This window comes from Podarcis bocagei, assembly GCF_964188305.1.
Source record: "Podarcis bocagei genome assembly, chromosome: 3".
In the NCBI taxonomy this organism is placed as follows: Eukaryota; Metazoa; Chordata; class Lepidosauria; order Squamata; family Lacertidae; genus Podarcis; species Podarcis bocagei.
In genome coordinates this window covers 69153280-70306712 of record NC_138127.1, presented here as the reverse complement: position 1 = coordinate 70306712, position 1153433 = coordinate 69153280, and the positions used below count along the sequence as shown (strand labels likewise).

General features: G+C 42.6%; 25 protein-coding genes and 9 long non-coding RNA genes across 93 annotated transcripts; 18 read left to right on the top strand and 16 right to left on the bottom strand.

Annotated features, from left to right (window-relative positions):
* Positions 1-4859: 4859 nt before the first annotated feature.
* Positions 4860-17117, top strand: LOC308583384 (epoxide hydrolase 1-like). The gene is made up of 9 exons (XM_081187276.1): positions 4860-5018; positions 9372-9582; positions 11848-12028; positions 12165-12395; positions 12496-12625; positions 13831-14036; positions 15113-15221; positions 15473-15598; positions 16701-17117. The coding sequence occupies exons 1-9, from the start codon at positions 4990-4992 to the stop codon at positions 16900-16902; spliced, it is 1425 nt and encodes a 474-aa protein (XP_081043402.1). The 5' UTR covers positions 4860-4989; the 3' UTR covers positions 16903-17117.
* A 2447-nt stretch (positions 17118-19564) lies between these two features.
* Positions 19565-25066, bottom strand: MAD2L1BP (MAD2L1 binding protein). Its single transcript, XM_081187289.1, has 3 exons — positions 23403-25066; positions 23023-23276; positions 19565-20197 (listed from the first exon to the last, which is right to left on the bottom strand). The coding sequence occupies exons 1-3, from the start codon at positions 23485-23487 to the stop codon at positions 19658-19660; spliced, it is 879 nt and encodes a 292-aa protein (XP_081043415.1). The 5' UTR covers positions 23488-25066; the 3' UTR covers positions 19565-19657.
* A 142-nt stretch (positions 25067-25208) lies between these two features.
* Positions 25209-37039, top strand: GTPBP2 (GTP binding protein 2). The gene is made up of 12 exons (XM_081187275.1): positions 25209-25502; positions 29189-29215; positions 29733-29917; positions 30734-30842; positions 31137-31334; positions 31434-31608; positions 31817-32036; positions 32733-32868; positions 33290-33348; positions 33736-33907; positions 34416-34580; positions 34878-37039. The coding sequence occupies exons 1-12, from the start codon at positions 25317-25319 to the stop codon at positions 35073-35075; spliced, it is 1830 nt and encodes a 609-aa protein (XP_081043401.1). The 5' UTR covers positions 25209-25316; the 3' UTR covers positions 35076-37039.
* A 1195-nt stretch (positions 37040-38234) lies between these two features.
* On the bottom strand, positions 38235-50476 carry POLH (DNA polymerase eta). Of its 3 annotated transcripts, none has more exons than XM_081187274.1 (10): positions 50155-50476; positions 49048-49182; positions 47670-47887; positions 46382-46551; positions 44955-45058; positions 44242-44361; positions 42718-42841; positions 41743-41808; positions 40722-40894; positions 38235-40399 (listed from the first exon to the last, which is right to left on the bottom strand). In XM_081187274.1, exons 2-10 carry the CDS (start codon positions 49131-49133, stop codon positions 39556-39558), a joined length of 1905 nt encoding a protein of 634 aa, XP_081043400.1. In that variant the 5' UTR covers positions 49134-49182; positions 50155-50476; the 3' UTR covers positions 38235-39555. The 3 variants fall into 3 exon arrangements, with proteins under 3 accessions (XP_081043400.1, XP_081043398.1, XP_081043399.1); XM_081187272.1 differs by lacking the exon at positions 50155-50476 and adding an exon at positions 49838-50113; XM_081187273.1 differs by lacking the exon at positions 50155-50476 and adding an exon at positions 49772-49903.
* A 565-nt stretch (positions 50477-51041) lies between these two features.
* XPO5 (exportin 5) lies at positions 51042-87853 on the top strand. Of its 2 annotated transcripts, none has more exons than XM_081187263.1 (32): positions 51042-51307; positions 55248-55369; positions 56674-56746; positions 58603-58740; positions 58938-59120; positions 59516-59542; positions 60045-60230; positions 60916-60992; positions 61779-61878; positions 62894-62977; positions 63475-63600; positions 64091-64181; positions 64692-64820; positions 65197-65312; positions 66998-67153; positions 67932-67973; positions 68980-69069; positions 70318-70517; positions 70729-70828; positions 71825-72006; positions 76664-76764; positions 78446-78542; positions 79108-79244; positions 80285-80382; positions 81206-81252; positions 82075-82169; positions 83503-83565; positions 83721-83803; positions 84217-84324; positions 84501-84641; positions 84847-85011; positions 86337-87853. In XM_081187263.1, the coding sequence occupies exons 1-32, from the start codon at positions 51203-51205 to the stop codon at positions 86472-86474; spliced, it is 3600 nt and encodes a 1199-aa protein (XP_081043389.1). In that variant the 5' UTR covers positions 51042-51202; the 3' UTR covers positions 86475-87853. The 2 variants fall into 2 exon arrangements, with proteins under 2 accessions (XP_081043389.1, XP_081043388.1); XM_081187262.1 differs by having other exon boundaries at positions 51043-51307; positions 82072-82169.
* Positions 87854-88225: 372 nt separating this feature from the next.
* Positions 88226-98387, bottom strand: POLR1C (RNA polymerase I and III subunit C). 2 transcript variants are annotated; one of them, XM_081187286.1, is made up of 9 exons: positions 98259-98387; positions 97149-97220; positions 95374-95481; positions 93440-93572; positions 92819-92935; positions 92425-92574; positions 90797-90946; positions 89503-89619; positions 88226-88888 (listed from the first exon to the last, which is right to left on the bottom strand). In XM_081187286.1, exons 3-9 carry the CDS (start codon positions 95455-95457, stop codon positions 88770-88772), a joined length of 870 nt encoding a protein of 289 aa, XP_081043412.1. In that variant the 5' UTR covers positions 95458-95481; positions 97149-97220; positions 98259-98387; the 3' UTR covers positions 88226-88769. The 2 variants fall into 2 exon arrangements, with proteins under 2 accessions (XP_081043412.1, XP_081043411.1); XM_081187285.1 differs by lacking the exon at positions 98259-98387 and adding an exon at positions 97934-98214.
* Positions 98388-98450: 63 nt separating this feature from the next.
* On the top strand, positions 98451-109124 carry YIPF3 (Yip1 domain family member 3). Its single transcript, XM_081187284.1, has 9 exons — positions 98451-98681; positions 100819-101019; positions 102386-102492; positions 103517-103562; positions 103911-104003; positions 104234-104365; positions 105319-105432; positions 106536-106659; positions 108675-109124. Exons 1-9 carry the CDS (start codon positions 98586-98588, stop codon positions 108794-108796), a joined length of 1035 nt encoding a protein of 344 aa, XP_081043410.1. The 5' UTR covers positions 98451-98585; the 3' UTR covers positions 108797-109124.
* A 1948-nt stretch (positions 109125-111072) lies between these two features.
* On the bottom strand, positions 111073-115688 carry LOC308583555. The gene is made up of 3 exons (XR_014006284.1): positions 115574-115688; positions 114829-115162; positions 111073-112175 (listed from the first exon to the last, which is right to left on the bottom strand). It is a non-coding gene; the product is annotated as an uncharacterized lncRNA (long non-coding RNA).
* Positions 115689-116533: 845 nt separating this feature from the next.
* Positions 116534-132732, top strand: LRRC73 (leucine rich repeat containing 73). Of its 3 annotated transcripts, none has more exons than XM_081187591.1 (6): positions 116534-116615; positions 118640-118800; positions 121190-121312; positions 123765-123865; positions 124080-124263; positions 132190-132732. In XM_081187591.1, exons 2-6 carry the CDS (start codon positions 118737-118739, stop codon positions 132258-132260), a joined length of 543 nt encoding a protein of 180 aa, XP_081043717.1. In that variant the 5' UTR covers positions 116534-116615; positions 118640-118736; the 3' UTR covers positions 132261-132732. The 3 variants fall into 3 exon arrangements, with proteins under 3 accessions (XP_081043717.1, XP_081043716.1, XP_081043715.1); XM_081187589.1 differs by having other exon boundaries at positions 116566-117669; XM_081187590.1 differs by lacking the exon at positions 121190-121312 and having other exon boundaries at positions 116552-117669.
* Positions 132733-135684: 2952 nt separating this feature from the next.
* TJAP1 (tight junction associated protein 1) lies at positions 135685-178735 on the bottom strand. Of its 6 annotated transcripts, none has more exons than XM_081187583.1 (12): positions 178562-178735; positions 178015-178161; positions 158129-158219; positions 156160-156211; positions 153435-153592; positions 150396-150424; positions 147523-147684; positions 146180-146246; positions 145693-145722; positions 142838-142945; positions 141487-141570; positions 135685-139279 (listed from the first exon to the last, which is right to left on the bottom strand). In XM_081187583.1, the coding sequence occupies exons 5-12, from the start codon at positions 153558-153560 to the stop codon at positions 137960-137962; spliced, it is 1926 nt and encodes a 641-aa protein (XP_081043709.1). In that variant the 5' UTR covers positions 153561-153592; positions 156160-156211; positions 158129-158219; positions 178015-178161; positions 178562-178735; the 3' UTR covers positions 135685-137959. The 6 variants fall into 6 exon arrangements, with proteins under 6 accessions (XP_081043709.1, XP_081043710.1, XP_081043707.1 ...); XM_081187584.1 differs by having other exon boundaries at positions 178015-178130; XM_081187581.1 differs by lacking the exons at positions 178015-178161; positions 178562-178735 and adding exons at positions 173697-173904; positions 174505-174683.
* A 19941-nt stretch (positions 178736-198676) lies between these two features.
* DLK2 (delta like non-canonical Notch ligand 2) lies at positions 198677-223623 on the top strand. Of its 3 annotated transcripts, none has more exons than XM_081187586.1 (6): positions 198677-199087; positions 204403-204504; positions 212449-212512; positions 218593-218723; positions 219680-219824; positions 220264-223623. In XM_081187586.1, exons 1-6 carry the CDS (start codon positions 199012-199014, stop codon positions 221030-221032), a joined length of 1287 nt encoding a protein of 428 aa, XP_081043712.1. In that variant the 5' UTR covers positions 198677-199011; the 3' UTR covers positions 221033-223623. The 3 variants fall into 3 exon arrangements, with proteins under 3 accessions (XP_081043712.1, XP_081043714.1, XP_081043713.1); XM_081187588.1 differs by having other exon boundaries at positions 199055-199080; XM_081187587.1 differs by lacking the exon at positions 198677-199087 and adding an exon at positions 199113-199504.
* A 5843-nt stretch (positions 223624-229466) lies between these two features.
* On the top strand, positions 229467-259054 carry LOC308583772 (zinc finger protein 318-like). 3 transcript variants are annotated; one of them, XR_014006407.1, is made up of 9 exons: positions 229467-229798; positions 232006-232220; positions 236663-237215; positions 239982-241391; positions 242628-242727; positions 243015-243287; positions 257045-257091; positions 257662-257792; positions 258153-259054. XR_014006407.1 is itself a non-coding variant. In XM_081188068.1 (7 exons), the coding sequence occupies exons 1-6, from the start codon at positions 229595-229597 to the stop codon at positions 243260-243262; spliced, it is 2730 nt and encodes a 909-aa protein (XP_081044194.1). In that variant the 5' UTR covers positions 229467-229594; the 3' UTR covers positions 243263-243287; positions 247138-249624. The 3 variants fall into 3 exon arrangements, 2 of the variants coding, with proteins under 2 accessions (XP_081044194.1, XP_081044193.1); XM_081188068.1 differs by lacking the exons at positions 257045-257091; positions 257662-257792; positions 258153-259054 and adding an exon at positions 247138-249624; XM_081188067.1 differs by lacking the exons at positions 257045-257091; positions 257662-257792; positions 258153-259054 and adding an exon at positions 247167-249624 and having other exon boundaries at positions 229468-229798.
* Positions 257146-288029, bottom strand: ABCC10 (ATP binding cassette subfamily C member 10). Of its 10 annotated transcripts, none has more exons than XM_081188057.1 (22): positions 285543-285635; positions 283023-283230; positions 281160-282486; positions 280264-280491; positions 275714-275870; positions 274859-274998; positions 274595-274674; positions 273904-274075; positions 272857-272955; positions 272093-272282; positions 271149-271226; positions 270175-270366; positions 269649-269781; positions 268821-269004; positions 265159-265502; positions 264839-265008; positions 263481-263641; positions 262456-262709; positions 262148-262293; positions 261089-261186; positions 259693-259805; positions 257146-258293 (listed from the first exon to the last, which is right to left on the bottom strand). In XM_081188057.1, exons 2-22 carry the CDS (start codon positions 283193-283195, stop codon positions 258158-258160), a joined length of 4575 nt encoding a protein of 1524 aa, XP_081044183.1. In that variant the 5' UTR covers positions 283196-283230; positions 285543-285635; the 3' UTR covers positions 257146-258157. The 10 variants fall into 10 exon arrangements, with proteins under 10 accessions (XP_081044183.1, XP_081044175.1, XP_081044181.1 ...); XM_081188049.1 differs by having other exon boundaries at positions 283035-283230; XM_081188055.1 differs by lacking the exon at positions 285543-285635 and adding an exon at positions 287907-288029 and having other exon boundaries at positions 257146-259805.
* On the top strand, positions 276995-280201 carry LOC308583299 (tigger transposable element-derived protein 1-like; the record flags this gene model as incomplete). The annotated part of the gene is made up of 4 exons (XM_081187113.1): positions 276995-277299; positions 277911-277982; positions 278150-279789; positions 280184-280201. Exons 3-4 carry the CDS (start codon positions 278176-278178, stop codon positions 280199-280201), a joined length of 1632 nt encoding a protein of 543 aa, XP_081043239.1. The 5' UTR covers positions 276995-277299; positions 277911-277982; positions 278150-278175.
* On the top strand, positions 287747-311524 carry ZNF318 (zinc finger protein 318). 5 transcript variants are annotated; one of them, XR_014006406.1, is made up of 11 exons: positions 287747-288111; positions 292735-292985; positions 297141-297744; positions 298060-299469; positions 300470-300569; positions 300868-301151; positions 303521-303721; positions 304164-304263; positions 304682-304800; positions 305436-311187; positions 311303-311524. XR_014006406.1 is itself a non-coding variant. In XM_081187992.1 (11 exons), exons 1-11 carry the CDS (start codon positions 287896-287898, stop codon positions 310890-310892), a joined length of 7980 nt encoding a protein of 2659 aa, XP_081044118.1. In that variant the 5' UTR covers positions 287747-287895; the 3' UTR covers positions 310893-311524. The 5 variants fall into 5 exon arrangements, 4 of the variants coding, with proteins under 4 accessions (XP_081044118.1, XP_081044117.1, XP_081044116.1 ...); XM_081187992.1 differs by having other exon boundaries at positions 305436-310121; positions 310884-311524; XM_081187991.1 differs by having other exon boundaries at positions 287747-288103; positions 292748-292985; positions 305436-311524.
* LOC308583828 lies at positions 310832-319986 on the bottom strand. The gene is made up of 2 exons (XR_014006439.1): positions 319321-319986; positions 310832-316438 (listed from the first exon to the last, which is right to left on the bottom strand). It is a non-coding gene; the product is annotated as an uncharacterized lncRNA (long non-coding RNA).
* A 135-nt stretch (positions 319987-320121) lies between these two features.
* On the top strand, positions 320122-332344 carry FAM98A (family with sequence similarity 98 member A). Of its 2 annotated transcripts, none has more exons than XM_081188107.1 (9): positions 320122-320233; positions 320597-320704; positions 322790-322938; positions 323423-323557; positions 324385-324569; positions 326102-326182; positions 327554-327670; positions 328471-328638; positions 330536-332344. In XM_081188107.1, exons 2-9 carry the CDS (start codon positions 320652-320654, stop codon positions 331310-331312), a joined length of 1665 nt encoding a protein of 554 aa, XP_081044233.1. In that variant the 5' UTR covers positions 320122-320233; positions 320597-320651; the 3' UTR covers positions 331313-332344. The 2 variants fall into 2 exon arrangements, with proteins under 2 accessions (XP_081044233.1, XP_081044234.1); XM_081188108.1 differs by having other exon boundaries at positions 320162-320233; positions 320644-320704.
* A 3046-nt stretch (positions 332345-335390) lies between these two features.
* On the bottom strand, positions 335391-365915 carry RASGRP3 (RAS guanyl releasing protein 3). Of its 3 annotated transcripts, XM_081188101.1 has the most exons (17): positions 365777-365915; positions 360484-360685; positions 359288-359396; positions 358742-358798; positions 358074-358205; positions 356836-356983; positions 355220-355393; positions 353740-353856; positions 352947-353222; positions 347624-347701; positions 346318-346434; positions 343733-343848; positions 342602-342749; positions 340710-340746; positions 338487-338612; positions 336858-337222; positions 335391-336303 (listed from the first exon to the last, which is right to left on the bottom strand). In XM_081188101.1, exons 2-17 carry the CDS (start codon positions 360551-360553, stop codon positions 336295-336297), a joined length of 2079 nt encoding a protein of 692 aa, XP_081044227.1. In that variant the 5' UTR covers positions 360554-360685; positions 365777-365915; the 3' UTR covers positions 335391-336294. The 3 variants fall into 3 exon arrangements, with proteins under 3 accessions (XP_081044227.1, XP_081044225.1, XP_081044226.1); XM_081188099.1 differs by lacking the exons at positions 359288-359396; positions 360484-360685; positions 365777-365915 and having other exon boundaries at positions 358742-358853; XM_081188100.1 differs by lacking the exons at positions 359288-359396; positions 360484-360685; positions 365777-365915 and having other exon boundaries at positions 346318-346431; positions 358742-358853.
* Positions 365916-393705: 27790 nt separating this feature from the next.
* LTBP1 (latent transforming growth factor beta binding protein 1) lies at positions 393706-590498 on the bottom strand. Of its 13 annotated transcripts, none has more exons than XM_081188004.1 (33): positions 589133-590498; positions 586104-586174; positions 560792-561077; positions 544609-544784; positions 526552-526719; positions 504096-504320; positions 502167-502444; positions 485144-485246; positions 482366-482437; positions 472681-472803; positions 468006-468173; positions 465572-465805; positions 460487-460509; positions 455931-456021; positions 451642-451740; positions 447752-447877; positions 446121-446246; positions 444344-444463; positions 441659-441778; positions 437650-437772; positions 436237-436359; positions 435659-435781; positions 434113-434238; positions 431188-431313; positions 427412-427555; positions 421687-421869; positions 420457-420543; positions 416735-416863; positions 413197-413337; positions 412132-412302; positions 399346-399471; positions 395968-396117; positions 393706-394723 (listed from the first exon to the last, which is right to left on the bottom strand). In XM_081188004.1, exons 1-33 carry the CDS (start codon positions 589606-589608, stop codon positions 394554-394556), a joined length of 5007 nt encoding a protein of 1668 aa, XP_081044130.1. In that variant the 5' UTR covers positions 589609-590498; the 3' UTR covers positions 393706-394553. The 13 variants fall into 13 exon arrangements, with proteins under 13 accessions (XP_081044130.1, XP_081044135.1, XP_081044138.1 ...); XM_081188009.1 differs by having other exon boundaries at positions 451642-451737; XM_081188012.1 differs by having other exon boundaries at positions 465572-465640; positions 589133-590496.
* LOC308583831 lies at positions 521599-525748 on the top strand. The gene is made up of 2 exons (XR_014006442.1): positions 521599-521677; positions 525334-525748. It is a non-coding gene; the product is annotated as an uncharacterized lncRNA (long non-coding RNA).
* A 1982-nt stretch (positions 590499-592480) lies between the features above and the next one.
* On the bottom strand, positions 592481-615545 carry LOC308583832. The gene is made up of 3 exons (XR_014006443.1): positions 615422-615545; positions 614966-615064; positions 592481-592835 (listed from the first exon to the last, which is right to left on the bottom strand). It is a non-coding gene; the product is annotated as an uncharacterized lncRNA (long non-coding RNA).
* LOC308583820 lies at positions 615431-638349 on the top strand. Its single transcript, XR_014006425.1, has 3 exons — positions 615431-615578; positions 633889-634081; positions 638270-638349. It is a non-coding gene; the product is annotated as an uncharacterized lncRNA (long non-coding RNA).
* Positions 638191-736065, bottom strand: TTC27 (tetratricopeptide repeat domain 27). The gene is made up of 20 exons (XM_081188072.1): positions 735827-736065; positions 733546-733729; positions 731434-731563; positions 730733-730873; positions 726437-726539; positions 723315-723479; positions 716575-716711; positions 714038-714150; positions 713140-713206; positions 699964-700077; positions 687365-687460; positions 673743-673865; positions 666578-666805; positions 660951-661049; positions 658596-658648; positions 655432-655597; positions 650570-650767; positions 644757-644868; positions 643433-643533; positions 638191-641396 (listed from the first exon to the last, which is right to left on the bottom strand). Exons 1-20 carry the CDS (start codon positions 735915-735917, stop codon positions 641274-641276), a joined length of 2544 nt encoding a protein of 847 aa, XP_081044198.1. The 5' UTR covers positions 735918-736065; the 3' UTR covers positions 638191-641273.
* A 139-nt stretch (positions 736066-736204) lies between these two features.
* On the top strand, positions 736205-771582 carry LOC308583825. Of its 3 annotated transcripts, XR_014006436.1 has the most exons (5): positions 736205-736745; positions 757126-757238; positions 764089-764139; positions 769761-769800; positions 771245-771582. It is a non-coding gene; the product is annotated as an uncharacterized lncRNA (long non-coding RNA). The 3 variants fall into 3 exon arrangements; XR_014006434.1 differs by lacking the exon at positions 769761-769800 and having other exon boundaries at positions 736205-736558; XR_014006435.1 differs by lacking the exon at positions 769761-769800.
* BIRC6 (baculoviral IAP repeat containing 6) lies at positions 765091-907719 on the bottom strand. Of its 7 annotated transcripts, none has more exons than XM_081187982.1 (74): positions 906848-907719; positions 898746-898927; positions 895918-896055; positions 894038-894231; positions 892774-892885; positions 890602-890684; positions 889702-889924; positions 889455-889615; positions 888304-888362; positions 885450-886844; positions 880969-881118; positions 880058-880283; positions 879475-879635; positions 877938-878069; positions 876379-876510; positions 875973-876151; positions 873849-873979; positions 873057-873218; positions 872835-872966; positions 872525-872622; positions 871914-872061; positions 869950-870083; positions 868891-869037; positions 868308-868495; positions 866708-867022; positions 866216-866315; positions 865594-865808; positions 865235-865443; positions 864621-864967; positions 863532-863751; positions 862907-863040; positions 861591-861728; positions 859938-860065; positions 859109-859240; positions 854245-854460; positions 851789-851972; positions 851004-851159; positions 849205-849374; positions 848512-848665; positions 847700-847816; positions 846826-846980; positions 845764-845890; positions 845136-845246; positions 843162-843295; positions 842482-842609; positions 841010-841572; positions 840156-840331; positions 838280-838376; positions 837141-837335; positions 835555-835755; positions 832382-832661; positions 827652-827908; positions 827204-827312; positions 826144-826365; positions 824860-825640; positions 822558-822701; positions 821138-821267; positions 819687-819818; positions 818956-819123; positions 818287-818460; positions 817226-817422; positions 816635-816935; positions 813581-813798; positions 809933-810097; positions 809190-809358; positions 784603-784813; positions 782462-782607; positions 780314-780424; positions 777125-777342; positions 775720-775881; positions 775107-775184; positions 771589-771777; positions 767248-767382; positions 765091-765769 (listed from the first exon to the last, which is right to left on the bottom strand). In XM_081187982.1, the coding sequence occupies exons 1-74, from the start codon at positions 907092-907094 to the stop codon at positions 765590-765592; spliced, it is 14613 nt and encodes a 4870-aa protein (XP_081044108.1). In that variant the 5' UTR covers positions 907095-907719; the 3' UTR covers positions 765091-765589. The 7 variants fall into 7 exon arrangements, with proteins under 7 accessions (XP_081044108.1, XP_081044110.1, XP_081044112.1 ...); XM_081187984.1 differs by having other exon boundaries at positions 849205-849338; XM_081187986.1 differs by having other exon boundaries at positions 868407-868495.
* LOC308583826 lies at positions 796326-802331 on the top strand. Its single transcript, XR_014006437.1, has 3 exons — positions 796326-798094; positions 799889-800534; positions 801538-802331. It is a non-coding gene; the product is annotated as an uncharacterized lncRNA (long non-coding RNA).
* Positions 907720-911456: 3737 nt separating the features above from the next.
* On the bottom strand, positions 911457-920082 carry YIPF4 (Yip1 domain family member 4). Of its 2 annotated transcripts, XM_081188150.1 has the most exons (6): positions 919802-920075; positions 918681-918843; positions 916935-917106; positions 914889-914966; positions 914225-914338; positions 911457-913029 (listed from the first exon to the last, which is right to left on the bottom strand). In XM_081188150.1, exons 1-6 carry the CDS (start codon positions 919905-919907, stop codon positions 912892-912894), a joined length of 771 nt encoding a protein of 256 aa, XP_081044276.1. In that variant the 5' UTR covers positions 919908-920075; the 3' UTR covers positions 911457-912891. The 2 variants fall into 2 exon arrangements, with proteins under 2 accessions (XP_081044276.1, XP_081044277.1); XM_081188151.1 differs by lacking the exon at positions 914225-914338 and having other exon boundaries at positions 919802-920082.
* A 545-nt stretch (positions 920083-920627) lies between these two features.
* On the top strand, positions 920628-925458 carry NLRC4 (NLR family CARD domain containing 4). The gene is given in 10 exon segments (XM_081187124.1): positions 920628-922135; positions 922137-922205; positions 922207-922404; positions 922406-922491; positions 922494-922556; positions 922788-922984; positions 922988-923026; positions 923032-923085; positions 923089-923169; positions 923175-925458. Coding segments are annotated over 10 exon segments (1260 nt in total). The 5' UTR covers positions 920628-921926; the 3' UTR covers positions 923439-925458.
* A 6657-nt stretch (positions 925459-932115) lies between these two features.
* Positions 932116-990101, bottom strand: LOC308583821. 2 transcript variants are annotated; one of them, XR_014006426.1, is made up of 4 exons: positions 990015-990101; positions 934356-934517; positions 933243-933359; positions 932116-932405 (listed from the first exon to the last, which is right to left on the bottom strand). It is a non-coding gene; the product is annotated as an uncharacterized lncRNA (long non-coding RNA). The 2 variants fall into 2 exon arrangements; XR_014006427.1 differs by lacking the exon at positions 990015-990101 and adding an exon at positions 964625-964929.
* A 12565-nt stretch (positions 990102-1002666) lies between these two features.
* On the bottom strand, positions 1002667-1090091 carry CDC42EP3 (CDC42 effector protein 3). 3 transcript variants are annotated; one of them, XM_081188153.1, is made up of 5 exons: positions 1089985-1090091; positions 1088717-1088952; positions 1065528-1065703; positions 1007625-1007681; positions 1002667-1004916 (listed from the first exon to the last, which is right to left on the bottom strand). In XM_081188153.1, the coding sequence occupies exon 5, from the start codon at positions 1004629-1004631 to the stop codon at positions 1003864-1003866; it is 768 nt and encodes a 255-aa protein (XP_081044279.1). In that variant the 5' UTR covers positions 1004632-1004916; positions 1007625-1007681; positions 1065528-1065703; positions 1088717-1088952; positions 1089985-1090091; the 3' UTR covers positions 1002667-1003863. The 3 variants fall into 3 exon arrangements, with proteins under 3 accessions (XP_081044279.1, XP_081044278.1, XP_081044280.1); XM_081188152.1 differs by lacking the exons at positions 1065528-1065703; positions 1088717-1088952; positions 1089985-1090091 and adding an exon at positions 1032868-1032978; XM_081188154.1 differs by lacking the exons at positions 1065528-1065703; positions 1088717-1088952; positions 1089985-1090091 and adding an exon at positions 1022654-1022672.
* LOC308583835 lies at positions 1033157-1045877 on the top strand. Its single transcript, XR_014006447.1, has 3 exons — positions 1033157-1033241; positions 1035402-1035548; positions 1043974-1045877. It is a non-coding gene; the product is annotated as an uncharacterized lncRNA (long non-coding RNA).
* On the top strand, positions 1074657-1076921 carry LOC308582799 (putative CENPB DNA-binding domain-containing protein 1). Of its 3 annotated transcripts, XM_081186258.1 has the most exons (3): positions 1074657-1074969; positions 1075582-1075653; positions 1075829-1076921. In XM_081186258.1, exon 3 carries the CDS (start codon positions 1075855-1075857, stop codon positions 1076635-1076637), a length of 783 nt encoding a protein of 260 aa, XP_081042384.1. In that variant the 5' UTR covers positions 1074657-1074969; positions 1075582-1075653; positions 1075829-1075854; the 3' UTR covers positions 1076638-1076921. The 3 variants fall into 3 exon arrangements, with proteins under 3 accessions (XP_081042384.1, XP_081042383.1, XP_081042382.1); XM_081186257.1 differs by having other exon boundaries at positions 1074657-1075653; XM_081186256.1 differs by having other exon boundaries at positions 1075582-1076919.
* A 6235-nt stretch (positions 1090092-1096326) lies between the features above and the next one.
* On the top strand, positions 1096327-1127606 carry RMDN2 (regulator of microtubule dynamics 2). Of its 2 annotated transcripts, XM_081188136.1 has the most exons (12): positions 1096327-1096585; positions 1097243-1097391; positions 1098096-1098562; positions 1104041-1104236; positions 1104781-1104883; positions 1105606-1105666; positions 1114337-1114412; positions 1115068-1115145; positions 1119180-1119278; positions 1120379-1120432; positions 1120532-1120612; positions 1125398-1127606. In XM_081188136.1, the coding sequence occupies exons 3-12, from the start codon at positions 1098108-1098110 to the stop codon at positions 1125449-1125451; spliced, it is 1257 nt and encodes a 418-aa protein (XP_081044262.1). In that variant the 5' UTR covers positions 1096327-1096585; positions 1097243-1097391; positions 1098096-1098107; the 3' UTR covers positions 1125452-1127606. The 2 variants fall into 2 exon arrangements, with proteins under 2 accessions (XP_081044262.1, XP_081044261.1); XM_081188135.1 differs by lacking the exon at positions 1097243-1097391.
* A 12030-nt stretch (positions 1127607-1139636) lies between these two features.
* CYP1B1 (cytochrome P450 family 1 subfamily B member 1) lies at positions 1139637-1146469 on the bottom strand. 2 transcript variants are annotated; one of them, XM_081188098.1, is made up of 3 exons: positions 1145902-1146469; positions 1142252-1143247; positions 1139637-1140391 (listed from the first exon to the last, which is right to left on the bottom strand). In XM_081188098.1, exons 1-3 carry the CDS (start codon positions 1145937-1145939, stop codon positions 1139785-1139787), a joined length of 1641 nt encoding a protein of 546 aa, XP_081044224.1. In that variant the 5' UTR covers positions 1145940-1146469; the 3' UTR covers positions 1139637-1139784. The 2 variants fall into 2 exon arrangements, with proteins under 2 accessions (XP_081044224.1, XP_081044223.1); XM_081188097.1 differs by lacking the exon at positions 1145902-1146469 and having other exon boundaries at positions 1142252-1144834.
* Between the last annotated feature and the right edge of the window lie 6964 nt (positions 1146470-1153433).

Sequence of the window (1153433 nt, the reverse complement as noted above, 5' to 3'; positions counted from 1 at the left end):
TCATTCCACAATTCCAAATTAAAATCCTGATGGAGTCCCACCTAATGGATGTGATGCTACAATGCAGTCCTGGAGAGGGAGTTGCAGCTTGACAGCTGTTTATTTTCCCTGGCAGTTGCTCCAGGACTACATAAGATCTTTGCCTGCAGGCTGATTTCCGGGAACAAGTGGTTACACATTTGTACTTGAGCTGATTGTGTCCTGTTTATAATGGCCTCTTAAAAATTGAATGCAGTGGTTGTTGATTTTAGAGACAGAAGGATGATGTGCTCCTGTATGACAAATGCTTAACAATTTGCTGTGAATACACTAGAGAACATCGACTATGATCACCGATTAACAAGAAGACTCTTGGGGTGCCTCCAGACAGGGTTTTTTAGTGACAAAACTCAAGTAAGCAGACATGCACAAGCCATCACAGGGCTGTGCCAATTCCTGTGCTGATATCTGCTGGTCCTCATCATGGCAATGTGGGGACTAGTAGGAGCAGCAAAGGCAGCAAGACTAACAGAACATAACCTTGCCTCATGATCTGTTGCCTGGTGCTTTTATTCTTCTCATGGTTCTTTCTCCTCCCTCCAACACATTTCAAGTTTAATAAGTACAGTTCTATACCAGCCATAAGGGGAACGACCCTCTGGCCAACCACTTTCTCCTGGACAATGAAGAACCGTCTTGATGACCCAATATCCTCCAGACAGCACAGGTGCCTTGCCAGTTAAACTAGTATGCACCCAAAGCTGTATGACTAAAGTCAGTTAAGACCTTCCCAAGATCAGTGTTGGCATCCCTCTGTCTCGGGAGACAATGGAGGAGGAGTGAGCTTTTGGGGGTGAACTCAAACCATTGGATATGGAAACCAGCTGGGCTGCAGGAGTTGCAGGAAGGAGGTATACAAGGCATCATCCAACTGCCTAAGGGACTTCACTCTGGATTTGTGCAGGGTTTACTCTTTGGCCTTTTCTTCTCCCAGAGATGTCCCACAAGGCAGCAGGTATGGATTATTCCTCAGCATTTACTCAGGAAATTTACAACGATATCTGACATTTCCTTTAATTGCTTAGCTGCCCTTTCTCCTGTAGGGACCGTTGTCACTGAGAGGCCTTATAGCATTGCCCCCTGAGCCCTGGATACACATTTATGAACTGCACCCTGGTTGCAGGGGATTATATGGATTAAGACAGGGGTAGGCAACCTAAGGGCTGGATGCGGCCCAATCGCCTTCTCAATTCGGCCCACGGACGGTCCAGGAATCAGCGTGTTTTTACATGAGTAGAATGTGTGCTTTTATTTAAAATGCATCTCTGGGTTATTTGTGGGACATAGGAATTCATTCATTTCCCCCCCAAAAATATAGTCCAGCCTACCACATGGTCTGAGGGGCGGTGGACCAGCCCACAGCTGAACCCTGGGTTAAGATGTCCTGGGTTGCTGACCCCTGGGTTAAGATGTCCTGCATGCTGCAAACCTCTTGTTAATCTTTATATCCTACTGAGCTTCCAGTGGTCCTGAGCATCAAGAGGGGATACCTGGCAGGCCCCAGGTCCTTTGCTGAAGGTCTGAGGGATTAAACACATGTTGAGTGTTTCCCTTTTTCTGGTCTGACCTATTAGACCAGTAATTAGGCTCAGGGATGTTAAGATGTGCCAGCCCTGCAGGCAAAACCACAACAGGTGAAGGTCATGGCTGTTGTGAAAGAAAGGAAGCCCCTTCCAACTCTACAAATCTATAATTCTATCCAATCTCCCACACATGATTGCAACACTGAAGCAAATGATAACTTCAGTCAAGTGTTGCAGTGTGGAGTGCTTCAGCTCAGAGTTCTAGCCAACCACACAAGACCCTTTCAAAGATATTCCCTCTGTTCACATTCCCATCCAGTCCCAGTTTTCTTCCACCACTCCTTCAACGCAGACACTTGGCTTTCTGTGGCTACTGACCATGTTCAATTCTCATTGAGCTGTTTGGAGGCAGATTGTTGACTTTGTTCCCCTCTCCCCAGATCTTCTTGTGCTTCTGCAAACTTTGGGGTTCCCCTGAGCGTGCTGATACCTCCCTCTTGTTTCTTAGGCTGGGTACACGCTATACCTTTAAAGCACATTTGAAACACATTTCCTGCCTCAAATAATTCACTCTAGTCGGGTTGCTGGAGATTGTAACTCTGTGAGGAGGAAACTATAGTGCCCAGAATTCCTTGATGTGGGAAATGAGCTTTGAAGCCAACCTGTGTGGCTCTGTTCTGATTTCTTAGGTGCTGGCACTCACCACCTGATTTTGCTATTAGAGTGAGTGATGGCCTTACAATACAGCATTGAATGTTGAAATGCGCCAGTGGAATGGCCGTATTACAGTACAAATCACTGTCTTCTGGAGCATCCCAGGAATCTATGGAGTGCTAAAACAAACAAACAAGCTAGTGTCCCACCACCAGTTGGAAGCATTTGATTCAGGACAGGGACTGTGCAGGGGCCAAGGCAGGGTCACTCCTTGCACAAAAGAGTTCCAGGCCAAAACACAAAGAAATAAAAGATTTTTAAAAGCACAGATGTTTTCTGTGCATGTCCACCCTATTCCTGGGAGGCAGCCCACCGCAGCTGTTGTCTGCCTGAGGCTCTGTTCACTTAGTCCAGCCAGCACTGAACCCTCCAAGCCATTTTCTCTGTGTGTGCCCCCCCCCCGACTTTTGTACAAATACAGAGGAGACTGTATTTGTAAATCCACGAGAGCTTTCTTCGTATTTTCCTATTGGATCATCCCAAAACAAACCAGAATGTTCCTGTGGAATCAAAGCAGCATGTAGCAACTGAGACTATCACTTTCCTAGAAGAAAGATGTTAGCGTGTACAGCATTTGAAACCAACTTTCAGGTCATGCAAGTCTAGGGTTGTGTACATACCATACCTTTAAAACACAAATTTCCCCCTGCGCAAAGAATCCCATGCACTGTAATATACTACTCACAGAGTTGCAATCCCACAAATGGATCTACTCATGAGAAATATTCCCAGATTATTAAAGGGTAGCTCCCCAAATAGATCTGCTGGCAGGGAACTGCACAGCTTGACTTTCATTACTAAGGTCCCCAAAACATTCATTTTCTAATATTTTTCTTTGCAGAAGTCCAGTTTCATGCCCATTTCTGCCATCATTGTTTTTTATCACAGTATAGTGGATCCAATAGCCATTGCGTTATGCAGTGCCTGAAGAACGTGACTGCCCGCACTGACATAGAACACAAGAAACTGGATAACATTATAATTTGAACACTTGGAAAATCCAACATCTTTAAACAGAAAAACAAAACCTGAGAAACACTGTCTGGATCCTATGCAAAAAAAAAGGGGGGAGGCTAACAATTCAGTGATTATTATGCAAAAACAACAATAATCTTAAAAGTCCCTTTGAGCAGCTTACTTGGGATAATTCAATTTGAACACTCCATATGGAAGATTTGGTATCTATCCAGATGGTGTAGTCTTCCTTCGTAAACTGTGTTGTCAGAATTAATCCACTCAGATTATATTAGCCCAGCAAACACGGCTATTACTGATAAATTTACTGTTTCCATTTCCTAGGGAAAAGCAGTAGCAGACAGTATGTAGGGCTGTCTCCTGTTGTCCTGTTGGTCACTGCCACTTAGCAGGCAGTAGAAGGGGAAAGTATGGGATGCGGGTGGCGCTGTGGTCTAAATCACTGAACCTCTTGGGCTTGCTGATCAGAAGGTTGGCGGTTCGAATCCCCACGATGGGGGTGAGTTCCTGTTGCTCTGCCAACCTAGCAGTTCAAAAGCATGCCAGTACAGGTAAATGAATAGGTACTACAGCAGCAGGAAGGTAAAGGGCATTTCTGTGCGCACTGGTTTCCATCACAGTGTCCTGTTGCGCCAGAAGCAGCTTAGTCATGCTAGCCACATGACCTGGAAAGTTGTCTGTGGACAAACGCTGACTCCCTTGGCCTGAAGTGAGATGAGCACTGCAACCCCATAATTGCCTGTGACTGGACTTAACTGTCCAGGGGTCCTTTACCTTTACCTTTAGCAGCAGTGTGTCAGGTAAACTGGGAAAGCTTCACTGTTTATCTGAAAAGTAAATGCGTGTTTGGATTTCGTTTTAACGCGATATCTGGTTCCAGGAGGCATCTTAGGAGTTTTCATAATGTCAGTGAAGTGGCTAAAGCCTTTTAAGAATAAAAATTCTCCCTGAAGCGGATTTACAGAAAGTCTTATTGTTTCCACAATAGTTGCCTGAGTAAAGTTGCTGTGGCATCCTCAGAGCTAATGGGGGCACATGCTTACAGGTGCATGTTGCAAAGAAACTCAGCAAAAGCAGTTCTGCATTGTGATCACGAGAGGTCACAATGTGAAAAGCCATTTTTATATGTGGGGTTTACTGCAGTTGCTCTGTATTGCAACAGATTGGCCAGATTTGTATTTCAAAAAATAAGGAACCTCAGAGAGATGTGGCTCCAAGTGGTTGTGGACATGTTGGTGCCAGAGAAGTGAGCATGGTGCTGGTTACCTTTATTAGACCTACTCCCATTTCTGTGTCTTACCCAGGGTTTTTCAGAAGCTCCAGGGTCAACAAAGCTTGCTGCCATTTGAGCATCCCTGCCTTTCATATATAGCACAGGTTCTGTCACGTCAACTAAATCTAGGCAGTCTCAGACATGCATATAGTGTTAGCAGCACACTAGGGATTTGTGGTATAAGTACTGAAGAAAAAGAGAAAGCCAGGGGGCGCCATTTGCTGCTCTTGCTTCAAGGCAGCAAAATGTCTTTGACCAGTCCTGCTAGCCATCATGGAAACATGCCTTTAGGCAGTAGATGGCAGTAGGAAACTATGTAATCTTTTTGTTTACTCAATGTTACTCAATGGAGTACAGGGAACAGGCAGTTGAAGGCGGAAGTACGTACCTAGGAAGGTTTTTCCAACTGCATTGTCCGTGGGTCAAAGCTGAACTCTTGTTGATTCATAGGCCCATCTTGCAGACATGTGGCAGCAGATCCTGCAGAATGTCAGGTGAGTGTAAAGAGGAGGCAGCAGGCGCTGCTCTTGGGGGAGCTTATGGGGGGGGGGGATAAGCTGGACTTGGTATTTAGCCAGAAGCTAAATGGCGAGGGACTGGTCTGAATGCTGGCTGTAGAGTCGTGAAGCCAGGGCAGCCAACCCAGTTCACTGTGCTCTGAAATTAAGAAGCAAAGGGCAGTTCAAACTCCTTATTTTTATTGTGGAGCAATGAAACTAGAATAGCTACCAGCCCAGTTAGGTAATCACAGTCATGTTTCAGGTAGATTGGAATACCTACTTCCTACATAAACATACATAGAAAAGAGGTCCGGACATGGGCGTAGCCAAGATTTATGTTAGGGGGTGGGCATGACACCTACCTGTCATCATTCTCTGTCTGGCTCTGTCAAACAGATTCTGAATGAAATGTCTCAGCAACAGTTGTTTTAAATTACTTTTTTTTTACCCCAAGTGCTCAGAAAAGTCTGTCAAAATCTTTCTACAGTTTCTACTTTTAGTTAAGTATTTTTATTTATTCGCTTGATGTAGGGGGGCAGTTGCCCCTCTGGATACACCCATGGGTGGGAACACCCCCCCAATTTATTCTTTTTATCCACAAGCGGGTATTCATCAGGTTGGTAGCTCTTAATTTCAATGCATAGTTAAGCAGAACGGCTACTTTGTTTTTAAAGCTCCCTTCAAATATGTACCAAAGGACAGACTGAAAGGAGCCTAGGACTGTTTGCAGAGGAAGTGCTGGAAAGACAGACCCCTCCATAAAGCCATCAAGTTCTGATCCTGCTTGAGGCAGATTAGCACCACTAAAGCTGCTTGGTGCTGAATCAACGCCATATCTTACCAGGATAAGGCCTCTGAGTAGCTAAATCCTTGTGAGATTTAAATAAACAAGGATCTGACTACTCTGCTTCTAAGGAGCTCGGAAACTTGGAATACGGGGAAGTTCCTGGTTTGCAGAAATCCAGGTGTCCCTTAGTAGCAAAATTGCTCATTATGTCATATGTACCCAAACTGGTGGTTTCATGGAAAGCCACTTTCTCCTGCCACAAATTCACTAAGTGGCCTTAAGTAAATCATTGCCTCTCAGTGGAAAACCTCATTTGTCAAATGAGGGTAATACAGGACATAAGGATTGCAAGAAGATTGTGCAAAGCATTTTGAATGTTCAGAAAAGCACTGCTTAACTGCTTCTGCTGGTTCCTCTATTGTGCTCGGACAGGAATTGAAATGCTATGTGCATTAATAGGCTTGATTTTTGTTACTGTTGTGCCTGGGGCAAAGGGCAGCCCTTCAGAGAGGCATTGGCAAAAGAGCCAAAGTCCAACCCACAATCACATGCCAGGAGCCCAGTTTACGTAAGAGAATGGAACAAAGTTTAGAAATAAGGATGGGTTAGAAGGCGGTATTGGAGAAGGGCAACTAAAATGATCAATGTGAGCTACCTCTTCAATGAGGAAAGGTTGCAATATCTGGAGCTTTTAATTTGGAATAAATATTATTAAGGGTGGAGGGAAGGGCAGAGGCACATAAAACTCTGCATGGTGTAGAGCAGGCACATCCAACAGGTAGATCGTGACCTACTGCTAGATCACTGGATGTCTGTGGTAGATCACTGGTAGATCACTGGCTCCCCCCAAAGAAGCTCAGTATTTGTGCCCTGAACCCCAAAAAGGGGGTAGATCACTGCCAGTTTTTAACTCTGTGAGTAGATCACAGTCTTTTGGGAGTTGGCCACCCCTGGTGTAGAGAAAGTAGATAGGGAGAGGTTTCTATCCTAATACTAAAATCCAAGGTTAACCAGTGAAGCTGAATACAGGAAGATTTGGCACAGGCAAAATGAAGTACCGTATTTTTCGCTCTATAGGACACACTTACCCCTCCAAAAATTAAGGGGAAATGTGTGTGCGTCCTATCGAGCGAATGCAGGCTCCTTGGCTTCAGCGATAGCAAGGCAAAGCCTCCAAAGCGCAGAGGGAGCGCTCCCTCCGCACTCCGGAGGCTTCGCCTTGCTTTCGCTGAAGCCTGGAGAGCGAGAGGGGTCAGTGCGCACCGACCCCTCTTGCTCTCCAGGCTTCAGGGATAGCCGCCTGAAGCCTCCGGAGCACAGCGGGAGCTCCTGCTGTGCTCCGGAGGCTTCAGGCTCCTTTTGCTGAAGCTGGGAGAACAAGACTCTCCTGGCTTCAGCGAAAGGAACCTGAAGCCTCCGGAGCGCAGCAGGAACTCACGCTGTGCTGCGAAGGCTTCAGGGATAGCCGCGTGAAGCCTCCAGAGCGCAGGTCCAGACTGACAGTTAAAGGTAAAGGGTAAAGGGACCCCTGACCATTAGGTCCAGTCGTGACCGACTCTGGGGTTGCGGCGCTCATCTCACTTTATTGGCCAAGGGAGCTGGTGTACAGCTTCCGGGTCATGTGATCAGCATGACTAAGCCACTTCTGGCAAACCAGAGCAGCGCATGGAAATACCGTTTACCTTCCTGCCGGAGCGGTACCTATTTATCTACTTGCACTTTGACGTGCTTTCGAACTGCTAGGTGGGCAGGAGCAGGGACCGAGCAACAGGAGCTCACCCCGTCGCAGGGATTCGAACCGCCAACCTTCTGATCGGCAAATCCTCGGCTCTGTGGTTTAACCCACAGCGCCACCCACGTCAATTATGCCAAGCTAAAAAAATGGGGACTGAAACTGAGTTTTCCGCTTTGGAATATATTCCCAGAGTATGCCCATTCGGGTTATATGATTCGGCTCCTTTCACATTACCCAGTCTTAAACACAGTAGCTATTTGGACAGGATGGCAGTAGTAATAGCTTCCAACTAGTCTAACTTTTAGAATACCAATAGTGCCTGGAAACTCTCAGTGCAAATTACTATCCTCTGTTTATCTAATCAAAATTACAGGTGGCATGGGTGAGCGGGGGGGGGGGGGGAGCAAGTCACCCGAAACAAGTAATTCACCCACTCACTCTACCGCTGGGATTATTTGAATGAAATGCATATTCAGTTATAATCTGTAGCCTGAAAAGTACAGTTGATAACTGGAAATTATTAAAACAAGGCTGCAATCCTAATCATGTCTACTTGAAAATTCATGCAATCAAAATCGATAGGGTTTACTTCTGAAATATGTTTGGGATTGGAGCGTTAATGTAAAATATACTATTATTTATTTTACAGAAACCTAACACATAGACCAAATCTTGCCCTATAATCCTCTTTGTGTCTCCATGTATCCCAATCTTTATTTCTCGGGCCACTGCTGAGCCCAACAAAGAATGAAATTTCAGTTTATTACCTCATGCAAGCATAAAAGAGTGATTAAAATGTTTAAAGAACACTTGCATATACAACCTTTGATTATATGCTTTTTCAGAACTACTTTTTTTGTCCTATTAATTTCTACTATCTCCCGCTTGGACTACTGCAATGCGCTCTACGTGGGGCTACCTTTGAAGGTGACTCGGAAACTACAACTAATCCAGAATGCGGCAGCTAGACTGGTGACTGGGGGCGGCCGCCGAGACCACATAACACCGGTCTTGAAAGACCTACATTGGCTCCCAGTACGTTTCCGAGCACAATTCAAAGTGTTGGTGTTGACCTTTAAAGCCCTAAACGGCTTCGGCCCAGTATACCTGAAGGAGCGTCTCCACCCCCATCGTTCTGCCCGGACACTGAGGTCCAGCGCCGAGGGCCTTCTGGCGGTTCCCTCATTGCGAGAAGCGAAGCTACAGGGAACCAGGCAGAGGGCCTTTTCGGTGGTGGCGCCCGCCCTGTGGAATGCCCTCCCATCGGATGTCAAGGTGATGGACAACTACCTGACATTCAGAAAACATCTTAAGGCGGCCCTATTCAGGGAAGCTTTTAATGTATGATATTTTAGTGTTTTTTGGTTTCTGTGGAAGCCGCCCAGAGTGGCTGGGGAAACCCAGCCAGATGGGCGGGGTACAAATAATAAATTATTATTATTATTATTATTATTACTAAGCTACGATTTTAAATACAGTGGTACCTCAGGTTACATACGCTTCAGGTTACAGACTCCACTAACCCAGGAATAGTACCTCGGCTTAAGAACTTTGCTTCAGGATGAGAACAGAAATCGCACGGCGGCAGTGCAGCAGCAGCAGGAGGCCCCATTAGCTAAAGTGGTGCTTCAGGTTAAGAACAGTTTCAAGTTAAGAACGGACCTCTGGAATGAATTAAGTCCTTAACCTGAGGTACCACTGTACCAAGAAGCATTTCAGTGAAAACCCACCATTTGCTTCTAAGGAGGCTTGCAAGTAATCCTTCTTTTGCACACATAGATTGCTTATCCGCCTTTGCCTCACAAAATGTTGGGTGCCTTTCTAGGTCTTATGACACACCCCAGAAAAACATGATTGCAGCTTCTTGTGCGCTCGGAGGTGGTGGCCTCCTAGTATATTGGCTTCTGTCTAGGCAGAGGACGAAGACCCTAGAAATGGGAGATGGATGGTGGGGCTCTGGAGAGAGACCACATACTGATGAAGAAGATAAAGGAATTAGACCCTTCAAAGTAACGACATCAGAGGAGGAAATCCAGGTACTAAAGAGAAGATGGAAATGGGTAGGGGGGTGTTATGTGTAAAATTTATGGTACAAATGCGTTTACCCTGGCTTTTGACACTTGAGATGTATATTTTTAGGACCCAGCTTATTTTTGTGATTGTTTTCAACTGCTTTTAATATTGTGTTTTGAATTTCTAACTGCCCTGTGAGAGCTGGAGAGTGTGTAAGTCTGCCAACTCAGTAGGATTACACTAAGGATTGATCACATTCCGGTTCTGTAGCTGCCTACCTTCTTTTCAGCCAATCATGTTAGTCATGCTTTTTAGGTCAGATGAGGATGCTGGTAAAGCCCAAACTGGCCAGGCCAGTTTTCCTATGTCATTGGGATACTATGCTAGCAAACAAGCTTTGTATCACTGTGACTCTCCAGCTACTAATTACTTGAACTACAGGTGATCCTGAGGTGGCCATGCCATGTTATCTGATTTTAGAAGGCTGCAGAGGATTGTGGTTTAGCTGAAACAGGGGGAGGGTGTCAGGTTTCATCACCCAATTCAAGCATTACTGTGTTGGAGGAGGGCTGGGAAGACCTCTATACATTGCCCTACACGTTGTTGAACTCCCCACCGGGGTAGAAACCATCTATCAAATAGGTGGAAAGCTCTTTTAACTTGAGTAGCCTGAAAGCAAAGAGTAAGGTTACCATAACTTCCGTCATAGAGCTTCAGTATGCTGATGACAATGTAGTATGTGCACACTCAGAGGATGACCTCCACTTTTCCTACAAGGGCAGTTTTCTCCCGATTGAAGTGCAGAGTGTTTGAGGACCGGGACATTTTCAGGGAAACCAAAATGCTTGTTTACAACGCTATTGTACTACCAACCTTACTGTGAAACATGGACTACTTATAAATGCCATCTCCAACTCCTCGAAAAATTCCATCTACGGTGTCTCTGAAAATTTTTGCATATCACTTGGGAAGACAGGTAAACTAATGCCCATGTACTGGAAGAAGCAAAGATCACTATTGTTGAAGCAATGATTCTTCAACATCAACTTCATTGGAGTGGTCATTATAATAATAATAATAATAATAATAATAATAATAATAATAATAATAATAATAATAATAATAATAATAATTTATTATTTGTACCCTGCCCATCTGGCTGGGTTTCCCCAGCCACTCTGGGCAGCTTCCAGCAAAGATTAAAAATACATTAAAACAAAGATTAAAAATACATTAAAATGTTGTTCGGATGCCTGAGTATTGTCTTCCAAAGCAACTACTCTATTCCAAACTTAAAAATGGAAAGCATAATGCTGGTGGTCAACAAACGAGGTTTAAAGACTAACTCAAGACAAATCTAAAAATCTAAAAAAAATGTAGTATAAACACTGACAACTGGGAAACACTGGCCTGCGAATGCTCCAGTTGGAGAACAGGCTTTACCAAAGGTATCATGGACTTTGAAGTTGCTCAAACTAAGGATGAAAGGGAGAAACGTGCTAAGAGGAAGGCATGTTTGGCAAACCCTCACCATGAACAACTCCCGCCCAGAAACCAATGTCCCCACTGTGGAAGGATGTATGGATCCAGAATTGGCCTCCACAGTCACCTATGGACACACTGTTAAGACCATGTTCATGGAAGACAATATTACTCTGTTATGAGTAATTGCCAAAGAGGAGAAGAAGAGAGGGAAGACCTCTACTAATAAATTGTCACCTGATAGCTTATATTGGCAATATGTTATCATTGACGTGTTCAAAACAGCTTCAAAAATTGCAACAGCCCCTTTTCTGTAAGGGACTTAAAAATCTTTCAAGATGTTAAGATATGTTTCAAGGGTCACATTTTCTAAATGGCATCCTTGGGAACAAAATTAATTATGCTGTCTAGCAACAGGAAAGCTCTCCTGAGTTTTGACTGTTTCAGAATCTTTTACCCAGTTTTGGCAGGCATTTTAGGACATGGAACACTCTCTATACGTCCCATTCCTCAATCGTACAAAAGAAATAATTCTTCCTAAATGAAATGAAAGCCTCTCTCATCTGTGTTTAATAAAAACTATTTTAGTTTGAGGCCTTCACTCAAAGTCTTTATCCAGCCAGAAACCCATATGAACAACACTGTTTTGCGTAATATTCCTTAGGGCCGTATAGAAAGCGCAATCTTTGTGCACCCGTAATATATAGTGGAAAGCCTTTGATCCTCTAAGAACTATTCATAGAGGTTAGGATGCCTCACTTTTGAAAGTATTCTTTATGGGGACTCTCTCTCTCTCTTCTCTGTAGGATTTGTACCAGCGTCTCGATCAGACCCGCTACACACCACCCCTAGAAGGGGCTGCCTTCAACTACGGTTTCAACTCCAACTATCTGCAGAGAGTGGTCTCCTACTGGAGAACCCAGTTTGACTGGCAAAAACAAGTTAAAATCCTCAACCAGTACCCACATTATAAGACAACCATTGAAGGTGAATTCTTTCCCCATTGAACTACACATAAATATATCCTGTAATGGGATTAATCCTTTCAGACCAACCCCAGTCCCATTTTCCACAGTGAGCTTTCTCTGCTGCACTTAAAACTTGTCTGTTGGATTTCTGGCAGGAATTGAAGTTCATTTCATCCATGTGAAACCACCTCACACCCCGAAAGGTCAGAATGCTAGGCCGTTGCTGATGGTGCATGGTTGGCCTGGCTCCTTCTATGAATTCTATAAGATCATCCCACTGCTTACGGACCCTGCTGGTCATGGACTGAGTGGCGAAAATGTGGTGTTTGAGATCGTCTGTCCATCCATCCCAGGTTATGGTTTTTCAGAGGCCCCTCACAAACAGGGTAAGTGGCAGATAAACCAAGGAGGGACTTCCAGGGCACTGCTTTTAATTAAAAGCTGTGGTAGATGTCTTTTAATGATGCTTTTTCTTCCCACTGATAGGCTTTGATTCATTGGCTGCTGCTCGAATCTTTCACAAGCTAATGCAGAGACTCGGCTTCCAGGAATATTACCTGCAGGGTGGAGACTGGGGTTCCAAGATCACCACAAACATAGCCCAGATGGTGCCACAGTAAGCACCATCTCTCTATTGCATAATCCTAATCATTCTTCATAAATTAGTGGCTGTGGCATATCTATACATTATAAAGGTAAAGTGGGTGGCACTGTAGTATAAACCACTGAGCCCCTTGGCCTTGCCGGTCGGAAGGTGGTTCGAATCCATGCGACAGGGTGAGCACCCATTGCTGTCCCAGCTCCTGCCAACCCAGCAGTTCAAAAGCATGCCAATGCAAGTAGATAAATAGGTACCGCTGTGGCAGAAAGGTAAACTGCATTTCCGTGCGCCCTGGTTTCCGTCCTGTTGCACCAGAAGCGGTTTAGTCCTGCTGGCCACATGACCCGGAAAGCTGTCTGTGGACAAACGCCGGCTCCCTCGCCTTTGACTGTACTTAACCGTCCAGGGGGTCCTTTATTTTTATCTTAAAGGTAAAGGGACCCCTGACCATTAGTTCCAGTTGTGACCGACTCTGGGGTTGCGGCGCTCATCTCGCTTTATTGGCCGAGGGAGCCGGCGTACAGCTTCCGGGTCATGTGGCCAGCATGAACCAGAACAGAGTGGTACTTATTTATCTACTTGCACTTTGACGTGCTTTCAAACTGCTAGGTTGGCAGGAGCAGGAACCGAACAACGGGAGCTCACCCCGTCATGTAATTCGAACCACCGACCTTCTGATCGGCAAGTCCTAGGCTCTGTGGTTTAACCCACAGCACCACCCGCATCCCTTACTTTTGCCTTACATTTATGTTATAAAGCAGGGGGTTATCTAGGCATAATCTTTATTCATGCAACTTGGTTGGACTACTGCATTGCAAGGGTTTTTGTTTGCAAGGAAGGATGTCGGAGAATATAATGAGCATTTGTCGTCAAAGCAGGACTCATGGAAGTAATTGAGAACAGAAACATAGGCTTTAGATTACATCTGCATGAGGAATCAATTTCTGCTCCGAAGAAAGTCCAGATTTTGCTCCTAATTGAACTTATGGCAAGCAACTGAGAAATGCCAGCTTGCACAAGAACCACTATTAAAAGCAGTATTAAATAACAGCAATATATCCCTGCCTGTGTATACAAGGTATGATTATATCTCTTCCCTGGATGTCACTTCTCCCAAGTATTTTCTCATTGTTCTTCCATATTTGCTGGTTCTGACTCTAATGCTAGCCAAAGCACATTTACTAGAAAGTTTAGGAAAACTCTCCATGCCTTCTTTTCAGATCTGTAAAAGGGCTTCATCTGAACATGGTTTTCACCAGTAACATTAGCTTGGTTGGTTTACTACTGGGAGCCTACGTACCATGGCTGGTGGGCCTCACCAGGGAAGACGCACGTCGTTTATTCCCATACTTTGAGAAGCACGTGTATGAAATTTTGCGAGAATCTGGTTACTTACACATCCAGGCCACCAAGCCGGACACAGCAGGTTTGTTGATCATCCTGTGTTTTGTGAAGGCCCCACTGAAAAAAGAGGCATTTTAGTCTCCCCCATACAGAATGAAATTATACTAGCTAAGGCACATAGGAATAACTGCAATACATTATACAGATTTGGATTAATCAGGCTTCATTAATTATACCTTTCTATTGCAAAAGAGTATATGGGATGTAGCACTGGTGGGGGACACATCATGCTCCTTCTGGAGTAGCTTGTCCACCTTTGGTCCTCACTCTGCACTCAGCTCTCACCTGTGGCTCCTAGAAACCTTCATCCCCAGAGGTGAACTCCAGTGTCTTGAGACTGAAGGATGCCAACAATTGCAGAAGCAAATGAGGAAGGGCAAAGTAATACAGTAGGATTACAACTTATGTGCATTTAACCTGCATGATCACAGATGTACATGCTTGGTAGCCGGCCAGCTGATATTGCACAAATTAAACACACACAAGGCAGAGAGCTCAAAAGCTCTTTCCATGCCAGGTTTTACCAGCACAAAAATAGCTTTTAAGCTCTCTGTACTGCTTACTGGGCTCTGGGAAGGTCTCACACTTGCTCTGGCAGGTAAAATTCCAAGGTGTTGTTTCAGCTATATGTGATTTCATATTTATGCCCCTCCCCGGAATGTAACATCTACACGAGACTACTGTACACACACACAGATCTCTGTCCCCCACTTTTACAGAGAGCAAAAATAACTCTGCAAGTAAACAAGATTCACACGATAAGCTCCCCTGGTAATGGGCTTACATGGGGGGGGAGGTGGCGGGGGGAGAGCAAACTTCCAAGGTACCATAGATGAAAGTCAGCAGCAACCCATGTGCTCACACTGGCCACTTTTCTAGCCAAATGCTTTTTTTTCTCCAGCCAGGTTAACTAGATAGTTGGAAGAACTAGGCCCTTGCAGTTAAGACATCCAGAATGATGTGGCATTAAGTTGGTTGCAATACAAAGCCCTAGTTCTCACTTTGATCTCGGAGCAAGTCCCATGCAGGGCCCAGTTCCTAGCCAGAGGTGGAGCAAGTGTCTGATGTAAACGGTAATATGCTGTTTCCCCGATCTAGGTTGTGGATTGAATGATTCTCCTGTGGGACTCGCTGCATACATCCTGGAGAAATTCTCCACCTGGACAGACAAATCATTCCGGAACATGGACAATGGAGGTCTGGAAAGGTCTGTACCACAAGTGTAATGGGGTGAGGATCCTTTTTAGGAAGGGGGAGGGGAGTTCTCATCTCAAACAGCCAATAAAATTGGTGTTGTTTTTTTAACCTATTACTGCTTTTCTCAGTATACTCTTAACACACCCCAAAGGTAGCATGTTATTAGCTCACTTTCTATTCCGTATTAGTAGACCAAATTGCAGTCAAGTACCAAAGGTATGATGGTAAAACTATGATAATGCTTTAAACTTCTCTGTTTAGGAAATACTCTCTTGATGATCTTTTGACCAATATCATGATTTACTGGGTCACTTCCTCCATTGTACCATCAATGCGCTTTTACAAGGAGAATCTTTCCCAGAATCCCCAGAATGCTCCTGACAGCAGGTAAGGAAGAGGTACCAGAAGCTGGTTTAAGAGAAGTCATTGCACTGCGAAGATGCTGTGCATTCTGTCTTAAGGCATTTTTATAGCTGTTATGGTGGTAGTAGCAATAGCTGGCTACATAATAGAAGCACAATATTCCTGTTTCATCACATCCAGAAGTATTTCCTCCAAAACAACAAATTTGCTTTTGAAAGCAAGTTTTGAAATCTTACATGCTTTGATTCAAAGGAAATAAACAAAGCCCCAACTAGCATTATGGAATTCTTTGGCCATGCCTAAAGATCAGGTAATTGTTCTCCAAGTTTTAAGTTGTCTAAATGATTCACTGAGAACAAAGTCCATGATGGCTTCTTTCCCAATTACCAAAACTATCACAGGGTCCATTGTTGCTATAAAGCCGGAGTAAAAGCTTCAAACCCAACTCTCTTGGAACCCATCTGCAAGAAGAGAACCATTTAGCCCTCATGGTTGCCAATATATTATTAGTATTCACTAGTAAAGTTATATTATTTCTCCTATAGGAGCTCACAGCAGCTTACAATTAAAACATTTGAGTGCAACTCTAGATACAACTCCCATAATGCAGCAGACAAGACACTATTGGAATCCAGTTCACATTTATGCCCCCAAAGTCTGAGACTTCAGTGCACTCCTGAAAATTATCCACTTAGGTGACAGACATTCTGAAATGGGGTACCACCAAGGAGAAGGCCCTATCTCTTATCATTACACAGCAAAGTGACCTTGAGCATGGCCTCTCTCAAAGATCTCATAGCAGGATTCAACAGGTACTTAAACCCCATACCATATAGACCACATTGTGGAACGCTTACACATCCAGTTATGTGGTTATTAGAACAAGAGTTATAAAGGCAGGTTGTCCCAGTCCAGGAACGGCTATAACTAGTGAACCAGCCATAGTTTAGTTTGCATGCGTGGTAAAAAATTGGAAAAGACAAAGAATGCAATATGTATTAATGGGTGGGCTATGGAAGAGCATGTTCTCTTAACTTGCCACAGTGAGGCTTACTAAGAAAAAGTGTTTTGCAGTTCCTATGTTATCTAGTAAGCTCTTGAGAAGTTATGGTATCTTCTGCTACAGGGTTGAAGTCTATGTTCCTACTGGTATTGCTGCCTTCCCTGGTGAACTTACTCATATCCCACGTTCCTGGGCAAAGAAGTTGTTTAAGAACATTGTCACCTATTCCTACATGCCACGAGGCGGACATTTTGCTGCCTTTGAGGAACCAGCACTTTTAGCTCAAGACTTCAGGCAGTTTGTGAAGAAGGTGGAACACCTGTAAGTTAATATTAAATGGCACAAGCATTGCAGAGAGCTCTATGAACCAAAAGTCGGAAGCTTTCCGACAACTAAACAGTACTTAAAGCATGTATGTACTCCTTAAGTTTTGGGTAGGCAAGTATTTTTCTATGAGGCTAGCTGTGGAAGCCATACAAAGTAGTGTGAAAAAAGGGAAAAGACACTGTTTACATTAAAGCAACTTCTTTTTAAAGCCAAGGTAGTAGAGTTCTTGTCTTATAATGATTTTATAAGATTTGTTACAAGACAGATTCCTTTTACATTTCATTTCACCTTCACAAAAATCAGATACATTTCCCAGGGGTGAGGAGCCTCTCCTCTTTCAGTCCTGCCTCACCCAGGATTATGCTTTGTGCAATTATGCTTTAGAAAATAGGCTTTAGCTGCTTCAATGGAAGCAAACTGCCATGCAAGGACAACAATTTTTGGTAGAAAGTTACAGCTGGGAAGGAGCTCCCGCCTTGTGAAAAACAGCTTGCACTGGTGCCAGTATAAGCTTAACTGCTGTGCAGGGGAAAAGGTGGCGTGAGATGGGGAGGAGAATGGAATGAGGGTGTGTATTAGTGGCTATGAACCTCACCCACAACAGCCTTGTAGTCCCCCAACAGATTTTCCTCAAGGAATTATGGCAAGTGGGAAGAAACAGTTCCTCAACCTTTTTAACACAGCGTTCTGCATTCTAAGATTATAGTGGATTACGACTGGGTTTGTACGTAGGGGCTGTAGTTAGGATTAGGAACACTGTCAAGGGCTGGGCTCCACTATATAGGCAGCCTTTTAGAAGGCAAGTAAACTTTCCTCATAATCCATGCTATTTTCTCTGAAAAAAGTGTTGTTGTTTTAAAAAAATACATTCAGTAGCTATAATATTTTGTTCTACAGTAAGCGATGCAGCTTCTTTTGTGTTTCTGTTAGCTTTCAACAGGCATTTTTTAAAAGCAGGATGTTTGTTTAGCCTCTCCCAGAACAATTAGAACACAATACAAAAATGTCCCAAAGGTCAGAAAATCCATAATGCTGGAGACTAGAGAAACTCTCCCTTAAAGTTTGCAACTTTTCTGGCCCAGAACAGGCAAGCAGCTTTGTAAATAATAGTTTATATGGAGCTCAAATGCCTTTGGCCCAAGAAGTAACATATGTTCTTAGATCTCCCATAGGTCTCAACTTTAACTTGAAAACTTCCAAGCAGAACAAAATCCTTATTACTCATGCTTCCCATCCCAAAAATATTTCCTTAGGGAACTGAGGAAAACCTATTACATCCAATTATCCTTACATCTGTCTTGAGCTTCTTTTGATGTTACTCCCACCTAAACACATAGGGATCTATCCTCAGGAAAGCCACACTTCTCCAACTAACTAACCTCTTCACTCACTTCAGTGTAAAGCGTTCAGACCCTTCATAGTGGGTATGTTCACATTAAGTAAAATGTTGCCCATTGTTTGGGAACAAGATGGCAGTTCCTTTAATGCTTGCCCAACAGTGGTTGTCCCAACCCCCCAGCCCTACCCTGCAGTTTACCTTCATTGATGAAGAACATCAGTGTCATGGTGCACTGTGGCAAATGAGCAGAGAACCTGCCTTATCACCTGCTTTTACATCATCAATACCAACTTTATTCCTTGTAGATGCTTTGGATAACAACTCACATCATCCTTTACCTCTGGGTGTGCAGGCTTGGGCTGATGGGAGCTGGAGTCCAATAACACCCAGAGGAGACCAGGTTGGGGAAGGCAAAATTATAGCTTCACTTTGACCACAGCAATAGAAGATGAGCAAAACATCTTGTGCAGCTTTATAGAAGCTGGTATTACAGCAAAGATTGTGCTTCAGAGCCTTTTCCAAAAAGAGCACATTTACAATGCTAGCTTCTAGTTTTGACTAACAGAGACAAACACAGGAGGAGGCTTAATCAGAGTACTCATGTACGCAAACTGTTAGGAAAGCAAAATGAGCTTTTCAATATGAGAGATAACATTTGTACCCTACTCTCCAGCTAAAAAGGCTTCCATTATTTTACATTCCACAATTTAGAAAGTGTTCTCACCCCAACTTGTAATTTTTCAGACAAATCATTGTTCACAAGCAGCCTTCCCTAGTGCCCTCCTCATGCCCTGTAACTCTCAGGACCTGAAGCCAGCATGATCAATGGTCAGGGATGGTAGGAGTTGTAGTTCAAAGCACCTCTGTAGCACCAGATAAGTATTTCTAAACCAACTTTAAAAGTTATTAGGCCTCCAGTGTTGAGGGGATTTGTGCTGCTCTTAATTATGGCCACAATAGCTCCTTAGTAACATTTATTACACAGGAAAAAGCAGAAAGTTATATAGCTTTTGCCAGATTCTTGAACAATCACAGAATCCAAAGCAATTCATGAACATTGTAATTATCTACCTGTAAACATAGTCCATAATATAATATAATATTGTGTAGGAAGTTCCCCCGCTGGTATAACTATTTCAAGTATCATGTAATAGGTTTCGTAGGCCTTAAAGCAATCTCTTTTCCCTTTTGAATCAATTCCCCAAAGGCCCTTCCTATAATCTGAGGTGGATCTGCTTCTAAGCTCCATCATTTTGAAAGGAAGTTAACTCTGAAGAATGATAGTGCTCACCACAGATTTCTAAGGGGTCTGGCAAAAAGGTTCAAATGAGGGGAACTTGTGGCTGCAGCTGATCAGATTTATTACAAAGCAATATGGAGACAGGAACTTAAGCATTCTCCCTTAAAAACGTTGTCAAGAGTAACGAAAGCCCTTCACTGTCACTGGAGCTTGAAACCATATGTAATCATCCAAGTTAAAGTTCATCTCCTGATTGGCAGAAAGGGCTGTATTCTTGCTGTGACTGCACGATAAGCTGACCGTCAACTTCCTCCCTCGGGCTGGCACTTTGTAGTTTAGTTTCGGTCTGAACCAGTTAACACCACAGTTGCGGTGCCCTTGAACCATAACAACGACACCCATAGTGGGAACGGCTTGAAGCTCGCTGAATACATCTGCCAGGAAGAGCGAACGGAAAAGCTTGCGAATACAGGCTCCTGTCTGCAGACTCTCATCAGCACTGCTCGTGGAGATACCTTGCAGATTGATCTCATAGAGTTCTTTGGGACTGACAGCAGTGCCCCCAAGCAGAATAAGAACTCGTGGGACCAACGTCAAACTGAACATGTTTTCTAAGTGCTGAAACATTCCTTCAAGTTCACTCAGTACTTGCTGACACCTCTTGTTGTTGCTTTCTTGATCTTTTGGATTGATTTTTTTGACCACATCTTCATCCTGTGAGGGTTAAGGTGGTTGAAATGATGTCAATATTTTAGGTGAAAAGACAACAATATTTAATCTTGACTATAGTTATTTCACACATTATCTCAAAGTCTATGCATATAATTGATAACATATAGAACAAACCAGAAAAAGTGTCATCAAAATAACATACCAAAATCACTACTTAAATAAAATAAGCCAGTTACTAATAAGGTGGTTTGTCTTCAGTGACCACTTTTCTCTTAACTGCTGCACAGCACCCATTAAATTATGGAAATTCATTCCCCCAATAAAAACAAAGACTTAATACTGTATTTCTGTAGTGCTATTTCACCCAAAGTTTCTCTCACACCATAAACTCTGCAACAGAATATGATTAGGTTTGAGAACAGTATGTCTGTCCTTTGGAAGGTGTCAAAACAAGTATAAAAGCAAGTGTTCCCAGTTCCATACTACACCAACAAACATATAACAGGCAAGTTACACAGAAGATGCAGCCTTGGCTAGGAAGATATAATGCAGGAGTTCAAAACGCTGCTTTAGAAAATTGGAAAATGTGAGGTTTTGTCTGCTTAGTATGTTTCATGCAATGCATAATATCCCTATAATGCAAGAGCCATTCCAAGTTCAGTTGTCATATTAAAGGAGCTCTGGTAGGGGGCCAAAAGTACAAATCTGAAGACCGACTGCCAGTCAATCAGATCTCTAAGCTCCAGAAGATGCCAAAAAGGTGTAGCTGGTGAGTACCTTAATGTATGAAGCTAGCCAGGGGTTAGCCTTATTGTAAGTCATTTCTATAATAGCTAAATTTGCTGTTATTAATATTAGCAGATTAGGGACAACTATTAGAATACTACAACTACCTATATGCTAGGAAGTATCATGTGTGCATAGTAAGCTCATGGCCATTAATTATAAGTAGTGAATCTTTATTTTAGGATTTATCTCTTTGCCAGGAGCTAGTCATAATGGTGTATTATACTATGTTCACTACAGACCAGCTCACCACATCATTTGTTATTATTTTATTTATGAATCTCTTCCCATGAGTCATCTATCTAGATGTGATTTACAATGAAGTAACATATATAAAACTGTTGCATATATAAAAAGTTTCAAAGCAACTTTTAAACTGTTTTTATATTTATAGTTTTTTAAACAGCAACACATATATATACATAACATCAATTCAGGTCCTGGGTAGATACCAACTGGGATAAAGATTTTAGAGGACTTGTTGAAAGAAGAACTTCTTAAGCAGGCACTGATACACCAATGGAGAAAGCTGCTGCCTGATATGCAGTGTGAGGGAGTTTCAAAGAGCATCTGCTGCTACACTGAAGACACCATTCCAACATGGTGTGTCACAGACCACCTGGTAGAATGGTACCTGTAGGATGCACACTCCAATAACAGCACCTTGGAGCAAGCTCTGTAGCCATTTGGCAGCCAGTGGAATTCCTTCAGCAGAGGCATAATACAATGGTCATATTCTGCTGTTCTGCCCTAATAAGTAGTCCAACTGTCATGTTTTGCACTTGCTGCAGCCTCTGGATCAGCCTCAAGGGCAGCCCCACTTAGTGCATTGCAGTAAACCAAGCTGGAGTTACCAGTGTATGATTAACTGGTCAGGCTAACCTGATGCAGGAAATGCCACAGCTGTCTTACCAACTGAAGCTGATAAAAGGCTGCCCTAGCCACTGAGGTTACCTGGACCACTAGTAGCAGAAGTAGGTCCAGGAGTACTTCCAGATTGTGAACCTGCATCTTCTGGGGGATTACAACTCTAGCCACAGCAGACAATTGACACCATGGTAAAGACTCCAAAGTGGTAAAGGCACATTATCAAAGTTTATAATAATGAAACAGTAGTAGAAATATAGAATTGGAAGGGACCACGAGAGTCATCTGCTCCAACCCCTGCAATGCAAGAATCTTTTGCCCAACGTGGGGCTGGAATGCACAACCCTATGCTCTACCAACTGAGTTATTCCTTCCTTCCAGTAAGACTGCATTTTCCAGCACATGATTGTTGCAGGTACATATGCCAAGAAGTAGGAACTGTTTGTGGGTCCTTGTGAGGTACACAGCATCAGTAGCACCCATTACTTCAGAACTCCTGATTAATCCAGTCCTAAGAACAATTATTATTAGTAATTAAAGCCATATGATTTAACCTTCAAAAATAAATGAAGAATCCAACCACATGCATCCATCCCCCATATAATCAGTGAGGTAGGCTACTCCACCCTATAGAACCTCAAAGCATAAGTACATTTTCACCCAATGCATCCGAGTTAGCTTGTGATGCTCTTAGTCACCCTGTTAGCATCATAATTGGGAGTTTAATGAGGTCTGATTGCTCCCATTTTTAAAATCCCCTTTAAAATGCACAAGTTGTTATCACCATGCACAGGCTGCCCCCAAATACTTGCCATAACCATACGAAACCACCAAGATAAACTGCAGCTGAATCTAGAGCGAAATCTAGAACACAGGAAATACTTTTAACCAAGTCTAAACCCCCCAGAGGTAAAGCGAAGATCCCAATTTGTATTTGTGGTTGCAAGAATGAGGAAAAGGAAGTTGAATACATCCGCACGTGCGGCTTAATAGCCTACCCCCCCACAAAAAAACCCGACTTTCTCTTGTCTCTGAAAACATGCGGAAAACAGTGCGAGAGAGGGACCTTTTTGCCACACAAGTGAACATCCTGGAGCCAGTGTCGGTTTGATGCTCCTAAAGCGAAAGCGAAAAACTTAGCCAGCGCTTCCCCGGGTGCACAGCGTGTAACGCGAGGATGCGATCCCGTGTATGCGCGAACAGCCTCAACTCACCTGGCCGGGGGATTTCGGAAACTGCCTCCGGGAGAAGCAGGCGAGTTGCTCGTAAGGCAAAGGCAGCTGCTGCCTCTGGTACAAGACGTGCTTCATGAACTCGGAGGTGAAACGGAAGCAGCCCTCGCGGGTCACGAAGCCGGGGAAAACCACAGACACCGAGGAGGCGCCGCCGGGAACCGAAGCCACGGGCGGCGCCGGCGCCACAGTCACGGCAACGGCGGGAGCGTCGCGCAGTTCCAAGCCGGAGTCGGCTGCGCAGAAAGAGAGAGAAGGCGGAGCGGCCTCGTCACTCGGCCGCGGTGATGCCGAAGGCCCAGAGACCCACAAAGGAAGGGAAGGGAAGGGGCCGCCGTCGAAAACCCAAAGCCCAGTCTTACCTTCTCGTTGCGTCGCTTCGGGCGCGGCCATTTTCTGCTCTCCGACGTCGCTCTGGTTTGAATGGCCGCCCTCCCGGAGCATCATGGGAACTTTTTAGGGACGTCAGTGGGCGGGGAAGAAGAACGTTGCGCCAGTAGACGCGCCGCTCTTCAACCCAAAGGAAAGGTCGCCTTTTAACTCAAGGCTGGCCCGAGACGTTTTACTGCCTGAGGGGAATGCCGCCCCCGCCTCAAGCCAAGTTATACATATTATCAAAATATGTTGCACCAGAGACTGAAAATCAACAAACTCCGTTTTCTCTGGGAGTAAAAATAGAACAGTACTTTAATGAAAATCACAAATTGTTGTACTTTCATGACATCTAGTGCCAGCCCTGGTTCTACTCCATTTAATAAAATGAAATACATTTTATGAAACTTGAATTGCTTTTTATTTAGCTTATTACTTCTGTTGATTTTACTAGGATTACAGTGTCCAATGCACAATCCAGGAAGCTGCCTACTTAACTAGCTTTTACATGTGCTAATTCCAGATTAGCAATTTCTAACACACATCTTAAGTACATATGAGTCTGGTTATTAATTCCAAGGAAATTAGCTTTGACACCCCAAACCTTAATTAAATTCTAGCACCTATATCATTATGTTTTCTTCCCCCACTTGCCCCTGACACATAATCATAATTTGGATTATATGGAAATAAACTACTTCATTGGACTGCGGTAATGAACTAAATACATTTTGGAATACATTTTGGAAAGCAGTTGTTATTTCTTTAAGTGCTATTTAAATGATAATTGTGTCTTTGCTATGGATAGCCCTAATTACAATTAACCTGACACAAAGCGTCACATTTAACTAAGTTTTACTTAGAGTAGGACTATTGAAATTAATGGACCTAATTTAGTCATGTTCATTAATTTCAGTTGGTCTTCTCTGAGCAAGAGCACCCACAGTGACCACCTTTATCCTATCTTAAAAGCGGTTTTAGTAAGCAAATATACTTTTAGTAGTTCCTGGATGGAGTAGTTGTCACAGCAAACAGCTGAGCCACACAAAACATGCCCTGAACTTTCATCTCAATCTGATGCAATAACCGTATTAAAGAGAGCAATCCCTTCCAACTGATGCAATGCGTTGCCATCAACAGAGACTTAGCACCGAGGAAGTTCCTGAAAGAAAGATGAAGATGTGGCTATACTATTTGAAAACAAAGCCTCGCACGAATGGGGGAGGAGCTCAGTACATATGTTCCGATTGCATGATGGTATTTGTAGTTCTGCTGCTTTATTAGTGCACTTAGCCCTTCGTTATTTTGCATTTCTACGGTGCGAAGATACATACAAACGTATCGTGTATCTGAGACTGTTACTCTGAGATGAGTTGGTTTTTTTGTGTCGCTATGCAATTGCTAAACTGCACTCCTTTTCTATTAAATTGATTTTCGAGAGTTGCAATAGATGAAAGAAGCAAACAAACTGCACCTCCATAGCTCTCTAAGCAAAGGAAATCCGGGCTAATCTGCTCCTGAGGACCGCGGTCCTAACCTATTAGTGTCATAGAAGAAACAAATCTTATGTCTATTCAGATACGCCGCTGCATAAGTCTGCATACACGTTGCTGGAAACGGTGGTTCTGCACCCCGTCCCGAGATCCGTCACTTAACGCCGCCCGACCCGCCGTAAGCGAGAGCGGCATTCTATCCGAACGCGGCCCGCGCGGCGAAGAGGGCTCTGGGAGTTGTAGTCCAGCGGTTCTACCGCCCTGTTTCCCGTGGTGCCTTGCGGTTCTTTCTCACGTCAGGAGCCGGAGTTTAGAGAGCCGTCATAAGCCAAGTCCGGGGCTGGGAGGCGGCAGCAGCATCCGTGGCCGGGGGAAGGGCTGGAGCGGGGCCGGGTGTCAGGCCGGCCCAGGATGGACTCGGGGGTGTCGGAGCTATTTGGGGGCTGCTGCCGGCCTGTGGGGGGCGGGAACGGCGGTGCCCTGCGAGGCCGCGCGGGCAGCGGCTCCGGTAGCGGCGGAGGGTCTTCCAGGGGGAGGAAGAAGAACGGGAGACACCGGGGGGGCAAGGCCAACAACCCGCCCTACCTGCCCCCGGAGGTGAGTGAGGCAGGGCGCAGGTGGTCGGCTGTCTTTGCAGGATCCTCCTCTCGTGTTGCATCCGATGGGCTTCTCTCGGGGTTTTCCTCCCGCTTCTGCCTTTGTGGTCCCCCTGACTTTGGGGAAGGAGGTGGCAAGCCCCCTGTGGCAAATCGGGATGTGTGGGGAGAGAGGGAGATGCTGAGCCTCCGTCTAGAAACGTACAAGGCTGGGCTGTGTTTTAGGGGAAAGGGGTAGAAGACCAACCTACCAAGACTGCATAGCCCTACCGAATAGGGCCATTCGATATTTTGGACAGCTGGTACTGCCATCGGCTTCACACTCGTTGCTCGGTTGTTGTGCTCCGCAATGTACGCACATTTCACTTCGGTTGCAGTATCCTTGGACTGAAATGTGTGGTTTTATAGTAGAATCTTTCTTTCTTTCTTTCTTTCTTTCTTTCTTTCTTTCCTCTCTGTCTCTCTCTCTCTCTCTCTTTCCTTCTCTCCCCCCCCCCGCACTCCTTTTGCCTAATAGATGACAGCCACACTTTGAAGTTTCTCTTGACTTCTCTCTGACAGTGAATGACTTGAGCTCCGAAACTGTAGACTTCCTGAGTGTCAAAAGGGAAATAGATACCATTTTTGTCAACTTCTAGCAGTGTTTCTTTTCCTCTCTTCCACTTGTGGCGATTCCGAGTCACTAAAGTTGCACTTTTATTGGTTCATACAGCTGTTAACTTGAAACGAAGGCAGCCAGTCCAATTTGGAAGGACTAGGACTCTCTTAGACTGAAGTTTATTAGTTGTTCCAAATGACATCAATGGGCAAATATATTTAGTCCATATCTATTTGGATTGTGGATGGGAAACTCTGTAGTATGTTGTTCCCGGTGCTATTTTTCTAGAAAAAGAGGTGCTGGAACTCACCACAAATGCCTCCCTTGTTCTTTTATAATGGCAATGGCGCCCACCTGAGAGGTGCCGGAACTAAGTTCTGGTGAGTTCTGACTGAAAAAAGCCCTGGTTGTCCCTATGGAAAGTTCTGTCTAGCTCTCATTGAGATCTTCTGTCCAATTTAATTCTCCAATTAAAAAGGTCAGCTAATTTGTTATATGAAAAACCTTGGACCAAAGCCCATCAGAACTACTGCCAGACAGAGTGTTCAGTATTCAGTTAGATGGAACAATGGTCTGACTGAGTATAATATAGGTTTTTTTGAATTTCAATGGCATGCTTCAGTCTGTAGTTAGGGGCTCACATAATTGCATGTTCTTCGATCCTACTGCTGTCTCTTAACAGTTGCCTGTACATAGAAAACATGATGTCAGGGATTTCTTTTTAACCTAGTGTTTTCACCAACATCTAGATTTCTATGTGTAGGTGGTCTTTTTTTTGGGTTGTGATATAGAGAAGCACTGTTAAGTGAGCCCCCACCTGAAACTGTACAACCTAGACATAGGTTTACTACTTCTGTGAGAACTAGTCCCTACTGTGTGTCACCTGGCAGTGACAGATTAGCTTGAACGTGGGCTGGACCTTGATGCAGATAGTCTAGAGCAGGCATCCCCAACCTTTGGCCCTCCAAATGTTTTGGACTACAATTCCCACCATCCCTGACCACTGGTTCTGTTAGCTAGGGATCATGGGAGTTGTAGGCCAAAGCATCTGGAGGGCCGCAGGTTGGGGATGCCTGGTCTAGAGACTCAAGGCTTAATAAAGCTGTATTACAGTCTCAAACTCATTCTGTTATCCTGGCTCATTTTCATTCAAAACTCATATTCATACACACATATGCCCCTTCAGTTCTTTCATACTAGTGAAGGCTGATCTCTAACTGTTCTGTTTCTGTCTCATCAAGCATTGATAGCAGTCAGAATCAATGTGAAGCAAACCATATAAGATGTGCAACAATATTATTAATAATAAAAAAATGGTCCTTTGTTTCAGGAAGGTGAGCCTTCCTTTCCTCCAGAGAGCAGAATTAGTCATTTCATCCCCCCTGAGACTTTAGTGGTACTGTACTTCCTCTCTGCCCTCAGTTGACTTGAGTGGACTATTTTGGGGCATGCCTAAGCTTGTCACTTTTTCTGCATCACTTCTACAGAAGCTTCAGTAGATAAAAGTTAAACAACCTCTTGCTTCCTAAAATACATTGATATGTTGTGTTTCTAAGGCAGTGATTTCCTAGGCACTCCAAACTTAAACTGGTGGGGATGATGCTACATGAATAAAATAAAAGCTAGAAGATTGAGTGGGCATATTAGGAGAAAAACTCAGCATTATACCTGTCTCATTTCCAGTATGTAGGTGGTTTATTCCAAGATGTTGTTTACTATGTGTTTCCCTTGCCACCAACATTTTTAGCTAGAAAATAGCAGCAGGCTGCATGGAAAGAACTCTGAATGTGCTCATAGAGGGAATGTGATATTTACTTCCAGAAAAACAAGATTATTTCAGGAAGAAATGAAATTTGAGTGGATCAGATTTCATGCTGCTGTTAGTCTTGTTTATTACACTTTCCTTCTGCACTCACACCACTATCTCTGAACTAAGATTAGCAGGCTACAATTTAATGTCACATATCTACTTTTTAGAGATAGTCTGGTCTCCCCCACCCCACTTGAGTAATTTTTAGTACTAGTTATTAACACTTAGCTCATATGGGGGTGTCTTCTGGAGAAGTATTTTCTGAGTACTTAGGGAATGTCAGAAGTGGCGATCTTCCTGTGGATCTGCCATGGCATTGGGATGTTTTTTGTACTACAAGCTGGTTACTACCGTAGTTTCTTCTCCCTCAGCTGCCAGTCACATTAGTCATTCCAAGCTCTGTGTGCTTGAAGGAAGAGATCAGCATAAGGCACATTTGTTAGAGAACTATGCTATTTGCCAGAGCAGTATGAGGTAGTGCAGGAGAATATCTTGGGATGGTGAAAGGAGGAGGAAGATATCTTTAAGACACAGACAGTGCTTGCAGGTGTATGGCTTGGTTATTGATTAATGAAGCAAGGTGTTTTTCTCCTCATGTCTATTACAGTTTCCTGGCTTACTATAGAGCTAGATGGTATTCAGTTGAACTTGTTTTACAGATTCAGAATTTTTGATATTGTTGGTCAACATAAGTTGTTCCAGTTAGTTGTAGAAGCTGAATTTGTGAGTTCTTATTCCACTTCAAAAAATGATGTCTATCCACAGATTCAAAAACTGGCAGCCAGCACACAGATTTCAGGAGGTATCTTGGAGACAGAGGCCCAGTGAAGGATTCTAAGTGGTTCATGCAGACAGAGTAGGAGACTGGGTCTGTTTGAAATACTGACCTGAGATTTACTTTTTCTTAAGAGAATGATTTCTGAAGCCTTCTCCATGATCTGAGCTATTACAGCAGCTGGAAATATAACTACGAAAACTCACAGTCAGCTCGTGGCATTCGTAAATCTGCTTATTGTTTTGTTTGCAGAACAGTGATGACCCAGGCAGGCATAGTTCTAAAAGTGCACTATAAGAGCCATGTCATTAGTTTGGTCCTTTTTATAGATATGGAGCCCAGAACTATAGCATTTAGCAACTCTTGATATAATTGATTCTTTCTAAATTAGGCACTGCTATGTGCTAGCTTCCCTGAGCTTACAAATGAGATGTCAAGAGTTGTATGTAAAATGATGAGCAGTGCAGAATTCACTAACCTGTGATGTTTTCTTCTTTTAATTAGGCAGAAGATGGAAACATAGAATACAAGGTGAGTTACTTGTGGGATGGGCTCTTGATACCAAGTTCTTAAGAGCCATATGTCAAATTATGTTACGAGTCATACTAGTACCTAGCAATTAGAGTATATTGCTGCAAACAAAACAATACTTTTTGGAAAACACAAAGCAAATGAAATGTTTGTGGTTGTATTGGATATTTCGTATTTAATTTTACTGAATCTGGGGACCTCTCTTCAAAAACTAATATTAAGTAGTAGACAACCTGTAATAATTAATCAAGATATTTTTGCTCTTGGATATTTTTTCAGATTTGTTACCCAGTGAATTGTTTTTTTCTTTTATTGAGCTGCCTGGGGTTTAACTGCTGCATCTGAACTCAACAGAGTCACTCAGAACAAATGATAAACTGTTCAACCCAATTCATGACTTGTATAAAAATGGTCAAACTCTAGTGAAGAACTCTTTTTTTCTTTTAAAAAAAGCAAATTGCTTGCCCATATCGGATCTCCTTGCTTGTTGACTGTAATCACTCCTTTCTTTGGGCAGCTGAAACTAGTTAATCCTTCCCAGTACCGCTTTGAACACCTAGTAACGCAGATGAAGTGGCGACTACAAGAAGGCCGTGGTGAGGCAGTGTACCAGATTGGTGTAGAGGACAACGGACTGCTGGTAGGACTGTCAGAAGACGAGATGCGTGCCTCTCTCAAAACACTGCGGCGGATGGCTGAGAAGTATGTGCATCTGTCCTACTTCTGGGCCAGAGCAAGCAAATTATGCTTCATTATTTCCACAAATGAGCTGGCATTCTGGTTTTGCTATCCCACAGAATATTTCCAGCCTAGGAAAATGCATTCCGTGCACCAAGTCCTTTGCCCTAAGGGTTTTTTCTCACATTACCATAATCCCTTAAGTGCACCTACTGGCAAGTCACACTTGTAAGAAGAGAGTGTTCCTTAAAAAAAAAAAATCCTATGTAGTTTCCTTGCACAGCAGGTGCCTGATTCTGTCTGAAAAGAAGCCAAATCTGGCTGGTTTCTCACTAATCAGTGCTAATACAGTCAGTATTCCTCTCTATTAGATTTATTTAATGAGAACTACATAGTTTACTATATTTGCACACATTGTTTTAACCCACTTTACTCCTCTATGGTGAGAATTTTATATGTCTGTGTTGTCATGTCTAGTGATTTCAAATGAGCAGCTGCGTGGTCTGGCTAGTAAATGGTTTGTGATATGTGGTGGCGTACATTTACCCAGAATCCTTAGTTATTAAATTTGGGAAACTGGGCTAATATCTATGCTGAAATGTCACATGTGAATGTCCTCACCCCCACAAAATTGGCAAGCAAGCTATTACTTAATGGTCAGAGATCGATGAGGGCTTGCCAAATGGGGAAGCAGACAACATTTTCCCTGAATTTGTAGGCTGTGTCCACATGAGGCCTTTCTGAAAGACACAGCAAGATAGTCCTGTTCCATCATCTAGTGAGGAAGTTGTTGCAGTTGATGTATTAACCCCCAATGGCTTTCTGTTTTATAATGTGCAGAGTAGGAGCTGACATCACAGTGCTACGGGAAAGAGAAGTGGATTATGACAGTGATATTCCCAGGAAAATAACAGAGGTCCTTGTCCGAAAGGTCCCAGATAATCAGCAGGTAACCCACTCAATTCAAATGCCCTCTGATACAAGCAGTTTGTTGTTTAGAAAGTTGCAACTGGAACTTCATGTCCCATGATGGTATTTCAAAGGATGCTCCATTGGCTAGTGCTTTGGAGAGCTGCCGTACATCACAGGCAATTATACAAATTGTCCTAGTGATTTTGAATCCCTTAGTGTTTTACTCTGCAAGGCAGTCAAGGTCTGAATCACACCTTGTACTTCAATAACTCTTCTATAGGTTAGTTCTGTTTCAAAATATGCTTGTACAGCTCTTCATTTTCCCCTTAAGTTCCTAGATCTGCGAGTGGCTGTGCTTGGGAATGTGGATTCAGGCAAGTCAACTCTGTTGGGTGTCTTGACTCAAGGAGAGCTGGATAACGGGCGAGGTAGAGCTCGTCTCAACCTCTTTCGGCACTTGCACGAGATCCAATCTGGGAGGACGTCCAGCATCAGCTTTGAAATTCTTGGCTTTAACAGCAAAGGAGAGGTATGTTTGTGCTGCTGCGTTGCTGTCTTGCTCCTTTCATTCAAAATATGGCTTCTTGCCTTGGCTTTTGAATGCTCAACAGCAGTGTCTTCTGTCTAGGTGGTCAACTACAGTGATTCGCGGACAGCTGAAGAGATCTGCGAGAGCTCCTCTAAGATGATCACTTTCATTGACTTGGCTGGCCATCACAAGTACCTTAAAACCACTATCTTTGGGCTCACAAGTTACTGCCCCGATTTTGCAATGCTGGTGGTGAGCGCTAATACGGGAATTGGTAAGCGGCATGTTGCGTGTTATGATTTAATCATATTTTGAGACCTAGGCATGACACATCTCGTTCAGAGATGATGTGCAGTCAATAAAAATCAACACCTCACTCCTTGTAGCACAGTAATACATATGCCCATTTCAGGCAGAATGTAAACTGCTCTGGGGTCCCGTCTTCTCAACTTGTTTCCTCCCTGCCATCCTATCTCTTGCAGCAGGCACAACACGAGAACATCTCGGCTTGGCTATGGCCCTCAAGGTCCCCTTCTTCATTGTCATTAGCAAAGTAGACTTGTGCTCGAAAGCCACTGTGGAGCGGACAGTGAAGCAGCTAGAGAGGATCCTGAAGCAGCCTGGCTGTAACAAGCTTCCCTTGCTAGTAACATCGGACGACGATGCCGTCACTGCGGCACAGCAATTTGCACAGTCTCCCAAGTAAGAATCACTTGCCCTTCTCAGCATGGGAGGGAAGATCACTTGGTGACATGGGTGGTGCAATTGCAACGAACTCCCTAGAGGAAGAATGGATTTAAGGAGAAAGGTGCGAGTACCTCCAGGTCTGTGGAATATTGCAGTGTGACTAATGGGATCACTCTCATGTTCTACTTTTAAAAACCTGCATGGATGAAGTCCTTACCCCACTGGCTTAACTAGGTGGTACAGGCGTTAGTAGTTCTAGTGGTGCATTATGGGACTAGATAACTTATGCCTCCGATATGATTGCATCCTGAACTGTTGCAGCCTGTAGTACATTTCCATGAGAAGGAGAAACAAGCCAGGTTCTCTCTGTTTTGAATGGACTTTTTATGTTTTTGTTGTATTTTATTTAAATGTGAATTGTTAATGTAAGCCTTCCCAAGGATTCCTGTTACAAGGCAGTATTTAAATAGGTAAAATTATAAAGGCAAGTGGGACTGGGACTGCAGTACAGAGCTAAGATCAGACCTATTTATGGGCACAGCAGCAAGTTTGTGTAATCCTAGGTGTCTCCTCTCAAACTTCTCTGGGAGCCAATCATAGGGACTTGTTCCCTGTGCCTATTTACTTGTAAGTCAAGTTCCCATTGTGTTCAATGGCAATCGTACACAGAATTACAGCTCACCATCATATTTCTTTCATGTACGTTGGCAGCATCACTCCTATCTTCACCTTGTCCAGTGTTTCTGGAGATAACCTGGATCACCTGAAAGTTTTCCTCAACATCCTTCCTCCTCTGACAAACAGCAAAGAACAGGAAGAGCTTATGCAGCAACTCACTGAGTTCCAGGTACACAAGGCTCTCTTGATGTTATTGGGAGTCTCAAACAGTAAGTACCTTCATGTGTCGAGGGCAAGGACATCTTGGAGATGGAAGGATGGTCGCCCAGTGAGATTGTGGCTGGCTCTTTTTATGGTTGGCTTTTATACAAAGAAAGGGATTTGATTTGGGTCCCTGGTATCATTTAGTTGATTCTCTAGGTTATTTCATTTGTAGACAAACATAGGAAATGCCTGCAGAATGAGTATTCACTGAGGGCTGGTACTCTGGGATGCTTGAGACATGAGAAATAGTGTAAGGAAGAAAGTGCTCAGGAATGGGTTCTGAGGTCCTGTGGACAGAACTGTATCGACACTCATGAGAAAGGGGGGTGGGGTGGCAGGCCTAGCCATATAGCAGGTCTCAAGCTCCTGATTTTGTCTTGCTGCAGGTGGATGAAATCTATACAGTACCAGAGGTGGGCACTGTTGTTGGAGGAACTCTGTCAAGGTGGGTGTTGCTATTTGCATGGTGCCTTGGGGTCAGTATTGACAGGGAGGGGATGCAGAAGAGTTTCTGTCCCCCAGGGGAGGACTGGCAGTGTAGTTTAGCATTTCCTTCCTCATTGTAGGCTTGGGAATACTGTGCAGGTGGAAGCCGAACACCTTGTCTCATTAATCAAGGGGATACAATTTCACTTCAAGGACAGAAGTGACTGTGAAAGAGAAATGAGAATACATACAAAGGGATTCATTCCCTGTGGGATATAGAGGGTAGCTGACATGGGAAAGACTGTAAAGAAACTGCCCCAGGGTATGTTTTAAGAAGGTAGAAAGCAAAAGCTTTCCCTTTCTATGAGAGCTAAATACACACTCCTGATTTTTGTGCCCTTGCCAGCGGGATATGTAGAGAGGGAGATAACTTGGTGGTTGGTCCAACCGATGATGGCAAGTTCCTCCAGCTGAAAGTGTGCAGTATGCAGCGAAATCGTTCGGCGTGCCGTGTGCTTCGGGCTGGGCAAGCTGCCACGCTGGCTCTTGGGCACTTTGACCGCTCGCTGCTGCGCAAAGTGAGTCCGTCTCCTATTTCTGGGAGCTGTGGTTTTAAAAAGCTCCCCCCTACCCTCTTGGGAACCATGTGTTGTGAAGGGATGATATTGTGAGGGACTGTGGTTCCTCTGGAACTCCTGCTTGAGAAGACACCCTAAAATGCTGCAGGCAATATACTCAAGTCATTTTGATTCGGGATCAGGGGTTGGGAATAGTTGAATCCATGACTTTGGGTGGTTTGCTTCCACAAAAAAACTACAATGAAGAAAATGGAGTCAAAGCCATTGAGCAGGAGGCAATTAAACACTCCCCACACATCCTCACCCACTGTTAGTCTGTCTTCATCATGTACACACTTCTTATCTTACCCTTCCATTTTTTGGCTTTCTGTGGAGAGGCCAGCTTCCTGCAAATGGAAAACTGGGCACTTCATGAAGGACAGTAGCAGTCCACCTAGTGTGCATGTATTGGGGAAAAGAGGAGTGCCATTGTTAAGAGTATTGGTTCAGCTGTCTTGCTGTCACTTAGGGTATGGTGATGGTCAGCCCAGAGATGAATCCCACCATTTGCTCAGTGTTTGAAGCTGAAATTGTTCTGCTCTTCCATGCCACAACTTTCCGGAAGGGATTTCAAGTAACGGTGCATGTTGGCAATGTACGACAAACAGCAATTGTGGAGAAGATCCACGGGAAGGTAGGTCTTTGAGAAGCGGGGTGCTTTTCTAGTCTATTCAAGGAATCATTCCATTGCTTTCACGTCTTCATCCTGCATCAGTTATTGTAACCATGACACTAGGACTCCCTTCTGCAATGCCTCCACCATTTAAGAAGAGAACCTGCATTGTTAAATCCACTAGGAGTTTCATAAACACACAAAGCATATTGGGACTGAATTGCTCAGTGGCCTTAAGCATCCCCCTCATTTCCTAGAATCCCTAAGCCGAGTAGCTAGGCGACTGACCTTGTAACTCATATTATTTTCCTCTTTCAGGATAAGCTGCGTACAGGAGAAAAGGCTGTGGTATGTTTCAGATTCATTAAACATCCTGAATATTTGAAGATAGGAGCCAAATTGCTGTTCCGTGAAGGAGTTACCAAAGGTATTGGACATGTCACTTATATCCAAGCCATCACCATCGAAGAGAATGGACTGGATCAGGGCTTAAGTTCTGACCTGGTCACTTTCTGACTCACAAAATCAGTGGGGTTTCCTGATGTTAGCAATAGGGGAAGGGAAGAAAGTCTCTCCCCACTGTCCAGAGCTGCTGCTGGCCAGTCAATTTACATGGACAAACCCCTTCTGCTCCTGCGGAAGCTAGAACTGCCGCTTGGATTGAGTGCCCCTCCTGGAGCGAGTTAAGCATGTTGTTTGTTCATCACCTGCTGCTTTCATGTCCCTTCCCCGGAATAGATGAAAGCGGCTGCATCTTTGCCTGGACCGGCAACTCCTGGTTCTGTTGACTTTTGTTGGGAAGTTACTGCCGGGTAGAGGGCAAAGCCATTAGTGTGTTGGACTGCAGCTCGGGGATTCTGCTTCCTGAGGCAGCAATAGTGGACATCCATTGCCCACAGCACTCAGTCTCCATTGTCCTGCTGCCTGATTTTTACAGGCTGCCTGTGACAGATGAAGAAGCTTCAGCTGAAAAGTTTGCATTGCCCACAGTACAGCTCAGGATATTTCTGATTCATTTTAAAATGTTTGTTGGTTTCATTTTAATCTAATGGCTTATTGGGTCTCCCCCTCCCTACTACCGTTGTGTGCTGATTTTTAACAGCTAATTTCATTGTGGGTTTTTTGTTTTTGCTTCTAGAGAAAATGTGGGGTTGGGGGTGTGGGAGAAGAGGGACATTTCCCTGAAATAACCCTGACCTGATGGAAACCACTGTCCCCATCTCATGCAGCAGGTACAATCACAAACATCTTAAGAGAACTTATTCCTGGGCAGAGTTGAGCAGCTACCCTATATATAATGTGGCTTCCTAGAGCATAACTGCCCTCCCCCTTTAGCTTTGACACTTCTCAGTACTTTGCTGGTTTTCTGAGCCGTTGTTGTTCACCATCTTGACTGGCTTTCGTTAGGAGTTCAATAGCACCCCAATCCAACTCGTTCCTTGGGAAACATGCCTTACTTTCTCAAAGCCAAAGCAGTAAGCGCTGCTTGGTTATCCCAGGAAGATTTGAAGTGTTGCTACAATTACTTTTACTACAATTATCAACGCTGCCTACTGCAGCAGTGTGTCTATATTGCTGGTATGCACCACAGAAAACCATACAATACCTAAGATTTCAATCAGTTCACTTAAAGCTATAGTGAATGCCTGGAGTTTGCAATAGAGCGAGACAGTCAAACATTGTGGGCTATTTTTAACATATTGGTAGGAAATTATATTTTAAAAGTCAGCAATACGTTTCTCGTTTTTGCCTATCCCCATCTTAGCCACTGCTGCACTGTGTTCAGCTGCTACAGCCAACATTGCCAGTGAAAACAACGATCCATTTTTATTCACTATAAAACGCACACCCTTGTTAGTTCACCTCAATCCAACAGCTGTTTATTTAATGCAAGTACTCTTTGAGATTTAACTTGTAGCTGCGCAACCATACAGCCAGCTTCCAAGTTGATGCTTTTTAAATATAACCCACAATCATTTATCTTTCTGCTAATCATCCTTTTAATAGCACAATGGACAGTTAACTATAAAGTAGTAGTAAACATGGCCCAAAGCATCATGGTTATTTGCTGATTAAATTGGTTTCTCTCTCAATTGCCCTTTAATCACTTGGATTGGTTCTACAAGAGGCATTTTTGGATCGCTTGTTTTAGAAAAGACGAAGAAAATTGGCTGCCTAATGCACTCCCTCTAGAGGGTTTGCTGTAACCCATTGCCACTACATACTTGTCCTGTGGGAGGAATAGGTGCTTTCCCTGCAATTTACAGTTCTGGCAAAGTTAACCCCATTGCAGACAAACATTCAAAGGTGCTCTTTCTGGTTGTCTTTTCCTTGCCTTCTGTTGTGTGAGTGTTCTCGGTGCCATGCTTTTCATATTCACTGTTTGTGGATTCTTTAAAAATCAGAGAGGTGTTTTCATCTCTCTCTATATATAGATATATAATGTACAAAATAAAGATGTTTTATTGAAAAGAATAAAATTGTGCTGTGCGGCTGAACAGCAACTTGTGCCAGCCTTGAGACGGCAGGCAATATGAGGAGGCTTTTCTGTTAGTTTTCCATGCAGATGAGTGTTTACAAGTTGGTAGCACATGCTTATCTGACATTCCGCAGTGCGTGCAGAGAACTATCGGCCTGACCACAGCAGTTTTGAGTATAAAGGGGAGGATTGTATGCTGCCGCTTGCTTGCAGAGATAGTGAATTTTTGAAGGTTTCTCTACTCCCACACTATGCCAATAGGTCTCTGGATAAAGATAACGCAAGAACTTCTGCCACTTGCACTTGAAATAGCAAAGTGCCACATGTTTTGCCAATTATATGACTAGTTCCTTTATCCTAATAGCACTGACTCCTCCATCTGTAGGATGAAGCTCTTGCTTAGCCTGTTTGTTATGTTAGTAATACTGCCTAAAATCAGGTGCTGTTGCTAGCATTGTTTCCATCCTATTGTGTACAGTAACAACAAAACAGGCTGCAATTTCTATACAGAAGCCCCAAACCTGCCAATATTTCTTTCAACACATAAAATTTCCCCTTATTCTGCTTTACTGGATAGTATTTTTGCCTATGAGGAAAATTCCTTTCCAGCAACTTCCACAGAAAAGGGAAAAAAGCAGACCAAGGTTTTAGCAGGAAGTAAAACAAAACGAGACCAGATAGATATCTTGTGTCTGTAACCTGCGCCTAATAATGCACTCTCTAAAGCCCTATAACTAGTTTGAAATCCTGTCCCTGATACCACTGAGTGCTACAGGCTGTTAGGATTAAACAGATAGGTTTTGCACTAGCAGTAACCACATTTCCATGGTTCCAGAATATAGTTGAAGACTTCATACATCATGGGTTTCATATGGAATATACTTAACTATAGCTCACACCCAAGGAGTTAGAAAGCTGCAATTGGACACTTTTATTTATATCCTACCTGTCCTCTAAGAAGTTCAAAGTGCCATACATGGTTTTCCCTTCCCCCCTCATTTTATCCTCACAAAACCCCTGAGTCAAATTAGGGTGAGAGGCTGACTGGCTCAAGGTCACACAAGTTTCATGACAGTGGTAATTTGATCCCTGTTCTACCATCTCCTAGTCCAATACACTAACTGCACCATGCGGCAATAATTGCATATGTTTGTTACTATCCAGGTAAGAAAGTTAAAAGTGTAAAACACCCTAAATCATACTGGACAACTTTATTTGAATAAGGTCCTGCTTTTTCATATAGATAAAACCTATACTCATCAAGTATTTAATCAAGCCATCAAATTAAAGTACAGATGTTATAGATTTGCCTCAACTCTCCATATGTATACACTGGTTTCTACACTTTATTTCATAAAATTTATACACCACTCGATTGGAAAATTCACAAGCATACTTTAAAATACACAAGTTAAAATATTAAAGACAGATTAAAATCACCTCAGCTTTCTAAGCATCTGGTTAGGCTTGTCTAAACAAGAATGTTTTTAGCAGATGATGAAAAGAGTACCATGAAGACGCTTTCTTAATCTCAGTAGGCGGGGGTTCCAAAGTGCAGGTGCTGCCACACTAAACAATCAGATTCTTAAAAATGCAGAACAGTTATCACATAGCGCCTAGATAGCACCAATTCCACTGATCAAAGTGGTCAAATGGACACATGTGGACTTGCACAGTGCTTATTCCAGTATCCATTCAACTCTTAATGACTGTCTTGCCTATGGAAGGGCAATCCCCACCATAGTAAAAGCCAGTCACAACCTACAACTCTGATCTAAGCAGCTCAATGAGAGAACACATGAGCAGGATGCAGAAGGGCCCAAGTTCATCCCTTGACATTTAGTTGCCTAGAGCAGGGCTAGGAAAGCCCACAAGCAGCACCTCTCTAGATCTTCAAAAGTATGTACAGTGGACGCTCAGGTTGCAAACATGATCCGTGCAGGATGCACATCCGCAACCCGCAGCGGCACATCTGCGCATGCGCGGGTTGCAATTTGGCGCTTCTGCGCATCCGCCATAACTCAGAAGTAACCCGTTCCAGTACTTCTGGGTTTTGGCGGTCCGTAACCCGAAAAAACGCAACCTGAAGCGTCTGTAACCTGAGGTATGACTGTATTGCATTTAATACCTCCCTTCTGCCAAGGCTGTTTACAAGTTTAAAATACTAAAACAAATGAATGATATACAATGTAAAGATGGTCCTGTGGAGGGGACAGTCTGACTAGAGACGGCCCCAATGACTACCATAAATTGGCAGTATCATTAATATGGCACCTTGATGCGACATCTGTCACCATCTGAAGCTACAGAGCAAGAACGTCCTACAGAAGGCATAACAGCCTTGACTACCAAGTGCAGGTTCTCGTAACAACAACTGGGAGTCCTGTAGCTTTCCAAGCACCTGTTTGGAACAATTTATTATCCTGTTTATTTATTTACTTATGGATATTAGATAGATAAAGGCAAATAAAGTTGCACCTTCTTTTTCCAAGATAAGCTGCTCAGATGAGCTTCATCCTAAGGAGGTGGCCGCTTAAAAAAGAAATCCAAAGTCCTATCTGTGCTTTGCCTTGGCCTTTTGGCCCTAGAGGCTGTGGGTGTCTTCTGTTTACTTTTGCCCTTACTTGGAGGGCTGGTGGGAGGCAAAGATGGCCTGAAGGCGTCAGTTCCTGAGAAAGAATTCTGCAGCTCCACAGCAAAGTGGTAGTCCGAGTGTTCTGTGAACTCCCATACCAACACCTGTTGATTACATTTCTCGCACAGCATCGTGTCACCAGTACAGGGCTGAAGAGCCCAACTATCAGCCCCTACCTGGGAAATTCCAGCAGCAGGATGCACTTCCTTTTCCTTGCACAGATCAGGGAGCTCTGAAAAGACCTCAGGCACTTCTGTTTCTAAAGGGGTCTCCAGGAGCCCAGCTTTGGAGCTGGCCAGAGATTGTCCTACCAAGAGCTGTTCTTGCATGCAGTCTGGGTTGCTCCTGGTGATACTTTGTTCCGCAGGAACTTTTGGAATCTGGCTGTTAATGGGGGTGAGTCGTTTATCCTGACAGATACTGGACTCTGGTACTGATGGTAAGTTCATTTCATTGCTGACACCAGGAAGAGAGTTCCTGGCCATAGCCTGGGCCTGTTTCTTTTCCACTGCCCTCTGAAAAAGCATCTGAATAGGATTGGTTGTCTTCTTGAGGGTCTCCTTTTTGGGGCTTTCAATGGACTTGCCGTTTGGGCTGGATGCACTGGTGCAAGTGGCTTGGGTACCTTGGCTGTCAGTCGTCAGGAAGGAAGTAATGTTCGCGGAGGAAGCACGCGCTTCTGAAAACTTGCTCGCAGAAAGCTGAAGAAGTGTAATGGGAGGAGACCTGTAGGCGAGGGCACATTAGCAAACAATTCAAAGGGAGTAAACTCAAAAAATAAGGTTGCACAAATATTTTTAAGCAATTTGCTAAGCCTGGAAGAAGCTGGCCCAAGGATATGTGATGAGCAACCCTCATCTTAGCTCTAATCGGAATAAATGTTCTCATATCATAAATATTTGTCTTAACAGCGTGGCTGTCCAGCCCACTACTAGTTCATTTTCTGTTCTAGCACAGACTCGGCAATATGTACATTGGAAGAAGGGATAAAGCTAACATTTCCTCCTCTGCAGTAACAGTTGTATCCAAGGGGGGGAAGAGTTCTCACCATGCAGCCTGCTGGCCGCCTGCAGTATTGCAGTTCTGGATTAGCACAAAAGCATCTCTGCTGATTTTATGGGCGTCATAATTTGCTAAGGCACAGCAGCGGGATAAGCCGTTGGCATGTTTATAGCCCTGCATATGGATCCCAATAGTCAGCTGTTTAGCTACGCGGTTGTTCTGTTGGAAAAAAGATATATGTAAGAATCCTGACAAGAAATGCTTGAGATATCAATAACTTGGATTCTAGGAGGACATTCTTAAAAAGGGGGTAGTGGGTATCAGGCTGGATCAGGCATAGGCAAACTCGGGCCCTCCAGATGTTTGGGACTACATTTCCCACCATCCCTGACCACTGGTCCTGTTAGCTAGGGATGATGGGAATTGTGGTCCCAAACATCTGGACGGCCAGTCTGCCTATGCCTGGGCTGGATTAATCCAGATGTGTTCCAGCATGGAGCTTAACCCTACTGTCTTTCTCCATGATTCTCCATTGAAGCTAAAAATGTAGGAAGACTATAATGAACTCTAGTCTTTAACAAGAGCTCAGTGCTCATGAGCAGCTCACCTCAACCGTGACGACATCTGTAAGGTAAGCCCAATGCTAAAAAGGGATGTATCTGTCTTATTTTCAGGAAGTGATCTAAAGGCACACGCTATAGTCAGCTTAATAAAATGAGCTGGTCAAGGTCCAGTCGGTGCTTAGCGGAAAGATGGATATACCACCCAGAGGCTTCATATGCTAACTAAATAATGGCATGAGTGGAATGAAATCCACTTCTGCGATGGGACTTAGACCTCCTCTCTGCAACTCCATCCCTACTACAGAGGATGGGGGGGGGGACAACCCAGAACAGGTTGAGGGGACATACCCCTGATTCACTGATTACTTACTTCAGACCTCTAGCAAGCTACATCCAGACAAATGATATGTATGGTTACCAGCAGGCACACTTGCACTTCTCAGGCCAATTCACAGACATCAAGTACTCAATGAGATAATAGGACCTCTATCTTTCCCTACTTACTTGATCTCTGTCCTTGTTCAGTCTCTCCTCCAGCTCCAAGGCCAGCTGCAGAAGCCAATGCTGCACCTACATGCATAATTACTGTGTTTTTTATTATTGTCTTGGGACACTGCTCAGTTTACTACATATAGAAAACCAAAATATGCAAGGAACATCCACAGGACATTTTTATCAGATGGAAGGCTAAGAAGAACAACAAACACTTTCAGATCTCTAAACCAGGGGTCAGCAAACTTTTTCAGCAGGGGGCCAGTTCACTGTCCCTCAGACCTTGTGGGGGGCTGGACTATACTTTGGGGGGGTGAACGAATTCCTATGCCCCACAAATAACCCAGAGATGCATTTTAAATAAAAGGGCACATTCTACTCATGCAAAAACACGCTGATTCCTAGACCGTCCGCGGGCCGGATTTAGAAGGCGATTGGGCCAGATCCGGCCCCCAGGCCTTAGTTTGGCAACCCATGCTCTAAACAAACAAACAAACAATACTGGTGTTTTCAGTACTGTTTTCATTTCTGGTTATGTTTGTGTTTCTATATTGTAAAGCACCCTGTAATCTTGGGATGAAGGCAGTATAGAAATTTAATAAAATAATCATGAAATGATCGGAAATGTTGCCATGGAGCAGTTCAATTGCAGGGAAAGATGTGGTTACAACATGCTCAAAGGACAGGACACTGCACTAGATGCTAAAATGGAACAAGGATCTTTGCTAGCACTGCAGAGAGAGATCATGGTCCAAGGAATAATTCCTCCTCTGCTATATTAACTCATCGGCAGGTCACAGGAGACATTTGGCACTCCCCTCCCACTGATAAAATTCTTCAACAATTTACTGACCATTTCAGAGCAAAGTGATGCTGAAAGGTGATGACCAAATTAGGTTTGAGAAAGGGTGCAGCAATGTGTGCTGCCTTATCTTTTATTCCTGCTCTCAGGACAAACTTGGTTCGGCTCTCTGGACACTCTCTTACCTGCTTCTGAGTAACCAAAGCTGTTTTTCCGCGGAAATTCTTACTACACCCAATGGATTTGGGCAATTGTCTAGGTTTCACAGGCTCATGCTCCATCCCTCTGCACAAGTCATACAACCAGGAGCTGCAAAGCATATATGGAAACCAGAGTTAAATAAATAAGTGGTTCCAAGGTTGGAAATGTTACTTATTTACTTAGAGACATCCAATGTATCTGGCACCTGCACACAAATCAATGGAGATGAGGATCAAGTCCAAGAGTTAGATTCTAAAGAGAATACAGGCAAGGCAAATGGAGAGCTCCCTATCATAAGTGTCTCTGCCATTTAACATCTGAATAGATATTGGTATACAAACTGCATGGAGTGGCTATTAGTGATGCACCCTAATCTGCTATGACATTTTGCTGGGATGCACTGAATCAATAGCAAGGACCAAGCTGGATATTATGGGAAGAACATGGAAATATGATCCTGGTAGATCAGAATCAATTTTATGTCCAAAAGACAGTTGATGACATAATCCATTGCTACCATCTGTATCTTTCTTCTTTCTTTGGTGATTACTTGTAGCCGAGGACGACTGTCTTCCTTAAACACGGTTTTAGCAGTGAGTCCATGAGTGTAGAGGCCAATTCTGGATCCACACATCCTTCCACAGTGGGGACATAGGTTTCCGGGCGGGAATGGATCATGGTGAGGGTTTGCCAAGCATGCCTTCCTCTTAGTGTGTTTCTCCCTTTCGTCCCGAGTTCGAGCGTCTTCAAAACCCATGACACCTTTGGGAAAGGCTGTTCTCCATTTGGAACGCTCGCAGGCCAGTGTTTCCCAGTTGTTGGTATTTATACTACAGCCCTCTGTATAAAACCCCCCAAAAGGGTATATTGTTTTGATTTCATAATAACCTTATTGGGTTAATGGAGTCTGATAAACTCTCTTGTCCCACTTGGATAAATATGTAATTACATGACAATCTCATCTGCTGTAGAAGCGAATATGTTAAACTACAGCTTACTGGTATGGGTGACCATGAATAGAACATTTGGACAGTGAAAACAACATTCTGTATTACATATCTATCACTTGAGGTTGACACTCCATATGCATCTGATGAAACAGACTATCCTTTGAAAGCTTGTGTCATAATAAATCTGTCAATCTTTAAAGCGACCCAATAGTTTTTTGCTGCAGCTAACACAGATACCACTATAGAATTTGCACAGTATATGCATAATATTTGCTTCCCTTTTGTTATTTTCTCATATTAAGTGTTACTTCAGTGCAATGACTGAAGTGAGCTTTTTTAAAATGCACATGCTGCAATCTTCCCTGAATCTTGTAGATGTTTCATCTGGCTTTAAGCAAATGCACTGCCTCTTAATGTGTTTGTGTCAAGTTCTCAGTAGAAATGAGACTTTGGAAACTCAAGACAGACTCTGTCTTGAGCAGAATCCTCAGCAGCATAAGCAAACATGAATGGAACCTGAATCTGTAGCAGAGGCCAGAACTTTAGTGAGCAACTTACCCAGTCTTCTCTCCAAAGTGGGTCTGAAGCTGTGATTCGCTGAACTGGATCAGCTCTCCTACATACTCCACTCCCAGAAGTTCAGTGATAGAGGCCCCAAGCTTCCCTCCAAGGTTGCGGCTATGGGAGAAAAGGAAAGCTGTCATGTGTAAAAAGGCAGAAGTCTTCAGACACAGGTTCTTGTGTACCAGCTAGCAGAAGGCAGATAGATAAGCAGGACAAAGAGAAAAAGCAATGCAAAACTTGGCTTTTTGAGACAAGCATGGAAAACATCCCAACGGAGCAAGAAATTAACAAGTAGCCTCTTCCTTACCTACACTAGTATGTGCAGGAGAAGAAATCAACTGGGAAGATAATAAAACAGCACCAGATATTTATTAGAATCATTTACATTTGCAACCAGGCCTGAAAAATCCCAGTCCACTCCATAATAATAAACTGGCATATAAAAATATTGATAGTTTATCAATTTTTGCACGAAGGAAGGATGGCTGAAAAATAATTATGGCTCCCCAAATTTCGGTACTTGCACAAGGAATTTTTTTCTCTAGCATCCATTCTTATTATTATCTCTTGAGTGCCATTGGTCAGATGCTTACAATATACCCAGAATACCCCTAAACAATAATGTGCAGAAGAAAAATGGTAGTTCCGAGATTCATGAGTGCAATCTCACATGGGGCTTCTAGAAGCAGACCATCAGTTTTACATACATGTTGCTGATGGGCATCTTGCTAAAGAGCTGAGGGACGGAACCCTGTGACACCAGAGTCTGACGATTAGGCTTGTTGAGACCACAGGCCAGCTTTGCTAATACCTAGAATAAAGAAAGTATCCAATTTAGGAAGCTTGGATTTCCAAGTCAGGTTTCCAACACACACCTGGTCTATCAGAGTTTATTTTTGTCATCTTAGAGAAAAGGCTGAATTTAATACACAAATACTGCAAGTAATGAGCTGTCAATTTATGTTTTCAAATGTTACCATGGATTGTTTTCTTTTCCAAATCACACCCAGTGTTTTTAGAAAGGAATTCAAAATTAAATGAGACTAGACATTGCATTTGTGGCCCTAGAGGGATAGAAAATCTCTCATACTGTCAGATTTTGATTCTTATAGTCAAAGAATAATTACGTCCTGCTGAATTTCTTAAACCGAAAGTTTGGTGACAGGGAGAAGAGAATCTCTACTCAAAAAACTTTTACTGCTTCAGAGCTTATTCTCTGGGCTAATCTTGTCTCCTCAAAGGAAACCTCATACAATGATACCCTCTTTTTATTTGGGTATATGACTTTTGTCTACAGCCTGTGGCTGAAAGATCTAACAACAATTTGTTTATTCCTAATATTTTGAATACAGAATATACTAATCAAATAAATAGTACTACCTCTAAGGTCTCCTACATACACTGAATTCTAGCATTTTGCAGAATAACTGTGTGGAAGAGGAAATCTACATTTCTCATTCTCAGGTGCTAGGTATCCTGGTCTCCAACTGTAGCATCAATAGAGTTATCACCTAGGGCAGGAAGGGCTAACTCCATGTTTTTTGTTATTAGAACTTGCATCATCTCTCCCTCTCTCTTCTCTAAAAGTGCCATTAGTTTTAGAGCAAGAAACACATTACGATGTTGTGCCTGCATGCTGTAACAAGCAGCTTCCAAATCAGAATACTTCATTCCAGCTTGATGCCATCTGTATAAGAAGGTTCAGAGGCAATTGCCATTAGTAACTGACTAGGTCCACACAAATGTGATCTAATCAGTTGAAACCTATTGAATAACTCAATTAGCTAGCCACACATCTATGTCTAGGAAGCTTACAAGAGGCTTAACCTGGAGATGTATTCCTGTAAATCCTGCTCTACGTTAAGATGCCAAATTCTTCAGTCCATCACATCATCCAATCTCACATTCTGGAGCTGTTCATAAAAATACATTTTACCAAAACCAGATTGTGGATGGTATTTACTACAATTATTGGGTCTAATCCTATCCTGAGTCCTCCATTACTGTTTTCTGTGCCAGGTCACAATAATAATCTGTTCAGAACAGATTCCACTGAATACATAGAGCAGCCAAGAGGTACACCGCTTTAGTAGTGCTGAGTTCAAAACCACAAACATGCTGGTCTTACACACACCTTGTTGTGAGAAATGCCAGCGGAACACCTAAATCCAGTGACAGATTCCACAGCTGCCCTCATTTCTTCCATAATGACAGCTCCCACTGTCAGCTGCAGCTCTGGACTGCTGGGATCTCCAAAAGGCAATGACTCGAGCCACTGTCGCAAACCACGCTCCCGCAGTTCTTCTAAAAGGGAACACAATGCAACCTATCTCCAATCTTGATAGAATAATTATTGTCATGGCAGAGTGACAGGTCAGGAAAGCTACAAAAAGCACATAGTGCTGTAAAGCACCTAGAAAAGAAGAAATCAAAAGAAATCAGAAAGCCCTTTATAAGGCCATCCTTGGTCAAATAAGCCCACTCTTAGAAAGCAAAAGGAAGGAAGGAAGGAAGGAAGATCCTGCAGGGCAAGCAAATAAACAGAAAGCAGGAGAGGGAAAATGGTTTTGCATTTTTGTAAAGATGTTCGCAGCCGAAGAAGTGCCACCCTTTAGGCAAGTCTCAAAGATTAGATTAATCAAAGTAGAAATGCAACACACAACCTAGCATACAGCTCACCCAACAAGGAAGTCTCATACCATTTGGCCTTCAAAGATGTTCTAACACTAGTAGCAAAGTAGCTGAAAATGTGCAATTAACTTAAGTGCTTAAAATAAATTTCCAAATTTGGAACTGATCTGAAGACAATAGCCACATGGGAAATAGCCACGCAGACTTGAGCAATAAGCTCTCTCAAAGTACATCAGTCTTGGCAATTCCTACTGCTTTTACTCTTAACTATTCCCCAGATCTCTCCACTGCAGTACTGGCCTTTCAGCAGCAAACTAATCACCTTCCTTTGTTCCTGCTGTCTGATTTGCAGGTTAGAAAGCAGACATGTCTTTCTTTTTAGGGAACATTTTGCTGAGGTCAAATTAATCTGGTCTCACAAGCTGAACAAGTAGCACGCTAAATATTAGAAAGCGACAAAATAGAGAAAAGATGCTTGTATTATAAGCTGCAGCTCAAGAAGAAAATGCTATGGTACCATATCCATTACCTCTGAAGGGCACACTTCCAATTTCTTACCATCCCCTCAAACCTTTAGTACCCTCACATAAGCACTGAAGCAAAGACAAAATGAAAAATATACGCTAAACCTGGGAGTCGTGGATTGGCTCCACACCATCACCATGCTCTTCTGTAGACACACAAGTTTGAAAAGGAAAATACCTCTATATAGAACTATAATCTAAGCAGGATTAAGAGCAAGGGAAATTGAAGTAAAAGAGTGGAACACTATGTCTGAAGCCATGCAATACCTTTGTTGCCTGTATTCTCTTCTGCTGTGAGGCTTTCTGGCCATCCTTGGATGTAGGTAGTTGCCAACAGCTCTGCTTCAATAGCCTGCCCTTTCATCTTCTGAAGCCTTTCCTGCACAGCGCTAGTTAAATCCATGTAGGCTTCATCAATGCTGGCACGTTCAATCACAGCAAAGCGTGACATCACTTCCATCACCTCCACGCTGGCTTCTCGGTACCTACGTAGGAAGGAGACCCAACAATGCTCTAATATTCCCATTCCATCTTAACTGATAATTCAAGTTAGGTCCAGTCGTGACCAACTCTGGGGTTGAAGCGCTCATCTTGCTTTATTGGCCGAGCGAGCCGGTGTACAGCTTCTGGGTCATGTGGCCAGCATGACTAAGCCTCTTCTGGTGAACCAGAGCAGCGCACGGAAACGCCATTTACCTTCCCGTCAGAGCTGTACCTATTTATCTACTTGCACTTTGGCGTGCTCTCGAACTGCTAGGTTGGCAGGAGCAGGGACCGAGCAACGGGAGCTTACCCCATCACGGGGATTCGAACCACCGACCTTCTGATAGGCAAGTCCTAGGCTGTGTGGTTTAACCCACAGCGCCACCCGTGTCCCTTAACTGATAATTAGGGTAACTAATTAGCAATACGACATCAACAGTGGTATACCAGAAAGTAGAAGTTGTTGTCCCCCCCACCCTGCATGCTGCTAACAGAGCTACCTTACCTATTACAGATAAGCTCTGGCTGAAAAAGTATTGAGCTCAGTTCACTATACTCCGAAGAAAGCCTGGACTGTTCAATTTGCAAAGAACGGTAAAAATAATTTTTAGAGAGACTGCTGCCTGAAGACCCAGAATAAACAAACTGTATCCACATTGGAAAAAACAGCAAAAGGGGATTCCAAAAACTTTCCCAAAAGCAAACCTTAGCCCCAAAGCAGAAAACTCATCAAAAGCATGGCTGATCTGTAACCATCCTGAACCCTGGGCTGAACAAAGACATTGGATTCTTATCTCACTATACATAACTAAACCATTTCTCACCTTCCCACCCCTTGCCTTTTCCTGTAAGACCTATTACAGTCGTTAAGAGTCGTCAAGAGGCTCTCTCAGCTATCTGCCTATCTCCCATTCCCACCACCCTTCTGAGTAACACCCCTCCCCACCTTCTCACTATATAGAAGGATCTGGCAACTTCTGTTTCAGTGTATCTGAAGAAGTGTGCATGCACACGAAAGCTCATACCAAGAACTAACTTAGTTGGTCTTTAAGGTGCTACTGGAAGGAATTTTTTTATTCATCCTGAACCCTATTTTGTTTCAGAGTACTTCAGAATCACATGGACAACAATAGCTGCAAGTAATAATCAATCCAGGGCTTACTTGGTGAGATCTGCTTTACCATGGGCCTCTGGTACTCGCGCTAACAGGAGATCTGGACATAGTTTCTTTGCATCAGCAGCAAACATGTTTCTGGTAACTCCAAAAGCACGAGCTTCGTAGCTCACTGCAATGATTCTGAGTTGGGTGAGGGAGAAATGATGAGCTATTAAGTTATGGGTTTAAGACAATGAAAGGCACACACAAACCCAGTCACTTTTTTGGTTCAGTTTAGCATTAGATAATGAGTCTTTAACAAATTAACATGTTAAAAAAACCCCACCTACAAATTAGCTTAAAAGAAAGGAGTTTTCCTTCCACATTATAATATTTTAGCTATCTTAAGAAGGAGGTACATTATGCTGCATTTAGCTTTCCCACCCTGAGAGGTGGAAACCGAAGTCCATTTTAGACTGGGAGTGTACAGGAACGCATCCTATCATTTTGGGGGGAACGGGTAGAGGAAAAAAAAGGAACATGGGTCACAGGAAGGAGCATTATGAAGCAGTTGGGGTGGGGAGGCAACTCAGGAAGCCGCCCTATACAATATCGATCCCACATCGATCGATCAGCAACGATTGTGGCAGCGGCAGCAGCAACTCGGCAGGATTTCTGGATTTGTCAGCCCTCCCTGGGGGTGCGGGCGATTAAAGCCTTTTGCTCTGACCACTGAGCCGCACGGCCCCTTTCCCCCAGCTCCTCCGCGTCAAGATCCTCCTCCTCCCACCTCATTCCGCCGACACGAGCAGAGCAGCAAAGCTAGCAGGGCCAAGCAGCAGCAGCAGCTCCGTACCCGCCGCCTTTCCACGTCTTGTACTGCACCACGGCGCACGGCTTCCCGCGCAGGCTGGGCTCCAGGCGCTGCTCCACCTGCATGTAGAAGCAGTCCATGTCCGCCAAAGCCACCACCCGCTCCCGCCCGCGAGACATGGCGGGCCACGCGGGGCCGCCACGGCCAGGAGGCGGAGAACGGAGCCGGGTTCGGCTTGAGGGCCGCAGGTGGGGTGCGCGGAGGCTGAACAAGCCCGGGCAACAGCTCAGCTGCTTCAGCCGCTAAAACTCCCGCCTTCACGCCTAAAGGAATACAACTCCCAGCATGCCTTTAAATACCTCCGCGCCTCGAACGCAGTTGGTTATACCGCAATGCATATTGGGAAATGTAGTCTTCGGGGGGGGGAAAGAAGGCCACGGGATAGCTAGACCGAGAACGGATTTCCCTCCGCCCCGTAGTGGAAGGGCATCGATTACGTCATTCTTTCAGGGACACGGTGACGCGACTCTCCTTCACCAGACTAGCGGGATGATAGATGTAGAAATATTAGATTGGCAATTCCTTGAGCTGCTCAGTGGACTTTCTGGATTCCACCCCCGGTCGTGTGATCACTTTCGGAGAGAGATAAAAGTGACAGCTGCTCGTTCAGGGACATTGGAAGCTGACAGTAACCCCAATTTAAAATAAAATAAAAAAGCACGCATGCATTACTTTACAATTCTATCACTACACGTCAGAATCGGGTAATGCCGCTTATTCTTTTTCCAATTGATGCATAGATTTACTGCGGACATACACAAAAAGCAAACTCACGGGGCTCATTAGACTTCTCTTTTCTTCCTAGGGACGAAAGTAACTCTTTCAGCTAGTTTTCTAGCTGAAAGAGTTACTTTCTAAGGAAAGAGTTACTTTCGTCCCTACGAAGAAAAGAAAACTAGAAAACTAGCTGAAATCTATTATGTTAGCTGAACGGGGTTGGCAAAGTATTCCCCCCTCCAGTAAAAAGTAGAGGCAGAGAGGGGTGTTATTTTTAGTTCAAGTCTTACTTTATGAGAAAGATGCGTGGGCTAAAAGTTAAAAAAAAAAAGATTACAAAAGAGATCCTGAAGCAACCCGAAAGTTCCACGTCAAACAACGAAGCCTCTCTAAACTTTCTATCTCTACATGACGACCGTAGAGCTACTATCGCATTCACTGTCGGCGTTTAAGAAGCGTGTGCGAAAAAAGGTCGCCGGGGTCGCCTGCGCCTGCGCACTGCGCCACTTTGGCCGTCGCACCCGGCGCAGCGTTGCTCCCCTTACTCTCCCCGAGCCCGGTTGCCCGGGGCAACAGCGGCTTTCCTCTCCCCCCGCTCCCCCCCTGCCCCCAACCCAGCCCCGCAGCGCCATGTCGTGGGACCCGGTGAGCACCCTCTGCGAGCAGCTCGTGAAGGCGGTGACGGTGATGATGGACCCGGCCTCCACGCAGCGGTACCGCCTGGAGGCCCTCAAGGTACCGTCGCGCCTCCGCCTCCCGAAGAGCCCCCTGAGGCCGGGCGCGGGGTTGTTTTTGGGGTGGGGGGCTGCCTGAGGGGAGCCGGGATGGGTGGCAGGCAGACACATGGCCGGCGCCAGCGTGCGCCCCTCGCACCGCTGCTCCTTCGGATGCAGGTCGTGCCTCGTTGGCTTTCCGTATGCAAAGCAGAAACTGCGGCGGTTTCTGCCCCCCGAGGCCTCTCCGCTTTCGAAAGGGGTTGCCCCGCCGTGGGGAGCCTCGGCCTCTCTTCTCCAAAGTGTGGTGTCGCTCCACGGCCATGCTGCCCCCTCACCCGCCCTGGGGCCCACGTGGCCGGGTGTCTCCATTGCAGGGGGCTGAGCATCCCATGGCCGGCTTCCTACAGCCTGGGAGTGTGGCAATGTGTGAGTGTGCCCGCTGGGTGCGATCTCGATAGTGCAAGGCAGATTTTGTTGTTTAGTCGTGTCCGACTCTTCGTGACCCCATGGACCAGAGCACGCCAGGCACTCCTGTCTTCCATTGCCTCCTGCAGCTTGGTCAAACTCATGTTTGTAGCTTCAAGAACACTGTCCAACCATCTCGTCCTCTGCCGTCCCCTTCTCCTTATGCCATCAATCTTTCCCAACACCAGGGTCTTTTCCAGAGAGTCTTCTCTTCTCATGAGGTGGCCAAAGTATTGGAGCCTCAGCTTCACGATCTGTCCTTCCAGTGAGCACTCAGGGCTGATTTCCTTAAGAATGGATAGGTTTGATCTTCTTGCAGTCCGTGGGACTCTCAAGAGTCTCCTCCAGCACCATAATTCAAAAGCATCAACTCTTCGGAGATCAGCCTTCTTTATGGTCCAGCTTTCACTTCCATACATCACTACTGGGAAAACCATAGCTTTAACTATACGGACCTTTGTTGGCAAGGTGATGTCTCTGCTTTTTAAGATGCTGTCTAGGTTTGTCATTGCTTTTCTCCCAAGAAGCAGGCAGATATAAAAGGGGAAAGAATGCTTTGGGGGGGGCAGGGATTGTTATATTGGGATTGCCACCTTCCTCCTCCTTTCTCTCACTCCCTCCCCCACCCAAGAGTCCTAACTGCGCTGACAAATTAAAAATCAACAGATGCAGGTCATGTAAAGCCACACCAGTTTTTTGTTTTGTTTCTGTATTGCATTTATATCCCATTGCAAAATGCACAAAAAAGTATGCGTTTCCTACAAAAGACACAAAACATTTGGTTCCTGAGTATGCCAAATCTATCCAGTAGTAGAAGTGCTGGGGAAGGCAGCTCCAAGAAGTTCAAGGTGGTGTACATAGTTTACCTCTTCCCCATTTTGTCCTGATGACAACCCTGTGAGGTAGGTTAGCCTGAGAGGTAGTGACTGGGCCAAGATCACCCAGTTAGCTTCGTGGCAGAGTGGGGACCCACTAGGTCCAACCACTGCACCTCCCTGGTATTTCTACTTGAATAGGTTCTCTCTGTTTTGCGCACAGAAGAGCCCTCCCAGAATTAAAGGAGATGACACAACCATGGATGAAGCAGAATAACATTGGTTGCATTTCCATTTTCATTCAAGGTGATACTGGGATAGCCCCAGAGAAGCAGAATTTCTGCAAAGAGTGTTAAACCAGGAGGGGAAAGATGTTGGTGGCATAATGGTTGTGGAATGATGAGCTAAGACAGGAGTAGGAAAACAGAATAAAAGAGGCATAAACAGCAGTGAGAGAAACTAGAGAGATAAGAGACTTACCGTATATGAGGGAATAGCAGAGAGCCTTTAGTGTAATCTCTAGCAACTTGAGGTTGATGCAGAAAGCAACGAATTAATGTACAGTGGTGCCTCGCAAGACGAAATTAATTCGTTCCGCAAGTCTCTTCGTCTTGCGGTTTTTTCGTCTTGCGATGCACGGTTTCCCATAGGAATGCATTGAAAATCAATTAATGCGTTCCTAGGGAAACCGCCTTCGGACCAGGTCCGGGGACAGTCTGCCCCCGGACCTCTTCTGAAGGCTGGGGGGGGACAAGGGCTTTTCTTCCCACCCCCAGCATTTTAAAAAACCCTGGGACAGCGGAGGACTTCTCCGCTGTCCGGGGCGATCTTAAAATGCTGGCGGGTGTCCCCGCCCCCCCGCCCCACTTCGGAACAGCTTTCGAAGTGGGGCAGCGGGACACGGGGAGATTTTAAAATGCTGGGGTTCGGCAGCGCTTCGCTCCCGACCCCCAGCATTTTAAAACCTCCCCGGGACACGGGGAGATTTTAAAATGCTGGGGGTCGGCAGCGCTTCGCTCCTGACCCCCAGCATTTTAAAATCTCCCCGGGACAGGGGGAGATTTTAAAATGCTGGGGGTCGGCAGCTAACGCTTCGCTCCCGACCCCCAGCATTTTAAAATCTCCCCGGGACAGAGACTTCTCTGCTGTCCCTTGGAGATTTTAAAATGCTGGTGGTCGGCAGCGAACGCTTCGCTCCCGCCCGCCAGCATTTTAAGATCGCCCGGGGCAGGCGGGGGGGGGGAGGCAGGACACGGGGAGATTTTAAAATGCTGGGGGTCGGCAGCGCTTCGCTCCCGACCCCCAGCATTTTAAAACCTCCCCGGGACAGGGGGAGATTTTAAAATGCTGGGGGTCGGCAGCTAACGCTTCGCTCCCGACCCCCAGCATTTTAAAATCTCCCCGGGACAGAGACTTCTCTGCTGTCCCTTGGAGATTTTAAAATGCTGGGGGTCGGCAGCGAACGCTTCGCTCCCGCCCGCCAGCATTTTAAGATCGCCCGGGGCAGGCGGGGGGGAAGGCAGGCGGGGGGGAGCAAAGACTTTTGCCCCCCGCCGGCCTTCAGAAGAGGTCCTCTTCTGAAGGCCGGCTGTGGGCGAAAGTCTTTGCTCCCAACCGCCAGCATTTCCCTATGGGCTTTCGTCTTGCGATGCAAGCTCATAGGGAAATTCGTCTTGCGAAGCGCCTCCAAAACAGAAAACCCTTTCGTCTTGCGGGTTTTCCGTCTTGCGAGGCATTCGTCTTGCGGGGTACCACTGTATATAGACAATTGAGGAGAAGTGCTCTAACTTGGTGAAGGGAGAATGGTTTTGGTTACAATCTTTGCGAATTGACACAATAAATGAAATTACCAGAGAGAAGACAGGCAAAATAAAGCTGAAGTGGGCGTGATACAATTGATGTGTGCACAGTTGTCTATGTAGCACAGAACTTATCAGTTCTTACATGGAACCCCCCCCCCCCACAAGTATGGGGGAAGGAGGAGTCCACTGAGATTTGTGTGTGTGTGTTTCACATATTAAAATAGAAGGTGAAAAAAGGAGTAGGAAGAACAGCAGTTTTACTGGTTATAAACCTTCCTGTAGCACCTTAAAGACCAACTAAGTTAGTTCTTGGTATAAGCTTTCGTGTTTATGCACACTTCTTCAGATACACAGCTTTAAGGTGCTACAGGAAGGAATTTTTTTATTTTGACTATGGCAGACCAACACGGCTACCTATCTGTAACTGGTTATAAACCCTAAAGGTTGCATTCAAAACCATTATATGCTTCAGATTTTTGACAGTTGGTGCACATTTCAGTACCATATGCTTTGTTGCCTTAGCAAGCCCTTTATATTCTCAAAACAAGTGTGAGGGAATTTCCTTTCTAGGAACAGTTTATTTGAAAACCAATGCTGGCCTTCTCACACATCTTTCTCTGCATTATCTTGGAGGGCGGATATTTTTTGAGCCAGTGTGGTATAATGGGTAGGCTAGAGCTGTAGAGACCCAGGTTCAAACCTTCAGTTATGCATCTCTGCCTAACCTACTTCACAGGGTTATGGTAAGGATAAAAGGTTGGGGAAGAGCCATGTGGGATGCCTGAGTTCATTGGAGGAAAGGCAGGATATAAATGTAATAAATAATTAAATATGAACGTTCTTGTTTGCTTAAAAAAAAATTCTTGCTCTTTTTCAGTTCTGTGAAGAGTTTAAAGAAAAGAGCCCAGTATGTGTTCCCTGTGGACTGAAGTTGGCCGAGAAAACACAGACTGCTATTGTCAGACACTTTGGTCTTCAGATTCTGGAGCATGTGGTGAAGTAAGGAAGTGAATGCAAAGCAAGTGGTGTGGCATTGCAACTTTTGAGAGCTTTTTAGCAGAAAATCAGGCGTGCACCTGTCACCATAATTATCTCTGGTTGTTAATACTTCTACAGTATATATATAGCAAGGGAAACCCAGTGACAAGCTGAATAAGGAATTTATAATCAGTATTTTTTGTGTTAGTTCAGCAACGAGATCACTCCATTGTATGGAGATCCCACTTTTCTCTTTGCTGAGCTGTCTAGAGATTCCACTTCCTCCTCTTTGTTTCTAGCAAACTAACACCACCTTATCTCTCTCTCTCTCTCTGTGTGTGTGTGTGTGTAGTATTGACTCCTGCCTAGTTTCTTAGCTGTGCTAGGTAATGTTCATGACTGATTGTTTCCAGAGGGGACTGTGTTGATGACAGAGACTTTAAAAGAAGCCTTTCTGGATCAGATGAAAAGGCCACCTAGTCCAGAGTTCTGTTTCCAACATTGGCCAGCCAGATGATTGTTGAGAAGTCCACAAGCAGAGCTTGTAGCCCTTTCCCACTGTTGCCACCCAGCAACTGGTTTCCAGTACAGTCGTACCTTGGATCCTGAACGCCCTGGAACTCTGACGTTTTGGCTCCTGAACACCGCAAACCCGGAACTGGTTGTTCCGGTTTATGGACGTTCTTTTGGAATCCGAAAGTCTGACGGGGCTTCCATTGCTTCTGATTGGCTGCAGGAGCTTCCTGCAGCCAATCAGAAGCCGCGATTTGGTTTTCAAACGTTTTGGAAGTCAAACAGACTTCTGGAACGGACTTCTGTTCGACTTCCAAGGTACAACTGTACTGCTTTTTAGCCTTGTGGTCCTATTTAGCTGTTGTGGCTGCTAGCCGTTGAAAATCCTTTCCTCCATGAATTTGTCTAATTCCCTTGTAGAGCCATCTAAATTGGGGGACATCACCACATCTTGTTCTATAAGTGCATTGTCTGTGTGAAGAATTACCTTTTTGTGCCTAGTTTGAATCTGCTTCCAATCATTGCGTAGCCTCCGATCCAAGCGTTAAGGGAGAAAGAGAAAATACTTTCTCGATCCACTTCTGTCCGTGTTATGCATAGTTTTACAGACATCTACCATGCTGCTCCTCCCTATCCTTTTTCTCTAAACTTAGAGGCCCACACACTTCAGCTTTCACTGTGTGTTTTATTGGGCAGGTTCCAGTGGAGTAGTGTGAGACAATTTGAGAACCAAACTTCTCTCTTGCCCTAGCCATGTTAGCTATGCTCTCAGTGTATTGTAAAGATGATGTCTCTGTGTTTTATTTGGGCAGGTTCCGGTGGAACAATATGGGTCGGCTTGAGAAAGTCTTTTTGAAGAACAACGTTATGGAGCTCATATCCAATGTGAGTCAATCTGTTCATGAAGTTAAATTTCTGAGTTATTTCTTTTAGTAATAGAATGTACTTCAAGGAAGCGAGTTTGAGGTTCCGCTCCCTCTCCTTTCTTCATTTCAGATCACATGCAGTTTCCATTTTTGCTTGTTAATATCAATATTAATCTAGTGCCCCTTCCTCGCTTGTAAATTTTTTTTTATCTTATACTCCAGAGAGGGTTGCCAAATCATAAATATATAAAAGAAGCTTAGAATAAGCAAACTGTGGGCTTCCCTCTCCCCAGCTGACTCTCACGCCAAAGAAATCTTAATCTCAATTCAAACTTTTGATCTATGTAGCTGGTATATTCAGCAGTATGTTGTTGCAACCTTTTCCCATCACATGCCGGTACTTTAAAGCCAATTAAGGATCCAATTAAATGGAGAACCTCTGCTTCTTAATGGCGGCGTAGGAGGGTTTTTGCCAGGGAAAGTGCTTTTGCAATCAGCGCCTCCCCACCTCCCACATTCCGTGCTGGAGCAAGAGCTGGGTAGTGAAGCCCATTCCCCCCATCCCTGGGGGGAAGTTGCAAGGATGATTTACCTTCTCTCATCCTTCTTTTTCATTCACCGATAATCCCCCGCTGTCATGGGGGCTGTCTCCATTAAGGCACGTGGGACCACCTCAGTTCCATTCTATCCTTTGCAGTTGTGTCGCTGTATTTGACCTGTGAGAAAGAGAGAACCCATAAATCAGCTGTGGAAGGGGGTGCTCATGTTTGTGAGACCTTCAAGTGGGGAATGCAACTTAAGTTGTCCTCCTGGGACAATTCAGTCATATAGCCCTCAGTTCCACTAAGAAAAAGTTTATCTGACATTATAGAGCAGTGATTCCCTAAATTCCCTTTCCCCAATGTACCGCTTGACAGTTGCTGAGAGTTTTGACAGACCACTTGATGATTTTTCTGCCTTCTGTGACAATTGTAATGTGTTGTGCTAGATGCGGCATGATTTTTAATTGCATTTTAATTGCTTCTTTTATTTCTTATATATTGTTTTGTATTGTGTTAGAGTTTGAAATCCATAGCATTCAAATGGTAATGCAGTAAAATACTACGTAAGGAATAGAAGTACATGAAATACAATAAAAAATCAATATGTGTACTTCATGTGATGGATGTGCCATCTCCCATCTTCGACCACAAGTCCACAGAAATGTCACAAGCCACAATAATAAAGCTACAGACTACAGTTTGGGAACCTCTGTTTTGGAGGATAATTAATAACAAAACTCAAAGCTTACTGATCTGTCTCAGTACAGATTGTCCCTTTCTGATAGATCTATTTTTATTGAAGCAACCGTTACCTTGGCTCATGGAGGCTCCCAAGGTATGATAGGCTACGATGGGGTGCAAATTTCATGTGAAGTTTGTTTGGCCTGGAATGTGTCTATAGCAAGCTTTTGCTGCGGGGTAGGTATTGGATGCGGGTGGCGCTGTGGGTTAAAGCCTCAGCGCCTAGGATTTGCCGATCAAAAGGTCGGCGGTTCGAATCCCCGCGGCGGGGTGCACTCCCGTTGCTTGGTCCCAGCGCCTGCCAACCTAGCAGTTTCGGGTGCAAGTAGATAAATAGGGACCACTTACTAGCGGGAAGGTAAACGCGTTCCGTGTGCTGCGCTGGCTCGCCAGATGCAGCTTGTCACACTGGCCACGTGACCCGGAAGTGTCTGCGGACAGCGCTGGCTCCCGGCCTCTAGAGTGAGATGAGCGCACAACCCTAGAGTCTGTCAAGACTGGCCCATACGGGCAGGGGTACCTTTACCTTTACCTTTAGGTATAGGATTATCTAAAATTTCTGTCTTTTAACACTTTAATTTTTCATTTACAGGGTACTCAGAATATTTTAGAAGAAGAAAGTCACATTAAAGATGTTCTCTCTCGCATTGTAGTAGAGATGATCAAGCGTGAATGGCCCCAGCACTGGCCTGATTTGTTAAATGAGCTGGACACTCTCTCCAAACAGGGGGTATGAAATACATCTTACAATCGAATTGCTGCATCTTTTCTGGGCTTAACTTGTAGGATATAATTATATCAAAGTATACAGACGTAATGCATATGAGCACTCCTCCTGCATTTTCCAAATATGTTCTTCAAAGATCACACGGTTATTCCTGTATTCATTCTGTCTATTTGCGTTTTTTGTTTTGCTTGGGACTCTAGGAGACTCAGACAGAGTTAGTGATGTTCATACTTTTACGACTGGCAGAAGATGTGGTGACCTTCCAGACTCTGCCAGCCCAGCGACGCCGTGATATCCAGCAAACTCTCACCCAGAACATGGAGACTATCTTTAGCTTCCTACTCAACACCTTGCAGCAGAATGTAAACAAATACAGACGCATGGTAAGTCTCTTTTCTTTTGGCTTATGATGCAGTCCTAACCCCACTTACTTGGGAGCAGGCCCCATTGAATTCATTAGGACTTCTGAAACAACATGACTAGGATTGCATGGTTAGGATTGGAGATCCTCGTAGACTGATAGCAACCCTGCTGCTGCTTAAATGCTGCAGGGTGGAAGAGGTGATATGTAAACTCTAATCTTGGCTATTGCAATATACTTGATTTTGTGATCTACCCCTCAAAGTGAAACAAATGAACTTGAAATGTGGTAGTAGTTGGGCTGTTCAACTTGTTTCATTGAAGAAGAATATAGACGATAATAATGATGGGGTGGGAATTAGTAGTGAGAAGCCATGTACATGTCAGTAGCTCATTCATTCCTTATTCTCCTTTCCAGAAAATGGATGCAACACAGGAATCAAAAGTAAGTGGAGCCAGAACAAAGAGGCACATTTCCCCCCCTGCTGTTCATTGTGCTGAGCTAGCAGTCTATTGCTGAACTGTGGTTGTCCCATATAAGTTAGCAGTTACCTTTGATGGAGTAATTGTGAAGAATATGGAGAAACTGCTCATTTTATTTGTGGAGAGAGTAATGACAGAGGTAGAAGGAGAACCCATTCATCCTAAACCGATTTTTCCAAACTAACTTTCACAAGCATGCTGGGAAACTTTCGTAGAGCTGCGTCAACTTTATTTCTACTTAGTTCCTCTGTGTCCATAGGAGAAATAAGTTTCTCATAGTACTTAATGGCTTGCATCAGAACCAAAACTTAGTAAAAAACCCCAAAAAGCTGTTTATTTTCACCTTTCCATAGGATCTGCTGTCAGTGATGCCAAAGTATTATTGTTCTTTTGGGACTGTGTGAAGTAGATTGCAGAATCCAGTATTGACTGTTTATAACCTCTCAATTACTTTCTGTTCACAGGCACAAGCAAGTTGTCGAGTAGGGATAGCAGCACTCAATACTCTGGCCGGCTACATTGACTGGGTGGCTATGAGCCACATCACAGCAGATAACTGCAAGCTGCTAGAGATGCTATGTCTGCTCTTGAATGAGCCAGAACTTCAAGTGGGAGCAGCAGAGTGTCTCTTGATTGTGGTCAGCAGAAAAGTGAGTTTCTCTTTTCTGTCCCCTTCAATGTGTTGTTGTTATTTTGGTATGAATATATTTATGGATATAATCCAGGAATGAGTAGGGTAAGGCCACAAAGTTATATCTTGTCTACTGAGGATTTTGTCCTGTCCTGTTCTGCACTGCAACTACCATATTTTTTGCTCTATAAGACGCACCAGACCACAAGACGCACCTAGTTTTTGGAGGAGGAAAACAAGAAAAAAAATATTCTGAATCTCAGAAGCCAGAACAGCAAGAGGGATCGCTTCGCAGTGAAAGCAGCAATCCCTCTTGCTGTTCTGGCTTCTGTGATAGCTGCACAGCCTGCATTCGCTCCATAAGATGCACACACATTTCCCCTTACTTCTTAGGAGGGAAAAAGTGAGTCTTATAGAGCAAAAAAATGGTAATTATCCCTCTTTGATTTGAGGGACATGTTATTCAGGGAGAATGAATTCTGCAGTATGATAGCTGTTGTCTGCCCTTTGAGCACTGGATGAGTTACTGTTCCATTTCCTATCACACGTTAACCTATAGCAGCATTTGTGGTTTCTATTGGTCACATCTGTAAAGAAAGCTGACATGTAGTATAAGTGGTAACTAATGAACTGGCAGCTGCTGGTTGATGCTGAAGAGCTAATTTCGTATGTTGTGACAAAGATCTCCTTTGTTTTCTGCTCAGGGGAAACTGGATGATCGCAAGCCCTTGATGGTTTTGTTTGGGGATGTTGCCATGCACTACATCTTCTCTGCCGCCCAGTGAGTAATATCCGCTTCTGTGAGCGCATGATGACTTCCCAAGGGAAAGAAGCCGCTCTTAGTTTTGGCACAAAATAGATTGTGGAGCTCATAAATCTTAGCCAGTGGCTCAAGAGTTGGACGAAGGTACCAGGAGCACACCATAGAATGCCTCCTATTCCAGCCATGATCCACAAGTCCAGATTGATAGAGAGTGCCCCCAAACCCTCAGGTGGATTTTGGGTGTGCTGAGGAGGCTGCAGTGCAAATGAGAGGAAGGAGAAGTCCCATTTTACACAAGCAGAGCCCATTGCTTAAGCAGGGCATCACTTTTGGATATCGCCCACAGCAGTCACCACTTGAGATGTAGTCACATGTTGCCTTTGATCTCAAGGTGATTTTGTTAGAATGATGTGAGTTGGCATTTTCCACATCAGACTAGGCCACTGGATGCTAGGTGTTTCTTTCGCCATGCACAGGTACTGAAAATTGATGTGATAAAATTACTTTGTGACGATTTCCGCCCATTCCTTTTTGGTGTAGTAATGGCCACACCTTACCTCCTGAAGCAAGTTGTATTGTCAGAAAATCTGGTGCTATAAAACAGTTCAGTTAAGATAAGATAGTTCTTTGCTTCTAGTGTTCTCCTTCGTGTCCTATTGATAGACACAATAGAGTTGATACATGTGGTACTTAATCCAGTAAGTTTTCTTGTTAAAGTTTCATACTACTTAAGTTAAATCCATAAACTAATGTTTACAGTATTTCATAGTGATACATGACTTCTGCTTTATTTGTACTTTTCAGGACAGCAGATGGTGAAGGCCTAGTAGAGAAGCACTATGTTTTCTTAAAGAGACTTTGCCAAGTCTTGTGTTCTTTGGGTAGTCAGCTGTATGCATTGGTGGTGAGTTTTCCATCACAAAGCAGTTTTCCAAGACACTTATTCAGTGGCTGTTACATAATCTCATGCCCCAGGTTGAACTGCTCTATACAGTTCCCATCTCTTTCCAGTGCACTTCATAGCTGAGTGGAAATTTGAACCCTGTTCTCCCAGGTCCTAGTTTGACATGCCAACCACTACACGAGAGCTTTCCAAATTGTGTGTCGTGACACATTAGTGTGTTGGCTGCAGTGTGTAGCTGTGTCACATGAACACTTCCTGTGCTCCTCCCGGGGCTGGAAAGGGGTTAGTTTTATCATGGAATTCTACTCAGGATTGATCCAGAGCAGAACTCCAACATATAGTTAGCAGAGTAAAAACTTAAACACATTGCAGGATTCTCAAAAAATAGACCAGAGGCAATTGTATTTCATCCAGCAGAGCTTTACTGCTACTGAAGGTAAATAAGCATAATGGTCACAAATCAAATACATTGGGGATTGGCACTGTCCATAAGAAGTCCAGTTGCAGCAGATTTGACTTAAATGTATAATAACTTACAATAAGTCTAAACCTTAACACTATATACCGAACACCACACCAGAAGGAAAGAGAGACAAAAAGAGAGATCCAGGCTCCTTCTGGCCTTACTATTATAGTCATCATGACCTTGACAGAAAAGATAACAGAACCAGTTTAAGCCAGCTGTACTCAGCTTCTCTGAAGGAATAAGCAAAACATCACGAACCTTCTGCTTGTTTCTTTCACACAGAAAAGCTTTCAGGACCCTCTTGAATAAATTAGAATAAGAAAGATCTCTACACATCAGATGAACACTTTCTGTACTAAGAAATGCCAACTGACAAGTTTAACCTCCGGTTTAATAGTAAAACTGAATTACTGTGTTGCAAAATGATGTGTGTCACCAACATGAAAAGTTTGGAAAGCTCTGCACTATGCCATACTAGTTTTTCTGCAGCTGCCATGTGGCAGCTTGTCATCTGAATCCACCTTTGAAGTTTGCCTCCCCTCTCAACAGGGCTCTGATTCAGATGTGGAAACACCTGTCAACCTTGGAAAATACCTCGAGTCATTTCTAGCTTTCACAACCCACCCCAGCCAGGTAGGTAAAGGGGAAGGTTTTCGAACCTCTTGTGTATAAAAACAGCCATTTGTGCTCTGTGCCTGTGTATTGAAAATGTTTTAGGTGCCTTTCTCAATGGAAGAAAGGCTTTGTTGTCAGCAGCATGGTGCTTAACCTTAAACACTTCGTTCTCAGTTCTGATTTGGTCTGTTTATGTAACTCAGGATAGTAACTATTGCATACTTGTATCCTTCTCTGAAACTCTGTCAAGTGATGTGGCATGCTCTTTCCTGCCGTCCAGCATTCATGAAGATCCAGCTTGCAGTAGCAAACGGTGGTGTGTGTGTGTGTTGAACAAAGGTTTCAGTTGTTTTGGCATGTGTTTGTTGGAAGTAATTGCTGCTTGGTTTCAGCTGAGCTTGGGAGTATTTACCAGTGCCTAAGCTTGAGAGGATCAGTGTGGATCACTATTGTCATTTGAGCATTACAGTTGGAGATTACTAGCTTGATAGATTGATTCCTTGTTTTTCCCCTAGTTCCTACGCTCTTCCACCCAGATCACATGGGGAGCTCTTTTTCGGCACGAAGTCCTGTCACGTGATCCTCTGTTGTTGGCTATGATTCCAAAATACCTGCGAGCATGTATGACTAATCTTGTGAAGGTATGGTGCCATGAGAGTCTTTAATTCTACAGTGTTCTTAAGACCTTTGGTTTTCCAAGTGTGGAGCGGCAATCTTGAGGAATAGTTGGAAGGTTGCTGGTATGCCAGTGGAGGTCTCTCCCATTATCTCCCTTCATTGGGTATTTTGATTCAGCTAGAAGACAGAAGAATAACAATTTATCCCCCCTTTCGGATAGTGCAGATCATGTCCCAAAGGGACAACCTATTCCCCCCTCCATGCTTTTTTATTCTGAAATGACAGCCCCCTAGAAGTCTTGCTGCTTAAACTTATTCTAGATTAAAAACATAAGTAGATACCATAAGGCCACTTGCATAGTTATATCCTAGTTGAAATTTGTGTGGCTCAACAAGCTGAGTTCTTGAAAATGTTTTGCTGCAACACACATGAGAATTCTGCCAGTGGGAGAGTTCTGTGAAATTACTATTTTCCCACTCAATCTCTTGAATCTGACATCCCTTCTTTTTGCAGGTGGGGTTTCCTTCCAAGACAGACAGCCCCAGTTGTAAATATTCTCACTTCGACTTTGACAGTGATGAAGACTTTAATTGCTTCTTCAACTGTAAGTTACCTTTGTTCTAGTAAAACCCATCACTTTGGAGGATAACTTGGAAGTTTCCCCCTATGCTCTTCAGTTTGAATGGCATTAACAGAATCTCAGAATGGGCCATTTGAGAGCAGAAGGAGATGCTTCAGTGTGAAAGGTCCCCACATGCCTTCAATCTAAACAGTTTCATGAAAGTATATCAACAATTATTAGCCATGGTAGATAAGTGGGCCCTCTGGGTTCAGAAGCAACATGCCTCTGGATCCTAGTTGCTGGAGCACAATCTATTGCCTTCATGCCCTGATTGTATGCTTCCTTCAAGTGTCTGCATCCCAAATCTTCCTTCATCTGACTTAATGTTCAATTGTTGACGTGAGCAAGCAGAAGCAGCTGCCACCTGGACACTCCTTGTGGTGATTACTTCTGCCTTTTACATGACTATATCATTTGAGCTGTAGCAGTAGGCGCCCCTCTAATTTAAAAGCATTTTGAAACCAAGCCTTTCATGTGTAATTTCCTTGGCAGCTTTCCGTGCACAACAGGGAGAGGTGATAAGGATGGCATGTCGCTTGGACCCTCGAACTGGCTTCCAGATGGCTGGAGAATGGCTGAAATATCAGCTGTCCACTCCGGTTGATATTGGACCCGTGAACTGTAAGTTTCCTTAGTGGGAGGGGAAGTAGGCTTGGTCTCCAGCAGTGGTGGACATTTTGCTTTACCTTTTCCTCACCCAAACAATTCCTCATTATTTTTTCCAGCCTAGGCCTTCCAGCTGGAGGGCAAGGGGTTAGTACCTGATATTGGTTGAAATGCAAACCCTACTCTTACATTTTTAAGCTCATTTTTTAGTAAAAACAGCTTGTAAACAGGCTACCAAACAACTGGATTGGGGAGGGGGGTTTCATAGGGCAAGACTTTTTGAGAACTTTTTACACTGGTGTAGGAAAGAAAATTCTTGTCCAAAGATAGGGGCCTACAATGCTACAAATCTGGAAGTGTTCTAATGCTTTCCTTTTTCTTCCTCTTATAGCTAAAACTGGTGAAGGCCTCTGCTCCATCTTTTCAGTTTCTTTTGTGCAATGGGATGCTATGACCTTTTTCTTGGAGAGTGTCGTTAGCCCGATGTTCCGGTTCATGGAAAAGGACGTATGTAGTCTTGATGTTTCATTTTTTCCTGCCTCGGCTGGCTTGCTGTGACAACAGTGTCTCTTGAAGAGCATGGAGTGGGGATGCTAACTTGACCACATTATACTACATTTACAGTAGCACATATTATTTGAAAAATACTAGCTTAAAGAAGTCTTTCAAGCTCTGCTATTTTTATGAAGAGCAAAAGAGCCAATGTGATGTAGTGGTTAGAACAGTGGTTCTCAAACTTTTTCCTCTGGGCCACACTTTCAGAATAAAAAATTGCTGGCACCACATCAACTCTTTTATTAATAAGAAATACTGGTATATTGGAAAAGAAAAAGAAGCAACTCCTAGCAGCTCTTGATTTATAACATAGAGCACAACTACTTTATAACATAATCATGAGACATCCAGAAAACATACAATAATGCAGGTACATAAGACCTTTAAATGTTTCTTTGATTGCCCTTGAATCTTTCCGCCACACTTGCCATCATCTCCTGCCACACCAGTGTGACTTGCCACACCCTTGGGTTAGAATGTCAGACTGTCTCAGATTGACCTACTTCACAGGATTGTTGCAAGGATAAAATACAGTGGTACCTTGGTTCTCGAATGGCTTAGTTGTCGAACAAATTGGCTCCCAAACATTGCAAATCCGGAAGTAAGTGTTCCGGTTTGTGAACGTTTTTCGGAAGCCGAATGTCCAGCGCTGCTTCCGCTTGAGTGCAGGAAGCCCCTGCAGCCAATTGGAAACCACACCTTGGTTTTCAAACGTTTTGGAAGTCAAATGGACTCCAGGAACAGATTAAGTTCAAGAACCAAGGTACCACTGTATGTGGAAAGTGGGGAGAACCATGTATGCCACCTTGAGGTCTTTGGAGGAAAGGTAGAATGTAAATGTAATAAATGTATAATTTTGTGGTTACATTTTTCCTGACATTTATTTTGCCATACTTAAAGGCTTCCAGCAGTAGAACTTGAACAATAAAACTAAGACTTAATTCACACAATGCTTTTGCAGCATGGTTGCCGCTACGGAACTTCTCCCCCGTGCCTATGTTTTGGTTCCTCTGCCTCTGAAATTGGATGGAAGTTCTGCCTCAGATGAATATTTCCATTCCCACATCCCCTTTTGTTGGAGCTGCTTTTGTGGGATCAAATGTTGCAGAATATTCATGCATTATCAATATAGTGTGTGAATTGAACTTGGTGATGGGCAGTTCTGCAGCCAGTTTAAAAACGAGCAGGAACACGTGTCACTAATTTCAAATGCAATCATCACAATGTTGATGTTTTGTGATTGTGACTTCTGTCTGACTGGGTAAAGTAATTCTTCTCAAAATGTGTCTTTGCTATTCTGGAAAGTGCTCAGATGGGGGTAGATCCTGTATTAGAACATGCACAGATCACAAATAGTGAATCCATGAGACTCGCTCTCTACTGTGATGCTAAAAGTTGAACAAGAGACTATAAACGATTCAGTATGCCAGTAGCTCTGATGATATTGCTAAATGCTTTTGACTTTGTGCAAGTATGTCGCCAAAAGCTCTACAGAAAAGGAAATGATAAAGTTCTCTGTTTATAATGAGCCTAGACAACCACTGGTTCGAACTTCTATCACATCATTGGCTAGTCATTTTTAACCCCCACTCATGGCTTGAAATACCTTTGTGTTAATTTGTTATGCTTTCTCCTAGGAGATCCCAGTATCCGATGGCATAGAACTGCTACAACTTGTCCTCAGCTATGAAACAAAGGATCCTCTCATCCTGTCCTGTGTCCTTTCTAATGTTTCGGCACTCTTTCCATTTGTCACTTACAGGCCAGAATACCTGCCAGATGTTCTTTCAAAGGCAAGCCCTGTTTTTTATCCTGTTAATATGATGAGGCTTTTAAAAGTGATACCGTGTAGATCCTTACCTGTAAACATTTCATAGGATAGATCTAGGGAGGCTAAACATTTTTCTCTGATCATTCTAGAGAACGGATGCCCTAGGAGGGACAATTTTTGTTGTTGGGGTGACCCATATCCAGCATGCCAAGTTTTTCTGGTGGACTAAAGAACCCCCCCCCCCCAATAATGTGACTGAATTTTAAAGTTTGTGCGTGTGTGTATCAGATATACGTATGTATGTATGTATATATGTATATGTACATATGTGTGTGTTTACATCTATTTATATGTGTATATGTATATGTACATTGCAGAGACATACTTAGAAAATATATGGTTGTTTCTTTTAAATACTAGAAGTTCAAGGGGAGATTGTGTTGCTTCTAGTAGCTGGTGAGGTTTGGTACTTGATTCTGTACTACTGCTAGTCTACCTTCATGCTTACAGGTGACCCCTCAGTTCTCAAAATGGAGAACACTGAAGAACTGTGATACACTTAATTCCCTGGGTAAAATATGTTTAAGATCTGAACACAGTGCTGGTCTTGTCACTATTAAGGGATACCTCCTCCTACCTGATGGAATCCTCGTCTTGTGTTGAAATAGAAAATAAGAAACTTTTCTCTGATAAAGACATTTTCATGGACTTGGAACAGCTATTCATAGACTAGTGACTGGTATGCAGCACATTCAAAAGCATGAACCATTGATGAGTGGCTTTTGTTCTTGTTCCCATAGCTCTTTGCCTCTGTTACCTTTGAAGTTGTGGAAGAAAGTAAGGTAAGATAATTTTGGCCATACTGTACAATGTATAGGTGCATGGATTAAACTTCCACATAGCAAAGTAGCATGCTTATATGCAATAATGGCACTATAGACTAAAATTCTATATATAAATTCTTGGATACCAGTTCTTTCACGGGACCCTTGGGGGAAGTACATTTCAGTACTGACCACACACGTCTTTCACTAGTTCTCTATGGATGCAGTTGACATGGATGTGATTGATAAGCAACTGCATCCATGCCACGTAAGCAATGCTTATATGAAGCATTTAAACAGTGTTATGGGGGGGGGGGGACCATAACAAAAGGTTGTGCATTCCACAATTCTGAGCAAGTGTTACAGAATCTTACATTAGGTACAGAATTCGGTTTCCTTAGAATATCAGCTTTCACTTTAAAAAAAAAAAAGCAAGTCTAAGTCTTCAGCCCATATGACTGTAAAGGTAGGTTTGAAAATGAATGGGTCAGCAAAGCCAAATAAAATATCAGCAGCAGAATGGTGACTGAGCAACATTTCCAGTTACCCAGGGGTGCGGAAGGGTGAGATTTCTGTGCTGTGCAACTCTCTATCCCTCCTTGTAACTAGCCAAAGCAGAAAATATTGTGCAGATGTTCCTGCATACCTCTCCCACACCTTGGGATTGATGGTCACCAGAGGCTTGCTGTTAAGGGTTCAATCAGCATTAGAAAGTCAGGTGGTCTTGCGATGGGGAGCCTGTGCCTTTAGCCTGACCAGGGTGGCTTGTTGTGTTGAGTTTTGACTGTCCTTTTGACAGGTGCTGAAAACGCTCCTCTTTTAAGAGGGCTTTTGACCTGGGGTGGTAATTTTTTGTTTAATACCTACAAAAAAGCTACTGATCATGCTGTATTGCATGGGGTTGGGCTAGATGACCCCTGCGGTCCCTTCCAACTCTGTGGTTCTAAGTATGACCAACAGCTGATTCTGTTAAAATATACAGAGCCAAATGCAATCCTCAAGCTTTATTGACTGATTCTCCTAGGCCCCAAGGACCCGTGCAGTGAAGAATGTGAGAAGGCATGCCTGTTCCTCAATAATCAAGATGTGCCGGGATTACCCTCAGCTTGTCCTGGTACTTTATTGAATTTTCTATATGTCATGGAGCTACTTGGTGTGTGTTGTGGGCCGGAGCAGGGTGTGTGTGTGGGTGTGTGTATGCTTTCGTTATTCCCCTTGTGGTTTAAAGCTCCTGTGTTTGTTCTATGTGTGGTTGTTAGTGTTTGGTAGTCAATCTTGATTGTTTCAACCACGAGGGCCTTCTCAGCAGTGGCGTCCTCCCTGTGGAATGCCCTCCCATCCAAGCTCAAGGAGATAAAGAACTACAGACCTTTAGAAGACATCTGAAGGCATCCCTGTATTGGGAAGTTTTTTATATTTGACGTTTTACTGTGTTTTTATAAATGCTGGAAGGTGCCTAGAGTGGCTGGGGGAACCCAGCAAGATTGGCAGAGTATACATTAATATTATTATTAGTCACAGAAGAGAGAAGTCCTTGTGGTAGAGGCTGGAAAACATAGGGGTGGAGTATATATAAGATTCAGCATGTGGTTACAAGAGCTAAGAACCTAAAGCAGCAACTGAATACAGCTTCACACATAGTGAGGTGAAAAATACTGGGTGGTTTCCATAGCAAATGTGTAAACATCACATTCACAATTGTACACGTATTTTTAGGCATATGCATCTGGGAAACCTAATTGTTTTTTTCCATATGTTAACTGTTTGGTGCTGGAAATGCTGTGGTTTCTGCAGATGCCATAACCAACAGGGCACAGCTCAAAGGAGCCAATTCCTAGGGGCCAAGATCCCTTCCCCCCATAAAATATTAGAGGGAGCCGTTCCCCCCAAACTGATGGGCATTGCCATTCAAATAGTATGTGCCCCCTTCCCAGTATTTTATTCAAGTTAGCATCCCTGGCAGAGCTAATCCATTTTTTGTTCTGGAATAAGGTTCCATGTGATTAGGAAGTATCCTGGCAATACAATGAGTTACTATTACATTATTGAATTATATTAATTGTTTTGATCAATTCATTGCCCTTATTTGCTTTATTTATAGCCATTGCATTTGATATTATAGTGATTGCAATGTTGGTTGTATTTTTAATGCTACTGTGATTATTGCGAGCAACTTTGAGCTGAACATTTGTTGCTGGGAAAGCGGGATAGAAATGTTAAATCAAATAATGCATGGCGTTGCCTCAAACAAAAGCAGTCTCCCACCAAATATTCTGTGTAGGAATTCCACATGTATTCAAGAAGTCGAGTTTTGTGTGATTCTGTCAGTTGACTGACCTTTGCTTGAATCTGTTTCTTCTAGCCAAACTTTGACATGCTGTATAACCATGTAAAGCAGCTGCTCTCCAATGAGCTACTCCTGACCCAGATGGAGAAGTGTGCTCTCATGGAAGCCCTAGTCCTCGTCAGCAACCAGTTTAAGGACTACCCACGGCAGAAGGTTTTCTTGGAAGAACTCATGTCTCCTGTCACAAACTTGTGGCTGTCTGAAGAAATGAGGAGGTGCAAGGACTTCCTCCATTCTTTCTCTAATGTAGTACAGTGGGAGCAGGCGGGAATTACAGTGCTAGGCTGTAAGATTTAATAATATCCTGTACAAGAATCACACCAGCAATCCAGATCATGAGATTCAGCATGCTAACCATTGGCAACATAATCTTACACAGCTCTCAAGCTGAATCTGACTTCTTCCTCTCTTTCTCTTTCTGTTAAGAGTCCTGACGAATCCTGAAGAGTTTGTCCGCTATGTTGGTGCTGATAATAAACTTACAGACCCAGTCATGGAAGATCCCTGTGGCCTAAACCGTTCTAGAGTAAGTAGTTATTAAGCATGAACCTTAGAGAAGGGGGATTTAGCTGTTTTCTGGAATATTTCTCCTTGCTCAGTAGATGCGTAGTCTTTGCTATTTCATAAAGGACTTTTTGGGCATATATCATCTCTGGAAAAAAAGAAAATCTGAAACATCTGGGATCTGGAACATTTTCGAGAATGAGAGCTAGAGTGGGTTTTTCTCTGCCTCTTTTATCTATATTGTTTTGGCTGGACCTCCTACAAAGGAATTTATAAGTGACATGGCCTAACCAACAGCTAGTTTTGTTTCTTGTTTTAATCCTGAACTACTAAAAGCAGTCAAATAGCAGATGGTTTCTGCTGTACAGCTACATAAAAGTCATAGAATCCTAGAACTGTAGAGTTGGAAGGGATCCCAAGGGTGATCTAGTCCAGCTCCCTGCAATGCAGGAATCTCAACAAGAACATCCATGACAGATGGCCATCCAGCCTCTGCTTAAAAACCTCCAGTGAAAGAGAGTCCACAACGTCCCGAGGGAGTCTGCTCCACTGTTTTAACAGCTGTTACTGTCAGAAAGTTCTTCCTGTTTAGTCGCAATCTCTTTCCTTGAGACCTTCGGGTATAGGGCGGTATAGAAATAAAGCAAGCAAATAAATAAATTGAAGCCATTGTCAGAGGTTTTTATACACACAGCCCCACGTGCATCTTTCCATTGTCCATTCAGACAAGCAAAAGGCATTCAGTGACACATATCCAACTAAGCAAAACCACTTAAGGAGGATGCTGAACAGGGTCAGTGAGAGCTGTGGTCTGGGGAGGCTCCTGAGGGCCAAGTAGGCAGCCCCGAAGGGCCAGATTTCCTTCCCCTCTCCCATGCCCAAGGTTTTCATAGAGGCAGAAAGCAGTCTTACCTAGTTGCTATATTGAGAAGTTCCAAGGAAAGTGACTCCTTCGGCCTCTTGTTGTTCTTTCTCTTTAACCCTTTGAATCTTTCCTTCTTTGTTTGTTTCCCTATAGATAAGCTTTTGTGTGTATACCATTCTGGGCGTTATAAAACGGGCTCGTTGGCCTGCTTCCTTGGAAGAGGCGAAGGCTGGAGGATTTGTGGTTGGGTACATGTCTAATGGCAGTCCAATCTACCGTAATCCCTGCTCTGTGCAGGTCCTGAAACTGTTTGACAACTTGCTTGCGCTCATAAGGTGGGTCAGCTCAGCTTGATAACAGTCTCGTAGTGAAAATGCTACGTACTCTGAGCAGTGTGTTTCCTCATTGGAGCCAATTCAGCTCTTGCATATTGAAATTTTGTAAGGAAGTAGATAAGGGGAAAGAAACCCAGTTCTACCCTGCACATATCATAGAATTGTAGAGTTGGAAGGGACCCCTGAGGGTTATCTGGTCCAATCCCTTGCAGTGAAGGAATCATGTTCACAGCTGTCCCTGGGTGGGCTTGAACCACCAGCCTTCTGGTTAACAGCCCGACACACTTACTTGTGGGAATTCTTATTGGAGGAGGTGTCCCCAAATTTCATTGAACATAAAATTAAAACACAGCTTGCTGCCTCCACTCCTTGTTGTTGTGCATGGTCTCTTTACTCTTCCTGAAGATAGAAATTGGAGAGGAGAGTGCAAATCAACCATACTCAGTGAAGTTGTTTGTGGTGGTCTGGGGAACATTGTGATGACCTGTTCCCTGATCGCTAAAATGGCAGCACTTGTGAAACCGTAACAAGGAGCGATCCTGACAGTCATGGTATATGTGGGTTATCAACAGCATTTGAGAGATTTATTAATAATAATAATAATTATATTATTTATACCCTGTCCATCTGGCTGGGTTGCTCCAGCCACTCTGGGGCAATTGCCACGAGAAATTTCTCCCCCATTTTTGTCTTCTTGAAGATTATATATTTTTCATGGAGGAGAAGGCTATTGGTAGCTACTTGCTATGATGACTATGTGCTGCCCTCAGTATTGGAGGTAACATGCCTCTGAATACCAATTGTTAGGGGAATAACGTTGCACTCATGCCCTGCTTGCACTCAGTTTCCCATTGGCTTCTGGCTGGCCATTTTGAGAACAGGATGTTAGCCTAGTTGGATTGTTGGTATGATCCAGCAGGGCTCCTCTTGTGTTTTTATGTTCTTTGAAGCTGTTATGGCTAACAGTATATAAGTGGTTTCAAAAATCCATAGACAATAGACATCTAACAAAAATGGGTGGCAGTGTGTATTCTGATTCTCAAACTGGTTATTACTTCCAATCCCCCCCCCCAAAAAAAAAGATGGAGATCTGTGACAAGGACATTATTTGCCTGGCTTCTTGTATGCCTTCACCGAGAAATAGGGTAAATGGGCACTTTTGGACAGGAAACTAGGCTAGGTGAGCCTTTGAACTCATCTATAATGGCAGCACCATATGCTCTTGTGACTAGCAGTGGAGGTGATGTCATCTACTAGAATCAAAAGAGAGTTAAACAAGGGATGGGAAGTGAAATCATTAGGGTTTGTTTTATTTTATTGTAAAGCCCACATGGAAGCTCTTTAGCTGACCAGTTAAAAATGTATCTAATAGAGATACTGAGCCTTGACCATGGTAATCTGTATTTTTATCTTTATCCACCCTGGGAATAATTATATCGAAGGGGGGCATATGAATTGTCTAAATAAATATTTTCCTTTGACTTGGATGAATTGCCAAGCATTTCATGGCAATGGCACCAGTTAATGCACAATTTTCTGCCTAATGGAGCTTACGGTAGCCAATCCATAACTACATAGTTTTTGGGATGCTATTGTGATAAAAGGCCAAGAGCTTCCACCCTTTTATGTTAACAGCTCTCAGGTGAACTTATCTTACACAATTATTCAAATTTTTAAAAAAAGGAAATGGGAGGGGAGTCAAATATGAGCCCTTGCCTATGCTGTCTTAGACCACATCGCAGCACTACTGTGAATTATGGTAGCTTGCAGGATGATGAGAATGTCAAGTAAATGGTTGCACTTGTTCTTTGGGGGGTTTGCATGGTGCCTTGTGCTCAATGTGTGGCAGGTAAAGCTGTGGATACAGCTCACAGTCTGCACAAAGGTAACTTAAGTGTGTTAAACATTCTCTGCTATGCCCTTGAGAAGATGAACAATTCATTATATACCCTTAGCATGTAAGTAGCTTAAATATATGGAAATCTTCTGTTTAGGGAATCCATGCTTAACAGTTATATTAGCTTCATATCTGCATCATATTGGATATATATAGTTTTGCTCTGTTACCTATTAAATGCAGAATACCTCCTTTTACTCCCTTTGGTACTTCATTTTCCCTAACCACTTCAGCTTTTATTGTTTTGTTGCTGTTTTTATTTTGTTAGAAATTATTGAACCAGACTAATGGTTCCTTTTGTAGAGATCTCATGAGACCCTTTGTGCTCACCTGCTGTCTCCTGGTCCCATGAGATCTTTATGCACAATAGTGAATGAAACAGGTTAGCCTGTATGCAGCTATGGGACTGTTCTGTGATTTGGCATGTAAGGACTTCATTAATCAGCCTGCAGAGGCCATCCTAATACTGCTAAAATGCAGACTCCTAGAGGGAAAGAGCAGTCTGGCAGAATGGGAAAGGGATGGGGAGAGTATGTTGGAAAACATTGTAAATAGGCAGCAGGTTGCGGGGTGGGATGGGGACAGCAGTAGGCAATGGGGGCAAGCTTCTGCTGAGGGGAAAGGTTTTTCACTGTTTTTCTTGGATTTTAAGAAACGTAATGCTCATGTGGCCTTGGTAAACATTCTCCACATCCAGATTGGCTTTCAAGGGTCCTAGTAATTATTATATTGGATCATTCTGGAAACATTAAAACACACCAGTTAAAATCCTGCATTGATTAATGTGTCACATGTTAAATGGTCTTGCTTCAAACCTAATGTGTGGTAGTACATACATTGGTAAAATCATAAGATAGTAAGATGAACATTGAGATCTACAGGGCACTAAATGAATAACATAATGAATAAAACTTTGAATAACTTGGAATAATTTTTCTATCTGTTCACTGCTATTTCCAGATCTTAAATTCTATTCCACGTTAGTTTTTGATAGTAGGTATTTAAAAAATTCTATTTTGGCATATGCAACAGCATTGGCCTAGTTTCAAGATATGCTTCAAAAGACTGACCTCTGTGAGCTAGCGTCAGTCATGTAATGAGAGTATTCCTCAATAGCACCAAGCTGCAGAGGTGAAACTGACTACCAGTATTCTTGGCACACCTGGCCTCACCAGCAGGGATCTTCATGATCCTCTGATTTACTGCTGAGAGCTTCATCCTTGCACTTTAAGGAAGGCATATGGTATTTTACAGAGGCCAGGCTGTGGCATTCATACTCGGTTTATGCATGCTCCACAACCATGCATCCTGTGCTTCCTATTCTGATGTTGATCAAATACTTTAGTTTGGGTCTGACCCAAAAGCCATCTTAGCTACCAGCAATAAGATTTCAAACCAGGCTTAGCAAACAACATATTTGTAAGTGTTAACATTCAGTGCTGTGAAAAGGGTTCTGGTTGCCATATTGGGATGTATAAGACCTCTAAGGCAGCATTTCCCCATTCTCTTCACAGTTAGTATAGTCAGGGTAGCACAAATGATTAAACAATAAAGTCCTCTATATAGTGTTTGCAGGCTTTTGCCAAAACACGTCGTCACTTAGTCTTCATAATACGATGCTTCTCCTCTCTTGCAGCCTCTGTTAGCACCCCTTGAAATGAATGGGCAGTTCACACCTCAGAACTATTGTTCCAGGCTGTCTGCAAGCTCAGGCAAACATCGCTGCATTGGTTGCACTTTGATCACATTCTTGGAAGGTTTTGTCTTCACAAGCATAGAGACTTCCTTTAGAGACTTCTAAAAATGAAAGATGAGACTCTGGAGGGCAATTGAGAGGCCTGCCCCTGCCACCCAACGTCCTAGTCCTTTGTTACCCCTGTACCCTCACACTTTGGGGGGAAACGCTGCTCTAGAGGGAGATACTGAGTTACCGTTGATCACCTCTAGCAGCAGGTACAGTGGCATTGCAATGTTGGCGGAGGCTGTTGGGCCGTTTGGCTGCAGAATTTGTGCTGTGTGCAGTTGCCGAAGCCCTGAGTGGAGGTCTGTGGTCTCAAAGGAGAGAGGTAGGTGAGACAGAGACCCTTCTCCCCACCCCACCCCCACTCAGATGACACATCTAGCAGGTGAGGGACCCTGCGATAGCCTTGATGGCAAGAGAGAAGCCATCTGGGGCTGGACAGAGGCTCCTCCCTGGCAGCGTGGTGTGGACAATGCAGAGCTGTTCTCCTTTTCAGGGGGTCATCTCTCTGCCACACAGCTGCTTACAGCATACAAGCACATCACTTAAGAGCTTTATATTCCTCCAGCGTCAGCTGCCATTGCAGGGACTGTGATCCCTCCTCGGAGAGGCACTCTGTGTCTTTCAGAGGTGGGATGGCCTCTCCTTTGCTGCTCAGCGGGTGCAGAGCAGTTTGCTAGAAGCAGAATTTGCCTGTGGGTTCCAAGGCCTCTCTCCGATTGTGGCCTTTGATGGTGTCATTGCAGCCAGTATTTCAAAGGGCTGAGGTGAGGTGAACAGAGGGTAACTGTTGTGTGGGGCAGCTGGTACCCTCTGTGTGATAAAGCGGAGACTTCTCCATGTCCCCAAGAGAGTATAGTGATTTTATTGGTAAGGAAGGGGGATCCCATGCACAAGTGCATGGTCTCGCCTTCCTCATCACCAGACACAGGAGCTGTTCGTAAGATGATGGTGGCTTCCTGCTGCCAAGCAGCTGTTAGGTACAACTTGTGACTGTGCAACATCCTCCTCTCTTCCAGGACTCATAACAATCTGTATATGCCAGAGATGGTGGCCAGGTTTGGGGAAACCTTTGCAAAGGCCTTAGACCTGCTGGAAGTGGAGAAGAATGCCATCCTAGGTAAGTATCTGCTCCTCTTCATTGCACTTCTACACCTTGTGTGTTAATCTTTACAGCCGCTGTGTTCTCTTCAAGATGCAGAAATTGTTACCTTAGCTACAGTCAGGGGCATTCTGCTTAAAACAACCATATGCTGCATTTCTCTAGCTCAACAAGAGTTTGAAGTAGGCCTAGGCAAATGTAGTTACCCAAGGGTTGAGCTCCTGCCTACTTGTCTGCTTGCCTGCCATGTGTGTGAGAGAGCAACGTTTTTTTGTGCAAGATTTTTGCTGCCTTGATTTTTGCTGGGAACAGGAATAGGCACCATGTCATATAATGACTCTGCAAGTAATGCTAAACTGTGATTTAGTGGTGCATGCATGAGCAGGAAGGAGCTGCCTTGATCCTTGGGCTGCCCACACACAAGAGAAAGACCTCAGCAGAATTTTGTTTTACTTCCCATGAAACATGGTTTGTTGTTCTGTACAAGCCAGAGTCCGGAGTTTAAAACAAATTCATTTCCTTTGTGTCACTCAAGATATGTCCTAAGCCTTTGATTTGCCTAGTTTTTCTAGCAAGATCAAAGAAGTTCCTGGCCCAGGAGAAGGGCTTTTTAATTTCTAGCTGACTTATTTGCCATCTCCTGGCTCAGTTGAGGAGGTTGAATTGGCAGGTACTTTGGCCTAATAGCACACAGGTTCACCATTTTCTGGTGGCCCATCACCAAGAGGCTTTCCAGATCTTAACTCTCGACCCCAAGGGTCAGGAACCTCAGGCCCAGGGGCCTAATGTGGCCTTTCGGGCGTTTCTGACCTCCTCACAGCCCACACGCCTCACAAGACTTTTTCCACCACCCTCCTGCAGTGCTTTTGTGTGACTGGAATGTGTCCCTGAACTGTGGTACTGCCTCTTGCTTGGTCTGGATGGAAAGGAGGGTGGGTATATGTGTCGAAACCTCTGACCTGCAGGGCTAAAATGTGGCCTACTGTACAAAAGGAAGAGTCACATCCGTTGCTGCTCCCACTTACGCCTTTAGCACTGCCCCCACCATTGATATGCATGTGCCAGAAGGTTGCCCATGAGTGAATGCAGCCTTGGGGCTGAAGAAGGTTCCCTACTTCTGCTCTAAATCCACCACATTTTCAGAGGAGGGTTGACTTTTAGTGATGATCTGTACAATTGTGACATGGAGCTGGATTCTAATTCTGCCTCAGGGCCACTTCTTACATAAAGCTTACAATGTGGCTAGCTCTATGTACCTATGTAGCCTGTGCTCATGTCATGCCAGGTAGAGACGACTGCTTTAGATTTGTTTTGCAAAGGATCTTCTAAACCATTTCAGGCACTGATGCATCTTAAGTTATACAATCTCCAACACAGGTAGAAATGTATATGATTAGAATGTCCAAGTTGCTTTTGAGAAATTGTTAAAACATGCCAGCTTTCTTCTAGTTCAGCCTGAGGTAATGTGACATTTTTTTTCTGGCCTTCCTATCAGTTTTTAAAGCTGTAGCAGCAGCAGCATTGCTCTAGATAGACCCTGCAACCCTGATTATATATCCACATCTGTGTTTGCTCCTTTGGTTGGCTCCCCAAACAGTCTCATTCCATGGTTTCCTGTAATAATGTTTTTTTCTTTCATTAGCATTTCATTTGCTTGTGGAGATGAACCTATTCACTGATAATATTTCACTCTTTTTAGGCCTTCCTCAGCCCCTGCTGGAAATTTATGACTCTCCTGTTTACAAAACAGTGTTGGAAAGGATGCAGGGCTTTTTTTGTACCCTGTATGACAACTGGTAAGAACTTCAATGATTTAGGAAAAAAACTTGTGGAATGCACAAAAACAGCAGCAGATCAAAAGGCATACAGTGCAGTTTGGTGCCCTTTAACTACTATAATTTATTGTCTCATGAACTTTTATTGCCTCATTCAATAAAACCATCACCGTCCTGGGAGCTGTTGGTGCAACCTCACTCCCACCACCTTCCCTGGGCCTACTTAAGAAAGATCTGTGTGCCCTGAGGGAAGCCAGAAACAGGCCATCGACTCCTGAGGTTGGCCTGAGAATATTTTGTATCAATTGTTTGTTCTAATATTATAAATGTGTAAAGCACCTTGGGTGCCTTGGCCCTTGGGACAAAAGGGTTGGTATCAGTTTATGTCCTGCCTGTAAGCTTTGTAGGAATTTCCGGCTGATCACTGTCGGAGACAGAATGCTGGACTAGTTGGACTTTGGTCTGACCCCAAAAGGCAATCCTCCTTTCACAAATGAATAAGCAAACACAAATCTGTATCTTCAGAGCAGAATGTCTTCCAACCTTCATGTTTGTTGTCTAAATTGAATTGTCTTTTGAATTGCAGTTTCCATGTCCTGGGGAATGCTGGCTCTTCAATGCAGCAAGATTTCTACACAGTAGAGGGCCTAGCTACTGAGCTGCTCAACTCTGCTTTTCTCAACCTAAACAACATCCCTGACTATAGACTCCGCCCCATGCTTCGTATCCTTTATCTGATGTTTGTTGCTAGGCTCTCCTTCCAAAATCAGTTTTGACTTCCTCTCTTTGTCCATGACATGAGAGGTCTTCTTTTCAAAATAGTACTAACAATTTCCTGCTCCCTTTGCCTTCCTTCTGCACCTGACCACACCTGGTGCAGATAGTTCTCAGAAAAAATATCTGGAAAAGAGCAGAATACAGTGGTGCCCCGCAAGACGAATGCCTCGCAAGACGGAAAACTCGCTAAACGAAAGAGTTTTCCGTTTTGGAGGTGCTTCGCAAAACGAATTTCCTATGGGCTTGCTTCGCAAGACAACAATGTCTTGCAAGTTCCTGCTGGTTTTTTCCCTTTGCCCCCCTTTTTCTAAGCCGCTAAGCCTCTTATCAGCTGATCCGATCAGCAGATAAGCCGCTAATAGCGCTAATCCGCTAATCCTTCAATGGGCTTGCTTCGCAAGACAAAAAAACCGCTAGACGAAGAGAATCACAGAACGGATTCTTTTCGTCTTGCGAGGCACCACTGTATCTGGAGGAGGCATGTCTGCTAGGGTTTCAAAACAATATGGGAAGAAATGGCTCAGAATGGTTCTGGCTCTGTGTCTAAGTTGGAGATTTCCAATAGAGTTCCCAGTAAATGATTTTCCTGTCCAAACAACCACAGCAATCATCCTAGTTCTTCATCTTCACTTTCAGCCAAAATGGTAGGAAGCCCAGTTTGCAGAACTTGTGACCCTCTTTTCAGAATTCAGCCCTCCAACCATGTATTGTGGCCTGCCATGTGTTTAACTCCCTTTTTTTCAAGGAATAAAAAGCCTGTATAAATCAGCCTTTCTTCTCAATTCAGATTTATGGAGCATTTTAAGTAGGAGCGGTTTGTGCAGTTGCCTGTACCGATCAGGCTTTGGGATTTCTGGTGGTGGAGTTGGTCACCTAGTCTGTTTATCATTAAAGGAGAGCTTCAGCCGCAGGGCTGGGTGGTTCAGTAGTTTGTCGTGTGGAAATGCTAATGCTTATGCTAGACTTCTTTAACTCACTCCGCACAGGTGTGTTTGTGAAGCCCTTGGTCCTTTCCTGTCCATCTGAACACTATGAATCTCTTATCTGTCCTATACTTGGACCACTCTTCACCTACTTGTATGTGGTAAGAAACAGCATGTGTATGACTTGCATCATTTGCTGCTGTTACTGGCCAGGGCTTCCAGACTTCGTTGTCGTTCAGGGTTCTGAAATGTATTTGTTACATTTACATCCTGCCCCTTCTCCAGAGAGCCCCGAGTTTCACTTCAGCAATATTGTATGAAGCAGGTTAAACTGGGATAGAATTTATTAAATTTGGTCACAGACCAGTTCCAGCTCACATACAATATCAGGGAAGTCATAAAACATGATAGGGATACATTTGAATTTGCAATTGGGTATAACAGGGGCAATACAGATATAGCAGCAGTTAAAAATATGTAAGTTAAATCTTAATCACTAAAATATAACCTAAAATTGTTAAACTGGGATATGGTGGCTTGCCCAAATACTTAGGTAATACTATCGTGGGGACACATTTTAACCAGGTTTCCTGGATGCAAGACAACTCTCTAGAGACTAATGGTCACTGGCTCAGGCTTCAGATTTTAGCCCAACAATGAGGTCTAGGAGGCTTCATACTCTGTAGCAAGGTGAAGCTTAGTGAAATCTCAAAAGCTGAAGGGGCTGAGAGGTGCAGCTGAGCAAAATGTCTTGTAGGGAAAGGGAAGGCTTTCATGCCCTGCATAGTTCTCTGCTCATTTCCATAAATAGCAGAATCAGAACTGATAAGGTGTTACTTTGCATAATTTAAATGGATTACCAAATTCAGTTTTTATTGTCACATAATTTGGGTTCCCTTGACATGGAACACACACAGCCCTGAGTGTATCTCATTGATTGCCTTCATATTATGCTACTGTTCTTTCTTTGTTCCTTTCTGTCAGAGGCTGTCCCAAAAATGGCAGGTGATCAACCAGCGAAGTGTGCTTTGGTAAGTGTAATGGCTTAAAAGAAACGAGGGGGACTGCTACTCAAAAATGCCACTTGATGTCTGCACTACTGCAGTCTCTCTTGAAGGGGGCAACCAAAGCCGTAACATTTTCTAAAACACCTAACACCGACTAAAAGATGTGGGGAAATTAAAAGGTTTTCACCATGTGCCCAGAGGTCAAAGAATTCAGAATATCTTTTCTAAGGAGAGTGCTCCAAGGTCTGGGTGCCGCAGCCAAAAAGATCCTTTCCCATGCTTCCTCTGATTGTGGAAGTGCCTAGAGAAGGGCTCTACCGACAGTGTCTAGTATCAGGCAGCTTCATAGGAGTGCAAACAGTCTTTTAGATTACCTGGGTCCCAAGCAGTTATGGTTAAGACCAGCAGCTTGAATTATGTTCATAAATAGGCCAGAAACAGTGAGAGATGTTCCTTGCGGCTGTATTTTGCACCATTTTAAATAGCCAAGTACTCATCAAAGGTAGCCCCACATATAATACATGAAAATAGCATAATCTGAGTGTTCTGAGGGCAACAATAACAAATACCAGATTGCTTCTGTCCAGGGTAAACGGACATCTACCTGAGCTGTGTTTTCTGTCACAGATAACCATTTGGGCATTAAAAGTAAAGGCTAGATCTAATTGCACCCCAAGTTATGAACCTGATCCTTTAGGAGAGTGCAACCCTGCCTAGGACAGACTGAACCTCACTGCCCAGGACAGATGAGCTACCCATCAACATCATCTTGGTGATGCTATCATGCTCAGCTTCAGTTGTAGTCTATCTTGCGTTTTTAAAATTGATCGTCTTTTCCTTCAGCAGTGACGAAGATGCAGCAGAGGACAACCCAGAATCCCAAGAGATGTTAGAGGAGCAGCTAGTTAGGGTGCTTACCCGAGAAGTTGTGGATCTAATTGGTGAGAGAAACTAGTAGGTTGCATGAAAAGCCTGGGCCATCTGTAGTATGTCTCTCTGAGCAAAATAAATTCCAGTAGTATGTTCTGGGATTTGTGGGACCACAGTGGCTTGTTGTGACAATTCTTAATCTTGTTCTTCATGCTCCAAAAGTGCTTCCATTGTCAAAGCTGTCATTTTTCAGTCTTACGCTGCACACCCAATTTAGGCCTAAATAGGGCCTAGAATACTGGTTTTCAGTCTGTGTTCCTTGGAAGTTTATTAATTCCTTAATTGGAGAAAATGGTAGTGAGAGACAAGCTGCCCAAAATGTATGGCAACGGAGTTGGGCATGTTGTACATCACACTATATTTTCACACAGGGTGGCAGCAAGGCCAAAACAATTCTGCCAGCACCTTGTGGGATCTGATAGCATGACCTAAAATGTGGCCCAGAATCCTTTGCAATTTGTGGTGATTTTGCAGTAGAGGGACAGGACTTCCTTGGCAGATAAATGGCTGTAGAAATTGTTCCCTGAGAATAAGGAGTTTGGAAGCTACTGGCCTAAATAACTGCCATCCTTTTTGGAATTGGGTCTTATAGCTTCCTTTGACATTTGGTTTAGGTGTTCAAGACACATAACCAAGCAATAGCCTTTCTCTAGTGACCTCCAGAGTGCTTCATATGTAGGTTTCCAACCATACCAAACCTCTCACCCTGATGGGAGGCTTGGAGGAAATACTGTTCCATTTGAAATACATTTTGCTCTGCAAAGGTGGGTTTCACTCCTTTCCTCCTAATATGCCTTATTATCAATATATAGTCATATCTTCCTATAGACATAAAAATGCAAGGCTGTCATCATGCATAGCTCCCATTGGAAATCCCATCCTAGATTTGTGTGAAGTCAGGGTGGGGTAAGGTGTTGAAGATGTGAGAGGAGAAAGATGCCAGAGGTTCCCACAGGAGTGGCCTATGTGAAAGGGAAATTACACGAAGGATGGGGGAGGACACACGAACACGGGGGCGAAGGTGAAAATGAGCACAAAGTGAGACTGGAGAATAGAAGAGAGGTGGTTTTAGAAATGGGGTGGGGAAGGTGAAAAGTGAACTTAGTTGTTGCTTCAGGTGAGAAGGGGAAGCCCTAGGAGGTTAATGTAGAGGAATGCAAGGGGGATTGGCTAACAGAGTAAGGAGGGCACAGCCTCCAGTGCATTGATATACATTATATACATATAAAGGCATTGCAAAGGAAGAATTAAGTTGGGTAGTCCTGAGGGGGGGGGGTGTAATGTTTTGTAAAGTTTTTTTTCTGTGAATATCTCACATTTCCCCCTCCCCTGGTGTATTTGCAGCTGTTTGCTGTGTCGCAAAGAAGGGTGCTGAGCAGAACAGTGCTGTTGCTGCAGATGGAGATGGTGCGTAAACGGATTGTCCTTTCTGTTCCACATTTGAGGTCTATTCTGGATCAGATTAATCATTAAGCTAAGAAATCAATGGGCTCTCAGTTTCCCACCTCAGCCAGCTGAGGTTCCATGAAGAATGCATTCACATCACCTTTTTCCCCCCGTAGATGAGGAGATGATGTCTACAGAGGTGACTCCACCATCTAATTCTGAGCTCACTGAATTGGGCAAGTGTTTGATGAAGCAAGAGGTAAGGAAGCTGAGCTTCCATTCCTTCCCCGTGTTGTGTGCACATTTTGAAAGAGACTTTCCTTTAGTAGACCCTTCTAAGCCTAAAACAGAGCTCTGAACTTTTATTGGAGAAACCCTTGGCCTTAGAAATTCAGTAACAGTTGTGAGCTTCAGTCATCCAAATGCGCCCTCCACATATCAAGGTTCCTGGGCAAATCTGAGTCCGAGATGGCTGATTGTCCTGGACGAACTGGAAGGGCATCAGGGAGCTTTCATGGCTGATATGATCATAAATCCTTTTTCAGCCTTTTTTACTTTGGCCTTCTTCAATATCACAGCACATTGTACAATACTTAGACTCAAGAGCCTTTGTTCTCAGGAACCAAGAACAAATCTCACAGGCTGCCACGTGTCTGTCTTTTCTCTCTCCAGAATGTCTGCAGTGCGCTGCTGGTTACAGCCTTCACATCCCTTTCATGGAAGGATACATTGTCCTGCCAAAGAACTACCACAAATCTGTGCTGGCCGCTGCTTAAAGAGGTGCTTCCATTACAGGGGCTAGTAGGGTGGAGTGTGGTGAAGATGAATATGGCCACGAGTTAGTGATTCCTTTTGGGCACAGTGTGCATAGTATGAGTGAATCGTAGAAATCACCTTTTCTAGGAAGATGGGTAGAATCTGGGTTATCTTGCTACATGTTCATCTGTCTTCTGTAGGCACTTACAAAGAACATGATGATTCCTGAAGCAGTGACCTGGTTTTTCAGAAGTGTACTGACAGGTTTACAAATACATGGGCAACACGACGGGTGTATGGCAGCTCTCGTTCACTTGGCCTTCCAGATCTATGAAGCTTTGGTAAGGAAATGCAGGGGAAAGAATTTCTCTTTCTCTCTCTCTCTGTCTGCTGCCATCTTTGAGGATTAGTGGTGATGCAAGCCCACTGAACCACCCCCTATGACCTGATTTGGATCTGGGAGGGAGGCTCTTAATTTCCCAGGGCTTATGTGTTGTTTTTGTTCTGGTAACGATCCTTGTTCACTATCTTCTTTGCTACTTGAAGCGTCCACGGTATGCTGAGCTGAAAGCAGTGATGGAACAGATTCCAGAAATTCAGAAAGACTCCCTGGAACAGTTTGATTCCAAGCTACTCAACGTAACGCTACAGAAAGTAACAGACAAGCGCCGGAAGGACCATTTTAAACGCCTGATCGCAGGCTGCATAGGGGTAGGTTGTGGCATCAAGCAGCACAGAAACAGCTCTCTTTCCTACCTCCAGGGAAAAAATGGAACCATGTTGTTGTTTTCATTTATTAATTGCTTCCCATGAGGCATCTCGAAGCAATTTACAACTCTACCTAGGCTACTGTTAGATCAGTGACAGCTTTTTTTAGCCTATTAGTCCTGACTCTAGGTCCCACCAGCCTCGGGTTAGTCACAACAGTAGCAAAACTCAAGTGCCTTTCTCTTGAGGTCTAGTTCTCTTTTAAAAAAAAGGACCTAGGCATGTATTGGTTGCATGGATACAGCTTCAGTGTGAGATCCACTGTGGTGTAATTGTTAAAGAGTATTGGACTAGGACTTGGGAGACCCATGTGTAAAATCCCCACTCAGCCATGAAACTCACGGGGTGACCTTGGGCCTGTTGCTCTCTCCCAACCTAATGTACATTTGGGAGGATAAAATGAGGAGGCGGAGAACCATGTTTGCCACTTAAAGCTCCTTGGAGGAAAGATAGGATATATAATAATAAAAATATTAAATAAATAATCACAGTTTGAAAGCACAATATGCTGATCTTTAGAGCAAAGGTTAAAAGTACCTCTCTCATAGCTTGTAATCGGTGGCAGGCCAACTGTTAAGAATGCATTAGCAGGGAGAAAGGTAAAGGGACCCCTGACCATTAGGTCCAGTTGTGACAGACTCTGGGGTTGCGGCGCTCATCTCGCTTTATTGGCCGAGGGAGCCGGTGTACAGCTTCCGGGTCATGTGGGCAGCATGACTAAGCCGCTTCTGCGAACCAGAACAGCGCACGGAAATGCCGTTTACCTTCCTGCCGGAGCGGTACCTATTTATCTACTTGCACTTTGACATGCTTTCGAACTGCTAGGATGGCAGGAGCAGGGACTGAGCAACGGGAGCTCACCCTGTCGCGGGGATTTAAACTGCCGACCTTCTGATCGGCAAGTCCTAGGCTCTCTGGTTTAACCCACAGCACCACCCGCATCCAGCAGAGAGAAAAGTCATTAGCAAAGATAGCATTTTGTTGCTGGCATGCAGCAAGTCAACTCTTTGTTTCAACAGAACTGATAGAAGGATGTTGGCAAGGCTTAAAGTACCTTGCAGACACTTGAATTGGCTTTGACCCTATCATGGCTCTACCACCAGTTGCCCAGGAAGGTTGAGTTGTTACAATCTCACAATTAAAGGGTTGTGGCAAAATGAAAGTGTTGTATTGGCATGGGAAATATTTTACTTTTTCAGCAGAGGAAATTCTACTGGAGTTATTCTGCATGTGCAATCCCTAACGGAGACTTCTCTTGTTCCTTACAGAAGCCCCTTGGAGAGCAATTTAGGAAGGAAGTTCATATCAGAAACCTTCCTTCTCTTTTCAAGAAGGTGAAGGCACCCCTAGATACAAATCAATTGGATAATGAAGATGGAACCCTCATTGCGCTCTTTCAGCAATAGAAGCTCAGGACACTTTCACTACCCCCTTTTCTATTCTGTGTTCTTTCACGGTAGCCATTTGCCTACTTTGTCTACTCTTCCCCCTGTGTTTGGATTCAGCTCTCTCACTGGCCCCCCAGCTCTTTCTGCTTCGGAGGCTGGAGGACTGAGTTCGTCACATCCCATCTACTACACAAAACCTGTTGGATTTCCCTATTTCCATTTGCAGCTTTATTGCACAACCTCATTTTCCTTGGATGGAGCCTAGCCATTCAGCCCTATCAATCAGTGGACCAGTTCTGTCGGAACTAACTTTCACATGGGCACACAATGCTTTTCCAGCGAAGGCAGCATGCTGCCAGATCTCTACTATGTCTTCAATCAGGATCCCTGCACTGTGGCTGCCTCAATATGGCACTACCAGAGGACTCGTCTGCTTCCCTTTGGAAAGGCCCAGCTCTTCCAAGTTAACCCAAGTCTGCACACTGAGCATTGCTGAACCCGCCAAGTCTCGGCAGACTTCAAGTTTCTCTAGAGAAGCAGCACTCTGCCATATATCCCATCAAACCGGAGACAGTTCAGGAACTAGTGAAGTCTCTCTTACTGTCAGTTTGGCTCAGCCGTACCTCAGGAAGCCTGAAGTGAACTATCGGTCCTCGTTTGGCCTAAGAACATTATAAAAATCGTATCCTAGCTTGAACTCTGGTCTTTGCTGTCAGAAGCCCGAGTACTGTAGACGACAATAGCCCAGGGATACTTTGTGCTGGTCTGAAATACTTAACAACTAGGATGAAATGCTGCATTTGGGGGTGCAGCAGCAGAGTTCTGGATTATCCTCTGCAGTGCCTGATGTTTCAAAATGCCTCCAAATCGGGCCTTAAAGTAGGTTAGGGTTTGCTTGTATAGCATAGGATTCCTAGCCCGCTTTAAAGTTTAAATCTTCAGCACTAATTTGGTCTTTGCTTAATAACTGCCGCAGTAGTTTAGCTGGAGATGCAAAAGAACGTTCATTGGAGAGAAGTACCGGTATGTTTTTAAGTGGCTTTGCAGTGCATAGATCTGGTCACATTAACAGGAAAGTGTGAAGGAAGCAGGCCTTAAGCTGGTGTTCAGATCCTCACTAGTACCCCCAAATCTACTCCAACTTCCATTTACCCTCTTAAAGTCTTGATCTCAGTGTAACTTTTATTAAAACAAAACTGCCACGACAAATAGCGTTGAAGTCTAGCCTAACTGTATTTATTGTGTCATGAGTATATTTTTAATTTTCTGTGGCCATAATAGAAAAAATAATAATAATGTTAAGGGGTTTTGGTAGGGATGTTGTATCTAAAGATGTCTCCAATCAATTGTGATACACCTCTGAATGTCAATAAAGCTCTTTCAGTTTTATACATAAATTCTTGGTCCTGGGTTTATTCTCACTAATTTGCAGTTCTCACTGAAGCAACTCTTCTCATGTTTGAATTTTACAGCAGCTTTTTTACTATGGCAAAACTTTTATAGGTCAAAAGCTGCACGATTACATTTGCAGCTGGAAAGCTCACCAAATCTATTTAGTCTAAATAAAGTTCATTGCTAAAATTATCTTGGCTATTCATTCTGAATATGGGGTAATCCCTTCCCTTAAGCAGATAGTTTATCACGCTCCTCAACAGCTGAAATTGCCAAACTACATATAAGCTATTAGATCAATAATTAGCCCAGCTGCACCTCCGTTCATGTATTAAAATAAAGCAGAAGATAAAAAAATCAGCTTACTCCATAGGCAGTTGAGGCCTCAAAAAATATTTAATAAATAATAGAGAAGCTCAAGGACACCGTATTTTTTAGAATTCTGCTATTTGAGTGGCAGAAGAATCATCATAGGCATTAGACCTTACTGTGTAGCACCTTTGAGATTATCCATCAATATACATCAGTGGAAATTTAATGGCAATTCTCAGAAAAGGTGGTCCTGTTACAGGTCTGATGTAGTCTTTAAAAAAAAGCAACTTAGAAGATATTGCAATTTCTGGAGCCTACCCATCTTCTGCTTGCAGGATATTTTTTATCCACTTATCATATATCTGGCAAATTTGGTCTTTGCATTAAGCTGCCTAGTGGCATCACATATCCTTGCCTTTTCAGCCACATATCAAATTGAGTGCCACAAAAGTAAAAGGTACATAGCCACTTCAGTCTTTCACATCTGTGGTAGAGGGTCCGTTTCTCCTTGTCTATTGACCCAGACTTGATTGACACCCTCCTTCATGACACAGCTGCAGCGATCCCAGCCAAGTGAATCCTTATGCTGAACTTTTCAGAAAGAAAAACTTATTTCTTTTGGATGAATTTAAGCTCCTCCAGGAACTGCTGACACTTTCCTATCAATACCTTGATCGCTTCACTCATCAGCACATCTGGAGGCAAGACACCTGTTGACTCAACAGAAACTGAAGAAATGGGATAGAATTAGATCCAAGGTAGCCAGTTTAATAACTGAAAATACAAAAAAAAAAAAAAACAACCCCACCCCAAAACATGCTCCAGGCAAGGCAATTCAATTGGCAACATAATGCCTCAAATGCACTGTGTGGTCTTATGCTCTTGTTAATAACCCTAAGAATTCAGAACAGTCTTAACATCCAATGGGAAAAGAGGACATATCTGCTCTTTGAAAATCTTTGTTTTTGTAACCATCAACCATGTAACCATCAACAACACTTTACTGTTTTTAGATTTTTAAGCACGGTTGAAGGGTAAGCTTAAACATTTGAAGACTGAAATCTGGTGCTAAATCTGCAATCCTGACTCTTTAGAAATAACTCATATTTATGACTTACTCTCAGGTAAGTAGAATTAGGTTGAAGCCTTACTCAGCTAAAATGATTGCCAACTTTGTTTCACATCAGTACATACATAAACAGATTTTATATAGAACTATAGGTAAAAGCATAGAAAACTACTTGAGGCCCCCCTTAGACGCATGACTACCACCCACAGTTACTACATATAGTAAAATGTCAGAGAAAGGGGCAGCAGCAGAAGCATTTGAAGGCTTACTCACAGATGTAGTGATCTCGCACCCGAGCCAAGCGCACAAGGTTTTTCAGGTCATTGTGACGAAAAATTTCTCTACTGAATGTGTCCAATCGAGCGTTAGCCACTCTTGCCACTTTTTGCCCTAGTGAAACAGACCAACACTTAATATGCTAAACAGGTACAGTGGTGCCTCGCAAGACGAAATTAATCCGTTCCGCGAGTCTCTTCGTCTAGCGGTTTTTTCGACTTGCGAAGCAACCCTATTAGCGGCTTAGCGGATTAGCAGTTTAGCGGCTATTAAAGGCTTAGCGGCTTTTAAAGGCTTAACGGATTAGCGGCTAAAAGGCTATTAGCAGCTATTAAAGGCTTAGCGGATTAGCGGCTAAAAGGCTATTAGCAGCTATTACAGGCTTAGCGGATTAGCGGCTAAAAGGCTATTAGCAGCTTAGCGGCTTAGAAAAAAGGGGGGAGCGGAAAAAAATCGGAACACTCGCAAGACGTTTTCGTCTTGCAAAGCAAGCCCATAGGGAAAATCGTCTTGCGAAGCAGCTCAAAAACGGAAAACCCTTTCGTCTAGCGGGTTTTCCGTCTTGCGAGGCATTCGTCTTGCGGGGCACCACTGTATGCTAATGTGTTTACTGAACCTTCCCTCTCTACTGCTGAATTATGACCCTTTCCGCAAGGGGCATATATTATAATGGAAATAATTTCAAAGAACTTCCTCAAGGCCAGAGCAGTGGGGCCAAAGGTGGCATTTTCCAGGCTAGCCAGAGGACAATTACAGTTGAATCTTATCATGCATAACAACAGACCTCAAGGGAATTTTACTCCCCAAATATGTGTGCATAAATCATACTACTATTTTAAGGAAATCACCAAGATCTCAAAGAGAGTTTTCACAAGCTAAAATTATCCTGACATGTTGATGGTCAGATAGGATAGGATCCCTGAAACATTGTGCAGACAACAAGCAGAAGGAAAGACTCATAGCCCCAAGTTTTCAATTTCTACAAACCACACTCGACAAAATACCTGGGGGGCAAGGTGCTGTAGGCCAGAAATGAGACCTCAGAAGAATACACATTTACCCAGACTTGGTATAGAGATGGTGTATCAGCATTTCTGGTTTTCTCATCTCAATAAACATAGCCTCTGATTTTTGCAGTCTAGGGTAGAGATTGGCCCTCCAGAAACTGTTGGATGCCGAGTCTCTCTCGTCAGTCCCAGTCAGCATGGCAAAGTCAGAGATGACGGGAGCTACAGTCTTAACAGCTTCTGGAGGGTCACAGAGTCCTCAAAGGGGAGGAGGTACAAAATACCTTTGATTTCCTGGACCTCAATAACCCCAGCAGAAAAGCAGTTCTTCAGCCTCTCAGCTGCTTCTCCTTCGATAGGCTGTAGTAGAGTGATTTCTGGCAATAGCCGGTAACTGGCTGTAGCCACTGGAGAAAACTTTGCATGGTCTTTACCTGAGTAAAGAGAGTGTTCATTAAATAAAAAATCGGAGAGGGACAGCCAGTAAGCAACATGGAACTGTTGTTTTTCTTTAATCAGCCACCTAAACTTATATACACAGCCAGTTCCTTGGTGGTTAATAATTCAAATTACCTGCACTACCTGAAACAGATTAGAAATCAGGTCATTTGGAATTCGAAACAGAGAAAGAATCTATTTCTGTTGCCGCATGATGGACCACACACATATGGACTTTCATTAGCTGCAGAGACATCCTTTGATATCCATTTGCTTGTGCAACAGGGCTTTCAGTTTCTCCTCTCCCACTGCAGTAGCCCAGGCAGGTGCCCCCTAAAATCTGCTCCAGAGAGTCACCCAATCCCTGGATTGGTAGAAGGTAGACGGGTGGACTCTTTTTGAAAGACCTCCACCCTTCAGCATCAGGCACAGAATGTTCACAGCACCTAGTTACATAAACCCATCAGTATCTTTTACACTAGGAAAGCCCTTGCTAACTAATTTGAGTTTCCAGTACAGTGGTACCTTGGTTCTTGAAACTGATCCATTCCAGGATTCCATTCAACTCCCAAACTGTTTGAAAACCAAGGTGTGGCTTCTGATTGGCTGCATGACCTTCCTGTACTCAAGCGGAAGCCGCATCGGACGTTCGGCATCCAAAAAACGTTCAAAAACCAGAACACTTACTTCCGGGTTTTTGGTGTTCGGGAGCAGATTTGTTTGTCAACTAAGCCGTTCAAGAACCAAGGGTCCACTGTACCTATGCTAATCCAGATTGATTCAAATGATTTGGAAAGGTAGAATTTATACCTGACATGTCAAACTGGTAGCAAGGCTGGTTAACATGTCACATTCCTAGACACAAAAAGCACCACCGCTTTCCCTCCAAAGCTATGTACAAGTATCTAAGATTGGTCAACCTGAGTTCTAGGATGCTTTTCCTCGGCTGTACCACACAATTTAGTCTTTTACCTTCTGAAAATGGAAGTCTATAGTGCCAGTCCTGCCAATGTAGATTCTATTCCCATGGATGGTGTGCCATCTTCAACCATCCTCAAAATACTGATATTTGGTTATTCAGGCAGCAACCTTTTTAGGTGCATCCAACTGACGTGTGATGGCAGACACGAGCCAGGAAAGTAACCCCTGCACAAAAAGGTCACCGCCCATACTTTACACAGCCCAAAGGTCACAGGCAGATCTTTAGCAATGCAAAGAGGTGAGAACTGCAAGGTCTCACCATGGACCAGAGACAAGTTTCTTCCTTAAAGCAAAGGCAAACTACTGAACAATCCAGAATGCCCATTCCAACAAACCAAAGACATCCTATCCTCTTGTAAAAAGGATCCTAGCAAAACACATCTTGTAAATCACCAAGGAGCAAATACTAGCCAAACCCAGAAATCTCAGTGGTCCCATGCCCCACATTTCCAAAAAGTTTGCCAACTCCATCCCAGTACTCCAGCTGCCTCACCAATGCCTTTGACGCAGTGCATAAGTACATCAATCTCTTGGCCGGGCCGCAGCTGGGCAATGAGGATGTCGTCATGTACAGGACGGAACTTGGCATTCATGTTGTCGGCCTGAGAGCCCAGGGGCACCCATTCCATGTGCTTGCTGTAAACTGAAAAAAGAAAAGGCCAAAAAAGACTTGTGTCTGTAACAAGGCAGACAACTGAATCAACTCTTAACTCCTCTCTCCACAAAAGGAAACAAGCAATAGGCTGGAAGCTGGGGAAGGCATAAAGCAATTAATAATGCAAAGCAAGCTCTGGTGTTGTCATCTCAGAGCTTCAGGAGTGAGAGAGCAAAGGGACTGGGGACTGTCTCTCTCATGACACTAATAGCAAAAGAAGGAGCAGCTTTACCTTTATGGTTGATATACAATTCGTTAGGGTCAGACGATTCCTTGGCTGCCTGAGGATTCCTGTGGCACTTTATTTTCAACTGGAATTGCAGAGTGTTAATTTCATCACATTCGTCTTCTGCAAAAGGAACGGAAGAATAAACTGAAGCTACCCTGAGCAACTGCCGCTTCCACTGGATGCCCAGGTTCTTCTGGTGCAGGGGATGGCTAATCTTTTTGGAGGCCAAGCATTGCATTGACCCACAGTCAACCACTGGAGGCCAGGAGTCAAAGTGGGTGTGGCCAAAGTGTAAGAGTGGGTGTGGCTGACTTCTAAAGGATGCCTTTTTTAAAAGACACACTTTGTTGGGGCACAAATACCTGTTGGTATTACGCAATCACAGCAGCGGAGTCATGGGTTAGTAAAATAAAATAATGATGCATTTTTTTACTGGACAAATTGCAGAGAAGGCTACAAAATTCCTTTTGGCATTGTAATATCACAGTGGAAAGGGATCAGTAAAAAATAAATAAATTGGGGGGGGGGGTTCTTAGTGGGCTGTATGCAGCCTATAAACTAGCCACCATTGTTTTAATTTCTAGTCTGTCCTAGCCCATGGGATCTTCCACAAATTCTTCTCACCTTCACTCTTGTATTCAAAGAGACGAGGATCTGCACAGATAGGAATCAGTCCCAAGCGATGAGCTAGAATTTCATCCTGCACAATGGAGGTGTTATTGTACACAAAGACCTTCTCTACGGCCATGGTTGGCACCTAAGCAAGAGCAAAAAAAGGTCATTTCAAATCAATATCCAGACACATTTCCTCTCAAAGCAGCAGTCCTCAATAAAGAGCTTCAGAGATCATTTCAGCCCTACCTGCATTGAAAGAGGCCGTGGTGCAGCTGCTCCTAAAGACGCTAGCTCTGGACCCTTTGGATTGGAACAGGTATCAGCCAGAACATCCCTTTTGGGGGAAGCTGATGGAGAGGACCATGGTAGGGCAGCTGCAGGCATTCTAGGAGGACAACTTGGGACCAGTTTGCCTATGGGATCACCTTACCCCACATGTGCCCACTTGACCCCTTCAAATGGCGGAATTGGAACTACTACAGATGCCACGTAATACCCATTTGAAATAACTTGGTTATTTAGTGTGTGTAAGTTCCCTGCACTTTGGAACTCCCTGCGCCTGCTAAAATTATTCTTGTTTAGACAAGCCCAGCCAGATGCTTAGGAAGCTATGGTGATTTTAATCTGTTTCCATGGTTCAACCTTTGTGTGTTTTAAAGTATGGCTGTGATCTTTTCTCAGTTTTGTTGTTTTATCTTTTTGTAAACTGTTTTGCAGGTGCTTTTTTACAATGAAGTGGTGTATAAATAAAATGAAAGTTTGTTTAAAACTTCACTATTGGATTTTAAATTTCTTTAACCTGCCCTGGAACCATATGGTAAAATGTGGGTAAGAAATCAAGTAAAATTAATAAATGAGGACCAGTTTAGTGCATTGATGAGGACGCTGGGCCAGGAAGTTTGTCTACACCTCACCATTAGCAAATTCATCAAGGATGGTTTAAAATATTACCAAGGCATTTTATTTTGAGAATGAGCTTGTGTGATTCAGCAAGTGGCCTATCTACTCCATTAGTCTGTTTGCAACAAAGACTAGCCAGGTGCCACCAAGAATCTCATAAGCAGAGATGCCACCATTCATTGTTAGTATGCAATGCAGGGGACTAAGATTTATTCTGCTTCTAAATACAGAAAAATTAGCAGGAGTCTTGTGGCACCTTAAATACTATCAAGTGTATTATGGAATTAAGCTATCATGGAACAGCTCAATGGGTTTGAGCATTGATAGCTCAGTTAGTTAGAGGGTGGTGCTGATAATGCCAAGGTCGCAGGTTCAATCCCCATATGGGACGCCCGCATATTCCTGCAATGCAGGGGGTTAGACTAGATGATCCTCAGGATCCCTTGCAACTCTACAATTCTATCATTCTATGACTCAAACTCATCATAAGAATTTGAAGGTTTTGTGTAGTCACATTGGCCAAGAGCTGTTCCTCGATCCATGCTCTATGAAAGTGCCTAACACCAATGGCCACTGACACACCCAATAAAACACTAAAAATCTGATTTATACAAATTATCCCCAAATGACTAGATAATCTATACACAGCACCAAGCTTGCTATTCCAGACAACAGTTTTTCTAGATTCTAATGGCATCTGAAATTCATGAATGTCTGCTTGCTTTCCATAACAGAGAAGTATATTTTAAACATTGCAACGTTCAGAAGTGTTTCTATATATTTCAAATGGTTCTCAAGGCCTCCCATCTCATTTTGCCCACATTGGAGTCTTTAACTAACCTGCTCAACAGATTTCCCCCCAACATATTTTTGTATATTTTTCAGGGAAATCTGAAATATATTTATTGTATATTCTAAAACAACTCCATTCTGGCCTTTTTGTACTTGCAGAAAGGAGTAGCGGCCAAACCTGGGCAATAATGTTCAACTAAAGGATTATCTTGCAAGTGTCTTATTAGTTGCTTGGGAAGAGAAATGGATACCTCAGCAAGCAAGATGCGTCGGAAGGCATTAGCAATGGCAGCATCAATCCCCACCATGTCAAATTCCAAAGTGCTTTCATCCATGTGCGTCACATCTACTCTGAAATTCTGTTGGGGACAAGAAGGACAAGTGTTCAAAATGGACATTGTTTGTAGGTTTAATATGATAAAAATGCCATGAAATAAAATGTGGCAAGTAACCCACGCAACCCAAGGACCCATGGCTGATGCTCATTGGGAACCGTAGGGTGGAAGGCAAGGAGACCAACAGTAGGTGACACCAGAGCCAATGTCAGATAGAACCAACTAATTTTAGCTTTGCTACTATCCACCTCCCTGCTGAGTCGTACAAGGACAACACAGAGACCAAGCAGGAGGAGGTTCATGGCCAGTGCTACCCCCTGGACTAGATGTAAGAAACAAGGCAGGCACGTGAGGACTTGTTCAGGGTTAGGTGAGCTGGGTGGGGCAATGTCATCTTTCTTCTAAGAGAGCATCCTCCACTGACAACAGTGCAATACGACACAACAGCGTAAAAACTTAATGACAGAATGGGCAAAGGGCAATTGAACCAGAGTGAAATGTTTGCGTGAATAAACATGTTTTAACTGCCCTTGGAGACATTATAATGAAGGGGCCTCCTGTATCTCTGACTGAGAGTCATTTGCCTACCACCACCAGCAGCATCATTCTCAACAAACCTCAAGCTAAGATGCACTTTTTCATTTGTGTACCTTTGAAAAGCCTCCTGCAGCACACTTTAAACCCACAGCCCAGATGCATAGTGTCCAACTAGGCTGACAGCATTTCTGAATTCTTGTCTGAACAGTACGACAGCCTGAACAAAGCTACAAATCATTCCTAACCACTGGCCATGCTGGCTGGAGTGATGAGATTTTTGATCTCAAGCATCTAGATGCAATCAGGTTGGAGAAGGTTGATCTAGAAAGACAGGATATTCCACAACCCTACAGGTTGCTATTTTTGCATGCCCCCACAATCACTGAGTGATGCAAGATTCCAGGGGTTTAGGTGGTTACCCAGAGTTCATGTTTCCTTTTGGAAATGAGGCACAGTGGAGATTGTGGTGTCTTTACAATATATGGTTTATTTACATATACACACACACACACACACATAACCTGAGCCTACAATGGAGGGTCTTGTTTTTCCCATAGCCGCAGACTTAGATTCAATTAAAAATCAAACATTGATCTCAAATGTTGCTATGAGTCTCCCTCCAGCTTACTGCTGTAGTTCTATGTCACCTCACTGCCAACTCTCAATTCTTTTGTCTTTTTCCAGTTACCAGTCAGTTGAAGGAGGAGGGCATCCATTTGCTGCCTCACACAGACCCACTTTCCTTTGTTTCCCTTAACTGCTCATCACACTGGCTATCACCTCAACACAGGAAGCTAGTCTAGTTTATATTTTAACACTTGCTGGATCCAGGGGTTAAAAGGAAGCTGCATACAGCCTTCTTCCTCCCACCACAAATTCATAACACTATGAAGGACATCAGTAGGCACAAGAAAAAACATTAAGAGGAGGTGGGAAACCTGGGGTTCTCCATATGCGCATGGACTACAACTTCCATCATCCTTAACTATTGGCCATGCTGGCTGGGGCTGATGGAGTTGGAGTCAAACAACATCTGGACGGCCACAGGAAGGCCACTGGAGGGGGGATCCCTGGCCTAAAGGAAGCCAGCATTTTAGAATGTCCAATAGGAAGATGGACTCCAACCCATTTACTTAAGCACCAAAAGTACTCACCTTTTCAAACTTCTCCTTGTCCCAGGCATCATCATATCCAGAGTAATTCCCAGGAAAGTCTGTTGTGTGGACCTGGAAGAAGAAAAGACCGCAGCTCAGTGGTATAGCATGTAGTTTGCACCCACAAGGTTTCAGGCTTAATCCCCTGCTAGAGCTAGGAAAGGCTATCGTCTGAAACCCCGGAGAGTCACTGCCAGCCAAAGTATATGATACCAAGCTAGACAGACCCAGGGTCTGACTCAACGTAAGGCAGATACAGATGTTCAAAGGGCAGAACGAGTGGCAGATATTCACTTTACGTAGGTATCTGCAGCACAAAGGGAGAGGGCAGAATTCACACGTGTGTTAATGGTCATCTAACGATTGCCCAATAAGTCGACTTGCATGTGGAAAATAGGCAAAACTTCCCAAGCATCTCAGACACATTACTTCAACTCTAACACATCACTTTGTTTTTAATGAAGCCACTTCATATATGCCAACCAATAGATGTTTTCTGTATTAGTAGAGTATTTTAGTTGGATTTTTGCATTGGGTTTTTATTTTGTAATGGACATCAGTCATTAAAAAGGCAGTATAAATAATAAAATAAATATATATGAATCGTTGAGCAGGAACTACGCCTGTCCACACCAAAGACTGGCGCCACGCGCACGCAACACGCAGCCCTCGACGCGTGTATCCCTTCCAGTCCCCATAAAGCCCCACACTCAGCCCTTTAGCTGCCTCCACTTCGGGACCAGAGGCTGTCGCTCCTCCGGCACCTTTCCCGCTCTTTGACTTACGTTGCGGACGCCAAACTCGCCCAGGACCACCCGGCTCCGCATCTCTTCCACGCTCCTGGACGCCGCCATCTTCCCCTCCACCGGCTGCGGAAGAAACACGCAGCTGCGGCGCGCGGCGTCGAGTTTTGTTTTCAGGAGGAAGGCGGGGGGAGAGCAACGCTTTCTGCGTCACGTGATACAGGACAGCCTATGGCTGAGGCACATTCATAGACCGAAAAGAAAACACGTTGCTCGCGTTCAACCTGCCATGTTGTGCGTGGCGTCAAAAAACGCTCTTTGTATCGGTTTGTCCTAGAGCTGAACGTATATTGGCCTCGGGTGCTACCTGTTAGGCTTTCCTTTTCCTCTCTGTCCGTCTCTCACGGCCCGCAGCTTCATAGGTCCCTCCTTGGGCAGCCTAGTCCGGAGCAACCAAGATGGCGCAAAGGATATGTCGCCTGTCACGAAATGTCGCGAGAGCTCCTAAGTCTCCACGTCCTCAGCTTGGCTGGGACGGTCCATAACCTTATTGGGGAGGGTTGCCTTGGCTTCGTTACATCCGGGTCCCTCTCCCTGTATCTCCAGTCGGGGCCCTGGTTTCCTGTATCCTCCGCTAGTGGGGTGAGGCAGGAGGGCGGGCGCTTGCTCGCTCCCCGCAACTGGTGGCAGGAAGATGTCCGGACCCGGGGTGCCTACGGCCGCAGGCGCCGGAGGGGCGAGGAGTCCTGGGGCGGCGCCGGAGTGGGGAGCCTTCGAGGACAACATGCAGGTATGGGAAGGAGGGAGGGAGGAGAGAAAAGGGGTGCAGGATAGAGCCCCATCCGCGATCGTGTGTGTACTCTGCGGGTTACGTTTGCTGCCCCGTTTCGCAGTAACTTAATCCGGAGTAACTGCCACCCTTCACATAATCGTGGAAATTTACCCCGGTTCGGGGTAAAGCCATCAACCAACCCGCCAAGATGCTATGGGATTTACAATATTAGATGAGGAATGGGGTAAACTATGGTCAGATCCAACCCCACAGATCAGCTTCAGTCCGAGTAAAAGAAAACACATAGGTGGCATTTATGTCTGCAACGTTTGGCTAGAATTACAAAAGAGGGAGATCTGTCTGTCTATCTCATGTATTAAGACCAACCACAACAACCCACCAACCTGCTTCGAATGCTCGTCTTCTACTTGAAAGTTAGGGGAAGTAGTGAGAAGTAGTAATTATTTTCATAACTGGTGGCTGTCAGTCAGGGCCGTACACCAAAGTCCTAACCATGTTTCCTCAGAAGTATGTTTTGTTGAATTCAGTGGGGCTTACTCTCAGGTAAGTAGGATTAAAATTTCAGCCATAAGTGGTGCTTGCTTGCCTCCAGCCCTGCTGAGTTGATTTGAGACTGCCACATCTGGTACTGGGAGGACTCCAAAATGTTTTTGGTTTTTAGCAATCTATACATATACATAAAAAGGTAAAGGTACCCCTGCCCATACGGGCCAGTCTTGACAGACTCTAGGGTTGTGCGCTCATCTCACTCTAGAGGCCGGGAGCCGGCGCTGTCCGCAGACACTTCCGGGTCACGTGGCCAGCGTGACAAAGCTGCTCTGGCGAGCCAGCGCAGCACACACGGAAACGCCATTTACCTTCCCGCTAGTAAGCGGTCCCTATTTATCTACTTGCACCCAGGGGTGCTTTCGAACTGCTAGGTTGGCAGGCGCTGGGACCAAGCAACGGGAGCGCACCCCGCCGCGGGGATTCAAACCGCCGACCATGCGATCGGCAAGTCCTAGGCGTGAGGTTTTACCCACGGTGCCACCCGCGTCCCTTACATGTGTGTATATATATATATATATATATATATCTCCAACCAAAATGTACTTCAGGGAGGAAGAGGTTCAAGAGACAGCTATATATCCCAGTTTAAGGAGCTAACTGTCAGTTCTAGTTTCCAGGCATGGATGCCAGGTCTATCAATGTATTACTTACGGCTTCAGTCATAGAATCATAAACTTGTAGAGTTGGAAGGAGTGCTGAGGGTCTTCTGGTCAAACCCCCTGCGATGCAGGAATCTCCACTAATGCATCCAATGCAAATGGCCATTCAACCTCTGCTTGAAAACCTCCCGAGGGTTCCACTGTCAAAGAGCTCTTAGTGTCAGAAAGTTTCCCCTGAAGTTTAAGTTGGAACCATATATAATGTAGGGGAGAGGTGGGGAAGCAGCATCTTGTAAAATGTAAAATTTTGACTAGCAGGTATCAGGAAATTGTGTCACTATTTAGGTAAAATCTCATTCATTTTGTGCTTTGTTAAGTTGTCCTATGAATATTTATGCTTACAACATATTCAAAACTTCAGTAAAATGTGCCACAAGGATATTAAGGTGAGAGCAAGGCGAGGCTCCTTGAGAACGTTCCAGAGGTGTGGGATTGTATCTGAGAAGGCCCACTTCCTGATCATCAGGGCCTTGTTTTAAGTAGTGAGAGCACCCATAATTACTGTAGTGTACAGACTGGTTTAGGTAAGAGCAGTGTTAGAAACTGGGATAGAAACGCTAGGAGCCAAATGGCTTCTGGGACCTGGGTTGTGGGCATCAAAACAGAATGTCTAGTCACCATTTGCTGGGGGGGGGGGTCGACACCACTTTCTATGTATTATTTTGATAAGCATGAATTCATACGCAATTCAGGTAAGTGACACATTCTTAATATCACATTTTTTAGCAGAAATTGTTAATACATGTTTAATTTGGTGTTTACAGTAAAAATACTCTTTATTGTTAAACTCCTTAACATATTGTCTATCCTTAAAATTTATTTTGAGGCTTCAAAGCACATGTGTTCAGTAATCCTTGTGTGTCAGCCAGGCACAAAAAATGGCACCCAGCTACCTTTAATGCTTTGCATATCTTTGCATTATTCAGGGCGGGGGCTCTGCTGTAATTGATATGGAAAATATGGATGATACATCTGGCTCCAGTTTTGAAGACATGGGTGAGATACACCAACGCATGAAGGAAGAAGAAGAAGTGGACGCAGAGGCGGCAGCTGCAGATGAGGAAGATGGCGAGTTCTTGGGAATGAAGGGCTTTAAGGGTCAGTTGGGTCGGCAAGTAGCTGATCAGGTAAGCCGCATTCTACTTGGTTTGTTCTTGCTTCTCTTCTGTGAAAAAGTTCTCAGCCCAGAAGAACCCTGCTGGTTCCTGCAAGCTCATTGACTGTAATCCTCTAAGAACAATGATTGGCGCTTCTTCCAAAGCATAGTCTTGGGTTCTATGTTCACATTTGTTTTTCTCAGATGGACAACATATATTCTGTGACCTGCACAGGGGCCACAGGCCTTGCTATATGCATGCAAGACAGTGCAGCCAGAACTAGATTTATAAAAACCTATTACTCAAAATTAAATTTAGTGCCTGTTCTTTTAACCCACACAGTAGAAAACAGACCATTTATTTCTCTTCTGGTTGGAGAAACATAAGCTAGACTTGTAAACTTCTTTGACACTTTTTTTTTACAATCAAGCAGTATATAAATAAATTTTATGAAAATAAATAACTGCATATCCCCCTGTCATGCTCCAGGGGATTCCCTCCGGGGCTAGAGTCTCAATCCTAAGAGGAAGAAGTCTCTTCTTGAAACACTCACGGGTTGAAGCAGGGTTGAAGGTGCAGCACAAGCCAAGTAAGCCAAATTCAAGCACTAGAAACCAGTCTAGTTCCAAAATGTGATCCAGAGGAAAGGTCAGGCAACAACCAAAGCAGAATGTCACAGGAGTTCAGGCACGGGAAAGGAGCTGAAGACCCGCATTGTTTCCAATGGGGCTCAAGAGGGAGACCTTATATCTTGGCTTCCTTGACCACACCCTAACCACAACTGCTGGTAGTAAAGGAGTTCTGTGGGCCTTCTTACTCACAAGTAGATGCTTCACAAGCCATTACATGGCTCTGGGTCCAAAGTCCCTCTTCAACCTGCCCCTTTTGGTGCCAGCATTCTCAAGAACTGATGGGTGGCTTCACCTCCTCCTTTGATAGCTCCAAGGGTTCTTCAGCAGGGCCCCTTGAAAGGATCCTCAGCACTGGTTCCTTGAGTCCCTGCCTGCTCCTCAAGGTCCTCAACCTGTGGACTCTCTGGTTAACTCTCCAACGGCTTCGTGCCTGGCACTGGGTCTGGCCAGGCATGACGCCCCCTCTTATTTCACAATCTTGCATTCCTTGTGAGAAACTGAGGAAGAATCAGCAACATGCCTGAGCCTTCTCCACATTCATTTGCAGAGGTAGTAGTCCCTACCCACAGCTCCAAGCTAGTGTCTTAACTTTCATAGCAGCATAAATTTCTGTTGCACAACTACAAAGATCACTGGTGCGTGGTGCATTCTAAAATATGGCATGAATGTTGATCCCTGTGCAAAAGCTGTAGAATTCAATGCAATAATCTAGTCATCAGCACTAAGAAATGAGAGCTCAGTTTCTTACAATCTCTCTTTTCTAGATGTGGCAAGCAGGAAAGAGACAAGCCTCCAAGGCTTTCAATCTCTATGCCAACATTGATATCCTCAGGCCCTACTTTGATGTTGAGCCAAACCAGGTTCGGAACAGGTAAGCAAATGGCAGGTTCTTCCTTCCACTTTTCCAGATTTGCTTTCTCTACCAATGGCTTTCCTAAGACTGCTGTTTATTATGTTAATAACAGAAGCACAATTCATTTAAGAAAGCAGTTACCTGGCACTCCACATCTTTGTTATTAATAAGGTGGCTGTTCAGATTATAGAGACAAGTACCGTACCACACATCTGTTTTGCTTACCAGCCTTTTATAATGCAGCTTTGGGGGAGATGTTCAAGAATTCTTCTAGCTGTGCTGTAATTTCTCAAACCATTTATTATGAACTTTTTCATTTTCAATCTTTTGAATTAGACAGGATCGGGGTTGTACATATCTCCCACCTACCAACCACCCCAGGCTTTGTATCCATTTTAGTGGTGTGCTGTGTGGATTATTTAATGAGACTGGGGGTGTACCCCAGCTCTTGCCTCTCTCCTTGCCAACCCTCCCCATGAACCTTGCCTACCACCTCTGCTACCTTTAGACCTCATCATACCCTCCCTCCCTCTCCTTAGACCTCCTCCTGCTCATACTGCCAGCCTCACCAGCAACACTATTTCATCCTTAGCAGCAGAGAGTGAGGAGGGAGGTGGTGGCAGAGCAGGATGATTGCTGGGAAGCTGCCCTGTCCTGCCTGATGGTTCCTCCATGGCTCACCTGAACAACCCACCAACCTACCTCTGTCTCACTCCTCCACTTCCCTTCTCACACTCCAGTGCTTACACGATGTCCCAGCAGCTTTCAGAAGTCTGTCCTCACACTCAGACACCAAGTGAACTGCAAAATGACAACATTAAGTTTTTATTGTATGCTAAGATATGAAGCCTTCCATCATTAACATTTTGATCTACAGCATCAGATCTGTCATAAGTTAATTTTTATTTATTTTTTAAATTTATAGCCTGATTTTTAGTCTAGCAGAGTTGCATGTGAGTTTTAAATGAGATGTTTGTTCTAAGAGACCTTGCTGCTTGTTCATAGCTATTAACTCTCATGTGCACACCTTGTTCTCGTTTAGGTTGTTGGAGTCTATGATACCTGTTAAGATGATTAATTTTCCCCAGGTGAGTTTGTGTGGTAGATAATAGGTTTACATTTTTTGTGTCAGAAGAGCAGGGAGCTTTTAAACTCAAAGTGGGAGTTTAGTTGGGGCTCTGCTTGCTTCACTTTCCCCCTCTCTAAAGCTGGTGAGGTACTCTACCTGTGTCCCGGTGCGGATGCGCATTGGTGCGTCCTCGGATGTTGATCCGTAGGTCAGAAGCTCTTTGGGGCAGGTTGACTGCAATTCCTATTCCAGACATAGTGGGGCCATACTTTTGTTGTTCCCTTTCTGCATTTGTATTCCTCTTCACAAATTCATCCATCATTAAAATCCCACCTAACTGATCACTTACACCTTTCCTCTTTTATAGAAAATTGCTGGTGAACTTTATGGTCCCCTCATGTTGGTCTTCACATTGGTGGCCATCTTGCTCCATGGAATGAAGACATCGGATACTATCATTGTAAGCAAAGAAACTGGCTTTCCTGAGCCTTATTTAGCTTTTGAACTTTCTGCACAGGAGTGTTGAAAGTATCTTAAACGTTCTATGGTGAGAGAGAGTTCTGTATATGAGGTGCAAGTAATTACTACTACAGACTTCACTCCAGTTGAGTTTCATGGCAATTACTGCTTGATAGTCCCATTTCCAGATTGCAAAGAGTGCTCCTCTAGCTTCTCTTGCTTTATCAACAGAGGGAAGGCACATTGATGGGTACAGCAATTGGCACCTGTTTTGGTTATTGGATAGGCGTCTCCTCCTTCATCTACTTCCTGGCATACTTGTGCAATGCTCAGATCACCATGGTCCAAATGTTGTCGCTATTGGTAAGTAAGAATAAGCTCTCCAACCAACTAACAGTCTCTGAGAGTGTCTAAAGCAGGGGTGGGGAACTAGATCCAGCCAGTGGACTCGATTTTACTCTCCTTTAACTCTATGGGCTAGATTAGGCAGGAGATGGGCAGGTACCTGGCATCAATGTGAAATCAGGTGACACAGCGCTTTGAAGACCCAATAGTCAGTTGACCATTGAGACATCAAATCCTCAAGCAGGGGCTTGCAAAGAGCTTTGCACTGTGCATTGAACTCCTGGCAAACATCTGAGCACCAGTGCTTCAGAAGCCAGATGCACCACAGTTGCTGGTGTTTCAAAAGGCCCTATTGGCTCAGCCGCCTTTTTACATGCACACATTTGACATCATGCATGATACCAGATGATTGGCAGATGGGCGTGGCTTGACAAAACGGTCTGGTGGGTCAAATCGGAAAGGCTGGGAAAGCTAATGGCGCATGCAGGCTGGAAGTTCCCCAGCCGCAGTCTAAAGAGGACTGTGAATTTCCCTCTTAGTAGATAGTTTTGTATCTTCACCAAGTGTAGAGCAACAGCTCTTTCTCTTTGGGGTTGATTTGAGTGCACTGGTGAGGTCGTCAAGTCACTGATCTTCTTTGGTTAAAGAGATGTTTTAAATAATGCTTTAAATAAACTGGAAAGGGACAATGACTGTGAAATTAGGCCATTCTCATTAGCTTCCAAACACTCTCCAGGCCTGTGTAGTGATTAACCCCATAATATATTCAGACATGCCTTGGGCATAATCTGACATTTGTCTAATAGCTCTAGTAGCCAGGCATAATTCTGACATTCAGCTGCAGTACATTGACTTGTACAGCTCCTGGCACTTTAGGCTGTGTGAGAAAATGCAGTCAGAATATACTGCTGCATTGGGGGTTTTCACATGCCCTCATGCTTGTCTCTAATGGGTTCCCTTCCTACACACAGGGCTACGGACTTTTTGGGCACTGCATCACCCTCTTCGTCACCTACAACATCCACTTCCACTCCCTTTTTTATATCTTCTGGCTGGTGATTGGCGGCCTCTCTACATTAAGAATGGTGAGTAACAGCATGTCATGCTTCATGCGTATCAGTTTTTAGGAGTTGTTCAGAGATATGTAAGAATTAGTAGCTGCATTTTCTCCCCCCACCCCCACTTCCTTCTATATCTCTTTTTCTATTAGCATCCCGTAGATTGTGTATACCTGCCCTAGGTTATGAAATGTTTAATGTATTATGAAGTCATCAGCCATTGAATGCCTCCTTCAAAATTAGCACCTCTATCATTCCAAGTATGCTGAATGAATAGCATTAAAACCATATTATACAGTGGTTATTTCTGGTTGCATGGCACCTTGTATGCCTCCTTCTGGCAACTCCTGAGGTCAAGCTGGTTCCAAACATACTGCTATGCTTTCCTTTGGACCACATCAGTGAGGCTGAGAGGGAAGGTCTTGTTGTCAGGGCAGCCCAAGACCTCAATGTACGCTGCCCATACTTGCACCCCGGGGAGGTCACTTCGGTGATGCTAACACAGTGGTTTGCCTTCACCCCTGGAGGCGCACTCCATTGTCTGTCGGGGCAGATGGATGCTGACAACAATGGTGGCTACTTTAGCCATCCATCAAATACACATAAAGAATACTAACAAAAGGAATCACAGGTCTGGTGGTGGAAGTGCTTTTCTGACATGGTTGAATCTCTCTTTCTCCCTCTCTTCCCCCCCCCCCCCGGATCTGCTGTGGCTATAGGTAACGGGAGACTTGAAAGATGTTGTGTTTTGAAACTAAGGATCTCGTTTCCATTTCAGCACATACGAACTGACTCTTGTTTAAACTCATTCACCATTTTGTCATATCACTAACTGGCAACAGCAGCTTCCTCAGTTTGGCATTGACACGTTGCCCATGAGATCTGGTTTAAATACCCAAACTCTGATGGCACTTGGAGGCACGGCTATAGGAAATATTTAAAGAGGAAATTGAGAGGTTTAAAAGTGTATTCATCCACGTGAAACCAAACCACACATCCCTGTACCTCTTAGGCCTGTGAATTCTGTGGGAAATGTTGCCGTCGGAAATAATAGCTCTGATGCCTTATGCATTTGTACATTGGGTTTTATAGCCAGAGTTTGAGAAACCTATGAGATCTGTCTTTCCTAGGTTGCTGTGTTGGTGTCACGCACAGTGGGGCATACCCAGCGACTCATCTTGTGTGGAGCGCTTGCTGCCCTGCACATGCTCTTCCTCCTTTATCTGCACTTCGCTTATCACAAGGTTGTAGAAGGTAAGAGAGATCAATGCTGGGTAGTAGGTTTTTGGAAGCACACACTTCCAGCTGTTTGTTGTTTTCGTCCCTGTGAGAACGTCACCCAAAGGATTCTGTTTCATGCCGTGTCTTCCACTCCCTGTGAGCAGATGACTACTTGGATTTCATAAATTATATGGTCTGAGCCCCATTCCTTCTTTGAGACCTTTCACACATAATGGTTTTCCTGCAGAGCTGAAACTTCTGTACATGGTAAATGTGCACACTTTTGTCACAAGTGATGAATGCACAGATGTACCGTAGTTTTCGCTCCAAAACACGCACTTTTTTGCTCCTAGAAAGTAAGGGAAAATGCCTGTGCGTGTTACGGAGCGAATGCACGGATCGGAGCCATGGCTGCCGTCAGTCAAGCAAAGCGGGAGCCGCTTACACGCTCTACGAGGCTCTCGCTTTGCTTGCTTTAAAGCGACCTGGAGCCGGGGAGGAGGGAGGGAAGGAGAGCCATGGCAGCAAAGCGGGCAGCAGCCGCTTACACGGGAGGAGGGACAGACGCTAGCAAAGGTCCGCGCGCTCTCTAAACAGAACAATGAGGCTGCAGAGGGACGGCAGGAAAGATAAAATTTAAGCAACCAGCAGCAAAATAAAACCAACCTCGAGCTCTGAGCCACGCAGTGAAAACCAGGAAGTAAAAAAAAAGGCTGGGGATGAGGGAGAGGGGAAAACTTCGCAAATCCTCCCATCTCAGCTGATCCGCTGGGATGGAGCAGCTTGTTTTCAGGCAGGATAGATTCGAGCATTGTCTGGGTCCTAGTGCCCCTACCTCTTTTTTGTTCTCCATTCTATTGCTGCTGGTGGCTGCTTATCACTCAGGCTGCAAGGAGGAGCACTTTTACACAGCTAATGGCGAATCCCCTGCAATCCAAGTCCTCCTCACTTGCTCAAATCTATTCTGCCTCAAAACAAGGAGCGGAAGGAAAAGGCTGCAAACTGTTAAATGGAAAAAAACCCAGGCACAGGGCAAATACCTTAAGTATACCTTTAAAGCAACAGTACTCTTTCCCTCCCTCCTCCCTGCTCAGCTCGCCGAAAAGCTCCTTCTCCACGTGTGCTCCTTGTCCCTTGAGTGCTTTTCCTTCCCTCCCCACTTAAAACGTGGTTACAAAGCATGGATCCTCAGGATTTTTGCATTGGGCTACCCCAAACTCACCGTCAGATCACATGTCTGTGGCCACAGCATGAACCATAAAAATCATACATCCACTGTTTCGTTTAGAATATTTTTTTCTTGTTTTCCTCCTCTAAAAACTATGTGCGTGTTATGGTCAGATGCGTGTTATAGAGCGAAAAATACGGTATATGACATTTAAACTCAATAAGTAGCCACCTCTTTCTCACACACATACATACACACTCACTCACTCACATGTTATATAAATAAAAGCAATGAATTCTGAGTCCCAAAAATGTCTGAGAGGGAGTAGATTCTGTTTGTGTTACTCAGTACTGAACTTGATCAGGTAGGTAGAGGCCTGTTTTTTGAGCAGCTTTGAGAGTGCACTGAAACGGACGATGTTTTGTACAGTCTGCTATGTTAACACTTGCATTCAACGTCTTGTGATCTGCAACAGTTGTACTGCTTATCATATCAAGTCCTGAACTTTATTCAGCCTGAACCGACAGCAGTCTTGCATTGCCCCATCTCTGCCTTGGTGGGCAGAGTGAATCTGCGGCATGTTGCCTATGTAGCAAAATACTTTCCTAATGTCATCTGCTATGAAGAGCACAATGCTCAGCTACACCATGATTCTGGAAGCTGGCTATATACACAGTTCCATCTCAAGACCCACCGCTTCACTGAACTGCAGATTTGACGTGTATTGAGAAAAATAACATCCAGGAAGACACACACGTATAGGAGGAGGCTGAAGAGATTAATGCTGTGAAACAGCAAAGGGCCAAAGTAATATGAAACAAAAACTGATGTAAGTACAGCCTACGTTTAATATTGACTAGCCCTGTTCCTTTTCTCACAGGCATCCTGGACACGTTGGAAGGACCCAACATCCCTCCTTTTCAGAGAGTTCCCAGAGACATTCCAGCTGTTTCCTCTGTGGTACTGAACATGACAACCAAAGCAGTTGGACTTAACTTATAGCCTTACAGACTGTGCGCCCCCTGCCTCTACATAGGTCATGTACTCTGTTGCTGTTACCTGGGAAAAGGGACAAAGTAACGGGAGCAGGACCTGGCTTTATCTGCAGTTCTCCCCTTGGAAACGGAGAGCAGCAGAAGAGAGAGAAGATGTATTTGTCCGGTTTTGGCCAGATTGTACTGGGCAGAGCTCTTTTTCTGGCCCACTAAGCTCGGATTGCATAGCTCATTCACTTTCCTCCATACACCCTTTGTTCTTGCTCTTGTCTCTTTAGCCTGTGTACTTGTAATCCTCTTCTTTGCTGAGGGAAGAATTAAATTTAATGGATGTCTGTTCTGAGCAATCTCTTCCATTGGACCCTCGTCATAAATTAAGAAGTGCAGAGCAGAGCAGATAGTTCTGTCCTGTTTGTTCTCCTGCTATGTTCTAAAATCCATCCAAAACGGGGGTTATAATTTCATTTGCCCAAATTGCTTCCCTCAAGTGAGCAGCATTTGATTTTGGTTGATGCAAACAATGGCAGGCTATGAGCCCGTCCAGACCTCCGATTAATATGAGTGGTCAACCCTTTGTGCCTCTTTTAATTCCCCCTCGTCCATGTGGTGTTCTCTCCCAACTGCTGCTGTCCTCCACACTTTCTCCTTCCTAAATCTGGAGATTTAGTCTAAGAATACAGATAAATTTGCATAAGAGCCTGAAAGGAATTAAGGGCAGAATTTAGCTACTTTTCAATAATGAGAAAGTCATCATTTTAAAAGAAATACCAGTGGCACTGGCTTTTCTGAGTTTTTAATACAGAAATAATCTCTCTCTGGATTCCTTATATAAATTGCAGAACAAAAGGACATAACCCACGTATTCCATTTACTGAGTTGTATTATTGTAAATAATGGACATGACTAATTTAGGCCCATTAATTTCAATAGGTCTTTGAATATAACATGTTTAGACACAAGCCTCTGATTGCACTGGAACAAAGATGTTCATTAAGCAGAATCTTATTAAATTGGCCAGTTAGTGAAGCAGAGAGCAGATCATTAAAACAAGTCAACTTAAATGCTGTCCTATCTTTGTAATTAGTTAATGTTGACAAGTGTGAAGCCTTCACAGTTACATAATTAGGAATATTGCTTTGGAATAGTGGAGAGCAAGACTTAACAGCTGAAATTCTCAGATAAAAATCCAGATCTATTAATCTCTGGATAACAGAAAACTGAGCCTTTTTTAGACCGTAATTACCATAACTAGTTAGGTTACATTTGCTGATACATGTGGCATGGTACATTCTATTCACAATTTCCACTAGAACACAAAGCACTTTCATTTATTTTTCTGCCCTGATCTAATTCTCTCTATTTTTAAGCAGCCAATACGTAATCAGGGATATAGAAAAGAGGGATTGAGATTCATTTAACAAGAAAAAGATTAAAGGTTTCTGTTTTTTGAAAAAATGGTATAAATAAAATGCAACTCTTAACACTAATGGATGTATCATGAATATTGAACCTTACAAATCCTTCTAAATTTCCAGTGCCTTTTCAGATTACTGGGTTTCAATGTGATAAGGCCAATGTTTCCTACAAAGTACCTTAGCCAATAAGGGAATAAAACTTGCAATGGTGGTAAACCATTCTCACTTATAGAAATTGGTGAAAACGGTAAGATAATAGTTGGTGCTGTCAGAAAAACTGGAACAATTTTACCAGATTTGCCATCATATATTTGAAACCATGTCTGCATGGGAGGGTTACCACATTCTTTATTTTAAATAATCCAGCCATGTGGGAAACTATATGGGGGGGGGGATGGAAAATGCTGCTGTATCTTCCACATGGCCTATACTGCACACCAAAAGCCCAGCGGCCGACACATTGGACAGGTAGAAAGCTATACAGGTTGGGCTCAAGTATCCGAATGAGTGCATGTACTCAAAATATTTAATTTAATTCTGTCTCGCTCACATACATACACTGACAGTTCTTAGCCCTGCATTCTCATCTGTGCACCGGCTTGGATCTGAAGAATCATGGCTTGAGTCCTGATTGCCTAGTAGAGCCTTCCTGCTCAACATCCCAATACATCTCTTATTCCCCAAGCCATTCCTGGGGGTGCAGGGGCCCTCCCAGGTGGTATGCAAAATAATAATAATAATAACACCACCTTTATTGTCCATGTACAACCTGTGTACAATGAAATTAAGCGAGCCTCCCTCCCCCCCTCAAACACTCAAATCTCATTGCACTGTGTGCTTGTCACACAACACACCAACCCCGAAAGTCAGTTGCACTATATTATTTTCCGTTCAGCAGCCTAACAGCCCACGGATAGAAACTGTTTGTTAGCCTGTTGGTACGACTGATTAGACTTCTATATCTCCTGCCCGAGGGTGCTGGCCGGGGTGTGAATCGTCCTTGAGAATTTTTCTCGCTCTCCTAAGGCAACGATCCCTTGCGATGTCATCTAGCAGGCTCAGAGGACAGCCCATGATATCATGTGCTGTGTTCACCACCCTCCGTAAAGACTTTCTCTCCGTGACTGTCAAGCCAACGTACCGCACTCTGATACAATATAAGGTCAATTTCTATTGTGGACCGGTAGAAGGAGGTCATCAATTGTTGTTTAACATTGTTCTTTTGCAAGACCCTGAGAAAATGGAGTCTCTGTTGGGCCTTCCTAACCACCTCAGTTATATTGTTTTTCCAAGTGAGGGAGGTCTTCACTAAGGTAGACTCCCAGGAATTTAAAGGAAGAGACTCTCTCCACACAAACCCCCCCGATATATAATGGGGCTAGTTCCCCTCTCTTCCTCCAAAAGTCCAACACCATCTCCTTTGTCTTGCTAATATTAGGTACAAGTTATTCTCTAAGCACCATGTAGATACTTTTTGAACCTCCCCCCTGTACGCTGATTCATCTCCACCTGTAATTAGACCCATTATGGTAGTATCATCTGCAAACTTAATTACAGTGGATTGATCAGATGAAATACAATCATATGTATACAACGAGTACAGGTAGGGACTCAGCACACATCCCTGTGGGGTGCCAGTGCTGAGCTTCAGGGAGGTAGATATGGCATGTTGGACTGTACTACAAAGGAGGGGAGGAGGGGTAGGCAGAAACCAGCAGGCAAATCCCAAAAGGTTTAGATCCAAGCTGTTTTATCTCCCATCAGCAGCAAGAATCTCTCCATGGATATGATGGAAGCTTCCCACCCAATCAGAGCTTCACGTTGGGTGAAATATTACTGTATTGCAGGGGGTTGGACGAGATGATCCTCATGGCCGCTTCCAACTCTTCAATTATATGATTTTATGAGCCCTCCCATAGATCCCAACAGACAAGAAATGGGCCTGGTAATGAAGATATCACAAACGGTCACCTTCAAAGCAAGGGTGGGGAATGAAGGGGAAGATGTCAGCAATTAGTTAGCAAGCAATAATGATGACCTCTTAACAGAAGTTGGACACATCGCTGGAGACCTCTTTCCTACACTATTATGTCTAATAGCAGACTTTCTAATGAGACATAATTTAATTGAAAATTGCAACTGATTTTGCTGCAGAGTTGTAACATCCATGTCTCAAATACTGTGCTGGTCCAAAGGGCTGAAATGATGCTTCATTCTCACTGCTTTACCCTGGTAACCATACTGCAATCTGTTTTCAGATGGAGGCTGATTAGTTATCATTAAAAAAATCTGAAGTGGGGATTTAATTGCTTAAGATTAATCAAGGTGTTTTTTCCCCAAAGCTGAAATCTCTATGCTACCTTTTCCTAATTTTATTATGTTGGCTTCAAATATTTTAGGCTAGGCAAGTGTTCCAACAGCAGCTGAAGAGCAACAAAAAGAAGGAAAGGTTTGAAATGCAAGCCTTTGTGGTGTAGTGGTTAAGAGCGGTAGTCACGTAATCTGGGTAACCGGGTTCGCGTCCCCGCTCCTCCACATGCAGCTGCTGGGTGACCTTGGGCCAGTCACACTTCTTTGAAGTCTCTCAGCCCCACTCACCTCACAGAGTGTTTGTTGTGGGGGAGGAAGGGAAAGGAGATTGTTAGCCGCTTTGAGACTCCTGAAGGGGAGTGAAAGGCGGGATATCAAATCCAAACTCCTCTTCTTCCTGTCATGAAGAGCTTGGCCTAATTAATATATTAGTGAGGAACCATAAATCTCATGAAGCTGCTTTATTTCTAGACTGGAACTCTTTGCATGCCTTTATCCCTGGATCTTTAAAACTGTATATAACCAGACCATTAACATGGCCTAGTCCAGTACCTTCCTGGCAGAAGCACTTTGGATAAATTGGAGTGTGCTCAATCACCAGATAAATGGCAGGCACCTGATATTCTTTACCTTTCATGCCATAGGATGTTATTACATCAATTATGCAGACCATATTGTCAAAGCTTCGGGGTTGTCATCTGAGTCTTCTATGGCTTGTCCTACTGTTTATTTTGGTTACAGTGTGCAGCCTTTGGAAAATAAAATGAAATGCAAGTCCTAAGCCAGGTCATCTATTGCAAGCTGTAAAGCAGCTATTATATTCCCCAATATTGTGTTTCTTATTTCTGTGTCTTCTAATTCTTCTCATTTATCCTGCAACGAATGCTCAAGTGCTTATTTTATTCTCTGCCTTAATTACAAGACAAAATGGATTTTGCTTGGAGTTTGGACTCTGCATTAGCAGATTAGTTATATGTAGAAAGCTCTCTACTTACATGGCTTATGATCCTAATAGTCCCAACCCCATTCAGTCCCACTAACATTTTCATCATTTATTGTTCTAGCCATTATCTCTGGGCTTTGCTCCCCGCCTGCCCCCCCCCCTTGGTACAAAGCTCCTAGGGCCCTTTATGTTACAACCCATTGCCCAAGAAGAAGGGGAGAGTAGCAGGAGTTTATGCTCCTTTCCTCTGCGTTCCTAGCATTTAATTAATTGCAGAGAGCTGCAGCCAAAAAAGCCCTGCGCCGTATGCTTGCTGAAGTAAGCAAAGCTTCTTTGTAAAAATTGTGCCTGCCAGGCTATTTTTTAATACCAGCTGCCACCCTCCAGCTGAGGAAAAGCAAAATCATGGCTAGATTAGTTTAGACCACAAACTCCTCAGGGCAGAGAATTGCATCACTGAGCTTACTGCAGATGAATGCCTCCTACCCTTTGCTGTCCTTTGAACTTTCTGCCAGAGCAGAAGAACTTCAGTTTCCTGGCTCTTTTTTCCAGCCTATCCCTTAACACCACTATTGCTAAAAAAAGAACTTGTCATCAGAGTTATTCACACCTACTGCTTTCCTCCACACTTGCAGCTCCTCTTGATTGTGGGCACTTCAACACTTCTGGTCACCGTGTCTTCATATGGTACTATGAATGTACATCCACAATGCCATAAGAACACAAAGAGCAGTCATCACTGGGAGCAAGCAGTAGTAGCACAGAAAGGAAACAGGATTATAACAGTAAGAATGGGCTACTCAACAAGACTTGGCATGGCTGATGAGATCTATTGCTCACAGAGCCTTCATGCACCCATTCATTTAGCTGAGGCCCATACTATTAATTCACTAAAGGAAATTCCTTCCCCGCCCCTCTCCAGCTGTCAACATCCACTGTCAGTTTAGCACACTGGAAGAGCACATGATTTTCATGCAGCCATCCCAGGTTTAATCAGATGGAGCTATTCAGAAGGTGGCTGAGTAGAATGTACTCATTGCCCTAATAATCCCTTCAGGAATATCTAATTCAGCTGTAAACAGATCCCGAACTGAATCAGATGTGTTCATATCTGTGTTCCTGTAAAAAGCTGCTTCTGTTCACTTTCCTTCAGTCTACATGGCAAGCAGCACTTAAGTGAAGTATAAATTGTTTGCTAATTAGTTGTGTGTGCATATGGAATGTTACAGAAAATGCTCAGGTCGCTGCCCTGAGGCGCTGGCTGTTAAAAATCTGACACAAGGCAGGAAAAGGAAGTAGAGGTAGGAGTAAACAGGCAGAGAATGTGCAACTCAGTCACATATGTTTAGGCTTGATTATGGGCCTAGTTACCTGTAGGCCCATCTTCCCCAACTTGGTGCCCTCCAAATGTTTTGGGAATGCTGGCTGGAGCTGACTGGGACTGACCAGCACCAGGTTGGGGGAGGCTGCTGCTGAAGTAAGCGAAGAGAGCTGGGATCAAACATGGTGTTCTGGGAGACTGTTCTAAGCAGCAATGGAGGAAAGGCAAAGTGGTTCCTCCCCAATTCCCTCATTCCATAATGGCAGTAAGAAGTCCTTCTGGCCTGCTCTGGGTGGATATACTCATATACAAACATAACACTACTGCTCCTTCAGTTGCAGACCTTGCTTTATCTTACATCTCCATTTCTGCTTACACCTAAAGCTGAGGTAAAATGAAACACAGATTAAGAGATGTGTAATCCTTTAATACAGTACAAACCTCTACTGTACACAGTACTGCCCTTTGGCTGCTGCTCCTGCTCCTGTAGAGTTCATGAATACAGGAGCAGAGCAGAGCTACTCAGAGAACCAAAGGCTATTTTTACTATCATTTTGGGTGTTCCACTCATCCACTCGCATGAATCCTACAATAAACGTATTTGAATGACATTCTTAAAGTTGAATGTATGTATGTGTGTATTTCCTGCTTTCTTCCCTGTTAGGGACTCAAAGCGTTTTACAGATAAAATAAGAACAGCTAAAAACTTTTTGAGAAGAACAATAATTAAAAACAATTAAACATATAATCAAAACTATATACAGTATAAACAGAGCAGATCTATTAAAAACTTACAGATGAAAAAAACATTCCCATGAGTGCTTCCATTAAAAGAAAGAAGATGTGGGAATTGTCTTTATGACTGCAGGAGTGGTCTTGCTGGGAATAAGGACCTGGACGTGAAGGGTGCGGAGGATGTCCAAGCCTGACTTCTCAGCCATTTTGGAAACGTGGTGCTGGAAACAGGGAAGGATCTACCAGCCACCGCTGCCGCTGCTGTTTAAACTACTAGACAGATAAAACAGGCATACTGTATATCATGCCTCCTTTTACTCTTGGAGAGGCCCCCCATGCGAACCTATTCTAAGCGGCAGATTCCCTGCTCTGGAACTTGCACCGTCAAAACAGGGCGCCTCTGAGCAACTGCAGAGTTCATTTCTCTCATCGCTGCCGAGGAAGCGGGAAAAAGCTGGTCCCAATCCCACCCCCGACGACCCCACTCCCTTGAAGGTCAGTCTGGGGCTCTGGGTCACAGGGTGCGGCTCGGCCCACGATCCGCCGCACAGTCGCATCCAAGAGATGGCGCAAAGCATCTCGCCGAGATGGAAGACGGAGGTCTCCAGGACCCCGCCCGGCCCCGGCTTCCTCCACCAACCGAGCGCCTGGATCTAAATGAAATCCCGTCAGCCCCGGCCTCACGCACAGCCCCTGTCGGCGGGGAGGGCCTGGAGGTGGAGCCCGGGGCAGGACAGCGCGCCTGGGGAGGCGGCGGCGGCGGCGGGGCGGCAGCAGCCGCGTGGCCCGGCTTGGCAAGAGCGCAGGCTGCGGTGCCGGGCTGTGGCCATAGGAACCGGCGCAGCGCCAAACAAAGCTGGGTCCTCCTCCCTCCCTCCTCCCGCCCCGCCACACGCGCACCCTGGGGGCATAAGGAGGGAGGAGACAGCGCAGCTCCGGTCTCTGCAGCGGCGCTGGCGACTCCGTCCCGCCGCCGGCACTATGAGCTGGGCGCCGCCGCGGGAGCCGCCGGTGCGCTAAGAGGAGGAGGGCGGGCCGAAGGAGGGACTCGCGCCCGGGAGTCGTCGGATCTGCCCCGGGCCCGGGAGTGAAGGCGGAGCAGGTGCGGCGGCAGGAGCGGCAGTACAAGCCTCAGCGACCCAGGCTGCATTGCTGTGGATGGCAAGGAGGGCGCCGGGGAAGGGGGAAGATCGTTCATAGACGACTGAAGCTGGAGGGCACGGCAGCCCGCCTCCACCCCTTCCCCGGCGGACACGGCGGCTTGTTCTCCGATTGCGCAGAAGCCTGAATACACACACACGCTCTGTTTTTTCTATTCGTGTGAAATTCCAGAAAGGATCTGGCACCGATTTGGATTTGCATTTCTTGCTCCTGTTATTTCACATTGCCTGGCATCTGCCTGCACCACCTTATCCCGGTCTGCTCACCTTACCCTCTTCACAACCCTGCTCGGGACTGGAAAGCGCTCTGCTTTTGACATATCTTAGAGAGTACCCGTTATTGTTCTCCAGATGCTTTAATTTGGAGTTGCACGGAATTTACCTTGATGCATCCGGGTCGCATAGAAGTTTCTACGCGGATCCGGCTTGCGCAACGCTTAAAGCTGCTTTAAGGAGCACCTATTTGAACTGCGTACAAGAAGTACTGTATTCTGGCCTGAGCCGAATAGCACATTGAATTCGGGTATTGTAACATTGCACCGTGGCCTCCAGCTTCGTTTGCACAGGATTGCACAACCGTCGGTCCACTGATTTCCTTAACGCGCTCCTTACCTCTTCTGATCCGGATTGCAAAGCAATCCCTGCACTGCTCTGGATTGCACGTTGCTTGCACAAATCCGGATTATCTTGCTGCTGAGAGTGTTTTATTCACAAAGATATAAATATGTTGCCGGGATCTATCCAGATCTCTGGGGAGACTTTATCAAGTGCCGAGATTCGGGATATCTGTGAGAGCCTGAGAGAGAACTCCATCAAACTGCTTTCGCTCCGGGGCTGTCAGCTTTCCGACAGAGATTTTGGCCGCATCTGCAGGGGGGTCGCAGAATCTCACTCCTTAGCTCAACTTAATCTTAACTTGGGGATTGTCTCCAATATCAATCGGGTCAAGCAACTGGCTGAAGCCCTGAAGACCAACCGCTCTGTCCAGTCTTTGTTGTGAGTAGCCCTCTACTTAGTAGGACTTGAGGAAAGGTGCCCAGTTCTGCTGGCAGAAGTCTTGCAGTCCGATTCATATGCATGTTTACTCAAAAGTAGCCCCATTATGTTAAATAGATCTTACTCACAGGTAAGTGTGCATAGGATTGCAGCTGTTGCTGGTGGGCTTCCAAAATTGTTTAGTGTATCTGTGTAGTCCAAACCCCACTTACTGGGAGCAAATCCCATTGACTTCGAGTAGACATGGATATATAATTGAGCTGTTAGTCCTTAACACCTTATAACTAACCTTTTGCTCTAGGTGCAAAGTTACCCACACCAAAAGGGCTTTGAGGGCAAGGTTGTGATTCTAATCCAAAATGGTGATAGCATTCTAGATTATTTCAAACCCAACACAGATTAATCTTCTTAAACAGAAACAGTGAAACTTGGATTTGGGCAACATTTTATTACCCTAAGCCAAATTCCAGTATATCTCAGGGCAGCAAACCCAGGACAAAGCTATGTATGTTGTGTCAGAAGCAGTGGCGTAGCGTGGGGGGTGCAGGGGGGGCCGGCGGCACCGGGCGCAACATCTGGGGGTTAGGGTTAGGGGGCGCAAATCCACGGGTTAGGGGGCGCAAATCCACGGGTTAGGGGGCGCAAATTACTTGCCTTGCCCCGGGTGCTGACAACTCACGCTACGCCACTGGTCAGAAGGAAGAGTAGGACACTGAAATGCAGGTGGGGGTGGGGTGGGGAGGAAACCATAGTGATAAAGGAATCTGCTACCATGGCAGAAAAGGGAGCGGGGAGTAAGGAAGCAGATTCAAAGACTCCGTTAATGACTCTTCGTCTTTTAGAGTTGTTGGTATAAATCGCCCCTGTTAACTTATTTACTGCATTTCTTTGTCATAGTTTGAGCTGGGTGAAGTCAACTGCAACTCTTGAGGAACGATAGTTTAATTCCTAACCATTTATTATTGCACAGCCTCCATGGAAGTCCCCTGACAGACGCTGGTCTGGCTCTTCTGAACCCAGCACTCTCCATCCATCCCTCACTACTGGCCTTGGACTTAGGGGACTGCATGCTGGGTGATGAAGGTATTAACTTGATCTGTGGACTGCTCCCTCCTGATGGGGCCAAGTCAGGTAAGCAAAACTGGATGTGTGGGGTTCTTGTATATCTCTGGAGCTCATAATGGACTTCAGATCTTTGTTCATACAGTTCTACAGTTGGAACGGTTGTGGAGGTAATGTCCACTCCCTGTTCAGTACAGGATCTGCAATACAGGATGCAACCATAGCATCCCTGACAGATGGCTGTCCAGCCTCCGCTTAAATACTTCCCAAAGCAGCCTGTTCTTTGTTTAACAGCTCTAACCATTGGGGAAGTTTCTGTTCCTAACTTCTAGCCAAAATTTGCTCTCCTGCAATTTCCGCATGCTGGTTCCGGAACAACAGAGAACAAGTCTGCTCTGCCTTCATGACATCCCTTTAAACTATTGTTTTTCTTCTTCGGAGAGTAAAGAGACCCCCTGATAAATTATAGCACTGAGTTTTCAGCAAAGTGAAATTATAGTGAAATTTCCTCTGTCGGCTGAGGATCTGTGGCTTGCTAAGAATAAGTGGATTCTCGTTCTGGGAGAGAAGGTATTCAGAATAGAAGTAATTATACTTTGCCCTATTATAGAACTAAACAGTGTCATTTCCCACTAAGTCAGTGTGAGGATCTGTAGGCTTTGCGGTTGTTTTGCATTTTATTTTTGCAACCAAAACTTGATGCTGTCACATTAAAAGCCGTTTTCCTTTTTTTGAAATGCCCTATTGCTGTGAATTTTATCTGTTGGTGCTACTCAGAAATATCACCAAAGGTTATTTTTTGCCGAAGGAATTATCTTGAGCTAAATCAAAAGTCTTTTGAGAAAAGAGTATTGGAGACTGGCGGACTGGAAAATAATACTTTGACCGAGTTTTCAGCCGTCCTCTTCCACTCTACTGCATTAAGCATGCCACTAGGCTTGCAAGAGCAAAATCTGGAGAAAGAAAAATAAGGGCACTACAGATCTGTTGTGTGTGTTCTGATAAATTTGGAACCTCGGTGTTTAACATGATCCATTAGAAAGAAACATTGCCCCTCTGCCTTTTTGCATGAGATCATCCTTTCACCTTAAAGAGCTCTTCTTTCTTCCTTCTTCTTGTCCTTCTTGTGATAGCACTTTGTCTTCTTTTGGGGCCTGCTGTTTCTGAGATTGGGGTGGTGTGCAGCTAGTTGTGAAAGGGAAAGGGAACAGATACTGTGGGCCAGGGATCAAGAACTTGTCCTCCATATGTTATTGGATTAAAGTTCCCCTCATCTGTGACCATTGGCCATGCTGGCTAGGATTGATGGGGGTTGAAAAAGTCCACAACATCTGGAGGGATTTATTTTTGTTAACCTGCCCTGGAATCTGCTGGTGAAGGGCAGGTAATATATTTTATAATAAAAATAATAAGGTTTCCCATCTCTAGTGTAGACAAATGAGGGCATCTTTCAGACAGTATCATACCAGAAAATTAACTCTGTAAGTATGATGCAAATTATTCTGCTTGTATCCTGTTAGCATGTGAAAATTAGCACATCATGTTCTCCCAATGCTTATTTGGGAACAGTTTCCACAACATTTATGTCTACAGTTATCAGACTCAGCTGAAGTGTGTGTTCACATGGGCAAATGTAGCATGTCATCAAATGCTGCCAAAGTTGCAGGACATTCAGGAACATTTAATTGTTATTTATTATATTTGTGTCCCACCCTTTCTCCCAAAGGAGCTGAGAGTGGCAAACATCAAAATGTCAAATTCTAATCAAGCATTCACAAGATGACTTGGTACAGATTAGTTTTCCTTTCCCTTATTTTATTTTTATCAGCCTTGGGGATGTGGGTGCTGTTGGAGTTTCCTTTGCGAGCCACCAAAATGACTTGAGCCACTTCTGCTCCAAGAAGCCTTTAAAAGGGTGGAGGACAACAATTTAACTACACATTTAATGTCTCTGAATACAACTTGTGTTAACATACAACTGTCCCACAGTTTGTTCTTAAGAAATCTGTCCTTTTAACCATCCTGATAGTTTGCCCAAAAGAGTGGTTAAAATGTGTTCAGGGGTTATTAATAATAGTAGTACAGTGGTACCTCTGGTTGCGAATGGATCCATTCTGGAGGCCTGTTCACAACCTGAAAAGAGCGCAACCTGAAGCGCCGTATCTATGCAGGTGCGCGGTGCGATTTGGCACTTGTGCGCATGCATGAGCAGCGAAATCCAGAAGTAACCCTTTCCAGTACTTCCGGGTCGTTGCGGGACACAACCTGAAGCGTCCATAACATGAAGTATGACTGTAGTAGTAGTATTTTAAAGCAAATGTAAAATGCGGAGTGGAGATTTTAATCCACACCCATGATTCTGCAGGGAGAAGGAAAGGGCAGTATATATGCAGTTGATATAATCCTGAATACAAGAGTGAGATCTTGTGACTGTGTAAACTCACTTGGCTTCCCTTAGGTTTGAAGGAGTTGACTCTCAGTGCTAACCCTGGCATCACAGCCAAAGGATGGGGGCGCCTGGCTATTGCAGTGGCTCATAGTTCCCAGGTGCGAGTGTTGAACTTGGACTACAACCCACTGGGTGAGAGGAGCATGGATATCGTGCGTGGCTTATGTCTCTCTCTCTCTCTCTCTCTCTCTCTCTCTCTCTCTTAAACACATGGGGATGTTGCTTGGTTAATGATAGTTAAAGAGCCCACATCTAGGACAAGTCCAATCACAATCCAACTCGGCCCTTCCTCTTCATTATTTTATGTATTTTTTTAATTTCTCAAGGCGGCAAACAGAGCAGATAACAAAACACTGTGAAACAAGTATCCATTCCAATATTGCACATGCTCTCTGAAAATATAACACAAAGCTAATTTAACGTTTCCAAAACCACCATCGTACTAAGCTACCAGAAAATAAATTAATCAGTCAAAAGCTATGCGAGCAACTGCAGTATTATGACGGGGCCCAGCACATCTTACTTGGCAAAGCATTCCACATAATTGGGTGCCAAAGCAGAGAAGGTCCTGACCCTGCTTTAAAGCAGGCTCACCTCTTGAGGTTGAGGCAGCTCCTAGGTCCAAAGCTGTTTAAGGGTTTTTAAAACCAACCCTAGCACCTTGAATCGAGCTTGAAACTAATCCACAGTGATTAGTTTCTGATAACAGAAAACCAATATGATGGAATCAAATCACCAGGCACCTGTCAAGGATTTAGGGCTGGGTCAGAAGTGCACACACTGGGTGCTGAGCTGAGGAGGGGTGCCCTCTCAAAGGCATTGGGCTTTGGGAAGGAGGCGTGACGGCTCTGAGAGAGTCCTAGAGTCTTATCCCCCCCCCTTTCCTAAATCCTAGTTAGCACTTTCCCAGCTTTGGGAAGGAGGTAGGAGGGTTCTAGACCTTGCCAGAGCCCCCGCACCTCTTGCCTTTGGGAAGGCAGCATGAGGGTGACGGAGGTGCCTTACACAAGCTGCCATAATAGTAGTACCCAAGTTCACCATTCCACCTGTCAGCACTCTGGCTACAGTATTTTGCCCTGTTTGCAGGTTCTGGACAGTTTTGAAGGCCTGTCTCACATAGAGCGCCTTACAATGGTCCAGTTTGGAAGTTGCTGAATGACTGGCAGAGGGCCATTGTGTCTTCATGGTTAGGTAACATAGGAAGTTGCTTTTTACTGAGTCAGACCACGGTCCATCTCGATCTGCACCAAGAATGAGAAATCTGCCACCCTCCAGAAGTTGGACTTCCACTCCCATCAGCTCACCCAACATGGCTGATGGTAAGGGATTATGGGAGTTGTAGTCCAGAGGCACCTGAAGGGTCAGAGAGGTGCTCCATCCACCTGGTCTGTACTTAGGTAGCAGCTCTCCAGGATTTCAGACAGGAATGTTTCCCAGCCTGTGTGATCTGTCCTTGAGCTACAACCCCTTTCTTTTCCTGATAGAGTTTGCCTATGTGTGTAAACTAGTGTCCCCTTTGTCTGGAGTAGTTACCACCTTTGCGCCTTTTTTAAAAAAAAGGCCTAGGCAATAGGCTATTAAAGAACCTGGCTATTCAAAATACGAAATGAAACTGACAATTGCCAGCCTGGGCCAGGGAGAATATAAGATGGTGGCCTACCATGTTCTGCAAGGGATGAGACTTGCTTCCAAGCTGAGGAGGCCTGAAGAGCAGCCCACCATACAGGCCTTAGGTTATGTGCACTTCCTCTTCCTGTGTACAGTGTGGCAGTACCCGTCCTCCGAATGTTATCTTTGCAGCCCCATGTAGGCTGCTGCCACTGGGCTTGGGAGTCAGACCATGCTTCTTCCCCCGCCCTTGCCTCCTCATCTTCTTCCAAATACAGCAAAGAGGAGAGGAGCCCCAGCAGTGGTTGCCATGGAAACCGCCTCTCTCCCTCTCTCTGCAGCTGCGCTGCCTGAGCAGAATTGGCAGCTGGTGAGAGAAGAGACTAGACCAGGCAGCTCTCGCCTCTCCCCATCCCTCCTGCCTCAGGGAAGCAAATGTGAGACGCTCCTCAGCACACCCCACCTAATCCTGCCCTTTCAAAACTGGGCGAGGCCTTTCTTCTTTCTGCCTTTCCGCTGTCAGGGTTTACCCTGCAAAATGAGAGGTGCTCGGGCCTTAAAGCCTGGCAGAAGGCTTCTTCTCTGACCCAGAAGCAATACCTTCTAATTAAGACTAAGCTCGCCTAGAGGTCATGTGCTGCTGACCCAGGTGCAGAGGTATCGTTTTTTCCCCCTTAGCCAATTTAAGAAGAAAAGCAGCAGCAGCAGCAAAGCAGATGCATAAAGTGATCACTCTTCCCCAGTGTCTTGTGCCTTTAACAGGCAGACATTAAACAGGTGCAGCACCTTTGAGTGAGATTAGAAAACTGCACCTGTTGAATGCATCTGTGGTTATTCATTTTGGGGGGGGCAGGGGGAAGTGCTGGTAGAGTTGAGCTTGTTGTACTGCCCAGCAAATTCTGCCACTCCTGGAATGGCTGCATGCAACATGGCCTCTGTGAGGTCTTCTAACATCTCCTGACTTTCTACCATCTAGGTGACCAAATAGCAGGAATGCTGGCAGTTTCTGTGGCATCCAGCCGCACCCTCGAGGTTTTGGACTTGGAAGGAACGGGACTCACCAACCAATCAGCCTTGGTAAGGAGAACATGGTCCTTTGCCGTCTTCCATTCGCCTTCTAAGCCATGGAAGTGGGCAGACTAGCGTCGTCTGCTTTTATCTACCCCAAATGCACTGTCTCAGGGGCATTTTGCCAGGAAGACTGGAGCCCCTTTGCATTCTCCTTCCTTGGTTCTCTTGCCTCTAAGCCGAGTTGCTTACCAACCAGCCTCTCGACTCTTGTTCTGTTCAGATCCTGCTGGATATGGTGGAAAACTACCCGACAGCTTTGCGGACGCTGATCCTGGCAGAGAACAACATCAGCCCTGAACTTCAGCAGCAGATCTCTGACCTTCTTTCTGAGGGTGAGGAAGACGACGAGACGGAGACTCGTGAAGTCATGGCAAGAGAGAAGAACAACTGGATCTGCCAGAGCAGTAAGTCTGCTGGGGCCTCCACTAGGGAGGAGGAGGAAGATGGGGGGGGCGTAGCTGGAAGGGGGAGGCTGACCATGGGAAACCATGACATTCAGGCCCTCAAAAAATTGAAGGTCACAGAATTTCAGTACTGGTATTTAAGAGCATCATAGAATCATAGGGTTGGAAGGGACCATGAGAATCATCTAGTCCAACCCCCCTCAGTGCAGGAATCTTTTGCCCATTGTGAGTCTCGAATCCACAACCCTGAGATTAAGAGTCTCATGCTCTACCAGCTGAGCTAAAATGCACACATAGAAGCATATACTTTTGTCCCAGTACTGATATTAGAATAGAACTTAGTTAGGGATGAAAACACTTTCCTACACTATGAAATCTAGTCCTTGGCACAAATGCACTGGCAGCACTAAACTGAAATGCAATCCAGCCTCTGATGATTTTCTGAAATTAACCCTACAAATTGGCTTATGAAGGGGTGGTAATCTCCTGTTTGAACAAAAACCAAAGTCTGGTATCCCATTTGGGTTCTTTTGTGTAATTATAGGGTAAAACCTTAAATGGAAACCCGAAGATTTTGCAAAGCACATCTCATGTGCCTATCAAGCAGAGAGCTACCGTTGTTCCCAGGAGTTAAAGGAAAATACTAGAGCAAAAGGAAAAGGAAAAGACTAGAGCAAGATAACTGTGGATGCCTAAGCACAGAGTTTAATCCAGCTTCACATTAGCAGGTCTCCTTTTTAACTGTGTATTTTGGAAAAGGAAACTTTGTTGTGTGCAGACTTCAAACGAAGAGGCAGTACATCCTAATGGGTGTTCGGATACTGCACTTGGAGCCCAATAATTACAACAGAGGAGCTGCCTGCTTGTGTAGCCCTTACCTTCCCCAACCTGGTGCTTATTTGAACTTTCATCATCCTTGACCATTGACCAAACTGGCAGATGCTGGAAACAGGGAGGGCACTAGGTTAAGGAAGACTAGTGGAACTACACAGCCTGTCTGCAGAAACAGCACATAGGAATCCATGGAGTTGGGGAGGAAGGGAGGGGATGGGACTCTATGTGGTCATGGTCTGCAGCTACAATTGCAATCCCACTTATCTGGGAGTAAGCCCCACTGAATTCAGTAAGAGACACTTCTGCGTAGACATGGTTAGTATTGTGCTATACACTTTAGGCATAAAATGAATCTATTTAATTGCCAAGTGCTTCACTTCAGGAGTACTCAAGCTGGTACTTTCTTGAATTGTACTTAACGTTTCATGTTCTCCTTTATAATAGTCTTCCTAGCCCTGTGCTTAGGATCCAGCTACAAATCACGGTTGTCCCCCTCCATATCCTGTTCATCGGCTAAAACCACCTGTCAGGGGTTTAGGTGCAGAGGCACGGGCAAGGGAGGAAGCAGAGAGCGAAGGGGAGGAGACAGAGGAAAGGATGAGTGATGACGACGACCCGAGATCTCCCAGTCTTTCCAGTGAATCAGAGGATTCACAGAAAGGAGCGCCAGTGGCCAGGGCAGGGGGGGGGTCTAGGGAGGCACCCCAGGAAGATAGAGCCAGAGGAGACTCAGGGGGGAGCAGCTGGAAATCGGGACCAGCGTCACCGCCAGGAAGCAGGGAAGAGGAAAGGAGCCAGGGGGGAAGCGCTGGCAGCTCACCACAGGAGGGAGGGCAGGAGTCAGGAGTGGCCACACCTCCATCGGGGAGCGAAGAAACGGTTAAGAGGAAAGTGGAAGGTTGGGCGCGCGCGCCAAGTTCAAATGCAGAGGAGGGCGGCGCAGTGAGCAGCCCCGAAAGGGAACCGGGTCCTAAAGCCCGGCGCAAGGAGGCAGAAGGGTCCGGGTCAGCGTCAGAAGAATCCCGGAAGGAAGAAGCCCCGGGGGGTAGAGGGACCCAGAGGAGGACAGTCAGGAGGAAAAGGTGGAGCAAGGCTAGGATATTAAGTTGGTGCGCACGGGGCGGAGACTCAGACGGAGCCTCGCCGATCTAGCTAGTAGACGTAGAGTTGCAGACAGCAGCGTGAGAATGGAAACTGTAATTCAATAAAGACTTTTACTTAATGACCGCTGGCTAGCGTGATCCTCTGTGAGCTAGGATTTTGAAGCAGCTCTGACAGTAGGCTCCGTCCATACATTGTGGGCATCTGCAGCCTCGAGGAGGGGAGAGAAACAGGCGCCCACTAGCGAGCTCACGAACGGCAGGAGACATGACGGCTGAGCAGCAGATAGAGGACCTCAGAAAAGCAGTGGCACAACTGAACGCCGAGGTTCTCGCATCCAGGAAGAGAGAGGACGAGGCAGCTGCCGCCTGCAGGGATCTCCAGGTCAGGTTAGACGTACTGGCAAAGCAACCACCCCGGCAGGAGGGAATTGGGTTGGCGAGACGGACAGGCGGGCTGCTCTCTCACTTCGATGGGAACCTGCAACAGTATCCCAACTTTAGAGCCGACGTACTGTGCGCACTGCAACTGTTGCATAAAGACTTTAGAGATGAACAGGAGAGAGTGGGGTTCATCATGTCCCATCTGCATGGGGAGGCGAAAGCATGGTTGCGCAATTTATGGAGAGATAACGATCCGGCGCTCCAGAATGCGGATGCCTTTATTAAAGCGATGGATGGGTGTTTCTTATCAAGTATTGACATTGATCTTGCACGGAAGGAGGTGCATGGGCTGAGACAAGGGAGGGCCAGCGTCAGACAGTATCATGCCCGCTTTTTCGCCTTGGTCAGCGCCCTGGAATGGGACAGGGATTCGGCTCCTGTAAGAGACCTCTTTTGGGAGGGACTGCACAACTCGATTAAAGATGAGATAGCGAGGGGGGAGAGACCCCGAACCACCCAGGAGGTCGTTCAGAGGGCACTGGCTGTGGGGGTGAGGCTGGAAGGACGTCTGTGGAGCAAGGACGAAGGACGTGGAGGACGCGAACCAGCCGGGGGCCCCCCCTTCTTTCCCAGAGAAGCAGCGCGAGCGCAATCCACGCCTCCGCCAGGAGGAGGAGCCGAACCTATGGAGGTTGGAGGTGCAAGGGCTCAGTCAGCAACCAGAGCCCTAGCACCGGCAGCAGTGAAGGCGAAGCCTCCTAGAGGGACCAGGAAGTGTTACGTCTGTGAGCAGCCAGGGCATATGGCGAAAGAGTGTCCCCAGAGGCCCCACAAGCTTACTGCAGCCTCAGCAATGGTGACTGCAGCAACGCAGCAGGGAGGACCACAGCAGGGAAACGACGAGGTCTGGCTGGAGGAAGAGGCACTGGGGCCCAGCCAGACGTGTTAGTGACGCAGTCCCCAGAAATTTTACAGCCAGTGAACCCCCTCCCGCCCAAACCAGTAGTGAGGCTCACAGCATCTCTCCAGCTGCCCAATGGAATCACCATGGACGTGCCAATCACCATCGACTCCGGCAGCAACGCGGACTTTATAGGGCAGGAATTTGTCGACAGGCACGCTGTGCAGTTGCTGCCGGCCACACTGCCCCTGCAGGTTGTCACGGTGGATGGCAGGGAGCTGCTAGGGGGGCAAGTGGTGAAGCAGACGCCACCAATGGTGATGCGACTTGGGAATCACAGGGAAGTCATCAGCTTCAACGTCACTCAACTGTCTGACACGCCCATTGTATTGGGTATGAGTTGGCTGGACAAGCACAGCCCAACGATGGCTTGGTTCCAGAGGCAGCTGGTCTTCGGCTCTTCCTTTTGTGCTGAACACTGCATCGTACCCAGGCAGGAAGGGGAGGAAGAGGAGTCACAGCTGCTGCTAGGCACGCTGCAAGCGATTCCCCACAAGTACGCAGAATTTCTGGAAGTTTTCTGCGAGAAGGAGGCGGACAGGCTACCCCCTCACAGACCATATGACTGCAAAATTGACCTGCTGCCGGGGGCGGCGCTGCCTAAAGGGAAGCTGTATTCCATGTCTGAGGACGAACTGCAGGAACTCAAAGACTTCATCGATCATAATTTGGAGCGCGGTTTCATCCGGGAGTCTAAGGCAGTGGGGGGCAGTCCTGTATTCTTTGTTAAGAAGCGAGACACGCCCCAAAAAAGACTCGTAGTGGATTACAGGATTTTGAACAGTGTGACCAAGCCGTCGGACTTCCCCATGCCCCGCATCGACGACCTCCTGGCGAAGGTACGGAAGGGAAAGGTGTTCACCAAGTTGGACCTGCGGGGGGCGTACAACCTCATTCGCATGCGGGAAGGTGATGAGTGGAAGACAGCCATGTTCACGCCACTGGGTACCTACGAATACAGAGTTATGCCTTTTGGACTGCAAAATGGCGCTCACGTTTTTCAAGCATTTATGCATCACGTGTTGGCGGGACTTCTCTACAAGACGTGCGTCTGTTTCTTGGATGACATCCTGATCTTTTCGGAGTCGCAGCAAGAACATGACAAGCACGTCAAGGAAGTGCTGGGCAGGCTAAAGCAACACAGGCTCTACGCCAAGCTGGAGAAGTGCCAATTTGACGTGCCGGAGGTGGATTTTCTGGGCTACAAGCTGTCTGCCAAGGGGCTCGCCATGGACAGCGCCAAGGTTCGAGCGGTGTTGGATTGGAAGAGCCCACGCAACCGGAAGGAGGTCCAACGGTTTGTCGGCTTTGCGAACTTCTATCGCAAGTTTATCAAGGGCTTCGCGATGCAGACGGCGGCCATCACTGACACCCTTAGCTCCAAGAAGAAGAAGTTCATCTGGACAGAGCAGGCGGAGCAGTCCTTTCAGGCCCTCAAGCGTCTCTTCGCGTCGGAAGAGCAGCTGCTTCATGTCAACCCCAGCATGCCGATGAGGGTGGAGACAGACGCTTCGGACAGAGCAGTGGGGGCGGTCCTGCTGCAGAAGGACCCGCAGGGCGTGTGGCGGCCGGGAGCGTTTTACTCCAGGAAGCTCAGCAAGTCCGAGCAGAACTACACCATATGGGACAGGGAGTTGCTGGCCATTCATGCAGCGTTCAAGGCGTGGAGGCACTTTCTGATCGGCGCCAAGCACACGGTGCAGGTTTGCACGGACCACAAGAATCTGGAACACTGGCGCACGGCACAGTTCCTGAACCAGAGGCAGATACGTTGGGCTGAGTTCTTTGCGGACTTCGACTTCCGAATAGAGTATGTCCCGGGGGACACCAACATCATGGCAGACGCTCTCTCCCGCAAGCCACAGTATCTGGAGGACGCAACACCAGCGGCCGCCATGCACATCTTTGCACCGACAGTGTGGGCGTGCGCAGCGGCGACCGTGGACCTAGAGGCGGTGCGGCGAGCGTTGCAGGGGGACTCCTTCGCACAAACGAAGATGGCAGAGGTGCGAGGGGGCAAGGCAGCGGCCGACGGTTTCCAGCTACGAGATGGCTTGCTCATCCGTAAAGGGGCCATCTACGTGCCGGGTGACGAACTTCGAGCCAAGGTGCTACAGCAGCTGCACGACGCACCCACGGCCGGGCACTTTGGCAAGGAGAAGACGGTGGAGTTAGTAGCCAGGGATTTCTGGTGGCCTGGATTGAGAGGGGAGGTCGCAGACTACGTAGCGAGGTGTGACACCTGCCAGAGGGCAAAGCCGGTGCACAAACCGCCGGCTGGACTGTTGGAGCCGCTGCAAACTCCGGTCGAACCTTGGGAAAGGGTGGCTCTGGACTTTGTCACGGATCTGCCCAGCTCAAGGGGCAAGACGGCAGTGTTGGTGGTGGTGGACCTGTTCTCCAAGATGGCGCATTTCATTCCGTGTGCTAAGGTGGCCACGGCGGAACAAACCGCCAAACTGTTCATAGACCACGTGTTCAAGGTTCACGGTCTGCCACGGTCTATTCTGTCCGACCGCGGGCGGCAGTTCATCTCGAACTTCTGGCAGAAACTGATGGGCTTCCTAAACGTCAAGATCAATCTGGCGTCGGCGAGACACCCGCAGACCAACGGGCAAGCGGAGCGAGCCAATGCCATCATGCAGCAGTACCTGAGATGTTATGCAAACCAACAGCCTGCGACGTGGGTGGATTACCTGCCGCTTGCAGAGTTTGCCTACAACAACACGAAGCACGTATCCACGGGCGTCACGCCGTTCTTCGCCAACAACGGGCGGCACCCTAGAACCTTTCCGGGACTGGAATGCAGGGGAGACGGGGAGCCGCAGTCAGCAGATGCGTTCGCGTCGGAGCTGCAGGAAGTCCACGATCAGCTGCGGCGCCACCTGGAGCTGGCTAAACACGCATACAAGGTACAAGCGGACAAACACAGAAGGGTTGGCGAAGAGCTCCACGTGGGAGACTGGGTCTGGTTAGCAGCCCACGCAGTGCCGGCCAGGTCGTTGGCCAAGAAGAAACTAGGGCATAAACAACTGGGGCCCTACCAAGTCGAAGAGCAGGTCAACCCGGTGGCTTTCAGGCTGGCGCTTCCGGAGGGTTCCAGAATGCATCCGGTGTTCCACAGATCGGTGCTCACTCCCTACAAGGCACCGCACAGGTTCCAGGAACCCGGAACGGCGCCGAGTCCGCTCAGAGAAGGAACGGGGCACGCGGGAGTGGCACAGGAGGAGCGCATCAACGAAGTCACGGAGATTTTGGACTCCAGATGGGGGGAAGAGGGAGTAGAATACTTTCTCGCCAGGGAGGGCACCCCGGCCAGTGCGAACAGCTGGGTGCCGGACTACGCTTTAGACGAACCTCTGCTCAAAGACGAGTTTCATGCCCTCTTCCCACATAGACCTATGCCAGCAGACTTTTTCGACGACTGGCTTTTCACGCCCACGCTTTCGGACAGCACGTTCAGGGGGTTCGACTCGGACGAGGAACCAACACGAGTCGTCCGTTCCCCGGAGGGGTCACCCTCGGGATCTGTCTCAGAACCCTCGTATTGGTGGGACGATAGGCCGGAGGAGCAGTTCCGCAGGAAGTGGCTGGACTGTTCCGGCCGAGCAACGCCGCCTGGAGGAAGTGCGGGAGAGACGGACATGGACATTTTCGGGGACGACCCTGGTTTCGAGCACGGCGGCACAGAGATGGAAGAGGAGGTGACTGTCGTCAACGAGAGCAGAGAGGAAGACCTGGAAGAGTTCCGCTGGAGGCCTGCCACGGGAAGCGACCGATATCCGACGTTCGTCCCTTTGCAACAGCAGCCCCCAGTTCCAGCACCGGAAGGAGGGGAGGGGGGACTGGGGGGCTTCGAGGGGGGGATGGATGTCAGGGGTTTAGGTGCAGAGGCACGGGCAAGGGAGGAAGCAGAGAGCGAAGGGGAGGAGACAGAGGAAAGGATGAGTGATGACGACGACCCGAGATCTCCCAGTCTTTCCAGTGAATCAGAGGATTCACAGAAAGGAGCGCCAGTGGCCAGGGCAGGGGGGGGGGTCTAGGGAGGCACCCCAGGAAGATAGAGCCAGAGGAGACTCAGGGGGGAGCAGCTGGAAATCGGGACCAGCGTCACCGCCAGGAAGCAGGGAAGAGGAAAGGAGCCAGGGGGGAAGCGCTGGCAGCTCACCACAGGAGGGAGGGCAGGAGTCAGGAGTGGCCACACCTCCATCGGGGAGCGAAGAAACGGTTAAGAGGAAAGTGGAAGGTTGGGCGCGCGCGCCAAGTTCAAATGCAGAGGAGGGCGGCGCAGTGAGCAGCCCCGAAAGGGAACCGGGTCCTAAAGCCCGGCGCAAGGAGGCAGAAGGGTCCGGGTCAGCGTCAGAAGAATCCCGGAAGGAAGAAGCCCCGGGGGGTAGAGGGACCCAGAGGAGGACAGTCAGGAGGAAAAGGTGGAGCAAGGCTAGGATATTAAGTTGGTGCGCACGGGGCGGAGACTCAGACGGAGCCTCGCCGATCTAGCTAGTAGACGTAGAGTTGCAGACAGCAGCGTGAGAATGGAAACTGTAATTCAATAAAGACTTTTACTTAATGACCGCTGGCTAGCGTGATCCTCTGTGAGCTAGGATTTTGAAGCAGCTCTGACACCACCTTTTCTCCATTTCACAGATTCTAGTTCCCAGATGGTCTTGGTAACTTCGGGCCTTGGAGAAAGTCTTCTAGCAGAAACAGAGATGTGAAAAGGAAACTCCCATTGCCTCTGATGAGAACATCACTTCCATGTATGTGGAAAGACTGTGTTTATTTTAAAAAAAAGTGCGTTCACACATATATCCCGTGTGAATGTGTACTGTGCTTGTGTGTTTGCAAGTGAGTGTATGCACTAGGCAAACAGATGGGTGTGAAAGCCTAATGTCTATGTGTAATTGCTGCGCCTGCCCTGAGTGCAGATCCACACACTGTGTCTTACTGAAGTCACTTTTAGCTCCACACTGGGATGTGACCCAAGTTAATCTCAATGTCTGTGTCACACAACTTGTCAGTTGCTTGTGATTGTCCAGTTGCTGTATTCTTAGGTCGCACCATCCATTCTTGACTAATCTTTGCGGGAGGCTGTATTTATTCAGATGTGTATATTTATGTATAACAGATACTTTTTATTGCTTGTACCTATGTCTTAAGTAGAATTTTATATAAAGTTCACAGAAATGGCCCAGTTGTGGCCATGAGGCTCTTTCCTTTCTAACTACACATCAGCAAGGCAGCTTCACTAAGGGAAATAATGCAACCTTATGTTGTTGTTTAGTCGTGTCCGACTCTTCGTGACCCCACAGACCAGAGCACGCCAGGCACTCCTGTCTTCGGTGCATTACTATAAGGTTGCATTGTGACAAAGACAATGCAACCTTATAGTAATGCATTTTTTGTTGCGCTGCCTCTAACGGGCTGAGAAAGCAACTTAGCACTTGATAATTAAGTCTACAACCCCCACAAAGAGAAAGCTGATTTCTGTTAGCAGAAGGCTCCTGTGAATCAGGCCTTACATAGCCTAAATCAGGGGTAGGTAACCTAAAGTCCGTGGGATTGCAGCCCAATCTCCTCCTCAATCTGGCCCGCTGACAGTCCGGGAATCAGCGTGTTTTTACATGAGTAGAATGTGTCCTTTTATTTAAAATGCACCTTTGGATTATTTGTGGGGCCTGCCTGGTGTTTTTACATGAGTAGAATGTGTGCTTTTTTAAAAAATGCATCTCTCAGTTATTTGTGGGGCATAGGAATTCGTTCATCCCCCCAATATATATATATATATATAGTCCCCCCCCCAAGGTCTGAGGGACAGTGGGCCAGCCCACGGCTGAAAAAGGTTGCTGACCCTAATAAATTAATTTCCCCAAATAAATAAATAATTATTTTCCCCAAATAAGTTGTAGTGAATGCCCTTGACTGTACTAAGACACTCAAGGCAGTCACAGGTGCTACCAGAAATACCCAGGAGAATAAAATCCTATAGGGACAGAGTGCACATTTTGGGTGCTCTTGAAGTACCCCTAATTTCAGAAGGTTGCATTACCTTGAAGATAATAATTTGGGCCACATGCCAGCAGTGGAGGTGGCCACATCCCTATCAATCTATGCACACAAGCACCTCTCATTCAACCCTCTCAGAGGACTAAATTGGTCTGGTTGTGATGTTCATACCGCTCTGCAGTCCAGTGACAAGCAAGATCTAAGGCAGTGAGCATTGACTCTGCTCTGTTGTTCAGAATCTGCTCCATTTTTACATTTGAAGATATGTGTACTTCTAAGCACACAAACCCAACTTCAAGCAAACCCCAAGGTGCTATATGCGGACAACTACTGACGTTGCTTCTTTTGTGTAAACAGCCACTTCACTGCAGGGAAACTGTTGTAGAATAATATGCACAAGGGCTGCAAAATGGGGCAACAAGAAATACCTCCTGTTCTCCTGTTGGGAACTGTGGCCCTCCAGCAATTGTTGACCACTACAGCTCCCACCATCTCCAACCCCTGGCCATACTGGCTGGGGCTAATGGTAGCTGCAGTCTAATAACATCTGGAGGGCCACAAGTTCTCCATCCATGACGTAAGGCCTCAGCCATGTAAGGCAGTTTGTGGAAATGTGTTTTGTTACAATGGTACCCCTTCCTCCTCCAAAGAGTTCACAGTGCCTCTGTTGTTTCCATGCAGGATTCTAGGGACAGCAGGACTCTGTTTTGCTTTGGACTATTTTCCTAGCCCCACACAAACAAAACCAATAAATTATTTCCTCTGTGTCAATCACAAAAGCCAAGAGAACCACCAGGAGGCAGCAATGCCATGCAGCTTCTAATTAGGATATTGTGGCTGCCACAGACCGCATGATTTATGGGACAGCTACATAAACAGGGGGAGAGGGAATATTATGTCGTGAAAGTGGACAATCTACTTCCATTTTACAGAGGCAGGTGCCTCGTCATATAGCAAGAGGTTGCTTTCTATCCTACAGAGGTCCAAATATAAACCCTACATTAGTAGCACAGTTGCTAAAAGATCCAGAAGCAAATTGGCAGTGTAAACACAGTCATGACAATGGCTTATATTCAACATAGCTGTTTTTCCTTGGGAAGGCAAGCTCACCCTCTTCTGCCCTTGTGGATCCCCCTAAACCTGCACAAAAAGACTTGAGGGTGGGGCAGAGTATTGCAAGCATGGGAAGATACTCACAGCTAGCAGGAGTCCATGTGCTGGCTTCCGCTAGCACAACCAGTTTTACGTGACCCACTGAGAAGACCAGTCAAGTCTGGGTGTACCTTTACAAGGAGGGCCGTAGATCATGGACGCAGCACACACTGTGCCTGCAGAAGGGTTCAAGATTCAATTCCATGCATCTCAAATTAAAGCAAGGATCGGGAACCTGGGGCCTTCTCTGCATGTTGCTGAAATTCCAATTCTCATTAGCCCCAGGAAACATGGCCAATAGTAAGGGCTGATGGGAATTTTTATCCTACAGTGTCCGGACCACAGGCTCACCAACCCTGAGTTAAAAGAATGAAAGGGAAGACCCTTTTGCTTGCAGCCATGCAGAGCCGCAGGTCAAAAAACTGAATACCCTAAAAATCTTCCAGTTTCTGTGGCTTCCTGTGCCCCCCTTTCAGCTCCTACCAGCACAACAGTCAGCTTCAGACGTACTTTTAAAATAGTTTATTTCTGGCTTTAAAATATACATCATCAGTTTGAAAATCTCAGAAAAAACACATTAGTCGCAGATTAACAGTCTTGAGTTGGGACACTGTAAAATACGGGGCAGCCAAAGAAGGCAACTCAAGCTCCCCGAGAGAGAATTCATAATACTGCCAGAGAGGAGAAGGATGCAAAGGGCTGAGATGCAGGACTGCACAAAAGGAGCTCTGGGAGGAAGGCTGCAGCAGCAGGACTAACACAGACCTGACCCTCAATTCTCCTGCAGGTTTTCGCTGCCACCCAGACCCATGTGAAATAAATGGCATGGTTCGGTTGCACTCGAGAATGATCTCCTTTCTTTCCCCTCCTCCCAACCTTTAGTACAATAGAATTAAAGGAAATGGAGATTGGTCTCATAGAATCATAGAGTTGGAAGAGACCACAAGAGCCATCGAGTCCAACCCCCTGCCAAGCAGGAACATCGTAGTAACTGCTTGGAATTGTCCGTTTGGTGGCTGCAATTGTGACAGTTTCAGATTGCCTTATGTGCAGTTGTGCAGCCCAGCCACAGAAAAGAGGCCTCGGCTCCAGACTAAAAAATTGTCTCGGTGGGATGTGCTAAAATCAGTTCCATTTTCGCCAAGCTCATGAGAAGGGCCCAGATTCTATGGGATAGGCTTCACCCAGCACCATGTCTGTCCAATACTGACCACAAACGAGAGGTCACCAGGAAGCCCCAGAGCCTTCCCAGCTCCAGCAGCCTTTGCAGCGAGAAAGAGAGCACTGCAGTGCTGGAGCAGGAACATGTGGCAGCTTGGATTCTACCTTTTGAAGAGCAAAGGAAATTCCAAGGAATCAAGGGTTGAAGGAGGAGAGTGGCTGAGCAAAGCAAGCAGCTGCCAGCTGTAGAAGTCAGATCATTACGGGTTAAGTGCCGCATAGGCAAAATGTAGGGTGTCCATATTTAGCACCAATTTATTAGCATAGCTAAACTGAAAATACTGAGTCACACCCCAATGCTGGGATGTAACCGCCAGCAGCTTATCAGCAAGAGAAGTGGCCAATGAAGAAGGCCACATCAAAAAGTTAGCTATGGCCAGACTGCTCCACAATTAACACACAGCAGACCCTGGTTAGGTCTAATGGGAGGCAGCAGGGGACAGCACAAAAGGCAAGCAGATCAACACAAGATAGGCCATGGCAGCCATCCAATGGATACTGGAAGGTTTTGGGGAAAGTTCTTGGTCCTGCAGGGCTATGAGTGGGTTTTCTGAGCAGCTTGCTGCTGCTTTGCTGGTGTTTGCAAGGGAGAAGACTCCCTGTGCTGAGAAGAAAGGCTTTAGGGTACTCTCCAGCAGAAGATCACACAGACTCCATCCGGACATAAGCAGCTGGCAGTGCAACCAAGCTCAGCAGCCTAGTCTTCTCACTGTTTTCTTGAAGATTGCACTGGCTGCACCAAGGGCAGGCTAGGAAACAGCGTCTATGGAACGTGATCATTCAGTGAAAAATTCCTAACACTGGCAACCTTTTCCTCCCCAGGTGCGTGCACAGATATACGCAAAACACAGAAACATACTGCAAAGGGAGGGGGAAAAAATACAACACTGAATACATACAAAAAAACAAAGCAAGTAGAGGAGGGGGAATATCAGACCTTGCCTAAGGCCTTGGGAAGGCACTAGTATCGATTTGGATCACAGCCCCAATAGGATGCTCATCCTCACTCCACCATCTCTCCAAGGGGCAAACAGGATGGTCCTACAGAAGCAAGATGGCCGCATTGCTTAGGCTTTAGCAACTCCCCAGCGGGTGGTGGCCATAGGGCAACAGCGACAATGAGATGAGCCTCTTCTTGCAGAGCAGATGCTCTCTGACCAATCCCCCCACCCCACCCCTGCACATTCTTTGCTCGTTCACAAAAGGAAGAGGTAAGCACATTTCAAAAGACAAAGACCTATAAGAAAGCAAGTAAAAGAACACATAGCTTCACGTCATTCAAATGAGACAGAGACCACCCAAGAAAGAGCCAACATGACAGTCACACACAGCTGAACCCATTATGGCAAATGGACCAGCCTCCATTTTGCTGGCTAGCTGGAGCAGGGAAGCTCCAAAGCCCATTCTGGCAGGCTCCCGAGTGGCGCTCCTCCCAACGAGTAACCATGCTGGGTTCAGAAAGCAAGGGAACTCTGGAGGTGGCCTTTGAGCATCGTTCCACCTATTCATGCCAGCGCACATCCACGTAGCAGAATGCAGGAAAAGAAAGCAGCGAAGCTCACACATCTGGGGACGGCCACCTAACAGAAGCCGTCGCACCTCACCCGCAGCCTTCACCTGGGGGAAGATTCACACAAGGAAAATAGGGACAGCGTGTTCCCACTTCTTGGCACGTAGGAATAGAGGCTTGAGATGCCGAAGGGGCGTAACTCAGAACCAACAATGGGATGGGATGTTAGCAGGAAGGAATTGGAGTGTGAAGGCAGAACTGAGCTGTGGAAGGAAGGGCATGAGTGCAAACTGAGCTGTGGACACAAAGCACCTGTGCTGGTGGGAACCCGAGTGTTTTGCCCTGGTGCTGTAGCAGGAGAGCTGCCTCCATTCTTAGTGTGCATTAAAAAAGACAATAAATATATAAAAATGGCCTGGAATTCCTGGGAAGGAGTCCCATGACGGTCCTCCTTTCAACCTAAGGAGTAGAGTAACAGCCCTTGGGAGCTGGGTGCAACGCTGCACCTGGCCAGCTTCCTTCCTACCCTCAGTTGAGCAAGTTGCCTTGCTCCTGGGCCTGCGTCAGGCTGTCTTTCCGATGGAGGTGGTGAACCCCCATCCTCTTGGGGCTGCGGTGGGGGCGGCCCGGAGGAGGCTTGCTCTTGCACTCCCTGCTCTGCTCGGAGCTGCCCTCTTGGCTGTTTTCCTGGCTTCCCTGCAGCAGCGTTTCCTGCTCTTCGGCCGGGCTCCCGGACGAGTCGAGGTCTACGTAGTCTTTGTGCTTCTCTGGGGAAGAGCTGGTGGGCTCTGCCGCCCCCTCTCCGCCACCCCCTTGCAGGAGCTTGTGGGCTTCGTCCTGGGAGAAGTCCGTGCCGTAGTCGGAGGAGAGGTGGCCCCGGCGAGCGCGGGACTCGGTGCTGTCGGTGTCGGTGCTGGAGTCCCTGCTCACTGTCCAGCTGCAGCTCTGCACCGACTCCTCACCATCCGAGTAGGTGGAGGCGGCCCGGCCGAGCTCCTGCATGGAGCGGCTGAAACGTTTCTGGAGCTCCTGGGCCGTGTCGCGGCTGAAGGAGGTGCGGTTCACCAGCACCCGCTCCGTGGTCGGGGGAGCCTTCTCCACAAACATCCGCTGCCAGTTGGCCAGCAGGTCCTCCTCGGAGCTGGCCGAGCTGGCAAAGGTGCTGGGCACCTGCGGGGGGCTGCTGAAGGGGCTGCTCTGCGAGGAGCCGTGAGCTCGGCTCACCTTCGGGGACGGCTGGTAAGAGCAGCTGGAAGCCGAGCGCTGGCCCTCCGAGGTGGGGCTGCTGGGCAGGGTGCGCTGCCTGTCGCCGTTCTCATCCTCCCCCTGGACCAGGCTCAAGGAGATGGCTTGGCGCGTGGCATAGGTGCAGTTGGGCAGGGGGCTGTTCTTCGGGATCCGCACCTTGTCTTCCGAGAACTCGATCACCTTGCGCCCCGGGTACATGGGGTGGGGCGGGGGCGGAGTGGGGTAGGGGCTGAGCTTCTCAAATGTGGGCACCTCGCCAGGGAGGCCCTCCAAGCCGCTTGGAGGTTTGCAGCCCCCGTTCTGCTGCCGCGCTCCCTCCGCCCCCTCGCTCCCGGGCTGGCCTGGGCTTGGGCAAGCGTCGGGCGGAGCGCCGCTCATGTCAACGTGCACAAAGACGTCCTCGGCGATGGAGCAACTGCCGCTGCTGGATTTGGCCGAGTTGAGCACCAGGGACTCTGGCTTCTCCAGGACTCTGGCGATCACGGAGGTGGGCACCACGTCCGATGGAGCCAAGGTGTGAGGGGCCTCCTGGCCGGGGCCGGAGGTCTCCTGAGTGCTATGCAGGTGCTTGTTGACCATGTCTTGCAGCTCGTAGGGAAGCTACGGAGACAGGAAAAAGGGTGTTATCTTGGAACTAAGAGAACCACTGAGCTAATAGGGTAGGACAGATGGATGATGCAGTTATGTGGAAGGTGCTGTTTGCCCAGCTCTAACTTCTTGTCCTGACACACAATGTCATTAAAAGCATCTTTCAAACCACCAGCCACCTATAAATTCAAAAGATCCATTTGTGTCCCAGTAACTGAGGAAAAAATGTGGTTCTGCCCTCCTGCCTTGGCTCTGGGCCTGACAAACAAGGCCCCTTCAGAAGAAACAGGGAGAAGCATATGCTCAAACTTGAACATTAAACAAGAGAGCCTTGCTGGTGCATGTTAGGCCAGCATAATGCTATTGATTAGTGGAAAAAATTAGCTGGTGGCTGCGCTGAATCGAGTGACCAGCCCCCACTACTAGAATCTGAGGCTCCCAGGAAGCTTGTAGTAATTATAGGGCACTGCCTTGGCAGCCTGCCCTAGACTAAGAATCAATTGCCATCCTGGCACTTGCCGGCTCCGGAGGCAGAAGCAGCCTGACACTCCCACTGCTCCTGAAACCACCTCAAGCCCATTGCATCAAGGAACATGGAGGTGGTCCACCTGCATCAGAACCATGTTGTTAATGTAGAGAAGCAGCATCCCACTCTTCCCAGGGTTGAGCGGCTGCAGGACTGTGCCCTGGGCTTAGGCGTATACTCCACAGGACCTTAGATATACCTCTGCCCCATGGATTGACAGCAAGGAACTAGATTAGAAGGAGGGGTTTAGCTACACAGCCTTCTACATTTCCATGCTAAGTTCAGGCAAAGACCTCAGCCTTGCTTCATGAATGCATGGATTGTCAGGTGAGGGACACACCAAGTACTCATTTGTATGGCACGAAATGCATAAGAAATTCAGTGGGAGATTTTGCCCTAAATTGCCTAACTGGCTTTGGCAATGAATGAACAAATGAATTCCAGTCCTCAAGAGGCTTGAGCAACCCCATAGTCCTCAGCAAGCACCTCTTTTTCTGTGTCCCATCACAACCAGTAATATGGACCAAGCAGGTGCAATCCTTTATAGGACCATCAGAGCGCTTTGCTTGAAAGGCAAGAACATTCGTTTTTCTCTTTTTTGCTGAAGTCCAAGCCTCAGTGTTTTCCACAGTCAATACAGCAAGGAGACGACTGTATGAATTTTGTTTCTTGCTTTACCGTTTCTGGCATTTAACATGTTGCCTACCTATATTGAGGCTTTGCAACGAGAAGAGGCACAGACTTGGTAGGACATAAATCCAGTTAAGGTAGAGGAGGTTGTATTCAATAGCACTAAAATGAATGCGCTGTCAGCACAAGGTTACTCCTTGTGCAATGTAAACCTCCTCCCGCCTTCTTTGCCTGACTGCTACTGGTGTCCAGGAGCCTCTTTTGAGCATATAATGCATGCAAAGCACACATGGGTATAAAATAAGCTGCAATCTATACAAGTATATGCCCATTGTAAGATGTGCTGAACTCTGGGATAGCTGTGAGATGATAAACTGACATGCCAAGTGGCCCTGAAGATGGGACTGGGCACCACATCACAACAGCCTTAAGAGACCTTCTATCTTCCTGAAGGCTAGAAACCACCCAAGGGTTGCCAGCCATCCCAGCCCACCTAGTCTCTTTTATTTTCTCTCCTGACACTACACAAAACTTCCTCCATCATGATGAGTCAAGAGCCCCTGGAGTTAACAGGCTTCTTCATTCATTCACTAACTCCTTTGCCGCAACGGGGAAGAAAGAGACGATTCAGCAGGAGACCTGCAATTCTCTAGGCTCCATTCAGGGCGCTAACAGGCTATCAAGCTCAAGGCTGGTGTAGCAATGACAACAACCTCCCTCCTTCCCACCTACAGAAACGCAACTGAGAAGATGACAAGGCATTCATTGTCTTTTGTTGTCCCCCATGGGAGTCCTTGCAGAATGAGGAAAAGCAGTTCCTCCTACACCTTCTTTTTTTTTTTTATAAAATTTTTATTAGTTTTACAAATTTTTTTAGAAAACAAACAAACACTTAAAAAGACAAACATACACGTATAATTTCATAACATATTTTCATAAACCTCTTTTCTGGGACTTCCCCATACCCCCCCTTTCTCCTCCTACACCTTCTATGTATTGGATGAGAGAGAAGCCTGGGACAACGTTCCCCCAACCAACCACCCAGCTCAAGATTTCTACTCACATCAGCAAACTTGTGATTCCGAAAGTGAGACTTGTTGCACTTCAGGAGCTGCACTGCCAGGTTACAGTCCTGCCGATATCGCTCCTGTCAAGACAACATGCAGGGATTGGCAAATCGCATCCAGAGATGCCCCAAGACATTTTGGGGCCTGAGGCAAAAAATGAAAAAGACCCCCCCAAAAGTTGCTTCATGGTGATACCTGAGAGCTTTAATGGTACCTCAGAATCCGCCACTTTAAAGAAAGTCAGCTGACTCAGGCTAGCAGTAGGAATGGTTCTGATTACATCACATAAAATAATAATAATAATAATAATAATAATAATAATAATAATAATAATAATAATAATAATAATAATAATAAACAATAATAGCAATAATAATAGTAATAGCAATAGCAATAATAATAATAATAATAGCAATAATAATCCTCCCTGCCAGCCCTGTAAAATGAGCTAGCTTCTAACTCACATTCATCTGGACAGAAGAAAATGCTGTAAGATTTGAAGCAGAGCACCCTCCCAAATCTATCCTGTATGTCTGTTAAGTTTTACAGACTTACTGAATTTCAACAACCCCCCCCCCCAACTTTTATGCTATATTTCACCTCCACCCACAACCAGAGTATTTAAGTTTAAACAAGATTTAAGATCATCTGCGTCAACGAAATATAGTATTATTCCAATCCAAATGTTCTGGATTAAAATGGCTCATGAACTGGTCAGTAAGAGTAGGAACACACAGATCTTGCTTTCTTAAGTCAAGCACCCTGAGCATTTAATTCTAATGAAGAATTTAATCTAATTTAATTCTCTTTGCTGTTCATCCCTTGAATGTCTTAAAATAAAACACAGGATTTTCAGTATTGAGATGCCCAAAAAATGTGGGATAATCTCACTACCATTGCACCAAAATGCATGACGGAGAAGGAGATGCCCATTTATTGTTAAAGATAACATTCCTAGACAGTAGGTGTGCTAAGGAAACAGTTCTTCCCATCCAGCAAAAGATAACCTACATCAGAGCTTTCCAAACTGTGTGTTGCGACATGTTAGTGGTGGCTGCAGTGTGCAGGTGTGTCACACAAACACTCCCCACGCTCCTCCTGGGCCTGGAAAGGGGTTAGTTTAACCCCTGATTTGCTAATAAAACTGAATTACCGTGTCACAAAATGATGCATGTCTAAGAAGTGCGTCACCAACATGAAAAGTTTGGAAAGCTCTGACCTACATAGTCGGCAAAAGTTCCAACACCAACTGTGATTATACAGGTCCTTTGTTCAGGGAAAATGAAACCTCTTAGTTCATTTCTTTCCTTGCAGTGAATTCATAATCTGGGGGAAAGGAGTACTTACATTAAGCTCTTCCAGTTTATTGATGGTTGTTTTGGCATCCAATAGTTTATTAGTGAGCTCCACAATCTCCCAGTCAAGAGTCTTGCGATCCATTTCGGCTTTTTTAATCTGGAGTACAGGGATATATAGGGGGTGAGTCCAATTTGTCAGCGGCAGCTGGACTTCCTCCCTGCCCAATTCCCTTCAAAGAAAGAAACCCAACCCCACTCAACGCCGATCAATTCATAGCTCCCTTTTTGCCCTTAAGCAAGGGAGGAAGATGGGGCTCAAACAGCACATGGAATCAGTCATTCTGCATCTGTTTGCTTGGAGGACTTAAGACACATTTACTAGTTATGAAAGCAATCTGCACTTGGAGCCTTCACTGGTGCAGCTGCTCTTCATAGCTATTTGGCAAGCACATCATGCAGAGGGTGAACACTGTCCCTTAAGTAGTCAGGGTTTGGACATGCCAACAGGGAATATTGTGACATTGGGCTTTGAAGATGCTCCCTAGTTGTGTGAAGCCTGTTGAGAGATATCCTTAGCATACCTGTAGCACATCCGTCACTTGGGTACTCAGTTAAAAAAACAACAACAACCGCTAGTGTAGGACCTCTTTATCCAAGGGATGGATGGCAACCGAAACAACTGGAAGCGTACACAGCCCAGCTCCCATTGAGTAATGTGGTCTCCTAAGCAAACCTTCTCTCCCCCAGCACAGAAATTACTAACACTTTATCCTACAAAGGATAATGGCAATACATAGTGACACTTCTGACACTATAGGTAGGGATCCAGCAATCTGCTTGCACCTCATTGATAGTAAAATATGACTGTAAAACAAACTATGCACCTCCTGCAAATTCCAATAAAATCTCAGTTTTCATTTTACCAAAGAATATGCTTCTAGCCCACACAGCTGGAGAATGGGGGGGGCACCTTGGAGGCATGTGGCCAGAGTTACACACTTTTAAAAAAACAAAGAATCATGGCAGGTTTCCTAGCATATACAAGAGCAGCACACATTCACTCAGTGCTTGATTCATAAGCTTCAATTCCTGCTCCCCTAATTTCACCAGGCTTTTATTTCCCCCCCACTCCTTGCAATTCCTAGCCTCTCCACCAAAAAAAGAGTGGGAGAGATTCTGCAGAATTGCCAAATTTGGAAACTTGATCAAGACATGAGAATTTTAAGCAAAGTATACAGATACAGAGCTCTGTACATGCAAGCTGTTTTTTTTTTCTAAAAAAAGAATAAAACTTCAGAAGCAAGAAAGTTAGAATACTGGAAATTGTGTATGTTATGGAAGAGAAGCAAGTAGGGGGTGGAATTCTTATTTTGCAAAAAATATTCTGTTACTTCCAGTCACAGGGAAGGGAAGGGCTCTGTGAAGGGGAAATCCAGTTCTGGAAATTCAAAAGGCATTTTCTTGCTCATTCTGAAACCTATCTTCTTCACAGACATGCAGTCAAATACCATGCATGTTTGCTCAGAAGTAAGTTATCACTGTCTCCAAAGGGGCTTACATCAAATGAAGTGTGCATAAAACGGCAGCCTTAAGTATTAACAAGAAAGCTGAGATTCTCCAGGTGCTTATTTTGCATTCAGTGTGGTGCAATCAGAGAGTTGCAGAATACACTGCAAAAAAGGTAGGCTCCAGACAAAGTTAGTTGAACTTGCGTCTCCCCTGAAATCAATGGAATTTAAGTCATGACTAACCTGTCCCATTGATTTCAATGGACATGAAGTCCAATTAACTTGTCTGGATCCAAGTCCCGTCCCCCCTCCAGTTACAGAAACTGGATTTAAAATGAATGAAACTAGAGACCCCTTGCTCCAAGAATCAAGGTCCCAGCCCTCTGCCTTCCCCCAGATCCTTCATGTTAGACCATGGTGCTGATAACACCAAGGTTGCAGGTTCAATCCCTGTACGGGGCAGCTGCATATTCCTGCATTGCAGGGGGTTGGACTAGATGGTCCTCAGGGTCCCTTCCAACTCCACAGTGCTATGATTCTGCTATGCTATGCTATGCTATGCTATGCTATGTGATGGGGGTCACACAGAAGAGTCCTAAGGCCATCCCACCAAACACCTGCCTCAGCAGCAAATTTCACTAGGCTCAGATAACAGCCGAACTTCCTCCACACTTGCCTTTCTACAAGAAAAATAGAGGGCGCGGATGACCTCAGCAGGATGCAGGTAGCCTATAAAAATGATCTAGGATGCAGATTGAATTTGTACTGACATGAATGGCCCTGAGTGTGCACACCTCTGTGGGACTTGATAACTTGGTCCCTAAGAGCTATAATTAAAGAGACATATTCAGGATGCCAGGGAAGAGTTTTTCTGCTTCTCTGAAATTCAACAGAGATGAATAGGGGAATGCCACAGGGCAGAGATGGCTGAACTACCACATCCAATTTCAGTGGCTTAAATGTTAATAGGGCACGTCTTTTTTAAAATTGTATGAAGTTCTGCAGGAATTTGTTCACAATCCACAGAGATCCCAAGTGCCTTATAATACAAGCTGGTGGCCAACATACTAATCACTGGAGCTGCATCCAGATGACTAGAGAGGAGCACTACTCTAGAGAGGGTCTCATGAGTTCCAGGTTTCTCTAAGCAGAGGACATTTCTTTCCCAAGCTAGACAATAACTGAAAGTAAGAAGGAGCAGCCCATGCTAGAACATGCGGGTCAGAACTGGTCGGATTCCCAAGGATAATCTTTCCCCTGCAAAACCCAAACTGCTGGGACCCCATCTAGGACAGAAGTAGGGCTGAATAATGTGCGACCAACAATGAAACTGGACAGGCTGAGGCATGTGCAGAGGAGATAGAAAAACAACAACACACAAACGAAAAGACGCAACTGCAAAAATCCAGCTTTGACTGAGCGAGGCCTGAGAGGTGAGTGCACCCAGCATTTGCCAGCAGCAGCAGCATTGGAAAGAAAAGGAGAGAGACAGAGAGAGAAAAAGGAAAGAAAAGAAACAGCCATGAGTGTTATGAATGCACACAATACACAAATGTTGGCTCCACTCCCACAACCCCATGATGAGTTTTCCCCACCCGGATCCTACAAAAAGCAGCACATCAAATTTCCAGCACTCTGGGTTTTTAAAAAGCTGATGTGAGACAAATACTACAAGTAGCTACATTGCAGAAGAACCCAAACTCTGGTGCAGGCAACATAGACGATCTAGAATGCAAAGCTCCCTCTGGGCAACTTCATGCTGAGATTCTGCCTCAAATCCTGACTTACATCCTGGTGTTACTACACTGCAATCAGAGTCAAGCCATTAGACAAGAGTGTGGCCCACCCGCTCTTCCCTCTTATAGACTCAGCAGGTCAATTACCAGGGTGTGCAGCTTCTCCTCCAAATCCTGATTGGTTCTCTGTGAGGCTGTGTAACTGTTCTGCAACCTATAGACAGACACAAGATCATTCAGGTTACTAAAGTGACACCAGACACCCTGCAATTCAGAAGTTAGGTAAGGTGGAGATATTTCAAGAAGCCGTGTGCCATGGCTCCAAGCCATAGTTTCACACCTTCCAGTCCATAGATGAGCAGTTGACCTTTCCTTGTAGCAAGCCCAAGAAGTTTAAGTTGAGGGAGGAATGATATGTTCATGGATAGAAGAGATGGAAGAAAAAACAAGCCTGACCAACTTGCAGAGGACCAAAACTGGTCTTGGTCTCAGCCTTGCAGAAAGGATGCTAAAGGAATCAGAAGATTCAAAGAAGACTCCTAAACCTAGTTTTATCTAATGGGAGGGAAAGCTTTGCCAACAAGTGTCAATCCCATCGCCCTTTCTCCATTTCCCATCTTCTTTTCTATCTATGAAGACCTTTACAATAATTACTGCATCCCTCTTCATAATGAACTTGTCACCATTATCCTTATTTCTAAGCTGAGGACAGTCAACTTGTCTATGCTCTCTGCACTCAAGAAATCAGGAGCTGAACATGGTATGAACCTAAGTCTCAGGTCCAGTTCCATCTGGTAAACCTCCAAGGTTGCTGGGGACAGGGGAAGAATCCTCCAAACTTCCATCTATAGGTCATCACCTCAATGCTTCAACAAATGCTAGTAGTTTTGCTCACTGGAACAAAATGCTGCAGCTAAAAATGATACCATGGGGGAGGATTAATGAACGCATCTTCTGACAATTGTGCCTGCCTTCCCTCTACCCTACGATGATTAAATGCAGAACCCTTCCCTTGAGGCAGGGTGAAGGAAAATCCCTTTGAGATACTCAGCTGCTTTTAGTTTTTAGCAAAGATGAGGCAAGGCCTAATCTTCTTCATCATACCTGTTTCACCTCTCAGATTGTGCCATGTGGTAGTCATAAACATATTAACATATCAGTCCCAGGGAACACTAAGCCAGCAAGTCATAGCATGAAAAATGCTGACGGACGAATTTTGGCTTTTAAAATAATGTTTCCACCCCACTCATGGCCCCCATCCCATGGACCCACTTAACACTAAACCATTTCCCGTGCACGGAATGATTCATACGACTGTCAGCGGGGAGGGAGGGGACAAAATATATTGTGCAATGACACATTTATTGCTTCCCCCAAAAATCTGCAAATAGCAAGGACGTACATCTCAGATTGTTAGGAAGCAATGTGTCCTTCTATCCAGCTGGTTCCCTTCTCTTACAGCACCCCAGAGCTTCTTAAAGCTGACATACCTACGGAACTTGTCCTTGAATTTTTCCAGCTCCTCACGATTCTGGCCCAGCTCCATCTCCAGATAGTCTTGCCCAGACTCCAACTCCCTTTCCATTGCCTCCATTTTGTTGGTGACATAAGCCAGACGCCGACGCAGCTCCTCATTCTCATGCTGCAACAACCTAATGCAAACAAAGCAACAACATCCTGAATAAAAACTACAAGTGCTGCAGTCTTCCATACAGTCATACCTAGGAAGTCGAATACCTTGGTTCCCAAACAAATTGGCTGCCAAATGATCAAAACCCGGAAGTGAGTGTTCCGGTTTTCAAACATTCTTTTGGAACCCGAGTGTCTGACGGGGTTTCCGCGGCTTCTGATTGGCTGCAGGAGCTTCCTGCAGCCAATCAGAAACTGCGCTTTGGTTTCTGAATGTTTTGGAAGTTGAACGGACTTCCGGAACGAATTCCATTCCATGGTACGACTGTACAACACTTACAGCCTCACTTCTGAAAGAGAGCTGCAGCAAGACGCACTCCGGCAGTTCTGCCAACCCCTCCCCTTCTCTGTTCAGGTGCAAAGCGGCACACAGGACATGAAAAGACATCTAGAGAAAATGACTGTGTTGTGAAAAAATCTCGGGATGAGTTTACAGATCTTCCCTGCCCCCAGCAACCATTCACCCAGTGGCGTAGCGTGGGGGGTGCAGGGGGGGCCGGCCGCAACATCTGAGGGTTAGGGCTAGGGTGTGCTAATCCATGGGTTAGGGGGTGCAAATCCACGGGTTAGGGGGCGCAAATTACTTGCCTTGCCCCGGGTGCTGACAACCCACGCTACGCCACTGCATTCACCACAAGAGAGGAAATAAAGCCCAGGTTTCCAACATAATAATAATTTAAAATCCCCATTTGCAAACCTCCATTTCATAGTGCTGAGGCATGCTCAGCACTAGACCCAGTGCAACTTCAAATGCATGAATGAGCAAAAAAAACAGTTTATTCACTCTTAAATTTTCATGTTCAACAAGGAATTACAGTACATTTTATTACAGAGGTTTTCAGGTATCCCCCAAGCCAGACATAGGCAACCTTCGGCCCTCCAGATGTTTTGGCCTACAACTCCCACGATCCCTAGCTAACAGGACCAGTGGTCAGGGATGATTGGAATTGTAGTCCAAAACATCTGGAGGGACGAAGGTTGCCTATGCCTGCCCTAAGCTCTACTGGATTCCTGCCAGTGCCTTCGAGTTCCAGGAGGAGGACTCTGAAGGCATATCTGCACACCAGGAAGAAGAGGATCAGCAGAGATTGGGAAAGATGGGTAATAAGGTGCATTCTGGTGGTTAGGAATAGCAAAGCTGTTCTAGTAAAGCCTTTTCTGGATCTTGCGCCACTAAATTCTGTTTATGAGTAGCGAGTCGCTTTGAGCAGAGGCCTGAGCACATACGGGAATCTGCTGTAGATAAGAAAAGGTCACGTCAGTTGATCATATTGCCACCAGAGCAGAGACAGAGAGCCTTATTCTCAGTAGCCCGCCACTCATCCATGCCAGCAGCGTCTCAGTTTACAGTATCTGTACTAAACACAGTAGCCAGATGGGGCTGTGCAGTTTAGGTGTCCTCCACTGGAAGATGAGACTCACTCAATAATTTACGTGCTGCCATGAAACATCTAGCAAGGATGCAGGGAGGCGGGTTAGTTGACATTGGCCCATCTCCACCCTCACAGAGGAAAAGTGACCCAGTTTCCAAGCAAGTGAGTGGAATCAGTCCATGGAGGAAGATACAGCCTATGTTTGCGTAACGGCTCACTGGCACAGAAGTCTTCTGCTGTCCCAGCCATACACCTGCTTGCATGCACAAAGTCTCCCAACAGTTCTGCTACTACTGTATTGGGTTTCTTCTTCACTGATTTAAGAGCAATCCAAAAAATTGCTGCCTCCTGCAGATATTTGTACACATCCAACTTTCATAGTGAGAGAGACTGCACAAAGGACATATCCCAAGCACAGCAGATCACATTCAAATAATAGCTCTTAAAACGTGTTTTCAAGAAATTAAAATAGATGCCTGCTGCTGGAAGGAATGATTGCCTATCCACTCTTCCTGCTGGAACAGCAAGTTGAAAACCTAATGTAGAGTTTGGACCCTTTGTTTGTGCTTGTACAGCTGGGTCTCCACCTATACTAGCTTTGGCATCTATGCCTGAGGCAGCTATATCCGTTCCGGGACCGTCCTTTCAGCCACTGCACCATCAAGGTTGTGAGATAACGCTTCCTGATGGGCACAGAGCAGAGAACCTCTGGCCTGCAAATTATCATCATCATCAAATTTATTACCAGGGCAGGTTACAAAAATTTGAAATTTAGTATTAAAAACCATTAAAACAAATTTCAGTCACAATAATAGGTGCCAATAATAGGAGTATCTCAGATGCCAAAGGCCAGGGTAAACCTGACCTGCCAGGTGACAACTTCTGGTCCCAAAACCAAACCCACCTTCTCCACGCTTGACATAATGTGTGATGGCAGGTAGGGCAGGTAGAAACATGGCTGCAGAATGCAGGTTTAATTTTTAGCTGATATGCGTTTAATCCCACTTGGGCAGTATCTCCCCCACCCCAGCTTTAACAGGTGGGCAGGACCACCACCTATCAATCACCTGGTGTCACGATGACACCAGATGATTGGCAGGTAGGTGGTCCCACCCACCTACCAAGCTTGGCCCATCAGGGTGGGGGAAGATGAAGATCTGGCCCATCCAACCCAAAAGGCCCCAGCCCTGGTGTAGAGCCTTAAAGGCAAGGAAAGCCATCACATAAGTTCAGAGAATGAGCATAAACGTAGTAGCCTGGAAAATAAAGATTTGCATAACGAAAGCGACGAGGATACTTACCTCATCCTTTCTGCATCCGTCAAAGGCTCCTGTGCAAAAAAGGAAACAGAAGCAAGAATCTCACTGAAAAATATGGGCAAGTTTTCAGCGTGGCAAACTGAAGCATACAAGTGCCAGATGGATATAACCCACAGCACCCTCTAATTCTCATACAAAGAGCTCTGGTCCAACCACACCCAGATGGGATTAATTTTATTTATTTTTTATTTATTGAATTTATATACCACCCTATACCCAGAGATCTCAGGGCGGTTAAGATTCAATCCTGCACTATACCAGCCTAAATTATCTCAGTCACTAGACAGCTTTAAATTGACAGCATTACAGTGTTCACTATGAAAACCGAAGACCTGCTCTGTGGTGAATATGATCCTTCGTTAATGAACAGACCAAGGGAGATACTCCCAGCCACTTTTTTGGTTCTCTTTTACTGCCCATGAGCATCCACACTGCATTTAGGATACCCACTGGCCAGCAAACACTGTATACTGTACTCTATACTGCTCAGGCCACCATACATGTAGGTAAAGCACCACACAAATGAGACCGCTACCAACAATCTTAAAACAATCCCCATCGTATAGGAAGACACTTCAAGTTACATGCCATTGTTTTGTTTTTAATTATTTCTTACATTTCCTGGCCCCCTCCCAACCAGCTATTCCTCCAAGGAGCTCAGGGGAGCATGCAGGGCCTCTCCCCACCCCCCAATTTCTCCTCAGAAAAAGGCCTTTGAGGTAGGTTAGGCCTAGAGAGTGTTAGCAGTCGAAGGTCATTCTGTGAGCTTAGTGCCTCTGTAGGAATTTGAACTCTGGTCTTCCCAGACCTAATCAAACACTACACCATACCGACTTAATATACCTAAACAATACTGACAAATACTGCTGAGTTCAGATTTTGGGGAGGACCCTTGAGCAAAACACCCTCAGCAAACTGCAACTGCCTGATTCCATTCTTTTTATTTTTGTTGCTACCACCTGCTTATCTACCAGTTTGTCCGTGTCTCTGCTACTTTTTGCTTGCTCACTGCATCTCTAGCTCCAGGGGGCTTTCAATGATGGGCCCCTTGCTAGGGCAAAGGGCCTTGGCAGGTGCCCAATCATGCCAGCCTAAGACAGTGGTCCTGAACATACTGACTGTAGCAAGATTTGCCCTATCAGATTACACAGTATGGGGCAACTGGCAATCTCCCAGCATGCAATGCCTGATATAAGAGGGCAGGAGAGATATCTGGGCAAAGACAAAACGCCTTTTCATTAGGGTACACTCAGCTTAAGAACCTCTTTCCGTGATGGATGGGAGTGAGTGGCAGTTTTTCTCAAGAACTGTGCCTCATACAAAGGTGCCTGAGGAATTTACCGGGCAGTTTAGCAAAACAGGTAAGCTGCCACAAACACATATACTGGCACTCGACAGGTAAGCATCTCCAAAGAAGCAAACCCAGGGCAACCTGGATGCCAAAAGGAAGGAAGGAAAATCAATGGGCTACTCAGAAAGCATGACGTATTTAGTATTCAAGCATGTGGGCTCAGTTTCCGATTTTAAGGATCAACACAAGCAGGGAATGAGCTGATAAGAAACATGTTGGGTGGATAATATTTGGGCATAAAACCCCTTTGGTCAAACCTCACAGAGACTTAAGGAGATCTGCTCTAAGCTACGACAGACAAAACTTGGCAGACAAACATCTGTCCCTCACTCACCTACCTTGTTTAGCGCTAAGCTGAAGGAAGGGGAGGCTCTGGGTGAGGCACTGCCCTCCTCCTGGCTCCAACGTGAGGGAGGGGAGAAGGACCCTTTTCCCGAGTAGCTCGGCTCCAGCACTGGCCTCGGGCTAGTTCTGCAGCCCAGGGGCTGTAGCCACACGAGCCGCGGTGGGTATTCACTCTGGTCTTGCCCTTCGTCCCTCCCTCCCTCCTGACCCAGCGTCTTCCACGGAGGCAGATGCTGCTGCTCAGAAGACACCCTTGCCAAGCCCAGCTCTGCCAGGTGCTGCAGCTGATACTGACACAGATCCACCACCCGCTTCTCCATGGAGAGGAACTTCTCCTTGCTGTCCGCCCTCACCAAGACGGGCTTCCTCCTTAGCCTGGAAGCCCTCTCCATCTCCTCTGGCAGCTTCTTACGGCAAGGTGCCACATCGAGACCCTCGCGCCTCCGCTCTGCTTTCCTCCTAGTGAGCCGAGGGCTTTTCTCAGCGGTCCTCCTGGTGCCTTCAGGCTGGCTCTCCTTCTGCCCTTCTGGTGTGGAGCACCTGGGAGAAGTGGGGGAGTCCTGGCTCCCTTCTCCTGCTCTGCCCTCCCCCAAGGAGTGCAAGTGGACAGGGCTCAGCACCCGGTGGGTGATCTCGTCCAGGAACTTGGAGAACTGGAGCTTCTCCTCTGTGATCTTCTCCTTCCGCCTGACAGAGTCGGAGCAGCTCCCGCTGTTGTGCTCAGAGCCGCGCTTGTCCTGCCTGCTCAGGCACAGCTGAGGGTCGCTGTACTTCCGTGAGCGGCGGCCACGGGCCAGGGTCTCCACCGAGCGAGATTTGCGCAGGCTCTCAGGCCGCACTTCCAGCATGTCTGTCTGCTTCAAGATGCCCTTGAGGGGCAGGTGGGTCGATGGGACATGGAACTTCCTAGGTGCTAAGATCTCAGCAGGCTCTTTGAACATGAGGGAGCGCTCCAGGCTTCTACTCTTGAAGGAGCAAGTCGGCCTCCGGCCTTCGTCCCCAGAAACCACTACCGTCTCTACGCTTCGACTCATGAACTTACTGAGCCGCCCGCGGCTCGGGTGCCGACAGTGCCTCACACTCCGCCTTCCCGTTTTCCCGCTGTGAAGCAGCACAGGCGACAGAGTCCGGCTCTTCAGGTTCAGCTCTGCTCGGCACCCTGCTAGCTCCTTGTCGCTGCTCGACTCCAGAGACCAGGAAGAAAAGTTAACGTTGCAAACCTCATACCCATCCACCTGCTGTTTGGGCTGGCCTGCCTTGGGGTAACTAAACCCCTTCGGCTGACGAAGTGGGACCAGGCCCTTAGCTGCCCGGCTTTCAGTTACCTGACTCTGCTCCGCCAAAATCACACCATCTTGGTCGTCACGCAGGATGGGCAGCTCGTGCCGGATCTCGCGGTGCTGCGGAGGAGCCTTGCGGTAAGGCTTCTTGGAAGGTGCAGTGCTCGTCATTGTCCCCTCGCTTGACTTGCACAAAAGGTCACCTGCCGAGAGCAGAAATTGCAGAGGAGAGAGAGAGTCACATATGCCCCATTCAGCCCAGATACGTTCCCACAAGGCAGTCAGATATCCTGTGTCCCACAGCAGCCCAACATCCAGAGAACCGAGGAAAGAGGCAGGCCAGAGCCTTGGAAAGCAGCTGTAGTAAAAAAGGAGGGAAGAAGAAAAAGCACAGCTGCGTCCTCCCAGCCAGCAAGAGCAGAGGATTGGCTCATCCTCTCTCTCTGTGTGTTATGCACATACACACACTAACATACAGTGTGTGTCCAGATTATATATAGCAAACGAGAACAGGCCTCAGAGCGGCATATTGATTGGGCTCTTTAGGAAAGGCCGTTTCCGATATGGAAACTGAAAACCTTGCAGGCGGGAATGACAGGCCAGGCAGGAGCTATTGATCTTGTGCTGTCGCTGCCAAGAGGGACTACATGGGAGAGAACGGCAGGCATTAAGCATGCCGACAGGCTGGAGGAATTATGTGCTTGTATTAGTTAAAGCCAAATTACTCCCAAGTGTGTCAGGGATAAAACGGCAGAGAGAGACACTTTCGCTGCCACTCTCTCTAAGGGCAAAGCTTGGAGGCACTTCTAGGACAGAAGGAACCCTGCTGAAAGCTGCTGAGCTATGCTGATGCATCAGGGCTTAACAACTCAGGCCTACATTCTGTAAAAGCTATGAGCCATGAACAGCACCTACCTGTGTCAGGTTCCAGGACAGCATTCGCCAGAGGCAGCAGGCAATTTATAATGGGGATGGGGGGGGGGATCAGGACTGATGCAAATGTTCCTGAAAGCACAGACAAGAGGCCTCTGCCTTCTGCTGTGTAGGTAAAAAATTAGCCAAAGGCAGTGATCATGCTGCTGCCGGCCAAGACTATAAACTTGTCAACAAATGCAAGTGTCCAAAACCCTTCCAGAAATCAGGCAGCCAGGCTTGACAGAAGCTCAGCCATGAAATCCTTCTATGATATACAAGGGAGCTGGAATCAAACAGCTTTCCTCGGGCCTTTCAGTCCTCACAACCCCTGCAAAGTTCACAAACCATGTGGCCCACAAACAGCATTTCCCGAGGTAGCTAAAAGGATACAGGGAATGTTGCTCTGTGAAATCTCATCAACTAGAACGCCCTCAACAGATGATACTCCTCTACAGACAAGGACTGCACGCAGAACTTGCCTGTGCTGGATTCGGCACAGCTCTTGGCTTGCTTCCGTTTCTAAGTACTACGCTAGAATGATGTAACAGCATCAAGTACTTCTACTACTGACATATATCAAGGGCAAACAACAGGCTTGGCACTGCAGGAAAGTGACGAGAAGCACATGCTCACAGCAAAGGTCAGTCAGGGCAGAAAAGGTCAGACCTGCTAAAGGACCAGGAAGCACAGACACGGCCAGAGTATGACATTTCAGGGAATGCTTTGCTGAAGGCACCTTCATTTCAAGCAAGCGGTTTCTTGTCCATTTCCTCCTCTACAAGGAATGCATTTCCTTCAGCCAATGTGCAATAAAAAAACCCCAACATCATAGGTTTTGCAGCCCTCAAGAGTCAGCCTATTGTAATGCCTGCTTAGAGCAGAGCAAGAGGTAAACGAAGACAAAGAAACAAGCACAGGTTCTCTGTGGCATTTTGCTCTGTAGAGCCACTGGGTTCTTATCAAGTCAATAACAATTTGGGTAAAGAAGGCACAGGACCTTTGTGCTTAAACTGCCTGGAACTGTCCCATTACTCCCATGGTTCCCTCCAGCATTCCATTACACACAAGTCAAAACATATCTGTACAGCTGGAGGTAAATGCAGGGCAGCTACAATACCAATGACAATGTTTTGCAGGCACCACGTCTTCCAGACAGCAGCAGTCAAAGCTTCTGTGAGGCCTCTAGTAACCTGATGACTCATGGGTGAAAGTGCGTGCCTTTTGCTACCTCCTCCCCAGTATTGAACCCGCTGAATTAAAACATGCTACTCTGCTAATCAAAGGAGGTTGTAAAAACTATCCATTAATTAAATCATAACAGCAAGCACAAAAATGAGCAAAGATAAGTCGTTGCAAATTAAACATGTCCTAGTATATTCTTGAAAACCAGTTTAAACAGAAATGACTTACGGTTTTCTAAAAACAACAACAAGAAGGCTGGCTATTTAAGAGACCTACTGGAAGTAATATTCTATTTATCTGGGGTCAGTCTTGAGAAGGGCTTCCTCAGCGCTCTACATTTCTCATTGTAGGGAGAACCCTAGCTCAGTAGTAGCTATGGTTTTGAATGCAGAAGGCCCCAGGCTGAATCATCTCCAGGTAAAAGGACCAGAGAGCAGATGACACGAGTGAGACTCCCTGGGGGGCCTCAACAAATAGGCTAAACTGGACTAGATGGGTAAGTAGTGACCAGATATATGATGACTTCTTATGTACATCTCGTTCATAAAGGGGATTGGGTAAGGCCTCTTTGGCCGACTCTCACTAAAGGAAGGTCAAATGTGGAGCAGTGCAATGCCTAAGTATGAGGCAATCCCCACAGCTAAGCCTATAAGAGATGTGCTGAAGAACTTACCAGCCTGGATTCAGATTTGAAGCCTCATGAAGAAGGCACTCAACCCAACAACCTAAAAAGTGAGGAAAACAAAGACGGTTTACTATGGAGCTCAGCTCCTCCTCTCTTTTCCAGCTCAAGGAATAAACACTTATGTCAGTCCCCACCCGAAATATGCCCAATCTGTAGGATCACAGGTCAGATGGGGGTGGGGGGAATAGCTGCAAATACCTAAATAAAGCTCAAAACTGTCAACAAAACATTCTGGTAGAGCATATTTTCCCATGTACACCAAAGGGTAATACTGAGTACAGTCGTACCTTAGTTTTCAAACAGCTTAGTTCTCGAACGCTTTGGCTCCCGAATGCCGCAAACCCAGAAGTGAGTGTTCTGGTTTGTGAACTATCTTTGGAGCTTCCTGCAGCCAATCGGAAACCGCGCCTTGGTTTCCGAACGTTTTGGAAGTCGAATGGACTTCCAGAACGGATTCCGTTCGAGAACCGAGGTACAACTGTATTTTGATTTTACAACTATTTGCTGCTGCACTGATCCATCAGAAAACAAGAGTTCAGGCACTGATTCATAAAAGGCTCAGGAGTCAAAATGAAGGTGGGCAGCAGATTCCCATGAAACAGACTACACTGTCCTCTATTTCTGAAAGGAATTGTAAGATGTATTGTGGGGGGGAATGCTTTTGAAATCTGTACCAACTATTTGCTGGCCCTCTTAAGAGAATGTCCCTCACCTTCTTTACCACAGATCATCTCTCCCATGCCTAGCTCTCAGAGCAAAATGAGCCTAAAATGTACAGGTATGGCATATATACAACCGGATGCCCACAAGGTCAGGGAACTATGAACAGAGGGATAGAACAACAGGTCGGAGAATAGGATTCTGGCCTGCTATTTCCACTCAAGCTCTCACACAATCTGGTGGGGTTGCATTGCTGAAGTCTTACCTGGCCCTCCCAGCTACTTTCCTCTATCAATGACACCCAACCTTGGAGTTGGGGTTACATTATGTGTACAAAAACTCCACACCCTAAGTCAGAGCCATAAACAAAGTTAGTGTAACAGGAAGCCAGGAGGGCCTGTGCTGGGCAAGAGAGCTGCTGAAACAAGTCTTTGAGATGCCCTAGGATTGGCCCTGCCCCAACAAGCTTGTTGGCCCCTTTCCTTACTACAGTGTTTTCTTCGGGCCTCAACTAGCACAGAACAAACAATCTCACAATAGCATAGCTATTCTGTTCCAGGGCCACAGAGCAATAACTAGATCTACACTTCTCCAAGTCCAACAATACAGGAACGCAGCACGGTGCCTGTGAATAGACTTGTGGGGGTGGGGAGAGGCTTTCCAAGAAGGCTCAGCATACTCTCCAATTCCATGCACACACAGAAACAGGACAATTATTTTCATCAGGTGCAAAATTCAGCAGACTGAGAATTTCACTTTTTTATTTACATGTTACGTTCATGTTACGTTCTTTCAGGTTACGTCCCGCGGCGACCCAGAAGTACCGGAAAGGGTTACTTCCAGGTTTTGCTGCTTCGCACATGCACACAAGTGCCAAATCACGCCGCGCACCTGCGCAGATACGGCACTTCAGGATGTGCTCTTTTCATGTGGCAAATGGGCCTCTGGAACGGATCCCATTCGCAACCAGGGGTACCAGCTTCTCCTGTGTCCTGCTGGGTTCTAGAGTACAACATACACGTCCCCTGCTCAGCTCCCTTCCTCCCGTCCATTGCACATGACAAAATACCCAGGGTACCACTGCACCAGTGGCGTAGCGTAAGGGGTGCAGGGGGGGCCGGCCGCACCGGGCGCAACATCTGGGGGTTAGGGTTAGGGGGCGCAAATCCACGGGTTAGGGGGCACAAATTACTTGCCTTGCCCCGGGTGCTGACAACCCACGCTACGCCACTGCAGTGCACAACCCCTTGCAGACATTCCCCACATAGGCCTCTCATAAAATAAGGGACTTACAGACCCAAAGTGATGTCCTGTCCAAACATGTTCGTCCTCCCGGCTCTGAGTCTGCGGTATCCGCACCACATCCAACAGCATCTGGGCAACGGCTTCTGAAACCGGAGAAAGGGAACTTTGTGAGAGTTACCAATCGGCTTGACACGCAGGAGCACACAAAGAAAACCACAGTACAGGCAAGAACACGGTCAGCACTGGACACAGAGTATTCTAACTAGGTTTTCAATGAGTATCACAGAACCTGAGCATCAGGCCACAATTCCACAGCATACTGGAAAGGCTTTTAAAACTACCCCCCTTTTTTAAAAAAGAAAAAATGACAGGAATATTCAACTCTTTGATGTACTTATTGAACAGGCATTTATTCTGGAGTAGAAGAGTGCCATGAATTATGCAGATACTTTCATTATTCCACCTCAGTCACAACAGCCCAACCTAATTTGCTGTGAAACAGAGGAGAGATCTTCTGTGCGGGGTGTCCCTCACTTGGCCACAGAGAGGCTTGGATGCTGTTAAGAGCTCAGTGAGCAGCAGGTCAATACAATCTGCAATTCGGTATTCCATCCGGTTTTGAGAAGTAATCTTATCTAAGGACAACTAGAGTAACTGGAGAATAGCAGCTCCCTGAGAGAAACAGGTTTTTAAAAGTTTAAAGCCACAGTCAAGTGACAGCAATGGATAGTTTACAGTTAGCTTTATAATGGTAAAAAGAAAAAGTAGCTTGGTTTTAAAAAGCTTGGTCTCTATAACTTATAAGGAAGCCACATTCATGGGAATCTAATAAGCCTCAACACTTTTAAGTTACGTTATTTTCTGGATTAGTCATATCATAAGATGCTTCTAAGTCATGCTATCAGGGATCATGTGAAATAGCCAATCTCCCACAGCTTTCCCTCTTCTAGTTCACTAGCACAGTCACAGCTTACCCATGTTAAGGCTTAAAAAGCAACATCAATTCCACAAAATTAGTTCTCATATTTATGCCAAAACACCAATGAAATTTAGCTACAAATTGGATTTAGTTCAGAGTCGAACTCACAGGCCTTGTTTGCGCATCGTTTGATAAAATTGTTTTGAGAAAATTAATGCAGCCTTCGGAAGATCTGGCTAAGAAAACTTGGCATTAAAAAGAATGGAGGAAGAAACTATAAAAAACAAACCACATTCCCCAAACTGCCCATTTTTCCTCTTCTGTTCAAAACACACATACATGCACTTCCATTCTTAAACAAACTCATCAATTATTCCATGAACTGTGGATTATTGTCTTCCATTTGTTCACCACCTTCTATCCTAAGCCTTTTATAAAATTTATCAACAACACACAATCACTGTTCCCAATACCACTCAGCTGCCACCAAAACACAAGCAGATTCATTATGTTGCTGCACAGCTGCGGAGAAAAAAACAGGTTACAACAGGAAGCTGAAGATTTAGATAACCAGGTTTCCAAATAAGCAGGGAGCAGTTTTTGCTGTTGTTTTTCTGAGAGCTTTAATTATGGCCAGTTCAGAGAGTAGAAGCTCAATTTCCTCACCTTTCCAATACTAATTTCATAATACAAGTGTTACGGCTGAGCATGCCTAACAATTTTCACACCACTGGAAAATGAGATGAATCAACTTAACTGATTCCTGGGTCCTTAAAGGACTGAGGTCTAAGATTCAACCCCTAAGCATTATTTTGGTACACGGTTGTCATTCCTGCCTTCAGCAGTCAGTATTCTGTACTGCAGCAAAGTTAATTCTACAAATCTAAAGAAACCGAACCTTCATTATCTTGTACATTATTTTGTTTCCTAGAACCAGTGAAGAGGGACTCTATCAAAAATTTTGACAAGCTAAGTAAATGTTGGGACAGTCAACAAATGGCATGAAATTGTATGCTACGTTCCCCTGGCTTTTCTATTTATTCAATGAAACAGACTTTGAGGCTGTTGTTGGGAGTGGAATACACACTTTTAATTCTTCTCAGGGTAGACAAATGGCAGGGAAAATGTTGCTTTCCTACGGGGGGGCAGAGGGCTGGGGAGGAAGTTGCATGGTCCTGATGATGGTTTCCACAGTTACTTTTCCGTGGAGAAAAGATAAAAAGTCAGAGGAATGAAACACACAACTGAATTTAATATGTAGTCCAGCACTACATCAATAGTTTGTGCCTTGTTAAATGACTGCAGTGAAGCAAATCTGTCCAGGAGAGGGAGCTTTAGCTCTAGCCAGAGAACAGTAGTGTTGTCACGGGGATTCTCACAAACTTATATATATTTTTATTAGATGAATCCTTCGTCTCTCTTTTATTTATAAGCCTGCTTAAAATAGTGTGCTGCCCCATCAGCTCCTTCCACTGTCAATCACCACAAACAAGTAGAGTGGGGAGGAGGCTAGAGAACACACAAGTACCACATTCTACTTAGGAGTGGCTGCTAGCCGCAATGGATACGTTCTGCCTCCACTGAACAAGATCATATGACTCTGAACGCCGTTTTCTGGGATTCACAAATGGCCACATGCCAGTCCTGCTTGCAGGCTTCCCACAGGCGACTGGCTGGCCATTGTGAGAACAGGATGCCGGACTAGATGGGCCTTGATCCAGAAAGACTTATTATGTTCTTACATGGGACAAGCCAGAACGAGTCGAGGTTGCACTGCAGAAGACAAACCTGGCTTTTCAACCCTAAAAGCCTTGTCTACAACCCTTACAATTCCAGACCACTCCACTCCTAGGAGCATCCCGCACATAGCTCTGGACGAAGAACATGACAGAGCTTCAGAATAAAAATCTGTAAGTGCACCTTGCACTATATTGAGTAATGGCTATGTAGCAAGTCTCCGTATCCTCACATAACCCTACCATTAAAGCTCACAAATTGCAATGTGAACATTAAAGGTAAAGGGACCCCTGACTGTTAGGTCCAGTCACAGACGACTCTGGGGTTGCGGCGCTCATTTCACTTTACTGGCCGAGGGAGGCAGCATACAGCTTCTGGGTCATGTGGCCAGCATGACTAAGCCGCTTCTGGCAAACCAGAGCAGCGCACGGAAACACCATTTACCTTCCCGCCGGATTGATACCTATTTATCTACTTGCACTTTGATGTGCTTTTGACTGGTAGGTTGGCGGGAACAGGGACCGAGCAACAGGAGCTCACCCCGTCATGGGGATTTGAACCGCCAACCTTATGATCAGCAAGCCCTAGGCTCTGTGGTTTAGACCACAGACCCACCCGCTCTAAATGAAAGTATTACTTGCGGTCTCTGTTGAGATCCACCACCTGCCAATGGGAACAGGTGAGCTCTTCTGACCATATGCTATTAACAATCCGTTATGTGCACTTTTAAAATATGTATACCCTTTGGGTATATGGGATGTGTCCAGGGAGGTCAACGAGATTGGGAGAATAAAGGAAGAAAATAATTGGTAGTGCTTTTGCAGAACAAGGAAACCTCTGACCACAAGGACTTTTCTAAACAGCAGTTTTTCACACACCAGGCAAAGTATTGTAGCTCGCAGCTGGGAATATGGGAAGCACCCACTGAAAAGCAGTTTCCATGAAACTCTTTCCCCCACAGTTCAAAGAACACCCCAAAATATGGGCTTTCAATCACAGGCAAGATCTTCAATTATAAAGGCATTAAATCATCTGTACTTGGAGAGAGCACACTCAACCAGGAAGAAAGCATCCTAGTCAACCTTTCCTTCCAGAACAGCCCCACAACCACACTGATGTGAGTTACCTCTGTTGTGGAGACTGGCAGGAACAGGCAGATGCCAAGCACGCCACACATTTGGACCAAAGGTATCCATGGCTGTTCTCCTGAGAGCAGAAGTAGGATGAGTCCCAATTTCCCCTTCAGTTCAGAAGGTACAGTCTGATAGCTCAAGCAACTAATCCAGTCATCAGGGATCCAAACAGTAACATGCAGGAGTGGACCCACCTCAACTGACCTTAACTGGAGTTGAATTGAGCACAAGCTAGTCCATTTGAAGGGAACAGGCAACAGTTATTGTAGGCTTTTAGGTGCTGCTGCTGGTTAAGGTAAAGGTAAAGGACCCCGACAGTTAAGTCCAGTCACGAATGACTCTGGGGTTGTAACGTTCATTTCGCTTTACTGACCAAGGGAGCCAATGTTTGTCCGCAGACAGTTTTTCCAGGTCATGTGGCCAGCATGACTGAGCCGCTTCCGGCGAAACCAGAGCAGCGCACGGAAATGCCGTTTACCTTCCCGCCGGAGCAGTACTTATTTATCTACTTGCTTTCGAGCTGCTAGGTTGGCAGGAGCTGAGACCGAGCAACGGGAGCTCACCCCATCGCAGGCTCAGTGGTTTAGACCACAGCGCCACCCGACCCTAAAGCAACCGTCTCTCCCTGCTGAGTTCCTCAGTTACCATGGATGTGGATTTCCCCCCCACTGTTTAACATAAACTCAGCTCTTCTGCTTTCATAAGTACAGCGAAGAAGTCTAAACCTTAAAACACCGTCTGCAAACACAATCCAGGCCCCTCCTACCTGCGTGCCTGCAGGCCACCAGGTGTGGCCAAGAACGGCACAAGCTACGCACTAAACACACCTTTGATGTGGAGCTGAAAGCATGTAGCCGCAGGGCATGAACAGCACGCCGCCTGCCGCCAGGCTGACTCTATGCGCAGGAATGCAGGCTGAAACCACAGGCCAAGAAAGACAAACACACTGCATTCCACGCAAAGCAGAGAACAAAAACAAGCAGCCAAGCCCACGTGGCCTCCGCAGTCCCTCCAACTATGCCAGCTACAGACCTCCACCACTGCCTTAGCCGTGAACCCAGACAGAGGAGTACTGGAGCCACTACCAAGTGCACTGAAGCAAACAAAATAGGGTGAGAAGGGGAATTCATAAGGATAACTTTCGTGTGTGTGTGTGTGTGTGTGTGTGCGCGCGCGCGCACGCACGCACGCATGCACATTTGTTTCTGTACACTGGGCTAGCTGGGAAGCAGCTGGATCCTTCTAGCCAAGAATGGTTTTAAGAAATATGTAAGAAGCTTCTCCCTTCCTCCCTGCCAACCCAGCTTTTGCTCAAAACAGCCAGTATTCAACCATCTAAAAATCTCGGTTTAACAGAAGGAAGCTGAAAGAAACTGCTAAACTACCCTTTAATGTTTGGTTTAACACAACTCCCTTTTTCAAAGCCGGTTACCATCCTCTCCCCCCCCCCCCGCAGGGTATTTCTCTCTCTCTTCTCCACCTCAACACCCTTTCACACAAATACACTACCAAAAGTCAGCAAAGGCAGATATGATTTCTGCTCTACTGAACTCTTCCTCTCAGAGCCACCTGCCACAACAGGAAGCCTCAGAAATCAAGGCAAAGGTCTCAGATGCCTGGTAAACATGGAGGGGACCCTGCTCTTATAGCCGCCCACACAGGGTGGAGCTACATACATGCTATGCACCCACAAAGTCTTCAGAGGCAGAAGTGTTCTCTAATTCTGCTTCTCCTTCACAAAGGCAACAGTGAATTCTGAGACTCCAACCTATTCAACTTCTCCAGACTGAGAAGCTCTGATTCTGTTTCAGCTATAGGACCACCTTGGCTATGTTATGGCTTAGTGTCAAGTGCCCACGTGCAAAGCAGAATACAGTACTACAACTTTTATCTCCCTACAGTGCTGTTGTGAAGACAAGCAAAGCCAATTCCACTCCACTTATGCGCTGACATGAGTGACGTCGTACAGTAACAGTGGACAATATGAACAGGTAACCTTATGTCTCCATCAAACTCAAACGGTTGCCAGTTTTTGTCAAGTACAAGCAGCTGTCCGTGGTGTGCACTATGTAGGACTAATATGAATGGATTGTGCTAATAATATACAGTTAAAGGACATTACTGAAATAGGAGACGGTTTACCTCAAAAAGAGCTGTTGCCAGCTTCCCAGACAAGCCTAGATCAAGCTGAAGGCCACTGCCTTCCCTCTTAATTGTCTCACACAAATGTTCTGCTTTCAAGTTTGCTTTTGGAAACTAAAAGTGTGAATCACATTCTCTCTCCAAATGCACTGAACTTAAATCCAGGACTGCCTTGAGATTGTCCAAGACAATTTCTGCCCCACTCCCCTTACAGGTAGAAGCTTGTTAGAACCCCAGACCAAGTGTTATTGCAAGGCAAAGACAAACAGCTCACGCCTTGTTTGTTCCATTTTATAGCACAATCGGTTTGGTTTTGCTTTTTTAGCAAACGCTCTTCAACAATCCAGGGGTGGTTTGGCTTCATGTAAACGATCAAGGAACACAGGGAGCACCTGGAAAGTTGTGGAAGGTTTGCTACCATGGTTTTAATTAAAACTGGGGGGGGGGGACGGCCTACAAAAATGAAAATGGGCAGGGAAAGTGCCAAAAACATAGAGAGGCAATACGAAGTAAAGACCGATGAGGCAGCAGGGTGTGCCACATTCGCACTGCAAGCGAGAGAAATGCAACAAAAATCCCATTCTCTTCAAAGATACTGAAATGAGTTTCCTCGTTTCCAAGCACATGCCCATGAAGAAAAGCCCCTTTAGGCTCCACCAAAAGAAAGAGGGGGGGAGCCCTTTTACCAGCCACCCCCCTCCAACTGCTCCCAGCTTCCAGAAGTCTCAGCAGTACTGTCTCTCCCAGCATTCGGATAAGCAGGAAAACAGCAGGCAGGCAAAGGAGGTGTCTCTGCGCTTACCCAGCTCCCGCCCACGTTTATCCTTTGTATGTTTTACAGCATCTCAGGGCAAAGCCCTCATCCTGCCACTGGTGGGCGGGCAGAGCAGGGGAAAGGGGCCCTTTATAATTGTAGTGTTGCAATCTGCCAGCCTGGCCAGGCAGCCTGTTCCTGCCTGCATATATTAAATACCTTATAACTGATTACACCCCCATGGGGCATGATTAGCAGTCTTCAGAGAACAAAGTCTACTTTCATAGGAATAGGAAGAGACACGTACTGTGAAGTTACTATATACAGCTGGGCAAAGAGAATACGACAAGGAGAATTAAAGTCTTATTTGCATGTCCATCAGCTCTCCCTTGTCCAATCCCTCCCCTCAACACCCCCCCAAATTATTCACAGTATCTCCAAAACATTTCCATGTGAAAAGTAGCCAGCAACAAACCAAGAACTATCATGACCTACAATGAATTATCCCCAGTTTAAAAGTCAGTGAGTGTAGATGCACACAGGTGCGGTGGACAACATGCAATCCCTTGAAATAAGCATATCCAAGGTTCATCAGTCAACATGAGGTTAACTCCTTTCAGGCAGAAAGCTAACACTCTATTTTGGATTTTTTAATGGGGTGGGGGTGAGGGTGGAAAGAAAATCACTTCCAGCAGCAACAACAAACACCCAGCAGGAGGAGAGAGAGGGTTAGAAATATATCTCTCACACACACAGTGGAGGGATAATACTCCATGCTTTATATGTAGGTTGAACTCTACACAAACAAAGAATCTTGATTTACCGTATTTTTCGCCCTATAAGACGCGCTTTTTCCCCTCCAAAAATGAAGGGGAAATGTGGGTGCGTCTTATGGGGCAAATGCAGGCTTTCGCTGAAGCCTGGAGAGCGAGGGGGGTCGGTACGCACCGACCCCTCTCGCTCTCCAGGCTTCAGGAAGCTATCCGCTAGCTGTGGGAGACCCAGCTCTCCCAGGGCTAGCGGAGAGCTTGCCTGCACCCAGAAGCTTGGGGCGCGCTGAGCTCCGCACGCCCCAAGCTTCGGGATTAGTGCAGCGCTCCGCTAGCCATGGGAGAGCCGCGCGGCTCTCCCAGGGCTAGCGGACTGCTTGCGCGCACCCAGAAGCTTGGGGCGCGCTGAGCTCAGCACGCCCCAAGCTTCGGGATTAGCGCAGCTGTCCGCTAGCACTGGGAGAGGCGCCCGGCTCTCCCACGGCTAGCGGAGACCTTGCCGGCACCCAGAAGCTTGGGGCGTGCTGAGCTCCGCACGCCCCAAGCTTCGGGATTAGCGCAGCGCACCTGGGGGGGGAAATAAAAAAATTTTTCCTTTATTTCCCCCCCAAAAAACTAGGTGCGTCTTATGGGCCGGTGCGTCTTATGGGGCGAAAAATACGGTACAATCTGATGGTGTTTCCTGCTTGGCAGGGGGTTGGACTCGATGGCCCTTGTGGTCTCTTCCAACTCTATGATTCTATGATTCTATGATACTTATTTGGGGAAAGGCACTGCAAGACACAGCTCGTGAGACCCTGTTATATTTCAGTACATATTGCTTTACTAAAGTTACTAGCCCTCATGGTTGCTTAGGAACACTAATGGGCTGGGGAGGTGGGACTTTGAATTTATGCCTATCAATCATTTTGTTATATTTGCATACCACTCTCCAGTTGTTTCTTAAGAACAAAACAGTGTCTAGCAGCAAATTGCAGCAAGGCTTCACTCTGAGCAAAAGTAGAAATATGCATTGCCCAGGTGAGGTCATTGTGTGGAAGCTGTTGAGATGGTATCTACTCACAGTTAGTTTATGAGTACTTCCTCATCCAGCCAGATGGAAAGCTCAAGGGGGGCCTCCCAGATATACCAATTATCACTGGTGGGAACTATATGGGAAGGTGATCTGGACATAGGCACTGAAGAGAACTGTGGGGACTCGATTTGGACTAAACCTCCTCTCTACCTCTGCCAGAATTCAGGTGGTGTTGCTCAAAGTACTCTTACGGTGACTGTAGACCCTACTTCAATACCTCCCACAGTGCTGGAGAGGATGCCATCAGTGGGCTCCTTTGAACTTGTGTGGTGGGACTGTGCCTAGGTGAAAAGGTTGTGGATACAGGTATTCACTAAGTTTTCAGATACATACAGTTAGCCAACCCATTGTTGATGACCCTGTCATAGCAATGTCATCAGTTTGAGAAATTTAGGTTTTTGCAAAAAGCATATATTTGTTGTCACAGAACACAATCAAGCCCTGTAAACCTAGAGCTGTGCTCCTGGGCCTTCCATGGCCTTTTGTTCATACTATTTTGGCTCTCGGAACATGGGCAAAAAGAGACTCTAGCCTGGTTCAGACAACACACTAAGTCAAACCCTGGCTTAGCTGCAGCAGAGTGCTATGCTAAAAGGACCAGGGAGCAGCAAAGTGGATATAAGCTCTTGTGCAGGAAGCAGTATGTTTGTGCAGTTCTAGTAAGCAATAGTTTGGTTTCCAGTGAGATGGGAACAAGGCCTATGTCTAAGTACTTCCACCTCAATATTTTTATGGCTGTGTTTGCATGCAATGCTAACTACAGTTTATAAACCACATTTTATGAACCTGGCCCAGTAGCTTAACCATGGTTTACTAATCATGAACAAACCATCTCACAAACCATGGTTTCTTACCAGTTTATAAACTTTGGCTTAACCATGGCTTAGCATAACATGGGAACCAGGCCATAATTGGGCTTTTTCTTTCCTCCCTATCAATGTCCTTTTGGTTCAGAAAATAAATATAATACGAACATCAATATGTTCAATACTCAGTGGAGCTAACTGAAGAGACATGGCAACAGATAAAACTACAAGATTTTAAAATGGTCGTTCCCAAGCATAGCTCACTACATACAGGTAAATAAAATACTGTTTTACTTACCAAACAGCATGGGAAGTCCATCTGTGATAGGCTGAATTTTTAATGTGTCCTAAGGTTAATACTTGGGCACAAGTAGCAAAATTGTGGATTTACAACCAGCGTTAAGTGAAAAGAGAATGAATAAAAAATCAGATAGCTCTGCAAAATGGTGCTTTAGAAGACCATGTACAAGCCACAGACTTGTACATCCTCTCCTTGCCTCTTGCATGCAGTGTCTATCTCTGCTTCCCATTTAGCACTAACAATCATGTATTGTGATGTCTGAATTGGCAATCTCTGGTTAGAACTTGCCCTCCAAACTGGAATCTGAAACCATAGTTTGAAGTAGGTTTCTAATTCTGATTTAGAGAGAAAGCACAAAGCACAATTTGCTGATGCAGGCAACAAAGCAAACTATGGTTCATGTTGAAACAGGGAATGGAAAAGGAAGTCACTAATGCACAACTAATTTCTGATCCTCCAAATAATCATTTGAATTGAGGGTGTTTTTAATAAACAAATAATACATTCTGCAAAGTACCCCAAACTCTGCAACATGGTTTCCAAAAAATGGCTAGTTTTTTGTTTGTGCATGTGTGTATTTATGGATCATTTTTGTTCTGTTTCTGTAACCAACAATATAGTGGCCTCTTGCCCACTTACTCAACTGCAGAATGAAAAAAGACAGAATATTAAAGAGGTTCCATGTGATCTCACCCAACATTTTATCCCACAGAAATTATGGAGCTATTCTAATATCAGACCAGCATCCATAGTGCAAGTCAAAGCTGTTCCAAACATGATGCTTTTCCTACTCAGAAATGCCTTCTAAGATGGTTTGAAAACACCAGCTAGTGCAGAACACTGTTGCTAGGCTGTTGCCTGGAACATCTATGCAGGATTATGCTAGTGGTGTGGCCTGCACTGGCTCCCTATAAATTTCTGGCTCCCATTTAAGGTGTCAATGCTGAGAAACAAAGTCCGAAATAAGCCCAGAATCAAAATACCTGTTTCCATTTACAAGCTGACCTGAGATCAGCAGAAGAGGCTTTCTTCCTTGTTTCAGTGGGGATAAAACACTGTATAGTGACAGGGGATGGGGTGCCACTACAGAGAAGACCCTAACTAAGGAATTCCCTGACACAGAGGTGCAGTTAGCCTCTACACTGATGGGTTTCTGGTGCCAAGTAAAACACACTTGTTTACCCAGGCTTTTGTTGGCACTGATTAGACTCTCCAAGGTTTGGGAATTTGAGGAGTATTATGTCTGCTGCTGAATTTTTTATCTGTAATTGCTGCTAATCTTTGTCCTGAAGTCTATCATTTATATTTTAGGGAATTCATTTGAGTAAAGGGCAGTTTAGAAGAGCAATTAAAAAATAAAAAAACTGTACAGGTCATGAGAAAAGAGAACTGGACAGAAGGAAGACCTAAGAGTTACACAGAAATATCTTTCGGATATTAGGCACAAAGTCTCCTTCCAAATAACTGGAAAGGGTGGCCATTCTGTATGAGAACAAAGCAATCCCAACGAAACATCCCTACTGCCAAGCTACTCTCTTCCTCAGCATGTTAACATTTACCTGCACATTTGCCATGCTACAGAAAAAAGCTTGATGGCATACTGGTTCCATTTAATGACTAATCTCCCCATGATGCGGGGCAACCATCGATCAGGCATTCCAGCTCTGTTCATGAGCAAGAAGTATGTCAGCACATAGCTACTCTATCAGCCCAAAACACCATTACTCACTGCCCTCTACTACGCAAATCCCCACCCTCATTCCCTGAACTAATAGCCTTTTGGTGCAGAGAAACACTTCTGCTATTTCACTCCCCCCCATTACCAGCATTGACAACCAGGGCAGTAGGCCCTAATTTAGCTCAGCAGAGGCTCTCTACAAACTGCTAATCCCAGTGTGCAGCTGTTTCTCAAATGCACTGGCACGAGCAAACCGTAAACGATTTATGGCGCGTGGCAGGAAGACGGCTGGCTCCTTGCATGGGCGGAGTTTCGGTATAAGATCGTGTTTGGACTAATGTTTATATTACAGGCTGTCAATCCAATACTAAATACTACATGGCAATACATTCTCCACACCCAGCCGGGGCACTGACTACGCTAAATCCTATCAGAGTTATTTCTAAAGCTACAAGTTGGGAGCTGGGAGGTTTGATCCTTGTAAATATACCCTTTAGAAGTTTTAGAATCTTACAAAGAACTTGGCTTACTTTCTGCAGCATCACTGTACAGTGGTACCTCGCAAGACGAATGCCTCGCAAGACAAAAAACTCACTAGACGAAAGGGTTTTTTGTTTTTTGAGCTGCTTCGCAAGACGATTTTCCCTATGGGCTTGCTTCACAAGACGGAAACATCTTGCAAGTTTGTTTCCTTTTTCTTAACACCGTTAATACAGTTGCGACTTGACTTCGAGGAGCAACTCATAGAACGCGGTGTGGTAGCCTTTTTTGAGTTTTTTAAAGACTTTGGTGATTTTTGAAGCTTTTCCAAAACTTTCCCGACACCGTGTTTCGCAAGACGAAAAAAATTGCAAGACGACAAAACTCGCGGAACGAATTAATTTCGTCTTGCGAGGCACCACTGTACTTTCAAGGGTTCCCAGTTGGCATGAGACCATTGCTTATTCATAGGTAGCCTCACGATGCACACACATAATTAAATGCCCATCCCAATCTTAATAGTCAAATTTTTCAGCTGATCTAGAGAGAACACAGAAGTAACTCTTCTCTTGAAGACTTTCTACAAACTCAGAAAAATGCCTTTTGTTTCTTTGGAACGGTGTTTCAGTCTCTGAGGACACCGTGCTGCTCTCCTTAAAATCACTACTCTTCAATGAAATGAAAATTCCAACGGGCAGTTGCTCAATTAAAATTTATCAGTAAGTTTGATGATGCTATTTCCTAAAGGCCTCAAACACAATGGTTTCTCTACACTTTAAGTATTAAGTGAGCATAGCAAAGCTTAAAAAAAGGCTGTAGTTCCACCAGTTACTGCTGTTGTGGATGATTTTCAGATTAAAATTTCCTAAGGACCCAGACAGACTTTGTCTCAACAACAAAGATGATCAGACAACATTTATTTACTTATTTATGAATTATAGGCTCTGAAGAACTAAGCAATGATGTGCAATGTTGCTTGTGGTGCTTATTCCCAGCCTTCCGGGGGGGGGGGGGATGCTGGGTTTGGAATGGAGAACAATGCAGAAATTTACATTGGGACACAATCCTCCTCTCCTCAGGCGAGAGAAAAGGGAGTTTCCTTTCAGCTTCCCACAAAAGAGCAGAAAGGAGAGGAGTTTACTAAATTCCCTCTTCATATACTTTATATATAGGTAACTGTGAAATGACCCCCATTTGCCACCAAGAATATACTCTTCTCGAAGAATATAGTCTTCTCCTCCAGTGAAAGGGAAGGGGTATTGGATCCTTTCCTGTTAGGATTCTTAGTGAATTAGGCCCCTCCACAGAGGTGAAGGGTCTCTTAGAACAGGGATCCGACCATAACAAGGAAATGGTGGTAACTTCAACACAACTTCAAATCAACCTCCTCCTGCCCCCGAGACACATCTAAGCAGGAGAGTCTAAATTTCTCAGGGCTGGAATTTATATAGCAATAGATATACACTCCAACACAAGACTGAAAATTGTTCAATATCAATACAAGGTGTGTAGAAATTCTACAGCTGCCACCATACACTAGCCAAAAGTAAAAACACTGTATACCTATTTTAAAACAAATGCTAAATGTCTTAACAGTACAAACTGTGTTCTGGTTTTATAGTGGGTATTTTTAAATGATGCGTTTCCGGATCAAGGTACTTCAATATTTCAACAACTAGTTATTTCTAAAGATTGTAGTTACCAACTCTTTACAAACTAATATATAATTACAAATAAATCCAAATTTTGTTGTTGTTGACATCTGTCTGTCTTGAGACGATGGACTACAAATCATTGTAGAATCACAGCAGCTGCTGTGGCTGCAGAGACTGGTAACTGCTGCCTCCCACGTTGGTTTTATTGCATTAGCAGCACCAAAGTGAACTCTCTCTGAGCCACAAGCCTTGGCAGCGTGTATAGAGGTCCTGGGTTGCCCAGATGAAAAGAACCCCCTCACTGACGTGGTCCAAAGGAAAGCAGAGCAATATGTTTAGCACCAGTTTGGCTACAGGAGTTGCCAAAAGGAGGAGAACAATGTGCCATCCAACACTTAGGAACTCCACTCCGAATTTGTATAGGGTTTACTCCTTAGCCTTTTTTCCTCCCAAAGATGTCCTGCGAGGCAGCAGGTAAATATGTAAATGTGTGTGCGAACTCTTTTGACCTTTAAAGACTGCTATTTTGAATAATCACGAACAGACCGTTTTAAAATTATGTGCCCTTTAAGTTGCAACAACTTAAAAATCCATGTCCTGGAAATCACTGCCATCACCACATTTGAAGGCATATTAATGAACAAGTATTACATGCTTTCATTAGAAGGATGAAGGCTGCAAGCCTAACCATGTCTACTTAAAGGTGAAAATAAGGAAATAGAGACAAAAACAATAGTGTGATATGAATGCAATTTTAAACCAGCGCTCAAAAGAAGCCCTCTCAAATTACCAAGTGCCACTGAGTACTTCCTGCCTCTTCCTTGAAAGAATTTGATTTCAAGCTGATAGTATTTATTTATAAAGAAAAAAGAAAATTAAGATTCAGGGGAGGGAACTATATCACAAAATAATCATAATAATTAAAAAAAAAAACATAACTCAGGTTCAGGAACAGCCAAAATTAAGGCACAACTACTGTTTGAACTAGGGATGTAAAACATATATATTGGTTAAATTAAAGGACATGGGGGTGGGGGGAGTAGTAGGCTGTGCTCACTTGAACATTTAAAAGAAACCCAGTGAAAATGTATGTTTGATCTAATCCTTTTGAGAAACAAAAGCACATTAAAGAAAGCTTAGAACTGAAACATTAAAACACGCAAGCCAGAACTCCCAATGGCAATTCCTGCAGCAGGTGTCTGTGAATCCAACTTTATAGCTTGGCTATGATAAAGCAGCCTCAGGCATAAGATGTTGACCTTGCTGGAAGCAAAAGTCTGACTCTGTTGATCCCTGGGCATTGAAACGATCATTAACACTGCATTAAGTTACCATCCCAGTTAGTCAAATCAAAGCTCCAACCTGGTGCTGAAGTGAACCAGTCACAGGTCATGTCCCAAGGAAAATGGCTGCTTTTCTCTTCAACCTCTTCAAACTAGCTAAACCGAGATGTTTATTTTTTGATCCCCAGACAGATTTATATACTATATAGACTAAAGACTTAACTCTGCTCTTGCATGCACATAATTCCTAACGAAGTTTCGCAAGAACTATGCATGGAAGCTTCAAATAACCTAAAATCCTTTTCCAGCTCCAAAATCCCTCTTCTTTTGGCTATACTGCAGTTCTGATTTAACTTGAACTACTAAGTCCTCGACCCTGAAAAAAAATTACTAATATTTATCCACTATTTCCCAGGCCTAAATTAAAAGCACTGTGGGAAAAGGGGGTCTAAGGTAAACTATTTTACAAGAGCTATATACCCCCCAAACTCAAGCCACTGAAAATGAATTGTGGCAACAACATATACAGTATACAATTATAGACTCTCCCCAATACTTAAAATCTGCAACAGTATCATAAGCATAACCACTTTGTTTACTCTTTCTGGCCAATTTTACCAAAGATTTCATTTTCCCTGCATTTCAGGATATGTTGATTACTCTACTCCCATGCAAAAACAACTGTAAGCAAACAATTTGAAAAGGCAGTACAGGAAGCAAGGCAGGCACACACACTACTGACTTTAGAGAACTTGCCAGAAACGGTGTGCAAAGTGAGATGCACAGTTTAGCATATCATTCCATATAATATTCAAGTGGGTATACTGTGTGAGAATTGGGAGGGTGCCCCAACAGGACTTGGGTAAGGGTAAGTGATTCCTCCATACCTGGGGAAACTTGGGATACAAAGGCAAACTATTGTTAAAACTTCCTGAAGACCAAAGGCTGACTGTTTAACACATGCTTCCCTCATACAACAATGGAGACCTGGCAATGGAGGGCCCTCAGTTACCAGGTGGCTTCAATTGAAGAGAATCAGCCAACAGACCAGTTCCACCTTTGACCAGAAGTCAACATGTGGGAGGGAAAGGACACCTGTCCCAAGAAGAAGAAGAAGAAGAAGAGTTTGGATTTGATATCCCACTTTATCACTCCCCTTAAGGAGTCTCAAAGCGGTTAACAATCTCCTTTCCCTTCCTCCCCCACAACAAACACTCTGTGAGGTGAGTGGGGCTGAGAGACTTCAAAGAAGTGTGACTAGCCTAAGGTCACCCAGCAGCTGCATGTGGAGGAGTGGAGAGACGAACCCGGTTCACCAGATTACGAGTCTACCGCTCTTAACCACTACACCACACTGGCTCTCTCACGTGGACTTCACATGCCTACCTCATAATTCAAGGAACTGTAGTGGATGCAGGCCAACCCCTTCCCTGAGAAAGACACCAATGGATTTCCTGCACAGGCAGGAAACGACATGATGTTTTTCCAACAAGTCTTGTACAGGGGGTAAAGCAGGGAAGTGGCTAAAGTGGGGAAGAAAGGAGCCCACTATGAATCCCTCCAAGAGATCCTTTGAACTGAGAGGGGGCTGATCTTCCTCACATTAAATGGAAATCAGAAGACTCGACACTTAATATGCTTTCTCCAGCAGGCTTCAGAGAACCCATATTAAGAACGTCAGACAGTCCTGCTTACCAGAGTTCCTCCTTTATTAGCTTCTGAATCAATCAGCAGCTCTTCCAACCAGGGACAGCACAAGAGACAATCCTGAATTATGAGCAGGTCTTCGGTGCATAATGGGTCAAAGACATCAGTATGAATAGGATGAAGGAGGCATGAGATCAAGCTAGAATAGTCTTATGATCTCCTTCCCACAAGGCAGCACAGTTTCCCGTATCATTCTGACTAAAGTTCACTATGGGCCTGCGACGTGGAGGGACCAAATTCCACATACTTTTATTCTCCGAGCAGTGACTAAGAAAAAGTGTGCTCAGTGTTCCTGAAGATCAGACACAACTATATCCAAGCCTGGCAGGAGTCTTTAGTGCAAAAACAACACTTAGGGCTAGGCAACAGGTATACCCTTAGTTGTGCAACTCACGCCTCTAAAATATCCAGATTTGTGACCCGTTGATTGCCATTGTGTTTACATGCAGTTTACTTTGAGCACTAAATAGGCAATTAGCCAAAATTCATATAAAATGGATATGGCTTACAAAAATTTTATATAAAAGAATGGACTTAAAAATAAAGGTTGCTGTGTATTCACCTTTGTCACTTCCTCATAGCTCTTAAGAACTATTTTAATAAGGCATTTTGAGAAAGTCTTCCTTACAGCGATTATTTAAAGCAGGTATGAGCTCTGTGGCCAGATCCTGGATCAAGCCTACCAGGCCAAATTTGGGAGGGCTCCGCACCTGTCAATCACAATATCAGGTGACTGGGTGCTTTGAAGTCCCAAAGTCAGACATCAAAGAATCATATACAGTCAATCCATCAAGTTCCAACTCTACTGCTGAGCCACTGATGGGTGGTAGAGCCAATGGCTGCTTTCCCTTGCCAGTGCACAATTAGGAGCATACTTTAAGGCTCTCAATTGTGCACAGGCAGCCACATCACTACCTGCCACACACCTGATGGCACATATTATGTTAGTTGGACAAGATTTGGGGGAAATAGTCTTGCAGACCAAATTTGAACCTGTCAGACCACGTTTGGTGCAGGGGCTGGAGGTTCCCCACTCCTGATTTGCAAAGTATCAGCTGAAGTCAATGCTTCCCCCCCCAAAAAAAAAAATGCTTAGGGGTATTCTCATTTTTCTACTCATATTGAAATACTGCCCCTCAATGAAGCCATATTTAGATTCACAAAATGTTTAGGGGTATGTGTACCCCCAGAAGAAAAGCACTGGCCGAAGCTATCTAGGAATTACCCATACGGATTAGACTTCTTTCATAAGAATTTCCTTGCTGAAGCAAACCAACATCAGCCTAATCTAGCAATCTATAGTAACTAGCCAGGTGCTCTGCAAGCTAATAAGTTAGACATGATGGCCACAAATATACCTTTCAGACGTTCTTGCCAGAGAAAATCAAGAGGGCTATTTGCAGGAGAGGGACCAGTTTCTCTCTTCCTTGCCTATTCACATAGCCTTTGACTGCCACATTATCCATCTCAATCCCTTTATACTCTCCCCTAAGTGGGAAAAGTATAACAGATTTTGCTACATTTTATGATTTTTAAGACTGATCATTGATAGAGAACATGCTTTGCAAATTGCAGGCAGGCAGTCTTGAGTTCAATCCCTGGCATTTAAAAGTAACCCTGGAGAGGCAATGCCACTCACTGTAGTCAATAATGAGCTAGGCAGGCCAATTATCGGACTCTGCATAAAGCAGCCTCCCATATTCCTTTCATCCCACATCTTCTACTCCCTGGAAGAGAAGCACATGTTAGGCTTATGCAGGACATTCAGGAAATGCATAGGCAGCCCCTAATGCAACACATAACCCCTTTTTGTTTCATTCAAGAAATCTGTTCCAAGCAAGGTGGTCTTCATAGTATCCCTGGCTTAGGGAAATCATTTCTTTGACCTAGAAATCCAGTGTCCTCCAAGTGCTGAGTGACTTCCTGTATCATTCGGTAAAAGGGACCTGTGACTTCCACACCATGGTCACGTAGGTCTCTGGGTATACTTTTATGAGGCATTGTAAGACAGGCTTGTTTGTCTCCACTAACGGTGTATTTGGGTGATGGATCATAGAGGTTCTGCAATTAGCAGGGTTGCTGGCAGGGGAGGGGGAAAGAGGAAGAACACTACCCTTGGAATGTACTGCTTTCTATATTCCAGTGCTAGAATGTCTCCTCAAGGAAAGGCAATTCAGTGCTTACATTCAACTTCCTATTCTTCTCAAGGCAAGGAAGACTCTAGGTCAAGCCTTCTCTGGTACAACTCCATCCTAGTTTACTTCTATCTCCTGTATAGTGATGAGAAATGGATACTAATACTAATCCCCTCTAACGTACTTTCCCTCACATTATTCTTGAATTTGGTTTGTTTGGGATATTTTCTCATAGCTGAATTGTAAGCGGAAGTGTCACTTTTTTCCTCTTCAAAATGAAGCAGCTGGCAGAGATCTTTCCATTCTAGCATTTAGATCAGTATATACTAACCTATGGTCCTCTAGATTTTGTTGGCCTCCATCTCCCATTAGACACAGCTACAATGACCAGGGATTATGTGAGTCATTGGTGCTCACCAACGGTACCTAGATGCCAGGGGTATAACAGCTTCTTGATACAGATTAGTTGGGTAGTTTCCCATCCTTTTGGTGAAAACAAGCAAATTACATTACTTATACAAATGATCATTTTAACTCCTCTCGCAGATCTTGGTAGACTGTGTCCATTTTGCTTGACAGCCTTGTGGTTCTGTTATACAGCAATCAATTTATTTTTTGGAAAACAAAGAGATTTCAGCTAAATTTGTGTGTACGTGGACAACACTAATCCATTTCAGAAACCAAATCCATTTCTACTGTATCCACAAATTGTGCATATTTAATTTAATCCTGTTTATATGCCAAGAAAAACCACAAACTCTTATTTATGAGCCCTGCTGGTCCAACTGGCAGACAAAGCTGTGTCAGCGCAGATGACACAGTCTAAAGCCACAAATTTCCTCTTTCATTACTTCACTTAAATCTGTATCCACAACAAATGCAATTCTGCAAGACAGATGTGCAGTGCTGAGAGTCACAAACAACTACGGAGAAGCCTCTCACTTGCTCCAGCTTCTCTCAGGTCATGGCCATTCAATACTTTGTCCATTCACTCTTGCCTATCACTGAAATGTCAAATAATATCATCTTTCCCTTTTATTTCACATACTGTATCTTACTACCTTCCTTAGCTAGACTTCTTGTTCACAATCAATCACTTATGCCAGCATCCATGAGACTATACACTGTCACCTGTTTCTTGTAACCCGTCTTGAGACTCATTAGATTTAAAGGCTGGATATAAATCTTCAAAACAAATAACCATAAATAAACATAAATAACCTAGAATAACTCTCAGTCTGGAGCTGTTTTCACTGAAGATTTCCAATTCCTATAAGTACAGCAGAAACAAGTTTTATCATCACAAATAATGGGAATAAAGATACTGTAAAGTTAAATTACACTACATGAATTTCACTCTCACCTGCTCCAGCAGCTCCTTTTAGTACTATGTACTAATCTCCACTGTTTCCATCCTTTGTCCCTCAGGCAGGCGATTTCTCCTCCAGCAGTAAGTTTCAGTCTTACTTATTCCCCCCTCTGTTGTGCACACAGTACGGGCAAGAAATTACTGCCCCAAGAGTAGATCTAAATCAATTCTTAAATCCGCACCTATTAATATCCATTCTCAATTCCCCCAACTCCTGCTCCAATTGTCCCCCAAAAGCCAGCTCCCCCGTGGCTCACTTATATCAAACTTTCAGCCCCAAGAGAGCCCACCGCTCCGCTTCACCCCCAGACCTAGCCGGCTTGCCCACTCCCTGCAACTCAGCCGCGATCCCGACGGAGGATGCAGGTCAGCCCCGCCCGCCGGTACCCGCTGCTGCTGCTGCCTACGGACGACCCCGCATCAGCCCAGGGCCAAGAGGCGGCTGGCGACCCGGCCCCAACCACGGGCGCCCCGTGGTCCCACCGAGGGGCTCCGGATCTCAGCAACAGGCTCCCCGCTTCGGATCCGCGCCTCCACCTACCGGGGCCCAACCCCGCGCTCCGGCTTCCCTGGGGGAACCCCCGTAACTTTGAGGCCGGTTCCGAGCCGGTTGGAAAGCGCCCTTTGCCCGCCGCAAAACTTTGCCCCCCGCCCCTCTCAGCCGGGACCCGCGCGCTCGGCTCAGGCCGCCATTTTGCCGCGGGGCATGCCGGGTAATCCGGCGGAATCCCCACGTACCGGCGCGCTTGCATCATCATCAAACCGAGAGCGAAGGAGCGGGTGGGATGATTTTGAGAGAGGGAGAGAGCGCGCCGGGCGTTGGGAGGGTTACCATGACAGCGGGGAAAGTGGAGGATGGGGAAAGGTAGGCGGCGACCTTAGGAAATAAAACACGAAGAAGAAAAAACAAGTTTTGCTATGGGTGGAATCGGGCGGGGCGAGTCTTGAGGCAAACTGTAGGCTTGTCAACACATTTAAATGATTTTTTTTGTGTTTTAGTTAAGGTGGTGATATATTCAATAATAAATGCTTTTTTATTTATGGCGGCTCTACATGTCACGCATTACTTCTGCAGCGCAATATTTAATAAGCTAGTTAAGTCTAAATGAATCAGGTACTCCTTCGGTGAGAGGGCTTAAGGGCGCAATCCTGCTTACCTCATGTTAAGTCCTATTGAACTCAATGGTGCTTGCTTCGTATTAGGAGGCATAGGATTGCATTGTAAGGCTACAGCATCAGGCTGCAATCCTCTGCACGCTTGGGAATAATACTGAAGTGTGTTTACTTGGAAGTGGTGTGGAACGTATGTCCAAGTAAACAGCTGGATCACTTTGTTGAATTTGCAGCGCGCTTTAATTTATTCATTCATTTATTTAAACAGTTATATGCTGTCCTTAAACAAAACATGACCAAGGCAGTATACATTATAACTGTAATTTAATTATAATTTATAATTATATAATTATAATTTAATATAAATATAATGTAAATATAATTATAATTTAAAACACACTGAACCCAACAATAATATAAAAATTAGATAACTGCTCAATCGAAGGATCAATAACATCTGGTATTAAAATATCAGGGAATGTCAAAAGACCAGAGTAAACCAATGAAGTATCAATACTGGCTAGCTAACCTATTTCTTTCCTGCAAACTGGGGATAACATTTCATGCTATTGATCAAGAAGACTAGTCCACAATATATCCTGCCACAATACACAGGTTAGTCTTTTGAAATGCAATAATAAACTTCTGCCTGCATCGTTTCCCATCAAGTAATTTTTGTCTACAGCCTGAAAAGTTTTCTGAAGAAGGGTCTCTGAACAACCAAAAGGATCTACATAGCCTTGCCCATTGCCCTGGGGGAAGATTACCAAACCAGGACCAGCTCTTTCATAATCACATGTCAGGAGCATCCTTCAGGAGAACCCACATGAATGTAATTCTGACAGAATAAAGTAATTCAGGGGGTTGTTTCAAATGACACTAAAATCACCTGCAATAACAAACTGAGCAATACTGCAATCTGACTTGGAAATTAGGTATGTGTGCCTATTCAGTCCTATGCATACCTATTCAGAAGTAAGTATAATTGAGTTCAATAGGACACTCATAGGTAAGTATGTATAAGATTGCCAACGGAGTCGTGCAAGTACAGCACCCATTCAGCAAATTAGCCTCCTGAGGTCTATGAACCACTTGCAACAAAATCTGAAATTCCAAGCAGAGGCTCCTCATCAGAATACTAATTTTCTAGGGCTTCTGCTATAAACTGCTGGAACCTCCCTGCTTTGTCTCCAAAATCCTGAAGTGACCTCTAAGCATGCATTTTGCTAATACTCATCTTACTGTTCAACTGTTCTTACTGTGAAGGGCGTCTGCATTGGGCAAAGAATTGTACATTTTACCACATGTAAAATTGCAAGATCATTTAAAAAATTGGGAAATGATATACAATGAATTGGAAAAAAAAAATTAAAAAATGTTTGAAACAAGTTCTGTTAAAAAAGCAGAAGCTTTTCTGTTAGGTTTTTTAGGACAAGACTTGCCAGATGAAAAACAGACATTATTTATTTATGCTACAACAGCCGCAAGAATCTTAATAACACAAAATTGGAAGACTGGAGAAGTACCATCAAAAGAACAGTGGCAAGAAAAGCTGATGAACTATGCAGAGTTAGCAAAGTTAACGGATAAACTGTGTGAAAAGGACAATAGTGACTTTGAAAAGGAATGAGAACCTTTTACAACTTATTTGCAGTAACAACAACAAAAATGGACTCGTTGGCAGAATTTAAATAAACATTTTCAACTTTATTTACAGAGAACAAGAAATATAGCAGGTGACAACATAATATTATGTACAAACAGCAGAATGTAACATTTGCTGTAATAAACCAGAAATGGAATTTGGGGAAAGTCAACAGGGAGGGGGGAAACTGGAAAATGAATGTTAAGCAATGATATTGGATATTTGTTATGAGAAAAGAAAATCATATATAGTATATATATATATATATATATATGCAGGTTTTGGTGTCTTCGGGTGTCTTCCCGTGTAAGAGTTGGGGTGTCTAGGCGACGTTTCGACGAGGTCTCACTCGTCATCTTCAGGCTGGTGCTTTCGGCTTCTTGTTACTAGAACAGAGCAGGATCTCAGTGTTTGAGTTCCTATAAATACTGTTGAGGGGGTGTGGTGTATAGCCTCCAACGTTCTGGGCAGAGAGGGAGTTCCCAGATTAGTGTGCCTTTTCTTCTTTTGTTCCTTAATTACTTGAGGGATATCTTGAGTGATTTCTTGAGTGATATTCTGAGTACCACTTAGGAGGGTCATTAGGTGTGGATTAGTTGCTAAAGCTTTCGTGTCTTGACCTCTTGAGCTTGTGAAAAGTTTTTCTGAGAAGATGGCTGTACTGCACTTAGTTGTGCTCTGGCTTGGCTTCGTGTATAGGGGCGAGCTGTGGTTTTGTGCCCTGTGCCAGCCAGATCTGTGTAGGGATTGCAGGGGGGTGCAGCATCCGGAGGTGCCAATATGGTTTGGCTACTGGATGGTGTCTGTACTTTATCTGTGGAGAGGGTCTGGGTTTGGGTCTGGTGTGGTTGATTGGAGATGGCGTTCTGTGTGTCTCTGGTTCTGGTGTCGGTTTTTGTGGGGAGGGCTAATTTCCAGATGTCTGGCAGGCGGGACGTGTCGTCACGCTTGTTCATGTTGTGAGGGTGTTTCTCTATCTCGATGGCTTCCATGATTATTCTCTTGTGGTGATGTTCCATGTTAAAGAGCAATTTGGAATCTGCAAAATTAATTTCGTGTCCTGTTTCTTTCATGTGTTGGTAAAGAGAGGAAGTTTTTTCTTCTTTTTTGACGGCATTCTTGTGTTCTGCGATACGTGCATTTATTCGTCTGTTTGTTTGTCCAATGTACGTGGCTGGGCAGACTTTGCAGGGTATTTCATAGACCCCTTGGTTTTCTAACTGGATTTTATCTTTTGGGTTTCTGAGGATATTGGCTATTTTTTGGTTGGTGCAAAAGGCTGTTTTGATATTGTGTTTATGGAGGATTTTGCTAATTTTATCTGTAGTGCCCTCTTCCTTATATCAAGGGCACTACAGATAAAATTAGCAAAATCCTCCATAAACACAATATCAAAACAGCCTTTTGCACCAACCAAAAAATAGCCAATATCCTCAGAAACCCAAAAGATAAAATCCAGTTAGAAAACCAAGGGGTCTATGAAATACCCTGCAAAGTCTGCCCAGCCACGTACATTGGACAAACAAACAGACGAATAAATGCACGTATCGCAGAACACAAGAATGCCGTCAAAAAAGAAGAAAAAACTTCCTCTCTTTACCAACACATGAAAGAAACAGGACACGAAATTAATTTTGCAGATTCCAAATTGCTCTTTAACATGGAACATCACCACAAGAGAATAATCATGGAAGCCATCGAGATAGAGAAACACCCTCACAACATGAACAAGCGTGACGACACGTCCCGCCTGCCAGACATCTGGAAATTAGCCCTCCCCACAAAAACCGACACCAGAACCAGAGACACACAGAACGCCATCTCCAATCAACCACACCAGACCCAAACCCAGACCCTCTCCACAGATAAAGTACAGACACCATCCAGTAGCCAAACCATATTGGCACCTCCGGATGCTGCACCCCCCTGCAATCCCTACACAGATCTGGCTGGCACAGGGCACAAAACCACAGCTCGCCCCTATACACGAAGCCAAGCCAGAGCACAACTAAGTGCAGTACAGCCATCTTCTCAGAAAAACTTTTCACAAGCTCAAGAGGTCAAGACACGAAAGCTTTAGCAACTAATCCACACCTAATGACCCTCCTAAGTGGTACTCAGAATATCACTCAAGAAATCACTCAAGATATCCCTCAAGTAATTAAGGAACAAAAGAAGAAAAGGCACACTAATCTGGGAACTCCCTCTCTGCCCAGAACGTTGGAGGCTATACACCACACCCCCTCAACAGTATTTATAGGAACTCAAACACTGAGATCCTGCTCTGTTCTAGTAACAAGAAGCCGAAAGCACCAGCCTGAAGATGACGAGTGAGACCTCGTCGAAACGTCGCCTAGACACCCCAACTCTTACACGGGAAGACACCCGAAGACACCAAAACCTGCATTCCTGTACCCGTGAAAATCTACGAAAGCATATATATATATATATATATATATATATATATATATATATATATATATATATAAAGAATTGTCTATTATTAACTTTGAGAGGTGGGAGGTGGAGATAAATTGAAGTACAGTATATGGCAGGCCCTTGCAAGCAATGGTGAAAGGGGTGGCACTGTGGGTTAAACCACAGAGCCTAGGACTTGCCGGTCGGCAGTTCGAATTCCCGCGACGGGGTGAGCTCCCGTTGCTTGGTCCATGCTCCTGCCAACCTAGCAGTTCGAAAGCACGTCAAAGTGCAAGTAGATAAATAGCCACTGCTCCGGCGGGAAGGTAAACGGCGTTTCCATGCACTACTCTGGTTCGCCAGAAGCGGCTTAGTCATGCTGGCCACATGACACGGAAGCTGTACACCGGCTCCCTCGGCCAATAAAGTGAGATGAGCGTCGCAACCCCAGAGTCAGTCACGACTGGACCTAATGGTCAGGGGTCCCTTTATCTTTACCTTTAATAAATCATTAAGAAAGGAAAAACAAAAGGGGGGAAAGTATATTTTATAATGAGGATGCTTGTGAATCTAGCAGCTGGTTTCAGCTCCTCCACAGTGTCCATGTACTTGTATGTACACATTGTTGGCTGGCTGCTACAAACCCCAGACTTCTTTAACAGAGTTGGGAGAGGAGATGGCCCAGTGAATAAATCTTTGAATACTTCACTAAGCTCAGTAATGAATGCAGGGGGGGGGGTGAGGAATTATCTCCAACCCCATAGTGGTTTGCTGCCTGTCCATTTCTCTCACTAAAATGATCAGGCAAACATTTAACTGTACAAATGTACTGAAAGGAGAGAGTTATGTGGATGGGGACTTGTACAGACAGGAGAGTACAAGGTAGTTATTGTAAGAATGGAACTGGACCTCTTCTCCCTTGTTATGTAACTAGTTTCCAATAACCCTCTTCTGACTCTGTACCAGCCTAGTCCTAAGTACATCCAAGCCCATTAATTTCAAAGGCACTCCTGACTTTACATAGGATGGGGCTCTGCGGGCAATATCTGAGGACAAAGCATAACTAGTTACTATGGTAACAGGTACAGCACCACAAACAAAGGATTCTTCTAAACTGGCTGTGGGACTAGGCAGAAAGGAAAAGGTGTGGGTGGAGAATGGAATAAACCATATTAGAAAAAGACAAGAGGGTGGGTGTTTCTGAAATATAAGATAGGATGGTGGGTAGTATACCTTTGGTATCAAGGTCTATTGAAGGTAACTCTGAGCAACTCTGTGGATTGTTCTCAATACTGTACAGTACTCATGATTATTTGAGTCCTATACCACAATGCGGACCGTATTCTGTTTGCTGTTTATTATTACTCATTATATTTGTGTTCCACCTTTCTTCCAAAATCCTCTGGACAAAATACAAAGGGTTATTTTCTCCCATTTCCATTTTCTCCCATGCTTTCTTGTGTAAAGCAGGTCAGGCTGAGATTTCACTGGCTTAAAGTCAAGTGGCTTGATGGTCATCAGGGATTTGAACCCAGCTCTCTACAGTCCAATCCTAGCCCTAGCTGCTGTATCCAACTGACTCTCTGTGAATTAGAGTCTCCAGCATCAGAAGCACTATGTTTCTGAATGCCAGTTGCTAGGGTTCAAGAAACAGGAGAGTAATGTTAAACTCAGGTTTTGCTTGTGGACTTCAAATAGATAGATCTCTGCTTGGCCAATTGTGAGACAAAAGACGAGGAAGAGATCATATTCAGACCCTGCTGGACTCTTCTGCATTCCTATAATCGGTATACACACTTCTTTATTAAATTAATTGTACAAAATGGAGGTATGGTAGGTGTCTATGAAGATAACTGGCTGCTTACTTAATGATGCTTAAAACTCCTTTATTTATAGAAATGGAAGAAAGATGCATGCTATCTGGATAGTATCTAAAATACATTTGCCTTAAAATCATGCCCCCCCCAAGACTCACAGCTCAGCAGCAAATACTGATACAGTTAATCGTACATGGGAAGAAGAGGCACTTGGCAGGGTCCGACTTGCATGACCTTGGGAACATATTGTGCAATGGAAGAGATTACTTCATTTGTATGACTTCTGGGGAGTTAGCAGTACATCAGTTCATACATCAGTCAGGGATATTTCAAGAAAGGCGCTCAGTACTTGGCCCTCCATAAATTCTCCAAATCCTCTCTCGGCACTGGAGTCAGATAACAGGCAGAAAGACAATGACTCCAAGAATCCAGGCTGCCCATCTGCTCTACACTTCCAGATTCTTGCCTCCCTAGCGCCAGCTGATGAAATTTTCATAGCCACAATGAGGTTTCCCATTTCCGATGGGCCCTTCTGTCTTGAAGCCTTCACAGTTGTGCCCTGTTCAGGTTTCTGAGGGTGTCTGCTGTAGGTGACAATTATAAGAGCCATTTGCTCTTTTACAGTGCTCTTAAAAGCAGAGGATTTAAAAGAAAGTAACACATTAAAATCCTGTAAGAGGTTGTTTTACAGGCTTTTTGAGTTCTGCTCCAGGTAGGGGCAATTAATGCTTGAGCGTGTAGTGGCATCTCAGATCCAGAAATTCTCAGCATAAATTTTCGGCCCATTTCAAAATGGCTTCAGGCCTGGTTTAAGGATGGAAGCAACTTTGGTCAGCTGAGTAGATGACCTTTTCCAGGACCTAAAAAGGACCTCACCATGGAATTCAATACCATTGAGCATAATATCTTTCTATACTGCCTAGCAGGGGAGGGTTTGGAAAGTGCTCTTCAGTGGTGGCTCCAGTCCTCTCTTAAAGTTCAGTTCAGGAAGGTGATGTTGTAGGGTTCCATTTTTGACAATTAGGTGCCCTTCATAGGGATCCATTTTATCCTCCATGTCTGAGGCTTTGGAATACATTGTCATCAGTATGTGAATGACACCCAACTCTTCTTTCCCTTTCTGTACCTAATGCCATGAAATTTGTTGGAGTTCTAAACTGGAGGTAAAGCTCAATCCAGACCAGATGCCAGTGATCCATTTTGGATGGTATTCCCCTTAAAAAAACAGGCATACAGTTTTGGTATGCTCTTGAATTCAGCCCTGCATCTGGATGACCAGGTGGTGGTGGCCGGGAGTGCTTTTGCGTAGATTAGCCTGATGTGCCACTTGCACCTGAACCTGAGGAAGTTAGTCCTAACTATGATAATGCACAGGACTAAGATCTATCAGGACTGGATCACAGCAATGCACTTCACATGTGACTATGGTTGAAGAGCCTTTGGAAGCTGCAGGTGGTCCAAAATGCAGCAGGAAGAATGTTAGCAGGCACATGTCCTTGGGAACACATGATGCCTACCCTGCAATATCTGCATTGGCTGCCTCTTTGCTTCTGGGAACAATTCAAAGTGTTGATGATTAAAGCCTTAAATGGCTTGAGTTCAGAATACTGGAGGATTGCCTCCTCCCTTACCAACCTGTCCGCTTCCTAAGATCAGTAGAGGTCCTCTGTGTCCCTGTTAAGAGTAGACTGGTAGTGACAAAAGACAGGGCCTTCTCAGTGACTTTCCCAATATTGCAGAACACTTTGCCCCATGGTAGATCCTTCTTGCATTGTCCATTCCTTGGCTGGTCAAGACATTCTTATTATAGCCAGCTTTTGTCTACCAAATGCTGAACTTTTATTGAACGCTAGGTTTTATCTGTATTCTCTTCCTTCACGTTTGACTCTGTCTTTATATTTTTGTTACACCCTTAATTTATTGAATGTATTGTATGTGCTTTTTATTACTCTTTTAAATGTTTATAAACTGCTCCAAGTGGTGCATGGATGGACACTAGAAGGGCGGGAGGACAGAAATCTCTAAATCTCTAAATAAATACATCCTAACTAATGTGCTCAAAATCAAGCAGAAACTCCTGTTCCTTCAAGGCAATTTGTATTTTGGTAAACTGCCCTGTCTTTGGTGAAGAGTGGTAAAGAATCTTGCACACTTTGGTTCTTTTCTGCAACATTCTACAATATGGATGGTTATTATAAACTGTTGGAACATAGGCGGCTTCTAGGCTACAGAATGGACTAGTACTTTCAAGGTGGTTTGACTGTACAGGGCCATTTTTTGCAGGTTTAGATTACATCAACCGTCTGCAATCTGGTGCCTTCCACATGTTTTGGACTACATCAACCCCAGCCAGTGACCAATGGTCAGGTTTCGTAGGAGTCGCAGCATAAAACATCAGGAGGACACCAGGTAAGGTATAGATCAACTAATTGGATTTTTATGTTCCTTCAAATAATTTCATGATAAATATGCAGGAAAGTGCTGGCAGCAGAATTAAAAAAATCCAGTTCCCAGCCTCTAACTCTAATCACAACAGAAAACCCTATTCCCCTCCTCCCAATTTAAATGCCAAACCCAAGACTCACTGTTGAGGGTCCATCATTTTCCCTTTCCTCGGGTTTCATTAAGCAGACGAGAAAGCTCTTTGCGCAATGGATGCTACGAGAGGAACTTGACTATGCAATATTATATTTACTATTATAAACACCATTAATACCACAGTGCTGTTCCTTGCTGGAACCAGTTGCTCAGTAAATCCTCTGAAGTTCAATTAACAAGCATCAGGTAATTTAACACTTGGCTCCCAATAATCCCTTTATTTCAAGGGGGCTCCGGCTGATGCTGAAGTTACCACCAAAGAGCCTTGGAAATACATTTTAGATTCTATTAAATACCAGCTGAATTTATGGCCCTTGGTGAAAAGCAGAAAGTAATCTCTTCAACATACTTTCCAAGAGTCAGCACTTTATATAGACTGGCATAAGTCCATAGAAGAGACCATTGGAGGGTCATGTGTCCCTCTGCAGAAAGATGAATCTCTCTGTTTAGTAAAGCACAAGTCTGAGAATTGACAGAGTGGATGCCTGGAACTTGGAGCATAATGCATCATCTAGAAAGAGATTTAACAGAACCTCTGTCTTCTTAGCTTCATTATCATTCCATGTCATAATGGGGGACTGTGCAGATTCTTCATGGGGAACTGACCAGGTTCTGCATGTTCCCACCAAGAAACTGGGATATCCATCCCATTCAGCAGTGCAAGACAGAACAAGGCAACCTGTTCAGGAGGCAGAAGCAACAGAGGTACAATTAAAATGCAGGAAACTGACAATTATTATTATTATGTTGTTGTTGTTGTTGCTGCTGCTGTTGTTGATGTTACATTCAAATGTACATGATTGATTGGACCGTGGGATCACATGAGGATTGGACCATGCCTTGAATTTCAGGGAGAGATGCAATGCTTTAATTACGCCACATGAAAAATTCAGTACATGTAGAGCTTGGATAGCTGGGTTGGTTAGAGCATGGTGCTAACAGCAGCAAGGTTACAGGTCTGATCCCCGTATGGGACAGCTGCATCTTCCTGCATTGCAGGGGTTGGACTAGATGATCCTCAGGGTCCCTGTGGCAACACCTGCCATGCAAACTGTCCAGCCTGTTAAGGACTTACGATCTCCATGGCCAAGAATATGGGAACTCAGAAAAATCAGAAAAGTATGAAATGGATTCAGGGGTATATGTGGATTATGGATATGGGTTCTTGTGCGAACACAAAGTATACTCATTTCCCCTCTCCTCAAGAAGCTGACTAAAATGCTTAGTGGATAGGGGTGTCAGACTTTATGGAATGGGTGAAAAGGGATAAGGCTTGCAATATGGGTTATGCAGTTGCATAGATTACCACCTGTGGGCAGTGCTGTAGCTATGTTGGGGGCTAACCTGGTTTTCTACTCCAGGTGAAGCCTCCTGAGGGGCACTATTGAGGCTCCCAACCTGTGTGTGTGTGTCTGTGTGTGTGTGTCTGTGTGTGTGTGTGTGTGTACACAAATGCATGTGGTTGTTGTTGTGGTGGTGGTTATCATAGAATCATAGAGTTGGAAGAGACCACAAGGGCCATCGAGTCCAACCCCCTGCCAAGCAGGAAACACCATCAGAGCACTCATGACATATGGTTGTCAAGCCTCTGCTTAAAGACCTCCAAAGTAGGAGACTCCACCACACTCCTTGGCAGCAAATTCCACTGTCGAACAGCTCTTACTGTCAGGAAGTTCTTCCTAATGTTTAGGTGGAATCTTCTTTCTTGTAGTTTGGATCCATTGCTCTGTGTCCGCTTCTCTGGAGCAGCAGAAAACAACCTTTCTCCCTCCTCTATGTGACATCCTTTTATATATTTGAACATGGCTATCATATCACCCCTTTAACTCCTCTTCTCCAGGCTAAACATGCCCAGCTCCCTTAGCCGTTCCTCATAAGGCATCATTTCCAGGCCTTTGACCATTTTGGTTGCCCTCCTCTGGACACGTTCCAGTTTGTCAGTGTCCTTCTTGAACTGTGGTGCCCAGAACTGGACACAGTACTCCAGGTGAGGTCTGACCAGAGCAGAATACAGTGGCACTATTACTTCCCTTGATCTAGATGCTATACTCCTATTGATGCAGCCCAGAATTGCATTGGCTTTTTTAGCTGCCGCATCACACTGTTGGCTCATGTCAAGTTTGTGGTCAACCAAGACTCCTAGATCCTTTTCACATGTACTGCTCTCAAGCCAGGTGTCCCCCATATTGTATTTGTGCCTCTCCTTTTTTTTGCCCAAGTGCAATACTTTACATTTCTCCCTATTAAAGTTCATCTTGTTTGTTTTGGCCCAGTTCTCTAATCTGTCAAGGTCGTTTTGAAGTGTGATCCTGTCCTATGGGGTGTTAGCTACCCCTCCCAGTTTGGTGTCATCTGCAAATCTGATCAGGATGCCCTTGAGTCCATCATCCAAGTCGTTGATAAAGATGTTGAATAAGACCGGGCCCAAGACAGAACCCTGTGGCACCCCACTAGTCACTCTTCTCCAGGATGAAGAGGAACCGTTGATGAGCACCCTTTGGGTTCGGTCAGTCAGCCAGTTACAAATCCACTGAGTGGTAGCATATTGTTGTTTGCCAAACTGGGTTTTTGACCCAGGTGAAATAAACCCTAGTTTCACCCCTACCTGTGGGCTTTGGGCTGAGCATGAGGCGAGTTGTGTGTGCAGTTTCACGGTGCTCTCTTTCTCTCTGGGTGTGTGTGGCATCGCAAGCAGAGCTTCCACACATGAAGGGGGGAGGGGAATTCTCATCCTGTGTGTTTCAGCAACACTTTTATGTTGATAATTCACCGCAGACTGTGACTGCATTTGACCCCACACTCCTGATCACGCCGAGTCCCTGCCTGGTCTGATGCACAGCTATGCAGCATGGGGTGACAGGACCGTTGGAATGTTGCTGTTTCTGCTGAACATATCCCTGCAGCATCGAGGAGAAGTCTTGTGAAATCCATAACACTGCTTTCCCCTGTGGAGCCTGTTGTTTATAGGGACAGGTCCAGGCAGGTGAAGGAAGAATTACCTTACCCTAGGACATGGCTGGCGCTTAGCTGACTTCATTACTGCCTGCTCACAAGAAAACTCTGTGGCCAAGGAGTCATGTAGTCTGAAATGAACCTCTGGCTGGGGAAGATTATATTCAGACATTATTGTTCTGAGTTCTTTTGCTAAAAGGAAGATGCAATCTGGACCAGAAATCCTGACATTTTGCTGTAACCCATCATGATTCAGGTTGTAGCAAAAGAGTCAGTAGTTCACCGATATTTTTAGTACCTAGCCTGCTAGACATCAATAAATACAAACCAGTCACTGTTGAATGTTTGTTGCTGGGATCAAAAATAAAATACAGGTAAGATTACACTAATTTGAAGATAAGGTCAGTGGTTAGTATGAAATCCAGATTTTTTAAGGGGGTTAACTTTACCCAATTTGCTTAATTTTGATTCTCTCCCCCCCCCCCCCAACTGAGAATCTTGAATTGAGGATCTTGGGAAGGAAGACAATGTCTGCAGCCCACACGAAAGATTGATTGAATATATATCTTTGCTTAACAGATATTCAGGAGCATTCAATGCCATCCTATCAAACACTCTTATCTTTCTATTGATTAAAGCAAGTTCTGATGGAAGGAGATGAAATTGAGAGGGCCAATAAATACTTCTGAGGCGCAAATGTTAAAGTAGCCCACACTGTTTCCTTATGGTCCACTGGCAGGGCTGGGCAGGGTGTTAGGGGGAATTAAAAGACAATAAGTAGAATGTACTGTTTTGGGTCATCTTGTTACAAAATTTGGAGATTCTGACATACATACAACACCCCCCAAAAACAGAAAATATTTTGCCTTCTCATTACATTAGTGTCTCTATAGCACACTGAATCCATTTTAAAGTGACAGGACAAAACACTAAAGGTCACATTATAAAACTCACCTTTTAGACAACCAAGACTGCTCACAAGTCAGAACCTATCTGGTGATGGGTGATGGGCATAGGTGATGGGTCCTTCTCAGGGGTTAGACCCACACCATATATTATACTTTTGCAGAGGCTGCCCCCCACCACAAACTCATGAACACCCACTGGATTTGCAAAATGCCCATCTTCTGTCTGGGTATCACTAAATAGCATCCTTTTTTATTTTCCAGTTTAACAATTTCAATAAGGTAGCACCGTACAGTCCACTTTATTCATTCAGGAAGGATCAAGTTAGGATGAGGATGAATGAATGAATGAATTCATATGCAACTTAATTGCACATTCTTTTATTTCCCCTGTCTCCTAAGGGGTCATCCAGCCATACACACAGACAAGTCCTGGTCTATTACCTGAGAATGCCCTACCAAATGTAAGGAAAAACAACTTATCAGGGTGTATAAGTTGTTTATCCTTGCCTCTTGTAAGGCATTCTCAGATAGTAGTTCAGGACGTGTCTGTGGGTCACAGGAACCTTCTAATGGATCATGAGGCTTATCCTACATGTGTGGGAGAGATGGTATACTACCCTGTCAGGAAACTTCATGGCATGCAACACTACACTGACGAAACAATCTTTACTCTCAATTTTGGCAGGGTATAGACTGTAGAACTGGAGTCTCCTGTATGCATGGGTTCCTATGTCAAGGGGACCTCAGATGTGTGTAGGGTGGGAATGAGGTCGATATGTGACATACACATATTCTGTTACATTTTCTGCTGCACAAAAGGCTTCAATCTTATGCCACTTTTATGCTTATTAGATCCCGGAAGGGATCGTGGCAATTTAACCTTGTTCTGCAGTCTTGTTTCTACAACTGAGAAGAATGCAAAGGCTTGGCTATTGGATGCAATCAAGGTATATTATTATCAACGGAGTTGATTTAATGGGCAGATTGCAGGTGCATGATTTCACTTGGTCTGATTGAGTCAATGTGAGTCCACATCAGACGAATTTGTGAGCTGGCTCTCAACACTTAAGCTAACTTGGTTTCATGTTCATCCAGAATAGCTGCCACCAGCTTTATTACTACATATTTATATCCAAGCTGGTAGTCTGAATAACATCAGCCTCTCCATTCCCCTAAGGAATATTTATTCAGTAACCCAGAATCAAGTAGTAGTATGACTCATACTACTGCTGCATGACTCACTATCTGGCCAGAGTTTCAGAATAACACAAAGCAAAAGGATAAATTAAACAATAAGATTGATTTTCAACAAAAACAAAACACTGAGAGCCAGTATTGCTTAGTGGATAGTATCAAACTATGTGGAGATCTGCTTTCAAATTAATTTTCATCTATGGTTCCTAGGGGGCCATGGGTCAGCCATTATCTATCACCTTAGCCTACCTCATGGGATTATTCTGTAGATAAAATGGAAGAAATCACATACACCACTCTGGGCCCTGGGAGAATGTGCAGTATACAAATGTGAGAATTATTATTTTTAAATCAGCCTGCTAACGTCAATAAAAGTCCGACTGCTCTGTCAGGGCAAGATTACTAGTTGCAATGGTTTGTAATAAAGTTGCCACACTGCTAGAGAACAAAATAACTCAGAGGCTCAAAAAATCTGGCAAGGCAGGACCACTGCTGGGTGGGGGGACGGGACACACTTCCTTTTCTAGAATAATAGATCCTAGTTTCTAGCATAGCTGGTGAGCTCCTGAGTCATGCAGATAGATTGACCAAATGAAATAAAACTCTAGTTACATTTCAAATTGGACCTGAGGAAAAATAGAAGCTGTTGCCTGGGAAGGCTTGGTTAACATGAAGCAGAAGGTGATTGGCAAGCTGGAAGCATAACTCTCATAGACCTGATATGAAAATGGCTGCGCTTTGACAAGAGAAACAGCAACACAAATACACAGCACTACATATCCTCACTGAAAGTCAGTTCCAACATAATATCTACCATCCATGGCATGGCACCTGGAATGATTCCCATGTAGTCCAAATGAGTCAACTACACAACTTGCATATAAATGATCCTTTGAATTTCCATGATTTGGTGGCTTTGCCATCCATCTTTTCACATTTCCGACACTGGGAATTGAGGACCAATACATTGCAGGGTGTTAGAGTTAGGATGGAGACTTCTATGCTACTCTGTAGTGTTATCATAGTTTCCCAAATATTGGCTTTAGGCTATTTGATTAATGCTGTCTGAATATTTCAGGAAATTACACCTCTGCCTTGGAACATAAATATGTCTGCTTACAATAAATGTACTTCTATTTTTGAAGTTGCTAAGGGCTAAATCACACATTTATTGTTTATTTTAAAAATATTTAAACTGCCTTCATCCTATGGATTCTAGGGCAGTGTATTATAATATATGTTAAAGCATATTATACTCCTTTCAAGGGACCATTTCTGTGACTGATTCCACTGCTTGGATACCTGTGTAAATGTGTAACTACAAACCAATGGATTCTAGTCTAAGTGTATTAAGAAGCAAATCCCACTTAATTCACTGGGACTTGCACCCTAGCAACTGTGCTAAGGATTTAAGTGTAAAGTGTTTCTGCAGAAAAGTCCCTGTAGAAGCATTTAACACACCTAATAATTCTAATATGAATGGATGACATCAAATGATAGAGTAGATCAATTGAAATCAATTGACGTAAATAACTCAAGTCCATTAAATTAAAAGAATCTACTCTCTGAGTATGACTGTTGGGTATCACCTAATATTTCCAATGATAGTTAGTGACTCAGTGACTGCAGTAGTGCAACTTGACTCTGACTCGGAATGACTGTCAGTGTTCCTTATTTGCCCCTACCATTTCATTTGTAACTAAGGGTTGAGAATATTCAATCAGTATTGAGTCAGCATGCTAATTACAATATTTCTCTTTATTTGTAATAAAAGCATTATGAAATCCAAGCAGCACCCATCTAAGCATCCAATTTATTGTAGCCTGAGGCATAGTTCTTTTGCTAGGCTGGTGTAAAAAGTCTACAGAGCCCTAACACTCCTTTTAGCTTCCAGGAAACACTTCTAGAATGAGGAGCTGCTACCACTATCCCGCAGCACGCAAAAGCTATTTATTTCTCTTGCTTTACAGCTCTCCTGTTCAGTGGGTGGGCCCCTAGAACTAGTATGGTGACTGACAATAAACAGAAGGCTGATCTCTGGCACACTTTCATTGCATTGAATAGAATGTTTTGGGTCTTGGTCTTGATTCAAGGAGCTTTAATATTAAGTTAATATGCAGCCCTGGAACTGAGCAGCACCTCCAGCAATCACAGAGATTTGCAAAGCACAAAGCTGGAAATGGATGGAAAGGTGGTCGAGTGAAGCACTTATTTCTGAGGCAGAAGCCCGTGCCGATAATGGCAGTAAGGTTGCAATCCTGTGCACACACATTCAAATTTACCGTAAGTCCCACTGAACTCAGAAGCACTTAGATTCAGGTTCATATGCACTGGATGGAGAAGCACACTTCGTTCACACAACTGTGCCTATTTCTGCAGTCAGGCCTCAGAATGAACATGAAAATGGAGCTTGCACATATCTGGGAAATTTTTGAAGGCTTGGGGAGGGATGATTAATATTTAAGTGCTGCAATTTCAGGAGTGTAGTTTAAATTTTAACAACTCAAATTTATGTTTAAAATAAGAAAACAACACATTGTCTCTGTGTCTCCTCTGCCAATTCTTTGTTCTTTTTCTTTCCCTGTTTTGTTCTGTTCTCAAAATAGTTGCAGCTGAAGGCCAAGAAGCCAAACTAATCTCTGTTTTATGGATGACAAGGTTCAATGGCTACTAACCATGATGGCTATGTGCTACCTTCCGTGTTGCAGGCAGCAGCATGCCTCTGAATTCCAGTTGCAGGGGAACACAAGGGAGAGAGCGCTATGGGCCTCAAGTCCTGTGTGTGGGTGTTGCACACTGGCATTTGGTCAGCCGCTGTGGGAAGCAGGACCTATTCACAAGCAGGCTTGAGTTGGATGACCAGGGTGAAGGGCTTTTGCTGAGGAGGTACATGGATGCAGTGTAGCTGCTCACACGGTAGTCTGGATTGCACAGGTTGATCAGGATGGAGCTAGCGGGTGGGTGGCCTTGCCTTTGGTCCCTTCTAGTCTTATGAACTTCAGTCTTACGAACTGAAGGACAAAATCATCCACACCAGTTCCATAAAGGATCATAGTACATCACATACACACACCCAATCCAAAGGAAGATTATAAACACCTCAATCCTTTCCCCTCCAGCATGGATTAACCTACATAATCCTGACCACAGTGTGCCACGAGAACGAGAGCTGAAGCGTCTTTGTACTACTGCGCACAGTCTACCTCCCGCTTTCAAAGAGGGATCTAATTGCTGATTTTAGCAGGCAACATTTGCGCTGGGGAGTGGGCGGGCAGGGGGCGAGCGGTGGCAAATGGCAACTTGAGAGGGCGGATACCTCTTTTTTTGCTGCGGCATGTGTAGAACTACTTCTCGACAAAGCCAGCCTCCACCTGGGGGGCAGATAGGTGAAAATGACAAATGAAGCTGATTCACTTTTGCCCATCCTCTCTCCTTCTCCTCCACACACACACACACACACACACACAACCACCACACACACCTACTGCCCGTGGAAGCTATTTGCAAGCAATCCTGGGCATCTGGGGAATGAAGCGCTGAATACCAAAGTGTATGCATGCACACGCACACACATGCATATATATATAAACAGTGTGGCTGCAGAGTCAAATATAGCCCTCGGGGAAGGGGAAACAATGGTCGGGCATTGGGTTACATCGCCGCAGGGCCAGCAGGCTGCTTGTTTGTTGTGGGCCTGGGTGGAATGGGAAGAGCGAGAGGGAGGGTGCAGCATGGGGGTGGCAGCGAGAACATTTGTTTCAATTCATAAAGCCTAACTTGGCATTGGCTTCTGCGTATATGTTTGCTTGAGACTGACCTACAGTGAATGCCAATTTATGAGACACTAATTTGAGTTGGCAGCTCTGTGGGGTTTGTGGTCTCTCTCCAGCTGGTTTCCGCTGTGCCCCCTCCTCCCCACTCACTCCCAGCCTCCCTGTGGGGATTAAGAGTGTGGGCAGGGAGCGTTTCATCAAGTTCCTGAGCAGCAAAGTGTTTCATTTTTCTCTTTGTATTGTGGAATGACACTCAATGGGGGGATGCCATAGTATCATCTTGTTCCCTCCACTTGGCATCTGTGTTGTGCCACTGGTGTCCAGCTGTCTCCAAGGAGCAAGTTGCAGCCAACCAAAGAAAGGGAAGCAGCACCAGCTGACTTTAGCAGGTAATCTTTGTGTCCGTGTGCACATGATGGCGATGACAATTGGAGAGGGGGGCCTGCAAAGGAAGCATCAAATGGAACTGATGCAAAAACACAGCACATGCACCAAGGCACCTTCCTCACCCCCGTTTGTTTCTCACGTTATAGGGTTTTGTTAAATGCAGAATATATCGGTGAACACGTTCTAATGCAAAGACTCCCCCCTGCATTGTGATCGGGCAGCTGATTAGTTCCAGAAGCCTCTGGGGGATTCATGGCAGTAGGCAAAACAAGATATGAAATATCGGAATATCTGTGTAAACTCTTCGATGGGTCTCCTTAGGAAATGCTCTCCTTAAAAAAAAACCCCAACTACTTGGCTTAGTAATATTTCACAGAGAACACAAGAGTAATGTCAATGTAGCATATTTACATTATGAAAGATTCCCCTCCCCATCTTTTTTGTGTGTGTGGTTTTGTTAGTATAGCTTTATCCTAAGCTTTCAGGGCTAGACAATGAGGTGCAAACATTTCCCTACTGCTGTTCTTTTTTCTGTCCTTGAGGCTTAATCTGAGCTAGGGGTCTGTTCTGGAGGTGGTTTTCAATAGCTGGGCTTAGTTCTGCTAAAATAGTGTTCTTCTGCATTTCAGTATCCGATGAATGACTTCTAGCACAAATCAAGCCCTGAAGAGATGCATAATGGAGAAACCACACCTTACCATTCTTTCCCATGCCTGAGAAAAGCCTCTAGCACACTGGAATATCTTAATCAAATTCTCTGAAATGGTAGAAAATTGCCATTGTAGCCAAGGTGAATGCTTTGTTCTGGACAAACTCTGATTCCATAGCTAATAAAGTTTACTGATGCTTTCTGGGTTATTGCGCCATTCGGAACGGCATCTCCCCTGGCTGAAAGATTTAGGATGTCTCTGCTATGTGAGGTAAGATCTTTTGATGAGTAGGAAATTGTTCTACTTTCTCTGCCGGTGCTTAGAGCATGAGATTTACAAGCTGTCAGACCAATGGTTCATGTTAGCGCAGCATGCTGTCTACCAACAGTCTTCTTCTTTGGCGGATTACTCGTAGCCGAGTAAGATTGTCTTCCATAAACATGGTCCGTAAGTGACTGTGAAGGCCAATTCTGGATCCACATGTCCTTCCACAATGGGGACATTGGTTTCTGGGCGGGAGTTGATCACGGTGTGGATCTGCCAAGCGTGCCTTCCTCCAGTGTCTCCGAAAAATTTTACACATCACTTGAGAAGACAGGCGAACTAATACCAGTGTACTGGAAGAAGCAAAGATCTACCAACAGTGGCTGGCAGGCAGACACCTCAGTGCGGTTTACAAGTAGGGCATGATGCTGACATCCACCATCTACTACTAAACGCCAGCTGCACTTTTGGCTGTCTGTGCTACTCATGACCAACAGATCTGTCCTCCTATCCTTCCTCTAATCTTTGTCTAAAAAGCCATATATGCTAGTTGGCATCGCAAACATCCTACGGCAATGAATTCTTCAAGCTGATTATGGGTGGACTTGTGTTCCTTTTTATTTGCCAGCAAACAAATGCCTGTCAGTTTCAACAACAACAAAAAATAGATTTGTTTATAAAGGACAAAAAACGGTTTGGCTCTCTCCATGCTACCCTGTTGTGAAGCTAGGCAACTTTAAACTGCGGATTTAATAGCATTATGGATGACAACATGTACGTACATGTGTATTTATTTATAACATTTATACACTACATTTTCCTTCAAGGTGCTCAAAAGTAGCTTACAAAGTTCTCCCCTCCTCACAACAACCCAGTAAGGTAGGTTAGACTTAGAGGCAGTGCCTGTCCCAGGTCTGAGCAGTGATTCTGAACTGTTATATTCCAACACAACTTCCCAATGGCATTTACTCTGAAACCTAGATCCTGCCATTTTGGGGGGGAGTGGGAGGAAGAGGGACACCCTCTTGCTCATTCTGCAGGGTTCCTGGGCTGTTGCCTCTGACGGCACCTAGGCTGCCCCCCAGGATCTCCCACCCCTCCCAGCCACGCAAGGCACCGACCCAGCCAAAGCAGTCATTGGAGGTGCTGGTGGGGCGGCCTACCGTCGGGCCACCTAGGCCCAAGCCCGCGGCCAATTCACGCTGAGATGAGAAAGAGGGAAAGGAGCTCCTGGCCCGGGTGGGGGGGAGGCGCCAATCCCGCTCGTAGTTCATGGAGAGGCGTCTCTCCTCCTCTCCCCCCCCCGCTCCCTCCCCCGAGTCTGGGCTGAAGGAGTCGCAGGTGAGAGGTGAGCGGGGCTGGGCAGGCGGCGGGGCTGGGCGTCCGCCTGCGGTTCGGGGGGCCCTGGGCTTCCTGGCTCCTCGCTCCTTTCGCGGCAGTCGGGCTGCGGGAGGCGGAATGTCCCAGGGAGGGAGCAGGGATGTGTAGCCACACGCAGCCCCTGGCAGCCGGCCTGAGCGTGCACGGCGGCGGCGGCGGCTGCAGCAGGCGGAGCAGCAGCAGCAGCGCTTGCAGCGCCAGCAGGAGGAGCGGGGAGGCCAGCAGGCAGCTTGGCCGCCGCGCCTCCCGAACCCCCGGTGCCCGGGCAGCGTAGGGCATGGCAGACCCGCTTGGCCGATCCCCACGCTAGTCTGCGGGCGGGGGGCAGGCAGGCAGGCACGCCCCTAAGGGGAGAAAGGAAAGAGCCGCCGACGCGAGCGCCGAGGTGAGGACGAGGGGAAGTTGCGCGCGTGTGGATAGATGTATGATACGTGTGTCTGTGTGTGTGTGTGTGTTTGGAGTGGGGTGGCGGCGCCCAAAATGGGAGCGATGTGTGCTGGGGGAAAGCTAGAGGAATGGGGAGGGGAGGGGATCCCAGGGGATGGGGGGGAGCAGCAGAGGGTTGGGGGTGTTTGGTTGTGTGTGTGTTTTTTTGCCGAAATGGCAGGGAAGGTGGATTTGGGAGGGAGGATCCGACAGCACGCGGGCGAGGAGAGCGCCTGCAACAGCGGCCCGACGGGTGTGGGTGGAGGTGGAGAGGAGAAAATGGAAGAGATGGCAGATGGGAATGCCTCCCTGGTGCTGCCCCCTTCCTCGGTACCCAGATTCCCCCTTCTTTCTTTTTCTTTTTTCTTTTTTGCTCCCGCGGCTGTGATCGGATGGAGGCTGCTTCGGGATCCTCCCTCCGCATGTGCGCCGCTGCGGGCTGGGCTGGGAGGAAAAGCCTCTCCGCGCTGGGAAGGGGCAGCGATCCATGTGGGCGCAGGGAGGGTTTGCCCTACCTCGGGGTGGGGGCGCCCTCGCCGAGAGGATGCCAGGAGGGATGTCTGCCTGCCTGCCTTCCTGCCTGGCGGTGGTTGTGGTAGCAGCTACGGTGGGAGCACGTGGGGCCGCGGGGAGGAGTGATCGGGAGTGGTTCCTTCACCTCTCCGAGGCGGGGAGGCGACCCCACTCCGGGCTAGGAATCCATGGTAGGGCAGCGACATGGTAGGGATCCCAACCTGCCCGGTCCGCCAGCAGGGGCCAAAATGCACAGCACTCGGGACATCAGGCCAGCACGTGGGGCGGGAGGCCTTTTTGGAGACCCCCCCATAAGCGAGGTTCTTTTCCCTCCGCAGCCCCAAGGGGCTGATGCAAAAAAACAAAAAAGGCATGTTTTTGCATCGCCCCTCGAAGTATCCACACGTTCTAGAAAGCAGCAACATCTCTATAGTGTTGATTGTGAGCCAGTGGACGCTGGTCCATCAAGGTGAGCGGGGCGCTGCTCTCACCTGCCTGCCTTCTCACTTAAATTCATTCATTCTGAGGGCTGGCCCTGGTTGTCAGCTTCCTCCGCCTTAATTTTAGTGCTGCCATTGTAGGACACAGATGGGAGGAGGGGGAGGGGGGATCGGGACAAAACTAGAATGAGTGAGTTGTCTCTCTTTGCCTGTCATTGGCTCTCTCTGTTGCCATTGGCTCTGTTGATCTCAGTGGGCGCCAGCCACTACTGCTCCCTAGCATTCTTCAGCCCCTGATTCATTGAGAGCCATTTCACAGGTTACACAGAGACAGGGCAAAACTTGGGCTTTGCCATCAGATGCACAAGCCACAAGGAGCTGCAGGCAGTCATGGCTGCTTAGCACAACTGCCGTTTTTGACAGAGAGGTTCACCTGTTAACCTTCTTAGGTGTGCTTTTAAAACATCTAAGGTGTACTCTTAGATGTGCACCTAAAAATACATTGTATGGTACTCGAGATGCTCTATGAGCCCCTCACAGCTTTGCTGCTTGACAAAGATTTTCCGTCTGCAGTTGAGCAATGCATTTCCCCCTTTTCTTGTTAAGGGAGAGATGGCTGGCCCCACGTGAAATTAGGGGTACAGGTTTGGGGGCTAACAGTGGGAAGCTCTGGAGGAGGGAGGCAACATCTACATTTGGGGATAATTTATAGCTTCCTCCCCAGTACATTGCCTCCAATAATCCATTTGACCGAGCCTCTGTTGGTTGTTACTGTAGCAATTCTTCAGCATTTTCTGTTGGCTGCCTAAAGCAGAAAAGCAAACATCCTATCTCCAAATATGCCCAATCCGATAAAATCCACAGACCCTTTTGACCTTGCAGCACAGTTTGCCTGCCTATTGACCTGAAGACCAGTAATCGGAGGATTCTGTCTGTGAACTCTTGATTTAGTAACTCTGTTACTCAGTCCACTGATTATCCCCTTCCTATGACTTCCATGCAGTTACATAGTCTAGGATGTCATCTTCCCTAAACCTTATAGACCCATCTGGCGACCTCCACTCCAGTTAACCCAAGGAAGCCTCATCCACTTGCAAACCGATATAGACATTCTGAATCCCATTTGTTGTCCCAGGAACGGTTAACTCATTGCTCCCTGCTATGATCAAATAGCCCTCCACTACTTGAGAGGGAGGGAGTGAATCAATTTGTAATGTTGAGAATCCATGGCAGTTGCTTATGCGACACCAGTCATTTTGTGAAGGATACTTCAGCATGCTTCAAGGTATTGAAATTGTTGCTTGAGGAGTAAATACACAAATCTAGGGGGAGGGGACAATTAGAAAAAAATGCTTTAGGGTAGCCTTGAACTCCAGGAGGTCATATCTCTGCTTTGGAGATTTTATTGGGAATGGAAAAGAGAAATGACCTTTTCAATGACATGCGGTATTCAGCTGGGGTCCTAACAGCTCAGGAGGAATTGGCTGCCAACTGTTCATCCTTAATCCATAAATTATTTTATAAGATTCACAGGAATCACTTTGCCCTCCTCTGATATGCAGCAGCTGTTCGGCAGCACAAAGTACCACCCCCATAACACAATACTTCAGGGTAGGAAATGAAAGAGAATCTTCTGGCCAATTGTAACAACAATTGGCATATGGGGGAAGTAGTAGAGTACAGTTACCCAAAGCAGAATATGACCAGAATTCTGTACAGGCTAATAAAAATAACACAGGCTTTTAATAATCAAACATGACTAGAATCTTTATCTGAAAGCTCACCCGAAATATCCTTCTAACATATTCTGTGTCATTGGCAGATGTGGCACAGATGTCATTCTCCCACAATAGAGCTATTAGGTGTCACCTCAGGGTATAAGATCTACGCTACAATCTTACATCAGTTTTATGCCAGTTTGACAAGCTCAGGTTGTCCCAAGAAATCTTAGGAATTGTAGCTTAATGAGAGTAGTGCATATTCTGTTGGAGACTCCTGGCCATTTACTCTCAAAACAGCAGGCCTCAGGGTGCTCAAAGGAGAGGTAATAACTGTTAAACCAATATTTCTCTAGTGTACATAGATATGCTGGAGATAAACCCTCAGTGGGTGTGCCCTGGCATTTGAAGAAGAGTAAATATGTGACAGCTGGATAGACTTTGTCTTCTATCCCAAGGACCTCATTCATTTACTACTGTGTTTCAAATATGTTGTATTTCATTGAGGTCTCTCTTTGAAGTAGGAAGGTCTTTTCTGTTTCTCCCTTTTGTGCCTGGCTGGGAGAAGAAGAAAAACATTATTTTCGCTGTCTGTATTTCTTACCAGATCATTTCTACATTTCTTTTGGTTGGATTTATAGCCTCAAATGTACCGCTAGCCACATATATCTGAACATTGTGAACAAATTCTATGCCCATAAGGTAGATAGGCATGAAACGATCCCGTTAAGAATCTGTTTGCTCTGGCCTCCTGATTACTAACTGATTTCTAGCATATGTCTCAGTCAGTTGTTCACACTTCCTTCAATATTGTAATGGCCACAAGCTTTTACACGATAGTAAGTTTGATATTCTTCCATTAACAGACGCCAGAGCTTTTATTTAAAATGCAAAGCATAAGATTCACACATGCTGGCCAAATGGTGCCTGCCTATAACAGTCCTCCTGAGTGCAGCAATACCTTCAAGAGGGTGGGACTGGGCAGTAGCTTTCTCTCAGCAAAATCCACCTCCCAAGGATTACTGTGAGGGTACAGTAGAATTGCCCCTGTATGCTGCTTGGAGTTCTTTGGTGGAAGGTGGGAGCCGAAGCTAAGTGATACAGCAAATGCCCTGCATGCAGGAAAAATTGAAGTCCAAAGTTCAACCCCTGACATCTCCAGTTAAAAGGATTGCATATTTATCTTCACCAGCAAGTCCCAGGATGGGTATCAGATGATGAAAAATACCCTATCAGTCCAAATAAATGCTGAGTTATATAGTTATATAGACCAATAATCTTACACAGCATAATGCAGCTCCAAATGTTCATAGGGTTGGATGCAAATGTGATAATCCAGTACATAAACCTTATCATCTTAAGAAATGGCAGCAATACTGCTTCAGAGAGATTGATAACAGATGGAAACATCCAAGAGTTGTTCTAGAGGGACATGGGAAGAGCTGTAACTAAAAATCAATTTTTAGCAGTGTTTTAAACATCAGATTGGTGAGCTTCCGATCCTCACCTCTAGACCTCAACCCACACAAAAGTACTCCCGATTGTATTAACCACCTGCCGAAGACAGAGAAGTTAATTCTCTTTTCTCCCTTCCCCCCTGATTCTTAACAGAATAAGAAGGAGCATCATTACTTAGGCTGTAATCCTATTTTCTTTTCGCTTGGAAGCAGGTCCCATTGAATTCAATGGGACTTACTTCTGGGCTGACATGCAATTTTGTTTTATTTTTGTTCAGCAATTTTCATCCTATTAGCATATGTCATGTTATCAGTGCACAACTCAGCACAGCTAGAGGTTTGCATTGAGAAGAAACGCAACGCCGATATCGTTCCAAAATTATAGCCTGTGCTTTGGAATATCCTTGGGATGCTTTGATGGGAGATCTCAACGTTGTACGGGTTCAGGGGTGTTCTCTCTTTTTGTGGGGGAGGCGATAGGAGTGTGAAGGTAAAAAAAGGGGGGTCCTACAAACACAGGTGTTTTGTTTTTTCACTGCATGGGGGCAGACTCAGAAAGTCCACTGCTCTCGTGCTTTCAGCCTCCAAGCCAAGGGAACCATTGACGCAGCTGGCATTTGTTTTAAAGAAATAATTTTTGGAATAAGCAATAATAGTGTTTTGGAGCTGCATGATAGCACTGCGGAGGGGCCAACATCCTGGTCTGACTTTGCCTTCATCCCCTTGTAGGTGACTATCTCGGTGGGGCCACGCTGACCATGCTCAGGAGCTTCTGTCTTCAGCTCATGTCCTTGCTTTGGATCCTGGTGGCCCATCACCATTTTACACAAGGTGAGGATGAGTTCAGTGTTCCTTTGGTTCCACCTGGGCATGAAGTCTCCTACAGCAGAAAGGTAAAGGGTTCATTCTGCAGCGGTGTGCAGAAACCACCATTTAACTCCCTGTGAATGATTCCTCTTGTTCAAAGAGGTCTCCCTTTCTTCAGGTGCCAGGGAAAAACACATGAGCATAAACAGTACTCGAGTGTGTGGGTTTCATCACTTAGTTGCCCTGTAGAGGCTATAGAGGAGGGAACCAAACTAAGGTCCACAAGGTAGGGTGGTTATGAGAACATTCCTATCTACAGGAAAATTGCTTCCTGCAGGGAGTAACATGCGGCTACTTATTTCAGGAAGGGCTGTAGCTCAGTGGCAGAGCACATCCTTTGTATGCAAAAGGTCCCAGGTCTAATCTTTCATGTCTCCACTCATGGCTGGGAAAGACTCTTGTCTGAAACCCTGGAACAAAGAGAAACTGCCTTCTACTGAGTCAGACTATTGGTCCATGTAGCTTAGCTTTGTCCGCACTGTTTGGCAGTGGCTCTTTAGGGTGGCAAATCAGGACTTTCCCCCTGGAGATGATGGGAATTAAACCCGTGGCCTTCCTGCATGCAGAGCAAATGCTCTGTCATTGATGTGTTGACCCTGCTGAACTCTATGGACCAATGGTCTGACTCAGTAGAAGACAGCTTAGTTATTACATATAAGGAGAGGAATGGTCTAGCCTTCTTCCCTGGTTGTGAGCAAATTAAAATATTGCTGGTTGACCCATCTTGTGTAGCAGACTGAGCTTTGCATGAGATTAACAGAGCTAGAGGTAAGTTTGTGCCTGTGTGTGCCCTCTCTGCTTCTGTGTGAGTTTGGGTAGACAAATGGTACTGTACTAGTTGGGTCTGATGATAGTGCAGCATAGGAAACTCCCGTCCCCAACACATAGGTTTTAGCCAGAGTGGTATCTGGATTGCCAGCAAGATGGACCTTCTTTGATTAAGCGTAGACTAGATAGATTACAGGGACGCGGGTGGCGCTGCGGGTAAAACCTCAGCGCCTAGGACTTGCTGATCACATGGTCGGCGGTTCGAATCCTCACGGCGGGGTGCGCTCCCGTCGTTCAGTCCCAGCGCCTGCCAACCTAGCAGTTCGAAAGCACCTCCGGGTGCAAGTAGATAAACAGGGACCGCTTACCAGCGGGAAGGTAAACGGCGTTCCGTGTGCTGTGCTGGCTCGCCAGATGCAGCTTGTCACGCTGGCCACGTGACCCGGAAGTGTTTGCGGACAGCGCTGGCTCCCGGCCTATAAAGTGAGATGAGCACACAACCCTAGAGTCTGGCAAGACTGGCCCGTATGGGCAGGAGTACCTTTACCTTTACCTTAGATAGATTACAGTGATGCAGTGGTACCTCAGGTTACAGATGCTTCATGTTCTGTATTTTCGGGTTGTGCACTGCGCTGACCCTGGAAGTACCAGAACGGGTTACTTCCGAGTTTCGGTGCTCATGCATGCGCAGAAGTGCTAAATTGCTCTTTGCGCATGAGCAGAAGCGCCAAATTGCAATCCGCGCATGCGCAGACGCAACGTTGCGGGTTGCAAATGCTGCGGGTTGTGAACATGCCTCCTGCACGGATCACGTTCACAACCCGAGGTTCCACTGTACTGGCAATGGGGCATACTTTTTTTTTTGTATGATCATAGACTCATAGAATTGTAAAGGACCCCAAGTACAGGAATCTCACTTAAAGCATCCATGAAAGATGGTCATCCAGTCTCTGCTTAAAACCCTCTAAGGAAGGAGATACTGAATGAAATTGCTAATAATTGTATAAAGTATCCAAAAAGACAATAGGAAAATGCTGTTCCTAGCTCCATGAATTCCCCTATTCGTGTCCAGATGGTCTGTTGGATAAATCCAAAGCAGTCTTAGCAAGCAACAGATCTGAGTGGAGGAAGGGGCTTGGGGAAGGGGCTGCTTGACCCTTCCCGCTACAACCATCATTCTGTTCAAAGCTGCCCCCTCTGTTTTCCACCCAGAGGGGGAGGTGACCTGTGACTACCTCCATGTAGTTAGAAAAGCAGCAGGAGCGTCACTTGCAGTGGGGAAACGGTCAGATAGGAAAGAGTCCAGCAGCTCTTCCTCTGTTCTTTGCTCAGATTAGGGATTTACTGTGGCTGCTTTGCATTGAAAAGACAGAAGGAAAAGTGCAAGGGAGAGTGACATGCAACTAGTACAACATTGAACTGGCCCAAGTGCCAAAGCTTAATACGTTTGTCCCCTGGCATTTGCCCCTGCTGTCCTGGACCCAAGGTGCGATTACTTCCCCCCCCTTGGTGTTTTTAGGCATGCAGTGACACCTGCTGGACATTCCGTGAAAGGCCTTCAAACATCCCTGGTACAAGCCATGCCCAGGGGCCAAACTAGACAATACAATATTCAGTGTATGATCACAATTGTGTATCTGCTTCACAAGTTGTAAAACAGAAGCTGTTGCAAAGGCCTGATCTGAATTATGACCATAGCATGGAGGAAATGTGTGTGTGCTTAAAAAACAAAACAAAACTCCCCCCTCCCCTGTTTTCCTAACAAAAACCACACATGTATACAAGCTGCTATTTGCCCTTCATGGGAAGATGCTATTTGCACTGATAGTTGCTTTCCTTCCAGGGCAAATAGAAGGTCTGGGAGCCAATTTTAGTTACGAGAATTATACTGGGGGAAAGACTTATTTCCCCTATCCTTCATGCCACAGTCCAGATAGGCATGGACCAATCTGGTCCTCCACAACTGCTGTTTTTATTTTTATTTTTTAAGGAGACCGTACATAACACATTTCATCAGGTATGTAACATATTGTTAAGTTTAGCCCTGGGAATATGGGTGTATCTACACCAGAGACTTGTACTGGGTTAAACTCATTCCTTTTCCATTGGGAGTTCTGGGAACGGTAGTTCTCTGAGAGGGGCCTATGTATAGGGTTGCCATATTTCAAACAGTGAAAATCTGGACAGAAAAGTTGTTGAGCTTTTTTCCCGTAAAAAAACACACAAAATGCCGTTTTTCAGCTAATTTTATTAAAATGTAGTATAAAACCAATGTAAGTGGATAAGGCTCGCGAGTGCACACGATCGAACAAGATCGTTGGGTCCTGGTCGTTTCCGGCACGGCACATGACAGAAGGAACAAAAAGGAGGGTGAAAGTTAGCAGGCAGAAGCAACAGAGCCTTCAGGTGCCAGAAGGGAGGGAGGGAGAGAGAGAGAGGGATGGCAGGACCAGGGAACAAACAGCTCAGTTACAGCCTTGGAGACATTTAAATAAATAAAGAGAAATCAATCCCTTGGAAAGGGTCTGATGCTCATCTCAAGTGCTGGGCCAGAGAAATGGAAATATTGGGGGCCTACAAGTCAAATTTCCAGAGTGCTCCTCAGCTATAGTTGCTTTGAGTATATCTATTCCTCCCTCTGTGCATTCAAGGTAGCAAGGAGTTCCAGTACAGCAGTGTTAGTCCCCCTTCCTCAGATTATGTTTTCCCCCTTAGGCTGGAAAAACAGGAGGTGTCCTGCACCTTGCTGTGGCTTTCTTTAAATTGATGCTTTAGTCAGTCTTGTGCCATGCACTGCAAGCTTAGACCTGACATCTCCCACCAGCAACAGCTACCGCATCGGCAGCAATCTTCCTTGTAGCAATTACAGACTTTTCGTGGGTCATTCTCTCTTGTGATGTTGCCATTCTTAGCAAGAAATGTAAGCTTGGGGAAAGGAGGGCACCACTAAGGGAGCCTGGTTGCTAAGGGATAAGGCTGCAAACTTAAGCATATTTACCAGAGAGAAGGTTGCATTGAATTCAGGGAGGTCCTATTCCTGCATTGCAGGGGGGTTCCAACTCTATGATTCTGTGATTCTATGCAGGGGTGAGGAACCGGCGGCCTACCATGTTGGAACCCACCTCCCATTGGCCCCAGTCAGTGCAGGCAGTGGTCAGGGATGATGGGAGCTGTAGACCAAAACATCTGCAGGGCACCAGTTGGGTACTCCTGCTTTAGATGATGATTTGTATTGCTTTGCTCACTTCAAAAGGTGGCCCTTAACCTGTGCTTCACACTTTGATCTGATGGTACCAGTTAGTGCCAGCCTTCATTCTGCAACTGTACTGTACTGTGGTGGTTATAGAAATGGCAATGGGGGGAAATGGACTTTATCTTTAAAGGGCAAAGAAGGAGTAGATAGGTATTGTTTCACAAAAATGTAAGGGGTGGGGAATGAATTAAACGTTTCTAAAACAGCATTGTCATGGTGGAGATGTGCAAGATTGTCTTGCTGACAGCAGCACAATGGGTACTATCCAAAGGGAATTCCCCATAAGTTCCTCTTGATCCGTGCTGTTTTGTTTGCTAGAAGTTAATAAAAGTATTTGTTATGCTTAGCTTCATTCATACTGTCGGTGCTTAATCAGAGCAGCATCTTAAACTGGATTAAAACTTGGAGTGCTTCCATACTAGCGTTCTTTCAACAAAATGAACAGAAATTAATTAGTTAATTAATTTTAATTTAACGATATTTATTTACTGCTTAATGTATTTTTAAATAGCCATCCAAGCTGGTTGCATTAAATAATAGAAAATATACGTAAGAAAATACAATAACACCAACAGACTTTAAAAAGAAGTAGGCATAATATGAAGATAAAAATGCAGGCAAAACACAATTAACTCATTCAGTTACTCCTGAGAGTTCAGTTGCCACTCTTCTCAAACAGTTGTATTTTGCGGCAGCTGTGGGGAGAAAGGCAAATTGCATGCTAGGTATCAGTAACGGAATTAAGACGAAAACTGCTGATATCACAATGCTGGTATGCTGTGTAGTTGGAATACTGTGTACAGCTTTGGTTGTTGTACAATATCAAACATCAAAAATGATATTGTAGAGTTGGGAACGGTTCAGAAAAGGGCAAGCAAAATTGTCAAGGGGATGGAGCAACTCCTTGTAAGGAAAGCTTGAACTCACAGATGTCCATGGAGGCGCAGGTCAATTCTGTGTCCAGGGCAACTGTGTACCAGCTCCATCTGGTACGCAGGCTGAGACCCTACCTGCCCACAGACTGTCTCACCAGAGTGGTGCATGCTCTAGTTATCTCCCGCTTGGACTTCTGTAATGTGATCTACATGGGGCTACCTTTGAAGGTGACTCGGAAACTACAGCTAATCCAGAATGTGGCAGCTAGACTGGTGACTGGGAGTGGCCTCCAGGACCATACAACACCGGTCCTAAACGATCTTCATTGGCTCCCAGTGTGTTTCCAAGCACAATTCAACGTGTTGGTGCTGACCTTTAAAGCCCTAAATGGCCTCGGCCCAGGATACCTGAAGGAGCATCTCCACCCCCATCGTTCAGCCCAGACATTGAGGTCCAGCTCTGAGAGCCTTCTGGCGGTTCCCTCACTGCGAGAAGTGAGGTTACAGGAAACCAGGCAGAGGGCCTTCTCAGTAGTGGCACCCGCCCTGTGGAACACCCTCCCATCAGATGTCAAGATGACTTTTAGAAGACATCTGAAGGCAGCCCTGTTTAGGGAAGTTTTTAATGTTCGAAGTTTTATTCTGTTTTTAGTGTTCTGCTGGGAGCTGCCCAGAGTGGTTGGGGAAACCCAGCCAGATGTGTGGGGTATAAATAATAAAATTATTATTATTATTATTATTATTATTATTATTATTATTATTATTATTATTACTACTACTACTACTACTACTACTACTACTATGTTGTTGTTGTAGCAGTTGGGCCTTTTCAGTTTAGAGAAAAGGTGAATGAGAGGAGACATGGTAGAAGTTTATAAAAATTAAGCATGGCATAGAGAAAGTGGCTAGAGAAACATTTTTCTCCCTCCCTCATAAGACCAGAACTCCTGAACATCCATTGAAGCTGGTTGTTGGAAGATTCAAGACAGGTAAAAGGAAGTTAAACTATGGAACTTGTTCCCACAAGAGGCAATGATGGCCACCATCTTGGGTGGCTTTAAAAGAGAATCAGACAGATTTGGGGAGGATAAGGCTATTGGTGACTACTTGCCGTAGTAAGTAGATTGGAGGCAGTGACCTTTCTGAATACCCCTTGCTGGAAACTGCAGGAGAGAGCACTCTTGAGGTCAGGTTCTGCTTGTGGGGTCCCCATAGGCCTTGGCTTGGCCACTGTGAAAATAGGAGACTGGGTTAGATGGGCCACTGGCCTTCTCTGCATTCAGGGTAGGCGTCTTTCTGTGTGTAGGGTGGAGACACGTCAATTTCACCACTGCTTTGTTAAGTTTTAAAATTTAAGATATTGCAGTGCTGGGGGACACAGATCCTCTCCTTAAGTGTGTTTGTGAGGGAAGGACCTTCTCCAGGAAGTGGCAATAGCAGTACAGTCATACCTCGGGCTGAAGTTGCTTCAGGTTGAGCGTTTTCGGGTTGCGCTCTGCGGCGACCCGGAAGTAACGGAACACGTTACTTCCGGGTTGCGCCGCTTGCGCATGCGCAGACGCTCAAAATGATGTCATGCACAGAAGCGGCGAATTGCAACCCGTGCAGACGCAGTTTGCGTTCGCTTCAGGATGCGAATGGGGCTCCGGAACGGATCCCATTCACATCCAGAGGTACCACTGTACTGGTGGTGGCCAATCCAGTCCAGCATCCTGTTCCTGCAGCGGCCAGCCAGATGCCTGCGGGAAGCCTGCAAACTGGTATTCAGGAGCATGAAGAGAGAGCCAGTGTGGTGTAGTGGTTAGAGTGCTGTGCTAGGACCTGGGAGACCAGAGTGCGAATCCCCACTCAGCTGTGAAGTTCAATGGGTGACCTTGGGCCTGTTGCCATATCTCAGCCTAACCTGCCTCACTGGGTTGTAGAACTGTAAAGTTGGAATGTACCCGCCACCCAAGGCTCATCTAAGTCCAACCCCCTGCAATGCAGGAATCTTAGCTGAAGGTTGGGAGGATAAAATAGGGAGGAGGAGAACTGTGTACACCATCTTAGAGGAAAAGGTGGTAAATAAATGCAATAAGTAAATAAATAAAGTAATCGTGCAAATAACATGTTTATTTTTTAGCAGTGGTATTTGCAAGGTGGATGCAATTAAGTACAGCTGCCACAGGACAACTACTGTAGCATGAGCCCCTCCTCCCCAAAAAGAGATGTCATTCGAAACTAAGAAGCTAGCTTCCCCTGAGTCAGGCCACTGGTCCATCTCCCCAGTATTGATTTCTTTTCTGGACCAGGAATGACTCTACAGGATTCTGGGCACATATCTCCTCCTACATGGTCCTTTTAGCTTGTGATACATCGAAAGCAGGTGCTCTTACCACATGAGCTATGGTCCACTATCCATCCTGAGGGGGGGGGGGAACAGTGTGTTGCTCATTTGGAAAGTTGATTGTTGCTTCTGCTTCATTTCTTTTTTGCGCTTAATTATTATCGTTTGCATCCTCTTGCCTGATGGTTCACTGACCTATATCTGTGTTGCGATGTTCTCTGGAAGGGCAGTTCTGTTCTGTATTATTGCAACGTTGAGCTTGATCTCAGTCTGTGGATTGCATATTTAAAAATTTCCCTAAAATATATATTTAAGGGGGAGGGGAACAACAAGCAGCATATGTTCCCAGCTACAAAATATGGAGCCTCCCACAGCTAAGAAAAATCAGCACTTCGACACTCTGAAGATTAAGGGAAGACAGCATGAATGGCATGCAATAAATGGGTAGAAACGTTTCCATTTATTGCACTAGAAACTGGTCTTGTGATATTACAGATGACAGGGAGAGGTCATACACAACTGGGATAAGTATATGCTGGAAAGGAAAAGGGATTCTACACACTTCTGTCCCAACCTGGCAAATTGGTGATGGGTTCACCAGCCTTTTCCTGCTGACATAAGTTAGCCATAGCTTGGAGTTCTGACTTCCTGGTGCAATAAATCCTGCTCTCTGCTTTGCCTTGCAGGTGATGACTGCAGTGACCACTGTAACTTGGCTCATGGAAGCTGTGACGAGGACGGCAAATGCAGGTAAAGCCATACTTGGGTGCTGTTAAAAGAGAGGGCTGCTCAAACACGGCGTCACTCCAAACCCTGCACATTTTGTGCCAACCACCCCAAGAAGTGGTGTCCTATAAGCTTCTACTCTCAGAGTTGGCCCAATACATTTTGCTGCCTGGTGCGACAAAGGGCAAGATGGTGTCCCCTCCTGTTCAGTGTATAGAAGCTGACTGAACTAGCCATTAGTTTTTATTGCAACACCGGTGTTGCGACAGCCATGCCTGAGGACAGCAGGCTGGCCTAGAGGGTGCAAAGTTGGCTGTGTGGCACACACAGATGTTTTCTGCAACCAGGGCCAGCCCACCCATGAAGCAAGGGGAGGTGACTGCCTCAGGCAGCAGGATCCATAGGAACAGCAGATGCAGCCTCTAAGGAATGTGTTGCCCGCTTATGCGGCCACTGCTGCAACAGCTGTGGCATGTTTCTTGGAGGTCGAATCTGCTGCCTCCTCAGCAGCACCCCCACACCACCCCTACAGTGGCCTCTTGTGAATATGAGGTACTGCTGGTCTCCCCTTACCTTTGGGGAGGAAATGGTGGGGGCTGGCCTCTGGGGTCATCTGGGTTCTGCACCCGCCTGGTGTTTCAAAGCAGGCTGCCCCCTCCCCCCACCATGGCCTCTGATTCCCACTTGAACCATCAGGTAAGGTTTATTTTATTTTAAAATAAATTTTATTTTTCAGGTTTACAGAGATACAAATCCAATTTTCCCCCAATAAGCATTTATAGTTTGACTTCCTCCCCCATCCCTTTTGCAGTTTCTTATATTTTATAAAAATTCATACCTTCATTTCCCTCATTATTCCAATTAATCTAAGGTTGATTTTATTCCCTCCCTTGTTCCCAGTGTAGATCTTCACTCCCCCCTTGTTCCCGATGTAAATTTTTACTCCCCTCTTGTTCCTGATATAGATCTTCACTCACCCCTGGATGGGTGGGCGCCATTTTGTTGCTTGCCTCAGGTGTCAAAATGTCTTGGGCCAGGCCTGCTCCAACCCCATGCTGCCATTCCTCCCCACCTTCCTGCCTCTGCTGCCTGAGGCAGCTGCTTCATTACTTATAGGTCTGGCCCTGCCGGTTTTTCATCCAAAAGTCCACTTCATAGGTAACATTTTTTTCTACATTAAAAAAATCTCCATGCATGCCAAAACATATGTACATTTTCCTGTGTTAAGTGGGATATTTAAGTTTATCTCACCACCAGTCCATAGATAAGATGGCCACTGTGTGCAGCTGTTGTCTGCTTCATGAACAAAAGAGATTGTTTCTTCATATATATCACACTTTCCTAATAGGGATGTTATTTCCATTTATGAAAAATGTCACATTTGAAGCAACTTGAATGGATGCAATGAACACACTTTATGTTAGCCTTATGAACAAATCAACCAATGTTGCTTGCTCTCATTTAAAGAAAGCCCCTCCCCTCCAAAAAACTAGAATGGTTGCCCAAATATACCCATGCTGTTCATTTGTGAAAGAAAATTTTGTTGTTGTTGCTAGCCTTTCTAGTTTAGTTAATCATAGCTAATTCTTACTCACCATAGACAACCAAGCAAGTTGCTATTTACACATCTGAATCATGGGCTCGGTTTGCATAATCTTGTTTCATTTGCATGCTTTCAGTCTGGGAAAAGTGAGTTTATTTCCCCACCTTCGTCTTTTTCACAGCATTTTACAGTGAATGGAAGAGAGTGCTTTGTGTGAGGGATTTGAACCCACTGTGTATCACTGAAGTGTGTGGGTCATGTCTGAGAGCCAAGGAGGAAGCACAGATCCAAGTTGAAAGAGATTGCAGCAGATAATTTTGCAGATAATTGCATATGGATTTTCTCTATAAACTTGAGGGCTAGAAATTTACTTTGAAATTTAATTAATAGTGATATTTTTCAGGGATCCAAATTCTAGCCCACCCAGAATAATGGAATATTTACAGTCCTTTGTTTTGGTAGCCATTTTTAGGGTAGATGTTGACTTGTTTTGCAAAAAATCTCCCTTGAATGGTGAGCATCCTTCTTAATCCGATGGGTTGTTCTTTTGGTCTCTGGAGAACAGATTATTTAATCCATCTATTTGCATCTGGGCAGAGAGATCAGTCAACCTGCTATAGGATACTGCAGCCTCAAACAGCTGCTGAAGAGCAGTGTCAAAGGGCATTGCCCGTTCAGCACCTGCTTACACTACTGAGGCTTTGTATTGTTTTTTATGGCATTTTACAGTGCAATAAAACACCCCACATACGACACTCCCCAGAATGGGTGGATAATAGCATTTCAAAAGTTTTATAATTTTATATGACTGTTCTGTGTTACCAGCCAACATTGCACAAGCTTTCGGATAACACATGCTGATCGCTAGAAGTTGCAGCTAGGAAATACCTGAGCTGCTAGGCTGTTTTTGTCTTTTATTAAATTTACTTTGAATTGCCTAAATAAAGGCCTTGTCTGGAAACCAGGGTTTTCAGCTGAAGACGGGAGAGGCTTTTGCATAGATTCTATTTTAGATCCTCCTAAATCCTAGGATTTCAAATGGGCTCATTTCCTACAAAACAGCTTAACAGTATAAAAGAAACATGGGTAAGATAACTTGCTGCAACACCGCAATAAGTTTCAGACATTATTTTGAGAGTTTTACAGTTGTAATACAGTACTGTTGCCATCCCTGGGTTGCATGCTTGGAGTAGGCCTCCTTTTCCAACCCAGCGCTGGATTTGGCAGTAGGAAACACATCCACACTGCATCCGTCTTGTCCTGGCACACTGTCACTAATACAACAATTTTCAAAGCAAAAAAAAAGGGGGGGGGGCATTTACAGAGCAACCCTATATGCACATTATGCTGGGGCTGGCAATTTGCCACTGCTGTGTTGGTGCAACAGCCTCTTCATGAAATGCTCAGCCCATGAAGGAAGGGGAAACCACAGCAAATGCATGGTGTTGGTGAGGGAGGGAGAGAAAATAGGGAATGGTGCCATCTGAGGACTCTGCCAGGGCTCATGCCTCAGTCTCTCTCTCTCCCCCCCCCCCCAGCCATTGACATTTGGGAGTTGTAAAAGAACTCTGTGTTTGCGGTGGCTGTTTGTTCTTCTCCTTGCATATGAGCTATGTTCCTACAAAGCAGCTGCAATGGATGCAGAAACACACCTGACATTCTGACAACTATCGACTCCCATCAAGCACAGGTGCTCTTTAGGGCTAGGCAACCTCCCAGATCTTTCCAGATGCTGTTGGATACCAACTCCCATCAGCCCCAGCCAGTAGCCAGTTGTCAGAGAGGATGTAAGTTGCAGTCCAACAACATCTGGAAGGCTATAGGTTCCTCATTTCTGCATTATAAGACGTGTCCCTCTTTCTCTCGCTTACCTGTTCAGAATGCTCTCTCCCTCAATTGTTGGAGAGGAGGTTGGGTGTTTGAACATGGTCCCCTGAGGCAAGGTACCTGTTAGGGGTCTAGAAGGAGAAGTGTGAGCAGTGTGAGCAAGTTCCCTCACATGCTCAGGAGATGACGTTTGTGCAAAGTGCCCCCTTTGTGGTCTACCGGCCAATTTTATCCAGTGTTCGCTGGCTGTTGGGATTGGTGCCATAGGTGGCCCCAGCAAAGTCATTTCTTACATTCTTTGACAAGAGCACATACTCAGGATCACAGACCAGTTGTATCGTGGCTGTTAATAGATACTAGGCACGGACTTGTGCTATGCAATTTAACACACATTGGCTGATGAAGGGGTTTCTATGTTATATACATGTTTTTTAAGGTAGACCAAAAAGAGATTGAAGTCAGCCCACCCCTGCCCCACCCTGAAGACACCAGAGACCCAGGACTGATAGAAAAAGCCTGTGATTGTGTAGTTCAAGATGTACCTCATCTAAGAAGGGCATCTTTCTTCACTGCAACTGAAGGATGGGGGCAGGCGTCGATCTTTCCATTGGTCAACAGAGTTGTCCTGTGTAGATCAAGTTGGGTTTTTTGTGTGGGGGCCTCACCCTGGACTTTATGTTTTCTGATTTTTATCCCTTCGGCACACCCAAGGTGGGGTTTTTTAATACAAAGCAGATGCCATTTTTTAATGCTGCATTTCCCCCACTTGGTTTGTGGTTTGTGAAGGGTATACGTCTCGTTTCAGTGATTCCTTTTTTGCAGCTGTGCAAATGGGCAGCCTGAGTTTGTGCCTCTGCACCACTCCCTCCCTCAGAGTGGCAGGAATGTGCAGCCGTGCATTTCTCTGCCATTAAAAGAGAAGAGCTCTGTAGGGGAGGCGCAGAGGAGCAAAATCCCCACCCACAGGTATGGCGCGAAAAAGAAACTACGCCCACCAAACCTGGGCTCAGTCTTTTTGGCACTGACTCACTGATTGCAGAGTAAACACAGGACTTGCATCTAATTAGTTGCAAGGAACAGAGAGGCATGAGCGTAGTATGAATCCCGTGTATCACTGCTTGATCTTTGGTAAGCTTCAGCACTGGGCAAACCCAGCCAGATGGGTGGGGTATACATAATAAATTATTATAGTCTAGTTATAAGTGTGGTGAACAAGGCTTGCCCGTGAGTCATGTCTTGGTACATCCTTCCATTTTGGTTTTATCTTCCAATATTTTCTCAATATACTTTAAAATATGGGGAGAAAGGTGCTTGATATGTGTGCATTTGCTTAATTTCACAAAGAAAAAGTAGCCTGCGATATGCCATTGCCAGCAGCCCAATCTTAGGCAGGTTTACTCAAAAACAGGGCGATGCACTCCTGAGTAAGGGTGTATAGCAGGGGTGGACAATGTGATGCCTTCGAAAGTTGCTGGACTCCAACTCCCATCAGTTCAAGCCAGCATGGCCAGTGGACAGGGATGATGGGAGTTGTAGTCCAGCAACATCTTAAGGGCACCACGTTCCCTACTCTCCTGGACTGCAGCCTTAAGGTTTGGCACCGGCCCATTCCTATTCTCTCTGAAAACAATTCAGGTGTTACTGGGATGGAAAAGAAACAGTGGTGAAAGCAGAGTTTCCTGCCGACCTTGCACATCAGGTGTAATAATAATAATAATAATAATAATAATAATAATAATAATAATAATAATTTATTATTTATACCCCGCCCATCTGGCTGGGCTTCCCCAGCCACTCTGGGCGGCTTCCAAAAGAATATTAAAATACTATAATACATCAAACATTAAAAGCTTCCCGAAACAGGGCTGCCTTCAGATGTCTTCTAAAAGCCTGGTAGTTGTTCTCTTTGACATCTGGTGGGAGGGTGTTCCACAGGGCGGGTGCCACTACTGAAAAGGCCCTCTGCCTGGTTCCCTGTAACTTGGCTTCTCGCAGTGAGGGAACTGCCAGAAGGCCCTCGGTGCTGGACCTCACGCTGGTGTACAGCTCAGATTGTCCCTCCTGACCTATGGCAAACCCCCAAGGCAAATACCAAAGCTGGAGATTCCTCTGCTGTGTCCACCCACACATTTCTTAAAATAGAGATAATTTTCTCACTGTCCCCAGGCAATCATTAGACAGGCGGCATTCTTGGCTGGTTGACGCTCTTCACCAAAACTTGTGGTACTCATAAGCCCCACCCCTCCTCTTGCCTCCTGCCCAAAGTGCCTCCATTTTGCCTCACCCTTGGCTCTATCCTGCTGCTGCTGCTTCCTTCATGAATTCCCCTCACATTCTTGTGCAAGGTACTTCTTCCTATCATGCCATTGAGACCGAAAAGGATCCTGGATCCTGCCTCCACCCATCACCAGGAACAGAGACCATTGGTGGATCTACACACGGGGCGGGGGGACTGCTATAAATAAGTCAGAAATTAAATCATTATAACAACCACTCAGACAAAAAAATACACTGTGTAAAAATCACATAGAATTTTTTTTGCTCTCTGGCACCATCTGGTGTTGCATGTTATAACGCATTCAAAACGTTTTTTGACTAATGCAGCTGAGTCCCATGACTATGAAACGCCAGTCTAATGCCTTGCGATGTTTACTGCACATGGCTTTGTTAGTGCCTTTGCGTGGTGCCTGCGGTGACGTTCTCCTGCTCTGACTTTCTGGTTTTCCTTCTGCAGGTGTGACAAAGGCTGGGAAGGGGAATACTGTGAACAGTGTGTGAGGATGCCAGGCTGCAAGCATGGGACGTGCCACCAACCCTGGCAATGCATCTGCCAAAGTGGCTGGGCTGGCAAGCTGTGCAAGAAAGGTGCGTCACTCCACTTGGAACAGGGTGGGGACTTATTGAGGAGAGTCGGGGCGACAGGGAAAGGAAGCTTATTGGGAAGCTGCCTTATACCAAGCCAGAACACATGGGCTGGTACCTGTTCTCCAGAGTTTCAGACAATAGCTTCTGCTGCTGCCGCTGCCTTGAAAGGCTGAAACTCGGGTCCTCTGCATACACAACACATTCACTACCGACAAATGATGCCATTTCCAAACAACAGCAATTCAGCTTTAACAGAAGAACCACACAGCCTTATTAGCAGCAGTAATTCGGCCGTCTTCCCATTTTCTGCTTTGAGGCCTCCCTGGAGAAAACAACTACTTTTGCTATTGACTCCAATACTTCCCAGCTACATGAAGTTGTCCTAAGGCCTTGGGGAACCACTGCTAGTCAGAATACTTTGGAAGTCGAGCGGAATCCGTTCTGGAAGTCTTTTCGACTTCCAAAACGTTCGGAAACCGAAGCGCGGCTTTTGCTTTGCTGCAGGAACCTCCTGCAGCCAATCGGAAGCCCCATTGGATGTTTGGGTTCCAAAGAATGTTCACAAACCAGAACACTCACTTCTGGGTTTGCAGTGTTCAGGAGCCAAAGCGTCTAAGTACCAAGGCATTCGGGATCCAAGGTACAACTGTATGCAGTGCTGGGCTGGGAGCAAGTAAGGCGGCTTCTTCTGCTCCAATACAGGAGCCCACTTCCACCTTCAGAATCAGTGGCCTCGTGCCTCTGAAGAGCAGGGGACATCTGGTTGGACACTGGGAAGGAGGATGCTGTGCTAGCTGGCCACCTTTTCTTTGTACAGCCTCCAGTATCACAGTAAATTTAAAAAAGAGAGAACTTTTATGTGTGGGTGTGGGTGTCTGACATGAAAAACCAGCCCTGAGTACTTTTGACCTGCATTTTCTCCTCCTCGTCCTCCTCTTTCCCCCCATCTCTTTCAGACGTGCATGTCTGTGAGCACCAGACCCCGTGCCAGAATGGAGCCCAGTGCGTCTACGACCGAGATGGGGAATATTCTTGCCTGTGCCTTGAAGGATTCCATGGAAAGAACTGTGAGCTGAAGACGGGGCCATGTGATAAGGCAGGGTGAGAGATCCTAGCAGAAATAGATGGGAGGAAAGGCAGGCGCAAGGAGCAAAACCTTTTAAAGGCTCCAGTCCTTTGCCTAGGAGTAAGTCCCATTAAGCTCAGTAGGGCTTACCTCTGAGTGAACGCGTATAGGATCAGCCGTAAAAGGCTTTAAAACGCACCATTTCACGAACAAGGATTTCAAGGCAACGTTCAGTTTTATGACAACTTTTTGTTGTTATTTTTTCCTGTGTGGCTTATTTTTGCATGCACCTTTTACGTGCACTTAGAAGCCACTCAGAGCGGCTGGGGCAACCCAGTCAGATGGGTGGGGTAAAAATAATAAAATAATAACTGTTATTAGAAATGCTAACGGTTAAGGGGTATTTAAACAGATGAATAAAATGTAGGACGGCCCATATGGGTGTTGTGATCGGTCCCCATTCTCTCCTTTCAGGTCCCCTTGTAAGAATGGCGGAGAGTGCCTGGACCAGAACGGCTTTGCTAACAACTACACCTGCAAGTGCCTGGCAGGATTCATTGGCACCCACTGCGAGATTGACGTCGACGATTGCCTGATGCGTCCCTGTGCCAACGGTGCCACCTGCCTCGATGGAATCAACCGCTTCTCCTGCCAATGCCCCACTGGCTTTGAAGGGCGTTTCTGCAGCATCAACGTTGACGACTGCGCCAGCCAGCCGTGCAGAAACGGGGCAAAGTGCTACGACCGCGTCAACGATTTCGATTGCCTGTGTCCCGAGGGCTTTGTCGGCAAGACCTGTGAGCTCCTTGCTCCCGAGCCGACGTGGGTCACCGCGTTTCACCCTGATCCCAAGGGGCACGGCAACGACGTCGTGAGAAGCACGGCCAGCAGCAACCCTTGGACAACACAGTCTGAGTCCGTCCGGGTTGTGGTGACTGGGAAGCGGGTCACTACCTACAGTGAGAAATCAAACGGGGGAGGGCTGTTGATCTCCGTGAAAGAGGTGGTGACTCAGCAGGACTCGGGGCTGAGTCAGTCGCAGCTGATTTTAGTGCTGGTGTTTGGGCTGCTCACGGCCCTCCTAGTCTTGGTAACTGTGTTGGTGCTGCTGAAGAACTGGCAGAGGGGGCGCCGGAGGTGCCAAAGCCCCTCGCAGTCTGCAAGGAAACTCCAGGACCAAGAGTGCCAAGTGGGCATGTTGAGTACGGTCTTGATAGAACCCAGGAAAACGACTGAGCTGTAAGGACCCCCCTGAGTCGGAGCCTGGCTGACCTCTGTACACCCACCAGATGAGTCGAGGAATTCTCCGAGCAGCGTCCAGGGGGATGCTCTGGCTGTCCGCCTCCAAAGCACCGCGGGCTCTGATCGAACTCAAGGCCGTGCATCGCCAGGGAAGAGGATGTCCACGAGGCAGCAGAGCCTTTGCTTGAAAGCGGAGTCCTTGAATGCATGCAGCTTAAAGCCACGGGCTTGGTGGCAGCAACGTCTTAAGGGCAGCCAAGGAAGTGCTGGGTCACGATAAAGCCAGGGCTGGAAACAGCAAGCAAGATAGGTGGATGTCATCCCACAAGCGCTCCAAGGGAGTTGCTAGAATGAGGCTAAGCATGCCAGGACAGGTTGTAGTATTTGGCTAAGCCCTTAAGCATCTGGTAACTCTTGGTCAGAGTCATTGGAGGTATCCTATGGCCTGTCTGTTTACTCAAGGGGCCCCAGGAACAGCTCTGTGTATGCCCCACCACCCTCTAGCACAGGTGATATGGGACCCCCATTCTGCCTAGAGGCCTTTCAGTCTGTTTTCCTAAGGACCTTGTGGTGCCATGAGCCACTTTGCTGCCTACATTGACCATTCTAGATCATTGTCTTGCCCATTGTGCCCTGTACTATGTCCGGTCTTGATCTGGCTGCAAATGTATGGAACCTCTAAAACAAAACCCTTCTCTTCCCCTCCTCCCTGAAAGGTTTATTCAGACCCTGATTTCACACATCGTACTCCCTCATTTTCTCAGCTCTGGTGTCAGGAAGGGTCAAAAGCAAGCACCAAGCCAACTTCCCCTTCTCAGTCTCAGATTGTTGGCCTGAGACTCTTCACTTGCCGGAAAAGAAATGGCTGTGTATGAAGCTGGAAATATGAGGCCTAGCAATCCTGATTCCAAGGCCTGATGTCTGTGAGAGATCAAACTTGGGAGTGAACCAGAAGCAACCATGATAGCACTTTTCAGTAGCACATGTTGAACCATACTGATGCCTTAAGGCAAAAAAGTATACTTCCAAGGATGTATCCCAAAACATTGGTCCATCAAGCCTGGTAGTGTCTGCACTGACTGGCAACAGCTCTTCAGGGTTTCAAATTGGGGGTCTTTCTCAGCCCTTCCTGAAGTTGGTGAGGATGGAGCCTGAGATCTTTTGCATGCAAAGGTTCTGTTATTCTCCTTCCCTAAGTGGAGGTAAAGGCGGTGGGTGATCTCATAAAACAATTCATATTTGGCTACATAGTGACAGCAATGAAGGCAGTACAGTGGTACCTCGGGTTAAGTACTTAATTCGTTCCGGAGGTCCGTTCTTAACCTGAAACTGTTCTTAACCTGAAGCACCACTTTAGCTAATGGGCCTCCTGCTGCTGCTGCGCCGCCGGAGCCCGATTTCTGTTATTATCTTGAAGCAAAGTTCTTAACCTGAAGCACTATTTCTGGTTAGCGGCATGTGTAACCTGAAGCGTATGTAACCCGAGGTACCACTGTACACACATTTGGAAAAGGGTTGGAAAACTCATTCAAAGACCCATTTGCTGGAGGACAAGATAGTCTGTATAGACACTGTCTCTACTTGGGTGCATGTGCTTGGTGCCCGTAAAAATGCAGGTGGTGTCTATACACACTGTTGCTCTCATCTCGATGCACCCTTATGTTTGTGTAGGTAGAGATGCTCATCTGGAGAGGGGTGCTTGGGGTGCTCTGTTGGCCTGCCTCCAACTCCCGCCTCTGACTTCCGCCTTCTGAACTTCTGCAGAGAACCTGTGTACATACAGATCCAGCATTTATAGGATCACAACACACAATCTGTGCCCTACAGAAATGGAAGGTACAAACTGCACATTCAGAGTCTATTTGCATCAAACTGTATGCACACAGTCCCTTGCGCAGAATACCAACAAACAGAGGTCACAGGTGGGATCAGTAAGCAGAATAACATTTCGACCCAGGGTTGGGCTTCAGACTGGGGGTAATGCCGCTTCATAGTCACGACAGATACCAGTCTGGTTGCCAAGGCAACAGGGACCTGTTCCTCCTGCTGCCTTAAACGTTTCTGCTCCCTTTTGAGGGAACACTCCCTAGTTCGTTTGTTTTTAAAATCCCCCCAAAATGGCAGGTGCTCTTTGAGAGGCATAAAAATGATTATAGAACTTTTATTCCCACCCCTGTTTTCAGCTCAGCCTTCAAATCTCCTGTTTTAATAAGTAACACAACTGAGTCAGACGGAGGTATGGTAAACAGTTCCCTTACCTTCAGTGGCAAAGTGCACCCCATTCAATAGGGCCAGTTCCACTTCAGGTATGTCAGAGACAGTGGTCTCTCTGTCAGGGTCGTCCCTGAGGCTGTGGCTTAGGTACACCATCAGGTTTTCCTCATTGACTTCCATTGTTCTTTCCCCTCTGACCCCAAAATAAGAATACATGAGCACCCTAGTTTCATGGTCAAGGAGCTATAGGTTACATGTCTGGAAATGCAACTTGAGTAAAGCAAAAAAAGGGGGGATTTCACCATAAATATTATTTTTGTAATACACAGTTGATGAATGGTTGTAACTTTATAAAATAAATTCAGGAAATTGAGTATATGAACCCGTACCTTCCTGCTTCCCTCCATAGACTTCCCCTCTCTTGGATGATGTCATTCCATGCCTTGTCCCATCACGTACCACTGGGCCCATCTCCAAACCACAATGGTTACCCTCTAACCACAGGTCCTGACCTGCCAGAATTGCTATCGTCTTTGGCTCACTGTCAGCCCTAAGAGAAAGAGGGTGACCTCCCTTGCAAAAGAATTCCAAAATCCCTACAGAGGGGTAACAAGTGCTTGAAAATCTATTATGTCCTGAATTCAAGAATGTACTGCCATTTTGAACTGCTCTAAAAGGTCTGGAGGGAGGAGGCGATCCAACCAAGAAGATAAGAGTACTAAAAACCATATGCATCTGGGAGAGGAGTAATTTCCACTACACTTTTCCATGTACAACGTGCTTTAGAATTATTATTTTTAACCAACTATCTCCATCATGTGCTGTAGGTTAAGCAGGGAAATAGAGTGACCTACCCAAAACTATCCAGTATGAAGCATGACTTAAATGCAGAATGCGAAACTGTGTACTCCTCCTCCCCTAACTGCTCAAATGCAACACAGCTTTCATGTCTCAGTGTAGATGGCAAAGAGAGCAGCGAGGAAAGATCCCAGTTACAAATGGTACGGAATGAACAGCTGCCTGGTGCTGCCTGGGCTTGGTTCATTCAGAGGGGAGAGCAGCTATTCAGGCCCTGTGGACCAAGCCGCCTACTCATGAGCAGCAAATTCAGAAAGGTGGGGTCCCTTCATGATAGTCACAGCCACGCCCCTTCTCAGATTATATAACCTAAGATTACACAATTTTATAATTATAGAATTGTAATAATTAGGGACGTATTGCAACAATCTATACACCTAGATCTTCGGGGGGGGGGGTTTCTCTGCACATATATGGGCAAATGATTTAGAGTCATGTTTACCATGAAGTTCCATTGTACATAACCAAACTTGCATGCCATTCTCTTAAAAATGAAACACCTTGTGTTTTCAGCATTCCTAAATGCTTAAAAGCCCCCCTTTCATTTTGAGTGGGTGGCGCTAAAATGCTGGAGACAGCGATCCCACTGCACACACTGGGAAAAGTACCGTAAAAGCTTGGGAATGACCAAAAGCACTCCCAGACAGCCAGCTTATTGAGCATTCCTTCTGATTTGTTTGTAAGGAGGTCAGAAGACACAGCATCAAAGCAGATGTTGTCTCATATTTTCTAGTCTATTCCCCTGTCACTTTCCATATCGCAAAAAGTCCAGCAAAAAGTCCAGCCTTTGGGGAAAATAGTTGTGCAAGACCTCCACGTCAACTCTAGCTGTGCAACCTGAATTTGCCAGTATGTGGTTGAATCCCACCTGGAAATACCAACAGCCCGGAAGTGCTGCAAGTGAGAATTGCATCAAGTAACACGGTGAAGTTGAAACTGCTTCAAGAGAAAGCTGGTTTCTGTAACCTGTCCATACCCTGCAAAATTACCTCAACCTTTTTGCATGCTTTATTTTCCTTCTGTTAGATGTGGGACAGGCAAAGAAGCTGTATCAGGCAGTGTCATCCATCCTAGGAATCCTGCCCTCCCTTCCCCAGGTTTTTTGAGACTTCACCAGTTATTGCCTCTGTGCTTTCAAGCTCATCCTTGCAGGTTTTACTAAAAAGCTGCTTAACACTATCCTCGCCCCTAGCTGAGGTCCTGAGCAAAGGTGCTGCAATCTGCACCCAGTACTAATGTCCTTACTTTTGCTCTGAAAGCATGTAAGAAGCGGCTTTCCTATGGAGGCTGAGAACAAGTCTTTCTGAAATTGGGATTTGAGGGGAAATGTACAAAGTTAAGGAGCAGACAAAGGGAGATTGTTCCAAGCATAGGAAGTGGCATATAAGAAAGTGAGACTGGAGAAGGGAAGAAAAACAGCTGGCGGTAGATGGGGCAGAGCAGAGGGGAGGGTGCAATGAAGCAAACAAGCAAAGCATCCTTTGAATATGTCAGTTTGCTGTAGGGCTTCATTGTTTGCTAGCTTCAGAGAATAAGTAACACACAAAGCGAGAAGAGCTGTTGCATGCCAGTCTTGCTGGTGGGCTTCCTGTATGTATCTGTGAGAACAAGGTGCTGGACTTGATAGACTTTTGGCTTGATGCATCAAAGGTCTTCCTACGTTCCTAGCCACTTTTACCTGTAGAATGCATATTTTGTGCAAATTAACTGATGAGATGCACAGCCTGCAGACAAAATGGATATCCAATGTTTCCAGAAATCCATTTGGAAGGTGGGGGGGGGGGGGGAGGAGTCCTGGGTTCATGGAATAGTAGGCAGTGGTGATAGAAGAGTGATGATTCTTAAGGGGGAAAGGCAAAATTTTAATGTTTTTAAAAGCATCATAATCTTGTTACAGGAAAATATTTATTTCTTTATGCAAACACCACCATTCTCCATACACATACTATTCTCAACCCAGAAAGGAAAACCCCTCTTCACAGGTCCCACCTTTTTCAACATGAGGCGTGGCATGAATCTACTTCTGCCAAGCTCCTTCCAGATTCCAGCTGCACAGCAACTTCCCTGATTATTCTGCAACACCCACTGTTGAACATGTCAGGTTACGTACACACAATCTCTTACTTGCTCTTTAAAAACATTGTGGAATTCCAAACATTACTTCAAACATTCCATTAAAGGGTACTTCCTGATGGTGATTTTGCAAGCAGATCTAGTGCACCTCCATTGGTTTCAGTTTGTACACAATTCCATCCCCTACTGATTCCTGCCTCTCTGCCTATTTACACTGCAGATTGCAGTGATGATAGGATCCAGAGTGGACATCACAAGTGTGCATGCATACACACACACAGACACACAACAATGTAAAACAAGTACAAGGAATGTGTGACCCTCCAATGTTGTTGGACTACAGTTCCCATTATTCCTGACCATTAACCAAGCTGGCTAGTGCTAATGGGAGCTGGAGTCCAGCAACATCTGAAAGGCCAAGTATTTCCTGTCTATGATGTTTCCTATCGCAAGTGTGAATTCTCCCAGTGTTTCCCATATGTAAAATGAACTTGTTGTTTCCCACAATATATCCATGCTTTATCCCTTAAGAATATGTTGCATAAATTTGTGTTTATACATGAAACTTTGTACATGCAAGCTGCATTGGTGCTCAACTAGTTGAGTGGTGCACTTTTAGTTCTTTCTTTCTGCATGTGAAACAGCAGAAACTGAATCTGAAACCATTTGCATGCAACACATGTGCTCTACCACTGAACTAGGGCCATTTCAAACTTCTCTACTACACTGTTTATAATACTGGTGTCTTTCATACTTGGGTTTCATACTTTCATGCTTGGGTTCCATTTCCTTCCAACGAGTTACAAAGAATCAACAGAGGGAGAATCTGCCAAAAAAGCACTTGAACATATTGCCAAGGTGTGCCTGAATGCAGCAGAAGAGTTGTCAGCCAACTTCCTGCATTACTACTTCCAAACATCATTTCACTGGAGTAGCTATCCTTTTGTCAGAGGCATAAATCTTGTACTTGCGTGTCACTGCAAGCCCTGCTTCTGATGTGTTTTGTTCTGACTTGGTGTAGGTCTAAATGTCTTCATAGTTATGCTAATTCATATCAATATTTGCTTCTATAAAGTTAGTTATTCCAGGAACATGTACTCTTTAAGGGTGCATTCCTGTGTACAGCCAGTCAGCTTGAATCCCATTTATCAAACTGCACAGCACTGCAGCTTAAGTTAATAGATCAGGGGTACCACCCTGCATAAGCGGGTACTGTAATTCATGTCCTCAATTGCACTTTGCATTCCTTCTGGACAGATGGTCCAGAGAATAGGTTCAACCGTTCAACGTATTTCAAGTTTAATATGGCAATGGCAGACTCAAACCAAAAGAGTACCATAATGTTTTAAATTCCTTTGTTTATCTAGCCGTATCAGAACGGCTCAAGGTGGGTAACTCCTGAGCCAACAATTGCAACAATTAAACTGCACTTATCTCATCCTACTTCTCTATACAGTAGGAGCTTCTGCACTACTTGCAGACAAAATTCAGTTAAATAGGGTTTACAACTGTACAGGAACATAGGAAGCTGCTGAACCATCTATCCCAGCATTTGCCTTTGGAACCCAGTAATGTCTACTCCAGACTTCCCCAGCTAATGACTTCAAGAGGTTTCGGACTACAATTGCATCAGCCCCAGCCAGTGCATGCTGACTATGTTTGATGGGATTAAGGTTCAAAACCTCTGGAGGGCACCAGGTTGGGAAAGGCTAATCTACTTTGAGCCGTAGTGGTTGCTAGCATGTGCTTACCACCAAGCTATGGACCCTCCTCCATATTAGTTTCTGCCCCTTAGCAACTTTCTAACGTGTACTATATTTCTTATTCAGTACCTCCCTCCCTTGTTCACTCTTGCTCTCAGAGAAGCTCACAAAGTATGCCCACCCCAAAGATCTTTTCACAGTATGCACCGGACCGATGACACCTTGATCAAAGTTTTGGACAATGAATTGAATAATCTCAGTGTGTGTAATTATGTAAGGAGCACCTAGTCAAATGCACAGCAAACAAAACAGATTCTGGAAAATGCATAATCCAGAAAATGCATATTCCGTTTTGAAAGTGAGCATGATTCACATCATCCTGACAGTTTAGAACAAGAACAGGTGTACAAAAATTGCAACTGCAAAATTTCTGCCAGATACAAAATCAAAGACTCCGATTCAGCTTGGAAATCATGCCTGAAATAAACACAAACACATTTAAGGTATTAGGTTTCCAACATTGTTTGGTGAATACTATTTTATGAATCTGATTATATAAATATTATTATTAATTTATATACGACTTCATTTCCAAGATGGCCTCTTACTGGTTTATAAGTATAAAACCAATGATACATAATTAAAATATATAATAAAACAAGTTAATTAAGGCAATAAGATAAACATTCACAAATAAAATATGTAATAAAAATAAGACCATTACAACAGCACAATGAAAAGGTTTAAAACAGCAGTTGGTTAATAATATGAATTTTAATCAGTCAAATCTTAAATCAGTATATGAATAAGAACAAGGGGAACAAAAAGCTATCACACTTGGTTTTAATCAATGTACAATGACAATGAGTCAGAGCTGGTGGGACAGCATCTTTCCAGGATGTCAAGCAGAAATCTAGCAGCGAATGTGAAATATCTCTGTCCAAGACCTTGAGAGCTGCTGTCAGAGTGGACAACGCTGAACTAAATGGACAAATATTCTGAGCTGCAATAGGGCACCTTCCTATAATCGGATTAGAAGAGTCATCCCCCCCCCCTTATTATCATTTTAAAATGATACTTTCTGTTTGCATATTTACAACAATTTAGTTTTCATTACGATTTTTATGATTTTACATCTGAGGACTGATTAATTGGGGGACAGCCTTTTTTGGTCAGCCAACTAAACATTGCAAGCCCCCTGCTTTCTTGGGCCTTTCCTCAGAAATCCGCCTATATACAGATCAGAGATCAAATGACACGAGAGCCAGAGGAAGCCCGTGTTCTGAATCAGCTGAAATTCTCGCAGACCACTGCTGAATACAGAACACATCAAAAGGAGAACGGGAAACTCAGGGTATATTGCTCTACACGTTTTCTCTCTCTATGAATTCTGTGTTACCAGGCCGGACGGAGCCCACTGATACATATTTTTCCCCACCAGCGGCCTCTAGCGTCTGGGAGAATGCCTTACAGACCCGGGCAGGCGCAAAGGCCACGTGACTTGAGTTCCGCCTCCGCCATTTTGTAAGGACGTCGGAAGGAAGCGTCTTCCCGGTCCGCCCGCCCAGCCCCGCGCGAGCTGCGTTTGCGTCCGGTGCTACGTGCGCGCGCGAGGAGCGGGGGCAGTTGATGCGTGCGCAGAGCGGGGGGTGGGGGCTGGGAAGGGAGCTGGCGAGAGCGGCCTTGGCGGCGGCGGAGGCGCTACTCTTGTCGTGATGCACCGCTCCAGCAGCAGCCGTTCGAGCAAGCCGTCTTCCAGCCGGTCCAAAACCAGCGCATCCAGCTCCAGTTCGGCTCGAGGCCGCAGCTCGCACCGCTCGCGCTCGCGCTCCCGGTCTCCACGGAGCCGCCGCCGGCACCGCTCGCCCTCCAGCGGACGCTCTTCGCGCCGGTCGCCGCCTTCGCGCCGCAGTAGTCGGGTACGCTCTGCCCGTGGCGGCGGAGGCCGAGGGGGTTGCGGGTTGGGGAATTGGTCCGGCCTCAGCGAATTTAAGACGCCTCCGAGAGCCAGTGTGGTGCAGTGGTTAAGAGCGGTAGACTCTAATCTGGTGAACCGGGTTCGCGTCTCCGCTCCTCCACATGCAGCTGCTGGGTGACCTTGGGCCAGTCACACTTCTGTGAAGCCTCGCAGCCCCACTCACCTCACAGAGTGTTTGTTGTGGGGGAGGAAGGGAAAGGAGAATGTTAGCCGCTTTGAGACTAATTCGGGTAGTGATAAAGCGGGATATCAAACCCAAACTCCTCTTCTTCCGCCTCCCCAGTGTCCAGGGGTAACGGCCGCCCGCTCACCTCAGTACAGTGGTATCTCGGGTTACATACGCTTCAAGTTACATACGCTTCAGGTTACAGACTCCGCTAACCCAGAAATAGTGCTTCAGGTTAAGAACTTTGCTTCAGGATGAGAACAAAAATTGTGCTACGGCGGCAGCGGGAGGCCCCATTAGCTAAAGTGATGCTTCAGGTTAAGAACGGACCTCCGAAACGAATTAAGTACTTAACCCGAGGTACCACTGTACCTTCCCCAAGGAGCATCCCCAATCTCTCGCACCTAACTGCCACTTACCGGAATAGCCAGCCGTTTTCCTGCCCCCAACTTAGTTATATATAACATCATGGCCGACATTTCTGGGCGTGCGCCCAGCAGCCTTGAGCATCCCTAAGCAATCTTACCCGTGATCCCAGCCTTTGCTCTGTGGTGATGCGAAGGAGGTTGAAAGGCTTAATGACAGCTGGAGGGGAAGCTTTGCCTCAAAGTAGAGAAACATGAAATGTGCAACAGCCCTGTGTATCCTACATCTTAAGAGGAAATCACCTTGGATTTAGTAAGACTTCTGAGTAGACCCGTCTCAGGTTGAGCTGCACGCTCCTTTCTTTCCTTCATTTCTACATGAAGGAAAGTGGCCGGTGATTTTTGCCCGCATAGAAAATACCCTTAACAGGTTACGGCAATACCTGTAGACTTGGCTTGTGGTGGGGAGGAGCTTAGGTTTATTTTTACCAAAGGTTCGTGGATCGTTGAATGAATTTGAAAAGTAGGATGGCTGCTAAGGCATATTGGGCACATAAACCTGGTTGGATTACTTGAAAATTATTTCAACCAAAATCAACACAGCTAATGGATAGTCATGCTTAGGATCAAACTGAATTTCAGAGAAGATTAGCCTTTGGAAGTGATTGTCCTTCACTTTTCATATTTGTCAATAACCAAATACTTAAAGATCTTAAAGGCTGGGGGAGAGATGAAGAAGAAAAGAGGCTGCATTTGCATGATCAGATCTTGGCCTAATGAGCTGAGATGTGCATAAATTTACTGAACTCGCATGCAATCTCTTTGGTCCCCTGTCCCCTTTGTTCAAGTGGGAAACATGCCAGGAAACCATAGTTATTCTGTTAACAAATAATTGGAAAGCTGGTCAATGGCTTCCAAGGAGGCTAGAAAATGAAGCCATTGAAATAAATTTTGCTTCCAGTTCCTGTCTTGTTTGGAAGTAACAAGTAACAGTGTTTGGATGTAACAGTACACTGCTGTTAGTTTTGATGCCTGGCTTTAGGAACGGAGCTGAGCAAGCTGCATGGGGATTTGTGACTCTGCACATATCTTGGCTTAATAAACTGAGATTTGATTATCTAGATCGCAGGAGGAAGCAGAGTGAGGAGATAAATGCTTCCAAGAGATAAGTTCACCTATCTAAAAATGTATATTAGAACTTGGAAGTGCCCTGTTCGACTGATGGACTATCCCCCTGTTCCATTACTAATTAATTTTTAAGAAACAACCCATTCCTAGAATTGACCGCTTTTCGGTGAGAAATGGGGGTGGACAGTGGTTTTTTGGTGGTCTATGTCACTAGCAATAAATTGGGAGGCTTCCTATTCTTCTAAATGGTACAATTGTCAATTTAGCTGCATTTTCTCATTACATTGTTGGTGTACATATTATCAGATGTCTTCACTGCACATTATAAACATTAGGTGCATGTAGTGTTTTTCAAATCCACATCAATTGTAGTAAAATTTGCATACTGCATTAATATTGGCTTATTTCTTAAATAGCATTATGAACCCCCTGCCTCATAGTAACTTACTTGGCTATGAGAATTCTGATGTTTTGTTATTTTAATTGTAGAGACGCTCTCCAGGCAAGCGCTCTCACTCTCCGGGCAAGCACTCTCACTCTCCGGGCAAGCGCTCTCACTCTCCGGGCAAGCGCTCTCACTCTCCGGGCAAGCGCTCTCACTCTCCGGGCAAGTGCTCTCACTCTCCGGGCAAGCGTTCTCACTCTCCGGGCAAGCGTTCTCACTCTCCAGACAAACGCTCTCCAAGTTTGAGTGATGGGAACAGGTAAGGCTTCTCTGAATGCCAGTCTCTCATAATTAACCTTGGTTATCTTTCTTGGTACTTGTCCCATGGGTAATATAAAACCCCACAACCTGATTGTAAGACGTTGTGGGAAATGTATCGGACATGTTGGGAATCTCACATATAGGACAGACATATTTAACTCTCTTATTGACATATTTTTAATACCTCCCTTGGTATGGATTTTAAATGTTAGGAATTAAAGAGAGGTATTGAAAACATGTCTCCGTTTAATTTCATACAGCCTTTTTATAAATAAGAGCAGGATGGAGATGGATAAAAAGTACATAGTTCAGTTTTGAAAACCTTTTGTTTGATTGAAATCATTAGTTTTTACATCTACTTCTTTGAATTTTTCTGACAGTTTTGTCTTCAGTGGATTCTGAGGAAGCCGTGAGAGTAGATGTGGAACTGAAACAGCTTCTTTTCTAAAAATGAACTCCAGTTGAAAAACAAAATGATGAAACACCCTTTTAGTAAATTTCTTGTCACCTCATGACAATTTAGCTGCTATTTTAAACTCACATGTTCCTGCAGGTACAGAAACAGTGTGAAGATCTATATTATAATTTGCTTTCGCTGCCCAAACATCCTGTTTTCCTAATCCATTTTTAGGGGTGAAATTTCTTCTGCAGATCCCCAACAGCAGGTTTCTATTTAGAATAGGGTTATATACACAGACATGTACATGAAAAAGGGTATATTTAGGAAAGATAATTGCATGAATGACAGAAGTTGTAAAACACTTTCACACTGAACAATGAAACTTCCCCGTTGGCTTTTACTTCTAGAGCCACTTCTAGAAGTAGAAGCAACAGGGAAATTTCATTGTTCAGTGTGAAAGTGTTAAAGCTATATCAACACTAGAATAAGGAAGACCCAAATTGGACCCACAAGAAAATGTTGCCACATAGAGTGCTGCTGATCAGGGTTCTCTCAGTTATTCCATTCCATTCCATTCCTCTTTGCACCCCCACCAGTGGCCTGTGCTTTTGCCCCCAACACTTGCCCAATATTCCATGTTGACAGAGCTTACTCAGTTTTCCTTGGGCTGGTTATTTCCTTATGTCTCTCCTTAGAGTTTTTGAAAATATTTTTTGTGCATCTGCAAATCTTGGGTTTTCCCTGAGCCAAAATATAGCCCACTCTTAATGTTTGGGCGGTTATTTTGGCTACAGAAGGATTCATTATTAGTTTGCTGTTAGTATGTAGAATATGGAAGTATAACAGCAGAGATCATTCAGTGTGTAATTTAAGGGTTAATTATGTTGTAGGTAAGCCATCTAGACAAGAGGGGGTAAGTTGCGACCAGGGAGGGTGGCATGATCTTTACTGGGATAGTAGCTGCTTTGGTAAGCTGTCTAGCTGTGAGTGAATTTTCTTGTGGGTGTTTCATTGAATCTAAGATGCTGTCAACAAGGCCTGTCAAAAGGCAAAACTTCTTTCTTTCTGCTGGGCAGGGCTGTCTTACCCATAGGCGCTAGGGTTGCGAGGCACCCAGGTGCCAGGCCCTCAGGGGCGCCAGGCTGAGAGTCCGGGGCTCGAGAGTTGAGTCCGGGAAGAGCCCGCCCATCAGTCGGAGCGCTGCAATGAGCTCTTCTGGGAGCCAGAGAGCAAGCGAGCAGGCGGGTGGGCAAGCAGACAGACACGCGCCCAGCAAGGAGGAGGAGGACAAGAGGCTGCAGCAACAGCAGCGAGCAGAAAAGGCGGCAAGCGGCATTCTCTCAGAGTGCAGTGGGGCCATGCGCAAGCTGCCTCCTCAGCACGCCTTTCCCGCCTCGGCTTTAGTGCCGTCCCTTCACTCCTCCAACGCTGGAAGCAGCAGCAGCAGGCAAGCAGCCCCTCCTCATGCTGCCCTGGGTGGTAGAAGGGACAGGTGGGCCAAAGGGTTGCCGTCGCTCACCTTTCCTGTGCGTTTCTCCACTTTGGTCCGACTTTGGGACTCGAAGTGCGCTGGCGGCAGCTCCCTGAGAGAGAGAAAGAGAGTGAGCAGCTTCGCCTCTTTTTGCCAACCAGGTGCCTGACAACTCTGGGGAACCTTTCCTTTAAAAAGGTCAGCAACTTTGGGGTTCCCCCCCAAAAAAGGTTAACTACTCTGGGCAACTTTGGGGGGGGCGCCGGGTGGATCTTTGCACCCCTGCGCCGCATATGCTTAAGACAGCCCTGTGCTGGAGTTTGGTTTGTTCAATAAACTTTGGCCAGTATTTTATTGCTGGGCACATTGCTCAGTGTCTCTGCTAACAGGGTACTGTTAAAGTGATTTTAACTCTGTCGTGGTGATAAGAACAATGCAAATTACCATATTATTCGCACTATAGGACGCACCGGACTATAGGACGCACCTTGTTTTAGAGGGGGGAGAACAAGGAAAAAAAATTCTCCCCCTCTCTGCCCAGTGCCCCTTCAGCGAAGCGGCAGGAGGTGCTGCGCAGAGAGGGGGAGAATTTTCCCCCTCTTGTTTTCCCTCTCTAAAACAAGGTGCTGTTTAAGGTGCATTCAGTCGCCTTCAGGCGGCTACCTTGGAAGCCTGGAGAGCGAAAGGGGTCGGTGCCCACCGACCCCTCTCGCTCTCCAGGCTTCAGGTTCCTTTCGACCTGCTCTTTGGGGCTAGCGGGGGGAAGCCCACCACCAGCCCCAAAGAGCAGGTCGGGGAGCAGCGGAAAGGCGTGCAGCAAAGAGGCTGCTGCCATAGCCGCGCGTCACCTCTCCAGCTGGGAGAGGGTCGCGGGGGGCTTCTTTAGCCCCGTGTGCGCTGTCCCGGCTGGAGAGGTGGCGCGCAGCTAAAGAGGCTCCTGCCATAGCCGCCCGTCACCTCTCCAGCCGGGAGAGGGTCGCGGGGCTATGGCTTCTTCGCTCCATAAGACGCACACACATTTCCCCTTCATTTTTGAAGGGGAAAAAGTTCGTCCTATAGAGCGAAAAATACGGTATAACTTTTTTTCAACTGATAGCTTGATCCTATGAACCGCCCCCCGCCCCCCTTTTTTAAGGGCTTATAATAGCTTGAGCTGGTAAAGGTCTGTGTCTTGATGGACAATTTTTTTCAGTTGAATCCAGTTTCCCATTATAGATCTTATTCTCCTGCAGTATTAGAAAATTAGATATATATGCTAGGTTCCCAAATGGTTCCTTAAACCAAGGTTGCTGTCGTCAAAATGGAATGCCTAGTTTCCATTTTGGGGCAAGACAGCTCCAGTCTTAGTTTTCAAATGATGGACTGTCCATGATTGATTCTGAGTTAAACTTCTGACTACCTTGAGCTAGGTTAAGAGCTTTGAGAACTGGAAGAAGAAAAGTCACTTGATCCAGGGATAGTCCACATACATATATATTGACCTAAATTTACCTCTTTTTCTTAATGGTGACTGTTCCTGCTCAGGCTGCACAGAAAAAGCAATTTGGTTCCAGAAATTCATTCCGATTGTGCAGATAAAATGTAACTGATAAAATTTTACAGGGTATTAGTGTGTGAAATAGTCCAGATCCAATGATCCCCAGATGGTGATGTCGGGTGCCATCCTGGTGCCCAGGCATCTTCACTTGGTTGCAAGTGGTCAAAAGCCAGGGACAAAATGCGCCTGGTGCCTGGCTAATTTTGAACACTGCTTTGAACTGATAAAGAAGTTGTCTTCCATATTTTGATATTTTGCTTCATACTGTTTTTGACATGTTAGGTGCATGAAGATTTCTTCACAATTATTGTTGGGAAAGCGTTCAGCAGGCTGAGTGTGATGAACACATGTATTTAGGTTCAATGCTTTCAGCAATCCTCATTTAAAAACATGCATGGAAGTTATTTTCAGTAGTAATTCTGAGAGGTTTTTTTGTTTTGTTTTTTTGCTAAAGTAACATGCAGAAAACAGTATGTGAAGGAAATTATTTGAGGAGTGGAGGGTGAGAAACTTTGCTGAATTTGGAACTACAATATTGTTGCTGATGAAAGGGGGAATTCTACTACTGTAAAACATACCAAAATGTTCTGTTGCTTTCTTTCCCCAGCAAGACATTTGTGTTCTTTTTTTTTATGAGACCATCTAAAAAAGCTAAACACAACCCTAAATGTGTGTTGTTCAAATCCACCATAAAATAATTGAAGTATGCAGGCCTTTTGTGTAAGATAAATAGACAAACTGGAACCTGAGTGCTCTCAAGTTTGGGCTTCTGTTCCTTCTGTTCCTGTTGCATGTCTCCTATGCTCATAAATAACAAGACTTCTGAAATGAATTATTTCGCTCACTGCAGCATAGTTTGGACTGTCAAGGGGTGAAGTTATTGCTGAGTATATAAAATATTCAGAACCAGCCATCTTGGGTTCAAGGCAAGAAGTATTGAGTTGTCATACAAAGGGCACTTTATGCCAGCTGGAGTTCAGGGGGGGGGGGTTATTCCAAGTTGCTGATTTTGTTCTGTACCTCTCTTATTAGGGATGACTTGGCTGATGGTCCAATATTTAGCAGTGGCCTTCCACGCCCTCAAAGCATTGAGCGGTATTCCTTGAGCAAGGAAACTCCTTCTTCACCTTTCAATACAGGACAAGATGAGGATTATCGCTTTAGAGATGATTTCCTCCATCAATCAGACTATAGCACCAGCTATAACCATCTACAATATCTCCCGAGGGAAACGGAAAGGTATAGAATGCTACTTGGGAAGCCATCAGAGGATACAGGGCAAGACCTAGAACTTCCTAAACATGACAGAGATGACAGACTGCTTAAGATAGACATAGAGCCTGAGGATTTCTTGTCTGGGACGTGGAACTTCTGCAAACAAGATCCTAGTAAGAGCCCAAGCCTGCCATTTCACGATGTGGATTTACGTGTACTTGAATATGCTGGGAGAAAAAGCAAAGAGGAGGAGCTGAGCAGAAATTGCAGTCAAGACCCTGAACATAAATATATTTATAGACCTAATGAAATAACAGCAATGCCCAAAAAATCTATTCTGAAGAAAAACAGGGATGATCCTTCGGTGCAGGTTTGGCATGTATTTCTCTCTCTGGTTAAACTGTCCTTTACACTTTTTACTGCTCTTTTATTGAATCTTAAATTTTATTATTTAACTTAATCTCTGTTAATTCTGGAACAAATACCCTCAGAATAATATCCAGGCTTCCCTCACAGTTGTGGAGTTTGTTTGGTATAACTTGTAGAATAATCAGCATGTTGGATCCCATTTTTCTTGGAATGAGGACATTTTACTAGTTTTGGTATTTAGAGCATCCCACTTCATGAGCAATTCTACCTTTCAAAAGTTTTCATTCAGCTTATTCATATAGCTTTAAAATTCACACACAATCAAAATCCTTACTTATTTAAAAAAACCTAAGCTTTCCAGAAACAGATTTCCAGGTAGTATACATAGGAATTTAAATACAGGCGATTCCCTGTTAGTGTGGGGGTTGCTTTCCAGGTCATTGTGCATGTCAGCAATTGTGCGTAAGCCCATTTTGCTCCCTTCCAAAGCTGAAAGCAGCGCATGTCTTGGTGGTCACATGTCAGGTAGACAGGTGCAAGGTGATCGCCACCTGTACTACAATCTAAAACAACCGAGAATACAATAAAGTTGAGAATGGCAGAACTATTCAGCTAGATAATATAACAATTTGCAGTGGCTGGGTGACAAAAACATTTTTACCTGGTTTGAGCACCAGATTCACTATCCTTGGCAGTACATTCTGTAGCTGTGATGCTGTCACACAGAAGAGCCTCCCACTTGTATATGTGTAATGTTTTTCTCCTATAGATAGAACCTGCGGCAAGGTGCCAGAAATGTTTTAACACCTTGACATCTGAAGGCAGCCCTGTATAGGAAAGCTTTTTAAGGTTTAATTTTTTACTATGTTTCTATATATATGCTGGAAGATGCCCAGAGTGGCTGAGATACAAATAATAAATTATTATTGTTATTGTTATTATTATTAATCTGGACATGAAGGGTTTTTTTTACCTCTACAGTAGAAAAATCTGAATAGTCAAGACCACCAAATTAAGGTGGGTTTTGGAATGGTACATCTGGGATTTGTTTTGAACCATTTAATGGTACTTGCAATGGGTTGAATGTAAACAAAATAAGGGTACTATTCACATCTGTGTGTAGGCTGAAATTGAAGAGTTGGCAATTTATGCAGTACATTTACCATGTTGTGCATTTTTTTAACCCGCTTGAACCTAATACAAGAATCTTAATACTAGAATTACCTAGTTGGATTGGACTGCAGACATTCTCTCAGATTGGTATGGAATGCTCTGAACAGGTGACATTTCATACTATCATGACTGGATTGTTTTTCTGTTGTGTAGCTGTGGAGAGAGAGCACCTTGGCAGGTGGTTCCAGTACTAAATATTGTAAATAAATAATGCTTTTCAAAACCGTGCCAACTATGATGTGGCAAGTACCTTTTTGGCATCCTGCTCTCTCTGTCTCAGGGTTTCAGCAAATGAAAAAATCAATTCGTTTCTGATAATAGTAACAATATGCCTTTGGGAATTATCTTTTTGTAGCCGCCATAACCAGAGTTGCACATAATGCTTGCTTGTGAATGTTTTGGTGCAAAAACACTTTGGGTTTGGTGGAAAATGTTGATTTCAAATCTCCAAAGGTATTGTTTTACATATGTTTGTCCCTGTCCACTGCCACTGTGTTGCTCCTCAGTTACTCATTTGACATGGTTTTTCTTCTCTATTATTGCTGTGTAATCTCAGCAAATCAGGCATCGCAGAATGATTCTCAGGGTACTGCATAGCCCCTCAGCTTTGGCTAAATGACAGTGTTATTCAGGGCAAACAAAGCCCTCTCATTGCCCTCACTGTGAACGAGGGTTGGCTTGAGTAGGGGCAAGAATTGCACAGCTGTTATAAGGTATCAAGCTGACAAATCTTACCTCGCTGGACTGGCAGTTTTATAGCTCATTAGAGCAGTGTTGCAAGCCAGGGTTGGCCTTTAGTGGGGGATAAACGGTCACTTTCTCTTCCAGTGCCCTATTAAAGATGATCAGGCAGGAGTGTTGATTGTGGGCAGTGAAAGTGACATGACAAAAGTGCATAAAATTATGCACAGCATGGAGAAAGTAGCTAGAGAAAAGTTTTCTCTTTCTCATAATACTAGAACTTGTGGACATCCAAGGAAGCTGAATGTTGGAAGATTCAAGACAGACAAAAGGAAGTACTTCTTCACACTGCACATAGTTTAACTGTGGAATTTCTGCCCACAAGAGGCAGTAATAGCCGCTAACTTGGGTGGCTTTAAAAGAGGACTGGCAAATTCACAGAGGTTATGGCTATCAGTGGCTGCTAACCCTGATGGATATGCTCTGCCTTCACTGTTGTGTTGGAGGTGGTATGCTTCAGAATACCAGTTGCTGGAAACTGCAGGTGGGCAGAGGGCTGTTGCTCTCAGCTCTTGCTTGTGGGCTTCCCTTGGGCTTCTAGTCGGCCACTAAGAACAGGATTCTGGGCTAGGTGGGCCACTGGCTGGATCCAGCAGACTGTTCTCACGTTCTTAAAGTATGGACCATTCCTAATCAAAATGGCCATCTTATGCAGATGTAACAGTGTGGTATTTTGGAACTATTTTGTCTCTTTCAATTTCATTTTTTATCTTTGTCTTACAGTTTTCAGTTAGTGTTATGAACTACTGAACATAAACCCTTTATATTAAAGTTATGTCTGTCTTAATAGATTGGGAAAGTGATTAGCATCCTTGCAAAATGTAGTAACAAATGGCAATTTCTTTCTTTTTAGCCTGAAGTCTTTTCTAGCAGTCCTGCCTCTCTCAAAGAGCCCCCTCTTCTTTCAGATGATCCTCCTTTTCCCCAGAGAACCAACAGCATTGCTCCTTTTTCAGCTGAGGAGGTGAAATTCCTCAAACAGTTCAATAAAAATGCAGATGTAGAACCTGCAAATATAACATCTGAAGGCAATGTGCATAATTGGAAGCTGCATTCTGGCCAAAAACAAAACATTTCCCATTATAAACAGAATTTTGGGAGCTTTTTGAATCGGAGAGAGTGTCATGAGTCCACATCAGAGCCAGAAGACCAGCACAGTTACTTCTTGCTTCCCCATGAAAGAACCAGCCAGGATGGGAATGGCTTTTCACACATTCTGAGTATGAAAACAGATTCTACCAGCACTCAAGAAAAGAGAAGGAACAGCCTCCTTGATGATGTTGAGGCTGAAGAGAAGTTTCTTTATGGTGATAATGGGGATGACTCAATTTTTATTCAAAGGATAACATTGAGTGGTGATAAAGAACATGGAAGGAAGAAAATAAACTCTCCTCCTGCTAGTCTGTCTGTAAAATCAGACACTTTAGAAGAATCCAGACCAGAGCATGAGAAAATTTATGACTTGCTCAAAACTATTGGTCTTGACATTGGGGTGGCTGAAATTGGTAAGCTTGCTGCCCGCACTCAGGAACGCCTCCATGGGAAGAAAGTATCTCGTTCTCCTGATCGTCGTTCAGTGGCTTCTTATAAAGCTAGGAAAGAATCTAGGGAGTCTAAGGAAAGGCACTGCAGTAAAAGTGACACTCATTCTTCAGAGTCAAGGTGGAACCACTCTCCCTCTCCTGATTATTTCCCACCATCTAAAGAGATGTCTCCTGATTCACATTCTAAGCACACTGAAAGCAAAATTGTAAGGCAAGATTATCATTTCCCACAAGAGCAAGCTGTTCCCATGGCATCTCCAATTCCATCTGCCCCACCTTGTCTTCCTCATATGTTTCCTGCTCCCATATATCCCCAGTATAGTGTTCCATGCTATTTACCATTCGGTGCAACTCACCTGCCACAAAACTATCCACCTCCCACAATGCCCCCTCCTGGCTATAATCCATATGGACAGTATTTCACTTATGCAGCTTCTGGCTGGGCCACGTATCCTCCTCCCCAGCAGGCTGGTCCTGAATTTCCAAATGCACCTGAGTATGGTACTCCAACAGTGCCACCAAATCATTCAGTTTCCAACGTCAAAGTTATTCAGACAATTTCCACAACACGAAGGGCTTGTGGTATCCAAAGAAAGACATCTATGATTGTTCAAACCCCTTTCTCTGCTCCTCATTCCAAATTGCTCCCTCAGCCTACCCACAAAGACGCTAAGGAAAGAATACCTGATGATAGAAATCGAGCTGTTCAGAAACGAAAGGTGAGAATGTTTATCTTACAAGCAGATGTATCTTCCTCCTCCCCCCCCACCACATTTCCTTTCCCACATAGCAGCAATGTAGTTGCTGCTATTGAGAAGTGGATAGTATCCTTATAGACTTACTTCTGAATGCCTTATACTGTAGTTTAAAAATATATACAGTGGTACCTCGGGTTACAGACACTTCAGGTTACAGACTTCAGGTTACAGACTCCGCTAACCCAGAAATAGTACCTCGGGTTAAGAACTTTGCTTCAGGATGAGAACAGAAATTGTGCGGCAGCGGGAGGCCCCATTAGCTAAAGTGGTACCTCAGGTTAAGAATAGTTTCAGGTTAAGAACGGACCTCCAGAACGAATTAAGTTCTTAACCCAAGGTACCACTATACTTTTTCTACTGCACATATTTTCCTAACACATAATGAAATATGAAACCAAGTGCAGAATTGATTCCTTATTTAAGATTACATTCTTGGATTTAAGGTCTGCCGTTTTACAGAAGTTCAAAGCACATACAATTTTATTTTAACTTTTTTCTGCACTTTTTATTTGACATTGGATTACGTATAGTTTTTTTGAACAGGATGTACCTCTAATGTCTTGAGCTATCTAATGGCTGTTTTTATGGTACTGTGGCAAGACACACCTTGTTAATTGTTGTTGTTGTTGTTGTTTATTACCTGCCCTTCACCCTAAGGTCTTAAACAGTCTCTCTTTAAGGATACAATCTACATGCAGGTCCTGCTATTGGATCACTTGGTAACTGAAATCTCAGCCAAACACGAAGAATTATACCCAAACCTCACTACACAAGCAGCAAATTCAGATACCCAAACAGATGGAGTTTGCCTACTTCATATTTTGCTGGTCAGCAGCAGCCATTTTGGGCAGAAACCAGGGAGGGAGGGGGAGAGATCAAACAAATTACGAAATAGATGTGTTCCCATAGGAAATAATAAGCTCATTATGTGAACATACGCCTAACAAATTATTTCCTGGGAACGCATTTTGTTCAGAAAGCAGGACCTGCATGCTTTTAAGCTTTAGTAAGTTTTAGTATGTTTCATGTTTAGTGGCATTTAGTATGTTAGGAGCTTGGGTGCAATGAATCACAGGCTGAGTTAGCAAGCATAAGGTGAAAATATTTACTTTCAATGATTGTTGTAGTTTTAGTTGGGATGTAATCCATGAAAGGGGGATTTTTAATACCTTCCCTTCCCTTCACAAACATTTCTAGGTAATGGAGGAAAGAGGGAAATTGAAGGCTGAACAAGAAGCACGACAGAAGAAACTGCATTATCTGACAGTTGAGTTAAACAGACTTACAAAACAGGAAGGTACTGCACTCATTTTATTCTTCCTTTTCCCCTACTATCCTCTAAAGTGGTGATGCTGGACATTGCATAATTTGTTTTTATCTCAGGGTATTATCCTAAACAGGGAATTAATTAGGGTAAAACCCAAATCATTGCAAGTAACTGTCAGTTCTTCATACAGTAATGCAAACCCTGCTTCTGTCTTTTGGGTATACCAAAATGGTACCTTATAATTGATTACCCAAAATAATTTTGCATGTATTAATGCTTTTCTTATGCTTTCCACTCTACCACTTTGACTGGCTTAGGGGAGATGATGCGCAAGATGCGTAAGGCAAAAGATCCCTTGCTGGTGGAAGTGAACCAACTACGAGAGAAGATAGCAAACGAAGTTGCTCAGCTGCAGATGCATTTTGATGCGGCAGAGAAAAAGCAATCTGAGCTTGATAAGGTAGCTCTGATCTTGGGGATTAACATTTTTGAGAAACCCCGGAAGTGGTCTTCTGAAAATAAAGACTCATCAGAAAAAGACAAGTCAGAAAATGGAAAAAAATGAGGAGATAACTTGCAACTCAATCCAGGTAAAATAACAGGTGCACTCACCAAGGGAGTTCAAATAATAATTACTTAATTAGTCTGGATATAAATTAGCCTTTTGCCCATGCATGTATCCCCTTCGCTTCTCCCTTTGTACAAGCCAATAAACAAACCAGGAAGTCTTCAATTAACTTCCTATTTTATGAGTCCTATGTTGTGAATTACTGTTTTATGTCTAAAGGAAAGTAAAATAGTTGTTAAGAAGTTTTGTCTCTTGGGTCTTTGGTTTAAATTAAATGCTGATACAATATAACAACTCTACCAAATTCACGGAAATAGAAGGTAAGATATCTCTAAATTTTCTAAGCCGCTCAAGGTTAATCCTAAATCATTATCTACAGTTCCCCCCATCATTCACAGCTCTGTTGTCAGACTGCAATGATGGGAGAAACTTTTTTCACTCCCAGCACTGGGCTGTCAAAACTCAGAAGCCTTTCAGAGGTAGGAGACTTTCACATGTAAAAGGTAGCAGCAAAGAGTTCTCTCCCCCGCACCATCCCTTTTTATAAATAGCTTTACTGTTGTAGCAAATCAATAGTGCCGTTTTGTTTTGTTTTGTTTTGTTTTGTACATTAAATTTGCATATTGCCCTAAATCTATAGATCTCAGTGTTGTTCACAACATAAAAAACTTGACTAGGGGATAGGAGAGAAATTTGATCAGTTCTCATTGAATGCTGAATGTATCAAATTCTCACTTTCCAAAACAATATGAAAACTGAAACACAGCCATCCTTTAAATTTCACCCATACCCAAATTTTGCAATGCAGTTCTCCAGCCAAACAACCAAATGCATATATTTAAAAAATGCCTCTGTTGGGGGAAAGTGCATAAAAATGAAGATATTAGTAAAAATAGCGTACACGTGATATTAGAGGAAATTGCAAAAATGTGTCCATTAGTCAGAACTGCATACAAAAATCTCTTAATTAGAAGAAATGCACACTAAAGTGCTGATGTATTATTATTATTATTATTATTATTATTATTATTATTATTATTATTATTATTATAGCAAATCTTTGTAGAAACTGCATTTCAGATTAGAAAAATGGGAACAGAGAGAACCAAAATTGATAGCTCCTTCCATCCCAACTCTTCTCTCTAGGGCTATATCACCTTATATGCATCTCAGAAAGGATGTTATGTTATGATGTAGCATCCTTCAGTAAACATTGTGAGGAGAAAACATGGCTCCGTACTTCACCCTTCCCTCCAGTGCACTTAGAAGGATTATAAGTTGTAACTTAAATGTAGGGTGGTATAGCCCCATATAGGATTCAGAGTATCAGCACTGCTTTGCTTTGCTCTGGCTTTGTTATAGCAGCAAATACTTTAAATAGAAAAAGCCCTCTGCTGTAAACCTTTATCCAATTATGTCCCCACCACTGAAAGATCTCAGAAAGACTTGTCAACCCAGATGTAATTCTGTCACCTTCTTTCCCATTTCCTCTTTGACCTCTTCAGTGCTTAAGGCTCATATTAATTCTTCTAAATTGGACTTTTACTCAAATTAGCAATGTATATGTGTGCACACATTTTCTCTCTGTTTCTGTGTGCCTGGGGGGGGGATCCAGGGGACGAGGAGAGAAGTGACCAGCAGGATTATGGGTAGGATGGAAACTATCATAACAGTTTCAAGTACAATAGTTACTATAATATAAATGGTAATGATATAAAATTGTACATAGCAGTACTAGAACATTTAGACCATTCTCATATATCAATAAAGAAGTTGGGAGGGGGATTTTTTAAAAGAAAAACATTGAAACTCCATTGGTTTGTGTTTCAGTTGCCCTTTGGATATTCAAGAACTGACTAATAACAAACTGATCATTTAACATTAACAGAATGCAAAAGACAGATTAAGAGAAGTCTTATTGCAAAGCCCAGTTTTACAAGTGTTATGAGAACCAAGTGACAGTGAGACATCATTCACATTGTTACGAGGAATTTGCATCATAGGAGACAAAAGCAATAAAATGTGACTGTTGCAGCCATTCCAAGTATTCAGACAATTGTTAATTATGAGTGGCGCTGTGGTCTAAACCACTGATCCTTTTGGGCTTGCTGATCAGAAGGTCAGCGGTTTGAATCCGCCTGACAGGATGAGCTCCCATTGCTCTGTCCCAGCTTCTGCCAACATAGCAGTTTGAAAGCACACCAGTACTAGTAGATAAATAGGTACTGCTGCGACGGGAAGGTAAATAGTGGTTCCATGCGCTCTGGCTTCCATCATGGTGTTCTGTTGCGCCAGAAGTAGTTTAATCATGCTGGCCACATGACCTGGAAAGCTGTCTGTGAACAAATGCCGACTCCCTCGGCTTGAAGTGAGATGAGCGCTGCAACCCCATAGTCACCTTTGACTGGACTTAACTATCCAGGGGTCCTTTACCTTACCATTCTCATTAAGGTGTTTGGGGTTGCAGTCCTATTGTGCTGTTAGTAAAAATAAACATTCTAGAAGCTTTTTATGGCTGAATATCTGGGTAAAAATGCTTAAAATATAAACAAGCAGCATAAATATACCAACAAAAAGGATTGGATTTTGCAATCAGCAAATCTGTATTATATCAACATGTTTGGTACAGAAAGCCTTTTATAATCATTTCAGCTGTTAATGATTCTGCCATTGTGCATTCTAGGACTCTAAATGTATAATTAGAAGTACACGTATAGATTACTCAGATTGCTACATTATATAATCAGAAAGATACAATTGTAAAATGATCTATTTTAACACTTGCTTAGCCAACAACTGAAATTTTCTAAAACAAATTATTGTGCATAGTGATTTTTGCAATCCTAAAAATTATGTATAGATTTGTGTTTTTTAAAAGATTCATTTTATAGAGGATTTTGTGTACAATCTGGTTTTTCTGCTGATCTGTAACAACCTGGCCACAGAAAAATCCATATCTTGACAGTGAGTTACTCTTATAGGCATCTGTTTCCCACTTTATCTAGCATAATTAGATTTTAACTTTAACACATGGTTTCTTTAACACATGGTTTCCTGTGCATACAATGTGTAACTATTTGAAATGTGCCAATTGGATACTGTCAGTGTCCACCAAGGAAACTGGCTTCTTCTGGCAACAGGTGTACTGCTGCCAGGCTCAGCATGCCTAGAGGAGCAGCTCAGAAGACAAGAGAGCAGGCAACTGGAACAGCTGAGGAACAAGCTTTTAAAAATCCATTTAGCTTCTGCTTCTACTTACCTGCCAGGCCAATGGAAGCAGTGGAGAGTAGACCTATAGTAAAAAAATGTTTGGAGATTAGCTATAGCTGAGAAAATAACCTATACTGAAAGGAAAGTAAAAAACAGATGCCTTTTATGCCATCTGATGGCCATGCATTTCATATACACGCAGGTCCTGCTTTCCCAGTGCAATGCCTTCCTCTGAACAAGAAAATAATTTGTTAGGTCAGCATTATTCACATGACAAAGCTGGTGATTTCCATTACTTCCTATGGGAACATTTTTAATTTGTGATTTGTCCAATCTCAATCCCTCCCTGGTTTATGCCTGAAACTGCCACAGCCAATCAGCAAAACCAAACAAAAGAAAAGCTGATTTGTTCAATCTCTCTTGCTCCCTGATTTGTCTGATCTCTCTCCGTCCCTCCATGGTTTCTGCTCAGAATGGCTGCTGGCAACAAGCAGAGCATGAACAAGTAAGGAAGTGGGCAAGCTCCAGCTGTTCAGATATATTAATCAGCAGTTTGGGTATAACTCAAAATTTTGATAACAAGTGTTCCAATAGTGGGACCTGTGTGTACTAGTGAAAGGGGTCTACAAAATATGTTATCTGCTTCATCATTACAAATCTAGATGTTGTGACCATGTATACTTCTTGATAGTTGGATACTTCAGTTGGAGAAGATGACCTCATTGCGGACAGATGCTGCCCTGCAACCCTGGAAGAATAACATCAGAGAATCCTCCAGAAAAGTGAAAAGAGGGACAAATAGTATAGGGACATGAATACGTACCAGATATCTGGAGAGACTTCGGGGAGGGGTGTTATGATTATGTTTATTTGTCTAGTTATATTTTGTTATATGTATATGAAAACCAATAAAAAGTACTTATAGAAAAAGCAGTGGAGAAAGAGGCCTTTGATACAGTAGAATGGAGATTTTTCTTTTATGAACTGAAAGTATTTGGTTTTATACTCCAATTCTTAACTTGGATTTGCTGAAAGATGAGGAAGTGTGACCCTGTTGATTATATTGATGTGCTTCCAGAGGCAAGGCTTTTTGTGAACAAGGACATTGTTTTTCCTTTTGAGACTGTGGAACTAAAAGTTACCATCCATACCATGTCAAACTTTTGTGTTCATTTTATTTGATCACTCTATTTCCAGTCTATACCAGTGAGTGGATCATGCCAAGATGTGTTTGGAACAAAACAATTCACACTTTGCACCACATCCATCATATCTATCACTTCCCTTTTCCACTCATGTGTTTCCTGACCACGAATGCATGTATTTCATAGACCTTCATGTGCTTTAAAAAAAAATTAAAAATTGGAATGCTGGTATTTCAGAACTTTGACATTCTGATTGGCCACAGCCAGTTCTCCTTTTCTGACTGTACTTCATTTCTAATCACAATACTTTGTATTGTGTGATTGAAAAAGAGCCTATGTCTTCTGTACAATGACACATGCACACAATGTAACTGGCAAATACCTCCTTTTACTAAAAGTTGGAACATTTATTATGGTCATTCATTATAAAGTGCTAACAGAATTGCTGGAAACCTTAAATTGCAATTTTTCAAAAAATAAATAATAGAGCTGCAGAAATTTGTCCATGTACACTGTGCAAAGGTCTTTAGTAAAGAGATCTCTGCAACATTATAAAAGTAGTAACATGCCTGGCAGTAATGGAAAGAAACAAAATTGCATGGATAGTGTGATCAGGTGAGAGCAGAAGAGAAGAGCTGTGATTAAAGGATAGCTTTCTGGAATTGTCATTTACCCAAATCAAAACCATAGCCAAATAATCGTAAAGGGTAAAAGAGCAAAGAGGCATCCATACATAAAGTTATGGATGAAAGGAAGAAATATCGTGGGATGTTTGCAAAAGGATGACAAGATGGTGTGGATGCCATGAAAAAACCACAGGAAACAGAGGAAAACATTGCACAATGTCTTGTCTCAAAACACCATTGATGTTTCAGGGGCTTTCAACCATGGCAGCCTTCTGGTTAGGCCCTCTTGAGTTGGAACTGACTCCAGATGGTGGTGTTAGGCAATGATTGCTTGACCCCTTGCCAAATGTGCTTTGGGCTCCTGCAGCATTCTCTCATTTCTCCCATGCCATTATACGTTTAGATAAAAGTACTGGGAAAGGGTTTTGTAATTACAGAGTGAAACAGTTTAATAATTAGAGTGTGTAAATGGAAACTGCAGAGTTTAAAGTACCATAATCATAAATGATTCTAGCAAGTATATGTAGAACAGATGGAAGACCGAAACATATGGTGTGCCTGGTAATTGAGATGTAACCCATGGATGTGAAACCTGTAGCCTTCCAGATGACGTTAGCCTTGCCATCAGCCCCAGCCAGCATGGGCAATGATCAGAGATTGTGAAAGTTGTAGTTCAACATCATCTGGACGGCTAAATGTTCAGTTTGGGGGGTAGCAGTTGTGCATGGGTCCCTAGGTGTTTGAAGGTATAGGAGACAGAATGGATTGGAGAAATGTGATTGAGAGAAGAGAGCTACTAGCAATTCAAAGGAGTTCAGGTTCTAATTTTTTTTGAGAGTCCATACTCAAATAAGTAAGAGAGGTCAGTGCCCATATTCTCAAACAACCAAAAGAAGGGCTTCTATTTTCTGGTGATCTAGGATGAAGGCACTTCTAAAGGTGATTATTTTGAACCCCAAGATTGCTCTTCTCTCCATTTTTGCTGCGGATGCCCAGGACCTTACTCAAATGGATCTTCTTATCTGCCTTATCGTGGCAGCACAGCTTACCAATTCTAGACACTGGAGAACTTCAAATGCTGACTTGTTTGAAGTGTGGTTTATGCAAGCTTGGGACTTAATTTTAATAGAAAAGGCAACAACAACTTCAAGACCTGAGGAACAATGCTAAATCAAATATACAACATGGTTTGGTTTTTTTTGTATGCTTTGACAACAGAACATGACTACAGACCACCTACAGCTCATGAAGATTTATGGAAGGACACTTTTATTTGACGGGAAATATTTACATGATACTGAATTACTTTGAAATGAGACTGTGCTCTGGTGAGGGTGTGGGTCTTTATATCTTTTCTTACGTTGCTCAAACGGAAAAGTCATTTAAATAAACCCAGAACTTCCTACGTCTTTACCCTGCCCCCAGCATCAACCATGATGATCAGTCTCACTGGAGTCGATTTTCAGTCTCTAGCTCTACTGGCCAGTCAGCTGCAAGGTGTATATGCATGCATCCAGTCAGCAATCACTGTGCTGCTCACAGTTTTTTCAAGCAATTCCTTCTCTTGGAGAATGAGCTTTTAGCAATTTCCATTGAAAATAGCCTGAGAGGACATTCATCCCTCACCCAGAGTTTCCTTGTGATTGGCAACATTAGCCAATCAGAAGTCATCAGGACACAGCCATTTGCATGGCAGAGAGGTGCTTCTAACTGATGCCCCCCAACCAACCCTGTACTTGCTGTGAAACCTCAGCTTTCTCCAGTTCTTGTGTGCTGCCCCCTAATTGGGTCCTGACTCAGTCACACCTCCTTGGGCTATGGTGGAGCAAGAGCAAAGCTGGATTGCTCAGCTACCTCCAGAGAAGCAGGCAGCCAGAGGTATCGCAGCAAGGGGGAAATCCCTCTTGCTTTTACAATCCTCTTTGTAGCAAACCTTTTGAGTTCTCAATCAGGCTGGATGTTACACAAAAAGCGAGGGGACGCCGATGAAAAAACAGCAATAGCATGTTGCCACTTTCTGATGTGTCATTGGATATTTAGTTAGTTACATGCGTTTAAGAGGTCTCAAAGGAGGGGACATTGGTTTCTTGATCCTCTCCTTGATAATGAATATGTTGTCAGGCACATAATTTGCTGAGCTATTCCTCATTTCTGTAATGGATGTATATATTTTGTTTTGGTGTGCTCAATAAACATCACTTCTGTCTTGGAAAAGACCTGTGTGAGCCATTGAGTAAATCTGCCAACATGCATTGATAACATAATTTAATCCTAATACATGAGACTCTTGAAATATGTGTTTAGTAAAAGCATGGTTTTACTCAGGAGGTGCATCAAATATGGTAGGAGATTTCACATTAACATGCTGCTGAATCCAATTCTTGCTAGATGAGTGCGCTTTGGAAGGAGATATGCCCAGAGGTGTTTGACTTTTAGTTAATCAATAGAGGCAAAAGATAATGGAAGGATGTTGCAAAATTACTGTAGACTTTGAGTCTGATACACACTTTCTGAATCTTTATGAGGCTGGAATGGAGTACCAATCTAGTAGCAATTCAGCTCCAAAATCTTGGGTAGGTTTCTGCACTTGGCCAATGGTTGTTTGTCCACCCATGGTGTTAACTTGTTTTGGAAGGTGCTGAGTTGTTCAGTTCACATTGGGGGGGGAATAATTTTTGCTGTGAACATAGGGTCTACAGGAGAGCCATGGAGGGCAGCGATCCGTGCAAGAACTGTGAGATCCAGGAAGACTGACAAAGCTATAGTCCTACGGCAGAAGAATGGACCCCTTTGAGGAGGACATTCAACCATGTAGTTCTAATTCAACTATGTAGCTAGCAGGAGACAGTGCAAGGTTCCTGCTGGTGCAATAAGTTCCCCTGCCTTCCCTTTGCCCCCCCCCAATTGACTTGGAAGTGGGGAGAGTTAGGGAAACTCCCAGAACAGCACACAGGAAGGGAGGGACAGCTCTTTCTGTCAGGCAAACAGAAATGCTTGTGCTGTGTTCTGCCAAAGATGGAGAATGATGACCACTAAAGTCGCTCTTTAACAGGCTTTATTTACAGGCTGAGTTAAATAAGGAACAAAGCAAGAGGAAACGAACATCTTACAGCTCCATCTATGGTTGGAGAATCACTTTCCCTTTTTGGGCAAACAATGGGTTGAATCCTTATAGGTCTGCACTGAGATTCCTACTGCCCATAACTGGGCTTGCACGTTGGAAAATATCTGGGAATGCCGGTGACGCTTGGTAACCTGTGCTTGATGTCATCTTCCCATGACCTTGTCTGTAAGGTCAGAACAGTCAGAACAAATGGTGGACTATAAAGGGATGTGATGGTGAAGATCTTCACCTGCTACTCTATTCAGCACTGAGTTAATGTGTGGGGATCCAGCTTGCCAGGCCTCCAAAGGACACATGGTCCCATATCTCCCACGCTGTTGGTCAGATAGGCTTTCTAGAATAAGTGCTGATTCCAGCAAGCAGTGATTACCGTATTTTTTGCACCATAACACTCACTTTTTTCCTCCTAGAAAGTAAGGGGAAATGTCTGTGCGTGTTATGGAGCGAATGCCTGCGGGTGGCCGGGGGGATCTGCTGCAGTCGTGAGCAGAGGATCCATGGTTCCCCTTCCTTCCCTCCTCCGTGGTTACAAAGCATGGATCCACATGGATCCTCAGGATTTTTGCATTGGGCTACTCCAAACTCACTGTCAGATCACATGTCTGTGGCCACAGCATGAACCACAAAAATCATTCACCCACTGTTTCGTTTAGAATATTTTTTTCTTGTTTTCCTCCTCTAAAAATTATGTGCGTGTTATGGTCTGGTGCGTGTTATAGAGCGAAAAATACGGTAACTCTTACGGATCTCTACAAAGCTGTGCTAGTGTAACTTCTTGCAAGTGCTAGGTCCAGGCCTGTGCACCTCTGAGGACATTCAAAGGGAAAATTTGCAGAGCATCACATGTAGCTCTTTGTAATACAATGGTGTTCGGCATATGTCCAAATACAAGCTGATGGAATGTTTGTGGGGTTGGCAACCTAAGGCCCATGGGCCACAAGTGGCCCACAGGGGTTGTTTAACTGGCCCATGAGCTGCCCCTGAACTGAGCCGCCCACTTGGCGAGTCCCTGCGCGCTGCACTAAAGCAGCGTGGCGCGGGGACACGCTTCCATGGCGCCGGAAATGTGTCTACGCAGACGCCAAAAATCGCGTCTGCACCGACGCTGGAAATTGCACCTGTGCAGACACTGGAAATCGTGGGCGCGGAGGGATCTCCGCTGGAGTGAACCAGCCCAGGCGAGGTAAACCTTGCCAACCCCTGCCCTAAAGCAGTGGAAAGCTTTCTGCAGGTTTCTACCCCCAAACTGTCATTCATCAATACAAAACTGTATTTTATTTTGACAATTTATATACCACTTAATCTGCCGTCACCTCTAAGTGGTGTACAGAAGACGTAGTACAAAGGGTTGGACCCCAGCCACATGCAGCACAATTTTAGTTGGGAAATAGGATGGAAAGAAATGAAGAGAGAGAGATAAATAGGCAGTCATAAAGCAAAGGGTATCATGGAGTGAAGGAATCAGAGAGAGACCACACCTCTGTGCTAAAGCTCATTTCCCATTTTTGCTTCTTGTGCTTAGCTCTTAAACTTCGTAGCAGGGTTTCTGCTTGGTCTGGGGGCCTTTTGGATCTCAGCTTCCTGCCCTTTTATTTGTAGTTGTATAAATATTATATTTTTAAGGGGAATGGGGAATGCAATCAGACAAGATGTAATAAACCATAATAAAACAAAACCCTACTTTCTGTGTGTAGTTTTTTGATGGAGGGTGGCACACCTGGTCATCCAGATCAATCCCAGGTTCATTCATTCAAGCAAATAGATCCTCATATGGAGGCCATATATCTGAAAACTTTGCATATTTATTGCGCTTACAGAAGGTCACCACCTCAAGTTGCTAGCCAAGTCATGTATTTTGTCCTTTGTATGATGGTGGGTCAGGTGGACCTTTTTAAGTCATGAGTTAATTCTCCATGAGTTGGTAGAAAAGGATCCCCTGCCCCCCAGATTACTCGTAATTGTCTGATCTCTGTCACTGTGCATACTGGCATGCAGTTCTGGTCTATATCAGAAGTTGTCATTACAGAATTTCGTGGTGGTGGCGGAGAATGGTGAAGGATTGGATTACAAAATCTTTGCTGATATTTTGGCTAAGAGACTTAAAAAAGTGTTGATTGAAGAGATTCATAAGGACCATGCGGGCTTTCTGCCGGGAAGACATCTATCTGACAATCTGAGGAATGTAATCGATATTTTGGAAAAGCTAGAAGTGAATATAAACACTAAAGCAGTTTTGATATTTGTGGATGCGGAGAAAGCCTTTGACAATATATCTTGGAGTTTTATGAAAAAGAACTTACAGGGTATGGGGGTAGGCCAAGGTTTTGAAAACGGTATAGGTGCAGTATACTCTGAACAAAAGGCTAAATTAATTGTAAATAATGTGGTTACGGAACAATTTAAAATAGAAAAAGGGACACGACAGGGGTGCCCAATTTCCCCATTGCTTTTTATATCGGTCCTGGAGGTTTTGCTGAATATGATTAGAAGAGATCGGTTGGTTAAAGGTATACAGGTCAGAGCTAAACAGTATAAATTGAGAGCATTTGCAGATGATCTAGTTTTGACGCTACAGGAGCCAGAATCTAGTACTAAAAGAGTATTGGAATTAATTCAAGAATTTGGTCAGGTGGCAGGATTTAAATTAAATAAACTAAAAACTAAGGTTTTGGAGAAAAATTTAACACCGATGGAAAGAGAAGTTTCAGAATGAAACAGGTTTGATTGTGGTTAAGAAAGTGAAATACCTGGGGATTAACATGACAGCTAAAAATGGAAATCTGTTTAAAGATAATTATGAAAAATGCTGGACGGAAGTCAAAAAAGATTTAGAAATTTGGTCAAATCTGAAGCTTTCCTTGTTAGGTCGAATTGCTGTTATAAAGATGAATGTATTGCCAAGAATGTTATTTTTGTTTCAATCATTGCAAATTTTGGACAAAATGGATTGTTTCAAGAAGTGGCAGAGAGACATTTCTAGATTTGTCTGGCAGGGCAAGAAGCCCAGAATAAAATTTAAAATATTAACTGACGCAAAGGATAGAGGTGGATTTGCCCTGCCAGACCTTAAACTCTATTATGAATCAGTGGCGTTTTGCTGGCTGAAAGAATGGCTGCTTCTTGAGAACACAGACATTTTGGATTTAGAAGGCTTTAATAATGTTTTTGGGTGGCATGCATATTTGTAGTATGACAAGGTTAAAGCACATAAAGCATTTAAAAATCATATTGTCAGAAGAGCATTGTTTAATGTTTGGACAAGATATAAAGACTTGCTTGAAAATAAAACCCCAAGGTGGTTGTCACCGATGGAAGCAAAGGCTCAGAAAAAGCTCAATATGGAGGTCAAATGGCCGAAATATTGGGAAATTATGGAACAAGAAGGAGATAAATTGAAATTGCAGAGTTTCGAGAAATTAAAAAATAAAGTGAGAGATTGGCTTCACTATTATCAGATAATGGAGGCCTATAACCTGGATAAAAAAGTTGGTTTCCAGGTGGAAAAATCTAAACTGGAAACAGAACTGTTAGAACCTAAAACCAAGATTTTGTCAAAAATGTATAACTTGCTGTTGAAATGGAATACTCAGGATGAAACGGTTAAATCTGTTATGATTAAATGGGCACAAGATGTTGGACATAACATTATGTTTGTGGACTGGGAACAGTTGTGGACCACCGGAATGAAATTTACAGCATGTAATGCCTTGAGAGAAAATATTATGAAAATGATATATAGGTGGTACATGACCCCAGTCAAGCTTGCAAAAATTTATCATCTGCCCGATAACAAATGTTGGAAATGTAAAGAAACTGAAGGTACATTCTTTCACCTTTGGTGGACGTGCCCAAGGATTAAGGCTTTCTGGGAAATAATATATAATTGAAAAAGGTATTTAAGTATACCTTCTTGAAGAAACCAGAGGCCTTTCTCCTGGGCATGGTCGGCCAATTGGTGCCAAAGAAGGATAGAACTTTCTTTATGTATGCCACAACAGCAGCAAGAATAATTATCGCAAAGTATTGGAAGACACAAGATCTACCTACTTTGGAAGAATGGCAGATGAAGCTGATTGACTGTATGGGACTGGCAGAAATGACTAGCAGAATCCGTGACCAGGGAGAGGAGTCGGCAGAAGAAGACTGGAAAAAAATTAAGGACTATTTACAAAAATATTGTAAAATTAAGGAATGTTGAATGATGTTGGATTGAAATTAAGTGGTTTCAAGCTGTAACTATGATAAAATGGTTTTCTTTTTGTAAATAAGAATTTGAAGTTATAACAATCTAAGATGTTGGAGAGAAAATAAGGTGTTTCTTTTTTCTTTTTTTAAGCTGTAATGCTTTGAGATAAGGATTTGCTGTATAAATAATTTGAACTGGATATACAAGAAGGGGAGGTATGAGGAGGTCGGGGAAATAAGTTACGAGAAAATAAGCTGTGAAAGTTATGTGTTTTTAATGCTTTTATGTTTGCTTTTTTCTTTTTGTTTTGTAAAAATTGGACACTTTAATAAATATTTTCTAAAAAAAAAAAAAAGAGAATGGTGAAGGATTGTTGGGGAGAGTTGTAAAGACTTGCAAAGAAGAAACAGAAGACTGAAGTTGCAGGATTTTGGCAACTTTGGACTTTCGACCTGCTGAGAACTTGAAGCAAAGACTGAAAACCCTCTCAAGGCTCAGAGAGAGAACCCTTCTTGAAGCAACTGTATCGAGTGTGTGCATTTGTACTTACTAATTAAAACAACCTCCGATAGAGTTTGTCTGCTGCAGGAATTTTAATTGTTTTGCTGAACTTCTGACTGGGCAGTAAGCCAACTGATTATTGGGCACAAACTTCCAAAAGCCCTTTCCTTCCATTATTGTGTTAGATAGTGCCCTTAGCCAGTTATACTATCCCTCTGACAAGTTCCAAAGGACAGGGATACAGTTTGATAAGACACTGACATATTTCGATTTCAAATGAGTTACCAAGATCATGTTTGCGTGGCTGATTACGTGTCAAAAATCAGCCAAATAATATGGCATAATATTGCATGTACAGCATTCCAACACCACCACATGCCAGTGCTGGTTGCTGTGTTTGGGGTTTGACATATGCCTACTATTGCCTTAGGATATTGTTCAGAACCCATCAGTTTACTCAAAGGGCAGGGGTTTCTGAGGTGTGTGTCAGGGTCAAACAAAGCAGTTAGCAGGTGTTTTAGTGGTATATACAGCCATTCTGCAGCTGGTGGAAGAGAGCATGCCTCTTTTCATCTGGGAAAGTGGAGAAAGACATCATTTGCATCAATCACAGTTTAATTTCAATTGTTAATGGGAAATAGGAACCCCATAAAAAGGAGGGGAGAGAGTACCCAGCCTCTTTTGATTGTTTTCCTCTTTGTGGCTTCTATGCTGATCTAACTTTTTTTATATAAAAAAACCCCCAGAAAACCTTGTTATCACATCATTCACTTGTTGGAACAAGGAGTTTCTGTCAAATGACACCATTGCTTCCATACTGAAAAAAGTACCAGAGCTCTGAAATGCTTATGTACCAAGTTTAGGTTGGCTAAGAATAAAACACAAGAAGACACCTTCCTAGGGAAATGGTCTCCCTTTGTTTCATACATGAACACTAACAGAGATTGCAGATTTGGAGGATAAGGGCTGTTTTTTCCTTCTCTTTAGAGATTTCCACACCTGATGACAACAGGAACAGACTGCAGTAGAATTTGGTATGGTTGACTTTATGTACTGCTGCATGAAGGAGAGACGTGGAAATTGTAACCCAAGTTTTGAATATTGTTTATTGAGTTTGTACTTCCTTTGAAGAGGTTCATTCAAAATTATTATTTTTATTTAAAAACAACAGGGCTGTGCTTCCCTGTACCCCCCCCCCAAACCCTGCTGTGCTTCTATCCACATATCTATTCAATGGAGATGCCTTTCTCACTGTCCCCAGGCAAGAATTAGACAGGCATTCCTGGTTGATTGATGAGCAAAAGCCCCACCCCAAATTCTGCCTCTTCCCCACAGCTCCCTTTTGCCCCATGCTTGGCTCCACCCACTTAAACGCTTCTCACCTGCCTGCTGTTGCTTTCTGCAAGAACTCTAGCATTCTTATGAGAGGCGCTTGTCTACATTATGCAAGAGAAACTCCCTTCGCTCCCAGCATCGTCAAGAATTGAGACTGTGACTGTTAGTGCAAAGCTAATGCCCTATGGCACTGCCTACCCCTTTTCCTATTTTTGCTACTTGTGATATTGTTGTTTTCTTCTTCTGACCCTCCTGTATTCTTTTTGTAGGTGTGACACAGGCTGGGAAGAGGAATACTGCAAACAATGTGTGAGGATGCCAGACTGTAGCCATGGGACTTGCTGCTAACCCTGGCAATTCAGTTGCCGAAGTGGCTGGCCAAGCAGGTTCTATGACCAAGGTAGGCCACGCCACTTGGGACAGGGTGGGGACATCTTGAATAAAGTCAGGACAGGGAAAGGACACAGTGCTAAATGCTCAGCTGCCTTATACTGCCCACATGGCCTTGTAGCAAGCTCTCCAGCATTCACACAGGGTTCTTCCTTGATGCCGATATGTGTCAGAGCGATCCAACTGCAGTCCTTGGCAGTCCTGGACAGAGAATGTTCTGTCACCTGTTCTCAATTTGTAAGCTGGACTCTCAGCCGTGTGTGGAGTGCATCTTTCGTTAAGCTGCAGATATCAGGAAAGGGTCCCACATTGCAGAGGGGAACATTCCCAGTCGTGAGGTACCAATTGTCCAGTGTTTGTGTCTCTGCAGGGAGGTCACTGCTGCCCACTGTGCAGAAGATGCTGAAACAGGGAGTCTGGCTTCTGGCTGAGAACAGCAGGGGAATCAAGCTCTGCCACCTTCCCAGCATGCATCACCAGCACTCGGTCTGAGTCCAGGATAGTGTTCAACCTGAAATAAACACAGCAGCAGGGTAAGCTCTTATTTTGGAAAGATCAGAGAACTGAAAAGTGCTGCCCTCTCTTTTATCACAGTACCTCAAAGTGGGTAAAAGAGTACTCCCTTTCAGCTACTGCTGTAAATCTATAAGCACCTAACAGCTGTTAGGTGGCCATCCAGCCTCTTCCTATGAGGAATGCTATAGAAGTGATATTCTCTGCCTTGACTTTCTGACTGTTGAGGTCCCTTGCAACTGTGTGGCTCTGTGCATCTCTCAGGTGTCAACGAGTTTATTTATTTATTTTGGATGCAGAAGCCTTCAAGCATGTGAATAACAAAGCAATTTTGAAACAGCTTTGCTAACTTGTTTGTTGTGTGTAAGAACTAGACCTAAGCCTCACGTTTCTTATTTGTTACTCACTGATAATATAATTGAAGGCCTGCAAGATATAGCCTGCAACCCTGTGCAGCCTCTTACTAAGATGAAAAGCAGACCTGCTCTTCTGGGTATTTTGCAACATTCGTACAGAAGAGGTCAGGTTGTATACACACCACCGTTTGCTGTCTTACAAGTGATTGCTGTAAGTCACTCTGGGAGCCCTGTCAGCTAAATAACAGGAAAACGCTTCAGGTAAATAATACATCGATAGCCATGTTAAGTGATAATTATCTTTGACTACTATGAAGTCAGTTGCTGCATGAAATGGGATTCAAGCTACCTAACAGTGGGACATACCGTATTTTTCGCTCTATAAGACGCACTTTCCCCCCTCCAAAAATTAAGGGGAAATGTGTGTGCGTCTTATGGAGCAAATGCAGGCTCCATGGATTCAGCAATGCAAAGCCTGGAGAGCGAGAGGGGTCAGTGCGCACTGATCCCTCTTGCTCTCCTGGCTTCGCTTTGCTGGAGAGGTGCTGCGCAGCTTTCCCTCTCTGTGCAGCGCCCCTTCAGCAAAGCGGGAGAAGAAATGGAAGGGTCTCCACTTCTGCCGCTTCGCTGAAGGGGGCGCTGTGCAGAGAGGGAGAGAATGCTTTTTTCTTGTTCTCCCCCTCTAAAACTAGGTGCGTCTTATGGTCGGGTGTGTCCTATAGAGCGAAAAATACTGTAATTTGACTAAAATTAAGGAAAGCTAGGAGCAAGACTTGTGGATTTCATTAAAGCTCTCTTTCCTCCAAGCACTGATACTAATTAATACTTCCTGAAGCACTTCAGATTTGTAAATCAAAAGGCATGTAGTTGTGACATCCCTGCATCTGCCACCCACTGTGGATAGTTATCATCTGTTCAGAGAGCTGGGTGTGCAAGCAAAAGTGCATTAGGTAAATAAAGTTGAGGCAAGGTGATTCTGTGATGCCTGAGCGTTGCTGCTTGAAAGCTGGAGAACAGGCTAAATGAGAAACAAAAAGGCACCTGTGAGCAATAGTCAGTACAGTTTTGTCTGCGAATCGCTGGCGGATGGTCTGTTGGAGTAATCTGTCTGTCTTCTGATCCACGCTTGCTGTGGCTTCATCAATGCACAGAACCTGTCAATGAGACAAAATGAAAACACTTAGAAGAGTGTTGCTGATGAACACAACTCTTGGTCCTGCTTATTAATACAACACATTTAATTTAATCGGGCACTGTGGAATCTAACCGTTGTAAGAACTCGAGAGCCATGCTGGGAAGCCCACAAACAGGGCATGAAAGCAAGAGGCCTTTCCAGTGTTTCTTGGCCCCCAGCAACTGGTATTCAGTGTTATACTGAAAAAGGACATTGTCCACTGTTGCCCCTAGACTCTGTAATGCTGTATCTTTTTGCACAAGATTTTCCTGATCCATAAGGCTGAATGCTATACCATTGGTATGTTTGTATAGCATTTTTAGCTCTGCGTCATTATATTGCTCTGGTTTTGTACCTTTGTACTCCTAGAAGTATGATAGTGCTTCTTTAGTTTCTAAAAATATTAAGCAATTTAGAAATGCTTTTAATTAAAGAAATAAAACACTGCCTCTGAACCAGGAGGTGCGATTTAGTTAATAAATTGTTAGCCACTAACTGTCCTGTCCTACATTGATTTGTCTAAACTGAATAAAATTGCTTTTTTCAGCACAGTGTGAGCACCCTCTCACTGCTTCAATAAACATTTGGGGAATGAGTTTTGTAGCCAGCTATCCTGGGGGCCACCACCACATATTGTGGTAGCAAATTCCATAAACTAATTCTGTACAGTGTGGAGAAATATGGTCTTTTGTCTGTCTATCTCAATAGGTGACTCTGAGTTCTAGAGTTTTAAGAAAAAGCCTAACCTTTCTCTCTATCCACTTCCCCAAACCATACAGTGGTACCTTGGTTCTCGAACTTAATACTTTCCGGGAGTCTGTTCGACTCCCAAAACAGTTCGAAAAGCAAGGCGTGGCTTCTCATTGGCTGCAGGAGCTTCCTGCACTCAAGTGGAAGCTGCGTCAGAAAACGCTTGCAAACCTGAACACTTACTTCCAGGTTTGCGGCATTTGGGAGCCGATTTGTTTGACAACTAAGCCGTTTGGGAACCAAGGTACCACTGTACATACTTTTATGGTCCTCCATAGTGTTCCCCCTTAGTCACTTTTTTTCTCAGTTCAGAAGACCCGAACATTGTCACCTTTCCTCACAGGGAGAATACTCCATTTTTTTATCCAGCTTTCCCCCTTTTTGTTATTGAGCTTAATACATCCTCCTCACACTTTCCAAGTCTTGCAGTATGATCCTTCCCCACAGTTGTCCCAAACAAACAAAAAATATCAGGCATCTTTGTGGAACCCACTTTGAGAAGACATCACTCACCTTGGCCTGGGTCAAGAGAGCCCTTGCTAAACAAACCAGCTGCCTCTGTCCTACGGAGAGACTCTTTCCTCTCTCCCCCAGCTCACAATCCAACCCACCTGCATGGAGCAAGAGAGTGGAGGAGTTAATGTAAGTTTCAAAACTTTGCCTCTACTTAACACTAGTTCAGATGAATGAGAAAGGCCTGAATGTAGGCAAGAAGGGCTGAGATTGGAACAAGAAACAAAGATCACAAACCCTCTGTGCCAGCCTTTCTCAACCTGTGGGTCCCCAGATGTTGTTGAACTACAACTCCCATCACCCCTCGCTAGCTAGGCCAGAGCTCAGGGATGATGGGAGTTGTAGTCCAACAACACTTAGTTGCCTTATAACCCCTTTTGCCCCTGGCCATTGGCCGTGCTGGCTCAAATGACCCAAAGATGAGAGAAACTGCTTTTAAGGGTTTTATTGAGGCCATTTTTATTTATTTTTTAAAAAATCACAACAGCTTCCGCTGGTTCCCAGCAACCTCCACCCCATAGTTGTTTAGTGAATTTTCCTTCAGCTTACTACTCTGACCAGTATTGAAGACCAATAGGTTTTGGCAGATTCTTTTCTTAGGTTCTTAATATTTCCCCCATCGTTCTACCCAGACCCTGAGGTCCAGCGCCGAGGGCCTTCTGGCGGTTCCCTCACTGCGAGAAGCCAAGTTACAGGGAACCAGGCAGAGAGCCTTCTCGGTAGTGGCACCGGCCCTGTGGAACACCCTCCCACCAGATGTCAAAGAGAACAACAACTACCAGACTTTTAGAATACATCTGAAGGCAGCCCTGTTTAGGGAAGCTTTTAATGTTTTATGCATTACTGTATTTTAATATTTTGTTGGAAGCTGCCCAAACAGAGTGGCTGGGGAAGCCCAGCCAGATGGGTGGGGTATAAATAATAAATTATTATTATTATTATTATTATTATTATTATTATTATTATTATTATTATTATTATTATTATTATTATTATTATATCTCCCTCCCAACAAACATAACAAGCAGTTCATTTCTGTTCTCCAAACAATGTACTCACCCATCTCTGTAATCACTGCCTGCAGATGGCATTGCTCTAGGACTTGCAGCAAGTCGGCATCTGTGTGTTGCCCCCGAGGGTCCAAGTTCTCACGGATTGTCCCACTGAACAAAAAGGGATCCTGGGGGATTATGGCCAACTTAGACCTAAGAGGAAGGACAGAGGAAGGCTCTAAGCACAGCTTAGAGGCGAACAGGGCCAATGGGAACCTGACATTCTGAGACAGCCCCTCCGCATCGCATTAAATTGACTTTTCAAGCTGCTGCAACAGCGACACTGCTGCCATTGTGGCTTACTCCTTGACGTACCTCAGTGCTTTCAAGCCTACAGAATGGCTGTCAATGTTGTCCAGGAGGATCCGGCCAGCTTTCAGCTCCACCATACGGAAAAGGGCCAGAAAGAGGGTGGACTTGCCAGATCCAGTCCGCCCAACTATCCCCACTTTCTCCCCAGAGTAGATTGTGAAAGTCACCCCATCCAAGGCATTGGGTAGGTCAGGCCGATAGGCCAGCACTACTTGCTGGAACTCTATGTGACCCCGACTTGGCCAATCAGGTGAAACCTTGAAAAAAGAGAAAAAGGTGCAAGCTATAATGCAGCAGCAATACTTCCTTATCCTAAGTCCTTTTTGATTTGCCATCACCATGATCAGCAGTGGGAGCAGAGAAGATCCAAGGGCCCCAATGTGACAATCCTTACTGTTGTCCCAGTTGCAAAGGTGACAGTGGCTGTCATTTTGAATCTATTGGGGTCCAGGTCTAGAAGTGAGATGAAAGATGACTGAGCTTCCCTGTACCCTTGTCTGATGAGCTTTTGGGCTTGCTGTTGACTTCAGTGATGGTGGAAGAGGCTTCATTCCATGAATAGGACTCTGCTGTGCATACCATTGGCCACAGGGAAGCTAGGGGAGGTTTGCCGATCCAAATCAATAAAACAAGCTGCCATTGCATCAGATTAGCTGAAGGTCTGTCCCCTTCTGGTCCTTTTTTGCTGGGCTTTTAAAAATATCTCCTCCTCCTCTGCCTTAATCCCTGCTGACAAGCTGAATGAGGAGCGAAGAGGGAAATTCTTTGAAGGCCAGATAGCTCCCAAAACCCTTGCTGTTCTGGTGAAGCAGGATAAATATGGGAGGGGAACTCTCTCACCAAAAGGGGAAGGAAGTTTGTTGACAGTAGTTACCCACTCCAGGATGCCTACCTCCTCCTCTGAAGAATGCTCAACAGATGGAGAACTAATGCAGACCAAAGAGCCTGTGCTTATGGACTGTGTGGAATCAGATGTTCTGCAAGAGCACCTCCAATCATTCACAGGAGACCCAGCAATGAACCCTTACCTGGAGCAGCTCCTCTTGAGGCTCCACGGGAATCTCTGTTGCATATTCCTCGGTACGCTCCACACTCACCATCATGGTCTCTGTCTGGGTGAAGCTGTTGATGAGTCCAGACAACAAGTTTGTGACCGAAAGGGCATAGGAAAGGGCCAGGCCCACAAGACCTGTGGGGACAAAAAAGGCTTTGTCAAAAAGCACAACTCCTCTGAAGCAAGGAAAACAACAGTGGCCCAGTTCCAATATGGGTAAGTAGAGGAGAAAGAGAGAGGTCAGCATGTTAAGGTGTCCCTTGCAAAAGAATTGATGGGGTGGATTTTTCTTGCACATTAAAAATCTAACTGGAACCCTAAATTATTTTTAGGGTATGCAAGACTGGCTTTCAATTCTTTTCTCTGCCCCTTAATGTCTGCACCAGCTCACTTGCTTTTGGGAACAGAGAACCCTGTCAAACTATAGGGGAGTTCAGCTGGATCATTGGCTTTCAACTGGGCTGGGTTGTAAACTTAGGCAGGCTACAGTATCCCCACCCCCTTCTTTCTTTTTTAAAAGAGAAAGATGGGGGAGAGAGATAGGAAAATAGAATGCATGCAGTGGGGGGAAAGAAAAATGACCTGAAGCTGTTGCTGAAGAGAGGCTGAATCTTAGAAAAGATTTTGCTATGTATTGTGTGCTGAGAAAGAACTCCAGAGGTGAATTTAATGGCAGATGTCTGGAGAGTTCACTCTGAGAGATATTGATGGCTGTGGTTCGCATGTCAGCTTGACAACAGCAGAATGGAAGAGAACATGACCTTGTACCACTCAGATAAACACTGCAAAGAACTGAACAACGAGAGAAAGAACTAAACTCTTTCAACACTCCAGGTCTGGAAGGGCTACACACATGAAATGGATGATATATCTACAAGATGAAATTGAGGTGAAGGTGAAAAAGGTGAAAAAGCAGGCAACTGGAAGAATAGTTGTTAAATGGAAAGTGAAGGGTTTCAGCTGGAGACTAAATAAGAAATGAAGCAGCTATGGGGGAAATCTTGGACATATGATTGAAACGGGAGTGGGAAACCTGATTTTAAGAAATTGTATTAAATTAACTTGGTTTGATTTGTAATAATGTGGAAAATCAATAAAAATGAAAATACAGTATGAAAAAATGACAAATGAGACCCATAGTACCATGCTGGTATAAAGGTAGGTCCTGGGTGGATCAAACTACTATTTAGCTGCTTTCTAGTCCTCCCAAAAGCAGATATCCAGGATCCATGTCAGAGAGTGGTGGAAAGAAGAAGCATTCTGAGATGTCAATGGTAAAAGATGACCACAGATGAAGATGCCTCCTTCAGAGGTCATAATCAGGTGGCTCACCAGGGTTTCCCATTTTTTTCTGGTGCTGGATGATGGCAATTCCTGCAATAGCAGTAACTACAGCAACTCCAATCATCTGCAGCCGAATGTCCAACCACTGCATTGCGGTGTTACCGGCAAAACGGCAGCGCTGATTCAGTTCAAGTCTCAGCTGGTTCTCTGTCTCAAACCTAGACTGGATACAACCCAGAGGTTACTATCAGGAAGAGATCCATTGCAGTTCTCAGTACCTCTTTTTCTCAGCGGTCACAGGACCAGTTCCCCAAGTCAGCTCTTTCTGTGCATATTTAGACCTTCCCTGCCTGAAGAGCAAAACTCACCTGCCTGTGGCCCTGGTTGCTCGGATTGTGCTGAGGCCTGTCAGGGTCTCTGAGAAGTGAGTGTAGATGGGGGACAGGGTGAGACTGTAGAGGCGTTTGAGTTCTCGGGAGGTGCGCCGATAATAGCGCTGAATTGAGTAGTAGATGGCAGCCAGGGGCAGCAGAACGAGGCCGATCCAAGGCAGGCCATAGGTGATCATCACAAGCATGCCCAGCAGCCCAAAGATGTTGGCCAGGAAGATGTTGAGAATGAATGGCAGGCTGTCATCCACACAGTACAGATCTGAGGAGAAGCGATTAAGGATGCGGCCCGTTGGCGTGGTGTCAAAGAAAGTCACTGTGGCCTGGCAATAGAAGAAAAAGATTGTAGTGAACCATTGTGTGCTGTTTCACACTTTTAGAGATTGATCTGTGTCCTAAAAAGAAGCTGTGTCCAGAGGCTGTTTTTTGTGGCAGCTAAGTAATTTAGAGATTATGGCACACATCAGCTGCTTAATTCTTGTACTCAAGACAAAACACTTATCATACAATACATGCTTCTCCCAAATGTGAATATTATTATTAATTATTATTATTATTATTATTATTATTATTATTATTATTATTATTATTACATCTCAAGCAAATTTACAGACATGGCATAACCCCCAAAAGGCATAACCCCCAAAAGGTAGGGGGTTTTTTAAGTAAAAAAAAAAAAAAAAAGCGGCAGAGACCTATTTTTTCCCAGCTGGAAAAGCTTGTAGAAACAAAAAATGTCATCAGTTGTTTCAGGAAATTACAGATAGTGGGCATATCTCAGCAAGGAATGCTGTTCCAGTGAACCAGGAACAGCCAAATTATATCCCATGATATAAAAACTTATTACATGAAACAGTTTTGAATCACTAGACAAAGCAAAGGGTTTGTTTTAAAGCACGGGTGTCAAACACAAGGCCCGCGGGCCGAATCCAGCCCACCAGACCTCGTCATGTGGCCCGCGTAGCCGCCGTTCTCGCCCGTCCAGTGCACCATCGCCTGGTTGTGCGCCGCGTCGCCTTTCAGCACGAAGGAGGTGGTGAGCAGAGAGGCCGCCTCCAGAGGTCCCCCACCGGCGCGACCCCGCAGGCCGCCCGCCTCGTCCCACGGGCTGCCGCGTCTCTGGCAGGGGGGGAGGCTTCGCAAGGCTAAAGAGGAAGCCAGGGCAGCGAGCGCGATCCATCCCGTTCGCTGCTCTGGCTTCCTCTTTAGACTTGCGCGCCTCTCCGGGGGGGGGGGGGGAGGCTTCGCAAGGCTAAAGAGGAAGCCAGGGCAGCGAGCGCGATCCATCCCGTTCGCTGCCTTGGCTTCCTCTTTAGCCTTGCGCGCCTGGGGGGGGGGAGGAGGAGGCTTCGCAAGGCTAAAGAGGAAGCCAGGGCAGCGAGCGCGATCCATCCCGTTCGCTGCCTTGGCTTCCTCTTTAGCCTTGCGCGCCTGGGGGGGGAGGAGGAGGCTTCGCAAGGCTAAAGAGGAAGCCAGGGCAGGGAACGCGATCCATCCCGTTCGCTGCCCTGGCTTCCTCTTTAGACTTGCGCGCCTCTCCAGCGGGGGGGGGAGGGGGGGAGGAGGCTTCGCAAGGCTAAAGAGGGAGCCAGGGCAGGGAACGCGATCCATCCCGTTCGCTGCTCTGGCTTCCTCTTTAGACTTGCGCGCCTCTCCGGGGGGGGGGGGGAGGCTTCGCAAGGCTAAAGAGGGAGCCAGGGCAGGGAACGCGATCCATCCCGTTCGCTGCTCTGGCTTCCTCTTTAGACTTGCGCGCCTCTCCAGGGGGGGGGGGGAGGCTTCGCAAGGCTAATGAGGAAGCCAGGGCAGCGAGCACGATCCATCCCACTGCCCTGGCTTCCTCTTTAGCCTTGCGTGCCTCTCCAGCCGCAAGAGATCTACCAGAGGTAGATCTTAACCCTTGCCTCACCTGGGAGCTTCTCTGGGCAGGAATTCCCTTAGCTTAAGTGGGGTGGGGGAAGTGTGGCAGGTAGGGGGGTACCTGCCTAGACACTGAAGCCACATGTCTCTCAGATGAAAATTGGGAGTGGGCATTGTGTGAAGTGGTCTGATGGTGGGCATTGTGTGAAGTGCTCTGATGGTGTGGGCATTGTGTGAAGTGCTCTGATGGTGTTTCCTACTTGGCAGGGGGTTGGACTTGATGGCCCTTGTGGTCTATTCCAACTCTATGATTCTATGATTCTAAGTGGCTGTGGATCTCCTGCTGCAGAACTGTAGGACTGTATAGAGTTGGGAGGGCCACCCGAGGGTCATCTAGCCCAGCCCCCTCACAATGTAGGAATCACAGCTAAAGAACGCCAGACAGATGGTCCCCCAACCGCTGCTTAAAAGCCTCCAGTGGTGGAGACCCCAAACACCTTCCGAGGTCATAGAATTGCAGGGTTGGAAGGGAACCCCAGGAGTCATCTAGTCCAGCCCCGGTGGACAGCGGGCGCAATCCATCCCGTTGCGCAAGACTAAAGATGCTGCGCAAGGCTAAAGAGGAAGCCATGGCAGTGAGTGGGATGGATCGCGCTCACTGCCTTGTCTTCTTTAGCCGCGCTGGAGAGGTTTAGCTCCTGGCTGGAGAGGTTGCGCGGCTATGGATCCCGTGCGCTGTCTTGGCTTCTTTGCTCTTTGGGGCTGGTGGGGGAACCCGGGCTTCCCCCGCAGCCCCGAGAAGCTCTGGGAGAAGCAGACAGGCTGCACGCAGCCTGTCCGTTGCTCTTTGGGGCTGGGGGGGGAGGGATAATATTTTTTCCCTTGATTTTCCCCTGTAAAAACTAGGTGCGTCCTGTGGTCCGGTGCGTCCAATAGAGCGAAAAATACGGTAAAAGCCCATCAACTTCAGGGGTCTCAGCCTGCTCAAATATTTTAGGCCGATACAACCGGCCCTTTGAGGGTGACCAAACTGCTGGTGCGGCCCCCGATGAATTTGAGTTTGACACCCCTGTTTTAAAGGATTAGAACCAGTTTGTTTGATGAAATATGAAGCCTTTAGCCTACTTTTTTTTTCTATCTCTGGGACAAGCCTTGCCATAAGCATTTTGATGGGCCATTGCAAGGACCTGCACCCATGTAAGTAGATTGACCTCAAACCAAAGCCCAAGAGGGAAGGAGGCTAATCAGATTTTCTTGCTGCATAAACTGTGGAGGAACAGGGAGGAATGCTAGTTTGAGCTTGCCCAACAGGATAATATGCCATCTCTTTTCTTTTCCCTCCTCTTTGCACAACAAGTTCTTAACAAAGACGCCTCATCCCAATACAAAGTCACCTTCATGATCCAGCTATGAGACTTGCTGTGGGGAAGAGGAGTATTCTAAGCAAGTGACTATCTTATCCTAACCTTGGTTTGCGTGATTATTTTCAAGACAGATGTAAGAACTGTATAACCTGTTCTAAACAAAGAGAACCATAGTGATGATTATTTTCTCGAGCCATTTCTCTCAAGAGACCTCTGGGGTTCGTGGTCAGCACTTCAGCAAAGGATTAATACCTTCTACAACAGTCAACTGAAATTAAATGGGGTCTGGACATATGAACCCCAAAGAAGAGCAAAGCAGGGAGGTGGGCTTTAAGAGCAGCTCTCCTTCTCCTGCCTGTCCCCTGTCCCCAAGCAGAGCTTCCAGGACCCAGAGCTGTCCTGTCTGACAGACTTTACCTTCATCACCCTTTTGAGCAGCCTGTCGTGAATGACAATTGCAGCGTGAATGGTGCCATAGGCAAAGAGGAAGGCTCTCAGCATCGTGAAGACAGAATTGGCCCCAGCAATGCAGCCGTACACAGTCAGGTAAAAGTTCACGTCCAAAGTGCCATTTGAAGGAACGGAGGCAAAGACTGGAGAGCTGAGGAGACAGACAAGATCAGTCAGGAATGGCAGCTCACCTGATGTCCAGCTCCTTTGCCAGGTCTTGGGCAAAGTCAATAGGACCGCTCTCAAAGTGAGGGGAAGGGGTATTCCTAAGAAGGCTCCACGCTGGTCCCTCCCATTATGCTCAGGCCTGGTGTGGCATCTGAGACAAAGAGGCAACCCAGTGTCTCCCTGACAACACCCCAGTGAGTATGGGGGAAATGTCAGGCAGTAGCAGATTGGGGGGTGGGAGTGGAGGTGAAGCAGCCAGCCAGCCAACTTGCCTGGTAGTCCTCCTTTCATGGCCAAACCCTTGAAACAAACAAAAAAAGTTGTGCCAGCCTGGGTGGGATTATCACCTCACCTCCATGCTTGATAAGTTTACCAGGGGGACCAGGCATGGGCCAGAAGTTCCCCAATCCTTCCCTGTACCTAGGTGCCCATTTCCTCTCAGCAACCCATCTGGTAGCTTCTCTTTCGTTTCTATAAGTTTTGGTGGCTCTATCGGTAGTGTTCGGTTTTCCACTCATGCCAAGGCAAACCTTCACAAAGGGGCTGCCAAAACAAAGCCCATGTGTTTCTGCACATTCACTGACAGACTTAGTCCTCAGACTCAGTTCATAGCTTATACCAACATACACGAGTCCCCCATGGGAGAAGAGCAGCAACTGTGAGGAAGGCAAAGCTGGCAGGTTGCTGACAGAGGCGTTTTCTGGGCGGGGTAGGCTGGAAATCCAGTGTGACAACCACCAGTCAGAGACATTCCTAGAAGCTGTAAGAATGCACAAGTATCAATGAGTGAGATTTAACTTTACCAATTCAAAAATTAGCAGCTAGTTAAGAGGCCTTTCATGTGAGTTTTGAGTTGTAAAAGTAGCCACAAGGTGAATTTATCTGTCCATTTTAACTGTCCAAACTGTTAGGGTGTGATTCACCTCACGGGTCCTGTCAAAGCAAGCCCTGTGCAAGGGCTTTGGCTTGCGCAATGGGGCTTCTCCCCTCCTTCCCCGCCCCTTGGTGCTCCCTGAAATTGGTTGGGAGAACTCCACAGAACAAAATGTGGTGGGGGGGCAGGAGAGGGAGGATAGCTGTCTCAAGAGGACACAGAATTTATGGGAGATAGCAAGAAACCAAGACCAGAGGAGGAAGAAAGTGAAATCCTTACCTTGCATTAGCAGCAGTGAGAGAAGGATGGACAATGCTAGGCAGCTGCCCACAGCCAGCCAATATGCTTGGTAGACCTGGAAAGCCACAGCCCCTTCTTTCTTCTCTTCCTCTCGCTTGAGGAGACAATTTGCGTCATTTGGCTCGTCTTCCTCAGGCTCTACCTCTTCTTCTTGGCTATATTCAGTGGGTACTTAGGAGGCAGAAAACAACTACAGGTCATGGCATGCAGGAAGGGTTCCTTGATGGGCAACCAGGTACCCTTGAGTTTAAAGACTTCCCATTTTGTGATATATTTTCAGTTAAATTAAAATACCTGGCAAACCCACACTTCCATCAGCTGCATCCTACTTTGGTCTGTAGACCTGGCTGTTTATAACTGGGAGCTATTGCTCTTTTCCTTTTCAGGGCAGACATATGTCACTCTCAAATTTGCTTAAAGCAGAGGATGAGATCTCCTACTGCGTCTGTTCCCCCCTGCCCTTACATACAAACAAAATAAAGCTTCTGAAGAAACCTCATGCTAAGGCTAAAATGCAGTGTATGTGTGTGTGTAGTCTTTATACTAAGAATCTTTGGCCCCTGGTGTCTATTTTACTGACTGTAGTAGGTTTAGGCAATTATTTTAACTTGATTTGATTCATTTATAGACCACCAGATTAGGTGGTCTACATCAGATTAGGATTCCAGGACAATTCACAAGATAATGAAGAATAACCATGCATTAAATAAAACCTGAAGCTTATAACTCTTTGCTCAAAATGAAACAAGGAGGCCTACATGCTCAACTGGGGAGTAAGTAATGTTCCTTCTTTGCCTTAGATTTCCAAACTAGTTCACTCCTCAACCTGGCCAACTAGTCCTGATGTGAGGTCTAAAAAGTCACAAACAAAAAGATTCATAAATGTTTTTGCTCAGTTACCATGTATCCGGCAGAAGCATACTAAAATCCTCCTTAAAACACCCAGAACTTACTTTTATCCTTCTCTGTCTTGTCCAACTCCCTGAGCTGAGGGGCAGCTTGCACTAGTGGCAGGATCTCATTTGGAGTTCCTAGAAAGAAAATACCAATAGGGTTGCATTCGGCAGAAACTTAACTCTGTATCTGTTACAGTGCGATATCATCTGCCCGAGGCTCCTCTCTTTGGTCCTGAGTTGCCTTTTTGCATAAGAAAGAGGTCCTGCATGGGATATTCTCTAATCCAGCATGGTCTCCTGTTGGCTAAAGGTGTGTGTGTTTTGGGGAGTTTCACCAGTTGGCCTTTCTTTCTGCAATCCTCAGCACCACCTTCCACTCTATTCTGGAGGGTCTACCAATCCTCCACAGCAGATCCTTAGGAGCACTGAAGGAGGAATTGGCAAAAATGGCCTCCCCTCTTTTTCTGCATGTAGGAACATCCTGTGAGTGAAGCTCTGTCTCTCCACATAGAACAGCATGCCTAGAAAGATTTCTGCTCACTCTAGCTCTGTAATCTATTTGGAAACCTCATTTGCACCCCTTAACAATTCCCTTCTCCCTAATCCCATCTGCTCACCTGCATTGTTGTTGCACTTTCCCCTATTTTGGATATTTTAGTAACACAGCATATTCCTTGCAAATTCCGTTGTTTACCCACATTGTGGAAGTTTCTATTTTATTATCTGATTTAGTGTATTTATGGTCCGATAAACCTTCAGGGTAGCTTACAAGATACCAAATTAACAAAAACAACAATAAATGAAATGAAACAATTGAATCAATAATTAAAATGTATTAAAAAGTGCAAAAAACCCCCAAACAAACTGCACAGGGACAACTAAAACACTACCTGCTTGATTTAAAAAACACCGTGTGACACCCTCTGAATTCCCACTCTGAGGAGGGCAGCTCAGAACCTAGGCATAGAGAAACAAAAGTGGTAGAAAACACCAGGCTATACCTGTCTTGAGTACTCTGCCGTTGTCCATTAGCAATAAGATGTCAGCCTTTTCCAAAAACTCTGTTCTGTGGGTGCAAAGAATCCTGGTCTTACGTTTGAGAATTCCCAGAATGCACTTCTGCATAAGGTGTTTGGCTACATCTGCATCAACAGCTGCCAGTGGGTCATCGAGAAGGTATAAGTCTTTATCCTAAGGAAAACAGCAATATAAATATTAAGGCTTTCTGACTTTGAAATACTAAGGATGGTAAAAAAAGAAAGAAAAACATCTGAAAATGACCTTCATTTGTTTGTTAATAAATAAATAAATAAATAAATAATATTAATAATAATAAATTTATACCCCGCCCATCTGGCTGGGTTTCCCCAGCCACTCTGGGTGGCTTCCAACAAAATATTAAAATACCACAATACATCAAACATTAAAAGCTTCCCTAAACACGGCTGCCTTCAGATGTCTTCTAAAAAGTCTGGTAGTTGTTCTCTTAGACATCTGGGGGAGGGCGTTCCACAGGGAGGGCGCCACTTCCAAGAAGGCCCTCTGCCTGGTTCCCTGTAACTTGGCTTCTCGCAGTGAGGGAACTGCCAGAAGGCCCTTGGCGCTGGACCTCAGTGTCCGGGTAGAACGATGGGGGTGGAGACGCTCCTTTAGGGTATTTGTTTCACCCTAGTTCTTCTTAAGGGCAGGACCTGTCAATGGAAGCATCACCACTTCTATTTCAAGTTAGTGCCATCTGAGGCTGCTTACCCAGCCCTTTATATACCTGGTAAACAGCTCTTGCAAGCGCAACTCGAGCTTTCTGTCCCCCGCTGAGTGTAACTCCATTCTCACCCACCTCTGTCTGATCGCCTGCTGGCAAAATCTAAAAGTTAAACAGAGAGATGATAAGTAATTTAAGAGGTGTTAAACAGATACACTGAGCTATAGCAACATCCAGGACCCCTGACTTTGGTTCACAGCTCTAGTGCGAAGTCCTTCTGGATAAGCAACCAGGTGCCAAAATGTCTGCAGAGAAACCAAGGAGATTAAATGGCAGTTGGCAGCCACTGCCAAAATCAGACCACCTGTTGGTTCTGTTAATGTTGATCTGAATCCATTGAAAGGAAGGAAAGCAGAACCTTCCTAAGACATTGTTCTTGGGACTCGGTTATATCATTAGTGTGAGCACAAAGTGGCAATTGTTGACAAGAGAATATGACAAACTTGAAGTAGAAAAATGCTATTCCAGTTCTTTTCAGTCCAAAGGCAGAGTGAATATAAGAATACACCGAAAACAGAAGCTTACCCCTCAATATTGATGACTCCCAAAAGAAACATATAATTAGTAACAGTACTTTGACCATAATCCTAGGAAAGTCAGTTGCACTTAAGTCATTTGAAACAATGGGCTAGGTTAATCGTTTTAAATGGGGCCTTCACCGATTTTAGTGGAAAGTAAGCATGACTAACTTTTTTTACATGGGGACAACTGTATACAAAAAATTGTATTAAGAAAATGCAACACAAAATTCAAAAAGGAGGGCTCTTGGTAATGTTGCCAATTTGACCCGGTTCTGTTTACCATTGAAACAAGAAGCTAGGAAACAGCTCTGGAAGTCCACATTACTAAGACTCGCATTACTAAGCTTTAGGTGGTCTTCTTCTCAATATATTCAATTTGAGACTACACGGTTCCATATACAGCCTATTAGAAGCTCTTACATTGTGCACTGGGAATTCCCAAGGGCAGCCATACATCCGATTGTTGAATGCACATAGAGCACCAATGGTCCCTAGGGAGCCAACCTATTTTTTTTTATAGGACACTCACATTCAAGTCATCAGAGAGAGCACAGGCCTCAATGACTTCCTGGTAAAACCTGGCATCATATTCCTTCCCAAAGAGGATATTTTCACGGATGCTGGTAAACTGGATCCAGGGCTCTTGCGTGGCCAAGCCAAATCCTTTTTCCAGATCCCAGACGTAAACTTGTTCACCTCGACTGTATGCATCCCAGAGATGGGCAGGAGAAACAGACAAGGGGGAAAAAGAGGAGGAATTTTAAATTGCCATGAGAGTGGGTATGGAAAACAGGCCTTTCCAGTCATTAATTTCTATGAAGTTTGATGCTGGACCTCTGTGTGCTTAGGAGTTTTCTAATCCTTGTCATGATTAGGCTTGTGGTTACCTAATAGTGAGGGGAAACACTTTGAATGGGCCCAGTGAATAGTGTTGGAGTACCTGATATTGCAAGTATTGCTGAAGCTTAGAAATTGTGGAACTTGTATGGGAGGCCTCTGATAATCCCATATGTAAAAGGAGGATGTAAGTATAATGAGCACATCAATACTAAAGAAAATCACTGCAAATAATTAGATTATTATTACCTTGTATGCCCTGGCAGTGAAATAGGTTTTGTGGCTATACTCTGGTGAGACCAGATTCAAATTAAGCCTTAAGTCTTGCAGGTGAAATCATGGGTTCTTAAGACACAAGAAGCAAAGCAGTATCGGCTATTTACCTACTGAGTTCTCCAGTGATGGCTGCCAACAAAGAGCTTTTTCCACACCCAACTTTCCCAACGACTCCCACCAGTGTGCCCTGCAGAGGGAAAGAGGCACCAGCTGTTTCAGAGTTCGTTATGCAACCTTGCTGTAGCACTTCACAAACATTCATTCATTCAGAACACATTCTTGTTCTCTCTGCAGAATGGAAGTACAAGGACTCCCATATCACACGGCTGACCCAGCGGCATTTCCCTGGACCGTTGCTCCTTGTTGCTCACCTTTGCCACCACCAGATCTTGAATAAAGAGCTGCAAACTTCCTCTGGGCATGTGGGATTCAGCATTTTCTTTGCTTGCTGGTGACCATGAAAAGGTGGTGCGGCGCATTTCCAGGACAGAAGATGGGTCAGAAGGGCCGTCTGCAATGGAAAAGCAGCAGCACATCTATAGGTAAATAGGACAGGATTTAACAGCGTTGTTACATGCGTGGAATGAGATCTACTCACACAATGGTACTCCCTCCCCCTTTGTGCGGCCCCAAAATCTGCTCTGGAGAGTTGGGGAGAAACCCAGAACAGGTTTAGCAGGTATGCGATTGGAGGGGGGGGGGAGTCCTGCTGTGTGAATGGACCTAGTTCCTCAGTGCTGTGGTGACTTCCCCCCATATTCAAGAGGTACATTTGGGAACTATGAACTTTTGCAGGCTTTTGCAGGAAAGTGTCTTGGACCATCAGCTGCCTCCTTAAGAGGGCTATGTAGATGATCCAAAATAAATAAGGTATCCATCTTTCCATAAAACTTGCTTATTCCTTCATCTGCCCATGGGTTTCACAACTTTGGCCGTTGAGAGAAACCTAGAGTGTTACCACTGGAGCTCCCTGGTGGAAGCAACAAGATGGGGACTCTGGATTAGCAAATGAGAGGAAACTGGCATCCGGAAAAGGAGCACTGCTATCAGGATACACTTGAACACCAAATTTTGTGGTTGAGTCCGTAGCCAAGCAGAATACCCAAAGGAACAAGCACCCCCTTGCTCTTTTCACATCTATTCCCAACGACTCAAGAGCACTTCTTTCCCTACTCTGGTGGTCTTACCCAACACCACCTGTTCTCCAGTTTCCCCAGTCACCATACCTCTGCTATAGTAAGCATCCAGATCCTGGTCTGTGAGCTCAAGGAAGTGCTGGACTCGATCCAGAGATACTTTGGCTTCTAAAATCCCATTCAGCACCCAGGGGAAATTATTGAGAGGTAGAATGAGCATCCCAACAAGTGCCAAAGCTGTAAACACCTATGGGGAGAGAGAAGATTTCATGGGATGAAAAAGCTCAGAGGGTTAAACAAAGAACTGAAGTATCCAAAGAGAGCCAGAGAAAAGCCATTTTAGTAGTTGTGAACAGTGTGATGTGTGCTCAAATGTTCAAGGGTGTGTTTTAAGTGGACTTCCATTAGGGAGCATTATCTTGGGGTCTATGCCTGAGAAACATCAGCTCAGATTTAACCTTTCTGAGCAAGCTTTAATTCCTGAACTGTGATAGGAGCCAAGGCTACAAAAGCCTAAGAGGAGGGTAGAGAGTCTGAGATGCGAAGGAAGAAACCATCACTCTGTTGGTTTAATATTTAATACTTTAATATTGTCTGCTTTCATATTATGACTTTACTGGAGAGGATTTTTATTTTTTTATTATAGTGGACTATTGCTTCTTTATTCCTCTTGTCTTCTAACCGATTCTGCGATTCTGCTTTTATATTTGTAATAAAAGAGTAAAGCTTGAAAGACAATGAACCTTGTTTTGTCTAGGCAATGTCTGTCTCACTTGTGAAGCCACTTACTTCTCACATTCCAGGGAAAGCTATCACTCAGGTAGAAGGTCCTTACTTCTGACACTAAAAGCAATTTTATTTCCCCCTTTTTATTGCTCTTCAATAGCAGCAATGTTTAAAATTGCTGGAAGTTTGCCTGAGCAGTGATACCTTCTGAAGCCTCTGCATACACCATGACAGTTTATTCATCTGTTCATTTATTTATATAAAAGAAACAGCCTTTCTATCCCATGACAGTGAACATTCATCACTAAAAAACAAAAAGAAACCCAATAAATGTAAAATGAACAATAAAACCAAAATAACTTAAAACAAACAAATAGCAGTGGAAGAGGAAATACAGAAAGCATGCTGGAACAAAGTTGCCTTCAACAAGCTAATTGTTAGGAATGATACAAATCTCCTGGGGCATCGCAATGGAAAATGCCCTTTTGTGCATCCCAACCAACTTCTTCTCTGACAGTGGCAGGACGTACAAAAGGACCTCCCCGGTTGATGACATTGGGTGGACAAGATCATATAGGATGACTGTTGTTCAAGTATCCTGGCCCCAAACAGTGTAACACTTTAAAGGTAAAAGACCAGTACAGTGGTACCTTGCAAGACGAATGCCTCGCAAGACAAAAAACTCGCTAGACGAAAGGTTTTTCTGTTTTCGATTTGCCTCGCAAGACGAATTTCCCTATGGGCTTGCTTTGCAAGACGAAAACGTCTCGCGACTTTGTTTCCTTTGTCTAAAAACCGTTAAAACCAAGGGTGCTTAGCTTGAACAGCTGCAGTTGCGACTTGACTTCGAGGAGCAACTGTTAGCACGTGGTTTGGTAGCCTTTTCTCAGACTTTGCTCACTTTTGAAGCTTTTCCAAAACTTTTCCAGAACTTCTCTTGCATCCATTTGGTAAGTTAAACTTTTAAAACTTTTTTGGGGGGGTTTGGATTTTGGGTTGGGGTGTTTGGGATTCAAGGACTTGGTGTTGTGGGGGGGGGGTTGCGATAATCTGGGAGCTTGTGGGCCTTTTTTGGGAATTTTTATGATTTTCTGTGACCATTGGGCCAGGTTGTTTTTTTTTGAAAATTTTTCTGAGTTTGAATTTCTGAGTGCTGGCTGGCTGGAGGAACAGTTGGAGAGGTTTCTGCAGGAATCTGGGGGCTTGTGGGGGGGTTTTGGAATTTTTATCATTTTCTGTGACCATTGGGCAAGGTTGTTTTTTTTCAAATTTTTTTTTTCTGAGTTTGAATTTCTGAGTGCTGGCTGGCTGGGGGAACAGTTGGGGAGGTTTCTGCAGGAATCTGGGACCATTGGGCCATGTTGTTATTTTTTGAAATTTTTTTTTGTCTGGGTGGGGGAACAGTTGGGGAGGGGTTTGCAGCAGTTGGGGAGGGGCTGGGGGAGCAGTTGGGGAGGGGTTTGCAATTTCTGTGTTGTGGGTGGGTGGGTGTCTGTGGGAGCAGTTGAGGTTTTTGAAGACATTGGTGATTTTTGAAGCTTTCCCAAAACTTATTTTGCAGCCATTTGAGGTTTCTGAAGACTTCGGTGATTGATTGTTGAAGCTTTTCCAGAACTTCTCTTGCATCCATTTGGTAAGTTAAACTTTTAAAACTTTTTTGGGGGTTTTTGGATTTTGGATTGGGGTGCTTGGGATTCAAGGCCTTGGTTCTGGGTTTTAATTTCTGTGTGGTGGGTGGCTGGGTGCTTTTGTATTTTTTGGATTTGAAGCACATCACTTTTTTTTTTTTCTTTTTCTGAGTTTACGAAGGTAAGAGCTGTGCTGCCATGGGACCCAAGAAGACTGCTGCTGCGGTGGCCGGCGAGAGGAAGAAGGAGAAGGTGACGCTGGAAATGAAGAAGGAGATCATCCGGAAGCACGACGGCGGAATGCGTGTGACAGACATCGCCAGGGAGTATGGGAGGAATCCATCAACCATCGGGACCATCCTGAAGATGAGGGAGAAGATCCTGGCGACTGATGCAGCCAAGGGAGTCACCAGGATCGTGAAGAACCGCCCAGCTGTTCTGGAGGAGGTCGAGAAGTTGCTGCTCATCTGGATAGAAGAGAAGCAGCGTGCAGGGGACACAGTGTCTGAGGCCGTCATTTGTGAGAAGGCCAAGGCCTTGCACGCTGACCTCATCCGGGAACAGCCAGGAACCTCAGCCGAGCCAGAAGTCTTCAAGGCTAGCAGAGGTTGGTTTGAACGGTTCAAGACAAGATCTGGCATCCACAGCGTGGTCAGGCATGGAGAGGCTGCCAGTTCTGATGTTCCTGCGGCTGAAGACTTTGCAGCGGAGTTCCTGGAGGTTGTGAAGACGGAGGGCTACGTTCCACAGCAGGTCTTCAACTGCGACGAGACCGGGCTGTTTTGGAAGAGGATGCCCAAAAGGACTTTCATCACTCAGGAGGAGTCCAAGTTGCCTGGCCACAAGCCCATGAAGGACCGTCTGACCCTGCTCTTCTGTGCCAATGCAAGTGGCGACCTGAAGATCAAGCCCCTGCTGGTGTACCACTCGGAGAACCCACGGGCCTTCAAGAGACACAAGATCGACAAGGAGCGGCTGAGTGTCATGTGGCGATCCAACAGCAAGGCTTGGGTCACACGTGTGCTGTTTGTGGACTGGGTCAATCTTGCTTTTGGCCCTGCTGTCAAGCAGTACCTGCTGGACAACGACCTGCCGCTGAAGGCTTTGCTTCTGATGGACAATGCTCCTGCCCATCCTAAAGGCCTTGAGGTGGACTTGTTGGAGGAGTTCAGCTTCATCAACATCATGTTCCTGCCGCCTAACACCACGCCACTGCTCCAGCCGATGGATCAGCAGGTCATCGCCAATTTCAAAAAACTCTACACCAAGGAGCTTTTCAGGCGATGCTTCGAGGTGACTGACTGCACCACCATCACCCTGCGGGAATTCTGGAAGGACCACTTTGACATCGTCACCTGCTTGAAGATGGTCACCACGGCCTGGAAAGGGATCAGCCAGAGAAATTTGAATTGCGCTTGGCGCAGCCTGTGGCCGGACTGTGTGGCACCAAGTGACTCTGATGCACCAGAGTCAACAGTGGTGCAGGACATTGTTGCCTTGGGGAGGACCATGGGCCTGGAGGTCACGGAGGAGGACGTCTGCGAGCTGGTGGAGGAGCACGACGACGAGCTGACCACCGTGGAGCTGGTCGAACTGCAGGCAGAGGCTGCGCAGGAGCAGGCCTTACTGGAAGAGGAGGAAGCAACTGAGGAACGGCTGTCCTCCGAAAAACTGAGGGACATTTGCCTGAAGTGGAAGGAGGTGCAGACTTTTGCAGAGCAACACCACCCTGAGAAGCACGTGGCACATGACGTTGGGAACTTTTTTGATACGAGGGTCATGTCGCCGGATGAAGCAGCAGACTATGGACAGGTTCTTGACCAAGAAGCAAAGAGTGGAAGAGGAGCCTTCTTCGAGTGGTCCCCCAGAGTCTTAGAAAATGTATGTACTGTGCACTTTGTTGATTTTTAAATGTTTTTCTGTCATGTTTATAAAGTTAATTTATTTTCCCTTCAATTTTTGAACTGCTCTTTACAGTATGTGTGACTTTAAAGAGCAGTTAATAAACTGTTGTTGTACCAAATTTGGCTTTGTTTGGACTTTTTTTGACCATAGGAACGCATTAATTGATTTTCAATGCATTCCTATGGGATTTCGTGATTCGCAAGACGAAAAATTCGCTAGACGACAAAACTTGCGGAACGAATTAATTTCGTCTTGCGGGGCACCACTGTACTTTGAATTGAACCTGGAAACGAATGGGTAGCCAATGAAGCTGGAATAACAAAAGAAGTCAGCTGCATATCCCAGGCAGAGGGATCATCAAGGAATGGGCACAGCTCTTACCTTGGTAGCAGAGAGCTGGTGTCCAAGTAGAACATAAGTGATGAAGATGACAATGGAGACAACCACAGGCAATGCTGCCCAGAGGTAGACACACACAGCATCCAGGTATTTGATTGCTCGAAGGCTCTTCAACTCCTTGGCTCTGCAAGTATACACTCTGCTGGCAAAATGCTGCTCCCAGGTGTAGAACTTGATCACTCGCATGCCACACAAGAACTCCGTCATCAGCTGCAGGTAAAGGGAGATGCAACACAACAATCACCGGCATCTCTTTGTCACAATGCCTTCTATTTCAGCTAGGGCCTAAGTTAGCTATATGAGACACAGCACAGAATCAAAGTCATGTTCTCTTCTTGCTTGGTGATGTATCAGGGAAACAAAGTGCAACACAAATACTGGGATGATCCATTTAAAGTACTGTAGCCAGAAACCCAATTCCTTCAGTGAAACAGTATACAAAGGGAGACATCCCCGAGGAAGGCTAGAGCACATGCAAGAGGTCACAGCTTCAACTCCTTGTATCTTGTTAAAGGACCTCCAGCACCAGAGCTGAGTAAGATCTCTGCCTGAGACCTGGACGTACCACTGGCCATTGTGCTTGCTCTGGATTTCCTGCATCAAGGAGGACTAGGTGGCCTTCAAGGCTCTCATTTCATGGTAGGTCAGTTTCTGGAACTTGGTGACATATCGTCTCTTGGATTTGTGTGTGTGTTTGCTGGTTTACCTACACTGCTGGTTATTTATTTCCTGATAAATCATTGCAACATCCAGTTATTTCTGCTACTCAACATTTTTAACATGGATACCTAAATAAGTCAACAACTTTAAGCCTAAATCACAAGATCAAGAGGCAAGCAGTATGGCAAGCCTTCAAATACCACATATCCCCATCTCACCTTGACACGTTCATCTTTGTGCTTCAGCATTTCCTTGTTGTTTTCCATGATGCGATTGGCAACCACTTTATTGATGGGCACAAGAAGCAGAGCCAGAGCTAGGCCTCCCAGGAAAGCTATGCCTACTTGCTGGTACAGGAGGTAGAGGGTGATGGCAAATTGGAAGGGAAGACTCCACAGCTCGTGGAAACTGAGACAGAAATTGATCAAGCGGTCAGTGTCGGTGCTCATGAAGTTGACAATCTCGCCAGTGGTGAAGCCAGCCAGGCTGCTGCCACTCACCCGGAGGGCTTTCTGGTAGATGGCAGAGATAACTGCAGTGCGCACCATAAGCATCATCTTGTTGATCTGGTAACTGAACTGGTTACGCAATAGGGCACCCAGTAAGGTACCAGCAAAGAGTCCCAGTGCATACATTATCCCATTGCTGAGAGGTTCTTGGCGTGACTCCATGAAACTGACCAGCAGGTTCAGAAGCAGGGGCCCAGAGAATGCCAAAAGACTGCCAGCCAGTTTGAGCAGGCCCAGAGAGTAATAGCGTAGCCCAAAGGCAGCATGCAACACTGATAGGAGATGTACAGCCTTTTGGGTATCACAAGGATGTGTTGAAGATGCAGTCTCTTTATCCTCTTGGCTGAGAGCTGCTTTTTTCCGCCAGCAGGAGTAGAAGTGTTCACAGACTGCATTGGCCTGGAGCTGTCGAGGGAGCTGAAAGACATCCTGTGGCCGATTCAGCATCCACAGGTAGCCACGCTTCATCAGAGGGTTCATCCAAGCATAGGAGAAACACGAGAGCCAGCTCTCTCCATCCTCTGCCACTCCCTGCCAAGAAGGTGCGGGGATCCCTGAGTCTGTGACCAGGGGCTCTTGCTGCCAGGAATCATTGAGAGAGCAATAGTCTAGCCTGCTGGTTGTAGGAATGATATACCCAACTACATAGAGAAGCAGAGAAGCTAACTGCAGGCAGAGGATAGACAGCCAGAAAATGGTGTCAGGTTGAAGCTGCTGACCACCCATCTCAGTCTGGCAGCGCCACACCAAGGTTATAATAAGTGATGGGATTGGAAATAAGGCAAGGATTAGTAGGATAGTAGGGCCACGATTGAAGCTGTATGGAGACTTGTAGAGAGCAAGTAGTGCCAGGCTGTGAGTAAGCCATGCCAATGTGCCTGTGCCACTTGCTAATACTTCCAGGTACAAGGAGTCCAATTTCTGTCGCCAAATGGCTGCTGGAATTATGTCAAGGATGGACAAACCAGCAAAGATAAAGGACGCAGCAATTCTGCATTTCCACCCAGTTCTGTACACAGTCTGAGAACCTAAAGACCTAGTAAAGACAGAGGAGAAAGTGTTATGAAATGATCTTATCCCTTTTTCTGATGCCCTCTCACTATTTGTTCATCATTCTTGGAAGTCTGCACGCCTCGTTGCCTGGCCTCTCAAGCATCATTCAGTACACAAGAATTGCTACACTGGTTCAGGCAAAATAATTGTGCTGTCCGACACACTATTTGCGATTATTTTTTCATTAGAAGAAAAAAAGATTCAACCCTCTGAACATTCACATTTACAATTATTCCTGTGACAACAATTAAACTGGCTCTGTGTGGTCTATCTTTTGTTTGTTTCATTGGGACTAATTCTCCGGTTGTAACTTTAATTGCCTCGTTAATCAGAATACCAAGTAAGTTTCTAGACTACATAAAGAAGGGTGCCAAGGAGGGTGATAATTTCACTATATATATCATGGCTCAGGAATGTCCCATCACTTTAATTTTAACAGTCCCCCCCAAAAAAAATAATCCACAGAGCTTAGGTGCACAATATACATATTTGTGTGAATAAGCCAGATGTCGCTCACACCTGTTACTATACCTTGGTGTTCCTATGTAGCAGGCACTTATTACAGCAAGGACCATGTGAGGTATAGTGTTCAAAATCAGCTGGTTAAAACAGTGCCCAACATTGTTGTGGACCCAGACAGGGAGTGGATTTACGGGACTGGTCCCACACAGGTTGGCTAGGATCTCCTCCATTCTCTGTCAGCAAGAAGTACAACGGTCAAGAGTTCCTAAAGGAAAAGACAGGAAAACAATGAATGAAGCATAAAGAAGAAGTAATTTATGCCACAACCTGAACATTCTTGCAATGAAGAATAAAACCCTTTTACCACTATATTTCCTTCTTTTCTTTGTACAAGCACTGCAAAATGAGATACACACATTAATTCCACCTACCATTTTTCCAGCTGTCAGAAAAAGTAATAAAATTCATAATCTCATCAAATACAAAATCTTGTATGTTGGCACTTTTGAGAGGGAGACCTTCTGCTAAAGTTTCCAACATGACTGGTGACGGTAAAGAGGTATCCAGGTCTAACCTGCATAAAAATCCCCCCATCCCAGGATGCAGGAGTGGTGGCTGTAGTCATTCCTGTGAGAGAAATGCATTTTCACAGAATCTTCTCCATTACTGCAGGTTTCATTGAAACTGTCAATAAGTACTGAAAAGAGGTGGTGGTGATTTGCCAACACTTCAGATCTTTTTAGGGCAGGTCCATACAAGGGCAGGATCCTAAATGCAATCAATTGTTTTACAAACCAAACAGCCAAGTAGATGTTTCTCCTTTAAGACTGAAGGCTTCCAAAGTGCTGCTTCTTCATACAGGCACTAACCTCCATCCTCTATCAGTCAAAGCCATGCTGCCCATCCACCCCCATTATTATTATTATGTGGGCTCCTTCTCCAGTTTTCAATGAATGGCTGGAAGTGAGAAAGCAGAAGGAAGGTCTCTTTTCCCTTTCCACTCTGCAAACAAACGCAAACTACGGATTTCCTACCCCTCGCCTCCTCCCAGGCTTTCCTCAGATCGCACAGATCTTTCTGGTGCCACCTTAAAATAAAGAAAACGCGAACAGCAACTGTCTGCCGGGCAGCCAGGCAAGAACAGAATTGCTTGGGCAGCTGAGTTCCTTTTCGGATTTTTTTAAGAATGGGGAAAATCCTTAAAAGGAGGTAGGGCGCCTCCAATTGAGAGCAACCTCGTGTGAACGATTCCTAGAAATCATGGCCTCCGCCTCAAACTCACGGTAAAGCCCGGTGTGGGGGAAGGCCTTCGCCTTCGCACGAGAGACTTAGCATGGACAGATGGATGATGACATGAAGGCTTGGAGTCTATCGTTTCCGTCTGTTCTGAAACGTGACCATAAAATTTCCGTTGCACGTTGCAAATGCCCTTTCCTCCGTAGGAGCAACGGAGCAGTGCAAAAGAGCCTCCAGGGAGCTGTGGGTGCACATAGGAGAGGCGGAAGCCTACTCTACCAAGCAGAGCGAGCGGGTGGGAGAAGCCGAGCGGCTCCTCTCCGGCGCTCTCCTCCAGTCGGTCCCCAGCCTGACGGAGGCTTCGGTTGACCCACCCAGAGACGGGATAGTTCAACCCACCGAAGCCCTTTCTTTCCCAGGCACTACCTTGACTCAGCGGCAGAACCAGAACTCCAAAGCCGGCTCCTTTCATATGACCAAATAAATAAATAAATACAACGCTGCGCTTCCTGGTTATTTTTGCCATTGTGTTTTGCTTTGCCTTTTCATACTAAGGAAACGTGAAAGTGACAGTTGCTAAATAGGAAACAATAGTGGAATCCGGGGTTGTATCAAACCTGTGCTTTCCCGTCTCTCCCCTCGCCAACTGAGCAAACTAAAGTAGAAGCGAAAGCAAGAAATAACCCAAGTGGGATCTGTAACGACACCAACACGTGTGCGTGTTGTGTTAGGTTGGTTTTAAAATTTAAGCAGGAGCGGGGAGGCTCGGATTTATTGTGCTCTTACTGCGGGTTGCCTGCTGTTAAATCCTCCTAGTGCACGGTCGAGTGGCCGAGAGTGATCTATAGCAGTTTTGCAATCTTGTCTCCTTGTTGCAAGTGGTGAGACGGGCAGAGTGTGGCTTACAGCACCCCTGTTATGTAGACCAAGGCTGTATCCAACTTTATACGTTTTGCTCAGAGGAAGCCCACTGAAATTAATGCGCCTGCTCATTTCAACAGGTCTAGTTTGAGTGTAACTAACGTTGGATGCAACGTTTGTTATCCTCGGACTCTGGAGGTATTTTGATCGCCACGTTGCACACGGGGCTGAGGTTCTCATGTTTCATAGACAGCTTTGAGAACTTATCACCTGTTACTCAGCCTTTTGGCAAAATGCAACGTCAGGGATGCAATCGTCCGCAAAGTAGAGAGATAGGAGAGCAACGGCATCACAATACACGTTACAGGTGTTTCAGGTGAACTCGCCCGCGCCGGTGTTCTGTGTCAGCTGCAATGCTCCACACAACTGTATGGAAAACAGAATGCAGAACAGAAAAAAGACAACCCATTCAAAACATACCTCGCGTTAAAGCAAATGTCAGTTGAGTGGTCACTTACATCGCCCCCATCAAACCCCAGCGCAGTTTGACCTGCGCTTCCCTGAATGAGGACGCTGTTTCCATTGTAAAATGAAAGCCCCGCCCCCTCCAAAAAACAGGAAGCCAAGGGTATGTTGCTCTATCCCTTTTTTCGTCTATGGGCATTTCGTTCCCCTGCTGCAACCAACTTACTTTCGCTCTACCGTCCTCTAGAGGTGGGAGGGTGTCCCGGCATGTTGGCAGGGCGAGCAGAAGCTGGCAGCGGGTGAACTAATCGCGTTGCTGGTTATGTAATGTTGAGATCCTTTCCCATAGTTTGATTTTACAACCTTCTGGGCTGGGCAGAGGGAGTCCACCAACCATCCCACCCACCCCTCCAGGGCAGTGGATCATGAGAGTTAGAGTGTACACAAAATTATTGAAATAGAGCAGAACATAAATCACAGCTCTAGTGTTCGGCAGCACCACAAAAGAAAATATTGATCCAAGGCAAGAATCCTCATGATTTTTACATATATTGACAACAAAGCCACCAAGAAATCACAGAACATATGTGTGAGGTAGTCTATGATTTGATGGTGGTTTTGAGTGGGTCCTTTGTAAGTACGATGATGATCCACACAGATCTCTTTTATAATAACTGGCTTGGCTTCTGTTTCAAAAATGCCCAAAGGCAAAATGTCAAGTAGGGTTCAGAGACAGGGACAAAGGAAGCTGCCTGATACCGACTCAGAGCATTGGTCCAGTAGTAGTAACTTAGTACCTACTATCAACACTGACAGGCAATGACTTTCCAGAATTTCAGACAGAACACCTTCCCAGCTCTACCTCAAGATTCCCAGGATTGCATGCAAAGTGCTACAGCTCTGGCAGCCCCTGGGCCAAATTTGCTTAGTTGGTGGGTGTTATCTGCCTGCCATCCCAGAGGCTAAAGGTGATGCAGCAGAATAGACAACAAATCAGTTGGCTGGTGAAACTTGCCTGTCATTCCTCACTGCCTTCTAGTTCCTGATAAAAAGGCCAGAAGACCTCTCAACTGAAAATTCAACACAAAAAGTAATTGACACTTACCTAAAATCTTCACTGCATTTTAATGATATATAGTAACCTCCAAACAGGTGGTTAAACACCACTAGAGATTCGCCATTTACCAATGACTTCCTATGTAAGTGCCCTCAGCCTTTGAATTATGGTAACTCCCTTCACATTCGACTTTGTTCTACCTTATCTTGTTTTCGTGATATTACTGAAGATAAGGATAAATTTTATGATCAATCTTTCTCTGTGACCAATGGCATTCTTAAGAATATTTATTCAGAAGTATTTTGTTTATTTACTCAAAAACATCTACAGTATGCCCTTAACTGCCCGTGAATGGTCCCCAAAGCAGCTTGCATACGATTCAAGAAAACACAAAGCTAAAATCAGCAATGAGAACAGCATCACCATGAACAACAGTTAAAAACTTATCATTCACTAGAATTGAATCCATGCGTCTAAATTCATATCCTGAATGAAGCGCGTCACAGGCATGCATTCAACAGGTGACGCTTCCCCTCCGCACGTTGCTAACAGGTAAACCTCCTTAGTTTACAGTGGTAACTCAGGTTAAGTACTTAATTCGTTCCGGAGGTCCGTACTTAACCTGAAACTGTTCTTAACCTGAAGCACCACTTTAGCTAATGAGGCCTCCTGCTGCTGCCGCGCCGCCGGAGCACGATTTCTGTTCTTATCCTGAAGCAAAGTTCTTAACCTGAAGCACTATTTCTGGGTTAGTGGAGTGTGTAACCTGAAGCGTATGTAACCCGAGGTACCACTGTATTAAACTTTTTCCAGCAGACATATTAAGCTCAGAGGACGTTGGCAGGGGAGAGTTAGCGCACACATGGGAGGCGGAGGTTGGACCTCATATGGCGGGCAGCCTAATAAACACTGCAGTTTACACTGGGGACCGCCTCTCGTTGCGCTGACCTTCCTCCCTATCACGTGACTCAAGGCCCGCCCCCCGCCATTTCCTCCGTCCGTGCGCAATTCGCAGGGCTAGCTGATGGTCTCGCGACGCATCTCCCCCCCAACCCCGCCTCTTCCCTCGCACGCGACACGTGACCCGCCTTCCCTATCCGCCATTTTGTCGGGGCGGCCCGAGGAAGCTTTTTGTAACCTCGGGCTCTTGCGTTTGCGTCCGGTGCGCGCGCGCATGCACGCATGGAGCGTGCTGAGGGAGGATGGTCAGCAGGAGGAGCAAGGAGGAGCGGCCTCGGCGAGGAGTGAGGGCGGGCGGCCTCCGGGGCTCCTTGAGCCGCCGCCGCCACTACCACCACCGCCGGCAGCGCCATGTACCGTACCAGTAGCGTGTCTTCCTCCAGCCGGTCCAAAGAGAGCAGTAGATCGGGCTCGCGCAGTTCCCGCTCCGCTGCCTCCGGTTCGACGCGGGGCCGGAGCCCGCGCCGCTCACGCTCGCGCTCGCCTTCCCCGCGAGGCCGCCGGTACCGTTCGCCGTCCAGCAGCCGCTCTTCTCGCCGCTTGCCGTCCCCGCGCCGCAGTAGTCGGGTACGGTCTCCGTCCGTGGGGAGCCGGAACCGGGCCGGCTCAGAGCAGGCTTGCCCGGCATAGCGACCTAAGGACCGGGCCTTGGGAATATTAGTCCGCCCTCCCCTTTATCCCCCCCCCTCCCCACGGCCATGGCAACGGCTCCCTGCCTGGCCGCTCGCTTTCTCGCCTGAGCCACACACCGAAGTGGTGACAAACGAAGATACAGTATATCCCCTTTGGTCTCTTCCTGTCGTCACCTTTCCTGCAGGTTTCAGGAAAGGCGAATCTTCCTTTCGCGCTCCCGAAGTGCACAAAGACCTCTCACATCGCTGGGCCAGGGCCTTCGCAACCTCTTGCATCCCCCCAACAGTTGTACCTGCAAGCACAGTTTTGGTTAGGGGAGGACTAACACAAAGGCATAGTTGTTCAGCCAAAGTTGGCAGGCTTCCCACGGAGGACGCAATCCTATGCACACTTACTTGGGAGTAATTTAATTTAGTAAGACGTCTCAGTAAGTTTAGAGCTGGCCTAAGAGGTTGCCTAAGGTGGAGGAGCAAGTGGTACACCTGCCCTCCGTTTATGGTTCATAAGGCTGGTTCAGTGATTTTGGTATCCAAGGCTGGTTCAGTGATTTTGGAACATGAGACAGAAAATCCAGAAAAACCTCTTCCACCCCCCCTTGCTGACAGTAGAAAGATAATAACAATAACAGACTACTACAAATTCGCTGCCCTTCCATTACCCTTAAAAGCAGTTGCCTAAGGCACACTCTTCATTTCCTAATGGTAGGGTTGCCCAACATGTTTTGGGGAATTTATCTTCAGGTTCTTTGGTCATTATTCTTTCTTAGAAAAGCAGAGAATGCTTGTGGGTTGTGGGAGCTTAGTTCTTTGTGGATTGAATAGGAACGTAGGACCATGCTAAGTTTGAAACTAAACATAGTATAGTACTTGAAATATATTTCGGGAGAAATCAGTAGGGTTAATAAACAGGCTAGGTCATACAGCAAATTGCTAAAGTAACCTTTCCTTTGGAAAATAATTGTGTCCATTTTCACAGGTGTATATGGGAATAGGTAAGGTAAACAAAAATAAAATAAAATGAGCAATATTTATACAGGAATGAAAAGCAGTTAAGCAGTTGTCCATATACGAGGCGACAACACAAATTACCTAACTAGGAAATAAGTCCCACTACACATAGTGGAGTCATTCTGAGTAAATACAGTGGTGCCTCGCAAGACGAAAAGAATCCGTTCTGTGATTGTCTTCGTCTAGCGGTTTTTTCGTCTTGCGAAGCAAGCCCATTGACGGATTAGCGCTATTAGCGGCTTTTAGCAGCTTATCGGCTTATCAGATCAGCTGATTAGCAGCTTAGAAAAAGGGGGGGGGAGGAGAAAAAAACCCGCAGGAACTCGCAAGACATTTTCGTCTTGCGAAGCAAGCCCATAGGAGATTCGTTTTGCGAAGCACCTCCAAAACGGAAAACTCTTTCGTCTAGCGAGTTTTCCGTCTTGCGAGGCATTCATCTTGCGGGGCACCACTGTACGCACATGATGACACTGATTGCAATTGTAATTGCTTTGGTTCCCAAACTACTTCACTTACCTTTTGGCTTTTGATTTTCAGAAATTCTGCTAGTTTGAAAATCATTTCAGCTAAGCATCTGAGGAACAGTTTCTTAGATGGGGATATTGAAATAAAATAGATTATTTAGGAAGTATAAATATTTTATAATTGATTTTTAATGTTCTGATTGTTTATAGGTATGAAACCCAAGTAATTTTAAATACTTATGTCTATTAGCCTTTGGCTTACTTCACAATTCATCTTTTAATTTCTGCTCTACTGCTTTGCAGTTGTAATCTTATAAGAGTTTTAGTGTATTTGTTTTGATTTATAATTTTGCTATGCTTGTTCCTATAGCAGAATATAACACAATCCTAAGCATATTGACTCAAAAATAAGCCTCTTTATATTCAATGGGATTTGATTTCTGATAACTTTGTTTAGGATTGCTGTTAGACAAATTAAGTTTATACAATAAAAACTTTTTATACCCCATCTCTTAAAGCAGTACTAGAAAATACTTAGCCGTTACTGAGGGAAATAAATCAGTTATGTGGGCAGACAGCAAGAGTGTGTTTTTTTTAGCTTAGCACGCAATTTCTTGGAAATTAAAGGTGGCAGCCTCCAGTGTTTTTCAAACTTGGATCCCCAGCTGTTGTTGAACTACGACTCCCATCATTCCTGACCACTGGTCCTGCTAACTTAAGGTGATAGGAGTTGTAATCCAACAATAGCTGGGGACTCAAGTTTGAGGGAAAACTGTTGTAAGCAGTGTGGGGCCAAATCCTTTCCCATCATTATAGATTTTTTTAAACCCATGGGTCACATACACATTTAACCAGACCTCCAGGGACCTCATGCCAGTGGTGGATGTGGCCATCCCACACTTCCATACCCACACTCGCATGTGCACACAGGGCACGTAGGCCCTTGGCCCTTAGCTGTTCCTCAAGCTGGCCCTCACATTCCCCAGCCCAGCAGGGACCTCCCTGTTCATCAAGTTATCAGACTGATGGCTGGGCAGGGATTGATTGGATCGTCATCAGGGCACTAGACTGTGTGTGTGTGTTTTTGTTTACTTCACCCACCCCAATGTTATGTCTCTCTTATTTGCTCCCAAAATTGGTAGGTTTTTTAGAGAGCCAGGGAAATGATTTGGGAGGCTTGATTCAGCTTCCAGGCCAGGGGTTAGCTACCTCTGCTCTAAGGGAAATAGTGCTGGGGTCACAGCACTGATGTAATATGTAGATCAAGAAAACTGAACAGAATTGTGGGGACCTTTCATTAAAGCTCCTAGAGTATGAGTGAGAACCTGCTACTGGTCCTTTTTGATCTGGCTTAGAATGAGCAGAGCTGCTTGTGATCAGCCCAACCAAGTGAGCAGGAGCTTTCCCCAAATATTCAGTGGCATAAAAAAATAGTGAAATTGACTCAGGCCATTTATAAAATAATTGTACAATACTCAGGCAAGATTCCTGGAAATTAATAGTACTGTATAAAGATTTTCCTGAAAATCCAGACTGCTGACTTGCTGCCCAGTGTTCTGAAAAGGAAAGGTTGAAAACTTGTGATAGCTGGGGAGTTGAAACCCAACTTAGAAGTGAACAGTAGCCTACTTGAGAGGGACATAAGTCACTTCCAGGTTAGATAAAGGAGCCCCAAACTGCAATTATGGTTTTATTTCTGCTCATGGCATAAGTGATACATGGGTGGAGTTTATAAAACTACCCATATAAAATTGCATATTTATAAACATGAATTCACCAGTAGTCATGTACTGTGGCAAAGCAGTTACGTGAGTTTTCTGGATAATTTTGAATCAGAATTTTTCAGTGCCTTAAATTGATTGGGATTGGATTTAGTTTATTTGAATTACAGTGGTACCTCTGGTTGTGCATGGGATCCGTTCCGGAGTTCTGGTCAGATCCTGAGGAATTTGCAGTCAGAGGTGCCTGTTCTGCACGCGGTGCGGTAGAGCGCTTCTGCGCATGCACGCGGCAAAACCCAGAAAAATACTTCCGGCTTTGCCGCATGCGTAACCCGAAGGATACGCAACCAGATGTGTATGTATCCAGAGGTACCACTGTATTTGGTTTTTGGATTTTAATTAAGCCTTGTTTATACATGCATGCTTGAGCACACAAATCTACAAATCAGTACAGTGGTGCCCCGCAAGACGAAATCAATTCGTTCCGCAATTTTTGTCGTCTAGCGAATTTTTCGTCTTGCGAATCACGAAATCCCATAGGAATGCATTGAAAATCAATTAATGCGTTCCTATGGTCAAAAAAAGTCCAAACAAAGCCAAATTTGGTACAACAACAGTTTATTAACTGCTCTTTAAAGTCACACATACTGTAAAGAGCAGTTCAAAAATTGAAGGGAAAATAAATTAACTTTATAAACAAAACATGTCTTTGTTTTTAGACAAAGGAAACAAAGCCGCGAGACGTTTTCGTCTTGCGAAGCAAGCCCATAGGGAAATTTCGTCTTGCGAGGCAAATCGAAAATGGAAAAACCTTTCGTCTAGCGAGTTTTTTGTCTTGCGAGGCATTCGTCTTGCGAGGTACCACTGTAGTTCTCATGTGAGAGAGAAGATGCTTTCCAGAGACAGTCATCTAACCAAAAAAATGTTGTTGAAACTTTGAAATGCCCCAAATTTAACTCTATTCTTTCCATCCATTTTATTACTAATTAATTTTATGAAACAATATATTCCAAGAAAGTGAGAATATTCTGTAGAAACAAACATCACTGGGGATATTTTCTGCTCTACATTATTGGCTGCAATTTTTCTTAATGGTAAAGTTGTCAATCTAGTTCCAGTGCCTACGCATGTGTTCACAGATGCCTTCAGTGCAGATGAGTGCAAGTTTGATGTGCATTGTCTGATTTAAGTTGGCGTTAACACTTTAAATTGTTTAATTTCACAGTGGTTTTGGCTTATTCCTTGAATTTAATTTGATTAGTTTTCATTTCAAAGCAACAAAGGTGATGTCAAAGCAGCTTACAACAATAACGTAATCTATCCTAATAATTAGCATGATGGAACTGTATTTTTCTCCAATTGCAGAGACGTTCCACAGGCCGGCGCTCATGTTCCCCGGGCCGGCACTCACGTTCCCCGGGCCGGCACTCACGTTCCCCGGGCCGGCGCTCACGTTCCCCAGGCCGGCATTCTCCAAGTCGACATTCTGAGTCTTCAGTGGAACAGAATTTACGGATCACAGTTGGCAATGACCGTTACGGCATTGACACACCTGAGAGAAAGAGAATATCTGATAGACTAGGCTCACCAGTTGATAGTCTAAGTGATTTGGACAGGTATGCCTCTGAAGAATAGCCTTTCAGAATTACACCTTTTAGTTCTTGTATCATAGGTGATAGAAATGATCACCAACTTGCTGTGAAATGGTACAGTGGTGCCTCGCAAGACGAAATTAATCCGTTCCACGAGTCTCTTCGTCTTAAGAAAAAGGAAAAGGAAAAAGCCGCTAATAGCCGCTACGCCGTTAAGCCGCTAAGAAAAAGGAAACAAACTCGCAAGACGTTTCGTCTTGCGAAGCAAGCCCATAGGGAAATTCGTCTTGCGGAACGACTCAAAAAACGGAAAACTCTTTCGTCTTGCGTGTTTTTCGTCTTGCGAGGCATTCGTCTTGCGAGGCACCACTGTATGGAAATTGTATTGGATGGAATATATCAAGAATCCCACATCTAAGAGATGTTTTGCTTTCTTCACTTTTACGTCGTATTGGTACTCCCAAGTAGTTGCCAAAACCCGGTGGTAGCTCTTAAACTAAAATTGTGCAATAAGATTAGATTCTGAAGAACTGCATGCATACAAGTACAGTGGTACCTCGCAAGACGAATGCCTCGCAAGACAAAAAACTCGCTAGACGAAAGGTTTTTTCGTCCGCGATTTGCCTCGCAAGACGAATTTCCCTATGGGCTTGCTTCGCAAGACGAAAACGTCTTGCGACTTTGTTAAGCCGTTTAAACCGTGCTTCGCAAGACGAAAAATTCGCTAGACGGCAAAACTCGCGGAACGAATTAATTTCGTCTTGCGAGGCACCACTGTACAGGAATAATATGAATGTATGATTGTTGTTGCTGTAATGTTAACCATGTTGTTGATAGTGATGGAATATATTATAAATGCCCATAAATTAGAAAGGGATAAAGTTGAAGATAAAAAAAACATAAATTAGGAAGTTAAACAGCTAGTTGGCTGAAGGCAACATAAGATTCTCACTAGATCAACACTCTTGAGTTTTTATGAGAATTTATTTCAGTGGTGAACTACTGTGGATAAAGTTTTTATGTTAGAATCTTATGAAGCATAATTTATTTGTATTTTTTAATTAGCTCATTTGACTGGAGGGGTACATTTAAATTTTGTTCTTCCCTCCTGAATGGTGGTAGCAGTGCTGGTAAAGTTTTTCTGGGTACTTTATTCCCAGTATATATAAATAAATAGGAGAGTGTCTTTTATGAAATCTGATGAATACTTTTTCTCCTTCCTGTCATGCTGGCTTTTGTGAAGGCAGACACTGCATTATTAAGAGTGGGAAATGACTAATTATTTTACTTGCATATAGGGGAGGAATCATTTAGAGACAGTTAACCTATAATGTAATCCTTCAGAGAAGTTTACTACAACGTTGATTGCAGTGGCAGAAAATAAAGTTGCTTTGATCCAGGAATTGTAAATAAGCTTTGGAGAAGGAGTGGACCATTTACAGTTTAGTGAGATTGTAATCATAAGAAATTGCTGAGTGCTTGTTCACATGTAGTGCTATATAGGATGGGTGGGAATTTATTTATGCGCCTCCTCTATATGTAGGACATGTAGTGTGAATTGTGGCCTGTTGGTGTATGTTTGTGCACTCTTCACACCAAACATCACTTTAGCAGGGCCTCGTTGGTATGAATATTTAGTAAACACCCAGGACAAGCTTTCGGAATACCACTCTTGCCGAATGTATACAATATTGCCCACAGAATGGAAAACAATAGATTTAAAACAGCGTTCTTCTGCTAGCATCAATGATAGTATTACGAGAGGTTTTGAAAATATGTTTGCATCTGAGGAGTATGGTGCATGCAGATAATTTCACACAACCTTTTCTGAAGAAGAATGGTGGGAGATGGGCAAAAAAGTACAAAGCTGGTTTTTAATCATTTTTCCTTAATTGAAATCATGAGGATTTTTAATTGTTCAATCTACAGTACTACCTGCTTTTTTCTGCTCACTTTATTTTTAGTAGACTCTGATCTAAGAGGTTAGCAATAACAGCAAATACGGAACTGAAATATTTGCTTTCTGAAAATGAATCAAAGTTCAAGAGAGAATTAAGCACTCATTTAGTAAATTTACTAATTAGTGCTTCTTGGGGGAAGTACTATTTCTAAGGTGAAACTGCTTTCATTTTCTTTATTTTTCTGATATTTCTTGTGAAACGGAACAGTCTTTGAGACATAAAAAGTAACAGCAAAGTCATAAGAACAAGGATGGCGTAAGTTGGACCTGTAGTTGAGTGCCCATGCTTAGGGTGCTAGTTGTCTATACTTGCTTTCAGGATTTTCCTTCTGTCCATGCCCCTTAACAGTGAGTCAGTATTTGTTGTCTACAGCAGGGATGTCCAACTCCCAAGAGACTGCGATCTACTCACAGAAAAAAAATATGACCTTCTTCCGGGGTTCAGGTCAAAGTTGTTGAGCTTCTTTTGGGGAGGAAAGTCAAAGTTGTTGAGCTTTATTTTGGGGGGAAGTGGAAAAACCACTCACCAAAAGATTGATCAGGAAACAAAAAGCCTCACAGTGAAAACTCCGTCTTCTATTCTAGCGATCATGCGCAAATGGAGGCGCCGGGTCCAGGTCCTATTTCCCCCCCCCCCAAAGGAAAAATCGACCATGATCAACTCAAACCTCATGGGGATCAACAAGTTGATTGCGGTCGACCGGTTGGACATCCCTGGTCTACGGGATATACTCAATTGTCATTTGGATTCTTTTGCCTTAAGTCTTTTGTGTAATTCTACAAATCTTGAGGTTTTCCTGAGCCTGCTGACAATTGCCTCATGTGCATCAGTGCTGCTCTTTTGACTTAAGTAAATTTCTGTGCTGGAGAATTGAATTCACTTTTTGTATATAGGATACTTGCACTGTCCATTGTTTGTAGCTAGATCAGAGTGGCAACTTAATCTTGGTAACAAACATAGTTGTGATTGAAACTCTCTTCCAATTGATATCCTGATCCTATGGACTTGTTTTAGGTGTAATTGGGTCTATAGTGGCTTAAGTGCTATAGCTAAACCAGAGCACTGTGTTGGATAACTGAGTTGAGTCCCATTTGCCATTATCTACCTTATTCTCCTGGGAACTAACTACCTTTTGGTTGCAGATGTACACAATAGATTGTGAAAGACCTTAGAATTTAATTCTGTATTATTTGCTCCTGTCAAAGTGGCACTGCTGTTCTGTTTTAAAGTTCATATTTGAGGTTGGGACACTTTGGTCTGATTATTTGAGCAGTTTGTGTGATGAGCTGCTCATAATGTCAAAGCACAAGAAATCGGCAAAACCACATTTCACTGTTCATTCACAAAATCTTTGAACTGTTAAGGACAGTGATATTTTGTCTTCTAAATGCTGGGTGCATGGGGGGGGGGATCTCAGAAAGCAGGTTTTGAAAATACTAGCAGGAAAAATGCTTATGTTTTCTTCTATAATATTGTTGCTGATGATGGAGGAATCATAATAGCCATGGTGTAAAAATACTTCTAAGTAATGTTATGTTGCTCACTTCTCCTATTTCCATCCTGCTGAAGTTATTGCTTCCCTGGATGGATGGTCAGTCAGACATAAGAATGAATGAATGAATTGTAATGTATGTAGTCCAAACTTAAGTAAAACAATTAAGGTGTGTGTGTGTGTGTGTGTGTGTGTGTGTGTGTGTGTGTGTGTGAAATAATCTTACAAAAATTACTAGCCTGCAGGTCAAAGGAGGGACAGAGCACTGTGTTTCTGTGCTGGGCCAAGAGGAGGAGGCTTTCCTCCTCTGGCAGCCTCTGGGTTTCTCTGTTGGGCTCAGAAGTAGCAGAACGCTCTGTCCCTCCTCTGCCAGCCTACTCACTCACCTGCATGCAGCCCCTTGTTGCCTTTGGCTGCCAGGCTAATGCTTAAAAGCTGTATAAAATAAAGATACTTGGTTGGATCCAGAGTTCTGTGGGCAAAATTTCACTCATGGAACAAGGTGCTCTCAGGTCTTGGCTCTCCTCTGTTTATGTTGCCTGTCTCATGGTCATAAATATCAAGACCTCTAAAATGAGTGGTGAAGGTATTGCTTAATATGCAGCATCTCCAGAACCAGCCATCTTAGCTTCAAAGCATGAATCATGCATTTTACGCCTCTCTGAGTTCAGGGGATGCTGTTCCAAGTTCCTGACTTTGTTGTAACTTATGTGCCTCTCTTATCAGGGATGACTTGGCCGATGGTCCAATATTTAGCAGAGGCCTTTCACGTCCTCGAAGCCTTGAGCGATATCCCTCCTGTGAGGAACATGCTTCTAGTCCTTTCAGTATGAGACATAATGAGGACTCTCACAGTAGGGATGTTTTCCTCCACCAATCAGACTATAGCATGAACTATGACCATCTACAGGCTCTCCCAAGGGAAACTGATAGGGATGGTGTACTACTTAGGAAGTCCTCATATTCATCAGAGGATAGAGGGCGAGAGCCCAAACGTCCTCGATATGACAGAGACGACAGACTAATTGACATGAGCATAGAGCCTCAGGGTTTCCTGCCAGGGACACGAAACTATCGTAAGCGAAGTCCTAGTAGGAGCCCAAGCCCACCATATCTGGATTTCCGCGAGCTTGAAAGTGCTAGGAGAAAAAGAGAAGAGGAGCTGAGCAGAAATTTGAGTCGAGAATTGCCTGGACATGGTTATATGATCCCTGACAGGAGCAACCCACTGCAGTCTTCTGAACCTCGGTATCTCTATAGACCGGATGAAGCACCAGCAATGCCCAAAAAGTCCATCTTGAAGAAACGCGTGGACAATCCTTCTGTGCAGGTTTGGCCTATATTTTTTTCTCTCCTTACTAAACTGTCAGTTACACTTTGCTGCTTTTTAGTAAATCTTATTTTACTTAATCTCTGGAGTAGATACCCTCAGAACAATACCCAGGTCACCCTTGCTGTTGTGGAATCTTAAATGCCAAAATAACAGCATATTTAGGAACTGCTGTGTCTCTTTCACACCTTCCTACGGTTGACTGTTACTGTTCTAAACCACTGGCTACGATCCTGGTGTATCAAAGTTTTGTTCTGTTTTATTGGTTATCACTGAATGTATTCACAAATGACAATTATTTCTTTTTTCTTTTAGCCTGAAGTCTTTTCCAGCAGTTCTGCCTCTGTCAAAGAGCCTCCCCTTATTACAGAGCATCCTCCTTCGCAGAAGCATAGCAGCATTGCTCCTTTTTCATCTGAGGTGGAGAATTTCCTTAAACAGTTCAACAAAAGTGCAGTTGCAGAATCTACAAATAAAGAGTCTCAAGGGAGTGTGCATAATTGGAAACTAAATTCTGGCCAACAGCAAAACACTTCCCCCTTTGAACAGAATTTCGGCAGTTTTTTGAAACAGAAAGACTATCATGAGTCCATATCAGAGCCTGAAGACCGGCACAATGACTTCTTACTTCCTCATGAAAGAGCCAGCCAGGATGGGAGTGGCTTTTCACGCATTCTTGGTATGATGGCAGATTCTACCAGTGCTCAGGAAAAGAGAAGGCGTGGCTTTCCTGACATTGAGGATGAAGAGAAGTTTCTTTATGGCGATGATGAAGATGATTCTAGCATTAATTCCCCTGCTACTCTAAAGTCAATACTTAGTGTTGTTAAAGAACCTGAAAGCCTGAAAGAAAGTTCTCCACCTCCTGCTAATCCCTCTGTAAAACCTGGAAAATCCAGACCAGAGTATGAGAAAATTCATGACTTGCTCAAAACTATTGGTCTTGACATTGGGGTAGCTGAAATTGGTAAGCTTGCTGCCCGCACTCAGGAACGACTCCATGGGAAGAAAGCATCTTGTTCTCCTGATCGTCGTTCAATAACGTCTCATAAATTGGAATCTAGGGAGAGGCATCGCAGTCGTAGTGACACTCATTCTCCAGAATCAAGGCAGCATCACTCTCTCTCTCCCTCTGGTTCTTTCCCGCCATCTAAAGATATACCCTCTATTTCAAATTCTGAGCACACAGAAAGCATAACTGTAGGGCAAAATAATCCCACTCCCATACCAGAACAGTCTGTTCCTCCAATATCTCTAATGCCGTCGGCTCCACCTCTTCCTAATTTGTCTTCTACTTCCACTTCGGTTTCCCGGTATAGAGTTTCTCGCTTTTCACCATTCACTGCAACTCAACTGCCACAAAACTATCCATCTCCCACAGTGCCCCCTCCTGGTTATGATGCATATGGACACTATATGGCATATGCAGCATCTGGCTGGCCCATGTATGCTGCTCCTCAGCAGGCTGACCCCACACTTTCAGATGTACATGGGCTTGTCACACTGACAGTACCACCAAATCCCACGCGACCCAACCTCCGAGTTATTGAGACGGTTTCCACAGGCAAAGGGACTCCCGATACCAAGAGAGATGACTCTGTGCTTGTACAAATCCCTAGTGCTACGACTTACTCAAAATTATCCCCTCAGTTTTCTCAGCCTTTTCTTAAAAGTGTTAAAGAAAGAATATCCGATGAAAGAAATCGGGCTTCTCAGAAGCTAAAGGTGAGTATTTTTAATGATGTTGATAATTTTGTTTCTTACAACACACAATCTAAAGGCATATGAATGCTGAGTATCTGTGTTTATTTTTCAATCTTGATTGCTATTTTTGGAATAGAATGTGCCTCCAGTGTTTAAAAATATTTGACTGTTCAGTTAATCTGTGGCAGGAGATGCCTTATAAACACTTGAAACAAGGACACATCTTATTACTGAGTTGAGTTTCTTAGTGTGTTTCAAGTAGCATTTAAAATTCTTGAAACAAAGTGAAACAGATTACAGTCCTGTGAAATATCCCAAATTAGCAAGGTTCTCATAAAAATCTCTTTTAGGTTTTCTTTTTATATTCAGTTGCATTTGTGCATTTGGTGTCTTCATTTAGGAGTGAAGAGAAACATCTACTAAATAATAAGATTCTAGAATAGTAACTAGTACAAGACTAAATTCACCAGGAAAACAGGCAAATATTTCCAAAAATGGATGCTTAATATTATTACATTGCAGTAGATTATGGCTACGTTCCAACAGTTAGTATGTGCTGCAGCCCATTGATTTCAGTGGGCTTGAGCGTGCTTAATTTTAATTAAACATCCAGTTGTGTCCCTCCTTTGACAGAACATTCTTTCAGACTGGAGGCTTCTGTGAGCAGGAAGGGGTGTGTATGATTCTTTTTTTATAACATTTTCCATCTGCAGCCCCTTCACTCATTTCAAAGAACTTCCTCTGTAGTTGAGAGAAAAGCAAAAGTTACTTAATTATTAAACTTTTATTTTGATTGAAAAATCAACATAGATACAGCATAGAATAAATGAGCTGCAACCTCTGAGCAGAGATGCATTTGCATCAGATACTAATCCACAAGGCTACTTTAACATGATTATTGGAATTTCTCAAATTCAAGAAAAAGCAGTGGGAGTCATCCCAGTGGTCTTTGCAGTATTTCTTTGACTGGTCCATGAAAGAGGGTATTTTTATACCTTTGTTTCCTTCATTAACTTTCTAGGTAATGGAGGAAAGAGAGAAGTTGAGGTCTGAACAGGAAGCACGACAGAAGAAACTGCACTATCTCAAGACTGAATTAGAACGACTTTCAAAACAGCAAGGTACTGCTTTCTCTCATGCCTCATTTTTCCCTGTGATGCTCTATAGTGGTGATACCAAGTGTAGGATTATTTTTACTTCTACTAATTTAGGCACCCCTAAATATTATCCTAAACAGGAATTAATTATTGTGGATCCTGTATTGATTATTGCCAGTTCTGCATTCAGTAATGTGGACAGAACTTTCTGGCATTTGGGCCCAACAGAATGGTGTGGGACACCTTTAGGTACACAAAATAATTTTGCATGTGTTAACATGATTTTCTTATGCTTCCTACTCCACTACTTTGACCGACTCAGGGGAGATGCTGCGGAAGAAACGTAGGGAGAAGGATGGACACAAAGACCCTTTGCTAATAGAAGTGAACAAACTACAGGACAACATCATGAAAGAGATTTCTCAGCTGAAGTTACATGCAGAGGCTGCAGAGAAGAAACAATCTGAGCTTGACAAAGTAGCTCAGATCCTGGGTATTAATATATTTGAGAAGTCCCGGAAGCAATCTTCAGAAAATAAGGACTCATCAGAAAAAAACAAGTCAGAAAATGCAAAAGGTCAGGAGAGAACTTCCAACTCAGTCAAGGTAAAAATTCTAAGTGCTGATTCTAACTGATGTTCTCACTTTTGGTAAAAACAGGGTGTTTGGAAGAATTTCTTGCCACCCTCTTCTTACATATTAAGTTCAAACTTTGTTAAGCTGTCACCTGTGTTTGACATAATTTTTATTTATTATTAGTATCCTGACTTTGGGGGTCACACATTCTTACCATGTGACTTAAAAGTAACATTAAATTCATAAAAAATACAATAAACAATATCAACATAGAAAAAATAATCAAGATCCTTCCCACAGGGAAGTTGGTGATAGAAAGGCCTAAGACAGGGAGGTAATAGTCTTTCCTGAATCCTTTCCACTGGTTCAGGAGTGGAGGGAATGATTTTAAGAGGTGGCTGGTGTTAGAATATTCTGATGACATTCTGCAGAGTAGAAAAAAACCAGAATGTTTATGCACAACAGTTATCAGGTAGTTTCTGAAGGACCATGAATGTTGATTATTTCATGGAGTTTGTAATTTTAATTTCAAATAGCTTTCTGTGTGGTCCAGTTTTGAAAAACTTACATAAATTGAATTAATAGAAATTGCTAAAAACACAACACCCATAATATAATGTTGATTTTTTTTCTCCCCTTCAGCCTGAGGAAGTGCATAAAGAGAGAAGTCTATGTGGTGCTGAATATGATTCATTCCTGTTCTTTTTCTGTCTTAAATAATGCTATGATTACCTTTTGACTTGCTATGATTACCTTTTGACTTGAAATTCTCTACCTCAGGCAGATTTTTATGCTCCTGCAATAGCCTTCATTTTCTTTAATAAACATTTTAAAAAGGGAAGAAATCATTGTGGCATTTTCTGGTTTGATGAAAAGAATCTGATAATTATTCGGGAAGGAGACATGCATGTTTTTTCTTGTTGATCACAAGTGTGGAGTGACACAGTCTCTGCAAAAATGACAGGAAAACCTCCAAGAAAATTGAGTGGGAATGCAATTCTAATTTGGGTTGCCTTCCAAAACCTAACAGCCTGCTTGCATCAGGATGGATTTTCCCTTCTGCTACTCATTAACTTGGAAACCATGAGGGAGAAATTTCCTAGCTCTTCTGAAAGTGAAACACTATGGAAAACACTGGATATGTGATCTCCTTAAGTCTGCTTTGCCGACTAGACCCTGCTTGTAGGCTTCCCACAGACAGAATGCTAGACTAGATGGGCTTCATCCCAGCATAGCTGCTCTTATAATCATATAAAGACAAATCAGTTGTTAGAGCTCACATCCCATTATTTGTGGGAGCAAGCAGATCAGTGGAAGAGGAGGGGGATGTCTATATAATGCCAAAACATTCTTTATGATTCTCAAAGAAGGGAGTTAGAGGATATGAGCAGACAACATTAAACATAATGCTTTTCTTCACTGACTGACAAACATTTTTGGAAGAAAAAACTACAGTATCTTGATGGGAATACAAGGGTCTTATGTTGGTACTCTGGTCTCGTGATCCAGTCAGTTCTTACAATAGGTTGGAAGAGCAATTTATGTTTCCCCTGCAACTCTTTACAACTCGTTTAGGGAGGCTTTCCTAGGGATGTGGACTTTTAAATAGTTTTATCACGTATATTATACTCTAGGGGATCAAAGAGTCAAACAGCATGACATAATAGACACCATTTCTCATGTATGTTAAATGCAATAGCAGAGTCAGTAATTCAAGATTTGAGATAGACCAGATTCTTCTGCTGCAAGCTTTCTTCATTGACAGCTTAGAACCTTAGAACCTGAGGACTTGTGTTTTGCCACAATATAGAGTGCATCATATAAAGTAGTTGCAGGTAGGTAGCCGTGTTGGTCTGCCATAGTCGAAACAAAACAAAACAAATAAATAAATAAATTCCTTCCAGTAGCACCTTAGAGACCAACTAGGTTGGTTATTGGTATGAGCTTTCGTCTATCTGAAGAAGTGTGTGTTTATTTTATTTCGTTTCATATAGAGAGAGTATGCAAAGTGCCCGGCTTTTTCAAAGACTTTTAAGTGTTTTTGAGAATTTACAAATTCATTGGGAGTTGCTGGGTATTTTGTACTTAAGTATTTTGTACTTAAGTATGCATACTGCACACATGCACCGTGTACTCCATGGGATGTCATCCCTTGATTGCTTAGTACCTACAACCTTGGCAACATGCTTGAGTCTCGTTGGAAGTTCTTTCCTGTTGACTGAACAACATCTGAGTCGGCAGTGCCTGCTCACTGAAATGGTGGAATTATCCTGGGCATTGACAAGCAGGTGATATATAGTTACATATATGTATATTTTGTGTGGTTTCTACTAAAGGCTAGTTTTGAGGCACTGGCTGTCATTCCACAGCTAGTAATATTTCATTTTTTTCCAATTTAGGATTTAAAAACTAATGACAAACCTGGGTGCAGGAGCCCCAAGTCTACAGAACCTCATTTTCAGCCATCCAAACAGCATTCCCAGGAAACCAATATTTATGACTATTATGACACGGGAAACCACTGGTGCAAGGACTGCAATACCATCTGTGGGACCATGTTTGATTTCTTCACACATATGCATAATAAGAAGCACAGGCAGGTGTGTGCTATCAGGTTTTCATTAAGTAGTTTTAATTTGCTCTTCCAAGTTGTAAAATAATGTTTTGTAGAAAGCAAAGAACTACATGCCAATCAACTTTCCTTTTAGAAAATACAGTTTGGAATAAGTTCTTATTCCTAATCTTTTTGGTATGGTTTGTCACTTACTATATTTTTCCACGTATAAGACGCCCTCTGTTTTTTTTTAACCCAAAATTAAGATACCAATATTTTAAACATCAAGCAGAACAACTTTTATATTTTCTTACATATTCAATGTCTGAGGGTAACTATTTGAATCCCAGCTTCATTTTGAGTGTCAATATGTGAGACAGTTCAGTACATGCCCACTTGGTATGTATAGTTCTGTTTTTCCTCAGTGCTTTTAGCATTTGGCAGGAAAGCAGACCTCATTTTAATATTTCTTTTGTCATTGTAAATAGACCTTGGATCCATATAACAGACCTTGGGATTTGAAGACTCAAACTGAAACAAAGCAAGACCTTACAAAACGCATTGACAAGATACCAGTTCCTGCTAAAGGTAAGTTGCTTTTTATAGTTTAAGTGGTGTTTAGGAGGGCCAGATTGTTCACCTTACTGCCAAGAAATGTTTTGTCTTATTAGTGTCAACAAAAGACTGTCACTTCCAAGTAAATGTCTGACAGCTATTTTGTTTGCATGAATTGTTCTGTTACTGAATTAGTGGGGGATTGAAATGCAACATAAATTTGTATTTGAATGATAAACAAAGTATACAGTGATAAGAATTGTTGAACAAGTGTAGGTTTCCATCCTTCAGATCAGTTTGTTTCAAGTGGAATCCATGGTTAACTGGCTCATTTCAATTGTAGGGCTTTTTTGTGTACTTTCAGTGTTTAGTTTGGATTTTTTGTTGTTCAAATCTGTAGTGTGACTTATTATCTTATTTCTGTAATTGATTGTTTTGGGCGGCATTTCAGGTTCTGAATTTCTAATCCCAGTCACTGGATATTACTGTCAGCTGTGCCAGGAATTTTTTGGAGATCAGATATCAGCAGAACAACATGTGAAAAATAATCCACATAACGAGAAATATAAGGTACCTGGAGTATTTGTTTTGAATAAAAATGTTTAAAAGTCATCTTATTGAAGTCTTAAAGTCTTCTGTTGTAAAAGGGAGGAGAAGCTATAGCTAAGTGGCATGACATATACTTAATATGCAAAAGCTTCTGAATTCTGTCCCTGGCATCTCCAGGTAGAGCTGGGAAGGACTTTTAATCTTTCTGAGTCACTGTAGATAATATTGTTGGACTGTGTTCCCAGTTGACACTTTGGTTGTGTGTTACTGAAATTTTACTGTACTAGATTTGTTTTATGCTGCAGTTTTGTCACCTCACTCATATTACTTTATATATAAAAGTGTAGAGTTGGAAGGGACAACAAGGGCCATCTAGTTCAGCCCCCTGCAACGCAGGAATCTTTTGCCCAGTGGGGCTCGAACCTATGAACCTGAGAGTGTCTCATGCTATACCGACTGAGCTTTGCTAATGTAGATATTCTGAATAATAATTGTCTAGGAAAACCACTCTTTCTCCTCCCTCTTGCATTTCTAAGCAAGTACAATTAGTAGTGGGGTGGTGATGTGGAAGATAAAATATTAAGGAAGACAAACCTGTACCACTACTGAAATTTCACATTAAGTAACAGCGCTGAAACTTTTCCTTGTCCTCACAGAAATATGTGGATGAAAATCCACTCTATGAAGAGAGAAGGAACATTGACCGTCAGGCAGGATTGTCTGTGATTCAAGAAACAGAACGCCGGTTGAAACGGAAGCTGTGTGAAAAGCAAAAAGAAGAGAGAGATGAAAAAGCAGTGAAAGTGGCAAGGAAAGAGGAACGAAAAAGTAAAGAGGAACCAAAGAATTCCAAAGAACTAGGAGATGGGGATAATGAAAATGAGTCTAATAAAAGGAAAGGAGTTTCTAATGGCCAGAAATGTGGGGTTAAGCTTAAATTGAAAAAAGATGACAAAGAGGTTGAAAAGAAAGAAGGTAAAAAAGAGGAACCACCAAAGGAGTCAAGAATGACATCTTTTGGAAAGTTCAGCTGGAGGAAGACTGAGAGAGATGAAAAAAATCAAGGCAAAGATGTAACTGCCTCTAAGGAGGAGAGCTTTGAGGAAAGTAAAGATAAAGAAAGCAAGTCACAATCTGGAAAACCAAATTCAAAGCCAATTGCAATTAAATTGTCTGGGAAAACTGTTATCCCACACACTAGTCCCTGGACACCAGTTGTTTCGACATCATCACAAGCAAAAATCAGGCCCAATTTACCAGCCCCCATGATGGTTCTCAGAAAGTCTGCAACAGCAACAGTAAGCAAGCCTGCACCTTTGAATACTTTCTTGTCCATAAAATCCTCTGGTGCCAGCACCAAGCCACTTCCTGTTGTAAAAGAGGGTAATCCAGAACTTGTTCTACCTCCTGATATTATTTCGAAAGCATTTGGGGGAGAAGTAGTAGTTTTAAAGGGTTCACAGGAGAATGCAACGGTACCAGAACAAACACAGGAACCTGATCATGAAGCTGTAGAACATGCAAAAGCTGCGGAACATGCAAAGGCGACTGCAGCAATAGCACAGGAACAAGCAGCAAAGGCACAGGAGCAAGAAAATGTTGTGGCAAAAGCACAAGCAAAGGCACGGGAACTTGCTGCTGTGATAAAGGAGCAAATTACAAGATTGGGTATTTTTGAGAGACCTAATCGGCGGCGTCCTCTACTTCCAATGCCATCAGGACCACCGCTGTCAGTAGCACTGCCAGTACCACCAGCAATGGCATTCCCACCTCCGCCCGCAGTGCCACCCAAACAAGCAACCATCCTTGCAGATGACATGGCTCCTGGTGTGTCTGAGGATGATAAAAACATACTGGCAGTGCCCATGTGTCCCCATCCTTTGCCACCACCAACTATTTTCAGAGACCATGTTAAAAAACTGGAGAAAAAGAACTCTTGCCTAGCAGCAGGTAATGCCAAAGATCTATATGATATTTTCTACAACCGCAGTGGGAGGAGTCCAGCTGATAGCAAGTCTGTGAACTCTGCAACTTCAGATAAAATTAAATCAAATCCTGTTGAGAGACAGAAAAAAACAGACCAGCTGGCAGATCCCAAACCAAGCAGCAAGCCTGTCACACAAGAAACTCTTCAAAACATACACAGTACCTCAGATGTTAGCAAAATCCCTTTAAATGACAAGACCCCAGAAACAGATGATGCTGAAGTTGAGAAACTTTTGGCAGCCTATGAAGAAAACTTTAAAACTGGTGTTGAGAGGGAATCAAAGAAAATCTCTCTTTCAGATGCACAGTCAATATTAAAATATGAATCCAATGATTTTTCAGTAAATGCCCCTGAGACAACAGATTTTAAATCTGATGATGATAAAGAATTAGCAGTGCAGTTGTCAGTAGATTGTGTTTCTCTTTTAGAAGATGTTAGCAAGAAACCATCTGAACTTGAAACAATAGAGTTAGCTATGCAGTTGCCAGAAAGCAATGCTTCTCCTTTGGAAGAACTCTACAAGAATTCCTCAGTATGTGAGGCAGCAGAGGTTAAATCTCATGATGATGATGAATTAACAATGCAGTTATCCCTGAAACCTGGTACTAAGAAGCCATCGGAGCTGGGGACAGCAGAATTTGTGCTGCAGTTGCCAGAAAGCAGTCTTCCTTCTTTGGATGACTTTAGCAACAAACCCGCTGATCTTGTGACAACAGATTTTAAATCTGATGATGATAAAGAATTGGCAATGAAATTGTCAGCAAACCATGTTGATCTCTTAGAAGATGTTAGCAAGAAGCCATCAGAGCTGGAGACTGCAGAATTAGCCATGCAGTTGCCAGAAAGCAATGCTTCTCCTTTGGAAGAACTTCACAAGAATCCATCTGTGTGTGAGGAAGCAGTGTTTAAATCTCTTGATGATAAAGAATCAGCAATGCAGTTGTCACAGGAACATGATAATAAGAAGTCATCAGAACTGGAGACAGCAGAATTTGCTATGCGGTTGCGAGAGAGCAGTGTTCCTCCTTTGGATGATGTTACCAACAAGCCCACAGGCCTTAAGACAACAGACGTCAAATCTCCCGACAATAAAGAACTAACAGTGCAGTTGTCAGAAAGCAGTGTTTTTCCTTTGGATGATTTTAGCAACAAACCTGCAGACTTTGAGACAACAGACTTAAAATTTCCAGATGATAAGGAATTAGGCTTACATATGTCAGAAGACTATGTTGCTCTTTTAAAAGAGCACGATGTTAGCAAGAAACGACCTGAATTTAAGACAGCAGGATTAGCCATGCAGTTGCCAGAAAGCAATACTTCTTTGGAAGAATTTTGCCAGAATTCATTGGAGTGCAGGGCAGCAGAGTATAAATCTCCTGAGGATAAAGAATTAGCCCGGCAATTGTCAGAAGACCAAGAGGCTCTTCTAAAAGATGTTAGCAATAAACCTCTGGGGCATGAGATGGCAGAGTTTAAATTTCCTGGTAAGAAAGAGTTAATAATGCAAATGGCAGAAAATGAGACTGACTTTACTGCTGAAGATCTTGGTGTGGCAAGTGGCACAGACATCAGCGACGAGTTACAAGACCAGCAGAAAATTGATAAATCCAAATTAAACAAGATCAGTAAAAGTTTGGAGATGAAAGCATATTTGACAAGTTTAGGTGAGAGAGATGTAGGAGGAGAACATACAGAATTTGCAGGACATCAGTTTGTTGTTAGTCAGGAGCATGAGTCTCGGTTATTTGAAACACAAATTGATACCCCTAAGGGAGAAGGCCATACTATAACAGAAGATAAGCAACTTGATGACAGCTCTGAATCAACAATTTCTATGTGGGTTTCAGAGGTGCGTGTTCAGAGTCCACTGGCATGGGAGCCAGCCTCATCTTCAAAAGTGAATAAGGAAAATCCTCAAATAGCAATGATAGATCAGAGTTCCAATAAAGAACCATTATTGGATCTAAAATGGGGCAATGCGGGCCTTGATAGGCTTGAATCAGCAGTCAGTGATGAAAGTCCGCAGACTTCAGAGGTCCAGAACATAGATCCTGGATTGAAGCCTTTAAATACAGATGAATTTAATAATTCCTGGATAAATAATGAACAAAAATTGTTGACTAGTTCTCAACCAAACGATGATGAAAATTGTAATGTAGTTGGTGTTCCAGTATCAGAAGAGATGTCAAATGAGTGCCTTGTTAACGTAACAATGATAAGCAGTACACTAGGGAAACATGAAGAAATTAGTCAACATCCATTAAGCTGTGAAACCAAGGATTCCCAAGCTAAGGGAGCTGAAACTTTGGGCAGTATGTCTTCTGCAAATGATGAACTTCATTCCAGTGCAGAATTAATGTTTATAAAAAATAATGGGTGTGGGCCTTCTGAATCTGATCTCAGTTTAAATGACAATGCAGAGAGAGGTTCTGTAGAAACATATAGCACTCACTTTTCCAGTGTTCAGCCAGAGATGGTTCAAGAACCACTAGGTGCTCTTCCAACAGAAATCAGTGTTGAGCATCTTGGAGAGGTAGCCCTTACATTCACAGACATGAACACTGGGATCTTGGATACCTCAGCAGCTGGTGACTTGGACTTGAATAGCACTTATTCAGAACTTAACTTTGATCATTCTACAACCCCTTCTCCAAAGTCTGGAGAAATAAAGCCTAATGATTCTCCTAGATTGAAACCAAGCCTGGAAATAGAAACCATTAATTTTAGTCTGGGAGATATTGAAGTAGAACGTGAACATCTGGGCATCCTACCATCTGAAATTCTGAATGAGGATATTGTAGGGAGTCCAAAGTTAGAAACCATTTCATCCATTTCTTTAGGGTCCAACAAAACTAGAGAATTGGGCATTGAGCAACCTACAATTGAACCAGAAATGATTGCTTTTGTTGAGTTAGCATCTGGTGAGGAAGAGGATAAATTTTGCTCCTTGGTTTCTGATGTAATTGTCCCAGACATAGTGTCTCCTGCATCAAATGGTAGCACTGCTGGACCAAGCATGTCACTCATCGAAATGCAGGACATGCCTCCAATTTCCATGGTATTGCAATCAGATGTTAGCAGAGACAGCACTTCTGATATGCCACCATTAAGTAGCGACGAAAAAAATGTACAATGCCAAGCAACTGAGTGCAAGGAATCCTTCCTTCTAGATCTACAGAAAACATCTGTAGAAGTGGGGGGCTCAGGTGACAACGAATTGTACATTGTCAAGAATGAGATGCAGGCATCTGCAAGGGAGTTAAACAAGACAGATGAAGTGGAAAATAATGATAGTAGATATGAGATTAACAGTAAGTTGACTTCAGAAGTAACTGAAAGCTCTGCAGAGTACCTGGTAAGTTCAGATAATATTGATCCTGATGTTTGAGTAGCTGTTGTGTAGATTTTGTAAATATTCTGTTTGAGTTTGATATGTTAGATATTTTGAAGTAGATATTTGCTAAAGCCTGAACTTCATTTGCCCTGAAAAATATACACCATTGTACATATTGGATTGTATAAACATTTTTTTTGTTGAACTTAGAACATTTCATTTCTATTTCTTGCAGTTAAAATGCAATTACTCATCTATAACTGACCTTCACATATAATACAGAACCATGGTTTAGCATTATCAGAATGCGTAACAGTGAACCTTTAGCTTGTACACTTCATTTTACCTCTCCTGGTGTGACTGTGAGGAAATTGAACGTTGCATTAATCACAGTTTCACATGATGTCTGAAACACAAACTGTGGTTAATCTTAAGCTTCATAAATTATGATATGAAGTTGGCTTGTTTCCACCAACCATAGGACTAGCTGCATTTTCTCTGGATATGGACAGCAAGACAAGCTAAGCTACAGTTGGTCTAAAATGGAAGTGAAAGTTTCCAAATGTCATGACTGTACTGGAGGAAAAAGGTGGTAGCAAGTGAGCTCACGGCTTGCTGCAGATTTTCCTTGTAATGCTTAAACAGTAGTTTGGCATTTTGTGGGAATGCAGGCAGTGTGTATGTGGGCCTTTGGAGGGTTTCTTGCTGTTGGGGCATATATGGGTTTTGTGGGGTTTTTTTGCATTTTTCTTTGACTATTTTAATGGTTTCTGATTTACACAGCTTTTGTAAGTAACATTCCAAGTGCAACAGTGACAAGCGCAAGAAAACCTGTTCAGAACCTGAAGAAAAAAGAAGGCTCTTGCTGAAACATTTGAGCAGAAAGTTTATTTGAAATGTTATGCATGTTTTGTTGCACAAAATGTAAAATGTATAAAGATTGTTCTGCAGTTTTGACTTGTAATTACGTTGTTGAATTGAATCTGTAATCCAGACTGTAATGCCATGTTACTGTGTGTGTGGATATCATCTCGCTGAGCAAAGAAGAAAAATCTACCAACTCACTTTTGGAGACGGAAACTATTTGGTAAGGCTGTGGCCCAACAACTGGACTCTGCATATTGAGGTCACTTACATGATTTGAAATCACATTTCATTTCATTGTATTGTAATGCAGTAACTGTTTGTGTTGAATTGTTTAGCAGCTGCCCAGCTCAGAAGAAATAGAAGATCTCAACTTTGCTCTCAGGATTGGATTCCCTTCACATACCCAGACATTACATGCCTGAATGAACCCCTGAGCCGCAAAATACTGTTTTGTGAAGGTTTTTCACTTATTCAGCTTGTCAAGATATGAAGTAAACGTTTGCATGGATCAGATAAAAGGTTTATCTGTAAATCTAAAATAAACCCAATATATCAAAGATACTGCCATTTTCCTCTTTGTTCTTTAAATAAGTGGCTCTACAAGTTGTTTTTTGTGAACATTCAGACAACTGGTTCTTCAGTTAATTTCCCATTTTCACCACACTGGAAATTAAATCAAGCCATGAATTATGCAGCATTATGAGAAAACTTTGCTTAAATATTCAGCAAGTTAAACATGGTGTGTAACTTACATTCTTTCAATTTTAAAAGAAAACAGTATGGTAAAAATGCTTTGAAAACTTCTGGTTTTCCCCCCCATTATGTTTTAAAAGATGTCCACAAATAAAGTTAGTGTTTGTAAAGTGGGATATGAATGAACTGTTAAAAAACAGAAAAAGGGTTTATGCCAATTTAAAATGCAGTTGAATTAAGTAAATAAGTATTTATGGTGGAAATACAATTAACTTGTGCTATCAGTTGTTCAGCCTGCACTGTTGCACTAGCACTTCTGTACTGACCCAGAACATTACACAGGAACAAAAGTAGGAATTGCTGCTAGCAACCACCATTACCAATATCAGAAGCAAGATAGCATAAAGGAAGAGGTGGGATTGTGGTTGCTTTGCTTGTCTGTATCCATAGGTTACTGACAACTCAGAAGCCAACTCTGCTGCTACAGTTCTGTACTCTGCGTGATAGTATATATGAACAGGATTTCAGGTGGTGGGGCAGCAAAGACATGCTTCTTACTTTGCTTGGAATATCAACAGGTGCAGTAGAGGTCACACTGCTGTTGCAGCTGCACACATCTGTGGATTCGTGGTTTTGATCAAAGAAGTAAGTTTAGTAAACATTTTCTGCCTCTCATAACTTATTCCAGTGAAATCCAATAAACACTGGTTTCATCTGTTATTTCTTCCAATTTTATCCTTCCTTCAAGGAGTTACAGGTTCTCTCTTCTGTCCATTTTATAATAATCAACAGTTCTATGAGGTATATTGAGCTAAGAAATGGTGACTAGATTAAGGCTACCCAATGAGCTTCAGAGCTGAGGAGGTATCTCTTCCACACTGGTGTTAGCCAATGTCTTCCAGATGTTGGGTTACAGTTCCCATAATCCCTGGCCAAAAGCCATGCTTTCTGGGGCTGATGGGAGTTTTAGTCCAACAGTATCTGGAAGGTGTACTACATTGGCCATCCCTGCATTACACCACAATCTCTTGTTATTTTCTTATCCATATTACCTACCATGACTATGCTTTTCCCCTCACAAACTTGGATTGAAACTCCTACTTCATGTATAAGAATGCTCCAAAAGGAAAGGGGAAAAACCTTTTTTTTTTTTTAATTCTAAATGCCTTCATTTTACTGATAGAATTATAGTTTAAAAATGTAACGGGTAACTTAATTGATGTTAGTTCATGTTGAGAGAAGTTTTTTTAGTTCAGACAGTTCAATGTGAAAATTGCATTACAGTAGAAGACAATACTGAATAGCAAGATGGTAAGAGTTTGCCTATGCACATGAATTGACAATGTGGTAAAACGGAAACAAATTGTGATGACAAGGGATTGCCCTTATTAACAAAAATTAACTAATCACAGGGTCTGGGTGGCATCTACCTGGCATTTCTTAAAAGATTTCAAATGTTAAATTGCTGGTCTTTTAACAAAAATACAGTTCCTAAGATCAGACACACACTGAGGATTATAAAGTAGCCAACTTTTTTTGGGGGGCGGTGGGAGGGATGTGGGAAATAACAGGCCAGTTAGCTTAACATCTGTTCCAGGAAAATTGGTGGAAAGCATTATTAAAGATAGAATTTTGAGGTATATAAAAGTACAAGAGTTGTTGAAACAAAACCAGCATGACTTCTGCAGGGGTAAGTCCTGTCTCAACATTCTAGAGTTCTCTGAGAGTGTCAACAAGCATATCGGTTGAGGTGACCCGGTTGATACTGTGTACTTAAAACTTCTAAAAAGCTTTTGATAAAGTAACTCACCAAAGACTCCTGAGTAAGCATAACAGACATGAAATGAGAGGTCCTCTTATGGATCAGGAATTGGTTAAGTAGCAAGAAGCACAGAGTAAGAATAAATGGACAGTTCTCCCAGTGGAGGACTCCAAAGGATCAGTATGGGACCTGTACTTCTTAATGTATTCATTAATGATCTAGAGTTTGGGTTGATCAGGGAGGTAGCCAGGTTTGCTGCTGATAGCAAATTGTTCAATGTGGCTAAAAAGAATTGCAGGCAGTTCCAAAAGGATCTCCAAACTGGGTGAATGGGCAGTAAGATGGCAAATGCAATTCAAAGTAAGGTGCAGAGAGATCATACTTTTAAGTACTATATATATGCTAATGGGACCTGAATTTTCAGTGACTGGCCAGGAATGAGACACACAGAGGATAAGCGTGAACCAAATGGCAAAAGTGATGTCCACGTTCGGGATCTTTAAAACTGTCAATATAATGTTATACATATCTGGTGAGACCACACTTGAAATACTGTGTGCAGTTTTGGTCACCGCAAGTTGGAAAAGGTTCAGAAAAAGGCAACCAAATTGGATCAAGGGACTGGAACAACAAGTGCATAAGGAAAGGTTAACAACATTCAGGCTCTTTATTTTAGAAAAGAGGTGAGTACACTTGATCTTACCCAAAAAGCCAAGAAGTGATGATAAGGATGTAGAAAATCATGTATGGTAGGAAGAATAACTATAATTCTATAATTTTGACCATCCAATGAAGCCAAATGCTGGAAGTTTCAGGAAAAACTTTTTTCTGGTCCTAGAAATAGGGGTAGAAATGGTGTAGTATACGGGACAGCTGGTTGTGTACAGGTGTGACACATGTTGACTTCTCTTGTCAAATACAATTTAATTTTCTTGTAAGCACTAGAAAATATATCTGTGGTCACCAGCTACCTTAGTAAACAAAGATCATTGAGGTGGTTTTCTGCAACTTCAGTGAAGGTTAATGTTTAAAGTTTATGCAAGCTGAATTAAGTTCTAGGTTTTCAGAATGAATTGTTTCAGGTTATTAACATATGCATGCATCTACAGTGTTGTCTTTTTTGTTACGGATCTGGGATTCTTCCTGTTAATTGGGGAGACAATGGCATAGTTGCATTGAGGGATATAAGTAGCCTCTTGAATATTGTGGGTATTGTTCTGTGGCACATTTCTTATTCTAATCTGAATAAGAGGATTCTCATAGAATGTGATTGCATAATACATGTGCTTTAGTCTGTTGCTACATTTGATTTAAGTGGTCATCGGCCACTTTACTAACACCAAGCATTTGCTCAGATTTGAGAATTAAATTTTAAATACTTGGGGGCAAATAAATATTGGTATGGATACATTTCAGGGCACTTAGGTGGAATCTACACAAATATAAAAATCGTTCTGAAAATGCTTTTTTTTAAAAAAAGAAAACATTTTTTAAAATACATTGAACTTCGCATAAGGCTCACTATCGCTATCTAGTGTAACATTGTATATTGCACTTAAAACACTATGTTTTATTTGCAGCTGTATAGCTGAGTCCTTAGATTAAAAAGTACAGGTAGTTAAAGTGCAAACAAGCTATGTTAATTCATTTTTTCCAGTGAGTCTTGAGTATGACTGACGTTGGATATCATTCTAAGTCTTCCTAGACAAGGGGTTGTTTATCACATTAGAGTGATTTAGTGGTGTACACAAACTATTTCGAGCACACCCACCCACCCACCCATGCTTCCTGGGAACTCTGGTTTGCACCTCATGGAGCCACAATTCCCAGCACTCTTATCAAACTACTGTTCTTACGATTCTTCAGGTGTGTGCTTTAAATGTATGGTGCATATGCAGTCATAGTGATTTGCGTCAGATCCTGATGATGTTTCGCAACTTGTTGAATCGTTCCTGGGATCTTGCCGTTAGCTGCTGAATTAGTGTGCCTTCCCCTCCCTCACTACCCTAATTGCAGGGGAGCCTGTTGGTTACTGCATGGAGGTCCAATGTAGTGCTTTCCAGGTGTTTTGAACTAGAGCGCTCAGCCAGCATGGCCTGTACTTAGGAGTGATGGTAGCTGTAAACAACATTTGGAGGGCACTGCATTGACTACCCCCTGATTAGTGTCTCTTGAGAGCACTTAAAGAACAACACATTCTTCCTCCTGCTGGTGTCTGACATTTACAATTTTTAAAAGTTTAAAACTTGCATTCTTCTATGGATAGGGATTTTGCATCTCCACCCTCACTCCAACTTTTAAAAAATAATATACCTGGAGAAGCTACTGGCAGCTTCCATGCATTAAAGTTATCTTTTTCCTCCACTCCAGCACAAAAAAAATCCAACACCATCGGAACGAGCAAAGCACAATGCTAATTCTAGCTTTTTAGCTTTAACACTGGGAGAAAGTCCTCTGAATCTTTTTTAACATTTAGTTGAAAAGTCAGCAGCTGAACATAGGTTAGTGGAACAGAAATAAGTCTGGTTGCCAAAATACCTGGCAATATTAGAATGGGGGGTGGGGGGAAAGTATTTTAAGTAACTTCCAAGTTGCTGTTTTTAAAAGTATGGCAACAGGGCAATCCTGTATGCATTTCAGGCCTCGGGAGCAGAGTAATTTTTATGTTGTGACCAGCCAGTACTTTTGCAAGAGACCTTGGCATTCCATTCTAGAGAAGCCTTGGGGAGGGTTGCACAGCAGAAGCCTCTAGCATAGACAAAATAAAACAATGGTAATGACAGGGCAAAAAGCAATGGTTTGATAAATATGCAGTGTTCACTCTTGATGACCGCCCTTTATTTCTAGTTTATTTGAGCAATTCTGATACTTCCTGAGAATATTTGAACAGATCTAACAATAACAAGGTTGGTATTTATTTGCATGAACTGTGTCCCCCCCCTTTTTTCTGGGGGGAGTTTTCTTGCCCAGTTCTTCCTGTCCTGAAGGTATACTGGAGTGGAATATTTCAGGTGAGCTTCATAATGTAAAAGAAAAAGAGGTAGATAACAAAAATGAAAGTTAATTATCCATAGTTACCTGTTACTATGAAATTTCTGGTATCACTGAAATGTGTCAAATCACTGTATTTTAAACAAATACATTAAAATGCTTATTGTAAAATTACTCTGGTGTCTGGGTTTTCTTTTTGCACCATGACATTATTTCAACAACTTTTTTTAGTAACTACATCAGTGTGGGGTATCTGCAGCCCCAAATGTTGGATTCCAACTTACATCAGTCCTGGCCAACATGGCCAATGTTTGTAAGAGATTATGGGAGTGGTGGTTCAGCAACTTCTGGAAAGCAATTTCCCCCCAGCCCTGAACTACATAATTAACTTTATTTCAGTGCAGAGCAGCAAGTGTCTTATTCCTTATCTCAATGTGAAAACTGATTAAAAATTCAAATGTTAAACCAGGACCTGATTGATACAGTGCTTCCAGTCACTATTTCATGAAGCCTGTCTAGCAGTTGTTTTAAAAATGATGCTTGGATCCAGGGAAGCATGGGGCTGCCAAAGCATGCCATGCATGGTGCTGTAGAAAAGGTGGATAGGTCTCCCATAATACTAGACTCTGGGATCAACCATTAAAGTTGAATGGTGAGAGATTCAGGACAAAATGAAGTACAGTGGTACCTCGGGTTACATAAGCTTCAGGTCACAGACACTTCAGGTTACAGACTCCGCTAACCCAGAAATAGTACCTCGGGTTAAGAACTTGGCTTCAGGATGAGAACAGAAATCGTGCTCCGGTGGCGTGGCAGCAGCAGGAGGCCCCATTAGCTAAAGTGGCACTTCAGGTTAAGAACAGTTTCAGGTTAAGAATGGACCTCCAGAACGAATTAAATACTTAACCTGAGGTACCACTGTACTTCAAACAGCATTCAGTTTAACAATGGAATTGACTTGCCACTGTATCTAGTCTGATGCTTCTGAAAATGAATCACCGGGAAGCATGAGTAGGAGAGAAGGGTGCATGCTGTTGTGCTCATTCCTTGCTTGTGGGCTTCTCATATAGGCTGGCTACTAAACAGAATGCTGGATAGGCCTTGCCTTTGGTGTGATCCAGCCAGGGTAGGGGGGCAATATATCTCACGAATCTCCTACAACACAATTATGTTAAAGGAAATGAATGCAGCTAAAAGTGCGATATTCATGCAGGTATAAGCTTGCCCACAAAATGCTAGATTACATGGGCCTTTGGTCTGAGCCAGCAGGGCTTTTTTCTTAGGTTATGACTTCCCCAACCTCTCTTGCTCCCAGCAGTTTTCCAAGTTCCTCAAAAAACATTCTGAGGGTTGGGAAATTCTGAATGGGTGAAGAATGGTTCGTGGAAAGTTGTGGATGTCTAAAAAGCAGACAGAAGCACCTCCTGTGAGCAGGATGTCTATTTTTTTGTGATTTTTCCTATTCAGGAGGGTCACTCAAGAGAGTCTTCTTGGAGAGCTGGGAAAGTCACCTTCCAACAGCCTCTCACCAGCACTTTCTTTGCTCCAGAATGACATGCCAAAGAAGAGGTTCTGATTCTGCTAGCCGATTTAACAGATCTTGGATAAAGTTATCTTCCACAATCTAAATCTGAAAATATGACAAGGCAGTACCTCTGCAAGTGGCATCTTTCTGCGTTTTGGGGTGGCCAACTGCAGCCATATAAACCTGAGGTCTTCTGGTTCAATGCCAAATTATATCTAGATCACTTGGTTGTTTAAGTCTCTCTGGTGTGAGTCCAGCCTCATACTACCCATGTGGTAGATTTACTGTATTGTCCAGAAAATTTGCTGCACTGCCACCCCAATGATTTGTATTTTTCATAAAGTCTTTGGAGCAGGCCAGTTCTTCAGGGCTATAAATTATTCTTTGCCCACTATATCTTTTCGCCCAAGATGTGTCTCAAGCATGTAAATTATTTGTAGCACATTTTGCTTGAGCTCAAAGAGGCATTTTACAGTTTATCTTAGAACATTTGTGAACTTACTGGTTCCTTTTCAAACATAAACCATGAAGCACCTTTTCAGCTAGTCTCTCAGGGCCCAACTAGATAGGATTTGCCCTTTCCTAAAGAACATCCTTGACGGTAGCATTGAGAGCTTTGGGTTGCCTCGTTTCTGCTGTAGCTGCTTTCTTACCTGGGATCAAGCCTTTGATCCACTAAGAAGCACTGCTGGGCAAACCCCATCTTTCCTTGCAGAGACAGTTTTCTTGCCATAAACAAAATGAAGTATTCATACACCTCTGCCTATGTTATTTAGAAAAACTCACATAAAACAATTATCATTTGACAGTTCTCACTTTATAAACCATGACAGGAGGAAGATGGGCGAAGCTGGTAGAATGAGAGAAAGTGGTCATCAATGGTGGGGGCAGGGAGTAATAGTGCTAAGAAATAAAGCACTAAAATTGCTACTGGACTATGAAAGGCAGATATATTTTACAGTTATAGCCTGACTTTGCTCCAAAGAGTTCATGGTGGTGTACATGGTTCTTCACCTATCCTCACAACAACCCTTGAGGTAGGTTGAATTACTTTGGGGGTGGGATTCACACATAAAATCTAACATGGAGCAAAGACTGGTTTTTGGACTCCCATCATCCCTGACCTTTGCCTTAGCTGGCTGGGGCTGATGGGAGTCCAACATCTGAAAAGTCACAGGTTCCTTCTTTGCATGTTAAAGAAATGGCTATCTGTTCTCCTTAATCTCTATTACAATCCTGTTTTCATAAGATGTGTGACTAGCAAAATAAAAATAAAATACAGCTGATGGAAATGGGCCTTGCCGTCTCTTCTTTCACCATCCTACAGACTGGCTGGCTACAAATGGAAGGCTTAGGCAGGCTGGAATCCTATGCTTGCTTACCTGGGAATAAGACTGCTAGAAGGCAGCGTGGCTTATTTCTGAGTGGACACATTGCAATGTCAGCAGCACTGCGCTAGGGAGGTCAGTGGGAAGGTCTTTCTCTCTTTCCTGATTATCACACCTGCAATCTGAAGTGGTACAGTCCTGGAACGGTTTTACCTGCTCATCTACTTTTCGTGCTCCTGAGAAGACCCTGTGTTATACTTTTATTCCTTAGTTTGCAAAAATGGTAATAACTACTGCAAAATTACCACTTTTCGGGGCTGAAAGTGGTAATTTGCAATAGCTATTGCTGGCCCCTCTCTATACTATTTTCATCATGCTTCAGCAATCCTCAATAACTAGAAGAGATTCCATTTCTCACGAGGACGCCGATATTTGCTCCTTCCGCGCAGCTTCCATAAAAGCTGAACGGCTAGGATAGTAGCGAAAGGTGAACCATTGCATGCTGGTTCGTGTAGTTTCACAAAGCGGAAACGCCCGTCTCTTGAAGTAGTTTGTCCCTTCTCCCACAACGTCCACTCCTCCTCCTTTCAGGCCCAGGGGTTTTTCCCCCCAACGTGGTTCCTTTATATAGAGATAGGAAAGGGAAAGCGAGAAAGTCCTCTTAGGGCTGTCCAACAGTTGTGCCTGAAGAAAATATTTATTGACGCTCTGAAATATAACTTCCTGCGTTAAGGGATAAAAAGAGAGGCTTTCTTAGACCAATATGAACCGTTCGAGGCAGAGTGTGAGGGAACAGGAGGGTTGTCAAGGCGTAGAGCGGAGCATTTTTTTCAATCAGGCGAGATTGGCGGCGCCCCCCCTCGTGAGGTGAAAGGTCAGGCAAAGGGGGCCTTCCCCCTCTCCTCGCCCTTCCCCCACCTCCTGACATGCCAACCCAGCAGTCGGCGGCGGAGCAGCTGCACGAAAGGTAGGTTGCGGGGTAGGAGGTTTGGGGCGCTGCTGGGCGGGATGGAACGGCGCCCCTCAGTAGGGCGGGGAGGGGGGGGCCAGGCAGGCCAGAGCCAGTTCTTAACGGAAGCAGGAGCCCCTGAACGCCTGCCCACCTCTGGGACAGTGTCGCCTGGGAAGGGTGGGGGGGGGTCGGTGGTCGGGCATTCAGTGGGGCTGTTCCTGGTGTGGGGGGCAGGTCTGTGTGGGGCGAGCTCGATATCCCCCTCCCCAGGCGAACCGTGAGGCGAGCAGGGCATTCAAGCCACTCTGCGCCAGTCATTATGGTGACCGCTGCATTCTCTCAGGCGTTGCTAACCGAGTCTGGGTTTGTTAATTGCAGGTTCTAGGTTTTTCCAACCCCCTTTTTCTTTTGTGCTCATTCTGAAGCCCTGGAAATGGAGTTTGAGCTCATGGAGAATGACATCCTAGAGTCGCTGGAAGACCTCGGGTATGTATGAGAGCAAATATGTCTAAATAACTTGTACTTTGGATTTTTTTAAAAAAAGTGTTGTTTTTTGTTGTTATGTGTCCTCACCCCCGTGCTCTGTGTTTTGTGGGGCAATCATTTACAGTACTAATCATCACTAATTCTTGAAGTGTTTTTGGAGGGGGGAGTTGCGTGGAGGTGGGGAGGGGAGGTTAGCGCTCAGTGTTAAAAAAAGGCAATATCTATAGCGGTTTCTTAACAAGATAACATTCTGCGCATTGAAAGATCCATTCTCTTTGGCCTAGTAAACAGTCTCGAACCATATGATTTATTTCTGAAATAAAGCAGCTGTGGAGATGAACTGGATTAGAAACCACTATGAGCTTTATTTTGGAGGAGGGTTTTGATTTGGACCAATTAGCAGAATAACCTGATATTTTACCAAAAGCGTCTTATCATTTGCATCAAGATGGGTATACTGGTCTGAGGTTCTGAAATGAACAAAAGTATATCATCTGCAAATGAAACTAACTTACGTTCAACTGAATTATGAACTGCTTTGTGAATCTCACAGCGTTGTCTAATAGCACTAAAAATGGTTGAAAATGCAAATCAACCGTCTGCCTCCACCACCTTTCAAAGCATCCCAAGATCACAGAGTATTTGATGTTACTGCCGTGTGCTGTGCATGAAGGCAGGGCCACATTCATTCAGCAGACTTAAAAAAAATATCTGGCAGTCCAGCATCACTTAAAAAACCTCCACAAAGAAATTTCTACAATGTTGACTCCCCACCACCACCTCAGTGCTCCTTCTCCATAATATTTACTGTTATTCCCTATAAATATATTCTACAATATGAATCAGTTGCCATTCATCCTTCCCTTTTAGCACAAATATTTCTCATGCTGCAGCCCTACACATATGTAAAAGTAAGCCTAAATGAACACAGTGAGACATAGTACCAAGGAAACCTGCCTAGACTAATGTTAATCATGCTTTAGCCTTTTCTATGAGGCAAGTGTGATGCTCCGTTTATGTGGTGTGGGGACTAGTAATGCTATTTCTCTCTTGTACCCACACAGTTAAAAGCATACTGTACAAAAGGTTCTCATTGCTTTTGGAACATTTCTCTAGCTGCTGCTGCTTCTTTTTTGTAAGATGGCACAATTCCTGTAGTTTTTGTTTTGATTTGTTTGGCTTTTCAGGAAAAAAAGATGATAAGCTAGCAAATATTTAGAAATACCTGCTGCAGAAAATTTTAAAATGCCTGCAACAGAGGATTTTGCTTGCTGTTGCAAATCTTCTGAGTTTTTTGTAAATAGTAGTAATAGATAATACACTATGAATGGTAAGGAATTTTGTCATGTGTGTTCTCAAAAACAAATTTGCTTGCATTATTCAGTAAAGACCTGGATTGGGATCCAAAGAAGTGCCGAAAGTGCATGCATGGGGTAGTACTGTGAGTACAGTGGTTCCCAGTTTGAAAGAGAAAAGCTGCTTTTAAAGCAGAACAGGGGCTTATCTCTTTGGCATTGTTATGGCTGGCTGGGCAGTTGTCCCAAAACATCTGCATCAGTTCTCTCTCCTTGATTCTGTTGTTCAGGGACGTGGTGGTGGGGAGAAGTAGCATGCTAGTGCAGCCAAAAATGAATGTATATTTCCCCCTTATCTTCACTACTATACTTTTATTGTTGTTTAGATGTATCTTACATCTCCAGTCTAAATGCAATCCTGCCGCTGACAAAAAGAGGACAGTTCCTTGCTCCAAGGAGCTTATAATCTAAACTTTGCAAGGGCAAGGAGCATTAGAGGAAGTTACAAAGGGAGAAAGAGGCAAGGGCATCAAACATTAGGGAGAAGAAGGAATGAGAGAGATAATTATAACAAGGGGAAATTGTGAGCAAAAAAATAAAGATGCTGATGAGGATATAGACTTCAATTCAAAGCATGCTAATTTGAAGGAAGTACCTTTGAAATCACTGGTGTTCCAGATAAATATATTGAAGTGTTAGTGGTGTTATCACCAAATATGCATGGATTACATACCTCAGAAATTGTACAGTGGCTTTTAATAACATGTTCTTATTTTTGTTTGTTTGCCAGTTACAAAGGCCCATTGTTAGAAGACGGTGCTCTGACCCAGGCAGCTTCTGGGGGGGCCAGTTCCCCTGAATATACTAAACTCTGTGCTTGGCTAGTGTCAGAGTTAAGGCTATTTTGCAAACTAGAAGAAAATGTGCAAGCGACTAACAGTGAGTAATCATGAGTCTGACACCATTGATTTATTTATTTATGTCTTTCATATTAACTCTGAAAGCATGTACTGGTATAGATGCTTCCAAATCTGATGTGAAAAGTTTTTCACATGCAAGTTGAACTTCTCAGGAAGCTGAATACTGTGCCCAATGCCACATTCTGTTTTTGCCTACATCTCCATGGAATCAAATTTAGTAGTTGTCTTCCACTATATTTTGTACAAGTGAGCTTTCCCCCCACCCAAGTGTTCATTTGAAGACACTATTTTTACCATTCTGTATCACCTGAGTTCTTAATTTTGTTTGAAATGTTAATCATATTTTTGGGGTTTTTAAAAAAAGAAAATAGGCTATTTTAATCTTCAGCCTTGAATCTTGATAACATGTATGGAAGCAGTCTCTTCATAATGTAACTTTGTCTTAACTCGTGGCAAAGAGTTAATAGTTGAACCTCTTAAATGAAAATGATCTGTGTCTTAAGGTCCCACGGAAGCAGATGAGTTCCAGCTTGAAATGAGTGGGTTACTGGGTGAAATGAACTGCCCATATACAACACTAATATCAGGAGATGTCACCAAGCGCCTTCTCAATCAGAAGAACTGCCTGCTGCTGCTCAGTAAGTTGAATATAACAAAATCTTTTTGTTTCTTTTTGTGCCGCTGTGGAGATAATTAGGACACTTGTCCTTTCCCTGATCCTTCTTAAGAACTTATGATACTGTGATATTTAGAAAGAGAATATAGTCGGATCTGTTGAAGCTTTGGATTCATATCGTCTGTATCATATTGGAAGCTGTCCAAGTAAAAACAACAATAACCAAGCATTTTTCTCTTTGCTTGTTATGAACAAACTTTGTCAGCATTTGAAAGTGAAAAGACATCTCATTCAGATGTGATGTAGTAAACACGAAGGAATAGCAGCTCTCCCCAGCTACTTAAGAACCATCCTGCTCTTGGAAGAGATCTAGCTTCCCCCCACCCCTATTTGTGCTTTGTCTGTGCTGTCTTAGTACAGAGTTTTAATTGATATTTATGTTAATAGAATTGGAAGGGACCACAAGAGTCATCTACTCAAACCCCTTGCAATGCAGGAATCTTTTGCCCAGCGTTGGGCTTGAACCCATAACCCTGAGATTAAAAGTCTCATGCTCTACCATATTCTTATGTAAACAACTTTGTGAGGTTTGCTTGAAAAGCAATGTCTAAATATCTAAATTAATAAATCACATTCTGCAAAGGCGTGCCATCCTTGCTTGAGCACTGTTACCCTTAGCAGATCTGCCACTTGCTATTCTGTTTTTTAAATCCTTGCTTATCTGAACCTCACCTCTCATTCAGTAAACATAAATATGTTATGGAATCCAGAATAGTTTCTTTTATGTTCACAGCTAACTAAGGCAGATATTTGTTAAAAGGTGCTAAATTGTAGCTTTTCTTCCTTCAGCATACCTCATCTCAGAACTGGAAGCTGCCAGAATGCTCTGTGTGAATGCTCCTCCCAAAAAAGCCCAGGAGGGGGGTGGTAGTGAAGTCTTTCAGGAGCTGAAAGGCATATGTATTGCTTTGGGCATGTCTAAGCCTCCTGCCAACATAACTATGTTCCAGTTCTTCAGTGGAATAGAAAAAAAGGTAAGAACTGAGGGTTTTGAGGTACATAGGCTTGAATCCATGATTTACAGCTGTCATCCTACTGCAGTGGAATGGCATTCTGAAGAAAGCAAGTGACTTTTCTGGGAGCATGATGGACTATGGCAAGAATAGATAGGTGGGAAAGCTCGAATGCGTATATAGAGCACCATAAGCAAACCCTGGGATCCAAGCTCTCTTATTCATTAGGCTTTTTTATGTTTACTTAATAGATTTATATGCTGCTCTTCAGTAAACATATTTCAGGGCTGCTTACAAATCAAATAATAAGATACAACGAAAAATGCATAGTTTAAAGCAATGAATTTGAAATACTGCAGATAAAGTAGCATAAAACATACAGTGGGTAAAATTAGGGAGTGAAAAGGCCAGGAAAGGAACGGTGCTGAAAAGACATTGGAATAGGCACCAGGCAAGCCACCTTGGAGAGAGCTTTCCACTAATGTAGCACCACCGCTGAGACGGCCCTTTTCTTCCATTTCCCCCACCTTGCTGCATTTAGTGGGGACCCTTGGAAAAGGGCTTCCAAAGATTATCTTAGTATACAGGGTAGACTCATTCTTAAGGACAACCTCTAGCAGTTATAACTAACCCTTGAGAGTGAAAAGGTTTTGTGTGTGTGTTATGGCACTACCTACTGGATGGAAGCCTGTCCTTCGGTATCATTATTTCTAATAGCAATGCTAATAGCAAAGTTTTCCTGTGCTTGTGGCCAAAAATGTACCATCCATGCACACAAGATGGTATCAGCAGATTTAGGGTTAGGCTAAGGTTTGCAGATACTCACTTTCTTTAGAGGGGAAATCCAGTTTTTTTTGGGGGGGCAGGGGAACAAATCCTCTTAAGTGGCATGGGATATTGAGAGACTAAGAGAGGGCGGGGGGAAACTGTCGGAATAGGATGGCTAGAAATGAAAGTTTATAAAGCACTATCTCATTGTGTGAATAGGTCACTTCCCAGTTCACACTGAGAAGCTATTTTAAATTGTCTCCAGGGATGTGGAAGTGAGGCCTGCCCATAGATATTAATGGAGTGATCAGAAATTTAAATGTAGCTAGGGTTGGGCACAAGAACGTCCCCATTGCAAAACAAACAACCGGCCAGTGAGAATTAAGCATGCTCAGTGGGCAAAGAATGTTCACTGGTGGGAATGGAATGCAGCACCTGGAACCCTGAGCAGAAGAACTCACTGCAACATATTTTTACTGAGACATATGGTTAAAAGGCTTTCATTCTTGAATTGAGAAATTTTTTTAAGTTGTCTGTCCTTCCCACATTAATAAGAGGTTGTTTACTTTACTGGTGTCATAATGATGTTATTAAAGAATTGCAGAAGATTCTTATTTTAAACCAACACAATTATCTGAAAATTTTAGGAATGTATTCTTTTGTGTAGCTTCTATTATGTATGAAGCATTCAAATTCCCCTTCCAAATCCATATGTTTGGTGGGGAAGAGAGCAAGCATTACGATACTGTGCTATTCTATACTAACATAGTATTTTTTTATTACAGTTAAAAGAAACATTAGCAAAGGTTCCTGCAAATCATGTAGGAAAACCTTTACTGTCAAAACCACTGGGTCCAGTTCATTGGGTAAGTCGTATGTCTGTAAAACTCTTTTTATTCTATCCTTGACTCTTTTTGTTTTATATATTTTCTTTCATGTACATTAAGCAAAACTGTGTGATGATTTTTCTCAAGGCCTAGCCAATTCTGATCAAGTTCTCAGTTTTACTTAGAGCGAAGCAAAATGCACTTGAGAAAATAGATTCTTGATTGTCCCAAGTTCAACACATCCAAATTCACAATTGATTGTTATATCTTGACATCCCTCAGGAATGCAGGATGAGGAACCCCATATTTAGGGATTATATTAAACCATAATTAAAGCAGCGATGCAACTTGGGGTAGGGACAGTCCAGCAGTGTGTGATATTTATACACCTATAAATAGAGGTTACAGAGGATCTGGGTCTTTAGACATCCTGATATGGGGAAGGTTTTACTCTCCAAGTCTTCAATGATGCTGAGCCATTGTTTGGCAGAAACTATAGCCCATCCTAAAATTAGTCTTGGCATCCCCAGTAAAGTTTTTAAGCAGGAGCTGCAGAGGTCCTTTTTCTTATTCTGCAGCCAATTACTTGGAACATTTCATCTGATGCTTCTCTTCCTGGCATTTGTTCTTAATATGTATAGTTGTGTTTATTTTATAGATAAGAAAATGTAAACCTTGGCCTTCCATTACAGTCACAGCACTAATAGGAACACTGATATTATAGTTCTTCTAGGAATCTGTGTTAGTTTTATCAATTTGGATTTAAAACGTTTGAGTCTTTATGGAACTGTTGTGTTCTTGATTGTGGTCAAGATGAAGGCTACTTTAATTCTAGAATTTTCAAAATTTTAACGTCTTTGAGGTAGTGCTGGAGGATACAATGCTGTCTTCCACTGAGAAACCCCTCTTCTGTTATTTGCATGTAAAGTAAATGTGAATTAAATGATGGATTAACCACCAAGGTCTGGTCTGCATGTAACACTTGTGGCTTCATAAACTGTAGTTGATCAAGCCAGGAAAAATTGTTGACTCTTGTACCCTCCCTTAGCTTCCCTGTCTTGCTCAGTGACTTTGACCATTCGGTCCTGACCTCTTTAAAGTATGGTTTTCTGTTACATCCAAAATGGGGAGCAGTCATTTGATGTTGGTTTAACTTGCCAGGAATCAGACCGTGCTTTAAAATTGTAGCTAGTAAACTAACATTAATCTGCAAGTCCCCATTACAGTGGAACCAGGGAACTATGGTGTTACGGTGTTAAGAGACTGGGATCGAAACCCCCAGATTAGCACATGATTGGGGAGCACATGGGCCTGAGATGCTGTTTCTTGGCTTAGTACGCTAGTACATTGCACACTAGGAATGCCTTGGCTGAGAAGCAGTGTAATATGTGATATGCATTTTTATTTCAGGAAAAAATTGAAGCTATTAATCAAGCCATAGCCAATGAATATGAAGTCCGGAGGAAATTGTTAGTGAAGCGTCTGGATGTGACTGTCCAGTCGTTTGGCTGGTCAGATCGAGCAAAGGTACAGTTTGCATTCTGCAACTTGCTTTGGCCTTGCAAAGAGCTTTTTTTCTTCGTCTGTCTGCCAAAAAAACTCTGATGGCGCTGATGGGGGTGGAAGTATCCCATAATTTAATTGACTTGTCTCTGAATGTACTAAGCACTTTTGTTTAAAGCTTATATTTCATTTGGTAACGCTTTTGCTGACACTTAGGAGTAAATTTAATCATCAGCTGTGTACTTGTGCTAGGGGCAAGTGAAAACTTCAGTGTAGCTCACTGCGTATCTTCATTTCACATGTGTTGCCAGTATAAGAATGTCATCGTGAAACGATTATTAGCACTTTGCACTTTTCCGCTTCTAATTGAACAGTTACCCCATAGCATTGCTAATCATTTGCTTCACAAAGTGTACCGAAATCACTATATTACAGTGCCTCATAAATATTTGTTTTGAACCATTTTTTCTCAGGAGATCTGTAAATGGGGGAAACTGCAGTTTTAAAATGCAGCCTGAACAAGTTTCAGAAATGCAGAATGAGATACAGACTTGGAAAATGGTTGGCGAAATAGGTAGTGGAAAAACAAAATAACATTGGGGAAGTCTCCAAAGCTGGATTTACACCTTATTTATATAAGCTGGTATATTGTACCATTAGGCACTTTCCCATGAGCTCACACAGCATTTCTCATGAATTGTTAGTTGCCTGCCACGCGGGCCTTAATCTGTCCTTGGAGCTGTTGTTGTTTAAAATGGTAAATAATTAATTTTTAGCTGAATGTTTGTTTACATCTGTTGACTCTCTTCTTTTTTGGATTACAGAGCCAAACAGAGAAATTGGCTAAAGTCTACCAGCCGAAGCGTGCCACCCTTACTACCAAATGCGCTATATCTGTCGCTCACCTCTTGGCAGCTCGGCAAGACTTGTCAAAGATTATGAGGACGAGCAGCGGGTCCATCAGAGAAAAGACTGCATGTGCTATTAATAAGGTACCTTTGTCACATTGATATAATTTAGTTCCTACTGTGCTGTGGATATTAAATAACTTGATGGGGAAATCTTTGCATGCTTTCAGCACATACAATGCACACTCTGTTTTTGCCTCTCCCTTCCCACGGGTCCTTTTACCAGTTTTACAAAATGGCATTGGGGGGGGGGCTGGTTTCAATGCCAACTGTTCAACCTGCTACATTGGACAGGAGTTGTTAACTGTTCTGTGTCACATGTTGATATAGCACAGAGCAGGGTTCTTCAACCATGGGGCCCCTGTTTTGTTGGACTGCACCTCCCGTCCTCCCTGACCATTGGTTAAGGTGGCTGGGGATGGTGGGAGTTGTAGTCCAACAACACCAGGGACCTAAGGTTGAAGAGCTCTGGCAGAGAGGATCAGCCTTTCTGAGTTAAAAACTGCCCCATATTTGAGAATGAGTTCCTTGTTTACTTAAGAGTATTTTTAGATATTATTTTGCTAAAGGTTATTGGCAAAAGTCTAGGTACATGCTAGTAATAAATTGGTGTTGCACAAAGTACAGTAAGACAGTCATACTGGTTTGCAGTATTACAAGGTAGTCATGTAACAAGATGATGCGGTAATGTCATGAAAATCCTCTATTGTAGCTGTGCTTATCTCTGGAAGCATATTTTGACTTTCAACAAAGTTAGCAAAACCTAGTGGAAGCCATGTGGGACTGGATGGATGTGGATGCAAATTCTATGTCAGCCATGAATTTTCTCAATTATATTTGAGAGTCATACTCTTCCCCTATTCCATAATTAGGGCTTGAGGGGGTCCCCTGCACTACACTGGCTGCTCTCCCCACTTTCTCTCCCCCACACACCCCGGCCCCTCTGGGGAAATAGTGATTAATTATCTAGTGTCCATTGCCAGCACTTGCCAGAGCAGTGCACCCAGCAGAACACTTTTTAAAGTTGTTGTTTTTAGGTGGTGACCAGTGTATGCTAGCCCCAAAGTACCCATGCGAAGTGTTGATGCCGTGCCTGTTTTCTAATGCACTGCCACTCCCCTATATCTCTTGCTGCCACAATGTAGTCATTTAGGTATCCCAAACAAAGCCCCCACTATACAAGGACTACCACTACCTCTTCAAGACTAAGTATTTTCAGAAATGAAAAAAATACAGCCAAAGCTTCCTTAGATTTAAAGCAAAAGAGCAATAGATCGCTGAGTCCCAAAATGTAAAATCTATCTGGAAGATACCTTATGTCAATAAGAGAAAATATCTAACAGAAAATTTAAAAATAAAACGTAATGGGCAAGGAAGCCGATTTTTTCTGCATTTCAGATGTGGACCATCTCCATCCCTAAGCACTGCTATAATAAAGGATTACATCTTGATCTGCTGAAAGATCCTTCCCACCCCCCTTCTTCAGTACATCACTTCTGTACACTTCCATTTCAACTCCTTTTTTTAAAGTACAGTGTTTTCAGATTATTAAATAGTGTTATAAATTATTCAGGTACCAGGCATGCTTTGTGACTGGCGTGGGTCCAGTTGCAATCACATGGAGATCTCTGGATGCCAGGCTGGCAACTGGGAAAAGCCAAATGTCACTTAGACTCAGGTCCTTAGAGAAGGATCTGAAATATTTTCCTTGAAGTTTGAATTTGTTTTATTCTGGATTGCTTTATTTGATGTGTTGTATACCACTTTTAGATTTGTTCTTTGAAATATAAAGCGGTATAGAAATGAAATGAATAATATCAATTGCAAAAAAAGCACGTAGACATTCCATTGTGGCACCCATAACCTAGGTTTAAGGTGCCATTTGGCGATTAGCTTAGATATCAGAGTTTTTAACACTGTACGTAGTGCAGTTCTTCCCTTGTGTTAATTCTTCCAACACATTGCCTTCTTTTGCTTTTAGGTATTAATGGGCCGAGTGCCTGACAGAGGTGGCAGACCCAACGAAATTGAACCTCCTCCTCCTGAAATGCCACCGTGGCAAAAAAGGCAAGATGGTCCTCAGCAGCAAAGTGGTGGAGGCAGGGGTGGCAGAGGTGGCTATGAGTCGTCCTACGGAGGTCGTGGAGGTTATGAGCAAGGGGGCCATGACCGAGGAGGCCGCGGAGGATATGACCAAGGAGGCTACGACCGTGGCAGCCGCGGAGGGTACGACTCATCCTACGGAGGCCGTGGAGGCCATGAACACGGGGGTCACGAGCGAGGAGGGCGAGGACGTGGTGGCTATGACTATGGAGCCAGAGGGGGAGGCAGAGGAGGCAAACCCCAAGGAGGCTGGACTGATGGTGGAGGAAGTGGCTATCAAGATGTCAACTATAGGGATAGTAACTACAGAGACTCAAGCTTTCAAACTGGGGGTTATCACGGTGGTGGCGGCTATCAAGGAGGTGGCTATGGTGGTTATCAATCTTCATATTCAGGAAGCGGATATCAAGGTGGTGGCGGCAGCTACCAGCAAGACAACAGATATCAAGATGGGCACTCCAATGATCGAGGTGGAGGCCGCGGAGGAGGCCGGGGCCGTGGTCGTGGCGGCCGTGGCGGGCAAGGAGGTGGCTGGGGGGGAGCAAGAGGTGCACAGAACTTTAATCAAGGGGGGCAGTTTGAGCAGCACTTCCAACATGGGGGATATCAGTACAATCAGTCTGGATTTGGACAAGGAAGACACTTCACAAGCTGAGGCTGCAAAAGCTTCCATTTGGGCAGAGCTCATGTAATAGATTTTCTATGGTTTTCTTTCTGAATTAGTACCAGGCCATGTCAGGCTGCTTCCGGTAAATGATCTTTGCTTTTGAGCGCCTGCGAAAGGTGTGCATAAGTCTGATGCTGCCTAAAATGCAGCATTTCAACTCCAGGAAGCTCAAAACTTTAAGACAGCAGTCCTGGTTCTGTTCACTAAAGGAAAATTGAGTACATGTCTGTCACACCTTTAATATGCAAACTAGTATGTCTGTCGGTTTTTACATGAGTTCATTCTTCCTTTAAGAATCTTCCGCTCTTCAAGCCACTTTGAATATTGCTCTTCACCCTGATTTTCTGTAGACAACAAGCTGACTTCAAACCTGTATTGTAAAGCTGCAGGTGTGTGTAGTTAGTTGTGTGCAAGACCCTTTGAAGTGGGTTGGATTTCTGCATTTGTAACTGCACAGAATTGCAGCCTACTTCACGGGGTCCATGTCTATTATATGAGCTCTTCTGCTGATGACTTGTTCAATAGCCTTATCTCTCATTGATCAAAACCACACTCATGTCCCCATCAGAGACCCAACCACTGTCATGCCACGCAAAGGTCATATAACAAACCGAGCTAAGTTGTGAACAGATAGTATATGTAGCCTTGTGCTTCCGCATAATTCAGATTCATTTCACACACCAGAAAACAGTTGATCCCCTGACCAGCCTAATTTTTACTTGAAATTAGCGAGCAGTAATGGCAAGCTGAAACTTGTTTTGTGCACGAGTTAATACCACTGATCAGCAATTATAGGATGGTTTCAATTTTTGGCATCTAACTTAAGACAAAATGCCCTTCAGGTGGGATTGTTACAGTTTTCCTTACTAAAAGTTACATCAGTGCGCCTTGCCTGGGGGTTTTTTGTGTATGAGTGTGAGTGTGCGTGTGTGTACAGAAACATTGTCAAGCTGTGAAAGAAAAATGGCTGAAGGTGTGCTATTGTATAAAAGGTGAGCAATAAAAGTATCTGTTCTCCTATTGGTTTGTTTCTCTTTACCTTTCAGTTGGTGCATGGGTTACCAATATTTTTGAGCTAGCAGGCACAGCTTGACTTTAGAGAAAATGCTGTGGATGCTAGCAACAAAATGGTTGCCACTGGGCATGGACCAAGTTTGGAAAGAGTAGACAGTGCTGCTGCCCAAGTGTCAGGCTTTCCATGGGAAGTAAGCTTTTGTCCTGAGTGTCGACGTCACACCACAGTTGTTAAAATACACAACATGGCCACACACTGCACACACACAAACCACAAACACATGCATCTGCCACTCAGGTGTACACAACATTTCTCCCTCGGAGAGACAACACAATATTCATACTGCCTTTCCTTCCTCACCTACTTCTCTCTCACAGAGGCCACACATCCATGCATCTGACCCACACGCACAGACCACATTTACTTCTCTCCCAAGTGCACATTTCCCTCTTGCGTGCACAAGGGGGGGTTGGCAGGAATAGTTAAACACTAGACAGGTGGAACAGGCTGTCTCACCTATATATTTTGCCTCCTAGATTTTAAGAATGCGAGACATTTAATGGTTTCCATCAGAGGTCAAAAAGCTTGCAAATAGGGATGGGGCTTCTCACCTGTCTGCCTGTTTCTTGGTTGTAGCAAGTAGAACAGCTAGTAGTGGCAGGGAAATGGAAGGCGGTGGTTCTTCCCCTTCAGGTGTATTGATCACAAGCAATTTTTGATCCTAAATGCTATTATAGGTCAAGGAGTATAAGCGTTATGTTTCCCTGCATAGAACATATTCATAGCCAAGTTGCTAATTCTCATGGATGTAGAAAACATCTTGATCAAGTGTTGGCAAGTGTTTTTAAACTGCTTTTAAAAATGAGAGGAGAGTGGGCTATCATTCTATTGTATGCCTAGAAATCAGCTTTGTACTTGCTCCTCTTCCCTGACCTTGGGACTCAGTTTCAGTTTCCCTATATGGTATTCTCCTTTCCCTTTTGCCACCAAAGTCTTTAACCAAGAAAGACACCCTAAATTCACCATAGACCTGAATTTTGTAAACATACTAAGATACGGAAAGCAAGTAAATGCATGCAATTTAACTCAGTATGTGTATTTTATACTTTGATTAGAAGGTCAATTGCATTTAATTGCTTTGCATATCTTATTAGAAGTACATTAATTCTTATTTATGTGTAAGGTATAGATTACTTGTAAACCGTAACCCATTAGCATTAGGTATGTATAGCTTGGAAATCAACAGACTTAACACAGAATAAGAATGTGGGCACAGAATTCTGAAGCCCACTGTACCTCCGACTTGGCAAAAATTCAAAAATATGTCACAGTATACATACTGGCATCACAATGGTCAATCAAGTTGTCAAGGTTTTTATGACCACTAGGTGTTGCTCCTGATCCACAAGTAAAAAAAAAAAGCAACAAAGAAAGGTGGTTCTCGATTCCTACTAATAGACTGAAGTGGTTTCTGTGTTCCATGTCCTAGAAAATGATGCATCCTTGTCTCCACGTGGCGTTAAATTACTGCATCTCTGTGCAGATGGGTTTTGGTCTCAGAAAGCCTTGGGTTTTTAATGCAATCTTTCTATGCCATAGCGCAAAAGATATTGAAAGTAAAAAAAAAAGGGGGTCAGTATAAACATTGCTGATTCAGTGCAAGGAACTAGGGTGAGATTTTCAAGTAGCTTGGTATCTCTGAATTCCTTGTCACGGTTTTCTGGGAACCAGCAGTGCTTAGGATAGGCTGTGAGACTAGTTTTCAGAGATCTTTGAATAAGTTACACATACCCATGAAAATGCAAAAGAACTTTGTTATAGAACATGAAGGCATTCTGCTTGCACGGGTGAAACGTGCAGTAGTGCCGTTTAATCTACCATGTTAATTGAACAATGAGTTAACACTAGTGAACATAATTGTGCTTGAATAAAATGCTTCTTGCTCCTTAGTAGCATGAGATTCGATCCGTAACAAAATTGTGTTAGAGAGACAGTCTGAAGTGGCTATGGAATTGGGATGGATGTGCAGGCCTCAAATGGGGCCTTTCTCAAGTTACCTCTGGCTCCTTGCTTTGTTGTCAACAGTCGCAGACTGGAACTATGTGGGCAAGGCCAGTTATGCTGGTCATTCTCCTTCCTATACAGCTATTAAAAAATATATGTGGTTAGCCCTGTTCACATGGTGCTGGCTATAGGATACCATGAGTCTTTTCGAGCTAGGAAATGATTGTACAAGAGAAAGGCTGACCAGCAGATGGAAAAAGATTTACAGTATGTGAGTGGCTGTCATCGTATGGTTCCAGGATACATGGAAAGCTGCCTTGTACTGAATCACAGCATTGACCCATCTAGTTCAGCATTCTCCATGCTGATTGGCAGTGCCTCTCCAGATTTTCAGGGGTTTTTGGTTCTGGCAGAATTTGTGTAATACTGCCAGTTATTTTTGTAGTCTCAATAGTTCAGGGAAACCCTTGGCACAAGGTCCTGTATGCATCATTTATCAAACATTACTGTTGCTGGTGCATCCTTGGACACTTCCAAAGATCAGTCAGGAACTGTTTAACCAGTTAGGTAAATTAATTAGAGGGGATGCCTATTCTCTAGCATAGCAAAAATATAAATACTACGGAATTCATTTTTATATGCATCTAGCTTTCTCTGGCTTTTAGTAGTGTAGTAACACGGAAGAGACCTCTAATCCAAGTATCTGGGTACAATACAGAGGGTCGGTAAATTGCAGAATAAAACATTCTGACACAGTGTTATGGGGACAGTGTTTCTCATTTTCTTTTTTTTTCTTTTTAAAATATGGAACGCTTCACGAATTTGCGTGTCATCCTTGCGCAGGGGCCATGCTAATCTTCTCTGTATCGTTCCAATTTTAGTATATGTGCTGCCGAAGCGAGCACAGTGTTTCTCATTTTCTAGCCAGGAAAGCTTAGCTCAGGCAGGCAATAGCTTACCCATGTAATTTGGTTTCATAAATGATCTCTGCAGAAGGACACACTGCTTCGGTATATTCTTGAGTTGCATTAAACATTCTGTACTGCATTTTATGAAATCAAGTGTTTTATTTAGGTAACTTCTAGTGTGCTGAAAAGAGTAAAAACAAAACACCAGTAAACGTTAGACTAAAATGTGTACTACCTGATTCTTCATCATAAGGCATAGCACTTGAAAAGTCTTTTCTCTCTCTCTCTAGTTCCTTCAATGACTCATCATAGCACCTGTATTCCATAAGCCTTTCCACATCTGGTATATGTTGAAGGTGACATCTTCCAGTGAACTATTGCTGGGAGACTTTGTAGCACACACAACAGTAGCTTGTTACAAATTTAATGGAGAAAAATGTAAACCTCTTCCAAACTTCGTTGGGGTGGGGACAAAACAAAACATTCTGGTGAAAGCTGGAAATGAAATGACTGTGCAGAGGTATTCTTTGTGATAAGAGAATCTCTAGGCTGTGCAAGTCTTCAAGTGCCACCCATTTATGATGTAGCTGTCAGTGCCAGACAAAGAATGCGGTCTCAAACAAAAGAACTGGGGAAAGCACATTGTCCATATCGGAACGTGTGACATTAACATATACCAAAATATTAACATGTGCCCGGCAGGTTTCCACAACTGTGATTGCTGCAGATGCCAAGATGTCCTTGCTGGTGAAATAGTCTGGAACCACAGTTGCCCGAGAAATAGAAACAAATAATGATACGCTGGAGCTATAACACTCCTTTGTTTTCTGTCTGTGCAAGACTGATCAAACTACTTAACCTATGTGAACAAAAATAAATACGGTAACTGTCATTAAATTTCTTTCACAGGTGATTTTGGAAAAAACCAAACTGCTGAATTTGACAATGGAATGATGTTCAACCAAATCTGGCAATTTATGGAATATCACATTGTACTTCCTTGAACTATCTTCCAGCTTTGCAGCAGCAGCAGCAGCAGCCACTCAACTAGCCTGTAACAAACAAAAAATGAGATAATATGTATTAGTTCTTAATACAGAGGTACCTCTGGATGCGAACGGGATGCCAAGGTGGCATATGCTGGATTACAAATTAATCATGCTACCTGATGTTAAAAATCAATAACAAAAATCCATCCCCAACTCTGGGGAGCAAAATAATCTAGGCTCATACTATGAGAAGAGGTTTTTTAATATATAAAGTGAGCAGGCAGTCTGAACCAGTAAAAGCTGCACCCTGTGACATTAGGTTATACAAATTAACTCTCAAGCCAGTATTCCAATTGCCATGCTTTAATTTGATTTATTCTATTTAAATATTTTGATCAGAACATGAACTATATGTGTATTTACATATAACAGGATGCACAACTGCCACAGTGGCAAAAAAATTCCACAGATAAATTAAGTTAATGCTCATGGTCTTGAATGGTGAGCATTTGTCCTGCCCCATCTAAGAAAATTCTTAGGCACGACTTGAATTGTAGCACTTCAGAGAAAATACAGAAGCCCTGACAGTAAACGTTTAATGACATCCTATAACCCACCTCCATTTCCTGTCTTTCTAGGAGCGCTTCTGTTCCATTCTGGTCCAACACATGTGCTGTAGTTCCTACTGCAGTGTCCATATTGGCTTGAATGTTCGATTTTTCATTCTCCCACTTTGCAAAGCCTTTATTCTTTCCCGATTTCCCATGGAGTTTGGACTTCATTTTGGGGAAGGTGTGTGGTCCTGAATCTCCCCAACCAGACTCATGCCACAGCGGCTCTGTCTGGGTTGCTTGGCTGGTGGTTACCCGCTGTAGATGGACCGAAATCTTTCGAGAATTGCCAGTGACGAGTGTGATTGCTCTGCTGTCTAGATCCTGATTTTGTGGAGTTACACTAGGAAAGTTAAATACTTCACCTTGCACTACAAAGGAGAAGAAGCAGAGATTAATTTTACTAATAACATTGTCTCCTTCAAACCAATCACCTTTTTCTACCAGGGGTAGGGAACCCATGGTCTTCCAGCTGTTCTTCACCAGCCCCAGCCAGAATGGCGAATGATTCCATGCAGACCACAAGGTTAACATGAGTCAACAGTGTGATGCAGCAGCAAAAAAAACCCTCATGCTATTCTAGGCTGCATCAACAGACGTATAGGGTCCTGGATCAAGGGCAGACCTTTAAGAAGGATATTGAACATGTGCAGAAGACGGCAAACAATATTATCAAAGGTCTGGAAAACAAGCCTTATGAGGAACAGTTGAGGGAGTTAGGTATGTTTAGCATGATAAAGAGGAGACTGAAAGGAGATATGCTAGCCATCTTAAAATATCTAAAGGGCTGTGACATGGAAGATGCAGCAAGCTAGTTTTCTCCTGCTCCAGCGTATAGGATTTGAACCAATGCATTCAAGTTACAAGAACGGAGATTCCAACTAAACATTCAGAAGCACTTTCTGATGGTAAGGAGCACTCTCTCTTCCTGTCGTTTCTAGCAACTGATATTCAGGAGCCCTGCTGCCTCCAACTGCGGAGGCAGAGAACAGTCATCATGGCTAGTAGCCATTGATGGCCTACTCCTCCATGCATTTGTCTAAGCCTCTTTTAAAGCCATCCAGTTGGTGGCCATTGCTGCTTCTTGTGGAAGGGAATTCCACAGATTAGTTTCGTGCTGCCTAAAGAAGTACAGGCTGAGACCATTTTAGGCATGTCTGATATGTGCACGTCCACATACAAGTGCATCATATCGAACTCAGAAGTGACCTGACCTGAAAACGTCCCCAAATGGGTGGAACAGGGTGTCTGCAGGCTCTCTCAATGGTGTTTCAAATATTCACAATTTCACTTAAATTATTAGGGCAGTGCTGATCATGTGGTTTGAGCAAGTTGTGTGGTTTCACAGGCAAAGGTCACTACTTTGGTATGGAGCCTCACATGCAAACACATGGAAGTGAGGTTTTGGGATCAGCTGTGCAAATTGGGCCACATGCATCTCACTGGAGAGGATACTCCATCAATCTCACTTCAGGGCTATTTATTGTGGGAGTGAGGTTATTGAGGATATCCTTGGGAATAAAAGAAGCTCCTTGCTTTATCAAAGCAATGGCTACTGCATTCTTGTAAACTCATGTGATAAATTGTTGCGCAACAAAGGAAACTGTTCAACAACCCATTGTTGTCCTCTCTTACCTGCTGGCAATGATGGACTATTAGGCAAAGAACCGTGACTGCTACCCAGTGACATCCCTCTGGCAAACTTCCTGCAGGCTAGAACTAGCAGATCTCTGCATTGCTTATGACAGTTAGCACCGCAATCTGGAATAAATTGCCAGAGAAAAGAAAAATTGGATCTGGCAAACTACAGTTTCCAAAGAGATGCAAACAACAACAAAAAAAATTCAACTCTGCAAAAGCTTTCAAAGTCTGTCTGAGGAATTTCCACGTAAGTGGCATGATGTGAGAGGAAGCCAAGCATGAAATGTCACACTAGAATAGAATCTAGGGCTGCATACAAATTATTATTTCTGTGAAGCAATGAGAATGCTCTTTATCATTATTAACTATGAACAGCACTGACAGGTACAAACATGACAGACATAAAATGAAGGGGAAAGTTGTTGGGGAACCCTTTCCAAAGAGTTTGGAGCTTCAGAGGGGAAAAAGCAGCTGATACGCTTCTTATTTGAAACTGGAAGGTTGCAGGCGGAAGAGAAACTCCCCCTCCCTTCCTCCACTGTTTCTCCACTCCAAAAGTGGTGTTTCCTAAGAAAACCTATTTGTCAGGCTTTTTGTAACATGCAGTTCCAGTCTTGGAGTTAGTGATTACTTAATAGGGTCACAAAAGGCCAAGCCAGAGCATTAGTAACCAAGCGTCCTTCCAATGTGCTAGAATTACTTTTCAATGCACACACCATTACGGGAGATGTTAAGCAGGGTACAAGGTCTAAGCACTTTGAAATGCCAGATTTTTCACTGCAGCTTAATTTCAGCTGGAACATGCCATTAATTACAAACAAGCAAGAGCTGCAACAAAATGTCGCAGTGCATGTTTTATGGTGTGGGCCAGCCGTACATGCCCTTCACAGGTATACACTATTCCACCCTGCACCCCACCCCAATTTTCTGTTTGGGTTTCTTTCTTCCAACTGATATTTATCAGCTTGTGGCTACGGCACATGCTCTGTCCCCCAATGGGCTGTTTCAGGGAGGTTTTTCCTCCCCAAAGTCTTGTTGTTTTTGAAGGCTTATTTTGTACATCTGCAAACTTCACAACTCCCCAAACATGCTTCCCTCTTGTTTCTCAGTTGCTCCATATTGGCCACATAGGTTTTGGCATGCACTGTCTGAATTCACTAATAGCAAGAACAACAGTCAGTGGCACAGCATCTGACAAGGTGAACAGCATCTAAACGAAGCTGAGTGTTAAAATGAATTGAAGAGCTGAAGAATGAAAATAGTTTTTCAGCCTGCGAGTGATTAAGGCTGCAGTGCTATGCCTACCAGAGCTGTCTTTCCTATTGGGCTTACTGGTGCGTTGCACTAGGGCGCTGGCCTCTCAGGGGCGCCCCAGCGAGTGGAGGAGCTGCACGGCTTTGCCAGCGGCCTCCCCTGCACGCCCACCAGCTGTGGCCCGTCAACCATATGGCTGGCGGGCGTGCAGCTTCCTTCCCAAGCCTCCGCAGGAGGAGAGAGATCCCCGCAGAGGCTTGGGAAAAGGTTGACAACTCTGGGAAACGGGGGGTGGGGTGGGGGAGCCTGAGGGATCTTTGCACCACGGCGCCGGATATGCTTAAGACGGCCCTGATGTCTACTTACCTTGGAGTAAGCACCACTGACCACAGTGGGACTCAGGTCTCTGTAAATATGCATGGGACTGCACTGCACCTAACTCTCTAGATCAGCCTTTCTCAACCTGTGGGTCCCCAGATGTTGTTGAACTACAACTCCCATCACCCCTAGCTAGCAAGGCCAGAGCTCAGGGATGATGGGAGTTGTAGTCCAACAACATCTGGGGACCCACAGGTTGAGAACCACTGTTCTAGATCCATCTGAGGTCGAAAGTGCATTGTACAGTGGTACCTCGGGTTAAGTACTTAATTTGTTCCGGAGGTCCGTTCTTAACCTGAAACTGTTCTTAACCTGAAGCACCATTTTAGCTAATGGGGCCTTCTGCTGATGCTGCGCCGCCAGAGCACAATTTCTGTTCTCATCCTGAAGCAAAGTTCTTAACCTGAAACACTATTTCTGGGTTAGCAGAGTCTGTAACCTGAAGCGTATGTAACGTGAAGCGTATGTAACCCGAGGTACCACTGTATGTGGCATTGCTCATTTGCCAGCAATTAAGAGATTCATTATGTTACAAACTGGAGGGGCTATGACTTGCAATCGGCAGCCACACATTATTTACAGTACCTTTGCATTTGTATCCTTGCTTGATTATACCCCATAGCTGCAATTAAAAGACAAAAGGTATAAAAAGGTATAAAAAATAAAGCCGGAAAGAAAACAACCTCATTATGAAGGCAGGAACAAAAGGCTACAAAAGTGCAAACAGGAAATTACTGCTCTCAACACCCTTCCTGTTAGAAAGAGCTCTCCATTCATCTGTGAGGCTCAAGGCAGCACACTGGCCCTCGCCATTTCCAGGACCAACAAGTGAGGCAGCACAGGAGAACTGACTCAACAGATCACCATAAGGACTCTGGGCTGGATACACAATCCTGCACACTCTCACTGTGGTCTGGAAAGTGGTGTATACACAACAGTTGCTACAATTCATACCTTATAAAATACTGCATTTAGGTGTGGTTTCCCCACCAAACCATTTTCGATTCGAATTGAGAAAAAGAATAACCGAGCTACATTTTAAGCTGTTAACATATAGACACAGTTTATTTCTACATTTTAAATTCATTCAATTTTGGCATACAGTCGAACCTCCGTTTATGTAACCCTTTGGTTACGTAATCTTCGGGATGCACACGCGGCAAACCCCGAAGTATTTTACCGGGTTTCGCCACGCGTGCATGCGCAGAAGCGGTCCTCAGGTTGTGGAAACCTCGGGATCCGACTGGACCTCTGGAATGGATCCCGTCCGCAACCGGAGGTACCACTGTATTGGGATTAAAAAACGTTTCGATTTTTTAAATGTAGTGTAATTTTGTGCACTAAAATTGAGGAACTTCCAGCCCACAGTCCAAATTAGGCTTCACAAGCATCCCAATTTGTCCCATGAGGCCAGTTTCTTCAAACCATACCCACCTGCCCTGCACCTGGCATCTTATGTGATATCAGGTGAGGGGCAGGTAGAGTTGCTACTGCCAATGCATAACTGGGAGCCCTAAAGGGAGCATTAAAGGGCATTGACAAGGGAGACTTCCTGTCACAACCAATCAGCTGATTGACAGCATCAGCAAGCCACCAGGAATCAGCTGCACTACTGAGTTTCTCATAGGAACTCCATAGTACAGCCAACCCGTGCAGAAAAGCAGGGCTTGAACTGAGTGCCTACCAGCAGACAGGCATTTGATTCAAGCTCACTGGGATCAGCTGTGCCATTTGCAGTTGACCCATGCAGAAAAGTGGAGCTTGAACTGAGTGCCCTATTAGCTGATGGGTGCTCAGTTCAAGCCCTGCTATGATGCAGGAGCCAACTGCAAATAGACCCGGTCAGCTGATTGGTACCTCAAAGCACCAGGAGACTTGAAAGCACCTTATCACCTGATGTCACTGTAAGGTCAGGTAAGTAGCAGGTGGGTGGTTCTGCCCACCTGACAATTTTGACCCATTTCATACAATGGCCGGATTTGATTCCCCACCTCTGCTATCCACATTTGCCTGGGGACTGGGTTCCATGAGCTCGGTGGGACATATTTCTGAGTAGGCATGTATGAGACAGACAGAGGAAGCGCTGTACTATAGGTCAGAGTGCAAAAATGCATGCAAAGTGCCCCAAGTCCAATCCCTGATATCTCCAGGGAGGACCTGGAAATATTCCTGTCTGAAGCCCTGAGCTAGATAGGCTCATGTTCTGACTCAGCGGAAGGTAGTTTCCTATGTTCCTAGGACTGCACTATAGGGCTCAATTTCAGACTCCAGTGCCTTCAGTTACAGGCATCCTCACTTTTGATACCATTCTCATATGGTCTATTTAGACGCTCCTACAAAACAGTGTGCGCGGTTGATCTTTTTACATTTATTCAAGCCTTTGAAACAGAGCAGGATAAAAAGTGTATTATAAAAAATGAAGAAACAAACACGTCTTAGCCCACAAGTACATTAGAACTGCACTAATCCATACTTACAAATCCAGCACAATGCTCACAGAACGTTGGCTTAAGATAGGTCATCTCCTGAAAGTTATGTATAAAACCTGGTCCCATTTTACACTGCAGCTGTGATTTGGCCCTTAGAAAATACGCCATCATTTCTCCTTTGCTGATAAGGCCATCCCTGTTTCAAAAGAAAAAAAAGGGGGGGTGGAGAGATCTGTTAGTTCTAAACCACAGATCGGGTTGACTCAAACTCCCATTATCCTGACTACTGGCCAGGTTCGCTAGGGCTTATGGGAATTGGAGTCCAACGACGTCTGGAGGGGACCTCATTGGCAGCCCCTGCAAAAGATAAACAGAGCACCCTGTCCCTTCTCCATGGGCATAGTCTCTTTTGTTTTAGAAAATGATACTGAACAACAAAACGTTTCACCTGCAGTCCTCATAGCGACTGATCAATGAGTGATCGGTTCCATGTAACTTATGTATGATGCAGAGTTTCATGAAATAATCAGTGGGTTATATACAATGCTGCGCAAATAGACTTTTATGAGCACAATGGGACTTTCTCTTCCCTCCTGCAGTCCTTTAATCTACTCCACAGGGTTCCCAAATTCTTCCCGGCGGTAAAAAAGGAAGGGAAAGTCCACTTGTATGAGTGGAAATCTGTTCCACTTGGAATGGCAGGGTAGGATACAACCCAGGTTTAATAACAGACATTCTGCGAGTATCTTTATAGTATTGCTCATCCTTTTTCCTTTCTATTTATGGTAAGTTCTACCTATGTGGCCACAATCCCTTAAGCACTTCTGATTCACCTAGGTGCATCAGAACCTGAGTTTGGACCCTGAACTAAACAGCTTACACTGTGTGGTCACTCTCACATGTAAAATGGGAATATTAATCACTCGTTCCATGGGCTGTTTAGATTCTGAGTGAGAGAAGGAAAGGCCAACACCCACCTGGTCATTCTGGATATGGCTGGGTATAAATTAAAACAAATTTAAGTAATTTCTGTTTGTTTCTTGACACTTCTAAATTAAGGCTTCAATTCTATGCACACTTATTTGATAGTAATCTCCACTGAACACAGTAGGGAGCTGCCTCTGAGTAAACTTGCAGAAGGTTGCACTGCAAAACCATAACAGGAGCAAGACCACTTACTGATCTTTGTCTAATACGCAGAACGAATCCAGAAAAGGGAAATTAGCTGCAATGCTTTCAAAGTCTTCTTGAGAGATGTAGCCATCATGGTCATGGTCATAGTTCCTAAAAACAGACTGAAAAATGCAAGAAAATTATACAGTGGAAAGTAAAGAGCAATAGATTATGACAACACAATTTAAAATCAAAGCCAAGTATAATGATAGCAACCATTAAATGAAGAACATTACTGAAGGTCAGGTACTATATGCCCAATATCTTAAAGCAAAAACCAGCTTCAAACAGCTGATTCATATCAAGAACTGATATGTCTGTATCATACTGAAAGATGATTCAACTAACCACTAAATGAAAACACACCTCCCCCTTCCCCAATATATACTCTCCTGTGCACTTCATTCATCAATCTAAGACCTACTCTGGGTGTCCTTGCTGACTTGAGTTGAGCAGGAGTCTACCAGGAGCAGGGCCTTATCAGAGGTGACACCAACCCTGGATCCTATTGGTGAGGACTCAGCTGCGGAGGTAGTGAACTTCCGCTTAAAGGCCCACCAACAGAAAGGTAAATACATTTATATATTCATTATGGATTTTAAATACTGTGCTTTCCAACCCCACAGGGTGATTGGGGGTTGTTAATGGTGGGGGTTTGTAATAAAGGAGCTGCAGTTCATACATGCTGACAGGGATACGGTTAGATCCTTAAAGAATTTGGAGCCCAGATCCAGATTTGCAGAAAAAATTGCACATGCCAATTTACAGTGGTACCTCGGGTTACATACGCTTCAGGTTACAGACTCCGCTAACCCAGAAATAGTACCTCGGGTTAAGAACTTTGCTTCAGGATGAGAACATAAATTGCGCAGCAGCGGTGCGGCAGCAGCGGGAGGCCCCATTAGCTAAAGTAGTGCTTCAGGTTAAGAACAGTTTCAGGTTAAGAACAGACCTCTGGAACGAATTAAGTACGTAACCAGAGGTACCACTGTATATGTATAGATGCTTCTGGGCAAATTAAGATGTCAGGGCTGGGATCTCACCTAGAGCACCAAGCCACCCTATAAGGTAGGGAGCCTGTGGTCCTCTGGTAGGTGTTGGATCCAATTCCCAGCAGCCCCAGAAAGCATGACCAAGGCTAGCGATGATGGGAGTTGTAGTTTAACTACATCGGAAGGACCACAGGTTCATCACCCCTGCGAGAAGTAAAAACAAAAACAAAAAAACTTAAGCTTCTAGGTTTGGGGAAAGGGGAGGAGATCTGGATCTCAGCACAGAAGTCCTGGAACTCCTTCCTGCCGACAATGCTTCTGGCCAGCTGCCTAGAAGTTTAACCAGAGGGCACCTTGGCACCTCAGTGCAGATGGAATTGCCACCTGAAATTGACTCCTCTTTGACAATGTTTGTAGCCAATTAGACCTATTGGGCCCTGTAGAGTGATAATTATAGGGTGCATTAGTCCTCACTTCCACAGTGTGCTTTAGGCATGATTTCCCACATGAATTTAGATTCTGTCTAAAAAGAACTTTATGTTTATCATGTGCACACCATCACATATGATGAACATGAACACACATCTCTTTGTCATGAGTGCATATGATGGGAAGATATAATTGTATAGTGGCAGCATCTATAGGCTGAAGGCATATGATGCAGTTCTGGGTCAGTATATGCCAGTATATGGGGTGCAGTACATGTCACACCCCCATACACTGCCTGCGAAAGCAATATACATTGCCTCTGATTTATGGTGAGAGAGGAGTAGATACCACATGTGCTGAAGTGAACCTATGTGCAACAGCACATGCCCACGGTTTCTATATGGCTTTCTACCTATGTAGCATATTCTTGCTTGTGAAGCAGCTCTAAGAACATTCACATCCCATGACCTATTTGCCAGTCATAACTCATACCACTGGAATTGATTGGTTTTCAAATATAATAACAGGAAATACCGTATTTTTCGCTCTATAGGACATACCGGACGATAAGACGCAACTAGTTTGGGAGGGAGGAAACAAGAAGAAAAAAATTCTGAACCCCAGAAGCCAGAACAGCAAGAGGGATATGGCTTCTGGGATAGCCTCTCGCTGTTCTGGCTTTGCGCAGCTAACCCCAAGCTAGAACAGCGAGACGAAGCGCTGCACAGTGCTCCGTCTCCCTGTTCTGGCTTTGGGCTTAGCCTCGTAGCCTGCATTCGCTCCATATGACGCACACACATTTCCCCTTACTTTTTAGAAAGGAAAAAGTGCGTCTTATAGAGCGAAAAATATGGTAAGTTTTTCACCTTGTAAAACTGTGCTTTATGTTTTAAGCCTGCACCAGCACATTCCCATACTATACTAGACAATCCTATGCATGTTGAGGGACTGCATCCCTAATCCTTCACTGATGCCAGGAGTGGGGAACCTTTGGCCCTCTAGGTGCTGCTCAACTACAGCTCTCATCAGCCCTAGTAATCCTCGCCAGGGATGACAGGAGTTGTAGTTCAGCAACATCTACAGGGCCAAAGGTTTCCCGCACCAGCCTGACACCCATGTATACCTTGAGCAGCCACACAAGTCATTCTGAGCACTCTCTCAAATACTTACATCAACTAGTTTTTGGATGTGTTTGTTAATAAGGTTCGGGTCAGGTTTCGGTATGACTCCGGACGCCCATTCAAGTGGCACCACTGTCTTGTTAGGGGTTGTTGGAGAGGTAGGCTGCTAACAAAGAAAATAAAAAAGCATTTTTAGGACTCACTGTGAATGAAGTTGTGGGTGACTTCTGTTAAGTTGTGGGTGAACATATTAGACGACACAGCGATTCTTCAAACAGCTCTTGTTTATTCACAGGCCAGAACAGAATTGAACTGAAGGGTTCAGCCAGCCTGCTTATATAGAGCTCCACTAGAATGCAACAGTAACCATTTTCTGTAACTATCCAATCACTGAACGTCACTTTCAATCCCTTATTTGCATATGTGGACCTGACCCTGCTGGCCCAGGTGAGAACTTCAGCACATAACTTCTTAAAGGATGCGCAGCTTGCTGCAGAGCGAGTCCAAAGTTGTGTTTCAACTTTCACATGAGATAGAGGCTATAAGTCATTACCCCTTATAGTAGTGCAATACTTAAGTTCTAGTATAAGAAATAGATCACAAGTGAAGATAACGTTGCACCAGAAGGAATGGCTGCAGTGAAGATACAACATCACACTAATATGATTGTTCCATCGGCACAAGTGTTTCTGCTTGCCTGACAGAATGATCTCCACTCCCCCACCCCAAGTGCTCTCCTGGGTCCCCCCTCCAACTGGCAATGGGGGGAGGAGAGGCGGGAAAGCCTCTGCTGCACTACAGAAACCGCTTGGTTGAATCCCGCCCTGTGTCTGTTTGTTTTTTAACAATGTGACTCTGTTTCCTTCTCTCTCCGATTCCTTTGCATATTACTACAATGGAAGAATGAAACGGCAACAATGAAAGGCAGTGACCTTCAACAATGCCGTCACTGTCCCAAGTGCCTGGTAATCAATGAATAATCAGTGACATTCTACTCTAGAGTGTTGGGCACAGGTGAATATGCAATAAATAAACAAAAAGTATCGACAATCAAAAACGGCAAAACTTCTGAAGCAGGAAGCACATTTCGTTTTTCAATTGCATATGCAGCAATGCAATTTTGCTTCCAACATTTCCCCTTCCCCAATTTCTCAAACAAAAGTAAGGTAAGGATCTGGACCATTTTGCATTCCCTCCCATCCTGCTGTGAATATTAATAAGGGGGGCGGGGGGAGTAGTGCTGGATCTTCCTGACAGATAAGCATTTCTTAAATAAATAAGAAAGTAAATATTACTAAAAAAAACCAAAACTATTACAAAGTTATAACACTCCTAAACTGGAAAAAGCTACATACTGATTTTGAAGTCCTCGGCTCCAGCACCAGTGAGAGCTTATAAATATCATCTTCTGTGTGGTAGAGATCCAGGGAAAGCTAAGAGTCAAACCAAAATAATAATAATAAAGTATTATTTTAATTACTGTGGCGGAACTAAAGAAGTGTAACAAAATAAGAGAAACATAACTCCAACGGCTTCAGAAGATTACAATTTTTCAACAGACACAGTTGTGGGGGGAGGGTCTGGGCAGTGGTGTAGGAAACCTCTTTGGCACCTGGGGCGGGGTGCCAAGGGGCAGGGTGAACCACCCACAGGGGTGGGGCGAATCACCCAGCTGCGCGCGCGCGCCCTCAGCCGCCCTACAGCTGGGGGGGGAGGCAGCAGGTGGACAGCGCGGAGCCTGTGAACACCTGAGGTGAGTGCCGCCTGCCATTTTGTCACACCTCTCAGGGTGACACCCAGGGTAGACTGCACCCCCCTTCCTATGCCCCTGGGTCTGGGATGCATCATCCTTTCCCCACCCGTGATCTTTCTGCTGCAAAGCCTCTGTTCAGTTCCAGATAGTGTATGTCTGCAACTGTAAACATGTGAAGAAACAGAGGCTGTTTTGTACAGAAACTGCACTGAATGTCACAGTTTTTGGTGGAGATAACACCAAGGTTGCTATCTCCTGAACACAGTCCAAGTCAGGCTACTTTTCTTCCTGCTTGCTTTTTGCCCCAGCGCAAAACCTTACATTTGCAAACAAGTCTCAGTACTCATAAACAGTGCTTTTTTTCTTTATTTTTTTTAAGGGGTACTCTCATTTTCCCACTCATACTGAAATACTGCCCCTCAATGAGGCCAAACTTAGATTCACAAAATGTTTAAGGGTATGTGTCCCCCTGCGTCCCCCCAGAAAAAAGCACTGTTCATAAACATAAATCATGACACAGAACAGAAATTGACCCACACATCTGCTTCAGCATCAGGTAATATTCAAAGCATAAAATCACGACGATCATATTGAAAGGAGGGTGGTGATCTGCTATCTTTGACAGTTGTGTAGCAGAAGGAATTTTGGTGGGACAGATTGACAAGGGGTGCTAAGGGCTGCACCTGCAGAAATTCCCTTTTCCACACAACTGTTAAAAGTCAGAAGATTTGGGTCTCCCTTTCACTGACCACAGGGTCATTCCCCAAAATGAATTGTACAACAAGAACATGAGAGCTGCGTAGGCTAGATCATAACATGGCACTGCCTTTGGGTCTGATCCAGAAGCTCCAGCTACTGTAGAATGCTGCAGCTAGAGTAGTGATGGGGAAAGACTAACAGCAACACATGACACCCACCTGCTACTAGGTCAGGTTCAAGGTTCTTGTACAGAGCCCTGAATAACTTAGGTCAAGACACCCCAAAGACTGCCTTACTCTGTACACTCCAAGTCAATCACTGAGATCATCTGGGGGAACACTATTAGTGATCCACCATGGACCAGATGCATGACTTACATCAATGAGAACTTGAAGTTATGCTTTCAGTTCTGTGGTCCCAACTCTGTCAAACCCCTTTTCCTGAGTTCCAGATGCCTGGTTAACATTGTTTTATTTCAGGAGGACTTTGCATCATGAATGCTTTTCTGATGTTTTAAAATGTTCTATGTTCTTTGTTTAAACCCCTGAGGTATTAAATTTTTGAGGTTTTCATTTATATTTTTATCATTGTCTTTTCTGCCCTCAGCTGAGTATCTTGGATCAGTCCTAAAGCTGATCATGTGACTCCCAGGGCTGCATAAATTGCTGCATAAATTGCATTCCCCCCTCTTTTGCTCACCTTGGTTTTTCTTCACATTAGGTAAAAATAAATAATTGAGCCAATCTTCAAAGCTGCCCCTGTTGAAAAAGGAGAGGGAGGCTGGCTTTCCAGCTTCCAGAGCAGCCTCTCTGAGCACTGTTCTAGCAAGGCTTCCACACAAAAAGGTACCACTAATCAGAAAATTGAAAGGAAGAAGGGATAGGTCACTGCATTTTGCAATAGGGAGGCTGAACACACGAGCCCTTTGACCCTGAGGAACAGTATGGCCTGAGTACTACATGATTTTGTGGGTCTCGTATTTCCACCTAGAGTCATTCTGTGGAGAGGTGTGTCCCTTTTCTAGTTGATGGGAATCTATGTGCCTCACTCTCATACAGAGCAGCAGCACCTCCAACACTCCCTGCTTTGTCCTTTCTACAGATTTTATAACCAGGGATAGCCATTTACCACTAATTTTCTTTCTCCTCCTAAGACCTATTTCTCATTATCTACAGTACTGTGAGTCCATCTGAAACCCAGAGCTTTAACCTCTTCCCGTCCCCTTTTTAAATTTGATGTTTTCAAATTTTATATTTAAAACGACTTCTCTGAGTTAGTTTCAGTCTGATTAAAAAGAACGTATTCACCACAGTTTTCACAGACTGTAAAAACATCTGGGGCTTTCCAGATATTTGCATAGTTTCAGAGTTGGTACAGACCACAACATACAAACTATTGGTCTGTGCTTCAGTGTACCTCCACTTTCCACAATAATTATAACTGTTAATTCATTTATTGGTTGTATAGTGCACAGCCTAAGCCCTGCCTCAAACTGCTTTCAATCAGACGTTTGACAGCTGCGATGGAACAAGCAAAGCGAAAGGGTAGAAAGTGCAAGGAAAACAAGAGATGAATGTGAGAAAGAAAACACATTTACATCCTTTGTTTCTGATTTAGGGCCAAAGGACAATTACTTATTCTAAATAATACTGTTCTGACTTTGGGGTGCGGAGTAGGCAGCAAGCCAAGACCCTTCTAAATTCTGGATACGGCAAGTGTTAAAATCTAAGCAAGGATTTGAATTCCTGGAATAGCCAGGCTAGCTTCCGGGGTATGCTAATGGGCCTCAAAATATGGGTCACAAAGGTAGAAAAGGGAAATATGCTAATCCAAAAGTCCCAAGTCACATCCATTTCAGGGTGCTTCCATTTCAAAGGTGGTTGAATAAAGACCCCACTGCACAACCCTTATTCCCTGAAGTGTTTCTTTGAATCCCAGGCTATGTCTTTAAATTCTAGGTTTTGAAGTAGCTCGTGTGGATCCGAACCCACAGCCCCACTAGACACAGGGATGGAGGCCTGCATGTTGTACCAGCTGCAGTGGACATTAATTCTGCAATGCCACCTCAATGCTAAAACTGATTAGTTTTGATTATAGGAAAGAAGGCAGCAGTTTTGTAATGATTCTTTAAAACAATGGCCTTGAGTGTCTTAAAATATTATTTATTATATAATAATAATAATAATAATAATAATAATAATAATAATAATAATAATAAATGCAGTCCTGAAAATGTAAACAATAACTGCAACAAATTATCAGGGCAAGAATCCTCCAGGGAAGCTTCTCTATATTTTGCTACAGGAGACAGGAGGTTCACTCTCACTAATGCTTTAGCAAAGCTGAAAGAAGCCCATTTTGCACTTCAGCTCCTTATACAGATTGAATTATATAAAATTCAGCAAAGCGCACGTCAACACCAACAGCTGCTGCCAATGTTCAGACTGCTGCAGTGACGTGAACTGCATACAATCTTCCTGCAGCCCACTTTCCCCTTCAGTCATCTTGTTATTTTGCTGCAGCCGTATCTATCAGGATGGAAAAAGTTTCAATGTATTTATTTGAGCAACGAATAGAGAGAATGGAAGAATACGAAATATCCAGATATAAAACTGGACCAAGGAACCCAGTGGAAACAAGAGTGTAAAATACAGCGCTCCTCATAATCTGAACTGACCCCATTTGGGCAAGCTGCAGAAGGCTGCTTCTGAACTGTTATTTATAATGTACTACAGTGTGAGAGTCCTGCCAACCTAGCAGTTTGAAAGCACATCAAAGTGCAAGTAGATAAATAGGTACCGTTCCGGCAGGAAGGTAAACGGCGTTTCCGTGCACTGCTCTGGTTCGCCAGAAGCGGCTTAGTCATGCTGGCCACATGACCCGGAAGCTGTACGCTGGCTCCCTCGGCCAATAAAGCGAGATGAGCGCCACAACCCCAAAGTCGGCCACGACTGGACCTAACGGTCAGGGGTCCCTTTACCCTTTACCTTACAGTGTGAGAGCAGAGGTGGAAATGTTACAAAGATGATAATGTGTTCCTTTGCTGGCTGAACAGATGCTGAACATAAAATATTTATTTTTTAATATGGAAAGTGTTCTCTTGGCTTCCAGCAACAACAGCCACACGGACACCCTCCCTATTAAAGCTGGATCTCTCTGGCTACCCAACTATGAGAACCAACTGCATGGGGTGGATATCACAATTATATCTTCATGCTTATGAATCTTTCTGGTCAGCCATTGCTGGAGAAAGAATGCTGAGAATGTGAACGCTGAGTCACAGGACAAGTTGGAGAGAGAACATGATGCTGGGTGGCCAGACCCTTTAAAGGGCCATGTGAGCTTGTGAGACCCCACAAGATCCCAGGGAGGATCAGACCCTCTCCTGGCCATGGAGGCTGCCTTGCTGCCCTGCAAATCAGCATTGGCATGGAGATGTGCCAAACTGAGTTGTATTAAAGGAGCTTCAGCTAACATTGTGGTTCAGAAGGGAAAATGCATGCCCGCAAAAATAATTGTGTGAAAGAAAACAGAGAGAGTACACCCAAATTTGTTTATTGTTCTGTTATGTAGCTTTCAATATTCATTCCCTGCCCTGCCCCATCGCTGTGACACACAAATTAAGACTTTAAAAAAAGGCTGAAAGAATTTTAATAAGCAGGCTATGCAGCAATGCTACTACTTGTGTGCATGTGTGTGGAGGGGCATATGCAGGGATGCCAACTTGAATAAAATACTGAGGGGCCATTAAGCTTTGGCATAGTGTGTTGCCCAAACCCAAGCTTGTGGTTCAGTTCTCTCCTTACTAACCATGAACTGGAAGCCATAGTTTGGTTTACCATGTTGTACAAACCAGGCCAATATCAGTGCACATTCAGCAGAGGGTGTGAATTTATTTTATCATACGACAAGGATAAATTATGTGTGCAAATTGTTCCTCAAAGTTGTGAAATAAATAATCTACAACGTAAAATGAAGTATTTGAAGAAATGAAGTAAGTCTCTTTGCAGGTTAATTCCCACCTAGCTGGTATCTGAATATTCTCACGTCTTTATCATTTTTATTTCTCTCTAATTTATTTGGTTTCCCCCCAGAAAATGTGCAATCTGTTCTATTAGTAAGTCTAACAAATTCACCCCTGCCTTTTACATCTCCTCCTTGCCCTCAAAGGAGACAGTGATGGAAGGAAAAGGAATGTTTTCAAATTCAAATTTAACGGAACTTACTGTTAGCAGGTTAATTAAATCCATGTTTGGCTCAAGGTGGTGAGAAGCAGTCTGCAGGGAAACCAGCTCACTCAAGGTGACTGAAAGCTGCTGCATTTTTACTATGTTGACTTTGTTCTCATTGATCCAGTCTGGAAAGACGACATGAACGGCTATCAGGTCCTTCAGGTGGACTCCTAAGATTGGGATTTTGAAGCCAACACAATCAGCAAAAGCTTTGCGGTAGCTGCAGTAGTTCCCATTGGAAGAGACTAGCTCGGTCATTTCGTTCCAGTCCTGTAAACAAGGTATAGAAGAAGCAAAACTCCGCAAAAGCATCCTTAACATTGCTTTGATTTATCTTAAAGAGACAGCGCTTAGGAAAATCATACTGGGAGGACTGGAAACCTTTTCTTGGGGGGGGGGATGGTGGTGAGGGACATGATCCAATAACAGAAGCAACTCACACAATTTCTTCCAGCACATTTTTGAGGAAAGATCATAGCTCAGAAGGAGTTCACATAGTTTGCATGCAGGAAGTCCAAGTTCAATCACCAGAACCTCCAGTTAAAAAAGAGATAGTGGAGTGGGAAAGAATTCTGTCCAAGATCTTGGTGAGATGCTGCTAACAAACAGACTGGGCTAGATGGGCCAATGGCCTGACTCAGTATGAGGCACCTTCACTTGTTCTCAGTCTCCCTTATTCCAGTAAGAAAGGACATCTTTTTGAAAGATTACATTTGAGTTTGCTCATGTTCCTCTATATAATATTTACACAGACGTTGAGTCCATTACAAGAGAGGTGCTCTCATACCTTTGAAACTTCTGAGGAAAGGTGAGAATGAGTTTCTTTGAGACGTGAAATAGAGCTATGGCTTAGTCCTCCTACAACAGCCATCAGGGTATTGAAATTTTGAAGATGAAGAAGTTTCTGTAGAGAAATTAGACACATTGCTTACTTGTTGATAAAAATGTTACCTGTTTCATTGTTCTAACAAGCCAAATGTATGGCTCTATCTGCAATCATACACACACTTACTAAATAATCCAACTGATAATAACAAGCAAAGGTCCTGCAAACCTAGCAGTTCAAAAGCATGCCAGTGCAAGTAAATAATTAGGTACTGTTGCAGCAGGAAGGTAAATGGCACTTCCGTGCACTCTGGCACTCATCACAGTCTTCCGTGCACCAGTAGCGGTTAAGTCATGCTGGCCACATGACCCAGAAAACTGTCTGTGGACAAACGCCGGCTCCCTCAGCCTGAAAGCGAGATGAGCAGCACAACCTCACAGTCACCTTTGACTGGACTTAACCATCCAGGGGTCCTTTACCTTTTACCTTATAGTTATTTGTTCCAATGTGCAAGACCTAGAATAATAGCTCTTGACTGTTGGCATGGTGCCTGATGAGAACTATGTTAAAAATGAAAGGCAAAAAATGGTTTGCCAAACTGAATTTATTTTTTCTCTCTTCAAACTATCCTGGTAGAGATATTAATAAATGAACTTTACTGGGACATCCCCAAACCCACCTAAATGTGTAAATGATGAATTCTTAGCTGGAATAATATTACCAAAATCCTCTAATCTTGAATCAAATATTTTAGAAGTTCCTATCAAGAAGCAAACAAAACTAATATAAACCTTATGAACAATAAATCACCCATGACAGTAGGATTCACCACTGTATTTTATAAGAAACTTGAAGAATGCATAGTTCAGCAATTAGTATGTATAATAATGACATAGCTAAAATTAAGTTATTACAAAAGCCATGAGCAGAAGCTGAAATGGTAATTATAGCCAATTCAGGTACAGATCTCTTACTCTAAGGTTCAAAGCATCCAAAACTGGACAGCTATCATAGCAGAAAGGCTTAACAAGTTGATAATAATCTAATGCAGGCAGCACTTATTTTCTCTATGCAGAGAAAACATTTGATTGGCTAGAGTGGAAGTTTGTGCACTGGAAAATTTTAATGCAGGAGAACAATATCTTTGATATACAACAAATCTACAGCAAGAATTTACACCAGCAAATCCCTTTCACAGTCAATAATTTACAGAGGTACAAGAAAAGGATGTCCTTTGCCACCAGCACTGTTGGTGTTGCCTTCCCCACCCCTTCCCAACTAGCCACTTATATTAGGAACAATATCAAGATACCTGGAGTAACACTGGGATAAACAGAATGTAAGCATTATCCTTACTATGAACACTGTATCTGGGCTTCCTACATACCCTCTTTATTTTGGACCTCCATACCACAGTATTTCATTCCAAGGTCATTATTACCTGTGCAACATTGATGAATTTTGTGATTACTTCTGCCCTTTGCTGAGGGGTTGGTTTGCTAAGGACCATCAACTGGACCCACTTGGAGATGCCATTAAATAAAGCGATTGATCTTTCCAGAGTTGGGTTGTTCTCCAGGCAACCATGGATCACATAGCTCTGATAATCTGTAAACTAGACAAATTCATTGTTATATGGCTTTTCTAAACCACAAAAAGGACATATACTGGAGTAGACCAACATTCCCTGATAAGACCTATAACTTAGGAAATCTGACCTTTAAAAAAAAAGTACTCAGTGCACATAATTTAATTATTGTTTGATGAACACTGCACATCCTTGAAGGACAGGGAGAACAACTAGCTTTTATTTCTGTTTGGATGAGGAAACACAGTGGAGCCTTGTGGTATCTTTACAATATTTCTTTTAAAAAATGTAACCTGAGCATAAGCAGAAGTCCTTGCACAGGGCTTACACTTATGGGACTCATTAGCTGAATCCCACCCACAGATCTGAAGCTTGCCAGCAGCAAGCAGCACAAACACCTTGATCCTGGACATTAGATCCTCATGGAACTTCCCCATTTGTTTACAAAGGATGCCAACAAAACCACCAATGAAATACAGAAAACGTCTGTGGACACAAAGGTGCCTGATGATTTGATGGTGGTTCTAAGCATTTCCCTTGTAAAAACTATGCGGATCTTTAAGGATCTGTGTTTTGGATCCATATTTTTTTTTATCACAGTAGTGCTGGAAAGCATCCGATCCATTATTTTAATGGCTCAGTTAATGGGACACATGTGACCTGTGATTTGGAGGAGATTTGGAGGGAGAAACGCATGAAAAAATAAGCAATTTCAACAGGATCTACTTTACTGGATCCAGTTTGTGTGTTTGTATATGCACACCTCCTCTCTCATAGACACAATATCCCCCAACTCCTGTAGCATCCCCATTTCTGGCAGCCGTCTCACAATCATTCTGTTTTTCCTCCCCATGTCTCCTACATCACTCTCCTTTCCATCTTACACTTTCAGTCATTCCCCTTTCTGTTCAGCGCATCAGGTGCCAAACTAAACCTTGAAAAGTGCATCAAGCCAAAAGAAGAAGTAGAAAAGAGCAGTGCTGTTCTTACTTCCTCTTTCCCCTTTAGGTGCTTTTCAAGGTGAGGGTAGTGGTAAGATAACCACTCTTTCCACATGACGATGAAGGGAGAAGTAAGCATGGGGGCAGGGAAGGTGTCAAGGTTTTGTGGGTGGAAGGAAAAATAAGGGTGCCTACGGGTACTGCACTGATGACCCCAAAATGCTACAGCCAACAAGCAGTGAATAGACACGGATCAGCCAGCACTGAGGCTGCACACACACCATTCATTTAAAGTGCATTTAAATATCTTGACTTCGCCCAAAGAATCCCAGGGAATGTAATTTGTTAAAGGTGCTGGGAATTGTGGCTCTACAGCTACAGCTGCCAGAATTCATTAGGGGAAGTAATGCACTTTAAATGTACGGTGTTACGTGGCTTGAGATTTGATGTAATGTATATCCAGATTCATGGAAATGGCCAATAGGAGCCGTAAAGCCCAAGTGCCGTAAGAAATTATAGGTTTCTTACAGAGATCCTTCTGAAAGATTTATGCTCCAGGAAAGTGAGGTGCTCAGCAAGCTCAATGGGTTCCAGGTGATCAAACAGCAGGCAAGCTTTTCCCTTCTTGGAAGGTTTTTTCCTTTGTGTGACTCTCCTCATCCAGTCATAAGAGGGACTGCAAGAGAGAATGATGAAGCCACTTTCAGGATCTGACACCCAATAATACAAACATGGAACTAGAACCCAGTGATGGCACTGCCAAAAAAACCCTGCATTTTGTTTGTGTGAAGTCAAACAGTGATATCTCCTTCAATTTAGATGTTCCACAAAAAAGGAAATGAAAACCAATTTAGCTATGTCTTACCTAATCAGAGAGCTGTTTTGAAACATTCTGAAGATGAGTCTGTAAGAAAAGCTCTGTTGGATCAGAACCAGGGCCCATTACACCCAGCACCTCAGTTTCTAATGGTAGTCGATGTCAGTAGCAGCCAGTGAGGCAGTGTGTGTATGGGGGAGCACCATTGCTCTCCTGTCTTTCCAACACAGCAGACCATGGATGAATACATAGTGAGTGAGTGGAAGGGTGAGGAGCTTTGGCCCATGCAGTGCATGGCGGTGAGCATCAAACTGGCTCCTTTACAATTTGCTGCAGTGGGCCAAATTCCCCACAACTCACTCCATCCCTCTCCCTCTCAGTAAGCACCAGTGGCTCATTGTGTTGGGAAGACAGGAGAGCAATGGTGTCTCTGCTGTGCCACCTCAACAGCTGCTGCTGGCTGGCCTGGTCCTTCCTCCAGGTGGTGCACAAATCCAGGGCAAGAAAGCAATAGCTCTTTCTTTCTTTCTTTCTTTCTTTCTTTCTTTCTTTCTTTCTTTCTTGTTTGTCCCCAGCAAATGGCATTCAGGCATATATTACTTCTGAACCTGGTGAGTCAATTTAGTTATCATTGCTAATAGCAGTCAACTGAGGTAGGAAACACAGAGTTCTACTTCATTACACATCAGAGAGACACGTTCCAAATTTTATATTTATTTTAACTAGTGGGTTTTTTCTAATAAAAAAAAAAATAACACCACAAAGAACAAGAGGAGGAATTTTTAAAAATGTTACAATGATCAGTACTGGGATGACAAGTTACCTAATTATTGTTCTCTCCCACCTCCTTTACCCTTTTTGCTGTTTTGCCACAGCTGTCAATATCAATATTCAATCTTACTAGCAAGTCCTGGCTGAATAATCAGTCCTCACAGATGGTAATCCTTACATGCTAGAGATATCAATAAGATGGATGTGCTCTTCGTAACCTAGGTGGCTGGCTAGTTCTTGAAACTCCTCAGTCAGACGAACCAAACCAAGGTCCAGATTGAATTCTGCAGGAAATTCCAAAATCCAGTATCTGAAATCATGACAGCAGAGTTATTCAGATATCAAGCCATGGAGCAACTTTGTGCTAAAAGCCTAACTTACTCCATCTTTTGGGAAATGAGCCTCCTTTAAATCAAATGACAACTCGGTTGAAGAGAACTTTGGGCCTTGAATTGCATTGGCGGCAGCAGTCCTTTGAGTGTGGGTTCATCCATCACACACTGGTGTAATGATGGGATGATCCCCAACCATTAAAGCTTTCCCTGACATGCAAACATTTATAATCTCTCAAAACATTTCTATACCACCTAGCACAGGAATCTTGGGGTGGTGTACACAAATGGGGGGGGGAGCACATCCATATTAAAATCAGCAGAATTCTGAGTTGTTCTCCTCTAAATTCTTCCGATTTTAATAATATGTGATGTTCTAATAAAATGTATCTACTGGAATTAAGCACCACAAAGGCATGGGAGGAAAAGCAGGTTTTCAAAAAATGACAAAAAGTGTTTTGTTTAATTATTCAGAAAACACATAAACTTCCAAGTGGAGCAAAATTGCATTTACCTCATGAAGTAGCAGATTTTTAAGCGAATCTCACTGCAGTTTTCCCCACTAGCATCTCTATATGTAGCTTAGTTAAAGAAAAAGCCATGCCTTTTGGTTTCAGTGGCTTTCTAAGGTTCCATTTTCTTGTTCAATTAAGCAGTTGATAAAATGATAAACACTATGTTCAACACTGTACTTGGTTTTGCAAGTATATTATATTTTTATTATACCCTGTCCTGGTGCCATACTGTGATGAAGTGTGGACAGGAGTATCTTAAATAAAATAAACCAAACAGTATAATGAAAAAGTCACCAAGAAAATGTCCAATTAATTTGACCCACTGCTAACACTGGCCATTAGTCTCCAGCAATACAGCAAGTCTTTCCAAAATTGCCATTCTATAATGTATAGAATGTATACAATGGTGTATACACCATTCCTTCCAATGATGACCAGTTTGAAGTCAAAGGAGAAAATCCAAGATTATTCAAGTTCATTGCTAAAAAGCTATCTACACTGAAATTATACAAGTAACTACTATTCAATAAATAGAGTATCCAAAAGGATATAGGGAGATAAGTTTTCCTGCCAGTTCTGTGGATGGTAGATACCATCGGTGCATTAAAAGGAAGGTTCGTGGCAGATGACTGTTGCTCAGTTGCCCTCTGTGATCTGCAAAAACAGATATATAACATTCCAAAGTGGATAACATGCATTAATGAATGGTACCATGTAAAAATAGGCACATTAAAAAGTCAACTGGACATCTCTCTCATACACACACACTTTCTAAAGTGATATTAGCAAAGGTAAAAAAAATATAGCTTACTATCATTAGCAGTGAGATAAGCACATTTATAAAGAAAGAATAACTCACCCATGATATCAGTATAAGGATGTGTGTACACCAGTTGTTTTTCCAAGGTGACACGATTTTAACCTCGGGAGCAATTTGTGCCTTCATGTCTTGAAGGTTGCTTCACACATTACACTTTCCCTACACAGTGGTAATATTTGTGTAAGAAACAGCATGTTCTGCAACATTTCAACTGAGGTGAGAGTATCCTTTTTAGCACAGCAGTTGATCATGCCACTATCGCTTTCAGCAAACATGCAACAAAGAAAACACTACAAACAATACACAGAAGTTTCCTTTATGCAGGAAGAATGAAATGTGTGAAAGGCTCAAGATAATAACAGTTCTACAAACCCTCAATTAGTCTTGCTAAATATTTTATAACGTCTCTCTTCCAATCCATTGTCCAAACCAACATTTTCTTATCCTAACTTTTTTCTTTAAACAAACAAACAAACAAACAAACAAACAAACAAACTCAGCTGACTTTGCAGCATTCAACACATTCACATCCAGCCCCAAGCAGCATCTTATTAATTTCTTCCCCCTTTTTCTTGTTTGGCAATGAGTTGACTTTGCATAGGCTCAGCTTCATAGTCCATCTCAGGATTTCCCATCTTTTTTTCTTCCCTCCCCCCCCCCAATAACCACATCCAGATTATTATGATTATACATGTGGCAATAGCACACATGCAGCATTATTTTAGGGGAGTGGAAACCCACCTACTCAAGAGACCAAAATCTCTACTAGGATGAAGTACATTTTTACTAGACCATTCAAGGGTCTCTTGTGGCACCTTTTTATGGCATAAGCTTTCATGGACTCAAGGCCATTTTGTCAGATCCAACAAAGTGAGTTCACAAAAGCTTATGATGGACTTGGGAGGAAAGGAAGACTCATACCAAACATTTTAATGCAGGTGCTTAAAAGTTCATCCAATGTTGCGGCTTTCCCGAGTGAATTGGACCCCATCGTCCTTTAACTGTTAAAAGAACGAATACACTTCCACCACATCAGAGAAGGGCAGCAGCGGCAGCAGCAGTGGCAACCGAGGCTCCATTAGATGTCTGTCAGTTGCATTATCTGTACCACTTCACCAGAAAACTGGAAAAAGAAATAAGGTGGGGTAGGAGAGAAAACCAGACTGCAGTTTTATATGTGGGCTAAACGTTTACGATCCAGTTCATCTTTTTAATGATGATGATGATTATAATTAATAATATGCCCATACAAGAAGTGAAATGCAACTTCTCAGCAGAACCAGCTCTTCTTATTTAAATATCTACACCAGGAGCGAGGAACCTTTTTCAGACTGAGGGCTGTATTCTCTCGTAGGCAACTTTCCAGATGCCAATCACAGGCAAGGACAGGACCAAAAGTCAGTGTGGCAACAGATATGACTTGTACCTTTTGAGAGTAGCCTCCATTATGGCTTCAAATCTCCCTCTCCATCTAGGTAAGCAAGAGGCATTATCACAGTTCGTTAACATATTCCAGTTGGGCAAAAGCACTTGCAGAGTGGGACTGGGGAGCACAGTGGCTGTGGGGAGGGGGAGGGCCAGGGGAAGTGATACCCTTCCCCAATGAATCTTAATCTTAGTATTTTAAAAAAGCTCTTTTCTTTCTTGAGCGTAAGTTGCTAGCATTTGTAGAACCTGACATATCAGGCAAAATGTGCAGGCACTATCCTTCTCATTTCATTTCATTTGCAAGAAACTAGACTGCTCCTCCTTTCAGTGTTTTAGTTTGCCCTCCTCCAAGAGTCCATGCAGATGCCCATCTGGGGCTTGGGGAGAGTGGCCATGGCCTGAGGAGAACCCTGAGGGCCACAGGTCCATGGGACAGAGGTTCCCCACACCTGAGCTATACCATTCAGGTAGGATTGCCAGCTTCCCCCACCCTGGCAGGACTGTGACTTTAAGAGCAGCGTGATGGGAGAACCAGAAATTTAGTAAGCAAAACTTCTGATAGTGTAACAGACTGGAGAAGCTTTGCCTGCTATATCTTTGCTCATTAAGCAGCCGTTAAAAGTTGTAGGATCCCAGGCAGGAGAAAAGTTGGCAACCTTCAGGTTGTTCTGTCTGACACACATAAAAGTACAGGCTGTGAGTACCAAAAGGACAGCCAGGAATTTCCACCTGTAAGATTGTTCCTGGCTTTAGGACTGGCTTAGTTCTTGGGGATGGGAGGCCTACATTGTTACATATTTGCAAGGCACCTTTTCTAGCAATCTAGCAGGACTGTGTTATTTTGCTTTAGGTCTTGATCTCTGCCTATAGTGTTTTGTTCCTGGTGCTCAGGAGTGTTTTCTTTCTACTGCCCATTCATCTCCCCAATTGCAGCAAAGACATTATCAGCCTCCAGCTGAATGGAAAATCCATGTGTTGTTTCTAGCAACTCCTAAGTGGGAGCTGCCACTTCACACATTCCTGGCCTGCTGCTGCTGCTGAAGGGTTGTCCATTCTCCCTCTCTCATGGAATTCCACTTACTCGGTAAAAAAACAAAACAAAAACATGTACAAATCACAGAGGAGCTCATACACTGTAGAGACAGCATCGAATAGAGGGAAAGGCCAAAAACCACAGAAAAATAAGTAGTGATGGGGAGACAACACATTTTAATATGGCCTTGCTAAGGACTGCAATCTTAGATCTAACCTCTTAGTAACTGGCAAAGTGGAAGGAGATGCTAGTGGTTAGAGCACTCCCCCTGAACATGTAAATGCAAGCCTCTGTTTTGGGCAAAATCAACCAAGCCCGGCTCCTTTCCCTTCATTTATTCTTTGCTAAGTGCTGCTTTGGAAGCTAGGGTCAGAAATGTTGTACAAAATCAGATTCTCTGTTTCACAACAGATAAAGATGCAGGACGGCTCAATGTAGCAAGCTGCCTTATATATATGGTATACAATGTCATCTTTATTGGTCCTAGGGTTGCCATATTTAGAAGAGCAAAAAAGAGGACGCATTTGCCAGCTTTTAACCATGGATCTCCTATGACGACTTTCATTTTACATACCCATGAAAAAGAGGACTTGTCCTGGAAAAAGAGGACATATGGCAACCCTATAATGGCCCATCTAGCTGAGTATCAGTTACACTGACTGGAAGCAGCTCTCCAGGGTTTCACGGCAAGGGTCTCTCCCAACCCTACCTAGCAATGCTTGGGATTGAACCTGGGACCTTCTACATATGAAGGAGATGTTCTACCACTAAGGAATGTCCATTCTCAGAAGAGTGGCAGAGGGCATGCTTTGGTTGTAGATGGTCCCAGGTTGAATCCTGAGCATCATCAGCTCAAAGGATCTGAGGGCTAAACTAGACAAGACAAAAGAAATATGTGACTACATCTCCACTCACAAAAGTTTACAAAGAGCAGCTGTTGGTGGGATGGGTTGATCTGGATCGGGACTGTGGCACAGGGTAGGGGAATTGACCCTTTCCTCCTTGATGCTTCCCCCAATGAAAACTGCCCCCCAAAGCTGCTGTTTGCTATGATATATTTTCCCAAAGTGTGCAAATATATTTTTCCTATCTGGGCTACTGGAAGCTGTGTGGAGGGGAGGAGATTTTCATTGAAATGGAACAAAAGGAATAGTTCACGCAAACACACACATCAAGGTCTCAATCCAGAACACTCAACTACAATAAAATAGTGAAAATCATTTGTTTGCAGCTCGTATGCAATAGATTTTTGCTGTTCGTCAGATTGTTAGGAGGGTACATAGGTACTCCAACTGCAATGGAACGGTGAGAAATACTCAGCTGCTAAAAATAAGGAAAACGTAGCCCATGTTTAAGCACCACCTTTTTTATTTTATTAAAAAAAACTTTTAAAAATGTTTTCCAAGTGATGCAGACATGTGGAGGGAACAGAGCACCAGACAATAGTTCCTCATAATGTAATCAACACTACTGACAGCAGTGGGAGCTCTCCAGGGACAGCCCTACTGTTAGACAGAGTAGGGCAGCTGCCTTTTGTGTCAGGTGCTGGCGAGGTGCGAGAGGGCAGAGCTGCCATTGTGCCACCCACCCTACCCTACCAGTGGCGTAGCGTGGGTTGTCAGCACCCGGGGCAAAGCAAGTAATTTGCGCCCCCTAACCCGTGGATTTGCACCCCCTAACCCTAACCCCCAGATGTTGCGCCCGGTGCGGCCGGCCCCCCCTGCACCCCCCCACGCTACGCCACTGTACCCTACCCTTTCTTAGCTAGCCTATTTTCCTCAAGTGTGATAGAGAACACTGCTCCACTACCAGTGTTGAGGTACAATTCAGCTTAGTCTGGGATTATTATTATTATTATTATTATTATTATTATTATTATTATTATACCCCGCCATCTGGCTGGGTTTCCCCAGCCACTCTGGGCAGCTTCCAGCAAAATGTTAAAATACAATAATTCATCAAATATTAAAAGCTTCCCTAAACAGGGCTGCCTTCAGATGTCTTCTAAAAGTCAGATACGTTATTTATTTCTTTGACATCTGATGGGAGGGCATTCCACAGGGCGGGCACCACTACCAAGAAGGCCCTCTGCCTGGTTCCCTGTTACTTCGCTTCTTACAGTGAGGGAACCACCAGAAGGCAAAGATTCTGTATGTGGTACAGGGCAGGAAAGAAAAAAAACGCCATTTTGTCCTTTGTCATGGGCAACAACGCTTTTTGAGACAAGCCTTCACTTGGATGAAGGATTCATTTTCCCAGCAACTCCACTCTGTGGTTTGAATGGTAGGAAAATGGAGTTCTCCTACAATAATCTGGGGCAACTTTGCCTAGATTGTGCAAAAGGTCTGTTACCATTTTTTGTTACTTCTGGGAAAAAGACATAGTGTGAAAATGTTCTGGGAAAGGGATTATTATGTATTACTACTAATACCGCTACACAGATTTCTATTCTGTCTTTTAGGGCACATACCAGGGTGGGGAAACTTGCAGCCCTCCAGATGTGTTGAAGTCCCATCACCCCTGACCATTGGCAGTGCAGGTTTGGTCTGATGGGATCTGGAGCTCAATAAACATCTGGAGAGCCACAGGTTCCCTACGCCTAGTATATACCCTCCGAAGGCACTTCATGCTAAATTAATACAACATAAACATTCCAAAATTTGGAACAGCTGTAAAAAACACACACATTAAAATCGTAGAAGGGAGATCTGCCTTATTCAGAACCAGACACTAAGAAGATACACGTAGGGCCCATTTTCATCACTGTCTGGTTTCACTTCCCATGACCCTGACACTATATTAATGAACCGAAAGGTCTATAATTTTCTGCCAATCATTTAACACTTCAATGAAATTTTGGAACAAACTGAATGGAAAAGTCACTGGTTTTTACACTGTTATGATGCTAGTACTTTGGGAACAGTCTTTAGATAAGACCAATCAAAGGAAAGTGACCAATGGGTCATTTCCAGGAAGTTCTCAAGCAGGGCACACAGGCAATCGCCCTCCCATGCTATCTGCCAGCCCCCCACTAGGAGCATGATGGTAACACCACACACACCCCCAAAATATGAGCAAATATTAGATGGCAGTAATCTTGGTGGCTGTTGCAAGCCAGTTTTCCCTTCTCTGCATACTAGTTATGCAAAGATGACATTATTAACCAAAAGTCAGTGCCCTTCCAACTGCCCCCCCCCCTCACACCACAGCTCCCGAAACTGCTGCTTTGAATGAATTCCTTTGTAAACAGCAGCGGGACAGCTAAAGTGAAATACAAAGACGACATTACATTGTGACCCACTTCGTAACGTGACAGGGAAACAAAATCACCAGACCATTAACAGGGGACACACACCCTTCCAAACTAAGACAGGTTTTTACACCTGTAATTGTTTTGCAGGAGGGAGAACTTTCCCAGGTGCAGCTTCTCCATCACTGCAACACCACCTCTGTCCTCTCCTGAAGCTGGCAAGCCAAACCCTCAACTATTTTATTCAACTTTACCTTTTCCTCCTTAAAGCAAAACACAGCAAGGCAGGTCCCCATTTTATAAGACAAAGGAGAGTCTTGCTAATAATGGGTCCTGGAAAAGACTGTGCTGTTTTTGGAAGTGGATCAGTGAAGTGGGGACAAGCTGCATCTCAGCTGCACGGGGATTTTGCAAGACGCTTGAAGAGAAAGTAGGAAGCGGCCCTGGCTTTATAAAAATGCAAACACACGCCCAGCCTAACGACAAGAAGGAAAATTACTTACTGTACTTGGTTCTGCGGAGGTATTCAACACAAACATCTCCCTTCTTTGTCCAGCTGCCAAGTGTTAAAGCATAAATGAGCAGCTGTTTCCTTCAAGCTGGGGTTGTGTGTCTTAACTAGTCACATGCCCCCTCTGATAAATCTCTCTGTTGTGCCAAGAGGTCAGACTCTCTGAAGATCATTATTCCCCCCTCCCCGCCACCCCGCATTAAAAAACAACAACACCACCAAAACACAATTCTTTTCTTGACATGAGACTTTGCTAAAACATTTGAGTGGAACGTGGGCCAAGTCCCACAATTAGGATATTAAATCACCCATTAAAAATAATAAAATCAAACTGATAACCCTCATCAGAGGGCAGGACCAGTTAGGATGGAAAGTTAAACATTCTACTGTAGTTTGACCTGTGTGTTTTGTTTTTCCATCTGGTACTAAAGCATTCTTGCATCATTGGTTGGGTGGTAGCCAAACTTCAGAAGGACTTTGCTGTGTGTTCCCCCACCTTTAGGAGGGTAAGGACTTCACAACATGGCACATTAAACTTGTGCTGCCTTTTCTTGTGTGATTTGCTTTGAAGCGGGACATTCCGCTCCACACTTTCCCAATGAAAGTGAGAAACAATGCCTGTTTCTCCACTGGGGAACTTATGAAATAAGAGATCCTGTGTAATCCTGTTTCCAGTTCCTTATCTATTTATCTATTTAAATTTGTTAGTCACTTTATCTTGCCCAGGGCCCCCAAAGCGACTTACAACCAACCAAAACCCTCACAGAGAATTTCTTCTCCATCCCCAGCTCAAGACACAGGTACAGAAAAACCCACAGAATTTAAGGCACTACAGTCTCTGGGCTAGAGCCACAAGGAAAAACACCCACACCCAAAGAGGAAGGGAGTGGCATAATGCCTAAGTATGTCTGACCAAGCTTAGGAAGCCTCCATGACAGCCGTGGTGGGGTGGGGAACTCTTTGCAGCCTGAGGGCTACATTCCATTTTAGGTCACCTTCTGGCGCAGCTGCATACCAATGGTGGGGATGACCAGACACACATCACTCCATCTGGGCATCATCACAGTTCAAGGATACATTCCAGCTATGCAAAAGCATGTGAGGAAGGCACAGAGAGAGGTATGACCTATGGGCAGAGCCTGAGCAGAGTCCCAAGAGATGTGCAGAGAAGCCTGCATTCAGCCCCCAAAGGCCTCAGGTTCCCAACCTCTGTGCTAAAAGTAAGCAAAGGACCTTTATGCAGTCTGTACCGTTCTGTATTTGAAGGCATTCTCTCCTTGAAGGCCTGCCGGATGCAACTGCTCTGGATTGAACGATACAGAATCCTATGAGGGCAGAGCAGAGACCTCAAAACTGTTCGGCAACAGTTAACACCTGGTTAGCTGACAGAGCAAGACACACAGGTCACCTGATCACCATCTTCCCCACTGTTGTAGAAAGCAGCATTTGCAACTGGTATGCAAATCGGTGTCCTCCTTCGTCCTCTTTTTCAGGATGTATTTCCTCTTTTGGGGCAACGCATAAATGACTATTCTAAGAGTAGGTAGAAGGAGTCTGCCTAGGTTTTAGCTGATTCTGGTTGAGAAGTTTCCCTGAGCTGTGTAAGGCAAGCTTCAACTTTGTTCAGCAACCTTGCTTCCAACTTGTGGACTTTCAGATGTTGGTGAACTAAAGCTACATTATCCCTGACCACGGGCTGTGGCTAATGGAAGTGCAGCCACACCACAAGGGCCACAGGTTCTCCATCCTTAATGCCTCAACAACTAGGCTCTGCTCTGGTTGTATTGCTGCGATAAAAATGAATGTATTGCCTAGAATGTTGTTTTTGTTTCAAACATTGCAAATTGTGGACAAAATGGACTGTTTCAAGAAGTGGCAGAGAGATATTTCTAGATTTGTCTGGCAGGGCAAGAAGCCTAGAATAAAATTTAAAATACTAACAGATGTAAAGGAAAGAGGTGGATTTGCCCTGCCAGACTTTAAACTTTATTATGAATCAGCAACTTTTTGCTGGTTGAAAGAATGGCTGCTTCTTGAAAACACAGACATTTTGGATTTAGAAGGTTTTAACAATGTATTTGGATGGCATGCATATCTGTGGTATGATAAGGTTAAAGCACATAAAGCATTTAAGAATCATATTGTCAGGAAAGCATTGTTTAATGTCTGGATAAGATATAAGGATTTATTGGAAAACAAAACCCCAAGGTGGCTGACACTGATGGAAGCTAAAGCACAGAAAAAGCTCAATATGGAGGCCAAATGGCCGAAATATTGGGAAATTCTGGAACAAGAGGGAGATAGACTGAAATTGCAGAGTTTTGAGAAACTAAAAAACAAAGTGCGAGATTGGCTTCATTATTATCAGATAATGGAGGCATATAATTCGGACAAGAAAATTGGTTTCCAGGTGGAAAAATCAAAATTAGAAACAGAACTGTTAGAACCCAAAACTAAGATTTTGTCAAGGATGTACAACCTGCTGTTGAAATGGAATACTCAGGATGAAACGGTGAAATCTGTTATGATTAAATGGGCACAAGATGTTGGACATAATATTATGATGGCTGACTGGGAACAGTTATGGACCACAGGTATGAAGTTTACGGCATGTAATGCCTTAAAAGAGAATATTATGAAAATGATATACAGGTGGTACATGACCCCAGTCAAGCTTGCAAAAATCTATCATTTGCCCGATAATAAATGTTGGAAATATAAAGAAACTGAAGGTACATTCTTTCACCTTTGGTGGACGTGCCCAAGGATTAAGGCTTTCTGGGAGATGATCTATAATGAATTGAAAAAGGTATTTAAATATACCTTTTTGAAGAAACCAGAGGCCTTTCTCCTAGGCATAGTGGGTCAATTGGTGCCAAAGAAGGATAGAACTTTTTTATGTATGCCACAACAGCAGCAAGAATACTCATTGCAAAGTATTGGAAGACACAAGATCTACCCACTCTGGAAGAATGGCAGATGAAGGTGATTGACTATATGGAACTGAAGGAAATGACTGGCAGAATCCGAGACCAGGGAGAAGAGTCGGTGGAAGAAGATTGGAAAAAATTTAAAGACTATTTACAGAAATATTGTAAAATTAATGAATGTTAGAACGATGTTGGATAGAAACTAAGGGTTTTTTAGCTGCAATACTATAAGGGAATATGAAAAATGGATTACTAATAGGTAAAGATTTAATGTTATAATATTTTAAGATTAAAGATTAGGATAAACAAAGAGGGGAAGGATTTGCTGAACCAACAAACTGAACTGGAATACAAAAAAGGGAGGCGTGAGGAGGTCCGGGAAACACGCTAATGAAAAATAAGTAATGGAAAGATTGAGTTGTTTTTAATTATTTTTATTTTGTATTTTTCTTTTTTCTTTTTTTATTTTGTAATATTTTGAAAATCTTAATAAATATATTATTTTTTTAAAAAAAACTAGGCTCTGCTCTGGAGCTTTTCTGCACAGCTGTTTCTGAAGCGTGGTTAGGTCAAATACCAAAAGGTGACACTTATCATTTTGGCGTGATAAGTTTAGCTGGTCACCAAAACACTGTTTCTTGGGACATGCCTATTTAAAATAGTGAAATATGGCTGAACTCCAAACATGGATGCTCCCTTCTCACAATTAAGAGATGAGATTTTAATTCATTACATTCTAAATCATCTTGTACTTTCTACCTTTCATAATGCGTCAGTTTGTTTGAATTATTCAGTCAATTCAGATGAAAAAGTTTCAGTTGATTAAATGAACAATAAATTATATACCACTTGATAAAACTTCTAAGCTGTTTACAAGAGATAGTAAAATTATTTTAAAAACAGTTAAAAAACTAAAACATTAAAAATTAATTAAAACTAGCAGTAAAAGATTAAAACAAAGCAACATCTAGATAGGACTGACTAAACAAAAATGTTTTCAGCAGACACTGAAAAAATACAGTGAATGCACCTGCCTAATGTCAATAGTCAGGAGTTTCAAAGTGTGGGTGCTGCCAACCTAAAAAATCAATTTCTTAAACTGTGGAACAAGAAGTATGTGGCCAATTCTGCAAATTGAAGCAGTTGATTGGGCACATATGGGGCAAGGCGATTCCACAAGTAAACTGGTCCATGAATCAGTGGATGACCAACCCCATTATCAGACCATTTCCAGAGACTTATGGACTTCGGCTGGATCTCGACACATCAAAAAAAGTTTTGGGAAAACACGTTGTAAAGCTCATACAGTGGTGCCTCGCAAGACGAAATTAATTCATTCTGCGAGTTTTTTCGTCTTGCGAATTTTTCGTCTTGCGAAGCACGGTTTCCCTGGGTATTAACGGTTTTCAGAAAAAGGAAACAAACTTGCAAGACATTTTCATCTTGCGAAGCAAGCCCATAGGGAAATTCGTCTTGCGAAGCAACTCAAAAAACGAAAAACTCTTTCGTCTTGCGCGTTTTTCGTCTTGCGAGGCATTCGTCTTGCAAGGTACCACTGTAATGGGAAATCACATTGCTGAAGGATCGAACACTACAGCGCCATCTAGTGTCACAGTTTTAAAACACATTTTAAATGCCTTTTTTTTTTTTTAACTAGCATGGCTGAGTTCTTCAATATATTTCTGAATGCTCTGATTTTCCAGTGGACAGAACTAGCCTTCCTGCTGAAGCCCTCATCTTGCTACAGAACAGTGACATGTGGAGAGGACCAAAGATATAGTGAGGAGTTGGTGCTGAAGCAAAGTAGTTATGTATTAAGTAAAGCACCTACTCTTGTACCGTAACACCGAGACCATGTAGGTGAAATTGACAAGTCTTTACACCATTTACCCATTCAGCTTCCATTTAAAAAGCAAAATCAGACAAAGTGGACAACTTCCTGGACAATTCCACCTCAAATCCCCTTTTAAGTGTTACCCTAGCATGGTGGGAGCTTTTCCATGGGTTCAAGCCATGGCATTAATGCAATTTGTAAAAGCTTGTAGGCAATACTGGTACAGCCTATTACTTGGTATTTCTGATGTGATCAGCTGTCTGCAAGGAAAGTGTGTGCCTGTTCCATAAGACACACATAATAAACCCATCTCCACACAGCTGTGGGCCGTTGGGGTTTTTGGAATCTACCAAGACATACTTCCTATGCTATCAGTGAAATGTGGGCTTAAAGGGCACCCCATTTTGTTTGAGAAATGCAGCAGGAATTAGTAAAGTTTCCAACTGAGGAACTCCACAATATGGTTTTAGAACAGGTAGGTGTGGTAACGGAGGCAGGTAACAGAGAGGTCACCATTGAATGTGTAACAAATTCCTCCAAACTAAATGAGATAGTTCAGACCTCAAAGCTTGCACTGCACTTTTGCTGGAAGATCAACAAGTCACTAAGAATAGCAATAAAAACAACTTTGATCCTACACTGGGTGTAAGTGTAGGAAACTAGGAATATAACTCATTTAGATAAAGGTCACTTTAGGAATAAATGAGTGAATGAACGGTCTCATTGCTGGGAGAAAGGACTAATGCGGAAAAGCTCCTGGATCAGACCCAGTATGCTCATTCATTCAGCAGAGACCCAAATTAGACGTAACATACAATTGTGCACAACATTCCCACAATGATGACAATCAAAGCAGCCTCAGGGGGTGTCAGTCTGAGCAAAGGAACAGGGTGTTAAGAGATATAAGCCTTCCCTTTCTGGCTATTTTGCCTGTTTAATAACCCATCTCATAAAAACTTGAGGAGGAAGGTTTGGGAGGAAAGATAAGAAGCACCATCTTGGACAGAGTTAAGATTTTCTAAACAAAACAAGGTGAACTACAACTGCTCTGTTTGTGTTTTAGTTAATGCCAAAACATGAAGACAATCATGCAGACAATTAAGAAAAAAATGTCCAGAATAGCTAAGTGCTCGTCTGTTCTTAATTGTATTATAATTGTTGTAAATTGTTGCTTTGATTTTTTTTAATGAAACTGCAGTATGCACATATTTTTTGTAAATGAATAAAAATAAACAAACTGCACAGTGTGTTCTTGGTTCTTGGTTATTTAAGAAAGGCAATATAGCCAAATATCTTATAAACAATTATTGTGTGTGATTCACAACATTGACAGTTAGTTTAAAAGTACCCGAAAGAGACAGATGGCGTGGGAAAAGTAACTGAAGACTTTTAAAATCACTTTTGTATCATATCTATCTTCTTAAAAGCTCAGGACAATAGCATGGATTTATCTCATCTTAACCCTGACAACAGTGACTTGAGCTTCATGGATAAAACAGGAATCTGAACCTGAGTTTCCCACATCCAAAGCCAACGCATTCCATCTATTGCACTCGACTAGAGGGGAGAATCCCATCTGCATGGCTCCAATCTACAGCGCTGTCTGCAGTGTTATCACTTACGCCCGACTCCTTGACTCTGCTATCACAGAATTGCAACATATTATAAAAGCTCTTATACACACTGATGATTACAAATCCACACAGTAACATCAGGAACAATCTCTCCAAGCATGGGTCAAGGCTGAAGAGTCCTGGAATCTGCTATGATCATTCTTGCTAGCAGAAGGGTGATTTGGGGGGGGGGGCATTTCCCCTTTTAATTGCCTAAGCAAATACCAAGAACTGCTCAGAGAGCTTAGCTTGTTTTGACACCAGTTGCTTCAGTCCATCCATTTATCCAAATTCAATAACTTGGCAATACACAAATGGTGCATTCAAGGGACGTGTGCTTAGATTCACCCCACCTGCAAAAATAACAATCACAGACCAATTAGCAGACTTGCCCTATGAGCCAATATATTCATATAGCACGTAGAGTTATCAACATAGATCTGCATAACACATAGAATCAAATGCCATTGTTTGACTGCACCAAGAGAAACCAAAGCTAATAATGGCCCAATTCCAGAACAGGCAGCACCAGCAGCCATGGGTGCCGCTGTGCAGTTTATTTGCCCTCTTGCCCCATCTCAAAGATTTGCACCTAGAGCTTGACTTGATAAAGTTGATTTACACAGCATCTTCTGGGCCTCCTTGACCCACTCAAGCTGCAGAGGGCAGCACAACCTAACTTGATGTTGGTAAAAGGCTGGAGGGAAGGTTTTCTGAGCAGAGCTAGCATGACCATACAGGTAGAATAGGAAGGTGCTTGGGGAAGCATAACTCAAGGGGTGCCTACTATGTTGGTAGAACTTTGTGAGTATGCCCTAGAAGCCTCTACAACATCGTGGAAGAGTGGGGTTTGAGGTTCACTCACCCCATCTCATCTGCATTGCAGGGGGGGCTGGACTACATGACCCTTGGGGTTCCTTCCAACTCTACAGTTCTACAATTCTATTATTCTAAGATGGAAAGAAATCTCAATTCTGCCCCAGAATGGGTGGAGGAAAGCTATTACCATTCCTCAGGACATTTCTACAATAGCCTCAAGGCACATCCACACTATACATTTAATATGTGTTGAATGTGCTTTAAAAATACAGTGTCCTTAGTTATGCTTTCAGGTTCTGGAAAGCAACTGTGTTGGTGAACCCCAAAGAGCAGAAACCTTTCACGAGAATGGGACAAAGAAAAACCTAATTTGTGATGTTGTCATCTCTGGCTCTAACACTGTATTATGTTCTGCTGACCCTTTTTTCTGCCTATTTCTTAAAGGTATCTGTTTAGGCTAGACACCACCTGGTAAGAATTATAGATATACATTCCTTACAAGCCTAAGGCTACTCAAGCTTACATAATTAAACTATGTTCTTAAAAGGGAACTTTGCAATGAGACTTATTTGTACAATTGCTTCATCCATGTGATTACTGGAATACCTATTCCTCTGGCTAACCCGACCAGCAATGAGCACTATACATTGTAATACCTTGTGGGTCTGGGAAGGGTACTCACTGTGTTTGGAAACCTTGCTCTGGGTCTGCCCTAGAGCCAGAAAGCAGCAGAAGTCAGGAAAACCTCAAGAGCTGTTTTCATTTGTGAACAACAAATCAACAACTTGGCAGAGCAGCTGGGACTTACTACATAGGTTAGCCTTAGGGCCCAGCTATAAGCTATGGAGGGAACCACACCCAGAGAAAGGAGTTTCTATTACTGACTAGGCATCTCTCTTAAAGAGACACTCACTAGATACATGGGATTATATATAAACTGTGCGTGTTAAGCACATTAATTTCTTAGCCTTGAAGGATAATAGGGGGAGATCAAATGTTTTGGGCTAGCAGAGTTACTGCTTTTATGATGCAGTGTAAATAAGGGGGAAATGCAAGAAATGTTCTTAAAATACTCTGGTTTCTTGCAGCTTAACCTTGACTGAGTGGGCCTTGGACCTTGACAAACCTTTCCTTTCCTGAAATCGCACCTCTCCTCCCATCCAGAGATATCTGAAAACTAGCACCCCTTTAAAGTGCTTAAATCCATCTCAGTCTTTTAGCACTTTTAGCTGAAGTGGTTGGCACTAGAGAGTCTCAGGCGGTTTCTTGAGGAAAAACTGCTCCCCTTGACATTTGCCCACAAAGTCCTATATATGTGGGCTATATTAAATAATGCTATAAAGATGCTGGCTTGGATCCTAAGAAATTCATGGAATAAAAGTTTTCCATTTTCTCCTCTGTCTTCTCTGAAAGATAAGGGGGCTTCTTGAACCAGAGCTGGCATTTTCACCTGGCACCCTTGGGTAACTACCAGGGCCCTAAAACCAGGCAGATCCAGCTGATGCCTGCCCCTTGGGGTGGGGTATGAGACGTGGCTCCATCAGCAGCACCAGCCAGCTGGATCTGGCCACCCTTTTAATTTCCCCACAATGCCCCCTAAGCAAGCATTGCTCTCGGATGTCGTGGTAAGTTAACAGGGCGGCTAGACCCAGCTACCCACCACTGCTTGGAGCACTGCAACCACAGTCAAATGAGCCCACCACAGCCCATGGACAGACAGGTGAAGCCCCTCCACAAAAGGACATATTGCCCAGGGCCCCTTCAGATCTAGAGCTGGCTCTGCTCTGAACAATGTGCTGTGAACTGCCCGGGATAAAAAGTGGTATACAAATTTAGTAAATATTAATAATTGTGATTGGGCACAGAGGACTTACAGTACTTTAAGATCCAAACCCAATGCAAAAAAGCAGTTATGTCCTCTCCTCAGAAGGGCCCTTTCCCAGTTATTCAGGAGGGCCACCAACCGTCAAAAGGGGCTTTTTTGGGAGGTTAATGTATATTTGGGTTACTATGAACTCATCCACCATGAGTCCTGCAACCAAAGTGCACATTGTTGTTAACCCAGAAACTGTCCTTAAGGAGCATGCCTTTTTTGAAAACTTGGTCCTTGTGCTCTACTCTCACCCAATAGCGTTTTTGTTTGTTTACTTTTTTATTATTATTATATTAGCTCAAAAGAAAAGCTGCTGCCAGATTGGCTGATCTACCTCACTGGTCCATACATCACGCAATAGGGCTTTGATGGAAATAGAGTTAATGAAAGCAGCTCCAGTATCACCAGGCAGGACATTTTAAAAATATCCAAGTGTGATTAAGATGCCAGCTATAAATAAATCAGCAGCTCTCACATTAAGTGGCTGAGCTTAAAGGCATCTGGAGGACATGATGGAAAGTAAAACTTTCTGCAGATATGGCAGCCCTGGGGCAGTAAACTCAGGCAGCATGAAATGTCTGCCACCATCATATGCAGGGTCTGGTGATAAAGTCTGAATTCAACAAAACAAAGGCTTTAACTCTTGGGCCTTTTCTCCATTTACCACTTTGGGGAATTTATTGTTCTTTTATTATTATTTATTATTATTATTATTATTATTATTATTATTATTATTATTATTATTATTATGTTTTCTTATCTGTCCTTCACCATGAGGTTCCGGAGCAGATTACAACAGTGTGAAGATGCAATGTTAAAGGATAATGTGAGACCTAAAAATAAATCTCAGTTGTTTGCTCATCAAGAAGTATAAGCTAAGACCCAGAGGTTTCCTTTGCTCTATTGCTCTTCCACATACCCAGATTTAAGTGAATGCTGAAAGTCTTGAAATCTCCAGCATTATTGTGTTCTTTCAGAGAGCATTCATTCTTGGAAGTCCATGCTTGCAGTCTGCTGCAGTCACCAATATGTCTAACCGGTCAGGTCATAGACTAGGGACAGTGCCAGATTTATGTATAAGCTAAATAAGCTATAGCTTAGGGCCCCACTCTCTTGGGGGCCCCCCAAAAAATTAAAGGAAAAAAACAACTGGATGTACATTTCCAAAATATAAGATAAAAAAACAAATAAAATAAAACTTACATACAGCAACATGGTTTAGGTCCATAAATTACTATACAGCATATATTGAACACAAAAACAGCAATTTGTTGTTGACAAAGGACAGCTGAACATATAAAGCGCCCCATTACCTTCAGTAGCTTAGGGCCTCATCAAACCTAAATCCGGCCCTGACTAGGGGTGCAGAAAAGGATCAGACTGGTGGGCCAAACTGTATAGGCCTAGATCCAGCACTTAAGTTAGGACTGATGTTCGCAATGGGGTTGCCACGAGAAAGCTTCCCGAGACTACTATATTCCATTATTATTAATAATTATTGCCATCACCACCATCACCTGATGCAAAAAGGGCCTTGGGATATATTTACATACTGTTACGAAATGCAACAGTTAGATACAATCCAAGGTTTTTTAAAAAATACAGCAGAGGCTCTGCATAGCAATTTATTTCATGTGAATCGACTCCCAATACAAATAATCTGGAGTGTCTTTTAGTGGGCTTCAGGCTACATACAATTATTCCTCAGGAGCCTTTCTTTCTCTGGTTACTGTGCTATATACACACTAACTACAACAAATATTTTTAATACTGGTTTTGCAAAGCAGTGTTGAATATATCCAAGCATTAAGCCTTGTTGTGAAAGACAAACTTGGAAAGAGAGGCATTTTTCAAAAAAACAAAAATATGAGTGTTAAAAGAGAACCTCCCATGTGGCTTGTCCTCCTGTCTCTAGACTTTTATGGTGATAAGGACTAGGTGATATGGAGTGCTCACGGATGTTCCTGCATGGAATCACTGCCCCACTATGGCCTTTCCAAAAGCACCCATGTCACAGCCATATTGCATGAAACAGCCCAGCATTACAAAGGAACATGTAAGCACATACATACACCACCACAGCCCCTGCAGTCTTGTGACAGGCAAGCACCCAACTGATTTGATCCACAACTGGAGGGATTTTCTAACCACACCATGCAGTGTAAGTCCTTGCCTTGGCATTTAAGTGGAAAAGAGGTTTAATATATTACTAGTCTGCTCAACCAACATGGAAAAAGAGCTCATGTCATTTCCTAAGTCAGGTGGGTCCCACAGTTCATCAAGTGTAGCATGATTAAAATTCCACATAAACAATGTCAGACCGTTAGAAGAAAGGGCCTTTTATTCCCGCCTTGCTCCCATTCCCAATCAAATTCATAATCTATTGTCATGAGACATTTATGTATGGATACAGCCAAGAAATCTTTTCCACCACTCTTAAAGATAAACATGTTTATTTCCTTTCACATTAAGCCCTTTTGCCGTTTCTGAACTTGTTAATCTATGTATTACTGTTGCCAGCTACAGCATAAAAGGACCTTTTTCATCCTGAGAGACCAGGGCAGGGGTAGTTAGTGCTGTCTCAAAAATGATATTGTAGCATTGCAAAAGGTGCAAAAAAAGGGTATCTAAAACGGCCAAAGGGCAGGAGCAAATCCCCTACAAGGACCTGCTACAATAAAAAAGACAACATGATAGAGGTTTCTAAAAGAACACATGGGTATAGAAAGTAGATCAGGGTCTTTTCCCTCCCTCTCAGGTTAATAAAATAAAACTGATTTGATAGAATATTCAGGATGAACAAACGAAATCACTTTTTCACACAGTGAGTAATTAATATGTGGAACAAGCCATGGCGATGACCACTAGCTTAGCTGACTTTAAAGGGGATTAGGCAAATTGATGGAGGTGTTTATCAAAGGTGGCTACTATGAGATGCCGTTTGCTGTATGCTGTCTCTGTTACCAATGCCATAATTCACACTCATGCTTTCAAATCACAGCTTTTTGTCTTAGTGGCTTAGGGCACTATATGTGCTATACACATAAATTAGTAAGACATTTAGGAATAGTACATTGACTCTAAAAATGCCCTATGATTACAGGGCTTGAATAAATGTTGGCGTATTTATATTAGCAGGAAAACATTTTAGAACAAGTACTTTCCTACGGTGACTTTCATATCTATGCACAGCCATCCTGAGAGAACTTGTGCAAGTTTTCAAAGGAAAAACAGAATTCAACTGTAATAAAGAAGTTAAGTGACCTAAAACCAAGTCAGGTTAAAAACAATATCCTCATCATTTCATTACAAGACTTCCAACCTAAAATTAGCTCATATTTCAACCTCAGGCCTAAGTCATCCTGAAGGGGCCAGAGGCCAGGCAGCCTGAGGCCTTATTGTACTCACGGCTCAGAACCTCACAGGACCAGCCCACGCGAAAGCATCACCATCCTATACCTTGGCCTCAGCTTTCCACTGACAGAGGTCAGGACAGAAGGCTAATTCCCAAAGTGTTGCCTTGACAACAGCAGACTTCAAGCAGGCCAATATCCCACTAGGGCAGGTCAGAGTAGCACCCATATTTTCCGTTCTTTATCTGCCATCAGGCATATATTGCAACAGGCAACTAATGTCTAATAGTATAACGGTAAGTCCAAAACTCACCAAAGAGAGAGAGTGTGTGTGTGTGTGTGTGTGTGTGTGTGTGTGTGTGTGTAAAAAGACATCATCTGCTACTTTAGCAAAACCCTATTAGTCACATGATTCAGTAAAAAATGGCAAATAGTCATAACGTTTGCCATAGCATGGGGATGGCACTGAATCTTTTTATTGTTCAACTCCCTATGTAATCCCCTCTTTAAAGTCATGAGACTACCTCCTAGTCAGGCACAAGATGAGATACGCATATGGAATGAAGAAACCAAACAGTTCTACTTTGCTGTCAGCTGCAACTCACAGGCTGGGATCCAAAGAGCTGTCTGAGATGCAGCCAAGAGCTGGAGCCTCACTAGCGAGTTTCTTCCTTTTCTCCTTTTTTCTAAAAAACCCACCTCATTCACTTTGAATGACAGAACCGCTACCATATCTTAAGGGCTTTTAAGCACCTCTCGGTTTCAAAACCTTGCCGTGCAACTCAGGGAGCTGCTGTTTAAGAACTACTAACCCAAACAAATGCCTTGAGCATATGGAACTGATGTGGTTCTTTCGGTCCTGGCCAATATGTGTGCATGCTGGTTTCCATTAAAAACCCTCATTTTTTCTTCTTCGGAAACCTGCCTGAGAGAATGGCATGTGAGGCTGCAATTGGCCTCATCTTCCTTTAGCTATGAAACATTGCCTGACAATGTATTGAGGTAGCTCTGGCACTGGTTATAATCCATGTTGGATAAATGAGGCATCCATGTTCAGAATAGTCTGCTTCTGAACTCCAGATGCTGAGAACAAACAACAGGGGAAGGATTTCACTTTCATGCCTTGTCAGTGAGCTTTCCAAAAGCTCCCAGCTATTATTATATCGCTTACAATCAGTGGCTCTGTCACTGGCTCTGGCTCCACCTACGGCAGGCTTCCCTGCCTATGCCCTACCACCAGTTCTTACAATATACCAGATGACCTCATTTCCCATTCATACACACTCATTTTTGCTACTAGACGCCACAGCAACCATCATGTGATCGTACAAAACCTGAGGTGAAAAAACCATACCTTTAAATTATGACATTACAGCTGGGTAGCAGAGCTCCAGTTTGTGTGTGTCTCTCTCTTTTTAATGAGTACCCAGTAATATGAAATAATTTTCCTACCTTCAACGTCAAGAGATGGTTTCTCAGATTGGTTTCTCAGAGGGAAAAGCAAACCTCCACCCAAAAGTGCACCATGATTAAACAGAGAATACGAAGCCTAACAAGAAGAATAAGAATGAAAACAGATGAGCTATCTTGTTAAAGGGCTGCCTGGTAAGGACCATTTTGCATGCCAGAGATGGGTCACCAGACACCTCCTAAAGTTGCTCATTTCTTCTGTCCATTCCTTCCTGTTTACTTCCTCCTTGTTTTTCCTGGCTTTTAAAAATGCTTCCTTTCCTCTCTAGCTTCAGAACTACTGAAAGGGTTCAGTAACTTATTTGAGATAGCTTTTTTCTAGTTGTATGGCTTGGGGAAATAGAAGTTATTTCCCTGCTCTCTGAGAACTAATTGGTGGACTCCTGTTCTGTGCGTGTAACAGAGGGGTGGCCTGGGGGCTGAATGTGGCTTTCCAGGTCTCTCTATCAGGTCCTCAGAAATCTCTCCTCACCACAAATCCTCTTCCCAGGCTGCATCCCTCACTGGCTCTGCTCCATACCCCAAATATGTTGTCTTTGAACCCTGATAATGCCTCTTCTTGCTTGCCTGGATGGAGGATAGAGATGAGCAAGTGAGTGTGAGTAAAGCTAAACCACTGTACACAGGTAAAATTTACATTTGTTCCACTCACATTTGCCTCTTACCTCACCAACTACCATAAAGTGGCCCAGATAGGAAACCAGGCTTCAGGCTGAAAAAAAGGTTCCCTATCCCTGCATAGTCTGTAGCACACTAATGTCAGAAAGGATTTGCTCCTGAGTAGGTCTGCATAATCTCAGGGATTTTATTCTGAGGTAGCCATGGTGAAAAATGAAGCACTCCTAGAGATCTCAGGATGGAACTGTAAAATGAACAGTTGGGATGGGGGTTAGAAAGTGAACCACTGATGACCCAAATAAATCATCACCAAGAAGTAAAATAGGGACAAATCATTGACTTACCAGGGCCATGCATCACAAATTAAAAGAGAGCTGGAGTAGATATGTTGTTGTTTTAGAGGCATCAGTGCCTTTCAGAAGAACAGTAGATGCTTTCCTCATTGCAGATGACATGTGATTCTTTCACAGGAGCAGCTATTGGCTGACCAATGTTATCCATTGATTTATGGTTATAAACAATTAAATGGGCCCTCTCACTCTAAAATTAATTGACCTGTGTTGATAATATTTCTGTAGTTATTGTGAGATACACAACAATGGTCTTACAACACACTTACTTTTTAATGATGTTTAGGCTTGACTGTAACCAAGAGCAATTACCCTTCTACAATCTCTCTTCCCCTATAAAAAAGGTATACTGAAATCTAAAACAGTGACCTTATTTAGTAATTAGTTATCCAGACCTTAGAGTTACTTGCATCTCTCTGTTAAGCCAACAAACAAACTCACTCTGAAATGTAGATGCATACACTTACCCCTGTGTGCATGTAACTGATGTGGAGATCTTTCGTGTCTCACCAGTTTCTCCTCCTTTCTGCTCTCTATAAAGCTGAACAGCTAAGGGGTTTATTCTTCTTCATTCCATCACCCTTCTCATTCAAGGCCCTCTTTTGAATATTTCTGAAGGACAGACAAAGGAATTGTGCTCAGATCACATTCTCTGCAACAATGGCAAAGACTGCAAGTTTGGAGGCTCAATGCCTTCCAAATTGTTTGGCGAAATGGCAGCCACACTTCCTCCTATTCTTTCCTGACTTGGTTTTCCTGCCTCCAAAGAGCTTTTTCCTCTTCTTGTACTATTAATAGGGCTTCCCTAGCACAACCTATAGCAGCAGCAAAGGCAGGCAGGAAATGCAAGACAAACTGAGGAGAGACCTCCCCCCGGCTGGCCATAATATGACATGAAAGTTCCAAACAACTCATATTACACGCTTGTATTTTACACAACCAAAACAACATTCATGGGTTTTGCGCGGAGCTTCCAATTTTCATCCAAGTTATTTATATGCTGCTTTTCCAAGATACGCTCAAAGTGGGTGCCAATAAGTGCAAGAAATAACTACAGTATAACAGCTTTAATTAAAATAAACCTATCAGTATATTCAATGTAGTATTTAAAATCCACACTAGCAAGCTAACAAAAACAACATTTAGGACTGCCCTACAGGAATGAAAAACATTGTAGGCCCATGCAACAGCAGCCTTTTGTCACTGGAGTCAGTTAGGGGCCTGTCTACTGAGGACAGGGCAGGTGGAAATGGACCAGGAAGCCAGCCAAGGCCAGCACTTGCAGGACTCACAACTAGATGGTCTCTAGGTCACCTAGACAACCATTAACACCAACATAACCAGTTAAGCAGCAGGGCTTACAGCCTTGCTCAGCAATGCCCAATTTGTCCGATTCTTCTAGCCACAGAATCCGATATCCGATTCTGCACATGCAGAGATAGCAACTTTATATGGCACAGTGCCATTTCCCAAAAGCACTTGCAAGCACAGATCAGAGATGTGAATATGCAGCTCCTCCTTTTTGTGTTTCCATTTTAACATCTAAAGGGGAAGGGAGAATGGGGGTCAGGCCCACTGCTTAGGCAGCTAAAACATATACATTTCCCCCACTGATTAATTCTGATTTAGACATTTCAGCAGACTGCACAGTGTGGAACCATTGGTCCAAAGCCTTATAAACCAATGTGGATGAAACCCAAAAGGTTGTATACACAAAGTGTGAGAAGTCCACTGCAATAAAGAACAAAAGAAGAGCCCTACTAGATCAAGTCAAAGGCCCATCTAGCCTAACATCCTGCTTTAGCAACCAGATGCCTACAGAAAGCCCACAAGCAGGAACAGAGTGCAATAGGGCTCTCCCCACTTGGAAGTTCCAGTGACTAGTATTCAAAGACGGATTTCCTACACTCCAACATTGAAGAAGTGCATAGGCATCATGGTTAATGGTCACTGATAGCCTTATTCAATCAATGGCTACCACAAAACTGGCAACAGGAAGACCAGTAATTGGATTGTATTAGCTAGGAGCTACCCACCTGGATGCACCTTCAAGCTTCAGCCTCTGACCTGCAAGATTGTGTTCTCTTCTCCTTCTTCTCTTGTCCAAATCTCTTCTCACCAGCACCCCTGCAAGCAAGTTTCTGAGGACATATGGCTGGCTTATAAAAGCCACAGCTGCTGATTCCCCCCCACCCATGCAACTCTTAAAGGTACAGGATCCATGGGCATAGCCAAGGGGAGGCAGGGAGGGAGAGCTGTTACTCCCCAGTCAATAAAATTCAACAAAAATACATCACAAACTGAGGTTCTCCCCCACCTTAACAAAAGGCCTGCCCCCACTAACTAAAATTCTGTCTACGCCCATGGCAGGATCCTTGTCTGCTTTTCCACCTGGCCTCCCTAGGTTGGGCTCAGGGTGACTCCACTCCTGATAAGATAACCAGGAAAACTGGGTGGGTGGGTTATAGATAAGGGATTTCTCCCTGGCCTGAAGAATAAGAAAGGGGATGCAGTAAAAGAAGAAACAAACAAACAAACAAACAAAAAACCTTGAGAAAAATTGGAGGTAGCCATGTCCCATTAGGAAAAACAAAAATAAAAACTAACAATTGGACAATATACTTATTTAGGTCTAACCAAATGGCCACCAACAATTAAGCAAAATTCTTAACCCAGCAGATGTTAAGTATTAAAACATAAATTAAAACGGCATGGTGGGGAGAAAGAAAGGCAAGTTAAAAAGCCAATGGGTATAGATTATGATAGCCTTAAAATAGGATGTGGGGGATGTTCCGCAAACTTGATCAGGATAGATTGTGCAAAAAGATCTTAAGTTGCAGCAAAGGCTATACAGTATATACAGGAACAGAGCAGCCAATTTGCTCTTCCTTAAAATGGTAAAAGCCAGCAATTATTTGAGTCCCTCTCTAGCACTGATCTCAGTCCAAAGGTTTCTTGCCAAGCAGAAAGAAATAAAGAAAAATAGGATAGACGTTAAGTTTTGCAATGCTTATGATGCCCATTATGTGCAGCTACTCATAACATTTGCATATGCTCATTTATTTGTTAGGATGTGTATTTAGAAATAATAATTATCATTAACAAGAAATATCTCTTGTTACAATGGGAATGAGTGTGACTACTCATGATTTGTGTGTCTGCTCGGTCAGCTCTCCATGGCATGGCCGTTGATATGCAACGTCAAGGCCCCCTTTTTCCCTTATTATGGTTCTTTATCTTTAATCTGTTATTGGACTGGGCCACCCTTCAAATAGAGGGCTGTCCTCTGTGAAATGAGACACATGGCCACCTCCACCATAGCCCATTTTTTGTGTGTAGTGATAGCAGTTGCCCCTTCTTCCTTCTAATAAAGGCTGGCTACATATTATGTCAATACAGTGGTACCTCTGGTTAAGAGCTTAATTCGTTCCAGAGGTCCGTTCTTAACCTGAAACTGTTCTTAACTTGAGGTACCACTTTAGCTAAATGGGGCCTCCCACTGCCGCCACACCACCAGCATGCAATTTCTGTTCTCATCCTGAGGTAAAGTTCTTAACCCGAGGTACTATTTCTGGGTTAGTGGAGTCTGTAACCTGAAGCGTCTGTAACCTAAAGCGTCTGTAAGCCGAGGTACCACTGTAGTGTGATTAGCGATCAGATTTGGGATTTTAAAAAATCAAATGCCAGGTGCAGAGGAGTTGTCATTGGCAGCACTCTTTTCAAGGAGGTTTAAGAATTCCCTCCCCAGCTGCAATTTTGGTAAAAATACCCACCTCACAACATGGCAATTAGCACTGATTGGGGTGTGTGTGAGTGAAATCCTTTTGGTACCAATGAGAGGTTTCCCCCCTAAGGCTGATGGTTGCATGGAGAGTCGCAATATTTCATTTCCTTTATTGACAGCAAAGATACTGAAACACAAGAGCCAGCTTACTATACCTTTTTTGGGGGGAGGGGGGGACTCATATTTCTAATTACATTGTACACAGATCAACTGCAGAATAGTCTACAATTTTTTTAAGAAGCAAAACCTTTAGCTTTTACTTAACACAGCTTCTATTCTTCACCTAGCTATCTGCTTACCTGTTTCCTGTTACCTGCAGATGGTGTGACTGCCTTTTGATATTTAATTGTCTTCTGTTGTTAAGTGTCCTTTGAGATAGTCAATAAAAATAATTTTAAAGTGAAAACGTTAAATAAATGAATCTGTCCTGCTTTGAGGGGGGCATTTACTTGTCCAATCTGAGGAGAGTCCCATAAGAAATCTGGGCCTGGAGTGAGGGAGTGTCAGAAGAGGGGAAATCATCGACACAACTTCCATTCAGGTTTAGACTCATGTGGCTTTCAGAGCACCTCACCCTCCCTTGTCCTTTAGTCAAACATATCTAACAAATGCTAAGGGATGCAGGGGGTGGGGAAGAGACTTTGCACAGGATATCAGCCAGTGATGCTGCCTGATGTCATCAGGAGGAAATCCTCTCAAACTGTGTGGCTATTTTAAAAACATTCCCATCTGCAGCAAAACAAGCAATAGAACCCATTTAGTGCTCTCAGTGCTTTCCCTCAGTGACTTAGGAGTTCTTCATCAAAAACATGTTGGGAACGCGGCGGGGCTCTTGTGCAGAGCAAGTAACTGTCAGAGCCACACTTGATAATAGCATTTGTATGGCCTATGGTTCGAGCCTAACCATGTCTACTCAGAAGTAAGCTGTACTGAATTTAGTGAGGCTTCCTCTCCTGGCAAGTGGGGTTAGAACTGCAGCCTTACATGAACATAAGGATCACAGCAGTAGCAGACTTTGGGCTCTCAAATTTCAGTGGCACCCTGTGCAATGCTACAATTCGGTGCCCCCTGTTTCTTGCTATTTGTTCCACAACATTGTTGTGGCAACCCCTGCAGTGTGGTGCCCTCTGGTCACAGCCAAGAGCTGTAGTCACACATTAGCATTACTTGGATGTAGGGCACATATTATTATTATTATTATTATTATTATTATTATTATTATTATTATTATTTTATAATAATACCCATCTGACTGGTTGCCCCAGCCACCCTGGGCAGCTTCCAACAGAATATAAAAGAACAGAGCAAAACATCAGACATTGAAAGCTTCCTGATATAGGCCTGCCTTCAGATGGCTATGGAAGGTCATATAATTGTTTATCTCTGATATTTGACGGAAAGGCGTTCCACAGGGCAGGTGTCACTACTAAGAAGGTCCTCTGCCTGTAACCCCACTTCTCACCAGAAGGCCTTTGGAGCTGGACCTCAATGTCCAGGCTGAACAATGAGGATGGAGACGCTCCTTCAGGTGCCCCTGTGTTCTTAACCTTCAACACCATGGCCCTGGGCTAGCCCTGCCTTTGATAAGGACACCTGAAAAGGACACCACCCTACAGATGTGGTGTGAAAGGTCTCCCCATGATCGGGGTGCACACAACCAGGTGTCCCGATGTTGTGCAGCCCCTATATGCAAACAGCTGCTCCCATGTAGAGGTTCCTTATCAGATGTGTCTATCCTCAGTGCTTGCCTGGAGACATGATGCCAGCCCCTACTCTGCTTCATGTGCTCCTGCCCCTGCTCTGTTTGAACATGAATTGCAGAGGTTTCTTTCACATGATCTGCTGAACACAGATACAAGATGCCTGTACATATGTACAAGTGTTTATGTACACTTGTACAGCTCAGCTATTGTATGCACAGATACATAAACTGAACCAGTGTGGTGTAGTGGTTAGGAGCAGTAGACTCGTAATCTGAGGAACCGGGTTTGCGTCTCCGCTCCTCCACATGCAGCTGCTGGGTGACCTTGGGCTAGTCACACTTCTCTGAAGTCTCTCAGCCCCACTCACCTCACAGAGTGTTTGTTGTGGGGGAGGAAGGGAAAGGAGAATGTTAGCCGCTTTGAGACTCCTTCAGGTAGTGATAAAGCGGGATTTCAAATCCAAACTCTTCTAACACTTGTTCAATGGTGCATGTGAATAACAGTGTACAGCACAGCTATTTGTGCACGAAGATACACAGATCACACACTCATTGAATGGAATGTGTAAATGTAGTGTGGAAGTTGGGCTGTTGTTCCCGCCCATGCCCCCCCTTTCATCCATAATGACTGGCCCACATATGAGTCATCTCTGGGTGATGGCATGAGCAAGGGCTATGATGACAGCTTTTGGTGAGTCAGACATGAGCTAGGGATCATAGGTTAAGAACCTGATCAAACTGCAGAAAGAACAAGTGTGATGAAGACCTGCTGAATAGATCAACAGTTATTTTTTAAAAATATATTTTTATTACATATTTCTTAGTTTACAAAAATACATGCATTGTCTCTTTTTTTCAAGTTGCGTTCTCACTCTTTCTGTCTTTTCTTCTCCTCCTTCTCCTTCTTCACCCCATTCTCTTCTCCCTGGCTTCTACCCAGAGTCATAGCAGCCTAGGCTCAGATTGGGGCAGGCACCATTGCTCAGTATAGCCCAAGAGAATTACGCTATTTTCTTCTGCGTGATGGAGCAACAAAAGCTGAACAGGCTGCTGAACAGACTTTTGGGCTGGGATATTGTTTAGGCCAGGGGTCAGCAACCTTTTTCAGCAGTGAACTGGTCCACCTTCCCTCAGAACATGTGGTGGGCCGGACTATATTTTTTTGGGGGGGGGAATGAATAAATTCCTATGCCCCACAAATAACCCAGAGATGCATTTTAAATAAAAGCCCACACTCTACTCATGTAAAAACACCAGGCAGGCCCCACAAATAACCCAGAGATGCATTTTAAATAAAAGCCCACACTCTACTCATGTAAAAACACGCTGATTCCCAGACCGTCCGTGGGCCGGGTTGAAAAGGCAATTGGGCTGCATCCAGCCCCCAGGCCTTAGGTTGCCTACCCCTGGTTTAGGGGGTTTGTTGCAGGGCTTGCTGCTGCTATTGATTTTTCCTTTTTTGTATCTTTATTTTAAATCTTATGATTTCTGTGGAAATAGTTCAATTTGTGTGCATACTTTTTGGTGCTTTATTTATTGTTTGACTACTTTTCTTATGCTTGTAATTGCATAATTTTTAATATGCTATAAGCGGCCTTGAACATGGTTTTAACTTTAGGAAAGGAGGCATGCAAATAAAATCATTGACTGATTGGATTGAATAACATTACATGCTCCATTCTGAACACGTCCATCTGTGTAGACGGCAGTTACACCATTAAAACCAGAGCTGTCTCATTGATTACAAACAAGCTGCACATGTAGCTCTCTGAACTATGACTTAGTTCATACATACACAGCTTGTATTCTACAAAGGTTGCCAACCTTTGGGTTCCATTTGCAAGCCGGAGAAACCATAGTGTGTACCATCCTGACCCTCCCACCAAAACGAATATTTCTTAGCAGAGGTATTTCAGACAATGAGTTGCAAATAGTCTGGTGGTAAAAAAACAAAATAATGGACATTTTGTTGAAGTAAGTGCATTCTTGATGGCATCAGTCTGTGTTTCCTTAATTGCATTGCTGCAATTCCTTTCCCAAATTCTCATCCTGAATCTCTGTTTGCATTATTTTTGGTAACATTTACAGACGGTGTGGAGAATGGCTTTGACTGCCAAGAAAAAGCATACATAATAATTTCAAGCCCTTCTGGGTCAGGAACCTGCAGCTGCAGTGATCACCAAGCAGCAACTAATGTGTGATATAAAAAGAAACAGGAAAATCACGGCAGGCCAAGCTCACTTGGGAAGGCAGAATACACCGAGAGCGCCTGGAGTGCGCATGCAGAATATCAAAATTGTAAGTGCAGTTTTGCTGGCTCTCATCACTCCTCTTGGAGACATTTTCTATTTTTTTCAATAGGCTTTTATTTGGGCCATGAGAAGCGAGTGAGTACAAAGGGAAGTGTTTGTGGAGTTTGTGGTTCTTCTTGTATTTATCACTCAGACAGATCTGGGCTCACAACCCCAGGCCCGGCACTGGCAGAATGTAACTTCTAAATCAGGCATCCCCAAATGCGGCCCCCCAGGTGTTTTGGGACTACAACTCCCGTCATCCCTAGCTAACAGGACCAGTGGTCAGGGATGATGGGAGTTGTAATCCCAAAACATCTAGCTCTGTTGGGAAAATACATTTGGGGAAACATTTGTCTTTAATTCTAGAAGTGTAGCTTAGAATTTCTTTGTGGTAAATTAGATATTCTGCACTGGTTCACCTAATGACATGTATGGCTTGCTGAGACCATGCAAACAGATGGGCTCCTGGGATGGAGTTTACAGCCACTTTGCTCCATTCCTGGTGGTTTTTACTTCCCTGCCGGTGGGACACGGGTGGCGCTGTGGTCTAAACCACTGAGCCTCTTGGGCTTGCCAATCGGAAGGTTGGCAGCTCGAATCCCCGCAACAGGGTGAGCTCCCGTTGCTCTGTCCCAGTCCTGGCGACCTAGCAGATCCAAAGCACACCAATGCAAGTAGAGAAACAGGTACTGCTGCGGTGGGGAATGTAAATGCTGTTTCCATGCACTCTGGTTTCTGTCACAGTGTTCCGTCACACCAGAAGCAGTTTAGTGAAGCTGGCCACATGACCTGGAAAGCTGTCTGTGGACAAACGCTGACTCCCTCAGCCTGAATGCGAGATGAGCGTCACACACCATAGTCGCCTTTGACAGAACTTAACTGTCCAGGGTCCTTTACCTTTTACCTTACTCCCATGCCAAGCTAAACCAAAGTTTGGCTCAGTGTGTTGTCTGAACCAGGACTTTCTGTACCAGCTATGATCTATGACCAAGAACAAACTTTCTTCTGTGAAGAAGAGGGAGGGGAAGTGGGCAGCAGCCCAAAAGTCACAAACTCTCTTTGGAGAGAACGGTGCTCCCTGCAGAAGAACAGCCCAACTCTGAGCTACCTACTAGCAGCTTTTAGGGCCAAATCTGAGACCGATAGAATAAAATGACAACTATTTCCAGTAGCTATTATATCCTAAAAAAATTTAAAATAGTGCCAGTCAGGAAGAGTTTGTACCTTCTAAAAGTGACCAGCCGGTGAAAGGAGAAAGATTAACAGATCATTTGAGCTTTCTTAGTGGGAGCCTTAGGCTGTTGGAACCTCTCAATTAGCTGTTGTGGGGGGAGGGAAGGAGAAAGAAGTGGGATTTTAGGTGATAAACTCTTGTTTTAACACTCCCCCCCCCCAAGGAATCTGATACTCTTTTGTAAACCTAGAAGTGATAAGGAAAGGTTGGCAAAGATTTACAGCAATCTGGATTTAGAGGGAAGTGTTGCAACAAAGCTTGCTCAAAAGGAAAAGGGAGGTTACCTCTTTGTCTCTCCAGGTCAAAGCAGAGCTTCCCTTCTCATGTGCAGGCTACCATTCTTACAGCATAAGCTTGATTTTAGGGGTACTTTGTAACACAGTCTTTGGCCCAAAGCAATCTAGACACCCATGATCAGCCTAGGAGTTGACAAAATAATCTTAATAATTCATAATGGCCCAGATATCTCTTTATGTGAGCTAATTCTTAGAATATGGTTTATTCATACAGAGATCTGTTCAGAGCGAAAAAGCCAGCCAAATTTGGAGACTGTGGTGGAATCTAGACGCATATAAAAAACGCTGCAAAAATGCTTTATAAAAAAAAGTTTTTAAAAATATATAGAATTTGCCATAAGCTCACAATCACCATCTAGTGTCACATTTGTACAATGCACTTAAAACACACTTAAAATGTTATATTTGCAGCTGTATAGTTGAGGGGTGTGTGTGTGTGTGTGTTTAGGAGAGTATGTAAAGTAACAAAAGCAGCCGTATTGGTGTGACACAAGCAGAGCTGTGATAAGTTTTGAAGTGCACCGCAACAACTCATTGCAGAATCCATCACCACATCTGTCAGGAGAATCATCCAGGAAACTGTAGCAATCCATCCTCTTTCCCCCCCATCTCCTGACATACAACCCACAGAGCAGCAGCAAATGCAACATTTATTAGGATTAGCTGACTGCCATGGAACAGTGAACTAATAAATTACTTATAAATAGTAAACTGATGAATAAATGCTCATTCTGCAATAAGGAATGATGTGGTACTGCAATGACTGCAAACCTATGGATTCCTCTTACACCTGGGAGAAATTGACTGAGCATCTCTCAATGTTCAGCTTCATCGGATGTTCAGGAGTTCTAGTGTTATGAAAGAAGGAGAAAAACTTTTATCTGCCAGCTTTCTCCACCCCATGCATAATTTTATAAACTTCTATAATGTTACCTCCTTCCCCTTGATGGTTTTAGTTGCCATTTTCTGAACCTTTGCTAACTCTACAATATCTTTTTTGAGATGAGGCAACCAGAACTTGTACACAGTAGTCCAAATGTGGCTGCACCATAGATTTGCATAATAGCATTCAGATACTGGCAGTTTTATTTTAAATTCCTCTCCTCATGATTCCTAGCATGGATTTTTCATGGCTGCCACACACTGGGTTCATCAAGCTGTTTACTAGGATTCCAAGGTCTTGTTCCTAGTCTGTCACCGCCAGTTCTGACTCCACTTGGAGATATAGTGTTCCATGCTCTGGGGAAATCTGGCTTCCTGTTGCCACACTGACACATCTGGGATTGTTACAGATATTTTCTTCTCGGGTCCAAGAATTTGGTCAATCACAAGTTGGGTCCTGGCTATATGGCACAATTCTTGCCTATACAGTGGTACCTCTGGATGTGAACAGGATCCGTTCTGGAGCCCCATTCGCATCCTGAGTAGAACGTAACACACGTCTGCGTGTGCATGGGTTGCGTTTCGCCGCTTCTGCACATGCATGTGACATCATTTTGAGAGTCTGCGCATGCATGAGTGGCGAAACCCGCAAGTAACCTGAAAACGCTCAACCTGAAGCATATTTGACCCGAGGTACAACTGTACGTAATTCCAGTTCCCATTGGCAATAGGAGCCTCCAGTCAATAGTTGCTCATTTTGAGGTCTGAGGGAAGGTTCATAAAGGAGTAGGTGCATTTGCAGATGTACTGCTGCCAGGTCTAATATATCTTTCATGCTTGACTTGGCAAGGAGTCAGGAAACCATGTTCTGCACTTCCTGGAGAGAGAGAGTGTATGTCATTTAATGCTATCTACTTGATAGCACCTATTATTCTAAAATTGTGTATGGCAGAAATGGAAGTCATCCAGTGACACCTAAAGGCAATGCATGAAAGTGCACTGAACCAATGTCTAGTATTTTGCTGACCCCTGACTTTTTCTATTCCCCTTTCATTTATACCCAGTGTAGAGAACCTTTGGCCCTCCAGATGTTTCTGAACTACAACTCCCACCATCTCTGGCCATTGTCCACACTTGTTGGGGCTGATGGGAGTTGCAGTTCAGAGACATCTGGAGGGGCAAAGGTTCCACACGCTGGATTTACTGCAAGAATGCTCAAGAGGTCTAATTTCAGACTTTAATTTGCTGTACATTTTATGTTTGGGGCATGAGTGATGTTGCACCAACTGCTCTCACTTATAACATTGCGGCAAAACAGATGAAAACACTAATATTTTGGGATAATTTTAGATAAGAACAGGGATTTACAGTTTGTAAAAAGTATCTTGGGTACAAAAGACACCATCTCTACTGCTACCAAGGTCGACCCATCCATGAGGCAAGCTGAGGTGACTGCCTCAGGCAACAGAAGCCACAGGGGTAGCAGATTGCAATGTAGATCTTTATTTTGGGCTGCCCCACCCATGAGGTGAGATGACTGCTTGAGGAGAAAGGGTTCACTGGGGGCAGCAGATCCCAATATTTCTTTCCCCCCTTGTTCCTGATGTAGATCTTCCTTCATTCCTTCTTTCCTGGCAGGGAGGGAGGCGCCATTTTGGGGTCCACCGTGTGGACCTTTCCATTAACCCCTTTCGTTAGTCTTCTCTGTGCTATAGCTTTGGTTGTAAGCTCCTTAAGCAGGGGTCTGCTCTGTACTGTAAAGCATCATATATTTTTAGATAGTTAACAAAAGTTGATACTTAAACTATCCTGACGAGCACAGGAGCTAATGTAAGTCAATGGGCATTTCACACCTCAGTTTACAGGGCTGGGGCAGGCTGATGGGGAAATTCAAAGACAACACGACTGTAATGATTGCACTTTCCAAAGTCCTTTCCACAACACTAAAACAGCTACACCTGGAAAATTAATCAACCCAGTTCTATGTGCTGTCTCAGGGCTGTGTTTTTCACATTATATCTCCCTTCCAGCTGGCTAGTGTTGAGGCTCTCTGTGCCCACCCCCTATGAAAAAACTGGAGCCACGAATGGGGAGAAAGTTCTGGATCCTCTGGCCTTCATTATATAACGATCAGTACAAAGAAAGGGCTTACAGAGGGATGGCAGAAACATTCTCCAACAGGTTGACTTCAACCCCCTGAAAGCACACTCCTGAGAGTGTCTCCTGAGACAGAAAGAAACAAATACAACCTGTTGTATAATTCCATTATAGCTAACCCCCTCCAATACTTTAAATTGGTATTTGTAAATGAAATGAAGGGAAATGAAATGAAGGACCAGATACATTTTTAACGAACTGTTCTGAACCTATGTTTTTATAGTTTTCTCCCCCAACTTGCTGACTTTTAAAAACTGTTGTTTCTTAAATTGGTGGAGGATTTCCAACCTATGTCCAAGGTGCTTGTGAAATCTAAACATATCTTGAGAGGTTGATGCAGCCATTTCCGCTTCTTGAGTCCCTCAGCTGCCCATGTGAAAACAATGGCGCTCTGCTCCTCTGATTTAGTGGCTAGAAGGATAAAATGAAATTTTACACAAAACTGTCCATCTGACATGGATGAGGTTTGCAGTGGTTTGCAAAATGGCATCCTCCTTATGGAGAATGAACCAGATATATTTATGAATATATCTAAAGAGATCTACATGGTAGCAACAATTGCCACGGTCAGGGAAATGTCATGTGCCAAAAATTAAAAAATGCTGTCAAGAACAGTAGCTCGGTATGTTCATTATAAAGCACTGGGTTATTAGCTGTAATAAAATAATCACAAAGCAATAACAGAATACCTTAGAGCAAATACATACTTCAATTTTTCTAAAAAATTGTAGATTTTATTGAGTTTTAATATACAGCTTTAATATGTTAGGGTAACCAATACAAGATCTGTGTTTAATTTACACATTACAATACAAACAGGAGCTTAGATCTTTTGTTACAGAGTACAAAAGATATTCAATGGTCGTCCTCTAGCAGCTTTGAAACTTGGCAGGGCAGGTTCTAAGGCATGTTAAGTGCAGTAAAAGGCCACATGGAATACAAAATGAATACAATGGATTTATCTCCATGAAGTGTACATTATTTTAAAAAAACAGTGTCTGCTCCACAGGGCAGACATTTATAGTAATTTTAAAAAGTCACTGGCCAATGTTCCAGACAAAGACGAGCATTATTTTGTGTATAACCATTAGAAAATTGCTTATATTGCAATACAGGATCAAAAGGGGAAAGCTTCCAAAGGAACAGCAGGCAAAGAACTGCTAAATAAAAAAGGACTATAAAATATTTTCACAACTAGTTAAATGCCAAATAAACCAAGCAATAGTAAAAAACAACAACACAATACCACCCTTCTGTTCAAAATAACAGCATATTTTGCTTTTTCCTGTGAATTTTATTTATGAACACACTATATACTTAATTGCTTCTTCCATACAGGGAAATGTGTCCATTTGGTCTGTTGCTTTAGTGAAGATGATGTATATTGAACCATCACCTTTCACTTTTAAGAAGACATGTTTTATTGCTTGTTTTCCACACACAGCCAACATCTGGATGAGGAGCGTCCTTAACTCAAGTTAAATACGCTTCTTTTCTTTTCTTTTCTTTTTACAGTGCAGAGTATATGGGCTTAAAGTTACACGGCAGCTGCTGCTTCTCTTACTCCAGTTCACTCTCTGTGTCCGAGTTCAGGGGTGTACAGTAATTCGCTTGGTCTGATGGGACATAGCCTGGGAGACACAAACACTTGTACGATCCTTCTGTGTTAATGCACTTGGCATTCTTGCAGAGAGACATCCTATTGTTCAGTTCATTGCATTCATTCACATCTAGAAGGAAAAGCAAACAAGGTCAGAAATAGTGTGGTATTAGATGCTGTCAAAGACTGAGGGAAGCACAGTTTGCTGCGATTTGCCCACCAGCCCTGCATTCAAGTCTGCGATTAACAAGAGAACTTTCGGTCTTCTATCTTGTGCAAAGAAAAGCAAGAAAAGCGGCTACGTTTATGAGCATGACATCATCTTTCCATCAACACAAGGTAATAGTGTTCAAATACAGGACAAATACCAAGTAAAACTTTACGTGTCATGTAAAAAGGTAAAAGTAAAGGACCCCTGACAGTTATGTCCAGTCGTGAACAACTCTGGGGTTGTGGCACTCATCTCGCTTTACTGGCCGAGGGAGCCGGCGTTGGTCTGCAGACAGTTTTCTCCGGTCATATGGTCAGCATGACTAAGCCACTTCTGGAGAAACCAGAGCAGCACATGGCGCCGTTTACCTTCCTGCGGTCCCTATTTATCTACTTGTAGTTTGGTGTGCTTTCGAACTGCTAGGTTGGCAGGAGCTGGGACCGAGCAATGGGAGCTCACCCAGTCGTGGGGATTCGAACCGCAAACCTTCTGATCGGCAAGCTCAGTGGTTTAGACCACAGTGCCTCCCACGTCCTACCTGCCATGTAAGTTGAACATAATTAAAATGATCCTAATTTGTCCACAAACAGCCTAAAGTTACAGCATGTGTACATACATATGCAGCAATACTTGTGGCAGGTAAATTTTACCGATTAGACAGTGAACAGGGTTATTCCTAATAAAGGGGCCTGGCTGGCCACTGTTTTATGCATGCCTGCTTAGGCACTACTTGTTTTACTCCTAGGAGTGTAGGAAGAGGCAGGTACCTTCTTTCTAGTAAATTCTTACAGTCACCAAGGGAAGTCAACTACGTGGGCTGCGCATTCAGCCCTGATTGTTTCACATCTTCTGCTAGTCATGTGAACCATGCAGGAATTTAGTGCAGGCTGCCCTTGCATTTAGGGCACAATCCACCAAGAATCTCTTGAGTGCAAGTCCCACTGAAACGCAAGAAGAGCTGCACCACTGCTCATCTCTTGAACAGCTCCCACTGATTTCCATGGGGCACATGCAGGAGACCTTCCCAGTAGAATGTGCTGCTGAACCGTAGGATTCAGAAACCATTAAACACGAAAACACATCTGATATCAAAATCAGAGGTGCCGGCTTATCCTCTACATTTGGCGGACTCTGCAAGTGGCCTGTATGTGACATCCACTTACCAACACATGTCATTTTGGCCATGTCCAAATGGTAACCATCAAAACAGTCACAGGTATAACCTTCCTGCACCCTCACGCAGCGTCCATTTTCACATCCATTCAGAATGCCACATTCTTCTGCCTGTAACTCCTCAAAGCTGTTCCGGAAACCTGGGCAGCAAAAACATAGGAAATGATTGCATTCAACAGCTGTAGAGTCATAATGCACCAACCTCCAAAGGGTGTTCTCTATTGTGTTACCACCCTAAATAAAGCCTTTCTCAGCCTACAATGAGTGCTTGAAAAGCTTTCAGAGCAAAGTCACAGGCTGTGATGTTATGCTCAAGGTGTACAGAGATAAACTAGTCCAAATGTTTGAAGTGCCAATCAGTTAATAAGATGCTGTTGTTGCTGTTTTGCAGAAGACATGACGGCCTTCATTAGGAACTCCATGGAGCTCATAGTAGAAAAGTAAATAAATAATTAAATTTTAAAATAGGGACGCACTTCAAGGTCAATTTCAGTTTCAAGGCACCACAAGAGAAACAGGGGTTTTGCAGCACCATATTTTCTTTATAATAAGTAGGTACAACCTAAAAATAATTTACAAAAAGGATAGACATTTCCCAGAAGCAATAACTGAACAGTACTGCAGATGGCAGTCAAGCACAAAGAACGTCTGAGGAATTTGCAGTCCACAAAGTGGTAATTTTTGAGAAGTCTTTTCTTTCCCAAAATGTGGTCTAAGCAGCTGTGGACCCAATCTTATTAAACAGCCACAGATATTTTTTGGGCAATAAGCCTGAACTAATAAGAGAGATACAGCAGTTTGAAAAAGTAAACAAAACCCATTATAGAAATATACAAGAGATTCATTCTGCTGTACTATAAACAATTAATAATATATCTGAGAATGCACCTTTCCTTTTAAGTATACATGAATATGACTGAAGGTGTTTTCATCTAAACAAACTACAGCAAACTTTCATGGAGAGTGTCATGTCCTAGTCTACCCCTAGCAAGCCTGCACTTCTGTGCAAAGCATCTCAGCAAGTGCCAATTGCCATGTGGTGATTACACCCTGATGCCTATGCGCTGTACTCTCACAGGATACAGCCCACAGGACTCCTTTGGGTATGGTGAACAGAATGGTGGACTCATTCTGCTAGAAAAAAGAAGGCCAAAGTTCTTTGGGATACATGGAAATAGTTATGCCCTCAAGATATATTCCTCAGTTGCCACTGGTCTAAGAGATAAAGGTTCTGTTATATTCTAAGCAACTGCAAGCCTAAACTGAGATTAATTAGAGGCAAAACGCAAGAATCTTTTATGTGAAAGCTGCAGCCCATCTTTACTTTAGGAACTACCACTGGGTAAAGCTAATCATCCATTCCTGCTGAAGGACTCTCTCCATGAGGTCCTCCCTCTCTCAACTGTGAGGAGGCCATTAGTTCCACTAGTTCCACAGGGCTACTCCTGCCCCTGAACAGCTTCCATCCTAGCTGGTCATCATGAGAACTTTCATAAATGGTGCCTTGGATGGAACAATTACTTTAATTGATTGCATGTAGGCTGCTCTGAGAATCGGGTTTTTTGGTTGAATGGCAAAATAAAAATGCTATAAATAAATAAATGTAAAAAAATATATACAATGCATGCAGAAGTCCTCCCCTTTTAAACAAAGATCTTATTGTTTAACTGAAGAAAGACCCATTCATATTCATTTGTGCCTTGGCTGTATGAAGTTGCCCTCTTCAGAGTGAGCCATAGGTCTATCTAGCCCATGGCTACCCACTCCAACTGGGAGTGGTCTTCTGGGGTCTCAAGCAAGGGTCTGTTTCCTCATCCCTATTACTGATTAAAAAAAACAGAGATGGCAGTGGTTGAATCTGGAACCTGTGTTGAAACACTGATCTATGCCATCCGGAAGTTTTTTGCCCAACATTTCCCCTCTTGCCCCTGTGACTATGCCATCATTTCTTCCCATGGTTTCCAGTACACACTGTTTTGCAATTTTTAGAAACAATGTTACCATTTAGCTATAGTTCAGCTCAGAGAGCTGCTCTGTTTAATTAAAGTCATACGGAATGGAAATGGCTGGACCTTATACAACTTTGCATAAGTCAACTGAGTTTGTTCAGCATTCAGCAGAGATGAAATCATTAGGCTGGCCTCTGCTGAAGGGAATGAAATATATGAAACACTTTTGCTACTTTCTTGCCTTGCTCTGAGTTATTTATTTTTATTTTGTTTCTCTTTTTGATATACGATATATTTTAACCAAACACTATCAGGAAAGAGACCAAATGAAACTGGGAAGTGATAAGCACAACGCAGCTGGAATAGCCACTTTATTAATCACTGCTTAATTCACACATGATACTGAACATTTGCAGCATGCACATACAGGGACTGCGTCTCGGAAGGCCTGCGCTGACAGACTCCCGAGGATCAAGTAGGAACCATGCCACGTGCTATCTACCCAGAGGAACGATAAAGAATAAGGATCCTTGGAGCCCAAATATATTTTATTGAGTCTGCTACCCCTGCTCACTCCACTCTGCTTTGCTTGCCAACCCCCCCCCCCGCCCCTGACTCTGCCAGCTTAGGTAAAGGTAAAGAGACCCCTGACCGTTAGGTCCATTCGTGACCGACTCTGGGGTTGCGGCGCTCATCTCGCTTTGTTGGCCGAGGGAGCCAGCGTACAGCTTCCGGGTCATGTGGCCAGCATGACTAAGCCACATCTAGTGAACCAGAGCAGCGCACGGAAATGCCGTTTACCTTCCTGCTGGAGCGGTACCTATTTATCTACTTGCACTTTGACGTGCTTTCAAACTGCTAGGTGGGCAGGAGCAGGGACCAAACAACGGGAGCTCACCCCGTTGTGGGGATTCGAACCTCTGACCTTCTGATTGGCAAGCCCTAGGCTCTGTAGTTTAACCCACCGCGCCACCCGCATCCCTAATTCCTTCCCCGCCCCTTACACCAGGGTGGGGAAACCTGGTTGGCTGGAGGAACAGATCTTTATCTCCTCCATCCCTGGTGGGCAAAGGTTGACAGGTGTGTGGGGCTCTCTTGTCAAACACCTGATTTCATTGTGATGTCCTGTGATGCTTCCCTTCGAAGCCCTGATTGTCAAAACTTCAAAGTGAAGCATGGGGCTTTGAAAGAGCCCTTTGTAGATATCCTCCTGCAGGGATGTTTACAAAGGGCTTTTGGGCACCCTGCCCACCTTTATCCTTCAAACCACAGAGATTTAAAGGAGAGGGCTCCATCCTCTATGCTTCACATTCAAACCTACACAGAAGTTTATTAGCATTACCATTGTATTTATTTACTGAATAAGCAGTAGGAACCCAAGCTACTAATTTTTAGTTTTGGGGAGCAAAGGTTGCTTACGGTCTTCCACAAAGTATGGATCAGTTTCCGGAGTATACTGTTCCTCCTCAAAGTCAGTCAATGCATCTTGCCCGTACGGCCTCCGAGATCCTGGCACTGGAATGTTGCACAATTGGGCGTAATCGTCTGGAAGTGAGCAAAGCAGAACAGGAGTTATAATGGAATGCATTCCTAATGAAGATACTCCATGCTTCTTTCTCTTGCTAGTGTATAACACTTAATTGGAAAAGCCTAAGTCTGTTGCCCACATATTGCTTTCTTTCCTGGAAGATTAAGATTGCTCAAATGTAATGCAGCCATGACTCAACTTTAGCGATCATGAGCAGTGTCATTGTTCAGTAGTTCCAAGGCCAAGAAAGGGCATTCTGGTCACCTCATCTGAACCTTGCTTAATTCTGGCCGGCTTGTTCTGTTTCATAAACTGGGGATTGGAGGCCCATGAAAGGTGAAAGCCAGATTGCTGGCAAAGGGTTGCTATCTTTGTTATTAGATCAAGAATTTCAAAATCAGAGGGGCCAAGCCAGGGTGGTACAAAACGTGACTTAAAGCTTTACTGCAGCCTAATAGGATTTTCTACTAAGCAAATGGTGGATCACAAGCTTAACATGAGTCAACAGTGTGATGCAGCAGCAAAAAAGCTAATGCTATTCTAGGCTGCATCAACAGAAGTATAGCGTCCAGATCAAGGGAAGTAATAGTACCACTCTATTCTGCCTTGGTCAGACCACACTTGGAATACTGTGTCCAATTCTGGGTACCACAATTTAAGAAGGATAAGCTGGAGGAGAAGGGCAATCAGGATGATCAAGGTTCTGGAAACTACGCCTCAGGTAAACCTCTTTATTAAAAATAAAAGCAGGTACACTGGTGGTCTTGGGATCCTTAGTAGCTCCTCGCACATGATGAGGCTGCTGTCCTTGTGCAGCTCCTTTTAAGTCATAGGATTAGGCAATCAGAAGTGAAGCACAAGTAATATACATTGCTGGTACAGTTCTGAGAATGGCCCTGCATTTTTCATGGAAGGAGCTAGTGTATTGCAGTCACCAAGACACTAAGCTGTGAGCCACCAAGTTCATTCTTCAAATCTTCTTTCTGTTATGCTTTTAACAGGCAGGTGGCCTTAGGCAAGCCATGCAATGTCCAAAACTGGGGTTCTAAAACTGACTTAAGAATTGTTGGAATGGTTGCTACACTAATATGTGGCATGCTTTGAACACTTGAACATGCTGGATAAATGTTAGCAATTATAGCAATTGTAAATGCTATAAATGCTAGCAATTATAGTCCAAATGTTGCCTTGCATTGGAAGAAGAACCTTTATACCTAACCAAAGTTCAGAGAAACATTGTTTTATGCCTCCTACTTCTGCTGTCTCCCACAATGAATATATTAACAATATAGAAATACATTAGAATGGATCGGAACACATGAAACGCCAAACCATGGTTTGTTGTTATGGGAATAAACCCAGGGTTTGATTGTTCCCTCTTGCACTTAATGTGTGTGCGTTTGCGTGTGTGTGTTTATGTGTGTTTGCTGGTTTGTAGCAAACCATTGTGTGCTACTACATTCTGGACCAGGAACACTGATTTGCAATCCTGGTTTGCAGGGCACACAGAAAACATAGTTTGCTGGTTCAAATGTCATTGCGACTTATGCTTTTCCATTAACCAGGAAGAAACTAATTGAAATAGAAATATTGAAATACTTTATTGTCACGTGTACAACTTGTATACAGTGAGATTACACGAGCACCCCCCACTCAGCTCGTAGTCTTAATTCCCCTCGTTTACTGACGCACACCCACCAAACCCGAAAGCCAGTTTGTAATGAAGTGTACAGTGGTACCTCGGGTTACATACACTTCAGGTTACATACGCTTCAGGTTACAGACTCCACTAACCCATAAATAGTACCTCGGGTTAATAAGTTTGCTTCAGGATGAGAACAGAAATCGTGTTCCGGCGGCGCGGCAGCAGCAGGAGGCCCCATTAGCTAAAGTGGTGCTTCAGGTTAAGAACGGACCTCCAGAACGAATTAAGTACTTAAGCCGAGGTACCACTGTAGTATGTGAAACAAGGGGGTAATGGAGGAGTGCACAAACACTGAGTTTGTTCCTGCAACACCAAAACTTGGTTTGGCATTATGTGCTAACTATGTGGGTTAGTACTTAAGGTATCTTGAAGAGTTTTTCTACACATTATTTTATACTAGTTATGCATGCATGATCATGCCAACACTATATTAATAAACCAAACATATTTTTTTTGCATGAAACACTTTTACCAAGAGAATTACATGTATAAAAAAATAACTGTTGAGTGTAAGGACAGCCGGTGAAAGAGGAAAGCTGGAAGGAAAGTATATGCATGAAAGCCAAGTACAAATGATTTCATAATTTCTGGTTCTAAAGGAGACAAGTACACTGGTACTTTCCTATGATGATGTTCCTTGAAATGTGCATGATTTTCAGTGAAACAAGAGTTTCCCCTCCGCATCATTTTCTGTTTGCACAACTGGTCTGCATCTTTCTCAAGGGCTGGTCAAATCATGATTGATTTTGCTGTTGTTGCTGTTTTCTTACTGACCGAAAGAACATGCGATGCGGTGATGTAAGCAATGGATAATCCCAATAAAATTAATGGAATATAAACATTTCAACACTGATTGAGGTGGGAATAACAGTTTCCTTCTTTTGCTGCTTTCCCTCCCTCAAGCAGTGGTCTGGAACATCTGACCTGCCTGGCTTTGCCCATTTCATAAGGAATTCAAATTCAGACCTCCACAGTTGGAGGCTGTATGCTTCTGAAGACCAGTTGCTAGAAGCTGCAGGAGGGGAAGATCCTGTTGTGCTCAGGCTTTGCTAGCAAGCTTCTCATAGGCATCTGGTTGGCTACTGTAGTAACAGGATGCTGGACCAGAGTTCTTTTGTTGCCTTTTGTTAGTCCTGCACTTGAAATTCCAATCTAAATTCTATGCTGCTTAAAATGCATTCTCTACTTTTCATCATAGAGAATAGTCAATAGTCTAAAAGGTAATATTTAGCATTACTTGTGAAAACACCCTTTTGGTTCAGTTAAAAGGACACCTGGGGGTGGGGTAAACCATACTGAACTAGGTAGGTAATAGTTTTAAAGTAAACAAGCATAAAAGGTAAAGGGACCCCTGACCGTTAGGTCTAGTTGTGGATGACTCTGGGGTTGCGGCACTCATCTCGCTTTACTGGCCGAGGGAGAAGCCGTACAGCTTCCGGGTCATGTGGCCAGCATGACTAAGCCACTTCTGGTGAACCAGAGCAGTCCACGGAAACGCCGTTTACCTTCCCACCGGAGCAGTACCTATTTATCTACGTGCACTTTGACGTGCTTTCAAACTGCTAGGTTGGCAGGAGCAGGGACCGAGCAACGGGAGCTCATCCTGTTGCTGGGATTCGAACCGCCGACCTTCTGATCAGCAAGCCCTAGGCTCAGTGGTTTAGACCACAGTGCCACCCGCGTCCATAAGCATTTTTCTTTCCCCAGATTTAAGATGATGTCTAGGTGTTACATGATATTTTAAGGTAATCCCTTATTTTTAAAGGCTTGCTTCTTATTCCAGCTCCATAATATACACAATTTATTTTGGAGGACACAAGTTTATGTTACTAACTTCTTACCTTTTAAACTGTCAGCCTTAGAGTGACTCTATAGGATGTATTTCCCCCTACCAATAATCGTATATATCTTTGTTGTTTAGAGCTCACAACCTTCCTACAAGCCTATGGTGAAGAGTTATCAAGTTTCTGTACTATGCAAACATTAACCGTTTGTACCAGGGGAAACATGATTCTTCCCTAGTTTATGCTTCTGTGATAGTGACATGGAATTTGTCTGCCCTGGCTAAGGAACTGTGACAAGCAGCTTTAGAGGCTGTGAGGGAAACATTGGGTAACATTTGATTCTGTCTGCATTGAAAGGTGAACCTACATAATTTGTACTTGCTGAGACAATATGGGAACTGAAATGCAGCCATCCATCAAAATCCTCACTCTCCATATTTTGTAGCACAGCTCTCTAGCCAAGTAATATATTTGAAAATACAGATACTAAAGGTAAATTTGCATAAAAACTCATATGTTACTGAAAAGAACATACAAAAACACATTATTGTATTAGGAGGAGATCTGTAAATTTGTGTACATCAGGCAAAATCACGTAGGAAAAATATGTACTGTACACTACAAGAAATTCACACTAAAATGCTGATGAATTTTCATGAGGACATGACAAAAAAATTACAAACTGATGTGGAAATGTGGAGAACTGAACTTACGATTGGAAAAACAAGAGACTAAGATAAACCACAACAGACAGTGTTGCCCATCCCTAGGAAATACAGCTACTGATCTCAGAGAGGATCTGATCTAGGAGTTCTGAGAGGCAGGAGACTGTGGGAGAGAAATCCGGCTTGGAACTTTTAGTCAGCAAATACAGCTAAAACCTTAAGCAAAGTTTTCCTCCCAGTCAACTTTTGCCAAGCTGGTGCTGGCCAGATGTGCCATCCACCAGCCCCAGCGTATTCTTGACTGGATCCAATGTGACAAAATGCAGTTCTTGCACACACACGTGCGCGCACACAAACACACACCCATTTTCAAAAGGAACTGGTCAAATGTGCAGTCCAGAAAAGAAAAGAGGAAGCACGCAGCCTCCAAATTGAGAGTGTTATTCATGCTTCGAACGAGGATCCCAAAATCTTATCAAAGATGGTGTTTCCACCAAAGGGACATTTCATTCTTCTGGCTCTCAAAATACAATATGGCAGGAAACACTGGTGCGCCCACAGCAAACATAATCAAACAACCAAGTGCACAGACACTTTTACTTGGCTTAGTTCTAGTTGCCCATGTGGTTTCACAGCTGGTGCGGAATGTGACAGGCCTACGATCTTAAGCATGCTTACTTGGAAATAAGTCAAAATAAATGTGTTGAGGATCAAGGTAATTACATTGTGCAGTGTGCTAGAGGCCTGCTAATCTAGTATATCATTTTATACAGCATTCTGGAAAGCTACAACCATATTTATTGCCCAGCAGATTTAGTGACACATTGTACGCGATGCAAATAAACCCTGTCAAGAGTGACAAATGGCTTCAGGCATCTATGATTCCCTTTTCCAAGCACCACCTGCTTTTGTTTCACTTGGTGACAACTGAATCCAGGAAGAGATGGAATCTGATGTCAGCAGCGCTGGCTAGTCCCTCCTGAAACTTGAACAATGAAACATAAAAGTGAGAGGATGATGTGGGGAGAGAAGGGGAGGAAACTCTTGCAGAGCTGCTGGAAATATTTAGCAGTATTATTATTATTATTAACCTGCAGTGAGAAATTGCTCCAATCATAATTTAATCAATTTTCCCCAGTCATTTGCTAACAAAAACCTGATTGTTAAAATGTTATTTGCATCAACGCTACTCTGGAAAAACATAGCTCGTGCCTTGGAGAAACATGTTATAATTGTAGCTAGGAAAGCTGTTGAAATAAATGCATTTTCAGCCAGATCTCTCTGGTGAGAAGGCTTTTAACTGTATAAAATCAGTAGCTATCTTTGCAGAAAATCCCTGGTTTTAAATATTTTTAAAACTATTCCTTAATAACCCAGTTTTAACTGCCTTAATGAATGCTAAACATACTAACTAGATAATATGCCCCATTAAACTCAGGGAGGGAATTTACTTCTGAGTAAACATGCTTAGGATTGCTCTCCCACTTGCTTTTTGGGGTCCTTAAGGAACTAGTTTGCTCTCATGAAAACCCAAAAGTATGAAACATGCACAGCTTCTGACACAGAAGCTGGAACTTTCCCTGTTCTAAAGAAAGAATTCCACCTTCCCTTCCCCTCTTCTTTATTTTTTTGAAATTTGTGACTTGATTCTGTTGAAGAGACCAAAGACCTACACACTTAACCACACCCAATTTGCAGATGCTGTTGAGAGACAGTCTCTCAAACCACACAGCCATAGAGAAATTTCTCATTTGATGAAGGCTGGAAGAAGAAGGAGTTTGGATTTGATATCCCGCTTTATCACTACCCAAAGGAGTCTCAAAGTGGCTAACATTCTCCTTTCCCTTCCTCCCCCACAACAAACACTCTGTGTGGTGAGTGGGGCTGAGAGACTTCAGAGAAGTATGACTAGCCCAAGGTCACCCAGCAGCTGCATGTGGAGGAGCGGAGACGCGAACCCGGTTCCCCAGATTACGAATCTACCACTCTTAACCACTACACCACACTGGCTCTCAGTGGAACTCAATCGCTACCTCCTAGGAACTGATTGTGCAATATATTCCCACTCAGTCTCCCTTTCTCTATGCAAGGAACTGTCTCAACTTACAATTTCACAGTCACACTGGGTGGGTGGGGGGAACAGCGGGAGAGAGAAGCAGAACTGAACGTATGGATGGTGGGCAGCTCCAACAGTCTCTTCCCACCTATTTCTCATGTATCATCTGCCACTTCATAGGCATTTCACAACAATCCAAGTTTAAGACACAGGCCTGCCACCATGGGCTCTGGCTTCTGTGATTTCAGCAGGCATTGCCCATACCCTTTTAAAGTTACCTTTTCTGCTGTAAGGATTGTAATCTTTGCAGCCACAAAGCAAAACAGGTTGTCAATTCATTACTGGGCCAGATTCAAAGTTATTGTGTTAATTCACAAAGCCTTAAACAATTTGGGCCCACTGTGTCCCACTTTGATCTCTGAGATCCTCTGATGGGGCCTTTGCTATGGACTGAGCTTTTAGTCTAGCTGGTCTTGATCTGTGCAACTCTTTGCAGGAATCATCCTAGCATTCTTGTAAAGGTAAAGCTAAAGGTAAAGGGACCCCTGACCATTAGGTCCAGTCGTGCCCGACTCCGTTGAATTCAATCCTGTGGCACTCATCTCGCTTTATTGGCCGAGGGAGGTGGCGTACAGCATGACTAAGCCGCTTCTGGTGAACCAGAGCAGTACACGGAAATGCCGTTTACCTTCCCGCTGGAAGGTATTTATCTACTTGCACTTTGACGTGCTTTCAAACCGCTAGGTTGGCAGGAGCAGGGACCGAGCAACGGGAGCTCACCCCGTCATGGGGATTCGAACCGCCAACCTTCTGATCAGCAAGCTCTAGGCTCTGTGGTTTAACCCACAGCGCCACCCTCATCCTTGTAGTCATCGCCTAAAAACGGTGTTCTGTTGACAGGCCTTTGAAATGTGAATTTTCTTTAAACCACCCAGTATTTATAGTTGTATCCCCCCCAATATTTTATTGATGTTTTCATTGTTGTTGTAACTTTTGTATGGCTACAACGACATTGCATTATATAAATATTTAAATAACTATATAAGCAAAGCCCTACTCACTAGAGATGAAGGCTATAATAATCCTAACCCTACAGACCTGGGATTAAGCTCCGTTGAATTCAATCCTACTTATCTCGAAGCAGACATGTTGTAAGATTGAGATGTTATAATTATTATTATTTAAAATAAAAGGTGAGATTCTAAAGAAGCTTCATTTTGTACCTCTAGCTCATTCTGCACTCTTGTGGAATTATGGCATCTTCACAGTTAAGGAAGTATGCGTCATATGCTGTGGAAAAATCATGTCCATATTTTGATCATTGTTAGTTGAATGTGATAGCCATGACTAATAATCTTTTGGAGGTTTGGATATATCTTGTGAGTCTGGGTTAGAAGGAAGACTTGAAACCTAACCCCGAGTATTTTGTGCCAGCATTTCAGCCTACAGCACTGGCATGAGGTTGCAGTTTCAGAAGTGTGTCAGATGGCACCTCTCATTCCAATTATTTATATGGTTTAAATCATCTGCCAACCTCTCACTCACTATGTGAATGTATGTTTTGTCTTAATATGAATCAGAAACACGCCCCCCATCTCTTTTATGATTGCTGGGAGTTTTACCTTCTCTTCATCCCCACATAAATCAATCATCCTGATAATATTTTCATAGAATTGTAGAGTTTCAGAAATTCTTTTCTTCAGGTTATTGATTTGTTTTTCACTGCTACAACTTTAAAATACAGACTGTCAAAATATCCCCAGAATGAAATGCACACAAAAATTTGAAGCCAGCTTCAAAAGTAGGTTATTCTAACTATTTTGGAAAAAGACAGACAATGGTAACCTTACTCATAGTCACAATGTGGATTTTTAAATGTGCATCGCTTGCATCTCTGAGTACAAGAAAATTCTGATTTAAAAACCAACTGCATAGCACAGAAACAGAAAACAGCATGTTCTTTGGTAAAAACAGAAATGTGTTGCTACAAGTACAGCATAATAATCTAAATACTCTGTTTCCCCTGTTTTCTGTAACCATATGTTCAATATATTTGTGGAAATAAACATGAAGTTCCAGTAGTAAATCAGGCCCCATCAATATATAAATTTAAGATTGTAATATGGCGTAAGTCCAGTTTTCCCAGACAGGACTTGAACCTATGACCTACTGGTTGAGAGGTGTGAAAGTTTCCTCCTGAGCCAACATAATCACTTCTTATGTTCTTAAACACTAAACCTTGAAGGGCAAATGATTCTTTCATACACAATTCAGTTCTGGTTTTCTTGGGAAATTTCCCCAAAATGGTAAATGTTTTTAAGGTGTAGACTAAAGATATATCAGCTAATTACCTACTGAGCCCCTGCATTCCACTGTACTGCATTCTGAATCACATATGGAAAACTACAGGCGACCAAAAATGAAACAAGAACGTTAATTGCTTAGCATCCACTTGTAGTTCACAATCGAAATTGGGGCAAGTTGTGTTTGTTCTATTTATCTATCCATAAACACCACATATTACTTATATAAAATTTTGAAGTGTAATCCACAGATCCTATGTGCCAATGTAACATCCCACCCCTGTGCCAGCAAACCAGGACAGCTAGGGAATGAATACAGGATCTGTGGTACCATGTGGCCTTGTGGCTGCAAACATCTCCCAAAGCTAAATGTCCTGGGTTATTTTAGTTCAGTGCAGTGCACCAGTTAAGATTTGGCTTAGTGTATCATCTGAACCCTCCTTAACAGTGACCTGTTGCCAAAAAAACAAATTTTGGCTGCAGTTCATGATTAAGGAGGAGAGTGCTTAACATGATCCTGGGTTTGGATGGCATGCTAAGCCAAACTTTGGCTTAGCTGCTGGACCACACTGAGTTAAAAGAACCAAGGAAGAGCAAAGTGGCTGTGATCACCACCTTGGGAGCCAGCACTTTCCTACATTTGCTTAGCACCATATGCAAATGCAGCCCTCCTTTTAAAAATGATGTGTGACTTTTGTCCCACTTGTTCTTCCATTCAGCCACTTATGGAAGTCAATTAGAAGTAACAGGGCAGCACTCCCCCTGCGTCTCTCCAGATACAGGTTGTCAATGATGATGATGATGATTTGAATTTATATACTGCCCTACACTCAGTTATGATTTTGCTAGATTGCCTGACATTTCTTTTTAAGGAACAGCTCAAGCAGGTGGGAGTTGGAGGTGCTCCATTACAGGAGTACAAGGAGATCGCTGCTCATCTCCATGGCTTTGGGGCTGTGGGGTCCATTCTGTCTCCTATGCTATTTAGCATCTATATGAAACCATTGGGAGCCATCATCCAGGGATTTGGAGCATGGTGTCCCCAATGTGTTGTTAACACTCAGCTCTATCTCCATTCCATCAGAATAAGGGGAGGCTCTGAAAGTGCTGGACAGTCGTCCGAAAGCAGTGGTGTACTGGATGAAGGTCAATAAAATAAGGCTGAATTCTGATCAGAAGTGTTGTGGGTGGCTCCCATATCCATTCATCAGATGTATGACTTTCACTGGGAGGTGTTGCACTCCCTCTGAAGTGTGGGAGTACTCTGGTATTTCAAGTCATCACTAGAGCCTTCTGTGGCTAGGAGAGCTTATGCCCAGGTTAGGCTGATGAACTAGCAAAGGCTTTTCCTGGAGCAGGAGAGCCTGGTCTCAGTTCTCCATACTCTCTTGCATGAACTACTGTAATGCATTATATGTGGGGCTGATATATAAATTGAATAAATAACAACATAAACAATAGGCTACAACAGCGATGCATTAACGTGCTTTTTGATACAAGAATCAGTCCCGGAAAACAATGTTCCTTTCTAAAATAAAAAATACCACCATCTACTTTAACTGACACAAATTTACAGAAAATACCAGCTGTCCTGCTTGAGATGAAATGAAAGAGAGGTGGGTTTTTTGTGTGTGTTGTTTTTTTACAGTTCATTATTAAGACGTCTGATTTACACAGAATCCGCTGATCGCTGGAAATTCAAGTGACTTCCAATAAACAACCTCAGCTTTGCTTGATTTCAAACACTGTGATGTGGTAGCTGGCAAGTGATGCCTGAAGCCGAGTTTTGACAATAGAATCTAAATAATCAATCAAAAATGTAAAACTCATAAAAGGCCATGAAGGAATTCTTTCCAATGGAAAAATGTTTTGTTGCATTAAATACGGGGTTTTTATTAGGAAAATGTTTCAAAATCTTCTAGCCAGCCGCAGTATCAAAACCAGAAGCCACGCATGCACCATATTCCTGTTTGGATTTTTATAACACCCCATTTCCACCTCCCACCTGGCCCATCCTGGCAACACTCAGTGAAACTGAAAACACAGCTTGCTGAATTGTGTGGAGAAAAGTTGCTGGAATGTGGGCTTTTGTTTAAAAGGACAAATCATCTTAAAATAGGGCAGATGTCCGAGACTCTCTAGATTAGGAGAAGTCAATATTGTGCCCTTCAGATGCTGTTGGATTAACACTCCCATCAGTATTAACCATTTGGCATGCTGGCTGAAGCTGATGGGAGATGGAGTCAAACAAACATCTGGGGGTACCATGATGGCTACATCCGTCTTCCATATGAGAGTCTTAAATTAAAGATCTCAGTGAATGCCATGAATAAGGGCACCTACGCACAACAGAGACAATTAGAAGCAGGAAATTGAATAATTACTGTATATAACATGCCGAAGCTCTGCAGGGCATACAATAGCTATTCATCTGATCTGCCATGGAAAACAACTTCCTTCCCTTAAACTCTTCCTTAAGGAGCCACTCAGAGAAAGCAGGAAACAAATTCAGTATACATTTGCTGTTTTAACTCGATGGGCAGTTTGCAGAAGATGGATTTCAGAGGGGTTATTTAAATTACCAAAAGGTTAGCCACGTATTAGCCAAATATTTGCAGCACTCTCTTAAAAGCTTGATGTTATGCCAACAATGCAGCAGCATTCTATAAAGAAATGGGCTAGCACAAAGATTTCTAATATTTGAAGAAAATATTAGAGGAAAATATTACCAAAAATGTCTTACACAGATCTGGCTTTAGCATTCCAACCCTATGCAGGCTTACTCAGAATTAAGTCCCACAGAGTTCAATGGGGCTTATTCCCTAGGATAGGGATGGGGAACTTGTGACTCACTGTATGTTGTTTGACCCCCACTCCAATCAGTCCCATCCAGCATGGTCAGTAGTCAGGGGGGATGGAAACTGCAGTCCAGCAACATCTGGCAGGCACCATGTTGACTATCTCCACTTTAGAAAACATCACTATACATCTATGCATTATCCCACCATTATGTTATTTAGTGTTGGAGAATGTGCTTTATTACATACACTGCCTTTACTCCTCCCTCTCAGAAGCTAAAATATTGGCAATCACCACCACGTTAGGTGAGTTCACATATTCACACCACTAGAATCAATCACCATGTTGTAAGTCTCTATGGATTTGTTGTCACAACTCAAAGCAGTTTATAAAATTTATTATATGAGAAAATATTACCACCCACAAGGTGACAGTTCTCCCCCACTCTCCTGTGGGTAAGTCATGTTTTTAAATGCAGCCTTATATGGTAAAACTGACATACTATTACAGAAAATGCATCATTCATTTTCAGTTGTAGGATTTCCCATGGATTTATTAAAGTTTTACCACATGAGACAGAAATGAGTAACTTTACAGAACGCTGAAGGAATGGTACCCTATTGAAATGAATCATATAAACTCACGTTGGCTTGGGTTCCATAAGACGCAAAGTGACTCAGTGCACTTCCAGACTGTTACTTTTTTTGGGGGGGGGGGGATCAGTCACACCCTGGCAAGTTCTGACTGTGCAATTAAAGATGATTTGGAGTTCTTGTGAAACAAACCCACTTCCCCCAAAAGACCAGACTTTCCAATGAAGAAAGTGAAAAGAAAACGGACAGAAAAGTGTGGGATAATGCCTGCTTTGATGCAACATCGGCACCATACATTCAAAGCACATCTAAAGCACCCCCTAGAGAATCCTGGGAACTGGAGTTTACCCCTCACAGAGCCACAATTCCCAGCACCCTGGACCAACTACAGTTCACATGATTTTTGGAGGGGGGGGGGAGAAGGGATGTGCTTTAAATGCCTGGTGTGAATGCAGTCAATTGTCTAGCTTCCTTGTAAACAAATCAGAGTGAACATGCATTAAACAGCCAACATCATCTAACCTCTACACAAACAAATTAGGCTGAATGCTCATGAAACAGATTGCCTGCAAGAGACCTCCACAGCAGTTTTCACAGGTTCAAAGAATGTGTGGGGCACAAAGTGTATAAAGGGTGCAGCGCCAGACACACCAATGTTACCTCGTGTCCCTGTCCTTCCTGCAGTGAAGTGGGCAGATCCAAAGAGGGAATATACAGTTTCTGTGAATGATTTGTCATGAAAAATTCCTCAGGTCACTAGGAGATGCCTTACCTGAGTCCTTCATGGGGCACAGGGCACACTGCATGCCCCACGCCTCCCCGTATAAACAACAGCACTCTGTGTAAGTGGTTTGCTTTCCAACAAGAGGCCGGCTACAAACAAAATCATCACTCAGATGTTGCCAGCAAAGATCCTGGTAGACATCTGTTTCTTCGGTTTGTTCTGAAGCAGAAGGCAGAGAAACATGATCAGTACGACGCCTGCACTGTTAAAAGAAAAATCAGTACAGCCCACCATGTTCAAGACTTACATTGCAAGAGCTCCATTTTCCTGAAAATAAAGAGATCATTTTTCTAATGTTGTGCACAACCCCCCCACCCCCGCTAACATTGTAATTTAAATCAGTTCAGAACACAAGTGACTGTTCTATCCTAAATCCTGTCTCAGACACTGGCCAATTCCAGATGCTTCCAGTGAAATCTACCCAGCAGCACTGGAGAGCCACAGACCATAGAGGATGAGCCTGTGCTAAAGCTCCACCTCATGCCAAGCTTAACCCTGTTTTAAACAAGAAAAGAAAAGGGCTAATGCTAGTGTAGAGAGGAGCCATAGCTTGGGCTCTTCCTCATGATCAGAAAAGCTTGGAGGACATGAACCAAACCAAACCTCTGCCTGGACACTGAGGTCCAGCGCCGAGGGCCTTCTGGCGGTTCCCTCGCTGCGAGAAGCCAAGTTACAGGGAAGCAGGCAGAGGGCCTTCTCGGTAGTGGCACCCGCCCTGTGGAACACCTTCCCCCAGATGTCAAAGAGAAAAATAACTACCAAACTTTTAGAAGACATCTGAAGGCAGCCCTGTTTAGGGAAGCTTTTAATGTTTAATAGGTTATTGTATTTTAGTGTTTTGTTGGAAGCCGCCCAGAGTGGCTGGGGAAACCCAGCCAGATGGGCGGGGTATAAATAATAATAATAATAATAATAATAATAATAATAATAATAATAATTTTCTAGAAAGGAATCAGTGGAACAGTTTAAAGATAACCCTATTCAACCCTGCCTGATTGTGGTTTTTACTTGTTCTTGAACCTCTTCACTTGCAATGCATGCAATAAGGCATACCACTAGACTCTGCCGGTCTGATGCATCGCTTTTCTGTGGAATCCAGAACCATTGGGTGTGTACAGAAACAGCTGTAAGATCCTTCAGTGTTGACGCACTGGCCATCGATGCAACTGTTGGGGTCTTGACATTCATCCGTATCTTTTAAAAATGAAAATGAAGAACATAGCAAACAAATTATCAGTGTCTTGCAATCCGGCTTAGGAAATAAAGCATTTTTATTGTGGAAAATAACTGATTCTGCAGTGCACTCTCTCTTAAATTTAACATATATATAAATCAGGACTATGAAACAGATAACATCTTCCTTGTCTTCTTCATGCACTAATCATGCACAGGCTAGAAAGCTGCTGAACACAATAGATTGTGTTGCTCTGATCTATTGGCAAGCAGGTTTTGGACAAACTCCACCCATGTTCTTTTTATAGACAACAAGAGGCTTCTCACCACAGTGTATCAAAAGCTGCCCAATCTTTGCAAAAATACAGAAACCGACTTGCTATTTCTCAGCTCAACCCCTGTCTACTCATTTTACAGAGAAGCAACTTTAAAGGAAATATAAATGGCTTTACATCAGGAAAGTAAAGTTCTTTGGACCCAAGGTGATTGAGTCTCTTACTGTGGTTTCCTTTCATTACATTATTCCACACAGAATGGTTTTCTGTTTAAACTGCTAAAGTGAAGGTCGTGACTAGGAATAATTTTTAGTCAAATGGCAAAAGTGAATTAGTAGGCAGTTCAGTAGACTGGAAGAACATTTATGATCATCAAGAGTGTGAATTACTATTCCATATTGCATATCAGCTACTGGTGGGGGTGGGGGTGTTTTTGGTGGGGGGAGAATAACTGTGCTTTAAAAATACCTATTTCCTCAAACTGATCTTTAAAAAAAACACAACCAAAAAACCCCAAACAAACCAAAAAACATTTGCCAGAGATGAGTCCAATAATGTCCTCATGTATAAAGAACAGAGGGCTAGGCTATACATAGCTCTTGTAGAGATGTACAGATAGTTAGAATAATGTCCATGTAAAACCAGTTAGAAACTAAGGATATGCTGAGTTCCCAAAGGATCAGCAACTTGCTTCAAACTCTGCCAGTTTCTTGGCACTCTTGCCAAGATTTTAGAGCTGTGCACAAATGGTCTGCCATAAGTATCTACTCTATTTGTGGCCAGAAAAACTTTGGCTAGGGGATTGGGAGAAGGATTCCACCATTTCCCCCCCCAGGGCCAGGAGAAATCCCCTAAAAGCTTCTTAAGGGTGATGCTCACCATGAGCAGTAGCAGACCTTCATTTGTTTGTCCTAAGGGTGTTATAAATAAATAAATAAATAATTGCTGAAAGTCGTAGAAGCAACAACTGTGCTGGCAACATAGTCACATTTTGCATATTTCACAGTGTCCTGGACCTAGGGTCTTCCTGGGGCATTGCAGGGGTGAAATGGTGCCCCCCACCCACAAATAAAGAAATAAAACAATGAAGAATATTTGGAGAAAATTCTGCAAGTGGCCTTTTTCTTTTAAGTGGGGGAAAGAAAGAAAAATCTCATAAATGTCCTGACGATGAAAATGTATTCCAAGAAATTCTGCCTCATCTCTACAAGACCTGTGTGTTTCCTAAGAACCAATGGTGGCTGGTCCATCAGGGCAAATAGGACCCTGCCCTGCCAGCTTCATCAGCCACCGCCTGCCTTCTTAGGGTAGCACTGGATGTCTCCTGCCTCCTTCTTAGTCTCGGGGTTGCTCTTGTAGAACTAAGCAGGGAGGAGGATGGGAAGAATTCATGGGCTCCGGCTCCACCAACCGTTGGCCTCTTTGCCTTCTCCCCTACCAGCTCCAGTGGGCACTAGCTACCACTGCTAAGAATGCAAGATGAGTTGTGATGGAACAGAACAGCATTCTGTTTCTCAGAGTGGCCAACAGATCCCACTTGGAAGTTTACATGCAGCACATGATGGCACCAGTTCTACCCCTGATGCCCTTTCCCAACAACTGGTACTCATGAGATATATTCTTTCTGAACGTCCAGGTAGCATATAGCAACTATGACTAGCAGCCAGTGATAGACCTCTCCTCCACAAATTTGTCCAACCCTTTAAAAAAGCCTATGTTAGTGGCGAACACTGCATCTTCTGGCACAGTATTCCAGAACTCTGCTCTGTGTAGAGAAGGCTGAGCAAGAAACCTACCGAAGTAAGGCCACATGCCACTGCTGCATTTCAGACTGTGGATATATGATAGTCAATGGCAGGGAAACTCACTACCTGGCAGCTGCTGGATGGAAGAAAGGTGGGATTATAAATGTATTAACAAAATAAAAGGAATTTCTCTGGGAGCTGCTGAGAGGAAATGGGTTATAAGTCCCTGCTTTCTGCACTGCATGCTTGGAACTGCCTTCCAGTACACTGACATGCCACCACCTTTTTACTGCCTCCAAATCCCTCCTTAAACTTTACCTTTTCCATGAAGCCCCCCAATCAAAGCCCTCCTCAAAATTTACCTTCTCCATGAAGCCTATGACACAACCTTGCCAACAAAGGTCCGTATAATTAAAGCTATGGTTTTCCCAGTAGAGATGTACGGAGAGCTGGACCATAAAGAAGGCTGATCGCCGAAGAATTGATGCTTTTGAATTATGGTGCTGGAGGAGACTCTTGAGAGTCCCATGGACTGCAAGAAGATCAAACCTATCCATTCTGAAGGAAATTATCCCTGAGTGCTCATAGGAAGGACAGATCCTGAAGCTGAGGCTCCAATACTTTGGCCACCTCATGAGAAGAGAAGACTCCCTGGAAAAGACCCTGATGTTGGGAAAGATTGAGGGCACAAGGAGAAGGGGACGACAGAGGACGAGATGGTTGGACAGTGTTCTCGAAGCTACCAGCATGAGTTTGACCAAACTGCGGGAGGCAGTGGAAGACAGGAGTGCCTGGTGTGCTCTGGTTCATGGGGTCACGAACAGTCGAACACGACTGAACGACAAAACAACAACAATAACGATAACAACAACAAAAACAAGACACAACTTGCTAGTTCCTACTGTATGTCACAGTGTATTTCACCCTGCTAAACTTGCAACTGAAGCAATCACACATTGTTTTGCTCTTTGCTCCTGATTCCACTTCCCCCCTTTTCTTCTGTATCAAATTTTAGCTTGTATGCTTTTTGGGGCAGACACCAAGTGATGCAAACACTAGTGGCACTATATGAAAATAAAGAAACAAACAATTGGAGAGAGGAGAAACATCTAAATGAGAAACATCAATGTGAACTGGATTGCACCCAGATATGAAGCCAGAGCAATTTCTGCAACCACAACTACATTCCTTCCAGCCACTGCAATCAAGCAAATTGCTCCTAGTCATATACAGCCCAAGTACTCAGGCACTGCTTCGAAGGATTACATGGAGAAAATAATCAGCCAGCTTTCATGTGTGAATAATTTGTAAGAGCAAGCAAGAATTAAAATCTCATTCCCCAGTGCTGGTTGGCAAATGTAAAGAGTAAGGGGACATGGCAACAGTTTGTATACTTACCAAAGCACTGGAGTTTTACAGGATCATAGTATGTGCCTTGTTTGCAGTAACACTCATAGCCTGGCTGTGTGTTTAAACAGAAGCCGTTCTTACATATTTCTTGCCCAAAGAGCTGACATTCATCAGCATCTGTGGAAAAATGATAATGGCATGAATAGTTGGAAGTCCATCATGGCCATTTCAGTTGAATATGAATTTTTAGTCTATCTTGCCAGGATATGCACAGACAGAGGAACAAAAAGAATGGAGAAAACTTTGATTCTATCATTTGATTCTACCATTTATCAGCCAAAATATTTAACTAGAGGTGTAGCAGGGAGTAAAGTACTTTTAATAAAGCTACTGCTGGGATAAACTGCATTTTCTTCAAGGAAAAGAAACGACCTGGAAGGCATAATCGCTCTTTGAACTATTACTAACTAGTCAGGGTAAGCTGCATTGTTAAAAAGAAAATCATGGGCTACAATAGATCATTCCAGAGGAAGATTTGGAACAGGACCTGAACTCTTGCCCAATTCACTAGAAAGTTTACACACAATCTGGGTGTGGCATTGCACAATCCCACCCCTGGAATCTATGTGCATAGACCCTATTTTAACATCACATCCCATGCTTGAATGCCAGGCAGACTTAGTGGAGCAGGCATGCATGGAAGGGGCAGTCAACGGAAAAGGACTCAAAATCAGGCACCCTCACAGATGAGCAGACTGTGTATTTTAAGCCCATTGAGAGGGTACATAGGAAATACATTTAACAGCTAACTTACGAGTATGAACTGTTAAATCATAAGCAGCTCCAATTCAGATGGCTCTACAGAAGGGGTAGCTTTGGTGCTTACTCAAGCATGTGAGATATATATATATATATATATATATATATATATAGATAGATAGATATATTGTGAATTGCCTTCAGATTTCAAGTTTTAACAACAACAACAACAACAACTGTGCCTTCACTTTATCATGCAATAACCATTTCCTGATCTTTTGTGTATTTTCAGATTTACAGTTGCAGCTATAGGTGCACCCAGTTGTATAAGTTTGTGCCAAATATTGAGAGAATGTTTAGCATCAGTGATACAACAGATTCCCCCCCCCCCCCGGTTAGTGCTCATGGCTTGGGCTAATGTAAAGCTGCGGCTGCCATCAGCATACGTACATCTTTTCATACAACGCAGGCACATTGCTATTTATTTAGCAAGTATACACTAATCACACTTAACTAGTCTGAGCGTGCTCTGCTTTAACTGTAACATTGAGACTGCACACACAATCTTATTTCCATGTGTGATCAGAGTTGTGATCCATGAGCTGCTTTTCAAGAGCATTGTTGCCAATGTGACTTCTCTGAAGTTAGTGCTCTAAGGAGGGCTGCCTTCGTCAAGTACTTCACCATACCTTCACCCTCAGTAACTACTTTCACGCTCTCTGCTTATGTTGGCTAAGGGAACACCCTGATTTTGTGCCCCTTTTTCTTGCTCCTGTGTTGTGTCTGATTTAAAATCCTGCTGAGAATTAACGATTTGTTTTTGGCGCCTGCTCTGGAGATTCCAGCGATGGTGGCTTCCTCCACACAGGCATAACTATAAATTTTGCTGCACAGAGTTCTGAAGGTACTTATCACTCTGGTATCTGGGGGCTTTTTGACATAACTTAAACTGACAGACAGACATTTCCACAAACTTAAGAGAAAATTGCTCTGCAGCTGAAATGTCCTGCACAAAAGAAAGCTCATACTTAGCAGACAGGATGCAAAATGAATATTAGTGGTTTAAGTCACATTTTATAGAAAAATATTCTTTTGGCACATAAAACTTTAGTTTTATGAATTATTTCATATCCATTTTTTTGCTGGATTTGGAATTTGTTTCTTTTCCTAGCCTTGTTTCTTTCCCCATGTATTTATTGCACTATTTCCTCAAAATCAGGCTAGGGTCACTCAAGGCAAATACAAACTGGGTCAAATCCTTCAGGTGTGAGCCCATTGCCCTGAATGGAATTGTTCTCCATTTATATCATGGCAACAATAGATGTTATGCCAAGAAAGGAATGTTTTGTATCTGCTGAACAGCTCTAAAAGGTAAAAATCCTAAAATACTGACTGCTCCAGAAAGGATGAATTGGCTATACAAATATTTTTGCAGCCACTCTTCCAGAAATGGAGGAGCTTTTAAAGAAAAGAAATTATATGAAAACTTGACACCCATACTACCAAAATAAGGACTTTAAAAAAGAACATATATCTGAAGGATAGCACATCCAGGCTAGTTGGAAGTTGAATGATATAGATGAAAGGGGAAATGGAGAATTCTAAAGAGAACCAAAGATACTCTGCTAATAAAGAAATGCAGGTGAAAACAAAAAGGAAAACGGGAATGGAATTTCTGGATGACCTGATTAAACAGTCCAACTGGTTTCAGCTGGAGCAGTGGAAGGTTGGCCTGTTCATATCATCAGAATTTAAAATAAATTTTCAGCAGCACCAAACCAGCACCACATCACATGCTATCACAAACCTTTTAGTCTTATTATATGGGAGTTGCAGGCAGATACTTCTGACTAGACATGAATAGGTTGCTGCTATAAGTGTAATCACCTATTCCATAGAACAAGGAGTTCAGTTTCTTTGAATTCTATGAGACTTACTCCAGGTAAGTGTGTACTAGACTACAGACTTAGACTGCAATCCTAAAAACACTTATCTAGAGGTAGATCTCATTGAAATCAAAGGGACTTACTTCCAAGTAGTCATGCACAGGATTGTACTGTTACAGTTTAGGACAGGCTTCCTCAAACTTGGCCCTCCAGATGTTTTTGGCCTACAACTCCCATGATCCCTAGCTAGCAGGACCAGTGGTCAGGGATGATGGGAACTGTAGTCTCAAAACATCTGGAGGGCCGAGTTTGAGGAAGCCTGGTTTAGGATGAGGATGCCAGAACATTTGTTCACCTACAAGTCATCTATAGCAAGGTCCAACGCCCACTGACTTTCATAGGAACTGTAGCCTAACACATAGCTTTCAGCTGCTGTTTGCACATCATTTGCATCTTTGCAAGCCCACTCCTAAATCTCATTAAAGTCAGAGGTCAAGCCTCCCCCCCCAGTATATGCTCTTTTCAAAGTATTTTTGAAAAGTTATTTAAGGTTCAGATGAGGAAGCTGCCTTATACCAAGCCAGAACAACTGAACCATCTGTCTCAGTATCATCTACACTGACTTGCAGTAGCTCTCTAGGTTTTCAGACAGGGGTCTCTCCCATCTCTTCCTGGATATGCTGGGGATTGAACCCTGGATCTTTTGAATGCAAAGCATGCGCTCTACCTACTTAGGGCACAGCCCTTCCCATTCAGGAAGAAGGAAACAGAAAGGCTTAAATTGTCCACCAGCAGCCCAGTCTGACTGGCTATATGACAACCATGATGGCATTGGGCTCCCTGTCTGATCCCTAGCCAGCTGGTACCACACAGTGAAGAAACCCTTTCAAATACAAAATGAATTTGCAGCAGCGAAAGGAAGCAATGGTCATAAATAGAAGTGACAAAGTGCAATGGAGAAATTGGTTGTAGGCATTTCCACCTATCCCCACCCAAAGGAGCAATTTTTCGTAAAATCAAACAAAAAACCTCATAAACATTTGGCAGACTTTAAATGAGCCCTGGTATCTTTTAGGAATGCTGAAACACTGATATATAATTGAAATCTGTATAACTGGAGCTGACCTTTGTAGTTCTGTGTAACAGCTCCGTAAGATGACTCTTCAGAGGGTATGTATCCTTTCCCTTCAGGGCACAGTTCAGTAAACTCAGCTAGCAGGAAGATAAACCAAGAATCCAATTAGAAATGTATTCACGCATCACAGTGTGAAAGACAACAGATGCAATATCTTAAAACAGCATGATTCTAATGCATGATTTCTCATTTTATAAGTTTTCCTTTCTCATATTACACATTTCTAGAAAAAAAATGGACAATGATATTCAGCTATGGCCATGGCTCATAAGACTGGTAAATGTTCCAGAGCAACTATGAAAAGATTCTTTTTAAAAGATGCATGCAGAATTTTTGTGATTCTGTTGGCTAAAAAGTGGTGCCCCAAATAAACAAGAGGCATCATACAAATATAATGATAAACCATGGAACTTAAAGCATATCTTGAGTAGAAATCCTGATTATTGATGTCCAGATAAGTGATCACTGAAGCAAAGAAATCTAATAGGAAACTTTAACACCCTGTGTAATACAGTAAACCTGCAATTGATGAGCATCTAATTTGTGCACATTCAGCTTAACATGCATGGCAAAAAAAGGGGGGACAGAAACGGGGTGGAGTGCTGGGAAACAGTGGCGTAGCGTGGGTTGTCAGCACCCGGGGCAAGGCAAGTAATTTGCGCCCCCTAACCCGTGGATTTGCGCCCCCTAACCCTAACCCCCAGATGTTGCGCCCGGTGCAGCCGCCCCCCCCTGCACCCCCCACGCTATGCCACTGCTGGGAAAAATGACTTTGGCAATCCCACCCACCACTGAATTCAATGTGTTCTGACTATACACAATTTTGGCTTTAGGCGCAATCCTTTGAATGTAACCCCTGCATAAATTGCGGGCTTACTGTACAAAGGAACTGAATGAATCCACTGTAGACATATTCTTTGATGCCAAAAGAAATAGGAAAGCAGAACACACTCCTTTATAACTAATAGCTCAACTCTATGCTTGCTTATTCAAAAGTGCCAATGAATCCAATGAGGATTAAGTCCAACAGACTTGTATAAAGGATTACAATCTAAGATTGCAGTTCTCCCATTTACTTGGGAGAAAGCCCCACTTAAAACAGTGGGATTTACTTCTGAATAAACATGCATAGGATTGCATAGTCAAACAGGCAAAAGCTACTGATCCACATTATGGTGTTATGAATAGCAACTACCAGTGAATGGGAAATGATCACTTACAGCTTCCAAGCACAGGACATGGGAATATTTCACAGTTATCACCCCAGCCGGCACCCAAAGTACAGCAGCATTCTTGTTTCGTAACATTGGATGTTAGTACATTATCGCAAAAATTTGCATCATTTAGATTGTAGTAGCATTCCTTCTTTTCATCTGCCATTTCTTTTGTATCTACTGGTAAATCTAAACACAAATAGTGAAAGATACAATGTCATACAGCAAAAGCAAGTTCAGAAATAAATTATATAGTCTTGTTGCCTATCATGTAATATTTGGTGGTTTCCATGGGCTCTCCAGGCTGTGGGATTGTACTCTCTCACCCCAGTCCCTCCCATTTCTTTGTGTGAATTTCCTCTCTGATTTTTTTCCTGCGAGCCTTATTTGCATTTACATTCGTCACACTCAGCAGATGCTAACCAGGTTCCCTATTAATCAGGATATGCAAAATGACTACATTGCCTGATTTCAAATCGTGACGAAGAGGAAACCCTGGTTAGAGAGAACTGTGGCTAATGCTGGTGCTGTGATTATACAGACAGAGAAATGTCACAGTTATGCCCTTAAACGTCTCTAATTAATGTCCATGGGATTTGATGCAAGAATATTCATGTCCCCAGTCCTTATAATACATTGCTGACATACTATCCTTAAGAAGAAAAGATACAACAGATAAGATTATACCATTTTGCCATTAGGCCATTAAACACCATTGAACCCACATATTGGAAGCTTACTGACCCAATTTTTCCTAGAAGCTTGTACACACACCTTACTTCTTTATTTTGCTTATTTGCTTTTTAGTGAGAATTGTTAAGCATGTTAATCTGAATAACACAGAGCAAAAGTTCCTCATAGTTGTAAATTATAAGATACCCACATGAAGGCGTTAAGCCATGTCCAGATTGAGGAGAGGTGCAAGTAGAAATTTATTGCCTTAAATTGTAATCTGCCTTATTGTGCTCAAAATATTCTACAGTTATGATGAATAAAATAGTTGTTTAAGCAGGATATATATATTAACATGCAATGCAGTTGTTACCAAACACTTAACATTTTTCTTTTCTCTCTTCAGAAGAATGCATGCTTGCGTCAGAGGACACAAACAAACTGTCATACAGAGCTATTCAAATTTAGCACACCAACACACTCATTTCTCTTTGATATTTTGCCAAGGTCAATGTGTGCTATGGGGAAACACCCAGCTGAGTGCTGTTTTATCTTTGTTAGTCTAGTCTGTGGTCTCTCCTCATCAGATAATTACAGTTTTCTATAATGTGCTGAATTTCATGAAGTACAGTGGTTTTTGTGGTATTCCTCAGCCCAATAAGAACCAAACGAAGACTATCATGTGTCACAGAAATCTAGCTGAAGTAAATTGGTTCTCCCAAGGTGCGAGGAGGCTCAGTACCTTAGTCACCATAGTACACATTTTCATTGGACGCAGGCCATATGTTGAGGTGAACTAGAGCCAGAATCTTGAAGAGCAAAAAACTATCCAAACCCTTCCTTCCCACTCTTTAAACCGCAACAGTTTCCAAGGAAAGGAGAGCCAAAAACCAGCCCAAGAGGAATGAGAAACAAACTCCTTGTTGCAAAATCAACAGGGTCTAGGGGCACCTAACAAATTTATTGGGATACGACCTTCCGTGGGCCAGATCCCACTTATTTAATCAGATGAAATATATATAAAAAATTGTCCAGTAGCACCTTAGAGACCAACTAAGTTTGTTCTTGGTATAAGCTTTCGTGTGCATAAACACTTCTGAAGAAGTGTGCATGCACACAGAAGCTTATACCAAGAACAAACTTGGTTGGTCTCTAAGGTGCTACTGGACAATTTTTTTATTTTTTCCGACTACGTCAGACCAACATGGCTACCTACCTGAATCTTTAATCAGATGAATTAAATAAGTCATTTAAATGGGTGAATATATGTACTCTGAGCAGAGAGATGATTATTTCTTTTTGATTTATTAACAAAAAGTGCAAACATAACAAAGGGGGGGACCCCCAAACATAGCTCAAAGTATTACGTATTGTATGAGATAGCTGTACTGTGTAGAGTACAAATTAATACAGAATCTAATCAGTGTGGGTGTGACTCTGTTGGTTTTGCTGCAATAGACTAGCAAGGTTACTCCTCTGAAATTTGAAACTCTTTGTGACTATGTAATCCTATTTTATACTTGATATTTCAGTTCTTCCTCCCATTATGTGCCCAGAACTTTTTTTAAAATAAAGCTGTTTACACAGCTGTGACTGAGAGTTAGGCAGGCAAGCATTGTGAATGTTTGGAAATTGAACGAGACACAAAAACTTTTCTTTAAAAAAACAACACAGAAATGTACAAAGACTCATCTTGGTTTACATATGATTCTTCTCCTATGTTATTAACCACTTAATATATACGTTTAAAAGTAGATTGCTTCAGGAAAGTACATTTGGAAGATACACCTGAAAGTCTCTTTTTGAACAGGTGGATACTATGGAATGTATGTTGCTTTACTTCAGAATGTGAAAGCAGGATCTATTCTGAGTTGGGAGAAGGTTCAGAAATTGCAAACCTTAGAACAGGCTTCCTCAACCTCGGCCCTTCAGATGTTTTGAGACTACAATTCCCATCATCCCTGACCACTGGTCCTGCTAGCTAGGGATCATGGGACTTGTAGGCCAAAAACATCTGGAGGGCTGAGGTTGGGGAAGCCTGCCTTAGAATATCAGTGCCTGATAGTGAGACGCAGAAGATCACTTAATAGAGAGCAAAGGATGGTCAAGTTGCAAAGGAACACCTTCCTAAGGCATGTTGAGACCTTCGAATCCTGCAGCCGAAGGGCTTTGATGTGAATTTCACTGTCATTGCTGCTGAAGAATTTAGACTTCTCTGAGAACTTTCGGAAGTTTTCTATTTTTTAAACTGAGAAGTGTGTGTTCTCAGTTGGCTCTAAGTGACAGATCCTAGGAGCTGAGTGATACAGATTCCGTACAGTAAACAAGGAACATCTTGAAAAGCTGGTGACTAGACTCTACAAAACAGTCTGTCTGAGGAGCCTGGACTCCCTTTTTCAGTGAGGGATTGTGCTGTTTTACTGATAAATCTCTTGATCTGCTCAAGGGCAGGTGGGAGATCCAGTATAGCAGGCGAGTTATAACTTGATTATTCTAAGGCCAACATTGATCAGGCTGGCAGTGCAGTTGGCTTGGCCTCCACACTGGAAGTGCAAGACTTAGAAAAGTCTCATATGTTGGGTTTGTAATTTGGGGTCTTAATCAAGAGAACTATCCTCTTCTCACCTGCTTTTGTTGAAATGAGTCTAGGGTCTTTCTTAAAAACTATCATTTTAATGAAGCAGTTTGACCTTGTTGTTTAACTGCTGAGGGTAACATCATCAAAACAGATACACTAGAAATCACTACCAGGCAGGTTGCCCAAGCACAGCCTTCCCCCACCTTTAGCCGTACATATTCCATTAGGAATAACCTTGAAAAGCACTTCAGTTATTTTTGCTTCCAGCTGATAAAATAAAGTTTAAATTACAACCTCAACAAACAGTTAATTACTTTCAAATTAAGTCTTACTGAATGCTTTCTTATTCTGGGGTGCAGGAAAAAGAATGTGCTGCTGATTAAACACGTTACTGATTAATTAATTTTTAACACTAGATTTCCTATTAGTCACATATCTGCCCTCAAAAATGGTCAGACTGTGACAAGATCCTTTTAGAACGCAGTAATCTGATAATTTCCTGCCAAGTAAAGCAGAAACAGAAGAAAATCCCTTGGTCCCCAGTGTAGAGTAAAGACAAGTGTGAACATGTGGCATTCTATAAAGACCTTAAATATATTTTAAATGTGCTGAATTAAAATTATGCTTCAAATGGACCCCAGATCTCACTTGGAATAAGTGACATCTTCTCACTTAGCAGGAAAATTGTAGCATGTAGGATGTTTATTTGTATACATCCAACCTTCCTCTCACACTGACATTAAATGAAATAAGTGTAACCTATGTAAAATTAATACTTTCATCAGGAACTTGCTTTGCACAAAGGATGCTGCTGCAAAGATGTTATAAGAAATGGAGAAAAAGATGAAGTGGCCATGGCAGTTCAAGACGGTCTCCTGGCTTTGGCATGGCTGGGGGAGGACCTTCACTGCCTGCGCTGGCTGCTGGGGCTCAGCCAATCACAGATGAGCTAGGGGTGCAGCTTGGTAGTGGATCTGAGGGGAATTTTCTTCCCTTTGGTCCGCTCCCTGGCTATAAAAGCCAGTCACGCATCAGCCTCCGCTGTCATTGGATTCCCTCTCTCCCTACTCTTAATATTTTAGGTCTGCCTGAGGGTAAGTGACCCTGCAAAAGACATTGCTATGGAAGTTTTTGGTCACCATATTTGGGACCTGGGAGCAATTTGCCTTCAGACAAATTGGGCCTGTCTGGGGTTTCTGCCTACCACATAGCAAGTGCCACAACTTGACATCGGACAAGACATTGGGTTGCATTATTAGTCTAGGTGGACGGGGTCAGACTGTGACAAGATCCTTTTAGAACGCAGTAATCTGATAATTTCTTGCCAAGTAAAGCAGAAATAGAAGAAAATCCCTTGTTCCCCAGTGTAGAGTAAAGACAAGTGTGAACACGTGGCATTCTGGGTAGGGCCCTTCCCAGCCCAAGGAATCAGGGTTTCCTCTTAATCCCTCCCCTGGAAATCTCAGGGGGTTGCCCCAATTTGACATAAGGCAATCCTTAACCTTAACCCTACTCAACCAGCAGGCACATTGGTTGATTCAGGATACACACCCAATGTCTGCACAAAAACTTGCTAACATCTGTAATCAATAAAGTTTGTTTAAATCCCAGGTGATTGTTCTGTGTTTATTGCAACTTTATCATCCCTTGGCCACACGATCCACAGCTTCACTGCACCTGGACCTGCAAATGGAAGCTGTAGAGGCTGAGTGAAAGGGGAGGTGGCTGTGTTGAGGGATGAAAAGATAGGAAAGCCATGATGATACATGACATTAAAACTTCATGCCTAATTCCTAGGTCCCAGTCTACACAAACTGCAGATCAAGTGATAAAATGTTTCTAGAGTGTACCACTTCAGATTGCAGGAGGAAATTACACCATTCAATGATTCCTCCATCTCACAGAGAGTTAAGGATGCAACTGATTAAATTGCAGAAATTACATAGAATTTGTATATTTGTATCTGACGTTTGTTTCACCCAGAAATCAGCTCCATTTGTATACTTTTGTGTTGTTGTCGTCATTGTTTTAGTTAAAAATAACCCTGGTATGTTCTGATCTGGGAGGGTGTGCTAACGTGAACCTTGTTGCAGGGTGCAGCAAGGTTGCTCTTAGAAGTTGCTCCAATGTAACGAAAGTCCTTTCCCTTAGAAATTCTCTTAAACAAGTTTAGGACGCTTCAGATCTTCCTAATTTCTGGGTTAGCAGAGTTTGTAACCTGAAGTGTATATAACCTGAAGCATATGTAACCCGAGGTACCACTGTACAGAGTTAGCCATGCCTATTGATTGCAATGAGGTTCACCTCTGTCTTGGATTTAGACCACTTATTTAAATTTAAAAAACCCAAAACCTAAACACACATTGGATAACATGACATAATCATACGATGATTTCACCCACCAGTTACAGATTCAACTCCTTCCCATGTTTGTCAGACTGTGCATTTATATGGTCCAATTCAGTGCCAATGGGACATTACCTGGCGAGGAACGGAAGCGACACTGTCCGGTCATTGGGTCATACTCCTGGTTTTCATCGGAACACAGACATAGGAAGGAGCCTTCCACATTTTCACAGAGGGCTTCCCCGCATACTCCACTCAGCATTTCACATTCATTCACATCTGTAAAATTAAACATTATCTTTCATTAAAAAGGTGTGAGTGAGTGAGTGTGCTACTATTCTAGTAGCTTGTGTGCTTGTTTTGTCATCTGAAAAATGAGACTATTTATGTATTTAAAACATTTGCATTCCACCTTTCTGTTTGGCCAAGCCTCCCAGGGTGGCTCCCCACAAAAGAACACAATATCAAACATGCAACCAAGCAATCCATATATATATATATCTAATGATGTAGAAGGAAAAGTATAACAGACTAGAGCAATAAAAACAGTAAAATCAACACAATTCATTGGAGGGGGGAAACAATGAACATTATAGCCTGGACAAATAAAAATGGCTTTCCCCCAAAGGCATAGAATTTAGCACCAGGTGGAAACAAAACTACAAATTACACTAGGCACGTAGTTTGGCCTTCAGGGTTTCTAATTTTAATTTTACTGCAACTATAAACTGTGGGGAGAAGGAACAAATTCCTGACAAAAATGGCAATAAACAGCAGCTTGTCTCCTGATACAAATAGTAGCTTGGATGCAGGGACAGCAATTTTTGTCAGGACTCCATTGTGCTTCCCCCTACTAAATTCAGTCTTTATTGGACTGCCCTGCAGCTGCTATTTACAGATAAAAAGTAAACATTAAGTGCTATGGAGACCACTGTCTTCACCCCCATCCTACAGCCCGGACACTAAGGTCCAGCTCTGAGGGCCTTCTGGTGGTTCCCCCACTACGAGATGTGAAGTTACATGGAATCCCACATTTTCTTAAGATAACCAGTGATTGCTAAACTAATTTAAGTTTCCAGTGTAGCATAAGCTTTACATTCACATCAACATGTCTCCATTGCAATTCTTGTTAGGAAGGCCATGTTCCGAATCCCTGTGCAACTTGCTTCAAAGCACTTCACACAAGCTTCATATAATGCCCATAGGATTGCTCCTCATCATAACCGGGCAGCCCATTCTATTTCGAGAGTGGTACTTTTTGAATATTTTAAATTAACCAACAGCTAATCCCTTTTTACGTACTGCAGGAGAAAAAGAATGAAGATATCTGAAAAGATGGCTCTATATTTGACTGAAATAGATGGCTATGTATATAGCAAGAGCCTATAAGGAAAATAAAGCCCGACAGCTGTAGGAGTAATGTGCAACAATAGAAGCATTCGCCACATGCTGGAAATATCGTAGCTTCAGTTGTCTATGCTCTGGTAACCTCTAGGTTAGATAACTGTAATGCATTATATTTGTGGCTGCATTTGAAGGTGGTTCAGAAAGTGCAACTAGTCAGAACTCAGCAGCCAGATTGCTGACTGGGACCAGGCAGACATAGAATGGAATTCAACTTCATGCTAATACAATAATTCTGCCAGCACAAGTATTTCTGCTTGCCAGATAGGACGATTTCCCCTCATGTGCTGTTGCTGGGGTTCTCACAACACTTCAGAGCAGATTTGGGGGTGTCATGGGAAAAACCCATTGTGCTAGTGAGAGTCTGTATGTTGGCTTCCACTAGCACACTGAGTTAGCTGAAACCAGCCCTGAGTGTATAACAGTGCTTCTGGCACAACTGCAGGAGTTGCAACTGGTTCCCAGGACAAATTCAAAATGCTAATTTTGACCTATAAAGGTCTTATTCCACTCAAGAACTCAATATATCAAGGACTGCTTTCTCCCATATGAACTTACCCAGACTCTACAATTGTTATCTGAGGCCCTTCTCTGTGTGTCCCCTCCGAGAGAGGTGTTGACGGTGGCAATGAGAAAATGGGCCTTTACAGTGGTAGCCCCCAGAATGTGGAATGATTTCCTCAAGGAGGCTTGCCTGGCATTGACGTTCTCAGCTATTCAGTGCCAGTCAAATACATTTTTGTTATCCCTGGCTTTTGGGTCTAAGATGGGTGATTTTTTTATGAGACTCCCATCAAATCCAGTACCTCCTCATATTATATTATTTTTTTACTTCATCTTTGAATTTGAGCTTGTTTACTGTGTGAAAAATATACACAGAAGGTAATTCATTATGCTGAAATATAAAAGGAAAAATCAAGAAAAGCTGTGACAGATTATACAGCGCTGAGTACAGCTCACTAGAATTACTCACTTCGAAGTGTGGTTAACATTCCTACCATTGACTCAAAAGGTTGAGCTTCAGGAATGCACCTCTGTTCAGTCAGCAAATTATATGAGAATACCCAAAACACTATCTTGGTAAGGGATCATTTCAGCAGGACGTACAGTGAATCTCTGTTCCAATACTTTTCTGCTAGAAAAGCATTACACTAATGTATTCTGCCGCCCAAGCTGAACATTTCCCTTTCATTGTTGGGCCACGGTATCATCTTCCACTGTTTTCTTGTGACTGTTGCAAATAAAATCATAAACTTGGTGCATCATACAAGAATGCTTGCTTGTGTGGCGCACATATATGGTCTGGAATTTTTCACTTCACCCTCACTTATTCCATACCTTCCTGCAGTTCCTTATGCTTCTGTGCTCAGTAAGGGCATGTGCTAAACAAATCTAATAATGAACTGGGTAGGATATTGTAGCTATATTTGGCTTAAAGATTATACTGAGGAAGCAGATTTTCTTTTAAACCCTGAGAAATTTCCTGCTGGCTTACCTGAAAATTCTTAGGTGACTGTGTGTATCTATTTATGCATGTGCTTCTCCACATGTATCTAATTTCCTGCAATAAAGGTTTGTGCCCATGGGATGATATAACATTATTCCTACAGGGTCTATATTCAAGTTAGAATAGAGCACAGTCTGGATTTTCAGATAGTTGCAATGCATGATATTGTTTATGAGTTAACCTGTGAACAGATGAGCTATGGGATATTATATGTGTGTTTTTTTGTGGAAATCATATACTAGGGCCATATTCAGGAGGCAAAAATATTGCTTCTAGTGGGCTGGGCGCACAATGAGGGCCTTTTCAAATTCTGCCACAAGCAGTGATGTTAACTATCAAGACAAGAAGCACAACAGGATGTTCTTGAAATATGAGTTGCATGCTGTGTTTTGGATTCAGACACGCACCAGACTGAACTATTCAACTTATACTTTTTCAGCACCTTCAAGGGCCTTTGGCAAAAAGGGAAGAAGGTGAAATCCAAACATTTTCAGAGGGCTTATCATTATGACAGGCCGGGATATATAAACACTTAAATAAAATAAAAATCTAGTCACCACTTAATAACATACCAGGAAATGTATCACTTATTAGCAAAATTAACCAGAATTGACAAGTTCATCACAATACCAAAGGTTTTTTTATGATGAGAAATATATTTTGTGGGGACTACAGAAACTCTGAAATCTGTTCAACTACTTTGCCAAAGGAGGTGGCTGTACCACATGACAGTCTATATTTCCTGTAGGCTTTGCAAAATTCTGGCCATTTAACTAAGAGTCTAAACAGATGTTACATTGAGATTTGTGAACAGCTTGATGTTTTCAGAAACAGAAGGTTCTAAGAAGGTGAAATAATTGGCTTGCCTTTGGTTCCAGTTCAGATTTAGCACCATTTCCTATTCCAATTTGAATGGGTAGGCATGTAATATAAATAATAAGGAAAGCATTCACTAGGCTTCCCCTAAAAACTCATTGTTCAAGGAAATCTCACAACTCACCCACACACTCTTGTCCATCCTGTAGATACTGATAACCCTGATAACAAAGGCAGCGGAAGGACCCGGGTAAATTGTCGCAGAACCCATGACTTCCACACACAGTGCTGTTGGCGCATTCATCCACATCTGAAAATAAGATACATTAATATCAGGTGGGAAAATTTCTAAGGCCAACTTTCAAACGCTGGCATGTGGAGCTAAACAAACAGACTAATTACAGATTTTGAACGACATATAGCTGGGGGAAAACATTTAGGTGCTGTTTTTCTTACATGTTCAGAGATTAAGAGAGCCTGACTACATGATGCTAATAAAAAGCAAATAAACAGTTTCCACAAAAAACAAAAGAATAATGTACATGGACAAAAGCATGCCATACATTTACACCATTGTGGGTATAGTTAGACCCGCAACTTACACACATTTTTCACTTGTGCGCATTCAGCTTTACGTGCTTGGCAAAAAATGAAAAGGGGTGGAAAGGGAACTGGTGTCCAGGGGTAAAAAAAGCTTTGGTAATTCCACCCACCTTTACACCCAATGTGTTTTGACTATATGCAATTTTGGCTTTGTGCACTATCCCCTGAACACAAACCCCACATAAGTTGTGACTGCTGTACTTAAGCAACACAAGACCATCACATTTAATTAATAAATATCATGAGGAACATCTTACAATGCAGATTTTTATCCATCTCATGGAATCAGATGGATCTGCAAGATCTTCTCAGATGATAACAGGGCCATTACTGGCATTCTCTTATTTGAAAAAGGTTGAAAAGGTTTCTGTATGCACTGAGGTACAGCTCTTACAAAAGCATGTTCCATATCCTCTGATGATATGTGTATGAACACCATTATACTGTTAGAATATATTTCACACTGAAAGTTTAAAAAGTGAGATGAATAGTTGAGTAAAGTATGATTCAGAGAGCCAGTTACTTATTTCCACACTCACACACATTTCTTTGGAAGTCAGTGTGTATTTTTGCTGCAATATTTTATCCACATTTGTTTAACAGGTCAAGATGTCATGACAAATACTATTGGAAAAATGAGAAGTTCCTCAGTTAATAATTTATATTGTCTGTCTAAAGCTACTGAGCAAAAAAAAGTTCACAATTACGTATTCTTATATCTATGGGAAACAAAAAACAGGAAACAAAAATAACATAGAGCACCACAGAAAAATGTACTCACAACAAAATAACACGTTCCTCAGTTTCAATGGAATGTAGGGGCAAATGAAATATTAAATTGTTCTGCATAAGATCCATTTTAGCAATGAGATTTAGCCAATGGATAAGCTTGAGAAAGAATATTGTAACATTCTTCTATGAAGTGCTTAAGGCAAGATTAGACTTATGCACATAAAAATGAATCCTTCTTCACACTATCATATGTTCTAGATGAAGGCACAGGAATTTCCACGCATTGTCTAATACAGGAAATTAAAAGGTCATAATGAATCTATGCCTCTATTGTTAGAATAGGAACCATACTTTTTGCCTTGTTCTTAAAGTCTGTCTTTGTTTATTCTTTCCCATAGATCTCTTAACTTTAATACTGTTGACAAGGAGGTGGCGCTGACATGGCTACGGACAGTGAAAGAAAGACAGAATTGCACTAGAATGACCTCATTCTTCTCCTTCTGAGAAAACTCAAAGAATTACATTGTGCAGATGTTCATCAATCCAAATTATTGTCCTGACTGGGATTCTGAAAGAGTCACTTCTGTCAACACTGTAGATAAAGGAATTCTGTAAGGACCCTTGTGGAGAAAGTGAAAAAAAATATTTCTGGGTTTGATAACTGGGATGGGTTACTTTACTTAAGTCCAGCTCTCATTTTTTTTTTAAAAAATTGAAGTGTATATACCTTTTTGTATTTAAAATGAATTACAGGTGTAAAGATCCTAAACTTTCTTTTATTATTTAAAGCTAAATCATTTTTTACCTTTGTGTCACACATGTATAACTGTGATTATATGCACATTGGATACTTTGCTTACTATTGTTTGATTGTCAAACAAGAATATTTTACACACATGAAATAGTGTGGGTCATTTAGGAATGGTCAGATATCCTGCATATATAAGTGGGGCTTAAGCCAAAAAAGATCATGAACTATTTTTTACTCCCCTTCTGCCCTCTCACTCACAGCTACATTCCAGATAGTTCTTTTTTTAAAGCCATAACCCATATAAGCATAATGCAGATTTACTTGTATTAAGTTATACGGCACTGGACAAATGCATAAAATGTAGGAACATTACTTCAATCAATTCCAAAAGCTGCCCAACTTCTCACATGGAAAGTCAGTATGGAAGAACCTATTGCCACCAGATAAAATAGCAGACATTTAAAGGTCTGAATTGTATATTAAAAACCCATGACAAATAATGAAACAGTCAATATTACTGAGGCTTAGTTCTGATTTGGACATCATGACAAACTGTGGTTTATTGTGACAGGAATGAGTCTGGGGCTCAAGTACCCACCCCTTTTTTTGTTTAGTCTGAACCTAGCAGATTGTGGCTAATCTTCACTATGGTTTGTCTGAAGCAATCCAACTTCAGATCATAGTTTATGAACCTTCTCCTTTCAACTAGCCATAGTTAATATTAACCACAGTTTAGAGTTTGGATAAATTGCAGTTAATCAAAATGGGAGCAAAAGTACTATTTATTTGATTATACTTTTAAGTGTTGTCAACCACATTCAGTCAATAGGAAGGGCCATAGCTCAGTGGCAGAGCTCAAGTCAAAATCCCACCATCTCTAGGAAAGATACCTATCTGAAACCTTGGAGAGCCACTGCCAGTCAGTGTACATGATGGACACATGTCCTATGTTTGTTCCTAATTATCATCACTCCTTACTGCATCAGACTTAATTTCCTTTTTCTTTCATTTAGCCCATCTTACCTTCACATGTTTGGCCATCTCTAGAAATAGTAAAACCCTGCTCACAAACGCACTGGAAAGAGCCCAATGTATTCAGGCATTGCCCATGAGGTAAACAGAGATTGGATGCTGCACATTCATTGATATCTGCAGGGGGCAGAGAAACAGCAACCAAAGATGCATAATTTTATTAGAAGGCTACATACATAATTATAAGGAACTCTTAACAAAGAAAGTTGTGCTATTGGACAAGAGAACTCTAACCTGAATTAAAGGCTGACCTGTACCCCAAAGGTGAAAATTTATCTGAATGGGGGATAAAAAGTCTCCCACCTGAATACAGAAAGCTCGCGGCTGCCCATCTTACAACCCATACCATTAGTGAGAATTGATATGCCTACCTTGGTAGCCAGTAGGGAGCTATAGATATCAACATGGAGAGTAGACTGTAGGAACTTTATAATCATGCTATTATTATGGTTTTCAGCTCTTCACTTAAAGGAAAGCTTATGTGGCTGGCAAGTAAGAATCCATGCCTTATGGACATTTCCCCAAATGCAGATATGATAAGGTACAACAGTGTACTTCTTATCCTTCTAGCTCACTGTGATATTATAATATTTCTATAGCCAAGCTATGTGGTGTAATGGTTACAGTGTTGGACTTGTTGGGATTTTGACTACGTGCCATTCTGTGCAGCTTCACACAAAGCAATTAGAAGTTGGCCAAAAGCCAAGGATGACTGAGCAGAGAGGAGTTTGGATTTGATATCCCGCCTTTCACTCCCCTTCAGGAGTCTCAAAGGGGCTAACATTCTCCTTTCCCTTCCTCCCCCACAACAAACACTCTGTGAGGTGAGTGGGGTTGAGAGACTTCAGAGAAGTGTGACCGGCCCAAGGTCACCCAGCAGCTGCATGTGGAGGAGCGGAGATGCGAACCCAGTTCCCCAGATTATGAGACTACCGCTCTTAACCACTACACCACGCTGGCTCTCAGGAGTTATTCTGCCTGGTTTTATGAGACCTTGGATACAGCTCTACCATTGGTTGAGGTCTCACGCAGGTATGATGACTTATGACCTTACTGACTGGATAGTGTTGTTGGTCAGTGTGGTGTTCTGAGAGTCATTTGGAGTTTGTTAAGAGAGAGCTAGTTAAGATCCATTTCTGTTCTTTTATATAGTAACTTGTAGAGTCTGCTATAAATAATAAACACCTCTACATAACCAAGTTCCTAGTAGCAATGTCTTGTTCCTGCTTCGTCCATCCTGCCTACAACTGATTGCTTTCTGGAAGTCTGTGCATGCTCTGCTAGGTCTGGCTACAGTCCTGCAACAGGTCAAAGTTGCGAAACACCAACAGGACTATGACCTGGGAAGCCAGGGTTCGAAACCCCACTCAGCCAGGAATCACACTGGGTCAGCTTGGGCCAGTCGCCATCTCTTAGCCTAACCTATCTCACAGGGTTGCTGTGAGGATGAAATGAACACCACCTTGAGCTCCTTGGAAGACAAAGGTGTATAAATGTAATGATGATGATGATGATGATGATGATGATGATATAATACCTTGACAACCCCTGGAGGGAAGCAGCTGGAAGCCATCTGGGCAAGTGCACTCATAAGAACCTTTGGTATTAATGCAGTTCCCTCCACGGCAAACATCGCTGTCTTCTTGGCATTCATCAATATCTGAAATGAACACAAGCAGCAATCAAACCACTTCAGAAGAGATTATGCTAACAACAGCACAATAATATGTCACTGAAATATCTACTGCTGGCAGAAGCTAGGGTATGGTGCTGGCACTGTTTTAATGATCTGGAAACTGCTTTGTGACCACTGTGGTGGTGAAAAGCAGTATATAAAAAGCAGTATATAAATATAGCAAATAAATAATCATATCCTGCCGAAATATGACATATTTAAAATTCCTTGCATATAAAATCCTACACCTATTTGTCTGCAATTTGGCAGCCTTCAACAGCCTCAGAAGGAGATATTACAAATTAATATTACTCTCAATAATTAAAATTGTTATGACCGCTTGCTGATTTCTCCATTGTAAAAAGAAACCCTTAAGGCAGTTTGTGTGAAAAACTCATAGAAAATTTGACTGAATTCCTCATGTAGACAATGGAACTTACCTTCACAATGGTCTTTTGTAGGTGTCAGCTGGTAGCCTTGGCCACAAATGCATCTGTACGATCCAGCGATGTTTCTGCATTGACCATTTGTGCAAAGCTGCTGCCGTTCACATTCATCTACATCTGCAAATTATAAGACAGTGTTTAACTTCAGAAAATGCATACTCTGCCCCGCAAAGCTATTTAAAAATGGTTTAAAATACATTCAAGGTCTTGCATTTTCAGAGTCCATGAAGATCTAGATTATTGGGTCAAAATTAAGATTTAGTGTGTGTTATCAGTAAATTCTATAATACTACTGTTCTTCAAGGTAAATTGTCTTCTCTGGTTTCAATTGCATATTTCTTAGCAATGCCAAGTTCCTGGTGGGACAAATGGCCTGATGGAGCTGGCAGTTTCAATGAAGCAGAAAGGCTTTGTGGGTTTTTTATCCAGACCAGCTCCAATGGTATCCAGTTGCTGTTCATTCAAAGCTTGCAATGTTCTTTCCCATTCTCACAATTTAAGGATAGTCAGCCCATGCCAACATCTGGATTTCAGCAGCAAAATGCATTGCAAATTTACAACCAGAAAAGCACATGTTGCTGTAGGATGGTGCTGCTCTATCAACAAGCAGAACACTCTGGTGTAAGTTCATAGTGAACTATTCATCCAGCACAGTCCATTATAAGAAAGGGAAACTTATATTTTGAGTGCCACCTCAAATTAGCCTCAGGCAGCCTTTGCATGACAACTTAATTTTCCAAGGGCTAGATTCTCATTGGGTAATATCAGTGTCTTTAAAACTAATTTTCAATTACTACAAGTCAGGAGTATGAAATGAGACAACAGGTTAAAATTGGGGCATTTGATATCCCAGAGTGGCTGGTGCAACCAAGCCAGATGGCCGGGGTATAAATAACAAAATCATCATCATCTCATGTGAGATTAATTTTCAAAGCAGCCCATGGTTCTGTCTCCTTTGTTAACATCCCCCCCCCCCCCAGATTGTGCCAACGTTAATCACAAAGCGGTTACATTTCACCAGTTTTCACTCTGCCCTGTGAAGACTTTCCACTCTCCTTTCCTATTTTTATCTTTAGGGGTCCTTCAAATAGAGGGAAGGGTTAATCTTTTTGCCTCTTGTGCTTTTAAAACAGTACACAAAAAGACTCTCCCATGGCATCTGATCTTATGAATTTCTCCCAAGATTTCAGAACACCAGGAAGGAGAATGCAGAGGTGTTCAAGTAGCTCCAGCCCTACCTTTATGTTTACTTTTCTGAAGTGGCATGAAGAAGATTCCACCAACGCACTGAGTGAGGAATACAATTCTCATGCTTTGAATGCCCATGATGAATAAGTCTATTTCACCTCTCTTGGCAGACATTAGGCATGTTATATTTAAATAACAAAGGTATTAATCAACTCCTACCTTCACACTGATCTTTGGCAGGGGACAGTTGATAACCTTGGCTACAAAGACACCTGAAAGAGCCTTCCAAGTTTTCACACTGGCCATTTGTGCAGAGACTGCTATATTGACATTCATTTATATCTGTGGATAACAAAGATTGGATTTAGACAAGACGCTGTCGCTTACAATATTAATTAAGGATGCTTGAGGTGTTTCAGCAGAATTGGCCAACAAGCTTCTATTAACTTTCTTTAATGGTTTTCTCAGTAACGGCCAAACTAGATGACATGTTAGCTCCGTATCTGTGCCGTTACATTCAAATTGCCAGTCCAGACCCAAATGTCCTGTTAGGGGTTTTTGACCCTTTGCCTTCACTAGGGCTCCAGTCTTGTTTATCTTCTACTCCACGCCAGCAATTTGCATACAAAAAAGTTCTCAGTTCCACAAATAGGAGGTTTTATTCCAGGCAGTGGTGTAGTGTGGGTTGCCAGCACCCAGGGCCACGCAGAGGGGTGGGAAGTGGACAGAGTACACATGCGCATTGAACTGCCTAACAGCGTCCCTATCACCCAGGAGACCGCAACCTCAGAGTTAAGAAAAGAAGAATCATTCTGTCATCTGGACAGGCCACTTCCTGGTTCACACGGAGAAGCCATTTGCAATAGAGCCCAGTGACAGAAGCATGCAGCTGTATTGAGGCAGCACCAGATGTTGAAATTTTGCATCCCGAAGAATTTTGCGCCCAGGGCAACTGGCCCTGTGCCCTCCTCATGCTACGCCACTGATTCTAGGGGTGGGGAACCTCCAGACTGGGGACCAAAAGCAACCCTCTAGTCTCTCCCCAGGCCACAACTCTCACTAGCCCTGCTTCTCATCTCAGGAATTCCCCCCTGGTTAGAATCTGTCCTTAAGCTGTGATAATATCTCTTGCTTGTCTGGATGGAGAATGGAGGTATGTGTGTGTAGAATTCAATAGGACTTACTCCCAAGTGAGTGGGTTTGGAATTGAAGCCCTAATCTGCTTTCTACTATGAATCTGAAAAACCACTGGAACTCATCATTTATTATTATTCTTTTCACATGGGCATTCACTTAAGAGTTATGTTTCAGCAGAAACACAAAGAGATAGGTAATTTTCTAAATAAAATATGCACTTAATGAAATAAAGCGCTGCAATTTTTAAAAGGGCTTATTTATGGTTTGGTGGCAAGAGTTATTAATGCAGCCTAGGACACAAAGAACAAAATATCAACAGCATGTGCTAAACAGTGAGTGGCGGAAATAAGATAACTTTATTCTGAACTGTGAAATCAAACTAGTGAGACAGGGTGCAATCCTAACCCCACTAACCTGGGAGTAAGCCACACTGAATTAAATGGGAATTACTTCTAATTAGATATAGTTAGAATTGCAGCCATAGAAGGCTTAGTGATGGTTCATTAGCCATTTAACTAACTTTGTCTTTAAGGTGCCACAAGACACTTCTTTGTTTTTGCTACAAAAGACTAACAAGGCTACCCCTTTGGAAATTCATTAATTTTGAAAGGGGAACACACAGTTAAGGTATTGATGACTGAGATACCGTATTCTTCCATGTATAAGATTACCTTTTTTCTGAATTTTTTTGGGGGGATAAATTGAGGGTCGTCTTAAACATGAGTTAATATGCTAAGTAAGCGAGGGCTGGTGCTGCGGCAGTAGCAAGGAAATGTCAGAGAGGAAGCTGCTTACCTGCTCTTACCAGCTTAGGAAGAGTATTTGGTGAGTGCCAGTATGCAGTGTACTGCGGCACTAGTTCTATCAGCCAGAGTGGGGGCTTGTCGAAAAGCTGCTCAACAGCTCAGCGAACTTACAGAAGAAGCTCAACAACTGTTGAGGGCTCCCAAAAACTGTTGAGGGGTCATGTTATGCAAGTCATGTTTGTACACCTCTAGCTTAGAGTGTTGTCTGTACCTGGGCTCAAGGTTTGTTCCTCTCTGGGGCACTCATGCATTTGCACTAAGCCACGGTTTGGCTTAGCATGGTGTGCGAACTAGTCAGGATAATGGAAGCCAATATTAAACCATGGCTATTCTAGCTTGTTTGAAAGCCCTTAACCATAGTTTTCCAGCTCAGGTGTAACAAGAAGCAACTTCTTGGCTTGCTTCCTCAGCAGTGCAAAGGGAGAACCAAAGTGTCTGTGTGCAAGTGCATGAGGCTTCCACATTTCTTGGCTAGTTAAACTAAGATTTGATCATCCTAATGCAGCCATTATGTCTATCCCTGTTAAGACCTAATCATGGCTTGCAAGAAAACCCTCCAAGAAATGCATCAGAATCACATGGAGAGCAGTGGTACACATTATGGGGCTGGCGCCGAGAAAACACCATATGGAGGCCATTCTAAGCAGCCTCTGCATCACAGACATAATCTGCAGATCAGCCACGGGAGTTTCCAAGATTAGAGTGAAGACTAGCAGGAAGAACATAAAGTTGTACTGGGTATAAAACTCCCATGTGTGCAAGACCCAACTAGTTTCTGGGGTTTGACCATCTACTATCCCAGACATTTAAGTTTTTATCTACAAAAAGAAGGCTTTTAGAGGGGGGGGGAAGAAAAAGAAAAGGTTTATAAAGGAGGAAAGTAAGTAGATATGTGGGAGGGCAGACAGATAATGGAAGTCTGTCTGCTTAAAGTCATAGGAAATGCTGAGTAAGCTCCCCAGAATTTGCCAGCAAGCATTAACACAATAAGACTGTATCAAGGCAGACCTATCTGCTCTGCCTGTCATTTTAAAGTGTCCCTTTTGCTTTGAACATTGAAAGCAGACAGCACAGGATAAGATGCCAGGAGCCAGAGCCAATGTAAGCAATGACAAAAAAACCCCTCCTAACCTAGACACTGAAAAGCCATGCACCAGGATTCCAGACAACACAGGAAAATATAATTTCTTGTAGTTGGATTTTTTTCAGAAAAGTTAACTTCAGAAATGCATGGGCTGGCCTATTCAATGATACACATTGTAGGCAAAACAGATGAAAGAAAGCTAAACATTTTTTCAATTTAAAATAAAGTGAATTTTGACAACTACCTCATTTTCAGTTGTGTGAGTGGACTGAAAGAGCATGGCCAAGCCCTTAGAAAATACCATTGTTCTTTTACTCTGATGTATATTTCACTGTGTATGAGCTTAAGGTTGAGCTGTGCAGAGCCTGAAGTGAAATATGAAGTGTAGAAATGCTTGAATGTGCTTTCCTCACATAAAAAGGAATTACTCTCTGCATTCAGTTTACTCTTGAATGATGCCAAAGCTAGATGTTTTCAGAGCCCCAGGTTACCTCCTCTCTTCTGTAAAATGAAGCAAGATGAATGCCTGGTTTGCTGAAACTGCACACCAAGGAAGTTGAGCAGGGAAACTCAGAGCGTGGCAGCATCATATCACATGTTGACCCATGACAGGGCCTTCTCAAAGATGGTTCTCTGTTTGTGGAATGCCCTCCCTGGTGAGGTGCATCTCTCTCCCCTCATAACTGACTTTTGGGGTAAAAAACATTCCTGTTTAACAAGGCATTTGATTCCTGAGAGGTACTGCTCCTGGCAAACTTGAAATTAGCAAATGTGAGTGCACGCAATTGCTTTAAATGTTCCAAATGTTTTTAGATGGTTTTAAATATTTTTTTCCATTTCATTTTAAATTGTATTGTTTTAACACTTTGATATTTGCTGCTCTGGGCTCCTTTGGAAGGAAGGACAGGAGAGAAATTTAAGAAATAAATAAAATGTCTTGTTGTGACAGGTAATTTTATTATCACGAGAGAGGAGGAGATACTGGGTTGCTGGTTTTAGCAGCAGCCATATACTTCCAGGGAAATCTAGTTGTGATGTGAGTCACAGTCACTCTAATTATTCTTTATCTATCAAATAATAAGTCTACATATCATAGTTGCCAAGGGAAGTTAACATCCTTGCCCAAGAACACGACACTGAGAAAACCTGGAATAACTGCAACAATATTTGCAATAGAAAACATTTTCAACAAGGCATTTACCATAGCATTTCCCGTTCCAGCCTCTGAATCCATCTCTGCAAGGGGCACATTGGTAAGAACCAGGACTGTTAATGCACTCTGCATCTGAACAAGTGTGTGGAATTGTGCATTCATCAATATCTTTAAAAAGAAAACAAATGAAGTTTAAGATTTTAATAATCCATAAAGCGCAAGGGAATCTTAATGCTATAATAGAATTTGGGATGGTATATTTTGAGCATTGGGTGCTACTGTCCTGAAGATGCAGATCTGAACGGAACCATTTATGTGCTAGAATGCCGTGCTTGGTTAAATGATGCCTAAGGTTAAATCTCCATTCACCTATGAGGCTTACTAGGTGCTCTTAGGCAAGTCCCTGTCTCTTAGCTTAACATACATTACAGAAGAGCTTTCCAAACTGTGTGTCGTGACACATTAATTTGTTGGCTGCAGTGTGTAGGTGTGCCACGCAAACACCCCCTGTTCTCCTCCCGGCATTGGAAAGGGGCTAGTTTAACCTCTGGTTTGCGGGCAAAACTGAATTACTGTGTCACAAAATTATGCCTGTCTAAAAAGTGTGTCACCAACATGAAAAGTTTGGAAAGCTACCTTACAGGGCTGTTGTAAAATTAAAAACACTGCTATGAACTCCTTGGAAAGGAGGGCAAGAGGTAAAAAAATCGGGAAATAAACACCTGATATATTTCAACTAATGATTAGACATATTTTTAAATAATCTTGATAATGTAGGCAAAGATCCTAAGCTTATTTATTTGGAAACATGTTCCATTGGGTAAACGGGTTTCGTTTTGAAGCTAAAATCTAAACATTTAAAACCACCTTATCACAACAAATTTAATATTTATATAAGCAACCACAGAGTTAAGGATATGACAATTTTGGGGTTTTGAAAGATCCCTGGTATACAGATTTTATTTTTTTAAATAAAGCCAATGAAAACATAGATGTATAATAAATTATCAATGCGAAAAGTAAAACATGTGTCTGGAATAAGCTATATAAAAATACATACAAATCTAAAATTATGAATGGTGCCCTGCAGCTATCTTACACAGCTTCTTGAAATGTAATCTAAACTATCCACATAGTTTGCTGTAGTAATGAACATAAAGGAAATATGGAACATTCCTTTCCTTTTCTTCCACTGCATCAAATAGCTGTATCTTGACAGGTGAATATCCTTATCTGACTTATCAGAAATTTCCTACTTGCAAAGGAAGAATCAACAATTTCATTCTCTCTTCCTCATCTCCACTTAATGTGAAGATCATTTGGGACCAAGGGACTGATTACACATGGCATATATTTGCATACAACATAAAGTTAGAGCACTAGACACTGCCTGAAGACTTTGGGCTTACAGCCTCATGACCTGTTATGCTTGCAATAGGTAGAACAAACTCCAAATAATGCTAACTGAGGGAAGAGGGAGATAGGACACTTCAGGCTCCATTTGCCCAAGGTCTCATATAGTTGTGAAAGGGAGGTAGGAAGGAGGCTGGGTCAGCTCTTGAGAGTGGAGCTATTTCCCAGGATTGTAGGCTAACCCAGCAAAAGTAAAGGTGTCTACTATGGGTGACCACTTCCCATCAGCCTCTTCTCACAAGGAGAATGGATTGTTACCCATCAGGCATAGCCTTGACTTCAGTGGTACCAAGGGGACATTACAGCTGGCAAATCCAGCCTCTCCCCGAGATTCTTGTAGGAAACCACCAGCTCCACTCTGATGGTATTGGTGGATTATTATTATCAATTGTTTTATTGATGTTGTCTTTCAATCAAGCCATGGCCTGTTTGATCCCATTTATTCGGGACTCTGCTTCTTTCTTTCTTTCGCTGCAAATTCTGTTGTGAAAAATATGCATAATTTTCACACCCTTGACACCTATGAGCACCAAATTGTGAAATCCATATCTAAAGCCATCTTTTAATTTTTTTAAAAATGAACATAAACCCAGTAATTCTTATACTAGCAAAAGCTTGAGCTGAGAGACTGCAGAAGAATATGCTAGCTTAAAAAAGGCATATTCTGATTGAAGGTGACAGGTATGAAAACAGAGTACAAAGACACTGATGATTAAGTAGGAGTAACTGGATATCATTTTAATTCATGAATGAATTTATGTTGATTTTTATTTTTTAACTCAAGGGGATATTCAGGCCAAAACCTAACTTCATATGCGTTGTAAGTTCGACGTGCTGGGACGTTTTGTTCTATAAAATGGTGGATTTTTGCCAATATTTTATTCCAAACCACAAGTGGATTCCTTTGTAACAAGTGAAGTGATGAACTTCATTGTCAATGGCAATTTTCATAAAGAATTTCAATAGAACAAATTTACAGATAAAGTAGATAGTGAGGTTTCCAACTTTAATTTTAATAATTTCCAATTTTAAAATTGAAGCTCTTATGCTCCCCGCTCCCATTTTTAAGGAAGGGAACCTTCTATCGCTGAAGTTTAGCAACAGTGTTGGTTTGCTGTCCATGCTGATTTTGCCAGGTCATTTGGAACAGTGGCACACAGTATGGGAACCAGTACTATCCTCATCTGGTTTATTAATCTCAAATGCATAAACATTGCTCTCTATGGCATAACTTCCTCGGATGGCTTTTCTAAAGGAATTAAGGAAACTAATAATAATGTCTGTGGATGATTATTCCAACATTTCAGAGTGACAACCTACCTTCACACTGGCCTCTCCTGTTCATACGGAATCCAGTGTCACAAGCACATATGTATGAACCAATGGTATTTATACAGCGTCCTTCCCCACAGGTGTGGGATCCAGAACATTCATCAACATCTAGCAACCAAAATGAATACAAAAGTTAAATATGTACTGTAAATACACTAGTCTTCCCTTTCTTTTTAAGAATACACACATTTACAGAGGATGAAAGTCAACATCATTCTAATATGATTGTTCAATCAGTGCAAGCATTCCTAGTTGCCAGCTGCAATTATCTCCTTTCTCTTCCCCTTGCACACTATTCTAAGGGTGGAATCCTTGCACAAGTTTCTGTTAGTGGACTGGGTTAGCTGAATCTGCCCAGAATTCTTATTCTTAGGGCCATGTAAATTATTAATTTTATCACTCACAAGACTGGGTGCTTACTTGCATAAATAGACTATTAGCTGGGAGCTCACAAATCTTAGTTGCAACAACTACAACCTGTAATGTCAATATTCTTGCTTTAGTAACTGCAGGTGTTACTAGGACTGAAGTCCATGAGTTTATTTGCTTACTAATATTTACTGCTGTCCTTCAGTCATGCCCTGATCATGTAAGAGGGCCATTTGTCCAGCCACCTTCCAGCAGAGACTTTGTATTTGGGTTCCCTGCTACAATACCTCTAAGAATGCTCTATGGAACATAGGAAGCCGCCTTGTACCAAGTGAAACTACTAGCTCGGTACTGTCTACAGCAGGACAGGCAACAAGGCAGCCTCCAGATGTTGCTGGACTACAAAGCCCATCATCCCCAACCACCAGCCATAATATAAACTAAACTCTGTTGGCTGGTTGCCATGGTTTGAAAAGCAGTAGGCCTTACAGTAGGCCTGTACACTGAGTTCCTGAACAGCAGCCATAGACTGCTACCCATTTAATCTGTGGATACAAACCTGATAAAAGTTCTCCATGTAAGTGTATCTCCAGGAACAGTCACAGCAAATCACACAAACAATACCACGAATGTTTAGAATGGTCCTATGTTAACATTTGATAAACCTTCTTTAGTGTCAATTAGAAATGGTTGATCGCATGGTTGGCGGTTCGAATCCCCACGGCGGGGTGAGCTCCTGTCGTTCGGTCCCAGCTCCTGCCCACCTAGCAGTTCGAAAGCACCCTTAAGTGCAAGTAGATAAATAGGTACCGCTTTGTATCGGGAAGGTAAACGGCGTTTCCGTGTGCTGTGCTGGTGCCGGCTCGCCAGAGCAGCTTCGTCACGCTGGCCACGTGACCTGGAAGTGTCTCTGGACAGCGCTGGCTCCCGGCCTCTTAAGTGAGATAGGCGTACAACCCTAGAGTCGGACACGACTGGCCCGTACGGGCAGGGGTACCTTTACCTTTTACTTTAATTACAGAGCTGTTTTGGTTGCTAATGAACTATGTGAAATCTATTCTCATGCATGGGAGAGAGAGAAAAAAACCTATCCTCTAAACATATTTTACGACTTCAGCTCTTACAGCAACATTATATTTTCAAGGAAGTATAACTGCACAAATAAATAATTTTAGGAAGACAGAATGAGTAATGACTTGCCCTCTGTAATGGTGGTCAATTATTATTAAGAAATACTCTATGAACAAAAAGAGCAACCTAAGCATTAAGCACCCAGTCCAGTGCTTGTGTAAATCAATGTAAGTAGTTTTCCAATGACCTTAACGGATTTCAAACTCCAACTCTTAGCTATTAGCCCCAAGTATTAAGAGCTTGTTTCATAAAGCACAGTAGTTACCAACACAGTCTGTTCCTTGTTCACTGGCCATGAACCCTGCCTGGCAAATGCATAGGAAGCTTCCTTCTGTATTTTCACAACGCCCAAGGGAGCAGAGATGGGGAGCCTGAGTACATTCATTAATATCTGTTAAAGAAATAAAAACGAAGATTGAAAAAGTAGTACTCTGTCATGACCATCACTTCACTTCGCCCAATATACACAAGACACTAAAATGAAAGACAGACTCTATTAGTACAGACAGATTTGTTTCCACGGAGGTGAACAATAAAGATTTGGTATAAAATTCTGATTCAAAAAGCAGACTTATTGGCTTAAGGTTTCAGAGTATTACTTTATACCAACTTTCAGAGTATTACTTTTCCTTGAAGGAAGGAACTATACTTACTTGTAATAAGTGATCTTTCAGAGAGAACTTATGCATTCATGTATATGGGAGTCAAATACTATATGCCAGCAGATTCTGGAACCTCTCAGAACCAGGGCTAGTGAAGGGCGCTCCTTCTCTTTACACAGTTTTAAAATGGGGCAATATAAAGAAGCCTAGCAGACATTCAGTTCCTTGCAATACCTATCATAAAATTTCATGCACTCCTGTTAGTATTCCAAAGCACAGTCTACGAGGAGGAAAAATATAAAGACTCCTTGAAGCACCTAAGTTTTCTTAATTTACAAGCGCCATCTTTTGTGCATGCAGGATAATTTAGAACACGTTGTGTGCCAAGATACATTTAGGTAGTGTACAGTTCAGGGATGGAGACCATGTGACTTCTGGGCTGCATCAACAGAAGTATAGTGTCCTGATCAAGGCAAGTAATAGTACCACTCTATGCTGCCTTGGTCAGATGACATCTGGAGTACAGTGTCCAGTTTGGGGTGCCACAATTTAATAAGGATATTGACAAGTGCAGAAGAAGGAGACTAAGGTGATCAAGGGTCTGGAAAACAAGCCTTATGAGGAACAGTTGAGGGAGTTGGGTACGTTTAGCTTTGACAGTGAGAAGAGCCATCTTCAAATATCTCAAGGGCTGTCACATAGAAGAGGAAGCGAGCTTATTTTCTCCTGCTCTAGAGGCTAGGACCCAAATAAATAGCTTCAAGTTACAAGAAAGGAGATTACTATCAGAAAGAAGAACTTTCTGGAATGGTCTCTCTCAGGAAGTGGAATGGTCTCTCTCAGGAAGTGTGCACTTGTCGACTCTTCTTCCTTGGAGGTTTTTAAGCAGTGGTTGGATGGCACCTGTCACATATACTTTAGTTAAGATCCCTGCATCGCAGGGGGTTGGACTAAATGACCCTTGTGGTCCTTTCCAACTCTACAGTTCTATGATTCTATGTTTCTGGACTCCCATCAGCTCCAGTCGGTGTGGCCAATAGTCAGGGATGATGGCAGTTGTAGTCCAACAACCTCTGAAGGGCCCCGTTTCCTCATACCTGGTACAAAAGAGCTGCAAAGTTCTATGAGAACAAGGGAGATCTTTTAAAAAACGTATTTTGACCAAGATTGAGGGCCAAAAAGGGAAGAAGCCATTCTTATTTACCATAGTTGTTTCATACAAATTACAGGTTACATTTCTTCAGATCCTTCACTCACTGATCAGTTTAGCAAAGGCAAATAAAATTTCTCATACCAGAACATTTTGTTTGTTGATCATTAAGCTTGTATCCATCATTGCAGAAACAGGTGTACCCCACAGGCAAATTAACACAATGTCCTGCTCCACAAATATCTGGGTTCACTGTGCACTCGTTGATTTCTAAATAGAAAGAAAAACATACCTGGAGCAGGCCATTTAAAACATTTGCATAAGTCCACTACTATTCTCAATTTAAAAAGGAAGAAAAACCATTCAGAGTGGCTGGGGCAACTGAGTCAGATGGGTGGGGTACAAATAATAAAATTATTATTTCAGCCTCTTGTTATCCAACCCAGTGGCTGTGGAGCAAGAAGCCAGTACAGAGTTGAAACAATACTTAAAATAAACAGCCGGACATACACCCTACAAAAGCTTGCCTTTCCGTTCCCTACATTTACATACTACCCTAATGCATCTGGAAATCAAGTGAAAGGAACTGGCCTGTAAACATGCAAGAAAAGTTTGATAGAGATCCAAGCTCAAAGATCTCCTCAGTGAATGGGTCAACATGTGCTGTGTACACCGTTTTCTTCTTTGGAATAGTTATGAGGAATTTGTAAGTGAATTGAAGTATGGTTTTAATCTTTATAGAAAAAAAGAAACCCCTGGTAGTTATGTCAAATGTTGATGCACGTATTGTAAGCATCTTCCACCTTCTCATCTCAGGGTTAAGACTGGAGCGTGCCAAACCTTCAGGGCTCAAGGGTTGACATTCTGGATGTGTTGCCCCATGTTAAAAAGCCACACACATTCTCCCCCGAGTTTTATCAACCTAAGCCTTTATATTAAAAGTTCCTAATGGTGCTGGTCCAGTTGCTTCCAGGGGCAAGCTTGACTTCATCCACAGGCTATTCTTTAGGCAATAGTTACTTCACAACTCCTGAAAGCTGAAGCAGAACTCATTCAGTTAAGGGGAGTCAGCCCTGACTCACCTTGGAAGAAAAGAACCAGTGACACCAGCAGGGACTTTGTCTACTAAAGCCTGAGAACATTTTGCTTGCACAACCAACCAATATTTTAGATGCTAGGAAGTCAAACTTCCCTGCTGCAATGTGATTTGTGATTAAGAAGTGGAAGTGGAAGCACAAGAAGTGTCTCAATACAACTCAATACAACTTAAAGATGAAGTTGGCAGTTATTTCCATGCAGCCACTATGGTGGATTCTGGGACACCAAGCAATTTTATTCACATTGACTTTGTGGTTTAGAACTCCATCCTTCTCAACCCTACAGCAAAAGCAGTAAAAAGGGACACTGAGATCTGTGGAGGTTGGGGACTGAACCCCTTAATTTGCCCGATGCCAGGCCCGGTAATTAAGTCAAAAGGATATGCAATGTTTGCTAATAATGCACACACTGTAGAAACATTTTTAATATGCACCACAGCATTTAGGTAGATAACCAAGGGCATAGGAAGTTCCATCCTTTACATTTTCTGTACAATGTCTGCCTCCAAAAATTGCCTTCTGGAACCTATTCAATACTTCATATTAAATGCACAGTCCTAGATGCTGAGAGAAGTTATGGCACTGAAATGAATACTGATTATACAATTTGCCCAGACAACTATCACAGAATATGAAATAGTGGGATCTGCAGTAATTTATTATTATTATTATTATTATTATTATTATTATTATTATTATTATTATTAACTTTTAGAGTGGTGCCTCGCAAGACGAAAATAATCCGTTCCGCGAGTCTCTTCGTCTAGCGGTTTTTTCGTCTTGCGAAGCAACCCTATTAGCGGCTTAGCGGCTATTAAAGGCTTAGCGGCTAAAAGGCTATTAGCGGCTTAGAAAAAGGGGGGGGAAGCGAAAAAAATCGCAAGACTCGCAAGACGTTTTCGTCTTGCGAAGCAAGCCCATAGGGAAATTCGTCTTGCGAAGCGCATCGAAAAGCGGAAAACCCTTTCGTCTAGCGGGTTTTTCGTCTTGCGAGGCATTCGTCTTGCGGGGCACCACTGTACTACAGCCCTTTTACTGATACACAGAATAGCACCTGTCATTTATCTCATCTGTCCTAAAAAGGATTCTGTTAATTGGCCCAAAGGATCACCCAGCAAGCACATAGCTTAATGTGCTAGCTAACAATGTAATCTATTAATAGCATATGCATTTCTTTTTTAAAAAAGAAAGCAACTGTTTATTAGGCAAACTTGACCTCAAATGGAATACTGATGGATGTTGCAAAGATTCAACAAATATAGAACATTCAGAGACATAGAGATAAACATTGTATTTAGAAATTGCAGGGTATGCTGGAATATATCAGTAAGTTTATAGCAAACTACACAGCTGGTAGTACTTAACTAAGAAAAACCCTTTGCAAAGATAAATTGAAGCCAGAGTATTAAAGAAAGTTCCAGAGCCTGGAGAATATAGAAATATCATCACTACTGTTGAAATTCTTTGATCCGCTGGAAAGGGTTGATCAAAATTTTCCTCACAGATGCTTTGGAGGAGAGACATTAATAAGATGCTATGCTACATGGCTATATTGCATACCACTCCTTAGAAACAAGTGTGCGCACTGGGGGTAGAAAACTTAACATTTGTGACGTTTAAACACAGAACTATGACAGAATTCCTGAATAAATGTAGCAATCATAGAAAAAGAGGTGTGGTTCTCTTGTGGATCAGGAAATGGTTAAGTTTCAGGAAGCAGGCGGTAGGAATAAAGAGACAGTTCTCTAAGGAAGAAGGTAGAAAGTGCCAAGGACTGGCATTGGAAACTGTGCTTTTTAACTTGTTCATAAACAACTTAGACCTAGGAGTGAGCAGTAAGATGGCCAAGGTAATAATAAAATGATAGTCTGTTGTCCAGGGTTGTTGAAACAAAAGAAAAAGAATTCTGAAGAACTCCAAAAGAACCTCTTCAAACTTAGTGAAATGGCAGTAAAAAGTCAAATGCAATTCAATGTAAACAAGTGTAAAATGATGCATACTGGGGGCGGGGGAAGAATCTTAATTTCACATACATGCTCATGGGGCCTGAACAGGTGGTGGAGGATCAGGAACAAGACCTTGGAGTCAATGAAGATGTTGACTCAGGGTGCAATAGCTATTGAAAAGGCAAATTCCATGCTCAGGATCATTAGGAAAGGAATTTTAAATAAAACTGCCAATCTCTTGGAGGTGAATCCTGGAAACCTGCTCACTGCTAGACTTTTCCTACCTAGCCTGGAAAGGTGGGACCCTGGCCGTACAAAAGCTGAGGGAGTATGTTTCTCAAAGAATGACTTCCACACACAACCCAGTTCTAGATCAGATTCTGGAAACGATCCCCAAATTATTATTTTCATTAGTCACCTTTAGAAATCAATGCGATTTTCTCAAGTTTTTATTCTGGAATATGGGTAAATTCACAAGATCGCTCACCATGTCATGTCTGTGTCTTTTCATATGCTTTTAAGGGGGATATGCGTTAATGCACCGCTTATAGAAAAAGGCATTTTAAGAGCTTTGGGGAGGCATATCTGCATAAAGTATGCGTCCTGAAATGTAATGTGCCTGTATGTGGAGCTGACCAGAAACTGTCCCCACATGAATACAGAAAAAATGTAGTTGAACCATGGTATACAAACCTGCAAATACACTCCAACTGAGGGAATGCAGGAAGCAGGTGGGTGGAATCCTTTAGACTTCTCTATTTTATATACACAATGTAAGTCAACTGCGAACTGCATGCTGTCCATATGACCAGACTTGCTGAAAATAACATACAATTCCACCCTCTTAAACTGAACATTTTTGGCACTGAATTTTCCTGTGTTCTGCTGCTCTATTCTTCCTGTTTGACGCTCTAATAGCCCTCAGTTATTTGGGAGTATGCACCCATTTCTACCTCCAGCCATTATTTTGTGGGGAAAGTATGCATCATACCTGTAACTTGAGTTGGTGCTATTACTTGACTAGCACTTGAAGTAGACACATCTGGGCCAACTTCTACAGGCACAGGAGGAGAGGTCTTTTCAACTACTACTGTGCAAAAGAAAAGAGAAAATTATTTACGTATGAGGAAGGCAAGTTTTAAAATACGTGCACGGCTTAATGAACTAATCATTAATGGAAAACTGTAGTAAGGGTCTCTTTATATGTTTCTAGGTGGTGCATGTTACAGACTCCCATTGTGTATCTTCTAAAATCCTGAATTTTGAAGAAACGGCACATCTTCCTTTAGTTGCTAGTGCCTTTTGCTCCCCACAAAACATGCCCAGAGTGCATGTGTTGTTATAAGGAGATGCTCAATACTGTTATATGCTTTAGTCTTACCAAGCAGCAAACACATGAACATCTGCTAAATTACTCAAAACAATTTCTTATTTTGAACACTGACTAACAGTCTGACCTATTTGTTACTCTGGTGCATGTGAAAGAAATCTGGAACTGTGTAAAACTAATAAAGCAAGTATAGTGACGAAACTTCACTGTCTAAGCATCACTGAATGAGATGTTTGAAATACACGAGGGATTGTGGGACCACTTTCGGAAAATTTGTTCCCACCTCAATTCACTTTTTGGTGCCTAAGTTAAGTGTCTACCACATTCAGGAAGATGAAAAGGACTTCCAAACCATTCTCCATTTCAATTAAATCTATTTCTCTTACACTTCAACATATGCCCCTCCATAAAATTTTTGCACATAAAAATTCATGGGCACAATTAACCAAGCACAGCTGCTGTACAACCTCCATTGAGTTCAGTAGACTCATTAGCAATCCAAAGATTTGTGGGTTTCATGGGTTCATTGCTCACTAGCTAAGTAGAGAGTACTTTATCACACTGAGTTGCACACAGTGAACAGTTTTGCAGTCATTTCCCTTCTTCAGCCTGCCTCAGGCATAATGATGGAAGAGATAACAGTGCAGATGTAACCATTGTAAGGAGATCAGGAGCGTGGCATGGGATTGCATGCTCCTCCTCCCCTTTGCCAGAGCAAATTACCCCCTCCCTTCCTTGGATATATACATAATATATCTCCTTTCAGTAGAATACTCTCATGCCAGCTAATAAAAAAATTAAATAAATGAAAGCGCACCAAAACAACGTAACACAACAAAAACACACAGCCCAAAAAAATAATAAAAGTATTAAAGCACAGAAGCATCCCTGGAGCTAGGTAGAATCAAGTTCAGCTAATGTTTAACAAGGCCTGGAATAAGAGAAAGGTCTTTGCCTAGCATTGGAAAGGTTTAGGAAAAGCCACTAGTGAGCCTTCCCAGGGACTGCATTCCAAAAACAGCAGAAACATTCCTTCCATTGGTTGCAATCCACCTGAGTTCAGCAGATGGAAAGACCTAAGAAGATACTCTAATGATTATTTCAATTCCTATTTGAGAAAAGGGCGCCCCTTTAGGTACCCCCTTTAGGCAAGCAGTGTGGTCGCACCAGGGGCTGGCACCAAGCTGAAATGCATCCAGAACTGGATTTGTACAGCAACCACCAACTCAAGCATATTGACCAGGAAGGGGAAATGGATGGGTCTCACAACCCTTCTCTCTCATAAGAAAGCATGTTCTTGGACCCAGCTGATGAACCCTCACCTGCTATATGTTATAAGCCAAGGGAGTCAAGAAACAAGGAGACAGTCAGCCACACCCCACTAAGCACCTTTTACATAGCCTTAGTAACAACTAATATTCACCCAGCAAAGCTGGGCAACAAGGTTCCCTGTGCACATTCATTGCTTGAAGGCAAAATCAGTGGCATCCAAATTAAAGCAAGTAAGAATGAGCAGTGTTGAGGGAGGAACTGGCTGAGACCAAATCCAAAGTGGCCTCATCTCCCAGACTAATGAGTGGGTTGGAACATAGTCCAGAATTCTGACTCAAACAACTCTGATGTGGTGGTCCCACTTTATTCCTTTCTTTAAACTGGTAACCACCATTAGCAACAGTTTGAAAGTGGGAGTGGCTGCCTTATGCAGTGAAAACTGTCTTACAAATACCACCTGAAAGTCATGGGATATGATAATGTTCTGTTACTAGCATGAACACTGTACAGAAAAACATGTGGCTGTTCCATAGGTCTGTAGGAACAGCCATCTTTTTTGTAACTCAGTAGAGAGTGATGTCATTCCAGAACATTCCATTTCATCAAGGAGGCATTTATTGTCGCATTTAGACTATGCATGGCAAAAATCATTTATAGTCAAAATACATTTTGGTACGTGGGATTGCTAAAGCCTACACCCTTTTTAATTCCCCTCCCCCCAAGTGTGTAAAGCTGAATGTACACAAGTTAAATGTGTGTAAGTTGTGAGTTAGCTGTATTGTTTCTTTGCTGCCTTCACCATCCAGAGTAGGCTTGAAGACAGATTGTTGCCTGTATTAAGAAGAAGAAGAAGAGTCTGGATTTGATATCCCGCTTTATCACTACCCTAAGGAGTCTCAAAGCGGCTAACACTCTCCTTTCCCTTCCTCCCCCACAACAAACACTCTGTGAGGTGAGTGGGGCTGAGAGACTTCAGAGAAGTGTGACTAGCCCAAGGTCACCCAGCAGCTGCATGTGGAGGAGTGGAGACGTGAACCTGGTTCTCCAGATTACCAGACTCTTAACCACTCTTAATCACACTGGCTCTCACACTTAAGCTTCATACTGTTTCCTGCCACTTTCTTCTAAGCCATTTCCCTAACTAGTAAATGGAGCTGGTAAACCAAGGAGCAAAACAGGATCTGCTCAACAGGCAAGAGTGTGGGGGAACTATTGATGCTCTGTGAACTATTATACTTTATGTAACCCCTACAGAGTGACTAGGGTTTGACGGGGCACTGGTCATGTCAAAAGGAAACTTGCCAGGGACTCGGGGGGGGGGGGGATCTTTCAGATTTCATCACCGTTCTAACATATCCACTGATCATGAAGAGAAAAAAAGCCATTGCAAGCCTAAACCTCATCAGGAAATGATCTGACCTGAACAAGGAGAAATCACAATCTTTATGCCACATTGAAAACATAAAAACCAAACCTTTGCATTGATGCTGAGGTCCACTAAGATTATTGTTTTCAGCTCCCACAGGAAGATAGTTGAGCAGAAGGATGCTAAGAACAGAATTCCTAATCTGTCCTGATTGTCCAACACAAATTTGAAATAATCCAGGGATTGTGGGAGTATGAGACGGAATCCTTAGGGAGTACAGCAAAAGACAACAACCAACATGACCAAACCCTCAATCCTGTATTGGTGTTAGACTAAGAAAACAGAATGGAACAGCTGAGAGAGGTCAGCTACTTCCAGGCTCATCCTTCCACGTCCAGTAACGTAAGCCAAATCAGCATCCACAATCAAGACATAAATCATTGCCGTTTTACTGTTAACTGACCTGACATTAATACAGCAGCATTATCTGACCCAAAATACATATTGGGAGGGAAACTGAGGTCACTGTTGCTGGAAGGAAAACCAGAATGAGGACTAGGCTTTAAGATTCTGAATTTCCATCTCCCTGCCTGGCTTGTCCGATGCCCACAGCCATGGGTGTCCACTTGAAATTCCTGCAGTAGTACAGCAGAATTATGGCAGCACTGGCCTTAAATATGGTTAATAAACCATGGTTAGCTGTAACCAGACTTTGCAAACTACCTTTTAACCAACAAGTCAACCTGGCAATTCTGTAAGTGAAGTGAAACTTGCAACCCTGTTTCTAAGCCTGGTTTAATAGCTAGCCATGGATATTATCAATGCAGACTAAAGTGCCAGGAAAATTGGAAGCTGCCTTATACTGAGTGAGGCCATGGCCCATCCAGCTCAGTATTTAGGTAGGGGTCTTTTCTATCTCTACATGGGCATGCCAGGGATTGAACCTGGAATGTTGTGCATGCAAATCATTGAGCTATAGCTGCACCTTAAAAAAATGTTAGCTGGGTAAGGGAAAGGAATTCACAAAGGAAGAATGGAATGAGATGGAATGCATGAGTAACTGCTCCTGAGTGTTACATCTGCACTAGGTCTAATTTTCTTCACCAAAGAGTCTTGTCTAGTGGACTTTAAAAGGATTATTCATGTAAAGATAATAAAATTTTGCTAGATTAAGCCCTTCTTTTTAAAATGCAGAACATTAAATTAGAAATAAAATTCTAAAAAGGAAAGGAATATAGACACCATAAGGAATTATTCCATGCCATTTTTGCAAGGATTCTCATCCATTAAAGGAGGAGTCAAAAAGAGCTACCTGGAAATTGTGGATGCAGGTTAATAGTTGAAATCCCAGGAGAAAGCTGAGGTTGACCAGGTTTTTCTCGGTCATCAAGTGAAACTAATTCCTAAAAGAATGGTTAAAAATTAAATGGGTGATTATGTGGTTTTAATGTGAGTCTCCCCAATTTTGTAGTGAAATTTTGCTTTGAAAAAATGATGTTTCATAGCAAACTGTGTGTGTTTATATATAGTTTAAAAATAAGAGCAAGCATTAACTCCTTGTAATTGGTTCACTTTCCATTCAGCAGCAGCTCTTGTAGACAATGTCTTTTTATCAAAATTTATTAGGTAAAGATAAATCTTCTAAATATATTGATATACATATAGTACATAAAGCCAAACATACATCTATTTGTAGACTTGTGATTAAAAATAACTTATCCTTGCATATGCACATCTGATTTTAATATGCTTAGATGCAGGAATGCCTCTTACAACTAAGAGCTCAGAACAGGCACACATATACAAATAAAATATCAACACACACACACACACACACACACACACACACACACACACACACACACACCATCTACACATTATTGGTGAGATACAGAACAAAGTTTGGTGCATTTAGGACCCATTGCAAACAATGGTACCTCAGAATGCCCAACGCTCCCCATGGCTGAAATCCTCCATTTTGCTGGGTGGACTAATTCTCTTTTAGACTACCGGGGATTGTGTTTTACAGCTGTGTGCAGGGCTGACCCCTGTAATTGTAGAATTACAGATTAAGGGCTGCCAAGCCGATTCAAGGTTTGGGAACTATATCTGGTTCACAACTCAGTGAAAGCTGAAAGAGAATAACCACAGCTCACAAATCACAGGTAAAACTTATGCGTAAATGAGTTACAATGGAGCTCTTATCCTTGATTTCTCCTCACGCAAAGGGGAAGAATGATCTATGGGAGGTAAGTCTGTGGGAAAGGGGTAGAACGTGGTCAAAGAATTGACCTGAGAATCATCTGGTCCAACCCTCTGCAATGCAGGAATCAGTTATGTGTCAAGTGCCTTTTGGGGATATGGCATGTAGCACTGAGGTTCATATAATACATGCAATACAGACAATATGTAGATGTACTCTTGGGCATAGGAAATTGGCACCATCTTTCACAGAGCCTAAGTCTTTGAGGCAAGGAAAGGTGCAATGTCTTTATGTTAGTGCTGGGATGAAACATATACCACAATTTTATAGTCATTCTCTGCATTGCAGTCTGGGGAACTATTTTCTGAACTTCTCAAAGGTGCCATGTGATGTTTTAAGAAAATTATTGAGAGGCAACCATTGACACCACTGAATTATTTTACTCTACAAGTGGCTGGGGGACTTTGTTTTCTCCTAAAACACTGTGCTGTATTTGCTAACAATGGCAAGGATCTCATGCCAGCTTCTAACTTGGCAGGACTTCCTAGAACACCCTTGTGACGTTGCTTAATCATATGAGTGTTCCAGAAAAGTCTTGCTGATCTGGAAACTGCCATGAGCTCCAAGCTGCTGCTAGTGAATGTGGTGTTTCTGCTTACATGTTTTAATGGGGAAACTGAAAACTGCTTAGAGGCCTTTGTTATTTATTAAACAGTATATAAATCTTGTTAAACAATAGTTTAAAAAACCAAGAACCTTAGGTCATCTCATACAGTAAAATAAAGTGGCACATTCCCTCCTTCACTTTCCTCAGGAATAGAAAGAAGTTCACTGAACTTGTTCCTACTTAGCAATGGACAAAATTCTCATTTTTCCAGTCCTCTGTTTTCCACAATATCACATCAGTTTGTGATTTTTAAAAAAGCCTTCGCAAAGACTCAGCTATTTACTCCTAATATACACATTGTTTCTAAATCATACATTGGCTGCACTTGACCAAACTGTCTCTGGTAGACCTACTGTCTGGGAGATAAAGTTTTGCCCCATCTCAACTTTATCTGAGAATGCAACCAGTTTGATTGTCTTACAGACTTCCACAAGAACTGAGTCTCAACATGCAATGCACCTAAATTGTACAACTCTGGCTTCTGTTGCTTAGGGCAGGCTTTACCTAACAAATCTCAGCAGAAGACATGGACAAGGACTTCTGCTAGCTCAACAGGACTTTCCCTCCTCTGCCCTTGAGCAGTCCCTGAAATTGGCACTGGAAGGGCCAGGAAAGCCCCCAGAGCAGCACACTTGAGGAGGAGAGGGGGTACTGTTCTGTCTGGCAAGATGAAATGCTTGAGTTGACAGAATGATTAAAGACTGTGATGTTCAATTCCTTCCACAGTATGATGCTAGGTGAGACAAGATTCTTCAGTTTTTAAGACTAATGCAGAGAAAGTATATTGAAAATGAAGTACTTCAAAGAGAGAGAAATAATAGCTTTATTGTATGATTCTATTTACATAACATATATCATTATATATTGTTACACAGTGGCCTGGAATCAAATTAAATATTAAAACAATAACTATTTTCTATCTCAACTATTATTAAGCTGCTAGTGACCTAATTTTCTTTTTAAAACAATGCAGAAACTGGGACTAATCTGTTAATGATTGTTTTATGAATATATTATGTAATATTTTAAATGCTGCTGAGCATTTTTTAAACAAATGTGTAGCTCAAGGGCACATATTTCTGGTTGCTGCATCTGAAATTGCAAAACTGGGAAATACGCAGAAAAATGTACCAAAATGTTCAGAGGCTGAGGTAACATTCCTATGAGGAAAAGCTAAAGTGCTCAGGTCTTTTTAGCTTATAAAGAAAACAACTAAGAAGGAGGAGGAAGAACTTAGGAAACTGTTTTATAACGAGTCAGGCCATTGCCTATCTCTGTACTGCCTTCACTGACTGGCAGAAGTTGTGAGGAATCTCAAAAGGGAGCCAGCTGTACCAGGGGCGGCAAAGATTAAGTCTGAGGCCTTTGGCATGCGAAACACATCCGCTTGTTGTAGAGCTATGGTTCTTTCCACAGCAATTTAAACAGTTTTTAAAAGGATACAATAAATACACGGTGGTCTATCAGTGACTATTAACCTTTACAGCTAAATGCACATTCCATGTAGCAAGGCAAAATGCCTGGGAATACAAGTTGCTGTGAAGTGGGGTGGGATATAGGGAAGAGCTGTTGCCTTCATGCCTTGCTTGTGGTCTTGTAAAAATCATGCAGCTGTGCTCTATCGCAGGAGTTTTGAAACTGTGGTCCATGGACCACCAGTGGCCTGAGAGATTCATTCAGGTGGTCCACTGCATGTGTGCATTAGTCATACTGATTTTTAATTGTTTTAATTGCTTCTTTTATTTTTATATGATTTTTATGCTATAACTGGATTTCTATGGAATGCAAATATATATTAAAATATAATTAAAAAACCATAAAGCATTTAGCACAGTGCATTGCAATTGATTCAACAAGCAGAAAAATAATTTAAGTGTTATGTTAAGACCATCAACAATTTTCAACTGCTCTATGGGAGGAAATACCTGGAAACCACTGCTCTGGTAGAATACAACATTAGACTAAGATGGACTCTTGCTCTGATCCAACAGAGCTAGTCTTTATAAGCCACTATGTTCCAACTAAGGAAATGCAAAACTGAATTGTTCCTACCTTCCACAACTGGTGTGTGAACTTTAGTATAGGTAAAGGGAACCCTGACCATTAGGTCCAGTTGTGACCGACTCTGGGGTTGCGGCGCTCATCTTGCTTTATTGGCCGAGGGAGAAAGCGTACAGCTTCCAGGTCATGTGGCCAGCATGACTAAGTAGCTTCTGGCGAACAAGAGCAGCGGACGGAAACGCCGTTTACCTTCCCGCAGGAGTGGTTACTATTTATCTACTTGCCCTTTGACGTGCTTTCGAACTGCTAGGTTGGCAGGAGCAGGGACTGAGCAACGGGAGCTCACCCCGCCGCAGGGATTCAAACCGCCGACCTTCTGATCGGCAAGTCCTAGGCTCTGTGGTTTAACCCACAGCGCCACCCGCGTCCCGTGTGAACTTTAGTATGCCCTATAATGATGAGGATGAAGTAGCACAGATAGGTAAATATTCTGTGGCAAAAACCCTGCATAGTTCCCAAATATTATTTTATGTTAGATTTTGTGAACCTTAACCATGCTGTCAGATTATTTACAACACTTTTATCACCTGCTGGCCAATGGAAGGATATGGAATTGCTCAATTTTACATTTTGTTGATCTTTGGGTCAGTATAGCTTCTTAATATTATACTTTAACACTGCAGTTATATGGAAGATTTTGTTGTTTTAACAACTGAATTTAGTTGTACATATGCTGAAGAGCTGTGCTGAATGGGAATGGTGAACTGAGGCCACCAAAAAGTGATGACATGGTTGATATTTTTTTCATTGATACCAATAATTTTTGTTTATGAAAAAAGATTGAATATCGGAGTATACTCACCATATGGATATTAATCAGTGAGTTTCAATTACTATAGCCTCAAAAAGTAACTATTTTCTTCCCACAATTTCAGGTAAATCTCAAGCTCATTTTCTTTTTACAACTAGGCAAAATTGAACACTGTTTATGTGTTACCTGATCTGGGGCTGCAGTTCCCACTAAAACCAGAAAGAAAGAAAAGAAATTAACTACTGTAAAAAGGAAAAGTGTACTGAAACAAATCATTTTTCTACCTTCTAAACCTATTTGTGTGCTCCCTTCCCTATAGCATTAAACTGGGAAACTATAAGATGTAAGTTTCTACTTTACTACACTAAAAATGCTCAGACTTGTCTCAGAGCAAAAGTGTGGCCCATAAGTGGATTAAAAATCACTTCAAGACACATCATTAAAATGGGAATGAAATAGCCTACCTAGTAAGAGTGTTGTGAAGATAAATAAGCATTTGGTGCATCAGAATGCCAAACATATGGGATTAATAACAAATTAGGTTTAAACCATCCAAACTCAGTAGAGTTATTTGGAAAAAGCAGGGAGGGATATGCTCTTAAGAAACACAGCAATAACTGCAAAAAATTGTGGTACACTGAATGCAGGAACAATTGCTCCTGTAGAACTTGCTAAACTTTGAATTTTGCATATTCAAGAAATAAAGAAGAAAATGATGAAGAGGGAAGATAGGATAAGATCCACTGTAAAAGTAATAATAATACCATTCCTTAAGCTATATACCAAACCTTTTAACAAGTAAAAATACAATGAAGATTACTGAATTCACTTAAACAATGTGACCTTGAATCTGCTGGCAATTTACTGTTTATTGAGTAGATGCAAATGTACAGGCTTGTTCAAAATAACACTATCTTCTTCCCGTTCTATTTAATAGAGAATTAGGCAGAAATCCAGCATAACTTTCTTTTCAATTTTATTTCAATTTTTCTGACATCCTGGTAGATAAATATTTTATCACTTGAAATGAGCTTTAGAACAGCTCAAGCCATGCCTGGCATTATTTTCTTCAAATAGAAACTCCTAGGCTGCAATCCTATGGTGGAAGGGAGTTAAATCTGAAATGCCTGATCCTGTGCTCTGCTAGGCTCAAACTAGCAGGACCCCAATGAGGGCAGAGGAATGTGCTGTGTGTTTTTTGTCCATTTTCAGGCTGCAAATTTCCCTCTCCTGTTTTCCATCCCACTCCTGAACATGTTTACATTTCTTCCTAGTTTGGGGGTGTATCAGGGATTCAGCCACTTCCCTCTCTAATTTTGTGATGGATGTATCACCTAGTTTAGGCCTAAAACAAGCCAAGTATTTATAGCCTTGGGCATATATAGCAGGATCTTTTGTTCTTTCAGGTTTTTTTTTTGTAATGGAATCAGGAAAGCCCATTAGATGTCTGAAATGTTTGAAATGACTACTTGGTTCAGTGAAACATCCCTTTCTATTTGCTCTGCCTTTCACATTTGTAGGGCCAACACAGCTTCACACACTCAATTTTAATTTTCTGATCAATGTTTGGGACTGACTTATTCGGTTTGGGAATCTTGAAATCATTGGAAGACTTTCTGGAGTTTAGTACAAAGGTAGCCCAGTGTATCTTGATTACTTTGGTTGTTTAGTCGTGTCCGACTCTTTTGTGACCCCATGAACCAGAGCACGCCAGCACTCCTGTCTTCCACTGCCTCCTGCAATCTTGATTACTAGAAACATTTGAATATTACTTGTCTTCCCAGCAAAATGGGCAACTGGATTTATATCAGGGATGCGCTATGTATTTCCACACTTATTTATTTATTGATTTTATAGCCTATCCTTCCCCCTGAAGGAATGTTTCACTAGTTAACAAGATGCAATTTGTTTTTTAGATGTGAAAAAGGGGTCATAAAATTTAGCTTGGAGCAGGGCAAACACTGGGCATGTCATGCTGCACATGACCTATCTGGCTATGGGATGTTCTACTGTCCCTTAATACAACTGAATTGGCCTTGGGAAGATTTCTAATAGCAACCAAAAATGTGGACCAATCTAAGTTTCCACAATGAAAGCTGAATTTACTGTAAAACTGCAACTTGACTTAATTTTTAAAATCAATCATATGTGTTTAATATGAATAATCAATCAATTAAATCTCCATGTGAATAAGATAGCATTACTTAAGTAAGAAGCATTCAGAAGAAGCATTTGTTCCTATGTAAAAGAGAAGGGGATTGCCCTGTTTATGTCTGTCATCCTCATCACTGGTTAATCCAGGGCAGGCAGAAAGTATATCTGGGTCTACTTCTAGACTTCTGAATGATTTACAGAAAGCCAGCAAGAGTTTTGGATTCTTCATTGTTTAACAATAGCAACACCTTAAATGGTTTTCCACCCCCGCTAAATTAGGTTGCAGAAATTAAGAAAGCTAAGGGGAGGGAAACCAGAAGTGGATTTCTATATGAAATAACTGTGCTCAGGTCTGGGATTGAAAATAAATTTTCTGGGTTGAGCATTTCCTCACAGGCACCCTGGTTCCTTCATTCTAAGTATCTATCCTGGCTCCAGCTGGAAGACATCAGGGCTCTAGTAAAAAACAGAAAAAGACCCCAAAGCCTGAAGTCTGCAAAGCCTTGTTTTAATTGTAACTGATTAATTGATTAATCATTGCAATAATAATTTACAAAGCTGATAAACATTATAAAACCTACTCTGCTCTCTCTCAGCCAAGAACCAAAACTTAACAGTATTTAGCACTTCCAAAGCTTCTAAACCATTTATTTATTTATTTATTTTTAACCTGATATGCACCCTCATCAACATCCCTCACCTTTTAACAAGTCTGGAAGAAGTAAAGAAGTAAAGAGGAGACAGTCGAAGTGGTCAGCATTGATTTGTGGCTAGCTGTGGTATACATCCTCCCCTCAAGCCTAACTGTAAATGGTTCTGGCTTGCAGATTACCCTTATAGACGGATATTCTTAACTTGCCTTTAAAAGTACATTGACAGAATGGACAAGGAGCATCTGCAATAGACCTCCCCCCAAGCTGCTCTCCAGAGGCCAATTCATACAACCCAAATCAATCTTTAGTCATGGGTTAACTTCAATTGGCAAATAGTGAATGAATAGCCAAAGTGTTCATCTTATTGCTCTATCACAGGGATAGCCAATGTGCTGCACTGCAGAAGTGTTGGACTGCAACTCCTATAATCCCTAACGATTGGCTATACTGGCAAGGGCTGACAGGAGTTGGAATCCAACAACATATGGAAGGCACCACACTGGCCCTCCCTATTCTATCATACTACTAGACTGATCTTCAGCTCAGCATGAACTATTCATTTCCTATACATTAGGCAGGAGCTAAACATCCCTTTGACTGCATGACGATTGCTTGGTAGTGAAGCTAGGTTGACACGTGACCTAGCTTCCTCCTGTAAACACTATCTCACATTTAGGCTAAGCTTCTTCCTGTTTCTAAGCTTGCTCCTTACTCCAGTGATTGAAAAGGACAACCCTTTACAAAGAAAGTATCAAACAAGACATTCAATCATTATTTGCCTGGTATTTACATTTGAATATATGTTACTCTTTTTAAAATGTATCTTTACAGAAAATTTCTGATTAAAAAAAATAAATGCAGCCAATTACGATTTAACGTGGGACCTGAACATAAGTAGTTCAAAAGAAAGCATTTATTTAAACTGTGAACCAGGTAAAATACAAAGTTATTCATTGGAGAGCCACATTATTTCAGAACTATGCAGCCATAAACGAAGTTTCCCAAATTCCTTAGCTATGGAATTGTATCTGTTTGAGTAGCTTTGTTAAACTGTCAGTGTACTATCATCAAAAAGGCAAAAAGGATACTGTAGAAGCTTAACATGAAAATAACAATTCAAAGAATAGAACTCTCATCTCTGAAAGACAACTGAGCTTTAAAATGCACCATCCTAAGTCAGAAAGATGTCTCAGCCATTCAAAATGAAACTTGCCATGTTCAGGAATGTTATTCGACTTCAAAACAATATATTATGGAATGATAAGGATGTTTAGAAGTTTTGTAGGAAGTTTTGATGCTTCACGTTATGAAACTGACTGTAACTGTGTTTTCTATATTACACATTTTGAATACCCACCTGCAGACCCTCCCCATTTATTGTTCTTTCCACACTCAAGCATATATGGGCTACTCCAGAGGAAAACAGTTTGGAATCACCATAATCATAACACTCCACACAGCCATCTATATATACCTGCCTATGTTCTGTTCACCAATAGCGTGTTGGCAATGCATTTACTTTTGCACATGCGGCAAGCCTTCTGCTTTTCTTTGCTGTTGCACTGATGTTAAGCATGTTAAAAACAGGACATTTTAAAGCAGCTGGTTTTAGAGGCATTTGCGAAAATCATGCAGACTGAGACATTAAAACTGTGAAACCAACATTTAGAAATGCTTTGTGTAAGAAATGAGATGGTAAGAGTTTTATTTGGTTTTTTGGAAATGAAAAGATTCCCAGTGCTTAATAGTAATACAACATGATTCTGTTGCATTGTGGGCCATGAACATGGGGTCAAACTAATATTCACTCCCAATAAATCATCTGAATGCAAGAAGAGATGCACAGAATCATGTGGCTTGCAGGGAGCTAGTCATCCGATGCAGTATCTTGGCCTGAGGGCAGGATTCTTTACTGGGCAAACAAATTCTACACTCTAGACTTGAAAACCAGTTGCTATAAGAAATAACGCAATGACATATAGTGGTGCCTCGCAAGACAAAATTAATTCGTTCTGCGAGTTTTTTTGTCTAGCAAATTTTTCGTCTTGCGAAGCACGGTGTCGGAAAAGTTTTGGAAAAGCTTCAAAAATCACCAAAAACCTCAAAAAAGGCTACCACACCGCGTTCTATGAGTTGCTCCTCAAAATCAAGTCGCAACTGTATTAACGGTGTTAAGAAAAAGGAAACAAACTTGCAAGACGTTTTCGTCTTGGGAAGCAAGCCCATAGGGAAATTCGTCTTGCGAAGCAGCTCAAAAACCGCAAAACCCTTTCATCTAGCGAGTTTTTCGTCTTGTGAGGTATTCGTCTTGCGGGGCACCACTGTACTTGTTGAGTTGCCCTCAAAAACACATTGTGTTTTATACAAGCACTTCAAATAGCATGAACGTACACACGAAAAGAAAACACATGCACATATTTAGAAATACACTAAGCTACATCATGAGATCCTTATCCACTCTCACCTTCTCGCACAGCCACCTCGGGCTCACTTTTCTGTGAGATGGTCAGTGCCTCCACCGGCTCTTCCTTTGCTGGGAGAGGTGGAGGAGAAGTACCTTTAGCAACATGATGAGTAATCTGGGTCTTGCCAATGACAGGTGGCTGAACTCTAACTGCAGGGTGATGATAAAGCTTGTTTCTGTGAGAGCCAGAAACCGTATAGCCCATTCCACCAGGGCAGATTTCCTTAAAAGCAGCTAGATTTGGGATGGGAAAACATTCCTTTTAACAGTCTAAAAGTGCAATACTTTTGACACACTGGAAAATATAATGTAGAAAATCGCTAACATCAAGAACATTTCTAGAAATATTATGTATTCTATATTTAACCAAAATCACAGAATACATGAGAATATTATTGCATAAGTTACTTGAGGGGCTTAATTTGTTGCCCCTAGAAAAAGATTAACCCATTTCACTCAGATGTTTAAATATGTCATGATAGCAACAGAATCTAAATGACTCTAAAGTTGCAATATGTAAATGAAACCATGGGCCTTTGGGGACTTAATGCTAAACCATGGTTTAGTATTATATGAACAAGCCTCAGGCTTTTACTCTCTTCTCCTCTGTCATGTTTGTAAAGACTGTATCATTTTCACTTTCAATTGAAGCAGAGTTCATCATTAGGGGAAATTCAGTGGGAAAGCTTGTTGGTTTAATATGTGGCTAGTTCATACAAGCCAAATTCAAACTATGGTTTATAAACCTGGCTTGTTCATTATACATGGTTTAAACTATCCACAGTTTCCAGAGCTTGGATGTAATGGAGATCTCTGGTTAGGTGCTGAGCTTTTCCTTGTAACCTCAAGAAAGGAGGGAGAGTGGAATATTCAAGCCCAAAGTTCATTCACAGAATGTGAAATCATAGTTTAGCATAATGTCAAACTGGCCCTAGTATAGTAGAATGTTTTTTTCATCTGCATTTTGCTATTCTTAATTTAGTACAAAAGCCTAGCATTAATTACTTCTTCAACATTACTAAAGAAGTACTTTATTGTATAGTAGTATCATATAATGTAGCACCACACCTTGTCCACAAATTCTGCTTTCCCTCAAGAAATCATAGACAAGAAATATTGTAGGGTTTAATGATTTCTTATGAATCCCCCTATCTTTTATAAGACTTCTAGGGCCAAAGTACACCTTTGTGTAGCTTACCACCCCATTTAAAAAAAAACCCAAAAAAGCAGCCACTGGAGATTGCAATCAGCACCAGGGTGCAGGTGGTTAACCCTTTTCCCAATAGCCATTTTCCTTCTCAAAATTGCCCTCTTAAACTGCCTTTCTCGTCAAATTGGGAAAGGTAGGATGATCTCTCTTTTTTTTTGCTTGAGAACAAAATCTGGACCTTATTTTGAGAATAAAGAAGCCAGCAGGTAAGGGTTAGACACACCCACCAGCACATTCTGCTTCTCACTGTAGCAGCTCCCCTTTCTTCTGGAATGCATTTAGAAATATCAATTTTGCCCAGTGACAAATGATTCTGCTGATTCAACCACCAAACCAGGAGGAAGAAAGTAATTCATTGATCTTTGGTCTATTTAAATGTATGCAAATTTACCATTGCTAAGCTGGAAGCCAAACACAGAAAAATGGATGGCAGTAGAACTGATTGGACATGTTTTAGAGCAACCAGGAGGCTACTCAAATCATGTCCAATCCTTTCAGGTATTTAGCTTCACTCATCCAATCAACTACTTTAACCTTTGCTAGCTGATTTGCTAGTGTTCCTATTACTTACTGTATCTCTTTCTGTGTAGTGTTCTACCATCTTTCCGGCAGGCAGTTCTGCTTGTCTGCCCACAACACAGGCCCAGACTGGATTGGGAAATTTGGTATGTGTGAATGTGAACTGAACTCTTGATTTTAATATTTTTAATAGTACTGATTCTATTCATAGCATCCTAGTTTCCATTCTTTCTCCAAGCCTCCATCAAGACTTTGACAAAAAAAATTATGGCAAGGGATCCAGCCTTGTGCCTAGTTCCAAGGACATGGACCAAACCCACAACTCCTTGGCAAAGTGTTTCAGTGTCTTGATCGCTAAAGCTTGGAAATTTTGAAAGGGTTTCTTTCAAATGCTACCTCAAGATAAATCTGGTTATAGTTTTCAGTCTTAAGAAAGTCCATTTGTATACCCTGCTTAGCTCATTCATAGCTATCATGTGATATAAACCATGCACTGAGAAACATCACTCAATGAATGATGAATTAACCTTAATTAGAAAGCTGGTGCAGCAGAGGAAAATCTTTTCTATGTTTGTTAAGGAATGCTACTAGTAAGAATCTATATGACTCACATAACACTGTATTGTAGGACACTATGCTAAGTTACACTATGCGCAGTGTACAGTGTGTCAGTGCAAGTATATTCTTTTTCTGGGAACCTCTTACCTGTTCCTGGAAGGGGACATTTCTCACAGTGGGGGCCCCAGGCCTTGCCAACACTGCAACAGCAGAGCTGCTTGCTGAGCTGAACAGAGAGAGGGTGCATACACTGCTTTCCTGCACTGACAAACCGGTAGCAGGGCCCTTTCTCTTCAGTGACCATGGGATTATCAGCTGCAGCAAAAAGGGAAGGAGGACGCCAGAGTTTACATGAGAAACAAAACAGAGAAACACCATAGGAGTTCCACCACCAGATTAAAGACGGAAAAGAGACAAAGATGCCAATGTCTCCAGTCAAAAATATTTTTTCTTTTTTTTTATAACGAATCATGTCTGAATGCAACACAAAAGTAAATAAGCCCATATGGTTTAGGAATAAAAGCCAATGTCAAAATTAGATGCTGCCATGCTCCAATAACACATAATTAGAATGAAGCCTTCCTTCCCATGCAGAAGCACTGAAGCAGAAGCTGAAAGCAGGTGAACAGCAAAAATACAGAACACTGACAGATCACACACTCACACAGCCACTTTGAATTGATAGGCAAGGTCATTTTAAGTCAATGAGACAATTATATTTTTGAAGTCAGTAATGGCAGTTTACAATGAAGAAAGTTCCAGAAACATATCACGCTAATATTATCAACCTTCCCTTGTCCACTGTTCCTTCTCTTTCACAGTTTCTCAAATTCATGTAATGCAACACTCTACTGAAAATTAGAATTCCTTCAGTCAACAGAATCAGTAGTATTTTTTATCACAGCTCACATCAAGATTTAGGGTGGCGATAACATGAGATCAGACCACATCCGCTGCTTTTACTAAGATTTTTTCTTCTTCAAGCTGTATTAGCAACTCAAGAAATTTTGATTATGGCAAAAGGAAGGCAAATAAATTCAAGAATGAATGTGATAATGGTCTATGCGAAATCTGCACAACTTCTGATTCTCAAGCTCAACTGAGATCTGAAGAACTGATGGTGGTGCAAGCAGGACCTTGATAAATCCTCTCCCCGTCTCCAGTCTGTCTAGGACTGCAAAAACAAGAGAGTTGCCAAGAGCCTGGCAAGGTGCAATGCCTAGCTGGTAGACTGCATTCAGCTTGGAAGGTCACAAGTTGTGCTGAATGTTTTCACTTGAAAAAGAAAAGGCTACTCTAACCCAGATTCCAAGCCCCCACAAAGCTCGAGAATGTCTTTTTAATGGTAAGGATTTATTTTTTTAAAAAAGTTACAAAACAACCAGTCAAAATTTCAGCATCAGTCAAAAGTCTACCGAGAGCTATAAGCATCAACCTATATATGTCCAATTGAAATGAATGGAGGTTGCACAGCAGCAGTGATCGGTGGATTTCATCCATGCACTATCTGTTGTACAGTAATTATTCAGGATGTTAAAGAAACAAATGTTGGCAAGTCTCCTCTTCCATCTAATAAACAGAAGTTCTTCCACAAATAACAAATCAAACTGAAACAATACAGTTTTGCTTTTTTGAAATCCAGTTTTGCTCAAACATAAAACATTTATAATAACATTTAATCATTATTGCTGTTACTGTAATTAATCATTATTATTTTGCAGCAAAAAAAAAAGAACCTTGAAATAGGATGAGCTCTCCACACCTACTTGCCATACAAACACAAAAACAGGAAGTCACAATTTCAGCCTGGAACGATTTGGAAAAGGAGTAGCCCACCCTGCCTTATGAATCATTTCAGATAATCTGAATCTTTTAGGTGCTACTGCTGGGTCAATTTAAATGAACTGAAGAAGAACAAAAGTAAGAAGGATGGATGGGTGTGGGGGGGAGGGAGAGAGAGAGAGAGAAATATGCACACAACAACCTGGCAATTCATCTCTCCCCATTCTTTGCTCCAGGAAAAAAGGAATCTGGGATAAGTGGAAGATGGTGCCACAATCTTCTGGGCTGTAAAAATCATTCAAACTGTTTTCTGGGCTCAGGTCTGCCTATATGATGCCATATTGTGTGGTTTGAGGATTCTGGTATATGGGGTTATCAGGATTTGAAACTTGGGTCATCTCTGGCTTATAATTGAGACTGAAGCAAGACATACATTGTTCTAATAATAAACAATGGGTGAGTATGGAAGGTGAGGGATGGAGTAATGTTACATAATCAAATAGATCAATTAATACACCCCTTTGATGTTTCTAAGGCTTCAATCCAAAACTCACTTACCTGCGAGTTAACCACAACAGGACTTACTTCTAAGTAGACATTTATTCAATTTATAAGATTTCCTACCCACCCTTCATCGTAAGCTCCCAGGGCAATAAAATATACAGTTATAAAAACAAATAAAACCAATACAATTATAAAACTCATAAAACGATTTGAAATGGAACAGAATAGTATTTAAGATTACACTGTAAATCTTCTAACCAGTTCAAATAAATGAGCAAAAGAAAAAAGAAAAACAAAAACCCCCTCCATATATTTATTCTTAGCCATGTAATAAGATGAGAGACAATATGGAAGCAGGTTAATCCAGAAATCAACCAGTCCCCCAATTTTTTAGTATAGTATTATACATTGAAAAGCTTTGTTCTATTGATGTTGGAAGTCGGATGACAGAGGCCTTCCATGAAAGGAAACAACCTTTCTCCCTCCTCTATATGACATATATAAAAGGATGTCATATAGAGGAGGGAGAAAGGTTGTTTTCTGCTGCTCCAGAGAAGCGGACACGGAGCAATGGATCCAAACTACAAGAAAGAAGATTCCACCTAAACATTAGGAAGAACTTCCTGACAGTAAGAGCTGTTCGACAGTGGAATTTGCTGCCAAGGAGTGTGGTGGAGTCTCCTTCTTTGGAGGTCTTTAAGCAGAGGCTCGACAACCATATGTCAGGAGTGCTCTGATGGTGTTTCCTGCTTGACAGGGGGTTGGACTCGATGGCCCTTGTGGTCTATTCCAACTCTATGATTTTATGATTCTATGATTGGCAAAATGAAATTTCTCTAAAATATCATAGAAACCCCAGCCCCCAGCGTATTAAATTGTCTTTACTAGTTACAGTTACATAACTATTACATTTTGAGGTTGGTGTCTGACAGTGTCTAGTATTTTTTATTCTTTGAAAATAAATTATTGTTTATTATTTTCCCCCTTCCTCTGTGCTCTTTCTTATTTCCAACAGTCAGTTCATACAAATACTTGGAACTTGCTACTTAGTCGGTTACTTGTTACTTATTAGTAAACTGATTCTGATTTGGGACTAACAACTTGTCATATTTTATATTCCCATATCTACCTTCCCAGATTCAAGCAAGTTCCAACTGACACACTGCCATTTCTCTCCACGCAAAAATTCCCAACCATTTCTAGGTGTGTGACTGTGTTAACAAAAGTATGTGAGTGATCAAAGACATGGCCAGCAATAACTCTCATGATCATGGCAGATTGAATGGAGCACCAAGTAGGCCACTTTGGCTACATTAGCATCCATATGTGAAGAATGAGTTCAGCATTAGTATACATCAGGGATGTCCAACAGGTCGACCGTGACCGACAGGTCGAACCCCAGTTGTTAGAAGTCGATTGTGGGCTCCTTTTCGTATGCAGGGGGAAAGGAGCAATTGGCCCCTCCCCCCATCTGTGCACGATTTCTAGAACTGAAATTGGTGTCGGGATGACTTAGTCTTCAACTTGCTTCCCTAAAAAAAAAAGCTCAGCAACTTAGACCTGCCCTCCCCAATGGGTAGATAACTGCCAGTTTTTAATTCTGCAAGTAGATTGCAGTCTCTTTGGAGTTGGACGCCCCTGGTATACAGGATTTGGAATATTAAAGGCACTGATAAGGATGAAAAGGGAACAATTCTTGGGCAATCCTGCATATCCTTAAACAAAGACAGATATTTGCAATTGTATTGGAGCTCCTGTGGACAGTGTGGCTGTGATGCTCCATGTTATTGATTTTAAATTTTCACACAGCTTAGAAAGTTATGACCCTTTTTTGCATTTAGAGACTTCTGTAAACCTGTGCCAACTTACCAGAAGTAAGTCCTACTGAACAGTGGTGTTTTGCTTCAGAGTAAACATGATAAGATTGTGCTATAAATGGTAGCACTACCCATGTTCAATGCAGAAAATTTTAAATTGTTAGCCAGCATGAAGAACACAATGACGGGCCACCACCAACACCCACACCTATGTGAATAGCTGTGTTATTAAAGATTTTGTGTGTGAGATACAAAAATATGGAAATGAGGAATATAAGGTTTGGAAATATATGAGATATCAGAACACAGTTCAATAGATGAATAATGGGATGGGACCTTTCCCCCTTTAATCAGACCCCACTGGGTTTACTTGTTCAACTAAAAGGAAAAGATACAATTTACTTAGCTTAACCACTGACAACCTGAAAAATCATCACAGGATCTCTGCAAATGCTGTGTTAGTGTATCCATTCATTCCTGTCACTTTTTTTGGAAGATAAATTATCTGGATAACTCGCCACACAATTTTGTTTTAAAATGACAGTTTCTTATTAGGTCATAAAGAAACTCTCCAATGGTGAATTAAAAGTTCTCAAAATGAGAAGCGCCATAAGAAAATGTTGGCCAACAGTGATTAACTTGCATCCATTACAAGATGCAAGGGGGAAAAGAAAACCCACATGAAAGATTGATAGGTACGGATTGGTTCTGTTACTTACGGATGCATCTGGAAAGCGTAGGGTCTGGCACAAATCCAATTTTGCAGGCACACCTATAGCTGCCCATGGTATTCAAACACTCACCATTCGGGCATACCCCTTGGAGCTGGCATTCATTAATGTCTGGAAGGGAACACAACTAGCATGAGTGAAATGATTAATCCACATAAACAACTCCACATAAGCACCTGGTATTAGGCTGTATTATATCCTAGATATGCACTGATTTCCAGAGCTTGTTTCTATATTTCTTTCCTTTTTTGTGCTATTAAAACACATAGAATCATAGAATGGATACCCAAGGGCCATCTAGTTCAATCCCCTTCAATGGAGGAATCACAGCTAAATATGTAGGAAACCACTCAGAAAATGGGTGCAATATTGCCATGCAAAAGGATTGATAAACAATGTGGACCCAAGTATTATTACTAATCTCTTCCAGTACAGTAGATGAGGAACATCAGAGTTTGGAGGGGTATTGCAGACATATATTGCAGATATGTAACTGAATGATAAGTGGCTTGCCTAAGACCAGATGGTAGTGAAATTTCAACTGTCAATTTTGCAGTGAACAGTTCAGCGTCTTTTCCAACGTTTCACCAGCTTTTGAAAATGTCCATTTCTATTTATTTATTTTTGCTGTTGATACTTCCTATGTCCACACACAATAGACTTTGCAATATGAGATGCTTTTAACAGTCTACTTAAGCTGCTAATTCTCAAAGCTGGATAGCCCATTTTCTTCTTCTGGTGTGCATTACATTTACGAATATAAATTTACCCGGAGCCTGATAGTTAGTTCCAAAGCATGAGGTTGAGGGATGGTAGAATGAGATACATCAAAGACTTGGCAATGCAATTCTTTTGATGGTCTGGAAAGAAACAGATTCAGAAGTGCTTTCAAGGACAGCAATTTCCCCAATCGTAGGAAGGAATACAGCATATATTTCTAGCCCTGCATTTGGATCATTTAGCAGTGGGTGGTCTCTAATAAAATACACCCACACAATGGGAAAAATCCTGAACATAGCGGGATATTGTTCTTTGAAGCAGCAACTTAGGCATGCCTGTGTCACACATTAGAAAGGGAGGCAGATCTGCAATTCATTGTGCATGGTTATTCACTTGGAATGCACACTCCCCAACTACAGGAACAGGTTTTGTTTTTTTTGCAGGTAAGCATCAGAATTGCGCCAATGCATTAACTACCTCAACAGAAAACAGAATCAGAACACATGGAAGAGTTGAGCTACCATACGCAGAATTATGAGAACAAGATACTTTCCAACATCTTTTCAAAAGTAGACAGATCTCTGAAATTCTGAACTCCCAAGAAGAGGAAAAGACAGAGTGTAAATACCGCTAGGAAAGATTGAAATATGTTGATTCAACACTTCAAACTGGAAGCAGGAGCTAGGCAAAAGTAACAGCTATTCTTGTTTTCCAGAGAGTGGGCTACCACAAACTACAGGAAGGATATGTTTCAATGTGCCTGCCATGTTCCCAAACATCACCGACACACTAAGTAGGGCTCTATTAGGTCAGATCAAAGATCCACTCAATCTAGCATTCTTTATCTCTAACAGTATCAAGCCAGATGCCCTCTGAAAAGACACAAGCAGGGTTTTATGGAGATTTCAAGCACCCCCAAATAAAATAAATGTTTCCATAAAACATGGAAGTTCCTTTTTTAGTTATTAGCGACTAATAGCTATTCACAGACCTATGCTTCACGAGTATGCTAAATTTTCACATTGTATCCTTTTTATTATCCACCTACTTCTCCAAATAAAAGCTCCCCCTTCTGTCAGCACAATTCAAAAGACAATACAGTACAGTGGTACCTCGGGTTAAGTACTTGATTCGTTCTGGAGGTCCGTTCTTAACCTGAAACTGTTCTTAACCTGAAGCACCACTTTAGCTCATGGGACCTCCTGCTGCCACCGCGCCACCGGAGCACGGTTTCTGTTTTCATCCTGAAGCAAAGTTCTTAACCTGAAGCACTATTTTTGGGTTAGCGGAGTCTGTAACCTGAAGCATATGTAACCTGAGGTACCACTGTACATGATAATAAATAGTTGGCAGAGCGGAATATGCAGAAGGCCTAACAATTAACTGCAGGGAAAGACAAGTGGACTGAATTAGCCACTATATGGCTGTGTACACTTAACGAGGTCAAGTTACTCCGTAGCACCATCACACATGGGGTTAAGACGCCTAATGGCAACACTCATGAGGCACATAACAGTATCTCTGACACTGTTCTTTTCAAAATCATCTAGCTTATCAATAGCACTGCCATTTGGTATCAAATGATAATGTGACAGATCCCAGATGGCCACCCTGCTTGTCTTTAGCCATTTACAGTAGTGCCTCGGGTTACAGATGCTTCAGATTACATATGCTTCAGGTTACAGACTCTGCTAACCCAGAAATAGTACCTCGGGTTAAGAACTTTGCTTCAGGATGAGAACAGAAATCGTGCTCCGGCGGTGCAGCAGCAGCGGGAGGCCCCATTAGCTAAAGTGGTGCTTCAGGTTAAGAACAGTTTCAGGTTAAGAACGGACCTCTGGAACGAATTAAGTACTTAACCCGAGGTACCACTGTAATAGGAAACTGAAATCTCCAAGGAGTGCCAGAGGAAAACCATTTTGTTGTCCAGCAATGGAACAGTGTGAATCTCATGGGAATGCTTGGAGCCTGCCAAGTCTGCATGTTATCTTGGCACCTGAACTGAAAACCACTAGCTTAGCTGGGCCTTGCTGGCATGCTTGAGTTCCTGACTGAGAAAGTAACCAAGGTCTTAACCCAGGCAGGAGGAGAAGGAGAAAGAAGAATTTAAAATATGAGACTGGAAGAAGTAACAAACACATCTGCTTATCTGTTGCCTGCTTGCTTTATTATTAAGATGATGGAACTTTTAACAGAGATGGAATATGAAAGATTGCTTCATCCTCTATATATATATCCAGCCAACCACTGCATTCTGCAGGAGAGGAAAACCTGCAGATACCATCCTATCAGGAGGTCCATTTTGAACAATTTCATTGCATTCTGGACAGGTACCTTCTCTATCCTCTCCTTCTCTATTCTCCCCCAGCTCCTTTAATTTATTTCTCATTCTCCTTTCACACTCAACTAGCACCTTATTCTCAACCTTCCTTCCCACAAACTACCACTTTCATCCCTACACTCTGGTGCTTTTAAATTCATTTATTTTTCCAATAACAGCTTTCCTCTCTTATGTCTTTCTTTTCCTTGTTTGATTGTTTATTATATAATAGAGTATTAACCTTTTATCTCACTTCCAAATTTTATTCAACACCTCCTCTGGCACTTTCCCTTCAGAGAGAAAGCTTCCTTCCTTCTCTACCCACCGCCTAAAATTCTCTCCCAGTCACTTTTACTCATTGAGCAAATAGTTAGTGGTACTGCCATTGGTTCAGTCAAAAGGGTGGCGGAGCAAGCAAGTAAGGAGGCACTGGCCAGGCTATGGAACTGAGACCCACCTGAAAGCAGTCAAAGGATTTGTGGGTGTTGTCCACTGTTTTGAGAAACAATGGTCTGTAGAACGATCTTTATTTTTAGAGCCCTCCCGCTTGATATAATGGCTCTCATCAGCCCTGTGATTTTGCAGGGCAGTGATGATGCTCGAAAGGCTATCATTCGGGTAGGAGATGTCAGCATCTGATAGCAACCTTCTCAGGAGCAACTAAGAACATAAAGATCTACCTGGTTGCCATATCATCCATTCTGTCATCTGGGGGGTGGGGACAGTTATTCCTGCAGTGGGAGAGCTGGGAAGCAGGGCTCTTCTATTGGCTGCATTAATCCTCCTCTCTCTCAGCTGCTACCTGGGGGAAGCGACTCCATCAGACTGCCTCAGTGGGAGAGCTAGGAACCAGGGCTCATTTCAACAGTTTGCTGGAGGCCCAGCTCCATCAGGCATCTCCTGCCCCAAATTGTGCCAACTGGCATGACAGTTTATAAATGAGGCATGGATTTTGATTTTCCTTTTTCCTCCCTCCCTTTTCCTTTTGTGTGAGGGTTTTGAGTTTTTTAGAATGCAAGTTTCCATGTAGGGATTGTCTTGATTGATTGTATGTATGCAAACTGCTCTGTAGCCTCTTTGGCTGAACAGCAGAGTACAAGTGCCATTAATAAATAAGTTAAGTATCATTTAAAAAATCAGTCTTCTTTAGGCATGTTGGATAGCAGACAATAAAACACTGGTGCTGTCTGCTGCTCATGGATAGTTGTGTTGGTGGCAGTATAATTTAACAAGTTTTAGCAAGTGTGCATCAGATATGGTTTCTTGGTGAGTCCATCAGGAAGCTGTTGTACTGATTATCGAGTCATGTATTATGAAATGCTATCTAAACACCAAACGAAGCACCCACAAATTAATAACAAACCTTAAATGCCTTCTTTGGGAGGGGGTGAGATGCACATTTTAGAATGATCATTGCTTCAATACTTTAGGCAAAGAGCCCAATGCATACTAATTTCACCCTGTGGTTAGGCGACCACCTACCTAACAACATGTCCGGCCACCCGCAGTCCTGTCCAGCTGTGTAAATTATACTGAAATCAACCTGTCAAGGCAGCTGGAAATGGAATCTGGATGAGATGAAGGCTGTGTTAAAAATAGCTTAACAGCTCTTAAGCTTTTTTTCATCTGCCCGTCTTTATCAAATGAAGCCACAAAGTAAGGTTGCTATTTAAAAAACAGTTTGAAGGCGGGAGGGTCTGGGTATAACTTTGATAGGCAATAATTTAGGTAGGTGTTAACGTCACTACGGTGGCTGCTGTTAGCACAGTACTGTGTATAGGGAAACTTTGGAAATGCTCCCTCTGATTAAAAGGACACCAACCAATAGGTACTTATAATTCAAATCCAATCTGAATCTTTCTGGTGGTATAGTATAATGGCTACAGAGCTGGACTTATACCAGGGCCCCCCAGGTTCACATCACAAATCAGCTTTGATGTACTTTGGGCCAGTCACCATCCTTACACCAACCCATCTCTCAAGGGTTATGAGGATAAAATGAGTGGGAATTATGTATGCTGCCCTGTTTGGATGTCAAGTGTTTCAAGTTGGGATAATTCTGAGTTACAAGGTCAAAAGAATCTGTATGGCAAATAAAATCTCTGTTATGTGGCCTTAAATAAAACATAGCATTAATTTGGCATTACCACTTATACCTTGATTTTCCTCACAATGGTTGTATAAGATAGTCATTTCTACAGATGAAGAACTGATACAGAGAGAAGAAATGTGCTCAAGGCCACCTACTGAATTTATAATTCAAGTGAGCCACCAAGATAACAAACCTGAAGCACATTTGCTGCTGTTAATAGGAACTGTTTTATATTTTTTTAAAAAATGAGGAAGAAAGATGAAATCCAGAATGTTCAATAAGGAGAATAATATATGGAATTAACCAGTTGCAAAAACTGGCTGATGGTTATTTACATCATAGTCCTAGTAGCATATACTGCTACCATATCCATCTGCCTGCTTGTTTTTAATGCTATCAAAAATAAAACTAAAAATGGGAGATACAATAAACTGAGCACCACTTCATAGTACCTTTTCATGCAGTAATTGCTTTATCATTAGATTAACACAAATCCACAGGAAAAGTTCCATTATCCTATTTAAATGTAGGTTCTGAGCAGGACTTTTGCTCCATTTTGTAAGCTAGCTTTTGTGAATGTTCAGCCTTGAAGCTATGTTCAAATAAATTTCTCTAGAAATCTCACATAAGTCAATTATTTGCATTGGAATTGGCTTAGCCTTTTTCTGTTAAGGATGAGACTTGAATGGCAATACACAAGAAGTGTATTTCAAATCCCTTTAATAAAACTTGGGCACAAAGGACATTAAAAAGTCAGACATGGAACTACCCCACCCTTGTAACTATAGTTTCAATCAACATATGCAAAATAAATGATGTGCATGTGACTACAGAAAATTAAATTTTTAGTTGGTTACACCCAGCCACAATATCCCACTGTAACAGACATTGATTACACTGTCTACTATAATGAGTTATATAATTCGGCATCTCTTTATTACTTAACCTCTACTAAATAAAAGCAAGCTACTATTGTATACAATAATTTATCTCACACATTTCAGGCTTATCATATATCTAAATTTACTATTTTACAGCTTTCTTTTGCTTATGATAGATTGGTACTTAAGATTTTATTGTTATTTTACTATTATTACAAGCAGCTTTGAGGAATTTGATCAGCAAGAAAGTGCAATGGCATTTTTTAAAATGTATGAATGAACAAAGTTTACAAATAAGCTGTCTTATTATAATTACTTTAGCAGGTCAGTTACAAAGATACATAATCTAACAGGACAGATTCAGCTAAGAAATAGCATAAACTAAAATGAGCTTGTGAATGAAAATTCTTTCTTTCTTTCTGGCCTACATACTCAGATAAATATGCATTTCTCTAATGCAAGAAAAAAATATTTTGCCACGTTTCATTTTCAGTTCTCAGTATAAGGACGTAAAAGGAAAATGATTCTGTCTTTGTTCATCCCTACAGTTATAAGTTGCCAAATGTTTGCCAGAGGATTTGGCAACATAGTGAGATAAAAAACTATTTTCATCACATTATTTTTTTGGGGAAATGTTGGCTTAATTTTTTATTGATGTGGAATGGCGGTTAATGACACTAAACCAAAGCAAAACTAAAACTATTAAAGTGGGAAATAAAACTTCTTTCTGTATCTTCCACGTTTAAAGGGGCACAAATTATGCTCAACAAAACTCTTTTTCTGTCTAGGATCTGGAAGCTGCATTCAGAAATGATGCAAGATCAGATCAGAAGAATGTTTATTTGCATCAGCAACTAGTCATAGCAATAAAATAAAATACAATGTACTGAAGATAGAGGTAAAAGCTTAACTATGCAAAATACATTGTAGGGGCTTACAAATGTGATATAAGTATTTTCTACAATGTTCAGGTCAAGGCATATGTTTGGTACAGTCTTTTGAAAGAGGCCGCTGTGGCTTAACTACAACTAACAGAAGAACCATACAAACTATAATAAAATGGATCTCAAATACTGGTCCTCTAACACAATTGTTCTTACTCCCCTCAATGGAGACTCAGAGATGGATTTTTGTTCGTATATAAGACTGACTGGATGGTTGCACCATGACATGAGGATCAAGACAGAAGTAATGCTTCCTGAGTGTCTGACTATGGCCCAGCAATCAAAAGCATCACACACACCTCCCACTTCCTTTTCCTCCTCCTCACTTGAGCATTCCTCTCCTTAGTTTCAATCTCAGTGCAAATTGTGGTTAGAATTACATCTGTACTGATATTACTGCTATCCACTGTGATACCAAGCCACAGTTTGCAAACCCATGCCTAACTATCACTGCAAACATGATCACTTTACCATCAATATGCATTATTTCTGCATGGGATAGTCACTTCCCTACACCCACATCGTAAAGAATAAAAAAGAATGTTATTTGCGTTTAGTAACCATGCACAAGTCATCTGTTCAGAATTTCTGACTTTTTAGAAAACTGTTTTATCACAGGATAGTATTCAGTGCTAGCCTTACTCAGAGTATACCTACTGAAGTTAATGGACATGACTACTTTTGATTCATTTTAGCAGGTTCTAGTCAACTAACTTTTACTCAGAGAGGACAAACTGAAATCCATCTCATATGTGGTCACCCTTTGTAATGAATTAAACCATATTCACAAAGCAAGTTTCTCTCTTCCATAATGCAAACTAATCATTCCCACCTAATTGCCAAATGCATCTACTTTGAGTATGGCTAATGTTGACTGTCACTCAAATATAAGCTGGTTCAGGGGGAGAGAAAAGAGTGGTTTTCCTACTAAAACCACCTCCATCCAGGTACTTTTCCTGTTCTCAAGTGTACACATTTTTTAAGAGAGTGTTCTATTGGCAAAATGCTTTCCTCCTGAAAATGAAAAGCCAAGCCTTTCACCAGCTGTTCTTTTAATTCAGCTTCTCTTTTCCGTTAATAAAAACATATCAAAATGCATTTCCCCCTTCCTTTTCAGTATTAAAAAGGCAGAAAAAATACAGTGCAATTTCCCCTAAAATATTGTTAACCCACTCCTTAATACGACCGATATACTTTGTGCCCAGACAGATATTAGAAGCTGCACATAATGCTCTGATCAATATGTATGTATTTATTATTTACAATACATATATGCTGCCCTTCATCCCATATGGATTCCAAAATATAAAGTCTAATTTATGCATGTTCATTTGGGTTTCACAGCAGCTTAGGATTTACCTGTGCATGTATAAGCAAAAAAATTTATTCAACTGAAAGACAATTGTTACATCGCTGAAGGAAGAGCGAAATCTTGGTTAGATAACCTAAGATGTACTACCAAACTGTTAAAACTTAATCTGCAAACAGACGGTTCTTTGTTGTTCATAACACACATCAGTAAGAGATTTGTTTCATTGCATTAGTTCACTGAAATGAAAGGAAATAATCAGGAGGTGGTTGTTAATCATGCTGCTACCACATATGGTTTGTAAACGGAGAAGGCTTTTGATTGAAGAAACATTAGAGCAATTAGATGTTTAGAGAAGTCTCCAAGATGGGGAGTTAGATGTTCTGCAGGAGAGAAGAAAGCATTCTTTTCCTTCAGCTGCCCTGAATATGATATTAGCTGTCTGGTGGCAGGATGGCCATGGAATTGCTTTGAAAATACAGTACCTAAAATATTTGCTCTGAAAGAGATTTATCCATTCTAGAAATTTAAGGCCAGCTTCGCTATTGATACTCAAATGGTCAAACCACTTCTCTAGCCTGAGCTTTCTTTTGTAATGTGTGATTCTGTTTGATGTACTTTATAACACAGGAAACAGTCGTTTCAAATTTTGATTGGGGGTAGTTATTTGTATCATATGACCTGACTATTAGCACCTTCCATTATTTCCAATTCCAGGGTTAATTCAAAGAGCTGGTCATTACCTCTAAACCACTAATGGTTTAAGACTAGAACATCCAATGGGCCATGTCCTCCCGCAATATTCTCGAAGCACCAGCACCATAAGCTCAGTTAGGAGGTACTCAGAGGTACACAGAAGTGGGCCGTCTCCATAGGGGCACTCCGACTCTGGAATTTCCTTACAAAGCAGATCCACTTCCTGATGGTATTCCATCATGAGATAAAACTAATTTAATTCTGGCTTGTGTGAATTCCTAAACTCACTATATATTTTTTCTTAATGTGTGTCAGTGATTTTAATTATGTTGACTTTAAGATGACTTGGTGTTGTTATTGGGAATGGACAGGTGGGCTATAAATATTTCCAACAATAAATGCAAATGAAGAGCCATATAAGTCTTGAGTGATTTCATTTATCAAACAGGCAATATTTTCTGCTTAATTACAACTAACACGACTATCCCACCTCCTGCAAATGAAACTGACATAACAGATTTATTCATAGTATGCATTTAAGTAAACTGAGAAATGCACACAATTTATTTTAACTCAACAGAATTATTCAAAACCATGGGTGGGGAACCTGTGGCCCTCCAGATGTTGGGATACAACTATCGGCTGTTGAACTACATCTGTAGAGCCACAGAACCCCATTCCTGCTCAAAACCAATGCTGAAAACATCTTACCTTGACAAAAAGTAGCATTAATTCTTTTGTAACCTTGTGGACAATCCACCACTTGGCTATATCCAGGGTAAGCTAAATTTGAAGATTAAAGAAAAAACATTAGTAAATTACCAAGGGATACAATCCTCCAAAACAGAGTCTAGAAGGTCAGGAAAGTGCCATGAGTTCACATGCTCCCCCTTCTTTGTCTGCTCTAATACACATTGAGTCCTTCCTCTAAGCTGTTCTAAGCCTTGCTTGCCATGATATCTGAATCAGGTGACTATGGTTAAAGGTAAGCTGCAAAACTAGGTTTGCAACCCTATTTAAAACCATTGTTGAGGCATTCCATGCCAAATCGGCCAAATCTGGCACATGAAGGTTACATCATGCTGTTGAAATTCTAAAGAGCCATTGTACATGTTGAAATGTATGCCCACAACCTATATATATACAGTGGTACCTCTGGTTACGGACTTAATTTGTTTTGGAGGTACGTCCTTAACCTGAAACTGTTCCTAACCTATGGTACCACTTTAGACAATGGGGCCTCCCGCTGCCACTGCACAGCCGCTGCGCAATTTCTGTCCTCATCCTGAGGTAAAGTTCTTAACCCGAGGTACTACTTCCGGGTTAGCAGAGTCTGTAACTCAAAGTGATTGTAACCCAAGGTGTTTACAGTGGTACCTTGCGTTAAGTACTTAATTTGTTCTGGAGGTCCGTTCTTAACCTGAAACTGTTTTTAACCTGAAGCACCACTTTAGCTAATGGGGCCTCCTGCTGCTGCCGTGCCGGCGGAGCACGATTTCTGTTCTCATCCTGAAGCAAAGTTCTTAACCCGAGGTAATATTTCTGGGTTAGCGGAGTCTGTAACCTGAAGCGTATGTAACCTGAGGTACCACTGTACGTGTATGAGAAAGAGAGCGAGAGAAAGGTTTACAAGGGCAGGGCCACCATCTCTCTGAAAAGTTGTGCAAGGTCACATTTCCCATAAAGTGTGTGTTCATTCTATTTGCCATAGAATGAGATGCATTCTACCTACAGTTATCTTTAAGGGTTCATTTTTAAGTCCTTGATCTCTTTTTAAAAACTAGTGTGCTATGTGCCAAAAGTAGCTGAATTAGAGCAGAGAACAATGGCCCAACATTTATAATGTTTCCATTCCCCTCCCAGTTATTTCTGCACCCATTTGCTTGGATCTTACGGACCACAGGTACACTGCAACATTTTTGTTGAAGCACTCTCTATTTAAAACTCTTTTTAGAAGTCTACCTCCACATATCCACGCTCCAATGTGCTCTTAACATACTTTGGTATGCAGGGATCACTTGAACAACTATTGCAGCCTGAGGCAGAATGTGGGGTTAAACAACTTTATTGTTTAAAGTACTCCGGGGTTTGCTGTGGCAGAAGGAAAGGATCCATGCACTGGGGAGCCCAACTACTGACCCAATATCTCCCTCCAGCCCACCTGCTGAAATCAGGAGAAGTTGCCAACGGAAAGGTTCCACCATGGTGTGGGCCAGACAGCTGGGTACAGCAGCAGTGTTGGTTTGTGGTACATACTCCCCCCCAAGTTATGGCTGAGGTCTTAGCATGCCTTAGCAAGACCCCTTATGGGTCCTGCCCAATGGCAAAGTTGTGATGAATGTGGGCATTACAAAAAATGACATATCAAGGTAGCCACTAGCACTGGCCAATTTGAACCATGGATAAATGTCTTTATGGCTCTTTCAACCAGTAGCCAATATCTATCCAGATAAAGAATCAATCTTACAAAGTGAGAGAAGGAGAATCTGCTGGCGGTGTGAACATGGGTGCAGCTGTGGCCCAGGGTTTCCTTTGCAGACCAGGCTGCAGACCAGAGAAAAGCAGTCTTCAACCTGGTCCACGCCCAGGTCCTGCCCCTGCTGCTGAATGGCCCCTAGGGCCAGCTCAAGCCTGAACTGTGGCATCACCACTTTGCAGGGAACAGTCCATCCCCCCTCTGCCAGCCATGCAGGAAGTGCAACACCACCTACCACAGAGAGGCTGCAAACCTGCGTTTTCATACTTTGCAGCATCAAAATGCATTAAATAATGATGCTGATCATCTCTTAGTACAACATGCACAGTTCAGTCCCATATTGGCATTATTAAAATATGTCACTCTCATGGCAAGGTCATGAAGCTCAAAACCATAAAAGATTCCAAGGTAAGCCTTTTTTCATCCAACATGATTACGGTCTGACAAATAATACAACTTTAGTAAAGGAAAACGTCAAAATGTCATGGGAATAAGGCGACCCTGAATCAGCATCCTGTGAATGAGTCAACTACCAGGCAAGGATACCAGCTTAATGTCAAAAGTGTTAACAGCTTACTCAGTTTCCTCTTAGTGCTTATTTGGGATCTATGAAATGAGAGCATATGCTCATCTTCATAGGAAATTAGTAAGCACATTAATGTTTTCTTTCTTTTTTTGCCAATTGACAAAGGAGATTTAGACTGAAGCCAAATACAAGAAGCAGAAAATCTCTTTTTGTTAGCCATTGCATTATGAGTGAACATACTTCCATGCTTCTGAGCACCACACTAATTACTTAAATGGGTACTGTTTCTGTTCCTACCATTGCCAAACACTAATTGCCTTCCTGAAAAACAATAGCAGCGTACAGCGCTATTTTTTAAAACTCAAAGCTTGACTCATACCCATATGTCCCTATGCTGAAAAGGACATACATACGCTTACATTAGCTCTACAGATACTACATTGTAGTGTAGGCCAGTAAGATGAAAACAAATCTGAAAAATACTTACCTGGTTTCTTTGGACATTTTTGGCATTTGTTAAAGCCCCAGGAAGTACCCACAGTCCCACAGCAATCTTCTTGCTTTGAGAGCCCAGGGAGTGCTTTACCACACTAGGAAAAACAAGTTGAGAAACCTCGGGTTAGTGCTGCTGAAAAATAAAACATATCTAGAATGCTGCTGCTTTAAAATCACCATGACATAATTTCACCTGAGTGCAGAGCAGCCAGCACTGGTCCTTAAGTTACATCACAGCTTAGGCACAGTTACTGATAGCACTTTCTTTTCCTAGCCTTCAAAGAACTACATCGCCATGACTTGGTCCTATGCTGCCACCGTAAAGTTTTTAGCTGAAACCATAAGAGTCTCTAGGCCTGCCCATGTGGTTCTTCTTATGTTTAATCGTTACTGTAGTGGCATGAGACAAAGTAATAAAAAAGCAGCTAAGAGTGTAAGAAGAGCCTGTTGAATCAGGCCAACAGCACTTCTAGTCCAGGAATCCTGTTCTCACAGTGGCCGATACATGTGGGAGACCCACAAGCAGGACCTGAGCACAACAGCACTTTCCCTTCCTGCAGTTTCCAGCAACTGGCATTCAGAAAAATGACTGCCTCCAACTGTGGAAGCAGAGCGTAGCCTTCATGGCTAGTGCCACTGCAGTGCCAGCCTGCCCATGAGGCAGAAGTAAACACATGGTGGAAGCTGAAGTGGTGGTTGTCCCTGTGAGCGCCTTGCCCACCCCACCAATGGCAGAGAAGCAGAATGCCGCCAAAAAGAGAGGCGGCAGGACATTCCCGTTTTGCCTCAGGCAGCGAAACAGGAGGAGCTGCCCCAGAGCCATTGACAGACTTATCTTCCATTGACTTGTCTAGGGCTCTTTCAAAGCCGTCCAGGTTGCTTCCTGTGGTAGTGAGTTTCATAGTTTAACTGTGTGAAAAAGTACTTTTCAAAAATCTGTTCCTATTATCATTGTGGCAAAATCAGACCGGTTACTATACCCCAGAAAGCAGACTGAATTGAACCAAGGCTTGGTCTTGGTTATAGCTCATAGTTAGCTAGGACCTTAACCACGAACCTCAGTTCAGGTGACATACTAAACAAAAAGGACTATGGAGGACATGTGAATATCATGCAAAATGTGAATGACAAATGAAGCAATACATCATTAAGCAGCAAATTTCCAACCTATTCATTCTTCATAGCAATCCAAATATTCCCTTATAAAAGTATATGAAATTCATCTCCTTCATCGTTCTTATAAGGAACAAACCATGTTATTATAATTTCTTCCCTGTCAGCCCCTATATTGCATTTTACCTTAAAATGGTTCTAGTTACTTAAGTCACTGCCAAGTTTATGCTCTGTTTATTGCTCCATTGCTGGACTGAAAAGACAGACACACCCTTTCCTCTCTCTGGATAACTTACATGTAGAGCTGAGACAGACCTAAAAACTTAAATTTGATTTTGAATTCACAACCGCAAAATAAGCCCTTGAAAGTATCTGTTTTTGGCCTTTTCACCAAGAAACATCAGCTTACTACCCACAAATTTTAAATGTCATCACAAAGGTCAGTTCCCCTGCCCTACAGCCAACTTTTCAAAATCTTAAATTTCTGCATTTCAAAAGCCAGGTATTTAAGTGAAAATATTCAAGTCTCCTAATTAGAGATGACTTGTTAGCATTTATAGTCAGATATAATTATTATGAATGCAAGATGTTCAGTGAACTTCAAATTCCAGCAATAAGCCACACTGCCCCTAGTTTTAACAAATTAGTAGGACAAAATGGCTGAATGACGGACACGCATATCTAAATGTTCCATTGCCACGAACTCAAAAGCATCTGGTCAAAATTGATCAGAAACTGAGTGGTAACTCAGTCTATCAGTTTTAGGATTTCTACGTGCACCAACAGAACTTCTCCCCCCCTCTCCACCTTCTGAATTTGTTCTGATGTTTCCTGATCCCCCTGAAGGACACTGACCATTGTTTTCAAGATTATAGGTTAAATCCAGAATTTTTCTTCTGTGAAAAGAAGAGACTGAGATCCAACGGAGGCTCCTACTGCAGAAATGGGACGAGTTCATTTCTGCTGAGTCCCTTTTCTCCTAGTGGCTGCCAAAAGCAGACAATATGATAGAATTCCAATTAGACTGTGATAACTTTCAGAAGAATGTCTGCACATTGTGTGACGGGGTAACAGACTGAAATCCAACAGGTCTGCAGACTCATTCACGTTGTGACAAAAATAAAATAAAATTCTATAGCTACATTAGCTAGAATTACTCAGGGGGAAAGATTTTGGAATTCAGTATGTTGGTCACTCCATTAATCAAACAGCATATTGAAGCTATGATAAAGACAATATCAGTTCTTGGAGTTACTTCAAAAGAAATTGTATATGAAATGTTTTACTGTTGTTTCATTTTATTGGACAAATTTTAAATTTTGTTGAAAGCTACCCTGAAAACTCAGTTATAGGGCAACCTATAAATATGCAAAACAAATAGATAAGTGGGGTTACACCACAGAAGACTTTAACTGTTTATTAAGAGTATATGTCAGAAGAACAAGTGTGTCTCCAAGTGGATGACAGCAGAATGATCTCTTGTGGAAGGTATCAGTGAAATAAGTTTTTCCTGCCTGTGTTTTCTGAACACTGTATGGAAAAGAACATAAATCTGACCTCTGAAGGGTTTGTAAGTAAACCATTTTAACTTACCAAACTTTTGGTCTTTTTCTATACTAAGGGAAGTGGGAAACTTTGGAAGGAACTTACAAGGGCATATTTTAAAGGTCTAACATCCTATTTTTCCACACTTTACTTTGCTACATATTTTGTGATTTTAAATCTCTGCTGGGGTTCTCTCACCAAAGACTACTTGCCCCAAACTTGGATCTTGGCTTCCAGTTAATTCTCCTTTCGATGCCTATTTTTCTTTCCCAACCAACACCTATATCACAAAATACAAATGGTCTCTGAATTAGGGAAACCAGCTCTTTTGCTCTGATAATGTGGGAAGAGAATCAAGAAACTGGTCACAGCACTGGATAGGCTCATATGTTACTCTGAAAGAAGACATCCCAAAATGGAATTGCATGCTCTATCAGACATATTGAGATGAGATTATGGTCCTTATAATTGGAATCCATTAACATTTGGGGCAGTTAGACATAATCTGTGAGGGGAAACCAGACTTCTGTTGTTTAGCCAGCTATTTACAAGCATTAAAGTAATCTTGCCTGACATGCTTGATGGGAGGATTTAAAATCATGCTGTGCAGATACCTCAAGTTACAAAGAGTGAAAAGGAGGGCAAACAGGAAGCAGACCAATTGGCACATTCCATAAAGGAACACAGTGCTGGAGAATGGGAGGATCGGCTGCATTACAGAAGATGGGGTCAATTTGTCTGATTTGGTGGTGGATATTTTCTTCAAGAACACAGGAAGCAGGCTTGCTGATCTGCTAAGCCTCAAGGTTATTGTTGTTTACAAACAAGCTATCAAGGTACCTCTGGCTTCTTGTGATGCACTTGAAAAGCATAGAAAGCTGGAACTGGTAGTATTAAATTCAAAACAGGAACTATAATGATACTGTATCACAAATGTGAGGCTTTGGTGCTTACCTAGCTAACACCTGTTCAATGTAAAGTGTAACCCTAAATCTACATGAGATGGACAGGGCATACCAGAAGGCCAACAAAAGGGTGGACTCTTGTGTAGATTCGTATAGTGAGTAAGCACTGATACAGAGTACCAGTACATAACCAGAGAAGTCAGTGTGGTTTTGATGGATCAGTCAAATGACTTAATGGTGGGAACAAAAAATTTGGGAACTCTTTGAAATCCTTTTGGCATGACAAGGAAGCCAGCCAATCTGGTACCTTGTACTAAAACATAATACATTGCCTAACATTCCTTCTTTGCTGCTGCATTCACAAGAATTGCTGGCCCATGTTATACTGCCTGCATTGTTGGTTTCTACTACTCTTTCAGTTCTCTTGAACTGTTTGTTCTTGACTTAGTTTCATGTGTGTATGTGGTAAATGTTACCCATTGTTATTGGCCAGTATCTTTTGAAGTGTTCATTAGAGAATAAAATTTGAGGTGCTACAAATGCAAGCAAAATTTAAAGCCTTAGCCATAAATTTGAAGTTTTCTGCCAAAAACACTCATGCAACGAGCAATAATGAATTTGATTCATCCACTTCACATTTTTCAATGGTTGAAATCTGAAGGTATCTTTTATTGTCTGAGTGGGTAGTACTAAATGTTCTCAGGCTTAATCACTGGTGTTTCTGTGAACCATCCAGAGTCTTGGAATTTTGTAGCTTCTGCTTGTCATATTCTACAGATGGAAGAGATTTTCATTCTGTGAAATAGACCGGTCTTAAAGCTAAATTCTGTTTTGACTGACTCGATTTTGGACAGATCTGCAAGTAATAAACAATGTTGCCTTTTGTACAACCAGTACTGGGCCCTTGGGATAGAGAAGACTCAAATAAAGACAGACAAATAAATTATCAGGTAAAGTATGAATTGTGCCATATTTGTCTACCATTCTCTTCTTCACTATTTGAATAGCTGTATTCCATCAGTAAAAAGGATGCTTTTATATTGCACTGCATTTTGGTGCTTTAACTCTTAAGGAAATCATTTTTGAAATTCGCTCCTAGCCTATTCCTCAAAAGCTCCTGAAACCTTATAAATACCACATTTTTAACTTAAAAAAGATGTTGACATATTACTTAAGGAGGACAGACAATGTTTTAAAGTGTCACAGAATGAGATCCATAAAATAAGGTTATTTTCCTATTATTTATTACCTGCCCTTCACCATAAGGTCCCAAGGCAGGTTACAACAACAAAACAATATAACTGAAAACACAATAAAAACAGCCAACCACAGACAATAATCATCAGGTTAATTTACAGTGTTCAGGAATGTCACAAAAAATATTTTCAACTGTCACAAAGCCAGGGTAAACTGGTCAGTCTTCAGCATAAAGCAGAGGGTGAAAAAGTATGATATCAGATATCCCTCTGAGGGAGTTCCTCAATGCTGAGGTTTACCACAAAGCCTTTCCTGAGCCACCAACTCCTCAAGCTGCCAAGAGTAGTGGAACAACCAAGAGGGCCTCCTTTACTGACCAACACCCAGGATGGAATGCAAGGAAGGAAGGAAGGAGGCAGCCTTTCAAATATTTGGGGCCCAAGTGGTATAGATCTTTAAACAGGAACGCGAGCATCTTGAATTGGTCTCAGAAATAAACTGGCAACCAGTGCAGCTGCTTTAGAACAGAAGTTATATGACTTCTAGATGTAAATCTGGCTGTTATCAGAGCATGGCCTGCTGCTTAGTTGTGACACCCTCCCCATCGAATCCCTTATATAGGAGGTCCACCTGGTTAGTTTGCTGAAGAGCTTGACTCCTAGTAGTAGTTAAAATCAACAGAGGAGCCCCTCTTGGTACTTTCTCTACCTTCAAAAGCTTGTGGAAGACAAATGAGCAATTTCTGAGGCAGCCCCCAAGCTGGGAAGCTTTCTGTTGAATGCTGAAGATTCACCTCTTTACCCTGGCCATTGACATTTGTGATCTATATTTTTAGGACTCACCCTGGCTGTGATTGTGATTTGTTTTAAACTGTTTTAATGTTGTATTTTACATGGTTGCGACTTGCCTGGGATCTCACGGTGAAGGGTGAGTAACAAAATAAAATAGTAACAGTGATAATATTAGCAGCAGAAGTGATGATGGTGATGATGATGATGATGATGATGATGATGATACACTCTTATTTAAAAGGCTCTCTGTTGGCTGTCACTGATTTTAATTTTGGCTAAGGTTGGCTGACGTATAATATTTATTAGGTTTTTAGCATGTTTGCATTTTTCTCTTTAGTTGTGAACCTAAGCAGGTGATCCAATATCTAAGATAGCTGGTGAGACACACATTTTAGTGCCACATTTTAAGGGCCACCCCAGTTAGTGTCAACAGAGGTTGCTGCTGTTGGCACTGCGCTGCACTGTTTGTGAAAGGAGACAGACTGAACTGCTGGATTGTACCAGTTCTGAGATCCTAAACTTATGGTGGTGCCTTAGTTCCAAGTTCACAGGACTGGGCCAGTGATATATGAATACCCTGAATATAAAATGGATCATTTAGTAATAAACTAAACTGCTGTGGAAGTTTAATATATCACCTCAATTTTGGTTTAGGTGTGGTATCACTTGCACTGACGTTGGAAATTATTGCTTATGAGATTGTAACTGTTGCATATTTCCACATAAAAACCATAAGCAGGGATATATCCAGCACAGAATCATTTGGGAGTTTAAGTTTGCTACTGTAAAGAATTTTTTTTAAAAAAAACAACAAAAACTGGCAACAGTAAAGCTATTGTACTAATCCCATAGCGCTGATGAGCATCTAAAGTTAGAAAAAACAGATTGACTGATTAGAGTAAAGCAGAATATTAAGATCGAAACATTGCTTGCGGGACAAGGAAGCAGGAATCCCTGCATCATTTCAAGCTATTCCAGTCTGTTACCAAGTCAGGCACTGGCTGCCTAAAAGGAGGCAGAACAATGCCCACGCCCAAGTCTCCATCAGTTTCAGCACAGCTAAGAGAGTTCAGGAAAGGGCTCTCACCATGATGAACAGCATCACAGCAGTGCCAAACCACACTGGCTGTGAGGATCAGAAAGCCTTGGTGGATTCCTGCAGTTTTGTGACCCATCTGCTGCCTTTTCTTGTGTGTTTTTATTTAAACACCATAATAATATAGTCAACAATAAAGTTATATTACATGTTTGAATGGCGTTGAAATCAGGTGATGTTTTGTCTGTGAAGTAAGCCATCGTGACCTTAAGATTCAGCTCAGAGGCTATACATTTCGTGTACCACAATAATGTCAGTTCCAAGGTGAACAGACACACCCTTGAACTCTCCGCGGAGCAGGCAAAGTCATTTCCCTCATTTTTCATTTTAAAATACATAAAGTACAAAGACTTGTTTAGCTGTATTGCTGATAAAATTATCGTATTTCCTTACTGAATAACTGATTGTTATGCTGAAGAATACTAACCAATACAACACTGGCACATAAACCTATATAGTCTCAGATGAAGAGGAGAGAAACCCTTAAATACTTCCAGATTTTCTCCAGAACTTGTACAGCATTTGTTTTGGCTTCCATTGAACATTCTTCTTAAGCAAGCAACAATCACTGCATTTTCCTTTATCAACTAATTAAAACAGTGTTTGATGCTTTTGCTATTTGATACATATTTAATCCTCTGATATTATGGAGCACTGATATGGCAAAGTAAACATATCCATGCAGATTTCTGACAGTGTTTGCTTAAGACCTCCTGAAACCAAGCCCTGAGCTTCAAGGAATTCCAGGCAATTATAACTATTCTACTTTATGAGATATTTTGACTACTCTTGAGGAAAAGTGCTTCAAAAAGTGCAAAGCATCTGATTTTGCTTGAAGAATAATATTTTCTAAAATAATAACAATGGTAAATTACAATGTAGCAGTTTGAAATATAGTTGGGAGACCAATGAAATGAATATGATTTACCTTCCCTAAGAAATGTTTGCAAAACCTGCCTGCAAATGGACAGATCTTTCCTCTGTACATTACCAAGTACATGCCAGTATATTACTATGCTAGGTTCAAAATATTGGTGTTAGTGTACAAAGTCCTCAGTGATCTAGAACCAGGTTACTGAAAGGGCTGCCTTGTCCTTTATACAGTGACCAGATCACTGCAATCATCGGGAGAAGCCCTCCTGACGGCCCCACAGCTATTAATTTTACTTAACAAAATTTATGTATTGATTATTAGAAAAACTCAAGTGGTTTACAAAAGTATAAAATATTCATGAGAAGAAACCATTAAAAGAGGTATTTTAAAACATTCAAAAGATGATTGAAATCCTCAGAAGATACACATGTAACTTCTACATGTCTCAATAAACTTGCCTAAACAATAATGTTTTAACAAGGTGCTGAAAAGAATACAGCAAAGGCAGTTGCCTGGTGTCAATAGGCAGGAGATTCCAAAGTGTAGGTGTGCTGCCACACCACAGGTCGAAGTGGGCGTGGCTCATATGTGTTTAGTTTTTATGCGGACCACAGCTTTGGAACAGTGCTCCTATAGATATTATCATGGAGCTCACATCTTTAATCAATACCAAATCCTGATTCAATAACTGAGGGGGGGGGGTTCTGTTCAAGAGCAAAAAATTCCAGATAAGGTCGCTGTAGAATAAGCACATCAACCAGCTACTCTCTCGCCCTGACCTAGCCACTGTGATCCACGCGACGGTCACCTCCAGACTGGATTATTGTAACTTGCTCTACGTGGGGCTGCCCTTGAGACTGACCCAGAAACTCCAGCGGGTGCAGAATGCTGCAGCGAGACTCCTTACGAGGTCTTCGCTGTGAGATCACATTCATCCGGTGCTATACCAGCTGCACTGGCTCCCGGTGGAGTACAGGATCAGGTTTAAGGTGCTGGTTTTAACCTTTAAAGCCCTATACGGCCTAGGACCCTCGTACCTACGGGACCGCCTCTCCTGGTATGCCCCACAGAGAAACTTACGGTCTTCAAATAAAAACATCTTGAAGGTCCCAGGCCACAGAGAAGTTAGGCTGGCCTCAACTAGAGCCAGGGCTTTTTCGGCTGTGGCTCCGATCTGGTGGAACACTCTGTCACAAGAGACCAGGGCCCTGCGGGACTTGACATCTTTCCGCAGGGCCTGCAAGACAGAGCTGTTCCACTAGGCCTTTGGCCAGGGCACAGCCTGACTCCCTCCCTCGGCAATCTTCGTGGAGCTCTGGCCCAATGGTTGCCAGTGGCTTGAATTAATTAATTTTATAATGAATGATTTTAGAGTGTTGTTTATGCTGTACTTTTGTACTGTTTTATTGTTGTTAGCCGCCCTGAGCCCGGCTTCGGCTGGGGAGGGCGGGATATAAATAAAATTTATTATTATTACTGTTTAGCATCTGATATCTGCATAAAATTGCATACAAACTGTCTTAGTTACAAAACATGTCGCTCCTGCATTGGTCTCTACAACATAGCAGGTGCTGCAGCCTAAGTAAATTGTGTGGTCCTCAGTAATGAAAACCCCTGCATTAAGTGAATTAAATTAATACTATCCAATTTAAGCAATATCAGCGGCTACACCCAAATTCAGCAATTATAGCCAAACAGATGCAAATATATTGAATTTTTTTTTTTTAAACTGAGCCTTAATACATAAACTCTTGACACATGGTAGACATATGTATTAAATTATATTTCTCCTACATTCAAGCATCCCATAACAATTTCAACACTCATTAATCATGTGGAAAATTAATAGGGCACACATTAGCAGTACAAACTTTATTGTCTGTATCACTGACGCTATAAACATATTTTGAGGAATAACAAGATATTGTATGTCATAATAAAGGCATTTTTATTAGAATTAAAATGAAAAGCAGCTGAAAGGGGAGGGAGTCAAGGAAAAGAAACATAAACTTGCTTGTTTGCTTGCTTTTAATAAGACTCAGTTGACCAGTGCTCTAAGCTGCCAGACTTCTTGGCTTCCAAAAAGACTCAAAGTATAGGCATGGAGTTGACCAATATTCTTAATGGTACGGAAAAAAACCAGCCTGTGGACTACAATTGAATTACTTTTGGATCATAGCTGCTGCTGCAAATACATTTTCCAGTGCCAACAAACTTTATGACAGCCAACAAATTTTAAAATATGAAACACTGTGCTGCCTCCTTAAAGGAAACACATCAAGACTCCAACAAAGAAAAATGCTGTACACCTGCACGAAAAGGAAGTACCATCCCAAAGCAGTTTCCTTTCCTCTATTCATTTTTTTTAACCTCCAACCCTATATTCTCTCTCACACACAAACCCACACCCACACAACCCAATACTAAATGAACTGAGAAACTCACAAACTGATGGCACAGAAATGTTGTGTTCTCAATTTCTGCTTCTGAATTCCAATTCCCCATTGGCCCTATGCACTTCATTCTTCTCAACATCCCTCGAAACCAAGAACCATTCATTTGATTTGATATCTGTATGCTGCTTTTCCAAAACAAAGATGCACTCAAAGTGATTCACAAGTATGAACTGTTACCAATATACCGTATTTTTTGCACCATAACACTCACTTTTTTCCTCCTAGAAAGTAAGGGGAAATGTCTGTGCGTGTTATGGAGGAAATGCCTACGGGTGGCATGCCTACGGAATTTTCCTCCCCTAAAAACTACATGCGTGTTATGGTCGGGTGCGTGTTATAGAGCGAAAAATATGGTAATCATATGACAATATCAGTAGGCAGAAACAGACAATTCAATAAAAATAATTATGCAGTTCAACACAAAATGGGGAATGGGAAGAAATTTGTTTATTTCACATTTAAATGTAAGCCTACCTAATTCATACTTTCCAAAATACCGGTAATACACAAACTAAACACAGGTATCCTTCAAAATTTGCACTCAATTTTTTTTAATGTCCTTCTCCAACCATATAAAGCATCCAAAAATGTGTGTATTACAGAAAGCTTCACACAGAAAAATGTGGAAAAATGCCTTCTATTAGGGAAATCTACATCCAAAAAACTGTTTATTAGGTGACATGCGTCTGAAAGTGCATAGAAATTTTCATGCAGACTTCTAAAAAATTTAAATCACAAACAGATGTCGTAAAGGGGTGAAGTAAAGTTAGAAAAATGAGAAATCTAGAAAGCAAAAGGGTCAGATTTGTCCATCCCTAATATAAAAGTATAATTCAAAAATAATGTGTAAGGAACAATCCAGTGCTGACTGACACAATCCCTCTGTGTAAAGCACTATATTATTCTATGGGGAATAAATCAGTCATTTGATTCTGTACCTGCAATCTAAAATGGCAAATCCAGGAGCAGTTTCACCACAGCTATTTGTCTGAGCCAGCCCTTAAAAGATGTTTAATACAAGTCTAGTGATTTGAGGTAACAGCCAGCATGTTACCATCTTGTCAGTTCTGTACTGCAGCATCCATAGATCATATTGATTATGAATGCACAGTTCAGATCCAATTATTTGTTTCACTCAGAAACTACAGCTTACTAATGAGCATAAACATTTAGTGCAAAGCATAAACAGTATTTTTTTTAAAAAAAGCATCTACCACACACACAAATGAGAGCACACCTGTTGTTCTATCAATAGTACACAAAGAAACCTTCCATATCAGAAGAATCAGGTAATAGACAAGTCAAGTATACTGTGGACGCTCAGGTTGTGAACGTGATCCATGCGGGAAGCACATTCGCAACCCGCAGAGTCCGCAACCGGCAGTGCCGCGTCTGCGCACAAATGGGTCATGATTCAGCGCTTCTGCGCATGTGCAAAGCGTGGAAACCCGGAAGTAACCTGTTCCGGTACTTCCGGGTTTGGCGTGGTGCTCAACCCAAAATCGCGCAACCCAAAGTGTCTGTAACCCGAGGTATGACTGTTTAGGAATTAACAAGGTCCACTTGCAGTTTGAGCTAATGCAAAAGTAGCCAACTTCTGTATAATTCTGTTGGCATCATTTGCCAACAAACCCCTGAATTTAATAACGTGGGCTAATTATCATTTCCCTTCAATGGAGCAGAAAGAAATTTATCACAGTTAGGGGAAATTTCAACAAATAATTAGATAAAATATCGATGTCACCAACACCACAAATGGTGGTGTTGCAATGCTAAGCTGCAATGCTATACTGACTTATCTAAGTGGATGTGTGATCAGAATTATTCCCACATAGCTCCTTTCCACTGCTCCACTACCAACTTTTGTGGGTGGAATTACCCAATTTATCCCAGAATACTGAACAAAGATGGAGCGGGCAGGGTGTAAGAAGCATTAAAATTCTAATTTTAAAATGAAACTGCAAGACTTAGGGAAAGTATTCAAATGGGTTTTCTGATGAACAGCTCACTTATTCAAGTGCAGCCTGACTTTGTGGAACAGGATAAGAATCCAATGAAAAGAATATGCATTTGGTGCTGTCTTGGCACTAATCAAATGCGGTGAATAATTGACTCCATACCAAATGGCATACTGTCCAACATTTCTTAATTTTATACAAACCTGCCTCTGTGGGTTTGGTTTCTAACTGTAATTCTTTCTATGCACAACTGCCTGTGCAACATGTGCTCTAGCCAACGTCTTCTCCATACACATTCTACACCAGACGGGAGTAATAATTTTAACAGTATTGCATCAAGACAGTCTCCTAGCAAGGGATGCGGATGGCGCTGTGGTCTAAACCACAGACCCTAGGGCTTGCCGATCAGGTGGTTGACGGTTTGAATCCCCACGACAGGGTGAGCTCCCGTTGCTTGGTCCCTGCTCTTGCTAACCTAGCAGTTTGAAAGCACATAAAAGTGCAAGTAGATAAATAGGAACCGCTCTGGCGAGAAGGTAAACGGCGTTTCCATGCGCTGATCTGGTTCGCCAGAAGTGGCTTAGTCATGCTGGCCACATGACCCGGAAGCTGTACGCTGGCTCCCTAGGCCAATAAAACAAGATGAGCGCCCCAACCCCAGAGTCGTCCATGACTGGACCTAATGGTCAGGGGTCCCTTTACCTTTACCTTGTCTCCTAGCAAACCATTTTGTTGTGCAACCCTTCTTCCCAAATGGAATCCAAGGCAAAACTGATTGAACAGGCACTGCCTTAGAGCAGGGAGATCAAAGTCAAATAGGATTGCATGACAAACACTCTCTGGTACAAGTGTAATTTGGACAACTGCACACAGCGACCTTGAGCTAAGAAGCAACACGTTTTCCTCCTGTACAGAGGTGTTTTTCCCCACATGTGGAGAACATACAGTAACAGAAGTATTTGACCAAGACATTAGGCTTTACATTTTAAAGTTCTGCCTTGGAGTGGTTGTGATTTTAATAGATGAAGAGTGCTGATTATTCCTGAAAGCTCTATCTGAAACTATGCCAGAAGCAGAAATCTACGTGTGTCTCGTTTTTCAGCAGGAAGGGGGTAGAATAAGGATAAAATCAAGGGAAACAGGCAAAGAACCACTAGAACTCATGGTCAGATTAAGGAAATAAAAAGTTTGCTTTTCATTTCTTTTAGATTAATCACAGATGAATCGTAGAGTGTTAAAATGTAATGGCTTCCATCACCTGCTGAATTACCAAGCAGGTCACTAAAGGCCATAATTATTTAAGTTTATATTTCCTTGCTTTCTGGGATTTGCTTCTCCCTCCCAATCCTTTTTCCTTCTGCACCATATTTTAGATTGCAAGCCTGAGGGCAGTGACTCTCTTATGTTGGTAAACTGTGCTGGGTCCCTTGCATAGGCTGAATACTAGGGCAAAGATGCTTTAAATAAATAAATCTTGTTTACAGAAGGAAAAAGGAAACTCGTGTTTAAGAATGACACAGAATACAGCCCATCAAAATATTATACAATATCATGCATGGTTTCTAATATTTGAAGACTGGAAATATCCAAATTAGATCATCCAAACGGGAGTTAAGATTGTTACAGAATATAAGCACAAACTGAAATAGTACTAATGTCTTCAGACACAAGACTATATATTTACAACACGTTATATAAATTAAGAATCTAATAAACACAACACTTTTGTAATGCTGGATAGAAGTCACAAGACTAATCCGGTCTTGCAATAGATTATATACTTTGCCAAGACATACACATGCATTATATTACCAGTCTCGTTTGCAGACAGTAAAATCACCTCTGATCCCAAAGTAATTAATAAAACATTTTTGAGCACCGAATCTAACTTAAGAAATCCACCATGCAAGAAAATACATAAACACTGACAACTGCTGAGCAAAGTAGTATTATGGAGATTACCCAGCCCAGATATAAACATTTGAAGTGATTACATTAAATGAATACAAAATGGGGAGGTGGGGTTGGTAACCCATATATGTTCCCACCAGTTGCATCAGAGCAAGTATTAAATATGTCAAGAAAATAAATTCATCTGTTTATCTTGAGAAGTCATCCAAATCTTAGTAAGATATTAATATTAAAATGGTCTCAAGGTAATACAAATAGAATTTGGGATTTGTCTCATTACACACAAAACCAAAATATTCTAGAAGATCACATGAAAAGTTCTGGATCAAATTTAAATGCTATTAGAGCAATTAATTGGGGCAGAAGACCAGAGTCAGGGTGGTAATGGAAAGTTTCCAAAACTAAATCCCTGCGCTTCTTACAGCTTTCAGATCACCCTTCTTCAATATTTAAGTTCTCCTTAATTCTATGAAGTATGCGGTGCAAAGTTACGGAATTTGCATGCACTCTATTCACTGTCTAGAAGTGTCAGATTTTTAAAAATAAAATTCAAGACATTATAGATAAAACTAAGCAAAATTACAGGTATTCTAGTTTACTATATTGTTGGCAACAGGAATCCTAGGATACAGTGGTACCTCGGGTTAAGAACTTAATTCATTCTGGAGGTCTGTTCTTAACCTGAAACTGTTCTTAACCTGAGGTACCACTTTACCTAATGGGGCCTCCCGCTGCTGCTGTGCTGCCGCTGTGTGACTTCTGTTCTCATCCTGAAGCAAAGTTCTTAACCCGAGGTACTATTTCTGGGTTAGCGGAGTCTGCAACCTGAAGCGTCTGTAACCCGAGGTACCACTGTACTAGGACGCAAAGGTCCACCTCAAAAAGCTAAAGCAGTGATTGAGTGAGCTCACACAGGAAGTGTTTACGTAGAATCTTCTGTTCACACGCTGCATACCATAGCTAAACAGTTGAAACTAAGGAGAGGAATTCAAAGATAAATTTTCTTAAAGAGCTTAGCGCTTCAGAGCCTTCAATGGATTGTTACAACTATAGAACTTGATAGAACATTGGGGTTGGTGGGATGTTCTCTCAGGGTCCTTTCCAACCCTGTGATTCTTGATTGTAAGAGTGGATCCACCAAAGTAGTCAAACAAGAAGGACTGGAACTGGCAAAATGATAGGGAAATTGGTCACAGTCACTAGGTACTTCACAGCCACTTGTAAATCAAGGTTTATATTACCACTTCTCTCTCCTCCAGTGTCTGTGAGGTAATATATATCTAGGCATCATGACTAGCCTTATCCCTCATGAATACTTTTTAAAAATCCCTGTTAGAGCCTTCCCAAATTGGTGGACATCACTACCTTTTGAGGTAGTGAATTCTAGTTTACTTATGTGCTGTCTTAAGAAGCATTTACTTTCATCTGTCCTGATTATTTTTCACTATACAATATCTACAATATTTGTCTGACTGCAACTGTAAACAGATTTAGCTGTACATACTGATGCACCATTAATATTTTTGTTGATATATGTGGGAGCTGTGCTCTCCAGTTTTTGCAACAGTCAGACCATCTCCATATACCCCCAATTGCACACAGAGCTGCACAGTGAAGGGGATTACGAATCTATGTAAACATTTTGGAGCACTCTTGGAGTTTTGGATCAGTATCCATGTGTGAGAGATTACTCTTCTAAAGTAATAATAATTTTATATATGTTTAGGTGTGAAGAGGTTACTATATATCATATATAATAGGATTTGCTTACCAAAAAAAAAAAAAAAAGGAATTTAGTTCAGTAACAACAGCACTTAAAAAACTGGAAGAGCAAAATCAAATCCACAAAATGAATTCTGACATGGCAAATATGGCCCATGTTGTTGCTATTGAACACCTGGCTTTTAGGCCTACCTGCAGTATGCCAATTTTTCTTTTTTTAAAATAGCTTAAATTGCCCTTCTGGAATTAATGAATAAAATGTTCAAAACAAGTTCTCTTCCCTCCCTGCTCATCTCTATATTCTCTCTTTAGTTTCCCCTATTGTAGCCTCTTTATTCTTTGCCATTTTTTTCCCTTTGGGTACTTTCAGAGAGCCAACATTGGCGTCAAGCCCAGGGCTTACTTTGTGCCAGATGTATTCCGTAAACATGCATCAAGATGGCAATTGGATAGTGAGATGATGGTGAAGTTCATACTGGGACTTTCCAGTAAATCTTATTCTATTTCCCCCATTTCCAACTTCTCTTTCTTAAGCTCTTATTTTCTCTTCTCCCCTCTTTTATTCTCTTTTGAATATAATTGCTACGGAATAATAACCTCTGATTGTAATACTCTAAGCTTTATGATGATATTAATACTCTGAGCTGTGCACTGAGATTCAAGGGGTTCAAAAGATTAATAGTATTAAGGTCTTCTACAAAAATGTTGCAGACCCCCTGGCCCTCCAGATGTTTTTGGACTCCAACTCCTATCTGCCACAGCCAGCAGGACCAGTTAGTAGGGATGGTGGGAGTTGTTCAACAACAACTGGAAGGCCATGGGCTCCTCATTCCTGCTCTAAACCAAGAATTATACTCTTCAAGACTATTCAAGGTTAATTAACGCAATTCATAGAATAGTAGGTTAAATGCTGGTATCACACTCTTCCCAGATCTAAGAGCAAACAGAGTAACAATTTCAGGCATCATATATTCCCATTCAGAATGTCCAGTCCCTACAGCCTTTCTGGAAGGATCAACAGCAGCAGATCCCAATTCATCTCTCAAAGTTGTATGTACATAAAGCTGATGCTTTGTCAACTGCAGTGATACCAGTACGCTTCATAGAATAATTCAATCCACTGAAGAGAACCTCATTCAAAAGAGTCAGATTTGGACCGGACCCATTGTACTTCAAAAACAACTTTGTCTAATTTATGTGAATTAACATACTTAATAAAAAACACCCACACCCCCAGGATAAGCCCTAAACCATTTGCCCAATAAGTTAAATCACCAACAGCAAACAGCAGAGGTTTCTTAGTTAGGAACTCTCTCCTGAAGGAAAGCCTGCCAGAACCCAAACCTTTAGACTTTTATGAAACCTATAGTAAACATTTGTATTTGTATTCTAAATCATGATTGGGTTACCAACTGATTCACTTACCAATAATATTTACATTTCTTACCTGTGTCCCTATAGTCTCCTGAAAGCATCGCCCAAGCTGGGTTTTAGCAGAAATAGGATACACATGCGAAATAGGATGCTGGTGAGAGTAGGTTGAAGGCACTTTCTGGGTCTTCTGAAATGGTAGACTTTGATAAGAAACCTGGGAATGTCCTGATTGGGATGGCTTTGCCTTCTGTCCTGTTGATGTGCTATCAATCCTTGAAACCTGGTGAAAGTGCACTGAAGCTTCAGGGGGATGTTTCACATGGATGTTCACAATGTTAGGAGGAAATTTCACTGGAAAAAGAAACAGAAGTGAAAATATAGAAAATCTCCAAACAAGGATGGTTGTTGTTAAGCTCCGCCAATACAAAAAATTAGGGGATGAAATGGACTGGCCCAGGGGCAGCAAGAGGGGGGTAAAATGAAGTGGATCCCCACTGTGACAGTGAGGAAGCAGGTGTGTTCCTAGATCAGGCTTCCTCAACTTTGGCCCTCCAGTGTGGTGTAGTGGTTAAGAGCGGTAGACTCGTAATCTGGGGGACCAGGTTCGCGTCTCCGCTCCTCCACATGCAGCTGCTGGGTGATCTTGGGCTAGTCACACTTCTCTGAAGTCTCTCAGCCCCACTCACCTCACAGAGTGTTTGTTGTGGGGGAGGAAGGGAAAGGAGAATGTTAGCCGCTTTGAGACTCCTTTGGGTAGTGATAAAGCGGGATATCAAATCCAAATCCAGATGTTTTTGGCCTACAACTCCCATGATCCCTACATAGCAGGACCAGTGGTTAGGGATGATGGGAATTGTAGTGTCAAAACATCTGAGGTTGAGGAAGCCTGTCCTAGATGCATGCATCTACAGAGACTCTTTTGGGAATGGAGTGTGAAATTTGGAACCTCTGATTCACAACTGGAGGAAAAATGGATGGGCTCCCATCTGCCACTTGAACCTGTCATTTGAGCCCCAAAGTAGCTGTTGATCTACCTGAACTGAGAACTCTGTGAAATCCCAAAACAAAGAGAAAAATAGCACTAGCTACATGAAAGAGCAGGGATGGCTACTCTCAGGGCCGTCTTAAGCATATCTGGCGCCGTGGTGCAAGGATCCCTCCGGTGCCCCCCACCCCCACATTTCCCTCCAGGCAGGTAGCGGCTGGAGGGCGACGGCTCCGGGCGCGGCACAGGATGGCGGTGTCGGGCGAGGGCGGCGAGCTGATGCCAGGAGGCACCACATCCAGCCTCCGCCTCTTCCCTGGCGCCCTCCAGAACTTGGTGCCGTGGCGCCCCATGCCACTAGCCTCTATGGCTAAGACACCCCTAGCTACTCTAAAAAAAAATGTTTTTGTGATTAGCAGCCTTAATATTCACTGGGAGAGCAGGATTATTTTAATCAACAGCTGCTGACTTGCTTTAAAAATTCAGTGTTAAGTATAGACTCTTCTCTGGGTAATATTGTAGCTTCAATCTTGCATACAAAAATGACATCACAGCTGTCAACTAGCAGCTATAATCTAAGTGCCCTTTTGACCTACCATGACCATCCAGCAATGTTCAACCAATTTTAAATGATCAAAGCAAATAGGGTGCTTTCATATGGTCTCTCTCATATATCCCTGGATTCCTATCTGACAACCAAGATAATAAAAAGGCAAACAGAAGGAAAATATATTTTCTTAAAAGAGACAGGGATAACATCTCGGATTTCAGTTCCATTTTGAAAGTGAGATTTTTTTCACTTCAGAATGAATGAAAATACCTTATCAAACAGCCTTTCAAGAACTGTTCCTTTTAATTCTCTGAACTTTCTAAGGAAAATAGTATTCTGTCATTCAGATAGGCTCAGAATTTCAGCTATGTTTAAAGCTATGTGGACAGATGTTATGACTGTCTCTGGTAGTCTGGCAGCCAAAATTAAAAAAAGTAAAACCACAGCCAATAGGGAAAATCATTTACCTTTTACTCCTTGCTGCCCAGGCATAGTCAGTGGTAAAGTATGCGTGGAATGGATGACATGCGATCCCACCGCCTTGTTTGCTTGCTGAGGATTATGATAAAATTTTGGAGCACTGCCACTCTGTACTGGGATCTGACAAAGTTTACCAGTGTAATTAGGAGGGCACTGGCACTTATCTCTTGAACTACACTGGCCTCCATTCATGCAAGGAAGGTGGCAAATAACTGAAAGAAGAAAGAAAAACAGAGAGAGATTGGTGTTAATTTCTCTTCAGTCATATTTTTAGTACTGTCACCTATTCAATCATCCTGTTTAATGACTGACAGGCATATCCTCCCTTGTGTAACTTTTACCATTTGCCAGAATGAATCTTTTTTACTTGAAACGTAATTTTTAGTGCCTAGCAAAACATAGCATGCCATATATTCATGGAATGTTACATTTGCAATAATTCTACAAGGCATTATATACTGTACCTAACTTTCAAAGACTCCAGTGCCAAGTACACTTATTTTGAAGTAAGCACCACTGAAAGACTCACCCATTCAAGCACTTGCATCTCAGGATATGATTGTTGGACAGAGACTGCATGGCCGAATGCATAGTAAAATTGCTAATTTGAGTTATAAGAAGCAAGTCTCTGAATTTTACCTGTACCGTAACTATTGAGAAATATGTAGCAAGTGCTTAATAGCACTGCTTAATACTAGGGTTTTATCTCTTTTAGGAGATTGGGGGGGGGCAATATTGTGGCGGTCCTGAATCCCACAGTTGAGGAGCAAGTTGTGCAAATGTAGAGAACCAACATGTGAGATAGCAGAGAGAACATGGAGAGCAAGTGCACACCAGTGTCTTTCTGCTACTATAAAAGGCCAGTATCTGATGAAGAATGTGCATGTTTTCTACTAAGAGGAGAATTCCAACTGAGACACATAATTCACTAGACTTATAAAAAGACTGGTGTAATAAACTATTGGATAGGCTGCATAGCAGAAATATTTTTTGAAAATATGCACATATTGCCATATATGTACTATTAGATCTTTAAGATATGTCAAACCCAAATGATTTTAAAGTCAGGACTGCAAATATTTATTTATTATATTGATATTATTACCAAATGTAACAGCAAGTGTACTAAATATAGACCCAACGGCCATCCTATTTTTCTTCTTATTCTGGACATGAATGAAAATAGCACAAAGTGGTTGAAAAATGGATGATCACAAAATTACTCAGTACAGCAATCATCACTTCTTTTGGTTTGGTTTTTTTGCAAGTAGACAGGCATCATATCCTAACAAAGAACCGGCGGTCCATTTGCATTAAATTTTGCTAGAATTCGCAGCCTTAGTTCAATCATTCTCATTTTAAGATTTATTTCACTGACAAATAAGGTGGGCTGAAGCAGCCTCCTTAGGAGGCAGAAGCCGAAGAGTGTCCATCGCCACAAGGGCCCCCCAACCACCCCTAGCAAAGAAGCAGTGCCAGCAGCAGAACCAGTTTTTGGTGAGATCTCATGGAACAATCTTCCAGCGGCCTCCCAGGAGCCTTTTAGCTGTTCAGGGTGAGTGTGGGTCCCACCCCCTAGGCCAGGTGGAAATGGGCATTGCAGCAGGGAGTGGCCTTCCTTCTAGCATTCATGGCAGCAGCAACTGCTGGGCCATGGTTATAAATTTCAGCTGGAGAATAGCATGCAGATAATGCTTAAGAGGTAGCTAATAGCACATCTTATCCTCCCAAAACAATTTCAAGGCATGTGGCTTCTATATATACCAGGCAGAGGGCCTTCTCCATAGTGGTGCCCGGCCTGTGGAACACCCTCCCATCAGATGTCAAGGAAATAAACAACTATCTGACTTTTAGAAGACATCTGAAGGCAACCCTGTATCAGGAATTTTTTTTAATGTCTAATGCTTTACTTTTTTTTTACGTGCTGTAAGCCACCCAGAGTGGGCTTGGTCTTCTTCTTCTTCTTCTTCTTCTTCTTCTTCTTCTTCTTCTTCTTCTTCTTCTCTGCTCTCATCTCCCCTAAAGCCCATTTCTACCTGCAGCCATCCATGTAAGTGGCTGCTTGTAATGTAACCACGTGGGCAGAGTGCCATGTGGTAAGCCATCAATGCATCTAAAGAATTAGCAGGGAACACCCACCTATGGCCAAGAGAAAATCTAATTATCAGTGATGCAAGGCTTTTGGCTTCAGAAACTACTGAAGGCGAAACCTTTTTTAAAAATACCCATGCTGTCCTTGTATGCTCTGAATATTCATTGTGCTTAATGAAGCATTCAGTGAAATTAAAAAGCTTTCACAGCTTTAAACTATTAGGTCCAATTAAAGCCTCTCTCGCCAGTTCTGTTTCTGTGAAACCAACACAACCACCGAAGTTTAAGTTTTATACTTTAGTTATTGTTCAGCCACTAAGTTAACAGATCAGGTCGGAATTGACAATGGAGCACACAATGAAGACTTAATGCACAAGAAGGGGGAGCAAAGAAGAAAAGCAGTATTAGGGGGCAACTTGTGACTAATAGTCTAATTTAAATGTTGAACAAAATGGCGGGAAGCCATCTTGGTTCATTAACAGGAAAATGTGAAAGTAAGAGGAGGTCCTTTATTAGCCAACTACACTGGTACCTCGCAAGACGAATGCCTCGCAAGACGAAAAACGCGCAAGACGAAAGAGTTTTCCGTTTTTTGAGTCGTTCCGCAAGACGAATTTCCCTATGGGCTTGCTTCGCAAGACGAAACGTCTTGCGAGTTTGCTTCCTTTTTCTTAAAGCCGCTAATAGCCGCTAAGCCGTTAATAGCCGTGCTTCGCAAGACGAAAAAACCGCAAGACGAAGAGACTCGCAGAACAGATTAATTTCGTCTTGCGAGGCACCACTGTAAATATCACAAAAAATGAGCAACCCTTCCAGCTAATCACACTAGATGTTAAGCACAAAACAAAAGTGGACAGAAATAGAGCAGGGTAAAAGTCTGAAGTTTGTAAAAATGGAATGAAGAAAGCGTTACACAAACTTCATTAGGTTATGTCAGCCTTCCCTAACATGGTGTGCTCCAGATGTTTTCAACTGCAGTTCAGATTTAGCTAATGTGACCTATTGTTATAGATAACGGGACCTGTAGTTCAAAACATCTAGAAGTCACCAGGTTAGCAAATCATGGGTTAGGCCATCTTTGAGGCCACAAGATTTCAAATATTACAGCAAAATAGCTACTTTCCCTTTTGAAATTTAGAAAGCCAGCACTTGTTTGATTCTGCTTCCATTATTGTATTCCTTCCCCCCCTGCTCCTTCCTAGCAAAGCAGGATATGTAGGGATAGCAAGAAGGGAAGAGACTCATCAGAGTTCCAGGTGTGTTTCATGCACCCAATGCATATAGCAGGCGCATCCAACAGGTAGATCATGGGCCCCCTGCAAAGAAGCTCAACAAGTTTGGTTCCCCTAAAAAAAGCTCATCATTTTTGCCCCGCAGCCCCCAAAATAGGGCTTTCCTTCCTAAAAAAAGCTCAACAACTTAGAACTGAATCCAAAAAAGGGGGGTAGATAACTGCCAGTCTTTAACTCTGTGAGTAGATCACAGTCTCTTGGGAGTTGGCCACCCCTGGTATATAGGATATGTCCAGCACTACCTTGCTCCTGTGAAAATGGATTTTCCCGCCTTCATTTTAGCAGCAATTTGCCATGCGCTTTGAAGTACCAACTTCAGAACTTCAAATCACCTTACATCTTAAGTCATTGTGAAGCCAGGTGACTGACAGGTTGGAACCCAGAGCATTTGTCAAATCTGGCACACAAGAGTAATCCTGATAAGGATCTGGACTGTGGAGTGAAAATGTTCCTCCATCTCTAAACAGAGCAATGTGTAAATGATAGCACCATCTTTTATGGTTTGGCTTTCCATTCAGGCGCTTACTGTTAATGTGCCATAGCACTAGGCTCTCTAAGACTCTCTGAATCTGAATAATCTACTGTTAACAACATATCTTGGTTTTAAAATAGCCTAGCAAATATCTGCTTTAATGCATTAATCTGAAACATTAGAAAGTTAAAAGCAAATGTATGAAGTTAGATTATCCAAGTTATCAGAGAGATTTACAATTGGCAGAACAAAAATAGCAGCCTGCTTTATCATGCTTGTCCTCACTGCAAAGGTGAGCATGCACCTTACAAATCCATAAAACAGATTTTGGGTAATTCACCATGGCAAATGGTAGTATTTTTATCAGTTATTTGTCAGAATGGTTCTTGTGTTTGGATTTGAGTTATTCAAACTTGGCATGGACTTCAGCATCTAGGAAAACGTTGGCAAAACAAGTCAGAACTGGTAGAATATTTCATTTGAATCCAACCTCACATAGAACTGTAACTTTCAATATAAGACAGTCAACAGTTTTACTTTTGTTTCATTTGCTTTATCCGACACAGATCACCAGGTACATTATATGCAAATATAAACTATTGCACAGTAAAGTTCATTTCTCTTCTCTTTGTGTATGGGTTTGCTATGAACACAGGATAAATTACCAGTGCCACTAGATTAGGAATTAAATTAGGAACTAAATTGGGAAAGGTGTCTGCTAGGGCTATGAGAAATCCCATAAGGTAGTTAAAAATACTATCCATGTACGGTAACTATGAATGTGAGAATGCTACAGGAAAGTTATGCTTCAACAAAACATTAGCTATGGAATGAATCACTATTCAATGTGATAAAAAAAATTCCTAGAACAAGAATTAGTTTAGGCTAGTAAGACACTCTGATGCATAATAAACTATGGAGCTGGATACCTTCTAGACATGCCCATGCTAAAACAAAGGATTACATTACTTTAATCATATTCTCCTATGGCATAAAGTCCCTGAAACTGTGTGGATCAGGCAGGGTGGTGGTGTCAGAAAGTGTGTGCGGATGTCCCGCTTTCCCACCCCCAAAGTTGGACAGTGTGCTATATTTTTAAGTGTTTTTTGAATATGTCCACTTGTTTCATGTTTTGAAATGGCAACACACTGGGTATAGCAGGCGGAATCTGCATCATACCTATTTATGTCCAATGTTGGATAGACCACAAATAGCTCGGTGGTATAGCACATCCTTTGCATGAGAAGAGCTCAGTTACAAACTCTGGCATCTTTAGTTAAAGAGGTCAGGTAGGACCCTGGAATTAGGAAGAGTTAGTAAGAATAGAGCATCCAGCAATCTGGATGGACAAAGAGTGTGAACTGGTGTTATATTCAAAGTACCAACAAAGAGTTCAATTCTTTATTTAAATTTTTGAAGTAACACTTGACTGGGGCAGAAGTGGTTAATATATGTTTGGGGAAATTCAGATTAAGCGGTTAATGTGCATAACCACCAGCTATTGTGGACATTCAACGGGTCACACGAAGAATGTGAACATACTGATTGGGAAATGTGCACAATTTCCTTTTAATTGATGGATGCACATTCTCCATGAAACCTTGTGAATGTGTACAACAGCCAGTTATTATGTACATTAACCGCTCAACTTTCATTCCCCTTAACACACACATTGTTCAGCTGGATGAATTCCATATACTGTATTGTATAATACTAGAGCACTCCGTTATGATTGGCGAATTTTATATATATATTTGCTTTCGTAGATTTTCACGGGTACAGGAATGCAGGTTTTGGTGTCTTCGGGTGTCTTCCCGTGTAAGAGTTGGGGTGTCTAGGCGACGTTTCGACGAGGTCTCACTCGTCATCTTCAGGCTGGTGCTTTCGGCTTCTTGTTACTGGAACAGAGCAGGATCTCAGTGTTTGAGTTCCTATAAATACTGTTGAGGGGGTGTGGTGTATAGCCTCCAACGTTCTGGGCAGAGAGGAAGTTCCCAGGTTAGTGTGTCTTTTCTTCTTTTGTTCATTAATTACTTGAGGGATATCTTGAGTGATTTCTTGAGTGATATTCTGAGTACCACTTAGGGGGGTCATTAGGTGTGGATTAGTTGCTAAAGCTTTCGTGTCTTGACCTCTTGACCTTGTGAAGAGTTTTTTCTGAGAAGATGGCTGTACTGCACTTAGTTGTGCTCTGGCTTGGCTTCGTGTATAGGGGCGAGCTGTGGTTTTGTGCCCTGTGCCAGCCAGATCTGTGTAGGGATTGCAGGGGGGTGCAGCATCCGGAGGTGCCACTATGGTTTGGCTACTGGATGGTGTCTGTAATTTATCTGTGGAGAGGGTCTGGGTTTGGGTCTGGTGTGGTTGATTGGAGATGGCGTTCTGTGTGCCTCTGGTTCTGGTGTCGGTTTTTGTGGGGAGGGCTATTTTCCAGATGTCTGGCAGGCGGGACGTATCGTCACGCTTGTTCATGTTGTGAGGGTGTTTCTCTATCTCGATGGCTTCCATGATTATTCTCTTGTGGTGGTGTTCCATGTTAAAGAGCAATTTGGAATCTGAAAAATTAATTTCGTGTCCTGTTTCTTTCATGTGTTGGTAAAGAGAGGAAGTTTTTTCTTCTTTTTTGACGGCATTCTTGTGTTCTGCGATACGTGCATTTATTCGTCTGTTTGTTTGTCCAATGTACGTGGCTGGGCAGACTTTGCAGGGTATTTCATAGACCCCTTGGTTTTCTAGCTGGATTTTATCTTTGGGGTTTCTGAGGATATTGGCTATTTTTTGGTTGGTGCAAAAGGCTGTTTTGATATTGTGTTTATGGAGGATTTTGCTAATTTTATCTGTAGTGCCCTTGATATAAGGAAGGAGGGCCATGCCATTGTTTTCTTCTGTGTCTTGGTTTTTGGGGGGTGTTTCTTTTTGGATTAGCTTCGTAACCCTGTTTTGCTGGTATCCGTTGGCGATTAACACATTTGAGAGATTCTGTAACTCAGTTGTCAAGTGGTCTTTGTCAGCCAGGCGTTTGGTTCTGGAGATGAGAGTCTTGGCTACGGAGTTTATTTGTGCAGGGTGGTGGTGTGATTGTGCATGTAAGTAGCGGTTGGTGTGTGTTTTTTTCCGGTAGATAGTGTGTCCTAGGGAGCCATCAGGTTTTTTGTAGATTAGGACGTCAAGGAAGGGAAGTTGGTTGTTGGCTTCTATTTCCATAGTGAATTGTATTTTGGGGTGTAGGCTGTTGAGATGTGTGAGGAAGCTATCTAGTTTTTCCTTCCCGTGTGGCCAAATTACAAAGGTGTCGTCAACATATCTGAGCCAAAGTTTGGGTTTGTGTTCTGACTTGTCTAAAGCATTGGTTTCAAAGTGTTCCATGTACAGATTTGCGATGACCGGTGAGAGGGGTGATCCCATAGGTGCTCCTTCTATCTGTTTGTATCTTTGTCCATTGTGGATGAAGTACGTGTTGGTTAGGCAGTGGTTGGTCAGGTCCAGGATGTATTCGGGGGGATTGTATTTGTTTTGAATGGCTGTCAAGGCTTCATTAATGGGCACTTGTGTGAAGAGAGATACAACATCGAAGCTCACAAGTAGGTCATCGGGATGTAGGTTTTGCTTCTTTATTGTTTCTATGAACTGGAAGGAGTTTGTAACGTGTGAAGCGATAGATTCTGCATAGGGCTGAAGTTGCTTAGCGAGAAATTTAGCGAGATTTTGTAGAGGTGAGCCTATGGAGCTGACTATTGGTCTGAGTGGTGTTCCTTCTTTGTGTATCTTGGGGAGACCGTAGAGTTTGGGGCATTTGGATGATTTTTCTCTGGGGATGATCCTTAGCTGGATTTCTTCACTGATAGGAGAGGCTTTTATTTTGGATTTGGTGGTTTTTTCCAGATAGGTGGTGGGATCTGTTTTTATAGGTTGGTAGGTAGGGTCTTGGAGTAGATTTGATAGTTTTGCTTGGTAGTCCGATGTGTTCATCACAACAGTGGCATTACCTTTGTCTGCTGGGAGAATGATTATGTTGTTGTCTTTCCTCAGGTTGGTGAGTGCTTTCCGTTCTTCTTTGTGTAAATTGCTTCTGGGTGGTTTGCTGGAGCAGAGGATGTTGGTGACTTCAAGTCTGATTTTATTGGCTTCATCAGGGTTGATTTTGGTTAGGCTAGCTTCGACCCCCCTACAATCCCTACACAGATCTGGCTGGCACAGGGCACAAAACCACAGCTCGCCCCTATACACGAAGCCAAGCCAGAGCACAACTATTTGCAGTACAGCCATCTTCTCAGAAAAACTCTTCACAAGGTCAAGAGGTCAAGACACGAAAGCTTTAGCAACTAATCCACACCTAATGACCCTCCTAAGTGGTACTCAGAATATCACTCAAGAAATCACTCAAGATATCCCTCAAGTAATTAATGAACAAAAGAAGAAAAGGCACACTAACCTGGGAACTTCCTCTCTGCCCAGAACGTTGGAGGCTATACACCACACCCCCTCAACAGTATTTATAGGAACTCAAACACTGAGATCCTGCTCTGTTCCAGTAACAAGAAGCCGAAAGCACCAGCCTGAAGATGACGAGTGAGACCTCGTCGAAACGTCGCCTAGACACCCCAACTCTTACACGGGAAGACACCCGAAGACACCAAAACCTGCATTCCTGTACCCGTGAAAATCTACGAAAGCAAATATCTCACCTCTACGGGGAGGAAACCTTCCAGCTGACAAGAACCTACGAGAAACTAGAAATCCGAAGAGCCACCATCTTATGTGATCTCTTGTTCCTACGCAACTGCCGAGACAACAACTTAATTCCCACATGCTTCCAACTTAAATTCCACTCTAAAACCCCAGCTACCGAAAGGATCCTGAAACGAACTGAACTAGCCCTAATCAGAAACGAACTACATAAGAAAAGATACCTACTAAACCAAACCAACAAAGATCTGCTCACTCTTCACCTCAAACTCTGTAACAAAATCCACCCTGCACTCTGGGACAAATGCAAACAACTAGCCGTTTGGAGAGCTGAAACTGAGTCCTCTCACAAGACAGACACACACACCAACAAACTCCACAAACTAAAGAAACGCCAGAAGCCCAGCCACCCTCCACAACAACCCATGAAACAAACAGTACATAACATATCAGACAGGATCCTCACCTCAACTGAAACCAAAGTACTCTCCAAAGGTTTCAACTTTGCAGTCGCCCCGAGACGCATCCCCACGGAAAACATCATATGCGGAGTCGAAGCTAGCCTAACCAAAATCAACCCTGATGAAGCCAATAAAATCAGACTTGAAGTCACCAACATCCTCTGCTCCAGCAAACCACCCAGAAGCAATTTACACAAAGAAGAACGGAAAGCACTCACCAACCTGAGGAAAGACAACAACATAATCATTCTCCCAGCAGACAAAGGTAATGCCACTGTTGTGATGAACACATCGGACTACCAAGCAAAACTATCAAATCTACTCCAAGACCCTACCTACCAACCTATAAAAACAGATCCCACCACCTATCTGGAAAAAACCACCAAATCCAAAATAAAAGCCTCTCCTATCAGTGAAGAAATCCAGCTAAGGATCATCCCCAGAGAAAAATCATCCAGATGCCCCAAACTCTACGGTCTCCCCAAGATACACAAAGAAGGAACACCACTCAGACCAATAGTCAGCTCCATAGGCTCACCTCTACAAAATCTCGCTAAATTTCTCGCTAAGCAACTTCAGCCCTATGCAGAATCTATCGCTTCACACGTTACAAACTCCTTCCAGTTCATAGAAACAATAAAGAAGCAAAACCTACATCCCGATGACCTACTTGTGAGCTTCGATGTTGTATCTCTCTTCACACAAGTGCCCATTAATGAAGCCTTGACAGCCATTCAAAACAAATACAATCCCCCCGAATACATCCTGGACCTGACCAACCACTGCCTAACCAACACGTACTTCATCCACAATGGACAAAGATACAAACAGATAGAAGGAGCACCTATGGGATCACCCCTCTCTCCGGTCATCGCAAATCTGTACATGGAACACTTTGAAACCAATGCTTTAGACAAGTCAGAACACAAACCCAAACTTTGGCTCAGATATGTTGACGACACCTTTGTAATTTGGCCACACGGGAAGGAAAAACTAGATAGCTTCCTCACACATCTCAACAGCCTACACCCCAAAATACAATTCACTATGGAAATAGAAGCCAACAACCAACTTCCCTTCCTTGACGTCCTAATCTACAAAAAACCTGATGGCTCCCTAGGACACACTATCTACCGGAAAAAAACACACACCAACCGCTACTTACATGCACAATCACACCACCACCCTGCACAAATAAACTCCGTAGCCAAGACTCTCATCTCCAGAACCAAACGCCTGGCTGACAAAGACCACTTGACAACTGAGTTACAGAATCTCTCAAATGTGTTAATCGCCAACGGATACCAGCAAAACAGGGTTACGAAGCTAATCCAAAAAGAAACACCCCCCAAAAACCAAGACACAGAAGAAAACAATGGCATGGCCCTCCTTCCTTATATCAAGGGCACTACAGATAAAATTAGCAAAATCCTCCATAAACACAATATCAAAACAGCCTTTTGCACCAACCAAAAAATAGCCAATATCCTCAGAAACCCCAAAGATAAAATCCAGCTAGAAAACCAAGGGGTCTATGAAATACCCTGCAAAGTCTGCCCAGCCACGTACATTGGACAAACAAACAGACGAATAAATGCACGTATCGCAGAACACAAGAATGCCGTCAAAAAAGAAGAAAAAACTTCCTCTCTTTACCAACACATGAAAGAAACAGGACACGAAATTAATTTTGCAGATTCCAAATTGCTCTTTAACATGGAACATCACCACAAGAGAATAATCATGGAAGCCATCGAGATAGAGAAACACCCTCACAACATGAACAAGCGTGACGACACGTCCCGCCTGCCAGACATCTGGAAATTAGCCCTCCCCACAAAAACCGACACCAGAACCAGAGGCACACAGAACGCCATCTCCAATCAACCACTCCAGACCCAAACCCAGACCCTCTCCACAGATAAATTACAGACACCATCCAGTAGCCAAACCATAGTGGCACCTCCGGATGCTGCACCCCCCTACAATCCCTACACAGATCTGGCTGGCACAGGGCACAAAACCACAGCTCGCCCCTATACACGAAGCCAAGCCAGAGCACAACTATTTGCAGTACAGCCATCTTCTCAGAAAAACTCTTCACAAGCTCAAGAGGTCAAGACACGAAAGCTTTAGCAACTAATCCACACCTAATGACCCTCCTAAGTGGTACTCAGAATATCACTCAAGAAATCACTCAAGATATCCCTCAAGTAATTAATGAACAAAAGAAGAAAAGGCACACTAACCTGGGAACTTCCTCTCTGCCCAGAACGTTGGAGGCTATACACCACACCCCCTCAACAGTATTTATAGGAACTCAAACACTGAGATCCTGCTCTGTTCCAGTAACAAGAAGCCGAAAGCACCAGCCTGAAGATGACGAGTGAGACCTCGTCGAAACGTCGCCTAGACACCCCAACTCTTACACGGGAAGACACCCGAAGACACCAAAACCTGCATTCCTGTACCCGTGAAAATCTACGAAAGCAAATATATATATATATATATATATTTGCTTTCGTAGATTTTCACGGGTACAGGAATGTAGGTTTTGGTGTCTTCGGGTGTCTTCCCGTGTAAGAGTTGGGGTGTCTAGGCGACGTTTCGACGAGGTCTCACTCGTCATCTTCAGGCTGGTGCTTTCGGCTTCTTGTTACTAGAACAGAGCAGGATCTCAGTGTTTGAGTTCCTATAAATACTGTTGAGGGGGTGTGGTGTATAGCCTCCAACGTTCTGGGCAGAGAGGAAGTTCCTAGGTTAGTGTGCCTTTTCTTCTTTTGTTCATTAATTACTTGAGGGATATCTTGAGTGATTACTTGAGTGATATTCTGGGTACCACTTAGGAGGGTCATTAGGTGTGGATTAGTTGCTAAAGCTTTCGTGTCTTGACCTCTTGACCTTGTAAAGAGTTTTTCTGAGAAGATGGCTGTACTGCACTTAGTTGTGCTCTGGCTTGGCTTCGTGTATAGGGGCGAGCTGTGGTTTTGTGCCCTGTGCCAGCCAGATCTGTGTAGGGATTGCAGGGGGGTGCAGCATCCGGAGGTGCCACTATGGTTTGGCTACTGGATGGTGTCTGTAATTTATCTGTGGAGAGGGTCTGGGTTTGGGTCTGGTGTGGTTGATTGGAGATGGCGTTCTGTGTGCCTCTGGTTCTGGTGTCGGTTTTTGTGGGGAGGGCTAATTTCCAGATGTCTGGCAGGCGGGACGTGTCGTCACGCTTGTTCATGTTGTGAGGGTGTTTCTCTATCTCGATGGCTTCCATGATTATTCTCTTGTGGTGATGTTCCATGTTAAAGAGCAATTTGGAATCTGCAAAATTAATTTCGTGTCCTGTTTCTTTCATGTGTTGGTAAAGAGAGGAAGTTTTTTCTTCTTTTTTGACGGCATTCTTGTGTTCTGCGATACGTGCATTTATTCGTCTGTTTGTTTGTCCAATGTACGTGGCTGGGCAGACTTTGCAGGGTATTTCATAGACCCCAACATCCTCTGCTCCAGCAAACCACCCAGAAGCAATTTACACAAAGAAGAACAGAAAGCACTCACCAACCTGAGGAAAGACAACAACATAATCATTCTCCCAGCAGACAAAGGTAATGCCACTGTTGTGATGAACACATCGGACTACCAAGCAAAACTATCAAATCTACTCCAAGACCCTACCTACCAACCTATAAAAACAGATCCCACCACCTATCTGGAAAAAACCACCAAATCCAAAATAAAAGCCTCTCCTATCAGTGAAGAAATCCAGCTAAGAATCATCCCCAGAGAAAAATCATCCAGATGCCCCAAACTCTACGGTCTCCCCAAGATACACAAAGAAGGAACACCACTCAGACCAATAGTCAGCTCCATAGGCTCACCTCTACAAAATCTCGCTAAATTTCTCGCTAAGCAACTTCAGCCCTATGCAGAATCTATCGCTTCACACGTTACAAACTCCTTCCAGTTCATAGAAACAATAAAGAAGCAAAACCTACATCCCGATGACCTACTTGTGAGCTTCGATGTTGGATCTCTCTTCACACAAGTGCCCATTAATGAAGCCTTGACAGCCATTCAAAACAAATACAATCTCCCCGAATACATCCTGGACCTGACCAACCACTGCCTAACCAACACGTACTTCATCCACAATGGACAAAGATACAAACAGATAGAAGGAGCACCTATGGGATCACCCCTCTCACCGGTCATCGCAAATCTGTACATGGAACACTTTGAAACCAATGCTTTAGACAAGTCAGAACACAAACCCAAACTTTGGCTCAGATATGTTGACGACACCTTTGTAATTTGGCCACACGGGAAGGAAAAACTAGATAGCTTCCTCACACATCTCAACAGCCTACACCCCAAAATACAATTCACTATGGAAATAGAAGCCAACAACCAACTTCCCTTCCTTGACGTCCTAATCTACAAAAAACCTGATGGCTCCCTAGGACACACTATCTACCGGGAAAAAACACACACCAACCGCTACTTACATGCACAATCACACCACCACCCTGCACAAATAAACTCCGTAGCCAAGACTCTCATCTCCAGAACCAAACGCCTGGCTGACAAAGACCACTTGACAACTGAGTTACAGAATCTCTCAAATGTGTTAATCGCCAACGGATACCAGCAAAACAGGGTTACGAAGCTAATCCAAAAAGAAACACCCCCCAAAAACCAAGACACAGAAGAAAACAATGGCATGGCCCTCCTTCCTTATATCAAGGGCACTACAGATAAAATTAGCAAAATCCTCCATAAACACAATATCAAAACAGCCTTTTGCACCAACCAAAAAATAGCCAATATCCTCAGAAACCCAAAAGATAAAATCCAGTTAGAAAACCAAGGGGTCTATGAAATACCCTGCAAAGTCTGCCCAGCCACGTACATTGGACAAACAAACAGACGAATAAATGCACGTATCGCAGAACACAAGAATGCCGTCAAAAAAGAAGAAAAAACTTCCTCTCTTTACCAACACATGAAAGAAACAGGACACGAAATTAATTTTGCAGATTCCAAATTGCTCTTTAACATGGAACATCACCACAAGAGAATAATCATGGAAGCCATCGAGATAGAGAAACACCCTCACAACATGAACAAGCGTGACGACACGTCCCGCCTGCCAGACATCTGGAAATTAGCCCTCCCCACAAAAACCGACACCAGAACCAGAGGCACACAGAACGCCATCTCCAATCAACCACACCAGACCCAAACCCAGACCCTCTCCACAGATAAATTACAGACACCATCCAGTAGCCAAACCATAGTGGCACCTCCGGATGCTGCACCCCCCTGCAATCCCTACACAGATCTGGCTGGCACAGGGCACAAAACCACAGCTCGCCCCTATACACGAAGCCAAGCCAGAGCACAACTAAGTGCAGTACAGCCATCTTCTCAGAAAAACTCTTTACAAGGTCAAGAGGTCAAGACACGAAAGCTTTAGCAACTAATCCACACCTAATGACCCTCCTAAGTGGTACCCAGAATATCACTCAAGTAATCACTCAAGATATCCCTCAAGTAATTAATGAACAAAAGAAGAAAAGGCACACTAACCTAGGAACTTCCTCTCTGCCCAGAACGTTGGAGGCTATACACCACACCCCCTCAACAGTATTTATAGGAACTCAAACACTGAGATCCTGCTCTGTTCTAGTAACAAGAAGCCGAAAGCACCAGCCTGAAGATGACGAGTGAGACCTCGTCGAAACGTCGCCTAGACACCCCAACTCTTACACGGGAAGACACCCGAAGACACCAAAATATATATATATATATATATATATAACATTAGATGGGGAGTTTTTTTGTTTTTGGCAGTTTAACTGGTCTTATGGCAATGGAGGGGTAGGATGGACAAAGAAACAATTATATAATGAAAACTAAGCACCAAGTGTCTGGCAATAGTTGCCAAAAAAGTTTTAAAGCCTTGTCCCGCTTTTACACAAATACTTCTACAAGCTGTTTTGTCTGACTTTATGCGTCCTCTTAATCTGCTTTCCCTGGCACAGAACCCCTTTTATGTCCTCACACTCCCCCTTCCCCCATGCTATTTGAAATTTATGCTTGACTAGCTAAGGTATTGACATATCAGCAGCAACCAAATCATTCTGCAGATATCAGTTTTATTATTGTCCCTTGAACTCTGTTGGATTCCATATAAACTATGGAACAACAGAAAAAGACATAGGTGCTCTGTTACAGGCAAAATGGAAGAAATGCAAATAAAGCGGGAAAATGCATGGTTTGGCCTCCCATTTCCCAGGAATATAATCTGGCACTCATTTTCTTTCTCCTGTACCTAATACTGACATTTTAAAGGCAATTTCCTTAAAGAACATTTTAGTGCAACAATCTGCTGTTGGAACTTTTCTTGTATATGAATGCTGCAGTAAAAGTGTGTTGGCTTCCTTACAAGTCACATCCACTTCTTTGGCTAACGAGTTTTCTGTAACTCCTATATGAGAACCACTGTTTTAATAGAAAAAAAGCATTGGGCTCAATATAGTACACAGTTACAGATATTTGTTTCAACAAGTTTTAAATTCTTAGACCATCCTGCATAATCATGTATTTAATCATACATTTAATCATGTATCACAAATAAGATTTATTTCCTCTTGCTCTTTTAATTCATACTTGTAACTATCTTACTACAGTGGTACCTCGGGTTACATACGTTTCAGGTTATATACGCTTCGGGTTACAGACTCCACTAACCCAGAAATATTACTTCGGGTTAAGAACTTTGCTTCAGGATGAGAACAGAAATCCTGCTCCGGAAGCGCGGCAGCAGGAGGAGACCCCATTAGCCAAAGTGGTGCTTCAGGTTAAGAACAATTTCAGGTTAAGAACGGACCTCCGGAACGAATTAAGTACTTAATCCGAGGTACCACTGTATATGATATTTGCTTACAAGAAGCTTGTAAGGTGGGCTATGGTCAGAGATAGTGAATTTCTCACTGCTACGCAATGAGGAGCTTTACAACTGAGTGGTAATTTAAAACTGAAGATGAAAACAAGTGTAATATTAAAAAAGAACTTGTAGAGTTCCCAGCTGCTACGTGAGCCTGATTTCCTACCAGCTGATTAACGGAAATGACAGATGAATATCCTAGTTAAACAATCTCTCCCCACGCCATACAAGTTTCAGATACTCATTCATCACACTAATTAAAGAGAAAAACAGAAACCTTTATTTAATGTGCAAAACTGCTTGGGGAGAAGGTTCCACAAAGATATCACCAGGTATAAGCCAATCAGTGCTGTGCTTGGCTAGGATCTGATGCAAACCTATGTTTGTCAGAGCATGAACCTGGACAGGAAAGGAACACCTGACTGAATGCAATGAGGGTGATTACAAATCAGCTCCATTGCTGTTGAGATGCTATGCTTGATTTAAGTCTCAGTTTCCTCTGTGAAAGCCCAGCACTTAAATTATTCCACAACAGTGGCTTTCTCTTTCCATCCTTGGAATCATTTAAGTTAGACAAACTGATGAGCAATCAGTGGCTTTTAGTTAAACAAGATCTCCTTGTACATAGGTACCCATGCGTATTGGATGCTGAGGACATAGCTACTTCATGCTCTACTTGGATGGAAGGATTATAGAAGCCAAGAGTAGAGCCAAGAGTTTAATCCATATGGGATCTGGATCAATGAGAAAAACAAAAACAAAAAAAAAACTGCAAGCAGCCAACAATGGATGGAAAAAGAGAGCATATTGCTAGAATCATTAAGACCACCAACAAAAATATATTTAAATACATTTGAAGAAGGAAACCATCTAGGAAGATGGTTGTACCTTTGGACAAAGGACTCAAAAAGCTATGCTAAACAAGGAAAAAGAGGTTGCAGAGAAGCTGAATGAATTATTTGCATCTGAACTCACAGCAGGAGATATAGGGCAGACCCTTCTATCTGAACTAACTTTCCCAAGAAAAGAGATTGGGCAACTGAGGCAAATAGTTGTGACAAAAGAGTAAGTCCTACACCTTAGTGACAAATTAAAAACAAATCACCAGGTCCAAATGGCATCCATCTAAAAGTTACTGAAGAACTCAAATGTAAAATTGCTGAACTTACAACAAAAACATGTAACTTTCCCAAGATTGGCTTCTGTTACTTCAGACCAGAAAGTAGCCAATGCAACACCCATTTTTAAAAAAAGGGATTGGGGGAGATCTATGAAATAACAGGCTGGTTAGCTTAATGTTTGTTCTAAATAAACTGGTGGAAAGCATTATTAAAGATAAAATCAACATGCATATAAAAGAAGTCTTGCTGAAGAAGAACCACCACAGAGTGGAATTCACTGCAGCTGGATGTAGTAGCAGCCACCAACTCGGGCGGCATTAAAAGAGCATTAGGATACAGCTATCAATGGCTTCTAGCCATTATGACTGTATCCTACCTCCAGTACCAGAGATGATATGCCTCTGAATGCCAGGTGCTAGGAAATGTAAGTTAAGAGAGTGCTTTTGTGCTTCTGCCCTGTTTGGGGGCTTCCCACAGAGGCTGCCCACTGTAAGAACGCAATGCTGAAATAGGTGGGTATAATCCTGCCCACCTATCTTCTTATTTTCTTATGGGATACAAGCAGGAAGGAGTACAAGAGTCACCAAAAGAGCTAGAGGGCAGAAATCAGTCAGGCTATAATGGAAAGATAAACAGGAAGAGTTGCAGTAGGGACTGAGACAGGCATCCCCTCGGGATGCTCGGCCCTCCAGCTGTTTTGGGACTACAACTCTCATCATTCCTAGCTAACAGGACCAGTGGTCAGGGATGGTGGGAATTGTAGTCCCAAAACAGCTGGAGGGCCGAGTTTGGGGATACAAGCAAAGAATAACCTTGTTACTTCCCCAAGAGGTTCACTCAGAACTTAGTATTATAAGTAATTAAGGCCAGAAGGAGTCAGACCAAAGCGACTGAGGGGAATTAGAGCTCAATAGAAAGTAGATAAAAGGGGAAAGTGTGTTATATGACTTTTGCTCTTAAGTAAAAGTTATAGGGAAGCAGCAAGAGACATGATCACTAACCCTAAGATCAGTCTTCCTCAACCTCTGTCCTCCAGGTTTGAGACTATAATTCCCATCATCCCTGACCACTGGTCCTGCTAGCTAGGGATCATGGGAATTGTAGGCCAAAAACATCTGGAGGGCCAAGGTTGAGGAAGCCTGCCTAAGATTTTCAGTTCAAGAGCAGCAAGTCATACTGTTTTTGCCTTATAAAGCCTAAAGAGAATGAATAAGTACTTCACTGTATCAGCCCTACATTGTTCAAACTTGCTAGAATATATTAAATCAGAAAAGACTTATGAGCAAGAATGAGTCATACCATCACAAATGTTAGCTGGGAAATTCAGCATTTGCAATGCTGTTCCCTTTCTCCATTACACTCTCTAATCCAGTTCCCTGACACAAATAAATACAATTCTTTTGGAAAGCTAAATCTGAAAGCAAAACAGTCGCATAACATAAACAAATCTATATTAATACTCTGAACTACCGTACTTCAATCTGTTGACTGAACTTGGGGTGTTTTTGTCCACTCTAAACCGACTGCTGCTATTGTTTTAACACAATACACATTATTATTTTTATATGCCACTCGTAAAATGCCATAGTGATTGAAAGGGGTGGCAAAGATGGGGTGAGGGTATTTAGACTCCTTAGCCACCATGCACTTGTCTGGAAAACAGCAGTAAAGTGAATCTGCCAGTAAGAATCAACCAAAGCAATTAAGAAACCATCCACATCCCTTATAAAAGTAAAGGCAATAGTGAGGATGGGGTAGTGAGGTAAAGAAAGGAGTAAAAAAATGGGAAGAGCCCTGTTGGATCAGACCAAAGATCCATCTAGTCCAGTCTGTTTTATTCTCACAGTGGCCACCAGATACCTATGTGAAACCCACAAGGAGGCCATGAGCACAATGGAACTCTCATGTTCCTAAGCAACTAAAGGATACTGCTTCTGGTGCCAGAGGTAACATACAGGCATCATTACTAGTCACTGAGAATCTTATCTTCCATGAATTTTTTGAACCCTTAAACAATGTGCTGTTTGAAGAAGTACTTCATTTTGTATATCCCGAATCTCCCACTATTCAGCTTCACTTGATGACCCCAGGTTCTAGTATTATAAGAGACAGAAAAACAGCCAGTGGCAATTTATATAAAGTTAAGTTTCTTTTTATCCCAATATGTATCACTTGACACTTGTTTACACTGAACTGTTTTTGCCATTCTAATACCCATTTCCACAGTTTAGAGAGGTCCTTTCGGCTCTGCGTAATCCCTTTTTTTCAACCACCTTAAACGATATGGTGTCTTTAAACTTGGCTACCTTACCGCTAGCCTACATCCAGATGTCTTATGAACCAAAACAAAAATCCCACTGATATTAATTCAGTTTAATGAAGGAAATGTCCCAGTGCTGGCACATGGATTCTTAAGGTTACAGATCTTCTCAATACTGTCTCTAAAGGCCTTTTGTTTTCCCTGAAAAAATTTGAGGCAGAAACTAGAGCTGCTCTCTACTCATCCCAGTGCTGGACTTGCTCCAGGTTTCTTATTCCTAGGACTAGTGATCAAAGACCATATTCAGCTTACGAACCCATGCTCCTGGAACTATGCACCATTGTATTCATTAGGTACAAGACCTTGAACTCTAGGAGGTAAATACTGCAGCTACTTCTGAGGCCCACCTGCTGCCTAATAGGTAACACCTATTTTGCCTGGCTAGATGGAGTCTAACATATTAGTGGGCTGGACCTTAAAAGTGTGATCCTGGCACTAAGTGGCAATTGAAGACCTAACTCTTCCATTTTCCCCTCACCCAGACAAGCAATGATGGATCATTATGATCCACAAAATCACTCACCATCCCAGTTTTACCTCTGGGTGCAGTTCTGGTAATGCCCCGCAAGTCGGACTTCTAAACATAAACACGCCTGCATACTGTTTTGTATGCCTGATAAACTTTTCTATATATTGGGTTGATTCCCTTTTAAGTAGTTACAGGGCATACCGTTTCTAAAATATCAAACCTGAGGGCAGGAAGAAAATGATACTACTTGTTTCAAAAGATTGTGCAATGCAGCTTTACAGAACAAGTAAAAATATGTCATAGAATCATAGATCTGTAGGGTTGGAAGGAACCCTGAGAGTCATCAAGTTCAACTCCCTGAAGTGCTTAAAAACCTCCAAAGTCATTCTGTCCTGTAATGTTTCTTCTTGGTTATCAAATATTTTACCTTCTAAGATACCTTATCATTCAGGGCAGTTATACTAAATGTATTAAAACAAAACTATGCTTCACATAGCTGTGACAATTGCCACAGGAATGGAATTTGATTTTTCACACTTGTTACTGGATGCATAGCAGCTCTCATTCATAAATTCTCCTTATTTTTCAGTTCCTCACACATTGCCACATACCAGAATTATATTTAGGATGCAACCAGTGCAGCATGCCTTTTAAAGCTATCATTATCAAAAAATGTACTACGGTATCAAAGGAATTTGGATCCATACCATGACTTGTCTGTAATTTAATCTAAGGGCACTTCCAGATATAGGCTTAGTTCAGATGAAATGCCAAACCATGGTTTGGTGTAGCAAGAATGATCCTTGGGGTCATGCACACTCTCCCCTATGTCTGCAAAAGTGGAATCAGGTCACAGTTCAGTTGCAATTTCCAGTTTTTGTGTGTGCAAACGATACACTGTCCAGTTATTCTGCTATGATAATACAGTGGTGCCTCGCAAGACGAAAAGAATTAGTTCCGCGAGTATTTTCGTCTTGTGATGTTTTTCGTCTTGTGAAGCACGGTCCGTCGCAACTGCGCCTCTTCAAGCGGCTTTTTAAAAAAAGCGCAAGACGTTTTCATCTTGCGAAGCAAGCCCATAGGGAAATTCATCTAGCGAAGCAACGCAAAACTGAAAAACCCTTTCGTCTAGTAAGTTTTTCGTCTTGCGAGGCATTCGTCTTGCGGGGCACCACTGTATACTATAGTCAGCTGCTAAATTGGAACTCAGGGAAGTACAATGGGAGGAAGCAGCAAGTGAATCTAGATTTCAAATAATACCAGGCTGTGGTTTTCTGTTACATCTAAATCAACACTTTTCTCTTTTGTAGATAATAGGTGCTTGAATCAGAGCACTGGTCACACTCAATCCCCATGCTGAAATGTCATCTCCATTTCAGATGCTGCCAGTCCAGACATACTAGCAGAATCCAACATGACTGACACAGCTACAATTGTGCAAGACAGCAATGGTAACTCTAAACTCCCATGCTGAGAAGCATCTCTCCTCTCTGAGGCACCTCCTGCTGTGATTCCTGATTTGCTGCTACCGTTCGGCTAGAAGCAACATCTGGAAGAATCTTTAGAGTGATTGATCTGCATTTCATACATCCACTTTGCCAGACCAGAGGAATCAGAAATAGCATTTTTTTGGGAAAGATTGTATACCATAAAAAGACAATTAGGATGCCTCTTTCTACTCTGCCTAACATTATGTTTGTACTTGGAATAGTTTTGCTATTTTAAGGATTATCTGACATTAAGTGAAGAGCTTTACAAGTTTCATGAACTGAATAAAATGACATTGCAAACTGCTCTAATCAGTAACAAGGACATGTAAACTGTATGTCACACTACTCTGAACCATTGTGCTTGAATTTCACTGCAAAGCAAGATGGGTGGGAAACTGAATCTGTGTTAAATATACACTTCTGTACAGCTAACATTCAATAACCTTTGAAAAACAATCTTATTTTTGGTGTACCTTGCTAGCTATGCCACTGAGATGTCTTTTTGGAAAACACAAAATAGCATTCACTGGAATGATAATTAACATTTATCTTACTTTTGATTTGATTTCCAAGCTTTCTGTCTCCTATTTGGACACTTGACACATAATAAATATGTTATGCTCACAACACACTCAAGGCAAAAGTTGAAAACTGGCACCCATTTCACTCACAGGAATGCAGAGTCAAACAATTCCCAGACAATGTCTTGCAGGAACATTTCATTTAAGTCTAGCTAGATTTTTCACATTCACTTATGCAAAATTAGAACCACAAACTGAGAGCATTTCCCCCCTCAACCATGACATATTTTCCATCCAATTTGCGAGTTTCTACACAGAGCTACTAACACACAGCGCTGCCACCGCCTCCCCCACCACATACAACCTAAACTGTGGGGTTTAACTAGTTATCCCTCTCTTTTGCATGTTTAAAGAATTATCAGGCAGTCAGGGGATGCTCAGCACCAATGTCATTGCACTTATCATAGACCCTTGAAGAAAAAGCTAACAATTTCAAAACATGTACAAATACGCAGAGTCCAACAGAAGAAGAAGAAGAAGAAGAAGAAAGGATTAGCAAGGATGATGAAGGATTGGAGAGACTTACCTACTCGGAAGTTGGGTGCTGTCAAGGTGTCAGCAGCATGCCCATTTTCACTAATCAGAGTCGTGGTGTTCCCTTTCTCGCAGCTGTTCTGACAGGTGCCTTTTTTACAAGTCACTTTACAGATGCTGGGTGTAAAGACCACCTTGATGCGTCCTGTGTGATTTCCCACTGGGAGCAGAGGCAATGAGAAAAAGAAAAACAAACAAGTCACTTTGGTAGCCATTGAGTTCCTTTAGATGATTAAAAAAAAAAGCTCTTTAAAAATAAAATTAAAAAAGGCAGAGAGTTCTTAACAGAGGAGGGCAGTCTTCAGTGCTCTCTCCTCGATATCCAGTGGTGTCTCTGAAACAGGAGTAGGAAGCTTAGCAAACAGGACTCCGGGATCCACTCCAAAACCACATTTAAAGTCAAGTCACTGGAGTGGGATTAGTAATCACAATGCTGCACTTTATTCACAGTCAAAGAGCAATACCAAGGGCATGACAGCTTAAATAGCCAACCCTGACAGGCAGATGTAATGTAAAGCGACTGGCTGTTCACCTAGGGGTGAATAAACTCTTGCGTCTTTTCCTCTTGCATACTTTTCCTGTTTCTACACTTATTAAGTCACTATTTGTAGCCCGACCCCTGGAAATGTTTTAGGCATGCCGCATGTCTGAAAACATCTGTCTCAAATCTCCTGGCACCCCAGCCTGAAGTGAACAAATCCAGTGACGCAGCTGCCCAGGACCCTTTATTTTTTTTCCACAGATTCTTGGAACGGCTACTCCATGTGGATTTACATATTATAGGTTTTACTTTGTCGACAAATACTAACACTTAAACCAACATCCTAATTGTGCAAGATTGCCAACGGATAACTGCAAAACCTGTTCCTAACGGGGTGGGGCAAAGCGAAAGTGTATTCCAGACACAGTCATTCAGTACTTTAGTCTGATCTGTTCTTAGAAGATGGGAGGATTTACCAAACCCCAGATTTTCTCTCTTTTTAAAAACCCCAGGTTTTATGAATGGTTGTATATACGTTTGGTTAAGCAACAAACATTTATATGTCTTATTTTGTTACTTTTTTAAAAAGCATGCTTCAGATATATGTGCATCTCCCCCCCACCTTGTCAAAGTTTTACTGCAACTTCATTCCTTCATTAAGAAACCATATTAATAATAACTAGTTGCAAAAAATTATCCAAGGCAACATTTTTTCTAAACATTTTCCAAAATGTTCCTGCCACAACAATGCGTGCAATTTGAACACTGGTTGGTTGGCCCATCCAGTGTATTAATGCCCTCTGGGAAATTATTATGGGTAATGCTTAGGGGAGGGGGAAGGAGAATGTTTCCTAACATAAAAATAATATCATTTCATATTATTTTTGGCTTGTAATAAGATTAATTGAAAGTAAAGAAAACAGTGCCAGCTGATTCATCTCCAGACACTGGCATTAAACTGTTGCCCGCCAGATGCAGAGCAAATGCTCCAGCTTACTGTAAACAAGCAACTTTCAGACCTACTTACAGAAAGCTGCTCTCTGCCAATATTGAAACCGTGAACTCCCCCCCTCCAAATACAACTAGCTACAGCTACTCATTATCTGAGGAGATTTAATGTGTTCATTCAGCACAACGACACATGGATATGGGAGCAGTCTCCTCCCATTCATTGTGGGACCAATACAGGGGGTGCAGTCTGCACTGCTAATTTATTATGTAGGCTTTGGCAGGTCTGCTTTCTAGTACCAGCGCCATTTTACATAGTATGAGGAGCCACCTGTACTTCACCAACAGAGGAATGCATTGCAGTTCTGTTTACTGGTTGCAAGAAGACAGTGAGAAGGCTCACAGAGGAGTTAAAAGTCTTCCCTGGCACTGCTCACAGCCTTCTAAGGAAGCCTGCCTCATATCTGGAACACTTGTGCTCTGAATAATTCTTAACAGTAGGCATAGCAGAGATGAAAGGGGAAAACAATGAATTTCACTCATTCTAACTTCACCATTCATAGCTCACTTAAAGGCAAATCTTAGCTTTTCTACTGGCAAACTGCATTTTCTAGGAACTAGCTCTACACCTTTCCCAATAAACAGGCATAAAGTTGCTTGTGAACTGCTAAGGCGGCCAGATTTCAAACATCTAAGTCAATTCTAAAACACCAAGCAGATTTTCAATATTTTATTTGGAAATGTCTTCACAGAAAAAAAAAATCTTTTCCTAGAAAAACCGTAACAATTTCTATCCTCTATTTTAACATGCCTTTTGCAATCATTTTTTTTCCATTTAGGAAGTGATCTAATTAAAACAACATGCTTAGCTAAGTAACCACTATCAAGCTGGCCCAACCTGGAAAATCTCGTGTGCTAGAGAAATCCCAGCTGCAGCTCTTCAGTGCCACAGCATGGTTTAAACTGGACTCTGACAATACCAATGAGACTGAGTGGTGACTCTTGAGTCACGATGCAGACAAGACAACAAACAATGCACTTTCAGTACAATTTGATAACATAGCAAAGGATTGCTGGTATATATGACTGGGAACTCAGTAAGTTATTTAGGAGCCTTACTTGGTAGCAACCCCTAAAGCTTCTTCTGAGTTGATTTGTATAGGATTACTTTGGAAGGGTGCATCACATAGGACTTTCTTTGGAGACTGGCTGTATCCAGGAAATGCATGCTTCCAAGAATCCACTACTGATACATTTTCTTTATACATCTGCAGAGCACATAAGGGGAGTTGCAGGAACTGCGTGCATCACTCATTGTCTGTTTGTGTCAGACATCTCATGAGTTTCTGGTTGTAAGAACGTGAATTAATATTATAATTTGATTTTTATATCGCTCTTCCTCATATAAGAGCCCAGGGCAGGCAATTGAAGTAGAATAAAATCCCATGCATTGTTAGGGACAGAACAACCTATTTCCATTCCATGTCAGTTCACATGCATGAGTATGCATGAATCATAGATCCATTCCATTCTGTTTTTTGCATTTTAAAAAATGCATGAAAAATTCACATTTGAATTGTACGAATGCTGTACTTTCTTCCCCTAAAAGACTTTTTTTTGCATGCTTTCAATGCATTTCTTCTACATATTTTTGTATGATTTTTCTGTTAAATACCAAACACTTATTTTCACATATTTTATGGAATTTTACAGACACTACATTGCCATTTCATCAAAGTATGTAATCCAACCCATATCTGCATTCCGACATGCATGCAAATTTTTGGACAAGTGAATTAGGTTGGTTCAATTCCTAATACAGAATGATTTAATTTCTCCAGCATTCCTAGTCCTAATAGACATCCACTTTTGAAAATGATCGTTTAGTGAAAAGAAGCCGAAGTTTCGTGGACTATTTTCGGGAACTATATAAAAAGGAGATCAGAGGATCATTCAAAACTGCAGACCAGAAGAGAAGACAAGGGTTTGCAGAGCCAACGTGCAAGAGCTATCCTGTAGTTCTCCACGGCAACTCAAGATGGACTTTTGTGCCTCTATGTGGAACAAGAATGGGCTGCTAAAGATGTGCCATGTCTTACAAAAAGTCAGTACAAGTAGGGTTTGTCCATTTATACCTCTGCGCACATATGAAGTGCCAACTCTAAACCTGAACATGTATGAAAAATCCACACTGTACCTCAACACTACTAGTTATTATTTCAGCTAAGTACCCACCAATTCTTGAGGCTTCTGTTACCCAAATACAAAGGGCACACTTGGCACATTAGACTGAAGGACAAACATATGTAGAAATTTCCATTTACAGTAAATGGAAAGGTGGATCTAATCCTTAATTGCACTTCACTCCTGGATAAGTTAAAGGGAATCACAAAGATACTTACACATATATGGTCTCTGTATATGATTCTCTACTTGTATGTTTCATCCAAATATCCATACCCATGTACAAAATAATCCTAAAATGCAGCCCTCACAAGCTTAATGTATTATTATTAGTAGTAGCAGTAGTAGTAGTAGTAGTAGTACCCAACCCATCTGACTAGGTTGCCCCAGCCACTCTGGGCGGCTTCCAACACAAGGAGACATCAAACCCAAGGAGACATCAAACACTGAAAACTTCCCTATACAGCGCTGCCTTTGTATGTCTTCTAAAAGTCATATAGTTGTTTATCTCCTTGACATCTGATGGGATGACATTCCATAGGATTGGGACCACTACCGAGATGGGCTCCTTAGGATACTGTTTTATGAAAAGTAGCCATGTAGCAAAGATAAGCATTAGCCACCATTCCAGGATTTCTCTATGTACTACCATGTTTCCTTGAATGTAATGCACATCTTTTTTGGCCAAATTATGTCACAAAAATTAGGGTGTGCATTAGATTTGATGGCACATTAGATTCAATTACAAGCATGAAAAACATCGCTGACATAGTAAATATTTTTTGGGTTTCAAGTTTTTGAAAACTGAGGTGCACATTAGATTTGATGGCGCATTAGATTCACGTATAGACGGTAGTAATCCCATCTCAAATTACACAAAAATGGCCTTGGCAATATGAAAGTGACCTGTGTTGTGAACCGCCCTGGGATATAAAGATGAAGGGCAGTATACAATTTTAATAAATAGACATTCATTGAATTATGGGCACATTATTTATTTTTTATCATTCATATAACATTGTTTTTAATTTTTCTCTCATGAATAAATCCCTCATTCCATTTTTACAAATAGGGAACTGAAACCAAGACATAATCTCTTGGATGAGACCTAATAGTAAATCCATGGGTTGAGATCAGTGGTTCTCAAAATTGTTTTCGCTGGGCCGCTCTTTCAAAATAAAAAATTGCCAACATCACATCAAATTTTTTAATTGAAAAGAGATGCACTGGAAAACACAACTAGGACTGTCCTCAGTATCACTTGCTCTTGCTCTCATTTTGAAAATATATCTATCCATATTCTGCAATTTGTTGTTGTTGTTGTTGTTATTCTACTACTACTACACTACACTGAAATGTTTCTTTGATTGTCCTTGACTCTTCCTGCCACACTTGCCATTGTCTCCTGCCACACCAGGGGGGCAGGGCTGTTGCCACACCCTCTAAGAACCACTGGCTTACATTCTATGTTTTTGCTTCATGGATGGAAGGAGGACAGTTTTGTACCACTTTTGCTTATAGAACTCTCATTTGTTGAATGGAAAGCTATTCCCTCCATTCACAGAACAGAAACTTAAGTCCCAAGTCATGGATTAAATAGGATTTCCATCACAGGAAGTATCTGTTAGAGTATGGAGGGCGGGGGGTTAATGCTTTGTACTGGCAATGCACCCAATATAATTCAACGGCACACACCAAAGTCCATTAGTCTCCACCCTGAAGGTCTGGCAATTCAACAGCAACATCATGAATTAAATGTGATCCTACACAAGGCTTGCTGTGACAAACTGAATTGCAGTCTGTTATGCTGTAATAGAAAGAGCAAGCAGAGGAATGGGCATTTGGCAGGGCTTGTGACCAGATGGCCATGACAGCTGTTTTTGCCATACCTAGATAGGGTTATATAAGGTGAAGGAATTCTATAAGCTAGCTTTGTAGATCATTTTACTTATAATGCCAATCCGATTCCAGGAAGATTTTATACATGTTTTAGTTGTCTTTATGAGTGTGAACAATTGTTGATTTACATTTTCTACTAATTGTTTACCATTCTTTTCAGAATTTACATAGATGCCTTCCAGAGTTACTATATGGTGCAAGATTTCTAGCTATGACACACCCAGCTGTCCACGTGCATCTCATTCTATTTGGAGGAGGACCATGTGGACACAGAAGTTTGGGGCTGCTTTACTAATGAAGTCACTGGAAGGCTGTTGTTCTAGAGAAACTGCACCTTTCCAGTCTCTTGTAAAATTTGGGGGGGGGGGTTGGAGAGTAGCAAGACTATACAAAAAAACAGGTACTGATTATGTTCTCATGCTCCATTTAAAGATGACACACATATTTACAGAGTGGAGAAAGAATTCATTGATCCACATGGTATTAAATATATTAAATACATTTTCATTAGAAATAAAGTAATATTTTCATTCCATACACATTATTAGGATATAAGGTTTACATGCACCTAGGACTCATCTCTCATGTTGCGGTATTTATGTTCCAATCCTGTTGCACAGAACAGCTGAAAAAACCATCCCAGACTTACACACACATACATGTATAGATATAAACATACAGTTTTAGAAACACTAAAAGCTTTTCAAGCTCTTTGGTTATCTCCTATACCTTTTAAACTGCTGACAAAACACAATCAAGAGGAAATTGCTTATTTCCTAAAGTAGGCCTGTCCCGATTCTTTTATCATCCCATCCTGATTAACTCTTCTCAGAGTTTTTTCTTTAAAGCTGTACAAAGGAAAGTTGATATTTAATAAATACCCACCATAAAATATAACCTTTTTTGTTTTGTTTAACAGCAACTTTTTTCAATCATACAATGAATTTTTCACAATATTTCTACATACTATATTTTTTTTAAAAAACATTATTTCCTCTAGCGATTTTTCAGTTAGAGCCATATACTGTATAGTCAACTAACAAGTCAGTCCTTGATTGGCTTTTGCTAAATATTGTTTAAAGATCCTGCACAGTGGTCTCTATAAAGATGCATATCAGCAATACATCCTCTTCACACTCCTTGTTTCAACCTTTCCCCTTACATTTCAGAAGAGAAAATAGTATCTCTTACATAAATTGTGAATGATTGCATGGTGTCAGCTAGTTCCACTGTTGCTCCCATTTGCGGCATGGATGGGTTAGGGACCAGCAGGGGTACATAATGGTGTGTGTGTGTGTGTGTGTGTAATCAACAACACAAACAAAGGAATAGCCCCCTAACCAGCAGTTCATCTCAAGTCCTTATAGCAATGCAAAAATAAGGATAACCCACTATACCGATATCAAAGGTATAAAGTGTATTATTTTTTGAAAAATCCCAGTCAGACTAAATGATGAGCTGTGTCTGTTTTGCATAGACAGAACAAGGTTTGTTAATCTTAACTGAATAGCTTAATAGGTAAAGGAACCCTGGACGGTTAAATCCAGTCAAAGGCAGCCCTGAAGGCAGCCCTGTTTAGGGAAGTTTTTAATGTTTGATGTTTTATTGAATTTTTAATATTCTGTTGGGAGCCACCCAGAGTGGCTGGGAAAACCAGTATAAGTAATAAAAATACTGTTGTTGTTGTTGTTGTTGTTGTTGTTATTCAAAGGTGACTATGGCGTGTGGCACTCATCTTGGTTTTCAGGCTGAGGCAGCCAGCGTTTGTCCACAGACAGCTTTCCGGGTCATGTGGCCAGCATGACTAAATTGCTTCTGGTGCAACGAGACACCATGACAAGTGCCAGAGCACACAGAAATGTCCCTTCCCACCATGGCAGTACCTATTTATCTACTTGCACTGGTATGCTTTGAAACTGCTAGGCTGGCAGAAGCTAGGACAAAACAACAGGAGCTCATCCTGTTGCATGGGTCTGAACCACCGACCTTACGATCAGCAAGCTGAAGAGGCTCAGTGGTTTAGACCACAGTGTGCCCTGCGTCCCTTAATAATGCCAGTGTGGTGCCACAAATAACTGCAAATCTAATGAGAATCAAAATCTCTACTTAATCTCTCCAGTCGCCACCCACTGCACTTCCGACTGCAAGCAGTGCCAGATTTATGTACGCGCTAAGCAGGCTGGAGCCCAGGGCCTCATAATCTAGAGGGGCCTTGACATCTTGCCATTCTTTTATTTTTTTAAGGCAAATTTTACTATCTAGGCCCAGTTGCTTAGTAACATTAACCATGTGACGTATGAGTCTATGACTGTTTAACAGTTACACAAGTGCATACTTACTGTTTAGTGAAGTTTATGGAAGCTTTAAAGCTATTCAGAATCAAATAAATTCAGCTATGAAGCAATACAAGTGTTCAGATCACCATCTATCACTGTAGCATCCATTTTGAGAACAAGTGAGACTTATTTCATATCACTGTGAATCACAACAATATTTAATTTTGACTTTTTGTGAAAATAATAAGAAGTGATATGAAAGTGGTGCTAGTAAACAAAAATGACAAAAAGAACAGAAGTAAATATTCAAAATGTTTAAAGGCTTACTTAACCCTTAGATAAAGAATCATGTTTGCAAACAGAAAAAAATCCAAGCAGACTTCACTGAGCAGACTAAAGAACAACCAGAACGCAGCCTCCCAAGAACTTCAAGAACTGTTGTCAGTAACTACCACTACAAGTACAGAAACTTATAGAGAAAGTAACAATGAAGTAACAGGATCGTCAGCCAAAAAATTAACCAAAGGCACTGAAGGAACATGCCACAAGATAGATATACCAGTGAATGAGCTTTATTGTTTTTTATCAGACCTACAAAAAGATGGGCAGTGCTAAAAAAAATTATTTCCTCGAGTCAAAAGTTCCTAAACATTTATCAGACACAAGATGCGAGGGGAGACTCACGTCAAAGCTACTGCAGCTACTAGCAAAAGTTATGCTTACATTGTAGAAGCCCTCAGTCATATTTACTATAATGAAACAGAGAAAGGAGAAACAAGATGACATGCTGAAAATCTTCTGCACAAAGTGGAAGAATTTGAATTTATTTCCTTGCGTCACCTTTGGACGCATTGGCTAGACCAATTTCATAAAGTTAGCAAGTCACTCCAAAGTTTACATACTTCACTGAGCATATGTGCAAATATTTACAGCTCACTATTGCAGCTTATATCAAACACTCAGACTAAATTGATTAAATTGAACAGCAAACAAAATTTACTCTACCAGATGTAGAGTGCAAAACTGTCAAAAAGCGGCAGAGAGTGCAAAAAAACAAAACAATGATGGCACAACACCCAAAGCCTTAAATGAATTTTCTACAATAGACAAGTTTTAGGGTAAATTCCTTTATCCCTGTCATGGATGCTCTTGAAGCCTACCTAGACAGAAGGGAAACCATGTATAGGAGTGTAGCTGGCAATTTTTGGTGAATCTGCAAGTGACCAAGGAACAGATTCACAATGGCAGTAAAATGTTGATGAAAAAGTATCCAAAGGATGTTGACCTTAGCCTACTCAAGGAACTCTTGTCCTTCCACATGTATGTCAAAGAAGCTCACCCTGAAAATGAAAATTTAAGCCACCAAGATATGTATGAAATAATATTCCAGGAGAAAATTTGGACAGCTTTTTCAAATGTGGAAACAATTTTCAGATTGTTCCTGTGTTTAATGGTTGCAAACTGTACTAGTGAAAGATCAGTTTCTAGACTAAAAAGGATAAAGAATGATGTACAGTCAACGATGTGCCAAGACTGGTTGTCTGATCAAAGCATTCTCTGCACAGAAAACGATAAACTGCAACTTACTAATTTTAATGTTATAATTGGTAAGTTTGTATCCAAATGAGCTCGAAAGAAACTGTTCTGACTTTGTAGATAGTGTAATGTTGTAACATAACTATTACTTCCCTAGGAATGTTCTATGTGAATGTCTTCATTAACAATGTTTTTATCAATGCTAAAATTTCAGAAATGTTCTACATTCGCTGAGTAGCTACAGAAGAGAACAAGGTTTTGCTTCTCATGATCGGATGCTATTAAGTTTGGACCTCCCTAGGTTTCCTAGCCCTGGGGCCCCAGTTGCTTGAAGAGGAATTAAAGAACTTTAATGAGGGTGAAAGAGGAGAGCGCAAAATATAGTCTGAAGCTCAACATCAAAAAAACGAAGATCATGGCCACTGGGCCCATCACCTCCTGGCAAATAGAAGGGGAAGAAATGGAGGCAGTAAGAGATTTTACTTTCTTGGGCTCCATGATCACTGCAGATGGTGACAGCAGTCACAAAATTAAAAGACGCCTACTTCTTGGGAGAAAGGCGATGGCAAACCTTGACGGCATCTTAAAAAGCGGAGACATCACCTTGCCAACAAAGGTCTGTATAGATAAAGCCATGGTTTTCCCAGTAGTGATGTATGGAAGTGAGAGCTGGACCATAAAGAAGGCTGTTCGCCGAAGAATTGATGCTTTTGAATTATGGTGCTGGAGGAGACCCTTGAGAGTCCCATGGACTGCAAGAAGATCAAACGCATCCATTCTTAAGGAAATCAGCCCTGAGTGCTCACTGGAAGGACAGATCGTGAAGCTGAGGCTCCAATACTTTGGCCACCTCATGAGAAGAGAAGACTCCCTGGAAAAGACCCTGATGTTGGGAAAGATGGAGGGCACAAGGAGAAGGGGACAACAGAGGATGAGATGGTTGCACAGTGTTCTCGAAGCTACAAACATGAGTCTGACCAAACTGCAGGAGGCAGTGGAAGACAGAAGTGCCTGGCGTGCTCTGGTCCATGGGGCCAGGAAGAGTCAGACACGACTAAACGACAACAACAGGTTTCCTAGCCCTGGGGCCGCAGTTGCTTTAATCTGGCCCTGGCTGCAAAGGTACCTGGAGAAAGGCCTCAGATGACACTCATAGAATTGTATAGTTAGAAGGAACCCAAAGTGTCATCCAGGAATCACAACTAAAGAATCCTTGACTGATAGAACTTACTGTCGGAAAGTTCTTCCTAATGTGTGGTCAGGATCTCTTGTGTTGCGATTTTAATCCACTGCTTCAGGTCCTACTCTCTGTTGCAGCAGAAGTCAAGCTTGTTCCATCTTCCATGTGGCAGCCCTCTAACTATCTGAAGATGGCTATTGTATCACCTCTCAGTCTTCTCTTCTCCAGGCTAAACACATCCAACACCCTGAACCAATTTTTGTGTGTATTCATACAGTAAACCGCCCTGCGGTCCTCAGATGAAGGGTGGAGATTAAAGCAACATACAAACAAAAATAAAATAAAGTTGTGGTTTTCAGACCCTTGATTATATTGGTAACCCTCCTCTGTACATGTTCCAGTTTGTCAATATCCTTCTTAAACTGTGGTGCCCAGAGCTGGACACAAAACTCCAGGTGAGGTCTGACCAAGACGAAATGTTCCTGAGCTCCTTGTCACGAACTCCAAGAAATTAAGAGCAGCTGCGTAGAACTGATGGCTGCTGACTGACCCCAATAAGGTCAGTGACTTACTTCTTCCTTCAGCCACACTCCCTCTCGGCAGTAGCTCCTCCCTGTCAGACCAAATGCTCTAGCAGAGCACACAGCAAAACATAAACACACAAGCAAGCCTTCAAACAAGCTACCAGCCTTAATCCAAAAAACACAAGCTCACTTTGTTCTGTCTCTTCATCCAATTCCTTCACAACCACCTCTGTTTACTAGCACCTGGTCACAATGGATGCACGGACTGATGTGGAAGAAGGTGATCCAACAGGTATTTGGTCCCCAGCCATGTAGGGCTCTAAAGGTTAAGGCCAGCACTTTGAATTGAGCTTGGAAACTTTTATCAGGAGGGCTCACAGTTTGTGTGGTAGCCTCAACCAACAAAATGTTCTGCTTGCTTCCTTGAGGCTCAAGAGACAAAGATGGACCTAACAGTAAACTCAGAAAGGCTTGGATAAAATACAGTGGTACCTCGGGTTAAGTGCTTAATTCGTTCCAGAGGTCAGTTCTTAACCTGAAACTGTTCTTAACCTGAAGCACCACTTTAGCTAATGGGGCCTCCCGCTGCTGCAGCGCCGCCGGAGCCCGATTTCTGCTCTTATCCTAAAGCAAAGTTCTTAACCTGAAGCACTATTTCTGAGTTAGCGGAGTGTGTAACCTGAAGCGTATGTAACCTGAAGCGTATGCAACCCGAGGTACCACTGTAAACTCAGTTGATACAAGCAAAGTATCAACAAGGGTATTGGAACAACGTATTGGTTTAGGTGTGTCAAGAGACCTTGCAGGTCAGGTTAAGGGCAGTAAGGTTGACTAGACTGGTTGCAAAAGCACAAAGTAATAATCTGTTGTTTGTTGGATGTCCCAGTTAAAATATCTGGCTCATAGGCAGATTATGAAGAAACTCACATATTTCAGTTTGAAGAAATTGGTTTGCCCTAACCTCCCACACATTGTAGTGGAGCTTATGAACTCAGCTCCTCTACGTGTGTGTGCAAACGCTAAGGTGCTTGTTGCAGAATACATTTTATAATCCACGCCTCAGAGTACTTTATGGATACAGCATTTTAGTCTGAGTCAGTGATCACAATCAGTTATTAATTTATTTATGCCTATCCTTCATGTCTAAATCTCATGAACAGAGGCTGTTTTATTTGTTTTTTGTTTTGTTTTAAAGTGAATCATCTTTCTTCTGACATCTCATTAATGTTAAGCTGCTTCCTGTATGATTCCTGCACCCGTAGCACCCCTTTTTGGACTGTGTCCATTTTACATGCTTAAAACAACGTGAAACATGCCTGAGAGTTAGAAATGAGCAATGCTGTTATTGTTTCTTGGCAACCAACTTTAGGACAATTGCTGAACCTAACCAGAGTGAACAAGAGAGAAAGAATCATGTACTATGAAGTTAAATTAATAGAAGTACTAGATTTTGCCCTGACCTGTCTAACTTGCAAAGCATTTTTTTAAAAAAACCATTAACACCTCAGCTGTAGGTTTCCAGAGAACTAATTTAACCCCTCTTAGAGCTCAAGTTTGTTCATTTGTTTATTATTAGATTAAAATACTTCTGTATTCCTTTCTGTAACACTGTCAAAGCTGCTGACTATAACATGATTATACAGTTTTAAATTAACAAAAAGAAAAAAGTAATAATAAAAACAAAACAGTTACAGCAGCAAAAAAATAAATATTCTTTAAGCCACTCTAAATCAGCCCAAGGCTTTTCCTAAAAGAGCCAGTTTTTGGCCACACACCAAAAGCTCAGCAATGGGGAAAAAGGAGTTATACAGAGTTACATAAATAAATGGAATTGTACTGTGTGACATTACAATGCATGGCTCTGAGAAATGCTGCCTTCTAGCGTGTGGAGTGGCCTCACAACCCAGAACCCAAGATTTCTTAGTCATGCTTCATAGTATCATGCAGTGCAACTTCATTTGTGTGCTCAAGTGGCAAATGTCAGAGACCCCTCTGTGCCCTTCAGAATCTCTTCTCCATCAGATAGAAACTAGTAACTTGAAGGCAAAGGAAATTGTGGGGCTAAAACTGCTTAGCTCCAGGAAAGAGACTCCATTCTAGACTTCTCTCCCAAAGTGTTCTTGCAAATATACACAGTGATGTTTGCTTTCTGTTCCACAAGAACCGAAGAGGGGTTGCATCCTTCTCTGTTTACCCCTGTCCTTTCTTGGTCCTCATGAATTGTTGTTGTTGTTTAGTCGTTTAATTGTGTCCGACTCTTCGTGACCCCATGAACCAGAGCACGCCAGGCACTCCTGTCTTCCACTGCCTCCCGCAGTTTGGTCAAACTCATGCTGGTAGCTTCGAGAACACTATCCAACCATCTCATCCTCTGTCGTCTCCTTCTCCTTGTGTCCTCCATCTTTCCCAACATCAGGGTCTTTTCCAGGGAGTCTCCTCTTCTCATGAGGTGGCCAAAGTATTGGAGTCTCAGCTTCAGGATCTGTCCTTCCAGATACAAGTGCTAAAAGCACCCTCTCAGTCTATGGTTGCTGCAGGTACCACATACACACTTTTAAATGCCTTTTGATTGGTTATCTGCTCCCACCCTGAACACATTACAATTTGTATAATGAGTTTTTGATAAAGAGGAAATGCTCTTTACTAGCGATCAGAGAGAAATTATATTTGCATTTTAATACAAAATTATCTAATTTGCACTTTCAGAAACAAAACGCAAACCAAAATGCAGCTGTCTTTTGACAAGAATTTGGGGAAATGTAGCTCATTTAAATTACGAGCTGGCCCCAAAACAGTCTCTAACAAGGACAGAAATTGTAAAATGTAATCTTTCCCCAAATAAGAAAGTACTATATTTTCACAGGCAAAATTTCTACAGTTAAGGCCAAACCTTAATCAAATGATTCCATATTCTCTTACTTCAAGCCGTACTATATGCTTGGGAGCCTTATAAATCAATGTGTTCCACTTTTTAAATAAAATTTTAATGGGCAAGTTTTCTATGAAACATGGAACTTTTTAAAAGATAAAAAAATTATAAAATTGGTTGATATTTTGAGCATCAGTGTTTCAATTCCATTGTAATATAAAAATTTAGTCACAGATAATTTGAATTGTTATTGCTAAATTTAGTACACAACATTTACGGTTATGTGCTTTGTATTGAATCAACAATGTATCTTTTAAAACCTCCTGTTTTGATGCATAGAAAAAAATGGTGACTGACTAAAACACACTAGAAAGACAAGAAACTTATCCCTGAATAGATAATGTGAACAGTACATTTTCCAGTGCTTCGGCAATCTTGTATTAAGAATATTTTTAGAGATGGAAAGATGAGCTCACAAGAATTCTGGGCTAAAAGTTGTCAACTACTTTATGGTCCTGAATTAGATGATCACATATTTTATTTTTCCTCTGTGGAGCCTATGACTTATTTTCAGTGCATAACATCAACAATGCCCAATAATTCAGACAGCTGTTCCATATTTATTTTTAAGCACATCTTTCAATATGTGCTCTCATCTTGGTCTATATTTACCCTCTATTGTACAAGCTCTGCACTTTCTCATTTCACCTGTTGTTTCTTCTAATAATTGCTTGTGAGGCTCCAACAATCAATCCCCAGGGTAAAGGGTCAAAACTGTGCCTTAAAAGTTCTTCTGACGGAAAGCAGCTTTCGCCTTTCTCTTCATCTATGGAAAAAGGCTGTTTAAATTGTACTGATCTATCCCTGAAATCCTTAAAAGAAAACAGATTCAAGAAAACAGAGAGGCACCCATCTGTCTTGAGAGACAATGGAGTGTGCCTATGGGGGTGAAGTCAAACCGCTGTGTTAGCAGCACAAAACTAACCTCCCTGGGGTCCTGGGCTGCCCAGACAACAAAACTCCTTTCTTGACCTCACTGATGTGATCCAAAGGAAAACAGACCAATATGTTCAGTACCAGTTTGCCTGCAGGAGTTGCCAGAAAGAGGCGTACAAGGCACCATTCAACCATCTGAGGTATTCCACTCCGGATTTGTGTAGGGTTTACTCCTTCGCCTTTTCTTCACCTGAAGATGTCCCGCAAGGCAACAGACTTTTTGGATCAGAGTTTTCCTTTCCTAGATGGGTTACCTTCCCAGGTTGACAAGTCCCATCAGCCCCTCTCTTCCCTCTACAGCACGTGCAGAAACCGCCTTCTTAACCATTGGTCCCGCTATTGGTCTTGTACACTCCATCCACCAGAGCCTGTCTTCTCATGCAGGGCAAGTCCCTAACTTACTTAGGGTATGAGACACATTGGCTACTGTCACCTGGTTTAACTGAGTAGCTGAAGCAGTTCCTGGGGTGTGGCCGCTGTCATATGCTGACAGCTTCTAGCAGCCACAGTTGGGAGCAGAGTGCGGGGTGGGGACCAAAGGTGGACAAACAACCCAGAAGGAGCACAACATGTCCCCCACCAGAGGTACTACCCCCCTAAAACCCCATACACCCTGGAGAGGCAGTAATCTTAGGTCATTTAGTGGAAGGCCCACAAGCCTTCATGTTCTTGGCAGACATGCTCTGGGGAAGTGTTGCCAAATTATCAGCTTGGAATTCTAGTGCCAGGCCCTATATTTTGACTCAAACTTCTCACACATATAAATGATCTACTGGAACTGAGTAACGAAACTTAAACTCTGACAAATTAAGACAGATTGGCTTAAATCAAACTGAATGAATGTAGCCAATGCCAGACAGATTTCAGTAGAAAACCTCTAGTTCAAGCATGAACTCAGCTAATACTATCATCAGCCTTATGTTTTGAAAAATGAGGATAACATTAAACTACCTTATAATGTGGCCATAAGAACTGGTGGCTATAAGGATTTCTGAGATCAGGTATGTGAAGCACTTTGGGATTTCAGGAAAATGAGCATAGTAGAAGCAGGTGCTTGTGTCAAGCAGTATCAACCAGTATCAAAAACAAGCCTTCTATTCTGCAGAAATATTTTCTGTTATTACTGAACTGTCTGAACCTGATCCAGCTATTTTCACCACTACCCCCAACCTGATGTTGCCTGGAAGAGCTGTGAAAAAACTCATGAGATCCCTACTATGTGTATCATTTTTATATGGTAAATATCCTTTATATGGTAAATATCCTCATGTCCTTTCTGATTCCGCAATTTCTCCCATGGGCTGGGAGAGGAGACGACTGGGAGACCAACTGTAGGTGGGAGATCAACAGTAGGCAGAGCCAACTAGTTCTAGGTTTGTCCCCATCCTCCTCCCTGATGACTTCTACAAGGACAACACTGAGACTAAGGAGGAAACAGCTGACAGCCAGTGACATTTGCTGGACAGCCTGTAAGTAAGAAGAAAGGAAGGTGGGGGCTGGCTAAGGGAAGACTAATCATGGTGGATCAATGTCCCATTTGGCCAAACAGATAAATCTTTACTGAAAGCACATCCATAAGAATCTGCCCCCAGGAGTGTCATATGTTCAAAACAAAATTAGGTATTATTATTATTATGGTATTAGGAAACACAAAGTAGATAAGAGTAATTAACGGGGGGGGGGGGGGCAATTACTCTTATCTACTTTGTATTTCCTAATACCAAGGAGACTTTCCATTCCTTTCTGGCCTTGTCTATGGAAGAAAATGCTGTTTTGTAAAAACAAAGTTCAATTCACCACAGAACACTAATTCTATCTAGCCTATCCCTCTTCATATAATTATGTGGTAGCTAATATAGCAAGCAAATATATTTTACTAATGCGAGTAAGAACAGCATTTTGCTATTGGTAAATGTCCATAGTAATTACTTTTAACATAGAAGGCCACTGTAGGCAACACATGAATCTATCATCTCTTGCTCTTAATGTTTAATGTACAGAAACCACAACCCACAATATAAAACTGATGTTGAACTAATTGCAAACTAGTGATTTCCACTATATATAAAAATCAAATTCTGGCATCAAATTTAACAACAGCTTCCAATTCAACTACAGCTTCCAAAAGACTATTATGGCATACAGTCATTCTATTACTTTATTGATTGCCGGCATTGGACCGCTAAAGAACAGTTAAATATCAAATATTTTAGATTTAATATATCTGAATACCTAAGAAACACTATCTATCTATCTAATTTATTTATTTCGTTAGTTTCATTACTGCCCTTCATCCAAGGATCACAAGACCATTTACAGTATAAAAACCAAAAAATGCCTAACAAATAAAATAATACCCACCACCCCAAGTTTAAAAGGTCATAGATAGTTTAATCTGCCAATGGCCTGGGAGAAGAGGAATATTTTATTATGTTTTTATATATGCTGGAAGCTGCCCAGAGTGGCTGTGGCAACCCAGTCAGATGGGTGGGATATAAATAAAATAAAATGTTGTTATTATTGTTATAAAGCAAATGGTGTGGGGGGGGATCTCTTTATTTACTTCTATCACATCCCACACTTAAGATTCCCCCCCCCCAATATTTCTAAACTTCAAAGCCCCACTGATTTAAAATGGCTTTAAAAGGAAAGTATTCCAGCACCTCAATCATTTCGGCAGCACTTTTTCTTGCTCTACAATATTAATTAATTAAATTTGTATACCACCCTATACCCGTAGATCTTAGGGTGGGGTTTACAACATAAAACAAATGTGTAAGGAGAAAGTCCAATGTGATCATACTTTAAATTTAAAAGAGGAAGTTTAGCAGCTGCAGTCAAGTTTTCTGATAGCTATTTTGGGTGTCTCTAAGTGCATGTCCTCAACAGAGATTTGTTCTGACGTTCATGCAATCTCAATGCAATCAAGTAGCTAGCTAAATACTGTTAAGGATTGGTTGCAGGTAATCTTATTTGAAAAAAGGGAATCAGGAAGACCAAATTTTACATCAAATCTCAAAAGTTCAGAAGGGCTGCCTTCAGATGTACATTTATCTAGCCACTCATTATTACAACCTGTCCTTTTGATAGCTCCCGCCATTTATTTCAATACATCAAGATCACCACCAAAGTTTGTTCCATTTCATTCATACTCACACTGAAAAGGTGAGGCAAGCTGATCCTGTTTTATCCTTAAAGGCAATGAACTCTCTGTAGACTGTTCTCCTGAAATCACTTTCTTTGTTGTGGAGTACTTGGGCTTGATAACATATTCCTGTTTTTGGCCATGATGAACATTCATCATCAAAGTCTGGGATGAAAGGGGCATCATTCTGTTTGAAGAAACAAGAACAGAGAAAATATTTTCTGTGTGTTATTACATTTGCTATATACAGGGAATGTCCATTTTGTGAGTGACCAAGTCTGATATCTTACTGCTTCATGGCTGTAGCAGATATATATACAGTGGTACCTCGGGTTACATACGCTTCAGGTTAGATATGCTTCAGGTTACATATGCTTCAGGTTACAGACTCCACTAACCCAGAAATACTGCTTCAGGTTAAGAACTTTGCTTCATGATGAGAACAGAAATTGTGCTCCGGCGGTGCGGTAGCAGCAGGAGGCCTCATTAGCTAAAGTGGTGCTTCAGGTTAAGAACAGTTTCAGGTTAGTACAGACCTCAGGAACGAATTAAGTACTTAACCTGAGGTACCACTGTATATATATGTATTTTTAATTATTTATTCAATTTAAAATCTCATACTTCCTGCCATAGGAAGCCCATGGCAGCAAACACATCAATATCATTAAAAACATTTTTTTTTAAGTTTAAACATCATACTATGAACTGCTATTGTTGCTATTTAAAGGTTGCACATAAATTAATCAACAAATAATTTGTCCAACATGTGGGCCCAACTGTGGAACAGACACACTTAGTGGGCCAGGAGGGCTTATATACCACATGCAGCCTCTACCTCACAGGACACTTGTGTGAACTTATGACTATGTCCTTGTCACTAATTTAAAATCATTAAAGTACTACATTGTTATAAACCCAAATATCATTCGTTCTAGAGCCCAAGGAAGTTCTCTTTATACACAATATTCTTGGACTGCCTTTATTAAACAATTATGACAGGAAGAACTGAGCAAAGTGACATTTGGCAAGAGAAATACTGTCTAGACTAAATAAGCCGACCCTAACTCCAACCATCTTTCATAAATGCAAGTTATTTTCTGTAAGTCTGAAGCTCAGCTGCACAGCCAGCAACTGTTAAAAGAAACTGGCTTTTTTTCAGAATGATTTCTAATATTCTTGACTTTTTTCTATTCTATTTCTCAAATAAAGTAACAAACCAGAGAATCAAATTATATGGGTTGATTTAAGATTCTTAACACACACACACACACACACACACACACACACACACACACCAGGCACAATGAACATTTTCTTGCATTTTCTGAACATAAAGGTAAAGGGTAAAGGGACCCCTGACCATTAGGTCCAGTTATGGCTGACTCTGGGGTTGCGGCGCTCATCTCGCTTTATTGGCCGAGGGAGCCGGCTTACAGCTTCCGGGTCATGTGGCCAGCATGACTAAGCCGCTTCTGGAGAACCAGAGCAGCGCACGGAAACACCGTTTACCTTCCCGCCGGAGCGGTACCTATTTATCTACTTGCACTTTGACGTGCTTTCGAACTGCAAGGTTGGCAGGAGCAGGGACTGAGCAATGGGAGCTCACCCCGTTGCGGGGATTCGAACCGCCGACCTTCTGATCGGCAAGTCCTAGGCTCTGTGGTTTAACCCACAGCGCCACCCACATCCCATTTTCTGAATATAAAATGTTCATTAAAAGAATCTAGTGTTGTTGTTTTTCAGTTTTCTACATGCTAGAGTATGTACATATCAAGGAGGAGGAAACACAATAACACCATACATGTAACTGAAGGATACAGTAAAGAACACTGCAAGCATAATGAACCCAGCTTACAACTGTCTGTCAGACAGTCTCATAAAAATATGCAGAGGATGAGTGTTTTGGGGACTATTGGATTTCTGTCAGAGCATGTTTGTACCCAGTGGGGTTTTTTTGAAAGAAAAATAGGTGCCGGTATGCACCATGCCCCCCCTTGCCTGCCCCCCCCTCGCCTCATTACCCCCTCACCTTTGCCACTTCCTCCTCCTGAGTCGCTGCTGCTTCCCACGGAAGACACAGCCTCCCAGAGTTGCTTTGGCGAGAACCTTATCACCAAAGCACCTTCCAGGAAGCTGCCTGACAATCGTAAAAATCGCACCAGAGCAGAGACATTTCAGTGCAACCCTTACGATCACCAAAGCATCTTCCAGGAAGGTGTGTGACAAACATCAGACACATTAGAAATACATAATGGTGCTATGTAGAACAGGCATAGGCAAACTCGGCCCTCCAGATGTTTTGAGACTACAATTCCCATCATCCCTGACCACTGGTCCTGTTAGCTAGGGATGATGGGAGTTGTAGTCCCAAAACATCTGGAGGGCTGAGATTTCCTATGTCTGATGTAGAACTTCAGATATGATGTTGGTCTGCAAGCCACAGCTGCTGTTATGGATGTTGGCTTGATCACTGAAGATGAGGAGAGACTTGTAGTTGATCACAATAAAATCAGAAGGACCCAAGAAACAGTAATGAAATGCCTGGATCAGGAATTTGATTTTCTTTGTCAGAGGGGTGAAATTGACTGCATCTTCTTTGACGGCTGTGAAGATACAACTAAAGCTATGCTGAAAGCAAACAATTCAAATCAGCAGTTACCCAGCAATATTCCGTGTGCAGTATGCCAGGTGGAAGATATCTCTACCCATTTCACTTCAGAGAAAGGCTCAAAGAGAGAAAAACCAGCTTAGGTTATTGCTAATAATCTGGTAGATTTCATGAAGAAGGGCATTGATAAGAGACTGCAGGCCATTGGTGGTGATTCTACAAATGTTAACACTGGCTGGGAGGGTGGTACCATGCACTGGATAGAGGTCAAGCTTGGTCATAAGCTGATCTGGTTGGTTTGTGCCCTCCACACCAACGAGTTAACCCTGCAACATTTGATCACAGCACTCGATGGGAAGACGTTGTCTAATAGCAAATGGACACATAACATTGGCAACATGCTTGACACTGCTACAGAATTTGAAACTGATCCTTCATCCACCAAACTTTCAGCTGGAGAGCATCTGACTTCACTGAGTGACGTGTTCATCTTTTTTCGTTTCATTCACTTGCTTTTTGGAACATATGCATTGTGCCCCATCTTTTTTTAGAAATTAAATTTTAGTTACCAAAACTTAAACTGGAATTTAAACCTTAAGCATTCTTATCTGAAAACATTAGTCATTGAAATCATTGGAATTTGATTCTGAGTAAATAGATTTTCCCAAAATTAAGATGGTAGCTACAATTTTACTGTGTGGATAATGTTGTGGTTGTATCTTTTTGTCACAGTTTTCATTTTCTGTTGTGAAAGGGCACCTTGGGTCTATGATACAATGGTATTTGATGCAAATGTTCTGGTTAAACAGAAGGCCATATGTCCCCATGGCTGCACATGATCCTCCTGACTCTACATATCAGTCGGTTTTAATCAACCATGTACAATTCCTTGCTAGTGCAGGTGCAGAAGAAGTCTAGTGAGATAAAAGACAGTTAAGGAAGACTGGCTCTGCAGAAAGAGTTGCAAATCAGGTTGCAATTACCTAACTTCATCCTCGCACGAGCAATTCTTAACATGTGAGCTGGGTACTCAGTGCAGTAATTTCTGCGGTTGGAGAGACGCAGACATTTTCCAATCTCCAAGACCACAGTAGTTGCAATAGCCAAGTGTGTCACATATTCCTGGCTCATATGGTACAGTTGCTTGCACAAGTACACAACTGGGAGAGACTGGAGTACTCACACAAATGAAAAATGTATTATCATATCTGGATCTAAGAGTTTGCTGAATGTCAGAGCAACTGTTGGTGCCTTTTGATTTGTAAAGCATTCAAACATTGTAGGCACTATTTACTTGGGGAGTAAACGGGCACATATTTTACACTCTCTCATTTCTTAAATCCAAATTCATCACTTTGGAATGCAGAGAAATGCAAACATAGCTAACCAAAGAACACTGTATCCCTGATTTCAGCCCATGATCAACACGGATAAAGTACGTGAAAAGGAATCTAGCCCTTCTGATGTAAAAATAGGTGTAACTTCAGTCCAATGTCAGCTTGCAAGTAGCAACTATGAGGCTATTTCTGACACATGCCTGAACCAACAAAGTCTGGAAGAACTTGGCATTCTTATTTCAATACCACTTTGCCTATATTTTCTTAAGTGCTCTGGACCAAAAGCCCAGACTGCATACCAGAGGTCTAGGAATAGGTTGTTTTCTTATTTGCAGTAGGTAAATTTAAAGCCTATAAGTCATTCCTTTGGCTTTTAAGAAAATCTCTAGTTTCTTCTAAAAAATGCATTTTTTCCTCCTTTTTTTCCTTTACAAGAAATTTCACATTTGATTAAGAACTCTAAAGACTGTGTACCAAATATTTTCAAAAATACAAATTGGAAAATAGCTATAATTTTTTTGTTTCTACACTTTAAGGTATTTGGAAAAGCTGCATATAAATATCATTTTGGAGCCAAAGAACCACAGCCCAAAATAAGATTTGGACCTGTATTTCTGAAACAGAAGTTCCCATGCTGCCAGAGGGCAGATTTAAATTGAAACTGAACAAATATCCAAAAGCGGTTTATGATATGGAAAGGGATCAGCTGTTCTAAAGTGACAAAGTCAAGAATTCCACAACGCTATGCCCAGCCATTGAGATTTTGGACTTCAACTGCTGTAAATAGATTTTCCACATGTAATAGTTTTGTTTGTTTACAAATGCTGCATGGCATTAAAACTTTTTGATCTTGGCTTTGTGCTACAAAGGCAGAAAAGAAAGACAGCTTGACTGGTACTCCCCACTACAGAATAAATTTCTGCTCAATCCAGAAATTGAATCCTGTCATCAACAAGTTAAAATCATGTAAATAAATAAATAAAAGCTATAAGGTGTTTACATCCTTAGGGTCAGGTTTGAGAAGTTTCTTTCAACATTCTTTTGATTTACATGGTTCATTACTGGATGTCTGCTCCAGATCTCTTTTCTTCCTCCCGCTCTTAATGACTTCAAAGCAGTACATGCTTGAATTCCCAAATATATTAGCCTAGTTTAAATTATCATCTTAAGCAGTGTGTTACTACTCATCAAGTGGGGCAGAGCAGGGACCCACACATAACAAAACTGTAACACAGAATCCTCTATAGAAAACAACAGTTAAGGTACTGAAGGAAATTAATTCCAGCAACATCACAGGACTTAATGGACTGGTGTGAAAATTGCACATATGATTTTTTTTCACACATGCACAATCAAATTTCAGATTTCTTTATGTTTTTTAAGTTTCTATTCAGTATCAATGTTATGAATGCTGTTTTATCTTTCCCGTGTTACAGATAAAGTTAAGTGTCAGTACTAATGTAACTTCCAAATACTGTAATGAAATAAAAAAGTCAGATGAGACCCGCTGTTCAATGGGCTTTATTACTTCATTTTAATTGAGCCATGGGGCTTGAATTAAAATTAATTAAATCATAGAGGGGCAGTCTACAGGACTTCTAGTCATGATGGCTATATGGAAACCTCCAACTTCAGAGGGAGTAAGTTGCTGAATAGGAATATCTGGAAAGCAACAGCAAAGGAATCTGGTTGGCCAATGTGGTAACCAGTGCCTTTTTTGAGTGGGCACTCAAGGGAACACAGTACCAGCACTATTTTTCGTTGTTGTTAAAAAGTATAGCACTTACAACTTGGTGAGTACCGGCACCTATTTTTCTAGGAAAAAAAGCAGTGGTGGTAACCCACCATGGGGCCCTTCAGGTGAAAGGCTAGAAACAAACAAATAAATACAGTGGTACCTCGGGTTACATACGCTTCAGGTTACATACGCTTCAGGTTACAGACTCCACTAACCCAGAAATAGTGCTTCAGGTTAAGAACTTTGCTTCAGGATGAGAACAGAAATCGGGCTCCGGCAGCATGGCAGCAGCAGGAGGCCCCATTAGCTAAAGTGGTGCTTCAGGTTAAGAACAGTTTCAGGTTAAGTATGGACCTCCGGAACGAATAAAGTACTTAGCCCGAGGTAGCACTGTAAGTCCAACAAATACCTTTCTCCTGAAACAGACATTTAAAGGAAACTTTCTGTTTTTTATTATTTAAATAATCTTAATGTATACCACTTGAGACTTAAGTGATCAAGAAGTATGTAACTACCTTAAATAATACATGTATCAGCTAGACGACTAGCACATTTGAATGCAAGTTTTGTTAAGTCCCATTTTGCAATCCAGTCTTTGAACCAAATAAGTTTCTGCACCTTCCTGCAGGCATTCCACACATTATGGGGCAGCAAATATGGATGTGTCCCTGTACGTTTGACAAGGACCTGCAGCCAATCTTAACTCTTTAATAATTTATGTGTTGTACAGTATAAATGTGTGTGTGTGTGTGTGTGTGTGTGTGTGTGTGTGTGTGTATTATAGTGCCCTGAAACAGCCACAAACTATAAACGAACATGAAAATGTAAACCTCCAGTATCACAACCTTATCTTTTCTAACAAGAGATAACAGCATGCATAATTGCACATTCATTTTCAAACTAATTTAATAAAGAGAAAATGTGTTCCACAGTGACAAAAGTGGAATGAATAGTGGCACTGTAGCAAACTCTTAAATAGGTCCTTTATCTGGATCACTATATGGCCAAAATTTGACAGTACATCTACAAAGAAATCCTTATCCTTATATACTGATTGTCTTCAAGCAATTTCAGTCAGCTTACAAAATAAATTGATCAAGATGCTTAAAAATAATTGATGACACAGAACATAGATTTTAACACATTACGCAGCACATTACTCAGGATGTTGCATCAGATATAAAATCCTTTATGAGTCACCATTAGTTAGAACATTGGGAATATCATCAAAAAGGAGGGGGGGGGAAACCCACAGCAACATTCATATGTCAAACAATTTGGCAAACATTGCATAGCGACTTTCAGGCAATCTTCCCCTTTCAGCATCAGCAAGGAAAAAATGACTTTGAACTTCATTGTAGTGTGAGAAACATCAAACAGACATTCCCAAGGAATTCTGCGTTGACCACCACAGTTTCTTCTTCTTCATCGGTGATCACTTGTAGCAGAGTAACATTGCCTTCCATAAACATAGTTTTAACAATGAGTCCGTAAGTGATTGTAGAGGCCAATTCTGGATCCACACATCCTTCCACAGTAGGGACATAGGTTTCCAGCTAATTAACTGGTGGAAACAAAATTTTAATTTGTCTTGTGCCAAGTTTGATGTCATACTAGTGCCAGGTGAAGACACTTTTATTTAGCCACACATTCCAACACTTACTTTAACAATGGCTTTATTCTTTACTGTTGGAATTGGTTTTCCGTGTTTTATATTTCCATTATGCTTTTATATATCTATATCTCTATGGTCTTTTCATTCAGACTGTTCAATGCCCTCATAGTGCTTCTACTACAGCAAGGCCATGGGGGTTAAAACAGAAAAGGGAAGTGTCCACTTTCATTGCCTCTGTGCTGGCAGAAGCCTTTCCAACACTTTACTTTGAAAAATCATTAGTATTATGATCCATTTGCCAGTAAACAGATGATAATTGTATTAGGACTTGAACTTGGAGGCTATAGGGTTAAGGATACAACTCTACAAACACTTAACTGGGGTTGAGTCTCATTGAATTTCCCAGTGGACCTGCACAAGATTGCACTAGAAGCGCAACTTTTCTGGTATACCGTAATTATTATGTCTTATTTTGCTATGAGTATTTTATATGTGTGTGTAGAAACTGAAAGATATGCTGTTTAAATGCATATCTTGTATGAATGATATAATGTGGTATACAATAGTAGTATTTATTGGCATATGAATTTATACTGCTGCAAATGTCAATTTACTTATTAATTAACTATGTTATTAAATTTCAGTTAAGTTATATTAATAATTCTATTTATATATTACTAAGCATATTACATATTACTCATCACAGAATCACAGAACTGTAGAGTTGGAAGGGGTCCCGAGGGTCATTTAGTCCAACCCCCTGCAATGTGGTATTCCAGGTATAGTGTGATCAAGGCAAAATAAAGCAGTATTATTACTTCCCTTGATCTGGACACTATACTTGTGTTGATGCAGCCTAGAATAGCCTTAGCTTCTTTTTTACTGCTACATCACAGTGCTGACTCGTGCTAAACTTGTGGTCTGCTAAGACCCCTAAGCCCTTTTCACATGTGCTAGCCATAGGTAAAGGTAAAGGGACCCCTGACCATTAGATCCAGTCGTGACCGACTCTGGGGCTGAGGTGCTCATGTCACTTTATTGGCCGAAGGAGCCGGCGTACAGCTTCCAGGTCATGTGGCCAGCATGACTAAGCTGCTTCTGGAGAACCAGAGCATCACACGGAAACACCGTTTACCTTCCCGCCGGAGCGGTACCTATTTATCTACTTGCACTTTGACGTGCTTTCGAACTGCTAGGTTGGCAGGAGCAGGGACCGAGCAACGGGAGCTCACCCTGTCGCGGGGATTCGAACCACCGACCTTCTGATCAGCAAGTCCTAGGCTCTGTAGTTTAACCCACAGCGCCACCCACGTCCCTTGTACTAGCCATAATGTGCCCTAATTTGCAGGTCTGCCATTTAGCTATTTTAAAGATTTCTAGGCCATCCTTCTAAAGCACATATGAGGGCATTATACAATCTGAATGAAAAGACCATAGATATATAAAGACATAGTGAAAATATGAAACAAATTCCAACAGCAAAGAATAAAGCCATTGTTAAAGTAAGTGTTGGAATGTGTGGTCAAATAAAAGCGTCTTCACCTGGCACTGGTATGACATCAAACTTGGCACAAGACGAATCAAAATTTTGTTTCCACCAGTTAATTAGCTAAAGCTTCAGCTGATTAATCTATCAATAACAGCTTACAGGCCTAAATTAAATCCCATTTAATAAAAATTTATAAAGACATTTATCCAATATAGCCGAGTTCACTGTTCTCAAGCTAAGTAAGTATGACTGTTTTAAAGAGTTAAGTGACTCAAATGTGCCAACCTTACAATCTGGTCTATCAACCTTTGTGGTCCTCAAAAGGATTATGGATCTTAAGATCAGCAGCAGTTGATGTTGTTAGTTCTACTATCCTCAGAGCTGTTGGCAAGGGCACTCCAAGAGAGTGCTTTTTCTGTGGCAGTCACTAAATTAAGGAAGACTCACCCACAGAGATGCGCTTGGAATCTTCTGTTTTCGTCTTATACTGAAGATACACCTCTTTACCATGCCCTTTGACTGGTAAGGCATTTTGTTTTGTGGGACTTACCTCTTCTGCTGAATTTATTTGTTTTGTAACTGCAAAGGCTCTATTTGTTTTTAAAACTGTATCTTCTATTGTCTTAAACTGCCTTAGGATCTTACGGTAAAGAAATCTTACAAATACAGAAGTACACTTCGCAGCCTTCATCCCAGATCTATTTTGCCAAGCTGAAAACAATTTAAAAAAAAACCTTTACAGGGATTTTTAAAGGGGATTTTATTTATTTTTAAGTAGTACATCTGTTTTCTGTCAAAAATATGGAATTCAAGATAATTTACATAATTCATGAAGACAACCACCATATAAAACCATATCAAAAACAAAATATTAAGCAGTAGTTAAATAAAGTTATTCATATATCAGTTATCCAGAAGAAGAAAAAACAGGCTAAATCCAGTCAAACCATACTAGACAGCAACAGCAAAAACAACAAACAAAAAATCCATAAGAATCTAGATGATCAAATACTAAAATCTCAGATTCACAATGCTTGGGAGGAATGCCCCCCCCCATGTTTTGAGGGGCTACAATAAATATCTGGTACCCATCTGCCTGACCTAAGAAGATAAAGAAGAAAAACGTTTACAGTAATTATTATCTCAGTTGTGTGGCAGGTTCACATAGCAGAAAGCAGTCCTTAAATAACTGAGTGCCAGACTATCTCCAGGGCAAAACCAGCAACTTGTTTTGTGCCTGGAAACAAATGAAAATACAGGGAGTCCCTGTTAGGAAGCTATTTAAATGTTGAAGGGCCTAGGAGAAACAACCTACTGGTTCATAAGAAAAGTGGCTTAGAACACATAAACCTTTCCTCCTTCTGGACAAATAGTTAGCAGGGAAGAGAATATATGAACTGAGTTCAGTCTTCTGAACTTGTTGCAGCTTCCTCCTGTGCTTGTAAACCTCTAGATTGTGGCCAGTACCACATGCCTAGCCAGATCTCTTAAATACAAGAGGTTGTATGCCACACTGCTGCCTCTTGATGGTGTGATCTGCCTTATCATGTCTTTTGCACATAGTACCTTTGCTGGACCAAAAGCAACTGCCTGCCACATTTGTATGAAACAAAACCTACATGATGGATTCATAAGCTTAAATCTTGGCTATCCATGGGCAGGGTTCTGTTCACTGAGCTTTCGTGATAGGGCAAGTGGAAAGAAATTATTTGCACCTTCAAAAGCTGCGCCAGAGAATCACAGAATTGTAGAGTTGGAAGAGACCTTGAGGTCCAACCCAGAAATCTGAGCTAAAGCAGCCAAAACAGAGGGCCATCCAACCTCTCCTTAAAAACCTAAAGGAGAGTTTACAACCTCTCAAGGGAGGTTCCATTCTGTACCATCAGAAAGTTCTTCCTGATGGTTAGTCAGAATCTCCTTTCTTGTAAATTGAAGACACTGCTTTGGGTCTTCTGGAGCAGGAGAAAACAGGTGACAGCCCTTTAGATATTTGAAGATGGTTATCCTATCTCCTCTTATCCAAGCTAAACATACCCAATTACCTCAACTGTTCCTCATAAGGCTTGTTTTTCCAGACCCTTAATCACCTTGGTCTCCTTCCTCTGCACACTTGTCAATATCCTTCTTAAATTGTGGTGCCCAGAACTCCAGTACTCCACCGTACTCCAGTTTCATCTGACCAAGGCAGCATAAAGCGGTACTATTACTCTGGTCACTATACTTCTGTTGATGCAGTCCAAAACAGCATTAGCTTTTTTTTGCTGCTACATCACACTGCTGACTCATGTTAAGCTTGTGGTCTGCTAAGACCCCTAAACCCTTTTCACGTGTACTACTGACAAGCCAGGTGTCCCCCATCTTATAGTGGTGCAGCTGGTTATTCCTGCCTCTCTTGCCAGGAAGCTCTCTGAAGCAGCAAGGAGTTGGAAAATCGGAACCGGTGAAGAACGCCCTCCTCCAGCAGGTACTTCTGCTGTAATCTCTTTCTGTACAAGGATGGGACACACTGGATCCAACCTATCATGCACACACAAAAAACTTCCTGTGGCACTTATAATAGCAGAGCTGGCCCACCCATGAGGCTGGGTGAAGCAGCTGCCTCAGGTGGCAGAAGCAGAAGAGGCAATGCCCCACCCACCCCACCACTTCTGCAAGAACCAGAATTTCAATGGAGGTAGGGGCATTCCAGAGTGCAGTGTTGCTGCTTGTCTTCCGCGCCCCGGGGGTTAATAAAATGAGTGACAATGCCTTGCGGAATGCCCCACCCCACCTCAGTGGAAGAGGGCATTCTGCTAGCATCAGAAGTGGGGGTGGCGGGGGCACAGTGCAAAAAACGGGTGGGGCTCAGGGGTTGGCACATCCTCATTTCATCTCAGGTGGTGAAATGGGTCAGACCACCCCTGCATGTAATTCTCTTTTAGGAGGAAACCCAAGCAAACATTTCCTTTCACTCTATTCAATCAAATGTTTGTTGGATGAAAGGGGCAACTGAGCTTTCATGAGGTGATTATCCAGAACTAGGGTAGAGATATATGACAAGGTCCCATGATACGAATTAGCTAGTGTTGTCCTTGGCAGATGTTCCTTCTTTTGTAATGTATTGGCCATATTAGCAATCTGTTGCTTAAACCCACAGAAGAAAAGGAACAACAATCTATGCATTTATTCATATCCAAGTAACCCCAGAGGAAAATGCAGCCCAGCTGAGTGTTCAACATCAGGCATGTACACAATGAGCAAAAATAGGTGGTTCGAAATTATGCTGCCAAGGAATGACATCTTCCAAGGAACTCAAACCAGCCTCTTCAAATTCTGGCAATCTGTGGTATGAAAATAAATATAAGGAAAAAGAAAAGCGAAGTTTGCCACCTACTGCCCAACAGCATAATAGTAAACGCTCGCATGGAGTTCACTCTGCATTTCTGAAAGTCTACAATTTATCTTTTTACAGACTGTTATACACTTTCATGTACTGCCCTGCACCCCCTTTCTCCCTCTCCTCTGTCCCAGAAAAACACATTCATTAAGAAGGAAAACATTTCAATTCAGAAATTGAAATGAAACACAGCTAACTAAAATAGAGTTTTGTATGAGAAGTATATAATCAACGTGACAGGATTACAATAAAAGTTTATTATAGCATACAGGCTAGCAAGGGATCCCTTTGAAAAGGGGCCAACAATGTCATGTGTTCTCCAAGCCTGCCCTCAAGTTAGATACTATGGAAGAATAAAAATAATGCTACAGTTTAGCATATGCTTTAACAAAACTGCTATTGCACTTTCAATTAAACCTTGCCTACAAAAGCTTGTGCCATAATAAAAATAGTGCCTTTTGTAAATCTTGCCTACAGTGCAAGATTCAAAACTTGAGGGCTTAGAACCTCTTCTAGCTATGCTGAATTCTGAACATTTGGAAAATACAATGGTATCTCGGGTTAAGTACTTAATTCGTTCCGGAGGTCCGTTCTTAACCTGAAACTGTTCTTAACCTGGAGCACCACTTTAGCTAATGGGGCCTCCTGCTGCCACTGCGCCGCCAGAGCACGATTTCTGTTCTCATCCTGAAGCAAAGTTCTTAACCAGAGGTAATATTTCTGGGTTAGGGGAGTCTGTAACCTGAAGCGTATGTAACCCGAGGTACCACTGTAACTCATTTTACAAGAAGTATTTTCAAATCATTGCACATCACCAAAAACTAAAATAAAATAGACCTGCAATTCAATTCCCATCTGCATATGCCCATATTCAAATGGTGTGAGCAGGCATTAAATACCTTATATGAACGCTAGTATCAACAGCTCCAGCCGTAGTTAACAAAGGATACCCTGCTGATCAAAACTGCATTCCCTGAGTTCACTAATTCACTTGAAATCTTTGTTATTCTCAGGGAATATCATAGAAAGTCAACACAGATACCTTAGTACTGAGCTAGTTAACTGGATCCTGTATGGGCTGTTCAGGCCTCGAGTTCAAGCGCTCTTTGCCCTGCTCTTCCATTGTGCACAAAGCTAACATCTATACTAGGATTTTCGGTGGAGGTTTGAATATGCAGTTCCCCTTAGCAGTTGTTACTTTGTACATTAGGTATCAAAGAAGACGGCAACAAAGAAATAGCAACTAAGTCTACTCCTGATCCATGGAAAGCCATGGGACATTATCTGAATGAACCATGAATACAAAGTATTTTAAGATATTCATTATCTCTGATTTGAGAGAAAAATCAGTGGAGCATAGCGGCCCATTTGGGAAAGCACACTTTCCTACATATCAGAATCGGAAGAGGATTTCTCCTTCATTTCCTCCTTTGATCACACATTTGGCAAATGAGAGTTAGAAATGAAATCTTGGTAGACCAGCCTCTGGATCTTAAATACATAACATGGGTATTAAGGTTCTCTTTGGTTCAATGGAATTTACTTCCAAGAACTATAACCCCCATGCACATGCAGAGCTCTAAGCACACGGAGGCCTTCTTGGTCCGTTTTATGAGTAGGGGCATATATGACATGGAAAGCTTCTTTATATGGAGAGCTACATTTGCAGAATAGTGTATGAATCGGTACTTGGATTGTGCCGTCCATATATATGTAAAAATACTTACTGAGGGCCAATTAATACAACCTTTCTCACTTGCCAAGATGTATACTGACATGGAGTGGTAAGGTAGTTGGGCAATTTTACCACATACTCAGATGGAAATTTTGTGATTTTGGCACATCTAGTGAATCAATGGCAGACTCAACTACAGCATGGACTGAGTCAACCTATGTTGACATAAGGGTCACCTGACTCAATCACAAAGAAATGCTGTATTGGATGTTGATAAGGTTTCCATAGCTTATTCAAACCGATGCCCTTCACTCCACCAATTAAGGGAGGGAGGGCACAAATAGAGATTCCATAAGCACTCAAGAAAGAGGGAAAGTTATTTTTGCCAATTTCCCTTTCCCCCAGCAGTCTCCTGAAAATCTGCTTTGAGGGGGTGGCAGAGAAGCCTACAGGGCAAAAGTGAAAATCAAACATCAACCTCTTCTGCCTTCTGTAAGAAGCAACCTGTGTTAGACTGCCATCAGAAGGAACTACTCAGTTCATAAAAGACCCGCTCTGCATCAAAGTCAAAATCTCCATGTTACAAGACAAAGGATGCCATTGGGGAAAGTCTTGAGGAAATAGTAAAGGGCTGGCTGAAAGGACTAACAGAACTGGAGAAGATGTAAACAAATATAAGCACACTATCGTCATCTAAATATCACCACACTCTGGATAACAGTGACAAAAAAGCCTATGAAAAATATAGTATTCATCAACTGTACAGTTTGTGAATAAAGCATCACTTAGTTTGGACTAACTTTTACTATTTTTTGCCAAGCAGAAAATTCCTCCTAATTGTGTTGTTCTTTGATAACAGAAAGTATGAGGCAGACACTTTTTAAAATAGGAAAACGAAACTGTAAAAGCACAATGGTTAGCTGACAGCCTCAGAGACAGCATTCATTCTGTCATTTAAGAATTGATTAGATTGCTTTTGACAATGTCCAGACTGCTCTTTTTGTCTTTTATTGCTGCAGCGTTTTTCAAATCCTCTGTTGTCCTCTTACTCAACATGACCACCTCCAATCCAGTACTTTCTCATTCTTATTCTACGTATTTTCCTGTATAAATTTGACCCTGTGATCCTGAACCATGCAGGCTGAATTGCAACTCTTTCATCGCTTACTTTTTTTCTAGGACAGTCACTGATCTTACTACTGCCTACTGGTCTGTCAATGAGGGGGTGTGTGGTTTTTTTTTACTGCAATACTTATTATATGAGTTATTGTTTCTTTTAAGGTTACAGTGGTACCTCTGGTTGCGGAAATGATCTGTTCCGGGGAGCTGTTCGCACCCTGAAAAGTCTGTAACCAGAGTGGTGCTTCTGCGCATGTCTGAATGGTGCAGAAACACTTCCGGGTTTGCCGCGTTCTTAACCCGAAAAAACGCAACATGAAGCTTTCGCAAGAAGAGGTATGACTGTATTACCTAGAGAGATTTGTGTGTGTTTACACGTTGTAAACCACCCTGAGGACTCTTCTGAATTATGCTGGCAGGATGGCTCTCACACAAAAGCAACATAAACATGGGAGAGCAAATGAAACATAAATCTCTACCTCCAAAAGACAATAAACAATGCATATGAAAAGGAAAAACCTAATGAAGACACAATGTATTATCCCACTGAAAGGAACAAACCTATGGGAATCCCATTTAAGTGTTATCACAACAGCAGTTCATTCATGTTTCCAGATTGCCACTGCTTATCTTCCAAGGCAGCCAGATCTCAGTTACTTCCTCAAATCCAAGTTTTCTCTCCCCCATGCCTCACTGTAATCCAGTACATCCCATGTGGCAAGTCAGCCAGCCAGCCAAAGATGCTGATAGGTCTTTCTATGACTTGAATGTGGGGGAGGAAAAGGATGTCACTAGCTAATGAACAGATTCACTGTCATTAGCAGAGGCTAATGATCACCATCTATTTGTAGAAATGTTTCCTGATCACAAAAGAGAGGAGGAGAACACTGAACCTTTGCTAGAACTGAACACCAAATGTGAAACATTAAATTATCCTGGCAAGTCTTCTGTAGGAGCAAAGAGGGTAAAATTTGGACCAATTTTATTTGCCAGCCCAGCCTTGCAAATTAGCTCCCCAAAAATTCCTGAGTATGATGCACACCATAAATACCATACAAAACCTTCTGCTCCCCGCTCCCCACCCATATCTGCCCCTTTGCTACAAAAAACAGTACAACTGCTGAAATGCATCCTTTCTTTTCTACAGTAGAGGGCCTTCTGGCCTTGTTCACATGTAATGCTAAGCACAAGAAAAAACAACTTTTTAAAAAAATACACAACGAGGGAAAAGACTTACTGTGATTGCATCTGCTGAGGTAATCCGGAGGGTTTCTGCTTTAGTGTAAAGGTCATCTGAGCCATGGGATTGACCTTTTGTTGGACCTGAACCTTCTTGGAAAAGGTCTGCTGAACAGACCGCTGAGGAATAGGCCATGGTGGAGTCACAGGACCTGGTCCTCCAGGAGAAGCCGTTTCTTGCTTACTAGCATCCTCACAAGTGCTGCCTTTCGTCCCAGGTTTACACACACAAAGCTGTGGTCGCAGACACATCCCTCCATTTTGGCATGGTGGTGAACAGTTAGCTAAACAAAGAAGAGAGAAACAAATGGAACAATTAAAATCTCTTCACGATACAATGTGAACATTGCAGGTTTTTGAGGCAAAACTCTTATCCCTTGATTAACCAAGAGGCTTATCAGGGGTGGAATGCCTGCAGGCCAAATTAGAGGTCTGATTTGGCCCATGGGGCTGCTCCCCCCCCCAAAAAAAAATGCCCACACCTAAAGTACGCTCCCAATTGCTCCTTGGCAAGAAAGGTTTGCTGTGTGCACCAATCAGGTGATGAACATTTGGAGCACAAGCATCACTTGGATTGGCTGCACTGCAGAGTTTGGTATTGGGGACTCTGTATTACATGCTGTAAGTACTGGTCAACTGACTGGCATTTACAGCAAACCCCAGTGGGAAATGTTTCCCTTGCCCATGCAGTCTGAAATCAAACTGGGGAAAGAAAGCACCTCACCTGATGTCATGGTGACATCAAGTAGCTCACAAGTGGGCAGCCGCACTCACCTGTCACAGTAACCTGTAGGGCTTGGGAGAGGTTAAGATCCAGCCTGCCAGAAAGATCCACTTCCCCACCCGAGGTAAATGGTGCAAACTGGCAGTATATGAATAGGGTTTTGGGTTTTTTGTTGCTTTGACTATGCAGCATTTACTGATGTAGGTATTTACTGCTACACATAATACACAGTTTATTTGTGCTTGGCCCTCACCTCATGCTTGGCCCTAAACCAATTTGATATCTGGCAGTAAATTAAGAACGTCTACAGGGAGACGATCCCCTTTTCACCAAACTACAGAGAAAATCTTCATACAGATTATTTTCTGCAAACAAATACTTCTCAACATAAAAAGTCTCATGTTATCTTCACACATTAGTGCATATTCCCACAAGGTCACCATCTCATTTAAGGAGGAAAGTATATCATTTAAGAAAGAGGTTTTAAAAGCTCAGTCTCCTGTCCCCAGTAAATTTGGTGTTGCTGATAGCCGGGACACAAAAAGCTCTGTAAATCCTTAGGAGGCTGAAAATCTTTCTGACATTGCTTAGAGATGCCTAGGGCTGTTTCAAACGTTACTAAATTTGCATGTTTGCCATTGGTGGCGTGGGGAATAGTTTCGCTTGGTAAGCCCTGGGAAGTTCTATTTAGCTGCCCTTGTATATGCAGTGCAAGCCCCACAAAAGTTGTTGCCCACAAATCCAAAGCAGTTCACCAGCCATTTATGCACAGCAACCCCCACTCCTACATCTGAAGTATATGTGGATAGGTGAGCCACTCAGTAAAACAGTGTTGAGGGCTAGTAACTGTTACAGACTTTTGCGCAAGGATATAATAAATATCAACACGGACATTGAGTCACTATGAAAGTGGCTTAGGATGCATCTGGGAAAGGCAAATGAGAACGGTGTTTAACAATTTTTTCTCCTACACACCATTTATTGACAGTAACCATTCAGTAAATAGATGTTGTCCTGTGAAAAGGCATGGAGGTGAGGGGGTGGGAGGGAGAGAGTTGAAGACAAAGCTATACAAATCTTTCCCACATTTTTGTTTGTTTTCACTCTGAAACAAAAAAAGTACACACTCCAATACACATCAAGTGACTTTCCCTCTTTGAAATCAGTTCCATACCGTCAGTGAGGTTTGTGAGCTGCCTTCCATCTGGACTGAGAACCAATTGTTATTTCCAAAACTCAGATTGCTTTCAGATCCCAAACATATATAAAACATAACCTCAGTGTTCTTTTGTCCTCCCTGACTCAAGGGGCCTTTCATAGTATATAACATACTGTGGAGAACTGGCTATGTCAGACAAGCTCTCTAAGAGCAGCCTAACACCTGCTAAACCATAACAATTAATTCGGGTGAGAATAAGAGGGGATTAGTGCATTAGAATGTAGTTGTTTTGGACACAAGTTCCATTCAAAGTTCTTCTGAATCCCCTCTAGCTAAGGCAGACAGGGCTTTGGCAAAGCACTTATGTTTCAATCTGCCACTGGATCTCTTACCCCAGAACAATTCCATACCATTCCATCTACAAATAAGAGGAATATATATTTGTATTTCACCAGTGTGGCTGATTTTAAATGCTCACTGAAAAGTCAACTACAGTGGTGCCCCGCAAGACGAATGCCTCGTGTCAGGGAACTGCCATCAGAGCATCAGGTGGTGGAGGGACTCAGGCAGGATGAAAGAGACTCAACTGCTGAAGCAGGGACCAGCAGGGGGAGGAGTGGGTCTCTGAGGGAATGCGAGCAGGAGGGAGGGCTCAGGGAGGCTTCCAGCGAGAACAGTGGGGAGGTATCGGAGTCTCCCATAGGGAGACCCATACCTCGCAGGAAACTGTCACGCCGTGAGTCCAGGAGACGCGTTTCCGTTAAGGAACTTCTTTGCTGGAAACGCTTCCGCAGACAGCCACTGTCGGACTCTACTAGTGACTAGAGCAGACATGTCTGAGGAGCTCCGTCACACACGGAGGTTTGTGGGGGCGCACAAACTCTGAGGGAGCACGTTTTCACGCACAAGCAGCTAATCAAACCCTCACAGCAGTCCGACAGTCTTTGTACGCTGCCTGTGCAAGAGAAGGCATCATGAGCGAACCAACCGGAACCGGAGGAGCAGGGGCTGGAGCTGGTCCAAGCTTGGAAGATAGATACCGAGCGTTGGAGGTTCAACTGGCCCTGCAGACGGCGAGGCTGGAGGAGAGAAGGGCTCAGGATGCAGACAAGAAGGGGAGAGCCACTCAATTCCCCAGAAAGGTACCAGGATTGGTGCAGAAATTTGGGGGGGACCCCAAGGACTACCATGCTTTTAGGACAGAGATGCAATATGCCCTTAATGTGCAGTTCGATGAGTTCCCTGATGAGGAATCGCGAGTTGCTTTTGTAATTGGGCATCTTGAGAAAGGGGCTAGAGACTGGGTTCGACCCCTAATGGCAACGCACAATGACATACTAAAGGACACAATGAAGTTCTTTCGTGCAATGGATATCATGTTTTCCAGCGATATTGAGGAAGGGGTGGTGCGCAGACAGCTAATGGCTTGTAAGCAGGGGAGTCGATCTGTCCGTGAATATTGGACTGAGTTTACCATGCTGATTCACAGACTGAGTTGGGATTTATCGGCGGCACCCGTTCAAATGCTATTTGAAGAAGGTCTTTCTTCGGGGGTGAAAGACGAGCTGGCACGGAGCCCCAGGGCGGAGTCTATGGATCAGCTGACCAAATCTGCGCTGACCATAGGAGCGCGGCAGGAGGCAAGAGCCTTGGAGAGGCGGGAAGGGAGAGGGGAACGTTGGAAGGAGTTCCGCATTCCAGACATTCCTGAGCCAGCTTTCCCGCCGGCAGAGCCGATGGAAATCGGAACAGCGCGCGCGCGCGCATTTTCAAAAACCAGCGAGGGAGCTAAGAAGGAGGGAAAGGGCCCCCGGAAATGCTATCTCTGCCAACAGCCAGGCCACTTTGCCAGAGTCTGCCCCCAGAGGAAGGAATGGCAAGGGATGGTGGGAGCTGTTGAGGGGGGAGAAGAAGGGGGAGCGGAGCAGGTAAAAGCCAACGCCTGGTTGCCACAATTGGGGCACTGCAGCCAGGCCAAAGAGCAGTGAAAGTGCCCGTGCCAGAAGCTCCTCGACCTGCTCTAGTGATTGAAGTGTCGCTAGAGCTGCAGAATGGGCACCCCCTAAAAATAAAGGCGCTATTGGACTCAGGCAGCTCCTGCAATTTTATGAGCAAGGAGTTTGCTGCTGAACACCAGATACAGACCATCCCTTTAAGCAACCCCCTGCAGGTGACCACGATTGATGGCAGGGAGTTGTTGGGAGGAGGAGTCCGCTTGCAGACTGTCCCAATGATAATGAGGGTGGCAAGGCACACAGAACTGATAGCGTTTAATGTGGCCACCCTGGGAGGCGCTCCCATTATTTTGGGAATGAGCTGGCTAGCTCTACATGATCCGCTGGTTGGCTGGCATCAAAGAGTGGTGTCCTTTGGTTCAGCACATTGCCTAGAACACTGCAAAGGGGAGAAGGGTTCAGTAGGGGCCCAAGCCACCCTAGCAGGGACTGAAGTAATGGGGAAGGTGAAGGTACCACCACAGTATGCAGATCTCAGCGACGTGTTCAGCGAGAAGGAAGCTGACCAACTACCACCTCATAGACCCTTTGATTGTCAGATCAATTTACTCCCTGGAGCACAGCTTCCCGTGGGCAAGTTGTATGCCATGTCAGACAGGGAAATGCAGGAGTTGCGAGGGTTCATTGACAAGAACCTGAAGAGAGGCTTCATCAGAGAGTCCAAAGCAGCAGGGGGGAGCCCAGTGTTCTTTGTGGACAAAAAAAATGCGGACAAGCCGAGACTTGTATGTGATTTTAGGCGGCTGAATGCAGTGACTGAACCGGTGGCGTTCCCTATGCCCAGAATTGATGATATTTTGACCATGGTGAGGAAGGGAAAGATTTTCACAAAGCTGGATCTAAGGGGGGCGTACAACCTGATACGCATAAGGAAAGGGGATGAATGGAAAACCACCATGTTTACCCCTTTGGGGGCGTTTGAATACCTCGTTATGCCATTTGGATTACAAGCAGGCTCCGCGTGTTTTCAATCTTTTATGAACCACGTGCTGGGCCCTTTGCTCTACAAGAATTGCGTTGCCTTTCTAGATGATGTGTTGGTGTATTCTGAGAATGAGGAGCAACATGTGAGAGACGTCAGAGAAGTGTTGAGCAGACTGCAAGCCAACAGGCTGTGGGTCAAACTGGAGAAGTGTCGGTTCCATACCAAGGAGGTGGAATTCCTGGGGTACCGCCTGTCAGACAAGGGATTGGCCATGGATCCCGGCAAGGTACAGGCAGTGCTGGAATGGAAAACACCCAAAACCAAGAAGGATGTGCAGAGGTTCCTAGGGTTTGGAAACTTTTATCGTAAGTTCATCCGCAACTTCGCCCATCTGACGGCGCCCATCACTGACTGTCTCAGCAGTAAGAAGAAGTTTGTATGGACGGCGGAGGCGGAGCGAGCGTTTGAGGAACTGAAAAGGGCCTTCGCCTCTGAAGAACAACTTCTGCATGTGGATTTACGAAAGAAGCTAAGGGTTGAAACAGACGCATCTGACAGAGCCATAGGGGCGGTGCTTCTTCTGCAGCCGGGGAAGGAGGAGTCGGAGTGGCGTCCGTGTGCCTTCTTCTCGCGGAAGCTGAACAAATCCGAGAGGAACTACACGGTGTACGACCGAGAACTGCTTGCTATTCATGAGGCGTTCCGGAGATGGAGGCATCTGCTAGTTGGTGCACAACATAAAGTGCAAGTGTGCACGGACCATAAAAATCTAGAGTACTGGAGAACGGCGCGAGTGCTCAACCAAAGGCAGTTGAGATGGGCCCAAGAGTTCTCCAAATTTAACTTTGAGATTTGTTATGTGCCAGGCCCAGAGAATGTTAGGGCGGACGCTCTCTCACGCAAACCTGAATATTTGGAGGGGGAGGGAGCACCCGAAGAAACCCATATCATTCCAGAGGACCGCTGGGTGTGTGGGGCGACTTTGGTGGGGCAAAGGGAATTGGTAGAGGGTACGGTGCAGGATGCATACGCCCAGGGGAAACTCAGGGATCTCAGAGGGGAGGAAGACAAACCCGGTGGTTTTGAGGAGAGAAATGGGGCATTGTATTATAAGGGAGCGTTATATATACCTGAAGGGGAATTGAGGGAGAAAGTACTCAAGCAGCTGCACGATAGCCCCACAGCAGGGCACTTTGGGCAACACAAAACCATGTGGCTGGTTACCAGGGAATTTTGGTGGCCCAAGGTCAGGGAAGATGTGCGGGAGTATGTGAGAGGGTGTGAACAATGCCAAAGAGCCAAGGGGGAGAGGCAGGCGCCGGCTGGTTTATTAGAACCACTGCCCACACCTGAGAGACCGTGGGAAGCAGTGGCAATAGATTTCATGACTGATCTGCCAAGGTCTAGAGGGAAAACAGCCATCATGGTTGTAGTAGACCTGTTAACTAAAATGGCCCACTTCATAGCCTGCTCACATGCGGTTACAGCAGAAGAAACCGCCAAATTGTTTGTAGAGAATGTGTTTAGGTTGCATGGCGCCCCCTTGAGGGTGGTTTCAGACCGAGGGAAACAATTTACTTCCAGGTTCTGGAGGAAGCTCATGAGCTTACTGCATGTAGAGGTTAATTTCTCGACGGCCCGTCATCCTGAAACCAACGGGCAGGCGGAAAGAGCAAATGGGGTTCTACAACAATATTTGAGGTGTTATGTTAATGACAGAGAGAATGATTGGGTGGAGAAGCTGGCGTTGGCAGAATTTGCCTACAACAATGCAGAGAACGTGTCCACGGGGATGAGCCCCTTTTTGGCTAATCACGGGTGCCATCCCAGAGCCTTCCCAGGGGGGGAGGGGGAGAACTGGAGCGTTCCAGCTGCAGAACAGTTCGTGGAAGAAATGGAAGCGATCCATCGCCAGCTCCAACTCAACTTAAACAGGGCTAAGGAGGAATATAAGAGGCAAGCAGACAAAAACAGAAGGGAAGGTGAAAGCATCAGGGTGGGGGACCAGGTGTGGCTGTCAACCCAAGGGTTGCCATTCAAAGGAGGTTGTAAGAAATTAAGACCCAAAAGGCTGGGTCCGTTTGAAGTCATACAGCAGGTCAATCCAGTGGCTTTCAGGCTCCGGTTACCGAACCACATGAAGCTGCACCCAGTTTTTCACAGGTCGTTGCTGTCACCGTATAGAGGAGACAGTGAGGGGAGGGTCACTAGGGGACCAGCAATGGAGGAGAAGGAACACAGCTACCATGTAGCGGAGATCCTCGATTCCAGGTGGAAGGGAGATCAAGTAGAGTATTTGGTAATGTGGGAAGGGGAACCGGAGTCGGAAAACACCTGGGTTAGGGCAGAGGATGTCAATGACGAGGTTTTAATAGAGACTTTTCATCAGAGGTTCCCACGTAAACCTCAGCCTGTAGCGAGGTTCCGAAGGGAATACTTTGCCACCACCGACGAGGAAGAGGAGTTGGAGGGGTTCCCAGATTCTGAAGAGGAGGAGGATTCAGCTGGCCAGGACGACGATCGATGGAGAGAATTGTTCGAGACGTCAGAAGATGAGGAAGATTCGTTTCGGGGTTTTAGCCCTTCACCTCTCAGGGGGGAGGAATTGGGAGGGGGTGAGGGGGGCCCTGGAGGGGAGGTGGATGTCAGGGAACTGCCATCAGAGCATCAGGTGGTGGAGGGACTCAGGCAGGATGAAAGAGACTCAACTGCTGAAGCAGGGACCAGCAGGGGGAGGAGTGGGTCTCTGAGGGAATGCGAGCAGGAGGGAGGGCTCAGGGAGGCTTCCAGCGAGAACAGTGGGGAGGTATCGGAGTCTCCCATAGGGAGACCCATACCTCGCAGGAAACTGTCACGCCGTGAGTCCAGGAGACGCGTTTCCGTTAAGGAACTTCTTTGCTGGAAACGCTTCCGCAGACAGCCACTGTCGGACTCTACTAGTGACTAGAGCAGACATGTCTGAGGAGCTCCGTCACACACGGAGGTTTGTGGGGGCGCACAAACTCTGAGGGAGCACGTTTTCACGCACAAGCAGCTAATCAAACCCTCACACCTCGCAAGACAGAAAACCCGCAAGACGAAAGGGTTTTCTGTTTTGGAGGCGCTTCGCAAGACGAATTTCCCTATGGGCTTGCTTCACAAGAAGAAAGCCCATAGGGAAATCTCCGGGGACCTCTTTTAAATGCTGGTGGTGGGGAGCAAAGCCTTTCCCCCCCTCCGGCCTTCAGAAGAGGTCCAGGAAGGCCGGCGGGGGCCGAAAGGCTTTGCTCCCCACCGCCAGCATTTTAAAAGCAGTCCAGGATAGCAGGGAAGCGCTTCCCACTATCGCGGACGGCTTTTGAAGGCAGGCGGGGGGGAGCAAAGATTTTCGCCCCCCGCCCGCCTTCAGAAGAGGTCCTGGACCTCTTCTGAAGGCGGACGGGGGGCGAAAGTCTTTGCTCCCCCCTGCCTGCCTTCCCGGGAGAGCGGAGAAAGGCAGCGCGTTTCTCCGCTGTCCCGGACGGCTTTGGAAGGCAGGCGGGAGGGGGGGGCAAAGACTTTCGCCCCCCCGCCCGCCTTCAGAAGAGGTCCAGGACCTCTTCTGAAGGCGGGCGGGGGGCGAAAGTCTTTGCTCCCCCCTGCCTGCCTTCCTGGGAGAGCGGAGAAAGGCAGCGCGTTTCTCCGCTGTCCCGGACGGCTTTGGAAGGCAGGCGGTGGGGAGCAAAGACTTTCGCCCCCCGCCCGCCTTCAGAAGAGGTCCAGGACCTCTTCTGAAGGCGGGCGGGGGGCAAAAGTCTTTGTCCCCCCTGCCTGCCTTCCCAGGGGCTTTTACATCGCCCCGGACAGCGGAGAAGTCCTCCGCTGTCCCGGGCGATTTTAAAATGCCGCCCGCCAGCATTTTAAGATTGCCCCGGACAGCGGAGAAGTCCTCCGCTGTCCCGGGGTTTTTTAAAATGCTGGGGGTGGGAAGAAAAGCCCTTGTCCCCCCCCCCCAGCCTTCAGAAGAGGTCAGGGGACAGACTGTCCCCGGACCTGGTCTGAAGGCGGTTTCCCTAGGAACGCATTAATTGATTTTCAATGCATTCCTATGGGAAACCGTGCATCGCAAGACGGAAAACTCGCGGAACGAATTAATTTCGTCTTGCGAGGCACCACTGTATTGGTTTTATGTCATGAACTGCCCTGAGATCTATTAGTAAAGGGAAGTATACAAATTTAACGAATAAAATCAATAAAGTAAAATAATCACATTCAATGCCTTAGGGGGTTCTGCACCCACGTGTAGTCATATTTCCTGGCTGTTCCAATATAAACTCATTTTTTTGTCTCACTCTCATCTTTTAAGCATGTTGTGGAAGACTCGTTCCTTTTAAATATATTGTCAGGTGAGCATTTTAATTTTTGTGTATTGCTTTTATCTTATTTTAATATCTTTTGTTTTATTTTACTATGCAAGTCATTTTGAGGCAGAGTGCAAAAAAGTGACATAAATCACAATAGTAATGATTCCCTCTGCTGCCATTCAAATTCAATGTGCTGCCCCTCCCACTTCATGCCTGCCAAAACTTATGACACGTTCCAAGTGGTGCCCTCAACTGTCACTTCACCCAGAAGATTGCTCAATAATGTAGAGTTGGAACATCCGGGGACTGTGTGGGGGCATGCAACTTATTTCCTACCCCCAACCCCAGTTTCTCTTGCATCTGCTGCCAGAGCCAGAGGATACGTGAGACAGAAGAAGCCCAGTGGGCAAGCTTCAGCCTGTGAGGCGCTATCTTCTTCTGGGTCTTTCAACAAGTAGTTCCAGGCCAGAAAATTCAAGTGCAGAGTGAAAATTTGGAACATCAGAGACCTAGGGAGAAATGTATGCACGCCTTTCCCATGCCCAGTAACTATTATGCAATTATCTAATTTATTAAATTTTCAACATAGTGTAAGCCACCTCAAGACCTTCAGTTAGTAGGTGAGTTTAAATCCTTCAGTTAATTACGGTAATTAATTTGAGTTAAGGTATTGCAAGCTGCACTGAGGATTCCAAACTGCAATTGGGTCTCAGAGCCTTGCCTCAATTTATCTATCACAGCCTGTGGGGTCTTCTCTCTTCTGGAGATGCATGAGCTGAAATCTTCCCTCTATTGCCACTTTTCTGCTCCAACATGCTCCCCTGGTGCCTCCCTGTTGGTCTCAGACTGTACCAACTCCAGCCTCCCTTGGCTGCCTCTGCAAACAATAACTCTGGCTTTGTGTTTTGGTTTAAGAGATCAGCTTCACTCCAACCCAAATCTGATAAGGTCTTGGCAACATTTTAATCCATCTTTCATTTACCCAAGTTAGTATAAATATTCTCAACTGGGTTACCCATCATTCCCAGCATATCTGAAAATAATTATACTTGACATTCCCAACTGGGTGGAGAAAACCTAAATACATGTTGCTGGGAAGTTGGCAAAAGAATTAAAAATAAAGACTAGAACTCAGGTTAGGTTACTGCACCACTATATATTCATATACAAACACATATATGTAACAAAAAAAAGGAAGAGTTTATTTTTATTATAGTGAAGACACATAATTTAAGATCCAGGTTAGGAGGTGCAAATAAAGGATGAAATGTGCAGGAATGCTGCCACCCATAATTTCCCAAAGTTACATAGGAAGCTGATGCACAGATCCCAAAGACATGTTTTGTGAGATTCATAAAATCTGTACAATTTTCAGACAAGGGAAAAGGTCAGACACTTCTGTTTCCATTTGCTTATGGTATTGTGACTTTATGATATTAGTGTACAAACATCACACTAAGTCCAGCCTTGAGGATCCAGACACACCAGCATTATGGTTCCTATTTATTCCCAATACTTATTGAATCTCAAACAAAATACATTTACTGGGACTGTATAGAAAAAATACATCTAGGCAACTGAGAATCCAATATTACAGTATTTAACAAGAGCAAAAGTAATTTACATGATCCTCCCAAATGTTAAATGCCAAAAAATGAGCATTCAAAGAAAAACCCTCCCTCGCTTATGATAATGACAAAGGAGATTTATAAACATTAATGGATTTTCTCCAATATTTCCCCAAATAACTAAGAAAAATTATTAAGCCTAACTCTTTTCTGAAAGGCAGATGTTTATTTAATTATAAATTATATGTTAGCTATTAACCCTGCAGCCAGAATCATACTTTGGTTAAATCCATGAAGTTCATCCAGTTTTACATATGATGACTATAAAACACTACACAGTCTTCTCCTCTTTTATCATCTGGCTTCAGCACACAAACAAGCAGCAGCATGTCCAATTCACATGTGAAGGGAATAAATTTGAGTCAAATTGTTTTTTATGCAATCGCTGGCAGCAGGTGAGAAAATGTTGTATTGTGTCATCATGGCAATTTCCAGCTGCCCTTCCACTGAAGTTATAATAGCAAACAGTATCAGATCACCAATGACAAAACACAAGGCTCCAGATTTAGCTCAGGATAAAAAGGATTTTACCTCTTGTGCCTATAAAAAACACTATATATATATCTCACACACACACACACACCATCCAGTAAGGTAAGTTACAGAAAGCAAAGAGTAAGGTTTCTATAACTTCCATCATAGAGCTTCAGTATGCGGATGACAACATAGTGTGTGCATGCTCAGAGGATGACCTCCAAACCATCCTAAATATCTTTGCAGAAGCTTACGAAAAGCTTGGCCTATAACTCAACATCCAAAAAACCAAAGTGCTGCACCAACAAGTACAAAATAACCCCTCTGCAGCGCCACAAATCCAACTCAATGGTGTAATGTTGGAAAATGTTGATCACTTCTTCTACCTAGGCAGTTATCTTTCCACAAGGGCCAACAATGATGCTGAAATCCAGCATCGCCTGAGCTCTGCGAGTGCGGCTTTCTCCCAATTGAAGTGCAGAGTGTTTGAGGACTGGGACATTCGCAGGGAAACCAAAATGCTTGTTTACAAAGCTATTGTACTACCAACCTTACTATATGCTTGTGAAACATGGACCACTTATAAATGCCATCTCCAACTCCTCGAAAGATTCCACCAACGGTGTCTCCGAAAAATGTTACCCATCACTTGGGAAGACAGGCGAACTAATATCAGTGTACTGGAAGAAGCAAAGATCACCAGCGTTGAAGCAATGATTCTTCAACATCAACTTCGTTGGGACTGGTCATGTTGTGCGGATGCCTAATGGTCTTCCAAAGCAACTACTCTATTCCAAACTTAAAAATGGAAAGCATAATGCTGGTGGTCAACAAAAGAGGTTTAAAGACTGACTCAAGGCAAATCTAAAAAAATGTACTATAAACACTGACAACTGGGAAACACTGGCCTGCGAGCGCTCCAGTTGGAGAACAGCCTTTACCAAAGGTGTCATGGGCTTTGAAGACACTCAAACTCAGGACACAAGGGAGAAGTGTGCTAAGAGAAAGGCATGCTTGGTAAATCCACACCGTGATCAACTCCCATCTGGAAACCAATGTCCCCACTGTGGAAGGACGTGCGGATCCAGAATTGGCCTCCACAGTCACTTACAGACTCATTGTTAAAACTGTGTTTATAGAAGACAATCTTACTCGGCTACAAGTGATCACCAAAGAAGAAATAAAGTTACAAAGTGCTGTTATGTTAAGGTTGTACCTTATTAACAGCCCAATCCAATGCATCTTCTCTAAGAAGTAAGGATGAAGATCTCATCAGCAAATTCCTCTCCAATACTGTATCTGGGGATCTCAGGAGCTAACACTCAACAGCAGGTCTGTACAGAGTTTGTCTGAGGCGCAGGGCAGGAGTCTTATTAGAATAAAGTTATAAACTCAACGCGGGTGGCGCTGTGGGTTAAACCACAGAGCCTAGGACTTGCTGATCAGAAGGTTGGCGGTTCGAATCCCCACGACGGGGTGAGCTCCCGTTGCTCGGTTCCTGCTCCTGCCAACCTAGCAGTTCGAAAGCACGTCAAAGTGCAAGTAGATAAATAGGTACCGCTCCGGCGGGAAGGTAATCGGTGTTTCCGTGTGCTGCTCTGGTTCGCCAGAAGCGGCTTAGTCATGCTGGCCACATGACCTGGAAGCTGTACACCGGCTCCCTCAGACAATAAAGTGAGATGAGCGCCGCAACCCCAGTCGGTCACAACTGGACCTAATGGTCAGGGGTTCCCTTTACCCTTTTATAAACTCAACTGAAAAAGCAGCCAGTCCCTGGCAATAGGTTGCTGACCAGCTTAGCCTTCTGAAGCCCAGGACAATTGTACCCAGCTACCCAACCCCTTTTGCATGGGCCTGCCCAACAGAGTTAGGAAAAGAGCATGAGGATACAAACCATAATATATAATGCTGCAACTGTCTCAGGTGACTCCACTCTGTCCCCCTGGCTATATATTACTACTGTGCCTTCTCTGACCTGTATTGCACTACAGTGGTACCTTGGGTTACATACGCTTCAGGTTACAGACTCCGCTAACCCAGAAATAGTGCTTCAGGTTAAGAACTTTGCTTCAGGATGAGAACAGAAATCGGGCTCCGGCGGCACGGCGGCAGCAGGAGGCCCCATTAGCTAAAGTGGTGCTTTAGATTAAGAACAGTTTCAGGTTAAGGATGGACCTCCGGAACAAATTAAGTACTTAACCCGAGGTACCACTGTAATCTTTTTCCATCCCCAAAGCAGGCAATAGTGCCTCCCAAACAAGGGAAGCACTACCCTCCATATAAAGCTAATCTCTCTGTTGGCAAGGGCCCCTGTAAGTAAGCAATGGTGGTTGGCAAGGCCACGTTGCTCACTTGATTTCCCAACATGGAAGTCACTGTTGGTAACTTGAAAAGGGGAACAGGGAGGGAGGTTGGTGCGGTGCAGGTACTGTGGCAGAGTCAATCAATATGGCATATTTGTTCATAACGTGGACATGATTGCATCTTTTATCATTAAGATGCTGTCTGTCTGAAGTGATAATACTTGCATTGTACACCAAATTATAATAAAGACTCTCCTCCCTGAAAGAGAGGGGAGGGGTTGTGGTCGGGAGCCTGAGCCCCGCCTAGCAGGGGGCGTAGCCCCCTGCCTTCAGCTCACCTGGCTGGCGCTCACGCCCCCTCGGAGGGCCACCCAACCAGGTGCCACTGAGGGGGCGTGTTCAGCAGCTTTTGCTGCAGCGACAGCCTTTCCCCGGCCTCATTCTCCGTCGTCGCCTCTTCGGGCGTCCGATGCCTGCTTGGCGGGAGGCCTTGGCACGACCCTCGGTGACAACAGGGGTGAGCCTAGAGTCGGATCAGCATCGACAGGCTCCACCTACTGGTTGAATAACCCATCGTCCAATGCCTAAGCCAATACCTTTTCCATTGCTGTAACCAATAAAGTTGTGGCCTTTTCTTGCCCATTAACCATATATCACGTGTCCTTGTGTCTTTATTTCACCACACGGGGGTCGGGTCCTCGAACCACAACCTTCCCCCCCTATTATGCCCATTCACAAGTTGTGCCAGAAATGTCTGTGACAAAAAAACCAAAAACAAAACTAGAATAAGGGTGCATAATAGGCACAACTGGATCAAAACGATGCTAAAAATAATAATAAAGGAGTATGCCAGTTTACTAAGTCTTCTCTAGGGTCAGGATGCCTAGGTTTCTGAGCAGCTTTGAAAACAGAAACAAGTACAATTGATGCTCCTTATTTTCCTCAGTAGGAAAACATTATAAATATGTTTTTAGAAATTTGGATTTTTAAAAAGTCAGCTTCTCCACTTCAGACTGTTGAAAATTAGTCTTGTGTTATTTCGTGGTTAGTATAATGGTTTCTGCATTCTCCAAAACACGGCAAGCTCTACCCTTGGGTAAATCCTAAGCAAGTGCTCAAACAAAACAACACGTCAAGTCTGGCTGTGATCCTATACTCACTTACAAGGAAGTAAGCCTCAGTGAAATCAACAGGACTTAATTCTGCTTGTATCATCATAATACTATCTAGGCACCATAATAGGATCTAGGCACCATCACAAGAGGGAGAGGAAGCAAAATGGGCAGCAAGAAGGGACCTATCTCACCTCTAGGGAACTTGTGAAGTGAATTTGTGTATGCCTCTTCTCCCACACTCCCCTTTTCTTTACGTGGCCCACTAGTTCTTACTACTTCTAGGAACGAAGCACTTTGTGGTTGCCTAGGAACTGCGCAACATGTTCCCAAAGATGAAACCATTATGGGTCATGGAGTGGGTTGTAAACGGCTGCCTGAAGACTTGTAAACTGCAGCTGCTGCTCTCAGTTATCCCTGAAATTGTGTGTGCTGCAACCTGGATGGTATAAGGGTGACTTAAAGCTTCAAACCCTCAATGAACCTGCCCTGCTACATACATTACTAGATGGTTAACATAAGCATCTATATCAGATGAACTCTGATACCACTCAGAGGTCATGGTTCTCAGTTACAAAATAAGCAGCAGGCTTCTAAGTCTCAGCATGAAATACGAATCCATTCATTTGAAGAGTAGAGACATACAGGAAGATATAGCACAGAATTTACACCACAGAGTCTAATCATGTATTCCATCCCACAGGCCAAATAAAGCTAGCATTGTTTTTTAAAGGGGCAAAAGGAGAATTAGAGCTATCAGAATGCTAATAAATAGGAATAACTGGTGCAGGGGCACATAACATTTAGCATATTTACTTCGAAATGTCTGAGTTGCTATTGCTTATACAAAATGGCAATAAAACCTCATTTTAAGAATGTTAAAACATAGAGCGCTGCTGGATCAAGCCAGTGGCCCATTTAGTGCTGCATCCTGTTCTCACAATGGAAAGTCTACAAGCAGGATGTGACTGCAACAGCACTCTTCCACTACTGCAGTTTCCAGCAGCAGATATTCAGAAGCACATGGCCTTCAACAGTGGACAAAGAACATATCTATCCAGGTAGCAACCATTGATAGCCTTAGCATTCATTTTCTTGAACTGTCCAAAATATAGTGATACATTGCAATGTAGAAAAGGAAAGAGTATCACCCCGGCCCCACAAGGTGCTGTGATAAAACCGTCACAGCTCCTTCTACCGCCAATGGGGGAACAACAAGCGACACCCCAGCCCCATGAGGCACAAGGGTGAAACCGCCAAAGAAAGAAGGTAAGGTGCAGGCAAGTCTCACCCACAATATACCACTGGGTGAAGGCGCCATAATGCTCTGGCCCTTAATATATTGTCTAGGAGTGGTTCATCACCCAGGCCTACTGTCCAGAAATAATCAGGGAAGCAAGCATGACACAAAGCAAAAAGCAGACATGTCCCTCGCAGGTTTGGTGCAAACCATACTTTGCAAACTAGGATTAGAAGTTATCAGTTTTCAGTCATGGTCTGCAGGCAAGCACAAACCAGTTTGCCAGTTTGGATAAAAGAGCAAACCACGGCTTTCATCAAACCAAGAAGGGAATCACAGTGCAAGATTGGAAGGAATAGTTGGAAATGCATGAGAACAATGGTTTTGCCAGGTTCATTCACATAAGGTCATATCATAGTTTGGCATTATGTTTGGGTCAGACTATAATGTGTAGCATGCAATACATAATTGTTCAAGCTGCAGTGATAATTCCTTTTACCTCTGTGGATAAAAATTCCTTCTGTGTGGAATGCAATAAAATAGCCAAATTTATTTTGAGAGATCAAGTGGAACCATATCCCTGCATATACCGGCTGCAAGGATATGAAATAATTCCACCATGTGCAATTAATCCTTAACTTCAAGTTCTTGTGTTAAGTTTATTTGAATAACCTAGCCCCCTGTGCAATCACTGGATCAATCTCTCGCTCAGTTATTGTTAGTACAGCAGTGTAAGTCAGGGACAAATGATTTCTGCAGTTCTGAAATCTCACTACTGAAACAAAGAAAAGAAAAAGAACCACAATAAATTTATTTGCCTGATAAATTCAAATTAATGTGAACTCATCCCCTACCTGTCAGTCACATCCTTTACCTCCCTGGATCTTGGCAGCCCTGCTGCCAAAGCTGCCTGGCTACTCCAACAGCACACAGCAATTCCTACCTCATATCCTAGACGATCTCCAATCCTCTCTTTTATCTTGGCCTTTACTAATTGTTTTTGTTCACTCTTGTCCTCTACCCATCACTATTATAGATACCTCCTCTGCGTCTCACTCTCCTCAGTTACTGTAACTTTCAGACTTCCAGCTCAGCTTTACAGTTTTTAGCTTCCCTCTTTGGTCAATACCATTCCGTAATTTCCCACTGCATAAAGATAAATGAATGCATTCTGCACGAATTAAAAATGGAATTCTTACAGTTTTGGGGTACTATCTCACCAGTGGACTAATACCATATCCTTTATTTCAACACTTTACTTTGGAGGGGGGAAAGCTCTTTTACAATTCTTTCATTATCAGAGGCTTTAATATTGCAACTATCTTGATCTTCTATACAGACATTGTCCTTGCCGTACTTAATCTTGCGCCCTAACAAAACAGCAAGTTTTCGGATTTGAACAACACAGCACAATAAGAATCTTCGGCTCTCTGAAGTTATAAATAAAATGGCAAAGTGCACAAATCATATCCAAACTGCTACTGTAACATTTCAGGTGCCTAGAAACACCAGAATTGCTATGCTGGATCCTAAAAATGATTTCATTATCCTGATGAAATTGTTCTCCAATCTCTGCATACACACATAGTACTTTGCAGTGTGTTACAAGTCTTTGGCTAATTAAACAATCTATGGATTTTTATAGTGCGGTGTGGGGGGGGTATTTTCGTTTGTTACTATGTTATGTGTTTTTGTGTTTTCGTATTGTAAACCATCCTGGGATGAAGGGCAGTATATAAACTGAATAAATAAAATAAAGTTTTCATGACTTGCGACCCAACAAACCATACCTTGCAAGTGCTTAACAGCCCCCCCATGCTTTTGCAATATATGGGTCACCACTATATATAGTTGGTGGGCTTGACATTGCTGAATGGACCACAAGCTGCATGGGCCTGCACTAATGTCAATCCTTCAATATAAGGCAATGAATCCAACGCACACTCTCCTCCCTCTTTGCTGTGGCTCCTATGTCAACCTGGTTTGATCAGGCTATATTTCAAAAAAGTAAGCAATGCACTAACACCTTGTCTTATACTCACTACACATAGGTTCAAATTCCCTATTCAGTCTACAGCTTCAACAGAAGATGACAGTATGACAAACTCAGAGCAGGCCTGTTTTATCTTTTTCATGTGGTAACCACTTGGCATGGTGCCTTCTCCATGCCAATGCCATACTGTGTCAAGGCAGTCATCTCATTAATCTTAAAAATTGTACTGGGGAGTTTCCATTCCAGCACAAGGAACGGAGACTGCTGGTGTGGAAATCTTTGTGCTGGTTGGGGGAAAAAAACCCTACATTATAAACAGCTGCATGTTATGACAACTGCATAGAGAATATACCATATACAGGATATTTCTAAAAGCTTCTGCACTATAAAGATAACACATAGACAGGCTTCTCAGCTGACCTATGACAGAATACATACACACACACACACACACACACACACACACACTTCCTTTTCCTCATCAGCTCTCTCTGCCCAAGGCCTAATTCTACACATTAATTTTTAAATGTCATCATTATTTTCATGCGGTGAACGTTCCTTCAGAATTTACAGCCACAAGGTATTTATTACATTCTGCAGAAGCTAAACTTTCCAGTGAGCCTCCACTGTATGGTGAATATTAAGGGAAAATGCTTGCAGCTTGAAAATTGTGAGGAAATGTTATCTCTTGGTGGTGTTGCGATGTAAAAAATGATGGCAGAATCTGTTCTACAGAAGCCTCGTTCATACTTTGCTGTTTACATGTAGACTCAATGTGTGGGAAGGAGAATGGGGCTACGCCTGGCAGCTCCAGCATCACATATCCCAGCCCCCCAGCCCTGACACCCATGCACTCCATGGAACTTCAGTAAAGTGGAGCCACCCCACACACAGGTACATATGCATAAGCTCCCCTCTACATATAATCTGTTGAATACATGGACATCAAGAGGCTGAACCAGCAGACACTCTCAACTCTCCCCTCCACATATTGGTACCTGCCCCATTATGCTTCAGGAGTGGAGGCAGCTGATTCAGACCCACTATCTCCTATAGATTCAATGAATGAAAAGGTTAAATTGTCTAAATGATCTTTGGCCTTGAAGGTCAGAATCTGTCTCCTCACCTTGAAGCAGTTTCCATCTGCCTTCCTAGTTTTCCCAATGTGTGGGGGGAAACCAACTTTGTAGGAAATGGCAAATTTTATACTCCTTTTTACATTCAGTAGTAATGGTTACACACACCAAGTCCCCTAATCCAGGGCTCCACTAGAAAATCTCTAAACATGAACAATGGAAAAAGGTATTACTGTGTTTGGAGAAACCAATGCAATGCATTTACAGGATTTTGCAGCTGTGGAAAAGAAAGGGATACTCCTAAGTAAGGCCCAATAAACAGATTCCTTAAGAAGGGCTGGAAACCGTGAACCACTAGCTCCTCCCAACTGGTGAAACATTCAACCTGAATGTTAGCTTAGATCTTACAAGAATGTACATCAAAATGCAAATGTACTGCTGTAATAACATAGGCATCAGTAGCAGATGCTCGGACTAATAAAATCATTGTTTGTTACACATTAAAGATGGATTATTTGTTGTCTGGGACAAAACGGAATGCACTACATGACAGTTGTCCTCAATAAAACTATTTCTACTTCCATATGCATACCAGGAGTCAGACATTCTATCCAGAATTTATTGCATTTGTTTCCATATGTAAATGTTGAAACAAACAGAAGCATTTATTTCAGTCTATGCAAAATGAAGGTCTGTGTGGGACATCTGGAGACCAGACCCTCAATGGCTTCTTTAGCTGCACAGGAACAGACTGAAACTACGCCCTGCACCAGCCAAGTGGGATGCAGCCAACCAGCTCTTGCCTACCTGCCACATATTTTCCCTTGGATAGGGCTTTATGTGCTCTACAATTCCATGAAAACTCTCCACAAATACCGAATTCAGTATGGGTGTAGAATTACCCTATGAATCTAAGCCTATCTTGAAAAGAGAAGGTATTTCAAGCCCTTATGACTAGTGCCAGAAGAGGGGCAGTGTGGGCTGCTGGAGTATTTCACTGCTCTTTCGGCAGCCCACTGCACTCCCAAAAGGCAAGGTGACTGCTTTGCCTCCTTCCAGTTCAGCTTAGAAGCCAAGTGGGCTGTCAAGAGATAGGAAATGCTCAGCCCTTCCTCTAGAAGCTTACTGTAATTCTATGCTGGGCAGGGGAAGACCTCTTCTTCAAACTGGCTGCCAGTGAAGGCAAAGAGCACATCATCCCAGCAGCCCCTACTTGGGGCTCAGGGGTTGAAACCCCAGCCTTCACTTCTAGCATAGAAACCAAGCAGACAGGTATCTCCCTGTTTCTACACTGGAAGCACTGGAGGTGAACTTCCTTCCTGTACATCTAGCACAGAAACACACCAGGCCGGTGGCAAAGGGATACAGCAACCCATGTTTCTGCAACCAGCAGTAATCAAGACTCAGAATCAGAGGCTGTGGTTAAGAATCCAGACAAAGTTCAGGGATCTGAGCCAGCTGCTGGGCATTAGGAGACCATTCTGCCTGAGCCTGTCAGACAGGAGCAACTAGAAGAAACTCCCATACCACAAGGGCAAATATGGCCAGAGCCAAGACCCTCGCAAGCATTTTTCCTGAATCCAAGGACCCAATACTTCCCACAATACCTCACCAGTCTAGCGGTAGAGGAAGTGCCCCAGGCTATGGAACTGAGGAGTGCCCATCTTCAGGTCAGAGGTTTTTCCTTAAATTCTCTACAACAGGGAGGAGCCTAGGAAAGGTACTCTAGAAGCTGAAGCTTGAAAAGGCTGTCTGCTGAGGACCGACGTGGAGAAAAGAGTGATCTGGGACGCAAGTAAAGCGGTTATGAGAGGATTTTTGATCCAGCAAAATTCAATAAAGAGGAAAAAACAAAATGAGAAAAAAGAGAAGATCTTGGAAATGATAAAGGAAGGAGAGAGGAAATTAAGAACGAAACCAAAGTCTCAGGACATTTTAAGAGAGATCAAGTTATATCAAACTCAATATATGGAACTGATGAACCAAGAGATTGAATGGAAGATAAAGCAAATGAAGCAAAAGACTTTTGAATCAGCAAATAAATGTGGTAAACTTTTGGCATGGCAATTGAAGAAAAGGCAGAAACTAAATACAGTCACAAGCCTAGAGGTGGATGGAAAGAACATATCTAAACCCAATGAAATTAGAAATTGCTTTTTAAGTTATTTCAAAAAACTCTACACCCAAGGTCCGCAAAATGAAGAAGATATAGACAAATTCCTTGGAAGATATGGATTACAAAACATATCTCAGCAAAGTAAGATGGACTTGAACCAGAGAATCTCAGAACAAGAGATAGAGGCTGCCATTCAGAATATGCAACTGGGCAAATCTCCGGGACCAGATGGACTGACTTCTAGATACTACAAATCGCTGAAGGAATGGCTGATTCAACCACTAAGAGAAGTTTGTAATGAGATTCTTGAGGGAAAAAGAGCACCTGAATCGTGGAAAGAGGCATATATTTCACTCATACCAAAGTCAGAGACTGAAAAGACCCAACTCAAGAACTACCGCCCAATATCACTCCTTAATGTGGATTACAAAATTTTTGCAGACATTTTGGCAAAAAGATTTAAAAGAGTTTTGATGGAGAAGATTCATAAAGACCAAGCAGGCTTTCTCCCTAAAAGACACCTAGCAGACAATGTAAGGAATGTAATAGACATCTTGGAAAAGCTGGAGGTGAATATAAACACTAAAGCAGTATTGATCTTTGTGGATGCGGAGAAAGCCTTTGATAATATCTCTTGGAGTTTTATGAGGAAGAATCTTCATGGGATGGGGGTAGGCCAGGGTTTTGAGAATGGTATGGCTGCAATATATTCTGAACAAAAAGCTAAACTGATTGTAAATAATGTTGTGACTGAGGAACTTAAGATAGAAAAAGGAACACGACAGGGGTGCCCAATTTCCCCATTACTTTTCATTTCGGTTCTGGAGGTGTTGCTGAATATGATAAGAAATGACCAGCAGGTCAAAGGTGTGCAGGTCGGAGCTAAACATTATAAGTTAAGAGCGTATGCAGATGACTTAGTATTGACTTTGCAAGAGCCAAACACTAGCACGAAAAGGGTCTTAGAAATAATACAACAATTTGGCCAGGTAGCTGGATTCAAGTTGAATAAGCAAAAAACTAAAGTTTTAGGGAAAAACCTAACAGATATGGAAAAGGAGAAATTTCAGGAGGAAACAGGTTTGACAGTGGTCAAGAAGGTCAAATACCTAGGGGTTTATTTAACACCTAAGAATGTCAATTTGTATAAGGACAATTATGAAAAATGTTGGTCAGAGATTAAAAAAGATTTAGAAATATGGTCAAATCTGAAACTGTCAATGCTAGGCCGAATTGCTGTAATTAAAATGAATGTATTGCCTAGAATGTTATTTTTGTTTCAGACCTTGCAGATTCTCGACAAGATGGAATGCTTTAAGAGGTGGCACAAAGACATTTCGAAATTTGTCTGGCAGGGCAAAAAGCCCCGAATTAAATTCAAAATACTGACTGACGCTAAAGAAAGAGGGGGTTTTGCCCTGCCGGACCTAAAATTGTACTATGAGGCAGCAGCTTTCTGCTGGCTAAAAGAATGGATGCTCCTCGAGAACACGGACATCTTGGATCTGGAAGGTTTCAATAATGCTTTTGGTTGGCATGCATATCTTTGGTATGACAAAGTTAACAGTACTTTTAAAAATCACATTGTTAGAAAAGCATTATTTAATGTTTGGATAAGATACAAAGACCTATTGGAAAATAAAACCCCTAGATGGGTGTCACCAGTGGAGGCTAAAGCAGTGAAGAAACTCAATATGGAGGTCGGATGGCCGAAGTATTGGGAAATCTTAGAACAGGATGGAGACAAGTTTAAACTACAAAGTCAGGAGAAATTGAAGCACAAAGTAGAAAATTGGTTTCAATATCGCCAAATAATGGAATTTTTTAAACAGGATAGGAAAATCGGTTTCCAGGTGGAGAAATCAAAACTAGAGACCGAATTGCTAGAACCCAATACTAAGAATTTATCTAGAATGTATAACTTGCTGTTGAAATGGAACACACAGGATGAAACAGTTAAATCTGCTATGATTAAGTGGGCGCAGGATGTTGGACACAACATTATGTCAGATGACTGGGAATGGTTATGGAACACCGGTATCAAATTTACGGCATGTAATGCCTTAAAGGAAAACATTATGAAAATGGTTTACAGGTGGTACATGACCCCAGTCAAGCTGGCAAAAATCTACCATTTGCCCGATAATAAATGTTGGAAGTGTAAAGAGACTGAAGATACTTTCTATCACCTTTGGTGGACATGCCCGAAGATAAAGGCCTTCTGGGAAATGATCTATAATGAAATGAAAAAGGTACTTAAATGTACATTTTCTAAAAAACCAGAGGCCTTTCTCTTGGGCATTGTCGGCCAATTGGTGACAAAGAAAGATAGAAATTTCTTTATGTATGCCACAACAGCAGCAAGAATACTTATCGCAAAGTATTGGAAGACACAAGATTTACCTACTCTGGAAGAATGGCAGATGAAAGTGATGGACTATATGACATTGGCTGAGATGACAGGCAGAATCCGTGACCAACGCAAAGAGACGGTGGAAGAAGAATGGAAAAAATTTAAAAGCTATCTTAAGGACTACTATAAACTGAATGAATGTTAAAATGTTGCGGTTGCCAGAAGCAATAGGGTACAGGGATACAAGGTTAGACAATAAAAGAGGACTAAGACGACAGAGATTAGAAAGTAACAATTGGGAGTTGCTAGTTTAAATATGGACATTGGGATGCAGAGAGGGGGGGTATGGGGAAGTCCAAGAAAAGAGGTTTATGAAAATATCTTTGAAGTTATTTTGTATGTTTGTCATGTTTTGTGTTTGTTTGTTTTTCTTAAAAATGTTGTAAAACCAATAAAAATTTATTAAAAAAAAAAAAATGAAAAGGCTGTCTGCTCTCAACCTCTGTTGGAGCAAGTTGCTCACTCAGAGCTATCCGTGGTCCTGACCTGCCTTGCCCCAAGGGATCTGGTATCAGACCAGAACATGACAGACATACAGCCTGATTTCTATGCTGGAAACATAGGCCAGGGCTTCGCCTACTGGATGTCTAGCAGAGAAATCTATCAGGCTGGCAAGAGAGACACAGACCACTTCATCCCTCTGCTGCCCGTTCACTGCACTTCTGTGTGAGATGCACAGGCGGCTCTTCCTACATGCTCAGCATAGAAATGGAGCAGGCTGGAAAAAGAGGCAGGCAGTGACCATTCCTGGCCCATTCCTGTTTTCTGTGTCTGCAATCTACCCATAAGAGAAGCTGGAAAAGAAAGGAGAGGGTGCTCTATCCATACTTCAACAGCAACTCTTATGAGTAAAAAGCAGGCAGGTAATTTTGGAGTGCTAATTTATAAGGCTGCCTTGATGAATTTAAAGTGGGAAGGCTAAAATTTCTAAAATCAAGAGCTGCATGAAAAAACAACAACCAACAACAACAAAAAAGCCACCACACAAACAAATTCAGGTGGCAGCACTGAGGCCACCACAGAAATGGTCCTGCTTCTTGCAGAGGCTGATCTGGCAAACATGCAAGACGGAATTCAGAGCAAGTTGCCACTTGCAGATCTTAACTGACAACAGAGGATCATACACAAAGCTGTTCTACCCTGAATTCCCATGTTTATATGAAATGATTGCAGGCTAAAATTAATTGATATTAATAAGGAACCTTATTCTGAACATGATAAAACTACTAAGCCCTGCAGGGGGGGGGGAATACACTGCACTGTGTAAACAAACAAAACAGCCCGGTGGAGAATATAAGCTATTTCAGTTTTATTTGTTTTGTCAATTACTTCCCCTTATTTTATGCATAGATTTAATTCATTTAATCAAATCAGAATATGTTCCCTTACCGTGCAGGTATGACACAGGGGATTTCCTGCAACAAATACATATATGGGGCTGTGCCTCAACCCATTAGCTGGCCACACAATGGTAGACCTTGTAAGGTCCTTGATGGCTTTATTTATTTATAGAGTTGTATCCAGCCTTTCAAATTATCCTCAAGGGGGCTTACAATGGATCGATAACACACACATACACTGTACATGAAGAAGACCTCACAATCCCGCAGGTGATGTTTCCCTTCAGTTTTGTAGTCATGGGGCAAACTGGCAGTTAATCAGAAGGGGGAAGCAAGCTCCTTGCCTTTGCTCCTTCCCTGGACAATATTTGGGGATAGATGGGCTGGTCTCCTTCTTGCTGCGATATTTTTTGCCATGATGGAAGCCACTGCTTAAGGAAAGAGATTACACTGCACACATGGTTACTTACGTTTGGTGCACCTCTGAGAGCCAGGAGCTTTGCTCCAGCCATGACAGCACTGCCCTCCACAGACATTCACCCTGCAGCAACAGGAAAGAAAGGAAACAATTCACCACAGCCCCTCTTATAACCTCATCAACGGCCAGGTGCAGCACTCTCTAAATCCAGCTACAAATCAATTGCACACTTCTCCCCCCTCCCTTCCCACCCCCATTAGGGAATGAGGCCCTTGCAAAAGAATTGCTCCTCACCTCAATGCAGGGGTGAGATGGGAAAGAGCTGAAAAGGAGAGAAAAGTAACATGCTAAAGGAGGAAAGACTCGGCAGACACCAGCTCACTGTAATGAATGCTAGGAGTTGGCAAGGAACAGTAAAGTTTAAAGCCTAAGGGAGGGCAATTATAAATGTTCTAAATAAGACACTCATTGTTCTTTAGCACTCCAGCCTCAAGCTCCTAACAGATGAAAATAGGCCTCCCCTGGCTTGTTGTGCTTCCTAACAGGGAGTGGAGAGCTTCCTTTATCTGTAGTTACCTCACTTTCATTACATGTGACCTCAAGGCACATCCCTCTTGGCTGCATAAGCATGAGAAAGCGTGCAGACGTCCAAATGTCTCTGTTGTTTACATTCTCATCACCTTCCCAAAGATTAGGCCCTGAAGCCAGCCATAATCAGTGAAGAGCCACAGCAGGATATCCAAGGAGAAAGGGAAAGAAAGCCCTAAAGACTTAGCACCAAGACAGCTGATCAAGGTCAGATTCAGCCCTTTCCAGGCTTAAACAGGCCATATTAGGAGACAGGTTTTGAGGTACCATAAAAGAGTAGCCAGTCATCAACATGCAACGGCCACCCATTTGGATTTTCTGCACGTGTCGACAAAATTCATTGGGCCATCTCTGTGAAGGGTGCCATCCACATAAGCCATCTTGCTCAGTGGCTGTCAAACCTTAGTACCTAACAATCTCCCTCGTGGAGTTTTTGTCTGATGTCTTACCCCAATACCTTTTCTGCAACCTTGTCCATTTTCTAGGATCCCTCTCTTGTGAACACATGAAAAGGTGAGACATACTTAACAATCTATTGCTGTGAATATGATCTATGTGACAAAGTGAAGCCATTAAACGACAAGGCCCAACAGGGTAGAATACTGAATAGCTACTGCAGAAGGAAAATGGCAGAAACAATTTCAATAACCAGGCCTTATGGAACATGTAAAGTTGTAATAAAAAGGCTGACTTTAGGCATGGCAGTGCCATACCTGCGATGTATGTATCAGGTATTAGCGATAAGAAATTGCAGGGCAGACATTAAGAGTTCCACAAATGTTTGGGTCTAGAGCCATTTAATCAGCTAAATGGATCATTTTTTTAAAAAAAATTAAACTGTCTAAAAAGCATCTAGGAATAATCAAGCAGCAAAATTTTAAAATAAAAGCCCACTATTTTTAATAATGTACAAGAAATTTATTTTTAATAGTGTACAAGACAGGTGCTATCCTAGAAGAGTTATTCTCCTTTCTCACCCACACAGAAGAGAATGCCTCTTCTAAATGTGGCCTGATGTAATCCATGGAAGCATTAGCAACAACATGAAAAAGGAAGCTGCTCCAGAACTATTTATTCATATGCACACACAAAAATCACAATTAATTAAGATTTCTTGAATGACGGCTCAACTTTTACCATGTGTATGCACTATTGGGCAGGCAGCTGTTTCCTAATGATCAAATACTACAATGGTAATTTCAAGGATTCCATCACTCTTTTATGATACGTAACTTCAGAAGATGCAAAAGCCTCTTTTCTACATTGACTCATGATTTGTATGATGCCTCCTCAGAAAGTGCCAAAGCCTTTCAGGGAGGGGTAAATATACAAACAACTCCCCATTTGTGCAAGGGTTGTGTTCCAGGTCATTGTACATGTCAGTAGTCAAACATAAGCCAGTTCTGCTACTGCCCCCTTCCGGGGCCAAAAACAACACACGTGTTGGTGGTCATACGTCAATCGGACACATGCAAAATGGTCACCACCTGTGCCAACCCTCAGACAATATTCACAAACAACACTCTCTTAACTGAGAAGGAAAAGGGGGCTCAAATGAACGTTCTGTCCCAAACTTTCTCAAAGGTTCTTGAATATGTCATTGGAATTATAGGTAACTCAAAACTCCCTCAAATTGTGGGAAATCCTTCACTTAAAAAGGCCACCACCACCATTTCAAAGTCTCAAACCTCACCTCAAGCCTTACGGTAGAGGGCAGAACCAGCTCCAAGTCTGGGCCCTGTTGGTCTAGCCTGCCACTAGTGGTGAGTAGCAGAAATTTCCCACCAGCCACCACTTTTATTTCCCACAATGGCACACTGCAACACTACAGCAGGGGCACTGAGGGAAACTAAAATGGCAGCTAGACCTGTTGCTGCAGGGAATGCTAGGCCAAAAAAAAAAGTCTTTTTTTAATGGAGTCCCATGTGGTCAAGGCCAGGATCCATGGTGGGCCATATTTGAACCCTAGCAGCTGCCCAAGAATGGCAACCTTGGAGCAGTAGGAATGCCTCTCCCCTCCAAAAAATAAAAAAAAAATCACCACAAAGCCAAGCCAAGCAAGCACCTCCTGTAATGCTCTCCATTGTCCTCACTTCCCAACCTAATACTCAGCCAGGTGTGAAGCAATACAGCAAAGCCCAGCAGATGGATTCCTCCCCTCACAGCCCGGCCCATTTTTTCTCCACCCTGTGGTAGAGGCTCCAGCCATAATAAATAAATCTTGGGCTGACCCAACCCCCTTAACTGATAGAGAAAGAGGGGGCAAGGCCGAAAGATAGCGGCCCTACGTCGTTCAGGAGAAGACAGTGAGAAAGGTTGGGGGGGGGGAGAAGAGAGGCATTGTGGGAAACACCGAGCATACATTTCATTAAACAAGCGTTCCCGCTTCTGCAGGCGCGCGCGATCAAAGCCCGCCCCACCGGAGGGGGGAGCCGAATCCCTGGCCCGGAGGAAGCGATGCGGCCCCACGGGAAAGGGGCAGCGTCGCCTTACCCCTGCAGCTGCTGCAGATGGGGCTTGGAGTGAACCTGCACGCTGGAGGTGCTGTTGCTCTGACGCTGCTGGAGCTTGGAGCGCGCGACCAGCTTGCCCGCTTTGCTGAAAGTGGAAGAGGCGGCGGGTGCCGCCGGGACGCCGCTGCTGCTGCTGCTCGGCTTGTGCTGGAGTTGCACGGTGGGGCCCAAGCGGAGCTGCACGCTGGGGCCGCTGGCTTTGCTCATCCGGCGAGTCCGCTCCAAGGTGCTGCTGCTGCTGCTGCTACTCTGCCGCGTGCTGCTGTAACGCGTGTTCAGCACCTCCACACTGAACGCGCGCTGGTGCTGCTGCTGCCCGCCGCTCTGCCGGCGGCTGCCCGACGTGCCCGGCAGCACATAGGTGATCGTCCTCCGCTTCGCCTTCTCGGAAGCGTCGAGGGCCGGGGACAAAAAGACACAGGCGCACAGCAGAAAACCCCACCTGATCCAAGCCATTTCCAAGAAACTCCCCGCGGCCACGAGAACTCCGCAAACCCTCGTTGCAGACAAAAGAAACGCACAAAGTTCCTGGTTTTGCAAAGGAGGTGGGGGAAAAAAAGATTGTCTGCAATTCCGTCGCTCCTGGAGTGTGGCTCCTTCTTCCCTTTTATCCTGAAAACAAAAAAAGGGGGGCGGAAAGAGCTTTAGCTCCCCTCTCGCATCAGCCGCCGTCCAGGGCTCTCTTTCACCATGTGAGCAACTCCAGGGGAAAAAGTTGTTGCACGGAGTAAGAAAACATTGTTAAGGGAGAGGAAGCTCGGTGGGGTGTGGGGAAACCTCGGCTCCAGGCAGGAGGAGGAGCGGCGGCGGCAGAAGGGTGTTTTCTGGTGGGGTTTTCTCTCTCTTTCCCCCTCCTCTCCAAAGAAAAGCTATTTCGGCTGCCGGAGTTTGCTAGTGGTCTAAACGCATGGCTAAGAAATAAGCTTTAAAGCAGTTCAGGCTGAGGAAGGAGGGGGGAAGAGTCTGTTTAAAAAGTTTCTACGGGTGTGCGGCTCCCCTTGAGTGTCAGATCTGCGCAGCCAATCTCAGGCAGGCATGACGTCAGGCAGCCGGTCCTAATTGGGAAAACTATAAAATGGGGCTGGGAGCTCACAGGCACGATCCAGTTTCAAAAACAGAGTTGCTGTAGACCTGAGAAGGCTCCTGGATCTGCGACCTCAGACAAAAAGCTCAGTGATGTGCTATTGACGGATCCCTTCGTTCTTTGCATTTTGTAAGTGTGGGAAGGCTGGAAGTTAAAAGAGTGATCTTCACCCAGAATACAATAATGGAAAGCGTGTGCACAATGCCTAAACACCAAGGCAGACAACGCTGAAACGTATCACAACACCAGGGGTTGTACTATCTACCCATACTAAATTCTCATAATCTTTCCTTTTATAACTTGCTTTCAAGAAGAAGAAAAATTAAATACAAAACACTAGTGCCAGGCTAGTGCTTGATAACTTACGTTTGCAAAGTCACTAACTGCCATTAAGCTGTGATTTGAAAGGGTCTAAGCATTACAAAGTACAAAGGCATATAATATTGGTCATCAGTGTATCAAAAGAATGGCAAAACATCCATTACCTGAACTCCTAAAACTCTTTATGTGCTATTATATACCACACATCATTGAAAAAGCACATGCCATTACATTTTGAGTGTGTATATGTCAGTAACAATACAGTGCAATTTAATGCTGTACAATGAATGCTCTGTGGTACTTACACCCAGATAAATATGCATAGGATTTCAGCCTTTAACCCTGATCCAAGCAAACTCTGATATACTACCAAACTAAATCAATAGGCTTCATTCCTGAGTAAACATAAATAGGATCACACTGCACATCTTGGTGAACCCAGTAGAATGTACAGCACAATCCTGCATGTGCTTATTTTGCTGAGGACAATGGTACTTATTCCCCTTCTGAGACTAATCCACTTCACCGATGGCTCTAGTTTGCAAAAGGATATGCTGCAATACAGTGGTACCTCGGGTTACATACGCTTCAGGTTACAGACGCTTCAGGTTATAGACTCCGCTAAACCAGAAATAGTACCTCGGGTTAAGTACTTTGCTTCAGGATGAGAACAGAAATCATGCTCTGGTGGTGCGGCAGCAGCAGCAGGAGGCCCCATTAGCTAAAGTGGTGCTTCAGGTTAAGAACAGTTTCAGGTTAAGAACAGACCTCCGGAACGAATTAAGTAATTAACCCGAGGTATCACTGTAAATCTGTTAGTCTTTAGGGCACCACAAGAGACTTCGCTGGAAGAGACTAACATGGCTACCCCCCATAAATTATTGGATTATAAATATGTTTAGGATTCCCCCCCCCCACACTCTAAACTTTAGTCTAAAGCAAATATTTTTAGCAAGAGGAAACAGTATAAATAATGATTTCATATCATGGAGCACTTGTCTCTCAGGTAAGGGTAGGGAACCTGTACCCCCCACCATGTTGTTTGCTAGACTACAACTTCCAACATCCCTGGCTGGGGCAGAGGCGTAGGAAGGTCAGGTGGTACCCGGTGCAGAAAATTTCTTGTCACCCCACTTTTTTTATTTTTTGCCTGCAAAAATAGTTTTATGTTATTTCATATTTTCTTACAAAGGAATGTGGATTCTGGGGCCCTGATAACAAGTAGGCGACTGTGGACAGATACTTAAATCTACAGGATGGATTGTGTTTTGGCTCCACTGAATTGAAATTTCAGCCTTCATGGCATATGAAAACGGCCAAGTAAACAGTTATTTTTGTGGAGGAGGGTCAAGATATTAACTGATATGCATGAAATTTCAGATATAGCTATATAATCCCTGGTGTAGACCTTTGGAGCAGGCATTTTCAAAAATAAAGTTTTTTATGAACCGCCCTAGTAGGGCAGTAATTGTTCCTTGATAATTTGTCACCCCCCTCCATGATGGCACCCTGGGTGGACTGCCCCCCCTTCCTATGCTCCTGGCTAGGAGGATGATGGGAGCTGGAGTGCAGCAACATCAGGGGTGGGCATAGGCTCCTCAGGGGTAAGTACAAGGCCCTTATTTTCTTTTAATGCATGTCTCAGCTGAAAGAGTGTCAGTGGTCCTATGCCTCTTACCTCAACCCCATCTCTAACCACTGCAATCCAGGTAGCTGCCTAATTCCATTCCTTGCACCAGAAGTCACTGGAAAATTGAGAGAGTGAATCTCTTTTGATTTGTCTGTTTGTATTGGTTCTTTCCTCCTATCTATCTAAAAATAATTCATATTTTCAGAATGTGTACTGTCAGCTTAAACTATGATGAGTCTGAATGTATTTGTTTTCCTCAGTACAGGACAAAACTTTTGAATCCTTTATCAAAACTCTTTCTGCTTAGTTTTCTTCTAGGCAGGATAAAAACAACAACACGCATTCAACCCTGTCCCATCTTGGGTATATGCCCAAAGCATGTTATACTACATTTTACTTCTATGCTTTCCTTCAGCCAAAATAGACCCCAAGGCAACTCACAAAGGATAATGCAAAAGGTAAGTCAAGCAACAGCAACAACAAAAATAAAACACACATTTTAAAATAGATATATATAAACATTAAAAACAACAGGGGCAAAGGATGTCAGAACAGGAGCAGTTCCTTCTTAGAAGCAGGGGCAGGTGTGGTGGTGGTGGAAAAGCTTGCCTCTTGATTGTCCAGCACAGTATTTCCTCTTTTGCATGTCTGTTGAGTGGGAAAGCATTATGAAATAAGTAATTATTTTGATACATTTACTAGAAAATACCTGGCCTAAATTGGCTTTAACTGTATACACTATACACACAGACTTTTCCAGAACATATGCTGTGTTAAACAAACAGCAGTGGAATTAGCAGTTGCAGATAGATGTGATCCCACAACCTCTGTACAAATAGCTTCTTTACATTCTACTGGTCTCTTCATTTCTAGGGACCCCCCAGAGGGAAGTAATGACAATTAAGGTGGGACTTAAACAGGAGGTGCACAGGGGAGGAGAACCTGTGATCCTCCAGATGTTGTTGCACTCCAACTCACATCAGCCCCAGTTAGCATATAGCCAATGGTCAGGATCGCTGAGAGTTGTAGTCCAACATCTGGAGAACTGCAGGTTCCCACCCCCATTATAGCACAGCAATTCTATGATTCTAACAGCTCAAAACCAAGTTTTGTTGCATTGAAGATATACCCTTGAGAGGATAGAACCAGAGTTTATATAATACCATTTATAATAATGGTATTATAGATCTATATAATATCAGAGTTTCTAGAACTATGATGTTATGCTGCCCTTGCAAATACTTTAAGATGCATATTTAAAGCCCTCCAGGCTTAAAATCAGTTCAGATAAATAGTTACGTGCATTTTAAACCTTAGCTTTCATCAACAGCTTGTATATGTGCATATCAAATAAGTTTCTGGCCCTGGGACATGGTTCAAAACCCTTCTTGACACGAATGAGTCATTATTGGACTGGGTTTTCCTTTGTCCAACTTCCCATAGGCTAAATATGTGACCATGATGATTCCAGAGCTAAGGACTGCGTAAAAGTCTGTCTTCTCAGTTCTGGCATATGTCCATACTGTGATTAATTGCCTGTTGTCATTGTTATCTAGGCTAATTATTATACATTTTTGTCCATAGTAAGCTTGTATGGTAATGAGATGCAACTGTATGTCTGTTCAACCTTCTACTGCATAGTTTATAGCAGAATTCCAGTGACAATAAGGAATTTAACTATCCTTCAACATTTGAAAGCAGCACATAAGCATGTTTGGGATTATTCCTCTGCTGTTCTGAACATTTTCAGAATGAGGTCACATCCTATGCAGCAGAGTTTATTGTATGAAAGATAACTGTATCTTTCAAAGAAGAAATCAGTTGTTTCTAAATAAATGCTATTATATGTTGCAACAATAGAATATTGCCAGTTATTTGATTAGCAAGCAATGTAGAAGCTTACAGTGGTACCTTGGGTTACAGACTCCGCTAACCCAGAAATAGTACTTTGGATTAAGAACTTTGCTTCAGGATGAGAACAGAAATCGTGCTCTGGCGGCACGGAGGCAGCGGGAGGCCCCATTAGCTAAAGTGGTACCTCAGGTTAAGAATAGTTTCAGGTTAACAACGGACCTCCAGAACGAATTAAGTTCTTAACCCGAGGTACCACTATGTTTGCTTTATGTGATAGAGACCTTGACAGAGCATTTGGCTTGCTAGAAGCCGTGGTTTATTGGTTTGTTTGTTTTTAACAATACTCTAAGGTCCAGTACAGCCCTATATTTGGAGCTGCCATGCTGGCCTAACCTCCTCTTTCCACAGCCTGTCTAAATGGGGCAAATTGATCTGCACACATAATTCTACCGCCACTGTTGGAGGTACTATACTTCTGAATACCAGATGCTGGGAATTGCAGATAGGGATAGTGTTGTTGCCCCAGTTCCTCTTTGTGGGCCTCCCATAGGCACCTAGTTTGCTGCTGTGAGAACAGAATGCTGGACTAGGCGGGCCTTAGGCCTGACCAAACAGGGTTTCACTTATGTTTGGTCTTATGCATGTAGGACAAAACCCCTTGGTCAGTTCAACAGAAAAAAGCTCTGGGTATTAATTACACGATTTTGGCTCCAGTGACTGGGCCATGCCTTTGTGGATGGCAGAGGCAGGCCAGCATACCAGGTGCACCTACTGGGTCTGTTCAGATGTCTGAAGTATCAGCTGAACTGGCCTCAGAGCATACAAATATTAAAGGGATATCACTCTAAAAGCAATCACAAAGTACATTATCAGTATCATTGTTTCCTTCCATTATGTGCAATGGTTCATAACTTTCAGAGCAAATAAGATTTGGACACTGGACATCAGTGGGCAAAAACATCTTGTGGTTATCTCGGACTGAGATATTATTTGTTTAATATCATCAACTACAGTGACAGGATTATTAATTGCAACCAACAAGAATTAGAAAATAAGGTTATAAGGCATTGCCAGCTAAACCTTACAGCATCTGATGTCTTGGCGGTATAGATTTGATCCTGACATTCTTCCATGATATTTTAATTACAGGAGAGTGAAATATGCACAAATATGGTTACAGAGCTAGTGCTGTTTTGTACAGTGGAGGGATTAACAATAACTTTGTACTATTGATTTTTGTTGCCACAGAAGCTAATGATGACCAAGGTCTTGTGGTTTTCCCAATTGGATACATTGCATGAAAGTGGAAGCCTCAGAACGACATGAGCACATAAAGAGTTTCAGCAAACCAATTAGGTTACAGCTAAACTGCTCAAAAGCTGAATGCTGGAAAAGGAAAAGATGGTGACAGCTTGGAGTGGCTGTCACATTCCCCCTTCACTGCTGCCAGGATAGGTTGCCTTTAGGGATTATCTTGTTTGTTATTTAAGTTTTAAAAGAATTACAATTTCTTGGCCAACATCTAATACTTCCATCCAACATCAGTGATCACTGCCATATCCAATGAAACTATTTGCTTCGGGCCAGCTGGATTTGGCTTCCTTTTGAAATGCTGCCATATTGTCAGAGCAAAATAAGCATTTTGTGCATTTACATTGTACCTGAAACCACACCAAAATCAGCATAAATGTTTTAAGTAAGAATAGATTAACTGTGATCTGACTGAGCTGAAAATCCATGTATTCAAATAGCCATGATTTTTATCTATTCAGATTCCCTGTTGAAATCGGAATTACCACCTGGTAGATGAAGGATCCATGCATTAAAATATTGAGTAAGTGTGTCTATGTCTCATTTGCATGTATGTATGTATGCTTTGCAGAGTCCTGTGGTCTTTTATGCTACGTAAGTGGGCAGTGCTATAGAGGATTAAAATATTGATACAGTGGTACCTCAGGTTAAGTACTTAATTCGTTCCGGAGGTCCGTTTTTAACCTGAAACTGTTCTTAACCTGAAGTACCACTTAAGCTAATGGGGCCTCCAGCTGCTGCTGCGCCACCAGAGCACGATTTCTGTTCTCATCCTGAAGCAAAGTTCTTAACCCGAGGTACTATTTCTGGGTTAGCGGAGTCTGTAACCTGAAGCATATGTAACCTGAGGTACCACTGTAATAGACATTTTCTTATTGTGAGGTTTAATGTCTAAGAGAATAAAATATGCTTTCTGCATTTCCATTTTACCCTGAACAGTATTCTCTAAATTAAATATCTGCAGCTGCCAGATATAGGTTTTTTAAAAAATCATCATAGTAATTTACTGTGGTTACCTAAGCCAACAGCAAACAGACCCAAACACTATGCCACTTGTGGTATGGGCATGCCCACAATGTCTTCCTGCACTCTCACATTCCTCCCACCACCAGCCAATGAGTCATTCCTCCCCCTGTGAATCCAAACCACCACAAGGAGAGACCACCTGTGGTGACCATGACCATCCATTGATTCATTCATGTCTCCCACTACAGTCTATCCCCCAAGATATTTGTGCTCTTTTCTGATTCATACATACAAAGCAGGATACCACAAAAGTCTCTCACTACATCTATTTCAGGAGGATAATTTAAGACAAATAACAGTATATGTGATACTTTCGCTGTTTCTGGAGCTTACATTCACACGTCTAGCCTTTTTAAAGCCATAAATTAGCAGAAACGATACCTCCTAACCACAAATGTATTGTCATCTGTCCAAAAAAGCAGTGTCTGTGGACCCATGACTAGCAGTTGGACCCATTTCTGACTTTCCTTTTATAACAGCATGCACATTAAGCCTTCTAAAAAGCATGAGAGTTAGCGTGTCGCTTTCAGCTACAAAAGATGCCAAGTAGAAATGCATATCACAGAGTGTCCGAAGCACAGCAGAGCAGGGCTGGAAGTGCTTGGGATATGCTACTGTCAGGCTACTGAGATGGGACAAAGAAAAGACTGTGCTCTGGGAAATGTGCAATAAAACAGAAAGTGTGCTGTTAGTGCAGCTTTCCAAGAGGACTAGATTTGGTCTTCAAAGTAGATCAGTTATTTGTTTGCTAGTTTAAATAGTATTGCACTGCCTTTCTGGAAAATACCAAGGCAGTATATATACCATCCAACTATTTCAGACTCAAAACTGGGATGCGCATCTTCCGGGACGCGCACCCGGGGAAGTCACATGACCCACTCCTCACTCTCACTCTGATAAAGCACTTTTTTCAGGGCAATATCTTGTGTGGCACTGGGGAAAGTACAGTAGTACCTAGGGTTACAGACACTTCAGGTTACAGACTCAGCTAACCCAGAAATAGTACCTTGGGTTAGGAACTTTGCTTCAGGATGAGAACAGAAATTGTGCCCTGGCGGCGCGGTGGCAGCGGGAGGCCCCATTAGCTAAAGTGGTGCTTCAGGTTAAGAACAGTTTCAGCTTAAGAATGGACCTCCAGAACGAATTAAGTACTTAACCCAAGGTACCACTGTTTTTTGGTGGGAGAATGGGTGGGCCTTTGGGGCCATTGTCCTGACCTGGCGGGCTTTTCCTATGCTCTTAATTTATTAATATTGTTGCCTAATACAAGTATGTCATGGCCTTTAGCTAGAACAATAATATTATGAACTTGAAATTTAGAGGCAATGCTTTCAAACATATTACTTTAACTTAAATAGCACACGGCACTAAAATTAATTTGCCCATTATTATCTGGGGCATGCAATTATACATGTCATTATTAATACTGACATGGCACCCAAAAGTACTATGTATCAACATGATCGTTATCTCACATACCCCTCGTTGTGTTCAGCTTCCAATTACTGGCAGTGATCACTGAAGAGAACAAATGTTATCATTTGCCCCAAACCTGCCACACTCAGGCAGGTTTCACTCTCCTTTATGTAGGGCTTGTGGATTTATTTATTTACTTATTCCAGTTACTTATTAGTCACTTTTCAAGACCAATCCTTCACAAAGCAATCTATAGACAGAAATGAAAACAACAGAAGCTCAGGCAGAGTATGAAGAACTGGGTGGATGCGGACAAATAGACCCTTGGGAGCTACTGAGCTAGACTGCCAAAATTCTCTTATTGTAAATAGTAAGATACATTTTTATGGCCTTCTAGAATGCCAGAACTGAAGGAGCCAAGTGAATGTCAACTACAAGAGAATTCCACAGGTGTAGGATCACCACAGAGAAGGCTGTATCTCAGGGAGTTGCCAGCCTAACTGATGTCACCCTGTGTGCACACAAACAGAACCTAAGATGATGGGCAGAGTCATGCAGGTGCAACCAATGTGGCCCTGAACTGTTTTGGGCCTTAAGCATTGATGCCAGCAATTCTGACCATGAGAGCCAACCTAGATTTCTAGCTTGGCAGTTCCATGATTGGAGCTGCCAAGTTTTGTTTTTATTTTTCTAATAGCAGTCAGAGAGGTGTGGGGATTTGGAGTGGTGCACTGGCATAGGGGAGGGGAGAACTGTTTGTTTTCCATGCTGGTTCCCTCAATATTCAGTGTGAAAGCAGAAACGAAGTATTAATAATTACATTTGTTAGTTACTTTATCTTGCTCAGGATAACCCAAAGCACCTTACAACCTCTACTGACCTACTAAGTGAATCCATTTTTTGCTATAAAACTACTTGGAGTATTATATTTTGTAGGAAAGTGGTGTATATATTTTCAAATAAAACTAACAAAACAAGCAAATTAGAAAGGAAGCTCCTAAATGTAAAACTGATCACTCTCCCACTTTCAAATCTGATCTTCCATTGTTGCCTTTGTCTTTTGTCAATTTCTGGATCTGAAGGTCAGTTTCTCTTCAGGCTAGGTTGCTAAAACAATTTTACTGGTAGTTGAAAAATCTGAACTTGATAGATCAAAGTAAACTTATCCAGACAGCTTTTCTGTAACCTAGTTTCAATAAGCCTTACAAAACCTGAACTGCTTGTTTTCAGTGTAAGGTTTTGTTCTCTAAACATGAGATGGTTGTTAGCTCAGGTATTTCAAGTAGGTCTTGCAAGGCCTTTTAAGAACAAGATGAATGGGGGATGCCATAATCAAAATTAGTTTTGAATCAGAACATTAGGCTGAAATTCACCGAATCCTTGAGTTTGTGATTAGAAATATGATTGGAATGAATGCAAACAGTAAACTATATATTGGTTTTACTTTTTTATATAATGAGCCAGAGAGCAGTGATTGGGAGTAGGCTAGATATTATTTTGTGCATAAATCTGCATTCATTATATAAAAAATGCTATACAGAGCTACACAGGAGCCCGTACTAGGAAAGACAGTGAACTTATTTCTTTATCTAGTGGCTCTACCTGTCCCAACTGCTTTGTCCACTGTCCCACAAGCTCCAGTGGTTACCGGGTGTCACTGCACATTACCATCCAGAGGGGGGCCACTAAGCTCAGAATTATCTATCTGCACCACTGGTTTCGATAGAGAGGCATGCATGCACCACTACTAGCCCTCCTCTGGAATGGGTAGATCGTCAAGCCTTTTTCCAGCCTTGCACTGCTGACTGAGGCTGATGGGAGTCATAATCCAAGCCATCTGTTGAGCACCAGGCTGCCTAAAGCTAGTCTCCAGCCTCTGTGAGCAAAGAGCATCTAAAGCCCTAGACTGAGGTTGGCTGTGACTCTTGGAGCACTAATAACCCTGGGAGATGACATTTAGGACCTGGCTAACAATTATTTACATATTTATGGAATAAGAAGCTGCATGGGACAGATTTTTATGTGAAACACTGTAGCTTAGGTAGACGGCCCCCAGACTGGAGCTTTGACATTTATGGGGCACACTTGATTATTCATATGCTAAGCCCTATGCCGTGTCCAAAACCAAATTTCAATAGACTGTATAATCCCAGGGAAGCTCTTGGAATGTTTTCATAGTTTGATTTTCCAGGACATCTCAAAGAGTGTGAGTTGTGAAGTCTAGCCACTTGTGGCAGATGAATAATACCAAGCTGACCTTTAGTGGAGTGTGATAAGACAAAAAGTACCCTGAGGGATCTTGGTAGAGTTGCATTTTCATATTTCAGCTGCCTGGGTTGTGATTTTGAAGATTTGTACAGTTATATACTTGTGAGCGTTCTGGAGAAAGGTTCAGTAACTCGGTTGTTTGTCTGCATCAGTTATAACAGTTTTATTGGGGTGCTGAAAAAAGCATTCTCCCCACATCTGATTCCCATAAGACAGCATTACCCAGCAGCTAAAGTTGATATAATGATATGCATTAAAAACAATACCTCATGTTAGCAGGCAGATGTATATAAAGCTTCTGCATGGTTATTTGTTGGTGCCTTAAAAACATTTGCTCATTGATAAACCTGGGGCAAAAGTGTGACTTCAGTGTCCTGCCTAGTTACCTGCCCCATTTTTGTATAATTATTAATAGCTAATTATACAAAAATGCTTGATTTGCATCATTTGTAATTTGGAGTGCAGAGCCCAGAGTTGGACATCTGGATAAAGTGCTATTTACATGGAATTTTACAGGCACTGAAAACTATAAAGGGGGGTTCAATGAATTTGGAAAAGATTTGGACAACTAAATTTGGATATTCAGGTTCCCATTATACACACTAAAAAGCTGTTATACGAATACAATAGAATCTAAATTAGAAAGCCTGTGGAGAGAGTTTCAAAGGAGTTCCTTGATTCAAATGTTCTAAAAAAAACAACCACCACCCTACTGTGTAATGTGCAAAATAAGCATATGTTTTAAGTTCACATTTCAGTGTATGTCTGGCACTTAAAACCATGGGCAATTATATCTAAATATGAAGTGGGAGAACCTGAAGATAGGAAACTACTTGTTTAAATCCATGCATGCCCACAGTCTCATAGTTCAAAAGTGGTTGAATGTTGGCACTACTGTTAGGAATATAATCAAGGCTAAAAAACTTTGTCTACACCAAATATATACTAAACAATTGCTGTAATGTCTGGAACACAATACGTGCAGTCTCCTTTTTCTCTCCAAAACGTTTAACGAAGACCGGGCCAGATTTAGTAATACGGTTCTATGTGTATGTAAGTTTAAGAAAAATTGCTGAGTGTATTATGTCATTAGGTAATTGGTCCTAGCAGTGACAGAAAACAGTTTGCTTAAAAAACGAAAAAGAAATGAAGCATAATTAACCCCTCCCTGTGATAATAGAAGACTAACCTCACCAAAATAAGACCAACAAGCAAGGTCAAGAGGCCAACGTACACATGGCCATTTACACATTAGTAGCTTAAAACCCAGTGAAGTCGTTTCCCCTGCTGTGTTTCAAGCCACATTTTTATGTTGCTGTACACACCAGAGAAGGTTTGGGAAGGCATCACATGATGCGCATTACAGTCATACCTCATGTTACGTTTGCTTCATGTTACGTTTTTTTCAGGTTGAGTCCCACAGTGACCCAGAAGTACCGGAAAGGGTTGCTTCCGGGTTTCGCCGCTCGCACATGCACAGACACACAAAATGCTGTCACACGCATGCACAGAAGCGGTGCTGCTGCGGGTTGTGTTCTTTTCATATTGCGAATGGGCCTCCGGAATGGATCCTGTTCGCAACCAGAGGTACCACTGTACCTGATTTTTCTCACCACGCCTGCAACTCCCCATAACTCCTGTTCAGTAAAAGGTATCTTCTGCACATGTGCTGGCATCTGTGCCTGCACAACAGCTGTCTCAAATGTACACACCTCAGAAGAGCCACAGCTTCCATTTTCAAATTGGATGGAAGCCCATTTGAGGGAAATTGCACCAAACACCAGTATTTCTCAAGAAACATCAGGCTACATACATGGATTGTAGCTAATGTCGTGTGTAATTGGCTTAAAAAACCAACAGTGGGGGCATACTGGAGCTGGAGGAGACAGCAATGCGTACACAGCCTATGTCAGTGGCTGTGTCAATTCAAGGTACTTCCCTGGCAATTAAGTTATTCTGGCAAGGCTTATTCGCCATTCCTTCTCAGGTGACCAGGTATGCATTGCTTTAAAAAAGGGCAAAAGGGAGCACCAATTTGCATAACATTTGTATAGAATGCATATGTATAAATACAAATTTAAAACAACTATATATTCATATACCTCACTTTAAAGGAAAAAAGCCCAGTTGACTTGTGTACCTGCTCAGTCTGCTGCTGCTAACTGTAGAGAGGAGATGGCTGCTTTCCCTTTTTTATGGTTCCTTCTCTTTAATCCAGATTCGGAATCGACAGTTCCCAAACAGAGGGCGCCTCAAATAGGCCTGTCCTTGGTAAAGTAGGACCCCTGGCCACACTGATTCCTTCCTTCTCTGGAGAGCAGAGAAGGGGGGCTGTTTTAGCTTTGGATTGTCCTTCTGGAAAGGTAGAACAATGTTCTCCCTTGCTGAGGGGTTGTTGGTTTTTTCATTTCCAGAAAGTAAGGTCTTTTTGTTCTAGTTAGGATTTGGAAGTGAAATTAATTATGTGGTTTTAATTTCAGCCATTTTATACTGATTTTTTTCAGTTTAGTTTTGATTAGCTATGTTTTGGTAAGCTGCCTCAAGCAAACTAAAACACTCCCAATGTTGTAACTTTTCCTCATAGGGGAGTTGCCCAAAAACTTTGATCATTTTGGCTGCCCCTTTCTGCACACTGCATTCCAAGTGCAGTCGCACCATGGATATGCATAGAGGCGTTATTCTATCAGCTGTTTCTCTCCATGCATACATGCCAAAAAGCAGCAGCTATCAGGTCTTGTACAATAACCTTCAACTGATAAAAGGCTCTGATCCTGACTGAGTGGTTCCTTGTGCTGGCCCTTCCTGTATGGTTCCTATGGGGCTTAGCTGGACTAAAACTTGCAAATTCCCTTAGTTGGAACCATAATTATATAAAGCAATATAGTAATTGCTCATATAGAGCTAAATGTGTATGTAATTTGTTCAACACATATACAATGTGAAACTCAAATCCAAAGAGCAAGGTTAGACCTTTCTGGCTTACAAACTTTGTGGTTGGCCCAGTCCTCTAATCCACAAAAGTGCTAGAGACCTTAGAGTTGCTTCTTTGCAAATAGCTTTAGTCCCAAAGTAACAAGACCTCATCAAACAGCAGAATTATCATTTGCAGCTTGAAGGGTGCTACTTTGTGGGCCTCCAAACACATCTGTGAGAAAAAGATGTGGACTGATTTCCCATCCCCCTTGATAATTAACCATGTCTATGCATAATTTAGTTTTAAGTTTTAAAACTTAGTTTTAAGGGATGCGGGTGGCGCTGTGGGTTAAACCACAGAGCCTAGGACTTGCCGATCAGAAGGTCGGTGGTTTGAATCCCTGCAACGGTGTGAGCTCCCGTTGCTCAGTCCCTGCTCCTGCCAACCTAGCAGTTTGAAAGCACGTCAAAGTGCAAGTAGATAAATAGGTACCGCTCCGGCGGGAAGGTAAACGGCGTTTCCGTGCTCTGCTCTGGTTCTCCAGAAGTGGCTTAGTTATGCTGGCCACATGACCCAGAAGCTGTACACTGGCTCCCTCGGCCAATAAAGCGAGATGAGCGCCACAACCCCAGAGTCGGTCATGACTGGAACTAATGGTCAGGAGTCCTTTTATCCTTTACCTTTACCTATGCATAATTTGTTTACCGTACTTCATATAAGGTGATAAGAGCCCATAAATATTATTCAACTCTCCAGCAGAACAGGTTTTCTAGCCTTCTAGCTCTATGCTGAGTGACTTGGTCCTAACTAGGCTTTATCAAGCCATTCAGCAGTGTTACATGTACCTTCAGCAGTCTATTCAAGAGCTTTCTCATTCAAGTTCAGTGGAGATTCATCCCCTTCCAGACACAGAATGTCCTCTTCCATTTAAGGGAATGAGGAAGCTCTCCCATACGGGAGTCCTATGTGTGACTTGGGGTATCTATGCTATGCAGCTTTGAAGCAGTGGCTATGTCTGCAATCCAGACCTATCAATAGCACTTCTCTCAAGAGACAAGAACACACACACACCTGGGGGTTTTCTTTCCATTTTCACTTCAGAGGCTTCGTTTGCCAAGCCACAAACCACTGTTTAAATTTCTCTGGCTTGGCAGTTCAGAAAGGGGAACGGTGGAAGCAAAAAAGGGGAGAGCCCCACCATGTCTGTCCATGTCTGTGCAACTGATGCCAGGTCTATTTAAGCTATCAACAAAAATGCAAACGCAACACGCTGGCTAATAACTGGTAGTGGATATATAATTACAATGTCATTCAAAATATACCACTTCAAAATAATGTATATATCATACAGTACATCTCACAAAATATACAAGTGACTGTAAGTTGTTGTATATATAAGAGTCGAATGAGGCGTCAAACAAGTCAATGAATGGCGAGGAACGCCAAGCTGTCTCTCAAAGGAAGACGTCCTGTAAAAGTTTCAAAGGAAGACATCTATCAGAAATATTAAAAGGAAGTCTCAAGAGGACAGTGTGTCCGGAATAGTTCAATGTTTCGGAATAAAGTCTTCATCGGCAAATAATTTCCAGTGAAAAATTTTCATACTACAGTCATACCTCAGGTTACAGCCGCTTTAGGTTGTGTTTTTTCCGGGTTATGGACTGCCAAAACCCGGAAGTATCGAAACGGGTTACTTCTGGGTTTCGGTGGTCGCACATGTGCAGAAGTGCTAAATTGTGCTTTGCGCATGAGCAGAAGCGCCGAATCGCAACCCGTGCATGCGCAGACGCGGGTTGCAAACGCTGCGGGTTGCAAACGTGCATCCCGCACGGATCACGTTCGCAACCCGAGCGTCCACTGTAGTGGGAATCTTGCTAGTGGATTCAGCAGCAGCTACACTATCCAGTGAGCACTGATCCACTGAGCAACTATTCTGTGGTTTGTGTTTCTCCACATGTCTATTTAAGCTGACTGGTGGGACTGCTGAAGCAGCCGCATACTCGGAGCTTGTGGAAAGTCTTAGGGAATGGGAGGTGTCTGGCACAGGTTCCTGCACAGAAGTGACCAACATAAACTTGCAATTCAGAGCGGTCCTTTTCATTCCCCATCTTACTTGCACAGATGATGGTCCTATGAGAGCAACATCTAATCGTGTGTGTGCAGTCTCAGGAACTGGAACAGGGACAATCCCACAGATGCTAAAGTGCTGCATTTTGAATGGAAGCCCCACTGCATGGTAACTGAAAAAGCCTCTCAGCTATTATATTCATTTACGCTGGGACTCTTGGGCCAAACTAGACATTATCTGAATTGTGTGGTGGGAATTAATGTGTCTAGTTTGTTTGTTTTTAAATTAGCGACTGCTAATCCTTGGAATGGTGATCCTCCTGGCCAAAACCAGGGTGTAAATGGAACATTAAGTGAACCTGGCCTCTCCAGGGTACATTTTCAAAATTTATTATGGGGGAAAGCACCTATACGGTAATTGAAATCTTGCAGCCGGTTCATTCTTGTCTAGCAGTAGGGAGAAACCCCACACTCGCTCTCCAGCCATTTTAAAGCTGCATGCATCACAAACAACCCACACGAGAATATACCAGAGTCAATACATGGAAACTGTAGACAGGAAGCAGAAAAAGCAGGTCTCTCATACATACAGTGCACACAATCCTAAATATAAAAAGCTATAAATGTGCTGGAGAGTAAATTAGTGAGTGAAACATTTCAAGAAAATGCTAAGGGGAACAATGGAAGAAAAGCAGACCAGCCCACAGGGAATTCTGTTTTACTCAGTCATAAAAAACACACACATATACACAACCTCTTCTGGTTTCCCCTGCCTGGAAAAGCTGCTCACAATGCTGGGAACAATATGTGGGGTTTTTTTTGCTTTTTTTAAAGTACTAAACAGCAGATTTCTGTTTAAAAAGATGTAAAAATGCAAAGAATTAAGTGACTGGACAGAACAGGAAAACTAAGCAAAAAAAGGTGCTTGCGTTCAGTGGCCTTGTTTGTACTTCACTTTAACCCATAGTTAAATGAAGTGTGGTGTGTGAGTTAGGATGGGGAGGGGAGGGGGGTTTCAGAGGTTCAGAGATGCCAGGGGAAGACCTAAAGGGTATCATTTAAGGGGGAAAAACTCCTCAGATTTTTCATTTTCAAGTAACTTCCCACCCTTAAAGCTAGATTCTAGTCATACACCAGAGCATCTTAAAAAAACCAACCTATCTCTGACAGAAATATTAAAAAAGAAACATGAAGAAACCTTCAATGGGGACTAATCTACATTAGTAAATAAAAAGTGTTTTAAATGTGTTATAACACTGCGATGGCGCTGTGGAGTTCCATCTTTCAGCAACATGATTTCCCATTATGAGGCTTACAACCTGTTGCCCTGAAACTTTTTTTGATGTGTCTAGATCCAGCCTGGTTTGCTTTCTCAGAAGTTCTCTACTTTTCTGACTGCTGATCCTTGTGAAACACAAGTACAGTAGCACCATCAACACAAAATAGAGATGTATTAGCATATGCAGTAGGCATGAAATGTGACTGGTCAGTGGGTGGAAAAGAAGAATGGAATGGAGCGTCCTGGAAAAAGACATGGCTGCCCAGTTAGAACCCCGGAAGGAGCTCTCCATACTGCAACATTTTGCTGTAGCCCTCCTTATTCCTGACCACGAAATATTTTTCTAATCATTTCCAGGCAAGCTTCAACTAATTATCACTCCTAACTTCTATGTTTCAATCAAGTGTGTACAAGCTGTATACATGGGAGTGCTCTCTGTGATATGTCCTGATTGTTTTCAATATATAGATTGCATGGGAAAAGTATAGAAGGTCAGCCGAGCATGCAAAATTGGAAAGCCAATGGCATCTAAATGAATTCAGACAAAAGTCATTTGTGTCTCATGCAGGCCCATTAAATACATAATGGAAAAGATCAGATGTGTACATATTTTAAATCCTACGGGCAATCCTGCTTTGCATATACTGTATTATATAGATTAAAATAAATGAAATCAATTTAGTGCTGTCAGTTATAGGGACTTGATACCCACCTCAGGGAAGACTGTGGGCAGGATTGTTGTCTTGCAGGGGGTTGGACTAGATGACCCTTGGGCCCCTTCCAACTCTACAATTCTATGGTTTTATGTAAATGAGAATTTACAATAAATAAATAAAAATCTGGGCCCAATTTACCCATCTTTCATGGCTACTTTGTGCAAATGCAGCTTTAAATTAGCTCAGCGATTAAAAGTTCAGCGAAAAATCAATTGTGTTTTTGCTCCAGCTGTACATGTCACAGCAAGAAACTATTAGTGAAACTAATTTTTAACACAGCGAGTATCTCAATATGACATTTATGCCCCAGCCAGCTCTGTAAAAGAAATGCAGGAGGTAGGGAGAGGAAGAGAAAAGAATTTATGTACCTGTGTTTGGTTTTATTCATTATGGGTATACTGTAACTCATTAGGGAGGACTTTGAGATAAAAGCATTAATCTGAAATCAAAGCCTGCCCAGTTATGCAAAGCACTCAAACTGTGGCCACATTAAGAAGCTTCATTGTTGTGGCTGGAAGGGAAGCTGAAAACTACTAAAAATGTTTCAACATAATTTTGGGGAAGATGTAATCTATAGCCTTATTTAAAATTAACCAGCCTAACTTTTTAATTTATGCCCGAAGCAATTTATTCAATGTCATTTACTTGCCTAAAGAAGGAAATTGGAGGAAATGAGCTTTACTCTCTCATGTAAATAAATGGAATATGTAAGTTCTTTAACTTGGGTAGGATCAAGCCCAAATCTGTCTCTTCCACAGGTGATGAAGAGGCACTAAGAACCATTTCTATGTACTGTTTGTGTGTTGAAAATTAATCCTGTTTTGAAAAACCTGGACATTGCTGATGGAGTACTGTGGGTTGTGCATTCTCCACTAATTTGGTCAAATGTCAAAATAAAAAAATTCCTTCCAGTAGCACCTTAAAGACCAACTAAGTTAGTTCTTGGTATGAGCTTTCGTGTGCATGCACACGAAAGCTCATACCAAGAACTAACTTAGTTGGTCTTTAAGGTGCTACTGGAAGGAATTTTTTTATTTTGACTATGGCAGACCAACACGGCTACCTATCTGTAATTGGTCAAATGTGTGTGATTTGATGCTTGCACTGTTTTAAATGGGTTATACTGTTAATGTGGAGCTACGCGCATGGCTGCAACAGCATTTATTCACATGGTCACTGGTTGTGCACCTGCAATTTGACCTGGATAGGATCACCTCTTACATATGTAGTTTTCCTGCTGATTCTTGATGGTACTGTGCTGATTTTGTGCAAAATGTTATTAACATTTAAGCTAGTAACAAAAGTGTTTATGTTAGTCCTTTGTTTATGCTGACCCAAATAAAAATATTTGAAATTTATGATGTTCCAGCCACAAGACATACTCTATTTTACTAGGCAACTCAAATGGGAAAGGGCTGCATTGCATGGTTGCATGAGCAGAGCTCTACGGATGCAATATTCCTCCACCTGATTCCAAGTGTTTACACTGCAGCCCTGTTTAACACAAAAAACTTTTCAGGAACCCCACCTGACCGTTTGGAAAGGTTTTCTTCAAGGGGTGGTACAGTAGGTTTCAGAGGAAAGCAGGGAAAGACGTCTCAGTTGTGTAATCTGCCTTCCACTTGCACAACCACTGGATACAACCCAATGTTTTTAATGAAAAAGCAGTAAAATAATGTTTACTTGTAATCACAAGTTTCCGCTGTAACCAAAGATTCTTGGATTACAGAGGCCTCCCCAAATCACTGCTAAACATCATTAAAATCAAACTGTCTATAGCACTGTTTATGGGTTGATCCCAGAGAATTATAGAGGCCAAGCAATCTTTCAGTGGACTCCCATCAAAAGCAGGTGGCCCAGTAAACTAGTTCATCTTACCTTTGTCATTGTGCTTATTAAAACTAATTGGAGAGATAAATTGCCTCATAGAAAGCCATTACCTCCTAGAAAGCACATTAATTTGAAGCTGAAAGACTTTATTGAAGTTACATTAGACTCTATTCAGCTGCGATCCTAATACTTATGTTCCAATTATCTCCAAGTGATAATCAAATTTTAAAAATCTCATTGGACAGGATTGACATACAATTTTGAAATGGCTCTCTTATGCTTTTTATATTAGCACATTAATAACCTAGAGAGGAGGTTTTGCCATAACATTTTGCTGTTTAAGAATGTTTTCAAAAGTTAACAACACTGTTCATATGCATAGTCCAAAGGTCCAGGTGCAAAATGCATGTTATATTGAAGGTGTGTTGCATTAATCGTTAATACTTAGAAAGCACCTGTGGGGGAATCAGGGCTGCAGGCTGTTTGTCTTTCGTTGTTGTTTGAATTGCTATGTATTATATTTTTGATATTGTTTTGCTGTAAGCTGCTCAGGGAATATTTATTGACATGGCCACATACATCTCATAATACTATTAATAAGCAATAATAATAAATAATAATAAAATAATCAATAGTAATAACAACAACTCCCTGGATTGGCTTGCCAGCCCATGAAGCGCAAAGTGCTTTCACCTTGTGGGAACCCACCGGTCTAGCAATTTTTGGCAAGCCAAAGGCCCAGTGCTGTGGCAGGGGGAACGCGTCCTGTTTCCCAGTCTGAGGCAAAATGGGAAGTACGTACTGCTTTGCCCTGCTGCCATCACTGCTCCTACCACCGTCTATCTGCTCCCGCTCCCGTTGCCTTCTCTGGCACCACTGCATGCTACTGGCGGGGAAGCAGTATTGCCATTGTTGCCAGTTTGCCCACGATCTTGTCCCAAATCAGTGCCACCAGTGAAGAGATAGGTGTACCCTGGGAGGCTTCTGCCACTAAAAGCGAGCAGTACATCACCAAATGTAATTTAGAGCAGACAGTCCTAAGAAACTACTGAGCAACAGCAAATAAAATAAGTAACAACGATGCTGCCACCTTTGTGGTTAAGAATCCAGAAACGTAAAGCCAAGCCTCAAATTCACTGCGTAATCCATACAGCACAAGGAGCATTGTGAAATAGATGGCCCTCCCCCACCCTGAGTTTCTCATCTGTTTGTAGCAGCTATGAAAAGCCAGCATACTTGTGGGTGGCCTGCTGTGGCCTTCATTCGGTTTTATTCAATTATTCACTTGATTACACTTGAAAGAGCTATAAAAAGGGCATCTTAATTGCTCAGTGTTACTCACAAGCCTTTCAAAGCCAGCAAAGTGCGGCGCATGATTGCGATGTCCCTTTTGTGAATTCACAAATTTATCCCTACTGCAAGCCAATAAATAGATGGAATTACAAGTTTAGCACATATACAACCCCCCCACCCTCGAAAAAATACCAATTAGTTCTAGACAGGCATTTCTTGTTGGCTCCCCCAATCTGCAGTACTACATTGTGCAGTACACCCACAGTTTGTCATGGAACCGGGTTTACATCTCAATGTTTTCAACTTTGAACAGGAGATATTGAACAGGAGATGCAGGACAGAACTGGGTACTCAAAGGTTGTAGTAAGAAGATCTGTCTTCTACTTGGTAGGAGAAGCACAGAAAAAATATGGCAATCGTAAGTGATGTAGGTTCAAAGATATGCAGTTTCCTTTTTATTCAGGCTATGACACATGCACCAATGGCCCCTGTTAATCAGAGTCACTCCTTATTTTCTGCGTCCCCCCAGAAACAAAGCACTGGATCTCTGGTTGATTTGCAGTAGATCACCAGGGAATCCTTTATCTCAATGGCTGCTCCCATTAAGCACCCTTCCTCGTATTTATTAGTATTATTTTTATATCCAACCAGTGCTAACGTAACTGAAAGCATCTACAAATGAAATCTTAAGAGTAATGCTTTCCTCATTATTTTGGTTTCCTTCTGATTTTAAGATACATTTTGAGTCAGTGTGATACCTGTATATCCAATTATAAAGTCAGTTACTATAGATCTTCCAGATATTAACAGAGATGCCAGAAACTTTAGATAGAAAGGAAAATGCAGCAGTCAAAATTTGGGTGAATAAATCAATTAGTAAAATTTGAAGGGAGAATTTATCAAATCTAGGGGTTGAAAATGTTTCACAACTTCCATGTTAGTAAGACTAATTTTGGAGACAATCTATGGAGATATTTGCTTCAAACCAGAAAAAGCCCCAAGTAGGATTGCTATTCCTGACTGAAATGTAAGTGGAAAATATATTAGCAGTGGTTTTATTATCTTTCTATGCACATCAGGCAAAAGCTTTAGGAACTTGTGTTAGAGGCTATTTTTGGAATCATTTGATACTGGAGTTACCTGCTTATGTTCCTGCAGGCTTTCAAAACAGTTGTTAAATAGCATAGCCATGGATTTAACCACAGAAAGCGGACCTAGCATCACAAAATAGCTTTTTATAAATCTGATCAGCATTATAGGCTACTAAGGGAACACAGATAGAAGCCCAGTTCTCAATCCAAAGAAAGTGTTGTGAGGAATTCCCATGGCATCCCAATACAAGATTATCACTTGGGATACCCCTACTTCCGTACTCTCTGCTAGGGCTAAAAGTTTAGGGCACAAACCACTGAAATGCTCAAGCCTCTTTGAAATTAATGGCACAGTGCAAGAACATGGCGGATTGTGTTTCTATATTTATTATGTTTTGATATTCTGCTGGAAGCCACCCAGAGAGGCTGTGGAAACCTAGCCAGATGGGTGGGGTATAAATAAATTATTGTTGTTGGTCCTGGTTTGTGTCTTTTGCTCTTGTGCCCTAAGCCACAAGAAAGGCACCATTCGCCCAAGAGGAAAATGCCCTTCTGCAGCATATTTATTCCAGTAACAGTGGACCAGTACTGGTTGATTCTGGGTCCACAGACAGGCTAAAGTAATGAGCAACAAGCTTGGAATAGCTTTATATGCTCAGCAACTTCTTATACAAACTTGAGCAACAACTTCACCTTTGAAACTAGACTACACCATGTGACTATAGGGCAAGTCCATTTCATTAATACTGAGGGGGTAGCTTTATAAACTCTAATTTATAAGCTCTATCATTACATGGTAGCATCTATTGTTCTGGTGCAAGGTCTGCTTTCAAGACTGGTGAAAAGTAGACTTTTGTACCAGTACAATTTCACCGTTACAAGGATAAATATAGTTGATGGAACCTTTTGCCAGTGCTGGAAGTCAACAGCACTGGAGTAGGCAACACTTATTATTTACCCTTAGTTATTTTTTGTTGACAATCTGAATTTTTGTTTTCAAAAAGGAAAATTGTAGAACTTCAGTATAAAATATTCACATTGAAACATCAATACAGTTTAGAACTATGATTCCTCATACTGTAAATATATTCATCTGGGTTTGAATGTTTAGTTTGCAAATTTTATTTACAGGGGGAAAGGATTAGTCAGATGTTTCCAAGTGTTGATGATAAATTGTCTCTATTTTATTTCACATTTAATAAATCATTGGGTATCTTATTTCCAATGCAGAATAACAACAACAAAAACAGCCACACTTCTTTTCCATGCACAGAAGTCTAAAATAGTTGAACTTTGAAACTTTGGCATATAAATAGGACAAACTGTGGAGCAAACACATGTCTAAGCTTGAAGAAACATTATGGTAGATAAAAATAAGGCCAAAAGCCAATCCAGTCATGCTTACTTGCATGTTCTAAGATTTTTTTTTTATATGTTCTGCTCTTTTCTGATCTACTTGTCTAGGCTGGAAAATAAAAAGGAGATGGAAGGTGCCCAGCAAATGTTCACAGCTCATTGAGTAGCAAATTACTTATATATTCAATAAGCACAATGTGTGGAATTAAACTAATGAGCCCTATCAGCAGGCCTCTTGAAAGTGAATTATACCATCATAATTTGGGTCTCCCTTAAGAGCAGTTGAAGTTGATGGAATTGCATCATATGCTTTGAAGGCTATCGCAAAATAATCTCTTTAACAATGGTCTTTTATTTCTTTCTGGGGGGGGGTGTAGCTTTTCAGACTCTTGTGGGCAACTGAAAAATTATATAGAATATTTTATTAATGCGTTAGTTTATTTCAAACAAACAAGGGAATGACCGAGAAGCTCAGCTCTCACAGAATGGATCCAATTATTTAAGAAAGGAGGAGGATGAACTTCAAACTCTTCCCCCTTTTACAGCATACATGTTAAAGAAGGGCAAAAAATGGTTGTGGACAATGATCAGGTCCTGGCACCTTCCCTGAGAGGAAGGACTGATGATGCTGGTGCTTTAAGCAGTGTTATGGTTAGATAATTTTAGACTGTTGATTTAATGGTCTTTTGCAGGGAGGATTTTTCTTTTTTGAAAAATGTTAAGGTATGTTATATGGTGCTTTTTAACCCAAAGGCCCTTACAGCAGTGAACAGCACATGGAGCGTGGATCTGTCTCAGTTTCTATCTTTTCCAGTTTTAAATTACGTTCTTCACATTTTGCAATGTTTTGCAAGATTGTTTAAAAAAACCCTCATGAAAATTCAACAGATTTTAGCATGATGTTTTTCCTAACACACACATTTTTATATGCAGTTTTGACTAATGTACACATTTCTGCAAGTAATTTACCCTAATATAATGCACGTTTGTATTTTATTTTCATATTTATGTACAGCTTTCCCTAACATATGCATTTATTTATTTATTTTGTAAAAACTAGTTGGAGAACTGCACTGTGAAATTCAGATGTGCAATTTTCAAAGGACAGCTGTGTTTCAGTTCACATATTGTTTCAAAAAGCAGAAAAAGATTTGCCTTTAAATGTGTACTAAATCAAATTATTTTTCCATCCCTAAGCATATTAATGCAGAATAAAGGTGCAATAAATCAAATTATTTTTCCATCCCTAAGCATATTGATGCAGAATAAAGGTGCAATAGGACAGAAAATAATAATCTTTGCTGCAACAATAAATGAAGAAATCTAAAATTAACCAATTTTTAAGGGTTAAGACAAACCTAATATTAAAGGAGAGCTCACAGTTTGTCCCTGCTTTCCATCTTCAGAACACATATACCTGTCATTTCAGTGAACTGAATACTAGCTCAGTCTTGCCCTTCCCCCATTTCAAAGTGTTGCAAGAATAGTGATGGACATATGCGTTCATTTGTTGCTCTCTCTTACTATAACTGTACATCTATATATGGATGTTTTGCTAAGTGCAAAGCAGGTCTAGGACTGGAGGGGTAGGAAGGCTTTCTGATGACATTTTAGGGGTCCTGCCAGTCAACACCATGAACAGCCAGCATCTACCTAAAACTTGCAGGATGGATTTTCACCCCTGGAAAAGAAATGCACATTTGAACCATGGGTGCTTCCAGAGCCTGGAATTGAAAGCCTAACATTTTCCCATCAGTGTTTTGACCCAGACAAAATGTATGTATATTTCTGTGGGTGATGCGCACGGCTATTCTGAGCACATCCAAGTTTTTGTTTGATTTCTTGGGTTCTTTCTAGAAGAATGTAGCTGAAACCCCCGTTTCCATCTCGCTGATCAAAATTTCCATGATTTCCAGTTCTGAAATATCACCCTCTCCCTTAGTCATATTTCAGTTCTGCCACTTACCCTCATATGTGCTCACTTAAATTTAACTCTGCAAGTTGAAAATCATGCTTTGTTTCCACATGTTTCTCCCCTTTTGGCACTCACTATAACATAGTTGCACGGCAAAGTCACATACAGCCCCATATGTACTCTATTTTGCGAACTGCAAGGAATCTGTTTCAGCCAGTGAAAGAGTAAACTCATGAGGTGAGACAGATCATATAATACAATGATTAGTCATAGGAAAGTATGTGTTCCAGGACCAAACAAATGGCTATCACTTGCACAGATGGGTAGGGAGGAATAATAATCAAGATTTTTTAATTTAAATGTCTATTAATTTACACTAGAGATGGGAGAGAAGTTCGGGGGAGGGGCGGGAGGGAGCGGCCAGGGAAAGGTGGCACCTTACCATTTCATCTCAGGGTGTTGAACTGGGCCAAGCCGGGCCAGTGCACCAGAAACTGTGCATTCAGTATTGTAGACCGAATTCTGTGGCACTTCTTCCTTGCTGCGATTAGACAAGACGACTCCTTGTTGAACTTCTATTGAACCTTTCTATTTCAGCAGGCAATTTTAAGGACATTTTCTGTTTTTCTGTTTAATTTCAATTGATAAATCTACTGCAAGCTTTTTTTAAAAAAAATTATATACACTACTTAGAAAATTCACTAGGTAAGCAGTATATAAACAGCTTAAATAAACAAAAGCCTGTAAAGCATAGCAATTATTTATAAATTTGCATCTATAGGTAACCCATGCTGTAATCCTTATTAGGAGCAGGGAAGAGACATTGTAAAAGCCAACAGAGGGCCCATAATCTGAACCCCTCCCCTTTTCTCCACAGCAGTGGAGCATGCTCACTAACTTTTTTCTTGTAGGAGAATTCCGGAAGCCAGCTTGGAGGAGAAGGCAGAGAGCTTGGAAGAGGCCTGGATGTTTTGCCTGCTTCAAGAGTTACAGATTTGTCCAGGTTCCTGCTCTACCATCAGATGTTTTTGGAGAGAGAGTGCCTGTAAGGAACCGTAAGTGTTGCTCTGATTGGGACCTCCACTTGGAACTCTGAGGTCATTTCAATTGTTGGATCTACAAATTGCTTTGTTCTTCTTTGGTTCAGTAAAAAGGTAAAGGTAAAGGGCCCCTGGGCAATTAAGTCCTGTTAAAGGCGACTGTGGGGTTGCGGTGCTCATCTCGCTTTTAGGCCGAGGGAGACAGCGTTTGTCCACAGACAGCTTTTCGGGTCATGTGGCCAGCAGGACTAAACCACTTCTGGCGCAGCGGAACACCATGATGGAAGCCAGAGCACACGGAAATGCCATTTACCTTTCCGCTGTAGCGGTACCTATTTATCTGCTTGCACTGGTGTGCTTTTGAACTGCTAGGTTGGCAGGAGCTGGGGCAGAGCAATGGGAGCTGACCCCATCATGGGGATTCAAACTGCTGACCTTCCGATCTGCAAGCCCAAGAGGCTCAATGGTTTAGACACAGCGCCACCCATGTCCCTACTGCTGAAGATACTGTACAATCCTGCATGGTATACAATTCAGTGAGCCATAATGGCATATTTGCAGATATAAATAAGTATATGTTTAGTTTATAATTTATGGCTTGCATTTTATTCATTTGATAGGCTGGTGCAACCACAGGTGGGAGGTCCATTTTACAGATGGGACAGAATTTGGTTACCATTGGTGACTAGTGGTTACAAAAAAAAATTCATATAAATTAGCACATACATTTCCCCCCTTGTTAATCTGTGGCCTCTTTTGGGTGTGTGAGATGCATTTCTCCTTTTTGGGCGGTCATTGTATGAAGTCCACTTGAAGTCCCTTCCTTTTCATGGATCCAGCAAACTGTCTCCTTAGTTCTTATAGAGCAGGGTTTCCCAAACTTGGTTCTCCAGCTGTTTTTGGACTACAGTTCCCATCATCCCTAACTAGAAAGACCAGTGGTCAAGGATGATGGGAATTGTAGTCCAACTGGAGACCCACATTTGGGAAGCCTTGTTATAGAATGAGCAGCAGAGAGGAAAGCAATATTATTCCCTAATATGTCCTTTGTGATACATCAAGCCAGTGTTGGGAAAATCAAGACTATTTTTCTCCCCACTCCGTCCCCCCATTCCACCCCTCGCCCTCAACTGGCTTTTCTCACAAGGTAATATTGCTCTCTCTTCCCTAAACATGAACCAACGTCAGTAAGCAACAAATCTGGAAACCTCTCTAGGAGCCAAATCCCAGCTGGGACACTAAATCATTTCACAAGAATGTGTCCTATTGAGAGGTATTTGTATCCCAGTCCCATTACGCCATGCAAAAGCGCATTCCTTTTAAATAAAACATGTTTTTTAGTCCACATGGCTAGGCGATCATAAAATTGCTACCAAAAACAATCGCGACTGACAGTCTCATAATGATCAGAGAAACATTCTGGGCAGGTCTAGCACTTAAAGAATTGCTTTAATGCTCAGGGAGAAAACAGATAATAGCACTTTGTGCAGTCATTGAAGCAGAAAGGAGAACATTAAACACACACACGTGTTTTGAGAAAAAGGCAAGACAGAATTTTTCCTCAGAAATATCAGCCACAGTGTGAACATAGTAAAAAAAAAAAAGCAACAAAAGTATAGAGGGAGGAGATTTCTAAAATAATCATTCACACTATTGGAGAATGATGAAATCACTTGGCATGTTTGCCTATGTTTCCTGAGTGCCAGCCTCAAATCATAGCTTGCTTCAGCCATTTTGTCACTTCAGGGGAACAGTGAAGCTTATTTGCTATTATTGGCTGGGAAATTAAAAATAATAATAATGCATAAAGAGAAAGAGAATTCCCTGGGTGCCCAGAACCAGGCTTGGTGCAAGTACTCTTTGGTAAGAGAATGCCAGCAGAGATTTAAAATCACAAAATATGAAGCACAGTAAAGCATGGGAATATAGCCTATTAGACCTTTAAAATATACCTTCCAAAGTTCTCCACTTCCCCTAGCATAGAAAAAGATCACGTTTGATAAGTTAAAAATGGTTTACTTACACTTCTTCCAAGGTCAGATTCATGTGATTTTCCATAGAGCAGTCAGAAAAAAGCAGGCAGCAAAACTTAGGTTAGTTCCAAAGTGGTGAAAGTTCCAAAATTATTTGTATAGGAACATAAGGGTGGCTTTGTAAAAAAAAAAGGGGGGGCCATGCAGTGTGAGCTTGGAGCAACCACTAGCTTGCCTGGTATTCTACTATTTCCTAAAACCAGACAAAAATTAATGGATTGGAAATGAATGAATTGGAATATTTTGCCTGCTGAAATAAAATTTCCTCGGCCCTTGTTTTCGGTTATGCAAACATAGACCTGCTATTTAGCATAGAAGTCTCAGATGGTGGAAGTTTACAATCCAAAAGGCTGCTCTCATCAGCCTTCAGCCTTTTCCACATTTTCATAGTGGAGGGGATAAATGGTTACAACACTTGAGGGCATGAGTTGCTTTGGCTATTCAATATTGGAAACCCAAATTTATTGGGGCAGCTTTGCACATGGAAGGAAGCATAAAACAGCAGGGTGATCCTGTCAACTCACAACCCTTCATTCTACGCATTAAATGTAATATTTGTTAACATTGGGTGCAACAGAACTGCACTGTTAACTTGAGCAATAAATGTTCCTTTAACACAAACGCCTGTCTGCACGAACATACTGTTGTAGTTGCTTCTAAACCACATTCTACATATGTTTTTGTGTAGTTGTATACACACAGGGTGCAATTAAGTACAATCTTACTTGCCAAACCCTCCCTCCCTTCAGCTTAGTGGCTTTTGTAAACTGTTGGCAGACACAACACAAGTACAGGTATTTATGACCACCTTGTGGGATTTATTTAGCAGGTGAAAGACTGCCTGCCACCTGTTTCCATCCTAGCACCCGTAAAACAAGAATATTTCTAATTTGCATGCAAGGTTGGAAATAACATTTAGGGTTATAGCCATGTTCTGAATAGACCCATTGAAATTAATAGTCCTCGGTTAGTCAGGCGGCAGGGGGAGAGTAAATGGTGGAGGGCTAACCATGTGTCATTCAGACTGTCCTAAGCCAAGCTCTGAACCAGTCGCACTCCCCTAAATCTGTCTCTGCCATGCCCTCCAAGATAGTCCTGCGGCCTCAAGTGTGGTAGAGGTGTTAGTGTTGTCTAAAAACCGACATGAAATTACGGTATCCTTGAATAGTTTTGCCGCTAGCAAGTTTGATCCTAGCAACAAATTTTCTCCCCAGTGACAGACTTCTGTATGAGAAAACCTCTGAAAGAGTGTGCTGGTCACTCTGTCCGGATGGTTGAAGAGCAGAGAGGAAGAATGATTCTCTGTACTGTATATAATTCTGTTTTATTTTCCTTAGGCCAGTAGTTATACAAGCTATAGTGTTAATTCTTCAATAAATACTTCAAAGCAGAACTGGAATGGGTGAGGTGTTTATTCCCACATGGGAAATCGCCAACAGATGAGCTGAACTGAGAAAGAAGATTCGGGAAGACTTTAGGCTGACTGAAAAAGGAACCCCAAATGATTGGCATAGTGCACTGACAAGAGGTTGATTGATGTCTGTCACACCAGTGTTGAAGAAAAAGGTGACTTCTAGTCCAAGTGACTCTGGTCTGTGGAATTGAAAGGTCACCATCTTGTGAAATGTCTGACTAGCCTTGAGAAGTGTAGTTAGTATGGAAAAGAGCAACAACATTCTCTGTTGTGATGCCTATATTATAGAAAAGTCTCTCAGGAGAGGTTCAGCTAGCCAGCCTCCTATTTTTAAATTGGTTCTTAAGACCATTTTGTTCCTGTTGACATTTTCCACTTAGAGCTTGCAATTATGTATTTCCACTTAGAGCTTGCAATTATGTATTTATAAACTGTTTGCTGAAAAGTCTTTTTTTAATGCAGTTTTATTTCTGATGTTGGTCTGCTGTTTTATTGTAAATTATTGTACTTTAAATTTGTGATAATACATATATATTATTCTTTACTTTGTGAGCAGCCTTTTCCCATATGCTTTGTCCTAGGAAGGCAAAATACATTTAGTTAGTTATTGCCTTGTGAGAAATTTAAAAAAGGCAGAACCCCTCCTTAAAAATAAAAAGGGGTTCAAGCTGGGGTGTGGAAATGTGTCTCTTTTTAGGGATGTTACAGTCACAGATCACTGGCCATGATGTTTCATAGTCACCTTATCCAGATGGAAAATCAGATTTAAGCAACAACCTTGAAGATTAGTACGAGTACGAGGTGGAGGGGGAAGGAGAGGAGAGAACAGCAATGATGGTGAGTCCTTGATGGAGAATGACTTCACCCATTTACCCTTCCCAAAAATTAATATTTGTAAGGAACCACAGTGAGGTCTTGTCCCATTGTGAGGTCTTGTTCTCATCATCACTCAACCTTCATGGAATGCTTATTAGGTTCTCAAAGACACTTGGGCTACATGGATATTTGCCTGATCCTCAAAGCAATTCTTAGGTTATAATATTTTTGTTACAGGATTTGTATTATTGATTTATCAGTATCTGTAATTAAAGCATAGATCTGTAAAACATGTTTAATTGTTTTTTTAAAAAAATAATAATTGCACTTCTTTCCCTATGTTTTTAGCTGGTTCCATTTTAGGTGTAAGGGGCATTGAGTCCCTGTCAGGGAAAAGTTGGGATAAGTAAATAAATAAATAATCATAATTTATCATAATTGCAAAGTAAAATTCATATTAATGGCCCTACGGCGTGGTCTGAGAGGACCTGATTTGGGTCAGGTTTGGGTCTGGTCAAGGCTTGGATGAGAAACTGCCTAGGAACCAGACAGTATCTATGAGGGAAGAAAGGTGGGATTTAAATACACCAAATAAATTAATGCAGAGTAATTAGTGATTTTTGTTTGTATTTTTTTAAAAAAAGAAGTCTAGAAGCCTCCCTGAAAATTCGCCAGCATTTTTATGGAGAATTTCACCTAATAAATACATTTTTGTATGCAATGTTGTCTATTGCACATACATCATAAAGACACCACAGTCTCTGCTGTGCCTCATTTCCAAAGGAAATATGAACCCTTGGTAAGTGACTAAACCCTAGAAACTCGGGCCACTCGGAGATTAGGGTGGCGTGTAAGAATATGCTATAAAATGCTCGAAATCAAAGTGAGAGGCATGGCTGATTTACGCATCACTGGCTGTCACTTGGCATCCAAAGAAAAAGACTCACAGCTATTCCAGGTTATGGAAGATTCTAAAGGACACATTGCTAATTCTAGAAAAGCATGCTGCCCAAAATTGTCCTGATAGTTGCCTCCCAACCCACCCACCTTTTTCCTTTTTAAAGTTTTGAGCATCTGCTCTGACCATCTTAGCTTCAAGGAGGATTATGTGACCTTTTGTCAATGGACGTTAAAAATAACAGCACCAAGCTGATAGATTTTGCACAGGCTTTGGGTGATGACTTTTTCTACCAGCAAATACGAAAAAGAAGAAGTCAATAATGGGTGGTTAAAACAAAACAAACAACATTTACCCATTCTACCCTGTAGAATAAAACTGGGGAACAATAATTCAGATAATTTTTTAAGAATATTTAAGTATCACGTACCAAATTGCTTCCTTTAACAGTCCAGTCTCATTACAGGGGGTGGGGATTTATGACAGGACTGTTCATCTATAGCACTTAGATTGTTAAATGCCTCCCCCAAAGAGGTCCTTCACTGATTTTTCAGCATGCAACCAGAACCAGACTTTTCTTCAAAAAAAAATCTGCAGTCTTAGAGCAGCTGTTTAAGGAATTTATTTTCAACAGCTGTTGAAATTTTTGCTAATGTTAAAATTTCATTCCATTTTTATTTTATAGTTTTAAATGCACTTTAAAGCTCCTTAATCCTGCCCACCTAGCAGTTCGAAAGCACCCTTAAGTGCAAGTAGATAAATAGGTACTGTACCGCTTTATAGCGGGAAGGTAAACGGCGTTTCCGTGTGCTGCTGTGGTGCCGGTTCGCCAGAGCAGCTTCGTCACGCTGGCCACGTGACCTGGAAGTGTCTGCAGACAGCGCACAGCCCTAGAGTCTGTCAAGACTGGCCCGTACGGGCAGGGGTACCTTTACCTTTTAAAGCTCCTTAAGCAGTTTACAGAAAAGCAGGGTATAGCTAAGAGTAAACATGGAAATCATGCTTAAGTAAATGAGCCAGCATGTACAGTGATAAAAGACTGGTCTAGTACCAGGGGTGCCAACCTGAGTAAAACTTAGGGCATCAGTGGCGAACCTAGGGCACACGGAGGCCTCACTGGTGGCACATGCGCCATTGGCCCATCCGCTTTGTTGTTTTTTTCCATTTGTGCTCCCACTCCTCCCCATGCTACTGCGTGCATCCACTGCTTAAACCTGGAACTCCCCCCCCCCCTTGCTGGAAGCTGGTGATTGTTTTCAGCGATTGTTCTGTTTTTCAATTGGCTGCGGCAGCGGCTGCTTCTGATTGGGCATAACAGCGTTCATTATTTGACCCTCATGATTTTCCCCCTGCACTTTTTTCGATGCTGTGGGGTAGTTCCCAGCTCCCCCCTCCAAGCCTTGCCCATTCCCTTCTGCCCCCCCCCCCCCGCCGCCGCCCCGCTCCAATACTCCACAGGCCTGACCTGTCAAAGCCAAGCCTATTCAACAGGATTGTTGTGAGGATAAAACTGGAAGGGGAGATCAACCTTGCCACTCTGATCTCACTGGAGGAAGAATGGTAGAGAAATGGAGTAAATAAGCATCTGAAGCACATGCAACTAAGCTATGGATTTCAGCAGCTCTCCAGATAGATTTTCAGAGCTGAATAGCATCCAATGCACTCTATTTTATTTCTAGCAGATGTCATTATTCCTTGTCAGAGAGCACAGTCTCTCCGTTACAGCGTATGAATCTAGTTTCCTACAGTTATGTAAGAACAAAGGATAGTAGCCAGACACAGGCTTTTTCTCTGGAAGGAAGAATTGACTGAAATTAAAGATTTCGAGAGATCACTGTGGCAATTTAACAATGTTCATCAACCTTGGGTTCCCAGATGTCGTTGGGATAATGGTAGTTGTAGTGCAACAACGTCTAAGGACCCAAGGTTGAAGAACATCGATTGTGAGTACATTTTCATTATCATTTTAAACAAAAGTAAACAAAACATCCGAGCTGAGTATTAAGAAGAGGAAGAGCAGTAAGGGGAAGTTACCGATTCAACAGTTGAGCTGAATAGACTTTTAATCAAAACCATATTATCATGCCTGCATTTGGGCAGAAATATAGTTGAACCACACAGAGCTACAGCAGGTGTATAGCAAATGATCATTGTTGACACACCCACTGTTACTTTGGGATTTATGATTTAATAGCAATAAATAAAGACAAAAAACCAAAAAATTAAGTTGTAATCAACTCTTCCCTTATGGCTACAGAGCATGTGGATTACACAAAATGTGGTGCCATGGTTGGATAACTTGAGAGGCCATTCTATTTGACCTAGGCTTTGACAGTGTCATATATCAACATGGCAAAAAATAACGACTTAATAAACACATTTTCCAGTTTAGTCTCTCTTTAGATCAATAATCCCTGTCAAAACATCTTTATTTATACCTCAGTTATTTCTGTGCTCTAGTTGCATAACAGATAAAGATGTCAGAACTTTTGGTTTGTATTTAGAGATTCTCTTGGACAGTCAGATTCAAAAGGTTTTCTAAAAGGAAAAGGAAGCTTAACATTGTTAGATCAAAATGCACAATGCAGTTTTTTAAAATAAACCTCATTATTGTCAAATGCCAGTTTATGGGGGAAGGGGGAGAGCAGTCTTCCAGCTGCTATCACTGCTTCTGCCAGAAGTCTACCATAAAGCTAAATCAAATGGCAATAAATTACCGTTAAGCACAAAGTTTAGGAGCGCAGTTAGCACAATTTAAATTATTTCAAGCAAGGAAATGTCTTTTGATGGTCACAAAGAAGCAGACGACTCTAAACAAAACTCCGTAAGCTTAGTAAGCTTAGACTCTATACTTAGCTTTTATATTTATGAATTAAAATGCAGAATGTTTTACAAAAGTCAATGAAATGCAGACCATGACATGGAGAAAATAATGCAAAACATAAAACAACAAAAGTAAAATGCACACCAGAACCTTAAAAAATCAGGGTCAAACCAGACAGTATTTTTAAAATGAAATGCAGCCCTTGGAGACTCCCAGTTTAAGTGGAAGAATGGTGTGAGAAAGGGGATACTTAACCCTTCCCCTTCCTGCTATTTTCTCTGCCAAAAATAACCACCTCAAGGGAAGGGGAAAGAATATATAAAAATACAGAATAATTCTATAGGGTAATTCTTCTATAGGGTATACAATAAAAGGCTTGGGTAGTCTGCTTATTTTATTTTAGCAAATCTTCATTCTCTAGTTCCATTTGCAAATCTGCTTCCAAATGAGACATCTCCGCTGATTTGGTGTCCTGAAGCCCTGGCCTACCTGGCTGCAAGTTGGTATGTCAAGTCCAAAGTCCAGGGGTGAAGCCACACAAGCAAAGTCCAAAGGTCGGGAAACACAATCCAAGGTCAATCCAGGTAGCTAGGTCTGAAGTCCTGCAGTCAGGATACCATCCAGAGTCAAACCCAAAGCGCAGTCCCATAGAGGTCCAGCAGCATCCAAACCAAGTTCCATCGACAGTGATCAAACACAGCCCCTCAGTTCTGCTTCCCTTTTGTACTTTGCTGATTGCAGCATCTGGGCTTGATGAGGCAGGTGACCCTCACCTGCTCCAAGCCTACTCCAGCTGAGCAATCACACGCCTCCTCCCAGAGCTAATGAGCCCTGCCTGGCCAACTAAGGAGCTGGGCTGCGGGCCCTTGCCTGTCTCAGCCTTCTAGAGTGCCACTCCCGCTGCTCCCTACACCTCAGAGCCCAGCCTTGCCGACCCCTGAGCTAGTATGATACAGAGCGGGCCCCTTCTTCCCCCAATGGCCATTGATTCCCACTTCAACTATTGGGTAGGATTGATTTGATTCTTCCCCACTTGTTTCTGATGTAGATCTTCACTCTCCCCTTCTTTCTTGACTCAGGGGGTGGGCACCATTTCACTTCAGGTGCCAAAATGTCTTGGGAAGAGTGGCACTCTCCATCCCTCATTCCAGTCAGATGTGAAATAGGGCCACACAGGAGAGCACCTGTTGATTAACTTTGGTCAGGCCGGGTCATATTAGAGAAGGTATCATGGTCCCAAATTGTGCAGAGCTTTAAAAGCCGTAACAATTTCAATGTTTCTATTTTGTTGTTTACTTGTATGTTTTCATTAATCCTCTAGGAGTAACAGGTAGATGTGATTTTGCAACCCATCAGTATTGTTCCAGCTTAATGTCATATCCCTGGCTGGAGAACCAGGGTGCAAAATATCAGAAATGAGGCTTGTGGCATTAAGCTAGCAGGACAGAAACCTAGACCTCTCAACACTTACATTAAATTCTTGGAAAGATTTCTGAAGTTTGTTAAAACCTGCACCACAAAAGGTGCATTTCAAAAATTTTAAATAAATACTGATACCAAATATATATGCTGGGCAGCACTTCTGTAAATAAATTGCTTGACAAGACAAGTACAGTATACATCATTTTTATTTTATTTTTTACGGACAAATCCACAACCTGAGTAACCCAAAGGCTTTTCATTTAAAACGATCTGTTGAAGCCAATGGGACTGAATTGGCTGAAATCCAAATGTTTCAGGTGAACTGGGTTGTGAATTGGGCTACCCATCAATCAAACAACTATACAGTACACAGCCAGTATGAAATAAATCACTTCATTCACTTTTGCAGAGGCTAAATCAGAAACCCACAAAATCCAGTGATACTACTTTTTAAAACACTTCTGTTTTTAATTAACTTAGATGACATGGGTGTGGTGACTATTGGAATTATTGGTCAGTACAGCCAAGCTCAGATTCTTAGTAGAACTGCTGCTTAGCATTCAAATATTCTAAGAAATACCCCTTTTGTAGTGAAATCAGCATAAAATATATAGTGAGATGCTATTGTCCATTTTGTTCATAAAAGAAAATCCTTGCATTGAAGACTGTGGAAGCCTTAGTGCTTGATTTAGAGAACAAACAAGATGCACCTTGAGAAATAATTTTAAATAGGACAAATGTGCAAAGATCTTAACAGATCTATTGAACCAGATACCTGGATATTGAACCTAACATTATGACATATTAGGTTAGATTACTGTAATGTGTTATACATGGGGCTGCCTTTGGAAACTATAGCTATTCAGTAGCCAGCTTCAGGACTGGCCCAAGATATTTGGGGGGTATGGCAACCCGCTCCCCCAAAAACTCATAACAATATTATACCAATTTGGGGTTGACTGTATTGGGTACTGGTTAGTTTCTCAGCACAGTTTAAGAGCAGTTTTTGACCTATAAAACATTTTATGGTTCAAGACCCCAGTAACTCCTGGGCCATCTCTCCCCATATGAACCTGTCTGGATTTTGTAGTCTTAATCAGAGATCCTCCTTCATGTGCTCAGTTTTAGGGAGGTGCAGAGGGTGACCACAAAACAGCAGATATCTTCAGTGGTGGCCCTGCTCTCCATTTGTGGAATGCTGTCCCCAGGGAAATACATCTAGCGCCATCATTGTTTGTTTTTAGACACCAAGCTAAGCCATTTTTATTTACCAAGGCCTTTGATAGTTAAGTTTTGCTGATATTTTAGTGGTAGTGAGGTAAGACTGGTTGGATGATCATTTTATAAATGTACTGTACATTGTTTTTAAACTTTCTGGCTTAAAATTAATTGTATTTGTTTGTATTTTATCATGATAAATTCCTTTGAGACTTATTTGTATAAAACAACCAACAAATATAAATGGTGGTGGTGGTGGTGGTGGTGGTGGTGATGATGATGATGATAATAATGATAATGATGATAATAATAATAATAATAATAATAATAATAATAATAATAATAATACAGTGGTACCTCGGTTCTTGAACAGAATCCATTCCTGAAGACTGTTCGACTTCTGAAACGTTTGAAAACTGAGGCGCAACGGGCTGGCTGCAAGTTCAGTTGGAAAAATTGAAAAACACGCAGCGGAAGCCGTTCCACTTCCGAAGCATGTTCAAAAATGGAAGGAATTACTTCTGGGTTTTCAGCATTTGAAAACCAAAACGTTCGGCTTCCGAGACACTCGAAAACAGAGGTACTACTGTATAGTCGATAAGTCTTGTACCCATGAGGGCAGGAGGAAACATCATAATGGGTGGGAGGCATAATCATGGTGAAATTATGGTTTAAATCAAACTATGACTTAGCATGATATGCAAACCATTTTGTTACTGTAAACATTTTCTGTGTTCAGCCTTTTTTTTAGTAATCAAGATGTCTTAGACTATCTGTGTAACCAATGCCAGCTTTCAATGAAAATACCCAAACTGTATATTATCTTCATCAGTAAGTGACTCCCAAGTGTCTTGTAAATTATGGGTCAGGAAGAATGGAATGTTATTGATCTTCTGAGTATTTGCATTTTTATTTTACCTAACATCTATGCCAATCTTATTGGAGTATTTTATTATACCACAGTGTATCCAAGTGTGAGCTCAGTTTTCTATGTTTGGTCACTATGGAGTCCTTCTTTAACACACCGTAAATTGTTCCACCAAACCCGTGAAAAAAATAAAGCGAAAAAAGAGAGAGCTGAACTAACAAACAGAATGATTAATAACACAAAGGAATAATTTTAGAGACAAGGTTAACACATAAAATGATGATGTCACGCGCAAAACATAGGTGAAGTTGTGGCAACTTAAAGACCAACTTATTTTTAATGGCGTAAGTTTTGTGGTCTATACTCCACTTTATCTGAAGCATGTTGTAAAGTCCTGAACTGGCAAGCACAAATACACGTGTAGGGTGTGGCACGTGGAAAAGTGAATTTAGAGGGAAATTAAATGACAACATTTACCTGAAAGTCAAAAAGTTACCCTGACCAGTTAACACAACAGTGCGGTGACCATATAGTGAGGCAGCGTTGGTGATAAAACAAATAACCTGGCATTGGTAAGCCAATAATCACATGCAATGTGATTAAAAACAAAACAATATTGATTCAAGCCACCGGTGACATAACTGAATTGCCTGATAAATTGCAACTAACAGTTTCCTACTGGAGTTTTCTGTTGAAGTCTCTGTGTTCTTGTAGGGCCATTTTAAGGTCAGTTACAGAGTGCCCAAGTATGTTAAAATGTTCTCTGGATATTGCTATTTCTGATGTCCTCTTCACGTCTATTCATTGTTTTTGTGGAGGCTGGCTTGTTCTACGCACAGTGCAGATGGGCATTGCTGGCATATGACTGTATGCACCACTGGAAAATGAGCAAGTGAGTAGTGTGGTGTCTGACATTATTAGCTTTGGTAAGAGTGTTGCCCAAGTCGATATGGGGGCAAAGTTGGCATCCTGGTTTGCTGCTGGGCCTAGACCCTGTGTTTGTGTCTGTATTATCTGGCTTTCTGTGGCTAGGAAGTAGCTGTTTTAGATCATTGTGGATGAGAGGGAGGACAGCTTGAGAAAGGGCTGCTATATTCTCCTCTGACCGTTGGGTCTTAAAGATTTTGGGGGTATTCTTAATCTGAAAAAGTATTGATTTTTTCCCCAGTGTACAGATTGAATGTATGTGTTGCAAATGTGAAGCATTTCATGTGACTTGCTCAAATATCAAGTTGTGTGAAAAAAACCCATGGGTGGGCCAGCATACAGTTTTTGTGGTAATTTAGTCATATGGTCAAGTCGTACTGCATGTTCCTCATGAAGACAACTAGCCTGTAAGGGATAACACATTTTCCTACATTAAATAAATCTCTCAAAATTACTACTTGAATCAACCTTTCGTAAGGAGTCACCAGCCATTGCAGTCATGAGCTGCTCTCACACAGAAGAGAACACACTTGGGCTTCATCTTTTCTCAGCTGATTTAATTCACACTTCATTTTTCATGCCTTCTTGTCAGAAATGTTGCTTTCAAACAAGCCAACACCCATCTCCTCTGTATTCAGCAACCAGTTAGCCAGTCAAGACTCATGAAGCAGACTGGATTGTCCAAAAACATTGTACCATGTATATTATGGAAATCTGGAAAGTATGTTCTGCAGTAAATTACTCTATAGAGTAATAAACAAAATTAAATTACTGAGATTCAAGTAGTTGCTGTCCTGATCAGTTGTAGTGTCTGTTTAAAAAGGAAGGCAGTCAGGTCAAATAATCCCAGTAACACAGACCAAAGGAGGTTAAAGTATAGCTTTAATAAGCAGTTATTTGATACAGAGGCCTCTGATTAACCTTCATTCCACACGTCCCTTCCTCCCAGTAGTATGTAAATAAAATGTCTTAATTTGAACATGCTACACCTGGCTAGAGACTGTTTATGTCAGGCTGATCATCCTCCCAGTTGGGTGCAAGTATTTTTAACAGTTCGTGATTAATGATAAATACAGCAGACATAGTGCACCTTATATTTAACTAAGCCAGTTGTTTTCTATACCCAAACATACACTTGAACATATAGTTGCCTGGAGATGAACACTGTGCAGCCAGACCTATTAACATGCCAGCCACTCCTGTCCTTGCATATGCAAATCATTGAGACTTAACACAGTTTCAGTATTTCCCCATGGTGTAAATATGATATCTAATATTTTAGTATTTATATGTTGTTATTAAAAGATGGCGAGGCAAATTACTGGAGGACAAGGCAATCAAAGGCTACTAGCTGCAATGGCTGTATTTTACTTGCACTTTCAGAGGTGGTATGTCTCTGGATGCTGGATGCTGGGAGTCACAAATGGGCAGAATGCCATCGTGCTCAAGTGCTGCTTGCATATTTTCGACAGGCACTTGGATGGCCAATCTGAGAACAGAATGCTGGACTTGGTGCGCCATTGGCCGGATCCAGCAAGGCTCTTTTTACATTCTGATGCTGAGGTTGAGACAGAAAACACAGACAAATCCAGACATATCAATCCTACATTACCAGTACGTTACCAACACTAGTGGCTTGCGTTGTATCTGGATGTGAGAAACCCTGACTTGTATCCCTGTTTCATCGTACTGTGTTTTATTGTATTTTGTAAACTGCTCTGAAATTCGGCAATGAAGTGTGATATACAAATATTTAAATTAGTAACTAACTGACTAATAAAAAATAGATGAAACTCAAACCTAACCATGTGCCCAAAAAAGAACAGGTAAGTTACAATTTTTTTTATTAGAAAAATGGAGACCAGTAATGGAAAAACCAATACTGGTCACAAAGTGAGATAAATACTCTTATCATTTAATTTACCAAATTCAATGGACAAATGCTGCTAATATAGTAAATAATATACAGCTTATTAAGTAACGAACTGTAGAAATAAGGATCAATGTATACAGTATTTTGATTCCGAAACAAGTTTTTTTGTAGCAAATTGTAATACAGTACAGTGGTACCTCAGGTTACATACGCTTCAGGTTACAGACTCCGCTAACCCAGAAATAGTACCTCGGGTTAAGAACTTTGCTTCAGGATGAGAACAGAAATCATGCTCCAGCGGCGCGGTGGCAGCAGGAGGCCCCATTAGCTAAAGTGGGGCTTCAGGTTAAGAACAGTTTCAGGTTAAGTACGGACCTCCGGAACAAATTAAGTACTTAACCTGAGGTACCACTGTAATATTTTTTGTGTGCCAGCTGGGGATTTGAATGGTTCTTCAAGTAAGTGTTACAGGATACCAAAAAACAGCAAAGTACTCTTTGGTTATCTCCTCTTCCTCTTCTGTGCATGGTCTTCAAAAAGCTTTCTTCCCAGCTTCATTAACCTACCCTTTTTTACTTTCTTCATCCAGAACCCTATCCACCGATCCTAAATTTACTTCCTCAACAGTAAGCCCATTTAGAGGGCCTTAACTCCATACAAGCATGTCCAGGATTGCAGCCTTAAAATTAACATTGAGCTCTTTTCTTGACAGTCCTTTATCTCAAGTTATTCATAAAAAATTGGCCAGCTACAGTCCCTTTCCAGAGAGCCCTTAAAATGGATCTATCACACCCAGCAAGCATCAGCTTGACACCTAAGTTATAGCAATATTATTTTACTCCAAGGCATCTAACCCATATTTTAAAATGTCATACCTTGACTTCAGCAGGGAAAGATTTATAGTAGCTGTTCCCAAAGGCAAACAGAAGATCCTCCCTAAGCTTCTGTTTGAAGTCTGGTGTAAACACCAAGAGTGCAGTGCGAAGGGACTTGTGAAATGTATACCCCTGTCCTCCCTTCAGCTGCTAACTGAGCCCGACACTTTCAAGACAAGAACATTTGGAATGGTTTCACTTTAACTGACCTTCATACTCATATGCTGAATATTTTCTAAGATGAAACCTGAGTTTTTTTATGATGATGACATTTAGGGCACTCACAATTATTTTGTGGGGGCAGTCAGAGGAAACAACCAGTGATGAGGTAGGTGCCTGCGAAGTGCTAGATGATAGCTTCTTGCAGTAGTTTCAGGTCTCCACACTACCAAGCTTCTCAGAGGGCGTGGTACATACAATACATCTACCAAGTCAAGCTGAGTCCCTGCACTGACGCCTTTGAAGCAGGGGTGGAGATCCTGTCACTTTCCAGATGCTGTTACACTCCAGCTCCCATCAGATGCTCCAGCCACCATGGGCAAAGGCCATGGATTATGAGAGTTGTAGTCCAGCCACATCTGGAGAGTCACAGGTTTCCCATCCCTGCTCTAAAAAAGTTACAAGATCATCATGGCACTGCAGTCTAGCTCTGGTCTTTAGAGAGGGCATATTCTCAAAACAGGAGAGGGCTCCCACACAGTCCAAAGTAAGGCCCCCTCCATATTGTTAGTTCAGGTTTAGGAATCACATTACAGTGGTACCTCGGGTTAAGTACGGTACTTAATTCATTCTGGAGGTCCGTACTTAACCTGAAGCACCACTTTAGCCAATGGGGCCTCCTGCTGCTGCCGCGTCACCAGAGCACAATTTCTGTTCTCATCCTGAAGCAAAGTTCTTAACCTGAAGCACTATTTCTGGGTTAGCAGAGTCTGTAACCTGAAGCGTATGTAATCTGAGGTACCACTGCACAAAGTAATGTTTTTCCCACTAGAGGGTGGGGCCACCCTTGTGGGCACCGGATACATGAAGTGGGGAGACGCTAAGATTCGGAACCAGGTGATGCCTCCCAATCTACACCAGCCATGACAGAGTTAGGAAAAAGGAGCCTAACAATTTTTGTGATGTAACATTGCATTCGAATGCAGGAGAGAGTTGCCCTTTTCATCTATTCTCTGCTGCCATATAAGAAGGAAAGATAATGTGTCCATTTCCCAATTATCCTTTCCATCCACTCACATCCCACAAGTATACTCAGAGGAAGACCATTCTAAAGCAAACCACAAAGTACCAATTTTTATTTTTATTTTTGTTCTGGAAATAGAGAATGGAAAAAAATTAGGCAGGGGGGCTGATCTGGCAATGTTTTGGGGGTTTTTTTTCTGGCAGAAGCACTGGCAGATGCTGACAGGTTTTCCAGGCCATGTATGCAAACTGCGACTTTATAGCTGGGGGGTATTGCCTGAGGTCAACATTTAGGAGAGACTTATGCACAACATCCCAATCCTTGTTCTTCAGCAGTAAAGCACAACTCTCAGAGCTGAACTGAGATCATGGGGGGGGGGGCAATGAGCACAAACCAGCAAGGCAGGAAATTAAAAAGCAATACTCTTCTCAAGGACATGGTTTGCCAAATGGAAAGGGTAAAATTGGTGGAGACACCCCTTTCATTTTCCATTATGCTGGGCTTCTCTCCCTCTCTCTCTCTCTCTCTCTCTCTCTCTCTCTCTCTCTCTCTCTCTCCCTCCCTCCCTCTCACCCCCCCCCCCATACACTTTAACTCTGGTAAATGATAACAGTTAAAAGAGTTCTAAACTATTAATAGTCTCAGAAATGAAAATATATTACACTCATTTTGGGATTTCGTTCAAAATCAACAGATCAAAGCGTTGCTTATATAGGGCTGTACAGCAGTGTCACATTCAGACACTTACCAGGCCCTCACCTGCCTAACTTAAGAGCTAAAAATACTTAAAAGAGCTGCCATTCTCTTGGGCCTCAAGCATTTTAACTAATCTTTTCTAGTGCATACTATTCATTTATTTAAGACATTTCTAGACCACTTACTTATTTGCATTTCTAATCAGCGTACAAATAATCCATAGAAAGTGGAATAATAAAGATTTATCATAAAAGCAAACTCTGGGTGAAATTTAATGTAGCGTGCAAGGAATTGGAGTATGTGCGCATGGAACAAGGTTTGCTCATGCAGTGAGACTTCTCCCCTTTTTCTGGGTTCCCCCCAACCCTCCAGAGCAGATTTTAGGGGGCATGGGGGAAGAGACAGGGAAGGTCCTGTTGTGTGAGTGGACCTTGTTCCATGCATGCAACAACTTAATTAAATCTCTCCAAATACCGTACCTTAAAATGCTTGCTGGTACAAGAAAGTCTTAGCCGTGCTCCTGAAGTTCGCAAAGCTTTGTAGCTGGGCCATTTTTATTGGTTTATATATCAGTTTCACAGAAGTGTTCCTGGTAAAAACTGTAAATGTGCATTGATCTGAATATTCACAAGCAAAAGGAGCAGGTTGTATTGTTGCACAAAACTAGCAAAGGAGTTCATTAAGTGCTTTAATAGGTACTATCCTGTATTGTAGACCAGTATTATCATCTTATTGCCTGTGAAAGGGAAAAACACATGTTGCCTATAGGCGCCTGAGAGGCAAGATATGAACACAGGACTTCCGGATTCATACTATAGCCACTACAATACACTAGTTTGCACTGTATGTGCTGATGTTTCAAAATTGCTGTAATGTAGCATCTCTGCAGGTTTTTTCATGTTACAGTAATTGGAACATAAAAAGCCTTATTGTCCAAGTCATCCACACTGTCTTTTCACTGCCTTGTCATTCAAAAGCCCCAAACCTCTAATTAATATAGTAAGATCATCTAACAAAACTGCGCCTAGTATTCCTATATTTGCATTTACTTGGATCACATATATTCTAACACGGTGTGTCCAGGTGCAAAACACGAGAATACCGTTCACATTCCTTTCCCAGGCTTCTGCAACATGGGAGTAGCTCAGACAATGATTGCGAAGAGTTTACAGATGACAGCTTTTGTTTACCACAGCTTTTGCTGATTTTGTTCTTTTTCCTTTCTATGAATTTTGTTTCGGCCAGCTTTAATAATTACATTTTTTTTTTGTCCTACAGAGATTTCTGACCACCGTCACTGAAGTGGATTCATTTGTGGGATGGGCAGTAAAAGCAAAATCCAAGCCAAGTAAAAGAAGAAGAAGAACCGCCCCTCCCACTCCTCCAGCTGCTGCCTTCCATCGTAGACAAAGCTGCCAACAGTTTGACCCTTATCTTAAAGGAAAATAAGGTGAAAAATATGTGTGGAGAGGTAAGTCAGACTGACCTGAGTAGAAAGTAAGGGAGTGTCAAAAGCAGGCAGCCCTCCAAAAACAGCGAAGCAGCAAAAGGAAACACATTTGGGTGCATCCCTGTCATTAAGGCTGAAAAAACATAGTATTTGAGCAGATCTGGAAAATGCCAGCCATCCTAGGGTTAATTTCCTGAGTCCCCTGCTAATGATATTAAATTGTTTGTTTTAGTTGTGATGCCTCTAAATATTCCAACTCCCTTTTATATAAGCAAGCACTTTAGCACCATTAATACTGTACTGGCTGTCAGAAAACGTGGCTGCTATTCTTTTGCAGAGATCATTGCATTTGTTTTGGGCCAAGGGATGGTGTAGATCCGGGATGTCCAACCAGTAGATTGTGATCTACTGGTAGATCCCCAGCTGATCCCAGTAGATCACAGGATCCTTATAATGTACAAAAAGTTAAGGGGGGAAAAGTTTAAAAACTCTGTGCAGTCCTCCCCCCAAAAGCTCAACTCTGGGCACTTCTCTCCTAAAAAAAGCTCAACAGTTCTGGGCAATCCACCCCCCCCCCCCACAGTCCTCCTCCCTCCAATGACAATTGGTAGATCACTCCCAGTGTTTTTATACTGGGAGTAGATCACAGTCTCTTGGGAGTTGGATATGCCTGGTGTAGATGACTAAGACTTGCAGGTCACTAGAGTTTACAGTAAGGCAGGAAGAAGGGGGAGAAGGGGAGGCTGATAGCAGCCACAAGGAAAATATTTTGCGATGATGCAGGCAAGGAAAATTGCATTCAGGTAACAAGAAACTGGGACGCGGGTGGCGCTGTGGGTAAAACCTCAGTGCCTAGGACTTGCCGATCGCATGGTCGGCGGTTCGAATCCCCGCGGCAGGGTGCGCTCCCGTCGTTCGGTCCCACGCCTGCCAACCTAGCAGTTCGAAAGCACCCCCGGGTGCAAGTAGATAAATAGGGACCGCTTACCAGCGGGAAGGTAAACGGCGTTCCGTGTTCCAGATGCAACTGGTCACGCTGGCCACGTGACCCGGAAGTGTCTGCGGACAGCGCTGGCTCCCAGCCTATAGAGTGAGATGAGCGCACAACCCTAGAGTCTGTCAAGACTGGCCCGTACGGGCAGGGGTACCTTTACCTTTACCTTTAACGAGAAACTAAAAAACCCACAAAGGGTCTTTTTTAAATACGAGAGCAAGCTTAAAGATACATTTATACAAAGCAGTTTTCATGAGAAATTATTCAATTTCTTAATAAAGTTTCTTTAAAAACAAACAAACATGAATGCAAGTCAGAGATCATATCCATATTTAGAACTAGGCCAGAGAGCAATCTTATGTGTATATGTGTAATAATGCAAGTACTCCACAGGATTCATTTATCTCTGCGCAAGTCTCCAGTGGTCTAGCCTTTCCTAACTTGGTGTCTTCCAGATGCTTTGGACTACAACTTCCATCCTGTCTGCCTGTTGTCCATGCTGGCTGGGGCTGATGGGAACTGTAGTCCCAAACATCTGAAGGTTATCAACTTCAAAGGCAGCTCTAAGCCACATTAATTGTACCGGAGTAGATCCCCGTATTATATGCAACAAGGGACTGCCATGGAAGCCAGCATCTTGTGGTAAGTTTTCCCCACTCTCCTTTGAAATGTGTAAGATCATTTATATTTAGATGCTCATCTGCAGCTTCAGTGCCCCACCCTTATAACCTGCCATCCCCAGATAATTGGCTGCTGCTGGCAAGGGTGGAGGAAACACATAATGCGAGTGACCCCTACCTGTTTGTGGGGAGATTTGACATTTGGTTACTTAGTTAAATTTCTAATAGTAATATTAAAATAATAAACCATAAAAGAGGGGGATCCCAAAACAATGAGCAGCAAGAACAGATATTCTGCAGTAAATCCAGTCATGACTGAGTAACCACTCAAAATGTTTGGGTAAGCAGGTGGGGCTTAGCCTGGTGCTGGAATGTAAATAAAGTTGACTTTGGGACAATGGCATTCAATAGTTGGGTTACCACCATGAAGAAGGCCCTCTTGTGTCACCACTTAAGATACCAGTACTTCCCCTGACAGTAACGATAACGATAACGGTATCTTTATTGTCATTGTCCCTTGCGGAACAATGAAATTGAAAAACTACATAAAACTACATAAAACTACCATAAAACTACATAAAAACTACATAAAACATTCAAAACCCCTAAAAAAACCCTAGAATGAGATGGGGTTCTCTCCTATGAACTAAGGACACAGACAGGCTGATAACAGGCTTGGGTGTTCCATTAGCTACCTAATTCTCAAGTTGCTTAGGGTTTTGTAGATCGACACCTGAACCTCAATTTCAGCCAAGAAATGAAGTTCTTTCAGGATTGGTATTATGGGGTTATGCTGCACTGAGCAGGGGCTTTGTGCTAAGTATGACACCAAGTCCTACCTGGAGTCAGTGGCAATGGTAATGATGTTGCTACAAATACAATTTATTTACTATAATTTTTTTTGGGGGGGAGGTCAAAGAGCATATTCTGAATAACTAGGTATTGGGGAGAAAAAGTTCTACAGCTTTAAAAAACCCACATTAATCTCACATGCATTTTAATTATTCTCAGCTAGAGAACTGTCTATTCCACAACCATTTTAATGAGATCTCAAGTTAGTTTAAGCTGAATGGAACCCCTTGCTCAAATTTAATACAATTGTTATTAGGCTTAAATAATAGGAGTTGAACTATCTGCAGTCTGGAAGGATCACTCTTTTATTAGCATAGCCGAGGGATTAGCAGAAATGTTTGTCTAATGAATGCTGCTACTATATTTGAGTGCATGCCTGAATGAGCTTCTTGTTGATTGAAACCTATCTATTTATAAGCACTTCTAAACATTTAAGAAAAACCTTCCTGTGTCGCACAGCACTGTTGCTTGGACCGTTATGAGTTCATTGTTTTTCCATTTGTTACAGATGTCCTTTTAGGAGGTTTTACACGTTGTTGAACTATCTGTGTGCCAAATTATAGGTAATCACAGAGAAAATTTTCCACATATCCACGTTTGCAGAATTTGTGAAATAGAGGAGTGGCAATTTTCACCAATTGGCAGGATGCAACAACCACTGGGCTTACCATGTATTTGGATGTGCACTGTGGAATGTTACCACTTGGTAAATAGCAAGCACACTCATTTCCTCCTGCTTTCTTAAGGTGGCTTGGCCTATCTTATTCTTTACCACTCCCGGGATGGAATTCCAGGTTTGAGAACACCTGTGTAGTGCCACTGTCACCTGTTTTCCTTCACAGCTCACCTCAAAACCTACTGTTCCATGAAGCCCCCACAATCCCCTGCTCTGTCTCAATGTCCAGCCACAAAAAGTATATGAAACTGCATTTGCATTCATACATTCCTGTTCCCTTTCCGACTCCCCATCCTGAACCTTTCTTGCTCACTTTCAAACTTCAGATTGTGAGAACTTTGGGCAAGGACTGTACATGGATAGTGTTGCATGAATTCATCCATATGTATCACTCGAGTCCTATCACACATTAAATTATCTGTATGCATTACGAACCATGCAGATCACCTAACTAGAAAAGTGGGTCAGAAAGACATACCGGTAAGTATTCCTAATAAATTAAATGTTGTGCTATGCTTTTGTAACAGGACGATAGCATCCAAACACTATACGTAATGGATAAACAGATTTACTGCTTTAAAAGTTTAAGTGTATCCTCTTTGTACTAGCCCTTCTTTTGTTACAAACACACAAGCACAGTATTTTAAAATAATATTTTCCAGTCACCATAGGCATTTAAAAATGATCTTTGGAACAGGCAGCAGCCAATCTGAGTAATCTTACTGACAAGAATTCCAGATTAGTTAGGCCTGTCCCCAGTTTAATTTTTTCCTAGACACACTCCAGTTTATTTAAGTACTAAGAATCCAAAGTGTGTGCCACTAATCCCTATTTTTTGTTCTCTCATTTGTTCCTTTAACACTACTTGGATCTTGGCAATTGAAGACAGAAATATCACTGATATTTATATTTATAATTACTCAGCAAAGCAGAGATTTGTTAATTTCCCAGTATCACAGAACCACATATATTGGAAACCAAAACTTTGAAAAAGGTGCTTTTATTTAAAATTTTGGAAGATACCCTGATGAAACAATTAAATCTTGATAATATCGATTCTTTTGTAGGGAAATTATCTAAATGCCTAGAATTTACAATTATCACATTTTTACTTTTCCTCTTCAAACAATATACCATTTTCTGGATGGTGAGTATAAAGAAATCTGAATAATAAAAATTCTAGAACTAAATATTAATGCTGCTTGGTTTTATAGATAGAAAGATGCAAGAAACTGGCAGAAAGTGTTGTTCAGTGGTATAGCAGATGTTTCCAGGAATTAAACGCCAGGTTCAGTCCTGGGCATCCCTATGTAGCATTGATGATGATGATGATTTATTGAATTTATATACCACCTTATACCTGGGGGTCTCAGGGTGGTTCACAGAATAGAATCAAGATATAAAACCACAAAATACGTAATAAAAACAACAACAACAAAGCCCCCTCCCCGAAACACATTTTAAAAGGGCATAGGATATAAATCAGATTGAGGAGATTCCATGTCTGCAACACTGAAGCGCTATTGTCAGTCAGTGTAGGCAATACTGAACTAGACAGACCATGGTCAGATTCACTACAAGGCAAATTTCTATGTTCATATACATGTCTTATGCCCTTGGGAAGGTTGTGTGCACTGACCCTAGGTCTATGTCCTTCCACCATCCCCAGTCCCTGCTGCCCATCTACATTATTTCCACTTGGGACCCTTTATAGGAGCTGTTGAACTTATGAGGTTGAGATCTTTATGAGACTGGGAACAGAAAGAGGAAGAAGTGGATCAGAAACCATACATTAGTCGCTGGAGTGAGGTCTACTACTGGAGTTGGTCCCCCTTTTTCAGCCTTCTCAGCACAGCCCTTTAAGTACAAAATGACCCAGCCTAGAAAATTTTTAACGTTGCTGATTTTTTCTTGTGTGAATCCTGCAACTTTTTACACTGTTATGACGGGAGTGGGGGGGATGCACAAATTGATGACAGAGGACTCACTGAACTCTCCTTGGAGTGACTTCACCATCCGTGAACGTTAATTATCATTCCTAGAGAAAGCACCATTCCAAGGATGCTTGCAACCCAGGCCTTATTATAGAACTGTTGCACGAGAAAGGTCATCTGCTGCTATACTGCAGCTGGGCGCTCTACAGCCGGCTTTTGCAGTGTGAATATCCCCTCCCACTTCATCTGTAAGCAGAAAAGGAAACAACAGGATGCCCTATCATGGCTCCTCTGGGACGTGGAAATAGTGCAACAGGAAAAGGAAAAAAGGCTTTCCAAATTCCAAACGTGGCTCACAATCCAGGCTTTCTCACACACTCGGGGGGTTTTTTGGACATAGACAAAATGTACTGCATTTCCACCTAAAAAATAAGTGTGAACGTGAAAAGCAAAAGTGGAAAGACAAAAAACTTAAAGAGGTGGAGGTTGTGCTTTGCATGCAAATGGTCCCAGGCTCAATCCATGGTGTTTCAGTGAAATGATTGAGGCCTTGCAGAGACTATGCCAGGCCAAGTGGGTAGTTCTTGAGTTAGGCAACTATGTGTTCACTCAAAGGCTACTCCATCCCCAATGTGGAAGCGTCTTCAAAGGCTCTGTATTCTACTACTGCGCCCTTTTCGAAAGTGGTAAGGGAGCTATGTCAGCCTTGAAACGTACATAGGGGTGAGGAAGGAAGTGGGAAGTGTGTCTCTTTTCTCTCTCAATTCTAACTTTTCCAGGATGACTTTGGCATTTGAGCAGCAAGCAGAGGGAACAACGGTGGGGGAGGATGTGGAGAAGGGAAAGTGTCCTGTAAAAATGTTTATGACAGAAAGTAAAATGTAAGAGTCAGCTGACTTGATTTGATGGGGGAGGAGAGGAAAAGAAAGAATATTTTTGTGTTTTGCTCTCTGAATGTTGTATTCTCTCAAGACACCATTGGGAGCTATGTGCATCAACACACACACACCCCTCATGCATATCCTAGTTTATGAAGTAAGGATATGATTGTGAGAACCAGATCCTTCAAACAAACTGACTCTAGAAACTTTCACAAAGGATTTGATAAATTCATAGAGTATAGGCTAATAGCAATTAAACCATGACTCTAAGACTGATATCTCCACTTTAAAAGGCAATATATGTCATACTATCATCCTGGTGATAAACAAGAGGGATAGTTAAAAGGCTTGGCAGAGGCACCTGACTTGTCAGTGCTGGAGACAGAATAAATAGCCTGGGTCGGGTTTAGAAAAGGTGGCTCTTGTAGGCACCCATATTTAGGTTAATGAGGAAGGAAAGCTGGAACCCATTTCCGGATCAAGTCCAGTAGCTGCTATTGGTCAAACTTAGAAAAGTGGGACTATGGATTGCCCCGTTACATTTGAACCTCAAAGGCTGATAGAAAACCAGAAAAGCAACACACCATTTCCCTGAAAGAAAAGGAAATGGTGGGGATTAGGATGCAAGCTATTGTTTGTGCTGCCTTTGTTGTGTAGCTTTATTGGGAAAGTGCTGCCCATTTTCTGCAAATGCTTAAGCTTTGAAAACCACAAAACCAAAGGATAACACAACTGACACATCCTTCACAATTACATTTGTTTTAAATTCCACAGAAGAGAGCCATTTGGTTTTTTGTTTGGTTTTCTCAATCTTTCTGACCTTCCCCCAATCTCAATTAGAAACAAGAGCAAAGTGCCCCCATCCCTTTTCCCTTCTAACATCAACAGGACTTAATCTCTCCTATCTGCAAAGTGCACATCAGTGGACAGAAGCCAATTACGTGGTGCACTCGAGCAGAACTAATCCTAAATAAAAGGGCCTTCTAAATAAAAACCAGTTAGTTTTGTTCTATAAAACCCAGGCCAACAGAAATCACACAAACACCGAAAATGACAATGAACAGGCCTGACCTTAAAAACACTTTACAGTCCTAGCAATGCTGGCTGCAATTAGAAGCTACGTTATATGGAAAAATATTTATTAGAGAGTGGCTTGGGGTGTCTGATTTACTGCAAACTCATTAGCGCAAACTGTAGCCAATGAAGTTTGCCAACTTTGCCCTTCCTTCCTTCCAGGAAACTGGATCTTCTTTTTCTCAGGTCTGATTTCTTAGCTGGTTGCTAAGTTCCTGCAATTCCACTATCAAGTTCTCCATAGCTGCCACTTCTTCAGCTAGGTCACTGGAAACTTCACCACTCACTGTGTCTGCAAAAAGTTGCTGCACAAGAAAAAAAAGAAGATTTGTAACAGAAAGTTTATTCTTAACCAAAGACAATAAAATCATCCTAAATGCAAATTTTTTTAAAAAAGTACTGCAACATTGTTAAAACACACCAGTGTCACCCTGTGGACAAATTAACGACAGCCCTGTCCACTTCATCATTTTTGGACAAGACCTAGAATTACTGATTTGTGCAAGGATACAATCCAATTTTGCAGGAATTCCACAAAGTCAATGCTTGGACCTACTTGTGTGTCACTGGTACTCATCTGGACCTATAAACCCAACTGGCCAAACAGTGAACATTAGGCTTCCCCCCCCTCCCCTTTGATTACTTGTAAAAGCAGCAGGAGTGGCCTAACCCTATTTAGGCTGCAGTCTGATATGGGGCCTGGGATACTACTGAACATGCCTTGAAGTGAATCATTTCCTCATAAACTAAAAACCCATTGTAGTTTTGGAGCAGGTTCTGAAGATCAGACCCTCTCAATCACCACCTTCTCTTTTGACTGACTGGGTGAGGAGGGGTATGTGTGGCAGGAAAAACTAGACCCTGCTCCTAGTCTTAGCGATGCAATTTCCTTAGTGCTACACCATGACACTTCAGGTCACTTGCACCTGTTGGCTGATATGTACACATTGCAGTATTAAACGTCACAATGGGTGGGTTGTATTGAATGGGCAATTTTCATTCATTCGTGGGAAAACACAATAAAGAAATGTAATAAAGTTGCCCTCCTGTCCTCTTTGGAGAGACAGTGTTACTCCATGCAATTACCAGCTCACAGCCCAATTTTTGGCAGGTGCAGCAGAGCCAGAAGACTTTTTCCTGAGAGATGGAAGCTTTCATGAAGGATCCTTTGTGACAGCTATCCATCATGCTTTTTTTTTTTTTTATAAAAAAAAAGTTGTTTCTGGCTACCCAATGTGAAGAAGCTGGGGAGGAAGGATGGTGTCTGGCTCAGCTTTCTCTCTCTTATTTGGCATTCATTGAGCTGAAGTCCAAAACAAGCCCTGCGGAAGCTGCCGAGCTCTCTGGGGATTATGGACGATTGTGTGAGAATCTGTACAGCCAGACAAATGGGTGTCATCTGCCCTCCTGGATTTGACGGAAGAACACTGTTGAGCTACCTTCCTTTTGTATACCGATTCCAGCTTTTCAAATCAGGGAAAGTCATTGTCAGGGAACTGCCATCAGTGCCGGAGGGAGAGAGCAAAAGCCAGAGGGATTCCAGAGAGCAGCCAGGGATCGGGAGGAGGAGCCCATCTTCTGGGGAAGAGAATCAGCGTAGCACCAGTGGAGAAGGGGGGCAGATGGGGGAAACGACGAGGCGGTCCCATGACTCCTTGCCTGGGACCAGCGGGGAGAGTAGGGGTCCTCCGCTGCCCACGCCCTCCTTGCGCAGAAGGCTTTCGCGCAGAGAGAGTAGGAGGAGACTAGGCGTCAAAGAGCTTCTTTGCTGGAAGAAGTTTAAGAAACGCCCACTGACGGATGCTGCCAGCGATTGAGTCAGCCACGGGTGAGTGGCTGTCCGGACAGAAAAGGTTCACTTTGGCAACCAAGCCAGGTGTTTGCACCCAGCCGGGGAGATAAGCACCGGCTTACGCACAAGCAAACCCTAGAACCATTACAGTCATGCTTAGAGATGTCCTGAGGGAGCCATGCCAGTTTCCCCATCTCTCTCTCTCTCTCTCTCTCTCTCTCTCTCTCTCTCTCACACACACACACACACACACACAAAAAACAAACAAACACATACACACTTTCTACAAAAGTAGACTGTGCCCTGTTCCTTGCACAGAGACAACTGTTGGATATTTCTAGGAAATTAGTCCAGTAAAGTTTTCACAGATTAAACATACGAAGAATATCTCCTCCTTTCCATTACAGTATTTTTCTGGTTAGAATGGAAGAGTTAAAAGTAAAGTGCCTGTAGCAGTCCTTGAGAACATAAGCCATGAGACAGGGAGCCCTTTGCTGACCCTGCCTCTCTGTTAAAAGACTATTTTAAGGATGCCCATCTCAGTCTCACCTTTGCTCTGGCTGCCAAGCTACGTAAGTTGAGTCGAGCCGAAGAGAGAATTTGCAGTGCCTCTTGGTGATTAGACTTGGTTTTGCTGCACTTCATTGCCACTGCAAGATGAATTTTAAAAAGGCAAAACAAAAGTCTGGTGATTACTGTGATAACACGGCAGACATAAATTACTACTAAAGCTTTCAGCCAGTTCTCTTCACAAGGAAGCTCATTAAAAGGAGCATCCATACAAATGGTAAGGGGGGCAGGTATTCTGAACTGCAACATGAATCACTGAAACAACACAGCATTGTTTCTGTAAAATGAGAATAAAATGCCGTAACAAAATATTGCTGCGTGGAGTGCTGCTGAAATCCCACCCTCTTTCCTGCTACTTCATTCCACTCCACCTCTTCAACCCCAGTTAGTTCTTCCTCTTAGGGATTTTCCCTAAAGCTTTTCTGTACTTCTGATATCTTCTCCTCCTTGCATGCAGAGGGCTCTGTTTTGGCAACACACTTCTGAACTTCAGAAATGAGTAAGTGAGGTCTTGAGGCAAAATGGTGTGGGGTGGAGGGAGACTGCCCATGACTGAATGTGTGTAATTATAGTATCTCTGTGTTTCTTTCTCCAGCCTCACAGTCACAGTATTCCATGGACACTGGGCCCTCATTTTTTTGGTGGTGGGGGGAATGATTCCTCCCTTTGAGGGTTCTCCCCCTAATTATTTGTTGTACTTAGTGCTAACCTTGGGCTTATCTCAAGTTGCCCTATAACTTGTCCATTTTGGACAAATGAATTGGAATGAAAATACTGGCTGATACAAGTGCTGAATGTCAGCGATATACTGATTTAAGGGATTTTATACCCTGCTTTTTGGCCACATGAATGCCACTCCAGGGGCAGAGCGTGAACGGAGCCCGCACTGCCCCTCCTCCTGGTGCCAAGCAGGGCTGTGCTTTGCTGTGCCCTTGGCAGGCACACTCACACCGCCTTCCAGTCCCGCTTGTGTGTTTGAAAGAGCTTCTGTACAGTGAGGGACTGATTAAAATGATCTGCCTCTGATCCTTGCAGATCCAGATGGATTTCTGAGGGAATTTTCTGCATGTATGGCTGGTGGTCCTGTTGAGACTTCACACTGATCTCTGGAAACGGAAAGTGACTTGGTCATTTAACACAATCTCTCCTGAACATCCTTTTCCCTACTGTAGAACTAAGGCAGCTCTGTTTTTCTGGGGATTTGTTTTTAAGTATTAGCAAGTGTGGCATGTTACAGCCAAATGAACCTTTTAAAGTCACCCACCAATAATGATTTCTGCCGAAAAATTCATACAGGACATACCATGTGCAAGCTCTAAAGCTCCTTTTACTACATTCTTAAAAGAGAAAATATCTTTGTCCCAGTCCTTGGACTGGATTTCACACTTGTGTGCTTTGCTGAGATACTGTAGCACCTGTAAAGAAAGAAGAGTGAAATTAGAAAACAACCTTAGTTCGGCTTTATCTTAATACGTAAAGCCAAAGTCACTCTAAAAAAAATAGTTCTGATTGGTAATATGTTAGTTTCTCAGTATTAGTTTTTCAGTCTTCCTCCCCTGCCCTGCAACTGTATTCTGCAGCTGTAGCACAGATGTTTTTCGCTGTTATTGCCTTTCAAGTATGACAGACATATAAGTAACACGTGTTTAAAAGATAATTTTTTACCTTTTAAAAAAAATCTGTCTAGACTGATGGATGTGACCCATATTTTGCTAGGTCACAATGACTAAATGCACATGAAAGCAGGAAAACACTTGTATTTTAATATTTTAAGCCATTATGCATCTAAGGAATGCAATAAATTGCTCAAATATATACAAAGATTAAGATGCCAGTTTTATTCTGTATTGGTTCCCCAATGTGGAAAAAAACAAGAAGACATGGATTCTGCAAAACGGAGAAAATAAAAAGCAATTGCCCAAACCTAAGCAGAAGCAAATGAGCCAAAGCAAAAACAAGTGTCCCCCCCCCACTAAATCCAAATGTTTACTTAGCCTTTTTTAAAGCAAAAAAACCTGAGCACTTAAGTCCCACTGGTCTTAATGGAAGAGTTGAAAGAATTGGCTTAATTCTCCAACAAACACCAATGAGAGATCTTTGCTTTGTGAGGTGACCCAAAAGGTGGCTGTTTGGTTCTCACCTGGGGCTAGTTGGAGAGACCACACAATTGCTATGTACCAAGACTTGCTTCCATATGCTATTTTTTATTTTCTTTCTTCAGAACAAGCCAAGTCAAGCACACCTAATCCACATGAATTCCCCGTCACACTAATAAAGATCTGCAAAGGGGGTTCTGTTGTGCTTGCCATCTTTTAAGGAACCCTATTTTGCTATAACAGAGTATGCCTTTCTCTTGGCTAAGCCTAAGCGTGAATCAGCCAGGCAAGCCATTGCTAGCAACAGGAAATCTTTGAAGTCTGTTGATGTATTGTACAGTTGTACCTTGGAAGTCAAACAGAAGTCTGTTCGACTTCCAAAATGTTTGGAAACCAAAGTGCGGCTTCTGATTTGCTGCAGAAAGCTCCGTAGCCAGTCGGAAGCCCTGTTGGACATTTGGGTTCCAAAGAACGTTCGCAAACCAGAACATTCACTTCTGGGTTTGCAGCGTTCGGGAGCCAAAACGTCGGAGTACCAAGGCGTTCGGGATCCAAGGTACTACTAATGTGATAGAAAAACAGACTTGTGATATACATTTCTAACTAAATGTGAATATCGTAAAAGAAATAAGGAAGAAAGAGCACCAAATATATTTATTTAATGCTGGGACTTCATTTATAAATTCCTGGAACACAAAATTGCAAGACAACTTCCACCTTCACACTCCCCCCCCCATTCATATGGATTTCTTGATACAGTTAATTATTGATATAGTTTTATAATTAGGATACACAACAAATATCTGTCTCATTTTTTGTGTGTGCATGATGTGAAATTACTTGCTCTCTTTGTGATAGAGTGCTGCATTTATGGAATCACTTTTTTTTTCCTTTTCAATTTTAGCAAGTTGCTATATCAGACATTTTGAATACGTTAATGCCACTACGGTTTTATATCATTTTATGGTGTTAGTATTTGCTTTGGGTACTTTTTGGCAGGAAAACTGAGTTAAGCTCACATCTCTGTTGATGCACCAAGAGATTCATGTGGGCCTTGAAACATACGAAACATTGGAGAGACAGTGCTTTCTACGGTGAAAACCCTTCACCAGTTCAATTTTAGATATGAAATAGAGTGTGATACCACTCTTGTCCTCATCACTTTCTCTCTGACTAAGGGGAGGCAGAAATGTGGGTAGGGGAGATGACCATATACAGCCACATCTCCTAAAACTAGTTTTGTAATCAGAACTTACATTTGAAAGTGTAGTTTTCCACCTCTGAGATGCTAGGGACAGAAAATCACAGCCAATGGCAGTTTCCTTTTTTTTTTTTTGCCAGAAGCTTGCCTCTTCAGTCTCTCTCTAGCCTTTCTTAAGTCAACAGAGGAAGACTATTAAGTTTATTACCTGCTGATCTCAGTGTCATCAATATTTGAGGGGTGGGGAATCACTTTGCGGGGTGGGGAATCACTATTTGAATAGAGCTATAATTGCACATAAATTACACAAAATAACACAACTGAGAATGATTCATACTAGCATTTTACATTATTTCACCTTTGATCAAATATTAAAACAAAGAAGCATACTGTGGCATTCAAATGTCAAGCAAATTACTGGGTCGTAGAGCTAAACTAGAAGTTTAAAGGGATAGACAGGTGTTTCCTGGGCTGCAGAATACAAAGTGAAGCAAAGTGGTTTTCACTCCTGGGAAATGTTAATTGGAATGGACAGTATAGGATCATAGAACTGTAGAGTTGGAAGGGACCATGAGGGTCATCTAGTCAAATCCCCTGCAATGCAGGAATCTTTTTGCCCAATGTTTGGCTTGAACCCATCACCCTGAGATTAAGAGTCTCCTGCTCTACCAACTGAGCTATCCCAGGTAGATTCCTGCCTTTGCAAAGCATCATGGAGGATTCCATGTGGTGGTGGTGGAGAGATAATTAGTTGGCATGATTGAGTTCTGAGAAGATTACTGAACTGGGGGTATGTTAAATAGCAGTATGGAATACGACAAGTTAAGGGCAGAATAAGTAATCAGAAGGTACAGAATTGTGTTACTTAAAACCGCATTAACTTAAAAATATACATATAATGCTAATAATGTCCCTGCCAACCAGCATTACATTTGGGCAATATGAAAAATAGATAAAGGAGGGAGAAACAGTGTTGGTGGCTATTTGCTTTTTGGCACCCAACTGGATCTGCCCCTGAACAAAATCAACAAAGGAAACTAATGCAAATACCAGGAAAAGCTTTATTATAGTTACACAGTTTAGGTTGCATGCTATGCTGCTTCATAGAAAAAGAGAGGCTGTATAGGGCACGTTGCTAACATTTAAACACAGACACACCTAACCTAAATGAAGAAATTTCTGGTAACACTCTCAAGGGAGCAAGCTCTTACAGGAAAATGGGTCAGGATAATTTAGCAAGATCTTTCCGTCACAATATTCTACCATGTTTTGAAAGCTGGAAGTATTCATTTTATATTCAGAGTTTGATGCTTCTTTCACACTATGTGGCTCCTTGAAAAATTGCCACCGGGAGTTTGCTTTGATTTAATAGCTGAAGCACACATCTCATAACCTTGGCTACAGCACAAAGATGAAATGCTTGCTTGTAGTTCTTCCAGTTTTCTATAGCAAAATGAAAACAGCAAGCACCACTACTGGAAAATGTTTCTTTTGTATTATAATGTGTAGGCACAGGGGACAAAAGATGTAAGTCCTGATGATTTCTCTATATTCTCTTACTCCCCAAAACTGGCTCTATTACTATGGGCCTACAAACATGGTTCTCGGTTATTAAGACATCCTGGAGCAGTGGTTCCTAAACCATTTTTCACATTGGTCATCTGTAAATGGTTAAGGATCTTTGTGGACCACAGTGATTTTTCTGCCTGTTGTAGAAACTGGAATGCACTGTGCTTGATGATCTGTGATTTTTAATTGTATTTTTACTGTTTTTTAATTTATATTGTATTTTATTGTCTTACGATTAGAATTCGATGGAGTTTCTATCTTTTTGATTGTGCCCACGTGATGTTTTCTGTCATTTCCAATACCTACTTCATTGTTAGTCCCGTTCCCCCCCCCCCTCCATGTAGTTTAGAAGCTTTGTGACTATGTGGCAGATTTCAAAGCTTTCTTTAGATTCTCTAAATACCTAGAAGATTTCAACAACCTTTTTGGGCCTGTGGGCACATTTGCAAGCACCTGGGATTGATTGATTCATTGATTTATGCTTTTTGTGACGTGTGTGATCTTCTGGAAAATAGAGATAGGGCAGAGTTAACCCTCCCTTCCTAGCTGAAATCTCAAGGAAGATCACTCTTCCCTCCCTTCTGCAACAGCAAAGCTTGAAAAAAGCCAATAGATTTCCCCCCAAGGCTAATTGTATGAGGAGGTTGGGTTTTTTTTGGGGGGGGGGTAGGGGAAGCTGGGGAGGGTTAAGCCTCCCCTCCCAAACCCCTGCTTAGCTTCAGACCTCAAATGCTCTCACTCCATTTCCTGGGTCCAATGCCAATTTTATAATCTGAAAACGGTACTAAAGTAGGCAGGACAGAAGGTCCCTCAGGAATATACTTAATTTCTAGATGACTCGTTTCAGAAATGCTATTTACTAGCTTCTGCTATTACATGTCAAGGTGTAACATCCCTGGCATTATAAAGGGGAATTCTGTCTCTCTCACTGAGCACAAGAACCAGGGTAATGAGAATTTCCAGGAGCATCTACTCACAGGGGATGCAAAGCTGAGAAAACTGAACTTGCATCTCCTAGTAGAAAGTGGGTGAAGAAAACAAGACTTGTTGTATAAAAACTCTTTTTCTGAGAGGGGGGGGGAATCTATCTTTTAAAAATAAAATAAAAAAGCCAAAACAAGGGAAGGTTAGACATAGTTCAAAGACATAGTTGATATGCAGTCCAATAGCAGCAGCACTGTAAGAAATGCACAAATCCCTTTATCTTGTCTTTTTTATTCTTCCTGACTAATCTCATGTCAATCTCCTTCACTCTTTTTCCTTTCCAGCTAGTTTTTCTAATCTTGCTGCTCCTCCTTTTCCTCTTCTGCATTCCGCCAAGCTTCTCCTTCCCTCCCTCCTCCTCTCTGGCAGATTCACAAACCTCCTCTCTCGTAACTTCCTTATCTTTGCTACTTTCCCCTATATGCCTGTTAGCTCTCTCCCACTTCACAGTTCATCTGTGTGTTTGAATCCAGCTTCTTCATATGTTTGCAAGGGAGATGCCACACTTACTCCCACCTGAAGAGCAATATTTATCTGTCAGCAGGTGGTGTTGAAGGAGCAGGCTGACCTTGCAGAACAGCTTAATAGGTGATCCCACGGCTGCAGTACACAATTGCATGGCACTAGGTTGTAATAGTTTGATGACTGAGAACATTCTTTTCCCCTGAGTGCTGCTGCCTTCAGATAATGCTTTAGCCACCTGAATTCCGTAGAAAAACTGAAAGGTGCAAATCCATTTAGAAAAGTCATATTGCTTAAAATAACCTTTTAGTGCCCCGCTCTGGATTATGCACATTAAATATACAGAACACAATTCTGAGACAGATATATATGCTTAAGACTGAATTGAACAGAAGTAACCTTCTGTGGATTGTATCCTTAAACTTACCTATTTCTTAAGTGCATTCTCACAATAAGAATGATGAAAAACAACATTTCACCTGTGTTGGGTGTTAATCTTTCTTATTCCAGTGCTGCAACCTGAACATTCTGCATTATCCTCCCTCCCTTTAATGGCCTGCTTTGTTCTTTTTCTTCTTTATCAAGTTAAGCTTGATTTGCTGATCCGCTTGTCAAAGACAGAAGTACCGACAATAAGTGAAATTGGCTTAAACAGATTCCTTTACAATATTTTTATTTTGTGAGTTGGGGAATACCAAACAGTCACAAACCAAGCATCATGATCCTAATACCAAAATTTGAGTAGAGAGTAAATTTCCTATATCATTACTAATTTAAAATCACACTCTTACCATTAGCACTTACCTTCTCTGTATCTTCATGGTTATCACTCTGCCCATTCCCATAGAGTCTTGCATATAGTCTCCAGATTTCTCCATCGCTTGTCACTCTAGAAGTCACTCTGCCAAAGAGTCCCTGCAGTTTCCCCTTTAACCCTGTTGCAGTTTCTCCATTACGATCGGTCACTCCATCCATAACTACTTTTACTAGTATCTTTAGCACCTTTGAAAGAAGATAATTTTGGTTATAATTGGACTAACACTACAAGTCAAATTAGTGAATGTGTGCAACATGTGAGTTCAACAGCCGCTTTGATTTTGGTGGTTTTTTTTACAATCAAACAGTATACAGATCTTATACAATAACATGATTTGTAGGAGTCTGAATTATTTTTATGTTATTTATTTATTAAATTTGTACACCACCCTTCATCCATAGATCGCAGGGCGGTTCGCAACATAAAAAATACAAGATAAAAACACAAGATGCATAAAAGACTCAAACCCACAGAATCAATAATCCCATTTCCCTTTTCTCCTGGTGCCTAAAGGTGTATAATGAAGGCAGCAGCCAAACCTCCCAGGGGAGAACATTCGACAGACAATAAGCTGCTCAAGAGATAAAGATAGCAAGGAAAAAGAAAAACAATGTTCCCCAGTGGTAACAGCAATTCTGTGAAAGCTTCTTCTCCAAAATTTGAATAAGGGTTCTATATTACATAATTGGGCACCACTTAAAACTATAATCTAACCAGAAGACAGAGAGTCTTACTGCCCCAAATTTACACTACACTTTTAATCTGTAAGATAGAAAATCTCTTTAAGGACACATGGGAAATTCTGACAACACTAGCTACATCTGTATCTGGCAGTCAATATTAATAAAAGGACCTGAATATTCTCCAGAGAAATCAAAGGCATTTAGTAAGGTTTGGAAAAACACATGTTAGAGGTACTGGAAATACATATAAGCAGTGGGATCCTATACATGTTCATTTAGTTGTTAAGTCCCATTGTTCTTAATGGGGTTTATTCCCATGCAAATGTATAGGATTATTTTATGGAATTAATCTATTAAAAATGTAATGTAGCTTTCCTATGTACCATAGATGCAGAGACACCATACTTGTTTAAGAATGCTAGCAACTTATTTTCTTGGAATATAGTGAGTTCTTGAAAAACTAATAGAATTTAAACACTTCTAAATGACTTTGCCATTTACTGGTGCTATATCCAGCAACTAAGAAACTTGTTCTTAAGTTGTCAAATTTATTATCAGTAGGTCCAAAATCAATGTTGTAAGTTATATTACATTTTTACAGATAACTTAATCATCCAGTGCATCAAATAAAGTTATGCATTCATGGAAGTACATTCAATTTTTATACATGTCTCTTAGAGGTCATGGGATCATTACAGAGGATCAAACAAAACACCAGTGAAGCCGGTTTGCTGTTCTCCCCCCATAACCTTCCTAGATGTTTTTGTGCCCACAATGACTTTGTCGAAACCTAAACCCTGTATTTCCAAACATCTGAGCTGTTACTAGTTATCACTGTACAGTTACAAAGCCCCTTTGATATAAAATTTCAGCCTGTCAAAACATGTTTCCCAGGCTACCTTGATGCTCAGCAAAGCTGACAGGCTTCACGAGGGGGAAAATGGTTTTAGAGATCAGTTCTCACATGATAAGCCATCAGTCTACAGAGTACCACGCTGTAAATGGCTCCCGATGTTACGGCTTAAAAACAAGGAAATGGCCATTAGCAGGTACAGGTGTCTCCTTGAACCTATTAATTCTGCCTCCTCCTCAAGCTCTGAAATCTATTTCTGAAATTGAAGGGACAGAAAAAGTTTTGCTTTTGCCTTTCCAGTAGAAAGGATTCTGGACAGAAAGACATCAGGATCTGGCTAGATGAGGAGGAATGGTGGGAGCCTGCAGCTAGGGAAACAGTGCTGGATTACCGAATAGGCAGTGGTCTGTGGGCCCCACAACTTTTAGGGGCCCTGTGAAAATGGATCAAAGTAACATTGATTGCATCTTGAAAGAAAATTGCAATCTAGTTTTCTTAGTTCAATGTAATCCCACTAGAGCATGCGCACGAGAGGTGCCCCAAGATTTTGACTGCCTAGGGGGTGCTACATGTAGCAGGACAAAAGGCACAGAGAGCCCCTCCTTGAAGAAGAGTTTGGATTTGATATCTCACTTTATCACTACCCAAAGGAGTCTCAAAGTGGCTAACAATCTCCTTTCCCTTCCTCCCCCACAACAAACACTCTGTGAGGTGAGTGGGGCTGAGAGACTTCAAAGAAGTATGACTAGTCCAAGGTCACCCAGCAGCTGCATGCGGAGGAGCGGAGACGCGAACCCGGTTCACCAGATTACGAGTCCACCGCTCTTAACCACTACACCACACTGGCTCTTGAAGGAGTTTGCGACTGCTGGGAAGGCTCAGATCCTCAGTTCTGGCGACTGCCTCCTTGGGGTAGTCCTGTCTGTGGAGTTCTCTCTTAGGTTTTGTCTCTCTGAATAAAGAATCAACCTTACTGCTTATCTCTGAGTTTATGTGCTGACAAAAGATGACATAGTGGCATTTTCTCTGTTGGTGTCTGTCTTCCATTAACTCCTGTTTTGAACACATATGTATATCCTGCTCAAGAAACAAATAAAATTGAGCTGTGCACTGTAGAGTGAAGCAGACTGCTTAAAAAAGCCACAACACATTTGATGCTTCTGTCATTCTTAGCAAGCCAGCATTAGAGCAACAGCAACTGCTGAGCTTCAACGGTGAGACAGAGGACAATTAGCATTGCTTAAGTAGTGTCTGATCCTCCTTACTCCCATGGTCAAAGGTGATTATTGTGAACTGTGACTTAGCTCTTGCCAAAAAATGTTTGGCATATATGGTATAAATCCTGAAGTTGACAGAAGTAGCAAATTGCACTGCCAGATAAAATCCCACACCACAAATGCAGGCCAGTAGCTATCTGCAGTAGTAAAACCTGCACCCAGGGCTGCCAACAGGTACTGAACCATGAGCCAGCAGGCCCCCCCGATTCTTAGCTTCCTTTTCCTCACTTTCTTTGGAAAAAGAAAATGTAATTCAAATAGACATTTCTACAGAAAGAGCACAAAACGCAAAGGCTTCAGCACTCGGCAGGCAACAACACTGCTGTAAATATCAGGACTGTGGGCTGTTTCTTGCTTCTCCACCCAGGAGCTCAAGGTTGCACACATTATCCCCACCCCCTTTTATCATTGCAATGGAATCCACTCTATTCCTTTAATTGTTATTTGTTTTAATACTGTTTTAAATAATTTTTAAATTGTTGCAACCCACCCTGGGACCCTATGGGGAAGCATGGGTAAGAAATCCAATAAATAATCATAACAGTGGCAGCCTGGTGTGGTAGGCTAGGCTAAACTAACATATTTACATCCTCAGCAGTTATTGCCAGTAGATTGCTTGAGGGGGGGCTATCCCTATGCAATGTACCAGGCCCAGGAAATCCTGTGGGCGTCCATGCCTGCCTGTGATTTTGCTTTGTTGCATACATTTTGATGTAGCACTTTTTACACAAATAAGAGCCAGCCACAAGGAGATGCTTTAAAAAATGTGTTTTTATCAAGGGGTACTCGAGAATAACAACAAAGGTACGATTACTGTGTAAGTGTGGCACTTATTGTAACAACTTCATGGTGAGGTGCTGGCACCTAATATTTCTAGGGGAAAAACCCTTATTTATTGGACAACTGAGATAGTCAGCTACATGCAGGTACCATCTGAAAAAGCAACTAGTGAATACAGCAGCAAGGAATCTGTTGAGGAAGGAAACAATCCACATCTAATTTATTTTGTGGGGAAAGACCATTAGACTGTGCCCACAAGCCTGAACTTCTGAAAATCCAACAGCAGATTTTTATCACTCCCACTGATTTTGAAGTTTCACTGCTCCTTAATGAATTTTTAAAAAAGGAAAATCCCAGTTTGTTCATTCAGATAACATTCCTAAAGGCATGCTGAAGGCTAAAACATCCACTGACACTGTCCATGCATTCAGGCTGAGCAGTAGAACAAAAACACTATTCTAAGGCAGGGAATGTCCACTGGCATCATCATGTTCCAACGTAATATTGTCCCCTGTCCCACAAACAGTCTACCACTGATTTCCTACCAGGTTCAGTGTACAGAGAAGGACACTGTAAAGGCTAAATTGCCATGGTTTCCTCCACAAGGACAGAATTTTCTCCTTATGCTCTTCTGTTTCCATGAACTAAAAATCACCAACAACTGGTTATGCTGGTTGGAGCTAATATGAGCTGTACTCTAGCATCTGGAGGGCACCAAGTTGGCTACTGGGAGCCAGTGTGGTGCAGTGGTTAAGAGCAGTAGATTCGTAATCTGGGGAACGGGGTTCGCGTCTCTGCTCCTCCACATGCAGCTGCTGGGTGACCTTGAGCTAGTCAACCTTCTCTGAAGTCTCTCAGCCCCACTCACCTCACAGCGTGTTTGTTGTGGGGGAAGAAGGGAAAGGAGATTGTTAGCCACTTTGAGACTCCTTAGGGTAGTGATAAAGCAGGATATCAAATCCAAACTCCTCTTCTTCTTCTACCCCTGTTCTACTGCAAAGGATTGCAACAGCTGCTGGGCTCATAGTAGAAGGCATTCTCACTGAATGCCATCATGGTCAGGGATGGACTGAATGTGCAACTTCCGTTTAAGTCTTGATTTGGCTTGACATTTTTATAGAAGAAACAGAGGTACCCTACAACTTCGCTATAAGATGGGAGGCTCTTTAATCGCTGTCCTGAGTATGACCTGTTTTCATGAACCATGTTTGAAATCATTAAAACTGGACACTTGAATAAAAAGAGACACAACCCACCTGGACATCTTTATACTTTTCTTGTAAGTCCATAAGCCTGTGATAAGCTTTAATAGCTTCTGAAAACTCTCCAACGTCTGTACTGGTGAGAATGTAATTTTCCCAAATCTGCCAGTGCTCATAATTACACTTGAGAGCTTCCTGAAGGGTCCGGAATGCTTTAATTCTGGTTCAAAATTAAATAAGTTAAAACACACAAGGATTTATGCTTTGCCATTCAATTCCTGCCTCCTCGCCCCGCCCTAATTCACTTCTTTAGAAGGTTTATCATTTTAAAAATTGTATCTACAAAGAAGACCACAATCTTAAGAGTTGCTTTGCTGATTTGACATGAGATGGATGATTCCCTTCCCTTTATACCAGCATGCTTCATGCCATAACCTTTATTGCTGTTATCTGTTGGCAGGGCTCCCCATCACACATAATCACAGTGACATGAGAGATGCTTCCCTGTTGTGTGATCCCATATAGCTGAGTGCAGCACCTGTCTGCAAAAGAGGCTGCCAATTGCAAAGGAACAATCCACATTATTGTATCATTTGCATTCAGGGCACGACATTGCAGGAGAGAGACTGCTCCACAGGGAAACAACTCTCACAATGCTGGGCTATATGTGAAGGGGGTTCTAGATTTTCCAGTGACAGCATTTGAATGTAGTAAAAATCGCTTTCCAACAATTATTTTGCTGTATTCCCCCCACCTTGAAATCTATTATACCAGGGGGGAAACCATACACGTATAAGACAATCCATTTTGTTATTTTTCCGTGAAATATCTGCTAGTCTAGAATTTATGGAAGATTACTACACTTCTCCTTTACAAATAGGCTAAAGCAGATAAACAAGCAGAGAATGCTGCTTGTTTAAAGATGAGTATGTGTGCTTCCATCAGCCAGGATGAAAAACAAAAGGTTTTGACATTGTTAAACTATAGTACTCACAGATTTGCTATTTGCCACCTACTATTCTTAATTGCGTTGTTAGAATGTTAAATTTTTTACATGTTATTTTAATCCCATTGGCATAGACCAGGGGTCAACAACCTTTTTCAGCCATGGGCTGGTCAACCATCCCTCAGACCATGTGGTGGGCCGGACTATATTTTGAAAAAAAATATGAACGAATTCCTATGCCCCACAAACAACCCAGAGATGCACTTTAAATAAAAGGACACATTCTACTTGTGTAAAAACACGCTGATTCCTGGACTGTCCGCGGGCTGGACTGAGAAGGCGATTGGGCCGGATCCGGCCCCCGGGCCTTAGGTTGCCTACCCCTGGCATAGACAGTTCCCCTCTTACTTCTTACACTGTATTTTGTAAGTCTTGATTAAATGGTAAGTCATCTTGATTTTGTTTTGCGAATGAGAAATTAAATAGTAGCTTTCAATGACAGAAACTGATCAAGTGTTAAATATGGAACACCATTTTTTGTGCAAATCTCTGCCAGATGAAATTTCACCACAGCTCTTGCTCTGTGAGCTAATTTATAAGAAGAGATAAGAGACACAAGATGGGGATGTCATTCCAGTTAAGGGAACAATACGGGTACATAAAGAGTCCAGAAATTGCACCATGGCATGTGAAGGGAGAACAAAGGGATCAGATTAATCACTCTCTGGATAAAATTTACTTGCTGACTTAAAAATTAGCCACCTTAGAAACCTATGTAGCCTCCACAGAGAGATTTAGAAGTTCTAGTCTGATAAATGTTCTAGTCTGATTTTCTTCATTTAGGTAATTGGCTATAAAGTTTCTCGGGGATACTTCTACATATTCTGAAAGTTGCTGAAAAGGACATTTGTCTGAAAAGGACACTTGAACAAACATTTGTATCTCTTTACATCTTTTTTTTATTGTTCCTTGCAGTCTCCGTAGCAACTGCATCTTTCAGTCTGTATGTTCCATAAATATGTCTAAGGGCCTCTTGAACTTATTTATGGCTTTTGGTTCAATGCACTTTCTTGGCAATTTGTTTCCTGTGTCCACAACTTTGTGAACTCCCTGTTCATTTTCTCATTTTCAGTTTGCTTCCAGAAAGCAGATAAATTGTTCACAGTGATGCAAGGGGGTGGGGGTGGGGGGGGGGAGAGAGAGGAATCAAGAATTATTTTTTTTAACTCTCATTTTTCTCCCTTGCCTTTTTAAGTTGCATTCTTTTTGGTAGATGATTAATGGGACACAGCCTGAGCAACCAAAAAATTATCTTGACAACTTACTTATGATACCGAACTTCTGAAAGAACTGCATTATCAAAAAGGTATCTACTCCAGACATCATTACATAAACTGAGCAAGCATACAGAACTAAGAAATCGGGTCCCTTCACAAGATTTATTAATGGCTTCTTCTAGGGAGCAGAAAACAAGTGGCTTATTATGCAGGTTGATACCATCTGCTACCATGAGGCTAGTACTAAAACTGCCAACTTCCCCCTTGATTATGTGACTACAATAGGCATCCTTAGCTATATATTTTTTCCAAAGGGACTGAAATCAGATTTAGATGCCAGCTTGCTTTTTTTTTAAAGTAAGAATGCAGTTATGTACATAAATATTTATATGCCCCATTCTCTGCCATTTGCACACCACCTGAAACTGACCAAAAGCAGAATTCACAATAAACCCTGCAACTAACAAGTAATAAAAACAGCCGGCTAAAAATTCCACAGTTAATGACATTACAGTTATTAAGAATACTAAAACGCATTTTGGAAAAGCCAGGTGGGTCAGTGGGAGGGGATATGCACCCCATAGATACAGCACTCTGTAGAGTGGGGGTCCACAATACAGAAAAGCATGGGCATTTGATTCCGCAGGGCTCTTTTGTGTAAAGGGTCAGGATGCAGAGCAGGGCCTCCCTTGCACGATGAAGTCAGTACAGCACTTGTAATTAACAGCATCCTGTGCAATAAATTCTATATTGCGACACCCAGTTTGGGGAGGAATCTAAACAGTTGCTTTTCCTTTTCAAAGGCTTTTCAATGATATCTCTACCTTTCTAATGCTCCTCGTGGTGGGAGGCTTGTCCTAGAGGTGATCATAAAGTGGATCACGAGGGAAGCATGCCCAGGAGCTGGGAGGAATTGGGGGGGAAAGCTGGAGAGGGAGGAAACCAGCACTGTTTACTTTGGAAGCAGCAGTTACTAATCCCTTTGATGTACTTACTTCTGTTTTAATCTGATATATGCAGTTGATAAATTGTTCCAAGCCTCGGCGTTCTGTGGGGAAAACAAATTCATGAAGGAGAGAGCAAACATACAGGAGTAAGGATACCTATTTAAACACTGAGCACATTAAATTTGTGTTTTTATTGGAAAACACTGATTTGTGTCTCAACATATTTGACATTCATAAATTTGACTGTTCAATTATAGCACCAATCAATAGGCATAATCGAGCCGGAGTTAGACATTTTAAAGACCTGCTGATTTTGAGAGAATTTTAAAGCATATGCCACTCAAGGGATTACCTTTGCTTGATTCATAGCCATTAGGAGTATGGCAAGTTTTAGGATAGTGCCCATATTTAAGAATTTTTTTTTAGGTTGTTGCAGTATAAAACTAGTGTAACAGTAGAAACAGTGGCATACCAGGCAGTATTATTTTGACAGGACATTGAACAATAACCTTAAAAATAGTCTGAGAATTTGGGACATATTAGAAGAGCACAGACCTGACTAGGCCTGGGCGATATATCAATGTATCACCCAGGACTGGTATGAGGAGCGGACTGTGATGTCGGTTTCACTCAGTGGTATATCGCTGACGAAACTGCTACATCTCCTGAGTCCCTTCACTAGCAGCGTCTGATGGAAGAAGGCAATAGTTCCTTCCTCCAGTGGGTGCTGCTGGCAGAGGGACAGATATATCGCTGAGTGAAATCGCCATCCCACTCTGCCCTCATACGATGGAGAGGGAGAAAAAAGCGCCTCGCTGATACAGCTTGTTCCTCTCTCTGCATCTTTAAACTGTTCGACTGAGGAGTGTTGCCCCTCCTCGCAGCAAGCAGTTAAAGGAGCCCTGATGCTCCACTGGGGGTGGGGGGGGGGAGTGTTCCCTTCCCCCAGCTGAGCGATGCAAACAAGCTGCATTGTCCTAGCCTGCGAGCCTTGAGGTGAGAGCTGGCGCAGTTTCACCCAGTGTCTCACGGGGCAGAGGCCAATGCAGCTTGTTTTTTCAACATCACAGTATATCGCTAAACTGCGATGTTTAGCTGGCGATACACCGTAATGTTGAAAAGGTGATATCGCCCAGCCCTAGACCTGACACACTTTCTCAGACTGAGAATGATTATAATTTCGTTTGGGGCAATGCTCCAATGTTAATTACTGATTTTGCCCAGTTTAACATTAATGAGGATAAACCACAGCAAGCCATGGGTTTTGTGTCCTCCCTCCACCAACCCACCAGCTGTGAGGAGGCTGCAAACCTTCACTTCTATTTTAGATTAACCAGTTTAGTGTTACACCTGATCCATGAGAACATAAGAATGACCTGTTGGATCATGTCAATGGCCCATCTAATCCAGCATCCCGTTCTCTGTGTGGCCAACCAGGTGCCTGTGAGAAACCAGCAAGCAGAACAGGGGACCAAGAGCGCACTCCCCTCTTGTAGTTTCCAGCAACTGGTATTTGGAAGTAGCATTCACCACAAACTGTGGGTGATCTCAACTATGTGATGCAGAAACAAGCCAGCTTCTTAAACTTTGGTTTGCCGTTGTCTCATTTCAACAAGACATAGTTAAAATGAATCCCAGCCCGGCAGGTTCAGACAACATGGCCAGCTATAGTTAATCTAAAACACAAGGAAAGACTTTGGAACTCCTCTTCACAGCTGCACTGGGTGGGTGGCTGGGAAGAATTGAGCAGAGGCTTGCTTTGTCTTGTTCTTGTAACACTAAACTACGGTTACAGTTAGGGGAAGAGAAGAGGAGGAATGAAACAGGGCTCTGTGTTGCTCTGACAATCCCTGCATGGTTGGCAGCTACACCCAACTCAGCAATGGATTGTTGTAGTTGCCGTCTCATAGATAAAAATATTTTTAAATAAACAAGCTTAAAACTTAGTCTATGAAAGCTTGACAATGATAACCAATATATTTTTAATCAAATGCTTTCCTGGGTTAAAGCAATTTGTTGGACTGCTAGCCCACACTCTAACAGCACTAACTCCTTCCTTAAGTATCCTCCTCCCATGACAGAAAGCCGAAAGGGAATAGTCTTTTTCTGTGGTGGCTCCATGGCTTTGCAATTCTTTCCCTTCAGATCTGTATTAGGGTAAGCATGCTGCATGGGTTTCAGAAGGCACTGAAAATGTATATTTTTATATTAGCCTTCCAGGTGTGATATTGTTTTACAGGCTAGATTATATAGCTTTATTTTGTTTTTACTGGCTTGTTTATTGATCAGTCTATTTATTATTCAACTCACATTGGATGGGCTTGCCCAGAAAAGTGATTTAAAAAAATACTGTTAAACAGAATCAAAGCAACACCAATGTTACCTTAAACTTATTGTACTTACGTCAGGTTCCAATATCACACAGCGCTGAAATGCTCTGGCAGCACCTTCATAATCTTCCAAAGCTAAGTAGGCACAGCCCAAGGAAAACCACACACCTAACTGAAAGGTCAGCAAGAGGGAGCATACAAAAACAAAACAACAATTGCAGTGTTTGCCTGGAAAACTGGTTCTGTTTTCTTGTGCAAAAGGCCACATCACTTTTATTGGAGTTACCCCAAGGTATGTTATCTAACTAAAGCCATAGGTCTGATGGCGCTTCAAGAGTCAATCTGCAGGTTGGACACTCGACAAAGATACAGCAGCCCCTTCTTGGCTGTGATGCCACCATCAGAAAGGGCAATAAGGGGATGCAGCTGTGATGATGCAAATAGCCCCTGAGAAGCAGCAGGTGTCTCCACAGAGACACCAGTTTGTATAATACATTCTTCTTGCAAATGTGATGGTTGTGGAAACTGAAGGAGCAGAATGTAGCGGCAAAACTAACCAAGAATAGGTTCCAACAAAAATCTTGTAAATGACATATTTATGTAAAATTCATTGTGCGGAAATAGCATTTTGCCACTGCCAGCCCACCATAATCCCCTTCATTGTTTCGTTATTAATACTTTGCCACATAGAGATAATAAAACCATATTAAATTGATTTTTAAAAGAAGAGCAGGTGTCCCTGAGGGGAAATAATTACTAAAACTCACATTCTGCTTTCAAAAGGGTCTCTTTCTGACACAGCTGACCTGGTCCAACAAACCAAATTTTGTGTGCTGGGTGACAAGCTCCTATTCCCTCTTCCCCTCCTGCACCAGCCTCTCTCGAATTCTTATAGTTTCCCATGAAATCTTAACCGGGAAATGAGTTTAAAGGTTCAGCTACCCCCCAACTGCAGAGAGCTTCTCTCTAAAACAGTGCCACTCGTAAGCTGGCCCTACAGTGCCATATGCTAGGCTGCATCTTTGCATAGGTCAGAAGAGAGCTATTTTTCAACAGCATCAATGATGGAAATACAGAATAGAGTAATCTTAGGCCGTTAAAATTTGAAAGTCCAGATAAAGCAGTATCGGGGGTTTTTCCTGCCAAAGGGAGGCCTGTGTGTGTGTGTGTGTGTGCCTCTGTCTAATTAGAGGCAGCATTGGAATGATTCTATAGAGACACATTTTTCCGAGGAAGAAAGGGTACTGCCACTGAATTGCAGGAAGTATGTTTAAGTCATCTTTGTAGGAGATGGAGGCCTTTAGAGGGCCCAACAGTGAAATAATTGCAAAGAAAAGCTGGAGTGAGAGAAACCATGACTTCCGTAGGCAATTATGTTGGTTGGAATGGGATCTGGCAAATCACTCACAACTGCAAAAAAAAAACCCCCAAAACCCTGAGGCTCTGAATAATCACTAAATGCAGGGGGATGTTTCTGGTAGCAAACTATTTCCCTGAACCGCAGTTGCAAACAAGAGGGAATACAGCATGAGAAACATTTCAAGGGAAATTTTCACCTGGAACAAGCTTCCTACCTTCCTACTTTAAACGCCCCCCCCCCAAAAAAGTGGCTTATATATTTGCACTACTGATTGCAGAGAATAAGTACTAATTAGTAGCCTCGTTTTGTCAATCTCTTGATTGGTTTTGGTATGCCTTGCATCCTTGTGGCCACTACTTGCCACATGGGTACGGACACTATGAATTTCTATTTGGATTTCATGTTTAAGATACCATATTCTATGTATGGTTCAAGAGTACAGTGGTGCCTCGCAAGACGAAATTAATTCGTTCCGCAAGTCTCTTCGTCTTGCGACTTTTTCGTCTTGCGATGCACGGTTTCCCATAGGAATGCATTGAAAATCAATTAATGCGTTCCTAGGGAAACCGCCTTCAGACCAGGCCCGGGGACAGTCTGTCCCCGGACCTCTTCTGAAGGCTGGGGGGGGACAAGGGCTTTTCTTCCCACCCCCAGCATTTTAAAAAACCCCGGGACAGCGGAGGACTTCTCCGCTGTCCGGGGCGATTTAAAAGCCCCTGGGAAGGCAGGCAGGGGGGACAAAGACTTTCGCCCCCTGCCCGCCTTCAGAAGGTGTTCCTGCCCCCAGCCCCGCTTCGGAACAGCGTTCCGAAGTGGGGCGGCTGGGGCAGCTGTTCCCGCCCCCCCTCCCCGCTTCGGAACAGCGTTCCGAAGTGGGGCGGCTGGGGCAGCTGTTCCTGCCCCCCCTCCCCGCTTCGGAACAGCGTTCCGAAGTGGGGCGGCTGGGGCAGCTGTTCCCGCCCCCCCTCCCCGCTTCGGAACAGCGTTCCGAAGTGGGGCGGCTGGGGCAGGTGTCCCCGCCCCCCCTCCCCGCTTCGGAACAGCGTTCCGAAGTGGGGCGGCTGGGGCAGCTGTTCCCGCCCCCCCTCCCCGCTTCGGAACAGCGTTCCGAAGTGGGGCGGCTGGGGCAGCTGTTCCCGCCCCCCGCTTCGGAACAGCGTTTTAAAATCTCCCCGGGACAGCAGAGACTTCTGCTGTCCCGGGGAGATTTTAAAATGCTCCCGACTTCTCTGCTGTCCCGGGGAGATTTTAAAATGCTGGGGGGCGGCAGCGAACGCTTTGCTCCCACCCGCCAGCATTTTAAGATCGCCCGGGGCAGGCGGGGGGGGGGAGGCAGGCGGGGGGGAGCAAAGACTTTTGCCCCCCGCCGGCCTTCAGAAGAGGTCCTCTTCTGAAGGCCGGCTGTGGGCGAAAGTCTTTGCTCCCGACCGCCAGCATTTCCCTATGGGCTTTCGTCTTGCGATGCAAGCCCATAGGGAAATTCGTCTTGCGAAGCGCCTCCAAAACAGAAAACCCTTTCGTCTTGCGGGTTTTCCGTCTTGCGAGGCATTCGTCTTGCGGGGTACCACTGTATATTGCTTCTCCACTGCCTAAGCAGTTTGCTAACACAAACTAGAATCACACCTCTTATATGGGTTCATGTCAGTAGTTCTTCAAATAACTCTTTATCATGTAAGCGAAGGAATTCAAGCTTACAACGTGCAGATGTGTGAAAAAAGGTCAGAATTAATTCTGCTTTTGAAACTGCTGCTTTGATTGAAGTGTTAACTTTGGAACTACACTCAAGAACAAAGCAAATGTTGGCACATGCATCTCACGTTAAAAAAAAAGAGCCTTACTAAGGCAGTTTGTGGTTTTATTCTTGTTCTTGTGTTTGGTTTTAATAGATCTTGTTGTTTCTATTATTACTTTGTTAAGTCACTTTGACACATTTTCATGTAAAATAAATGATGAATGGATGTAATAAATAATGATGGAGCCTAGACTAAGCACATTTATTACAAATGCTCAAAGGAAGTGGAAATATTAATTGTTTTATACTATGGCTTATTTATATACCACTTTTTGATCAAAGAGTGACCCATAGCAGTGAATGGTGCATTAATACAAAAAAAGTCACTTTAAAATGCAACAAATGCACAGTCAAACATCAAAACAGCAGCAACATAATACTTGATAGCGGCCTACTTGCAGTGAATTGGCCCAAATGTGATGATGATAGACGTCTCATTTAACCCAGCCACGCCTTTTCACCTCAACCTTTAGTTTAGGGTCTAATTACCGTATTTTTCGCTCCATTGGACGCACCGGACCATAGGACGCACCGGACCATAGGAGGGGGAGAACAAGGGAAATTTTTTTTCTTGTTCTCCCCCTCTAAAACAAGGTGCGTTCACCAGAGCTTGTGGGGCTGGCGGTGGGGGGAAGCCTTTGGAGCGCAGCGCCCCGCTGCCCTGCAGAGGTTTGCGCGCAGCCGTCTCCAAGCTAGAGCAGCGAGACGGAGCCCTCCGTCTCGCGGTTCTGGCTTGGGACAGCCTTGCTAGCTTCTTCAGGACAGCGGGGTGAAGGCTCCCCGCTGCCCTGCAGAGGTTTGCGCGCAGCCGTCTCCAAGCTAGAGCAGCGAGACAGAGCGCTCCGCAGTGCTCCGTCTTCCTGTTCTGGCTTTGGGCTTAGCGGCGCAGCCTGCATTCGCTCTATAGGACGCACACACATTTCCCCTTAATTTTTGGAGGGGGAAATGTGCGTCCTATAGAACGAAAAATATGGTAAGTAGATTTCAAATTCAAATTTTCAGTTGCTGACCTTCAATGCATCATAATAGCGCTTTCCCCAACAGAAGAAACATGCAAACATGGGTTGCATGAAAATATTATGTAAGGCTGTTTGCACAGCACGGATTTCCTACCCAGTCCTTCCTAATATAGCTGCCTAAGAAGCCTCTCCCAGAGGACTGAATCATAGAGATAGAAGGACCCACAAGGGTCATCTACTCCAACCCCCTGCAATGCAGGAATCTTTTGTCAAATATGTGGCTCATAGCCATGACCCTGAGATTAAGAGTCTCACGCTCTACCGACTGAGATATCCCAGTAACAGGGAAGGCCTCTGATGTGGGTATGGGAAGCTGCAATGCAACGGGGCAGGGATCTCTGAAAACTAGGTGGTGGCAGCTGCACAAATGAGAATATCTGAATGAAACGTTTTGCCTATACTGTACTTGAAAAAAATAAATTCATGATTAGACCACTACTTCTTCAAAGTGATGGAAAATATTTTTATTAGTTACCAACTGCTCTTTACGTAGCTTTGAATGAATCACCTTATATAACGGGCCCAGCTCACACGTCACAGTAAACCACAGTTAATGGTTTACTATGAATTGCCAAGCTGGGCTGGCTGTCTCCTCCCCACTAGCATGTGGAGGAAACAAATCAGGATCCATAGCTCAGCATTACATCCAGACCAGAGACTGCGGTTTGCTTTGCTCCAGCAAACTATATTTTATGACTTCTGCCATGAAGTTCTGTGGGTGGTTTAAATAAAGAAGTCCAAAATAACCAAAATACAAAGCAAACCATAGAACCATTAATCTTTTTAGCTACTGGTGATTTTAATAAGCTTCTGAAAATTTTAAATACCTGTTTTTAATTGCTTTTAATTGACAATTTTAATGTTTCATTTTAGATTTTTGTAAGCCACTTAAAGGTGTTCTGACAATTCAAGTGATATATAAATTTTGTTAAATAGATAGATAGATAAATAAATAAATAAACAAATAAATAAATAAATAAGGGAAAAAACTTATTCAAACACAACAGAGCATTAAAAACAGAGTGCCAGGTTACCAAAGTCATCTAAAGAAAGCCACAAATACGGTGACAGACAATCCTCCCTGGGAAGGCTATTCCATATCCAGGGTGCTACTACTGAAAAGGTCCTATCCCTGGTGGATGCCCACCTCATTTCATTTGGTGGGCCCAACTAGAACAGGGTATCTGAAGAGGATTTTAAGGTTTAGATAAGTACATATTGGAGAAGGAAGTCTTTTAGGTAACCAGGCTAAGGCTTTTAGGACTTTAAAAGGATATATATGGCAGGAGATGTGACACTTAAGACACACACCATTATTATTATTATTATTATTATTATTATTATTATTATTATTATTATTATTACTACCCCGCCATCTGGTTGGGTTTCCCCAGCCACACTGGGCGCCTTACAGCATATCTAAAAACAAAGCGTTGAGAAGAGGGCTGCCTTTAGATGTCTTCTAAAAGTTCTGTAATTCTTCAGAAGCCAGCACACAAATATATTGTAAAAAGTTCTTATTGTCTTACCTGCATGGGGTTAATCTTCACGGATTGCTCAAAGCACTCTATACATTCCTTGAAGTTCCTGTTGCGAAGGTGGAGAAGGCCTTTGGAGCGCTGAGCCCGGGCACTGCGGTGTTTTGACAATTCCCAAGCTTTGTCATAGTAAGAATGGTCTTTAAGGACATCCCCAAGCAAGCAATATAAACTCGGTGTTTCTTTCTTCTCTATCTCCCGCCTCAAAATTTCTTCTGCCTATGGAAAGAAAGCACCATTTTTAGCACCGCTTTCAGAGAGAGGATCACTTGGTTCGCCTTGGTTAGCTGCCAGATGTGTGAGGTAGAAAGTAGTCTTTCAGAAGCCCAGAAATGGCTGTAATTATACTGGACAGGTGCATGTTTTGTTTTCATTTTCTACAAGAACTTGAGTCAGAAATGTCAGCATGCACAATACTCTTTAGCAGTACTGGCTTCAGATTTTGAGGGCTCCTGGGCAGGCTGACTTCAGTGGGTTCCCCAAGGCACGGACCACCCCTCACACCTCTGATCCATAATGCTATACAACAGGGGTTGTCAACCAATGTGCCATGATGGTCAGGGGTGCTGCAGGCAACACTGGCCTCTGTCCCTCTTCCCTTTCCTTCCTCCTCTAATGGCCTCTTGTGACTCTGCCTCCCCAAGGTTTGCACAGCCATTTAGTGCAGCAGCCCTGGCTATAAGCTCCACAGGCAAATGGCGCCTCTGGGAGGCAGCTCTCTTTAGGGCGGAGGGTGGGGGTGGCTTCCCAGAGGCCTCCCAAGAAGAGGGGAGAGGAGGCTGAGGGGACACTCCACAAAGGAGGGTGTTTGAAAAGGGGTGACACAGCTCTGCAGGCAAGGGGTGGCACAACTGGGCTCCTGAGCCCCACAGGGGTGCCACAGAAAGAATGTAGATGTTGAAGGGAGCAGTGGACTCAAAAAGGTTGAAAACCTCTGCTATACAATTTGGCACCTGGGCCTATATCCTGCTTCCCTATAAGTTCTACTGAATTCAAGCAATATTTGTTGTCATTAGGGAGTTGGTTTCAGAACTGTGTCCATTCTGAAACATATTTTGCAACCAAGAGCAATGCACATGGGGGGGGGGAGGACTTGTTACGTTTTGCAAGAAAAATACAAGACTGAATCAAATCAAAGGTGAAAATGGCATGATTGCTGCAAAACCTGCTTGTCGAGAATTATTAAGGCTGCACAATAACTTTTCTAAAGGAACAAGAAACAGCTTGAGTTAGAGAGCAGCCATGGTGAGGCAGTTAAAGATCCAGGCAATTCTTTCTTCCCCCCTCTCTTTGGAGCAACAGTCTACAGTGTGAATAAACATCTCTGAGGTGAAAAGTGCACAGCGACCCGCTCCTTTTCCTCATCCTTGCATAAGACTCTCTCAAATCCAGGTCACTGAGTGGTAGTGCCTAGTACTGTATGCTAGATATGCAGGCCAGCCATTCAGTAATATTAAACATTCTAGTTCACAAAATTGTACCTCTGAGCAAGCCTGGACTAAATCTGTAGTGAATTCTTTTTCCTATCTGAAGTGGAGGGGTACAGTTCAGTGATATGCCTAGCTTCAAACCCTGGCAACTCCAAGCCAAAGATGGTGCAAGACTGAGTTAAGCCAAGCAAACGCAATACCTAATTTTCAAGGCTACTCTGTGGTAGTGATGACCTCAAGGTGACAATACTACTTTGTCACCATTGTATCTACTCAGTGGTGTCCATTGGAGTTTCCCCCCAAACTATTCAAGGTCTTCTCTAGCTTGGTCTGCAGAGTGATGTAAAGAAGTGTCCAAGTAGTCTGTTGCAACTTATTTGCTAGGCATTTGGGGGATAGAGTTGCTCATATCCGCCTAAACTCGTATGCCACTAATTCTACTGTTATGTCTTTGGATGTGTCCAGTACAATGTTTTGCCCTGTTTTATTTAACAAGTTCCACTCGTGGAGGCCTGGTGATGTGGACGAGATCTTGGTGGGGTGAGGCTATCACTCATTTGCATAACCCTTGCCCTTTTTGTCTTCTAATATTCAGCAGCACTAGAATGACAAGCAGAGTCCAGGAAGTAATTAATGCCTCCTTGTGAGAGGCAATTAGGAGAAAGCTCCTAAAAGATTTTAACACCCATGCCACGGTTGATCATAAATATCTACTTTTGAGGAATGTTAACTGGATGGTTGCTGTGCAGCTCCAGACACCATTGTTTTCAGTTACCAGATCTGAGCTGAACTCATAGACCTCTCACACAAAAGCCCACTCCTGCTTAGCCTTCTTCATTTCAGCAGACTAATTTACTTGGAAAAAGTAATTTTGCTGTTGCTATTATTAAACCATTGGAAGTCAGAAACCCTTGCTGATCTATTGCAAATCACCCAGAGGTCCACCAGCAGATCCCAAATTACCGTATTTTTCGCTCTATAAGACACACCAGACCATAAGACGCACCTAGTTTTTGGAGGAGGAAAACAAGAAAAAAAATATTTTGAATCCCAGAAGCCAGAACAGCAAGAGGGATCGCTGTGCAGCGAAAGCAGCAATCCCTCTTGCTGTTCTGGCTTCTGGGATAGCTGCGCAGCCTGAATTTGCTCCATAAGACGCACACACATTTCCTCTTAATTTTTAGGAGGGGAAAAGTGAGTCTTATAGAGCAAAAAATACGGTACCTTCTCCCTACCATACAGGATCAGTAATAAATGCAAGTTGCCTACTATGTATACATTACTAACTTTTTGTAATCTCCTGGCCACCAAATTATTCCAAGGAAACAATGCTGGAATCCTACCCTGGCCATGTACTGATCATAGCCAAATATTTCCCTCTTGTTTTCCCCCCTGCTTAGTGACATGCTGCTTTTTATAGAAAGTTGTTTTTATAAGTTGGTTTGAGTTCATTTTTTTTGAAAGAAGTGACTAATAAATAAAACAAATAAAAACAAAATAAAATACTACTCTGACCGCTGAAAAAACAATTTACAGAAGAATCACAACTTTACGTAATGGTGATAACTATCTGTTTGATTTTTAAAAGGAAAATAATGAATTTTAACAGAAGCTCTTCATTTCAAAAAGTTCTTCTGACTAAGCACAAATTAAAGGTAAAGGTAAAGGGACCCCTGACCATTAGGTCCAGTCGCGGATGACTCTGGGGTTGCGGTGCTCATCTTGCTTTATTGGCCGAGGGAGCCGGCGTACAGCTTATCTACTTGCACTTTGACATGCTTTTGAACTCTAGGTGGGCAGGAGTTGAGACCAAGCAACAGGAGCTCACCCTGTTGCGGGGATTCGAACCACCGACCTTCTGATCGGCAAGCCCTAGGTTCTGTGGTTTAGACCACAGCGCCACCCGTGTCCCTCTAAGCACAAATTAAATTGCCCTTAAAGCTTACAGATAAAGAGCTCCCAGTTGTGTTTCACACAGAACTTGAAGACTTGTTTCCAGTATTCTAAAGTCTTATCACAGAATTAGTTGAATGTATTTTCAAAAATTACGCAATTGCCAATTATGAAATATTTTAATCCAGATGCCTTCCTTATCCACTCTCCAAATACTGTTTCCTTATCTCTTGACACAAATGGAAAATATTGGCATAAACTTTTCTTCTTGATGGGCTCCTTGCTTGTGCCAGAGCAATATGAGAATCCTAACAGAATTTGGCACCAAGACACATACTTGTCCATTTTGTAATTACCAGATTTAGATATTTACTCAGAATAGTATGCAAAGCATGGGAGAAGTTCCACATTATTTATATCACAAGTTCGGGCTGCAATCCTAATACCATTTACTTGGGAGTAAGCCCCATTGAATCCAGTAGGGTATTTCTGAGTATATAGGGTTAGGATTGCACTGTTAGAGATTTCCATCCAAAATCCTTCAATCTATTGTTTAACTGCAGCCTCTACACCCATGCAACTAAATATCTATGGGCAGGGGAAGATGAAGTGAAGATAGTGGAATATGTGTTTCTGAAAAATGAAAATCACAACAGAGTCTAATGTTCTAGTCTCTGCAAGTATAATTTCCTTTTAAATAGTAGATAGGTAGCCGTGTTGGTCTGCCATAGTCAAAATAAAAAAATTCCTTCCAGTAGCACCTTAAAGACCAACTAAGTTAGTTCTTGGTATGAGCTTTCGTGTGCATGCACACTTCTTCTTCCTTTTAAATAGTTTTGTTGAAGAACTGCTGTTGCCTTTGTGACACAAGATGTAAAGAAATTCATGAAAATATGTAATTACAGTGGTACCTCGGGTTAAGTACTTAATTCGTTTCGGAGGTCCGTTCTTAACCTGAAACTGTTCTTAACCTGAAGCACCACTTTAGTTAATGGGGCCTCCTGCTGCTGCTGCGCCGCCAAAGCACAATTTCTGTTCTCTTCCTGAAGCAAAGTTCTTAACCCGAGGTAATACTTCTGGGTTAGCAGAGTCTGTAACCTGAAGCGTATGTAACCCGAGGTACCACTGTATTAGCTTATAAAAGAATGACCCTCCACACACACACACACACACACACACACACACCAGCTCTCTAGAGCATCAGAAATTGCAAACACTAGACACAGTATGCTGGGTATACTGGACATTTGTCAAGACACAGAACCAACAAGATGTCTGAGAAACCCAATGTCTGAAAAATTAAAATACACACTAGTCAGTCTACATATCCAGCTGTTAGGGAAGCAAATATGTGGATACAGATGGCAATTAATAAATGTAGACACTGGATGGTTTCCCCAGAACATCCTGTCTGGTTTCCAAGCTCATGCATTTTTTTGGAATTCACACTAAGAAACGCTTTTCTGTGATGTTTTACAGAGCAGGATTGCTATTTCTGGGCCAAAATTCATGGACAAGCCCCTCCTCATATGTGGGGTGTGTGTGTGTGTGTGTGTGTGTGTGTGTGTGTGTGTGTGTAGAGATGAGCTAAAATCCATGCAACAACATCAACATAAATTTTAAGCAAAATAAAACAAATCCTTCCAATAGCACCTTAGAGACCAACTAAGTTTGCTATTGGTATGAGCTTCTGTGTGTATCTGAAGAAGTGTGCATGCACACAAAAGCTCATACCAATAACAAACTTAGTTGGTCTCTAAGGTGCTACTGGAAGGATTTGTTTTATTTTGTTTCGACTACGACAGACCAACACGGCTACCTACCTGTAACTGTAAATTTTAAGGTTCTGTTTCCCCAGACTTCTTTGCCCCCATACAGAAAATCCAGAGATTAAGAATGCAACATAGTGGGTTTCCAAGATGCCCTAAGTGCCACTCAACACAGTATAGACTAGCTGGTTGGAAAGTGGCAGTGAGAGAAACATTGTGCTTAAGAAGCTAGCGGGCCACTGTGTATACTCAAGGTTTGTGGAATTCCTGCATTAGAGACAACTTTGTTACAGGAAAGCTTGGTTCAATTGGAACTCTGCATGCATCCCAGAATTGTTTGTCTGTTTTGGCTCTGCTGCGAGCAACGAGTGAAACACCACTGCAAATCAATCAGAGGAAGCTGTGGAGAAGTTCTAGTGATTCCTACCAAATAACCTCTCCATAGTAGTTGATGTGCAGGAAAATTTCCTCACCGTAACCACTGTGCATAATGATATGTCCAAGCTTAATTAGTCCCTCTGTCACATCTAGTGCAGACAGATGCCCTTATTTAGCACTAATTAGTTCCTAAGGCAATGACAGTAAGGTATCCTTTTAGCAAGCATCTTCCAGTGGGGTAAGTGGATCATTCCTAACTTGCCTGGGAAATGCCTTTTCCTTCCCCCACACCTCATTCATCTGGCTGCAAGTTCTGATTGGTCAGAGATCCTTTGTGATCTCCCAGACACAACTTGGTGGGGAATTCATACTGTGATGTTTAATGACATCATACTACTGGTATTCTTTGCCATGCAATGAGCCTTGCACCCCAGTCCTGTCCTTAATGAGATCACAACCATTAGGCAATCCCGTTCCTATAACAGGGCACGCTTCAGTTCCCACTTTGTTCAGCCTTCTGCCCAGGAGACTGCTTCAAGGCACTATTCAAACCTGCGCCAGCCCTGCAGATTCCTGTAGGCGCAAGACCTCTACTTCATTTCCACTCTTATCCCCAATCTTCCCCACTCTCTTTCCCTTCAGCATTTCCCCATTTGTCTTTTTCTATGAACAAACAGCTGATGTAGACACCAAGATTGAGGCTGCAGAATTCTGAGGTGGAAGAATGAACTAGCCTTTGTGGGTGCCATTTTTAAAAATGCTCTTCTATGTAAGTTGCCAGCAAATACATGAAGGAGACATATTGCAATACAGCTCCCTCCCTTTGTGCTAGTTTATTATTGGCATGGATTTTTTTAATTTTTATTTTTACCCTCTACCAGTGGTGGTCTGAAATGGAACAACCTGTTCAGTTCTTCACCTCAGTTCTCTGCCACCTCATTCTGTTGTTTTCATAGGCAATTCTTGTGTTGTTGGAGGTTAAATTAGCCTTGCCGCCTCAGCCAGTTCCTTTTGTATGCCAGACTTGACCCTGTGGGAAGGGGATACTTGCAGAAGTGGGAAGACATGGATGGCTTTGGTACTAAGCACTCTTTCAATTTCTAGGGAGGATCTTAACAGTAGCCCTTGGGCCATGGGAGGAAGGAAGAGGAGAGGAAAGCATGAGAGAAAGAAGGTCACAGGCAAGAATGTCAGGAGCCCCAAAACCTCTAATCAGAGAGACCAGAAGGAAGTCCTTTGCCTCTCTGTCATTTTGTAGAGTTTTTACAATGAGTTTTCGCAATGACAAATATCATCCGACCTGGCTCATTTGCTTCAGCTATCTAGAATTGCCTCCCACTCATTCACTCCTGCTCTCTGTTTACAAGAACATTGTGGTACAGATCTTGGCTCAACTTAGTAGTTGCACTTCACGATCTTATGGTACTTTTCAATTCTGGGATTCTAGGGAAGACCTTTCATGCAAGTCCATCACATCAGTCTTTGTAGTAGTACATAAATACTATTATGAATAATTTTATAAAAATTTATGGGAAGCAGTTTTCCTTCTCATAATGACCCTTACCATATGTTCCAGTGAAAGGAAGTTGCTTCCTGCAGGGCGCTGATGTACATGTACTTGTGCATGTATGCAACTCTGGGGTACATTATGTATAAACACAGTGAAAATAAGTAGATGTACTCTACCTTTCCATGCTGTCCTGCTCTTTCATAGCAGATAACTACATCCTCCCACATTTCAAGCTTTTCAAAGATCTGCAGAGCTGAACTGGTACATCCAAGGTCAAATAGTAAGCTTGCAAGCTGCCGCTGCAAAGGAAAATATTGAAAAATTCAAATCCAGAATTTCCCCCTAGAAAACCATTTAGAAGAATATATATAAGGTGGAAAATACGGTAATTTAAAGTGTTTCAAGTTGAACTCGGAAGGGCATGGGAATTCTAATAAATAAGTCTTTAATATACGATAGCTAAAGAAATCAAGCATAAAAATCTACTGAGTTAGCACTGATAATCTTTTAAAATCAAGTTACAGATGGGTAGCCGTGTTGGTCTGCCATAGTCCAAATAAAAAAATTCCTTCCTGTAGCACCTTAAAGACCAACTAAGTTAGTTCTTGGTATAAGCTTTCTGAAGTATCTGAAGAAGTATCTGAAGAAGTGTGCATGCACACGAAAGCTTATACCAAGAACTAACTTAGTTGGTCTTTAAGGTGCTACAGGAAGGAATTTTTTAATTTTAAAATCAACATTAACAGAGGTTAGGCATAGGTCTTACAATCTTAATTCACTAAGAACTAAATCATAAACACAGTCAGCAGCTCCCTCCTCTCCAAAGTATTTCTCTAGACCTGCATTTCCCAAACTTTGGTTTCCAGCTGTTTTTGGACTACAACACCCATCATCCCTAGCTAGCAGGACCAGTGGTCAGGGATGATGGAGCTACCAGATGTGGGCTACAACTCCCATCTGCTGCAGCCAGCATGGCCAACCGTCAGGAATGATGGGAGGCATAGTTCAGTAACATCTGTAGGGCTACAGGTTCCTCACTTCTCTTCTAGACTGTGCTTTGATAATGGAACTGCATGGAGAAATGTCCCTATCAGCCAAGTTGCTGGACAGATGACCAGCAACCATTCCTAGTTGAGACTGTGGCTGCCTTGAGTCTGGGTCATACTGGCGCTTCTCCGTATGCAGTTGGGCTAAGGTGTAACACTGACTGCTGGGAATTCTATCAGCATGTTACCTACTGCCTTGTAGATCAGCCACTTTCATTTAACCTACCTCCCACTGACACTGAGAAGCAACAAAGTTGACTGGGGACTTAACCAGGATCAATGAAAAGCAAATAGGTAGGAAACAGGCAGGCTGACAAGATAGGATTCAGGGAGATAGAACAAACAAAAGAATGGGTGAGATGTTGGAACGCAGCCAAAGAGCCCCTAAGAGTGAACTGATGACAAATGCATCACAAGTCTCTTCCCATTTCCTTTTACACGGGTTTCTGGGAGTGAAAGAGAGGAAAGCAGCTTGCGGCCTCAGGTGACCTTGCATTCTACCGAAGGCCAGGCTGGAGGAGTTACGATTCCTGACTGATACGGAAGGAAAGGGGGGGGGGCATGAATGCTTCCCCATCGCTTCCTGAACGGGCCCGAGGCGATGACCTCGACCGTGCCCAACTCGGTCTCAAACCCTCAGCCCCCACACCGTTACATAAGCACCACACTATACCCCTGCCCCACTAATAAAAGGCTCCCCTTTCCTTTCTCTATGCGGGCGAAATAAGCCCCAATCTTCTCTATGCCTTCCTCTCGCCCTATTCCTAACGTGAGTAGACCGCATCATAATGTATCTCCATTCACTATACTGAGCCCCGCTTTAGCCAATCACAGTCATGCATTCGCCTTGCAGGAGCTAGCTCAGGAGCTACTGCACGCCTCATTTAACCTCCTGACAAGCTACTGACAGCTCCCCGCTGGGAGAACAATGGAATCGAAACTCGTGGACTCATAAAAGTGTCAAAACTTGCAACAATGTATCCATTTTATTTCCGATCTCAATCATTACTATACTAATGGACTAGAACAGGCGAAAACTTCTTAAAATCATATAAAATCAACCACAGCTCCGATTGCCTTGGTTTCGGTGTCAATCGACTCAGTTTCCCCAGGACTCCATGATGCTGCCCAGGACTCCATAATCCCCAAAGCGGCAAGTCACGTACACAGGAACTCTTTAATCCCGTCATATCGTTCTGCCCAGCCCTTCCTGCGGACAATACCAGGTGGCAGACGGTGCATATCAGTAACCCATTGTCCCGCCGCCACCGGTACTCAGGAAATGTATATTCGTGTACGACCCTCCTCTGCATATTCCACCCCTCCCTTCCCTCAAATGCTAATTAGTGTAACCCCACCTTTTCTGAGATATTTCGTGACGTGTGTAATGTATTCATGATGCAACCCATGAAACCCAACCTTCCCATAATGTATTCATGACGTTTCGTGCACTGTATTCTGGGACTTGGAGGGAACTTTTAAAAGTTTATGTCGCCCCATCCTCGGGGTTCAATCTCACTTTGAACCTGTTGCGCAATAAACTTGGATCTTCGCCTTTTGCTCCTGCGTCCGGCTGAACTTCCTTTTCTCCCGCTAGAATCCACGGACTTGGTCCGATTGGCTGGGTGGCAGGGTAAACACGCACCCAGGTTTTTTCCGTAACAGCTTGGCGCCCAACGTGGGGCGACGGTTCTCCCGGGTTGCTGACCGGGGGCCCCGAATTCTTCAGCCGGCGGCGGGCCAATTTGCCCGAGAAGACCCTTTTGGACCTCCGGCCATCTCCCGGGCGGTAATCGGAAGCCCCAGGAGTTCAGCCGGGGAGCAAAAGGGATCCAGCCGGCTTATTCATCGATCCCGGGATCGGATCGACGTAGAAGACGCGTGAGTATAGGAAAATCCAGTGCACTGGTGGGAAGGGGTGGAAGTCTCCTGGCAACTGAATTCTCTGCCCTCCTCTCTATCGTACCTTCTTGCCTTTCTCTTGGTCCAGTCAGCAAGAGAGATCGTGGACCGCTGCTCGACCCGAAAGGGGGGTTCTGAGCTCTATCTCTTTATCTAAACTCTCCAGCCAGCCGCACCAATTGGGAACCCGAAGAGTAAGACGGAGAGATCCGACTTGAAAGATAGCCGACTCTCCGCAAACGGGTATCCCAGTTGAAAGCAAGGGGTTGGAGCTCTCTTTCCGATCTTCCCGAGCGTCCTTTCTAGGGGGCAGGAAGTGGTCTTGCTTTCTATCCCAATCCCAGCCGCACCGGTCGGGCTACGTACCACGTGTATCGTAAGCCCGCTTCCGAAAGCAAGGGGGATTTTCGACCCAAAACTCTGTCCAGGGATCACCCGATCTGGCACCGCACGGCGCGGGCGTTCAGTAGGGCCCCTTTTCCTGAGAAGTTTGACGATAGGTAGGAGGTTGCCAGGAGGGAATAGCCCATGAGGAATTGGGCGGGACCGGCAGAGTGGAAAAGGGACCCCAGGTGAATGAAGGAATACCGGATAGCTAGAGCTCTTTAAAACCTCCCTAGGAAGTTGCCAAGCGACTAAACCCTTTTCTTTTTACAATTCCTCTGTCAGACTGCCCTAGACCCACGAATCCTTATCGACCCCCTCCTCTCTCCTCTTTCCTATCTAGACACGCGTGAGATATACTATGGGTACCCAGGCTTCCAAACACGAGCGGACTCACTCTGGGAGGAAGGCTTCCCGGAAGCCATCCCGTTCCCAGAAGGATCCCGACTCTCCTCTCCAATTCGTCATCGCGTATTGGAAGTCGATTCCTGGCCACAAATTGTTATCTAAGGAAAAATTAGAGGACCTCTGCTCCGAAACCTGGCCCGCCTGTACTGCCTCCGCCAAACGCGAACTACGGTGGCCACCGGGGGGTTCGTTTAATGAAGAACGCTTGAACCACCTAAGGAAAGCCCTGGTAGAAGAAAAACCCCGCCAGTTAGAATACCTGGCCACCTTTGAGGCAGTAGGGAGAATGCTCCAAACCCCAAAGGGAACAACCTCCTACCAATTGCCAATATTAAATCCCGGGCGGCAGCCAATGCCCCCCCCTTACGAAGATGACGATGTACGACAGACCCTAGTCCCCTTTTACTATCAAGGACCACCGCCGCGAGCCCCGACATCCAGCGACAGCAATTCTAGTAGTGGGGAAGAAACGGGGGAGGAGGATGAGGCTCAAGACACCGAAAATAGAAGGGTCACACGACTACAAGCGAGAAAGGATACGGGGGATGCCAAACCAGTTAGAAACCCCGGACAAGCTAAGACTAAAATCCCCTCCTCTACTCTCCACAACGCCATTGAGGACTCTACCCAAATCGGGAATAAAACCGCTCCCACGAAACCTCATGGCTCCGTAAAGGGGACCCTGGTCCGCGATAAAGAGACACCAGGGACTTCCGACCAAGTAAGCTCCACTGTGAGTTCCACTGCGGTCCAGATGCCCTTAAGGGCCCTGCCCATACCCCCTCTCGAACCTGATGGGCCCCCGCGGATGGTTTACACGCATCAACCCTTCTACACCTCAGACCTAGTAACTTGGTCAAATCAGATGCCCTCACTGAGGGACGACCCGGACAAGTGCCACCGCCAGGTCAGCGCTATCTTCTCCACACACAATCCCACCTGGCCAGATGTCCACGTCCTTCTGAATGCCCTCTTCAACGAGGCGGAGAAAGCGGACATTCTAACTAAAGCCGGGGAGGCCATAGAACTACCCGACTACCAAAGGGGACGGCCCGAGGGATTGCCGGCGCTCACAGCACAATGTCTCAGAGTAGAACCAGAATGGGACTATAACACCACCGACGGTATTTGGTACTTAAACCTATTTAAAAAGGCCATTTTGGACGGTGTAAAGGCCGCCGGACAACGCACCGTTAATTGGACCAAAGTCCAGTCGGTCATGCAGGGACCAAACGAACACCCGTCCGATTATTACACTAGACTGGTCTCTGCCATTAAAACGTGGGGAGGAATAGACCCCGAAAACCCACAGCATGAAGTAATCGTTAAAGGGTTCTTCAAGGATCAGGCTTGCCCAGATATCAGAAAGGCTCTGAATCTCCAAATTGGATATGATGGAAAGAGTGTAAGTGAAATCTTGTCCATCGCAAAATCTGTCTACAACTCTCGGGATGAAAGAAAGAAGAAGGAAACAAAATCCGAGGTCGAGCAAATACTAGCCTTAAGCATGGAAGCTGCCTACGGCCCTAATCGAGGCAGGGGACTCCCTCGAGGAAAGGGGGTCCGTGGAGGAGGGACCCCAAATCCCTATAGGCAATGGGGACCGGGGACGGGAGGATGCTACTACTGCCAAGAAGAGGGACACATAAAAAGATTCTGCCCCTACCTGAATGCGACACCCTACGGGGGACAGGAGCCTAAGCCTTTCCCTGTTCGGACTACCCACCCCCCTTTCCCCCCACAAGCCAACGTAACTTCAGGCTACAGCAACCACAACCCAGCGACTTATACCCCAACGACGGTCTCGAACCCGATACCTCAAACCCGACCACAACCAGGACCCCGGACCCTAATGCCGGCCATAGACCAGCCTGCCCACCCTTGGGCGAATGCTACTGCTCCTCCCTTGCACCCTCCAAACCAACCACCCCCCGAGGATCAGGACACTTATTGACAATTAGAAGGGGATCCCAGTCAGACCCAAACCATCTGCCCTATCCTTGCATTGTCACCTGAGGACCCGGTCTGTACTATCGAGATAGATGGCCACCCCTATCAATGTCTACTGGACACAGGGGCTACCTATTCCACCCTAACCGACAGTCACCTAGAACCAGGGACAGTGACCAAGAAAGTAATGGGACTGGACGGGATACCCCGCACTTGCCCGCTCTCGCGGCCGGCCAAGGTCACCCTCGGACCATTACTAGCAGAACACACTTTCCTCTTAACAAGCAGCCCTGTCAACCTTCTCGGCAGGGACCTCCTCTGCAAACTCAACGCCACCATAAAATGTTCCCCGGATGGCATTTACCTACATATGCCAGGGAACTCTATTCCCATGTTCCAGGGTATCGTCCAAGAATCTAAAGCGGAACGACAGTTTCCCGAACTCCCACTAGACCTGGAAAATGAATTGCCCCCCACCCTATGGGGCACCGAATCAACCTCAGTTGGGCTCTTACTCTCCGCCACTCCGGTCAAGATCACCTACCGAAGTGACCTACCCTTCCCGTGTACCAAGCAATACCCTCTGCCCAAAGAAGCCATAGAAGGCCTAACACCCATGATTGAAGACTTCCTCGAAAAGGGGATCCTAGTCTCATGTGCTTCACCCTGTAATACCCCAGTTCTCCCAGTCAAGAAGCCCGCTAAGGATGGGGCACCCATACGGTACCGCTTTGTGCAGGACTTGAGACTAGTGAACCAATTCGTGATACCCCGACACCCGGTAGTTGGCAACCCGAACTCCCTCCTAAACGCCATCCCAGCTGGGACGACTTGGTACTCCGCTGCGGACCTATGCTCTGCCTTCTTCAGTATACCCCTGGATCCGGAGAGCCAATTCCTTTTTGCATTTACCTGGGGGCCTGGTCAATTAACTTGGACCAGACTGCCCCAAGGCTACGTAGAGTCACCAGCGATTTTTTCGGCCGTATTACATCAGGACTTAGAGGACATCCACCTACCGGCCAGCTCCACTTTGCTCCTCTACGTGGACGATATTTTATTATGTTCTACCAGTGAGGAGGCGTGTAAGATAGATACTAAATACCTCCTATCGGAATTAGCAAGGAAGGGACACAAAGTGTCTCCAAAGAAACTCCAATATTGTAAACAAGAGGTCAAGTATCTGGGACACATCTTGGGAGTAGGGACCAGAAGTTTAGCCACTGACAGGATCGAGGCAGTCACTAAAATCCCTCTCCCAAAAACGAAGCGACAGCTGCGCGGCTTCCTTGGCATGGCCGGCTTCTGCCGGGCATGGATCGCTGGTTACAGTGAAATAACGAAGCCCTTAACTGTCATGACGCGTCAGGACCACCCAGACACCTTGGTCTGGGAGGAAGAAGCTTACAGCTCTTTTGAACGGCTAAAACGGGAACTCAGATCCGCTCCTGCCCTAGGATTGCCCGACTACCGAATCCCTTTCAACCTGTTCATCCATGAGCAAAGGGGGGTAGCCTCCGGTGTCCTAACCCAACCCTTCCGCGATCAAGAGAGGCCAGTAGCATATTATAGCCTACAACTTGACAACACTGCTAAAGGGGCTGTCAGTTGCCTCAGAGCCATTGCAGCCGCTGCTGTCCTTCTCGAGAAAGCCCAAGAGACGGTTCTAGGCCACGAAATCACCCTTCACGTTCCCCATTCAGTCTCAACCCTCCTAACCTTAAAAGGATGTCACCATTTCTCGAACTCCCGCCTCAACCGGTATGAAGCCCTCCTACTAACCCCAACTAATGTCACCATTAAACGTGTCAACTCGCTAAACCCCGCTACCCTACTACCCCTTCCCGATGATGGCACCCCGCATCATGACTGCACCACTATAGTCCGGCAAGCCGAAAAGCCCCGCGAAGACCTAGATCATCTTCCCCTGGAGAACCCGGACTTAATACTATATACTGATGGTAGCTCTAAAGTAATCGACGGGGTTAGAAAGACTGGGTATGCGGTAGTCTCCGACTTCGAAGTACTAGAGTCAAACCCAATCAACTCCCAGTACAGCGCCCAAGCCGCCGAGTTGATTGCGCTGCTGCGTGCTTGCGAGATTGGTGAAGGGAAGCGGATAACCATTTATACGGATAGTAAATACTGTTTCGGCCTGGTGCACACAACTGGCCAAATTTGGCTCCAGAGAGGCTTTCTAACCGCTGCCGGGTCCCAAATCTCGCACGCCGCCCTAGTTGAGCGACTCCTCACAGCGATCCATCTACCTGCCGCTATAGCCGTTGTCCACTGCAAGGCCCATACCAAGGGCAGGGACTCAGTTTCTAAAGGAAACAGACGAGCCGACAAAGCCGCACAGATGGCTGCCTTACGCATCCCTAACAATGAATCCGAGTTTCAAGCCCTCCAACTACCAGCAGACCTGGACCTCACAGAAATTTACAAATCTGCCCCAGGGGATGAAAAGGCTACGTGGGAATCGATAGGTGCCACCGAACAACAGGGTATCTGGGTCCTCCCCGATGGAAGAACCGTCCTTCCAAAGGCCTGGACTCCAAAAGTAGTGAGGTTCCTTCATCAGCGGACACATTGGGGAAAAGGGAGATTAATGGAACACGTAATTAGAACTTGGTACGCACCCGGGATAGCGGCCGCTGCAGCAGCAGCATCAAAGAATTGCATTACCTGCCATCGCTTCAATCCCAAGCGTGAACCCAGGAGGCCACCAGGAGCCAGACCGTGGGCCTTTGTCCCTTTCGAGAACTTGCAGCTTGATTTCATTGATCTGCCCCAATGCCAAGGCTTTAAACATGCTTTGATTATAGTTGACCAATTCTCCTCGTGGGTGGAGGGATTCCCTTGCAGAAAAGCCACCGCATCCGTAGTTGCCAGGGCCCTCCTACAGGATATTATTCCCCGCTATGGCATACCCCGCCGCCTAGACAGCGATAGGGGAACCCACTTTACTGCAGAAATAGTGCAATTAGTGGCCAAGGCACTCCGAATTAAATGGGACCTCCACACTCCATACCACCCACAATCCTCTGGCCAAGTGGAGCGCATGAACCAGGAAATAAAAATACAGTTGGGCAAACTTTGCGAGCTCACTGGCCTAAAATGGGTGAATGCACTCCCACTGGTTCTTCATAACATCCGCAGCGCCCCAACCGGACGTTTGAAACTCTCTCCATTCGAACTCTTATTCGGGAGACCTCCTCCCGTCTATAACACTCTATTCCCACTATCAGAACTGGAGCTGGGGGAAGCAGAACTTACTAATTATGTTATTCAGCTCCAGACACAACTACAGCGTCTCCACCACTACGCGGCCATCGAGGGACAGAACCTGCCCATCGACGTCCACGCTCACTCCTTCCACCCTGGCGACTGGATCCTCGTCAAGGTCTACCAGAAGGAACCACTCCAACCCGCGTGGGAAGGTCCCTACCAAGTACTCTTGACATCGCCAACCGCCGTGAAAATAGGTGAGAAGAATTCTTGGCTACATCACACTAGGTGCAAGTCCTCACCCCCTCCACAGGAGACTGAAGAAAGCAACGGCGAGGACTTCTCCTTTTCGGCTCCACCTGCTCTACCGGCCTCATATATTGACGACGACGAACAACAGACCGGACCGGATCGGGGCCAAGTTCGGGCCCAACAGACCGGACCAGCAGATCGGGGCCAAGTTCGGGCCCAACAGACCGGACCAGCAGATCGGGGCCAAGGTCGGGCCCAACAGACCGGACCAGCAGATCGGGGCCAAGGTCGGGCTCAACAGACCGGACCAGCAGATCGGGGCCAAGGTCGGGCTCAACAGACCGGACCAGCGGATCGGGGCCAAGGTCGGGCTCAACAGACCGGACCACACACCACGCCGCCCAACTGGACATCTGAAATCGTCCCAGACACCAACGCCCTCAGGCTACGCCTCAAACGCTGCAACACCTCACCTGACAACTCCGTTGACAGCTCCGCTGACAGCTCGCGTTGACAGCTCCATTGACAGCTCCACTGACAGCGCGCTTTGACAGCTCCATTGACAGCTCCACTGACAGCGCGCTTTGACAGCTCCGTTGACAGCGGCTCTGACAGTGCGTTCCCACGGCCTTTCGACTGCCCTATACCAAATGCTTCCCCATTTCCGGACTCCAACCATGAACTTCTTCATCTTTCTTGCCTACCAGACTTCGACCTACTCCTCGGCCATGCCAACCGATCATTGTACTGACTTACCCACAGACTACCATTTCCTGGACTATCACCGACTCGAGACGGGTGGAAAGTCAAACCCTGGTCGAATGGGGGACTTTGACTTTTGCCTCCCCGAGTCTCGGACATTGCTGCGACATTCCCTCGTACCCCGGCTAACTGACAACGAGTATTGGGAACTTTTCATTCGGGACCAAACCCTACACCGAATTGGGTCAGCCGCGGTCACCCTCGACCATTCTTACTACCGTCTCACCTGTAAGAACGGGACTCACTTCCTTTTCGGCAATGGAGAACTTTTAAAGAACCCTAACTGGACCGAGATCGAGAAAGGAGGGGTTGCATCATCCTACACCGATGCAACCGATCCCTCCGACAACTTGATCTTCGGATTCCAATGCCTCTTCATGACCCCGGAACCCCGAAAACCTCAACTACAAGGACTTTGCGTGAGAAAGTTCTGCTGCCTTTGGAACCTCGGAGTTACCCACGACTGGAGAGGGGCAGAATACCTAGAAGGCTGGTACCATCCAGCACATCCCTCGCGCTCCCCCACATGGGATAACGTTGGACCTTTGCGATGCGGGGGCATAGCCAAAGACAGGCGCCTCCTAAATACCACCGACCCCCTTCATCCACTCGGCACGGCACCACGGAAACTCGGCGCTGACCCTCCCTTCCCTGGAGAAGATCTCCTTTCCTCCTGGGAACAGAACTCTTATATTAAACTCATCGGCCAGGTGGCCAAAGAGGCACCCTATTCTGAATGCTGGATTTGCGCCCATGCGCCGAGTCACCTTCAACAGAGCCTCCCCCTCGTTCCCGTCCCAGTTACCATAGAACAATTCCGGTCAGGGGATGTCGCCTCCTGGAACCTGACCGCTTTGAACTTGACCCACCAATACCTTTACCTCACTGGCCCGACTAAGGGTCCACTCTGCCGCACCTTCACCGGGGAAGGGACCTTCATCGGCTCCAGTACCTGTGCGTCCAACTTGGAACTCTTATCCACCGGCCATGTCACCATTACTGACGTGACAGGATCCCGGACCTTCCCAAACCTCACCCTTGCTTGGGCCACTGTCATCAGCCACCCCCCACTCTGGCAGCCCCAACCCGCCGACGTTATGTTACTGCAAGCCTTCGCCTCAGGGAGAATGGAGTCGTATCTCAGCGGCTTGTTTTGGGTATGTGGCCATCGCGCATATACCTGGGTGAGCCCCCATATGTCCGGATCTTGCTTCGTTGGGTACATCGTTCCTGGTATAAGAGTGGTGCCACATCTACCCCCTGGGAGACAGAGAAATAAAAGGGAAGAGAAGCAACTGTCTGACTTATCCGATGTCGCTGCAAACGGGGAAACCGTGGGTCGAGCACTCTTTCCTGCTTACGGGGCAGGATCCAACCACGTCGACATCCTTCGGCTTACTGACATCCTCCTCAAATTCATGCAGGAGGCAACTGAAATCACAGACTCCCTGATGTCAGAGCTGTCCGAAGTGAGACAGCTAAGTTTACAGACGAGAATTGCCACGGACTTTCTGCTGTCTAGCCAAGGAGGGACGTGCGCCTTAATAGGTACCGAGTGTTGCACGTATGTAACTGACCAAACCTTAAACATCACTGGACATTTGAATAACATCCACGAGTTAGCAGGGAGACTAAACGGGATACAACACGAAGGACTGTCCGACATCGACTTGTGGGGATGGCTGCCCAAGCTGGGGTGGCTCCGACAATTGATCAAGGTCGTATTGCTCACAATTCTTACTGTTGCTTTTTGCATCTCAGTGCTCTGTTGTGCCATGCATTGTGTCTCTCCTTGCTGCTCTTTCCTCCGCTTCCCTACTCAATCCGCTCCTCTTTCCTTTCGAGCCTACTCCCGTTCTCACAGCGCTCCTGTCTTTCCTGAATATGTGCAAATGAGACACCTTGGCGAAGGGGAGTATGAAATCACAGGGGTATAGGGTGCGGAGAAAGGATTTGCAAGTTCTTACAGAACTTTGATGCAAATCTATCTCCGAATGGGGGACTGATACGGAAGGAAAGGGGGGGGGGCATGAATGCTTCCCCATCGCTTCCTGAACGGGCCCGAGGCGATGACCTCGACCGTGCCCAACTCGGTCTCAAACCCTCAGCCCCCACACCGTTACATAAGCACCACACTATACCCCTGCCCCACTAATAAAAGGCTCCCCTTTCCTTTCTCTATGCGGGCGAAATAAGCCCCAATCTTCTCTATGCCTTCCTCTCGCCCTATTCCTAACGTGAGTAGACCGCATCATAATGTATCTCCATTCACTATACTGAGCCCCGCTTTAGCCAATCACAGTCATGCATTCGCCTTGCAGGAGCTAGCTCAGGAGCTACTGCACGCCTCATTTAACCTCCTGACAAGCTACTGACAGCTCCCCGCTGGGAGAACAATGGAATCGAAACTCGTGGACTCATAAAAGTGTCAAAACTTGCAACAATGTATCCATTTTATTTCCGATCTCAATCATTACTATACTAATGGACTAGAACAGGCGAAAACTTCTTAAAATCATATAAAATCAACCACAGCTCCGATTGCCTTGGTTTCGGTGTCAATCGACTCAGTTTCCCCAGGACTCCATGATGCTGCCCAGGACTCCATAATCCCCAAAGCGGCAAGTCACGTACACAGGAACTCTTTAATCCCGTCATATCGTTCTGCCCAGCCCTTCCTGCGGACAATACCAGGTGGCAGACGGTGCATATCAGTAACCCATTGTCCCGCCGCCACCGGTACTCAGGAAATGTATATTCGTGTACGACCCTCCTCTGCATATTCCACCCCTCCCTTCCCTCAAATGCTAATTAGTGTAACCCCACCTTTTCTGAGATATTTCGTGACGTGTGTAATGTATTCATGATGCAACCCATGAAACCCAACCTTCCCATAATGTATTCATGACGTTTCGTGCACTGTATTCTGGGACTTGGAGGGAACTTTTAAAAGTTTATGTCGCCCCATCCTCGGGGTTCAATCTCACTTTGAACCTGTTGCGCAATAAACTTGGATCTTCGCCTTTTGCTCCTGCGTCCGGCTGAACTTCCTTTTCTCCCGCTAGAATCCACGGACTTGGTCCGATTGGCTGGGTGGCAGGGTAAACACGCACCCAGGTTTTTTCCGTAACACTGACATATGTATGATTTACATGCAATAGTTCTTAGGTTAAGTATGGGAGAAATGTATGAAATGGGCAGTGCTACTTAGAAAAATATTGAAACCACTGTAAATAATAAATCACCAATATACCTCTCAGTAGGACTCGGAATATTGGTTTGGCCAGAAAAGCTAGAAATTAAAACCACACTGGTTTTTTGTGAACTGGAAGGTTAAAAAAATTTTTAAAGGGGGAAAATCCTAGGGGGAAATGTTAAAATGGTTTCTACTGTGTCAGAGAAATACAAACAGATTGCAAATCTAAGTTAGAAGCTGAAAGAAGTTTCTTGACCACAGTATCTTAACTATTAAGCTGGATTTTAAAGCTCTAAATTTGTGGTTATGTGTGTCCCCACTGATAATATGTTAAGACAGTTTAAAAGGGGTGGGGAGACAGTTTAATTTTTTTCCTGGATCATGACTTATTGAACATTTATGAAAGTATTATTCTTTAAGCTAAATCATTATGTTTGTTTGGGGAGGGAGAAGAGACTGTTAACAAACAATTTAATACTGGAGGAGAAATCAAAAACTGTGGGAAATATATTTAAAACGGAGAGAAATCTGTAACATTCTTCATGTTAACAAAACAAGCAATCATTTCCCCAGTGCAATATCTCAGCTGGGACATTTCAAAAAGGAAATGCTTAAAAATCAAATGTAACGTGAATTCTAACTAAAACATTATGCACCAGTTATTCTGTACCTGGATAGCCCAATGTGGAGGAACTTGGCAACTGTAGAATAGTTTCATACGTTCACAAATTGATGTTTTCTTGTCTTCAAATTGGTCTGCAAGAGCCTGGGAATACAAAACACTATGTATATAAATGGAAGTTTAACAGTATTTACGATTCTGTCTAGGACTGAAACAAAACTACAACAGCACAGCTCTTAAGGCTGCTATTCTAAGCACTCAAACAAGGAAGTAAGTCCCATTGGACACAGTACACTGGAAAAATGAATGGGATGGTATTGTAAATGTCAACATGCCATAAAATTTATGAAATAAACCACTTCTTACACAGGAAGACAGCCAAAGCTGAAGAGCTTGTAGTCTCAGTGGTCAGCAAAGGAGGCAATAGCAACAGGAGATAACAGAAGAGCAACACAGCTATCACAGCCTATCACATAAACCACTGATGGACTCCACATTAAAATTTCACTTAACAAAGCACACCTCTCTCATTTTTTTAGATTCCCATGTTTCACATTTGAGGCGAACATATCCCCAACTTTATAATCATACTAGTTCTACTTGGTGATGCTATCTCATGTTCCTACTCAAAGTTGGCTGCTGCACTAGCTAATAAAGACAGGAGTGTTTCGATTTTACAGTTTTAGAGAGTGCGGTTTTTGCTATGGACACACTAGTCCCATTCAGAAGTAATTCTCATACATTGATTCAAGGTGTGAGTGGGGCTGCGCCACCGAGCCCCACCTCTGACTTTACGCACACTGACTTGCCCACTGTCGAATGCCTATGTGTTCGGTATAAACGTTTGCAGTGAGGGAGGCTTCATGAATACATGAAGTGTATTTATAGAGGTGCTGAGGATCAAGATCCCAACTTCAAGTTGAGACTTGATGCCTATGTTCATCCATGAGGGGACAAGGAGATTGTTCCCATTTATTACCTGAAAATGACTTCTTGATTCTGTCAGCTTCACCACTCTGAAGCCCAATTCAGAAGTATACACAAAGGCATTATCACCCACTAATGTTGGTGCCAGGAGTGGGTCAAAGCAGCATACATGACTGAAAGTCGGGCTAGTTGGTGAGGCTCTGCTCCACTCCCTGCTAATGTGTTGAAACACACAAACTTTACTTCTGAATAGGGCTGCTTAGTGTTCAAGTGTGTAAATCGAAGGTGAATTGAAGAAAGGCAAGAGGTGCCATGTGTTCCAAGTTCCAGGAGGTGGGAAGATAGCCTGTTCCACACAGGGCTGCATTTTTCTGGAAAAAAACAGGTCTGTGCCTTGGGAGTTGTCACTGAAGGATCAGGTGGCCTTAGTGGCTGGGAGCACCTATTTCCAATTCAGGCCGGCCACTTTTAGACTTGGCCACTGTACTCCATACTCTGTTAGCACCTAGATTAAAATATCGCAATGCTTCAACTTGTCCAAATTCAACAGCCAGATTACTGGCTGGGGTTCTATTCAGAAATCATATAATACCATGTTAAAACAGCTGCAGTGGCTGCCAGTTTGTTTCCAGGCATAATTCAAGGTGCTTACATTAGTGTTTAAAGCCCTAAACAACTTAGGCCCCAAATATGTGAAAGGCAACTCATTCCCTACAGACCCTCATATTTAGGGGCACATCCACGGGAGGAGGAGAGGGGGGAACGTTCCATTGTCCAAGTGGAAATCCTTAGTGCTGCTTGGATACAAGCCATTCACTACCAGTTCAAACCCCATGTGTATAAATGAGCATTTTGCCCTAATGTGCATTAATTTACATTTGTTTACATTCACTTACACTTGCCATTTTAATGCCCATTTGCAGTGTTTAGAGAGATCCTTTCGGAGCTCCTATGAATTGCATTTTTGTTTTAACCACCCTAAACAATTTGGTGTCATCAGCAAACTTGACCACCTCACTGCTCACCTCTAGCTCTACGTAATTTATGAGCAAGTTGAAAAGCACAGGTCCCAATACAGATCATGGTTGCATGGATCCTGGCCTAAGATTTGCTGTACCAGCATTATGTATTTTGAGTACACCATCAACTGGCTTTCAAATATATATGTCTAAAGATAGCAAGGTGACTTTCAGAAGTTAAAAAAAAAAAAACACACAGCAGATATCACCAACACTATTACAAGATTATAACTCAGGCCTAAACACTTTTAAAAGGAATGCATGAACCACAATTCTCAACATATATATAGCCTCAACAGATTCAACTGAAAAATTCTTGTGCATGCTGTGTAACTTTAAATATCTTTATTGCCATAAGCAAACATCCACCTCATGAAGGCAATCACACATTTTTGCTAGTCATTAATCAGCTATCTGATCAGAGAAGATAGCTAATAAATTATAGCAGCAGATTGATTATATTCATTCATCCGACACCAGTACACTGTACCGTATCTATGGTTACAGCTCAACTGCAGAGTGTGGATAAGCCTTATTTTGATTCCCAGCCGCAAAACAGACCAATCCACCTGTATAACAGGGTCATTTTAAACAATACTTTAAAGGATCTTCTTTGCCATATTTCAGAAATTGATGTTTTTATAGAGAAAACAGTGATTTAATTGTTTGGATCAGAGTGCCACTCACAGAAATAGGTAACTTAGTGGGGGGTATTAGGCCCTTTACGTACATCAGAAAACCCCACAAACATCAGTTGCTGGCTTGTATCTAACACCTACGATTTCAAAATAGGGACCCCCATGGAGGAAGACATGAGTGAAGGAAGGATACTTTGAGCAGTTGACACTCTAGACTCCCAAGAAGACACTTGCTACACTGAGAAAGGAAAGGACTGATACCCCACTGATTGCCAGACTAATGTGTCAATGACTACTAGCTAAAGCTGTGTCAGAGCATTCAACTTGCTGCTGACACTGGCAACACTCGCAAAACGGACCAAGGATCAACAGTCAGGAAAACTGCATTGCTGAAAAGCTTGTTGGGAGGGATAATCACAGACCACAGCAAGCAGATGAAGCAATGTGCAGAGCACTATCAAGAACTGTACTTGCAGGGAAACATGGTCCTTGACACAGCAATCAACAGAGTCTGCCTGCCTTGGAAGAGCTGGATGTCCCCCCCCCCCTTTGATAAGCTGAAGAACGCCATCAACTCTCAGACATGTGGTAAAGCCCCAGGAAAGGATGGAATCCCAAGAGAAGTGCTGAAAGCTGGCTTCAATTCCTCCCTCATGACAAAATTCCTCCCTCTTGCATTGTTGGGAACCAAGTATTAGTTTTAGGCTGTTTTCTTGTAATGCATAAACCTGTTCAGTCCTCACCCAGGCACGATATATGTTAAATTCAATATTTGCACCCTATATCTTTGCATAAGATTTTGTTTCTTTCCTACCTCTCTGTGGTCACAAAAATGTAAAAAGTAAGGAACAGATTCTGCTTTTAACACCGTAAAGCAAGTAGTTAGGGAAAACAGAGCCGTGAATTATGTGCTGTCTAATCAATTTATATTAAGTTTCAATACTGTGATGCTATTTAGCTACACAAGGAATTTACTTAGATTTAGCCAGCTTAAAAGCCACATCATCTGGCTCCTCAGATGAAATTTTGGTCTGGGTAACTAAAAACAGCTTTAGGAAAATAACATTGGAACGATGGATGGACTATTACAAAACTAACAATGCCGTTTGCAAAACCAAGTAGCAACTGTATTTTGCCTCTTCTGCAGTTAATAAATTGCGACACATGCAAGCAAATGGAGATTAAAGGCTCCCTTGCTAAAAATGAATTTAACAGACCAGAGGTGTCACTGCAACATACAGATGAAGTACTTTCAAGGGTGTTGTGGGAGCTACAGATCTGTTACAGATAAGTATGTTGGCAAGCTGAGAATAATAATCCCTTGTAGATAGCTGGACCATGAATTCCTAATAATGCAACTGAATTTTAAAAAGACCAATTTTATATGCATCCAGAGAAATGTAGCTTCATTTCACTGATTGCTTCAAAGCTTCTGATTTGAATTTAGTGCAAATACTATCCAGGGCATACAGAGTTTAACACTATTGAATTTTACATACAAGTAGGTGCAGAACGATCTTTCCATAACCATGAATAAGGTATGTACCATATTTTTCGTCCCATAGGACGCACCTAGTTTTTTTTTGGGGGGGGGGGGAATAAAGGAAATTTCCCCCCCTTTATTTCCCCCCCAAAACCAGGTCAGGGAACAGCGGGATGGCGGCGCTGTGCCTCCCCGCTGTCCCTCAAGCTTGTGGGGCTGGCCGATGTCTGCCCGAAGCATGGGGCGCTCTGCTTCAGCGCTCCCCGCGCTCTGTGCAGCAGGCTGCTATCCACAGCCTAGGGAGCCCTGCGGGAACTCCCGCAGGGCTCCCCAGGCTGCAGATGTCTGCCTGGCACGCTCTGCTTCAGGGTGCCCCGCACGCCGGGCGGCAGGCTGCTTACCGCAGCCTAGGGAGCCCTGCGGGAACTCCCGCGGGCCCCCCAGGCTTGCTGATAGCTTCCTGAAGCCTAGAGAGCGAGAGGGGTTGGCGCGCACCGACCCACCTCGCTCTCCAAGCTTCAGCGAAAGCCTGTATTCGCGCCATAGGACGCACACAGATTTCCCCTTCATTTTTGGAGGGGAAAAAGTGTGTCCTATAGGGCGAAAAATACGGTAATTCTATTCCAGTGGGTACATCTCTGAGCTGCCACAAATTTAATCTTTGTGGTCACTAGAAGAAGAAGAGGCTCTCAAAGATGCAAAATGAACTGGAGTGCTTGAGGTTGTGTGCCCTCCCCAACCACCAACTTGTAGCGTTGACACTAGACACTACAGTGGGGCTAGGAAGAGAAGCAACAGGTTTGGGCTAGCAAACAAGCAAGCTGGCAATCTGGATTTTAATGTGTGGAGACTCTGGGCATACAGAACAATACAAGCGTGGATTTTGGCAAAAGAAAATTCTGTTATTACAATCCCACAGGATTCTTTTATTTTGCTTCTAACATGGCTCACTAGCCCAGGTCTTTCATTTGTGGGAGCATCTCGACCCCCCACTGCCAATCTTTGGTATGTACATGGATTAAGGTTAGTGTGCAAGATAGGGTAATTCCTTCACTCCATCTTCTAGGCTCCCTTTTCCCTCTCCACAAGGGAAAACACACATTTGGTTAGGAAATAAAGCTTTGACCTTTCTGATCTGCTTGTTTATCCTGGTATTATTATTAGTAGCATTAGTATTAGGAGAAATTCTTATACTCTGCCCATCTGACTGGGTTGCTCCGGCCACTTGGGGAGGCTTCCAACAAAATTACAGGAAAAACAAGCAGCAGCAGCAGCAGCAGCAGCAGCAGCAGCAACATCATCATTATCAAACACTGAAAGCTTCCTGAAACAGGGCTGCCTTCAGATGCCTACGAAAAACTATATAGCTGTCTAACTCTTTGACATCTGCCAGGTGGGCAGTCCACAGGGTGGAGGCGACTACCGAAAAGGTATTCTGTCTGGTTCCCTGTAGTTTCACTTCTCGCTGTGAGGGACCCTTGTGGCCCCCTTGCATAGAAAGAAATCTGACTGGATGCATCTCAAGCCTGATCAGCTTGTCTGTCTGTCTGTCTGTCTGTCTCTCTCTCTCTCTCTCACACACACCCCAAGGTTGTTTCAAGTTCACTTTCCAGTTCTACCTCAAACTGGGTTGTGACAGCATGCCATGCCTGGAAACACCATAGTGGTGGAAATGGTCACACTGGATACAGCTAACAATGAGCAGAGTGAAAAACTGGGGCCAATAATGACCTGCTAAATACAGATAAGGCATCAAGAAATCTGTGAGTGCATATCAGTACTTACACCAGTCCTCATACAGGAAGTTGTAGTGACATTTTAAGGAAATCTTGATGGAGCACAGAAAATAATAATTCAGCTTTCCAATTCAAACCCCTTCTGCATGCCTCTGTATTAAATCACAGGCAAGTTGCATATGGTACATTATTTGGGATCTTGTCTGTTGATGTTAAACTGCTCCTATTTTGAAACATTACTTAAAGCTCTTCACTTAAAAAAAAAAAGCAATGGATTCCTGAGGTCACAAGGAAACATTTAGCATAACTGGCCGACCCCAGAGGTCCTCTAATCAAGGCAGTCAGGGGGAAGAAAAGACATAACCAGACTTAAAAATTCACTGGAGGCCAAAATATTGAATTTTTCTGGCTCTCCCCCAATGAAATGGAATAATAATATGATAAGAGGGAGGATACGACCGCACAGTGCTATTTTGTTAATGGGTGGGATCTAATTCCTGGCTGATAACATGTGGATACAATAGAAAAGATGATGAAAACTGCATAGAATAGATCACACAATCGCTTTATGAAAGTTAAAAAATGTATCTCATTCTCTTACCAGCGCATGCATCTATTAGAATGAAAAATCTCTAAAATCTCCAAATAACTTCTTTTGATTAATATTAAAATGAATCATTTTCTTACAAATATTTAAAGAAAGCCAAACCTCAACATCTGCTCCTTCCTTTCCCAGTTAAATCTCTGTATTTTAATGCAGTGCTTTAATACTTAAGTGATAAAATTCTGCAACAAAGCAAGTGCAAAGCTTCAAGCACAATTGGTATTCCTACATCTGGGGTTAGGCAGGGAGAACCACCTTTCTCTAATTAACAGGGGAGGATGTAAAACACTGTGTGCTGTTGACAACTATTATTACAGACAGAGTGACTCATACACAACGCCAATGTCATCCAACATTAAGAGACCCAAACATTCTGCAGGTATGGCAAGGTGAACAAAACACAGGCTTTCCAAACCAGCAAAGGTTATGCATATTGCCTGCATAAGAGACTACAATTGGAGTTAATTAAGGAACACCTCTGTTTTTCCTATGAGCATGACTGACTTGCTTCCTGATCTTTGAATTTGGGGGGGTGGGGTGGGGAGAGGTCACCTGGTTGCATCCTCACCATTCATTCTTCCATACAGCTGTGGCATTTAGTACGCAAACTAAATTTAACTGGGACCTTCCTCCAAAAGGTCACCACATGGTATTCCATAAATCAGATGAGCTAATGCTATCTGCTGCTTTCACAGTGATGTTTTATGAAAAGAGCATTGCTGAAATCCATTAAGCTACAGAGCTGAATTGCACGGACCACCTACTAGGAAAATGGTAATAGGTATGAGATGAAGCCAGAAAACATTTTAAACGCTGCATGCTAAGCTGTGGGGGTGGGGAGACTGTCTGGGTGCAGCGGTTAGGTGAGCTTTCCTAAGGAGGTGTATTAACCTCAACCAACTTTGAACTCAATAACAGAGAGACATGCAAAATATGCTCATGATAAAATACTTTTGAAAACAAAATGGAAATGTGCACCAGTATGCAGCGTTTGGCTTGAACAAAGAGAATTAAACAAAAACAAAAAGCCTACCTATTTATTTTAAACAAGACAGGCAAAACAACATGTACTGGAAGTCTAACTCAACCTTTTTATGGTGTCAGGAACTGCAATTTGCTGAGTGCAAGAGAAGATCAGGCTGGAATGGTTTAAATCATGGCAATGTATAAATCACTGAGGCAACTGATTTCAATTGAGAAACTCAATTTGAATAATTCTGAAATATATTACCTGAAAGAACAATATCATGAATGTTGTTTGGTGCTATTAACCGGGGAAATGTAATTGTTTACCACTACCTCGAATTTATATAACCTAAAGCAAAATTACAAAACTCTGGCCAGACAATCAACATTTATTAGCACTGCAGAATTCTATCTTCTGAGAGAACAGAGACAGGTTTCTGGATCCTATGAACACTTTTTTGGATGCAAGTCCTATTAAGCAAAATGGGGATTTACTTCCAATTAAAAATGCATAGGATCAGACTGTAAACAAATGTCCAGACCTTTTCAGAAGCGATGACTGATAGTTAATGGGCAAAATAGTGTTTCTTAAATCATAGAATCGTAGAACAGTAGAGTTGGAAGAGTCATCTGGTGCAATCCCTGCAATGGAGGAATCTTTTACCCAACGTGGGGCTAGAACCCAGGACCCCACTATCCAATGTAACAGAGTGTTTCCATGGTGTAGTATTTTGAGATGGTTTTTTATTGTCTTGTCGTGGTCTTTTTTTTTTTAAAGATGTAACTCTGGGAACTTAAGGTGAAGCGCAGTTAAGAAATGTAATAAATTAATAACAATGTCTAATTAGATAACATAAAGTAGAAGTTCATTTATATGGGCGCCAAGGATAATCCTAATGAAGCTCAGTTTAGCAAAGTACAACACAAAGGCTTGCCAGGCCAGGCCCACCATGGGTGTGTGTGTGGGTGTGGGTGTGTGTGTGTGAAGCAAGCACCTTGGTTGGCAGAAGCCCTTGTGGCTGCACCCTGGGGGGCACCCTGCCCACCCAACCTTGCCAGAAATCGGTGTTGATGCTGGCATTGCTTCTCCTCCAGTAGGGCAGTGGCAGGGCGGCACTTCCCATTTCAACTCAAGCGGCTCAAGGGGACATGCTGGCCCTGATGGCTGCAATCTTATCTATACAGTGGTACCTCGGGTTAAGTACTTAATTCGTTCCGGAGGTCCATTCTTAACCTGAAACTGTTCTTAACCTGAAGCACCACTTTAGCTAATGGGGCCTCCCGCTGCCGCTGCGCTGCCTGAGCAAGATTTCTGTTCTCATCCTGAAGCAAAGTTCTTAACCCAAGGTACTATTTCTGGGTTAGCGGAGTCTGTAACCTGAAGCGTATGTAACCCGAGGTACCACTGTATTTAATTGGGAATAAGCTCTATTAAATGGATAGGATTGCACTGTGCATGTTTAAGAGTGCTTAACCACAGAAATCACAGATTTCCCTCCCTCCATGATCCTTGCATTTAGATACAGTGGTGCCTCGCAAGACGAAAATAATCCGTTCCGTGAGTCTCTTCGTCTAGCGGTTTTTTCGTCTTGCGAAGCAACCCTATTAGTGGCTTAGCGGATTAGCGCTATTAGCGGTTTAGCGGCTATTAAAGGCTTAGCGGCTAAAAGGCTATTAGCGGCTTAGAAAAAGGGGGGAGCGAAAAAAATCGCAAGACGTTTTCGTCTTGCGAAGCAAGCGCATAGGGAAATTCGTCTTGCGAAGCGCATCGAAAACCGGAAAACCCTTTCGTCTTGCGGGTTTTTCGTCTTGCGAGGCATTCGTCTTGCGGGGCACCACTGTACTTTAGGGAGGGCAGGGGTGGCCAACTCCCAAGAGACTGCGATCTACTTACAGAATTAAAAACTGGCAGTGATCTACCCGTTTTTTGGGAGTTCAGGTCAAAGTTGTTGAGGGAAAAGAGGAACAGCCACTCACCAACAAATTGCTGGGGAAACAAACAGCCTCACTGAGTAAACACTGTCTTCTGTTCTGGAGGGTGGGGCGAGGGGGTGGGGCCGGATTTGATTTTACCAATGCTAAGGAAAGGGACTCAGCGATCAACCGCGATCTACAAAAATCTCCCGGGGATCTACCAGTAGATTGTGGTCAACCTGTTGGACACCCCTACTTTAGGGAACACTTCCAACAGCTTACATTTTGAATCCCCTGGCATTCCTAGGGTCTGCTGAAGGAGTTAAACAAATGGGCTTGGGAGAAAGACTCTTGCTTTGCATGGTGTTGGGAAGAAATGATACTCACGATTCCTTCCAACTCTATGATTCTATGAATATTGGAAGCCTAGAAACATGGCTCATTTATGAAGACCTCCACTAAAAATGATTTATGTGCTTTTACTTCATTTTATCTTGTTTTCATCAATTTCCAGTGCAAACTATGAGATAAAAGATTCTGTGTACAAAAGTAATATTTATTGGTTACCTCTATAGAATGCAGAGGGAACCAATTTAGTGATTGCTAAAAAAGCGTTTTAAATTAAGATCACTGTATTTTAAAATATAACATTCCATTCTTGTTTACCCATATGAGGATGTGATTACCACATAAAGTGAAAAGGGTTTATGACACTCACAGGATTTTAGGCCCCTCTGCTGAAATAAGACCACTTTTTATATTAGGAATACAGTCAACATAAAAACAAAGAGCTCAAAGTTTCATTCTGTCGAACACACATTTCATTTCCAATGAATCTTTTGAACTATTCAGTGATGATAAATTATACCGTAACTTGTTTTAATTGCCAACATTGCTTCTCTTTTGAAGAAACCACAAAAAAGTAACAGCTGCAGCTGATTAAAAAAAACCCCAAACTCGCTAGTCTAATGTTGCAAAATCTTAAGCTACTGGAATTCTCTTAGAACTATCCAGAATTTTATAGGAGCCAGAAGACAGCAAAACTATCTGTCAAGGAAGAACTTCTGAATTTCTAGTTTTCATTTATTTGAGGATATGCAAGGGAAGCATGCTTTGGGGGGCTGGAGAGCACATAACACTGGTCTTGAAAGACCTACATTGGCCCCCAGTACATTTACGAGCAAAATTCAAAGTGTTGGTGTTGACCTTTAAAAAGCCCTAAACGACCTCGGCCCAGTATACCTGAAGGAGCGTATCCATCCCCATCGTTCTGCCCGGACACTGAGGTCCAGCACTGAGGACCTTCTGGTGGTTCCCTCACTGTGAGAAGCAAAGCTACAGGGAACCAGGCAGAGGGCCTTCTCAGTAGTGGCACCCGCCCTGTGGAATGCCCTCCCACCAGATGTCAAAGAGAACAACAACTCCCAGACTTTTAGAAGACACCTGAAGGCAGCCCTGTTTAGGGAAGTTTTTAATGTGTGACATTTTAATGTATTTTAAATCTTTGTTGGAAGCTGCCCAGAGTGGCTGGGGAGACCCAGCCAAATGAGCGGGCTACAAATAATAATAATAATAATTAATATTAATAATAATAATAATTGGAACCCCCAGTTTTCAGGAATGGCTTTTCTAATGGTGGGGTTTGCGACAGGAGAGAGGGCTGCAAGTCTTCTTTCTGATCCTGAGAGAGCAGCAATGGGTGGGAGACAGCACTCCAGCAGCAGGCATCCTGTTACAAAAACCACCATCACCATCATCATTTATTTGTATGCCACCTTTCCACAGTTAAAACAATGCTCAAGGTGGCTTACAATATGAAAAGCTTTACATAATTACAAATATAGCAAAGTAGTCATACAAATAAAACACATTAAAAACTACGTAACCAAACCGAACAATGTCCACTTAAAATTAAGATACAAAAACATCACTAACAACAAATTAATTCAATTGAATCAAATGTTCAAGAAATGCTTTTCGGGAAGAATTTTGGCCAGATTCACTACGATAGTGACTGGACAGCCACATTTATTCTTAACCAAATAAGTGGCAAATTGTTGCTCCCCTTTTTGCCCCCTGTACAAAAGTGATAATTATTGTAGAAAATGACACTTAAAGAGACCATTTTTAGTAATGAATTGCCATATGACACAAGCTACCACAACCACATCTGTGTTTGATTAAGGGGGGGAAATAGTCTTGGGTGACCTTTCAGTCTTAAAGACAGACAGCCCTACCCATTAGAATACCAGTTTGCTTGCTAAGCAATTTTTAAAGGCACCTTTGGTATGACACACCACTTGCCTCCTTAATAGGAAAATTGTTTAGCTGTGAATGAAACACATACAAGAAATCCTAAATAGGAAAATGTCCATGATTCAGCAGCAAAGAAAATATGAAACTATTGAATGCTAACAGGCACAATAACTGCATTATAAAAGCAAAGATATGATTAGGTGGGAACAGTGTTGGCTGCATGAGATTCTTGTGTAATAATCATACAGATCAAAACTTGTATCTGCTTGTAATTCCCACAAAGACAGGCAATGACAGATTTCTGACAGGTAACTAAAACTACAGCATTATCACTTTAGGCAGCCTGAAAAGTAACAAATCAACAAATTCCTTAACATGGCTTCAAATGAGACTTCAATATTTTTTTTAAAAAAACTTGCCTTAAAATCCTTAGCCCGGTTCAAGAAAATAGCATGTGTACACCAAAATAAAGGCAATATATTTTCATAAAAATATTAATCTGTCAGCATTTTTTGGATTTTGCATTAAACATTGCAGAAACCTTACTAGCGATATCAACTATTGCTCAATCCTGTATGTTCACCCAGAAATTCCAGAGAGCTTGATGGAACTTTTTCCCTAAGTAAATGTCCATAGGCCTGCAGCTGTAATCAGTAAAAATACTTCAGCAGTTTTTCAAAAGATATTTTTGACATTTCAGTTTGTTCTCTACACTTCTAATATCTTTTGATCTTCCTGAACATTTTGTCCTTGTGCTTGCTACCAGTAGCTCTTTGGCCAATACTGTACAGAGGCAGAACATCATCTGCCACAATCTAATAATGGTGATCCAAGCAGAAACAGGTTTCTATCCCTGGGTATCCTTCACCAAGACTGCAAAAAAGCTGCAGCTCTAAATAGCCTACAGAAAATTTTTGTTCGCTGCATTTAGAAATAACTAAAGTATGCAAGTAATTCAAGTGTTATGAAAAGCCCTGAATATTTATATTGTTTCTTTATTTGAAAGAAGAATAAAGACAACACTTCAAATAGCAAGAGTAGAAAATTGGAAGAGAGATTTAACTATATACCAAAAAACCCTATATACCAAAAAAACCCTCTTACCTGAGTCTGTTTCATTGCCCGTTCTATTCGACGAATGCTTCCTCTCTCAAGCTTCGTTCGGAGAAGCAGAGCAGAAGTTTGAATTGCCCAGAATTTTGGTTGTGAAAGCAGATACTGGGGAAAAGGGAAAGAAAAAGGACAAAGCATTTATTTTTAGTGAGTGGAAGATGAGAAATCTTACTGTGTGGTACTCCAGGATACTTGAGTTACAGTAGGTAGTCAACTATAACCAATATCTGACAATTAATATGACTCTTGATATCTAACTGGCAATTCAAAGATGTATACCAATACAACAAAGTCAGCATTAATTTATTGTAGCATTATAACTACATACTGGAGATTATTTGCTGTGTATTATGTTGCTCCTGCCAACCTAGCAGTTCGAAAGCACATCAAGTGCAAGTAGATGAATAGGTAAGGGAAGGTAAACGGCGTTTCCGTGCGCTGCTCTGGTTTGCCAGAACCGGCTTAATCATGCTGGCCACATGACCCGGAAGCTGTACGCCGGCTCCCTTGGCCAATAAAGCGAGATGAGCGCCGCAACCCCAGAGTCGGTCTCGACTGGACCTAATGGTCAGGCGTCCCTTTACCTTTATTATGTCGCTGGTATCAATGCATTTCAAAATAGCATTTCATGCATTTATGTGGCACAAAAGGAACCATTAAATGACTGTACTCTTTCTTAGTAGAAGATAATTTGCCATTTTTAGCTGAGTAAGGCTAATTGCTTACCGTATTTTTCATCCCATAGGACGCTCCGTCCCATAGGACGCACCTAGTTTTTTTGGGGGGAAATAAAGGGGGGAAAATTTCCTTTATTTCCCCCCCAAAACCAGGTCGGGGAAACCGAAACAGGTTGAGGAACAGCGGGATGGCGGCGCTGCGCCTCCCTGCTGTCACCCAAGCTTGTGGGGCTGGCCGATGTCTGCCCGACGCGTGGGGCGCTCTGCGCCTCGCGCACCGGGTGGCAGGCTGCTATCCGCACCGTGGGGAGCCCTGCAGGGAAGTCCTGCAGGGCTCCCCACGCTGCGGATGTTTGCCCGGCGCGAGGGGCGCTCTGCTTCAGGGTGTCCTTAACGCCGGGCGGCAGGCTGCTATCCGCAGCGTGGGGAGCCCTGCGGGGAACTCCTGCAGGGCTCCCCACGCTGCGGATGTCTGCCCGGTGCAAGGGGCGCTCTGCTTCAGGGCGCCCCTCGCGCCAGACGGCCTCCCGCAGGGTTGCCTAGGCTGTGGATGCGTTCCCGAAGCGCCGGGCGCTCTGCTTTCAGCGCGCCCGGTGCTCCGGGAAGCAGGCTGCTATCCGCAGCCTAGACAGCCCTGCGGAACCTCCCGCAGGACTGCCTAGGCTGCGGATGTCTTCCTGAAGCCTGGAGAGCAAGAGGGGTTGGTGCGCACAGACCCCTCTCGCTCTCCAAGCTTCAGCAAAAGCCTGCATTCGCCCCATAGGATGCACCCAGATTTCCCCTTCATTTTTGGAGGGGAAAAAGTGCGTCCTATGGGGCGAAAAATACGGTAAATTGCAGGTAGAAAAAAATAGCAAAAAAGAGGTAACATTTCCATTTGCCACTGACAGGAACCATCAAATGCTAAACAAAAGGCTGTATCAAATTTGAATGGTTTGGATCTAACAGCACTATGTGCAAGCGTAAATGTACTTCCATTCATATAAGGTACCCCCTTCCAGAGGTTCCCCACTGTGCTATACCCTACACCAGAGCTTTCCAAACTGTGTGTCATGACACGTTAGTGTGATGCCTACAGTATGTAGGTGTGTCGCGCAAATGCTCACTGTGCTCCTGTCGGGGCTGGAAAGGGGTTAGTTTAACCTCCGGTTTGCTAGTAAAACTGAATTACTGTGTCGTGAAATGATGCACGTCTAAAAAGCGTGTCACCAACATGAAAAGTTTGGAAAGCTCTGGCCTACACTATTCAGGGGCTGCATTGATGAGGAAAGCGAGGAAAACTTTACAGTGGAACTGCAGTTCAGCTTGTACGTCTCAGGATCCAAGCCAATTATTCGAGACATACTTCTGTGTCCACACAATTCTTGACTTCAAAAGCTAATAAGAGATTGTTTCAATGGCCCAGTTACGTGGAAGCTTTTCTTTCACTGGCTGCTATCTTGACAATGTGGTGAAGCGACCATCATAAATGAGAGTTGCCGGACGATGAAAATTTGAAATGCTATTGAATAATCCTTGCAACCACGGCAGTAATAGCATGACTATTGTATGATTGTCCCAGACCCAGTACTTAATGGACTGCAGTTACCTAAAGCAGCTCAAGACTTTTTACACACTGTTGGTTTTATTCTGCTAATTTTACAGTTAAGAGACATTTTTAAGCGTTATGGAGCATGATGCTTTATTGCCTTGCCTCCAATATCTTGATGCACTGGATAGGAAGGCCTTGAACAATTATTTCAACCAGGAAACTTTTCAAAGGGGGAGAATATCTGGTCAGACTTTGAAATTGGTTACTGTATCTAATGATCTTTGCTAGACGCAACACAGAAGGAAGGGAAGAGGATAGCAGCAAAATGGATTGACTTTAGTAACAGAATGACAACATGAGTGAATGCGTAAATGGCAGGAGCACAAGCACAGCTACTAAAAGCCAAACAAGCTGAAGAACGGGCTATGAGTCATTATGGCACTTGATGAGGGAGTCATCTCCACCAGCAAGTGCCAAGCACCTATATTGTAGATAGAATCCCAAAGCTAAATCCACTAAACATGAGAAGACAATTCTGCAATCATCAGCATGCTCTGATGCTCGACTGTTCTTACAGCCTAAAAGATTTTTCTTTTATGTATATATATTTATTAAGGTAAAGGTAAAGGTACCCCTGCCCGTACGGGCCAGTCGTGTCCGACTCTAGGGTTGTGCGCCCATCTCACTTAAGAGGCCGGGAGCCAGCGATGTCCGGAGACACTTCTGGGTCATGTGGCCAGCGTGACGAAGTTGCTTTGGCGAGCCAGCACCAGCGCAGCACACAGAAACGCCATTTACCTTCCTGCTATAAAGCGGTACCTATTTATCTACTTGCACTTAGGGGTGCTTTCGAACTGCAAGGTGGGCAGGAGCTGGGACCGAACGACGAGAGCTCACCCCGCCGCGGGGATTCGAACCGCCGACCATACGATCGGCAAGTCCTAGGCACTGAGGTTTTACCCACAGCGCCACCCGCGTCCCGTAATATATCTATTACCTCTTAGTTATTGTCTATAATGCAATCTTTTTAACTACAGTGGTGCCCCGTAAGACGAATGCCTCGCAAGACGGAAAACCTGCTAGACGAAAGGGTTTTCCGTTTTGGAGGTGCTTCGCAAAACGAATTTCCTATGGGCTTGCTTCGCAAGACGAAAATGTCTTGCGAGTTCCTGCGGGGCTTTCCCCCACCCCCTTTTCCCCAAGCCGCTAAGCCGCTTATCAGCTGATCCTAAGCCGCTAAGCCGCTTAACAGCTGATCCGCTAAGCCGCTTATCAGCTGATCCGCTAAGCCGCCAAACCGCTTATCAGCTGATCTGCTAAGCCCGCTAATAGCGCTAATCCACTAAACCGCTAATGGGCTCACAAAACAGATCACAAAATGTAGTCCGGGAAAACAATAATACAGATCCCAGTCATATTTGTCCAAATGGTTCTCGGTGTCTTATCAAAACTGTATTAAAATCCACTGGGGAGTAATGTAGCGTCCAAAGCCTGACAGACACTTGCATGGTAACCCCTTGCAATCAACCAAAATGCATATGCTGGACCCAGATGGACGTCGCAGCAACATACACAATGCACTACAGCTGATATCTTTTGACTGATTTGGCACTTACGGGCAGCCTCTTTCCAGCTACTTTCCTCCTTGTGTCACGTGAATGGCCAAACAAGCTAGGATTCAAAAGAAGCCAAAATGTGAAACCATTGTTTGATGGCTTCCTATCTTGGCTTGTCTGGAAACAATTAACCAGTTTATGAATTTGTAGATAATGGGAACCCATGGTTAACTGTTGGATCCTGTTTCTTCAATGCATTGCTGCTTGTGCAGTGAGAAAAGCCAAGTAACAGGAAAGGGGCAGCCAGTGTATGTCCAGTGGGATTATCGACTTCCTCACATTCTACCGGCAGTCTTACAAACCATGCCACACATTTGTTTTGAAACTGCCCTCAGTTTTAAAAGATGGGTTGCCACATGTGATGGGAAACTGCTGTTTCAGAAACACATCCGAGAAATTGGTTTATGTAGCTGCTTTGATCCAGGCTGACATACTTAACTGTGCCCAGTATCTTAGCTTCCAAAGCTGCATTTGATAATTTACTTTAGAACAGGTAGCTTTAGATAGCATTTCAGCTGATTCGTTGGCCAATCATTTAGAAGAAAGGGATCTAAGTGTTTTAAAACATTCAAGTGTCTTGGAGTGTAATATTCTGCATCAGGATAGCCACTGTGATTCCCTCCAGAATGGTGAGCTATAATGGGACATGTAGCCTAACGGGAGTCAGTGGAAGACAGGCGTGCCTGGTGTGCTCTAGTCCATGGGGTCACAAAGAGTCAGACACGACTAAACGACTAAACAACAACAAGCCTAACAACACCGGGGGGAGGGGGGGAACCTTGTTGGCTATCCTCATTTCATATATAAAATTCATACTTAGTAATGCCAACATTTTTGCGTCTGCCTACATCTTTTAGTGCAGATTATTCTTGATAGTTTCAATAGCCTCTAGGATTTTTCTTGCAATATCTTTTATAACAGAGACTTACATCCTGTTCATGGGCAATGTTAGGAGATGAACAAGCCATTGTGGTATAGCTGGCATCAACTATTCTTGGTTTTAATTTGCTGCAAAGCAGTGCCAAAGTTTTACAGCCAAGACCAGGGAAATTTCTTCAAACTCCTACAGCTCTTATTGGGAATCTTAATTCATTTTTGACAGGGTTTCAATACACATTTCAGTTCTGGAATATGTTTTTCATCAGAAGAGACTTGCAATTAACCTTTTTTTCATGCGAGGAAACGAGTCCGTTCACTATTTTGTTTAAAGAATTGGTTTTCAATAATGAGTGAAGGCTAAAGCTACACAAGGCGTGGATTCCATTTGCACTTCAAGTGGAGCTGAGCCATTTTACCAACATGTACCTTACTCTAAACATATCATTTATTCTGTGTTAGGCTGAAAGCCACTTTAGCCATGTTTGACTGCAACACTGTCTTCCCACCCCAACTAGATGTTTAGATTGGACCAGCTCCTGAAACCAAGCAAGCGCAGCCTTCCATACCACATCATAGTGCATCAGTATGTATTTCTGAAGGCCCAATCTCAACAGCAATAAATCAGGAATTTGGATTTCTATGAAAAGGGTTTAACTTTTCAATGCCAGAGTTCAAGGATTTTCATAGACAATAGCTAACAGTACAACAGGAATTCCTAAATGAATGCAGTGCTAATATTGTACTTAATCCCTGGGGAATACGGAGTTGGAAATGAAGAGGTCTTCGAGCAAGTCATTTAGAAAGAAAATGTGTGAATTAATTTCTGTCTTACACCTTTTAAAAACAGTTTTAACATTTCTCTAATATTAAATAGACTGTTCTAATGTTATTTATTTTAGACAGTGAACTGGAACAAAGCATGTATTATTTCAAGGTCAGCCATGCTTCAGGTTCAATCAGTACTTGCAATATTTCAGTGCAAGCCATTTCTCCTTTTAATTTTTTTTAAAAATTACTCCACCCCCCTCCCCCGCTAGCTGGTCTGCCATTGCCGGGCACCCAGAACACCAAACAAATCAGAGCCAACACAAATTGAGACTTGTGTCAAATACTTGCCCTGGGGGTGTTCCTGCAACTTCAGAGTTAGGAGGAGGCCTAGGAATCATGCTGGCCAGAGGCTCTCTTGGTACTCACCATGGGAAGCAAAACTGTGGATCCCCCATGTATGAACAAATCCATTCTCCCAGTACACCAAAATCATTTGCCCAACAAAACTTAATAAAAAGGGAAGTTGATAGACTACATATATAAAAGTTCTTTAAAAGTGTTTCCTCAGGCCTCTCCAGTATACATGAGCCACCAATAATCAAGTGGGGAAAAAGAATTGTCTTAAGAAAAATTCCTAAGATGTCATTTGAAACTACAGTTTTAAGACAGAACATAAAAGCACCTCTTATGGTTACACCAGAGACTGGGGTAAACCAGGATGAAAGGTTGGAAAAGTGAGACATTTTAAAGAACGAACTGTTTTAGCATTCTAAAACACTATGCCAGATCAAACAGCACTCTGTTGTAATACTGTTTTCATGCTATAAAGAAGTCAAAGTCTTTCCTGACCAAATGACTCACAGAAGATACAGCTGGCCAAAGACAAACGAGAGGGAGAAGATCTTTAGGTACACACCAGGCCAGTTGTCTACCAGGCTGCCAGAGAAAATAGTGACATAGGGAAAGAAAGTGTGAAGAAACAAGAGAGCTTTGTCAGGGGAAGCCTAATTTCACACACAGTACCAGCATTTTACATTGCTAAGGTTTCGGGAATAGAAGACCGCCACAAATTAACTGGCGTGACCTAAAAGCACAAAGACAGAATGGAGAGAGAAAAAGTTTAACAGAAGGGAGAAAGACAGCCAATGTTTTCATGTGAGATCTTCACCAAGCTCATTTCATTAGAATTATTTGTATTATAACACCTGTAGAGAGGGGACAGAATGCTTCTCCAAATAATGTTGCCTAACCTAAAACCTCTGTAGTGGTGCTTTTACAATCTTCTAGTCAAGACAAATGGGTTTGAACATATAGGTTATTCTTAGCAGGTGTACAAAAAGTGAACTGCATTGGGGAAGGCACATTCAGTAACAGCAATCAGTAGTACTCATGTCACAGCCACTGGCGGTTGGCGAGTTTGGGACTCCACCTCACAGGAGCAAATCAGCTCTTTGAAAGGCTTCAGTCTGGAGCAATTCATAACACTGAAGAGCTGTTAGGTAAGGCAAGAAGCAAGAAAGGACACCGGGCTCAGCTAGGCAGTTCTCTGCTAAACTCCCATTAGAACCAGAGATGTGGCTGTTTGTTCTGATGTGCCACTAGGACACAAGATGGGCTTCCTTCCTCCTGCCTTGCATTACAGCCGATTGGCAAACACCACAGCCCTATTCTGGCATCACTCACCATGGGTACAAGCAGGGCTTCAAGGCTATGCTTTTATTTAGCCTGCCCAAATTATCACCCAGTTCTTCCCAGATCCTCTTGTGTTTGATACCCGAGGATGCTACCCCCACAATTAAAAACCCCTGGGAAATCAGGGTGTCTCTGCTGTAAACATTCACCTTAAACACACACGGAGAGGGAAGGGGAATCCCAGCAACATCAGGGGCAAAACCAAGCATACAACTCAGTGGCCTCTGTTTAAATAGCACTGATGAGAGATGATAGTTCTGTTCTAACACCTGTCAGCACTGCAGGTTCAAAAAACTATCGGTGTGTTCCTGGACGGGAACCAAGATGGTATGCACAGTGTTACTTAAAAAGAAGAGATTTTGTGCCCATAGAAATTAGATTTACCTGCATTTGAATTTGTTCATTTTGTATTTATACAAAGGATACAAAGGTGCCTGTCTATATACGGAAGATGTCCTACTCACTGAAAGGCTGTTTCATATCTTATGCTAGAGCCTTTTGTAAGAAAATATGTTCTTCTATTTCCAAAACCTCTCCACCAAACAGTAGCATAGAAACTACAGGGACCACATAATATACAACTAAGTCTTAGGCGAGGTTTTGCAAGAAATATTAGTTAATATTTTCCTTCTTTTTATGTTTCTTTGGAGCCAACCCACTTTTTAAAAAAATTAACAACACACCCCTGTTAATTCACCCTATATAATACAATAGTTGCTAAGAGAGATTCTTTAAAAATGGAGTCTCTGGGGAAATTATGAAATGTATCCAGACTAGAGGAGGTGCAGAGGTGAGAAAAAGTATGTATGGATCTTTTTCCTTCCCATATGTCAACAGGATTTGAACATTTATGAAAAATAAGGATCAACGAGGTGGAATGCAGAGCTATTTTCACCATCTGGTTCACCTTTGAACCAGACAATATTCTATCAGTTTTGACAGCTCTCTCGTCCCCTTGATCTTACCCCTTTTAATACCGTTATCTGATTTTTAAAATGTTTTCCTATGTTTCACCAAGCAAGTGGAGGCAAGCAGCAGAAACAGAACATAAAGACAAAAAGTTTAAACTGTAATACTATTAAAAGTCTCCCGTATAAATTAGAAATATTTGAACAAAGAACACGGGCTAGTGTTCTAGCCCAAATTTATATACTTTGGAGAAAAACTGTGACTTGCTCTATATACTTTTAAGATATTAAAATTGAGTTTATCAAAAGCACAATTGTTTTCATCGCTGGGTCCTGAAGCATGGCCAAATGTAATAAAACAAGGACAAACTGATTTAAATTTATTTCTATTTAAGTTGACAATATAAAAATAGATACAAGATCAGCATTACAATTGTATTTATGCTTCAATTGTTTTTAAAATTATTTCCTTAAAAACTGCTCTTAATGGTTTCCTAGGGCATTAATCCATTCATATTAAAGCGCCAGTTTCAATCTCAAAAGAACTGATAAAAGCTCAGTAGGGCAGATTTATCTTTAAAAACACAATTATATGGAAAATTTCAGACTGTTTTAGAAACTGTATGTGATTTGATTTTTCATTAAAAACCAATTTTGACTCTGGCTTTGTTCCTCAATTGCCCTCACAATATTCTGCTTTCAGCATATGCTAAAGACGTTTGTATTGGTCATTGTGAAAAGTACTAAACTGCATCCTGTGTCCTTTATATGCCATTTTCTATTGCACATTTTATCCTTTACATAATACTTTGGAATTTTTAAATGTTGAGAGGTTTATAAGAACTCTAAACAAAAAATAATTAAACAAACACACTTGAGGAAGATCCTATGGACCAGCAGAGCTCTTTGTGCTGTGAAGGAAAATGCTCGTTCCAATTTACCCCATACAACCAGGCATGCTGTTTTGAAAAGGTCTTTCCAATCCCTCACAGCAGATTGTTCGGCAGCGCTGAGTGGCAGCTGGGGGGGTGGGGGAGTCTGTAATGAGCAACTATCCACAAAACAAGAATCCATACAAGCCCTTCCACATCACAGATAAAATTGCTTTTGAAGCTCAAGGAATTTCAAGAGCAATTTGTGGCAGAGGATTCTGCTGTAGATCAAAGCAACTCCTGCCTACAGTACAACAACACCTCATTGGATTGTGGATGAAGTATGAAAAATCTATTTACCTAGGTGTGGGTCCGTATCAATACTGTCTCTAGAGTATGGAGTGGAAATTTTCTGGCTTCAACAGGCCTCCCCACTTTACCCCTGAGGGCAAAGCCACACCCATCTTCCCTACACCTGAGGTCACAGCAAATGGCTGATAAGAGCCAGACTTGGCTGAAAGGGTGTTGGAAGGCAGTGCCAATGGGTGACTTCTTCAGAAGCTCCACTCAAAAGTGCTATCTAGCCCTGCGCTTTGAACAGGGCTTCTGTCAGATCTTCAGAAGTTCCTCTTCTAAGTGCTATGAAAGGGCTTTGGAAGACTCCCGGTGGCAAAAGAAAAGGCCACTTGATGTTATTGCAGTGTCAAGTAATTGGCAGGTGGGCAGAAGACCCACCTTTCAAACCTGGCCTGAGGTCACCACAGTCTAGTTTGCTGGACTAGAGAAGTTCCCCACTACTGCTGCACAGCAAGAACTGCAAGTATATATTTTGTTTTCAGCAGGGAGCGTGAGGCAGTTCACATGCAACAGAACCACATAAGGGATAAAAAATATATGATTAGGTATGCTTCTATCCCATTTTTTTTAAAAAAAACACCTTTGCTTCTGAATGTTGCAATTTTATTCACCTTTTTTTAGTTAGAAGCCACCTGCAACAGGAGATACAAATGTCTGAAATAAATAAAGTACCAGATATGCTGCCTTTAAGGCACTGTCTGTGAATGCCTCCCGTCTTCATCCCATTTGGGCCTTGTGGCCAAGAAGAAACATGGCCGGGCTGGAAATTGGCAGAAAGGATGGGGATGGAAATATAGGCCTCCCCCACCTTTATCAGGAGACTCAGGTGAACAGCAAAAGGGGAAGCAACAGCCATACAGTTGGGAATTGTTACCAATTATTGTGGAAGGAAAGCTAAATGAAAATGATAAGTATTCCAGATGGAGGGGACTGTGAGTTATGGATTGCCACAGCTCTGATGGAGTGCAAGGAGGGAAAGAATAAGAGAAATCAAGTGTATATTGAATGAAGTGGCCAACCAATATAATTTGAAACTTAAGGTTCCTGATGAGAAAAGGCTGGGACTTACTCTAGTGATAACAGCCTGCTCAACTCAAAAACCCTGAGAAAGACTAGGGGTATGGAAGGAACATAGGCTGCTGAAAGTTAAGTTGGACCTCTCTTGAAGCAGCAACAACAACAATTACCCATCCTTCACTGTTTCCCCTGGCCTTTTGTTCAAATGCAGGTGTTCGATACAAAAAAAAAAGTCATTGGGTTCATCAAAACATCACCAACCTTGATCTGGATTTTTGTGTGCTGACAGATCAACATGGTTACTGGGATTCTGAGCTACAATGCCCACAATGAAGTGGTGACTCACGACTCACTTTAAAAAGAGCTGTATGGATGCTGATGCTTTAAGATATCTTGACACGTCTCATATTTAAGTAGATATCAGATGAATGTATGACAACCATCTAACCAGCCTGCAGATTTAGGAATCCACATGTAGGCTGAGAAGATGCCTGCTCACACATACACACAACAGTGTATATGATGTTAGCGGAGCTAGGATCAAACATCAATCTTGGCTTTACTGAAAAACTCTCTTTCTGTAATTAATTTTTTTGCATAAACCAAGAAGATGCTTACGGTGTTGGCAAATATAATTGGAGGCTTCTAACCAAAAGCACCTGAGAACTAGAAACTTTCCTTTTATTTTTCCACAACTTCCTGAAGTACAGTGAAGGTTAGAGACTTAGCGCAAAAGAAAGACGCTTTGAGAAGGTTCTTCCCCCATGGCCAATTTATGATCAGTATTAACACTAGCAATAAGTATAATGGCTGACAACAGGCAATACATCGTTCACGGGCAGCAAAAGTTTCCTTGAAATTTCCTTCACTGAGCAACAAAAGGTGCACTGGTGCACTTGTATTCAAATAATCAGCCACTAGATGGCACAGTAGTAATAACTTTCAGAGGGGCAGCCATGCTAGCCATTTGCAGACAAAACGAGTATAGTGGCACCTTAAAGTCTACACAATGTATTTTGGAATAAGCTTCTCTAGACTTGTTTCAGTATACATGTTCCCTACATGAAGAATTTGCCCCAAATAAGAGCTTCATTACTTCAAGACACACAAATAAAACTGGGTATGAAAAATACCATATATACAAGCCTACATTTCTGCTACAAGTGGCTATTATTGTCCGTTTCCTCTCTGGTATTATCTCAAATGCAGTATTCAGTAAAAGCTTTAGCAGGCATAGGAACAAAGCAATTCATAAAGCCAACCTCTTAATCGAGCCTCTCTGGTTTCATAATTTTAAAACAGCTAGAATAGAAATCAAGGAAACCAGAATGCACTCATTCAGTTCACTTGGGGGAGAATTGCTGTATTTTCTCCAGTAATGAAACGGTGCACAAAGCAAAATACAAAGATAGATGGGAATTCTTATGGATATAAAGGAGCTTCTAAATACTGTATCATTTTTCTCTGTTTCAACCATGAGAAGAATACTTCTTTGATAAATGTGCTCATTAAGGTAGTATCATACCAAAAGCTGGAAGCTAGCCACATTTCCAGCTTCCCCCAAGTCACCCACCATCAGCCCCCAAAGCCCAGAAACAACTTTGAACTCTGAACAGCTTTTGGACATGTATTTGAACTTGTCAAAATACTAGGTAATCTCTGTCACCGAACACCACTCCTGGTCAGTGGGGATTGAGCATGTAAAGCAATTTGTCCAAGACAATTTTGTCAGGCAATTACTCCAAGTGTAACACTTAGCTCGCGGGATTAGATTGCTTTCCCATACAACTATTAGGAATGTGACTACATGCCACACACAAACTGAAGATGGCACTTTAGACAAACAGCATAGTGCATGGATGGGGGACCCTTCTTCCTCAGGGCCACATTCTCTTCTGGCCGCTTGCTAGCGATGGTTGGAGCAACATATGTACATTTTACTTTTGTACAGCAGGCTAGTTTTTAAAACTTACACACCCCTCAGTGTTGCTGCTGACCTTTAAAGCCCTAAACGGCCTTGGCCCAGTATACCTGAAAGAGCATCTCTACCCCCATCGTTCTGCCCAGACACCTTCTAGCGGTTCCCTCCCTGCGAGAAGTGAGGTTACAGGGAACCAGACAGAGGGCCTTCTCGGTAGTGGCACCCGCCCTGTGGAACACTCTCTCATCCGATGTCAAGGAAATAAACAACTATCTGACTTTTAGAAAACATCTGAAGGCAGCCCTTTTTAGGGAAGTTTTTAATGTTTGATGTTTTATTGTGTTTTTAATATTCTGTTGGAAGCCGCCCAGAGTGGCTGGAGAGGCCCGGCCAGATGGGCGGGGTATAAGTAATAAATGATGATGATGGTTGTTATTATTGCCAGACAAGCAAGAGGCATTTTCAGTGCTCAAGGGCACATTCCAGCCAGGCAAAAACATTGAGGTGCGAAGCAGGGTCAGGGAAGGGGGCTGCCTGGGGAAGAGTTCAAAGAGCCAGACAGAGGGGCTTGCTTGGAGGGCCACAATTTCACACATAGGACTGAGGTTCCCAACGCCTGATAGAGAGCCATGAACAGTCTGCGATGCAAATGAAAAGTGGTTTAAGAAATACTTTTGCATAATCTATACAGATCCCTCCACAAAACTGTGAAACTTAATCACCCAGGATTTCTAGCTGTGCCCAAGGGCCTCTGTGTGTTCAACGATATGGGCACAGAAGGCATTTTCAGACCATCCCCTGAACAAGAGGAAACTGACGGAGGCAGGACCACCAGGCCTAATCTGGCTGCTCCTTCTACTATGTGCAGAGGGAGAAGCAATTAAACAATGTTTAAACACAATGCAAGTGGAGATAGGTAAGTGTCTTACTGATGAAAAAGCAAGCAGCTCCTCTTCTGTGAGCTTATGAACCGGGTTGTTCTTCTGAAAGTCTATGCTGCGTAGAAGGGGGGAAAATCACATTCTGAGCCTTACTGGTTTTTGCATTTTATATCGTTAATCACATCAGGCAACTTTGGATGAAGATTTTGGGTACAAATCAGCTAAAATAAAATTATTGCTAATCAATTAAATACATTAAGTTGTCTGACAATTACAATACAGTATTAAAAATACAATACACAATAGCTGGATTTTCAGCTGGATTTAACATATAATTAAGATGTCCAGCTGAAGAAAAAGGAGAGATGCCCAGAGAATAACCTCCAAAGAGGGATTAATGAAATTAATCCAACACCTGCCAATCAGTCAAATTTTACTGTCTGTTAAATATAAACATTCTGAAATTCATTTTCAAAACTTGTGAGGCAGCTATAAATATCATGTACAAAACTTTCAGATTATCAGATCAGATATATGTTATAATACACCAAGCTGTTAAAGTGAAAGAGCAGTCAAATCACATGAAATTCAATGTCACTCTAAGCAGAACATTTCATCAGCACAAACATTTCTGCTTTCTAGATGGTATAATCTTCCTTCTCTTCTCCCAAGCAGATATGGGGGAGAAGTTCCATTGCACTATGGGACTCATTGCATTGACTTCCAATAGCTCCACAACTGAGTTTAACCTGGCCCTTAGTCTCCTGCTTTGTGTGAAGAAGGTACAAATAGAAGGAATCTTCAACCAGCCCTACGGGCAAGTGCATGTGTGGATCTAACCTCATCCCCAAAAGTACTTCACCAACAAGTTATTATGGAACCATCATTTTGCTGCAGCCATACACTTGAGAGAGTGACGAAGTGGAACCAAGGGATATCATCTTACCAAATTCCAAGGATAACAGCAAGCTCTTCTGCACATAAGTCAGGCATCTGGTTCTGATGAGATTCCGCAAACTTTATTTCATTTAACACTGTGTCATCATTTAAATCATAATTCTGTTGGGTGGGGGGGGGGGAAATCACATAAGTGATCATTCACATTAAAATTGCTCAGCTATTTGAAAATTACAATAAAAAAAACCCTTAACAGCAGCATTGGTGTTGAACTCTGCCAAAAATATAAATTCTCATATTGACTTATCAGTAAAAAGAAATGTATTCTCTTTCCTAGTAGAAAAACAACTGTATTGAAGATGATTTTTTAAAATAATGCAGGACAACTGACAGAGCTGTAGAACCATGAATGGAAAACAGAATTAACACACACAAGTTCTGCGATGGTTGCTAAAGGGTTTTTCAGTAAAGCCGATGTGGAAAATTATCCATGAGAACATAAAGTTAGAAAACCACTGTGCTAGACTGATTAATATTATTGATATCTAATGACTTGGCTTTTAAATGTACATGTACACCAAGTGGCATTTTTTAAACATGTCACACTGGACCCTAGTTAATGGCTTGCTGTGAATGTGGCAATCTGGGCTGCTTTGCTCCTCTTTGCAAGCATGTGAAGGAAACAACCCCCAGTTTATCATTATATCTAATCAGAAAACTATGAACAAACCTTAAGAGACAGATCACATCTATAAAGCAAAACAAACCAGTATCCCTTGTTTAGACTTAATGCTAAGCCATGTGCAAATGTGGAGGAACACATGGACCATAGTGCAGAGAACTGCATGTCTACCTCAGCATGCTGCTCCAGGTTGCAATACAGGCTGCTGTGAACTTTCCCTGTACTCTGTATGGCCTACACAGATGTTACTGGAGATAGCGCTAGGGCAAACATTCTGCCAGCACAATGATTTATTCCTGTACAATGAAACGTTCTCTCCCTCTCCTCCCTGCATGCACCCCTAAATTTGTTCTGGGTCTCCCCAAAACCCTCCAAGCACCCTAGGAGGTGCCGCCGATTGGGGGTTGGCATTTTGTCACCCCCCCTTTGGAATGGCACCCGGGGCGGACGCCCTTCCCCGCCCAGAACACCCCCTGCTTGCATGCATGCAACTATTTCATTGAATACTGCCCTAGAATAGCAAAGGCTATTCACTGAAACTGCTGCTTTCAACAACAAATCCATGGTAACACAGTGTAGCAGGAACCCCCCACCCCAATCATTCAGTTTGTACAAACTTCACACACTCTCACACACTACATACACCACGCTTCTGTTATAAATTCATAGAAAAATCAACCATACATCGGATTTGCACTGTTCCACTTTTATTTGACTCCATGAAGGAAGGACTACAAAATGGGGAAGGTTTGATACAGGCCAGCCATAATCCCTTCACCATCCCAGCACATCCACAGGAGCCCTGCCCAGTTGCTATGCCAACCCTGATGGTCCTAGACAGAAGACCATCAAGATCACAAAGAACTTGCATATGGGAGTGGATTCAGCATGGACTGAAACAAAGGACAATGATCAGATCTTCCCTCTGGGGGCAGGAAACTGCCAAATCCCCTTTGTCTCCTGGAAGTGACTCATGGGGAGGGGGAAAGGAGGAACCAGCCAGGTGACAGGACACTCAGGTTACCACCACAACTCCTCCCTCAACCCCTCCTTTCTGTAATGTATGCATGATGTTTCTGGGGGTGGGCTTGACCTAGAGGATGGGAATTTCAAAAGTTTTTATAAGGTCTTGCACACCATCTTTCTGGGTCTTTCCTCTCTCTTGCAAGTGAGGGGAACACCCTGTTGCAACAGTTAAATGAAGGCCAAGCCTACAGGCTGCTGTTTTGCTCCAAGTTATCCTGGTTGGTGTCTTTGTTTTGTCCAAGGGAGCCCTCGGATTTGTCCGGTAACAACAGGATACTTTTTCCACATCTTCCCGCTGTAGTCTGAATCTAGTTTGAGTCACTGCTAGTGAAAGGCAAACAACCATACAGGCAATGCTTATCAGTAGAGCACCAGCCCAAACACAATGCTCCTGAACAGGAAACTGCCTCTGTAAACAAACAAGTGAGCACACATGCATGTTGGCACTCTCCCTTGCTCCTCTCTGATTTAAGGTGGCAGCAGTTTCTAAGGATGTTGCACCAAATATATATTTGAAACCACACAGCAGTATGAAAGAATTTTAGGCTCCAGGAAAGTTCTTGCTAAAATGGCCAAAGCTTTGTGGATTTATCCACCACACTAAGTACATACACACATACATACATACATACATATATACATACATGCTGTATATATAAAATCTGCGATTACCATTTTACAGCACACAATGAGGTAGGATTTATACATTATAAAAGAAATGCTACTATAACTGTACCTTTCATACACATTATGCAGTCTTAATTTCTATTGGCCTTCAAAATCCCCTTTATTCTTTTTTTAGAAGACATACACAGGCAAGCATGGCAATCTACTTATTTTGAACAACACATTACATTTCAAAAGAAAAATTCCTATACCTTTGTTAAATCTTCAAGTGGGGAAGGTGCTGGACTAAGCTCACAGTGAGGAAGGAGGATGCCATCTTCCCTTTGAACATCTAATATGAGCTGTGCTACATATTTTTCCTGAAATCTTGTCCTTTTTCCCAGGGCACCTGCAGAAAGTTGGCCATCAAGAGGAAACAGAAATTCTAGTTACATATATCGAAGTTACACTTTAAGAGACATACATACATATTTCACAGAGTATGAGGGTATGTTCTCAAGGTACAAGATGTGACATCTTTGCCGATAGATTATGCAGGTGTGAGTCTGGTCAGTGCCTGGAAGGGAAATGGACTAGAAACAGCATGTATGCCATCCTGAGTTCCATACAGAGCAAAGAACGGGTATAAATGTCATAGTAGATAAATAAAATTTACAACAAAGCACAAATAAGTACAGTGGTGCCTCGCAAGACGAAATTAATTTGTTCCGCGAGTTTTTTCGTCTAGCGAATTTTTCGTCTTGCGAAGCACGGTGTCAGGAAAGTTTTGGAAAAGCTTCAAAAATCACCAAAAACCTCAAAAAAGGCTACCACACCACGTTCTATGAGTTGCTCCTCGAAGTCAAGTCGCAACTGTATTAACGGTGTTAAGAAAAAGGAAACAAACTTGCAAGACGTTTTCGTCTTGCGAAGCAAGCCCATAGGGAAATTCGCCTTGCGAAGCAGCGCAAAAACCGCAAAACCCTTTCGTCTAGCGAGTTTTTCGTCTTGCGAGGCATTCGTCTTGCGGGGCACCACTGTATTAATAACAGTGGCTTTTTTCAATATAAGCTGTACTGTTAATTAGCTAAATAAATAACTGAAAACACTTGATAAGTATATTTCACAATTAAAGCTGATTACTGTTAGAAGGACACACTGCTACACTGAGGGTGTCTCTCGTTTAACATGATCCTTCTGTGGTAGTTACAGACTTCCTAGAGGAAGGTTCCAGGAAGCACTACTGAGGAAACCTGTGGCCTTCCAGGTGTTGTTGGTCTATAGTTCCCATTGATCCTGTCCACTGGCCATGCTGGCTGGGTTGATGGGATTTGGAGTCCTACAACATCTGCAAGGCCATCCCTGCCTTATGGGGTCCAATATGATTTCATTTTAGCTTCTACCCCATTTAGCACTACATGAAACCACTGGGAGAGATTGTCAGGCAACCGGAATGTGCTCTCCTCAATTATACTGCCTTAGGGACTTATAAGCAGCAGCCCTGGATAATATATTGACTGCAGCAACAGTTTCCAGAGATTCTGATAGTGGCCAGATAGAATCAGAGCCTTGACAGTTCAGATTTCAAATAAAATACAGAATTATGTATGTGGAGCTGTAACTTATATAGTAATTAGAATTAAATTATAATAAAACAATTAGGAATAATTATTCCTCCAAAATGTATCCCAAGTGGAATTACAATTTCACAAACATAGCTAAGTACAAAATTAATAAGTCATTTATCATATTTAATCATACTCGAGAAACTAAGCAAAGCACTTGGGGGGGGGGCTATTTTTACCATGCAGTTTCAAAGAGATGCTATAGTTTTGGCCACTTTATAAGGCAAGCTTCTCTAATTATAGCACGGTGGCACCACTAAATTATGGATCATCGCTACTCCAGCTTGAGCCCTGTTGAGTACAGATTTATAGCTAACTCATAAAATATTCAGTCTGACAATGCTCATTTAAAACCCAAACAGAATGGAAACAGAAAATACTTTTCTCCTTTCCGTTGGCAGAAAAATATGCTTTTGAAAAACACTAAATTTGTGTTCATTCAAGTTACAGCAAGTCAGACCACAAAGCCTCAAAAGCAGCTGTTTACCTCTCTAGTAAATCAGCATGTAAAGTGGGTCAAAACAAAATCTATCAGCTCTTAACATATTGCATTAACATCTTCTATTGTTACAAATTTGGATGCCACCACTCTCCCTACTGATGGGTCCAAACTCAGCTGAAAGAAATCCATTCAGACTTGCCTGGACTTAGTTTTGCTTTTTACTGACATGACACCACTGTGATAAAATGCAGCCTTTCCCCTTCACCCTCAGCACTAAAGCACTTACGAGAGACCTTCATTAGCTCACACTGAGGCCACAGCAACAGATCTTCTCTTTGACATTGGCAAGTCCCACTTAACCTCACTAATCTGGGTACTGACACCCAAATAACCTATTCCTTCACTCTGACCATAAATAAATGCACACGTTTTGGATCTTTACTCAGCTTCCTCCTATGCTACTGATTTAAACAGAGTGTATTGCATTTAAGGGCAGACTGTCATGATATATTTTTGGACCACAGTAACAATGTGAAATGTCCTCAAAAATGTGTTAACAGGAGTTTCCACTGAGCAGGCTTCTTTCTAGCCAAGAACACCCAATGTTGCCTTCACGGTGCATAAAGGAGCAGTACTACTGACGTGTTACTCATGATTATCCAAAGGAAGGCCAAACTGGAGGTGACATAAAATGCATATTGGCATTTAAAAAAACAAGCATGTTAATGTAAATATGATCAGGCAGACTTAATTATTGAGATAACATGTGGAATGGCAATTTAACCTCCGCCCCTGCAATGGTCCCTCTGAAGCTGCTCCTTCATTGGGGGAAAATTCCCCATTAACACCATCAGTCACTAATTTACATTACAAAAAAAATGTGTACCTCAAATGCCAAGATGCATTTGGTGCCACATCCAGTTTGGCCCCAACTTTCAATGGCTCTTGACCAACCTGAACCAGTTCCAAACTTTAGAAGTACCCAAAAATATAATAATAATAATAATAATAATAATTTATTATTTATACCCCGCCCATCTGGCTGGGCCTCCCCAGCGACTCTGGGCGGCTTCCATAAAAACCAAAAATACAGTAAAATGTCACACGTTAAAAACTTCCCTGAACAGGGCTGCCTTAAGATGTCTCCTGAATGTCAGATAGTTGTTTATCGCTTTGACATCTGCTGGAAGGGCGTTCCACAGGGCGGGCGCCACTACCGAGAAGGCCCTCTGCCTGGTTCCCTGTAGCTTTGCTTCTCGCAGTGAGGGAACCGCCAGAAGGCCCTCGGCGCTGGACCTCAGCGTCCGGGCAGACTGATGGGGGTGGAGACGCTCCTTCAGGTATACTGGACCGAGGCCGTTTAGGGCTTTAAAGGTCAGCACCAACACTTTGAATTGTGCTCGGAAACGTACTGGGAGTCAATGCAGGTCTTTCAAGACCGGTGTTATATGGTCTCGGCGGCCGCTCCCAGTCACCAGTCTAGCTGCCGCATTCTGGATTAGTTGTAGTTTCCGCGTCACCTTCAAAGGTAGCCCCACGTAGAGCGCATTGCAGTAGTCCAAGCGGGAGATAACCAGAGCATGCACCACTCTGGCGAGACAGTCCGCAGGCAGATAGGGTCTCAGCCTACGTACCAGATGGGGCTGGTAAACAGCTGCCCTGGACACAGATTTGACCTGTGCCTCCATGGACAGCTGTGAGTCCAAAATGACTCCCAGGCTGCGCACCTGGTCCTTCAGGGGCACAGTTACCCCATTCAGGACCAGGGAATCCTCCACACCTGCCCGCCTCCTGTCCCCCAAAAACAGTACTTCTGTCTTGTCAGGATTCAACCTCAATCTGTTAGCCGCCATCCATCCTCCAACCGCCTCCAGACACTCACACAGGACCTTCACCGCCTTCACTGGTTCTGATTTAAAAGAGAGGTAGAGCTCTGTTGGTTTTCAATGTATGCTTATTAGGCTCTAAACTGACACAGAATAAATCGGCTTTGGACTGTGCAAGAGCTGTACCGTGTTAACTTAGCTTATGGCACCCTTGGGAAGTTGTGTGTAACTTGCCAATTGACATCAACACACTAAATAATTTAAAGTACAGCAGGTGCTACATGCTCTTTAAAATTAAACTGTACAATTCTTCTTCCAGTCTTTTCTGGCACGAATTCACAGGAAACTTCTGTGAGGACAATTATATTAAGACAAATGTCCTTGTAGTTGAAAACTCGGCAAGTTTAAATCAATCAGAGTTGATTATTTGTTGATTTTTTCACCCTGTTACGAGTTCCACTTGGACTGCTCATTAAGGCATGGATAAAGGCCAAGTATAGTTTGAAACCTTGATTATTTTAAATTCAACTGAAAAATAGGCATTTACTTCTAAGGCATTATCTTGCAGCATAAAAACTATGCTAACCTGAGCATGGAGTCAAACAGAACCTGGACTCCAGCTCCGTAAGACAATCATGAATACTTACAAGTTTATCCATAGATGCAAATAAATTCATGAGTTGTGTGCAGATAGGCAGAACTAGCCCAAATAAGAGCAAAGATTAGGCGCAACAAACAGGACAGAAGAATGGCTCATGAACCAGCTATGTCCTAATCCTGATTTAAGTATTTATTGTAATTAATCTTGAGAATTTTATGCCCCTAGAATCACAGCAACGCCTGTCATAACATACTTGGTAGGTGCTCTCTGATGCATTTCTGAGAATATAAAGAGGTGACAGCTTTCTTAAGCAAAGTCAGGCAATTGGTCCATCTAGGCCAGTTCAGTTTATCCTTACTGACATGGTTCTGCAAAGTCTTGCACACAGAGTCCTTTCCCAGCCCTACCTCTGAAATTTTCTTAATAGAAGGAGCTGGAAATTGAACCTAAATGAAAAAATATGTGCTACGACTCTTCTCCCCAATGGTATATAATGCTGGTGCTCCTGATGCTGTGTGTGATAGGTGCTTCCTCAACAAGATGTGTCAGGTCAGCAGATCACTATTAGCTTTGTACATTATTAACAGGTAAAATCAGTAACTCAGTGTTGCCTCTTGGTCAAGCTTACACTCCTAAAGGAATGAGAAGCCAACACTTTTTTGTTGCAAAAAGCCCCATTATGTTTTTTTATTGTACCTTGCAACTGATAAACAAGTAATTTCATTCACCATTATTAAACTGTGGGCGTCACTTGCAAACGAGGATCTCTGTTCTCTTCAGGGATTGTACATGACATCCTCACACTTCACAACTTACTTAGCCTCAGTGACATTAAAATTGGAAAGAGCAAGGCAGAGATCAAAGCAAGCAGGCTCCCAACTGAGTCATGTTTATACGAACCACAGCTGTATTTTGATGTGCTAATACTTACTCTAAATGCTCCCACTCCAGTATTCCTTCTTCACCCAAAGCTTACCAGCTGCAAGTTGTAAACCCATCCCACAATATTGGCAATTCCTCCAGATCATACAGCTTTTTACAGAACATGCCAGTTAAAAGATAAAACAAGAGAAGGCAGTGGGGAGTGGGGAGAGAAATAAGGCAGAGCAGAGCCAGCACCAAAACAATTAGCTGAAAAAGACAGAGAACCACCAAATAGTCAATTATCATGGAAGAATCCTAGAATTGTAGAGTTGGAAGGTACCTGGTGGGCCATCTAGTCCAATCCCCTGCAATGCAGGAATCTTTTGCCCAATGTGGGTCTCAAATCCACAACCCTCATATTAAGAGCCTCATGCTCTACCAACTGAGACGGGTTTATTTCTAGAGGCAATGAATGGTGAGATAGTTCATGCACCAAGTTCCTAAAGACTGACCACATATAAGCCTTCTGAACTGAAGAGGGGATTTCTGTCCATTTCCCACTTCCCTCTGTGCCAGCAACCAGTATTCAAGGAAACATATGCAATCTAATGAATAGGCATCCTACGCAGAAAACTAAAAGAAGCACAAAGTTCAGAAAAGGGCAATCAAAACGATCAAGGGGTTGGAGCTACTCCTCCATGAGGTAAGGTTGCAGCATTTGGGACTTTTACTTGAGAGAAAAGGTGAGGAAGAGGTCTTATGATGGAAGTTTGTAAAATCACACATAGCATGAGAAAGTGGACAAAAAGTTTCTCTCTCTCATTCACAACTCTAGAACTTGGGGATATCAATGAAGCTGAATTAGAAGGTTAGAAGGTTCAGGGTAGATGAAAGGACATACTTTTTCCCCACACAGGACACATTTGGACTATGAAACTTGCTTCCATGGGAGGCACTGATGACCACCAACTTAGAAGGTTTTAAAGGTTTAGACAAATTCATGGAGGATATGGCTACCAGTGGCTACTAGCCACAGTGGCCACCTCAGCTGTTAAGAGGCAATATGCACCTGAATTCCAGTTGCTGGAAATCACAGGAAGAGGGAGTGTTCTTGAGCCCTGATCCTGCATACTGCCTTGTAGGTTTCCCACAAAGATCTGGTTAGGCACTGTGAGAATAGGCCAATGTGTTAGGCTAGATGGGCCACAGGCCTGATCCAGCAGGTATAACAACAACAACAACAACAATTTATTATTTATACCCCCGCCCATCTGGGTGGGCTTCCCCAGCCACTCTGGGTGGCTTCCAACAAAATATTAAAATATGGTAATGCATCAAACATTAAAAGCTTCCCTAAACATACTTATGTTAGAAATTATACTTGTAGAACGAAACCAAAAATTTTAGTTGAGATTCCTGCATTGAAGGAAGGTCAGATTAGATGATTCTCGGGGTCTCTTGCAACTCTACTATTCTATAATTTTATTCTGTGGTTCTAGGATTTCATCGAAGGTAATTCCCAAATAAAGCACCACAGAAACAGGTTAGCACTCTTGAACACTTTCTCTATTATCTTCCTTTTCCAACTTTCAAGTAACACAAAACCTAGTTAGCGTTAAATATTAATGTTCAAGAAGTGGGAAAAGAAACATACCTGTTAAATTAATCTGTAGCTTGGTTATGTCTTTGGCTGCAAGAAAGTGTTCTTTGGCTTTTTTATACTCATAGTAATGCAAAAACGTGTAAGCGCACTCCAGGTGGAACTGAACAGCAAGATGCCAGCACTCGTCATCAGTAAATAAAGTTTCAATTTCAGACACTGCAAAACAAAAAAAAAGGGGGTGTTGAGGCGACTAGGAAATGGGACTGAGAAGGAAACAAAAAATGAGAAGCAGAGGAAAAACACCTTGTGTATTGCCACTCAATACAAGACAACACCAACATCAGTTTTTTAAATTTAAAGTGGCTCCTTTGTCCTCTAGGTTTTCACACACTTTGGATAGCAATATAATAAGTAGCAGCAGTAGTAGTACTCCACTGTAATCAAATTTAGAAAAGCAGGGGTGGGGGATATGCAAGAAAGAAAGGGAGGGCAAAGGTAAACCTGAGTTCATGGGCCATTCCCATCTCAACCATGATCAAAATGACTGGGAATCATGCCTGCAATGGGGGAAACAGTGCCAGCCTTGAAAAACAAGTCTAGGATTATTAGAAGTCAGGGACCACATGCAAGGTTATAGTCCTTAAATGGTACCAAGCATTTCATCCAAATATCAATTTCTGAAAATACCGGATTATTTTCTAGTGCAGTTTATTAAATAAGCTGCCAAACTATTTACAAGAATGGATCGATCTCATGCATATATACATCCCAAACAGCCCCATTTTCCCATAATGAAAGCACTTTATAAAGGTTTACATTCTTAGAAGCTGGTCAAGGTTGTAGACCAGACAGAGCAGTAATATAATCCTACCACAGTAACAGAATAGAGCAAGTATGCAATAATGCTTTGCCTTTATATCCTGGATATTTATAGATTTGGCATCAAGAAGCTGGACTGGTGTGTGTGTGTGTGTGTGTGTGTTTAAGTAAAAAATTACTGCTCTGCACTTATGAATTGAATGATAGCTCTAGTAAAGATTTTCTATTTAAGAAACTGGCTGAGCTCCATGGTACATTTTTTTAAAAGAAAAAGTTACAAGATATTAGTAATAGCCGAATGATGTAATTTTTTATAAAAAGATGCTTAGCGTACCTGCCAAGTATAATTTATTTCAACATACTGCTTTCAAGTATGAAAAATCTTGGTATCAAACCAGAATATGTTGTCATATAAAGCTAATTTGTTTTATCTTCCAATTAATCTTCACAGTCATCACTAACCACATCCTATTTCAAACAGAGGTTGTTGTTAAAGCCGAAAAACATGAAGCCGTATCTTTATCTGCCCCACTGATATCAGCAACTGAGATCATAATACTTTGCTGTTATCCACAAAGCTGAGACGGGTACATTAAACAGAAAGAGAAAACACCCAAGTTTATCTATCTGCCAGCAAAACAGACCTGCACTCTCACAATGGGACTTTCCCATGCTCTCCTCCCATTGCATCTCCCTGCATGCCCCCATAATCTGCTCCAGTCAAGTTTTATCTTGCTTCCTACACAAATGATAAAGAAACTTACAAAGCTAAGAACATTTCTAGAAATCATTTACAGCTGATTGAATAAGTACCTGTCAGATTACAAGACGGTACACATCTTTTCAATTAATTCCTAATATTGCTGTAAGCTGGCTGGTATTTAAAGACAACCTTTTTAAGAAGAATAGATAACTCAGCACATTTATAGGGAATTTGAGCTTGTATTTGAAAAGTATTTCAAGCTTTCAAGGGTTACAAAACATCCGTCCAGGAAGAACAGAAGGATAAAATATACCCAACCACACAATGAGGTCACAAAGACTGCAACACTTACTGGCTTGGTATGACAGAATCATCTACATCATTACAATCATTACAGCATCTCTACTCTTGACTTGGAATGGCTAGGAGCCTGCCCACCTGCTCCCAGGGCGGCCAACATCCTTTACTGCTCTGGGCGGCCAACATCTCCTTGCCAATGGCACAAAGGATGGGTTGAGGCACCAATATGGCTCCTTGCCAAGGACGCAAGGGAGCCTAGATATGCCTCTGTTCCAGGTGGTTACTGTGGGAAATAGTATGCTGAAATATACGAATCTTTGGTCTCATCAAGCAGGGTTCTTGTGTTCAATGGGATTTTATTCTAATTAATCATTAACACTATCATCCCCCCCTTTTCTGAAAAGAGTTGCTAGAGATCATTTTGTTTTTATTTCTTCAATCCTGCATATACTTACATATACATATACTTGAACAAAGTGTGACTTACTTCCAAATCGAAATGGACCAATATCCATAAAAACTGTGTGGTAACCACTGTGCAGCGCTGCCTGCAGTGAGGTTAAATGCCATTGGATGGACATCTAATTAATCTTTTCTCTAAAGAATCTTCTTTCTATTCCTACAATTACTATGTTAATAATAGCCTTCCTTGTCAGGCTGCTTCAGGATGAAGGAGAACATTGCTTTGTATTGCTCACTGAAAGCAACTTTCCAATTAGTTATACACTGATGTTTAGGGCATTAATTGCATCCATTAAAATCACGCCATTTCAAATGCAAATTTAATTGAATAAAGAAGGTGCATAGATCCTAGTAACGCTCAACATGACTTTTTTTTAATGCCGTTTTTACATGTGTTTAGAGCAGGGATCGTCAGATCCTCCAGAGGAGATTATGCATGGGGAGGGAAGAAGAAGAAGAAGAAGAAGAAGAAGAAGAAGAAGAAGAAGAAGAAGAAGAAGGAGGAGGAGGAGGAGGAGGAGGAGGAGGAGGAGACGGGGAATTCCCCTTGGCAGATCTTTTCACATGCAGTGTTGAATATAATCCTAAAGTATAGTGTGACATCAAAATACAGCCAGTGAGCAAATGTCTTACAAATCAATAGCAGGGTCCACTGAAATTCATTTGTTTTCATAGTTCTCTCAGATTATGAGAGACGTCCTAAAAAATAGTTCACATAAAACTTTTTATGATTGGCTTTCTGGACTAAGCAATCAAACAAACACAAATAATCCCAAATATAAGAAAAGAACGGTCATCCAAATAGAACGTGTGATTCTCCCACTAACATGTGATTCTCCCACTAACGTGTGATTCTCCCACTAACATCCAATGTCAATTTTAAGTATACCTTGTTGTATACAGGCATGGGCAATATCAAAGAGTTCAGGTGATCTTTCTTCTAACAACTGCTGATGGATATTCACACACCGTAGAGTCCACCAAGGCAATGTCTAAAAAAGGCAGAGAAGAATATTGAAAACATTAAATCCACTTGGTTTCAAATCCCCACGTTTCTATTTTATTATGAGCACATTCACATGTCAATTGTACCTTATCACACAGTCAATTCATCGTAACAGTAAGATCATCTGACCTGGAAAAAAATTTTCTACAAAGATCACGGGGTTCATATTCCTAGAAAGGAAACTTGTACAGTGGGATAGGAAGGAAAGGGTGCAATTCAGTGGTAGATGATATACAAAAGGTCCTAAGGAAGGCTATGAATGACTCTTGTCTGAAACCTCAGGAAGCCAATGCCAGTCAGCACAGACGTAGAAAAACTAATGATCTGAATCGATCTAAGGCAGTTTCCTATGAGAATCTAGTTAAAGAACGGAAACTGTAGAGAAAGAAACAACAATATAGCTAGTACCGTGGTATCTCGCAAGACGAATGCCTCGCAAGACGAAAAACGCGCAAGACAAAAGAGTTTTCCGTTTTTTGAGTCATTCCGCAAGACGAATTTCCCTATGGGCTTGCTTCACAAGACGAAACGTCTTGCGAGTTCTTGCGAGTTTGTTTCCTTTTTCTTTAAGCTGCTAAGCCTTTAATAGCCGCTAAGCCACTAATAGCCATGCTTCGCAAGACGAAAAAACCACAAGACGAAGAGACTCGCGGAACGGATTAATTTCGTCTTGCGAGGCACCACTGTACAGTGGTACATCCGGTTACATACGCTTCAGGTTACAGACTCCGCTAACCCAGAAATAGTACCTCGGGTTAAGAACTTTGCTTCAGGATGAGAACAGAAATCATGCAGCAGCAGTGCAGCAGCAGCAGGAGGCCCCATTAGCTAAAGTGGTGCTTCAGGTTAAGAACGGACCTCCGGAACGAATTAAGTACTTAATCCAAGGTACCACTGTATAGGAAAACGGAGGCCCAGAGGAACGACTGAAAAATTGCAAACCTTGGAATATTCAGAAAACTGTTAATGTCACTGAAATAAGACAACAGAGGTTCTTATGGAGTAACAGAATGCCATTTTTAGAGCATCTAATGGGAAATTTAGTTAGCCATCGAGTCTTGATTTTGCCACTTCTGCTCAGTGCAAGGCAATTATGGTATAACACGCCTGCAATAGGCATCATAAGGACTGCATGATTTGAGGGCAAAAATATCTCAAGGAACAATCACATGCTGTTTATTAAAACTGTTCTAGAAACACCTGTCAGGATGGATATTGTATTGTCTCACACAGGACACAATGAAATATGACTTATGCTATCAAGCTGAATAAAATAAGGTACTTATTCAGGAGACACTGTTAGAGAGGTCAGCTCTTGCATTTTGACACTTTGTTCAGGAACCTACAAGGCAGTTTATGTTAGACTGTAAATGCCGTTTGCCACCCTGCAGTTAATGCTAGTTTTCCACAGGGATTCAAAAAGCAGTGTTTTGTTAGCCAAAGCTTGCAATACAAAAAAAATGCCTTGAGGAAAATTGTACACACAACCCAGATAAAAAACACTTGTTTTTTAAAAGTACCTTTTGGCCTCTTTTGGATGTTCACTAATATTTCGGCTTTTCATTTATCAAGCATCACTATGTGAACACAATAAAAACAAACGACTATGTATTGCTTCCCGATATGGAATTTTTTTAAGACTGTGACTGATATTTAAACAACTCCCAACACCCAGAACAACAAGGTCACAAAACCAGTTTATTATGGACAGGCCTGAAAGCAATGTGGTGCCAGGAGTCATTGGACTAGAACTCCCATCGTCCCTGACCATTTGGCCATTCTGGTTTGTTCAAACCACACAACGTACAACAAGGTTTGGTGGTTCAATTCACTTGGACTGAATTATTCAAACCACAGTTTGAAAAATAGGAAACCACAAATGGAAGGTTTAAACTTCCTCTTCTCATCTGCGGAGGAGTGTACAAACTCATTCCTGCTCCTCCTCATAACACTACACCATGTTTTATTATCATGTCTGTATTAAGGCCGTAGATTTACTCTGGCTTTGGTTGGAAAGATAAGTAAAAGAAAGTGGCTATTAGGAAAAGGGGGGTGGGAATCCTGAACTTCCCAGTCCACCTAGTCCAGCATCCTGTTCTCATAGTAGCTAACCAGATGCCTGTGGGAAATTCGCAAGGAGGACCTGAGTACAACAGCACTCTCCACTCCTGTGGTCTCCAGCAACTCGCATTCGCAAGCGCTACTGCCTCCAATCATGTAGGCAGCCATTTTGGCTAGCAGCCATTGATAGTCATCTCCTTGAATATGTCTAGTTCAGCTCCTGCCTTCTGTGATGCCTGTGTCGGTGATCAGGCAGAAAATGCAAGACCCCTGGTGTAACAGGGATTAGTTCCTCAATGGAATATGACTCAGCTGATGCCATCTTGTGGGGTGTGGGTATGCGTCTGGCTCTGCCCATGTTAGTGCTAGGGCCTGGGTTCAGCACCCTTGCTGTTTGCCCTGCTGGTCTTCATGATCCTCTGTGTCAGAGTCCTGACTGCTGATAAGTAGCAAAAATATTTCCAGGGGCTTCCACTTCCTTCTCTGTGGGAAGCGTTCATGAGATCATGCTTTCAGAAAGTGCCCTTAGTAACTTAATATAAAATACAATATTAGGATCCACTTGAGACTGTGATTTTTTTTTTAAGTTGTGCATAAGAAATTGAAACAACAGATATACCATTATAAGAACAATGACTGTGCATATGCTGCCAAACTGCAGTTGAGGACATAAGGAACTCCATCTTATACTTCCTACCATGTAAACCCCCCTAGAGATTATTTTCAGTCGGGACTCTATTGCAGTCTGCTGGGATTTACAGACTGAAAAGATATGCTCCATGCTGTCCAATCAGAAGAAATTTGTCACTTACAATTTATAATCTGCACTTCACCAAATGGTCTTAGAGCAGGAATATATATCATTAAAGTACAGCACAGAAAAAATGCATAGAGTACTGTCAAAATTATCATTAAAATAAACACAATCAACAATACACTGAAAAGGCAAAGAATATTCACAGCTGAATGGCTGATTTTGTCTGAAGACATAATGTCCTGCAATTACCATAAGGGTGATATTGGTTTGCTACTGTATTTGCAGAAGTATTCCCCTTTTCTGAGCACAGACTGGAAAGAGTTTTGTTATGACTTGGTTGAAAGAAATACAGTAATAGAATTGCATTTAAAGCATTTCACCTATTCCATGGTGGCATTTAGAGGCCCAAGGCAAGAAATGAATGTTCATAAATGCACAATGAGTGGAACAGCAATGTGTTACCAGTGAAGGGGGAAAAATAGGTTTTTATATTGTGCATCAGGGATCCTTCACAGTACTTTGCCACAACTCACAAGTGCTTCACAGTACTCTGTCACAGCCCACAGAACTAGCCCAGCACAGGAATATAAGACAGAACCTCCTTCAGGCACTAAGGAGCACAGATCCAACCATCTCCAGGTTGATTGTTCACAAGGTAAAAGTACTGCAGAATAGCCTACTCAAAATGCCAAAGCTCTCTGGGACATAATACTGCTTTATTAGTTTTGGGTTGCATTTTTGTTAACTCATTTTCTTTTTCTTTTTACAAGTTGTACAAAATTGTACATTTTTTTAGTATATATTTTAAAAGTAGTATTAAAATTATAGAATTTTAAAAAAAAACATGAAGCAGTTTAGAAACACTTTTAAATGAATGAATGAAGAGTTCAGAGCCTGTGACTGGACACCAGGAACAGCATCATGTAAATCATCATCAACCACTGTGTAGCTGAACCTGGGGGAAGAAGCCAGGTGCTAGCTAATGAGGTTTTGAGTCACTCTGAGAAAGCACACCAAGTGGGGTCAGAGAGCCAGACAGTAAATATGAGTGGCTGCCTCAGGAACAATAAGCAAGGAAGCCTTGTTCCTGCAGCTACCACAGAAGCTACTACAACTGAGGATTTGCTTGCTTTCTGCTTTCTCCCAACTTGCTCCCAGGCTACAACTCAGTACCTACTCACTAATTTGACCCTGCATGCCATACCCTTTCACTACGCTGTGCCTTTGAACCTCCAAGTCTTGGTCCTGTTTCCCCCAGTTACTCAAGAAACGCATATGGTACAAGGAACAATATGAATAATATAAGCCCACTGATAGCTGGAAACAAACATAAGTATTTCCTTGTGTTTTTCCCCCCTTACCTGTATAGCTTCTAGCTTATGCTTTGAATTCACAAGCACTGCTCTAGCTAGCATCAGCAAGACACTATGGGAAGTCAGGCTATAGATCGATTCACCATCTAGAACCAGCAGACTCAGCACAGCTGTAGACAATGTACTGGGCTGGAAGGAGAAAACAAGAAACTCACTTTAGGCAACTTCAAATTAATCTTCAAGAGGTAGCAAAATTTGCGTGCCGCACAGACCAATTTACCTTAGCCCATTCGCCTCAAAATGTTTTTATACAATACAGAAATTCAAACACAGGTGAAAGTTCACATTGCAAATGGTGCTTTGAAACCATGAGTCCTTCCTCTCACCTCTCATTGTCAATAATTCCTGAACTTATACATGGCATGCTGTATGCAAATTGCCCATTAAAATCAAAGCAAAATGGATTCTTCCACTGCAGGTTTAAGGTTTCTCTCTAATGTACACCTAAGCTGAGCAGAATCTCTATACATCTTTAACTTCTGTGACGATGCCGAACCATTTCTGAGGAGCAGTTTCAGCATGAGGAAAATAAAAGATCACCTGCAGCAATTCTCCCCATTTTTATTTTTACACCTAGCAAGATAAGATCAGCATGATGTGCATATCAATATTTTTCCACTAAAAGACAGTGACTATACTATTGTCCTGGGGAGTGGGGTGGTGGTGGTGGAGAGAGAAGAGAACAGTACCTCGTCGTATTGTTCTAGTAACACAGTTTGCAAAAAGTCCTGAGGTTGCAATTCAACAGGAGGCCCAGTCCAGTTGCTCTGTACAAACAACTGCAGGCTCCCCACACCAAGCAGAAACACCACACTTTGCCTGCAAGACAATAAACAATTCCATTTTTATTGATACGGTCATACATATATAAATAAATAGTAGGTAGAAACTGTCCTGTTCCTTCTATACAAGTCTTTAGTTTAAAAGATGGACTATGCACCAAAAAATGGAACAGGTACAAATCTGCATGAAAAAATATCCATCTGAAGAACATTTAACTCAATTGTTCAAGGAAGGCTGTGAGATTTTATTTCCCTGATGTGCTTCAAGTACTGAACTGACTTGTTAATTGTTATTTTTTTGCTGACAGATAAAAATGGTTTCCAAACTTAGCAGAAGCAATGGAGGAATCCTCTTCCCAAACCAGAAGGAGGGCAGGAAATCTCCCTCAAACTGAGAAAATAAAATTATCTCTGGATTTATCAGAGGTTGTTGCATGGCTAGATGCATAAGGCGATGGAACATAAAAGGCCGAAATTGCCTGTACACATTCTAAAACATGTAGGGCAGCACAGAGTCAGCTATGCTCATTCACCCAATGCACCAAACAAATCTTATTGTGCACCTAACCTCTTAAAATAGGAATGCCATCAATGAGAAGCACCGTCCTGCCCCATCTGCACAGGTTGTCAGTTTAGATATGCCATGGAAAAGCAATCTGTGCATCACAACAGTTGCCAATTATAACAATCAAGACCAAGATGTAAAAATAATAACTTTGATTCCAATAACCAGGCGCATATTTATTCCTCAGATGGGGCCTGGGTAAGACCCAACTTTGGCAGCCCACAATGGAAATCTGCTTGTGCAATAGAAATTGTACTTTCTCTCCTCCCACATGCACAGCTTTAAAATCTGCTCTGTGGGGTCCCCAACCCTCCTGTGCAGATTCTGGGGGTGCTTGGGGAGCTGCAAGTGGGGAGAAGAGGAAGGAGAAGCCCAGTTGTGCAAGTGGATGTCCACTCAGAATACATTGGATCTCACTCATTATGCTTCCATCGGTCTCTTATTTATCTTCACAGCTCTTCATTTCTGTTTTTCTGCTTCTGTTCTCTGCCTTTGTTTATGCCTCCCTTAAATACCAGGGAAGCCTTAAAAAAAAACCCCACTTTGAAATCTCAACATTAAAGTTCTTAGCAATTGCAATGCAAACAGCAGCAACAATGACGCAAGAAGCATACTTAAGATTTGAATTAAGAAGCAGCTTGGTTTTTCATGAATACAACTGATTGCAGTAGAACTTTTTAATAAGCCGAACTATGTGCACACATACTTCTTTGTTAGACTGTTGTTACAGAGGACAAATAGAGTTGTTCAGTTTTGATTCAGAATATTTCAGTGTGTTCTCCCATGTGGTCGCCCACCAAGAACTAGGAAATCATAACAAATCAGCCCCAATATATGGCTAAAAAACCACGATACAAACACAAAAGGCTCAAGAGGTACACATAGGAAAATGGTACAAAGTGCCTCATATGTAAGTCTCATAGTCAATCCTTGCAGTTTTCTTACGATAGATGTCTACAGTTACTAGGGTTACTGAAAATATGTTGCAGGATTTGCAGATTTGCATTGATCCTACAAATTATTTTCATAATTCATGTTGTTGTTGTTTTTCACCCTCTGTCAACAGGTAAGGTGAAACATGAGATGTTAAACTATGACAGCTCTGAAAAAAATAAAACTTTTGTTTTATAATTAACTCCATAATTCCATGTTCAAGGCAGGCCTCAACAATAACTGGCCATTGCCTTGTGACGTGTTAACCCCTCCCCATTAATTTAGTAGGGTGGAAACAATGTTTTTTGTTCTTACAGGTTTTGGGGTCAGTTCTGCCCCACTGGTATGCCTGAGAAACTGAAAAATCTGAACACTAAATATTCAAAAGATTTAACAACCCCTAATTTCTGAGATAGTACACTAGGATGTGTTCAGAATAGCTGTTTTATTTTGAGATTGTTATTAATTTTTATACCGTCAAGTATGAAAAATAAATTTCTTCTTCAAATAATTATTTTTACCTTTCCATAGGATCTGTATCTGCAGAAGAACAGTCCAGATAATCTTGAATCTGCTTTTCTAAGTAGCTGGCAATGGTATCCTCTTCTGTTACTTCAGGTGTTGTGAAAATATCCTGAACTGCTTTACTTAGTAAAACGGCCTCATAATTCCCTTCCAACAACAACTGCAACAAGGACCCACTCTCTAAAATAAAACACAATGAAAGTCTTAGGAATCCTATCTTGTTTAATGTATACTTGAGGCAAGCGTAACTTACTTCAAAGAGACTTAATCCTATACAAATATAGTGTTGCATTCTAAGACATCTCATATCAGAGGAAAATAATTTGGGATGCTTTAAAAAAATACTCATTGGCATTTACTAAATTAAAACAGCATCCATACTGGACTCTTATGGTGTGCTTACAACAAAGATTTTAGAGACTGAAATTTGTAAACAAGAACCAGCTGTCCAGACATTAGGTTTCTAATCATTTGCTCTTAACCCTCACACATTCTTTGCAAGCAGCAGTGCAGCTAGGTAATTTTAGATTCTGGACTTGATGGTCCTACAAGGCCCTCTTTCAGACAGCAATGTATATTATATCTAACTATCGTTACTATATGCTGTCCTTCCCTGAAGACCCCGGAGTGGCTAACCACACACACAGCATCACAGAACAGTCATTTAAAACATTGACTGATTAGGAACAACCTTTAAGACACAAAGTGGTGGACAAAAAAACGCCCTCTGTTAAAACATGCAGCTAGCTACCAAAACCCTGGAAAAATAAATATGTTTTATGTTGGCATCTAAATATATGGGTGGCAAATGAATCTTAGCTAAGAGGGAGTGCCATAGCCCAAAAGGGGAGGGCATCGTGCTTGAAGGCACTCCTTCACGTACTTGGGCCCAAGGATGCCAACTTGAATACAATATTTAGAAGATAAGCCCTACTCACATAATTGATCACAGTACACTGTGCACTCACTCTATTTGAATGGCAATGTTCATCAACTTTGGGGGCCCCTGGCCCCCTCAAATATTTTATTTTGGGAGGGGCAAAGGGATCTTGGCCCTTAGGAGTTGGCTCCTATGCAGAGTTCCCCAGCTTGGATGCAGCAGGGAACTGTAGTATAGGACAGTAGCTACAGAACTGGTTTTCACACAGAAGCCAGTGTGCAATGGGAGAAGGGAAGAGGCAGGGAAAGAGTGCTTGGGCCAAATGCTCATTCACAGGCTCATAAACCAAGGTTTCTGAAACGTTGAATGATAATCCAAACTGGGCCTCTATGTTAGAAATCCAACCTGATAGCTACGGTCACCTTTACAGACCTCTAATAACCAAAGTTAAGGAATAACTTTCTGGCACCTCTCAAGTTACAGCCATTGCCATTCTAAAGAGAATGAGAGAGGTGCTCGTGGTGGGTTCTGGCCCCTCTTTTTCTAGAAAAACAGCACTGCTCAAAACACCAGTTAAAAGCAACTTGTCATGCAAGCGCATCTCATGAGGAGATTTACAAAATATTGCACTGTTAATACGTGGCTATTGCATTCCATGATCAGGAAAATTCTGAACTGGAAATAGTCTCTGTGGCAACAACAGTATGGAGAGGATCACTAAAGGCTTTTGCGACTTCACAGAGCCTATCTGTAATGGTCGGACAGTAAGCATGAAATAGCATGATGTACTTAAGTTATAATAAAGGTTAGCAAAAACTTGTCAGATCAATCATTTGCAAAGCAACGCAGTTACCCAGCATCCCGGGTATCATAACGAGCGACATTCGTACCCACTACTGAAGCTCAAATACGTGAAACCTCCATTTTATTTTTCGGGGGAGAGGAGAAAAAGTGACAATGCTATCTACTGATTGTTGGGTGTCAGACTCACTGCCTCTCCACGCCCCCATGACTCCTTGTCTCCTATCCATCCCGAAACACAAGCAGGCAGCACTGACAACCGCCTCTTAGATGGGTTAAGCTTGATGTCTTAGGTTCAGCCGGATCTCACCGAACACTATACCCTTCGCACTTCCAACGACTGCCAGGGCTGCAGCAGCCCCCGCAAAGAAATAACTCCAGCGACTATTCCCTTTGGGAGACACACGCGGACACGCCGCCCGCTGTTCCCACTTCCCACTCAAGGAGGTACCAGGGCAAGGGGAGGCAGGATGAAGGAAAGGGAGCCCTGCCGGCAGGTGAAGCGCCGCTTTGACAGGGCTCCCACCCGGCTGCCAGGGCGAGAGGCAACGCGCGCCTGAAGATAAGCGATGAAGGCTGGCTCTGGCTCGCCTTACCTTCAGCCGAAGCCGCCTCGTTCTGCTTCCACCGCGGCGACTCCGCTGCGCTGGGGAAGCCCCTCAGCAACACACGCTCCAACGCCCGCATTTTCTCAACGTGCTCCTGCTCTACAGACGAGACGGAGGAGAAGCCGCTTCCTTTCCTTTTTTTTTTTTTTGACGCGTGGCGAGTCTAACCCATGTGCACTAAGCGGCCTTAGGGAGCCGCCATGCTAGTCGCGCGAAGCAACCTGGGAGAGGTGGGCGGGTCGGTCGGTGGGAGAGAGGGCAGCAACGCATGCGCAACCACGCTGTTCGGCGTCAGGTGCTGGCGGAAAACCTCTTCCCGGGCCGGGAGATATGGGTGGGAGGGAGAGGTTGCGCGCGCGCGCCGCACGTGGAAAGGAACGCGGAGCCCTGTGCGGCTCCAGCTGACACGTGTCGGTTGTGCGGGGCGACTCCCAAGCAGCGTGTAGACGCGCGTGAGGGATGTTGGCGCGGCGACTCGACCAGAGCCCTAAACCCGCTTATTGTATAGGAAGCCCTGCAAGCGAGGCTTCCTCCATAGCTGCATCACGACTTGTAGGTCCTTGCATTAGTTTTTCTCACTAAAAGGCGTATGAGTTCAAGGTGTCTGCAATCAGTGCCTGGTTTTTTTCCTAGAAAAGGAGGTGCCAGAACTCACCATGAACACCTGTTCTCTCAGAATGGCAATGGCTCCCACCTGAGAGGTCCTGGAATTGAGTTCTCGTGAGTTCCCACCGAAAAGAAAGCCCTATCTGCAATAATATCTGTGTCTGCCTACCAGTGTAGAGGGGAGCAAAGAGGACATAGGCAGAGTCGGCCCTACCATTGGCCTGAGCAAGGTGGCTTCTCCGGCAGGAGGTGCTGAGGGATGAGGAGCAGTACACAGGCCTTTTAGAGCACTAAGCTGCAGGTGGGTTCCTTCTTTAAGTCGGACTGCCTTCCTTCAAGGCAGGATAAAGTGTCCCCTCCCCAGTGCTAAATCAAAATTAAACTGCTACTCCAGTTGGCTTCTATATGGGGAAAGAGAGTGGGAGGCAGCATTTTGTCCTTTGCCTTAGACAACAATATTTATTGGACCAGCCTTGGACGGAAGGGTGTGTTTAACATGGGTTCTTATTTGCTGCTTTGTGAGGATTCTTTCCCCCACTTTTTTAAAAAAGTAGTGTGTGTGTGTATCTCTCTGTGTATGTGTATGTGTGTGTGTATATGTGTGTGTGTGTGTGTGTGTGTGTGTGTAGAAATTAAATAATATGTGTTCAGGTGAGGCAAGTGTTTTGCTCTTGGAGTCTGCATAAGGCAACTTTGGCACTTTCCCTTCCTAAGAATGAACACTTTGCAAAGAGGAAGAGGGTGGTAGGACATCATTGCCTGGTGTTGAAGCACACACCTCTCATACACACTGTCCACAATCCAATCAAAATATGCCTATCCTTTTTGCAATCAGTGAACTTAAGTGTGTAATTCTGTTGGGTTGCTGCTTTGCTTTTTGGTAGCAGCTCCAGAGCCACGGAATAGAAAGTCCATCGCTCTCCCAGATTGTCACTGGGGCAGTGCAAGCAGTTGTGTGGCTGGAGGTGGTTAGTGGCTCTGCTTCTCTCCAGTTCTCCTTGTGGCACCACTGTCATCTTCTCCCCTGCCCACCCATTCCTTCTCGTTGACTTTTTTTTTTTTTTTGGCCACCACCATATTAGCAGTGGCACCAATGGTTTATCCACTCCTCCCTCCACCACCTCTTTATTGCTTTGCTCTGAGGAAGGGCCAAGTGAGTCCCTCCTCAGAGGGAAGAGGTGGAAAGGGCACTTCTTGCCTCACCAAGTCAGTGGGTGATGGCACTGGCAGCACCAGCAGCATTGGTGGCCGATAATGATATGAGTGAAGGGCCAAGGTGTGTGCCAATTTGCCACTTCTCCCCCCCCCCACCGCCATCTCCCACCCAGCCATCTAAGTGGTCTCATTACCTCTCATGATTGGGTCAGCCCTGTGCAGTTCCCTTATTTTCATTGGAGACACATCAAAGCCACAGAACAGAGCAGAGTGGACAGTAGAGGAGCAGGTTATGACTCCAAGAACATTCATGTGGACAAGGCTTAGGAGAGCAATGCATGTAAACACCTTACTGGAAACTCAACCAGATTATAATGTCTTGTTTCCAGTTCTAGGGTTTTCCTGCATTTCCTCTTCCACCACCCAAACTCCTTATTGCAGCCACAAGGACTAGAAAGTTTAATTAATTAAGATAGTATACTTAAACAGGTATTATTAGAGTGGCTTTCACACAAATATATATATAACAATAGCAAGCTAAAAGAAATAATTCATTAAATAAGTAAATAAGCAACCCGACAGAATTGAAGCAACAATCCAAAAGACATGGGGAAATAAAAGTTCACATCACAGCAGTTCTGCTGCTGCTCATGGGAAAAGTTGGTACTGACGAACATGTTCTGTTTCTAAAATCATTTTTCAGCCTGTCCTAAGATTTCAGAGCCATTTACACTATACCTGGAGATAAACCTTATTCTGGTGTTGAGAAAATAGGATGGCGTATTAATGGCACCGTGACATGTTTTGATGTTGTACCCTAATTATCACAGTGAGAGTTGCACCAAACAATTGTCACAGTTGTTTCAAGAGCTTTTCCATAAGTGTGGTGTCCCCACTCCAGTATCTCTCTCTCTCTCTCTCTCTCTGTGTGTGTGTGTGTGTGGTGAGGCATAGCCAACCTCCTGACAGTGGTGTGACAGCTGTTTACTTGAACATGGTTGGAACGGTTGAACCACCCTGAGACCTGAGGGTATAGAGCGGTATATAAATTTAAATAATAATAATAAATAACAGGGCAGTGGCGAGATCATGGTCATGTGATTGCATCAGTAGGATCACCGCCAATCTTGTGTTCTCACTGGTTTACCGTCACAGCCCCAACCTGACTACCATTCAGCCCTGTCCTGCTAAGCAGCATTGGGGGAAGTGTTGGAAGGGCAGCTCTACCCCACCTGTGTGCCACTACTCCTCTGCCACCTGCCTTTTCACTCATTGATATTTAATGTGGCAGAGGTCCCTTCTGGTGTCTGATACTGGTACAGCAACATCAAAATACTCTGCTGAACCATTGAAACACCATTGGGGCCAGTCCTGCATTTCTGTTTTCTAAGCAGTTCATAGTATCCAGTCATTAACATCATACTGCCACACCAGTGAATGTATTTCACAAGCATCTCTAGAATTTTTCTTCTGCTGCTGAACAGACAACCCCTTTGGATAATCCAACTTTTATATGGAAAATAACTTTTTGCAATATGTGTCACAAGCATATCATCCAATCACAACATAGTGACTATGTGCAAAACGTAGCTTATAAGGCTTTTATAAACAGCATAATAGGGAATCAGTCCGCATGAATAATAGTAAGATAAGTAATGGAATATTCTAATTAAACCATTTACAGTTAAATGAAATGCCCAAATGAATACTCTTTCATTGGAGCATGCATGGGCTTCCTGCTCTATAAAAATAATAGTGTGGCCTCTGGCTCTCCTAAAGAGAAGGGAATAAGAAGATTCTAATTTAAGGGATAATTTTAAAATCAAAATAGGTAGTCATTCAAGTACAATCAAGAGTACTTACCGTTCAATGTACTTTTAAAAGATCCCTAATCTATACTTAGTGCTGGTTCCATGTTTTAGTACTCCCCTTGCATCCACTGGAGCCCCTTGATAGCTTACATATGCATGTGCCTGTTGAAGACTTTCCTCTTTCAATAAGCTTTACAAGTGGAGATTTTTGCTCCAATCTTTATCTGTATTGTATTTGAACTTTTAAAAAATATATGTATTTTTAAACCTTTATTGTAACCCCCCCCCCCCGTATGCATTCTTTTCTATATGTTTTAATGTATTGGGCCATCACTTTGAGATGCTTCAAAGGAAATTATTTATAAATTAAATAAATCATAATGATTTGCACATCTCTGTGTTTGCAACCGAAGCAGGCAGGTTACTATCTTACATGGACATCTTTGGTTCTAGGGTTTAGGCCATATGGTAGTAAGGTATCAAGACTAGGTCTCCACAAGTTTTCTCTTACTTCCAGTGGTTTTGAATCAGGTGGCATCTCTGTTGCAGAGACAGCTCAGTGGTGGTCATCTGAATTGAACTGCTTTGCAACTGATTGTTCCAATTTTTCATTAAGACTGTAGATTTGTGCTTCCTAAAATATGTGTGTGGATCAGTTGTCGTTTTACACACATACTGAACATGTCATCATAGGCATTTCCACTCAGCAATGTGAATTACATTGCAGGACCTGCAAGTGATGTTTTGTTTGATATAGTAAGGTCTTCCAGTCATAATATGCTTGAAGGTAACTGTCTCCCTCAGATAAACATAGGTGATAACCAATTTGCAAAGATGTGATCCAGGATTGCTGATTTGTGGTTTAAGTACAGTTATTGATAGTACTCTGCATTGATTTGGAGCCTATGGAATACTATAGCAGAAGGCTTGCTGGCTGATTTAAAAAGACATTCCAGTTGCCTGAGAATGAGTTGTTATCTCTGTTTGCCAGGGTGTGTGGGTGTATTGATCATATATCCAGCCTCTTTATTCTATTTCCCTTTCCCACTCAGTTGTCATTCCTTCACTCTCCAATCTCTCAACATTCATTCCTTGGAGTTATGCATGGAATTATTTTGGAGTTCCCATTTTCATTTTCACCCTTGCACTGTACATTTTCACCCCTGTACTTGTGTGTACCTCAGCATTACCTTGAGTCTTCTGTACTTTTGTGCACCAGTGCTCTGGTTTTGGCTACATAAGCACATGCACAAGACAGCTCAAATTGGTACATCGATTATTTCCTTTAGGATTATGAAATTTGTCTTAAAATCATGAAGATGGCTGAGGCAGAACCACTTGTTATTTATCTTCAGTCTTTAGTTATTTAGCAGCTCTTTCACAGAGAATTTCAAAACTTTTGGCTGAAGAGCAAGTCCTTGATGGATTGTCATTCTCTGGCAATCCAGAGATTTCATGCAAAAGCACACCTGGCAATGTGACCTTTTTCTGTTTTGTGAAGACCCAACCTTGGATTTCAAGCTATAGACAAAGAAAGCCTTCTTTAGTGTATATGGTTTGTTCTCCTTGGATCAGGACCTGTGTCTCCTGCCAACTTCTTGTCTGAAACACAAGTTATTTGAGGAATGAGGGCTACAAATTATAATCACTGGCAGGAAGCCAGCTTTATTGACATTCAGCCAACCCCATCAATCAATCTAAATCTTTATTTTCCCTTTTTGATGGACCAAAGGAGGGCAGGAAGATGTCAAGGGCCTCCTTCTGTTGACAGTTTTGACTCCATATTAAATGAGTGCATCTCAAGGTTGGCTGTCTTATAACATTGACTAATGAGCCATATATTCATTGGGGGCGGGGAAAGAAAAAATCTTGAACACAAAGAAGGTCACCGTCTCTTTTCCAAGACAGTCCTTCATAAAGGTTGTCAAGGTCTTTGGTAAACGAGGAGAGCTGAATGTCCTTTCTGCTATTAGACATGATTACAACTTGGCTGGGATCGCTTGCTGTTTTAATATTGAGCTCCATGTGACTCTTTATTAATGTTAATTGCTATTGGTGTTTTGTCCAAGAGGCAGTCGTGTACTGCATTCTTGGAAAAATTGTGCACTATTATTTCTTTTAAAAAAATGTATAATAGCCAATTTTAGAATGCAGTGATGTTTTGACATGCTTCCACATTTGAACAGAATCTTACAGGGAGGCAAAGGTCATGACTTTCTGTCATCCGTGATGTGGACAGATTGTACTCTAACACCATTTGTTCGTTTCTGAAACAAAATAAGGGTCATTTCTATTTAAATCTCATTCGCAGGTTGTTAATATATTACTTGTGAAAATACTAAGCAATGGAAATGAGAAGAGAGTGTGTGTTTCTTGCTGCAAAAACAATTTTTCACTTTAAATGGAAAACAGTTGCACCTAGAGCTGTATCGCTCTGATGTGGTAGAAAAGAGGTGCTGCCAGGAATGGGGGAAGAAATTAAATTCAGTTTACATTTAAAGGTGAACCTACCAAATGTACACTTTCCAAATCAATAATCAAACCAAAACACAGCCAGTCATCCTTTGAAATTTACACTTCTCTGAATTTTGAAACGTAGTTCTCCAGTCAAGTCATGTGTATACTGGTGTACATAAAAGTTGCAAATATTAGCATACACACACACACACACACACACAATTTGCATTATATATGTTTTTCAAAAATCGGTACGTTGGCAAAAATTGCATACAAATTGTGTGTATTAGGAGAAATTTGCACTAAAATACAGATGAATTTTAATGAGAAATTTCTTTAAAAAGAATTCACAAACTGATGTGGAAATGCGGGGGACTGAACTGAAGATGGGGAAAAGTGAGAAACCAAAATTGCCAAATAGATCCCATCCCTAGGTCCCATCCAAATCTTTCTCCATAATACTTAGGTTTGACTTCTGTGAAACTTAAGCACATCACACCCTAGCTACTTTTGCACTAAGCCACACTACTTAATTTTGTCTCCAACATTGCCCCTAATAGCAGCATCATTCTATTTCTAAACAGAACTAAGCCTGTGATTCCAAACCCACTTATTATGGACAGAGGTATTACTGAAGAGGGAGACTTGTTTTGGAGTAAAGATGGTGATACTTGCACAGCACAACTATTTTAAATTAATGTAGCTAATATAGCATTTTTTCAAAGAATAGTTGACCAATACAGGGGTACCTTGGGTTACATATGCTTCAGGTTACAGACGCTTCAGGTTACAGACTCCGCTAACCCAGAAATAGTACCTCGGGTCAAGAACTTTGCTTCAGGATGAGAACAGAAATCGTGCTCTGGTGGCGCGGCGGCAGCAGGAGGCCCCATTAGCTAAAGTGCTGCTTCAGGTTAAGAACAGTTTCAGGTTAAGAACGGACCTCCGGAACGAATTAAGTACTTAACCCGAGGTACCACTGTAGTAACAATACATCTAAGTAGCTCATATGTATCTTAAGTTACAGGTCATAGAGCCAGGAAGAAGATCTATGTCAGTTCTTCAGAGACACTTAACTTGTCTAAGCCTCATTAGGTTTAGTAAAAAAAAAAAAAGACAAAAGCAAAGGGAGACACCTCAGAGTTGGATGCTCAGCTAAATCTGCAGGAGGCTATCAGTATAGGGGCTACTACTGAAACTGCAGATTGGAGGAGACCCACAAAGTATATATAGAGGAGATGGCTAGCCTGGTACCTGAGGCAGAAAGTAGGAAGATGGCTCATTTCTTGACTTACCATTACAAACCCCCAAGGCTTGACATCAGCTGGTCAAAGCACCTGCAGATTTATTCATGTATTTATTTCCATTTATTAATTGCTTCCTAGGAAACCTCCCAAAGTGATTTAACAATAAACGTAATTATAATTAAAAACAACCCTGGTTTTCTTCTCCAACTAGCTATCATGGCAGTTCAGGGAGTAAGAAACTGATGCCACAGGAAATTATAATATTGTTGCACACGACCCCAATCACCAAGCAGTGTGAGATTCCAGAGGTTCCAGGCACTTACCCAGTATTTGGTTTCCTTGAAACGAGGGTAAGCTTTGAGGACTTTGCCCATCCCTGGTACCAAACCTAATCTTCTGCATTAGGGTGTTTGATTTTCATCGTCTTGCATCTAAAACTGTGGACTCCTCAACAGAGTTTGGAGGACCTGTTTATGTTTTCTGCCGTGATGCTTCTTAACACCTTTCACTCATTTTAGGAGATGAAAGAATAAGAGAGATAACTAGGCAAGAACTTAAATATTCTTGATAGCCAGATGCTCCTTCATTTTGCATGCAGGGAGCTTCCAAGCCCTGTCAACTTGACAAATGAACTTAGTTCTAAATGTGTCCCTTGTTTACTTTAACAACAGAGTGTTCCAGTATTCCAAAGTGTGTGTTCCCTGGCTGCACTAAAAGCTAAGATCTGCTATCAAAGAGACTGCATATTTATTCATTGCATATATACTATTTCTGCTTTATTGCTCTCTGAAATTGTTGAAATGATTGCCATAAATCATGACATCACTGTTGTAGCTTTCCTTGCCCTGCCATCTGCATTCACAATCTTCTGAACCAGTTTTAAATAGGGCATTGATTCAGGGTACCAGGATGGAACCATAATATTCCTCCCATATTCTCCTGAAAATTGGGAGCGAGAGGGGACATACACCAAGCCTCTAACTGACATACGTATTGGAATCAATGGCAGCAACATAGTTTTATCCCAGGAAGAGAAAAGGGGAAATTCTGTACTACCATCCAATCTATCCTATTGTGGTGGTCCTGAAGGGGCTCTGGATATGGTCATTTATCCATCTTCAGTTTTCTCTCACCCTTACAAGGGAGTAATTAAGGCTTAAAGGTAAAGGTACCCCTGCCCGTACAGGCCAGTCTTGCCAGACTCTAGGGTTGTGCGCTCATCTCACTCTATAGGCTGGGAGCCAGCGCTGTCCGCAAACACTTCCGGGTCACGTGGCCAGTGTGACAAGCTGCATCTGGCGAGCCAGCGCAGCACACGGAACGCCGTTTACCTTCCCGCTGGTAAGCGGTCCCTATTTATCTACTTGCACCAAACTGCTAGGTTGGCAGGCGCTGGGACCGAACGATGGGAGCGCACCCCGCCGCGGGGATTCGAACCGCCGACCATGCGATCGGCAAGTCCTAGGCGCTGAGGTTTTACCCACAGCTCCACCCGCGTCCCTACAGCGCCACCCGCCAGAAGTAAGGCTTACTTCTGAATAAACATTCTTAGGATTGTGTGCTTAAGTTACATGTAAAATGCAAATATGAATCATGCAATTTTCCTGTGTGTGTGTCTCTTTGTGTCACCAACCCTAATTAAATCTGGTTAGGGGGTGAGAAGGAGGTCCATGCAGATCACTCACCTTTTGACAGTCCCAGCTCAGTTCTGGTCAACCCATTCAACCTGGGGCAATTTGAGTTTGCCTTCACCCAACCCGACTGTAGTACAATTGTATATTGGCTTTACGTTGTGCTTTAGAGAGAAACAAGCCACAAGTGCTAATCCAGACATCATGCTAAGCCAACCTTTGCCAACCTGGAATGCCCTACACATGCTGTTGTAGTACAACTCTCAGCAGCATGGCTGGCTGGTTGTAGTTCAACAATAATTGGAGGGCACCAGGTTGTTGAAAAAGCGAGAGGGAGCGAAGCCATCAGAGTGAGTGGTGCTTTCAAAATTCCAACGATTGGTGACCGCTAAAGTAACATTTCTCACCTTCGTCCTGGGCGTCCACAGGGCATGATAATGAACACAGCTGCTCATGTGCAAGAGTACATAATTGTTTGAACCTTCCTTCTAACTACCGAAAATCCCGTATGCTTGAAATTCAGATTCCTTGCTACTGAATGTGAGGATCCCCAGATCAAAACCAATGTCTATTACAGAATTCTTTGGGTGTTTATCCAAAGGTCTGTAATTCCAGAGGTCTATTTTGTTTAACAGCTTGTAAAAACAAGTATGTAAAGCTCTATAAAACTGTTATCAATGATCTGTGAAAATGTTCAGTATAAAATATGAGGCATTAAGTACAATAATTACATTATCATTATACTCACTGATTAAATAATGCCCTGTAAGGAGGAATCTCGTAGGGCCAAGCACAGCCCAAATCTCTGCCAAGGCACAATCTGGAAAGGAGCCATTTCATCTCCAGGAAATGATCCTGCCAAGGGCTTGGACTCTTGACAGAGGGGCGAGGGCTCTCTTCCTAAATAAATAGCTTTCACAATCCATTTCACTAGCACAAATTCATAAAACTGGATTGGCTCCACATTCCAAAGCACATAACATTTCTGTATCATTAATTCCTCCTTGTTGAAGGCAGCAAAGAGGAATGAACGGAAAAACTCCAACAGGAATGTGTGGAATTTCTTCAAGTTCAACTTCATGGAGGATGAAGCTTCCAGTGATGGCCAAATGCTACTTCCAAGACCAGAGACACTGTGTCTCTGATATCAATCTCTGAGGTACAACAGTGGGAGAAGGCTGTCATGCTGAAGTCCTGTTTGTGGGCTTAGCATAGGCCTCTGATTGGGCACTGTGGGAAAGGGGGTTATGGACTAGATATGTCTTTAATTTTGAGTCACCAGTGCTCTTCTTGTGTACACTCCCAGTGAGCTACCATGTGGCTCACTTCATACTGTTAGGTTTGCTCCTCTTCCTGGTGAGAAGTTACATGAGTAGAGTACTTGCCCTGGTTTGGTTTCATTGAGAAAGAGATCACTGGCAGTTTATGGCCTTTTGTAAAACTTGAATTTATTTACCAATGTACAGGTTGAGCGTAAGTGAATGCAGAGCTTAAAATACTCCAATAGACAGTCACATCAGATATTCAGAGAGATCTGATTCAACACAGTAGATCTCTAGAGACAGAAAGCTTTCTGTGAAGACACTTTCCTGCATGTACAGAACCCAGAATTCTGTCCCTATCTCAACTGTTCTTTCCCTCTCTCTCTCTCTCTCTCTCTCTCTCTCTCTCTCACACACACACACAAATACAAATCTAGGTTACAACATCCAAAATGTGTGAGGTGAGAGAAGGTGAGGTATAGTTTTTCCAGTTCAGTACATCCCAGATTGGTCCTGTAACAAGAAGCAAATCTCTAACAACTATCTCCCATGGAAACACATCACCTTTTAATTTTGGAATTTTTTTGTTTGTCACTCCAATATGTGAAAATTATCTGTAACCTAATGGCAAAATCAATATAGTTCTTGAGGTCATTTTTGTTCCAGACACTTTGTGTACATTTTTTGCATACAGAAAGAAAATTTAATGACAAGTGTTTGAAATGTGGGGACATGGTTTACTACTCTGCAGGTATCATAGAAGGACTATTTTCAATGTCTTTTCTGTGTAGATTCTGCATCCAAAAGTGCACTGCTTTAAAAATGTCACCCCTGAGGTTTGTGGCTGGTGTTCGAAGCTCCCATTGTTCTAGGTCAGTGTTTCCCAACCGGTGTTCCGCGGCACACTAGTGTGCCGCCAGACGTTGCCTGGTGTGCCGTGGGAGGGAGGCGGGCGAGGCGGGCTAATCCTCCGACGAGCTCCACCTCGAGACCCATTGCTCAAATCCTTTAACCCAGGAAGGCAGGAGGGGGGGGAGGGGGGGGAGAAAGAGCCCCTACTGGGCTGTCGCAGGCGGAAGGCCTGCGCATGCGCGAGGTTTCCGCGCCTTCGGGATTCCCTTCACGCCTTCCTCCTCCCGGGTCCTTGAGAGCGCGGGAAGCGGCAGCGCGAGACCGGCGTTGAGCCTGGTAGGTATTGCGCTTGCCAAGGCAGTCATTTGGGAAATGAAAACTTGCAAAGCAAGCAGCCAGTTCAATCTGAAGTACGTGTATGCTTAATATCCTGTATCTGAAACCTGTTCTGCCCCCTCCCCCACACTTGGTGCCATTTTCATCTACACATGCAGCAGAGTAAGTTGACCCAGAATAGTACCAATTCAGATGGCAGATGGGAGAATGACAGTGCTGAATGCTTTCCCATGTAGAACAGTCCCTGCAAATAAAAAACCTAGCATATTTGGAAGAGGGATGCTAGCCTAACCATTACCTTCTATGCTGTTACTATTTTTTAATTTTTTTTTACATAAGTAAAAAGTGACCTTTCCCCATCTGGCATGGTGGTGTGCCTCGAGATTTTTTTCATGAAACAAGTGTGCCTTTGCCCAAAAAAGGTTGGGAAACACTGTTCTAGGTGCATATTGCGACAGAGAATTTCATTAGTGCGAGCAGTATCTGAGCTCTGAATGCAGTACTGCGCCTAAGATTTCAGATTAAAACTGCAGAGTGGAAGGAAAGGAGGACCTTTTTCTGCCTCCCCACTTCCAGCTACTCTCTGAAGACTGGAGAAGAGTTATAAAAAAAAGCTTGCCTAGACATTCCATTGTTGCTCCCATAACCTAGGTTTAAGGTGCCATTTAGCTCCTAGTTTTCATATCTCCATTTCTAACACTTTATGTCAGTTCCAAGGCTCTGGCCAGGGATTGTGTTAAGACCAACCCACAGTGATCATCCTCTTCACAGAAATATGATAGTAAACCCAAGGCAAGATGGCTTAACCAGAGATGGGGAGTCTGTGGCCCTCCAGATGTTGTTATACTGACGTTCTGTACAGAACGCAGAATTCTGCCAGAGTTCTGTTGGAGATGAGGTGGTTAACATATGCAACACCTTTATTATAACAGCTGCACTGGTTATTGTCGTGTTTCCAGAACTAGTTCAAAGTGCTGGTTTTGAACTTGTAAAACCCAAATGGGTTGAGTTCAAGCTTTTTTAACTAGACTGTCTGTACCCCTATTTCCTGCACTCCTAAGATCTGTTTTGATGGTTCTCCTTGTTTGCTCACCCACTAGGTCAGTCAGGTGTGGGGCACAAGGGAGAAGAAGTACTGTATCGTGGTTCCATGGCCATGGAACTCTTCCCCACTCATCTTGTGCCAGCTTTTTATGCTGTAGGTGTTTTCTGCATCACAAGTGTGATACTCATTTGCCCATCTTCTTCTGTTCCTTTACCAAATATCACTTGAAGATAGCCCTCAGAGCCTTCATTGTAGCCTGGTCAAGAGGAAAGACCTATGAAGAAGTCCTCCTGGGGGGTTTGCTTGGCATCCCTTTTCTTTCCTTTGATGCTCACTGAGAAGCAACCAAAGAAGCAGCAGAGGAGGGGGTCAGAGTCGTATCACAATAACATTACTATTATTTGACTCCCATAGAAGGCTATATTTTCTTCAATCTAGTTTTCTTGCATCACGAAGGTACCTTTTGTCTTTCCTGCCTCTCCCTGGGAAGGGCAATAACAAGCAAAGGAAATGAATTTGGAGTGGGCTTGCTCTTGCAATGCCTGGCTGCTTGGCAGTTAATACAATGTCAAAAAACTGTGCTGAGTATTATCAAAACTTCTAAGCTGTGGTAGGGTGTTTGAAAGTTGTTTGAACAAGATGTCCACCTTCTGGAACCTTCCGTCTTTAATTATACTTACATTTCACCAGCAAATAAAAAGAGATTGGCGAATTCTCTTGACTGTACTAGCTTGACTCACGCAAAAAGGATCAGTGCCTACAAATATTAATCCTTAGATACTTACACAAATAGATTGCATAATTTCTTTGGGCGTGAGTGAATTCCAAACATCTGTAATCTTCATGGGTTTGAGAACAAAATGAGGTAAAATTAGATTGAACTTTAAATAAAGCTAATGTTATTTCTCCCTCAGCTAATATTGCAGTGTTTCCCTCCCCTCCCACTTAATGTGGAGAAATAGATTAGTAAAGTATATGCCCTTGAAAAAAAATCTATATTGCCATGACTTCATCTAAAACTCTACTACTTTTCAGAAGCACTTCTACTCTCTACCTGATCTTGGGAGGAAGACTCTTAGTTACATCTCCTGGTAGAACAGTGGTGTCCTTACCTAGTGAGAACAAGGCTGTACCCATATTTCAGTGTCTTTAGCTAGTGAAGTCATAGCAATGACTGGCATTTAGGAAAGCAGATAAGAATGTAGGAACATAAGAGCCTGCTGGATCGGGCCAATGGCCCTTATAGTCCAGCATCTGTTCTCAGAGTGGACAACTAGATGTCTGTGGGAAACCCTCAAGCAGGATTCAAGCCAAAGAGTACTCTCGCCTCTAGTGGTCTCTAAACGCTGGTATTCAGACGCATTACTGCCTTCGGTTGTGGAGGCAGAGTATAGCCATGACCAGCAGCCATTGATAGCTTTCTCCTCCATGAATTTGTCCAATCATCTTTTAAAGCCATCTAAGTTGGTGGCCTCTTGTGCAAGAGAGTTCCTTAATTTAACTGTGTGCTGCATGGAGAAGTACTTGATTTTTATCTGTCCTGAAACTTCTTTCAGGCTGCCTATTAGTCACCTTTTTTCTAAACTTAAAAGTCCTAAATGTTGCAACCCTTTTTCTTAGGGAAGTTGCTCCATCTAGTTCTAGTATTATGAGACAGGGAGAAAAACTTTTCTCTTATCCGCTTTCTCCATTCAATGCATTGTTATCTTTCTAACATATTCTCTCTCTCTGGTTTTCTTCTGATTTTGCAAACATTTTAAAAATTACATTTAAAAAACGTCAGTGCAGGTAAAGTCCGCCATTGTACCTATATTGCAGGAATGCAGCTGAGACTCTGTAGGTACTTACATGAGTCCTTCAAAGTAACCAGGTGTTTTTTTTCTGAAGGAAGGGGGAAGGCAGTGTATGACAATCCCAAAGTGTAGTTCAGTGTTGTTAACCTAGAAAGCGCAGTCAGAAGGCTGTGAAGATGATTGTAGAAGCATTGCTATTAATTAAGGGCTGGAGGAGGTAAAAGGAGCCAGAGGAAGAAGGAAGGGTTCCAGCAATGAGTGGAAAGACATTATCTGGATGCCATGTCCACCCATAGGTGGACAGCAGGTCTACCCACTTGGGAACCAATAGAGGAGTAGGCTTGGAATACATTTTTTTCCAGAGACCCAGTCTACTGGGCCAACCTGCTCTCCATGAGTTACATATGTTTATTTAGATTATTTACTGCCCTACCTTTCAGAAAAAATCCACCTATAAAGAGAAACTGAATAGTAAGGGAGAATGACCCGTAAGAGGCAATGTGACAGAACTGTACTTTGGAATTCTTACACCTGCAAATTTCAAAATGGGGAACATCTGAATAAAACTGCATGAGTGACTTTGATAGTTGACCATGCAGAACACCACCACCAGTGTTCTGGGCCATATTCTGTCAGTGGAAGAACTGGGGAAGGATTTCTGCTTGTGCAATGCAGCTTTTCTCCCTGTACACCCCTGAAATTGGCTTGCTGGGATCGGGAGAACCCCAGAACCAGCAAATGAGTGGAGGGGGGAATTGTTCTCTCTGGCAAGCTGGACAGATTGGAATGTTTGTTCATTGAATTCCACCTAATACGTCTGAACATCACCAATAGTTGCCAGTTCAGCTTTTTCACTGAAATCTCTAGGAAAGGTGACCCAATGATTTGCTTAAGCAGTTGACTCCTTTGCTGAACTGCGTACAGAAACAATGTTTTTGTCTTGATGATTAACCTATCTTCCTGTAGTTTAATTTTCGTAGGTTTTTTGCTTTTTGTCCTATCCTGAGTGGCTGCAATTAGCAATTTGTACCACTTCCTTCTCTCTTCTTTTTTGAGATCCTTTTAGGTCTGTGAAAACTGCCAGCATATGCCTCCTTTAATCTTCTTTTCTCCAGGGTAAACAGACCCAGTTCCTTCAGCTTGTCTTGACACAACTTGCCTTGGAGACCTGTTCCTCTTGTGACACTCTCCTGAATCCATTCCAGCTTGTCTGCAGTCTTTCTCTGCAGATGCAAATTTATACAATTTTTCTCCAGACTGGTTTTATGTTTTTCCCTGGCTGAACTTCAGTGCATTTGACAGAAAAATGTTTAAAATGAGACTCGGAGAGGGGGAGTGAATAAAAAATAGTTTCAGCTTGTATAATGTAGAAGAAACTAGGGAAATGTTTCCTACAGCTGTGTTTATTTGCTTTAAAATAATTTGCCAGATTTCTACTGCTGTAGTAAATAGTGATGGGGCTTCATGTGAAGCCTGTCACTTTTTGTCACCATCAAGAACAAAAGCTTGCAGATGCAATTGTTAATCAAAAAAGAAGAAAGAAAAACATTTCAAACAGTACAGGACTGCTGCAACTTTCTCTAAAAATTGATTTATTGCACTTACTCTATGATGGGAGGCGGTTTGGTCTGAATGATATCTCTAGGAACGACCCCTCCCCTAAAAAAAATCTGATTGTAAAGGTTTATTTGTTTTTTTATAATCACAGAATAAAAGTTTACTGACAACCTCAGCAATACTATTAAGTAGCCCAGTAGAACATTAGTCAAGAGTGAAGATTTCTTTGTTTTTTGCAGGCACATCTTGAGGCCATCCAAAAGTGCCACCGGGTGTGACTGAACTCTAGAGCATTAACCCTCTCCGTCCCATCTGTCTTTGGTGCTGCTTAGGGTATTGGGATCTGTAGCCCTTCAGATGTTGGACTACAACTCCCATCATTCCTAACCATGGGCTACATTGGCCAGGACTGATAGGAGTTGGAGTCTAACAACATGTGAAGGGCCACAGGTTCCCCAGTACCTAATGTAAAACGACTCGGATGAGATCTAGTCTTTGCCAGTATGTAAGTATAATTTGAAACTGCTTTTCTTCTGCTTCAAACCTTTAAACTTTGTCATGATCTCACCAAATGTTGCTTTGATTCTGTGGAAGCCGCCCAGAGTGGCTGGGGAAACCCAGCCAGATGGGCGGGGTACAAATAATAAATTATTATTATTATTATTATTATTATTATTATTATTATTATTATTAATTCCCCATTAGCTGCTCATTCAGTAGGCTTGAGCAGAAAAAGAGAGGAGTGGATTTTTGCTCTTAAATAGAAACAGAGAGTATTATTATTATTATTATTATTATTATTATTATTATTATTATTATTATTTATTAAAGACATATCCTGAGTGCATCTTGTTCCAGGTCTTAGGCTGTGACTTTGCCCATTCAGACTCTTATATGTGCGCCACCCATCTTGATAAACCTTGGAAGTATAATTTTTGCAGAAATTAAAGCATGTAGCTCTTGCCAGCAACTGGCACAAAACATTCCCATCCTAACTAACCTTCAAAACATACAGTGTTCCCATACAAGGAATTTATAAGCATGTCTATTTAGGTGATCTGACATCAGACTGGACAATAAAGTGATTTAAATGGAACAATCTATTGCTACTGCTTTTAGACAAAATGAGTTTATAGTGATTAATTGCTTTACTGTAAGAATAAAAGGTGCTTGGACGTAGTTGGCCACTTAAATGTGCTCTGTTCTTTATAAATTCACCCCGCTTCTCCCCTTTAATTAATTCAAGAAATAACCTATTTTAATATAAGATACGTGAAGGGTGTTTTAAAATGAAGAGAGGCTTCACAACCTAATTGAGGGAGTGATATGAGAAGCAGAAGGTGTATTGTGTGTGTGTGTGGGGGGGAACAATCCTGTGTCCATTCAAACTTGTAGTAGATTTAAGCAAGCTTTTTCTTCTTCTCCCTGTTTCCTAAGCTCATGGCAAGCTCTTCAGGCTGCTTCAGCCAATAAAAATAGCAATTTAATCAATGCCCTAAAGACTTGGGCTTGTCTTTCTCAAACAGCAGCTCTTCATAACATAAGGCAAACCCATTTGAGCAAGAGGTATTGCCAGGTTTGAGGGGGGGCTGGTCAAGGTGACCACCCACTTCCCAGTGCTTACCTATCTGCTCATCCATGCTTTATTTCCTTGCCACTAATGCACCACTTTTCCCACAATGCCCTCATGCTCTCAGTTCTCCTATCTCATTTCCTCTTTCCCTAGCAAGCTCGTCCCGGAAGCCTGCCTACTAGCTCCTAAAAACATGAGGTAACCACATCACTGCTTGATGAGCCTGCCAGGCCAAGTGCACCTTCTCCTCACCGTTGCTTTGAGATTTGGACGTACCTGTTTTCTTTAATGTAGCAAATAAATCCCTGTAAGGCAGAGCTGCAGCAGCAACTCAAGACAGAGATATGCTCTGTTTGTGGAGAAGAGTCCCTTTAGCCATTTTTAGAAGTGGTTGTATAGCAAGCTAGAATTCAGCACATCAAACCTTTGGGAAATGCATCTGTTTTGAAGGGGAAGCTAAGCTGAAACCCATTGGTGAACCCCTCTCTCTCTGGGAGCGGGTATGGAAAATATATTCTCCTCCCGAAGTTGCCTGACCCCGTTGCTCATTTTGGCTGGGTTAAAGGGCTTTGGGATTCCAACCAACATCTGGAGAGCCACAAGAGTCTCACCCCTGAGATAAGTGAACAACTGAGTTGCGCCTTCCATCTTACAAAGATAGCAATATCAGTCCTTCAGAGACAGACTCTACCCTGGAGAAAGAGGTGTTGTTGTTGTTGTTGTGGCTGTTGTTATTATATTTGTATACTGCCCTTCATCCAAAGATCACGGCGTGGTTCACAATATAAAAATACAAAATACCACTGCAAAAAGCCCTGTTTCTTGTGTTGCCGCCTTTTACCCCTCCCATGGGGGCGGCACACAAAGATGGGCCTCAGATAATGATTGCAGGGTCCGGGTCTGTTCATATGGGGAGAAGTGGTCCTTGAGGTGCGATCCTGAGCCAATTAAGGCTTTATAGGTCAAAACCAGCACTTTGAATTGGAAACTAATTGGTAGCCAGTGCAGTTGGACCAGGGTTGGCACTATATGCTCAAACCATCTTGCCCCAGTGAGCAACTTGGCTGCTGAATTCTGCACAACGTGAAATTTCTGAACTGTCTTCAGAGGCAGCCCCACATATAACGTGTTGCAGTAATCTAACTCAGAGGTTGTCGGAGCATAGACAGAAATTAGACTATCCCTGCCCAGATATGGCGCAGCTGGGCCACCAGCCAAAACTGATAGAAGGCACTCTGCACCACTGAGGCCACCTGAGCCTCAAATGATAGGAACAGACCCAGAAGTACCCCCAAGCTGTGTACCTGCTCCTTCAGAGGGAGTGTAATCCCATCAAGAGCAGGCAACCTCCCACCCATCTGGTCTAGGGAACCACCCACTAACAGTGCCGCAGTCTTATCTGGATTGAGCTTCAGTTTGTTGGCTCTCATCCAATTGATTTCCGAGGCAAGACAAAGGTCCAGCACATCTACTGCCACTCTGGAAGATGTAAAGGAGAAGCATATTTCTGACAATGTGCTCTAAAACTTTGGATGACCCCGCTCAGCGGTTTCATGTAGATGTTACATACAGGATAGATTGGCACCCTAAGGAATGTCCAAGCTAACATTTTAATGTTGCAAGTGTTACCTCAAAGCTAATGAAGAGGGACAGCAACCACACTTTTCTCCCTCCCTCCTTCTCTCAGTCTTGCAGGCAGGCAGGCAGGCAAGTTGGCAAGTCTGCTAGCCCACACTCTCTGCAAATTGCTGTCCTAGCAAGCTCCGTTGAGGCTTCAGCTGCCTAGCATTTTAATTTTAAATATTGCTAGAGCCAGGGCGAAAGTAGCAGTGAATTCTACCATTCAGGTACCAGCTTTAGGGTTGTGGGGTCAATGAGAATACCGGAGCAGCAAGCCTTCTCAACCTGCCCTGTTGCTGGTTTCATTGGCCCTGCAATACCAAAGGTTGTGTTTGATTGGCGTAGCTTCCTGCCAGTGTTGCCTTGAGAGTAATTTTAAACCTTAGCTGTGGATGCATTCATTTCTTTCATTGTGCACTGAGGAATCTTAGGGGTTGTTTGGCGTTCTGTTGGGCTGCACCGCACCCTGGCCCTATACCCAGTAGCCCAGAAAGTGTGCTCATAGTGGCCAGGTAACAGAAACTGAGACTGCCCTAATCAGCTGCTTGCCATGGAAAGAGCTGAAGATTGTATCTAATTTTTGCTTACCTACCTAAACAGTTCATCAGTAGCGATAGGGGGATTTTAAAATAACAAAAAACCAGCTAAGAATGTGAATCCCTGACTGCTGGATTGGGGTAAGGTGCAGTGTGTGTGGCCCCTAGCTGGGTTAGGACATCTGATCTTAGACATCATTGCTTTTCTTTTAGGAGAATTAAAAAAAATAGACTTCCCAAGTGAAATTAATATTTTGTGCACATATTGATAAATAAGAGCAGATCTTTATGAGGTGATGAGGTTCAGGGCCAGATGGAGGATCATAATGTCCCAGACAAGGGGAAGTACCTCTTCACATAACAATGAATGCTTTGTGACATGCTTTGTTTTAATTCATAACTAATTATCTAGAGATGTACAAACCTACATTTTTCTTGGGAACCAGCATAGCATTTAAGGATTTGTTAATTCTGGAGAATGTGGAAAACTAAAATGCTGCAACTAACGAAAACGAATAGGGGAAAATCTCATTTATTTATATAATACTGATTAAAGAAAGAAGTTTTGACTATTGCCATCACGATGTTCATGTCCTTGACTGCTACCATAACATGACAATTATTTTAAACCCTGGAGGACTGGAATATAAATCTAGTTAATATAATTTATGATAAAAGCATAAGCTAACAACCCAAGGATTTTGTCTCTTTCAATTTATTCAGTTCAGAAATCCAGATCAGGCTGTTTGTTTTCTCTTTCAGAAGACGAACATAAATTAAGAAGATTTAGAAAGAGAAACAAAATAAATGTCCCATTCATTTAAGTACTTAAAAAACAACATGTTTCTTTCTGGACATGTCTGTTACTTGGAGCTTTGCCATTAGTACAAAATGAAGCATGCATGTTCATTAAAGAAAAAGTAACGTGAAAATATACTTTTTAATATATCTTTGGTTCTGACTTAAGTTTTGTTTTCATTAAGCATTTAAACAATATTTTTCTTCGCCGGCCTAGATTTCATGTTTCATGTGACACACATAAAAACCTCTCCAGGCATCCAGTTTCAAAGGGCCAAGGGACCAAGCACAAGATAAGTCTGGACTCCTTGATGGTGAATAATACCTGGCACACATTTCCCAACCAGCCTTAGTCTGGCTGCCTTATTCATGGGTTTCCAAGATGGGAAACCGAAATGTTGGTCAATCAAGGAAGCTTTCCCAGGAAAGCTCTACACAGAGGCAAAGCAGCCACCTTCAAAATAATGTCAAATACAGTGGTACTTCGAGTTACATACGCTTCAGGTTACATACGCTTCAGGTTACAGACTCCGCTAACCCAGAAATAGCGCTTCAGGTTAATAACTTTGCTTCAGAATGAGAACAGAAATTGTGCTCTGGCGGTGCAGCGGCAGCGGGAGGCCCCATTAGCTAAAGTGGTGCTTCAGGTTAAGAACAGTTTCAGGTTAAGTACGGACCTCCAGAACGAATTAAGTACTTAACCTGAGGTACTACTGTATGCTTTACAGGTTTTTTCAGAGATGGAATACTGAAACATGTTATTATGGTAGCGCTTCACAAATGCAACTCCATGCATGGCAAAATGCCACAATGGTGGGGGTGGGAAAAGAACTAAGGACTATGATATGTTAGAGGCATGTATAAAGCTAGTCTCTCCCCCCCCCCGAATCTACTTTATCTTGTGTACAAAGATGTGCTAAGCACATTCTGCTTGGAAGAGCAACTAAGTCACTACGACCTGAGAGATGGTGCATCATTGTGTAACTATCTTAATTTGTCACTTTTCAGAAAATCAGATGAGGAAAAAAAGAATGGCAGCATTCATCCCATAAAAACCAAGATTTCACAAACTGATGTGTTTTGGCTGTTAACTTTTACCTTCCTGTCTCAGCTAGAAACAGGTAAGAATTAAATGGTATTTCTGTAGGAACTGCTTTTAAAGCTCAGAACTTTTATCTCAAACTCACATCTTGAAGCGATGACATGTCACCACAGTTGAGATATTGAGATGCTAACTGAAACTAAAAAACTTTGAGAATGAAAGCCATGGTAGGAAGAAAAGGAAGGATGGCAAATTAAAACTGTAGGCTAATAGGCATTTTGTGCATTTGTGAGTGGTTGTGTTTAAATAATCAGAAATGGCTACAACTAGCAAATTGGAATTAAGAGTGCTGGATATGGCCATAAGAATATAAATGTATGATAAATTAATCATGCAAACCTAGCCAGATCCCATCTTCTACACCAGACATGATTAATTTGTAATGGGCAACATCCATCTAGACATGACTGTGTAATAATTTAACATTCAATTACCGTGTATAAGAGATTGACTTGAGTGACAGTGTCTGCCACAGAGTTTACGGGGTGAAAAGTTCAGGGCTTGGTTGAATGCAGTTATTCTGGTACCTGCAGCTCTTCAGACCTGTAGTATGATTATTGCTGCACTCCTCTCTCATAGCATCCCTGTTTAGTCAGCTGATTATGGGGATGCAAAGATCTTGTAAAAAAACAAATGCATTCCTTAGCTCGCTATAACACAGAAGCCAGATACAGATAGGTAGCCGTGTTGGTCTGCCATAGTCAAAATAAAAAAATTCCTTCCTGTAGCACCTTAAAGACCAACTAAGTTAGTTCTTGGTATAAGCTTTTGTGTGCATGCACACGAAAGCTTATACCAAGAACTAACTTAGTTGGTCTTTAAGGTGCTACAGGAAGGAATTTTTTTATTTTGACAGAAGCCAGAGGCAAAGTAACACATTGTGTGGCTAGCATACACAACAGGGTTTAAAATGGGGAGGGGGGAGAACCCCTTCTAGATGCAGGTGAGCATTTTAATCATGGCTACATGGCACATAGGAGTTTTAAACCTTCCCAGGCACAGTACTGACAAAAATCCCCTCCTCCAGGCTGCAGTTAGCCTTAGGGGAAAAGTTCTCATTAGTGCAATGGGAACTCTTTTCAAGGGCTAACTATAAATGCATGGCGTTTTTATTTTTTAGGACTACAGCTAGGGAGGGAACAAATAAACTTCCTCTCCCTGCATGTTGCAGTCCCATGAAAACCAGCCCCCTCCCCCAGGCTTTATTTTCCTGATATGACTGACCTAAGAGATTGTGCAGTCAAGCAGAACTCAGGTTCAAATTCTGCCTTTCCCATGAAATCTGTAGGGCGCCTTAAGCAGAACCTCATCTACACCCCCGCAATTGCAATTCGTGGTTAATACAGGCAGCTTTTACAGGTTATATTTTAAGGTTACTGAGAAAGTGTGTGTGATGGCTTGAACATACGGGTGGATTTTGTGCTAACTCAATCAAGACACGATGAACATGCACCTCAGAGGGACTTGCACCCTTATTACTTAATAAAAGCTTGGCAGAGGGACATGCCTATATTGTCCCTGTCAGGGTAGTAATTGCCTAAAATCTAGAGCTTGTCTTGCCACTTCTACTTAGGGTGTCCCACTAAAGGCCTTTGCAAACTATGCAGAGAAACATGCCTCCATAGAAGAAAGGGCACTAAGCAAATTTCTGTGTCAGTCAAAACCACTGTGCCGCATCTCTCCACATTCCTTGAGCTGAGGCTACTTCACTCCTAACATCCATAAAACCATGAGTATTTAGTGACTTATCCCCTGTATTAACTTTTAATAATTAAAATGCTTGGCAAGTATCCTTTGTCCCAATTTCCAATTATATCATGAAAATTCCTAGACAATTACTAACAAGCATTTGAAATGTATGGCATCACATTTTTTGCTTCAGTGAACAATGAATGATGGCTGTGTGGGGGCTGTAGCTATATAAGGAGGATGTTTTAAAACCAACAACACTTTGCTTGAACAAGCATTTTACATGTTGCAATACCTTAAGCAACCGCACTTAAACAGTTAGCTCTAACAATTAGTGATAAAAGCCTCTTGTCTTTCCCTGCCCCCTAGAAACATTAAGAACAAAAGATCCCTGCTGGATCAAACCAAACTTGGATCTACTCCTGCATCCTGTTTCCCCACAGCAGCCAATCAGTTGCCTGTGGGAAGCAACATGAGCGCAGTAGCTCCGCCCTATTCATAGAATGGTAGAGTTGGGAGGTACTGGCAAAACCTATTTGGTGTTTCGCTACTTTCTGACTAGTTGCAGGATCTTAGCCAGACCTAGCAGAGTAAACGCAGAATCCACGGAAGCAATTGGCGACTTGGCTGCAGACAGGATAGACAAAGCAGGAACTAGGAACTTACAGTTAGGTGTTTATTATATACAGTGGACTATTTACAGGAACAGAACAGAACACAGATCTTTAACTGACTCTCTCATACACAACTCACAACTCTCAACCTCCAGCTCCTACACTGACACTCGTACTAGTTAGTAGGCCATTAATCATTATTCCCGTGAGAGAGCTTGACCAATCATGGAGCTGTCTCCATGCCTCTGTATCAACAGGCAGACTTACTCCTTCACATGACCTTTTGGCTGTCTGCCAAACCTTAATTGACTCTGTGTGAGTAGCTGCATGTATTCAGATTCCCAACAGAAGGGACCCCCAAGAGTCATCTAGTCCACCCCTCTGCATTGCAGGAATCCTGCCGACTATTGTCCTTGGGTGGGCTTGAACCACCAACCTTCTGGTTGTTTCCTAGAGGCTATTAAGAGGCATGTTTCTCCTGATCCTGGAGATAGAACATTACTAGTAGCAACTGATAGCCTTATTCTCTAGGAATTGTCTAATCTTTTAAATATTTCTGAATTGGTGGCCATCACCACACCTTGTAAAGGTGAATTCTGTATATGCTTTGTGAAGTACTTTGCTTTTCCTGTTGTCTGTCTTGAATATCCTACCATTCAGTTTCATTGGATCACCCCAGGTTCTAGTATCACGAGAGGCAGAAACACTTCTATGTACCGTATTTTTCGCACCATAGGACGCACTTTTTCCCTCCTAAAAAGCAAGGGAAAATGTGTGTGCGTCCTATGGAGCGAATGCAGGGGGGAGGCAGGCGGGAAAAGCCCTCAAGAGCCGCACACAAGCTTCGTGCGCTCTTGCGGGCTTTTCTCTAGGAGGGAGAAGGGACTGACTGGCTACAGCAGTCCCTTCTCCCTCCTGGGGGAAAAGCCCCCAAGAGCGGCACCCTCTTTAAAGGCTGCGCGGCTCCTGCAGGCTTTTCTACGAGGTGGGGGAATCCCCCCACCTCCCAGAAAAGCCAGGAGAAGCCGCGCAGCCCCTTTAAAGAGCGGGCGGCTTCTGCGGGAGTTGGAGGAAGCTGCAGCAGATTCCCTCCTCCCGGGCTCCCTTTGAAGCGGCAAAGTGGGAGGGGAGCAGCTTACACTCGTGTAAGCAGCTCCTCTCCCACTTTCCTCCTTCAAAGCAACCACGGAGGAGGGAAGGAAGGGGACCATGGATCCTCCGCTGCTGGAGGCTTCAGCGGATTCCCTCCTCCGTGATTGCTTTGAAGCAGCAATGTGGGAGGGGGGCAGTTTACACTCGTGTAAGCAGCTCCTCTCCCACTTTCCTCCTTGAAAGCAACCACGGAGGAGGGAAAGAGGGGACCCATGGATCCTCTTCGCTGCTCGAGGCTGCAGCAGATTCCCTCCTCCCAGGCTCCCTTTGAAGCAGCAAAGTGGGAGGGGAGCAGCTTACACTCGTGTAAGCAGCTCCTCTCCCACTTTCCTCCTTCAAAGCAACTACGGAGGAGGGAAAGAGAGGCTGCAGCAGATTCCCTCCTCCCGGGCTCCCTTTGAAGCAGCAAAGTGGGAGGGGAGCAGCTTACACTCGTGTAAGCAGCTCCTCTCCCACTTTCCTCCTTCAAAGCAACTACGGAGGAGGGAAAGAGAGGCTGCAGCAGATTCCCTCCTCCCGGGCTCCCTTTGAAGCAGCAAAGTGGGAGGGGAGCAGCTTACACTCGTGTAAGCAGCTCCTCTCCCACTTTCCTCCTTCAAAGCAACTACGGAGGAGGGAAAGAGAGGCTGCAGCAGATTCCCTCCTCCCGGGCTCCCTTTGAAGCAGCAAAGTGGGAGGGGAGCAGCTTACACTCGTGTAAGCAGCTCCTCTCCCACTTTCCTCCTTCAGAGCAACCACGGAGGACGGAAGGAAGGGGACCATGGATCCTTCGATGCTGGAGGCTTCAGCGGATTCCCTCCTCCGTGATTGCTTTGAAGCGGCAATGTGGGAGGGGAGCAGCTTACACTCGTGTAAGCAGCTCCTCTCCCACTTTCCTGCTTCAAAGCAACTACCTGCAGCGAATTCCTCCTCCTTGATTGCTGGGAGTTTCTCTGGGCAGGAATTCCCTCAGCTTAAGTGGGGTGGGGGAAGTGTGGCAGGTAGGGGGGTACTGAGAGACACATGTCTCTCAGATGAAAATTGGGAGTGGGCATTGTGTGAAGTGGCTGTGGATCTCCTGCCGCAGAACTGTAGGACTGTATAGAGTTGGGAGGGCCACCCAAGGGTCATCTAGCCCAGCCCCCTCACAATGTAGGAATCACAGCTAAAGAACGCCAGGCAGATGGTCCCCCAACCGCTGCTTAAAAGCCTCCAGTGGTGGAGACCCCAAACACCTTCCGAGGTCATAGAATTGCAGGGTTGGAAGGGAACCCCAGGAGTCATCTAGTCCAGCCCCGGTGGACTGCGGGCGCAATCCATCCCATTGTGCAATACTAAAGATGCTGTGCAAGGCTAAAGAAGAAGCCAAGGCAGTGAGCGGGATGGATCGCGCTTGCTGCCTTGTCTTCTTTAGCTGCACTGGAGAGGTTTAGCTCCTGGCTGGAGAGGTTGCGCGGCTATGGATCCCGCGCACTGTCTTGGCTTCTTTGCTCTTTGGGGCTGGGGGGGGGGGAAACCCGGGCTTCCCCCGCAGCCCCGAGAAGCTCTGGGAGAAGTGGACAGGCTGCATGCAGCCTGTCCGTTGCTCTTTGGGGCTGGGGGGGGATAATATTTTTTTTCCTTGATTTCCCCCTCTAAAAACTAGGTGCGTCCTGTGGTCCGGTGCGTCCAATAGAGCGAAAAATACGGTACTTTCTCTATATCATGCACAATTTTATAAATCTCTAGCATGTCCCCCCCCTTAAACTTAAAAGACCCAAACACTGTAACCTTGCCATATAAGTCTCCGGATCATTTTGATTTCCCTTTTTCTGCACTCGCCCCAGTTCTACAATACCCCTTTTCAGATGCAGAGGCTAGAATTCTATCTGGCATTCCAAATGGGCATTATGAAGGCATGATGATATTGGCAGGGTTTTTAAATAGCTTTTACTAATGAATCCACGCCTTCCACTGCTGTTGCATACTGGGTCACCATTTTCATTGAGCTATCCATCAGAATTCAATATTTCCTTCCTGTATAGCTAGTGCTAGCTTAGAATCCATCAGTATAAATGAGAAGTTTGGCTTTTTTGGCCCAGTGTACACTATTTTTATTCACATTAACACACATTTGTTTTTTAACTCAGTTTGGAGAGAATGTTTTGGAGTTATTAATGATGCTTTTTTGTTTTTAGTAACCTAAATAATTTGATGTCATCAGCAAACTTGGCCTCCACACTGTTCACCCATAACTCTAGGTCATTTTTGAACAAGTTAAAAAGCAGACGAGTCATTACAGATCTTTGGGGACTCCACTTTTTATATAATTGTGAGAACAGTCTATTTAGTCTTACTCTATTTTCTTCTGTCCATTTATTCTTAAATTCATTATTGATCCTTAATAGACTGTCATCTGTGATCCTTAATAGGCTGTCATTTTATATTGAGCTTGTCAAATATGTGTCTCAGTGGGTGCCATTGGGTTCCAGCTCCCATTAGCCCATGACCAGGGGTCAGGGATGATGGGACATTACCCAGATACTTTTGGAGAGGATCTTCACTGAAAGCTTTGTGAAAGTCTGAGTAGGCAGTGTCTACAGACTCACCCCTAGGACATGCTTATTAAGACACTCTCAAAAGGTTATACAGATAGAGCATGCTCTTGTAGAAGCCATGCTGGCTCTTCTTCTGCAATACTTGTTCTTCTAAATGTTTATTAATTTATCTTAAATAATGTTTCACACCAATTTACATGGAACAAAAGGCCTGCTACTTCCAGGATTGCCTTTTAAAAATTATATTAGCGACTTTCCCATGTTTGGATATAGTAGCTGATCTTAGGGCAAAACATATTTTGTAAAACCTCAGCGCCTAGGACTTGCCAATCGTCAGGTCAGCGGTTCGAATCCCCACGGCGGGGTGCGCTCCCATTGCTCGGTTCCAGCGCCTGCCAACCTAGCAGTTCGAAAGCACCCCCGGTTGCAAGTAGATAAATAGGGACTGCTTACTAGCAGGAAGGTAAACGGCGTTTCTGTGTGCTGCGCTGGCTCGCCAGATGCAGCTTGTCACGCTGGCCACGTGACTCGGAAGTGTCTCCGGACAGCGCTGGCCCCCGGCCTCTTAAGCGAGATGGGCGCGCAACCCCAGAGTCGGACATGACTGGCCCGTACGGGCAGGGGTACCTTTACCTTTTATTAGCATTTTCACTTTTCCATCCAACTGTAGATGAATGAAATTACTTGTTAACTTTTGTTAGTAATGCCTTCACACGTCACCACTCTTTGCCTCGGTTCTTGAAACTCCATACGCTTACTTGAACTTAAAACCTAAGCTGAATTTACAGTGACATGGAAAAAGCTAATCCTACAGTTGTTATAAGCTAGCTGACTTTCCCTCTTGCTAGGTCTGAACTGCGTATAACTGTATATTACTTTCTGCCCCATTTCTGTCTAGGTTAACTGCAACCGCTCAAGGCTTCCCTGATAAAGGAGAGCAGCATGAACTGTAAGTTTCTACAGAATTACCTCCTCTTAAGTTTCAGGTCTTGAACGGTTTAGGATACCACACCACACCCCGCTTGCAATTTAACTCCTGGCATACACAGTGTCCTTTGCTGTGTCCTTATTTCAGTTTCATTTGATTAATTAAAAAATGAGTAGCACCTACCTTCTGCTTGCATTTGTGTTTAATTCGCCCATGTGCATAACAGTTTACCTCAGTGCTTCATCACTAGGGCTAACGTGCTTTGCCAGCTGCGGTTTCCCAAGTGCTCACAGAGTATATGACAGGGCTAGAGAACTGGTGGCCCTCCAGAAGTTGATGAGCTCCAGTTAGCCCAAGCCAGCACGGCCAGTGATAAGCGATGACTGACCAACATTGTTCTTGTGGCCTTAAGTGCCACAGGAAGAGATATTACTGAAAATTAGACTCTTTGGCTGCTGCTTTTATCTTGAAGCCACAACACACCTGGCCCGATCCTTTGAACTAGATAAGAAACCTTCAAAATTATTCAGTATGCAATATTGCGTCTACCAGAAACTGCTTAAAAATTGAAAGATAGCTCTGGAAACATAATATGTAACTAACACAATTGTTCCACAACTAGACTATTATGTTTTAATGGTGTTAGTCATTAGGAAGGACCAGAAGGTAACAACTTCCACTGGGGTTTCCTCATGTAAAATTACTTAATGAATTCATTGTCATAACATCCTTTTGCTCTACTTGAGCAGAAGTCACCCAGCTGTTAATAAAGAGTTATGAAAGATGAATCCAGCAGTCCACATTTTGGCTGAGGTAAAACCATGTGCATTTATTTCATCCGCATTTTTAGAATTAGTTAAGCATAAAATTAAATATGTTGACTGTAATAAATTCAGTCATACAAGTGCAAGTCTCCAACTATAATGAATGGCAGATTATTTTAAAAAAGGTACCAGTAAATCATAAGAGGGAGCATGTCCATTTGACCTTTATTGAAGTATACAGGAGGTTCTTTTTAGAAATCAAATATGAGAATGGAGATATGGCCAAACGTAAAATCTATCAAATTCAGTGAAAACTGTCCGACTTTAAATAGTAGCTGTAAGAATGACCAATATATATTCTTTGTTACAACCGCCCTCACTCTACAAGTAAAAAAAAAATTATAAACATTCAGTAAACATTCTTTCCTAAGGTAGCTTCCCTTATATAGCAGTGATTTATCCATTCTTGTATACATAACTTTTTAAACATACCAATCAGTGGTTCTCACAATTGGAAATAAAAGCACAAAAAAGTTTACACTCTTGTACAGGTAAATAAAAGATCATCTTGAATTAATCTGTATATCCTGAAGGGCATAGTATAGTTTCATTACCTATTACATAATTAGCTTCTTAGATACAAATATTGACATATTTGGCTTGTGCTTCAAAGCCTCGTGTGTCTATCAAGTCCATGTCAACGCAGCTCATAATTTGAAGTCACTTGGGAGGTCTTTACTGCTGCTCGGTTTGACTTGCTCGTGTAACAGAGCATCTTCAGCACTTGTCATGGCACTGCATTTCTCAGCTGAATCATCAGCATCTGGGTCCAGGCCTTCGGGACAGGGGAGTTTCTGAAGCTCTTCCCGCAGTTGAGCTGTGTGACGCTGTGCACATACAAATTCATAGTGAGGAAAGGGGCTCACTCACAGCAATTTAGGTGCAGTCATACTGCAATACTTTCACAGACAAAATGAGAAACTGCTGCAATAAAAGCTTTGGAGTCTTCATGTGGTGATAGTTGTTATTTTTGCTTTTCCCTACTACTAGTGGGAGCTGCAGGAAGATTATTAATTAAGAGTAACTCTGTGCAGCAGGTCTTTGTGCTCATATCATAAAGCAAGAACCAGTTCTGAAAGCAGCACAGGGGATTTCAGTAGAACCCATTTTGAACCTTTAGACCTACCCTTAGACCTTCTGGGTCAATGCAACAAACTCATGGGTGGAGATGTCAGGTTGGGTTCACCACGTAGGCACAGCAGCACCATATGAGCTATTTAAGCCCAGTTCTAATAATGCTTGAACAGGGTTATAGACTCTTAGCGTATAGGTGTGCCTGCAATGTGCAGAACTATGCCACTGGTTTTCTACAAACCTTGCCAGTTGTATTTAAACCACACACAAAATGAATTAGGGTACGTGTTAGTGAAGCTATTGCATGCCATATACCTTGATGACTGGACAACCGACATTCACACTTGCAGACATCAAAATGATGAACATGCATGTGTGTGTGGATTAACACTTTGCCATTGCCCATGTTTGTTCCATCCACATGCCAAGATCGCATAAGGCTATGCAGGGGGATGGGACTCCTATGGCCCTCCAGATATTGTTAGACTACAGTTTCCTTGACCTTTGGCCATGCTGGCTGGGGCTGATGGTAGTTGGAGTCCAACAACCTCTGCAGACCATAGATTCCTTGTGCTATAGGCAAGGATTTACAAGTGCAACAATGTTTTATTTAAATGGCTTTGGTGGACAGTTGCAAATATTAATATAGAAAATATAACCAGACCAACAATGAAAGCTAGTAGTTTGTGATTTGGCCAACCTGTTGTTGAAAGTAGCAGGCCCCACAGCTGCCCCTCTTATCCTTTGAAACATTTAGTAAGGCAAAATGTATGACATGACACTGGGTTGTGAGCTTCCACATCCCTGCTCCTCTCCACTGGCTGCTGTTGGCAGGAATGGGAAAACTTAGTTGTGCCTTATTAATCACTAATGGAGGCAAGATGGAGGGGACAGATAGCTGCCACTCTCCCCTGACACAGATGAACTCCTTTTTGTCACAGATCCTGTTTCTGGAACGGCAAAGTTAACACAGGGAAAAAACTGCTTTAAATAAAAAATGGGTGAAAGTTACTTGATGCATTCCAGTATGTTCTAATTACAAGAAAGGCATATGGTGGTGGGAGGAGCAAGAAAAATGTGGACACAAATTATTTACTCTTTTTGTAAAGCGCCATGATCTTTAGAGTGTGTGCAGTGAATGTTTTTAACAGCTCTTATGACTGAAGTCAGTAGTCAGGCATCAAAAAGGTTTTACTGAATCATGGACAGTAATCTCATCTGTGAACCTTACCTTTAGAGCGGCAGCGTGATGAGACATAGTCCTGCCTACCCGTTTATCGCTGCTGTACTGTTGTATATCTGCTATCCACTCCTCACACTGAGCCATGATTTCTACTCTCTTCAAGTAGAAGTGTTTGTGTATAACCTGTAAAAAGGCAGATTGAAGGTTAAAAAGATAGTGGTACAAATTACAGAACTGTAACAACATTTTAATTGTGCGCTCTCCCCTAACAGACAAGCTTTGACTGTATTATTCTACTGCTGCATGAATCTGAAGTTAAAGCACCATATTTAGATACCAGAAATGGCCAACTATATGATGCCAAAGTGACAACTGTTTAGACTGTTGTATCATAATATACCTGGAGAATGTCCTCATTTCTTTGCCATGTTTCCTTCTTTTGTGGGAAAAGCCACATATATCTGAACAGACTGAAATAATGTGCTTAATATGCACATAAGCAAAGATGCCTCTGGGTGATCAGTCTCTTGGGACACCTTGAGATTGTGGGATCAAATGGGTTACTATCCGGGTTTTTGTAAAAGTAGAAATTCCCTTAACTGCAAACCCAATTGGCTTCTGCCAATTTTATTAAAAATCAATATTTATCATGAATAAATGGTATCTTCACCAAAGGGGTGGTTTATAACTACAGATTAATGAGAGTTAGATTAAAATTTGGCATTTTGCCAAAACTACATCAGAAATCCAAATATGTATCCAACACAGAAATATAAAATATCAACACAATTCTCTAATATGGACAATACTTTTGAAAATTATTTCAATATTTAAAAATTACCAGACAATTCAACATTTTTGTTCTCTTCTTAACGGCAAACATATCCACAAATAAATAAAGAAATCTTCTGTTAGCATACTTATTGTACGAATTGGCTCTTTGGTATAATATTTACAGGCTCTCTTTATAGTAAGTACTGTAATACTAATTTCATTGAGCAGACTGATATTTGTGCAGTAAGTTCCCCATTATGATTAGTTATACAGTGGTGCCCCGCAAGACGAATGCCTCGCAAGACAGAAAACCCGCTAGACGAAAGGGTTTTCCATTTTGGAGGTGCTTCGCAAAACGAATTTCCTATGGGCTTGCTTCGCAATACGAAAATGTCTTGCGAGTTCCTGCGGGGTTTTTTTCCTCCCCCCCCTTTCCCCAAGCCGCTAAGCCGCTTATCAGCTGATCCGCTAAGCCGCTTATCAGCTGATCCGCTAAGCCGCTAATGGGCTTGCTTCGCAAGACGAAAAAAACCGCAAGACGAAGAGACTCGCGGAACAGATTCTTTTCGTCTTGCAAGGCACCACTGTATTTAACAAATACAACCGTGTCCCAAAGTTGTACTTTTACACACTTTGTAAAGGTAAAGGGAAGCTGTACCTCAGTTTATATATTTTAACCGATATTTGTGTGTGTTTGTGACATTAAATCAAACTACCTAATCTGTTCAACAAATTATTTTTAAAACTTGATTTAAACAAAAGCATGGAATGGCTTCAGATAGTGTTTCTGCATTTAACACATATTTGATAATCAATTTGGTAAACAAGCTTTTGATTTTTAATCAATAAATTTATTACTGGTTTAGATCTCTATTTTATCTGAAATAAAACAGAGGTGCTTATTCTGATTTACCTCTATGGCAGTGTATGTGTGCGCACTGACTCTCATAACTAAAAAGCAATTTAGAGCAGAACTCAAGATCAAGTGCAACCCTATTTCTTGTTCCACGCTGGTGTGAATTCTTTTTGCCTTTCAACAGGGTTAAACTTGCACTAGCACAGACTTTAACAATGGCTAAAAACAGCTGCTTTCAAAATCCTCACATTAACAATGAACTTTAATTAGCAATGATTAGATCTGGTAAATGAAGGCAGGGGGCTTTCTGAAAGCGTATAATCATGTGGCACAATCCACATCCCTGAACTGCAATTTGTATGCACTTGGTCTATTTAATGTCTGAAACTGGACAATTTGCATGGTAAGGCAGTTTACATACCTGCAGCCTCCAGAAAGCTAAGATAACGTGCATTATTGTACCCAGTACAATTATGTACTGCATAATATGTACATATATACAAATGTGCCCGCATTGTGTGGGTGCTAGAATTAAGACTACTATACAGAAATATCTACTTTAACAATGGGGGCCTCTTGGATTTCACATCCCCTTTACATAATTGCGTATGTGGCTGGCAAATGGATGATGGGAGGCAAGAGAGTTTGTGTTGTGGGACTTGAACAAACCCAAGGCAGTGTATTATCAACTCCTGTCCCAGATGCAAGCCTGCAAGGTCACTTCCAAGTCTGGCAATAAGCCAAGAAGAATGGGAACCTACATCTAATACAGAGAAAGGGCCAAGTATGTATTTTATTAGAGTGTCTTAAGTGCTTCATACCCTTAAAAAGCAGAAGCTAGTGCTCTGGCTTGTCCTTGCCACGCTGTAAAGGGTCAAAGGCATTTTCAGTGTAGCACTGAGTCTGAGACTCTTCATTATTTTACTTACAGCAAGTGAAGTGCAAAGGGAGGAAATCACAAGGGAGTGTCTGTGAGTAGGGTTTAATTACTTCAGCAAAAAGCATTACTGGCATTCTTATGGTGCCCCCTGACCATAAAAGAAGTTAGATTTTTCACTGCAATCTCTATCTACTAGTCACGAACACTAATCTTGTTGCAGGAAAGGACAGGAGGGGTATTGCTCTGGCCTAGGATATTATTATGTGTGCCTATGACCAATATATCGTGCACACTACTCAAGTTTTCATAACCTGTAACCTGCTCATAAAATGCAAAAAGTCCTGTTGGCTATGAACAAAGCATAATTTTTAATAATTCAAATTTATAGCTCAATTTTTTACGCAAGGGGCTTAAAAATTAGGTAAAAGTATGTGGGAAGACATACTGCAACCATAGCATGAGACTGGCTCCCCCCACCCCAATATAATTTTCTAGGCATGTCTGTATCACCGTTATTGCATTAATCACCCTTGGTCCAATTTCCTTGGATGCTAGGCAAGATACTAAATTCCCTACTGCAAAATAACCTTAATTTTTGACATGTACACCTTTCTAGTCAATTAGAGGCATGAAATTATCAAGGAAAATTTATGACAAATGTCAGAACTCTCGCTTGGCTACATTATTAGCCAATTTATTAGCAGTATCAAATATCATTGGGGAGGAAGTAGATCACAGCCTGATGGCATCTTAATTAAAATACTGAAATAAAAGGGAATCTAGATGATTTACTACTAGCGATAGAAACTATTTTTCTTCAGACTCAGGTTTTGCCCCCGCCCCCAACCAAACCAAACAGAGAAGTTCCCTGTGGCCATTTTCACATCCAGAGGAAAAGGGAGAAACACTACATACCAACATTAGAAAGAAAATTAAGCCATTCAGCTGTTCATATTTGTAAACTATTTCCATTTGCCACACTCCTCACTTTAAGCACACCAGTATGGGATGGATTCACAGTTTGAGATGCAATTAGTATTTTTCCCTGCTCAAACATTTTTTCGGTTAAAGTTGATAGGCAGAATAGGTATTTTAAGATGGAAGCAGTTATCCTGACCAAAACAGGTTTTGCAAAGGGCTATATGTGAATTCATGCATTTGACATTACTTCAAACTGCACCTACCTGACTATTCAAAATTTGACTCTAGCAATGTGGCACACAGTGGCAGACCACATTCAATTCTAACTGTGAGACAGTTACAGATAGGTAGCCGTGTTGGTCTGCCATAGTCAAAATAAAAAAAATTCCTTCCAGTAGCACCTTAAAGCTCATGCACACGAAAGCTCATACCAAGAACTAACTTAGTTGGTCTTTAAGGTGCTACTGGAAGGAATTTTTTTATTTTAACTGTGAGACAATTATTGATATGTTTTCTGTAACACAGAACTCCTGAGAAACTGATGACCAGGGTGGGGGCCCACAAATACCAAGTTTGCTTACAACCCAGGCTTTATTTGTCCTTGCTACCAACAGGTCTTCTGGGATTGCTCAGATGACTTTAAGACGACGTATGGATTCCTATACAGAAGCTTGAGGAAGGCAAGAAATAGAAGGAAACTCTGCCTCAGGGACAAATACACCTTCCTACATGTTCTGCTTTTGGGCTTCCCAGAGACATCTAGTTGGTCAATGTGAGAAACTGGATACTGGATTGGTTCTTATCCTGACTTTTTGACTAAAACCAGTGCAGTCCAATTGCCGCAATAAACCTGAATTTATGCTATTATCCCTATCCCTGTTATCAAGGTAACAGACGTTTATCAGGATTCTACATTTAAAATGGATGGATCATAAGCAGTATGGCACAAAGCACTAACCTCTTTAAAACACGGTGAAGGATTTCTGATTTGTTCAAGCATAGCCCATTTGACTGTTGCTTGCCGTATATTTCCATCGTATTCTCTGGAACTCTGTGTGCCGCTTGGAGTCCCTCTCGATCTTTCGTATCCTGGTTCATTGAAATAGGGCTCTGCAACTAATATGAGGGATTGCACAGACACCAATACCTATGGACAGACACAGTTGGATGAGTTTGCAAGCAGTAAAAAGAACAAAACAGACCATTGCCAAGGTCAGAACAATAAAAACAACCTAAACCTTTCCTCTTATTGTCAAACTTTTGCATAGATTGACCCAATGGTGGCAATGCTTTGCATCTGCCATTTGCAGTACCAAAGAAGGATCTATTTGTTTCAATGGATTCTCTTTAATAATATAATGGACCATGAGAGAGAGAGAGAGAGAGAGAGAGAGAGAGAGAGAGAGAGAGAGAGAGTATGTATATATATAAAACATACATTCATTTTCAATGAGTAATTACGCTATGGCTGTTGAACAATGGCTCTTGCCATTTGCTAATGTTAATCAATACTAGGTTAAAGTCTGGAAAAGCCAATCTTAGTCCCTTAAGGTTTTGCTCTTGAGGTCTTGACAAATTCATTTAAATGCTTTATTTGCTAGGACTGTGCTTGATAAATATAATTATATGATTACAAGCATATTAATATTAATATGACACCACATATAAATATTAATATGAAACTTAACTGCAGCAGCCAAGTTGAATAAGGGAATATTTACATAAAGTAAATTAATATTGGGGAAGCATGATTCAGTGGTGAATATTTAGTGTACATTAATATGAGCAGTTAATACAGTTTGGAGTTATCATCACAACATCAATATAAAAAGAAAATTAGGTCATCAGATCGCAATTTTACAACAGTAAGCTGAATATATTTATTTTTTAAAAAATAATATTTATTAAAAGTTTAAGAATTGAAAAAGAAAAAAAGAAAAAAGTAAAAAAGAGAAAAAATAAACAGTACAAATCAATACATTACAATACATATAAAAAAGCAAAAGACACAATACATTAAAACAAAAGCAAAAACAGTTAAAAACACATCCATTATTTCCATATCTTTATCTTTCATTAACTTGTTTCATCGACCTCCTCACACCTCCCTTTTTGTGTTCTAGTTATTAATTATTTCAGCAAATCCTTTCCATCTTTCAGTTTTCTATCATTTAATTATCTTAATTTATTTTAACCTTATCTTACCATTAAAACCCTAAAACTTATTTATACTTAACTCCTTATAACATTTCTAAAGCCATATAATTTCATTCCAACATTTTTCTATCACTCATTAATTTTGCAACATTTCTCTAAATAATTTTTTTAAAAAACTTTTTTCCAATCTTCCTCCACCGTCTCTTCTCCCTGGTCTCGGATTCTGTCAGTCCTTTCTATCAATACCATATAGTCCATCAACCTGGTGACCTTCTGTCCGAGGCTTTAAACTCTCTTCCATGTCCCTTCTGCAGATCTTCTTCATATTTATACATGCACTTTACTTTATCTTCTGCTGATCTTGTTCTTAATTTCCTTCCTTTGGCACTGAGGAGTAGATCTCTGGGAAACTCCAACCTAACAATGTCTTTATTCCTTCTCAACAGGTCAGCCCATTCTCCATAGTCAGAGCTAAAGTCCAAAAGATATTTCAGAGCGCCACTCTCCCCCTGACCCAAATCCAGATCCCAAAGGCCAAAGCATCCCTGCATAGGAGGATCTATCCAACTTTCCTTCTCCAATCCAAGCAGGGCTCCATCCCACCAAGTCTGGCTTTCTTTAGATTTGATCATAAAGGGCAACAGCTTATGTTCATCAAATTGCCTCTGTGAGGCCGGGGCTCTCTTCACTTGAATTACTTGAGGTTCAACAACAACTTTCTCCTTCGTCTTCTCCACAGCTTGCCATGTCAAAACAGATTCCTGGGTCAATTCCTGAGTAATTTCTGTATAGGTATTCCCTTTTTGTCCCAACTCAGTCATTTTTTGTCCCGAATTGTCAATTTTAATAATCATCACATCCATCTTCTCATGAAGCTGTTCCAATAAAGCACTTGTCTTGCAAAATGCAATCACTAAGGCTTCTTCTGTCAACATTCTTGTCCCAGGTCAGACTCTGATTCTCACGCTCTTTAATCTCTGCAGCTGGAAAATTCCCCAGCTCCACTCCTGCAACAGTTTCAAAAGCTCCCTCTAGGGGAAACAATTTCTATTTGTATCCATCCTTGTAAACGCAGATCCAGCGACAGAGTTAGTTTCGATTTTCAGTTACTTTTTTTGCTCCTTTTTAAGTGCAAAAGGAAACAGTGGAAACAATATATTTCTCTTATTTAACTATCTGTCAACATACGTTTTATTCACAGTCAATGAACTTTCCTAAAACGTCAATCTTACTGGCAGCCCGTTCCCAGTTTCGAAACAGTGGTGATTTATCTTTCTTCACTCTCTCTCCTGCAGGCTTAAACGATCAAGAATTTCCCCCCTCTTCTCCTGCTTCCAAGGGGGGTTTACTAATTTTAACCGATGGAGAGTTAATCCTTTACAAAAGACTTTCCAGGCTTTAGCTTGCAACGTCTTTGCTTCAATCTATTTACAAAAGAGGAAGGCGGACTTCCTGTTTGAAGCCTTCCCGTTTCGATGCCAAATTAAGAAGTTTAGAAATCCAATTTTCCGTTCTACTCACGGGTAGTTGTTTAGAGTCCAATTGTCCACAGGAAAAAGCCAGCACTCTCCAGCAACAGCAATGCGACTTCACTCCGTGAAAGAAGCAGTCGATTCGAAGCACTGCGCCGCTCACCCCACGTTGCTCCGGATCCCCGAAACCGGGTTTCCCCGCGAGTAGGGGAGGCGCAAAAGGTGCCAGCCGAATCCCACGTCCACAGGCTTCTCCCGCCTGTGGTTTTTGGTGGGTCTCCGCCTCGCCGTGGCGGTCCAGACCCTGATTTCCACGGAGCGGATTCCTCCCGATCAGAGGAAATCCGCCATTGTCGGAGGCGCTAACCCAGAAGTCCTCCAGTAAGCTGAATATATTTAAGGCATATTCTAGACATGACAACATTACAAAAACACTTCATTTTAACTTGAACACACATACTAATTCTTCTTGTTGGAAAGTATATTTCTATTGATTTTTTGAGCTATTTCAATATATAGACTGGGATCTCATAATTCTCAAACATACTTTCCAAAGTGCACCTTGAGCTGCACCAAGACTCCCCAATTTTCAGGATTATTTTTTTGTACTGCTGCATAAAAAGTGCATAAAAAGTGACTGCACTGAAGTAAATACAAGTAAATACAAGATCATCGAATGATAATTTAGATTGTTCCACGTTTATTTATTTGAAATGATATCAGAGAACAAGATGCAGTGCTGGAAATACATTGGCTTTTGAGGCTTTTGTCTTGCAGAAAAAAACTTTGTTTTCTGAATTATTTACACACCCACCCTCCAGCTTCCACACTGAAGAAAGCCACATACTTGTAAAAAGCTTGATGTCTGGGGATTCCACTTCTCTTCTGGTCTTCCATGCCAGGTGTTAAGAATACTTAAGCAAACCTGAAGATAAAGGTTTTGAACAGTTATATATATAAATATCATGGTTGCACTTTATACATTGTTCTAATCCACAGATTTTATATGATTTTCATATATGAGTTGACTGGTGCTGTCTAATTCAACATCGTCATCCCTATTCTCTCTTCAGTAGAGCAGGATCCCTCTTTCATTACTACAGTACAGTTTGCTTCCAGAAAGGCAATCCATACATGGATGCCTGCTTCCATTCACTGAGAGGCTTTTGTGAGACACTGCCAAGCAACTGGACTATATCCTAGAGTAAAGCAGATAGGCTTCTTGAAAAAAATTAATCAACGTGTTACCATATGTACTCAAGCATAATGTGCCATCAAATCTAGTGTGCACCTTAATTTTCGGAACATAATTTGGCCAAAAAAGGTGAGCATAAGATTCAAGTAAATAGGGTATATGGTTACCCATGTAAGTTAAGCTATCCATAGGTACCTATTTACTCAGAATGACTAGAAATTGTTTCAACCACATTAGCCTGCAATAAAATAGGAAAACTATTTACCTTGCCATCATTGTAAAGATTTGGATTGAATCTCACACTGTGTCCTCCAGTTGTTTCCAGATTTACAAGTGGAGGTGAATTAGGATAGTCTTGCGGAAAATACACATCAAATTCAAAACAGCCATTTGCATAAGGTGTGTCTGCTGGGCCAGTTATCAAAACCTATTGAAAAAGACAAATAACGTTACAGCAACCAGTTTGGGAAACTAGTATATCATATACAACACTTTTGAACTAGGGTTGGACAAATCCTGTCAGTTTGTTTCTCTCAGCTTCTCATTTTTCCATTCTTAGTGGTTAAGAGCAGTAGTCTCGTAATCTGGGGAACCGGGTTCGCGTCTCTGCTCCTCCACATGCAGCTGCTGGGTGACCTTGGGCCAGTCACACTTCTTTGAAGTCTCTCAGCCCCACTCACCTCACAGAGTGTTTGTTGTGGGGGAGGAAGGGAAAGGAGAATGTTAGCCGCTTTGAGACTCCTTCGGGTAGTGATAAAGCGGGATATCAAATCCAAACTCTTCTTCTTCTTCTTCTTCTTCTTCTTCTTCTTCTTCTTCTTCTTCTTTAAAAAGAAAGGTCTGCACAAAAATCTATGTGTGTTTTTGCAAGGAATTGGGTATTATAAGCATTTTTTGTGCTCTCTTTTGCTTGTGGATTTTGAAGGATAGCTGTATTCGGTTTGCAGATTGGTTTTGGGAAGTGCAAATTAAGTGGGTCTGCATTTTTAATATGAACCAAACACATTTTCCCTCTGTCTCTAATTAGAACTGCATGTGTTCACTGGACCAGGTCTTATTCTAGAGAAATACCATTGACAAGTCCAATGCTATCTTGCATGTTTACTCCCTCAACAAAGACACAGCCCCTCATCCCATAAGCCACATGATCTCCTCCAGGACCCCCACTTCTTATAGGATTCTAGTGTCACACCTACACATGTTTCCCTCTCTCCTCCAACTTCGTTTCCTTGAATCAAAGAGTAGTAAACATCTAGCAAAGGGGGATAAGTATCAGGCAGCCAGTGGGCCAAATCTCACCTGCATACCTGTCAGCCAAGGAGTAAAAATAAAATAAAAGGCACAACAGAAACAGCAACTGTTGCAAGAAGACTTAGCAATAGGCTAATTTGGTAGGAAAGTTTATGTCCCTCCAGCCCCACCCCAGCTAAAGAGAACTTCTGGCAAAAAATAGGTGCTGACCAGGCTTTTAGAAAGATGCACTTTTTCAAATTTATCATCAGTGCCCTGGAAGTTTCTGAAGTGGAGGCGAGCAGGAGCAGTACATTAAAAAGTTCCCTCTCCTTCTCCAAGTCCCGTCGAAGCAGAATAAATCATGCAAAATAAGCATTAATGTGATTTAGACACATCAGAGACCTGCTGTTTTTGGAACACAAGTCTGATTTTTTTACCTTCATGATGTCTAGTCTCTCCTCATCACAGCGGACAAAGACACTGGATGAAGAGGAAAGAGGCAGCGATGTAGAAAGTGTTACAGCTTCTTGAGCAAGACGTCTGGCTCTGGCAGCACTGTTTGCATCACTAGCATTTTTCACCTGTGACATGTAGTGGTAATTTACTTTAAACACCAGTTTTCCATCGTCATCTTCTGAAACCATCTCAAAGGTATCTAAAGGAGTGAAAAGTAACATTTTAATTTATTAGAATATAATTAAATTGTATGAAGTATCAAAATTAATGGAAAAATCAGTCTGTATATAAATATTTCATTTTCCCCCTCCCCATAGCAACAAGCAATTCAATACAGTAAGATAAATAGGCAGACCCAAATACCTTCCCATTGTTAAAAAGATATGTAAGATACCTTGCTAGTCTTGCTAACACACACTATTATACTAAAATTATTCTAATTGGGCATCATTAAAGAGTCAATTGACAATAGTGTGAAACTGCATTATTGATAAATGATCATAGGAGAAAACAAAATTAACACATTATACTTTATGGACCAAAAGTACATCTCTAGGTCTCCTGAACTTATTTTCTGTCTCATTAGCAGAATTCAGCTTACCCGCTTGGCATGTATTTATGCAGTTTAACTGCAAACATCACTACTCTTCCTTACCCCAAATATACAAGCAAGATTTTTTACACAACACAAACCAAGCAGCACCTAACAGAGACCAAGCTGATATATGTGGAACATCTGAATACTCTAAAGGGGGGGGGGGATGTATCAGTTCTAAGCATCAGTATTATCATTAGCCATATGGAGCTTGTACAAGACAGGAAACGTAACCAAGCAGAGGACTTTCAGAAATAGGGTTACAAAACAAGGCTGGTTTAATTGCCACACAAACAATTGTTTACTTTCGTTATTATCCTTAGTTAATGTGAAAAATCAACTTTTCACTAGATGAAGCCCTTGAAGACCAAAACAAGCTAATATCATGATCCTTCTTAGACACTAACTAGTATCTTGGATAAACTCTAAAATACGGTCACTGGCTGATCATCTAGGACCTCCCAAAGCTACTGATAAATGCTGATTTTTAAATATTCTCTCCTTGAGAAAGACAGCCGCAGCATGACAAATCTGATGGATTATTTGAAGATTATCTCCAGCATCTATGGATTGGCTGCCACGTTTCCTCATAAATGACAGAGAGCAGTCTTACTGCAAAAACCAGGAAAAATTTACACATACCGACTTATTAACATGTTCTTCTTGGATCATAAACTACTTGCGCATTCTCTTTCAGCTTCAGGCTACGTAGAAAAATTGCTGATAATTTCCTAGAGATGTTAAGTGTCTTTGTTCTGTTTTCTAAGCAAGAATTAAGACTGCATACTACTTAACCTTCAAATAGTAAGTACTGGTTCTGTCTGGTTTGCCAGCTACAGCCATTCGTGGACAGAGATAGGCTGACCTGTAGTCCATGTACGGGTAATCTCAAGACTGGATTACTGCAATGTCCTCTATATAGGGTTGGTTCAGAAGCTCCAACTGGGGCAAAATGCAGCGGCCAGGCTTCTGAATTTTTTTTTTGGGGGGGGGCACATGGCTGGCAACATGTGACACCATTGTTAAAACATTGGCACTGGCTTCCCATCTACTACTGAACCAGGTTTAAGGTTCTTATAGGGTTGCCACCTGCACCAGAGGCTGAAATAGAGCCAGGGCCTGGGTTACCCGAGCTGCCACACTCACACCTTTTTTTTAACCCCAGAAACCCAGACATTTGCTTGAGATTGTAAAAATTCTCCCAGACGGACATGTAGACCCCCCCCCAGGTGGATATGTCCAGGATTTCCCAGATGTATGGCAACCCTACTATGCAAGTCCTGAATTACTTAGGTCCAGTGTACCTTAAAAGGTAAAGGTACCCCTGACTGTTAGGTCCAGTCGTGGACAACTCGGGGGTTGCAGCGCTCATCTTGCTCTATAGGCCGAGGGAGCCGGCGTTTGTCCACAGACAGCTTCCAGGTCATGTGGCCAGCATGACTAAGCCACTTCTGGCAAAACCAGAGCAGCGCACGGAAGCGCCGTTTACCTTCCTGCTGGAGCGATACCTATTTATCTACTTGCACTTTGACATGCTTTCAAACTGCTAGGTTGGCAGGAGCAGGGGCCGAGCAACGGGAGCTCACCCATCGCAGGGATTCGAACCGTCGACCTTCTGATCGGCAAGTCCTAGGCTCTGTGGTTTAGACCACAGCGCCACCAGCGTACCTTAAGGACTGCCTAAACTTTTATCCCCGGCTTGATCACAGAGACCATCTGCAGAGCTTTGCTGGTTATTGCTTAAAGTTGGCAAGGCATATCTGACAGCAACAAGCAATTGAGCCTTTAGTTCCTTCGGCCAATTCCTGTGAAATGCTCTGCCAATAGAGATTCAGCAGGTGCCTCTGTTTTAACCTTAAATGCCTGCTAAGAACTTTTCTATGCCACCAAGATTACGCAGGTAATTAAGAAAACATCTTTCTGTAGTTTATGGTGGCTGATGTTTTCTGATGTTATATTTTATAATTTTACATGGTTTCAATATATATAGGTATTCTTGTTGTAAACAGCTTTGATTTTTAAAGATTATATAATAAATATATAAATAAATGATGCACTAGCTTTCCAGAGATTTTGTACAGTGGAGTTACTAACACTTTTATGTTTAGATACATTTACATTCCTCTAGCTCCACAAACCTGGGGCCTCCTCTTCACTCAGAAGATGTTGTAGAACTCCAACTCCCACCAGTCCTAGCAAGCATGACCAATGGGCCAGGAATGAGGGGAGGTATCATTCAAAAACATATGAGGGCACTACATTGGCTAACCCTGGTCTAATTTGGCTTCTGAACCTAAGCAAATGTAACCAACAAATTTCTCTCTATTTGCTCTGCCTCCACTTTTTCTCATTTTTCATTCATCTGTAATTCATCCCCTGTGTAAAATTCTAAATTGTAAGCTTCCTAGGAAGGGAATCCATCTTCGTGTGTTCATATACACACTGAAGGCGTATAATATCTTCAATCTCTTACTCATGTTCATACACATAGTATGCAGGTTTTCCATTGTGACTTTGACGCCAGACATGCATTTTGTGTTTCAATACAGAAGGTTCAGACTGATTTTCAACTTACCAAACTGGAGCTTTTTCATTACAACCACATATTTTTCTTCAAGGGATCTTAAAACCGACAAGGGCTTGGGCTTCACGGCAGCTTTTTTAGAGTATTCAGCCAATTTTCTCTCTGTGTAAGAAAAAAATCATATTAAAGAAACCGCATAAACCAAAACTGATTTATATGAAATTTATCTCACAAGTTTCCCTTTGGTCAGGGGTTGGGAACCTCTGGCCTATGAGCAAATACTGGCTTGCCAAGGGTTTTATTTGACACATGAGGCTGTTTTTGCCAAACTATATCTGCCCACCGGCTGATGTTACTGATAATGTCAGCTGATTGGGAGCATGGAGGGCAGGGTTTAATCCTGCACTGAATGTGTTCCTGCTTCCAGCAGGGAACACAAATGTGCAGCCAAGGAAGCAATCTTTTCTGTCCCCACTCATCAGCTAATGAGCAGGTGTTAAAGCCCTTTGCAAAAGTGCTCTCTGAAATAGCTCTGTGCTTCTCTTTTAAGGAAGCAGGTGGTAGGGGAGAGGAGAAAACAGCCTGTGCAAATAGGCCTTTCCCCCCTCCCCCCAACTTCCTGACACCCACTTAAAGGAGAAGTGCAGGGCTGCTTCAGAGAGTACTTTGGCTAAGGGCTTTAAAACACCCCCCCACGCTTTTTGCAAAGGAGTTTCTGTTCCTTTCCGAGCACAATTCAAAGTGTTGGTGCTGACCTTTAAAGCCCTAAACAGCCTCGGCCCAGTATACCTGAAGGAGCGTCTCCACCCCCATTGTTCTGCCCGGACACTGAGGTCCAGCGCTGAGGGCCTTCTGGTGGTTCCCTCGCTACAAGAAGCCAAGTTACAGGGAACCAGGCAGAGGGCCTTCTCGGTAGTGGCACCCGCCCTGTGGAATGACCTCCTACCAGATTTCAAAGAGAACAGCAACTACCAAACTTTTAGAAGACATATGAAGGCAGCCCTGTTTAGGGAAGCTTTTAATGTTTAATAGGTTATTGTATTTTAGTGTTCTGTTGGAAGCCGCCCAGAGTGGCTGGGGAAACCCAGCCAGATTTTTTTTTGGGGGGGGGGTATAAACAATAAATAATAATAATAATAATAATAATAATAATAATAATAATAATAATAATAATAATAATAATTATTATTATTATTATTATTATTATTATTATTATTATCATTATTATTATTTATTATTATTCCTCTTTCAGCCTATAGAGGTTCAAGTGGGAGCTGTTTTAAAGCTCTTCACAAACAGCAAGAGGGCCTTGAAGCCACTGTGGGTTCCCAAGGTCCCTCCCACCTTCATAGTTGGCACACCTGTGGAGCAAAATCAAGATCTGACAACTTAACCTTATACCATGCTTAATTTGGATCCAACCTATTTTTGGTTTAGTTCCAATCCTACCATCAAAGTATTGATGAGGATGTTTTATAAGGAAAGGTTGTATGTGTCATTGACAAAAGCGTTTACAAGTTTTGCCTCAACTGCGTTATTCACCTTGGTATTGCCCTGTGGAACTTCCTACCATGGTAGCCCTGCTCAATGGTGGGAATTATAATTATACTGATATTTTTAAAGTAGTATAAATATTAAGAAACCAGTAGTTTTATCCATTTGCTTATATGTTTATTCTTGATGTGCCTCTTCCACAAGAGGTCTAGAGAGCAGCAGCAGGAGAACAAGCCTTTTTTTGTGGTGCCTCCCTGTTTGTTGAATTCTCTTCCCAGGGAGGTTTGCCTGGTGCCTTCGTTAAGTATCTTTTGGTGCCAGGCAAAAACATTCCTCTTCTCCTAGGCCTTTGGCTAATTAAACAAACGACGGCCTTTTAAACTGTGTGTGGTGGGGTTATTGCTTTTGTTTGTTACTATTTTTGTGGTTTCATATTGTAAACAGCTATGTGATCCTTGGATGAAGGTCAGTATAGAGGAGGAGGAGGAGCAGTAGTAGTAGTAGTAGTTGTTGTTCTTGTTGTTAATGCCCCTAATTAACCATTCTTATATCCTTTTGTTGAAAGTCAGGTTGCTTTTACAGTTTATGTAAATGTACATTTAGAGATTATTGTAATTAAGTGGTGTATATAAATTGGTCAGGTAAATAAATAGATAAATACTCCAGGTAGGTCTGCAGCAAAGATGTGCTGCTGACATTGTTTACCTTGGTTTGCCTGCCGCAAACTTGTTGTAGCAGCATAAACTATCTCAGCAGTCCTTTGGATATCTGGTACCAAAAGCGTCAGTCCCTCTGGCTCTTGATCTGAAGTATCTGACTTCACTCCAGTTTTAGTCTTGTCCTTTTTAGACCTACAAAATAAGAAATGACTAAGGTTTTAGGGAAAACTGTCAATGGAAATGCAGATTCCCTCTACTACCAATTGCTGTGTATTTGCCATTAAATATATAAAAAAATTAAAATTGTCCGGTAGTACCTTAGAGACCAACTAAGTTTGTTCATTAAATACAATGACTTTCCAGGTCAGCAAAAGTGTGTTTAATGTTAAGGGAATGGTGGAAAGTATAATGCCAATAGAAGAAATTCTTGGAGAATTTGGTTCAAGGTTCCTACTTAATCATCCTGGACAACTCAGAAGCCTCATTTACAATGCAGCAAGGTGCATATGCACAAGTGACTAGTCTTCTGGTATATCAAGGGAAACTAAAAAAAGAACCTGGTATGTGTCTAAAAACGAAATAAAAACTAAAACAAAATTATGTCTCACAAATTCTAGAAAAGTCAACCAGAATTTATAAAATGAAAACATTCTATAGCCAGCCAACAACATCCATTACATACAAACTTATAATCCATTATATTTTATTAGGTGCTCAATGAAACAATATTATTGTCTTGTTTGTTATTATGTTATGCATTTTTGTGTCTTTATATTCTAAACAGCCCTGTGATCCTTGGCTGTCGGGTGATATAGAACATATTGGAATTATAATTGTAAAATGCTTAGAACCTCCTTTTTTACATTCAGCTCAAAGCATGCTGCTTTTGATTTCAAATGGACAGCTTATTTTTCAGTTTACCTAAGCAGACTAAAACAGAACAAGCCCAACAGATTCTCCTCTAACCAAGCAGTTCCTAACCAAGTTGAACTTTAGGATACCCTATTCAAATTTCAGCTTTTAAAGCTGGAATGGGAAACCTTTTTGGCTATGTGAGCCTGATCTTTATCACATGTAGCCTTGCAGGTCAAATTTGATGGGTGAGGCCATCCACCTGTCAATAATTTGACATCACAATGACATTACAATACATGGAATTTTTTACTGCAAAAAAAATGTTGCTGGGACCTCTGGAGAAATCTCCAGTTTCTCAGTGGAAGACGAGTCTGGAAAATGGAGTGCAACTATAATTCTGCTGTTGCCAGGCACGTCTTCCATCAAGAAATGGTCTCAGATCAACAGTGTCAACCTTTGTCAACAGACCTAACAGCAAAATTGTGCATGTGTTATTTCAAAAGCCTGGCAGACCTTAGGTGTTTCTCATTTTACCATTTTATATATGAACTAGTAAAAAGCTATGCACTTGCTGCTCAACTTCGAGGCTCATAGTCATAGAAGATCTGGCTGCAGAGATTTACACGAGAGATTTACTGTACTTGGCCGGCCTGCAAGCAAACTTGGTGACTGCCAACTCTGGAAACCAAGGTATCAGGCAGAAGGGGCCTCTGGGATTACCTTCTAGTTAATAGTTGACGGTAAACACAACTTCCTGTCCAAGAGACTGGCAGTTTCTGAGAGGGCAAGGAACTCCTCTGGTCTAAAAAATCCAGTCTTCTAAACAAGAGGTGCTGTATCCTTGGTTAAATGCTGTCTTCTCAAACCTAGTACCCTGTAGATGTTGTTGGACTCCAGTTCCCATCTGCCCAGTCAGCATGAATAATAAACTGGGATGATGGGAGTTGGGAGTCCAATAATACCTGGAGAGTGCCAGGATGAGGAAGACTGGTTAAAAGACTGTTAGATGTTGACAGCTGTGAGAGAATTTTCATTAAAGATATGCCTTTCTTTGCATTTGATTTACAATACACCCAGGAAATACATACTGCAACCTGTGTTTAAGATAGGAAATAAACAATATATAGTTTAGTTGACAATGATGTGGTAAACCTGTGTCTTATCTATGTACAGGGAATTATTTTCCAAAAACAAGCATTTAATTCTGAGAATCCTAACTTGCAGTCAGAAGTGGTACAGCACAGATACAAGTTTCTAACCTTAGTGAGAACAGTTCTGAGTGAAAATGGCAACACATGGTATTCATAAAATTCTACGAGGTTAAGAAAATACCTCAGTCGGTTTGTATAAGTATCAACACACGTCTTCATTTTAGCCAACAGAGTTCCAACTGAAGTCTGGGACTCCAGTTGCTCTTCTTCCTCTTCTCCATTTTCCCCAGACAGAGGCAGCAACAATGGCACCATAGATGTGCATGAAGCAATAGCTCGGAGAAGCTCTAACAGAGCTCTGTACAGGGGAACATGCCTGGCCATATCCAAAACTAGGAAAGAGGAAAAACAACATGGTTAAAATTCCAACCAACTAGATAAATCCTATGCAGCAGAAATAGTTACCTATCATTATCTAAATTTCTTTCCTGCCCTTTTTCCCCAAAGGAACCTGGGGCAGGAAGTAACAAAATAACAAAACAATATATTTAAAAATAGAATCATATCTAGAAGTATCAGGAAAATTTGAAAACATTTAAAACCATTGAGAGCATCCAAACTTTTTGAGAACCTTAGTTCAAGGGTGCTTGCAAGTTGAATAGGCAATAGGTATAGTGACCTAGATCACAGGTAGCCACCAGAGTGCCCTCCAGATGACTACAACTCCAATCCTCCCTGACTATTGGCCATGCTGATAGGAGTTGGGAGTACACATAGCCAGAGGGCACCACCCTGGACTACAGTCCAGAGAAAACACAAGGACCAGCTTGAAGAACTGGATGTTCTCAAGTAGAAAGAAGTGATGATTAAGAAATGCAACGCTGGACAATACTGAACCATTTCCATTTAAAGAACAGAAGTGGCCATGCAGATTTATGATAAACATCAGGAAGCAATTCTCACGAAACTGTCTTCTATCAGAACATGCTGCTTAGGGACATTACAGATTTTTCTTCCTTGGAAATTCCCAAGATCAGGTTGGCCACACATGTACTATGCATTTGAGAACATAGGATGAAGTTAACAAGCAACAATTTTGGGAGTTCCTAACACAATCTTTGCTTGTAAATGAAATTCAGTTCAGGAACACCCCCCCCAAAAAAAAAAAATTTATCATAGTGAGTGGCAATATTTCCCTCTGCAGATGACAGTATAATCAAGACAAGGTAAGACAAAACAAAAGCAGTGGTCTTGGCCTAGAAACAAACAGTTCAACGGGGTGAAAGCCCATATGAGATGGTAGAATCATATGTTCCCAGAAAAGGCAAGCATGACAAACTAAAGAACGACCAGAGGGGGCTTGTTTCTCCTATCCAGCTATCTTCCAATCAAGCCTGAGCATGAAACTATTTGGTAGAATGAAGCAGCCAAGTTACGCATGGGCTTTCTGGCCCTCAAACACCATGAAGTGATCCAACACTTTGCTTCTGCACAAGGAGAACAGGCCTGGTTTTTTTATTCTGTTGTTATTTTTGGTTAAAATATTTGGAGGGATTGTTCAGTTGGGTTAATTATGGGCAACAACAAATCATGGCTTTATACTGTGCTCTGCTGCCACAAAACACATTTTCTGGCAACAAGTCATGGTTTGTTGTTGACTTCTGAACCATGGTTTCTTTTAATTATGGCTTGGAATTTTGTCTGAACCCAACAGCCTTGTTTAACCATGGCTTGTTTGGCCACCCCACCCTACCCTTACCATGGGAAGAACATCTGAAAACAAAACTATGGAGAAAGAATTCATGGCTTGCTTGCTGATCTGTATGTTTGTGGTTTATTAAACAGACTACAGTTAAAACAACCCATGGCTTAGTGTTATGTGGAAACATAATATGTATTCATGTTTTGGTTACTTTTTTAAAAAACAGAATACTACAGAAATATTATTTTGTTTTTTACTATTTAAAACAACATATTGCCAATATCATATCACATCATGCAGCAGGGATGGTGCATTATTCCTAACTATTGGCCATACCAGCTGGCTGAGACTGACAGAAGTTGGAGTCATACAATATCTGGAGAGCAGCTTCTTAGCTACTCATACCCTAAAGGCAAATTGTGCTCATTAGAAGACAATAAAATAATTTAAAATGACTATGAATCCCAATCTATCCATGTGCATATACAATTTCCTAAACCTTTACATGCCAGTGGAAGCAATGACCCTGTATCTACAGAAAGTATGAATAGTTACAATAGGACTGTTACTTCACATGAATAACCCACAGCTTCACACAAATAAGCTTTGTGAAAACATCTTAGAAGCAAACACACTGTTACATGAAACCTAGTTTTGCTAGATCTACAGCCACATTACGTACGTAAATACCAATTAAAATTAAGGTTAGCAGTATTAAATCTGAAATAAAGTACAAGGCATTGCAACATACAAAATTTTAAAAAGCAGATTAAACTTTATGTGAACAAAGAATCGCCAGTAATTTGAAGGGGTTGACAAAAACTGTAGTTAATATACTGTATTCAGAAATTAGAAAGTCGTCTATATCCCTAGAGAAAGGCAATGATCAAATTCAAAATATGGAAAGGTAAATTAGTTCCTAACACCATTTTTTAGCTGGACAGAAAAGCCTAACCACCTCCATTTTCAAGAAGGGCTGAATCCGTCAGTAGCACTTCCTATTTTATTAGTACATTTGATCTTGAAGTCATCTGTTTCACTATGAAAAGGGTTGGCAATTTTTTTGGAGCAGTGTGCACATTTCAAACTTCAAGACAGCATTGTTGGCACCAATAGCTGCCATGGGGACATAACACAACATTTCACTTAGACACTGAACAGGAATTGGTACATGGATATAGCTTGTCTGGTGTCATGACCTGTGCAGTACCCTCTGCTGAAGAGACTACAAGTCAAGGTGTTTCTTCTTCTTTGTTTATAAAAACACATAAACAAATGAAATTTAGCAGAGAAAGCACTTGAACCGGCAATTCAAATACTGGTAATTTTAAAAAGCAATGGATCTTGACCTAATGCTAAATTCTCTTTATGTGCAGTCTAAGGTAAATGGTCTCTGATGAACAAAGTCTCCTAAGAACGAGGACAAAGCAGAATTGCTCACTAGAATTAATTTTTCTATTTTGTGTTACAGTGGTGCCCCGCAAGACGAATGCCTCGCAAGACGGAAAACCCACTAGACGAAAGGGTTTTCCGTTTTGGAGGAGCTTCGCAAAACGAATTTCCTATGGGCTTGCTTCGCAAGACGAAAATGTCTTGCGAGTTCCTGCAGGGTTTTTTTCCTCCCCCCCCCTTTTCCCAAGCCGCTAAGCCGCTTATCAGCTGATCCTAAGCCGCTTAACAGCTGATCCGCTAAGCCGCTTATCAGCTGATGCGCTAAGCCGCTTAACAGCTGATCCGCTAAGCCGCTTATCAGCTGATCCGCTAAGCCGCTAAACCGCTTATCAGCTGATCCGCTAAAACCGCTAAGCCGCTAATAGTGCTAATCTGCTAAGCCGCTAATGGGCTTGCTTCGCAAGACGAAAAAACCGCAAGACGAAGAGACTCGCGGAACAGATTCTTTTCGTCTTGCAAGGCAGCACTGTACTTTGGGGGGAAAAATCATCATCATCATCATTTTATTTGTATGCCAGCTTTCCATAGTTGAAACTATGCTCAAGCCGGCTTACAACAGGACAAGATTTACATAATTACAAACATAACAGAAGTCATAAACAATAAATAAAACACATCAAAAAGTGCACAACCAAATGTAAACAATTTCCACATAAATCATAAGATCTAAAACTAAAGATACAACAATAATATCAGTTAACACCCACAAGCTCTCTCAACCTCCCATAAACAATACTCCAGCCCAAGAATCTGTTCAGCAGCCTCAGCTTTTGTAGCTGGAGTCAGTCAGCGCTCCACTCTCCCAAGCTGGATGGGAAAAGGCCAGCAAGGCAGGGTGCAGGTCTTCCAGGGATCACAGCCAAGATGCTCTCATTTAAAACAACACAGATAAAAATTAAAAACAATTTAAAAGAGGAGCCCTCTCTGCTGAGCAGCCGCCACAGTCCTTGTGAAGCCTATCAAGCCCTGTCCCAAGCCAGGTGGAGAGAGGCAAGGACAGGGCCCTTCATGCGCTCAGCAGGCAGTCCTCCTGGGCGGCGGCAGCAGCAGCAAGAGCGGCAGTCCTTAAGAGCCTTCCGGTGATGTAGGTTAGACTGAAAGAGAATGACTGGCCAAAGGTCACCCATGAACCTTCATCTCTGAGTGGGGATTTGAACCTAAGCCTCCCAGGCCTTGTCGAGCACTCCAGTCACTGCACCACATTGCCTTGTTGAGTGAAATGGTTGAAGTAAATGCACAGGAAAGCTGCCCATAAACGTGCAATTTTCTAGAAATAAAGTTCTAGAAAGCATTAAAACTAGGCAAATCTTACTCCTTGTTGATAGTTCTTCCTGTCACTAAAAAGGTAAAGGTAAAGGACCCCTGACAAGTCTAGCCGCAGACGACTCTGGGGTTGCGGCGCTCATCTCGCTTTACTGGCCAAGGAAGCCGACGTTTGTCTGCAGTTTTTCCGGGTCATGTGGCCAGCATGACTAAGCCGCTTCTGGTGAAACCAGAGCAGCACACGGAAATGCCGTTTATCTTCCCGCTGGAGCGGTACCTATTTATCTACTTGCACTTTTGGCGTGCTTTTGAACTGATAGGTTGGCAGGAGCAGGGACTGAGCAATGGGAGCTCACCCCATCGCAGGGATTCGAACCGCCGACCTTCTGATCGGCAAACCCAAGAGACTCAGTGGTTTAGTGCCACTCACATCCCTAGGACACCTTTATTTGGCAATATGAAATCTGTCTTCATTTTCTTTATACTTGCCCTTGAAAGAAGAAAACACATTGTGACTACAGTTGATAGCCTGCTGTGTGCTGCTTCATGCCCTTTGGAAACGGGTAAGTCCTTCTAAACTTTTTTTCATTCTATTTACATGTGATTTATTATACATTTTAAATTACATGAGGCTGTTCATTTCCAAGATACTGTTTCTGTTTGAATCATTATTGCTAACTGACAGCTCCCTAAGATAAACATAGCATCCCTGTCCACATCTGTTGCTTGCTAATCTGTCTCCTTCTTCACGGTTCAGCCTTGCTACACCAGCAAATGTCATAATGAAAACCGTGCTGGATTGATACTCAGGCTTCAGAAGCAAGACAGCTCTCAAGAACTCAGGGTTCTCAATGTCAATTCTGCCGTGATCCAGATTCACAGTCACCTTTCTCGCTTCCTGCTTTTAGACTATTTAATTAATGCTGATTTATGGCACAAAATCTGGCCTTTAGATACACATTCATTTGAGGTGCATAATTAGAATGCTATGTGAAAGCAACTCTTTATTAAATGCAGTTACAAAATTCAGGAGACACAAACTAAATATATATTTAAAAAAAAACACTTTAAGGCACATAAAACGTACATAATTTTAAAAACACCACATCACTCAAGCCCTAACACTAAGTGGTGCTTATTTTATTAACTTTTACCTGCTTACACAGGGGAAGCAGTGATTGTGGCTCAGCACATAGTGGGCACTAAATAAATGGCAAGAACTAGTACCAAACTAGTGTTTAACATTGGTCTTTTTGTCCAATAAGGGGGCTTTTTGTCACATGGGGCTGGTTTGCACAATTTGTAGTACATAATGCTGCAGCATGGTTGATGACATGCGACACCCCGTCAGCATGTAACACCTCTGCTGAGAGATCTGCACAGGTTGCAAATTTGCTATTGTTGGTATATAAAGCCCTCAATGGCTTCAGACTTTTCCAGTTAGATTTAGGAATGACTCAAATGACATTCCTAGATTCTTCAAGATTAAAACTAGGGCCTGTATCCAATAAAGTGATCACATTCATGCAATAGCTTCTGTTTACGCAAGGAACATTCTGTCCCTTTCCTTGCTCTATGTGTCCTTGCAAATCTGTCCTGGATTTCCCCAGAAGCCTCCAGAACATTTTTTTTTGGGGGGGAGGGGGTATGTCTGTGCAGAGGGATGAGTCCAATTGTTCAAGCAGAAGTTCTTCCACAAGCATAAGAACTTTCCTGCATACAAGCTGATCGTTTCCTAAAAGTTCATATGTAAAGTATTCCCAAAACCAGGAAGTAAGCTGCTGCCAGAAACATGGGAAATCATTCATATTCTATGCAGTAATATACCTTGAATGAAGCCAGCCAAACTTTGCTTGGAACTACCAAAAATCTCAATCAGTGGGCTTGTCTGTATGTGTCTTTCCATAAGGAGAGACCCTGGGGGCAGTGAGCTGGTTAATGTGAAAGGATGTCAGCCATAAGAATGTGCCTTCTTTTCTGACCTGTGTCAGCTTTAGTAGAATGCTGCATTGCTTATTTCACACAAACACATCTCAGCTATATCCATACGCCTGAATATGCAAAGCAAGCAAAAATCAGTGCCTGTGAATACTACTATTGTTATTTATTACCTGCCCTAAGGTCCCAGGGCAGGTTACAACAATTAAAACACAACATTAATATTAAAACACAATACAGTGGTACCTCGGGTTAAGAACTTAATTCGTTCCGGAGGTCCATTCTTAACCTGAAACTGTTCTTAACCTGAAGCACCACTTTAGCTAATGGGGCCTCCTGCTGCCGCCGCACCGCAACTGCACGATTTCTGTTCTCATTCTGAAGCAAAGTTCTTAACCTGAGGTACTATTTCTGGGTTAGCGGAGTCTATAACCTGAATAGTCTGCAACCTGAAACATTTGTAACCCGAGGTACCACTGTATTTAAAACAACATAAAATTACAAAAATGAGGTGGGTCCCAAAAATACACATCTCAAGTGTCAAAAGCCAGGGTGATCAGGTGCCATCTTCAACAACAGCTGAAAGCTGTATAATGGAATTGCAAGGTGCACCTCTGTAGGAAGGGAGTTCCACAACTCAGTTGTTCTAGCACTGCTACACAGAATCCAAGCCCACACAAAACACAGCATTCATTGAAAAACAGCACATTCATTAATATCATGGAATTTTATTCTCTCTAAAGTCTAACAATTTAGCTGGAGGGATGGAGGAAGAGGTTGGAAAACAGCCTTAACCAATACAAAATAAAAATCTGAACAGCCTGTCTGCTGGAAAAAAATTATCTAGATGGTAGATATAGCAGTTCATGCAAATGGCTCCTTTCTTGTCCTCCATAGCACAGTACCATGGCAATTTAAGGTTTTTACAAACTTCAGTTTAACTCCCACCATGAGGCATCAGTGTACATAGTATTTTTATTTCACTATAGAAATATATATATATATTTAAAGAGCTTTAGTATCTTACAAAGCTTACATTCAGGAACTGAAGATAATAAAGAAGTTGGGCCGAAGCTACACATTACCTGATATAATAAAAATAGTTTGTACACAGTTATTTCCTCATTCACTGTGGGATTGACAGTACATTTAATCTTGGGTATTTATACTAGTTTTGACAAAAGTATATTAAAGATATCAGTAAGAACAGGAACAGTGCTTTCAACAATACATCAGAAGAAGACATCTCTAAACATAACTATTCTTTTGCTCTCCTGAACATTCCAGGAGACTCCAAACTAAGAATAACCAAGCCTAATGGACCATGAAATAGATAATATTGAGCAGCTCTAAATTCTTTTTCCAAACCATTTAACATAGCTTAATTGGCTACAGATGACAATAAAAAACCCTTTTATACCACTGAAATGTATATTCTCAAAGAACAGGATGAACAGAGCATATGGAACCAAAATGGAAAATAAGGCAAACAATGGCTATCATGCAGTATCACCTATTATACTAACCCCCCCAAAAAAAAATCCAAAAACAAACAACAACAACAACAAACCAAACAAAAAAACAAAAAAACATACAAGAGACAGAATTGATGGGAAATTAAGTCAAAAAAATAATTCTCACACCTTCTAGCAGCTACACTGGGTGTTGAAACCTGTTTTCTTCTATTCACTATTCCACTCATGACTCACAACCAACTCATAAATTATAAACTAGATTATAATGTGAAATAAGCAGATGCTGCCCAAACCCACATCAGAAATCTTTTTCTGCCCCAATACAGGACTTTCTGAACTTCCTTGCTCCAACTACATGTAACTGTAATAACTGGCTGTGGATGTTTTATAAATGAAAAAAAGAAAAAAAAATGACTTCACAACACGAGGCAAGTTGGGACTATGGGGTACCATTTCCAGTGGCAGCCCGTATACATTCACTGTGATGTCAAGTTTGACGTAAAGAGTGTAAAGTGAATTCTTCCTGCGATGAATGCATTGTTCCCCATCTTTATATTTTTTTAACTCAATCCAGTTCCTGTACCACATTATGAAGTGTCGCTATACTATTTATTCATGCAGATTTAATTCCCACCTTTTTATCATTTAGGTATTGAAGGCAACTTTGAAACAAGTTAAATGAAGTTTGCAGTCTCAGCAAGGGAGAGATTCCAAGGCAAAACTTTCACCCTAGAACAATGCAACACACTTCTCCACCCTACACCCAGGTTCTGGTCTCCTTGGCTAATGTAGCCTCCTCCTGTGTGGATTCTAATAGCCATCAGGTTAGCTTTCTGAGGGAAGAGATGTGGGGCAAGAGCAGCCCTGTCCTCCTGAGCTGGATGCTGTCACCTGCTCTGGCTCCAGGATGCGTGCCAGGAGGGACTGCTATTTATCAAGGGTCACCCAGAACTGCCAATATTTGCTGCTCTTCTAGGTGGCAAGAAATCTACATGAACAGAACTGTATAGCTGCTCCCTCCTATTTCTTTTTCCTTGTTTTGTCACATCTTTAGATTGTGAGCCCAAGAACGGGGGCCACCACAATATTGATTTTTCTATGCGGCTCTGAGAGCCTTTTTGCATAAAGCTATAAAAGAGCTGGATATAAATGTCATAAATAAAAGCAAAAAACACTTAAGTGCTACCCACCCACCCAATAAAATCCAGAGCCGCTAATAATCTGGGGTCAGGTTTCATGGCTGCTCCTGAATTTCAGTCAAAGCAGCAGGCATCGCACAGGGATGTTTTGAAAAATCCCCACACCGCATTTTGAAAAATCGCGGCTGGTTTTCGCAATACAAAAGCACCCCACAAACGTTGAGGTGTGCTATTTCTGAGAATTTCGGGAGAACTGGTTGACATTAGAGGCACTCTTTATGCCTCAATTGTGTATACTGTCAGTGTGTTGGAAGAGGTTTGAAAGAGCAGATGGGGAACCTGGTCAAGTGCCCTAATTCACTCTTTCATAGTCTTTCCCGCTTGTACTGTCAAGCCTGCACAGGGAAATCTTTGGGGAGGAAATTCAGGGTGCAAAGGAAGTTTAGAATTTTACACCAACCTATGAAATTAACAGAACCACCACTTTTGTGGAGAAGTAAAAGGCCTCCCAGAATTGGGGGTGGGGTTAACCTTGGAAGGTCACTAGATTCTACAGAATTCATACAACTATAGCAAACAGTCACCTATCCAACACAAGGCAATGCTTTGGATGAGGCTTTTAAACAGAAAAAAATTCTCAAAAACCTGAATGCTGTTTAACGGAATGTTGCACATCTCCGTCAACATTGCTCTAAGAATAATACAACCAGCCTCATCTGAAAACCATTTTTGAGTGAATGAAGTATGAAATGAAAAGAGATTGGTTTCTTTGTAAGTCTCTGTTCCTCAAGTGCCAAAAGGCATAAGCATCACAATCCATGCTTACCAAAGCAAACAAAACAAAAATAAAGTTAGGCATTCATTCCTAATACTACAAAAATACAAAAAAAAAGTGCTATGCAGCACAAAGCAAAGAAAATCTCCACAGAGCATCTTTCTGGAGCAACTGTGCCATCCACTGAATACTATGTGATAACTTCAGTCATTCTTGAGGACTTCATAGTCATGAACCAATAATGCTAATGAGCCTGAAACCTTTAGAGTCTGTTAGCTAATTAGATCCCTGAAAATCCCATTAACACGCCAAAGATTTAAAATAGTGACCATAGTACTTAAAAAGGAAAGACAGCACAGTTTTCGTTATTTTATTAAAGTGTTTAATAGCAATCTTGTTCTATAGGAACAGCCAAATATTTAGCACTTCAGAAAATACGTTTCTTAACAAATGTCAAGCTTCTGTTTCCTGTTTCCAAATAATTCAGCATTGCAGCCTTTCCTGATTTCTGCTTCCTTACTGCACCTTTTCAAACATACGATATATGAACACAGTCTAAGCTAGAGGCTATAGTGTCAGTTCCAAATACTTCACGCTCTACTGCCTTTTGCTTTTTCTATTTAAGCAACAACCGGAGGCTAGTCTTTTATGAAATGTCTAATTAACACTCTATAGTCCTGTTGCTTTTGAAAGAAGAGCTTGCCTAGAGAACTCTGTACAAGATAGGTGTGGCATCATTTATCTAATAGAGAAAAACGAAAAAGTAAGAAGGAAACATTTTCGTTCTTTTGAGATAGCTTAGCAGCTCTATCTGTGCCAAAAATGCCACTATATTCCAATTTTAATATCAAAACGTTGAGTAAAAAGCTAGGTGAGGTGAATGCACTTCAGCCATCATTAGCAAGGACTCCGGAACCATTTAATAAGACAAAGCTAAAATCACTTTATATTCCTTTAAAAACTTCAATGAAGAATGCTGGTAAAGTAAAGTAAACTTGGTGCTGTAACCAAAGTCTCTACAGTTTCTAGAAAAATATAGTACTATAGATGTGTGTCTTTTTACTACTGATTATTTTAACAATTGCTCGATTCTGAAAATGGCATCAAATCATTGTTTGCAAGAAAACAACTGGGACTTGTTAGTTTCAAAGGCATGGCTAGCATTCTGTTTATTAGGTTTGTGTAAATTAACATTTCCCTATTTTGCACAATTCATTCTGCAATGTCATAGAAAAGGGAAGGGGCATGGAAACACTTCTTCCCAACTACCGAAATTCTTATTTGGCAATTCCTCTGTTTTTTTGAGATTTCAGCAGCCCTTGTCCACATACTTTCAAGCAACCATAGGGACTTGAAACTTGTTTATTTTTTTCCAAAAATGAGAGTAATGATTCACTGAAAGCAGAAGTCTACTTTCAGTACCACATTCTGTGCTCCCATGGAACAGCAGTACATTCACAGCCCTGCCCTGCCTATTGGCATTTGTGCAATTATTCTTTTTAATTCCATTTTTTTAAATTTACTGTTTCTCATCAAGTTTATCTAAATCACCCTTTATGCTTCTTTAAAAAACAGGCATTCAATAATTCTCTTCAGTAAGGTATAATTAGATCTAAAGTACAAAAAGTATTAGAAAATTTGCCATGGATTATTGCAACAATGAGGTTATTGGCAAGTGGTTATTTAAGGCGGCAGATTGGCAAGAGCACTGTAATCATTTGAACTGTGATGAGTGGTCGCCCAGACAGATTTAAGGTGAGCAATGAAAGTGCAAGAATAACTATGCCTTATTTATGCCTTCATTGTTTCCTGTGTGATTTACAGAGACACAGAAAACTAAGCTATCTAGATAGAAGATATTTTAATGATAGGGTTGGGAATTTGTATTGCAGTCTAAAGTTTGTTGCTACAATATGTTATAGTGTGTTTTAGTTCTTCAGGTAAAATATTTTAAAACCAGATTCTGTTCTCTTACCATACTGCACTTGGTTGGACCCTACAAATTTTGGCACACTGTTACCCATGTCAGTGCTGAATTCCAACTGCTTAATTTTCCCAACACAAGAAAATGTGCAATGTCTGCACAGTACACTCTTATGTAAAATAATCCTTAGAATATTCATATTTCCCAACATACACTGTTCATGATGTAAATTTATCACTCCTCTAATCATGTAATGAAATCCATTTGACTGGATGTCATATGCCATGAAATATTGCCTGAAGTTCTGGAAATATCCGATTTTATACAAAAGCTAACATATGTTCTTAGGATGTATAGAAGGTTAAAATGACATAAAGAACTAAAACTGGACAGATACCATAGTAATAAATGGTCTGCTGGATGTCAAAGTTATATCGAGAAACGTGTGATTTGCTTGTAAAACAACAACAAAACAAATGTTTGGATGGGGGTTGACTGTATTTACAAAAATATTTCCTTTGTCTATTGTAGAATGTATTTCCCCAGAGTTTTAATGGTATCAAAATTGTCACAAGAATACAGCTCCAGCTGTTATTCTGTTATTTAAGATGGGGGTTATTTGCTACCTTAGTTGCATAATGCTGCTTTAGCTGCTTTGTAGATAACTGATTGGCTTCATTCAACACCGCTGCACAAGATTTAACCTGTAATCTTGGACTGCCATGAATTAAAATGAGGTCACAATGTTAAAAGTCCTTCAATAGGTTGTTATAGCTAAATAGCTGTTGCACATTGAACTATTTCATTAGCCAGCAACCAGATGAATTCTTAAATGCAAGGTTGTTGTCATCATTGTGGGTTTTCCCCTCCAATGCTGTAAGCCATGTTGGATGGTGTTGCCCAGAAAAGCAACTTAAAAGCATTGCTAAATAAATAAATAAATATTCCCAAGTGCATTGTCCTTGGGCCTTTAGCAACTTAGAAGATGGAACGATGGGTTGCAGCATGATCCAAGGTGAGTCACAACAGGAGCACTACCACCATGCAAGTATATGGTAAAAGGTTAAAAAATGGCTCGCCAAATGCACATTTGGTTTGTCAATACCTGCTCTAGAAAAGAGGAGAGAGTCTTGTGGCTCAAAAAAGGGGGGGTGGAAGAGCTTATATTTGGAGAAGTGTTGTTGTTTTTATTTAAAAAGTAACAAACTGATGTACTGATAGTGTTGAGATGTTAATCTAAATTACACTCATATGCTCTCTCTCCTGATTTTCATTAAACACAGTTTATCATGCCATTCAAACGATAAACTGTGGCTAATGCTAAGTCAAGTCACAGTTTGAAGTGAACTTCTTTCACACATTAATCATAGTATGACTTGGGTAACAGAACAAGCTGTGGCTAAGCAAAACCAGAAACATAACTTGTGCTGGGGCAGGAAGGGGGAAAGTGTGGGGCTTGCAGCGACTTATTTTTGTCACGCTAAGTTTAGTGTGACTTCTGAAATCTTATTGTGTTATATCTGAAATATAGAAATGGGAGGCTAAAAATCAGTAATAGATTGCCTTTTCATTCTGTAAACAAGCCTGTATGAGATGCTGTTGTTGATGTCAGCAGTCCCTTCACACAGAAAAGTTGCGGAGTATGGTGGGTAGGAAGATGTGCTCAATTTAAGAAGAGAAAACGTCAAACAATTCTCATTCAGGATAACCACTGCCAACAGAGGCTATGGGAGGGGGGTAGAATCACTTAAGTATTTCTTAATTCAGTAATAGTAAATAACATTAGTTATTAATTGAGCAGCGGGAGATGCAGAGCTACCAATATCGGCAGCTTAGCTGAGAAGCCACCTCCATCCCTCATCAATTGTCACCTGGCACTCCATCAAGCTGCAGCAGAGCAGGGAAGAAAAAGGATTCAGGGCCAGACCAGAAACTTTGGGCTCCTGTTCTCCTTGAACTGTTAAAATTCCAGCAGATTGTGCAAGATACTGGCACCCAAGAACTGGTACTTAAATTTGCTTATTTCCTTCTCTTTTCCAATCCATTTGCCTTTTGTGCTGTATCTTTTCCGATTGCAAGCTTGAGGGCAGGGATTGTCTGTTTTTATAGCTCTGCATGCTGCTTCAGGAGTTCAGGAGCAAATATTATTTACCTAAATGTTAGACATGTACATTTAACTTGAACAATATTGATATCTGACTTTACTACCAATAGTAAATTGATTGTTTTGATCAACCACGCACATTTTTGGATTCCAGAGAACTCAGATATACGGCTGAAGACAGATTAGGATAAATATAGTGGGGGGGGGGGTTTACCAGTAAATCCACTTAAAATAGATAAAGAATAGAGGCATTCAGGTCTGGAAATTCAAGTTTCATATTAGCACCTGGAGACTTCTTTGCTATTGCACATTGATTTGTATTACGGAACAGCATGCTGACTGATTTATTATAAGGATATTAAATTCTTTCCAAAATAAAATATTATTTCTAGCCAATAAACATATATACCAGACAACTGTTGATAATTCCTTTCATGCATTTAAATTCCATGTATTTTTAAAGCATATTTTAAAGAGGCTTGTTTTGCAGAAATCAATCACATACAGATCAACATAGGGACTCTGTTTCAGTACTCATGCTTGAACATGCACCCTCTTTTTAAAATAGGAGTAGGATATATGATGGAACTCAAGTCATGTAAACAATAACACATGTCTCAATACCATTTCCCTAGTTGCTTTTGGACATGAAAATGTCTTAAGATTCTTCATGCCAAGCTTAGTTAGTATTAAGAATGTCAGTTATATAAAAAAAGTGTTGCTTTACATTGAAGAAGGCCATACTATTAGTACTGCAGTTTTAGAATATGTTTCCATTTTATTTCGGACTCTGTTACATATCAAGTTTTAAACAGCAACACTATTCTTTTGTTCTGCACACACCTTTTGAGGCTTTTAATTCCTTTAAAAGGAAAATCACAGAAACCACAAGGTTTTCCTGGGAGGAGCCCCTCCTAAAAAATGTTCACAGAAAGAACACATCTGTAGACAAGGAAAGCCAGCTGTACATCACACAGACGCTGAATGCAAGCAAACACGGTTTTCATTCAATATCATTCTCCATGTATCTGTTAATGAATAAATACTGAAATGCCTTCCAGTGAGACAGCCACCTACAAAAGTTAACTACTGTATAAATACTAAAAAAAAAAATATGAACAAGTATTACACACAAATCTCACACCCCAGCCTGAAAATCACTAAGATCCATAATTCATACATCAAATTATTTCAAGTTAATGCTACCTACCACAATAGATGGCGAACATTTTCTTTTGTTAATTGTATTATGTTGACAACGTTCACACTGACCTGTATTCTTCAGGTAGAGCACAGGAGAGGAATGAATGCACATTAAAAGGAAATTCCATCCCAAAACAATAGCCTACAAGAAGCAGAAGGAAAGGGACCAAAAAACCAACAGCACCGAGGCAGCCTGTTTCAGCATGAATGCCGTAATGTCATCTATTTGTAACAGAGCACATTGTCAGAAAACCCTGACACACAGCTAACTTGGCTTTATTCTACACAGTACACTTTCACAGTTGTTACTGGATTAAAATGTGACTGGCCTGACAATGAAACAGCAGAACCACCGTGTATTGTTATGCAATTCACTGTCTGCAAGGGTGACTTGTAGCTTGTTCTTTATTCAGCAAGTGCCAACTGCATGTTTAATCAATGTCACTACTCACTACAGCATGCAACTGAAGCCACTGTCATTCCACTCCTCAGATTTGACTGGCTGCTAAGTTATGCAATGCTCCGAAGAATGCCTTGGAATTATTTGTTAGATGCTTTGAATGCAGGTGTGCAACACTCCTAACCCCAGAGGAAACAAGAAACTTCCTTCCTTCTGGACAAAAATGTAAACAGACTAATATCTGCTACATTTGGATTTACAACTCAGCTACACGAGAGAAACATATCCAGAGAGTTACCCACATCGAGAAGATGTCAAACGACCATTCTATTGGAATGTCTTGGGGAACAGCTACATATACAGGACAAGAAGTGGGAGATTAAATTTTAACTGGAGCCTTAATGCTATAATCACGGTTTGCACAGAAAATGTTTCATCTTATGGAAGATTTCAATATTTAAACAGGGAAGAAACATACAACCTGGATATGCAGAGCAGAGGTTTCTTTACTAACAGCGCATCGTTTCAGTGGATAACCAAAATAATGCCTACATTTCTCGGAAGATTTTGTAATATTATCGCATCCACAGATTAATCTATCAAGAAACTGTTCATGCATGCATATGATTTCTGCTTTGAGTGAAAAGAACAGCCCTCCATGAAGATAAGGCTGTTTCTCCACTGCAGTGAGGAGTAAGCAGCATGTCTGATGAGATTTTATTCCTGATGCAATGTAGGGTAAGAGAGGCTTTTAAAAATCTTTATTCAAAAATGAATTTATTTATTTTGATTGCTACCAGCATTTTACCTTTAAATGCAAGGGTAATAATAAAAAGATCCATGAGACTTCAGGAGAAGCCAAGACCATTGTAACATAGAATGTCTTTCTGAATGTTAAGTGTGTAAACATGCACAACCATTAGGCATAACATTCCGACCACACTAACAAAAATTTTCAACAGTAACATTTAAAGGCAACAGACAGCAAATAAGTAAAATTGCACACTTGATACCAAAACACATTAAGATTATAGGCAGAACTATGCAGCTAAAAGCTTTAACTACAGCACAGTCACATACTCAGAAGAAAGCCCTACTGAGTTCAAGGGGCTTCAGGTAAATGTGTACAGGATGCAGCTTAAATGTATTTCAGTATCACAGAAAACAGACAATTTACCAAATGGCTGATATTCCACACGAGACACACACTTTCTAACGCTGTGACGTATAAAAACATGTATGAAAATCAGATGAAAACATCTTTACGATGTATTTTTCTTTTAGGGGGATTGCATGCATTCTGTATTTTGTGTTTGTTCTAGAAGCACACAATTGTGGGGATTTATAAAGCCTATTAAAACTATCCTACTTTTTCACAAGACTAACCACACTTACCATTTCTACATTAGGAAATTTGCACTTCAGTATCCCATCATAAAGATATATAAACACCTGGCTATTTCCAGTGATTGGGCTATCAGTGGAGAGACAACTGATAACAACTTTCTTAAAATAGGAAGTACAGCTGTATTAAAGCAGAGAAGGTACAGGTTCCTAATTTAAATCATCCTGTATTTCCCATTCTCTGTTGTGAAAAACAAAATGCCACACTATAACAGTATAGACACACAGAGAGACTGAGGAGGGGAGGGGGCAAATGACCAAGGGTGTGTGGAAGAGAGAGTGAGTGTGAACCAATTCCAAGTTACTATGTGGAGTAATTTTTCCTTCTCCCTTTTAGCCAGCTGTAGGAACACTGGTGAAGACATTTGCAGGAAAAATGAGGAGCTCTGCCATCACAACACTAGAAGACGTAAAAAGGCAAGAAGAGAGTGAGGAAAAGGAGGAATCTGTTCTAGCTCTGCTGGGAATCATCGGAACAGTGCTTAATCTATTTGTAATTGTTTTTGTTTACATCTACACAACACTCTGATGGTTTTCTAGCAACTCGGAGCAGCACATAGTGCGAAAAGACCAGCAATGGCAAGCAAGGTTGGTGAACACTACCCAACAGGAAACAGAGTCTATCAAACACATTCCAGTGAGAAGTGCCTATTTAGAGGCACAAGACCAGTGACTGCAAAACACGTCTGCGAACCCAGTTAAGACTATTAAATTATAGAAATGACAGATATTCAACTTCTCACTGATGACTGCGGAAGCTCAAATACTGGAGGTGCGTATGGCATTCTACTGCCAATGAATATGCAAGGCATATATAAGCAGGTAAAAAAAAAAAAAGATAATGGTGCCATACAACCTTCCTCCAAGATGTTTTATTTACTTGACCCGATTATACTTTTGGATATGTGACTATGTACCTCTGTGTAGGTGGACAACCAGGGTGGGAGGAGTCCAGTTCGTTTTAAAACTATCATTATGTGCTAAAATTTACACAACTATATATGAAGTGTAGAAAAAAGAGCACTGTAAAGTACTGTATTATGAGAAAATAAAATTTTAAATGACTATTCTTCAGCAATACTTTTAATCATTATACAGCTGCCAATCATGTCAATATATTTGCCTTTGGATATCAATTTTTCACCCATGCCTGTGAGAGATGTTCTATACAAAAGAGAACATTTAAAAATATTTGTACTACAAAACGTAGTTTGCATTTCTTTGGATAGGTTCATCCATTTTTTAAAATGACCTTAATTTTTTTAAAGGCTCTCTCATAGCTTAAAGTGAACAATGTGTTTGAAAGAAGCTACAGAAATTCTTAATTCATCTAGATTCAGAAAACAAATACAATAAGCTGGAACTTGTTACGTGAACTTAGTTTTCCACTGAAATCAACGTGGCAAGTTCCATTTATTTAAATAGGACTAAAGTCCAACTAACTTAGTCAGGATTCAACTTGATTAATTGGAATTTTGAGTTGCATGTAAGTAACCAAACCAGATAGTTTCTTTCTCCAAGTTGCATACTGCCTATGGCCTGGGTTAACATACTTAAAATGCCATCGAATAAATCAAAGGAAGTTATTGTAGAGTTTGGAAGGATACAAACTTAAGCTGCAATCAAATCCACACTTACTTGGGACTAATCTGCATTGAACCCATTGGGATTTCCTTCTAACAGGCATAGGGCTGTGCTGTTGAGTCACTATTATTTCTGAAGGAAAATGTACATAAAATTCCATTTTTTCACATTCTACTTTCAAACCAAACCAATACTTTAAAAGGACCATCTTCATAGTACTGCCAGGCCATCCTCTGAATAAAGCTTTTAAAATTCAGAATAATTCGGAAACTAGGGCTCCATGCTTCTAGTTCCAGCATGCTATCTTTTTTTGGGGGGGGGAGCAATTTATTAAATGAGAGATACAAATATACATACACGCACACACATTTTTTTTAAAAAAATTAAAATATTTATAATAAGAGCAGATACAGAACAAGTCTGTTGCCATCTACTATTTAATCTTTTACATAATGCTCATTCCTAAAGCACCATGAAGGTCACTTTATAGGTGGGGAACTGGGGCCTAGAGATAGGTGGGTTGATCTCAGTCCTCCCAGGAACCAAATTCTCTACCCAGTAAAAGCACCGATTCCTTAATCTAAATTAAACCATGTTTATTGCAAACATCTAAACTAATGCATGGGAGACTAGCCAAGTACTCAGAGATATAAAAAGGATTTTAGGAGCACAGAGGAGCTTTATTTCCCTGGCATGCAACTGGGAGGCCATATTTGGGATCAGAAAGAAAGAAGTGGGCCATGAATAAAGGCAAGATGATTCAAGCAGAAGCTGGACACATAGTTATAGTTTTAAGTGGAATAAGCCATATTACAATGCTAAACAATGTTTCCTTGATTTACTTCTAAGCTCAAACTACAGCATCATGAAGGATATTGTACCAAAGACTATACATCAAATGCAAAGCACAAGTAGCCATGTTTGTTTGTGTAAATGGATGTTAATAGCCTTCATCAACCCAACCTTCCATAATTCTCACAGCAGCCACAATTAAAACACTGCCCACATTCACCACTTCCCCTAAGCCATACAATTAGGATACCACAGGAGGATACACTTTTTCTTCCCCCACCTATTTTTAAACAAACAAGAGGTGAATTCCAATGTTGGGTGAAAAGAATGAGGTTTCACCTCCCTCTCCTCCCTCTGCAGCCCCCTGTAGAGTGATTTCAGGGGCATGTGGGGGGAAGAGAGGAAGGCGAAATCCAAACCACGAATAGCTGTCCTGCTCATGCATGCATGACTATCACTAGATTTTACCCTAGACATAGAGAAAACAGGTAATCACCCCTCCATATAAACAACATTAGTAAAAATGTGTGACTATTTGTAACTGTGCCAGTCCGATAAGCAGCAATTACCACAGCATGTTTTCGTAACATTTTAATTGAATGAGCAGGTCTAAACCAATCAACAAAGCATATACAATGCAAGGGGAAAATGCAAAGAGAAGGGCTTAGTATTAGGAGCTATCTGAAGGTATTTTAGAATGATTTCAATTATGATTTAAGATACAGGGTTTGAGTGATTCATCAGTACAAGAAATTGATTAAGCTATTAAGCCTGGCCCATCACTTAAGTAGGTAGGAATTTCATTACTACTGCAGCAAATTGATGCCATCTACAGACCAAACACATTGAAAATGCAAGCGCATTTTGGACTCTTACATGGGAGCACATTTCATCATGGCTGGGGAACCTCAGGCCCAGGGTCTGAATAAGCCCTCCAGGCATCTGCTTGCCCTCAGACAAGCCTCTCCCAAGCCACACCCCTCATTGGTCCTGCTTGGCATTTCAAGTGTTTTTGCCTACCTGGAATGTGTCCTGATAATGCCTCTTGCTTGTCTGGATGGAGAATATAGAGGGTGTGTGTGGGTGTGGGTGTAAACCAGCTTACCGTACAAAGGCAAAATTGGCACAAGCTACTCTCTCCACCATTGGTGTATGGCCCCCAGAGGGCTGCCCAGAAGGGAATGCAGCCCTCAAGCTGAAATACATTCCCCACTCCTTTAAAATCTAACCAGCTACATATTGGACATGGGTCGTCCCCCCCCCCCCCCGTTTTCATTCTGAAGCTCACTAACAGTATAGGTCTGGGTCTGATGTTATTAATCAGCCAAGCTAACTAGGATGGACAGCATTCTACAAACAATGTGTTGTGGGTTTGCAATATGTATGTTTGTGTTATTTTCCTAATTTAAATGATGCCTCTGTTGGAAGCCAGAAACTTAACTGGCTAAAACAGTTGGCAACTATAAATTGGCAACTATAAATGCAGTATTATGTCAGAGATCCAAAAAGGGATGCTTTGTTTCACTTTTGTTCAAAATACAGTATTGGGCAGGGACTCTGGCTTACATGGGGCTAGAAAGGACAGGGCAGCCACAAACCACAAGAAGACAATTAGGCGGCTTCAGGGAGCTGTGTACATGAACTGCTCTGTACTTGAATTGTGGAGCTTGTGAATGCTGTTGTCCATGTAACCAAAACAGCACCACCCATGCACAAACAAAGAGATAGCTGCAGGCTTGGAAGAATCCCAAAGTTTGCAGAAGTACAAAAATGTTTAGGAAAAAACCCTGTGAGGATCCCCAAAACAGCCACATGAAGACTTAGCATGCTCAGTGGACACAGAATATTGACTGGCTGCTGTGGGGCAGAATGAAAAACCAGGTGGGAAAACACAGAATGGAGCACTGTGGAAAGTGTGTTTAGGTAGCTGGAACAGTGAACAGGAACCCTCCAAACTGCAAACAAGTCTTCCCATTTTCCATCCACCAAGTTCAGTATTACCATGACTGGTTCCTGCCACTTGCTTGGCTGTTAGGCGATCTTTTATGGCTTCCTAGTTTTACAGCCAGCCCACTCTTCTACACTTCCGCTGTAGACACATGCTTCATCCAGAAAGTGTGGAGCAGTGGCTGCTGTGGTCAACTTGGGCTTATCAATCCCAAATTCAAATTTCTCATTGAGCAATGAAGCTCCCTGGGTTATCTGGGTCAGACACTATCACTTTGCTTAAGGTACTACACAGGGTGACTGCAATGATAAAATGGAAGACATTTCAGTTAGCATGCTACCCTGAGCTCCTTAGAGCAGTGTTTCCCAACCTTGGGCCTCCAGCTGTTTTTGAACTACAATTCCCATCATCCCTGACCACTGGTCTTGCTAGCTAGGGATGATGGGAGTTGTAGTCCAAAAACAGCTGGAGGCCCAAGGTTGGGAAACACTGCCTTAGAGGGTATGCAGAATGAAAAGGAAACAAATCAGTGCACTGGGATCTTGTAGTAGACCAACTCGTTCATTTGCCACATTTACAGAATAAGCCTCTTAAAGTAAAGTAAGTCTAATGTATGAATGCATAGTTTTTACTTTGAGCTGCCTTGAAAGGACCTCAGTCCTGAAAAACAGCATTAAGATATTTTAAAGATACACTTTTAAATCACTTAATGCAGCTTAGTTACAACTGAATGTATTTTAAAGACTTTTGGTGTAGCTGGAGAGTGGCACTAGGCATAACACTTGAATGAGTGTTAATCATAATAATGAGAAAATAATGGCAAATATTGGGGACAAACACATTATTTTCAACAACAACAACAACAACATAATTTCCTTCATCCCATTCAAAAAGCAAGGAGTTGTTTTTCTTTCCAGCAGACCTTGTTCTGGCACTGATATAGTTCATGTAAGAGGGAGGATGGCCTTCATAACAAGGTTTTTAAAAATGTAACACTGGGAAATGGAATAAAGATATGCTTGCCAATGTTAATCATTCTCAATTTCTTATGCCTCACACTCCTCCAAAATGTCTAAAATACAGAACTTATGCACCTTGCCCAACACTGAAATGAAACAGTTAACCCCACAATGAAGGACGGCGAGAAAGATAATGGGGAGTTTGACAGGAGGCTCAAGGCAACTGTGCTTCCCATTCGCTATCAAAATTCAAACAGCCAAGCCATCTGCTGTGATTCAGCTCAAGTGTTTAACAGAAATAGGTCTGACCACCTAACTATGCTGAGTGATATCCATCCAAGTCATACTCAGAGAAAACCCATCTAAAACAATGGATTCATTTTAGTGGGTTTATTCTGAGTAGAACACATTAGAACACATTACCACTTTAAGGAAAGCCCAGCTGGATCAGAAGAGAGACCCATTTAGTCCAACTCTATGCTCCCCACAGCAGCCAACCAGATACTGGATGTGGACCTCAGGGCAATAGCTGTTCACCATTAACTGCTTCTATGTCCATAACTATCGGTTTAAATGTAGCTTGCTTCCTCTGTTAGTCTATAAATTGTCAAATGGCATTTCAAGATGCACACCTGTGTCATATTGACCTAAGCTGGGCTAACACCAGTAGCAATACCACCAGTTCATCAGTTTTCGCTTGTGTATTTTTCTAAGAAGACAAAAGTATAAACTGTATAAATTTATACAGTGGATTTAGATTCTCTTGGGCTAACTGGATGCTTGGTTTTTAAAAGGTTCAAGACTCCTGCTTCTATCTGCTTATTTCAACAAAGCATGCAAAGATCTGAATTTGTGTAGAACTGCTTCATTTGAGATCATGGCATTAACAATTCGAGTCACATGCTTAGAAATAGGAGACAATAAACCTTAAATGAGACTCCATGGGATCCATAATACAGTGGTACCTTGGTTTACGAACTTAATCCGTTCCGGAGGTCCGTTCATAAACCGAAACCGTTCTTAAACTGAGGCACACTTTCCCTAATGAGGCCTCCCGCCGCTGGTGCCCTTCCACCATTCCAATTCCATTCAGTAGTCTCAGTAAAGTTCTCAAAACAAGACACTATTTCTGGTTTTACAGAGTTTGTAAACCAAATCGTTCTTAAACCGAGGTACAATTGTACAGGGAAAGGGAACCTGTGGCCCTCCACTTATTCTTTGATTCCCAACTTCCATCAGCCCCAGCCAGCATGGCCAGTGGTCAGAGATAATGAGTCTGAGTACAACATCTGAAGAGTCACAGGTTCCCCATCCCTGGCAATACAAATGCTAACCTACTGATACCTTATGAACCACTGGATAATCTTCTTTGGCAGGGCAAAAAGATGACGTCTGCAACCCTAAGCATACTTATGGAAGCAGTTGCATGAAAATTGACAGTACTGACTGACTTCTAAGTAGATATGGTTAGAATCTGGGTTAAAATTAACCAGAAACTTGAAAATGTATAGATAATATTGATATAGAATGTAGATATAAAAAACATTTTTTTGTAATAGGAAATGCGTATTGCTAAGGAGCTAGCTACAGAAACTGCTGGCAAAATATACTACCGAGTACTCTGGAAAGATCATATGGGAAGTATAGTGCGTACTCATGCAACATACAAGAATTAATTTTAAAAGGTCAGTGAACCTGACAAAGCATTTGGGCAATGAAAAAAATTGCAAAAGCCTTATTAATGAAATTAAACTTCAAATCACAGTAACTTTCATCATGAAGAAAAAGCAGTAGAGTGTAAGTCAAGTCCAAAAACACCTATGGGGTGGTATTCAACTAAATAATTGTGCAAGTCTATGCAATGGGACTTTCTCTCAACTCCCTCTGTGCTATCCACAAATCTGCTCCACAAGGCTGAGAGAACTGATTTAGGTTTCATTCAGGGAGAGAAAGTTCCATTGCACAGGAAGAAATCCTTGCACTGACAGAATATTTGCTATAGCACTACACTGAATTCGAACCTTAGTTCAGCAGTTGTAGGATTATCAAATTGTGCTCAAATAGGGCTGGGATCTTTCCTTATGGCCGAACAAACAGAATTCAACTAATTCAAAAACCCTACAGTAAAGTGCTTTAATGTGCACACAGGGCAAGTCCTATTTCCACTTTTGACAAATTCCTCATGCTTAATTGCACTTCAGCAAGAGCTTCAAAGGTCAACAGAAGCAGCTTTGCAGAAAGCAAGGATGCACACACCTAACAGGAAGAGGAACTATATATATTTGGTAACTGCTGACATTGGAATGAGACATAATATGCTGACAGACCCTCAACCTGCAACAATTCTGAGTCCTACTGCCAAAAGATAGCATTGTATAGTGTTTGTGGAAGCTTCTAGTGCTTATCACTGCAGTACTTGCATATAGACAGTGGACATGAAAGTTAAATAGTACACATTTACATAAGAAAATAGGAATAAGAAGTGGGAAATATGCACTACCAACACAAAATACCTCGCAGCCAAACTGCACTTCTTCTTGCTTCTAGACTAATTATGTTCAGCTTCAAGCCACTAATTTCTCACACATTACCCAAACTTCAAATGCTACATTTGAATTTGATATCTAAAGCAACTTTTATAAAAACCTGAAATGTATTTACCAGACTAGAACGTGCTGTTTTTAAAAACAAAGAGCAGTACATTACCTGAATCATTGCGGAGATAAGATGACATTGCTGGAATAAGACATGATTGACTAAGTAGTTCTAGCAGAACTGACGGAAGGGCATTGCTGTTTTGTCCTCTACTTTCGTGGCTGGACTGGACATCTCCATTTGATGTGCTGCCTGCAGGATTTATGTAGCTAGCCAAAACCTGAGCAGTTTAAAAACATTGAGTCAAAATTAGATTAATGATAGTAGAACAAGTCATATAGAACGTGAGCTGAAAGATAACAATTAGACGCTTATTAAACTGAGTATGTGATATATCTGATGAATAAGAAATCCAATATTATAAACTTTTTATTACTAGGCAGACAAAAAATATATATTTAGAACAAAAAAGTTCAGAATTCTTTATGATTTTAAAACAGCAATTTTAATGGGGAATTTAAGAACTCCCATTACAAACACCACCTTAAAAAATGTCAATTTCATTCCCTCTTCCCAAAGAAGGGAGGAGCTACAAATGTGCTGCAAATAATATTTTTCGAACATCCAAGTGTTTTAAAAGGTTCATTATGCAACATAAAGTCTGAAAGGAAGAGAGGAATAATGAAGCTGAGTTGCATGCCCAAGAGTTAGACACAAGGTTTTCTGACTTGCAGACAGGGTCTTTTGACCATGCAAGTGGAAAATGCACTAAAGCACAACTTATCAGCCAATACACGTAAGAAACCAAATGGTGTTTTTGGGCAATGTATGAATGTTGTGCTGTTCTCCAGTACCTGTAAGAGACACGTGACGTGTTCTTCTTCCAGTCTTTGTTTAGTTAAAGCTTGTTCCACATCCCATCCAGAAGCAGTAGAACCCGTTCCAAACCCAGTGCCTTTAGCCCAGTAAAGCTGCTGTTCTTCTGTGGTTGCACTGTTATGTGTGCTTGACACCTGTGGCTAGTAAAAAGAAAAATAAATCACCCTACTATTTAGAATCGCTTCATTTCATATTCAGGAATCAGAAGCCAAATAATAACCTAGTAAACGCTAGATTCTCTTTATTCTGATTCTTTGAGCATGGGTTGTTAAAAGTCCCTCTTAACCATGGATTCTAAGCAGCTTTGGTAAGTGGCTTTCATCCCCAGGATCTATGCTATAGGATGCTAGAAGAGATGAGATCACAAACTGCGGAAGAAACCAACTGCAAAGACTTTAAGGTTTGAACTTGAGATAAGACTTCATTCAGTGCAAAAGACGGGGGGCGGGGGAGGAAGCCCATGGTTTCTTCATTTAAAGTTTTCTTCTCTACATTTATGATTCAGTAACCCTCCCCTGAATGTTAGTTCAAATTATATTTGTAAAAGCGAGGATGGAAGAAATTGGATTATAAACATGGAATATAATATCAAGTGGAACTGTGTGTGTAAAAAAAAAAAAAGGAAAAAGGGAGGGAAACTTTATTTTGCAAATGGTTTACAATGGAAACTTAAGAGCTGATTCTTCTCCATCCTTTATTATTTACGAAGTGAACTGAATAACACTAAGAGAACTTGGAATTTAATTTAACTGGAAGTATAATTGCTCATATTATCTTCAGCTGGAAGAAAGGATGAAAAAAGTCTTTGAACTGCCAAGGAACTGATAAGGTTCTTTATTAAGTCATCTGCAGTTCAAGACCGCTCTTCTTCCCAGGCTGAGAGGAAAAATGGTGACAACAGGTTATTTGGGACAGGGTGACTTTTGCAACTGTTGTTAAAGCACGGGATGGAGCGATAAGAGAAATTTCTGGAACAACAATGGGATATCAGCTCCGCCCAAGGCATGACGGATAACAGCAACAACTGGGGGAAAGGAAGACATAACATCTTACAAGGACAGGAAGAAACACCACGGACAGAATAATTGCCACACATAGGAAGAACAAGGATATTGTTTGAGTTCTTCACCTGTAGTTTTATAAATCATTTAATGTGTCAACATGAATAGAAGTTGAATATTGCGGGTGTTGTATAAGGAATTATTATTATGACTGGAGTGTAATTAAAATTAATAAGATTTTGGAATGCAAAAATGAAGAAAATCACCAAACCATCAAATCTAGCACGCAGGAGGCCACTTAATATAAATTATATAATTCGGTATTTGAATGATTGGTATTAATAATTGTATTATATATTGGTATTGTTATAATGAGGCCATTATTGGACTGTAATTGAAAACTAATAAAAATTATTATATAAAACACAAAAACAAAAAGATGTTACCGACTTGAGCACAGAACAATGTAATTACTCAGAATATCAAAACTACCTGGTGACTGACACACTATTGTGTACGTTATGCAGCAATTCCCCCACCTACTGACAATTTTAATTGCTCTCAGATAGCAATCTTATAAGACAATGTTCAGGTTGCAATACAACAATAAAGTTTCTTACATAAGGATGTCTATGCTTCAACTTTAATGGGATCTTATGGACTTTAAATCTCCTAGGTCTTACTGGAACATAAGCAACTTGATTTTCTAATGCACTTAGACATGTAAGGTTACCTCTATGGACATCAGAGCATTGCTTATTATTTAAAATAACACTTGTTTTGTTTAATGGCCCAGAAGAATCACACAGCATAGAAAAGATGATACAGCAATCACTTTCCACAGTAGTGTTCTCACTAGAGGATCATTTTGCCAAATGAAGCTGTCAGCAGGAAGCATTCTCAGCAGGTTCTTTGAACCTTATCACAACTCTCATTGTATCCCTTGTCACTGTATATGGTCAAGTCATCTACCATGTCCTGCAATGCCTGTTCCAAATTCCTTAAATCTCTCTAATGAAGGTTATTTGTCCAATGTAAAGAGAAGATCGGTGTGGCTGCAATATTTGTAGATGAAGCTTGCTTAGGCATTATGGATTTTGTAGCATGTTCAGTGGCCTGGAACTAGTTGACTAGATGCCAGCTTTGGCTACACTTTAAAAAACTACAATCAGTCCAAATAAGTTTGTTCTAAGGAGCCACAAACAGTATCTCCTATTGTGAGTTTTTGTGGTCTATGACTGCATAGTGGCATGCTGCATACATCAGGAACCCTAACCTGAGCCCGGCCTTGGCTGGGGAGGGCGGGGTATAAATAATAATAATAATAATAATAATAATAATAATAATAATAATAATAATAATTTCCAAAATGTGGTCTGTAAAGCTAATTAAAACTACTCTAGTCTCTTGCTAGATATATATTATAATCCTTTTCAAAAAGCACTTTAATATGGCCTCCCCACAAAATCCATTTTGTGCTGTGGAAGCAGTCATTTAAACCCTGTGTTCATACTGTTTATACATATTAGGGAGAAAGACTGGAATAATGTGGTGGATGATCAAACCCTGGCACATGTTACGAGTCAGATCTCCAGCAGTTTATTTATAAAAATATGTATATGCCGCTAATTAATAAATAAAATACAGTTCACAACAACTGTATGTAAAATCTATACAATAAAAGCTACATAAAAAGTTAAAATCAGAACTCAAATGACTATTGCGTAAAGATGTATTCTTAATTGTCTGCGTAAACCTAATGGAACAGAAAAGTTTTCAGCAGGTGTTTAAAAGTTGGAACAGAAGAAACCTGCTGAATCCTTATCAGTAGAGTACTCCACAAGACTGAGCCAATGACCCTCAAGGTTTGGCTCCCTGTTGTTGTCAAATGAGCATCACCAACTTGGGGTACGACCAACAAGACTCCAACATATTATCTCAGTGACTGAGCTGGAATGCAAGGGTTCAGGCAGTTCCTGAATTATGCAGGACTAAGTTGTTCAGGAATCTGTAGATTAACACAAGAACCTCAAACCCGACAGATGCTTTAACTATGGTGTCACATATTGTTGGCCAGATGCCCTCATCAGAAATCTTGCCTCCTGCACTTGCTGGAGCTTCCAAGCCAGGCCAGAGGGCAGTTCCGCACAAAGCACATTACAGCAGCTTAGCTGCAAGGTTATCAGCGCATGGACTACAGCGTTCTTCCTATCCCTGTACAGGAACCCGACAAAACAGATGAAAGGCACTCCTAGCCACACTTGGACTTCTGATGACAAAGATGTATCAAGGAATACCCCCAAGCTAAGTTGCTTTGCTGTAAGGGTAACAGGTATTCTTTGTAAACAACTTATGGTTTGGAGAAACCATTTCTGACCATAAATATTAACCACCTCTTTGATATTAGATACTGTCATGTTTCAATATGTCAGCTATAGACATGCCACTTCCTAGTATGACATCATAACAATTGAATCAAAAGTTAAACATTTTATCTCTATGGAAGGAAGTACAGATTTGACCATTATTCTGAATACATGGAAGAAAGGATAAGTTGGCTTAACCCCCCCTCCAAATCCCATCTTTATATTTCTGATCCTATTATTCTGAAGCAAAACTGACCTCCGTCTGGTTAGAACTAGAATTGGGGACTCTTGGAGCATGGTGGCTAAGAGCAGACAGACAGGCAAGGATAAGATGTATTGCCCCAATTTCTAATGCCATTCGCCTGAGGAGTACTCCATCATCAGTAGTCAAAGGTGTGGTGCTGAACAAGCTGCGCAGCACATGAAACGGAAGGGTTGGAAGCACATTAGCGGAAGGAGACTGCAGAATATGACCTAGATGGAGAGAGAAAACAAGTGTTAACATTTCTGTCAGCACACTGCATTAAGCTTAAAGCATATTATAGGTATTTTATTAAGTTTTAAAATACTATTTCTTGTTTGTTATTTCTAAACAACTGTGAGTGACTGAGGGAACTGGAGAAGGACAGAAAGAGGAAAATGCGATCATACTGTCATTATGAAGTAGGTATAGAACGTAATATTAATTTTCTTGAAAGTGGCACAAGGAAGGAAGGTATCTGGTAAATAACAAGGCTGGACTCTACTGGGCTTAGTAAACTTAGTCCTTAGCCTTCATGAAACATGGTTGGACTAAGTGTTGCTCACTTTGCATAGGATTATCATGTGGATAATATGTGTTAGAGATTTTAGAGTGCTTCTGCATGAAAGAATTCCTCAGTGCAGGAAGCTAGATTCTTGTAGACATAAATTTAACAAAAAATTAAACAGCATTGCCATTTTTTCTGAATCTAATTTAGCCCTATTACACAAAAATTGCTCCACATCTGAGAGTAATATTATGACATTACTGTGAAGTGTTGCAAGACTGCATATGAGGAACATTTTGTAATGTGGGAATATCAATGTTCTTTAAGTCCAGGCGTACAGATTAGATATGAGAAATCCCAGAACACGCCACCTGATTAAACATTTGCTTGAAACTGTTCTGCCATTAAGTCCCAGTCTATATGAAACATTTCTCCATCTCTTTACCACTGTTAAGAGACATGAAACAAATGGCAGGCTCAGATGTTCCTTTTCTCCTACAGGAATGAACTATGGCATGTCATGACACCTGTTTTAGGATTTACAATAAATTTATGGTAGCTTTACAGCAATGTTTGAAATTAGTTTGCTAAGGCCGGTTAAAATGCAACAATGGTTAGCATCAATAATGCTACAACACAACACTAAAAGGGATGGTAGAACATGCGCCTCAGGCTCTAGTGTTCTCTTTGCTACGATAACAAGTTTGCAAAACATTATAGCTGTGCTGGGTTTTACCATTTGAATTTTGGATATTTTATTTTTCTGCAGCACTGATGCTAATCTATTTTTCTTTAAATGTATGAATCTAGCAACGTTTATATTGGTCAGAATGGTGTGATCTAAGTTTGCAGCTTGGGGCTACTCCTGGATCTGGCTGGGGCTTAGTTACATCATAACTTGATGGATTACTGCAGTGCACTATATGAGGCTGTCTTTAAAAGCAGTCTGGAAACTTCAGCTGGCCTGGAATGCTAAGGCCACGTTGTTGACTGGGGGTCCCAACATCAGAAGCATGTTACTTCTTCAGAGCAACTTCACAGCCTTTCAGCTTATTTCTGGACCCAATTTAAAGTTCTGGTTAACAACCTTTCAAGCCCTCTATGACTTGGGATATATAAGGGAAGTTCTACACTAATTAAGTTCTTCTACAGAGACTATTCTCTGTGGCCATACCAACATCTGAATTGCATTTGGTTGGGAAGAAGGAAAAGGTATTTTTCTGTAGTTGCATCAAGACACTGTAACTGTTTGCCAAGCAGGCTGCACCACCTTCCTGGCAGCTTTTCACCACTGCACAAACATCTTTTTCTTAAATGCGTCTGGCATGCTAGTTCCCCGCCTCTTCCTGCCTTATTTATGTGCTTTATTTGGTAGCCTCTGCCTTTAGTTGTGAATGTTTTGTATGTTGTATTGTTATTTTAATTGATTTTTCATTATGCAAGCAGTCTTGACTACACTTCAGTGGAAAAGTGAGGCAACAGCTTTCAACAAATAAATTAGTAGCGTGTCTCTAGTATGAAATGAAAACAACATATCCTATGTGAAGCATTTGAAATGCTTTGATACTTTGAGTACTTTGATGGTACTCATGAGTATTAACTTCTACAGCTCTTTTTATCAGACAGTAAAGTGTTAATGTGTTGAAACTCAGGGTTTCTCTGCTGTAGCTGCAGTCTACTAAAACTATCAAACATCTCTAAATACACACAACCAACTAATGAAAATACAGAGAAAATACTGCTATGTGGAGGAAATGAAGTACGAGACCATTGCCATTAGAGACAGTGCATCAGAACAATCAGTGAGAAAACAGAAACAGAAAAAGTTTGGAATTACAATGAGCATCAACATTTTCAGACTGTATGAAAGGAGGAGATAAGCAACAAGCAGAATGACAGTGGTCAAGAAGCGAGGGAAATAGGTGATTTATAATCAAGTATGTTTTTGCACACCAATTGGAGGGAATATCCACACAGAAACTTTCTGGTAACCTTGGTTCAGATTGTCTCCCACCCTGTGCATAACATAATAAAAGTTGCAACACAAACCTAGGGAAAGGGAAGCAAAAGCAGAAAATCAAGGTGCCAGTTAAGATTATTTTGCCCTTTCTTATTACTTACGACAACCTGTCTACGTTTGGATGGATCCAAACGAGAGCAGAAATAAGCGTCAGATAAAAAACTAGGCCAATGTCTAGATATTTTAACTTTACAAGGCCATCAAAATCTAGTTTATTTAACATGAAAGGACAGAGATTTCCTGAAATTAAGTTGAACAGTTATTGCTCTTAATCAAGTTTCCATTAGAGGCCATGTTAAAAAATAAAATAAAATTCTACTAGCTCTGACCAATTTTTCTGTGCAATGAAGGTTAAAACAACAACAACAAATCTGCACTTCAGGACCGATTTTGACTCTCATATACTTTTGTTCCAAAGCCAGAAGAGATATGGAATTTCACAAAAGCCAGTTTTATCTCTTTCAAATACTTGTAAACTTGTACAGTCAAGAGAAATCTTTAGCAGTAGTCCCCAAATATATTTAGTAGTTACAGTACATACTTCCTTCACCATCATCTGTAACTCCCAACACCAATCTAAGCAGACACTGGGCATGTTTCCTCTCTTTAAGTAGCACCTCAGCATAGCCTGGGAGGCGAAGAAATAATCCAAAAGCAGCCAAAGAATGAGCAGGTATGGGAGACATAGTTTGAACTGTTGATTTGATTGGTGGAGGTTCTGCAGCAATTGTTTCTGGGGCTTCATAAACCAGCTCTCCCGATTGTTCAATGGTAACCCATTCAAACTGATCACTGTCCTTCTGCTTCTCCTGGGTGGTGGATGTAACCACTGGAGCACTCACCTTCGGAAAGAAAAGAAGATGCTTAATACTATCCTCTGAGGCAGCTACTTAAGAACACTTTCTGATGCAAATAACGACATTAGAAAGTCCCTAGACTAATTCAGTTAGGATAATGAAATTACACCAATGTAAAATAAAATCAAAGATTTCCCAACTGCTATCAGAAATGAAAACCGTAGCATTATGCAGACTGTGAACAGGTCTACAGCATATTCAATTATAAAACACAAGTAAGAACTTCTCTACTTATTAAAGGAAGGCAAAATACAAGTAGTAAGGATTTGACTTACTTGCTGAATTACATCTGGGTAAAGCATAGGAAGCCTTTCTGCGATGAGGGCCAGGCCACCCATACCAGCAAAAACTTGCAATGGAGACTGAATGGGACACACTTCAAGAAAGGATTCATCCAGCACAGCATCCATGCACTCTTCACCTGGTGTGACTGCTTCATCTTCAGTGCAAGGCCCCAACAAATCTGCATGTTCTATATACACACAGATTTTAAAAAGGGCAATTGTTCAGTGAAATTATATTATTAAATAAAAGGCCCTTGCATAGACACTGTTAATCTGGAATACCCAAGTAATTCTGGAACACAGGCTAATGCAATCTGGAAAAAAAAGCTTGCACAGTTTATTCTATTTTTAGGGTAGGGGTATGTGGCTCCTCTTTCAGTTAAATAGCAGTTATCCATCTCTGAAGAAGTAGGCAAAAAATGAAGTGACTTTTGAACAAAAGAATCAGTGGGCAAAAGATATGGGTGACTCTAGAATACTTTGCCCATATGAATTATAATATCTATAAATAAATGTTTTTAATACAATGTCATCTATGTATATTGCACAAAGAACAGGTATGACAGGGGAAAGAGAGAGAGGCATGCTTACACACTGAAGGGAAGGAGCGAAAAGGCAGAGGGGCTGATAATGTGGAGGAGAGGATGGGTAAAAACAGGGGAGATGGTAACCAGAAGTCAGAAAGGGGCAGTATCAAAGGCGCATGTGCAGGGGTTAGATGAGAATAACAAGCTTGCAATTTCATCAAATGTGACAGGAGAGAAGGCAGAAAGGGTAGAAGGAGGTGCAAGAGGAGGGAGAGGCGGAAGAGAGAGCCAGAGACACCAGAGCAGATGGCTTCAATTTTAGCACTGAAGGGGTCAAAATCTTAAGCAGAGAAAGAAGGGGGAAGAGGAGTTCTTAGCAGGGCATCAAAGGTAGAGAAGAGCCACTTGGCGATTCCCAGAGTTCATGTGGATGAGAGGTGTTGGTTAACTAGGCTGACTGCAGAGGAGAAAGAGCGGAATGAGAAGTTAGGAAAACATGATGAAAACAGATAATTCAATGGATACCTTTTTCAGTGTGGAGGCGCTTGAACGAGTCTGTTTTTGAAAGGCTTGGATCTGAGATCACCTTGGAGCCCAGCTTAACTGCCAAATCTATGGATCGGTATCCTTGAGGGAGTTTGCGGTCATACAGCAGAGTCAGAAGCTGGGCAAGGGTCATCTCGGGCGGCAGTGGCTGACCTACAGAACATTAACTAGTTAACAAACAACTTTAAATAATGGTTTGTAGGTTTCAAATGATGATTTGGATGCTCAACTGTGCTTAATGCAAACCATGGTTTTGGTGTGATGAGCTTTTGTCATTTCAAGCTTTCACATTTATATTTCTTATAGTATTGGCAATGCTTAGACTTTGGACTCTTTCCTCAGATTTTCAGCTAATTTTGAGAAACTTCTGGATTATAAAGCAAACACATTATTCGTCTGGATAAATATTTAGATGCTACAATACTGCCTTCATTTGTTTGTTAACTTTAAGATGCATATAGGATAACCTCCTGGACAACAACCGCATACCAGCAGCTTACATAATACGGAATCCTAACCAGCAATATAAAACAAAGACAGAACAAAAACTATTTATAATGCCACCATTTGGGTGAATGGATAGATCCAGGACTTTATATGCCTCAGAATGCTGGAAAATATGCTTTATCAGAAAATATGGAACATTACCTGGTAGCAGTTTATGGTACAGGTGAAAAACAGGAACACTAATAGTTTTGCTGGAAGTGTCGCCTCCAGTGGAGGAGTTGCCTACTTTATCTGCCATCACTCTCCCTCGTCTTGAGGGTGGGCGAGGGGGGGTAGAGGATACAGCCCTTTTCGACTGAGATTTCAAACCTGTAACAGAAATGAAGTAGCGTTCTAAAGGCATATTTAACAACACAGCTTGAATAAATGAGATTCTAACTGCATGAGAAATGCCCACAAATCACTCCGCATGGCACCATCTCATGTTTGAAGAACTTTTAACCTGTGTGGCAGACCTATGAATGCACTGCTTGCATGCCAAGGCAATTCTACCTGGGCGGCAGAGATTGCTGTATGCATGGGAGCTGGTGCGAGGATTTAGAAACCTTTAAAACCAATGCAGAAACGTGTGGAACCTTCCATAGCTAAGTGTCACACCCAGTGTCCTATTCAATTCAGTTCCAATTCTTTAACAAATACTATAATCTTTATTTCAGTGTGTTTACTCCTGCATTCCACTGTGTTGGCCAAGGAGTACAAAGGAACTGACATTATATATTTTTAAACAAACTTGGGAGTACTTGTATTTAATTTGTTGCTGTTTTGAACTGAGCAACAATGACTACATTGTGGTGTGCTCTCAGCCCCTTTCTCCACCCCATCCCAAGCACACCCGATAATTTTACATCAAAGCTGAACAAGTAAAAACATACCAGAGGCAACAACAACACTGTAATTGTCCTGAAACCCATTTTCTGCTTTAACTTTTTCTTTTTCTTCGTAGTTCTTTTTCTCCTTATCTTCTTTTTGTTCACTGATTAATTTTGCGGTTATGCTTGGGGTATCTGAAAAATAAAGATTACTGTATATGAAGAAATGTTAACCAGGAGTTTCATTAGCTGACTACCTGTTCACTCAAGAGCAATTATCTGGTTTTCGCTTCTCTCATGGCTTCAAGCACTGAATGCCCCCAAAATGTTCCTATGAATTGTTCAATCCATATGTGCCTTGGGATATATGGAGTGTACCAATATGCCCTACAATGGCCTGACATTCACATACTGTGTGCACTGGAGCATATGTATGGAGAGGAGTGTCAAATGCACTTTAAACTGTTCTGTGTTGTCTGCACATTTGTCCAATATCTACATGCACTAGGATCTACACGTATGAAGGCAAAGTGGGGTATGAACATGCATGAGAGGAGCAAGGTGGGCTGGTGTGATCTGAACAATCTGATCTAACAATTGCAGCAACATCAATCATCAGCATTGGAGGTCTGCTCCCAAATAAATGGGTATAGCATTGCAGCCTAAGGTATTTCCTCCCTGAATGCATCTCGGATGTTTTACATTTTAATTTTTAAAGAGATTGTAAATCACTGAGGATTTCAATTGAAAGTTTTACTACAGTTTGTATACTGCACGTTTTATTGTTGTAAGCCACGTTGAGACCTGCATGGTGAAAAATGGAATATAATTTTAAAAATATAAAATAAGGAATTCAACATCATGCTAGGGTAAGCATTTGAGCTTGCCAGATTGAATTATCCCGCTTCTCCCCCAAGTGCTGCTCCAGGGTTTTTCAGGGGTTGCAGGGCAGCACAAGGGGGACAGCCCTGTTCTGCCAGCGGAAGTCCTTGCATAGGGCTTTCGCTGACAGACTCATTAGTTGAATCATAGAATGGTAGAGTTAGAAGGGACCGCAAGGGTCATCTGTTCCAACCCCCTGAAATGCAGGAAACTTTTGCCCAACATGGGGCATACATTTAGACAATGTTTCAACCCCATCAACTATATTCATTTTCTGCCCCTACATATATAGTTAAATATCAAATCAAAATGTTTTTATTTACTCAGGCTTTTGGTTTGTAATTTGTTTCATCCCAGCAGAGTTGATTGGCATTTTTGCTGCTGCTCACTTGTGTGTTAATGTAACGTAACAATTTTACGTTCACTTATTTTAGATGACTGTTTTAATTATTTCTGATACGAAATCCCCCTGCGCTTTGGACTGAAGAAAGGGTCAAGTAGAAGACATCTAACAGATAATAAGTAAAGTGTATGAAACTTACTTTCATTGGTATGGTTGAAATCTAGGTCTAAAATTTCATTAAATACAACAAAAAGGACATTAAAAAAATTAAGAATAATAAGCAACTTGCCTGACACTCGATCAAGAACCTCTGCCAGTGTTGTTGAGACTGGTAAAAGAAGAGTGCGGAACTTGTGTCCTGCCCCATACATTGGATGCTGAATTACATGGCTGGTTGCATTAATTCTACCTTTGTACAACTAGAAGACAGAAAACATAAAATTTTATCAAGCATTTAGAAATAAAACAAGTTTCAAGATGCTATACATAAACATTTCTCGCTGTCAGCGATATAGGGTGGCACTCCAGTAAGGTTTCTTAGAGTAGACACACTGAAATTAAAAATATGACAAAGTTAGGGCCATCCATTTCAATGGGTCTATTCCAAGTAAATCTTAGCTGCCTGCCACCCAAAATAGCTTTTATTGCAATATAGTGGTACCTCTGGGTGCGAATGGGATCCGTTCCGGAGCCCCGTTCGCATCCTGAAGCAAATGCAACCCGCGTCTGCACATGCCGCGATTCACCGCTTCCATGCATGACATCATTTTGAGCATCTGCGCATGCACAAGCGGCGAAGCCCAGAAGTAACGCGTTCCATTACTTCCAGGTCGCCGTGGAGCGTAACCTGAAAACGTTCAACCTGAAGCACATTTAACCTGAGGTATGACTGTACTTTATAGGATGTGAGATTCAGGGTGATTTTAACAGCTTAGAGAAGTTTTTTTTGCTGTCAACTACAAAATAATTTTCATTGCGATATTATTCAAATACTTTATTTTGAACGGATACTTCCAAGAAACCTGTATTTTTGTACTACAGTTGAAGGACTGTTTATCTGAAAGTGAGAAGGTGGCATCAGGATCTGCCCGCTGAAAAAGAAACAAGCTAGAAGGATGGCCTCACAGTAGCCACCGGGCCAAATAGGCCAAGTAATTAAAACAGAATGGATTTAATCAGTAACTGTGCTACAGCTAATGTTAAAAGACATTACCATTTTGGCCTCATGAGGAGCTGGGTAACCAAGAGTCCCCTTGTAGTGTTTCTTTCAAATATTCAAACACCTTCTGCTGTAGGCCTATGAATCATTCTTGGTAACTGACACATATGCAGACACATAGTAGTAAGGTTTTCAAATTACTTCCCACTAATTTTTTAAAAATAACCAGTGCTTCTGTTAAAAATGCTTATAGCACAGAATTTCTAATAAAGCAAAAACCACACACACATACAATACACCAGACTAAAAAGAAGAAAATCATTCCAGGGTTATTTTCATTATAATCAACATCAACCTACTATTATAAAGAGACATTATTTTTTAAAAAGTGCATCACTGTCTACGTCTTTGGGGCTGGAAAAACACTGCACATGTTTTGACACCAACTCCCACCGGGGGGAATGATATCAAATCATCGAAAAGCATCCAATATCTAGTTACATACAGATTGTTCCAGTCCTAGGTGGGGGCGCAGAGAGAAGTAACTTACTGGACAAGGTGACTGAAGGAACATTGTGACTTTTTCATCCTCTAGCATCAACTGCAAAAACAGCCTTCTAATGAATCCTGAAATATTTCCTGATGTTGGGAGGTTGCTTCTTTGAGGAGAGGAGTGGAAGAGTTCACAGAGAACCTAAGAAGGGAGGGAAGGAATCATTTGTTTGTTTATTAGAATATCAGAACATGTGAAAGCCAGCATCTTTGGCACAGACGAATGGGTCACATGCCGTGGGGTTACGTGAAGAAGATCCCAGAGTGCACTGAGGGGTGCAAAATGAAGTCATGTGCTAAATTTCTTGATTGCAGGGCATGTAAGCACGCAAAGATGAAAACGTGCACCTACCCAAGGTCTGAAAGGGAGACCACCAGACCTTTTGAGCTGGTGGATGCAGATTTGTGTGGCCCTATGTCAGTAGCCAGTCTGGGCGGGGCCAAATATGCGCTCGCTCTGATAGACCCTGGAAATGCCGCAGGGTCCCTCCACCCCACAGTAGGTGGAACGCATACACTGGGGTGTTTAACCCTGTAAGCTCAGGGTCTCCTCACAGTGAACAATACTTGTGCTCTTATTAACTGGCAAAACAACTTTCCCCTCCATTTGTCTTAAAGCTCACAGGGCTTCTACAGCTGCTAAAATGACACTAAGTATTTAAATGAAACACTTGGGGGGGGCAGCAAACAGGTTTTTATGTTACAAAGACCAAGAACCAATTTATTTGTACAGTTGTACCTTGGAATCCGAGCGCCCTGGAACTCAGACGTTTTGGCTCCCGAACGCTGCAAACGTGGAAGTGATTGTTCCGGTTTGGAAACCAAACGTCCAATGGGGCTTCCATAGCTTCTGATTGGCTGCAGGAGGTTCCTGCAGCCAATCAGAAGCTGCGCTTTGGTTTCCAAACGTTTTGGAAGTCGAAGGACTTCTGGAACCGATTCCATTCAACTTCCAAGGTACGACTTTACATAGATGCCTTAATATGGGGTTTAACAACTGGCGGCCATGGAGGGGCATCATCTGCTGCCCCAGAGTCCATAGTCATTCATCCTTGACTCAAGAGTGCATGGAAGGGAGTGAGCAGAGTGTTCCAAGTCGGAATGAGTCAGAGAGCCCCAAAGAATGCACTCTCTTCATTTCACATCCTCAGCCCACTGGACTTAAAAGACCAATGTGATATTATTCATGCTTCTTCTTGCCTGGCTGCTATACTGTGCAAAATGAAGCAAGCCCTAGACGACGACTCTGGATTTCATTCCAAATTTTGTACAAGACAGCAAACAGCCAGACAAAAAACAAAGTTGCGTGCCCTGCAAGTGGTGCAGTGAGACAATTCTGAGGCACACTTCAACTTTGCAAACCATTCCCCTCCGGTCTGCATCTTTTTTTGATGTATATCAGGAAAAAGGGGGATACTGGCAGAAAAGAGGATGAGGAATCATCCTTCTCCACCACCTGATATCACCTATAAAGAATGGCTCACAGGCAACATTGTCAAATGGACCCTTAACCATTTGGCTAATAGTGAAGCAAGTAGGATAACGAAGAAAATAACATTTGTATTGACTAAGTTGTGGGCAGCTTACAAAATACAAGAATGACCCCCCCTATAATTAGAATAAAGTTTAAACATTAAAATCCCTTCCAGTGTCTGCCTGATGAGGAATGCATTGCATCACCTTCAGAATGTCAGTGAATCTCTGAAGTGAAATGGTTCCTAACTGTGGGGGCCACCAAATAAAAGACTGGGTGTCAGGTCTTGCATTGACCGCACTCACCAAGCAAAATGAGGTATTTCCTCATTTGCATGTAATAACAAACAGGCTCACGAGGAAACTATCTCCGCAATGGCATCAGAAATTGCTGCTATCATGGAAGCTCTGTGTGCTGGGGGGGGGGATCCATATTGCAAGGGACTTCCATGTTATAGTCATCTATTACAGCAACCCTTGGCATGATGATTATAATGTCTGAACATTACATCAACGGCTATGTTTTAACTTTTTCTGGGGTTGTGGCTTGAAAGAGTTGCAGATTTTTGATGGGGGCAGCATCACACATTATCCAGCAGCAATGGCATATAAACCCCAGCAAATCCAGTAGCTTTATTTTGAAAAGGAATCTAGTCTGTTCTGCAACACACCCTAAAGACTCTGCTCTTATCATAGGCAAAACACAAAAGGAGGTCTGGATCCCCAAGGGAAGTCTCAGCCCCCACATACTCAGCCAGTCCTTCAAATCCAGCTAAACTGATCTTTTAATAAATATCAACTACTCAACATGTGAATTTGTTTATTACCTGAGCCATCAACCTCTGGTTATTAGGATGGCAAGAGATGCACTGCAAGAAGAATGCAACTGTGGCATTTTCAACTGCGGTCCTTTGCTGAGTCGTCAGTCCTGTTCCAGAAGCTGAAGAAAGTAAAGTTGACCTAGCACTAGTCTGCTGAGTCACCCCACCATGTCCACCAGAAGTAGCACCAGAATGGCAAAGGAGAAACAAAAGTGCTGTCCACAGTGGGTTGACTTCAGAGCCGCCCAGCCAGTCCTTCATAAGGTTGCTGTTTCCAACTTCTGTCAAAAACCTGAGAACAGGAGCAACTAAGTCGGCTGTGATGGGCATCTTGTTAAAGTGCTGCGGGACGTGGTGTCTTCTGAGCCTGTCTTGGGAACTGTCCGTTGACTGAGTGTTGCAGTCGTAGGCAGAGGTATGGTTAAAGCAGAAACTCGCAAGGCTTCTTACAAGAAGAGAGGGCAAACCTGAGTCCAACAGCTGTTTAATAGCTTCAGGAGACTGAGACGAGGCAGCGAGGGTGGCCAGGTGAGACTCTGTTAGTGCAAGAGGTGCTTGTGCATTTTTAGAGTCATCTGTTAAAGATGAACTAAGGTCCTGCTTTTTGCTGTCATCTGTCATAGACAGTCTGTGTTGCAACTGCACAGGGGGAGGAGTAATACCCATCCAGCCCATGAGTAAGGAAAAATAGTTTGGGTGAATGTGGCACATTGAACAAAGCAGACTGTCAACAGCTTTCTTCAAAACCATATTGCAGGGAAGAGACATGGACCAATTAAAGAGAGACCTAAGGAAGAAGGGGAAAGTAATTAGAACATAACACGCACTCAATTCTCCTAGTTAACAAAAAAGAATCCTAAATATCACCCTGTTCAATATGGCAGACAGAAGCAGATATTGTCGGTCTCTAACTCCCATCGGCCCCAGCAGCATGGCCAATAGTCCAGAATGATGAGCCTTATATATAGCTCACCAACTAAAACTGCTCCCCATCCCCAATTTAAAACTTCCAATACAAGAAATGTATGAAATGAGCTGTCAAAGTCACTTAAAACATCTCATACAAAAAGGAAGGTGAAAAGTGATAGTCAGTAGATCTGATTTCCTTTGTAGAATCTATTTTTGAAGAAGAAAGTCTTGCATCATGTTAGTAGTATATAACCATGCACTGGTTTCTTAAGCACAAATAAAAAAAATGTGGCTCACTATTGCTCTGTAGGACTAAGGCTTAAAGGTTTTAGAAAGAAATATAGTTTGGAGATAGCGCAGGTGTTTAGTTAAGCTACTTACTCAAAGAGCTCTCTGTTCAGCAATGCTGGCAAGTCGTACTCTACAAGCAATTCATAGCTGTGCCATAAAATTGCTGCTACACAGTGCAAATGGGAAGGAGATGGCATCAGAAGACCATACTCTCTTGTAGAGCTGTTTGGACAGATATAGTTAATTCGGCCACTTTTTTTCATAGCAGCTACTCTTGCCGAATCACTGACCCACTTCAATAGGGCTTGAATTCTAGAAAATGGACACACATAATTTCAAGGTTAAACTTAGTCACACATTACACAGGCTCAAGGTACAAGGAATAATGTGCTATGGAATAGAGAGAAAATGAAATGAATGGTAGGTGTGCATACTGAATATCAACCAGCAGACAAACTAAAAATAATTCCAACATGTCAGTCTAAGATCAAATGGGCAGTATTTTAACAAATTTCAGGTGACACTGACAATTCAGTATTTCCCCAGGGGGTCTGATTAACAGACATGGCAACTGCAAGTCATTAGCATAGGCATTTTTCTAAGGCAGATGTGCCTAAATTAACTGCAAATAATTTGTCAATGGCTTGACTTATAGCATTAACAGGGGAAGTATTTGCAAATATCAAATATTCTGTCTTGTATGGCCATTTCACTTCCCCTCAAACTATAAACAGAAGCCTGTGCAAGGGGAAAAGGAGTCCAGGAATGGCTTAAGTCTGAAAAAAGCAATTGCAACCTCACACACATCTAAAAGGCAGCTTGCTCTGGCTTCTGTTGGTTGGCTACCTTGGACTCTCAAAGATTTACACACTTATGTCCCTCTACGGCGTGTATATATAATACTAGTGTTGTGGAATTTAGTTGTATGCTTTATCCCATACACAAGGAAAACATCAGGCCGCTAGCACTGCCCCTACTTCCAAACACCTTTTACCAGTCTCCACTGACATGCATACAAACTGGTAATGTCCAGATTACCCAGATCTGCATTTGTGGTCCCTTTGAGGGCATCACTGTAATCATCTCTGCAATGATCCCCACATTATGTGTGTTGTGCTTGTGTGTATTAGAGACAATGCACATTGTTTACCTATCTTTCGTTCCAGGGTCCTGAGTAGTCCCAAGCTGATAGAGGATGTCAATGGTAGAGTCAGATGACAGGCCATTTAATCTCCCAAAAAGCAAGGGGCTATTCAAATCTTCTCACATAAAAGAAAAATAGATTTGTTAATGTCTTAAGGAACATGCGATTCACTAGCTAACAAAGTGTTGTTTAACGGATTGAATAATAAAACAAACCTTAAACTTTTATCTTAACAATAGTAGTATAATTATCATCGATACAAAGAAAGGTAGCTGGACAACTTAACAAATTATCTTACACTGTTGAGAACTTTAAAATCACTTATTTTTAAACTACTAAACTAAATGCTTTTCATTATTCTGATACAGTTATTCATTTCTCTAAACAAGGAAAGGCTGTAAGACTCTTTATCAAGTCACCAGACTATTAAAAAAGGAAACAGCCACATTCTTACCTGTAGGATCACTCCCTGATGCAGAACAGTTTCTTAAAAGAATGTCTATCAGTTTCAGGCCTATTCTGGTAGACTGAAGTCCAATTTTTACAAGCACTGCCTCAATGTTTGGAGAATGCATGCCACAGTATGGAGACATCAGTAGAGCAGCACACGTCTGCAAGAGGTTGGCAGTGGGTGCAGCGGCACTTGCCATCATTCCTTCTAAATCACTTATGTGAGTGAGGCAATGGTGCAACAACCTTAACCATCCAATGCTGGGAAAGCAAAGAAACCAAAACTTTATTAAAACAAGCTTAAAAATGGAAGGAAGGGTACTTTCAACTTAAGTGCTAACAGTGGAGAAGCTTTGCAATGCAGAAAATGACAACATGGATTCAAGAAAGCATACTAACTCCATGTAAGCCAATAACAGACCAAAAGAGAAAAATGAAAAGTACTTTATCCCAGATTGATCATGTTCTTTAAACAATGAGAATAGCAACAACTTTTTTAAATGGCAAGATAAAATGCTTTGGGTTCCAAGCTTAGAATCTGCCGGCCATGCTATGTTTATGGAAGGATCCCTGTGGAAAACTGTAAGGTCATCTTTGGCCTTGAAACAGTGGTACAGACAAGGTAACAGACAGGTGCAAGTAATGAGAGTATTGGAAATAAGCAGACAAAGAAACTGCTTTCTCATGAGGTCACCGTTTTACCCAGAAGTCTGAGCTCCCAATAGAACAATCTTTTTTGGACAAGGTCTACAAAAAGCAGACTCTTTGACAGACACTGCAATTTTTTAAAAAAAGATTTGTTACGATTCAGTCTACAACAGATAGTACTGAACCTCTTGATGAACTGTTCCATGCTCTCAGGCCTGGCACCAGAAGGGCCCCAGGAGAGGCAGTGGCCTGTGGCCCAGATGCTCTGAGGGGCCAATGGGCCCATTGGCCACCCTCCCGGCTCCAGTACCCCAATGTAATGCACTGGGTGGGCAAAGAGGTCCTGCTGCTGCACTGGCAGCATGGTAATGGAGCCACTTCAACAGATGTGCTGGGGTAATGAAGCCACCTGGCGGGCTCAGGGCACTTAAGGTGGGGGTCTCTCCATCCTTCTTGAGGATGGAAGGGTGGCAGCTGTTCTCACTTCACTTAGGCAATGAAGGGGATACGTCCAAGTTCAGCTGAAAAAGTCCTGTGGGATCTGCTCTTTGCCCCAACCCCATGGCAGTTTCTTTTCCCCTTCTTTCCCAATGCCACAGCACAGCTGGGATTTGTCTACACGCCTGTGTCCTACCTCCCTCTGCCCCCCCAAAGATGCCCAAAAGGGGGAGGGGCTTTTTCTTTCTTTTGTGCATATATAAACTTTCATTTCCTTCCTCTCTTCTCTCATATACTCATGTGTATGTGTGTGTGTGTGTGTGTGTGTGTGAGCATGCACCTATAATGTAAAATCCAGCTGATTTGTTCTTCCTTTACCCAACCACCAGAAGTCACTAGACTTGCAGTCAGGTTGCAGGGGAAAGGGTGACAAAGAAGCCAAAGCAATTCATTCCACCCCTGCAGGTTAAAAGCATGAACAGGATTTCCATTACTGAGGTTGTATACCCTGAGCAAGTTTATTCAATTAGTAAAGCTTCTTGGGACGGTGTTGACATCCACATACCGTATTTTTCGCACCATAGGACGCACTTTTTCCCTCCTAAAAAGCAAGGGAAAATGTGTGTGCGTCCTATGGAGCGAATGCAGGGGGGGGGAGGCAGGCGGGAAAAGCCCTCAAGAGCCGGACACAAGCTTCGTGCGCTCTTGCGGGCTTTTCTCTAGGAGGGAGAAGGGAGTGACTGGCTGCAGCAGTCCCTTCTCCCTCCTGGGGGAAAAGCCCCCAAGAGCGGCACCCTCTTTAAAGGCTGCGCGGCTCCTGCGGGCTTTTCTACGAGGTGGGGGAATCCCCCCACCTCCCAGAAAAGCCAGGAGAAGCCGCGCAGCCCCTTTAAAGAGTGCACGGCTTCTGCGGGAGGTGGGGGAAGCTGCAGCAGATTCCCTCCTCCCGGGCTCCCTTTGAAGCGGCAATGTGGGAGGGGAGCAGCTTACACTCGTGTAAGCAGCTCCTCTCCCACTTTCCTCCTTCAAAGGAACCACGGAGGAGGGAAAGAGGGGACCCATGGATCCTCTTCGCTGCTCGAGGCTGCAGCAGATTCCCTCCTCCCGGGCTCCCTTTGAAGCGGCAATGTGGGAGGGGAGCAGCTTACACTCGTGTAAGCAGCTCCTCTCCCACTTTCCTCCTTCAAAGGAACCACGGAGGAGGGAAAGAGGTGACCCATGGATCCTCTTCGCTGCTCGAGGCTGCAGCAGATTCCCTCCTCCCGGGCTCCCTTTGAAGCGGCAATGTGGGAGGGGAGCAGCTTACACTCGTGTAAGCAGCTCCTCTCCCACTTTCCTCCTTCAAAGGAACCACGGAGGAGGGAAAGAGGGGACCCATGGATCCTCTTCGCTGCTCGAGGCTGCAGCAGATTCCCTCCTCCCGGGCTCCCTTTGAAGCGGCAATGTGGGAGGGGAGCAGCTTACACTCGTGTAAGCAGCTCCTCTCCCACTTTCCTCCTTCAAAGGAACCACGGAGGAGGGAAAGAGGGGACCCATGGATCCTCTTCGCTGCTCGAGGCTGCAGCAGATTCCCTCCTCCCGGGCTCCCTTTGAAGCAGCAAAGTGGGAGGGGAGCAGCTTACACTCGTGTAAGCAGCTCCTCTCCCACTTTCCTCCTTCAAAGCAACCACGGAGGAGGGAAGGAAGGGGACCATGGATCCTCCGCTGCTGGAGGCTTCAGCGGATTCCCTCCTCCGTGATTGCTTTGAAGCGGCAATGTGGGAGGGGAGCAGCTTACACTCGTGTAAGCAGCTCCTCTCCCACTTTCCTGCTTCAAAGCAACTACGGAGAAGAGAAGGAAGGGGACCATGGATCCTCCGCTGCTCTAGGCTTCAGCGGATTCCTCCTCCTTGATTGCTGGGAGTTTCTCTGGGCAGGAATTCCCTCAGCTTAAGTGGGGTGGGGGAAGTGTGGCAGGTGGGGGGGTACTGAGAGACACATGTCTCTCAGATGAAAATTGGGAGTGGGCATTGTGTGAAGTGGCTGTGGATCTCCTGCCGCAGAACTGTAGGACTGTATAGAGTTGGGAGGGCCACCCAAGGGTCATCTAGCCCAGCCCCCTCACAATGTAGGAATCATAGCTAAAGAACGCCAGGCAGATGGTCCCCCAACCGCTGCTTAAAAGCCTCCAGTGGTGGAGACCCCAAACACCTTCCGAGGTCATAGAATTGCAGGGTTGGAAGGGAACCCCAGGAGTCATCTAGTCCAGCCCCGGTGGACAGCAGGCGCAATCCATCCCGTTGCGCAAGACTAAAGATGCTGTGCAAGGCTAAAGAAGAAGCCAAGGCAGTGAGCGGGATGGATCGCGCTTGCTGCCTTGTCTTCTTTAGCTGCACTGGAGAGGTTTAGCTCCTGGCTGGAGAGGTTGCACGGCCATGGATCCCGTGCGCTGTCTTGGCTTCTTTGCTCTTTGGGGCTGGTGGGGGAACCCGGGCTTCCCCCGCAGCCCCGAGAAGCTCTGGGAGAAGTGGACAGGCTGCATGCAGCCTGTCCGTTGCTCTAAAAACTAGGTGCGTCCTGTGGTCCGGTGCGTCCAATAGAGCGAAAAATACGGTAAATGTACCCTGATAGGATTGTGGCAACTTTATAGTCTGATCCTTTTTATTTCACTTTGGGATTAAGTCTCCCCGGGTTCAATTTTTGCTTTTGTTGTTTGTTTTTAAAAACCTACTGAAGGAGGAGGAGGAGGAGTTTGGATTTGATATCCCGCTTTATCACTACCTGAAGGAGTCTCAAAGCGGCTAACATTCTCCTTTCCCCTCCTCCCCCACAACAAACACTCTGTGAGGTGAGTGGGGCTGAAAGACTTCCGAGAAGTGTGACTGGCCCAAGGTCACCCAGCAGCTGCATGTGGAGGAGCGGAGACGCGAACCAGGTTCCCCAGATTACGAATCTACCGCTCTTAACCACTACACCACACTGGCTCTCTTAATTCAATACTATTAATACTTAATTCAAGCATTTTAGAGTGTGCTCCCTAGAGTGTACTCCCAATCCTTCCTTTTGGGTTTGGCCCAATGGTCACACAATGTCAGGTAATGGACAGGTGGGTGTGGTTGGGGACAAACCGCATCACAGAACAAAAGTTGAGGCCTTGTGTTCCCTACCACTGTCTTGGGGCTTCCTGCTGCATTTCCCATGCATATGCAGTTTCCCTCTTAGGACTGTGCTAGGCAGAGGCTTTGCTTTTTTGAATAGGAAGTTGATTTTAAACATATATATGCACAGATATTACATAAATTATTTTGCAGAGGTTGGTGTTTTAATGCAACGAAGAAAAACACAAGTGATATCTATGGAGTTGCAAAGCAGCGGAAAGTAGCTTCTATGTGTTTCTGGCCTACAACATTGCTGACATCTCATAACTTGGCGCATAACGGAGGAAACGCAAGGATACTGACCATACAGAGGGCCTTCTCGGTAGTGGCACCTACCCTGTGGAATGCCCTCCCATCAGATGTTAAAGAGATGAGTAATTATATAACATTTAGGAAACATCTGAAGGCAGCCCTGTATAGGGAAGCTTTTTAAAGGTTTAATGTTTGATTATGTTTTTATATATGCTGGAAGATGGGCAGGGTTCAAACAAGTTGTTGTTATTATACATACCTTGTTTTGGATACCTGGTCTTCAGAAGGAAGGAATGGATTGTTGACAGTTGCAGATGAAGTGTTACCAAAGGCAGTGAGCCCAAGTAATTTAATCTGAGATAGTCCCAACGTACTAGCATCTCGTGGGCGGTGAAGGCGAAGACAAACGGCGGAGGCAACTTCAGCTTTTACAAGCTGTATTTTTATGTACGTAAGACCACTTGTGATAACAGGCGTAGACAAAGGTAACATGTTCACCCCATCTGCACTAATTTCAACAGATACTGACGAAGGACATGCTGTAGAGACAGGCAGGCAAACCATACAGTTACTTAGATTTGTGTTATAAATTTGAAGGCATCAAGTTCATTACTTTTAAATGTAAAGTAAAATTATTCAACACGTAAAACAATGTATGCTGCACACACTAGCACTACCTAAATAGTTGGTCAAATAACCAGAAGAGAGGCAACCCTGGACTTAATAAGAAGTGGCATCCAGGACCTGGTGCAAAAGAGACCATTTGATTCTTACCTGTAAAAGAGATTTCTTAATGCATGTAGGAGATTGTTTTAAAATGGGCATTCTTTATTAAAAAAATAAAAATAAAATGGGCATTCTTGCTCCACCCAATGGTACTAGGCTGTAATTTTTGCCTGTTACCACTAGGTGGAGCAAGAATACTGATTTTAAGATCATCTCCACAAACATAAGTGAACATTAGTGTTGAACTGATTGGAAACAGGGACGACAGTGCTATCAAATTCAACAAATGGTTAAGTGAGCAATTGTCAAGGGAGTCCAACGACAAAAGAAAAGAAGTATGAAAAAGAAGTGGGCTAGTGAAAATGATGAAAGGAAAAACCAAGAAGTCAAATAAATAAATAAATAAGCCAAATCTCTCCAGAAAGCATGAGGATTATTCAAAACTACAGTCAACAGATGCTCAGCTAGAATGTATACTGCAGATCAGGAAAGCTACCGTATTTTTCGCTCGATAACACGCACCTGACCATAACACGCACGTAATTTTTAGAGGAGGAAAACAAGAAAAAAATATTCTAAATGAAACAGTAGATGTATGATTTTTGTGGTTCATGCTGTGGCCACAGACATGTGATCTGATGGTGAGTTTGGGGTGACCCAGTGCAAAAATCCTGAGGATCCATGTGGATCCGTGCTTTGTAACCACGTTTTAAGTGGGGATGGAAGGAAAAGCACTCAAGGGATAAGGAGCACGCGTGGGGTGGGTGGAGAAGCAGCTTTTCTGCGAGCTGAGCAGGGAGGGAAAGAGCACTGTTGCTTTAAAGGTATACTTAAGGCATTTGCCCTGTGCCTGGGGTTTTTTCCATTTAACAGTTTGCAGCCTTTTTCTTCTGCTCCTTGTTTTGAGGCAGAATAGATTTGAGCAAGTGAGGAGGACTTGGATTGCAGGGGATTTGCCATTAGCTGTGTAAAAGCTCTCCTCCTTGCAGCCTTCTACTTTGTTTGTACAGGTGGCTACTGGTATCAGGTTCAGTTTGAGTGATAAGCAGCCACCAGCAGCAATAGAATGGAGCACAAAAAGCAGTAGGGGCACTAGGACCCAGACAATGCTCAAATCTATCCTGCCTGAAAACAGCTGAGAAGCGGGGGGGGGGGGGGATAGCCTTTTCTTTTACTTCCTGGTTTTCACTGCGCTCCTGGCTCAGAGCTCCAGGTTGGTTTTGGTTTTTTTTGCTGCTGGTTGCTTAAACTTTATCCTTCCTGATCCAAGCCCTCCTGTCCCTCTGCAGCCTCATTGCTCCATTTAGAGAGCGCTGGGACCTTTGCTAGCTGAGGCTGCAGCAGCTGTTGCCGGCTACTTTAAAAGCGCCTGCTGGCTTTGAACTGCCTGCCTTCTCCCGGCTTGCTATGGCTCCCGTCTGTCCCTCCTCGCGTGTAAGCGGCTGCTGCCCGCTTTGCTGGCATGGCTCTCCTTCCCTCCCTCCTCCTCAGCTCCTCCCCCTCCTCCTGGCTGTAAAGCAAGCAAAGCTAGAGCTGTTCAAAGCCCTGCAAGCGGCTCCGCTTTGCTTGACTGACGGCAGCCATGGCTCCGGTCGAGTGCATTCGCTCCGTAACACGCACAGGCATTTTCCCTTACTTTCTAGGAGCAAAAAACTGCGTGTTATGGAGCGAAAATTACGGTACCACCAAGACTAAGAAGACCAAAAGGACTATGATCCAATGTTATCTAGTAAAGCTGATTGGTGGGATAGTCAGAACATATGGAAGGAAGTACTTCTTCTCATGGCACATCTATGGAATTCACTGCCATTTATATGGCTTTTAATGGAAAATAGCCTTATCCTCAGTCCATAGATTTGTGCATCAAGGGTTAAGTGTCTAGTTTGCTATATGCTACCTCCAGGTTCAGAGAAACTATGTCTCTGAATACCCGTGCCAAGCAACAAGTCCTGCTTGTAGGCGTTACATGGGCATCTGGCTGCCCACTGTGGGAAGCAGGATGCTGGGTGAGACAGGCCTTTGGTCTGATGCAGGAAGGCTTTTCTTATGTCATTTAACAATCCTGCTTAACAAATGGTAGCACGTCACCCATTAAATAAAACATTTCTACAAGGCACAAGCATTCTATAGTAAACTACAGCACAGGTCTTAGCCAAACTGCAAAGGTAACTAGTGTATAGAAAAGATCATCTAGTTGGTACAACATGCAACTTGGCGTTTTCTTTGCAACTGCTGCATTCATTCATTGAGGTCTTATGCACATTGTACCCCCTTAGCATGAAGCTTTGTACCAACAAAGTTAAGGCCTGTGTGATATGCTGAATAATTGGTTAGTGGAGGGAAAGGAAAGGGAGACTAAGATGCAGACTGATATTAAAAATTATAAAAAGCAATATGTTACAGTATTGGACAGAGAGAGCAAAGTGATTGTATCAGATATATTTGCCAACTAGCCTTTTCTCAAATCTAGACAAATAGCTTCAAAAACAAGGAATTCTATATTGGATTCAAGATTCCATAAAACACAAACTGTAGTTATACGGCCAACACAAATTTATTAAACCAAGATGTGAACTGTTTTGACTCATGTGAATATTGCCTTTGTGGACAGCATTCTTATTTACTGAAATAATTGATAATTAAATATTTAATTAAAAACACCCCCTTTATCCTACAAGATAAATTGTGTTCTCAAAATATCCTTACTTGCAAGAGATGCAAGATGAGGCTGAATGTGTATTTCTTTTAACAACACTGCAGCTGGAAGATGAATTGTAAGGTCGCACCAAGCTTCCTCAGGCAAAAAGATGTAAGACCAGGCAGCAGACCGAGCTCTTCTGTGGGGTGGAGTCGCTTGTAGCAACACTTCGGCAGGCTGGGCTGTAGGACTGCTTGATGTGATTGAACCTTTAACAAACGAATGGCACGAATTTGTGAATGATTTCAAAATGAGAGATGGCAGAAACATACAAGTGTCAAGCTTGTGTATTGAGGTTATCTAAAACTATTTGAGGCTAACTACAATGCTCTGAGTTTCCTTCAAACAAAGCCCTCAAATATACGGACGGGACAAAGTAACCCAAATCTAGTCCGGGGATGGTACTCACAAGACAGAGTTATAAAGAACTGGAAATTTCTCTTACACAAGCTGCAGAAATACGCCCCCCCCCCCCGGAAAAGGCGGACCAAAATCTTATACTATTTCAAACCAAAAGCAGATGATACAAGAAACATGGAAAGCCTGCACTCTCATGAACAGTCTTATACATAGTATTTTTATAAGTAATTTTAATTTCAGTCACTATTATATATATAAATTTTTTACTATTTGAATCAGCTGGGGATTCAGAATATACCACCTTCTACACCCGATTAACCATATGCATATCGTATTTACTAGTAAAATACTTAAAACAAAATGCAGCAATGTGGAGTGATCCTGCTCAGGACTTCAGCCCATAACATTTCAGTTATCTTCCCCTTGGTTTTCTCTCCCCAACCATCAGCCAGCATTCCATAGCCACTGAGCAAGCCTCCAGCAGCCCCATTTCCTGCCATCCCTCTCCTCTCCACCTCATTCCCTGAACAGGTTTTCCACTGGATGTGCTCATTCATCTCTTTTTAAGCAGATGTTGAATGACCATCTATCAGGGGTGCTTTAATTGAGATTCCTGCATTGCATGGAGTTGACTAGATGACCATTGGGGTGCTTTCCAACTCATATTCTATGATATGCTTTGGGATTTTTCTTCTTATTCTAGGATGGGTGGACCCTGCTGTGCCTGATTCCAGCTACAATAAAATCTGAAAATTTCTCTACAGATTTCTCGGGAGAGCTCTCACTTCTGCACCCACAGGGACATTTATATATAGCTTCACTGTGAACTAAGAAATGACTTATCCTGAAAAAATGAGATGATTCTCTATATGCCTTTATATCTATATGTCCCTGACTTTATCTGCCTTTTCCAGCCAATCGCTGGAAAGGGGCTTTCTCCCTAATGCCTGGATTGTAGCTTTCCCCCCTCTTAGTTAACTAACATCCCATGATCCCAATGGATTGTTTGGGTTCTTCTATGACCCAGGTTTTTTTCAGTCTGAAGTTTTTTTGTACTGTTATCTGTTGATACCTGCCCCTTGTGTGGGGATGGTGCTATTTTGGCTACATTTGCAGGAGAACATGAACACCTGAATCAGAAATAGAGGAGGTTATTATTACTATAGCATCTGCAATGTCACTGAAAAACTAAGGGGGCTTCAACATGGCAGTCTTAAAATGGCACATAACATACCCAATGGTGCAAAGTTGTGGATTCCTTCTGCATTATCAGGTTCAGAAGCTAGCACTCTTGCTTTCAAACTACTATCTGTTGCCTTGCTAGGGCCTGAGTCTAGAAATTTCATAATAGTTGAAACCATGCTTCTTGCTGTGTTTACTATGGCTCTGGTACTTGTCACCATGTTATTGCAAATAAGCTGAACTCCTCCTATAATGAAACAGAAAGTTAATGAAGGTTACAGCATGACATGAAGCAAACAACAACAACAACAACAACAATAACCCAAGTCCCTCTTTTTAAACAAGCAAGACACAACACTGCAAATTTGGTCCTCTAACTGGTTGTTATTGATGGAGTTCAGACACAATTCCAATTGCAATTACCCATACTACTGTTTCACTGAGAACCTAGAAATTAAAAAATGGTGGTGCACACACAAAGTGAAGTAAAGTAAAAGTAAAGGACCTCTGGACGGTTAAGTCCAGTCAAAGGCGACTCTGGGGTTGCGGCGCTCATCTTGCTTTCAGGCCAAGGGAGCCGGCATTTGTCCACAGACAGCTTTCCAGGTCATGTGGCCAGCATGACTAAACCACTACTGGTGCACGGAGGACCGTGATGAGTGTCAGAGTGCACGGAAATGCCGTTTACCTTCCCGCTGCAGCGGTACCTATTTATCTACTTGCACTGGCATGCTTTAGAACTGCAAGGTTGGCAGCAGCTGGGAAAGAGCAACGGGAGCTCACTCCGTCACAGGGATGCGAACCGCCGACCTTCTGATCAGCAAGCCCAAGAGGCTCAGTGGTTTACACATAGTTGTAGGCCAATATTGATATGTAAAATCAGATTCCATGTATGTAATTTGTACTGATATGTAAAGTGTAAAATCAGATGTAAGTCAGATTCCAAACAGCCATGCATAGAACCATGCATGCATACTGGGACCAACACAGGTGCCACAGCAGTCTCTTGAACCGCACCCCCAAAAGTAACTCCTGATGGCCAGGGAACCTCTTCAACAGCATATGTTACTCTGCAGAGTTCCACAGACTGAGAGAGGGAGGGGAGAGACAGTGAAGATTCTCTCACACAAGGCTGTTTTTATACCAACCTTAGTAATCTTCTAGACAGATTTTCCCAGGGAAAAGACTCACCCATATCATGAAATGCTTTCAGTGCCTCGCTGGTATCCAGCACTCTTAAGATGAACCACAGCAGTGGTTCTGACAACTGGCAAGTGGCAAGAGAACCCTGGTGGAAATGCAAAGAATCATATAGTTTTAAATAAACATGATTATACTATTTTGATTTTTTTGACAGAAATTGCTTCCACATGATCAGACTTTTAGAGTTTATTTCTTCATACTAAAAGGGAACAATGCATGCCGCCCACTTTTTTCAAACCAAACATTAAGCAATAGGTGATGGAACATTCAATTGTAATGCCTGATCAATATACTAATGAGATGAGAAAATTACGACCAATTATTTGACTAGCACTGCAGTAGCAGTGAAACAAAGAAATCTAATAATACCTGTCTTGACCTTAAAAAAGCATGTAAAAAATCTACTAATGAAGTAAAATTATTTAATAAAACCAAAAGCAAATCCAAAAACTAGTTAATACTTGCATGTTGATCCAGGATTTAGGGAGTTCTCCATTTTTAATCACAAAGATTAACAGAGATTCCAAAAATCACTATCAGCTGCCAGATTAGCCAAGCTAATCAGTCATCCAAATATTTAGATAGTTTTACTTTTATTGACTATGCCACGTCTGGGGGAACCCAGTCAGATGTGCAGCAAATAAATATTATTTTTTTAAAGAAATCATAAGGAAATTTAAAAACAATGTTAAAACAGAACAAAATACTACTAAAACTGGCATGAGCTAACGTAAGAAAACCCCCGCTGTAAACAGGCCATTAAAAGCAGAAGAATAGCTATCCATCAACCCATATCCCCAACAGATCAAATTACATAATATGGACTCCAGTGCATCACAAGCAGATAAAAGGTGCTTGCAGAACGGCTTTAGAATATTCAGGTAGATCTAGTCCTGCCACATGTTGCACAGAAGGCAAAAAGCCAAAAATGGCCATAGACCAATCAATCTGTTTCAGGTTTTAGAGAAAATTCCTTTGCACTCTCAATGCTCAGTCATGCACATGAGCAGTAGAGCCAGCGAGTCATCCAAAAACACTTTTTACAGTGCAGCACCACACTACTAATAAACTGCTATTAGTTGTGGGTCGTCTTCTGCTTCCTCTGGGGCATTAAGATTAGATAGGGAAGTCCTTCCATAGAGATTGAAATGGCTTCATGCAGCACAGTGTAAAATAATTAAGTCAACGAACATGTAGAGGAAAACCAAAAAATATATACTATCCCATTTCACCAGCTTGCTTAAAGGATTATCAGCGCTTCCCTATCTCTACTACTCACACATCCAAGGATTGCATTTGCTCACTTTGTAGCCAGTTGGAATTACATTCTGCAGCATGTTCAAAGCTGTTCTGGTAGCAGCATCCTGAGCCCACACAAAAGTTATGAAGAAGACACATTTGTCTACATCTAAATTGGCCTCAATCTAGTGATCTTCAGGACATGGAAGGAGAATTATCAGTTGGCAACACAGCTGGTCTTGACACAGCCTGCTGCACAAGAACACACACTGTATGCCACAGGAGGGAAGGGCTCCACAAGCAGCACACTCAGGAGCCTGGATTCAGTTGTCAACAACCTTGCATAGGAAATGCAAAAGACACTCAGGCCATTGGTCCATCTAACTCAGTATTGTCTACAATGACTGGAAGCAGCTCTCCAAGATTATAGACTGATTCTCTCCCAGCCCAACCTAGAGGTGTTGGGTATTGAACCTGGAACTTTTGACACTCAGAGCATGTGCAATGACACTCTAAGTTGCATATGATATTGTACAATTGTATATACAGAGTTTCCAAATGCCTTAGGCAGGGACCGGATCAGGCCCATTCAACGCAATTACAAAGTAATATTTGAAACACTTACTTGTCTCCCCATATACCCACAGGCCATGTAGGTAAGAATTGGCTGAAGCATCACCTGCACCGTAGTGGCTTTTTTACTGAGTGTTGTTAGTATGGTAAACAATCCATCTCCAACCGAAATGGCATCTAATCCACCATGAAAATTCTCGTGTTTTGTAAGATGTAAACCACTTGCACCTAGGAGCAATTAAATAGATTCGTATCAGCTTGAGGGACTAAAACAACCCTTGCTAAACATTGAAGATAAGCTTTGCCCCCACTTAATCTTGGGTGCCCTTTAAACTATTGCAAATAGAATATATACTGTAAAATCTATTGCCCAAGAAGTGCATATCATATAAATAACCCTCTGACAGCATAATATTAACAAACCATGTAATTCTGTTGAGACTTTGGGTGTATTTGAAAGCAAGAAAGGGGTTATTTGGCCTTATCTAGAAATATATTAGGGGTTTACACACCCCCCCCAAATTAGGAGACTAATTTTAATTCAGAAAAATTAAGCTACTGACAGAAGGATGATGCACTGAGAAATTGATGAGGCGAGTTTAACACTGGGATTTAAGGGCCCAAGTACTCACGTGAGTGCTCATGTACCAGATACTGATTTAGGATACAATAATTTTAATATAGGCCACTCCGTGCTGTGTTAAAATATTGCAAATTAAATCAAACAAATCAAATTAAAGCCTTTAAATTAAAAGCCCAGAGCCACTAGGCTCTACAAATATAAGCAGGATCTGGTCCTATAATATGCTAGCATGGGAAACTGTCTAAGAACTGAGTGTAGCTTTAAGCTTTTTAGCAAACAAGCCAGATATAAAAAATAAGTACATTCACTATTAAAATACCTACCAATTATCATTGCCATAGCACTGCTGTTACACTGGCCCAGAGCAGAAAGAATCTGGCTCATAATCTGCTGGTTAGCTAAGACTAGGTCAGCCACATATGCTGTTGAGCCTTGAGTACTGCCACTGTTTCCATTGCTATCTTTTCCACCTGAAACCTTTTCTTCATCGGAAACGCTGTCCGTAGTGCTGCTGGCCATTTGAGCCCGAGCGCTATATTCTCTGTTGCTTGAAAGTGGCAGCTGCACTAGGATGTTGACCAGCTTGAGCAAATCGAACATGAGCTGATCCCTCGTCATCTCTCCACAGACTGCTTTGGCATCCCCTGGCCGGATGATATTAGCAAAAAGCCCTCCAAAACATGCTCTAGCACCCACTGAACTGTCGGACCCACTGCGAGACATAACTTTGTCAGCACACGTAATGTAATGGTGCACAAGAAATGTGATGGATTCAATAACAGCAGAAATGGTGCTCACTGAGACAACTTCAAAATTCTGCTCAAGGGTAAATTCCAGAAGCTTCACTTGTGCATCCAGAGGCCCTTGGCCTGCCTGGAAAGCACCCCTGGAAGGGAAGGAAATTCAAATCAGGATTATTTTCGCTCATGAAAACCAACAATTTACGGACATTGAAATTGTGCATGTAACAAATGGTTGCCCGTTCTTCCTGTTTGCTTTTCCAATTCCTATGGTTGTATTTTTTTATTACTTCAGAATCTTTCTAGAGATTAGAAGGTAGGGTATACATTTTTACATAGATAAAAATAGTAAGTGCAACTCCTGATCAGAAGAAGAAGAAGAGAAGAGTTTGGATTTGATATCCCGCTTTATCACTACCCGAAGGAGTCTCAAAGCGGCTAACAATCTCCTTTCCCTTCCTCCCCCACAACAAACACTCTGTGAGGTGAGTGGGGCTGAGAGACTTCAAAGAAGTGTGACTGGCCCAAGGTCACCCAGCAGCTGCATGTGAAGGAGGAACTGATCACATGCAGTTCATGCTGCTCTCTCCTTCTAGGGTCAGGAACAGTGGTTGAGAGTGTTGGATTAGGTACTGAGAGACCAGGGTCCAAATCCTAACTAGCCATGAAGCTTTCTGGGTAATCTTGAAGCCGTGTCACCATCTTTCAACCTAACCTACCTCAAAAGGTTGACCTCATTGGAGGCAAGGTGTGATATTATTGTAATAATAAGTAAAAAGAAAGAGCATAGTCCCTTCCACCTCTACAATTCTGTGAAATGCTGAAAATCTGACAGTAAAAAATTATCTTGTTTCTTTTCATAAATTTAGATTTCAACTAGCGATGCGAAGGCTTGGAAAAAAACCTGGGAAAAATGTGTGTTGGGGGGGGACCTGGAAAAATTGGGACAACAGAGTGGGGGGTGGGGAATCCAATCCACCCCAGACCTTCACACCTTTAATTTTAACCCAACTTTGAACCTTAAATAAAAGTATTTATAATAATCAAAAGTTTACCTCTCCGTTGAAAGAATATGTATTAATTTTAATAAAAATTCACTGAACATCTGAGGGCATGTTGAAGAAAGGTGCACTTGTAAACGAGTAAGAAATTCTTGCATAGCTTGAGTAGCTGTTGGACCAACCTAGGGGGAGGGAAAGATTTAAAAAGGTATTTTGATTATGTTCTGAAGAATGGCATTTTCTGAAACAGTTCCCAAGCCCTTGTCATTATAGATGGCTAGATAAAGAGTCTTACAAGCTCAATCAGAACTGAGGCTGGTGACAATGCTATCCCACTTTCAGTGGGACATGCACTCTATGCTCCACATGACTAATAACGTGTGATGAGATAGTGGAGCACATGAGAAATCCTTTCCCACTGTGTCTTCGAGAAAAGGCCTGAAGGGGGGGGGGGAGCCTGCCAAATGTTCATAGGCAGTCCTTGAGAGCTGGAACCCTGCACATGCTAACTCCTTCTTAAGATTCACATGTACATGGTGGAAGGCAGTAAATAGTTTCATAGTATTGACAAAGCTGGCACACAGTCATTATGATTAAGAAACAGACAAGTAGAGAATGCTGACAGGAAGCAATCAGTCTTCAATCATTCAGTGTTATTTCACACACAAGCTTTTCACCATCCTTAGGTGAGCTGAATGCCACCAACATTTGTTTACAGCAAATAAAAATAATACCTGTGGACTATGTTGATTTGTTCCATGAGGGTTGGTTCCCGAAAGAAACTTCACTAAAACATGAATGAGGTTGGAATCTGACACCAACAGTTGGGCAGTACTTTCCTGAGATGTAATGGCACTGCTGGGACCAGCTGTAAGACAAAGTTTTTAAAAAGTAAAATTCCCAAATAGCTACGCTGTTTCATCCAGTACAGAAAAGGCCGTGCTCTGTATCGTCTTATAGCACCAGACAAAGGTTTAGTCAAAGTTTCTGTGGAAATGTTTACCCAAAAACTGTTTAGATTTTGTTGTCGTTCTAACTCATGTTGCTGAGCCTGTGAGTGTTCCAACCTTTCCTGTTTCATCCTTTATTTTGAGCTTTTGAATAATAAATTTTCATTTCATTTCTCTTTCATACTCTATTTTTGTAAGGAAAAATGCTGCTGGGCTGCAGTTTGCATGGCTGCCGATACGAGCTGCAGGGTGACTACAGAACTACAGGCAGATGCCTCAGGCAGCCAAGTGGGAGCAAGAAGGAGGTAACCAGCGGCAGGCAGGTGGGTAAATCAGCACAGTGTGGCTTTGCAAACCTTTCTGTTCTCCCTCTGTTGCTGGTTGGTTTGGGAGACAGGGTGCAAGGGAGTAGGCAATGGAGGAAGGGGGCAGGCAACTGGCCAAGACACGCCTTCCCATGCCCTTCCAGTCTCCCCTTTGTCTGCCCCTTACTTACAGAAGGAAAAGTGCATTTAAAAATGCACACTTTCTTCCGGCCGTGGCGCAAGAGCAGTGAAGGGCAGAAATACTTCCACATCTTCATTCCCCTCCTCATCACTGGTGGCAGCAGTGACAGGGGGATCTTCGGATTGGGGGTGGGCTGTGGGGGGGAGGTTTGAGCAAACTGTGAGGGGATGGAGATTGGCAATGGGGTGGCGGTTTTGTTTGGTAAGCTGCAATGGAAGAATTAGGGTGGGTTAAAGGAAGCAGTGAGGGGGTGGGAGCTGAAGGGAGCGGGGGGGGGGGCTGGCCATGGTACAAAGGTTGGCAGTGTTGGCAAGGGGTGAGTGGATTGGCAACCAAAGCAAACAGGAGCAGAGGCCCCCAGTTAATAAATTTCCAATTAACCTAAATTAATTTGTACTTCCCTATTTTTGAGCCCAAGGTGCTATCTGGCAGTTTCTAAATGCCAAGGGGTGATACTATGAATTGCATTCTTCTACATTTAGAAGAATATTAAGGCTGTGTACTTTTGGCTGTTCTGGTGAAGGCAGTGGCTCTCACACATGCAGTCAAAGACTCTTGTCAAGAAGCTACTGGACCCATATCACTTCCCTGTTCACTCTTGGGCACAGATCCTGCCTGCAAGACAACCTCTACAACTTTCAGAGCCAAAGAAAGGTCCATCAGCAAAGGAGATGAAGCTGCAGCTCTGTTGCTACTTATAGCCAAGCTGGTCCCAGGAGGAACAACAAATGCAATTAAGTAGGAAACTAGAAATTCCGTTACGGAACTTAAGTGGCCATTTTCAGGCTTGCAATGAGCTTCCGAGGCTGATATCTGCTACCCAGAGAAAATGAGTTAAATGGGTAACTCAGTGAAGATCTCTGCGCAAATGCACCTCTCCATCCACTTAAACAGCAAGTATGTTACGATCCCTGTATCTTCTTTGCACAAGGAAAAAAACCACCAAGTTTTTCACAATATAAAACATGGTTCCTTAAGTATTTAAATATGTAACTCAAACACCCCATGATACCCCATGAAGGCTTTTATTTTAAATTTGCTATTACTTATACTGCTACATAATGGACTGATAATTCTAGATAAGAGCCTCCTTGTTAAGTTTTTATTGACTTAGAACAGATGTGCTGGCATGTCTATCACTTACATTCAAACTAAATCAAACCAATTTAAAGATTTAGTATTTTTAAAAAATAAATCAAAATTATATTTTTAACATAGGCTTTAGAAGTGCAACATTCCAGAGGAACTTACAGTTGAATTGCATGTTCGTCATGAGGGTTAGACTATGGAGTACAAGGCACCATGTTCTCAGTAAGGTATTAGGATACCATGCCAGGACAGTCAGGAAGCTAGTTACTGATGCTGTAACAAATACACAGTTCAAAACACAACATATCACAAAAGAATAGTGGAAGGGTTTTTTTTAATTACTGGAAACTTCAGTTATGGGGGGGGAGAGGAGAATGAAAATATCACTTTTTAGAAAGGCAAAAGCTGGCAAATATCTGGATCTCTCAAGCTGGAGAATGCACTGAACAACCAATCTGAGTAATAAGCACATGGGTAGGAGATTAAACTGATGTGAGCAAGGCCAGATAAGAAATTTCACAGGTTCACCAGCACCCAAGAACAAAAATTAACTGCAGAACTCATCCACAGCAGAGAGCTGCCTAGCCTCAACTTTGCCATTTCTTTGCAGAATAAATTAAGGCGAAGATTATGTTGCCATGATTTTTTTGGCACCTTGCCTAGAAGACAAGAGGGCCCCAAGTGGTGGGAAGCTGCTGCAGACCTTCACAAGTACAGCACTACACCAATAGTGTAAAAATGCTGTCTTACACTATGAAGAAACACACACACACACACTGATGCTGCTTACCTTGATTTAAGGGAATGACAGGTGTCCGGTTGGCATTATACAAGAAAACATCAGTGCAGTTGTCTTTAGTCCCAGTGGACCCTGAATTCAGGCTTAATGTGAGCCATAACTGTAGAAGGGATTCGAGCTAGAGGATAATAGATAATCAGTTGTCATTTTCCAAACATATTTAGGAAAAGGTTATGGAACTCGGAAGTCAGGGAAGTGCAATAAATGGGTAACTCAAGAAGTCCAACATTAATTTGTCTCCTGTGTTCTCTTGTAACACACTCCTACTATTGTAGGATGTATTTACTGCATTCTGTGTCATTTTGATCTTAAGTAAGCCAACAAGCATATGGTTGGCAAAAGGCAAAGAAAGAAGAGCCATCTCATTGATGTAACAGTAACTATAACAACCAGTTCAGTTTCTGGAAACTTAGTATTGTTTTTTAAATAATAAAAAAATCCAGCATTAGCAAGTTTCACTCTTCCGATGTTGTAAGCAAACCTATACAAACACCAGTTGAACAAGCTGCATTGCACTATTAAGCTAAAGAGTCTATCCGAAATTGCCTCAGCATCTGCAGACACAGCACACGTATTTTAGAAACACAAATTGCTTTTATAGTTTGCCACTGCAGGCATAAGCACACTGTCCAAAATGATAAAGCTTAGTTTCTCTAAGGTTTTTCTAATATTGTGACCTCAAAGTGCAACAGTTATTGTTCAAAAATTATTTTTACATGCCTGTAATATAACAGCACAACAGTGGAAACTAAGCTCTGGATCAATTCTTCGCCCAACAGGAAACCTGCCAGCTCTGCACTATATTGCTTGCTCTAAGATGGAACAGTACAGCTATAAAAAGGTGTACCAAAGAGCAAGACCACCTAGCTATAAGGATCTGGAAATACACCTGAGGCAATTTTTGTGTGAGTAAGTTAAACCAACATGTGACCAGACATACCACCCTAACACCAGCAGAGAAGAATTAACTTACTAAAGGTATTGCACCCGTTAATGCATGTATATCATTCTCAGAAGCCAACAAAGAAAAACTCTCTACAAACAATTACATACCTGAACATGATGGACTTGTAGCATAGAGAACAGTTTGTTGAAGCATGCACTTAACATTGGTATGGAGGACAGCTGGATAATAAACTGGTTGTTCTGATTTGATGCATGCAGCCCCTGTAACAATGAATCATCTGTTCCACTCGGAGACTGAGTTACTGAAAGAAAACACACGCACGAAGCTAAGTTATTTTTAAATGAAAAAGAGAAACTGCATCTTTATCTTTGTCACCAAATACATTAATTTACTCTTTCACAATATGCAGAACAATTCCCCAGAATACAAACTGAATACAGTAATAAGATCTTTAAAAGGACAGCACATGAAGATACTTTGGGTTACACAACAGCTGTGGAAACAGAAGGCTACTTGCACAATAGGGCTTTCCCACCCTGGCCTCACTACCACAGCCCCCTGACCAACTACTAAGGGTCAGATGATTCTCAGAAATGGCCTGGCATGTGGCACATTGGCTGCAATGGAAGGCAGAATAATAAAAAAATCAAGCAGAAGCAGCTTTCACAAGTACAGTTCATGCAAATAGCTATTTTGGTCTTTGCCCTCTTTAAGGTGTGAGGGTGTGTATGCAACTGCTTATTTCCATATGACTAAAAAACCTCTACAAATTAATCAGATAATTAATCCCACTCACTTCTGAAAAATCACAGATAGTTAAAGGGCACAGGCCTGGTTATAGAGGAGTTTTCTCCCCTGGTGCCTAAAGATATGTTGTGCATGCGTCCTCAGCTAGTAAGGGTAGTTAAAGTGCTTTGCATTCTAGCTAGCTACCAGATAACTGAGCTTTTAGGATGTTGGTTAACGAGAAAAGATTACCGCAACGTTCAGAGATGTTTATTTTTAACTGTGCAAATTTACATGTAGGAGATGTGTTGGTTAATGCCTGCAGAATGGAATCAGCTTCCAGAGTAGACATCATTTTCAGCATCAGTTCTGCTTGTTGTTCAAGTCCAACCTCCAAGCGCGCATCTAAAGCTTTGGAAAGCAGCATAATGTCAGCATTTAAATTACAAATTTGTGACCTATTACACATTTAAACAGTAAACATTTTATCAAATGTTAACAGATCATCATAAAATGCTTAGGCCTATGGTACTGACTGTTTCTGTTGCTAGATATGGGGTTTGGTGTATGAACTATGGTGTATGAAAAAAGTAGGACACATAATGCAGATAAGTAAAAGCAGGTTTTAAGTAAATCCAGAGACTTAGGTCAACAAAGTTAGGTGTCTGTCCTCAACCTACAACTGTTATTTTCAGGAGCAAGATTTAGTTCAATAATTTTTGGAACAAATACCAACTGAATGGGCCTTTTTACTGAACACAACTGGGTTTTTACACTGTAGCCACAATACAGAGAGCCACATGTCTAGCTCCATTTGTCCAGCAGGACACTGGACTTTCCCGAACCACCCCCTTTCCTCAATAATCCACAGGGCTTCTGGGAACTGGGGAACCTTCCAGTTTTCACTGTGTCACAGGTACGCCAAATATAGCTCTTTGGAAACATGCATTTGTATACCTTTAATTATATCTCAACAGTCTGGCATAGAACATTGCATAATTCAAATATCTAAATAATCATATTGTGACTGTCACATTAGCAAAAGCAACAACAGCTCCTCCAACAAGCCAAAAAGTACACAAGGTAAGATTATGCCTATTGCTTACCTTGAGAGACTGATACGCTCACAGTTTGTGACCCATTCTTCTCTGTTGTAACTGGTGGTTTTGCCACAGAGATTCCAACACCTCCAATGTAAGGGTTGTAATTATATGTACCGTAGTCAGCACCCCAGTAATCATACCACGTGCTGCTTATAGGCTTTATAAAATAAAATGAGATACAAATTTATTATTCAGATTATTTCTATTTAAAAAACCTACTTTTTTCTACTGCTACATTTTGAAGTAGGATTATAAATGGTACTTTAGAAGTTATAATAAATTGGAATAGCAACATGTTTTGCTAGGCACTGCAGAGAAGCAAATGACAGTAGTATCCTCTAAAGTGTTTTCAAATTAAGCCACAGTACAGAAAGAGAAGAAGAAGAAAGCACCCAAATACATCATGATGAGAGGCTATGTTTCCAAATGCTGATGAATTTTTATTTAAAAGCCCAATGCATTTGAGCATTGAAGGAGGTATTTTCCAGGTATCTCTGAAAGTAGATGAAACTCCGAAAGACAGCCTTTTGGCAGAAACACCATGGGCATTTAATAAAAATTCACCAGCATCTTGAAACTTTCTCTTTCTCTGGCAGTTCATTCTGTATCACACATAAAAGACTAAGGAGATAACTTTGGGAAAAGTTGCACTGTGTTAAAGATATAAGCTTTTTTGAAAACTCATGCATGCCATACCTTGAAGACTTTCGCTGCAAGGGGATCTTTCTCTAAGTCAATATCTAAAGGATCAATATCGACTTCCATCAGGTCTTGTAGTAACTCAAGATCAATGTCTTTATCTTTTTCCAAAGATGACAGAGGTGGAGTACCTTTAGGTGATTCAAAGAGCTTAATACCACCATGCTCTGTAAAGGTTCATAACAGACAAAACTGGCAAAAGGCTGTGTAACTTAAGGGTCAACCAGTCTACCTAGCCCAGAACTCACATGAATGATTTCTAGAAGGTTTAACAGGCTCTGGTTTTCTACCCATCCTCTGTCACTATAGCTAGTGCACCAACCCCGCCCCCCGCAACCTTTGTTTCATCAAGGGGCATAAACTCTGAACTTGTTATTTACTCTATAGAGATCTGGTGTACCACTGCAGCAGCCATGGGCAGGATCAAGTTATCAAATATTTAAGACTATATTAAAGAACCAAACAGTGTTTGAAACTCCCATTGTTCTAGGTGCATTTTGCGACAGGGAATTTCATTAGTGCGAGCAGTTTCTGAGCTCTGGGTGCAGTACTGTTTTCAGTGCAGTAAGGTGGGTGCAGTAAGATTTCAGTTTAAAACAGCAGAGTGGAAGGAAAGGAAGACCTTTTTCTGCCTCCCCACTTCCAGCTACTTTCTGAAGACTGGAGAAGAGACCCTGTGTGTGTGTGTGTGTGTGTGTGTGTGTGTGTAGTGTAGTGTAGTGTAGTTAAGAATATTAGGGGAGTGGGCAGGGGAAGGACTAGACCATGTGAAAAATGAACATAATATTTTAGCTGCAGTTCATTCATTTTTAGCTTTGTTATTCTTGTTATAAAAAAAGCACGCCTAGACATTCTGTTGCTGCGCCCATAACCTAGGTTTAAGGTGCCATTTAGCTCCTAGCTTTCATATCTCAGTTTCTAACACTGGAACCAGACTAGTAAAAGGGCATTTTTTGGACCTGCTATTTAAAACATAGCAATATTCCAATACACAGAGTGTTAGGCATCTGTAAAACATCTGTCTCACAATGAATAACTTTGTTAATTTAAGTTACAGGTAATGATGTCCCGCTTGGGACATTGGCATGTCTTATTGAACAATATGAGAAGAGACACAGGAGGCTGATGGGGGAAAGAGAGAATTGCCCTGGCTGATTTTGGGCGAGTCTACCACCCTCTGCACCTATTCTCATAAAGTCTAGAAGAGTCACATGACACTCTGGAGAGGCTTTCTGGGGATGCATGTGAGTCAGAAAACTTTACTTCCAGGAACCTCCTTAAGTTTATTTATAAGATCTAAGCCAATGCTTTTCATCTTTATTTGAATCACTGCAAACACTGTTTTAACTAAAAACACACACACAAACACAGTGGTGCCTCGCAAGACGAAATTAATCCGTTCCGCGAGTCTCCTTCGTCTTGCGGTTTTTTCGTCTTGCGAAGCACGGCTATTAGCGGCTTAGCGGCTATTAGCGGCTTAGCGGCTATTAACGGCTTAGCGGCTTTAAGAAAAAGGAAACAAACTCGCAAGAACTCGCAAGACGTTTCGTCTTGCGGAACGACTCAAAAAACGGAAAACTCTTTCGTCTTGCGCGTTTTTCGTCTTGCGAGGCATTCGTCTTGCGAGGTACCACTGCACTATTATTGACAGAACCAGTTTAGTTATTTGTTACCCTTTTTAAAATTCTGATTTTTTAAACTGCTTCTGAAATGGTGGTAAGTCTATTGGTTAGATGGCAAAACTGTAGCAACAGCTTGGAAAAGGCTCATTACCCCTCTGCAAAGTATATATTTACCTGTGATGTCATGTGTCAAAGGCTCATCAATAGTTTCTACTAACTGAACTGCAGACTGCTGAAGAGCATCATCCGAGTCTGCAGCTGAAGCGCCTGCCTCTTCTCCCATTGCAGCTTCCTCCATGGCTTCAGCAGCTATAGGAGCCAACAATTCTCCTGAATATGCCAGAACACAATTAATTTACTGAAGTGGTCAAAGAAAAACAAACTGGTGCATATTGCTTGAATACTAGCATTACTCAATTCCATGTTCTGAACTAAGAAGGTTATCATTTCAACATAGATCAGAGAGCACAATAGCACTCAAAACTGACTATACAAGTTGCATTTGCTTTTATGCCCAATCTAACCTATCCAGAAAACTTGCAAGAAAACATACATACCTCAATAATTCTGTCTACACAAGACAGCCCCAACAAGATCAGACCACGTGGTCAAGCAGAAATCTTATTTCTAAATGCTGATGTGGAGGGTGGAAGGCCTAGAATATCTCACAGCTGGAGACACAGACCGCCCTTCTCCAAACCATCTTTGGGCCTCAGCATTGTCTGTCACTATCTGCTCCCCTCCCACTGTTTTCTACACCAGACAGGCTAGTTGCCATTTACTGAGGCAGCTGGATGCTACCACATGAGGGTCCTGCCAAACTGCTGGAAGTCAACTAGTCAATAAAGTTGTGGCTCATATCCACCCCATGTTAGTATGTTGGCTATTACATCTTCCATCCTCCCCACTGTATGCACTACTATCATTCTGCTTGATAAGTATCTGGAGTTTCAACAAACCTGCTAGGATGTCTTGCAGCATACACGTCAGAGAATACTGAGCCCATGCTCCTCCCCAAGAGATATCACCTCTGTTAAAGTCTGTCCCAACCAGAAGCAACAGTAGCCTTTCCAGCTGAGCTTCGTTCACAATTTCACACAAATGAATTGTAGGTCTTGTAGCATTGGCAATTCTAGCAAGAACCTGGAATGGAATTTCAGAAATGAAAGGTTACATGCATAATTCTACCTGCAAATGTTTGCTTGCAACCATTTATTTATTATGCCAAATTTATAACCCACTTTTCTTCTCTGAAGGGAGCCAAGGGCAGCTATGGGGTATAACATTTCTACAAAAGTAAGACCTGAATGACTATAATGGATGGAGCCTCAGGTATACAGCCTAGTATAACTCAAAGGGACTCTCTCGCTGGAAATCTATGCAACAGCTTCAAGACAGGTAAACAGTCAATATCAGGAATGGCTTACCCAATTATGTTTGTCATAAAAATAAACGTTGCTATTAGTCTTGTATCTTGGAAAATGTATGATTTAAGAAATACACAAGTATTGCATAAACTAGAAAATATGGTCATATATATTATAGTGGAAGATGCATTCAGCAGAGTAAGCTGTACAGGATAAATGCATAACACTTCTGGCATGACATCTCATGAAGATGCCCTCCTTCCCTCCTAGTTGGAGCTAGTTGTGAGGAAAGAAGTCTCTGTCCTAAGGGAGCCCTCCTTTCTATTTCTGAATATCCATTATTTTCCATTTTAACTCGGGAGCAGTTTTTAGGAGAAGATGGGTCTTAAGTGGGTATGGATGGATTGGCAAATGACTTAGCTCAGTGGGTAGAGCACAAGACTCTTAATCTCACAGCCCTGGGTTCAAGCCCCACATTGGGCAAGATTCCTACACTGCAGAGGGTTGCACTAGTTGACCCTCGTGGTCCCTTCCAACTCTACAATTCTATGATTCTATGACTAAGACTTGCATGAATGAAAGCCTTTCCACTAAGGCAAAGCCACAATCTGATATAACCCATTGTTTTTCCTTTCAGCATGAGTGCAGAGAGAAAAAGGAAATGTTTGTTTTTACATGGACATATCAGGAAAAGGAGCAATGACACACACTTAGTTGAAGATTCACCATGTTTGAAAAAATACTTGCGTCTCCCAGATATCTTCCTTCTGTCATATAAAACATGCGCAGGCAATGGGCAATACCTAATTATGTCCATCCACAAGGAAAACATATTTCCATGACAAAAGGAGACTTCCCCTCCCTCCCTTCCTTGGATGACTATGCTATCAAGTAGGAAATAGCTCCTATTATTATTATTATTATTATTATTATTATTATTATTATTATTCCGCCCTATACCCAGGGGTCTCAGGGCGGTTCACAGAACAAACACCTAGTGTTTGAAGGCCAAAAACACAGAAGACTTGTGGAAGTAGGTTGCTCTCCTCTTCCTCAAGCTTCAGTTAGTTCCCTGCCTTTGTCCAGAGCAGACAGGAACATAGGAAGCTGCCTTACATGGCTCTGGGCTGCTCTGATTTGCAGTAGGATTGTTCAGGTAGTACAAAGAAGGATTCTTCATGAGTTACTCTTTCTGTTAAAGGTAAGGAAGCAGCTGCTGTGGCCTGGTTTCTTTTGTTCTATATGTTGCCTGTCTGATGCCAATGAGAGATGCTTTCCTGGCTTTGATATGAAGTGAACTGAAGCCTGAGGGAGTGGGGAAACACCAACTTCCTTCTAAGGAGAAATTCCCTTCAGGCGAGACCAACAGTCCCTTCCTTTGCAGTCTCCAATGTACCCTAAACTCTTTTCTGAAGGGTTGGGGGACCCTCCAGAGCAGATGTGGGGCTGCAGTGGGGTTGTGCAAGCAGACATCCACTCACGCAGCACTGGATACCAACCTATTATTTTACACCATGGGATTTTTCTTTGGAAGATCATGCAATTGTAACAAAATGTGTAGGATTAGGACACCAAGTTTAGTTTTTGAAACCTTAGTTTGTCCATCAAATTATTTTCCTTTTGTTCTAAGGGGCTCGTGACAGTAAATGTTAGCTAATGTTATCCCCACGGTAACTTTGCAATGGAGATTAGGCTAGGAGGTGATAAACTTTATGGCCAAAACAAGAAGGGTACAAGAACCCAAGTCTCCCAACACATATCCACTACACTGGTTCTCAAAAATCATCAGGTAAATATAAAAAGCGCAGCTTGCTGAAATGAAGGCTTCAGGACTTGATATACAGGTGGCAACCATTTCACATGGGAGTTCCATTCCCACCCCCCACATGCATCAGCAGAGCATACTGTATATGCCCCCGCCTCCATTCTGCCTTCTTCCGCACGTTGGTGTTGAGCATCAATTGGACGTGCCTAAAATTATCACCAAAAAATTATCAGTACTGGTCTTCCCCTTACCGCACAGGATAATCATGTAATATACTGCATACCTTACATACAAACAGCAGTAGATCAGCATGACAAGTAAAATCCATCGACAAAAGAAAAAGTGCCAACTTTTGCACAACTGAAATACAGCGTTCATGTGCCAACGTAAATGGAAGGGGTTCAATTTCTGGAGTTTCTTTTGCAGTTGATACTTCGGTGTCTAATGTAGAACGAGGCCACTCTGCGGTCCGACGTAAACGAATCAGATCCTTAAAGTGCTGTGTGAGTCAAAAGCACAGAATGTGTTTGCAATTATCCAACTATTTTTTATTAAACAGAAATTAATATGTTAACATGAAACAATACATAACGAGTTGAATCCAGACTGTCAGCTCCATGAATGGAGGCAACTCCTAATGGAGAAGAGGGGGAAGGAGATTTTGACCTTTCCCTACAGATGCAGGCATCATTCACATGCTGTTCCAGAAGACCCTGAAATACACACCCCTAGGCAGCCTGGGGTGTTCCCCCCCCCCACAAAAAAAATCAGATTGCTTCTTTCCACTTGTACCTAAAGAAGCATCCAGTTCCATTGCCGACAAGTCTGAATCCAGTCCGTTATTTAACAATTTCAAATATAATAATATACCTTTAAGAATACAAAACATCTCTAATTTCACTATTATAGTACTTCTAATAATAACAATAATAGAACATTACTTTTAATTGATCATTAAGGGTGAATAAGGCACTATCGTCAAACTTTTGTCAAAAGGAAATAAAGTGATTGTTATTCCACAAGGTAATTTTCATGGATCTACCTTCTCATATCTGCATATAGTCATTTCACTTTAGAAATGAACACTATGACTCATATTCCATAACATTAACAGGCTAATCATATTTTCCATTGTGATTCAACCGGCCATCAAGCAATCAGTAGCCATTCCTACATCTGTATTCTCAAATCTATCCATTTAAGTCGTTGAGGAGAACTTGAAAAGGAAGCTACAGGATCACATATCCCTAAATATGTTAAAGACTAAAATGCCAGAACTTTCTTTCCCATGTGCCATTAGAATAGATATGTGATTCCTCACACTGCCAACACTTGTCCTGCACCAGATTCAAAACAGACTTTTGTTGAGTGAGGTATCACTGAGGTGGTACCTTAAAAGTAATTCTGTTTCAAATGCTCTGCTATAGGTTTCTTATCTATCCTCTTGCCAAGTCATTGTCTTTGCTTGGTATGTCCCAATTTCTTCACTGGCAGTTTGCATTTTTTGGTGCAGAAGGTATTGATCTGATGTGTAGAGATCCTTCCTATTCTAATTGATTCAAGAGGGTTCTCTGTGCGTTACAAGCTGGAAGTTTAAAGCTAACAAGCAAGCTTCTATTCTGGCCTTCAGAGAAGCTGAACAGCTGGTTTAAACTGGTTCTATTATCTCTTTCACTCAAGTTCATGCTGAATATAAGAACAGGCCAGAAGAAGCTTGAGTTTTACTTTCTGTCTCTCTTTCCTTCTGGTGTGGTGTTCCTTCTGGTGTGGTGTTCTGTACATGCTTAGGTGTTAAGGTTTTAACTTATTAAAACTTATATATTTAAGTCTGATTTCTTATGGACTGTGCCGATCCTGAAGATGTATTAGATTTGTGACCATTAAGCTCATTTGTCTTCAGTAGTAAAACTCTGCTGGACGAAGCTAATTGCCTCTGGTCTATTTTTTGGGAATCCTGCAACGTGTTTTTAAGTTTTTACCCTGCTAACTATACGCTGGGATCTGCTCTGGATCAATATGAGCACAATTCATGACATTTACCATTTTTTTCTGATATGGCAGCAGACCATCAAGTTTGAATGCTAAGAAGGAATGTATTAAGGGGCGGGGGCGGGATGAGTAACTTATAGGCCTCCATCCATTACTAAATCTAGTCAGCAATGACCAGCATGCCAAAGGTTTAGGAATCATGGAAGCTGTTATCTAACAGCATATGGAGGGCCACAGGTTAGTTCCCCTGGTATGCATTTATCACATTATCCTTCACTGGCCAAAATAGGAAGAATACCTTCTCTATTAGTTGGTGTTCTAACTAGGCCATGCTTCATGGTTAATACAACAACATCATCATGTAAAAATATCCAAACAGACTAGGGGTTGCATCCAAAGGTGCTAGTCATCCAATAGTGTGTCAGATAGTAAAACTTCTCTCAGCGTAACAGGAGTGGAAGCAATTTTCAACTATTCACTTTATCCCCTGCAGCCCCTCTGCACCCCATCTAAATCTTCTCTGGGAGGTCCACCAATCCTCCTGAGTACTTAAAGGGTGTCAGGGGGCTGTAAGGGGGAGGGTTGACTCCCTTCATGGTCTGCTGACAGAGACCTTACTGTAGGGATCAGATGGGATTACCATGAGGAGTTATAAAATATACATCAAGCCATCGTGTCCACGATGAAAGCATTGTGTTGACTGGGTTTCATATATTGACGATAGTTTCTGATTAAATCCCATAAGATTCTACATTCCTGCCCTTTTCATGCCCTTTTGCCTCTGCTGCCCATTTCTCTTGTCAGTTGCCAGTTGCTTAGCCAGGCAGGCATCCTGGGCCATAAAGATAGTGGGCAAGTTTCTTTGATGCATATTAATCTTAGGATGCTAATCTTAGGGCCAGGAAGCAGATCTCACATTAAGGGGATAATGGTCACTGTCCTCCTGGCCATCCTTCTTATCATGTGTACTGATAGTTTATGACCTCCGGGGTTGCCAGATGCTCTTATTTGTAGTTCTGTTCTTTGTTTACCCCAGAAATATTTGTGCTTAATCAGTTTTAGTAGTTTAACTTGTCCCCACGTGGGTTTGTGGAAATGCTCAGAAGAAATCTGATTGGTTCTTACGAACACTCTGTAAAAAGTTCTTTTGTGAATAAAACGGCCTGGGCTGGGGGCTGCGGAGATCGGACGGACAGGCACAGAGAGACACGATTATACGCACCCTTCCCAGAGTCTTGCTGCTTCAAGTCTCTGTGTGTATTCTTATTAATCAGAGTTCAATCCTTCCTTTACTTTGCGAACGCAACACCTTACCAGCAGCTGAGTGACACTGCTGGATACAGCCCTATGAGTGTGCTGGTTCACCTTCACTACAACTTACGCATAAAGTGGTATCAACCTCCAATTCTTTCAAAAGGTCTTACTTTTTCATCTAGACATATTGCCCAATATGCCTATTATGTTAACCTGACAGTATATGCCAGGCACGTCCAACTCTATAGAGACTAGAGACTGCAATCTACTCCCAGTATAAGAAAACTGGTAGTGATCTACCTATTGTCATTGCCCATAGTTGTTGCTGTGTTTTTAGGGGGAGAGGCCAAAGTTGTTGAGCTTTTTTGGGGGAAGGGTTTAATTATTGCTCATCCAACAGTCTGAACCCCTCCCTTCTTCCCCCACTCTGCTGCCGCAGACGAAGGGAGAAAAAATCTTTAACAGCACCGCCAACAGCGCCAATGGGACATAGTGCTGGGGGCGGGGTGTGTCACGATCGCTCAGGAACAACCAGGCAATCTCTTTTTTAACTACCGCAATCGACCTGGAGAACCCTGCAGATCTACCTGTCGATCGCAGTCGACTGGTTGGACATTGCTGGTATATACTGTAGAGATGGATATTCACCTTTCTGCTTCATCTTGTTTCAGCCATGTAGGGCAGACCCAGTCTCTCATAACTGCCAAAGTAGAAGTGTCTAAAATAGGGAAGCTAACTTCTCCGGGTATTTAGGGCCTCCTTGGCATTGTAAGGGCAGTTTTCTCCTCCTGTGTTAAGTTTCTACAAAGTATCTGCCAGTACTTTAAAGCACACTTCCCAACTCACAAGGGGATAGAAAGAATCCTTCAATTCTTCATCTTCCACAAACACTGCATTAGCAAAATAAAAGTACACCCTAGATCTGAAGAACATACAGTGCATGGAGATAGCAGAAATCCATGAAGTCTGTAGCTTGCATAACCCTTCAGGTGACTAAGTTATAACTGAACTACCTACTTCAAGTGAAAGAATCCAATATGTCAGCAGCAGCAGGGAGATTTGCAGGTTGGAGAATTTTTTTGTTAATATATGGTTTAGGCGCTACTCGTAAATTTACAGAATTACTTACTACAGATAAGTTCTTAGTATTTCCCAGGTGATGCTGAAGCTGCTAATTTAGGCACACCCAAGAGATTAAAAGCTGCACCTCCTGAAATTGTGAGTGTATTCCTTTGAACAGCATACTTCTATGCTATATCACAACTGCTTTTGAAAGTCCCCCTCAGTTTCAAAAGCAGTTTGCTATGCGAACCAGGAAGGGAGGGGCCTGCTGTTTGAGATACGCAAAGCCAAACCCACGTTAGGCCACAATACACTGGGTTTTAATAGAATGTTTGAAATCATCTTTGGCTGATTAATATTTTACAGCCTTTTAAATGTGTCTGTGGAAAAGGGGTGTTATTGTTTTGTTGCTTTGTTTTAATTATCTACTTGTTTTTATCCTCTATTTTATTCTTTGAACTGCCCTGAAATATTATGATGAAGGGAGGTATATAAATTTAACAAATAATTTAAAAATAACATTTAAATGCATCTAATCTTTGCATTATTCTATAAGCAGATTCATAAGTAGTGCTGCAGGTTATTTATCATAGACCAACACCGTACTAGGTAAGTCTCCAAAATAGTTTTTATCATGAGGAACTAACAGGTGCCTATGTAAGAATTAAATGAGGAGCAGTTCCAAAACCAGATATACATCAGGTGATTGAATTAGCAAGCAGATTGGGCCTTAAGAGGCATAATGGAATGATTTTTGTAAAAAATGAACCTAGAACATATTTGAATTTGCAGAAACAGTTCTTTCTGCACAAGACAATAAGTATAATTGCAGAACATCATACCTTTGACGTGGCCTGTTTTAGTTTTGCCTGTTCTACTAAAAGTTTATAGGATGATCCTTTGTTGCTTTGTATTTTCTCTTTTTCCATCTGTTCCACCAAAGCCTTCTGTTTTGCTTTTAGTAAGTTAAGTTGCTAAAAGAAAATGTTAACAGACGTAATATGAAAATGTAAGCAATAAGATGCAAGATAGATATGCACTTTCATATGATGGTCAAGTTAAAGTTTTTAATTTTTAGTTTTTATATTTCCAAAACTTTAACAGACTGCCAACAGAAATGAACTATAAAACCAGTTCGAATAGCAGCTTTAAAGCTACAGAAACTGGTGAGCCTTCACTGACTGCGAAAAGCAGTGAGTATTTGCCATATACTTCTCTGTCCTCAAGGCCTAGAATTTTAGATGGCTGGACAGGGAATAGTTAAATAATTGCCATATGTAAAGCAGTGGTTTCTAAACGTTTTTGCCACATTCCTCCCACCAAAGTTTCAGACTCATGTGAGCTCCTGTTCTCCCCAAGTGGTGGAAATCTACTCCACCCTGCAGAGCACACATAGGATCTCCTCAGGTCCCTTGTCTGCAATTATTGTATTGTCAATATTTGCCACACTTGCACAACTTTCAGATAGGTTCATGGTTGCTGTGGGAAAGCCAGGCACCTGGAATTTCCTCCAACTTGTCCCTTTGCCTCAGTGATCTCCGGCTATATGTTTGCTCACTTGCAAAACCCTACCCCACGGTGTACAAAATCAGGAAATCACACCTCAAAATCAAAACAGGGTTATCAATCATAACAGAAATCTCAAAAGCACTACTATGAACTGGAAGTTACCTGTTTGTGATGAACAAGCTGCTTTCTGATCTTTCTGGAATATAATCTATCTAAGCTACTGTTGCCTTTTGAAGACCTATTGAGGCTTTGTGTGTGTAGATTATTATTAATGAAGCTCCACTGATTGCCTACAAGAAAAGAGTATGTTATTTAACAGTTGACAGAAAAAGCAAGATTTTTGACACATACAAACCAAACACCCATTATGCATGTCTAGGACAGTAAAGATAACCTGTAATTTTCAGATTCTTTAACAACATGAGATCTATTATATATTATGCACATAAAACAAAGTGTTAAGATTAATCTACATAGACAACAGACCTAATCCAAAGCCTCCCACCCACCAACAGCATGATGAATCCCCACCTATGACATACGATAGATTTCCAGAGTGCATAATGGAGCCTTCAACTGCTGATCCTCAGACAGGTACACCACAAAGCACACAGTCATTTCTTCCAACAGAACAGTCGTAAGCACAAGTAACCTGCATGCACAACACTAGAAGGAACAGGGTCATGGGATCCACATATGCAGGTGGCATTCCCACTGGAACAAATGGTTGCATGTGCCATCAGAATCAGCTGTGCACATAGGTGCCAGCTCCGTAGGGCCCTGGGTGCCCTAGCACCCAGAAAATTCCTCGTGAAGGGGCCAGGCACCCACAAATTTCAGTGCCAGGGCCATGCACACTGCATGCCACCCACGGCCCCGGGCATGCACAGTCGCAGGGCCAAGCTGGAACTCCTGCTTGTGTATAGCTAAGGGCTGCCAAGAAAGGCGGTGGTAAGGACTCCAATATGTCCTACAGAGACTCACCCTGCACATATTCCGAATTCTTATTTCTATTTTTCTTCTAGGCGTGGTATCCAACCAAGTACTTCCGCTAGCACAAGGATTTCACTTGTGCAACTGAACCTTCCCTCCCTCTTCTCTCTCCATGCACCCTCTGCAAATCTGCTCTGGAGGGCTGGGGGAACCCCCAGAACATATTTAGGGGGCACAGGGGGTGCACATGGAAAGGAGAGGGAAGGCAAGCTCTGTTACGCAGCCAGAAGTCCTTGCGGTAGAAGAATTCCTTTGCTGAAGAGTCATTTCCTGGGGCTCAGAATTATCCTTAAAAATAAAGGACTCATCCCAGGATTTTCTTGTCTGATGGGATGCCTTTCTCCTCCACAGACCAGGTGTAGCAATAAAGCACACTTATAAAATTATTGTGCTACTTCTAGTTTAAAGTTGACCACCACTTGCACATGTAAACAGGCAGGAAGGAACGGGGTCATCCTCCACGGGGTGAGATAAGTACACTTCATTTACATAATCCTGCCTAGTGGAGTGAGTGATTCCATCCTCCACTGCAGAAAATGGTAGGTGAATGCAAAGTACTGTCAGATTGCCTTGTGCATGGCAAACAGCTGCCAAGAAAGATGGTTGTAAGGGCTCCATTATGCTCTTTGGGGATTCTCCCTGCATGTATCCAGTATTGTTTATTCAGATTTTCAAAGCAGAACATCATACCTTTGACGTGGCCTGTAAAGTACAGCATTTTACAACACTCTGCCTTTTACAAATTGCACATTTAAACTAAGTTATCTAATCTCAGATAATTAACAAGCAAGCTTTGCCATATTAAGTATATATATATTGCACCTGTCAAGAATCTGTCTCTCTCTTTTCCATTCAAAGGCTTCTTAGCTGTAGCTGCTTCATCTTCCACAGTTGCCACATAGTCTAAGAGTCTGGATACCAGCATTACAACCCAGCTAATCATAGGAATGTCTAGAACACCTTTAAAATAAGACAATTTGATTAAGTGATTCAATATAAAAAAACCTTCAGCTAAGAAAAAGAGTGACGGGAAGGGGCACGGCTCATTAGTAGAGCATCTGCTTTGCATACAGAAGGTTCCAGGTTGAATCCACAACATTTCCAGGTAGGGCTTAGAACAGAGCTTTCCACACTGTGTGTTGTGACATGTTAGTGTGTTGGCTGCTGTGTGTTGCGCAAACACTCCCTCCGCTCCTCCTGGGACTGGAAAGGGGATTAGTTTAACCTCTGGCTAGTAAAACTGAATTAGTGTGTCATGAAATGATGCATGTCTAAAAAGTGTGTCACCAACATGAAAAGTTAGAAAATCTCTGGCTTAGAATGTCCCCCGTCTGAAAGCCTGGTGAGTTGTTGCCAGTATGTCAACAGGACTGAGGTAGAATCACTATAAGGCAGTTTCCTATGCCCCTATGGAAACAGTAAAGGATGTTTCCACAGCCAATTCAACAACAGTTTATGTTTCCCTATGCATTGTAAGCCTTGAAGTATGTAGAAAAGGTGCACATTCAAACAGGTTAGGGAAAGTATTCTTATATCCAGAATGAGTATTTTGACCTTAGGACCAGAGCCTAGTGATCTGTGCATGCAGTTTTCCAGACACACTTTGTACCGCAGCACCTTGTACTCCTCCCAATCCTCCCATTTAGGGGACCTCCTAGAAGAGCAATCAGTGAGGCTGCAGGAGGTGGGGCAGAATGGCCAATCCCCTTTTCTGTGATCAGACTGAAGCACAGACCACTTAATCCAAGCTATGGCACTGTGCACCCTTGAATGGCTATTTAAACCAAAATGCAACAAAACAAAACAAAAGCATTAAATGTCAGACCAAAACTGAATCATTTACTTCTATCACATGTCATTACCACAAAGTCCTCTAAAGGTATTTTAAACCCTATTCAAAATACATCAAAAAATTAGCCAGCGGATAGAATAGATCTCTCTCTCTCTCTCTCTCTCTCTCTCTCTCTCTCTCTCTCTCTCTCTTTCTCCCCACACTGCAGGCAAAGCACAACCCTTTGCATCAATTAAACTTTCACTTGACCTGCAAAAATAATCGAAGTAGCAGTCAGAGATAGTGTTTTAAATACCAAAGTTGGTGAGGAAATATATTTCATGAAAACTACATAAATCTGTATTACCTTCTGTGCATCTGTGGGTGGGTAGCTGAGGTTGAAGAGGGGACAACAGGTTATCCAACAGATTCAGCAAACTTTCTAAGACACCAGTATTGCTGAGTGATCTTTGGCCAATGCAAGAAAGTAACATGAAGACCCTAAATATATACATAAAAAGTATTTTTTTAAATTATTTTTTTTTAAATACCCTTTGAGGTGCAACTCAAATTCATAAGCAAAGTAATAGTATCCAATCTGACAAAACTTCATTGCTGCATTTGGAAAGAGAAAGACAACCAGAGGAAAACACTGTTAGAGTCGACCAAATAACCTACTAAATTAACCGTTTCCTCTTCTTCTAGTTCCTCATGAGTAAAGATCAAAATCAATGTGCAACTACTTGTTAGAGAGTATTTAGAGCCACTAACAAGATAAGGGAAACATCCTAGGCCAAATCAACCAATATATAGATTCATACTCCAAAATAAATATGGTTACGACAGCTAGAAGAGTGTCAATTAGATCTGATGTGTTGGTGGGTGGATGTAAAATCCTTCAAGCTTTTTGCCTATTCTACCTAATTCCCTGTGATAAATCTTTCCAAGTACTGTTTAACTGAAAAGTAAAAACAAGACATCCTATAAAGTACCTGTCCTGTGGAAAAATGAGAAGTTGCTCTGAATTATACAATTCTTGAAGGACGTTTGAAAGGAACTGGCCCCACCACCTTTCGCCGCCACACAGCTGAACAAGCAGAAGGCCTGCATGCAGGCGTATCTTTGGAGTCCCACTGATGCACAAGTGCTTGAACAATTCTTCACAAGCTTGAGCATGAAACGTACTTTGTAGAACCACAGGAACAGAGTGACCTTTAAAGAAATCAACAAAAATTCAATGGCAAGTAGCATTCTTTGCACAATAAAAGTTATCTAAAGGTCGCTTCTAAAATGTAATATAAACTACATAATTCTGCCCAAAATGCATCAACTTCAATGAGGCCCCCCCCCACCTCCCTTAGATGTGAAAAAGAACACAAACGCTTGCCCAGAAAGCTTCTGCCATGGAAGCTTATTATTCAGATAAATAAGCACAAAAGATATTGTAAACTGAGAACTTATGTGAATTCTCCTACATTTTTGCCAGGCAGTGGTTCAGACACTGTACGCTTTCTCCACTCATCAGCAGGTGGACATTTTAAAGACAGACTTGACCACAAGGCAACTCCTATTTCCCCATTTGAACTGCTTACTACTCAGAGTACAGTAACCTAGCACCTATCCTTTATGCATACTGGGAACATGATGGTTCTAAACAGGTGAGGTCCCTGTGAACCGGAGGCAGGCAAATGCTGTCTCCATCATTGTGGCAGTGGGTTTCTTAGGGACACAAGCAACCCTCACTTTGCACGCGTTCAAAATACATGCGACCATGCACATGCAGGTCGTTTTCGGATCTGGAAGAGGGTGGGGCAGGCTAATGGGTTTTCCACTGATGCACAGGACAACCAGGAACACAGCCCCCCCCAATGGAGTTTGCCTGTACTTTTACACTTTTGTCTCATTCATTTAACTTGAAATGTTTATCTGCTGTGTGTGAGAAATACCTGAGTGTTCCACATAGCCCCTAGCCCACCAATAGTACTGTAGGAAGCATATGTGTACATGTCCAGCACTGACAATGAATTAACAAGCAAGCTTATAATTCCATACTTGTCAATAAATATAATTAAGCTACCAACCATTGGAAGAATGGAGCAAACTAAGTAAAGTATCCAACAGGTATCGGATAATAGTGCGCAACTGCTCCGTGGAGGACATCTGAATCAGCTCTTTGGGATCACTTTGTTCCTTGAGAATCTTCCTGCTTGCACCTAGAGCTACTTTGAGCCTCTGCACAGCGTGATGAGCCAAATTTAGCTGTAGCTGTAGCTGAATGCAGTCTTGATAAGCAGAAAATACTCGACTGTCTTCCTCTACTGCTTTATCTGGCTTTCGTAAAAAATACTGAGCATTGTTAGCACTGTTCAACGGAGGAAGATCAATGCTTTGCAAAAGTGTTTCAAGCCTATGGCAGGCTAAATTATACCTGTAAGAGTGGGGACAGGGGGCAAAAGACACCTTTAAATTAAAATTCATTATTAAGAAACACACCCCATCTAAGAACTAAAAGAAATAACATATTTTAACTTCACACACTCATGCCTCAATGCTTTAGTTTAAACAAAGCAATGAACAGGAGGATATAGCTGTATCTATCTGCTGTGTGTGTGTGTGTGTGTGTGTGTGTGTGTACGCATGCTGTTACAACTTTAAAATTAACCCTGAACAATACATTTCCAACACCTCATCTTACCTGCACTGTATGTCTTCCTGCAATGCAACCATCATGGCTAAGTGTTGATCAATTTCTGGCTGGTTTGCAGATTCAACTTCTCCTCGTAAAGGATCATGCATAATCTTCAGCTCACTTTCCAGTGGCAAAATATATGTGTGCCCATAGTAAAACCCTAAAGGAATTTTGGCTCTAGCATTTGTACTTCCATAACGACCAATGACTGTAATCTAAAATGACATGAAAGACAGTAAGACCTTCAGTGTAGTTTCATAGTTTTGAAACATGAGAAACATGCAACAACTGGGCATTAACTACATGTAAGAACATTTATAAATCCATCTGATAAGAGACAGCATTTTTAATTGAAATTTTTTTACCTTCATGAACCTGCAAACGGGTGGTGGTATTAAATCATGCAGAATGAGAGAATGGGTGCTAATATCTGTAGCAACCACTAGCCTCCTTCCATCAACTTCTTCACCAAGTGTCCAGATATCAATTGACAAGGAAGCAAGATCACCACAAGTTGGAATCAATACATCTGTCAATAAAATGGGTCTGCCAAAATCCAACGTCACAAACCTCCTTGCACCTTAAAAAAAAAGTTAGGTTTGATGTCAACACTTAATAGATACAATGAGCTCAAAGTGCCAATGCTAAAAAGGTAGTCTCAATCAAAACACAAACAAAGAACACAAGAAACAAAAATGCACTTCTAAAGCTATCTAAAGATTTTTAAGCTCACTAGAGAAGTTACTTTTCTAGTAGCTATCACCGGCACAATCCTTCAAACTATGGTTAGGTGAATTATGAACAAGCTGCAGGTGAACACTCTTAATTTCATATGACAAAGCAATCTGCTTTTAAACAGAAGAGTTCAAAATTAGGCGGTTCTAAACCATGGCTATACCTAAAGTAGCTCTGGGCTATTAATTCCCAATAGCCTAGAAAATATGAACTTTGAACATTTTAGCATTTAAGGAAGATAATAGCATTTACCTGAATGCATTCGCTCTATAATGATGGACTGATGAGGTGGAGGCTGAAGAAAATGTGAAGCATGTGATATTGCCAGAGCAAGGCCAGTCCCAAGTGGATTCTGAAAAAGGGGAAATTAACCAATATATCAATCACTGCATTTTCTATTAGTCATTACCTAAAGCTCATGCAAAAGTAAAGGGAGGCAAGCTTTTGGAAACTCAAACTTGAAAACCTCAACAGTTAACACTGCATATGGATTAGTTTATTAGCACACCAATGGAAAAGATTCAAAGCATTAACGAGTTATCTATTTACACTGAAGCTTCATTATGAAGAGTTTTAGCTTAATAGATGTGGGGATATTATATATAAAGGACTTTTAACAGTACTAGCTCTCAAAACATACTGACTACACCTTGAAAAATAGGCAAACTAGCAATCACTCAAAGTAGTTCCTATCATTAACATTAGTTAGACTGGAATTTCATGAAAGCTCTTCTGTTTAGTTACCGTTCTGGACTTGTTTGCATTTTTGTTGTGTGCAGAAAGGTTAACTGGTGGAGGATCAATGACTGAGCCCGGAAAAAGCTGTGCAAGCTCTGCATTGATAACAGCAGAAACTGCCTCATTAGGTGGTGTTAGAGGCGGAGTCATGAACAGGGGGGTTGTTTTAGGAGTGGGCGGGATGACATCCGACGGGTGAATGAAGAACCCTGGGGCTGCTACTGAGTTGGAAGGCACAGAGTTGTGAACAGGACCAACTGCTGATGCTGCTGCAGCAGCTGCTGCTGTTGTCTGATGTAGTTTTGCTTCCAGCTTTGCTTTCTGCAGGGAAAATAAAAGCAGCATATGTACAGTAGGGCCAGTGCTGCCTCTATGAAGGCACTAGCAATAAAAGCATTAGCAACAAGCAGCATGAACAGAACAAACAAAAAAGCAAATAGCCTCAGCTTTTGTTTAAACTCATACCAAAGGTTACTACCAAAAAAGATGCAAAGTAGCACAAAAAGGTGATAAACAATGCAAGGGGGAAAAACGGAATTTATAAGAACTAACATTAAAAAATTCACCTAAATTCAATTCAGCATGTGGGTTAGAGAGACAGACTCATGTACCAACCATATCAACTGAAGCAGTCCACTTCAGAAGGGATGGTCCAATTCAGCGATATGCATTTAGTCCAAATGTATTAATTGGAATTTTGCTTTGGATTCAAGGCTTAAATCCAAATGGAGTAAGAATGATTACAAGGTGGCTCATACATTCATATATAAAGGAATCCAATATGTACTGTGAGACACCAAGTGGATACTTCCCCACTGTGCATACAACCTAACATTCATATATACATATGTACTAAAACGCTAGACTCTGTGACACATCAGAGAACCTTGAAGGAGGCACACACCTGAAAACGCATCATATATACAAGATTCTCAGACAGATGTGTGTGTGAAAACATTTTAAGAGTACACTGCCTCAGTTTGCACACTTGGAAGTAAATTCTACTGAAATCATTAAACTTATCACAAAAATGCACTTAAAATGGTGGTCAGTCTTAATATACTTTTGTTTAATTGGGCTGTGTACAGCTCTAAGAAGTGCCAACTGTAAAATTTGACCATCAATAGGATTACTGGCTGAAACAGTACAAAGTAATATGGCCCAAGTGGATTTTAGCCAAAGCAGACGTTTGTAGGAACAGTACATCTTTCCACATCTTTCCTCTTTGTTAATCCTGTAAGATTCATGTTGCATAGCTCTTACTAAACAGAGGCCTGTGTGTTTTGTACGGAAAGAAATCTAACTGTATTTTCCACCTTTATCTCAGATTAGAAAGAAAAGTCTGGAAAGACCTATGTGTAAATTAATGTTAAGATGCAAAATTCCTATATGTGTGGAATACCTTTTTGTTTAGGGATTCAAGAACAACTCATGTGCACTTTGTATTTTTGTACTGATTTGAAGTGGCTTCTAAGCTATCCTCTGGAGATGTACTCTTGCTGAAAATTTTTGATTTTTTTTTTAAGAGAGAGACTTTTTGTAACTATGGTAACTACTCTCTCAGCTTTTGAAGTTTAGAGACATCATGAAAGAGATGGCCTCCAACCTGTTGCTGAAGCTTCAAAAGCTGCTGCTGTTTCTCTTGAAGCACTTGGAGCTGTTGCTCGGCTGAGGCCATTGCATGAGAGAGAGACTGCAAAGCTACCTGGGCCGCTGAACTCAGTGCTGTCGAGGCTTCCCCAACTGTCCCAGATGAGAGGCCACCAACTGCTGGGGTAACCCCGAAGGTACTCACTGGCATGAAACAAAGAAACAAAAAAACATGTATGTAGAAAAGGTGCACACCAAGCATTCTTCTAAATATGCATTCCAGTAGTATAAATACTAAAAATGAAAGCAAGCTCGAAAGAAAGAAGGAAAGGGGGGGGGGGAAGCCAGTCGCCAGAGAACATTTACCTTTCATCACAAGATTTACCATTTTATGCAGCTTTTATTCAAAATTAAGTTTGCAAAAGCAAGCAGGGAAATCAAAATACTGATATACCCAAATGCACACATTTTTCTCATCACATACACTTTGGTCTGGTTTTAAAAACTGATATGGGGGCTCAAGCTAACCACTGCATTCTAGGAATCTTTTAATCGGTCTAGTGTGGCTGGTTAAGAAAGTAGTAATAAAATGTATATACCAGTAAACGTACTTGCATCGTCCCTTTCTATTCTTGTTCCATCACTAGTCGAGACGCAAGTAAAGTGCAGAGGTTCAACTTCCAGGAGACCAGTGAGGGAAGTAAAACTACCTTCAGCTGCTGCACAGCTACTGATCTTTCCGTTCCCTGAATTAAAAAAGCAATTATTGTTTAAATTAGTTTCAAAATTACTAGAAATAAGACCGTAGTAATCAATGTGGGCTATGGACACCCCAACAAATGCACATGAAAAGTTATTCAGTGTTGTAGTATTCAATGTGTTGCCCCATATCCTGTCTGATGCCGACATCCAGTATACTAGGCTCAAGTTAAGGAGATTCCAGATGTTTCCCCCTTCAAGCATGCAAGGTACAATTCTACAAACTTGGATAGGACCCTAACAACCATGAGTGGACTTGCACTCAAAAAATCAGGCTTTTCTGGACTTCCTTTCCTTGTGCAAAATTGTTCCTGAGAGCAGAGGGGCCCTTCAGAATGCTGCAGGACAAGGCACAGAAGTCCCAAGCAGGAAGGGAGAAATTGAATGAAAATCGGCAACCAACAAAAAACATCCTTATATGAGTTGGAGTACCTTCTGCTCGTGCAAGGGCATCTTTGTATCCAAGCCATTAAAAACCAACGTGATAAAAGCAAGAAATTTATCTACCTATTTACATATCTTGAAAGAATATTCTCTGAAAAAATAGTCAACTACCAGAGGTTATACATTTGAATCTTAAGTAAAACTGGCCATTTGGCACAAATATGAGAACACTAGGGGCTGCACTTGCTAACCCACTGCCATTTTCCCCATATTAACCCCATTCAACTACTAAACTCTTTTCGACTTTGCAACTTCTCTTCTCTTTTGCAGCCCCACTTTGCACTCATTTTTATTTTCATGCCCATGCCTTCCCCTCCTTCTGTTCAGTGACAACACTGCACAAGGAAGATTATGTAAATGTAAAGAAGTTATTGCAAAAGAAGAGTACAACATTGATTTTGAAGCTCTCCCAGCTATATCAGAAGCAGATAGTACCATATGATCTATGTGCGTACCTGAGAGAACATCAGATAAGTCAATCTCATCTGACTGTACACCAATGCTGCTGTTATAGATATTCTTACAAGAAGAGCCACTCATTTCCAAATCGAAGAGCACCGGATCAAAAGGCGAACTATACAATCCATATCTGGAAAGAGAAATACAATTCGGCCTCTTAACTGATGTGAAGAGGTGCATATTTGATTTATGGGATATAACTGACAAACTTAAAGTTAATAGGACTTCCAAACTGGGTCACAGTTGAGTACTGGATTTCTTCCACATCTTCCAGATTGTTGTTTCAGGAAATAAGGAACTAATTGGTTCATTGCATCAGTGAAAATGTTTCACAGAACCATACTGGTGCAAACAAAAATTATGAGGCATGTTAATTGCTTTGAAATATAAGGGAGCAGAGCTTCCATAATGCAATACCGCTGCTCCTTCAATCTGTCAGCAGATTCTTGTTAATTTTGCCCAAGAGGAGGCAACACCTCTCTTGATTATGTTGCTGCTGTTATTAATTTTTTTTTTCATTTCTGAATTGCTTCTCATGAAACACCCCAAAGAGATTATTACATATTAGCACCTACTGTATTAACCCCTTAGACTTGTTCCCAACTAAAACCAATGTGCTGATACGTTTAGAGAATATCTGATTCTGTTTTCTGGTTCCATTGCTCTCTCTGCCCCATTCCACCTACTCTGTGAGGAAGGGACCTCATGAACCAAACTGCAAATGCTACTGCTGAAGATGCCTAGAAAACACAACTAAAGCAGGTTAGCAGAAGAATGTATGCTATTAATTGCCTTCCTCTCCTCGCTCGGTTGTTTCCGACATATCACCCAAAATCTCCAAAGAAGATTGGGAGGGATGTGGCAGGAGGGCTGATACAATGCTAAGATGTCACCCTTACTTTAAAAGCTGCTACTGTGATCAATTTAACATATAAATTTTAATACTAATGCCTTTTGTTGATATTTTTGTGCTATGGATTAGTGAAAAGGCTTGTTCATAGAATCATAGAATTGTAAGGGGCTACAAGGGTCATCTAGACCAACCCCCTGTAATGCAGGAATCTTTTGCCCAAAGTAGGGCTCAAACCCATGACCCCGAAATTAAGAGTCTCATGCTCTACTGACTGAGCTATTAAGTTAGTTTTGTGAATTGTTATTAATTTATGAAATAAGTTTCTATGTTTAGGAGAATCTCATAGAATGTAGCTATAAACAAACGTAGGAATTGTGTTAAATTCTTATAAGATAACTAGCATATACATACATCTGTATACTCATTCAGTTTCCTTGCTTTTGCATCACTTTCCCCACCCCATATTCCAAAAAATAATCCAAGACAGTTGATGTCTCCCATCAAGATAAAACTGTAAAAATTCAGTTAACAAAATCTAAGCACCACAGAACAGTGGGGAGGAAATCTGTAAAAGTGTCAGAAGGAAACAAAAACAGCTAGAACTAGCACCTCATCACACCCTCCTAAAAAGGAAGATTATTTGCCATGTGTCAGAATGCTGTAAGAGGGGAGGGTGGTGGTGAGAGGAATTTCAGTCAGGAAGCAGCTCCAGAGCCTTGATGCAACTACAAAAAAGGTCACAGTGAGGTGGGCTTTGGGGGATAATCTGTTGACGGTCTTAATGAGTGGCCAGCTTCATACAGGAGAAAGCGGTTCTTCACATATCCTTGTCATAAAACATACAGCAAATCTGAATTGGTTCTGCAAATAAATTTGAAGCCAGTTTCCTTCTTACTTTCCTTTCTCAGAAGGGAAAATATAGCCCTGATCCTGACAAAGGGAAAATCCACACTCCTGTTACTAAAGTAGGAAGAACAAAAATAGCACAAGGACAAGCACAAGCACATTTACACACACACTGAAAATAGAGCAATGAAAAATAAAACAAGAGCTATTAACATGTTAATTTTTTCAAAACGTGCTTGGTATACAGATACTTTCAGCTACCTTGTCTGCAGTAGCGCTTCCATGGGTGTTAACCGGTCCTGTAACTGTCTGGACACTGCAGTTAGCAGGGATGCACAAGCTGTACTGCAGCCAGCTAAATCTTCATCCTTTACATAGTTCAACAATACAAAATACCAATAGACAGATCCTAGAGGGAGAAACCCACCAACAATCAAGTTTAGTAACTAATCATCATCATCTCCATCTTCACCACAACCAAAACTGTGTTTAAACATATGTTTATGGGAAAATGACCAATGATTAGGTTAGCAAATAAAATATTCTCTGTTATGTAAGGTTTTCTTTAGCTTGCAAATATTTGATGTTTGTCTTCAGAGAGCATTCCATGAGGTCATAACAAATCATGAGTGTATAGTTAGGTTTTAACTACTTAATAATTGGGAGCCTAAATTAGCATACGGATGCTGCATAAGGACAAGAAGCCTGGAACACAGTGCTAAAGTTGATGCTATTGCCTGCATGAACTGGCAGCTTATTAAAGAGGGGAAATAAAACATGGAATCAGATCCAGAAACTAAGTCCACCAGGCAAAAACTTAATCCAAAAAGATGACAAAGTATGCATGCACAAAAATAAAAAATGAAGCTCACCTCCAGTTGCAGCTGCAGGTAAATAAGATATATTGCCAAGCAAAGCCTTCAGAAGGATCGAGCCAAATCCTTGTTGACTTGGCTCAAATTTCCCATTGCTACAAAAATATAAATTTCATTTTATTATTTTGCTTTAGTACAGAGCACAGACTGCTATGGATTCTATGGGTGTTATTGCTTAAATGTGTTTCTCAGGGGAGGAGAGGCTCTGTAGAGAACCAAAGAAAATTCTACTTTCCAGTTCTATTAAGGGGCATAATTAGAATCCTTAATATAGAGAAAGTATGCAAACAAAAGTCGTATTACCAACCTTATGCAAAGAGCTAGAAAACGTGCACATTTGTGTGCTATGCTTCGACCTGCTTCAAAGAAGCACACACGCACTATGTCAAAGAGACACATCCTTGCTTTAGACAGTAAGCTCTCATTTGCTTCTTTTGAACTGGAAAAAAGAAACCAAAGCAAAACAAACTTTAAACCAAAGCACTTACAATTTAAAATGTTTCCTAAGACAAAAGTGAAGTTCTTCTACCTGCCCGGTCCATTAGACTGAACTCCTGCCAGCCAACATAAGATATCTAACACAAGACTTTGAGCATGCTCCGTCACAACTCCATCTTCCGCCTTTTTGCAGAGGGTGCTCAGAAGTCTTTCATGGAATTCTGAAAACTGCAACATAGCACACCGCTGAACTCTGTGGAGGGAGAGAAAGACAATCCACAGTTGTAAACTACTGAAGTGAAAGTTGCTGACATTAAACGTCATTATTTTAAGATTACAATGCTCAGGTCCATTCCCTAAGCCTAAGGAAACAAAAACACATAGTGTTGTTTTTTTTGTTTTCGTTTCCCTCTCATTAGCTCCCCTTACAGAAGTCTAGAAGTTTACCCCTTGAATTTAAAAAGCACAACTGCTTTAGGCAAAAAAAAAAAGTTACTCTAAGAGCTACTGTAGAGTTGCCCTGACTACATAAGCGTAAGGCAGCTATGGCCATATGTGCTGGTGGCTATGTATAGTCCATATGGCAGGGAGAGGCGCAAGAACCCAGGTCTGTGCACTAATAGTGACAGAAGTGGCAAAGGCCCATTTTCTGGCACATTTTATTTTTCTACCAAGCCATTCCAACGCACACTTGTACTGAAATAATACAACATATGACTGAAAAGCTTCTCTGCTTTCACAGAATGGAGTTTGGACTTACAGTTTTGTGAATTCTTATTTGAACCAGCATAAAAATGAGAAAAATTAACAAAATTCTTTTGAAAAAGAATCTTGAACACACATCACTGTATAAAAAGGTTGAATTCCTAAATAACAAACGCACCTTTCCTTTGAAACAGATGTTTTTTTAAATCTTCTAATTGTTACAGAAACTTCTTGAAGCAAGTCGCACCCACGGAGGTTGTCAGATTTCCGTGATGAATTGCTGACTTCTGTTTTATTAGAGGACTTGTCCTATAATTTTTAAAAATATATAAAAGAACCACAGACATTTCAAAAGTAATATTCCACATGCTCACAATCATTTCCCCCCTACTCCTAATTGGGAAGTTCATATGAAAACAATGGCAGTTATTAAACCAAAATCACATGCTTTTCAAACATTAAAATGGCCATTTTTTAAAACAATGCAATTATTTTCTTGACAGAATGGAAGTATAAAGTTCTAATGCCAGAAAGCAAGTAAGTCCAGATTTGTGTCTATTTATTTAGTTTGCAGCTTCCTTTTAACAGCTATTACCGAGGGAGAGGTTTAAAAAAATATAAAACAATATTTACTGAAGTCATCATACACCACAGATAAGGAACCTCAGGTTTGGGGTCCTTGGGATTCTTACCACCCATGCCACCACCATCACCACATTCCTCAGTGGCTCTACTTGAATGCATTTATCTGGCTAGAACCTCTTCAATTGTGATAATGCCTCTTGCATGGATGAAAGAGAGAAAGGCGTTTGTGTGTACAGGTGCACTCCCACTTACGTGTGACTGACTCTCGTGCAACCATGTATATGTGTAGCACCAGGAAATTTAAAAAAATAATTCAATTCAAACCCCGAAATGGCAGGAGAGAGTTGCAGAGTCCTTGTAGCTTGCGAGGAGACCCTCCCAGGAACCCCAAAAAAACGTCAGTGATGTCTGAGGAAGTCTAAAGAGACTGGAGGTGCAGCAGGGCTTTATTTACATTGCTCAGCCTCCCCACCTAACAGCTGATGTGCAGCTGATGTGTTGTGGATATTTTGGGATACAGTATTTTTAGTATGGATTGAAGGGAGCGTGACAGAGGTTGTTTAAAGAGTGGGTGCTCCCTACTTTACATGATTTCACAGATGCACACAGCGGCCCGGACTGTAACCCCCACATAAATGGGGGGGATGCCTATATATAAAAACCTCTGGTTAGAATGGAGCCTACTGTGCGGAGGTAGCTGTCACATCCATTCTTCTGCCCACTTCTGCCTATGGCTCCTCCTACCACTAGCATCTCTCCTCTTGAACCTTGCCTGCAAAGGAATTAGGCCCTCTGGCACTCTCTAATGTCTGATTCAAGCGAAGGCAGGAATGAATTGGCTGGTCAGAGTGAGGGTTCCAGAAACTTCCTTCAAAACAACCAACGTTCCTCTCCAAGCACACGGGGAGACCCAGCCAGATGGGCAGGGTAATATATATATTTTTACTAATATATATATATAATTACTACTATTATTATATCACCATTATTCCATGAATTGTTATGATTGGCTACATCAACTACAATCATAGCCAATAGTATCAATCTGCAAATACTGTTGATTCCTTTTTGTTTAGTGTTCTTGCAGATAAAGAACAGTATGTGAAGGGGGTGGGGTAAGGTAAAAAGGTAAAGGATCCCTGGACGGTAAAGTCCAGTCAAAGGTGACTATGGAGTGTGGCACTCATCTCGCTCCAGGCCAAGGGAAATAGCTTTCAGGGTCATGTGGCCAGCATGACTAAACCACTTCTGGTGCAACAGAACACCGTGAGGGAAACCAGAGCACACGGAAATGCAGTTTACCTTACTGCTGCAGCGGTACCCATTTATCTACTTGCACTGGCATTCTTTCGAACTGCTAGGCTGGCAGAAGCTGGGACAGAGCAACGGGAGCTCACCCCATTGGGCAGATTTGAACCGCTGACCTTCCGATCAGCAAGCCCAAGAGGCTCAGTAGTTTAGACCACAATGCCACCTGTTCCCCCATCCAGGGGAATACTGAACAAAACAACACACATTTTCTGAATTCCATATGTGGATTCTACCCACCTACAGAATTCTAAAGGTTCCATGTTTTACTCTTACCACCTCTATGTTAGTTTAAATATAAATTACACAGTTGATGCTTCAGTTCTAACAGATGGACTTTCAGCAACTGGCTGGTTGAGCAGCAGCAGCAGCTTTTTGACCATGCTTTCTCTATATGTTATTTAAATACCTTGCCTGCTGCAACTTTTGCCAGAAGTGAGGCAAGTGAATGACCCTTGCTATTCTGAGGTTTTAGAGATGGTATCCTTACAACAGGCCAGATTCCACCATTGCAGATCTCTTCTGTTCCTCTGTCATTCACTGCTTTCACATGAATTAAAAAAGAACGGTATTTTCCACCTGCCATACCTAGAATAAGACAAACAGACTATAAGCGTAATCAACCAACTCTTTAAGACTTATTTTACACGTATATTTTTCCTAGCAGGGACCAATTAACACTTTGTTAAAGGTTTTTCCCAGAAATGAAGAGACAATTAGTCTTTGATTCTAAGGGTAACTGGGGATTATCTGTTAATTTCCAGAAAACTCACATTTTTCAGCTTCATTCCAAAATATTCTAGCAAAAAAATTACCTTTAACAAGCTTTGGACTTGTTAGTGTCAACATTCCAGCATGCCCTGACAGATCAAGACCAGTAGCCAACCATACAGGACCACACAAAATATCTTCTTTATGATCCTCTAAAAAGGGACACAGTCGGGGGCCTTTTGGGGGGAAAAGAAATTCAAAAATAAGCCGTCTGTTCAAAAGAATACACAACTTGTTCAAAAAGGATAATGACACTTAATTATTAGCTAAATAATAACCTGGTTCAGACATAATGAGGAACTATGATTTCCAGTTACAGATTGCAATGGTGTAAGCCTTGGACTCATGCACAAGAAGAAACATAGAACTTTAAACTGTTTGCAGTAGCAATAGCTTCCCATTACACCAGAACTCATTGTACTGTTATGCATTCTACCTGTAGTTAATTAAAACAAATAAGAATAAAATCAGGGTTCGATATTCTGATTTATTAACAAACCACAGTTTACAATAAACTATAGTTTTTGATTCAGTTATAATGGGGGGGGGGCTGGCAGTATATATTATATTTTCAGCTTTCAATCTCCTCCCCTTGTGCATGGAAGAGAGAAGGTGGTGGAATGCATAAGCCTAAGCTTTTAATATTGTCATCGTCATCATATTTTTTATCTACCCTTCACCATGAGTTCCTAGCGTGGGTTACAACAATTTAAAAATACAATATTAAAATCAGTTAAAAACAGGTTATATTCAATAAAATTAAAAGTGTACAAAATAGGAAGTTGAAATGAGGAAGGGACTGACTTCAGCTGAATTTCAGAACATCTGATCAACAATTGAAAACTAAAATTCTTTATATTTTCTTATATATTTCTCTTTATCCTGGACTTTGAAACCTGAGATATTTTAGAAACCTTCCCCATCTACTTGCTTTCAACACACTTATGCAGGTGTTTTTGGTTGCCATGTACATCAACACAAGAACAATGAGTTGAGCCACATCCATCAACACTATTCCCCTTATGTTGACTTGCTCCATGTAGTCCTTGCCCAGATATCCATGCGTATAGGTCAACTCTCCACAGGGAAGGGGCCTTATCTCTAGGGTCTGTAGGGAAGGATGTAATTATACATCCAAAGCTTTTCACAGGAACTGTAACAGGCCTTGGAGATTTATTATTTATTATGTTAGTGCTTTTCTACTGTTGGTCTTTCAATGCACTATTTTTGCTATCTGCTTTTACATTTGTATTGTTTTAGTCTGTCGATATTGTTTTTCTATAATGCTGTCATTATTTTTAGATAATGTTGTGTTTTAGATATTATGTTTCTTTTTAGGGATACTTTTGATTATCTGCAAGGATTATGATGTTTTCTGCTCTTTTCCTGTGCTGTTCCTTCTGGTTATTAATAGTATTTGTCTAACAAATAGGTTACTCTGATACATCAACAAAGGGAGATAAAAAGCCAACAAATATAAAGAGAGTAGTGTCAGCATTTTACAAGTTCCAATTAATGAGAATTGACTCTAAAACTTACAGAATACATTCACCCAACCTGTAAATGGCAAATACATTTTAAATGGGCGCTGTATGTAACTTACACTGTGTCTCCTCCACATCCATATTCTGCATTTCTTCATTCAAATCATCCAGTCCTTGTTTTCCATTCCTTTCAATTTCAATATTATGAGCTGGTGACAGAGGGAAAGCTATCTGTCTATCTACAGCTGCTTCTGGAGAATCAAAGACATTTTAAAAACAGGACTCACAACTATAGTTTTGCTTAAAGCCTTAACATTCCTGTTTATTGATTCTACTTGGAATTTCTTTTGGAATACAAATTAACACCAACTTCATAACTATACCAAGAGGCAACTGTATTTTGAAATATATTCATTGTTAGAGGCCTTCTAATTCCTAGGCAGAATCAACTGTTTCAAAATCAATATTAAACATTTAGATATCTGGTCTCTGCACTGATGGAGAAAAAGTGTTCAATCCTTTCAGCACTACCACTAAATTTTAGGTTCCAATAACTACTCAGGCAATGTTCCCCACTGCTGCTGCCTTCAGTTATTGTCCATTCACTCGCAGATACTCCTAAGTGAGACTATACCAACTTAGACTCTTAACAATTAACGTATGTGTAGCCATTTCTCTCTTTAGAATTCTTCAAAGGTTACCCAGGAGATACATAAGTGTGCAAGTGACTTCCAGCAGTAAGAAAATGGTACTAACAAATTTATCTCTGTTGCCTTTACGGTAATATAAGGGATGTCTGGCTTGCAGGGAGGAATTATTTTGAAGGCTTAACCTGACAAGAGATAAATAACCACACTACTGTAACCTTTTGCATCATGGCATTAAGGTAAAAAGCCAGAAGCTTTTTTTTAAAATACCCAACTTATGTTAAATAAGGGAAATATATTCAGAGCAGCACACAATACTGTATCATCATTTTCCCCACTCCCCAGACAGGGTAAAAGAGATGTATACTCTATTGCAAGTGTGGTGGACACTGCTGCCCACTAAGGTTCCTTACCATTAAGTTTTGTTCCATCAATGGAATTAATGTATGATGATCAGCAACCGAACCTTTCTTTAAACATAATGACTGATTTTAACGGGAGAAGGGACCATCGGTCGTACCTGAAAGGAATTTCTCTTGCATGTAAAGGTGGTCATAGGTCATTTTAAGTTTATGCCTGGCTCAAGCAGTTGATAAATCAGCAACGATAACAAGAACTGGCTTCAGCAACAGCTTGAGTCAAGCAGGAACTTAAAACCACCTGAGACCATCTTATGTGCACAGGAGGAACAAAGGGTAGTTCTGTTACCATAAGGACTTCTGGCTGTGAAATATAAAATTCCCTCTCACTCCCTTCTCTGTGGGCCCCCTAAATTTGTTATTGGGGGGCTTCCCCAACCCTCAAAGAATATCTGGGGAGGGTGCATTGAGTGAACAAACAGAGGAGGGGGGATGTTTCACTGCACAGCCAGAGTCTTTGAATTAACAAAACTGCTTCATTGGATACCACTCAAAAGTGCTTTGGCAGTTGAATCATCTTTTAGCAGTGCTACCTTTAAATCCCTAGGTATTAATAAATTAAGCAAGGTATTCATCCACTCTTGGCTTACCACTGACTTTCCCCAAGCCTGGAGCTTTGTTTTTCAATAAAGTCACTTGAATCTGTGGAATGTTTGTGATGTTTGAATTCAAAACAAATTTGAAGTTCACATGTCCAACCATACAGGCTTTTGGCAAGACCAATTCGAAAACATGTTCATCCCAGCTGTTGCTACAAAGGGAGAAGGGAGGAAAATCAGGAATTAAATGTGCACATAATAAGAGAAAAATAAACAGCTCTATTTTGATTTTGTACATATTACTGCTCTACAGAAGCAATGAATGTTTGGGCTGTACCCTTATAAGAGCATCTGCTTAACTGCATGCTGCTTTTCCACAATATTGTGCCCATAGCAGCTTACAACTTATGACTGACATTTACAGTATGAACCATCTTTGAAGAGACTAGCTAAAGCAACAATTGAAGGTACATTCCACATCTGAAATGAAGGGTTTCCCGAGTGATTTATCTGGAAGCCTGCCTCATGCTTAGGATCCTTTCCTCATCACATATGGCCTCTGCATCAGGGAGATCCAATGTTCAATGAGAAAATCCTTTGGTACAGCCATGATTTATATCATTACTTATTTTACCTATCTGTTTGTAATTTCCAAGTCCGAGTATGCTGAGCTGCATCTCCATGATGCTGCTGGTGCAAGTGTTGCGGGTGCCGCCTTTGCTGCTGTTCCTGCTGAACCTCTACCCAACATGGAGGAACAGTGGCAGAAAACCGGGGTGTCAAAGTCTCAAAGCGAGTCAGCTCTACTAAAGATGTTAATGTTTCAAGGGAAAATGGCTGGTCCACCAGAAGATCAACTCCTGTTTATATGAGAAAGGTACAGGAGACTCAAAATACGAAATGACTATTCAGTTAATAGTTAGCACAAGGATCAGTAACACAGCCTTTTAACTTTAACTGTTTAGAACAGCTATAAAACCAGAAAGATACCAAATTCATCAAATCGTAGCATGTTGTTAATGGCTTTTAAGAAAACCGATACCTCTGCATTTAGGATTATCTTTTTTCCTCCCTCTCTTTTATCATCATTAGATACCACCCAGAATGGTTTTTTCAGGTTGTTAATTTTCAACCCTTCAGTGCCCTGTGTCCTCCTAAATCTGTATCAGAAGGCTGGGGGATGCCCCAGAGCAGATGTGGGCCACTCTGGGAGAGGCAGATGCAAAAATTTGGCTCCCTCCTCATTCCACTGATGGACTGCTTTCATCAGCGGATGGTCACCAATGGATACCACCCTTGTTAAAAAAAAATCTGACTTGATAGCACAGTTCTACAAAATAATCACACGATATAGCTTAATTTAGACAGACTTCAAGAATGTCTTTGTGTACACAATGCAGAAGTGAATTTAGTTTGATGGTTAACATTTGCAAAATGCACCGTTAAAGCATGCTTCAAATAAAACCCCTTACTAAATACTTATTTCATAAAATTTACATACTGCTTGTTGGTAAACAACAACAACAACATCTCAAAATGGTTTACCTGTAATGCCTGGACTGGAAGGATTAGATAAAGGTTTTGTGCCTTCTGTTAACTGCTCTGCCACTTTAGAGAGAGATGCATCCACAAGTATATCAGCTTCATCAACATCATCACAAGTCCCTCCAATCTGGAGGAAATGAAGTTCTCCACCTGAGAACAGTTGTCAATTAAAACACAAGTTAAGATACATTTATTTAGCATAACACTGCTCTCAACCGCAAACTCACTAATAACATTAAAATTCTTTTCTAAATGTATCTGCATATTGCACTTAACATTTTATTTTTAGACACCTCTGGACTAATTTTAGAAGACATACAAGGCAGCTTAAAATTCACAACACAAACAAAATCAAATTCCCATTAAAATCACCAATACTGACAAATCACAAATGTTAACACGAAAGTCCAGCCTCCAAAGCAAAAACCAAAATAGCATTGAAAGGAAGACACCAAAGATAAACCAGCAAAGAGAGAACAAAATGCTTTTTGAAACAGACTAGTTTTTAGCAGTCACTCGGAACAACAGAGTGATCCAGTCGCTCTGTTATGAAAAAAGTACTGGTGGCCATTAGCTTCAGTGACTTTTTAAGAATTAGATAAATTCATAGATGGTGGAGTTTTCAACCAGTATTGGCCATGGTAGCTAAAAAGAATCTCTGAGTTGCAGATTTTTCAAATTGTTTTTACTGAATTTCCAAGTATTGACAAATACAAAAAGGAAAAAAACAAGTTTCTCAAGCACAGAACCTGTGAGTTCAGAGAAGATATACTTCCACTTGCCAGAACTACAGTCAAACAGGGGAAAGATACCATTACTTGCCCTGCTGTTACACTTCCATAAGACAGAGATCAGGAATATATGACCCACAGGTCTAATTTAGTCCATTAGGTATCTTAATTTGGCCTGCAAGGCTGCTTCACCAGAGTCATGCTCACCTATCCCACATCTGACATTATATGACTTCAAGTGTGAAGCAGGTTAAGTTGCCTTGACTGTTCCTCTGTCATAAAGCAAGGTGGCCGTCAGCACTAAATTTAGTATTAGAAACTGAGATATGAAAGCTAGGAGCTAAATGGCACCTTAATCCTAGGTTACGGGCACAACAACGAAATGTCTAGGAACTTTTTTATAACAAGAATACAAAGCTGAAAATGAATGAAACTAAAATATTATGTTCATTTTTCACATGGTCCAGTTGTTCCCCTGCCCACCCCCTGATATTCTTAAGAGGGGCTCATCTCCAGTCTTCAGAGAGTAGCTGGAAGTGGGGAGGCAGAAAAAGGTCCTCCTTTCCTTCCACTCTGCAGTTTTAATCTGAAATCTTAGGCGCAATACTGCACCCAGAGCTCAGAAACTGCTCGCACTAATGAAATTCCCTGTCACAAAATGCACCTAGAACAATGGGAGTTTCAAACACTGACTTAATGTAAATTCAGTGCCAAGTGCAAGCCCCACTGAGTTCACAAGCCCCACTAAGGAGTTCCCAGGGTTTGCAGCTGTGATGAATGTAAATTTAGTACCCACTGCAAGCCCTGCTTTCAGTATGGATCTTTTCAGCTGTGGCTTAACTTCAAGTCACAGCTGCAAAGATACTTCCTTTGTTGCATACCTGGTTCTCCACCTTGGCCCCAAGTCATCTGGTTGGCCACAGAGTTCTTAACTAAATAGATCTGTGGTAAAATACAGCAAGCAAGGTATTTCTAGCAGCTGTGGAGCAATAAAGGGAACACAAACACCAGGGTTCTTAAAATACTGGTGATGAAAAAATGAAAAGGAAACTTTTGTCATACTGAATACCTACCTCACTCGTGCTATTATGAACTACTTATCAGAATAACCTTCAAAGCTAGACATAACAACTCAGTTAAAGTTTTGTTTCTGGTGATAAGCCATTCCCCATAATAAAGGTATTGAAACTTCATTCACTTGTTTACTTCTCTCTGCTCTGTGATATCCTCCTTGAGATGAAGTTACCAGAATGGCTTAGTACTTTAAACATTACAGATTTATGAAGTGGCATCAATTCTTCTATTCATTTCCCTCCCATATGATTTTTAATGAAGAAGTTCCTATTTTTGCTCTTACAATACGCTTAATAGATGTCCTCAGTGAGGCAGGGGGAATGGGAACAACACATTAGAACACAGTACTCTTCCTTTTGAAGGCTAACGCTAGGGATTTTACTATTTCCCTTGCTCAGGATCCTTTCAAAGCTGGTGATGTACCAACTCCCTAAACTGTCAACCTTGCAACAGTTGCTTTGACTCTCAAGTCTGGCATAATCAAGTATTCTGATTATTAAACTGGAAGCAACTGGTATCAGTTAAAAGAAATTCTTCATTGTTCTGCAGCATTTACACACACAAACGCACAATTAAGAAAGGTATATTTCAAGTGGGATTGATTTGCCAAAAGCAAGCAAATTAGAAAAGCATTAGCAACCTCTGTATACATTCAAAATGTTACTATAAAATAAACAATAAAGCAATTAATCAACTGGGTGGAAATTTAAGAACTTTGGGGAGGGGCAGGGAATTGTGAAGTCTCTATTACAAGTCAGAATTTCAGCCAAAAATGGAGAACAAATCACCAAGCATCTATTTCCTGCTTCACAGCTCTGCAGCTTACCAGAAAAATCAGGTTAGCAAATATACTTAAGCTTTGAAATACTATAAAGGGGCAAGAGCCTCTTAGATTAAGCTTAGGGTTGCACACATAATACAACTGGCAGAAATGTAGTTTTATAGACTGACAGTATTCTGCTTATTAAAAAAACACCCTACAAATTCAAAGGACCATGCAATGCAGTCTTATCTTTGTTGTACCTTCAACATTCTATTTGCAAACACTAAGAAGAAATCGTTAGTGTGTTCTTGGCAGTGTTTTCCCATTTCATTTTGCAAAATATTTCCTCTTATGTCCTACTAACTCACTTCGTTTGAAGCTAAGATTTGCTTGCTGTTTGGACAACCATATCTCATCTTAAGAAGCTAAGATATAATTGAGCCTTGTATACTTGCATGGAGCCACTTCTCCCTTTGCACAAATGGGGAGAGAAGCCTACAAGTCTTCATGTAATTATAGTCTCTCATTATGTCCAAATCAGAAAACCATAGTTAATGACTTCTGAACAAGCTAGGATACTAATCTATGGTTTCAAATCAAATTGGGAATCTCTTGTTAACTGAAGACTTCCCAGTATGTTTCCCTGCTTGCACGAAAGGAGTGGCAAACCGTGAGGTCTTGTTCATCGTATCTCAGCTTAAGACACGCTCACTGTAGGGAGAAGACCAGCTTTTCCGTCTAGTACATATGGGAACTAATATTGCACAGTATGTCAGATAATTGTGGATCCATTTTCGTGGTACATGTCAGGAAAACCCCATTAAAAAAATTATGGTTTGGATCAAGCGTTAGACATATGCAAAGAGGCTGGCAGAAACTTATTTCATAGCCATTCCCTTCCATGACAGCCCCTCAGAAATACTCTATTAAGAGCCAAGGTACCTTGCTGTACGGGTAGGCTGTGGCCTATGAGTAGAACCCTCGCTATCAATAGTTTTCTCTGGGAATAATTCCTGTGGAAGCTTCTTCCCCTCAGAACACCATGCCACAGCCCATCCATTCTTCTGGGTCCCCCAGCCGCATGGGAGGGGAACTGAAATCACCCCTGCAGTGAGTGGGGGGTGAAATCTCCTTCTGTCAGCCCTGTATACAGCCCCCTAGTAATAACCAAACCACTATCCAAATGTTTCCTGCTAAACTGCTAACCCAGTGCATTGACCATTTAGAAAACAAGAAATTCAATTCTGCGTGACCTCAAATTGAACTTCAAAACACTTACTCATCCAAATAATAACTAATAACTACTTTTCATGCCGGGGTAGTCAACATGGTACCCCCCCTCGGTGTTTTGGCCTACAACTCCCATTGTTGTCTACCATTGTGTCCCCACTGTGGAAGGACGTGTGGATCCACAGTCACTTACGGACTCATTGTTAAAATCGTGTTTATGGAAGACAATCTTACTCGGCTACAAGTGATCTCCAAAGAAGAAGACATACAAATCTACAATAGTAAAAGATTACAGATTAATGGAGATGTCATGACAAAGGAACCTAACTCTAGTAGGGCATGTCTAAATTGGCAAACCATACATGCTCCACTTTTGGACTCCAGTGCATCTAGAGAACTGGACTGATGAGCAGAGGGAAAGAGAAAGAAAGCAATTCTAAGGCACAAATTATCAATATATTTTGGGAGCTCAAACCAGAGTTTGGGATCTAATCAAAGGTTAGTAGAAACTGATGTCGGAATTGGGCCTCAGTCTTTTAAAAGAATGATTAACAACATAGCAGGGAGATGATGGACGCCTATTAGAAGCCTTTTAAATGTAAATAAGGAACATAGTATCCCAGCACATTATGTGTTGCATTCTGATTTACAGATTTGATTAGAGAACTGAATAAAGATCTTACCTTTGGTGCATGCACAGAGTCTATCTGTACCCGAGCAGTATATTACAGAGACAAATTTATCTGGTTCCTCGGTACCCTCCTTTTTAGGCGGCTCCACTTTGGCCAGAATTTCAAAGTTTGAAAGATCTAATATTTTTACATATCCTCCCTGAGTGGTTATTACCAGATGCCCAAGAGTAGAAATTTCTGATCTTTTCTCTCTCTCGCTGCCATTCTTAGAAGTTATTTGTATTTCCTCTGTGGGCTCCTCACAGTCATCTTCTCGATTATCCAAAATGTCTGGTGGGAGCAAAATCAATGAGGTAATGGTATCCTGTGGGTCTTTGATATGTTGGATTTTTATGGGTTCCTCTTCAAGAGTCACAATCCGAGTGGCATAGTTCATTTTGTAAAGTACTAGGTAACCACCACTAGCATTCCGCTGCTCTGGTTGAATTATTAAAGGCGTCTGAACATCTGCTGGTGACTCATTCTGGATCATACCAATATTTGCACCGTTCACTACAGCAAGGCTGGATTCTAGCTCTCCTTTTCTTCTATTACATAGTGCCGAGTTTAATTTATTTAAATTATTCAAGGCCTCTACTTGATTTATTGCACTCAGGGATTCAACAGGGCATGCCCGCAGTCCTATTAACAAATGAACTCCATCTGCACAAGGAGTGATTGAATCTACACAAAAGTTCTCCTCCTCTGCAAACTTTGGCAGCCGTAGGCACTGAACCAAAGTCCCAGGCTTAGGAACCATAGAGCTCCACTTGTCAGAGTCTGGAGAAGTTAGGCTAGCTGTTGCATCTGCAAACTGCTGAATATATGTCACAGGAGGATCCTGCAACAGCAATTGCTCCTGACTATCCAGCTCCATCTCTATGATCTGTGGAACTGTAAAACCATCATCATGTAAACTTTTACTCATGATATTGTTCATCTGTGAAAAGATTTTTCCTGCTTTTTCATCAGATTCCTTAATGCTGTAAAGCAGCAATATAGGTAAAGTCCTCCTTACCAGAGGAGAATTCAGTTCTGAATTAGTACAGGATTCATTGTCAGTTGATCCCTGGTCTGATACACTACCACCTTGAGTCCTGCTTAAATCTTCCAGTGACCTCTGAGAATGACTACTAACAGGAGAGGTAGCAGGTGATTTGTATGTTAATAAACCTCCAGCTAACAAACAAGGAAAGGGAATGTTGTGGTGTTCCAAATGCTTTTCCTTCATCTTTTCACTCTTACAGTTACTTAGGCAAGGATTTGCCCCAAGTTCTTCTAAGTCTTTCACTGTATCTTCAAGTGCATTTGCAACTATTTCCCACTGAAGTTTCTCAGGCTGCTGAAGAATGCTGAGGGCTGTTATATCAAGGCTCACTTCCATGGTTTCCTTTTGTGATGTATGTCCTTTGGGATAAAGAAACCAGTGTTAGACAAAAATAAAAATTTATAGCTACATGAGAAATTATGAAAATCCTATCATAAAGCCTAGCAGAATCAATTATCTGGCATCTTCAATCAATGACAAGATTTCTTACAAAAATCAGTCAAAATAGCATATTTTAAGGCTGTTTCACAGACTTCTCAGGAGCAAACCCTGGGTTGCTCCCAGCAGTATACTCAACAGCAAAGGTCAGCAACCTAAGGCCTATGGGCCACAAGCGGCCCACAGGGGTCATTTTACTGGCCCCGATCCAAGCCGCCTGCTCAGCGAGCCCCCGTGTGCTAAACCAGCACAGCACGACGGGGATTTGCTTTTGTGGCGCCGGAAATCGCATCTGCGCAGGCGTTGGAAATCGCGGGCATGCGCCCGTGATCCAGCCCATGGAGGGGGCTCTGCAGCAATGAACCAGCCCAGGCAAGGTAAGCCTTGTCAACCCCTGCTGAACAGGGTGTCGCATCTAAGCCTAGTTCCCTGGAAATTTGCCTGTATGATACACATTTTTATAGAACAAATATAGGCCCCGTTCAGATGTAACAACAATGCTGTGGTTTGTTTTGACCAAAATGAGCCAGGACTAGTCTCATGCTTACACATTCAACACCTCTTTGCAAATATAGGGAGAAGACTCCCTATAGCTTTTAAATCTTTTAAATCTGATTAGCATTTCCCCCCACCTCCAATACATTAAGATGGGACAAGCATGCAAATATCAGTAGTATTACTGTCTCTACTGCTAAAACGAGATGTGTGGGGGCTATTTCAGGGGTCTCACTTGTAAAGGGAGTAAGGTAAGACAGTTTGCCTCTCTCACCATAAATAAAACAGTAAGGTTTACAATGGCCCTCTGCTTCCCCCACCTGCAGCAGTGGAGGTTGGATATTTTGCATAATTTGTCAGAGAAAAACATGTAACTTAGGCTGGGAGAAAGATCCTTTCAGCAGCTCTGGAGACTGCTCTTCCACTGCTGAAAGGATCATCCTTCATCTGAGCCCAATTCATCCACAACATTTTACAACTTGTTAAATGTAAATTCAAATGGCTTTTCCAGACTGTCACTATTTTGCATGTGAAATCATGTGCAATAAGCCTCCTTCGTTTTTAATTTTTATTTTTGCAGGAAGGTAGGTGAAAGGAAAATATACAAGAAGATGAGGGATAACAATTGCTTCACATGACACCAGGATCAGCCCACAAATCAGAATGAATATTTAATAAATAATAGATGTCTTATAATCTCCCTGGCAACTTTGTCCAAACAAATTAAGACGAATGTTCAATAAGTTGTTTGGAAGAAACCAAAATATTTTACTACGAAAAGCAGTATATGATATTCTAGCCGTTTACTGACTTAAGTATACTTAAATCACTCACTGCTAGTGATCCTACATTCCGCAGTGTACCAAAGAGATATTGTATGCCTACCAGTCACTGATTCTGATCTGGAATGCTCTTCACTGTCTGAATCCTCCAGTAAATCATCACTAAAGACAAGACAAAGATCACAGAGATGGTGAAGCCAAAGCAGCAATTTAATGTATTAACATTGTACTTAGCGCTAAACTTCTTTAAAAAAACTTTCACAACGTTTTCAAAATTAATGTTTATTAATTGTGTAAAAGAGAAGGCTATAAATCATAAATAACGAACACGGGAGAGAAACTCCCAGGGGAACAGAATAATCATGGAAGAATTTAGTTACGAGAAAGAAGTAGACTCCACTCAGGGCTCTTTGGGAGACTTAGCCTTGAGAGTAAAAATGTATGGGTGGGGGTGGGGAGTGTGTTATGGGAAAGGAAAACATCTGGACAGTGGGGTAGGAGAGACAAAGAAGTATCACAGGAGATAATAGTCAGAATGCGGAAAGAAGGGGGTGATTGCTTTCCTCCCACTCGTTTCAGAGCAGTTCCTCTGTTATATAGGGCCAAACTGATATTGGATTGAAGGGGGGTTGCAGTAGAAACCTTTTCCTGTAGACATTACATTTTTCTTTGCCAATCAGAAAATGAAAACAGTTAAAAACAAAAGCTTCATGTTCCCAAGAAAGGATGTATTAGAAGGATCTCTCAATGTTCCCAAAATCCACTCTCATTTTCAGGCAAATAAGTACACACAGGTCCCATTTTCCAAACAAAATGTGTTCTGGGGCAAACATTCACATAAGGAGCTGATGATTTCCATTATTTCCTATGGGAATGTTTCTAATCTGTGATTTTCCTCTTCTCTCTCCCTCCTGCCCAAAATTGCTCTAGCCAAACAAAGGAAAAACTGATTTATCCAATCTCCCCTGCTAGCCGATTTGTCAATTCCTCTCCCTCCCTCAGTGGTTTCTGCCCAAAATGGCAGCCACCAGCCAGCAAAACACAAACAAGTAAGAAAGTGGGCAAACTCTGGTTGTTGGGATATCTGAATCAGATGTTTGTGTAGCAAGATTTGGGTATAATTATTTGTGCCAAGATTTCTGATAATGAGCATTCTTATAGAAGGACCTGTGTATACTGCATACCAATAACAAACTTTGAACAGCATTTCCTTTGTGCATAACCAGGGCTAAGAAGAGGCAAATTTTAGCATACCTATCTCCTTCCAATTTTGGTATATCCGAACAGCTAGATGAATCTTCTATCCATGCTATTGTTGGTCTCCTTGAGTCGACCCCTGAGCTCTGCTCTCCAGACAACACAAGCTGTTGTACAATTACTGGATCATAAGCATTGATCTCAAATTTTAAGTGCACCTAAGCAAATCCAAAAACATAATGTGATTTAGAAAGATATCCCCATCTAGCAAAATTAGCATTAGAACTCTTAAAATATGAGATACCTTCATAAGTTTTGAAACATCCCATATACAGATCTTTCCTCGTTTAGTTGCAGCAGCTAAAAAGTGAGGACAGCTCCCCGATCCAAAGCAGACTATTCTGTCTGTGCCATCTGTACAAGGAAACTGCGCTGGACTTGTTGCCAGCGTGACCGAGAGGGGCACATTTTGCGTGTGCTCGCCTTTCACAAATGGGCAGTTTGGGGAATGTCTTTCATGTTCAGACCTTAATGGATTAGAAAAATAAGTGTTTAAATGCAATAGCATAAGCTTGTCTCATCAACTTTTTGGTGTACACAGGCTAGGATCCTTTAGCACCTTAACACACAAAGTATATTAACATACATAAATTGGAAGCACTTGTCTAATTTGAGAAAACACTGTTCTTAAAATGGCTACAATTTTCACTACAATAATTACTGTAGAATGAGTACTGCTGGCAAATGACTGTTTTCCCATTTTAAAAGTTTGCTGTATATATATTATTTATTTAATGTATATACTACTCTTTGCTGAAACCACAGAGTGGTTTACAACAGGTATGTAAGATAAAAACCCACGAACAAGACAATACTTAGAAAACACCACTAAAAACCAATTACTAATAGTAGCAGCAATGAGATCTCTTCTCCCAATGCCTGCCCTAGCCTTCCTAAAACTATAAACATATGTGAACGATGCACCTCAATAGGCAGATACTTTTTATTAACATAAAAAACACAAATAACAAATAATGGGTATTGCTCACCAGATGCAAAGCTACATTTTAAGCTTTTTATCCGTTTTAAGTTTTTTTACCTGCTGGACTGGCTAAAGATCTACATAGACCAAATATAGTTTCCTATCTAAAATACTGTATTGTAATTGAAAGCAAAAAGCGTATCTCAAATATTTTCTTCTCACCAAGGTTCATCTGTTGGCTCCCAGCACACCAAACACACACTACACGTAAAACACATGGCTCTGTCATCTCCTGATGAGGCAGGCTGTCAGGAGCGGGGAGGGAGAGAGAGAGAAAATACTAAGTTATAAGAAGACATTAACATTGTAATGAGCTACCTAGGCCATTTAGTATATAAACTGAATTGGGAGTAAGCCGCATGGAAGTGGTATTATTACTTCCAAGTAAACATACACGGGATTGTACTATGTAACACACTCGTTAACCAGGTTCCCGAAAAATGGCACAAATAATTCTATGTTCTCAAGGATGCAGCATGGCAAACCACCTTTAAATATGAGATCCAAAAGCAATTTCGCATATGGCATGTGAGCCTGTTTCAAGAGGGGGAAGATCAAATATATCCCACGGCATGTGTCAAGCCCTAGGAAACAATTAACTCATGAGTAGCCAATGTGATGTCATCTAATACCCCAGATCATTGTCATGCTGACAGTTGGAGAACAAGAACATCCATGCTGGGCAGCCTGCTTTAAATCTTGAAATCACAACTCTACCTCAATAATGTTAACCTAAAGATTTTCTGGCTTTCTATTATCAAGATACCCTTCCACATGATTCTCTCTCTAAAGGGACCCTGTACACCCAGCATGCAACTTCTGCATATTAGAGATAATTTGGGGTGAGAGTACCCTTAAAATGCATTGTAAATATTAATATTCTGCAAACCAGGGGAGGGTCTTTTCAATGGTGGTGCCCCAGATGAGGAACACCCTCCCCTCAAAGGTATGTCTGATGCAGACATGAGTTTTTGGTACCTGATGAAGAGATACCTGTTCCCTCAGGTGTCTGCTGGACACTAGTGCCTGTTATTATTCTAGTAGTTTCTTTTGGCTGTTGAGGATGTCATAATAATAGAAAATCAATTGAAACCAATGAACTTAAATAGTTTAAATCCATTTATTTTAATGGTTACTCTCCATGACTTTGTTAGATATCATAGAATTATAGAACTGTAGAGTTGGATGGCACAACGAGGGTCATCTAGTCCAGCCTCCTGCAATGCAAGGATCTTTTACTCAACATGGGGCTCAAACCCATGACCCTGGGATTAAGAGTTTCATGCTCTGCCAACCGAGCTATCTTTTATTATGTGCACTGTATTTTATGCCTGTTGCTTTGGGTTTGCTGTTCCACGAAGAGAGGGTAATATTTTAAATAAAATGAAAATAATGTTGCTGGTGGAAGACAGCCATCTTTCTGGTAGATCTGTTTGCTATTACTCATCTTCTCTTTGAAAACAACTCACAGGTTTCCTTGGAAGATAATTCAAAAACCACTGCTATAAGCTCAACATCGTTTTGGTCTGTCTCATTCAAGAACAGTAATTAAAGTTTTAAGAATAGCATATTGTTCTTGGCTGGAGCCAAAGAAAACAGTTCCAAATACTATACTTCTAAACAGAGGCTGGAAATAAGTATTTCACAACTTTTGCTCCTTTATATACAGTATTTTATTTTTATTATTTTTATTAGATTTGTATACCACCCTTCATTCAAAGATCACAGAGTGGTTCACAACATAAAAATACAGAAAGAGAACAATAATACATAAAAAACAACCATTAACTCCCCTCCCACAAAAAAACATTTAAAGGGCCATAGAATGTTAATCAGCCAAAGACCTGGTTATAGAGAAATGTTTTCACTTGGCACATAAAGATATGCAAAGAAGGCACCAGGCGAGCCTCCCTGGGGAGAGCATTCTACAAATAGGGAGCCACTGCAGAAGAGGCCTGTTCTTGTGTTGCCACCCTCAGAACAAAGAGCCTCAGTTGATGAACACAGGATTTGGTTTGGTTCCTATAGGGAGAGGTGGCCCAGTATTTTGATGTAACTGCCTTTCAAAAATAATAATATATGGAAAGTTCAAATAATTACTTTACAAGAGTCATCACGTAACAATTTCTCCATCTTTCTATTTTGTGAGCTCTTGCAACAGCAACCAAATAGTTACAATTTCACTTTAGAGGTCCAAATAAAACAACAATCTAAACCAGCAGACACCTAGCAAATTGTCTCCCACAGTTATCATACTTGAACATTCAGCATCAAGAATATAATACTACATAATTGCAAATAATGGCCATTTATAAAAGGTGCCGAAAATTTTACCTGATGGTAGAACCCAGCTTGAGCCATGGGATCTGGCTGTGCCCACCTATAACCTACATGAGGCCATGAAGTGAATGTTTCCCGTCTGTTAGCCTCACTATACATCAAAGACCTTTAAAGACAAAGTAGAAAGTGCAAGTTTAGGTGTGATAAGAGGCTGCTTAATTTTTGTAACACCCCACCCATCTGTAAGTTCTGCTGTCCCAAAGAAATATTATTCCCTATTTGCACCTTGTTCACACAACCAGAGATCACTAACATAACTGCCTGCCTCCCATTCCCTAATTCAAGGAGTTTCCTACCCATATATTAATTCCACCACCCATATTCTAACTTTACACAATAAAAACAAACAACCTCTTCCACCCATGGGCACCTTTGCCTGCCACTAAAAGGCATTTCCCAAAATGGAGATTTAGCATGTTAGGTCACAAGTCATGCAGGCTTGCTGTATTGTGTTACCAGTGGAGAGATTGATAAAGAGTACCACTCCACAAAAGCCTAGATATATACAATGTACCAACTGCTCTAGGTATCTTCCTTGTGCATCCAAAGGGTGGGCAGGTGTTAATGTATGGGGCTTTCATCTTGATTGTGCTTTGCAATCAAGTTTCTGGTCCTCATATAAGATGGATACATGACAAATGCTTGATAATGCAGCCCACAGTCATACATACTGGTCCAAAAGGACTCGGTCCAGCAGAGCTTCCTGCTCAGGCCCTCTGGGACTGCAAACCTACTGGGACTGTCAAGTCATCTGAAAGACGACAGCACGTGGCTAATGTCTCTATCTGGCTTGGCAGCTAATAATAATAATAATAATAATAATAATAATAATAATAATAATAATAATAATTTATTTGTACCCTGCCCATCTGGCTGCGTTTCCCCAGCCACTGTGGGCGGCTTCCACAAAGACCAAAAATACACTAAGATGTCACACATTAAAAACTTCCCTGAACAGGTTATAAATGGGTCTAGTCCCATTCATAAACATTTGTGTTGCAACTGAATGCACACTAGCAAGTTGTACTTTTTCCTTCTTCTAACCATCAACAAATTCACCCCTCTTTTAGCGTCAGGAACCTCTTCTTCAAGCCATCTAGAGAAATAAGGTTAAAATGGCACCCTGAAATCCTCTCACCCTCCCACTTACATTATTTCTTCCATTCAAATTCATTCCAAATGTGTTTATATTGGAAACTCCTTAAAGTCACATGCACAAAAGCAACAGATTGCAACAGATAAATTATCTTTTCCATACCTATCTACTGATCGGCCAGGCCCCACACCAAGTTCAGGTCGTGCACTGGGCAAGAGGTACGATAATCTATCCATCACAGATGAGGCTACAGGTAAGGCAGCAATATTTTGATTTATCTTCTTGAGTTCATTTACAATGGCACTGGCGACAGACTTCAATACATGATGCGGGAGATGGAACATAACCGTTGCCCACTACAAAGAGAAAAAGCAATGTAGTATGTATATGTGCGTGTATACATATATATAAACACAACATTGGACATGTGCATCAGGTCTATATGGAGATCCTCAAAATTTGTCAGCACGGACCATTTAAACAGCAATGATTCCACTACTTTGAGATGTGGAAAGAATTGGTATTACAGATTGTGACTAATCAGACCTTTGAAGTTTCACATAGTATAGGACAAACTAAGGAATGTGAAAAGCATAAAAAATATCAAAATTACTAATAGCTTGACTCCTACTTCTAAGAATACAGTGGTACCTTGGTTTTCGAACAGCATGCATTCAAAAACCGAAGCCACAGAAGCTGTGCTGGATGTTCGGCTTCCGAAAATCATTTGAAAACCGGAACCATCACTTCCAGGTTTTGATCGTTTGGGAGCCAAGGTGTTCAGCTTCGAAGGTACAACTGTACTAGGAAAGGGATCTCCCTGATTTTGAGAATCAAACATTCCATTGTGGGAGGTTCCCCAACCCCTGGAAAATACATTTCCGCAGGCACAAAGTGGTATAGCTGAAAGTGGTTTACTCAGTAGAGGCCACTTTCTGTAGCCCTCCTGTCTTGCTACTGTATCCTGCACTGGGATTCAAGGAAACTCAAAGACCAGAGCAGAAATTGGGTCAGTTTCACCAATTAATCCAAAATACAAAGAATTATGCTAACACTTGGTAAAGGTCATTCCTCAAAAACAGTGCAAATATACACCCACGTAGACTTAACACAGCTGATCGAGAGAAACAAGCCTTTTACAAACTGATTAAAACACTTTTTTCCATTTTTCCTTTCCAAAATTTAAAGCGAGTAGCTCTAAGGTAAACAAGAAAGATTGGTAAACTTCCGTCTTTTAAGATTAAGCCAGACACATGTCATAGGTGGATTTAAGCAATAAGAAAATTACCCAAGTGGTAGCTGACTCCCAGAAAAGTCCCCTGCATGGATTTATGGCATGACTGAGCCTCATATGGTTAAGGGGAACAAGGTTGTGCCCCTGGTCCCACCAAGACACTACCCCTGCCTGTCCAGCTCTCACAAACCAGATCGACTGTACATTAAAGCAAAGGTCTACATGGGGAGCCAGCTATATTTGTGGAAACTTCTCCATGCGATCAGGAGACCCAAGCACATAGAGGTGCCTTCCCAAGTACACCCAGCTCCCTTGTCAGATCTTTTCTCAACATACTGAGGTTTAGAGGCAGAGCTGCCAAGAAGGCACAATGTCAGGACATGGCCAGAGCCGCAGCTCCACCTCCCTTTAATCATGGAGTCTCTTTACATAATAAATGTGGGGAGAAGGCAAAAACACAAAAACGTGCATTGAGCTCTCTATCCTTTACATGTTATTGTGGCATGCAATTCTGTACATTATTCATGTTTAAGCCCTGAAAGATAAATTAATTGCATATGACAACAAAAACCTGTAATGATACTTCCAACAACACGCAACAGAAACAGCCAAGAGGTTATCCTTCTAGAATTTAGTTACAGTTAGGTAGCCGTGTTGGTCTGCCATAGTCAAAATAAAAAAATTCCTTCCAGTAGCACCTTAAAGACCAACTAAGTTAGTTCTTGGTATGAGCTTTCGTGTGCATGCACACTTCTTCAGATACAGTATCTTCTAGAATTTGAAAGATTTGAGCGGATAAATCTCTTACCTTTGCAACTTTGTGGTTTGCTGCTGTTTCATGTGAGGTATTTTTTAAGCCATCTTTCAATTGTGCGAGAAACAAATCATACCCCTCTGTGCTTGACACATCTACCTTCTCGATGCATGCAGATAACAGTTGTTGAGCCTAAGATGTGCGAAATATGTTAGAAATGTCTAAGACAACATCAAAAGATCAGTCCTCATTCAGTGTTATTTATTTAATTTCCTACATCCCTACAAGTCTTACAAACCAACGTATTAGATACCCGTTCATTATCAAAGTTCTTTTTTTAATATTTAAAGGCTTATCAAAGCTTTGCAGATGCTGGTTCTAGGTATAAGTTTAAGAAATATATTCTACACTGTACAAACATTAAATCTAGATAGCTCTGAGGCACACACTACTAATTTATTGCTATTTATTGCATTTGTATCCCGCCTTTCCTCCAAGGAGCTCAAGGTCATATACATGACTCTTCCCCATTTTTACTTCCCAGAGTTGACCTGAGATACTAGTTTCTCAGACCCCAAGTCTATTCAGGCCTTGCTGCTGCTCAGTCACTATATTTACCAGAAATGTTCTCAGATGCTATTTATTTATTAATTTGGAGCATTTACTTCTCCCACCCCAGAAATATTCCTGTAGATATTCATGGATCTAACTCCAAGTAATTAAGAGATAGATAATCCAAAAGGAACTCCATTAACAGTATAAATAAAAACAATTTCTGACATCTACTGAGCTGCCAGCCACCTGAAATCCCAAAGGCAGAATTAGGCCTTGGGTTATTCACCAGCAAATTCCAATCAGGAAGGAGATCCAGCCAAAGGCACAAAGGGCACCCAGCAGAAGAGAAAACAATTTACTACCACTTCCAAAAGCTTGCCTGACCTTTGATATTAACAAAAATTACTCATTCGTGGCGGAAGAACATTGATATTAGAGGGAAAACATTGAGCTACAGTTTGAACATTAGAAAAGAGCAAGGTAATAGTAGGCAGCTAATGGTTTCATTTATTCGTTTCAATTTGTAGCCAATTTTTCCCTCTAACTCAGTATTATATACACAAAGTGGCAGCTGCTCTCTAGGATTTCAGACAGCAACATTTCTCAATCTTACCAGGAGATACTACAGATCAAACCTGGGATCTTCTGCATTTGGAGCATGGGTACTACTGAGCTACACCATTCACCATTCCTCCTGCTAAACTCAACTGAAGCCCCACCAGTGTGCCATGATATCAACAGGTATATTGTGAGCAAGCTTTTGTGGGCTAGAGCCCACTTCAGACCCTTCAAATGTTAGTTGGCAGCTATGCAGATACATAGATACAGAAGAAGAAGAAGAAGAAGAAGAAGAAGAGTTTGGATTTGATATCCCGCCTTTCACTCCCTTTAAGGAGTCTCAAAGCGGCTAACATTCTGCTTTCCCTTCCTCCCCCACAACAAACACTCTGTGAGGTGAGTGGGGCTGAGAGACTTCAGAGAAGTGTGACTGGCCCAAGGTCACCCAGCAGCTGCATGTGGAGGAGCGGAGACGCGAACCCGGTTCCCCAGATTACGAGACTACCGCTCTTAACCACTACACCACACTGGCTCTCCCCCAGAGTGGGGAAAATGTACACAGTGGGACTAAGTGACTATGAAGAGCAAGAAGCATAGTGTCTGACTATTGTACGTAAAGTTTAAAATGTATGCAAGATAAGCATAATGACTATTCAGCAGTAGTGGGTCATAATACAGTCTTCCTAGCTTTGCTATGCCAACATATAACATATAACATTTAACGGGAGGGGAAACTAAACTTGATCTAAACTTAAATTATTCTTAAACAAATAAAATCAAGCTCATGATAACACTGGTAACCAGGTTTATGCAAATATACACTTTCAAAATGTTATAGTAAAACACACAGCGACCCCTGGTATTTCTGTTGATTCTTACATAGTGTCCTCACAGCATGCATCTCAACTCATTGGGGACACATTAAGAAATGGGGGGGGGGCAGGGAAGTCAAGAACCTATTCCTATACAATTTACAAAAAAGCCACTTAGCATCTTAAAGCAATTCTTACTCATATCAGCCCAGACAGGCAAGCATCTATTTAAATACATTATCATCCACTAGTTATTTATTGGTGTACTCAAGAAAGGTTCACCTAATTCTACCAAATCCAGCAGCAGCTAGTAGTTTTTAATCTGAATATTTTCCAAATAGCCAATATAGACTTTAAAATACAGGAAAAGCTATGGATGGGTATTTTCATGAACACAAATGATTTAAACATCAATCTTTCTCCGAAACAGGCAGAACATAAAGAGATTACAGTACATGATCTCAATGATCAGGAATGTATGTATGGGAGAAGGGACTTCAAAAGCACCCTAGATCAAAACTATATAGGGTTTTAAAAGGGAAAAAAAGGACATTAAAAATAGCCTGGAAACAAAGTGACAACCAATAGTGCTCTTGCTCTATTGGTGTTATATGCTCCTAGACTCTATATGCTAACACTCCACAGCAACACTAACATATTCTGGAACAATTGAAGTTTCCAAACTGCTTCATGGTTGCTCTATGTATAATACATTATACAGTCCAGTTGACAGTTTACCAGGGCATGTACAAACTGAACACATATAGATAAGGAGCAACTACAGTCTTGCACCCTACAGCAGCAGCAGCAACCCTACAATGTATTCTAAAATAATGAATATGTATTACTGCTCTGATACAGACACCTGTAAAATGTTACCCATTAGGCGCACAGTTTAAGCAAAACTAGGAGCCAAGAAAAAATACTGCAGTGATAGTAACAGCTCTAACTACTTACCTCTGTCACTGGCAATTCAAGCTGAACCACATCATCTTGCTTAGAAACAGGTGTTTGCAGAGCTGTGTCTAACAGCAAGATACCATTCAGATCTTTCCTACATCCAACTGCATAATCATCCACAAAGATTACTTTATCCACAGCAGAAATGTACTGACATTTCACCCGTCCACCTGGCTTAGCTGTAAAGAGTAAAAAGAGAACTATGTTAAAACAATTATTCTTCAAATCTTATTAGTAGCTTTGGAGGAGAAATAATAACCACCCTGGCTTTTTAAAATCAAAAGCAATTAATCCTGTTGATGTCTTGGCTAATTGGAATTAGACTTATGGTCATACTTTACCAGCAGGGTAGGAGAGAGATTCTACTAGCTCCAATTCCAACAACTGTGTATGACTCTCTGCTTCCTAGCCACCGCCTCCCAATAGTAGATTCTATGAAGTCTTAAAAATCAAACTAAAAACTTGGAACATCTTCAGAAACATCCTGAAGTGGAACACAAGGTAATGCTATCCAAAAAAGAGATACACCATCACACATGTCTTTTACATAAGCCTAAAGTGGATCTTTGGATAAGAACCACTATTTTTTAGATAGTAATTACTATGTATTGCGTGACTCTATGATGTTGTATTCTTCGCACCAACAGAAGATTTTGGATCTTCGAACAACAACCAACTTTTTTCACAAGTGCACCAGGCTCACCATTTGAGAACACCACTTTGTGCTATATAATACATATGCAGCCCCAAACACCTTAAAGAAGTTTTGCTATTAGTCCACAAACACTTTCTGCCTGCGCTACTTATAATTCCACAACGACTGTGTTTTAAAGTTTCCAGCAGCCTCAAAACTTAATCATATTGCTACTTTATCTTATTCATCCTTCAAATTAAATTTCACAAATTGGACACAAAAATCTTACAAAGATTTATGGAACACATCTTCATCTGTATCAAGTTCCACAACCCTCCAGGATCTTTGGAACACCCCATTATCTAGTCAAAGTACTAAAGAGCTCAGCAATTCTCAGCTCTATCCAGTGAAAATCAGGTAGGGGAAGGGAGTGTACATTATGAAACTGCTGCCCATCTCCTGGCCCCCTCCCCCACTAATCGATGCTGACAGTTGCACTGCAAGGGGGGGGGAATCACATGATAAGCCATGTTCATTAGGATGCTGGACCCAAACTGGGATTCACTGGTTAAAACTAAAACTTCAAACTGTATGTGGAGGATGGTTGATGGGCTCACAGTTGCCACAGAATAATCAGAATACGATACAGATATCCACGCCCCCTTCTAGCCGCCTGATTGGCCGCCTGCCCGTGGGCGTAGTGCGCCAGCCAGGTGAGTGGGCAGCAGGGGGCTAATGCCCCCTGCTTGAGGCTTGGATCGGATCCCTCCCACAACCACTCCCCTCTCTTGAAGGAGGAGAGTCTTTGCCACAGAATAATCAGAATACGATACAGAATAATCAGAACCCAACAATGGGAGATTGGGAGTGTTCCTTCACTGGAGGTTTTTATGCAGAGGTTGGACGGCCATCTGTCATGAAAGCTTTAGTTGACTAGATGACTCTTGGAGTCCCTTCCAACTCTACAATTCCATGATTCTATGATTCTCAAAAAGCAGGCTGTGACATCTTACCAGCTGAAGCTTCTGGACATTTTGAATGGGAATGCCCCTTGCACAGTGCATTGCAACAGCCGATCCCTCGATTACAAAAACATGAAAAATGGCAAGCCAATGTTTTCTAGGGTGGCCCAGCCAGCATAAAAATTATAAGAGATAAAAGGTGCTCAAACAACGGCTGTCCCCTTATTCCATAAATGATGATGGTTCAGAAGCACTCCAAGTTATGGACCAGATCCAACAAACAACTCCAAATATGACAAACTCACCCCTCAAAGAAAGCTTCCAAATCCCCACTAAATATTATTCCCATCTTACCTACATTTAGTTTCAGCTTACTTTTCCACAACTGGCACAATGGGATGGCTGTGAGCACTGAAACCATTGCTCCTGGATCCATTAACACTTATAAAGCTCAATACTATCAGCATGCTACGCTTCACTGCAAATTTCTATCAGACTGTACAATTACCAGCATTGAATGAAAAATAATTCCTTTCAAAAGGGTTTATGTGCAGCAATGTCTACACACGTTAGTGTTTCATGTAAGTGATATTTGCTACATGATAACATTAAAACCTCCTATTTGTATCATAATGAGTGACCAGAAACAATTCTTCTTGGTTGTGTCAAATACTGAGGAACATGCATAGATTTCTCCAAACCATCAACAGCAAAACAAATGAAGGACATCATCACACTGCTAATTCTGTGTTCAGAAAAGAGCACAGGCAATCTGGCTTTAAATGCACATGAATTAGGCTTGCATGCCTGAAGGCAAAATTTGGCCACCACTGTAAATACTTGGCATGACAGGACTAACACAAAGTCGCACAGCAGCCTTCATGAACCTGGTGCTCCTCCATATGTTTTGGGCTACAACTCCAATCAGCCCCTGTTAGCTGATTGCTCACTGGAATTGTTGTAGTCCAAAATATCTGAAGGGTACCAGGTTGGCAAACGCTGATTAAACAAGACAGAATGATCAAATTCAGCTCAAGTATGTATAAAGACCACTCCTTAAGATGGGTTGTAGTTGCAATTATTCCTAGACAGAATTATTATTCCTGGAAAGCATATAAAGTTCACCTGAAACTCAAAGTCAACATCTTTACTCGATAGGTATAAGGGTGTTGCTTACAAGGTCAAGCTCATCTACAAAAAAGAAAATAGTAAAAGTGTTCAGCCAAAAGAAGGAATGGTAATAACCCTTTTCCATCTAAGCTTTTCTTAGAAGTGAACCAAAAATACTATTTTCCTCAGGTGAAGCCCCTTCCTAACATCAACAGTCTGAAAGCCTACATCAAATCACATCTGTCCAACTACATCACAATCCCCAGATTAGACTGGATGAATTCTGGAAGTTAATAAATTACTACTGATATGAGAAAACAGAACTCAAGACTACCTTATTTTTGTTATATTATTGTATTATTAACAACACTACTTAAAAATTGAAGAAACACTCTCTTAAAACACATATGACTGAATACATATGAATGCAAAAGAACTAAAATTATACTTAGGAATATAACCGCTTACACTGCTGAAGTTCCACAGAAGTCAATGGGACCAGTACACCAGTGTAAAGGGCAATCCTGAAGATAGACTCAAATGCAGGCCAAATGTTAATGTATGGTGAAGAACCGACTGTCAGGGACATGTGACTCATGACCATGACCTGTATATAAAGTTTAGGACAAAATTAATCCTAAATAGTCGTACTTTAAGAACAGAAAGGCATTCCCATGCACAAAGAATGTTGATGAGATCCTCAAATGACATGTTTTAAGTACTTTCATATTCTTTACACATTAACTAAAATCCATACCTCTACTTGACTTTAACTACCTTATGGATTTTAATTCCTATTGCAAAGAGATCAGATGTCACAACAAATTCAAGTAAAAAGCTACACTACATTTATGATGTAAACTATTTTAAGGAAGTAGATCTTCAATAAGAATTGAAGACTTGTTTAGATATGAAGCTTCTTGACTTTTGCAGTTGTTGTCAGTACTGGTTCCCCATTTTTATTCCAGAATTTATTTTTAGTACTTGCCAATCATCTTCTAAATATACTTTGAAAAGCCGGGCAATTTCACAGGCTGAATATGTACACATCTATGCTTTTATAAAGAAATGTGGCAGGTGATTTCAAAGGTCACAAACAAAAATAAGTGAGCTATCACACAACCCTCTCATCTGCCTTGCTACACCCCACTCTACAGAAGGAGCTTAACCAAGCTAATTTGCTCATCAGGTCAACTTTTCATCTTTTCTGATGAATAAAGATAAACTCAAGATTTGTTTTAATTTTAAGTACTGATTTCATACTAACATTTAGCCAGTAATTCTGCTCAAAAAGAGCTGAACCCAAGCTTGCCTGCAGGAGAATTAGCCATTTCCGCTACTGATTTTTGGTGATTATTATTATTATTATTTGTATACATCCAAATTGGTTCATCCGAAGGTCACAGGGTGGTTCAGAACATAAAAATTCAAAATCAGAAGTTGAACACATGTAGATGCCAAACAGCACCGGGGATAAAATTGAACCCTAAGAAACCACACATTGAAGGTTCCACAGGGCCGAAGAACACTCCCTAAGTCAGGGGTTCCCAAATTTTTTTAACAGGGGGCCGGTTCACTGTCCCTCAGACACCGTCAAGGGCTGGACTGTAGTTTTTTTTAAAATTTAAATATAAAACCAGATCCCGACTTTCAGAGCATGTAAATCACATGGGTGGGAAGGGGGGGCACAAAACACCCACACAAAGACCAGGGACGTCGCCCTGCGACTCTCCAAGCAAAACTTCTCCCTCTGCCAATCAGCACACAGCGAGGGGAGGCAAAGTTACTGACCCAGCTTTCCCAGCCTGGATCACTCTCTCTCTCTTTTCCAAGGGTGGCCCCAAGTCAAATGCCCCGGCTCATTTGAAAGCCCTGATAGGGTGTCCGCATGTAAACGCCGGGAGACATTGGCAGGATAACTCCAGCCCGGGGAGCATTTTTGCCCCTCAGAGCAGTAGCGCCGTGTGGGGAGAGGGAGGAGCGGGGACGAAGGGATCGGCCCGGGCAGAGGGGCTGCAAGTGCCTGGGTGGGCGAGGAGGGTGAAGCTGCGGAAGCAGCACCACCGCCCTGAGGATTTGACTGCTAGAGTTACACTTACCGCAGGTTCCCCACAGGGCAGCCAGAGGAGCAGAGAAGCAAGGGAGCAGAGCGAGGAGGAGGAAGAGGATTGAAGGCTCCTTCTCCTGTTCCCCCTGTTGAATTTGTTTATTTGCAGGGATCTGGAAGAGCTCGCTGGTTAGCACCAGACTTTCGGCAGCAGCTGCAGCTCCGCTTTGTGATATGTGCAGGTCGGAGGGAAAGGAGTTTGCCTAAGCGCAGCGCGGGGACTGGGATTGGCTGCAGGAGCTTTCTGCAGCCAATCTGAAGCAGCGGCAACGTCGCAGAAGTCAGTCCCCTTGCGCAGGGACTGACCAAGCAGGTGGCAGGGTCCATGGGCCAGATTAACGAGTCTGGTGGGCTGGATCCGGCCCCCAGACCGTAGTTTGAAGATGCCTGCCCTAAGCATTACCCTCTGGAAATGTCCATCCAAGTAGGACTGGAATCACTACAAAGCATTGTCACCCACCCCATTTGGACAGTCACAACAGAAGAATACCATGGTCATGGCATTGAAAGCCACTGAGTGGTTGAGGAGAATTAACAGTGACACATTTTTCCCGTCTCTCTCCCAACAGAGGCAGTTGTGCAGGGTGACCCAAGCAGTTTCTGTGCCAAAACCAGGCTAAAACCCTGATTTAAAAAGATCAAGAAACTCCATTTCCTCCAAGAGCACCTGCATTACATCCATGACCGTCTGCAAGAACCTTGCCCAAGAAGAAGAGACTGGCAACTGGCTGGTAGTCACTTAGGTTTGCCTAATCCAGGGAGCGTTTCATGAGGAGTGGTTTTACCATTGCCTCTTTCAAGCAAGCAGGGACCACCCCATCTCACAGAGAGGCATCAATAACCTCCCTGGCCTAGGCAGCTGTCCCGCCCCCCCACCCCAGCTAGTTTTCATCAGCCAAGAGGGGAAAAGGAACAGAGGGGAAATGGTTGCCCTTAGCAATCCAAGCACCTTGTTCACATCCTTGAGCCTTACCTAACTGAAACTCATCCCACAGAACTAGATAGTGATGTGAACAGCCCTTGGGGTCATCTGCTGTAACAGTGATGTCAAGATCCTGGTAGATGCAAGTGACTTTATCCTCAAAAAGCTTTGCAAACAAGTCACCGCAAGCTACCATTGATTCTGCCACCTCCTTCAGGCCAGACTGTAGAGGCCCTGCACTACCCAGAAAAGCTCTGCCAGACGACACAATGAGGATGCAATGGAGGCTGCAAAGTATCCCGTCTTTGCTTCAATGCACTAGTTAGGCTCAATGATGAGCCCTTACCAGTGCAATTGCATTTGACCAGTTTTCCTACAGACTACAGCAACTCCCCCTCCCTGACCCACAAGTCTGCCCTGATGCTGCACCGAGTACCAAGTTGGGCACAGGTGTGTGAGAACAACTTTACCCTGCTCACCAACTCAGGTCTCAGTGATACAGACCATACTGGCCTCCTCAGCCATAATCAGATCAAAAATGAGGGAGGGCTTACTAGAATGGACCTGGCATTCAGCAACAGCAACCACTGACCCAGGGGCCTGGCTGACCACAACCACAAATACCCAGGTTGGAATTTCTCACCCCAACCCACCACTGCCACCTAACACTCAAATATCTGTTCCAGAGAGTTGAGGGACTAAACAAAACAGCATGGGAAGTGGTATTGAGGGCTGTAGTAGGAAAGGGGAAAGCAGCTCAAGTTATCTCTCCATCCATCTTCCTCCAGCGGAAGCCCTCACTATATCGGAAACTCTTTTCCTAACGGAAGTCCTTCTGTTCACAGATCAGAAACTCTGGATGAAGCATAAAGTACAGACAAATATCCAGCGTGCACAGTGGGCAATCTACGGTTGGTTAGGAAAACTTCTATGTGAATATCAGTAGAGGAAAAAGAAAATCAGTGCGCTGGCTATAGTGGTCTAGGATTGCACAGCTGAGCAAGGATTTGAGCAGTTCAACATTAGCTACAAGACCATAGCGGCTTTTTATAGACAGTATCATTTAACCTTCTTGTATTCTAAAATATTCTTCTATGTACGCACTCTTGTTCCGGATAATTTTCAGTACTATCCTAGGTATCTTTGGTTTTCTCCTATTTTGCATGAAATCGAACAACCCAAACCTTATGTGAACCGTCCTGATACCCCCGTGTATAGGGCGGTATATAAATTAAATCAATAATAATACACAAAACACAAAGTGTGGTGCACAAATATACAAATCTTATATTTTCATCCCTTCTTCAGTAACACATGCTATTTTATTTTCTATATATTTACATTATTTAGATTATATGAAATAAAAATGTCAAAGGGCTTAAGACGAATATCTTTAAAATACCAATAACATGTTTCTGTACAACAGTTTTCATCAACAAAGAATGTTCAAAACGTCAAAAGATTGATTTAGCTATAACACCATAAGCCATAATATATCAGAAGCAGAAGAGTAGTTTTTCCATACTACTATCTTTATTTTAAAACTTGGTATTTCTAAGTCAATGTATCCAAGAAATAAACCTGATTTAATTCCTACACGAGATCCTAAATGGAAGTGCTTTTGGTATCCTTAACTGAGTACAATCCGAACGCAGATTACCACATCCATTTTGCCATGCACAGAAACACAACACAGAGAAACCACAGCCAATCCTGGCTGGCTAACACATACAAAGGCAGCCAAACACATGCATGTGTGTCACAAGCAATGATCTTCTATTTCCTACAGAAAAGAGCTTTAAGCTTCCACCTTTTTGTAAAGAGAAAAACCCTGCTCCCCACCCCAACCCCGTATGTACAGGCTCTGTCTTTAGAGACTTGCCTGGGAAGCAAGAGCGGGAATAACCGAGATTTTAAAGCGAGAGATTTACAGGGGGAGGAAAAGAGAAAGCGCTTAAAAGAGAAAGGAAACCCTTTGGGAAGGCCCGGATGACGACAGGCAACTTCGGACTCCCAAAGCCACCGACCTCCCTCCCTTCCCACCCACTCGCTTTAACAGCCCCGGCCGGCTCCTCGTCCCTCTTCCGACTTCCTCGAAAGTAGGGAAGGAGAACGGAAGGGTGGGCACAAAGACGCCGGCTCACCTTCGCGCTATGTCAGCTGAGGAAAGGGACTTCCAGGCCCAAGAGCCCAACCGCCACATTGGCAACCCAGCCAGGAGAGGGGGGGGGACATGGGCGCCTCAGCGGCGTCTCCTCCCGCCGCCGCCCCCCCACCCGGCTTCCCTCTCCTTCACCCTCCCCCCTCCCCTCCCGGCCGCCGGGCCCGGTTTCGAGGCCTGACCCGGCCTCCTCGCCCCCTCACCGCTGAGCGCCGACGCCTGCAGCGTCGCCCCTGAGGTGCCGTCGATGACTTTGATGGCGCCGTGGGCGGTCACGGCCAGGATGGCGTTCAGCGCAGGGTGGTAACAGAGGCTGCAGAGCCCGTCGGCGTCGCAACGCAGGCAGCCGTCCCGCAGCAGGAGCCACTCGCAGAGGCCCGGCCCCGGGCCCGTCGACACCGGCCCCGGCGCCGAGGAACAAGACGCTCCCCCGGCCTCCTCCGCCGCCATCGCGCAGGACAAGAGGCCCGGCGGAGCCGCTCAGTGACAGTCCCGAAAGGAGCCGCCGCCACCACCACCAGTCAGCATCCGGGTCCGGAGAAGGGGGGGAGGGAAAAGGGAGAGGGGGAAAGAGAGACAGAGAGAGAGAGAAAGGGAGCGAGCCGAACGTCGGCGCCGGCAGGAAGTGACGTTGTCACGCCGGATGCGGAATGCCGACAAAAGAGAACCGGCTTCGCGAACCGGAATTGGAGCGAAGGGGTTAATTAAGGGGGGGGGAAAGGAAAAAGAAAACCCCCACCCACCACCTGAGTGGCCAAAGGGACGCTTCTCGAGCGACGTCACTGGCTCAGTTGACTCCGCCCCAATTTCGTCTTGTTACGCATTCTTTCCCGACAGGCACCGCGCGGCCAGGAGTATAAACAGTAGCTGAGCTGCTTGTGCGGTGGTAGGAAATGGTGCGCTTGTGTTTTGCTGTAGGGAAAAAAGGAAGAAAAGCAAAGCAAAGCAGGGCGGGTCTCTATTAAAAGGAAGATTGCCGTAGAAGAAATATCCGGGTTTCTGCTTCAGGATATATTCATTTTTTACTTCTACACATTTCTTCGTGCTGGGCTTGGCAGCTGCGTTTTGAGTGCTGCCTTTTCACGACCCCCCCCCCCCGTTTTGTGTGGCCTCCGGGAATAAAATATTGGCTTACTTATAAGGGCAGCCGAGCATCAGAGAGGATCGTCTCAAAAAAAGCCAGGGCAGAAACACTCGCCGCGTGGGTTTCCTTTATTTTCATAAGTGGCACGGGATTGTGTGTGGCGGGAACACAATGCCTAACCCAGGTGGGATGGGAGTTAACAGAAAACCGCACCTCGTTTAATATGGACTCACTTACTTTGGTATCCTTTCCACACCTGTTTCCAGATACCGCTTCATCCTTTCCTGTTCCACTGCAGGGAAATAATACTGAAATGAGGTTTTATGAACATTCACAGCAAGTCCTAGTCTTACTTTTGAGCTTAGAGCATGTTCCACACATTCTTATTTAGGCTTTTGGTTTCTGGGTTATCATGAAGTTGTAGTTTTTCCTGTGAGGTTTGCCTAGCTATTCAAAATCAAAATTTTGTACGTGGCCTATAATTTTGCCCTTGATTTATAAACAGTGACATATGACTGAGCCTGCAGCTGTTTTCTAAACTTATTATGGCATGCTGTCGGGCTGAATTGTGCCTAACATGTTTCCAAACACTGGTTTTTCTTCTCTTCAGTAATGGAAATTTATCTGCTTTGATGCATTTTGATTGCCTGTGTAGATAAAATAGCAATCCTGAATTTTGTACAAATTGCAGAATACAAAATTATATAGTACTTCATTTTCAAACAACCTGATACAGACTCTGTTTCTCCTAATCCCATGTAAATGTTGCGTTGCTGTGCTTATTCGGTTGTGAAAAAAACCACACTAGTTCTTACAAGGCTGAACAGAAAATTAGGATAAGCCTAGAAAATAAGTTCTAGGAAGGAAAACAAATATGCACATTTAACACAAACACAATGGTGAATATGTTAACAAATTTAATTATTTCATTCATCTGAAACACTGATCGTGATAGTGAAGTTTACAAGTTATTAAATCAGTCTTATCTCCAACCTAGTTTTCAGTTTTATGTTACAACCAGTCTTGCCTCTCAGGAACCCCTTTCCAACCACGTCCCACTATTTCTAGATATATTTATTACTAATAAAACATGAACAATACAGTACAATTGTTGTCCCCTTTCCTTTCTTACCACCCAAGTCAGAGCGACCTTTTATAATGTAGCAAAAGGAAGTATTCCCAATGCTTGTTTTGAGCTTCTGAAGTCGTCTATAGTGATATTCACTTGACCTTTCTAATATGCATTCTCAGTACTGTATATGAGAATTTTTTACAGAACCCTGGTGCACAGCTGTAGCATATTTTTGATGAGTGCATCAACACAAAATGGACTCTAATTTTGTATTAAGGCAAAAGGGTTTCTCTTGTGCTGCTGGGCACACTTAAAACACTGCTAACAATTGCTAAGGGCTCCTGACTGCAATATAGACTGTAGCAAAATGCCAGGATATGTACAATTAAAAGTGGACTTGTTTCAGTTGCTTGTGAATTTGTATTTAGCTGATACTACCAATTATTATGAACTTTAGCAATGTATGCTTTAAAAGACCAAAAAGCAATCATCAGATTTTTCTGGTATATAGGAAAGAAAAAATAGCACATGAAAAAATTAGCTTCCTGAATTCAAAAATAAAGTTTCGGCATCTTCACCTTAAAACAGCCATGTATCTAAAAGTATGAGGGGAATTGTGTTTGTAAACTGGAATTGTTTTTTTCCCCAAGGACAAAATATTTAATATGAAAGCAAAGCAGGTTTTATCAAACTCCAGTCACGGATAAATACCCACATCCATCAGCAGTGAAAAGAAGTTCATGGCAGAACTGTTCCGAGGTGATGTCAAACAGAAATGTTACATGTTTTCAGGTATAACAAAAGCTTGTGTTATCCATAGTCTTATAAAAATAATTTTCTTTTTAGAAATGCACAAGTTTAAACAGGATAGGTATAGAGATCTTGGAGGACTGAATTGGGAAGACTGGAGCAGGGGGGAAATGCTGTTGTTGGGAGGTTTAATGAGTACAAATAAGCTTCATACATATTGTGCAAACAAGTTTAATTCCAAATTTTATAAAATACATTTACTGTATTTACATATATGCCTAGCCTAAAAATAGTAATCAAATGTAACGAAAAAGGTTCATTTGTTATAAACTGTTAGAACCATTAAATAACCCAACCATTTCTTTGCATAGCATATGCAGAGGTGAAATATCTTTTGAAACATTATGCAATTCTGCTCATGTGTATACAAACTGATGTTAAATCCAAATACACACTACAAATATACACTTTAATCCAAACTGAGCGCAGTATTCAATGTTAGCCATACCTAGAATAGACCCATTGAAATTGATGGATATTACTAACTTAGTTGGATATCACACTACGTCTTCTAGGCTACAAGTTTAAGAACACAGCAACAACAGCATTAAGGAGCTAGATATTATACCAAGTCTATATTACTGTTCTTACGTGAGTTCAAAAAAGACTGGGCTATTGCATTTTATCTCTCCCCATTAGTCAAAGAGTGTCATACTGTTGTTCTGTACTGTATATTCCCTGTACTGTATATTCCATGTACTGTAAACTAGAAAAATGAACTTCAGTCCTTGTCCTTGGGCTCCAATATTAGTAATTAAAATGGTTATTAAAAGTTGCTGTGCTAGTATTTACATTTTAAACAGCAGCAATATTTTTTGTACTTCCATTTTTATAAATGGTTCTCATAAAAAATGCCAATTGATTGTCGCTAGGCCATTTAATCATACATGGTTCTAAAAAGACCACAGGATTACTGAGGTGAGCATATGCTAATTGGAACTATTAGCATATACTTTCAGAAAATTTATAATTAGATGCATCACTTATACATGGGTCATTCCAGGATTCTTACATAAACATCTTCATGGAATGCACCTATGAAGCTTTCATAAAAGCCTTCCCATGTTCTTGGTTCTGCTGATGGGGTGAGTTGCAAGAGCAACTTGAGAAAATTGAAACATAGAAAATTCTAATACAGGAAGTGACTCTACTAAAGTTACGATCTACTGAAATTAGGTAATATTTTAGATTAAGGGCTAAACCTTTAGCAACATCTCAATAAAAGTACTCATTATAGAATACATTCTTGACATAATTAACACAGTACATACAAACTAGGAATTAACCCAGGAGTTATTTTTTCAGTAATAATTTGGGCCTAGTTGAATAATGAACACAGCCTACAGGCAAAGTGATTCATACAATAGTGGCTTGCTTCACATGGTTTGCCTAACAAAGAGGTTAACCACAATTTTTCCTAAAGATGATCAAACTATGGATTGTTTCTCCATTTATTTTCCAGCTGTTCTTGGCCTTGTTCTTAACCAAGCCAATCCATGTTTAAAAGAAAGCAAGGTTTGTAAGCCAACAAAAAGCCATTAAAAGCCATTGTTAAGCTGCTAGACACAATTCACACATAACACGCTGTCATGGCTCAATAAGCCATGGTTTAGTGCAAGATTCAGACTAGAAACTTGCAATCATAAAAAGCACTGCTCAGTTGTTTAATTTGTTTAAATTTGATTTAAACAGAATAAATACTTCAAGAGTTACTTAAAACTGAACCCAGTTTAAAGAAATTTTAGGCTGATCGGCTGCTAAATTAGCTCCTTTTTTGTCATTTTTCTAACCAAGAAAACAATTTGGTAATATACTAGCAGTGTCGCAAGGTTCATTTTTTAATCCCAATTGTCAAGAGCTCTGATCTAGCTCATTTCTTTTAAAAAGGGGAAGAAGACACTGGGCAATGTCCAACCAAGTAACACAGAGCAGATCTATTGAAACCAATGGATTCAATATCCATTGATTTCAATCGGGCTACTCCAAGTATGAGTAACAACCAACATCACCTACTAGCACATGACTGCTTATGTAAGAATGTGGGTGGGGATATGTATCCAAAGCTGAATCTGATTCAAAGGCATACATGTGCTAAAAGCATCCCTATTCAGATGTCCATCTGAATAGTGCCTGGGGTTCCCAATCCAGCAGGTGATACACATAATTAGTCTGCTTATGGGCACAGAGCTCCATAGGTGGCATGGACCAAGGGTGTACTTTGGAAATGCTAAATCATATTAAGTAAGTCCTTGTAGTTAAGACTATAATTTCAAGTTTTATTGGTGGGGAAAAGTTAATCTTGGGCCAATATTAAACAGCCATTTCCATAATATTCTTAAGCCACGTCAAAAATTATCCTGGTCATCACAACACAAGTTTAATTCTGTTGCTAATCAAAGTCTAACTGCTGCCATTCTTCATCAGGTATCATCTCATATTAAGGAGTGCCATTTTACCATAAAAGTAGTACATTACCCCACTCTGAACAGTAATAGGTCAAAACAGCAAAACAAGGTGTTATAAAAACAAGTACAGTTTTGGAGAAGCACTGTTTATTCCATTATAAGATTTGGTTCAGAACTGTAAGATTTATTTAAACCTTTCTCCCCATTTATCACCACTATCATAAAGATTTCCAAATCAACACTGTAAAAATGTTCTATGGCATACATACAATTTTATCAAAAAACAGTGACTAATTCAAACATTTGGATGCTCAAATTGTTATGCATCTATAATCCTGCTTCAACAAGGAAATAACCTAAACCTACATACGGATGCACATAAAACACTTTTAAGAGTCAGAATTTGTAATGGCCAAATCAAGAGTGTGCAAGGCACCACATTAAGGGTTATGTCTTGGTTACAGGCTAGTCTGAACAATCGGGACCGATTCATAAATATATCTACAGAATATGCTGTGTTGAAAGTAATAAATGAACTATTAACAGTAATCAGAATTCCACTTCAATTTAATGTACTAATCATATGGTCCTTGTGCATTTGGCACAAGTAACAAACTTTTATTCTGAAATTTCAGGCTATAAACACAATGTTCTTACCTTGTTCAATAAAAATCTTATAAGTCTTCAACCTAAAACTCTATTATAAATCTCTAATGTAACTAAAACTGCTTAAATAATATACAGATATAGTTGGATTACCACTAAAACCTTGACAGCCAGATATGACACAGTCATTTGTATTTTCAATCAGGCAACATTTCATCAGTCCTCATGGCAAGCTAAGACATTGTTCCTGTCCAAAGCCAACACTACAGGTCACACCCCAGTATATAAGGACAAAAAATAGATGTACAATAAGAAGATGGGGTAGATTAGGAGGGGCTTCTTGGTCTTAAATTCTTCTCCAACTAATAACGAAGCAGCACTGTATGCAGCCCAAAATACTCCAAAAAGCTGAGAAAAACAAGAAAATGAAATGTTAACATAGCATGAAACCCCCCCTCAAACTCCCCCAGAAGCAATATTTATATCTAGAACAAGCAGAACCAGTTGTGACCAAGCACAGGACTTAAAAATCAGGGCCTATTGAAAATCAGTGGAGCCAAGAAACTATTCACAAAGGCATTCCAAGTTGTTGTTTTTCTTGTTGCCTTTTAGTGACTGAAATGACAGATCAGTTCACATGGGTGCTTCAGCCAGCTGTCCCATTCAATTAAGAAAGCAGCGTTAGAAAATTTGTGAGCTTCCACAGCTAATGTGAATGTTGCAGTGTCATGTGATCTTCTACATCAGATGAAATAATTGCTCACTGGAATGGTGCCATCCTGTGGATGGAAGCAATATTGTAAATCAAGTTCCTCTAATATTTAAATTTTTTAATATTGTCCTTCCACATTACTGTACTGAAGGCAATTTACAAGCCACATAAATGGCAAAATATGCAAGACAAATCACAGAGTTTTTGAATTGCAGACATGTTCAACCGGTTGACCGCAATTGACAGGTAGATCCCCTGGTGTTCCTTGTCGATTGTGAGATCATTATTGAGCGCGGGATTAAAAAAACTGCAGAATGAATGTCTCCACCCGTCGCCCCTCCCTCCATAGCGTCAAGTGGGTGGTCTTTGGTTTTTAGCTTGGCGATGGGGAATACAAAGATTTAGCGGTGTGTGTGTTTGTTCGCAGGGGAGTTTGAGGTGAGCAATTTATGTCATTCCCCCTGAAAAAAGCTTATCAACTGTGGTGAATGCCCTCCCAAAAAGCTCAACATCTCTGGTCAATCCTCAATGGCAATGGGTAGACCACTGCCAGTTTTTTTATACTGGGAGTAAATCGCAGTCTCTTAGGAGTTGAACGGGCATGCTATAGGGTAACAGACCAACAAAATTCAGAATCCGTTCTGCATATACTATTATAAGGTAACAAAATATGAACAGAACAAAACCTGAACTCCAATACTCATGGGCAGCTTATCTATAAAACTTAAGCACTCTAATCTGTTGCCCATCTGCCATAAAGGATTTCAAACAGTGTTTTACTGATATGGACTAGCTGAGTATTCATATTTATTGCTTATAAACTGTAGAAAAATGAACTGGCATATTTTTCAGTCAGCTTTGCCATTCTGCCAAACAAAATAGTGAACTTACTTTTATTAGAGTAGAAACAACATCAAATGATCCAACCACCAGAAGTACAGGTACTATTACAATAAGAGGAAGTAAAGAATATCCAATCACGCCGAGAACTTGGCCATATGCAACCTGCAAATTTGAAATAAACGAAGTTACCAACTTCCTTCCAGTAATATATCAGCTTCAACAAGAGATTCAGATGACTGCTCAACCTGAGCCCAAGAGGTCAACATTTTGTTATATGGAAACTCCCCCAAACCCTCTTCTTCAGCTAGTCTAGAGATGAGGAACTCTGGCCCTCCAGGTGTTGCTTTTATTCCCAACACTTTCTCCATCCTTAATCCAGTCCTTTTCTGACCTATCACATTATCTGCACTGTTATTCCACCTCATAAATCTTCAATCAATCCCTTTTGCCACCCTGTATGCTTGGTCTTATCAGCCAAAAGTCAGATCTAAGCCCCCAGTGGAAAGAATCAACTCCCTTCTCTATTCTGCATTCTAGCTTGCTGTGCTAATGTTGAAATGGAAACAATAGTGACCAAGTACTATTTTTAAATGAGTCTCAGATCAGAAATTATTAAGCAATGTAACACTGAAAACACAAATGATTAGAACCAATTTTGAGGTAATTCATGTTTGACATTCAGTGACCAAATCCACTATCACAAGGCTCTTACCTCGCCTCCGAGAACCCTGGCCAACAGGAATATTGTCAAGGATCCAAATATCCAAATAGTTATAATCCATGATACCACCTTAAGAAATGTTTAAAAGAGTCTTGTCAATACTCTTCTTTCATCAATAACAACTAATTTTGAAAGAACACAGCTCAGCTAACTTCTTTAAGTTATTAGTAGGTATCCTCCTCTTTTGAAACCATTGAAGCAAGGTTTACCACTGTGGCATCAGGGGTTCCTGATTTGTCTTATGGTTTAAAAGCTGCAGCTAAACATATGAACCCCACCGGATCAGACCCAGCTCACATCTCATCTACCAACCTGTTCTCACAGTGGCCAACCAAATGTCTAGGGGAAACCTATATGTTATACATAACCACAACAGAACTCTCCCCACTCATGTTCCTCAGCAGCTGGTATTTGGAGGAATGCCACCTCTGATACTGGAGGTTGGATACAGCCATCATGACTAATGGCCATGGATAGCCTTTTCCTCCGTGAGTTTGTCTAGTCCACTTTTAAAGTATCACTGCAACTTGTGGTTGTGAATTCCATAGTTTAACTATGCATTGTGTGGAGAAGTACCGTATTTTTTGCTCTATAAGACTCACCTTTCTCCCTCCAAAAATTAATGGGAAATATGTGTGCGTCTTATGGTGTGAATGCAGGCTCCTTGGCTTCAGCGATAGCAACGCGAAGCCTCGGAAGCGCAGAGGGAGCGCTCCCTCCGCGCTCTGGGGGCTTTGCGTTGCTTTCGCTGAAGCCTGGAGAGCAAGAGGGGACAGTGCGCACCAACACCTCTCGCTCTCCAGGCTTCAGGGATAGCCGCCTGAAGCCTCCGGAGCTCAGCAGGAACTCCCGCTGCGTTCCGGAGGCTGCGGGTTATCTTCACTGAAGCCAGGAGAGCAAGACTCTCCTGGCTTCAGTGAAAGGAACCTGAAGCCTCCGGAGCGCAGCGGGAACTCCCTGTGCAGCGCCCCTTCAGCGAAGCAGGAGGAGAAATGGAAGGGGCTCCGTTTCTCCTGCCGCTTCGCTGATGGGGGCGCTGAGCAGAGAGGGGGAGAATGTTTTTTTCTTGTTCTCCCCCTCTAAAACAAGATGCGTCCTATAGTCGGGTGCGTCCTATAGAGCGAAAAATACAGTATTTCCTGAAGCTTCCAACATTCAGCTTCATTGGGTGGCCCTGGTTTCTACTTATCAAAAGAGACAAATTTATCTCTCTGTTCTTCTTCCAATCCTATACACAATTTATACACCTTTATCATGCCCTCCCTTTTATATCTTTTTCAAAATTAGAAAGCGTTAAATGTTATAAGCTTTCATTGGGTGGTGCTGGTACTCCAGAGCTATGTAGCAACAGAAACATAAGAGTTACAGTTGCTGTTCCTTCCTTCCTTCCTCCCAAGAGCGCCTCTGAAAATACACTGATGTAACTCTCAGCAGCACTGTGTGAAGGAAGGATGGCAATAGTCATCAGAGCTCTACTGCAATTCCTGGTAGAGCTTTTAAATTACAAATAAAGAGAAGCCCCACCTTTGTGCACTGGAATAATTGCACCCAAAATAGGGGTGGTGAATAAGGGTTGCTCATTTCTTTTCTTAGTGTGTTCAAAAGATCACTTAATTCTTCAGTCTGGAATATTGCATTCACATCAGACTCTATCTATTGGCTAGAATTCTGAGTGTTCAGGAGTTTTTGCCCTCAATGATGTCCCTATGGTTGCATGCACATGACTGCATGGCTAGATAAAGAACCACTAGGGGAAGGAGAGCAAGGGAGGAATAGCATTCCAACATTCTTTTCCAGAAAGAATTTACCTCTGGTTGTATGTCAAGTTGTATAAAAGATACTGTGGCACAATGGGTCAGTGTGTCTGGCTGTTAACCAGAAGGTTGGTGGTTCAAGCCCACCATTCTATGATTCTAAGAACTGTGCATTTCTTTCAAACCATGACACAAGAAAAATGCTTTTCAATGGACATTTGCCTAAGACCATGTGATATCTCAGTTACCTTTATTGTTATTTAAGATAAAGGCCTTTACACACCTTGAATTGTCCATATAATGAGATCATTGAGAAGAACAGGACAACTGCTAGAGGGCCCCAGAAGTCAGGATTATCTCTTACTACTTGTCTGTTAAATCCAAGAGAAGGCATCGGCATCAAGACACATCGGATTTTGTAGTATATGTCCTTTAGATCAATGTCTAGCTCCTCCCTAAAGTTATATAAAAAATACAACTTTCAAAATATACTTCTGAAATTATTTAAGTACCAGAAAACAAAGTAGCTCAAAGATTTATAGAATATTCATACATGTTCATGTAAACTATTGAGAATATATGTTTTGGTTTAGGTCAGGGGTCTGCAACCTTTAAGACAAAAAGAGCCACTTAGACCCGTTTCCGAAGGAAAAAAAGCTGGGAGCCGCAAAACTCATCATTATAAAAATAACTTTTTTGTCACTTTTTAAATTATTTCTTCGTTTGACCCCTCAGAATTACTCCTCCTCATAGAAATAAATGTTAAATTAACAAGTTACCTTTTTTTGTGTGTGTGTTCTTCACTCCCCTTCAAAACAGTGACCAGTGTACATGCCCCTTACAATGTAGCGAGCGGGCGGACGGGAAGGTGATGTCGGGACGGTGTGTGACTAACGCACGCACTGCCCCCATGCGACGTCACAGCCAGTACAGCGCCCGTCACAGTGGGGAGTGTCGGGGCGCACAATGCGCCTCCTCCCCTCGCTAGTATTTGCTCCGGAGCCGCGGCAAAGGTGTAAAAGAGCCACATGCGGCTCCGGAGCCGCGGGTTGCAGACCCCTGGTTTAGGTTTAGTAAGATGTTGTATTATAACTGCATTATGTTTTGCATTTAATTATATATACGATGAATATTTTTATATATGTGCATTCTAGCCAGCTTCTGAAATGAAAACATATAAATCACAACATGCAAAGTAAAAAGAAATTGCTCTCTGCCCATGTCAACCTCAGCTATCACTGAACGAATGGAAGCAATGCCACTTTTCTGTAACAGCAAGACAAATAGTAACAAGGCTTATCCTACATTCCTGACAGCTAGATTTGCCCCATAGTTATTACTTTCTAATACATTTTTAGTCTGCCCTTTATCATCATCAATCTCAGGAAAGAACCTATTGACACCTTACTCTGCTCTTAGCCCTCAGGAAAGAAGACTCCTTCGCAGGAAACCTAAGGAGGCAAGGCAACAAACAAACAGCCCACAACCATGGTGCTAACAAAAAGCAGAGTTGCTTTCATTAAGACAGAGGCAAAAGTGTAAAATTATGGTTAGATTTAACAAGCCACCTTCAGCTACATTTTGAAGTTGGCTTCTTTGAAATTAAGGCAGATTAGAGTTAGGCACAATTTCTTCCTCACAGAACATGGCAAATCAGTTATGGAAAAGCAAGAACTTCTGAAGTCCTTTTCCCAGCCAAGAAGAAGAGGATAGGGGAGTGCAGAAGCTGCTTGTTCCTGCTCATGCATATCACAGTAAACTACAGTTTAGTGTAATGGGAGAATGTGTCCACTATGAACAGTGATGAATTGTCTTGAATTCTAACCTTTACTTATAATGCAAAAAAAAATCTCTTGAATGAGACACAAATAATCTGTGTCTACACTTTATTCAAGGGTCTGTAGTTAATGAAGAGTTAATGATTTTCCTATTGCACCCTTGTTCACCATTCACACACAATACTGACCTAAAGCAAGTAACCGCTTCAAATACAAAATTACACTAAGACTCTCGGAGTAATGTTACTTACAAAAGAGGTTTATTATCTTCAGGGTCATCATCTTCTACTTCCAAAAGCCAGCCATATCCTCTCTGCCTCAGGAATGTAGTTGCAGTAGATTCTTTGATAAATTCCCCATTTCCTCCACCAAGGTTGAGCTTCACATCTGCAGAGGCTATTGAACCACTCAGATCTTGACAGGGAAAATGACACATTTATGAGAAAGCTACCAAAAATACAGAATAGGTGGTTATGCATGAGTTTCAATACATATATTCCACAAAAGTGGAATATACCAAAATTATAGAAAAGATTATTATAAGAGATCATTGAATTATCCAGGATCTAACGTTTTGTCTCTGCTCCCCGCAAGCCAACAAAGTGGCACATTGGCTAACGCACTGCATATTGGTTTTTTCTGCTGGTCTTAAGGACCCCTGTCAAGACTGTACTGCCTACTGTGCCACAATCCCGATCAACAAAGGAGGTTGATGTGGGCAGCTAAATCAGATACGCTTCATAGTGCTATCTGGGAACCAAAGAACTTGGCAGACCACTGTCTAAATAGCACAGTGGTTCTTGTAAATACAGAAGTCGGCCTTCTCAGAAAAGACAGGATGTGTGAAATGTGCTGCAATATAGTCGTCCACACACACCTAATCCATTTCTCCCCAGCACAAAGCTGGTCATTCCCAAAGCACAAGTTTCCATGCCACGATTTGCCCCCTCCAGACAATCCTGTGTGCAGGGTGAGGCTACCCAAAGCAGGTAAAAGGAAGAAGCCTGGAAGATGAGGGTGGCCTGTCGATCTCACATACCTATTTTATTTAGCCCTCCATTCATTTGCCATTCAAAAGCTTGCATGCACCACCACTAGAAAGCTCCCTCGCCATCTGCATCTGCTTTTTTTTTAAGCGGGTCAAACACGCCCCATCTGCACGCAGGTGCCTTTTGCCACGCAAACCCTGTGACGGGGGCCACAAGGCGGAGTATTTGCACTGGATCACATTCCCACACCCAAACAGCAGAAAGAAGCACGACGGCACCCGCTTATTCAGCCTGGCAGCCCCAGGTATGCGGCTGCCGCCCCTGACGCAGCTCCGGGAAGGGGCGCCCTTTTCCTTCCCACTGCAAGACCCCCCAATTCTTACCTTCGGCGTCGGCCGAAGAGACGAAAGTGAAGTCCCCGTTGTTGGGCGCGTAAAGGGGCGGAGGCGGCGGGGGCCGTGGGGGCTGCTGGGGGCCCGGAGGCTGCATCACCCCGCCCGCTTAAAGCCTCGAAAGCCGGGCCCGTCGAGCGAGCGACACCACCGGGAAGCCCGTCGGCAGCAACCCGGAGAAGCAGAGCCGAGCCAAAGCTGCTGCTGCTGCTGCCACCGCAGCCTCCTCCGCCTCTTCCTGACTGAGGGACAAAACAACAGTGAGGCCGCCCTTCCGAGTGGGCCTCAGTAAGGCCCTCTCCGATTGGCCGGGATGAAAAGCGCTTCCTCGTTGCCGTCGCCTCGCCCACCTCTGCGGCAAATCTCATTGGTGCGCGGGGCCACCGAGCCCAGTGATTGGCTGAATGGGAGCTCGCGATGAGGAAGGGGGAAATAGATTCGATGTGGACGATTGCGAAGAGGGAGGGGAGGATGCGAGCGCATCCGGCCACGGGAGGCCTAACTCCGCCTTCCTCGGGCTTCCGCCCCTATAGCCCTGCAACTCGCGCGTCATTGGCCACGCCCACGCCTTGCATTGGAAATCGCCTGACGCAAAGTCAGACCAGCCCAGCTAGCTCAGTGGGGTCTACGGCGCACTGACTGGCAGCTGCTCTCCAGGGTTTCTGGGGATTGCCCTACCTAGCCCTACCTGGATATGCCTAGGAATAAGCCTGAGGTTTTGTTGGAAGCCGCCCAGAGTGGCTGGGGAAGCCCAGCCAGATGGGCGGGGTATAAACAAATTATTATTATTATTACAGTATTATTATTATGTCTTCCTTCTGCATACAAAGCAGATATCTTGCCACTGAGGTACAACGGCAGGCTATGTTTTCTGCCTTTGAGTATCCTAGGTTCTCTTTCACACCTGGGCTGTATACATACTTCAGCCTTTGAAGCCTTGTACTCAGCAAAAACATCATCACATATGTGAAAAGGGAAAAAGGTGGGGGGGGGGGGACACCAGCCACACACAGTCACATAAGTGTGTCCACAATGGAGTAGCATGCAAATTTATATTGGTTTCCCCCCCTTTCCTAATGGATTTTCCACAAACGGGAAATCCAGTTTGATTGGGGTGGGGGGAGTGCATTCTGCCACTTAGATAAGGACAGACGTGAAAAACGTGCATACATGGGATGCATCCAATCCACTCCAAAATGATATGTGTACACACATCCTCTCTTTGCTCCCAGCTGGGCGTTTATAGTGGGATTGGTGCTCATGCATGCAAGTTCTTTCCTGCATCTATACTATGTTGTTGGCATCAACACTCCCCAACTTAATCAGAATTTAGCCCTTTATGAGGGAAATAACTTGCTAACAACACATTTGCAATTTAGGGTGCTGCTACAATCTGGAAGCTCTCCCCCACCCCCCACTACACAAACAACATGAGTTGTGCAAAGGTCTATTTCAGACTAAACCCTGTACACAGTGACTTGAGAATAAGCACATTTAATTCAGTGGGACTTAATTCTGAATAGGCACGCTTAGGATTGTATTGTATTTTATTTTATTCAAGTTGGCACCCTTGTTTGGAGCTGAGAGTCCAGCAACATGGTTAGTTTATATTCTTGCAATTTAGCTATCAAATAGCAAAGTTCATCACCATTGTATTAAGATGTTCCTGCAATTGTTTGTTTTCAGGTGCTGCTTGACAAATGTCTCAAGAACACCTTGATTGCTTGGTTCAGGATTTAGCTGACTTTTATAAGTATCCATTATTTTAAAATTTTCACCTACTGCGTGAATAAATTGACATCATTTTTTAATTTTACAACTACTTATACAGATACTTTGCTTTGGAGGCTAGGACAGCTGTCTTTAAATGCCCTTTTAGATGAACTAGAAGATGGCTCATTAGGGCTGCCATACATCCGTAATTTCCCGGACATAGCTGGGATTCGTCTGCCAAAAGTAGCGTCTGGGTGGAATTTTCTAAAATCAGTTAAAATGTCTGGCATATGGCAGCTCATCTCGGAAGTCTTGATTTTTTTTGGTGAATTTTCTTTAAAAACCTCGGGGTTTTTTGGAGATTTTGCAAAACAAAAACAAAAACTCAACAACTTTTTGAAATATGGCAACCTGTATAATAGAGGGAGAAGCTGGCAAAGGAAAAACAACTCTCCTCAAAAGGATTGCCTGGTTGTGGGCTAATGGAAACCAACCTTCGATGAGAAAATTCAAGCTTGTTTTCTTTATCAGTCTGAGCAGTACTCAGGCTGGACTGTATGAAACAGTGTGTGAGCAACCTCTTACAGAACAATATGAGATGGGCAAACAGGAGTTTTCTGTTTGATGGATATGATGAATTCAAACCCCAGAGATGTACAGAAATAGAATCACTGATCAAAGACATTTGTAAATTCAGTCGTTGTTACTACAAAGACTGAGTCAATTAGAAGTTTGAGGCTTTTTGGGTCGCTGATTTATGAGACAGGTGATCTGGCTGAGGAAAGTGCAAAACAGCTAGTTAGAAATGTATTGAAAGGCCAGTTAGCAGAGGGCTTGTTGTCTCAACTGGATACAACAGATTCTTTTTTTCAGAAATCAGGTCAAGAACCATATGAAGACCCCTTTGTTTGTAGTTATTGCTTGTGCCATCCAAGTGGGGGAAACTACTTTAAATCCACAAAACAAAACATTCTCTTCTCTACAATACATGATTTGCTGGCGGGGGAAAACAAGCACAAGAGCAGAGGGATTTGTGAAGACCATTTTCGCCTAATAATAATAATAATTTACCATTTATACCCCGCCCATCTGGCTGGATTTCCCCAGCCACTCTGGGCGGCTTCCAACTGAATATTAAAAACAGTACAGCATCAAACATTAAAAACTTCCCTAAAGAGGGCTGCCTTCAGATGACTTTTAAAAGTAAAATACCGGTAGTTGTTTATTGCTTTGACATCTGGTGGGAGGGCGTTCCACAGGGCAGGCGCCACTACCGAGAAGGCCCTCTGCCTGGTTCCCTGTAACCTTACTTCTCGCCCCTGTGGAGATTTAGCACTAGAGGGAGTATTTGACCACAAATTTGATTTTCAGCCTGAGGATTTCTCCAGTGTGAAAGAACAAGTCCTGCTAGCTATAGTCCTCATGAATAAATACACAGCTCAGAGACTAAAGCCGGTATCTTGAATTTTTCATAAGTCTTTCCAGGAATACACTTGGAGACTTTCAAGTTATTAACATCCAATTGGGATAAGGAGGCGGCCAGAGGGCATAGTTACCTTCTATGAATGAATAGCATCTCAGATATTATTAGTACATACCACAGTTTACTTATTTTTCTTTCTTTCTTTTTCTGTATACTTATAGATTATAAACTCAATCCACCAGAAAAATTATCAGGCACCTATCAGCCATTCATCAGCAAGACAGTCTTTTTGGATTGCCATCTTCCCATGATCTGTCATCAGAAATAGAATCCATGAAAAAGGAAGGAAATTATCAAGTGGAAGAAGTGCTAGTTGCAGTTCTTGGAAACTCATTTGTGGAGTGTGCCATTAGTAGAATAACAGGGCATTCGAAATGCACAAGGGACAGAAACATTTCCAGTATGACCTGTAAAAAAAAAGTGCAACAATAACCGAAACACTAAATAGCCTCATCCTTATTTTATTGTACAGTACATCATATTGTGTACTTGCATTATATGTTCAAATAATGAGAATTAGGTAGATTTGTATTTAAATGCAAACTGAATCAAATTGCTGTTCTATCCCAAATTATAACTGAGTGGTAGGGCATATGTTCTGCATGTAGAAGGTGCCAGGGTCAATTCTTGGCATATCCAGATAGGGCTGGCAAAGATTAGTGCATGAAACTCTGCAGAGTTGCTGACAATCAGTGTCAACAGTAAGCTGAAGGAATAGCTCAGTTGGTTAGAGCGTGGTCCTCATAAAGTTGAGGTCACAGGTTCAGTTCCTGTATGGGACAACGGCATATCCCTGCATTGCAGGGGGTTGAACTACATGATCCTCAGGGTTCCTCCTAACTCTACAATTCTATGATTCTATAATGCAGGTAGGCCATTGGTCAGACTTGGTGGAAAATAGCCTCATAAATATAACAAAAAACTTTGGAGACTGTCAGACTCTTAGTATCTGAAGTTCCACATTAATGCGGACTGCCGTGTGATCTTTGGATGAAGGGCGATGTACAAATTTAATAAATAAAATAAATAATAAAAACAAATGTTTGTGCAAAGTTGTAGAAAAATATATTGGGGCCAGCTGTAAGACCAGCTGTAGTTATAGTACTCATTACTAGGCTGATAAAATGTGAGCAAGCGGAACAAGGCCAGCCCCAAACATTTTGCTGCTTGAGGCAGATTAGCAAATGGTGCCTCATCCCCCCCCCCCCATGTCAAGGTACATTGTACACAAAACCAGCCTGGTTATTTGAATATTTGAAGCAGAAGATCCCGCAAGGACCCCTTCTTTTCCTGGCTGTAAAAACAGAAAAGTAAATTAAATAACATAACAATTTGCTGCCCTTTCATGATACCCAAAATTTGCCTCCTTCTCTGCCTAATAGTAGGGCTGGTTTTGGATGGAGACAACTTCATGGATAAAGCTTTCTGTAATGCCTTTAAGGCAATTGTGCAATTTGTGCATCTGTGACGTTGCACTCAATGAAGTTCTCCAGGAACAAGTCATTTCAAAATTAGCTTCAGATAGCTTTCCGAGTTTTGTTTCATTTGGAGTCCCATCAGTTATAAAGTACTGGCTTTGCCTAGAGATAAGCAGCTTTAGGGTTCATTTTAGTTGGACTATTTCCCACAAGTGTAATAAAAGTGTTCTTAATGCTCCTTAGAGGCTTGTTAATAAGATTAGAAGAAGGATTGTAATATTTGTAGTAGATGACTATCCGATAAATGTCTAATCTCCTTTTTAGGAGAAAGAGGATTGTTAAAGAAACAGCCTTTTGGTATAAATCCCAAACAGTAGCAATTGTTAACTTTCAGCAGCTTATGAGCATTACCAGGCTGTTGCTAATTAAAATTCTTACACAGAAAAGTCATGTCACCCTGGCCTTGACCTGCCTCATATGATTGCAGCAGTTGCCCTGAATCAGTGGAGACTTGGAATGTGTTGATCACCTTCATCACTTAATTTATTGGGCGAGCAAATGGCACGCCGCCGGAACATTAATTGTCTTCACACTTTATAGCATGCAAATATAATCACTAGGTGACCTTGGACCAGTCACTGTCTCTCAGACTAACCTTCCTCACAGGGTTGTTTGGGGCTAAGATAGGGAGGGGCAGAGTCATGTATGCCACTTGGAAGAAATTTTACAATAAATAAAATGATATCAATGCCCTTTAACTCAGTGCTGGTTTTTGTTTAATAATAATAATAATAATAATAATAATAATAATAATAATAATAATAATAATAATAATATTTGTATCCTGCCCTCCCTGGCCAAGGAGGTTTAGTTCCTGTGACCACTCATGGACCATCCATCACAATTTGTCCCATGGAAGAGGCTTACTATAATGACATGAACAAGAAAGAATATTCAGGAATTCTAAAAACTAAAAATGAGTGATATGGCAAATACATTTAAATAATACAAAACTGATCTGAACTGTCAGTTTTTGTCTGTCCAAACCAGTGTAGATTGTAAATGTAAAAATGTAAAGTGAGACTAATATACTTAGGGGAGCAACACAAGGATGTGCACACCCTGTTGTGAGTGTGTGTGTGCAGGAAAATGTTTAGTGCTCTAGTGTCTTCCTCTAGTGTAGGCTAGTGGTTAACAGTGCAGTCCTAATCATGTCTATTCAGAAGTGCTACTGAATTCAGAAAGGCCTACTCCCAGGTAAGTGGAGTTAGGATTGCAGCTTAAGTGTGTGAACTAGGAACCAGGAAACCCTTGCTTTAAATATCAAAGTTAGATTGCTGCAACGCGTTATACGTGGGGCCACTTCTGAAGATGGTTGAAAAATTTCAGCTGGTGCAGAATTTGGCAGCCAGGTTGCTCACCAAAGCAAGACAGTTTGAGCATGTAACACCAATCTTGGCCCAACTGCACTGGCTGCTGATTAGCTTCCAGGCCCAATTAAAAGTACTGGTTTTGACCTATACAGTGGTGCCTCGCAAGACGAAATTAATTCGTTCCGCAAGTCTCTTCGTCTTGCGGTTTTTTCGTCTTGCGATGCACGGTTTCCCATAGGAATGCATTGAAAATCAATTAATGCGTTCCTAGGGAAACCGCCTTCAGACCAGGTCCGGGGACAGTCTGTCCCCGGACCTCTTCTGAAGGCTGGGGGGGGGACAAGGGCTTTTCTTCCCACCCCCAGCATTTTAAAAAACCCTGGGACAGCGGAGGACTTCTCCGCTGTCCGGGGCGATCTTAAAATGCTGGCGGGCGGCATTTTAAAATCGCCCCGGACAGCGGAGGACTTCTCCGCTGTCCGGGGCGATTTAAAAGCCCCTGGGAAGGCAGGCAGGGGGGACAAAGACTTTTGCCCCCCGCCAGCCTTCAGAAGAGGTCCTGGGGGCAGCGGGAAGCGAAGCGCTTCGCTTCCCCGCTTCCCCCCGACGTCTTTTGCAGCAAGGGGCTGCGGGGAGATCGCTATCTCCCCGCAACCCCTTGCTTCAGAAGAGGTCCAGGGGCAGCGGGAAGCGAAGCGCTTCGCTTCCCCGCTTCCCCCGGTCTTTTGCAGCAAGGGGCTGCAGGGAGATCGCTATCTCCCCGCAACCCCTTGCTTCAGAAGAGGTCCGGGAGCAGCGGGAAGCGAAGCGCTTCGCTTCCCCGCTTCCCCCGGTCTTTTGCAGCAAGGGGCTGCAGGGAGATCGCTATCTCCCCGCAACCCCTTGCTTCAGAAGAGGTCCGGGAGCAGCGGGAAGCGAAGCGCTTCGCTTCCCCGCTTCCCCCGGTCTTTTGCAGCAAGGGGCTGCAGGGAGATCGCTATCTCCCCGCAACCCCTTGCTTCAGAAGAGGTCCGGGAGCAGCGGGAAGTGAAGCGCTTCGCTTCCCCGCTTCCCCCGACGTCTTTTGCAGCAAGGGGCTGCAGGGAGATCGCTATCTCCCCCCAGCCCCCTGCGACCCTCCCCCGGCTGGAGAGGTGACACGCGCCTATGGCAGGAGCCTCCATAGGCGCACGTCACCTCTCCAGCTGGGAGAGCGCGCGCGGGGCTAAAGCAGCCCCCTGCGACCCTCCCCCGGCTGGAGAGGTGACACGCGCCTATGGCAGGAGCCTCCATAGGCGCACGTCACCTCTCCAGCTGGGAGAGCGCGCGCGGGGCTAAAGCAGCCCCCTGCGACCCTCCCCCGGCTGGAGAGGTGACACGCGCCTATGGCAGGAGCCTCCATAGGCGCACGTTACCTCTCCAGCTGGGAGAGCGCGCGCGGGGCTAAAGCAGCCCCCTGCGACCCTCCCATGGCTGGAGAGGTGACGCGCGCCTATGGAGGCTCCTGCCCCGCTCGGGATGGCAGTCCCGGCAGGGCAGACAGCTCTGCGCCGCCATCCCGAGCGGGGCGGGACTTAGCGCCCCGCTCGGGATGGTGGCGCAGATCTGCCTGCAGTCCCAGGACGGCAGACAGCTCTGCACCGCCATCCCGAGCGGGGCGGGACTTAGCGCCCCGCTCGGAATGGTGGCGCAGATCTGCCTGCAGTCCCAGGACGGCAGACAGCTCTGCGCCGCCATCCCGAGCGGGGCGGGACTTAGCGCCCCGCTTGGGATGGCGGCGCAGATGTGCCTGCCGTCCCCGGACGGCAGACAGCTTTGCGCGGCCATCTGGAGCGGGGCGGGCTTCTCCCCCGGCTCCCGATGGCCGTGCAGAGCCCGCGCAGATCCCGGCAGGGCAGACAGCTCTGCGCCGCCATCCCGAGCGGGGCGGGACTTAGCGCCCCGCTCGGGATGGTGGCGCAGATCTGCCTGCAGTCCCAGGACGGCAGACAGCTCTGCGCCGCCATCCCGAGCGGGGCGGGACTTAGCGCCCCGCTTGGGATGGCGGCGCAGATGTGCCTGCCGTCCCCGGACGGCAGACAGCTTTGCGCGGCCATCTGGAGCGGGGCGGGCTTCTCCCCTGGCTCCCGATGGCCGTGCAGAGCCCGCGCTGATCCCGGCACGGCAGACAGCTCTGCGCCGCCATCCCGAGCGGGGCGGGACTTAGCGCCCCGCTCGGGATGGTGGCGCAGATCTGCCTGCAGTCCCAGGACGGCAGACAGCTCTGCGCCGCCATCCCGAGCGGGGCGGGAGCCGGGGGAGAAGCCCGCCCCGCTTGGGATGGCGGCGCAGATGTGCCTGCCGTCCCCGGACGGCAGACAGCTTTGCGCGGCCATCTGGAGCGGGGCGGGCTTCTCCCCCGGCTCCCGATGGCCGTGCAGAGCCCGCGCAGATCCCGGCACGGCAGACAGCTCTGCGCCGCCATCCCGAGCGGGGCGGGACTTAGCGCCCCGCTCGGGATGGTGGCGCAGATCTGCCTGCAGTCCCAGGACGGCAGACAGCTCTGCGCCGCCATCCCGAGCGGGGCGGGACTTAGCGCCCCGCTTAGGATGGCGGCGCAGATGTGCCTGCCGTCCCCGGACGGCAGACAGCTTTGCGCGGCCATCTGGAGCGGGGCGGGCTTCTCCCCCGGCTCCCGATGGCCGTGCAGAGCCCGCGCTGATCCCGGCACGGCAGACAGCTCTGCGCCGCCATCCCGAGCGGGGCGGGACTTCTCCGCTGTCCCGGGAAGGCAGGCGGGGGGAGCAAGGACCTCTTCTGAAGGCCGGCTGTGGGCGAAAGTCTTTGCTCCCGACCGCCAGCAATTTAAAACAGGTCCCCGGAGATTTCCCTATGGGCTTTCGTCTTGCGAAGCAAGCCCATAGGGAAATTCGTCTTGCGAAGTGCCTCCGAAACAGAAAACCCTTTCGTCTTGCGGGTTTTCCGTCTTGCGAGGCATTCGTCTTGCGGGGTACCACTGTAGTCTTAAATGGCTCAGGACTGCAATGCTTCAAGGACTGCCCCTCTCCATATGAATCGACCCAGACCCTGCCCTCATTATCCATGGCCCTTCTTTAAGTGCCCTCCCTACAAGAGGTCCAGAGGGTGGCAACACAGCAATGGTCTTTTTCTGCAATGGCTCCCCATTTGTGCAATGCTCCCCACAGGGAGGCTTGTCTGGTGTCTTCATTACATATCTTTAGGCAACAGGTGAAAACATTTCTCCCCGGCCTTTGGCTAATTAAACAATCTACGGCCTTTTAAACTGAAGGAGGGTTATTGTTTTTGTTTGTTACTATATTATGTATTTTTCTGTTTTTATATTGTAAACTGCTCTGTGATTATTGGCTGAAGGGCAGTATAGAAATTTACTTCTTATTTATTTTAGTATTATCGGTCCCAAATTATTATTTTCTGTGTGGATGTGTGTGTGTCTTTGTAGTCAAACAAGCTGTTATATAGTAGCTCAGTCTTCCTCTTCATGGAACAACCCAGTTGGAATTATTGCAAGAATTACTCAGGGCTGCTTCAAAGTGTACGGGAAAAACCTCCGGGGCACAGGCTATTGGACATACCAAGTTACCTTGCCACTTTAAAAAAAAGTTTACTATTTTAGTTATGTCATTTGGTTTTTATTATAATGTGTTTTGTATTTGTTTGTTTTCCCTCCACCTTTTTCGTTGTAATTATACATGTGGTTCCCACCCCCTTCCTATAAAGTCATTTTGGAAAATTATTTTTTAAAGTCCAGAATTTTATTCTGATTTCTGTTCCGAGCCACTGGGTGTCACTATTTCTCTATGACTATAATCCAGAGAAAAATCAGAAAGAAACAAAAAAAAATTCAAGTAACCCAATAACGTCTTTGGAATAGAACTGTAACTCGTTTTATACCAGGCTAATAGAATTCAAGAGCAGATTGGGGCTTGTCCACATCTGAACATTAGTTGTTTAGTCATGTCTGACTCTAGGTGACCCCATGGACCAGAGCACGTCAGGCACTCCTGTCTTCCACTGCCTCCCACAGTTTGGTCAAACTCATGCTGGTAGCTTCGAGAACACTGTCCAACCATCTCGTCCTCTGTCGTCCCCTTCTCCTTGTGCTCCCAATCTTTCCCAACATCAGGGTCTTTTCCAGGGAGTCTTCTCATCAGGTGGTCAAAGTATTGGAGCCTCAGCTTCACGATCTGTCCTTCCAGTGAGCACTCAGGGCTGATTTCCTAAAGAATGGATGCGTTTGATCTTCTTGCAGTCCATGGGACTCTCAAGAGTCTCCTCCAACACCATAATTGAAAAGCATTAATTCTTCGGTGACCAGCCTTCTTTATGGTTCAGCTCTCACTTCCATTATTAAACCCTTTGGATATCCCCAGGTATCTTAAATGGGAGACTCCACGCCCTCACCCCACTTGGCAGTCATCCATGAAGGAGATCTGAACATTATCAAGCTGTTAATCCACTCCCCCCCCCCATTCAGATTAGACAGTAGTAGTTCACACCAGCACGTATTTGAATTTGCATATAAAGAGCAACTTTGGTCTTTCCCATTCATACTAGTGGACAGTGTGCAAACTTGAATAAAAGGGGGGCTAAGTAAGCCCTGTCCCACATAATCACATGACGGGGTCACGAACACCATTTGAATAGCAAATGGGGGGTCCTCAAATATTTTATGGGGGGGGCAGAGGGACCCCAACCCCTAGGAGTTGACTCCTGTGCCAGTGGATGTTCTCTTTTGTCCCTGCCTTCTAATTTGTCAATTCTGTCATGTCAATAAAGTACCAAAGGTAGCACACAGACTTTGGGTTGTTGGTTTTTTTATATTAAAAAAAATCCTGCCCAGAAAAGCAGTTAGGCAGTTGTAAATTCTCAACACACTTCAGATTACTGTTCAATATCTGTTGTAGAAACTTCTGATGTGGTTTGCTTGTGCAGTTTTCTGGTTTTGTGCAAATCGGAGGGATCAAATGCGAGAGAGAAAATAAAACTACACTCCTCCATTCAGGAGCCTGGAGGAAACCGTTACAGGCACAGCCAGAATAACAGCATTGAGGAAGTAGTGTCCATGCAAAGGGGAATACAGTGGTGCCCCGCAAGACGAATGCCTCGCAAGACGAAAAGCTCGCTAGACGAAAGGGTTTTTTGGTTTTGCGTTGCTTCGCTAGACGAATTTCCCTATGGGCTTGCTTCGCAAGACGAAAACGTCTTGCGCTTTTTTCTTAAAGCCGCTTGAGGAGGCGCAGTTGTGACGGACCATGCTTCGCAAGACGAAAAACATCGCAAGACGAAAAGACTCGCAGAACGAATTATTTTCATCTTGCGAGGCACCACTGTAGCAGAAAGTGATGATTGATCCACCTACCCAAAAACACAAACACAAATTGTCTGCGAGCCCAAATGCATGATTTAGAACAGGGATCAGCAAACTTTTTCAGCAGGGGGCCAGTCCACTGTCCCTCAGACCTTGTGGGGGGGGGCGCTATATTTTGGAGGGGGAAAAAATTCCTAGGCCCCACAAATAACCCAGAGATGCATTTTAAATAAAAGGACACATTCTACTCATGTAAAAACACACTGATTCCCGGACCGTCCATGGGCCGGGTTTAGAAGGTGATTGGGCCAGATCCGGCCCCTGGGCCTTAGTTTGCCTACCCATGATTTAGAACCTGGAGGAGTTTCTTTCTTCCACAGCTCCCTCAATGAGGGAATCTCCCTTCAGCTTTTCAGTGAGCCCTAGGCCAAAAGGACTTCGAGTCCTGGCAGGTTCCCAACTCTACCCACACACTACACCCCAGGATCACTCTGTTTTGGGTGCAAAGTGTCAATCTAGGCAGCCTTATCTAAGCATACTTTCTAACAGGAACAGCACAGGGAAGAAAATATCTGTATCTGCTGAGAGGATAATGCAGCAACACTTTGCTCATCCATCTTCTGTGTGTCAGAGTACAAAATGCACGATACCACTTTTCTGTTCTTATAGTATTATACTTCCCACATTTGCCATGACAGATGTGACATTTCTATTGACACACTGCATGTATTGCCTACATATCTCATGGCCTTCAGGCTATAGGACAAAGTGCCACCTCACGTGAAGAAAATCTTTCTGACATCTGTGGCAAGCAACTGTTTATTTCTAGTTGCCTGAGGATGTAAATCCAGCCTGGAATCATATAAAAGTGTTTTCTTAGCTTTTTGTGTGATGTTAAAAGCAACTGGGGAAAAAGAAGGCCACAACGACAGCTAAAGATCTAGCAGAAAAGCAAACACTTTTTAAAAGCTCCCCCCACAACCGAATAGATTTCTAATTTTGTGGAGCTCTTGAGTACAATGAAACTTTATTTTCTGAATGACCAGAAATATGTTAAACATATTTGTTTACTTTGGAGTTCAGATAAACAGACTATTTGCATATATATTTGGGATTATCAGGCAAGCTGAAGGGTTGATAGAGGAAAACTTCTTCTTTTCCCTTGTGCCTCCCCCCCCCCCTGTTTGACCCATGAAAACTATTCATCCTCAGCAATGTATATATGAATGACAGTGTCTGTCAAATAGATAATGGCTACATTATGATAGTAAGCCATAGCATGGGAACACTGGTTCTGGTCCTGCAAGAAAAAATGGATCTCTGATCTTTCAAGAAATAAAGTTCTGCGAGTGACTGGCCAGCAGATCAGCAAGTGAAATATCTGGTGTTCAACAAAACCTACATTGCTGGCATATTTTCAAATTCTTCCCGTAGAAGGGAATTTAGTAGCTATCCAAATCCCAGATTCGTCATTCGGGGAACAGGTTGGATGGGTCAGGGGTCATCCTGTGTCTCAACCAGAACAGTTCTGCCAGCCTCTGCTCACAAAATGACACCAACATTGCTTTGCTACAGTAGTGTTTCCTGTTCCATCCACTAAAAATTCAGACAGGCAGAATGTGGGCATCCTTGCTATGGTAGCCCTCATTATTCTATTGAATAATGCAATAAAGTACAATACATAATAAATAAAAGCCGCAACAAAAATAATTAAAAATCTTGTATCATCTAGCACAGCACATTACAAATTCTACAGCAGATAGAAAAATCTGCCAAGACCCTCAGAAGTTTAAAGTGGCCAATTGGGGGTGGAGATTGAGAACCACTGACATAGACACATGTAACTGTAGCCTGATGGGCTTTTTAAATGCAAGAAACCTCATTTGGGAACAAAGAGAGATCAGAAGTTGGGAAAGGGTCAGTTGACCCCCAACCCTTGCTATCATGGCCATTTGTATGTATTGCAGTTTGGCCTTATATAAACACAACACCACTGTATAAGGACAGAAGCTTTCACAGCTGGAGGAGACACAGCAACCTATTAATATGAGACATGACTCATTGAAGCCTCAGAAGGATAGCTAAAGGCTTGTTTAAATAATGCAGTCCTCACACGGAGGCACTGAAAAATATTTACCACTGTTGGAACTTGAGAGAAAAACTTTGTTGGCCACGAGTGGCATACTCTCCATTTCGGACTGCTCGCAGCAAGTGTTGTTCTTTTCACCTCAGTCAATGTCTACTGTTATGACACCTAAAATGTAAGAAAACATAATGAAATTCAGCTTGCATTTATGAAATGGCACACTTCATTCAGTAATAAATATTCAATATGTTTTGTACAGGTAAATGGCTTTGTATTTTACAGGTTACACTTGCAGAAAGAAATTGAAAATGTGGGTTCTTGTTGGTGCATGTACTGAACTGGAAATGAATATGTTGTTACCACCACCATCATTTAGTTATTGGCCAGCATTCCAGTTGTCTACCTGAGCATGTTTTTTTCAGCCTACTTTCTGTTGTGTATGTTCCATGATAAACCTCTAGAGAGCCTCTGCTATCGCTATGTAAATTTATTAGTTCAACAATACTGGAAGTTTATTTTTGGGGAGGATCACAGGGCACAATGTACTTGCTCAAGGCAGTGAATGTAGGCCAGTCTTCTGCCATATTGTCAAAAGGGTCCATATACTTGCTTTCTGATCCCACTTGTACAGTTTTAATCTTTGTGGAGTGGTTACTCTGTCACATCACATAGTAGTAGCTTTAAGTAACCATCGACTCTGCACTTAATGGCCTAAAGGGGTGGGAGGAGTTCTTTAGATCAGGGGTTTCCAAAGTGCGGTCTGCAAGCTTCATTGAGGTGTCTTCATTCAGGGGGTCAGGATTGGCTGAGGGTGTAGCCAGATAAAACATTTGAAGCACAGCAGTGAGTACTAGGAAGATCCCTAGCCAGGCTGTAGGAGAGCCAAGGTAGCACAACAGGAACTGCAGAGCAGAGAAGCACAAGTTCTTGAGCCAGGCCAGAGCTCTTCTGAGGCCCAGGGTGGTAGCCTTGTTAGGACAAAGTTATAAGCTCAAACAAAAAGCAGCTGGTCCTTGGCAGCGGCCCCTGGCCAGCTTAGCCCTTCGAGGCCCAGGGCAAATGTACCCGGCTGGCCCCCACCCCTGCATGGACCTGACTCGAGCTCCAGGCCACCAGAACTGTCTGCTACTCACTTCTGATAATATATAACAGCAAAAGACTTACCTGGAAGTATTTATAGCCAGGCCATACCAGGGGTTGGGGGTGATGTTATATTGGGACCCAGGAAAACAAACCTTCTTCCTCCACTTTGCAATTTCCTGGGACTTGCTGAAAGGCGCATGAGTACACAAGCCAGGAAAGTTGTAGCTGGGATTCCAGTTGGCCCTGAAAAGTGTATAAATGATCTGCCCACTAAGTGAAGCTCCGACATGGTGGATTTAGGGGATCGCAACCTGGGTGTGGAGCCTTGGGGGCACCACAAGGGAAACCGCAACTATGTTGTAGAATGGAAGGTGAGAGGCAGGACCATCCATTTTTGCCATTGCACAGGGTGCTGTTGAAATTTGAGACCCCAGGGTCCACCACAATTTTGGCCATACTGTTTAAAGTGGCCCAAGTTATTCCATATTGGACTAAGCAAACAGAGATCCTCAGTAATATATATAGGTTGTTAAGGAGAAAAGCTGAGCTTACCCCTAAATATTGGCTCTCCAGGAGGTGTGATGAAATGACAGCAAATGGGTCAGTCTAATATTGCTCAGGGCTCTTGTTGACCATGCCATATAACTTAATGCCAGCAAGAAAACCCTGGCCAACACACCTTTTCTTTCTCATTTGCTTAGGCTGGTTTTGGGTTGTTACATATAATGCCTGTATTTTAGGATGCTGTATATTTAGTATTTTCCATGTTAACTAACCTAGCCTAAAATATTCCCAAAGAGGAACAATAATAATAAAGATGGACTCTAGGGTAATAAGGAAAACAATCATGCTTTAAATAACAGCATATGCAGTGGGTGCTGTCTTTGATGGGTTTCTTGCCCTGATGGCCTCTACTGTTCTCTTTTTAGCATTCTATCTCTGGGCTGGAACTGCAGAAGTCAACAGGATAAATGTGCTGCAAGAAATATATACTTTCATCCAGTGGTTCAAAGCCTCACATAAAAATGGTACAGCCTTATCTGTCCACAGTGAATTGTGGCAGGAGACAGCTTGGATCGAGTCTCAGCATGAGTCCTGGCTGTGCGTGCTGCTAAGTTTAGGGAGCATGAATAAAGGTATTTATTCCTAGGCAGAGAGAAAATACGAGACCAATTATTTTCTATGGAAACTGGAAAATAAACACCCAAACTGGCAGCAAAACATCTCCCTTCTGTTTAAGAAAAAGACCAAGTGAAAGGTTACTTTGTAATCTTCACTGCTAAAGTGTTTATTCAGTTAAATTCCATATTAGCTTTTTCTCGGACAAACAGCGCTTGATACAACTCTCTGTGAAGTCAAAGGAAAGAGTCCCTTTGACTTCAGTGGAAGCTGAGTCACATGACCATAGGGACACATTCATCTGTGGGTCAGTCAGCCCTAGCCACAACTCATTTATGGTAAGTCAAACCAATGTTCTGCCTTTAAAGTCAGTAGAAATCAATTTGCCTAAAAGTAAAGGTTTGTGGATTGGCCTGCGTTTAAAATGAGGTGATGTGCTAGTGGTTTTTAGGGAATGCTATGTACCTCCTTCCCTGCAGGTGACTCCCCAACATAACTGATTACCATCTGAGTCTGAGCTAGCAGAAAAATATCCCAATAAGCTTCTTTTTCTAACCCTTTGCCATTAAATTTTCGTTTACAGTAATTTTGGTTTACCGAATTTTTGTCCAAAATGGCGAAAAGAAAAAGATACTGTATTAAAATCGTAAATTTTCTCATCTGTAGGCATACATGAAATCGTCTAATATTCACAGGGAGGGGATTTCAAAGAGTAGGTACCACAACCCTAAAGGCCAAATTCCTACATTGTGTGGAACAAACCTCCTGATAAGATGATACCTGCTGGATGCTCTCACCTGCAGACCAAAGGGCTCAATTTGGTATGTTAGGGTTGAGAGGATCCTTCAGGTCTATTTCAGTACATTAGTATATATGATTATAACGCCAACTTTCTAAACATTAGTATTTTAAATAATGAAGCAAACACTAAGGAAAATAATAAGGTCCATTTTATATGAGCTATGAGCTGCGGAGACAGTTAAGCTTGCACTGGTGGCTAGAACAAAGGACACTTGATGCCAAGGTATAGACGCTACAAAACAAATGGCGAAACAAACTGCAGGAGCTGGCAAATGCTGCCCACCCAAAGCTGTTTTCCCTATTATTCTCTCCCCCCCTTAATTGTACTCATGTCTTTGCCACTGTCTTTTTCAGTGAGATGACAGGGATTTGCAAATCCCTTCCTCCTTTCCACTGAATTCAGAGTATAAGTATTTAATTTTATAACCAGTGTTTTGATGCCTTAAGCTCCTTTCTTTCCGTAACAGAAAACACATTCTGAAATGTGTATTTACTACGAGTTCACAGGGTAGAAAGTGTTGCTGGTGAAGTAATCTGTTTGTCTAGGGTAGTGTGGTGTATCAGTCAAGTGTCCTTTGGCCCAGCCACCAGTACGAGCTCTGCTGTCTGTGGCTCTCAGCACCTGTCAAAAGGCTGTTGCTAGAGCAACTGGATTCTCTCACGAGACAGACTTTTGGTTGCGAGGCAACTGGCCGTTAAAGTTTATCTGCAGCGGCTATTTTTCATGAGGCTAACAAGTAACTTCTTATTGGGGTCTTCACATTATGAAGCATAGCCAAACATCATCAAGAGCGCCCTAATGAGATTGTCAGTGAGGTAACAGAGAATCAGCCTCACCAGCCAGGCCACTGCAGTGTTCAGTGACTCTACTTTTGTGTTCCTTCCTCTGGGAAGCTAAGCTGAGCTCTGGACAGGAAACTAAGGCCTCCTGCTAATGCTTATTTTCTTTTATTGCCCCTGTGCTAAGTACACCATGGAGTCTGCAGACCGACTCCACAGGATACAGGCTGGGGTTTGCGATGGTCTCCTATGCAGTCACTCTTTTAAGATCACATTAATATATGTTTAAAACAATATTCCTGACCACAGTACTCGGGTGCAGTTGTACAACACAGAAAATAGCAAAACCATTCAAACAGCTCATTATAAAGGAAAAGCCCACTGGACAAAGGAGGACTCAAGGGCATGATCTACTTTAGCCAAAGCATTGCTATAAATGCATATTTTGGAACTGGCACTTTTTACAGTGCCACATAATATTCATTCCATACTTGCAAGTGATCTTTCAGTGTGATATCACCTAAACTTTGGAATTCCCTGCGCACTGATATTAGGCAGGCGCCTTTGCTGGATGGTTTTTGGCACCTGCTAAAAGTTTTTGTTTTGTTTAATCTAGTCTACCCAGACATGTAGACATGCATTTTAATATGTCATCTTACAGTGTATGATAGGGACGCGGGTGGCGCTGTGGGTTAAACCACAGAGCCTAGGACTTGCCAATCAGAAAGTCGGTGGTTCGAATCCCCACAACGGGGTGAGCTCCCATTGCTCGGTCCCTGCTCCTGCCAACTTAGCAGTTCGAAAGCACGTCAAAGTGCAAGTAGATAAATAGGTACCGCTCCAGCGGGAAGGTAAACGGCGTTTCCATGTGCTGCTCTGGTTCGCCAGAAGCGGCTTAGTCATGCTGGCCACATGACCTGGAAGCTGTACGCCAGCTCCCTCGGCCAATAAAGTCAGATGAGCGCTGCAACCCCAGAGTCGGCCACGACTGGACCTAATGGTCAGGGGTCCCTTTACCTTTTTACAGTGTATATTTTTGAAATTGCTGATTTATTTTGAAATTTTTTAGGCTAACTTGTTTTAAATATCTGGTTTTCTTGATAATTTCAATTTATTTTTAAATAATATATGTAAAGTGCTTAGATGCTTTTGTAATTAAGTGGTATCTAAATCCTGTTAAATAAATAAAAGTGGAGCATTTACCCCTCTTCAAACAGGTACTATTTTAAGCAGGAGAACATTGGCACGCCATGGCCTGCTGTGCTGGTCCAGGCTCTCATAGGATAAGGGCATTATTTCATTTTTTGACTCCATGAATGTATATGTAAGCAGAGTGTGCACATATCAGCAGGATGACTGGAAAATGAGCTAATAAATAATTCAGCTTGCCATCAGTTGTATAGTATAGGCTATATTTAGGAAGAATATAAATTTTGAATAAACTAATTGAAGGATTTCTGCTCACACACAGTGCAATCCATAATCTATTTACCTTGGGTAGACTTCCGGGGGCGGCGCGAAACTGTAATGGCGGTCCTCTTCGAGCTCTGAAGAGGGGCTCCGCGGAAAAGGGTCGTTCGCTGCGGCATAGCGACGACCCATCAAGATAAACCACGGGTAGAGTGAGCCCGTGGCCGTGGGACTCGGCGGGCACCAGAAGCTGCTCCGAAAACACAGAAGGGACCCCGTAAGGAGACCCGGAGTGAAGGAGGGGTAGCGGTGCTGTGAGTTCATCGCTCTTTCCGCGGAAGTGAAGCCGCGCGGCTGTTACAGATGAGCGCTGATCCTTCTTCCTAAAATCAACACCAAACTGCAAGTAACATACCCGTGAGTAAAGGGGACTAAAATTTGGCAAAGAATTTCGTAAAATTGGCTGAAAGCGGGAGACGAAAAAAGGGAAGTCCGTCTTCCGACATTGCTGACAAGATCAAAGCAAAGCATTTAAAAAGCGGAAGCGTTCGAAACGGGACTTTGGGAAGCTCTAACTTTTTCGTGCTATTAAATCTGCTCTTTTTTCTGCTGAACTGAAGGTGGAAAGGGACTTTGATTATAAGAACGAGTAACGGGGGGTCTCCTCCTACCTCCCCCTCCCTTTGGGGTGATCTTTAAAGAGCCAGATCGTCGGGCTGCCGGAGAGAGAGACTGTGCTAAACTGCGGAAACAGTTGCAAACTTTGTAAAAACTTTGTTGGAGTATAATTGATACATTTGAGCAGGAAAGTTTGGATGTGATATTGTTGCAAGCACCCCCTGTGAAACTTTGTTGAACTTTAAAAGGTGCTCTGGGGAATTTTGAATCTTTGAAGGGACTGTTGGATATTGAACTTACTGAGTCAAAAAAAAAAAAATTTGGAACTTTAATGGCGGACTACTTCCTTCTTTGTCTTTGAAATTTGGTGGCACTCCCCCTACAGGGCTTTCGGATTATAAAATCCTGGGAACTGACTTTTGTTTTGAATTCCACTTTACCGGTTGTTTATAATTGAACTTGTCTTTCCCATGGAACAATAGACAATTTGACCTTGAACACTGACAGATGTGTAATGAGTGGTGCAGGGAGAACAAGAGCATCTAAAGCTAAGGAATCTAAAGAGGCCAAGGAGAAAGAAAAGGAAAGAAAACCAACACAATTTGTACAAACAACACTGACCCAAGGACGCCGGTCGTCGGTTCCAGCTGTACTGGTGACCCAAAGGGAACAAGGGGAAACAACTGAGAAGTCCACTGAGGAAGATATGGCAGCAGGTGGGTCAGATACACTACTTAAACAAATATTGGAGCAACTATCAAGTTTAAACCAGAAGGTGGACGACCAGTCTTTGAAGATAGATAAAGCAACTTCCTCGATTCAAAAATTGACTGATCAAGTTTCCCAGCACACACAAGCCATAGAGAATTTGCAAGGAGCAACAGCGGAAAATCGGGAATTGGCTGGAGAAGCAATCCAGAAAGTGGGAGCTCTACAAAAAGAAGTGGAAGAAATAAAAGGAGAAGTTAAGCCCCTGCACAAACAGGTGGGTGAACAACAAGTTTATCTGTCAATGGTGGAATTGAAAAATCGCGAGAATAACATCAAATTGAGAGGCATCCCGGAACTAGAGCAAGGAGATTTGATTGGATACTTAACACAAGAATTTTCGAAGTTCTGGGGTTTAAAGGAAGACACAGATTTTAAGATTGTCTCGGCATATAGACTGGGAAGAGTGGTAAAGAAAGATAGATCCAGAGACTGTTTGATAATTTTAAGATCAAAGGAAGAGAGGGATAAGATCCTAGGTCTTCATTTCAAAAAAGCAATTGAAATACAAGACAAAAGGGTGGAAATCTATAGAGATATTCCGAGACAGCTGTTGGATCTTAGAGCCACCTATTCAGAACTAGCAAAATTGCTGAGATACAACGCAATCCCCTATAGGTGGGAGTTTCCACAAGGACTATCCTTCACCTACAAAGAAAGGAAGGTTAAAATTAGAACACCTGAAGATAACCAAAAGTTCCTTCACGACCACGGAGAAGATCTCCAAAAAGGAGTGGATTGGCTTCCAGCTGTACCAGCACCAATATTGCCTGAAAGCGGGCCAACGCCTGCACCCTCGGGATCTGAGCAAAAGGAAGGCACCCCATCTTAAGAACGTTTAAAATAGAACAGGATGTCTCTGCAGCTACTTAGCTGGAACATAAATGGCGGGAATTCTCCGGAAAAAAGAAGGAGGATATTCCATATTTTGAAAAAAGAACAATTGGATGTAATATGCCTTCAAGAAACACATGTGACTAGGCTCCACAGGAAAGTATTAATTAATAAAAGACTTGGCCAAGAATTTATCTCATCAGACAAAGTCAAAAAAAGAGGTGTTGTAATTTATGCAAAGGAGAACCTATCACCAAAATTCTTATTTAAAGATGATCATGGAAGAATTCTCGCAATTGAAATCCAAACACAAGGGGAAAAGATTTTGATATTAGGAGTTTATGCGCCAAATGATGGAAAATCAGAATTTTATAAGAAGCTGCATGAGACAATGATGGACTATTTGGACTATTCTAATATTATCGTGATGGGAGATATGAATGGGGTGGTGTCTACAAATATGGACAAATCCCAAAATCAAAATTTAACAACAGACGGCAGACTCCCTAAAACCTTTTTTGAAATGACAGACAATTTGGATTTGATTGACATTTGGAGGACAAGGAACCCCTTGGGTAAAGAAGGAACCTTCTTTTCTGAGGCCCACTTGTCATGGACACGAATCGACCAAATTTGGATATCTAGAGGACTGGCCCCGAAAACGAGAAAAGTGGAAATCTGCCCAAAAACCTGCTCTGACCATAATGCCTTAAAAATGGAATTGAGACTTTTCCCAACTGGATCCTTCAGATGGAGAATGAATGACACCTTGCTAAGAGATCAAGAGATTGTTAAGAAGGCCCAAAAAACGCTAAAGGACTACTTTGAAATAAATTTGAACACTATGGTGGAGAAAAGAATAATCTGGGACGCAAGCAAAGCTGTAATGAGAGGGTTTCTGATACAACAGAATACAATAAAGAAAAAATTTTGGAATGGAAAAAAGGAAAAAATTCTAGAGAAAATAAGTGAAGGAGAGAAAAAGCTGAGAACTAATCCGAAGTCAAAAGAGGTGCTAAGAGAGATTAAATTCCATCAAGCACAATATTCGAAATTGATTAATCAAGAGATTGAGTGGAAAATTAAACAAATGAAGCAGAGATCGTTTGAATCAGCAAATAAATGTGGAAAGTTGTTAGCTTGGCAATTGAAAAAAAGACAAAAGTTAAACACAGTCACAAACCTGGAGATTCAAGGAAAAATAGTTCAGAAACCAGAAGAAATAAGAAAGTGCTTCCACAGATACTTCAAGGAACTTTATGCACAGGGGCCTCAGAAAGAATCGGAAATAGACCAATTCTTGAGGACAAATGGACTATCTAAAATAAGTCAAGATAAAAGATCAATTCTCAACAGTAAAATAACTCAACAGGAAATTGAAGGTGCCATCCAAAATATGCAACTTGGCAAATCTCCAGGCCCAGATGGTCTCACCTCCAAATATTATAAGACTCTGAAGGATTGTTTGATACAACCGTTGCTGGAGGTTTGCAACCAGATTATGGAGGGGAGAAGGGCACCGGAAACGTGGAAAGAAGCATTCATCACATTGATTCCCAAGTCAGAGAAGGAAAAGACTCAGCTTAAGAACTACCGTCCCATCTCACTCCTGAATGTGGATTACAAAATATTTGCAGACATTTTAGCAAGTAGACTTAAAAACGTTTTAAACGAAGTAATTCACAAGGACCAAGCAGGCTTTCTCCCTGGTAGACACATGTCTGATAACACCAGGAACATTATTGATATATTGGAGCTGTTGCGAATTAGAAACACAAGGGCTGCTTTAATCTTTATTGATGCGGAGAAAGCATTTGACAACATTTCTTGGATGTTTATGAAGAAAAACTTGAAGGGGATGGGAGTGGGACGGGGGTTTGAAAATGGACTAGAAGCAATTTATTCAGAGCAAAAAGCCAAGTTGATAGTGAACAATGTGGTGTCGGATGAACTTCTAATTGAAAAAGGGACACGACAGGGGTGCCCCTTATCCCCTCTGCTATTTATTTCTGTTCTGGAGGTATTGCTGAATATGATTAGGGAGGACCAGTTGGTGCAAGGTATAGAGGTTGGAGCGAAACAATACAAACTGAAAGCCTTTGCAGATGACCTAGTCTTGACAGTACAGGAGCCAGTATCTAGCACAAAAAGAGTTTTGGAACTTATTTTGGAGTTTGGTCGGGTGGCGGGATTCAAGTTAAACAAACAAAAAACTAAGGTTTTGGTCAAAAATTTGACACCTACAGAGATAGAGGGGTATCAGAAAGAGACAGAGCTAAGTGTGGTTAAAAAAGTGAAATACCTGGGGGTATACTTGTCCACCAAAAATTTAAACCTTTTTAAAGATAACTATGAAAAATGTTGGTTGGAAATTAAAAAAGACCTGGATATCTGGTCAAGATTGAAACTTACCTTGTCAGGCCGAATCGCAGCTATAAAGATGTGTGTTTTGCCAAAAATGCTATTCTTATTTCAAACCCTTCAGGTCGTGGACAGAATGGAATGTTTTGGAAAATGGCAGAAGGATATTTCTAAGTTTGTCTGGCAGGGCAAAAAGCCCCGAATAAAATTTAAAATACTAACCGACTCAAAAGAAAGAGGGGGGTTTGCCCTGCCGGACTTAAGGTTGTATTATGAAGCTGCAGCCTTCTGCTGGTTGAAGGATTGGTTCCTGTTGGAAAGCACCGATGTCCTAGATCTGGAGGGGTTTGATAATGTGTATGGTTGGCATGCATACTTGTGGTATGACAAGGCGAAGGTTCATAAATTGTTCAAAAACCATATTGTCAGAAAATCAATTTTTGCCGTCTGGATGAAGTATAAGGATTTATTAGAAAACAAGACCCCGAGGTGGTTATCACCTGTGGAAGCCAAGATTTCTAAAAAAAAGCCCAATATGGAGGCCTATTGGCCAAAATATTGGGAACTGATTGAAAGAGTTGGAGACAATTGGAAGCTCCAAAGCCAGGACAAATTAAAAGGTAAGGTGCGAGATTGGTTACATTATGCTCAAATTCAAGAGGTATTCAAAATGGACAAAAAAGTGGGTTTCCAGTTGGAGAAATCGAAACTGGAGACGGAGTTACTAGAACCAAAGACTAAGGTACTTTCGAGGATGTATGATTTGCTGCTTAAATGGAACACACAGGATGAGACAGTTAAATCTGCTATGATAAAATGGGCACAGGATGTAGGACACAACATTATGTCTGAGGACTGGGAAAGGTTATGGAACACCGGTATGAAATTCACGGCATGTAGTGCCTTGAAAGAGAATATTATGAAAATGGTATACCGGTGGTACATAACCCCAGTCAAGTTGGCTAAAATATACCATCTTTCTGATAATAAGTGTTGGAAATGCAAGGAGGCAGAAGGGACATTCTTTCACCTCTGGTGGACCTGCCCGAAAGTAAAGGCCTTTTGGGAAATGATACATAATGAGTTGAAAAAGGTATTCAGATATACCTTTTCTAAGAAACCAGAGGCCTTTCTTCTGGGCATGGTGGACCGGAAGGTGCCAAAGAAGGACAGAACCTTATTTATGTATGCAACCACAGCAGCTAGGATTCTTATCGCAAAGTTCTGGAAGACACCAGATTTACCCACACTGGAGGACTGGCAGACGCAGCTGATGGACTACATGGAGTTGGCAGAAATGACCGGCAGAATTCGAGATCTGAGCGAGGAAACAATGGAGGAGGACTGGAAAAAATTTAAGGACTATTTGCAAAAACATTATAAGTTGTTTGAATGTTAAGATTGTGCACGATTAAGAAACATTATGCTTCTGCAATTTATTTTAAGTAAATGATAAAGTAAGTATTGATGGAAAAAAATGAGACTAACTAGAAACAAAATATTATGTTTATTAATAGTGTTAAAATTAAATTACAAATTTTTGAAATTGGTAACATAATAAATACAAAGGTATAATAAGTTGGGAAATAAGATAACAAATTGCTGAATTGGTTAGAATGATGAACGCAATGCTGAGAGGATGCGAGGAGGTCCAAAAAGATGTTGAAAAAATTTTATAATGATCCTTTCTTTTTTCTATGCTTTTCTTTATATATATGGAAAATGTTTCTTGTATATTGTTGTCCAAACAAATTTGTTTACCTATGGAAAGAAACGCAATAAAAAATTTTTATAAAAAAAAAAAAACATAATCTATTTACCTTGGAATGTTACCATTAAGTCACTGGACTGCTCTGGAGTAAGTGGGTTGTGGACTACACATCTTATTCATTACCGTACAATGTCTTATTCATTTTACCAAAGGCTTTATCCGGATGTCTATTCATTCAGTCTTTTTTTTTTACTTGGGGTTGTGTCTAGCATGAAATTTATTAAGCAAGGGTCAGCTGTTTCTCAAAGGAAGTATGAAGGCAGAGAGAGAGAGATAAATATATGAGCTGCAGTGCAGCATATGTGTAGAGCTGAAGTAGCAGTTGGCCATTTATGCAGAACCACACAGAGCCAGTGTGGTGTAGTGGTTAAGAGCGGTAGTCTCGTAATCTGGGAAACCGGGTTCGTGTCTCCGCTCCTCCACATGCAGCTGCTGGGTGACCTTGGGCAAGTCACACTTCTGTGAAGTCTCTCAGCCCCACTCACCTCACAGAGTGTTTGTTGTGGGGGAGGAAGGGAAAGGAGAATGTTAGCCGCTTTGAGACTCCTGAAGGGGAGTGAAAGGCGGGATATCAAATCCAAACTCTTCTTCTTCTTCTTCTTTCCTGAGACCACATGAGACAAGGAAGATACTTTTTGTTATGAGACGCTTCCGTGTCTTTGCAAGTAAAAACTGGACTGCTCAGTACAAGAGACAGAAGTTAGGGCATTTCTGTGGTGATCATAGTGTTTCTTTCAGATGATTGGCATGTTGGCATTCCTAAACCTGTAATCCAAACGTCAACCCTGCTAATCCCCATGCTGACCGTTGCTAGCAGAATTAACATGGATGCATGTATACAGGGAACAGCCATTGAACAAGCCCACCATTGGCAGATCCAAACCATTCTAATACAGATACGTTTTATATGATATAGGTAAAGGTAAAGGGACCCCTGACTATTAGGTCCAGTCGTGGCCGACTCTGGGGTTGCGGCGCTCATCTTGTTTTATTGGCCGAGGGAGCTGGCGTACAGCTCCAGTCATGTGGCCAGAATGACTAAGCCGCTTCTGGCGAACCAGAGCAGCACACGGAAACGCCGTTTACCTTCCCGCCGGAGCGATAGCTATTTATGTACTTGCACTTTGACATGCTTTCGAACTGCTAGGTGGGCAGGAGCAGGGACCGAACAACGGGAGCTCACCCCGTCGCGGGGATTCGAACCGCTGACCTTCTGATCGGCAAGTCGTAGGCCCTGTGGTTTAACCCACAGCGTCACTTCCTTTTTAATTACTGGGTCTTGAACTAAAGTTGCTGGAGGAAATTATATCTGGAAAAACCCTTGCCTGGGAGAAAAACTTGTGGGGGAGGTTTTAATTTCTGGTTTCCTTACCTTTCAAAATTAGTTTTTATTTATTTTTATTTTTTAACTGAGCTATTTCACTATTTTAAAAATGGGTGGAATTCTACATAGAGCTAATGAGATTGTTCCATTACTGCAAGCATTTCTTCTTGCCCAATGAAACGATCTCCCCTCCACCCCCTCCACGCTACTCTAGGGGATCTGCCAACCTTTCAGGATGGCAGGGGAGCCCTGTTGTATTCGTGAAGAGTCCTTGGGCTGGTTTCCTCTAGCAGGATGGGGTAGTTGAATCTGGCCCAGTATAAGGAAAACAGTAATTCTGTCCTACGGAGAGAAACTGGGCTTATTACAGTACCGTTATTTGGCTATTCATCATGAATCCCCAGCCTAGATAAGCAGGAAGCAATAAAGCAGGCTGGCCCTGCAAACAGGAGGTGCTTTATTAAAGGCATAGGAGCCCTGAAAGTCTTCAACAGTGCACTGTTAGTACAACCTTGGGAGATCAGTGCTACAATTGCATTTTGTTTTGGGGGAAAACCACACACCAATATTTTATTGGGGTGGGGGGCTGAAGGTACTTCGGCCCCTAGAAGTTGGCTCCTGTGATGGGAGCATAACATATAAAATATTGTACTATAACCATTTGATCACATGAGTTTCCAGACTGGAGCTTTACATCACAAAAATGTCATTTGGATCCAATATTTCTTTGAGCATGGTTGACACATTAGCTTCCATGCATTCTACCCCAAGCCAAGCCTAGATATTCCTCGCTATTCTACTGCATGGTATCCACGTCAGTGAGAAGAGATTGATGGAATGTATATAGGATAGTTATGGGTCCTTCTTCTCATCCACTCTTCTCTCATCGTTCCGTACCTTTTTATGTCCTGGGTATTTTTGTACCTGAATGCATAGACACAAATATAATCCCAGTAAGTATGTAGGAGTTCAACTGCAAATGTTACCAGCCTTTATTTATCATGTTCCACACTGAACAACATGGATACTTGTGGTCTTGGTGGTGTGTGCATGTGCACACAGTATCAATTTCCAGTTTGTTTGTTTTTAATTTGCAATACTGAGGTCTTGCACAAGAGTGATGTTTAGGTATGTCAATCTGCTGTTTGATTTGGCATGGCTGGAGTGGGTATCAGCATCTCAAAATATTAGGAATGCCCCAAACACCCAGTAAATGTTAATCACATAACCATGCATCCCCCCCCACACACACTAAAAAAACCCTCAGAAATAATGAAATACCAAAATAATGATAAAGAGGTTTTGTGCAACATATCTATCTATCTATCTATCTATCTATCTATCTATCTATCTATCTATCTATCTATCTATCTATCTTTCTTTCTTTCTTTCTTTCTTTCATCTATCTATCTATCTATCTATCTATCTATCTATCATCTACCTACCTACCTACCTATCTCCAGTGTAGGACTGCAACAATAGTATCCAGAGTAAAACCACATAATTTACTCTATGAAGACCTTGAGAGAATAACTCCTTTGAACAGGGTACACCTTTGGTCTGTGGCAGCTGGTGAAAATACAGTGGTACCTTGGGTTAAGAACTTAATTCGTTCTGGAGGTCCGTTCTTAACTTGAGCTACCACTTTAGCTAATGGGGCCTCCCGCCACCGCCACATGATTTCTGTTCTCATCCTGAAGCAAAGTTCTTAACCCGAGGTACTATTTCTGGGTTAGTGGAGTCTGTAACCTGAAGTGTCTGTAACCTGAGGTACCACTGTAGGTGCCTTTTGTTTGGTAGGCAGGTGAGGAGCAAAGAGAAATAGGGGCATGGTGATAGCGACCACCCACTAACCCATCACCACACGTGACAAATTGCCGACACTAAAAAATGTGCTAAGGAGGCTTCACATCAGCAATGACTGCAGTTTATCCACAGCTGCACACAAGAACACATCCACAAGAACACACATCAAAATTACAAGAGATAAAATGTAAGAACATCAGAAGAGCCCCAACAGATCTTATCACACTTTGTATCAAATTGCTCCACTGGCCGGATGTGGCTTGCGGACTGCCAGTTGACCATTTTTGATATAAATGATTCATGTTTCTGCTTACTTCTGCATCATGTGCCACTCAATGCTGCAGTATTTTTAGCTTTCTCAAGCTAAGCAGATCAATATGTGGATGAGAATCTTTCAAAGGAAATCTAATGAGTAACAGCTAAGTTTGTAACTGGCTATACAAAAGGTCACCTTGTCATCTGGATTAGTAGGAGCTGCAGGAAGGCAAGTGGAGACCTGCAACAAAATGTTCCAGTCCCTCCTCAGACCTCAACAGGTCTGCTCTTGTTCAGGTCTCCAGCCAGCCTGGAGCAGGACCCTTGGGGTGTTGTTTAGAGTTCAGGAGAAGGGGGGAATTTCAGGAGGAGGAAAGGAGGGGGGAGAATGACAACTAAATGTGTAAAACCAATGAAAAAGCAGAAGATGAGCTTAGAGAAACCATTACTTCAGAAAAGAAAAATACATGTGGAGAACTTATTATTCAGCTTTGTGATATTGAGCCTTCCTCGTGCTTCCGTTATATTTTCAGCAAACAGGAGGGCCAAACATTTTCTTCAAGAGGAAAGCTGAAAAAACAATACACAATCAGCAGCATCTTCAGCCATGGGATGCATATGGAGGCCCTCTGTTTTTCTCCTGACTACTTAGTCCTTGTCTAAATTTTCTAGAGGAGGAAATACCAAAGAATTCCTTTAGTATAAAATTATTGCAATTTGGATTTATTATTCATCTCCATTTCATCATGCCAGAAATGGTATACCTCATGTCAGAAATGGTATACATTTTACATGAACATTTTATTAATATAGTAGTGGGCTGAGCACAATGATAAAGCAAGGTCATAAACGTAGCTGCAGAGAGGGCAGAATGCCAGCAGATAACATGAGCAGCTTGTATGGCTGTAGGACTTTAAGGTCAGCTCCCACATGGGCAAACATTAATGCTGTCACTACATGGATCCACTCCAGGAATTCACAAAAGTCACTCTCTTACATGCTGGCTTTTATCCAGCAGCTGAGCAGCACAGCCAGGATATTCCCGTTCTTGGCTAAGGAATGGCTTGCTGCTCTCACTGACACTGAGATCTTGGTTGTATGCTTAGTTTTCAGGACTGGGTCATCATCTGCAGCCACCTTCCTTCTGTTTAACATCCATGTGAATGCTTGCTGATACTAGTAGGATATATCCACACATTGTAAAAATGACTTATTAGTGTGTAAAATGCTGCCTGCCTCAAATACCTTTTATCACAAACTGGAATCTGGCATCAATTTTACCTGGTCTGGATAGCTAATTCGTTTCTGAGAAACAGTTCCTTCTGCTTGTTAAATGAATATCCTTATTTTCATGCCACCAACATACTGTTCAGAAATAGGTTGGAACAGTGAATGGTTGCACTCTACATCTTGGCCCTTACTGTTTTGTGGAAAGAGACATTGTCATTTTCAACTCTCCCAAGCCCAGATATCCAATAGCCTTTCTATATAAAAACAGCAATATATATATATTTGGAGTTAACTATGAACCTTGAAAGAGCCACACAACCAGTAGTTCAAGCCCCTAGCATACTTCAAGAACATCTTCATAGGGTAGGCAGAGGGAACAGGAGACTGCTGCAGGCGAAAGGGTGGGAGAAGATGAAGTCACTTTCCTGATATGTTGTTGTGATACAGATGCAGATATTCCAAAGCTGAAGGGAATGAAGGGGGGGGGGTGTTTGTTTGGTTTCAAACATCAAGAGAAAGTTCACAAAAGAGCAGGCCAGTGTCATGAGAGACGGAGCAGGATTATGGGTTTCCCCAGGGTTTAAAAGGAAAACTCTATGATCAAGGTGTCTCCCCTGCCAAGGTGTCTACCCACACTGGAAGAATGGCAGATGCAACTGATGGACTATATGCAATTGGCTGAAATGACCGGCAGAATCCAAGATCTGGGAGAGGAGACGGTAGAAGAAGATTGGGAAAAATTTAAGATTTATTTGCAAAAACATTGTAAACTGTATGAATGCTAAGCAGGATGCTTGATCATAAACAATTGGGCACCATCAAAATAGATGAAGAGAAGTAGGAAGATAAGAAAATGTAAGAAAAAACAATTTTTATTTTGGACAAACAGTTGGTTAAATTTAATTGATAATTAGACAGTGAGGATGGAAGTAAGGTGATAATTTGCTGGATTAAATTTTTTTCAACATGGAAGGTAGGGGCGGGAGATGTGAGGAGGTCACAAGAAGATAAGAAAGTATGTTATGTTTTGTTATAATTTTGTTTGGTTACTATATTGCAACTTAAAAATTTCAATAAAATATTTATTAAAAAATAAATAAAAGGAAAACTCTATAATTTGCATTTTCACTGGACTAGGGAGTGTTCACACAGCAAAATACGGAAAGCTTACATTTCTTTTCATTTCTTCAGAAAGTGAAGGAATCCCACTGTTTCAATTTCCTTCAGAATAACTTCACAAAATTATGAGCCAGTCCTATAAACCATTTATATACAGTGGTGCCTCGCAAGACGAAATTAATTCGTTCCGCAAGTCTCTTCGTCTTGCGGTTTTTTCGTCTTGCGATGCACGGTTTCCCATAGGAATGCATTGAAAATCAATTAATGCGTTCCTAGGGAAACCGCCTTCGGACCAGGTCCGGGGACAGTCTGCCCCCGGACCTCTTCTGAAGGCTGGGGGGGGGACAAGGGCTTTTCTTCCCACCCCCAGCATTTTAAAAAACCCTGGGACAGCGGAGGACTTCTCCGCTGTCCGGGGCGATTTAAAAGCCCCTGGGAAGGCAGGCAGGGGGGACAAAGACTTTCGCCCCCTGCCCGCCTTCAGAAGGTGTTCCCGCCCCCCGCCCCACTTCGGAACAGCTTTCCGAAGTGGGGCGGCTGGGGCAGGTGTCCCCGCCCCCCTCCCCACTTCGGAACAGCTTTCCGAAGTGGGGCGGCGGGGGCAGGTGTCCCCGCCCCCCCTCCCCACTTCGGAACAGCTTTCCGAAGTGGGGCGGCGGGGGCAGGTGTCCCTGCCCCCCCTCCCCACTTCGGAACAGCTTTCCGAAGTGGGGTGGCTGGGGCAGGTGTCCCCACCCCCCCTTCGGAACAGCGTTTTAAAATGCTGGGGGTCGGCAGCGCTTCGCTCCCGACCCCCAGCATTTTAAAATCTCCCCGGGACAGAGACTTCTCTGCTGTCCCTTGGAGATTTTAAAATGCTGGGGGTCGGCAGCGCTTCGCTCCCGCCCGCCAGCATTTTAAGATCGCCCGGGGCAGGCGGGGGGGGGAAGGCAGGCGGGGGGGGAGCAAAGACTTTTGCCCCCCGCCGGCCTTCAGAAGAGGTCCTCTTCTGAAGGCCGGCTGTGGGCGAAAGTCTTTGCTCCCGACCGCCAGCATTTCCCTATGGGCTTTCGTTTTGCGATGCAAGCCCATAGGGAAATTCGTCTTGCGAAGCGCCTCCAAAACAGAAAACCCTTTCGTCTTGCGGGTTTTCCGTCTTGCGAGGCATTCATCTTGCGGGGTACCACTGTATAGTGGTACCTCGGGTTAAGTACTTAATTTGTTCCAGAGGTCCGTACTTAACCTGAAACTGTTCTTAACCTGAAGCACCACTTTAGCTAATGGGGCCTCCTGCTGCCACCGCGCCACCAGAGCACGATTTCTGTTCTCATCCTGAAGCAAAGTTCTTAACCCGAGGTAATATTTCTGGGTTAGCGGAGTCTGTAACCTGAAGCATCTGTAACATGAAGCATATGTAACCCGAGGTACCACTGTATTGGTTTATAAGGAGGATATACTGCCCCTGCACCAGTGGAGCGGCTGCTTTATCCTACACCCACCCAGCCTAGGAGGGGAGCGGAGAGCACACAACCCATTAAAAAAGCAAGCAAACAAAAAGAACAATAAAGGTAGACATTCCCAGAGCGTTCCAATGTTAGCCCAAGTGCCAGAGATGGTGCTGGCACTGCCACCTACATATACAGCCCACACACGGAGGAAGTCAATGAACTCACGACACCAAGAACTACTCTGCATCACAATATGCACAACATTCAAAACATCCATTTAAAGCTTTCAGCTCCCAAGGCTCTTTCTGGTGCACCGTGGCAAACTTCTCCATTTCACCCACTGTAATTTCATACTTGGATCTGAAACAAGGAACCACTTGGCCATAAATGCCTCACTGTTGAACCTACTTATTACCTTTCATTCCCAAAGGTGTTTTCTGTCTTTAAAATTACTCAGGCAGACAGGGATGTGGACAAAATCATGGCTGGGCCAGCCCCTCTCACAGCAGGTCATCATGCTCTATTTGCTTGTATTACTGATTATATTCTGGATGACATTTTATTTTAATATATATATGTGCTAGCAGTGTGATACTTTAATTGAAATACAAAAGGACAAAGGCCTTCTCTGTGAAATCTTATAAATTGATTTTCTTGGACACATCTAAGCACTTGGCATTAAGCTAAGGTAAGGACCTTTTACTTGCATGTTTGGGCTATATTTAACACCCAGCTTATGATTTACACCCAGCCGATCTTTATTCTGCAACAGTATTTCCAAAACAAAACCAAGGGACACTATCTTGATGTCACTAGTAAAGCAAAGCTGTCTTGTTAAACTTTTGAAATATGCATACATTTGCTTGCTCCCAAAAAAAGTAATTCAGAATATAGATAACTTTTTGTATTGGGCCTTTTTAAAGTTAAAACTCTGCCAGACAGGAGTTTTCCCAGAAAGGATCTTTCTTGATAAAGCTGTGTACCCGTGCAGAATGCTTACCTGAGAGCAGGCTGCCAGAAGCATTGCTGGTCCAAGACATTTAGGGGCCTGAGGCTAGTGTCAGATCCTAATGCATATGCGTTTGCACTGACATTTTAAAAAAAAAGCTAATGATTTTATTGTCTGCTGCTGGAGTTTTTTATGTTGCATTTGTGAGTGTGCGTACTTTGTTTAACGTTGTATCTTAATTTTTTATTGTCTTTGTAAGCTGCCTGGATAACTTTTTTTTTTTGAGTTGGTATTATAAGCACCATTAATATATAAATAAAATAAACCCCTAACATCTCACTCAAAAGATGAAACAGGGACAGAATGGGAACAGAGACAAATCCCTAAATACTGAACAACTGGAGCACTTGTCAGTGGCACATTATGCAACACATTGTGCAACATGCGCTGTGAGGACCAGCATCAAGACTATGATTGGGCATTAACCAAGGCCTGATACCCCAAAGGGATTTCACTGCCAAGAGCTCTTTGAAGCTGCTGCTTACCTTCATCATTGCAACTGTTTGGTTGTTCTCTGCCTTTTGCTATGGCCCAGACAGTAGCAGAAACGAGAAGGAGAAGTGGCAATGCCAAGGCTGCTTGCTCATTAGCTCTCTGCCTGGCAAGCGATGCAGTGATGAAGAGAAGGAGGAGCTTTTCATAATTCCAATGAGGAGGTCATAGAAGATGTCTTGTCCAAGGTCCCTCCCAAACCTGAATTTGTCACTGCACTATTTTTGCATTGCATTGCATTTCCTCCAGCTGCGCAGATGACATACTGAGGCATCTTTAAACACCTGCACTGACCCTGGCTCAACCAGGGTATGCTGCTAAACTTTGGCATGCGCATTTACAGTCACTACACAGCAAGTCAAGGGACAGTGTTCTCAACTTTTTCTAGCAGGGGTCCATTAGCAGTTGGGTGGAAAGCAGAAACTGTACACTGTAAGCTTAATCTCCTTGATTTCTGCTTCCCTGCAGATGCAAGAAGCCAGACAAAAGAAAGTTGCTGATCCTACAGCTGGCCCATGCCATAGACATTAAAAAACGCCAAGCAAAAAGTTACTAAATCAACTAGTTGTGAAAGAGCCAAACCACACATATACCACAGAGTGTATTTAGCTCATCTGAAAGATTGCCAGAACCACACCCAGACTTGCCTCTCTCTCTAAAAGTTTCATAGCACTTAGTTGGTATGTGGCTACAATTCTTCCTATCTCACTGCTCCACTGGCCCTATGGGGCATCCCTCCTTTTCTGCCCCCTACATAGCTATCAGGATCCAGCTTTGTTCCACAATGTGAAAGGAGAATAGGCAGTGGGTCTACAAAGCAGAATGTGCAGTTGTTGCACACACTCTAAGGCGCTGTTGAAGAAGCAGCCTGTGTCTCCAGATGAGGCTCAATTTTACTGTTGACTTAACCTATATTCCAGTCACTAGCATGTTTAAATGAAATATTCAAATGTCCTATTTGTTTAGGTGGGTTTGGGGATGGAAAGAAGCCCCTAAATTATTGACCTGAAAAGCATATGAAGTAATTTTCAAGAGGCCTGTGAGTCCTGTTGCTGCTTTCATTCAACTGCAGCAAACAAATGTCCAATTAATAGAGCAGAGAGGAGTTGGTTTCTATTCCCTGCTCTGGGAAATGCATTTGACTGCAAGTGAGCCAAGATACAGGAGCTGGAAAGACACCTGAACCTCAAATGACTCAAAAGCTGATATTTATATCAGAAAGGAGGACAAAACTACATCTATCACTATAGGAATTGTGTGTGCCAGGTAGTGAAATAGACTTATTTGACCAGACAAACCCTGAAGTGCTAATAAAATGCTGGAGGAAGGAAATGCTTCAAGATCAGATTCTGTAGAAGCCATTACTGTAATCTGTATCTATAGTTTCCTAGCAACAGCTGATCCAGCAGACTCATGTGAATAGCCCCCTGGGTCCAGTGCCACATATCACGAATGACATTGTAGGGCAGGTAATGCATGTTTGATGGCTTGCAGGACCGGGACCAAAAATGTTAACATACATAGTGTAAAATGCAAACCTTATAACTGCAAACATAGCCTTCCTTTAATTATAGACCTCTTGGGGAAACAACCTCGGGAATAATATATGACCCTGGAACAATATTTTTAGTACACATATAACAAGAGAGGGATTTCTAAACTTTGAAACAACTTTTCAAATGTGGCAGATTTAAAGGCTGTTTAAGGAAAGCTCCAAGGCTTGATTTAAATGGTAAAATAAATTGCTGAAAAGTTGAGAATTTTTTCCTTTCACCCTAGAAACACTGTTGATGAATTATATTTACTTACGTTCAACCTACTTGCACTGGGATTATTTATGAAAAGCTATACGGGGGTGGGGGGAATGCAAGAATCTTCGATACTGCTCCAGCCTATTCCAACAAAATTCTACAGTAAGAATCCAAAACATGAATAGGCAAATGTGGAAAAGAATAATGAGTGCACCCAGAGCTTTCATTTCTGTTCTCCCTGCTCCTGCCTGAACAAAATGCATGGCAGGTTTTTGTTTTTGTTTTAACTGTTTAGTTTGCTCACAACAGCAAAGGCAGAAACAATGCACATCTCTGCAGATTTCAGGTGGTAGCATTACTGACTGTAGCAGTTCAAGTCCAGCACCACTGACTTTTGCTGGCAGAGAAATGGATCGGATGAGGCGGGCTGGGTTGTTCCAACCACTGATGGGTCAAGGGGAATCCACAAACACTTACGTTTTGAGGAGGCAGGGAAACATGAAGCGGGGGAGGGTTGCCTGATACATCTTAAGTGGTATGACAGATGTATTGCTTTATCTGCAATTGCCATCTTGGATAGAATAAGCCCTGTTCCAAAATGTAAATGTAAAACACCAAAACAGTTTTTAAAAAAGTATGTTTCAGCAAGGCCTTGTAGTATTTAACTGAAGAAAAGTTTTCTGCATGTTAACATGTTGGCTGGGGTCTCTGCCCATTTGCTCAGGCATTCTAATCCTAGTCAGTCCAACTGCTTTACAGCTTGGACTGGGGTGGGCACAATCTCTTTGGAAAAGGTGATGACTGATCACATGCAATATAGCTGAATTCCAAAAGACAGGCATGCAAAAATGTAACACCATAACTTGTTTAGTGTTAAGCTACTCATAAATGCTCAGTAGAAGACCTGCTCAGTAGTACCTTGAGTTCCTAGCACAGAGTTCTGAAAGTCATTTGGCCCAAAATTAATTTGACTTGGCGCCTAATTAGAGGCGATAGTGGCATGATCTCTGTGTTAAAATGAACAGGTATAAAGTGTGTTTGTCAGGGTGGAGGAAGGAATTTCATGGAGCAAGGGAGTAGGGAAAAGCTTCCTGAACTATAATAATAATAATAATAATAATAATAATAATAATAATAATAATAATAATAATTTATTATTTATACCCCGCCCATCTGGCTGGGCTTCCCCAGCCACTCTGGGCGGCTTCCAAAAGAATATTAAAATACTATAATACATCAAACATTAAAAGCTTCCCGAAACAGGGCTGCCTTCAGATGTCTTCGAAAAGCCTGGTAGTTGTTGTTGTCTTTGACATCTGGTGGGAGGGTGTTCCACAGGGAAGGCGCCACTACCGAGAAGGCCCTCTGCCTGGTTCCCTGTATCTTGGCTTCTCGCAATGAGGGAACCGCCAGAAGGCCCTCGGTGCTGGACCTCAGTGTCCGGGTAGAACGATGGGGGTGGAGACACTCCTTCAGATAACTGGTTGTTGGTGCCTATTGGGACTAATGGGGCACAAGGCAGGGAGACCAACATTAAGATGACCCAGAGCCAATCCCAGGCAGAGCCTATCCTTCTCTCTGCTGAGTTCTTCAAGTGTAGCACTAAGTAGGAAGACAGAGTAGGCTGAGGGCAGACTAAGGTTGGTGGTTCATTGCCCTCTTTGTCCTAATGAACCAGCCTTCTTCTTCTCATACTCCATGCACTACTGTCTCTCTAGCTACCTTTTCCCCAGTGTAGATTTTCTGGCAACTCTTGTTCTGGCGACTGTTGTTCTGATCAATCCATAGCAGACACCCATGAGGAAAGGCAGCACCATGGAAAGCTCCAAGTGAGCCACTTGTTCTGACAAAGGCTGGCAGTGAACTGAGTCTCTCCATCCAGTCTTCCTTCCACCTGCTCCCTTCCTTTGTGCCCAAAGAGTGTGAATTCTTAAATGGCCAACCCCAGCCTGAAGGCAAGCACTCCACTTCTTTTCTGTGATATCCCACCTGGAAACCTTCTAGCGCTGTTGAGCAGGTGCAGTGATGTGGAGATACTTTGGCAAGGGCAGTAGCTCAGTGGTAGAGCACTTGCTTTGCCTGTAGAGAGTCCCAGGTTACATCCCTGGCATTTTCACACAGAGATGGGAAAGAGTCCCTGTCTGAAACCATAGACAGCCACTGCCAGTCAGGGAGCTAAATGGACTATTGGTCTGAGTCAGTATAAGGATGCTTCCTATGTTCCTATGATTCTTCAGGCAAATAGAATTTGGGTTCTTGTCTCAGATTCATTAGGCTTCTGACCACTAGCTTCCTGCTTAGTATCAGGAAACTTCTCCAGTTCCTCAGCCAGTGGCATAACAGCCCCAGACTAAGCCAGCTCATCGTCCTCTGACTCTGAGATTAAAGCCTCACACACACACACCCCTTGTGCTTTGTATCTGTTCAGAAGTGAGCTGCATTCTGAAAAATGAGTCTGCTGCTGTTATGCCTCAAGTGCACAGGAAGCTTATGGCCTTGGCAATAGTGCTACAGAGCTCCCGAACCCTTATCATGAGTTTTAACCACAACACCATGTTTTTCTTAAAGACAAACAAACAGCAAGAGTCCTGTAGTTTGAGGGAATTAATGTGTCACGGATAAATGCATTCTTATGTCCCAGCTTTCATAGATTCTGAAGGATTCCCTGAACATGCCTAGCTGCAGTACAAGAGGGGATTTTTTGTTTTGTAATCAAGGGTTTGGGGAATCTTCCATTTCCACACATTTCCAGTGAACATCACCCTTGTACCTTAAAGAAGAAAAGAAAAATCACAACCTGCAGTTAGTCCCTACATCCAGGGTTTGCATGTTTACTTGTAGATTACATTTTAAAAAGCAGTTGCAGCTGCCTGAAATGCCTTTTGTATTAAGTTTATTGCATAGGTTTTTACAAGGGTTGGGAGAACTCCCCCAGCTCAGTTTGAAACTGGGTCAGCATTTGCAAGTTTTCTCAGCGAGTACAGTGGTACCTCAGGTTACATACGCTTCAGGTTACATACGCTTCAGGTTAAAGACTCTGCTAACCCAGAAATAGTGCTTCAGGTTAAGAACTTTGCTTCAGGATGAGAACAGAAATCGGGCTCTGGTGGCATGGCAGCAGCAGGAGGCCCCATTAGCTAAAGTGGTGCTTCAGGTTAAGAACAGTTTCAGGTTAAGTACAGACCTCCGGAACGAATTAAATACTTAACCTGAGGTACCACTGTATTCAGAAAATTCATCTGCTTTCATAGTTCTCTCTTAGCTTGAACTGATGGTCATATGCACCTGCTCACTGGGAATTGTAGTTCCAAGCATTAGCCACAGCAGACAAAGGATTTAACCACTGCCACACTACACACAAACAAATTTATACATTGCTTTGTTATAGAAAACCTCAGTGTTTTACAATTTTCTTAAAAAAAACACTAAGAAAAATAACAATAATTTAATACCTTTGAAAAGTTAAAATAACAATAGAAGAAAAACAGATTAAGACTCACATCAACTTTCTAAACATCTGGGTAGGCTTGTCTAAAAAAAATAATGATGTTTTTAGCAGGCACTGAAGAGAGTACAGTAAATGTGCCTGTCTGATATCAATTGGCAGGATATACAGTGGTACCTCAGGTTAAGTACTTAATTCGTTCCAGAGGTCCGTTCTTAACCTGAAGCACCACTTTAGCTAATGGGGCCTCCTGGTGCCGCCACGCACCAGGAGCACAATTTCTGTTCTCATCCTGAAGCAAAGTTCTTAACCCAAGGTATTATTTCTGGGTTAGCAGAGTCTGTAACCTGAAGCGTATGTAACCTGAAGCGTATGTAACCCGAGGTACCACTGTATTCCAAAGTATAAGTGCTGCCACACCAAAGATCAAGTTCTTAGAAATGCAGAACCAGTCTTATGTGGCACCTGTAATTGTGCCAGTTCTGCTGCTTGACATGGTCGAGTGGGGACAAACAGGATAAAGTGGTGTCATATGCAAATTGATCCCAAGTTGTTAAGAGCTTTATAATACTAATAGCAACATCTTGAACTTGCCCTGGTAGCAAATCGGCAACAACTGCAGATCTCCGAGCACAGCTGTTCTATGCTGACAATGTGTCGCTCCTGTTAGCAATCATGCTGCAGCATTTTGCACTAACCACTTCCAGAATGAAAAACATGAAACTGTGTATATAATGGACAGTCAGAGAAACAATGAGACAAAGCAAGCAGTCCTTTCCCTGACTTATACCTACTTGGGCCTTGGTGGCGGCCAAAGATACGCCACAAACATACCAGCACTGGATGCATAAAACACCAGTTTCATATGCGTGGAAATACATTAAATACTTTCTATCTGTAGTATAATGTATGACATGAGCCAAAAACTGAAGGGGGGGCAGGTATGTAATGTCTTTATTGTGGAAAAAATTGTCATCATATCTTTCATATAAACAGAATAAGGCCCCAGATAACTGGGATAATTAAAAACACAGGTAGAATGACAAATATATCCAGCCAGATGGGACATTTTAAACCCTGGCAAAACTTCCATAGTGCATGGTGTTAAACCACTTCCATTAAAATCTCTCTCCCAAATTGCTATATACAGTTGGACACCTGTGGTTCACACGCTGCTGCATTAAATATTGAATCCTGAGTGAAAATAGCGCTTTGTCAGCCAAAGGTACTCACAAGAATTCCCCAAAAGGCTTAACAACACACTGGCTAATGGGAGATTAATCTTTTAGAACTAGAGGTTGACATATGCAGTCAGCATGTAGCATGCTGTATAGGCCTAAGAGCATGGTGAAGAGAGGATTTCTGCAGAGCTTTGCACATTTTTTAAAAAGAGCTGTTTCTTTCATGGGGCAACTCTCCAGCTTGGCCGTCAAATAAGCCAATGAAATATAATACAGTTGACCTCTCAGAGCAAATTAATTGTTGATCGCCCCCTGTACAACAAAGTCTGAAAATGCCAGTGTTGGATGCTGTAGTTAAAGGGTGCTTTGGGTAAATTATGTAAAGGGCTGAAATTCCAAGCTGTATTTACCATATGGCTCTTATTTCTTCCAATATTTAAAGAGATCTCTTTCAGTGGGGTCCTTACCAGATTTATTAACAAACTGAAGGGTTTATCTGCAATATAGACAGAAACTAACTGTCGTTCTTTTACATAAGTAATTCCTGCAGTTCTGTGAGGAAAGGAATCTCTAACAAACAGTTTTCAGCACCCTGATTCAGAGCCAAGCTAAACAGTGATTAGCTACCCACTTTTAAGTAAAAATAAATAAATAAATGTTTTAGTATTTTAACTTTTATATGCTTTAAAGTAGGGTTGTAATTTTTTTCTTGATTTAATTTTTTTCTTGTTTGTAAACCACATTGAGGTATTTTGATTTTTCTCCCCAATCAAGCGGTGCATAAATTTTTTTGAAAAAAGAAGGAGGGGTTCCGTTTACACTAATTGCCAGCATGGAGGGCCCAATCCAGACTGACGCTAGCTGGGAAGGGGGGCTGCCAAGAGACTTTAACCCTTGGTCACCTGCCAGATGAGCGTGCACACACACACACACACATACACCTGCATTCTAAGGGGGAAAGCCTCCATTGAAGTTAATGCAACCTTCCTCCCAATTCAACTTGCAGGTGTGGGAGGCCTGATCTGGATCCAGTGAGGTTCAAAGTGTGAAAGCCTCCTATTACCACCACCAGTGGGTCCCAATACAGGCTAAGACCCCACACTGTCAGTCTGTGGAGAAGGGAAAATGTCTGCTCTTAAAGGCACAGGTACTTAATGTCTGGTCCTCAGATGGATGCCATGACAGTTAAACTGCCTCAAAACTGATGCAGATTTGTGGTGTACATATACCCTTGAAGAATCCCGCCACTTTCTTTTGTTTTGTTTTTGCATCCAATCTGCAAAAAAAAAAACAACCCTCAACGTGTTGCGAAGCTCTGTCCCAGAAAGTTGAGGTTACACAAGGACTCACACCCAATATCACTCTAAGGGAGTAAGCAGGTTCAGTTTGATTTCCCTGGTGAGAGGCTGGATCAAAATAGCAGTACAAATAAATGCAACAACATCTTGTCGATATCAGCCATTCTTGTAGAGAAATCTGAAAGGGAGGCAGTTAACAAATCCCAAAAAATAAACTTCCAGTTAGGCCCTGCTGGGCTGGATTCTGAGGTACATCTGCTCCCAGATAACTGTATTCCCAACTCTGGATCCGTCGGCTAACTGACCTAAGCAGGATGTTTAAGGACTGTGTGGAAATGAACTTTAACCAAAAGTATGTTTTATGGAGATTGAGTAAAGAATAAGAGCTTTTGGAGTGACGCAGCAATAAAAACAGTTGCCATCTTGCCAGGCTTTGTCAAAGGATTTACAACCGGGAGGAGGAATGGATTTGTTTTTGGACTGCATTTCTGGTGAACCTCCTCAGAAGTTGGATAAAGGCGACAGACTTGTAAAGATTAACGATTAAAGATTAATTAGACTGTTTTTATTTATGGAAGTGATGATATACGGAAACCATCTGAATATGATTCTTGGATGAATAAAAATATCCACACAGGATTACAAATTGTTTTAACCCGCTTTGGAGAGCATCAGAGGTCACAAAGAGAAAGGAAAAATATATGAGAATAACAAGAGGAGATGTGGAAAACAACAAGAAAGGAGTGGACAGTATTGTGAACATCATATGGACAGATTTGTGGACATTAAAGCAGTAGTAAGAAGATGATTGGATCCCCTTCGGAATATGGGTACCCCCAACAAAAATTTAAAATTTGGCTTTGTAATTTGTAATTTATGTAATTTGGTTTGATTTGATGTGATTGGTCGGTTAATAAAAATTATTTTTTAAAAAATCCCAAAAAATAAACTTCCAGTTAGGCCCTGCTGGGCTGGATTCTGAGGTACATCTGCTCCCAGATAACTGTATTCCCAACGCTTCCATATAGTGTAATGTCAGACTGCCCAGCCACCTAGTGGAGAAATGTTAGGTTCCAGTTACTTTGCAGCAAGTTTTTAAACTGAGGGTTACAGCTTCCTTTTTCAAACAAGGGTTGATGACAGGCAAATCTATCCTGCTTCTAACTGGCCTTCAATCCATGCAGAAAAACCTCAACCCAGATCCCAGCCTCTCTTTACAGCTCTCTTCTTGGATGCTTCTGTCACGTTCATGCCAAACTCCTGATCTCTTCCGTATACTTGGCAGGTATCTCTAAGAAGGGAGGATATTTGTTGGCAAACCTATTTAGTCTAAAACACTGAGGAACCACTGAAATAATACTAATTCTTCTCCTATCGTATTTCCCAGACACAGCTTCCAGGAGTATTTCCAGGAGTATTTCCCATGCAACATGACTTACTTCCCAATGAACCTTGACTCCCAGAGTGTGCAGCACATGTGTTTCATGGGTGGAAAAACATGTGAGCATCTCACACACACATAGTAAAATTGTGTCTAAGTAAGAACAACATGAACACTGCCTGCTGAATATAAGGATATGCTCAAATGGCAGTTTCTCACTGTAGGCTGTCATTGTAATGCTTGGCACTACTACACTGAAAGTGGAGGAAGCATCCCAGTAATGGCAGGTATGTCTCTTTCAGTGGGCCTCCCTCTTTGGACCCCAAAATCTGCAAAGCCAATGCGAGTCCCACGATGACCCACATCTGTGATATGGGCTGGCCTGAATGGGGGACAGGGGAAAGGGCTTGGTTCCTGCCACCATTGCCTTTTAGATTAGATTCTTCTCTGACCCAGGAGGGTGATCAACTGCTGTATAGGTCAGAGAGCAAGATTTCCTCCATAACAAGATTGCTGTCCAAGCAGATTATGCAGTGCTGAGATGTTGCATCAACAATGGGGCATCAGCAGGGCATATATCCAGGGCATGTATGGGCTGTAGTTTCTTGCTGTTGAAGAGGGGTCAGGGGAAGTAGGCCTTGAAATTCCAAAAAGCCTTCAGGTGTGGACCTCTGTTCAGACCCACACACTGCTGCCCGTGCTTCTGGTGACAATTTTGTAGAAGAAGAACTTGGGACAATTCAGGATGTATTGGTAGCCCTGAATCTCTCACTTTTCCAAGTGATGCACTTCTATGAGTGGTGATCTCAGGAAGTTTCTCCATTTCCAGTGACTCCCCTTGACCCTCAGTCTCACTAACACTAGCAATGGGGGTCTTCCGCCTCTGATGAAGTCTCCCGACTCCGGCTCTTGTCCTGGTAAATGAAGCTGCTTGGTGCATCTGCTCCACTCTTGGATTGTTACAAGGATACAATCTAACCGGATAACTTGCCTTTGGAAGTTCAACAACAATATTCTCTGCCCCTTTCTTCCAAAAGACTTCACTGTATCAACTAGCTTACTTTGTACTATTATAATTGAAGTTGTCATGAGTCATTTCCAATGGCCTTTGTTTAGTTTTTCTGAGGAACTAGGAGTGATGGTTTGCTATCCATAGAAGGTTAAAAAATGTACTTCAATAGCCGGTTGGATTTCAGTTAGCTGGTTCTTGGCATCTCTCATCGCTGATTAATGATGCTAAGAACAAAGTAATCAGAGGAGCCAAGAGTAACGCAACTGTGAACAAATGAAGTAGGCCAGAAAATGTTTCAGATTCTAAGGACCTTCTATTTGCTTTTTTCCTTCATTGTCATAATCAGCCAGCTTCTTGTGTGATGTATACAAATAATGAGTTTCCTTTGATATAAACAAAGTCTGATGTAAACAAAAACCAAATTAAAAAGAGCTTAGCCAAAATGAGGAGGATGAGTTGTGATACAGATAAAGACGTTCATACACTAAGAATGAAAGTTGTTATTTCTGTAAACATGGAGCTTGGTGAATGAATTACGGACATGAAAAGAGATGTTATGGAAAGGAAACTTTAAATCTGTGATTCCAAGGACAAGCATTTGTGTCCTAAAGCTGTCAGGGAAAGAAAGATGTGCCCTGAATTTTCTGAAGAATTAGCAGGGACTCTTTATTAGGGAATGCTGACTGCCATGAAGCGGCCTATATTAACAGATTACTAAATAAAAGCAAGCTGTGCTCTATTTCTATACAAATGTAAATTTCTCTGGAAATACAGCTCTCTAATTTGAAAGTCCTTCCTCTAATCCCTGATGGGCGAGAATTCCCTGTATATATCGGCTGGTGACAAAAATGTGCTCTGTGTGTCTCCAAAGGAATTTAATATATTTTTATGTGAGGTATTCTAGCAGGAGGCCATGGAAACAACTTAGGCCCTAAATGCAAGGCTATATACTCCATGTAACAGCTTGCCATGGTGCAGAATACTGTGTCCACCCAACGCTTATGTGGACTGAGACAACTAAGGACCTTCTTATTCCTGACCAGATGGTCTGAAGGAGAATGGAGCTAAGATGGGAATTTACACATCAACAAAAAAGAGAATTAGAGGAGACATATAAATATACTATATGCAAATCTTTAATTACTGTAATTACTTCACCTCACTGAAGGCTGTTCCTAGACGATGTGTGTGGCTGTTCAGTCTGCAGTCTTCCCATAGGATCTTTGGCTGCATTCCTCTACCCACTCCTGAGAGTTCTAGTGTTGCAGAAGAGAGAGAAGTGTATCTCCACTATGCATAGACCTCCCCAAAGCTTCATTTAAAATAGGGGGGGGGAGAGAGAGAGAGAGAGAGAAAGAGAGAGAGAGAACATCAACCCTCTCCCACCATCTTTCACCTTCTCGGTAGTGGCACCCACCCTGTGGAACGCCCTTCCACCAGATGTCAAAGAGAAAGACATCTGAAGGCAGCCCTGTTTAGGGAAGCTTTTAATGTTTAATGTTTAATTAGAGTATTGTATTTTAATATTCTGTTGGAAGCTGCCCAGAGTGGCTGGGGAAACCCAGCCAGATGGGCGGGGTATAAATAGTAAATTGGTGGTGGTGGTGGTGGTGCTGCTGCTTGCAGAGAAAGTGCCTCACCACTTTGGTTATTTTAATTCTCTTTTCGTTTATTTTTCAACTCCATGAAGTTCTAGTTTCAAATGTAGTAACAATGCACACCCATCAAGGAAATGTGGTCAGGTTCTCTCTATATCCTAGTCAATCCCTCAGTAATGTTTTGCAGTACTGTAAAGCCGAGAGAGTCATTTCCAGTTGCATTTGCAATATGAAGGTTTGCTGGCCCCATAAGCACAATTCCTCACTATATGAGAATTCCTTCTCATCCCTTTCCTATTGCTTGGCTCTGACAATATATTATTTTTTTCATCTTTTTCTGGGTTTTATACCATATGCTGAACCCAAATTCTGTCCTTCCTTGCTGTCCACATGCACAAATGATGAAAGATGTCAGGTTTTCTTCTATTTCCCCCCTTTTCCTTTTCCTAACATTATTGATGTGTGAGATATTAGGTGTACCCAATTCTTTTCCAAGAGAATCAAGGCCCCTCCAGGTGTCCTTTTTATTGTGCATTCATGATAATTTGTGGTCATCAGGTCGTTATACGCAGTCCACTTCTGATAATGTTTGTGCTTGCGAAAGTTTTGTTGTGATCTTAATGTTCCAGATTACTTTTTGTCCTGCTTTTGTGATGGCCCTCCCAGTGGCAACCATGCACAGGGACGCGGACTTATAAAAAATATTGGGGGGGCCCGGGAAAGCTCATGAATAATAAATAAGCTCATGAATATGCAAATAAAGTGGCGCCGCCTCCTCGTGAGCGAATAGGGGAGAGCGTGCTGCGCCTATTAATCAGCTCCGGAACAGCTGATATGCGGGAAACGTGGGGCTAGCCGGAGAAGAGAGGGCTGGCTGGGAGGTGTGGCCGGTCGGGATTCCCCTGTTCTCGCGGGGGCTGAAACCGCCAGGAGGAAGGAAATTCCCCCCCGGCAGTGCCTTGGCAGTGGCGGTGGTGCTGCGAAGCAGCGAGGCAGGAGCCCCCGCCCCCGGGGATTCCCTAATCTCGCGGGGGACGGCCGGGGCTCTCCGACTAGGGCGCGCGGCTGGCTGGCTGGCTGGCTGGCGAGGGAGCAGGTGGGGAGGAGGCGGGGGACGTCGGCGGCGCTCTGCTGGAAGGGCGCCCGAGATTATTGGGGGGGCTGAGCCCCCCAAAAAAAATTTTTGAGGGGGCTCGAGCCCCCTCAGGCCCCATGGAGTCGGCGCCTATGACCATGCATTAACATTAAGGAAGCATCACATTCAGGAAACAACTAATGGCATGGAAGTGGAATGACGTGCGGATGGTCCAGTATATCTGCCACAAATGCACTAATATCGCGTCATTGACATGTTGCAGAACACAACCACAAAAATTTAAAGAACTCACAACTTTAATTCTAGGGCAGAATAATCATCAATCCTGCTTTTGCAGAATAGGAAGTGAGGCTAAGACTGTGTACTCATTACTGTGAGCTCATACACAGTGAGCTCATTATTTTTATCGATTTGGATTGAAGCTGTTTTATGAGAAAGAGCATCAAAGTGCAATATTTCTCAAAGAACAACAAGACTGGGACAGGCTGGATATGAATCGTGGCTAATTTATGTACATCGCTTCCCAAACCAGCAGTGGGAGGGCAGTGGTTGCAGTGCAAATAGGAGTGCATACGCAGTCTATGAAGAGGTAGTGCATTGCCTAGGGTTATCCATGGATCAAATTTAGAACTATTCGCTCTAAGTCCTAAATGACAACTACCAAACGAATGGGTTTCATGGAGAATTGATATTGGATCACATATTGATCCCACTTGGACTACATTTATATGTTAAGGAGGAAGGAAAAAAGAAAATAATGGAAAGTAATTTAATTAATGACCACTCCACTTAACTGCTCAGAAATGCACAGAAATACTGCACCCTTTGTATCACTTGATGCAAAAAGAAAAAAGTAACAGTTTGGTTCATTCAAACTTTTAAATCCCTGCTTGCATCATTTATTTGTAAGTGCTGAATAAGGACCTAAATCCACCAATATTAACAAGGGACAAGCAAACATTATTCTGACATATTGGCTGTGTAATGTCATCTGCCCAGCAAGACCATACATTTTTTAAAGATGCCTGTAATCTCTAATGTGTTAATGTATTATTTGCTTTGGTGTCTACCCAAATCCCATTATGGAGGTTTTAATATGTTCATTCACTGCTAATTACTCCCAGTAGTGCCTGATAACAAAATGGAACCATAACCACTATTTCCCTTCACGATACTTGAATAAGTAAAATAAATATTACTGTACATTTAAATGGATCTGCGGAAATATTTATGAACTGTGCACAGACATATTCAGTCGCAGGTTATTTTAGACTGTAATCCTGATCACGACTCAACCCTCTCTCAATTCTCCTCCTGTTATTCTTTGTTCTTGTTCCAATGGGAACATTAGAGGTTATACTACAATTGAACACAAGCTTCTACCCAGTGTTTGCAATAAGAACACCAGGCATATTCTCATTCTCTCTCTCTCTTTCTCCATACCCTCATGCACTACAACAAAGGCTATGTACACATCATATATTTAAAGCATACAACTTGCCCCAAATAATTTTGGGAGCTGTAGTTTACCCGTCACAGTTACAATTCCCAGAACCCTTAAACCCCTTAACAAATTACAGTCCCCAGATTTGGGGGAAGTCATGTGCTTGAAATGTATGGTGCATAGGCAGCCATAGTTTCAGGCCAAATGGATACCTATTGGAAAAGGCAGGTACATTATGCAAATGTATATCCCCAAGGAAAGAGAACAGGGGGAAAGTCCAGCTTCCTTTTTTAGAGTAAAAAAAACCCCAGACAAACCCTACATCAACCTTTTCCATCCCGGTGCTGTCCAGATATTTGGGGCCACAACTCCCATCTGAACTTTAGTCCAGGGCATGCCCTACATAATCACCTTACCTCTTGCTCTGGAGATACATTTGGAGAAGTGGAGAAGGCCAAAGGCAGGAACAAAGAACATGTAATTTATGCTACAACGAAGGCATGCTTTCCCTTCCACCTTCTGCCTGTGTTTTGTTGCTGCAGGAAGAAAAATTGTATTCCCAGCAGTTCTGGGGTTGGTCAGAGGGTAGTGTTATACAGTATAAGCTATATGAAAAAGGGAAATTCTTTTGTGGAAGCTGTACTGTGCAAGAAAAGAATTCCAATCTTGGCTGCTGCGCTTATGTGAACTGTTTAGTCAGGCTAGGAGGGAGTTAAACACCTCTGTAGCACTGGGATCCAATTGTGAGGATTACAGCTGCCAAGAAAGGAAGAGAATCTTCAGCAAAAGCAGCTTGTTTGGGCAAGCATCACTTATTGACATAAGTAAAGACCTGCTGAATCAGGCCAAGGCCTATCTACCGTATTTTTCGCTCTATAGGACGCACTTTTTCCCCTCCAAAAATGAAGGGGAAATGTGTGTGCGTCCTATGGAGCGAATGCAGGCTCCTTGGCTTCACGGCGACGCGCCTGTCCTGGAAGCCCGAGGAGGAACAGAAGGGTCTCCTTCTGTTCCTTCTCCAGCTTTGCTGAAGGGCGCTGCGCCTTTTCCCTCTCTGCGCAGCGCCTCTCCTGTGAAGCAGAAGCGCTGCGCAGAGAGAGAGAGAGAGAAGGCGCAGCGCCCCTTGAGCGACGCGCCTGTCATGCGAAGCCGGAGGAGGAACAGAAGGGACTCCTTCTGTTCCTCCTCCCGCATCGCTGAAGGGGCGCTGCGCCCTCTCCCTCTCTGCACAGCACCTTTCCTGTGAAGGAGAGGCGCTGCGCAGAGAGAGAGAGAGAGAAGGCGCAGCGCCCCTTGAGCGACGCGCCTGTCATGCGAAGCCGGAGGAGGAACAGAAGGGACTCCTTCTGTTCCTCCTCCCGCATCGCTGAAGGGGCGCTGCGCCCTCTCCCTCTCTGCACAGCACCTTTCCTGTGAAGGAGAGGCGCTGCGCAGAGAGAGAGAGAGAGAAGGCGCAGCGCCCCTTGAGCGACGCGCCTGTCATGCGAAGCCGGAGGAGGAACAGAAGGGACTCCTTCTGTTCCTCCTCCCGCATCGCTGAAGGGGCGCTGCGCCCTCTCCCTCTCTGCACAGCACCTTTCCTGTGAAGGAGAGGCGCTGCGCAGAGAGAGAGAGAGAGAAGGCGCAGCGCCCCTTGAGCGACGCGCCTGTCCAGCGAAGCCCGAGGAGGAACAGAAGGGTCTCCTTCTGTTCCTTCTCCAGCTTCGCTGAAGGGGCGCTGCGCCCTCTTCCTCTCTGCACAGCGCCTCTCCTGTGAAGGAGGGGCGCTGCACAGAGAGAGAGAAGGCACAGTGCCCCTTCAGCGACGCGTCTGTCCTGGCTTCTGCTTTAGCCCTGCGCAGCCTCTTTGGGCAGGGGGAGCCTTCATCCCGCTGCCCTGAAGAGGCTTGGCGGGGTTACCCCAGAAGCCAGAACAGCCACACGGTATCCCAGAAGCCAGATCCCTCTTGCTGTTCTGGCTTCTGGGGTTCAGAATAATTTTTTCTTGTTTTCTGCCTCCCAAAACTAGGTGCGCCCTATGGTCCGGTGCGCCCTATGGTGCGAAAAATACGGTATTCTCCAGCAATCTGTTTTCACAGCGGCCAACCCATGGGAAGCCCATAAGCTAGGCATCAGGGAGAAAGCACTCTCCACAGCTGAGAGTCACCGCAACTGGTTTTCAGGGAAATACTGTCCCCAACAGTGGAGACTGATCACTGGCATATTGGCTAGCAGTCATTGGTAGCCTTATCTTGCATATAACTTGTATGGCTGCTTGTGAATTACAAATAATTCTTTCCTAGTTAGTACTTCGGAATAATTGAACTGTATTTTGTTCCTGTGGAGCCCAACACCCATCTTTCCCCTTATTAGGGGTGAGAGCACAGCCCATACAGCAGCAGATACACCCCATTGTGTCATCAGAGGACAATCTATGAAACATTGCTGTACTTATGGATTTATGAATAAGTGTGAATACGTCACATAACCTTCTCTCCTAACTCAATTGCTTTAGACTGGGAAGATTTTTTGTTGTTGCTGCATTACACTGAGGGAAACACATGGACATGCAGGCTTTAAACAAATAACTTTTTACATTTTTCTCAAAGCTGGGTCTCTCTGGAATATCTCTTGTGTAACTATTTCATGAAAGCAGTTTTATGACTGTTTATAAATAATAGATTCTGAATAAAACTATCTGTTCCCTGATGAAAAGAAAAGAATGGGAAAAATTAAATAAGGAGTGCATTCCTAGCATAAATCAATATTATTTATTAGAAGACCTTTCAAAAAGTTTTCCCAGTTTGTCTGAATGAGGACAGAAAGCTTTAAATCTGTGATGTAAGAAGTGTGTATTTTAATGATATTATCTCTAAAGTGATTAGCAAGTTTATGGGATAGGAAATATGAGGAAAGTTCCTTGGTTTTTGAGTATAAATCACATTTAGCACTTGCTCCTCTGTACCCTGGTGCTAGAACTGAACAAGATTGTCCTATTTAATATGTCCGATAAATCTAAACTGGAACAGTTATACAATCTTGAATCTATATTCTGATTTGTTAGCTTTTTGTGCTGGGGGTGAAATCAATATTGAAAACACGTCGCTGCATTTTGTTGGCACTCTGGTATTTTTCCAAGCAATTTTAAACAATAAAAAGGAACCAACAGTTAATTTGAAAACTGAATGTATAGAGTGTGATTTGTACTGACAAAATAATGACCTTATAGACTGGAAGACTATGTACAGTAATGGAAAAGACCACAAACTTATCCATATGATTGTGCAGAGAACCCTAATACAGAGCTGGTTTTGTCTTTCTGATGAACACCTCAGTGTATGTTCATCCACAGAACTAGCAGGCCCTCCTGTTGATTCTTTTTGTGCATCCTTGGCTGAGCACATCCCATATGCAATATCCATCCTGCCAGAATAGTGGTAGCATATCTCCGACTCCAATGTAATTGACATATGAGATTGTTCTACCTATTGCCTAACCAAAAAGATAATAGAGAGACCTGCCTTGGAAATTATAATGATGGGGAGTGTATGTGTGTTGGGGGGGTCAATATTAACCACCACATGTATGTCACAAAGTAAACTTGATAAGCAGATTTGTATTTAAATTAAGAACAAGGCAAAGAGAAAGGATTTCTCTTAGCAACAGAGCAAATATGAAGCATTGGAAAAAATATTCCTTCGGTCCAAAAGAAACATATTTTAAATAAAAGCAATGCAATTTTGACAACCACCATCAAATACCACAGGGTTAAATGATCCTGAAGCTAAAGTTCACCTGGAAGCAATATGAACGGCCTCACCCTTTGCCAAATTCAATTTTGCTGCTTCAGAAACCTGCTGGCCAGCCAACTGCACATTTCTCAACAACACTGCAACGGTACCTAAGGGATACATTTCAAATAGCAAGCTGAGTGTTTTTGGCACTCTGCTGAGAACTTGCATTGTGCAGGCAAATCGCTATCCAAGAGGCAGCAGGCAGGATCAAGAGGCACAATTAAAAAGAAATAGGCAGGCACCTGAGAAAAAGTGCTGAAGGCCACAACCTGGCTGTATCCCAGCAAACAGAAAAAAAACTGGAACTGTATCTGCAAAAAAGAATGGTAAATGCTTATTGCAAAGCGGCAAGAAAATATGCCTTCTATTGTGCTTATCACTAGCCATTGGTATCTTTTAGAAAGTAATCTGTGATGACCAGTTGAAGAAAAGCATGTCCACATGGTGGTAAATTATGGGGCCATAAAGACTTATTTTAGGCCTTCTGGTACCTGCAGACCATATGGGAACGATACAGCAGCTAACTGGTCTCTTGCTGGTCCAACAGACCTAGTTCCAGGTGGTAGAGTATCCTACACACAATTTGGAGAAGCAGAACCCTTTGGCTATAGACAATAAACACTAATTAAGGACCTAACTGAACATTACATTAGCGCTGTGATTAGCCGTCACATCAAAAGTTTTTAAAAATAAAATACCAGGCCAGAGTGAAATGGGAAGGCATAGCTATTGGCACTGCAACACATGAGTCTCTCCCCCCCCCCACCCGCATGCTATATGATCACAGATGGCAAGAGAAGATGTAAAGTGTCCCTTCCAGGGCACTTTGGGCCCAGTGGCTACTGTGGCAATGATCACCAGTAAATGCACTTGGCATTTTATTTTTTGAAGCCTATGATGTGATTGCTGATCATATTGTTAATGTAACATGATCAACACACTTTGTGTAGAAGTCCATGTCTCTCAGAGTGCCTTGTTTTGTCTAGGAAAATGTATACGATCAGGATGGCTACACTATGGCTGCAAGGGTTTTTTAAAAAAATTAAATTGAGAATGATTTAGTTAAAATAATATCTGTTAATAATACCTTTTGAAAGATTTTTTTCTCCAGACATTTTAGTGAAATAGGCATTTCTCTGTTACCTGTCTGAATGAAAGAAGGGACCGAGATGCAATGTTAAATGCGACTTTGTGCAGAATGTGCATTAGAAATTTTAATTTAAAAGCAAATAGTATCTGCTGGGGGTGGGGTGTATCTAGGGCTGCCATATGTCCGGAATTTCAACAACCTTTGTGTCTGGATTTTCACTTTTTTAAATATGGGAACCCTATGTGTATCAATACTTATCAGGATAGCAGCAGGCATCACTAGGGTACTTCTCCAATGCAAATAATTTTTGTAAACCACTTTGAGGTGTGTTTCCTTTGTTTATTACTCAACTGGTACATAAAATTTGCAAAATAAATAAAATAATAAATAGCAGATTTTGAGAAATGGGAAGGATCATGGCTCAGTTTTCATGCTTTTCATGCAAAAAGATCCTAGGTTTCATCTCTGGTGTCTGCAAGTACAACTGAGAAAGACTCCCTACGTATTACCTTGAAAGAAGAGCCTCTGTCTGTCAGCGTCAACAGTACTAAACTAGAGGGACAAATTGTGGGAATGTTCATGGAGGCAGGAGAGGCTATATTGTTTATTAATATCCTTCCTAACTTGCACTAGCAAGTTCTATAACTTAGCAGAGTTTTACATTCCACTTTTAAACGCACAGCAGGTAGCTGGTTGCAGGCTTGTTTAAGCCTCTCAATATTAGATTCCTGTGAGTTCCCTTAGGTAAAGGTAAAGGGACCCCTGACCATTAGGTCCAGTCGTGACCAACTCTGGGGTTGCAGCGCTCATCTTGCTTTATTGGCCGAGGGAGACAGCATACAGCGTACATGTGGCCAGCAGGACTAAGCCGCTTCTGGTGAACCAGAGCAGCGCACGGAAACGCCGTTTACCTTCCCGCCGGAGCAGTACCTATTTATCTACCTGCACTCTGATGTGCTTTCGAACTGCTAGGTTGGCAGGAGCAGGGACTGCCCAACGGGAGCTCACCCCGTCGCGGGGATTCGAATCGCCGACCTTCTGATCGGCAAGTCCTAGGCTCTGTGGTTTAACGCACAGCGCCACCCGCGTCCCTGGGAGTTCCCTTATATCCCTCTTAAAAGAATAAACACACCACAAACTTGTTTAAAGTATACTGTATAAAAGAAGTTTACTCACATCATCAGTTCACAGTTGGATCCCTGAAGGCAGACTTAGTTACAAAGTATATACACATACGGAGAGTCAAAAAGTCAAAAAGAGAGAGATGGCTGCTTGCCCTGTCCTTTTGTGTTACCTAGACAGGTAAGGTCATGCCCACATCTAGTCACATGCAAAGGAAGTATGTCCCAGCCAGGAGGAAACAGGAAGTTTTTGACTGGCTGGACCAAACAGTCTCTCGCATGTCCACTCTAGGAAAATAAGGAATGTTGTATTTGACTGCTACTTATGTATCACATCCCACACAAATGGTATGACTCGGTACAAGGAAGCTTCCTAGGTTCCTATGATTTTCCTCAGAACTGAAGCAGGAAAAGAAAGGGTTAAATTCCTCTCTTGGTCTGCTGTGATTCCCTGGCCCCTGCCAGCAGATGCACTTTTGCACTGGATCTACACATTCTGTAGAAGGCAACCAGCGTCTAGTTGGGTTCAAATATTCTATTTCAGGCAAGCTATTGTGGCTTTAAGGAAGAAGGAAGGAAGGAAGGAAGGAAGGGAGGAAGGAAGGAAGGAAGGAAGGAGTTCTACAATGATGCTGTTATGCATCATTTCTCTCAGCAGGCTTGGAACAGCAGAGTGGGGAGCTGCCAAGGCGCAGGAGAATCCAAACTGTCCAACAACAATGAACATTGGAAGACAAACATCAGGTGAAAACACGATAAGCACCTGTCATCGTCATCTGTTTATTTGTCACTTTTCCAACAAAAATGGTGCTCACAAAATTGTCTAGTGGTACTTCCCACAGTACAACTATTTGACTAATTATCCAGTTATCAGGTTTGGACCACAGGGACTGACTTATCTATCAGGCGGTTACACGAACACAGGTAAATGGCATCTGTACTCATCCACAGAGTTCCAGATAATAACTGGGATGTCAGAAAACAGAGGTTTTGTTCCACTTACCGTATTTTTCGCCCTATAGGATGCACTTTTCCCCCTCCAAAAATGAAGGGGAAATGTGTGTGCGTCCTATGGGGCGAATGCAGGCTTTTGCTGAAGCCTGGAGAGCAAGGGGGGTCGGTGCGCACCAACCCCTCTCGCTCTCCAGGCTTCAGGAAGCTATCCGCTAGCCGTGGGAGACGCAGCTCTCCCACGCTAGCGGAGAGCTTGCCTGCACCCAGAAGCTTGGGGCGCGCTGAGCTCAGCACACCCCAAGCTTCGGGCTCCGCTAGCCGTGGGAGAGCCGTGTGAAGTCGCGCGGCTCTCCCACGGCTAGTGGAGACCTTGCCCGGCACCCAGAAGCTTGGGGCGTGCTGAGCTCAGCACACCCTAAGCTTGGGGCTTCGCGCAGCGCTCCGCTAGCCCACGGCTAACGGATAGCAGCCTGTTCTGGGGGCTGGGGTCAGGGGAAGCTCGGGCTTCCCCTGCCCCAGCCCCGCACCTGGGGGGGGGGAATCAATTTTTTTCCTTTATTTCCCCCCAAAAAAACTAGGTGCGTCCTATGGGCCGGTGCGTCCTATGGGGCGAAAAATACAGTATGTTTCTGAGTGAGTGTGCTCGTGCGTTAAAAGTCTTTAGATTTGGGAACACTCTGAAATTTGAATAATTTCACCCTTTCAATAAAAACCTTTCCACATTCCTGCCAAAGAAGGGAGTCTTCTTTAGAACATAAAGTATCCTTGGCTTGACTGTGATCTTGATGACAGCTGACCTCTCCATACATGAGCAGGGGAGTTTGTTTCATTGCCTGGAATCTTCCCACTTATTTTGAAGTTTGTATGTTTTATGTCAGTACTGTAGGAGCTTATTAGAATAGCCTAGATAATCAAAGCCAGTCTTTGATCATTGGAAGGACCACATTGTGGTTTGTTGGGTCTAATATTAATGAGTAATTAGAATAAAAGCATACTGACTTTTTAAATGTAATAATAATAGGCTACAATTTTACCTAGGTCAAAAGTAAGTTATCTTGTTAACATCTTTATTTGTGTAGATCAGTGTTTCCCAACCGGTGTTCCGCGGCACACTAGTGTGCCGTGAGACACCGGCTGGTGTGCCGTGGGAGGGAGGCGGGCGAGAGGCGGCGGCGAGAGGCGGCGGCGGCGAGGATCCGCGTCGAGCCGGGGGCGGCTCCGCGGTGGTGGTGCCGAGCGGCGGGGCAGCGCGCGCAAAAGGGAGGAGCGCGAGACAGCGGAGGAGGAGGAGGCCGGCATGTCCGGGCAGCAGCAGCAACAGCAGCAGCAGCAGCAACTCCCGGCGACGGCTCCTCCTCCGCCCGCTATTGCAGCCGCCGCCGCCTCAGCTGCCGCCGCCGCCTCAGCTGCCCTCGCTCTGCTGCCTCCTCCCACCCCGGCAAGGGGGAGGGAAAAAACGTTCACTTTTGTGCGTCCCTCCCGGCGTGACGCTGCGCGCTGACGTCACGGGGCGGGGCTTTAATGGTGGTGTGCCGCGAGATTTTTTTCCGGTAAGCAGGTGTGCCGTTGCCCAAAAACGTTTGGGAAACACTGGTGTAGATCCCTGACCAAATGTGTGTTAAATTTCTTTACCAACTAATCTAAATGACCTCAAAGTAGTTTCATGACAGCTATCCAGTTAATGAAGAGCAGCATTATATAATAACAATCTTATTTATTGGGGAAGCCAGGGAGATACATTTTAATAAGAAATTTATAAAATACAGTGTCATTTGCAAAAGATTATATAGGTATATAGAAAGAACTTAAAGAAAGCACCATGTAGATCTGGAAAGCTGGGATTTTCATGTAACCAATATTATTATTATTTATTTAATCCCATTTATTAATCGCTTCCTGTGATGCATCTTAAAGTGAATTAACATGCAGCTCTATTTCTCCATAACATTTGAATCACAAATGATTAAGCATGATCTGGACCATCATGTGGATGCAGTGATGGACTGGATGAGTGCCAATCAACTGAGTTGGAACCGTGGCAATAGGGAGGCACTATGTGATAAGTAACAGGAGGGAATTTCAGAGGGTAGGTGCAGCCAGACCACTTAAATTCAAATGGAAAGGCAGTCCTGTTGTATTGTTTCATTGATTCAATTTATATTTTGGTTGCATCAGTTTTGAACTTTCACTTTTCTAGCAATTTATTTTATTTTATTTTATTTTATTTTATGTATGTATGTATGTACCCTGCTAACCTGACACTGAATTCATTCTCACATGAGCCCACATAAAGTTAGCATTTTCCTACCTCTGCAATATTTTATTTTGTTTTTCCCCACATATAGTAAACCTAATTTAAAATAGCTGCTCCTGTTGTTTATTGCAGATTTTGTCATGTCAACTGTGAGTTGGCTTTCAAAAGTCGGCTATATATATCCACACTCTACCGATTAACCAATAATACTGTGAAAGGGGCAAACCTGTACACACTTGCAGTACAAGTGTGTGTATACAAGTGTCTGCTCAAAAGCAAGTCCACCGCATTGAGTAGGACTTAAGCTGTATGTATAGTATGTCTCAGTGGGCAAAATGGCCTTCATTGGCGTGCATAGCAGCAGACTACAAAAATAAATTTAAAAAATGAAAGACCATTGTTGACAACATAAGGTGGCATTTAGCTAGACCTATTGAAAGTAATAGACCTAACTTAACTATGTTCATTAGTTTCAGTGGGGATACTCTGAGTAAAACTTAGTTGGACACCACCCAATGAGTCCATTTTCAGAGCAGTAATTTGTCCACCCAACCAGTAAGATTCAAAATGTTCATTATCTATAAACCAGAAGTACTCAGCAGTTATAGTTACAGGGCAACCCTATGCCTGTTTACTAAGAAGAAAGTCCCACTGACTTCAGGTACAGTAAATGTTTACAGTGGCACCTCGGGTTACAGATGCTTCAGGTTACAGACGCTTCAGGTTACAGACTCCACTAACCCAGAAATAGTACCTCAGGTTAAGAACTTTTCTTCAGGATGAGAACAGAAACCATGTGGCAGCAGCAGGAGGCCCCATTAGCTAAAGTGGTACCTCAGGTTAAGAACAGTTTCAGGTTAAGAACGGACCTCTGGAACAAATTAAGTTCTTAACCAGAGGTACTACTGTATAAGGAATGCAGCCCTAATCTCATTGCAGTCAAGAAAACTTTAAGGACTCTTATCAAGGTCACACATCAATTCAGCATGAAGAGTGTATTCCAGAAATATTGATATTGGTTTATGATGGCAGTCCTTCTCAAAAGGCCCATGGCCTGCTTAGGCACCAGCTAGTATTGAAGATGAAACTAAGGAGACATTGATCTTTCCACCCATTTTTAAGATTTTAAAAGACCTGTGGTGTCTTCATAAGCTGAGGAATTGATTTCCCTACTATTTTCATGAGACATGCAGGAAGATGGAGCCATTAGCTTTGCGCATTAGAAGGGGAGTTCAATCAATATAACGGGGTGATATGAGTGGAAAGAGGAGACTTCCTAGTGAGAAAGACAATGCTGGTTTAAGAAAGGGATTGCCTGTAAAAGAGCTGAGAAATTGTTTTCAATTCTTAAATGGGAGTGAATGTTTGCCTAAGTCTCTGATAACCATCGAACCATAATAAACTCGAAAGATAGACTCCATACAGTTGCTAAGACACAGTCAGGTTTATTATGTTTAATGCTTCCATTTCATGTCTCTCTCTAGTTTTTCAAGTAATAAGCGTTACTTTCCATTTATTTCACATGCAGTTACTAAAGCAACGCCAGCAAACTGCCTTTGTTAAAAAAATTAGAAATATGGGAAAGAAACACTGTATTTTAAACAGAGATTGAACTTCAGGCCTTTAGGCCTGGCCTTTCGTAGAACCAGAAAAGTGCTAATGAACTGGGCATTGACAACTGGCACATCTGGCAAGCTGAAAAATGGAGCAGTGGCCTGCATATAGAAAGAATGACACTGGGTTTCAAGCTGCATTACGTCCTTTACTGTGCCCACAATTCTCTCTTCCTTTGACAAACATCGGTACTTTCCTGTGCTTCTATAAATATGAGTTTTAGAAATGTGTATGTTTTTTGCAACTGCTGAGATCTGCAGCTGCAGGTAATTATTAAACGCAATCCCTTCCCACTTAATTTATATGTCCTTAATCGGGCCATATGTTTCATTGAATCAACTCCTAGAGAACATATCTATAATAATAAAAGGGTAATGACTCCTACTTCACTGGAAAAGAAGGGAGGGAGATTATTTATCTCTATCTATAGATGTTAAGAACATGTGTGTGTGTGAGAGAGAGAGAGTGTGGGGGGAATTGAATTATTGCTTGTAACCGCTGCCTCAAACGTGTTTCTTTCACATTATTCTCTAAAGCATTGGTTCCCAATTAGCTAAGTACTATGTACTTTCAAAAGCCAAGACATGGACCCCCTACTTTTGAGAATATTTATAGCTCTATGGTAGTATTTGTTATCCAAATGGTGCAGGTAGTCTGCGTAACACCAACTGGGAACTACTGCTCTAAACCAATGACAGTACTTAAAGCTTAAAACTGACTGGACATTTTTGTGGCAATGTGAAGCGATCCCTAGCCCTTTCTGCTTGTATGTGCCCATAACATTACACACAAGGTTACACAGCTAAGCTGTGGCTCCACGGCTGCCCTACTGGTTAAATCTAGGATTGCTACCTCTCTCTCTCTCTCTCTCTCTCTCTCTCTCTCTCTCTCTCTCTCTCTGTGTGTGTGTGTGTGTGTGTGTGTGGTAGGCCTCTTGTGCTACTACCCTGGCCTATGAAAAATGAGTTGGGAACTATAAATAAGTAGGTTAAGTGCCTTGCAGCAAGGCAACAATCCAACATAGAGTTAAGCATTATGTACCCCATTGAAACCAAAGGTGTTAAAAGTCTATCTAATTCTGTCTTGGAATATGGCAAGTGCCCACAACAAACCCAAAGCTAGATATGTTGTGGTGTGTTCAGAGAGCCTAGGCTAAGCTGTGGGTCTATCCAGCGTCTATGTGGAACAGCAAAAGCCCGACTGTAAGAAGTCTGTTATGGTTAATCCTTTGTACTAGGAAGCGGAGACCCTCAGGCCCCTCTTTGGTCCATAATCCCTCACCAAGCTACACCAGTCTGCCCTATACCCTCACTGAGTGCTTTTGACTGGCTGGAAGGTGTCCCTGACCTGTTGCTTGCCTGTGTAGAATATTGCTTGCCTGTTTTGCCTTAACTGCGGAAAAAAGAGCTAGAGATGTCCTTAAAGATATCCGAAAGTTCAAGGTAAAAACCTGGAACAGTCCATGAAACACTCATCAACAAGTGCAATCTAGAACATTGTTAAATGCTAAAGCCCTATTGTCAAAGGGAGTTAGACATCCGTACCATCTCCAGCAACCTGTCCAATGGATTATGTGATTCACCACCACTAGTGATTTGGGTAAGGGGCACAGTTGCTTAAACAAAAGTTCTATGGCTAATAATGTAAATAATGGGGATTTATGGGACACGAGGGTGTTCCATCAATCAGAGTAATAGCATGTTGCACCACACTCTGCAGGCAAGCCCTTTCAAATGAAAATACACTCAGCAGGGTTTTGTTTGATAAGGGTCATAAATATAGGAATGCTGTTATCTTAAAACTTTATAGAAACATTTCCTGTGCTAAAAAAATAACAATGCATGTGTCCAATGGAATAAAATTATTCTCAATTCTCTGTTTTCATAAGATGTAGGGAATTTCAAAACCTTGTTGTATTTGGGTATTTGTGGGGGGGGGGCAATGCTGAATCTTCGTTCATTTTAAATCCTTTAAACAACTTGAAGTATGTACTGCGTTTCAAAAATTAACTCTCCAAAAGTCATGGATGTCAAATTAAAGATCAAGGTTAATGTCAGATTTTGCCATTTCTGCCAAAGTCAGAAGGGCCTGGAGAAAAAGAAATGATTAACTGGATCTGCAGTGTTAACACTCTCAGAAGTATCCCCTGAATAAAGTCCTTGAAACTCTAAGAAAACCATTGAAAATTAATTGCCTCATTCTTTTTAGTTTGGTATAAAATGTGGATTCATGAAACACTATCCAGACATGCCTTTCCCTTGTCTCCCACCAGAGAATGATGCCTAACAGTGATAGGTATATTTGAAAAATGAAATAGCTTCTAGCAAATTAGCCCTTGACCTAGCAAAAGTTCATATGAGTGCCTCCATACTCTACTAAAAGAACATTAGGTCATCCTTATCTAATGTGGAAAAATGAGAGCAGGGGGAAGCTAGAGCTGGGGGTTTTCTTCCCAGTTTTTTACCCTTCTGTGGTTTTATCCACACCCAAACAAAAACACACAGGTCTATGTGACACACACAATAGCGTGCCACAGATACATGTTGATTATTAACCGCAAAAATTATTTACCACTATTTACCATGTGGATCGAGAACTCCCAGAAGTGCAAGCTGGATTTAGAAGAGGCAGAGGAACCAGAGACCAAATTGCAAACATGCGCTGGATTATGGAGAAAGCTAGAGAGTTCCAGAAAGACATCTACTTCTGCTTCATTAACTATGCAAAAGCCTTTGACTGTGTCGACCACAGCAAACTATGGCAAGTTCTTAAAGAAATGGGAGTGCCTGATCACATCATCTGTCTCCTGAGAAATCTCTATGTGGGACAAGAAGCTACAGTTAGAACTGGATATGGAACAACTGATTGGTTCAAAATTGGGAAAGGAGTATGACAAGGCTGTATATTGTCTCCCTGCTTATTTAACTTATATGCAGAATTCATCATGCGAAAGGCTGGGCTGGATGAATCCCAAACCGGAATTAAGATTGCCGGAAGAAGTATCAACAACCTCAGATATGCAGATGACACAACCTTGAGGGCAGAAAGTGAGGAGGAAATAAAGAACCTTTTATTGAGGGTGAAAGAGGAGAGTGCAAAATATGGTCTGAAGCTCAACATCAAAAAAACGAAGATCATGGCCACTGGTCCCATCACCTCCTGGCAAATAGAAGGGGAAGAAATGGAGGCAGTAAGAGATTTTACTTTCTTGGGCTCCATGATCACTGCAGATGGTGACAGCAGTCACAAAATTAAAAGAGGCCTGCTTCTTGGGAGAAAAGCAATGACAAACCTAGACAGCATCTTAAAAAGTAGAGACATCACCTTGCCAACAAAGGTCCGTATAGTAAAAGCTATGGTTTTCCCAGTAGTGATGTATGGAAGTGAGAGCTGGACCATAAAGAAGGCTGATCGCTGAAGAATTGATGCTTTTGAATTATGGTGCTGGAGGAGACTCTTGAGAGTCCCATGGACTGCAAGAAGATCAAACGTATCCATTCTTAAGGAAATCAGCCCTGAGTGCTCACTGGAAGGACAGATCGTGAAGCTGAGGCTCCAATACTTTGGCCACCTCATGAGAAGAGAAGACTCCCTGGAAAAGACCCTGATGTTGGGAAAGAAGGAGGGCACAAGGAGAAGGGGACGACAGAGGATGAGATGGTTGGATGGTGTTCTTGAAGCTACCAGCATGAGTTTGATCAAACTGCGGGAGGCAGTGGAAGACAGAAGTACCTGGCATGCTCTGGTCCATGGGGTCACGTAGAGTCGGACACGACTAAACGACTAAACAACAACAACCACCACCATGTCCTAGTAAGAATAGAATGTAATTATATAGGGCTTGTCATTTACTAAAGGTAAAACAATACATATTTCTAACTCGTGTGTTAGCCCATGTGTTAGCCTAGTACAGTCCTGTTTCTAGCATTTGTTAAGCCTCAGACTTCTGTATACAAAACGTGGAGGTATGTGAACTTGTGCTCTTCATGCTATGCCTAATTTCCTGTGATATGGAACTGTCACAAGTCACTTTGACAGCCTGGAGCCTGACCTCAAATAGCGCATAATGAAAGGGTACTCAGCTCAGAAGCTTACATTACTACATAGCTAGAGAACCTATCATTTAAGCATTCAGAGATGTTAGCCAGCATCCACTTGGCACATCTCTGCCTAATATACTGTAATAATGAAGAATAATCCAGCCCTTCTACATGAAAGAAAATGGACTGGTGAGCAAATTGCTGGGCTTTGTCTGCAAAGCATCCCTGGAAGGGGCTTAAATTTAACTGAAATCACCAAGCATGTGCTCTCAAATGCTGCTCTCACTAGCAACAAACACCTCTGGGATTAAATGCTTTGTGCAGTCTGGAAGCCACTATATGACTAAAGCCAGATAGAGGATGCTATCCTATGCAAACTTACTTGGGAGCAAGTTCCATTGAACGTAAGAGGACTCAACTTCAGTGTGAACATGTGTAGGACTGGCTGCATAGGGCAAGCTTTATGATTCTTTCAGTAAACAAGATGTGTAGTTTATAGGCAATTCATGCTGCTTTTTAGTTGTGCTTCTAGATGCTGAGCCCATTGTGCAAAAAATTGTGCCATGTGTAGAACTCAGCACAAACCAGCCTCATGAAAACTGTTTAAAACAACAACAGTGGCTCATTCCACATGAGTCCATTGTACACAGGCCACATTGCAAGCTTGGGATATGGCTACAGAGCAGCTGAAAGTCACCACCCATTGAATAGAAACCGAAGTTGCCATGAATTAAGTAGTTTGTGAGAACTGTCCACAAACGTGAGCAGTTGCATGGCTATACAGTGGTACCTCGGGTTACATATGCTTCAGGTTACATACACTTCAGGTTACAGACTCTGCTAACCCAGAAATAGTACCTTGGGTTAAGAACTTTGCTTCAGGATGAGAACAGAAATTGTGCTCCGGCGGCATGGCAGCAGCATGAGGCCCCGTTAGCTAAAGTGGTGCTTCAGGTTAAGAACAGTTTCAGGTTAAGAACGGACCTCCAGAACGAATTAAGTACTTAACCCAAGGTACCACTGTACTGTACAATGGTCCTTCCTCCATGAGATGAAATCCAGGGCTGAATTAAATGTAATGTGGGGAGAAACATGATGATCATCCACAGTTTTCCCTTTTTTTAAAAAAGCAGCTATAGAGCACCTGAACTAGATAGGGTGCTGGCTGGAGGTGTCTATCTGCCCAGTCATGCCAGATAGTCTCCTCCAGCTTCTGCCTGTGGACTGATACTAATGTTGCTCCATTGGTGCAGAGCTCTCTGTTCTGCCTACCAAATGGGTGAGTAGAAGTGTTTCCTGTGGGCAGCAGCTAGCAGAAAATTCTGAAATGGGGCATTCATGTGACAGCACCAGGCCTGATTTGGGCTCAATTGCTGTGCATGCTGCAGGTTGTTCCTGAGTCACTCCCCTCTACTTTCCACCCTGGCTTGTATGCACAAAAAGGTGACAGATTTGGCAGTGGCCCTGTGGTTCTGTTAAGCCCTACTGGGCAGTGGCCAGATTTGGGATTGTACCCTGGCCTCTTGATAAAGAATACAAAAGAGCCAATGTGCATGTCAGATTTTACTCATGATGGCAAAATCCTTATGAATGCATTTTTGGGTGCTTTAGTAGCTGTGTGAACTACCCTTTCTATGGTCAAACTTCCCATTCACTTCCTGTGGCTGTCGGTGCCTCTGTGAAAGATTTGCTCGTCTCACAAAAAGATGGAGTAAACCATATTATTGGTATGTAATGATTTTCACAAGAAAGCTAATTTGCCACTGATTGCAACTGTTAAAATAGCCAGCGAGGAATACTGAATGACGATGTTAATATTGCAGCTTTAATATCAACCAACTGCCTATTCTTCAATATTTCTAATTACTATTCAACAGGAGAGCATTTTAGTATTTACAAAAAGTAATAAACTGCAGCTTAATCTTGTGTGTTCATTACTTGTTGAAAGAAAGTCAATGGCATACAGCAGAGAATAGATCTATATTTGGTATAGAATAATAGAATCATAGAGTTGGAAGAGACCACAAGGGCCATTGAGTCCAACCCCCTGCCAAGCAGGAAACACCATCAGAGCACTCCTGACATATGGTTGTCAAGCCTCTGCTTAAAGACCTCCAAAGTAGGAGACTCCACCACACTCCTTGGCAGCAAATTCCACTGTCGAACAGCTCTTACTGTCAGGAAGTTCTTCCTAATGTTTAGGTGGAATCTTCTTTCTTGTAGTTTGGATCCATTGCTCCGTGTCCGCTTCTCTGGAGCAGCAGAAAACAACCTTTCTCCCTCCTCTATGTGACATCCTTTTATATATTTGAACATGGCTATCATATCACCCCTTAACCTCCTCTTCTCCAGGCTAAACATGCCCAGCTCCCTTAGCCGTTCCTCATAAGGCATCGTTTCCAGGCCTTTGACCATTTTGGTTGCCCTCCTCTGGACACGTTCCAGTTTGTCAGTGTCCTTCTTGAATTGTGGTGCCCAGAACTGGACACAGTACTCCAGGTGAGGTCTGACCAGAGCAGAATACAGTGGCACTATTACTTCCCTTGATCTAGATGCTATACTCCTATTGATGCAGCCCAGAATTGCATTGGCTTTTTTAGCTGCCACGTCACACTGTTGGCTCATGTCAAGTTTATGGTCAACCAAGACTCCTAGATCCTTTTCACATGTACTGCTCTCAAGCCAGGTGTCCCCCATCTTGTATTTGTGCCTCTCATTTTTTTTGCCCAAGTGCAATACTTTACATTTCTCCCTGTTAAAATTCATCTTGTTGGTTTTTGCCCAGTTCTCTAATCTGTCAAGGTCGTTTTGAAGTGTGATCCTGTCCTCTGGGGTGTTAGCCACCCCTCCCAGTTTGGTGTCATCTCCAAATTTGATAAGGATGCCCTTGAGTCCATCATCCAAGTCGTTGATAAAGATGTTGAATAAGACCGGGCCCAAGACAGAACCCTGTGGCACCCCACTAGTCACTCTTCTCCAGGATGAAGAGGAACCATTGATGAGCACCCTTTGGGTTCGGTCAGTCAGCCAGTTACAAATCCACTGAGTGGTAGCATAGTCAAGACCGCATTTTACCAGCTTCTTTACAAGAATATCATGGGGCACCTTGTCAAATGCCTTGCTGAAATCAAGGTAGGCTACATCCACTGCGTTCCCTTCATCTACCAGGCTTGTAATTCTGTCAAAAAACGAGATCAGGTTAGTCTGACATGACTTATTTTTCAGAAATCCATGCTGACTATTGGTGATCACAGCATTCCTTTCTAGGTGCTCACAGACTGTTTGCTTAATGATCTGCTCCAGAATCTTCCCTGGTATTGATGTCAGACTGACTGGGCGATAATTATTTGGGTCCTCTCTTTTCCCCTTTTTGAAAATAGGGACAACATTTGCCCTCCTCCAGTCTGCCGGGACTTCGCCTGTTCTCCAGGAATTCTCAAAGATGACTGCCAGTGGTTCTGAGATCACATCTGCCAGTTCTTTTAATACTCTTGGATGCAGTTCATCTGGCCCTGGAGACTTGAATACATCTAAACTAGCCAAGTATTCTTGTACTATCTCCTTAGTTATTCTGGGCTGTGTTTCCTTTGCTGAATCAAATGCATTCTCAGTGCATTTATAATCTGGTGTATTACTATTTACATTTTTTCCTCTTATATATAATCCTTTATTCTCGCAGTACTGTGAGGTAAATTAGACTGAAATATAACAACTGTCCCTGATAATCCAGTAAGATGTTTGGTTTACTGGATTTGAATCCATTTCTCACTGGTGTAAATCCAACACTCTTAACTGCGGTGTTCCTTAATTAATAATAAGCAGGCCAGAGAAGTTGAACAAGAAATAGATTTATTAAAGAACTATGTACAACAGGTCTTCTCTCCTTTAGCTGCTTTCTCTCTCTAGCTTCTAACCTTGCCTCCTGCTTGGGTCTAATCTCTTAAACTAGATGTGGGAGGTGCTCTTAAAGTTTAAGATGGAATTCTAAACACTGCGCTACTACAATTGTTACATCAGTGCAAGCATTTCAGCTTACCTGATGGAATAATCTACCCTCTCGTCCCCTGCATCATATTCTGGGGGTTCTCCTCAACCCCCAACAGCCAATTTGAGGGGAGATACAGGGGCATGTAGGCAGGATAAAGAGCAAGTCGCATTACACTAGGGGGACTTGTTGCACTGGCTCCCGCACTGGGTTGAGAATGCAATTAGAAGAAATATATCCTATGTTGAAAATATCCAGGAAAATGTCATCCTTTGGAAGTGAAAATCTGGCCAGTGATTGATGGGCAGCAGCACAGTAATGTGTGTGGTGGGAGAGGGGAGAAAATATCCATGCTACTTTAGTATAGGTTTTGCTAGTCACAAGAACTTAAGTCAATGGATATCTGGCTCTTAAGTGCTCTTCCACATTTTTATTTCTTAATTGCGCATTCATCCTGATTCGTTTGCAGGAAAATTGGACAACACTGGCTATTTCACAAGTATTCATTTTGATTTGTTTGCAGGTAGGTTAGAAGACATTGTATAAATTGCAAGTGTTATCCCTCACTTTCCAGTTAATTCCCCATGACTTTCCTTGCTGCAACTTCCTATGGAAGTGAAAATCTGGCCAGTGATTGATGGCCAGTCCAACTTTTTGCAGCCACAGGAAGTGGGCTTGTTAGGCAAGACGACCACCAATCAACTATAATTGCACAACCTGGATTTGCTTGTACATGGTTGAACCCCACCCCAAAACAGCAACAGTGTGGAAGCGCCCTAAAATAGTATATGACATACAGTGAGCCATTGAATGAAACAAGATGCTGGAGGAGATAGACCTCTCATCTCATCCAACAGGAGTCTTCCTACATTAGGCTGGGAAAAACAGAGGCAATAAATTTTCACCTGAGAGCTGGAAGGATTGTGGGCCTCCCACTTTATCACTGTATTTTGGAAAGCCTTGGTCTGGGTTCCCAGTAGAAATTGCTAGTAAGCGGTAGAGCAGATGCAACTGATTTTACTGTCTCTGAGAGCATGCATTGTCAGAGGAGTCTTTAAAGAACTGACACCTGCATGTAACACTGACAAGTGTCTAATCCCATTGCCAGCTGCTTCCTATGACTGGCAGCGGAATATGCAGTGGTGATATTTCTTCCCTGCCTATGGCCTGCCAGAAAGAATTGGTCAAGGGGATGATCTTACACAGAGGAACCAAAAAAGTACAACGCAAGGAATACTTTGCAGAAAGTCAATATAAAGTGCACATCTGTGCAAGATTACTTAGCAGGCCTAAGGCACTCAAATCCATACTCTGGCGTCAGCGCTGGGCATTTTAGTTGACAAGCCTTGCAATTTTCCAGACTCTTCTACCTTATAGCTGCTCATTAATTACCTTCATTTGTCAGCTGGCAGTGCAAACAGGGTACAAATGTTTAGTCTGCATCTTGGGTTAATATCTGGGAGCAGCAGCAGTGGATGGAAGGCTTCCAGAACTCTGCTACATAACTGCCTTCTGCTCAGATTGCTTAGCTCTGAAACCAAGCAGCCACCTCAACATGTTTTCCCTTCTTAATAATGTGCCAGCTGAACTTTCTTTGAAGTTGTTGCAATAGCATTCCTGTTGGCATTCATAAATAATATTTTAGAAAAACCACACCGCCCCAACACTTTTATTACTAATGGAGTTTGTTTTGTTCACAAAGTCATTCTAGCACTCAGTTTGGGAGCAGTGTTGTGAGCTGGAGAGAGAGCGCTTCTTGGCAGATGAATATTCAAGGCCTCTTCCCAGTTCCACCTGAATTGCCAGTAGCAGTAGGGGAAGGCAGATTCTCTCTCCCCCTCCCCCAACTGCTTATTTGTAGCTGTTACACACACATGCCTTTCCTGCCCTTCTTGGAAGGAATTCAGACTGAATCCAGTATTCATCCTCATAACCCTGTGAGGCATGCTAAGCGGAGCAACAGTAACCTATGCATGGTCACCAGAGAGATACTTCACACCGTATGAGACAACTGGGTTCCACCAGCTGTTCCCATGCCAAACACATTTGTCCCTAAATATGATTACAAGCATGCTGTGCATCACAACCAGTTGTGGCTCTCCAGTGTCCTTTCCTGCCTTGCCCCTTGCCAAAAGTTTAGAGTTAGGCCTCCCTGTCACCCTTGTTTGTTTACATACAGTGGTACCTCGGTTTAAGAACAGTCCGGTTTAAGAAGATTTGGTTTACAAACTCTGCAAACTGGAAACAGTGTCTTGGTTTGAGAACTTTACCTTGGTCTAATAATGGAATCTGAATGGTAGAAGGGAACCAGAGACGGGAGGCCTCATTAGGGAAAGCGCACCTCTTTTTAAGAACAGTTTTGGTTTAAGAACGGACTTCCGGAATGGATTAAGTTCATAAACCAAGGTACCATTGTACTATGGAAAATGTCAGGTAAAGTGGGAGCAGAATTAGCTGGTGCTAGATACAATTCCATGATAAAGATCTAGGTAGGAAATAAGTGAAACCAAACTAGATTTCTCTCATTATTTTGACTCTCAGACCCTTTGCTTGAAGGTACTCTCTGAAATTAGTACACTGCTTAAACATTTTCTCCCTTTCCCCCTGATCTTCCAAAGTTTAATTAGGAATACTGATCACATTTAAATCAATGCATCCTGGAATGGGAACTTCCTCATCTTTCATCTTGATCAGAACAAATACCCAGAATAACTCATGTCAGTGAAAAACAATAATAGTTACATATGTTAAATGTAATGGGAGCACTTTCCATAATTAATTCACTAGTTAAGAATGGCCTATTTCACTCTAACTCAAATTGGGACAGACAAAGGTTCGGCTCCATTTTCTCTGCAGTTCCTTACAATGAAAGTTTGCTTTCCCTCATTTCTTTGTCTAATATGAATAATGGTCTACAAGAGATGGCCTATTTGTGGAACTCTATATTCCATAAACCTGGGAGGAAAGTGCTGAAAATCTATTATACTGTCACTCAGCACTATCACTAATGAATTCTGGCTCGTTCCCACTTCATTACTCAACTTAGAGTGAATGAAGGTGTTTTTTAATTATTCAGTAATCTCTGCCCCGTTTTAAACAATGTACTATTGGCATATTAGGCAGCCCAATCCTACAGCCTGGTACGAAAGGATACATAAGAATGAGCAAAAGGCGTCCTTCCTCAATGGCTCAAACAGGGTCAAATTCAGCAACCTGGCCTAGGAGAACCCCTCAGTTGTTCACAACTGAGAGAAAAAAACGAAACCCTGTATTATCATTAGAAGGGGGAGAAATTTGTCAATTTATTTTCTCTTAATTTCTCATTTTTCTAAGCTTAAAACCAGTTATCCACATTTCCACATTAAAAAAAAATCTTATGAAAATTCATCTGCATTTCCCTGTGGATTTCTCTTAATGTAACACATTTGTATACAGGCAACTCCCAATTTACGCAGGCCTGACGTTCCGAGGCATCGCATGGTGTCAGCGAAATTGCATCATTTGAAATACCATTAGAAAAAGCTTGCAAATAATCTTTAAACCTCTGGAAACCCTTTTAAAAAGCCCAGCAGCACTTACCAATCACCAAACTCCGCCATAACCACTCCCTCCAAAACTCCCTGCTCAAATTCAACTCTCCACAGGCCTCAATGGTCAGTGCAAGGGCTCCTGGGATTGCATTTGCAAAGGCTCCTGGGATTGCTAGGTGCTGTTTTCGTGCTGGTTTTGCTCTTTCTGGGCTCTTTTAGGGCTGTTTCAAAAGTAACTTCTAGCTTCTGCATGGTTGCATGTTGATTGGTCCTTTCCTGTATGCAGTTCTGCCTAATATACACATTTGTGCAAACCAATCTCCCCTTATGGAATACATTAGGGTTCCCATACAACTGGTATTTCACGGTAGCAGTGTCTGTGCAGAAATTGGTAAAATGTGACTTTCTCCATGCCCACACCCAAAAAAAGGTCAACAGCTTTCCTGTCTGGATTTTCGTGGTTTGAAAAATGGCAACCCTAATTTAGCAAGCCGTTTAACTTACTATTAATTTCAGAATCTGCATTGTGAAGCAATGCATCATCGCAACATACTAACCTCACACAGGGAGTTAAGGGAGGTTTGTGAAGACCTTAAAGCTTATCTGTTCCACGTGCCAGTTTAATGTCTCTTGATCAGAAAGGAAAGATCGCCCAACAGCAAGCACTGCTAGCTTGGCTTAACCAGGCAGTAAATTTCATGGTGGTCTTGAGGCACCTGTTCACACTTAATTGAATTGCCCTTAATTTGACCTTCCCCTGACATCTGTTTTTGTGTAACAGCCAAGTAAAGTATGACACAGTTTCAAATAGACCAGTGTCTGGCACCTGTTATTTTATTATTTATCACTGAGATTGTGTCAGCGTTCACTTCCATGTGCTCACTGCTGTCCAAACATGGAAAGATAATCTGCTCTTTCCCCCAAAATATCTTTTTAAAAAGCTGAAATATAAATATATTGGAGTGCCTAGCAATAGTTTAAGAAAATAGTCACTTTCTCCAAGCTCAACACATTCACCCCATCTGAAGGGATTTAAAACCAAAAATATACGTGAACAGGATCACTGGCTAAGATCTTTACCTACAGGAAAAGGACTGCCTGCACACACACTCACACACAGCTTCAGCAGTTTCTCTGTTTCTTGTCTTGCAAAATAGATTCAGGAATATTGCTGGAATAGGAAAAAGCAGAATCAAATAAAGTATCCAAAGCTTTATTAGGATAACTGCTGAAGCAGAGCAAGAGACTGACATGAAGGCAAGACAAGGAGCTAAGCTGTAGTAACTACAGGTGGGGCAATAGTGACCTTTCAGCTGTCAGACTTTAACTGCAAACCTTCTAAATAGCTGTGGCAAGTTAACTTTTTCTTTACACGTGGAGAACCAGCCCTTATTTGTGTGCCCAGGCAGAGACCCCTCAACCCCAGGCAACACCCGAGTGGAATAATGAATCGTGACATGGTATGGGATTAAAATTGGCCACAACTTTATTAAACCAAGGAAGACCTTGGCTTAGGCATTGGATGTTTATCCCTCCCAGTCCCTGGCTGGGGATCTGGGGCACATCAGGGTTAACCAATCTGTCTGGGGATTGGGCTGGCTCTGGAAGATGTATATTTAAGCAGAGAGCCCACCCCCCATTTCACCGAAACACAGGAGACTGCACTGACAACCTATCGGCGTATGGCCAATGACTCCCCTCAAAACAACCCCTTTAACGGGGAACCTGTGTCACCACTTCACACACACCCATTTAGGGAAGATAGACTAAAGGATTCTGCCCAAGGCCTAAAACCGCCAAAGTTGTGACATTTTGCTACGGGGAAGGCGAAACCTGCCAATGCAGGGGAAATTTCTTCCCGGTCCTTTAACAGCAACCATCGTAAGACCGTAGCAGCGCCTGCATGCCTGTAAAGAAGAAGTTAACCTGCAATAAAAGGCCTAAACTAAGGGAGGGGAGGGCAGGTGCAACTCTGGAGCCGACTGAGAGCTCCCAGGTAGACTCCACCCCCTTTTATGCTTAAAGAGCAGACCCTACCCTTACCTGGTCCGCTCCCCTGGCTCCGCCTCCCCTGTCATGATTGATTATTTAAACTGAGGTTTGGTGGGAACCTCAAGGTTCGCGACTTGGGGAGGTGGTCCAGGAGCACTCTGCCGGGAGTCACATAGGGTCAGGGGTGCTGTGTGCAGGCACACAAAGGATGCCCTCTGCTGCCACCAAATACCTATACAATACTGTTTACTAGCACCTTTAACTATAACTCAGTAGCTGTGGTATTTTATACATGGTACAAAACCAGCCAGACACACTTTTATAATTAAATAAAAGTAGCAATATATTTTTATTATTTATTATAAATATGTCATATGGTAAATACTATACTTTAGTCAATTACTGTTTATTTAAGACTTATGTTTTACTGTGGTAAGCTTGCATTATCTTTAAATGACAGTTACAGAAGTTTACTTTTTAAAAAAAGTTATGGTTTTATTCTTTTTGTAAACTGTTTTGAGATTTTATTACAGACAAGTAGTGTATAAATCTTGTGAAATAAATAAAAGTAAGTAATAAACACATTTTAAAAGGTGATCCCCCTCCCCAGTAGCTGAAAGAACTTGCACTGTGCTGTCTTTCTCCCCTATTGTTCAGAAACTGGGACAACTTGCCAAAGTGAATTAAATAAAGTAAGTGAATGACATCATCAAAGCTTTTAAGTTAAAACTCAGGTTTTCAAAGGAGTTAATTACTTTTTTAAAAAAAGGTTTAAGGGCTCACACCTGCCTGAAATGTGCCTGCTGACTTCTCTTTTTGGCCCAGTTTAAATGAGGCACTGGCAAAGTGCTTGCCCACGTAGGCAGATGTGGTCATGTTTAATGGCATTTGATCCTGTGCGCAGACCAACGTGAGCGTAGTGTCTGCATGCTGCTGCAGCATCTGCTGAGCCTGCAGTTCATTTCGAGTCAAATTATGGGGTAGCTGCACACGGGAAAATCACTTTTTAAAAATGTTATGCCAATCGCAATAACTGCCCACACAAATCAACATTTTTGCCCTGCTAATGTCTCATTTAAATCATGCCTTCCTTCATCCCAGATGTTTACTCAACACTGAGGAAACTTCACTCAATATACACTCAGTGGTGGTGCCCCCTCCTCCGTTATTATTAGCTCACCTGTTCAAGAGCTGTGCCTTGGGCACTGAAAATAGACCCTGGGGCTGAGCTTTGATGACACCAGGCTTAAAATAGTCCTTCAGTACACATTAAGAAAAGAAAACAAAACAGAATCTTCAAGAGGTAAATTTGGACTGCAAGGGCTCCTTGCTGCCTGTGCATTTCGCATGCAGCTTAGTCAGCTACTTTTTAAGCATTAAAGCTCTGCTGTGAGAGCTGCTTTTTCTGTGAACTCAGCCCATGGCATTCCTGTAAGACTGAAAGGTCCTCGAACCAAGGTGGTGGCAGGGCCAGTCACATAGGTCATTGACAAGAAATCAGCCTCCAGCTGGGGTAGGGAGAGAGGATTTTCTGTTAAGGATTCACCTGATTACAGATCTTTAAACTTTATGAGAGAAATGGGGAAAGTGTGACCAGCTCCCATCAGCCTCAGACAGCCTGGCCAGTAGTGAGGGGAAGGGTTGTAAGGAGGCAGTGATTTCTATCCTGTGCTCATCACAGTAAGCACTTCTGCAAAAATCTACATTGTTGTAGTGTAGTGGTGCTGACCTTTAAACCCTAAATGGCCTTGGTCCAGTATACCTGAAGGAGCATCTCCACCCCCATCATTCTGCCCGGACACTGAGGTCCAGTGCAGAGGGCCTTCTGGCGGTTCCCTCACTGCAAGAAGCCAAGTTACAGGGAACCAGGCAGAGGGCCATTTCAGTAGTGGCACCCGCCCTGTGGAACACCCTCCCACCAGATGTCAAAGAGAAAAATAACTACCAGACTTTTAGAAGACATCTGAAGGCAGCCCTGTTTAGGGAAACTTTTAATGTTTAATAGGTTATTGTATTTTAATATTCTGTTGGAAGCTGCCCAGAGTGGCTGGGGAAACCCAGCCAGATGGGCAGGGTATAAATTTTATTATTATTATTATTATTATTATTATTATTATTATTATTATTAGTCTCACTATCTGCAATGGCTGACAATCGACTTCAATGCATTTTAATGAAAGGCAAATTCACAATAGTGAATATCACTTGTATTCACTTCTATGATTTCCATTCCTGACCTCGGACAAATATGCTAATTGAAGCCATTTTCACTTTTGTTTCGGACAGAATTCTCCTGCATCCTTAGTGAGGGGTGAAGGGAATTGGAGTCCAGCAACGCCTGGAGCCAGACAGCTTCCACACTTCTGCTCTCACAGCAGACTTCCCCAACCTGGTACCTTCCAGATGTTTCGGACTTCAACTCTCATCAGCCCCAGCCAGCCAAAAACTGGGATGAAACCAGGAAAAGTGCCCCCCCTCGTTCCGCATTTACAATATTTCAAAGGTGCCTCAGCTGCGCAACCTCTGTGTACACAGCTCTCAAATGTATCCAAGCTTACGGACTGTCTGGTTGCTTTGGATGAGCCCCAGGCTGTTTAGATAAGTGAGGGATGTACTGTACACATATTTGATTCATGCGCTGGAATAGCGCTATTCATTTCAGCAGAGCTCTATGTCTAGTTTTAGTGAAACTGTCTCCCTGAAACCCTTTGCTGGCTGTTTCTTCCAGTGTTCACAGCTGCTGACTGTTTTATAAATGTTTGGGTCTGGTCAGCACTAGTGTTCCTAACTGTTGTCAGTACCAGTGGAACTGCTGCAACAAAGAGAGATTCTCAAACCTGGTGGAAGAGGAACACTTCCACCTGCTTGGCAGGGGGTTGGACTCGATGGCCCTTGTGGTCTCTTCCATCTCTATGATTCTGATTCTATGATTCACTTATTTGAGAAATATCTACCATTGAAGCGTGCTGTGCGAAAAATGACAGAGTTTTCTTTGTAGTGGCACCACTGTTGAAACAGAACTTCAACTGTTGTAGCCATAAAGGTAAAGGTAAAGGTACCCCTGCCCGAACGGGCCAGTCTTGACAGACTCTGGGGTTTGTGCGCCCATCTCACTCTATAGGCCATGGGCCAGCGCTGTCCGGAGACACTTCCGGGTCACGTGGCCAGCGTGACAAAGCTGCATCTGGCGAGCCAGCGCAGCACACGGAACGCCGTTTACCTTCCCGCTGGTAAGCGGTACCTATTTATCTACTTGCACCCAGGGGTGCTTTCGAACTGCTAGGTTGGCAGGCGCTGGGACCGAGCAGCGGGAGCGCATCCCACCGCGGGGATTCAAACCGCCGACCTTTCGATCGGCAAGCCCTAGGCGCTGAGGCTTTTACCCACAGCGCCACCCGCGTTGTAGCCATAGAATTATATAATTGTAGGAAGGGACCTAGGGGTCATCTAGCCCAACTCCCTGCAATGCAGGAATCTCAACTAAAGCTTCCATGATAGATGGCCATCCAACCTCTGCTTAAAAACCTCCAAGGAAGGGGAGTCCACAACCTACCGAGGGAGACTGTTCCACTGTCGAACAGCTCTTACTGTCAGAACGTTTTCCCATGTTTATTCAGAAATCTCCTTTCTTGTAACTTGAAGCCATTGGTTCGAGTCCTACCCTCTAGAGCAGGAGAAAACTAAATTATACTCAGGACAGACCCATTGAAAACAATAGCTAAGATAGGACTAACAATGGATATAACCCTTAGTGGTAGGCATATTATTAAACCCTTTGGATATCCCCAGGTACCTTAAATGGGAGACTCTCCCCCCCACTTGAGATAGGGATACTTAAAAAAAATGCTACTGATACTTAACTTTACATTTGTTCCATACTGCTTTCCTATTTTGGGGACTTAATTTACTGCAAATCACCTTGAGCATCTTTTGACCAGGGCCAGCTCTGCCATTAGGCAGAGTGAGGCAATTGCCCAAGGCAGTAGATAGGAGGAGGCATCAGCAGAAGCCGCCTTGTCTATTCCTCCTGAACCCCCTGGCCATTCCACTATGCTACAGATCAGAGGCACACTCTGTCATGGAAATAGAGAGGCTCTGGGGGCCTCATTGGCCGCTGAGCTTAAGGCTAACCACCTAAACAAAGATGCTGGTTCTTTTGTTAAGTGTGCCACGTACAAGTCCTTGCATACAAACTGATGCTGCATGTGAGGATTTGTGGAATTAGTTTGTAATGCTGGCAATGTAGGGTTATTAGCTATCTCTTAAAACCTGCACGCAAGTAAATATGAGAACAATGCAGCCACTTTTCCTGAACTTCCTTTTCCCCAAATTGCATTGGGATGATGTTTATCCCAGCATATAGGTGAGACTCCTCTGTCTAGGGAAATTCAGCCCTTCAACTATTGAAGCCGAAGGAGGAGAAAAGCACCACGTGTTTCAGGATCCTATTCCTCCTTAGGACCCTACTGCCTTCCAGGTGCTCCCAAACCCCACCCAGATGCATGCTGCACGGTTTGAGAACCACTGGATTACAAGTGTTAAATGTTTTTAAAGGAAAGTGCTAACAGAAAGTGAACATTCAGATATGGTTGAAAATAAAAGTCAGTGAAACAACCAGGGACATAGAACTTATGAATGCTTTTGCCAAGAGTGGCAATAAATTATTTCAAAGTAATTTAGGTTTTCTTCAGCAAACATAATGCAGGGTCAGAATGCAGCAAACATAGAGCAGGGTCAGAATGCAGATATCTCCTTTAAAACTCTTACTGGTTATCTATGGTTAGCAGCTAGACTTGTTATAGCTCAGTTTTGGAAAGACTTGAAAGGGGCACATTTATCGAATGGTCTTAAAAGCCTTTGGCAATTGGCCCTGATAGCGAAATAGACCAACAAAATATCACTCCATAAAGGAAAAAGATACTGACTGATACTGTTTTTACTGATTGCATGAATAAGAAAAACCACCCTGAACTCTCACTAACATCTAGGCTTTCTTTCTTTTGCTCTAGGTTAAATGATATTCTATGCTTTAGACTGCTGTGTTGTTTTTATGATGTTAGCTGCTCTGAGCCTGGCCTCAGCCGGGGAGGGCAGGATACAAATTAATAATAATAATAATAATAATAATAATAATAATAATAATAATAATAATAATGCTTTATTTTCAGTATTTTTTGTTTGTTTTGAAAACAACAACAACCCTAATAATGTTATTTTTAAAAATATACATTATTTTTTAAAAAGAAGATCAGGGCCACACCTACTGGCCATGCCCCCCCATGCCCTCTGTCAGCCATCCATGTATTGAGGGAAGATGTGAATAGGGTTGTGTGTGCTACAGGTGTAGGGTCCCTGTACTGGGCATGTGGGGGGAAGGGGATATAATGACAGGGATGAGTTGAAATAGAGGGAATAGAGCTGATTGCCCAGATAATATTATTGCATGGATACATTTCTGTATTCTTATTCTGTTACCACTTACAACCTTTCTGTATCGCAGCACATCGTTCAACTATGGAACTCTCTGCCACAGGAGGCAGTGGTAGCCACCGATTTGGTTGGCTTTAAAAGAGGAGTAGACAAATTCATGGAGAAGATGGCTATTGAATGCTACCAGCCATGATGGCTATGCTCTGCCTCCACGGTTGGAGGCAGCCATGATTCTGGATACCAGCTGCTGGAAACCACAGGAGGGCAGAGTGCCCGACTTCTGCTTGCAGGTTTCCCGCGGGCATCTGGCTGGCCACTGTGAGAACACGATGCTGAACTGGATGGGCTGTTGACCTGACCCAACAGGGTCTTCTGATGGTTTCATGTGCTATGCAACCTGGTCCCAGTTACCTGAAGTTGTCTTGCTAAGCTCAGTGGCATTTACTCTCAGCGAGGTGTGAACAGGATTGCCGTCCTAACATTTCCCCATCTTTCCTCTTTAGAGTTCCCTACAGTGAATCCCAGAGAATGTGCCCTGCTTAGCTTTGCCTCCCGTTTAATTTAGTGACTGTGCTGGTCCCGTGGGTTTCCATGAGGCATGGTCTGAGTCCAGTCTGAGGTCGAGGGTGCAATATTGAGGCCATCCGTCAAAGCTGAAGCTGGGTCCAAGGCAGGGAGTCGGGCGAGGTCAGGAGATCCAGCAGGACAGGATGCAGGCAGGAACTGGCTACCAACAACGTTGCTCCCACAGCTTGGGACTGGGGCTGGCTGGCTTTTATCTGCCCCGAGGCATAGGACAGTCCACAGGTAACTCGCCTCTCCTGTCCTGGAGGCGAGCACTCCTCCTGGGGGAACTTAGTTCCCTCCGCCTCTCTGCCCTGAGCCTCTGCAGCTCAGGAGAGGCTGGAGGGTTACCGGACCCAGAGGCAACCTCAGCCTCCCCTGACAGGGCTGAGAGTGGAGCACCTGCAGGCAATGGGTCGTCCATCCCCTCAGGAGCCAGAGCAGACTCAGCTGGTGCCTGCACCTGAGGATCCAGCACAGGTGAGGACCCTTCAGGCTCAGGCCCCAGCCCCGGCTCAGCTGGTTCTGGAGGCGGGGAATCCTCTGCAGGCTGGGATTCCTCAGGTTCAGCCTCCAAGTCTGAATCCCAGGCCATCACAGTGACACACTGGGCCAGAGTCTGGAATTTAATGGGATGGTGAGTGCCGCCACTATTCAACCTGAGCTGCTACAACTTATATATTTTCCCTCTCTGCTTTCTTTCCTCTGTCCCTTCCTTCTGAGTTTCCCCATGGAAGAGAGAAGCAAGTAACCCAAGCTTGCCATCCATCATAAAGTGTCAGTGGGATTCTCAATAGAGCCTGTGGCAATAGAATGATGGAAAGTGGTGTCATGCAAATTGTCCAATTAATTGTCTAATGAAAACCATGCACCCTTCTCTAACTCTCTCAGTTTAACTATATTTAGTTCAAGTTGCACGTAGCACAACTGAATGACTCTCTGTTATTCTTCTAGTGGAATTGTTTATGCATTACATTGAGGACTGCTTCCTATCTTGGTGATTTTCTACTTACAGCAATAACAAGTAAGTAAGTCGCATATTAAAACTCAGTCTTCACCAAATATTTACCAGATGATGTGTACTCCGAAATCAGCAAAAGGATCTTTTTACACAACCAAAATTAATCCAGGACCAGCTGCGGGGTAGCACTAGGATCACTATTGTGATGCTGGTATTCAGCAATATTATAATTCATTATTGCCTATTCACTACCATATCACCTTTTTAGTTTTTTAAAAAGAAGGCATTAGGAGTGGGACCCTGATGCCAACTCATCGTCAAAAATGACTGAGCCACTTAATACGAGATTGTCCACTTTACATTTTGACGAGCTAGATTTAGATTTGGTCCTAGATATGCCCCGTATCAGGGATTCCAGAAATGCTTTTGAGGGACTGGAGGAGGTCCAATATTAAATTTAAAATAAAATTCAAAATAGGGTCCAAACAGTTCAGTATTGTTTTAGAATGATAGAAGTACCGGCACACTGTTAAGGGCCCAGCCTCTTCACCCCCAACCTCATCTCCCCCTCTCTTCCCACACGTTAATTCTCAGAGCCAGTGTGGTGTAGTGGTTAAGAGCAGTGGACCCGTGACCTGGTGAACCGGGTTCGATTCCCTGCTCCTCCACATGCAGCTGCTGGGTGACCTTGGGCTAGTCACACTTCTTTGAAGTCTCTCAGCCCCACTCACCTCACAGAGTGTTTGTTGTGGGGGAGGAAGGGAAAGGAGATTGTTAGCCGCTTTGAGACTCCTTCGGGTAGTGATAAAGCAGGATATCAAATCCAAACTCTTCTCTTCTTCTTCTTCAGCTCTGTTGGACTCCTCCCTCTACAGCAAAAGCTCAGTGCCCAGGGCACAGCAAACCAAGTCCTGCAGTGGTTCCTGCATGCTAGAAAACAGGCTGCACCTCCCTCTTTCATCAGTTAACCTTCAATAGAACAGTTATCTTTCCCTTGATCATCTGTAACAGGGAGCACTAGTCCCCGCCCCTCCTCTTACTTGTGTCCCTGACCTTGATTAAATTAACTGCACAGTGTTAACCATGTGGAAATGCAGAAAACCTCTTTTCTTTTTGTGATATCTCTAAATTCAGGGGGGGGGGGAGATTTGATCATCACAGTTTAGAAATAAGTTTTTATTGAGACATATTAATTTTTGGAAGAAAACACAAAACAGACTTTTAACAGTTCTGAGTGCTGGGTAGAAACCTCCAAAATGGTGCCAATGTAAGATGTGCTTATCAGAGCTCCATGGATTCCTTTTTTAAATCCTTTAATTACGTGGCGAGGATTGCTTGCTGCCCCCCCCTTTTATCGGAGGCAAGGTTGTTTTAAGTGCTCCAGCAACCTCAAGGAATTTGTATCACAGAACATTGTGAAGCTGGTGTTGTAAATTAGTTTTAATGAAGCCAAACAGCCTTACAGCCACCGCCCTAGCTTCATGGCGGTTATATCTGCACATTATAAAAAAATTATTTTAAGTTCTGATTGCTCAAAATATCCATCTACCCCCAGAACCAAATAAACAACTTTTTATATATATATAAAAAGGGAGTGGAAGGAAAAGGATACAAATTAAGTGAGGCAAGTAGGAAGAGTACAGAAAACAGGAGAGATTTCTGATTCCAGTAGGTCCAAAAATTCAGATCAGATACAAATAAATGTAGTGCTTGTATACACCTGTTCAGTGTTGTTCAGCACTGGTTAAATGTTCCTTGTCCTTGTGATTGCCAGTTGTTGAAGATCCTCAGTCCAAGATTCAAGATGTGGCTGAGTCGATGCTTTCCAGTGCCAAGTAATATTTAAGTACCATGTCATTTTTATGGAAAGTGCTGAGCATTAAATTGAGGCATCAGAGTATTGTGGCTGAACCAGGACATTCTGATATGAATGCTGGAATGGGGCAATAATGGGACAATACTATAACATAGGGGCTGAAGTTCCTTCAGGTGCCATATTTCTCCAGCAGGATTTTGATTTGTAAATCACAATTGATGAAATCTATCCAGGGCCCAAACAAACATGCAAGACAATATTCTTGCAGTCTGAGGAGGAACATAAGATGGACTAAAATAGAGTTCCACTGTGATGATTTGTGCCTATACTCCTATTCCTACTGAAGGAAAAATATAAGATACTGTGTGCCTGTATAAGTTTTTCTAAGGATTTCAAATTGTGGAGGAAACATTAGGAACGTCAGATAAAGCCAAAGTTCCAGAGTTAAGGTTAGCACTGAAACAATAGCACAACTGCAGATATTGACAAAATGCTGAGAAGGGTAACTTTAATTCCAGTTTTTAATTCCCAAAAGGTTTAAAAGTACTACCACTATTCTTTGGGACAAAGACTCAATATTCCACTAGAACCAGGTATCCCAAGTTATCACATATACTTTAAACTGTTCTTTATAATCATCATCTGTGATAATTTCTGGGTTACCAAAAGTGAATCTCCATGTGAACCAAGTTTAAAAGTCACAAAACCTAGTGAGGGTCTCAAGTTCTTTCATATCTCACGTTGCTCTAGATCTGAATGTTAAAATAGACACATTCCCTGGTCTGGTGTTAAAAAGTCAAAGTTCTGCATTTTAAAACTCCATTGATTTTAATGGGGGAGGTCTAAGCATGTGTTCCACTTTCTTACTGAAACCAATGTGTTATAAGCATGTTTCATTTCGATTGGATTGTGCCCCATAAGTTATGCCAGAAAACCTTGAAAGGGATGTTTGTATTAGCAAATGAGCTTTATCATAAACTTTCTCCCTATCTTGTGGTTTTAAAACAGCACTATCTGCTTTCTATTGAGAATTTTCCCTGGAATAGTCTACTGCTGTGAAAATGGCCAGGATCTCATAAAGTCAGCATTCTGATTTGATGAGCTCAAGCAGGAGAGATTACTATTTAAACAACAATCTTCGCTGTCCAGTGAAGTGGCAAGGGGAATAATCAAAGAACACAAAACACAGAAGGATATTATCTTAATTGTAAGATTAGCTGATATATTTCCCTAGTGGGAGATCTCTTTCAAAAGAATAGCGTTTTCTTAAAGGTAACTTAAGAGACTGACTCTAACTCAGAAAGCTTAATTCAGCCAAAAACATCAGACTTCTGGTCAGCACAGGTCCTGGAAAATTGCACTTTCTGATTCCACTAAAGTGTTGCCCTTACTAGAAAGTGAGTAGTCCTGCCAAAGATGAAACCATTTTCTCATACCCCTAACACCTTCCAAACATATATTTGCTGACTTGACAGAAGGTGGAAAGTTCACGGTTATTGAATTCATCTGTGCTAATACTTGGTCCTTCCTTTCTGCTCTCTGGTAATCAGAACCGCTAGTAGCACCAAGCAGTGAAAGATACAAGAGAACACCTTTCCTTAACCTTGGGTATACTTCTTTAATTCCATATAAGAAAATATGGCCCAGTTCAAACATTTGCTTACTCCACTTGGGAGGAAGTTCACAGAAGAGCTCCATCAGCTCCCTATAACACACATGGGGCTCCAAATTAGGATGAATGAATTTTGCAAAATCTGTGTGGGCAAGTTGTGGAACAGAGCAATAATCTTAATTAAAGTACAAAAGTTATTTTCCTCTTGGCACTACTGAAGCACAGAACTAGTAAAACGTAATGGGAATGTACGGTAAGTGGGTTTCAACTGAATCTTGAAATAACCCTCTTCTTCGCGAAAGTGTAATTCAGATACAGAAACATGATTTTCCACATTAATTCTTTACTCTTTATTGTATTGCACAAAGTATTAAAACAATGCAGGGACATCACTATATTCCCTGACGTACCATCTGCTGCAGCGCAGTCTCCTTTGAGCTTCCCTCTAAAATCATAAAATAACCCATTGCAAAATTTCAAAGATTTGTGTGTCAATGTCAGTAACTGAAAGAAACAAAGCTAAAGGATCAAATACGTATTTTCCATAAATGCACACAAATATACAGTTTATACAATGGCTCTCCAAAAAATTTGCCAAGCAACAGCTCACTGGTGCAATTGTGTGTGTGTGTGTGTGTGTGTGTGTGTGTAGAATCTGATGTGAATGTGCATAAAAACAGATTTCAGCTCATAAAATAATGCAGTGAGTGTAATTCATCTCTTTAAAAATTGGATTGTCTAAGATAGAATACGTATTGGCATAAGAGCTCACATAAGAGGCTCCAGTAACTTCAATGGCACCAGTTTGTATTGGCTACATATATTTCCCATAACAGTTGAACAGAAGAAAGCCATTCCCATTTGAACACAGAGCTATCCATTAACACTCAACAATAACAGTGCAGCCAGAATGAAAAACATTGCTAATAAAAAAAACCCCCTACTATCATCCTGGGAAAGAGTTACATATTAAGTAATGCTGAACTAATTAACATTTAACCTTCACTTCATAAATCTTCTGCCTGGCACACACACAGGGTCCTTGAGAACCAAAGGGTTCCTGAAAATGAATTAATTGTCCTAACTTGCAGAATCAATCCAAATATTATGTTGACGACAACTCTTGGTTCTTAGAAAACAGTTTCATTGGCTGAAAATTGTGTTGTTAAAATACCTCCTCTTGTTATCTGACATTTGCCATGTTAAAAAAATCATGGAAATTAAGTAAAAAAATAGTTTAAAGTCATTTGTTTTAGAAAAATTGTCTACTGCAAAGGGAGTTGGTTTTGTATATAAACACGCAAATCACAATCCATCTAAAGTTAAGCACACTTAAATCCCATTCATCCTCAAAAGGTGCACCCAATGCTTTACTGAGAAGTAAGGCTCACTGAGTTCAATGAGGCTTATTCCCAAAGAAGTGTGCAGAGGATTGCAGCCTCAAGTGCTTAACCTTAGCTGGATGGCGCCTGTACATTTCAGTTGTGTTTGTATGAATGACTGAGGCCAAAAAGCAGCAATTTCTATGTTTTGTTTTTGTCCATTACGTTGAGCACTTCATCCAAAAGTGATGGCCCGAGGTCAAGTTGCAAAGAAAGAAGAGGCTCTGCCAGATCTGAAAGGGAGTCTTCTGATTTAGGCTGAGTCTTGGTTAGATCACATGAAAGATGGCCATTGTCAAATAACTCCTCTGTTTGCCATTCAGCGTATTGCTCCGAAAGGCTGGATGAATGACTGTCTCTCCCATTAGTATAATGCGATGTTGGGACGTTCCGCTCCCATGTGATGTCATCTTTGTATATTTTCCCATTCTCCAAGTGTTTGCTCTTCCCCTGCAACTTTTCTTCCATTACGGGCTCGCAGCTATGCCTGGGATTCCTTAAAGGCCCCAAAGAGTCCTGCTTTGAATTAAACGTCACCGGTGACAACAAGGGCAGCATGAGGGCTTGAGAACCACCAATGGCAGGAAGTGATATGGCATTTTTGAGGACCGGAGAAGGCGTTTCGGCAAACACAGAGTCAGAGGTGCTGTTTGCCCTGAGGAACTCATTGTGGCCTTCGCACTGGCTGGCTGTCTCTCCCTCGTTCCCAGGTAAGAGCTCATAATTCCCTTGCAGGAAGGAGATGTCTCCAAAAACATCGTGCTGTCCTTCTTTCCCGATATGAATTGTGTGGCGAAAATCACCAAGAGGTGGGCTGATCATATCAGGAGACAAAATGTCCCTCAGCTTGAATTTCTTCCCTTTCTTATTGTTGCCGGCTTTCAGGTAGATGGGTGTCTTGGCTGGCATCTTTTCGCAGTGTTTGAGCGGCGGCAGAGGGGATTTTTGGTACAAAGGAAGGAATAAAAACAGTCAGCAAGTCTGAGTAGCTCTTCTCCAGCAAATCCTTCTTATTATCTATGCCATATTATTGACTCTGGCATTGGTTATGAACAGGCATTCACACGCCACCGCTGCTGCCTTCCCCGCCTTCCAAAATTCTGTGCCCCAGAACGTCAGTGTAAGCTTCCCTCCTCAAAGTGACACTTCGCTAGGCTTGCAAGAATGCTCACTTTCCTCCAGGACTTCAGCAACCTGCATGAGAAATAAAAGAGGTTATTATTAACTTGCTCTTCATGGTTCATTCAATCTGATATTTGCACAAAAAAAACCAAAAACAAAGCAGCAACATAATTAATAGCACTCTTGACAGCTCCAGCGTGGAGATTAGCTGTATGAAGTTGCTTCCCTTCATTAAGCAGGATAAAAGGATTCCTCTAACGAGAGGCTAACCAACCTTTTCCCTGACTTTGTACATTTTGAAAGCCAGAACTCCTTAGACGTGTTTGCCAAATCCAACCCTCTTAATAAACTTACTATATTGGTTTCTCTTGGTTTTCTTATTTTGTCAATCATCTTCCATCTTAGTGCCAGGCAAAGCCCACACCTTTGGACATTCCAGAGGCACTTCTAAACATCTGTACCAAAAAGTTCCTTCCTCATTAAAAACAGAGGTTTATAAACATAGCTTTGTGGGCCTTTGAAACTGAAGCTGGAATATCTTTGTATGTGTAGTTTGGAAGATCAAAGCTGAAATTGTTTTAACAGATGCCTACAAATTTTAGGGTTTATCTGGGCAATCAGTTCAAAGAATGCCCTTCCTTGCCCCTCAGTTTCAGTTGCATAATCTGACAAGGGTTGATTCACAGGCTAAATAGTATGATATCCAGGCTACTCATAATGGATTGGGGTTGGAATGACCTCGCTGCAATGACTAGGCTACTGCCACATTTATTTGCCTTTTAAACTGTAGGGGTTTATTGTTTTTGTTTGTTATTATGGTATGTATTTTTGTGTTTTTTATATCGTAAACTGCCCTGTGATCCTTGGATGAAGGGTAGTTTGGAATTTAATAAATAAATGATGATGATAATATTTTTTTAAAGGCTATATTGTATACACCCTTGTGCATCCCAGGTGAAAAGCAGGGACCTGCACAGGTGTTCAAATTGTAGTCTCAGTTTTCACTGCATCAAAACCAACAAGTTTACTAGTTTCAAACTTGCTCTTAGCAGGCTGAGTTGTGGTGGATTTATTTAAGTATGCTGTAGTTTAGGGTACAATCCTATACACACATACCTGTAAGTAAAGCCTGTTGAACTCAATAGAACTTACTCCTAAATAAACATGAATAGGATTGGATTTATGGAATAATCAGGAAAAAAGGGTTCATTTAAATTTGCATTCTCTTTGTTAGCGCAATGACATGTGATTTCAAAATGGTAAAGCTAATTTTGATTAAGGATTCCATCAGCTTTACCATTTTGAAATTTAATTTATTTCCTAACAGGTATGCATATTAACTGGTTGCTATAATAATTAATACAGAGATTTTTTTAAAAAAAAACAACACCAATCAATAAACACATAAATAGAAAAGACAGGGTAAAAAGAACAACAACCCTATAAATGATTTTATATTACAAACTATGTTCAACCGGGAACACAGAAATATAATCAGTATACAAATGAAATCAATGTAGTTCCCAAGACCATTAAAGCTGAAGTCTGATTTTTTAGGGAACTATTTTCCCAGTAATTTTGCTGACCAAGATTTATAAACTACAAAGTTTAGAATATAGCAAAGCTTAAAAAGACGTTTATCAAATACATTCACACATAAACAGTTCCAAATGAATATACAGAAAGAATAAATATAACATAACAGCAATATATTTTAAACTTTCTTGTTTCAATATATAGGTCAATTTACTACAGGCTTCCTCAACCTCGGCCCTCCAGATGTTTTTGGCCTACAACTCCCATGATCCCTAGCTAGCAGGAACAGTGATCAGGGATGATGGGAATTGTAGTCTCAAAACATCTGGAGGGCTGAGGTTGAGGAAGCCTGATTTACTATATAAAAGCCATCATATTTAAACACTTGTTGCATGAATAATCATAGTTAGGAGGAGAAAAAAGATAATGGGAAGTACAGTACCTTCCACCATGCAACCTGAATTTACCAGTATGTGATCCCACCCGAAATAACAGTGTCAACCTTAAAAGCTGTGCCAGTTTCTCAGAAGCAAGATATTTTCTCTGGTAGTTTTACTTTACACAGGAAAGTAGCCTTTAATTTGCTATTTCACATTAAGATTTCTATTTCTTTCTTTCTTACATTTATATCCCGCCTTTCCTCTGATGAGCTCAAGGTGGCATATATGGTTTCTTCCTCCCCATTTTATCCTTACAACAACCCAGTGTGAGAGCCAGTGTGGTGTAGTGGTTAAGAGCGGTAGACTCGTAATCTGGTGAACCGGGTTCGCGTCTCCGCTCTTCCACATGCAGCTGCTGAGTGACCTTGGGCCAGTCACACTTCTTTGAAGTCTCTCAGCCCCACTCACCTCACAGAGTGTTTCTTGTGGGGGAGGAAGGGAAAGGAGATTGTTAGCCGCTTTGAGACTCCTTCAGGTAGTGATAAAGCGGGATATCAAATCCAAACTCTTCCAAACCCTATGAGGTAGGTTAGGCTGAAACTGTAACTGACCCAAACTCACCAAGTTCTAGTCCAACACTCTTACTACTCTTACTACTACACCACACTGGCTAATTTGGGCTGTTCTTTTTTTAAAAAAAGATGCTTCCTATCATTATTATTTTATTTTATTTTAAGATGGTGAAAGCATTAAGTGATGAGAGCTATATCACTTGCTAGTGTTATTATAGACACTATTCAATGTTTGAATTAAATTACCAAATAAGAGGAAAAGACATATGTAGATTTTTTAAAAAAAACTTACCTTCAATTATCTATGTAATCCTGTGGAAAATTCTGTAGCTGTGGCAGAGCGTGGTTTCTGGAAAAGAAGAGCGGAGGAGAATGAATGTTGCCTGAAAACACTCTCTTTTATACTTCTGAGATCCCATCATGCCCCTCAACTAGTCAGTTATGATTGGGTGGCTCCTGTCGTTGGCTTATCTGTAAACATCCTGCCTGGAATTCTTCAAATGCTCCCTGAAAGAATGTGCATCAAAGTAACTTCATTTGATTGTATTAAAGCACTACCCCCCACTTTCACTGACTTAATCACCCTATAGACTGAATTACTGAGACTTCATACCTCAGTTCAGTAACTTCAAATAATCCTATAATGTCACAAATTACTCAATGTGGACTTTTGTTTCTGAAACAGAATTTTCAAGCCTAAGGAATTTTGTACACATTCCTCGGGGCATATATTTTTCAATATTCTGCTTTCCGCCTAACATCTTAGTTACTGTCTAACCTGACAGTAAATTTTTTTGGTTGATTTTAAAAAAGTATTTCTGTAATCTGCCTTGTTTGAAGTGTCTTCTTCCCTCAGCACCACAGTCATATGATTTATTATTAAATCTGATGTCTTAGCCACAGCCTATGTTGGAAGAAGAAGACATTTTAATCCACCTCTCTATTGAGAGTAGTTAAATGTTGCAAAATAAAAATGTTTGCTAAGAGAGTTCAGATGTTGCACTGTCAGGCCACTTCACATAGTCATCTGTTTCTGACCGTTATGTGAGAGGGGCACCATGAGCTATTTCAGTAGATTTTAATTTGATTTTAGTAAAGATTTTACATTACATCCAACCAGCAAAACACTGTTTGGGGTACAAATTAAAGCTGAACAAGTCCAGCACCAGCTGTTCTCGAGCGTAGGCACTTGGTGAGTGTCAAGTTTATCACTTTAAAATACAGACTATAAAATTATGACAGCCATTTTAGCAGAGTTAATAAATTCCTTGAAGAATAAATAAAAAAGGATCAAACAAGATTCATGACAGGTGGATAATTGTCATAAATTGTATGCAAATTGATCAACTTAATAAAGGTGAAACAGAAGCAAAACACACCTTTATTCTTTTAGTTTGTAGATACAGTACAAAAAAAGCATTTGACTCTATAGAATGGAGGCCTATGCTTTAAAAGAAATTTGAACCAGGACTTAGACTTCTGCAATTTTGCTGAAGCAATATATACAAAATTGTGGATAGAATTTTGATTAATGGAATCATGCATAATACATATTGCAAAGATGTGTCAGACACTGTTTGTATTGAAAAAATGATTAATTTTTTTTTAAAAAAAGATGTGTTAGACAGGAATGCACTTTCTCATTATTATTAATTTACATTTTGAAATTTTAGCACAACAAATCAGGGACAACAAAAACATGAAAGAGATTTCCCTACCATGATCCGAATTAAAATTATGCATTATGCAGATGATACAGTATTTACATTGCAAGGATGTATAGATTCAGTTAAATTTCTGAAGAATAAGTAGGAGGAATGTGATAAAGTATCTTCTAGCTATGAAATTAATGCAGAAAATTCAGAAATTACTTATGAATGCTGAAGAACAATATAAAGCTGATAATGAATTTTCAACAGTTTCTAGATACAAGTTAAGAAGTTCTAGATCAGTGATACCCTAACTACCCACCCCACTCCGGACCACTTGAAAATTGTGGATATGGTGTGCTAGATGCTTTATTATTTTTAATTATATTTTGATTGTTTCCCTTATTATATTTTATTGTATTCCATGGGATTCATATTGTAATACAATAAAACACAATACAAGAAATAAGAGAAGTAACTAAAATACAGTTAACATCAATACATATTTAATGTGATGGATGTGCCATCTCCTGTCTTCAACCAGAAATCCAGACATGATGCAGACCTGAATGAGCCACTTGGACTGTGGTTTGGGAACCTACGTTCATAGTACATAGTAATACTGTTTTCAGATGATAAAGCTGCTTGCTGCTTGCTCCAATTCAGTGATAAAACATGGATTTTCTCTGGGGAAGGCACCATGACAAAAAATATCCGATCAGAAATGGAGCTTTAAAGCCCTGGCCTGTGCCTAGAAAAGCAGCACAAAAGGATGTCTGAACGAGCCCTTAAATAAAGATAATTTGGAGACATTTAAGCAGGGTGTGAGAAAGAGTGCCAAGCTACCATTATCATGGCTAGGAAGAATGGTGGTCCTAAAGAGAGAGGAAAAATACCTAAATTGGCATTTCTTTTTCTAACACTACCTATAAGGATTATACAAAAATTACACGACAAAATCCAATCTAAAATTAAAAAGTGTATATTAAGAATATATGGAACTTCGGATACATTCTCTAGGAGTACTCCCAGATCCATCTGTGTCACTCGAGGCTTAAGTAGCCTCAGTGGCTAGGAGGACCTTTTATGGCTGGTACACCAACTGCAGCTGTTTTTGGACAGGAATAGCCTGGCCACAGTGATTCATGCATTGGGAACCTCAAGACTTGATTACTGCAATGCATTCTATGTGGGCCTTGGGCCTGGTTTGGAAGCTGCAACCGGTGCAAAATTCTGCAGCAAGACATTTGCTGGGAGCAGGCTACTGCCCTTAACAACATGGGTCCAGCATACCTTAAGGGCTGTCTGATCTCTTATATCTCTGCCCAACCATAGAACGTTTGGAGGAGTCTCTGTTAGAGGTCTCTTGTGGCTCAGATGCTGTGCATTCAGTATTGTGGCCCCAAGTCTGTAGAACTCCCAGCTGAAATTAGGCAGGCCTTCTCCCTACTGAACTTCATATACAGTGGTGCCTCGCAAGACGAAAAGAATCCGTTCTGTGATTCTCTTCGTCTAGTGGTTTTTTTCGTCTTGCAAAGCAAGCCCATTGACGGATTAGCGGATTAGCGCTATTAGCGGCTTTTAGTGGCTTATCTGATGATTGGATCAGCAGATAAGCGGCTTAGCGCTACTAGCGCCTTTTAGCTGCTTTTAGCGGCTTATCTGCTGATTGGATTAGCTGATAAGCGGCTTAGCAGCTTAGAAAAGGGGGGGGGGAGGAAAAAACCAGCAGGAACTCGCAAGACATTTTCGTCTTGCGAAGCAAGCCCATAGGAGATTCGTTTTGCGAAGCACCTCCAAAACGGAAAACTCTTTCGTCTAGCGAGGCATTCGTCTTGCGGGGCACCACTGTACTTGTCAAACATCTACTGCAGCAAGCATTTTAAGGAAGTTACAATATCGCCCTCCTCTGTGTAATACAGAGAGCATGTTCTCACTTCCATCAGGCTTGGCTCCAGTGTGACGTCCTTGTTAGCTCTGGTCCGCTTAATGCCCTCATTTGCATCCTTTCAGCGTCAGGTAAAAACTGCTCTCTTCTCCCAGGCATTTGACAGACAATGCTGGATGTTCTGATGTTTATTGATAACTGTTTTCTGCTGCTGAAGTTTTATTGTGTCTGTTTATTGATCATGGTAATGGTTTTATTGTAATGTATTCTTTTTTGTTTTTATGCTATGCATTTGGATCTTAATTTTATTTTCTGTTACATTGCTCAAAGGCTCTTTTGCAGTGAGTGGCTGATAAGTAAAAAAAAATGCACAAATAAATAAATAAGAGTATATAAATAGGACTGAGGAGATTTGGGTTCAAATCTTCACTCTGCCATAAAGCACGCTGAGCAGCCGTGGACTAATTAGGCTATGCCGAGAGAGTCTGTCTCGCAGTGTGGGTGAGATGATAAAATAGGCAGATTTATTCATCTCAGCAGTGAGATTCATAAGAAGTACCATGGTATATATTTTAAAAAATAATGTTTAGATCACATTTATACCCAGACATATTCTTCAAGTGTGGGTTCTCTGAAAACAAGTCAGTCAATCTACTACATCTGTTTTGATTTTGCCTTTGCATCTAGTATGAAGTAGGATGGTGGATTACGGTAAGTTGGTTCTGTCAGCCTGCATAAATTTTGCTTTCAACCATCTCATTTTTGGAATAGAGCAACTCTAGTGGCAAAACATATTGTTCTACAATCCTGGATATCTCTTAAAAAATAAAGACAAAAGGACACATTACATTTAGGAAAAAATGGGGGGAAAGTGAATGCAATTATCATAAATCCCGAATAAGCACGAATAAACCTGGGAGAAATTTGGGGCGTTATTTGAAGAGACCAAAGCTGTTGACGCATTGTTCCAGCCTCGAGCTTTGATCTTGATTTATCATCACATATGGCTTCCTTACCTCCCCATCTTCACTATTCTATCTTTTTTTTCTTTATTTTTAAAAATGTGGATAATGGGCTGCTGACTCAAGCCGGGCAAGGAAAGCATAGAGCAGATTTGACCTCTGTATTTAGGATTTATAGGGTTGCTTTACTCTGCTGCCATTTTGAAAATAAAGTCTGCAAACAGAAAGAGAGATTACACTTGAGTCTGGATTTCCAACATTCAAACCCAGGGTAAGCCAATGTGATGACCCTCAGGTGTTTTTGGACTACAGTTCCCATCATCTTGGACTCTTGGTCACGTTGCCTGGGTCTGATGGTAGTTCAGCAACATCTGGAGGGCACCGCATTGGCTATCCCTGCCCTAACTATTCTACCACACCGACTCTTAAATGACTGAGTATTTATACAGCGCTTTTTCCTAACTGCTCAAAGTGCTTCATATACCTTATCTCGGTAATCTTCACAAGCCTCCCTGTAAGACCAGTATGATTAGTTCCCAGCAAGTTTGTGGCCAAGCCAGGATTTGAACTTCTGACTTCTGTTCATAGCTCATACTCTTAAATGCTATGCTAATTGAACCCCATCTTAGTCATGGACCAGATACTGAAATTCCTACTATTTAAATAGTTACTGCAGTTCACAGATACTACTAGAATTATTCTTTTCTGCTGTATTTGCTATTTTTGTTGGAAACAGGAGAAATGCAAGAAATGCGTTTTTGATGCTGAAAAAAGGAGCAGCAGAGCTTTAGTTGTGTTTCCAAGCAAAGGTTTATGTCTCCCTTTCTTCTTTCAAATGAGCAATTTTTAAGCACTATGGCCCTGGAGAGGATAGATACTATTTATTTTATAAGCTGTAAATATAGGACAATGAATATGCTTCAAAGGGAACCTCTGGATATTGGTCATAATGACGTTTTTGAGCATTTTGCATTATGCTGACTTTGAAATTTAAATGTTCACAAGTCAAGTCATGTAATGTCATTCTTCTTTCAGATACCAAACTGGTCAAAATGAAAGGTGTGAAATGCTTTAATCAGTTCTAAGATAATTTTGTTTGGATAGGATACACTCAAGATTTTCAGAACAAAAGAGGGTGTGTGAGCATGCAAGGATCTGAGTCATAGATGAGTCATTGATAGTGTTAAGATAAGCATTCAAGAAGAAAACAGAGCTGTTTTGGATTAAATACTTTAGGAAGGATATTGAATTCCAAAAAGACCATAGGGATCACAAGATGTGTGGATCAAAAGCCATAGGTTCTATTCAAAGTAACACTAAGCTATGCTTCCATTCTTCCCCTTTCTTCCCCCTACACAACTCCTAAGTCTCTTCTGGACTTTCCCCTAACCCTTTGAAGCAGATCTGAGGACTATGTGGAGTTTACCACTGTATAGTGGTACCTTGGTTTAAGAACTTAATTCATTCTGGAGGTCTGTTCTTAACTTGAGGTACCACTTTAGCTAATGGGGCCTCCTGCTATCGCTGCACCGGCGAAACACGATTTCTGTTCTCATCCTGAAGCAAAGTTCTTAACCCGAGGTACTATTTCTGGGTTAGCAGAGTCTGGAACCTGAAGCGTCTGTAACCTGAGGTACCACTGTACTAGTGGTGATCCTTGCATGTATGAGCACAACTATTTTGCTGAATACTGTCCTATGTATTTATTTATGAGACTTAAATCCCACCCTGCCAAACTTTTCCTAGAGTGGTTGTGTAAGGAAGAATCTAAGAACTAGGATCAGACAAAATCTAATTTTACATCACAAGGTCCAATGGGCTGGGGACCACTTCTTCTATCATGTTCCTCAACCAGCTTGTATTTCTGTGATTACCAGTGGTTTTTAGAAAATAAATTTGACTAAGAACTTGGTATGTTAAATCTAGAAATATAAGTCTAAAAAGGAGGAGATCATAGTGGTCATAGTGGACTTTTATTGCACGCTTTGAGCAAAGCTAAGCATTTAAAATTCCATTAATTTCAGTACTTGAGAACATTTGGATTCTCTTCTCACGGTGGCCCATTAGGTATTCAGAGACATAAAACCTCTGACACTGGAGGTAATATGTAAACATTATTACTAGTTGCTATTGATAACCTTATCCTCCTTCAAGGTAGCTATGGTGAGAATAGCTTTCAACATATCTCCCACTGCAACCAATGGAACTGAAAAATCATTAACTTTGCCTGGATCATACCCTTAATGCTGTTAGAAGGAAGAGAGTGAATGATTGTTCAATTGATCCAACAAGAATAAGCTAAGAAACAAGGAGGTTGAGTTACAATAAAATTTAGGCAAAATGTCTATGAACACTGAAGCAAGTGACTGAACCAGAAGGCCAATTGTATGCCTTCTTGCTCCACATGTTGTGTCCCAAGTGAAACAGAACAATATTATATGGCAGATATATCATATACTTTCCTTCTAATGTATTTAAAAGTGTCAGTTATCCATGCTATCGTCCTTAAGCTTTTTACAACACCCCCCCACACACACATACCATGGAATTTTCTATAAGCAAAGATGAATGGCATGAAATAGGATGTATCAAATAGGATGTATGAACTGTTCTCTTGCATATATCTCACTGAAAGATTTGTGTGCAATTAATACATACATTGGTAGAATGTTTTTTAAAATGTGGGTTATGGATATGAAAAACAATCAGGAGCAAAATGTCTTATAAATGCTTTTTTGGATGGGAGGTGATTTTTTTCAGTGGGCATGTGTGTTTTCATACATCCAAGTTCAAATTCAGTCTTGGGTTAAACCTGGAAAATATGGATTTGTGATGCCTACTGATCCAACAGTAATATTTGTTCCTCCACTAAAATCACTATAAATGGTTATATAATGGTTACTAACAACCCATTAGTAAAGATGGACAGGAGACTAATACTCTGGGAGTGTTGTGTAAATCTGTTTGGATGTAATTTCCCAGAAGCTTTTGCATAAATGCTCAGTGTGATGCATGAATGGAGCATGAAAGCAGTCTTTGTACCATACTAAAACTGCAAACAGAAGAAATTAAAACACACCAGATCCATAACACTGTTGAAGGCTAATGACTATTCACACATGCATGCAGCTTACTTGATTTCTCTATACATGATGAATGGCAACAGAATAGTGTGGCCTTTTAGATAAGGCAGTGTAAAATTTATATCACTGGGGTTTGATATGTGATGGTCATGGGTGATCTTAGGTACTGGGAATCAACAATAACAATGTTAATATGAGACAGTGTGGAAAACTGCACACACATGGGGCACTGCTGGTGCATGGCTTGTCTGAAGCGGCAAGGAACATAGGAATTGTTCTCTCTTTAACATTGCATAGTGCCAAACCTGCCAACTAAGATGTTTCCACACAGGTTTTGGATGTAGTGATGCAGCATAGTCCATCTTTGCAACTGCACAGGTGCTGGTCTATACAGTAGATACGGGAAATCAGTGTGGATGGATCACACAGTGAAGTAAAATGTTGTGTGTATAGATAAAAATGGCATCTGTCCGCAATTGTTGTTGTTTAGTCGTTTAGTCATGTCCGACTCTTCGTGACCCCATGGACCAGAGCACGCCAGGCATTCCTGTCTTCCACTGCCTAGTTTGTCTAGTTTGGTCAAACTCATGCCGGTAGCTTCAAGAACACTGTCCAACCATCTCGTCCTCTGTCGTCCCCTTCTCCTTGTGCCCTCCATCTTTCCACACATCAGGGTCTTTTCCAGGGAGTCTTCTCTTCTCATGAGGTGGCTAAAGTACTGGAGCCTCAGTTTCACATTCTGTCCTTCCAGTGAGCACTCAGGGCTGATTTCCTTAAGAATGGATACGTTTGATCTTCTTGCAGTCCATGGGACTCTCAAGAGTCTCCTCCAGCACCATAATTCAAAAGCATCAATTCTTCAGCCTTCTTTATGGTCCAGCTCTCACTTCCATACATCACTAGTGAGAAAACCATAGTTTTCACTATACGGACCTTTGTTGGCCCGTCCCCAATAGTTATTCTCAAATTTCTGATAGTACCTTAACCAAATCTAGCATACTGGTCTTTAGTTCTCTTCAAGGGTTCAAAGAACTTGTGGGGGCTTAAAGTCAGGAGAAGATACACATGCAAGCTTTGTCCTTGACATTCCCACATGGGCTTTTCTTGTTCAACTATGAAGAAAGTGTTTAAACATTTGAATCCCTTAAATGTAGGGAGTTTAATGGAATGGGGATAAGCCATCTAGCTTTATCTTCAGGAGAGGTAAGAATTTTGTGAAAAGATATGTGGCAACATTTTCCAACAAGTGATTCCATAAATGAATCGTAAGGTGGTATGAGGACTCCACCATATGCCCTCTTGAATGTTTGAATAGGCTCTTGGTAACTTTGGGGATGTTCTGTGGGAGCACAGATTTCTGGACATGAATGTTGGGAATCGTCCCTGAAAGCATCATTACATGACCCATGAATTAAGGATGTCCTAAACCCATTGCTGTGATAGCTTACACAATATACCTCCCAGTGGCCTTTGAATGATTCCCCCCATGTGCTACTGGAGCGATCTTCCTGGTTTTGAGAAGCCCACCCCAAAGCAAAGCTTTGCACAAAAATACTAAAACTCCATTTAAGTGCGCTAACCCCTAATGATACAAATAGGCATGATATTTATGGCCAACCTCTTCCTACTGTCATGTTAATGTTACTCAAACAATCTTAACAATTATGTAGTAAGAGCAGCTTTACTTTCTACTGTGGCATTTTCCTATCAGTAAGCTGAAGGGAAATCCTAGGTGGCAATGACATTCTGCAGTCTTACACATAGCTTTCGCCTCTGACTAGGAGGAGAGACATGCCAAGACTTGCTTCAACCTCCCTTCTAGAATCCTCCTGCACATTTAACCCTCCTTGAGGCCATCTGTGCAACAAGGGTCATATTTTTTTTTACCTTATTGCCTTGGCTCTTGTCTAGTGTAACAGGAAAACAAATGACTGTGTGTAATGTAGAACTGTGCATGGCTTTAGTTAAAAGGGAATCCTAGGAAATGCTGGATGTGGTTTGTGAAATTTGCTGGACAGCAACAATATTTGTTACATTGCTCTCTCTGGGTCTACATGGGAATCGCTGACTACTATTCTCAAGTCATGTGCATCGGTGCAGCCCCACTAAGTCAACTGAAACAGGTGGAGTTGTATTGTGACTTATGTTAAAGTCAACATTAGGCAGTAATAGCCACTCATTATACCCATAAGCAGGGTAGAAACAACCACACAGTTTGCCTGTTCTACAAGTTTTGGCCTGGTATCATTTATATCAAAAGCAAAGTAAGAACGAGCACATATATTTCAGCAGTGATGTAATTTAAGGCTTTACTTGAAAGCAAGTCCCATTGATTTTAACTAAAGTACTTTTAAATAAGTATATTTAGAAGTCCTTGCAAATGAACATCCAGAAGAAAATAGGCTCCCTTCTTCCCCGCTCCCAAAGTCTGCACACTGACTAGCTAAAAGGGGGGGGGAGGGGAATAAATCAGCTGTTCTAGTTTAGGAAGGCTTCCTTCTCCAGTTCATAGCCAGAGGGTGGGGTAGTTTTTACTTACCACAGGTAATCAGATGAGTTGCTATTTATAAAATGGGTTTTGGGATTTACATATCCTCCTTCAACTGAAAAGGACATTTTCCAAAATAAGAAAAAGTGTTGGTGTGATAAATTCATTAACCTTTAAATATTTCACACACAATCTCTCCTAGTTTTCAGATGGTGGTATAATTAGGAGAAATGGTCTGTTGAAAAAGAGTTGTGTATTAAAATAGATGTTTTGCAGAGTGTCATCTGATCTAAGGGCTCTGATGTCATTTTAGGGCAAGGCAAAGACCTATTTATTTGCCTGGGTTTTTGAACTGAAAGCCTAACTGTGGTTTCATGCATTCCGTTGTATTTTATGGTTGGTTTTTAACTGTTCGACGATTTCTGTTTTCTGCTGTTTGTTGATTGTGCAGTATGATTATTGCTGCTGGTGTTTATTTGTTGTTGTTACCTCTGTGTTGTTGCTGCTGGCATCCCTCTATCTCAAGAGACAACAGATTATTCCCTGGTAACTCAACCTGAAAGTTTCATTGAAGGGCCACATAGAAATATTTTAAATACAAATAAATACAAAAGCAAGCCAACAATGCAGTGGGTTGTAGAAAGTGAAAAATCTTAGTGCAGTGCTTCCTTATACATGTATAAAATTATGGCTGATTGGGAGGTCTTACACAACAGATCTCCTTCCTCCTGTCCCTTCTCTAAAACTTACATTTTTTTTACTTTGCTTAAAAAGGCAGCTGGGCGCACTGTGAACCACATTGCTGGTAAGAAACCCAGCCACCACTGTCTTAACTTAGGCTTGCCATCTGTCAGGAAAATTCCTGACATGTCCTAGTTTTCCAGTGTAAAAATGGCGTCGGGGGGAATTTTGCCGAAACAGCAAAATGTCAGGGAAAACCCGGATGTATGGCAACACAATGGGAAAAGCAGGGGAAACGGCTCAGAAAGCTTAAGGAATTTTACTTTTTGAAATATGGCCTAGCCTTAACTTCCCAGATATCTATGAAAAATTTATGGAAATTTGTGTCTGGGCCTGTGTCCCAGGGCCTTTAAGTCCTTGCATAGCCATGTCTGCATTTGCTTTGGAGGGACCTAGTCACAGTGCTTATGACTGGATAGAGAACCCTGGAAGGCAACACTGGGAACCTAGGCAAGAGCTTCCTCACTCCTGCTCTAGGTAATACTGCACCAACTCCAAAGATTTGGGTTGAGATCTGAAGTTTTAGACTCTTTTTGAAGCATAAGAAGAGTCATGTCTCCCACTTTCTAGCAGGCATTTGCTTAAGATGATCACACATGTCATGTTGCACCTTCATCCAGCAGATAAGGAGTGGGAACCTCTTTCCTGTCAAGGGATTACTTCAAGGGTTCTGCTGGGGTTGTAGGCCAGTTCTTTCTTTCTTTTTCTTTCTTTCTTTCTTTCTTTCTTTCTTTCTTTCTTTCTTTCTTTCTTTCTTTCTTTCTTTCTGCCATATTGTTTTTTCTGTCTACCAAACCCTTTCCATTGTTTTTTCTGTTCCTTCCACCCACAGGAAACTAGGCTGCCTACCCCTGCAGTAGATACATATTTACATATCACAAACACCCCCTATTTTAGGAAAATGAGACAAGCTGGGATATTGTTCTCTTTGATGTGTAACTTAATACTATCTTTCAAGCTATGCAGATGGTTCTCTCTGCCTACTGTAGGTGTGGGCTCTGCCTAACTACAACTGCCTTACTCCATTCAGCAGACTAAAATAAACAGTAATTAGACCATGTTTCAGTCACAACATCTAAAATTGTATGCTAGACCTCCATTTTATACAGTGTGGGGCACAATACAGAGAAAAGGCATTAAGTTATTGACTGAACAGTGTTCTTCATCCTATTACCCTTTCAGAAGCTGATTTTCAGGAGATAGTTTGTTTGACAACTCTAAAGCAGCAGTCACAGTCCAAGACAAGGGGTGTCCACCCATTCCCCAAACACATGGAGGGCTTCCAGTCTTCAGCACCAATACTGCATACCTTGTGTCAATATCTGCATGTTCTGTTGGATGTCTAGAAGCACAGCCCAAACCCTGATCATGTGGAGTGCTTGAAGGCAGATATTGAGGGTACAGAATGGACAGAGCAAACACCACAGAATTAGTAATTAAGTTTTAATCTACTAGCTGAAATGGTTCATCATAGATGTAGTCCTGAACATACTTACTTGTGAATAGCCCCCATGAATTCAATGGGACTAAGTTCCAAATAAATATGCATATGATTGCACTTCATGCCAATGTAAGTCTATAGCTGACTACACAAAAGTATGGATATTTCTATGCATAGAAGCAGGGTTTTCTGAGGGAAATTATTTCAGTTTTTGTCTGATCTCATCTGAATAACATTTTCCTTTTCACGGATTTGATCTTATCTACGGACTTTCCCAACAATGATCTAGCTGGCATGCAACACTAAACCATGGCTCAACATTACAAGGGTGAGCAACAGTGAGCCTGGTTCCACATGCCTCTCTCTGTCCTCCAGCACTTCTGCAATGGCACTGGAAGCTTTGCTTCAGATTATCCACACATCCAAATCCTAAACTGTAGTTAATCATAACTACGCTTTGTTGAAATAAGGCATCTTCATACACTTCATACATACATGGAGTGTAAACTGTGTTGGATTTGGTCAACATGGCAAGCTCTAACTAATCTATAACAGAAACCAAAGCTTCTGAACTCTTATTTGTGGCCTACTGTAGGAGAAAGGAGTTTGCCTAGGCCTGTTCTCCTATCACTAAACCAAGATTTAGCATTATATCCAAACCTGCACAATATGATCAAAAGAACATTAAATTTCTAATACTGGAAACATTCACAAGCAACAAGGTATATCCAATCAAATATTTGATCTTGGGTGTGTCAGGCCAGGGATTCCATGGCAAATAGATATAACTGCCAAGTTTTGGTAGACTCCCAAATGCAAAAGACTTTGCTTTAGTCTTAAGCCAAACTAAACAAGAGAGCAAATGACGCTGCAGGATTTTAGGCTCAGACACTATCAACTGACAAAACACCAAATTGATTTGGCATTTAATTCCCATAGCTAATGTCTCAGGACTGGATTTATGCTGGTTAATTGAGTTGATTTTCCATGGTAAATTAAGAAAAGGTTCCTCCCCTATATATATTTTTTGACCACTAGCTACATGCAAGGGCTGATGTAAAAAGCCTGAGTGAAAGCATATGATTTAAACATTTTAATGCATTTTAAATTAGCTGAGGTTAACTGAGTTGAAATTAAAGCTCTTCCAGTGACCCCTGTGGAACTGCAATTTATCTCGATGCCAACAATCCCATATATTTAGCTTAAAGAAACTCCATACTTCTCAAAGTATTCGAGACTCATTATTTTCATCAGATATTACCCAAAGAATTAGTCCCTGAGAAAGTATAAAATTGATAAACTAGTAAGGGATATGATCCATGGACAAATTCTTCTGAACATGCACCGTGGAGAAGAATCAGAGTAGTTCAAGAACACTTTTGCTTCTTCGTGGATTATATCCAACTTTTCTCTGCTCAGTGTTAGGTCTGAGACCATCCCATGGAGTAGGCTTTTAGGAGTAGGTTGTGTGGAAATACATAGCTTTACCTCTTTTGCAAGCTATGAAATCCATATATCTAAAAGTCCCCATTGCAGTTTTAGAACCAGGAAAGCCTTCCTGAAGAGAACAACGACTTGGATGATGGACTCAAGGGCATCCTGATCAAATCTGCAGATGACACCAAACTGGGAGGGGTGGCTAACACCCCAGAGGACAGGATCACACTTCAAAACGACCTTGACAGATTAGAGAACTGGGCCAAAACAAACAAGATGAATTTTAACAGGGAGAAATGTAAAGTATTGCACTTGGGCAAAAAAATGAGAGGCACAAATACAAGATGGGTGACACCAGGCTTGAGAGCAGTACATGTGAAAAGGATCTAGGAGTCTTGGTTGACCACAAACTTGACATGAGCCAACAGTGTGACACGGCAGCTAAAAAAGCCAATGCAATTCTGGGCTGCATCAATAGGAGTATAGCATCTAGATCAAGGGAAGTAATAGTGCCACTGTATTCTGCTCTGGTCAGACCTCACCTGGAGTAGTGTGTCCAGTTCTGGGCACCACAGTTCAAGAAGGACACTGACAAACTGGAATGTGTCCAGAGGAGGGCAACCAAAATGGTCAAAGGCCTGGAAACGATGCCTTATGAGGAACGGCTAAGGGAGCTGGGCATGTTTAGCCTGGAGAAGAGGAGGTTATGGGGTGATATGATAGCCATGTTCAAATATATAAAAGGATGTCACATAGAGGAGGGAGAATGGTTGTTTTCTGCTGCTCCAGAGAAGCGGACACGGAGCAATGGATCCAAACTACAAGAAAGAAGATTCCACCTAAACATTAGGAAGAACTTCCTGACAGTAAGAGCTGTTTGACAGTGGAATTTGCTGCCAAGGAGTGTGGTAGAGTCTCCTGCTTTGGAGGTCTTTAAGCAGAGGCTTGACAACCATATGTCAGGAGTGCTCTGATGGTGTTTCCTGCTTGGCAGGGGGTTGGACTCGATGGCCCTTGTGGTCTCTTCCAACTCTATGATTCTATGATTCTAACATTCCACAGAGTGAATGTCACGATTAAGAAAATTCTTTTTCTAGGTAAACATCACTCTAAGGCAGTGTCATACTGTAGGAACCCCTCAGCATAGTCAGGCAAGGTGATGCCGCCTCCCACAGCTGCTGCTACCCTACTCCTGTCCTTAGCATCCTTAACACTGAGGCAAGTATTTTTGAATGCCACTTGAAGTATGGAATTATCATAGAATCTTAGAGTTGGAAGAGAACCAAGGGTCATCTAGTTCAACCCCCTACAATGCAGGAATTATTATTACTGTCCATTCTTACTGTGAAAACATTATCAAAGCAAATGGTGAAATGCGTCTATCATGTATTGCATATCTTTATGGGATACGATTCTCCTACATCCTTACTATTCTGTCACATTTTAGAGCAACTCCTTTTTAAATATACAAAATTTTCTACCACCATGCAATGGGATTGGATATAACTATAGTCAGATGTTTGCATAATTGACATGTCACATTGTTATATTATTCTTATCATCGTTCTTATCATCATTGCCTCCTCAGAATTAGGATCATTGTGCACAAGGCACATTTTTTCTAGCACTTACATGGTTAATCATCAGTCTCTGCCCCCACAGAGCTCTACGTGCTCAGTGAAACCTCTATGAAACTCGAGACCACAGCCATCATCTGTAAAAGGTAAAGGACCCCTGGACGGTTAAGTCCAGTCAAAGGCGACTATGGGGTTGTGGCGCTCATCTCACTTTCAGGCCAAGGGATCAGCGTTTGTCCACAGACAGCTTTCCGGTTCATGTGGCCAGCATGACTAAACTGCTTCTGGTGCAACGGAACACTGTGATGGAAACCAGAATGCACGGAATCCCCGTTTACCTTCCTGCTGCAGTGGTACCTATTTATCTACTTGCAAGGGAATGCTTTCGAACTGCTAGGTTGGCAGGTGCTGGGACAGAGCAATGGGGTTGCGGGGATTCGAACTGCCAACCTTCTGACTGGCAAGCCCAAGAGGCTCAGTGGTTTAGACCACAGTGCCACCTGTGTCCCTCTAGCCATCATCTGTGGAAGCATAGTGTCACAACCACCTCCATTACAGTGGCCACAAGGCATACTAACTTTCTCCTGCTGGCCGCATGCTCAGTGAGGGTCACTGAAGGCCAATGCTATGCAAAAAACAACAACATCTTATGGTTTTTGCACACTACTCTTGAGCACTTAATAAGCCACACTAGCAGCCTGTCAATGCAAACTCAACGTCAATGAAAATGAAGCCATGCCATTGGCCTTCATGTGGTCATGACTGCATGTGGAAGTCAGTTCATGCAGCAGCTGCCATAGTCGATATGGCTTTGAGAATGGGCCGGAATGGGAACTGATCACCACTACCTACAAAGTTATTAGCAGAATTGAATAGAATTTTATTGGGGGGTGGGGCTGAGAATATAGTAACCAAAGCCCCACAATGGATTGTTTGCCCAAAGTAGAGTTCATTATCAGAATTTGAAAACGTAAATGGTAATCCGACAGCAAAGACAACTCCCTACTGGGAATTTATCATTAGTAACACTGGCAGCAGGCATTCTAGACATCCTAAGATTACTCAGCTCTTGGTATCTCTAACTGAAAACAGACCCTTCACTGTGTATATGGAATGTGCATCCTGAAAAACATAGACAAAATAATAGTATATGTCTCTTGTCTTCCACAACATCTCAGCTCTAGCTTGTTCACCTCAGAGAATAAATTGAATTAAAGGGAGTTTAGGAATCTAAGTTAAACCATATTACCCTCAACAGTTAATTTGATTTTATAGCAAAGCTAGAGGGGGTTATATCAAATGCAAAATGATAGTCAATGACTAATTGTGGTAGGCAATTTAAAGCGATTTTAGTCTAAATTAACTCTGGCCTAGATGAGAAGATCCAGTTACTCCCATACAAACAATATGTGAAACATGCATGAAGAGAGAGAAAAATTTGCCTCTTCTGTAAAACATAATATAGTTTACAAAGCGCATGTAAAATGCCAGCTTGGTAATAGAGAGTGACATTTGAGAATTCCTTTTAAGAGCCAAATATCCAGATGTGTCTGGATATGTGTATCAGATATATGTCAGACTCTGTTCCAAAATCAGAATTCTAGCGTTGGTTTGTATCTGAAGTTCAGACAGCATAACTCCCTGAATGGAGAGGTGCATTCTTCCATGCCTACCAGCAAGAGGGTGGGGGAGACACATTGTGCCACAGCTGCTGCCTGTAGGATAAAGAATAGGTTTAGGAAAATAAACCCTTTCAAGCAATTTGCCACATGCAGGGATCGCCAGGGTTCAATGAAAGAATATATTTGCAATACGAGGCAGGGAATATGCTAAGTATAAACGCCAAGCCTCTGAGTATGTAGAGAATTCTTTCCCTTACCACCAAGCCTGTCTGCACATCCGTAGGATTGAGAATAAGGACTTCCATGACAGGTGGGCATAAAAGCCTAAATCGAGTTCTTTCACTTAAGACAGTGATGGCCAAACTCGGCCCTCCGGCTGCTTTGGGACTACAATCCCCATCATCCCTGACTACTGGTCCAGTTAGCTAGGGATGATGGGAGTTGTAGTCCAAAAACAGCTGGAGGGCCAAGTTTGGCCATCACTGACTTAAGATAATAAGCACTAGCCACATGCCAAAGGCAGGGAGGGGGGAGCCCTGGAAGCAGTTTATTTGTTCGGTTATCTAGCCACATTTCTCCTCTCTAGCAGAGCATCAGCCCAAACAAATCAATCTTCTTCTTTCTAGGACAGTATCAGCCCAAACAAATCAACCTTCCAGCGATTCAACATGGCACCCGGACTTGGATTTTGATGGGCTTTAAAGGGAACAGATTTTTACAATTACAGAGCAGCCACGTGCAATGCCTCTCTATGTGCCCTTGCTGACTGAAGGCTGGGACATGAATGGTACCGTCAAGAAGGTGCAGGAGGTTGATCTGAAAAGTTAGGATAGAAGCAAGGAACAAACAGATGGTGTGGTGAGCATTGAAACCTATTAAGATTTTATAGGGCACCTTATGCCTACAAGCCAATGCAGATTTGGTTCCTCCCCATTTCCAGATTGGGTGGCTGGTAGCCATAATCTGAAATGCAACTTTACGCCATACACATCAACAGTATTTATACCAGTTTAATTGTCACACCTTGCCTCAGGGAATCCTGGGAAATGAAGTTATTTGAGACTGCTTGTAAGTCTTTGCAAGGGATCCCCAAAGAAACCTGACAATTCCTTGAGCAGAGGAAACTAAGACAATTAAATAGGTTCTAACTTATCAGAAAAGATATACAGTAAACCCATCAAAAGTGATAGCTAATATGTAATACGAATATTCAATTAGTTTCCATTTTGAGGTAACAGCTTGAATGAACAAGGGGATGGTAGCAGTTTCATACTTTTCTGGTTATCAATTTATATTATAGCATATGTGAAATCATCCTTAGCATGAATATAAATTGTATCCAAGAAATCCTCTGAAGAGAAAGGTATCTTAGCACCAATGGTACTTTCTGATACCCCATTTTTACTTTTTGTGGTTGATGTCTCTCAGTCTCTTCCCACAAAGATAAACTACTCTGAGGTGAAATTTCTCACCACAGGGTAGCTTTGTCATCTATATCATCCTGCTGAGAGGCATGAAGAATTTTACTATCCCTCAAGTGCAGATGTGTGACAATCTGGAAGCAATTTCTACTGAAATTAGTGAGACTCGCATCAAATCACTGAAGAAAGGAAGACAACACCACAATCCCAGGCACACTTTCTTGGAAGCAAAACCTCTGAAATCAATGGACTTACTCATTTCACGGAAACATGCTTAGAATCAAGATGAAAATAATATTAGGGAAACAATAATTATCTACCTACAGTAGGCCATGATGGAGGCATCAGATTAAAACTTATTATATCCACTCCATTTCCGTTGTTTAGCTGGGGTAGATCATCACTTCCTCTTCTGTACTGTTCTTTTTGAATAACTTGTTTGTTTGTTTGTTTGTTTGTTGTTACCAGAGCAGGTGAAATGCTGCCTGTCTCTTAAACATGATTAAACAGGGCCAGTAAATTGTACATTCTGTGAGGATACCAGAAATAAACAGGCAAGACACAAGGTGTGAGTTCAAACACATACCACTTTATTAATGACAAGTTGTAAACTTATGATACTCAGAGGGGAAGGAAGTCAATGCGTGGGAAATATTCCATATTATTTATCAGTCTGCTAGGCATATTACGATTGGGTGAGCCTGTGCTGCAGGGGAAAAAGTTGGCCTTAATACTGCGTCTTCACTGCACTCGACTCCTTCAGCTGAAGAAGGAGGGTTTCCTGACTCACACCCCTTAGACCCCACAACTCCAAATAGGTTAGCCTCAAAACTGATCTATAACCTGCCCTATGAATCACACAACCTGAAAAGTGATAGTCTTTGGAATAACCATACACCCGAAAAGCGCCTCAGGGTGCTCTTTGTGCCAGCCTCTTCCCTTTCTCACACGCGCTTGACAAGTGACCAAACCAATGAAGCTATTTATTCAGCTCCCACCTCTAAGTGCTCCAACCATGTTCTTCTACAGTATGGAGTAGGCAAAAAAAAAAGGGGGGGGACTGCCAATCAATCGCAGCTGATCAAAAAATCCCTACTCACCCCCATCACAACAATCAGCTAATCCCAATCTGTAAATGGGAAAAGAAGTTTGGGCACTAGTTCTAAGACCAGGAGGAGGCAATTGAATGTGTCTGCTGGTGCGCAATAAGAGGCCTTTTTGCCCTGGCTCCATCACAAATGTGCTCCCACCTAGACCACTTTAGAGGACAGACGGACGAGTGGCATTCCCTCACTGGGAAAATTCCTCTCCCCTGCCATAACTACAATAAATGGCTATAAGAGCACTGACATGAAACACATTTAATGCAAGTTAGGCATCCTGCTTCACCAGGATTTAAAATCTGGCTTTGTAGCTGGTTAACAAACCCTGCTCAAGAGGGAACCTGGTTAGCTTCAACCATGGTTAACAGGGGCACTCTTGCTGTGCCCTTTAGCTGTGATTTAGGTGGGATGAAGGATTTGGTCCATATGAGGAAGAAGCTAAAGGGGGAAAGGGCAATGAAATCCTAATTTTCCAGTTGGCTGGTTGAGAGAGAGCCAGTATTGCATCTGCACCAGCCCTGAGCAAGAGGTTTTAAATGCACAACCCAATAGTTATCCCCATATACTTCAAGAATGTGCTATCCTAATTTAGGACAAGGATTGTTAAACAAAACTCAAGTAGATACACTTGGAACAAGAAAAGAAATTGACCGTAAAATCATCTAAGGCTGCCATCCCAAATATACTTATTTTAAAAGGATGTTCCATTTAGATGAGCAGGGCTTACCTACAAGTTAATGTTTTTAAATTCATGTTAATTGCTTTGCCTACTGCTATAATTGATAGTACCTCCCAAGCTTTAAAATGACTGTAAACTCCTTTGCCTTTCATCTCCTGTTGTAATAGACCCTGTCATATTAAAATGATGAAGAGTCATGGAAGGAGTCACCTTCCCCTAGCACTGAATAAACAGCCTAACTAGAATGAAGAAAACATTTTCATCCCTGAAACTAATCCACTTTACCCAGTGGCAAGGAAGGGCATTTTTGACCCAGTTGTCTGGCCTTCTCATCACGAGTGTTGCAGACATGATCTTGTGATCTACTAGCATGCAGGATCTGGTGTAAGAGTCCACAAAAGTTATTTGCCTGCAATATATTTTACTAGCCTGCCTGCTAAGAGCCTGCTAGCATCCTGGATTTTCATGGATCCCTTTCCTCCACATCCAGCATGAAAATCCAGGTCACTGGCCTCTTAACAGGCTAGTAAAACAGAAAGAAAGCAAAAGGTGTATTCTCCCAAGTGAGCTGGCAGAGAAGGGACTGCACTGAGGGATTCACTTTCCTTCCTTTCTCAACCAAGCAACCTGGAGGAGGAAAATGGAGTCCCATGTCTTGCCAGCTCATTCAGTGCTTGTGCAGAATTCCTGGTGGCCTCTGGCTAGCAGATGAGTTGTTAAATAAAAAGGTTGTCTCCCAGGCTGAGTGCAAACTTTCCTCCTTGTTCCAACAAGCGCATAAAATTCAATCCGTGCCCCACTTGACCTCAGCTTTATGACCTTGACCTTCCTTTATGGAGGTTCTGGGATCATCTCAAGATTCCTAATAGGAAGGGGATTACTATGAAAGTAGGGCAGAGCAGGGTGATGCTATCTCCACTTTTGCATAGCATAAGATGATTTGTGTAGTGCCGCCTTCACCAACCGGGTGCTTTCCAGATGTTCTGGCCTACAACTCCCACCAGCCCTAGCTAAAGTCCAAAACATCAGGAGGGCACAGGATGGTGAAGGTTGCTGTAGTGTGTGGGTTTTGGACCACCTTGATGTATTTCAAAGAATCCAGCTTTCTGGAGGGAGCAGAAATATGATGAAGTTTGCTGATCGAAGAGGTTGTTATATTAATAATGCTGGCCATATGTGAACTACAGTCTCAAGAAAGCTCTGGGAATTGTAGTACTGTGTGGGAACCTCCTTCCTGTACTTCCCGGCACACACACTGAGCTACAGTTGCCAAGATTCTTTGGGGAAAATAATGATACTTAAGACATCTATAAGCTTGTAGTGTAGAGATATGCTCCAGTTCTTCTGGCTTCACACAGAGCATTCACCATACATTCCTAGCTTTACAACTGCTACTCCTCTCCTGCTTTTTATATGTTACACTTGCAGAAAGGTATGCAGGAAGGCAGCTTGTGGTTATTATTGCAACATGTCTCAATAACTGCAAATTGTATGAACCTCCTGGTTTTCTAGCAGCGGTGTGCTGTATTCAAAATTGCAACATGAGAATACTACACACAGCATCTTGTGAGGGGCTGATGACCTCTATTCCAAGCAAATGTGTTTAGGATCAAAGCGTAAAAAAGACTGGGAGTTGGTGAGAACAAGTAATCCAAATGGCATCAATTTAGACTACTAGACAATCAGTGAAGCAGCAAGAAACTAAGAGACTTCTTAAAGCTTCTTATTGTTCTCTGTGAACAATATCCTGTTTCCTTGTACAGTGGACAATGATGAATTTTGGACAAATGGGTACAACAAATGACTCCAGTTTTTACACACTCCCTGCCCAAGTACTCCATTAAAAGCCCATTTCTAGCTGTGTCTAACTAAATGCCACTCCCTGATTGCACCAGATATACCGTATTTTTCGCTCTATAAGACGCACCAGACCACAAGACGCACCTAGTTTTTGGAGGAGGAAAACAAGAAGAAAAATACTCTGAATCTCAGAAGCCAGAACAGCAAGAGGGATCGTTGTGCAGTGAAAGCAGCAATCCCTCTTGCTGTTCTGGCTTCTGGGATAGCTGCACAGCCTGCATTCACTCCATAAGACGCACGCACATTTCCCCTTACTTTTTAGGAGGGAAAAAGTGAGTCTTATAGAGCAAAAAATACGGTATTTGCCATCTCTCTATAAATGGAAGCCCTACTAGTAGAGTGTGAAGAATAGAGAGTGAATGTAGGAAAACTGCCAAAGGGAATGGAATGAATGAAATTAACACACACTCTGACAAGATGACACCCTAACAACTTAATAGCTGTATCCCAACTGTAATTAACATAGTAAAGCACACAGCATCTAAAAGGAGCTATATATTTGTGGAGAGAATGAGGCTAAACCTAGTTTTAAGGGAAATCACAATTTTCACATGTGACACTAAAAAGGACTATTAAAGGGAAATAAGTACTCCACCGCAACCCATAGTTAACTTACAGGATTCACTAAGTGGTCAGGGCCCCACAAACCTAGGAAACTATCTGCAGTCTTAGGTCCTACCCTGTCCTCGAAGACCAATCAGGAACTCTCTCTAAAATACGCCAAGTGCCAAACTGGGCCTACAAGAGTCATACTAAGGCAGGCCACACAGCTTTGAGATCATCCTCCAAAGAAGCTCACCAAACTCTGAGCTGAAGTGTTGTAAGATTGAAAGCTTTATTCACATTGGGTTTGGGTGGACAGGGATATGGATGGATAAATTACATTAATATAATTATTGACGCTGAGTCCTTGGGATTGGCTGGGCTCTAAATCCAGCAAACAAACAAGCTAGAGTGATGCTATGGTGGCCACCAGCTTAATATTTCTAAAGGTAAAGGGACCCCTGACCGTTAGGTCCAGTTGCGGATGACTCTGGGGTTGCGGTGCTCATCTCGCTTTACTGGCCAAGGGAGCCGGCGTACAGCTTCTGGGTCATGTGGCCAGCATGACTAAGCTGCTTCTGGCGAACCGGAGCAGTGAATGGAAATCTGTTTACCTTCCCACCAGAGTGGTACCTATTTATCTACTTGCATTTTGATGTGCTTTTAAACTGCTAGGCTGACAGGAGCTGGGACCGAGCAACGGGAGCTCACCCCATTGCGGGGATTCGAACCGCCGACCTTCTGATCGGCAAGTCCTAGGCTCTGTGGTTTAGACCACAGCGCCACCCACACCCCAATTTAGCATGCTAATATTTCTAAAGGAGCCCACAAATCCATGGGTCTATCAATGGCTATTACACCCAACAGCAAAACAGAAACTGGGATCAAACAGTAGAGACCATCTTGCCCTCTTGGTGAGATTCTCGATTCCCAGGAACATCTGGCTGGCTGCTGTTGAAGACTGAACACAGGGCTTCTGCTCTGATCCAGAAAGGCACTACTTAAGTTTTATGAGTCCCTTCAGTACTATTTGTATACCACATACAAATGCTGTTATTCCATCCTACAATAAGGAAGGTAAATCAAGTGTACATTATAGCTAATGTTTTACATTAATATTAGAGGCCAATTTAAGCACCACCTGATTTAAGCTTCAGATGCAAAAAACGTCCATAAGCTACAGCTGACAGAACAGCAAACAGGGAAGCAAAGACCTAATTAAGGATTCTATGAAAAGGGCAGAGCAAGCACAGCAGAGTTAAGGTAACACCCCTTTCCATTTAACATGTCCTCTCAAATTAATGTCCACCTCCACAGCATGGCTGGAAAAATAAATGTCAGCTGATTTAAGAGAAATATGGTAGTTGTGCACATGTGAGGGCTACTTCTAGCCTATCTTCCAGGATTTGTGCACTCACTCCAGGTTTTCTGTTCTGTATCTCCTTTAAGGCAATTAAGGTCACAGCTGCTTGACGATGCAGTAATTCAGCAAGAGAGCAACCTTTTATTTTTAAATTGGTTCATCCAAAAGTGCACAATTGAAAATATTGATTTTTTTATTAAAAAAAGAGAAAAGAAAATACAATGGACTCCTGAAGCAAAGACTTGCAATTTACATTTGGATACGGTTCAGAGAAAACGAAATCTGCAGGGTTTTAAAATAATTAAAAAAGAAACAACCAGCATGCAACATTAGTTTTGCAGCTACGCTACTACTGTGAAAGAAGCCAGGTCCCTATTTGAGCTCTGCCTTTAACGTGTGCGCTAATGAATGACAACATTGGTACATGAAAATGGGTTGCATGCCTGCCCGCCTGGCTTTTGCTAAAGAGCGATCTGCACATTGATTTTTATTCATTCGATGAATGTAAAAGCTTACAAAACAGGGCAGCTACTGGTCAATGTACCTGGTATCAAGCTTGATGATGTGAACTGTCACAACATTAAAAATAAATAAATCAGAAAAGCAAAACTGGCATAGTGGTGGTTAGAATGTCAGCTGAGGACTAGCAAGAACTAGGTTCAAATCCATACTAAGTCCTGAAATACTGTAATACATAAGCACCCCTTGACAGTGCACCACCATCCTTCAGCCTAAACTACCTTGCAGGATTGTTGTGAGGATAAAAGGAGAGGGACAAGAGAACCATGTACATCTTCCTGAGCTCTTTAGAGGAAGAGTGATATGAGAAGTGTAATAAATAATCATGCAGTGTGTGGCTATCAGTAGATCAGCTTTAGAATTTCATATCTGGTTATGCACCGATTCTGCTCACGGACAGCAGGCACAATTCACTGTAAAGCTCCGCCTGGAAATTACAGACCATTTCTACACAGGAGAGAATTTGTAAGAAGGCGGCTTGGGAGATTTTCTGCCCGTTAACACACAAGAGACACAGATCTCTTCCCCTCATTCTCAAAGACGCCGCATTAAAATTATGTGCAGATCGCGCGCAATCTCTCCCTAGAGGGCCCCCTATTTGCATTGCGATACGGGGGTGTCCATTCTGCGAGGCTATCCAGGCTGGACTGCGCCTGTTCTCTACGTTGCAGCCGCTATACGCGCTTCAGAGCCTGCCCTGCCAGTGGCTCCTGTGTCACCTTAACACCCCTCCTCCCCCCATTTACCTCTCCCCACCATTCGCAAAACCCTCCCGTTATATCTCCGACTCCGCTGTTCACTGACATCACACACAAAGCAGGAGCCATCCTACAGCGCTGGGCGGCTCCCCGCGCAATCCTCACTCCCCGCTGCCTGAGCCAAAAAGAAAAGACCAAACGCAGGGGGGGGGGGGGGCTGCGCGTGTGTCGAAGCCGAGAGCAGCCGGTCGTCGTCGCCGTGGCCTCGCGACAACCCCTTCCGCGACTCCAGCCCGGGCCGATCCAAGCCCGCATGCAACGCGCCGCTCCTGCCCTCCCCACGATTTCACGGGGCGAGGAGATGCAAAATAAAACAATAAGTAAGCAGATCGCCGCGGCTGCAGCGCCAGCCGTTCCCTTGCTCGTGTTGCAAACAGCGGCTCGCAGGAGCAGCAACTTACTGGTTTCTGCCAGGCGCGAGTCTCTCTCCCCGGCTCCCTCGCGCGCAGCTGCTCGGCTCGTGCTGCCGTCCCTGCACGCGCCGCCTCGGAAGAGCTGCCCTTGGCTGACGGCTGAAGCAGCAGCAGCGCGCAGGGTGGAGGGAGGGGAGCAGCGGCGGCAGCTGGTTGGGGCGCGGAGGCGCCTCTCATCCGACTCAAGAGGCGGCCGCGGCACCTGTGACCGCCTGTCACCCATAGCACCCGCCCCTCCGTGCTGCCGCCGCCTCCTCCTCCTCCTCACGTCGCCCCCTGACGGGAAAATGCTGCCTCTTCCAGCACGACGCCAGCCAAGCGAGGACGAAAGGGAGGCAGCCCGCAGCAGCAAGCGGGCGACGGTGAGTGGCTCTTCCAGCCCCGTCAGCAGCAGCTTTGGCACCGCCAGCCCGAAGAGACCCGGAAGACTTCCCGCTCAGAGGCTCGCCTGAGCAGGTTGAGCCTCTTTTCAGGGCTCCCCCCCCCACCCACAAAGCAGCTGCCGCCTCTGAGGGGCGACGCGAGGTCCTGCGTGTGTGTCAGGGGCTACCTGGGCAGCGGGCAAGGGGCGCAGCGCGGCAATGCGTCCGTGGGAAAATAGGATGGTGTCATTGGCCACGCAGCTGTGGGCTAGCGACGTCATTCGTTCCTGGCGAATGGTAAATCCATGCACTTGTGGGCAATGCGACAGTGAGGGCAAAACCTGCCACCTACCTCTAGGAGTGAGCAGTTGTGGCCTTGCTAAGAAGGGTATCAGAAGCATAGAATTGTAGAGTTGGAAGGAGACCCCTGAGGGTCATCTAGTAAAATCCCTTGCAATGCTGGAACCTCAACTAAAGCTTCCATGACAGTTGGCCACCCATCTTGTAGGGCCTACATGTTGCCAGTGGCGTAGCGTGGGATGTCAGCACCCGGGGCAAGGCAAGTAATTTGCGCCCCCTAACCCGTGGATTTGCGCCCCCTAACCCTAACCCCCAGATGTTGCGCCCAGTGCGGCCGGCCCCCCCTGCACCCCCCACGCTACGCCACTGCATGTTGCGCAGGTTAGGTGAAATCTGTCTTCTGGATTTTCTGCACATCTGATAAGATCTGAATCAGTGGATTTCTTAGGTTTCATAAGGCCATCCATTCTGCCATTTGCTATTTGATAGCATTGAACAACTATAACCAGATGTTGACGAACTACAATTCCCATCAGCCCCAGCAAGCATGGCCCATGACCAGGAATGATAGAGTTCAGCAACATGTGGGGGGCAAAGGTTCCTCACACCTTGCTCCTAGGCTTATATGCCACACAATAAGCAAAGTGTCTAGAACAATACAGTACACTCATAAAACAGCAAAAAATATTTAGCATCTTGACAATAATACACAATAAACAATAGTTGTGCTATAGCACAGAAAAGCTCTGTACAAACTGAGGCATCTGAACAACGTTCTAGTTGTACTTGCTTAACAGTCTTTGGCCAAAACTTAGACATAGACACAATAAATGCCCTCTGTCTTGTTCTCAAGGTGAACATATGTGACACCCTTTTAATAGTGCTACTCTGACCTGAACGTAAACATCAAGCAGATATTATTGCTATTATTTATTGCATTTATTAACCACTTTTTACCAAAATGTTTTGAAGTGTCTTGCAGTACCACAAAATACATCTAAAATCAGTTAAAAATCAGGTAACAATGAGAACAAAGTACAATGGACAACATTCCTATAAAGTGCTTATCCAGTCATACGATAAAAAGGGCAAATATAAATGGGGCAAGGCAATCCCTTAAGCTGTTGAGGGGTCTATATACCAACAGGTGATATGTAATGAAGTATAGTATTTGAAATTGCTTGATGGGTGACATGTAACTGTGCTTACTGCTTCACACAAGAAGCATGAGATTTTTTTATTGGTGCCCTCTTAAAATGACCAAGAGATGTGAGGTTAATGTCTGATGTTTTACATTTTTCATGTGCTGTAAGCCGCCCAGAGTGGCTGGGGAAACGGACATACCGCTTCCTGTTCTGCAGAAGTCTCTTCTTCTGCAGTGATGCAAATTGCAAATTAAAATGGATTAGAGGGAGGGAAAGTTTAGTAAACCTGCTTGTCCTGACACATTATCCCATGACAATTTAAGGATTCCTTCTAGCTGACTCCTGACAATCAAACAGGAATCACAGTCATACTGGAGACTTAGCTTTAAGCATCTTGCTACCGCCCTGTTTCTCCATTTGTATTTGTGTGTGTGAAGCACCTTGAGCCTTTGCACCGACAGTATAAAAATAACCAAAAATGAATAAATAAATAATGGCATGACCCCAGCCATCATTATTTATTTATCAACTTTGCTTTTACTGGGTGCTATTACCAGATGTTGCAAAAAAAGAAAGGAAAAGACTACTTCATGAATTACAATTTCCACCCACACAATCTCCAATATAAGGGGGCGGCGAGAAATGCTTATACACTGTGATATTTTAAGTGCGAATGGGGTTTTGTTTTTTGTCTCTTTGCTGCCTCTATATACAGATCAGGCACTTGAGAAAGCTCTGGCTGTCCACTCAGTGAACTCATGGCAAATCCTCGAAAAGACCTTCAGTGTTATTTGCTCTGTTAAACCCACAGAGCCTAGGGCTTGGCGATCAGAAGGGTGGTGGTTCGAATCCCCCTGACGCGGTGAGCTCCCGTTGTTCGGTCCCAGCTCTTGCCAACCTAGCAGTTCGAAAGCACGTCAAAGTGCAAGTAGATAAATAGGTACCGCTCCAGCGGGAAGGTAAATGGCATTTCCGTGTGCTGCTCTGGTTCACCAGAAGTGGCTTAGTCATGCTGGCCACATGACCCGGAAGCTGTACGCTGGCTCCCTCGGCCAGTAAAGCGAGATGAGCGCCGCGACCCAGGATTCGTCCACGACTAGACCTAACGGTCAGGGGTCCCTTTACCTTTTACCTTCCTTCCTTCCTTCCTTCCTTCCTTCCTTCCTTCCTTCCTTCCTTCCTTCGTTCTTCAGGTTTCATACCCAGAGCCAGTGGCGTAGCATGGGCAGGGCCACGGGGTGGTTGCCCTGTGCACAAAATTCTTAGGGGAGCATATTTTCAAAGAAAGAAAGAAAGAAAGAAAGAAAGAAGTAATAATAAATAAAAATAGTGTTCCCTCCTCCTCGCAGAGAAAATCTCCCAATGTTTATGTGGGTGGACTGAGGAGCGGATTTGATGGCCAGTTGCTAGGACACCCTCTGTAGGGCTTTAGAAAGATACCTGTTCCCGACCAATTCTCTGTCCCGCTCTCTGCCGGGCTGTCCACTCACGGGGGCTGCCACATGAGTAGGGGGCTGCCCCTTCGTTCCAACTATTGGTGGGCAGTGCCTAGGATACTTCCTTTGTCTTGGGCGCTGGCCACCCACGCAATGCTACTGCCCAGAGCTGAGGTCAGCATCCAGCCTTATTGCCCTGAGTCCTCTTAATGTATTCTGTGCCTGGAACTCTCAGTGGAACTGGGCAGTTGAGTCAAACTACTATTTTAATTTCCCACAGTGCCCCAGAAGGACGCTACTGGGGGGGGGGCATTATAGGAAATCAAAATGGTGTTTAGACCCATGAACCTGGTATTGTTTTGCCGTGCTGCCCACCTGCTATCACCAGGTAAGACTTCCAGGGCCCACCAACTTCTCAAACCTGCAGCTGGCCCTGATTGTGCCCTTACACAATTTTCATACAATGGGCTCAGGAATCTTGCTCAGGAACAGCAGTTTAGAAATGACAATGGTTCTCTCAAGTAGGTCTCTTTAACAAAGGTCTAACTCAGGGGTCAGCAACCTTTTTCAGCCGTGGGCCAGTCCACCGTCCCTCAGACCATGTGGTGGGCCAGGCTATATGGGGGGGGGGGAATGAACGAATTCCTATACCCCACAAATTACCCAGAGATACATTCTAAATAAAAGCACACATTCTACTCATTTAAAAACACCAGGCAGGCCCCACAAATAACCCAGAGATGCATTTTAAATAAAATGACACATTCTACTCATGTAAAAACCATGCTGATTCCCAGACCGTCTGTGGGCGGGTTTGAGAAGGCAGTTGGGCCGCATCCGGCCCACGGGCCTTAGGTTGCCTAGCCCTGGTCTAACTGCTGCTTTCTAGTATGTTTTTTGGCTTGTATTGTGGGCAAATGTAGCTCAACAAAAGATATGGCAGGGAAACAGTGCTGATGGGGAATTTTAAAACACATTCTCTGTGTTTATTGGAGGCACGCTTTATGAAAAGGCATTCACAAGAGTAATGTAGTTAATGCTGAATCAAGGTTTTGACACATGCGATTCTATAAACATTCTTGTCTCTATGGATATATTTCAGATATATGTCCAAGCCTTCCCCCTCCCGCCCCCTTCAAATGCCAAACAAAGGAAATGTCCTGTCAATTTAAGAGGAGTAACAATGGTTTTAACTGAACGTTAAAGAACAACAAGAACAGTTGTTGGCAATCTAGCTGGTCAGTGGATAGGAAATCCATAAATAATGTTAGAAACTTTTACAAGTACCATGGATACTTCTAAACCCAGCATTGTTTCTTTCCTTCCAATGACATCCTTTCAGAAGTTTCTGTTGGCAGTCACTTGGACTTAACAGTACACTTTTGACAGTTTTATTAAAGGCTCGCTTTTCAAAATATGTTACATTTGGCACTGATGATAGCCTAGTATCAAATGTAAATGGATTGCAAATATGAAATATGTTACAGACCTTACTTAGACCAACGCATTTTTGATAAATATTTTCACATAATGTATGTATGCCAAGTGCAAACCTTAAGCACAAGCACACATGCACATATACACCTTACAGACATAAAAACAGATTTTAAATAGGAAGATGCCTTATTCCAAATCTAGCTTAACATTGTCTACACTGGCTGGCAGTGGCTCTCCAGGGCTTCTGGGGAGATATGATAGCCATCTTCAAATATCTCAAGGGCTGTCACATTGAAGACAGAGCAAGCTTGTTTTCTCTTGCTCTGGAGGGTAGACTCGAACCAATGGCCACAAGTTACAATAAAGAGATTCCAGCTAAACATATGGAAAAACGTTCTGACAGTAAGAGCTGTTTGTCAGTGGAATGGTCTCCCTTGGGAAGTTGTGGACTCTCCTTCCTTGGAGGTTTTTAAGCAGAGGTTGGATGGCCATCTGTCATGGATGCTTTAGCTGAGATTCCTGCATTGCAGGGGGTTGGACTAGATGACCCTTGGGGTCCCTTCCAACTCTACAATTCTATGAAAGACTCTTTCTCAGCACTACTTGGAGATGTTGGGTATTGAACCTGGGACCTTCTGCATTCAAAGCAGATGTTATATCACAGAGCTATGACCCTTCCCTAAACATACACATGTACATAAAACTTTACATCCCCTTTATATATATATATATATATATATATATATATATATATATATATATATATATATGCTTTCGTAGATTTTCACGGGTACAGGAATGCAGGCCTTGGTGTTTTCGGGTATCTTCCCGTGTAAGAGTTGGGGTGTCTAGGCGACGTTTCGACGAGGTCTCACTCGTCATCTTCAGGCTGGTGCTTTCGGCTTCTTGTTACTAGAACAGAGCAGGATCTCAGTGTTTGAGTTCCTATAAATACTGTTGAGGGGGTGTGGTGTATAGCCTCCAACGTTCTGGGCAGAGAGGAAGTTCCCAGGTTATTGTGCCTTTTCTTCTTTTGTTCATTAATTACTTGAGGGATATCTTGAGTGATTTCTTGAGTGATATTCTGAGTACCACTTAGGAGGGTCATTAGGTGTGGATTAGTTGCTAAAGCTTTCGTGTCTTGACCTCTTGAGCTTGTGAAGAGTTTTTTTCTGAGTTTTTCTGAGAAGAGTTTTTCTGAGAAGATGGCTGTACTGCACTTAGTTGTGCTCTGGCTTGGCTTCGTGTATAGGGGCGAGCTGTGGTTTTGTGCCCTGTGCCAGCCAGATCTGTGTAGGGATTGCAGGGGGGTGCAGCATCCGGAGGTGCCACTATGGTTTGGCTACTGGATGGTATCTGTAATTTATCTGTGGAGAGGGTCTGGGTTTGGGTCTGGTGTGGTTGATTGGAGATGGCGTTCTGTGTGCCTCTGGTTCTGGTGTCGGTTTTTGTGGGGAGGGCTAATTTCCAGATGTCTGGCAGGCGGGACGTGTCGTCACGCTTGTTCATGTTGTGAGGGTGTTTCTCTATCTCGATGGCTTCCATGATTATTCTCTTGTGGTGATGTTCCATGTTAAAGAGCAATTTGGAATCTGCAAAATTAATTTCGTGTCCTGTTTCTTTCATGTGTTGGTAAAGAGAGGAAGTTTTTTCTTCTTTTTTGACGGCATTCTTGTGTTCTGCGATACGTGCATTTATTCGTCTGTTTGTTTGTCCAATGTACGTGGCTGGGCAGACTTTGCAGGGTATTTCATAGACCCCTTGGTTTTCTAACTGGATTTTATCTTTTGGGTTTCTGAGGATATTGGCTATTTTTTGGTTGGTGCAAAAGGCTGTTTTGATATTGTGTTTATGGAGGATTTTGCTAATTTTATCTGTGGTGCCCTTGATATAAGGAAGGAGGGCCATGCCATTGTTTTCTTCTGTGTCTTGGTTTTTGGGGGGTGTTTCTTTTTGGATTAGCTTCGTAACCCTGTTTTGCTGGTATCCGTTGGCGATTAACACATTTGAGAGATTCTGTAACTCAGTTGTCAAGTGGTCTTCGTCAGCCAGGCGTTTGGTTCTGGAGATGAGAGTCTTGGCTACGGAGTTTATTTGTGCAGGGTGGTGGTGTGATTGTGCATGTAAGTAGCGGTTGGTGTGTGTTTTTTTTCCGGTAGATAGTGTGTCCTAGGGAGCCATCAGGTTTTTTGTAGATTAGGACGTCAAGGAAGGGAAGTTGGTTGTTGGCTTCTATTTCCATAGTGAGTTGTATTTTGGGGTGTAGGCTGTTGAGATGTGTGAGGAAGCTATCTAGTTTTTCCTTCCCGTGTGGCCAAATTACGACACCTTTGTAATTTGGCCACACGGGAAGGAAAAACTAGATAGCTTCCTCACACATCTCAACAGCCTACACCCCAAAATACAATTCACTATGGAAATAGAAGCCAACAACCAACTTCCCTTCCTTGACGTCCTAATCTACAAAAAACCTGATGGCTCCCTAGGACATCAGGTTTGTAGATTAGGACGTCAAGGAAGGGAAGTTGGTTGTTGGCTTCTATTTCCATAGTGAGTTGTATTTTGGGGTGTAGGCTGTTGAGATGTGTGAGGAAGCTATCTAGTTTTTCCTTCCCGTGTGGCCAAATTACGACACCTTTGTAATTTGGCCACACGGGAAGGAAAAACTAGATAGCTTCCTCACACATCTCAACAGCCTACACCCCAAAATACAATTCACTATGGAAATAGAAGCCAACAACCAACTTCCCTTCCTTGACGTCCTAATCTACAAAAAACCTGATGGCTCCCTAGGACACACTATCTACCGGAAAAAAACACACACCAACCGCTACTTACATGCACAATCACACCACCACCCTGCACAAATAAACTCCGTAGCCAAGACTCTCATCTCCAGAACCAAACGCCTGGCTGACGAAGACCACTTGACAACTGAGTTACAGAATCTCTCAAATGTGTTAATCGCCAACGGATACCAGCAAAACAGGGTTACGAAGCTAATCCAAAAAGAAACACCCCCCAAAAACCAAGACACAGAAGAAAACAATGGCATGGCCCTCCTTCCTTATATCAAGGGCACCACAGATAAAATTAGCAAAATCCTCCATAAACACAATATCAAAACAGCCTTTTGCACCAACCAAAAAATAGCCAATATCCTCAGAAACCCAAAAGATAAAATCCAGTTAGAAAACCAAGGGGTCTATGAAATACCCTGCAAAGTCTGCCCAGCCACGTACATTGGACAAACAAACAGACGAATAAATGCACGTATCGCAGAACACAAGAATGCCGTCAAAAAAGAAGAAAAAACTTCCTCTCTTTACCAACACATGAAAGAAACAGGACACGAAATTAATTTTGCAGATTCCAAATTGCTCTTTAACATGGAACATCACCACAAGAGAATAATCATGGAAGCCATCGAGATAGAGAAACACCCTCACAACATGAACAAGCGTGACGACACGTCCCGCCTGCCAGACATCTGGAAATTAGCCCTCCCCACAAAAACCGACACCAGAACCAGAGGCACACAGAACGCCATCTCCAATCAACCACACCAGACCCAAACCCAGACCCTCTCCACAGATAAATTACAGATACCATCCAGTAGCCAAACCATAGTGGCACCTCCGGATGCTGCACCCCCCTGCAATCCCTACACAGATCTGGCTGGCACAGGGCACAAAACCACAGCTCGCCCCTATACACGAAGCCAAGCCAGAGCACAACTAAGTGCAGTACAGCCATCTTCTCAGAAAAACTCTTCTCAGAAAAACTCAGAAAAACTCTTCACAAGCTCAAGAGGTCAAGACACGAAAGCTTTAGCAACTAATCCACACCTAATGACCCTCCTAAGTGGTACTCAGAATATCACTCAAGAAATCACTCAAGATATCCCTCAAGTAATTAATGAACAAAAGAAGAAAAGGCACAATAACCTGGGAACTTCCTCTCTGCCCAGAACGTTGGAGGCTATACACCACACCCCCTCAACAGTATTTATAGGAACTCAAACACTGAGATCCTGCTCTGTTCTAGTAACAAGAAGCCGAAAGCACCAGCCTGAAGATGACGAGTGAGACCTCGTCGAAACGTCGCCTAGACACCCCAACTCTTACACGGGAAGATACCCGAAAACACCAAGGCCTGCATATATATATATATATATATATATATATATATATATATATATGTGTGTGTGTGTGTGTGTGTGTGTGTGTGTGTGTGTGTGTGTGTGTGTGTATTGATATATATCCAACCCAAAAAAATACAGATTATAAAAAACAACAGTGTAAAATGTCCCGTTAATATAAAATACACTGGAAAATAAATTAGGGTCTTCTAAAATCAGTTCAAACATGTAATACATATTAGGTGCCAAAATGCCCAGCCATCTAACAGTTTAACCACAGCCTGTAAAAATCTTTCTTTCTAAAAGGGAAAGATTAACAACGCCCCCAAAAGACATATTGGGCTTTGATCTTCCTGGAGCAGCCACCAAGAATTCCTCTCTACATAATCTAGTTGTTTTCAGCTGCTGCACAGCTGATAAAACTTTAAGGAAATAGGTTCCTGAATTCATATTGATATGATGCAAGGGAGGAGTCAGTTAGTGAATGTTGAGTTTCAGTCAGTAATGATGTTAGAGGTTAAAGGAAAAGAACCTTAAATTGTGCCCGGAGGGTAAAAGTATGGAATTGCAGATAAAGAGGCATGAATGTTATCTTTTTTCAGGTACTTTCCCTTGTCTAAAGACAGTATGCGGTACTTGGTGCCACCTTGAGCTTGCAAATAATCAAAGAACAATTCATCTCTATAATACAAATTCCTTCGTTTCCAGCTAGGGAAATCAGAGAACTTAAGTTGTATGCAAATAATTTTATTGACACACTGTGCTTTACCAGAAATACCAGCAAGCAGATGCATGAGTGCCTCACACTTCCAGTTTATGTACTTTAACAGGGGAAATATGCAAGCTTCAGACTATACGCTTGCCAACTTTGCTGTGCAACTTCCAGAGCAGACATTACTGTGGAGATATAATACATGGAAACTTGAGACACACACTTTGAAATGTTTGTGGTTCCAATAAAACCTACTACCATTTATTTTAAAAAGCCATTTCTGCATATTATAGTACTTGAAAAATGCTCATTACATTAAGAACAATGGTGGTCTTCAGCTCATCAGTGCTTCTAATTACCACTCTTGCAGCACCATAAGAGAATTGGCGTTCTTAAAGTTCCGTGAAAATTAAATAGGTTTTGTAGCCAGTTTAAATTTGCATTGTAGAGGGCATGCCCTGTAAAGCATATTGCAGTTGCCCAGCCTTATAAGGTAACAAAGCAGTGATTACTGGGGCCACATCTGATAAAAGGGGTTGTAGGCATCATTCTCATAAGATGGAGTTGATTGTTTGGTCTTGGCAGATCCTCAAAAGCTCTCTGCTCTAAATTTCTGCCAAAAGGTTGGCCGATCTAGCCAGATCCCACAAAAGGAGAGATGAATCTGAAAACATGCTGTGAAACAGCCCATGCAGGAGATAGGAAATGACTACTGCCTCTAATAAAGAGTTACACATTGTGGTCATAATTTGTCATCAGGCCTAGCAAAGTTCTTCTCTAGTAAAAGGTTTCATAGCACATTTGAGGCTCACCTCTCTTTTGGTATCTGTTTCTACCTTCTTTGGGTCATCTGCCCATCATTCAGTCTACTCTACACAGCCCAGACCAACCAAGCAAGCAAAGAGCAAGAGGAAAGCAGTTTAGTGATCAGATAACTTGCAGATGACTCAAGACCAAGAGTGACATTGACTCATAATTTTTTTATCTGGCACCTGGAAATCTAAGCTCTGCTTGTGAAACAAATCAAACTGGGCACTGTAGGGGGAAGACGAAAATTCACCAGGGTTCCATCCAGATTTGACCTGGTGAAAAATTCTTTATCATCCTCAGTTATAGCAACCCTGAGCATGAGAACACTTGAGTTTCCTAGAGGAAATTGCATTGGGATATGGCTTAGAAGCTAACTGGGGGGGAAATGTTATTAATTGTTGACCAAGCAGTGTTGAACACTGGCATACGTAGATTGTACGTAAAAGTTGTTATCATTTATCTGAGTGGGAAGTATGTTCCACTGCTTTTCAAAATGAGAAAATTCTAATCTGGATTTCATCTACATTCTTTTAATTTTTGAAATTATTAAATGTGAGTCCAAATAAATGTGGTTAGTTCTGATTATGGTAGTGGGGAACTCTCACAGAGGGATATTAAACTGAATACCTAGAGCACAGCTTGAAAATTTTCTTGGCAGACTATAAACCCAGTTTTAGAATCTCATTATATTGCCATTGATCTCCTGAGACTTTAGTTTTCAGTGATATTATCTTCCTTTTTGTTTCCACAGAGATGGAAGAAGGAGGAAATTTGTAGCTTGCCCAAAAGGAAACTGGCTTTTCTTTTCACATTCAGAGCAACTTAAATGAAAAATATGTTACTGTACAAACATTCTGGCACATTAAATTCTTGGACTTTACCCAGCTGCGGTGTTATATTGCCCCTTTGCAAGTAATAGTGCAAGTTGACATGCTGCTTCCTGAACAGCTTTCCATTGCAGGGCAAATAGGTGTGGGATGGTTTGGAGGAGTAGCTTCAAGTAAATGTTGTTCAAAGTAAATGGTTCTGTTGCAGAAGTGATCCTTGGCTTTATACGTGCAGTTCCCTTCTGGAATGTAATCACGATTTCCAGAGAATGTGAATGCCCTAAGAATCAACTGCATTCAGAGACCTAGGCTGTTTCTCTCGCTGCTTTTACAATCACTCTGCTTCCAGAATCTCTTGTATGCATAACAACTACCAAACTCCAAATTGTTTTGGTCCAAAATGAGGAATTAACTTGTAGTGACATTTATCACTAAGCAATTCCAGCTCAAGATTTATTTATTTTTCTGCTTGGCGACTATGTCAATGAAAGAAAAATGTGGACACTGTCTTCCTGTAAAAGCAACGGCCAGTTGTGTTTTCCTGCAAATACATATACTGGGGAAGCCAAAGCACACTGGGCTGTTTATGGGGGCTCATCCACGCTTATCTTGCTCCACATTTCTAGGCACAGGTCTGGGCTTTGCAGGCCATTTCCAACAGCTTTTGTCTTTGCCCTGGCACTTTTCTGGTGAAAACCCACTCTCTACTGTTGAATCGGAGCAAATGGCAATCCATGGAAAACCTGAATTGCCATTTGTTTTGATTCAGCAGTAGAGAGTGGGTTTTCCTGGGGAAAGCGATGGGACCCAAAAAATAAAAAAGCACTTGGACACCGACTGGGAAAGTGTGGACCTGTGCCTAGAAAATGTGGAACAAAAGTGGGGGATGAGCCCTAGGATGTGGGTCAAACTCAAATAGTAGTTTTCTTGGGAAATTGAATAGATTTGTTTTACTTTTACATGCAGATCCAATTATCGTATTTGGAAATGGGAATACTGTTTTGCCAGGGTAGATTGGGCGGTCCTCATTTTAGGGTGTGGTTTACCTCTGCTTTCTCTGTAACCTATAGTATCTGCATGTATATTGCTACATTTTTGTCCTAGAGGCACCTTTAACATCTTGGTTCCTGCACTTATGGCACAGTGTAGATTCTGAATGGTGTGGATTAATCAGCAGTGTTGTGGAGTAGATAGTCTCTCCTTGCCCTTCTTGCCAGCAGTATTAAGAACATAAGAAGAGCCTGCTGGATCAGGTCCATGACCCATCTAGTCCAGCATCATGGTCTCATAGTAGCCAGCGAGATGCCTGTGGGAAGCCTGCAAGCAGGACGCAAGGACATGAGCAGTCCCCATCCCTGCAGTTTCTAGCAACTGGTATTCAGACATCTACTGCCTCCAACCAGGGAGACAGAGCATAGCCATCAGGCTAGTAGGCACTGGTAGACCTGTCCTCCATGAATTTGTCTGATCTTTTAAAGTCAACCAACTTAGTGCTATTACTGTCTCCTGGGAGAGCAAGCTCCATTGTTTAGCTATGCGCTGCATCTGATTACTATTCATTGGAGCCTTGGTGTGCTTTGCCTATCATGCTACATTCCCAGCTTGATTCTGCCTATAACTAGCATTCCAAGTTGATACTCACTTCCACAAAAATGACTGACCGCATAAGTCATAAGACCAGGGCTAGATTAACCGCTAAGCAAAACAAGTACGTGCTTTGGGCTTCAAGGGAAGTGGGGCACCACAGAAACTACAGAAGGTTAGTTTTGAGGATCTGATCAAGTACTTTGCAATTAGAAAAAGTAGGAGGAAATGTTTCAGATATTAATATAGTGGAAGTATGCAAAAACAAACATCATTTTCCATTTTACTGTGCCAAGGTTTCATTTCATTTCAAAAAATAGAATTTTATTAATGTTTTATTAATAATGTTAATGTTTTATTAGTGTTTAAATTTTGAATTAGATGTGATATATGGAGGCAACAAAACCTTTTAAGTGCTTAGGGCCTCTTAAGTCTTAATCCGGCCCTGCATAAGATGTACTATTTTTGTACATCTTCAAGGAATGTTTGATGCAAGGTTGTTGATTACTTCCCCAACTCTGCATAAAGGAACAGATCCTTTTACTGAGACACAAGCTAGGAACGCCATTACAAGTCCCTCTTATATTGGATGGCTCACAGGAGAACTTTATTAACAGTAAACAGACTATTTTCCTTTGGTTACGTTTTGAAAGCACAATTTTTAAAAATGCACTCATCTTTAATATGCTGGGGGCCCAGTTCTACAAGGTGTTGAGAGGAACTATCAGTATCAACTGATTTCATGGGTAAATTGAAAGCACTTGGTATCTGGAATGAATAATGGGGCTCTTTGCTGTCTTTAATTTGGAATAAAAATATTCTTGGGGTTTAGCCCACAATTATTTATATTAGCTCATTTTTGCTTTCATTGTAAAAACGTAAGAGGAAGCCATTCATGACTTCCAACTCTCTTAATACAGCAGGCAATTCCAGATCTTCATTGCCTGAGTCGGTGAACTTTTTAAAGAGCTTCCCAAATTCTTGCGGCATCACAGCGAAGGGTGGTTTTACAAACTATTATTGTTATTATTTTTATCCGCCTCCTCCTGCTTGTCAGACATCACAGAGCAAACATGGATTTGCACAGCCCAGAGAAGATGACATAGCTGCTTTATTGGTTCGCTTCTCTCCCATTGTTCTCCGCTGAAGCCAGCAGAGCAGCTTCTGCCCTACATTCCTGGGAAGTGAATAATATCAACGGAGATTATCATTACCCTCTAGTACCACATCTATTACTAACAGGCCATTATAAAGATTGAGTATAACCTAATTAGGAAATGCTGTAGTCAGCTGGGTGTGGATGTGGGCCGGTGAAGAATCGTTTTACATGTGCTTTGTTTGTTATATATATAAAAGGGTGTTCACAGAGGATACAGGAAAGGTACCTAATGCGGTTCTCAGTGCTGAGCTCAGATTTCACAATCAGGTCTCACATTCCTCATATGAGCGGAGGCTGAGCCAAGGCCAGGGCTGAAGTTTCTGCTGTCTGAAGCCTGACGCTGTAAACGCTGCACAAACACAGAGCCTGTGTGAACCAAATTTGGCTATCTGCTTATTTGTTTTAAATTAAGGCATATTAATGGGTAGATTCCAAAGTTTACTGTATGAAGCAGGAGGTACCCTCCATAGGGACACGACCTCCATCATCTACAATTCCATCTGGACTGTCTCAGGGAATCCAGGCGAGAGCAAATGTTTGTTATCCTTACAGAAGGTGAAAAGTTGTCAATTTTCCCACCATTTCTGCTAGGAGGTAAGGCCCGTGATTGGTTGCCTAACACTCTGATAGCCAGTACCAATCATATTCTAATGAAATTAATAAGAACATGAAACTTACCTCACACTCAAGGGTTGACTGAGAGATGGCCTTGAAAGATGCTTGAATTTCCCTAGCTTGTTGGTACCCATAGGGAACCATCAACCATGGCTGCCTTTCACACCACTGCCAGTTTCTCATACAAATTGCTGCCTAATTCCAACTGGCAAATCATTTCATGGCCTTCATAAACATGTAACCGCAGCATTAATAGCCTTTATAAAATAACTGAATAATCCCCAATGGAAGGCCCCTATGGATGGGCCTTAAGTGCTGGAACTTTGTCAGTGGTATTTATTAATTTAATTTACATATTAAATTTCTATACCACCCTTAGTTCAAAGATCATAGGGCAGTTAACAGCATAAAAATGTAGTAGCAGCCTGTTGTATGAGGATCAAGGACAAACTACACATTACATGCAAATCAGTGCAACAAAGTCCCAACAGGTGTTTCTGTGTGTTTCTTTGAGTGGAGGAATGACATTGGTGCATATCCCAAAAGTGTCCCGGAAAAACCAGGACATCCTGCTTTTTCCTGCAAGAGCATGGCAGCCATTTGGGATGCTGTGATTTCACACTGAGATATTGCCTTGAAGAAAGCTCTTTTTGGAGGGCGACGATCTCATGCAATGCCCCAAAACACACATCTTGGGGTGCTGTGAGAGCACAGCCCTGAAAATAGCTTGTTTGTAGGACTCCATGAACACATGATTTATTCAGGAACATGGATGGGAAGACACACATCCCAGTTTTGGGACTCAGCATGTTGGAGGGTATGTTGGTGTCCCACTGGCTGATTTTCCATCCCAATTTGTTCTCAATTTCTCCCCCTGCATCACCTTGACTGGATTAAATCTGTGAATGTACCCTTATAAATAAATATCTGGAAACCTATGGAGAAGAAAGTAGCTTGGAGGCAACTGGAAATAGGAAAATAACTCATGAAGGGGATTCATCTTCCTTGCTGCTCCCTCATTTTTTCGGCCTGCAAATACTCCTTTATATCAAGCCCAGGGATAAGTTTTGGAGGCCTTGGTAAAGCAGTCCACTGGAACTGTGGGCCCACTCTACTGGAAAGCAGCCCAGCAGGGGCACTGAATGGAGCTCTGGGTCTACATTTTCCCTCAATTTACCTTATCAGGATCTGCCTCACAGCCCAAATTTGATGGGTGGGCAGGGCTGCCCAGTGGTCAGTCACCTGACATTACAAATGGTATCGGGGCATTTGGTGCTTTGAAGTTCTGCAAACTCTTTTGCAGTGGGGGGGGGGCAGAAAATGCAGTGAACTTTTTAACCAGTTGGCTGCTACTGTTAAGGGCAACTCAGAATGCAAGAAAATACCAAGATATATGCAAATCTAGATGATACCATGGCTAGTTAAAAAGTTGGCAGCTCTGTTGTTTTCCTCATCACACATGTCTTTTTGCTTGCACATCTCTGTCCCCCCCGCCAACTTGGTCTTTGTTATCTTTGCCTAGGATACAGTGCTCTGATTTCTGACAGTGTCACAAGCCATGACATATGGCACTATAAAGGTGCCTGTGCTTTGTTTAAGAGACTGGGCTGGCAGGAAGCCTTCAGGTGATTTGCAAATTAGAAGGGTGTGCCATTTACAGAAAGGTGTGTGCATGTTTATTTATACAGGAGGCTCCTGCCAAACTAGGTAGTACTGCATGTGGCAGAGACACTGAGCAGAGAGCACAAATCATCTGAACCTTTTCAGTTCTGATCGTGTATGCTCTGATTATTGACGGCCTTCATCTGGAAAGTCAGCCTGAAACAGATGTGCCTGTCTGTAGTCAGCAAACCCTCTTTGTCTATCACTCTCCAGTGCTCAGCCCCATATAGGTTCGCCAATATATCAACACAGCAAGCCATGCTTTGATCACTGTGTGGAAAGCTCCCTGTCCAGGTGTTTGATGGATGGAGTGCAAGCAGGTCATTTCAGTCACTTCGTATCACCAACAACAAATCTGGTTCTGGAAAGGCAGCTCCAAAGCTCAGCTGAACTTGAGTAGTTTTGTGTGCTATTAAAAAAAACACCAACCTCAGCATGGATATTTTTGAAACAACACACACTGCAGTTCCCAGTCAGAGGTACAGTGGTACCTCGGGTTACATATGCTTCCGGTTACATACGCTTCAGGTTACAGACTCCGCTAACCCAGAAATAGTGCTTCAGGTTAAGAACTTTGCTTCAGGATGAGAACAGAAATCGTGCTCCGGCGGCGTGGCAGCAGCGGGAGGCCCCATTAGCTAAAGTGGTGCTTCAGGTTAAGAACAGTTTCAGGTTAAGAATGGACCTCCAGAACAAATTAAGTACTTAACCACTGTACTAGTGCAGTATTACATAGCCATATAGTGGATGGGGAGACATCATTTGTGAGTTCATACAGGCACTGTCCAATTGGTACCCTAACATGAACACTCAGTTTCTGAGTACCGTATTTTTCCGTCTATAAGACGCCCCCATGTATAAGACGTCCCCTATTTTGGGGGACTCCGATTTAAGAAAATGGGGGGAGATACTATCTGTGTATAAGATGAGCCCATATTTTAAACATTATTTTAGAGTAAAAAAACATAGTCTTATACACAGAAAGTACAGTTTGTCTAGATAGGTGTTCTGGTGAGGTCAGTGTTCCTCATGCATGCAATTTTTTTGCACCATCTGCATGGCGTTGTCAGCATGAAAATGCCAGCCGGCATTATTTCCCTGATTTAATCCTGCTTTACCCTTTCCAGTGAAAATCCCACAAGAAACCTGTTGCCAATGACCCATTTACAATATCTCAGTTACCCATTTGCACATTTTTGTTTGTTTGTTTATATTAAATTTGTATACTGCCCTTCATCCATATATCTCAGGGTGGTTCACAACATAAAAATACAATATAAAAACACAAATTAACCCCCACATCTATGGTCTTAGTTCCTGTGGCATCAACTGGGACAGAGGGGGGGGTAGTTGGATCTGTCAGAGGAGGAAGAGGAGGAGGAGAAGGCAGAGGCTGGAAGCGGGAAAGTTCAAGTGGTGACTTGGGAGAGGGTTCCACCTCACTGTTGCTGGACAGCACAGAAGAGGGAGGAGGAGCCACCTGAGTCAGTCTCCACTCAAACCTCTGAGAGCAAAGTTTCCACGGTAGCCAGGAAAGGAAGCTGGTGAGCTGGCAGGGCCGGCTGAATTAGAGACAGAAGGAGAGGCCAAGGGTTGGACTCAGGTCCTCTTGCCAAGGAGGTGCCACTGTCTGCACCAATGCAGACAGACTCAGCCATGCATATTCCCACAGGAGTACACACTTGGGAGCACAGTGTTCTCAATGGGGATAAGAACCATATAGGTGAATGGCCACACCCTGTTCTTTAAAGGTGGAGTGTGAGAGGTGTGTCAGGTTCTGGGACATCTCAGCTACTTCTTAGCCAGGTACCTTCTCTGTCATAGATTAATCCTGTACTCTGAGGTAATGCTGAGACTGTGCTGATTTCCTGGATAAGACTTTCAGGCTTCCTCAAGCAGAGGAACCATTCTCTGTCTATCCTAAAGCAGAACCCCAGGTGCAGATGCACTGAGAGCCTAAATAGTGATGTCAGGTTAAGAAAGGCTCTTTACCAATGTTAAAACTAGAGGCTCAAAAATGAGCCCTTCTAAACACCAAATCCAGTTCTGGCTTTGAAGAATGCTGTGCATGTGACCACAGTGCTCCTGGGAGGAAAAAATAATTATTTTAGAAAATGCCTACCTTGCATTTTGATTCTCAAAAAAAGCTCCCAACACAAACATACGATAAAAACAATGAGATAAAAACTGGAATAATTAAATAATTAAAACAGCAGCTAGAATGAGGCATAAAGCTGGGTCAGTTTAAAGATACTTTGTCACAACAAGAGATTAAAACATACTAAAGGTGCAGATTTCTTTTTTTTTTTTAAGCCTTTGCAACCCTGCTAAGAACATCAGAAAAGTCTGCTGCATCAGGCTCCACATCCATGCTCTCCAGCAGTCTGTTCTCACAGTGGCCAACCAGATGCCTGTCGAAAACCTTCAAGCAGACCCTGAGCACAACAGGGCTCTCCCCAGCTGTGATTCCCAACAACTGGTTTCAAACTCAAGAGGGAGGGGGCCAACCAAATATCTATCAGGAAGAAGTTCCAGAATCTCTTGCATTACCAAGAAGGTTCCCTTTGGTGTCCTCACCAAATGCACCTTCAAAGATGGAGCCACAGGTGTTGAATGAAATGCACAGTCAGGTTCCTGTGGGAGTAGGGGGCCCTTCAGATAACCTGGTCTCAAGCCATTTAGGGGTTTAGCAATAATAGCCAGCAGCTCTTGGGATTTTGCCCTTATATGAATCAGAAGCCAATACAAACCAAGTCAGTGTGATATGTTCTGAGAAGCAAACACTAAAAGCCATTCTGGATGCTGCATTTGGACCAGATGCAATATGAAGATAAAAATATGGACTTACCTTACCTGCCCGTTGAAAAGATTGTTAAGGTAGGATATGAAACTTTTTCAATACTCAACAGTACTATACTAATGCTCAGTATCATTATGTCTTAATCCCATGCAATAAATGAGTAGTGTCTGTGCATTTATTGTACTCTAAGCTGATTGCCTGGAAAGGGTTTTTCTCTAGTGTTCTTAAGAGGCTTATCTCCGTTGTAACCATCTGATGTCTCTAAAAGGCCAAACCTTACCTGGAAGTAACTCACACTGAGTTCTATTGGACTTGCTCCTCAGTAAGTATGCAGAGGGTTGTTTGCAGCCTACACTGCCTATCTTTGCTGATGCCCATCTTAGTGGTATGGTAGGGCAGGAATACATATTTTAGCAGGAAGCGCATGAGTGAAAGGGATTTGCACTAATCCTCAAGTATTAGTCATGCCTCTATATGATATAATATGCATTGCTTAATTGACCACAAAGCATCTCGTTTGGGGCCTGGAACTGTTAATGCCAGGCATTCCCTTAAATGTGGTTTGCTGTTAAGCTATTAACTTTAACAGTGACGTCTCTGAAGCAAAATAGCTCAGACGAGAGAAAGAGAATGTTAATCAATGCTGTTTGTTTAGACTCAGCAATGCTGAGCATCTCGAGTTCTGAAGTTCTTGAAAATGTTGTTTGCTGTAACTGCATCGGGATAAATGTAACAGCCAAGGATTATTGGTGAGTTCAATGGAACTCTTGGGTTGATGATGTCCCTGGAATATTTCAGGATTTGTGTTTCTTTTAAATATATGTGGGTACAATGAGCCTTACTCATTGTTTTTTCCAGACTGCATGTGATGCACCTTATGTTTGTACAAAAGTGATGGACAGCTGCCTGATATGTGTGACCTCAAATGCCACTTGGATCTGGTCCCATGTTTTCCACACTATTTCAGCCATCACCAACCTGGTGCTGTTCATATATTTTGGACTACAACTCCCATCAGCCCCAGTCAGCATGTGCTGCTCAGGCCTGGTGGGAGTTGTAGTCCAAAACATCTGGCGAGCACCAGGCTGGTGAAGGATGCCCTGTTTGCACTTCATGTAGAGCGATCCTATGCATGTTTAGGAAGTGAGTCCTACTGAGCTCACTGGGACTAGCTCCAAGATAAAAGTGTGCATAGTAACCCTAGTCCCATTCCAATGACAGATCCCTGGCTTATGATGTAGGTAGAGCTCAGCCACCACATCCCTGCCATTTATAATGGAAGTGAAAAATATTTTTCTTTCTTGAGTAAAATCTGTTTGTTTAGGTGCAGAAATACTTGAAGACTGACTCACTTCCATCTTGCTGCAGTCGGTATGTTAATCTGCTGGACCAGAAATTCTAATACTTAATTCTAAGACAGGCAACCTTAAGGATTCAAGAAAGCTTTGCTTCTCATATATAAAAAGTGGGCTGGCTGCATTTTGAAGGGCTGAGACTATCACACCCAGTACAGCTGTCTGTTCCTTTCTGTAATCTTCATTCATTATTTCCCTGCCCCAGTCCATTTGATGTTCAGCAGCACTTAGTGCCATTTCTCTTTGTTCATTTTTTGTTAATGCCTCTTCTTTTTGGCATCAGTGATTCTACCCAAACTTCTTACCATTGTATTATGTCAATGAAGTACTTCTTTGTGGTCCTGTCTAGACTGGGTAAACAAAACTGCTTGGGTTCACATAATATCTCATGTCCAATGAGGGCATCCTAATTTTTGTGGTGTTTTGTGAATCTGGTGGCTAATTAGATTGCATTTAGTTTATTTAATTTAATCCACCTGCTCTTGCATCAGCTTTTTAAGAAGATGAACCCTTAAGAGTAGTTACACACATTATAATATCTATATGATAATGGCTATTTCTTTATAATGTGAACGTGTGAAAGTTCTTGCATCAGTTGCTATGTGATAATTGGCTTTCATCACCTACAAACTGCTAATCTGCTGAGTGGAGCTGGTAAAATTCCCTCCTCCATCCATGTTGACTCCTACTGATGGATTCTAGTGCTCTCTGGCTATGTTCATGCATCTAAGATAAGAGCACAACTACACAATTCACCAGCAAATGTACAAAGCATGATAGGTACTCATCACAACCAAATTATACGGCTTTCTGCATATGATTAATCTCATCTGTTGAAAGAGTTCTGTGATGCTGATAATAAATACAGCAGAATTCAAATGTCCAAAGCTCTTTATATGCATTGCCTTGGTAATTCTTGCAACATCCTCATAAGGGAAGCCAGGTAAGACTCTGGTCTGAAGGTAAAGATGAACAAAACTTGGTCAGTGACAGGATAGAGGATGGTCTGGTAACCCCATGCATACTACCTTAAGTTTGACTGAAGAAACATGAGATGCAAATGTAATAAATAAACAAACACAATAATAACTGATTGCCAGACTGCTGGTCTGGCAGGAGTGGAGGCAGTAATATATTCATTTATTTAAGGAATTTTTATCCTAGGTGAAAAGGCTTTCAGGGTGACTTACATAAGCACAATAAAAACAAGACAGTCCCTGCTTTCAGATGGGTGGAATGGATGTTGGTGACAGCAGAGAAAGGGAGAATCCTACTGGATTTGCCTAAAGCCACCTAACAAGTTCATGGCTAAGAGGAGGTGCTTCCCATCTCACTGTGTACACACTTAGCCATGATCCCACACTTCCTCTCACTTATTAAAAATGGTTGCTAAGAATATTTAATCCAATAATCCTAAACTGGAATTAAACAAAACAAAACTACTTTTGTCTCCACCTATGCTCAACCTGTATATCAGTAAATACATGCAAACCTTACAAAACACCTATAAGCCTCCTGCCACCTTCTTCCACAAGGAAAGGACCTGCACCCTTGTAACCTTGCACTATTCCAAGAGAAGTACTCACTGCTCGAAGAGCACAACAATATTGTTACATGCCACCCACCTCTGAGTGATGTGAGATTCTAGGCGTTCCAAGTGCTTACTGAGGGTTCGGGTTTCCTTCAAAAATTGGGCACAGCAGAAACTGTGGTGTCATTACGATATATGGTTTTATTTACACACACATATATATACACACAACCTGCACCTAGCTGGAGGGATTGCAGAGCAATCAGATTCCATGAGATCTGGCTTCCCCCTTAAGGACAACATTGGACTCAAAAGACAGTCACCCTGTGTGTCTCTTTGTTCCAGCCTGTCATCCCCAGCTCTCGTGAAGTTCTGCCTCTCCTCCTTCTTGGTGCTAACCAACTCCAAGGACTTCCTCCCTGCCTATGGCATTCAGAGTTGGAACCCTAATCTTAGCCTTTGCCTCTGCCCACTAGCACCCAGCAAAGAAGGGGTCCCACTCCACTCCCCTTTGCCTGGCAGTCTTGCCCTCTGATGGTTTCTTTGGTGGGCCATGAAGTGTAGGTGGGTTCCCAAGAGGCAAGACACAGTGATAACAGCAAGAACCTTTATTGAACTACATAACTGGGAAACCGAGGCAAAGCAACTGCTTAGATACATTTCTGAAAGCCTGGGCCACTCCCACTCCCAACGTGATTGGCTGTCTAAACTTCCAAACTTGCAAATCACGACTCAAAGTTCGAGGGCCAATGGCAGAGGCCCAAATCTGGAAATGTTCTGTGATTGGACATCATGTATCAAATCAGAACACAGGAGCTCAGAATCCTTAGTCCAGACTCAAGCTCAGGCAAACACAGACCACTGAATACGTAACAGGCCAGCCATTTGATCCCCTATGGGACAGCTGCATATTTCTGCATTGCAGGGGGCTGGACCAGAAGATCCTCAGGGTCCCCTTCCAACTCTACAATTATCCAGCTAGCTCTGCCAAGCTGGCTTAGCTTGTTAGCATAATTAAATCCAGAGAGTTTCTGTGTTTAATCAAACCTAGATTAATTCTAACTTTTACTAAATCCAGGAATTATGGGGAGGATCTGGCACCCAGAAATTTAGGGAAACACGGCCCCCCACAAACCCATAACATTATTGTGCCATGATACTGCAAGACAACAGAAAAGACTTTTCAGAAATTAGCCTCCACATGTTCAGTGACTGCATAGAAGGGAAGTGTGTCCATTGGCCCCACCCCTTCCCCAAACATGTTGATGCCCACTGGCTGTTTCCCTTGGCCTTCAGCAAAGGTTGAAAGGAAGGATTCAATGTGTTTAGGATCCCCTTCAAACCTTCACTTGATGTGCAGAAGTCAGGTAGGACAGAGCCACTTGATTTCCCCTCTGCACCTTCACCAAACTCAGTTGAATACTTGAAGGGTAATTTCTGAAGAGAACTAAATAGCATTCTCACAGGAGCCTGTGCATGAGGGAGGGAGGTGAAATAAAGAATTCATTATTGTCCCTAAAAACAGAAAATAGTCCTCCCTGAACTCAATTTGGGGTACCTGTAGCCTATAGTTTCATATTACTTTATGACTTATACTGGCGAGGGAATTAAAAATGAGTCAGAAATGTATCATATTTCATGAGAATGTCCAGTAAACAGTGATTCATGGCATCCAGTAATATATCTACATTGGTCACTTTATGTGAATTTGGACCGCTGAGCTGTAAAATACCACCAAATACATGGTTAAAGAATACTATCCCCTGATATTGGGATTCTGGGTTTTTTTAACATTGTTTTTTTCTTATCTAGCACCTCTTGTACCTTGTATTTCAGAAAGCATTGGAACTTTTATTCTTCTCTGTGCATAATCTAAAGAGTGAGGTGAAGGTTAGACAATTTTCATGCTTACAAGTCACATAGTCATTCACACGTTCCTAATACAGTAGGTCAGACAAGTGTAATTGGAAATTTAATAGGTAAGACAGTGTTGCTATTGGTCATAATGGTTGTATGTTCACATTGCCAAAGGAACACTCCAGAAATGTGGTGTGTGTTCAGAAAAGGGTAACAAAGCAGAGGTGTTCTGAAATCTAGGACATCCATTATTTATTTATTCATTTCATTTGTATCTGTGTCTTCATGAGAGAATGGAAAGTTGCCTACATAAGGTTCCCACATGGCCTCTGTTCAAACACTAACCAGATAGAGCAAGGCTGCTGAATCCTTCAGGCCTTCAGGCCACGCTCTGGAACCACTGTGCTTTGCAGAGCTACCTTTCTGTTTCTGAATTGTTTTGGATAAAGGAACAAACCTTTAATACACTTGCAATTCCATTTGCAGAGACATACTTGTAGGAATGGCGACAGAATGCGTCCTTTTAGTTTCAAATTGACTGGGTTCATCAAATTGTAGAGCTGAAAGAGATCTTGGAGGTCAGTGCAGGATCCCTGATAAATGGTTGTCCCAATTCTTTTTAAATACCTCCAGCAAAGGAGGGACTAACACTTCCTGAAGCAGCTTGCTCTACTATTGAACAACTATTGAAGAACTCATGCCACTAGGAAGTTTCTCCTATGTTTAGCCAAAGTATGCTTCCCTGCAACTTTCACTCATAAGGTTTTATCCAAGTTCAACTCCAAGTAGACTCTAAATTAGCTATGTCCATTATTTTCAGTGGGTCAGCTTTGAGTAGGACTCACAGTGGATATAGCCTGTTCTCTGAAGGAACAGAGAACAAGTCTGCTCCATCTTCTGTGTGACAGCCACTTAGATATTTCAAGCCAACTATCATGTCTCTGCTTAATCTTCTGTTCTCCCTAGGCTAAACATATCTTTCAGCCACTCTTCATATGATCTGGTTTCCATGCCCTTCACAATCCTGGTTACCGTCCTCTGGACATTCTCCAGTATGCCAATGTCCTCCTTAAAACGGAGCACCTAGTACTGGACACATTGCTCCAAATGCAGCCTGACCAGCTCAGAATACAGTGGAACTATGACTTCTTGTGATCTGAACACTATGCTTTTGTTGATGCAGCCTAAGTCATACCACACATTTAAAGTTGGAAATAGGTCATGTGCACAGAGAAGTGCTTTTCAAGAGCTTTGCTTTGAGTGCAAACTTTCCACACTAAATTGTCTACTGAGAATCCCTACATGTCTGGGTTTTTTTGTGGGGGGTTGTGTGTTCTCAGTTGTACGTTCTGTTTATAAAGGACACCAGTCTGTTCTGTGGCCTCTAGCTATAGTAAAATGAGCATGTGTACTCTTGAACACATTCAGACTTCCCTGCAGCTGTGGATAGGATGGTGGGCAAGTTGTCTTTCAGGGCAACTTCTCCACCATTGTTGATTAGCTTCTGAGGAATGCCAAGGTAGACCTTTCTGCATCTCCCCAGTCCGGTTTCTCCTTCTCAATCAGACTGGGGCTCCTTTATCTGTTGCCACCAACAGTTATGATTTAACTTTTCTTTCATGTTCTATAATGGCTAGTAAATTACTGAGTCAGCATCTAAAAGTACACTGCTTGGCCTTTTTATTTTTATATCTGTTACATATTTGAAAGAGGCTATATTTTTTCCAGAGTGTGTGGAAGTAGAATTTACCTGTAGCACTTATGTTGACTAAAGCCATTTTACCTTAAGTACAATGTTTTTAAATCCGGGAGAGCAAAACTCATAAGAGGAACAGGAAATTCCATGAGTTCCATGTGGTGGAGTTTCCAATAAATTTTGCTGACAGGTTCGTGCTCCAGACTCCAGTAGAACAGACAATCTGAAATGCCTTATGATGCTATTATCAGTGCCAGGAGAAGGAATGACACATACACAATAGTAGGGCCTTAGCTTCCTACATTGTATTACCTGGGCAGGTTATGTCTTACATGAACAATGCAGTACTTTCCTAATGGCACATGCTTACTACCAGGTCACCAAGAGACCATAATTTCAAGGTAGCAGGTTTGAGAGCTCATTCCATTGTCATCTACCAATAGCTTTTCAGAGTCCTAAAAGTTCTCTTGCAGAGCTGTGTATTGTATATGTATGTCATGTGTGTCATCATATTCATTTTAGTCATTGAAACATAGGGCTGTTTCCCCCCACCCCATCATATAATTGTAAAATTATTTTATAACTGTTTAAAAATTACATTTTATTTGGACACTATGCACGTTGCTTCTCTAACAGTTAAGAGCCCCGGTTGTTGTTGGTGTGTGTGTGTGTGTGTGTGTGTGTGTGTGTGTGTGTGTGTGTGTTTAGGCCAACGTATTTCCCCCAGCAGTTATCCCTTAGATATGAGATTGGGAAGACCATAAAGCTGTTTATTATTCATTCTAGTAAATGTCATGATTCAGTCAACCTTTGAGAAGCAGCTATATTTAGGAAAATACCATTAAAAGGCTTCTCATGCAACTGCTTCAGCCAAGCTTAGGAATATTGGAAGTTTCCTCAGACCATTGGTCCATCTATCCAGCATCATCTACTGGACAACAGCTCCAAACTGAAGACATACCCAGCCCTACCTAGAGATGAGGAAATTAAACCTGGGATTTTCTGCATCCAAAGCAGATGCTCTACCGCTGAGGTATATGACTCTCACCAATAGTCCTTCCTCATCTATTACCAGCTACCAAGTCTGGTGTCTACATAGTACCAAGGGAGAAGGAACTCCCACTGTTCCACAGGAGCATTCACAGCCCAACTCTGCATAACAGCTGTGCTTTAGCATCTCCTTATTCTGTGTGCTGGAGGTACTAAATGGGCATAAACCCAACATTAAGTGCTTATGAATTTTCAGATGAATACTGAAAGAAACACAGATTTCATACTGTGTTTCTAACTCATAATGATGACTCCAACTACTGTACTCTGGAGTGTGATCAGCATGAACAAGCATTGCTGTATAGTGGTTAGCAGCTGGAGGCCCGTGGGCAAAATGCAGTCCCCACCCCCTGCTGCCAACCAAGAGATGAAAAATTGGGTGGAGAGGTAAACATTGGAGTGCTAGAACTTGGCAGGAGGATCTATGGGAGAAAGGGAGTTGGAGACCTAGCCTGCCACTACCCCAGCCAAAGTGGCCTTCCAGCAAAAGCAGCTGCTGACCAGGGAATGAAATGGACAAAAATAGTCTATTCATACATTTGTCTTCCTCTAATGAGGTCTTAGAAGAGTTTTTTTTGTTTCACAGCAGTAACCACGTGACCCCAGATTATGTAAACTTGGAAAGACATGGATGTTTTCATTAATAAGGGAGAAAATCAGAGGCAGAATTGATGATTCATTGCTAATGTGTTGATCCAGCTGCTCTCAGAGGACTGGAATTGCTTACTGGGATTCCATGTTCAGCTTCGAGCTATGCAGTTCTCAGCCTTGATGTGCTAGATTAACACTGGGGTTTGAAACATTTGAAGAATTCTTATTAAACTCATAATGAATTCTCTCTGCAGCAACAACTCTTCAGCCAAGTCCAGACTGTTCCACAGTTTGCCAATAAAACGGAAGGGAGGAACCCTGAGATTATGGTTTCTATAGTGTATTCATCTTTCAACTTTTCATTCTTCATTTCCCCTCCACTCCATCTGAATAGGCCACAGTAATTCCAAGCTAGCATTGGTGTTTCACTCTTATTCAGGGCCTATGCATCCCGTTAGCCACTTGAGGCAAAACACACCCTCCTGCTTCCTAGCCCCACGGCTTATTCAGTGAGACATTTCCAGTTTGGGTCTGTCCTTGCCCTGGGCTGCTAGGCAAAACTGTTTCCTCCCTGGGTAGATCTTGAACCCTTCTCCCAGGAGAGCTGTGTGTGCTTCCTGCTGGTCCCCTGCTCAGGTGCAGCATTGTATGAGCTCTCTCTCCTCCTCTTTGTGCCTTGAGCTCTGAAAAAGTTCTTGAAAAATAGGAATTCTAACTCCTACCTATAAGGCATATGTAAGGACTAGCCATAGCAGGGTCATTGCTGGTTGTGCTACTGGGATCGATGGAGCCAGGGCAGCATTTCTGCATGTGTTGCTTCTGTGGATGTGTGTAGGGATATGTGCTGGGTGTGTATGTCCCTGTCATCTTGAGTTCATTGGCTCCCTCATTTGTGGGGGACATGTCCCTGCTTGGTGGGCACTGGCAGTTTCCAGGGCATGGTTGGCCCTAGATATTTTGCTGCGTGAAGCAAAGGACAACATGGTACCAACCCCCTTTTTACATACAGAAGTCAACTGGTCTTGTATCTTCCACCACCCCCGAGGGCAGTCAGTTAGCTTTGGTGATGCAGTAGCTGTAGCACACACAGCTCTGTCCAGCAATACATGGAAACAGCAAGGAGAACTCAGAAGGAGCAGATGGTGAGGCTGTCACCACTGTCCTCTCACCACTTCATCACTTGCCGCCTGAGGCAGCCACCTACCAAATGGTAGGGCTGGCCCTCTTTCCAGGGATGCTGTTTTTTTTCTCCACTTGTGTATTTTTCTCCTTCTCTCCTGGGCTGAGTATGTATTGAATATGGTGGCTATTTTGCCAGTCGGCGTAGCAGTGGCATATTTCTGATCCCAACATAGTATGAATATCAGATTTCTGTCCCCATGTAGAAGTGGGAGGTAGCTCTCTCTGTCCAACTTTTATAACCAGACGTGTGCTTTTCTCATAGCTCAAGATGTCTGTCTGGTATTCAGTGCTCTTTAATTAAAAACAAAAAACCAACCCCAAAAAAACCCAAACTCTTGAAGGAATGAAACAGGCTGCTTCCAAGCTTATCATATTTTACATAATTTATTCTGCTCTGGTTTTTAAAGAATGTGGAACTTTTTGCCATGGGGGAGTAGAATAAGGCACTTGAAGAAGGAGGGAGGTATGGGCAGAGGACTGCAGACAAATTGGTAGCAGCATTAAGCAAGGGGCATCAGTCCCCAAGCAGCCCTTCCTGACATTTCTGGTAGTAAATTGAACTGCTTGCCACTCTTATATCCAGTGCTAGGTATAGAGGGCTCCCAACCATTGGGCCAGATGTCAAAGCGACACTACTCTGCATCCCTAGAAAATCATGTCTGAGTTCTACATTTAAAACCAGAACTTCAGACTATGTGTGACTCTATTATTTTCTCATGGAGACAGGGAATTTGCTTTTCCTTTAAAACAAACAAAAAACTCAATTGAGGTAGACTTCTAAATTCTGTACTAGCATTCATCCTCAACCAGAATATGAAAGGGAGAATACATTCTACAGTATGCACGTAAGTTCAAAGCTGACTGTGTCAGTGGCATGGTGCTGGAGCACTGTATGCACACATATGGGTTCTGGGTGTAGAATTTCTTCACTTTCTACAGAAGGGTGATCTGTATATGGGAGCTTGAAGGGAACAGGAACTAACTATTCAAAGGGCAATACATCAGTAACACTGTGACCACACCAAACAGGAAGCAATTAGAGGTAAAATGGCATGGACATCAGCTCTATTTAAAGTTAGAGAGGGCTTTGCGGACTGCGTAACCATTATAACGTGTAAACATTGTAAAAATAATCTCAGCCATGGGGATGAACATTGCTGGATAACAGGACACTATATTAACTGCTGTGTTGATTCTGCTTCCAGTTAAGTCCGGAAAAGCAATGTTTCAGCAGTGTCGAAGATTCTAAATATGGAAGCATCCTAGCAGAAGTTTTTAATAGCTATGAACTAAAATATGAACAGCTTAGTCATACAATGATTACGGATGAAGTGCTATAGCAGCCATAGCAGGGCAAATGGTACTCTCAGTGCATGGGTTCTCTTTCTGTTACGAGAGAATATTAATAAGCCGCTTTAAAGGATTGTTTAACCAGGCTCGACCCTACTTAGCTTCAGCAGGCAGTGGCTACCTAAGCCATTACACCATCCACCTGCTGGTACTTTAAAGGATTGTTATGAAGATGCATTAGAGATACTGTAAACAACCTATTAAGGGCTAGATCAATTATAATAACAAGCAATGCCTACATTGTAACAAAACTTGTTAAAGGTTGGAAGCAAATAGTGCAATCTGCAGACATTAACAGATTCCAACGTCTGGACAATACTTAAGAGAATGTAATTCTGCAGTTCCTGCGTAGGCATGGAATGTGCAGCATGGTGGCGTTCTTTATGATCACTCAGTATCCTTCAAACTGCTGTTTCCAAGAGCAAATTCAGTGTCGAATAAGTAGAGCCTAGTCTGCTATCAGAGACCTCACATTTCAGACATATTTTGGGGTCTGATGGTGAACTGGGAATGGAAACATGAAGTAAATAAATATCTGCACAATCCATTCTAATCAGACATCAGAAAAGCAGGAAGATTTTTTCAGCCTCTGAAAAATCTGTTTCACCAACCACTGAAATGAATGGAGATAGTCATATAATCCTGCAGACTTCAAAAGCCTTGAAACAAGGGTTTACTGACTCCATTTTCTCACCCACAAGTTCTCAGACCTCTTTCCATGATGAGAATGTAGATTATAATGAAAGACTAGAAACCGAGAAATAATATCTAACCCCATATCCAATAACAAGAGGATGCTAGCATGCTGAGTACAGATTTCTGCTTTTGTCGCTTAGCAGGCAAGACAGAATTCACAAGTACATTCAAAACATGTGACACATCTTTGCCTAGGGAAAGACATGTAGAGAAGGAATGTTTTATTTTCAATGCTTTTTCCTCCATCAGCTTCCTGATTCCCCCCTCCCCAGCATTACATGTGCTCCATAGTCTCCCAGATTAAGATAACACAGAAAATATAAGGTGCTCATTTACCTCAAAAATGGCACCTTAATGTGTGATGAGGTTAAGCACCTCTCTGAAGTTAAGCACCTCTCATCCCACTGATTTCCTTGAAAGCAGTATGCAACACCAGTGTAGGAATGTTTACTCTGAAATAAATCATATTAAATTCATCGGGACTTGCTCCTAAGTAAGTGTGCATAGGATTATAGCTTTAATCACATGGATAAATATACAATTGAAACCAATGAACAGAACTGTTTTCTACCCTTGACATCAATAGAACTTAAGTAAGTCAATGGACTATGTTCTAACAGATTTGTCATGGCTTGGGCTTCTGTAAGCACCAGGACAATTCATCAGACTGAACTGTTCTACAATTATTTACCTTGGGCATAGACATACCCTGTGAGTATGCCGTTCTGGGCTGCTCTCTTATTTAGACTGAGCAGGGAGCATGCTCCTTTTGTATATTTTGTACTGTTCCAACCACATTGTCTATGAAAAAATGAATTTCAGTCTAGTCTTGGCCTTCTTGGTAATGCCACCCCTTAATGAGTTCAGAGGATCTACAACCTGCCAGAGCGCTTTCATGGCAATGGTACTTGGTTGTAGAATACCTTTCTCCCTCCTCTGCCCAAAGTTTGGCCAATGCTAAGTATCTTTTGGCGAAGACCTATTCTGCCAGGCATTTAAAGCGGGCTCAGAATTCTTAAACAAGTCTTTTACACCATGCTCCAATCGGCATGCCTCAAGGTTATAGTAAACCACATACAAAGACCTGCATTGGCTCCCAGTACGTTTCCGAGCACAATTCAAAGTGTTGGTGCTGACCTTTAAAGCCCTAAACGGCCTCGGTCCAGTATACCTGAAGGAGCGTCTCCACCCCCATCAGTCTGCCCAGACGCTGAGGTCCAGCACCGAGGGCCTTCTGGCGGTTCCCTCATTGCGAGAAGCAAAGCTACAGGGAACCAGGCAGAGGGCCTTCTCGGTAGTGGTGCCCGCCCTGTGGAACGCCCTTCCAGCAGATGTCAAAGCGATAAACAACTACCTGACATTCAGGAGACATCTTAAGGCAGCCCTGTTCAGGGAAGTTTTTAACGTGTGATTTTATTGTATTTTTGGTTTTTATGGAAGCCGCCCAGAGTGGCTGGGGAGGCCCAGCCAGATGGGCGGGGTATAAATAATAAATTATTTATTATTATTATTATTATTATTATTATTATTATTATTATTATTACATACAGCAGTAGGTCCTACAGAGCTGAAGTTGGCCCTGCTCTAAAAGGTAAGATTCTGAGCTGTTCAGGACTGTTAATAAAAAAACACTATAGGCAAAGGAGGCAGGGTTAGTACTGTTGCTGTTATACCATGTATTTTGTGCTTTTATACTGTACACCACCCTGTGATCTTTGAATGAAGAGTGGTGTATAAATTTAATAAACAAGCAAACAATTAGAGGGTGTAGGGCTACATTGACCCCCCCCCGAATTGTGTCAGCTGGTCCCCCAGTTGATAAACCAGAGACAAGAAACTATAGTGGGAATGGAAGCCCACTTTGGGAGATGACAGACCACCTGCTAGCTCTTCTTCAAAATGGGCCTCCCATAGAGCTAGTTGCTGACTGGGGCTCAAGGTCTGCAGCTATATGAGCAAGAAAAGATGCACTATAAAAGTGGCAGCAAGTCACATAATGGGGCAATGTAGGGAAGGGAGATAAACAACATAGGATTGTACCCAATGTTAGTCAAACTCAAAGAAGACACACTGAAATTCACGGCCATGACTAAATTAGGCCCATAATTACAATGGTTTTAATCTGAGTAAAATGCACTAGGACTCAACCCACATCTGTTTGTCAACACAGGACCAAAAATCTCTACATATCTGTTGTATAAAGGAGACTACCATTATTATTCAAATAAGTTACTGCACAGCTTGGTTTAGAACACTGTAATTCATGGGTGTCACCCTAGACAGAGGGCCCCTGTAACTCTTTACGGCTACAATAAAAGCAAGCAATTGATAATGAGTTATGAAGACTTACCCCTGGCACCATTTTTCATATTGACTGGAGCGGAGCAGGATGAGGGTACAGCTGATGATAAAGGGTATTCCAGTCCACTTAGGCCACAATAATAAATGTGTGAGTCTTTACAGTGCGTCAGGCCTGTCACTCATGCTGCTGCAGACTAACACAGCTACCTCTCTTGAAGTTGCCATCTGCAATACAGGGATAAGAATCCTGACCTACCTTACAAAGTTGCAATAAGAATGTATACAAAACACTTTGAGCATTCCAGTGTGTTCTATAAATTCTAAATAGGAGCATTATTATTATTATTATTATTATTATTATTATTATTATTATTATTATTATTAGCCTCCAAGTGTTGTACCAAAGCCAATGAATAAAGTGAGGGCCAGTTCATTCAAGGCCAGCCACTTATTTTGGAGACTATTGCTGTTGTCACACTGGAATCTGGTTCTCTAATGGTAAACTAGTTTTCTGGCTACACCGCTATGGGCTCACTCTGGCGATCCATTCAAGATTCACTCAGATGGTGCAGGCTGGTGCCCATTCAGACTGGTAGAACAAATGGCAGGAAGCTCAACAGTAGGTGGAGATAGCCAATGAAAAATGGAGCCAACTAATTCTGACTTTGTCCACTTCTTTCTCCCTGCTGAGTTCTACAAAGGCAACACTGAGACTAAAGAGTAAAGAAGCTGACAGCTAGTTCCATGCCCTGGACTGGGTGTAAGTAAGGAAGCAGGCAGGTGGGGGCTGGCTGAGGGCAGCTTGGTAGGGAAGTGCCCCACTTGTGCTAATGGACGAGACTTCATTCACAAGAAACAAACCTGACACGGCTTGCACCGTGGTTCACTGGACCTGCATAACTTGAAGGTCCATGAGCATTGGGACTGATGCCAACATCAGCTTGGATAGAAAATTTTAATATAAATTAAGCAGCAAAAGCGCCATCATCTTTACTTTTCTTTGATTTTTTTTTTTAAAAAAGACAATGACTCAAATCCCAAATCGCTTTAATAACTGCTCTTTCCCCTCACAAATATTATTTGTTAAATTTATATCCCACCCTCCCTCCCAAAGGAGCCCAATACTAACTGCAGCTTATTTTATTGCAAGGATCTTAATTTGTTTCCGTGTACATTATGACATTCACATTTTACAAACATAGTAGGTTTAAAGTCTTCCCCTACTGAATGAAATACAGTGGTTGGCACTTGCATTTGAAAATCCAGTAAATGTTTCCAGATTGCATTCCAACTTGTCTGGTAAAGTTTGCCAGACTGAATATAGTGTATCTTTGTGTGGTGTTAATGTGTTGAGCTTCTGGATTAGAAAATGCTTTCTGACAAATGAGTGCTTTTAGCAGAATGTTTGTGCTATGAAATGGACAAGAGACAAAACAAATCTAGAATTGGTTTTGGCAATCTGATTATTGCTAAGATTATTTCTGTTCTGACTGATGAAGAGTTCTGTGTAACCCGCAAACCTGCACACAGGGTTTGTGCCATCAATTGTACAACCTTGCTTGCTCAATATTTATGAAGAGATAGATGAAACTGCTGTATCCTTAGTCATGTCATATTATTATTATTAATTATTATTATTATTATTATTATTATTATTATTATTATTATTATTATTATTCAGGGCTTTTTTCAGCTGGAACTCACTGGAACTCAGTTCTGGCACCTCTCAGGTGGTTGCCATTGCCATTATTCTGACACCTCCTTTTCCAGAAAAATAGCACTGTTGTTACTGTTGTTGTTGTTAATTTATACCCCCGCCCTTTTCCCTGATGCAAGGTAGTTTACAGACAAAACCAAGAACCACTAAAAACACAGAAAAATTAATCATTAAAATACAATTACGGTAAACATCGGTGAAATTAAAACTATTTGCATACATAAAATCTAAATGTTCCCCTGGTGCCTGTTTCCCAAAGCCTGGGAAGCTTTTGCTTGGCGTAGGGAGGGAAGCACGATGATCCGACAGGTCCAAGAGTCCTTCCACCTTCTTCCAAAAGCATGCCCAGCTTGGGGAAAGAGCCAAGGGGACTCCAGGATTCTGCCAAAAGCCTGGCGTCTCCTTCCCAAAGCCCATGAAGTTTCTGTCTGGCTAAGAGAGGGAGACACAATGCTCACACTCGCGGTATTAGCCCCCCACCAATCGCCCTCACAAGCTGATGCCTCTGGCCCTAACTGTTCCCCTACAAAAAATTTCACCACACACCACTGGAATTACACCACCCACCACAGGCTGAATCTGTGTTCCCTGTTCTGCCTTCTAACTGACCAAGAACACCTGTCTTGTCAAACCACTGGTCCATGTTGTGAAGGATTGTTGCCTCTGACTGGCAGTTGTTGTCAGGAGGATGGGGTGGAGCTGGAAATGGTTAGCTCTGCCTGCCATTGGCTATGATTGCATGTACTGTTGGCTCCCAACAGTCCGAGTGGGCACCAGTCACTAGCTGACTGATCACAGGGTAGGGAACTCTTTTTACTACATTTGGAGCTGAAACTTATTTGTCAATGGATGCCATGCCTTTTCGTCTTGCATGTGGAGAGCTGTTTTGTTGATATTTTGCTACCTGTATCTCTTTAAGAGCAATCTTTCAGTGTCAGGGGAGACCAAAAGTATAAACTTCAACATCTTTTTTTGACTTGCTTTTGACTTTTCTCACATGAGGGAAACAGCTGTCAAAGGCCAGGAATGACCTGAGATTGACTGTAGGCATTACTTTCTTCTCTTCCTTGAGGCAGCTCCTATTTCATATTTTATTAGATGAAATTCTCCTGTGTATCAAATAATGATCTAGACCCATAGGAAGTAGGAAATGCCACAATAGATGTTTTATAGGTAAGAACAGTAAAGTGGAAGGAGGCCAGGAACAATAAATTATATTTTTCTCTCTCCCTGCAATCAAGTTAACAGTGACACTCACCACCACACACTGCTACTGTACAACCTCCTTTCTTTTCAAGTTATGCAGAACTTGACAAAGAATGCATGGTGTATATCAACTACTGTATGTTTTGGTGGATTCCTTCCTATGCAGGGCTGCCATATTTGCAACCAGGAGACTGAGGTTATAGAGTTAAAACAGGGATGGAGAACCTGGACTCATTCCTGGATCCGAGGTTCCCCATCCCCACTTTAAAATGCTGATCAGAATGAGACACACAGCACCAATGATTCTCCTGCTCAACCCTCCCTGGTTTCTGCCCACTTCAGACACACAACTGCTGTAGTAGGCGCACTATGGTGTACACAGGTTTGGACTGAGGGAAATGCTGGGGCAGTTCATGCATGTACACACACTACCATTCAATGACTTGCAGCTGAATGTATGAATAGATCCCACTAAAAAGTACTGAGGTGAAGCAAGGCAAACACTCAAAGAAGCATTATGCTAAAGGTATGTAAATATATTAAAATACTCAGAAGTATCCATTTCTTATTACATATGCCTTTACATCCACTGAGGGCCTTCTGGCGGTTCCCTCCCTGTGAGAAGTGAAGCTACAGGGAATCCGGCAGAGGGCCTTCTCGGTAGTGGTGCCTGTCCTGTGGAATGCCCTCCCATCAGATGTCAAGGAAATAAACTACCTGACTTTTAGAATACATCTGAAGGCAGCCCCGTTTAGGGAAGTTTCTAATGTTTGATGTTTTATCACATTTTTTTATTATTAATATTCTGTTGGGAGCCACCCAGAGTGGCTGGAGAAACCCAGCCAAATGGGCGGGATATAAATAAATAAATAAATAAATAAATAAATAAATAAATTATTATTATTATTATTATTATTATTATTATTATTATTATTATTATTATCCATGCAAAAAATGAGAAGAAAAGGTACAATTAAAAGTCCCGGATATAATACTGTAAAGAAAACATCAGGAGAGTAGATTCCACAAAAGATGAAAGGGCAATATGTTCAACCTGTAAACAAATCTGTGTATCTTGAATTCCACAGCAAACCCTCTAAAACCACCTTTGAACTGAGGGAGATAAGTGCTAAACTATCTTCTAAGAGGCGGCAGTTAAAAAGGAAAAAGTCAAACATTATCATTGAGCATACATTGCCAAAATATAAAGCTGAGTTTGTTTAGACTGTTGAGTTTGATTTTGTTTCAGCTCTTTGGATCGTCACTAAATCTATATTTGGATTATCAGCCTTTTTACTCTGTGGTGGGTAGAGGCCTGCAGATGTTGAAGAAGCCATTTCAAAAATGAGTTTTTCTCTGAAGCAAGCATTTGACTGACCAATGGAAGTCAATTACACTATTTGATTACCAGTTGAGGGGACAAATCCTGCCACATTAAAACCCTGAGAGATCTGAACTCTCTTCAACAAATATGTTTGTTTCCAGATTTAGACTTCAATTGGAATGTTTGAACCAGACTGGTTTTTACACTTAAAATGCTGTTCCATTCCTGCTTAGGAAATACTTTTCCATTTTACCATAAACCATTACATGTTCAGGAAACAATTGATACTTGAAACTGTATTGCACAGAATTAAGTTCTTTTCCTACAGGTAAAACAAACAAGCAAACTTGAACAAAACACCTGATCCTAAGAATACTTACACAAAAGTAAATTCCCCTGGGGGAGTCATCGAGAGAAAACTGGCCGGTGTACAATGTGAACATTGAAGCCAAGAAATTTATCCAGTGTCAGCAAGCCTCTACTCCCTTGTAAATAATCTTTATAAAAACAAGAACAGTTTCCAAAGTGTCCAAATAATCTTTCCATCTGAATGTATTTTATGTATAAAAAGATGAATTTAAAGAATTTCTGTTGCCGGTTGCATGCTCTGGTAGACAAGAGGAGGGGGAGAACACCATATGGCCACCATGTTGGACTCAAACATTTCTGGCACTTTATCTTCAGGGAAGTGTTTTCTTACCTACCCACACAGGGCAGAACAGCCTTTGAATGGGTCTACTGTGTTGGCTTTCTCCTCTGCCAGTATCTTCCCTATTTCTCCTTTGTTGATTTAAAGGGCTGGAAATCAGGAGATCTGGTGTGTCTTCTTCATTACAGGCAATGGTCCTTTTTATCACCTGAGGGCCATATGAAAACTCAGCTGTGTTTCCAGCGCTTTCTGTGTCATACTGAGCCTCGCACTGGAGCACAAGAAAGAGACCGTCAGCATCTGGTTACAAAGCTCACAGCCACCACTGAGAAATGCAGGCTGTGTTTTAGTTCTTTAGTGGCCTGTGCTTCCTTGGCACGAGCAGATGAGTCTATGTTTAGGGGCTTTCATTTAGATACTACTCAAAAGAAACGTCGGTTTAGAGGTTTGGCTCAGCTTGTGTCCATATCTAAATCTTATCCACTCAACCCCCTCCCCCACTCCCTCCACAAACCTCTCTCTGAAATGCAGCTGTCTAGCCAGCTGCTCCCACTAGTCCCCTTGCCTAGCTTATATTTGTCCTATTCCCCTCAATGCAACCTTTTCATCATGTGCAAGCGATGTTTGTCAGCAGGGAGGGGGCCCAGCTGTACTACTTGTATACAAATGTCCTCAGGGTTTCCCCAGATGAACAATCTATGTCCACCTCCCCCCCCCATTGCATTTCATTTGTGGTGCAATACTCCTCCATTTCCTCATTAATGCATTACTGATGTAGGTCAGGCGCGCAGACAACCCAAACGCAACCTGCCAATCGTGGATGGTGCTGATGACCCACCAGCATCTCAGCAAACCTCTTCTTTTCTGAGGAAAAAACAGAAGCATCAAGCACTTTGCGGGCTACAATTCATTGCTTGGTGAGTATTAAGTCATGCAGGCCTGTTTTATGGCTGTGTCCTGTAGTACACACAGCCACCGGGAGAATCTGAGGTAGAAGCTGAAGCAGCTGCCTCAGAGTTGCCTTTCCTGGAGAAAGCAAACCCATGGCCTTCCAGATGTTGTTGAATGTCAACTTCCATCAGACCCAGCCAGATGTAGTAAGAAGAACGCAAGAAGCGCCCAGATAGATTTATTATTCATTGAAGGTGTTTATATACCATTTAATCATTAGGATTTCTAAGTGATGTGCATAAAAATAAACCACACCAAGGATTAAACAGTAAAAACTCACCATAAAACCAAACACTACCTTAAAATACCTGATGGAATAATAAAGTCTTTGTTGTGCACCTGATGTTCAACAAGGAGGGTGCCTGCCTAATCTCAGTCATGAGGGAGTTCCACAGGTTTGGACCCAGTCTATGAAATGCCTTTAGGTAAGGGCTACTGTCTGACACCACTATCGCCTCCCTGCAGAAGAAATTAAACTTAAACCTACATTCATCATTGAAAAGGGCTCCAGTCAACAAGACCACATCAGGTTCAAAGGGGCCATATGAATCACTCTGCCTTCAGGAGGCAACTTGCTCTTTTTACTATTAAGGAATGTTCCAAAATATCCTTATCTCATCCTGCCTATAACCCTGTGATGTCAGCCAGGCTACGCAAGCAACCGTGGTTTGCATAAGCAGAGATTTCCATCTGGTTTTCCAAACCTAACTCTAGCGACTGCGTGACGCTGGCCAAGGAAAAGCACCAAGCTGAGTTGTTATGTTTTTTATTTTCACTCTGGGTGAATGAACCAGGAATGAATCACTTTCCATTTTTGTTTCTATAATAATTAATGTAGATTAAAGCAACCACTCCAAGTTTTAAGATCACTTTCAAGACATTGTTTTTAAAATGTATGTTCAAGGAGGCAACTGAATATAAAAGCATGTGTGCACAGGTTTTGTTTATATCTCCCCACTGTTTATTTTTTAACAAATGTCTTGTCAGTGAGAACAGGATTTTTAAAAAACTCAGAGAGTATTCTCAAAAGGACTTATCACAGATTAGTTAGTCTTTAACATGCTTTACTGCCATCTGTTCCCACAAAGTGTGCCAATAGAGTTCCTCTCCTCAGCTCTTATAAAGGGTGCTTAAAGCAAGGAGTGAGCTTTCTAAGCCATGTACTTTTTCTCACAAAGAGATAAAAAGTCAGAATTTTGAGGCATGCTGTATATTAAATGCTATGTATTTTGTAGCATTTGAATAGGAGTGTTTCCAGTTGTGGGTACATGGATTAGGAAACAATTGGGAGGCTGTTTTTTTCTGACTTTGAAAATAGAAAGGGATGGTGACTCACTGCTAGTTACTGAGATGAGGTATGTGAACCTCTGAAGATTTTAGAGCAGGGGTCGCCAACGTAGTGCCCTCCAAATATTTTGAACTTGAACTCCCATAATCCCTGACCATTGGCCTTGCTCGCTGGGGCTGATGGGAGTTGGAGTCCCCTGTTCTAACGCCCAGCTGGGGAACCTGTGGGCTTCCAGATGTTGATGGACTCCACCAGCCAGCCTGCCAGCCTGCCCAATGGTCAATATGATGTAGCTCAGTAACATCCAGAGGGTCACAGGTTTCCCACTGCTGCTCTAAAGCCTCATATACATTCTAAGAACTGCTACAGAATCCAACCTATCACAGAGATCAGGGGAGCTCATCCCTAATATGTTTCAGAAGTATGACAAAAGTTTCTTGCTGCTTTGCTTTAAAATATACAAAAGGAATTCATCCGATACTCAAGCAGTCTTTTTACACCTGCTGCTCAGAGAGGTCATTTTTTTGCCAGTACCACACATGCATGCATGCAGCGGAAAGGAGTAGCCAAACCATTTTTCTTGGCACATGTTGTTGGCCACACGGATATTTTCCCAACTTTATTAATACAAGTAAGATGTTTTCCTAAAATAAATTTGCAATGAATGCAGCCATAAGAAAAATGCAAAGCCTGAAGCTTGCACACACACGTCACCAGACTGTAATGATTGCTAGGAATTTCTAAACAAAGAGGTATAGGACCACTTAACTAAATAATAAGGCTGTCTGCATTGTGGTGGTGATGAGGTGCAATACACTCCTCCATACACACAACCAGCCAGTGTAGTTTACAGTGGTACCTCGGGTTAAGAACTTAATTCATTCCGGAGGTCTGTTCTTAACCTGAAACTGTTCTTAACCTGAGGTACCAATTTAGCTAATGGAGCCTCCCACTGCCACCGCTACGCAATTTCTGTTCTCATCCTGAAGCAAAGTTCTTAACCCGAGGTACTATTTCTGAGTTAGTGGAGTCTGTAAGCGGAAGCGTCTGTAAGCTGAAGCGTCTGTAACCCGAGGTACCACTGTAATGGTTAGAGTGCAAGACTAGGACCTGGGAGACCAGGGTTCAAATCTACACTCAGCCATGAAGCTCACTGGATGGCCTTGGGCCAGTCACTCACACTTAGCTTATTCTACCTCACAAGGTTGTTGTGATAATTAAATTTGGAGGAGGAGAACTATGTACAGCACATTGAGCTCCTTGGAAGAAAGATGGGATATAAATGCAATCAAAAATAAATGACATTTAACATGAAAGCTCTGTACATTCCATCATTTTCCTACTCCTGTAATAAACAAGCCATTCATGTCTGCCATCAAAATACATCTGCTTCCAAGAAATAAAATTCCTGCCACTTTCAAAATGCCACATTGATTCCCAAAACATCCAACAATAATGAGTTCACTCAACAGCTTCCTGTTAAGGAAGAGACATGCAAAATCAAAGATTGCATGAATCAATGATCACAGCTCTCTGACTTAGAAAAGAGACAATCTTGAAAGGTGCTTCAGAAAACGGGAATGGGAGAGTAAGTTTAAATAAAGTACAAGGTTGGGCAGACCCACAAGAAATGTTTAACATTCCAGACTCTCCACAAAGGGCAGGTCAAGGAAAAGGGAATGAGTGGTTAGGATAGAGCACATGCCACAGATATTTTAAAAGTGCTGTTGAGCACAGTCCATCTGATCACACTGTAAACAGCCACAAGAAATAGAATGAGATTGGTTTAGAATGTGGTGAACACTTTGGGTAAGTGCACATTGGCAAGACTGGATCAAACAATGGAAGGCAAGGAAGTTGAAATAACAGATGTTTGTTGAATACACAGTCTCAGATAGCAGAGAAAGCTGTGTGTGTCCTCATGATCTCCAGATGTTTCAAAAATGACTAGCTTTCATTCCAGGTGAAATTCAGTCAAAACATGTGCAGTTGTATGCATAGATCCTGAAATGAACTGTTTTTAAAAACTGAATAAAACAGCAATATACAGTGGTACCTCGCAAGACGAATGCCTCGCAAGACAAAAAACTCGCTAGACGAAAGGTTTTTCCGTTTTCGAGTTGCCTCGCAAGACGAATTTCCCTATGGGCTTGCTTCGCAAGACGAAAACGTCTCGCGACTTTGTTTCCTTTTTCTTAAAACCGTTAAAACAAAGGGTGCTTAGCTTGAACAGCTGCAGTTGTGACTTGACTTCGAGGAGCAACTGTTAGCACGTGGTTTTGTAGCCTTTTCTCAGACTTTGCTCACTTTTGAAGCTTTTCCAAAACTTTTCCAGAACTTCTCTTGCATCCATTTGGTAAGTTAAACTTTTAAAACTTTTTTGGGGGGTTTTGGATTTTGGGTTGGGGTGTTTGGGATTCAAGGACTTGGTGTTGTGGGGGGGGGTTGCGATAATCTGGGAGCTTGTGGGGCTTTTTTGGGAATTTTTATGATTTTCTGTGACCACTGGGCCAGTTTGTTTTTTTTCAAAAAAAATTTCCTGAGTTTGAATTTCTGAGTGCTGGCTGGCTGGGGGAACAGTTGGAGAGGTTTCTGCAGGAATCTGGGAGCTTGTGGGGCTTTTTTGGGAATTTTTATGATTTTCTGTGACCACTGGGCCAGTTTGTTTTTTTTCAAATTTTTTTTCCTGAGTTTGAATTTCTGAGTGCTGGCTGGCTGGGGGAACAGTTGGAGAGGTTTCTGCAGGAATCTGGGACCATTGAGCCATGTTGTTATTTTTTGAAATTTTTTTTTGTCTGGGTGGGGGAACAGTTGGGGAGGGGTTTGCAGCAGTTGGGGAGGGGCTGGGGGAGCAGTTGGGGAGGGGTTTGCAATTTCTGTGTGGTGGGTGGGTGGTTGTCTGTGGGAACAGTTGAGGTTTTTGAAGGCATTGGTGATTTTTGAAGCTTTTCCAAAACTTATTTTGCAGCCATTTGAGGTTTCTGAAGACTTCGGTGATTGATTGTTGAAGCTTTTCCAGAACTTCTCTTGCATCCATTTGGTAAGTTAAACTTTTAAAATTTTTTGGGGGGGGGTTTGGATTTTGGATTTTGGGTTGGGGTTTTTGGGATTCAAGGACTTGGTTCTGGGTTTTAATTTCTGTGTGGTGGGTGGCTGGGTGATTTTGAATTTTTTGGATTTGAAGCACATCACTGATTTTTTTTTCTTTTTCTGAGTTTACGAAGGTAAGAGCTGTGCTGCCATGGGACCCAAGAAGACTGCTGCTGCGGTGGCCGGCGAGAGGAATAAGGAGAAGGTGACGCTGGAAATGAAGAAGGAGATCATTCGGAAGCACGACGGCGGAATGCGTGTGACGGACATCGCCAGGGAGTACGGGAGGAATCCATCAACCATCGGGACCATCCTGAAGATGAGGGAGAAGATCCTGGCGACTGATGCAGCCAAGGGAGTCACCAGGATCGTGAAGAACCGCTCAGCTGTTCTGGAGGAGGTCGAGAAGTTGCTGCTCATCTGGATAGAAGAGAAGCAGCGTGCAGGGGACACAGTGTCTGAGGCTGTCATTTGTGAGAAGGCCAAGGCCTTGCACGCTGACCTCATCCGGGAACAGCCAGGAACCTCAGGTGAGCCAGAAGTCTTCAAGGCAAGCAGAGGTTGGTTTGAACGGTTCAAGACAAGATCTGGCATCCACAGCGTGGTCAGGCATGGAGAGGCTGCCAGTTCTGATGTTCCTGCGGCTGAAGACTTTGCAGCGGAGTTCCAGGAGGAAGCAACTGAGGAACGGCTGTCCTCCAAAGAAGTGAGGAACATTTGCCTGAAGTGGAAGGATGTGCAGGCTTTTGCACAGCGGCACCACCCTGACAAGCACGTGGCACGTGACCTTGCGAACACTTTTGATACGAGGGTCATGTCGCCTTTCAGGGAGGTGCTGAAAAGGCGGATGAAGCAGCAGACTATGGACAGGTTCTTGAGCAAGAAGCAAAGAGTGGAAGAGGAGCCTTCTTCGAGTGGTCCCCCAGAGTCTTAGAAAATGTACTGTACACTTTGTTGATTTTTAAATGTTTTTCTGTCATGTTTATAAAGTTAATTTATTTTCCCTTCAATTTTTGAACTGCTCTTTACAATATGTGTGACTTTAAAGAGCAGTTAATAAACTGTTGTTGTACCAAATTTGGCTTTGTTTGGACTTTTTTTGACCATAGGAACGCATTAATTGATTTTCAATGCATTCCTATGGGATTTCGTGATTCGCAAGACGAAAAATTCGCTAGACGACAAAACTTGTGGAACGAATTAATTTCGTCTTGCGGGGCACCACTGTATTTTGTACCCGATTTATTATGGATTACATTTTGCTAGTAACCAACCCAGCTAAAGTTGGACACTCTGAATGTACAGATGCTGCCTCACTTCAAATCAAGTTCTCCCAAAATTTCATATGAATAGCAATGGGAGCCAGATGCTCTCTTGGACCTCACAGGCAGGGAAGTATTGACCATTCAAGACTGGTCTGCACTCTTGCCAAGCATCATAGCTCTATCACCATCACACATCTATAATAGCCAATACTAGGTTCTTCTGACTCTTTGTCACATGCTGGCATGACAGGAGGACTGTGTGGTGCTCACCTACGAATCTAAAGTCACAAGCCAATAGCTGTGCTGATATATACATATACAAATGCACATGCATTTAAAGAGAGAGCAATAGAGGTAACCGCTCTCAAAGAGTGATAAATCATTAATACATGTTAGGACATTAGACAGGAAAAAGCAAATTACCAGGAATGACAGCTGGTTACAGATGAGGCTCCTTTGATCTTTGCAGAAATGGTTATTAACTCACAGGGTCAGCTGCCAGACATCTTTTGGCGACTGTGCCCACTCAGCCACCCACATAATAAATGGCCATTAAGCCACTTTGCTTACTAACCCTATTGGAAGAAACGTTCAAAAGAAATTTAAGTTCAAAGCAGCCTTCTGTTCCATTGAAGTCACTGACAAGCTTCTTCAAGTTAATGGAGGCAGAAATGCTGGTTTTGAACCAGTTCAACACGCCTCACTTCTGTCCACACTGCAGAACCAAGTGATCTGTCAAATGTCTTGGGAAGCATCTTTATACCAACTGCGTTGCTTATACCAACACAGTGGTTATTGCAGGCCAGCAGACTAAAACGGAAGGAAAGGTTTGAGCCCAACACTGCTATATCCAATAGCAAAATCAATGCAAAGTAAATATGAAGATGTAAAATTCACTTTCCCTCAGCTGGGGGGGGGGGAACTACTACTGTCAAATAACCTATAAGAGAAGGGCTTCCCAAATTGTGGTCCATGGGACAATTTGTTCAGGTGGTCCGTAGTGTGTCTGTAAAAATACAACTGAAAATCATGAATCATCTATCACAGCACATTGCAATTGCTACAACAGGCAAAGGAATTATTAAGTTGTCCATCATGCCCCTCAGCAATTTTCAAGTGGTCTGGCGGGGGAGCTTTGGGAACCACTACTATACAGCAGAGTTTCAGTACAAAATTAAGGATGAGGATGGTTTTTTTAAATTAGATTTATATCACAGCTTTCCTCCAGGGGGCTCGAGGTGGCATGCACCCTTTCTCTCCATTTTAACCACCCTGCGAGGTAGGCTAAGCTAAGAGACAGTGATTAGCCCAAGCTGAACCCTAGTCTTCCAGGCCCTGTTCCAGCACTCTAACCACCGCGTCACACTGGTTTCTGGTTTAACAACTCTCTGTACCCTTGGAAAACCATTTAGGCAACAAGAATACAGTGTTCCTTCTAAGCTTGCCACTATGCAGCATGAGGCCTCATCTACACTTTGCTTGCCCCACCACTTTTCCACCAGGAAAACCTGCCTTGTTACTGCTGAATCAGAGCAAACCTCAAAAGTGGCTTTCTCCAGACCGACATTTGCTCAGATTTAGCACTAAAAAGCGAGTTTTCTGGGGGAAAGTGGCAAGACAAAACCATTTGGACCCATGCCTCAGATCCGTGCTTTCTAGGCATGGGGCAAGAAGAACGGAGGAGCCCCATGACTAAACCCTTCTTGAACCAGAAGCTTCCAGTGTGGTGTAGTGGTTAAGAGCAGTAGATTCGTAATCTGGGGAACCGGGTTCACGTCTCTGCTCCTCCACATGCAGCTGCTGGGTGACCTTGGGCTAGTCACACTTCTTTGAAGTCTCTCAGCCCCACTCACCTCACAGAGTGTTTGTTGTGGGGGAGGAAGGGAAAGGAGAATGTTAGCTGCTTTGAGACTCCTTCGGGTAGTGATAAAGCGGGATATCAAATCCAAACTCTTCTTCTTCCCAACTAATGGGAAATTTATAAACGTAAGAACCACCAAGTAAATGATATTACTGCAGGTGTCATTCGTGGAATTAAGAAGACAGGTATCTGCATGATTACGTCATCCACTACTACTTGGTAAGTGGTTACTTGAACCCCAACCTTCCTCTGTGTCTGTTTCAAGCAGGCACCAAAAAGAGTACAGTGAAGGTGCCTGTCTGGTGCCAACAGGCAGGGAGTTCCAAAGTCTAGGTGCTGCCACACTAAAAGATCAATTTCCATAATAGTGTGGAACGAGTATTAAGTGGTGCCAGTAATAGTGTCAGTTCCACAACATCAGCCTATAGTTTCAGAATGGTACCTGCCCAGACATGAAGTTCATGTGACCCTGGACCAGTTGCTAGCTCTCAGACTTACCTACCTCACCTGGTTGTTCTGAGGACAAAATACATGGGATGAAAACTATATATGCTGCTTTGAGCTCCTTAGAGTTTATTTGTACACCGCTCTTTCACATAGTTATAAATGTAATAAATAAGTGAAATAAATGCTGCTGCTACTTGGCAAGGGATGAGAACATTAGGCAGCAGGTGGCAATGCTAGCAGTTCATTGAACTCATGAGCGCCTCAACCCAAAATATACATCTGATCTAAACCTGAACACTTTGACCTCTTCAGTTTGGATTGGTTGTGGCTTTAAAATTCTAGGGTAGAATCATATTTGCAGTCATTTGGGTGTAACAGCTAAGGCCATGCATGCCTAACCCTACACAGTCATAATTTGATGGTAAAGGTTCTTTTGTAGCCGAACAGTCATGAATTTCAATTATACACACACCTGTTAAATTGCTATATACAATCTGATCCAAAATAAGCCAGGCTGAAACACTGTATTCTGAATGGGATATTTAAGCAATCTGGGCAAGCAATGTTGCTTACTTTAACATCGACACTTTCCAAAACTTTATCCAGCAGTGGAACAGCTTCAACTGCCTACAGAAATATTTATGGCAGAGTGGAGAATGTATGAGAGGAAGGAAGCAGAATTGCAGAAGGCGTAGCCCAATACCATGCAACCCTTCTCAAAAGTCAGTCACGCAGATATTTAGTGGCGCTCACTCCCAAGTATGTGCGCATATGCAAAAGGCCTGCTTCTTTATTATTATTCAAAAGATGTGTTTGCAGTTGGTCATAAAGTGGCTGTCTCGCTATTGTGATAAGGATCAAGACAGTGTGTACAGTATCTGGAAAAATACATATTTAAAAACCACAGACCTCTGCAGCCTACAATTACTTTACAGCCTCTATGAAGAACCAGGTTACTCGTTATCTCCATTTTCAAGTCCTGGTCTGCCATTGTCAAATAACTTGCTAGTGTTGAAACCGTTTACAGAAAATACGCTGATAAATATTCTGTCCTTCTGAAAAGGGTGATGGTTTTAGCAAGACGTCAGTCCTCCAGGTCACCGAAGATTCTTCGGTGAGAATGATTTTTTAAAGCACTGCTTTATATCTTGATCCAGTAAGATAAGCAAACATGCATCTAGTCTGTTCAATAGGTGAATAATCCTATAATTTAGCTGGGGTGACTCACTGGTTTCATGGTGGGTAACAACTGGAACCTTAAGGCAATCTCTCTTCAACTGAACATGCTTTCAAATGAAGTCTGGTATATGTTCCATTCCTTAGCCTGCCATCTCTCTCTTTCTTACCCCCACCCACTCACATTCCTTCTGCATGTCACTCTGTACTTTTTATTTTTGAACTCTCACAAAGAGTAGGCAAAAATCAAGCTAAGACATAGAGCTGTCATGTTCAGTATTTGCAATAGCAGTTCTACACTGTTGTTAGACGATGGTCTTGCTGGAGCTCTGTTAGTATAAAAACATTTGAGACTGAGTACATGTCTACACCACAGGTATTTAAACGGGTTTAACAAATGTTCCCTCTCCCCAAGAAATTGTCATTTAATGAGGGTCTCAAGGGAATCCTTGACATCCTAATCAGATTACAGTTCCCAGAATTCCTTGGGTTAGCCACAATATGGCTGCCCCTTCCCATGACAGGCCCTTGTCTCATGCCTACTGCAAAGTTGTTCTGAAGATGGAAGACCATCTAGAACTGCGTGCTAAGCAGTGCAGACAGCTCAAGCTGCATTTGGAAGGGGAAATCACAGACACCCTCCTTGTGAAAGTATAAGACACTCCAGCTTGAGCTACGGTCTCTCTGCATCCAAACTAGCTTGTTTGTGCGATGTGCTTTACAATCCTCTTGCATCACCAATTCCAACACCCTAATTATCCTTTCCATTTTAAAGATGTTTACATGAAGTCTGAGGACTAAAAGGGCTTCCTAGAGCCAAAGAAGAGCCTTGATGGATCAGGCGACGGCCCACGTAGTTCAGCATCCTGTTCTTACAATGGCCAACCAGCTGCTTATGGGAGGCGCGCAAGCAGGACCTAAATGAAACAGTGAACTCCCCACCTGTGGTGCCCAGCATAATGCTTCCAACAATGGAGGCAGAACATAGCTATCATGGCTAGTAGCCACTGATAGTCTTCTCTTATATGACTGCATTCTGATCTCTTGCTTCTTAGAGATTTAATTCAACACCCAGCATGGTGTCTGCCAATGGTAACATATCTATGATGTGCAGACCATTTCCAGAATATGTGCTTCTGTTGTCTTTTCAGTGCATCTGAGGCAGAAAGGGCTAAAGGTGGAAGGACCTCTCTCATGATCAACTTGCTATAGTGAGAGAACCAAGCATACTGTCAACATCCATTTGACAGAGTCCTAGGTTTAGTGGGCAGCATATGATGGTTACTCTGTGGCTGAGCTATACCACTTCTGACTACAATTGAGGTTTACACCTCACACCTCACACCCCAATACCCCAATTAATATTTCAATTAATAGAAAATTGGCATGACAGGGGAAAGGCCAGCCTAGAATAATTCTTCTATCTTTCTGTGTGCAGGGATTTATTATTATTTTTTCAGAAGAGCATTCCATCATTTGAACTGCAACTGAACTATGATGTGGTACCGTCCCAACATAGGCTTATCACTTCATTTGCTGCTTGCAAGAACAAAATTAAAAGTGGAGCAAGACTACAATCGTACAGTCAGGGACCATGTCTGCCTAGATCAGGACCCATTCCAAGGTTGAAAGATAAAACTAAATCAGATAAAATTCACATTGGGCAAAAAGCCAGGACACCACACCAGGCCTCAGTGGATTATGCCAAAGGCAGACAAATTAAGTGCATGTTCCAGAAAAAATGGAATAGATAAGACCAGGGGTGCTGAAGATTAGACTAGAAACAGGAAGACAAATATTCCAGTGTCTTGGGCAACTAGCCAAAAGTCCTGCTGGTTGTTTGGACATATTAAGCATACATAGTGCCAAGACTTACCTGCTGGTCAAAGAAAAGAAAACCATGCACTGGACAGTGTGACAGCCATACTGCCGCGCTGCTTCTTTAGAGTTAAAAGCAAATAGAGGCTTTAAGCCATTTTCACTAGCGACACTTAAACCAGGGTTGTGGGTGGTGGGTTTTGTGTGTGCACGCCTGGTGTCCATAACTCAAATGTAAAAACTACATTGCCTGAAATATATATTTTAAAAACATGTCGTTCTGATTTCTGTCTTGCACTAAGGACATCACAGGCAAATGCATTTCAGGTTCAAAACAGCCTCCTTGCAGCTGTTTGAGTATAGACAGTGAGAGACCCAATTGCTTTATTTTTAATTAAAATTAATGGGGAGGAGGAAAGGGAAAGAAGTCAAAACAATCGCAAAGTAACACCAGAAAGCTGAGTGGGATAAGATAGACCTTTCACATGAACCAATAGCTAGCCAAGGTGGGCATGTTTACCCTAGTACCTGGGTAGAGTCTTCATTGGCTATGTAGGGCAGCTGTGAGTTCCTTACTCTAGGTGTGGTTTTGAAGTCTGACACTAATGACCCAATTTGCATTTTTAAATTATTAGACAAAGACAAATTGGGTTCCTCAATGACAACAAATTGCACAGAAACACCAGCATACATATATAAAATGGACAGCTTTAAATACAAGAAAACAACCCAAAATGTCACCATACTGAAATGTGAGCAAGACTGTTCTACATCTACCATAAAACTCACCCTGCAAAAGTCTCATTGCAACTTGTTGTTTTGTTACCAGCTAGTAGAGGGATGAGGCAGCTATGGCCCTCCAGATGTTGAACTGCAGCTGCCATCATCCCTATGCATTGGCTATGCTGGTTGGGGTGGCTGGGAATTGTGGTTCAACAACATCTGAAGGGCCACCGGTTCCCCATTCCTTATCTAGCACCATAATTATCAAGAATATTACAAGCAGAATTCAGAAACAAATCCTCAAGGACATTTCATGGCATCCTTTGTTTCATGATGTCTAAACAGGGAATAATTACACACTTTCAAATTGAACAAACAAACACAAAAACCCAGGGTAGTTCAGGATATTTTTCTTCTTCTCTGAAGAATTCTAAGTATCACTATATATCCACATACAAAATCTGTGATGAAGTGTGGCTTCTTGGGTTTTGATATGTGTGCACTCTGAACATTTACAAGCACCACCCAGAACTATTTTAGTTTCTGAAAAGCTAACCCTGTGATTATCTACTGCCTGTGCAAGTCATAACAGCAGAGCAAACTCAACACATGTGCAAATAAAGGGATGCAATAATGAAACTATTATCTCTCTCTATATATATATATACCCTTGACAGGTTTATCAATTGTTTGGAAAGTCAGAAAATTAAGTTTCAGTGCAAAAAAATATATATGAGAAAATGAACCCCAGCAAACATACAAAAAGAAAAAAAAATTAAACTGAAGCTGATGGATTTACTATTCCACTCATCATTCTCATAAAATGAGATCATGTTTAAATGGTGACAAATTCTTCATGTTTAGAGCATGTTCTTCAAGCTTGCTTAACAGCAACTGGGGATAAGAAACCTGGGGCTCTCCAGATGTTCCTGAACTCCAGTTCCCATCAGCCCCAGGCAGTGTGGCCAGTGGCCAGGGACGATGGTTGTGAATTTTTCTGGGTTTTATTGTCTTATCTTTTGGGGAACCGCTTTGAGGCTTTTTTTACAATCATGCGGGGTGTATATCTTATGAAATAAACAATAAAAATAGTAAAACTGCACCAGTTACCAATTTGCTACTGAGCCAAATTTAAGATTCTTTTCTAGAAGTACAGAATCCTAAACAACCTAGGACTGGATACTCGAAGGAATGCCGTCTTACATATAAGCCAGTCTGTATGCAAAGATCCTTTGATGCGACCCTCCTGCTTGTGCCTCAGTCTGCTTCAATCTGGCTTGTGACAATCCAGAGGAAGGCCCATTCCATTACAGAATGAATAAATAAATAACATTTGGGGGCACGGAGGACCCAAACGAAATATCACATATAATATCTTTACACAGGAGCATCTATTCTCAATATTTCTACATGAGCAAAGGAAGATCGTTTCTCATCTTGTTTGCTCCACTGATGGGAAACACACTGCACATTTCAGCCACAAGCCTCTCTTGAGGGGGACAGAATTTATTCCAAACTAAAAAGCTGTTGCTTTTAAATCCTTGGAATCGTCCTGGAAGATTGTCTCCATAAGGTCTATTATAGACACAAGATCTATTTTCCTGGAAAATCTTAGTCGTAAAGTTTATGAAGTTGAAGACCCTTTTAACAATTTAGTTTACATAGATTTCATTTATGAGGCAAGTGGCTCGTAATGAAGAATTATCTAAACTGACTTTAAAATTACCTACTCTCTTAAAAATACCTCGCTTGTAATTAAATTGCCCAAACAAGTTTAGGCTGACTGGACTGTGGTTGCCTATAAAGCTGTACTTTTAAACCTCGTGCTTTGGCTGATTTACAGCTTTCAACACAACATTACAGATTTATTTAATTGTATCTCCTCCAAAAATTATCCTTTGTGCACATTTTTTCTACTACTCAGGAATGGCAGAGGTCAAAAAAAATGGAGGGCTGGACAGAGATGACCCTACACATTTTAGTGCCTCAGGCAGAAGGTTCAAGGGAGCTTTCTCAGTGGTGGTAAAACATATAATAAACTCAATAATTGATAATTTGCTGGCCTTTGATGGTAGCCTGAGATCTGCCACCTAAGGTGGGAACCTCAGTCTGCTTAATAGTAGGAGCTGCCCCGAGGCCTGACATTAGAAGAAACAAAGAAGCAGTGCATCCCAATGGGAAGAAACAGATAATGAATCATGTGATGGTGAGTGAGGAGTTGAAGGAGGGACAGTAGCTCCTCATTTGGGCTTGGGTGCCAGCATTCACTGAGGGTCCACCACACTAACCTTTGCTCTGTGCTTTCTAGGTACAGGTCCAAGCTTTCCAGGCACGTGACAGAGCCATGGTCTCCCCGCAACACTTTCCCCAGGGAACACGTTTTACCTTTGAATAGGAGCAAACGGCAATTCATGGAAAATCTGACTGCTGATTGAACTACCATTGGCTAGCCTCACCTGGTTTAGCTGGCCAGTCAAAGCCATTCCTGGGGTGTGGCCACTGTCTCATGTTGACAGCTTCTAGGAGCCACAGATGAGAGCTGAGTGTGGACCAAAGGTGGACATACTACCCCAGAAGGAGCATGACATGTCCCCCACTCCTCCCCTAACACCCCATACAGTCTAGCCACACCTGGAGGGCAACACATTGACTTTCTGCTTGGTTCTTTGTAGATATGGTTAACAAATGATTACTCAAACTCCTTCCATCCAATTTCCTCCCAGCCAATGGGCAGGGATGATGGAGGTTGTAGTCCTACAACATATAGAGGGTATTCGGTTAGGTAAGGCTGTGATTACTGAATTTTAGATAATGTTTTGCTTGCCAGTGAAACATTAATGCAAGCCCAACATTGCCAAAAGTGGAGGGAAGCCCCCATCCTTCAACTCATAAAATTCAGATTACATCTATTCCCCCTGCCATTCATAAACAACTATTCTACATAGCATACTGGAGCAATACCCATGTCTTTCCCTGCAGAAAATCTTATTGTTTCCGGTAAGTTATTCTCTGCTTTCCCCCACTTACCCAGAGGTAAGGGATCTACACACCACTCATTCTGCATTGAAGAGACATTAAGAAAAGAAAGAAATCCACAACACAGGTGTCATTTCAGGCACATATCCAATGTTTTGAACATTTGAGACATTCATCTTAAAACTCATGCACTGAAGTTCTAGACAGAAGTAAAGGGAGTCAAAGTCTGCAGAAAAGTTAGTTTTGGCAAAATTAGAAATGAAAACAAAATGTTAACAAAATGCAGATGGGTTCATCTGTCAATATAAAAGAAATTGCAGGAGGTCCCCCCCCCCTACTTCTAATATGATGTGGGGGTGACCCACTGCACTGTTGCATGAACACTTCATCAAAACTCAGTGACCAGGAATTCTGTGTTTAATGCATAGCTGTGATGTAAATCTAGATGTAGCATATAATGAAAATAGTTGTGATCTCAACGCACCCACACATATTGAATGTAATACTTGTTAGCAAATTGGTATGAACATTTCAAAAACTCTAGGATCAGATTGCAAACATGTACACAGAACTATTATCTGAAGCATTATAGCAAAATTAAAATGTGGTTGGCATAATGCACTACAGATACAAATCACACCTCGTATGTAAACAAGGTCAGGGACTTGTTTAATGTGTGTGGGTAGAAGAATGTAGTTTTATTTATTTTTCATACTGTTGTGTGTTGCCTTAAGCACAGTATGGAAATGTGATGAAGAACACTGCAATCCTGTATCTTGGAGCAAGTCCCATTGAGATTCTGAGCAGACATTTATAGGATTTAAATTTCATGCATTTTCTTATTTAACAGATTTTCAAAACACCTTTCAGAAAAATTAACCTTCCAAGGTGGTTTACGAAAATAAATAAAGTAGGCAAAAAAATCGCAATAAAGTAGTAAGATTTTTAACATAGTAAAATAAAAACAAGATATTAAGATATTAAGATAATAGCAGCAAATAAAACTATCAGCAACAGGTAAAATAGCTAGATTAAAATAGCAGCAGCAGAGGGAGGGAAATGAAAACACAGCACCCTAAATCATCCACATGTCAGCGGCAATAAAAAGGTCTCTAGAACCTCCTGAAGGCCAAAAAAGAGGGAGCCTTGGGAAGAGTATTTAGCAGACGTTGGGCAGCTAAGATCTGACTTATCTAATCAAGGCTGCAGTTGTGAAGCTGCCATAGTTGGTAAACTGCACTCCTGGCCACTGAACACCTATGACTCCACAGGGAGCACAGAGTCCAGTAATTCTTCCCAGCTGCATTCTTGCTCCTTTAGGGCTAGGGTGGAGAACTGGATTTGGATGGTGGGTTGGATCCAGAACTTCTCCACCTTTGTGGAACACTTCTGACAGGTGGACAGGGTTGCCCACCTGTTGATCACCTGAGTTGTATGACCTCAGATGATTCAACTTCAAAGGAAGGAATTGAGAGCACAAACAAGGGTTTCTCCTTACACCTGGAGGAGGCTACAGAATTGCAGGAAGTGAGAAATTCCTGCTAACATGCAGAACCAGAGATGCTGTCACAATACCATTTTAGTGGTTTGAATGCAAAGAGGTTGTTTCCCGCTGCTTCAAGTCTTTTTCTGACATCCCTATACACACCAGAAGGAGGGTGGGTATGTCTTCACCTGATTTGCTCCTCAAACAACAATTCACTGAGGCTGCCATCTGCACATGCTCAATGGCTGTCTTTAATGTGTATACCTCAGCTTAACCATGGCTTCTGTTTTCCAACAGGATGGAAGCTGGTTTCAGAGACGACATAGGAGAGAGGGAGAGAGACTCAGGAAACTAAGTGCAGGGGAGGAGTATTAAAGTAAGAAGGTGCAAATTGGAAAAAGCCTGGGAGGAAACAGCAGAGTAGCAGGGAGACTTCCCATATACTTTTCAAAATCCTGCAGATGTGTCAGGTTGATACACAGCTGTGAGGTGAACATCTCCCTATTGCAAATATGAATATTGCACAGCATAAAGTGACTAGATGCATACAAACTGACTCCTTTTGGAAATAAAGCATTGAAAAGGCCTAAAAGTTTAATTAAAGCTTTACTTGCAGAATTTTCTTCAAAACCAAACAAAAAACTTCAAAGATACACCCAAATAATTCCATACAATATCTTGTGTTGTCCAGCACAGGATCAGCATCTTATAAATAAAATATAATTCCAAACAGACATAAAAGCGAAGCTCTCTCCTTACATCCTCCTGGAGCTGTTTTCCTGGAGAGCTTCATTCACATCCTTACTTTTACAGAACCTGGGAACCTAAGGCAATTACCTTTCAAAATGGAGATTTGCAACCAAATAGCCTCCCATGTGATCTAAGGTTAATCATTCACATATTAGCTACTACAGAACAACAATAGTTTATTATCAACCCATTAAGGAGCTCAGAGACCACTACATGCTGTTCTTTAGCTTGAAGAATGGAATCTTCCAATGTTAAACCCTTTCAGCAATACACATAGCCATTTTCCATTTTGGTGTCAATTAAATAATTAACACTTCCTTCATCTCTGCTTTTTGCAGGGAGACCAGATATAATTTGGAAGATAATTGGATCACCTGACCCCCCCCCCCAGTATACCAACATATGTGGCACACAGTAAAGTATCCATGTGCGAGAGGAAGCTCTCATTTTCATTGTTCTACATGTTATATGAATTGCAGGTTACATGAACTGATTTTTGTGGGGTACTTACTGATATTGTTGAGTTTGGGGGGGAGTCAGTCTGAATGATGCTCTGAGTCCTTTCCGATTCTTGGGATCCTGTAACTGTGGAGGTAGAATGGAGGTAGAAGAGCCAGTGTGGTGCAGTGGTTAAGAGCAGTAGTCTCGTAATCTGGTGAACCGGGTTCGCATCCCCGCTCCTCCACATGCAGCTGCTGGGTGACCTTGGGCTAGTCATACTTCTCTGAAGTCTCTCAGCCTCACTCTCTTCACAGAGTGTTTGTTATGGGGGAGGAAGGGAAAGGAGATTGTTAGCCGCTTTGAGACTCCCTAGGGCAGTGATAAAGCGGGATATCAAATCCAAACTCTCTATACGAGCAAGCTTGCTAACCCAGTTCCTTTATTAAGGTACTGACATTGGCTAGTTAAGCACCATGATTAGCATACCCCACAAAATTACCCCATGCTTCCCCTCCCCAGCTGCAATGTAGGAGAGCAATAGCTGGGCTGGCCTATGTGTGAGCTGGAAGCAAGCTAGAAGTTGAAGACAGAGAGACATGTCTTGCTCTGCACTGGATCTAAAGCTGTGACTAATGGAGAAGCGAGATCTGTTGGGGTGTAAATGCTGTGAGCACCTCCATCTTATGCTCAGGTTGCATATATGTTTAAACAAACCCATATATCCTAAAGGCACCACAGCCTCCGCTGAACTTCATTCCCAGGAACTGAATCTTGGATAAACATTTGGAAATCCTGGAGTCTCTCACTGCTCAGAGACTGGGGTAGGGACTAACAATATTGTGGTTTTTTTCCAAGTTGTTTCTAACAGCTCATGTCATAAGTTGTCAGGCACTTTGGGCCCAATTTTGTAGAAGAGTGGCAAACAAATAAGCAGATAATGGGTAGAACAGGAGTTCTGGGGGAAGAGGAATGGAATCCTTCCCGCCATACCATTTCCTTGATTTAAATTACCCCTCTCCCCAACAGCGTTCCCTCCTTTAGTTAAAGAATGACAGGGTTCTTTGCAAAAGAGAAGCTTGGCAAAGAGTTGGGACTCTCAGAATGTAGAGAAAATTTAGACGGGAGTCAGAATCCGAAAGGTTTAAGAAAAGTAGCCTTGCATATACTTCAACACCTTGGTCTTTGCAAAATTCCATTTGGTTCCTGCTTATTTTGTTATTGTCCGATGTGTATATTTTGGATTTTCCCTTTTATTCAGCCTGAAAATCTGTGGACCAGATTTTCTGCTTTCCATGTTTATATGTGGGCAAGGCGGGGGGAATACTACAGCAGGCCTACCTTCTAGTCTTCTTTATCTCTCAGCATCTGGAAAGCAGGAAGGACTTGGTCAAATGTCAGTGAAAGGAAAGCTTCTTGAGGGGACACTGTCAGATCAAGTATATCCTGGTCTCCATTTTAAAAAAGAAAGAAAGAAAGAAAGCTTAAAGATGTGCACAAAACATTTCATACGGAAAGCAGTGAGTCCAACACACATTTCCTTTTCACTGATTTTTAAACAAAATAAAAGCAGGAGTTGAGGGATTCCCAGAAGACTCATCTGCAACCGTCTCAGAGCTCAGAATCCAAGCTTCCTGCAGGGCTCTAAGAAAACCAAGATTTGTATCTAGAGTTCCAGATTTGAGTCCATATTTGGCAGGGAAGGAATAACATGCTGGCTGCACACTGCAAAAACAAGTGAGAGAGTAAGGAAAGCAAGTACTTACTTGAAAGAAACATGTTGCAAGGCATGTGAAACAAGGGCAGATTGTATAGCGTTCAGTAGCATCTAGAGCAGGCAAAAGGTACATATACCAGTTTGGGCTATTGATTTATAACTGTATTGACATTTTTGTGGATTTATTATCTCTTGATGCATGCTATATTTTTAGAGATGATTTATTATCAAACCTGAGACCTTTAAGAATGTTGCAGGCAAAAGAGAAATCCACATACATAAATAAATGTTTAAATGGGTATGAATGATCTGTCAGATATCCAACTTTTGCCTTAAAATGCATTGAATTCAGGGGGATTTCAGGCAGCTATTTATTGAGCCACTGGAGCACAATTGCATTTGCAGTGTCGAAATGATGCAAGCCCATATTTTTGCCTCCATTTAATCCAGATTTAACCTTTCCAGCAAAGATCTGCGAAGTTTTTTTTAAATAAATAAATAAATCTGGAAGCACCCTATGATAATCAAGGGTTTGAATTATCAAGGTTCATGTAAGAATGTATTTAACATTTTAAACTCAATTAATCTACAACAGTAAGTTTAGTTTAAGTTCTGGCTGGTTTACATTCCGGTCAATATAAATGCCACTCTAATATAAGTGCCACTCTCATATAGTACTAATTATCCCACATAGATGATTCTAGGAGACGTAAAGTGGCATTTTCTGGGTGTATAAGTCTTTATGGTTAGGAAGGCAAGGAGTCTCCTTCTGACTGCCTACACACCATGTTTTCATGGGATATGAAGTTGCTGGTCAAGAAACCAGCTCCACCCAGTGAAACTGCAGAGATGGATTTGGCACTCATGCCAAAGATGGCTGTGAAACCAGCTTAAAATCATCATTTATAAGTCTGTTTTCTCGTTCTACCTGTGCCAGTAATGCTCTCTAGAGGTGCCAGTCTCTTTGGCTGATAAAAGTGGTAGTTAAGAGTCTAACTTTTTAACTTGTTCTATTTGGCGGTACAAAATCTTGGCTTCCTCAAGATGAAAATTGTGTGTGAGGGGGTGCTACTGCAGAGTAGATGAGAGGAAAGGAAAGCTCAGTTGCACACGCTCAAATGGAAAATCAGAGTTGGCTACAACCCAGTATCTCTTTCTCAGAGGTTGATACACATGAGATGTGCTCCACGACAGATGGTGTGTTTGAACCCCTCATTCCCCCGTAACTTACTTATGAGGACTTCCTCAGCCAGAGGATGGCAAGTCACATTAGACTGAGCAGCCATTTCAGTGAATCTTGGGTTCCACTTCCAAATGACACCAAGATCTCAATAGGGAAGTGCTTCTCAAGGTCTCTAGATGGCTACCACCAGCATTACATGGAATCAAAACCAGATGCTTATCCCCACTGCCTGAGGTGTAATGGGTGGCTAGCAAACAAACTGCTTTTGGGATGGCGGCACCCTGACTGTGGAACCCTCTTGCCAGAGAGGCCTGCCTAGTGCCTACTTTGTCATGTCAGGAATGGGCAAAGAATGCTAAAACAAAACAAAAAAATCTCAGGTCTTTCCCGGAAATTTACTATTCATTCTTGCTGATGAGCCTTACCTTGCTCTCTTAAGAATTTTGTTGCTTTACAAAAAATATTTGTGCCTTAAGGCAACCTGAAATATTTTAAGCCTGGGGTAGAAATACCTGTAATAAACACTGCCAGTCAGTTTAGACAGTACTGAGCCTGATGGACCAATAGCTATCATTATAAGGCAACTTCTTATGTTTCACAAATTACTCTAAAAGCCATTTAAGCAAGCGGTGTAAATATGTTGTTAGTGCTTCTCTGTCTCTACTGATGTGTCAAAAAGTTACAGTAGTTTGGCGGGTTGAATGTTGTTTTTTAAAAGAGGCAAGTGGGACACAGTCATACCGCAAGATGCTACAATCTGAACCAAACCACCACATATATGGTAACTACAAATTATGTTTCATATTACGTAAATAAGCATAAAAGTTCTCCTCCTGACAGCCAATAGGACAAAGGCAAAGTTTTATTTCATTCTCCCTAGCCAAATGCCACAGGATGTCTGTGCTTTGTAATTTTAGTTTATTGCTCATTCCTTCCCTTTCCTCGTCTTTCCTTAATTAGACAGCATCTTTCCTTAATTAGACAGCTCTGAATATTGGCATTAGCAAACTATTGCCAGTAGGATATAGTGTGACTTAATTATTCTAAAGCCAAGTGGTGACATTTCCTTGGCAATGGTCCTCTACCATAAGGTACACACAAAGGGTGCCGCCATGATGGTTTTTGTTGGAAAGAGGTGCAGCTCTTCTGAACGGAAAGCTAAAAGTATTTGAGCAGGAAACAAAAGGCAGGGAAATCAGGCCATCTCCTGATGGTCACACAGAGGTAAAAGACACACTGCGCATTTCAAGCACATGGCTTCCCCCAGAGAATCCTGGGAACTGTAGTTTGTTAAGGGTACTGGGGATTATAGTTCTGTGAGTTCCCAGGATTCCTTCGGGAAGTCATTAGAAATTGGCACCACTGTAACTTTTACTCCTAATGCTGTCATGTGTGGGCAGATTTTTTTTAAAACCCAAATTGTAGAACAAAACAAAAAACAATATAGGCACATGGTATGCAAACAGCAAAAGATCTAGCCTCACATGGTTTTGAAATTCCATATGACAACTACTCCAAATCTTTTTATGACTCCCTTGGGGTCCCCCCCCATCTCCTCCCCCAAAGTTCTCTCCAATTCCACTTAAGTACACAAGAAATAAGAAATGAACATTAAACTATAGCAGAACAATTAAAACCCTGGTAAAGCAAGTGTCAATTTGAAACCCCTCTAAGTGCCATTGGCTGGTCTGGAATCTAAACATTAGCTACATAAAGCAATTTAAATGTGTATATTGCCAACAGTGATTTGTGCAAAGGCACAAGTCCTATCTGAGAGTAATGGGCATATTTGAAAAGAGTGTTCTCAGTACTATCCATTAGGAATATCTAAATGAAGAGTGGAGTAAAAGAGGACACCATGAAACACACTATATTCGGAATGAAAACATAACACTATTAAAAGCTGCAGCAAGGGTGCCCCTGTGTGGACACAACAAAATACTCTGAGCTGTACAAATGGGATCTTTAGTGAAGGTCTACTCAAAACGTCTTTAAAGAAAACTTTCTGCCCTAGTTAACAGAGTACAAATAAGTAAAAGCAACCATGATATATTTCAAGAAAGAAACCCACTTCATGGTTTATTACACTTCTTCCCAAAACATTTTGTAACTGATACCTGTCTGGTAATAAATCACACTAACACATCCTACAAGTTTTTCTAAGTGTGTATATTGTGAATAGCATACCGTAATTAATTCAGCAAGATCTGAATGTGTGTGTATAGACAGACAGACAGACAGACAGACAGACAGACAGACAGATAGAAAGATATCAGAGAGAATAGTACTATTATTGTGACAACAACACCCACTATATTTGCATCAAAAATATCCTAATAGCCTTAGAGCATCTATTGCTATTTAGGATGTAACAAAAGCATAACAATTCCAAACTGCAAATTACTAGCAGCTCCTAGTTTGACCAAACTACACCTTACATTAGACATAGTTAGCTATTGTAGAATTCTTTCTAAAAAAATTCAGAACAGCTATAAGGGGCCTCAGGAGTCAGACTCCATCGCACAAAGTGGGGGCTAACTCTTCTTCCCATCCCATAGTCCTGATGAAACCACACACCCATAGCTTCTATTTGGCATGGGAGTGAAGCAGCCATTCAGGAGATAGCATTCTGGGACTGATAAATTAAAAACTTTGTTGAGGAATAGCAGGAAAATCAAATGCCCTATAAGAGTGGGAGTGAAAAAGGCAAGTGTGCTCCAAGTTCCGTCCATTTTTGCAGAAAAAAAGTCACCACATTTTGGGGACTTTTCCACATGCTGAAATTACATATCCAATGAACCTTCAGGATTGGTGCTGGTATTGTCATTGTGCTCTCTTAAATCCAGTGCCAGAAGTAGCTCTCTTTGCAATACAAGAGAGGAACAGTAGGCTGCAGAAGATAGCCACTGGTGAGATGTTTCAAGAGTGCATTGCAGTGTTTACCTGAGTTCAGTCTCCTTTGGAATGAGGTCACTGAATGTGGACTACATGCTTCTCCCTGTCCCCATTTCATCATCGCAACAACCCTGTGAGGTGTGTTAGACTGAATGAGCTTGATGGGCCTAAGTCCACCCAGTGAGTTTCATGGCTGAGTAAAGGTTTGAACCAGGCATAGGCAAACTCCGGCCCTTCAGATGTTTGGGACTACAATTCCCATTATACCCTAGCAAACAGGACCAGTGGTCAGGGATGATGGGAATTGTAGTCCCGAACATCTGGAGGGCCGGAGTTTGCCTATGCCTGAACTTGAACCCTGATCTCCTAGGTCTCTCCAAGGCTAAACTCCCCCACCAGTCCTGCTCTCCACTCTCTTTTAGGGCTTTTGCCTGGCTGGAATGTGTCCTTCAACAGTAATAATGCCTCTTTCTTGCCTGGCTGAAGGATGGTACGGCACTGTAAGAAATGTTCTAGTTCTCTTGAGAATAACTTTGGGATATCTTCAAGGATGAGACAAAAGGTCATTTTCTAAGGAGTGAGTGCATGATAACTATAAACTGAGTTGCTTCAGAAATGATTAGAAATAAAATGCAGTCAGTGCCTCAGAGACATACTGCACAATCCTCCTCAGTTGCATTTTCTTAACTTATCACATGGATTTCAGAATGTGGTGCCCAAGTACATAAAGTAGATCTTTATCATTATTTACTAGACTGCTCATTGTATTCTGAACTAAGGGCAAAGTTTATCGTGAAATTGTTAAGTAAGATACCTGATGATGCAGCAAAAATTACATATTTGTTGTCCAAGTGTGACAAATTTGTGACAGAGCTACAAGATTTGCAGTGGCAGCTCAAAAGCTGAGGAGAATTTTTATCAAGGCTAATACGGTAAATGCAATTATTTAATTGGATGATTTAATTTAGAAAGTTACCTGGATGCTTTAAAATGTAAAGTTTGCTTTAACCACTTGTATTTTGATATAGATTTTCTTTTTTTCTTTTTTAACCTTTGCATACATATTATGTTATTGGTATTTTGACATATTTTAATATAAAGGCATACTTTGGTGCACACTGTTCTTCAAGATTTTATCAGTTTATATTATTTTCCTTTTCTTTGGTTGATATGACCAAGGTGGTCGAAATAACAATTACAAGTTAAACCACACGATCCCGTGTAGGTCTACTCGAAAGGAAGTCCCTCGAAGTTCAACGGGGCTTACTCTCAGGTAAGTGGGCACAGGTTACCTGGGAGTTCGTCTCACTGAACATGGGGGAAATTGCTCGGAATAGACCTGCACAGGATCAGACCTCCTGAACAAGACGCAGAAGAGCGCAAAAGAATGATCTCGCTGGCAACTCACCCTGAACACAGTTTTCTCAAGGCAACTCCCGGCAGCAAAAATAGGGGAAATGCTTAACCCAGGACACTGACAAAAACAACAACACAAGACATCGGCTGCATCTGAGGGGACTGGATCCAATACATTGTCTGGTGCGGACAAGTTTCTCCAATATTTGGACTCCAACTCCCATCAGCCGCAGCCAGCACGGCCAATGGTCATGGATGATGGGAGTTGTAGTCTAGCGAACATCTGGCGGGCCGCTGCTTTCCTGGGACTAACCCTGAGGGGAAACCTTCAAGAACCGGAAAGATAGGCTGCTTGTGACCACCATGCCCGCCGTTTCTCCCGCCCTCCAGCTGGGCGGCAGAGAAAAGCTTGCGCACAGCGCGCCGCCCCCGACGCGGGGAAGCAGGCAAGCAGGTAGGGCGCCCGCCCACCAATATCCGGGTCTCGGCATCTGGGGCCGCCCATTGAGCTGCGGGCGCCGCCTCTTTTCTGTGACGGCTCGGGCAGCCGGCGGAGCGAAGGAGGTTGAGGCAGCAACTTGGAATCAGCTGAAGCAGACTCGCAGGGGGGCTGCCTTGGCGCGGAAGAAGAGCTGACGCTGCAAACCCTCCGCAGGTGCCCGCGGCGCTCCAAGGAGGAACTGGGTGTGTGGGGCACTTGAGGGTCATTCTCCCCAGCTTCCTCTGGGGTTCGGTTCAGGTCCTGCCTGTTTGCCGGCTGCTTGCTCAAGGGAGGCGAAGCGACTGCCCAGGTCAGTTCCTACTTCCTAGCGAGGGCTGTTTGTATTACAAGAAGGCTGCATGCACCCCCCGGGTTTGAAGCACATCTCCCTCCCGCACGCCCCCCCCCCCCAGTGCCAGATATAAGCTAAACAAGCTATAGCTTAGGGCCTCACTCTCTTGGGGCCCCACTAAAATTTTTCCTATTATTCCTATTTATTTTCCTAAATTTTCCTAAAATATTCCTATTATTTTCCTTCCTACTATTAATATACTTCTTCTTAATTGTATTTCAGTTCAACAATTACTTTGATAAAATGCATATTTTGTTATGTGCAAATGGCTTTAGATACCTATTAGGTCCATAAATTGCCATATAGCATATATTCAACACAAAAAACAGGGACAATTTGTTGTTGACAAAGGACAGCGGGACATATAAAGGGCCCCATTACCTTAAGTAGCTTAGGATCTCATCAAACCTAAATCCAGCCCTGACACCGCACCCTCCCCACCCCAAAACTGTTTTGGGGGAACTTTAGTTTTCCTAGCCCAGAGCTACAGTCCCCAGCACCCTTTAGAAACTACAGTTCTCAGGATTTGTGTGTGGTTTAAATGGGTGCTGTGCGTGCAAGTATCCCTATTAGCTGTTATCATTTCACTCCTCATCGACAATCATTTACTTCCAGAGTTTGCTGAAACTGCGCAACTGCTATCTAGTTACAGAGGTCAGTCTTCACAGTTGCCCAGTTTCTCCAATGCCAGCTGCCTCTGTGACTCTCCCAAATAAAAACCAGAGTTTATTGGAAGTAGATCTCATTGGTTTCCAACAAAATTGGTACGTAGAAGACGGGACCGTTCAGTTGTCGTGTTTTTCTCAATCGTGCTGAGCCTTGGGTTCCCTCTGACTTTTCAATTATATATTAGTTTTGTAGCAGACTGCACCCCAAAGGCTCTAGGCAGAGAATGCAGGTATTAAAAGACAATAGAAACGCGAGCCACACTTCTGAGCAAAATTAAGTGCACTTAATCATGTTGCCTGGTGCTCACCAGTTATACTATTGATTTTCTTGTCTATTTGCTAGCTGAACTCTGAAAGCCAACCGGAATGGCACATGTCTTTAATATGAAACTAAAATAATTGCTAGCTTGGGAGTGGATCAGGAGTGATGATGAAACTGATGAGGATGATGCAAAACAAATACTAAAGATATGCTGAGATTTTGCTTGGTAGTACCATGCAACAATAAGGGCAAAGTTCAAATGGATTGTTCTTCAAAACCCGGATTGGTTTCGAACAATACAAACATTGCTTAGAATGCAAAACAGCCCCATTATGCAATTGTCATATGAAGCTGTCCCACATTTATTTCTATGCAAGCATCTTCGGGGTTGTGACCTAAATGCCACTTAACCAAGAATCCCTGTATAACTGGTTTGTAAATGAAGCTGTCATATCTCTATAGCCTATACTGCAGTAGCCAGGAGTTTCGCATGCAACGTTGTAAACCCAGTTTTCTTATGGCTTTTATATCATTTCAGAAGAGAAAAGTCATGCCTTATCCCGAAAGCAAAAAAATATTATTTGGCCTAATGGCCGGGGCTGCTGGAATAACCTTGGGCCTCATTTGGTATCGAAAGACACAGAAATGCAGTAAAGCCATGTACTTGCCTACCTTTTTGAATTCAGAGGGCAGTTTTGACTTGGTAAATTTTCCACATGAAACTCATAACGAACAAGGAACTGTGATGCTATTGCAAGGAAGGCAGCTTCAGGTACTGGAAAAAATGAATGGTTTAATAGCAACTGTGGAAGAACTTAAGAGAGAAGTAGCATTTCTGAAAGAAGCAATTCCAAAGTTGGAAGAACTTGTCCGGGATGAACTCAAGGGGAGAACAGATTCTCGCAGGAGCAGCCCTTTGCACAGAGGAACAAAGAAGAGGAAGACTGAGATTGGCAAAGGTGTGTCAGATACCAACAGTTCTGAAGAAGCAGAAAGTGAAGGCGGGTAAGTATTTACAAATTATTTCAAGTCTATCCCAACCTCTAATTTTATATATATATATATATATATATATATATATATATATATATATAATCTCACTATTTTGAGTGTAAGTAATTTGCAAATCCACTCATATATATATATATATATATATATATGCTTTCGTAGATTTTCACGGGTACAGGAATGTAGGTTTTGGTGTCTTCGGGTGTCTTCCCGTGTAAGAGTTGGGGTGTCTAGGCGACGTTTCGACGAGGTCTCACTCGTCATCTTCAGGCTGGTGCTTTCTCTCAAATGTGTTAATCGCCAATGGATACCAGCAAAACAGGGTTACGAAGCTAATCCAAAAAGAAACACCCCCCAAAAACCAAGACACAGAAGAAAACAATGGCATGGCCCTCCTTCCTTATATCAAGGGCACTACAGACAAAATCAGCAAAATCCTCCATAAACACAATATCAAAACAGCCTTTTGCACCAACCAAAAAATAGCCAATATCCTCAGAAACCCCAAAGATAAAATCCAGTTGGAAAACCAAGGGGTCTATGAAATACCCTGCAAAGTCTGCCCAGCCACGTACATTGGACAAACAAACAGACGAATAAATGCACGTATCGCAGAACACAAGAATGCCGTCAAAAAAGAAGAAAAAACCTCCTCTCTTTTCCAACACATGAAAGAAACAGGACACGAAATTAATTTTGCAGATTCCAAATTGCTCTTTAACATGGAACATCACCACAAGAGAATAATCATGGAAGCCATCGAGATAGAGAAACACCCTCACAACATGAACAAGCGTGACGACACGTCCCGCCTGCCAGACATCTGGAAATTAGCCCTCCCCACAAAAACCGACACCAGGACCAGAGGCACACAGAACGCCATCACCTATCAACCACACCAGACCCAAACCCAGACCCTCTCCACAGATAAATTACAGACTCCATCCGGTAGCCAAACCATAGTGGCACCTCCGGATGCTGCACCCCCCTGCAATCCCTACACAGATCTGGCTGGCACAGGGCACAAAACCACAGCTCGCCCCTATACACGAAGCCAAGCCAGAGCACAACTCAGTGCAGTACAGCCATCTTCTCAGAAAAATCTCTTCACAAGCTCAAAAGGTCAAGACACGAAAGCTATAGCAACTAATCCACACTTAATGACCCACCTAAGTGGTACTCAGAATATCACTCAAGATATCACTCAAGATATCCCCCAAGTAATTAAGGAACAAAAGAAGAAAAGGCACAATAACCTGGGAACTTCTTCTCTGCACCACACCCCCTCAACAGTATTTATAGGAACTCAAACACTGAGATCCTGCTCTGTTCCAGTAACAAGAAGCCGAAAGCACCAGCCTGAAGATGACGAGTGAGACCTCGTCGAAACGTCGCCTAGACACCCCAACTCTTACACGGGAAGACACCCGAAGACACCAAAACATATATATATATATATATATATATATATTTGCTTTCGTAGATTTTCACGGGTACAGGAATGCAGGTTTTGGTGTCTTCGGGTGTCTTCCCGTGTAAGAGTTGGGGTGTCTAGGCGACGTTTCGACGAGGTCTCACTCGTCATCTTCAGGCTGGTGCTTTCGGCTTCTTGTTACTGGAACAGAGCCTGTTCCAGTAACAAGAAGCCGAAAGCACCAGCCTGAAGATGACGAGTGAGACCTCGTCGAAACGTCGCCTAGACACCCCAACTCTTACACGGGAAGACACCCGAAGACACCAAAACCTGCATATATATATATATATATATATATATATCACTATTTTGAGTGTAAGTAATTTGCAAATCCACTCTCTAGATCATGGCTTGTTATCTTTACCTGTAGTTATCCAAACAGCAGTTCCTGGTTTGGTTATAATGGCAATTTGCCATTGGAAACAGAAGCAAATGTTTCTGATCTCTGTGGCATTGCTAAAGGAAAATAGGAGTGGGGTACAAGTCTGAGGCTCAGTCGCTTCAGGTGAAGCTGTGGTGGGAAGTGTTTAGTTTTAAACCAGAGCTAGCTGCCCACCCCAAGGCAGCGGGGGGGGGGGGGGGAGCAATATTGGAAATCAGTAGCAGCTAACCTGCATTCTCAAAATTTTATTAGTACTATTATTATTTATTACATTTGTTAGTTGCTTTATCTTGCCCAAGGCAACTCAGAGCAACCCAAAAATCCAGCAAATTCATGCATTGCATGAAGTAGCCCCAAATCTTTCAAATATCAGTCTATTTTAGGAAAGCCTATGGCAAAGGGATGTATTGCCTTCGCTCTTGCAAACTCACCCTCAGTTTGGCTTTTATGTGGTTGTTTTCAAATATTACGCACTAGTTGTGCTCCTTGGTTTGCTTCAGAAACTCCAGAAACCTTTAGCATTGCAGCTGAGTAGAACTTGTACTTCTTGGTCTCCTCCCATCTTAAGAGCTGTTAACAATGGAAAATACAATTCCTTTGGTGAAACATTATCCCTTCTGCTTTTGTGTCGGCACTTCTGCCGATAATATCTAATACTGGATCGCTCCTGTATCACTTTCCAGTGCTGACGTTGCCTGGAAATGGTTTAGTTAATTCCAATTCACTATAAAATTTAAATCTACAACAGTGTGCTTGTGCTAGAAATTCCACTCAGAAAAATATCCACCAGACTGTCATATCTGGTGTTGTAGGTGCATGTTGATGTACTATGTATTATGTATTTAATAGAAGGCATAAGCTGTGCCTTCCCACCTTGTAAAACCAAGGCAGTTTCCATTGATCAGTACAACTTTAGTAAGAAGGGAAAAGGTAATGAAAAATAGCAAAACAAACCCCAAAAAATCATAACAAAGCAGACCCACTTAATAATAATCTCAGGGAGAAGAGATTCTGAAGTAGCTCTTAATTTCAACGGAAGACAAAAAAGACAGCCTCAACTTAGATAACAAAGTTTCTGTGCATGCTTATAATTGTATCATAACCAAGCTAATAATGTAGTATTTGCGTAGATACGTTATATTGATGTTTCTGTGCAATTATTTATCAAATAAGTGCTAATATTTAATTGAGTACCGAGAGTGGATCACTGAGCTTGTGACAGCTCTAGAAACACATTTGCCAAGACTCCTTATTCTGCCCTCTCTTTGCTGGATTTACTTCAGAGTAAGTGGATTCAATTTACTGTTTGTTTGCTTCCTTCCTTCCTTGCTTGCTAACTTGCTTGCTTGTTCATTTGTTTGTTCATTCATTCACCTGAGGGTCACAGGGTGGTTTTCAGTATAAAAATACATAACAAACCAAACAATATCCCTCACACACAATTTAAAAGGCAATTTTAATTAAATCAGAAAATAGATTAAATTAAATCACAATTTAATCAGCCAAAGGCCTGATTATAGAGAAAAGTTTTTGTTTGGCACCTAAAGATATGTAATGAAGGTGGCAGGTGAACCTCCCTGGGGAGAGCATTCCAGAAATAGGGAGCCACTGCAGAAAAGGCCCATCCTAGTATTGCTGCCCTCTGGACCTTTTTTGAGGGGCCTCAGATAATACACACACACACACACACACACACACACATTTTAATTAGTTTTGTAATATAGCATTTCCAAAAATCATATAACATAGCTTCTTATCTTATGCAATGTTCTAGACTTTTGTCAACATCTCTGATGATTTTTCATTCTTTATCACTTATTCTGCATTTCTTAATTTCTCTATTACTCTTAATTGTCATTAACGAATAATTCTCCTTGTAGTCTTTCTTGCAATATTTCTAATAGTCCTCCTTACAAAACTTCTTGCAGTCTTGACGTTCTCCTCCAATGCATCATGTTTCAATAGGACCGGTCTGAGAATTGGCCACTAGAGGGCAATCATATGAAGGTCACTGCTTTTATCTTTGTGGGAACATTTTTTTGTACAGTACACAATACATGGATGAGTGACTGGTGGTGTCAGTTTTTAACTTGCATTACACCAAGCAAATATTGATGATCCATACAAGTGACAACCTTTAATGATTTATGTATAAATTACAGAAAAGAAAAGCAGGCAACTGAAATGCTGATTGTAAAATGTTTTCCTTGCTCAAGTTGCTTGGTTAGTTTTTAAATATATAGTTCAGTCTGTTGGTGTTCCATGCCCTAATTCTTCAGAGCACTGACTAGAATTCACAGGCAGAGGGAGAAGGAAATGGAGAACTCCCAGCTAACTTCATTCAGTGGCTACATTCCCCTACCGCCCCCCCACCCCCAAAACCCTTTCCCTTCCTCGTGGCTCTCTTGGGATTCCCAGAAGTGTGGCGAGCATTGAGACCCTGCCATACCTGCATAGATGAAAACCAGGCCAAAGGTGCAGAGGTTTTGGTTTGCCCAGAAGTGTTCTCTTGACATATATGACATCCCTTTGTTTGTAATCTAAGCTGGGAAGATAAACTATGAATTACACTGTCTCCTCACTTACCCACTCCCTGTCTAGACTTGAATTTGTCTAGCATTTGCAGAAGCTAAAAAGTGGTACTTATGGCATGCAGGGGGGTGGGGTGGGACCCCACTCAAAATTCTTGCAAACTTCTAATAAGAACTCCAAGAATAAGTACTCAATGCATCATATGAAAACTTCTTGATGCGTTAATTTTTATTTGTACAGCAAATCTTGTAATATCCATTACAAACTTTTCAACCTTGTGAGAACAAGGCCTTGACAGAGTGTTTTTGTTTTTTAAGCCTGGAACTGTTTTCGTTGGCAGGAAAGAGACAACTTTCCTCATCTCAAGGTCTTGGTGAGCAACATTGATCGCTATGCCTATAACCCTGGAAGGGTATTTGATGTGGTGCCGAAAGGCTGCTAGCAGCAAAGTAGATGGTATCATGAAGGAACTTGTAACCCCACATAGTAAATTTTTATCTTTACTATTGTTCAGGGTCTTAAAGCACTTTCAGTTGGTTCAACAAGTGAAATCTCTTTTGCTCTCTAATTTAAAGCATAAACATTGCACCAGAAACAAAAGGAGTGGGTAGTATGCTTTGAAAAATGCTTATCGTTAACATTTCACTGCATTCAGACTTAAGTTTCACTGAATTTGGTCAGTGTCCGAAGTAGTATGCTGTTTTGGCATCGGGAAAATGCTGCTTTAAAAACCCAGTGGGTGCATAGAAGGTAACAATCAAAAATGGGTTTTTAATAGTGGTATACAGTAGAAGTGGACACTTTAGCAGTTAGAAGAATACATTTTAGCAGATTTCACTTAAACATGCAGTGCCTCAGAACCCAACCCCTGTGTAAATGGGGAGTTGCCTGTATTCTGCAAAAGCACAATTGATATTACAAAGTATGGGTTCTTCTCTCTCTCTCTCTTTCTCTAATTTCCATTAACTGAGCAACTTTCTTAAGATGGCATAACTGGTAAAATTGTGAAAGTTGCTAAGAGTGCTGGCTTTTGTCGCCTTTAGGAGAAGTTAAACTATTCCCACCCACAAAATCCTTTATGTTTTAGCTACATTACAGCTCATACTGACACTGAAGGAGAGTCTGAGGAAGAAAAAGGATGGATCAGTTCTTCCACATCCCCTCTGGCACCTGAAGAGAAGATAGAATTATTTAATCTTCTACAGAATGCGGACAGGTTTCATTATGGTTCAGACAATGAGAAAAGGGAGAGCTTCAAACTGCTGCTTGAAAATGAGGAAAAGGTATAAAGGGTCCATGCCATGCAAACATTTCATACTAAAAGCTATAATTCAGTGCGCTATATGTCATTCTCTTAAATGTTTATGTAATGTTAAAATTAAAGGAGGTACCACAGAAGGTGCCAGAGGAAATTATTACAACTCAGTCCTTGCTCTGATAGAAGAATTAGATTTTCTCAGCCACAAAATGTTGTGGCTGGAACACTGAACAAATGTGACATTCCTGCAACATAATCTCTACTTCAGCAGAAGGTGCTTGGATTCTGCACAACAGACTAGCAACAACTCTCCATTTTGTTGGAGGGTAACTGGAAAAAAATTATTGATTTGCAGTGGCTGTTTATTTCAAAGTCCTATTTGTTGTTCCTCAGAAGTATCTGGAAAGACCAACAAAAGAAATCAGTGGCTGAATAGAATGAATTAGAATACAATAAGCTTTAATATGTGCAGAATAAAAAGTGAGGACTAGCATAATAGGCATTTTAATTATGGCAAAAGAAATATGTGGTGAAGGCAATCTAATGTATCAAATTCTGTTTACCTGCAGTATAGAAATCATACTGGCTTTCTTTGGAGGCTTGCCCGAGCTTATGGAGACATGTTTGCAATAACCACAGAGGCTGAAGAAAAAAAGGACTATGCTACCAAAGGTCAGCTGAGTTATGTACTGAGTTTATAATACCAAGAGGATTAGGTTCCCCTGCTCCAGCCCTGTGTTTCACTTGGGGGATACTGGAGCCAGCAGAAGGGCAGAGCACCAATCCTTTTAAAAAACTATCATGATAGGAGTTTTCTCTTCATACCTGGGTTGTTTTTCAGTTACTAGACAAAGTTCTAGGCATGGTTACCCATGTCCCACTAAAATAACTGAGACTTGTTTCAGGGCAAACATGGTTAAGATTAGTGATAATCGTTTTAACCTTTGAACTGGCTTTATAAAGTTCAACATTGTCCATTAATTATTATTTTATTAAATTTATATACCACCCATCATCTAAAGGTCACAGGGTGGCTCACAAACTATAACTAACTACGGTGGAACCATGGAAGCCGAACGCCTGTAAACTCGAACGTTTCGACTCCCGAACGATTGAAAACCGGAAGTGATTGTTCCGGTTTTCAAATGATTTTCAGAAGCCGAATGTCTGGCACGGCTTCCGCAGCTTCCAATTCTGCAGCCAATCGGAAGCCGCACCTTGGAAGTCAAATGTTTCGGAAGTCGAACGGACTTCCAGAACGGATTCCGTTCGACTTTGAAGGTACATCTGTATTGTTATCTTTATATTGCATAGCATGTTCTTCAGCTAATATGGTCAGGTTTATTGTTATATCACGAATAGTACTTTTATGTTCTGTGATGCATCTTTTGCAGGAAAGCTTGTGAGTGAAAATGCTGTAAACCTGGATCCATCAAGTGCTGAGAGTCACCAGTGGTAAGTCTGAAGGACTTGGATCCATCAAATCAAATCTTTGTTGTTACAGCCAATGACCAGTATGAAGAAAGAAAGAAATAAATAAACACGAACCACGTAGAACACATTATCCAAATGTGTATAATAGGGTAAAATAAAATCAGTAAAAGTAACATAAAATAAACTAAAATAGGCCACACCTAAAGCAATACAGTGGAACCTCTACTTATTATCATAATCCATTCCGGAGGCCCGTCCGCTGGGCAAAACCAGATGCTAATAGAGGCGCCGTTGTGCGCATTTGGCAGCAGCATGTTTCTGCGCATGCGTAGATCATGGCAGCCACTTGTGCGCTCATGCAGATGGCAGAAGCCACTTCTGCGCATGTGCAAATTGTGGCAAACCCAGTGTTTACTTCCGGGTTTGCCGTGGTTGCAACTTGGAATGTCTGTGAGAAGAGGCGGATGTAAGTTGAGGTTCCACTGTTAGATGCATTTTGATCTGAAAGGAGTTAAAAGGACATAAAATGCATCTGATCATTCTGGGAATTAATAAAAAGGGGTTCAATAGATTTGATCTTTCCAGAGTTATAGGGGCACTTGCATTCAGACTCTCTTCCCATTTAAGCATATCTCCCCCCAAAGACAGCATCCTAAAAAGCAGAGACATCACCTTGCCAACAAAGGTCCGTATAGTTAAAGCTATGATTTTCCCAGTAGTGATGTATGGAAATGAGAGCTGGACCATAAAGAAGGCTGATTGCCGAAGAACTGATGCTTTAGAATTATGGTGCTGGAGGAGACTCTTGAGAGTCCCATGGACTGCAAGAAGATCAAACCTCTCAATTCTTAAGGAAATCAGCCCTGAGTGCTCACTGGAAGGACAGATCGTGAAGCTGAGGCTCCAATACTTTAGCCACCTCATGAGAAGAGAAGACTCCCTGGAAAAGACCCTGATGTTAGGAAAGATGGAGGGCACAAGGAGAAGGGGACGACAGAGGACGAGATGGTTGGACAGTGTTGTCGAAGCTACTAGCATGAGTTTGACCAAACTGCGGGAGGCAGTGGAAGACAGGAGTGCCTGGCGTGCTCTGGTCCATGGGGTCATGAAGAGTCGGACACGACTAAATGACTAAACAGCAACAACCCCCCAAATTGCTGAGGGAAGCACATTTAGGCATGAGAGTGTGAAGGCTCGGCAATACGTTTGGACCAAGAGACTTGAATTCATATTGATTGGAACAAATTTCACTCTATCCTAAAGCGAAAGTGTGGGGAAGGACCTTAGTCCCATGGAGAATACATGTGGGACATAACAGAAGGTCCCAGGTTCGATCTGTGGCCTCTCCAGGTAAGATTGGAGAAGATTCCTGTCTGAAATGATGGAGGCCCACTGCCAGTCATTGCTAAGCTGGATGGACCAGTGCTCTGACTCTCTATGAGGCAGTTTCCTATATTCCATCTCACTGCATTTTGTACATGCAGAGAATGTGTATACACACACGTGTGTGGTAGGAGGTCTCAGCCACTCACATCTTCCCAATATATACAGGAAAATATGTGCAGTTATAACACGTGGGATCCACATGTGTTGTGAATGTTCTTACCTACATGGAACTGAAATGCTGCCTGTGTTATACAGCCTGTATAGTGAACTCCTTGTGTTTTCATCTAAACGCAGAGAAAAGGAGGAGGAAGGACAAACAATGTTTCGAACCTCTGTAAGATCAGGGTCAGCCCACAATGTTTTGGCACCCAAGAAGGGAAATCTAAATGACATCTTGTAGTTAAAACACAGCCCCAAATCAATGGTACCCCAAATCTAATGCTTCACTTTGCCTCCTGCTAGAGTCAGCCCTGTTTCAAAGTAACGGAACTCTGAGCAGTGGCTTTTGAGTTACTCACAGATCCCTAGCTGGACCATTAGGTGGCGCTCATGGCCCTTCTTTCTCCCTGGCTTCCTCCTGTTTCAGAGCCAAGTTGTTTTTATTGTGATTTCACAGTCCACCAAGGTTGCCCGTGCTGCTGACAGCTACGTGACTTAAGTGGGCAAGAGGTTCATGAGGTTGCAGCCCAAATGCCTCTTGATGACATCCATACATCTCTACCCTTCCCTTTAATTTTGTGTCTGGCGCTGCTATCTTTTGTCTCTTCCTATGCTTGTAGAAGTCTAGGAATATACTTGAGACATACAACTTACATGCACAACTCCGTTTCCTTCAGAATTATTGTCATGTTTGACATTTTCCCATTCACTTTCCCCTAACTGTATTATTATCCTCCACCAGCGTAATTCTAGGCATGTCTATTCAGAAGTAAGTCCTATTGAGTTCAGTGGGATTTACTCCCCACAAGTGTGTGTGTAGAATTACAGCCAGTTTATTTTCTAAGTGCTCTGAATTATTACATTCAACTAGCCTCCCTCCTTTGTAGCTTTATTGGATAGCCTTCTTTAAACTCCAGTTAACTTCCTCTATTTACGCATGCTTTTTCAAACTTTATTTTTGAACCGTGCTGTGTATCATGGACCTAAGATCGGTTTTTAAAAACCACTAGCAACCTTCACAGTGATATATTTCTGATCCTCATGAGATGTTCTCCCTGCAAGTTCTGTGCTTTTGCATCATTTTTTTCATAGCTTTGGTTGGAAAAGTACACAGATGAGTACTCTCTATCCAGTATTACTTAAGTAGACTGGGCTAATGCACTTTGCAGCACAATCCTATGCATGTTTACACAGTCCCACTGTGTGCAATAGAGCTTACATCCTGGCCAGTATTTATAGGATTGCAGTCCTAGAGTTTATTTCAGAGAATGTAGCTGTAATTGATCGTGTTAAATCTTCATTTTACGAACATGTTTTGCTTACCAGAAGTTGATTTAGAGTTTTGCAAACAAATTTGTTTGGTTTTTTTGCATGGAGATAGTGCAGAAGTTACTAATCTATTGCACCTGATCTAAATGACTTTCCTCTATTGAAGACCTCAACTGCTGGAAAACCACGCTGTGCCAGCACTTAGATTTCTTCCCTGCAAGGATGGGACTAGCTTGTGAGTCATGAAAGCCCTCTAGTCTGGAAGCACCCTAGTGCTGCTAATCATTGCTCCTCAGCTGTAAGCTAACTGCAATTGACTACCTACATTTTGGGATGTGGGTGGCGCTGTGGGTTAAACCACAGAGCCTAGGACTTGCCGATCAGAAGGTTGGCGGTTTGAATCCCCGTGACGGGGTGAGCTCCTGTTGTTTGCTCCCAGTTCCTGCCAACCTAGCAGTTCGAAAGAACGTCAAAGTGCAAGTAGATAAATAGGTACCGCTCCAGCGGGAAGGTAAACGGCGTTTCCGTGCGCTGCTCTGGTTTGCCAGAAGCGGCTTAGTCATGCTGGTCACATGACCCGGAAGCTGTACGCCGGCTCCCTCGGCCAATAAAGTGAGATGAGCGCTGCAACCCCAGAGTCGGTCACGACTGGACCTAATGGTCAGGGGTCCCTTTACATTTACCTACATTTCAGGGATGTGCAATGCTTTTTGGTATGCTCAGTTCACTATGTTATGTCCACATTGTGGGTGTGGCATAGCCATGTGGGCAGTGTTCCCCTTTCTGCACTTTATTAGTAGCGACACATACACCCTTGTATGTACACTACGATGCTGCATAGTTTGTGCTCCTCAATGCCATTTTAGCACCCTGTGTTGTGTGTGTGCCTGTGTGTGGTTCTTACAGTTTTTGAAGTAGCGCAATTGCAAAATAAAAATAATTTGCTTTCAAATGTTTTCCGCACAGCACCAGATTGCAGCTGAGCTTTTGTTTGAGTAAACATGATTACAGATCAGTCTGAAGGTCCCTTGGATTTCACCTTAAAAGGCTCGATCTATGCTGTAGCCAGTTTCACTGTACCTAATCAGGTTTCACAACCTGGTTAGAAAACTTGCCAGCTTGATTTCTCCATGCTTGTTAGTTGCGCCATTCTACCATAGCTCAATTGCATTCTTAAAAATTAATTAATTATTGCTTGCAGCAAGGTTAGAGGGTTACAGTCAGAAACTACGCATCCTGTGCTTGGAAGTAAGTCATGCTCTTCTTAATGTAATCTATGAATCTAATTACTAACTGAAGCAATTCATTAAGGCTATGAACCAGTAGATCAGGGGTCATAACTTGATAGTGCAGAGCTTTTGCCCTCTATTTGACCACATCAAATTGTTGTGAAGTATTGTGAAATAGTGGGTGGAAGGTGAGGGGGGTCAATATTGAAAGAATTATAGCGTTCTCAGTCACAGGCTAAACCAACACAGGCGCTGGTTTTAGTGTTTAAAATCCTATGCAGCTTGGGACCAAGATACCTGAGGTTAGATAATCTCGCCCCTGGCATACATGAATTGATCACTATGCTCTGCAGGTGAGATTTTCCTATACTAATAGTAGTAGTAATAGTAGTAGTAGTAATAATAATAATAATAATAATTAATAATAATAATAATAATAATTTATTTATACCCTACCCATCTGACTGGGTTTCCCCAGCCACTCTGGGCTACTTCCTGCAGAATATTAAAAACACAATAAAACATCAAACATTAAAAACTTCTCTAAACAGGGCTGCCTTCAGGTGTCTTCTAAAAGTCAGATAGCTGTTTATTTCCTTGACATCTGATGGGATGGCGTTCCACAGGGCAGGCACCACTACGGAGAAGGCCCTCTGCCTGGTTCCCTGTAATCTCACCGTGAGGGAACCACCAGAAGGTCCTCAGTGCTGGACCTCAGTGTCCGGGCTGAACGATGGGTGTGGAGACGCTCCTTCAGGTATACTGGGCCAAAGCCCTTTAGTATTCTGTAGTATCCTGTTATCTTTAGTATCCTGTTATCAGGAGATAATTTCTGCACAATGTAATAGTCAGGCCTTTAGTGTTGTAGCACCTACCCTTCGGAATTTCATTCCCTTGCAAAATAGAAAGGCCCTGTCTCTATTGTTTCTTTCAGTGCCTCTTCCAGCAAGTTGCCTGAGCTGAGATCTTTTTCGCTCTGCAACTGTGTTGCAATTTTTTAAAAGAGGTTTTTAACATGTTTTGTCACTTACTCTTTTGCAGCCCTAGGTTCCTTTAGAAAGAAGGGCAGTTTAAAATTTTAATAAACAAATAAAAATTAGGTCTCATCTAAAGACACTTATGTGACATTACTTCTAGCATTATTGCTCAGAAGGGCCCTTTGCTACAGCCATGTCATTTTCTCTCTCTCTCTGTGTGTGTTTTTAGGGTAAAATTTCATTTTTAAGTAATTAAAGTTTGTGCCCCTGAAGAACAGCAAAACTCATGTATCTCTTTAAATGAAAAATTAAGTGAAAAATGCCAGTAATGCTACCATCTTCTCTTCCAGCAATGTGCCATTTTTAAACACAGTTCTTTTCTTCTGTTTCTTTGCTCTTCTGTTCCCAAACTCTCTTGGCTCCTGAGCCTCCACCTCTCCTACCTGCTCCCCTGGCTAATTACTTTCCTCGAAATGGAAATGTAGTTTGTTTCTGTACTTACCTTATTCCATGCTGCCACATATATAGTGGTACCTCGGGTTACAGACACTTCAGGTTACAGACTCCGCTAACCCAGAAATAGTACCTCGGGTTAAGAACTTTGCTTCAGGATGAGAACAGAAATCGTGCTCCCGCGGCGCGGCAGCAGCAGGAGGCCCCATTAGCTAAAGTGGTGCTTCAGGTTAAGAACAGTTTCAGGTTAAGAACGGACCTCCAGAACGAATTAAGTTCTTAACCTGAGGTACCACTGTGTCTTTGTACTTGCTTTTTATTTACAAAGGGTTATGTGAATGTGCAGCAAATGTATACCTCCCCTTCAAAGGCTTCCTCCCCCCCCCCAGACTTCCGGGTTAGCGCCATCGGCAATGGCGGAGTTCCTCTGACCGAGAGGAACCCGCTCCGTGAAAATCGGGTCTTGCCGCCGCGGCAAAGGCGGAGACCCTTTAAAAATCCCAGGCGGAGGAAGCCTGGGAACGTGGGATTCGGCTGACACCAGGAGCGCCTCCCCTACTCGTAGGGAAACCCTTTTCGGGGTCCCGAAGTGAAGTGGGGTGAGTGGCGCGGTGTTTTGAATCAACCGCTACTTTTACGGAGTGAGGCCGCACAGTTGTTGCCGGAGAGCGCTGACTTTTTCCTGTGGACAATTGGACTCTAAACAAATACCCGTGAGTAGAACGGAAAATTGGATTAAGAAACATTTTAATTTGGCACTGAAGCGGGAAGGTTCTAAACAGGAAGTCCGCCTCCTGTTTTTGTAAATAGATTGAAGCAAAAATTTTGCAAGCTAAAGTCTGGAAAGTCGTATATAAAGGTCTAAATTTCCTTCAGTTATTACCACCAAAACCCCTCTTGGAAGCAGGAGAAAAGGGGGGGGGATTTTTTGACTGTTCAAGCCTGCAGGTGAGAGAGTAAAGAAAGATAAATTTCCACCGTCTCAAACCTGGGAACGGGGTGTCAGAGACAGAAATTTATGGGGAAGTTCATTGACTGTGAACAGAACGTCTTTTGACAGATAGTTAAAAAAGAGAAACAAATTGATTCCAATGTTGCCTTTTGCATTCAAAAGAAACAAAATATTTGAAAAATGAAAGTAATTTTCTTTTGTTGGTCCTGTTTTCAAAAGATGGATACAAATAGAAATTGTCTCCTCTAGAGGGAGCTTGTTAAATTGTTGCTGGAGTCGATCTGGGGATTTCACAGCTGTGAAGATTAGGATCGTGAGACCAGACTCTGACCTTGAATAAAAATGTGTTTAGAATAAGTTTTAGAATAAGATCACCAGGTTGATGGACTAGATGGAATGGACAAGAAGGACTGACAAAACCCGAGACCAGGAAGAAGAGACGTTGGATGAAGATTGGAAGAAAGTTTTTAAAATTTTATTTTGAGAATTAGTGTGAAATTAACGAGTATTAGGAAAAATGTTGGAATGAAACTATTTGGCTTTAGTAGAAATGATATAAGGAGTCATGTACAAATAAGTTTTAAGTTTTAAGGGTTTTTTATGGTAAGATAAGGTTAAATAAATTAAGGTAAATTGAATGACAGAATATAGTGAAAGATGGAAAGGATTTGCTGAGTTAATTAATAGGTTAGATCGTTAAGATAAATTATATAACAAAAATTGAGAAAGATGGAAAGTATTTGCTGAAACAATTAATTAGAATACAAAAAGGGAGGTGTGAGGAGGTCGATGAAACAAGTAAATGAAAGATAAAGATATGGAACATTGGATGTGTGTTTTAATGTTATTGATTTTTTTGCTGTATTGTATTGTTTTTTATGCTTTTCCTTTTATGTATTGTAATGTATGTCTTGTCAATTTTTTGTTGTTTTCTTTTCTTCTTTTTTTGTAATTCTTAAACTTCTAATAAATATCATTTTTTTTAAAAAAAACAAAGGCTTCCTCCCCCCTTTCTTATTCGAGGCAGATACGATTGCAACTAGCGTGACTTTTGCACTAAGAAAAATAAGCAGCTTGTTATTTGTCTAGAAAGGCCTTTACATGTAAAAGTATCACCCTTAACTAGTTTAACCCAGCACCTTTCTTCCCTTGTCACGCACAGACTTGGAGATACTGTGAAAACCTGGGATTAGCTTGTTTGCATTTCATTGTTTTCTTTTCTAGCTGCAATCCGTTTAGCTATGGTATGCTGAGTTTATCTGATTAGCACCTAATGAGCCAAAGGGTTTTGGAGAGAAAATGTTGCCTGCATTTCTGCAAATTATGGGAATTTAAGTTTGTAGTACCCTTTTCTCATCCAAATAGTTGAAATTCCTTTATCTTTCCTGCTTAGGGCTGCCAACACTCTTGATTATTATTATTATTTGAAAGGCCAGTTTTGAAAGATCTTTCATAGCATCATAAATCATCTCTTTTGGGATACCCTGGATTTGTTCTATAAGGAAAATACAGAGTAGTTGAAATCTGTGTTGCTCTGTCCATGCTCTGCTCTATCCATACTGATGAGAAAGATGTTCTCCTCCCTCTTGTTGCAGCTGTCATAAGCCACTTGTGGTATGAACCTTGAATAGTGTATAAAAGCAGCTGGATTCAAAGCCATCAGGGTCATGACAGACAATATAAGGATGAACAATTTAAGCCCCACACTTCTAGTTATTTTGTATTGGCATATGGAATCTACACATTTACTCACAAGTTATTGATTAATCGATTAAGGCTATGGTCCAAAGGACACTCAAGCAGTAAGTCCTATTGAACTTAATGGGACTGACTTCTGACTAGTCCACATCCTTCAGATTGCAGTACACACGAACAAAGCTATTGTTTTGAACAAGAAAGAAACCCTTCTTTGTTTTTAGATTATGCCCTTACAAGTCGCGGCAGTCACTGTGAGAGAGAGGAGAAAGAACGCCTCTTCTAAAATGAAACACCACTCCTGTATTTTCTGTACTGAAAATTATTGAACAATTGCTTTAAAATTCTTTAGTACTTTTGGCCCATCAAAACGCTTAAATGAAATAATAGACTAAACATTACAGCTTTGCTTAAAAGATTTGGATGGGCTTTAGTCAGTTTTGACTACAAGCTGGTTTTGCCTCCGTGCTTTTCCTCGCATGAGGATCTTAGCCAGGCTGGCATTGTTGTGATTAAAATGATCATCAATGTTTTGATATTTCTCTCTCTTTCCTTGCTGCTTCCTGTTCAGGTTTGCAATGATGTGTGGCTACATGTCTCAGTTTGAAAGTGTGCAGAACAAAATCAGGAATGGCTATCTCTTTAAGGTATGTTTTTGGTAGCTTTGTTAAGCTGCTGCTATTATTAAATTACTTCCTCCTGACAGCTTTGAAGACAGTGTTTAGAGTAAAAGTAACTGCCTGGGGGACATGCTTCAGTGCCAGGATTATGCTGAGGAGATGAGATTATTTTTGTATGCTCCTACCAGACATAATGAAGTAGCTTTCAAACTGAAGAAGATTTAAGTATGACTTTGTGAACCAGCCATTCAATTTTTGTACTGCTCCCAAGTCTGAATTTCCAAAGAACAGCATGAGACGGGGAAAGAAGTGCATAATTATGTGTTTGTATAAAAAAAAAACCCCTCATTTACTCTTGGTTTACATTAACACTCTGAGGTCTGCTTGTGTCTGTTGATTCACTGCTGATGGAGTTTAAATGCAGGGCTGCTACTGATTTTAATTAAAGCAGTATTTCACCCTTACTTGGTTATTGATAAGACATTACTTGTTGTATTCTAAACTTTAGAGTTAATAGGCCAGGTGTGTTGGATAATTCTTGTCTGAGGCTTCTTTTTGATACAAAGATGACTTTGGACAACTATATTTACAGGGTGCCAGGACAAAAGGGAAATGGTCCACTTTGTGAACTTGAGCCTATAGCCAGGCAAAGGAAAGTTCATTTTGGTCTTCTTTCTTACAGGAGCATCTAGACAAAGCTATTGAGCTTAAGCCACAAAACCCTTTTTTATATTATCTAGCTGGAAGATGGTGCTATGAAGTAAGTGATCCTCATGTCCTTTTACTCAGCAGAAGCCCTGTGAAGCTTACTTAAAATTGTAGCATTGAGCAATTTCACTTCTGTTTTCCAAGAGGAGTTGAGTGTGTGAAGCTTTCTGTTAGAGAGCCATGCCACCTAGCCTAGTATGCTCTCCGCTGAGTGGCAGCAGAATCCAGACTCTTCTGCATGCAAAGTTCTGCCACTCAGCTCTGAGTCTATCCTAATGAAGTTTGTAAAGTGTGCCTGTGGCAGGTGATCTGTTGTATTTTATTTAGAGGATTGATCATTTGCTTTTCAATTCAAAATTCTCAAAGGGACAAAATTGAATGCAATATAAAAACAGCAGAATCCAAGCAACCAAGAAAAGGGGGCAAATTGCAACTGCTAGAACAGAACAAAACACAAAGCAGTAGGTGCTAAACATGCACTTGAAGAAGAAGAAGAGGAAGAAGAGTTTGGATTTGATATCCCGCTTTATCACTACCCGAAGGAGTCTCAAAGGGGCTAACATTCTCCTTTCCCTTCCTCCCCACAAACACTCTGTGAGGTGAGTGGGGCTGAGAGACTTCAGAGAAGTGTGACTAGCCCAAGGTCACCCAGCAGCTGCATGTGGAGGAGCGGAGACGCGAACCCGGTTCACCAGATTACGAGACTACCGCTCTTAACCACTACACCACACTGGCTCTCAATAGGCAATAACTTGGATCTGGAAGAAGAAGCTGGGGTTCCAAAGCTTAAGGGCAGGATGCATGATGAGGCTGACAAATATGGGACCAAGACCCCACCGTCCTCCTTGCCCTGGGAAGATGTCTGTCTCCCTCTGACGAACGTAGATGAGCCCTAGCTCACCTCTCCACCTGGAAGTTTCAGAGTACTGTGTTTCTAAGCTGCTTTGAGTGCCTTCAAAGCCCAGAGCAGCTACTGGGAAGATCGTTGCACCTTCCCCAGCTCCAAACTAGACTGCAGGGCTGAGGTTTAGACTTCTAAAAAGTAGCAGAACAAAACAAAAAAAAGTAGCAGTAGTATTCTCTTCTTCAAACCCATATTTAGTGTTTGCATATCTTTTCAAAAAAGGATGTAAGCTTTAAATCTACTTCTGCTTGGACCTGAAAGCCATTAGTATTAAAGACATATATATGCCAGACTTTCCTGTTCTTTTCACAAAAGAGAACATGCAATTTATGAGTAGCATCTCTGTTTCATGTTATTTAACTTTACCTTGGACATCACCCTACTTTGAGACTGAAATGGTATCCAAGATAAGAGAACTTCATATCCAAGTTGGAAAGGAGCCAAAACACTGAAGATAATAATCTTACTCTTATCAAGTAATCTAGACAGAATATCTCAAGAGAGAAAATTATACGTGAAGCAAGGAATTAGATGAAATCTGGGATCAATTAAAACTCAGGGAAGCAGAATTCCATACACTATGTTAATTGCATAGGCAGACAATTGATTCAGTGCAGCTATGGAAAAAACTGATTCAGAGACACTAGTGTGGGCTGCAGTACATTTGCTTTCATTAGGACACCATGATCACGGTGTTTGGTTTGGATGGGGGCAAATAACCGCTTTACATATATAGAGTTTATGGGATGGCATTGGGCAAATTGTCCCTTAGCTTAACCTACCTCTCAGAAGTATGGTTAGGTTGCACTGAGCCTAATAGTGGGGGAAATAATGTAATAATAAGGCATTTTCCAGAAAGGACCCAAGTTTGAAAATTGTCTTGGCTACTTTGAGGCCAAGTACAAAATTGCACTACTTGGGAATTTGCATGGGGTTTTTTGGGTTTCTGTAAACCCCACTGCCACATCCACCTCTTTGTAGTAGTGGAATAATTTAATGTGTACTTGCACTTGTTCCATCACAGTTTTCACTGGCCTCCCCTCAAAGCTCCCTGGATAACCTTGGGTCAGTCACATTCTTTCTTAGCCAAGCTTCCTCCACAGAAGTCTTGTGAGGATAAAATGGGATAATCCTGCCCTGAGCTCCTTGGAGGAACTGCAGGATACAAATGTGACAAAGAAATACAGTGGTACCTCAGGTTACATACGCTTTAGGTTACATACGCTTCAGGTTACAGACTCCACTAACCCAGAAATAATGCTTCTGGTTAAGAACTTTGCTTCAGGATGAGAACAGAAATCGTGTTCTGGCAGCGCGGCAACAGCAGGAGGCCCCATTAGCTAAAGTGGTGCTTCAGGTTAAGAACAATTTCAGGTTAAGTACGGATCTCCGGAACGAATTAAGTACTTAACCTGAGGTACCACTGTAACATGTACAGCTCTGATATAAAAAGAAGCATTTTTTTTTTTTTTTACAATGGCTTTTGTTCTAAAGAGCAAGAAAGGATATTCCTAGACTTTCTCTATCTGGCAATATTGTATTAATAATGAAAACCCCAAAAGGCCTGTTTTGAGAAATCTCATTTATAAAGGTGTTAGAAATTCTTCTGGACATATTTCCCTTTAACAGGGGCTAGAACAGAAAGTCAAAGCCCTGTATGCAATTGACATCATACATTTTTGGTGTTCCTTTAATTTTGTTGGAGATTATATATAGAAAGGTACTAGAGGCAAGCCAAGCAGTTCCTTTTTTGGGTACGAAGGCTTGTTGAGCAGTGAAAACCAAACCCTAAGCCAGCCAGAAATGAAACTGAAACCCTCAACGTCAGTTCTTATTAAATTTTGTAAGGAAACCTGTATAGTGCCAGACACATCTCATTCTTCTAAGCTCAAGCCACAGGTTTTAAGAAGCTAATTATAAATTCCACAATGGAAAAATTAGAAGTCCTATGACATCACAGCTGAACCTTGTGTGGGATCCATCAGTGTACAGTATTATGAGTGTATGTATATTGGAATTTGGGTGGTCCACATGAATATTATATAAGCAGTATTTCCCCTCATTTTATTCTTCTGTCAAGCCATATATGCTTCGTCTGGATTAGCTGAAACTGATGCTAATGCACAAATGTTCCTCCACTTCCAAGAGAACAAATGCTTGTCCACAACTGGCCTTACCAAACAAAACAACCCCAAACTGCTGGGAAGTTTATTTTAAAGTTTGAAGTGTCCATTTATTTGGTGTGTTTTTTAATAAAAATGACAGTAACATTTCCCTTAAGAAAGAAAGTAGGAAGAGGCTTTGAGAGTGAGGCGGGGAGGTCTATGTGCCTGCTACTTCCTATGTGATGACAGTTTTAATCCTAGAAGTATATTTGCAAGTCATTCCACTAACTAACAAAATATGTTTACATAACCTGTCTATAGTTGTAGGGAACTGTATTCTTTGGGGGCGGGAGGAAACCACTGACACATGAAGAATTTGAATGACACATCTACGGTGAAGTTTGAATATGTGTATTTGTATACACCCAATATATCATGTTGACCAATGTGAAGGGAATTCTAATGTCTTCACTGGGACTTCTCCTTAAATGTGGATTCTTGGTGTGCCATGGTGTTGTTTTAAATTCCTGCCTCCCCTCCCCCTTTAGACCAAAAATAAAAGCGTTTTTTTTTAGGAGTGTATCCTGAGATACAGTGGTGGCCATCTTGCTTATTTGTGAAAATACTTTATTTATATGCCACTGAATGCCAAGATAGCTTCTCATTGGTTTGCAAAATGTAAACACTATCCATCTGAACAGGTCTGCTAGTGCAAGAACTTTTAACCACCCTTTTCCCTTCCCATATGTCTGCTTATAAATATGCACCAGGGGCTGTTGAGGGAACCCCTGGAACAGATTCAGTGGGTGTTTGGAGAGAGGAGAAGATGCAGATGTTTCATTGCACAACTAAAGGTCCTTGTGCTAGCAATGCTGTTTAGTTGGATATCACCCATAAAAACCAGTTGTACAACTGAGTAGATCCAGTATGGAGCTTTTTTTCCAGGGTTGGTTAATTTGTTTTTCTTGAAGATAACTTATTATGGTAATTGGCTTGCAAAACAACACTTTGTTTCATTTCCTAAAAGCATCTCTGAAACAACACTCTCTCCACCCCTTCTTCCTGCTGTTTCCAAAGGTGGCTCAGTTGTCTTGGATTGAGAAAAAAGTAGCTGCTGCTCTTTTTGGGACTCCGCCAACTTCAACAATTCATGAAGCTCTGCAGAATTTTCTTAAGGTAGATACTGTTTCCCACTCCCTCATTTCTCTGCAAAAGCCCACCTACCAAGTGGCTGGTGTTCAAGAAATTTGCTCAACAAGTTGTTCTCGGCAGCTATAAATTCAAAGCTCTTCTAAAGGCCAAAGATTTCTGAAATGATATCTGTAGAGGAGTAACTGCACACATCTGCCTAAACTAAATTTAATTCATCTGCTGTGTCAGCGTTTGTTGGGATTTGGGCTGCTTAAAGTGTAAAACACCTTAAGGTTCATATGGAGAGCTGTTTATGTGAAAGCTGCACCTGTTAGAGCTTTTGGCTTGTGAATAGGATCCTGTTTGAAAGAAACCTGGCATGATGTATTGTGCAAGTTGCAAGCTGTAATTTGCAGGTTCTGCCCAGAATAGATGGGCAGGATCATCCACCCAGTGCCACGCTGGTCCTGCTTTTTGAGCTGCAAACTGCCTTGTGACCCTCCACCTCATTGAAACTGGGACCATTTTAATTCAACATATTCGCCTCCTCAAGTGCCCCCTCACTGGATCTGTGTCCCCATGGGTCCCACAATGCCAAATGTGGTACCTCAGTGGCGGAGTTCCCTGCCATTCTTTGTTCCACACACTTTGGGTTAGTGGTGGCAAGCAGTTGCAGCCTCAGCTGCTGGGTTCACCATTTCCTACTGTGCTGCATCTTTCTTTCCCCGGCCTGCTCTTGCTGCATGCCTGGCAGATATTCCACTACCACCACCAAGTGGTGTAGCCCCTAGGCCTACGTCCAGGGCTAACAGTGCCACTGTTTCTATGTCAGTGTGGTGTAGTGGTTAAGAGTGGTAGACTCGTAATCTGGGAAACCGGGTTCGTGTCTCTGCTCCTCCACATACAGCTGCTGGGTGACCTTGGGCCAGTCACACTTCTTTGAAGTCTCTCAGCCCCACTCACCTCACAGAGTGTTTGTTGTGGGGGAGGAAGGGCAAGGAGAATGTTAGCCACTTTGAGACTCCTTAAAGGGAGTGAAAGGCAGGATATCAAATCTAAACTCTTCTTTGTTCTTTATTATAAATATTCCGTTGACTTTGGTGTTCTTGCTGTCCTGTTCTTCATCTTTTTCTCTTCTTGGTCAGGCTGAAGAACTACAACCTGGATATTCGAAACACAATTATGTCTATTTGGCAAAGGTAAGTGAAACTAGTCTGCTCTCTTCCTCTAATATAATTTAGCGATTTCTATTAACTTAGGTACTTGGTGTGATGTTTTCCCTCCTCTCTCCTGTCCAGTGCTACAAAGATCTTGGCCAGAGGACTAATGCGCTGAAGTTCTGTGACACTGCATCATCAATCCTGTCAGTCACCAAAGATGTGAGTCTGAAGCCCCATTTAAATGTTATTTATTTATTTATTGGACTTGTATATCACCCTTCATCGTAAGATCTCAGAGCAGTTCACAAGATAAAAATGCAAGATACAAAAAAAAATAGCTAAAAGAAAAAACAACAAAGCAACAACCTCCCTCTTCCCACAGACACATTTAAAAGACTGTAGAATATTATTCAGCCAAAGGCCTTGTTGAAGAGCAACGTTTCGCCTGGCACCTAAAGATATATAATGAAGGCGCCAGATGAACTTCCCTGGGGAGAGCATTCCACAAAAGGGGGATGCCTTCTTTGGAAGCAGTTTCTGCTGCCTCATCAGTCACCTAGGGATGTTATGATACAGTCATGTATCATAGCCTGAATCATTAAGGCCTTTTCCATGCTATTGTTAGTCGTGATGATGAAGTACAGGGTCTGTATGGTGGTACTTGTCTTCTGCAGCTTTCATGTACTTTAAAGAGTGCCTGCAGAGGAGAGCTTCCTGGTACGTTGTACTTTTATTTCTGTAGAGCAGGAATGGGAAAGATTGTGGCCATCTAAATATTTAACTCCCAAACCCTGTCAGCCCCAGCCAGTGGTCAAGTTCTGCTACAGTTGTAGCTCCACTATATCTGGAGGGCCACTATATCTGGAGGGCCACAAGTTCCCAACCTCCTCTTCCTCTAGTGCTCTAGAGGAACAGTTAGAAACAACAAAAAAGAGAGAAGTCCTGGGCCCAAATCATTATGAAATATGGCAGTTGCATGCAAAGTAGAAGGTGGCTTGTGACATCCCCAGTGTGACTGATTGCAGTAACACATGGAAACTGCGTAAATACTAATATGATGAAATTATGTTTAAACAGAGGACTATCATAATAGTGATGCTTATTTTAATGAGGAACCGGGTGGCATGCCGTGTAGTTAGTCACACTGATCAGATGAGCTGTGACTGTCTGATTTTGAAGTTCTGCATTAGCATTGTCATAGGCAATTCAGTAAGCAGTCTGGAGCGTTCCTTAAGGCTACGAAGCCCAACATTGGAGGCCCACCATGCAAAACGTGCTACAAATGCACTTAAATATAAGATGGGTGGTATGTTTTTGCAGGGAGGAGGAAGACTTGATTCAGATAAATTATATCTCATTTACTTACGCAAGAAGTTTGAAATGTGGAATTCTGTAGTGCAAGCTTTGGGACCAGTGCTGCAAGCAGGTTCGGGGGGGGGGGGGAATTGTCTGGCATCTCTTCCTGTTACTTGACAGTATTTTGGCAAAGATTTGCAATGACTACAATAAATATCTTTCAAGGCACTGATACATAATTTCTTGGTTTGGTTATGTTGCCTTAATGTTGTTGAAAGAACTATCAAGCAAAAGCTTGCTGTGGACACATTAATTATGGAGTTGGATAGATTTCTGAATTCTCGGATCTCCAGTCCAGTTCATGCTCCAAGATAAACTAAGAGGTCCTTCACAGCTCTGTCTGCCTAGCTTGAAATTTCATATCCTTCCCAAGTGGCTCATTCTGCTATAGAATTCCTATGAGGTTTCCTAACACTTACCCTAAATCTGTTATACTGCACTTTAATCCTACAGGGAACATTCCAAAAGTCTCAAAGACTTTAATGTGTCCACAGAGTTGTTAATTCCTAGGGGTTGCCTGGTTTTCCTGTGTATTGCAGGGTGCTCTGCATTTTATCTCTCCAGCTTACCAGGGCTTGTAATATGGTCTTCTCAGTGGTGACCCTCCAGTTGCAGAATGTTCTTCTTGTAAGGCAGGCCAGTATTATTCTCCCCATATTGCAGTGGGGATGGGAGGACCAAGGATGAGTGAAAGTAGCTTACCTAAGGCCATCTCATGATATCATAGTGGAGGTGAGGCTTCAGATAGCAGTTTCCTGGCTAATAGTTGACATTATTAGCCATTATGGGTCACTGGCTCTCAAATGTAATGAGATTACTCTAACAAACCGTGACTTGTGTGAACATAAGCAATGAGCTTGAACACTCCCTCTTCTTCTCTGCTCAGCTGCAGAGGAGATTTATTTGTTTCTTATACCTCAGTGTTCAATGACATCTGATCCAGTTGTTTTGAACATCCTGTTGACGTCTGAACCAGGCCTATTTCTTCTGTTCCCCTTCTTGTTTTACATTAAGTTAAAAGTAGCACTGGTCAACAACAAATTTGTTGTCTGCATTTTTTCAGCTGATTTAGGATGAATCTGATGCGCTGAATCCAAAAATCACATTGGTTTTGCTCAATCAGGTCAGGTTTTTGAGCTATGGCCACATGTCATTTTTTTACGTTTTTGTTCACATGTACGCTTGTGTGGAGCATTTTAGAAGAAGTTGGTGGGGGTAAAATGCCATGTCGAATAATTGTTTTGATTGGAAATAATTATTTTAATGACAAGAAGTATTCAGGTCCGATAGTTCTGGGTGATTATGTCGAAAAGGGATCAGTTTGAAGTCACAAAACCTCGAAATCTTCCATAAATTGGTGCGGCAAAGCATAAAGTTGGGGGATCAAAACTAAGTTAATGGGGCTTGGAGTGCCACAGTACAAACCCAAAAATTGGAGACTGTTCATTGACAGCAGCAAGCGATCACTGAAATGTGTTCTGCTACACAACGGCAACCAGTTTGCCTCTATACCCCTGGCTCACTCAACTACACTGAAGGAGAACTATGAAGCGGTGAAGTATGTGCTGGAGAAAATTGGTTATGATCAGCATAAGTGGTTTATTTGTGTTGACCTGAAGATGGTGAACTTTTTGTTGGGACAAGAGTCTGGCTTCACCAAGTACCAATGTTTTCTGTGCATGTGGGATAGTAGGGACCGGGCTCAGCATTACACGAAGAAGGACTGGCCTGTGCGGGAGGAACTGGTGCCTTGCAAAAAAAGGAACGTCATCAACGACCCTCTGGTGGACAGAGACAGAATACTCTTCCCACCGCTGCACATCAAGCTCGGCTTAATCAAGCAGTTCACCAAGGCTCTGGACAAGGATGGTGACTGCTTCACTTACTTGTGCCAGGCTTTTCCAGGATTGACCATGGAGAAGTTGAAAGCTGGCATCTTTGACGGTCCTCAGATCCGTCAGCTCATCAGAGATCCAGAGTTCGGAAACTCAATGAACGAAGTGGAACTGGAAGCGTGGAAGGCATTTGTTCTGGTAGTGAAGAACTTTCTTGGCAACAATAAGGCCAGAAACTATGCAGAACTTGTCAACAACATGCTGACTGCTTTCAGAAACCTGGGCTGCAACATGAGCATCAAGATGCACTACCTATTTTCACATATGGACCGGTTTCCTGAGAACCTGGGTTTAATGAGTGACGAGCAGGGGGAGAGATTCCATCAGGACATGAAAGAGATGGAGACCAGGTATCGGGGTCGCTGGGACGCAGTCATGATGGCTGACTACTGTTGGACTCTGAAGAGAGACCTCCCTGCCGCTGAGCATTCCAGGAGTTCCAAGAAACGGAAGTTCAAGCCCTGAAGTTTGAAAAATGGTAAAGCAACATGCAATTTACGTGTACTTACCTTTATCAATGCCCACCATTCAGTTTACAGAAAACCTGACCTGATGGAGAGAAACAGATGCCATTTCCTGATTCAGCAGTGCAAAAATACCCTAAATCAGTTGTAGAAATCTAGACAACATTCAAAAAGTAAAAAATTGTTGCCCAGTGTAGTCAATATCTCTTTCCATTGTTTCTTCTTCTTATGACGAAACTACCAAGTTGCTGGAGATTTGCATCAAATAGCATGTTGCCTCTTCTGTGCATCTTTTTTGCTGTTAGCTAGAAATGAACTCACTGTGGGAGTTCAGTTCCTATCATCTTATCTGCTGTTGGCCAGGAAGCTTTCGTCAATGGAATCCCGAAATATCAGTGCCCGCTGAGTGTTAACAACATTGCAGAGCTAAACCCTTTTCCAATTATCTTTATGTGTGCCTTGTCCCATCAGTCCGGTGGTTGGGACTGGTGATTCCCAGAGTACAGTGACTGGGAATCAAGCCCAATACACCTTGCATAAAACTGAAGACTAATATACCTGGCTGTGTAGGATACTGCTTAAAATAAAACTAGTTTATTGCAGCTCCAAAAGACCAAGGCAACTGCTCCATGCAAGTGTCTGTGCAGTACTGGTGTCCTCAGCCACAGCATCACTAAATTTGCAAGAGTCAGAAGTGCCTCATGCTGCTATGGAGCCACATCACACAGACAACTTGCTGCTTGGAGATGTAGTGCCCACAGGGTTCCATTTGAAATGTCATATGCAGACAAATTGAACTTTGCAACTGTAGAGCAGTGACTTTGTGGGAGACACCAAATAAATCAAAATGCAATGTGATCCAAAACAACCATAACTATTGTAATAGACTATATTTGACTTCTAAATATATGTGTTTGAAGGGTCTAGAAATGATGATAATGTAAGCCACAAACGTCAAGCCACAGGAATGCCTGGGTTCACTTAAAGTCTTCCAAAAGGTGATGACTGGAGGATGAAAACCTTTATTAGTATCCGTTAGAATGTAATGTAATGAATACTTCAGTGCAGGAGGAAGTTGGAAAGGAAAATCATTGTATCAGGTTAGCCCCCCACCCTTTGTTCAGCTTTCTACTGAGCTATTGCATAATGATTAAAAGGAAGAATGAACTAGTTATGTTTTCCTAGTCCATGAACACTGAAAATAATCCCTTGTTTTGATGCAGAAATTGGCAGTGGGTATAGAAGCTCTGGGTGGTTCCTCATATGCAATGTCCTTTTTTTCCTTTTAGGATAAAGAGGCTGATGAAGATTTAGAAACATTGCTTCCGTCACTGAAACTGTGAACCAAACAACAACAAGCACATTTCGTTATGTTTTTGAATGATACTGTGAAAGGCATCTGGGAACCCAGATCCGAGTTCTGAAAGCACCTATATGTGGGTTTTGTGGGGTTTATAGCCATGGAAGGCTTAGAATTTGGGGAAACAGGGCTGAGATAATACCAAAGGGTTGTATCTAAGGCTGGCTTTGATCTAGCACTTCCACTTGCACAAGATGATGCACCCAGATTCACCAGTTACCTACTGTTGTGTCCTCTGCCTATCCCATAACATTTCAGAGGGTTTCCCAACCCACGGGAGCAGCTTTTGAGGAGGCAGGTGGGGGAGTGGGTATGGAACACTGCAGTGGATGGGGGTGGGATAGGCAAAAACCAGGGGCCTCTCGTGTACAAGCGGAAGCGTTTTCCATTATTACTACAAAGCCACTGCTGGGTACAATCCCAATGATAATCCCAATACAATCCCAATAATAAAGTCAAGGGACGGATGGATCTGTCAATTTCAGTTTTCTAAGTTTCTCATTTTTCCACTCTTAAATTCAGTTCTCCACATTGTGGCAGCACCCTGCAGGATCCCCCTCCACTTTTAAATACTAAGGGAAGGAGAGCAGTACCTTAAATACTAAGGGAAGGAGAGTGCCAGCATTTTAGTGTGAATTTCTCCTCATAAACACAGTTTTGTATGCATAATTTTGACTAACATCCATTCCTTGGAAGCAATTTCCTCCAATACATTTATGTATGTTATTGTTAACCAATACTCATTTCTATGCACCCTTTCTCCTAACATATGCATTTTTGTAAATATTGTGCAGTTGGAAAACTGCACTGCAAAATTCATAGAATTGCTCATTTTGAAGGATGGCTGTGTTTCAATTCTCCTATTGTTCCAGAATGTGCAATTTTGGTATGTTCCCCTTTAAATGTGAACTGAATCTAATTTCTTCCCCAACCCTAATGAAGTCTAAAACCCCAGGGGAAAAAGTCATTGGACTGGATTACTTCAAGCCCATTAAGAATGTAGCAGTTACTCATGTGCAGCAGGTATCATATGCCAGCATTAACACAATTCTTTACACTAGACACCCATTCAGCCACATATTGTTGGTTATGCTGTAAAAGAATCCACCAGTGGAGTCCAATCTTGTGACTGTTTACTGAGAAGTATGACCCAGCAGGCTCTTCTTATGCTAAGTAGGATTGTCTTGAATGCCACCCCAGACTCCTGTTCAAATGGGTTTATTGAGGCATGCCAACACTCCCAATTCTCCATATGGTGGCTGGTTCACATGAAGCCTTATTTGTGACTGCACAACACCAGCTTAACGCATCGCCATATGTCTCAGGCATTGCCCTGTTTTGACTGGGCTGAAAAAAGTGCAGCTAACTCTGGAATTGGTTTTAGTTTTAAATGCTGCTTTTTCTCCTTGGCAACATATACTCATGGGCTCTCTGTAGCAGAACACATCCATGATCGCCTTATTCCTTTTACAGTGGTACCTCGGGTTAAGAACTTAATTTGTTCTGCAGGTCAGCTCTTAACCTGAAACTGTTCTTAACCTGAGGGTACCACTTTAGCTAATGGGGCCTCCCACTGCTGCCGCGCCACCACCGTGCAATTTCTGTTCTCATCCTGAAGCAAAGTTCTTAACCCGGGGTACTATTTCTGGGTTAGCGGAGTCAGTAACCTGAAGCGTATGTAACCCGAGGTACCACTGTACAGACTTAATCTGCAAGGAATAAGTTGTGCATCGGGGCCCTTAGGTGAATGTTGCCAAGGAAATTGGAACATGGAAATCATGCATTTGTCTCTTTAAACACATTTCTACTAGTATTAATTTGTAAGACTTTGCTGGGAATCTCCAAACATAAAATCCACTGCTGGCAATGGATGTCTTGATGGTCATTAATCGTCTTGAGAGTGACTAGGAAGCTAGTCTTCGTTGCCTACACAGGCATGAAAGGTTAAATTTATGTGCACTTGTTCTTTTCCTTTTTCTATTGGAAAGTATGTAAGTTGTGGGAGAATTGCTCTTTAAGGCTGTTATTTTAATCTCTGGATTTTAAATAGAAATATAATATTTTATAAATCATGTATTTACATATTATGCTGTTCTTGAAACATCTGAAATTGAAATATTAAATGAGATTTGATGGAATTGCCTGCTGTGGTAGTATATTTCTATATGCATAGTGGCAAAGTGAGTTGCTTCAAGGCACTGCTTCTGGTGAACGACTGATAGAATGTAAAGTCTATGCGTATTGGAGAAGGAACCTGAACTGAACATGGGCAGCATAAAGAGTCTGGAGAGTTTCAAGTCATAGCAGTGAAGCCTCAGTTGTCCTCACCCCTTCCCAGTTTCCACCTGCCCAAATCCACTTATATAAACAGTTTAATACAGGCAATTTGTTGCAATCTGGGCACCTGACCAATTCTTGTTGGGATCTATGATTAGATAATCCCTTCAGACTTCACAGCATCAAACTTTGTCTTCCATAGGCAACAACTATCTTACTAAATGAATGCATTTGTGTATTTGATATCTTTCAAGAGAAATAGATGGTCCTGATGGCAGCCCTTGTAAATCTTTACTATCCCGTCTGTGGTGGTGTTCCTATAGTGGAGATGGTATTACAACAAAATTATGCATACTCCAGAACGTCCAAACCTTTTAAATATAGCTTTAAAGACCCATTTTCCCCTTCAGCACTCTGCTTCTTATCCACATTGCTACTGATTGCTTCAGCTTTGGTTTATCATCCAAGCTTGTGTCATCATGCCTACTGTTTCTGCTTCCTCCCAGTCACCTTCTGGAGGGATGACTGCTTAGAAAGGGAGAATATGGAATATTTTCTTGAATATGCACATTTCCTGTCTCATCTCTTTCTCTAGCTGAATACCGTAATCTGTGTGCGCACATCCCTACTCCCTCCAAAAAACCCACAATCCTGGGAACTATGGTTTAAGGGTGTTGTGAATGATAGCTGTGATGATTCTTTATGGCAGCTGGAAAACATGCTTTTCAACGTGGTGCATAGACAGCTGTCTCCTGTAAACCGCCTTTTATCCATAGATCTCAGGGCAGTTCACAACATAAAATTACAACGCTATGTAGGGAAAGTCCACCTTTCCCAGTGCTGACTTGCCCTGTCATAGCTGGGGCTGATTTGCATATGTAGCTTGCTAAAGATAGCTTTTACAAATACTGCTCAAAGCCACAAACAATTCAGGCACTGATAGGTTTCCTATTTACATAACGCTGAAAATAGTTCCCTATTATATTCTATGCTTAACACAATAATGCTAGTGTTTTCACAGCTAATTGAGACTTGCTACAATAAGCTAGCAAGCATTACTTTCCATACATTCCAGAAGCTTCTGGCATCCATTTTGTGTCGTCTTTCTGCGTGGTTTTGCTTCCTGGGAATGATGGCTTAGCCACAAAACACATCTAAAAAGGGGGAGGGGAGGAACGAATCAGCACCATTTCACTTAGGCACGTTTAATATGCAGGCTGTACCGCTCTCCTTCCCTTAGGAGCAAAATAATCTGAACCACTTATTTGCTGAGCCACCCAGAAAACACAGTTGTGCTGCCTCCCTGCCATCTTTCTTGCCAAACCTAATGTAATCTTAAACTTGTGAGCTACCCAGCCAAGTTTTGAGCGACTTAGTACGTGGTTTTTATGCCAAGCAGACAGGCAAACCACTCAGCAGTGACCACAAGCTTGTCAGTAAGCTATACCTGACACAGAAGAGTCCCAAGGGCAGGAAGAAGAGCCATAATTCCCAAACTCCAATAGTGTAAAAGTGCTCAAATATCACATTGCACGAGTATCTTGCAGTGAAAGGTTGCTTGACTTCCACATCCTTATGTGCTCTGATTACACACGTTTATATGTATTTGTGCACGTGTGTGTATATATAGATATAGGTAGATAGAAGATATTAAAAAGTAAAGGGTCTGCATTACTTTTTTCCTTTCATGTTTACTTTATATGGTCAGTTTATTTCCCTATACCATGTGGGCCATGCGAGGGAGCAGATGTTATACATGTGGGGTGAAGTGATGGACATGAGGCAGGAGTTGATAATGCAGGTGAGCTGCGCACAGGTGAGCTGAAAGCGAGCTGCCGGCCAGCCCTGTGGAGCCTCCTTTTATTGAGACACATATGCAAACCAGGCAGATACATTTTGGGCTGTGACCTTTACACATCTTCCGGTCCTGAGATAGTGGGGTGGCACAAAGTTATTTTGGTACCTGTTTCCACCGCGTCATTTTCCCCTTGCACAGTGTATGACGAAGGAGACAAAAGGTCTCAGAGACAAAGGTTACAGACAGGGCACCGCAGACTACTGAGACTGCAAAAGGTTAGACAGAGGGAACGATGTTCAGACAGCTGTGGCTTGTCTGGGGGTGTGTGTGTGCCCCACACCCCAAGGTCACACGTGCAGGCAGACTGTGGCTGCCTGCTGGTGGGGAGTGTGCTCTCTCCGGACCCCACTCCCCACTCCCCGATCATCCCTACAGTGGGGATTTTGTAGTGTTAACAATGCTTACTATACTATATTGATCGTAGGATAAATGCATAGTTCTTGCTGCATGGTATTTGCATAGGCTGTTTTAGCACAGCTCCTCTTGTGACATATTCTGAAGTTGAGTTAGGAACTTGCATAGGCTAAAAGATAGTAAAACAATGGCTATAAATGGCTCTGTTTAAAACTCCCATTATCAGGAAGAGGAGAAACATAATACAGTATCACTCTCTAAGGAAACTGGTCTTGTCGTTTGAAATATTTACACTCGATGATGGAAAGCAGACTGCAATAAATTGCAGAAGAAAACCCATTTTGTGCTTTTTAATACTCCCCTGGCAGAAAAAGTTCCTACCATATGATGGAAGCAATCTACCATGTCAGTCATACAAAGGCATGTGTTAACTGCTCTCACACAGCGTTTATGGGTTTGGCAAAATGCATTTCTTACACGTGTCATTTGCCAGTGTTCTATTAATGGAAATAAATATAGCTTAGGGATATTTAGCCATCTTTTTATTTTATGGCTAAAGATTATTGCTTTGTCCAAATCACCACTCAAAGTAACTCATACTGCAGGGTCCAGCAAGGGGAGATCTGTGGGTACTATTGATATTATTACACATTGCAATGTTCCCATAGTCCCTACTGATCTTGATAAGTGCATATACTGAAGCTGCATACTCTCCACACATTTAAAATGCGTTCCTCCCCCTGAAAATTCCTGGAATTTGTAGTTTATTCCTCACACTCTCTAAACAAACTGCAGCTTCCCGGCTTCTCAATGGGGAAGCAACATGCTTTAAATGTATGGCCATAATGCAGATAAAAGTACACATTCCCAGGTGCCAACAAATCCAATTGCCAGGGGAACACTGGTGGACCAGCCCTTCTTGTTCTGGTGGGTAATAATGAGGCTTTTAAGTTTTATTGTTGCTTGTTTGTGATGATTAGACTAAATTGAAAGGGTAAGAATCACGTCTGGAGGGACGCGGGTGGCGCTGTGGGTTAAACCACAGAGCCTAGGACTTGCTGATCAGAAGGTCGGAGGTTCGAATCCCCGTGACGGGGTGAGCTCCAGTTGCTCGGTCCCTGCTCCTGCCAACGTAGCACTTCAAAAGCACGTCAAAGTACAAGTAGATAAATAGGTACCACTCCGGCGGGAAGGTAAACGGCGTTTCTGTGTGCTGCTCTGGTTCGCCAGAAGCGGCTTAGTCATGCTGGCCACATAACCTGGAAGCTGTACGCCAGCTCCCTCGGTCAATAAAGTGAGATGAGTGCCGCAACCCCAGAGTCCGTCACTACTGGACCTAATGGTCAGGGGTCCCTTTACCTTTACCTTTACCTTTAAGAGTCACTCTGTAAGAAAGGGGCAGGGAACCTGTGGCCCTCTGGATGTTGATGGGAGTTGGAATCCAAGAAAATCCAGAGGGAGGGATATTCTCCCTCTTTGCTGCAAGATAATACTTATTGAGACTGGGGAAATAAGAGGGCTGTTGCTTTCAGGTTTTTTGTAGTGACTATTGCAAGGGACTAAATGCCAAATTTGAAGAAATTTGAAAGAGGAGAAGTTGGATACTTTTTTGAAGGGATTCCTACTTCGGATTAGTAACTTAAACTTTGCAGGTTTGTTTGCATTTTGAACACTAGCACCAATATGGTAAGGCAGCCCCAGTATGGAAAGGACACTGAACACCTTGTCCACTATGATACTGCTCCCAGTATTTCCATTTTTATACTAGAGCACAGCGCTACATGAGGAGCACTGCCAGCTGCTGTGTGCACATACTCTAGGAGTGCTATACGAAGAGAGACTTGTAGAAACATATTCACGCTGAAAAACCTTCAGTCATACCGACTCTGGTCAACACAGGCCGAGACTGTCCCAGGGGTCAAGCCTGCTTTGGGGATCCTGTGCGTAGCTGTGCATTTTTCGTCCTGATTGCACTGGCAATTGCTGTTGAAGGGAGCGCTGGGCCAGCAGTACAGAAGGTTCCCATTATTGCCGAAAGCAGAAACATGTGGGAATGTCATGAACAACTTGCTGGCTCATTTCAGCCTCAGGGGTGCCTGATTGATCACTTGAGGCTAGCCAGTCCCCTTCATTACGCACAGCAGAAGGGGGCAAATATGCATGAAATAGCCTGAAAGTTGCTCTAAAATAACAGAAGATACAAAAGGGGGAGGTCACATTGCTCTCTATTCTGCCTGTTGCATCTGTTATTGTCATCTGTCTTGGGAGACAACAGAGGAGTGTGCCTTTTGGGGAGAAGTCAAACTGTTGGAGAGTTACACTGCCTGTTATTGCATCATTAATAATAATAATGCACATTTCAGAGGATCAGAGTTCCTAATAGACAATGGCCTGGGTTGCGTGTTTAGGAGTAAATGTGCCCCATTCTTGCCTTATGGATCTCCATGCAGCCTATAGCTTATGGTGTTGTACAAAGGTTTTTGGCTTATTTCTAGCTTACCACTCATAGTTTGATTGAATAGTTTGATTTGGAAATAAACCACAGCTCAGGTTTGGAATGCACCACAAGCTATAGTACTGAGCTGGACAGGAAGGTGGGGGGAGAGGGAGAAGCCATGCAAGAGTTTGTGTGAGCAGATAAAGGCATGTTCACCCTTAAACCATCATTTAGGTAATACTGTGACTTACGGTACATACAATTGCCAGGGTATTTGTACATGCTATATCAACAATACCTTCAACAATCTTGTTAGGTGTGCCAGCCTCACAACAGGTAGCTGGTTGCAGGCTTGTTTAAGCCTCTATTTGGTTCCTGATAAGTCCCCTTTATATCCCTCTTAAAGGAATAAACACGACACAATCTTGTGTAAAGTATATAAAAGATTACTCACATCATCAGTTCACATTTGGATCCCTGAAGGCACACTTAGTTACAAAGTATATACATTTGGATCTACCCCATGGGGGGGATAATCCCAGTGACTGCAGACTAGCAGTCACTGCAGCTCACACGAAGAAAGGAAGATGGAGAAGAGTTGAAAAGAAGGGAAGTGTGCTGCGTGCCTTGCCCTTTTGTTACCTGAACAGGTAAGGTCACACCCACCACTAGTCACATGCAAGAGGAAGGATGTTCCAGGCCAGGAGGAAACAGGAAGTTTTCGACTGGCTGGACCAAACATTCCCCCGCATGTCTTCTCTAGGAAAACAAGGAATGTTGTACTTGACTGCTACTTATGTATCACATCCCACATGATTCCCATAGGGCAATAGTATTTTGCTGAAGGCCAGTTAGTAATTCATGGTGAAGGAGAGATTTGAACTAGGAACTTCCTAACCACTAGGGTAACATCAGGAAAAGCTTTCAGAAGCAACAGCTTATTACCTTAACTTACCTAAATGTAACTATTTGGGGGGGGGGTGCACTGTCATCTGTTTTTCATACTGGTTCCCCCACCCTCCTTTGGTTGGCTTTTTCAGCCTGAGTTCCTTCTCCATGTTGTTGTTGTTGTTTAGTCGTGTCCAACTCTTCGTGACCCCATGGACCAGAGCACGCCAGGCACTTCTGTCTCCCACTGCCTCCCGCAGTTTGGTCCTTCTCCATAGCAGGGGTGAAAAACCTTCCCTTGGGGGCACTGGGCAGTGATAGGCAGGGGCTCCCCATTATTTCTTTCTGAGACCTACACCCTCTGATTAAATGTGGTCAAGATAGTAGCTCTAGTGTAGGGATGGATGAACCAGTCTATTTCTGGTATTTAATGTAATTGCATATACAGTGGTACCTCTACTTACACGCACCTCTGGTTACATATCCTTTGGGATACGCACATGGCAAACCCGGAAGTATTTTTCCAGGTTTTGCTGTGTGCGAATGTGCAGAAGCGCTCTACAGAACAGGCACCTCTGGTTGCAAAAACCTTGGGATCTGACCAGAGCTCTGGAACGGATACCGTCTGCAACCGGAGGTACCACTGTACTTTTGAGCCCAGAACCATATTGGGACATTCAAAAAGTGCCAAAGGAAACAGTTAACCCAGAAAATGTAGATCTAGCTGCTTTGCATCAGATATTTGTGAATCCCCAAACAATTCTATTTTGAAGTGTTTGCCATTGCCAGATCAGCCTTGCACCATTTGGTAGCCTCATATATTTTGAATCACAACTCCCATCAGACCTAGCCAGCATGGCCATGCTAGCTGAGACTGATGGGAATTGTAGTCCAATACATCTGGAGGGCCCCAACTTGTGGAAGACGGCACTAGGTTGCATTTCAAGAGTTGTTTTTCTAATATCTATTTTGTTCTCCCTGTGCCACTCCATCCTCAGACACAGAGACTTTGTTTACATTTAGCTCTTCCCATTTTCCCTCTACCTGATCCCGTTTAACAATACTGAGACTTAGCTTCTGTTGTAGGTTTCCTTTTCCCCTCCAGAGTGGATTAACTGCTCTGCAAGGGGCTCAGTGCTGCCAGCATCCTTGTCACGCACTTTAGAAGGTACTGTTTGGCATCAACACGCAGGATGTTAGTAGGATACACAAGAGAGACAGAGAATGCATTTAAAACAGAAACAGCTTCAGGGAGGGAAGCTACTTCCCTTTTGTTCTTGCATCACTTGCACCGTTTACCCCACAAGGCACATTGTTCTGGACTGTAGATACAGGTCTGCCTTCTCACCTCTGCCAGAAGACAAGAGGCCAATGCAGTTGTATCTCGCAGCAAGCTGCAACATGAGCCAGGGCTTCAGACTGAAGCTGCTCAACTGAACTGAACCTCAGCAACAGGAAGGAAGCACCGTCTCGCTAGACGCAGGAGAAATCCCCCAAACAAAGCTTCTTTTCCAGTCCAGAGGGTTTCTAGGAAAAGATTTTAATCTTCAGATCTATTGTTTTGCTTGATCAATCATCTCCAAACAGAGACATTCAATCCAAAATCCACAACTGAGGGGAAAATCTGTATTAAAAATTAAAGCTATGTTTATACAAACCCAGAGGCAAGAAACCATGCAAGTTTGATTTTATTTTATTTTAAATGGATGCTTGCAGGATGCAGGCTCCATTTTGGCCCCTGGCATCCTCAGGCAGCTGCCAGAGCTTCAGTGCCCCAGCAAAGCCCACCAGCATTGACTTCTGGACCTTCCGTTCAGGAAGCAGAAGCCCTGGAGTGACACTATATTAGGTGGCCCAGGGTATTGTGGGAAAGTAAAATGGACGCTCCCAACAATCTTTGAAGCATCTTGAGGTTAGAACTAGCTTTTTAACAGCAGCTTGATCTGCAAAGGGGTGTATGGAGCGTTAGGGGAGGGATAGTAGCCCGGGGGGGGGGGAATGTTATGCTCCTTCGTGATAGTTTGTCCACATTTGGTCCTCACCCTGTGGCTCCTGGCAAATGTCAGCAGTTGACAGGGGCCACACCCAGGCTTCAACTGGCTGGCTGGGTGAGGGTAGTCGATGGGTCTCAAACCCTGCTAGGGACTTCCCTGCATGTGAAAATAGGCTCTGGTGGATTGAGTGTACAAGACCAATAGTGGGTCCAACGGCCAAGAAGAGTTTCTGCACATACTGTAGTGGGAAGTGAGGGGCTGATGGGGCTCGTGAACCTTGGAAGAAGGAAAACTCTTATCCTATATTTCCACTGCCTGGTGCGACATCTTCTGGAGAAGAAAAGGCTAAGGGACAAACCCTACACAAATCCAGAGTAAAGTAGGTAAATGGTGTGAAGACTCCAGTGGGGCACAGAAGACAAGCTTAGTTTTCTATCCTTGGAAGGTAGATTCTCAGTACAGGAAATCTTATAGAACAGAGATAGCCAAAGGGGCTATTTCCAGGATGTTTGGACTACAAGTTCCACCAGCCTCAGTCAGCATGACCAATCATAATGGAAGATGGGAACTGTAGTCCACAACACATTGGCTACCCATCCTAAAGCCTGGGCCAACATAGCAAGCAAAACACCAAACCCATGTAAGGAAGTAAACCTCTGCAAGTACAAAGTACCTGCAGTATATAACTGGGTGTTTTGTCTTTACCATGTTGGCGCTGTGGGTTAAACCAGAGCCTAGGACTTGCCGATCAGAAGGTCAGCGGTTCGAAACCCCGCAACGGGGTGAGCTCCTGTTGCTCAGTCCCAGCTCCTGCCAACCTAGCAGTTCGAAAGCACATCAAAGTGCAAGTAGATAAATAGGTACTGCTCCAGTGGGAAGGTAAACGGCGTTTCTGTGCGCTGCTCTGGTTTGCCAGAAGCGGCTTAGTCATGCTGGCCACATGATTTGGAAGTTTACGCTGGCTCCCTCGGCCAGTAGATGAGCGCCGCAACCCCAGTTGTTCACGACTGGACCTAATGGTCAGGGGTCCCTTTACCTTTACTTTAAGAGCTTTCTACTTCTCCATTGAGGACGATGTTGGGATTAATATATTTCTGTGAGGGGGTGGCAAACTGTTCCTGTTGAAATAACAAGAGAGGTACAACATGAGGATATCATCTTATCTCCTCATAGTTTAAATTGCATGTTATAGCAACAGTGAGCAGGAGTTTGCTCTGAAGAGATGGTGTAATAGAATTTGGAACTGGGCAAGCTTATGCAGCAGTGTAGGCTTGCCAGGGGAGAAATAAAGGAAGACACGTTTAAGGAAAATTTAATGCCTTTTCTTTCCCTTTCATCAATTTGAATACTTAAAACCCTCCACTCTTACAGTGATCTCTTTAGAGAGACTCTTTGGTTTAAGCTTGGATTCACGTATCCTAAGAAAGAAATTGCAACTAGACTTTCATATAGTACATCAGAAATTGATTCGCAGTATGTGACACTAGTTGTTTTATTTTAATTTATTTGATTGGTTGTGTGTGGTTGTGCGAAAAGAAAGTTTTCTTTACTCTTTCATTAAAGTAATAATCTATCCTAAAACAACAAGAACAACCCAAGTCTGATACTTGCTGTCAAACAAACTGAATGTAAAAATACAGTCAATCTGGTAAACCGGGAATTAAAAATCATTACGTAGTCAAAATGTAATTACTACCAGCCTGATATATTTTAAAGCTTTTATGAAAAATAAAATAAAATACAAAATTACAATCAGCATGTATTAAAATAAACTCAATGATTCTTGAGTTATTGGGAACTATTATGTTAGGAGCATTTACACTGCCTATAATATACAGATGAATCATATTTACAGACATAGCATTGGAGGGAAATAGTACTATCCTAAATGACAGATCTAATGTAGACCTGAGCATGAAAATGTTTCATGTAGTACAGAGCTTTTCACAGATGCAGGCTAAGTTCTGCAATACCAAATTTTATTTTTATAATCTACAAAGTATCTAAGCATACTACCCTTCTATCGATCTTAACTCTGTTTTTAAATTTCTGCTTTATGTTCTCTAAAACGGTGACGAGATGGAAGACCACTAGATAATGTACAAGATCTTGTAGACAGATCTTGTTGAGTTTAATGACAAAATATTGGTAAGCACTATTGTTATCATTCGGCTACAGAGTTCAGTAACGCGTTGCGAATCAAGTAAAACACATTTTCACTTGCAAATCTATTGCTTCAGAGGTAAAGGTGAATATTTCAGCAGGGCTTGGATCAGAAGTTTTGGAAGCACTGCCAGAAAAGCAACACAACTACAGACAGATTTTCCTTCTGTTTTCAGATTAAAGCCACCCATTTAGTCCCTGGTCTAGCTCCTGACAGCTGGATGGTGAGACACCCAAGTAATTAACATGATTGACGTAAGCTTACAGGACCTTAGCTATGGAGGGGAAAACATATTATTATTTCATGAGCCATCACATCCCTATGCAGATATGGTTTTAATAGTGGGGGATTGGGATCAAGATGGCCCATGCCCTCATTTGAATGTCATCGGTACGCTGAGCATCACATTTCAAAAAGGAGCCTACACAAATTGAGACCAGTGCACTTGGGTCTGGTTTGAAAACACCTTAAACTCCCAATTTTGAAGGGTAATGACCAAACAGGTTTTCCTATTCAAAGCAATTCAAGTTCAAAGCCTAAGTGGGGATAAAAGAGGCGGGGGTGGGGGGCAAACTGCTACAACCCTAGATTAGGAATTAACTCTATTTATATTGAAGGCAACTGCAATTCTATTTATTTTAAATGGAAGATGGATGAGGTCCTCAGTCCTTTTGTCACTCATCGGTGCAGAGCTTGGGTGGGGAACCTGTGGTCTCCCAGATGTTTGGGACTCCCCATCAGACCCAGCCCATCATGGATGGTGGAAGTTGGGAACCCAACAGCAACTGAGGGACCTCATGTTCCCCACCCCTCATAGCAGAGCTTGATTCAATTAGAGTGAAAAGCCCAGAACTGATTGAACAGAGTCCAATCCTGGAAGTAGTAGTAGATAGGTAGCCGTGTTGGTCTGCCATAGTCAAAATAAAAAAAAATTCCTTCCAGTAGCACTGGATGCTACTGGAAGGAATTTTTTTATTCAATCCTGGAAGGAAACACACTAATTAAGAAGCCTTTTGGCTTCAACAGCATGCATGAGTGCTTCCAGTTTTTTATTCAAATTGTTTTAAAATGCAGAACCAACCTTAATTAGCACTTTCCATATTATTTATATATATGCATTTATCCAAATTAATAACATCCCTATTTATGAATGTATATCAGTGAGTGACACTAACAGAGCACTCAACCAATAAAACCTAGGTTGTCAAATGCAATTGTTTTCCAAATATTACTTTAAAACACTGCCTTACACCCCTATGTGTGATAGTCTGAGGTAAGCAGACAATTTATTCAACATCTTTTAACATCACTGCCTCAATCAAGATTTGTTATAACAGATGCAATGCACAATGAGTGCCTGCTTACTTTAGAAAATGTCAATAATATTTGAAAATGAAATTGTGCTTATATTTAAAATCTCTTCAGACAAAAACATCTGGAATGTCAATGGAGAGCTATTTTATAACCAAGGCATTGAAATACAATTGTAATTCACAGCTACAATCCCAACTTGTACCTTTGGCAGTATAGGGAGTAGCTGTATCAGATGGTAAAGCACCATTTTTATTTTTTATTTTAAAAAGATAAAAAAAATTGTTGCCCAGATAGCTGGGAATAGAAAGGGACTTCACCCCATCATATTTTAAATTTTAGCATTATAGTGCTTGCACACTTTAGCATTATAGTGCTTGCACACTTTCACTTAAGTGGTATTTCACCAATGTAATAAAAACAGTAACAATAATAGACATAAACCCTTGTAAAGCATTTTAAATGTGCTAATTAAAAAGACTGTGTAACCGGGATGATAAAATGGTGCCTGCAACCGTAGTGAATTGTGCTGTGTTGATTCAACTGCATCATACGTCAAAATCCTGCCCTTTCTAAAGTGACGGAAGAACAGCACAATCTCCACTGGTCTAGAGGTCTTCTTCTGCAAAGTCAGACTTCCTGCAGTCTGAGAAAAGACTGAAGAACTGCAGGAAAATATAGGATAGGATGACAATGATTGGATGGCACCATCATGTGGATGCTCCAGTAAAAATGAGTAAATGAAGCATGGCAATCCCAAACTAAACACTACTGTGAAAAGAACTTCAGATTTTTTAAAACAACTTTGGAGAATGCCCTTTTTTGCTTCTGCCTGGCAAGAAATGCAGAGGTAATGAAATACCAATGGTTAAAACCAAATCCATATTTGAAAAATAATGCATTGTTTTACTTCATTTTCATGCTACTACCTCTCCAGAATACATTATATTTCAATGTGTTTCATTTAAAAATAAAAAGGCAAAGGCAAATGATCCTTATAAGAGGACTACAGACAGTGTTCAGACTTCAACGTTTACATATCTGGGAGGCAATTTTCAGAATCCTTTTCTGCCTGAAGTCTCTGTACGGTGCTATCCAGCAAATCCATGTTATCTCGAAGTGTGACGTTGAGTTCAAACGGCTTGGGTTTAATAGTCAAGCCATAGGTGAAATCCATTTTCGTGTCTTCCTTTGGATTAGCACTGAAATTGCACTGGTGTACGAATATGGCAATAAAGAGGAAGAGCTGAACTTTAGATAACTCTTCCCCAATGCACCGACGTTTGCCCAACGAAAAAATCATCACACTGCTGGTGAGATCTTTGTTAAGGAATCCATTCTCATCCAGGAATCTCAATGGGTTAAACTCCTCTGGGGAAGGCCATTTCACCGGGTCGTGATTTACTGACCATTGGTTGACAAAGACCACGGTATCTTTGGGGATGCGGTAGCCCATTAAGGTGGTGTCAGCCACAGTGGAGTGGGGAATGGTAACGGGCACAAAGCTGCTGAAACGCATGGATTCGTAAAGGAAGGCCATGACATAAGGCAAGTGGGGCTGGTCCTCAGCAGAAGGCAAGCGGTCCCTGCCGACAACTTTATCGATCTCTTCTTGCAGCTTAGCCTGTACCTCTGGGTACCTGGTTTAAAAAAACAACAACACAGTTGGGAAAATTTCTCTCAACTCTTCTGAAAGAAAAGGTTACCTGGGCAAATGTATGTCCCAAACCAATGTATGTCCACTGGTAAAATGTGGGGAGGATGAATTTGCAGGTGGGATGGAAGTGTGCCCACCTCTTGTGCCTCCAGGTCCCCCCTGCAATGTACCCCCAGCAGCCTCTCATGCCCTCAGTCTGCTCCAGTGGGTCCCCAACCTCCCAAGCATGTTTCAGGTCAAGGAGAGGAAGGGAAGTTCCATTAACACAAGCAGGACAGGCAACTGGATAGCACCCATATCGGCTCTATGAATGTGAAGAGACTAATTTCTTCCCCTTGCAAATTTCTGTTTGGTCTATTTTTATCTAACTTCTCACAATAGTACAAAAGCCTGTTTGCCAAAATTGAAGTAAAAATCTATGTTGTTTCTTTACTTGCTCTTAATAGAACAATCTTTGCCTCGTTCCAGGTTGGGGAAAGGATTGTGTCAGTGTTAATTACTGAACTGGTTTTTGTGTTAATCTGCTTGCAAACTGTTTGCAAAATTTCGCTGTTAACCCACCAGAGCCTTGAGATGTTTAATCTCATATTTCAGCTTTTACTTCTTGGATTGTTAAACAATGAATCAAAAAATAATATATATTCTGAAACTTTGAGAACTTGCATTCTATCTAAAAACGTTCAACTATCATTCTCCCAATGAATAGACTAGTGTCCAGAAGAGATAATACAGTAATTGACTCAATACAGTTTTAATGGCTTCATATCAATAGCTAATACAAAATACTGGGCTAATTTGTACATGGAAATCTATTTAGTGCATTACACATTTTGGCCTCAGGGTAGGATCCAAATTGGTTTGGTTTTTTTGGTTATCCTGCAAAACAAATTGTTTTGGGCAGCTAGGTTAAACCAGGAGCCCTTGACAACAGCATTGGGTTGAAGAGAGCTGAGCAATGGTTTGGAAATGGGACTGATGAACCACTATTTTTTTGCCATATGACCTGTACTTGTATGTCACATTATGAAAGGAAACATCCAGTTAAAGGGGGGAGGGAGAGATATTTTGCAACAACTTTCAGTTTACTGAAATTCTATACAGCAAGGTGGTGCTTCATCATTCTAAAAGACCACAATTGCATCTTAATGGAGGATACCAAACTCAAATTCAAGCACAACTCTGGAAAATAAGAGTTCTGTACCATATTCTGTTAGCCTAACAGGATCTGGTGGCCATTCATTTTTTCAGGATCGAATGGGGGAACCAAAAGACCCAGATAACCACATAAGGCCAAACTCAATGAGAACTTGGATTTCTCAAAGAATGGGCAAAGTCGATGGCATGTGCACCTCAGCTATCACCTTCATCTTTATGGGACAATACATTCAGCTTTCTCTACATGGTTGGAGAACCTCAGCTCAAGAGGCAAATATAGACCTCCAGGCTTCTTTGTCGTTTGTCGCTTTGCACTCTCCTTGAGAGTTTGTGCGTGCCTGGAATGGGTTCTGGCACTCCAATCCATAAAGCCTTTTGCTCACCTGGATGGGTGTGTGTGTGTGTAAGTGTATGTAGAAACTGGCCGAACAATGTACGAAGTTAGAATTCCCATTCCTTGCTCTGCTCCCATTTTAGCCTCATCCCTCCCTACCCCCTCATGCGGCCCTCGGAAGATTGCCCAGTGGGGAATGTGGCCCTCGGGTTGAAAACAATGCTTTCTCACCGCCTCTCGGCGGAGATCAGCTCCTCTTCGGGTCCGGACCTTCCCCCGTTCCGCTACCTGAGCTTCTCCGAAGGTCAAGTGGCGCTTTTGCCTCGGACTCCACCCCGCGGCCCAGCAGCTCACCTGATGAGGAAGATCAAGAGCCACTGCAGGGCGGTGGAGAGCGTGTCCTGGCTGGCGCCGAAGATGTCGGTGACGGTGGCGGGCACGTGCTCCAAGGGCAGCGCGGGCTGCGCCTGCTGGAGGCGGAGGAAGGCGTCCATGAGGTCGCGGAGGGCTGCGCCCGGGCGGAGGCTGCTCTGGTGCTGCACGAACTTTTGGCGCACGAAGCTGTAGAACTCGTGGTTGAGGGAGCGGAAGGCGCGGAAAGCGGAGCGCACCGGGTTGGGGAAGCGCTGCAGCCAGGGCAGCACGTCCACCAGGCTGCCGGCGCCCACCGTGCGCCCGAACTGCTCGTTGCGGCCCACCAGGCGCCGGAACTCGGCGTCGGCGTGGCTGTAGCGGCGCCCGAAGCAGAGCGCGCTCATGACGTTGGCCACGGCCACCACCAGGCTCCTCGACGGGTCGACGAAGGCGCCTCCGGCGCACGCGCGCACCAGCAGCCGCACCACGGCGCGCGCCTCGGCCACCAGGGGCCGCTCCAGCAGGCGGCGCGCCGAGAAAGCGCGCACCGTCGAGTGCGCCAGGCGCCGCTGCAGCTTCCACAGCTCCGAGTAGCCGCCGAAGGCCAAGCTGCGCCCGCCCGACACCAGCTGGAAGGAGGGGAAAGGCGGGCGGCCCGCGAAGGCGGCCCCCTGGCGGATGAGCGCCTCGCGGATGGCGCGCTCGCCGCTCAGCACCACCACGGGCCAGCCGCCCAGGCGCAGCTGGAAGACGTGGCCGTAGGTGGCCGCCAGGCGCCCGAAGGCCAGGTGAGGCGCGCTGCCCAGCTGAGCCGCGTTGCCCAGCAGCGGCCACGGGAACGGGCCCGGCGGCTCCAGCCTCCGCCGCCGCCGCCGCTCTTGCAGCAGGAGCCTGGCCGCGTGGAAGGCGGCCAGCAGCGAGAGCAGCAGCAGCAGCAAGCCCTGCACCGGGGGCACGCCGGCCGGGAGCACCTCTTCCAAGGCGCGGGGGCGCACGCTGCGGAGAAAAGGGCGGAGGGTTACAAGCAGAGACAGAGACGGGCAGCAGAGCCTGCGGCTGGGAAGCGCCCCCGCCATCCGCGCGTCAGGCCGCAGGTGCAGTTTTAAATGCGGCGCCATTGAAAAAGAGGGGAAAACTGTTATGTACCAAAACTTCCTGCACGTGCAGTTTCCTTTGTGTGGAAAGGGATCCCCACCCACCAAATTGAGGGCCCTCAAACTTGCAAGCCTGCCATAGACACTCGGCATCCAGCATTCGCAGTCTGCCCTACATACTCTGTAATAATACTTGGAGCCCGGGCAGGTTAATTTTAGGCAGCATGTGCGTGTGTGTCTGAAGGGTAAATACACTGACTTAAACCGTCTCTGTGTTTTTTTAACGGAAGTGTATGTTAATTGGCTGCTGTAACAAGTGTATTGGTTTGTAACTCATAAAGCCTTTTTGCTATCAAGGATCTTAACTCTAATGTTGATGGTGCCCTTAAACGCACTTGCTAAGAAGTAAACCCCAGGAAACAAGGAGATTTAAGTCCAAATAAACAGGTACAGGGTTGCACTGTGAACCAAGTATTGAAAACAAGGGCTACACTCCAGTATAGAGTGTGTACACTTTTCTAAGTGTATATAGCAAAAATGCTATTTTTGGAGTGAATTTTGAGTAAGCTTTAGCTGTAAGCATCTAGTACTTTACAAAAGCAAGTGAGGTAATTTCTGGGGGAACTTGTTTTTGCATAAGTTGGGAAGTTTATTGCAGAATCAGAAACATTCATAATCAAGTATAATAACACATTAATGGTGTCCGTGGCTTTTTCCTCCATGTTGGAAAAGCAGGCTTTAATCCAGTGTATGTGAGGCGATCATTGATTGCATGCTTGCATTAAGTACAGGCTTTAGTTTAAACCAAGTTGTGGTTTTTTAAAAAAAATATATGATCTGTAATATAGCTAAAGAGTAAACAAATAAAAGAACCAGTTTCCTTAAAATTACAAATTTTAAAAACATTTTTTAAAAATAAAGACCATCAATTTCCATCCACCCTGCTCTAAACTTCATCTTTGGTTTGTGCTTTTGGAAAGCTTCCCAGAGTCCTGCCAGAAAAAAGGCATGAACAGTCCATGGAAATTTGCACTTTGAAATGTTATGTGGGAATTCATCATATTTGTGCATATCTATGCACTGTTTCAGGCAGGAACCTAGCAGTGAAGTAAGAAAACTTGCAGTACTTAAACAGCATGTAAGCATCCATCCCATCACTTCAAAAGTAAGGTGTTCTGCACAATAAGTTAGATTGAATTTGAGCAGAGCCATGAATTGCTTTCATACTGGTACATTAAAACAACCCTCTTCTCCTGACCATTAATTGCTTGCCCAAATAAAAAAGGGACTGCAGCTTTTCAAAATGATACTTAGCTTTTGGTCTCACTAGTTTCAATAGGATGTACTATACTCCCAAGTAAGTGCAGAGCATCACATCCTTACTTGAAACAGAGTCCATTGATTTCACTGGAACTTGTGTGGACACTAAGATTACAAGCTAACCTTCAGGTTGCAGTTGTATATCCTGATGCTAAACACGTAGCAGTTACCCAGTTCAGTGTTTGTTTTGTTGTAAGTGGTAAAGGGACCCCTGACCATTAGGTCCAGTCGTGACCGACTCTGGGGTTGCAGCGCTCATCCCATTCCTCACCCTCAGCATGTGTGCAGAAGGTGGGTTGAAGATGGAAACAAGAAGATGGAAACAAGTCAGCATTCACACTTACAAATGATGCTGCGAGATCCCTTATCCTACTGCAGGTGGAAGGGATCTAACAGCAGGGGGCAAATGAGAGCCAAGGACTCTTCTCCACCTATGCTTGCCAACTTAGGGCAACATCTGCATCTGAGACCTCTAGTCCATGGAAGCTGATGCCATAATAGATGCATTCACTTGAATAAAATGTTGGGGAGGGGCTAGGTAAGCCCATCACACATAATCACATGATGCACTGCATGCACACCATTTGAATGGCAATGCCCATTTACTCAGGGGGCAGCCCCTCAAATATTTTATGGGGAGTGTCAAAGCCCCTGGCCCCTAGGAGGTGGCTGCTATGTACAGTGGTACCTCGGGTTAAGAACTTAATTTGTTCTGGAGGTCTGTTCTTAACCTCAAACTGTTCTTAAACTGAAGCACCACTTTAGCTAATGGGGCCTCCCACTGCCGCCACGCTGCCACTGCATGATTTCTGTTCTCATCCTGAAACAAAGTTCTTAACCCGAGGTACTATTTCTGGGTTAGCGGAGTCTGTAACCTGAAGCGTCTGTAACCTGAAGCATCTGTAACCCGAGGTACCACTGTATTTGCCAGTGCCGCAGAAGTCTTTGCAGTTTTTGCTGCCACAAGCTAAGGCAGCTACACCTCTTTAAAGCACCCCAGGTTGTCACCCAAAGACTTGGGGATCTAAGCAAACCAACTTATTGGTGTGAGACTCAAAGCAGCTATTTGGGTAAACGCCCTTAAGAAGGGAAGTATTTGTTGGAGGGGCACCCCACCCCAGGAGGATCCATTGCCTCAAAAAGGCACGACTGGCCGTTTCCTCGCACAAGCCACCCCATATTAAAAAGGACGGGACGGGGGGCGGGAATTGCTTGTTCGCAGGATCGGAGACTCACCTGTTCACCAAAGCTTCTGCCACATCTCTCTGGCTCATCCTGCCTCCGGCCAAGACTCGAGCTCCACAGGCACACAGCAGCCCCTGCTTGGGGGAGGACGAGCGAGCGGTTTCGAAAAGATCCCGGTCGCTCCTCGGCTCTGGAAAGCAGGTCCTTCGCGCCGGCCAATCAGCGCCAGCCTCGGCCCCCGATCCCGGCCGCGCTGCGCTTGCCGCTGCCGCCCACCAGCTCCGCCTGGCGGGGTCTCCCTCGGGCAGCTTCGGGAGGAGCAGCGCCTTGCGACGAGGGGAAGCCCAGTCTTGCTTCCTCGACGAGGGACCTGGCGAGCCGTCTCCTCTTCTCTCTCCCTCCCTCCTGGCCCTGCGAGGAAAGTGGAGCTCCCAAGTGCCGTGCAAAAAAGCAGCCCCCCAAAGCTTCTCGCGGAGCTGGAGGTAGGGGAAAGCCCTCCTCTGCCCCCGGAGGCTGGAGAAGTTTCCTACCCTCGGCGTGTGTCACCTCCCCGTTGCGTGCGGAGTCCGCCTGGCGTGATCTGCGGCTGATGGGAAGCCTCTGGCCATCTCCTCCCCTCCCCGGGCGCGCACGCGAGATCCGCAGGGAAACGGAGACGGAGCAGAGCGCCGGGCCAAAGGGCCCCCCGCGCTGCTTTCCCAGGACGGAGCTCAGCCCGGTACTTCCCTCGCTCCCTCCCTCGAGTTCTTAGAGAGGCTTCTGTTTCCCAGGCTGGCTTTGCAAGGTGTGTGAGGACTTGCCAGCTTCAGCCAGCCAGCCCCCCCGCCCCCCGCCGGGGTATCAGAGGGTGAAATTAGAGGATAGCGCGGGGGGGCGTGTTTTGATGCCAAATCCCTTTTTGAAGCTACACTCAGATCTTTGACCACTTGGGCATGGCATGGCCAGAATGCTACCTCTGAAATGGTAGCTGAATCCTAGGAGCTGAGGTCCTTTCAGCCTACCCATCAATAAAATAGTTCAGGGGGCTAGCCCCACCCCAAAGTTGAGGGGAAATCCGATTCAAATCATGCATGTGTGCCACGTCACGTCATGTGATTGATTATGTGGAGCGGGTCTTACCTGCCCCCTCCCCAATATTTTATTCAAGTTGGTGCCCTTGCTTGCCACACAAGACCACATGGTTTGTTGCCTCATGCGTCTCTCTATCTGGGGTCCATGAATCCCTTTACACGTTGATATTTATTATTTGCTGCATTTATATCCCACCGTTTTTTCCAGGGAGCTCAAGGCAGCGTACATGGTTCTCTCCCTCTTCATTTTATCCGAAAAGATGAGACCTGAAAGACAAAGGGTTTTGAAGACCACACTGTGGGGGGTTAAATTATGTGCTGGATTTAGAGCCAAAAAGATCAGTTGCTAGGTATTGTTGGCTACAGACTGCAGATTTTTAAACACATTGGAACACTGAAACATAGGAAGTTGGCTTATGCAGAGTCAGACCACTGGTGCCTCAAGGCAAGTGTTGTCTGTACTGACTGACAGCAGCTTTTCAAGCTTTCAGGCAGGAGTCTTTCAGCCCTACCTGGAGATGCCCAGGATTGAACTTTGGACCTTCTGCTTGCAAGGCAGATGCTCTGCCATGGAGCTATGGCCCCTTCCCACTTGATCCAGGCCACCATGTACAAGTCTAGCAAATGAAGTCCACATCAGCATGTCTGCAAACCACTTAAGCAAGTGAATTGGCCTATAGAGGAAGACAAAAACAGAATCCAAGGGTTCCATAATGAATCTCAACCGTGCAAAAAAATCATCCCCAGTTCCTAGATTTGATAAGTTAGATACTGAATGGAGAAAACCATTCAGCTTGTTGTTGCCGTTGTTTAGTCGTTTAGTCGTGTCCGACTCTTCATGACCCCATGGACCAGAGCGCGCCAGGCACTCCTGTCTTCCACTGCCTCCCGCAGTTTGGTCAGACTCATGCTGGTAGCTTCGAGAACACTGTCTAACCATCTCGTCCTCTGTCGTCCCCTTTTCCTTGTGCCCTCCATCTTTCCCAGCATCAGGGTCTTTTCCAGGGAGTCTTCTCTTCTCATGAGGTGGCCAAAGTATTGGAGCCTCAGCTTCAGGATCTGTCCTTCCAGTGAGCACTCAGGGCTGATTTCCTTAAGAATGGAGAGTTTGATCTTCTTGCAGTCCATGGGACTCTCAAGAGTCTCCTCCAGCACCATAATTCAAAAGCATCAATTCTTCGGCGATCAGCCTTCTTTATGGTCCAGCTCTCACTTCCATACATCACTACTGGGAAAACCATAGCTTTAACTATACGGACCTTTGTTGGCAAGGTGATGTCTCTGCTTTTTAAGATGCAGAGACTAGCACATTCAGCTAGTCACTCAGAAAAGGCATTCTGTTGGTTATAATTTTGTCATTTATTTGTTTTTCAGAAATGTATTACTCTAATAGTGTGGTAGGAGAGCTGGGGGGGGGAACCTTACATCTGGCAACCAAGGTGCCCCTTGGGTTTCAGATACTACATGGCTAGACGAGTCTAAAAAGCCTGGGACACAAATTTTCATGGCCCTCTAGTGGCTATGGTGGCTCATTTGCCATATGTAATGTATTTAGTGTTGTTTCAACAGTATACTCAATTCTGACCAAACTAAGCTTCCTGATAAATATTGTGCTCTGGGGGACTTATTATCTCCTTGACTGTGCTTTAAAAAATTTGATTCTTTGAACACTGTGTGCTCCCAGTCCTCATTACTGAAACCCACATGCTTTGATTTATTTATTTTTAATGACAGCAAACAGTTGCTCGTCCTGCTGTGACAGCTGTCACTCTTTTCTGTGTGTGGTGGCAGAGGTTATTGTAGGGGGAAAGCCCTAAGGATGTGGATGGTCCGTTTTCAGTAGTGGCTGGTGCCTGTTGAGACTGGTAGGGAAGAAAGAAGAGAGGCCAACAGTACATAGAGGCAGAGACAACTCATTCTAGTTTTGTCCCCATCCCCATCCTCCCTACTGAGTTCTACAGGGGCAACACTGACCCTAAGGCGGAGAAAGCTGATAGTCAGTGCCATCCCCATAACTGGATGTAAGTAAGAAGAGAGGCCATTGGAGGCTGATTGAGGTTGGTGGGGCAGCCCTCTATTTGCATAACAGACAGGCCTCCGCTGTCCATTTCTGCCTAGAACCCTGTGGAAGAGACAGAAAATAGCTGGTTGCTTTTCATAAAAATGGACCTCATCCAACATTTCATTTGGTTTATGAAATGTTCATGAGATTTATGGGGTTTAGAAAGAGGAAGTGTATCCAGTTCAAGTGTATCCAATTCGCAAAGCTCTTTCAATATGCATTTTGTTTTACAGTTCAGCTGTAAAATATACTTTGTGCCCGTCCTTATTATATTTGGGCTTTATTTTGTTACAAGCCCCATCTTCCCTCAGGGTACGTTTTGACATTTCCCAAACTTCCTCACTTCTGCATTCAGTGCAGACTGAGGGGAAGGCGGCTTCTGCAGGAGAGCGTATCTGCAGATTGTGTGCTTCTAGGGTCAGCCTACCCATGAGGCAAGGTGAGGGACTGCCTCAGGCAACAGGGGCAGCAGATCAGGCCTCCAAGGAATGCATTGCCCATGACAGCGACATCTGTGCCATGCTTCTCTTGGTGAATAGTAGGTTCAGAGCAGGTAGTTGTGCTCACACAGTTCAAGTTCCACCTCCTTGATGACGATTACATCCCACCTCTCTAAATATGTGGACACAGGCATCCATGTTGAGGCAATTCTCAAACATCTCAAGGCTAGCTGGTTTGATTCATCTGCCTGCCTGAAATCGCACAGGGAAGCTCAGAAAGAATCACATTGCCCATAGTTTGTGGTTCTAGAGAAAGTGCTACCATGGTTTCAGGTCAGGACTTTTCCAAGATATGCTGGACTCAGACCGTATAAGAGTTGAAATGGGAATCACTGGCACCTTGAATTGTGCCAAGACTTGACAATGCAATCAATATAGTTGTAGAGAATGGTCATAGAGGCCCACACTCAACAGCTGATAGGCTAAGATACGACTTGCAAACAGGCATCAAGGTTAGTCCCATGTACAGTGCCAGGCAGTGGTAAGACCAAACTTTCAAAGTAATTCTAGTGGTGATTCTGCTGTGAAAGTGCACTTACCACATTTTGAGCACATACACCATCTTCTGGCCTGGATCAAACTAAGGTAGAACTACTTCTCCTTGTTTCCTGCTGAAGTATTACGCTCAGGGCTGATCGGCTGGTTCTTATGCCAGTTATAAAATTAAAAGGTGGAACCTAGCTATAGATTGAGAGCATTTTCCTGTTGGTGAAGCTTACCTTTGCCAGTCTTTCCTTTGGTCCACCTCTGAGACTGACAATCAACAATGGCCACAAAGAAAAGATCCCCATGCTGTACTAACTTTGCTGTACCTCTCCTTCACGAATGAATTAACTTTGGTTGTGACTAACAGGAAAATTATTAGAACTAACTGCTACCCTTTATTATCCCCTATCTATTTCTGACTGAGTCTCACAGAAGAACTAATGAATAAACCAGGGGTCAGCAAACTTTTTCAGCAGGGGGCTGATTCACTGTCCCTCAGACCTTGTGCGGGGCCGGACTATATATTTTTTGGGGGGGGAGAAATGAATGAATTCCTATGCCCCACAAGTAACCCAGAGATGCATTTTAAATAAAAGGACACATTCTACTCATGTAAAAACACACTGATTCCTGGACCATCCGTGGGCTGGATTTAGAAGGCGATTGGGCCGGATCCGGCCCCCAGGCCTTAGTTTGCCTACCCATGGAATTAACTGTCCCATCCAAATTTTGTTACCATCACAAATATTTGATATCATCAGAAACAGAATTTATATTTGAACATAATTTATCTCATGTTCTCTTTTTTCAAAGTCATTCACAATTTGGTGTGCCAGAAGACGACTGATATAAATAAAGTATATTTGAATTAACATGCACTGCGTGCATTTAAGTTACACATTTTTTTCATCCTTGAGCAGGATTTCCTGAAATTCATTGTAGAGGCTGCACACGTCCAGTGTGAGACGTAAAACTGACCTCTGTGAGATTTATTTCTGAGTAAAACACACACAGAACTGGGCTTTAAGATTGTGTGCCTGACCAAATCACACAGAGAAAGCAACACATGATCCTGCATTAACAAAGCACAGCACGTTGCCATCCCATAGTCTCTGTGCTATTAGGAGCCTGGCTTTTATAACAGTCATTTTTTAAAAAAAAGAGAGAGAAAGAAAAGCACTCACAAGGTTAGCTGCTGCAGGGATTGTTAACAAATTGCAACAAATTCTTTCCTAACTTAATATGGTTTAAATTATACATATCTTTTCCTGAGCAGAATGTGTAACTTTGCCTGCGTGCGGAATAAAAGTAAGTTGGTTGCGTGCTTGAAAAGACTAAAGGAGAATGAAATAAAGTTCTGTCACTTTAAAGCCTTCCTCCCCCTTCCAACACCACTATCCACTAATTGCCTGCAGCAAATCTATTGGGGAATTGCGTGCAAACTCTGACATAACCCCAGGCTTAACATAAACTAAACTCTCTCAGGTCATTGGCAAATAACAGGTATATCCGGTTATGCTTTTGTACCTGTCTGCACACAAATTAAAAGTGCATGTAAAGTTACCATAATGAAAGGCAGAAGGGAGGAGGGAGGGAGAGCTAATAACCAAGTGCCTCACGCTATTCATTACTCTCCTCACCAGTGTCCTAAAAGGCAGATGGAACAAAGCAACGCCTAAATCGCTGGGTGCAAAAAATTGCACCACGGGATTCTGTTGCACTGCAGTACTGTTGTATTGCAAATTACTTTCCTAGGATTTTTCACAGAGAAACAACAAAGGGATCCTGCCATGCGCTGCCCAGAGTCGTCTTATTAATATTATTTATTATTATTTATTACATTTCTATACTGCCCTTCATCCGACAATTGCAGGCTGGTTTACAATATAAAAGCACTAAAATGCATACCATAATAACAAACAAAAACACACCCAGTTTGGAAAGCCATAGGCCTGGGGAAAATATATGTTTGTGCCTGGTGCCTAAAGATATGTAACAATAGGCTTGCCATATTCCTGACATGTCCTGGTGTTTGGGTGTAAAAATGACAAGGGCAAAAATGCCGAATCGGCAAAATGTCAGGGAAAACCTGGGTGTATGGCTTAAAAATCACCATATTGGGGGGAGGAATTTTACTTTTTGAAATTTGGCAACCCTATTAACAAAGGCACTAGGTGAGCCATCTTGTCTTAATGTATTCGGGGGAAATGCATCCCCTTGTGGGAAGGAGCATATTGCCATTTCTTTTTCCATTTCAGCAGAGACGGGAGACTGAATGATGCACAAAGGTCTGGATTTTATTCCTAGTTCCATCACGAATCTTCCGAGTGATGCTTGAGAATAACCAAGACTGAAGTCACGAAACCCAACAGCTGATAAGCTTTAACCCCAAATTTGGGAAGCCACCTCCTTTATCAGTTTCTGAAAAGTAGTAAAAATTAAAAGGCCTCTGGGAGTGGTCATTTTTGCAGATGAACTTTTAAAATGCTGTTATTCCAATATATAACAAAGTAGACTCCCCCCCCGCCCCCCTTTTCATCTGCCATTTCTGTCTTGTATCCATGGCTCCCAGCCTCAGATGATACTGCAGTTATAACACGGGTGTTATATGAATACCCAAAAGCAAATTAACAATGATAGTAAATGGCAAATGTTTGGGGGTTTTTCTAGTGGGATGCTCCAGAACAGAATACCAGCTCCTTTGTTCAGGCCACCAGAGGCAAATAGCTTTGTCCCCAAAAGTTAGTAGGGAGGGAAGAGTAGGGCTGCCATATGTCCAGATCTTCCCAGACATTACCAGGATTTCAAAGGCGGGATTCCCCGGGGAAGTATGGCAACCCTAGAGGTATCCCTGTGCATTCAGGCTACCATTGTTTGTCAGCAATGTGAAGCTGGTGGTGGGTGGCTCCTTTGCTCCAGGGAGGAAATATTCTGGATGGGGATGTGAGCTCAAGTTGTGTGTGTGTGTGTGTGTGTGTGTGTGTGAGAGAGAGAGAGAGAGAGAGAGAGAGAGAGAGAGAGAGAGAGAGAGAAACTATGCATGTGTGATTTGTGTGAGAGAGGAGATATGTATTTGCAGGGTGTGTGTGAAGGAAGGAGGAATGAACTCAAGCTCCCCCCGGTGTTCCCATCGGGGTCGTTTCAAGGCCCTAGCCCCCAGCCGGGCTTCAGACTAGATCAACACCCCCGGATTCCTTTAACGGAATACCCTTAAGCATGGAGGGGCAGGTGATGGCCACACCTCCCCTCCCCCATACAAGGTCAAACAATGCCTAACCGCAACCCTAATAAAGTTGTGACGATTGCTACAAGGTAGGCGAAAACCAAGTGGCCAGTGCCAATTTGCCAAGTGGAAAAATTCCTACCAGGCCCCCGGACAACCAAGGTGACCAACCGAAGTCCATAGCAAGGCCATTGCCTAACCTGCAAAATAATGAGGGAGGGCAGGTGATTGAGGAAGCAAGC

Coding starts and splice junctions, on each gene's coding strand:
- LOC308583384 (XM_081187276.1), top strand. CDS start 4,990: ATGTGGCAGCAGATCCTGCAGAATGTCAG. Junction 12,626..13,830: donor ATAGCCCAGATGGTGCCACA/GTAAGCACCATC, acceptor CCTTCTTTTCAG/ATCTGTAAAAGGGCTTCATC. Junction 15,599..16,700: donor CAGAATGCTCCTGACAGCAG/GTAAGGAAGAGG, acceptor CTTCTGCTACAG/GGTTGAAGTCTATGTTCCTA.
- MAD2L1BP (XM_081187289.1), bottom strand. CDS start 23,487: ATGATGCTCCGGGAGGGCGGCCATTCAAACCAGAGCGACGTCGGAGAG. Junction 23,277..23,402: donor CGAAGCGACGCAACGAGAAG/GTAAGACTGGGC, acceptor CTTTCTGCGCAG/CCGACTCCGGCTTGGAACTG. Junction 20,198..23,022: donor TTCCGAAATCCCCCGGCCAG/GTGAGTTGAGGC, acceptor TAACCCTCACAG/GATGAAGATGTGGTCAAAAA.
- GTPBP2 (XM_081187275.1), top strand. CDS start 25,317: ATGGACTCGGGGGTGTCGGAGCTATTTGGGGGCTGCTGCCGGCCTGTG. Junction 29,216..29,732: donor ATGGAAACATAGAATACAAG/GTGAGTTACTTG, acceptor TTCTTTGGGCAG/CTGAAACTAGTTAATCCTTC. Junction 29,918..30,733: donor CTGCGGCGGATGGCTGAGAA/GTATGTGCATCT, acceptor TATAATGTGCAG/AGTAGGAGCTGACATCACAG.
- POLH (XM_081187272.1), bottom strand. CDS start 49,974: ATGTCTCGCGGGCGGGAGCGGGTGGTGGCTTTGGCGGACATGGACTGC. Junction 47,888..49,047: donor GGTAAAGCAGATCTCACCAA/GTAAGCCCTGGA, acceptor CTTCCTACGTAG/GTACCGAGAAGCCAGCGTGG. Junction 40,400..40,721: donor GGCGGCCAGCAGGCTGCATG/GTGAGAACTCTT, acceptor CCTCGCCTACAG/GTCTCCTCCCATTACACTTC.
- XPO5 (XM_081187262.1), top strand. CDS start 51,203: ATGTCGTGGGACCCGGTGAGCACCCTCTGCGAGCAGCTCGTGAAGGCG. Junction 70,829..71,824: donor GTGGCCTAAACCGTTCTAGA/GTAAGTAGTTAT, acceptor GTTTCCCTATAG/ATAAGCTTTTGTGTGTATAC. Junction 83,804..84,216: donor AGTGTTTGATGAAGCAAGAG/GTAAGGAAGCTG, acceptor TTCTCTCTCCAG/AATGTCTGCAGTGCGCTGCT.
- POLR1C (XM_081187285.1), bottom strand. CDS start 98,002: ATGGCGGCGTCCAGGAGCGTGGAAGAGATGCGGAGCCGGGTGGTCCTG. Junction 93,573..95,373: donor GACGCATCTTGCTTGCTGAG/GTATCCATTTCT, acceptor GCTCTTGCTTAG/GTGCCAACCATGGCCGTAGA. Junction 92,575..92,818: donor ATTGTATATCAACCATAAAG/GTAAAGCTGCTC, acceptor TTCTTTTTTCAG/TTTACAGCAAGCACATGGAA.
- YIPF3 (XM_081187284.1), top strand. CDS start 98,586: ATGTCCGGACCCGGGGTGCCTACGGCCGCAGGCGCCGGAGGGGCGAGG. Junction 98,682..100,818: donor CCTTCGAGGACAACATGCAG/GTATGGGAAGGA, acceptor TGCATTATTCAG/GGCGGGGGCTCTGCTGTAAT. Junction 102,493..103,516: donor CCAAACCAGGTTCGGAACAG/GTAAGCAAATGG, acceptor GTTCTCGTTTAG/GTTGTTGGAGTCTATGATAC.
- LRRC73 (XM_081187589.1), top strand. CDS start 117,398: ATGTTGCCGGGATCTATCCAGATCTCTGGGGAGACTTTATCAAGTGCC. Junction 123,866..124,079: donor TCACCAACCAATCAGCCTTG/GTAAGGAGAACA, acceptor TGTTCTGTTCAG/ATCCTGCTGGATATGGTGGA. Junction 124,264..132,189: donor CAACTGGATCTGCCAGAGCA/GTAAGTCTGCTG, acceptor TCCATTTCACAG/ATTCTAGTTCCCAGATGGTC.
- TJAP1 (XM_081187580.1), bottom strand. CDS start 153,560: ATGACGAGCACTGCACCTTCCAAGAAGCCTTACCGCAAGGCTCCTCCG. Junction 146,247..147,522: donor TTCAAGGACAAGTTCCGTAG/GTATGTCAGCTT, acceptor GTCTGTCTATAG/GTTGCAGAACAGTTACACAG. Junction 141,571..142,837: donor ATAAACTGGAAGAGCTTAAT/GTAAGTACTCCT, acceptor TTGTCTTGACAG/GAGCGATATCGGCAGGACTG.
- DLK2 (XM_081187586.1), top strand. CDS start 199,012: ATGGAGAGGCGTCTCTCCTCCTCTCCCCCCCCCGCTCCCTCCCCCGAG. Junction 199,088..204,402: donor GAAGGAGTCGCAGGTGAGAG/GTGAGCGGGGCT, acceptor ATCCCCTTGTAG/GTGACTATCTCGGTGGGGCC. Junction 219,825..220,263: donor GGGCCATGTGATAAGGCAGG/GTGAGAGATCCT, acceptor CTCTCCTTTCAG/GTCCCCTTGTAAGAATGGCG.
- LOC308583772 (XM_081188068.1), top strand. CDS start 229,595: ATGCACCGCTCCAGCAGCAGCCGTTCGAGCAAGCCGTCTTCCAGCCGG. Junction 229,799..232,005: donor CTTCGCGCCGCAGTAGTCGG/GTACGCTCTGCC, acceptor TTTTAATTGTAG/AGACGCTCTCCAGGCAAGCG. Junction 232,221..236,662: donor AGTTTGAGTGATGGGAACAG/GTAAGGCTTCTC, acceptor CTCTCTTATTAG/GGATGACTTGGCTGATGGTC.
- ABCC10 (XM_081188055.1), bottom strand. CDS start 283,195: ATGGAGGAGATCCTAGCCAACCTGTGTGGGACCAGTCCCGTAAATCCA. Junction 262,710..263,480: donor CTCAAGAGGAGCTGCTCCAG/GTAAGGGTTCAT, acceptor TCTTTTTTCAAG/GTTTCACCTGATTGGCCAAG. Junction 261,187..262,147: donor GGCAGTGATTACAGAGATGG/GTGAGTACATTG, acceptor TGCTCCATGCAG/GTGGGTTGGATTGTGAGCTG.
- ZNF318 (XM_081187990.1), top strand. CDS start 287,896: ATGTACCGTACCAGTAGCGTGTCTTCCTCCAGCCGGTCCAAAGAGAGC. Junction 288,112..292,734: donor CCCCGCGCCGCAGTAGTCGG/GTACGGTCTCCG, acceptor CTCCAATTGCAG/AGACGTTCCACAGGCCGGCG. Junction 301,152..303,520: donor GAACTTCCAACTCAGTCAAG/GTAAAAATTCTA, acceptor TTTCCAATTTAG/GATTTAAAAACTAATGACAA.
- FAM98A (XM_081188107.1), top strand. CDS start 320,652: ATGGAGTTTGAGCTCATGGAGAATGACATCCTAGAGTCGCTGGAAGAC. Junction 323,558..324,384: donor GAACTGCCTGCTGCTGCTCA/GTAAGTTGAATA, acceptor TTCTTCCTTCAG/CATACCTCATCTCAGAACTG. Junction 326,183..327,553: donor CACTGGGTCCAGTTCATTGG/GTAAGTCGTATG, acceptor TTTTTATTTCAG/GAAAAAATTGAAGCTATTAA.
- RASGRP3 (XM_081188101.1), bottom strand. CDS start 360,553: ATGGGGTCCAATTCACTCGGGAAAGCCGCAACATTGGATGAACTTTTA. Junction 356,984..358,073: donor CTTATTGATATCTCTAGCAT/GTAAGGATTACC, acceptor TCTCTCTTGCAG/TCCCTCTTATGACTGGATGA. Junction 353,857..355,219: donor AATTCATCAATGTTGCACAG/GTAATAATGACC, acceptor ATTTCTCTACAG/AAACTTCTTCATCTTCAAAA.
- LTBP1 (XM_081188004.1), bottom strand. CDS start 589,608: ATGGCTTGGATCAGGTGGGGTTTTCTGCTGTGCGCCTGTGTCTTTTTG. Junction 526,720..544,608: donor GCTTGCCTCACCTTTTCAGT/GTGAGTATGAAT, acceptor CTCTGCTCCCAG/TGGGAAATCACACAGGACGC. Junction 435,782..436,236: donor TACAAAAGACCATTGTGAAG/GTAAGTTCCATT, acceptor TGTTCATTTCAG/ATATTGATGAATGCCAAGAA.
- TTC27 (XM_081188072.1), bottom strand. CDS start 735,917: ATGCGGGCGTTGGAGCGTGTGTTGCTGAGGGGCTTCCCCAGCGCAGCG. Junction 700,078..713,139: donor AGCTGCTTGCTTTTTCATCA/GTAAGACACTTA, acceptor CCTTTTCCCCAG/TATCTGCTTTCACAACCAAA. Junction 641,397..643,432: donor GCTTGGCAGCCAGAGCAAAG/GTGAGACTGAGA, acceptor TTTCTTGTGCAG/CAACTTTTTGCAGACACAGT.
- BIRC6 (XM_081187982.1), bottom strand. CDS start 907,094: ATGGCGGCGGAGGAGGCCGGGGGAGCGTCTTGTTCCTCGGCGCCGGGG. Junction 896,056..898,745: donor TTGAATTGCCAGTGACAGAG/GTAAGTAGTTAG, acceptor CGCACATCTTAG/GCTCAACAACTGTTATCTGC. Junction 846,981..847,699: donor AACCAACACATCTCCTACAT/GTAAATTTGCAC, acceptor GTTTTCTTTCAG/TAACTCAGTCTCCGAGTGGA.
- YIPF4 (XM_081188150.1), bottom strand. CDS start 919,907: ATGCAGCCTCCGGGCCCCCAGCAGCCCCCACGGCCCCCGCCGCCTCCG. Junction 918,844..919,801: donor CTCTTCGGCCGACGCCGAAG/GTAAGAATTGGG, acceptor TTCCCTGTCAAG/ATCTGAGTGGTTCAATAGCC. Junction 917,107..918,680: donor GAAGATAATAAACCTCTTTT/GTAAGTAACATT, acceptor ATATAACTTTAG/GGAGGAGCTAGACATTGATC.
- CDC42EP3 (XM_081188153.1), bottom strand. CDS start 1,004,631: ATGCCAGCCAAGACACCCATCTACCTGAAAGCCGGCAACAATAAGAAA.
- LOC308582799 (XM_081186258.1), top strand. CDS start 1,075,855: ATGGGACCCAAGAAGACTGCTGCTGCGGTGGCCGGCGAGAGGAATAAG.
- RMDN2 (XM_081188135.1), top strand. CDS start 1,098,108: ATGCCTTATCCCGAAAGCAAAAAAATATTATTTGGCCTAATGGCCGGG. Junction 1,105,667..1,114,336: donor AGTGCTGAGAGTCACCAGTG/GTAAGTCTGAAG, acceptor CTTCCTGTTCAG/GTTTGCAATGATGTGTGGCT. Junction 1,115,146..1,119,179: donor CTGGAAGATGGTGCTATGAA/GTAAGTGATCCT, acceptor CTGTTTCCAAAG/GTGGCTCAGTTGTCTTGGAT.
- CYP1B1 (XM_081188097.1), bottom strand. CDS start 1,143,498: ATGCCGAGTGTCTATGGCAGGCTTGCAAGTTTGAGGGCCCTCAATTTG. Junction 1,140,392..1,142,251: donor CTCTTGATCTTCCTCATCAG/GTGAGCTGCTGG, acceptor TTTTTAAACCAG/GTACCCAGAGGTACAGGCTA.